Source organism: Lutzomyia longipalpis, chromosome 1 (assembly GCF_024334085.1).
Source record: "Lutzomyia longipalpis isolate SR_M1_2022 chromosome 1, ASM2433408v1".
Lineage (NCBI taxonomy): Eukaryota > Metazoa > Arthropoda > Insecta > Diptera > Psychodidae > Lutzomyia > Lutzomyia longipalpis.
In genome coordinates this window covers 7,408,213-8,554,128 of record NC_074707.1, presented here as the reverse complement: position 1 = coordinate 8,554,128, position 1,145,916 = coordinate 7,408,213, and the positions used below count along the sequence as shown (strand labels likewise).

General features: G+C 37.5%; 81 protein-coding genes and 4 long non-coding RNA genes across 156 annotated transcripts; 47 read left to right on the top strand and 38 right to left on the bottom strand.

Moving 5' to 3' along the window:
• The first annotated feature begins 28,217 nt into the window (after positions 1 to 28,217).
• Positions 28,218 to 94,638, top strand: LOC129787295 (dipeptidase 1). Its single transcript, XM_055822758.1, has 13 exons — positions 28,218 to 29,205; positions 51,936 to 52,000; positions 76,404 to 76,622; positions 79,783 to 79,939; positions 86,396 to 86,528; positions 87,485 to 87,635; positions 87,866 to 87,935; positions 88,031 to 88,057; positions 88,165 to 88,314; positions 88,417 to 88,501; positions 90,591 to 90,666; positions 90,734 to 90,872; positions 94,253 to 94,638. The coding sequence occupies exons 3-13, from the start codon at positions 76,468 to 76,470 to the stop codon at positions 94,358 to 94,360; spliced, it is 1,251 nt and encodes a 416-aa protein (XP_055678733.1). The 5' UTR covers positions 28,218 to 29,205; positions 51,936 to 52,000; positions 76,404 to 76,467; the 3' UTR covers positions 94,361 to 94,638.
• Positions 94,639 to 129,944: 35,306 nt separating this feature from the next.
• On the bottom strand, positions 129,945 to 146,094 carry LOC129787274 (ABC transporter G family member 23). Of its 2 annotated transcripts, XM_055822741.1 has the most exons (6): positions 145,956 to 146,094; positions 142,799 to 143,060; positions 138,128 to 139,449; positions 137,871 to 138,057; positions 137,090 to 137,668; positions 129,945 to 130,076 (listed from the first exon to the last, which is right to left on the bottom strand). In XM_055822741.1, the coding sequence occupies exons 2-5, from the start codon at positions 143,020 to 143,022 to the stop codon at positions 137,101 to 137,103; spliced, it is 2,301 nt and encodes a 766-aa protein (XP_055678716.1). In that variant the 5' UTR covers positions 143,023 to 143,060; positions 145,956 to 146,094; the 3' UTR covers positions 129,945 to 130,076; positions 137,090 to 137,100. The 2 variants fall into 2 exon arrangements, with proteins under 2 accessions (XP_055678716.1, XP_055678708.1); XM_055822733.1 differs by lacking the exon at positions 129,945 to 130,076 and having other exon boundaries at positions 136,641 to 137,668; positions 145,956 to 146,078.
• LOC129787288 (uncharacterized) lies at positions 130,378 to 130,887 on the top strand. Its single transcript, XR_008750215.1, has 3 exons — positions 130,378 to 130,480; positions 130,568 to 130,652; positions 130,725 to 130,887. It is a non-coding gene; the product is annotated as an uncharacterized LOC129787288 (long non-coding RNA).
• On the top strand, positions 132,585 to 136,532 carry LOC129786894 (uncharacterized). Its single transcript, XM_055822147.1, has one exon. The coding sequence runs from the start codon at positions 132,585 to 132,587 to the stop codon at positions 136,530 to 136,532; it is 3,948 nt and encodes a 1,315-aa protein (XP_055678122.1).
• Positions 146,095 to 191,534: 45,440 nt separating the features above from the next.
• Positions 191,535 to 192,611, bottom strand: LOC129787266 (protein TsetseEP-like). The gene is made up of 3 exons (XM_055822721.1): positions 192,511 to 192,611; positions 191,911 to 192,150; positions 191,535 to 191,817 (listed from the first exon to the last, which is right to left on the bottom strand). Exons 1-3 carry the CDS (start codon positions 192,575 to 192,577, stop codon positions 191,738 to 191,740), a joined length of 387 nt encoding a protein of 128 aa, XP_055678696.1. The 5' UTR covers positions 192,578 to 192,611; the 3' UTR covers positions 191,535 to 191,737.
• A 13,479-nt stretch (positions 192,612 to 206,090) lies between these two features.
• LOC129787246 (limbic system-associated membrane protein-like) lies at positions 206,091 to 255,347 on the top strand. 3 transcript variants are annotated; one of them, XM_055822688.1, is made up of 11 exons: positions 206,091 to 206,469; positions 211,531 to 212,048; positions 225,065 to 225,184; positions 238,289 to 238,489; positions 240,469 to 240,609; positions 240,694 to 240,825; positions 247,839 to 247,936; positions 248,039 to 248,401; positions 248,537 to 248,733; positions 251,010 to 251,068; positions 251,916 to 255,347. In XM_055822688.1, exons 2-11 carry the CDS (start codon positions 211,967 to 211,969, stop codon positions 252,044 to 252,046), a joined length of 1,524 nt encoding a protein of 507 aa, XP_055678663.1. In that variant the 5' UTR covers positions 206,091 to 206,469; positions 211,531 to 211,966; the 3' UTR covers positions 252,047 to 255,347. The 3 variants fall into 3 exon arrangements, with proteins under 3 accessions (XP_055678663.1, XP_055678671.1, XP_055678654.1); XM_055822696.1 differs by having other exon boundaries at positions 206,273 to 206,465; XM_055822679.1 differs by lacking the exon at positions 206,091 to 206,469 and having other exon boundaries at positions 209,297 to 212,048.
• Positions 221,437 to 222,242, top strand: LOC129787261 (uncharacterized). The gene is made up of 3 exons (XM_055822710.1): positions 221,437 to 221,530; positions 221,601 to 221,897; positions 221,968 to 222,242. The coding sequence occupies exons 1-3, from the start codon at positions 221,476 to 221,478 to the stop codon at positions 222,117 to 222,119; spliced, it is 504 nt and encodes a 167-aa protein (XP_055678685.1). The 5' UTR covers positions 221,437 to 221,475; the 3' UTR covers positions 222,120 to 222,242.
• Positions 255,348 to 313,497: 58,150 nt separating the features above from the next.
• LOC129787245 (probable ATP-dependent RNA helicase DDX55 homolog) lies at positions 313,498 to 315,660 on the top strand. The gene is made up of 2 exons (XM_055822663.1): positions 313,498 to 313,627; positions 313,792 to 315,660. Exons 1-2 carry the CDS (start codon positions 313,529 to 313,531, stop codon positions 315,478 to 315,480), a joined length of 1,788 nt encoding a protein of 595 aa, XP_055678638.1. The 5' UTR covers positions 313,498 to 313,528; the 3' UTR covers positions 315,481 to 315,660.
• On the bottom strand, positions 315,448 to 322,400 carry LOC129787236 (uncharacterized). Its single transcript, XM_055822649.1, has 8 exons — positions 322,124 to 322,400; positions 321,861 to 322,040; positions 321,601 to 321,796; positions 321,097 to 321,538; positions 320,831 to 321,026; positions 317,097 to 318,161; positions 315,670 to 316,043; positions 315,448 to 315,600 (listed from the first exon to the last, which is right to left on the bottom strand). The coding sequence occupies exons 1-8, from the start codon at positions 322,196 to 322,198 to the stop codon at positions 315,510 to 315,512; spliced, it is 2,619 nt and encodes an 872-aa protein (XP_055678624.1). The 5' UTR covers positions 322,199 to 322,400; the 3' UTR covers positions 315,448 to 315,509.
• Positions 322,401 to 332,567: 10,167 nt separating this feature from the next.
• Positions 332,568 to 335,209, bottom strand: LOC129786893 (dynein regulatory complex protein 11). Its single transcript, XM_055822146.1, has 4 exons — positions 334,444 to 335,209; positions 333,970 to 334,373; positions 332,808 to 333,908; positions 332,568 to 332,736 (listed from the first exon to the last, which is right to left on the bottom strand). Exons 1-4 carry the CDS (start codon positions 335,206 to 335,208, stop codon positions 332,568 to 332,570), a joined length of 2,439 nt encoding a protein of 812 aa, XP_055678121.1. The 5' UTR covers position 335,209.
• Positions 335,210 to 337,986: 2,777 nt separating this feature from the next.
• LOC129787229 (chitin deacetylase 1) lies at positions 337,987 to 343,178 on the top strand. Its single transcript, XM_055822637.1, has 6 exons — positions 337,987 to 338,142; positions 338,255 to 338,503; positions 339,580 to 339,959; positions 340,190 to 340,281; positions 341,190 to 341,712; positions 342,705 to 343,178. The coding sequence occupies exons 1-6, from the start codon at positions 338,046 to 338,048 to the stop codon at positions 342,981 to 342,983; spliced, it is 1,620 nt and encodes a 539-aa protein (XP_055678612.1). The 5' UTR covers positions 337,987 to 338,045; the 3' UTR covers positions 342,984 to 343,178.
• An 11,802-nt stretch (positions 343,179 to 354,980) lies between these two features.
• Positions 354,981 to 356,193, bottom strand: LOC129787220 (S-formylglutathione hydrolase). Its single transcript, XM_055822627.1, has 2 exons — positions 356,005 to 356,193; positions 354,981 to 355,885 (listed from the first exon to the last, which is right to left on the bottom strand). Exon 2 carries the CDS (start codon positions 355,883 to 355,885, stop codon positions 355,034 to 355,036), a length of 852 nt encoding a protein of 283 aa, XP_055678602.1. The 5' UTR covers positions 356,005 to 356,193; the 3' UTR covers positions 354,981 to 355,033.
• A 231-nt stretch (positions 356,194 to 356,424) lies between these two features.
• Positions 356,425 to 357,759, top strand: LOC129787210 (UPF0415 protein C7orf25 homolog). The gene is made up of 2 exons (XM_055822599.1): positions 356,425 to 356,605; positions 356,665 to 357,759. The coding sequence occupies exons 1-2, from the start codon at positions 356,447 to 356,449 to the stop codon at positions 357,640 to 357,642; spliced, it is 1,137 nt and encodes a 378-aa protein (XP_055678574.1). The 5' UTR covers positions 356,425 to 356,446; the 3' UTR covers positions 357,643 to 357,759.
• Positions 357,686 to 359,180, top strand: LOC129787217 (presenilins-associated rhomboid-like protein, mitochondrial). The gene is made up of 4 exons (XM_055822612.1): positions 357,686 to 357,892; positions 357,972 to 358,185; positions 358,242 to 358,376; positions 358,435 to 359,180. The coding sequence occupies exons 1-4, from the start codon at positions 357,852 to 357,854 to the stop codon at positions 359,110 to 359,112; spliced, it is 1,068 nt and encodes a 355-aa protein (XP_055678587.1). The 5' UTR covers positions 357,686 to 357,851; the 3' UTR covers positions 359,113 to 359,180.
• Positions 359,181 to 364,716: 5,536 nt separating this feature from the next.
• LOC129786892 (fatty acyl-CoA reductase wat-like) lies at positions 364,717 to 368,767 on the top strand. The gene is made up of 4 exons (XM_055822145.1): positions 364,717 to 364,920; positions 364,990 to 365,491; positions 365,559 to 365,971; positions 368,750 to 368,767. Exons 1-4 carry the CDS (start codon positions 364,717 to 364,719, stop codon positions 368,765 to 368,767), a joined length of 1,137 nt encoding a protein of 378 aa, XP_055678120.1.
• A 29,518-nt stretch (positions 368,768 to 398,285) lies between these two features.
• On the bottom strand, positions 398,286 to 400,313 carry LOC129787203 (uncharacterized). Its single transcript, XR_008750196.1, has 2 exons — positions 399,216 to 400,313; positions 398,286 to 399,153 (listed from the first exon to the last, which is right to left on the bottom strand). It is a non-coding gene; the product is annotated as an uncharacterized LOC129787203 (long non-coding RNA).
• Positions 400,314 to 407,342: 7,029 nt separating this feature from the next.
• On the top strand, positions 407,343 to 420,060 carry LOC129787179 (sex determination protein fruitless). Of its 5 annotated transcripts, none has more exons than XM_055822552.1 (4): positions 407,343 to 407,573; positions 408,858 to 409,687; positions 413,485 to 414,504; positions 415,342 to 420,060. In XM_055822552.1, exons 3-4 carry the CDS (start codon positions 413,536 to 413,538, stop codon positions 416,362 to 416,364), a joined length of 1,992 nt encoding a protein of 663 aa, XP_055678527.1. In that variant the 5' UTR covers positions 407,343 to 407,573; positions 408,858 to 409,687; positions 413,485 to 413,535; the 3' UTR covers positions 416,365 to 420,060. The 5 variants fall into 5 exon arrangements, with proteins under 5 accessions (XP_055678527.1, XP_055678555.1, XP_055678547.1 ...); XM_055822580.1 differs by having other exon boundaries at positions 408,816 to 409,687; XM_055822572.1 differs by having other exon boundaries at positions 407,343 to 407,596.
• Positions 420,061 to 421,125: 1,065 nt separating this feature from the next.
• On the top strand, positions 421,126 to 432,210 carry LOC129787148 (zinc finger protein 616-like). Its single transcript, XM_055822497.1, has 5 exons — positions 421,126 to 421,414; positions 421,573 to 422,162; positions 423,245 to 423,933; positions 423,996 to 424,161; positions 424,231 to 432,210. The coding sequence occupies exons 1-5, from the start codon at positions 421,277 to 421,279 to the stop codon at positions 425,126 to 425,128; spliced, it is 2,481 nt and encodes an 826-aa protein (XP_055678472.1). The 5' UTR covers positions 421,126 to 421,276; the 3' UTR covers positions 425,129 to 432,210.
• Positions 432,211 to 432,776: 566 nt separating this feature from the next.
• LOC129787153 (7-methylguanosine phosphate-specific 5'-nucleotidase) lies at positions 432,777 to 437,269 on the top strand. 4 transcript variants are annotated; one of them, XM_055822510.1, is made up of 4 exons: positions 432,777 to 433,069; positions 433,335 to 433,704; positions 433,775 to 434,198; positions 437,080 to 437,269. In XM_055822510.1, exons 1-4 carry the CDS (start codon positions 433,012 to 433,014, stop codon positions 437,188 to 437,190), a joined length of 963 nt encoding a protein of 320 aa, XP_055678485.1. In that variant the 5' UTR covers positions 432,777 to 433,011; the 3' UTR covers positions 437,191 to 437,269. The 4 variants fall into 4 exon arrangements, with proteins under 4 accessions (XP_055678485.1, XP_055678508.1, XP_055678500.1 ...); XM_055822533.1 differs by having other exon boundaries at positions 432,791 to 432,922; XM_055822525.1 differs by having other exon boundaries at positions 432,791 to 432,964.
• A 3-nt stretch (positions 437,270 to 437,272) lies between these two features.
• LOC129787134 (uncharacterized) lies at positions 437,273 to 445,915 on the bottom strand. 2 transcript variants are annotated; one of them, XM_055822474.1, is made up of 7 exons: positions 445,791 to 445,915; positions 442,707 to 445,227; positions 442,582 to 442,640; positions 442,374 to 442,513; positions 437,932 to 442,310; positions 437,577 to 437,868; positions 437,273 to 437,509 (listed from the first exon to the last, which is right to left on the bottom strand). In XM_055822474.1, the coding sequence occupies exons 2-7, from the start codon at positions 445,205 to 445,207 to the stop codon at positions 437,369 to 437,371; spliced, it is 7,512 nt and encodes a 2,503-aa protein (XP_055678449.1). In that variant the 5' UTR covers positions 445,208 to 445,227; positions 445,791 to 445,915; the 3' UTR covers positions 437,273 to 437,368. The 2 variants fall into 2 exon arrangements, with proteins under 2 accessions (XP_055678449.1, XP_055678458.1); XM_055822483.1 differs by lacking the exon at positions 445,791 to 445,915 and adding an exon at positions 445,296 to 445,457.
• A 1,583-nt stretch (positions 445,916 to 447,498) lies between these two features.
• On the top strand, positions 447,499 to 456,044 carry LOC129787121 (phospholipase D2). Of its 2 annotated transcripts, none has more exons than XM_055822463.1 (8): positions 447,499 to 447,762; positions 448,081 to 448,479; positions 451,015 to 452,035; positions 452,190 to 452,300; positions 452,387 to 452,580; positions 452,654 to 453,308; positions 454,586 to 455,593; positions 455,657 to 456,044. In XM_055822463.1, the coding sequence occupies exons 2-8, from the start codon at positions 448,082 to 448,084 to the stop codon at positions 455,756 to 455,758; spliced, it is 3,489 nt and encodes a 1,162-aa protein (XP_055678438.1). In that variant the 5' UTR covers positions 447,499 to 447,762; position 448,081; the 3' UTR covers positions 455,759 to 456,044. The 2 variants fall into 2 exon arrangements, with proteins under 2 accessions (XP_055678438.1, XP_055678429.1); XM_055822454.1 differs by having other exon boundaries at positions 448,077 to 448,479.
• A 1,181-nt stretch (positions 456,045 to 457,225) lies between these two features.
• LOC129787075 (zinc finger protein jing homolog) lies at positions 457,226 to 541,704 on the top strand. 2 transcript variants are annotated; one of them, XR_008750188.1, is made up of 6 exons: positions 457,232 to 457,833; positions 533,296 to 535,324; positions 535,395 to 535,542; positions 535,625 to 535,805; positions 535,881 to 536,387; positions 536,499 to 541,704. XR_008750188.1 is itself a non-coding variant. In XM_055822384.1 (5 exons), exons 1-5 carry the CDS (start codon positions 457,454 to 457,456, stop codon positions 536,176 to 536,178), a joined length of 3,036 nt encoding a protein of 1,011 aa, XP_055678359.1. In that variant the 5' UTR covers positions 457,226 to 457,453; the 3' UTR covers positions 536,179 to 541,704. The 2 variants fall into 2 exon arrangements, 1 of the variants encoding a protein (XP_055678359.1); XM_055822384.1 differs by having other exon boundaries at positions 457,226 to 457,833; positions 535,881 to 541,704.
• LOC129787094 (adenylate kinase isoenzyme 5) lies at positions 482,643 to 487,004 on the bottom strand. Of its 3 annotated transcripts, XM_055822428.1 has the most exons (9): positions 486,250 to 487,004; positions 485,535 to 485,702; positions 484,550 to 484,660; positions 484,334 to 484,476; positions 483,972 to 484,263; positions 483,716 to 483,890; positions 483,434 to 483,650; positions 483,206 to 483,370; positions 482,643 to 483,145 (listed from the first exon to the last, which is right to left on the bottom strand). In XM_055822428.1, the coding sequence occupies exons 1-9, from the start codon at positions 486,281 to 486,283 to the stop codon at positions 482,807 to 482,809; spliced, it is 1,644 nt and encodes a 547-aa protein (XP_055678403.1). In that variant the 5' UTR covers positions 486,284 to 487,004; the 3' UTR covers positions 482,643 to 482,806. The 3 variants fall into 3 exon arrangements, with proteins under 3 accessions (XP_055678403.1, XP_055678396.1, XP_055678387.1); XM_055822421.1 differs by having other exon boundaries at positions 483,716 to 484,263; XM_055822412.1 differs by lacking the exon at positions 486,250 to 487,004 and having other exon boundaries at positions 483,716 to 484,263; positions 485,535 to 486,071.
• Positions 536,950 to 542,892, bottom strand: LOC129787110 (uncharacterized). The gene is made up of 2 exons (XM_055822441.1): positions 542,723 to 542,892; positions 536,950 to 542,663 (listed from the first exon to the last, which is right to left on the bottom strand). The coding sequence occupies exons 1-2, from the start codon at positions 542,840 to 542,842 to the stop codon at positions 542,013 to 542,015; spliced, it is 771 nt and encodes a 256-aa protein (XP_055678416.1). The 5' UTR covers positions 542,843 to 542,892; the 3' UTR covers positions 536,950 to 542,012.
• A 61-nt stretch (positions 542,893 to 542,953) lies between these two features.
• LOC129787088 (heat shock protein 75 kDa, mitochondrial) lies at positions 542,954 to 545,291 on the top strand. The gene is made up of 2 exons (XM_055822399.1): positions 542,954 to 543,164; positions 543,230 to 545,291. Exons 1-2 carry the CDS (start codon positions 543,059 to 543,061, stop codon positions 545,206 to 545,208), a joined length of 2,085 nt encoding a protein of 694 aa, XP_055678374.1. The 5' UTR covers positions 542,954 to 543,058; the 3' UTR covers positions 545,209 to 545,291.
• A 1,157-nt stretch (positions 545,292 to 546,448) lies between these two features.
• LOC129787065 (V-type proton ATPase 16 kDa proteolipid subunit c) lies at positions 546,449 to 559,824 on the top strand. The gene is made up of 3 exons (XM_055822372.1): positions 546,449 to 547,238; positions 556,483 to 556,672; positions 556,759 to 559,824. The coding sequence occupies exons 1-3, from the start codon at positions 547,160 to 547,162 to the stop codon at positions 556,961 to 556,963; spliced, it is 474 nt and encodes a 157-aa protein (XP_055678347.1). The 5' UTR covers positions 546,449 to 547,159; the 3' UTR covers positions 556,964 to 559,824.
• A 727-nt stretch (positions 559,825 to 560,551) lies between these two features.
• On the top strand, positions 560,552 to 561,206 carry LOC129787057 (NADH dehydrogenase [ubiquinone] iron-sulfur protein 6, mitochondrial). The gene is made up of 3 exons (XM_055822360.1): positions 560,552 to 560,727; positions 560,808 to 560,984; positions 561,058 to 561,206. Exons 1-3 carry the CDS (start codon positions 560,587 to 560,589, stop codon positions 561,124 to 561,126), a joined length of 387 nt encoding a protein of 128 aa, XP_055678335.1. The 5' UTR covers positions 560,552 to 560,586; the 3' UTR covers positions 561,127 to 561,206.
• Positions 561,207 to 561,267: 61 nt separating this feature from the next.
• Positions 561,268 to 569,118, top strand: LOC129787021 (periodic tryptophan protein 2 homolog). Its single transcript, XM_055822308.1, has 8 exons — positions 561,268 to 561,431; positions 561,509 to 561,621; positions 561,698 to 563,467; positions 563,525 to 563,672; positions 563,763 to 564,159; positions 568,337 to 568,553; positions 568,649 to 568,818; positions 568,971 to 569,118. The coding sequence occupies exons 1-8, from the start codon at positions 561,414 to 561,416 to the stop codon at positions 568,973 to 568,975; spliced, it is 2,838 nt and encodes a 945-aa protein (XP_055678283.1). The 5' UTR covers positions 561,268 to 561,413; the 3' UTR covers positions 568,976 to 569,118.
• A 1,224-nt stretch (positions 569,119 to 570,342) lies between these two features.
• On the bottom strand, positions 570,343 to 586,864 carry LOC129787030 (glycine receptor subunit alpha-2). Of its 2 annotated transcripts, none has more exons than XM_055822329.1 (7): positions 586,827 to 586,864; positions 578,250 to 578,326; positions 575,442 to 575,541; positions 574,823 to 574,977; positions 571,274 to 571,929; positions 571,098 to 571,202; positions 570,343 to 570,898 (listed from the first exon to the last, which is right to left on the bottom strand). In XM_055822329.1, the coding sequence occupies exons 3-7, from the start codon at positions 575,450 to 575,452 to the stop codon at positions 570,677 to 570,679; spliced, it is 1,149 nt and encodes a 382-aa protein (XP_055678304.1). In that variant the 5' UTR covers positions 575,453 to 575,541; positions 578,250 to 578,326; positions 586,827 to 586,864; the 3' UTR covers positions 570,343 to 570,676. The 2 variants fall into 2 exon arrangements, with proteins under 2 accessions (XP_055678304.1, XP_055678295.1); XM_055822320.1 differs by lacking the exon at positions 586,827 to 586,864 and adding an exon at positions 582,981 to 584,148.
• Positions 585,357 to 590,362, top strand: LOC129787042 (elongation of very long chain fatty acids protein 4-like). 2 transcript variants are annotated; one of them, XM_055822348.1, is made up of 6 exons: positions 585,357 to 585,580; positions 588,272 to 588,595; positions 588,723 to 588,885; positions 589,419 to 589,590; positions 589,676 to 589,803; positions 589,877 to 590,362. In XM_055822348.1, exons 2-6 carry the CDS (start codon positions 588,411 to 588,413, stop codon positions 590,099 to 590,101), a joined length of 873 nt encoding a protein of 290 aa, XP_055678323.1. In that variant the 5' UTR covers positions 585,357 to 585,580; positions 588,272 to 588,410; the 3' UTR covers positions 590,102 to 590,362. The 2 variants fall into 2 exon arrangements, with proteins under 2 accessions (XP_055678323.1, XP_055678316.1); XM_055822341.1 differs by lacking the exon at positions 585,357 to 585,580 and having other exon boundaries at positions 587,426 to 588,595.
• Positions 590,363 to 590,916: 554 nt separating this feature from the next.
• Positions 590,917 to 594,224, bottom strand: LOC129787011 (uncharacterized). 2 transcript variants are annotated; one of them, XR_008750184.1, is made up of 2 exons: positions 594,109 to 594,224; positions 590,917 to 591,451 (listed from the first exon to the last, which is right to left on the bottom strand). XR_008750184.1 is itself a non-coding variant. In XM_055822294.1 (2 exons), exons 1-2 carry the CDS (start codon positions 593,845 to 593,847, stop codon positions 591,001 to 591,003), a joined length of 915 nt encoding a protein of 304 aa, XP_055678269.1. In that variant the 5' UTR covers positions 593,848 to 593,932; the 3' UTR covers positions 590,917 to 591,000. The 2 variants fall into 2 exon arrangements, 1 of the variants encoding a protein (XP_055678269.1); XM_055822294.1 differs by lacking the exon at positions 594,109 to 594,224 and adding an exon at positions 593,384 to 593,932.
• A 2,266-nt stretch (positions 594,225 to 596,490) lies between these two features.
• Positions 596,491 to 599,272, top strand: LOC129786970 (tyrosine aminotransferase-like). Its single transcript, XM_055822240.1, has 3 exons — positions 596,491 to 596,908; positions 596,972 to 597,477; positions 598,200 to 599,272. Exons 1-3 carry the CDS (start codon positions 596,758 to 596,760, stop codon positions 598,812 to 598,814), a joined length of 1,272 nt encoding a protein of 423 aa, XP_055678215.1. The 5' UTR covers positions 596,491 to 596,757; the 3' UTR covers positions 598,815 to 599,272.
• An 84-nt stretch (positions 599,273 to 599,356) lies between these two features.
• On the top strand, positions 599,357 to 601,101 carry LOC129786956 (tyrosine aminotransferase-like). Of its 2 annotated transcripts, XM_055822231.1 has the most exons (3): positions 599,357 to 600,267; positions 600,355 to 600,648; positions 600,712 to 601,101. In XM_055822231.1, exons 1-3 carry the CDS (start codon positions 599,569 to 599,571, stop codon positions 601,045 to 601,047), a joined length of 1,329 nt encoding a protein of 442 aa, XP_055678206.1. In that variant the 5' UTR covers positions 599,357 to 599,568; the 3' UTR covers positions 601,048 to 601,101. The 2 variants fall into 2 exon arrangements, with proteins under 2 accessions (XP_055678206.1, XP_055678200.1); XM_055822225.1 differs by having other exon boundaries at positions 599,430 to 600,267; positions 600,355 to 601,101.
• A 171-nt stretch (positions 601,102 to 601,272) lies between these two features.
• On the top strand, positions 601,273 to 605,221 carry LOC129786937 (chromatin-remodeling complex ATPase chain Iswi-like). Its single transcript, XM_055822205.1, has 5 exons — positions 601,273 to 601,431; positions 601,784 to 602,013; positions 602,084 to 604,067; positions 604,130 to 604,256; positions 604,324 to 605,221. The coding sequence occupies exons 1-5, from the start codon at positions 601,381 to 601,383 to the stop codon at positions 604,989 to 604,991; spliced, it is 3,060 nt and encodes a 1,019-aa protein (XP_055678180.1). The 5' UTR covers positions 601,273 to 601,380; the 3' UTR covers positions 604,992 to 605,221.
• Positions 605,149 to 605,766, top strand: LOC129787004 (uncharacterized). The gene is made up of 2 exons (XM_055822282.1): positions 605,149 to 605,457; positions 605,547 to 605,766. The coding sequence occupies exons 1-2, from the start codon at positions 605,149 to 605,151 to the stop codon at positions 605,694 to 605,696; spliced, it is 459 nt and encodes a 152-aa protein (XP_055678257.1). The 3' UTR covers positions 605,697 to 605,766.
• A 229-nt stretch (positions 605,767 to 605,995) lies between these two features.
• Positions 605,996 to 610,010, top strand: LOC129786981 (transcription initiation factor IIA subunit 1). Its single transcript, XM_055822252.1, has 5 exons — positions 605,996 to 606,239; positions 608,579 to 608,794; positions 608,861 to 609,371; positions 609,448 to 609,689; positions 609,884 to 610,010. Exons 1-5 carry the CDS (start codon positions 606,216 to 606,218, stop codon positions 609,989 to 609,991), a joined length of 1,101 nt encoding a protein of 366 aa, XP_055678227.1. The 5' UTR covers positions 605,996 to 606,215; the 3' UTR covers positions 609,992 to 610,010.
• A 278-nt stretch (positions 610,011 to 610,288) lies between these two features.
• On the bottom strand, positions 610,289 to 612,300 carry LOC129786989 (alpha-ketoglutarate-dependent dioxygenase alkB homolog 7, mitochondrial). 2 transcript variants are annotated; one of them, XM_055822265.1, is made up of 5 exons: positions 612,145 to 612,300; positions 611,911 to 612,086; positions 611,693 to 611,860; positions 611,436 to 611,632; positions 610,289 to 611,367 (listed from the first exon to the last, which is right to left on the bottom strand). In XM_055822265.1, the coding sequence occupies exons 1-5, from the start codon at positions 612,224 to 612,226 to the stop codon at positions 611,238 to 611,240; spliced, it is 753 nt and encodes a 250-aa protein (XP_055678240.1). In that variant the 5' UTR covers positions 612,227 to 612,300; the 3' UTR covers positions 610,289 to 611,237. The 2 variants fall into 2 exon arrangements, with proteins under 2 accessions (XP_055678240.1, XP_055678245.1); XM_055822270.1 differs by lacking the exon at positions 612,145 to 612,300 and having other exon boundaries at positions 611,195 to 611,367; positions 611,693 to 611,843; positions 611,911 to 612,025.
• Positions 612,301 to 613,584: 1,284 nt separating this feature from the next.
• Positions 613,585 to 671,222, top strand: LOC129786882 (voltage-dependent T-type calcium channel subunit alpha-1G). 6 transcript variants are annotated; one of them, XM_055822137.1, is made up of 22 exons: positions 613,585 to 613,812; positions 624,296 to 624,786; positions 627,104 to 627,215; positions 630,959 to 631,190; positions 632,414 to 632,585; positions 635,007 to 635,048; positions 642,402 to 642,523; positions 642,734 to 642,888; positions 643,297 to 643,389; positions 643,606 to 643,847; positions 646,941 to 647,412; positions 648,187 to 649,010; positions 649,563 to 649,766; positions 655,123 to 655,288; positions 658,402 to 658,557; positions 659,510 to 660,022; positions 660,844 to 661,769; positions 661,842 to 662,338; positions 662,744 to 662,970; positions 663,221 to 663,413; positions 664,432 to 664,895; positions 666,373 to 671,222. In XM_055822137.1, exons 2-22 carry the CDS (start codon positions 624,614 to 624,616, stop codon positions 667,816 to 667,818), a joined length of 7,431 nt encoding a protein of 2,476 aa, XP_055678112.1. In that variant the 5' UTR covers positions 613,585 to 613,812; positions 624,296 to 624,613; the 3' UTR covers positions 667,819 to 671,222. The 6 variants fall into 6 exon arrangements, with proteins under 6 accessions (XP_055678112.1, XP_055678127.1, XP_055678148.1 ...); XM_055822144.1 differs by having other exon boundaries at positions 613,605 to 613,812; positions 643,606 to 643,832; XM_055822159.1 differs by lacking the exon at positions 655,123 to 655,288 and adding an exon at positions 651,886 to 652,000 and having other exon boundaries at positions 613,605 to 613,812.
• On the bottom strand, positions 663,282 to 676,955 carry LOC129786923 (probable ATP-dependent RNA helicase DHX34). Of its 2 annotated transcripts, XM_055822183.1 has the most exons (5): positions 676,847 to 676,955; positions 674,983 to 675,064; positions 673,249 to 674,901; positions 671,412 to 673,155; positions 663,282 to 663,394 (listed from the first exon to the last, which is right to left on the bottom strand). In XM_055822183.1, exons 2-5 carry the CDS (start codon positions 675,046 to 675,048, stop codon positions 663,387 to 663,389), a joined length of 3,471 nt encoding a protein of 1,156 aa, XP_055678158.1. In that variant the 5' UTR covers positions 675,049 to 675,064; positions 676,847 to 676,955; the 3' UTR covers positions 663,282 to 663,386. The 2 variants fall into 2 exon arrangements, with proteins under 2 accessions (XP_055678158.1, XP_055678167.1); XM_055822192.1 differs by lacking the exon at positions 663,282 to 663,394 and having other exon boundaries at positions 671,322 to 673,155; positions 674,983 to 675,056; positions 676,847 to 676,953.
• On the bottom strand, positions 675,150 to 676,671 carry LOC129786947 (GPI mannosyltransferase 2). Its single transcript, XM_055822216.1, has one exon. The coding sequence runs from the start codon at positions 676,669 to 676,671 to the stop codon at positions 675,211 to 675,213; it is 1,461 nt and encodes a 486-aa protein (XP_055678191.1). The 3' UTR covers positions 675,150 to 675,210.
• Positions 676,956 to 677,188: 233 nt separating the features above from the next.
• Positions 677,189 to 683,724, bottom strand: LOC129786891 (nuclear receptor subfamily 2 group E member 1-like). The gene is made up of 6 exons (XM_055822143.1): positions 683,585 to 683,724; positions 682,891 to 683,006; positions 678,279 to 678,596; positions 677,947 to 678,216; positions 677,765 to 677,884; positions 677,189 to 677,696 (listed from the first exon to the last, which is right to left on the bottom strand). The coding sequence occupies exons 1-6, from the start codon at positions 683,722 to 683,724 to the stop codon at positions 677,473 to 677,475; spliced, it is 1,188 nt and encodes a 395-aa protein (XP_055678118.1). The 3' UTR covers positions 677,189 to 677,472.
• Positions 678,640 to 681,761, top strand: LOC129786872 (protein vreteno). The gene is made up of 5 exons (XM_055822126.1): positions 678,640 to 678,972; positions 679,034 to 679,418; positions 679,475 to 679,653; positions 679,710 to 680,707; positions 680,781 to 681,761. Exons 1-5 carry the CDS (start codon positions 678,740 to 678,742, stop codon positions 680,915 to 680,917), a joined length of 1,932 nt encoding a protein of 643 aa, XP_055678101.1. The 5' UTR covers positions 678,640 to 678,739; the 3' UTR covers positions 680,918 to 681,761.
• Positions 683,725 to 687,135: 3,411 nt separating the features above from the next.
• LOC129786852 (polypeptide N-acetylgalactosaminyltransferase 35A) lies at positions 687,136 to 689,584 on the bottom strand. Its single transcript, XM_055822103.1, has 3 exons — positions 689,038 to 689,584; positions 687,516 to 688,969; positions 687,136 to 687,448 (listed from the first exon to the last, which is right to left on the bottom strand). Exons 1-3 carry the CDS (start codon positions 689,381 to 689,383, stop codon positions 687,293 to 687,295), a joined length of 1,956 nt encoding a protein of 651 aa, XP_055678078.1. The 5' UTR covers positions 689,384 to 689,584; the 3' UTR covers positions 687,136 to 687,292.
• A 29-nt stretch (positions 689,585 to 689,613) lies between these two features.
• LOC129786825 (5'-3' exoribonuclease 1) lies at positions 689,614 to 695,317 on the top strand. 4 transcript variants are annotated; one of them, XM_055822093.1, is made up of 8 exons: positions 689,614 to 689,789; positions 689,852 to 690,973; positions 691,223 to 691,338; positions 691,415 to 692,498; positions 692,564 to 692,732; positions 692,802 to 694,381; positions 694,468 to 695,025; positions 695,098 to 695,317. In XM_055822093.1, the coding sequence occupies exons 1-8, from the start codon at positions 689,715 to 689,717 to the stop codon at positions 695,158 to 695,160; spliced, it is 4,767 nt and encodes a 1,588-aa protein (XP_055678068.1). In that variant the 5' UTR covers positions 689,614 to 689,714; the 3' UTR covers positions 695,161 to 695,317. The 4 variants fall into 4 exon arrangements, with proteins under 4 accessions (XP_055678068.1, XP_055678060.1, XP_055678053.1 ...); XM_055822085.1 differs by having other exon boundaries at positions 694,450 to 695,025; XM_055822078.1 differs by having other exon boundaries at positions 694,468 to 695,317.
• Positions 695,284 to 695,832, bottom strand: LOC129786862 (39S ribosomal protein L34, mitochondrial). Its single transcript, XM_055822114.1, has 2 exons — positions 695,698 to 695,832; positions 695,284 to 695,612 (listed from the first exon to the last, which is right to left on the bottom strand). The coding sequence occupies exons 1-2, from the start codon at positions 695,733 to 695,735 to the stop codon at positions 695,375 to 695,377; spliced, it is 276 nt and encodes a 91-aa protein (XP_055678089.1). The 5' UTR covers positions 695,736 to 695,832; the 3' UTR covers positions 695,284 to 695,374.
• Positions 695,833 to 696,708: 876 nt separating this feature from the next.
• LOC129786818 (integral membrane protein DGCR2/IDD) lies at positions 696,709 to 704,074 on the bottom strand. Its single transcript, XM_055822060.1, has 4 exons — positions 703,265 to 704,074; positions 699,492 to 699,640; positions 699,369 to 699,411; positions 696,709 to 698,782 (listed from the first exon to the last, which is right to left on the bottom strand). The coding sequence occupies exons 1-4, from the start codon at positions 703,317 to 703,319 to the stop codon at positions 698,610 to 698,612; spliced, it is 420 nt and encodes a 139-aa protein (XP_055678035.1). The 5' UTR covers positions 703,320 to 704,074; the 3' UTR covers positions 696,709 to 698,609.
• Positions 704,075 to 708,546: 4,472 nt separating this feature from the next.
• On the top strand, positions 708,547 to 710,539 carry LOC129786803 (katanin p60 ATPase-containing subunit A-like 2). The gene is made up of 3 exons (XM_055822046.1): positions 708,547 to 708,906; positions 708,981 to 709,471; positions 709,627 to 710,539. Exons 1-3 carry the CDS (start codon positions 708,895 to 708,897, stop codon positions 710,489 to 710,491), a joined length of 1,368 nt encoding a protein of 455 aa, XP_055678021.1. The 5' UTR covers positions 708,547 to 708,894; the 3' UTR covers positions 710,492 to 710,539.
• LOC129786809 (survival motor neuron protein) lies at positions 710,471 to 711,437 on the bottom strand. Its single transcript, XM_055822052.1, has 2 exons — positions 711,345 to 711,437; positions 710,471 to 711,281 (listed from the first exon to the last, which is right to left on the bottom strand). Exons 1-2 carry the CDS (start codon positions 711,366 to 711,368, stop codon positions 710,553 to 710,555), a joined length of 753 nt encoding a protein of 250 aa, XP_055678027.1. The 5' UTR covers positions 711,369 to 711,437; the 3' UTR covers positions 710,471 to 710,552.
• A 103-nt stretch (positions 711,438 to 711,540) lies between these two features.
• Positions 711,541 to 718,008, top strand: LOC129786792 (uncharacterized). Its single transcript, XM_055822037.1, has 5 exons — positions 711,541 to 711,823; positions 713,191 to 714,116; positions 714,228 to 715,502; positions 715,572 to 717,382; positions 717,478 to 718,008. Exons 1-5 carry the CDS (start codon positions 711,798 to 711,800, stop codon positions 717,562 to 717,564), a joined length of 4,125 nt encoding a protein of 1,374 aa, XP_055678012.1. The 5' UTR covers positions 711,541 to 711,797; the 3' UTR covers positions 717,565 to 718,008.
• A 99-nt stretch (positions 718,009 to 718,107) lies between these two features.
• On the bottom strand, positions 718,108 to 719,091 carry LOC129786890 (uncharacterized). The gene is made up of 5 exons (XM_055822142.1): positions 718,957 to 719,091; positions 718,518 to 718,849; positions 718,345 to 718,464; positions 718,204 to 718,284; positions 718,108 to 718,126 (listed from the first exon to the last, which is right to left on the bottom strand). Exons 1-5 carry the CDS (start codon positions 719,089 to 719,091, stop codon positions 718,108 to 718,110), a joined length of 687 nt encoding a protein of 228 aa, XP_055678117.1.
• A 482-nt stretch (positions 719,092 to 719,573) lies between these two features.
• LOC129786889 (uncharacterized) lies at positions 719,574 to 720,468 on the bottom strand. The gene is made up of 4 exons (XM_055822141.1): positions 720,349 to 720,468; positions 719,947 to 720,290; positions 719,776 to 719,886; positions 719,574 to 719,715 (listed from the first exon to the last, which is right to left on the bottom strand). Exons 1-4 carry the CDS (start codon positions 720,466 to 720,468, stop codon positions 719,574 to 719,576), a joined length of 717 nt encoding a protein of 238 aa, XP_055678116.1.
• A 2,724-nt stretch (positions 720,469 to 723,192) lies between these two features.
• On the bottom strand, positions 723,193 to 723,892 carry LOC129786888 (uncharacterized). The gene is made up of 3 exons (XM_055822140.1): positions 723,573 to 723,892; positions 723,393 to 723,503; positions 723,193 to 723,334 (listed from the first exon to the last, which is right to left on the bottom strand). The coding sequence occupies exons 1-3, from the start codon at positions 723,890 to 723,892 to the stop codon at positions 723,193 to 723,195; spliced, it is 573 nt and encodes a 190-aa protein (XP_055678115.1).
• A 3,221-nt stretch (positions 723,893 to 727,113) lies between these two features.
• LOC129786887 (uncharacterized) lies at positions 727,114 to 728,049 on the top strand. The gene is made up of 2 exons (XM_055822139.1): positions 727,114 to 727,689; positions 727,755 to 728,049. The coding sequence occupies exons 1-2, from the start codon at positions 727,154 to 727,156 to the stop codon at positions 728,047 to 728,049; spliced, it is 831 nt and encodes a 276-aa protein (XP_055678114.1). The 5' UTR covers positions 727,114 to 727,153.
• Positions 728,050 to 728,546: 497 nt separating this feature from the next.
• On the top strand, positions 728,547 to 732,153 carry LOC129786786 (heat shock protein 60A). The gene is made up of 4 exons (XM_055822025.1): positions 728,547 to 728,710; positions 728,985 to 730,352; positions 730,943 to 731,128; positions 731,204 to 732,153. The coding sequence occupies exons 2-4, from the start codon at positions 728,985 to 728,987 to the stop codon at positions 731,369 to 731,371; spliced, it is 1,722 nt and encodes a 573-aa protein (XP_055678000.1). The 5' UTR covers positions 728,547 to 728,710; the 3' UTR covers positions 731,372 to 732,153.
• Positions 732,154 to 733,459: 1,306 nt separating this feature from the next.
• On the top strand, positions 733,460 to 759,416 carry LOC129786753 (unconventional myosin-IXa-like). Of its 7 annotated transcripts, none has more exons than XM_055821970.1 (18): positions 733,460 to 733,591; positions 735,044 to 735,530; positions 746,282 to 746,392; positions 747,579 to 747,700; positions 747,796 to 748,168; positions 748,762 to 749,049; positions 749,523 to 750,337; positions 750,463 to 750,598; positions 750,682 to 750,947; positions 752,360 to 752,647; positions 753,334 to 753,520; positions 753,610 to 753,693; positions 754,171 to 754,354; positions 754,436 to 754,794; positions 754,967 to 755,472; positions 755,544 to 756,976; positions 757,054 to 757,142; positions 757,215 to 759,416. In XM_055821970.1, exons 2-18 carry the CDS (start codon positions 735,474 to 735,476, stop codon positions 758,712 to 758,714), a joined length of 6,798 nt encoding a protein of 2,265 aa, XP_055677945.1. In that variant the 5' UTR covers positions 733,460 to 733,591; positions 735,044 to 735,473; the 3' UTR covers positions 758,715 to 759,416. The 7 variants fall into 7 exon arrangements, with proteins under 7 accessions (XP_055677945.1, XP_055677970.1, XP_055677962.1 ...); XM_055821995.1 differs by lacking the exon at positions 752,360 to 752,647 and adding an exon at positions 751,329 to 751,376; XM_055821987.1 differs by having other exon boundaries at positions 733,472 to 733,591; positions 752,360 to 752,512.
• A 5,744-nt stretch (positions 759,417 to 765,160) lies between these two features.
• LOC129786748 (catenin alpha) lies at positions 765,161 to 769,747 on the top strand. Its single transcript, XM_055821947.1, has 6 exons — positions 765,161 to 765,527; positions 765,808 to 767,616; positions 767,687 to 767,754; positions 767,829 to 768,251; positions 768,352 to 768,468; positions 768,814 to 769,747. Exons 1-6 carry the CDS (start codon positions 765,383 to 765,385, stop codon positions 768,976 to 768,978), a joined length of 2,727 nt encoding a protein of 908 aa, XP_055677922.1. The 5' UTR covers positions 765,161 to 765,382; the 3' UTR covers positions 768,979 to 769,747.
• Positions 769,748 to 772,727: 2,980 nt separating this feature from the next.
• On the top strand, positions 772,728 to 776,571 carry LOC129786691 (E3 ubiquitin-protein ligase XIAP-like). 3 transcript variants are annotated; one of them, XM_055821871.1, is made up of 3 exons: positions 772,728 to 772,834; positions 773,886 to 774,743; positions 775,841 to 776,571. In XM_055821871.1, the coding sequence occupies exons 2-3, from the start codon at positions 773,968 to 773,970 to the stop codon at positions 776,355 to 776,357; spliced, it is 1,293 nt and encodes a 430-aa protein (XP_055677846.1). In that variant the 5' UTR covers positions 772,728 to 772,834; positions 773,886 to 773,967; the 3' UTR covers positions 776,358 to 776,571. The 3 variants fall into 3 exon arrangements, with proteins under 3 accessions (XP_055677846.1, XP_055677861.1, XP_055677854.1); XM_055821886.1 differs by having other exon boundaries at positions 772,728 to 772,856; XM_055821879.1 differs by lacking the exon at positions 772,728 to 772,834 and having other exon boundaries at positions 773,639 to 774,743.
• Positions 776,461 to 812,898, bottom strand: LOC129786644 (segmentation protein cap'n'collar). Of its 6 annotated transcripts, none has more exons than XM_055821824.1 (13): positions 812,749 to 812,898; positions 809,894 to 810,018; positions 799,447 to 799,599; positions 799,307 to 799,376; positions 789,817 to 789,917; positions 789,471 to 789,746; positions 784,942 to 785,091; positions 784,525 to 784,849; positions 784,332 to 784,349; positions 780,564 to 780,858; positions 779,542 to 780,079; positions 779,161 to 779,463; positions 776,461 to 779,061 (listed from the first exon to the last, which is right to left on the bottom strand). In XM_055821824.1, exons 2-13 carry the CDS (start codon positions 809,981 to 809,983, stop codon positions 778,894 to 778,896), a joined length of 2,487 nt encoding a protein of 828 aa, XP_055677799.1. In that variant the 5' UTR covers positions 809,984 to 810,018; positions 812,749 to 812,898; the 3' UTR covers positions 776,461 to 778,893. The 6 variants fall into 6 exon arrangements, with proteins under 6 accessions (XP_055677799.1, XP_055677790.1, XP_055677765.1 ...); XM_055821815.1 differs by having other exon boundaries at positions 779,161 to 779,472; positions 812,749 to 812,856; XM_055821790.1 differs by lacking the exons at positions 809,894 to 810,018; positions 812,749 to 812,898 and adding an exon at positions 808,043 to 809,582.
• Positions 812,899 to 813,335: 437 nt separating this feature from the next.
• Positions 813,336 to 821,937, bottom strand: LOC129786667 (endoplasmic reticulum aminopeptidase 2). 2 transcript variants are annotated; one of them, XM_055821846.1, is made up of 9 exons: positions 820,959 to 821,937; positions 820,755 to 820,898; positions 820,416 to 820,687; positions 818,257 to 819,094; positions 817,355 to 818,191; positions 816,889 to 817,294; positions 816,554 to 816,826; positions 814,760 to 814,985; positions 813,336 to 814,685 (listed from the first exon to the last, which is right to left on the bottom strand). In XM_055821846.1, exons 1-9 carry the CDS (start codon positions 820,996 to 820,998, stop codon positions 814,536 to 814,538), a joined length of 3,186 nt encoding a protein of 1,061 aa, XP_055677821.1. In that variant the 5' UTR covers positions 820,999 to 821,937; the 3' UTR covers positions 813,336 to 814,535. The 2 variants fall into 2 exon arrangements, with proteins under 2 accessions (XP_055677821.1, XP_055677813.1); XM_055821838.1 differs by having other exon boundaries at positions 820,755 to 821,937.
• LOC129786744 (uncharacterized) lies at positions 814,093 to 816,186 on the top strand. Its single transcript, XR_008750167.1, has 3 exons — positions 814,093 to 814,183; positions 814,461 to 815,590; positions 815,682 to 816,186. It is a non-coding gene; the product is annotated as an uncharacterized LOC129786744 (long non-coding RNA).
• A 614-nt stretch (positions 821,938 to 822,551) lies between the features above and the next one.
• On the bottom strand, positions 822,552 to 823,995 carry LOC129786708 (DNA repair protein Rad60). The gene is made up of 3 exons (XM_055821897.1): positions 823,826 to 823,995; positions 822,960 to 823,767; positions 822,552 to 822,871 (listed from the first exon to the last, which is right to left on the bottom strand). Exons 1-3 carry the CDS (start codon positions 823,890 to 823,892, stop codon positions 822,736 to 822,738), a joined length of 1,011 nt encoding a protein of 336 aa, XP_055677872.1. The 5' UTR covers positions 823,893 to 823,995; the 3' UTR covers positions 822,552 to 822,735.
• Positions 823,996 to 824,224: 229 nt separating this feature from the next.
• On the top strand, positions 824,225 to 830,716 carry LOC129786682 (RAC serine/threonine-protein kinase). The gene is made up of 7 exons (XM_055821858.1): positions 824,225 to 824,561; positions 826,844 to 827,508; positions 827,987 to 828,184; positions 828,255 to 828,406; positions 828,533 to 829,004; positions 829,693 to 829,836; positions 829,911 to 830,716. The coding sequence occupies exons 2-7, from the start codon at positions 827,020 to 827,022 to the stop codon at positions 829,989 to 829,991; spliced, it is 1,536 nt and encodes a 511-aa protein (XP_055677833.1). The 5' UTR covers positions 824,225 to 824,561; positions 826,844 to 827,019; the 3' UTR covers positions 829,992 to 830,716.
• Positions 830,717 to 831,068: 352 nt separating this feature from the next.
• Positions 831,069 to 840,903, bottom strand: LOC129786637 (pyruvate carboxylase, mitochondrial). Its single transcript, XM_055821766.1, has 8 exons — positions 840,512 to 840,903; positions 836,113 to 836,284; positions 835,146 to 836,035; positions 834,455 to 834,989; positions 834,297 to 834,384; positions 833,130 to 833,379; positions 831,549 to 833,062; positions 831,069 to 831,461 (listed from the first exon to the last, which is right to left on the bottom strand). The coding sequence occupies exons 2-8, from the start codon at positions 836,206 to 836,208 to the stop codon at positions 831,289 to 831,291; spliced, it is 3,546 nt and encodes a 1,181-aa protein (XP_055677741.1). The 5' UTR covers positions 836,209 to 836,284; positions 840,512 to 840,903; the 3' UTR covers positions 831,069 to 831,288.
• Positions 840,904 to 841,483: 580 nt separating this feature from the next.
• On the top strand, positions 841,484 to 845,353 carry LOC129786718 (brachyurin-like). Its single transcript, XM_055821908.1, has 4 exons — positions 841,484 to 841,895; positions 841,972 to 842,147; positions 844,670 to 844,824; positions 844,893 to 845,353. The coding sequence occupies exons 1-4, from the start codon at positions 841,851 to 841,853 to the stop codon at positions 845,285 to 845,287; spliced, it is 771 nt and encodes a 256-aa protein (XP_055677883.1). The 5' UTR covers positions 841,484 to 841,850; the 3' UTR covers positions 845,288 to 845,353.
• Positions 845,354 to 845,462: 109 nt separating this feature from the next.
• On the bottom strand, positions 845,463 to 862,455 carry LOC129786727 (protein spitz-like). Of its 2 annotated transcripts, XM_055821928.1 has the most exons (7): positions 862,071 to 862,439; positions 861,551 to 861,716; positions 855,217 to 856,013; positions 851,835 to 851,921; positions 850,987 to 851,158; positions 849,444 to 849,505; positions 845,463 to 849,304 (listed from the first exon to the last, which is right to left on the bottom strand). In XM_055821928.1, exons 3-7 carry the CDS (start codon positions 855,323 to 855,325, stop codon positions 849,033 to 849,035), a joined length of 702 nt encoding a protein of 233 aa, XP_055677903.1. In that variant the 5' UTR covers positions 855,326 to 856,013; positions 861,551 to 861,716; positions 862,071 to 862,439; the 3' UTR covers positions 845,463 to 849,032. The 2 variants fall into 2 exon arrangements, with proteins under 2 accessions (XP_055677903.1, XP_055677895.1); XM_055821920.1 differs by lacking the exon at positions 861,551 to 861,716 and having other exon boundaries at positions 862,071 to 862,455.
• Positions 862,456 to 862,692: 237 nt separating this feature from the next.
• Positions 862,693 to 864,295, bottom strand: LOC129786592 (guanine nucleotide-binding protein subunit beta-5). The gene is made up of 3 exons (XM_055821712.1): positions 864,023 to 864,295; positions 863,190 to 863,857; positions 862,693 to 863,129 (listed from the first exon to the last, which is right to left on the bottom strand). The coding sequence occupies exons 1-3, from the start codon at positions 864,180 to 864,182 to the stop codon at positions 862,854 to 862,856; spliced, it is 1,104 nt and encodes a 367-aa protein (XP_055677687.1). The 5' UTR covers positions 864,183 to 864,295; the 3' UTR covers positions 862,693 to 862,853.
• A 10-nt stretch (positions 864,296 to 864,305) lies between these two features.
• On the top strand, positions 864,306 to 866,281 carry LOC129786573 (phosphatidylinositol N-acetylglucosaminyltransferase subunit A). 2 transcript variants are annotated; one of them, XM_055821682.1, is made up of 6 exons: positions 864,306 to 864,454; positions 864,534 to 864,624; positions 864,688 to 865,171; positions 865,236 to 865,447; positions 865,512 to 865,942; positions 866,008 to 866,281. In XM_055821682.1, exons 1-6 carry the CDS (start codon positions 864,444 to 864,446, stop codon positions 866,174 to 866,176), a joined length of 1,398 nt encoding a protein of 465 aa, XP_055677657.1. In that variant the 5' UTR covers positions 864,306 to 864,443; the 3' UTR covers positions 866,177 to 866,281. The 2 variants fall into 2 exon arrangements, with proteins under 2 accessions (XP_055677657.1, XP_055677665.1); XM_055821690.1 differs by having other exon boundaries at positions 864,322 to 864,454; positions 865,991 to 866,281.
• Positions 866,174 to 882,768, bottom strand: LOC129786492 (uncharacterized). Its single transcript, XM_055821577.1, has 6 exons — positions 882,459 to 882,768; positions 871,977 to 873,708; positions 868,783 to 868,868; positions 867,318 to 867,674; positions 866,510 to 867,252; positions 866,174 to 866,445 (listed from the first exon to the last, which is right to left on the bottom strand). Exons 2-6 carry the CDS (start codon positions 873,099 to 873,101, stop codon positions 866,339 to 866,341), a joined length of 2,418 nt encoding a protein of 805 aa, XP_055677552.1. The 5' UTR covers positions 873,102 to 873,708; positions 882,459 to 882,768; the 3' UTR covers positions 866,174 to 866,338.
• Positions 882,769 to 883,488: 720 nt separating this feature from the next.
• LOC129786502 (histone-lysine N-methyltransferase SETD1B-A) lies at positions 883,489 to 888,735 on the bottom strand. 2 transcript variants are annotated; one of them, XM_055821588.1, is made up of 6 exons: positions 888,703 to 888,735; positions 887,858 to 888,363; positions 886,982 to 887,791; positions 886,427 to 886,908; positions 885,860 to 886,356; positions 883,489 to 885,639 (listed from the first exon to the last, which is right to left on the bottom strand). In XM_055821588.1, the coding sequence occupies exons 1-6, from the start codon at positions 888,711 to 888,713 to the stop codon at positions 885,615 to 885,617; spliced, it is 2,331 nt and encodes a 776-aa protein (XP_055677563.1). In that variant the 5' UTR covers positions 888,714 to 888,735; the 3' UTR covers positions 883,489 to 885,614. The 2 variants fall into 2 exon arrangements, with proteins under 2 accessions (XP_055677563.1, XP_055677572.1); XM_055821597.1 differs by having other exon boundaries at positions 886,982 to 887,788.
• A 3,852-nt stretch (positions 888,736 to 892,587) lies between these two features.
• LOC129786609 (actin-binding Rho-activating protein) lies at positions 892,588 to 896,894 on the top strand. The gene is made up of 4 exons (XM_055821736.1): positions 892,588 to 893,166; positions 895,280 to 895,419; positions 895,977 to 896,136; positions 896,207 to 896,894. The coding sequence occupies exons 1-4, from the start codon at positions 893,122 to 893,124 to the stop codon at positions 896,450 to 896,452; spliced, it is 591 nt and encodes a 196-aa protein (XP_055677711.1). The 5' UTR covers positions 892,588 to 893,121; the 3' UTR covers positions 896,453 to 896,894.
• A 1,583-nt stretch (positions 896,895 to 898,477) lies between these two features.
• On the bottom strand, positions 898,478 to 913,436 carry LOC129786517 (tyrosine-protein phosphatase corkscrew). Of its 2 annotated transcripts, XM_055821608.1 has the most exons (9): positions 913,324 to 913,436; positions 912,876 to 913,063; positions 912,664 to 912,793; positions 901,425 to 902,196; positions 900,381 to 900,851; positions 900,204 to 900,294; positions 899,258 to 899,564; positions 899,121 to 899,185; positions 898,478 to 898,987 (listed from the first exon to the last, which is right to left on the bottom strand). In XM_055821608.1, exons 1-9 carry the CDS (start codon positions 913,335 to 913,337, stop codon positions 898,926 to 898,928), a joined length of 2,100 nt encoding a protein of 699 aa, XP_055677583.1. In that variant the 5' UTR covers positions 913,338 to 913,436; the 3' UTR covers positions 898,478 to 898,925. The 2 variants fall into 2 exon arrangements, with proteins under 2 accessions (XP_055677583.1, XP_055677592.1); XM_055821617.1 differs by lacking the exons at positions 912,664 to 912,793; positions 912,876 to 913,063; positions 913,324 to 913,436 and adding an exon at positions 904,904 to 907,090.
• A 588-nt stretch (positions 913,437 to 914,024) lies between these two features.
• Positions 914,025 to 916,169, bottom strand: LOC129786585 (sialin-like). The gene is made up of 5 exons (XM_055821702.1): positions 916,012 to 916,169; positions 915,263 to 915,942; positions 914,782 to 915,061; positions 914,451 to 914,689; positions 914,025 to 914,381 (listed from the first exon to the last, which is right to left on the bottom strand). Exons 1-5 carry the CDS (start codon positions 916,049 to 916,051, stop codon positions 914,223 to 914,225), a joined length of 1,398 nt encoding a protein of 465 aa, XP_055677677.1. The 5' UTR covers positions 916,052 to 916,169; the 3' UTR covers positions 914,025 to 914,222.
• A 1,923-nt stretch (positions 916,170 to 918,092) lies between these two features.
• LOC129786620 (protein KRTCAP2 homolog) lies at positions 918,093 to 918,816 on the bottom strand. Its single transcript, XM_055821747.1, has 3 exons — positions 918,727 to 918,816; positions 918,380 to 918,665; positions 918,093 to 918,303 (listed from the first exon to the last, which is right to left on the bottom strand). The coding sequence occupies exons 1-3, from the start codon at positions 918,728 to 918,730 to the stop codon at positions 918,189 to 918,191; spliced, it is 405 nt and encodes a 134-aa protein (XP_055677722.1). The 5' UTR covers positions 918,731 to 918,816; the 3' UTR covers positions 918,093 to 918,188.
• Positions 918,817 to 919,713: 897 nt separating this feature from the next.
• Positions 919,714 to 928,916, top strand: LOC129786532 (dihydropyrimidinase). 5 transcript variants are annotated; one of them, XM_055821640.1, is made up of 8 exons: positions 919,714 to 919,777; positions 923,110 to 923,388; positions 925,164 to 925,258; positions 925,324 to 925,936; positions 926,972 to 927,195; positions 927,416 to 927,692; positions 927,763 to 928,198; positions 928,272 to 928,916. In XM_055821640.1, the coding sequence occupies exons 2-8, from the start codon at positions 923,347 to 923,349 to the stop codon at positions 928,346 to 928,348; spliced, it is 1,764 nt and encodes a 587-aa protein (XP_055677615.1). In that variant the 5' UTR covers positions 919,714 to 919,777; positions 923,110 to 923,346; the 3' UTR covers positions 928,349 to 928,916. The 5 variants fall into 5 exon arrangements, with proteins under 5 accessions (XP_055677615.1, XP_055677603.1, XP_055677610.1 ...); XM_055821628.1 differs by lacking the exon at positions 926,972 to 927,195 and adding an exon at positions 926,485 to 926,723; XM_055821635.1 differs by lacking the exon at positions 926,972 to 927,195 and adding an exon at positions 926,485 to 926,723 and having other exon boundaries at positions 919,714 to 919,840.
• Positions 928,917 to 929,025: 109 nt separating this feature from the next.
• On the bottom strand, positions 929,026 to 1,004,865 carry LOC129786446 (trithorax group protein osa). Of its 10 annotated transcripts, none has more exons than XM_055821490.1 (20): positions 1,003,801 to 1,004,865; positions 1,002,396 to 1,003,193; positions 988,089 to 988,397; positions 984,803 to 984,985; positions 983,983 to 984,039; positions 971,785 to 971,829; positions 950,896 to 951,043; positions 942,747 to 943,094; positions 941,957 to 942,667; positions 941,695 to 941,855; positions 941,325 to 941,369; positions 940,552 to 940,749; positions 939,266 to 939,482; positions 938,930 to 939,109; positions 937,571 to 937,693; positions 936,950 to 937,109; positions 936,346 to 936,577; positions 935,448 to 935,529; positions 935,187 to 935,371; positions 929,026 to 935,115 (listed from the first exon to the last, which is right to left on the bottom strand). In XM_055821490.1, exons 2-20 carry the CDS (start codon positions 1,003,170 to 1,003,172, stop codon positions 932,788 to 932,790), a joined length of 6,489 nt encoding a protein of 2,162 aa, XP_055677465.1. In that variant the 5' UTR covers positions 1,003,173 to 1,003,193; positions 1,003,801 to 1,004,865; the 3' UTR covers positions 929,026 to 932,787. The 10 variants fall into 10 exon arrangements, with proteins under 10 accessions (XP_055677465.1, XP_055677472.1, XP_055677481.1 ...); XM_055821497.1 differs by having other exon boundaries at positions 938,930 to 939,103; XM_055821506.1 differs by having other exon boundaries at positions 940,561 to 940,749.
• Positions 968,177 to 969,658, top strand: LOC129786632 (uncharacterized). The gene is made up of 2 exons (XR_008750149.1): positions 968,177 to 969,250; positions 969,311 to 969,658. It is a non-coding gene; the product is annotated as an uncharacterized LOC129786632 (long non-coding RNA).
• On the top strand, positions 975,530 to 980,232 carry LOC129786600 (uncharacterized). Its single transcript, XM_055821724.1, has one exon. The coding sequence runs from the start codon at positions 975,531 to 975,533 to the stop codon at positions 976,377 to 976,379; it is 849 nt and encodes a 282-aa protein (XP_055677699.1). The 5' UTR covers position 975,530; the 3' UTR covers positions 976,380 to 980,232.
• Positions 1,004,866 to 1,005,383: 518 nt separating the features above from the next.
• On the bottom strand, positions 1,005,384 to 1,008,839 carry LOC129786564 (katanin p60 ATPase-containing subunit A-like 1). The gene is made up of 4 exons (XM_055821670.1): positions 1,008,690 to 1,008,839; positions 1,007,919 to 1,008,122; positions 1,007,608 to 1,007,840; positions 1,005,384 to 1,006,795 (listed from the first exon to the last, which is right to left on the bottom strand). Exons 2-4 carry the CDS (start codon positions 1,008,096 to 1,008,098, stop codon positions 1,005,619 to 1,005,621), a joined length of 1,590 nt encoding a protein of 529 aa, XP_055677645.1. The 5' UTR covers positions 1,008,099 to 1,008,122; positions 1,008,690 to 1,008,839; the 3' UTR covers positions 1,005,384 to 1,005,618.
• Positions 1,008,840 to 1,009,167: 328 nt separating this feature from the next.
• LOC129786435 (uncharacterized) lies at positions 1,009,168 to 1,021,902 on the top strand. 2 transcript variants are annotated; one of them, XM_055821478.1, is made up of 7 exons: positions 1,009,168 to 1,009,610; positions 1,015,258 to 1,015,399; positions 1,015,789 to 1,016,541; positions 1,016,995 to 1,018,247; positions 1,018,317 to 1,018,986; positions 1,019,065 to 1,019,240; positions 1,019,317 to 1,021,902. In XM_055821478.1, exons 3-7 carry the CDS (start codon positions 1,015,854 to 1,015,856, stop codon positions 1,019,410 to 1,019,412), a joined length of 2,883 nt encoding a protein of 960 aa, XP_055677453.1. In that variant the 5' UTR covers positions 1,009,168 to 1,009,610; positions 1,015,258 to 1,015,399; positions 1,015,789 to 1,015,853; the 3' UTR covers positions 1,019,413 to 1,021,902. The 2 variants fall into 2 exon arrangements, with proteins under 2 accessions (XP_055677453.1, XP_055677444.1); XM_055821469.1 differs by lacking the exon at positions 1,009,168 to 1,009,610 and adding an exon at positions 1,012,149 to 1,012,459.
• A 1,543-nt stretch (positions 1,021,903 to 1,023,445) lies between these two features.
• On the top strand, positions 1,023,446 to 1,047,589 carry LOC129786886 (uncharacterized). The gene is made up of 10 exons (XM_055822138.1): positions 1,023,446 to 1,023,840; positions 1,024,010 to 1,024,262; positions 1,028,581 to 1,028,668; positions 1,036,939 to 1,037,115; positions 1,040,713 to 1,043,516; positions 1,043,807 to 1,045,078; positions 1,045,249 to 1,045,572; positions 1,045,654 to 1,045,739; positions 1,045,823 to 1,045,962; positions 1,046,033 to 1,047,589. Exons 1-10 carry the CDS (start codon positions 1,023,769 to 1,023,771, stop codon positions 1,046,211 to 1,046,213), a joined length of 5,397 nt encoding a protein of 1,798 aa, XP_055678113.1. The 5' UTR covers positions 1,023,446 to 1,023,768; the 3' UTR covers positions 1,046,214 to 1,047,589.
• LOC129786404 (E3 ubiquitin-protein ligase hyd) lies at positions 1,047,466 to 1,060,699 on the bottom strand. Of its 7 annotated transcripts, none has more exons than XM_055821402.1 (16): positions 1,060,471 to 1,060,699; positions 1,059,954 to 1,060,154; positions 1,059,603 to 1,059,891; positions 1,058,950 to 1,059,158; positions 1,058,241 to 1,058,542; positions 1,057,960 to 1,058,162; positions 1,054,637 to 1,057,894; positions 1,054,393 to 1,054,564; positions 1,054,060 to 1,054,326; positions 1,051,959 to 1,053,931; positions 1,050,546 to 1,051,629; positions 1,049,646 to 1,049,892; positions 1,049,360 to 1,049,566; positions 1,049,109 to 1,049,256; positions 1,048,772 to 1,049,002; positions 1,047,466 to 1,048,680 (listed from the first exon to the last, which is right to left on the bottom strand). In XM_055821402.1, exons 1-16 carry the CDS (start codon positions 1,060,530 to 1,060,532, stop codon positions 1,048,468 to 1,048,470), a joined length of 9,066 nt encoding a protein of 3,021 aa, XP_055677377.1. In that variant the 5' UTR covers positions 1,060,533 to 1,060,699; the 3' UTR covers positions 1,047,466 to 1,048,467. The 7 variants fall into 7 exon arrangements, with proteins under 7 accessions (XP_055677377.1, XP_055677415.1, XP_055677397.1 ...); XM_055821440.1 differs by having other exon boundaries at positions 1,051,959 to 1,053,895; XM_055821422.1 differs by having other exon boundaries at positions 1,057,960 to 1,058,153.
• A 1,366-nt stretch (positions 1,060,700 to 1,062,065) lies between these two features.
• LOC129786378 (protein Mpv17) lies at positions 1,062,066 to 1,064,654 on the top strand. Its single transcript, XM_055821361.1, has 2 exons — positions 1,062,066 to 1,062,548; positions 1,062,988 to 1,064,654. The coding sequence occupies exons 1-2, from the start codon at positions 1,062,294 to 1,062,296 to the stop codon at positions 1,063,351 to 1,063,353; spliced, it is 621 nt and encodes a 206-aa protein (XP_055677336.1). The 5' UTR covers positions 1,062,066 to 1,062,293; the 3' UTR covers positions 1,063,354 to 1,064,654.
• LOC129786388 (uncharacterized) lies at positions 1,063,574 to 1,068,238 on the bottom strand. Of its 3 annotated transcripts, none has more exons than XM_055821389.1 (5): positions 1,068,034 to 1,068,238; positions 1,067,348 to 1,067,655; positions 1,066,993 to 1,067,237; positions 1,065,558 to 1,065,746; positions 1,063,574 to 1,065,496 (listed from the first exon to the last, which is right to left on the bottom strand). In XM_055821389.1, exons 3-5 carry the CDS (start codon positions 1,067,081 to 1,067,083, stop codon positions 1,065,390 to 1,065,392), a joined length of 387 nt encoding a protein of 128 aa, XP_055677364.1. In that variant the 5' UTR covers positions 1,067,084 to 1,067,237; positions 1,067,348 to 1,067,655; positions 1,068,034 to 1,068,238; the 3' UTR covers positions 1,063,574 to 1,065,389. The 3 variants fall into 3 exon arrangements, with proteins under 3 accessions (XP_055677364.1, XP_055677347.1, XP_055677355.1); XM_055821372.1 differs by having other exon boundaries at positions 1,066,993 to 1,067,125; positions 1,068,034 to 1,068,225; XM_055821380.1 differs by having other exon boundaries at positions 1,066,993 to 1,067,120; positions 1,068,034 to 1,068,225.
• A 262-nt stretch (positions 1,068,239 to 1,068,500) lies between these two features.
• LOC129786369 (FHF complex subunit HOOK interacting protein 2A-like) lies at positions 1,068,501 to 1,071,571 on the top strand. Its single transcript, XM_055821350.1, has 3 exons — positions 1,068,501 to 1,068,705; positions 1,068,787 to 1,070,954; positions 1,071,307 to 1,071,571. The coding sequence occupies exons 1-3, from the start codon at positions 1,068,625 to 1,068,627 to the stop codon at positions 1,071,416 to 1,071,418; spliced, it is 2,361 nt and encodes a 786-aa protein (XP_055677325.1). The 5' UTR covers positions 1,068,501 to 1,068,624; the 3' UTR covers positions 1,071,419 to 1,071,571.
• LOC129786358 (uncharacterized) lies at positions 1,071,567 to 1,145,376 on the bottom strand. 3 transcript variants are annotated; one of them, XM_055821318.1, is made up of 10 exons: positions 1,144,885 to 1,145,376; positions 1,141,093 to 1,141,313; positions 1,127,278 to 1,127,520; positions 1,086,837 to 1,086,953; positions 1,086,380 to 1,086,566; positions 1,085,503 to 1,085,754; positions 1,079,392 to 1,079,508; positions 1,079,119 to 1,079,250; positions 1,078,581 to 1,078,840; positions 1,071,567 to 1,078,370 (listed from the first exon to the last, which is right to left on the bottom strand). In XM_055821318.1, the coding sequence occupies exons 3-10, from the start codon at positions 1,127,472 to 1,127,474 to the stop codon at positions 1,075,070 to 1,075,072; spliced, it is 4,563 nt and encodes a 1,520-aa protein (XP_055677293.1). In that variant the 5' UTR covers positions 1,127,475 to 1,127,520; positions 1,141,093 to 1,141,313; positions 1,144,885 to 1,145,376; the 3' UTR covers positions 1,071,567 to 1,075,069. The 3 variants fall into 3 exon arrangements, with proteins under 3 accessions (XP_055677293.1, XP_055677303.1, XP_055677311.1); XM_055821328.1 differs by having other exon boundaries at positions 1,145,207 to 1,145,376; XM_055821336.1 differs by having other exon boundaries at positions 1,145,344 to 1,145,368.
• Between the last annotated feature and the right edge of the window lie 540 nt (positions 1,145,377 to 1,145,916).

Sequence of the window (1,145,916 nt, the reverse complement as noted above, 5' to 3'; positions counted from 1 at the left end):
CATGTTCTCACAGAGATTGCTCTTTCAGTAATATTGCATTTGGGGGGGGGGGTGACAATGGAGTGTTGAACGAAACGAGATGCATTGAGAAAGAAGAATAGCTCTAAAAAAAGAGTTCTTGTTTGCAAGAAACTTGAATATTGTTTTCTATTACATTCTCTAGACATTTTGCATTTATGAGGAACGTGGGACAGCTTTCAAGCACATATTGTTTGATTGAATATAAAAGTCAGGACACCCAATGAATAGATAAATATAGGAAAGACTTTGGTAGAATGGATCAATTTTCTTTTTTTGAATTTTTGCATTGAAGAATTTTGAAAAATTCTAAACTAATCTTTTAACTTTCCTACTCAAAGCTTTTGCCTGGAATAAGAGTAAAATCTTTTAAAAAAATAATTTTCTCAAGAATTCTTTATACAAAGAAAACCTTTTTGTGTCAGGAATGTCATTTAAAAGAAATCCTTTCCCTTAAAATTGAAAATCTCTCCCAAATCACATCCGTTTGATGGCTTTTTGACCCAGTTTGGTTTGCTTTCCAAATGTGCTTTAATATAACAAGCACGCGGCTGCAATTATTTCAATGGCATGTAATGAAAATTCAGCGGGAAACCCGATGAAAATTCTTTGCCAGAAGGCGGGGGGATATGGGGGTGGACCTCTGGGATATAATTTGATTTCTTTGGGGCGAGCGAAGGGGTTGAAAGAGTCACAAACGTGACTCCCAGAGGCGGACGAGCAACACCCCGGTGTTCATCTTGCTTCTCTCCCTACATGAAAGTGTCATTAGCTTTAGTCCAAACTAATCCCACTCGTTGGTGGGGAAATCCATTGAACGGTGTAACCCCGATACGACCCCCATGCCCGAATCCCTCTGGGAAATCACATGCTGTCTCTGCACTCCATCCATTGTGATTTTCACACCACCGCCCAGGGCCACCCACTCCCCGCATACAAGCTTCGGGGGTTTTCTCAGTCGAGTCACGTGGTTTTAAGATTACACGTGATGATTTTCATGGGAGGGAGCTGGTGGGATGGAGAGAAGACAATGTTTTCCATGCTGTGGGACGCGACTTTTCTCATCCCATCGTGGGTGAATGCTGGGAAAATTCTCGCTGGAACCCAATATTGAATTGAACAAAAGACTCCTTCACTTCATCTCTTCGGACTTTGTGGTTCTTCAATTCGATTTGGCAGAGAATCGCCTTTCGTGGGGTGGATGAAATCATCGTCCAGCAAGGAAATTTAAAATTTAATTTGTAATTTAAACTTGAGAGAGAAAGAAAAATCAATTAATTGTCAACAGAATTGGAAAATAATTTACTTTTCTCCTAACTTTTCGTCCACATTTGCATATCCTTTCCTACAAGATTGCTCCACAATGAAACCCTCTTGAAAATTAAATAAAAAAATGAAATGGGAATGCTTTAGGGGAGGATTTTGTTCAAAACTTTCAATCGAAATATCTCCTAATAAACTTACAAATTCCCATTGAAGTTCCTTCGTGAGTATAAGTTGTTGGTGATGGGAGAAAATCTCTTCGTTTCCAGGCAAGTTTGTGGAATTTTTGGTGATCAAATTATGTACAATATGATAAAGTACAAAGCTCCAGGAAAATTATTTCATTTCCCAAGTTTAGAGCTTGTGTGTGTGACAATTAATTTTAGAACTCTTGATAAGCTGAAAATTTGTTTGAAGTTCTTGAAGCGGGAAATTTTGATGAAGTTCTTTTTTATTCCTTCTAATTAAATCATAATTATTTAGAATTAGGTATTCGAATAGTTTTATGTTGTTGGCGACCTATTAAAGATAAATAGTTTTGAAAGGAAATTTATGTGGTTTTATTAAAAATTAATAAAAAATTTTAATATTTAAAGGAAAAGGGTTCATTATTTTTCCATTAAAATTTAATCAAGTGTAAATATTTAAAGGCAATATTTTACTGAATTTTAATAATTACGAAATTTTTGCATTATTGCCTTTTAATTGGTGCAACTCGGGTGCTACAATGAAATTGGCAGTGCATAAATATTTAATAAACAGTCGATATCTAATATTTATTTAAAATATATAAACATAGTACACACAAAATAAATATTATGCTGTAATTTTGTATTGCAAAGTGCGCGGGATATTTGCCAACAAAACCCAAAATTGTGAAAATTTCTCTGCATATTATTGCAAATATAATGATGAATGGCGAGGTTTGGCAAAAAAGGCCAATAAAATAAATTATTAGGTAAATTAATTGGTGTGCATTCTGGGGGGTAGATTATTGTTGTCAAAATGCGGGGAAATTTTGGGTAATAATTGAAAATTACCGATTCACATATTGAAATTTATTTTTATGTGGGGCAAATGAATTGCCAGTAGGGCATTTGCCATGTTACAATAAATCTGTGCGAGTGGGTTTTGCACGATTTGAATGTAAATTTTTATCCATTTTGCAGCATCCACACAAAATATACATATCTACACACACTAAATGGAGAAAAGACCATTTTCCCATTTTCATTCCCATTTTGGCGTTTTTTTTTCGTCCCAACCAACCTTCTCACCCCATTTTCCGTGAATAATTCAAAAGCGGAAAATCATATACATTGCGCGAAGGGTAAAAATGGTTAAACGGAAAATTGTTGTCTAAAGAGCGGAGCTTTTCAAATTGCTCAACATATTATCGTCCATATATGGATATTCATGGAGCTTTTCCTGCAGCTTTTGGGTGCATAGAAAAAGGAGATCCGCTCACGTGCACACAGAGCAGAAAAGGTCGCAGGTGAAAGCTCCTATGCTTTTTTTTTCTCCCGTTAAACCTGAACTCTGTGTGATGGGAGAGATGCATTTTAATGCATTTTTCATGTCGCGACACAAAAAAAAATCTAGGCTCACATTTACATACATGTAATATAGTTTTAATTGATGAAATTTTCATTCTGCAACAGCATCCATGAATAATATAATTTTCAAGCCAGATTTTCCATGAGGAAAACCTCGTTTTGCTATTTGGTTTAGTGGCTGGGAAAATTTAAGGGTTGCACACACAGAATGTAAAATTAAATTTTATTGTCTGTTTTTTTGGTTTTTCTTTTATTTTCTTTTTAATTGTTTTTTTTTATAATATTGAAAATATTTCAGAAGATGAAAGCTTTTGATTTTTGCGATTTTCACCATTATTGAGACAAATTTATAAAGATTGAGCTTTGAAAATCAATAATGGTCTGTTTTAGCTGTGATTCATTCTTCAAAGATTTTTATTTATTATTTCCTGGAAAATCTCCGTAAAACCATCTTGATGTGTAGTGGTACTGTAACGACCCCATGTGGAGGAGCTGTGTGGAGAATTTTCCATCCGCATCCATCCTGAAGTGGTCTCCAGTGTCGCATGGAATTGAGGATTGTTAATTAAAATCATCTCGAGAATGGGGACAACATGGCGCGCACTTTGTGAGAAATTCTGCGGATAAGTCCGATAAGTCAGGATGTGGAGTGTACTCGAAAAGGGTGGGTGGGTGTATATCAGCCATACCATGGGGTGGAGGGTGAAGAGAAAAGGTATATTGTGTTGTGTATCGTCGCACAAATGTTGGCAACAAGCACGATTTGTTCATAAACAGAATTTCGGGAACGTGACAAAAATTCCACTGATACGATTTTCTTAAATTATTGAAACAATACGTCAACCACCCCTCATACCCCCGTACCTTCCCCCCACGCCAATGCGATAACTTTCCCCCAAGGAGTTCCACGCTGTTACCATCTGCGTTACGCATATTTTGCATAAAAATTACACTCAATAATCACGTATTCTTTCGGTTCCTCCACCAAACTTATTACAATTTAATTTCTCCCTCCGGCTTTTGGGACACACACTCCACAGTACAAAGGCAAAGTGGAGCCCCCCGAATACCGGACAGATTGGGGTTTTTGGAAAAGTATTTTATGGTGTTTTGTGTGTGAAAATGCAAATACGGCCCCACGATTCTCCTTTTGCCTCGTTCGAGCTTCGCAATTCTTGGAACGAAATCTCAATTTGGCGCATATTCTTAAGGGTTTCTTTTTTCCACTTCTTCTCCTTTTTGGCATTCCCAGGGTTGGATTTAATATCTTTATTTGTATTTAAATTTGCCACACTCCCTCCTCCTCTGGGAGGCCTTCGTTGGATAAATTCAACTCCTTTTGCCCATTCGTTTTGCGAGCGAGGCTTTCGCGGTAGATGGGGTGGAAATTGCTTCCAAAATCCACCCTCCGCGCCATCGTCGGTGGAATACAGAGGAGATACATATAACGAGGTGCAGGACTGAAAGTTATGGAGATTTTTTGGAGAGGATTTGGCAAAATAGAAAGTTTATTTGCTTATGCAAAAGTTTATGCAAAGTATTCGGGGGAGGAGGTAAAATAAATCCAATTTTTAAGGGTTCTAAATTTCACTTTGAAATCTTTGTTTGAATTCTTTATGTATGTTTTCTTAGAATTTGAGACATGCTTTTACAATATTTTTTTTAATAATTGCTTGTGTTCGTAAAGTAGCTAGATCAATTCAATCTATCTTAAAAATGTTCCAATTTAATAAAGTTTAATTTTTTTAAGAGCAAGTTTCTCATTCAATTTTCTTATTAAATAAAAATTGAGCCATATATAAAGAAAGTGAATTGAAAGGAGCCATTTTGGAAAACTGTTGCATTTTATTGAAACTTAATAAATCAAAAGCAGGTTAGTATGGATTTAACCACAAAAGACGCTGGAGTATATTGATTTCAGCGATTTTGAGAGTAAATCCACTTTCAATGGGATTTGTTATAGCGTCGCTAGTCAAAGTGCTTTTATCAAATGGACCTCGTTCACTTCTTGCGGCGAAATTTCATAGAAATTGATTAAATCCATTCTTATGCTACGTTAAATGTTCCGAATGGGAGGGTGGGAGAGGTGAAATATTAAATTTCAAAGGGAAAAGCCCGAGGAGGGCTATGGGAAAAGTCTGCGTCAGTTTTGCGGTACAATCGGTGAGAAATTCAAACAATTTACATTATGCAAAATATCGGTGTAGTCTTGGGCACCATAAACTCACACGGCACACAAATATTAATCCACCCCACCCGTATATGTTCTCTATACCACCCACTTACTGCGGTGCTCCATTTTTGGGGAGGTATTGGGCTTCTTGGGATGCTCGTACCATCCGACCAAACACTATATACACCTCCGATGTTTGCTTTTTGCCGAGGGTGTGTGCTCTAAGAAGATAGAAACTTGCGTAAACATCGTGTAATCGTACATCCTTGTCCCTTCTGTGAACTGGCGAGTGAAATTGATACGAGCTACACGATGGTTTGCGTGGGGATGGTTTGCACAGCCACTTCTAACACTGAAGATTAACCGTGATTGCCATTTCAATTCTCTGCTGCTGGCGGTGGAAAAAAATCGAGAAATGGCGGGAATTTTGTCTCTATAATTATTTTTCTCGTGACTTTGCGCAAAAGTTGAAAGTTTGTGCTGAAAAACATGATTTTCCATTTGTTGGGAGCTTTCAAATATACGTAACAGTTGGGTTAATTTGAAAGTTTGTGGACTAATAGAATGCTAAAAATAATTTTAATCTCTAGCTTGTTATGAAACTGTTTAAATAGTCAGGCCTTATTTTTGACAATGCTGGAAGAATTATATAAATGTAAGCCTTAAAACTTCTGTTAAAAGAAATAATTTAATTTTGTAATGAGAAACAAATTTTTATTTTAACACTAAAATACAAGAACTTAAGAACTAACCCACAGCACACAATCGAAGTGGATATCTTGTGGAATTTATGCTTGTTAATTCTGCCCCCAAATTTATTGATCCCACAAGCTTCACATGGGAAAGGGAATTTCATTGCTATTTGCGAATCATCCACAGAGCGACGAAAAGAAAATCATTTTCTCCGCATGAGATTTTAAATTAGATGAGAGCCCATTTCCCATGAATTGAGAAAATGTTTTCAAAGCAATATTTTTCTCCTTTTCTCACCCAATAATTCCGTCTATATATACATCCAATTTTGAGATTAGCCCCTCTTTAAGCAGAGTATCGTTTATGGGCGCAATTTTCGAAATCTCTAACTCAATAAATGACGATTTTATTCGATTCTCCGCCCTATGCCGTATTTTCTTCTGTACTTTTCTTGGCAAGAATAAATTACCTTTTTGGAGGGACTTTTGTAATTTATTTCAAGCATCGTCACATTTTTCAATCGATTTATTCGGGTGATAATCATGAGAAATAGATTTTCAATGGTAATGGGACTCCCACAGTGAATTTTTAGGTCACACAGGGGTGTGGGGCAAAGTTTAATCGAAATTATATGCCTGGCAGATTGACTAAGTGATCGAATGATTTTCATCAACAACCCTCCTGTGATTATCTGAATTTCCACAACCCCCAAATTGGGACGGTACGCTTTTAATCTTTTACTCTCCCCAGAGGTGAATGAGAGAGAATGAATACCCAAAAGGAGTTTGTCAAAATTACGAGCTCTTGCATGGAAACATTCCTAATCCGGATATTAAAGCTTCTGCGGTACTTGTGCGAAGAGTGATGCGAATGGTAGTGAGAATTTCAATGCAAGTTTTGCTGGGAAGCAATAAATAGGATTTATCGTCTATGGGAGGATTTTCCATTTGACTTTCCACCAGAGAGATAGGAGAGAAAATCGTCTCTGTGTGGTTTTATTGATGCCTAGAGGCCAACACGTAAGTCTATAAAAAAATCTTAGTTTTCCCGTGACTTCTTTATAGGAAGAACGGGAGGAAGAGAGAGAGAAAGAGTATTTTTGATAACGATATGAAGCTTTCTATCATACACACACCCCTCGCGAAGACTTTGTGCAGTGAAATTGCTCGCAAAAATTGCACAAAGATGTAAAAAGTTTTAGAGGATTTTTATTTGATTTGAATTTATGAGTGTATTTCCGGGGAATAACATTCCCAGCACTTCGTCGAGAATGTCAAGTGAAGTATTCGTTATCATATTTCACTAAGAAAGTGGTTGTCTTTCCTCGAGGAGCCACTCACACCACCCCTTTGGCATACGCCCTGGTCTCTCTGGGTACAGAAGTCACAAAAGGAACACTCGGGCTGTATCTTTCTTCTTCTCCTCATTGTACATTTACTTTACTGCATAGAATTGCATAAATTAAAGTACTTTGGATGTTGTTTCCTTTTGTAGGTAAATATCGTGTAGTGTGGCATAAAACATTTGACATTCATTTTATTTTCCCTTCTCACTCAGATGCTTTCATGAACATTGTAAGTTAATGGTTTTGATCAAAGTTCTACTTTGTCAACAAAAGCTCTCTGAAGTTGGTTTATGTAAAAATCTTTTTTTTACTCCATATTTCTTTACAAATCTTAAAGGAAGAAACATAAGTCAAAAGTTAAGAATATTTTATTCAAAAGGTCAATAAACATTTTTTTCCATTAAATTTGTTTGACCTTTTGGAAGCAAAAAGTTAAACATTTTGTAAGAACAATACTGTCTGCCCTTGAGATTTGAAGTGTCTCTTTTGAGAATAAAAAAAAAACATCCAACACTTTATTTGAAATGTCTCAAGACGTTATATGCAAAATCAAAAGCTCTGTACTTTGAGTTTACTTGACCCTCTTTCACTGGGAAGGGTTACCCCAATTGAACAATAAATCGATATCTGTGCACCCATTAAAGGTAAAGAGGTTGTCTTTAAAAATTCAAGAGCACCCAAAAACCCCGGACGAAACAATTCAAAATCAGCAGAGCTGGACCACATACCGTTTCGGGGTGAAATGGAACGTTTTTGGGGATGCATGAAAGGGAAGAAAAATACATTTAATTGACGTGTGTTTGTGTGGCAAAAAAGACCATTTCCTGATCTTCCTCACACCCCCTCTCCCGCTGTGGGGGAGCACCTTCCGGAAATGTTGATGATGTCGAAACAATAGGTGGAAAAAGAGTGATGTGGATTTAGCTGAATGCGCAAGAAGGCGCCTTAGCGTGTCCCCATATATGGGTTATGCTTTCTGTATTAGCATATTTGGGAGCTTTTCGTGTACACTTGGCTACCTACCTAATATGCTGCGATGAATGGGCTACCAGTGGGGGGCGGGTTTATTTCTTACCCACCAAACAAATATAGAGTCATTCACTGGTTTTGAATAAACGAATTAGGGTTGAATTTTCCATATTATTCAACATAAATGGCCGAAATAGCAATTTGATTTCAGCACAGTCAATATTTATAAACCACACATTTATGTTGGCTTTTAAAGGGGGTGAAGAGAATTTGTTTGTGTGCCGGAGAAAGGGGTGGGAAGTTGTAAGAAAATTCCACACATGATGCCAGGTAATGAATTAATTTCTCTTTATTAATTTACAAACAAGAGAAGGAAAAGAATTTTTATTGATATCAATAAAAACTAAAGGGGATTATTTAATTTTGTTCCACGAAATTGTTAAATTCATTTCAAATTTTCTTTGTGAATTTTCTCTCATATAAAAATACATTTTCTAGAAATTCAACCACCTCATAAAGTTCCTAAATTGCCCCACATTTTCCACAAGAGATTACCATCAATTTGTGCAGTCATCCACCCCTTGTATGAGTGTACAAAAGTTAGCGGCTGCGGGGACCCAATGGACTGCTGTTAAACTTTTCCCCGTGTAACGTCTGTAAATATTTCCCACTTGTGTTGATTTAGTTGAATGGGGAAAATTTTCTTACACCACGCTCTACCACCGCTAATAATTCACAACTTATTAATTTTAATTCCCTCCTCGCGTAACGGATGGAATTCAATTAATAACTTACGCGTGCGAAAGTTTCACCGAGAAAGGAAATTGGTGGGGAAAAATAAATTTTCCACCAAACCCCTTTTCTATGTATGTGGAGTTGGGGATATAGTTTGTATAAAATATGGTTTCTGAAAGATGGATTTGATTGCTCTTCCATTGTTTGGAAGTTTTTAAAAATTCTTGCTGTGTATTCAACTCATTCAACTGGACAAATTGCCCATCGGTTGTTGGACGGAAGGTCAAGAATGTTTCCAAATATTGAAAGCAGAAAGGGGTCGATTGTGTGGCAACATTCAATTATCCTGACATTCACAGTGTTGACTGTTTCATGGTTGAAGAGTAAATGTTGTAAATTATTCCACAGAGAGAGAGAGAGGCCCAGTTTGGGCGCAAAAGCCCTCGAGGAATTTATGCGCCCCCAAAGAGAATTTCTCTAATTGTCTCTGAGAGTCTGTCCACACTCCCCCACGTCCTCCTGATGGCGTAAGAAATGTCGAGGACTCCACCCGAATGTGATTTAATAGGGTGCACGGGGGGTTTATGTACGGAACTATATAGGCATATATTTCTCCAGTGATTTTGTGTTGATTCTCGAAATAATATGCAAATAATCCTCAATTGGGCCCTCGGAATTCTACTCTCGCAGTACCCGGAGATTCCGGGGGAAAAGTCCTCTTGGGAGCATACGGCAGGAAGTTTGTCAATTTTGCCGCACTCCCCTGACCTCCCTTTAGTAATTCAATTTAGTTTATAATTTAGATGAGCTTTTGATTGAAGTCTCAGGCATTCTGGGAATTGTCTGAAGATCAATCCCTCCAACACTTTGCCACTTTGAGGTTCCTTTTGTGGGTAGAAATTTAATCAAACTTAAAGGTGAAAATCACCTCCTTTTGGGGGCTACTTAATTAACCCCTCACTATAAGTGAAATTCCTCAACCCCAAAAGCTTCCTCCTTTTGGTTTGTATAGGAAATCCCAGATATTACTACTGAACCATTTACACACAAAAGCTCATTGGCATAGGGGCTTCATCTCGGTCTTATGCGCCTATTCTCTATCATAGACCTTCGGGGTGAATTGCAGCTCCTCCAATTACTTCATTTTAATCAATTCAATTATAGGTAAGAGCAAAAGCTTCTATGTATTTGAAACAATTTACGATTGAATGTTATACATGCACTGCTTTGGCCGCAAGGAACAAGGTAAGGCCCTTCTTCGCTTTAGCTTGTGATCCCCAAATCCATGATCATTATCTCTTAATGGAATGTTGCCGTGTTATGGCATGTGCCATAGACTGGAAAGTGGAATGTGAGCAATTTCCCTTTGTCTTGGAGTTAATTTGATTTGGAAATGATTAATTCATCCATGCAAATTCCTTACTGAATCTCAACCAAGGAAGTCCTCCCTTGTAAATAGATGGGGGTGTGTAGTTGCATCATCCAGAGGGAGTTGCCTTTCAATTCTCCGAGGAATTCTTTCAACAGCATTTTCCCATCAGGGTGGAATTCTAAAATGTTTACCTCTATAATTGAATTGCATGAATTGCACTTCATTTGGCACCTCCCACACCACAATCCACGTGTAACATTGGATGCAAATATTTACCAGAAAAGGTAAGAGATAGACGAACAAGTTGGGGTTTGCTAATAGAAAGTTTTATTTCACAGGTAAAATGTTCATTACCCAGAATGACCTAGAAGTTAGAGAGAATATTGTACAGAAATTGCTCTTGGGGTTGTGAAAATAAAAGAGGGTGTAAGGAGAAAATAAAGGGGGTGAAATTTAGAAAATTTGATACTGTTGCTCGTTGTAACTAGATGAAAGGAAATAAATTTTTATAAGAATTTTATATAATTTTGTTTAATAAATAGGGGAGACCGGGGCTAATAAAGTCACTTAAGGGTTTGGAAAAAGCTTAAAATATCATATTACCGAGCTAGATAGAACAAAATGATCTGAGAACGAGTTGTAGGGCAGTAAATTTCCAAAAGAAATGAGCTATACATTTCGCTTTATCTGTTTGGGAAATATGATATTTTGAGCTTTTTATAAACCCTTAAGTGACTTTTTTAACCCCGGTCTCCCCTAAACAAAAAAAATATCAGTTAAACTTTAATTTTATTTACGAATCTTTTTTAAGTCAGAAATTAATTGAAATAAAATATTAAATATTAGAATTTATTTTCAATTATTAGAACTTTCATGGAATTAAATTGAAATATTAAAAAAATTATTGGAATTGAGAAAATTCTTTAATATTTTACAAAGAGAATTTTTCCCAGAATTTATTTGTAAATTTTCCCCATAAAACTTTCCCTCTTTCTCTCAATATCTGTGAGTTTTCTCATCTCTCAATTTGTGTTTGCCGCGTAAGTGAATATGATGAAGGTATAGTGAAAGTCTCTGGTGGAGGAAAAAGTGGTGGAAAGCTTCTTGATGGATTGATGTTCCCCTGGATGTTGCTGCTTTTTTTCACACGAAGGCGAAAATTGGGTTTGAAGTGAGTTTGTGTGTAATTTCAATCTTTTAGATTTACTTAATGAATAAATAAAAAATTGATCCTTTGCAGTTTTTCACCCACGACGCGCACCTGCTTTTCCCGCCGTCGATTTGCCAAAGAGCCCATTCCCACCATCACCCGCATGTTGGAAAAGTGTTTCAGTACAGGAAGGGGCAGAATAGAGCGAAAAAAAAACTCCACGGATGTGAATACAAATGATGGCATTTATCACATCTCGGATGGGAAACAATCGCCATCAATAATGTTAATAGACACAGAATGTGGGGGTGGGTGGGGAAATTCCCAGCTCACCCGATGGAATTTGATGGAAAATTGCTTTCAATTTCGGCAAGAGTGTTGGCAAAGGCAGATGAGTGGGAATAATTTGCTACCAAAGTACAAAACACATGTTCATTCTTCGCCCACAATGGTGATCAAAATGAGTTTGGAGTTTAGAGGAGGCACACACTGCACATGTGGGGAGGGTGGGTTTGCATGATGAATTTCCACTCTCTCTCTCTCTCGTTGTACTTTCAGGGTTGGTTGTGGAAACTTTTCACTGTGGAATCTCATTGCCAGCGTACAAAGAGTTCCGTATATGGCAAACGAATTGAGTGTAAGACGAAAGGGGAACGCGTAACATTCACTAAATTCACTCACATTTCATTGCTCAAATGTGGTTGGTTCGCTTCACCATGCCAAAGCGGAAAAGCATCTTGATTGTGCCATGCGAAGCCCTTCATTTATTTTGCTTTTTCACCCACTTCTCGTTCAATTTATGCTCCTTCGCGCGCGAGCTTTCCCCTCTAACTTGCTCCAACAACATTTTCCCTTTATTAACATCACAAGTTCTTCTTTTTGCACGGAGGAATTTTTTTATTGAAATAAATATGGGTTAAACAATGCTTTTAAGCTGGTCATTTACTATTTTATTTGGATCATTGCCAATATACTACAAGGATGTTCCATTTAGAAAAGTTTCTCTGTAATGACAATTGGTCTATTTCCAGGAGCTGTGGTATAGCATTTCTAATACATAAATAAAATTTACATCGATTTAGGGCAAAACTATTTATTGAAATAGAAAATATTTTGAGAATTAAGGCCATTTGAAAATTATTTGTTTACCACTGTTTTGGGGAAATTTAGTATTATCTATAAATTCTCTGTTTAATAAAGACGTTTGAATCGATAGAAAGAATAAATGTTTCTGGGACTTCCGGCTCATTAATCATTTCGACGATTAATTTTCATCGTACCTGCAATAGCATAGTCTTAATTTTCTTTTTTATTTATTTCCAGCATTTCCAGCAATAAAAAATAAAAGAAATTCCGAAAACTATTCAAAAAATTAGACAAAAAACTCCTCTAAAAGTAAAATCAATCGTTTCTAATTTTATGCTCAATGTGGCAGATGATTCTTTTCGAATTGCAGAAAATAGGAAAAAATCCCACATCGCTTAATTTACCACATCAAACATCATTTGAGTGCACACTCCAAATCAGTCTCTATTGACTCTCCTTTGCCTGGATGTATCGTCGTCATGTGAGGAATGTTTTGAGCTGAGTTTATTGGGAGGAAATAGACGAATGCTTTTGTGGATGAAATGATTTATTTGAAGATTCGAAAAATTGAGAAATGTTTGAATTTTCTTTAACCAAAAAGCTCCGCAAAAGCGTCGTCATTTTTCCCGCCGCATCTTTTTTGCCCATTGCATCCTTTCAGCAACCGCAACCACCCACTTGTGCCTTAAGTGCAAAAGGAAGACGTAGCGAAAGGTAAACATATTTGAAATATTATTGAGATTTTGTGAATCTACATTGGTCTGAGAATTTCGTGGTGTTGACTCTATTTCAGGGATTTTCAGGAGAACCCCAAAAGATGGTTTGAGGGAGTTTTGAGTAACTGTGAAGGCACTTTGTGTCATTCATGCCACACAACTACCAGAATTAAATGCATGGAAATGCTGCAGGCTCTGCCCGAAAGAGCTCTTCAACAATGCAGAAATGGATTGAACAGGAGGGTGTGTAGCAAGAAGTTTCAAGTATAGAGATTCCTTTCATGTGAATAGAAAGTTGCCGGTTCATTTAAATGCCACTGGGGGAATCGAAATTTCATCTTTGTTTCCGGGTATCAATTTGGGATTTAAATGAATATATACATATGTAAGCTGCTCTATGGGCTATTGAAGTGAAAAGTACTCTAGAGAGAAAATTCCTTGTGATATGTTGTCACTGCACTAAGCTTCAATATTTTGTCTGTACGAACCCCTAGGCCATTAATAGGGTTGATGTGCCTCACCCCGTCGGGGGAGTACTTAATCTCTCACTCAACTCCTCTGGGTCTTGTCTAGATTCATGTTAATTGATTTCCGTCCGCTCTTATCACTTCACCTTTAGTAAGAAATCATTTGGAGCGTTGGCAACAGATTTCTAACCCACCCACACACACGTTCCACCGCGTGGGTTTGTTTGCTTTTACACACTTGAATGTAGGATGGGTTGTAGCGAATTAATACATATATGCCACTTCGGAGCTTCTACTACATTGCCATGTACTATATGGAGCATGATAGTCATTTTAATCCATTTAAGTTTTGTGGTATATAATTCCATCAAGTTTCAATGAGAAAGTCAGCCATCCTTATGATACACTTATCATTGCCATCATTGTATGGGCATATGTTGAAATGGAAAGCAATATATGTATTTTGGAAATTATTTTGACTCTATATGGAATTTTCGCTTTAGTTTAATACGATTACTTCCCTCGCTTCTTCCATGGTATTCACTACAAAGAGACAGAATTAAACTGTTTACTTTCCATTAGGAGGACTCCATCCAAAATCTTTCTTCCCCGTCAGTAATGCTCCATTTCATTGGCCATCTCAAATCATCCATCTCTCCCCATCTACCAAACCCTCAAACTTCCGGTTCGTTGGCCCATGAATCTCATTCGGTAAATCCCTCCAGGAAGACAGTGGGTGGTGGTGTTGAAGGAAAAACAATTTAAAAGCATTTTTTCTCGCTCAACGGCTCCCACCCCGCAAATGGACCAGCAAAGTCACTCTTCGGCATCATGCTTGATTAATTTTGTGAAATTCCGGAGATTCCCCAACCGCGAATCCTTTAGCATTCTTATCTTTAATTCATAAGCTCCCGGTTGTTTTGCCGATATTTTCAATCATCTCCCGCCTTTCTTATTTATGCTTTCTTGCTCTATGAAAATTTCATTGTTTCTCCTTTTGGGCTCTTGCACAAGAAATCCTACATATTTATCACGCCCCCACATGCAGTGTTATTTTACTTTGCATAATTGCGCCTTCATGTACAACAGAGAATCTCTGAAGGGAGGAATTTTGATTTAAATGGTATTACTACCTGATGCTTTGGTTTGTAATTTTTACATGTATTTAAATGAAAGAATGGTGTGGGATTTGGGTGCTATTGACCTTTGGAAAATTGCAAACTATTAGTTAGTATTTGAACCCTCACTAGCGACATCTGGTATCAATTTCAAATGGCAAGAAATGACATTAAAATTATTCTTTAATTTTTAAGATCAAAATTCACAAAAATGTCTTTTAAATAAAAAAAAATAGTAGTAATTTTAATAAAAAAAATCAGTTATAATTAAAACTGATAGTCGGCAAGAATTTTTTTCAATTCGATGAGTCTAAATTAAATACTTCTCACAAAAGTTGACTAAAGTTCGGAATTTTGCTTGAATATTCTTCATGTAAAGGCAATAAGCGACTCAATATTGGTAGAGAATATAGCTAAACTATAATGCAGGAAGTCATCCTATATACAAGAAACATTGATTGGCAATTGCGGTAATGGATTTCTCTCCTATTAGTCACGTCTCGATGATTTCCTTTGTGTGCGTGATGCTCAAAAGACGGCGACTATCCTTCTTCCCCCAGAACACTCCTCCACCCTCGCGCGCACTTTAAAGCTTTACAAGGAATATAATATAATCTCGCTGTGTTGGGGAAAATTGACATGATAATCCACCCAAGCTCTTACTTTGCTAAAGTGGTGCTTTGAGTGCACTTTGGCTTTCATTTGGAAGTCCTTGCAAATTGTTGATAAGGAAACTACTAATTTCAACGACTCAAAAGTCTCGCTTTTAAGATTTTTCCGCGGCACTTCCACTTCAGTGTTGAGAATAAATTTTCATTAAAAGACAAGATATTAGGGGAGAGGTGACCTCTTTTGGATGTTCTTGATGGTGGGAAGATATTCTCTTCTCACACGTATTATGACAGCATCTTCCCATATATGAGAAGTTTCTCTCTCTCAGGAATAAATTTTCCCCATATGCTCCTCCACACCATTCTCTAAAGACTTCAAAACTTCTGACAATGTTTTAATGAAGAGCTAAAGTGAACTTTGCGATATGCAATGATTTTACGGAAATTAACCTGAATGAGAACATGAAAATGAATAAACTCCTTAATTAAAAACGTTGTAAAAACTAAAAAAATTATTGATTTTCATAAATCTTTGAAGTTTTGACAAAAATTCACAAATTCATTCAAAAATTTTCACACTTGAAAAAAATTATAGAGTTTTTTCCGTGAAAAATGCACAAAGTTCCATGGAAATATTTATTTAGTAGCTCCTGAATTTTCCTCTTTTTTCCCACAGACGCTCACAGACAATTTTAAAACTTTTATCATTCCCACAAATCCCACAAACAGTGATCTTGTTGGTTTCATTTGTCGTTAAATTCAAATTTTATGACAAATTCTACAAATTTTCAACACTTTCCACTGTCCCTCCCCCACACAATTTGTCTGCAGTGAAAATGTTGTAACCTTGAAAAGTCTGACACAGAGGTTAATTAAAATCTCCGAATTTTGAGCAATAAAGCTTGTGGTCGTTTGTAGTTACTGCTTCTCCCGTGAAAAGAACCCCATGCGGGTTTGGGCAATAAAACATCTCACGACACCTTTTCCCCATGAAGTGAGTAAATAAGATTATGCTCCGCAACAGGGGGCGGGGGTGTGTATATGGTGTATTTTTTACGTGCAAAAATGGACTATCCAACTTGCAAATCTAATAAAATTTATTATGCATACTCCTGTTTAACTCGGACAGTGCTTTTTGGGTGGAAAATTTATTGCCCAACAAGTCTTTCAGACACACGAAAGAATGATGAAAAGTATTTTAGCGTCGCACGCAAATAAACAATTTTTTTTCGGGGGTGGCGCAAAGTCAAAGGGCCAAAGGAAGAAATGTGCAAAAAAAGGGAAGAATTAATGCGGAGAAATATATATTCTGTTTTTAATTAGAGGGTCAGCCGCCTTGGGATTTTTTTGTGTGAGTTGTACACAGAGGTGGGAATAATTTGCTATTTGCTAAAGAATTTCTATTGAGCCTCCTTCCCCTTGGTAAAAGCTTCGTTGGAAGGATTGGGGGTCAATGGCATTTTTTTTTCAGGATAATTTCCACAAAGTTATTTTGTGGAGTGATTAAAAAAGCTGAAGAACGATTTTCCAACTCAGAGGGAAATGCATAATTTCCACTGAACCGTATTAAAGCTTGGGTGAGACTCAGGAGAGCAAGTTGAAAGCAAGTTGTAATTTTAAAGCCCCAAAGGTACTCTCTGGGAACTTAATACGCATCCACGCATCCAAGTATAAAATCCAGGAGATGAAAAGCTTCCATCAGAATTATTTTCACCACCTTTTCCTTGTTCTAATTAAAAGACTCTTCTCACATTTCCCGTGTACGCCAGAGGGAGAGGGCGACAAAAAGGGGCCTCCGGGGGTGACACCTCAACTGTTGGGTGTTAATTTTTCATTCAACACCGCGGTGGCAAACCTAAAGGCGCGGAAGGTCTTTGTGATTGTCTTGCTCTGCGCTGGTACTTCCTGCAAAATTGTTTGACTTCTGTGAGGGTTCACATTTTTGTTTGGCTTTCCCCGCTTTCTCATAGCAAAATAATCCTTCAGAACTCATTTACATCGCTGGGGTTTGCTGTATTTTATTTCTGCATCTTCTCGAGAGCTTTGACTCAAAGGGGTGTGGGTGGATATGTATAATGACACGATTGCAATGCTTCTATATTATACTTCAATTTATACTTCCGTCTAACTATTAGGAATCTTTTGAATTAATATTTTTTTAAAAAATGAGTTTTCTGTTTAATTTTTCTTCAAACAATACCTTTTCTCTGCGTTAATAAATTAATTATAATTAATCTATAATGAATTTCGCCACATAATTGAGCTTGTTACTAAATTTATATTTTTAGTTAATTATTCTCTTCATGAGCATTTTATGTTTATAGGTAAATCAGGGGATAAATTGGAAATACTCCAATATAGTTTTATCTATCCCAATTTTCGTGTTAAACAACACCTACTGCAGCACCTGATATTGCGTTAATTGGATACAATTGCAACACCTCTGTATCCAAAATGTATTTATTGGTATAATTTTTATAAAATTAATTTTCAACACAGCACAAACGTTGAAACAATACGCGACTTATGAGGAGCTTTATGGGAAATTTTGGGATTAAATTCCGAATCTGATGATTTATTGTGTATAATTTTAAGTAAATCCTAGCTATTATGCAATGCGATAAGTTTACAAATTAATACACTAGAATACTACAAAGTATATATCCTAAATGAAGAGAAGTGGGGGACTTTCACTGGCAAAGAGAAAGCTTTAAAGCAATGTGAATCATCCAACAGGAAGATGCATTGTGGAGTGATAAAAGTTTCAAAATAATCATTGCATGCGATGATTTAACACGGTACTGTGGGGTGTATATGCGGAGTACAGATGCGAAAGCGATGGGGTGAAGAAAATGTATGTTGTCTCCATGGAATAGGGTGTGCGGAAAATTCATAGTGCCGAAAGCCTAGGGTGGGTGCCCGAAGAGAGGGTGGAAGGCACAAACTAAAACTTTGCACCGAGAAAACTCCATGTCTGGGTGCCCTATATGCGCTGCATAAGTGTGACATATTTCAGGATGATGATGGCAATTCTTCGACGCTAATGCCTCTTGCCTTCCGGGGATGTGAGCCACCCACCCCCTATGCCAGGCAATGGAGAAAGGCAACCACTGAATAAAGTTTTAATTAAAGGAATGGAATATTTTATTTTCGTCCCCATCCACGCTTGAGGACTCCACAGGGGGCCTCCAGCTGAGTGTGTTTGGTTGAAAATTCGGCACGACAGACCCCATGGGCGTTGGAGTGTTCTTGAGCTTTTTTTTCAGTGTGAATTTTGCGGCGAAAATAGCATCCGCTCCACCGTGCAGTTTTCCCGCCGACAAACCGTCTATACTCTCCGGGAGGACACCCTTGGGGCATTTTGCCACCCCATTGAAATAAATTTTCCACTTGTCTGCGCGCTTGCAACTATTGAGGCGACCGAAATTTACAACTCCTCAAACTTCATCAGCTCAAATGCACGAGGAACATGAATACCGCACCTCCCCAGCACTTTTCTCGTGCGGAAAGAAATGCTCCAACAATGAAAGTTTTACTTCCCAACCTCCCACTTTTTTTTCCCCATGAGCAATTTTCCCATCATTTTTTTTTGTTCCTCTTGCACCACTATCAAGCATTTATGAGAAAGCATTCCGCCGAAATGCGACATTCACAGCTCACAAAGTTGCTAGATTTATGATGTAACATATTGAGCATAGGAATGATGTTTTTTAGCACTTAAAAATTTTTCAGAGAAGAACTGAAAGAATAAAAATAGATCTCAATTATTGTTTTAATGTGAAGATATTTGTGGAGCTAATTGGACGAATTTTTTATGAGATTAACCCAGATTTGTCCATTTTAGCATACTAGGAAAATTTTCTTTGTTGACTTTGAGTGCATAAAAAGCTTTTATAAAAATCAAAAGAATTCGATTAAAGGAAGAGCATAAGAACTTCATGATTTTTCTAGATAATTTTAAAATCTGATGAAAATTTCAAAAGTTTCCCCTACACATCCTGGTTAATATTTCCTTAACAAAGTGATGAAAGCTTGTAAAAATAAAACAAGTAGAATATACAGAAAGCTTCTCAATTCTGCTTCACTCCAAGGTTTATTTCCCTCATAAATCTTATATAAAAACATATTTTACAAAGACTAATTGACAAGATATATCAATCATAATCCAGCCAATTTATTGATGCTTGTCCATTAGATTAGTTATTTATTGTCTAATACACATTATCTATTGTCCGAATTTAGACAATTCTAACATGAATGCAATGTTAATACGACTACATGTTGTTTTACGCCAAAATGCCAATTATCTATAGAAGCCACAATTACCATATTTATGTGATATTCCTGTCACTTGTGGAGTATCTGCTGACACAGTGGCGATTAATCACTCCATGATTGGGATTACAGCCAAATAAACAATCGACAGCTGAATCCATCGGAGATGTGGGATTGTTTCCAAAAGATTCCCGCAACATACGACTCCTTTGCAATTCACAAAACATGCTCCAAATACATAATTCATGCAAATACCCCCCCTCTAAATGGAATTCATGGAGTGGATACACAACAATTCGACAGTACGGTCCATTTGGTGGAAATTCAGCCCATAGGAGCATTTTTTGTGTTGGGGAAGGGGGATGCGGGGGTGGAAATTCATGAGTATTTTGGGGGTAGAAATGTGCTAAAATTGATAAATCGTCAGGAGGAAAATAAAATCCTCTAAGGGTGTAATTTTATTTGAAATCATTCTCGGAAATAAACATCATTTCTCACATCGTTTCTCCTCTTGCAAACATAAAATATCACTTCATTCCTCGCCGTTACGAGTCACACAAACCCGCACTCAAGGAGGTTTTGCCATCCAGGAGTGGTGGAGAAATGCGGGAGGACTTGGGTGGGTGCCCTTTTTTAAAGGGAAGTCCTCTGTTGCGACGACCGAAGGATAAATTGAAACAATTTTTGATCATTCAGACGCGCTTCTCATGGGGAATGCCAACCACCTTCACCATCCGCCCCGAAAGAAGAACTGCCAGGGGCGACAGTGACGTAATCCCAATTTCCAGTGAGTGGCAGGACGTGCGGTTGGATGTGAAGGATGCAAGGAGTGGAGTGAAAGTGTCACAGTGGATTTACGTGGGTGGGGGTGGCAGGCGGGAGATGGATGTGACTGCGGAATTGGGGCTAAGGCAGCCCAGGTGTGCACCAACCACTCTCTTTGGGTTAATCGTCCTCCTGGCAGGGATAAAAGGAACCACATTCCCATTTCACAGAGATATAAAATAGAGGAAAAAAAATGTGGAATGCCGCAGGATCTAACCCATGTAATTCACACTCCATGAAATCCATTCTCCATCTCAATCTCCCACACCCACACCTCCCCGTCGTGGCCAATTTCCAAGAGCGCTCACTGAAAACCTCCACGCGATGTTTATTTTAATTTAATTTAATCCATAATTAGTTTATTTAAACCACCTCCTTTCCAGGAACTTCCGGCTAACCGCCCATGGCATGTTTCGAGGTCTGCAAGGAAGTGCATTTGGGCGCTCCCTCGTTTGTAGAAAAATCCATTGTCATTCCTGCAAATTGGATTTTCCATTGAAAGGTCTTCAGCTAAAGGTGCACGTCGTTCGTGCATAATATTCTCTCGGTTTTTGGTGTGTGTATTCATCCAATCTTTACCTTTATTTTTCCAGTGTTATTTTTCTTTAAAATATTATTTTTCAAAAGGAGAGATTAAAGTGAATACAGTCAAAAGCCTTCAAATTAGTTGTTTTTCAGGTTTATTCAACAATTTTCTTGCAAAGTCAAAATATAATTTTCATTTTGTTGGATCTATTTGTCCCCACAAACTTTTCATCTCATGCCTGGCACTGAATCGTTTAGTCAAAATTCCATTGAGATAAACACCCCCATGAGGTTTTCCCCACCCCACCCTGCAAAGTTCTTCAACTTTTGGTGGGTTCCATCCATGAGACGAATAATAAATCCATGATATATTCTATCAATCGTCTGATGGTATTCGAGGGTGTCGGCATTGAGTGATTTTATTGTGTAAGAGAAACATGCTGTCGCCCAAGTTTTCCTCTCGAGGTCTTTGCATGTGCGGGGGTGGGTTTAGTTGTGTGTAGTTATTTTCCACACGAGAAATATCCACTTGACAATCACCCACTTAAAGTTTTCTCCTCCATCGTCCGTCCACAGGCGCCCTCGGGGGCCAAGTCCCAAAATAGACCGCATGTTTATTTGCTACATAAACACCTCCTTCACCAACCCACATCCCACCTCCTCACCCCCCATGCCACAGCACAGCACTTTGGTTGTTCAACAAGCTCCACGAGAACCTGTGAGAAGAGGGTGTGTATCAGTTTGGAAAACTATTTTGTTCCGTTCCTCCCCAACATACACCCTTTTGGGGAAAGCAACTTCTGAAGAGGGTGGCATGGGGGATGGTATTACCTTCCATGCTAAGGGTATTTGCTATAGCCCTATTCTTCTCTGGTATATACAGATTGTCGTCTGTAATTTATACTATTTGCATGGTCACGAGATGGCTATTCAAATACATACGATGGACAAGAAGGACCAAACAAAACCACATCTTCAACCACTTTTATTGCATCTCTAAACTGAATTTCCAATTGACTGAGACAATTTTGGGGGAATTTTGCGGAGTTTTGTTGGCATGAGCTTTTGGGGGCATTTTGAAGTGTTTGTGTCTCCCTCAAACAGCCTTGTGAATCTCCAATTAATAGTTGTTGCGGAGTGGGTGGTTTAACCCCCCCTATCGAGTTAGAGTGTGTGCGGTTCTTGTTTGGAGCCACACAAATGCCAAAAGGAACTAATTGAAATTTGCCTATTCCAATGGTCAGCAATGCCGCCGCCCCCACAACCAAAGTATCCCCGATTGTTGTCACTATGTGTTCCCCCAAAAGCTCGCCATATTTAGCCAATTAATAGTGGATTCAAAACTTGTACGCAACGGGAGTTTGCAATATTTGCATCATTTCCTAACTATAAAGCCCACTCTCCATCACCACCCTCGTACATATTTTCCTCACACGCCCGACAAAATGCACATGGCAGAAAATTTGTAACTCACGCGCTGGGAAATTCGCAACAGAGAGAGTATTCAATGGGGCAACAGGAAAATTAATTGGGAGTCCCCTTTGTGAATTGAGTCCCCGCGACCGTTAACGCCTGACACGGCGTGGTTCCTCATTGATATTCAACCATTTGCATTCATATTTTCAGTTACTTTCCATACATATACATCCCTGACAAAATTACATTTTCCAATTGACACCCACACATACACCACCCACCATTACGATCCGATGACAGCTTGTTTGTCACAATCCATGCTATGCTTTATACTCATACCCCTCTTTATCTTTTAAGGGTGCACCACCCCCTATGTATAGTATGGCCCTTTTGAAACGTGCCTGGGTGGAATTTTGGCAGAATCTCAACGAAAATTCATATTGAATGGCACCCTCTGTCCGAATGAATTTCCCCAATAGTCTAACAACCCACGCGTTAGTATGTCACGGTGGTAGGTCTGAGGGCTTTAGCTCTAAATGCCTCATAGTCGTGGTGCTTGAAAGCCAAAATGCCCTAGAGTAAATTGGGGTGAGCATTGACAAATTTTCGTAAAAAGGCAGCTTATTAGAGGATGATTAGGTGAGGTAATAATATGTCACGTTTACTTCTTTTCACGAATCTTACCTCTCTTGAAAGAAAATTATATATCGAAGCTTTTTCTCTAAAAGCTTTTTATTCATTTTTTTGGCTGAACAATTTTCTCTATGATTTATCTTTAAGCTATATAGCACACACTATAGCATAAATATGCTAAAAATATATAACAATAAATTTCAAATAAATCAACGGCTTACTCCCAAATGGAGATTTTTGCAAAACCAATGCATTTGGACAATAAAATAGCAAAACCATATGTAGTGGGAATGTCTGAACCATAATTTCCACGAAAAGCTTTTAGTTTTTCATTCTTTGCAATCTTTCCTCGTAAATGATGCAAAGTTTGTGTGATAGTCAGTGAATTTATGCTTCCAAGGGAAGGTTATACATACACCCAGGAAGCTCCCTTGCACCTTCAATGAAAAATTCATGTTGATTAAATTTATTTACACCATGAGGTACAAAAAGTAGGAAAGTAGCAGAGAGTGCTCTCTTCTCTATTTTTCCCAGAAGTAGCTTTTCGTGCAATTTGTGCGAATGAGCGAAAGATTCGAAGGAATTGCACGAGAGAATTTCACCCTTTGTATGGAACAAATTCAATTAAATTGAAAAGAGAATGGTACAAAAATGCAATTGGACAGGTTAAATTTACGCCAATTTATAACACAGGGAACGAAACTAAAATTTAATGGCAAAACGCTGGGGATTTAATGCAATTATTTTGTGTTGAAATATTGGCGCGAAAATTGGGTACAAAGGCCAAGTTTGGTAAAGCCAAATTGGATGGGGGTGGATTTTATTGCACACACACATAGCTCGATAGTGTAGAAAATTTCCCTCTGAGTAGACGCACAAATTGGACGAAAATGAGTAATTCTGGGGAAAGAGAGATTGGCTGCGCTCTCACCCCGTGCAGCTCAATTTTCCCGCTGAGGGCACACAGTTTGGTGGAATGAGGAGGTCAAAGTGGCACAAGTAGCAATAAAACGTGATGAAAGAATCAAGAGCTAGATTATTTGCTGGAGAAGCTGGGATTTATATTCGGTGTGCTAAATGTCCAGGCCCGGAATTGCTGTTAAATATCACCCACATCATGTCAATGTGATGTCTCGAGGCTTTTTCTGCTTTACTCTCTCTCCCTCCACTGCTCTCTTTCATCAGACAATCCATCGTAAAAGCTCCCGAGATGCCTGAGCTATAGCACATAAGATCAGGGGGCATGGGGATAGATAAATGTTTTTGTTTGCCTTATCGGATGATGCCACAACAAATCATCTAATCTGTCTCCGATTACAGCACGATGAAATACAAGAAGTTGGCCACAATCGCTTTTTCCGCATGGCGAATACACAATTTGCTGTTGTAGCTCCCCAAACCACATAGCCCCCACACCACCCACTGTTTGCCCGAGCAGCACAAACACCCTCTGACAAAGTGCACCCCATGCTCTCTACTTCATGTGGTGGACTCGAGGAAGCCGCACAACATTCTTAGCATGCTTACAACTCTTCAACACCCGCATCTTCGAGAGCAGCTTCCTTCTGTCGGATAGCATGTCGAATCCATTGAGGAGTCCTGGGGTGGTGGGTGGACGAGATTCCAAAAATGAGGAGATTCCCTAGCCAGATAAATCCAATATCAAATGCATTGGTAAGCTGACACATACTGAAGGTTTTTTTTTTAACCAAGGAATGAAAAATATTATAATAAAGTTTTTAGAAAATTTCTTTGATCAGAAAAATACGAAAAAGAATCACTTAAAAATCGCAAAAATGTGATAAAAATAAGGAAAGATCGATTATGCTTAAAACAATATCGTACACCAAATTTAAGTTCAACCCCAAGACTTTGGAGCCCTTGAGGGGTACACATAAGCTGTGTTCTGCAAAGAAAACACCATAGCTAAATGTATTGGAATTAATTTTCCGGTATACGGGAGGAAGTCATCCCAAACAAATTTCATAGGAAAAGACAATTCTCCCGCCCGTTGGCAAAGTTTCCACACCCCCACACATTGGGAAAACTTTGAATCCAGCAATTTTCCAGCATATGCGTGGCTGCACCAAGTTTATTCAATTTTACTTCCTTTATTATTTTTCAGTCTATATTTTTCTTTTTTCCCCCAGCATCAGGGTATTTGAAAGTGGTTTTGTATTTTAAGTCTTTTTTTTTTGTTATAATGAAGTTGCAAAAGCGAGATAATTGGGTGGAAGCTGCGCGAGGATTAAAAAGCCCAAAAAAAGGAAAGTTTTTAGCACGAAAGATTTCAATTTACGTTCAGGAAATTAAAAAGAGGAACTTAGAGGACTTTAATCTTTTCTCCTTGGAAGTTTTAGGGGATGTTGGATCGTTTTTTGAAAGTTTAAAATATATTTTAAAAGGTCAATTTAATTACAAAAATTAAAAGGAAAAGATTGTTCTATGAAAAATCCTATTCAATGTCCCCATAATTTTCCAAATGATCCTTGTCTTTCTATTGTAGGTATATGCGTTATGTAACTATTTTATTTAACTTGGACCAAAGCCATTGTAACCAATAATAAAAAAAATTATCGCCGATTCTCTTAATTAACTTCGTCAAAAGTTTTAAATGTTCCCAAATGTAGGAAGTAGAAAGAAGAAGTTTCCTTCAGCCAGCATAAGAGGAAAGAATATAGTTCGTGTGGATGACCTCTTATATAAGTTTTCAGAGTTTTCTTGTGATATCCCACTCCCTTGATATTGCATTTAAGTAAATAGAAACTGGGGCACTGCGGAATTTATTTGATTTCTAGGGTGAATAATCGACTTCCATGGAATTTTCCCATTATCCGATTTTGACCGAAATTCCTGGAGAAATGTGAGAAATTCAATTTATGCCCATTGCCTCATCATTTTCATGGGTGTTTTCTTCACAACTTTAGAGAGGGGCCCTCTTTCGTCACCCTCTTAGAGCTTTCATCGTTTGTGGGTTTCCGGGTGGAGGGACAAAATTAACATTTGTGGCTGAAAGATGAATTGTTGTGGCATCGTGGGGCAGTTAATCTTCATAGGGAGCGAGAGAAGCAACGCACAGGAATTGATCTTGGCGATTTTCTTTGATGTTACCGCACAGTCCAATTTTCTCCACCATCTCCATTTAATTTTGGGAAAGCAATTTAATTCAAATTTATTCGTTTAGTGTTGTGCCAGTGGCAATGTTTTGTCGTTGTCTCGCTCTTTTGAATTTCCCACCATCCCGCTTTATGTTTTCCCTACATTTTTGTGATTTTTCGGGCATTTTAGGGGATAAAATTTTTAAGACAAATAAGCACACAGGGTAATTCCTACGATCTGTGAAATGAGATTTCAATTGAATTTTTACCATTTCTTGCTTTTGATATGAAATAATTTTAAAGCTTTGGAGTCTATGTAACAATAAAATTTTTATTTGTACACAAAAAAATATAAATATAATATTACATTCTAAAAAAAAGCTTATTCAAAATGCCGCCAGATATCACATTTCTAATTTAGTTTAATTTTATTAAGCTTGACTTAACTTCTTGTTTGCCTCCTGTGTAGAGCTGGGGCTTGATTCAAAGGAACCCCTCTTCAGCTTCCCACCCACCCACGTCGTCTTTTGGGATAAACACAAACACCTTTCGTGGCGCACAAAAGCCCTCAGATGGGAATGAAGAGAGGAATATAAACTTTATGTGTCAGATTCTATCATCATTCGCATTGTACGTTCATGCGGGGAAACTTTTGAGCCGCCACGGAATAACTCACAAGCGGGGGAGGAAATAGATATGCTCACAGGAATCGAGACTCATACTTGTCTGGGGATGGGAGTCACAATGGAAATTGCTGAAATGGGTGGGAGCCACTTTGTTGCTGTGAACTTCCCTTTTCATTCCATTGCTATACCGCCAAATCCTCAATGGATGAACATATTCATGCCTGAGAGTCATCTACAGACTCCTCCCCACAACCCCCCTTTCCCGCGGGAGTCATTGGGATGAAAAGTGGCTGGAATTGATCCTCCACGGGAAGGCTTGAAGCTATTCAGAAGCCACTGGTCGTTGAAGCTTCCGTCCCTTAATGTGGTTTTATTTGAATTTCTGTATTATTTACTTGAATTTCGGTCTACCACCCTGTTGTGCACTATGTTTACTCAGTTCCGGTGCTAAGTAAATCATATGTAATCTACCCAATCTACCATAGATATTACGTTTAGGGATTTGAATGCATTAAAATTATTTAATAGTTTGCTACTGACTAACACACAATAAATCCATCGCATTATTTACAACGCTTAGAGGGAGGTGTGGGGGGTCAGAAGCTTTTAATCAGAACTCAGATTATTAAAGACTTCGACTAATATTTTCAATAAATATTTCTCATAAGTTCTTTATAAATAATCTGATTTATGAGAGATTTTTTTAGTTGAATATTGGGCCTTATTCAGCGACCAAGAAACCCTTGAAATTCGATTGAAATCTTGAAATTTCAGTACAAAATTCAAAGATTTCAAGGGTTTCTTGGTCGCTGAATTAGGCCCATTATTTAGTAAAATTCGAATTTATAGTTACCTAGGTTACCTATGTCTTGTAATTTGACAAAGTAAATTTTTTAATGGATAATTAAAAAAAAATGAAATTCTAACCAAAATCCCTGCAAATTTTCCAAAGATCTGATAAACTTTTTATTGAAAGCTTTTATATAATTTTTAAAAGCTCGTTTAATTTAAAAAGATTTTAGCTTTGGTAGCAATTTTGATTACGCAATTTTTTTCAAACTCTACTTTAATTTTTTTAAAGAATTTCAAAGCTCTGTTACCTATATATTTTCCCCATTATGCAATAGAAAATAAAAGAAGCAATGTTAGAGGGATAATATCCTATTGGCGCTTTCGTTTAAAATTCAATTCAGCGCTTCAACGTAACCTTGTTGAACACGTGGTGCGGGGGAGATGTTTGGGATTTTCACCCTGAAGGCACTGAGTGAGGGTTGTTTATGAGCACCCAACAGTTGAATGTTTATCAGATGTGCACCGTGTTGTGCAAATTCACGTGAAAAATTGAATATCATGTGAAATGCATGAGGCATTGCTCTCGCATCTCGCACTTTCACGCCACAGTTCTCAACTGGCTGTTCCCAAAAAATCAGGAGTTGTGTTCAGCCGAAGGGGTGGTGGCGCATGCCCTTTTGGGATGCCGACAATTCACCGTGCGTGGTGAATTTCTGACTATATTGAGACGGTTCAATCACTTGTGGCAAACTCAAGGGTAGTTTTCACGACGCTCTTGACCGAGCTGCATGTACGGTGGCTTTTCCTGAGAAAGCGCGCGGCATTTTCATTCATTCGCGAAGTCCCTTCCGCATGTGATTGTCCACATATTAGTTGTACATAGAGGGCGAGAGAGCAATAAATTTGCCAGGGACTTTCGACCTTTCCGTGTGTTCGGCGGTGTAATCGCTTTTAATAGAGGAAATAATTTGGAGGAATTAACGTGACATATGGCATTGTTTTTCGTAAAAGAGGCCGTGAGGTTCGTGGATTGTTAAACCATTCCTGAGAGAGAAAAAAAATAGAGAGCTTTCTCACTTATATAGAAAGCTTAAGGTGCGGTGTGTATATTGAAGTGAATTGATCGGAATTTATGATCGCCTTGTGAGCAATTTTTTACCCAAAAGTGACCACGAGTGGCCGGGGATAGCGGTGTTCCATTTGGTAAATGAAAACATTTCTGAGATTTCGGGTCAGTGACCGTCCCCTTCACGCGTTTCAATTAAAATAATTACACCGGAGGGTACACAACACGCATTCTCTCCCCTAAAATAGACGGTGGAGATTTTTGTGCTTGCAATCTCACCCCCTCATAGTCAAAATTATCATCTAATTTCGTCGCATGATTTTACACAATAATTAGTCGCTCACGAGATACATAATATTTGGAATGAGGGGCTTCTTAACATCCGACAATGCGATGTGAATGGTGAATTAATTAATTTTCTCACAGAGTTGTGTGTTGTTTCAGCGGGGCTGTGTCTCTCATCCTTTGCGGAATTTGTGGTGTAATAATAATATTGTTTTCGTAGCACAATTAACTGAAGAGTTTCACGCCAGAAGGTGTGAGAGATCAGAGCAGTTTCAATATAATATGGATGTGTTACCCCAATGTGATCAGTGTGCGAAGTGCTTGGAATGAGCACCATTTCAGGAGATCTCCCGCAACGTTTTATGGCCTATTCCACGGAGGAGATGTAAAAGGTATTGGCAGTAACCAAGTTACATCACACTCATATATGACAATCAATTGAAAGCGGATAGACTTGAACCCCATAAAATTTACTACATTTACCACCGCACTGTCGTCTTCATGCACTGTACTGTTGGTAAATCCCACCCCTGGCACCAATGCGTTGGCTTTGTCTGATTTTTCCGATTTTTCACTTTTTTCTTAGCTCATAGAACAAGAATCTCAAGTAATTTATCAACTTCAGAAGAGAATATCGTTGTTTTTGATAAAATATGGAATGCATTTTCATTTAAAAGGGATTTACTACCCTGCTGGATTTTTAATGGATGTACAATGACACACAGAGTTCTCGTAAAGAAGAAATTCCCAACATATTTTATTAAATGAATTTCATAAAATTTTTCCATTGTAACACTTTCATGAAAGTATCTATTAAAAATGCATTAAGGAAATGATTTTAAATACTTTTGCTATTTATGTCGCTTTTTTTCTCAATATTTTTTAATTAATAAAAAAAATTGTTGGAAAATTTTTACATAAATTTGTTTCTCATTCCGAGAACTGCCAACAATTTATGCTCCAAAAATATAGCATAAAACGCATAACACAATTCAAATTCAATTCAATTCAATTCAATTGACAATAAATCTACGTATTCTTGCTAAAAAAAAAACACCTATCTAAATTCTAACTAATTTTACAACCACATAAACACATACCAGGCGTCTCCATCTTGATATATGTCACGTTATGTTTATTAAATTAATTACTTCAAGTCAAAAAAAAAATCAAATAAAACAAAAAATTTATAGTTACAAAAAAATCAAAGATTGATGATTAATAAATTACCTTTTGTACATTCTTTTTTCACATTTCCCATGACACTGAAAGATCTTAGGGGAGAGATTTCCCAGTCCTCACCAAACAAACCTCCTACACACAATTCAGGAGAGCATTAGGCCATGAGAGTTATGAACTACCTGGCACCTTCGTATTTCACACGCGCGTGTGAAACATAATATTTTGTGAATGGTTGGCAGTGGGAGGGCTCAGGTGTGATATTTTTGATGTCATTTGCTGTATGTTTCTTGTGCTCTCTTGTTCCCTGATTACCAGAAAAGCTCTCCCCCCCACCCCTCATCCCGCATGATAACATGAGATTTTCCTTTTTCCCCCGGCGATGTTACCGCGTGGAGAAAAGAAAAAAATGGGGAGCAGGAGGAATCCCGTGCGAATGCCACCAAATTTAGTTTGGATATCCTGTAACTCCGTGCTCTATCTCCCCATGAGGCATTTTCCCCATGGGGGGTGAAGGTTCATTGTGCCACAATGGTGGGGGAGGTGTGATGTGGATCACCGACCTGAGAGATATTTTATGGATCTCAGGTTTCCTTCGCAGCCATTTCTGATGAAAAGCTCATGGCGGTGTCGTATTCAGGAAGACACGCATCCACAACATTTGGCATAAAACGCCGTCACCCAAATTGGCGTATTCTCCTGGCTTATCTGCAATTTATGTGATGCGATGTGTCTGATAACGCAGAATTATTTTCCTCAGGACAATTCTGACTCTGCTCTATCGAAGATTATATTTTTATTTTTATGTTTATTGGCACATACACGTTTTAGGTCACCATCTCGCACTGTGTGTGTGTATTTCTTTCCATCCATTCCCTTCCTCGGTATTGTGTGTGTACACAACCCCTTTGCCTTCACTCCATGACTCCTGTGCCACCCCCACCCACAGTGCATGAGTGAGAGAATAGAAGAAATCATGAAGCTCAACATGAGAATGGAGACGAAGAAAAAAAAACGTGGAGGATATGCTTGCGTATACATAAAAGAACAACTGAAGGAAGTTATGGAATCCACTTCGCTATGTACTCCTATGGAGTGCCTTTTGCTCCTCCGCATTACTTATGATGTGCGTGTGTGTGTGAAAATTTTATCTCACCGGATATTTAGATGGTTAGATTCAATCCCCCTTGAGACTCAACTCAAACCACCCTCCTCCACCGACGAGTGAGAGGGGAGGGGAATCTAATGGATATTTATCATTGCAGTACATCCCCAACAAAATCCTCCCGTATGGTAGACATTAATACAATCACATCCCTCTGATCTCAATAATCTTGCAGATTTTATCGCATAAGATGTGAGCATTGAGAAGAATCTTTTCAAGTTATATTCACAGAGGGAAAGTCATTGGATTTTGCACAAAATTCGCTTTAATGGGGAGTTGAGCGAAGACATCAATAAGAGGAGCTTAAAAAAATAGTATTTGTTACACTGACTGTTTTTAGGATTTTATTTATTTTTGTGATGATTGGAAAAGTAGAAAGAAAAGAGTAAAATAAAATTAAAAATTGAACCTTTTTATTCCATTTTTTGGAAAATTTTTCAACGTTTTTATACAAAAGAATTTATATTTATTCCTTAGGGAGCAGATAGTGTGAAATAAAGTTGAAATTTTCCTTAAAAATAATCTGTTGAAAATTATTTTAGCATAAATCTACTAAATCATGAATTCATTCACATGAAGTTGACCTCCTTTTCCATAAAAATGAATAAAAAATTCAAATGAGGTCAAATGGGAAAACCAAAAATGTCAATGGACCAATTTTTTTACGGATATTATCGATTTTCCAGTAGAACACCATGAGGTTCTTCAAATCATATCCACAAAATGTTATTTCTAGTGCCACAATCTCCAGTCAAACTGCTCAGCAGTGGTTGCCTCCTATCGCATGTTAACTTTAAGTATATTTCATGTGTCTGTCAGACACATCCGAGAACATACCCAGATATCTTGGGGGAAGGACGATGCTTGGCAATTCATGACTTCTGGTCAACCCATGAGAATCCTCGCTGTGAGAGCGAGAGATCTTCCCAAGATATGGAGAAAATACCCTCAGATTGTCACAAAGTTGTGTGTGCAACTGTGCATGTCGCCCGGGAAATGGAGCGAGGAGAAAACCGAAGAAGACATGTTCTTGTCTACCACCCACACTCACCCACCTCACCACCCATTCTATCACGATTACCAAACCGGACGTAAAAAATGAAGCATTCGATGGGTGGACAGTCAAATGTGCGGAGAATGCAAGCAAAATGTTCTATCTTTTGCACTTTTCACACCGAACACATTTTCCGATTTCCTTCAGTTCTCTTGGCACTTTATGGTGTCGTCAAGGGACTTTACGAGACGCCCCCTCGGTGGGTGGGTGTACACCCTTCCAATTTGCCACTGAGGGCGCGATCTGCTATGTACATTGTATTGAGATGAAAACCACCCAGAAGCGATAAACAAGTCTCCTCATATGCCATGAAGATTCTATCTTTAATACCATTCTGATTCTCATCCTTCACACTGCTCGTCTTGCAGTTGAAAGTGGGTTGTCACCATGCCCTTAGGAACCACGAAAAAAAAAGAAACCTCCAACACTTCCCCAAAGCCCGGGCAATCCATTAGTATTGGGGGAAGCAAAAAAAAAGTGCCGAAGAAAAATTTATGGGTGCGTAAAGTGCCAACGATTTTCCTCTTCGACTTCCGACGTGGTTGGGGTTTTTTTGTGGAGAAGGGTGTGATGGGTTGTGGGGAAGCTTGAAAATTTGTATGCCAAACATTCGGAAGTCACGGCGGAAAGATCACTCAGTCGCAGCCACAAAAGGCGCGCACACAAGAAGGAATTCATGTCGCATACCCCGCGCAAAGGCATTCGTTTTCTCATCCACCCACTCCACCAGCAGCCGAATTTGTGGGTGGCAGAAGCTCCTCTATCATTTAATTTTGTAAAGCTCAGAAGAAGAGCTTTTGCTATGGCAAATGATTAGCTTGAGATTTTCGTCGTTTTAGCATTCTGTGTGCAAAATCCGTGTTGAATTTCGCGATATTTGTTGGGATTTGCACTTAATTGGGACGACACCCGAGTCCTTTTTGTAAGTTTTCACCGAAAGAGCCGAGAGAGGAGACAGAGAGTCTGCTAGAGACTTCCGCCACCAACTCCCCCATTGTGCTGCTTGAGGACAATGCCGTTGACAAGGGAACAGAGAAATCCAATTATGTTATTTTTGTGCCTCTTCAAAATCCCATAAGACAATTTTCGGGATAATTTTCACTTGAAACCCACCCACCCCCAAACTGCTTGCCGTCGGAGGACTTCTTTTGATGTCAACCAAAGTACATTTAAGTGAATTTTCATTCATCGTGCTACACACACATACGAGAAAACATTTTTCTCTCCAAGAATACCTCCCCAGGGGGTGGGAATCTGAGAACAAGGAATAGCACAAGAGAAAAAAAATTCAATTTCACCAACTCTCTCCATTAAAGTTTCCCTCGTGGTTTATTTTTTCTTCACGCCAAACACGAAGAAATCACACACCATGCAATTTTCAAGTGAAATAGTGTTCCTTTTATTATGTAGTTCTGTTGGTGAACGTTTTTTTTTATGTTGAAACAGCGTGACATATATTTTGGGGAATAAAGAAAATGACAATTTCTGTTTTTTCCTTTCCAACAATTCGGAAAAATGCGTGAAAATTTAATTATTTTCTTGTGGAAAAAAATTATTTTTCTCGCGGGAAAAGTTGCAAAATTTATAGCAGTGTTCATCCGCAGAAAATAAACATTTAAGTTAGAGGTTATTCTTTAAAGAAAAGTTATTTTCCTTTAGGGGTCATCAGTATTCTATCTATATGTACTAAATTGCTATTGCATGACATGAGAAAATACGAAAATTTTAATCCATTTCAAGAATTCCAAGAAAGAAAATGTAGTTAAAATTTAAAATTTACTTATTCCCTTCGCAGGATGTTTATTAATAAAACATCGTTTACATTTACCGTCTTGTTCTACTTGAGAATAAGGAAAATCTTCCGGGAAACTTAATACATTTCCTAAAGAAAGCATCAAGAGAATTTATTATACAAAAACTCTTATAGCCCTGATGAGATTTACATTCATAAGTTAATTAATTTTTTACTTATAAGAATGCAATCCTTTTGATTGAATATGGGATAAACAGAGGACATTTTGTGAAGTAGTTGCATTTTTTTTGTCCCGGAATGTCACGGAACATGTTTCACGAAATCTCACAAATATTCAAATACTTTTAAATTTTTCGTACAGAGCAAACAAAGCTTTCTCATATGTTTTTTCATATAGAGTGCAAGAAAGGGCTGTAAAAAGCTAACGATGGATGAGTTTAGTTATCTCTTTTGATGATCTTGTAATTGAAAGTTGCTCTTTTGAATTCGCGGCAAAGCTCCGAGGAGGTCATTCATGCAGTGTGCGAGCACTTAATCACCTGAAAAGCTCACTTTTTTTACCCAAGTGGTGCGAGCTCTTAATCCTACCCCCTGGCGAATTTAACTTTTACAGTCTTATCGCAAATACGAAAGATTAACACAGCGGAGAGTTTGGTCTATGTGTGTGAAAGTTGTAAATTTGCAATCATCGCATTTTCAAGTTTCATTCTACTGGAAATTGAGTGTAATTATCTCTGAAATCTCCCACAAATTTTTCCAGCCGCGAGAAAAAACCACCAGCAACGGGGAGTTTCCACATCAGGGAATTCATTTAGAGCGAACTTTTAGTTGGTGAGAATGGACTTGAAAAATCAAACACATACTCCCTGCAGCGCTTCCCGTTCTTTCGACATGATCATTAATCCTTTGAGGAGGAAAACAAAATCATGATTTATAGAAGGAAAAGTCTAAGGGGTGGTTCATATTTTAATCTTAAGACCACAAATCGCACTCACTTCCGACACTTTGTGATTTATACAAACCCCCCCAGAATAAGGGGACATGGCGCTTGAGGAGGTAAAATGAGAAAGAAAAAAAAACTGTCGGAGGATGAGCCACGGGAAATTTCTCGGTCAATTTTGCAAGCATTAATTTCTCATTTTCCTCTTCTACCCGCTTCATTTGGACCACTTTGCATATATTTTCTGCTTAATTGCTGAAGGAAGAAAATGCTCCAAAACTATGGATAAGTTCCCCAAAACGGCGAGAATTTCTGGCTTCATCCCATTTTCATAATTTTCCCCATCATGCCGACACATTAAAGTTTTTAATGTGATTACACGACTTTATATCACTCTGGTGAGAGAATTTTGCGCTTCAATCTTCAATGTGCAAATTTTGCATCCGTGGAAAATGAAAAAAATAAATGGGCTAATTGGTGCGGAAGACATGCTATGTTGGTCAACTGGAAGATTTAAATGAAGAAGAAATGCATTATTTTCGCATGCTTCTGTTCTCTAATCGGTAACCTTCTGGGAATAAACTGTCTTCTTTAAATATTTCTCCACTTATTCTTAAAATAATTTAATAAAGAGGATTTATTTAAATTCTCATACCCTTTCAAATGACGCAAAATGTTACGTGACAATGCAAAGAAAGAGTCATCAGAGCTCAATGAGGATTTCTCATGCTATATATTTTCTTCAAAATTGCTTAATATTCATCGCAATGTTTATTTTAACTTTTCCTTGTACTTGCAATCAAGACAATCTCAACGTCTTGCGAGTAATGTTCATAAGGACAGTGATGGGGAACTTTTATCCAACTCATCATTGTACCGTTTAAATTGGCTTATTGCTGGGATTTTAAATCATTACGACAACTTTATGCTGTGCATTGCATCCCAGAGTCGATGCATGTCGCAAATCCGACAAGAAGAATTCACCAGTATTACGAAACATCGCATAGAAGTTACTTATATGGGGGGCATAAAAGGGGATGCTGATGGAATAAATAAAATTGTGGGAATATTTTCACGCGATGGGGATCGTGGGGTGGGTGATCCGACCCACTTTGACGCGCGCAAGAGAGAGGGAGAGGGAGAGAGAGTATGAAAAGATACCACCACAGAGCATATAAAATTGTGAGAAGAATCGTTTATGGTGCTCCCACATGTTTGTGAATGCGAAAGTGAAAATGTTCCGCGAAAGAGCGACCCATCCCCCCATTTCTCCATTGAGTCTTTAAATCCATCCCCTGTCGCAGACCGAATGCGGTGCGTCTTTTCGTATGCAAATGCGCGGGGTGATGGTGTATATAGCACAAAAAAGGGGGAGTGTGGGAATTTATAAAATTCCTTATAAAAGCATTTGATGACTACCGAGCTCAGTGGCAGACAATTCGGTGTTGACATTCGTATAAAAGTTACTTCTCTGGTACGTCCCCTAAACACACTCCATTGTGCTTTATTTCATCCCCGTGGATGTACCGAACTGTGGGGTATGGGGACAAAATGAAATTTGTGACACGCATCCTCTTCATTTTCTCGTTATAAAGTCCGTAAAGATTAAATGTTATACCGCACCACAAGAGAAAACCCCCAACTGAATTTTCAGCTGAATTTTCCTTTCTGGAGCCCGTGTCATTTGGCGTGTGTTTTACGATCATTGTCACCCATTTGAAAGGGACTAAATTAAATATTTCCTTTAGCCCATGAAAAGACCCCAAAAAAACCTCACGAAAAAAAGAATCAGAAGAATCCTGTAACCCTCAAAGAGAAACATATCGTTGTTTCCTTGTTCCGAATTTCAATTTCGAGCCACACCCCTACCGAGAAAAAAAGTCCAGTTTATATAAACAACATAATTTACTGCACAAGAAATTGCTCTGTGGGAATCAACATGCGAAATTATACAAATATAATAAATTATACCGTATTTCGGTTATTTCTTTAATTAAAACAGACACACAATTTATGCTTCTCATTCCTTCGTAAGATTTTCCTTTTTGACCGCTCTTCTTTGGTTTGCTTTTTCATCTCTATAAAGCCACAAACGGGCAGATCTTCTTGGAAATCATTTGAGAAGGAAGCTTTTGGTCTTGAGCCTAAAATGAATTTATTAATAACACTGAATGGCATTTTTTTCTGTATTTTTTTTTTTGTTGAAAGAGAACGGCTAAAGGAACATCTTTGAAGTTTCCTTAAAATTATTATTTTTTAAAGAAAGATTTCAAGGAGAAGAAAGAGGCTGAAAAAAGTTTTTTGACGAAAGATGATCACTTTCCCCACCCACATTTGGCATTTAATATTTTTAAAATATATTTTTTCTTCTTCTAAAAAACTCACATTAAAAACACGAGCCAAAAGAGTTTTAAATACCAACCCCCCAAACCACACAGAATGGCATGAAAATTGAATTCTCGAAACGAAAAAGTTGCATCAATTCTTCCCATTTACTTTTACCCCTTTTTGGCTGGAGCTCTCTTCGATTAACCTGTTGAAAGTCCAAATTGGTCGATGACAAAGTTTAAATGGCTTTGGGGATTGAAGTGGAAAAAAAGGTGTCCAGAGGCTTGGTGTGGAAATGAAGTGCTCTGGCAGAGAAGATGCTTCCGGAATTGCTCTTGAATTGTCAATGATGGCTCATTTTCACCATTCTTTCGTTCAACATTTCAGAAAAATATTATTCTCTACTCACCCGGAAAACTTTTTGCCACCCCCCGCATCCCAGGTTGATTTGAATACGAACTCCCTCTCTGGTCTCTATATACATTCAACACTCTGTCGGCGTATTTTTGCGCGCACACCTCTGGGGCGTATGCCTCTCCTGACAAAAATACGACGGAAAAGTTTCTTTTTCCACATCCTCGCCTTACTGGGTTCATTATTAATGAGCTCACCAGGGGGTGGTCCGGTGTATGCAAGGAGACTGATAAAATACACAATATGTATGAAACTATATTTAAGTATGAATGTGCATATTAATAAAATATCACGCGAGAGGAAATCTTTGGGAAAACTTGCGCAGCAGATTTAGGGCACGTAGGAAAGTTTCTGTATATAACCAGCGAATACCTATGCAGGAGGTAAACCGGAAGAAGAAGTTATGAGTGGAGTTTTTGATGGAGAAAGTACCAAATATTTCATGTTCGAATAGATTTATTGATGAATTCATCTTTTGAGCTTCTTTCAGCAAAAGATTTTTTAATTTTGATTTTATTTTCAGTATATTTTTTGATAAAAGCTCCTCCAAAACTAATATCAAAGCAAAAAAATCCTTCTCAATAAAATCTAATTAGGATTTACCAAACTCATACATCTACAAATCTTTCCAGAGAAAGAAAAAAAATATTTCAATAAGCAATAAGCCCATATTTGAGGATTTTTTTTGCCCAACAGTAAGTAAATTCATAAGAAGTCTTGAGGAACATGAAATTTTTATTCGATTTTTCCAAGGATATTTTTTCCAAATTCTCCATAATATCATAAAATCCCTCACTTATGGCTCCCTGGTAGTCGCATTGAGTTGTGAAGCCACAGGATTACTCGAGGGACATATAAAAGTCTTCGCTTCGTATGGAGAGGAAGCTCAACTTGGAAGTTCTTATATAGCTGTCTAACCGAAAAAAAGCCACCCTTAGTATGGAAAAAGCTCCCGGTAGTTTGGCAAATTAATTTACGAGCAACGGAAACAGGGACGGAAATAGAAAATGCATTTTTAATTCAGCTGCAATTTATGGGGGATGCCAGGAAAAACGCCCCATAAATGGTTCAAGAGGTGTATGTGTGTGTGGGGTAGGATTTTGGGGGCTATGTCGAAGATTGCAAATTAAGATTTGTTGCGGTTAGACCCGGAGTAGTTGTGTGTTGTGGGATAGGTAAATAGAGAATCACGGGTATTGGCCCATGTCCCATATATATACTTTTTTTTCTTACTCCTCCCATGTGCTACCTCATCGCCCCTGAGGGAGTTGTAGGAGTGAATGGTAAATCGATATTCTTGCACAATTTATCCATGGAGGGAGAAGGCAAAACCTAGGGACATTTGCCCTCGAAAGTAATGGGAAAATAGTGAGTGTATCGGTTTCGGGGCTCCTTTTGCGCTTAATACCTCAACGGCACACAACCATTTTCTCCCACAATGGCAGGGGGAAGCTTAAAGCTCACCGCCCTTGCAATCCCGCTGCAAGCTCCCTCTCCACGTTCCCATGGGAAAATTATTCTGTTTACCATTTTATTTCCATTTTTCTCATGGTCCCCACACACATTTCTCTCACCCACCTCGTTACTGTTTTCCCGCACCCTCATCCCCAGCAGAAAGTTCTTGTTTTTTTTCGAAGTCTCCTTCTTTCGCAAACGATACGAGACAAGAAGACAATGCTGGGATCACTTTTGGAACGAGAGGATGGGAATAAAATATTAGTTTAAGCGAATCACAAGAATTTTGCACTCACCGCAGAATTGAGGTCGGTCTGGGTTGTTGTATTTGTAAAAAAAAGTATATATAGCAGACACAAGTCCCAAAAAAGGTTTTTCGTATCATCCCCAATGACAGCAATATCAACACCATTCATAAGAGAAATATTGCTGGGAAAACTATTGGGGAGCAAATGAAGAAAAACAAGAATCCTATAAAAGTTATTACATTTTCAATATGCTTGGCAATCTAGGATAAACACTAGCTACATATAGCTTCTGGAAATTCTTGATTTTCTTTTCTTTAGAATTTTGGGAGACAGGAGTGATTTCTTCAAGTCCCTTCTATGTCAATCGTGTTGATTTTTCTTATTCTGGGATTTTCAGTGAATTTTTCATTTTTTTTTCACAAATAAATTCTCTCTATTTTGGTACAAAATGTTCCATAAAAATATGCTCTATAGATGAGGAAAAGTATGCTCTAAAGAGGAGTAAATACATTGAACAATTCATACTGAAAAACAATCGAATCCCATTTATTAAATAGTTTTATTAAACTAGATTAGATTGGATTGCTATTATATGTATTGTTTCGTTTTGAATTATATTTTTTGTTTTAATATTTTAATCAATTTTGAAGCCAATTTATAAACTAAAACGTTTAAAACGATATATTAGATAAAATAGAAAATTTTCCAATTTATTTTCATGAAATATCAATAATATTTCATACTAATATTTTATGGATAAAAACACCCAAAGCAAATTACGTAAAAGCACAGCGAGCATAGTCAGAAGACATGATAGATAATGATTATATTGCACGGACGAAATATATGATTAAATGCAGTAAAAGAGCATAGGTAGCATGATAAATGTTTACTATCTACTACTCGGTAAGTTCAACTTCTGGCTTTTCCTTTGAAATAACTCATCCGAATACCACGCAAATACCAAACACTGAGGGTAATTTCTACATGAAAATAAATGAATATACATTAATATACGACCCAATATATACATGAATTTATTGTAGTGTTGATGTGAAATGTTAAATGTTGACAAACAAAGCTTATAAATCATGCAATTGAATTTAATAATGCCACATTTCACACCCTACGCCCAGAATGACTAATACAATGGGCATTTGTAATTGAAATTCTATTATTTAAAATATCCAGAATATGTTGTAGGGCCACTCACCGCCCCAATCTACCATCCCCATTTTACCAACCACCCCTAGGGCGTGGAATTTGCAAACAAAAACTTTCCGGGGGGTGATGGTTGGTGAAAAAAAAATAGCCAAGAAGAAATCTTCTGTGAAAATCTCTGTTCTTCGTCCAAGTGCGCTCTTTTAAATGTAAAAGAGAATTTATTTTTATGTCAGAGAGATGCTGCTTTTTGTCCATAATGGAGGGAGGGGGTGGCGCTGAAAAAGCTTTTTGTGTTGTGCAAGAAGTTGAGCTAAAATCCCCACGAGAGAACGAAGCATCTGGCATCATCATTCAGTTGAAATGGCATTGCGCATCCTTTTCGGTCCATTTCCTAATATTGAAATGATACGACCTGGCATAAATAAAAAGCCTTAATAATCCCAACCCATTTTCCCGCCATCACACAATAGCGAAAGAGTGCAGAAAAACAGCAACAAATCGTAAAAAAGAGCGAGACCTCATTTTTTATATATTGCACACCAGGGTAGGAAACAGACATTGCAGGGTGTGCTAAATGACATTACATTTTGTGGTGGACATATTATTTGAAGTGGACATTTGTCTTTTGGTAGACATTGAGAAAATTAATGCTATTAATGCTGAATCTTATGGTTTACAAACTTGACATATTTCAGCCAGAGATTTGGGGTTCTTAAGTAAACTTAGAAAGCCCGAGAAGCTTAAGAATAGCCATAGGAGGGGATGATATTGACAGGAGAGAAGTTACAGAGTGCGCATAGGGCTGAAAATGAAGGCAAATTACGGTAATTAATCGAAAATTTCTTAGAAATAGAGTTATGTACACTTAAACTCTAGCTGTAGGTCTTTGATGTTAAAACCAAAAGATCAAATGATTTTAAATTGCAATAGACACTTCAATTACCTCACCCTGTACACATGAATACCATATGGCATAACTTGTACATCGTACACCACAGCGTTTGTGGCGGAAATCGAGGAGGAACAGCGCAAAGGGATGAGCTTTGTGGAGGTGCTGTGTGAATGGTGGAAGATCAATTTCCTCACCATGGGAATCCCTTCGGTCCAACCCCTTCCCCTACCTACATAAGCTCCACGCTGAAGCTTTGTTTGCTTGAGCTTAAATCCACACCCCCAACCACATGGATCGCCTCTGACATTTCAAAGGTTGAACGTGTGTAGCAATTTGGGATCAACCTCAATGTGTGTGTTAATGCAGGAAGGAAAGAAAAAAGATGCGAAGCGAATGAATTTTATATCAACCACATAAAGCAGCATATACAACTAGGAAGTGGAGCACCCCCGAAGCTGAATCTTCAGGGGGTGAAAAAAAATACGAGTAAACCAGGAGAATCCCACCCGAAAAGATTAATGCACTTGAGATGGGGTGAATGTTAGATTTGCGGATTAGGCGAACACATCACGTTCTCTGCTTCTTTATTATGATTTCATTAAATTTTAATTCATGCACAAATGCGTCTTATTGTGTCCCTTTGCTAAGGCTGAAGCTTCATTTGCAGAAAGCTCCCGTGAAAAAAAAACAGCAGAATGACAACATGCTGTATTTTTTTTTTGAAAACATCTAGCCTTAAATTTAAAACATTTCATAATTAAAAGGGAGTGATAATAATTTAATTAAATACAAACAATGTTAAACAAAAAATGCAAATAAAATAATTTCAGTCAATTACTTTATTAAGTATGGCTCCAAATGTTATATAAAGTTAATTAATTGCAATTTCGGGAGGGTACAGGGGAGGAATTTTTAATTCTCTGAAATGAAATGTAAATAAAAGTTTAATTAGTCAAACTAGCTGTGGTTTATGACAAAAGTACGTTATTATTTTTTTTGTTCATATTTTGTTTTTTTTTGCACTAAATCTCATTTCGTGCTTTCTTTAGAAGGTAATAAATACAGATTTTACAATATTAGTTGATATACAAATAATAGAATTATTCAAAATTTAAATTTTAAGTCTTAATAATTTGAGAATCGAGTAAAAAATTTAAAAAAAATAAGAAGTAGCTCTGCTAACATTCTCACAGCATAAAACGTCTTTTGATGTGAGTTTTAGTGGAAACACCCTATTTTCTTCTTGCACGCCATCCTAATCATGCTTTATTCTTGGCTTTGTTCTAAACATTCTGACTGCACTGACGATACTTCCTCCCGGATGCAAGTAGCAGCTCATGATGACAAATTGAATTCTCACAGGGGAAAGAAGACTCACATATAGATAAGATTTTCAGAGGTGGATGAATTGTGTGTGGGATTTGAGTTGACGCTGAAGGAGGAGCTACACTATGCTGCTTTCCCATGAATTTGCCGCCAGCTGCCAGGGACAAGGGGTGGGCGGTTGCAAGGAAGACTAATGAATGCATCCTACTCCACAGGATGCATACAGGAACATCGATGCCAGGAGCAATTATCCAAAACAGGCGGCAGCATTTCTCCACAGTGTATCTGATCCAAATTGTTCGTGTTAGCATATGAGCCATGTCGGACCGACATTGTTGGTGGTAAGAAGGACATAGTCAGGACATAGTGCAAGGTTGCACTTTTTTCACTCTCAGTTCTTATAAACCCAAGTAAGGATGACGAAGAAAACTTTTGAGAAAGTATGAGAAAAAAAGCAACAAAATAAATCCCATTAAAACTCCTCTATACATATGGGTTGACGTCTGCACAATCCCCAGTACGGAAGATTTAATCAAATTCTTGGCACCCGAAACTTTGGCGAAATGTTTTGGAAATTATTACTTTGGCAAAAGCCATTGCTTGGTGATATACCGCCAATGGTGCATCTTCCATCAAACTTTGTTGCTTCGCGAGCACAGAATGGGGCAATCGATGGGGATTATATCCACTTCATCATTGTAAATCGCGTCTTTGCCACAACATTGGAGAGAGCTTCCGTCTTTGGGTGGGTAAGTTTCCTTGGGAAAATTCTGATGACTTTGCCGTGCCGACGAATCCCTCCGCCATGAAACTTTCTCCCTTATGCCTCGGAGGGGTGAAGTTAAAGTTTATGGGGACATTTTTGTCACGGGGCGACGGAGTAAAGATCGATTTCTCTTTGCGCGAAAGCTATCGATTTTGGGATGGTATGGGGTTGACTACTACCTAAGTATATATACCTTTAAATATGGCCACCAACCTCTTTCCGACAAACTGGTGGAATTAAGCAAATTATCTTGCTTAAGTACTTCAATAACCATAAATTAGTTCAACTTGCCTCCCCCGTCTGGAAGGTTTTTGCAAGGAGCTTTTGTTCAAAAGAAAAACTATCCGGTTATTTGGGATGAAATGTTGGTTAATGTTAAAGGAATTTTTACTTATTTTTGCGCATTAAAACTCAAAAGATTTAATTAATTAAATAAATTGTGTTTTTCTTGTTCTCTTCACATTCATATTAACCCATTGAAATAAATCATTTAAATTAAAAATTAATTTATTCCCACATGCATAATTTTCAATTTTTCATTTTCCCGGAAAAAATTTTTTTCAGTCCATTAAAAATTCAACTTTTTTTTAAAATTTCAGAACAAAATTAAATTTTCTGCATTTCACCCTCAATGTCCCAAAAATAGCACGTATTCCTCGCTTCTTCTGCTCTGGATGGTTACGGTGGCCGATATTAAATGGGCGGTCATTTCTGTTTGTTGGAGCAAAAATCTCATAAGCGCACACAAACCTATCAATTGGGGAATTGTTGTGTAACATGAAATATTTCTGCTCCTAATGATTTCCCCAGGCAGCATTTAATGGACCGTAAAAAAGGAAACTTTTACCCAATCCCGAAGTAGATCCATGTCTGGCCCTATGAGGGGGCTTTTGGTCAATTGATTGACGAAAGAGGGTATCCCCCCACAAGGCGCTGGCGTACTTAATATTATTTATTGTCATTCAAATACCCGGTGAAGCTCCTCAATCTCCGCAGTTTTTTCCCTCATATTTTTCCCCCTGAGAGCATTTTTTTATTGACATTTATGGCCTCTGAAGGGGGAAAAAGAGATTTTTCTGAAAATTAATTCTAATACGTTTTTTTTTGGACTACTGCACGGGAATTTTTGTATGAGATGGAGTTTTTTCCCTATTCTATCACATTGCGATTTTTAATATACCCCATGTGACTGAAAGCTCTCAATATAGCGAAATCTTTTTATGCATTCTTGAGCTTTTGGGTGCGGGAGAGCTTATGTACGCGGATGATTCGCAACTGATAAAATCCATAAATTCGCTTGAGCAAGCAGAAAAAGTGGGGTATGTTGAATGATATCTACTCACATCTCAATATGTTCCTGCGGGTGCTATCCCCCCACATATGCGGCAGTAATATGGGGCGGATGGGGCAATACTATATTGAACATAAATCAACGAATGTTTCCTTTTTATATTTGATATTTGAGGAATTGGAAAAAGGAGCACCGCGTGTTGCGGAGCGTCTCTCTTGTGTGAGATAAATATATATTGATATGCGGGAATGATGATTATTTTTTCCCTCACGGGGGACATAAAGAGACAATAATTTCGCAATATTTATAGTTTCTGCTAGAGCTTTCTTTTATTACTATTTCACTGCTAAATGCGAGAGAGAGGTCATAAGGAATAAATATTTAGAGAGCATTTCATCCACTTGTTTTGATCAATTCATATGGATTTCGTATGTTATGAAATTTATGAAATATTCAGTGCATTTTTGCACAAAGTTTCATATATAATTTATTTGAAGAAATATTTTGAGAAAGGATCCTAAATTTTGAAGAAGTTTATTCATTTCGAGTCTTTCAAAATATCGTTTAAAGTTAAAAAAAAACTTTCTTCTTTGAATTTTTCCTTTGAAAGGATTGTACGATAGGCCAAGATATAAACCGGATATAGAAGATATCTATAATAGAGAATCAAAAACAATAAATGTAAGATAATATTAAGATTTACGATATACCCCGTACAATCAATTTTAGTAACCTAAACGAGGGGTGAAACTGACTGTTGATTCAAAATTGAATATTGCAAAATCGTTAAGGACTTGTCTATTTCAGAGAATTGGTGCTTAAAATAAATATCCATAGAGTGTGTCATAAAAAAATACATTTTTCAATGAGTTATGAACAAGATTATGGAAATAGCCCTGTATAGGAGAGTGAGGGTGAGAGTTAGAGGGATATGGCGACACCTTTTCTATGCCCCAATGCGAAACATTGCCAAAAACGTCGCGAAATGTTACATAAATCCCCCCGAAACACTTTTGGCTCACATTTTATGGGGCGTTGGGGGATTTTGGGGGTGCTATGTGTGAGAGATATTGAGTTGTAGTTGAGTATGAAGGGATTATGTGTAGGTGGTGGATTGGGACATTAAAGGGGTGTGTGTGTGGGTGCCTTTATTGTGGATCGACAATCATTTTCTCCGTGGAAAGTGGGTGGTTGTTCCGAGGAAATAAATCGGTGTGTAGGAATACAAGATTCCTAAAGCGCGGTGTGAGGAATCAATCGAAATTATATGTAAAGTGGATATTTCAATTTATCGCGAAGTGATTTGCAGTGCTCTCATGGGGCTTCCTATGGTGGAGAAATTGATTTCAGAGTGTGACACCCCCATTCTTCAGAGCTATAGGAATTCCCCTGGTGATGTTGATTCCACTGCACACATGGCTTTCAATGGTGTCGCGATACAATAGCATGCAAAATTGCACTGTATGCAATAATGCAGTGTGGTGGTGCCTCCTTTGCCGAAGGATGCACGCCAATTTATCCCGAATGCACAATCAATGTCGGAGGATTGCACTTTCAATTGTATTATGTACACAACACACTGTGAGATTAATGCGAATTATCCTCAGGGGGTGAATTGCAAAATGATGGCTGTCGATACACGGTTCACACCGATATGTATACCTTCCTCTTCAGGAGGGATGAAATATCACCCTAATCCGAAAAAAACTTTTTAAAAAATTAAAGAGAAAAATGACTGAAAAAATATCGATCAAGCTTTGGTAAGGAAATCCTTCCACTATAACAGAGAAATTCACCTCATTGTGAAATTTTATGTCTGGCACTAATTTAAATCTCATCTAAGTTTTGTAGCAATTAAAACTTAACACCAATTTGCATACAATTCATGCTTAAATTCAAATTCAAATTTCCTACATAAAATTTAATTTAATCATTAGCTCATCAGTGAAATGCAGAAACTAAATCAAATTTTACTTAATTCACGAATTAGTTTGCAAGTTATATATGATTATTCAGGTGTATAAGGGAGGAGGGGGGAGGATTTTAATTAATTTAAACTTTAAAGGAGTGTAAGGTTTTTTGAATTTGAAAATTAAACAAATATTTTTGTATTTAATTTTATTACATGCATCTAATTCATAGAGTTGTCAAATTGAAGCATATGCTTTATACCTAACGATGACGAAAATAGATGAAATGTGGGCGTGGCTTCCGTATTACTTATTGGTAAATCTTTTTAGAGTTTTTTTTTCTTATTTCATTATATTATATTTTTCTAATTAAAATAGATTGTTTTATTAAAAAAAAAAGTATTTTTTTAAGTTTCATTTGAATATATGTATATTTTTTATGAATTTTCACGATAATTTTTTTACCCCAGGCCGGGGGCAATTTGGTGCAATTTATCAAAAAGTGTCAAAAAATAGATACAATTATAGAATTGAAAATAAATTAGACAATAAAAACAATAAATTATTTGAATTCCTAATAAATGAATTTAATACAATATTGCCCCATTTTCCCCTAATAAATATGTTTAAAATGTGATAAATAAATTAAACCTGTAGCCGAGTTCACTGATTTTATTTCTATTCGACAATTAGTTTTATCATACCAAAATAAATATTAAACTGCACAATATATTTCTAGTTTGAATTAATTTAATTTTCTTTTGATTCACAAAATTATTTTGCATCATTTATGTAATATGATGGGTTTATTTTCTATCAATTACATTATGCATATGAGAACGGATGAGTTTCCTATTCAAATTCTATCAAAGAGTTCATATATAATAAATAAATTAAATTTGTGATGGCAAAATTGATGCTTTTTGTTCGCTTTTACATTCCATTTTAGCTCAGCGATATTGTGCTAAATTAATATCAACATATACATGGGGAGCATCAGTTACAATGCATAGCGAAGTGAATGGAATTTATCAATACACAATCTGGGGGCGACATAGCCCCATTACTCTACCATTGCGGCTCTTTAATTTTGCGTTGGAGCGCGCGGAGAAATATGTAATAAAGCACTATCGATAAATCGCAATTTATTAATTATATATAAACCAATTATCGTCTATCAAATATGTTTCCCCGGCATTACCACGGCATTTGCCAATGAATCTCCGCATGTAATCGTATTTCGGTCGACTTGTTTATGAATAGCCGGGGATAATGGCGGAAAGAGTGGCGTTCAATAATTTTCCCAGCAAATGGGGCGGGAGGAATTGATACACAACAACAGCAACAAAAAATAAACCTCATATACAGATAGAAGTTATGCGAGATGAGGAGAACTGGAATGTCATAGGCACGATTTTTCACGTTTTCTGTGCCTCCAAGCATGCAAAACCCCATTAAAATATAAATAATGCATTTTATCTATGCTATGGGGGTGAACTTTCACCCTCCCCTCCATTGCCCCTGCAGACCAAAAGTTTATTTTTAAGCATCACCCAACCCACATGAAAAAGTTTCCAAAATGCATAGTTTGTGGGGGTGGAGATTATTAATGAAAAAAATACAGCAAAATTGCAATATTCTTCTGCGTAAATCTGTTTTATTCCACAATCAGCAGACCACAAAACTCGAAAGTAATTCTATATTTTTTTTTACAAATAAATTTACCTGTCAGTTGCGAATTTGGGGGGTTATAATTGAAAATATGGAGCAATCCCCCCAAACCACATTGCTAAATAGCATAATCCCTCAAAATATGGGAAATGATAAATGCGGGAATGTCACCGTGTTTGTATTGAATTTAAAACCTTCAATCGAATTTCCAGCAACACCTCTCCCCTCGTCGCCAAATTGCCACCCCCCAACCTTTCGTGACTCAGTGCCCCAAATTGCTCACCCCACCCGCGCTATCGTGTATATATAGCACAAATGTGCACCAATATCGATTTATCTATTTCAAAAATAAACAGGAAATGTACTGGAGCAGAAGCTAAGGCATTTTTTTCGTGCACAAAACTTCCCCATAAACCGATAGAAAATTGGGAATACTTTTTTTTGTGTCCTCTTTCAGCGAGTTGAACGCCAATCGATCATTTTTGAGAATAATTCTATCGAGGGTAGGGGGTTGTTTGGCCTCATGGCACACCCCCGGTTCTGCCGACAGAATTCTGCACTGAATTTTCGTCATAAACTCACACGGAGAGAGAGAGAGAGAGAGTACGGTTAATGAGAAAAAGATTAATAATGAATTTTGAATGCAATTTTATGGGAAAATGCACGAATTTTCTGAAAAAAATGCAAAAACAAATTCAAAAATTTTGTACAGAATTTTAGCTGAAATTAGAATGGAATTTTAGAATGAATTCGTGAAATGTACTTATACGTTAAATTATTAGTTTAAAATTAATACATAAAAAATGAGTTTTGATGAATTTTTAGAATCAACATTTTATATTATTACATCACTATTGAATATTTATTTTTCTGCAAAGAATATATCTCTTGGAAATTATTCAAATTCTTCTTCTGATTTTTTTCTAAGATTTTTGTGGTTCAAGAAATTCAAATCTTTTTTTTTGTAAGAAAAATTCCATCCCAATAATCCGGCTGCCCTGTATATAGTTAGAAATGTCGCTCAGTCAGAGAATTTCTCACCACCCCTGTATAAAGAAATGTTATAAACCCAGAATGCCTAAAAAGGACCACCCCCGCATCCAAAGGCAGCTTTTCGCGAAAATTGTCGCTGAGAACGAGGCGAATTAAACGAGGAGAAAACTCATTTTATGATCAAAAATAATTTCCATGGAGAAGAAATTTGAGTTAAAATCACATTTTTGGCCTCTTTCTCTTTCGCATAAGGGTGGCATTTGCATTAGGGAGCCCTCTCAGAGCTAAAGTGTGTCGTAAATATAATTTTATACGCGCCGCGGAAGTGGGTTTGGTATGCCATGGCGCGAAAGCCCCTTGAGAGAGCTTTGAACAATGCGACTTGGAGGGTACATTATGGGTTGACATTCATGTTTACCCATCCATTTTGGCGTGGCGTCATGGACTTTGGGAATCACCCCATCTTGTTGTTTGGGGAGGAAAGGGAATGGGAAGAATTTTCCAGGAAAAAGGGGACGCCACGCGGCTTTCTTCGTCCCGAATTCTGTCCCTGGTGGAACATCGTTCTCGCGTTTTTGCTGTAAAAAATCCATTTTCTCACACTTCCAACCCTCCTCCATCGCATTGCCTCGAGGATTTCTCATGGCTTCTGCCTCTGTTGGAGACAGCACTCAATGCATCCACAAAATGCTACCTCACCCCCCATTGGCAAAACACCACAAATTGGAGTTCAATGGGATCATACGTCTCACCCGTGACATTTATACGACCGCAAGTGAAAAGCTTTCGGGTGTCGAAAGCTCATCATGTCGCGCTGAAAGTCAATTGGCAAAATTTCTCATGATGAGTTTTCGCGCGCTCAAATGTAATAAATACGCAAAAAAGGGGAGGCTAGAATGGGGGGGGGATTGCGAGGTCTGGGGGACGGGTGGATGGTGAGGCAGAAATGAGAGCAATTTCCACGCCAAATAATCTCAATATGACATCTTGATTTGCGATTAAGTTTATGAGGGGTCCGAAGCAGAGTTGTCGGAAACAGAAGCCAAAAGTCGGATTGAGTGGAGTGGGAATTCGTTGTTGAATAATTCATTAAATGGCACAGAGAACTTTTTATGTGGTGTGTGTGCAGAGTCGGCAGAGAAACTCCCCAACACTCCTGATGATTATCTTATCAATTTGTCTATTTTATACATCAGCTGCATGACTTTTATGTCTATACCTTCAAGGAAATGCCGGAGGGAAGACTTTCGTAATTATGGGTACAGAGTGGATCATGAGAAAATGGGGGTTTTTCCAGGAGTTACTTTCGCATTATGTTACTCCCTCATTCTCTCTTAGTTATTTGGGGGTCAATATACCAAGTTAATTCGTACATACGGAGGATAAGCTGCATGAAAGTAATTTTGAGACAGAAATCTGGGTCAACTGGGTCAAATGTTTCATTATAAAATGTTTTTATATTATATGGAATTTCATGGTTAATGAAGAGGATTCGTAACATGGGAAGAAGCTGATTTTATTTTTTTGCGATGATTTTTGTAGAATTTAACGATTTAGGTTTGACTTGAAAATATTTAAGAGTGGTTTTCTTATTTTGATAGAAACTGAGATAAAATAAAACTTCAAGCTATCCTGCTATTTATATTTTTTGATACTTTTATTAAGTATTCCGTTTTTTTTTTTATTAATGCTGTTATGGTGCTATGCAGGAAAAGAATGTCAAGAAAAAATGATCATGACATTTTTTCCTGACATTTTTTTTTGTCATTCCCTCTCACTTCCACTAATGTATTTCCCTATCTTTCGTCTTTCTCTGACACATAATCACGACATTTTTTTTTTCATGGCATGCCTTTTTTCTTGTGCACATATTTTTCATGAATTTTCTCAGCATTTGGGGATATTTTCCTCAAAGAAGAGTGGAAAATACTTAGCTAAAGAGTCCACAAAGCCGGGAAAGCAGTGAAAAGTGGAAATTTATGGTCATTTAGCGGTCGAATATGTGAAAATGCGCGAAGTGAAAAATCAAAACATTCTTTCCCTGACCAATTTTTACGAGATATTTTTCTGTATTTTCACGACACAAATCACTTCCTGCAGGTTTTTTGGACCTTCCCACAGGTCATCTGCAACACGGAAGGTCTGTGTGGGGTCAGGGAAATGCTTTCTGAGTGGTGGAATCCCACCTGAACGCGGAAAAAATTGGTCCGGGAATGAATGTTTTGCTGTCGAAACTTCACTGTTTTCACTTATTTGGCCGATAAATACTCACGATTTTCCACTTTTCACACTTTCACAGGCACTAAGAACATTTCCACAAGCCGCTTTTCACTTTTCCCAACATAAAATATCACAATTCACAGAGAAAATTGAAGAAAACTAAGAAACAAGTTCACTTCACAAGAGCTTGAAAAAGAATGTCGTGAACATGCGTCAGGGAAAGACGAAAGATAGGGAAATACATTAGTGGGAGTGAGAGGGAATGACAAAAAAAAATGTCAGGAAAAAATGTCATGATCATTTTTTCTCGACATGAGAAACGTGAATAGACCCATTATTTCTTTTTCTTGCAGACTTTCCTAAAAACTATCAGTGATGGAATATTCAACGGAAAATCATTCAATACTGTGTACTGAAGGTAGATATTTTTTTCATTTTTTTTCTTATCATTTTAAGAATATTTTTTAAAGAAAAATTAATTCTATCTATGCGAGTTATTGAAATTTTTAAATATTTGGAAAGTATAACGAATTTCTTGAACGTAAATTGTTTTCGAATTTTAGTTAAGTATTCTACAAATTTTCACCTCTTAGAAATTGTTTTTCCAAGATTTTTATTAATTCAAAATTTATTCAAATTCTTAATTTTATTCTTAAGTCTTTTATATGCTTTTTCTTGCACCCATAAATATTTCTTAGTCGTGTCCGTATTTTTCAGTACAGTCCTTGTATGTATTTCCTTGTACGAGGTTCTTACACACACACCCTTTCGTGTGCCAAAAAGGGGCTTTTCCTTGTGATTCACGCTCCGGGGAATTCACGGTAATTTGCTCAATGTTTGAAAGGAGCGTCCCGCAAAGTAAATTTGAACAGCTTTAGGATAAAAGAACACCATACAAAATAATTTCCTTCGTGTTCCAGCGTGTTTTCTGAGAAAACATGGACCATCTCTCTTCCAAATTACAATACTTTTTCTTGTCTCTCAAAAAAATTCCCGGAAATTTGATTTGAAGGAAATTCACTTTTTTTTTTAGTGTTGTGGATAATACAAAAATAATTCCCAGCGTAGCCCTTTTTTTGATTTAAGCCACCGACTCATGAATAATTTCTTCGTGTGTGTGCTTTTTTTTCGGTGCGAGAAAATTCTTGAGAATTCCATCCTCGCATTTCTACGGGGTGGTTTGGGAAAATGCCGACACATGGGTGGTGTTCGCACGGTTCGCACCCCCATCAGGCCATGCATAAACTTTTCATGAATTTATATTTCTGCTAGGTCGGTTGACTCTCCTCGACCACGACGTAATGGGCTCATCCCTTCGTCCCAATGGCATCCACCCCCGAGCCATCTCCCCAAAAAGCATCGCCCCTTCCGGCCTCAGTATACACACTCTGGGTATAAAAATCCATTTCATGGATGGTGTGCTCTGCAAAATTGACGAACTGATTGAATTTTTACCCTGTTTGCAAATTCGTATAATTTAATTTATTTTTAAGGGTGGCCCATCACGGGGGATGATGTGCCGTCGTAGGGAATATTTATTATTTGTGCACTTGGCTCCTATTGGGGGCTCCCGAGAGTTCCCACATACATATATAATACTCTTGTACGATGGGGTTGGGGGTGTACTGTACAACACAGTGGTGGAGTACATTCGCATTAGTTAATGAAAATAAAATATTTACATTGCGAGGAAATGGGTTTCTGCGAAAAGCGACAAGAGTTGGAACATGCGAAAAGGCAGACATTGTGCAATAAATTTGTTTAAATTTGCAAAGCCTCGGCATGAATTAAGCGTGCCAAACTACCACGACATGCCTTTGTGGGGAGTTCAACAAATGGGTTAGAAAAGTAGGGCACTCTGCCAATATGGGTTGTCGATGATCCCTCACCTCTCGAAGGGTAGGTGAAGCGTTCGAGGGTGCTACATAGTGGGTAATTTTATTTAGCAATTTACCACGGTGTCGTTTTTAATTGAAAACTTTCTTTTCCCTTTGATTTGGCTTTAGCAAAAAAAATATGGAGGTAAGCTGTATGAGTAATTGTATATAATCGATACTATATGTATAATTGGAAGGTCCATAAATTTCATTATAGGGGAGAAAGAAAGCTCTCTTAAATTCCTCTCTTTATGTACTTTTCTGCCATTTATTCAACTGTTGATGTGAATAATTGAATTAATCTATTGATTTTGCCGTGCAATATCCTGGAATGCTTCAAAGCTTTTCAATCTTCCAAATTGCAAATGGTTTTATCCCCCAAAGCTTCCTTTTCTGCACTTTGTCACTTCCCAACGGGATATTAAAAGCATAAAATCATAAAATCTCCATGGAGTTTATGTGGATGATTTCCCCATCTCTTTATATTCACAGCTCAAAAGCTTTCATCTTGCATAATTCACCGCCCTTCCGACATTCAACTTCCTTCATTTTTAATAGAGTGGAACAATGAAAATAAAGTTCACACAACGGGGCGTGTCGTTTGACGTTTAATACAAATGTCACGTTTAAGTGCTGTCATACCTGCTGACAGGATGTCATTTCCTTAATACAAAAATGGTGGGAACACAACATCTATATATTTTACTTTTTTTCTTTATCTCTTTTACCTGCGTGTGTCAGTCAGGTGCATTTGGGGAAAAATTAACCTTGTCAATTGTTGACAGCGTAAAAGAGACTTTGGGGAATTTTCCTGAAAGACATGCAAAATGGCTTCAATTGACTCCTAAAATGGAACGACTTATTCACAAGAGTCCTAACGCAGAATGCTAGATAGCTTTCTGTCATGTTGTATTTGACATGTCATTGTCTCACCACTACCACCTGCCCCCACGCCTTCATATATAGCCGTTCAACTCAACATTCAACGGAGGGTTGGTTTGATACTAAATCCGTACCGGAAGTGCCGTGCTAAATTTATAACGACACCAATTCCACCCTGTGCACAATCCTCGCCACAAAATGTATGCATCGTTGTGCGGGATAAAATGGGGGAGAATGGGGTAAACCTACATAGTACACCCTCACAACCCCACCCATCCCACTCAACGTAAAACTGTATGAGGACGTAAATTGATGATCGATCGTCAATCATTTCCTTATTACTTCCCTCCGTCACTCAGGAAAATTTCGCATTTACGTATTAGAGGGGTGGTAGTCGGTGAGGGGGTGCCGTGCGATGAGGGTGGAACACATTCACAAATTTACTGAATGTTCCACCTCATTAGGTCTCTTGGTGCACGTAGCTCGCACGGAAGTGAGATGGATATCTCACAGGAAGCTTCCTGGAGCTTTTTGTACGCCCCCACTTTCTATGTCTACCCCAAACCCCCTTCTTTTATCTACATTCATTTTAGGTGCCGAAAGGGAAGAAGAGTGGCTCGGAACAGTCCCAATTATGTCATGAGACATCACGTCAAGCCACCCTTCATATGATAAATTGTCTTGTTTTCCTCACATGGCGCAGTGTTTCGTGGAAATTTTCACTGTCAATATAATATTGTGCCAAATTGTATGGAAATTTGTCACTTGAAGGAGTTATACACCATGCTGCCACCACCACCAAATGTGAATGCAGGAAATTGTGGGTAGAAAAGCCACAATGAGTTAAACGATCTGGCAATGTCAGATATTCTGCAAAATGATTGTCTCCTTTGAAAGCTTTTTGTTTATTATGAAAATTTTTGAGTGAATATTTTAGTATGAAGTTAGACGGAAAGCTTTGCACAAAGGTACATTGTTCTTAAAAAACTTTAAGTCATTTTGGACGCTGTGAATTACACACTAGATGGCTCTACTTCTTTTGGCCCTCTGGTGAGAGATTTTTTAGAGATTTTTTGGAGCTTAAAAATGTATGTATTCCTGAAATAAATTAAATAAAACAGAAAAGTAATGTAAAAATAGATTTTTCGAGCTTTATTACAACAGTTCCATGAAAAAATTAAATTCAATTCTCGTCTTAAAATTCACATATTCTTTATTTCTTTCTATAATTTGTTGTCGTATAAATTAAAATGAAAATATTGTTGAGAATAATCTAAATCCCCTGAAGAAAGAAAAAATGAAATAAAGCAAAGATAAATGCATAATTTATTCTTTCGTTTATCCATTTTAATGGTGCACGAATGAAATATACAACTGTTAATTATTCCTCACAAATTCAGTGGGATAAATCATGCGAATTGCTGCAAATTCCCGCCACAGGGAAGCTCAACGTAATTGTCGAAGAGAGCTTTTAGTGGGAAGGGGGGTGGCATTAGATGGGACACCTGCTTCTTGTGAGAAGCTCCCCTTCTTTTGGGAAACTCAATCTCCCACATTTCTCAGTTCCACTCCACTTATGCGATGTTCCATTCATTATCCTAATGATGTCATCAATATCAATTCACAGGATTCTCATCTCAATCCACCCAAAGAGAGCTAAAGCATCTTTACTCACAGAGAGTGGCTCACAGATTCATCCAATTTTGCTCATAGAATCCCCAACATTTTGGTACAATCGCAATAATTTCGGTAAATACTGTCTAACTTGTGAGAAAGACAGAGAGGAAGTTTCTCACAAAATGTTCCATCCCTGGAATTTACTTACAGTATGCACTGCAGAAGGCGCACGCGGGGGGTGGCTAATAATTAAATTCATTACCCCGTTGAACCCGTGCGTATATAGAACTCACGTCCAATTAGGAGAAACGCGGAATGAGAAATTATCCGTTTAGCAAACACACGGGGAGCTTCCTAAAGATTTATTTACTCCCCCCTTTTTCTCGTACGTGCAATTCGAAGAATGCTATAGCTCGTTAAATTGAAATGATGGCACACAGTTCCCATATTTACTTTCCACCAGCAAAATTCCTCGCTTTTCTCGTCCCAAAAAGGGATCCTCAATGGCATTTTCTTTTTCAAAAACGTGAAAAATTTCCACCCCTAAGGCACTATATGTGTCTTTTTTTGTGCCCCTTAACTAAAAGAAATATTCCGGCACACAAAATTCCAAGACAATCTCTTTAGAATTCCCGTGGAATGTCTCTGCCAACGAGGCCCCCATCTTGCTCCAAAAAAAAATGTAGGACGCGCCGGCTGTGAAATCCTCTGTTGTCGTCGGAGCTGAATTTTGCAAAGCTCTGCCCGAAAAAACTTTTGAACGGGATATCACAGAATGAAATAATATTCTGCAATATAGTGCTACTAGAATATTATTGATTGGACCACATAAATCGCTTGAAGCAGTGTGTTTTCATGACTAATTTCACGATTCTGCCATTCACAAGAACATTACCCACGAATAAACTGTCATGGTGTTCAAAAATAAATGGGTGTTAGATCTGTTTGCTTTCTGTGGTTTTCTTTGTATATGTGGAAAAGCTTGTGCTTAACTGACAGAAGCTTTACAATTTGATCATTTTCACATTTAAATATTTATTTAAGCATAGTTTAGGTATCCAAAGAATTGTTTATTGTGGCTCTGATTCAATTTTTTGGCAGGCAGATTTTTTATTTTTTGGAAACGAAAAAGCCGTTACTGTTATGTTTTTAGGCGACGTTTTGACAAATTCTACACAAACGTGCGTAAATGAAATTATTAATTTTGATCAGTAAATCATAATTTTTTAATGAAATTATTGAAGGTTGAACAAGAATTTAACAAACCCCTCTTTAAAAGCTTGTACCATATTTAATCAATTTGTGGGAGAAGGGGTTATGTGCTCACTATGCAACACATTATGTAGATACATAATTCCCCTCATGCACTTGGTTCACTGACTTTAAATAGAACATACAATGTGCCATAGAGAAGAACATTAATAAAGCATGGCAAGACATTTAAAACCCGATTTAAAACAGCCTACAAAGTAATTAAGGTCTCACAAATGGCTTTAATTGTTGCCTAAATATCCTTTGTCGACATACAGTTTACAATAATGAAGTGACGCTACTTGCGACAAATTGTTTATAAAGTGATAAAGTTGCTAAAGAGGAGTGTTCTTAGTTTGTTTCAAAGTCATAATTTGTGTTGTTATGTATGTAGTATAATGTTATAATCACATTGGTTTCCAATTAAACTACATACATATGTGGGAAATTGAGTTTAAATGAAGGCAATTAAAGCTAACAGTAGACTCTATTAGTTCCCCTCATTGACCTCCCTATGGCCGCAAAAGGTGTATGTTGTGTATATAGTAGGTCAATGGAGGGCGGTGCTTTGGGGTGCGATGGACCTTTGATTTCTGTGTCACATGCAAAGTGGTCGCACGCAAATTGATCCCGCAATTTGCACAGAGTCTGTTCACCTCACTCTCCACTATACCACACAAAATCAATTTCCACCCCCATCTATCCAGTGGGTGGGGGTTTCCTTTATATGGGGGAGCGGGATGCTTCGCGTGAGGAATGAGAAAATCTTGGACAAGCTGATACACGAGCTTAATCCTCGAATAAACAGTCCGTTGTGATTGTTTCATCTTGTCGAGCTTAATTAGCAGCATACCACACACTCGAAAGCTTCCCCAAAGCTCCCATGAGTAGGTATATGTATGTGCTGCACAATATAACCTTGATACTTGCACTTTGACCCAGTGTGATGTACCACCCTCCTCATTGGATTCTCTCTAAGCATAATTTTCTGTTAAATTTAATGACGAACACTCCAGTCTGATGAGGGTGTGTGTGTATGGGAACCTCAAGCTGAACCTTAGGAGGGGTGGCGATGAATTTCGAGGCTGAGTTTGCACAGCAAGGAAGTGTGGTCAGAAATTCAATAAAGAACAATTAAAAAGGAATCCCTTTGGCATGGTAGACGTCTCCCCGCACATACTATATGTTGGATTTGGAAAAGGAAAGCTCTCTGATGAATGTGCTTTGTGTTTGTTCCTCCTGGGGTGATGTTCTTGAGTAAATAGTTCAGGGGGCAAAAACGGCCTGTTGGTGGGGTGAGAGGTCACAATGTCTGGGGGTGGGAAAATGAGTGGAAAAATCACTGAACCTTTTCTTATTCTTCCTCAGCTTCTTCTTGGAAAAATTTCGATGTGGGGGTGTAGAAGGAAGAAGAAAAGCTCACCAGCCGTATTGCTTCGTCCACCCGGCAGGGACTTCCGCTTTGGTGTTGTTTCCGGTTCTATATTGAATTTCTGGCATACCCTCTCCCACTCTCAGACGAAATTCCTCTACTCTCATATTTCCACCACCCAACCGTTACCCCCGTTGTGCAGACTGGGGCTCAGTGTTTGTGGGTTTTTGGGGGATTTCATACTCACAACAGTGGAGCTCTTGTTGTCATTCTCACAGTACAAATTGCGACAATCTGCTGAAGATCGTAAATTTTCCAGATATTCCCACAACAAAAAGATTTTTCATGGGATGAGTAAAACAACCACACCCTCCCGTGTATCAGGAAGGCCTCTCTGGGGGTGACTTGCCCAAAAAGAGGAACTCTTTTTGTTGATTCATGTTTTCCTTTTTTCATGCTTCAGCCGCCCCACCGCCAACACCCTTGCATGGTGCTCGAAGTGACGAAGAAACACTTCAGCACTAAGATCGAGAAAATTTATTTGAGGAAGGAAATGTGCGAGTGAGTGATTGCAATATGATTAGCACCTACTGTAGCTTTTCCGGGTATGGGAAGAAAAGTGAAAAAGAGAAAAGCTTATGTGGAGAAGCTGAGTGAAGAATTTTTCTCACGCAGACAATCCGGGGTGGGAATTTAATAAAAGGGTCAAATTGGAGCTTACACAGAATTTAATTTGCTTGTCAGAAGCAGGAAAATTTAGAAATACCCTCCTTTGATGAAGCACAGGGTTCATCACAAAAAATTCTTCATGTGTTTCAGTAAAAAGGATTGAAAACTGTTTTATTTGTATTATTTTCGTTTAGTCAATAAGTAAGATTTATTTACAAGTTTCATCTGTTTTAAAATAAGATGAAAATAACATACAAGAAGTTCTTTATTTAATTTTCATGAAAGTTTCATTATATTCATCATTTCATTAAATTTCAATAAATTCCCCTGCTTTTGATGCAATTTCAGTGAAAAGCCTTATGAGTGAGAAGCATTATACACTACTTCCTGTTCTCTGGGAATTCCTCTCCTTCCATCGGGACATCCTGTTTATATCATCAATATTCTTCATAATTAATCACAATACTTTGTCCTCTAACTGAATTCCCCATTGAAGCTCCTTCCGTGCATCCTTTTGACAACATTATAGAGCGCATTGGGGCGCCTATTCCCTCGAGAGTGGAGGGGAATAATAAAATTTCTCATGAAGTTCAATAAATTGCATCCAATGTCTGCACAAAAGTTTCATGGGTGGTTGAGGGGTTGGCATTCCATGGGGCACAGAACAAGGGGGTTTTCCGTAATGAAAATTCAATCTGAACGAAACAATCTCGTGCCTTTCTCATTTGCATTGCAACAAGACACGAAATGAAGTAAATTGTGTTATCAGGAAGATCCTTCTGTCTGCCTCATGAATTGCAATCTCGCGCACGATAGACTGTGTGTCCCCACCAATGGAGTCATTTAGGGGATAAAATGGATGAGCAATTTCCTCAGTGAAATGGCCGGCCGTTTATTGAGATTGGTCAAATTTTATGCCAAATTTTATGTCGAATGGCATTCTGTGAAATAAAATTTCCTCGCGGGAATAGGGACAGAAGTATGTGAAAGTGGGGTTCAGTGGCCCCATCTATTTTGCCAGCAAGCAGAGTTTCCCATCTTTTTTCCCCCGTCGAGTGGGAGGAAATGGGGGGGGGGGGTGGCTCCGTGAGAATATGTGATGGCATTTGTGGTACAAACAGTACAAAAATCAACCCCCAACCCCCATAAGCGAATGGAATATCGTGTCAAGTCACGCCATTTCGTATCATTGTGCCGTTGTATACTTTTGGCATTTTCCATCTAACAATATTTTATTCGATTTTCCCTGCCACTAACTAAATAAATTGCCATCATTCCTTATATACTCCCACGCTGATACATTTCCGTCCCACTGTCCTTATTTTTCACCCACAAACTATCCATAGATGGCGCGAGTTGTCAGTTTTAGTCCCCTCTTTAAAATTTCCGGCTTGTAAAATTGATACCCATTTACAAAGAATCTGTTCTTCTTTCCTTAATGCGAGACTAGGAAAAGTAGGAAAATCAGATAGTACAAAAAAAGAATCCAAGAACATCCAACTTTAATACATTTAAATTAAAGTGAAGAAAATATTTAAAACCGTTCAAGAAAAGTATTTATAAGTATTTCAGAACTTTTTCGCAATTTCCTGCACAACTTCTCACACATCAAAAGCGAAACGTTGTGTTAGAATTTACGGAATTTATTTATTTTCAAGAAAAAAGGCTCCATGTATATAGCTCATCTGCGGAAGCTCTCTTTGAGCTTTTCGGGAAAATATTCAGCGTGCTGCCAGATGTTTTTAAGAGGCTTTCTCTTGAGCTCCGAGAGAGCTATAGCAAATGTCCTCAATTTAACCATCGTACCCCCATTGACACCCCCATTGTGTGTGAAGGCTTGCACAGTGCAAGGAGGGGTGTTGCCTCGTAATTCGATTTGTGGATTATAGTGGTGCAAAGTGTCCTTGCCGCTGCTGCCTTTTCTCACATCCCATGGCAACAGTGGACAGTGTCAACATTTTTTTTTACCAATTTCTCTCGAGAGGATTTTGTTGAGAAATCCGAACAATGCAACTTTCAGAGCAATTCCCACCCTCAACCCCTGTCCATACCTCCTGCTGATCCTCAGAACGTCCGACGACAGCGGATGAGTATCCATAAATCAGAGTCTGGAAACGCCATATATAGAAGACGAAATTTAACGATATATGGGTGGGTGGAGGGTGGAAAAAGTACATTGAGAATGTGGAGAATAGAAGTGGATTTGAGAGTTCTATTGAATGACAAGCAAAGCCAGGCCGGAAGTGCAGGAAGAGGGCATTTTTCACACGCTGAAAATTTCATCAAAAGCCCAGACGGATGGCTCAAATGTTCGCACCAAATGCCCCAAGAGAGAGGCAGCTTAAGGGCCAAAAATGGAAATTGTCCAATGGGCAGAAATCACATCTGGTTGTGTTCAAATAAATGGTTACACATACATTATTGGAGGAAGAGCACAAGGGGGCTATGTGCTGAAGAAAAGTGATGGGCATGCAAAAATACTCGAGGATTTGCCGCGCTCTCCATGGCACCGTGTAGGCCAAACTCATCGCTGGGAGCTATAAATTCATGTTTACCACCCCCCGCATCACAGACAAGGAATCACAGTGGGGCTTTTTTATGACGTGATCTGTGGTGAGAATAAACACAAAGAGCCATTCTTTGTGTGCTCGGGATGGAGCAGAAGGGCATATTATGGGGTATGTAGGTCGATGTACTGAACTGAGGAATTTATTACAGTTGAACCCCTACAGAACGAATATTCTGAATGTGATGTAAGTTTTTTAAATAAATTTAGAGGAAAGAATATTTTCTAAAATGATTTTTCTTGTCAGTAATTTCATATTCTTGGAAAAACTACTCAAGAAAGTGAAGTTTTCGCAAATTATAAAATATAAAATCTTGTCTGTTTTCTAGACGTAATGAAAGATACAACTGGACTACACTATATACAAGAAAATAATAACTTTTAGTTATATAACTGAAATTTTATTTTCCCTTTTCACTACATATTTTAATTTCTTTCTCCGCCAGCTCTTCAAAGTCAATCTGTTGGATTTTACAGAGTGACGTTTTAATTTAATTTTCCTGGCACAAAGTAATTGGTTATTGAATAAAAGAAGAAGTGTGGTGTTCGCTTTGGAAGTTCGTCTTTTTTTTTTTTGAAGAACGTCTGTCTCGTCTGTCGACAGAGTGGTGGAAAGTTTTTCATTGTATTTGCTAGGAAAAGTGCACAATTCAATTATATATTGCGCTATATGGAAACTTCTTCTTTCATTCGAGGGAGGGTGTGGAGTTATACCTTTCAGGTGCTATGCTCGACAAAAAGTCATATAGTGGATGATGTGTGGCGAAAGGATTGCCGGTGGGTTTGAAAAGAAAGAGAGGAATTTTCCAACTCTCACGAGGATATCTTTTTGGGTGTGCAAACAAAGCTTATTTCTATACAGCCTCTGTGTCACTATGGTGAAGATTTCAAACATGAAGATGGTTTCCAATTTGTGCCATCTTCGTGCATAATGTACAACATCATCTCTATTCTTCCTGAAGAATTGTGGGAAAACCCCATTTCACCCAAAATAAAACCAACCCTCTCACAATTTTCTCTTTCGTGAATCACACAAAATTTATCACACTGTAGTGGCCAGTTGTAAGGGGGATTGAAGTGTTGCAGACTGGATGATAGCTTCTGGTGTGGTTTTAAGTGAGAACCATGGGATTTTGGGAGGGAAAATTCAAACTGAACCCCGCATATAAAGCTCCTCAGCATCCCAGAGAAAATTACATATACAAGCAATACACCGAAAAAAGGGAAAATCACTTGGCACGAATGGAGGAAGATCTCCGAAAACAGGGTGTTTTATGGCTACCACAGAGACTACGGTATACTGAAAAGACTGCGGGCCAACACCAAAAACTCCATTCTTTCTCACACAGTAGCGCCTTTCACAGCAATAAGGAAGAATTAGCATAAATAATGGTAGAGTTTGTAGAGCGAATAATCTGCAAAATTTTCAGCAAATACAACATACAAGTTGAGCTCTTTTCATTGCGGAGGAAGAAAAACATGGCACATGAATGGGGAATCGTGTTGAAAATTGTGTGCTAAGGAGAATACTTCTTGCACTTTCTCATAATTAATGTGAAACTTTTAATTCAACATCCCTTCTGGATTCACTTTTAACAGCCAAAAACTCACATCAGATTTATGTGTGCCAATGCTGTTGGGAAGTTGTCTCATGGCATCCTCCTTTGCATGGGAATCATCTAACAAAGTTATCTCACTGGGAGTAATTTTCCTTTGTTAAATAATACTAATCTCTCTTTTTGTACCAGAGTGAGAGGGAACACAAAGTATGTACTCCATTTAGAAACTTCTTCGTGGGAGCTTTTTGCCACTTCAGTGAATTAAAGCTCTCAACGAAATGCCTCAATGAAGCTCGCTAAGGGGTTTAGCAGAGGATTTTCCTAGGTTAAGCTTCAAGTGTTCAGAAGTTTTGCAAGCACCTCTTGGAGAATTATTATTTTTTTTTATAAAAGATCTTTTGTAAATGAGTTCGAAAGCTATAAGTAAAAGTTGAATTGAAAATTGAGGGAGGTTAATTTTTTTTCTTCATTTTCTATGTGATTTTTAACTGATTTAATTTATGAAGCCTGTAATAAAGCTTTGAAAAGAAAGCTTTGTTAAATCAAATCATTTTACAACTAATAAACCAGCAAAGCACATATTCTATCTAATTTAACATATACTATACATATTTGGCTTATATTCTACTCCTTAAGTTTTCTTTCAAAGTGATCTCAATCTACAAAAATACTCAACTGGTAAGAAGAGTTCCCTTTTGTACTTCTTCCTCATTAATTACGTATAAATTCGGTCACACAAGAAAAATCCAATCAGGTAAAATAACATTCATCTCATCCCCCGAAATTTGGAACGTTTTGCGGGGGTGCACCGAGTAGTGAAGTAAAATTGGGATTGGACGAAAGTTTAATGAACAAAAACACGAGTCGGAGAACTAAATAAAAATCCCACCCAAAGTCCAATGAGAAAAGTTTAGGGGTGCGAAAATGGAAAGAGAGTATAGAAGGGTGGGATGTAAAAGTGGGAGAGAGAGAATCAAAATGAAAGTTGCTTTTCCATTGTCCATTATCTTGCATGATGGAGAAAAATAATTACCAAAGGTACACACACGAAGCTTGCTGACCGCAAATCAATTTTCATTTCTCTGTGGCGTGGATGAAATTGATGAAATTTCTCGGGTTTCGCGTTCTTTTGGTGTGAAAAGTCCACCCTCTCTCTCGGGCGGTGTGGAAGGGCTTATAGAGAGCTTAAAGCTCCTACCCGCACCATCAGCAAACCTTAATGGAGAGCGTTGTTGATTTCCGCTGAAGGTTTGGGGGCGTTTCCGAGGGCACGAGTTTGCTTCCTTATTCTTCCACGCCAGAAAGTCCTTAGCACCCCCAAAGCCGAGCAATTACTGCAAAAGGGGGTTTGCCTCCAGTGAATTCGTTAGAAGGGGTTTTGAAACTGACAGGTGTTAATTTATAACAACCATTTTCACAAAATTACAATAGTCATCCCCATGCAAATGTATAGACCGCCCCATAATATAGACATAAACACTCACCCCCAACCCACCCCTTTCATGGGGTTTTCACTAAATTTCCCACACAATTCCATTCTCACGAGCACAATAATTTCGATTTACGCGTATATACCTACCCCAAATGACGTTTCGTGGGGAGGATTGTGTGATGCTCGTGATGCTACATATACGCTACAATTGCACCCCCACCCTATCTCTAGGGGGATGAAGCATGTTTCAAAATGAATACGCTAATTAATTCACTGGTTATAGCAACTTTTATCTCCGAATTTGTTCGACACTCATCAGTGCGAATTAACGCAAAAACACCCGCACCTGAAACTGAATTCCCAACCCCAGGACAACGTGAAAGCCCGAGCATCCCCCCACAAATGACGGGGGGGATAATTAATATAAAATTTCCACCACTCTGAATTCCATATTTCAGAAGCAGGAGCTTACCAGGCGATAAACATGGCATGTTGCACGGTTTTGCAAGAGATGCATTTAGGTGATAGGAATCACGAGGGTAGAACACCCAAATCCCCACCACCAATGAGGTGTGGGTGGCTGTTGCAACTCTATGCGAATAGCACGATGCCGTGAGCCTTGAGGGGAAATGCGAATCATTCATAATTTATGCTCATTTCGAGTATGAATTTCCCAACAGTCGTAATATCCCTTAGTTTGTGTTCTGGCGATTCAATCAAAGTTAAGATAGTAATTTTGGATATTTGATGATGGGGATTAACAGTCACTACCCATTCACAGGTCAGTGTGTTAATAAACTCACTAATTAGCTTGCTTTTACGATAGTTCGGGGAATTTGTTGTGGGTGTGATGTAAACATTATGTGAGATAGAGTGAAAATTGGTGAGTTTATAGTTTGATTAAGCTCAATAGATAAAATTTTATGATATTTTCCTCAATATGGTATGAAAATGAATTTATTAAAATTTAAAATAAGCAACAAGATATTTCAGCATGATAGCCAGAGGTGGGCAAAAGCTCTCTCTTCTATGCGGAGAGAATCTATGCTTGTGAATCAATGCAAATTTTAATTATTTGCTGAATTATCTAAATGAAAAGTTTCGTGCAATTATGGGTGAATTTTGGGGCTGTAAAATTTAGATTAAAGATTAAAAATTCTAAATACTATTTTCTTGTTTTATTTTTATTTAGTTCAGGAGATTGATTTTTTTTATTTAGAGGATAAAAAAACCTTTAAAAATGTTTTCAATAAATTTTTATAGAATAGATTAATTTTTTGGCTGCTTTCCCCACAAAAGGATTTAACATAAATCACCGATAACATCAACTACTGAATGTTAAAATCGTGAAAAAAGCCAGTTGAAGTCTGATGAGAAAAAATGGGAACTTACTAGGATTATGCCTTTTGTGGTAGGATTTTTTTTCATATATGATGTATGCTCCTATATATTGAGAATGAATACAAAACTTTCATAAATACCCTCCCTCACCATCCTCCCACACAAAATATGGTTCATTGTTACGGTCGCGGACAGAGGCAAAAATCTTGATGTGTGTGCGGAGAAAAAGAGGGATCCACAGGGACAAAAGGACGAAGGATTAAAAGCACGACAGGCAGGATATGTTTCAGTATTTGAGGAGCTTTTTTGGTCAAATATTTAATCTGGGGCTCGAACAAAAGTCCTATTTGATGAAAATCTTTCCCTCTCTGCCATTTTTCCATCATGGCACATTTTTCCCTATATTAGATCCTTTGCGCGTGTTTGCAGAAATATTAACATACAACGGTACAGTGTTTGTGTTCAATTTTTTTTATTCTTTGTCGTCCATATTCCCACACATTGAGAGGAAAATTTGTAAAAAAAATTCTTGGAATTTTGCTTTATTGAGCATTTTCAAAATGACAAATTACACATAGCTTTTTCGGTCACAGTTTGGGAAATTTTCCAATTTTTCTCCCAACTTTCTGATTCAGCAACTCTGTGTGAGTTTTGCCACAAAGAAATACTGAATTGATGCGTTTTTTGCGGGGCTACCAAGGATCACTCTCAATATATTTTGTGAGTAAAAATAGTAGAAGAAGGGCTTGGGTGGGGGAGGATGAATGAGGGGGTTGAGCGATAAGAAATATGAACATTAAAGCAAATTTCAAATTCAAATTTGATTCGATGGATTTTTTTTGGGGGGATTTTCGCCAAGTCAGGGGAAATCACATTGAGTAATTCGACCCATCAGAGATGTGAAATGGATGGAAATGAGGAGAAATTGGCGAAAATTCCATCGAGGCGGCCTTCTTCTGTTAAATTTGACTTTCTCGCAAATACTTCCAACAACTTGCCCTTATCCAGCAATCAATCTTACTCCAAAAACTTACACATGTTTTCCGGCTTTCAATGGAATTGTTTGAAATTTTCTTCTATATATGTATTCAAATGCAACCTCTTTTCCCTTCAAGGTGGAAGAATTTCCTAAAATTGTTCTATATATGGAGAAGGTTTTCTTTCTCTCTAAAAAAAATCCCTCTGACTCCCTTCGTATACATGTTGATGGTGGGGGTAGGAAAAATGTAAGCGAAGAAAGAGCATAACAATCCAATTTATAAAATGGGTATTTTGTGGAAAAAGGCGTTCGCGCCCCCTGAGAATGGGAAAAGTTTATTAAAACTTTTGATTGTCATTCCTAATGTGGCGAACTCTCACAGCCCCGCACGATGACTCCCAAAAGTACCATTAAGGTCGGAGGAGTTATGAGCATCCCATGCTGGGGCTGCTATTTATGAATTTACCACCATTTTGTCAAACGTTTGACGAAGCAAATTTCACCCCAAGAGTCATTCTCCTGATTAAGAATGAGATATTCCTCCTAAGTCATGTCGATTCTTTAAGAGTCTTCTGCTTGGGGGATGGAAAACATCATCCCTTCCTCTTCTTTGTACGATGGAACATGAGAAAAGTTTCTCTTTTGGTCATTACGCCACTCGTCGACAGATTGGAAACTTGTTCCACTTTTAGGGGGTTACCAAAAAGGACTTACTGAAGGGATGCAGGAAATGCGATAAATTCATCCTCGACTTTCTCTTTCACGATGAAAAAGTTAAATTTCCTAAAGTGTGAGATTTATTGATTTTCCCGATTACTTTTTGAAAGGATTTGTACAATTAGGCAAAGTTATAAGATTTGGTGGACTGTGAAATATCGTTTATGGCTGATTTTCCTTAAGGGATGAAGTGTGGGTAGTCTGAATGGAGCTTAGTTCATTAACCAATTAAAAGACATCTCAGAAGTAATTTTGAGCTTAATAAAAAGTTCAATTAACTTCAAAGATTAAACATTTTGCCCTTGAATGTCGACAAAATAGAGCCCTAAAAATAGGATACCGTCCCGTATGTCTGAGATTTTGTGTAAAAGGTACCTTTTAGTTTGTTTACTTAAATTCCTCTGCACGTTTCCGCTTGATATTAACATCATGTCACGGAGGATTCCGCCACTTTGCAGTCCCATTAGGAATGAAATTCCGAGACCATCCTTTATACCATGGGCATCCGCCCATTTGGGAGCTTTCGCAAACAATGCAATGCGTTCCTTTTGCGGGGTCTCTTCCTTTTTGCCATCCCCCATCCAGTTGTGGTGCGGAGGAAGATAAAAATGGTCGGCGTGACACTGATTTATTTCACGGACGTGACAATCCACTTCTGTTTTGGGGGTTTGCTCTTGGAGCAATGGAATGTCGTCGTGGCTGCCCAATCCGCCGGATGTCTCACAGAGTGGTGACACATTCGCAAACCCCTTAAAAGGAAGATGACGAAAAAAAAAAGGATTTTTCACATAGTGTGGCGAATGAAGCCATACACGGTGGGTGGATGGGGGTGCGAACAATAAGAGAGTGTTGGGAGAAAGTGAAAAGGAAATCGAGAATTGATGTGAATGAATGATAAAATTATTATTGTAATCACATTCCTCCATATTTCACTTTTCCCAAACCAGACTCCATACGATTTGCAAAAAAAGAGAGGCAAAAAAAATCTGCGGGGAATTTATTCGCAGCACGTCCTGCACTTTTCCACCCACACCGCGCCTTATTGCAAATATACCTTACATGTGTGTGTGTGGGAAATTATTTTCGTCGGTCTCGGGAAAAAGAAGTTCATTCCCTTGTAGTACAACATGTGGATTTGTATTTGAAAAGCCCGCCGGAGCTGCACAGGCGCGGATAATTGAATTTAGTCGAATGTTGATTAACGCTGATGGCCACACGGAATGCCGGTGGAGCCCTGGATTTTCCATTTCCGCCTTCCTGCTTTCCCCAGAGCAGCCTTATGGGGGGATTCTGTGCTTTTGCGACTGCAATAAACACAACATGGGGAGCTTTTCTCTTGGAGTTTTGCCTAATGGTGATTATTGCGCTGGGGGTTTTCCACTTCTCTTTCCCTCCATTCCGCATTTTCTCCAAAATAAAATCCCATCATCCCTTAGAGGGCATCCCGCCCTGGTTATTTTGCATGTAAACTGCGGCTCCAGCCCCAAAAAAGGCACACACCCTCCCCAAAAAAAAAGGCCGTGAATCACGCGCGGGGGCGGGAAATTGCTGTTGTTCTAACTTGGACGATTAACCCATGAACTGCGAGGTAAAAGTTATGATGCGGAAGAAGATTATGCTTTCCACAGGGTCTGAGCGATGGCCGAATTTTTCCTCCCCAAACGGGAGGCTGGGGAATTTCTGTAAAACTTTTTAAATCAATGGTGTGGGTAAATTAATAAAGAGCAAACAGGGGATTTTAAAAGCTCACAAAACAAGCGATTTATTGTGAAATATCTATTTAATTCCGGACATGTTCCTTCATTTGTCAAAAAGAAGTGAGAAAAATAACCTAGAAGGTGAGGGGAAAAACATTTTAGAAATCTGTGCCAATGTGTGAGAATCATATTTTGCTAAATAAATCCCATAAAAAAAGTTGAGATTCTCATAAATTTATTTTGAAATTACATAAATCCTGCCTACTTACTTTTTTCATAAATCTTTTTTTTCCTACACGTTATATATTTAAGGAAATTTCCTATAGCCAGGATATCCTTAAATACTTTTTAATCAATTGAAAATTAAAATTTAATTTGAGGAAAATAAAAAAAATCAATTAATTATCAAAATTTCAAATGCTAAACCAGTCCAGAAAATCCCCATGAAAACCTTTGCAAATATTTGGGCATTTTATCCCCATTTTGCAACCCTTAATTTCCCCCCAAAAACTGATCGAATGTAATCCAGCTCGTGGGTAAACCCCGAATGGCATGTGAGGACGGTAAGGACATTGAGGACACTTCGAAGACCACTCTGTTAGTAATCTCCGGATCAGAGATTTGGAACGCGATTTGGGACAAAAAGGGTCGAGAGAAATTGTGCCACGGGGTGCGGGGGTTTATTCTGCCATCTTCTGAATTATATAATCAGATCCTCTTGCCACAACAAATACCAAATATGGCGTAGTACGGAAAAGAAAGAAAAACATACAGGAGAGAATCTATTTGACGCCACGCGTGCTTCAAGGGAGGTGGAAGATAAATAAAGGATACAAAACGAATGATAATGGACTATCAAAGCGAACAAGGAATGGACCGGAATATCAAACTAAACCACTTTCACTCCCTCGAAGGCACACCGACTGAGGGTGAATTTGCATATGAAAGTCTCTTCGTGCCACCCTTTTTCCCTTCACCCACCCACCATCCCCGTGCAAACGACACGGGAAATTTGATGTTACCTGCCTCAGAGTTAACTTTTCGCGCTTCAAACTCCACTAACGTGTCTAGTTTAACTTATGTAGTCATCCCCAGGAAGAGGGTACATCGTGTGATGTGGATGCGTGGAAAAGGGGCACGTAGCGTCACTTGAAAAATTTTATCTCTCCACCGCACACCGGTACACACACCTGAGAGTTTTGGTTACAAAGGTATAGCAGCAGTACCAGCACATCTGATGTGTAAAATAGTTAAAGGGGTAGTTTTCTGGCCCTCAAAAAAAAAAAAAACGAAATGGAGACTCTTTGGATTTTTAAAAAATAATTTATCAAACGTACGACGTTTTTTCTACCTATACTTTCTACATTTTTTTTTCATTTTTTTTTAAAGATTCAATTTTTTACAGGAAATTTAAGAAATTCATTTGACTTCTTAAACTAGAGTAAGGAAGTTACAAAAGACTTTCCCAATTTTTTTTATATTTCCCTCAACAGTTTTCTTAGGAGTTTTTTTCATATCTCTGAAAAAGTAAACCTCTAGCAAATCATCGAATTAAAATTAAGAAAAAAAAATTTGGTACAAAAATTTAATTCTTCTGGGAATTTTGCATAATCCATGAAATAATTCAAATAAACCCAAATTCACATTCGCATAATTTTTTTGACATAATTCCCTTGCCACATATGTACCTCCTGGGACTGAATTTCAATGATAATCTCTACCCCACATGAGGAAGGTGTGTGAGGGGGTGGCCTGAAATAAAAAAAAAAGTTCGTGAAAGAGGGTTGTGAAAGGAAATTGTCAATGAGGTAAATCGATTGAATTTCGAACAGCACGGTGAAAGTTCTTTCAACACCCCCATTGGTTAGGGGTGTTGGGGGTGGTTTGGGGTGCAAAATAAAACTACATACATCGGCAATCAGCCACTGTATTCATACAAGCGTTAACGCCATGAATATAAAATCAAATCGCTCCCTTTGGTTTTTGCCCGCTTTCAGTGTTCCCCATTGCGCGGGGGTGGAATCGCCTGGGGGACACCTGTTCTTTTTTTTTCATGCCCCCAAAGAGTACCGAGAATAATATAGTGCTTTGCCCCTGGCGAGCTTCCAGCATGATGGTGTACAACATGGGAGTGGAAAAAAAAAGAAAAAGCCACCCCCTCAAATGAGGGGATGGTGGCCGCGTACGCGAGCAGCATACAAAATGCTGGTCCGTTGGATGAATTTATCTCGAAACGAGAGTGCTGGAATTGGAAAACAATATTAGGCATAATATCCATTTCCACGGGAAACCACCCCCCACATCAACCACCAGCTTTTTGCGTGGGATTTCTACTCAATTTGCGTTTGCAAGCGGAAAATCAGGTTTCTCAATTAGAGGGTAGGTTTTCCTGTCAGAAAGTATCCCTCTCGATGGTAATATCCTCAATCAAATTCATTTGAAGGGTCAATGGTTTGGGGGTGTGGAGGGTGTGCGGGTTCAAATAATGGCATTGAGATAGAACTTTCCAATTGCTGATGAGAATTTTCCCCCGAATGTTCTGTGTTGTTTTCATCAGATTTGTGGGAATTTTGTATTGAATTTTAACACAAAAATACGCAAAGTTGATTTTTTCTACAAAACAATTTGATTGGTTTTGTTCTAGCTCTCATTTATTCTAAATTTAGAATAAAAAACATATAAAATTGGGATGAAATTAAACTAAGCAAAAATTCAGCATCAGCATTTTCTTCTCAATTAAAAATTTTTCTTCCTCAGACAATTTGTTTTTCCTTCTTCTCTACAATTTATTTCTTTTCTCTACAATTTTAATTTTAATTTAATCCATTTTTATGACCATTTTTTTCTGCATTCGTCCTCATAAATTGAAGAACTGAATTTCAGCAAAAATCAATCACAAATGGCGAGAATCCAAAAAAGGTTGCCAAAAGAAGGAAAAAAAAACTCTCGTCAGAATTTCCCACCCACTGAGGATTTGTTGGGGAGGTTCTGCTGGCAAAGTGACGAGGGATCTGAAAGGTGGTAAAATTTCATACCTGTCCGGGATGGTCATTTTTATGAGTTGGGGACAAGCGAGAAGGACTTGAGCACATTCTGCAGCTAAACAACCCTATACACCCAGTGTATGGGAACATTTTATTGCTGCGGAAACGCTGTAAATTTAACATGAGTGTGCTTCGGGTGTTTGGGAGGTGTTTTTTTTTTGCTGCTGGACCAGGTGCCAAGCAGAAGGGGGTGTGGGCATCCACTGAACCCGTATCCGTAACCCTCAGTAGCGGCACGTACGGGGTACTTGCGAAACAAGTGCTGCGGTGCTTCAATATTGAATTCAGAAGCAGTGTGTGTGTTCCTGCATTCACTCCACCCTCACACCCCGCGCCAGAGAAGGGTCCGATGTGGAATGGGAAAGGCGCCCCATTTATGACTGACACATAAATTGTGCGGGTGCCGGATGAAGTGTTTGTAATTTTCATGTGACACCACTCAGGAGTTATATGATTAAAATTTATAAAATATTAAATGAATTCTGTGGGAGCCCTCACATGGTTGGTGCCTATAAAATATTTTCCAAAACGTATAGGGGTTGCAGGGGGAGGAAGGGCTAAAATAGGGACGCGCTCAGCACATTGTGTGGAGTGAAAGTGGTAGGAAAATTGACATAGTTGGTATTTTGTGAGCACATCAACCATTTTCAAGGGTGGTGCTCTGCTGGCTGGGAAACATGGAAAGGGACATATTTGCCTAAAAAACTCTTGCAATTTATTCACACACATTTTAGCACAACATTGCCGCGCTGTTCTACTTTCAAATGCAAAGAATAAATTTTATTTAATTTAGCATAAACGAAAAAATTTTATCATCCCTTTTTTTTATCTCGATATTATATATTTCTTTAGTAGCAAGACCCATGCTTTTCAGTAAAATGCAAACTTTTCTCTCCAAACAGTGCAACTTTTTTTTGTACCCCTTTCATATTTCTTATCGTATCGCAAAGTGGTTGGAAAAGTTTTCAAAAGTCCTCCTTACGAGTAGGAGAACTAAACCAGCTGCATTACGCAAAGTTTTCTTCCGTTTTTCCAATACTCTCTTTCTCAAAAAGGAAAATCCACTTTCATGTGAACGTAATATAGTATGTCCAAAAAGTCTCTTTCACCCACAACTTTTCAACTCTCACCCAAGAAGGGGCGTGTAATTGTGGAAAATCATTGAACTCAACTTGAGTTTCATTAGTAGTGACTTTTAAATTAATTTAGAACAAAATTTAGTTAAAAGAAGATTTTTTTTTACAAATAATTAGTAAAGTAAGACGACTTTCATTGTAATGTGATGCTGTGAGTTCGAATCCAGCGTTTAATATTTCTTTCATTCATGAACGAGATCAAACTTTTTTCTTTAAGGTAAAATCTATAAAAAGAATTCTATTAAACATTTTCAAAAACTCCACGTAAGAGACTTCAATGAATAATACTCATAGAACAGGTTATATAGCTAATTATTAGCCCCCTATCTTGAATTGTGAAAAGTTACTGTGAGAAAAAAAGTCCCAAAAATATGTACTTTCCACACATCCTCGAAGAAGAGAGTTTCTCTATTAGTTTTCCCAGCCATTCTCCTCGTACATTGAAAAGTAATTGAAATATATTCAATGTGTTTGATTCATCAAGTAGCACAGGTTTCCTTTTTCCCATGGCAAAATTTCTCTTTGGTTGCATTGAAAAGCAATAAATGATGTTTGACTAGTCTTTGGGAAATACGTGGATGGGGTCAAATGTGGCTTGCAGCGACATGAATACACCACATAGAAATCGATAAGCTGTGTTAGAGTTCAATTTCAGCAATTAGTTGGTATACCACAATCGTGGCATACCAAGTATTGTAATCGTCGGAAAAACCGACCACCTCAGATCGGGCTCAAACTTAGTATGAACACGTTTTGGACATCCCACATTACGAAAATGGTGGTGGAAAAAAAATGTTCCGGCCGGCCTGCCGGCCGGCCTCTGGCCCACACTTTGCCTTATAGCTCAAGAACGGTAACAGATAGAGAATTCCGGTTTGAAGTTTTCTATAGAAATGTGGGTGTAAATTTTCATTTTTTCGCATTTTCGAATTCCAAGATGGCCGCCGTCCGCCATTTTGAAATACTGTCAACCACTTCCCTTACAGCTAGAGGTCTGAAATTTTAGTATTTTGTAGAGCTCAGTGAGACGTTTCCAAAAACAATTCGTACTTGATAATCGGTCAAGCCGTTTAGCAAATATGGCGGCCTAAAGCAAAAAGTGTTTTTTCGATATATCTCGAGAACGGCTTGACCGATTTTGACCATCTTGGTATCAAATGAAAGGTATTGAGGAGCCCTACAACTGTTTAGAACATTCCAAGTTTCAAAAACATCCGCAAGAGGCGCTAAAAACAAAAACAAAAATTGCCTAACTTTAAGGGGCTATATCTCCCAACGTCTGTTATCGTTTTCCTTTAAATTTTGATATGTTGTAGCCTGACTCAATATCTTTCATCAGTCCAAAAATGAAGAAATTCTATGTCACCGTTTAGAAGATATAGCCATTTGAAAAATTCTTGAATTTGAAAAGTTCTAAGAGCCATATCTCTTGAACGGCTTGTCCGATTTTGCTCAATTTGGTATCAAATTAAAGGTTTTGCAAAACTCTACAACTTTCTAGAATATCAGAAACCTCTAGAACCATTCCTTTAAGACGAAAAGTGCAAAAAACTGTTTTTGTTGAACAAAAATCCTCCATTTTGTGTTCTGGAGGTGACCTTGAAATGTATCGAAATAAATGTCAGATTATAGCTTATTTCAATACCTTTCCAGAACTAGTCAAGAAATTTCTGTATGTGCAATAGAACTTGAGATATAACCATTTTTGTCTTTCGAATTGATGAATTTCATAAAAAAAATCAACTTTGCCTACTAATACTACTTAAAAATTAAATTACAACGCATAGACTGACCCATCCGCGTTGTGGTATACCAACTCTAATAACTGGACGCGTTATGATTGACTTGTTAGATGCATTGAAAATGTTTTCGAAAGCTTTTTCATATTACCTATTTTCCAGGTATGAAAAGTTTTTTTTTATAAAAAAAATGTTTTTACTGTTGGAAAAAATTGTTGAATTCTCAAGTTTTCGGGTAATGAATGAAAATTAATCTCAAAGAGATTTTTAATGATTTTTTTTGAAACAGCTTTTAATCAAAGAGGCACTCTTTTGTGCTTTTCAGCGACGTTTTAATTTTCTTGTAAAAAAAACTCTTTTTTTATCTCTTATCGTAAGATTTGTCCTGGTATCCCACCGGAAAAAAATCCAAAGTTTTTCCATAATAACCAGCAATGAATGGAAAAAGTCACTCATCTTTTCATAAATATGCCAATCAAACCATTCAGATTTTTTTTGCAAATCTCTGGTGGTTGCAAGAGCACACTTGGAAGCCTATGTAAGCACAAGGCTATATGGGGGAGATGAATGAGCCCATGATTCGTATTTAAGTGGTGCGCTTAGAGCTAAACACACCCCCAACTTTGGAGGAGACATCGGAGTCATTCCTCATTAATCATTTCTAATTGAGTGGTGTGCCATCGCTCAAGAGAAACCTATAGTCCGGTGATTTCCACCCTGAATTCCCACGGGAAGATACCGCAGCAGAAGCAACATAATTTATTACGCCATTGGAGGGTATTCGCATGCTGACCGAGTTGCAGGAAAAGCCGCCCTTTTGGCTTAAGGATTGGGGATCAAGTTGACAATTTAATGGCTTCTTGCGCTCAATGGGGGTGGGGATGTTGTGAGTATGTTTGTGACACGAGCTAAACTTTTTTTTCTCTCTCTATTCTTCTTGCAGGAGCTGCGGGGCTGAGAAGACGCCGCTGCTAGACGGACGGTGGTGAGTACACAAGGCGAGGGCCATGCGTCGCAGGAGGCCCTCGGGTGATTTCCTGCTCTGCGGATTCCTCTCCTGGACAATAATGATGAGTTTCCTTCCGATGTGCTTCTGCCTCAACCTCGAGGAGCGTATGAAGGTGGTGGGCAAAGTGCTGAAGGAAGTGCCTTTAATAGATGGGTAAGTTATCTCCCATTCCTTTGTATCTAATGTATCTCAACTCCGAAAATTTCCCTGTATTAATGGGTGAGTGTATGTCTCTGCAGAGACTCCTTGGACATCCCCCAGAGACTCGGCAAGAGATACTGACTCCTTGTTGGGTGTGAGTTCAGATCACATGCTATATGTAATTCTGTTAATTGTCCAAATCAGCTTAGTCACCAAATCGTCACAAACTATCGGCAAACAGAGAGCCATCCCATTTAGTGTTTCTACACACCCCTACCTCACTTTAGGAGCCTTTCTCCCCTTTCATCCCCCATATTAGGAAGTCACATCCCTCGGAGTCTGTCTTTGAGTGTCGATGGCCATGGGTAAGAGATGGTAGGATGGACTGTGGCACCATTTGGAGTCATCATCATCCATTTCACGGAGGAGCACACATATAAATTCAATGTGCAAACATCGTGTCAAAACAATTCAGCTCACCCCGAAATAATCGCTCTATTGGGCATATCCGTTTCATGTTTGCAATGTCCGATTGTGCCGCACTAACGACGTCTCCCTTCACTTGTAATCTAATAAAAAATTTATATGCACATACAAAGAACAAATTCACCATCTGCGTGATTAGATTGTTAAATAGGGTATTGATTTATCCACCTATTATGTCACATTATTTGAATAATATTAATAAACTAATGGGCTATTGTATAAAATTAATTTCTAACTATTTGTCTTCATTGTTGTTTATGGTTTAAGAGAATAATTGAAATATAACAAATATATGAAATATATTTGCAGTGCACCACAATTTACCTGACTTCATCAGCCAATCAGTGAGGGGCTTTATTGAAACTTCGATTTATCTTATTATTTACTTACGTTTCTACTCTAAACACGATAGAGAATTATTGGATCATCAATTAAACTTTAGTAAACATTTTGATATAATTTTGATTTGCGAATTTGCATATAAACAAATTGCATATAAACAGCCCCCAAGGTCTGCCTGTGATGTTGTTTATAGTGTTTGAATATTTAATATTTAAATTAACAGTTTATAGATAAGGTAAATATAAATTATGAAATACTGTAGAAGAGTTTCACATAACGCAGTCTGGATTCTTACATGGTCTACAATTCCGATCAATTATGCCTATCACACCATTTATTTAAAAAAAAAAAGAAAGAAAAAATCATAATATTGTTACGAAATTGCCGAAATTCCACGCGAAAATCTTTGTTTTTTGCTTCTGTTCAATACTATCGATATTTTTTTAAGGGTGATCTTGTTCTCAACAAATCAACTCAAATATTTTTAAGAGTGTCCTTGGTGCCCTATATAAGCGGCACACGCGAGCGATCCTCACTCATTCAGCGGTGCGCCGCCAACGAGGAAGGACCTCCAAGGACCCACCTCAAGAGCTCTCAACGAGGGACAAAGCAGCTGCGCAGAAAAGCCTCCCCGAAATCGGGTCGAGCAAGAAACTCATCCCCAGCACAACAAAGCCTCCCCAAAATCGGGTCGAGCAAGAAACTCATCCCCAGCACAACAAAGCCTCTTCGAAATCGGGTCGAGCATACAACAGCAAAGTCTCCCCAAAATCGGGTCGAGCAAGAAGCAGAGAACATCGTAGAAATCAACACAGATCATCAAGAGACACCAGCATCGCTAAAGCGCCTTGAGAACATCGTTGGTACACCATCAGGACGAAGCCCGCATCGCTTGAGCTCCCTTCTGGGCATTTTCTACAGATCATCAAGAGACGCCCGCATCACTAGAGCGCCTTGACATCAACATCTGCACACCATCATCACGAAAGCTGCCCCATCGTTTGAGACTCCGGAGAAATTGAGCGCACGTCTGCATTTGAATAGCATTTGAACACGAAGCTTAACTTCCTGTACAACATCTTAAAGCCTGAAATAAATCTGATCATTTGAGTTAAACCGAAGTCTTTTCCTTCCGGCTACCTCACTGAGTCTCATCGTCTCACATTTTCGTCAGGGTGAATCGTACGGCACAAAAACTCCCGCCGTAACAATATTCTTAAAATCACGACATCCATGCTCTTAAAATTGCACAATTTTAATTATTAGAACTTCATTGTCACAAAACCGAGGAATTCAATTTAATTTCAATAAATTAACAATTTCTTGAACATTCAATAGCGTTTGTATGCTGCATTCTTCCCTTTGAGAATAGAGAGTAACTTTTGCCACTTCTCTACCCTCCCCCACATCCACGTCTTAGTCAATCTTCTGCCTCATTTTGCAATATATCACAAAGTGCTTGATGGAGAAGCTAAAACCACGATGTCAACCACCCCTCCCGGCCATCCCTACATCGGCAGCCATAATTAATGATGTATGTGAACCGAGAGGAGCCTTCCCATCAAAAGGGGGCGTAAAGCATCCACGCACATAGTTTAGTATGGCAGTTGGAGCGGGGGTGCTCACTGTAATGTAGACAATCAAGCTTCCAGTCATCGGTATAGTGCTCTGATGTGAGATTAATAAATGAACGCGTGTTTCGCTGAACCTCGTTGACGAAGCCACATGCGTTTATTAATGCAGCACCAGTCATTTATTAACACCAATTTAAAATTAATCCAATCTCCTGTGAACCCCCAAATCCTGCTGGTTTTGATTAGAAAGGAAAGCCCCGGGAATTTGGGGGGGTACGTGTAGTATCAGAAGGGGTGGGAAATGGGCTAAAGCTCTCTCAGAACCTTGTGGGAGTTTTGTGAATTTTCATTGAGAACAACGATGAAGAGTAGAGTCCCCAGTGTGCATCATACATTCGGCACAAATAGCCACTTTATGAAGATTTAGGATATTAATCCAATTGTGGCTTTTGGGGGAAGTTTGTCTCTCTGGATTTTTTATGAGCCACTTGTATTGCTGTCCACATTTGAGCTGCTTCCCCCGCAAAACCATATCGTCCCGAATGGGATGGACCATGCATAGGAAACTTGACATGGAAATTGAATTATACGTTTCTATCCATCCTCCGGCGTCTCCGTATATTTGGTCAATATTTTCATATCCGTGTGAGTGTCCTCTCAAAAGGATTCACTGTACGAGGAAAATTTTGTAGCAGATTCAAAATGAATACAAACTGGATCAATTCCATATTTGGTTTAATTGCAATGTTTGTCAAATCCCTTTTTTGCAGACACAACGACCTGCCCTGGAACATTCGAAAATTCCTCAAAAATCAACTGCGTGAATTCAGATTTGGCGAAGACCTCAGGCAAATTGCACCATGGTCAACGAGTGTCTGGAGTCACACAGATCTCGGGCGTCTTCGGAAAGGAATGGTAGCTGCACAGGTAAGTGTTCAGAGCGACATGAAACATTATTTTGCAACCTGGCAATGAGACATGTTGTAGATCCTGGCAGACGCCCAGGAGCATTCCCACAGGATGAAATAGTGGGAAAAAAACCACACTAAAAGTGATTTGTTGGAAGATTTTTGCAAGAAGAACGAGATATAAATAGTTGTTTGGGAACAAACAAATATAAGCTTGTTTCAGAAGAGACGTGAAGGTTTTTTTTGTCTCTTTTACATTTTAGTGTTAAAGCTTTTTTTTAAAATTTTATTTAAATCTCAAAGAAACGTTGTGGTTTTGCTTTAAAACATATCCTTATTGTTTGTTAAGGAAAGAATTTCTCTCTTTTATGTAGAATTAAATTCCATTCGTAAATTGAAGGATCACAAATAAATTCAATAAATTCCTTTCGTTGTATTGAGATGCGGCCGGAATTGGTACATTCATGAAATTTCTCCGACTAATAGTACCGAAATCAGGAAGTTCAATAAGATTATTGATTCTGTTTGTTGGAATTTATCCAAATACTTGAGCTTTTTCAAAAAGAGATTTATGAAATTCTTAAAATTCTTGCATACAAAGCTTCTTGGCAAAGGAAAGTTTCAGGAAAATTCAATACACAAATTGTCTTGAAATTTGAAAAGATTTTCCAAATTTACTCCATAAGCCTTTCTTTGAGCTGTTCAGGGAAGACTGGAGTATTATTTTTAAGTAGTCAGATTGTCTATAATATTTAGCATCCACTATGGTCCTAGCAGTGTTAGTCAAATTCATCACAATATTTTTCAATTTAGATTTGGAAAAATCAATTTTATATTCTTAGTTTATTGATATCGAAAGCTTCCTGGAAATTTATTCTAAAAAGCTTTTCAAATATTGAATTTTGAAAATTGTAAATTGTTCACCACCTATATTCTAATAAGTATATTATTTTATGAAGGGTAACTGAATTATTTCCACAGAAGTTATTTAAATCATCAATGAACTATAGTTCTATTTTATTCCCCATAAATATTCGATGGATATTGAATTTCTGCATGGAGAATATTTTAGGAATCATTTTAATTTAATATTCCAAATACGTTGCACTGAATTGTGCAGCCATAAAATTTATTTAAGCAATTTGTTCGTATTTCTCATGAATGGCAAAATGTCCCGGGATTGTAATTTAAAATGCATTCCAAGATGATAAGTTTCCATTAAAATCGTAAATTTTCAGTGCTCTTCAGTACTGACAGACAGAGAATAATGATGGCCATTGGGCCAAAACTTAATTTTGCCTCGAACATCCATTCTACATACACATACAGTGTTCTGGTGTGGCGAAAAAGAAAAGTGCCAGCATTCAGAGAATTCAACACTTTTCGAGTGAACATTTTCAATTTTAGCACCATTCAGTGCTTGTATTTGCCTTTCATTCCTCACCATTCTCAACCATGTCGTCATTATTTTCTTATCATTTCAAACCTCCTTTTTGCCCCACATCCCTCCCTTTTCACTCTCAGCGAAGGTTTTTTTTTTCAAGTTTGGCGAAAAGAAAATATCACGAAGGAAGTGCAAAAAATCAAAAGAGCTGCAAACTATTCACTATTTCGTGATACATCCCCTTCACACCTTTGCCCTGTATTTGGCACATCCTTTCAGTGCTGTGTATGCTGTGCCTTCTTAAGATGGTACTCCTGCAGGAAGAAAGCACAACATTTCGAAGGAATCCTCTCGTGTCGTAAGAATATTTGATTTTCAGAATCCGTAAAGCTCCTGAATGGCAAAAGTGTGCAGATGAAGAAATTCATCCTGCCTTTGCATTTCCGCTCTCTCTGCAAGTATTTTCGTATGTAAATTTTTTTTCAAGCAATATTTTCTCACTATCCACCTCACCTTTCCCCCAAGCCCATCCATTTCCTCCCCTTAGGAACTTTTAAACCCCGTCACGGAGTGTCAACACTTCAATCTCAGTCAACCGGAAGTGTTAGAAAACCTCTCGACACCGGAAAAGTACACAAGAAACCCCAACTCCCACACCGTCAGTTTCCCCGAAAAAAGAGCTAAAAACGTAAATTTTTCTCATTTCAACGCCATGTTGAATCAACAAACACCAATCCCTCACTAGGGCTATGGTCATAGAATAGGGCATAGATGGGCTATATAGGGTGCAGATTTTTCAGTGTGGGGTGAAAAAGAGCCACCAGAATATAAAATGGAAAATACAATAAATTAAGAAGAGAAATACGGATGAAGGACCGAGATTTAGCGCGAAAATGCGGCATTTTCTTCCAGACTGACATCGATTTATTCAACGGGAGTCACTGCCACACATATTTCCAGTGAACCGCATAAATATTCAGGAGAAATGGGTGGCAATGTTGACGAAATTAAAGTCATGGCATCAAGTTTGTCTTTCCTGTGTTTGAGGGAAATATCACGCACACATAGAGCTTTCCACGTTGTAAGATAAAAGCTCTGGGCGAAGATATTGACGTTGAATTTAGTTATTTCCGCATTTTAGACAATTTATTTTATATTTGACTTAGCTACAATGAGCTTTAAAGGACTCTAGAATCTTTGATCAATATTTGAACAATTTTGGGTCAAATGTTTATGATGACCTTCTTATCCAATATTTTATGCCTTTCTTCATGAGTTATTATTGTAAAGAGAACAATAATTTCAATTGCTTGGAGTATTTATCTTCAACATCCATTACTCCCAGTATAATGCCCAAGAGCAAGGGAAAAGGAAAAAGGAAAAATGGAGAACGAATAGAAAAATAATACGTATACCAAAAGGTATGAAATGGTGAGAAATAAAGAAAGTTAGAGGGAGCAAATAAACGTCTCGTCTCTGGCAAAAGAGCGCACAATTACGATAAATCAGGAGAAATGCCCATAAAGTAGACGAGGAAGGGGTCTAAAAATATATAACTGAACAATTCCTTGCTTTTCGATCAATTTCTCTCTGTTTTCACGAGCATTCCACTCTCATTCTTGGCGGAAGCACACGCTGAGGAAATACTTTGCTGTCGTACGTTTTTTTTTTATTCGGTGCCAAGCATTGACACAGAAATTCTTCCGCAAAGTTACATTCTTTCGGGCCATTCGGGTGACACAAAATGACAACGAAACACGATATATACACCCCACAATCCTCCAAGGAGTTCCATCCTCCACCACCCCTATAAACTCGGCGTGACTCTTGTAAGATAATCCACATGGTACGGGGAGCTCTTTTAGCTGCACGAAGAAAACCAGCAAAACGAATTCCTCGAGATCTTTTTGTTGTACTCCCGCAAAATCCGTGAAAGGAATTATCAAAATTTTCCACAGGAATTTTTGAGTTATTCCCGCGAGAAGGAGTCTGCCATATAATCGAAATTTTAAACCACAAAAGGATATCCTGAAGCATTTGCAGAAGCTCAATCCCGCGGGAATTCCCACGCTATGTATTTCCCACCCCAACTCCCTGTAATCTTCTATCTTCCTTTTAAATTGAATAATAACACACACATACACTTCAAAATGCTGATGAATTTCAAATGGAATTTCCACCCTACATTTCTCACTTTCTCACACACATAGCGTGAAAATCGGAGCGGTTTTATTTTGCCAATTTATTGGGTTTATTTTACGTATTTTTTTTTCCCACCCACCGATTGTTGAGGCAATTCAAATAAATCTCCCAAAGATGCCCCAAAAACATGTCCGACAATTGGATGCTCAAATTGGCAAATGTGCTGTCGAAATTCGGGTGAAATCCTTATCAGGACATGAGAGAGCCTGCTTTTGCCAGAAGGATGTGTCAGTTGAACTTTATGTCCACTCTTGTGTGAGATAATTTGCATGTCCCTCCCAATCTTTTCTTCAACTCCCTCTGGGGTTTGCAATCTGGCTGTCAATCTTTGGGACCATTTTAGGAGATGATGCTACACGATTGGGCCTTGCGGGAGTGAAAGAGAGTTATGAGGAGCAATTATGTGTAGAGATCTCTGAGAATTGCGGGAATTTTTGCATTGGGAAATCAGGATACTTGAAAAAATTTATATGTTTTGGAAGACTTTTAAAATGTTCCAATTGACACAATAAAATAGATCATCGCATTTTTATCTCAATCACTAGTTAAATGACGTCAATTATGGTAAAATAGGGGTAGTTAATTGTATGTATTAAAAGAAACTCCCTAAAAAAAGATGATAAAAGATGAGATTTTCCGGAAATAAATTTAATTCTATTTAATCAGATAATAAATTTAATTTTAAAGTCTAGAGTAAATTTTTGAAGTGATAAAAGTTAGATGAATAAAATTAAAATGATTCGTAATTAAAGCAATAAACTAAATAAGATTATCTCGTATATTTTCTCAATTAAATAAAGTTTTTTATGGGGAAAATATAGAAATAACTCCATTCAACTTTTAATTATTTCGATATTGATTTCATATTTTATGAGATTGAGAGTTTTAAAATAACGACTAATAAATAATTATAGATAGAGGAATAAATATAAATCAGATGAAAAGCCATTAAAGTGATTTAATTTATCTAAAATTATCTCAATTTTATGATTAATCCACAATTAAATTAAACAGGGATCTAAGAAAAAATAAATAATGGATTATGTTGTTGAAGATAATGAATAAATTAATTAAAATTTTGGTTCTTCAACATAAATTATTCCATTACTTCCCACATCAGTTAATTCTAGAAGAGAAACATGAAAAAAAAGAATAAACCCACGTGGATATTTTGCACAGGAAGTACTCCTCCCGGCTTTTCCCAAAATGTATTTCTCCAAGAAAAACGACTTGGGAGTTGAAAAAGAAAGCTCAATGGAGAGTTTTTTTTTCTCCACGCAAAAGTCTCTCCAGCTTATCATCTTCGAAATATTATATCCGAAAAGAGAGGCCACATAATCCTATTAAGACAATATCCCGTGAGTCGCACCGTGGGGGATCCGCCTGAGATGATGGCCTGAATTTTCTTCTAAATATCTTCCCAGACGTACGTACTCATCTGCATCTCGACAGGGTCGTAACTCCTCCATGACCCCATAAATCGCACTTATCAGCCCACATTTTACCTCTCGCCCGGCGCTTTTCCATTTTTATTGTCGTATAAATCAAATCAAATCATCAAAGTCACAGCCATTGTGAGCATTTTGCGAGCCAAAGTTCCAAACAGATGGTGGGTGGGTTGGCGTGGGTGGGGTATGGGGGGCTGTGTATTGCACACAAAGCACCTCAGCGCCACCCACGGCCATATTGTTTGAAAATAAAGCCAGAGAATTTTCACCTTTCGCGAGTATATTTCAAGTGAGGAAAATGTAAACTTTTATAGCTGGTAGTCATGCCTTGTATTATAAATGTTGCAAAGTCGTATATCATTTTCACGTAAGTGTTTTAACTGCTTTACACTTTCCATTGTGCTTTTGAGCTCCGCAAAACAAAGCGCACCACGCCGTAATCTATCCGGGTTAGTGTCGCTTGGGGTTTTGCAGAAAAGCGCACCACAAACTCCCATACACCCCCAAACATAGAGTTTGAGCACAACGTACCCCTAAGATACATATTTGGGGAGCTTTTCGCCTAGAATGCATGACGTGCCAAAGTTTTGTTCAGCGAAATCCCATTGCACTTCCCCTTGGCACAACATAATCTGCTGTGTGAGAAGAACAAAACCTTTCTAAAAGAAGAGAAATTTTATGCTATTCCTAAAACTCTCTGTCACATTCACACGCACACCGGATCCCACCCTCACCCCCCTATAACCATTGATATTCGGCAAAGTTGTTTTTTTTTTTACGTGAAGGTACCTTCTTCACGCAGATGGAATATGCAAAATGTTTCAACCGAAAAAGCTTTCACCTTGTAAGCCTCGAGTTATTGGAAATGTGCCCCGGTCCATTTAAAAAAAAAAGTTTGCCTCATCTTTTCGCACAGAAGGTTTGGCTTTTTGTGCCTTTGTGCGAAAGAAGATGTAATATTAGCATTTTCATGAAGACGCATAACATTTTCAATGTAAAAAGACGCTTCGAGATAGAATGAGTTGGATTGTTACTCGAATTTCCCAAAAGGTCCGTTTGTAATATTTATTTCTTTGTTCTCCGATTATGTTTCCTAGCTATGTCGATTGTACCTTTAGGGAAATTGAAATTACATATAAATACATACATATTTTGGAAAAGAAGCTTTTATTTATTTTCTTTGCTATGTATATAATTTGAAAAAAAATCTTTGTGAAAGTTTTATGAAAATTAAAGAACTTTTTGAATGTATAAGTTTAAAGAAAGACTCAATCAATTCTGAGAAATGCGGAAAAGATTAAGAAAATTTTGTCAAATATTGAGAAAACTTTTGTTTAACCCGAAAGTTTAAGTCGAAAAATAGGTAGCATTGACGTGGATAATAAATCCATAAAAAAACAACTTTAGATGTTTTTTTATAAAGAAATAATTTTCTTTGCAGTTCTGGTCTGCATATGCTCCCTGTTCGTCGCAACACTTGGACGCAGTTCAATTAGCGCTGGAGCAAATTGACCTAATTCGTCGCCTTGTGAGTCTCTACCCTCAGCACATGTCACTCGTTACGACGGCCAAGGGTAAGTTTACTAAACTTAATTGAATTTCTCATGGCAATTTATTAAGTTCAACAGTGTTTAGGCTGACGTGAAGAGGGGGGCCCAGCGCCTAATTTATTGCAGCTCTTACAATCTGGATTGATTGGGTGAGAGCATCGCAATATCTGGCAGCTTGACAGCTTGCAACTGTTCTCAATTTATTGATGTTATCCCACCTGTTAACCCTTTGATGACAATAAGAAATTCTTTAAGAAGACTATTTTGTATTAAACTTTATTTTATTCAACATTTCATAAAGATCTTTTAAAAATCTTTTAGTCAACATTCTTTAGTACATAAAAATTACAATCTTTCTACTTCTGAATAAGATAGAGCTTTTATAAAAACTTTTTGCATAGGTAATGATAACAATAAGAATGTTTTGTAAAGTTTATAAATACCCCTTTTAAATCGTACAAAATATACAAAGAAACAGAAATGTAATAAATTTTGAGCAAATGAAAAATCGTAAATAAGCGCTCTATGTATTTCCTCAACATATTTTTGCAAAGAGAACATTTTGAAACTATATGAATTTTATAAGTTTTGTACAAAACTTATGCGAAGAAATTCCCTTTTTCCCAACGAGACTTTGCAAACTTTGAGAATTTCTCTCGGTCATCCATGCTAATCCTTCCATTTACATTAACCTTTGAGTCTTGCAAATTCTTTTACGTTTCCAAGTGTGAGTTTCTTTGCAAGGAAAAACTTCTTTCATGCATTCATAATTAGTTCCTCTCGGTGTATGAGGGTGATCGTAGAAAAAAAATAACTTTGGGCGGTAATTAGTCAGAATGTGGGAATGGAGGAGATGATGGGGCTTTAGGTGTGCTCCTGATAAATTCTCCCCATTTTGGGTGCACGTGCAAATGGTTGGGAAATTCACGCAATTTGCCTAAAATCCTTTCCAACATTATACCTATGTCTATCCTCGACAGGTATCGATGAGAGTCATCAGGCTGGCAAATTGGCGAGCTTAATTGGTGTGGAGGGAGGTCACGCAATTGGGACCAGCTTAGGGGTTCTCCGGATGTTCTATCAACTCGGTGCTCGATATCTAACCTTAACGCACACCTGCAATACGCCATGGTGAGTATTTAATGCGGAAAAGGCCGAGGGGGGGGGGGCAATAGATGGTCTAACAATAAAGCTTCTCGTCTTCCTCGTAAAAGTTTACACATAAATTAATTTGTTCGTTAATTGAAATATCTCTGTACTTAAAAAATATTCTTTGGAACCACACTGTATACACACTTGATAGAAAATGGATTCTGTGATGATTTTCTTTTCAAATGGTGAATTTTCTTCTTCCATTGCAGGGCTGATTGCTGCAAAGTAGACGAACCTGGGCGGGTTCCTCACATTGGGGGTCTCTCTCACTTTGGCACGGTAAGTCATAAATCATAATGTGTGTGTATACCCAAACCACCCACAACTGTACGGTCTCAACTTACACAAAAAATCTATTACTGCGTGATTTATAGCTTGTCGTCACAGAAATGAATCGGCTGGTAAGTGGCAGAAATATTATTAATTAATTGAATTTTGTGCTTTCGTATAACATTGTTGAATACTCAATTCCGCCCCCCTTGAAACCCTTTTCTTTACCCCCTTGTAGGGGATGATGGTGGATCTATCTCATGTGTCAGTGCCAACAATGCTGGACGCTTTGGCCACATCGAAGGCTCCCGTGATATTTTCCCATTCGTCAGCACATGCAATTTGCAATAGTTCCAGAAATGTACCAGATCACGTCCTTAAACGAATTGTACGTCAATTTGCGGAGATTTCCAAAAAGTCTCCTTTCTCACATTTATTTTTCATTTAATTATATTTGTATTTTATGTGTGCATTTCCGTTTTGGTTTTAGGCGGTGAATGGGGGACTCGTAATGGTTGCCTTCTACCCCCACTTCGTTAGTTGTGCCGAAAGTGCTACACTGAAGGATGTCGTAGGTGAGTTTCTAAAATTCAATCGTTCTAAATTGATAATTCCTGTACCTGTCTGATGGGACTAAACTTGTGGCTCTGTATGAGCAAATGAACTGAGAAGTTGGGAAGGCATTTGGAGAAATTGCACACGAGGCAAAATGCCTAACCAAGCTATCATGTTGGGGATGAAGTCATGCAGAAGGAGTGAGAGAGGGGACTTGGATTGAAGGGCTAGCACAAACATCCACCCTCTGCCCCTTTATACCCTGTGTATACTTGCTCATCCATTGTGGATGCCATGCCCGTCAGAATCATTCCTCTTCTTTGCGCCCACACGTGGGGAGAAAATTTATCAAAGTAGAGAGGATCTTGAGAGAATATAAAAATACCTGCCTAAATATCTTACGTTCCTTACAATTGAACCCGAGCAGGGTGCTACAGAAATCAATTACAAAGCCTTTTGATGGAAAACTTTAAGGCAAAGTTTTAAAAGCTTCGAATGAAAAGGAAAAATCAATGAATTTTTTTTTGTATCACCAGGCGTCTCCATCTTTTTAATTTTACTGTAGGTACCTTTGAGCTTTTTGGGGGCTTTTTATCTCCAACTTAATAATTTTGGGTACAAATTTATTAAACTCCAATTTTAGAAAATCAGTCTAAAACCGATTCAGTGTCCGAAAGCACCCTGTTTAGTTTCTAATATCCTATTTTCCACAAAGAAATACCCTGTGAAATAACGTGTCGCTCAAGATATTTTCCGCCGCCTGTTGGTAAATATTTTCCATGCTGGGAATTTTGCGAGGAAAAACAAACACTGCAGCAATCACGACACTTTACTTGGGGAGAAGTCAACAATATCCCTGGCTGACATGTGCCCCCTCTTTGTGCTAGTGGTGTGGTTCAACTTGACACCCCTCCCTGGTGCTCAAGAACGGAGACATTTCGACACACACCCAACCCTTGATGGGCTACGGGAGGGTGGCTTTTAAGTGGGCCGGTCCCGAGTGTCGGAGAGAAAATGGATTCACGTGAAAAGGAGGAAGCCGTAGAGGTTTTGCCATTAATCCAAATGAATGCGAGACCATTTAGAATCCGGCATGCCATAGAGTGGAGGTGGGTGGCGATATTCACACAGGCTTTGGGACCACGTGAGTGCCAATGACTCCCATGATAGCTGCTACGGTCACTTGACGGTGACACCGAGATATGTTGTGCGGATGGGGGGTGTTCTTTGGCGCCAAACAGCCAAACCTTTTAAGATAAGGGGTTACATGGGACGTGCTTAATGAACCAGACGTGCATTCCAGAGGTGCTGGCTCATGTGAGATTTTCACCATTTTCTTCACACACGTGCACTCGGTAATAAATTTTACATCATCTCGATTTAGAGCTCATGAGGTTTTCTTTTTGGCAAACCACCCCCCCCCCTTAAATGCTAACTGGCACCCCATTGTGCCAGGAATTTCATATATAGAAATCACTTTCCATCGCCTCTCTTTCTCTTTTTTTTTCTAGATTTAGGCACTTTGCAAGTTTATCTTATTCTATTACATTAGACACACTCGCACATTCCGCGAGGGGTGAAAAGTTTCAAGAATATCCACATGAGGGGCGAAAACTTTTCACTCGAGGGTTGTTGCGCCACAGAGATACTTTGGGGTTGTACTGCTTCATTCACATGAATTCAAGACTTGCGTAGAATAATTGAATAAGTGAATCTCATGCTTGTACGCGTGTTTTATCAATTCACCCCCAATACAAGAGGGAGAAGATTCTTCAAAAATCTCTGCTTCACATTCCTAGAAAATAGGGGGTGAAATTGAGGGGTTACACCACATCAAGTCTCTCAATGCTCTCAAAGTGATTTTAATTGACCACAAAACGACCCCTTAGCACCCCATCTCAATGGCATCATCCACAAGACTGCCGCACCATACGACAGGGTTTCTCCCTGATAATGACTACGATGGATTGCAATTCAGGCAATTCATCCCCCATACCCAGTCTCTGATTAATTTGTCTAACGTCTCGCCACTGCGGCATCTTGTCTGCCCACGTTCTCTGGGGCCTTCAATCAACCCACATCAATTGATTCTGATTGATTTTTCGGCAGCTCACATAAATCACATCCGGGACGTGGCTGGTGTGGACCACGTGGGTATCGGAGCGGGATACGATGGCGTCAATTTGTAAGTTTTCATCTCTACCACACCCCGTTGTAATTACATTTTCAACATCAATGTTTGTGCTTTGCAGAGTACCGAAAGGCTTGGAGGATGTGTCCAAGTATCCGTTTCTCTTTGCCGAACTCATGATATCGGAAAAATGGACTGAGGAGGATATTGGGAAATTAGCAGGAAGGAATCTCATCAGAGTTTTCCGACAGGTTGAACAGGTATGTAGTTTGAATTTATTTTCTTTTACGCATTTAAATTGATGTATTTGTTTAAAACTTTCATCCCAAAGAGACGATAAGTTTGTAATTTTTCTTGTTGAAAATTTGCACTGAAAATTGTTTGTTGTAAATCTTTTGGATAATTGAAACACTACAAAATTGCCCCATGTGACGATTTCTATGTAAATTAGAAAGTTCGATAGAGTCAAAATTGCAATATCCATTACGATTTTCAATATATTTTGCATTTTGTGTGCCCCAGAGCTATCTAATAATAAACTCAATGACAACGTTCGTGACTTAATTACGCAGCTACATTGAGTTATATTGCGTTTGTATCAATATTTTCCTTCCATCCTGTCGTTCATTTCATATAAACACAACTGTGGAGCATTCTTCGATAGCATGGGATGATGTTGGATTACGTCTGCGGTTGCAGCACTGAAATAATATTTGCTTTCCTGATCAATTTAGCAAGAGTACCCCCGGAATAACTATGACTTTGGCATGAGAGGTGGTTGGCCCTTAACTTTAACAATGACAAACGAACCATTTGAGTAAGTTTAACTGATGGCACACCCATTTTCCTCCGGAGTTCGCGGTGTGGTGGAAACTGGAGAAAATTGGCCAAGTATAAGAAAGTTCACGTTGCAATGGTGATGGAGTACCCATCCAGTGTGGTCAGAAGTTTTTCCCTCAAACCCCATTCGGAATGCAGAGGCGGTACCTACTACAGTGCCAAGTCACCGCGCAACATGGTGTTGGTGACACTCATTACGGGAAAAACTTGTAATGAAGCGAGGGGGTGGTAAAGTTCCTCATTGAGTACCTACTTTAATTCCCGTCAAGTGGTTAGTTATGGGGTTGATTCATTAAAATTATTGCCATTATTGCTTCATTTTGAAATGAAAACTTATTCACATAATGAATAATGTTATGAATTTTTACGTTGCACAAAAGCTCATTCAGTAATTCTGTTGATTTTTTTTCTTACTCTCAAAGCTCTCAGAGCTTTTTTTTTGTAAAGAAACTTATCTTGTCTTTCTGCCAAAGTTTGAAGAGTTTTATTTTATTTCTTGCAGAGTTCTTTAACTTTTAAAGTTACGTCTTTTTTATCTTTTTATTGAGAAAATTAGTTTAGAGTTTCTGCGTTATATCTTCTTACTGAAGTCGAATTTATTCTTTGCAAATGAAAATTTTTCCAAAAAGAATGGAGTTTATTCACTTTGGGGTTTATATCACTAAAACAATTGACAGAATTGGCATAAAAAATCTTATAGATCTTCAATTAAAAATCTTTTAATTTAATTAATTTAAAAATTTTATCATGAAGAATACGCAAAATAAGATTTTAAGATTTATGTATTCGTAGGAAAATTTAGAGCCTCTTCCTAAAGCTTTTTCCATAGTCTTTAAACATTTGTTTTATTGCAAAAGTATTCTTAACCGTCTACAAGATATTCTTCATTAGATAATAATCTCCACATGATAGATACCATAAGAGCCACAAAATGAATAAAGTCCTCTTGAAAAAAAAAAGTTGAGTTTTCGATTTGAAAAGAACAAATTGAACTCCAAGAATTTTTCTTTTTGTCCACAATCTCTTCTGTATTCTTCATAATGACAATCTGGGTGCCATTGTGGAGCCGCGTGGTGCAAAAAAGGCGTCATTTTTGGAGCTTTCACAGTTCACATTGAAGTTGCTATGGTGAAAAAGCTTTGGAGAAAAACGAAAAGGATATTTTCCAACTATGCGATAAGGTTTTACTTTTTGGTCCCCTTTTTATTTATTTGAAGGAAAATGTGAAAAGCCATTTTATAGGGGGGAATTGAGAGGAATGTTTTCCAGTTCTACACCACCACCACCCTCTCCCCCCTCCCGGAGACTCTCAATCGAACTATTTATTGGCATCGTGTCACATGATAAAAACAAGCGAGAACAATTTTCCGAGGTAGATGGCTTGTCGTGCCTGTATCTGATGGAGGTTTGTCGCACATGTTTTCACTCCCCTATGCGGTGTAGGTACTTATAGCCCCCAAAGTGTTTGGCCCCAGTCTCATACAGCATCGGGTGCATTGTGTGGCTGTTCACGCGCGCTTCAAGAGGCGGTCAGCTTGGTGGCGGAATCGATTTCCGTCATCTCCACCATCACCCGCAGCCAATGCTTGGCAATCTACTTCCCTTTTTCTAGCACCCACTCATCCCCGTATGGGCCTAACAAAGCCACCCCGACCGCTACAATACCCTGCGGATGATATCGATTGTGAGAGCTCGGTTTTGGGCGTCCGATGGCAAAAGGCTCTCACAATAATGGCAAATGGAGTTTGATTTTTGTGTATACTACTCTCTTTCGGATAATGGTACCCTCGTGGCAACTGTCGCTCATTTGGGCGGCCCATTCCCCAGCTCTACCCCATCAGAGCCACTCATTGGGGGTGCCCCAAGTACATTGGCAAATAGTTTTTTTTTCTGAGTAAAAGCCTCCCCCTCAGCATGATTGATTGCTTTTCAATAAACGATTTCCTTTATTGCATTATATGGCCCGTCGCTATAATGGCAAGCTGTTGCAGGGATATTTATTCAATTTCCACCCACACCCCCCAAACTACCACCCCTGCGTCGCTGATTAATGACTCAACTTACCATCACCACACTTGGTCCATCAGACGCCGATCTCCCGGCATGTTGGACACGACCCCCACCAGAGGGGCATATTATTGCGTGAGAAAGTAATGCAGATGTGGGGAGGAATGGTGCCATTTTTTCGGGCGTCTCATTTAAATGAATTTCACCCACACAATGGAAATGAGATTTTTTCCCATTATCAACATTTTTTAAAAATTCATTTCCCAACTGTGACATTGCACCCTCTATGTGGAACAATGTTTCATCTACGATTGAATTTAACAATGAATTCAAATCAGTTCGCACGTCCAGGTTTTTAAAAGGTTCCGATTGAAAGCAAGATGTTGCAGATACACAAAAAAATCTCTAAATACATTATGAAAATTAATTTTGTAGGTTTTAAACATTTTTTTTTTGAAATTCCACGTTTGAAGCTTTTGAGATCTTAATTAATTTAGTTAATTAATTCGTTAAAGACTTTATGAATATTTAAAAAAAAAGAATATTTTCATAGAAAAAATAATTAGAATATTTTTTCGCGGAAGTTTTTGAATTTATTTTCATAAAATTTTGTCTTCTGTTGTGTTCTGGAATTTTTAATTTATTCCTCCTCTATTTAAAAATAATTTGTGGTGTGTCTGGAACACCTTGTTCTCTTCCAATCCTGCAGCATTATTGTAGCAAACACAATGAACACATTCATTAAAAATGCACAACGTGTGATTCAATTTGCATCCCCTCCCTTTTTTTCCAGGTCAGAGATCAACTGGAGGCACAGGGAATGCCACCGGTGGACCAATCGATTCCACCAGAGGACATCCTGGGGCGCTCCTATTGCCGCTACTCTGGCCCACGGACGTGATGGTAAACAAAACCACCGGCATCTAACAATATCATGACCCACAAAATACCTTTTAAAAGAAAATATGTGATTTTAACTTTATCTACGAGCCCGCGTGCGAAAATCAATATGACTACTGGCAGGTCAAAGGCAACAACAACAAGAATGTTTGGTTTGAAATTTTGTGAGTGTGGCATTGCCAAAAAAAACTATGAGATAGAGTGAGTTGTCCTAGTGAGAGGTATAGCATAAAAAAGCTTCGATACAATCGAGTGAAAATACAAAAATTTGTAACATGACCAATTTGTTGTACATAGCGGGGCGGGAATGGTGCGGGGTGTGCACGCTTGCAAAACAAGGGGGTCAACGGTGGGGTACTGTTGGTGTGCTTCTGGTCAGAAAACCATGGTGGGTGACTTTTTCTGCATTTTATTTATGTAAATTTTAATGGTGATTTATTGCGTGCTTCCCTATTTCGTCCTTTTGCGAGAAGAGAGACTAAAAAAAAGGCTAAAAAGCCTCCTCCCACCACCCAAAAAGGGTTATATAATTCCGTTGCATTTCAGCAAGTTTGGAAAATAAACTTTTTTATGCTTCTATGTGGAAATGTTTTTTGACATGAAAAAAATTTCAAACAATGCGGAAAATGCATTGGAAAATGAAATCAAGCATTTTTCATACAAAAGTCATATTACATTTTATCTTGGATCATTTTTGTAATAAATTTTATCTATTTGGATCATTTGCTCTTGTTTTGGGTTGTTAAATTTTTTTTACATCCTCGGGATAATAATAAGTATCAATTTATTAATTATTTTATATTTTAATGAAGGGCAGCCATCATTATATTGATGCATGATTTAATGATTCAACCAATGAATAATAATTATTATTGTTTGCCAATGTTTTCCATTGTTTTTTCTTTCATGGAAAAAATGTGGAAAAATCTTTTAAAAAATTCTCATTTATTCACTAATAAATTGTAATGAAACTATAGTTGCATAAAAGTATCTTTTGCATTTAATTTTTTACATTATTTTCCATGTTTATTTTTATAGGAATTAAGCTCATCCTTTTCTCCATTTTAATTGTCTTCAAAATTAAAAAAAATATAAAAATAATACAAAATACATAAAATCAACATAAAAAACATTTAACTACAATGACGAGCAATATGCGGAAATCGAAAAGTTATTTTTTCTCTGTGTGTGAACTGTAGAGAAAATGGAACAGCAAAAGCTCCCAAAAAAGCATTGAAGAGAACATTATTCTGCGCAAGCTTTTTAATTTCCGCTGTGAATATTTATTTTTGTGGTTCAAAATGGGAACAGAATCTGATTTTTCTTCGTTGGAAAATGTTGCACAATATATTGAAATGCGATGAAGTGCAGGATAGTAGAAGCTCTATGTAGCAAGTGCTTCTCTTAGGATATTTTTTCACATCTATGCAAAATTTACTTGACTTGCAAAAGCTCTCGATTATTTTTCGGGGACTTGTTCTTTTTTATGGCTTGAATTTTCATCATTTTTTCGTGCACAATTCTGGTAGCAAAACTGAGAACTGCGAATTGTGTGTTGAGATATATTTGCAATGCGGTGATGAGTTTTTGGGGTCCACGTTATATAGCTGGTGGACAGTAGAAAAATCTTCCCGTGAGAGGAATTTTTTTCATGTTTTATGTGCAATTAAATTAGACCGTACAGCGGGGGTGTAGATTGGGGTAGAACAATGTATAAAAATCGTAGGGGGTGGAAATTTTATTCTGAATTGTTACTAGAGAGTATGGAACCGTCAATAAAGTCGAGGATACACTGTAAGAAATAATATTAGAAAAGTTTTGTAAATTGCAATTTAAGAGGATTGTTAAGGGCTAAAGAAATAATCTTCTTCCCTTGGTAGAAGCTAAAGAAGGGATTTTCCTTGAATCCTATTAGTCCTTTCAATGGAATTTAATTTTTCCTAACATAACCCATATTACTCTATAGAACTGCATTGGATATTTATTATCAAATTTTGATCAAACGCTAAATATTTAATAGGATAGAGATTATATTTTTCTGCATCACCACCCTTTCATATGGGGTGAATTGATGCGCTATGGGAACATCGATAGCGCCATGCAGAACAAGCACAAAACTCGTCAAATTAAATTGTGATAGCTATATAGTGAGGAATAGCCCGCATACTCCCACCGCCCCATCCCCCATTGATTGGCATCTGAGGCGAGAAATGAATGCCGGGTCACAATCCCCCGCGGGTGGCACCTCCCCCAATTTTTCATCAAAACTATTTCCCCAATTAATTGAGTGTCGGGCGCCGTATGTTGCAAATGTGTGTGGTGAATATGCCATCAGGTTCCGTTCTTTATTGGCCACACGTGGTTTTTCACATAAATGCTCCACACATTTTTACTTTTTCACCCACCCACACCCATTCCACAATGCTCTATGATCCTCATCCCAAACATCCATCCAATTACGATTTCTCTTTGCAAGTCGCCCCAGCATCGAACATACAAAAACGCATTTTCACGATGGACTCTCTAACTAAATCCACATGCTGCCATTTATTTATTGCACATCCCCTGCGGGCAGAGCATTTTGATTAAGTGATAGGAAATGAATGAAGCTTTTTTATACATTTATTTCGGTACAAAAGTTTGTTTATTTTTTTGTCCTTATCACTGAATATTTTTACATACAAACACCTCATATATGGGATTTGTGTATTTTTGTATTTGCATTTGCTTTGTTAAGTTTTTGTTAAAATTACGAAAATTGCGAGAAATCCGAGAAATTGTATTAAAACTATTAGAAATCCAGAAGTAGTTTTCAATGAAATTTAATTTATTATAATTTTATACAAAATTTCTATGGAGGATAAATATACGAGAAAAAGTTTAAATTTAAATAAAACTTTCAACTCTCTCTGAAATATGAGTTAAAATTTGAAATATCAGAATCATTTCGCGAATTAATATTCAACAAATATTATGTTTTTTTTTGCATGCACAATAGAGGTATTTTTTAGGTGGAAAAGCCAGAGGGCTGCCTTACAAACCCTCTCTGTTATAATTTAAACTCTGAAATTAAAGAAAAAATATTTTTATAGAAATATCATTTTTTAATCCTGAAAGGATTTTTTGTTAATAAAGTTAAGATTTAATTTTTAAAAAAATGCGGAATAAATTAAAAAAATGAGTTATTAAAAAACATTCACGGCACAACAAAATTGTTTAATTTATGTATAAATCATTACTGGATTGAATTATAATTGCATTCCAAAATGTAAATTTTCAATTTAAAAAATATGGTGCTTCAGGAAATTAATTATCACAACGCTGATTTATTGATCCTTTTTAAGCACACAATGTTTAAAAAATTATAGAATTTTCATAATTTTTCATAAAAATGCTTGATACTTAGTTGTTGAAAAAAAAAAGAATCTAACACCTGATGAAACTTTAAAGCATACCGAAAGCTCTGAAAGTTTCATAGTTTCCACAACTTAATAAAATAGCCCTTAAAGTTCATCTCAAATCCATTTAGAATTTTACTGCCACAACTAACAATTGGCAATCAAAGAAAATCACACCAATTGCAGGTTTTTTATTAGAAAAATAACTCAGGAGAAATACGACTGAGCCTGATGGGGGAGTTATATCTTTTTTTTTGAATGCCTTTACGGTTAGGCGACCATGTTTAATATCCCGAAACATGGAGTGGCCATTCAGAAAAATTGGCACAGGGTGTCTCGAAGTGAAAAGCCAGGAAAATTGAGCTGTTGGGCATGACATTCCCGTTGCCCTTCCATCTCTACACAAAGCTTTATTATTCAGGGGGAATGGGGAAAATGAACGAATTTCTGAGGGGGCTGGGAGAAGCAAACGTAGCGTATATTGAGTTGTGAGATGGAAGTGAAATGGTGAGACAGCTCCCAGTTGGAGTTCCTTGGCACAGGGCCAGTTCCTGAGGAAATCTGCAATTGCTTTGGGATTGGGTATACCGTCAATTTTCCACCTCGTCCCATATTTTGTGCAACAGAAAGGAGCGGGTGAGTTGAGCTGAAAAATGGTGAGACGAACCATTGGAGATTTGTTGCATCCGTCTGGCTTATTCTGACCAGAAAATCACCACCAAACTCCCTGTAGAAAATGAAGGATATTTGGAAAGGAATAAATAAACATTAAAACACAGCCAGAGGGCATGTAAATATCACAAACAGAAATAGAGACACCTGTAGATTAAATTTGCAAAAAAAAACATGTTTCGCATGGTAGTATGGCCACACAGTGATGGTCTGGTCATCTATAGATAAGGAATATCAAATTAAATGTGGCACAACATTTTCACAACGCATTTCCGTTGGAAAAGTCCGCTCAACAGGGAGCAGTTGAAAACACCCTCCCGCGCGGAAAACTCCACAAAATATGTAAATATACTTTAGAAAAAAAAATCTATCATCACATAGTGAAAGCAGGAAATAAAAAGAAGTTGAAAAGAAAGAATGAATGATGGTTGTAAATACAAGAAAAAAAGAAACCTTTATACACGTTTTTTTCATGATTAATTATGAATAGAACAAAAAAAAAGAAATGGTGCCATTACGTTGAGTTACACTTTGTTATGTGAAATTGTACATAAAATGATTTCTCACGAGGAGAAGCAGGAAGAGAAGAAGTGAACATGAAATACAGAATTCAATTTACTTCCATTGTCTTTTCCTCCGCAATCTGGTACCCTTCCCCTTTTTCATGCTACCTTTCCCCATCGTTTTATCACACACACACACACCCAGTTCCTTGGGGATGAAAAAGTCATTCCTCAAGCTTGTAAGGAAGAATGGGGTGTTTTGAGACGCGGTGTTGCATCAGCTGCTGCTGAAAAATTGATTGGCGAACGTGACTACGGAGCATCCTCTTGCATTCTCGCCATTTCATAAGCACCCCAAAATTTTATACAGCCAAATATTTTTCACGTTCTTATCCACTTCTTCAGTCAATTCAACCCCCCACATCTTTTGCCCTCAAGCCATTCGGAAGGTGTACTGAGGCGAGATGTTGTTTGTATATTGAGTACGTTATACGTGTGCGCCGGCATAGAGAAAGCGGCGTCAAGTGATATGAGGTGAGTAATTCTTCAGGTATTCTAAATAAAAAGCAAAAAATGAAAAAAATACAGATTTTAATAATTTTTTTAACTTGTGTCAAAGCTTAATTGCAAAACTTTCCATAAAACTTTTGAAAGCTTGAGAATATCAATCCAAAAAGGATAATTTTGAGAACTCATTTCCACTTCTAAATACTCGGAAAAACACCAAAACCCAAAAGCAAAAGACAAACTTTAAACTAATCCTCGAAGAAGATATTGCAGAAGCTTTTTATAGCAATTCTAAGAATTAATTTCAATATGGATGGTATATTTTACACCCAGAGAGTTCAAAGGGTTAGAAAAAATTGAGTGAGAAGTAAAAAAACCAAGGAATTCACAAATAAATCTTTGAAGCCTTAAATAATATATATATATCTCTCTGGATTTTTTTCTTCCAAAGCTTTACAGACATTTTTGTACTAATCGATAGCAATTAGCATTGATTTAGCCTTTTTTGGTTTCGCTGCTAATCACTAATTTGCTCTCAATTGCAGAAATATGAGGGCGATGAACATTAAATTTTTATTTGATATGAAAGCTTTTCGTTGCTTCAATTTTATTTTTCGATTTTCGTTTTTTTTTTCATAAGAGAAGTCAAATTTTAACGATTTAATAAGGTAGTTCGCTTTCCCGGAAATATATTTTTTCTATGAAATTACTTGCATTGATTCCTTTTTTAGGCCATTACCACAATTCTCTTATTTTTAACGGAAGTAAAATATCGCTGGATGGTCGTAAATGCAGCATAATGCCTTCCTTTATTGACTTTCTCAGACATTTATCTAATATTTCAAAAAACTTTCTGCAATTTAGAGCTATATATAAATTAATTCTTTGTAAAGCTCATCGCTCAGCCTTCACATATGGAGTGGCACACACCGCTTCCTGAATAGTTTTGTTAGGAGGGGGAGGTATTTGTGAAAAAGTGCATTCTTTTAGCGGAAGTATTCATGGAAGTTTCTCCCGATCGTACAACTTAATGCGAGTCCATTTTTCCTTTTCTCCCACACTCACGCTTTCTCTCTTCTCCAACCTCCCATCCGCCCTCATATCATTTCGCAAAATTGTCTGAAAACTTCCACTTGAGGGGATGGATGGCAAAAAAAAAAATTGTAAGCAACTTTTACGTCAACTAGGGCAACTTTTTACACACTCCACATTGCCTCGCACGTTGTGATGGGGGATGAGGGAGAAAGAGAGAAAAAAATGCATTAAAAGGACCTTTTCGCTGTAATTGAAGCTTTCTCAGTGGGGACGCCTGGTGGGCGCTTTTTTGTGGTGCGGTCAGAAGGCACAAAAGTGCAGCGCTCGTGACCAACAACCCCACTCTCTCCACCTTTTGACCCCACTACAGGGGCAGTTATTCAAGCCACAAGAAGTTTTGAGTAGGATCACGAAGGGATTTTGGCCATTATTCTTCCCGCAACATTTTTGCCACACTCCACAGAGAACAATATGTATGAGCTTTATCGTAAAATTTATAATTAAGATGGCAACTGGAGGGGTTGACAAGCTGAAAAAATAAATTCTCATATTTTTTACTTTTTTTTTTAATTTTAAAAATCCTTTTTTATTTTATTCCATAGGAAGGAAAATAAAATAGAGAATTTAACATTCATCCTTTTAGGGTTCTTCTGTATACAAAAATATTGTTGTTGAGCTTATTAGAATTATTTATCTTTACTTAATAGCCTCCCTGTGGTGGTGTTCCTGAAAAAAGCAAAATTGTTTTTCTTGCCCGTAATTAATTCTCTTTTATACTTTCTCCGCGCCAAAGAGCCATCATATATAAAGCCATACAAGGGGTGGCATGGACACCGCCCTCGAATATGTCTCTCCCTCAATTCCTCGTCATAATTTTAATCCTTATCACAATTTAAGCATCCCCAGCGGTCCCGAAACTTCCTTTTGCCATTCATTCCGCACCCTTCGCATCCTTCGCGTAATTTATGTGCCCACAAAGTGAAACTTTCGCCCCCATTCCCCGCTTGAGCTTTTGAATGAACACACAGTGTGTGCACTATAAAAATTCCTCACTTTTATACTGTGACAAAGCACTGGTGGCGTAATCTATTTCCTTTGCTGCGGGGGTGTGCTGTGTGAGTCTCTTTAGCTACTCAAAATGTCGCTTAGCGTGGTAATCCTACCAATTAATTTCAATTGTTCTTTCCCCGAATCATCGAGCGTTGTGCGCCTTATCACGCCTGTCCCTCATCATTGTGGGCTTTTCCGGAGCTTTTCCCAAAAGGGAGGAAAAAAAGCTCAACACACCAAATGAGGGGTTTGTGGCAAAACACGTCTGTTTTTATTATTCGAGTGTTTTATTGCGAAATAATTTCATCCATTCTCGGCTTCCTCATGAAGTCTCCATTATCATGGGGTTCCCGCCAGCAACTCCGCAGACTCCCTGCATGGGTAGCTGGGTTGCGACAATGAAGCATCCAAAACGTTTAATCGCCCTCACAGCGAGACATAATGGCGAAATAATTGAAAGCTCCGAGATTTGCGAGGAAACAATTCACTGTGCTTCTCTCACTTGTAAAACTCAGCTTCGCCTTTAGCGGATGTTGCGCAGCCTGGATGAGCCTTCTTCCAACTCCGCAGTAAATTGCATGCTGGTCACGTTTAGTTTCGCTGTTCCTGGAAAACTCCGACCACATGGTATGGCATTTTTCGTATTCTGAGCATCCCGACGGGGCATCACGAGGATGGGGGGGAGGATTCCTCAATGGTAAACAACGGGACGTGGTTGGGCATTCTTCAAGAGGAGCAGACAAAGCTTCTGGGCGACAGTATTTTATCGTAACTTTCGAGACAATCCGGAAGGCTCCCCTCTGGGTAACCAATTTCATGAATAGGATAATCGAATTGATTCCATTTTCGAACACCAAACCCATCACCATCGCACACAATTCGCTTTCTATTCCATTTCCCCATTCACTCTCGAGCAGCAAATTTAAACACAAAAAGGGATAATCATTATGCAAAAATTATGTACATACATGGAAATTACTTGAAAAGTTTTATTGAAACTGTTCGATTTGAAACACTTATGCTTTGCTAAATATTAAATGAAGCTTTTGAAATATATAGGTAAGAGCTTTTTGATTTCTCTCTTGTCAAATTCTTGTCTTGCATGGTTCAAAAAAATTGAATCAAAAAAGAAAAAAATATATTTTTTTCTTTAAAAATCGTCATCTTTGATTTCTTCAGAGCTTTTGGGTATATTAAAATTTGTACTGCTTAGCCTGGCAATGGAGAAATTCAACGCGAAACGAGAACCCATGGTATTATCTCTTTTGTGTGGAAAAACGCAAAAGTGAGTACAGCAAGAGAATTGAGAAATTCACTCGAGACACCATCGAGCGATTTCGATGATCGGGAGTTGGGCGGAATGATGATAAAATTCAAATGGGAACAGTTGGTAAGGCCCTATTGTCGCATCTGTGCTGAAGGGTGGAAGCGCACCCCCTTTTTTGCATGGTGCGGGGTGAGAAAAATGATTTAGCAAATCTTCCACGGGATTCTATGAGCCAGAACACCCAGCTTGTAATCGTTGAGTGTGGCTGGCTTTTTGGGGATGAAATTGATTTTGGTGATGGGGAGTTGCTTTAGAAAAAAAAACTGGAAGGGAAGTCTGTGGCTGGTTGAATTGGGATTTTAGTGGTGTCTTGGCAGAAAAGGGGTTGAGCATTGTTCATCTGTCTTCATTAGCTGTTGGATTTTTATGAGTTATGTCGGTGATTTTTGCTTAAAAAATTTGGCAAATTCTCAAGTTGAAGATGTTCTAAATTCTCTTTTTTTCTTCATCCAAAATTGTTGAAACATTTTTTTTTATCATTCGTACATTTACCACACATTGGCCATTTAGAGCATTTAAACTCTGATCTATTTCACATTTTGACCCAGAAATGCACAAATTTTATCTATTTGCCTCGTTGAGTTGAACTAATTTAACTTTCACAAAATACCCTCCCCTAACTAACTTCATTTACGAGATAGTCGCTTTTCCGAGCTACATACTTTGCACACCATTGAGCATAAAACCGGAAACTTCTCCCACAACTTGTGCCATTGCCCTCTTGACCACAACAGGCCAGCTTTTTTCTCACTTTGTCCTGGTGATGATTAAAATAATCAAGCTTTTGAGCTTTTAAAAGAATTTTTTGAATCATCTAAACTGTCGGTTGCAATATTGGCATCCTCACGGCAAATTAGGAGGAGCTGATGTTTGCGAGAAATTTAGTTTAATTAGAAATTTTGTACTGTGCCAAGAAGCTTATACGTACCTTAATATAATTTGCATTGAGTTCCACAGCATGTGCTGGAGACGTCTGGCAAGGAAATTTTCACTGATGAGTGTTACGAAGTGTCTGCAATTTGCACATTGATAAATATTTACTAAATAAATTACAAGAGCACTGCAAGAGGAAATAAAAGTTTTTGGGGATAGTTTTGAGTCATTAAACTAAATGAAAAGCCCGAGATATTTATTCCTCTATTAAGGAATTTTTTTATGATTTTATTTAATAAAACATTTTTAATTTCTTTCGTTTAGAAAGGCAGCCAGATGCGAATTTTAAGTAATTTAATAGGAACGAGCAAGATGAGTAAGATTTTGAGGATTAAAAATAATATTGAGAAACTCCTAATTCAATTTTTGAAGTCTAAAAAAGATTAAAAATTGTCGTGCTTCTGAAAGTTAAAGTTGAAATATTGTTTGAGCTTCCATAACTGATTACAATATCTACAAAATTTCTGCCGATCCATAAGCTGAGTGAAAAGGGCTAAAACACTCAAAAGACTCAATCACGTAAGATGACGTGCATTGAACTTCTTCAAGTGGCAGCAGAAATGTTTGTTTTTCCTTTGGAAAATTGATGGAAAATCTCCTAACTTCTTCACACAAACACGTCGCTGAAAATAATTTTCCACTACACTTGGTTGGCAAATATTTTTGTATGTCATGAGAAAACTTTGCTGAATTCTGAAAGCTCATGGATTGAAGATTAGCGAGGTTGCAAAAAAATAAAGTAGAGGGATTTATGTATACGTCTTCTGAGCTTTTTTGCAAGGATTTTCTTTGTTAACGACTCTTGTAGCTTTTCGTAACATTTTAATGAATGCGTTGAATGTTGAGTTTTTCCTAAAAGGCCAAAAGCCTTTGAAGTCTTTGCTATTTTGCAACAAGCTAAATTTTCTTTTTAAATCATGGAAATAAGAGTCCTTAAAGTATATTGTCGGGACATAAATTTCCACAAAAAAAAGGTCTCCACAATATCTTATGAAACTTTCCAAGTTCACGACGATATCCTTTAATTTAGAATCACAACCCCACCCTTTCGGTAAGAGATACCCCATGCTGTGGAGAGTAAGAATAATACTAGCACTATACGTCTTGCCGGATGTTCTCACGGACTGATGGCGCAATGAGCTTATCTTTGTTTGGCGATCAAACTAAAATCCCAAAGAAGACAAATTAAAAGCATAAACACTTTGTTCCACGCGGATCTACAAGAAAGTTTTGATTGTTGGCAATGAAAGTATAAATTAAATTTATGGCTCGTGAATTGTGCTATAAAAGAGTTTTCTGTATCCAAGAAAAAAATCATCAACTTTTTATGTATACAAGAAATTATATATAGAAACATGAGAAGTTCATTCATCTTCACAAATTGCAATCAGGACCATGTGTTCGGTTGGAGAATTATTTTATTAAGAAAAAAATAATAATAAACTAGCAGAAACTTCACATTGTGGACATTTGCAAGCTGAATTTCGCAGAATTCTCTGAATGGAAAACTTTTCTCCTTTCTCCACAAAAAAATCACCATCCCACAACCACAGAATATGTCTTGTTATATATAAAATGTATTTTGAAAAAAAAGTCTCACGATAGATGCCATGAGAGAATAAATCACTTTACAAAAGCGACAGCTAACAATTTCCAATTTATGAAAAAAAGTGCCACAGGGTGGGTGAGAGAAAAAATCACGCAAAAATGTTTCAAGTGTACAGCATATTTTTATGTGCATGCCATTTGGGGGTGCACGATGGGTGGGTGTTTGTGATAAATATTCGTTTTTTTTAGAGAATGGATTTTGCGCACATGCAAAATATTTACTTCTAAAAGGGGAGAGAAAATAAAATAAATTACGGAAATTATATGTATTTTTGCAACTGAAAAGAGTGCATACAACAGGAAAATTGATGCTGTGTGCATCCCTTTGGTGGATTGTAGAAGGCAAAATCCCTCAAGCATAAAGTTAAAAGGAATGGGAAATCATCTTCACCACTCATATAAATTCTGACTTGAGGGTAAAATTTTCATAGCTGTTGCATATTTATTTGTATTTAATTTAATACCCAAACACCCTGATAGTGCAATTAAGAATCCCCACTTCCATGCTAAATAATATACTGAACCGCAGCTGCAAAAAGGAATTGCACCCAGAGGGGAGTGAGGTGACAAAAAGACAACTCTATTAATCACTAAATAAGAGCACAATGTTTCAAAATACTTACCATCTCTTCAGGTTTGCCATTGTCTGCACACAGAGCGTCTTTATCTTCCTCACACCATGTTGGATGGTGAGAGTTTGTGATGAAGATGTTTCTCATGCGACGATTAAATGAAATAATTCCTCAACACAATGGAACGGATGCTTCGAGCTTTTTTAAACACTCTGCAAAAATCTTGAATTTTCCTTTAAATTCTGTACGTTAGCATCCCGAAAGCATTGTTCTTTTTTTAATACATAATCTGCAATCATCGAAGAGGAAAACGAAATAAATAATCTGGAAAAATTGTGGCTATTTCCATTCTAAATGTGACGTAACACCCATCCGAAACATTTTCCGCCATGAGGAAATATTTCGGAATAGAGTGGCGAAAGTTAAACTACAAAAACGTGACTCTCTGTAAAATGCAAAATAAAGTGGTTTCAGTGGGCAGCAACCGTGAAAAAAAATTCCCAATTTTTCCATGTAGAAAAGCAACGAGAGAGAGATTTTCCAGCCAATGACTGAGGAGTAATAATGAATTTCAAACACAAAGTTTTGGTGTATTTGCACAAAGGGATAAAATCTCTATGTTAAAATATCGCATAATCGGATTTGTACTATTTTTGCAGGTTCTCTATTTATTTTCCTACCCTTCCCCAACCCACCTACCCAGCCCCTTAGGGTTGCTCTGGGGAGAAAGAAGTTTTTGATGCTCGTACTGCACTTTTGGCATTTTAAATGAAAGTCCAATTTTGTGAGAAATAGGGGAAATAAATTGTTTGCTCCGCTGTAGACGGAATTCTCCCGTGAAAAGGGGGTTTGAATCCTCCGGAGGGAGTTGAGTTATAAATCTCGTATATTATCTATTGCAAACCCTCCAATCTGTGCTGCACATAAAGACTATACATATAGCTCCTTAGCACATGCACATAATCGAGAGTACTCGCAACTCTTGTTAATAATACATCGATTAATTTTCGAGTGATGAACAATGGAAATAATTAATGAGCCCCCCTAAATCGACTTGGGAGCCGGGTTTTCAAGGATCAGCAGAGTATGTTTATTTTGCCAACATACTTTCTTAAGCAGAAGAGAGATATTTTATGTGCGAAAGTGTGCAGTTTTCAGTGCAGAATGGCGCAACTCAAGTGGAAAAATAAACTGAAACGATTATTATAATTTTTAGTTGCACCACCTAGATGATAGTATAGCGGGGAAAAAGTTTAAAAGAGCGCCTAGTTAAGTTTGCATAATGATGCCAACAATTTATGGTTATAATGGTGAAGTTTCCGTTGAAATTGTCTCAAATATTTTGTGGCAATAAATAAGAGCATTTGCTTAAAAAGAAACGATTTATGACCATTTTTGTCGGAATACTTTACTTTTATACAGGGTGGCCAGGAAATTTGAAAATTTTATTTCTTCGTGAAGAAAATTAGCGAAACTTTAAAAAAGTCAATCATAACGCGTCCAGTTATTAGAGTTGGTATACCACAACGCGGATGGGTCAGTCTATGCGTTGTAATTTAATTTGTGAGTAATATTAGTAGGCAAAGTCGATTTTTTGTAAAATTTAGCAATTTGACAGATTAAAATGCTTATATCTTAAGTTCTATTAGACCTACAGAAATTTCTTGACTAGTTCTGGAAAGGTATTGAAATAAGCTATAATCTGACATATATTTTGATACATTTCAAGGTCACCTCCAGAACACAAAATGGCGGATTTATGTTCAACAAAAACAGTTTTTTGCACTTTTCGTCCTGAAAGTATGATTCTAGAGGTTTCTGATGTTCTAGAAAGATGTAGATAATTGCAAAACCTTTAATTTGATACTAAGTTGAGTCAAATCGGACAAGCGGTTCAAGAGATATGGCTCTTAGAACTTTTCAAATTCAAGAATTTTTCAAATGGCTATATCTTCTAAACGGCGACATAGATTTTCTTCATTTTCGGACTGGTGATAGATATTGAGTCAGGCTACAACATATCAAAATTTAAAGGAAATCTATAACAGATGTTCGGAGATATTGCCCCTTAAAGTTAGGCAATTTTTGTTTTTGATTTTAGCGCCTCTTGCGGATGTTTTTGAAACTTGAAATGTTCTAGACAGTTATAGGGCTTCTCAATACCTTTCATTTGATACCAAGATGGTCAAAATCGGTCAAGCCGTTCTCGAGTTATATCGAAAAAACACCTTTTGCTTTAGGCCGCCATATTTGCTAAACCGCTTGACCGATTGTCAAGTATGAATTGTTGATGAAAACGTCTCACTGAGCTATACAACATACTAAAATTTCAGACCTTTAGCTATAAGGGAACTGGTTGATGGTATTTCAAAATGGCGGACGGCGGCCATTTTGAATTTTAAAAATGCGAAAAAATTAAAATTTACACCCACATTTCCATAGAAAACTTCAAACCGGAAGTCTCTATCTATTACCGTTCTCGAGATATAAGGCAAAGTTTAGAGTCCCGGACGGCAGGCCGGCAGGACGGCAGGACGGCAGGACGGCAGGCCGGCCGGATCAAAAATTTTCCACCACCATTTTTGGAATGTGGGTTGTCTGAAACGTGCTCATACCAAGTTTGAGCCCGATCTGAGGTGGTCGGTTTTTCCGACGATTACAATACTTGGTATGCCACGATTGTGGTATACCAACTAATTAAAGATTTCTATAAAAGAATAAACTTTTATGGACAAGTTTTGAGTAAACCACAAAATAAAAAAAAATAATGGAGATTTCGGCTTTACTTTAAAGACTCATCGATTGATTACAATACAGCAACTCTCGCTAGAAATTTTACGAGTTTGTGTGTTCAATAGAAAATAAGGCACCATACTGACTAACTTTTCACCTATAAATTTATAATTTTCACAGAAGCACGCCTTGAGGGTTGAGAGACATGTACGTACAATGTATATAGCAAAGAGAATTATAGCAATCGATTATGGGGTTAGATGGTGCAGTATGGGCATCCCCCGCACCCTCGCATTCTAAGGTGGTTAGAGGGCAAATGTGTGCGACTGAAAGATATGGGTTAGAGAAAGTTTCTCACGGAAAGTTGTTGCGAGTCACTCCCACAATGATTTTTTTCTGCTCCTGCCGTGCCACATCCTAAAATTCACCCCTAAATTAACTATCTTCTCTCACTATAAATTGCGGTGGTAGTTTATTAAGAGTTCATTTGCATATAACATACACACACAGCAAGGTAGTCTCACCCCCTGGAGCATGAGATGTAATTAATTAGAGGTGCACGACGCTTCGAGGGTTCCTGAAGGAGAAGAGCAAGAGCGAGAGAGAGAGGGTGAATTAATTTTGAAGACTCCATGATGTGGGGGGGTATATGGACTCTTGCGGTGTAAATGTTTATGTAATGTGGGTGATAAAGACGTGTGCCATCCATTACGGGGGAAGCCTCACCCGGGGTGGCATTCTGGAAAGTTCACTTGCATCGGTAGCATCATTCAGAAAAGTTGTCACACAAAACCCGCCCCAACGGCATCAGCCCACAGAATATGGCTAAAGGGGTTAAAAACTATTCTTGGGGGGGTGTGGTGAAAAATCTCCCGAGTCAAGTCGCCTCGACTTTTACCCTTAACAGAGATGGTGGTTTGAAGTGGCCGTAGAGTAAGTGAATGACACTTGAAGTTAATCCAACTAATTTCCCAAGAGTTTTCCAAGTACTTTCCCAAAGCAGAAAAGTTCATGCAGTTCGACTTTTGTCGGTTTAAATATGGAAATTCTGTGTTGTCAGGAAGAAATGGTTTTTGAAATTGATTTAGATGCAGGGGGTTGGGATACATATCGGAACTACTCCATGGAAAGCTTTTTCACATCAATTAGGAGTTAAATGATTCAACACTTAATTATATTTCCAGGTGTTATCCCCTTCCCTCCCATGCGGAAAGTTACCCCAAAGATGAATAGTCGTTGAAACTTTGCTTTCCATAACAAATGGGAATTTTGTTGTGATTTCAGGGAGAGTAAGTTGTGGTTGCAGAAAAACATCTCATGGCGGTGGTATAATAATTCTGTGTTTAGTTCCGTATGCTCCTTTAGGGATAGTGTGCAGATTTGAAATCGTTTTTCACTGCAATGTCACAGCTAAAACCCCCTTTTCGGAGTGATGTTGAGGGAAAAACTGCAATATTATTCATTAAATCGTGGAAATGTATTTCTGCAGTCGGATTACGTGCTTTCTCTGCGGAGTTTTAGCTCTCTTTGGGTGGTATGTGTGTTAGTTAAAAACCACTGAGCAAGAAAAGCACTGCAAATTAGATTCAAAAGCTCCATTTTTTTCTGCAACATTTATTGCATTATAAATATTTCAAAATAAGCTCTCGATGTAGGTACCAATTTGAGAAAATTGAAAGTGGAGGAAATTTATATTACATACATATGTATATAGCGAAAAGGAGAAAATTTAAATGGATTCGAGATGAAGGTTAATAAGAAAAGCCGAATAAATTAAATTGCGAAAGAGAATAGGTTTGTCTATACGTCGAATACTTTGGAGATCAACATTTGTTTTTGTCCCATTAAGCTGTTTGCAAGAATTTCATTAGACGCACAACAGGATGAAAATGAAAGACTCCTTCCGCACTTACATAAATATTGAGTCTCACAAGTAAATTCTACGGAAAAACAAACACAATAATGTTCCGACAACAAATCCCTTGTATGTATATCATTTCTACAAATAGTATCAAACTCCGTTGAGCTTTTCAACCTTAAATTCATTTTGCAGTTATCTTATTCTCTCACCTCTGTGTACTTTTCACTCTTCTGTTGATTTTTTACCCCATGACATTATGGCATTATTCATGCAAATAATTTGGTTTTCACTATATATTTGATTTTCATACTGTTCCATTTCAATGAAATTCTTGATAAAATTGCGTGGAAAAATACGTGATGCTTTTTTTTGTTCAATTTTCTTGATACTTATTGAATGAAATTTATTTAAAAAAACAGTTTTCTTTTCTTTTAAAACTTTGAATTTTTTAATCTTTATCGTGAGGAAACTTAAAAAAAAAAGAACTTTAACTTGTCTTGAAAATTTTATGTTAAATTCTTGTGTGAGGAACCACTTTTGTTGATTTTATATATAAGACCAATCTCCGAAGGAAAAACTAAGAAATAATTCTTTCTCAGATCGTGCAAAAATGTTATAAAATTTTTTTCTTTGGAAATTTTCAAAGTTTTCGACTAAAATGTTTTGTTTTTCTCAGCAAAGAACTCGCAATAAAAATAATTTTTCAGCACAGAACTTTATAATTCATTTTATATGACTCATGAATGTTCCACAACAATTCACCTCCAGCAGTTTACAGCAACAGAAACATAATACATTTTATATGATGATATGAAACAGGTATCTTTATAAATCTAAACTACATCTCTCAAGCAATCCTCACCTCGTAGACTCCCCCGTACTTTCTTGGTCTTTTAATGGCTTTTAAGGGGTTATGTGTGGGAGAAGAATTTTAAGTTTAGAGGAGAACAAGGAAGAACTTTCTCGTTGCGTCATCTTTCAGGTAATGTGTGTTTAATCTTCTGGGTGTGGTTACTGCTTCCTTTTTCACCACAAGGGATGACTTTCAAACACCACTGCATTCAGTTTGATACACACAGGGAGGAACCTTTCCCAGGACACCAAATAAATATTAATGTCATCACTGGACATTACGAAAAGTACACCATTTCTCAAAGTTTTCCACCATGGGGGTGTTGCGGGAGTGGGAGGGTGGCAAGGAGACATAGTTGATTCGGTCGGCGAGACGTAATGGGTCATTTTATCGCGAAAAAAGTACACAAGAGGCGCCATTATCGGACATACGAAACTCAATGACTGAGAGATCATTGTGCGGATTTTTATTCCATTTTCATTTTAATGCTCTTCCATTCATGCAGAACAGTCTGCGATAAAATTCTATTGCATTTAAATTTTCTCCCATTTTCCACAAATTCAACATGAGCTTTTATGAGCTTCTGCTGGATGGAAATTGAAGGAAAAAACACCATTAATTTTACACGAATTGTATGTAATTTTAAATTTGAAACAGCAAAGCATTTCGTTTTTAAGTCAATAAAATAGTTGGATTAATAAATAATCTGCTAAATATTAGTTTCCTATATTATATTTTTATTCAACATTCCCTACATTGTGTGTGAGAGAATATTGCAAATGAAAAGCTGGGAAAATTATATTTGTTATACTTCAATCGATTTCCTCTATATGGCAACAAATGAGCTTTGTGGTTCCCTTTAGCACCATAAATCACTCGCATATGCAACATAAATTACAGTAGAAAAAATAAATGCTGCATTAGACATCGACATGGTGTTACTGGGTGGTAGCTTGTTTGGTCTTTCTACAGCTAAACATAGTCATTTGTTGAGTGAGGGTGGTTTTGTTTAGTAAGTGTGGGTGGATGGGGGGCTGCCTATTGCAATTTTAGTGCCTGTGGAGTAATTAAAATTATTTCGAGTGAGCAAAAGTCCGGAAAGTGCGGTGAAAATACAGATCATCAATCCTTTTTGGGCAAATGCACAGTATTTTGTGTCAATCTGTACAAATTATTCACTGCAAACATTCAATGGCATTTGCAATCAATTCTTCGTGCACAATCAATGCTGAATTCACCCTATAAATGACATAAATTAATCCCTATTCGATATTTAACTCTCCCTCCCTCCCCACTTGTGTTCCTCATTTAAACATTAATCGGAACATTTTCAGTTCTCTATAGAATTTACAATCAACCTACGCGGAGACTGCAGTAGCCGCACGCGAGCGTATTTTTTCTCCCAAAATTATCCACATATGATTTTTGTATTTTTTTTTTCTAAAATCACCCCTTGGCGTTCCAATGCACTTTTTCACCATCAACAGCACGAGCTGCAGTCATACATTTTCACTACGAAATTTTCTGTGACGTGTAATATTTGCTTAAAATATGCATCGTGGAGTTGGTGGAAGAAAACAGCAGCACTGGGACCACGAAGAAAAGTCACTCATCTCTTTTGCAATTCCATTTTCCCATTTTCCACCCGCCTCTAACCCACCACCACCGCTCGTTTTTTCGCGTAAAGTTGTGTTAAACTTGCTCCCAGCACTCTAATTCCACTTTATGATTTTTCTTCGTTGGTTTAGCCCCACAGCATAGTGCAGGTATGTGTGTACAGTACATACATAAGTATGTAGGAGAGTTGGTTCCCAGTGGAGATTTGAGGGGAGGACATTCCCTGAAATAGCATTCACTATTTGAGAAAATTATATGCGATGAAATTCCACTAAGATACCGCTCCTAGAAAGGAAGTCGTTAACTTTGAAATGTCAGTCTTCCGTTTTTTAACGATTATCGTCTGCAATATTATGAAAAGTTTTTAATTTATTTTATATTTTCTCCAATATATTTTACTTTATTAGTTTTATAGCTAATAAATTTCTCAATTAAAATTTTAATTTCACATTGAAAATGCCTTCAGAATGACAAATTTTATGCAAATCTGAATAAGGATTTTATTTAAGGGGGGTCTCTTGTCAGAGCTGGTGAAATTAAATATTTTTATTTTTCTTGGGGTTTTTCTTAAACTTGGTTTTTCAATATTGGTTACATTTGAAGCCTAATTATTGAAGAGTAAGAAAATCACTTTCCGCCATCTTAGATGCGACGCCATCTTGAGATTTTCCTCAAAACACAAAGGTAGGTTTTTCTCAGGATCTACTGGATGGATTTTGATGGGGTAAAAAGCAAATGAAAGAGGAAATACCAATGCAGATTTTGATGTAGCGGAATTTTGAATTTCCACTCTGGAGCTGAGAAAAGTGGAAAAATGTGACTTTTTTCTGATATTTTTGACGTTTTTCCACTTTTCTCAGCCCCAGAAAGGAAATTCAAAATTCCGCTACATCAAAATCTGCATTAGTATTTCCTCTTTCATTTGCTTTTTACCCCATCAAAATCCATCCAGTAGATCCTGAGAAAAACCTACCTTTGTGTTTTAGAGCAGTTCTATGGAAAAGTTGGAAAATCACAAGATGGCGTCGCACCTAAGATGGCGAAAAGTGATTTTCTTACACTTCAATAATTACGCTTCAAATGTAACCTACATCGGAAAACCATGTTTAAGAAAAATTACGAAATTTACATCATTAAAAATTATGTAAATACTAACAATTTTCCCAAGAGACCCACCCCCTTAACAAGGATATGACGCACCAGAAAATGAGGCAAGTAACTGATCAGAAAAGTAACTTTGAGTATTCTCGAAGAAATTCAGAATATTTCCAAGAAAACTATCCTCAAAAACTCCCTATTTATTTAAACAATAAACTTCTATAATTCAATTTGGAATTTTCCTGGTTTCTCCATCACTGGATGCGAGAAAGAAAAGAAAATTTTATTGATAAGTTGAAAGCAAGACGAGGAGTATTTTGAAGTTTATTACATTAAGTTATGGATTGATGTGAGGTGCTGATATTACGAACATCTTTGTTCTCCTTATGTATATAGCTAGTTTATTTGAAATTCTCAGTGAGCTTCCTTTGCTGATAATTCATAAGTTTTACCATGTTGAAATAAGTCTCGAGTACACAACTCCACACACCCAGCAATTGCAACAGCAAATCAATAATTTATATTCAGGACTTCGAGACTGTGGGTGGATGTGTGGGGAATGGGATGGGGGTTTCAAAAGCAAATCGAACATGACCACAATTGCAATTATTGGGCGTCATTAATCATGTGAATTCGCACACGAATGGGAGTCATTGGACGCATTGGGGGGGAGTTCTTTGGTGCAATTATTGCTGTGTATGTGAGATCCTAAATCTTACGGTGGAGTGATCCAGGAGGACGGTGTAATGAATCACCAGGTCCTCCACACTGAAAGTCGCTCCTTCCAACTCAGCAAATTTCTCAGTTCAACTCCGTGGAAGCTTTCCATTCATTCTCTCACGTACGGAGGGATGTGTGAGCTGACGAGGCGATTTTTGTGAAATTATTCTTGAGCTTAAATTAAGAATTTTACTTTCAATTATTTAATTATCTTAAGAATGTTTTCATATCAAAATTTCTTAAAATAATCGCATTACAATTATGTGAAGATTTTTAAATAAATGTTTAAGATGGGATTTTGAGTCTTTCCTTACTAAACTTAACGGTCAAGAAAATAGTCACTCATTTTTACTAAATCTTTATAATTTTATTTGTTCAAGAGTTTTAAGAAAACTTTTAATAAGAAAAAATATTCTTCTAACAAAATTTAGCAGCTCTCATCTCTCCTCGTCGTCTTTCGTATTCCCAAACAGACATCTCTTACCATGCCGCTGTTGCTCCTTTTAGCATTCACTCCAGAGGAGTTTCTGGAGGAATCCCAAGTGTGGACGCATCCCACACAGCCTCGGGGTTCCGCCCCAACTCACTGGAAACCCTCCATCATAACTTTTCGGGGTGAACAAACATCGGTAATGTATGAATGTAAGCCGGATGAAGTACTCCGGGCACGTTCCTGGCCCATTGTGCTACGGCGGTGTCTGCTGTGTGAGGAAGACTTTCGTTCGGAGACTCAACCATGTTAACTATTTCGCCCCCACAAACAGCAATATGGCATTTTTGCAGTCACTCTAGGAAATATCTATCTCAAAGCAATGGAACAGCCCTTGTGTGTGGGGGGTTGGGTGAATTTTGCCGCCTCAATTGACACAATGCTATGGCAGAAACACTCGCAAATGCCAAAAAGGGGGGGGGGGGTTTGGGCAGAAAAATTGAACAATGGTCAAGGAAGTAATTTAATAAATTTCTTAGCAAATTGCACTGCTGATTGGAGATGGTCTGATTGCGGAATCTCAAGACAATGGCCAAAGATACAATCGCGCGACGTTGAGCTCAATTTAAGGGAGGCGCCAACAAAAGGGGAATGAAGCTCTCTGTGAGTGCAGAATGGCCAGAAGCTACAAATTCAGCATCTGTGCTTGTTCTTCTTTTCACACACAACAGAAGGAGAAGTGCACACAATTCCCTGACAAAAGAGTATTTCGCCCTAACAAGCCAACACGCCACTCCTGGAGGCATCCCCGCAATCTCCCCTGATAAAATATTAAAGTTAATCCCAACGTGACTCCCTGCGGAGCATCCAGCGCGAGAAAGGGGCATTAATTTTTACATCCTCCCATATCTGTAATACATATTTATGATCCCGCAAGTCATTTCATGGAGTGAAGAGTGCTGTAATTGACGAAAATAATGGCATGTACTGCGCGATGCTCAAGGAGATGATGCTCCTGTTTTATCCCTCATTTTCTGTCTGCCCCCCTTCCCTCGACGAAAAGGGTTCTCCTGCACTGATGGCACCATCTACGACTCAAAGGTCATTCGACCCCTTTATCTCACCCTATTTAATCGTCATCATACTGGCTGAATCGACCTCTGCAATAACCTCGTGGGAACTTTAGACAAAGTATAGGAAACTTTTGCCCCAAGGATTTTATTTAATAGTATCTCTTCTGCATAAAATGATATATTCCTTCAATATATATTTAAATTTTAGAAACGTAACAAATTAGAATAATTAACAATTGCGCCACAAGGAATCCAATTTTATCCAATTTTCAGCAATGAACGCAATTAAGAAGAAAATTGGGGTACTTTGCTGAATTTCAAATAACAAATCTTATCCTTTGTTCTAAAATGTATGTTTTGTATGTTTTAAACGTGAATATATGTACATAAATCAGTGCAGATTCATGAATTCCAAATGGTTTGTTTAGAAAGCAATAAGCAACTAAAGTAGTGCGCTAGAAAGTGCAGACAAACTCTCATGGAAGTAGGAGTAGGTCTAATATAGAGCAAGTAGTGGGTAATAGAGATTTGGAAATTTGCCATTCAATAGATCTGATTTACAACCCCTTCTAATTCCCATAGCATGCCACACATAGACCCCTCTTCTTGATAGTGAGCGTGTTAGTGTACAACTCACAACCGCGGGCAAATGACTCCGAGGCGGCAATCAGAAGTCTCTCACCTCATGCTAATTGTCCCTTATCACGGCATAAACATTTGTTCTCGAAATTATTACTTTTTGATTTGTGCACGGATTTCCATTTCTTCTGTGAGTTTATTTCTTTGGGGATGAACTAACAGTGGGTAGGAGGGGGTTTCCCAGCACCCCTCGAGCAAATTTCCTCAATTTTTTTCTGCTCTCAACCACCCCAAATAAATGGAAAAGACGGAGTGAGACGATTTCCGGGGAACTCTGAGGCGACTTTTGAGCACAAAAGCATTTTTTTGTTGGAAGGAAAAAAAATTATATTTATAGTTTCCGCTCGAATATTTTCCTCAACATTCCCACCCTCCCTTTCATGGGGCTTTTTGTCTTGTGAATTCCAGGCCATTGGCAGACGTGTACACGTGAGAGGAGTAGCGTGCTTCATTGAGGAAGAATTTATATATTTTCCATGCCTATACACGCTTGTTTTCTCATATTCCTACCCGTATTAGAACTTTCAATATGTGCAGGGGGTTTATATCTGGAAGAATATTATGTTAGTGTTGTCATAAATTGGAGAAAAAATTTTTATTTTGAAATTATTTTTCAATTCAATTAATTAACTTAATATGATTGGACGAGGATATATTTAGAAACTTTCTCAATCATCAGTCAGATGGAGGCGCCTGGTGATTAGTTTTTTCAATGCGAAATAAACATTAAATAACAGTGGAGCCGCCTGGTGGTTTAATCCACCACTAATGCAATTAATATCACCAAGAATAATCAACAAAAAATTAATTTCAATGCTTTAAGAACAAAGCAAATTATATTCCGAATAAAAAACACAAATTTTTCCACGAAGTATTTCCTTCCCATTTTCTCTTTTGGAAATCCCCTTCAATGTTTGAAGCGTGGGGGTGCTTATGGTGAATCAGAATTAGAGACAATCACGTTTCGACTCTGGTTTACCCTTTACTACATCGACTACCCTCGACAATGGCAATTCAACGCGGATGTGCTCGGGATGATTTTCTAGATATTTGTGGCTCTGAATGGGGCGGGTTTGAGTGCAAACAATGTCAGTTAGGGTGAGAAAATCAAAATTATACGCTGTAGATATTATTTCCTCTACTTCAAATTCACATCAACTGCACGACTGTGTGCATTAAGATCCTCAAAGCTCAGTGGATGGAGGAACGTGCTGGGGGTTTCAATTGAACACCCCCGGCGTAAATGACTTCTTTCGGGTGTCTTCGAGCGAAATTGCAGTGTTGGATGGAAAATTCCGAATGCACTGCCATTTAATTAAGTCGACAGACTTTCTCACCATATTTCGTTGCGGGTGGTGTGCAACAATCTTCTCCACCATAGCAGATGTGCGCGACTGCGGAAGCTCCGCGGTTGGCAGGAGCTTCCGGAGCTGTCTCGAGACGGAAAGGCAGGAAGTTGGTGGACAATCCTGTGGTCACTGTCGCAGGGAAGGGTCACTCGTGGGTTTGTTAACAACTCCTCGCCCAACAAAATGCACTGCCGCAGATAAAACCGACGGTCGCAACTCATTTCCGTTGCTGGGAACTTGCACTATGGGTGTGCTATGTAATATGATAGGTAATGGTCGCATACTCACGGAATTTGCTACCCTATCGCTTTTTGCTTGCACGGAAATTGCTAAAAGGTGAACATTGATTTTCCAGATTATTTTCCATAAAAGTGCCTACATATTGCAAAAATCTATGTATATTCTTTCTCGTATTCATTCTATCTACAATTTTAATTTGAACAATAGAAAGACAGTTAGAATAGAATAAAAACTTCTGCTAGTTGAGCTTTTAGATTTAGAATTAAAATTTTCCTTTTCGTGTGTCAGATTAAATTCATTCACTTTGGGGAGCTTTTGTATATGTATTTTGTGTATGCAATGTATTCAGTATATGTACAAGACTTGAGTCCAGCATTAGCACTCATTCATGAAAAACTATAAACATTATTCTCTTGAGAAGTTTCTCGAAAAAGTTTCCAGTGTTTAATTTTTTGTCGACTGTTGCTGAAATTTCCGCTTTCACGGATCCTTTAGACGAGTGTCACGGAAAGAGTAGTTCGGCCAAAAAGTGGGTGGTGGTGGATGGTACGTTGAAATTTGATAGAAACTTTCCCCCGAAACGTGGGAGCTTCTTATAAGCAGCAAATATTGCTGGAATAAATAAAGAAAGAGGGGAGAAAGGTTGTGAAAAGTTCACCATATAGAGGAAAACTACTTACCGCCACAACTCGAGAAATGCGATGGGGTGGTTTTTGAGAGTAAATAGGGGGAGTTTTGCCCCGCGAGTTGCTCACGTTGTGGCTTTCCGGTACTGGAGAGGTTGTTTAATTAGATGACTAAATTAACGAACGGAAAGGAGCCAAAAGTGCTGAGACTTTGAAATAAATTCACCGCAAACCGCACGTTTATTTTCTTTCTCTCAATTGCAGACTTTGTACTTCCAACACAAAGCCAATTATTTCCATCTCTAACCACATTAACTCGTGCATCCATTAGCTGAGGATGCAAAGATGAAGACCAAAAACTCACCTCTGAAGTTCCCATGGCATGTAACCAGATATGCTGTCTCAGTAATTCTCTATAAGGAGTTGAATTTGATGCTCTTCGGAATAACAAGGAAATCCCCTGTTCTATTATTCCTTAATTTTACCTTTTAAAATTACATGTTAGATGAAACTAAAATTGGGAAACAAAGAGGAACAATTTGTTCAAATTTTGTGAAGAATTTAGTTTGTCTAGTCTGTGCACGTGTAGACGACAAAATCAAATCTAGAAAGTACATACTTGCGGACAATTGGATTTGCATTAGAAACTTTGGTGATAAATTGAAATTCTTTTTGCAACTTTTAGTACAAAACTCCATTTTACTGCATCACAATTGAATTAGGAGAGTTTAGCAGAAAGAAAAGAAGATCATGTTGATGCGTTGTCTATAGAAAAGAACAAACATCTTCTCAGAGACTGCAACAGATGCAGATTTCCAAAGAGATGAATTGCACACACTGACTGGCAGAGAAATGGGGGAGGCTTTAGGATTTAATGGATTAAATACATTCTGGGTCAGTGGTCACACACTGATGGTCATGAGTGTTCCTATGTATACGAACATGTCTCAATTTCCATTATGTGCAACCATCGGACGTCATCATTGTTGCGATTTTGGGGCATATTGCTGCTGCATAAACAAATGTTGACTGGACATTTAGTCGATTGAATAGCGGAGAGTTGTGTGGGTTGAATTACAATTTCCTCGCATACCAGAGGGTTGAGGAATTGAATTGCTCAAAGGGGGGTGGCGAAGGTATATGGCACCCCTGGTGCTATATTGTAGGAATTTCATTGCTTTCAAGTTTGTCTTACCTTGAATGAGGCCATTGATCCACCGAGCTGTGTGTGTGTGTTTGCTCAGAAGACGTTCATGAAAAGAAAAACCCCTAAAGTACATCATCACAGTTTCTCGGAAAATGAGAGTCAACATGCAGGTCTTTTTGGACGAGAGAAAAGATCCCCCATTTTCTATACTTGCCACAAACACAGCAAGATTGCATTCTTGGTACCTCACCGCACGCCACATCAAAGGCAACATTGGTAAATTTTGGGAGTATAATTCATGCCCATGAGAAGCCCCCTTTTGAAGCTCATATGTGCTCTGGAGAGAGTCTGAGGTGGAAGTTTCATTGAACACATGCTGCATTCTTGCCGTATGTTGTGTTCTTGTGCATACAAAGTTGTCCCGGACACTGAGAACTTTGTTTAGTCATCTTCGGTATTCAATAGCGTCGGCAATTTTGAAGTTTCCCCCAGCCAGACAATGCAACTTCCCCCCCCGAGGTTTTCCCTGAAAGTCCGGCGGGTGGCCAGATGGAATCTAAACACCTGCCACATCTTTCAGTCCTCTCGCAGAGCTCATCTCATAGCCATGCCCTCAAAAGTTCTCATGTCCGAAAGCCACACACACAGCATATTGTTTGGTATGAACGAGGGGGGTTTTTGGCGAAGAGAAACTCTGCAACTTGCAATCCAATGAGCTTTTCAAATGAAAATCTTCCCCCTCCCCCCAGCTTCCACTCATCAACCCTCGCCTTGCCACTCAAAATGTTTGAACAACGATGCTCCATTGAAAGCTATAAAGCTCCGAAGACGCTAGCTAAATTCAAGCACAAAAGGCGCAATGAGTTTTCTTGATGAAATCAGAACTCCCAGGCGGAATTATCCTAAAGAAGAGTGGAATTTCATGATTAAAAATTCTTCGGGAAACAGTGGAGACGGGGGCACACTGCACACGGAGCTTTTTCGCAGAAAGACGAGGGAAGATGAAGCTGGAAGATTAGCAGAAGAAGTGGCAATTTGTAGCTCATTTTCTGTGCAAACACTGCAGATCTTGCAGTATAAGATGTGAATGAATGATAACATGGTGTCTACTTGAGGGGCTAGTGGTCCCCATCCCCGGGGATGGGGTTGAGCAGAGCAACCCAGTAAAAGCTCACTCATTCATTTCCTCGGGAATACTTTGAGGAAATGCACCGGAAGCATTTTCCTTGTGAAGCTCCAACTGGGTGGTACCACGTGGTTTTACACAGCAATTTCTTCTGTACTGTACTCATTGACACTGCCATTAACTTTACAGGGGGAATTTATAGCTATAGCAACATTGTTAAAACCACGGTATGAATTATAGGGGGGAAAATGTGAGAGGTGGCAGCTTGTTTTATTATCAAAGTTGTTGCAAATTGGTGTTTTCTCACAGGAAACTATTTCATGCGGGCAAAGAAAATTTTATTTTATAAATTTTATTAATTTTCTGATAATTTAAAATTAAAATGGGAATAGTTTTTAAGCATCTTGAAAGCTCAAAAGCTCTGAGAAAATATTACATACTCTCAATTTTCTTCAGAGGAACTTTTTTTAGAGATTTCTACAGAAAAATTTCCACAAGAACAAAAAATAAGGACGAATATTTCATACTAATTCACCCACTTTCTAACGACAGCTGCAAGAACTTGGACAACTGATCAATTTTGTATGAGCCATTGGGGCTTAATGATGCCCCAGAATGCCTCAAATTTGCGGAAGGAAATTTGTATTGTGCGGGACAAACGAGAATATTAAGATTTAATTCTCTGTGAGCATGCAGAAGACGACGATAAGTCCTCAAAATAACGCACATGATAAATATTAAAGGTATTCATCATGTCGGTGAAAGGTGCTGTGTTATATAGTATTTTCTCCGAAATAATTTATGGCGATTTCAGAAACAGAATATGGCACAAAGCTGTGTGAGCTCTATTGGATTTATTAATTAATGCAATTACGATGTAATAATTACAGCCAAAGGGGTCTCTTTATTATACACAACAACCCAACTCTGTCAAGGATCACATTGTCGCCTTCTCTCATATAGCTCCCTCTCTCCTTGGCCCAGAAACTATATGAGATCCACTTCCGAGCGCACCTGATTGTGGGGCGTGATTAAAGCACTGACGACTTCATGGCTGATCTGATTAATTGGGGGTGGTAGCTCCCAAAAGGGGGTAGAAGTGAGATGGTACTCTCATAGTAACGTCGAAGCTGTGCGAACAACGAGTCCCCCAACTAATTTACGATTCGCTCACTTGCCGGCGACACACAATGAATTCACCCAGACACTGTATCAATTACTGAATTAATGAGAAAATCTCCATGAAGCTGATGGGGATAGTTTCTTTCCACCCCTTCTCCCCTGTTCTCTCTATTTTTAGGTGGTTGGAAAGCATCAGGGAAACTTTCTTTCCCACCGCAAGCTCCTCACCCTTGAGTCTGGTCTTTAATTAGTGATTTTGAAAGGTAGAGAAGAAGCCAAAATGGGTGGCCAGACAATGGGACGTAATGAAAGAAATTGGTGATGTATTAAGACACTTAAAACTCGCCGCAGACCATTCGTGTTTGAATTGTGTAGTGGAAAATGGAATGATGGTCATGAATCATTGTTTAGTTTTGTGGGAGAGAAAGGCAAGGGGTGGTGGGTGCTCCCAAAGTCTTTTCTCCCAAGCCAATTCTCAACGTTCTCTGGTTCCCAAGCCACCCAGTATGATCTCAATATGCTCTTCTGGATGAATTGGTCCATTATATACATTTGCAGAAGAAGTCTCGTGCTATATATCTCTTACCCACCCCATAAGAAAAGAAACATTTCTCATGAAATTTCTACGGGAAGAAATTCCAATAAGAAGTGATAAATATTCTTTAAGGAATTTTGTAGAAATAAAATTTTGAAGAAGTTGAAAAATAAATAAGATGTTAAGGAATAAAAAAAGAGATTTGTTTTATTGGAATTTTGCCAATTTGGACAAGATTTTATGTAAATCAGTGAATAACTGGGAAAATTAAGAATATTTTTCTTTAGTTTAAAAATTTCTCCTAAATCAAATATTAAGAATTAATGAGGAGTTTTTTTTTGTATTTCAAAATGAAAGCTTTAGCTGACTCGGTTTCATCAATTAGTCGTACAAAACTCTTTCGCAAACTGTCCTAAACAAATTTATCTACCTCACTCAATATCCAGCCCCGCACACATACATTAACTTGTGGATAATTAAGTAGAGTAATTTAGAATGATTTGCTAAGTTCAGCGGTACCCGGCAAGAGAATGTGCGTGCAAATGAGAAAATTAGTATGGTGTGGGGACATTAAATGCATTTCCACCCCCATCCCTCCTTTATTTACAACTCGCGTAGAAATCCTTGTTGTACAACTTTGTATACAAAATGCTTACAGAATTTAATATACCGAAAGGGTCAGAGTACAAACGCAAACGTGAAATTAATTTAAATCATAACCCTCCAGGAGCATGACCTATAAAGAAATAATTGCAAGACATAAAGAAATTCGTGTCTGCCAAGAAAATACTCCGAACATTGTTGCAATTTGACACACACAAAAAACTTTCCCAGAAAATACTGAACTGGTGCTGGAGGGGGAAGAAGGAGAAAAGAAATTTTGCAAGCGTCGCAGGCGTCAGATGCAAAATGCAGAAACTGCGGAGATAAAGCTCCCCCAACACGGTGTGATTAATCCAAAAGTCTAGTCTTAAGTATAATTACAGTCTTCAGTGATGTGGAGTCGTGTTTGCATTCTGAAAAGCTCCCATGTGAGAGGGTGGTTTTGTGAAAAATGAGGAATTTAAATGCGCGAGAAAGGCAGTTCTTATATGCCATGTAATTATAATTCAACCCCGTGCTGTTGTTCCATTTTGCACACTGAACTCTTCATACACAGCCGTTGTTGTGCACAGAGAAGGATTTAGTTGGGGAATTATTTTTTGAAAAAAATAATCCGAGGGTGAAGTGTTTTGCAGGATGCACGGAAAAGGGTTATGAAGGATTATTTTTGCTGAAAAGAAATTGAAGTTGAAAAAGGTCTTCGAGGGGAAACTCTATCGATAAAACTCTCTTGTTTTAAAGATTTTTTTATTTAGGAAAAAATATTTTAAATCCTTCGGAGAAATTCTGAATTTTAAATAATTTTTTTTTAACACAATTTAAATATTAAATATTTGTATTTTTTCTGAATATTCTGAATATTATAGAATTATATTCAATCTTTAGAATATTTTCGTTAAAGCATTTATTGCAATATACTTGCTCCAGTAATCTTCTTATGGGAGTTTAGTTGCAACAGTACCACTGAGAACCACAATAAAGAGAGAAAAATATCATATACAACGACAATAAGCCCTCAATGCTAAACCGGATGGGAATTTCCTGCTAAGACGTACACACTGGTGGGCTTTCACCCTCACAAAGGGTACGCATTGAACCTCAGATGTGAATTCAATAGAGCCGCACCGCGCTGCTGTAGCTAAAGGGTGCTGAAATATAGTTCCGCTTGGAGAGCTTTTGAGCTTTTTCACTCTCAATGGGCGTACAATTCTGCAGACGCAGTAAATCAGTTTAGTGTCTGCAAATGGCACATTTTTCCCGCCACACAAACCCCACGGGTTTTCATGCTCAACACGACAATAATGTGATAATTTGAGCTGTGGTGCTCCTACCCCAGCAAATGAGGATGCATTTCCCTCGACGGTAGCACCATACGCTGCCTGACCAATTAAGACACGCGAATAGTAACGGTACTTTTGCATTATCGCAATTGATCTTAATTTTCACACACACATAACTCTGTCGTGAAAATCCCAAAAAGATTTTCCTGGTGGATGGTGAGGATTTTCCACGGGGATTGCAAACCTACTTTTTGACTTTGTTGGATGTACGTACAAAAGAATGGAAAGAGGAAGTTGAGATGGCATTTTATTCACAGATTTGATGCGGATTTTTCTTTGGATTTTCTGCATCACCTTCCAACAGGAGCCTTAGGGGGTGTGAGAAATGATTTTCCAACATTCTTCGGTACGCAGCATTTACAAGGACTCTGTCATGTTGGAGGGAGAGATAGTTTACAAAGGCAACAGCGTCATGGTGAATGATGAAAGGAATCGTGATGAGATAGCTTTCGTATGTAGGCTTATAGGGGAAAGAATGCGTGGATAGGAGTGTATTCGAGTGAAAAACTAAAAAAACTCTTGAATTAATAGAGATATAAGCATTTATTATGATTGGATACTGGATCGTTATTCAAACTACAATATTTTTTAAATTTAAAATATAAAATATTCAATATTAACCCTTTAACGTCCAACGTGAAACATAAAAACATTGAAACATGCGCTCTTTTTCGCGATTTTTATTCTATGAATTTTTTTTAGAGGACTTTTCTCACTCAGGACGTCTTCTTTGACCCCTTAGGCGTGAATTTGATGCATTTGTAACATGGAAAACAATTACATTCATAAATAATTGAAAAAATAAAATGTTTCACGTTTGGGTCAGCGTATGACCCAAAAAACCTTAAAGGGTTAACCTTCAGGCAAAAATATTCTTCAAATTCTTGTCTTTAATAAAAGTCAAAGGGATATAAATTAATGGATTTTTCTAGTATGAAAAGAAAATCAAAAATGAAATAAAATAACAAAAATTCATCATCATTTTATTTACTATCCCGTCTAGTGAAATCCTGCATCCCTCTTATACTCTCCCAACCCCTGAGAATTTTCCATAGCAGGGCATTGCTCTGTGAAAAGAAGATAGAAAAATCCAGGAAATCGTGTCACGGGGATTGTCATGGGTTAAATTCAGAGCGGAAGGAGATTCTCTACCTTTTTTCCTTTTTTCATTTTTCTCATTTTTCCACACCCTCATTTCCACTCCCATCACCGACTTCCGCCTTGTAAGGAGAATGCAAGAACAAATATTTACATGCACAAAGTACACATTGCACTTTGTTGTACGGCGTTATCGCATCCATGACATCTTCATTGACTTCCCCCAGGGGCTCTGCAGCACGCAACAACACTGAGAAAAGACGTTCCTAAATCACCCGGATATCAATCTTCAGCTAATGGGTAGGTGCAGTGTTGCACTCTAGACTGCTAGTTTGCAGCAATTAGCAATTGCCGCAAGGTGGAGGCACTCTAACTACATCGATATTTCCGCTAGATGGCACAATGTAATTAACTCCATTGAAATAAATCCCTTTTTTATCGCATACTTTTATCAAATTAAAGATATTTATTTTAAAGTATTCAATTTAAAACAAATTTAGAATTTAAGTGGTGTTATTAAAGATAAACAAATAAACATTTAACAAAGTTTAAAATGAAATTCCTAAAAATATTTCATTGCTGTAATTTAATGTGTACAGTAGAGGATGAATTTTCAATTGGTTTTTCTCGTTTTTCTGTCACATTTAATATGTTTTCGATTATATATATTGTGAAAGAGATGACATAATATATTTAATTGGATTGCAGATTTTCCCCAAAAGATAAAAAGCGGATTTATTGATTTTACTGTTCAGCAAAGTGAAAAACATCATTATCAAATTTAATCACGCGGCTCTTTGGATGAGGGAGAAAAATTCAATAATCTCCCCCTTCTACCACAAAAATTGTATCCTACCGTGATTTTTCCATAAAGAGGCAAAAGTAAAAGGGAGCCCCTTAAAAGAGAAAAGAGCCGATTTAAATATGCTATGAAAGTGGAGGAAGGAGAGAGAGAGAGTAAAAGTTCCCGCAGAAGCTTTTACTTTTGGTGCGTGTGGCAGCAAAAGCTTCCAAAATGAGGTTCATTTTCCCCAAAAAGTCGCTCTGCTGCTGAAAGCCACGATCTCCTTTTACCCAAGCCTCCTTCCATTCCCCCATTAAAACTTCCCTTTGTGTATTGGTAAAAGTATACATTTTGCGGGGGTTTGAGGTAGGAATTTTGCCAATACTTTGCCATCGGCGGCTGAATAATTAAAAGGCACGCGCCATGGGGAAAAGCTGCACGACCAGACGACTCCACCACTCATGGAAAATCCTCTAAGCTTTTTGCTTCCCACACCCAAAAAACCTTCGAATCACTTTCATCACGTATCGCGGAAGAAAAGCAATGCCGTCGCCCACGTATTGCAGAATTTTCCACTTCTACCATCCAACACAATAGAGCCGGTTCAACTCTCCAAAATTGTTACATCGTTAAAATTTTATTGCATGGAGGATTTTGGTTTGGGAAATGGCAAAAAGAAGCCGGAAGTGTGGCTCAATATGTGGGGGATAACCGCAGTTGGTTGTATATAAAGTTCCCAGAGAAAGAGATTTTCTCGCGTACTGCTCTAGAAATGAAAAATTTTATTGTGTTCCCTTCACTTTGTTATTTCATTTTTTTCATTGAAAATATATTTTTTAATAAAAAGTTCTTCTAGAAAAAATTAGATAAATATTCCGTCTACAAGAATTAAAAATTGAATACAACTTGTAATGAAAAAAATGTTTAATTATGATTTAATTAACTATAAGCTTTATTATGCAAATATGAGAGAATAAAATTAATTCTCACTTCAATTAGCTCGATAATTATTTTTTCTATAAATTAATTATAGACGAGTATTGATTTTATTTATCTGGGGTATTTATTTTAAACTAACAATTAAAAAGGATTATTTATGAAATCACATGAATGAATTTAATTAATATTAAAATATATTATTGATTTTCTTGTGTCCTTATATTGTAGGTGCATTTTTTTAATATAATTAATTCGGGATTTTTTTTTTATAAAAAAATAAAAATCGAAATATTCGTACATTTATTGGAAAAATACGAATATTTAAAATTAAAGAGGCAAATATTTCCTAGATATTTAGCAACGTTTTGATCAAGATTTTTTTTAAGTTACAATTTCAGGTAAATTTGAAATTACATCGTTAATTTAATGACTTTTACAACATATTCAGTTATAAATAATGCGCCCTATGTGACCTTTTCTCGACCACATGCTGCCCTTTCCATGACATTCTATAGCTGGGTCAGACTTCCTGGCATTTTTTGCCCAAAACATGATGTAATTGGGATAATTAGACGTGCTATGTAAATTAATCCAGAGCATACACGAGCATATGTGTGTCTGTGTGTGTGTAATTAGAGTAATTGGGACTGCGTTGGGGGTTGAGGGGCGAGGAGTGGTCGTGAATACAAAGCAACGCGAAATGGATAAAAAGTTCACGCCAAGTGCACCAAAGCGACCAGCCTGGGGGTGTGGGATTCTGTAAGTGATATTAATTAAGCGGAAAACTTCTCACACCATGAATTTTACATACACCGTGCTCGCGCGAAAGATGCTTTTTTGGATGTTCAACCCCCAAATGGTGTAAGGGGTGGGTATCCACTACCCTTATAGAGAACAACCCCCATATATAGCAACGATGTGCATTTCTCCGGGTGAAGTTTTGCATTTGGAATGCTACTTTTTTGCCTGCTCAACCGCAGTGAATTCAATTATCTGGAACACCTTCGTATATATGCAGAAGTTGGAGTTGATGCTTGTGATTGCCGGTGACTTCGGACACGTGGCCTGGGGTGGAAGGTTTTGTCCCGCATGACTGCACCCCATGCCATCGAGTGGTGTCAACATTCTTCAGTGGGATGGGCACCTCACGGCGGCTTGCGTGCACTCGAAAGCTCACAATTTTTCCCGCGTCAGAGTGTCACACTCCGTATAAATCCTTCACACGTCACGTGAGCTTTCCTCAGAGAGGTTTTTCCGTGTGGGGAAACTTTACATGGAAAACTCATTTGCAAACATTGCACGCGGAGATCTACAACGACAAAAAGGCAGCAAAGCTAACGAGGGGAATCGATTTTGTTTAAGATGAACTTTAGGAGCTTTAACCAGGTGAGTCGTTGCGTGGTCGTTGTAACTTCGAAAACTCAAGCAGCATACATTTTCTTTTAAATAATAAATTGGATTAATTGGATTAAAAGAGCAAATTAATAAATTAAAAACGGAGGCTGAACTTTTGATCTTAAGAAAGTAGCTCTATTTAAAGAAAAATAAATGATATGAAAATTTTCTTGGCTTTATAGAAGCTTTTTAAGAAATGTGAATGAAGGAAAGTTTTGAATTTCATTTAGAAAGTTTTTCTTTTAATTTAATTCATTTCTTTATTTTATCCATTCTATTTGTGCTGCCTGGTAAACGAAGAGTATATACACATAAATAAGAAAGAAAAGGTAAAGACACGTTCTTCATTTCCTTTTGCAAAAGTTTTACTGCGAAAATTATGAGAGTGAGATAGAAGTCTGCAAACTAAAATGCATCCTTAAACACTAATTGAAGAAGTTGCATGACAAATGGTGCAAACATCACCAGTTGAATGTTCCCTCTATCGCCCACGTTCGACCTTTCACCTCTGCCACATAAATTCTCATAGTTCGCACATAAATTAAAGCACAAATTGTCTAAATCCGCTGATGGTGGTACTTTAGCACTCACACACGTAGGTCAAAGTTGAAAACCTCTAGGGGGTGTTATTCTTCATACATAGTGATGAAAATAGAGTTTATGGGAAGTTTATTGTTTGCACTTTCCAAAGAATAGTTCAGAGATGAAATTTTCCGGAAGACATTTTTATTTTTCTTAAAAATTAAGAGAGGGTGCATGTTTGATAAATAGAGGGGTGTACCACCTGTGCGCGACTGTCCAAGGACAATTCCGCACAGTAGCGGAGGAAGGGTACATGACAAACTTTTTATGGGGTAGATGCAATCTAACCTCACACTTGATGACACAACATTTTTGCGGCAACACGCCATTTATAGAACTCGTGAAAATTAATTATCTTTTTATTCAATATTTATTATCAATTAGTTTGTGAAATACTTTAGAAGAGAAAAAGACAGCAGTGAGGAGTGAAGTAAAGACTTTAGTGAAGAAGAAACCCCAGTGTTTTCTTTTATTTTCTGCATTTCATCAACGCGTACGGAGAATCAGCAAGCTTCCGGAAGACGCCCACCCTCATCAGCCCTCAACAGCATCAAACCGGTCAATCTCGCCGGAAGGGCTATAGATTAATCGCTACCCTACTTGCAGGTACGCATTATTGAGGAGCTTGTGGCAAGAAGTGTCCGAGGTATTGCCAATATTACCTATTCTAACCTATCGCTGTATTCTCCAAAGGTACGCTATCCCTGAGGGTCTCGTGGCAGGAGGCATTCTAGGTCGCTATCAAAACCTAACTAATCTTTTGCTGTATTCTCTGAAGGTATGTCACGAACATAAATTTCTGGTCAATCTCGCCGGAAGGGCTATAGATTAATCGCTACCCTACTTGCAGGTACGCATTATTGAGGAGCTTGTGGCAAGAAGTGTCCGAGGTATTGCCAATATTACCTATTCTAACCTATCGCTGTATTCTCCAAAGGTACGCTATCCCTGAGGGTCTCGTGGCAGGAGGCATTCTAGGTCGCTATCAAAACCTAACTAATCTTTTGCTGTATTCTCTGAAGGTATGTCACGAACATAAATTTCTGGTCCTTCGCACGTCAACAAGAATCAGCGCACTCAATTGGGAAGCCACCAGCAGCTTCTATTCTCAAGGGCATCGTGCATTCTATCCTCCACGCCTCCAACGGCTTCAAGAAAATCTGCGCAGGATTGAATCACTTGCTATTCGACCTCGACTGTTGCGAATTGATACACACAATACCTGTCAACTTGGTTCTACCGTCGTCACCCTGACCTGACTTGTAGCAAGATGGCAGAAATCAAACTCAGCGCATTCCGTGTACAGCGAGGTATTCACAAGCGTACTCTCACGAGACTGGAGAAGAAGGTCTCTGAGACTGACACAATCACACATCGTTTAGCAGCCTCCTGGCTCACTGAGATCCAATCAACATTGGATAAATTCATGCCAATTCAGATCGAGATCGAGGTTCTTGCACAACAAGACCCTGATCTATGCAAACTCGAAGAAGATGAGGGCGACGCTTTTCAAGATCGCTGTATGGAACTACGTCTCAAGCTTGAGGACATCCTTGGAGAACACCAACAGAGCTCGAGAAATCACAATGACACTTCCAAGGACAACATGCTCCCGGAAGTACTGCAAAATCAAACCAATCTCCTACAGCATATTGTGAAACTTCAAACAGAAGGCCCATCATCATCATCATCACTCTCAGCTCGCACAAAACTCCCACAGTTGAATCTTCCGACCTTCAACGGTCAATACACAGAATGGATGCGTTTCAGGGACGCATTTCACAGCACCATCCACTCAAATCCTGATCTGAGACCGAATCAAAAGATGCAGTATTTGAAAATGGCGCTCACAGGCAGCGCAGCTGAAGACATCAGCCATGTTCAAATTTCCGACGACAACTATGAGCCCACATGGCAGCGACTCACAAAGCGATACGAAAAGAAAGTGCATCTTATCAACGCCTTCATTGATCAATTCATGGCCCAGTCGAAACAGAAAGTAGACACCGTGGATGATCTCCTACAAGCAAACAGGAAATACCGCCAAATCTTCGACAGCATGAAGGCATTGGGGGATGATTGTCTGAAGCTGGATGTGTGGCTAATCTATCTTATGAAGCAGAACATGTCTGAGAAATTCAGAACAAAATGGGAAGAATCGCGTGACTCGGAGAACATGGCTTCAGTGGATGACTTCTTCGACTTCATGGAAAAGGCTACTGATGTCATGGAGCGAGCTAATCTTGGCCTACAAGATACAACAAAGGCACCTCCCAAAGGTGCACCCAAGCAACCTGAGAAAGCTCCCTCTAAGCCCAGCAAGGGGGGAATTGCTACACATCACACGGAAACTGGAAAATGCCACAAATGTGGTGGAGCTCATCCGCTCTACCAGTGCGAGAGTTTCAAGGCTCTCCCTGTGGAGGAAAGGGGCAGGTTCGTCTCCAAATCTAGCCTCTGTTTCAACTGTATCAGAGGAAATCATCCTTCAAAGAAGTGTACATCACAATCTCGGTGCCGACTCTGCGGAAAGGCACATCACACTCTCCTGCACATTGATGTACAACAGGCTCAGATTCCCAAGCAATTTGTGCCTCCTCAAGGTCAACCACCTGTTGCTCCACAATCACCTACAGTTCCACAACAATTGATGCCTCCACAGGATACTCAAACACCTTCTACAAGCAGCATGGTCACTACACACCATTCTATGGTTCCTAAACGTGCCCTTCTCCCGACAGCCTTGGTTAACATTCTCGATGCTCATGGAAATAACCAGGTGTGTCGTGTTCTCATCGACGGAGGAGGTGAGTGTACCATGATCAGCGAGGATTGTGCGCAACGTCTCTTATTGCCACGATCAAATGCGAAAATTCCTGTGACAGGAGCCGCTGAAGTGACAGTTGGCTACACAAGGGGGCTTGTGCATCTCAGCATGAGTTCTATTCACGATGAAGATAGCAAGTTGCAGGCGGAAGCTTACGTCATGCAGAAGCTTACCGCATTTCTACCATCAGTTCCCATATCTCACATGTCATGGCCTCACATTGATTCTCTAAAGCTGGCTGATCCTGGCTACAAGACACCAGGGAAAATTGATGTGATCTTGGGAGGTGAATATGTGCCTTACATTACCCTTCCACAAATTCTCAAGGGGAACAATGATGAACCGGTGGCCCAGTTGACCATCTTTGGGTGGACAGCAGCTGGGAAAATTCCTTCTGAGGTGCGTGGATTCACATCGATGCACACTCACTGCGACTTGGACGACTCTCTCAAGAAGTTCTGGATGTCTGAAAATGTTCCATCAGACAAAAAGAAATGCTACACCAAGGAAGAACAGTTTTGCGAAGATCACTTTGCAAAAACACATACACGAGATGAATCTGGACGCTATGTGGTCGAACTAGCATTCAAAGAAGATCACGAAGAGTTGGGTGACTCATCAAAGGCAGCACTGGCGCGCCTCCAGACAATGGAGCGACGATTTGCTCGCGATCCTGAATTCAAAGCTGAGTACATAAAGTTCATGGATGAGTACCTGCAGTTGGGGCATATGGAGGAGGTTCCATACGATCAGCTGTACAAACCACACAACAAGAGGTATTTCCTACCACATCAGGCGGTGCTGAGGCCGAGTAGCGAAACAACGAAACTCAGAGTTGTCTTCGATGCCTCAGCTCCCACTCCTCCTAACAACAAATCGCTAAACGACAATCTTGCTGTCGGTCCAGTTCTCCAAGACGACCTATTCACCATTCTTGTGCGACACAGGACTTATGTTATCGCCTTCTGTGCCGATGCGGAGAAAATGTACCGACAGATTGGTGTTGCTATTGAATATCGTGACTACCTATCTCTCTTTTGGCGGCCAGACCCATCCCAAAAGATACGACAATACAGGCTGAAAACTGTGACGTATGGCACGTCCAGTGCACCGTACTTGGCAACCAAGGTACTTCAGCAAATCGCACTCGACTATGCATCTGAGTTTCCGGAAGCAGCAAGGGCCATCCTTAGCTGTTTCTACATGGACGATCTCCTCTGTGGAGCCTCGAACTTGGAAGAGGCAAAGAAGCTCTGTAAGGACATTCAAGAGGTTTTGCAGCGCGCGAAGTTTACATTGAGGAAATGGTGTTCAAACTCCAGTGAACTTCTTGCCGATATACCATCACACTTGCAAGCACTGTCTCCTGAAGAAGTCACAGCACAGTCCAAGACAATTACAGCACTTGGGCTACAATGGGCACCTGGGCCGGATGAGCTCTCGATTCTCACTGAAGCTCTTCCGCAGGTCATCACAAAAAGGGAGTTTTGCGCTGCAGCAGCCAAAATCTTTGATCCACTGGGATTTCTCTCACCTTTCACGGTAAAACTCAAAATGATGTTTCAATCGCTATGGCTCTCTGGAATGGGCTGGGACGATGCCCTGCCTCAAGAACTTGTGGATACATACGAAGACTTCAGGACGCAGTACAGCGCTCTCAAGGAACTCAAAATTAGACGAAACATACCATCAAAGGGCGGAGTCATTGAACTGCACGGTTTTGCGGATGCTTCCGAACGTGCATTTGGCGCCGTAGTCTACGCAAAAGGGGAAGATTCTGAAGGCAATCCTGTGATTGCTATCGTCACCGCCAAGTCACGGGTGGCTCCCGTGAAAATTGTGTCGATTCCACGCTTGGAATTGAATGCCTGTCTGCTACTAGCAACACTCTTGGACAAAGTGAAAGATGCCATTACCAATTTCGAAGTCAAAGTTCATGCATGGTCTGATTCCATGGTCGCTCTTCAATGGATACAAGATTCTCCGAAGAGGTGGACTCCCTACGTGGCAAATCGTGTGAGTATGATCCAGGATTATTTCCCACCAAGCATTTGGCGCCACGTATCCACTTTAGACAATCCCGCGGACTGTGTCTCGCGTGGCTTGTCCCCTACTGAACTGAAGGATCATCATCTCTGGTGGCAAGGCCCTCAGTGGTTGCTAGAGGAGGAATCCAATTGGCCAAAAACTGAAATCAAGAAGTCCACAACAAAGGAAGAGCGAACTTTACCAGTGAAAGTGTTTGTTACTCAGAATCCAACTGGTTTTATTGAGGATCTCATTGACAAGCACTCCAATTTCTTAGACATCGTACGTATTCTCGCATGGGTGAAGAGGTATGTGCATAACCTTCGCCAACGCGCACGAAAGCAGCAAGTACAAACAGGAGAACTTCTCGTGCGTGAACTCAACAGTGCAACGTACACCATTTGTGCTCATATTCAGCAGTATTCTTTCCCAGATGAGTACAAATGTTGCCTCAAATCGAAACCAGTGTCTCTGAAAAGCAAGTTGAAAACGTTCGTGCCATTCTTGGACGAATTTGGCGTCATGAGAACAAAAGGACGTCTCCGCAACGCAGATGTGTCGGATGCAACGCGCCATCCCATCATTCTCCCATCAAATCACAAGTTTGTCAAAGAGCTTGTCACTCACACACACCAAACATATCTCCATGCAGGCCCTACACTCATCATGAGTATTCTATCAGCCACATACAATATCATTGGGGCGCGAAATCTCGTCAGGAAGGTTTATCAGCAGTGTGTGGTGTGTTTCCGGCAGAAACCTCGAATGGAAACTCCTCTCATGGGAGATTTGCCGGCAGTCCGGGTGCAAGAAAACAGGCCATTCTACAATACTGGGTGTGATTTTGCCGGTCCTTTCAACTTCCGCAACACCTATCTCAGGAAATCCGTGATCACAAAAGGCTACATCTGCATTTTCGTGTGTATGGCCACCAAAATGGTTCATCTTGAGGCTGTCACGGATTTGAGTACAGAAAGGTTCATCGCAGCTCTGCGGCGTTTCATGTCCCGTCGGGGAATTTGTGGCACTATCTACTGTGACAATGCCACGAATTTTGTTGGTGCCACTGGAGCTACGCGGGAGGAGAGAATGGAAGGAGTCCGCATTCACAACGGGAAAGTTGTCAAGCTCATGTCCTCTTTGGGGACAGCGTTCCATTACATTCCATCGTATTCTCCAACTTTCGGAGGTCTATGGGAGCGAGGTGTTGGCAGCAGCAAAACTCTCCTCCGCAAAGTCATTGGGGATACAGCTCTCACATATGAAGAATTTTCAACCATTCTCTGCCAGGTGGAGGCATGCCTCAACTCAAGGCCATTGTGTGCCAAATCTTCAGCTCCGGACGACCTGGAGCCACTTACGCCATCGCATTTCGCTGTGGGACATGCTCTGACTCTGCCACCTGGTCCAGAACTGATGGACATGAATCCCAATTTATTGACTCGTTGGAACCTCATCCAGAGATTTCTTCAGCACTTCTGGCATCGATGGCATTCGGAGTACATCACTTCATTGCAGAATCGCCCAAAGTGTTATCGCAACACAAAGAATCTCGAAGTGGGTGATTTGGTTGTACTTCGTGAACCCAACTTGAAGCCTTCTCAATGGAAATTGGGGAGAATCATTTCTACAAAGCCCGACAAGGAGAACGTCGTTCGTGTCGTGGTCATCAAAACTCAGGACAATATTCAGCAGCGTGCCGTCAGTACTCTCGCCAAGCTTCCCGTTCCAATCAAGGATTTTGAGATGAACTCAATGGGGGGAATATGTGCGCGACTGTCCAAGGACAATTCCGCACAGTAGCGGAGGAAGGGTACATGACAAACTTTTTATGGGGTAGATGCAATCTAACCTCACACTTGATGACACAACATTTTTGCGGCAACACGCCATTTATAGAACTCGTGAAAATTAATTATCTTTTTATTCAATATTTATTATCAATTAGTTTGTGAAATACTTTAGAAGAGAAAAAGACAGCAGTGAGGAGTGAAGTAAAGACTTTAGTGAAGAAGAAACCCCAGTGTTTTCTTTTATTTTCTGCATTTCATCAACGCGTACGGAGAATCAGCAAGCTTCCGGAAGACGCCCACCCTCATCAGCCCTCAACAGCATCAAACCGGTCAATCTCGCCGGAAGGGCTATAGATTAATCGCTACCCTACTTGCAGGTACGCATTATTGAGGAGCTTGTGGCAAGAAGTGTCCGAGGTATTGCCAATATTACCTATTCTAACCTATCGCTGTATTCTCCAAAGGTACGCTATCCCTGAGGGTCTCGTGGCAGGAGGCATTCTAGGTCGCTATCAAAACCTAACTAATCTTTTGCTGTATTCTCTGAAGGTATGTCACGAACACCACCATATGGTTCCTCAACCCTTCTTGAACTTCAGCAAGAGAATGCTAAGCGTGAGGAAGATGACGATCCACGCGAGGACGGTGATGAAGCCCAGGGAGACACTGAACATTGACATACTCCAGCCCTTCTGGAGGATCAAGCGTAGTGATTCTGTGGGATTGGTGAGAGGCAGAAGGTAGGCGGCAATCTTCAACCCTGGTGACATTCCTTCAATTGGCCAGATGATACCGCAAAGCATCACAATGGGCAGGAAACTGCCAAGCGCCATGTAAGTGGCTGTGCGTTCAGTGTCACAAGCACATGAGACAACGAACCCAAAGCACATGCCACAGAGTCCCGTGAGGATCGTAAGGATGACCACGAGGACCATTTCACCGTTGATGGTAAGACCGAAGAAGGTGAAAGCGAACAAAAGGACCAGAAGCGTCTGCCCAGCCATTATCATGAATTGCGTTGAGACGTGCGAGAAGAGGATCTCCACACCTGTTATACCACTCACCAGATACCTCTCCAGCATGCCCTCATTGCGCTCAATCAACATAGCACCAGATGTGAGAGCCACGGATAAAAAGAAAATGATTCTGTCGAAAGAGGAAGAGAAAAAAAATATTTTAAAGCTATAAAACGGTTGCTAACATGAAGAGCTTTTGCAATAATGACTCAGAGATTTAAAATGCAAACAAAGAATAAGACATTGTAGCACCTGTCCGCGTATTTACCCAGTGACAAACCCTCTGAGTTTGTTGAAATGTTGATTCTATTGATAAAAATGCCAAGACTTACGTTAAGATGACTCCAGGTGCGGCAAAGTCAGTAAAATCCGGGTTCCTGGGTCCATAGATTGGGTCGTGGAAATTAACCGGAACCAGTCCTAAGCTAGGATTCATGTCACATGATTTCAGGACGTCCTGAATAAAGTCAAAAAATGCATACTGGATATCCCGGTAAATTAGGAATCCAATTTGGTTATCTGTAAAGTAAAATAAATTCAAATTAAGGAGCTGAGAAGATGAGAAGACGAGGAGTTTTTTTTAGCTTACTTGACATGTCCATTGTGACGGACATTGTGGAGAATTCGAGGATGTTGTCTTCAGCATAGCGTCCTTCTTCCATGCGTTGCACGAGGGATTCTGAATAGTTGTGAGGGAAACTGAGAGCACCCCAGGCATTGCCCCGTCGCACCGAATCTTCAGCTTCAAAGTCCGATCCGTAAATCTTGACTCTGTAGTTCCGATCATCGAGATATTTGAGGTAGCGACAGCTGAGGAGGGTATTGTTGCAGCCCATTGTAACTGGGCAATCGGAGGTGTCCATGATTTCGTTATTTGATATGGCAAGCTTGAGGTTCTTGGGATCCTTGCCAATGGCAAAGCAGAAGAGAACAATCTGCAGCAATGGCAAGCCAATGATGAAGGCCATTATACCAACATTGCGCCACATCCACAGGAAATTCTTCCAAATGAGCGTCTTCATGTGATCCATTTTGAAGATTTTGAAATTATCCCAGCACGAATGAGGCTTTACCACCACCTCTGGGATGCGCATATTGATGGGATCTGGCGTCACGACATCCCGTCCACGTGATGACATTGAAATATTGTCTCCAAATTCCCCGGAGATTTCGCATTTATCCTCATCTGAGATGTCTAGAGCGGGATTTGTGATTGACGGCACGGGCACCTGCTGAATAACTTCCTGGGCAATTGACGAACGTCTCCTCTTGCCCATGTTCTGCATTACAGCGAGTTTGAGGAAGACATCCTCGAGAGATTGGCAATTGTACTGAAGCAGAAGATTCTCCGGAGATTCCTCTGCAAGAAGTTTCCCACCACGCATCAACCCAATAAGATGCGCCTGTCGTGTCTCCTCAATGTAATGTGTTGTGATGATCACAGTCTTCTGCCCGGGTCGTGTGATCTCCACCAGATGATCCCAAATATTCTGTCTAACCACCGGATCTACCCCAACTGTAGGCTCATCGAGAATAAGAAGTTCTGGATCATGCAGCAATGTTGCTGCGAGACTTGTACGCCTCTGCTGACCACCGCTGAGATTCTTCACGAAGCTCGAATGGTGTGGCAGCTGGAGAAGCTTAATGAGAAAGTCCATACGCTCATCAATAGCCTTCTCGGTCATCCCGTTGATCATGCCGAAGAACGTGAATGTTTCCCGGAGGGTGAATTCCCCATAGAGAGCCAATTCTTGCGGCATATAAGCCACTCGGGGCCCTGGTACTCCCGAGCCCCGTGATCCCGGATGCCCACCCACCACCCAAAGCTCCCCCGAATTTAGACGTCGTCGCCCAACGATGCACGAGAGCAGCGTCGTCTTCCCACAGCCGGATGCACCCAACAGGCCATAGCTGCAAAAGACATGAAGCAATTTTATTTTTAGGTGCATCTTCCAAGGCGCTCATAGACATATACCTTAGGCTTGGCAATTAAATATGGGAGAATTGTGACAAGGTCCACACAATGGGAAAAGTACGTAATTAGCCATTGCAGCTGAAAACATGAAGACACCAGACAGGTGCCAAAATTATGGGATCAAAATGTTTGGATTTTTTTGTGAATTTTTTATTGAATAAAAATAAAATTTGTCCAAAAAATAATCTTTTTCACCTTTTAAAAAAACTTCTCCTAAAAGTTCAGGCATTAAGAAAAAATTTTTAAGAACGAATATTGAGAATTTTCTGAAATATTTCTCCTGAAGACTGAATGTTTGACAATTTATGCTCTATGTTTCCATAATTTTCACAATGGTTTGTATAGGAATTTTTTATTTAATAAAATTCACATCGAATGCAACCTTGACTGTCATTGTTGGTGCTGCATAAGCATTTTGTAATGGAGCCAGAGGGTTTTAATTACAGATTTTGTGGGTAAACATGGGGAAATTCCAATTTGCATTTCCACTTAGCGCTGCAATGATCTTTGAGAAATGCGTCACCTTTCCCAATCACCCTGCAAAGCATGTGCAATGGTTCTTGTAGGCGTGATGGTAAATTGAATTTTATTTATATGCTTAGTTTAGAATGTTGCGATAGCGTTGGTGACGCAGAAAATTGGTAGAAGCGTAAATGGAATGTCTTGTTTTTTTCAATTAACATCAATTCAAGAGATCCTCAAGCAGTGAGATTCTTAACACTTGGAGGACCCAACATTTGGCACAACGCGGAGGATCAAATTGGTAATAAGTACCAGTTGATAAAATATGCTCAATAATTAATTATTAATCAGTTTATTGAACAAGGATCGAAAGTTTCACTAATTCTTGATCTCCTTCATGCATTTCTGCATCTAATTACTAAACATTTAATTAAGAAAATCGTCACTGAAAAAAAAATTGCGTCGAATCGATGCAAAATTGCCAATTCAAACGACTTTTTTAGCTACAATTTTACATAATTTATTATTGCGCCTAAATCATCACAAACTTTGATTCTTAAAGTAACTTTTTAGTCACTTCCGGCAATAAAATTGGTTCACATTAATGATTTTCACCGAGGAAAAGTGAACAAGAGCATTTCATTTGGGAAATATGGGAAAACATAACCTCAAAACAATGGCAAAAATGTATGAGATTTTGACTGGTAATGATTACCAATTTGATCCTCCGCGTTGGATTCTGACTTTGACCTCAATTATCTTCCAAAGAAAAGACTTTTCTCGAGATTTTCTTTCTGCTATCTTAAAGTAATTGAAATTCCCTACACATAGATGCTAAATTCATGGAGATAGGTTCAATAGATTTTGTTCTGTGACGATTTTAAGGTTCCAATTGGTAGCAATTACCAGTAAAGTCCTCCGAGTGTTAAGCAAGTCATCCAGTGGCGTCAGATTACACGGCAAATAGATTTTTTTGGCCCACCCACGCGATGTCTGGCATATGAAAAACCGGGAAGAATTAATTTAAAATGCACAGGTATGTTACCCAATGCTCTCATGAGCTAGAAAAGTAAGGCACGCACGTCACGTTCGACGGCGGCGGAAAATGAAAGCGTGAAGTGTGATTCAGAAAAACCTTCCCGCTTCGTTGCAGCAACTCCGTCAGTTCCGACTCGGCCCGTACCTTTGGTGCCTCTACATAGCGTCGTGGTCAAAATGGGCAGATTTCTTCATCTGTCCGTCACACAACGTCGGAGTTTAGCTGCGGAAATGCGGGGCATGAGGCAATCCATCTCTCAGTCTTGCTAGAGATGTCTCACCTGGGACAATCTTAACCTTGGATGGGCTTTGTGGACAATGAGGGAAATATACTTTGCAAAATTATGCTTCAACATGAAGAAAAAAAAAAACAACTTATTCGCATTGTTTGAATCGTGTTGAATCAAGGTGGTCAGAGGCTTTGTTTGCACGCGGAGATTCCGAAGAAAGTAAACAACTGTTGCTGTAGCAGCTGAAGATTGTAATCGGCAATGTCAATATGTTCTTTACTCCATGTCTTTGAATTACTCAACTCACTATTAAAAGAAATGGATTTTGCATTGTACCCGCAATTTGATTTGTAGATTAATTGAAAAGTCTTGTGATCCTGGAATAAGGATCAAGTTTGAAATATTTTTCGATTTTATTGGGGATTAAACCTTAAAAAAAATGTTGATATAAGAAAAATCTTTTAATTCGTTTTAATCACTATGGCAACAACCTCGAATTGTTCATAGGAGTTTTTACATTATCAACAAACCATTCATAAGTTTCCTTTACAAAAAACTGCTTAACGATTACAATAAAAACTTTTTTTTTTATTTTTCAATGTGATTTGAGGTTGAAAAATCATTTAATAGAGATCAAAGTCTAATATATCATAAGAAACAATTTATCATCGTTGATTTCTTTATTTTTAGTAAACTTGAAAATTAATTGGAAGTTTTTATATGTACCAAGAAAAGATTTTCTTAGACTGGAACTTCAATTAAATAGGAAATAAAAATTAGACAATGATATTTAGATTAAAAGCTTTTGAAATGCTTAACACATCAAGTTGTTTAATAGCTTGATAAAAAGCACAGCCTGACAACACTAGACTTGATTTTTTTGCTTAAGCACATAATTCTCTGACTATTTATTTAATTGGAGCATGCACATTTCAATGTGAGTTTTTTTTTGCTATTTAGTGTGTCATGCTTTAGTTCTCAAAATAAGGTTGATTCACAGATTCTAAGCAAAAAGAATATGATAATTGTTTTTCATTCATTGAATAAAACATTTTTCTCATTCTAATTTTAGAACAATTCATATGAAAATATTAGAAAATATTCACTTGAAATTTCAATAAACCAGTGTAAACATGGACAATGTATTTCTTGGATAATAATTTAAATGATTAAAAAAAATACATTGAACTTAAAGAAATAGTAGGTAATAGAAATAAAATAAAAATAAATAATTTTGCAAATAGTTTTTCTTTTTCAATGATTTTTATGCGAAAAAACTTAACATTGAAGAAAATTGCCTTTCCTAACACATTTTACTGCCATAAAATTAAAAAAAAAACTCTCTAAACATTTTAAAGATGAAAAGTGAGTCATTAATTGTGCAAATTATTTTATAGATGCATAAAAGCGTTGGATATTTTATTGGCAATATCGAGGATCTTTTAAAGTTCATGTCATTTAACTGAATGTCTTGTGTGGACCTTACGCAGTGGACAATAAATAATTCTTTCTGTATTGAAAATGTATATAAAATAAATAAAATATTATTACTTACATGACTCCCTTGGGTACTGTCATGTTTAGTGAATCAAGTATCACATTTGGATTCTTCTTGGGACCGTAGTTTTTGCACGCCCTGCGCACACAGACGGCCTGGAGGCGTCTCGACGCCACCGTTGACGGTTGTGACATAAATTGCCGCCTCCTGACTGCCCAGTCTTGGTCATCCTGTCTACTTCCTCCCGGTGGGGGAATTCCATCTTCCTCTGCGTCCATCATATTTGCACTGTGCCTCGAGACTTTGGCTCAAGCTCTACCTGCAACATAGGCGGAAATGTAAAATGAAAAAAAGGTTAGTCGCGAAATATTTTTGCAAAACACCCGCGTAACTCATTAGTGTGCGGAATAGAGGGCATGCCGAGGTCGCCAAGGTGGTCGGCATGGGACGCGCCGGCGGGTAATTGGCAAAAACATTAAGGGGAGAAGACACAGTCCAATTAACTCTTTGCCATAATACAAAACAAAATATGCAATCACTCATCAGCTTTAGCCACAAAACATGCAACCCAACTCCAAGCCACAAATGTATAAATTGCTATAATGCATTATTTCCCAGCGCCCCCGCCCCCTAATGATGCGCCTTGGGATGGGAGATAAGGAGAAATTGCAGGTCGCGAAGGGAAAATACAGCAGTGGAAAATTGCACACACAGCGGGATAATTTGGTCATTCCCAAGCGCGATTATCTCGTACAGATTGCGCGCAGTGTTGCATAAATGGCCAATTCAAATCCATTCAATGACACTGCCACACATTAAGTTGCAATTTCTACTACTCTCTCATTTTATTGGCTCAAGATCATATTTTTTTATCTCTAAATATGTGTATTAGATTGTGTATATATAAAGTGTAAAAAAATCCGTCGTATTTTGTGCACCATTTACATATAATTTTCTCGCAACTTTTCACACACTTTTGCCCCGTCCGAATTGGCATTTTGTCCTATTGAACGCTCGCTCGGTGGATTGCACTGGGAAATAGAGTTAGAGCCAAAGCAAATTGCCTCTGCTGATTGCTTTCAATTCACATAAAAAATAATCAAATTTGTTTTATTAAAATTGAAAAAGAGAAGTTGAATTTATAATCAAACAATTTTGAAGAATTTTCTGTAATCAATTCAAATATGGAAAAGAAAATTGAGAAAGGAAAATTGTTTAAAAATGCAATCTCTAATAGGTAGGTATCTACGATCAAGTCATTCGAAAATCCTTAACGTTTTGAACCGTTTTAACCTTTCTTTCAACATGCAATTTTGACGAATTTATTGAAATTTTTTTTTAAATAACTTTCTTAATATAAATTGATGTCATAAAATAACTATAAAGCAATTTGCACCAAAATATCTGTGTATTATGGATTTTTCTTTAAACTTGGACGAAAGATTAAACTGAAGGTCATTACTTATTTAATAAACTTCACGACTTTTTTGAAAAATCAATTGTTTTCCTCGAGCTTCACAAGATTCTATGATTAATACGCAAGAAAATCAAACTTGTGTTATTATATTGAACGTTTCTTAATTTTAATTGCTAATATGAAGAAAACTATATCAACAATAATATTTTCTGCACTCTTTATTGCTTTTTATTCTAATTTAATAAATTTCCGTGTAATGATTCGGATATCTTTATTACGTAGTAGGTATTTATTTCGCTTCTCCAACTCATAGTTTTTATTGGAAAATTAATAAAAGAAGAGGTATATAGGTAATGCATATTGGAAAATCCCATTGATTGCTTTAGTACTCTCCGGCCCCCAAATGCATGTGGGGGCTGAGAAAACTGAGCTGTTTATGAAAGAAACCTCACGGTGATTTACACATTATGAATGGATTGGGTGACCTTCGGCTACTTTACGCTTAATTTCTTCACCGTGGGGACATTCATTTTTGAGGTGAGAAAGTTCACAATGTCAGCTGAAATTGCTTTACACTCTTTGGGTGGTAGTGGGAGGTCCAACACGCTGGTAAGATGTATGTGGAGAGGGGAGAATTTGCGTCTGAGCTGCCCTTCGGATTGACTCATTAAAAATCAACAACTTAAGCAAGTTGTAATTACAGCTACTTGCGGCAGAAATCAAGATTCAAGTTCCTTTGTAAGCATCGCAATCTTCGAGAATTCTCGATGAAGAAGGGGTCCGAGATTGCGGAAAAGCTCTCTCAGAATGGAGCTTTTAGAATACAAATCACACGAAGGAAGGAGTTGGTGGATTTTTTCTCAATGAGTTGGCAAATATCAATACAGTCGTTGTTCAATGGGGTTTTTTTTAATCAATTTATCGAGCTTGTGGTAATAGGAAAAAAAACACCCTTCATCTGTCGCAATTTTTTGAGCTTTGGTTTCTTGCAACTTGATTTTTTTATTCTACCTTCAGCTTACACGTGTTTGCGTTTTTGCTCCACTTGTACTTCTTATTTTTCTCAGATGCTATAAACAAATGTCGGGGATTTATTTTGATAGACTCAGAATATTATTGGGGTGAGCCAGCACAACAAGTTTTTATCCAATTTGTGGATCATTAAATTCAATGGCTGAGGCGCAAAAAGCTCTCTTTGTTTTAAGGAAACTTCTTCAAGAAAAAAATAACACTGAAAAAAACTCTCTGCACGCTACCATCCACGGCGGATAGATGATGTAAGCATTATGAAAAAAAAAATCAACATTCCGCGACTCCAACGACAACGCACAGACGCACCAAATAGCCCACATATGTATGTGTGAGCTTTAAAGTTCAATGACGAGAAAATTACAACATAATATCTTTGGGTATTGTGGAAGAAAGAAAAAAAACAGATTGGAGCCAAAAGAAAGATTGCAGAGTATCTCGAAATCAGCCCAGAGTTATTTTGCAATAGCTAATTTGGTCTCTTTTGTGCGCTAGGCACGCGGGGGGAGAAGTTGTTGAGACTTTTTGGATGAAGAATTGCTCAACGGTTGTGTGGTTTTCCTCACGAAATATTTTCTGTGTGAGCAAAATGTGTGAAGAAGTCTAATTCGAATGTGATTGCTCAGCATATTCTTCGTTTTGAGCAATTTACGACCAAAAATTTATTGTTGTGACTTGGCGAATGTGCCTTCCTCATTCACGCGCTCGAGTATTTTGCGAAAACCACGCGCGGAAGTTTTTCCCATATCGCGCAAAGGGGGCACGTACTTCCTTTAACAGGTGATCCCACCAGCAAGTTTTGCTTTAAAATTGTTTGCACTTCACTCGCAACTTTGCATGAGGGCCTTTATACTTTGCCAACCGAATCCGTTTGCAGCACTTGAGAGACTGACTTGCAAGACTCGCGCACCTCAAGACGGTCGCTGATCGTCATGACCAACACAAATGGAGGTGGTCGTGAGTAAATTGATTTGAAGCAATTTACCGTCTGTTGGGGAAAATAGTGACGCTGCCCCATACAATGTGTCTCAATTTCCAAGAAAAGTCATAAATATAAATTTTCCATTGGAAGCGTTGATGATCAATATGGGGAAAAGTTTGTGATTCAAAGGATTAAGCTTAAACTGTTAGGAAATTTAGTGCGAATGAAAATTTTATTGGATAAAATATTAATTTAATGCAAAAGAAAGTTTATTTTGTATTGAAAATCTGAAAAATATTTTTGAAATTCGATTATTGAACTGGGCGAAGATTATCCAATTCTATATGCATTTAAATAATTAAGAAAAATAATATTTTGAATATAAAAAAAAATGTTTTTTAATTACTTTTAAAACGGAAAATATATTTTGTATTTTATGGAAAAATAATTAAATTATCTTCAGTGAAAAATCATTTTTCTGGGAAGATAAGTAAATGACAGGTATTTTCTTTTTAATAAAAAGATGAGAAAATTAATTTTCTTTTATGAGTTTTAAATTCTAGGAAAAAAAAACATCGTTTATTTTCTTAACTATGTTTTTTTTATTATCATTACAAGAGTAAAAGTTTTCTACTCATTAAAGCTAAATTTTCTTAATAAGTTAACAATTTGATCAATTTTCTAAATTAATTTATATCTAAACATAGGCAAATGCATGATCAATTGAGTGCTTCTCTATTTCAGGCAAAGATCTGTATTTGCATAAGTACGCAAAGTGGTTATGGGCGGTGGGGAAGTGAGAAGAGGAGGAAGCAAGAAATTGTGAAGAAGATTCTCCTACGAAATGGCCCAAGATTAGCGGGAAGAGGTGCGAGAATCGCGAAAGAGTTCACCTCAGGTTGTCCCGAAAGCGTTTGACGAACTTATAAAACCAACACACGCCACCTTCTCCATCACAAGATGTTAGGCTCCACAGGTAAGCGCGGTGAGAGGCAGTAAAGCCAGTTTCTTCAATGAGATTATTCATGTCGAAGATAGTGCCTATATGAGAGTTAATATTTTTCCGAAGCAAGGTCGCGTGACATTTTTTTCTTCTTTTAATTTTTTGGAATTGCTACAAAATAAAAACCACGTGCGGGTACGTTTCCAAAGTTATTGGCTGGGATGAATTTACTGGGCTTTTGCGGGAAAACAAAGAGCAGGAAAACGAAAGACTTAGGCGACGAACCCGTCACCTCTGTAAGACAGCTGAGAGGCCTCTGGGCGGAACTCCATTGTTCTCATGGGGCTATCACGACATTCTCCATTGCATCTGATCATTTGGATCTCATATGAGGTGACGGCCAATGCTCATTGTTGCAAGCGATAGGGATGAGCAATTTCACTGCGGCCCCATCAACCGATAATTTTGCCTCGTAAATCATTAATGGTAATTAAGGCGGACAATTACACTCATCTCCAGTTAATGGCTGTGCAGACCTCAGCACTATATTAATTGGGCAAACCTATTAAACAGACTCAGCTTGTAAATAAATAAATTATTGCATTTAAATAGTAAATGTGCGATGGGAAATACCGCGCAAAAGGACGTTGCGCCGCAAAGCATACACATCATCGCCATTAGCCGCGGAAAATGAATGAATTTAAAATTATATGAAGTACACTCTCAGCGAAAATGTAATATAATTTAATTGTTTTGTGGTATTCAACTGGTGAGCCATCCGTTCAGCAAAAAAAAAAGAGAGTGTGTGTTTAAGAGCATTTGGGACATCATTTTGGGTGAGATTAATTGCTTTGCGGCATAACGTGGAATAATTTAGTGAAATGATTTAATTTCCGTGGGAAATGATTTGAATTCAAACTAAATAATTGGGCTACTGAAAGTGGCAGTAAGTGGATAATTGATTGAGAAATTGCAATAGATCCATTAGGCCGTCCCGTCGATTGTCTTTTATTCCAGAATTCTTTTGCTTCTATAAGAAGCACTTTTTAGCGTGTTAAAATGCAAAACTAGTAACAGTTCCACAGGCACGGCGAATATATTTAACATTCAAGCTGTTGTAGCGTATAATTTTCTCATTGAGAAACATAATTCATTTTCAATACCAAACAGAATATTCTGTAGTATGCAAACTAATGAATAGGTATAATTTATTATTACATATTGTATAATGAATTGTACATAGGTGGCCCAAAAAAGTAACAGTTCATTTGGTTTGTGGGATAGTTTTGGCATTTATTTATTGTTTATTATGTGAAAATGAATTATTCAGTAAATTTTCCAACGTGAATTAAATTATTTTTTATCCATATTTTACTTTTGACGAAAAACTCTGATGAAAAAAATTTTTAATATAATCTGTACCAAATTTTTCGATTTCTTTATTTGAAATTAGACATAAGATTTTCACAATTTTTACCCTCATTATAAAATTCTACTTCAATAATCAACTTGGAGCTTAAAAAGCTTTTTAAATTCAAATTATCTATTTTTGAAAAATTATTCCAATTAATCGCTTTTGCAAAAAAAAATCGTGGCAAATGACAGCTTATTGAATAAAGGATTAATAAACAAGTATTTATTTATATGCAATGCAATAATAAATTACTATTCTCTCAAAATATTTATCAAAACCCCAAATTATAGAGATTGAAAATAAATAACGATGCTTCGGAGTAATGCTTTCATTTCATCACAAAACTTTTCAATTGATTATAAATTGCAATTGAATGCTTATTCGTGGAATATGTGTAACGATTTACAGAATAATTTGATATAAAATTAATTGAAAATTTAGCTATATATGAAAAGCTGTGAAAAGCATTTCAATTGCTTTCCGCAGCTTATGGCTTTCATAGTGTAGTCAGTAGTGTGTGGTTTTACAGAATGGAAAGCTCTTCGGTTTGTACTTTAGTGGAACTTTGGGGCTTTTGATTTTGCGTCGTGTATATAAAATCGATTAATTTGCAGCACATAAAAAGCCTCTCACGCGGGAGTGCACGTAGAGGATTTGCAATTAAAGTCAAATTCACTCTATTGACAATTCCTGGGGGGCATTCCCGGAATTAAATTATCAGCTTTCGGATTAAATAAAGCAATGCGCAACCCAGCAGTAAAAAGCTTAATTTACAAATCACGCATGGCTTTTAATTGCTAACACGCGACCCACTGCGGTCACCGCCCACCTCAAAAGGACGGGTGATGGGGGAGGATTTACTCTGTGCACCCCCGCGAATTGACTCAATGTACAACGCGGTTTATGCGATTTTGCAGTTAATGGGTGACAATGATGGGGAGATTTGACGCTACACATTTTCAAGCGCGTGGCAATTTTAAATCATTCACCCACTTACCCATATAAAATGTTCCCTGTAAAAGCACAAATATTTCCCTAATTTTTCCAACACACAACAACGCATTCAGGGTGGGAGGCTCTCGCCGTAATTACAAGACGCGCGTCAATGTGTGTGTGCGCGCTGAAAAGGCGTGCGAGCAATTTAATAAAGTTCCAACATGAACTTTCAAAAGTACCTACTTCAAAGCTCCGAGAGCTTAAACAAACAGCCGCGCAAACTTTCGCTGCCTCCCGCCCGACGCTCGATATTGATCTATATAACTTTCCCTTCGACAATTTCCATTTGTGAGATGAATTTCCATGGAATTTTCTTACAGAATATAGCACACAACATTGTTAATCAAAGAATTATTTCTGTGAATTGTAATCAAAATATTAATTCGGGACTAAGAGAAATCCAAAAGCCCTCGATTTATCAACTTTTCTTACTACCTACGCTACCTACTAAACTCAAACACTCTCAACATACGTTATGTAGTCTCAAACAAGGAATGTCTCAATTTGCATTATCTTGAATCTAAATTGTACATAATTACAGTGCAATAAATGAGGATAACTAAATCCCTTTTGTTTTTTTTATTCTCAGTGACCACATAGAGCTGGGGAAAAAATTAAATAAAAAACATTGTATTCGAGAATTGCAAAACCCATTCAAAACCCTCTCTCATTCACATATCCTGCATAATTAAAGCCATTATAATTTTTGTACTCAGCACTGGAGCAAAAGAATAAATTGGGAGCTTTTTGTGCGATGCGGCGCAATAAAAAGCTGGTAGAAATTTTTATGTTGGAAAATTGTGTTTGTTGTGAAAACCTCCACTGGGGAGATGTACATATATTTTTTTGCTCTCTGTCCGCCCACCCCGTAATTCCCCAAAGAAAAAACCCCGCTCATGTTTTGACGGAGGATGAATGTAGCCATTTAGAGGAGATGGCAAAAGCAACATACATACATACATAATATAAAGTACAGTCAGGTATTGATTAACGTCGCATGGGATATACTCTTTCCACTCATTATTATTAATGGGTGGAAAGAGTATATCCCATGCGACGTTAACCAATACCTGACTGTATTTGAATTTCCGTGAATCACCAAGAGAGCAATGCAAAGGGCTCAGTGCTAAAGATTTTCCTTTAGAGAGTGCTTTTCAATTTCCTCCCACACTGGGGTGAATATCTCATGGATGACAGAAAGGCAGTTCTGGAATTCACTTCGTCATAATTATGACGAGTTTGCGTGCAAGCATTTTAGCCCCATGTTTTCGCACAACAATACCCTTTCCGCCTGTAATTGCCCACAATTATTCTCTGTCAGGAGGTTGGAAATCTCCCCAACCCCATAAGAAGAGAACCATCGATCCTGCAATCACCCGTGTGGAATAGGGGGGAGGAAGCGTCTTCGGCCAAAGAATGGAAGATGATGAATTAAATTCCACATTGTGACACACTGCTGAGCTTCACCCTTAATCTTCTTCCAAACACTTCACCCTCACAGAGACCTGTCGCCGCCTTGAAAGCTCGCAACTGCCATCATGATGGGCCGTCAAGTGGTTTACAGAATTACGTCGTTGCACAAACATCTCAAGCTTCCAGAATTTCTCCCAAGGGGGAAAATAACTTGCAAGAATACAAAACCCGCAAATGCCCAGGGATTATCGTAATATATTCCTTGGATAGAATATTTTTGAATAAAAAAAATTATGTAAAAATCTCTTTTAAATTCAATAAAATTTATTATAAAAAAAATTCTTAAAGTCATTAAAAATTATATCTATTCTCTATTGCAGTTTCTATTAAATTCTCTTAAAACTTTTCGTCAAAATTTTCACGTAAAACTTAATGAAAATTCTATAAGATAAATTTATGGAGAAACTCACACTTGATAATAGTCTACATAATAAGATTTTCTTTTCTGCATCGTTGCAATTTCCAAAGCCGCTATTTTCTCTTCTTGTGCAATTTAATGAAACCACCACCAAGAAAATTCCTCGAAATAGTGTCACGAACATCCTTTTGCATAAGGATTTCTGTGCAAAGTGAATTTTCATGTTTGGGAAGAATGTGAGACAATCTCATTTCCTGCCATTGAAAAGCTGTTGGCGGAACAATGCGTTATGGAATCCTTTTCCTCCACCGAAAAAGGAATAGGAAAACACTCAAATATACAGCCAAAGTAATGCAAAAGGAAGTACTCGAAACTAAGGAGGGAAACAAAAGCTGCAACGATGAATTACAACGGAAATGCGTGACAAATTACTTCGCTTTTATACTCATTGTAAGCTACTTTATCGCGATTTTTTATGCAATGTTAACCTACTCACAAAGTGATTTATTATGTGTGAAGCAAAGCAATTGTTTTAAAGAATTATTTGATAAAGAATTTGTACTTTTCTTTTGAGGGATTTCATCCACATAGATTAAGAAGAATGTCTTCGCGTTTAAAATAAAATGTTTATGCATTTAATTGGAAGCCCGATGAAAGTTAATCTGTGCCCAAAACTTCTATCTTAAAATGCATAATTCCTCTCTTTTAAAAGCATTGGTATCTTTACCACAATAGTGAACTTCAAACAATAGATATAGTCATAAATTAAGATAAGAAACTTGCACACGATATTCTCTGTGACAGCTAAACCTGCAATCTTGTTGTATTCGCGTGCACAGGAAAGCTCCTTATAATGCAAATTTCCGCCATCTTCCTAATTTTCCGCATCACCCCATTCCGCTTTGAGAGGAATTTCAAGCACAGCTCTCAAATGCAGAAAAGCCGAAGGTTTAGGAAAATAGAAGTGCGGGGGTGTGAAGACTCAAATCTTCCTAGCATGACAACATCCCTGGCACATTGGTTGGATGGGAAGGGGTGCCTTTTAGAGTGATTACATGCCTCACATTTATGCGACCGTGCAAGATTAACGTGGTTTCAGACACGGAATCCCAAATTACATCTGCACACGTGCGTTTTTGCTGCAAAAGCCACCCTTTGTGCTCGCACCAACCCCCTTCCTCCTCCCAAATGGGGATTCCTTTTCGTAAACTGCATAGCCTGGAATTCTTCGTACATTCCCAGGGATGATAACAACACGGGGATTCTCTCACTTATAGCCTCCCGCCCCCGCACATAGGGGGTGAGCTTTCCCTGTTAAAGGGGTTAAATACCCAACCCCTACCGGAAGTTCACTGACGGAGAGGTTGCTCTCTTTAATGGCGAGTACTCCATTATACGGGGGAGGGTGGGTGAGTACAATTAATGTGAAAGTGCAATAAAATTGAAGTAAGACGACATTCTATGGGGGATGTAATGTGACCCACCATGAGGGAGGGAATGTTTCCTGTCGGGGTGAGCTCATTCGGAAGGGGTGCCACGTACGAGATGCAATGTGTTAAGATTGCGCCGCGCGGAGCCAGAATTACAAGTTTGTCGCAAAACTTTCCTCATTATTTCCCTTTTCCCCAGAACGACATTTCACCGTGCGGTCACTGAAACTCCCTCAAATTGCGAGGGTTGAGGAATCACCGAATTATTAAAATTTCCGCGACAGCCTTTTTTGTGTGTAGCTTTTACCACAGAGACATTGCGGTATTTTATATACATTTTGCAGGGTACAATATGCTTGTCAAGCCACAAACAGAGTTCCAAAAGTTGATTAAATTGGACCACCCTCCATCCATTCATTACATCATGATTTTGTATGCAAAAAAAAACTTTTAATTTGCCTACAAGGAGACTCCTTTTCAAAATAACTCCACCATCCCAGCTTTTTTTTTTTAGCTTATTTAGCAACAAAACCACGAGAATTGCTTCTCATTTTGGCAATTCCATTTCCATTTATGCAACATCTTACGAAAAGCTGAGGTTTTATTTGCCCCAAAGACGTTCTTTGGTGACTTTTCCGTTGGAGGATATTTTCATTTAATTACAAGGAAATCATTCCAACTTTCTATTCATTCCAATTTCACATGCTGCCTCTCAAGTCGGTTGGAAAGTTTCACAAACGATCTATTTTACGGTGAATATGAAATAGTTGTGGAAATGTTAAGTTTATCTGCATGTTAACTTTCTATCTTGTTTCTTTATGGGGATGAGTGGATGAGTTAATAAAATTTAGAATATATAGAGATTTGTTTTTATCGTTTTTATCAAGATTGAATTATAAATAATTGTCTCAATAGAATATAAATATTCCGATATTTTCCATAATTCTTGTAAAATTAATTATATCACATTTGTAAAAAAAAATCTATATAGAATATTTTCATTTTCCCAAAAAAATCAAATTCAATTAAATATTTCTCTTGTCAATAAATAACCCTAATACACGGTATATTCTGCAAATATTTGAATTTTATACATTTTTATCCTATTCAACCCCTTTCCCCATACCTCCTCCCATTGGACATATGTAGCCATTCCGGAGAGGGGAAATGCAAATTTCCAATGGATCAAGCAGATAAAGAAATTCAAAATAATCACAGATAATCCCATGGAAAATTCACATGTTTGTGCATATTTTTTTACACATCGTGCATATTCTGAAATTTTATCCCACACTATATAGGGGGTGGGAGGAGGATTAATTGAGTGTTATTTGCATACCGGTAGTCTATATCGCACCTGGTGTAGCGATGGGAAAAAATCCCACATAACAATGCGTTGCATTTTGACATGAGATCAACATTTTGCCCTCATCAATGCCACAACTGTTACAGAATTTGCTATATATAAAGTACTTTTGGGAATTTATCCTGTTTGATAGCTTTAATCGCAGGATATGGACATTTTTTTTATTTATAATAATAATAAACCACCCCCATTTGCCACCCTCCCCCGATTTTCACAGAAAAAAAAGTATGTTAATTATTATTTAAATCCATGAATAAATAATGTGATGAGGCTTGATTTCGCCAGAGAGCGGCGCCTACAAATGAATGCAAACAATTTATTCGTGCTAATTTATTTGGGATTAATCTTTGGGGTTTCACCAAATGAGGCTGAATAATATTCAGAGAACATCGAAAATTGTACAATACCAACCCCTGAATATTTTCGCCTAATGAGATGTTGAAGGGGAGGATTTCTTTTGAATTCCCCATTGGAAAATTTTAAGATCTTTTGCGTGAGGAGGGTTAATTTAGGGGTGGAAGAATGAGTTAATTCATCGTCTGGAAAACCTCAATTACCACTCTTAATAATTGATGCGAATAGTCACGTCTGCATTTACGTTCCACACGTAGAATTGTCTTCTCTAACAGTTGAGGCGGAGAAAACCCATGTCACCCCTCGTACTTTTGGGGGGTTATTGCCGTAAGAATGGTGAACCCTCATTCATCATGAGTATCAATTTCGTATTATGTGACAAGTGATACGCAAATGGAAGCAACAACCCACCACAAGGTGAAATCTCACCCAAAATATTCAAACGTCTCCCCATTTGAGCACCATATCGTCTTCAATGGATGTGAAGCAATCTCTCTAGGCCTAAGGAGGGGGTGGTTGCTTTCTGTGTGTATTCACCACCCTCCCACATTATTCAGGTGTAGTGGAGTGCGGAAAAGGTCCATTGTATTGGAACCACAAATGGTGTGTGCAGGCAATGTATTCACAAAATCTTCTGATAGGTTGCGATATTAATAACTCACCTTCGTCTTGCATTGTTCCCTGCCATAAGATAGCAGTAGATGGCTACATTGTGCAGAAAGCAACATATACAGAGACAGGCTCTTTTCATTATCTACCACCCACCCCCACATCTTCTCAGCAAAACCATGCTTACAGGAGCTTTGGAATGTCCTGGAAGAAAGGAGCATTTAACAAGTACGAAAGGGATTTATCCGGTATATAAATTTCTGCAATAGGCCAAATCTATATTATGGGAGTGAAAGGGGGGTTGTTTTCATGTTCTAATGTGTACAATATTAAATATTCACATACAATACTCTCGATATTTGATGTTATTGTTCTGTTTTCAATGTTACAAAAGGTTATGAAATTTATAATTCATAGAATTTTAGTAAATTGTCTGAAACATTATTCAAAATTTTGCATAAAAGCTGTCAAGGACATTGAGATACGAGATATTTGGGGAAATTAGTTTTTCCAATAGTGCTTTAATATTAATCCTTACATTAGCATTAGATAATTTATGTATCATGCCTATGAAAATTTTCCGCTAGATGTCAATACATAACATCGGCCCCCTAGCGAAAAAAGTAATAAACCTTAAGAGAAACTCCAATTTGGAAAATATATTAGAAAGCAACATTTTACAGCTAATTTTGTAAATTATTTCCGAAACAATAATAATTCTTGATTAATTTTCCAGAACTTAGAAAATTAATCACAAGCTCCTGCATTGGCGCCATCTGTTATTAATAATCCGCCACGTCGGGTAGTTGCAGCAACTATAAATTTTGAATGCTCAACAAAATTTCAATCAACTTTTTCTATTAATCTCGCTTTGTTTTTTTGCAGCCATTGCAGCACTTCCCAATTCTTTAGCTTTAAAATTCAATTTGCTCTACAAACACCCACCACCCACGCGGAAAATCCACGGCGATGATTTTTACTCTCCTGGTGTTTCGTCACCTCCCCCAGCATGTTCTCGCTTGTATTTCAGCGCAGAGTGTGGGGGTGTTAAGAAAAAGAGGGTGAAAGCGCCGAGAGTGAAAATCTGATTATGTAATTAACCTCTTCTTGTTGTAATTCACTTCAAATATGTCCAACATAATTAAGAAGTTTCCACAGGGGGCAGGGGACGTGCGCGCATTTGGTGCTTAATGGGACAAAAGACCCGGGAAAAGTTGGAGGTTATATGAATTTTCTTCTTACCAATGAAAACACTTTTCATTACCCACGCGAGTGCCCTCCTCAAATAACCGTGTGACCCCTTGCAAAGGGTCCTCCAAAATAGGAATTTTACTCAAAGAAAACTACAAAACCATTCTTTGTGAAATATTCCACGCTGAAACTCTTCCTGGGAAACTTTTCGTACATCTTGAGGGCAATTGGGGAAATGAGTTTTGAATTTTCTCATGGAATTTTCCGTATGGGTGTGTGAAGAAAAGTTTTAAAGGTGAAAGAAAAAAAAGAGTTGGAAAAAAATCCACAGATTCTTTTAAATCTTTTCTTTGTATTTAAGTTTCGAGCCGGTGATTGAAAAAATAAAATTGCAATTCAAGAAAAACTAATCAAACATTTCCGAAAGCTTTTGGCAACTTCATCCCCATTTTCACTTCTATGTTTGCTGATTCACTTGAAAATCCCACGCACAGAGACTTAATAACAATCAACGGATGTTTTTCAGCTTCTTTCTGAAAACTTTCTACCATCCACCTGCCTAGACGGCTGATTTGTCTTGTACTTGGTTAAAAGCACCATTCACACCTTTTGTGTATCTCTCTGTGTGAATAAGTCTTGCCAACATTTCTGCTACTGGTGAGGAAGTCTGTGTGTGGGATTAAAGCAAACTCTCACGTAGAATCAGCGAAGCGATGTGAATTGAGTGAAGTTGGATGGTCGTAAAAAGTTCCCGTGTCAAGGATTGTTCATATAAATGGTGTGATTAAAGGATTACATTTGGAGACACTCTGTCGGGCTAAGGGTGTGGGTGGGTCTGTACCAGGGGAAAAAGCTGAAAAAGTTCCACCCACACCCCTTAGCACTTCCGCCTCAGTCGACCTTAATGAAAGCACGAAGAGTGTGAACTCTTGTTCGGGGAGACGCTATTCTACCCCCGTCGAGACGAGATGGGCTATTTCTTGCTCCGCACAGTCCGTGTGCCCTATTAGAAGATAATCACCGAGAGAGCCTCTCTAAAATGTCATGGTTTTTTCCCATCCATCCGACCACCACAGTGCGCTAAGAAGTTTGATTCCCACTGAGCCGGCGTATGGCCCTAACTGAGAGAGTGCCTGAGCATTTTTTAACGACCCTTTCTTGCTGCCCGGAAAAGTGGTTTTCCATCCGATGTTGCGATGGTGGTGGTAGCAGGAAAAAAAACAGCAATTCCGGAGTTGTTTCCATATGAATGCCAAAAGGGGGGAGAGAGAGAGCGAAAATAATATAAAAAGTTAATCCCCATCGTAAAGTAAGATTGATGCCATAAAAGCTGTGAGTTATATTGTATGATTTCTTTTTATTTCAATGTTTTCAGCTTATTTATGATGGTATTCTATTGCATCATAATTTAAATTATATTCTGCATATTAAAGTACTTTCCTGTTCATCAATTCACACACCATTGTTATTTCATTGCCACAATGGGATTTTAATTAATTTGCGATTTTATGCAAAATGATGCTCATCATGAATTTTCAGTCTATATATCGAAGCATTAAATAGAATTAGGAACACTCAATATATAATTCTAATGGTCAAATTTTAACTTATATGATTTACTAATAATTGATTTTGAGCTTAAGGCATCTTGCTTCCTACTAAGAGAATATGTACAGATGTTTATAATATTAATTAATTTAAAAGCTGGTATCATGTAAAGCTCTATTGATTTGCTTAATTAAAATGATTGAACTTTAATTACATACGAGAATATAACCAAAAATAATACCTACATCTCTTCCTCTCAAAGTTTAATATTGATGCTCAAATTTTATTAAATTACAGTAGAGAAAATTCACTGGAAGTTGTCTTGAGAGCTTATGTTACAAATAACAATAGATGGCGCCATGAAAAATCAGAAATCTTTATAATAGAACTGTTTGATGACTTTACATCTCAATTTTTCCAATTCAAAGATAAGAAAATCCTCAAATAATTATTTAATAATTTCCTAATCTTCACAGCGCTTATCAATTCAAAAACAGCGACATCTATTGACAAAATAAATTATGCCGGGAATACTCCAAACCGCAAATCCTCAAAAACACATTTGAACTGAATTAGAATAATTACCTCAAAGCTCTTAAATTAAACGAATTGTCGTGTATATGAATCCCATTAGATTTTATCAATGAGAATCGAGTTGATGCTACTAATTCACATTGCCTTCAATATTGTGTCAGTTAGTTGACCGCAAAAGGACTCCGAGAGAACGAAGGCATTTTGAGTGTGAAAATTACGGTGGAATCAACCCCTCAACATGACTGATTAAGCGGAAATCGCTGACAAATGCAAATAGAGATCTGTGGGGTTGTATCATCATTTGCACACACCCTCCAGAATGTTCATTTAGTGTATGTGTGTGTTCGCCCTACATCCTGGCTGCAGCGCTTCCCGATGGCGCAGTCAATAAACATGGTACTGCATGAAATTTGCAGATGCAATTCATAATCCCAGCCACGTTGCCCATATACACACCCACCCCCTCCGTCTAACCGGGTACACCATGTCGCAGAGTAATTGAAATCCCAAAAGCCCACGATGTAAAAGGGGGGTGGTGCACCTAATTGGCGATATTAATGACGGCACATGAAAGTTAATGGGTCGTTCGTGCATTTTTTTGCGCTCCACTTTAGCGCCCAAAACCAATTTTTGGGGGTTCTTTATTGGGTGATGAAACGACACTTTTTGTGCCCCCTTCGTGGTAATTTGCACGAAACACTGTTAAAATTATCTCTCTCGCAAGAGGCGGGGGGCTTTGAGGGTGTATGGTGTGATTAATCAAGGAACTTCGGGGGTGAAATTAATGTTGCGAGCTTCTTCTTGTTTATTTACCAGTAAATTCACCCATCCGCCAATTCGGTTTGTTTTATAGCCCACCAAAGCTCGTATCCTGTCTATATACAGATGAGAGCATCTTATCTGCAAGTTGGGGGGCATGAAGAGCTCTCTGATGGAGCATCGCGAAGTACAGCATCAAAAACATTGCGGAGTTGTAAGAATTTTCTTTTGAAGCATTTTTGAAGAATTTTCGTGGATGGATTGAAAATGGAATAGAAAAGTTTCTTTTATGCTTGTCTATCAAATTTCACAGCAATTGTTGGTTTACTAATACGTATATGCTGTCTGGGAAAAGTGCCTGAAAAATGTTAACTTTTTCTTTAGTTCTCTTACTGAATAAGTAAAAGAAACTTCTCTTGAAAGATAATTTCTTCTGAATATTTTTGATTAACATCAAGGCAGCACTAGTCAAAAATTTTATTTAATAAAAAATAAAGAATAATGGAGACGCCAAGTACCACCTACCAGGCGGCTCCATCATAACAGGATTTCTTACCACATAGCTTCCATAAATTCCTGATTTTTACATCTCTTTTAAATTCCTGAAAGTTAATCGATAAAATCACAAACAGAAACAACTAATTTTCCACTAATTTAAACAAAATCTGCAAATTTAATCGCATCAGTGAAAGTTTATAATTAAAAAACGACTAATTTTCGCACTATTTCGCACGAATAGGCGCAAAAACGTTCAATTTTGCGTCAAGAGAGATTAAATGTGTTTTATAAATTGCACACAGTGAATGGAATTAAGAGAGTTCATCAGTTTATATTGGCAATTAAAATGAAATTGACGAATTGGTATTTATTTTGGTAATGAAGCGCCCATAAATGAGCTCGTGATTTATCGATGATTCTTTTTTTTTCTGGCATTTGGCAATATTCGAATGTAATGCAGTTTGTTTGTCAGAATTCACTCTAAGGGGTGAGCAATAGGGGGGTGAATTTCAGAAAAGTCTCCGGAAAAGCTTTCTGAAGTCGGCTGACTAGTGGATGTCTTGAATGGTAAAGAGGGAAATTTTTGATGCAGAAAGCTTCTCCCGTGATTCTGCGCAGGATATTTTTCTGGTGCTACGAGGAATCAAGGATAGGTACAGTTATAGGTACAGACGAAAAACAGATTTTCCGTTTCCAAGTTTTGCACAGCAAGGATGGAAACCGAAGGAGAAAAACTCGAATTGGGAACAATTTTTGTGGCGCGCAATTAAATTGAGCTTTGCCCTCAAATACGAGGATGATTTGCAGGAAAAAGCGATGCATCAGTGTCACGATGATGCAGATGAATTTATTGAAAGGGAAAAAAAGCATCAATTGCCAATCGATTTTCGCTCGTGGAGTTTTTGCTAAATCTCCTCTCCCGGCAAATCGAAGAGATTTTGTACAAGTTATTTCACGGCTTGATGACGATCTTCTTCCCCACATGTATAGAGACACTAAGCGACATACAAGTTGTGCTCCGCGAGGCAATCTCATGCACTTCTTGCCTCGGAGAAAATTGAATACTTCTGTGCAAGCCCGAAAATCATCTCGACTTTGCAATTTCACCTTATTTTTGAGATTGTTTGACAAACTCGTGGGTTTTGTGACTCTATTTGCTTCCCACTCAATATATTCTTTTGTACATTTCCTTTTTGATTTCAATTGAAAACTTCCCAATTGATGATGAGAATCTAAAGTGGAATGGATTCACATGATATGATATATTTACTGAAAGGAATATATTGAAATAAAATAATCAAAAAAATATCCTGGGAGGTACATATTTAGCCGAATTTTTTGCAATGCGGTTAGAAGATGCATAAAAAGTATCAATAAAATATATAAATTTAGATTAATAGAAACTAAAAGTTTAAGTACTTTTCTTCTTTCTTCACTTTTTTTAATTGTTCTAGCTTTTCCAGTTCAGATATATTCACTTTTTGTTTTTTTTTTTTTTAATAATTAAATTCCTAATTTACAAACTTTTAATAATTCGTACAATTTATCCTCTGAAAATATTCCATTTATGTCATTTTTTATTATCATCAATTCAATATTAAAATATGTAGATAAGTATCTTAGTTTTCATGCTCCCCCCCCCCATCTTTGTAAAGAGAAAGAGGAAGAGGTAAAGTGAAACCACGGTGAGTGGAAAAGAATTGCAATATATAGGATAAGGAAAACACAAATGTGCACAATATTGCGGTAGATGGGGAAGAAAAGTTTTGCATGCACTAAAGCCAAAAAATCCATTTTCTATTATGTGCATAATACATAAAATTATGTTCCGCATGGTATTTTATTGCAGACTACTCGACGTGCATCACGTAAAGGGTACACTGGAGGGCCAATGTTGTTGTGCATGTGCACATACAATTCAATGAGCACTCGAGTCCCAACAAAAATGAAGAGAAGCTCCCAAAGCTCTTTCTGTTTTAGGGGGGTGGAGAGGGCGAAAACTTCTCCCCGGGGTGTGTCCCTCGCTGGACTTTCATGACGTTTGCAAATTTGCATATGGGGGATGTGTGGGAAAGGAGTAGCAGAGGACAGAATGCCACCTGATCAAATTACGATAATTTTTATCTGCTCCACTGCAAACAATCATTGAGACCATTGTGAAATACAAATCGCGTGTCTGGACCACGAAAGCCTGGCGACAATTGATTGTGGCGCGTCGACAATGGAAAATCAACACAGCGCGCCAAACGTTTTTCACCCGCACACAGGGGTTGCCACCCTTTTGTATGCCATTCAGGGAGGGCCATTGTGGCGCCAAAAGTTCGCGAAAAGCGCGGAAAATGCAGAAATTACAATTCAAATACAATATTTTAGCGTTCATTTTGTACTATTTAAAATTAAATTTAACATTTAACCCAACTGAGATGAATTCTAAAATAATAATTCTTTAGCAATTTGATAAAAAGTGGCTGGAGGAAAATGAAGAAATTCCCTTAAAAACCCCAATAAACAATTTAGATTAAATTTCACATGTGAGAAGCTTCATGCAATTTTCTCTGTTTCAAAAGAATTCTTGAGATTCTTCTCAAATTCCGCATGACATTTCTTCACATTAATCCCTCTTTGTTGAGTTTCACAACCCCTTTTTGAACCACTCTCCTTCGACATTCCTCTCAATGCAATTTCCAACGGCAAAAGATTAACCAAAGGCGGTGTTTGGTATCGAGAGTTTTACTTCTCCTCTGTATGGTTTAGCAGCTCATTTGAGTGGTTTGGAAAGGGTGAAAATCCAACAATTGCAGTGTCGGTTTAATGAAGTTCAGTGTGAATGCTTTTGCGGAAATAAATTCATTTATACCACACCTGTCCTCTTTTACTGCACAACAACACAGAAAATATGTGTGGGGGTTGGATGGGAAGAGAGAGAGAGAGAAAGTTTTGTGTGTTTGGAAATAGTATTTCCGGTTTCCACCATATTATTTGCTGCAATCACTGATGATGGTGTTTGATAATGTTTGATAGGATGATGATGGCAACAAACACTAATGCTAATTAATTAGCTCCCTTGCTTACACACCCGATCAATTTTGATTTAGATCAACATGCAAACCCCATTCCACTCAAATTTACCATTAATAAATGAAATTCGATACTTCTATTACAGCTGCATAGTTTTAAAATACTTCCGAGAATGAACCAGATATTCAGTGATATTTATTAATTAACATAGTTTTTCATTTCATTACTCGTGTTTAGCATATGAGCATTATAATTATGAAATTTTCCCACCAACTTTCTAGTAAACAAGGAGTTAAATTATTTTAATTGAGGATTTTTTGCTCTGAATAATTAACATTTCCACGAAATAATTAAATATTTTTTAGGTCAGGAAAATATATTACAAAAACCCGTATAATGGAGCAGCGTGGAAATTCCTGGTATATCATCAACTTTTGCTTTCAAATCCATATAAATTGATGCAGAGGTGACTACCAGCCTACCAGGCGCCTCCATTGTTGATAAGATTTTTTTCGCAATTTTTGAACCTGATCGTCAATTTCCTACTTTGAAACATAACGAGTATTAAAAAAAAACGTAGATATTCCACAAATATTGCTTTTCGCCTTTATAAAAAACTAGTCAACCCGAGCCCCCAATCACGTGTGAGCAAACTCCATTTTAAGCTATAAAAGGGGGGCGTATATTAGTAGGGGGGATGAATAATACGGTACCCCGAAAAATTCTAAAAATAAAAAAATCCCGTTATCTGACCCTTCAGCAGGTAGAAAATGGGAAAAAATCAATTTTTCTGTGGGGGCGCTATAAAGGGGGGTTGGGGCGGAATCCCATATAGCGCTTGCAACTCGTATTGACCCCCTCTACCCCCATACCAAATTTCATCAAAATCGGCCCAGCCGTTTAGGAGGAGTTCATGTGCCACAAACAAACAAACAAATAAATTTACAAACTTTTCAGCTTTATGTATTAAGAAGATATCAACCAGCTCAAAGAGGTGCATGTACTCCCTGAAAAATCCATCGATTTCACGGTCCTTTTACCGTATCCTTTGAGGATTCATCGCATGAAGGAATCTCGTGCATGGGGAGAAAGTGTGCCTGATTGCCAGGAAAAGGAACCACACACTCCATTCCGAAGGAATCAATGTTCTTTCGGCGTCATGAATGCCGACATCGTCATTTGGACCGGAAAACTCGGCACCTCCGACGCCTCCTCCCGATGTGATTAAGTTCAGGAAGTTAGGAACTTCCGCAATTAATCCAAGTGTTCTCCCGACATTCATGCTCTAGTTGCGCTCTTTGCTCTCCTTTTGCCTTTGCCGTCAACTCCTCTTGTTCATTGATCTCCCACGTGCATTGTCACTGCTAGTGTGCTTGCATTGCAGGGTATGTGTACACGCCCCATTGGGTTCATCACCTCTGCACACACACACATGCAGTTTTTCCGGGAAAACTTTTCAACCCCTTTGGGGTTGTTTCTTTGATCCTAATTGCCCAGCAAGGGAAGAGAATCAATGGGCAAAGTGAATTCTTGAAGAGATGAATGTTTTCCCATCTTTTCAACCCCATGTAGCAGCTTGAATTAATTTATTTCCTTTTCACACTTTTCACTGAAAATTTTACCGAAATATTTCATAAAATAATGTATTATTTTATACAAGAAAACTCGCGTGCTTGTAAGGAAATCTTCACCCCTATTTTCCCTTTTCGCAGAGTTGAGAAAAAAAGTCCCACAGGGGGCACGAAGAATATATCGAACTGATTTGGCAAAATCCTCAAATGTTCTCTTCATATTTTTGTGAAACAATAAAATTCAGTCTTTGATGCAAATTTCAATCGCTTCCGGCAACATCATGAGACTTTCCAAAATCCTCCACATTTCCCCAATCTCAAACGACACACATTCCCCGCCTGTGTGGTTTATCTGGGAAATTTTTGGAAAATCTGCACCCCATTTCCATACAAAGGGCCCCTTAGGGGGTGTGAGAGAAGCGCCCATGGGCGGGATATTGATGGCACGGGGATCCCACCGAACGATGCGGAAATAATGAAGGCAATGCGGAGTCTGACTGTGGATTTTTGGGAGCACCGGTGGGGGTGTCTCATGTGCCGTCGTATATATACCTGACTTTTGGGGTAAACTCCATTATTTTTATGGGCTAAACCCACCCACTAAAGTGATTTCGATTTGAGTGTTTTCCACCGATGCCGTTCATTTTTTTTTGCCTTCCATCCCCACAAACGTTTCTTCCCTTGTTTAGGTGCCGGAGAAAAGCCAGAACAACGAACGCGGCCAATTTCCCATTCAATATCTCTATGTTGTTCACCCTCCACCACACTGGTAGAAGAAGTAACTCACACAGCAGCTGAGATGTGTGCAGAGACAAACCCAAACTGAGAGGGTTTTTTCGAGGCAATTCCCGGCCAAATGTGGAGTATTCTCAATGTGGACTTTGGGGGGAAACCCACTGAAAAAAAAGTGAATGGTCGTTTTTTATATAGTCTCCTTCAACAATGGGAAGAGCATGCAAACTATTGAAAATTGGTGATTGTGGTGCGAATGGTGGCCATTGTGGGGGCCGATAAATAAAACAGTGAATGTCTCCATACGGATGGGAAATGGACGAACGGCCACTTTTAGACAATGTATACGATTCGCCCGAAAATGGCATTCACATCTCCATAATTCCGATATCACGCGCCCTGTAGGGTTTGAGGGTGGTGGCTCAGGGGTGAATTTGAGAGTCTTTTGAACTATTTTCGCCTCATGCCCAAGAATATAAGAGGAATAAATGGGAAAATAGAGAGAATGAAAGAAAATGAAGAGTTTCAGTTTCCATCGCTGAATTGCATTCCAAATCACTGAATCATTCCTAATCTTTCGCTTTTCAGTTTCTCTGTTGAGCAATTTTCCACCGAATGAATAAATATATATGGAAAAGTTGGAGATCTCAGCTAATTTTCCGCCATACACGAAAATTTAACATGCATGATAGGGTATAGATTTAGTGGGAAATAAAATATAAATATATCTAATTGAGTATATATTTTACAAGATTATTTGCGCTGGCTTTTTGGATATAATATGAAAAACTAAAGCCTTTTCCATTGATATTTGAATAAATATTGATTTTTTTTGTTTCGTCTTGTTCTGTAGCTTTTTGGTTGAATGTTAAAAGAAAATAGAGATAGAAAATTATAAAATACTTCTCTACTCCAAAAATACATAGAGCTCATTGAGCTAAATATTTTGCAGTTTATTTTCTTCTTTGCACCCTTCTTGGTGAAAATTTGTGCAAAGCAGCTGAAGAGGATGCTGAAGGGGTTGCTGAAGGGCTTGTGAAAGAGGGTGTCGATACATATTGTGTGTACACACACTTGCAAAAGGGGGTGACAGAAAAGTATGGTACTTCCTCTACTGGAAAATCCCCAAATGGCTCAAAAAAAGAAAGGCAAAAAAAGGGAGAGGAAATGCGGGGGATGGTGAAGAGTACTCCATACTTTGTGAGTATTTCCTTGAATGATTGCAATGCCTGAATTATTGCTCATAGCGCGGTGACAAGTTGCGCCCCCAAAGTACACAATTTATGCATTTCTATGCTTCTTCGGTGGGGAAAAAACGGGCGACTTTTGCCCATTGAGAGTTGCTGGAGCATTTTAATGCCAACACATTCATGGCATCCACTCCTCCTATATGCTTGTTGTGTACTTCATTCCAGCAGGCACCTCGTCATCCTTCCTCGCGGAAAACCTTCAGGAAAAGCCGGGTGTCGTCGCTTTGTATTGCTGCGCATCCTTGCGAGATGTATTTTTGTATGCCATAGCAGTTGAAGGAGAGAAAGGGGATGAGGTTCATTGTTGCATATTCCATCCTGTATATATGGGTGGAATGGGGGGTGTCTGAAAGACATCCTCCTACTCCGGGGTGGCCCACATGAGGATTGAATCAAGTCGAAAACGACAAGATTTTTCCATTTTGTCAGAAAGAACATGAATTCTTCAGCTGCAATTGAACGAGAGTCCTCTTTCTGGTGAACAAATTGATGCTCCAATTTTTATCTTCCCCCCTTCTTCTTCAGCTCGTCCTCGAGAGTGGATATGATACAAATGCATTGGAGAAAAAAGAACACCCCAATAAAAAAAGAAACTTCCTCCAAATGGAAGAAACAACCCCAGTAGAGCTTTCTGCTAGATGTTTTCTTCCGAGAGAAGAGAGAGCTTTCTGGCTGAGCGAGGTTGCACAGTGGTATGGAGGAAATTGGAAAGTAAACGAAAGTGGATGGCAATTTGGAATTCGCATTTAAATTGTAATCACTTGTCTGGGGTATACAAGGGAAAGAATACCACGTCAATGAATAGCCCTTGAAAGCCCGCAACTTCAAGGAACACCAAATGATGTGAATAAAAGTTCTCTCGCGCGCGCACAAAAAAATCTCGAGTAATTTTCAACACCACGCTAATCCTCGGCATTTTACCTGAAGAGACGTGAAAAGCCTCCATCCCTTCCCCACTCTGGTATACACCATGGATGAGGAAAGTATCAATTCATCGATGAAAATCGATTTCCATTCATGGGTGAAAATATATGTGCATAATACATGCTCCCGGAAGCAGGATAAAAAATAAACTTTCATATATTTCGCACATCCTTTCAGCGCCCCATGGCAAATAGCGAGCGGCAGAAGGCACGACGAAGGCTCCCCAAAGAACCACCCACCCTTCCTCCACGAACCCCATCGCACCACATCTACCGCCCCCAAGAGACGAGAAAGTTCCTCAATGTCGGCAAAGATCCTCGCCAATTCCCCGCGAAATATTTTTCTAGCGAAATTGATTTCGCATCTTTGAGGGTGGTTGACTTCTTTGTGGGTGTGAGAAAGTCTTTTTACTCACAAAATACACCCAAAAATGTACTCGGAAAAATCTGGCGATTTATTTTGCAATGATGTGTACAATTTAGGTCAGAGAAAAATATATTTTTTTGGTGGAGCTAGTTTCCTAGAATTATATTTTTGTCCTTTTTTTTAATTCTACAAATTTTCAAGAAGATCTAATTTTTATTTTTATTTCGTTTAACTTTCTTTGCTTTGTGTCTCACCAAATTTAACATTTTTCTTTGGGAAACAAAAGAAAATCACAGATAATTCAATTCATTCCTTATTCAAATCTTGTCATTTTTAACGATTTATTTTTTTTTATTAAAACTTAATATAACTTCTCATAAGAAAATCTGCAACTGTATTATCTCACCACAAACTTTATCTGTAATGATTAATTAGGGAATTTCATTTTTCTTAATAAAAATTGGTTTTCCTAATTACAGCCGCAACAATTTTACTTTTTAATAAAAGGAAAAAATAATAACTCAATCAATTTGACCTCATTTTCCACAACTTTCCGTAACTTTTCATATTTTAATTCATGCAATTCTTGTCTTCTGGGTAACCCCTGGTGAAGCTTTAAAACAAGAAGAAAAACACGCAAATGGGGGAGACCTTCCTAAATAAATTCATGCAGCGCATTCAACAGATGTCCAGCAATTTAGCATTTTACAATTCAGGACAGTAGGGCGGGGTGTGGGTGGACTTTTGCATTCAGGCACGGCCGCACGACCTCAGGGTTTGTGCGCCCCGAGGGACGAGGAATTTTTGTGTCGGGGTAATAAATGGGTCGTCGTGGCAGACGATTTATTCTTTTTCGTTTTGTGAGGTGGAGCTGAACCACCGGAGACTGTGAGCCACACTGACGCAGAACAATGCATTTTCCGCGAAAGTAGTGGGAAACTCTCAAGTAATTTGAGTATTAAATTCCGAATGAGACGGTGCTTCGGTGCGTGGAATTCCACCGTCACCACTCCGTGGGGAAGGTTCCGGGTCATTCATCACAGCTGCGCTGCATAATATTCTTTGACGACTTACGGCTACGGAGCACGTCAGTCTGCATTATCTGCGACACTCCAAAGGTGCACCACCCCGCGGGCATTGACCACATAGAAGGGGGTGTGGTGGGGAAAAGGAGTCGCTGGGGATTCGCAGCCCGCATTAGCAAGCACGTCGTCACACTGCTGAGTGATAGATTGTTATTGAAAAGTGTGGTACTCACACCCTCTTAGTTCATATGGGGGTAGTGCGCACCCAATTTAAACATAGCATGGCAATAATGTGATTTATGGGGGATAAATTGACATTTTGCTCATTGGAATTATCTATAGTATTTTCAACCAAATGGCTTTTCCATCGGAACTCTCTCCACCCTCCCTTTCCCACAAGTCCTTTTTGCATTCCATTCACCAAGTTCGTGTGCGGAAAGTTGCACAATTTCCTCATATAATATTAATATCCGGTTCCCAAGGCGTTTTACAATCGCAAAATTAAAAAAAATCCAATTACCATTGAATTCATCAATATGGAAAAATTTTCTATTATGTACATAATTTCAGTGAGAATTTAGAATAAATTAATTATTTTCAATGAAAATTTAGAAATAAATCTTTTCTATTTTGTTTGAAATTAAATTTAGTACTTTTTTTCTTCTAGTTCAACCCCTTTTTACCAAGCCCTTTACCTACCCAAGTCTTGGTATTTTTGAGCCCCTACCTCACCGCACATAATCTCGCTTTCTCACCGTCTGAATTCTTCTCGTCAGGAACTTCCTTAATATTATTTATTGATCATCAGCGGAACAAGGAAGACAATGAAGAACAATTCCCGGTGAATTCTATGCAAATGGCGTCAACTTGCATGTAATGTAGTGCAAAAGTTTTTCCATTAAGCACTCTCAGTGAACGATTTCATCGCGAAGGTGACGAGATGGGGCCAAAACTTTGTGCCGAAGAGGAAAACTTTTGTGGAAAAAAATGTGTCTCCCGTGTCACTATCGCTGTCCCACGAGTGAGCTTCAATAAATCCCTGAGCTATTCACTCGTGGAAGAAATGGCTGTGAGAAGACATGGTTACAGGGTGGTTTGGTGTGAGGAAATTGGGTGGTTGGGTGGTTGGTTTCACCCACACCCACGACTTTGCCTTTCAAATGCAATATCCGCACGAAGAACTCGGACTCTGCATGTCCTGGAGGCAGGCAAAGAAGATGATTTGTCTGCAAACCATTTGCACAATCTAAAGACTCTATGAGTTAATTTTGCGACCTAAAAGGAACTCTCACAAAAAAATTCTTCAAAATTAACTCCTTTCTGCATTTTAGCCGTGAGGGGATGAAAAGCTTATTTCACAAGTGGTAAACACTTTTCTTTCAAATTTTTTTTTCTCCCCCAAAATGCAATCTATTTTGGTGGAAATGCAAATTCCCATCCATATTTCAAAGCTCCGCACCAGCATTGAATGCAGGTCGGGGAGATTTTGTCATAATTCCAAATTGAAAATTCCACCTCATATTTTTGCAAAAGCCATTCCATAATCGATTTCAATGGAGGTTTGAGCGGGGGGGGCCTGAATAAAAATATTTTTGTATCTCGGGGAAAACAAAAATATTAAAAGGAGAGCAAATAATATTTGTTTCCGCTGAATAATTCATACGCAAAAGGGCGGATATAGTCGCAACTTTCTTGAAAAATTCTTGTAGCGATTCTGTATGGAGTAGAGAAGCATTGATAGCTGTGTAGGAAGACAAGTTAATGGGTTTCTGTTGCACATAAATTGCAAAGACGAACTTTGGCTAGTCTAGTATTTTTTAACGACCCGAAATGTAAAAATGATTTAATTGAATGCTCAAAATTAAAAAAAAAGAAATCTATTTTATTCTCACTAAAATAATAAACAATTTTATGTCTTTGTGTGTCACAAGTCACCGGCCAAGAGAACTCCGTGAGGAAAAGGGTGGTCTGTATCAAGCGTAAAGTACATATAAATTGTCTTATGCTGTGGGTAATCTTTTATGCATAGAGTCCTGAGGAGTTCCAATACATAGCCATCACCCTACTATGAATTTTATGTAGGTATGTATGCTTGTTTTCAGAGTGGCATAACGCAGACCGATTGAAATTTTATTTGAATCGTAAAATCGCCTTCCGCACCAACCAAATGCGCCAACCCACACCCCCCTGTGCCATATCTCAACAAATAAATTTTATCTGTACGCCGCCCCACACACAGATTGCGGCTCCATCGCAGAAAGTAAAATAAAAAGTCTACGCGCGCGGTATTTCCGCAAAAGAGAAAAAGAATCCATTAGAGAGAATTCCCCTAAATTATTTCAAATTGCAATAAACTCTCAGTTGAGATGCGATGAGCTCACAAGGAAGTCGTTCAAGTGTTGATTCAACCACCCCTGAGGGTAGTGATGAAGAAAATCAACAGTGGGGGCGCGTGTACACAATAAAAGTCATAAATATTTTCAATTGGAAATGTGAAATCAGAAATGTGAGCACAAGCCCGAAAATAAACAACCAAATTATTCACCCCATTCGTGAATGGTGATAAATCGCCAATGGCACTTTGCGTAGAGTCCCCAATTTCGAATAAATAATATATATAAAAATCAACCCCTAATCGTTGAAAAGGATGAGGGAGTGAGGAAACAAATTCCAATTTATGCGTTATACTCTCTTTTCTTTAAAATGATGCACATTATGGGAGAAAATCATCCCCGAAAGCCATATATCCTTTAATAATGTCTCAGACAATACACGCTCAAGGCACCCCAATATAGAATCGAACCCCATTTGTAACAATTTTTCTGTTTTTGCCTCAAGGGGAAAAGCCCGCACTGAAAGCTAATAATAATTCGGACATCTTTTGGGGGCATAAATGCATTTTTATGAATAGCAAAAGAACCCTCTTGCTCTCTCAATCTAGGGGGATTTCCCAGGAGTACTCCTCCTACCTATGATAGCTATTCATAGTTTTTTTTTGTTTGAATCCTTTAACCCAGCTGAACAATGGAAAAATGCTAAAAATGGGGGAATATTGGATGTTTCTGTGCTGTGAATATAATAATTTTCAAGGAATATCTAAAAAAAAAATCACGATCATATTTGAATGAAATGATTAGTTTTTTTTTTTTACTTTTTTAATTTAAGTTATTTATTTAATTACCTTAAAATTAGTTGTTTTTAAGATTTTTTTAATTCAATTGCAATTTTCATGGATAAATTTTCTTGTTCCTAAAGATTTTTATGTGAGTTTTCTCAAATATTCTATCTCACGCAGAATTCCATTAACTTGGTAAAGAAAAAAATAACTTCTTGACCACAATGTGCCAGCCGGGTTGTCCTATATTGCAAACGTTGATGGGCTTGTGAAGATCCCTCCATTAGGCATCATCTTGCCAAAAAGGGGGTTATTCGCATCTTTCTTTCCACACTGGAAATGAGGTGAAATGTCCTCAATAGTCTGTGCACGGAATTAGATTGGAAATGACTCAATTTCTTTTAGAGCCGGTCCGATATCGAAAAGAAATGATAATTTACAGCTTCCGCAGGGAACGAAACTCTGAACCTTGGGGCATATACAATTGAATGTATTCACCCACAAGTATTTATGGGACCAACACTGCACCCACACCCCGCATCAAAAGCTGCCTGAAAGGAAGATGAGGCCTATAGTGGGAGTGCGGTTCGCATTGATCATGCGGAATGTTAGTTGGTGTTTTATTACCATAAATATCCAATTGTGTATTATATGGGATCGATCATGTGAACACAGATAAATTGCCGAATTTTTGCATTGAAGATGAAAATTTCACTTTCACCCCTTGGAGGCAGGCACTTCGGGATGTATAAATAAGGGCAATAAATGTCACCCATTAGACAAAATACAAGTTGAGGAAATTCCACCAACTTTCGCCCGACAAACACATAAATCTGATTTTCCTTTCAAAATACATCCTCAAGGGGCTGCTGCTGCTACTATATATGTATATAGCACACATGAGGAGGAGTATGAGTGTCGCGTCCCTTTGATACAAAACACACACCCACACACTGCAGGGGCGGAATAATTTGATGCTACAAAATCAATTGCCTTCGAAGACTTATTGTTGCCAATTGAGCAACACCGCGTCATTCCGGGGCGGTCAAATGTTGCATCAAATTCGCGTATCAAATACACCCTCTCCGGAATGTCTGAAGAGCAACTCAATATATTGATACTGCACACCCATTCAAATTTATCGCCCTACACGGATCACTTTAGGTCCAGTCTCATACATCCCTCAGGGGCATATGTTCGCTGTCCATGCCGATTGGAATTAATAATGGACACTCTATGGTCCCTACAATGAATCACGAAGTCGGCAGTCGAATGGGAACTTCTTTATGCTCTCCATTCACATATCCTCCTGCTCATAGTGTTGGATTACATTGCATACTTCTATCTGTACACTCGGAGAAAAGCAGGGTAGTCTGTGGGTGTTGGTTTAATACTTAGAGGAATGTTTTAGGATAATGCTAGAATTTAAAGTTTTCTTTCAAAGAAAACCTAGATTCTAACGAATTTGAAGAAATGAACAAACTAAAAGAGATTTTGTAATATGATTTTTGTAATTCAGTAAGACGATTTTTTTATGGTTTTATCAGTTTTTATAAAATGAATTTTGGTAATAATCTTTAATGAAAGATTAAAGAATTTTTTTAATTACAGAAATAAATAAAATCAGAATATTTAACCAGTTTTAAGTAAAATCGTATTCAGTTTTCGTTTTCAATATGGATGAAATCACGATTATTATTCCACTTATATAGCATTTAATATGTAGGTTGGCCTGTATGTAGGTATTACATAATTTGATTCTACTTTTTAAGTTGCTGTAAAATATCAATTTTACCTCTTGACCTTTATAATATTTTTAATAAGACAATTAATCTATGAGTAGAAGAATTTTTATTAAGTCATAGAATTTTTTATATGGTCGTTAGAATCATAGAATTTAAATAAGTATTTGTTCATAATAACTAATAAAACAATTAATCATTGAACAGCTTAATTAATAATTCCTTTTAATTCCAAAAAAAAAAGAAAAAATGAAATAATTTCTCTGAGTGCACAATGAGTGTATTTGCGGATATGGATGAATGTTCCCACTTTTGGAATTATGTTCGTCACATTGTCCCTTCCCGTCCGCACATTCGCCCCGTACTTTATCATTTTGTCGTCATTACACACACTCATTTCGGGAGGGTGGATGGGCGATGGGGTGTAGTTGTCTGCACTTTCCCATCTAGAGAGGACCGCATCGTGGGTGTGGGGGATGGTTGGTAGCTACAAATTCCCTAGTTTCTGCCATTAATTAATCCCCATGACAAATGTTTACCATTAAAGTGACATTACTTTTGTATCTTGCGAGGGTATTCAGTGGGATTTATAGCTCTCTGGGTATTGTGTACACATAAAAATGCACTCAATGTCACTCTGCATCAATCCCACTTCTGAAATTGACTCGTGTGCTTCCAATGTGGGTACCCCCTTCGACCCGCGCGACCGCTGAAATACTTCAAAATTGATGCCATCGTGAGATTGCGACGTGCTGTGAATTTTATTGGTGGTGCACATTCAACGACGATGTTCTTGTGCTTTTTCCTTATCAATAAAAATCATCCACAGATGTGCTGTATACCGCTCAACTATGTTTTATACTGTTTTTTGTTGTGTTGCACGATGAGTGCACATAAAACATCAACAAAACTCCTCTCAGTGTGGCAGGATGCAATTTTTCGACACTAATCCCATTTCCGCATTGTATGTTTTTTTTTTACCCGAGATGTGGGAAAATGCGAAAAAGGCGCAAATCACTGGGACATCCCAAACTATGCTAAACCCCCACCCCTCCTGTTCAATATCAGATCCCGTGGGTGCTCCAAATTGGACTCACATTGACAATTGGCACCAATCCTCTGGGATTATCCACAAAAACACATAAAAAGCTCCATGCGATGACTCCCGGGAGCACCACATGGATCTGTCAATAACTCTTCTCGGTGTTCACAGCAAAAATTCTGGAGAAATTAAATATTAAAACCTTTGCCAGCATCCATGGGAGTGCTGAGATTTTATGACCCTGTCACCCGAGATTCTTTGCTGAATATAGCCAAGGTGTAAGATTTTGAGGTAGGGCTTTTCCATATAGTTCTGGGAAATTCGGAGAAAAAAAAATCCTCGATTCCTGGAAATCATGTTCAATCCGCCGTTCACTTCTCAATATATATGAGAAAGTGATATTGACTGCACATAGAGGAGTATTGGGCAATGTGGGAATTAATAAAAAGAATTCAGAAGAATTCTTGAAGTATGTTCTAAAAAAACAATATTTTTTGAATTTTATTCCAGATTATGATTTTCAAGATTTTCTTTTTTTTTTGTTTTCCATCTTTTTTTTTATTATGTTAGATCCTAAAATTAAAAAGCTCCAAAATGAAAGCTCTTTTTTGTAATATGGAGTTTATGGTTATATTTTCATTAGATGTGAATGCTGAAAAACGCTTCAAAAACTTACATGGATTCTTTTGTTCAAAGCTTTCAAAATAAGGGATGGTCACGTTATTTTGGAAACTCTATCGAGCTAAAATACCATTTTGCTGTGTACTCAGTGACGTCACCGTACCACGTGACACATCACTTTGTTCACATTTTTGACAACTAGCGCCACGATTGCTGATACTCGGAATTAAGATTTAACACCGAAAAAAACAGTTTTTCATCGATTTTGTTCGCCCGAGTTTCCAAAAAAACGTGACCATCCCTTATATAACTAATATAAAGACACATCTAATGTGTTTATTTACTTAATGCACAAAAATAAAACATTTTAGGGAGTTTTTGGAAGAGCTTTTCATTTTTTTTTTTTGGGAATTCCTTACAAATTTTGCAGCTAAGACAACACTTCCCCGTCTCCCCTACAACAGACTCACAGGCATTGAGTATCGTGGTGGGGATTTTGTGGCGCCATGAGAGGATGGGAAGTTAGATGAGTGAATATGAAATGAATTCTTTGCCAAGGGTGGAAAATATTCAGCACCAGTGGAATATTTGAAGCGCTTTTCGAAACCAATAAAAGTGCCTAAGTACATTGGCAAATATTTGCACCTCCTCGACTGAATTTAGTCAGAAGATGCCGGGTATGCGCGGAGGATGGTACTTCATTATTTCCTCGTTCGGGATAATAATACTGGCTGTGTCGAGTAGAAAGGAATCCTCACACTTTGCTTGATTTTTTTTTACTTTACTCCGTCTGAGCGCTTCATTTTTTTTCGCCAAACAGAAAAATCCCTTGGCTGTAATATCCACAGACAAAATGTACTCACAGAGGGACTCAATAGCATTGAGCACGTGGCTTAAGTATGGCCTTGTTGTCGATTTTGAATGGGAGGGAAAGTAAATTTTCCGGGCCTCACTCTCACTTTGTTTTTAATTGCTTAGCTGCGTCGAAATTTTGAAGGGTCCTCCGTTGGATGCTTCACTGGTGTATGAGTCAAGTGGAACGATAAATTCCCAATGGAGAAAAGGCGGAAGTATCCATCATTTTTCTTCCCCCATCATGTAAAGGGTGGGTGTGCACATGAAGTAAAATAAATGATGGAAATTCCAACAAGAGAGAGGGGTGTGATGTAAAATGGCTATACAGCCCAAATAATATGATTCCTCTTTGGCAGGAAAATCAACCCCTTTCCGTTAGAATTTACGAAATCCGACGCAATGAGCTTGTTTGAATTATGACACCTGAGCTGAAATGCATTTCCTATATCCGTCAAGATAGGTTAAATCAAAGTGTCGAAGTGATTTCACCTGAAATTGCTTCATGTTTCACTCTGTAGCACCTCTTATTCACACAATAGGGTAGGTGATGGTATCCAATTAGTTGCTGAATGCACGTCTGCAATGGGGGTGGATCGGGGGATGAAAGCGCATGGTAACCGGAGAGTCCTTCATATGACAATCAAATTCCATTTCGCATTGTACACCAGCACCCAACATTGAAGGATTCCCTTTGGAAGGATACAAAGCTCATTAGGGGTGAAACTGGAAGCCACATGAGAAGAGCTTTTCACACTCTTACATCCAATTCTTCTAACAGGTAGATTGCTTTTGACTTTGTACTTTCTCAAGGAGGGTTTCTCTCAAATATTCCCAAGAAAATTCCTTCATAAGTATATAGTTCGTTAAATTCATATCCACTTTCCAGGAAATTTTTCTAAAGCATTTTTTGCTTTCTTATTTGTGGATTTTAGGAAGAAATAATTTCTTAAGAAATCGATTTTTTTGCAGCAGGTTTTTTCACATTATTTTTAATTCAATTTATTAAAAATTAAATAAATAAATTTGCAGTTTTATTTTTCCTGAAAAAAAAATTATATCATATACTCTTGTGCAAGGAAACTAATCCTATATAATATTGAAATTTAATTAAGTTCATCCTAACTTTGTTATCTTTTGAAACTATCTAAAATTTCGGGTCAATACGCTCCCAATCGCCAACTTCTCCACGCATTTTGTGTCTTTTCAGCTTGTACGGGACCCCGTGTAGCCTCAGACCACCACAAAGACGCCTTCCGGACGCTATGGGAGGCACAAACAACCGCCCCCTCATTTGAATATTCTGTGGCTGCCAGCTCTTCTCCTCCAGCTTTTGTCTATCTTCGATTGTCTGCTGGGTTTGCCCCCTGGGGAGGAGGAGGGGGAAGATTTGTGGATATAGGAAATTATCCATAGAAAAGCAAAAGAAAAACTATTTTGCACATTTGAATTTATCGCTTCCTGACTCACCCGGGAGATGCTACCAGAGCGAGAGAAGAAAATCCCCCCAAAAAGAAGCACATTCAGAAGAGATGGCTTCATTGCGGGGGTATTGTTTGATCTCACATTTGAGTGGGGGTATGTCTGAAAGATTTTTTTATCCTTGCTAATGGAGTCACTCGATGGGCCCATCAAATGGGGAACATGGAAGAGAAAAGCACAAATTCATGAATTTATGGAAATGCCGGAGCAGCGACCTTTTCCGGAAGAGCATTTTCGGCGGGAAATTATGGTTGTGAAAATCAAATTGTAAATTGATTTTTTTTTTCAACAAATAAAAGGGAAATTGTCACCATGCAAAGACCTTTTTATTGAAAATTAAATAAATTAATATTTTTTTTGGTAGACAATAGCAATATATTTAATTATTTCCGAAATAAAAGTCATGGATGTGAATTTATATTTTGCATCATATTTCATTTTTTGCGCGTCAGGACAATGGGTAATTAAGGTAAATAAAAAAATAGATATTATGTATATACTACGTGTTAATATACATATTGATAACTTATTGAATGCAATAATCTCGCTATGAATTAAACATATTTAAATAATGCAGAGTCATGGATATTTTGTGAAAAGTTCATTGAAATTTAATCACATGGCAGCAGGACTCAGAAATATGGGCCACATCATGTTTGAGGGACAAATAAAGGGACGATTTGGAAAACAAAAATATATTATGATATGCTAGCATAAAGGAGCATAAAAAAAAAACCAAAAACAATTTCCCTTTTTTTTTGCTAATTTATTTTAATATTTTCTATGTATGCGTTTACATCATTCTACCATTAAGAGCCACAAAATAACTTCTTTGTAAATTCAATATTTTCATGCACACACACGTCTGAAAATTAATGACATTTTATTTATTCGAAATTTCTATAGATTGTTTTTGGTCATTTCTCGTTTGGATGGTGCAACAATGTATTTATTTGACCACCTCTCCGCATTAACGTGCATTTTGTTATTATGAAATGAAAATTCATTTTAAATTGTGTCACTTAAGCTGAATGAAATAAATTTGTTATTACAGCAAAATTAAATCAACTCCTTATTGACATGTTCGTGTAATTTAATTAAAAAAACAATTTTTTGAACTTTTTGCAATTCACCCAGCAAATTGATTTTTCACGCTTTCATGAGCCAAAATGAGAAAAAAGGGTTGGAAAATTAATATTACCACGGCGCGAGAGACGCGTAGAATAATATCAAGTGTTGCAAATAAATACTAAATTAATAACTTCTTGTCCCTTCTTCCTGGAGATGATTAATCATGTTAACTTTCTCCTATCTTTTCTGACACTTTTTCTTCATAATATTTTCTAAAGAAACAATCAAGGAGAACTGGACTCTTCATGAACAAACCTTCAGAATCCTTCCTTACGGTCTTTAAGGAATTAGAAATTCCATTTAAAGCTCCAACTCCTATAGATCGTCGTGCGCTGTATCTGTTGAATATTTATGTAGTTTTTCTTCTTATTGCCAAGTAAGGATAAATAAATGTTTTTAAAGGGTTAAAAATTTATAATTCAAATGTTAAAAACATCTAAAATATTCGATTATGTAATGTTCTATACTGTCGCAATGGTTATATTTTCATCAGTCTCTTTATGACTCAGAAATCATTCAACTCACAAAGGGAGAAAGAACCTCTTAATGAGAATGATGACAAATGGACTTTTCTATCTTAAGATATACTCACCAGACATTCAAGGATTCTTGTGGCGTACATTTTCCATGGATGAGGAATTGAGAAACCATGTTGTATATCGCAAAGGATTTCCTATCATTGTCGCCTTTTATGTGGCATTATATCAATTTACATTGTTAAGCGCGTCTCATTGTATCAGGTCGATGAACGTGAAAGCAATCGCATTGAGCTTTCCAGAGGAAGCTTCTAAATGGAAGCCTGGACAGATTTCTCATGTGGACAAGTTGCCTCAATGATGGTGCTTGCTGAAGAAAGTTTTCTTTTTTTAAAACAAGAGCTAAATGAGACATAAGACAGCTGTAAGTGAGATAAAAGCTCCGTGGCGGTGACTCTGCGTATCTATGCGCTAATCAATTGAATGTGAGATGTAGTTCCATTATTCTTCTCGCCTCTCCTTGACATCCTGACACCATCGTGATTCATTTCGCGATGGAGCATCGTCCTCGGTGCGAGGGTATGTGTTTGCTATGTGGGGAAACAACTTGCACATTAGATAAAGAGCTATGTGAAGAGTTCGACGTGGAGCTTCCGAAGCTTCACATATTGCACTAGAAGCTCTCCCTTGAAAGCTTTTCATACAGAGAGGTGATGACTCTCATAAATAGTGCGCACCTCTTTGTTGTTCACGTTGGGAAGGGGTGAGGTCTGTGGAGGTTGAGCGACGAGATAATAATACAATTAGGTATTTAATTGAATATTTCATGCGGAGAGCCAGCGATATTAAGCCAATTTTCTCCGTAAACATGTATAAACTTCAAATGCGAGAGGAAAACCAAAATTGTGACCGATAATATGTGGGTACCAAGCACCCTGTTCGTGGGAGTCTCCCAGACAAAAGTCACCGATAATGTCATTAAATTTGTAAAGCTAAGCTATTTATAAGTTCAATTTCAGCCAAATTTTCCCCAAACAATGTGAGACACAAAAGACCATCCACACGCGATGTAATTAATGAAATTGATTTTTCTTAAATTTTTCTCAATCGTCTTTTGAGAAATGAAAATGGGATTTTCTTATAAAATTATTTCATTTATTTATTTTATGTTAAAGATGATAAATGGGGTAGTTTAAGAAAATATATATATATATATATATATATATATATATATATATTACTATATAAACTTGAGAAATTAAATTTCAGAAAATAAACTCAATTGCGTCTGGATTATCTTGAGTGTCAAAGCTCCGTTTGAATGATGTGCACAGGAAATGTAGCACAAAACGGGAAATGCACAAAGTTAATAATATCCATTTATGTCTCTAGCTTTTCATCACTGAAAATCTTTCACATACGAATTACTATTTTATTGCGAAAACACCCCCAAAGTTCAGCAATAAGCACTCACCCAAAATGAAATATGAATTGCCAGCTTCCTCCGCATTGGTTTTGAAAGTTCCTCTCAATTCATTCGTATGTAGTATTCCCCGAAACACATGACTCCCCTTTTGGCAGTTGAATCAAACGACTCAGGAATTTATCATTTACATTCCTCGAATTGCAATGAACAAATTTTATTTTAATTGCATTCATTTTTATCACATGGATGTGAGGAGAGGGAACCCTACGCCATGGCAATAATTCCACAAAATCTAGGGGATGTAAAATTGGCAGAAAAACAAAAAAAACTTTCCCCATTTTTTCTGAAACTTTTATACAATACATTCGCATATTTTGTACCAATAACAATAAAAATCATAAAAATTTTAATGATTTTCCCCCAAAAAGTCTCTCAATGTGCGCAATTTTCTTAGGAAGGAAAATAATCAAACCATTTCGGCAAAAACTTTTCGATTTAATATCCTTTTGGACTACTTTAAAAGGAAATTTCATCACATTCACTGGTCTTTGTCGCCCCCTTTGTTGCCAAAATAATGTTTTTCGCTTCATTCTAATCCACCTTGGACACACCATGGCCATGTTTTGCAAATTGAGCACGAGTCCTCGTTAAAAGGATAGCTATAGGGATTTTCCAAACATTCTCTATCCACTCTATATAACATAGCACCTTGTAAACCACGTTTATTTAGAAATCATTAATTGGAGTTTATTTCAAAACTTCTCTATTATGCTCTTTTGTGCTTCAACATGCATAAGTTAATCAATACACACACATATAAGTTTTGATATTGTTGCTGCGCTGTGTGTGTTGAGAGAGCATGCAATGAGTGGGTGAATTTACTTGAATTAGCAGCAAAGTTTCATCAGGTTGAATGAATTGAAGTTAATTTAATACGTACAACAATTGGATGAATTAGCAAGTTCATTGATTCAGCTTCGGGGGCTGAACTTGTTCTCTCTACCCGACGAATGGAGTCCGCTTTGCATATGGTGATGGTTTGTGCTACATTCGCATTGTTTAAGCAACATTCCCGCATGCTGGCCCAAAGCTTATTCGGAGAAGGGGAGGAAATGGTATAAGTAAACTTTTGAGTCGATTCAGATATAAAAGTGAGGGCTGTTTTTCCAGCCGCCTCAAAATGAAAATGGAGAAGAAATAAACTCACCTCCCCCTCGGCAAAAAACACCCAAACCCCGTAACCCAATACAGCCATCCGCGAAGCTTCTTGGCTTGTGTATGGAATTTTTATATTATACACCATTGAGAATTCAACAGACTGATGAATAAAGAGGAGTCTGTGTGAGGAGCTTTTGCGAGGGAAACTTTGGTCTGTGCGGAATGTTCTGTAGAAATGGTATGAGGTGGTTGCTATGTGGGTTTGGACAGGCCTCCCGGGAGCGATGGAGTGTGTATGGATGTTGAGTTTTATTGATATTATTATGATTAAAGTTTTCGCATTGAAATATACAGAGGCGCGCGTTCCCTTTTCACCAAATCCCCACCCACATCCGCACCAATGTTCATACATAGAGAAATCCAACCTATATAGCATTCGGAGACTAGCATCTAATTTCATCCGCAAATACTTTTCCGGTCGCAATGAAACGCCGGACTATTGTATCTCACTTGTATGCAAATTAACTTTCCTCATGGCTTTTTCTTTTACCCAGAATCAGGCTTTTCTTCCATCGTCAAATCCCCACCCCCCTTCTTTGCTATTCTTTTTGGGGTGGTGTGGTGAAGACATGATAGAGAGCTCTATGCGGATGCTGTACGACACAATGTATACACGAGCTACCCCACCTTGGAAGCCATCCAATGCCGCCACCACCACCACCTTCACCTCTACACCACTCTTTTGGCTTTCATGAAGAAATGACAGCAAATCCATGGGGGATGATTTTTCCCACCCACCACCGGCCAGTTCTCGTGTACACGATGGTTGTTGTCGAAAAACGTGAAGATGATGTGTTATCGACATTCACAACTTTTTCTCCTTTTATCACCATTATTCACTCACTCGCTCCTCGAGAATAGCCTGGGAGGCATCAGAGGGTGGTGGGATATGGGGAAAAAAACTAAAAAGCATACTTTCGATTTTTCCGTTTGCTTATTTCTTGATTTTTGCTTCACAGTTTTGCAGCAAACACGTCACTGAAAAGAAAAGTTTGACTATAATCAATTTCGTCATTGAAGGCACTTTTGAACATCAAAGTGTATAAACTAGAAGTAAGAAAACGATGAAGATTTAATTTGTTTGTTTACTTGGTCAAAAAAAACTAACCGAAAAAGTTTATTCTACTCTTCAAAATTAGAATTTTATTCTCAATATTCTTGAATCAAAAGTTCCTCAGCTTCATCATAAAATTTGTTTTTTTTTTTCGAAAGTCTAATTTTTTTAACAGTTATGAAAGCTCGCAAAACTTTATAGTTCTTTGATGAAACTTAGCATTAGAAAATCTGTCTAAATTTTAAAATTCGTTAACGTCAATTGCAAAAAAAACTGCTTTACTATTATTTAAAATTTGTAGGTCATCATATCAAAGGAAAAATACTTGGTGTTGGCCACGAAGTGGAACACCAACTAATAATGTATTTCCTAATCTTTATGATCAAAAGAATATAAACAGATAATTCCGTCGCATCATCCCTTTGTTACCAGGTAAATTATATAAAACAGAACATTATATACCGAAAGTGCATTCTGTAGATCAGAAACTAACCTTTTTTTCGCAAAATAATCTCTTTGAAACTTTGATGGAACTTTGCTGGAATGGAAATTAGGGAATTTTCAATTTTTCCCCACCTCTTCCACAAAACCACTCAAACAATCCCCACCCCCCACCCATGCACTACTACTCACTTTGTCGCTATAAGAACAATACACTACACATGTATGTACATGGAGCAGGGGGAGTTGTACAGAAAAAATCGCAATATTCGCTCTAAGCACTTCGAAGAGAAGCTTTTAAGCTCAAAGGTGAACCTGGGGGTGCTGTGAGAGAAAAACTCTCAATGTATTAAAAAAAAGAGACAGTGTGGGGGTGTTTGCACTAAAACCCTGAGTCTTGAATATTATGAAAATATGTTGATAGCGCATCGCAGTGAATAAATAAAAGCCACTTCAATTTTCTACACTCTGTTGTCATCCCTTGCATTAGAAGTTGAGAAGCTACACGAGAGGAGTTTTCCGGGAATCGCCTGAGGGCACGAGGAAGCAGCAAGGGCGGAGAATTGCACTCAATAATCAGAAAAATGTCATCCAAGCACATGAATCAAAAGTTGTCGGAGTAGTGTACGTTGAAATGGGTGAAACCACATCTAACATAAATGTACATAACGAAAAAGGAATGATCTTGGAAATGATAACTCAGGTAGCATTTGTGCACGAAGAAAGCTTTCAAAAAGCACTAAAAATCAAGCAATTAAAGCAGTTTTTTTTTTCAATTAAATTGTCTATTGCATATTGGAAGAAAAAAACTTAAATATGTGTAATATTTTTTTAAACAATTCTTTAAATTAATTTTCAATTTTTTAATTTAATCTGGGCTTTAATAAAAAAAAATTAAAATTATTCATACAACGGAAGTCCCTGGTAGTCCCTTGATATCACAATGAAGAATAAAATTAAAGATATCAGTGGAGACGCCAGGTAGTTTAGTAATGGAGACGAAAAGTCACATTCTGAGAATAAAGAATCCAGAGTTCTCATAACTTTGTGTGGAATTCTTAAGCTGTTTCTTGGGTATATCATAAGGCACATATTGAAGTAAAAGCGATGCGCCCATTGAGACAGAAGAAAGAGTCTAGAATGTAGAACCTCCGGAGGCTGAAAGGTGGCAGATCATTTCGATGAAGCGAGAAGAAGAATTCTTTGGTGCTGATACCGCTTTCCCTGATCAGCAATGCACTTCATCGCATACCAAATAAGCCTCCAAGAGGGGAGAAAAGCAGCCCCTTCTTTTGCAAAAGCCAAGAAAGCGGGATTTCATCTTATATCTCTCACCCACAGTACCACCCACATCACCCTTCTTATGTGACAGAGAAGTCGCATGAAGCGCGTGGTGGAGGGTGTCAGCAGCACTGCATAATGTGGAAGTGACATGGTGTAAACTGAATATGATTTCCTTTTCATAAAATATGAGCTATTTTCCTGCCATATATGAAATTCATGACTAATTTAAAGTTGCTCCGTATTTCATCCCCCACGACACATACCATATACACTACACCATCACTGTATTTTTGGTGTGGGGTAGTGGGAGCTGAATTGCGAGAGAGAGGAAAAAAAACAGCATTCTCTACATAAAATGAATTAAATATTCCGCACTTTGGTTGGATCATATTTTACATAGCACTGCACGTAGTCTCAACAAAGGCAAGGAAGGGACGATTTTCGCAGCCTCCCCCGCACTTTCTTTGCTGCGATCCACAGAAGGTGCCTCACAATTTACAACCACACTGCTGGGGAGGTCTTCGTAAGCTTGCATCTATGCTTGCTATTTGTGGTTTATCTTGACAGCTATTGTAATTGACTTGAAATGAATAAAATTATATGACTTAGAAATAAATGTTTTGAAGGCGGTCAAAAGACTAAATGAATCATTTAAAATTTTTATTTTATATATCAAATATGTCAAACAAATAATTAGTCTAATTTTATCTTAATAATTTTAAAATTTCCTTTGAATCATATTTGTGGATTTCGATTCATTAAAAATTAAAAGGCGCAGGAAAAGAACAATTTTCTCTTATATAAAAAACTTTCTATGTACTTTCAGTTAAAAAGATAAAGTTAAAAAAAATCAATTAGCTTTACACACAGACCCAATTCATTCACAAGAATCATGTCCACAGCAAAATTCTTCACCTTACGGGCTTATTTTTTTTGCTCTTTCTCCTCTCTTTCCAAAGGGTACACATTTAAAACGATGCACCACCCCTGCCGCCCATTTGGGTGCTGTGAGCTTTTGTGCTGCAGAAAAGCTTCTCACGCCGATGCCTCTAAATTGAGAATGAAACATATCCGCGTGTTGCGCCTCGTTAGCTTGCATTTGCAGATCCATGCAGACGGGCTTGGTTTTGGCTTTCGACCGCACTTTCGACACGGAATTGTGATTTGTGTGCAGTGGGTGGGTGTTATGAGGCACCCACTCCGCGTTTGATGTATTTCATATTTTAGTGCAGCTGGGGGCTCTTTGGAATTTTCAATTTCACCTCTGTGTGTTCTTATATAGCGTACTCGTCATAAAATTCACGCACGAGATAACTACTTATTAATTTTGTATTAATGACACCCACCCCCGTACGTGGGGTATTTTAATTATAATTTTTGAGCAACCCCCGAATGAGAGGAAATATTCTCACGTGGCATTTACGGTAGTATTCTGTGGATGCTGCATGGTGGAAATTTCTATGCTGTGAGGAAGCTTCCGAATAAGCGGGTGGATTTATATCGGAGCCACATCCACAATTTATAGATAAAATACGATATTTTTGCATACCGGTGAATTTACTATTTTATTTCATTGGAATAACACGTGAAAAATCCACAATAAGCACCATGTGTGTGCCAAAAACCGCGTGATGCCATTATGCTCCAAAAAAACAGCTTCAAACAATTAAAAGTTAAACCGCACAGCGATTTGTTGTGAGAAGTGCAGTGAAACTGCTGCTTTGCATAAAATATTTCGGTGCTGTAAAGGTATAAAGATGGAGTATTTTCGGAATGGAATGTTTCATGAAAAGTTACAACAATTTTAATAGTTATTTTCTCAACAGAAGCAATAAAAGTTTCGGCTTAAATTGCACCATAGAGACTACGAGGCGTCTACATGTTGGGGATGCTTTTGTTGCTTTATGGCAAAAGAAATTTCAATTATGAAAGAATGGCGAAACTTCTCACATTGCGCTTGTGATATTTGGATAGAATTGCAAAATTAATTTAACATCCACATTGGGACGCCAAGAAAAGCTCGCAATGGGGACCAATGTGAGCTTTTGCTAATTGTGAAGGGAGGGAAACCTGATGGTTCTTGCGCGACAAAAGTGACGAAATGCTATTGTTCTTACATATCTCACAAGAAGAAGAAGTGGGAATACGGAGTTGTGAAGGGATGCAGCGTTATATTATGTTGTTTCCAGTGTTTGCCTGTAGACGAGTGGCGTCACAAAGCTCCCATCATTGGAGAGTCATCGAGGACAACAAGAGGGTTCTTTTGGGATATAGAACAAGGACTACTAACCATGCTAGCTCCTCCATAGGGCTCACAGGGAGCTTTTTCCTTCAGGATACATTGTACAAAGACTCAAAGGGTCGGATATGACAATTTTATTTACTTTCCGCTCGACATGGCTTGTTGAAATATTTCCCAACTGCCAGGGATTAAAATGATTTGTCAAGAGTTACGGAGCTTATATTGGATTACCATCGATTCAATAATAATATTTTTCATCAATTCAGCTGAATGGTTAGTGCCTGAAAATAGCCCCCGCTCTGGGGCTCGTTTATTTATTTTTCACGATTCACCACCGTTTGGGGAATACCATCGGCAAATAATTAAATTACACCCAAATAACCCCCCACAGAGTTTCAAAAAAATGTTTTTTAGTCCACCCTCGTTTGTAAAATGCATGTGCGAAGGGAAATCATTGGGTGTAATAAATAATACATCATTTGCCACCCTCCGTGACTTCTTTGCCGCTCAATTTGTCGACGAAATCTCACCAATACGGAAATTGGCTGCGATTTTGGGATTTTTTCTTCACACCCTCAGGCACGCACCCCGAGATTTGCCCTTCCATGCTATATATGTATGGGGAAGAACTACTAGGGAAAATTGCGAAGAAAACTTTCGAGGTGGCCGAGAAAGTTCTTGAGAGTTTTTTGTGAAAAATAAAATTAGCAGGAAAGGGAAATGTTGTGCTACAAAAAACATTCTTTTATCTAAATTATTTTGAGCTTTTTAGTAAATTCTTTATTGTCCTTTAACTTCTCGTAAAACCAAAATCTAATGAAAACTAGAAGAATATTTGCCATAAAAGCCACCCCCAGAACATTTCAATCAACCCTGATATTTGATTTAGTGATCCACTCGGAGAGCCATAACTTCTCGTTTCTTCGTCATTTTTGCCTACGTGGCGAGAACTAAATTTGAATTCCGTGTTAGCACGACTGGAGCCCTGCAGCTGCACATAATTCACAATAAACGCACCGTTGGCTAATGAGAATGAACAACTATGCCAAAATTTTAATGAAATGATGAAAATTCAATGAATAGCAGCCCAGTAACTTTGGCACCTAATTAAATTTCAACACACCCACGGGGATGGTAGTGAGCCACCCCCGTCAAATTTTGCGAAAAATCCCACCCATTGCACTTCGCGTCTGCAAGTGTTTTGATTTATTGCTCGAAGGAGAAAATTTGATTTTGTGCTGAGAGATGATTTTCAGCGCATTGCTCAGCAATGAAGGAGTTTTTTTTCATCGTATATCCATGAAGGTTCTATTAGTCATCTTGTACTCTGTGTGGGGAGAAAGCTTTCGAAAGCTCGGCAGCACTTGAGTTGGTGAAGGCATCAAAACAGTCAATTGCAAAGGAGCTTTGGGGGGGGGAGGGGAGTTCAATGTGAGAAATTCGCGATGTTCCGGGAAATTTACAGCAGTTGCGGGGGTGGTTTGGGGTGTTTCGGCGCTATAGGGGTGGTGTAGACATTTCTCTAAAAATTGGCCAAATGGCCACCCTGTGGATTAGTCGTGTAAATCATTACATTGCGTCAAGTGCCTGCGCCCGGTCACTTGGGTGCAATAAAGTGAGCAAAAGCTGTGCAGATGAAAAAGTTCCAAAAGCTTCCCCGTATATGGGGAATGTCTAGTGAGAAAGACAAGTTGATCCTCGGGAGAGTTTTGAGAAAATTTTTCGAGTGTCATCGTGCTTGTGGAGGAAATTGTGGGGCTGCCACATCATCTCCCATTGAGATATGCCCTGGCGGGGATATCACTTGAAGAAGCTTAAAATTTATTATTACGGTTTAAACGCAAAACTTTCCCATTAATCCCCTTTGTCTCCCGTTTGTGTGTGTGTGTGTATCTGTTTGATATTGGATTGAAATGGTATGGGAGATACCTAAAAACCCAAACCCACCTCCTGAACGTATGGATGACAATGACACGGAAGGGACGAAACCCCATTAAAGTGTTCAACGGACAAAGTTAAACAAATTAATTATGAACTTTCTCTTAGCGCGTAATTGATTGCTACAGCGCCGCATTTAATATCATTCCCACTTGAGGGCAATATAAAACACTTCTCATCCTTCAAAACTCAAAGCTATGGGTTTGTCTTTCCCCCCCATTTTCCAGGACACTTTTCTGCTCCCTTGTCAGAATTTCCCTCTGTATCACACACTCTCTACACCCACAGGAAAATTAAGCTTTTTCGGCAACCCTTTGACTGAAAGAAAAACTCAATGAAACTTACAAAGATCATGTCAGTATTTATTTATTTTATCGATTTTATTTCGATGTAATAAAGTTAAGATTGAGATAATTTAACTTTAATTTGATTCTTTGAAAGTAAATCAATTTGTTATTTTTACAAGAAGTTTCGTAAAAGTTCCTGACTGCTTTTGAATTTCATTTCACTCCCTTTAATTATTTTCACATTAATGTTTTAGTGGAAATTTTCATTTATTAAGTTTAAAAGTTCTTTCTTACAAAAAGTCTCGCAAAAGAATTCTCAGAATAGCGAATTTGTTGCCATATTTCACACAATGCTTCTCAGAGCTTTATACATATCCCAATCCAAACTCGACCAAAAGAAAAAATAATAACGCTGAATACATTGCTGTGAATTGTGAGTAAATTCATTATGCCAGGGGAAGCCATTGTCAAAGCTCCTTAAGCATTTATGATATTCTTTCATTCGACATTCGAGACATGTGTACATGTGCCGGCAAAGAGGTTGAGGACTCCATCCATCTCCTTCGTATCGCACGTATATACGATGAGGGCCCCCAGAGGGTGGGGGGGGGGGGGGTGGCACAGTGTATAAACATTCAACAAAAGAATGGCAGTATATTGCCTTCCATTGTACATCTGTACAGCTCTGGCTTCTCTCGCGCGCAATGAATGGAGCCAAGTCAAGACGTGTCCTGGATGGGGTGGCTCTCCTCTCTAGGGGGTTGGGGTGGCGACAAAGTGCTTTTTGCCACAAACACCCTGCCGAGTCTCTGCCCCGAAAATGATTCAGTGTCGCTCAACCCTCGTAAACGACATTGCAGCACAATACCCCATGACGACCTCCCCAAACTTCACCATCATCCCACCCCCAAAACATTCCAACCATTGGCCATTATCATCCACTTTTATGGGAATTATTGGCATACAATTGTATGCATTAATGTGGAAAATGGTGCACATGGTTGTTTCGGTGCACATCACATTGGGGCAGCCAGGCAGTATTTGCTGAATGCACCCAAGCCCCTCCATGTCAAAGGCAACCCCGATGCCCCATCAAATTTCACAGCGATATGGGGGTGATGTTCACAAGCGGGAACAATCGATGGAAACAATCTTTTTCAAATGAAATTTTGCTTGAAATATTTCACAGATTTTAATCTTTTAATTTTTTTTTAAAAAAGAGATGTTTCTATTTAGAAACTTTTTTTGTATTTATAAAAAATTGAAATAATAACTGAAAGCTCAACATTTTCTATTGAAAACATCCTTATTGAAACTTTTCCATTTGAACAAAGTCTCATGGAAAGTTGAACTTTCAAATGGCAGACAAATCAAGGTAAAAGTGCATGGAAATGACCGTAGATTTCACCTTCTAGCGACCACCAGGGTGGAAAGTACGACATGTGAATGGGGGTGAGTTCAATGAAATTGACACTGTTCAACAGTGGATTCAATTGCATCTCTACTCTGCACAAAGCATCGTCGGAGAATTTGCTGGGGGAGTCATCGTGGCACAAATGGCGTTTGTTTGACGGAAGTCACCGACATGGAGTCAATCGGATGGCCATCCCCGGAGCCATTGAGAGCGCAAATATCCACCACCAAGGGGAATCCCATTCACGGAGGCCGATACCCATAAATCGTGACATTTATTTGGTGGACACACAGTGGAGAAATGGAGCGACAATGTTGCAGAAGTGACTCACAAAATGCCATAAAAGGGTCGCTCCAGTACAAAAGGACTCGGCGGGATGTGTTTGCTACACGAATTAAGGGTCTCCTTTATGTTTTCCCTTCTCTCTCTCTCTTTTAGCGATTGTGGTATGGGAAGGACGTCTTGGCTTATTTCACTTTTTTCTTCACCACCCCACACAACTCATTTTATGCTCGCACTAGGATTTATGTTATTATTTAAATGTATACAACTGATGTTTTTTATACCAACATCCCTTTGCTTCTTCATTTTTAAAATTATCTCTCTATTTCTTCTCCTCCCCTTGTATATAGCAGGAAATTCGCCAAAAACGCTCACGAAAAAAAAGCTCGCCAACATCATTTGCCCATAATATTTCGGCTTCATTGCCTTCCCACCCATATAAACCAACGTCCATCCTGACGTGATGACCATTTTTCACATTAAGAGATGAAAAAGTTTTCCCGCGTGCCAATTCACAAAACTTTTCCCGGGGAGTCGTAAAAAATTGTATAAAGTGACTTTTTCAGCTATTTTATTGGGGAAAACACTAAAAATTTACTACCAAATGACTCAGAGGGTGGTGGGATTTTTTCTGAAGAGGGATGGTCTTGAGGATGGTAGGAAAAAACAACTCTGAAAGGCATTCATTGGCCAATTAAAGAAGACGCGATTTTGGATGATTTTTTTACAGTCAACTCTTCAAGAACATCCAAGATTGTTAATATGTGGAAAATGAATTTTCTTGAAGTAATATTTTATCAAAACTTATCAAAAGCGTAGAACTGAAGTCGAATAAAGTAGCAAAGCTCCACATCTTGAGTCACTTGTATGGTTGATGAACCCAGATGAACCTATGATCGATGATTAGACTTTAATGGATATTTGCATATTGATTTTAAATCACCTGAATCATTAAAAAAAACTTTTAAAAAAATGTTGGAAAGTGCCAAATATGAAAATGTAAAGTTTAATAAAAAGCATTTTTGCGTTTTTATTTTTTTATTTCTTCTAAAAGTACTTGTTTTGCAGTATTTATCGTACACAAGCATTCTTTATTTATCATCTTAAGAAAAATTCCACCGAGAAATAATTTAAACAGGTGGCTATATTTTACGTTTATTGATTTACAGCGGTTGTAATTTAAAAAACTTCGTTAGGGTTCAGACCAGGGTGCAGATATAGGCTAAGGCTGAGGCTCAGGCTCAGGTTCTGGTTCAGGTTCAGGTTCAGGTTCAGGTTCAGGTTTAGGTTCAGGCTCAGGTTCTGGTTCAGGTTCAGAATTTGAAGGTTTACATTAATTACATCATTGATTCCACTTTTAGAATTTTTGTATAGGTAAGCGAAGTGCATACTCACTTTTTAATACATCATTTAAAACACTTTGCAATATGTCTCCTGCTAATTCACCCAAACGTTTTCCATATTTATCAATATATATTTCTAAACGATCTCTAATTAAATCTTCTGAAACCGTAATATATTCTATAACATTAAGTTTGGTTAAATTCAAGTTTTGATCAACTGATACGGTAGTTGATTCAAGTGGAGGAGTATGCAACTTTGCAACGCCTTCTAGAAGTTCTCCCAAAATTGAAGCTGAAAAGATGAATATAAAAATTAAATAGTTTATTGAAATTTTAATTAATTAATTTTATTTTATCCTACTGAATGGAAATTGTGAGAAGGCATTTTGCGTCCAAATAAGGTAATTTTGCTAAGCAAATAGGATTTTATTCGACATTAAAAAAAATTAATAAAAGTCGAATACATGGTAAAGAGTTTGATGGAATATAAAGGTGATTCACAACGTCTCACAGAATTTTTCACGTCGTCGTTCCACTAGATTCAATTGTCGTCTCTCTATTTTGCACACTGCTCCGATTTTGATTTTGATTTTGATTCTAAATTTTAATTATCCCACATACATGCTGAGCTATTTTTTTCTTTCCTAGTTACCTTTAGTTTCCTGAATTGCCAGAGATAACATCAAGAACGCCGACAGAGTCACAAAAATTCCACGCATGTTGGATACTTCACTCACAAACTTTTCTGACGAACTGAATGATCTGTCTCAATGTAAAGCATATTATATTCACTTCATCATGCATATCATTAAAATTATCTTATTTTAATTAATGTTTGGACAATTGTTTAAATAAAAAAAAATATGAGAGATAAATATGAAATTGACGTAAGTAAAATATAGAACTGTCTTGATCAAACACTAATCAACTGGAATGACGCATAAAAATACTACATATTTTTTTTACATACTGTAATAGAAGCTTTCCAGGGTCACATATAAAAATTTAAATTTTCAGATTTCTTACAACACAACAATTCTTACAACAATTTTGAACTTTTTTGTCATTAATGAAGATTTAATTTCATTTCTCACCATGCTTTTCATTTCACTGTAGATCTCACCATGAGCAAAAGACGTAGCACAACACAAAACACAAAAAGTGCTACAAAAAACACATCTTGATTAATTAAAGAACTTTTCTTAACTGATTGACCATAATTTTAAGATCATTTATATAGGAAATTATTATCATTGTAAGTTGGTATTTTGAAAAACATTTATCAGCAAAAAACAAGGTTAAGAAAATTTTAAAACTTTTTTCAATATATATTTTTTTTGTATTCCTCTAAATGGTATGTTACATTGTACATAGACAGAAATATTAATACAGATTTTCAATAATATATATGTATATATTTTTATATTTTTCAGTGCAAGCAGAAGCCTTTAGTCCATTTTAAATTATTTGAAGCTATTGTGGTTGAAACACGTCTTCAAGTTTTTCTGTTTGGATTCTGGTTCTGCCTAAGGTTCTGCGTCTAGCTCAAGTTCTGCCTCTGGTTCAGGTTCTGTCTCAGGCTCAGGTTCTGACTCAGGCTCAGGTTCTGGAGGAGGCTCAGGTGTCAGACGTTCAGGTTCAACTTCATGCTTAAAAGCTTCAAAAATTTCAACAAAAAAACATTTTATGTACATATTAATTATGACAAAAATATTTATTTTACTTTTTAACAATTTATATTGAAAAGAATTCGTACACTTACCATGTACTAAAAGGTGACCTAACTTAATTATTGAACCTAGAATATAATATATACCAAATTAGTTTAGCTCAGGGTTTAGCTGTGTTTCTTTCAGGTACAGCTTTTATGTATATAGCAAAATCGAAAGTTATCAACTATCTAGAATATCTTATGCACCAAAAGTGGTCGCAAGGGACACTAAAATAAAAAAAATGTTTTGGTCAGTTTACCATTCCATTGATTCCATTCAATTTTTACTGCTTCAGTCTGGTTCTGGTCCTTATGTAAACTTTCGACAGCTTTCAAAAACTCATTTTCTTCTTCAAATAGATTAAACAACTCTTTAAATCCTGCAACAATATCATCAAATATTACCACTGAAAAAAATAAAGATTCAAATATTTAAATGAAATTTAAATTTATTTAAAATAAACGATAACTTTCTTATATAACTCTTAAAGGATATTATAATTAATATCTATATAATAAAGAAAGGTTTCTCTAAAATATGGTGTCTGTTCAGCTATGCATTTCTACACCGTTGGTCCGATCGCGATGAAATTTGGTACAGAGACTCCTGATACCAGGCGGTTTTTACCAACGAAATTCATTTTTCCCCCAGAGCCCCCCTTCATGTAGCTCCCATATAAAATTCATGCTTTTTTGACTACTTTTTGAATTTGGCGCCATAAATGTTGTGTGAAATTCACTTTTTCCCTTTACAATTTTTTTTGATATTGATAAGTGCATGTTTTATCACAATTTTTTTCTTTCTAAAATTTGAGCGAAGCGCAACAAATCCCCGCGACGTGTATTTTAGTGTATTTTATTACACACTTATTATTTTAGCTCTCGTTACTTATAGATATTACAGTGTCTAGCTGAAATAATGCTCTAAAATTAAAATTTAGGAATAGAAAATGCATTTTTTCATTTTACCCCGTGGTTGGGGCAAAAAGTTTGGAAAATACACTGAAAATACATTTTTCCATTGATATAAAAACAAATCGTGTGAGACAAAGTTGTATCTCGTAAAATTTGAGATTTATTGTAAAACTCAACTATTTTCACGGAATTCAGAAATAATTATCTCTGAAAAATTCACTATTTTTCCCTAGGTTCCCCTACTAATTTTTATTTTTTATTTATAAACATTTGTATGTTACTTGAGCTATGTATTTCCTGAATTGCTGCAGAGAACACGAAGACCGCTAAGATATTCACGAAAACTCCACGCATGCTGAATTCTTCACTCACAAACTTTTCTGGAAAACTGAATGATCTATCTCAATGTAGAGCATATTATATTCACTTCATCACCCACATCATCAAAATTATCTTATATTAATTAATATTTGCACAATTATTTAAATAAAAAAAATATTAGAAAAAATAACATGAAATTGACGTAAGTAAAATGTGGAATTATCTAGATCAAACACTGATCAACAGAATGACGCATTAGAATACAAAAAATGTACATAATAATAGAAGCTTTCCAGGGTAACATATAAAAGTTTGACTTTTCATTTTTCTTACAACACAAACTGCACTACCTCAAATGACTTTGTTGCAGTAGATACTTTAAAAATTTCAGACCATATCACTTTCACTGAAATTTCATTGTTGGAACATCCAATGGTTGGAGGCTTTTGGGGGGTGGGTGCCTCCCAACTCCCTTCCTATAGAGATGAATTTTTTTATGTATCTCTTGTCAAATTGCCCGTATTATGGGGTGATGACGATAGAGATCACAGTCAAAATTTTATGAACGTTCAAATCGTAAAAATGGCTTGGATAATATTCAGCATAATCGCTTCCGGGAAGTATCTCGCATCCATCCGCCAGTTGAGAGAATTCTCCCACCCACTTTTGGGGATTCATGTACGGGGGTTCATGCAAGACGCATTTGAGTTGAAAAATCTGTTGAATAATGAAATTCAAATTGAATGCTAATAGCACACCCCGCACATTCCTCCAAAATCGATCAACGATTTTTTGTTGGTGTAAGGCATGCCTTTTGGATGAGCTGTGTATGCCCAAAAGTCAGCCACACTGGAAAAAATTAAAATCCATGCAACATATTGAAATTATATGTATTCTCGGGGTTATATTGAGAGCTTGGGAAAAGAGTATGTACTCAATACCCCTCGTTGTATTTTATTTACTCGGTGGGATTAGCATTTAAATGAAGTGAAATTTGTTCAAACAGCAAAATATTGCAAAAGTGTGAGGGTGTTTTGTACAAACGACGGGGTGTGTGCTTTCAAAATATCCAAACGCGCGATTTTCCTCTTTTGCAAACGCGCGATTTTCCTCTTTTGCAAACGCGTCTCTTATTTATGCAACTGAAACCGAAACATGAGCTTAATCCACTTCCGAAATAGAATGGCCTTTGGTGCCACCCATGCTCTCGTGCCGAATAATTCAGGGAGAGTGAGCTTTTGGTGTCTCGCCAGGAGGCAGTTGGAGCAATGAATGACGAAGAAAAAAACAATCCCTATAAAAATAGCGAGAAAAATCTCTCACAGAGTGAAGCTTTTGGACTCTGTAGCAAGAAGCTAAGTCCATCCATGAGAGGCTCTTTAGTTTTAGTTGCATATTTAAATGGATTTAATGTTTGCAGTGTCGTCGAAATAAAATGTAAACGACACCAGGATTTAGCCACAAATCCCTCTTTTTTTTACCCTCGTCGTCCAGCTGCATGAGAACTGCAAAAAATGGGGCGAGGAATGTGAAAGAGTTTGTGGGTGGTGGTAGTTAATCGATTACGGGGTATTTTTGCACGTTTGTTTCAATTTAGAGGCAGATAGGTGACAATGCACAACGCCCAAAGCTTCGGTGTTGATTTCCGTGGGATTGTGGATGCGGTGTATACAGCAACAATGGAATCAACATTGAACACCCTCCGTAACATCTACACCAAGGGGGGTTGGTGTGTTTTTGGTTTCATTTTATTTTTGGGGTAGCGCTTCGTAAATACAACGAAGCTTCGTGTTTCACGTAAACAAATAAGTACGGGTGCTTTATGGGGTTTTCCTCAAAAGTCTCCTATTCTCCACAAACGTGTCTCCTTTGTGGGCTTTCGCCCCGCACTGAAAGATCTTTCTTTGAGAGAAAATTCATCCCTTAGCTACCTTTCTTGTACACCGCCGCACACACCCACCCCCAAAATGTTTGCGATTTATTTCGCAACAAAACACCATCCCCCTCAGCACTGCAGCTTCGCCCTACAAATGCGATTCGCTCGTGGATTGTAAATTGAGCTGAGTTCCTGCGCTTGATGGATGGGGCGAGATGATTAATGTGAGCCAACGGCGGAAAGATTTTCCATGTGGCCGATGTCCCGTGTTTATTGATATTCAACATGATGTATTGAGAGGATGATGACCCATGGCTCCACCGACTATTGAACATAATCTAATAAGTTTCCTCTCCCTCTCTCTCTCTCTCTATTCAATGCACAAACCCTCCCCTTCTACTCATTCTAGCAACTATCGATTGTACTCCACATCCGGGGTAATCTCTCTGTGATTGCCTCATTTTATGGTACCCACTGTGCCATTAAGTGACTACGTATGAGAATGTTTTTTCAGCAAGGTTCTCCAGACACACATTTTCTTCTCTTTACCTTTGATTAAGCTCTTAAGGGTACGTTCTCAGAAAATTACAAAGTTTAGAAAAAGTGAAACCGATATGAAAATTAAAAAAAACATTTTTTTATGAGAAAAAATATCCATTAAAGAAATGCTGAATATAATCCACCCCATTGTTTCGTTTATAAGAATGAATGGAGTGCAAGTGTGAATGTGACTGAATGTACTAAATGTTATATGTTATATGTTTTGGATTCGGCAGTCCATATAAGCTGTATAGCTTAAGACTGGGTTATGGGGGGGAAGGTAAGGGGGGTTACAACAAAAAAAAAATAATCCACCCCTAAAACTAGCTCATTTGCCCTCATTTCCAGTTTAAGGATACAAGTAGTGGTGTTGTCTCGAATACCTTGAAAATTTGAGGACTTTTTGAAGGATTCATAAGCGTGGAAAATACACTCAATGGATGGTGGGATGTGGGTTTTAGGGGAGCGAGTGTCATGGTGAAGTGGCAGAAAAAATCAGTGTGGGAATTAGCATAATTCCAAAACGTGACGATTAAGTCAACACGCTATAACAGCTCTCGTAACATAAAATGGAAATGTGGCGGGAGATTTTGCATAAATAAATACATAAATTCACTCAGCACACACCATGATGATCCATTTTAGGGGGGTATGTATGCGGGAGTGGAGCTTCGGCTCGCGAAATCCTCTCAATTGACGTCAATTTTTGGCGTGGAAATGATGGTATACTATCTGTCTCTCTCCCTACTAAAGACTAAACCACAAAGTTACCGCGGAATATTAATACTCACCCACACATAATCCGAATTCATTGCATGTTTTTATTTAATCGATTTCAGTGCGAGAGCTTTATGTATACACACACATATATAAAAGCTACAAAGCTTGTCGATGATGAATGGGAAACAAGACGCAATAAATGCCACTTTTGACAGATTTTCCACAAGCTGCCAGAAAATCTGCTTAATGTTGTTCGCACTCTCACACCCCCTCTGCATGTGCGTTCCCACCCCCATTGGGTGGGTGGCAATCATTTTGAAAAGTGTTGCCGCCGCAACTTGTGATCTCTTGACGCTTCATTCGCATATCGACTCTCTGATGGTGTGGCACTTGCGGGGAGGGTGAGCTCATCACCACCCCTGAGGCTGTGAGAAGAAAGGAAATGCGCGCGGGGAAATTATTCTCATATTTGTTAGATTGATCGTGCTATTCTGTATTCAAGCATATTTTTTCCCCGCCAAAGCACAATTTCAAGTGGATTTCCCGCGCTCAAATCATTCGTCATGCGGCTGATGGGGGATGGGGATACAGGGGGAGCTATCGCTGTTGCTCTTCTCAAACAGACATAAATCTTGGGTACTGGGAAATCTGTCAGTGGTCTGCTATTGATTGAAAGGAGGTGCTTAAACATTAAACAGAGAAATTCTCACACGGAAATTCGGATTAGTCGAGCACTGAGGCGCGTGATCGTTTTCTGCGGAAATGATCCGTAGCGGATTCCCCAATATTTAGGGAATTTTATCCTATATAGCATTTTATTTTTCACGAACAACACGCAAAGAAATTTAAGGAAAACATTTTGAGGAATGAAAAAAATCATTGATTTTTTTTAAATCATCAAATAAAATTCCAACGAAATTTAATTGCAGAAGAATTTCTCTGAGCCACTTGATAAAATTTTTAATGGGCTTTCCGAGAGCTTTTTAAATTAACCAATTCCCCTCGCATATTAAATTACATTGGTGTATTAATGCCATCCTATAACCATATGGGGTGTATTTGATGACTAACGAGAGTAAATTGAAACTTTTCCGCGATTCTTTGATCTTCAATGTTCACCCATCCCATCTGCCGTCTGCACCGTCGCTTTTCCTGGATATTCTCAATCGAAAAAGGTGACTCCAGGGGGTGGCTAGGTGGGTTTCGTTTAATATTTTATCGATGAACGCTCTGGCCAAGTGTTGTGTCGAAGCGATACCGCGTATGGAGGATGAGGCTGGTGAATTATAGGCCATCGCTGTGATTGCAGTAAATTATTTGTACATAGCCAATCTCCCGCCTCGTCGCCAATGAAATCGTTTTACGTGTATTTTTATCCGGACCCTTTTGTGATATCGAACCCAATCATGAATATTTCATGCAACTTCCCACTTTTAATTCCCCATCGCCGAGCTTTCTCTCCCTCTCTCGTACTTTTTTTCCTCCCCTCGGCGCTCACCCTTCGACCTCCAGCATCTATATCTCGGTCCCTGGCATCAATTGGAAAATTTATGTTGATTCATTTCAACGTGCTGTCACCAAACCCTACGCCATCCCCTCCTACCCCACAACGTTATGCTCGTGTGTGGAACGAAAATCCGGCAGGAATTAACTTCACCTCATTGAGCAACTTTTTCCGTATAATCGCCAATAAATGTGTTCGCTAAAATCAACCGAATTAAATCCAATCCATTAAGTTATATCAACGATTGGCGGATTCCCACTCTTGTGTGCAGCACTATACGTTAGCTGCGGGATGGGGTTCTAGCGTAAGGACCCTACCATACGGGGGGAACTCATGAAAATTTTACAACCACGCCAAACTTTCCAGAAACATATACATCGCATTAAACCACCCTCATGTATATGTCTTCAATGGCAAGAGAGAATTGATTTTTATAGAAGAATCCAGCTCTTTATGCTTCGGTATATGGCAGCATATGCTTCATACTGTACGAAAACTACCATAGGTAAGGTGTTGAACGTGAACAATTTAATATAATCATACCTTTACCCATTTTACAGGTCGGTCTTTATGACCTTAAAGCAATGTTCTATGATTTAATTGTGCTAATGTTTGTTTATAATGATGAAAAGGTATAGGTAATTGAAATATGCCTGAAGCATATTTTTTACATTGAAATAAAAAAAGTTCCCTTAAACTTCACATTAAAAATACTTGGTATGCCACGATTGTGGTATACCAACTAATTAACAAATTAAAGGAAAAGGGAATAGTATTTAATTAATAAGTGATGGAGAAGTGAATATTTACACTGAAAAAAAAATGAAATTTTTTGTTAAAAACTTTTCCATTCCACTGTTAATTAAATACACGAATTTGGAAAATAATGTTGGGAAATTTCCTTCCATATACTTTTTAAGTAAAGAAAAATCATCTAATTCGCAAAAATACTTAAAGCATCATCTCATGGAAAATATGAAAATACCAAAGTAAAATGAAAGAAAGAATTTATTAAACTAAAAATTCAATTCTGTAATTAAGCATCGATATATACTGCATACTAGTTAAAGCATCCATATTAAAAACAAAACTTTTTCCTCTTTCATTAAAGAAGTTTTTTAATTAGAATCTTGAACTTTCTATTCATAAACTTTTTGTTATTTACAATTATTTGTTTACAATTATTAAAAATTTACCATCGACAGTCGTAACTGGGTTAAAATTTTTCCGGGGGCTTTCTGCGGCTTGCTGCTGTCATGGGATTTTTTCATAAAATACTATAAGGATTTTTCTCGATTCATTTCTCTCTTGGAAGATAAAGAGAAAAAAATGTCTAAATGAACGCCAGAGTGCCTCAAGGGACGACGCAGCGACAATTTTCCAGCCATTGTTGCAGATTTCTCATTATTTTCTCTTCCTGGATGCATGCCTTCTTCATGATGAGAATTCCTCCTTGCTGGAGCACATGTTCTCCGATTTCCTCAACAACACGAGCACCAAAGGGAATTTCTTTGGAATCCACCAAGGGATGCTGTACGCGAAAATATCTCGTATAGCGCTGTGAAAAAGACTCAAATTTCCGGGAGAAGGAGCCGCGCAGGGAAGTGCCTTGCAGAATGCACTTCATATTGACAAAGAAGGGGAATTTTGTGAGTGTTACCGGAATGATAGAGCGAAAGATGAAAGGAAATGATGGAAAAATAGAATTGGTCTCCGCTAAATCCACACAGAGATGTGCCATGGTGAAAAGGGGTGGGTATGGTATGTGTGTGTGTGCCTTTGAAGCCCTCCCAATTCCTATCCGGAAATCCTTAGAATCCGCTTGGACCCCGCCTCAGTTAAAAGTCAATTCGTATTGCTGTATTTCTCAAAGTCATTAAATTTCAGCTAATTGTTTCCTTTCGGGCACTTGGTGAAGCGAGCAACAATTGTGTGAGCAAGTGGCCAAAAGATAAGGGCAAAATGAAGAAGAATTCTCCTGTCATGGTACAACTGAAACTGTTTATAGACTTTTCCTTTTGTGCTCATCTCATTAACTTATTTCGCTTTTATTTTTCAACTTGTATACAGCAAAACCTTTTGTGAGCATGTTCAAGAGGATAAAATATATAACGAGTGAGAGAATAATGAAAGCGAGCCATTCCATAGTTGCAATGATTCTTATGTTTTACCTTTAAAGCTAAATTTTACCTTCAATGAGCTTTTTATGTGAATTTTATGCCTGTCTTCAACCTATAAAATAGTTCGTAATATCAACAAAAATTCCTAAAGAAATTTTATAAAATCAAGAGCAAAAGTTACAAAAAAATTTAATCTCAAATAATGCTAATATTATTCAATGAAATCAAATAGTTGTGATCCTCTTTATACACTCCCGCAATGTCCTAGAAAATTAAGAGCAACTCAGGCGAAGGGGTAAAGTGAAGTAAAAAAAAGTTAATTAAAGTTCATAAAAGTTGACACACTTTAAATTGCAATTGAACGTTGAACGGAACTTTCAGTGAGCTTTTTTCTTTTAACCCACTCTGACTGGAAACTTGTACGAAAAATGTGTATCAGTAAAGGCATTAGAGTTTAATGATTTCCCGATGAACTTTTTCAAGTGTGTGAAAGGGAGAAAAAGACGTGGTAATTGCAGCACGTGGACATTCTAAAACCCTTCATACCCCTTTCCACGACTTGTGGCAATCTGTGCACTGCAAGTCAATCCCTGCAAATGGGGTCGAGTTGCATCACCACTACCCCTCAACCTGGGCAGCCACCTGTAAGCTCTAACCATTGTTCGTAGCTCCAACTCTACCAATGCGGGGTGCTCCTGGTATTCAGCAGTGGTATTTTGTGTGTGATCTGCCAACCATGAAGACGATTATCAGGTGCAATTTGAGGTGAGGAGTAATTAAGGCAGCCACGTAGCTTCCTGTTTGCAGCTTCCACCGCGAGATCCGCACTCGTGCGCGACTTCTTACACCAGCCCACCACGTGATTGCAGTTCAGAAGTAACTTCCGTATCGTCCGCTGTGAATACCGAACAACCCCCAAAAACACCCCCTAATTTTGTCTGCAGCAAACCTCCCCCACGCAATTCACAGCGTATTTATCACCACAACTTGGTTTATTCAGCACCCTCCAATTTTCTCCGATGTTATTCCACGCTTTCACCTTTCCGCCGTGAATACGTGACGGAGAATTTGCACACGGATTCATGATTATAATCTAAAATAGTGGGTTTCCAGTGCAATTTCTATTACACCAACACCATACCTAGAACCTTTTTGCCAGACAACAAAGACATGCCAAACAAGGGTTTGTTCTCATTAAAATGTAAAAAGAATTATGTCATTCAGCTATAGAGCTTACAAAATTATTTCAAAAGCTTCCACCGCAAATACACAAAGTTCATCGAAAGAAATCTCAAAATCAAGAGAAACTCCCGGGAATGCAACTTGTTTCTGGTCAACCACTGAAAATCCAGGTTTAACAAAAGCTATTCCTTTGTACAAGAGCAACGATAAAGGTGAGATGAATATTCTCAAAGAGCAAAAAGGAGATTCCTGTGCTCCTTTGAAAGTGGAACGTGTGAAGGAATGATAGAGTCCGCAGGAAATACCACGACTGTACGTATTTGATTATTCCTCCACACAATCGCTTTCAACATCCAAGTTGGAGCTCATAAAATGGCTTTTCCATTGGTGCCATTGTCACATTCCCCACATGGAACTTCCTTGTGTGCCAGAAGAATTCTTCTCTTGACGACAGAAACTTAATGTGAACCATGAAAGCTGCGGAGAATACTTCGCAGTTCAGCCACAGAAACCCTAACAATTTATTGATTGCAATTCCATGGGAATTTTCAACCACCCTCGCCTTTTCCCAGGGACCAAACCCCCCTGAAAGATGGAAACGGGCAGCCAAGCATGAGGAATCCCAGAGATTTCTTTCAACTCTTAATCTTTTAAATCTTATTTGCCCAATGCAAATACAAAATGATATATACATATACCCCGGATGAGCAAAAGTGCTGAGACTAAATGGGGGCGGCGAAAAAGCTCCGTGAAAGCTCATTCAATTTAATTGAGAAATAAAATTAAATTTTAATGAATGCTCTCTGAGATTCCCACATAGCATTCTCTCGAGGACTGTGAACTTTTTTTTTGCTTTGTGGCCATGGAGATCCTTTGAACCGCCCGTTTACCAAAGTATTCCATTATTCACCTCATTTCAATATTCCTCCAGCATACAAGGACTGAATGCGCCAGGATTGGTCCCATGGGGTGAAATCTGGGGGTGATGTCTTTTAGAATTATAATTGAGTTTTAATGGCATTGTTTTGTAAAACGTTTTGAACAAAATTAAAAAAAAAGCATTTTTAATTAATAAGTAAAGTTTTTTTTTTAAATTTTTGAACAAATTCTTTAATTTATTTTAGCTCATTTTATTTACTTCTTTTAATTAAGGAATTCATTTTTTATTCACAACAGCAAATATTTTTATCACTTTTATCTAAAACAAATAATATAAATGATCACTATTTTTGCTCCATATGATGTCCCCTTGCTTTAAAACGCAAGGGTTGGCCTGCCAAAGTGCTCCTCTCTCGCTCCTTTCTCTGTGGCGGATGAATAAATGGCGCACTCTTGAATTTTATTGGGAAAACGAGGGAAAGATGTGAGGAAAGGCATGGGATGTTGAGCCCATTATTGCTTTTTCGATGGAAACTGCTCGTCATGCAATAAATACTTCCAAGGTGGAATTTTCTAATTCATTTCTGTCGCGCTGAAATGATGGCATTTCAGTGCCGCATTCCGGGGCTCCGGCTGTTGCTGCTTCAGTGACCAAAGGACCTAGGAGAGGCGCACACACTGCATTTATGCCATACATAGGGGTGCACACAACGTAGAGGTAGAACGAGGAGCGAGGTGGTATTCTAGGGGGTTGCCCCAGCGCGGTGAAATATGTGCTGAACTTTTACGAGCTTTAAGCGTGGACTGATGCAGAGCGCAATGCCCCAACCTGGAGAGTCATAACCACAATCCGCAAGTACAAACGATTCATAAATTTTCAATGGGTGCTCGTTAAAGTGAATTTCATTTCAATTTCTGCCAAAGATCCATTATTTGCCCATTTTTTATTCCTCCTCAACTTTATATCAATTTTTTTTTTTTTTTGGCGCACTTTGGCACTGAAAACTTCTGCAAGCTTTTGATATACACTCAACATGCGTATGATGCGCTTGTAAAATAAAAGAGGAGAGGTAATGTCATTCGTATTGCAATTGCACGTTGATTGTTCCAGAGATTCCACATATTGCTATTATTGCCAAAAGTCCATTGTGCAAACTTTTGCGTACAATCTACAGGGTTTTCTATTGAAAATTTCAATGGATTGGTGGATATTCACATCAGAAGTCATCCAAAACCGACAGTTTTGTCCTGCAAAACAAACAACCAGCAAATTCAGCAATTTATTTTGTTATATTCTCGCTTAATACCAATCCAATATGAAAATCCATTTAATCCAAGCTTTTCTCTCTTCTATTGAAAAGCATGTTATGTACTTTTAAAAATGATTTTTAATTCAAAATACGAAAGCCAATTTGATGGATTTGCAAATGCAAAAAAACGTGGAATTTTCAGAAAATCTGCATGGAAATGAAAGGAGAAAAATATGGAAGAAAAACTATTATATTAAAGCCTTTGTAAAACCATGCTTTTTATACTTGCTTAATTATAAGGGATTTTTTTACATATATGTAGTACAATTAACATACAAATATTAAATTTTAAAGTATTTTATCGTCAGTTTTTATGAATTTAAATATTGTTTTTTTTTTCATGGAGATATTACAGAGATTTGATGCTTTTCTAAGGGTTCCTTTTGTAAAGTATAAATATACATAAATAAAATGAAAAAAAATTTAGGAATGATTGAGAAAAAAAGCTTTAAGAGAGACATAAAAACACATCTTTAAATTATTTTCACGATTACGTTTCAAAAAGAAAATTATCCTTTAACATGTTATATTAGGAATAATAGCAAAAATATGTTTCTCTCTCAACAATTTCGCAATAATTCCTTAATTACTTAAAAAAATTTCCAAGGTAATCAATTATTAAATAAAACTAATTAACTTAATGAACGAAAAATGTGAATAAGTTCAAAAGCTTCCTGAAAAATTCCCATTTCAATCATAAATCCACATAAAAGCGTAAAAGGTTCAATGTCGTTAAATGCACTAATTGACAGATATCTCGTTTCGTGTTCACTAATTAATAAAAAAATCAATTGAAATCACGTGGCGATTTCCAAGAAATATCATCCCGTACATTTCGTATGTGTGGCAAAAGGTTGAGTTGAAAGAGAATGGATGGGTTTGTAACAATTATAGGCCAATTAAGGTGAATATCATAAAAGATGCACAAGAGGCGAATTTTGGGTCATCAAAGTGCAATATTGCCATATGATTGTGACCAACCGGTAAGGGGTTGCAACAGAGACGGGTGACTGGAAGTCGCATGCGCTGTGGTGTGGCATTCCAGGGATACACAAATACACAAAACCACCCCTTAGGGGATGACGAATGTGAATGGGAAGAAGAAAGCGAGGAAAATTGTGTTGAAGCAACGAGTGTTTTTCCCTCAAATCATCAGTTGTCTCGGTGCTTCACGCCAAGTCGGTCGCAAGTTCTCCAAGAAGAACTCTAAACCAACATTAGTCAAACAACAAAGTTGAAGATTTATGTGTCTCACCGTGGCATACTTCTCAAGTTCTTGACTGTATACTAAATTCTTCGGGATTAGTTGGTTCTCTAGCCGCTGTGCTGTGTCTTGTGTTGTGACACAGAAGAGAGAAGATAATTCAAATCAACGTGCAAATAAAGTGAAATTCTTGGACACATCAAAAGGACCCTTCGTGGAAGGAATCATATGATATGAAGTGGATGTAATCAAACACTTTGTGAGATATCTCGGTTCGGTGTCTATAAACACTTCGTTAATATTTATTAAGAGTGCTTAACTGAGAGTTGGTAAAAATCTAATAACTTTATCTCTGAAATGAGACCCCAAAGTCTCACAAAATCTCCCCGAAGTTGCCACCACACCGGAATCAACTGAAAACAATCATATATAGAGAAGCTAGATGAGCTTAAAAGCACCTGGAGTGGCACTCTAAACTAAAAACTTCCATTTAAACTAATAGTTTTTTGAACAAATCTTGCATTTATTGCAGCTTGTTTCTCTTGCTTTAATTGAACTTTTAATTAAATGAGGATATTCTCTGGATTGTACAATGTTCACATTTTTTTGCTCTTGCACATTTAATCCAGCTTTGTTAGAGAAAGTTTAGTTTTCTTTTTTTATCGTGAAGAGAAATTTTTGACTTTTTTTCAGTTTCAATGAAAAGAGTACCTAAAAGTCGTTAAATTTGAGAAGTTTTTTGTTTTTGTTTACTGATTCAAAATGTATATAGCAAAGCTCGAACTAAAGACCATTAAAATTGCCTTAATTTCTTTGGAAAGTCTTTTATGTGATAAACAAAATATTTTGTAAATCTTTGATTTAATTTTTTTTTAATTTTCAAATTTAAAAAAAATTTTAAATTTTATGGAAAATTTTCAAATTTTAACTTTAACATGCTATTTTTATTTAGATGTTAAGAATTCATTTTTAAGTACATAGTCAAACGTTTTGTTTCTTTTAAATAAATTTTATTTAAAAAAATTCTTTAAATAAATATAAGTTTCCGGAAGTTGTTTAAGAATTCTCAAGAAAATTCTCTGTGTTTTTTTACTTGAAATAAAGTTTTAAATTAGATTTTCTTAAGTATTTGCATGTGAAAAGAAGTATCAGCATAATTTATGTCACACTGAACGGAATTGCAAGCATCTGTCACGGTCTCTATATATATTTCCTTCTGGGATTCTCTTAGAATTTATAAAAATTTCTCTTAGAATTTATATTTCCCCTTTTTATTTTCCCAGGAAAATTTGAATTTTCAATATTTTAATAAATTTATCTTGTTCATAGAAATAGGATTCAACCTACATAATATTTTATATTCTTTAATACATTTCTTGTCATTTTATTCTTTCGTAATATTTCCCTTGAATTACACGCTTATTGGATTGGCTGGAAAAAAGAGCGACTAAACCTACTGCAGTGAGCCCAAAAGGGAACTCCTTCAAGTCCAATTATATTTTACTGTGAGGCACAATTCCATATTTGCAAGTGAAGCCTAGCGTTGTGCCGTGAATACCAAAATATGTTCCCCTTTCGTCCTGCATTATTCACGTGCCGTAGGATATTTATAGGGTATTACCTCATGTGATGGGATCCAAGCCCCTTGGGGGCAAACCCCCATGTGAAAGGCACAAAAAAAATCCCAGAGGAGGAAAAGCTCTAAATAAAATTATCAACTTCTCTCACGAAGATTTGTGCAGAATCGGCAGAAATCTGCACGTTACAAATTCATTGAACTGGAAGAAATGACGAAGAGGACCTTATTTTTTTTCCTTTCTCCCTCTTCTTCGTCCTCATCTTCGCATTGTGCCATGCTCAAAGTTTTACTCAAACAAACCAAAAAGAAGCAAAAAAGGAAAAAAAAACGAGAGAAAGCCAAACCCCCATTTGAAGAGAAAATGTGCACACATATTTTATTTTATTGCTGAACTTTTCTTCTAATTCCAACTCGAATCGGGTTGAAAATTGAATAAAGTTGGTTTGAGTGAATCAACTCCGGGAACTCCATCGCAATGACGAAGCAAGCTCACACAAAAAAAGAAAGCTCAAGATATTTTTTTCTCCTTTGATGTTGATTGGAACTTTCGCGTTTGGAGAGAGGCTGCGGGGCGTAGAGCATCCCTTTGCTTTGCGATATTGGGTGGATAAATTTTAAGCCTTTGGGGTGGGTGACGCAAAGTCAAAAAATATATAATATACTCTCTCCCAAATGTCACGTGTCAAGCAGGAGTGGGTGGTGTGTTGAAGAGAATTTTTTGGGGGGAGGCTGTTTGAAAGAGGAAAAAAAGTCAAATAGAGCTTTTCTATGTGATCGAATAACCCAGTTTTTGATTGCTTTTTTGCCCATTTTGCCTATCCCAAGACCTCCTGGCCGTCTCTTGCTGCTTGCTAATAGATAAAATGTACGTTGTCAACAAAATTCAAAGAACTTTTATTTCTCAGAGAAAAAAGTGCAAAACAAGAAAAATTCGTTGTAGTCTTTAAAATTAATTACCCAATTTAAAATTCCTAAAAACATTTAAATCAATTCATTTAGGGCAGTCCGGGGCAGATTCGCTCCTTTAAGTGTTTAACACTAGTAAAAAAAAATATTTCAGTGTGAGAACAAAGTTTTTTCAACAAAATAATACATAATTTATTGCAAAAGCTCTGGCAAATTAATAAACTATGTATAAGTAAATAATAAATAGAGTTTCCGCTATGGAATTATTCGTATTTTTTATGTCATTGAAGATAAAACTGTAATTACTTTAGGTATAACTGAAAAACATATTCAATAGTCAAACTTATTTTAATTATTTTTAATTCCAACCCCAATCACATTTTCGCAATTTGCAGCGAACTTTTTTTTGCAAAATTTTAATATGTGTCAAATTGAAATTAAAATATAATTAAAAACATTAGGTAGTAAAAATAAAAAAAGGTGTTTATTATTTTATAAAAGAATTATAATTAAAAATAATAAAAAAAAATAGTATTAATTGTTGTCGGAAAATTATTATTTTAATTCATTTTGAAAAATAAATTTAATTAATGTTTACGTTGAAATTATAAAAAAAAAACAGTCCTTGATCTACGTTAAGCCTTTGCAAAAAGAAAATTTAAAAAAAAAATGTATTTTAAAAATAGACTCAACGTAAAATATTTCCTAATATTTTATATAGATAGATATAAATTGTAAGTACCTAATATCAGGACTAACTACATAATACACAGCTGTTGATACCTTCTGCTTTTGGATTTATAGAGGTAAATAGCTTTAAGGAGATAAATCTAATTCCGTAAAAAAAAAAGTGAAGAAAAGCTTTTGTGCGTTAAGCTTCTTTTTTAGAACTTTTAATCGCCGTTTTGAATCCTCTAAGCTAGAGAGCCTCGTACATTGTACTCAGCTCTAATCCTACCATGACACCAAAGCGACCTCCTTGGTGACTTTCTAAGCTCTTTCCAATCGCCTAAGGTCCACTTGCCCTTCGCCCCCCGCCCACAACTGAGCTTGATGCCTGAGGGGGTGAGAGAGAGATTTCTTGTCGTGGAATATGCGGTGCGTATGGTGTGGGTTTTACAGTGTCACGCCATTCAGGTCGGGAGAAATATTGTTGGGGATAAACAATATATTGGGTGAGCATGGGGAGGACAATGTCAGTGAATATATATTGATGAATTACATGGAGGTCGCTGCGTTTCATTAATCTTCTCATGTGTAATCCGCTCTAGGCTCAGGCCCAGTGGCGTGAGGGATGCCATGGAGGGTGCGGGAAAAACACTGTCCGGGAGCTTTGGGTGAAAAATCACTTATCATTGCGTTTATCACACAGGATGGTCCACATTGTCTCCAAAGATACTCACAAGACCGGGCAATAGGGGAGATGAAATTCAATAACCTCCAGTGGTTGGATTTTGGTTTGACAGGGGAATTAATTTTTATTTCATGCTACATAGGCTCGAAGCATAAACGTATATGTATACACAGTGAGAGAGGATCCCAAGTGATGGCTCTATTCTTTCGGCAGCTTCTATCGGTATTACGGCTCACCAGAGGAACTCTTATGGGATCCACTGTGGAATTGACAAAATGTCTCCAAAAAAAAAGGATGGGAATATCTCGCTCAAGTCATCCGGGGCAGGGGCAACCTCTTCAATGGGGCGTAATCTTCTTCTAAATCCTTTGGTTGACTGGCCTAGGATGAAATGGGGACACATTCCGCATTCCCATGCTTGGTACACACATACACACACAGACCAAACCCTCTATATTTGCTTTCACATGCGAGGCCCAAATTGTATGTGTCGAGGGACATTTCATCAACTTTCGAGCAATTTTCTCATCCCAAAGGATAGGCCCTACGGGCAGGGGTTACCAGCCACCCTTGTTACTTTTATATCGTAATCGTCTCGTTAACATTTTATCCCCTCAAGCACCCAAACGTCCCCCTCAACATCACGGTCGGTGATGATGATGGATTCCAACATCCGCAATTTTCCCTCCCTCACTGCACATCTTCACTACCTCCAGTCCATCCCCACATAGACATTCAATTTTAGACTCTTGCACGAAGAATCAGCAGTCACCCTCTTTTTTTTCACTCACCCCAACGCACCACCCGGTGGATGCTACTGCCCCATGGGTACACCGTGACAATTGAATTCCGGCGGAATTAATCGCATTGTTGTCACCAACGCCAACCTCTGACCTCACGCCGGCATGTGGGAGCTTCCCGTCCACAAATGGAGCATAATAAAAATCCCGCGCGAAAAAAGGGATGAATGCAATGTATTTTTGCATACAAAAGAGGAAAAGTTTTATTATTTATTCCCCCCGTATTGTTTTGCAATGCTTTTCCCACCCTTTCGCGGTTAGGGGTAACGCAAACCACACCCATGCCACATAAAACCCCCATTCTATCTCAACTCGGGGAATTTCTCACGGATTGTGGAGAAGTTTTTTTTTTATTATTATTTCAACAAAATATATGCATATTTTAGTATTTTATTTTTATATATTTATTGGAATGAAATTTTTTGTGTAAACTTTTGTTTATAATTTCGAATGAAACTTTTACTAAAAGACTCTGGGTATGCGAAAAATAATGGGTATGCTAATATTTTCCTCAGACTTGTACTTTTCTCATTTAACGTTTTGCTTTGCTATTTGGAGCAGGAAAAAATGTTTTTTTTTTATTTATCTCAAAGATAATTGTAATGAAACTTTAAAGATTTTTTTTTATTTTAGCAATAAGTTTAGATAGAATAATACAGTATTAGGAATAAAATAAATAGATAAAAACACTTAAAAGCACAGCATGTAGAATCTCAGGGGTTAATAAACAATTTACAAACTATTTTTGCAGACGTATTTAGAAACGAAGTAAAAATATATAGTTTGCTGAGCGAAAACACCACAAAATTCAATTTAGTCGGAAGAGCACTCACCCCCAACCCCTGAAGCAGAGTGTACTTCCCCAAAATAACCAGCACAGAGTGACAAAAACTAACAAACTCATTATGCAAATCCACGAACAATAACCTCTAAATTTTCAAACAATAACCCTCAAATAGCTACAGTGTAGTGGAGAAGAGTTCATCGATAAACATTTTAACTAAAGAAAAAAATAATATAAAGAGAATAGTTTGTGCATAAAACTTGATATAGAAATTCAATGGTGGTTTCCAACTGAAAAACAATTTAATCAACAAGTTCATTAAGCGGATGGAGTGAAAGTGGAGCAGAGAGTAGAAAGCCCCTCTTTTGGAATCAGGCAGGTCTGTGTGTGACAAACGACAGTCATGGCGAAAAATTGCCACAGCTCCGCGATGATGGTGCACCTGTTGCTTCTCCTGGCGACCACCACTGTCGACTTGTGCCTCGGTAGGTATTGAAGCCCCAATCCCATTCCCTTTGGACACAGAAAAAAATCCCACCCATCTCTATCAATTGATTCTCTGTATTGCGATATAAAAGCCGCGGGGATATCGCCGCAGACAGAGAACACACCCCATGAGCCTTTGGCTTTTCTCTCTATAGAACTACGTGAACCAATAGGGCAGGAAAATTGGGATTCATGTCCTAGAATGAAAATGATTTTGCCGTGAACTTCAAAGGGGCTTTTCATCCCTTTTTGCTCCAAAGGGACGTTGCATTTGGGAGACAATTTGCGAAATGGAGGACTTTCTGCTTGACTGTATTGGCTGTGGTACCCAGCTACATGATAAAACAAGCCATATTATTGATTTTCTACAGGCATATTTGCTCTTTAAGACCTCTCACGATGTATGTAATGGAATCCATCCATTAATGAAACAATGGAAATTATTTTTATAGGGAAGAATGGAGTAAATGTGACCCGAATTGTGCTTGAATTTGTTTTATTTTACCTAAAAAATAATATTAAATTTCATATTAAAAATTTGTAAGAAAGAAGCTTTTTTTTGAGGAAAAATGGGAAAAAATTCCAACTTAAATTGCAATTGGCTAGAGCTTTTCATCCCAATGTGCTTTTGAAAGTATTTTCCGAAAAAAAAAAACATTTTTAAAGTTTTTTACCATGATTCACCCGAAAGTTTTATGTAGACTCGACCTATTTATTTGTACTAATGGTAAAATATAATTAATTACAGCTCATCTTTTGTGAGAAAATCCAACAAATTGCCAAGTTTTGACGTCCAAAATACGAATGAAAGTTGCGAAAATTGTTGAAAAAAAAAAGGAACTTTGGAATGCATTATCTGTTATAATTGTATAACATTTATTCCTTCTATAGGTTTTATATCTAGATACATATTTCTTCCAACGCGGTGAGAGTCCCCCCTTAACTCCCTTTTGCTATGAAATTCCTTCTGCTTTTAAGAACATCGTCGTCTTGTGAATAATTTCCACACCTAAAACCTTAATTACTCCCACGTAGATCTTTTGGAAATAACTAAGGGGAATAATACAAGGTAATATCTTCTTTAAAAGTTGCACACAGTAACACGATTTAATGAGCTTAAAGCGGATTTCCAACAAATTCCTGGAAAACTTTGTCTAGCGCCCTTTCTCCTCATGCTATATTTATTCACATTTAAACACAAGCTATTAATTCAGAAAATTATCTTCTCGATTTGCCGTGCCACTTCATCACTTTTGTACAGATTCCCTTTTTGCAGCATGTGATTGACTTCTTTTATGGAGGGAAGGTTGCTTTTACCCGCCACCCCCTCCCCGAAAATCGTCCTTTGCGCATTTTCCATTGAATTCTCATGAAGAATTATTTTTCATTGAAACGTGTAAATGGCATTTGATTCTGTCAGATGGAGGCGTTGGGAGGCAGTGGGGGGTGGTGAATCATTTTCGAATATTTCCTCCTTGTGGGTGGAAAACTTCCTGCGCGCCAGAAAGTTTTACTCTCACAGGCCCACCCCCCACGTGGGTCGTTGGGTTTTAAAGAAAATTCTAGAGGGGTAATACTGTATTCATCAATTATGGAGACGGCACGAGGAGTTTTGCGGGAGAGTCTCTTCTCCCGGAAATTAGGAGAAGAGCCTCAACTTCTCTGATTTGTTGTTTCCGCAATTCCCGCAGAGTCTTTCTGGGGGCTGGCAGGGAGGGAAGGGTGTGTGTGTGCTGGGTGGGTGGCTCACAAATCACAAGAGAAACAATGAAAAATTCATGAATCGATCTAAAACTGATTGTGGGTTTTCTCTCGCAGACCAGGAGTGATGCTTCCCATTTTCCATGGCGAAATCACGATACATCGCCCTGGATATAGAACGAAAACAACATGAACGGGGGGAGGGATGAGTAGCGTGGAATGGGAGTTCTACGGGGAGATAACTTCTGACCGACTGCCCGTGACAGAAGAGGCATGATTTGTGATAACCCCAATTCCGCAATCTCATTACAAGGCGCCTTTTTCGGTCACTGCTTTCTTTGTCTTATTCGTTTTAAAGCAGCACCCCGGGGTGGGAAGTGTGGGGACGTGGATATAAAGCACACAAAAAAAGAGAAATTGTAAGAGAAAAAGCTTTTAAATCTCGGCATATTGAAACAATACGGAGATGAAATAAATGGGATAGTTAAATCGTGAATATGAGAGCTTTTTTATCAGATTTAACTTCTAAAGGCGTTTAAGAATGTCGCGACCTAATATTCTGGTGCGTAATCTGAATTCTAATAGAGATCCAAATCATTCACTAGAGGGCTTTGTGTAGAAACAGAGACATCTGGAGTTAAAAGAGAATTAGGAAATATTAAGAAAAGCTCAGGATCCATATATAGCTCTATCTCTCTTTTTATACATAACAAGAAATAATATATCATGGAATTAATACTCAAAGTTCTCAATTTCTCCTTGGAAAATCACAAACTCTTCCTAGCAGTGTACCCTCCTTCTCATCGTACCGAGATTGGCAAAATGTTATTACACCCCTTGGTGGTGAAAATGTGAGAATTATAATCAAACTTAGCCAAGTGGAAGATAGCGCGAGGATATCTTCTTTGATGGTCAAAAAGCAATCGAATGTAGACGGAAAAGCTTCAGCAATTGAGCTGGGAAAAAACCACTGAAGAAGCCACCGCACCAAAGCTAAGTGAGCGAAGAAAATGAAAAAGTTTAGCCAAGTGGGAGAGATATCTTGTTGAGAATCAACCCCCAAAAGGAACCCCTTTTGCCCACATCAATGGTAGCGGGGGCTTCTTAATATAAATTTAAAGTGCTTTGGAGTAATTTGAAAAGTTGCTCTCTCCGGCATCTCCAAAACACTTGCAGTGTGCCCGGAGTTTTGTTTTGAATATAAATTTCGTGGGTGTAGATGGGTTTTGTGGGGTAACCTCGAGTTGGGTGAGGGAGTGGATTCCACGATGCTTTTCTTATTCATCGCCATCTTCTTCCATTTAGAATGTTGTTTTGCAACCAATGTTGTCCAATGACAAAACTACAGACTTGTCTGCAATTTATCTGCGTCCTTTCACAAAACCTCCCGAAACTTTTGCACATACACTCACCCTATTCATCGTGTAGATCCTTTAGCTTGTGGAAAGTCCGCACAACGCCGCTGCATCGATGCGGGTTTGCCGATCCCACAGGAGCCACCACCACCACTCCTCATCCCATCGAAACCCCCATTTGTCAGGGACAGAGTTCTCGACTTGGGGCAAATAATGAGAGAAATAGTTAATCAAACTATTTGGTTTGATCTGTTTTTCATTTTAGCACAGCTGCGAGTGTTGGAATAGTTTTAAAATTTCCTCCTCCAATGCAAAAGTTTCCGGCAGAGGAAATTGGGGTTTGAGGTCAATCGTTGAAAACCAAGGGGTTTGCAACTTTGAACATAATGTGGTTTTCTATTCCACATTATTGATAAATCAATTATCGCCACCAAGAATGCTTCTCGATTGAAATTAAATTGTTTCATTCTCTTGAGGATTTTTTTTTCCTTGGCTGCATTTGGGAATTTAGAACATTTAGAAACATTTGACCAATTTTCATAAAAAAAAGAATATTCCAAATGTGTCAAGTAAAAGCGCAAAATGTGGTCAGAATATTATGTAGAAATTCCTATAATCTTTAAAAATTTTTACGATCACCCCTTGAAGCATATGGGGCAATTGTTGAGGGGTTGAAAAAAAAGCTCTCTCCCTCACATACTAAACTTTTTTCCTCGCGGGACTTTTTATCGACGAAAGTTTGCCCGTATTCAGCAATGTTGGTCGCGCACCACCCACTCATAAATTGTGGGAAAAATTTGTGCAGAATTAAAGCTTTTGTGGGAATGCATTTTTTTATTGTCACATACTGGGTGACTCTCAACTATTCTTGTGCGCCGGAGAACGTCTATTTAATAGCCGACAGAGGATTTATGGGCACTCTCAGTGTTCGCCGCTCCCGCACGTCCCGGCGCCAATATAAATGAGGAAGAGCTCTTGTGTTTAAGAAGTGTTGGTCCAATCATTTTTAATAAAACTCCACCACCCCCCTTGGCGATAACTTGGCGCAACTTGAGCGTTTTGAACGATGAACTGAGAAAGTACGTGACGAGACTTTGCTGCTCGACTATTGAATTTTTTTTCTCACTGAATGGATATATGTACCCTCAACTTCTCTTTATTTTCAGTGCCAGAATGGTGCACAAATCGCTCGGAAAGTGGTGATTATCGAATGATTGACGTTCACTCTTCTGCCCGGCCCAGTGTTCGACATATTCTGTATGAGATTTTTGGGGAAGGAATACTCCTCTGTATCCAATGTCTCTGGGATTTTGTAGCAGTCGCAAGAAGTTGGACATGATCCAGCAGATCTCGCAAATTCTCTGCCAGGAAATGCCACATAGTTTCCCTTTCTTGAGTGTTGAAAACTTAACAGTATAATCCATATGGAATAAATGCAGTAGTCCCCTTGCCGTGATCCCAAAATTCACTTGGTCTCTCTCCTCATTGCAAAAGTAGGTGAAAGTTTAATGAAAGTCACCCCAAAATCCGTGGATTGCTCCAAGGAAGCTATACAATAGGGTGGATATTTGTGGGAAGAACTTATCGAGAGAGACAATATTGCCACCAAAAGGGATTTCATACAATCTTGTAGTCTATCGTAACAATTTGCAAGTTGACCTCTGACACGCTATCGATTGGTAAATCTTCCCGCTCGTTGTTGTGACATTGTTTGCAAGAGATGTGCTTGTTTGGCACAATCCATCCAAATATTAGTCAATCACTGACAATTTTCACCAAATGGAATCACGTCTTCGGTAAATTTATTTACCAATACGAAAAGTACAAGTTTCTCACCCCCTAACACCTACAAACACCTCTTTGGTTTACATATAGGTTTGTTTGATTGGCTTTCGGGTGATGTGACTTTGCAATTTGCATTAACTGACTTTGCAAATAATTATTTCTGACACTCGAATCACTCGAAGCATTCTCAGGAGCTTTTCTTTTCATTTTTTTGCGTCAAAAATTTTTAAATATATATTTTTCCATTTTAAATTAAAAGAAACTCACTGAAATTCTACTTCAGATTATGTAGGACTCTTAAAAGCACATCTATCTTTAGTAAAATAAATTATTTTCATGAGCTTTTCATCACTCTTTTGCAAGAAAGAAAATTCTTCAATGAGCTGAGGGATTCTTTCTGCATAGCACCCGAGAGAATCCCTCACGTGGTGATACAGAGAAACTGGTATTTTGGGGTTTAGCAATTGAGGTCATTTACGGCGTCCCAATGACCACGAAACTGCATTCCCGTGCTCCAAAATGTTGCTGAATTCCCAGAAGCTGCACACGGGTAACATAAACTCCCAAAATACGTTGTTCACTCGGCCATTTCGGTCCAGAGCATACCCCGCGGGATTTAAACGGGGGTAATGGGGGATGCATTTGGGGTTAGTATTTATGAAATGCGTCTCCCTGAAAAATGGGTATATAATTAAATTTATGCAAATCATGCATGAACTGCGTCATTTATTCTGCAGATGGGAGCACCACACTGAATACAACTTTGTGCTGAGTCGAGCAATGAATGGCCGGCAATTTAGCTGAAAAAATCCACAATTTAGCTCAAATTGAAACCCATAATACTGCCCAGCTGTTTGTGCAGGGACATGAAGTGGAAAGGACACCTCCAGGGAAAAATACCTCCGCATGAATTGCTTCATTTTAATTAACCCTCAGTGGGTTCTTTTCACTTTTCCACCGAGAATTTCTCATCCCTCCCCGCCATTTGTGCAATTCTCCTGCCCATATGGGTGGCATTTTCTATGCAGTGCACATGGCACCGGGACACAGGGAGTAGGGCTTCAAGCGCAATTACGGTGCAGGTGAGTGACACACCGATGATTGCATTTCTCCCATCTGAGAGTCCCACTGTGGTGCAGCCCCCATGAATCACCTTTAGGTGACATCAACTGCGGGAATTTATATGTATTACGTCTAATTGGTCAATTTAGGAGGTCACGACAATCACGGGAAAACCAGGGGCCACTGCTTGTCCTCCCACGGATTCACGCGACCTCTCCCCCATCCCATTCTCAAAAAGCTCCCAAAACCATCTCTTGGGTTCTGTGTGACAAAGTGCACGATGGGAGGAATTTATTTGCAAACCCCCATCGTGGCTACTATCCTATTTGTAGCACATGCACCGGACTTCTTGGCTCCCCGAGTAGATGAAATAAATCCCATATATCGCTCATCATTCCCACTGGGGGGTGCATCCACAAACCACCCCCTTAAGCATTTATCATCGATTGTGTTGGGAATTTTATTGGTGGAGTGAATTAAATGGATGCGAACGAGAGAAATCGATTTTAAAATGGTTTGTTTTCCAACCTTTCCAACGTTGAAATGTTGCTGAAACCACGTAGCTTCCTTTCATTGTTGCGAGATGAATTTCTCATTGAGATGAAGATCGTGGAAAAATATTAGATAAATGTGAACTGAAATAATTTATTTCAAGTGCTTCGACACTTTGGAAATAAAGCAACTTTTGAGAGGTTTTAGATCAATGATATAGTTCAATTAAAAAGTTTTTTCATTTTAACTATGTTGCCTGCTTAAACTCAAGGGTGCAAAGTATAGGGGATGATAATCTGGTAAATATCGTACATTATTTATAAAGAAATCGGCAAGCATTACTGTATAAAACATAATTGAAAAAAAAAGGTCTCAAATTGGATTATTTTTAAGAAGAGAATTTATTTAGAAAAAAAAACTCTGTCTTGGGTTACGTCAGCAATTAACCCCCATGGGATCCTTATTTGCCAAGGTTTGAATTAAATTCACGCAAATCCACGTGCCGTGAAGTCGAATGATTAGTCAATTTCTTCTCGGATCAAACCCAGAGGGGTTGTCAGCAATAAATCCACGATGTCGTCCCGACGTTTTACCGGCATTCCGGAGGGGGTGGATTTGTGCGGGATATGTATATAAGCGAGCGGGTGTTTAAAGCAGTGTTTGTTCATTAAATTGTACCCCCATTCCGTACGCCATGAAATATAGCTCGGTTGCAGCTGAAGGGCATCCCCAATGGAGCTGCTAAATTGGAATGTGATGGAAGAATATTGAAATTTTATCTCTTCCGCAACTTTCCCGGCATTTTACTTTACCCTCCCCATATCCCAACCAATCCTTCTTTCCTGGATCTATTTCAATCGATTACAATACTTCCTGCTCATTCCCCCACGCAGGAAAAAAAATCAACAACGCTCTTTGTAACAGGAAGAAAAAAATAAGCAGCGTGATGACTTTCGGTGGCCACAGCGAAGCAACTAATCGGAAAAGCTCTGGATGTGTATTCCCGAATTCCGGAAATGCCACTCTCTTGGTGCTTAATCGAGCGATAATTATGGCATTTGGGGTGTAACCTCCACATACGTTAATCTAATTCCCTCCTGCCAGGTGTTTGGGGAGCACAGGTGGAATCGAACGCGCACAAACTTTCATCGTATGTGCTTTTTTATCCCTAGCTCCTGTCTCAAGTAATTAATATCTCTCCATCGCCCCCTTGCGTTGCTCTACCTGGCAAATGAGCACCTCTCTCGAGCGGAAACAACGGAGAAAAAATGCGCCCTTTCTACGAAAATTGAGATAAAATTGCCGTGGTGGCAAAAAAGAGCACACCATATAGGGAGATCTGTTGCAATTGAAATCAAATTTTCAAAACTTTTCCAACTTTTTGTGCTTTCAACACTTTTTTTTGCCCACCCGCATTGAGTATTCTCAAACACACACACCGACTTTCTCTTCCACCAAAAATTTCCTTTCCATGCCCAAATGGTAAATGGCCTATAAATCGCAGAGAAAAGTGGAAAACTGTGAGAAAAGTTGGTGTTCATGTGTTGACTCTCCTCGCACCAAAAAAGGGTGTTCATTGAGGGAATTTAGATGTCTAATTTAAACAGTTCTTAGTAAATATGAGAAGTGTTTTCATTTTCTATGCTTGTTTTGCTTCTAGTTTTTTTTTTTCAAATAATGAAAGCTTTAAAATTAAAGCTATTGATATTGTAGATTTTTTACAAAATCAAAAGAGCTTTTAAAGCTTTTAATTTTATTTAATTGAAAATTAAAGCCAGGAATTGTTTAAACATTGAATAAAACACTTCAGCTTTTAAATCCTAAAGTACTCAGGCAATTTAAATGGGTAATTCAGCTGAAATATTCCAATTTTAATTAATCCTCATATGAAAGAGAATATTAAGCAATAAATTTATGACTAATTTACAAATAATTAGAAAGTTTGCTTAATAATTTCTCAAAAGATCTCACAGAGATTTATTGAATACCTACCAAAACATGGTAGCTATCTCGGTGTGTACTTCCCCAAATTAATCCTACACCAGCCATCTGGACTTCCTCTCATATACGTAATGAAAATGACGTGAGACGAATGCAATATGCATTCGTACAGCATATTCAAAACCCTCTAATAAATTCCCTAATGCATATTGGGGGACTCCGAAGTGTGCGAATTGCAATATTAATTATTATGTGTATACAGACACATTCAATCACAGACAGGTTAGCCAAGAGCTTTAAGGATTAATGACTGCAAAATTGCATGTTCTCTCTTGATTTAAATGCAAAACTATAGTATATTCAGCTGAATATTATGTGTGTACATATCATCGCCAGCACCCCAAACTGCCAGTCTGCAAAATTCAATGAGGCACACACACACACACCATCCACCCCATAATTCGTGCAATTCGTGGCAGCATTTTGCCAGTAATGACGAAGAACGAGTAAATTGATAATCTGCATAATTTCCGCCATTATTGTGCCAGTATTCTCGGCTTATGTGTACTACAAAGTGAGGATGAGCAGCGGGAGGCGTAATGAGTTACTCAATAATCCACCACACCCCCAACGTGAGAAGGCTAATTGAGGGAAAAAATTACAATGGTTCATTAATCAGACTCGGAATAATTTTGCATGATAATTGCGCCACTATGTGCTTGAACTTTCCACACAGTCTGTTTGATTAAAGCTCACGAGAAGTATGAGCTTATTTTTTTTAAAATAATATTCTTGCGAAGTTTTCACAGTGCTACGATAATATTAATTCAATACAATTCAATGTGTACCCTGTGCAAAAATATTATGATTAATGCGTCATTCTAAAATTCGGATCATACACGATCGAGAAAATTCCGCAGATCCATGTAAATTTAAATTATTTTCGCGAAATTTCTATTGGAACAAATGTTTTGCCAAATGAACAAATAACTAATGATGAGACAGCTTCATGATGGGGTGTATAAGAAGTCTCAGCGAATTAGGAGAGATTATCAGTTGATCTGAAAAGTTTGTGAGTGAAACATTCAACATGCGCATTTTTCTGACTCTTTCGGCTGTCTTGCTGTTCACTTCAGCAATTCAGGGTAAGAAAATCTTTAGATATTCCAATGTTTGAGTTTTCTCTTGAAACTTTCTCGTTTACTGCTTTTCCAGCAAAACCATTTTTTGGAGTAATTACTCAAGCTACTGGGAATATTCTTAACACCGCTAGTGAAGCCACAAAAGATGCTGTTAATGCTGCAACAAACGTGGTTACAACCGTCGGTAATACAGCAACAAACGTCGCTACAACTGTCGCTGACACAGCAACAGACACAGCTACAACAGTTGTTAATGAGGGATCTAAAATCGTTGACTCTATAACTAACACACTTAATGATCAATTTGATCAAATCAAAAATGATCTTGAGGCAGTTGTAGATGAAACCAAATCGGAGATGGAGTCTTCATGTAATTGCATTAGCGTTACTTTATCCAATAATTATAAATTTATAGTAATTTTGTAATTTCTTTTAAACAGTTGACGATCTGCTCAAGGAATTGGACGAACTTCTTCAAGCGCTACAGAATCTCGGAAGCTTATTTGATAATCTTGATACTGAAATTCCGGCTGAAACTCCTGCTGATAATTCTCAATCTACAACTACTGGAACTCAGCAAAGTGCTCCATAAACTTGAATTTCTTTATGAATTTCAGTTAAAATTTGCCTTCTGGAAAATTCAATCGTAAATACAAACACACGTGTAATGATGAAAAATAAATAAAAAAAAATACAAATTAAATAAAAGAAAAAAGTTTTATTATTTTGTAGAAGTTTTTGGGGTTCGCGTGTAAAACAGATGTCGTTTTCTTTTAAAATTCATTTGTTTAGACTTCATTGTCTTATAGGTTTATTGGCTTCTTGTCTCATCAAGTTTCTTTTCTTTCACGGATATTTACGTCGCGAATGATGAAACACTTGAAATTTTTTTTTATCGAATTTGAATTTATGCTTAATAATCTCATAAAAAGAGTCAATCCTTAAGAATTATTATTTTATTTTCTTCTTCTTGTCAATCAGACTCTGCACAGTATAAATTCCTTGATATCCTTGATATTGATATATTATTCGGACCATGATTAATTCCTGACACAATACCTTATTTGCAATCAAACCCCATCCGGAAGGGGCGTGCGGGAGCAAAAGATGATTACCATTAATTTATTATACAGAAATACATCTGTTTATCAGTTGGGGCAATTGGCAAGGTTTATATTGTTAATAATTCCCATGAATGGCATTCACGTGCCTCAAGGTGTTGACATGTTTAATAGTCAATGAGAAGGATTGCTCCCCTCCCCATTCATTTGGAAATGTGCCTATATGTATGGAAATAATTGAAAGTAAATCACCTATTAAGTACAATAAACATTAGTGAGTTATTTGTGCCAATTTAAGGAGCAATATAGTGGTCTCAATAGACTCTACATAATTGCGAAGTAGATTAAGTCATTCATAGGTCACTGCCCTACTCCTGTTGCCGTACACAAAGCCACGTACCACCCTTCGGGACTTCCATTACCCCATTGGGAGACGGGATTTTCTACCTCACACAGGCACATTCGCTTAAACCATCCGGATTTTAATAGATTTACAGGAGCGTGCGAAATGTTCAATTTTCCGGCCTCCTTCCGCACGCGAGGAGTCTGCAATGATCAATTGAGGCAATTTTCTCACAGAACCACACACCTTCAGCCCCACCATAGCATTCCTTTTGGCACCTTCCGCCCCGCTCGTTAGGCCCGTACACACAGAAGTCAAGGAATACCATGCGGAGGAGTGAAGATGGTGGTTGTGCCTAACAGGAAAAAAATATCCGTGTTGGAAAATATGCAAATTTAGCAAAAAGGCTGGGAGAAAAACAGCGAAATAAAATTAAGAAATATTGTCTGTGGAGTGTAAAACATTTTCAACACACGATTTTATTTCATAAATTTCCCTCTTTTATAGTGCGCAGTGGATAGGGTAACCCATTCGCAAAAATTGCCAAGGAATGTGTTTGAGAAATGTTTTATGAACTTTAAAGCACGGTAAAGCCATATTTATTCAGGTGTGGTGTACGCTTTCGCTCAATCTAGAAAAGTTAACAAACATTCTTCTTAAGAAAATAGGGAATGATAATTTTATTGATAACAAAATACAAGAATTTTTTAAACCTAATAAAAAATATTTTACGGATTTTGCAGACTTATTTTCCAAATTTCTGGAAATTTTACAATCATTCTGGATTAATTTAACCCTTTAACGTTTTTTGGGTCATACCCTGACCCAAAACGGAAATGATTTTTTAAGGATACTTCTAGTTAATATTTTTGGATGCTTTCTTCGCCAGTATAAAGCTAAAGGATCAACCTTTCAAGACATATTTTTTTGATTCGTCCAATTAATTCCTTTATAGTCGATTTTTTGCATCAAACTTGGGAAAAATTGGCCGATTTTCAGCACTTTGAAAATCGGCATTTTTTCCTATTTTATAGTTTTCCGATAGTCTAAATCGACTTGAATCTTATAAATAGACTAAATAACAAGAAAAAATGCTTTATGGGAACCTTGAAAGTCGAACCAATTTTCCAAAAAGCTTTTCCAAACTTTTTGGGTCAGCATATGACCCAATGGACGGGAAGGGATACAAAACGCGGAATTTTTGACAACTCATTTCCCATACATAAACAGTGCGGTGAAGTGGCTGGATGAGCCACGATTTTCAGTGATTTGAGTGATTTCCTGGCCAGAATCTTTGGCCAGGATGTGTTCTGATGGAGGGATGGGTATCCTCCTTTAGTGTTGTGTTAAGTTTTCTGCAATTTTGTGATAAATAAGTGATAAATTGAACGCAAAACCGTGGCAAGGTACGTGTTTTCAGTGTGGAAAAGCGGCTGGATGAGCCACGAATTTCGGTGATTTGATCGATTTCCTGGCCAAAATCAGTGGCTGGGATGTGTTCTGATGGAGGATTTGGTATTCTCCTTTACTCTTCTGTGAAATTTTATCCAAATATGTGGTAAATAAGTGGTAAATTAACCACAAAATCGGGGCAATGTGTGTGATTAGAGGAACCTTCACCTGGGATGACACTGAAAATCCTGACCAAACTACTTCTGGTCGGTCTGAATCTCATTGTAGTTCATCCCAGGGTGCTTCCGAGGCTTCTTGGGGGTAACATTACCGGCCACGGACACAGAGTGCTTCTTAATTGTGAATATCAAAAATCCGTGTTTTGTATCCCTTGCGGTCCATTGGGTCATATGCTGACCCAAAGCTTTTCCGGAAAATCCGTAAGTTGGAAAATTTTTTTTTCGACTAAAATCTGTATAATTACGCCCAATGAGTTGGAAAACAGCGAAATTTCCAAAATCGGCCCAGCAGTTTAGGCGCGGACCTTAAAGGGTTAAATACTCCAAATCCTGCTAATAATTTTAATTTCAATACAGTTTCCCGCATATAATGATCCAACAGAAATGTACCCATCTATCCGAAATTCCCAAAATCATACCAAATAGAATCCTGAATCCTTTTGAAAACGAATTCGCAAATTTCAATGATTCTAAAATGCCTCTCTCTCCCTTTGTTTTCCAGGTGGAGCAATCAGCCACACGAGTGGAGCCAAGGCAGAGCCCATGTTTATATCACAATCGGCTGCATTTAAATTCGTGGTCGGTGACACCATTTCTCTACCCTGCGAAGTGACGCATCCAGGTGGGTTAATGTTTTTCCACAGGACATCCCATTAAAATCTCATTCAGAATGCGTTGTACAAGTGGATTAGCAAATTATCCCCTAGATTCCTGTGTAGTGAAGCAACAACACAAATCCCCATCACCCTTCGGCACCATCAACCCTTAAACACACACACACTCCAATTGCACCCTCTCTACAGAATTTAATTTTATAATGAAAATTTTCAATTTCTCCAAAGTGTGTGTGGAGTGTGGAAAGAAAAATATTTTTCAATCTGCACCTCATCGTCTTCATCAAGTTGTGTATCAGCCCTTTCTTCCGATGGATATCACACCCTGGGGCTGCTTACGCTTTTTTCTTCTCTCTGACTAAAATAGCGATTTCCGTTGCCGCCGGATATTTTTTCTTTATTGATACGATGATGGTTTCCCGCTTTCGATCATCGACCCTTCCACTCCCCTCATCAAAGAATGAGGCCTTCAACGAGGGATTGGTTTGTCCCGGAGAAGAACAAAAAGAAAATATATCTCCAATCCACTTCAGTATGTATGTACATTTTTCCCTTTTTCCCAGTAGCGTCTTTGGAGATCAGAGCTGGGTGATTTTGTGCGGCGGATATTGGATAATTTTAGAAAATTCTCTCAAGAATTTTCTTTTTTAATAAAAGAAAAGAATTTTAAGAAAATGTTACAACGCAATTAATAAAAAATATTTATTAATTAACTAGATTATTAGGGTAGTACCACATTAGCATGACAATACATTGGAACCTCCAGATGTTCTAAGATTTTTTTGATTGGTTTACAGATAATTTTATTTTCTTAAATTCTTAAAATTTTTTAAACAAAAAAAAAAAAGAAAATACACTCGTGCCTTGGCATAAGATAGTCTAGGATGTACTCTTCACACTCATTATTTTCAATACGCGAGAGTAGTATATCCAAAACTATCTTATGCCAAGGCACGACTGTATGTAAATCTCATAATTTTATTTGATACAAAAATTCTCCGCCCAGAAAAATTTCCCGGCTTTTGTCGCTTCATCTCACATCGAATTTTATATTTACTTTTTTCTGCATCACCAACGGGTGAAAGTCAGAGGAAGAGATACAAAATAATAATATTAAACTATAAAAAAGGGAAAGAACATGCGCCTACATAGCGTCAAGCGAAAAAAAATGAAAGAAGAAAGCATCCACCCCCACAAGAACCGGAAACTGCGCTGAAAGAGTGCACATAAAAAATTAAATGTTTTGATAAAAAATGGTGCAAATAAATTTTATTTTTATTCACTTCCCATCTACAGATACGCACGTATCTGGAAAATAATAAAATTGAATTGAGAGTCTCAAAGTGGCGTCGAATAAAGCAACAACCCCCTCCTACGTGGTGGAAAGGGTGCCTATGGGGGATTATCTCACTTCTGTCACCCACTAATCCGGGTGCCAGAAATTTCCTCTCGAGAGTGTCAAAATTGTTCATATACAGAGAAGCTCCTTGTGCTCCAATTTATCACATTTGCCTGTTTGCGTCCCGATATAATGACACCCCGAAGTGTACATGAGGGGTGGATGGGGGATGATTTTAAATTCTCCACCAGCTCCGCCAGGCACAACATGCAAGTCATGAGGTTCTAAGTGGATTACCCAACTTGCTCCTATGGAAGCTTTTCACTTCACTCAAATTGTCTAATACTTTCACTCTATATGTGTGCACTTTGTGTGGGTGGAGGGGCTCTTTTCTAAACCTACCCCCCACCATCCTCATGCCTAAAAACGCTCCAAGAGCATTCACCACTAAGCCGCAGACAAATCGAGGGTCTGCATTTGACAAAACCATTCCCATTTGTTCGAAACTCACCGGAAAACTTCAAAACTATGTTCTGGAAAAGCCCTTTGAAATCTCGCTGGTTCCACGGAGATTTTCTCAAAAAGGGGGAGTTGTTGCGAAATTAAAAAAAAAGACGCATGGGGTTTTCCTTTAAAAATTTAAATTTCAATAAATTGCAAAAGAACTTTTTATGAACTTTTCCGTTTTTATATGCCAATTTTATGAACTTTTGAAATATTTTCCATCTTCATAGAGAAAATTAAATTTATTTTCAAGAGACTACCGAATTCTACAAATTTAGGAGTGTAGCATGTTGATTTTCTAGTCTTCTCCTTGAGTGTGTCGACAAATCGTATTAACTATTTGACTTGTCTTGAAAATTTCAAAGTATATAAAGCACCTTTCTGCATAATAATTTGGCAGAGAGTTTATCATTTCCCTTCCAAATGAGCTTGAGAATGAGCTTTTAGAGGTTTGCTGGATTGTAGACATTTGCACATCCAGGTGAAAAAGGGTTTAATGATTCGAAATGTATGCATTTCACATGATAAAATCTCCACCAAAGAGCACCCTAACCCACAAAGTAGAGTAAAATTCGCGATTTTCACAGCTACGACAGAGAAAAGTAATTAACTCATCCAATTAAAGTGCAACACTCTACAGGGAGAAAATTCTTGCAAGAGTATGAGACGTGAGCTTTCATCCTCTGTGCGAATCCATCTGTTTAAAATTGCCAGGATTTGCTTTTTTTAGCCGGGTGGTGTGACAAAGTGGAATGGATTTCGTATTTGAGGCGAGTACTTTTCCGGTGGAAGCGAAAGAACGCACACGGAGATTTGTTGCAACGTGACAATTTCAATAATTCACAAATTCAACCCCCTTTTTTTGTACGGGAGGGCGGGGGGGAACACCACAACCGTTGGAAAATCTCTCGTGCGAATAAATTCAAAAACCCCCGGAAGCCCCCAGAGATACGCGGTGGATTCAATTGTATAAGCCACCGACTTGGGGATTTTCATACGCACCGAGGGAAACACCCCAGTTATATTTTCCACCAGTGAAATTCTGATGACTGCGCGCCCCTTCGCATTGGAATGGGGCGACAAGTTGAAATTGTACGGAATGCCCCCCAGTGGATAAGTAGCTAAATTTTTGCGCACCAAATTCATATAAAGCCTCTTGGTGGAATTTTCTCATGCACCCCCATACCCCCTGTGAGTTTTGTGTGTGGGAAAAAATCCCAGAAAGTGGGTGGTGGAAATGAAAGACAAAAATTCTTCCACCTCCAATGGAGGCAGTTATGGTGCCATAGTGAGGCAAGATAGTGCGGAGCCTTGAAAGCAACATACTCCACTCATTCCCTTGAAAGAAAAACAAAAAAAGATGCTCAACAGAGATTCTTTCCCATCATCCACGCCATGTAAATTCCCACTGAATTATCATCATCTCTGACTAATACTTGACATAATGCACAACATCCGAGGAATCTCTCCCAGGAAGCACCATAAAAGTTTCCAAACTTTGTGCGCAAATATGGCTAAAAATGCAAAAAGTTTTAATCAAAATCCCCAAAATATTTTAGATACACACACCCCTGAGAGCCTCCAATGATACAATTTCTCGTCATCGCCCATGACAAACTGTACACAAGGGGGTTCATCGCATCACCCTCCTGAGACCGTCACCATTTAAATCAACCCCCGCATATTGCTCACGAAATTTATTCCACGGCATTGTGTGCAATTTTTTCACGCAAATTGCACACAAATAGCTGAATTATGCTGAAACCCAGATCATTTTTCAGCCATAAGATACATCCATAACAACAAAAAATCCCCTCGAAGGGCTTCAGTCAATCTACGAGGGGTTAGCAAGATAAGACTACGAGGTGTTTGGTATCAACTTTCCACCCCTATTCGGTATTCATTATTTGAGCGATAATTGCCACATGCGAATCAGTTGGCCATATCGGAAGGGAGGATAACCCTCACTTTAATATAACTCAATAATACCCTAAATTCAAATAAATAAATGTCGTTGTAGTTAATGAGAAAAGGATCAAATAAAGCATTTTGACTTTTCTGATTTAAGAAGGATTTTTTGAATTTTATTTATTCTACAAGGAAAATTAGACTTTAGAATTAAATAATTCTTGCTCTATTTATAATTAATTGGCAGACTCTTACATCCAATTTCTAATCCTTTCAGTTGCTCATTACATTTTCCAACCCCCTAAAATTCTCTCTATTTTGGATCTTCGCAGAAATCCTCCCCTTAAAAAAATAATTTATTTAACCCTTTTCTCTGATCCTTTCATTTTTCAAACCACCCAAATGTATCTTTGGCAGTTTATTTATTTTTCCACTAAAGTTTCATTTCCCCAAGAAAATCAACAACCCCCCCCCCCCTCTCACCCAGGCACATTGATTTTGGGCAGCATCCCAAATTTTTCTTTCACCCAAAAAACCAGCCATTTTGCTCTTTCTCTATTTGAAAAAATTAAAATAAATATAAAATGAGCTTGGCAAATAGTCCCAGCAGAGCTTTTTTTGATTTTTTTCTGCGAAAGAAATTTTTGGTACATATTTGGGTGCACAACCCCTTTGGGGGTGAAGAGCAACATACCCATTTTTGGAGCATGTCGTGTGTTATCTCCCCTCTGTCAGCCAGCTGCAGTTGTGCGATAACTTTACTCCTAAAATGATTGATTCACTCAAATGTGAATTATTTTGTTCGCAAGTGATGTTTCTACAGCACATCCGGTTGGCTGTGTTGTTAACCCATTCAGTACCGCTGAGGCATTCTTTTGTCATAACAACGCTTCAAGAAGAGGGTGTGTGTGGAGGAGGAAATGGGTTTTGCCTTGAGAATTCAATTCATTCTGCGTTTACTTCCCGGTATGCCGTTCGAAGTCATTGTCAAGCGGAATTCGTTGACAACATCAATCCAATATATTCGACGATGCAAGCCCAAATAAACTTTCATATACTACATCATGAGAATCCCTTTTCCACACACATTCGTTCGAAATACGCGTTCAAGGCATATAAACTCTCTCTTCCCTACTCAGCGTGTTGGTTTTCCATCGTAAACCACCCACTTTGCCATACCATGACGACAAAATCCGCATAAAATACACGGTGCGTGTATTAGATGCTTTTAAATCTATTATTATCCATTTTTTTATTCCTAGTTTTTTTTAGCATTTTTTTTATTGTATTTTACTGATTTTCTTTTTTTACATTTTAATTTAATTTGACATTATTTTTTTTTTAAATGAAGTTCATGACTTGGTTCAAGATGTTTTTTTCAATTTCTCAATTAAATAAGCATCCCTCGTCATAAATTTATTTTAATATTTTATTCAATAAATTAATTTAAGCAAACTTCTCCAATAATTTTTTTAATAAAAAAAAAAAAACATTTTAAGCACCTGAACTGAGGCATCTTGTACTCTATAACCCATGCATTTCGCTTTTTTGTGCTTTTTACTGGAGAAAAATCCACTTTCCCATTTTATTGAGATTCCACCGACAATGCTCCATTGCAACACACGATGCCACCCTCATCCCCTGAACCGCCCGTTGTCATCCCCGCCGCAGGATCACACAGCATGAGGGGGGCCAACGAGGAACCCGTGCTGACATCCAAGCCACTGGCGACGGAGTAATCTACTCGAAATTGTGTTACACTCGACACGAATCCGTGTAAAGTTGTCGAAAGGGGATTTCAATGGGTCGCCCCCGCATTCGAGATTTCTGCACACATTTCTTGACACAGACACACACAACCACCCAGCCAAGAAGGGCTTCCCCTGGAACACATTAGGATTTGTAAGCATACATTTGAGACTGAAGTGTTGGCTGAGATTCTTGTGGTAAACACTGGAAGGCTATAATGTGCAACAAAACGGCAATGTTCCCCATATACTCGAAGCATTATTCATGCGAACCAAATTGTCCTTCTCACTCGGATGCATTGACTCATAAAACCAAAGGCAAAGATCCTCAAGTGTTGGAATGCTGGGAGAGAATATAATGCCCAACTTCATGTCATTGATTGTGAAGGAAGAGGCAGCTGCTTCTAAATATCTGACGATATGGCCTAAATAAAATGCATGGTGAAAGGGACCTCAATGACTCTCTTGAGAGATTTCCCAGAACGGACACAACAGACAGGATCTCATCACATAATTTATGAAATCATGTTGGTTTTGTATATCTCACCGAAAGCTTATTTCCTTGTTAGAATAGTAAAGTGTTTGGCAAAGCATGAAAATAGCTTTAGGATATTTGGAGCATTCAAGGTGCACATACGTAGAGAAGAAAATAGGTAAGAAAATTCTCAAAAAAAAACTTATTTTATAAGATTTTTAGTAGATATTTAAATGTAAATGATATTGAAATTATTCCTCATTAAAATTCGATGTAATTTCTCGCAAAATGATGCTTTTAATTCACCTGAAACTTTAGTTTCAAATAAGTGTTTTCCAAGTCGATTTGAAGGATTATTTTATGCCTAAAGCTGCAATTTATTACCGTCATATAATTTGAGTGCCGAACTTAAAGTTCACGACACTTTAGAACATATTTAATCCCTAATTCTACTTGTTTAATTGACTATAATCTCTTTGAAGCCTAATTATTCTTTTTAAATTTTAAATAAAACGTAAAATTATGTTTGAGGAATTTTCTCATTGGATTCCTTTCCACATTCCCGCATTCACATGCCAATTAGTCTTAAAACCAAAGAGTAAAAATATTCATCCGTTGCTCGGCATCTTTGCTTGGGAACTAAAATGTTTTTCGTGGAAATGTGTTATGGTGCTATGCAGGAAAAGAATGTCAAGAGAAAATGATCATGACATTTTTTCCTGACATTTTTTTGTCATTCCCTCTCACTCCCACTAATGTATTTCTGTATCTTTCGTCTTTCTCTGACGCATGCTTCCGACATTTTCATCATTCTTTTCTGTGCACTCAACATGTTTTTCATTTCGTATTTTCTCAGTATTTGGGGATATTTTTCCATGAAAAAGTGAAAATGGGCTTTGCTGAAGTGTTCTCAGTGCCAGGAAAGCCGTGAAAAGTGGAAATTTGTGGTCATTTAGCGGCCAAATATGTGAAAATGCGCGAAGTGAAAAATCAAAACATTCTTTCCCTGACCAATTTTTACGGGATATTTTTCTGTATTTTCACGGCACAAATCACTTCCTGCAGGTTTTTTGGACTTTCCCACAGGTCATCTGCAACAAGGAAGGTCTGTGTGGGGGGCAGGAAAATGCTTCCTGGGTGGTGGAATCCCACCTGAACGCGGAAAAAATTGGTCCGGGAGTGAATGTTTTGCTATAGAAACTGCACAGTTTTCACTTATTTGGCCAATAAATACCCCCGATTTTCCACTTTTCACACCTTCACGGGCACTTAGAACACTTCCACAAGTCGCTTTTCACTTTTCCGGAGCTAAAATATCACAATTTACAGAGAAAATTGCAGAGAAAACTAACAAACACGTTGACTTCACAAGAGCTGGAAAAAGAATGACAGATAAAAACATGTTCCTGCGACATTCTTTTTCAAGCTCTTGCGAAGTCAACACGTTTCTTAGTTTTCGTCAATTTTCTGTGTAAATTGTGATATTTTAGCTCGGGAAAAGTGAAAAGCGACTTGTGGAAGTGTTCTAAGTGCCTGTGAAAATGTGAAAAGTGGAAAATCGTATGTATTTATCGGCCAAATAAGTGAAAACTGTGCAGTTTCTACAGCAAAACATTCACTCCCGGACCAGTTTTTCTGTGTTCAGGAGTTTTTTGTACGATCCAGGAAGCAATTCCCTGACCTCAGGCAGACCTTTCCTATGCAGATGACCTGTAGGAAGGTCCATAAAGCCCGCAGGAAGTGATTTGTGTGGTAAAAATCCAGAAAAATATCCCATAAAAATTGGTCAAGGAAAGAATGTTTTGATTTTTACTTCGCACATTTTCACATATTTGGCCCATAAATTACAGTAAATTTCCATTTTTTACTGTTTTCCTGGCACTGTGGACTCTTTAGCTAAGCATTTTCCACTTTTCCTTGAGGAAAATATCCCCAAGTGTTGAGAAAATTCAAGGAAATAAAAACATGTTGTGCGCAAGAGAAAAAGCATGCCATGAAAAAAAAATGTCGTCACCATGCGTGGGAGAAAGACGAAAGATAGGAAAATACATTAGTGGGAGTGAGAGGGAATGAAAAAAAATGTCAGGAAAAAATGTCATGATCATGTTTTCTTGACATTCTTTTCCTGCATAGCACCATTAGGCATGTTGGTAAACTAGCTTTTCACGAGAGGCATTCTACGTAATTATGATGTATTAGTGGAAATCCTGTTATGTGGAGCGATGTTGTACAAGGGTTTTCCGCAATATCTTCACATGAATTCGGCAGGCAGCCTCCGCAAACCACCCACCCCATTGCGCCCGTTGGGGATGAAATTAGAAAGTAGTAAAGTACTCTAAATAATGGAGTTAACCCGAGAGGTGTATGTGTGTAGCACTGAGATACAAACCTCTCCCTTTTGCTATTCACCTTCGCATTAAACCCCTTGTATATGGGGACCCAAACACAACTTTCCTCTCCTTGCCAAGGAATCTCTTGCGAAAATGAGGGTTTTTGTCAAGTTTCTGTGAGATGATGCTAACAAGAGATGGGCCAAAACTTTTCACACATTCATGCACTCGGGAAATCACGGGGATAAAATGTTGTGGGTGGGTGTGGGGGTGAAGCATGGAAGACACACCCAAAGGGTAAAATTTTTCCACAATCTCACGGTAAAAATTTTTAGGGCATAAACATGCAGAGTTGAGAGCAGTGAGGTGGTATGCTCATGATATTGTAATTCACACTCTATATAGCCCCGAACAGCAGCATCTTTAGCACAAAGTTGCTTTCCCCAGCATATTTTCCATATTTTCCCTTTAAATTGAAGATGCTATTTTCTCCGGAAAAATTGAAAGGAAGTTCCTGAAAGGAAAGTCAGCTTTTATCACCGTAAAATAAATTATAATATCCTCTTATGTACCTAATATGTAGGTATGAATATGTTCGTGGAGGTTGCTTATTGTGAAAAATAACGAGGAAAAATAATTAAGAAAAATAAAAGGGAAAAGATTTTGAAAAAAAGTGCAAACTATTGAAAATCACTAGAATCTTTATAGAGTTTAATTATAAATTGTTTTAAAAAGGATTTATTTAATAATAAAAAGCTTTCATTGACTTATTGCAGATTGTGATTTTTTTAATTTCCCTCTAAATGACTCTTAAATATTTTTTGTGTCAATTTGAAGCAAAAATAGCCAAAATGGAACATTAGAATTAGTTCACATTTAATTTTCAATGTATGTTGGCGCATAGATGATTCAAGCATGATGCCAAACTATTACATTTTTCTGTTCACATAAAGTTTTTTGGAAACTCTCTTTCTCTTATTGAGAACATGCGGTGCTTGAGACAAGGAAAAAAAAGAAATTGCCATTTGCAATTGAGTTGGAGATGCACATAAAATTTCTCAAATAATGGGATTCAGTGCAATGGGTTTAAAATTTTAATTCTCCGCCTCGGGGAAAAGTTTAAGAAAATTGTTTATTTCATGGGAATGTGGAGCTTGTGCTGGGCTTTTCTATATACCCGCAGCTGTTACCACCATTTCGCCAAGTTGTCGCCCATTGCACGGCCACTCTGTGGAACTTCCTTCATCTCCGCATTTTCCCCACATACACACACACACAGCTTGAAATGGAGAGGTCCCAGTGAGATGCTTTGCCAGACCGAAAAGCAACTCTTTAATGGACATGCCAGGAAAGTCAGTGAATGCGGGGGTGATGGTGGGATTAGTGCTTCGCATTTTCAATTGAGTCCCTCTTGACTTTTCCGCCTTTTTACGATTCACTTTCCGCTCAAAATGCCAACAATTAGACTCTCTCAACACAGCACACACAGCAATTTAATGGAGTTTCAGCTAATTTGCCAATATTAGACTTTCGACTTTCTACCCCTTAATGATGGGGCAAAGTTTTTCCATGCAAGGCATTTACACTTAAAAACCTCGCTTATGTACACATTTTGCAACACTCGCACGTGGAAACAGTACCGCCTTCTCCTCCCACCCATTGTAGCCCACCTCAACCCATGTACGAGGAAGAAGCTTTGCAAGGGTTTATGTACAAAAAAAAATAAAAGAAAACCCCTAAAAGACCAACAAATGCACATTTGCAGCCAAAACAAAATGGAAAAATGGAGTGAAACACTTAATCAATGCTACTGGAATCTCTTAATTGGCCAACAAACTTTACTTGAGTGTTTTTTAATTAATTAATCTTCGTCTTCACGTGCTGGCTCTCCTTTTCCATCTCTACATTGCACCGAGATTAATTTCCAGGTCATTCGTGAACCCTTGCAAAGGGGTTGAAAAGGAAGAGGAGCTCAGATTGCTGAACTAATGGTCTCAGTTGGTCCACATGTTGTAAAATTTTCATCGTCACTTTAACTGAGGAAGCTCTCTGCAATTTCTCAACAAATTGCTCAAGTTTTTGGAATTTGCTTTTCCACTCAACAAATAAGTAGAATGAGGAGCAATATCTTCCATAAGGGTTATTAACTACATACCCTTGCTTCACATCTTTGATCTACTAAAGATGCTCCTTTTTGAAATATTACTCTACAAATTAATTTCTTCTAGATGTATGTCCCACTTTTCATTAATTTTCAAGTGAAATGCAATGAAATTATTTAAATAATTCAATAATTAAATTTTCCAAGAAAAAAACCATCAATATGAGGAGAAAACAAACAAACAATTTAGTTTGAAAGAACGAATGCATCAGCATTTAAGTTTTTCCCTTTGCAAGAATATGCATAACTTTCATGCTTTCTGAAATATGTGTATCATTGTACATTATTATGTATTTATACGTGTACATGTACAATATGTACATATCTCAAGAAAAGTTATCTATCATACTAATTGTTTCAAAAGCTTCGCAGACAGTTTCGTGAAACTTAATGAAAAACGAAGAAATTTTGAGGCTAAGTTTAAAGTAAACCAGAAAGTTTGAAGAAGTGAAAAATGATTGTGAAGATTGAGACTAACTTTGGGATGCTCTCTATTTATTTTTCGGTCTCTCAAAAATTCTGATTCACCCCCAAAAGTAGAGCTCAAAAATGTGTTCTAAAATTTAAATCCGCGTGGAATGGAATTTCCCTGCAATATATCTCCCTCTGGCATTTTTTCATCTGTGAAGTCTCCCAACATTTCCTGTTTCTCTGATTCAACCGAAAAAGGAAGACGGCGATATTAATATTTATCTCTTTAGCAAAAAAAAAAGTTTCATGTTTAAGGCTTCATCTCGTGGAGAAGTTTATGAATGATTAACTGAACTAAAATTGAATTTTGAAGTCTTTTTCTTTGCCTTCTGTAATTTCTTTAATATTTAGTTTATTTTTTGGTGTATCTCAGTTAATGAATTTTAAATTTAATTTCTAAATTAACTTGTCTGAAAGGCACAGTTCTTTGCTATGATATATTGTGCAAAATTGTAGACTAATAAAAAAGATTTATAAACTAATTTCTCTCCTGAAACTTTAATATTTCATTTTTATTTCTTCTCAATAAAATTGAGCTTTCTCCTGGGCTTTTAAAGATTTTTCTGGCCCTGTGTGAGCCACCGTTCTATCCCAATCTCTTCGTTTTTATACTCTTAAATTAATATTCAATGAAATTTTCAATGTTCAGTTTGAAAGAAAAACATTTCTTGACCTTTCTGTCAGTTAAATTTTGTAATATAATTTATTCTAAACGAGGTAAATTGTCGCTTCGCTCCAATTTTCCTCGCCCCGCTTCGCGGGGGGTTTTGCGCTTCGCGCAAATTTTAGAGAGAAAAAAATTGTGATAATTTATAAGTAGATTGGGGTTACTCATCAACCCCAAAAAAATTGCAAAGAGAAGAAATCATTTTCATACAACATTTCGGGCGCCAAATTCAAAAATTCGCGAAAAATGCATGAGAGTTATATGGGGGCTACCTGAAGGGGGGCTTTGGGGGGAAAATGGATACGGCCACTCGAAAGCGCCTGATATAAGGAGCCTCTGTACCAAATTTCATCACGATCGGTCAAACGGTGTAGATTTGTATAGCTGTACAGACACGAAGATTACCAACAAACAGACCTTTCTTTATTATATAGATAAATTTCTCTGTGCTCATTCCATTTCACAAAATATATTCAGTGGGAAATTCTTCATTTTCTTATTCAATTTTATTCTCATTTTATAATCATGCACTTTATTCCCCCCACCCCCCAGAATCCCCAACGGCCCCGCAACATTTCACTTGCACGTCTGTAAATGTTAAATGAAAAACAGTCACGCTCAGAGGGCAAAAAAGTGTATTGGCTACAGAACTGAAAAAGCTATCAAGACCATAACGTCCTTTCTCACACTTTTTAATGTTACAATGACTCCCCGCATATCCCCTCCAGCTGTCTGCTTTTTTGGCCCACATATATCTCAATTCTTTGAAATATCCAATGAGAAAGTGTCTGGCGAAAATGTGAGAGCTGTGGGTGGGGTAAGACATATGACAATAATGAATTTAATGCAGAAAAATTGTATCTTCCAACCCCCATAAGCTGTCTTCACACGTGTGCAAAATAAATGTTCGACATGCAATAATTCTGTTGGACGATCGATTGCCAGGAGCGAGCGCTATCTCCGGATGAAATATGTTGCGCGATGTCGAAACAAGGTGATTGAAGAATTCTTCTGGGGTCTCTGACATTTATTGCATTCACGCCCATCTAAAGATGGGTGGGTGGTGCACCCCCCAACATGCGCAACTCACATGCGAACGAGTCATGAAGACGACGATGGAGCAATTTGAGATGGAGAAACACGCCAAGAGTTTTCTCAAGTTGAGGAGTACAGGGCGAATGGCCACCCAATGTTGGTGGTGTGGATGGAAGAAAGTCAAAGGAAGGACATTGGGGCAAGTCCTCGATGTACACAGAGCAGGGAACCATTCTGTGGTCTATGAATTACACACAAACCCTGCACTCGGGAATATTCATTAGAGAGCGCCTTTTGTTATCCTCCAACTATCACCACACACTCATTACATTTCTCTCACAGCACATTATCACCCATCCCGCCCCAAAGTGGTTGCCTCTGCTAATCCCGACCATCCAACCCTCACCAACCCCCATCTCCGACACAGTGTCGAGGAGATTTTAACACTTTAATGGCATTTTCCCCATTTTCCAGGCACATACGTTCTTGCGTGGAAGCGCGGCATTGCCATCCTCACGGCGGGCACGGTGAAGGTCACACCGGACCCGAGGGTACGACTCGTGAATGGGTACACGCTGCAGATCAAAGAGGCCGTTCCCCAAGATGCTGGGGATTACATCTGCCAGATTGCGACGCTAGACCCTCGGGAGATAACGCACCATGTTGAGATTCTGAGTAATGTACCATTTTTTTCTCTCTCTAAAAATGTAGCCTTTTACCCTTGTGCACCACGTAAATATACAAGGGGGGTTGCTTTTACATTCTTGCATCAACACATAAATTTTCCCAAAGCTTCCAAAAGGGATTGTCATTGATAAAAAATTGTGTCAAACCCATGGGGAAGCATTATAGAGATAAGAAAAAAAGTAAAAATAGCAATTTTTCTTTCCTTAAAAAAAGCTCTTATGCATAAATTCTGCTGTATAATTTAAGGGGAAATATTCTCACAGTTAGCTCTAAACTTGGCGAGAGTGACAAAATAATTTGAAATGACTAGCCCCTCTGACTTACCCCAGAGAGGTCTCGCTTCTTTACACAAAAACATCCCCCATCAAAGCACTATCGTGAATTATCTCTTCTCGAAAATTTTAATGTTCGTATGAGGATTCCTTTCCAGGCATTAACTTTTGGGTCATGGAGAACATGCGTCAATTACTTCATACCACATATCCCCAACACCATCCCACTTAGCCCATTTGTGACAATCACGAAGCACTATGACGTCTAATTTGGATTGCATGTTCGTCCTGAAGGAAACTTTGCCCTGAAATTATCGCATTTTCGCTCAACAAACAAACACAGTGCGGGGTGACTGCTTGGGAAAAGCTTAAAGCTCAACCCTTGTTGGGTCACACCAGCAGTGCTTTTGAGTCCCTCGGGGGGATTTTCACTAATTAGAGGAATGTGGCGCAGAAAGAGAATTGCATAATCTCGTAGTTTATGTGAATTGAAGCTCATTAACACTCCATTTCGCAAGAGGCACGCGGATGGGCGTCGTCGGCCGGAAGGACGCTGAGTGGGTCGCGCGGAAGTTGCCGCATGATGATTTAAATGCACACACACACACACAGGCCACCCCATGCCTACGGGGGTGGGTGATTAAACGCTGAAGCACTTTATGTGACCCTTATCAGTTTTATTTGTAAGTTGGCGGAGTGTCGCGTCCCCCTTTTTGGAGGGAAAGTTATTATATGGCAGCACAATAAACGCCACCGAGGACAGATCGTTGAACAAGAAATCTACCTTCCGGGATTCTCCTTCCTGGTGCGCTCAAATGTGATAAAAGTTTAATCGTTTTAATCTTGCTTTATGGAGCTCCGCCACTCTTACCGACACCCCGAAGACACACTGTCTCTCTAAAGCATGTCGCCGACTTACTAACATACACACCCGCGCGCAGGCTATTCTTGGTTTGTTCCCCAAGGTGTACGAGAAGTACCCCAGATGAGAGTAGGGGTGGCTTTCTGCCATTCTGGATAAGAAGTATGTACAGCGCTGGGAATGGGGAATGTAAAATGTTGAAATAATTCTTTTAGAGCAAACAAAGAGTGTGGCAACATAGACGCAATTAAATGTATAGGGGTGAGTTTCGAGGGGGTAGTTATTAAACTTGGATAAAGTTATTTATGTAGTTTACTGGCTCTCTCGTGTCAATGCTCTATATTGATGGAAAATGCATTTTCCAATGGCAATTTCTTCGCTTTTCTGTAATCCTCGTGTAACTAACAGAATCCTAATTTTAACAATTAAAAATAAATCATATTAAATTTAATTACAAAACCAAAGTTCAAAAATGGAACATTCAAATAAAGTTTTAATGTAGAAGAGAATAGAAGGGCTAATTTATCCATTTTGGACACGAGCTCAAAGAAAATGGAACATCCCCCGCATTGCTTTCAGAGAATGGTGTCATCTGTGCTGTGAGGGGAAAATTGGTCAATTAAGGAGATAGAGGAGTGAATTTCAATTAAAACACACTCAGAGACAACACATTCAATGATTAATGTAAAGCTCCTGGCATGTACTCACCATCCCCATTCCATTTACGTGGTACACACTCACATTTTGGAGCACACAAAAGTGAATCAATTAGTGAGGTGTGGGTCCATTAATAAAATCTCCCTTCCTCACGGGGTTTTGCTTCTTGTTTCTAGTTCCACCGAAGATCCATCATGTAACATCCGGAGGACATCTGCAGGTGAAGAAGGGTTCTCCAGTGCGCCTTGAGTGTTCCGCCACGGGAAATCCCACCCCAAATATCACGTGGACACGGAAGAACAACGTACTGCCGAATGGTAAGGCCTTTAGAGAACCCCCATAATATCTGGCCAGCAGTGCTCTCACCTCCATAAATTCCATTGCCTTTCTCTCACTTCCAGGCGAGGAAAAATACGTGTCGCCGGCGTACATAATTGAGAACATGGACCGGCACAAAGGCGGCATCTACATCTGCACGGCATCCAATGGTGTTGGGCACTCAGCTTCCAGCCAAATTAATTTGCACGTTCTCTGTGAGTCCTCTTATCACACTTAAAATCTCTCTATATGTGTTTTGTACGTCACCCCCAAAATATCCGCACGAGTTGCACGCAGGAAACGAGAGAGAGAGGAGTGAATGGAAAATTTTATGACACCCCTAATCAATTTCTTGCATGACTTTCGGGCATTTCACTCAGCATATACATACATACTGAATGGGGTTCACAAAGGGATATGCAGATTGCTAAATGGTTGCCTTGTTATCATACACGCACCCTCAACAGCAGCACAAAAACGAGCAAACTTATGGCATAAAAATGTCCTAAAAGATAAAGTTTTAATTACTTTTTTTTAATATGTACGTACATAATTGGAGAACTCACGTAAAAAATGTAAACGAAGGCGTGAGCTAAAGGAACTATTCTCGCCTTATGCTCTCGCACCATAATTCTATTTAATTGCATTCTTACACTTTTATGTGAATTCCCTGAAATCCCTAACGAGGACCCTTAATACATATCCAAGGTTTCCCTTTAGGAAAAAAAAATTAAAGTGCAATGCAATAATGGTTTCATTTTATATGGGAAAACCTTTATTGATTCCCTTTACACATGGAGACGGTCAGCTTTATGCTTAACCATTATAACAACCCACAACAACATTTTTTATGTTTCAATGCCTCTGTCGAATATTTTTATAGCCTCTTGCGGGGATGTTAAGATATAGTACAGGTCGATTGTCTCTGTAAACATTTATAGACTTTTTCGCACCGTTTATAAAAAAAAAGATTTTTTCCTGGAATTTTTTTCAACAATTTGTGTAACTTTTCAATGTATATTCAACCACATTTCCGTAAAGAGAAAAATTTAAAAATATTTTCTTGCTCTTTATTCTAGCAGAATAATCCTCTTTTGAGAAAATTAATTTTCTTTTGAGTAAAATAAATTCCTAGAACTTTAATGACTATCTTTTCAAAGAACTTTTATACTATTTCCATCTGTTTAAAAACTTTTTTTTTTCATTTCTTTTGAGAATGTTTTAAAATGTATCAAAGTTGCAAAAATTTTTCGTTAAAGATGATTGAAAAATGCTCAAAAACTCTTAAAAATTCCGATTCAAATTTAAATTTTAAAATGTCTATTTTAAAATCATAAATAATAAAAGTTATAGAAATACTTTAAAAGTTATTTGCCTAATATTTCAGAAATATTCTCTCATTGGTTTTTTTGTTGTTGAAATTCCTGGAAATTCTCCAATTTTAGAGAAAACTTTCGTAGCTTTTTGTGGGATGTACAAATGAATATAATGTATATACGCAGCCAGATGCTTGTTTTTCAGCATAAATAATGCACTAATAGTCGGAATAGACTTGATGAGGGTGTGACTTAGACATACACAAACTCTATATGTCGTTTGTGGTGTTATGTAGGAGTTGAATATTAAATTATTTAGATGTGATAAAACCTCATCAACCCCTTGGGCACGATGTGCATTTGCTGCACCCCTCCCCATCGCACCCAAGAGAAATATTAATTTGCATATTTTGTCTCTACATTCCTCATGATTCTGATCATTTGCCATCCCCACCCCCTGAATCTCCTGTGTGGGGGGGGGGGCGGTGGTACTCCTTTAGAAGAGATGCGACAGAGAAATCCAACAAAATATCATGTTCTACTCAACTTTTGTGTGTGTACCAGACGAAGAATGCATGAAGAGTACAATCACCATAAATATTGCAACATAGTAGCATAAATGTAAACATAACCAATATCAGTTTGTCGGGCATTGTACATTTGTGGTGAAATGCAATTATTTTCACACTCACACTAATTGCGAAAATTCCATGTTGTTGAATACGTGGGAGTTAAAAGCATGCAGGACTCATCGAAGACATCCAACGTGCTCATGTGGTGATTTATGGTACAATGTCCCTCTTATGTCCTCCAGGGGTAGAGAATAAATTTTAAAGCTTTTAATATCTCCTTGAAAACTTAACTATAATCCTATTGAGAAATCTTACAAAGTTTCTTAAGAAACAATCTTATGAAAGACAAACTTTGATCTGTGCACTAGTATTACGTATGAAATTGATCCACAAAAAGCTTCCTTAAAAGCTCTTTCCAAAAGATGACCTTTAATACTGTAAATCCAATTCAAAACCCCATGATTTTGACCCAAGAAAAACTGATAGGTAGCAATTTAGCGCCAATTTCCTCACGAGAAAAAAAAGAACCTTATTTAATGCCCATTTATTGGGGGTTTTAAACACACACACACTACCCCTACAAATCACCCCCGCAATTGACTAGACGTGAATAACCATGTTTCAGTTTTTTTTTCTTGCCCAAGAAAATACCCCCAAAAGAGAAGCCCATGTGGATGTTTAGAAAATCTCCCCCATCACACAAAGTACCGTCGATAATTTGGAACAAGTGGAAATTATGAGTTCTTTCGGGGAAAGCCTCCGCCCCTTTCTCCGTATATAATATAGAACCCCATTCGAATGCCCATAAGCATTCACCCATTAGACATTTTATACGAGGGCCGTCCGGAAATCATGCCTTTTACTGCTAGACGCGCATTATGCGGAATACCTGAAATTCTCGTCCCTTTTCACGCACTATATAGCCCTTGTGGTCACCGCAGAGCCAAATCGTCGCATTTACTTAATTTACACCCCCACCGGTCACCCTTTTGTTTACCCACCCACCCCCATGGTCGGCCCACAATGCCTACCCATGCACGCTCACCACCGACACGCGATATGCTAACCAGGTGCTGAAAGCCTGCGTGGCTTTTTCTTGATATTCCACAAGGGGTGTTGAAGTCCGTTCGTGCGTGCGCGACGGAAAAAGACCTTTCAGGTGCTCTGGCGAAGGAAATGTGAGACGACGGAGACAGGAAAAGTAATTTACTTTGGTCATTTTCAATTTTCTCTCAATTTATCCATAATTCAATAACCCACCCGTCGCCTCCACTGAATCCTCCTCCGCATCTGATGGGGAGGATCAAACTCTCAATTCGTTGTGTCCCTTTTGAATGTTCCTGACGGAGACGTTAATTTCTTTTGGGGTTTAATACTGCAATCAAAGAGATTATTAATTTCCAAGAGCTCAGTCTGCCTTTTTTTTCTCTTCATCTTTATGGCTCTACTACATGTTGGGGGCATCAAAGGGTTCCGGCCTTGCTGGTGAATGTGACCCCGTCAATTGCTTGGCTTCACCTTTAGAGAGCAATATGCGGAGGAATTCAAAGGGAGAGAGCCCATTTAACGACTAACCTCGACAACAAAACTTTGCGTCCAATGCTTTATGCGTAGATATTTAAGAGGACTTTTAGTAAATTATGGGTACACAATTAATTTTAGATATCCTTTGAGCTAAAATTGAGGAAAAAAAAACAATTCAGAGCTTCAGAAGGATTTATTTTTATTAAACAAATGATGCCGTTCATAAAAATCATCAAAGGAAAAGTTATTATTTTTCATGGAAATTCCTTGATTAAGTTTTTGACCCCTTTTGTTATTAATGGTGACAAATTGTGTTATTCGGAGACCACACGTGTGTTTGAAGAAAATTAAAAGTAATTTCCCCAATAATGTAAATAATGACAAACTCAATTAAATGAGTTTAATAATAATGTTTACTTTGGAAATGAGAAACTTAATTTACACTTAATTTTCAAATATTTGCCCATATTTATTTAAATAAATACATTATTGGATATTGGCAAAGTTATTTAATTGAATGTAAATGAAGAAACTGCCGGATAATAATTAATTTGTTGTCACGCTCCATTAAATCGGTTTCTTAATTACTCCTTTTTACTAAACTTATCATGTATCAATAAAAATATTTTCTCTGAAAATATTATTAGAATTTCACGTTGAAAATTAGTCAGAGATTTAGAAATTTTATGTGAGAGTGAAACAATTTTATTATAGTTTTGTTCCTTACATTTAATATAGATTTTTTTTATAAGTCAAATCAGAAGAACTTAAAGAAGGAAGAAACTTTGTCTAATAATTGTTCCCATATTTCTCTACATTGTCATTAATTCAAATAGTTGTGTGTGAACCATTTATATTTAGCAAACACAGAAGTGCTGGGGCAAACTAAATTGAAGGCAGTTGGTGTGCTGTGTACAGGAAATGGGTCTGTGCGAGGGAGAGGCTTTTAATGTGACCGCCTGACCACCAACTATAGGAGCACAAGTACACACCATTCTCTCTGCTAAAAGCGACTTTCGCACCCCAACAATGTGCCCCAATTTCCATCAACCACCTCCAGCCCAACCCCAAAGCTCCGTTTTAGCATTTGCGGATCCTAGGCTGTTTGAGCTAGCTATTAAGCCGAAGCGAACTCTGTTCCAATGATACACTTAAAAGGACATAATTTTGCTACAATTTATTGCTATACTCGTCAAATATTTGATTATTTCTCGTACACAGGACCCCTCTGTGTGTGCATTTGGATAATGAAAATGGCAAACAAACAACACCCCCGCGTGCACTGCCGCAGCATACGAAAAAGCTCCGGCATATGACATACTTTTTTTTTGGAAGGGCGTATTATGTATGGTACATACACCCACCCCGGCCGGAAGTGGGTGCTCAATGGTGAAAAATTATATTTGACAATTGTTGCAATAAAGTGTGGCAAAAAAGGCACGAGATGTTGTGAATAAATGTGATTTATAGCCAATAAACAATTTTATTGTCATATACGGAGAGTAAATTTCTGCAATTTTACAAAACATAAAACCAATCACTGTAATTCGTGTGCAATATCGTGTTGGTTTGCCTCTGAGCACTTCCAAAATATTGTTTGAAATAATAAAAAAGCATGTAGAGCAAGGGAGAGGCATTTTCAATCACACTGCTTTGTCCTCGTGTGTGCCAAAAAATCCCAAAAGCTTCTCTTATTTATTTAACTGAAACACCCATAAAGTCGATGACTCCGGGGGAGAGTATCTCATTCAGGAAAGAAATTAATTTTCCACATAAAAATATTTTATAGGAAGATTTGTCTTTTGAAAAATTAATTAAAGTTAGCAAAATAAATTACTTTACGGTGGAATTAAAAATTTAGAACTCAAATACGTTACTTTGACAATTTCCAGCGACGTGTTGGATATTTTTTCTTTCAATATTTACATGTTCAAGCCCTACATTGAACAAAATTGAATTTTAGTTCAAACTATTTAAAAAAAAATCAATTTTGCAGCACTCATGATGGATAAACAGAAAATAATTAAATTTAGCAACTTTGTGATACTTTAGTGCTGATTAAGCGATTTTTGTTGTTTTATAGTTTTAAACTCCCAACAGCGCGTGTGTGTGTACAGAGTTCAACAAAATCGGAAATTTAATTAAAATAGCTCCCATCAATTCCCATAAAATGTGTGTCAATCCGTGGCATTAATCTCTTCTGCAGAATCAACGAAATTTAATAACTTCCGAGCTTCATTCTGCTCCCTCCCCAAAAGCGGATATGTGATGGGGTGTGGAATCCCATGGTGGGGGGCGCATTTGTCATATCAGGTTGACCATAAATCAACTTCAACCGTGGTGAATGCTTACACAAGAAACGGAAGGAAACTTTTATCAAGTTGGTGCCTTTGCTTCTTTTTTTCTCCCATCCTGCCATTCGCACCAAATTCCTTCTGCATCCGAGAAGCTCTTCTTCTTCACATGAACCTTTTTTTCCTCCTCAATCCGCATATCTCGGCCGGGAATTCTAGGTCATCTTAGTGGCGGCAGAGAGAAGAGCTTGAAATTGGCGAGAAAAACACACCAATGTTGCCCACAGAGATTTTTATTTGCCACCAAGAATGGTGATGGTGGCCTAATTCGAAAATGGCACCGGCACGCAGAAGAGCTTTTGATGTACACGGTATGGAGGTGCGGGTGGATGGCTCGGAGAGCACTTAAAAAGGCCTTGAGAAGATTTTCACGAGATTGCTTTTTTGGACCGTCGTTTTCTCAAGAAACAATGCGGTTGATGGCCCATTTGCCCGCCAGCAATGAGTCTGTCGCATTTAAAATGTTTTTGAGGAATTGCGAATGAATTCGCTGAGTGCTGACACTTGTAATAATTTTCTTAGGCTGAGATTTAATGTTAGAGCGACGTTTCTTTTACATTTTAAAGAGTTTTGATTGAATTAAAAAACAGAATTGAATTTCTATTTAAGAGAATTATCTTGAAGGTATATTAAAGCTTCGAAAGCTTCCACAGAATGTGAAATAATTTTTAAATAATTCCACAACAGGATTTTTAAAAGTTAAACACTTTAATTTAAAACTTTAAAGGAAAATATATGCAGTAAGGTTTATTTTTAGAAAAAAAAAAGCTTGGAAAATATAAGGCAGAATTTACATGGAATTTACTTTTCTACTTGTTTACTACTGTATGTAAAATGTACATATAATGCTAAATCAAAGAAAATTCCTCCCTTTTTATACATTCCCTCTGACTTGCACTAAACAAATCCACATAGTTAGAATGGGAAATGACTTTCAAACATACATAAGTCCATCCCTGAGCTTTCTATCTAGGTCAGCCTTAAAGCTCTACATATATTTGCAAATCCACACCGCTGCTCTTTAAATTCCATTTTCCGACTGCTTTTGTTTGCTAAATCCCAGGCTCGCCTGGTGAATCACACACACCTCCGTGTGTTCTCATGTGCCCAGCCCACCCTTCTGACAACCATTCCTACCCCCATGGTTGCATGTTGCCACCAACGAACCGATAATGGGTACGTTCCAGCTTGCCCCGTCACACAAATTCCATCTCATTAATTTTCGTTTACCACACAATTTATTCTCACACGTGAATATGTGTGCGAATGTGCCTCGAATGTGCATGAAATTCTTATTAATACTATAATATAATATTTTAATGAATCACGCGGAGGGTGTGGGTGGTTTTGATGTCTTAATTGCCTTGTTATTGCTGGTTGATGGGAGGCGGAGGGTTGGCTTATGTGTGTGTGTGGCGAGAGGGTGCAAATATAATTGGCACTGAGTTATTTGAATTGCTAGATCCACCTGAGATATCCGTGGAGCGGCAGGTCGTGTTCTCGGGCGAGGGTCAGGAGGCAGCACTCGTGTGTATTGTTCACGGTGAAGCCCAACCGGAGGTAATTATAGACGGGACCCCGTTTTTTTTTATTTGCCGTGTGGGTCCGCCATATCAATCACAATTCCCAACTTAACTGAGAATTCTCTTCCTTCGGCGGTAGGTTATGTGGTTTAAGGACACAATGCAAATCGACCAAACAGACCGAATGATTACGGAAGCACGAGGGGCTAGACATACGCTAATCATACGAAAGGTGCACGCCATGGACTTTGGGAACTTTTCCTGTGTCGCAGACAATCAACTTGGGAAGAGTCGCAAAACGGTCACCCTCACGGGGAGGCCCAATGTTGCCACATTTAGATCGGCACCAAATAGCCAGTGGCGTGATAAGTACAATATCTCATGGACTGTGGATTCTTTCACACCCATTGAAGAGTACAAGCTCTACTATAGGCCGATCTTCTCGACTCAGGAGCAGAGTCATCAAGTCTATGCCCCTAAGCCCCGGACTCCATTCATTGCGGTAAATTTTTTTCTTGAGAATATATAATTTATTTAAGACTCTTTTAAATTAATAAATTCCAAGTATAGAAGGAAAAAATCTTTATGAGTTTAAAGATGGTTAAATTGAAAATTTGCTGACATTAATACATTGTAGGACCAAGCCCCTAGTCCGGCGTACGACACATTCAACTACCACGCTGGGTATGGGAATGCCATCCATTGGGGTAAAAATGAATGGCGGGACATTGTTCTACCCGCCATCCCGCTATCACAGCACTACACTCAAGGAATGAGCTACGTGATAAGAAACCTTGATCCGGATCAACAGTACGAAGCCAAAGTGCAATCAAGGTACGTCGCGAACTTTACCACACCCTGACCCAGCAGTTTACTTCATCCCTTGGCAAACATAACTCCTCTTTTTTCTCCACCACCCTCCTCTTCCACCCAATGCACAAACGCCACACATTTCATCCCTCTTCCCCAGTAGAGGTCATGGGGATGAGGGAAGCACAGCAAATGATAACGAAGGGAATTGAAAGTGAACTTGGGAGTGGTGTATATATGGTGGTGTGTAATTTGAGTACATAGTTTTTAATTTCAAGAGCCGCAAAGTCTCCGAACCTGGGCTTAGTAGGAGTAGATGAGCAAAAAAAGCAGCACAAGCAGTGAGAGAAAAAAATCAGAGGGACAAACAATCCCATATATTAGACTTTCTCTCCAAAGTAAATGGTTTGCTCTTAATATTTACACAAGCTTCTCGTCCTCATACTATAAAATGAACCAACATGCACTTCCCCATCGGAACACGGTGGCACGATGTGTTGATATCAACGAGGGAAGAGTACTGCGCTGGGATATTTTTAATGAAAAATTAATTTAAAATTTATTTTTTGCAGATTTATTGAATTATTTAATTAGTTTGTGTATACATATAATAGACTTTGCTAATTAAATTTTAAACATTTTTCCTCTTTTAATTCTCAAAGTTTTTAATATTACAACTAAATTTTTAGTTTTATGCTTCGAATTAGAACTGTATATCAAGTTTTTGGCATATTAATTAAAATTTTGATCTATTTGAGGGAAAAGAAAATTAGAATGTATTGAAAATTTTAATAGATTATTTATGTGCCACCGACAGGTGAAGTGTTTAGCTATAAATTAGTTACCTTTTTAATTATTTTATTGAATAAAATTGACGTGCACAATGTGGATAAATTAACCAATCTAATAGATTTAAATTAAATTCTATATTCAATTTAAGGGGGGTCTCTTTTGAGAGCTGATGAAATTAAATATTTTTATTTTTCTTGGAGTTTTTCTTAAATTTGGTTTTCTGGTGTTGGTCACATTTAAAGACTTATTATTGAGGAGTAAGAAAATCACTTTCCGCCATCTTAGGTGCGACGCCATCTTGAGATTTTCCTCAAAACACAAAGGTAGGTTTTTCTCAGGATCTACTGGATGGATTTTGATGGGGTAAAAAGCAAATGAAAGAGGAAATACCAATGCAGATTTTGATGTAGCGGAATTTTGAATTTCCGTTCTGGGGCTGAGAAAAGTGAAAAAACGTCAAAAACATCTGAAAAAAGTCACATTTTTCCACTTTTCTCAGCCCCAGAAAGGAAATTCAAAATTCCGCTACATCAAAATCTGCATTGATATTTTCTCTTTCATTTGCTTTTTACCCCATCAAAATCCATCCAGTAGATCCTGAGAAAAACCTACCTTTGTGTTTTAGGGCAGTTCTGTGGAAAATCCGGAAAATCACAAGATGGCGTCGCACCTAAGATGGCGAAAACTGATTTTCTTACACTTCAATAATTAGGCTACAAATGTAACCAACATCGGAAAACCATGTTTAACAAAAAACCCCAAAAAATGAAAACATTAAAAATGTGTAAATTCTAACAGATTTCCCAAGAGACCCCCCTTAAATTAAATAAATTTCAAAATTCTGTCTATTTTAACGAACATTTTAAATTCTTCAGAAAGCTCTGAAAATTAGAGAAATTTCTTCGCTTGTCAAACAGAAAATTCGAGAAAATATATGACAAAATTTTGGATTCTATTCACACAAAATTGAATTAAAAAAAAAGTTTCTGCTGTAGAAAAGAAAAATCTACCACAAAAATAATCGGTGCAGGATTCTCACAAACTCAGTATGTAGTTAGATACCCAAATAGTGTTTACCGCACTAAATTTCTATATATCTCCACCCCACAAGTGCTGTATATTCGCCACACCCCATCCTGTGAGAAATGTTCCTCTCTGGACTTAGTTGTTTAAAAACAAATACGATGGAATTTTTAGCACCTCGTGAGGCGAGCCATGTTCTCAAGAGGCACCAATCGTGCGCTAGAATCTACGATTCCCGGGGAATCCTCTTGGGTGGTGGGTACGAGGGTCCAGAGGTATGAGTGTATATAGAACACTTGCCTGGATATCGCCTCGAAAGTGCATATAATTTATTATTCTCTCCCACTATCCGTACCAAAGCAACATCACCCACCACAGATGTTTTGTGGTTTTCCCCAAGCCCCATGGGCGATCCAACATACCGGAAGAAACTACAACAAAAAAAAATGAGAAAACCTCCTAAAATATCTTGTTGCTCGTTGCAGAAATCGCTTTGGCTGGAGTGATTTCACCGAGAGATTCCTCTTCACCACCTCCAATACAGGTAAGCATAAAAATTAAATTTTACATCCCACCACCAAGTGGAAAAAATGCACCATCTTACGGGTTTATCTTTATGCTGATACACCGCCATTAAGGTGGTGAGGAAGAAGAAAAAGAAAAAAAATGTAGGAAAAGAGAGTCAGAGATGAAATAGAGCGCAGGTTGTTGGATTTTCCATCAGCCACTTTTTACTTCACCTCGCTCCATTATGTTTGAGATTCCTCCGGAAAATTTGATTCATTTTTTAGTAGAGTTGAAAAATTTATGATTTTATTTTTCAGAGCATTCGAATTTCAATGTTGATTAAATTACTAAAATTCTGTAATTGAAATATTTATTTATCTGCTTAAAAAGGTTAGTTATGGAACAAGATTTTTAGCAAGGAATACTTTTTAAAAATAAATTTAGGTTTATGATTAAATTAGGAAAATTGCAACATTCCCCTCTCCCAGAAAAAAAGTTATGTATTTCTTGTTTCCTGAACTTTTTCTATTTTCGTCAATCTTTCTATTTTGTCTTAAAAAGCTCAGCCATAAAGTTCTCATTAAGCACTTATCAACAACACGATCCACGAGAAAAAATTCCCTTTTGAATATTTATCGCAATCTATGGCCTTTTCAACTCTCCATTCCGTGTCATATTCATTGAGTTAACAAGGGCTCTGTGCGGGTATAAGTATGTGAATTTGTGCCTCCCACATGGATGGCGCATTTACGTGGGCTGGGACGGAGAGTGGATTGAGATATTCAGGAAAATTACTGTGACAACCCTTGGGGTTATTTTCTGCGTGCTTTTTATTAACCAATTTAATTTATATTGTTGTCACTCCCCGCAATTTCGCATTTCAGACACCGAAATGAGGGACATGAGCGTCACCCACTACAGCAGCCCCACGTCCGGAACGGGAAGTTTCTTCCGGTGGCGCCTGGGCGACGCCCTCATCATCCTCACCTTTGGGCTCTTTTCGTGGTCGTTTTAGGCCCCCATTTCCCACCCCCATTTTTCTACATCACAGCGAGGGTGAAAAAAAAATTGAGAGAGACACAACAAAAAACTGTATGGTGCGGATTCATAAAAAAAGAGAAAAAAATATGTGTGAGTGTAAAGTGTGGCTCATTTTGAAAAGTGGATATGAGTTTTCTCCTTTTTTTGTGCAAGAATGAAAAGTTTCAGTTGAATTGAAAAATTTTCTCATTAACGCAAAGAGTAGTTAAAGAAAATTGAACTCTGTCATTCACTTTAGGTAGTTGTATAATGAATAATATTGGCACAATGAGGCCATGGAGGGTAATTAATAGTGTGCATATAAATGAGAAATATTGAGGCGAAACAATGGACTGATGGGGTCTAGCAACGCCAGCACAGAGACGTCGCACTGATTACATTTCTGAAAAACTTTTATGATAAACGGTCTGAAGATGCTTCATTAGCAAAGTGAAGAGCAAACCCCGTCAAGATTGAGAAACAATGCTGCGGAGGAGGAAGTTTGGGTTCGCATCGTGTTTTTCATTATCATGCTGCTAAAGTGTGGAATTTTTCTGCGGAAAGCTCAAGAAGAAAAAAAACTTCGTTTAATGAAAATTGAGTGTGGCATCTCTATGAAAAAAAATTCAATATCAGAGACAATGCAGCGTGTTATTGAGTAAGTTTGCCGTGAAAAGCGCAATGAACGGGAAGTAAAATGTTAATTTACGCGTTAAAAATGAAGTCAAGAGACAAATTCATTTGAGAGTTTCATGAAAGACAGGTAAAAGTTCAATTATGAGCTTTAAGTTGTCTAACTGTCTATTAAAAAAAAAAGTGTACACAGAACAGTTAAACGTTGGAGAATTTCCACCGAAGAATTTATGGAAAATCATATGAAATATCTGTGGATTAAAAACACATTTATATTGCTGAGCAAAATCAGAAGTGAAAATGATTTTCATTGAAGGTTTTTAGAAAAAATAATTAAATTTTACATGGAAAAATCATGTGGAAATTTTTCAAAGTTATCCTTTGGCAAGTTTCCAAGTTTTAATATTTTCTAGACACTTAAATCCAATTATTTTCTAGCTTCTGAGAATTTTTTTTAATAAATTAGGGTTTTCCTTGCAGCACAATTTTCATGGGATGAAAAATGAAATGTGAAATTTGAGATGAAAGCTCGCACAAGCAGCATTGATCAATGAATCCGGAAAACAATGGATTAATCAAAAAGTTTTTATGAGTGTGAGTGTTTTAAATGAAATAAAAAAATAGATAGAGAGAGAGTGCAAAAAGCTCCGTGTGATGAGACAAATTTAGATGTTAAGGAGATAATCTTTAGAAGTTGTAAGGAATTCATAATGCATTTCGCAACAAAAATTGGTGATTCATCCTTCATAAATTTATTACGAAAAAGCATAAATATTTCAGTTCACATGCATTCCCCCTTATGTGGTGAGGAAAAACCACCCCATCACCATGAGCTGGACGCGCGAGAGTTTCTCGAATACAGAGAAATTATCGCATAAATTTTCCCACGACAAAAGGATTTCTCGGGCGAAACTTTTTGGGGGCACGGGGTGTGGGTGGATGCCAAAGTTTTCCCTCCCATGTGGAAAAGCAAGTATCATCATCTTCATCTTCATCATTGTGTCGTGACACACAGAATTGACGTCGCTTTCAGTTACCGCACACACTCAGCTCATCCAAGAAAACCCATCGAGAACCCAACACAATGCTCATTACGTAATATTATGTATAAGAATTAAAATTATATACACAACTCACTGCGAATACGAATGGGAATGAGGGCGATACCGAAGACGGAGCCGTGTGCTATGAGTCGGTGGGAGGAAGATGAGAGCTCGTCTTCACCACTCACGCGGCTGCTGAAGGAGATTTTATAAGCACGGGTAGAGGGATTTGAGGTATGCGGTGTACACCTGCAAAAGGAGCTTTTACACAAAGTTTCAAAGCACACGAAGAAAATGTCGAAGGAAGTTTATTATCAGAAACATTGTCAATTAATTTAATAAATACCTTTATATTAGTTTACAGCCCCTTTTGAAGTCCTCAATCGCTAAATCTAACATGATTATAAGGAAATTATTAGAAACAAATAATTCCTCATGGATAAATTTAATGCGCCACATTTCTTTCATTTTTATTAAAAAAAAAAATTAAAATATAATACAAAGAATAATACAAGCGGTGTACACTGAAATTCCACGAGTGCCCTTCCCCTTGACTTGTGTTTAAGGCTGGTGCGGCGTTGAAAAGAAGCGAGAGAATTAATTTTCGCAGTTTTCATCTGCATTCACATAAAATCAATTTAAATTACTCGTTACAAGGAGAAAGACTCAGAATTAATGTGTATATAGAGCGAAGTACAGCGGCGATATTTTGTATGGTTTGCTAAAAGAAAATATCACTGTGCCAGGGCTTTATTGTTTTCCATTTTGTGAGAGTCCCTCTGGGAAGGAAAGGTATTTATATACTTATATGTGTGTGTGGGTGTATATTGTAGCGATAATAGGAAATTTACAGCCGAGCAGCTACTCCCGAAAACTTAAACAATAGCAGATGAAGAGCTCCTTCGCCCATTTCTCATGGGCGAAAGCTGATGCTGCAGAGTTGAAAACGGAAGTTTTCCCGAAGCATCCCCCCAACCCATCCTGGAAGGGAAATTTTTGAGTACTCCAGATAGGAATTTATTTGCCCATAATGTATTTTATTAGTTTTCCACTCTGCAATCTGTCTTATCTACCCTTCAGCTTTTCAACCCTTCCCACCTCTCACCCCTTTCTGTAAGAAAATTATTGCATTCCAATATTATATATACTTTGCATTTTGTACGAGAATAAAGAAGAAAATCGTGAACATCAGCATTAAACTATCGCGAACAGAGAAGGGAATATTGCAAAAGAAAAAAAAAATTAAAATAAATTCATAATAGCATAAAGTCACAAAAGAAAAGTAAAAGAGGGTAAAAAAAATTATATTGCGAGATTCTGTGTAAATAGTATATAGTAATAAATTAATTATAAACAAGCCTTAGTTTGGTAAGAGAATTGCATTAAATTAAAGAGAAAAAAAAGAAAGAGAAGAAGAAAAAAATGAAAATGAAGAAAAAACTCTCATTTCCATGTTAAATGTAAATGTTTCTAAAATAGTCAAATACAATGGAGATTAATTCATATGATTATATTTTATAAATGTATAAAAAGGTAATATATTTATTAGATTATAAACTAACATGAACCATGTTTTTAAATGCTAATAAACGTCACGCAAAACTCGATCAGAATCATGAGCTTTTGAGTTTTCCTTTTGCATCCTCTACTGCAGCACATTCTACCTACCTACGTTTTTTAGTCCATGTGGCGATTAATTACACGTTAATGAAGGAATTTATTCAACGTGAAATATGAATAGGAGAGCTGCTATGAAAGGTAAGGTAAAAACAATTGATTTATGTTTGTGCGGAGCTTAAAATGGAATGAAATTCTTCTCATGCAATTAAATGCTTCTTTGGTAATTAAATTATTCTAAAAGAGCATTTAAATCTTTTTTTCTTTCAGTGTTATTTTTTAAGAACTTGCACTAGTTTTTTTTTTAACAAAGAAATGTTTCTTCATTTGCTACCATTTCCACTAGTTTTCCACCTTCTGAAGATAAAAAAAAATCCACCTCAAGATCTTTTCCATGTACAACAGCAAAGAGAGGTGAGAATATTCGAGATTTTAAAGACTCCCTGTATAAATTATTAATGTGAACATAAATGCGATGCTATTAAGAACACACGAGGGTGCTGGAGACAGAGATAAAGGTGCAAATCCACAAATCGCACTTCTACACGACTTACCCTCCCATAGCTCTATAAGGGCGGACCAGCTCGTGTCTTCATTACTCACATGGCGACGGCAATGGGTTGATTTTTCACGTCATCTCTCACCTGCCAAGCTCATGATATTCAATTTGAGCTTCTCCGCTGAGCAAATCACGTCAATTTTCTACTCAATTTTTTCCTCGACATTCCCACAAATGTAAGCTGTCTGCGGCGGGATTCGTGGATGTGTCACTCCTCCGGTGTAGCTGTGCATGGCTGGTTGGCAACCCACAAGAGTACCTCCACAAGCTCATGGCGTCTGTTTGTTGTTTCCCATAATTATGATTGATTGTCACAATGCGGTTTGGAAGCTGCCTCTGAATATGAGCGCGTCGGTGGAGGGATGTGTGCGATTGTAGATAGTGAATTGGATGGATGGATGGGATTAACTGATGACTGAATGAGCGAATGAATTTCCTTATTCATTACCTTAATGACAAGTTTGAGCAATTTCTCAAAATCACTCAACTCTTACTCACATTTCCATTGTTGATGGCTTTTTCACAACGTGCTTTGTGTGCTGGAAAGCACGCACATCTCTTTTGCTGTTAATAAATTACAAAATGTGTCAGAAAAAAATATATTTCTTATTAAAAATAAATCATTTTCTTTGCCATATTAATTTTAAGGGAAGAAAAAACAGGAAATTGTTTATTTACTTGTTTAATAGTTTTCTGTTTAACTTTATAAAGGACTCTTTTCTTAATAAGATTTTAAAAAGTTAATTATTTTTCATTACTTTTAACATGATTTACTTCCTGAGGAAATAAATTTTTGATTTCTCCATTAAAAAAAATGAATAAAATAATTACCTTCATTAATGAGAAAAGAAAAGTTTCTCTTTGCTTTCATTTGAAAACAAAACGAAATTAATTAATTTACTACCAACCAATTGTAATTTACAATACAAAAAATTCAACAGGTAAGAGCTTTTAATATCCTTGGAAATGGTTGGAATTTCCTTTCTGCCTTCCATCATTAAGATTCAATCGCAAGAATTCAATTGAAGTCAATTCATTAAATAATAGTTCAAATGGAATTCCTCTCCGGAAATGAGGAATTATTCGCTAAAACTCACCAATCCTGCCATTAATGTAAAACTCTTCCTCATTTTCTTCATTAATTTTTTTTTCCTCATTTTCATTTCTACGCCACAAAACGCTTTTATCCGGAGGAAGATGAATTAAGAAAAATAAATGGAATGAGTCTGGGAGGCCTCTCCTCTTGAAGGGGTACAAAGGAAGGAATTTTCATTGAGAAAGAAATGAATTAATAGGGAAGTAAAATGCAAATTACCATTATTGCATTTCTCTTCGCCGAGATGAAAATTAAAAGTGACTTTGGGAAAAATTGAATATTATTACCGCCAAATGGGGGATGTGGGGGGGGTGCTTTGGGTGGCTGATGAGGAAATTACTCGTATAGAAAGCTCGTTGAATGCACCACGTGATGAATTTTATGCCAAGAAAGTCCCTAATTTGATTAAAATTCAATTAATGTTCGGGGAAGTTTCATTTTCGGTGAGAAAATTTCCTATTAAAACAATAATGATTACAAGGAAAAGGGGTGCACGCGGGGGTGTTTACGCGGAGGCGATGCCGAAAAATAGGGTTGCAGATGGGGTTGGATTTTAATCACAGTACGGAAAAGGTGTGTGTGTGTGTGCTGCGAAGGATCCTTAGCGCGCAACATTTTGCCTGCATTTGAGAATAAAACGTCGTTTGAGAGAATATAATTAAATTCGTAATTAAAATTGCACCAACCCCACCGCCCTTTTTTGACTTGGAAGGTGCAATGCACTTGGCAGTTTGTCGGTGGTACACTACACCAACCCCCCGTGGAGTTTGCATGGGGAAAGGGGTATGAAAGGCTACCCTCGTGCCATATCTTGCATGAATCGCACATTCGGGTGAGGTGTGCGCTATACCCTTGCCGACCCCCGTTTGGGGGTGAGTGTGTCACAAAGTAGGTTGGCAGAGGAATATGGAGAGAGTGGCGAGCAAAAAGTGTGTGCAATGGATAAAAAAGCAATTACATCGCAATGCTCAGCAGCTCTGTGTGGCTTCCTGTCCGCCCCACGTTTGGTCCCAAAGACCGGGTGGACACATGCTCGATGGGAACACCACCCTCATACCCCCGTGAGGGCTGTCAAAGACCCCCGAGGGATGTCGTGCCGTCGCTAATTCACCGTCGTTAGGGAAAATTAATATTTTTTCACCCCGCACTCAGCGCCATGTTCCGATTACGTGATACGACAAAGTAAACGATTGGGGCATTGTTGGGGCAAACCCACCCTCCCCATCATGACTCACAGTCACTAATTTCCATCCCCTTGGGGTGGAATGAAAGAGTGTCAAGTGACCGCAGACAAGCTTGTGGGGCTTGCGGTACTACTAATCCAGGCACAAAGGGGGGTGCACATTGTTAGTATTTGATTAAAAATCCGTGACTTGTGCTCAACCGCTGCTGGTAATTGCGTGTGGACAAGTTGATTAGAAGTTGGGAAGCTCACAAAGTTCCTTCCCATCAACTACACTGTGCCCTTTTTCCCATTGCACGACACAGAGGGTGAATGACTAAATGGTGACTAAGGAAAAATTAAAGAAACTTCTCACAGTTGTGTGAGAAAAAGAGATTTTTCTTTTGTAGTTTTCCCTGGATTTTCTATATAAGAATAGAAATGTGAATTACTTACTTTTTTGATTAATCTTTAAAGAAAACCTCGTTGAAATGAAACTATGAAATAATTTAAACGTGAAAAAGATTTGTTGTTCCCTTAATTTATTAAACAATCCTTATTGCAATTACAGCAGAGAAAGGTAAATAAGATGTTATGTTCACGCAGGCAGCCAATAGGCACACAGAGAAGACAAAACATGTTAATAATTATGTCTTCCTTGATAATCCTATAACCTGATGACACAATTTACCTTTATAGCGTGTTACGGAGCACTTTAAAACAAAGAAAAGAGCTAACACAGGCAGGTGCTTGCGACATGAATAGCAACAAAATTCACGCATAATCCAGTGGAAAATGATAAATATGTACAATATTTCATATTAATTTATAATTAGCAACTTTGTCTATTTATAAACACCACTGTGATAACAAATGAATGATTGCACCCCTTCGCTGTATATACTATCGAGTGAATGTGCAATTTATCATTTTGCAAGTGATTCTATCTCTCATGCCGAATATTTCTGTGGCTTATGCTGGAACAGCATGAAATACAATTCACACGTCGAATTGATGTGGTTGATTCGTGCATAGGCAATGAGCAAATGTACGTGAACGCACATTCATGTATGTACATAATTCTCTTTCTTCTTTTTGGTGCCTTTGCTTTGGCAAGAAGAGGGTGAAAATGCGAGGAGTATTCGTACGCATATTGTTATCAATCAATCAATTGGCATCACGCACCGCGACGTGGTTAGCATACCTCTATACATAACATGGATGGAAGGCTGTGTTTCTGTCAAGGACTGTTCTGGGTGTGATAGTGCAAAGACTTACACAACTATTGTATCTGAAAAGCTCTCTTGTTAAAGCTTCAGGACTTTTTTTTATTTAAATATAGTGCCAAGGATTGCAAAACGTCCTTTTTCATAAACTTTATTAATAAAGCTTTCTTTCAAATAATTTTATTACAAAGAACTCCAATATTGGACTGATAAATCATTAAATTTTCATTGAATTTTTTGCATTCAAAGGGAGATTTTTTTAATGAAAATTTGATACAAAAAAAAAGAAAAGAAAAAGCTATTTTTACACATGATTTGTAAGTAGGTATAACTCAATAGTTTACATTAAAACTAAAACTGCGTTGAAAGGCAAATCAATAAAAATCTTCACGCTTTTCACTTTCCTTTTGAGGAAGCGTCAATAAATTTTCTTTCCCCTCTTCCATTCCAAATATTCTCCACAATAAGAGTACATCACTTTGTGAATTTCAACGGCGCGCGAAGGGTTCTTTTTTGGGTGAATTTTTGCGCTGATTCATGCTGAAGTGAGACACGGTGGATGAGAGAATAATGAATGGGACGGGCTGGTGAATATGCGTTTTGCATGGGAACCCCCAAAGTGTTTTCTGTAGAAGGGTATTTGCGCCGCCCTTCCGTGGGAATTCCACCTGGTGAGTGATGGCAGAGCCCAGGAGAAAAGAACTTCAGCTCATTGCGATGTATTTAAAGGTAACACCGCATAAAAATCTCACCTTTCTTAGCCCATGGTTGGCATATATGTTGGGGGAGAGCGGCTTTTGGGGTGAATGTTTGCGTATGTGGGTGTCACCATAAATAATGCTAGGGCTGTGTGTATTACTTCCACCATCTCCACAGATGATGTTTCTCTGTGTGCCGGCATCAAATGTAATTCAGATGCTGCACAGACGGGCACCCCTAATGGCGAGGGTAACGAGTTTAGACGGATCGGAGTCATGTAAGTCCCAAGCAAGCAAGTCTTGGCATGATCCTTATAGAATTACACTACATCATACACCATGTTGTGTGTGGGAGATTTGCTGTGTGCGCCCCAAATGCTCGGGACACTGGAAAATTTCTGCATAGGAAGATTTATCTGTGTATGAAGGAATATTTCTGGACAAGAGAGCGTCACTTATGCGGAAAACTTTGGATGGTAAAAGACAATTTTCTCTATGGCATGCACATTTATATTTATTGGCATGGCGATACTGGAGCACCAGATGCGAGTATTTCCCATTGTTGTATGCTACTACATGATGGGAAATGAGCAATTTCTCCACATGAGCTGCTTCTGCCCACGCCATCATCCCCCCACCCCGTATCGTCGTATTTTCCAGCCTCAACACTATGAGAGAATGCGCTTCACTCAACTTAATTCCATCAAGATCAACTCTGAGATTCTCTTGCATGTAAAAGCAATTAGATTTTCTCCTGTCCATCCCATGTTCTCCAACGCATATAAATCTATTGCAGGAATTCCCTCTTATGTGCTCTACTGTCTCTTGGTCCCCTAGAAATGCAGAAGCTGCTCTTTTTTTCCCCTAGACTATTTCCCCGATTCAAATGGTTGGTACCATGCAGAAGAAAATGACAATTTATGGCAGCACCTCAATTTGTTTGCATATCGAGTAGAAATCGGCATCGTCATCCATAAAATACTCACCCGCCATGCAGTGAATTTCGCTGGATGCTCCCCCTCTCTCTCTCTCACACTGTTTTTCATTCTGAGAGAGAGAAAAAGAGGAAATGGATGGGAAATTGGGTTTCAGACCACTTGCAGCGGATATATTTATTATTATTACCATTTTTATTATTTCGCCCCCCTTCATGAGAGTGGAGGACTCCCTCGTCGATACCCTCCCCAATAAACCATGTGCATCGTACATTTCAGCACATTCGCATATCTCGTCCCATATTGAATTTGTAGCCTCACGAAAAATTATTATTATGTTTGGATGCTCTTTGTGCACGAAGCGTCCACCACTTTTACCCCATTTCACACATCTTGGGTGATTTTTCATACAAGAGGGTGCACTTCAAGATGAAAACTTACTTTTTGGAAAATATTTTTATTTATTACACGCCTGTAAATTGATATATTTCCACAGAGAAGAATGTATGTATCATGGGGTAGAAAAGAAATTGTAAAATTGGGACACATGTTTCAATAAAATGTCGTAAATTCTTTTAAAGAATATTTTCCTTGTTTTTCCTTTTATTCTAAACGAAATAAAACAATTCAATTGGAAATTATTTCTAAAAATTGTTTTTAAATAAAATATTTCATCTAAAAACTTCCCTCATAAAATACCAACAAAAAAAAACTCTAAAATATTTGGAGGAAGCTCTCTGAATTTTTGTGGTATCCACTTTGGTGGCAATTAGTCGAAACTTATTAATTCGCAGTGCTGCTCAAATATTTACTGTCTCCTTGTCCCCGGTATGAGTTATTACTGTGAATTTATCTTCTGCATACGGGGAGTATTTCTTTCTGTCAATCTACCCCAGCGTCCGACTATAGGTATATTTGCCCACTGAGGGTGGGTGTTTAGTTAAATATTCCATTAGTAGATTGTTGGATTTGCCAAAGAGACCGCGAACGCATGCCACGTGGATTCTATATGTATATGAATATGGCGGTTGTTTGTCCGGGAAAACAAATCCATTTCACTTTTGGACGCGTGCTCTGGATGCTTTTCCGCTTCACGAGGATGCCGTATATATGCGAAAACTCATCCGTATGTTTGCTGAGTGTCTATTTGCAGTAAAAGCACCCGGATATGTCTGCAGGTGCAAAAGGGATAATATAGGGAATGGTCTGCCGTCGTCCGTCTGACGCCTTATCAACAAGATGTGCGTTGTGGATATCGCCAATTTAAAAATTTAAGAGTGAAATAAAGTAAAATGGGGAAGTTTTAAAATTAGGATATTTTACCGAGAAATTCTAAGAAATTTCTGTGAAAATTCTTTTTTTAGGCATTATTTTCAATGTTTTTTAATTGCAGGACTATCATGTTACTTATCTTATTTTCTTCATTTTCTAATTTATTCTCGTAATATGAGTTCTAAATTTATTCTTTTTAGATAGGTAGGTAGTAGGTCCTTATTTTCAGAAGCTTTTTCGTTTTTAGAAGTCAGAATAAGACACAAAGTAAAATAAAAAGCTTCGAATTTTATTTATGTCCAAAGTTTTATTCTAAAATAAATATCATATATAGAAGCTTTCAAAGCTCTTTCAACCCTTTGTCAGCTTTTAGTTTGAAACTATTGAAACTACAATTTTTATTATATACATTTATTTTTTAAAACATTTCCTTTGAAGCAAAGTACGAAATTGACAAACTCTCACTGGGAAAATAAAATGAAAAATAAAGAGGCGACTATAAAACTTTCAACAACCTATAGATTTTCATTTAAAGCTCCCTGAGTTTTCCTTTTTGCGGAAAGACCCACCTCGTTGGATGCTCTGGAGGACCCAAATTCAATATCCAGGGACAAAGAGTTTTGTTTGTATTTTAATTATCCTGCATGGGAGAAAATTTCCTAATTTGTTCCTCCACTCGGTAAACAGAAAAGTTGAATTTATGCGGGAAATTTTCACGCCTTTACTCTTTCTGGCCGAAAAAGCACTCTTCCCCAAACCCTCATTGAAATTCCCCCCACCCAAAACAACCCCGTGTGGGTGGAAAACTGTCACAGTGATGGCACGATTGGGGCAAAAGTTGCGTACGAGAGTATTAAAATGTAATAAAATCCTTTCACTGCATGCTCCGTGCTTAATTAATCAGAAAATTTAATTTTATTGATTTTTATTTTTTTTTGTGCACAAAGCCCTCAACGTCAATTTACTGTCGCAATGTGAGAAATATTTCACATATAAACCTTGCATGTTAATGCACAAAAAATGAAATTTTTGTAATAAATTTTTGGATTTAATGAACCAATAAAATAAAATAGTTTAATTTAATTCTGGCGTGTATATATTTCCATGAAAAAATCTGCTTTTTTCCTCTGACACAGTTTTCACAGCTTTTTTACCCTTACAGCTGCCTCTAAATCAGCTCCAGGGTTGAATGAGGGGTTAAAACAGGGCTGTAAATAAGGTAAATTAAAGGGGTTGAATTGGAGCTTTTGGACATTTTCATTGAAATTGAGGCTTTTCGAAGGAAAAGAAAATGAGAAAAACTTTTACTTTGTAAAGTTGTATTTAAAAAACTTATCTTGAATAAGCTTTCAAATTGATTTCTATGTTCGTCTCTGGTATAGAACCTTGGAGAGCAAAAATTAAACTGACTGTATATTCATTTAATGCTAATGGTAAATGTTTTCGCAGCATACACACACCAATTTGTTGCGATTGCAGAGGTTGAGCTCTTTTGTACACAATTTGTAAATCAGTGAATAATATATTTTAGTGAATGAATAAATTGAAATGGCAATATATCTCTTTACTTTGTATGTCTCTGCACTCTGGAGAATACTCTCATTTTAATATTAATTTTATATCTGTGACTTTTAGTTACTTTATTCATGAATAAATTCTCTATTAGCTTAATAAATCTCTTTCTATTTATTCAAGTGACTTCACGACTATCAAAGGCTTATAACAATACCATAAAGATTGGGTTACAAATTATGAAAAAACATCTCTTGAAATCTAAAAAAAAAATCATTTGCAAAGAAAATTCGAATAAAAACGTTTTAAAATATCAAAAGATGATGTTTGAATAAATTTTGTCATTTTTCATCCAAAAAAATCTCATAATATCCCTCTCCAACGTCATCCACATCATTGCCAACCACTGCACTCTGTTAATACCATCTGGTCTATGAAATTTTGCACAAATATTCATTCAAAAAGTCCATGACGAAATAGAGTGAGTCTATTTGGGTCATGTTCAAAGTGAAAAGCTCTGTGAAAGAGCTTTTTGCGATTTTCACCTAATTTAAAAAATGTAGTTTCTCTCGTGATTTTGTGGGGCAAAATGTTTTCGCGTTTTTTTTTCAGCATACCGCCACCCTCTTCATCTATACAAACACACATTGATAAATGGTGGTGAATTTTTTGCCGCCCACACTTTATGTCGCTTTATAAAAGGATTAATGAGGCAATATTTCGTTATAAATTTAAGGCGGATTTTGTAACATTTTTCATATTTTTAGTTTATAGACTTTCATCCAGCTTTTCCCAACAATTTTTACCGCCTCTCTCCCCCCTAGCATATGGGATGGCTGTGTGAGCTTTTTCCATGTCCACCAACTGCACCACTCTGCTGTCCGGGGTGGAAAAAGGCATCCACATGACTTTAAATGGGATGTTTTCAGCCAGAGTATTCCGCTTTTTCAAAAATAGAACACACACCCAGAGAGGATGTTCCGGGTGGGCGAAAAGCGAGGAAGTGAATTGAAAAGTAGAAAAGCCCGAAAATTTGAGTATTTGTCCTTTTCACAACTTTCAACCACCTACTTGTGCCATGTCTGTGATGAATTATGTTGTCAAACACAATAATGTGGTTGTCAGCATAAATCGGAGCACAAATAGACTCAATATCGCATTCAAGTGTGATTCCCGTCGACAGCAAGGACCCCCCCGCATGCAGCTCAAAAATGCACAATACCACCCTGTTGTGTGTTCAAAAGAGTGGAAATTGTATGGTGCAAATCTCTACATAAAATAGAGTATTTTTTTAGTGTTTTTAATAACTTAACAACTTTATGGTTTCACAAATGAAAGCAGAAAAAATTGGCACCATAGTGAAGCTTTTTACTATGATGAGCAAAAAAAAATTTTTTTTTAACAAATCAAAGCTCTTCATGTGAGAGTACTCAAAAAGGAGCAATTTTAATTCAATTTTGCTCTATTTAATCAAATGGATAAATGAAAAAAAAAGATAAAGGAAGCTTTTACTATTTAATTTTAGATAAAATAGATAATTTTATATAGGGACGAAAATAGCAAACCTATATTGAAAAATATATATTTTATATATATAACTCAATATAAAATTTTTAATTTAACTACCATCAAGTGGAAAAATCCACTTTTATGGTGCTATGCAGGAAAAGAATGTCAAGAAAAAATGATCATGACATTTTTCCTGACCTGTTTTTGTCATTCCATCTCACTTCCACTAATGTATTTTTCTATCTTTCGTCTTTCTCTCACGCATGTTTCCGACATTTTCATCATTCTTTTCTGTGCACTCAACATGTTTTTCATTTCGTATTATTTTCTCAGAGTTTGGGGATATTTTTCCATGAAAAAGTGAAAATGGGCTTTCCTGAAGTGTTCTCAGTGCCAGGAAAGCCGTGAAAAGTGGAAATTTATGGTCATTTAGCGGCCAAATATGTGAAAATGCGCGAAGTGAAAAATCAAAACATTCTTTCCCTGACCAATTTTTACGGGATATTTTTCTGAATTTTCACGACACAAATCATTTCCTGCAGGTTTTTTGGACTTTCCCACAGGTCATCTGCAACAAGGAAGGTCTGTGTGGGGGGCAGGAAAATGCTTCCTGGGTGGTGGAATCCCACCTGAACACGGAAAAACTGGTCCGGGAGTGAATGTTTTGCTGTCGAACTTCACTGTTTTCACTTATTTGGCCGATAAATACCCACGATTTTCCACTTTTCACACTTTCACAGGCACTAAGAACACTTCCACAAGCCGCTTTTCACTTTTCCCGAGATATAATATCACAATTCACAGAGAAAATTGATGAAAAATAAGAAACGTGTTGACTACGCAAGAGCTTGAAAAAGAATGTCGCAGGAACATGTTTTTTTCTGTCATTCTTTTTCCAGCTCTTGTGAAGTCAACGTATTTGTTAGTTTTCTGCAATTTTCTCTGTAAATTGTGATATTTTAGCTTGGGAAAAGTGAAAAGCGGCTTGTGGAAGTGTTCTTAGTGCCTGTGAAAGTGTGAAAAGTGGAAAATCGGGGGTATTTATTGGCCAAATAAGTGAAAACTGTGCAGTTTCTATAGCAAAACATTCACTCCCGGACCAATTTTTTCCGCGTTCAGGTGGGATTCCACCACCCAGGAAGAATTTTCCTGCCCCCCACACAGACCTTCCGTGTTGCAGATGACCTGTGGGAAAGTCCAAAAAACCTGCAGGAAGTGATTTGTGTCGTGAAAATTCAGAAAAATATCCCGTAAAAATTGGTCAGGGAAAGAATGTTTTGATTTTTCACTTCGCGCATTTTCACATATTTGGCCGCTAAATGACCATAAATTTCCACTTTTCACGGCTTTCCTGGCACTGAGAACACTTCAGCAAAGCCCATTTTCACTTTTTCATGGAAAAATATCCCCAAATACTGAGAAAATAATACGAAATGAAAAACATGTTGAGTGCACAGAAAAGAATGATGAAAATGTCGGAAGCATGCGTCAGAGAAAGACGAAAGATACAGAAATACATTAGTGGGAGTGAGAGGGAATGACAAAAAAATGTCAGGAAAAAATGTCATGATCATTTTCTCTTGACATTCTTTTCCTGCATAGCACCATTATGCATTTTTTATAGATAAGCGAAAAAAACACAAATCAATAAAAAAAAGAATTATTAACATTTTTTTTTAAAAATTCATCATAAAAATTAGGATTTTTTTTCAATCTACTAAATATTAAAAATTCCAATAACATTTTCATTCTACTTTATATTAAATTTCTTTCTCATAAAAATATATAATAAAATTCTATATAATAAATTCTAAAAAGTAAATATTTTTAATATTTACGGAGAAAAAACTAACGTGAAAAAATCATATAGTAGAAAGGAAACTTTGAAGTCTAATGAGAAGAGGATTTATCGTGATTCTCCTATTTTTCCAAGCACTATAGTTTATTAATGGGAATGCTCGGCCATGCACTTGTGACTATTTTGTCTGTGACAGTGATACTCTGTGTGCTTGCTTATTTGACATGAAGTTGGGTGATGGTAGCCGTAGCGTATTCAACACCCTCCCTTTCAACGCCTCTATATACGTACATAGGGTAGGAAGCTCCCAAGCTCTGATGGAGTAAATATCGAGCGGCAGAGTAGAGGGAAACCGAAAAGGCCGCAATGTGCTTATCGCATATGCATGTGGATTCAGTCTCCGGGTCTCTGTGGCTGCCGCATGAGAGGAGTTGGGGGTGCGTGCGATTTGTGTGAATTTCAATTCGGTGATGGTCTGGGGGTGCGGCTTGTCACAGGCGGCATGGAGAACGCATGCCAGGGCATTTCGACAGGAAGAAAAGTGGAGAGTGAATTCAATTTGCAAGACACTTTATGGCTCTAAGCTGTCCCCCATTCCGCCATCTACTCCACCCCCGCTACACCCCAGGGCCCCCTCCACCTTAAAAAGCCATGTCGCACATTCTCCGCAGCTGCCTCCGGTTGTGCCTGCGGATGGCTTTTTTTTCTTCGTTTCTCTCTATGCTTGTGGGTGGATTCAATATTCAGGACACATTTTTAATAAAACATAACACAAAGAGAAGCTCCTCGCACTGAATACCTCCGATAATGAGAGAATTCATTCGGGACAAATCCAAAAACTGCACAGCACAAAATATCCCCAAAATTGTCCTCTTCAGTATTCTACATTTTATCCCCCAATCACCCCAAAAATTTGAAATAAAGATCAAAGAGAATTTTTATGTTCTATTTTCCTATTAAATTAAATGAAATCACTTTTTTCGGTTCAGTTAATTTTTCTGTGGTTGAATGACAAAATTCAATGTGATAAATGATTTGTTCTATTTTTATCTAAAAAAAAGTCTTTCATGCTTTGTACATGACATGCAGCTATATACCTATCTATTTAATTAAATTTTAGTTTCATTTGAAATTTGTTTTTCTATTTACTATTCCTGAAATCCTTAAAAATTGAATCTTTTCATCAAGAGATCAATGAAAATCTTCTTTCATCTCCCATGTTTCGCTTTGATCCTGCGGAGAGATGATGTTAAAGTTCATAACAATGCATTTAATGTTAGACTATTTTACTAGACAAATTCTTCGCGTAACATACTCCAAAGTATTTCTCCGGTGACTTTGGGCAATTTAACTTCTTCAAAAAGATGAAGATTCCCCTAAGTTTTGTACCTAACTAAATGACATGAATCTCTCAACTATGGAGAAGTTTGCTGCTTATAATAACGATGGCTTCGAGGCCATTTGGTTTGTTGAAAGCTCCAACGATATATACGATAAAGTTCATGCTTTTCATTAATATGATGAAGCTCCACTTATACCAGAACCATTATTTACCTTCTCGTGTAAATCGGATGAAAATCTTATTGGATTTAATAGTTCAAACAAAGCTTACAAATTTATTGCTGGAAAAGCTTCCAGAGTATCGAAATTCGGTGAATGATTCAACATTTCCTTCCTGCAAACTCTTCATCATCGAAAAAAAAATAGATACAAATATAGACAAAACGGTGAGCTTTTTAGAAAATGCAAAATATGCAAGAGTTTGTATTTTTAAACAAGAAAAAAAGGGTAAAACAAACATTTTGCAAAATGATGCTTTCGTTGTGCAATGTATGAACTTTTTAATCATTTGTAATTTTAATAACGCACAACTTTCCATTCGCCTGGGTGCCTGTTGAGCACTCGAGACGAGTGGCTGAGAGGCAAAAGGACTTCATACCCAATTTTGAGCACCGACTCCTTGGCAGAACAAACTTTTCTGCACTTCAGCACATAAACATATTTGCTGCGGAGGAGCTCTTGTGCAGCACCACCCACCATTATGGCATACAGCACAATAATAGTAACTACTTGCTGTAGAGTTGGAACAATTCCTGGAGACTTTTTTCCCAACCCTTATTTCCCCTCTAAAGCCATTCCTGGTACCTTAGCGCCAGTCCCCTTTTGCAACTTCTCCTGTGCCGCATTGTGTGGCTCAAAGTGAGCGCAACGGAGATCCTTCAGTTAGAAGCCCACACGAAATGGGTGTTTTTGCACTGACCCCCCAACGGTGGAAGTTTCTGGAGGAGGGTGGGTGGTTGTGGGATCAGGCATTGCAGAGAAACATGGAAAACTTGGTCGGTAGTGGTTGAAATTGCAGAATAATGACCGCGATTTGCTCCTCGGGGGTGAACTACTAATTTCCGCACAATACACAAAAGATTTCCCTCTGCTACAGCAACAATTTCCCCATATTTCTTGCTCCCAAATGCCTTACATGTGGTGAGAAGCAAGAATTCCCGCGCGCATCCTACTTTGCCAAACGCTTAGCCCAAAGGGAGGGAATATGGATCTACGTGGTGGAAGCATCGAGAGGAATCTCTCTCCGCGGAAAACTTTGGAAATTCCTGACTGTTTGATGCGAAAACTATCCACGCGGGGATCCCGGCATATTGGCGTTAGTTGTATACCACAGAATGAAGCTTGCTGATAGGGTTGTAGAAGCCTTGTTCGTGGAAGTGTGACCCATCCATAATTAAACTCCAAAGCACCCTCATCGCTGAAATTCTGGCATTAATGTCGATCTCACACCCCCCACGATGAAATTCATTATAATATGGATAGGGGTGGTACAGTGGCAAAGGGACGTGCGGTATCTCCTGACGCAGAATAGAAAATGATACTGAATTAATTAATCAATATAACGCACAGCCACTAATGAGCACAAACCGCCGTATATCCGCCTCGTGTCACATTCCATTTGCATCCCACGCTCACCTGGTAAAGACCCCACACCCCCACATTTAGGGAGAAGTGAAAAGGGGAGTTTCACATTAAGTTTGATTTAATGAAAATCGCGCGGAATTTCATTCAGACCACCCCTAAATTAGCTCATGTGGTTTTAAGTTTAGACCTAATGCGAGTTGCCACCACAAATAGTTTCATCCCCATACTTTTATTTTCCACAACTAAAATACATTTTATCACATCAGCTGTAGTAGGATTTATTTTAGGTGCAGAGATAAATTTTTGGTCACCTGCATGTTAATCTATGTACATATGTTTCAAGTATTGGCTATCAATAACAAATTGACAGAAACACAATTTTTTTTTAAAGGAATGAAGATAAATCAAAATTATGCGGACAATAAATTCTATCCATAGCTTTGCTAAACATTAATTAAACCGATAAAGTTATAAATTTTAATACAGAGAAAATAAACCTCAAATTAAATTCAAAAATTGGTTAAAAATTCCCAATCAATTCCTTCAATAAGCTACAGGTGCTATCCAAATTGACTTCTCAAGTTAAACTCCATATTGTACGACCCTTGAAACATTTTCCAATCCCATTCTCATCCCCCACATTAAACACATAACTACATAATACACTCCCGCATTATTTTTCCTCAAGCACAAAAGCTATTAAAAGAAGAATTTATATTCGTTTGTGATTTCCAATGAGATTTTAGCGGACGCTTTCTTCTTTTGTCCAGAGCTCATAGATAATTTGTTCTTATTGTTTCTCCACATTCCCCCGAGAGCCCTCGGAAGCCCCATGGATCATGGCACAGAGAAAGAGCGTGATACGGAGAATAATGGCATGAAAAGTGGCGAGCTTTCCCTCTGCAATCATTTTCAAATGGAATTCTCATTATTTGCCGTCTGATGGCCATTCACCCGACGCTCTTCCAACCCCCTCCGCATACAGACCAAGTCGAGGATTCAGCCCCATACTCACCAGAGAGAGAGAATCCACTTTTGTATTGGTTGAAGAGTTCATAAAACATTTCAAAGGCGTCGTCATTTGCAAGACAAGCTCTGACAGGCCTTTAGCGTTTATTTGTCTCGCAAGTTGAGACGCGGCCTCCCCAACATTGGCACCCCTCGCTCATATGCTTAGTAAAGAGCCCGCCACCCTCACTGGCGAGGGAGCAACAATATACAGAATGGCGACAAATGTATAAGCAATAAAATGGGTGAAAAACACGAGCCGGGAGTAATTAAAAGTCAACAAGAAAGTTTAACTCCACAATTGCTTTATTACCTTCTGGGAGAAACCCTCCTTCGTTTGGCATTAAAAAGTCTCCCCTTGCACGGAATCGCCCTCAAAAGACAGTCCCCACGCAGACAGAGACTTCTTTTAGCAATGTGAATGATGATTTCCATTGAAACGGCAAATGGATTGAGGATGAGTGGGTAGAAAGTAATGGAAAAGTCAATCATAACGCGTCCAGTTATAAGAGTTGGTATACCACAACGCGGATGGGTCAGTCTATGCGTTGTAATTTAATTTGTGAGTACTATTAGAGTAGGCAAAGTCAATTTTTTTGTAAAATTTAGCAATTTGACACATTAAAATGCTTATATCTTAAGTTCTATTAGACCTACAGAAATTTCTTGACTAGTTCTGGAAAGGTATTGAAATAAGCTATAATCTGACATATATTTCGAAACATTTCAAGGTCACCTCCAGAACACAAAATGGCGGATTTTTGTTCAACAAAAACAGTTTTTTGCACTTTTCGTCCTGAAGGAATGGTCCTAGAGGTTTCTGATGTTCTAGAAAGTTGTAGAGTTTTACAAAACCTTTAATTTGATACCAAGTTGAGCAAAATCGGACAATCCGTTCAAGAGATATGGCTCTTAGAACTTTTCAAATTTAAGAATTTTTCAAATGGCTATATCTTCTAAACGGCGACATAGATTTTCTTCATTTTTGGACTGATGAAAGATATTAAGTCAGGCTACAACATATCAAAATTTAAAAGATTTGCCTAATGGGGATTCGGAGATATTGCCCCTTAAAGTTAGGCAATTTTTGTTTTTGTTTTTAGCGCCTCTTGCGGATGTTTTAGAAACTTGAAATGTTATAAACAGTTGTAGGGCTTCTCAATACCTTTCATTTGATACTAAGATGGTCAAAATCGGTCAAGCCGTTCTCGAGATATATCGAAAAAACACTTTTTGCTTTAGGCCGCCATATTTGCTAAACCGCTTGACCGATTTTGAAGTATGAATTGTTGATGAAAACGTCTCACTGAGCTCTACAACATAATAAAATTTCAGACCTCTAGCTATAAGGGAACTGGTTGATGGTGTTTCAAAATGGCGGACGGCGGCCATCTTGGATTTCGAAAATGCGAAAAAATGAAATTTTACACCCACATTTCTATAGAAAACTTCAAACCGGAAGTCTCTATCTGTTACCGTTCTCAAGCTATAAGGCAAAGTTTAGAGTCCCGGACGGCAGGCCGGACGGCAGGCCGGCAGGCCGGCCGGATCAAAAATTTTCCACCACCATTTTCGTAATGTGGGATGTCTAAAACGTGCTCATACCAAGTTTGAGCCCGATCTGAGGTGGTCGGTTTTTCCGACGATTACAATACTTGGTATGCCACGATTGTGGTATACCAACTAATAGGTCGTGAATAAGTGAGCGAAAACACCAAAACGAAGACGAAAAGGAAACCTATCGCTGAATCCTTTGGTATTTCCTGAGGGATGAAAAAAGTAACGAATTTATTGTGTTAGACGATGATGCAAGAATGGAGAATTTATATAAATAAACATGTAGGTAATTTTATTTTTGGGAAATCTTCAAGAAAACTCAAATAAAAGACTCGGGGAAAAATCAAAAAAGACTATGAAAAAAAAATTAATGAAATTCAGGTCTTGAAAATCTTCGAACATAAATCTTTAAGGATTTTTTGAACAAAAATTTTTATTGAAATTTGGAGAAATGAAAAAGCTCTAATTAATCTAATCTGAACTACCAGTCTGTAGAAAACTGTAATTCATCATCTTTCAGTGAGATTTTGTAATGCTCTATGGCCTTTAGATTCGACTAACATAGTGGCTTCTGCTTTATTAAATCATTTTCAATAATTCAATAGCTTTTGTGCGGTATATCTTTTGCAGCTTCTTTGCTTATGTAGAGTATAAAGTTCTTTGGCAAATTCAACTTGCATTTGCCATTTGATTCTGACCTCTCTGTGTGTCTCTGAAACTTGATCCCTTGTGTCCTCTTCTGAGCTTCACACAATATTCCCCATCTCATGGGGATACCACGTTAATGGACATGAGGTATGATATGACGTTACAAGGGGTTCTACATAAGCTGTGAAGGATATAAATTTGCCCTAATTGGGATAATGGAACCGCACACCCCCGAAAGATCCTTTGACTTGCTCCACAGTCGAGCACCCCATTGGTTTCGCACCCATACCCATAGTCTGTAATTGAATTTGAAAATAAATGCAAAATTTGTCAAAATAGAGTTGCAACTTCTGGGCTCCATTGAGTTTGTGACTAATTTAGTCGCCTCGTGTTTATTAATTTTCTGCAGTACAAAATAAATTCTCATGAATGGAATTATTATTGTGAGTTTCTCACTTAAATTAATTAATTTCCCAGAGTACACAAGCAGTGCTGGTGTACGCAGAATTTATTATAATTCACTCTTCTCTAATACGCAAATAATGAGATGTATGTGTATAAACTTTGTTGTATTTTGCCACAGAGAGACGGGAGCGGGGAATTTAAATTTAATTGGATTTGCACAATCTATAATTTGCAAATTTAATTCGATTCATATGCTTTTAATTAAACTGAAATTAAAGCCGTATACCCCGTTTGAGTTTCGAGTTGTGTGCTCAAAGGAACTCTTCCGGAGCTTTCTCTCATCCTCTTTCCTTTTTCGCAACTTACATTCATATTTTAGCGCCTGAATCATAGCGCTATGGCTTTCGCATTCAAAGCTTTCTTCACAGAGCTTTTCCAGTAGTTTCTTCTTCCTTTAATTTAAAATTCTTTTTTTTTATTTCAATTGAAAACATTTCTCAGGTGAATTAAATAGAGTGATGAAATCCCAAAAAAAGATTGGCTGGTTTTCTAGAATTGAGGCACAGAATCCCACGCCTCTTTTGCATGCAATTCCAATCCACTGCACGAACATTGCACGTCTCTTTTACGAACAAAGCCACTGAATTCAGAGAGTTTAGCGGTCGATATGTGTGAGTGAAATGGACCAATTTGATTTCCTTGGGATTTTGGTTCAAAAACTTCTCTTATGGTAAAAAAAAAAAACATTTTCTGCTTTTTCCATGCATTCAGTATATGTAGGGCTTTTATCGGAACGCCATTGCGCTATTTGGACTGCTACACAAAAGCCCCTATTTACAAGTTTCAATTTTCGGAAGAATAAAAAAAAATCCTTCCTCAAACACTTGTGGCACCCACGAATCGCACCAACGCGCAAAAATATTCAAATCCTTTCGCACACTGCTGCACTGAATGGTGACACACATTTTGGCTTCATTCTCACGGGATTATTTTCCAAAAATGGGGGAAAACTACAAGGATTTACTCGGAAAATACACAGCAAATACCCAGGGAGGTACCTATTTTATGTAGTTGCACAAATACTCTCCTAAATCCAATTAAGTTGAGGACTCATCCATGAAGTGTCCAGTGAACAATAATGGAAAATAAATTCACTTAACTTCTACGAGAGAAATATTAAAAATAAAATTAAAGGATAATGCTCATAGAGAGATAATCCTGTATTGTCAAATCCATGTTCAATATTAGAAATATTGCAAATTAGGGAAAGATGGTCTGATATGGGAAAATTTTTAGTATGAGACATTTTCCTTGGTTTCATTTTTTTTTTAAATTATTGGCCTAATTTAAGATATAATTTTCGAACAATTCAACAAAGCAAAAAAAGCAAAGAAAAATTAAACAAAAAGTATCCCATATTAGATAAACTGACTCTATATGTGAGTTTTTTCCTTTGCCTGTAGTTCTCGATTTATTTACTGCAAAGTTTGCACTTCCTCAATGACCACCCCCTTTCTTTAGAACCAAAAACCCCCTTCTGTTACGAATAAAAAAAAACTCTAGACTCAATAAATTCTTCGCGCCACACATTGGTGTGCTATTTGAAGAAGGACGATGAGAAAAGGAAAAAAAAATGCGAGAGCGAACCGGAAAAAACATTGTTTGATTTATAAATTCAGCTGTTCTCGAGGGTGTCGGATGCGGTAATGTTTTCTCTAAAAAAAAAAAAGATAATTTTTCGCAGTACTTTGGGAGCCATTTGGGGCCTACCAACCCATTATCCGCACGTTTTAGCGGCACTGGGGGTGTGTATGTTGTAACAAGGGGCAACTTGGCACGCGCCTAAACTGAGATTGAGGGGTTGCACACAGCACATAGAGTGAAGGTGGCAAAAACATCGAATAAATTTCCATGCTGACAATTCCACGGCAGGGGGTTTATGGCACAATGATGATGTATAAATCGGTAGAGAGAATCATCCACATAATGCGTTACACATCGCGCCATTTTCGTGGCGACAGACGGCGGATTAGCGGATGGGTGTTGGCATCCCCCGCAGAGGGCGAGAAACTATATTACTTGCATAATTTGTTTGTCACACAACCCTTCCCACGCACCCGAGGTTCGCAATAATAACTACCCAGGGTAATGTGGTCTCCGTAGGAATTCTAGAATCCATTATAATTCCCGGTACGGCAGCAGGGATGGGGGTGGGATAGTAACAGCCCTTTGCTGCAGGCTCATGGGTGGGATGGCAGAAATGATGGATGGTGGTGTTTTGTCTGCTGAACGGCGGAATATGGAAGTCTTTTATCGGTTGCGACACGAGCATGATACGTAATATGGCAATTTCTGTCTGCGGCTGTTTGTGGTTGCATAAAAAAGCCAGAAATGGAGGCGAAATCAACTTGCTGAATGCTCGATATTGAACCTCCCTTCGGTGAGTTATTGGGCTTTTTGTAAGTTTATGAGGGTGATTTGTCAGCCTAGCTGACTATTAAACCAATACATATCGTTATATTGCAATTTATGTTGCCGTAATTAATTTTTTGTCAAGCTTTATGACATGTCATGTGGTAGTCCAAGCTATTAAATTTTTCATTTAGTAATTTGTACCTTTTTATGGAATTGTTGCAACTATTAAAGAAGGGCTAAAAGTAGCTTTTAGAACTACTTTTAGCCCTTCATCAGGCATTAAAGATTTTTTTTATTAAAAAAATTATTTTAATTGTTTTTAAATTTCAGATCATAAAATCATGAATTCAGAGGCTTTAATATTCCATGACTGTTTAGTAATTTTAGAAATAAATATTTAAATATATTTAAAGAATAAATCACAAAAACTAATAGTCCCACAAAGCTGAACATCAACTAGGGGAAGAAAGACGAGCTCGAATGACGAAGAATGAGTATAAGAAGTTCACCCACGAATCTCCGTCGATTTTCTCCTGCAGATTTTTTGTGCGCCCCAGAGGCATCTCACAACCACCCTCTTCGGGCGGAGTACATTGCTCCGGGTGGCCAAGAAGAGGATGACAGTAAAATGGATCACCCTTTGACGATGGGACTCGTGTTGTTTGTTAAACCAAAATGATGATGATTCCACATTAGGCAACCCCAAATGTTAGCCCTGTGAACACATCCGAATCACTGTATCCTTGCTCACGCATTATCCACCACCCCCATATGCGAGTGTGCACAAAAAAAAATCCCAACCGATAAATGGGGCTTTTAGTGACATGGATTTTTTGCCACTCGAGCCTCTTTCCGGGGATATGACTTAATTTTGGGATCACACTTTGCGATGCGTATGTATCTCTGCGTGCCAAATCATCCCCTCTATCGGTGATTTTCAATAGAAATGTTAATTCATCGCACCCCACGCTCCCCCTCAATGAATTCCCACCGTGCCTGTGAAAGCGAAGACTGTGCGAATGTACAGCGCGAAAATGGGCGCGATATCAGAAAACGATTAAGAAAACCCAATAAAAATCCCACCCTCGGGGAAATTGCAATTACAGGAGCAGACGATAATATTAGGGGATGGGTGGTTGTGTTTTTTTTAGCACCTCACCAGGTGAGGGATGAAATGATGCCACAGGGGGTGGATGATTCGAGAAACATAAAGTACAGCACTGCAAGTCAATTCTTGTTACTCTTCTCCCAGCAATAGAAGCTCTTAATCTCATTGTGGAAACATGGCATTATTGTGAAAATATATATAAAAGCACAACTATATAACATGGTTGTGCAAAATGAATTAAAATGTGTACAAATTATTAGACAGAAACTGTACAAAGTTTAATTATTACTGATCACAACATATTCTCAAATTTTATGTAAACTATTATGTCTAAAGGAAAGTTCTAATAAAAAAGTAGGTATGTACGGTACCTACTATGTATGTACATAAAACTACACAGAATGTGGCAAAAAGACAAAGCAAAGTGAAATGTGATTTGTCATTTTAGACTTTAACGATAAAATGGTGGAAGGAAAAAGGACGAGAGAGCAAGAAATGTGGGAGCAGTGACCCCCTTTGTAATGCTCCATGGGGCTATCAGCTGTATATATTTCTTTCATTCGTGGGAACCTTTCCAAAAAGCTGGACCCTCATCGTGCGATGGAAATGAAATTCTTCTCCCCACATCACCCACCCGTGGGGTGCCCCGCAGCACGGGAGGCGTGTGTCTGAAAAATGACTGAGGAATATAATGAGCCGGGAAATGAAGGCAAATTGCAATTAGTACAACTGCAGGAGAATGAATCTTATTATATGGTAAACGGTTCTGTTTAAGGCGTGCAATTCATTGCATGCCATTCAAGCGAACGGCTGCGGGTCGGAAGTTGAGGGAAAATCCACCACCGAAACCGGGAATATGGTAATTGAATTGGAAGATTAGTTTTTGCATCTCGTATTGGTAACTGGATGCCTGCACACCGATTTTTCCTGCTGGAGAACTTTTTTCTCTGTGTGAGGAGATCTGCAGGAGTCACAGGAAGTCACCATGGTTCGGGACTTGTGAACATTTTTTGTGCGGGGGTGGAAGGGTAATTATATCAGAAGTGGAATGAAAAATGTGGCGATGAAGCACACGCTCAGTTTGTGTGAGACTCTCAAATAATGTTGAAGCACGCAATCATATATAACTCTCTTTTTTCGACTTTTCTATTCCCAATACAGATTTGTATATGAAATGCTTTTTTCCCCAAGGGGAATATATCTGGCTGGAAATTTCCGGAAAAATCTAACTTTTAAAGAAAATTTTAAAAACTTTTTATAAAAGTTTAAGATTGATTTAATTTTTTTTTTTAATTTTTTATAGCACGTCAAAATATCACATTTCTATTAAGAAAATGTATTTTTTTAAATCCCATAAAATATTTCTAATATATTTACTTTTTTAGTTAAAAAATATGTTGGATTTTCTGTAATGGATTTATGTATATCAGAACAAAACTTTTTTCTCAAAAGAAAATATAAATTCTTGGAAAAGAGGTTCCATCATTTTCTCTACAATTTATTACCTTTCCAATTATGTCCTGAGAATCTCAAAGCGAATAAATTCCTTTTCACTTTGCATAGAATTTAAAAATCATCACTGAATTCTGGAAAATTCAATTTTCCTTCAACTATACCATTTTCTTTAGAAATTTTCTGCTCTCAAATTAAACATCGATGCACCTCTCGGAGTGAATGGAGGGGCTTCAGGTGTGAACATGGGAATGATGATGTCTCCTCGATCGATGTACAAATTGGACTCTTTGCCGTGCTCGAACATCCCTCTCAAGCATTCACATAGCAATACGAGCATTGTGTGAGCCACCGATATTTCTGAGTTATTGACTTGTTGAGAGTGTTCTTTTGTGGAGTATTCCCGCAGCGAGTGCTCGGAATCACGAACCCCACCCCCTCACCCGGGCAACCCTGAATTCCAGTGGATGGGATGAGCAACAGCATGTGAGAAACGAATGCGCTGCCATTCGACAAGAGGGACTCATTGACAGTATTTCTGCATTATTGAATCACAGTCACTGCCAATTTGGGGTCATTTCGCGTGGCACCATCAATGTCTCGTTCGGGAAATGGGATGTGAAGTACGGGGCGGAGGTGGCTTCTCACAGTTTTTCCTTTCACACAGCTCACCCTTCGCGCTACACGCTATATATACACGAAGAACACGGAGAATTGTCAAAATCTCCGACAAATAAACCCTCCAAAATAAACCCCTTAAGACGGCGACACTCAAATGGGACGTAATTGATGGTAAATTGCTACACGCAGTAGGGGTGGGAGCTTGCAATCAAATGCTCCCCATAATTGAGCAGTAGCATCCCTCCCCCTATATATTTCGGCTGCTGTGAGGCATTCCCAAAGATGAGTGACGCTCCCTCTGATTAATAGAAAAGGCCCAATAATTGATTTATAAGTCAACAAGAGAAAATGCTGAATCTTTCATGAGAAGCCCCTCAATGGACTCCCCTCCAGGCAGAGCACCCTCCACACATTTATTATTTCCGCTTTTGATGGATGTCCCAGGCGGAGATTTTATCCTCCCCCTGTTTGCCGTACAACAAAACCCCCCTCAAACAGACGCAAAAGTCCCGAGGAGAGAAAAAAAAGCCTCATGAATAAGGAAAATTGTAATCGTGGCGCCACAAACTGAGGTGATGTTTTCACAAAAAACCACCCCAACTACCACTGGAAAAAAATGGCTAAATATGAAGCTCCCTCTGATGCACTTCACACCACAAATCTACCCTTACACCGTTTACAGTAAACCCATGGGGTAGAAATAAATTTTACAACTTACAGAGAAAAATACTTTAATCTCCCTCCATGAACAGATTTGATATTTTGGCAGTATGTTGGGTTTGCTCCTTTACTTAATATTCTTGAATATTTTCCTCAGCAACACCCTCACACATGTTTTAAATATTATGTCGCACATTCTATGTAGAAAACATCCCTTTATCACCCACACCATTGATACTGTTTCCAAATCGACGTCCTATCGACGTTTCTGTATGAATGCCATATCAAATTCCACCATAAGGATGGAAAAATTTCTGAAATTTCCTGCCAAAATAGCAGAGAATTTTCAAAACAGAAGAAATTTTGGAAGAAAAAAATCATTATTAATTTCTGAATGAATAAGCTCAGAAATTACCATCAGGCGCCTCCATCTCTCAATTTATTGATGAATTCTAATTAAAATTAAAGCCTAAACTATAACTTCCTGCCTTCACTGTTGACTCTATCCGATATTTACCATAAGAGTAAACAATCTGATAGATCTAGAGGAAGTTTTGGGGAATTTTGCGTAAGTTTCAAATATGCCGGAAGCGTAAGGTGTTGAGGGGAAGTGAAACGAAGATGATACTCGCACAAGTGTGACTGATATCGATACGAAGACGACACTTTGGCACGGGGGAAGAATTGTACCATGGAATCCTCATGGATGAGAGGGATGCTCCACCATCCCCCGCAGGCACTCGATTTTCACACACAATATTCGCATCCCTCCACACTGCTGAAAAGGAGCTCCTTCTGCCATTGTCACCGCGTGTGTTCGGGAAAGCATGTTCCGGGCGATGTGACGTGTGCTCCTCGCATTCAAATTGTCCTCTTTTTTTTCGGGCAGGAGGGAGAGTGGGGAACCATCTGGCTGGCGTTCTCCCCATCGACCATGTGGACGCCTGAAGGACGAAGAGCTCTCCATCGATAATGACGACATTGACAGCAGTCTGCGAAAATCGTTTTTCACACATCCACCCCTCAGTTTCCACCCCCTCCCCACCCTAAAAGTGCGTCCATGTGCAAAAGCTCCGCACATGTGGGACCGAACACGACACCATCCATAAACTTTTCGCACCATGGCGTGTGAGAAAATTTATTTGAGACTTTTGAGTGAGAGCGCTTTTCTTGTCGGTCCCACCCCTCCCGGTGACGCATCCCCGCGCACAGAAAGCTCTCCCTTTGCAGACAGCACGACACTGTATTTCCCAATTTGATTTATTGCGCCTTTTCAAACACAATAAGCATTAGCTTTTTTGCCGCTACCACTGCTCTCCTCTCGTACACGGAGCCTGTCTCTGCCGCTGAAATGTGTCACATTAAATGTGCGGATGTGCACGAGAAACTTGCTGGCTAATGCTGCTACTAAAAAAAATACCATCCCACCACTGATCTTCCCTTAAGACAGAGCCCAAATTTTTACTAAATATTTCTTAGCAAAGTGGAGGTGTCAAAGGTCAGGGCTCTCCTATTTTTGCTATATTTATTTCCAATTTAACATCACCAATAAAATTGAAATTCTAGATTTCAAACGTTACGACATAGAAGGTGCGTGGCGTGGGAAAAAATTCCAAAGTGTGAGAAATCACATTGAAAATGGTGTAGCAGGAGAGATTTTCAATTGGGGAAGAATTAATGTACATAGCTAAAAGTTTGAGTTCATATTTTCCAAAATAAAACACGGAAGAGGAAATAAAATATCCAATGAAGTGGCTCCCCAACATTACGGAATGTTGGACTCTTCGCAATTGCGCTTCCCACACAAATACATAAATAGTCTCAAGATCCAATTTAAGATAATTAAACGCATTTTCTACAATTCCTGTTGATTTTTCTTCCAGCGCGGAAGTACCCAAACCCTCGTATACCCGGTGGGGGGATGTGGGGGTGCGAAGATTAATGGAATGAGATAGAAAATGCGAGGGAACGGTCATATTTCCGAGGATGGTTCGGATGAGGGAAGCAGAAGTTTCCGATTCTTTCGCTCAATACTCAATTATTTCAACTCGTACACACGACGATTAGTGCTTGGCACAACTACGATCCCTTTGCTTGCCACACTCAAGTATTATAGCCTCCTGATTCCTGGGAAGTATCTTCAAGAGAGTCCTGCGCTGGATGACTTTCAGGAGGGATTGAAAGCAATGTATTATAGCATAAAAAAAATTTTTTTTTGGATAAATAATTTTTAGAATTAAAAAATATATATATCACGAACTCTTTAATTTCTGTAAATTAAAAAATCTATTACTTAAATAAAGTTTTTATTAATTTTTATTTTTATTGTTTTTTTTTCCTATTACTTCACTTTAAATTAAGCATAATTTTTTATAAATAAATATTAGAATTTTTATATAATATACTAGTCAACCCGAGCCCCCAATCACGTGTGAGCAAACTCCATTTTAAGCTATAAAAGGGGGGCGTATATTAGTAGGGGGGATGAATAATACGGTACCCCGAAAAATTCTAAAAATAAAAAAATCCCGTTATCTGACCCTTCAGCAGGTAGAAAGTGGGAAAAATTAGTTTTTCTGTGGGGGCGCTACAAAGGGGGGTTGGGGCGGAATCCCATATATCGCTTGCAACTCGTATTGACCCCCTCTACCCCCATACCAAATTTCATCAAGATCGGCCCAGCCGTTTCGGAGGAGTTCATGTGCCACAGACAAACAAACTTTTCAGCTTTATATATTAGCATACACGATTTTTCTTCTGTATAGTAAAGCCCCCCAATTTTAGCAGCACAACCCTCTAATCTTTGAAGCAAGTGAGTATGGGGTCCACATTATAAAATCACACTCATTCTCAGTGACGACGAGAGCGTACAATTTAATCGCTGTTAGTTTATTCCCAAAGAGCGCTATTCCGGAGCTTTAATGGGTTTTTCTTTGTACCAAGTGCTACAATATATGCGATTATTTATGTAGTAACAACAACTATGCGGGTAAATGGGTACTCTTGTATGCGAAGCGTTCTCTGCTGCCACCCCTCACACCACGTATATAAATTCTTGCGAGAAAAGGGCCTCCTATCCGGAGGGGGTGAAGAAAAGCATGCGGGGCTTAGTGTTTGGATGGAGAATTTTCATTGACTTAGCGACTGATGGGGGCATCACCTCCACCCCGTAGTGGGTGGTGGAATAATTGATTGGGAATTTAGATGGGGCTTGGAGAACGAAGAAAAAAAAAGAAGAAGAGGAAACCCCGGAAGGAAAGAAAGCGAGGGACACGATTGTGGGGAAATTAAATTGTTTGTGAGACTTTGGTGGGGCCAAAAAGAAAATTTTCGGTTTGGTGAAAAGCGAAAAATTTATTGAATTGAAATTCACATTGTTGGGACCAATGGAGGGCGTTAATTATCAAGCAGTGAGTGGTGTAATTCTATCGGATATAATTAATAATTTACACCCAGCGGGTGGTGCGAGAAAGAGAGAGAGAGAGAGAGCTTTCAATGGCATAGGCTCTCAACTCCAGAATTATATCAATTTTGATGGTTTTCGATGAGCAAATTACACTGTAATTAAGTTAATTTGTGGACGTTGAGCATTTTTTGCACCCCCTCGAGTGTGCCCATTCTTTCACCCTCGCATACAAATTTTGTGATTCTGTAGCGGATTTTTACCCCCACAAATTTCCCCCGAAAAGTCTGTATTTTGTCATTAATGGAATTGTGCAAGCTTTCTCTGCTCTAAAGGGAGTTTGTCAAAATAACGCTTCGGTGGGTTTTAATTTCTTTCACTCGCGAAGACGCTTTATGGTAACTTCTACCCTGAACCATAATTCAACATTGTATATATAGTGGGAGTCTGAGAAAAAGTACTGGATCATTTGAAATGATTACTGTGAAAGACATTTGTTACTTTTTCGTTGAAAATTCTTATATTTTGGAAGGTTATGTCTTAATAATTTTAAACCTTTCGAACCATGTGAAAATTATTCACTGATCTCTATTAAGATTTATTCTGAACGATTTCTTTATATTTCCTTTTTGAAAAAAAAAAACAATATTGAAAAAAAAATACCAAACTTCGACAAACATTTCACAAAATACTTTTATATGAAATTCCATGAAACCTTAACTATGGATAAAATGTCTTCTACTAAATATCCAAGAGGACAAAGGTCTGAGCTTTATCAACGTAGCAAGTCTGAGTTTGTTAAAAATCAACATGAGCTTTTTTTTAGAAGAGGAAAGGGCAATGTTGTGCTACACCGAAACGAGGCCAAAAAGAAAATTTCAGCTACCAATGAGTTGCCTCTGAGGTAGAATGTTATATATGAGGCAATTTAACTTTATTTTGCCTCCCTTTTGACCTGCTTCCGGCAATGTAGAAAAATACACACACACAGACCAATTGTGCGACAAAGTTCCACTAATTAGTGCGGAGACAAAAGTTAATTTTGCTCATCCGAATCTTATATCCTTCATATATTACTATGAACGATGGGAGATGTCTGGGAAATTTCTTACAACACATCCTAATTCTCCTTACTCTACTACCCACCCTCATCCCCTTTTTGTACTCTCCGAGGGTTGGTGTGTGTGTGCGTGGGATGGAGGGATGGTGAAAACGGAAGAAACACGCAGGAAATCTCCAGGAGGGACGACATTTTGCGGAATTGTGGAGAAATCCATGCGGATGGGGGAATTTTTTGTTCTTTCTCCCTACCCTAGAAGACCTGTGAGTGCCATGGCGGCATAATTGGGGAGGCCCTCCTTGGCATATTGGACAGGGAATTAGGAAATTGTTTCATCCGGTTCAGCATTGCTCGCTTTTCCCTCTAAACATTCTCTCCTTTATCCTCTTCTCGTCACCCAAACCCAACTTCGCACCCCACCCCCACCGAAAACGCTCAACTGAGTGAGTCCTATTCGTCCCACGGAATCTTCCGGTAATTTGCGACGACGTTATCTTTCGTTATCCACCCTTAAGAGCCCCGTGACCGCATTTCATCCCTCCCCCACACCACCCTAAGCGCGACTTGTGGGCATATTTGTTGCAATTAAGATGGTAATTGTTTAAAGAATATTATGTGTTAATTGCTGCTCCTTGCTTTTTGCGACAACAAATTTCCCACGTAAAACTACTCTTGTGCGTGGGTGAGGGGGCCCACGATGGGAGCTTTTCCGTGCATAATGACTTTGCTATGGTGTGCTCTGTGTGAAATTCTGCACGAAGCGTTGACAAAGCATTTATACTTTTCGCGCCTAAACGAGGCCTGGCACAGGCAATAATTACAACGATGGGTTTATTTCTGTTTAGGCAGGCATTAATGACATAATCCCCACACCTTCCCAACAACCTCCCTCACAGACATCTACTTTGTCTTGAAGATGCTGTTCTTTCGAGCGATAAATAACACAACATTATAAATATAGGACATTATCTATTTTAGTCAGCATCCTACATAGCGTTTGCTTGGAAACATGAAGCTATAAAGGAAGAGGATTCTTTTGGAAATTTTTGATATATAAAATGGAAACTCTGTTGAAATGCGGAAAAAAAACTGATGATTGTTATCTGAATATTGATTATTATTGTATAATTGTTTTATTTATTTTTCTTTGGGAATTAAAATATTTCGAATCATTTTTTTATGGATATGAAATTTTCCATTAAATTCAAGGGAAAAACATTTATAAAGCTGGCTGTTTTTTCAGAGATTTTCTATTTAATCCTTGATTCTTTCCTAGAACAGACAAATTCTTTTACTGCTTCAATAAAATTGAAGAAATATCCTTCCTTATGCGTAGAGAAAAAAAGATTATTCAGTTCTAAGAAAAGATCATTTAAAGGAAAATATCTTAAAGCCCACAGTGAGCTTTCTATATATATAAAATGTTGAAGAAGTGTCGTGGAAAAACCTTAGATAAACGGTATAAGATTTTTTTCTGATTAAATCAATTAATTTTTTTATCCCTGACTAGATAGTTCTAATTCAATCAGAGATACAAAGTATAATTTTAAATATACAATGACATTTGGTATAAAAAAAAACTTCTCAAAGGCTTTTTAGGTTTTCCCAAAATTGCACTTAACTTGAAAACTTTTCCGCCACAATGTAAATTTTGCGAAAAACCGATAAAAGTAAGATTTGTAGAATGTAAACAGATAGAATTTTTCAAAAGACAAACACCAGCACCGCGCAGCCGTTAGCCACAAGCTATAGAAGAGCTCCCAATGTAATATTTATCATCAAATATTGGCATGAATTTTCACGCCAATGCCATTACGTGATTGTGTGGCATTATCAAATTTAATTACATTGTTTCGTGCAGCGGATATTAAAAACTTTACTCATCAACTCCTACAAAATTTTCTCGCGCCTTGTCATTATCCATTGAGCTCTCTTATTCTTTTCCGCTTTTGCCCCCTAAAATTTTTTCCCCGGATGATGGCGAAAATTGCGGTGCTCGAAGGAAAAATTCATCTCGGTGTATCAAAAAGTTTTCACATCGTCAAACTTTTTAGGCTTTTCCCGCAATGGGCGCCCCTTTGAATATTAATGAGGGTCCGTGCGTGAGATTTGTCATTGGGATTTTTCTCTACGTCAATTTCTGGGCGCATTTTCATTTAAATGACCCCCATGCCATGTCACGTTTCCACCGGGGGATCATGGTTGCTGTTTCAATTATTTATCCCCCAATTTACTTTGATAGTTTTTGACTTTCTCGCCTCTGGAAATGCAATTTCCCGCCCCTTCAATGCGACCAAACTCTTACCGAGAGATTTTCGTTCTTTTTTTTTCAAAGTTAAACCATCAACGGATCACTGTGAAATTGATCAATCTCATGGTGTGTGTGTGTGTCCCTCAATGGGGGTTGGGGAGGGTTGCCAAAATGGGGGAAAGGAAAGTTGAGAAGGAAATTCTGGTAAAATCCAACAAGACTCATAGCCCCCAGAGGGACACGAGAAACATATTGGATGGCTGTGTAGTTTTAATCCAATGAAGATTTCGTCTTTTCTCTTTCATTTTTCAACGCTCTTCCGTGGGAAAAACACCCCCCCCCCCCCAACGAAGATAGTGTGGATTCAAATGGAGCGGAAATGGAAAATTACACTCTGTAGCACCAGAAGCTCATCGCCCGTACATGGGAGAAGGAATTAAAGAGCTTAAAGCTCCAAAAGGGAATGCCTTTGCTGTACTCTGAAGAGCGATTCGCACCCAACAAGTGTAACGTAATATGTTGTTAGTTTGTTAAAGGCGTACGGGCGGGGGTAGGGATGGAGGTGGAGGAAATAGCTTTAATCTCCCCAAAATCGAAATTGTAAATAATCTCTTCACATGAATACTGCACAGAGGGTGTTAATTAAATTCAATTTATACGTATGCATAATTACATGCACCCAATAGTCTGATGGAATCCCATTGTAGCAATTGTTATTGGATATAATGAAGTTACATAAATGCGCGTATACTAATACAGCCCAAATATTTAGAGGAAGATTTTCAGTATTATAATTTTGTATCTAATTACCGCGTAATTTGCATTGGGATGATTAAAATATCAAACTGTCAACAAATCGGCGGGAGAGACGAATTATGGAAAATCCCTCAATTCTCATACTCAATGATCTATTTAAATTAACTTTCCTAGTATATGTATGTATGTAATTTTAAACATAATTTGATCTCTAATTTGATGTTGTCACACGGATGGAATTACAAAGCTCAATAAGTGAGATAAATAGTAATTTATGATGGAAAGGAGGAAAATACAAACAAAATTTCAAAGGATTCAGTTTCAAATTCTTTTGATTCAAAATTTTTGGATATTTCTCTCGGATTCAATTAAAATTTTAAAAATGCATCAGAAACTTTACCACTTATAAAATCACTCACACATCAAAGACAACAGCCCAAGAATAATTTACCCTACCTACCTAACTTCATTTCATCCCTTAACCAACGAGTAACAATCGCATGAAGTAGGTATAACATGTCACTGGTTTTTGAATTAATGAAAAGTTCTCAGAGCTTGAAACTTGTCTCCCTCTGTTGTGCCGAATATTGTTTAGAGTTACACTACAATAGTTTTACAGGGGGTGGGTGGTACAGTTTGTTTGGGGGTGGATGGGTGAAAGGTAAATTTATGATAATTAAGTGTATCCGTGGAAAATTGAGGTCTATGTGCTACTCCATATATACAACATGCCTTTGTATGAGCGCACCAAACTCACGTGGGGGCTTGTTTGAAGCACGGCAGTTGTTCGTGTGTTGTCGACATCTGAAGGAAAATCCTGTGGGTGCGTCCGCACTGCGATTCGTCTGTTTTTGAGGAACCCATTTGAGAGGAGGAGGTGGTTGGTTTGGGGATAAGCAATTAACATGAACAGAAGCTCTGTCACACATTGTCTCTCTCATTCCCCATCCTATGCAAGGATGGGGGTCTTCATCTGGCCCCAATTTGGGGTGGAAATTGAAGAAAAGGCGAGATAAACTGCTGCTGCTGTGTACACACTGTTCACACCAATAGTGTGGAGCTTTCAGTTGGGAAGCACCCAGAGAGAGTCCTTCATTAGCATTTGATTGGATTCCTTACCCTTCGGAATATGGCAACGCCATCCAGAGAGGAGGTTTTGGCAAGCAAACATGTTCCACCGATAAACATTCGAGTAAATGATTCAAACTGTATAAATTCCGTGTCCATTTGTTTTGTGTTTTGTTATTAAATTTCCCCAACGGATCCCGCATCTTCATCTTCTTCGGCACATTTACCCCAAATCCCTCCCTCACTTTCGTGCCGCCATCATCCCATGGCCCTATCTCCCTGAACCATCTTCAAACCTTCACGCTCTTCTAGAAAATCTCATTTGTATTTAACATCACCCATCCCCCCCCCCTCTTCGTTTTCTCCTTAGAGAACACGGTTGGCTTCACCTCCACCATACAACCACCCTCGCATCCACAAATCCACCCCCGGTGCCATTAGCATGCACTACGAAATGAACGTCAGAGGAGAATGTCGAAAACGGGGCAAATTGGTAAAAGAAGGGAAGGAGAGAAAAAAGACAAACATGAGATACCAGGGAACGATTTTTGCAAAACACCACGAGGTAAATGAATTAAATTCTAAATCAATAAAGTGGAGTAAATTTTAAACTCGGATAATTCTATTTGTGGAGTAAACAAACTTCTTACACGTCTCCACCATCCCATTATCCCTCCCATAAACATCTAAGGCTGTTTTAAAACTCATTTAATCATACGCCAAAGGGCTAATTTAATTCCTGCAAAAGAAACTCTTTCACATCTAAACATGGATATTTTAATACCGTGAAGTATTGCATTTAAAAAAAAACGGATTTTTCCTGTTTTCTCAGAAATTACATAAGTACAAAGCTCTCTGACAATCCTATTTGGATTAATTTCCCATTGATGGATGGCATAGGGTAAAAAGGGACAGAGAAGGAAGTTTGAATGAGAAAAAGAGCCACACTGCAGAAAAACTTCCAAAATGGACAGACGGGTAATTTAATTGGGAAATGGCTCTCGTCAGGGAAAGAAGAGAAAAAAACTGGGTCGTATTAACATTTTCCCTCTCAACATAACACGTTTCACGTGCCACGAACAACACAAATCACGTATTAACGCCGGGGAAGAGTAAAAGACCATCGAATGGTGATGGCCTCACGCATCCTAAGCAACGGGGATGCGAAAGATAGGGCTTTTGCACTCCATTGATCGATGGAATTGAGTGCTTGTACATACCGCCGCACCCATCGTATATACCACCAAGCTCATCTCGTGAACCCCATTCTGTGGCGTCCTCAAGTACTGCCGAAGTATTTGACCTGTCCGCTGGGAAAACAAAACTGGGTTGCTTCCCACACATATACCAACCCTTGAGAACCATCAACAGCTAACACACTCTGTCCTCGATACTTCCATCGAGCTTTGCTTTTTCTAGCTTGTTTTCCCCCACATAGGGACGTTTGATAAGATAAAGCTAATTTTGGAAAAGTTCACAGAACTTCCCTTCCCAAATATGTAATTTTTCATGACCTAAAATAAACATAAATTTTCATATTGATTCAGAGGATTCACAGAAGGTTTAAAATGATTAACTAAAAGTAAAACAAATTGCATTCTTTTTGGCGCAATTTGATAGCAAAAGATGGTCTAATCTTGTATTATTTTCTTCCCAATTTGAGGACTCAATGAAAAGCTCATGCAGAAGATTGTTTTTTCGGGTTTCTCCCCATCTGGATCCCGAGAAAAAGTGCTCAAATGCGGGAAGTAAGGACTATGTAGGTTTTTTCATCATCCCCTTAGTGCTGGAGTTATCCTTTCGTCAGGAAAACAGGAAGCTTCCGCGTCAAGTTCAATATGTTTGGGATTAATCCAGGGCGGATTGTCCTGGATTTCCATCCCTGTCGATACATACACAGTGTGCGGGGGAGGGTGAAAAAAAAGCCACAAGAGGCGCCCAAGGAAAATATGTTTGAGAGCTTTTTGTCTTCATCCCGTGTATGTGGGTCGTTTGAGTCCCACACCCCCCGTTACACAGCGAGGGGTTGGCGATAAAAGCACAAAAGTGTAATAAAATGTAGAGCGTATATCATGCCTTTTACCCTGCGGCTGCCAAGGAGATCTATTTGCCCCAAGTTGGAGAGAGCACCAAATCATAAATGTTAGGCGAGCTTTTTTTCGTGACTCGTAGTGCGTGTCATACGATGGGATCGTGTATGGGGGCCCTCGAGCGCCCCCGCCACGCATCTCCCGGAAGATAAATTTGAATTAAGACGGAAAGGCAAGGATAGAGTGCGGTGATGTGGAAAAGTTAATTCAAAACTGAGAATATTTCATGTGTTGTGTGTTCATCTTTTTCATCTTCTTCCTTATATTTTTTTTTGCTTTTGCTAGCTTCTGGCTCTTGGAGATTTTTATATTAAGCTCCTCGTCCCCATCTACCCCATCATATCTCCACTTCAGGACGTGGAGCCTCCTTTTGGGGTCCCCAGTGAGCTTCCTATCTCTGTCAGGAAACTCACAGTGTATCGTGATGCTGCCACACAAACTGAATGGGGTTGAGTGTTCTCTCGGGGAGTCGGCCCATCCGGATGGGAAGTTCAATAAGCGCTCCCTGTCAGAAAAGTGAAGTTCACGCGCGCTGATAACAAATGACCATGATTTATAACAAAGGATTGTGTACGAAAGCAGACTGCTGAGGATGTGTTTCAAGTATGGGAGTGGATTTTCATCTTTCCATTCTTCTAGCCCCAGTTTCCTCATCATCCCCTTCTCTCTTTTCACTCCATACACAATTGCCAAAGGAAGGATAAAATTAAAAGTATACATATAACCCCTCCTCAAGCTCACAGAGTGTAAGACCATGGTATGGAGGATTAGGAATTCAGCACCGAGGGAAATCCATGCTAACAATGAGCCGTCGATACTTGATGAAAAGGACGAGACACAATGCAGATTTATCCGATGAATACAATCAATTTCCATCAAAACCCCCACACCATTCTTCTTCCTTTCTCTCCAGGACTTGCACGCGTATGCAAATATACCTCCTGCGGGTTCTCCGTGCAAGCTATCGTACAGCTTTGTTTGCACGATCTATGACTCCTTTTTTTTTGCGCTTCTCGCCAACACGAACCCATCATCATTAGCCACCTCCCCATTTCCGATCTCCCCCAAAACTCACCCCCCAGGACACGTCATGTTTGGTTCCACACAACACATTTCCACACTCACATCAACTGTTGGCTTATCTTCCTGGGAAATCCCTTTCACCCAATTTTCCTGCAAATCCATTTGCCGCATTCACAGGAGCAGCCTGGTGCCAAAAGTATATCCTGCCGCGTTGATTTTGCTACACCAATTTCTTGCTTTCTTCCTCTATTTACAGAGTTGATCTGCTTTCGTGCATTTAGAACTTATTATAATAAATCTGACAAAATTTGAATTTTATTAAAGCCTGAGTCAAATGAATTTTTTCATTAAAAATTCTTTATTATTGCTTGCACAAATTTTCCTTTCAAGAGAAAGGTAGGTATACGAAAGCTAAACAACGTAATTATATACAAGAAAAAGCACGTGCCTCACGACAATACGTTTTTCTCCCTCAAATCCTTTTCTCTACAGAGCTTAACATTTTATCTCTTATCTAGCCATATGGCAACTCTCCCCTAACTCTGTATTCGTGTCAATGAGCCTACACATAGTCCTATGGGAGGGTGGTGTGTTGTGGGCTGGAAAGAGATGAAGAATGGCGTGCGTGATAGTGCGCGAGGGAAAGGCACCGAGGTATATATAGCAAAGGCCTTGTGTGTGTATATTAAACAAGATAAATGAAAATCGTGAAAAGAAAATGCAATGATGTAATAAAAGAAAACACAGGAATACAATTTTGAGTCGACGGCGTCTCGGCGTACGTCTGAAGGGGGTTAAATGGTGGTGTCGTGTTAATGGTGCCGTCAAATGGTGCTTCTTTTAATATTCACGTGCCGAAATGAAAATTAATATACGCAATATTCCTCCATTCGCACTGCAATAACATCCACGCATGGCGGAGCAATGTCGCGTCGTTACATTGCCATGGGAAAAGCCTGTTGAAGGCATATAAACACCCATTTTCTCAGGATTATTGCACACGAGACTCTATTATTGACGAGGATATACGTGTTTCACAATTGTTTTGGCAAACAGCAGTACGACGGTAGATTCAGCTTTTCATAATGCCGAAGGTGCTTTTGTGAATTTGATTTTGAACGCATGATTAAAATTTCATTAAGATGAAAAGTGACAAGTTAAGTTTAGCATCAAACTTACAATGTGTGTTTGTGAGTGCAGCATTGTGGCGTTGCATTGAGAAGGGAAAAGAAACCACCCTCTTACTCAACCCCATATTCCACGAAGATGCTTTCTAGAAAATTGAGGTCTCCCTATTTTCTTAAGGTGGAAGCTTGGTGGTATGGGGGCATGTGATAAAATATTCCGCAACTCTTTGCACACCTCCTCACACTGGAGTGTTAGGCACTAAAAATTCCGCATGCACACATAGTCGAGGGAAATGGCAACCCCCAGCCAGGGCTAATGGACTATGGGGCGGCCTTTGTTTGGTAAAGTTTACGAAAGGAGCACCGAGGCGCATTATTGGAGTGCACTCATAAATCCCAACAATGAGTAATCTATCTTTTTTAATGTGCCTCATTAAAATTGAAGAAGTTTTTCCTCTTCGCCAGGACTCTCTGTTGTTTATCCTTTTCGCGAAGGATGTCCACAGGGAGGGAGGAGAAGGGATGACTTACGGCACACTGGCACAAGACGAAGAGACCCCGATAAACAAAGCAGCGAGCAAAAAGTCTTGCGTGTCTCGAGCAATTTCTTCTGTGGCCAATTACTGTTTGAATTTCCCCAAGATCATCCTTCTTGCCAACTCCCCTTCATCACCACCCTTCGCATACACTTGACACCGCATCTTCACTCTCTATGAGAGACGTTTGCTTCCTTCTTATGCCTCTGTGCAATTTCTATTTACAGAAATCATTTGGTGAGCCCACTTCTTCTTCAGCTACATCATTTGTAGGGCTTTAGTAATTGTCTGCGAAGTAGAGTGAGTTCTTGATGAAGACACAGCGGTGTGGGTTACATCGCTACTTACATAGGAGGGAAAGTTACTTCAATCATTCTCTGTAAGTTATTTCTGTAGGAAAGTTTTTAAGCGTAGAAAAGATTGAATTTTCTTCATATTTCATTTAAAATTTTACATTATCAGCATCCTATAAAAGAATTAATAAAAAAAATCAATTATTCAGTCTATTCTACAAATAGAATAAAGTTAAATTTAGACCATCCGATCTTTTTATATCACAAGACAGTTCATCAGAATATTTTAAATATGTAATGCATTTTTTGACGCTGATCAATTGAGAAAATAATTCTGCGTAACTCCCACACAAGATTTATTCAATTCACCCTTCCATTCATCAATATTCGTTTTAAGAATTTTCGTATCAATTAAAATAAAAACACCCAAACTCTTGAATGCTTCGATGGAATGATTCAAAGTACCTTTAAAGAGGCTCATCATTAATAATTCACCACGTACTTAACCCTCTCGTCCGCCTTGGAGGTGCTGCTGTAAGTTCCTGAAGCACTTCCCCAATCTCCATGGAACCCCACAAAGCCCACTTTCGTGAAAATATATACTCTCAAGCAGGATGCTCGTCGTGAGATTGTGGCTGTGGAAAAGCATTGATAGGAGAGCATTGGTGCTGTGAGTTTTTGGCTTGAAAACATCCGTTTTTGGCTGAAAATCACTTTACTTGAAAACGTCTTCTCCTTAACAAATGCTCCCTGGGCAGGAGATGTTTCCTCTTCCATGGTAAATGCCTTATGTTTCTATTTCGGTGCGCTCATCATCCACCCCCATCCTCATCTCCGAATGAACCCCTTTCATTACACAATTGCACACATTTTCATTGTTTAGTCCTCACAAGAATGCGGTACAAGGAAGATTGGTAGAAAAAGAGAGGAAATTACTCCACAATGGAAGGCGATAAGATCCCTATTTGATGCTGGAGAAAATCCACCCTCACTGCAGCTTCCTCTCTGGGATACTTTGAGGAAAAATGCTCCAAATAAGTAAACACATATAGAAACTTTTATAAAAGCACCTTTTCCTCTATGTTACAAAAGAACACGAGCGAGAAATAAAAGGCAAACAAATTGATGCGAGCAATTTCATCTGTAACTCAAAAGACGAATGAATAAAGTTCACACGCAAGCTCCTGAAGGAAGAAAGAAAGCCAAGAAAAGCGCCATACTGTTTGTGGAAATTTAGTCCTTTATTGAGGAATATTGTGGTTACTTTAGGGAACAGTTAGTTGGTATACCACAATCGTGGCATACCAAGTATTGTAATCGTCGGAAAAACCGACCATCTCAGATCGGGCTCAAACTTGGTATGAGCACGTTTTAGACATCCCACATTACGAAAATGGTGGTGGAAAATTTTTGATCCGGCCGGCCTGCCGGCCGGTCGCCCAAACTTTGCCTTATATCTCGAGAACGGCAAGAGATAGAGACTTCTGGTTTGAAGTTTTCTATAGAAATGTGGGTGTAAAATTTCATTTTTTCACATTTTCAAAATCCAAGATGGCCGCCGTCCGCCATTTTGAACTACTGTCAACCATTTCCCTTATAGCTAGAGGTCTGAAATTTTAGTATGTTGTAGAGCTCAGTGAAATGTTTTCATCAATAATTCATACTTGACAATCGGTCAAGCGGTTTAGCAAATATGGCGGCCTAAAGCAAAAAGTGTTTTTTCGATATATCTCGAGAACGGCTTGACCGATTTTGACCATCTTGGTATCAAATGAAAGGTATTGCGAAGCCCTACAACTGTCTAGAACATTTCAAGTTTCAAAAACATCCGCAAGAGGCGCTAAAAACAAAAACAAAAATTGCCTAACTTTAAGGGGCAATATCTCCGAACATCTGTTATAGATTTCCTTTAAATTTTGATATGTTGTAGCCTGACTCAATATCTTTCACCAGTCCGAAAATGAAGAAAATCTATGTCGCCGTTTAGAAGATATAACCATTTGAAAATTTCTTGAATTTGAAAAGTTCTAAGAGCCATATCTCTTGAACGGCTTATCCGATATTGCTCAATTTGGTATCTAATTAAAGGTTTTGCAAAACTCTATAACTTTCCGGAACATCAGAAACCTCTAGAACCATTCCTTGAGGACAAAAAGTGCAAAAAACTGTTTTGGTAGAACAAAAATCCGCCATTTTGTGTTCTGGAGGTGACCTTGAAATGTATCGAAATATACATCAGATTATAGCTTATTTCAATACCTTTCCAGAACTAGTCAAGAAATTTCTGTAGGTCTAATAGAACTTAAGATATAAGAATTTTAATTTGTCAAATTACGAAATTTTACAAAAAATCGACTTTGCCTCTACTCACAAATTAAATTGCAACGCATAGACTGACCCATCCGCGTTGTGGTATACCAACTCTAATAACTGGACGCGTTATGATTGACTTTCTTTTTTAATGAAAGATGAATGCTTCCGTTTATGATGATTTTAGTTACTTACTGCTGTGATTTTTGTGCTTCAAAGAAAAATTTTTCTATAGTTTATTCTATTCTAGAAGACACCGAAAGCTTTTAAGAAATAAAATTAATTTTTCATTTGAGGCCTCTCAAGTAAACAATAATTATAAGATAAATATGACACTCAAACATAAATTATTGAATTAACAAACTTTCCCAGCCATAGTGTACCCAATATCAGTGATACCCTAAACAGAATTTTCTCTCTTTTTAGGGACTTAACAAAATTTAAATTAATTTTAAACTTCAAACTGGAAATAAAATTATAGAGATAGCGCCTTTGCAATCAAGAACAAAATGTGCAAATTCCTCAACTTCATTAAACGACTCATGTGCAAAAAAACATCGCTTCTGTGGCAAGACAAGCAAAACTTTCTGTATGGGAAAGAGAGAACTTCAAATTAGAAATAAAACGCTGAAATAAAATTAAACACACACTGGGTACATACTCAAGAAAAGTCTGCATCTGGGAAAGCGCGTACAGTGGCAAAAGTTCCCATCGTTAGTATCCCATTTTGGGTGATTTTGCAGCACATGTTTGTTTGAGAGAGTGGAAAAAAAAGAAGAACTCCCGAAAAACAGGCAGAGAAATTCACCCTTCAGTGCACAAAATCAATGCTCGCGCGAAAGCTCATTTCATCCTACTCTGCTCGCGTGAGCTTTTTCCTCGGTGTGCGTGGAAAATGTGAAAACGTGATAATTGCCCCAAAAGTCGTGCCGGAAAAATATGGAAAAGCGCGCGGGAGAAAATAAGAATGAGCAAAAAAAGAGAAACTGGGAATTTTGCTTCCCCAAAATTCCCAGGAATTGGAGTTGGGCTGGCAGGGTGGAAAATTTTTAAGTCCATGGTATAAAGAAATTATGCAAATTCTTTCAATGTGACCGCGAGGGTTTTCCGCCGTATTTTTTTTTCTTCGCCTTTTTGGGGCTCCTTTTGCCTCTCCATACATAATTCCCGCTTCAATGGGGACGTTCCTTTGAGGGAAGCAAGAAAAAAGACGGAAAAGAAACATTTCTTGAGGAATTCCTTTTTTTTGCGTGAGGTATAAATAACCGTACACAAAGGGAGATGACGGACTTAATTTCTTCTACGAAATGGCTTTAATTGCAGTATAAAAGCCATTGAAGACACACTGCGTGCCAGCTTTTTTGGTTGAATGATACAAATAAATAAGTCGAATGTGTTAAAAGGAACAAAAAGGACTCACTCAGGATGAAACATCTTTACTGCCTAGGCATTCACACAGTTGGTGGATGGTGATTATGGGCGGTATCACATTGTGCTTAAATAGATACTGGAGATAAAAAAAATATATATATATGTATATTTCTGCTGAGAAATCCCTACGAAGGATAAAGCTTTTAAACATAAAAGCTCTTGCATTAATTATGATTTGATATTTCTGGAAATAATTTAAACAAGAAAAAATCCATTATTTCCTATCATGAATTCATTTGCTTATGAGTTTTTTTTCTCCTTCTGTGTTACTTTTAATTTGTTTAAGTAATTAATTGAAAGAAAAAAAATCTAAAAATTAATCAGATTAATTTATAAATGAATAATTTTCCGGACCAAAGTGTATCCATTGAATAGACGTCAAAATAGGAACATTTACATCAAACATTTTGAATCAATACTGCCCACAAATATTGAGAGGAATTTATGCTATGGTTCAGTGAATCCACATATTTGATTCATAAACGCTCCGTAAAATTGAAACTCACGCTTCAGTACCAAAGAACATTTTATTCTTATACGAAAATTCCTCTGGGAGCTTTTTTTTCTTTTTTTTTCTTTTTAGTGAATTCTAAAATTTCTGCAACTTGTAACTATTTGTTTTCCCTCTAAAGTACACATGCTATATTTAGCTGATACAATCGTGTCTTTTCATATTTTATCCTTTATTAAATATATATGTAAATAAAAAATATTTTGGCGCTACGTCCCATATAGGAACAGGGCCGGCCACCCTATATGATGTTGTTCTCCTTGCGGAGAAGTAGTGGGCGGCCTTGCTAGATACTACCACGTGTGGGCCATTTTACGGATAGGAGTGTATCAATCTCCTGATCCAACCGATCAACGTGATCTAATTGCACGTTGGCGGATGGGGCGCGTTGCCGGGTTCTGTATTCGAACCGGCGACCTTTGGATGCGCACTCAAGCGCTCTATCCACTGCACCCCAGGCCCACATCCTTTATTAAACCCACAGACAATTTTTAGATACTTTTAGACTCGCTTTTAGATATTCAATGAATAGCTTTGGAATTCATGAATTTTTGCCAAAAATTTAACGAGTCTTGAAGCTTTTGATTTGCTTTTTGACTTTGTTTCAATCTGACATCATTTTGTAAAGAATTAACCCGTAGAATTTCTCAAAATATAAACCTAAAATCAATCAGACAAATATGTCTTCATTCACTTTTTACTTCAGGAATACATCAAAGCACAAAAGCTCCAGCTACCTTGAGTGCCACACTTTTTTTTTTCATAAAAAGCTTTGTCAACCTCAAACGCAAATGAAGCAATGCTACTAAAACAACACTGGAGGCGAGCAAAACTTCTTGTGTGTCTTCGCGAGTGTAGTTGGTTGTAAGAAAATTATTTTGCCTCGAGATGCGGCATCATGAATACTGCATAAGTTATTATTGCTGTGGGCCCTAAAGCGGAGCACTGAAGCAAGTAGAGTGCGCTCTGGTGGCCCCTATTCATCCATTCCAGGGCATATAATGCTTGATGAACAAATTCGATTAAAAGTTTAATTTAACAAGACGGTCGCTCCTTTTAGTCTTTTAGCCGCTGCTGCATGCATGACGTACGATCCTGGGCGTATGGCGACGAATATGTGAGGTCACACAACAATAGAGGGTACGTCTCCCCGGAGGGGGTTACAATGTGGGGTTGCATGGGTGATGGTTGGTCGATATATGGGCGGTGTGGGGATGGTAAAAACAACAGAAAAGAGCATCTTGAGGAGCTCATTCTTCATTTTACTGTGTGGCTACATCACTTGCAACCTTGTTTGGGGATGGAAGCATAAAACCTGAGAGCTGTCGGTGGGCGGCATATACGGGAGAATGGGGCTGGGGAGGTTGCGCGCAGAGACATCAAGGATGATATACTGAGAAACTTTTGTGACTGTTGATGACATTGTTTGCAGAGAGAGAGAAAGATGTACTTAAAGATTGGAGCTCGGGTGGATGGAGAAGAGATTTTTAATGCAAAACTACCCCATATAAGAGCTAATTATTTTTTGGGGTGGATGAGATGCTATAAGGATTTATGTTTTGGCGGGATGGGGGCCACCTCCGCACATCTTTGTCGAAATGATGGGAGAAATTTTGGTGCCAAAGAGAGTCAGCACTGTGAAGGTCTCTGTAAAGAAAAGTTAAGCAATTAATTATGGTCGCCCCGGAAAGGGGTGGACGGCGGAAAAGAAGCAAACTAATCCTTTTTCTTTGCTCCACTTTTCTTATATTCATTGGCACACAGACGCGACGGAGGGTGGAAAAAACAAGCGGGACAGGCCATAAATAGTTTATACGACCGTTTGATTATTGCCATCCCTTAGAAAGTCTGTCAATCTCGGTAATTGAACCACATAAACCTGCAACCCACCCTTGCTGCGTGGGGTAGGCGAATGATGGACCGTTTGAGGTTGTCGCCCGGGGATTCTTCCGCCGTTTGATTGATTGCCGGTCCTTTAGGAGATTTTTAGAGACTTCCACTTTATAGGCTAACCCCTGTGCGTGTGGGAAGTAAGTTTGGGTGGGAGTATTGGGCGCCACTTTAAGACGCAAAAGCTACCTTAAGGGTGTTGTATGAAAAATTAAGGATCTACCACCGATTGAGGGGAGATTAACAGAAAACGCAAGGAGAGAGAGAGACACCGGAGGAGAACCTGTTGATTGTTTGCTCGAAGGGGTTATTGTTTGTCGGTTCTATTAAGGGTTTTCCACAACTTTATTGCCCCGACACTACCCCAAACCCACCCACTTACCAGTCTTGATAAAAATCATCCACCCTTGAGTGGATGAAACGATATGATATTGCGAGCAGAGTTGAACAAACTTTTCACCCAATCTTATGGGATATTTCACTTTTTTTTTCTTCCTTCTCTCTGCCGTAGCAACAGCAGCTTCTTTTTTTTTGAGAAAATATCCAACCCGGCTCTGCCCCTTCCGCACTTTTCTCTATAAATTCCCCATTCTACTTTTTTGCACCCCCAACTGTGGGCAATCATTGCTCTGAGGAGAACAATAAAAGTTCCACCCAGTTATCGTTTGGAAGATAAAAAGACACTCCGTGATTGCACAACACAATTACATCCAATAACTTTTGGATATTGCCACAAAATATAGAAAGAATGGAAATATCCTCAAGCTCTCTTTGTGTGCCATTCATGCACTCTCGGAGACTTTTCTCCAAACATTTATTGGGAAGAAAAAGAATATCCTGGAAAATGAAGATTTTTTTCAATAGCTGAAATATCAACAGAGTGGAAGATATTAAAAGAAAATTCTTTATAAGGGAGATTGGGGTAGAATTGGTCCCGTAAGGATTTTAGGAATACTTGGAAAAATTATTAATCATTGAGGTAAATTAAATTAAATTATTCGAATAACATGTAAATTTTTTAAAATAGTTTTGGCAGTTGAATTGAAAACTTAGCTATTTTCGAAAGAGCTCTTCTGAACAAAGTTATTCACCAAAAATCCCATATCTCTTATCACGATAGGAAGATTACGACTTAAAGAGGGTAAGTTTCCAAAATGATTTTCAAAATTAATACAAACTCCTTAGCTTCAGTAGCATTACGGCGTATATAATACCTCCTCTTTTATGCCAGATTTTCTTCAAATTTTCATAATATAAGTAATTACTTTTCCGTCCAACCCCTAAACTATCTAGCTTATAAAATATTCAAACAAAGCTCTTTTGATTTTTCTGAGGTATACTCACCCTTTTCCGCATTAATTTTAAATTATTTTTCCGTGGAAATGTTTTGGAATTTTTCTCAACCACCCTCATCTCCTTGTCAATCAATATAATCCTTTGTATATTATTCCACATAGGTTTGAATTTTTCCCATGAAATTCACAAACAAAAAAAATCTATTTGCTGAAGTAAACAAGCAATCCCACTGAATTTTTTTCTACCATCCACCTGGGCTTTAAAAATTCAGGGGTAGAAATTATTATTGCTTTTCTGGAGAGAAGGCTCAAAAAAACTGAGCAGCACCCCCTCCTGAAAACGTGCAACAAAGGACGCGAATTTCATGAGTCACTGTCGGGGGCTATACTACCCCTAAAGTGATGTGAAAGGCAAAAAAAAAGAACCAATCTACCAGACAAGTTTTGCAACAACCTTCATTTGAGTTAATCAAATCTTAATGTACAACATCTATCCAATGTTTCCTCAGAGCACTTGGGAGGGAGGGATGAGAATTTCTTTCAGGGGTCTACGTAAATTGTGTATATATACCACCCCATAGACACAATGGGGGCGAACTAGAATCCAATTTTAGAGGAAAATACTAGCAGAGAATGGAGCTGAATACTTTGCTAGAAAACAACAATTTTTGGTGGTTCTCTGTTTGGGAGTTTGTTTGGGGAGGTTTCGTAGGAGAGGTTTGCGAGGGGAGAGCTGCTAGTGGAATAATGTAGCTTTCTCCGTACCGCAAAACGGCCCACGGGGCGCCCGGAGCATATAAAATTTTTGGTGTAGCTTATTTTTTTTCTTGGACGAAGGGCGGGAATAAACGATGAAATATGCCGTCCTCGTGGCCCCCACAGAAATGAGCTGCGTAATCAGACAGCAGATGTCTCCGCATGTAATCGGATTTCACTAATTTATGTAATATTTTTTTTCCACCGTGGGTGTCGCCTTATAGCTATTTTTCCGCCATCCCCCCTACGCAGAAATATTTCCCAGTCCTCGCTAAAATATTTCCTTCCTTTTTCTTCTTTTCTTCCCTTTGTAACGACCTAGCCTGTGTGGAACAACAGGTGTATACAGGTGGACATATTCCCACAGAAGATCGGAAATTTGGCGGGCGGTAGGAAGATATGTTTATAAAAGCATCATTATTGATAATGCTACCGAAAACATCAGACAAGAGCACATAAACATTGATTTAAATGCTCATGATGTACTCAAGAAGATATTTTGGGGCTCCATCTTTTCTTTTTTCTTCTTCTCCCCCCCCACCCTCAACCCCGCATCTCTTCACGTGAAAAGTCCCCGGCCAAAAGATAATGGAGAATTCCACGAAATTGCTGCACGAACATCAAGCTCATGTGAGCACTCTCTCCTATCTCAAGAGCACTCGAGACGTGTATATGGGGAGTGGTTTGGGTGCATGGTGAACGAATCAACCTGAGAGGCAATCAATAAAGTGAAGACAGTGACCTGTTCTTGGGGGTAATTCAAGAGTGGAATCACTGAAAAATGTCTCGAAAGACGAAGAGAAATTAATTGGTTTAGATTTAGAGGCAAATAAATCAGCTTGTGGAATTTTCAACTGGAAGATAGGGAGATGTTGTGCAAGATTTTAAATCGATTTCAAGCAAGAAATATTGTTTTTGAGAATCAATTAAATCTTTTTCCATTATTTAATCTTAAACTCTTGCGGAAATGAGTGAAGTATTCTTTGGAATTTTTTTTAGAAAATTCTTGAGGATCCAATTTTTAATAACTGAAAGCTTAAAGCTTCTGAAAATTAAATTTGTGAAAATTTAGATTTATCATTTACAGGAAGCCAAAAAAAAATAGAAATTCATCTTTTCAGACCTTCTTGACCTTTAAAGACCCAAAAATGTAAATTTCTGCAATTATTTTAAACTCTAAGAAAGCAACTAAAATAATCCTTGAGGTATCATCCCCCGAGGCTTGAAGTTTCAATATCCTTATACTCTAAAATTCTCCGCGTCTTGCATAAGTTTCCTGTCGACACTTCTGGGTGATGCCGTCGCATTAAACCAAACATTATTTCCTGCATTTATTGCCACTTCCCTCGCTTAATGTTTACTGCATGTGCTGACGGTGGCGCAAGCAGCCCGTAAATATTTCTCTATTTCCGGTGTGACGTTCAATACTCCATTGCATCCTCCTCCGTCTCACTCCACCCCATATAAAGCTCGACCCACACCGAAATGGTTTATTTACACATTAAATATTTTTCCACAAAATAATATTAGAGATCCATGGCTGTGAGAGAGAAAGTTCGGTATGTCTTTCAGTAGTTGGGGGGATAGCAGCCAATCCCAGGCGAAGGGTCTGCACATTGCTGTGTCTTCATTGTTCGTCAGCTGCCTTCAGGGGGTTGGGGTAACTATTAGGGACCGAGTTTATTTTTCTCTGGGTCTCCCCATGACTGCTCGGTGGGGAAGTGACGGAGGAAAAATCAAGAAACAATCAAGAGAGGCAACCCATGGGGGGTAGTAGCGCTGTGGTGGATGGGGAAAATGGCCGAGATGTGTCGAAGAAACTTTTCCGCCAATTCACTAAAGTGTCCGACAGAATTGAGCAGCAGCAGAGTTGTTCTGAGGCTGCCCGAGGACCAAATCACACTCCTCAGAAGCACTTTATCTCATGGGGACATGTAAAGAAAGAAAAAAAACAAGACCAAACTGACCCATTCTCTGGGTGTGAGTTGGGGTTGATTGTATGTGGATTAACCCCGGAGAGCCCTTTTACCATCAACTCTCTGACAAGAAAAGGAGAATCAAAGTGAAAAATTCACCATCTTAATATTTCACGATGATCGCAGGGATCACCCGGGAAAGCTCTTGGATGAAATGACACATAAATTCTCTTGATGCTTCACTGTTAATTGCTCCTTAACTATTCGGATGAAGGGCTTAAGCTGCAGCATTTAACTCTGCAGAGAAATAATTCAAATGTTGCTTTTACATTCAAAAGGAAATTCTCTCCCACATGCCGACACCATATGGTTGCACACGACATGATTTCTCGTCAATGTCATGGAATTTATGGGAATAGTGAGAATACAAGGATTCCTTGAGAGTACCTCATGTGGAAAGAAATCACTTCCAGACTTCTTGAAATGCCACAATTAGGATGCTAAAGAACTCATGAAAAGAAAATCTTTTGCAAGAAAAACTTGAGAAAAAGTTTGCGGAAAAAAGATTTTCAGACAGAGAGAGTATTTTAAATCATATTTCCACACGCAATTAAATTTAATATCTCCTTTCAAACCATATTACACAATAATTCAAATTATAATTCAACACCTCTCAACTGCAACATCCAATGTAACAAAGTTCCCTTCTTCACTGCCGCCTGTTTCCACAGAGGAAGACGATGCCTGGTTGCGGAAAGACGAGAAGACTTCCTTATAAATACAAAGTTGTGTCTATCTTTGGGGTGCGCTGAAAGTTCTTTTCACGGTGAATTTATGTAAAAGCGATGGAATAAAAGTTTCACGATTCTCAAAAGATCCACTTTCAGGTCGAGAGGTTTTCCGCATGTAACTCCCCGCAAATTAGGAAATGTTTCCAACCTTCCACTCCGTGCAACTTTACATGCCCGCTCTCGCGTCAACTTTAGCACCTCACCCACCGTGTCGAAGATCTCCCCCACGTGCTGGTCTTTTTTTTTCTAGTGCTTCTTTTCCCAGGGAACTCCATGCGGAGTTCACAATGCAAGCCCATTTTTCATATCAAAGTCGTGAATTTGCACGTTCTGCATTCTAAATGAGGTTGCCACAACTCCCCCCGTACTACTTGCCTGCCATGCCTGTGGTGTATGATCCCCCCATGTGGGATATGGAGGGTGCTTTTCATCTCACCCACTTTGCATCCCAGCACGCCGCATAGATAGTTTCCATCTCTGGTTAACCACCATATAATATAAATAGAAAAGGAAGAAGAAAGTCGCGATGGTTGGTGGATTTTTAAAACTTTACGAGAACTTGAAAAATAAATTGAGAGCACCAAAGTATGACTTTGAGATTGAAATTGAATTCGACATTGGGTAGATTTTCATCACTAATGTTCCATTTCAGTTATTGGACAAAGAGTAGATTGAAAAATGAATTGAAGATTGAGTTTTTTAAGTACGAGTATCTAAAAGTTGACTATTTGACCTATATTATCCTATTATTTTAAGCATTTGCAAAAGTTTTCCTATTAAGGGGGGTCTCTTGGGAAAATTGTTAGAATTTACACATATTTAATGTTGCAATTTTTGGGTTTTTTTCTTAAACCGGGTTTTCCGATGTTGGTTACATTTGTAGCCTAATTATTGAAGTGTAAGAAAATCACTTTTCGCCATCTTAAGTGCGACGCCATCTTGTGATTTTCCGACTTTTCCGCAGAACTGCCCTAAAACACAAAGGTAGGTTTTTCTCAGGATCTGCTGGATGGATTTTGATGGGGTCAAAAGCAAATGAAAGAGGAAATACCAATGCAGATTTTGATGTACCAGAATTTTGAATTTCCACTCTGGGGCTGAGAAAAGTGCAAAAATGTCAAAAACTTGTGAACAGAAGTCACATTTTTCCACTTTTCTCAGCCCCAGAGTGGAAATTCAAAATTCTGGTACATCAAAATTTGCACTGGTATTTCCTCTTTCATTTGCTTTTGACCCCATCAAAATCCATCCAGTAGATCCTGAGAAAAACCTACCTTTGTGTTTCGAGGAAAATCTCAAGATGGCGTCGCATCTAAGATGCCGGAAAGTGATTTTCTTACGCTTTAATGATAAGTCTTTAAATGTCACCAACACTTGAAAACCGAGTTTAAGAAAAACCCCCAGAAAAATTAAAATATTTAATTTCACCAGCTCTCAAAAGAGACCCCCCTTAACAACTAAAATTCGTTTTAAACATTATAATATTTTAAGCATTTTGCTTAAAGAAATCCTCGTTTCTGTCGTTAGAATTTTATCGTTAGAAATAAACCGAGAAATCTATCAAACTTTTGCCCCTTTGGCCACTATAAAAGTTTTTTTTTTTTTTACTTATCTAGTTCATCGTTAAAGATTTTCCATCATTGAATTTATTTTCATATTGCCCTCATAGAAAGCAACTCCTAAAACAAATGTTTAAAATACTTGGTTAATGAGTTACATTTTTTGTAGTCAAATTAATCTTTAAAATTTTAATCACACCAAACAGAAATTTCTTTATGTGCCAAATACAAAAGATTTTATGAAAGAATTTCCCATAGCAAAAATGCACAAATAAAATTTTACTGCAATTTTTTGCCTTCATTCTGTACTAAATTTTTCCCCAGATAAATGCCCCCTGCTGACGCGTCTTGTGTTCCTTCACACAGAAAATAAAAAAAAAGCGGGACGTGTTTAATGAACCAAATAACATTTTGACTTCTCAAATGCTTCTCACTTTTAATTGTTCTTCATTCTTTGCCACTTGAAAAGCAAATTCCAACAAAAAGCTCATACCCAAAAGCTCTCCCCAAAAAGTTAGCTTTGTCTCGTCTTTCTCGGGAATGGTATCAATGTCATGCGAGGGGGAGATGGAGCGTACAAAAAGCACATTATATAGCGCTATGAATCTCTGACACGGAGATACCCGGAACAGGGATTTTTGGAAATTTACCACCTTTTCTCCGCCTCCCCCCGGCCAAAAGTTCCTCAGTGTGCATAGCTGTGATAATACAAATGTGGTTGCCCTGCTGAATCCATGGCTCAGCCCTTGTGAGATATGCGGCGAAAACATCAAAAGATTTAAATTAATTCCACCATGTACTTCCGGCTCTTGTCTCCCAACCACTTCCATCCATCTTCGCACATCCCGCCGCGTCTTAACTACCTGCGAAGGATGCCGCCTGGGTGCTCTATATAAGGAATCGCTTTACACAGCACTCAGTTCGGATGATGAAGTTTCATTCCACTTCACTTGCTTTTCGGGCCAATCGTCTGCTCAACTCGAAATCCAAAAGGGGCGACAAACTACCCCTTACTCGGGGGATTGCTATTATTCAATTAAATTTCAGCAGCACACTCTGTGTGGATTTACTAGACTGAGCAACAATTTAAGCGTGATCTTAAAGAAGATTCTTTAAAAATAAAATATTAATTCAGTTTGCAGCACAAAAGAAACATTTTAAATAAATTTATTTGTTAATAATTTTTAGAAAGAAAAATAACTAAAAATTCTGAACAGAAGCTTTTAAATAAAAAAAAAACTCAAGCAAAAATTTTCCGGAAATGAAAATAGAACAATGTGCTGTGCATATTCCTTGGAAAGTCATACGGAAAGACATGGAGTAAAACCCCCAAAGAGTTGGGGTAATCAAGCTTTTCGCATTAAACATTGAGCATGTGGCGAAATGGTCTCGCGACAGAGCGCTTTTCTCTCGGCAAACCTACTTTCTTGTGCAATGCACCCCATACTCTCAATGGCTTTTCACGAGAACGTGTGGATATGCGGTTCCTGGCACAATATTAAAGGGTTTCCATGACTTCTGTATACAAGCATCCACCCCCCAGCGGCATCCCAAAACAGCCCGAGAACTTATTTATGCACTCCCTCACTTGCATTATGGAGTATTGAATTAAGTGCACCACATTCTCATTACGTGGCTTCTGTTTGGATAGTGTTTCATTTTCAGCCGAAAATGCAACCCAAATTCTCTTGAGCAGGCACCACTAAGTAGCAACCACATAGCCCTACACCAAGAAGGAGAACGGCCCCGGGAGTTGATGATTAACCAGAAATGTGTATATGCATCTCGAGATGATCTTGGCTCTTGAATGGTGTTTCCCAACTTGGAGTTTACCAAAACTTGGAGTCTTCCCACCATGGAAGATAGCATGCTATCGTATACTATAACCCATTTAATATAACTTTTCTTTTCTTCTATATTTTAACTTTCCAAGCTGGTGTGCAAAGATTAAATTTAAAAGCTTTTTAACAAGATGTAATTAGATTTACTAAAAGTTAAAATTCAAAATGATATAGGACTTATATCCTGCGTGAATTTAGGCAAATGATGCATGCAGGACTCATGAAGAATGTTTATCAGGATTTAAGCAGGATTCTAGAAAACTTTATGCAGAATTTATGAACGTTGCAGGTTTCATGAAGATTTTGCGCAGAATTCCAGAAAGCTTCGTAGTTCCTGCAAGAAGGATTAGTGAAAAAAATAAGTCGAGAATCCATAATGTTATGCATTCCCGACTTTGGCTTATTTCTTCGTTACAGCTTCTCCTTTTTTTATCAAAACTCTTTAAAAATTTCATTTAAAATGAAAGTTATCAAACGTTTGAATTGCAATTTATTAATCACAAAAAAAAATTCAAGAATCTGGCAAAATATTGACAACAATTAAGCAAAATTTTACAAAATACTTTTTTTTTAATTCTTACAATATTTTCCCTTTTGCAAACTTTTTCGAATTGATTTTTAAATCAATGTACATGAATTGTAGACATATTCTTTTAATTTTATTGGGGAAATGGTTGTACTGGCAACTAGGCCACAGAGTCCTGCAGAAAAGTTAAACAAAACTGAGATTTTCTCTTTGTTCCATAACATTACAATGTAGAAATCAATTTGGAAGCTTTAAACCTTCTGCCAAATGCAATAATCTCAAACATTTTGTGCCAAATTGATAATTCAAAATGTAAAAGAAACGTTGTGTGCACCAAAATGAACTGTCTCTCCGCAAGGGGGGTGCGGGTTTCTTAATATAGTTTGGAAGTCATAGCGACAACCTAAGTATTCTGCAGCATAATATTTATCGGAGTATATTGTGGTTGTTGGTAGTGCCTTTGTCCAAAATTACCCCAACAAGTAATTGCTTGGAGCCACGAGCAGAAAGAGGGGTGGTTTTCGTGGTGATGGGTATGCTGCTGCAAACAGAGGGTGGTTGTGTGTCACCAAGCTGCCCTCGTTTTGGGGCTGTAATAGAATTTTAATTGATTAGTCTGCTGTTAATTGAACTGATGATTAGTTTGGGCCGACATGAGATTATTAATTTAAATAAATGGAGCACGATGGGTCGGCATCAGCACGATGGGGCATTGGGTGTGGGTGAGCGAAACCAATTAAGTCCGTGCTGTACGATGTGTTTGCCACATGACACCCTCTCCCTCTCTCACGCCGGAGTTTTACCTTTAGGATGAAAGCAAGCACCTCCTCAAGTCCAACCCCCACACCCCCATCCTAACTCCTGGCTTTTCCCTATAACTTGGAATGATCTGGCATGGGGAAATTGCTGTATAAATTGAAAGGAAGTTTTCCGGGTGAGATTGGAAATGAGACAACTTGTACACAAGAGTCTGTTTGCGAGACTTTCCAAATGGTGTGCTGGTGGTGGGCGGGGGGGGGGAGGGGGAGCGTATGATAATGCGCCATGGGAAGTATACCGGTGGAAAATCACTTGACTATTGTTTGTCGCCATAGAAAGCTTGAATGGTAGATAAAATGTAGTTTAACCGAACGACAGTGGAACATTTCATTAAACATTTCCAATTTGCATGAGAAAGACAATCAGTTGAGGTGTGTGTGCCACCTCTCTCGGTAGACAACACCAGCTGCTGCTATACGCGGCCCTCCCTGCCCGTGTGCTCAGCTCATACTCTCACCCACCCACCCCCGCAAATCATCCCACCCACAGTATCTTTGTTCCGCGAAAGCTCAACAAGATTTGGGTGTTTATTGTGCATGAGAAGTTTCTCTTATGGGCGTGGATGATTATCAGCAGTCTGACGATGTCTTCGACACCATTAAAAGCGCCTGATGGGAAATTTGTTAGGCGCCAAGTGTTTATGCTGATTCCATTTCTGACTCCCCGGAAAAAGACACTCTCTGCCAGAGAGAGAGAAAGCTTTACGAGGGGTTGAATTTTTCTGCGGATGTTGTGATTCACATAATATTGGGGTGGTTTGGGTAAAAAAATACAACATTCTCTCTCATCTGTGCACGCTGCTGCGGGTGGATGAAAGTAGAACAATCCTTGATTTTTCTCTGTGTGAGAAAAGTTTGACCGATATTTTTCTCCCAACGACGACGAATTTCACCCAACTAAAATTGTGGCGATTGTGTTGCGATTTTTCTTCATTTTCCGCAACTTTGTCTCTTAATTCTTTAGCCATTTTACGGAGTACACAGAAACAAATTTCCAAGTGGAAGTTTCTAAAAGAGAAAAATGTCACAAACTCCTCCAAGTACTTCCGTTTATTTACCATTTACGTGATTTCTTTTTTTTTAATAAAATAGGGATCTGAATAAAAGTTTAGAATGAATCTCAATAGTTTTGAAGAAGAATGAAAGAGGAGATTTTCAAGAAAATCTTATTTTATAGTTTTATTGTTTTTCTTTCAAATTTAATATTATTTTTCTTAAAAAGAAATTATTTCATAAACCATCTTGAAAGAAAAACTATAGCAGAAAATTTGTTATACAGGAAATTAAAGAATTAATTACCTAATCTATATAATAAAGAAAGGTCTCTCTAAAATTTCGTTCCTGTTCATCTATGCATTTCTACACCGTTGGTCCGATCGTGATGAAATTTGGTACAGAGACTACTGATACCAGGCGGTTTTCACCAACGACATTCATTTTCCCCCCAGAGCCCCCCTTCATATAGCCCCCATATAAAAATCACGCTTTTTTGGCTACTTTTTGAATTTTGCGCCAAAAAAGTTGTGTGAAATTCACTTTTTCCCTTTGCAATATCTGTTGGAAGTTTTTGTGTGGCCCATCTATATAATAAAGAAAAGTCTCTCTAAAATTTCGTTCCTGTTCATTTATGCATTTCTACACCGTTGGTCCGATCGTGATGAAATTTGGTACAGAGACTACTGATACCATGCGGTTTTTACCAACGAATACATTTTCTATTGGACTTTTTTCATCTCAATTATTTTCTCTATATAAAATTTGCGCGAAGCGCAACAAATCCCCGCGAAGCGGGGCGAGGTAAATTGGAGCGAAGCGACAATTTACCTCGTTTTACATTTAAAAAGAAGAAAATTACATTATCAAAGGCTAACCCCTCAAAACTTTCTAATTCCCTCTTGAAATGGAGGCGCCTGGTGATTTTTTTTTCACTCACTCCGAAAAGCTCACAACGGTTCATAAAAATGATGGAATTTTCTTATAAATATAATTTTTCACTCTCATGCCAAATTCACGGAAAGGTCTCTTGTTGGAAAATGCCTTGTTCATGAAAATTAAAATTTATCCTCTTCTTGGAGCACATCGAGAGCTTTAGGGGGAGGAAATTACATCAAACACCATCGAAATTCGCATCTATCTACATAAATATATTAGGTTGCTGGGGGAGTGTGGGGAGGGGTGCGGGGTGTGCAGCATTATAATGGAAAATATTTGAACAAAGCACATTTTGATGGATGAAAGTGAATCCCTCGGGGGGCTCAGAGCGGGCACACGGGGGTGGATGGTGGAAACTCTTTAAATACCGCATTATTATCTGGCGAAGAGGAGAAAGTTGCCAGCATAATGGGGTGGCACAGAAGACGCAGAAAGTCGACAATATTTTTTTTCTTGCCAAAGCTTCCACCGTCTCACCCCCTTCAACCCCCTCGTACGGCATAATCGCTTTTTTCGTCGTCACACGAGACAGAGCACATCCTTATGGTGCTGGTGAATGAAAAAAAAGAGAGATTTTGATTCAATACACCATGTTGCCCTTCCGGGGGAGTATTTTCCGGGTTTTTCCCTCTCCGAGCCAAGGCACACAGATTTTAGGCAATCTTCAGCAATTAACCCCTCGATAGATTCTGCATGAATAAAAAAAAATATTCGCACATTCAATACACGAATCTGTGTGAGAGGAAAATTTGTGTGAGAGTTTAGGGAAAATATTGCTCACGGATTTAGCCATTCAATGGGAATTTAAAATGAAATTGCGGATCAAATTTCGCTGCAAATTCCATTTTTTTCTATTGAGAGAATTTTCACAGTAAAATTGACGAAAAATGTCACGATTTTTGATGTGCACAAAATTCCACAACGTTTCGCGTTTTAATATTTCACCACATATTTCGAAGCTTTCATTTGAAGCATTTGGATGATTTTTTTATTTAATATTTTGTACGGTGATTTAGAATTTTTTTAGTGATCTAATCCCATTATTTAAAGAGAAATTGGCTTTATTTGAGAATTTTTAATAGGATTCAGAATGTTTTTGCTTTGATTAAGGATTTATGGTTTGCCTGGAATGTATGGAATAGTTGTGAAATGAGGAGTTTTATTAAGGGATTAAAATTTAATTTTCTTTTATTGTGCTTTCCAATTTTTGCATAATAATTTTTTTAATTAATTTAGTTAATGAACCTAATAAATTTTGTAGATTATTGATTTTGTATTTAATATTAAAAATATTAATAAAACTTTAGCTTAAATTGCTGCTTTTCCTTTTACTTGGGTAAGCAGGAATTTTCTTCTGACGAACACCGGAAGCATTGAAAAACAAAAATGAAAAAAAGTATTTAAATATTAATTAATTTTTAGATTTTTTACAATTTATTTCACCACTAAAAACAAATTTTTTAACAAAAATATTTTCTTTTTTAAACAAAATGACAAGATAGCTCATTTCAATGATTTCAATGATTTAGTTTTAACTAAAAAAAAATTATTAGGGGAGACCGGGGCTAATAAAGTCACTTAAGGGTTTGGAAAAAGCCAAAAATATCATATTTCCTAGCTAGATAGAACAAAATGATCTGAGAAAGAGTTATAGAGTAGTAAATTTCCTATAGAAATGAGCTATAGGGGTAACTGGGGCAAAATGTTATATCGCAAGGTTCGGAAAATGGACTGAAAATGTATTTTCCCATTGAGATAAAAAGAAATCGTGTGAGACAAAGTTGTAGCCTAGAAAATTTCCTATAAGACAGTCGTCATTATAAAATTAAAATATTTTCTCAGTAGGGGAGACCGGGGTTAAAAAAGTCACTTAAGGGTTTAGAAAAAGCTCAAAATATCATATTTCCCAAACAGATAAAGCGAAATATATAGCTCAATTCTTTAGGAAATTTACTGCCCTACAACTGTTTCTCAGATCATTTTGTTCTATCTAGCTAGGAAATATGATATTTTAAGCTTTTTCCAAACCCTTAAGTGACTTTATTAGCCCCGCTCTCCCCTACATACCAAGGAAAATATACTTCTCAATTAAAATTAACAAATTGCCCCATGTTCCCCTACATTACGCTTTATCTATTTGGGACATATGATATTTTGAGCTTTTTCTAAACCCTTAAGTGACTTTTTTAACCCCGGTCTCCCCTATATATTTTTTCTTTGATATTATACCTCCCACCACCCACATTACTCCCCCTCCCCCTCACAAAAATAAAAAATAAAACCTTTTCACCCAAATTCTAACGGAAAAATTTCAATTTCACTTACTGTCAGTTGAAAGTTCGAATTTCGCGCATGTGCCTACTACGTTGCCTACATTTGGCGCAATTGCACACGTTGTGTCAGTGGTGTCAGTCGCCAAAAGTAAACAAAACATTATGGCCAAAACAAAGTGGACGGAATTGGAAAAACCTCTCTGCAATGCAATATTGGAGACAATAAAAAGCATGGAGTTTGAGAAAATGACTCCTGTACAGGTAAGTTATAAAATTAGATGGTTGTCAGTATTTTTCTGGAAGGATTTTCCTCTCATTTCAATGCAAAAGAATTTTTGAGGTTATGTTCTGTGGGAACGTTGCCTCCGGAAAGTTTTTTAATTCATTTTATCTCAAGTTTAAATGCCTCCTAATATTCTTTCTAGGCAGCAACAATTCCACTCTTGATGTCCTACAAGGATGTGGCTGTTGAAGCTGTCACGGGATCCGGGAAAACATTAGCTTTCTTGGTGCCCCTCCTGGAGATCCTCCTACGTCGTCAGAGCACATCTCAGTGGGAAAAGAAGGAAATTGGGGCGATTGTTGTGTCTCCCACACGTGAGCTCGCCACTCAGACATCTCAGGTACTGAAATTATTTCTCAATCATCCGGAACTTTCGCACTTTAGCCAGAAACTCCTCGTTGGGGGATGTAGTGTTGAGGAGGATATGCATTATTTGAAGAATAGTCCTGCCCATGTTGTTATCTGTACTCCAGGACGTCTGGAGGATTTACTCGAACGGAAGGGTGGGCTAAATTTGGCAGCTCGTGTTAAGAGTTTGGAGATTTTGGTGCTGGATGAGGCAGATCGTCTGCTTGATTTGGGTTTTATGGCCACGATTAATACCATCCTCAGCTACTTACCACGTCAGCGCCGTACAGGGCTTTTTTCTGCCACTCAAACCAAGGAAGTGACTAATCTAATGAGGGCAGGTTTGAGGAATCCTGTGGTAGTTAGTGTCAAGGAGAAAGCTTCAATTAATACGCCCGTCCTTTTGCAAAATTATTACGTTAGTGTTGAGCCTGAGGACAAACTTCGCTATCTCGTGGCATTTATCCGACAGAAAAAGATCCAAAAGTCCATGCTTTTCCTCCCTACGTGTGCATGTGTTGAGTACTGGTCTCAGGTACTTCCTGCCCTGCTCAAGAATACAAATATCCTTGCCCTTCATGGAAAAATGCAGAAACAAAGGGGAAAAATCCACGAGAGCTTCCGGGAAGCCAAAAAAGCCATCTTGCTGTGCACAGATGTCTTGGCAAGGGGTGTAGATATTCCAGAAGTAGATTGGGTGCTTCAGTGGGATCCTCCGGCGAATCCTGCTGCATTTGTTCATCGTGTGGGACGAACAGCACGTCAGGGAAATGCCGGAAATTCCCTCATACTGCTCCTCCCTGCTGAATTTGCCTATATTGACTTCCTCAAGCGGAATCAGAAGGTTACCCTGAAGCCACTCACAATCACCCCCACAACTGACCTCCCCAGCATCAACAAAATCCTCCATGGCCTGCAAATGCGCGATAGAGCCCTCTTTGACACAGCAAATCGAGCTTTTGTCTCCCACATTCGTGCCTACAGTAAGCACGAATGCAGTCTCATCCTTCGCCTTGAAGATCTCCCCCTGGGACGCATGGCAACGGGCTATGGCCTGCTAAAACTCCCCAAAATGCCCGAGATTAAAGACACCCACACGGAAGAATTCTCCGGACCAGAAGGAGAAATTGATTTTATGGGAATTGCTTACAAAAATCCCCAAAAGGAATCCACGAGGCAGGAAAAGCTCTCCCTCTACGCGGAATCCGGCGTATGGCCAGGGAAGAAGGTCAAGAGGAAAAAGCAAACGGAATCGTGGGAATTGTCAAAGCAGAAGAAACTCGAGAGGAAGGAAAAGAGAAAGCAGCGAAAGCTAAAAATGCAAAAGAAGAATGCCGATGGTGAGAAGAAAAAGAAGAGAAAGAGAATCTCTGATGAAGATCTAGCAGAGCTAGCAAGCGATATTGCTCTCCTGAAACGCATCAAGAAGAAAAAGATAACAGAAGAGGAATTTGAGGAAGAAATTGGTTTTAATTCTGACTAAATCTCTCCTCTTAATACAAAAATGAAAAATTACGAAAGTGATTTAACAAATGCCTTCACCGACTCCTTCTCAACACTATTCAAGTACTCCACCTTGAAGAATTCCTTCTGAGCATTGATTCTGTAATAAAAATCAAATTTTTATCAATAAAAGAAAATTCAAAAAACATAAAAAAAGAAACTCTCGCACATATCCTTCTTCTGGTCCGCATTGCAGTGCTTTAGGAGATCCTTTGTGTAGCGCAAGACACCAAGGCGCGTTTTAGCAGCCTCCTCCGTTGACTGTTGACTCCCTTCACCCTCTTCGTACTTTTTCTTTATAAAATTCCCCACATTTTCAATGTAGTGCAGAACAATTCGGTGCCGATAATCATTCCTCATGGCCTCATCAGGTTCCATGGAGACAATCACCCGGTCCACCTCTTGGAAGAACAAACGAATTGACTTTTCATCCGTGTAGAAGGTGAAGCAGTGGCAAACGGAACCCAAGATTTTGATGAGATTATCCTTATTCTTGGCCAATAAAACCAAAAAATCATGAACGGCGTCTTGGTAGAAGTAAGACTGCAAAAAAGATTAAGGAAGTTTCAAATAAATATTTAAAAAAAAGGAAGTTATTCACTTTGGTGTTCTCGGTGTTATTTTTTTTTTAATTTAGACGTTATTAAATGAAATCTAAAGCAATTAAAAAATACTAAAGCTTTAACTAGGTCTGCTAAGAAAACTTAGAAAAAAACACAAACATCAGAGAAAAAAATTTAACGTTAAAACAAACGTTTGAACTTTGATTATAAATAGGATAAGAAAAAATGTTTTACACTGGATAAAAAAACGTCAAACTAGAAAAAAATTGTAAAAGTTCAAACAAACAACGAACTTTACAACAAACGTCAAACATTAGAAAATTAACGTCAATGTGTTAAAAGTATACGTCAAACGATAAAATAAACGTCAAAGGTTTAAAAAGACATGTCAAACATCAAGATATGCTAAACGTTATGAGCAGGAACTTCAAAATAAACATTAAAAACTTCTGAATAAAGGATGATGTGATCGACGGTAAATAATTGTTTTTAAGAAAATAAGAAGACGGATTTTCGGTCTTATTTTAGGTTAATTATTTTTTATTTTACTGCCGACGTTTCGGACTGTATGGGTCTTCTGAATAAACTTCAAACGTTAGAAAATAAACGTCAACCTAATAAAAACAAATAATAATTGTTAAAATCAGAATATTGGGCCTTATTCAGCGACCAAAAAAACTTTTAAAATTTTGGTTTGTACTGAAATTTCAAGATATCAAGCGAATTTCAAGGGTTTCTTGGTCGCTAAATAATGCCCATTAAATGGTAGAATTACAAATAAAAGCTACTAATTTAAATTCAAACGCATCCTCTAAATAAAAATTTAATAAAAAGTCTAGAATACATTTCTAACTTGCTTCATATTGCAAAATTAGTTTTCTTTCGTCGGTTTTAGTTTCTTTTATTTCTTAAATTTTTTTATTCAAATTTCTTTAAATTCTATGAGATAAAATTAAAAGATTCTCATGTTCTGAAGAAAATAAAAATTCTGAATGAAAAAAACTTCAAATAAAAATAAGAGAAAAGCACTTACCTTAACCAGATGGAAGATGTACTTGCTGATAGAGCTGTGAACGGGAAGATTTGGTGATTGAACGATATCAATGGTGTTGTACACGCAATTCATGATTGTTCGACAAATCTCAATGCTCTTGTCATTCTCCTCATCATCGTATTTCGGGAGGGACGAGAAGATTGCCTGCTGAATGAATTTGTAGAATGTTACTTGCATTTCACCCCACATTGTATTCATTTCGCGGACTTTGTGCTTCACAAAGTGTGCCAAGATCAGCGAGAAGGCCTGTAGTATCTTCAAATTGAAAATCTGATCATCACGAAAGTCAAACGTCATGAAGGGAAGGATATGAAAATCAATGAGTTCCTTCGCTACTTTCTTCAGCTCGGCACGATCAGCCCCCGGCTGCCCCCAATTTGTACAGAGAAGATCAGCATGAATGAGAATAATGTGATGAATGATCCGATTGTTGTGTGAGTCAACCTCATCAATTATACTCTTTGTAATACGAAGGAGATCCGTTCGTTTCTTCTGGGGCAGAACTTCATTTGTATTGTGAACGTAGACAGCTGAACTTAGATGCTCCAAGACGCTTTCATCGCGTCTCTCAATGAATCTCCCGGCCCACTCCTTCATCACGGACTTTATCTTCTCCGTTGCGAAGGAATTAATCTCCGCGAGCTGATACAGCAGCATGTTCATCATGTAGAGTGTCGGGATGTCTGTTGTATTCTTCATTTTATCCAATGTAAACTCCACCATTTGCCTCATTGACACATCATGCTGGTGAGTCAGGTACTTCTTCAGATTCATATGGAAGAGCATATCAATGACAGTTACGTGCATTTCGTGCACATCCTCGCATGCAGCTGCAAAATAGCGGAATTTCTGGAGAATTTCATTTATAAGGTTTCGCCTGATTTCCTCCGAAACGTCCGGCTCCATTATTTTCTTCACGAGGAAAAAGAAGATTTTGTACGCAATGGGATTCTTTGTGGCGCAAACTTGATTGACAAAGTCATCAAAGGGCGGAAGGTTCCTCCAAAGGAGATTAATAATCACCGGGACATTCTGCAGTGAGTCCTAGAAAAAAAAATTAAAGATGAGGGATAGATTCTGATATAAATCTTTTCTTTTGTTTTCTTACAATTCGTCAATTATAATATTTTCGGTATTCTGGAAAAAATCTTTTAAAATTTTGACATTTTATTTCTATCTTTAATCTAATATTTTTAAAAGAAAATTTTCTTTTACAGTCCTCTTCAGAGATATTTCTGTCTATTTTCCTAAATAATAAATTCTTTGTTTTTCTTTTCTAAAATTACAATAGAACGATTTAAATACATATATAAAAGTAAAGTAAAAAATATATAAATATAAATATATATATATATAACATATAAAAATGCAAAGATAAAAATTAAATATAGCATGGATGGAACAGTATAAAGCGAAAGAACGGTAAGTAAAACTTACGGGCTGTGATTCTTTCTTTGTCAGTGAAATGTGAAATTGACTGAAAATTGAGGATGGGCAAATTTTGTGGATGGCTTTCTCGCGCACCGAATCACAGCCAACGCGAAGAAATTATGTGAAAAGCCTTAATCGTGAGCGTTGGCTGTGATTCGGTACGCGAGAAAGCCTTCCACAAAATTTGCCCATCCTCAATTTTCAGTCAATTTCACATTTCACTGACAAAGAAAGAATCACAGCCCGTAAGTTTTACTTACCGTTCTTTCGCTTTATACTGTTCCATCCATGCTATATTTAATTTTTATCTTTGCATTTTTATATGTTATATATATATATATTTATATTTATATATTTTTTACTTTACTTTTATATATGTATATATAAAACGCCCCGCTTCGCGGGGCGTTGGTCTTATACAACTCAAGATATGACATGTTAACTTTAAAACACGATATCTCCGGAACGGCTACATAGATTTCCTTCATTTTTGGCATGATGAAAGATATTATAGCCAACTATAACATATCAAAATTTGAAGCAATTCTATAAAGCGGTGCTCGAGATATTCATCGAAAACTCATCGAAAATTTTGTTTTCGATTTTAGCGCCACTTGCGGTCATTTTTTGAACTTGCAATGTTCCGAGCAGTTGTAGGGCTCATTAATATCTTTCATTTGAGCCCGAGTTGATCAAAATCGGTCAAGCCGTTCTCGAGTTATGGCCGATTTTCGATGAAAAATTGTGGCGGCCATATTGGCTAAACGGCTTGGCCGATTATCAAGAATGAGGTATCGTTGGAAAGGTCTTGATGGCCCCTATAACATATCAAAATTTCAGATCTCTAGCTATTATAGGACCTGAGATATAGCGAAAACAAAATTTGAGGGTTATTCAAAATGGCGGACGGAGGGGTGGGGGGTGGATTTGACTTCATAATCGGATGTCTTCTACCCGATATATGAACTTTGCCGTTGACCGCAAGTCTCTATCTATTACCGTTCTCTTGTAATTTAGCAAAAGGTTCCGGACGGACGGCCGGCCGGACGGAAAAAATTTTGGCGCATACGTTTTTTGGAATGTGGGGACCCTAATTCGTGCTCATCCCAAGTTTGAGCCCGATCTGACGACTTTGCATTTTTGAGTGTACACAGAAGCTGTGCTTCTTTGAAGAAAGAATCACAGCTAAAAAAAAACATCAATTGTCAAAATCTTACAACTTTTAAATTGTTAGAAAAAAAAGAAAAGATTTTTGCCAGAATCTACCCCGAATTAATGAGAAAAATAGTTCAATTAATCTATCACTCTGTTCAAATAATTTTGCATCGAAGCTCCAGACCTTGTGCAAACGTTCTAGCCAATGAAAATACTTTACCCGAATCAATTAGCCAATCAGAGCTCTTCTTTATTACATATTCTTCTTCTTATTCATTTATATTTCTTTTTTAAATCATATGATTCAAATGCAAAATTTTAATAAAAAAAATTAAATGGAAAAATTATTTTCTCCCGATAAGCGTCAGAAATGAGGTAAATTCTGCCAAAAATCTTTTCTTTTTCTAACTTCAAACATTTAAAAGTTTGTTGTAAGATTTTGACAGATAGAGATTTTAACCCTCTGTATACTGTGACCAAAACACGCGCATTACTAATGGAGTAGGTGACCGACCCCATAGAATTTTTCGCAAAAAAAACCAATTTTAGCCAATTTTTTTGCCAATTTTAGAACACAAAAATAAATTTTAGATGAATTTTTTGATGATTTTGCAATGATTTTTTGAGGTTAGAATCGTTTAGAAAGAGACAAAGAGTGACAAAGCGAAGAGGAAAAGGAATAAATTTGTCCGTTACACCAATTTTTGAATTCCCTCTTCTTACATTTTTCTTAATAACTTTTTTTCTGGTGGTCGCATTGACCTCAAATTTTGACACAATCTTCTCAGATAACCAAGGAACTAATTTACAGAAGCTTGGTTCTATACCTTTAAGAACTAAGGCGCAATTAATTGAAATATAGCTCTGGGGTCGGTCACCTAACGCTCATAGTATACGGAGGGTTAAATCGTTCTGTGGTCGTTTTATAAAAGAAAAACAACGAATTAATTGTTTCGGAAACCCGTTTAAAAAAATAAAATGTCAAAATCTTATAAGATTTTTTCCAGAATACCAAAAATTTTATAACTGACTGGTTATAAGGAAATAAAAGAAAAGATTTGTATCAGAAACTACCAATTAAATGCAAAAACTTATAAGGAAAAAGACAAGAAAATATGAAAACTTACCGGATATTTCTCGCACTGAATCATGAGAGCCTTAAGCATTGTTTGTTTCCCAGCATCAACCATTGTATTGGGATTGGTGTAGGTGTTCATAAAAAACCTCTTCGCACATTCGCGCATGTTGTTGTTGGTTGATGTCATCTTCCGGTAGACCATTTGATTTTGATTCGGCAGGAGAAAAGCAACTTTTCCCATCAATCTGAAAGAGAAATTTAAAGGTCAAAAACCTGCCAAAAAATTCTTTTATTAAAAATAAAGTTTCACTGCACCTTTGACATGAAAGGAGAACCTTAATTGCGGCAACTTGAACCGAAACATTATCAACGGACATTAGTTTTATCAGTGTGTCCGTGTAGTTTGCGAGGAATTCCACGAGGCACATCTTTACCGTGTCGCCGGTATTCTTTAGGATGTAATCGAAGAGAGTGAGAGCTTCTTTGGCACATTTGTGCTTCACAAGAACAATGGACATCAGCTGCTCCAGGATACTCCTGTCCATAATGTAGATTTCCGGCGAGGAACGAACCAGAGCACTGAGGTATGTGGAAAAGTGATCGAGGCACGAACGAGAGAGTGCAAGGCTCACGTAGGTATTCTTTAGGAAATGTTCAATCATTTCCAAGAACTCATCATCCCTGCTAGAGGCTGAAGTTTGGGCTTTTCTCTTCATCTCAACACGCAATATTTCCAAATCATGCGCAAACTTCAAGGCTGTAAAAAACAATTTTTCTTTAGGCTCAAAAAAACGAGCTTTAAAAGGCAACAGAGCTTACAGAAATAGGCGCCAATGGAGATTGTGTACTCTGTGGGGAATTGTGTAAAGGTGGCCAAGCTAACCGTTAGTAAATCCATTATTTTAACATCTCTCAGAATGGGATTGTTGGATGAACAAAACTCTTGGAGGAATTCATTGAGATGATCCAGCGTCGTAGGATCATTGAAAATGTACTTATCCTCATCGTAGTTTTCCTGCAAATAACACCACAATCCCTTGAAAAACAAATCCAGAAGAAATCTAATGAGGAAAACCTACAATTGAGATGAGAATTTCCTTGACAAAATCCAACAAAAGCCCCTTCTGTATGGCATTAGCCACCCTTCCCAAATTGATTTCACAGCAAGTTCCCAGAGACTTCAGGAAGAGCTCCAGGAAATTCCCAATGATGCTGGTATCATCTCTCTTGTATGCCTCAATTAGACTCTTCACGAGAACCTGGAAATTAATTAATTTGAGAATTTATGGCATTTTCAGCTTTTTTTTTTTCTCGTGAACAGTTAGATTCTTCTTCCCCATACACTGTGGGCAATATCTCCGCTCTTTAGGGCCTTGTGCAAATCTACAGTAGTTCTGGACTCTAAGGACTTCCTCATTTTTATTAAACAGGAACATAAAACACAGGATTTTTAAACAATTTCTCAACTTTTAGGACACTTTTGGTAAAATTTTTACAGAAAAACGTGCCAAACTCGAAAAAAACTGATCACAAAAAACAGCGATCGCGCTGAAAGCAATACGAAGAATAAGAAGAATTTTCGGCTGATCTTCGTGAGATCAGCGGGCAGTCTGGCCCAAAAAATAAAATTTGAACTTTAACGACCTCTTTGTTTTTCCAAAAAATGCGGTTTCCTTGTTTTTCCGCCAATTTTTTGACGTAAAACGCATTTTTGGAGCTCCTGGAGCACTTCTGGGGGCTCCAGAGCCCCCGGGGGCCTCTCTGTGCGGAATTTGGGGTCCGCGGAAATTTTGACGGTCGCGTTACAAATTTGAAAATTTTGACGGTTGGGAATTGGATTTTCAGGAACTTTTGGAGTCTTTGATGCCAATCGACGCTGCGTCAATTCCTGGTCACAAAAACGCACTTTCGCTGGGAAATCCGGCGGAAAACGCGAGAAAACTGCGAAAAACTGAATGTGTGAGGAAGACGGACAGTGGTGAAATGCATCCATCTCATTTTCATTTCAACAAAATGTACCAAAAAAGGCGCCAAGTTCAAAAAGTAGTCAAAAAGCATGAAAATTATATGGGGGCGCTACGATGGGAGGCTCTGAGGGGAAAATGAATGCCGTTTGTAAAAACCGCCTGGTATCAGTAGCCTCTTTTCCAAATTTCATCGCGATCGGACCAACAGTGTAGAAATGCATAACTGGATAGGAACGAAATAAAAAAAAAAGGAAGTCTCATGAATTTTATTATTTTCTCATATCCATTTGTCTAAAAGTTATGAATTCACTTAACCGACACTAATTTGTCGTGTCAGCTAAAAGAATAGAGAAGTTTTTGGGAAGAGCTATGTGGGGCGGGAAGCTCACAGCGCGCGCGAGCTTTGTATATAGCGAAAAATGCATAAAGCTCCACTATATACATTACACATAGTAATGTGAGATGGCTGGGAAGATTTAAGGAATATTAATAATGCCAAAGAGATAAGAGCGCGCAATGCACAAAGCTTGGAAGGAGGAAAGTTTTCTTGGAATCTCACAGAAAAGGGAGAAGAATGATTTTGAGTGAGCTGCGGGGGATTTAATTTAATGGATTTTTGTGTATTACATTCTCTTCGCATCAGAATGACTGCAATTCCTCTTGAGAGCGAGGGATCCATCTATGGGTCACGCCAAGGGGTTATGTTTTCAATTTTATTCTCTGGGGCGTATACCCGGGACGTGTCTTGATACTTTCCACCCCCGCACACATCCCACACATTCAGGCCCTTTTTCAGTCCCCAATGGCACACATTGGATATAAGAAACTTTCAAACATTCATTGCACTCTCTCTTCAACCATCCACCTCCTCCACAAAAGCCACTATGGGTGCTCGTCCGCTCCACATACAATGTGTGGCTTTGTCCATGGCCAGGATACTTCTCCTCATATTAAAGCTGTTGCGTTCTCTCCCCTTTCTTTCAACGGATTTACCCTCACCCCCTTCTGTGCTATGTACAATGTAATGTATATAAACTTCAAGCTCCCACCGGAGATGGTAAATATTTGGGCATTCCAGGCAGATGATGATGATGTGTGTCGGATGGTCTGCGGAGAGTCATAAAAAGCTCAAGTTCGGACTCACAAAGCAACCCCCCGTGCGATGGAGCTAATAAATTTCGGATTATGCAAAATCCATTAATAACCCCGGCGAATGTATAATACGTGTGAAGGTTTAGCCGTATTAAAATTCGAGAAACAGACCCCGAGGGGTGGAATTCTTCCCTTGGATCATTTCTACCTCTCAAAAGGTAGAAAAAGAGAGTGGGGGTGGAATTCTTAGTCCTATGTGCTCGGAATTGCTATGAATCACCCCACCAAGACCAAGTTAAATTGAACTTAAATATTTGTTTCTTAAGATCCCTTTCCCATACAATACAGCATGCCAGGATATTGCTGTCGAATGGCTTTTGAGGCTTTCACCATCAGGGGAGAGTAAGAAGTTCTAGGGTGGTGTACCTCAGGCTTCTATGTAGTCCTTTTAGTTTTCCTTCCCTAATAAGTACTGAAAGAAATAAGAAAATTCTTTGGCGCTAACTCATTTGGTTTTATTTAAAGTTTTCACTGTGATTTTATCTGGAAAAGCTGGAAAAGATTTACATAAAAACGTAAAGAATGACGTCTCTATAGTATTTTTTGACTCCTTCGATGCATTAATCACTGAAATACCTTATCAGAGCTAACAAAAAAAACAGAAAGTAATATTAATATTGAATTAGGGATTTTAAAAAAATAACTACTGTGACGTCATTACTTACATTTTTGAGGAAATCTATCTTGATTTTTCCAACTAATCCCAGTTGCAAAAATGGGAAGTCACTGATGGTTTATTATTCTTTATTGATTCTCTACTAAATCAATCGAATCCTGATCATTCCTTTGAATAAGTTTTTTTTGCACATAAGAGCGGGTTAACTCCTTTTTCCTTTTATATTTTTCAAAAATTTTCAAATGAGCTTTCAAATGATATTTGCAAAGATAAAATTTGTAAAAGTTTATGAGCTTTTACCACCCCTAAAATAATATTCAATAAATATTTAATAAACAATGCAATAAAACACTTTATCCTTTAAATCTCTTTAATAATAAATATTAATAATTAACTTTTTAATAGTCCATAATGCTCATGTACAAGCTCCGTAGAATTTAATTAACCTTGCAAAATTATTTAGTAGTAAATATATAAGTTAGTAAATATATAAGTTAGGCGTTTGCCTGATGGATTTGTATCCAAATTTATGTTTAAATTATGTACATTTATAATGTTGATTTATCCCGATAGTGAGCCAAAAGGGGTGAAAACCGTAAAGCAGCTCCCCTTAGGCGTTGATGAAAGTTATAGGGGGTGGAGTAAGGGTGCGGGTTGCGCTTTAATGTCGGCGTATATATGGCGGTGTATGAAAAGTTATTAAGAATTGTTTGCAGAATGAAATGCCAATGAATGCAGGGATGAAAGTTAAAATCCCGCACACGGAGGATTAAACCTTCGCTTGGGGATGACGAGGGTGGTGGAGCATATAGAAAACTGACCTGCATATTGTGGAATGAATGCTATGGGAAATTTCCCAGCCACTTCCACTCCCTCTGGTGCGATGATACACCGTGAAGTATGAGGGTGGAGGAGATCCACGGAAGACCAAAGATGTGTAATGATGCTTTATTGTTCAGTGGGGATGGACTTTTTGCAGACTCTTTTACGGAGGTGGGAGTGCAATTAAAAAAAAGAGAATGCAGAAAACTATGCAAGCAATAGAGGAGAAGCGATATAAATTATTGAGTTAGGTGCGGAGTTTGAATTCGAGGCTGGGTAAATGATGAAAAGTACTTGGGTACGCTGAGGGAGGAGGGCGGGAATAGCCAAAACTCCCGCACTTGAGCATATGCAAACTTGTGGCAAGTGGAGTCTTTTTGGCTGACTTTGAGTGCAGCTCCCACAGAGAACGAACGAAATTATGTGGAATCTGATTATGCTGAAAAATGCTGAAAGCTCTGCAAATATAATATTCAGCACAAAATTCTCTTTTTCTTGTATTTATGAGAAATGCCCGGGAAATTTCACTGAATTCTCCCCCTCTGTGTATGTGGCTTATTTCATAATATAAACATTTCATCTTTTTTTTTTCATCCATCCCCCAAATCCGTGCGAAGTTTTCAACGTAAATCACAAAATATTTTGCGCACAATTTTGATGCACATTTCACCAAGTTTGAGCAGACATTTATCTGATATGTGTGAGAGATTTCCATGCGGAAAAGCTAAAGAAATTCCATTTTGCTGGTGAAATTGACAAGGATGGGAGGGTGCGGATGAATTTTCTGTCTCAAAGTGTGCCACCACCTGCACCACATACTCACCTGGATGTGTGGGTGGGATGAGTAACCGAATTCCACTTTCTGATTATCTAAATTGTCCCATATGATTTCGAGAATCTCTGCCAATTCTGCAGAAAATCGAGGAAATCACAAGAGAAAGAGAGAGAGGGAGATCTCAGGGGGGTGGGTTTTGTGAATGATAAAAAAGCACACAGTGAGCTTTCGTATATATATTGGAAGATGCCATCCCCCCAAAGGGGCACTCAAAAGTCGATTAGTAAAATACAATACGATAAATTTCCTTTTCTTACGGCCAAGAATATTCGATTTTCTCTTTCGACTGCAATTGCGACTCAATGAGAATTTTGTCATTCCCCTCTCTGTGTGACCTTTTTCAGGGACAGATTTAGGGGTTGAAAAACTTTCACCCACCTCCCCGGCATCAGTTCTCTCACACAGGTAATGTGGACCAATCGATTTTTGCAAGCGATAGCACACAGAGCTCCAAAAGAATTTTCCAGCCAAGTGAAGTGGGGCGGAATTTTAAAAGGTTGAAATGTTTGAAAGGCAATTTTCTCATTTTCCACTCCAGACATAAGACTCCGTTCTTCTGGTGTGATGCTCCAAAGAATGAAAGAATGAGACAAAAGTAATCAGTGAGTGGTGGAGCTTTATTTTGCTAATGAAATGGTTGGCTGGGAATTAAAGATAAAACTTGGTATATTTATTTACTTTTTTTTCTCCAAGAGGTGGTGATGAAAAAAGGTAAATTGTTGCAAAGGATTGGGAAAAATCAAGGGGAAACCCTGCAAAAGCTCCGAAAGCTTTAGAATGTCCGAAAGAGAACAAATTTTCTTTAATTTCTCAAGAATAAAATCTTTAATGAAATTGATTTTTAATTAATCTTCCTGCAAAATATAATGTTTGAATAGGCTTAAATATTTCTTCAATTTACCTTCTTTTTTTTGAACAATCAAACATAGAATTGTCCTCTTCTTCTTAAAAAAAAAAGAATCCTGTTGCATTTTATAGAATTTCCCATCGCATTGCCTTTATTGACTCTTCTCCTTTTACTTCGTGTCGTACAACAATTCGTCGATGATGTGAAAAATGGACCTGTCGTGGAATCAATTTGTAGAGCTTTCTGTACTCGATAGTTTACATTTGATTTGCAGACAATTCCCCAAAGGCACATGAAAGTCGATTAGCAGGATGTTGACAAACATCCTTTCTTCCCTCTTTTTCCGGGATTTCCTTCGGGGCTGTTTTCTCATTTGGTCTTCCCCATTGTGCTTCCTCTCTGCTGACAAATTGACGATGCAAACTGCACACAAAATCACAAAAAAAAAGTTCAATTTCTCCTCGGTCAGGAAGTGTCCGTGCCTTAGTGCCCCGCGGCACGGATAGAGAAAAGAAAGGAAAGGATTTTTTTCATGAATTTTTTATTCCAATTTTTCTAACGATTTTATTTTGCTGTGAAAGAGAAAATTCATTGTTGGGGGGAACTTTTTTTTTGAATTTACCAACAGACAAAAATTTCCACGTGAGCGGGAATTGGAGAGTGTGAGAAGCACTCTCGTGATTAAATGCTGGTCCTTCGTGCCTGAAATTGTTGTTCGCCCTTCAGGATGAAGAGCATGTGTCCTCTTGACCCCACACTTGACACGCACTCTGACTTTCCCGGGTGGTGGAAACTATTGTGCCCCTTCACGGGGGGTGCGGGGTGCAAAAAAAATGGCAACGCATAAGGAAGTCTCTTTTTGGGTGGAAAATTCATACACTTGGCTCTCTCTCCACTGTGGATGATGTACGCAGAGTGCTCAAGACACTGTGGCATTTATTTTTCACCTTTTGAACACAATTCCCGCACACTGATCTCCACCGGAAGTGGTATAGCTACCTGTATTTGAAGGATTAAGACAATTTTTATTTTTCAATGTTCTAACGTTTTTTTATGAATTTTTTAAAAATTCTTTTGTTTATACTGATTTCTAAGGGATGAAAAATTTTCAAGAGCACCTTCCTCCTTGTAGTTGTTGGGATGAGTTTCCTTGGAGTTTCCTGACGGGATATTTGCCAGGAGAAATATTGTTTTCGACGTAGTTTTGTCCACTAAACTCCCATATAGGAAACTTTTCTCACACAGCATCCAACAAGTCCAAATTGGCCGCAGATGGAACACCCAGAGTCCCATAGAGAGTTGACTTTATCCGTGTTGTTCGCTCCCATCGCATATTTTTTTTCTCTCACAGCCATGAGTCCATATCACTGTGCCAGGCACCATATTTACTTTTTAAAAGCATATCTTAATATTCAAAAAGCGTAAAATTGCTCTTTGATATTCTCGCACTGTCTACAAGCGAATTATGTGCTTCCATCCCCCCCAACACACACACCCGAATAACGTGAGAGCTTGTGCTATATATCGTCACGAATGGCAGGGGGAGGCGTCAGCTTTTTAGAGAGACACGTCTAAAGTCCTAAGTAAGTTGAAAAGATGAAAAAAAGAGAATCCCCTCACCATGTCGAAAGCTTTGCATTTTGCATGAGCAAAGATGCGTGCCTATATTTGATTTATTTTTTGGTTTGATTAAATAAAACACATCGTATATGGATTTCAGTGTAGAGCTTGTATCCTTTGAGGGTTGCGTATTGTTCTTTTTTCCTCCCTTGCATTTTCAACGGGGAAAAAATATTAATTTGCCAGAGGGGATACCCCACTCACTCCCACCAAAAACTTGTTTGAGTGCAAAAGAATGTCTGAAACTGACCTTATCCAACTTCTGAAGCTTTTTCCGTAACATAAATTAAGATTTCTCTCTGTATTTGCGGGGGTGGGGGCTTTTTGTTAAAAGTAAAAAAAAACTCCCTATGAAAGATGAACAAAAAAGGAGAATACAGCCTTAGACAGGCCACACAGATCTTCTATTCCCGCTGACATCCTTTGCCGCAGCATTTCGCAGTGATGACTTTCACTTTTCCCTCCACCACCCACGCGCGCGTTCCTCCAGGACTCATCTTTGAAAGATATCCCCGCACGTTTTGCTACACAGTGAGGAGGCGATTCCGCCCCTTCAGCGTTTATTTTCACGTTACTTTTAATGTCCTTCTCGACAAGTATAAAAATTTTTATGACTTTTGTTTTGTGGCATTCGCAGAAATTCCATCTCTTGCGCGAGATTCTTTTTTATATACCATCTCCCCGCAAAACATTATTACGCCATTCACTGTGCTCGTTATACCCGCAGCATAGATAAATCAGAAGGGTGGGGTGACTGTTAAAAATTAGGCAAATACGTGGAAAATGTATGTATGGGAGAGTTGCCAGAAAAAAAGCACCAGCCTGAGCTCGCCGTCAGCGGGTTAATCAATCAAGGTAGCACCCCGAGGAGGGTTTTCATGGCCTGTCACTCCCTCAAAAGTGCAAAAAATCTCACAAAAATATTTCCTGGCAAAAGAGAAAAATTAAACACAAGCTGACAATGGCAATTTTTTTTTTTGAAAAAAAAAAATAAAAACTTCTCCCTTGATGTCTTTGAGGCCTCAGGGTGAGCTTCGTGCCCTTATTTATTTCTCACAAATAGCATGTTTTTTGTTGATTGTGTACTTTTTTTTCTAAATAAAAAAGTCTTTGCAAAATTGTGAAAATACGTTAACCCAAAGAACCCAAAAGTGTAAGAAATTGGAACATTTTTTTTAAAGAGTTTACTCGTTTTTGCTTTTAAAAAGCTCGTATGAAGACAAATCATTTTTTCAGCAAATGAAAAGTCTCCGGTGATTTTACATTCTTCTAAGCTTCCCTAAAAAATTATGAATGCAAGTTTCTATAATATAGAAACGGATAAACTCCTTTTTATGTTTCATTCCGGTAAGACAATAATAAAATGCACCGACACCAGGCGCCTCCATCTCAATTTGTAAAAGCTCTATGATCAAGTGGAGACGCCAGGTATTAAACAATCTGCAGAAAATAAAATCATAATTTTCATCCAACTTTGTCCACATATTTAAACCGTCAATGTTTATTAGCAAACTCCTCTTAATCACATTAGTTTATGCAAAGAAAGACTACACGGAGTACACACTACACATAAACTCCTGTTCGTTGTGTCTGCGGATATGTTGAAGTTAGTGAAGTTTTGGAGTGTTTGTTGTGGCATTCAAGGGGTGGGAGGGTGAGGGAATGGGGCGCTAAAGAGGTAGAACGGCGCGCGGGGGGCAAAACAGGGCAATTGAGTTAGAGCTGGGGCGTAAGTTTTGAGCCACCCCGAGTGTATGCGCCAGCGTGGTTGAAACTTAATTAGTTTTAGGTCGCCGCCGTCGCAATAATTGTGTGAAATGAAATTAAATTAAATTATATGTTGGTGAATTTAAATAAAATAACTATGGGGAGACCGCAGAGTGAATTTCCTCCAACTTCCCTGACCACGGACGAAGCCGGGGGATGGTTGTAAATGGGAAGCAGCGCTTCAGCTACCCCCACACACGCTTCGCTATATATAGCACTCCGTGTGCAGCCGTGTGTGGTTCTGGCCGTAAATTTCACAAGTGCCAAGCTATTAGTTTGAATTATGAATTAGGACACGACGGGGGTGGAGAGATGGCTCACCCTGAGAATATGTTCGTGGCTTTAGATAATTCACCAACTTCATCTCTCTCTCAAGCAAAACCCACACACACACATAGCAAACCCCTTGGTTTTCCTTTTGGATAAGAAAAGAACGATTTCAATTTCCCCCCACATATATTATAGTTTCTTATGTTCCACAACTCCCAACTTGAGTATTCATCCCTGTCGCTGGCAAAGCCAACCTCATACCCATCTTGTACGGGAAGGGGGGGGGGATGGTCTTGCTCCCCAGGAGAAGAAGGGTTGTCGTATGGTGGGTTACCACGATGTGGGGGTGGTGGAAAGAAACGAAGCGACAGCATATCCCCGTGATTCTAATCAATTGACAGACACTCACAGCATGAAACGAGGAAACCGCAGCATTGTAGACTTATCAAAACCCCCCACCCACTCAGCAGCCAGCAGCCCCTACAACACTAACTCTGCATTCGACCCCGGAGTAGTAAATAATTAAAGTTTTGGAATCACACATAAACTTCTATCGTCTCTCGGCCGTCGCCACGAGAGACAACAATAGACAAGTGGGTACCCTCATCAGCAACCACCCCTCTGCTCTCTCTCCGGAATATCTTTATTAGTTTTCCAATGGAGTTGTGTGAAAATTCCACCAGCAACCACACAGCCCCGGAGGAGGATGGAAAGCGCACACAACTATCCTGACAAATCACCCCCATTTCAGAAACATATTTCCCTCTAATATTGCGATTACCCCCCCCCCCCCCCCAAAACACATCGTTCAATGGGTTATAAATTGAGATTATTGCTTCGCTGATGAAGCGAGGCTTCCCCATGATAGGGGTTGAATATTTCGAGAATGGGTTCTCTATTGCTTTGGTATTGCTTCATCCAATATAGGAAACACTTTATATCCGCTCTATGCTGCTAATTTTCCTGCAATTTCCCAATAAGAGACATGTTCTAATACCATTAGTCTAAAAGCTTAAAACGTTTAGAATGATTTGTGAATTTTATTTTATTTCCTTAAAGCTCTGTGGACACATATGGATTAAATTAAGTTTCAAAAGCTTCCAAAGTTGTCTTATTAAGCTTATTGGGTGGAAAAAATAATTTTTAATAGATTAGTTGAGATATATTTATTTTATACGCAAACCTGTTAAAAATTCACAAAAATATTATTGAAAATAAGAGAAAATCTCTGTCTTTGCATTTTCCGCATAATACTCGTTAACTTTATCCTGTTTTAGTTGGGTTATAGTATTTAGCAAACGACCATAGAACATGTATTTAGCATAAAATGCAGTCCTGATGGTATTGCATGCGAATCACATGAACATTCTCTCAATCATGCAGATGATTTGAGGTCTAAACTATCACTTAAATGCTCCCTGCAGAAGCTCCTGCATGAATGTTTCAGAAAGTTTCCGCAATTTCCTGGGAAAGCACTTAAAACTTACTCACAGCATGACACCCATACCTTACCCCCCATCAAGTGTCTCAAGGAGCCACATACTGGGGATGTCAATTGGAACTCAATGAAAGCGCTTCCATCACTGAAAATCGATCACATGGTGAATTAATTAATAAACACCCCAACCATCCCCCGCATAAGCACTTGTGTGTTCAAAGTTGTTTTCTCTTTGGGTGATGTGGGTGGTGGAGCTTCTTGTGAGAGAGAGAATATTACATACACACACCAAATTTCATCAGGAAGCATCGTTCGCGTAAGGTGTTGACTGAATTTATCGGATGTAAATTATAAAGAGAATAAGAGATAATAAAGTAAAACAGTATGCGCCAAAAATAATCCTTCACGCAGTGTGGATAGAAGTCAAACAGAAGATGGCAAAACATCTCATCCTACTTTTTCTTCTTAGCACCCTTCTTGGCTTTATCGCTCGCATTTTCCTTCTCAATCCGCGCCTCCATTTCCAGCTCCAGCACTCTCTGCCTGCGACGCCCTAGGGGTGTTTTACCCCACCACGTCAGGAAGGCTTCTTCTTCTTCGCGATAAACCGGATCCTTTGTGCTGTGCAGAAGCAGGAAATTCTTTAGTCAACAATGTGCACACAAACTCGAGATTTCCCGGTACACTCTTACCTCAAGGAATTTATCAGTTCAACATGTGTTAGAGGCTGCAGCCGAAGTTGCAACATCCGTTTGCACGTAATCACTTCCTTTAAGCATTTAACAACAGATCCAATGGTGTAACCATCGGAAATCTTTGCCATAGCGCCTGAATCGAAAGTTGGTTGAACTCCACTATACTGACTAAGGAGAGTTTTCCATGCGTACGAAAGAGTTCCATAATCAGGGCGTGGTATGTAGATAAAGCGGTTGTAGGCCTGCTGTAGGAGCTTCTGATCTGCCTCCCAAGGAGCACAAGAAGTCCCAATAAAGATAACTCGATCTTCCGGTCCGATATTCTTCACCAACTTTGGTAGATCTTTTTTCAACCGTTTCGGATCGGTGCGATCAGTTTTGGGGATTTTCTTCATGAAAGGCTTTTCAGCATCACCCATGTAAATCACTGATGGCTGTAGCAGGCGTGAAACTTTTGACACCAAGTGCATAAGCATAATTAGGCCAGACTTTCCAGGATACTTCCCAACAATATTTGCTGGAGTTAAATCGAAAAGAGTTCCTCCAACTTCAGTGCAGATTGCATTGACGAGGGTATGCTTCCCGGAGCCTTTTGATCCAGTTAGCAGGATTGATCTGATACAGGGAGCAAAATTCCTCACCATTTCCGAACCCAGGGGCAGGATGCAGAGTTCAGTGATCACCTGACGAATATCACCAGGAGTTGGATTAACTCCTGATCTCTCAACGTACGAACGATCACCTAAATAACTCTTGAGCGGTGTCTCAGGATACTTCTTTATTATCCCATTTATGAAGAGCTCTTCGAACAGGGACTCTGTTGTTCGATCAGGCGTCAAGTCTTTCTCCTTCTTCTTCTTTCCCTTCTTTCCACTACGTCGAGCTTTTTTGTTGCTCTTCTTTACTTTCTTACCCTTCTGTGCACGATCCCTGTCCAAAGCTGCCTGTAGGAGTTCTAACTCTTGACGCATCATGTCATCTACAACCTTCCGTAGTTCTTCCTCGACTTCTGCGTACTTTTCATTGAAGATCATATCCTCGTAGTGACTTTGCTTGGCATTCATGGTTTCATCCTTATCTCTCCATGTTTCATTAAACCTGTAAGCAGATTCAAGTCAAACTTGTCAGAGATTCCAATTTCCACTCTGACTTTACTTACTCTTCAATCCCAGTTTTGAGTTCAGGCAGAAAAGATGACTGAGAAGCTTTGTAGCCATTCTCAAAGGTATCCTCAACGTTGATATCACCAGATTTAATGGCGCTTTTGGATTTTTCTTTTGCCTTTTTGGATTCTTTCGATGATGGTGCTGAAGACCTACTCATTTCACTCTCAGTACCCTGACGACTTAGTAAATGACGAGATCCTCCGTGTTCTTCGGAAGGGAAATCAGGAAGCTTTCCTGTGCGTCCTTTGTACTCTTTAAACCAGTTTCTAATCTCATCTGCAATATCCTCAGAAATTACAGATCCTTGCTTCGTGTTGATCTCCTCTTTGGTGTCCTGCAGTGCTTTCTGGAATTCCTCCTGATATTTTGCTTGAATACTATAGCGTAGCTGAGTGAGCTACAATTAGAGATTAAAATCAATCAAAATTGTGATCAGTACTTATGAAGAAGAACTCAAGTTCTCTTACACTCTCACTCTTCTCCAGATTTTCCGATCTTGTGGATGTTAGAGGTGGAATCATGCCAATTAGCACCATCTCCTCAACTTTCCTCCTCCTTGTCTTCTTCCGCGTTGCAAAACCACGCCAAACCTTCTGGATCTTCATAGCAGCAATTAATCCAGAATCAGCTTTATCCTTTCCACTTTCTGGCTTTCCTTTCTCTTTCAGAAGTCGAATCTCCTTCATGAACTGCGCTCGAAGTCTGCCTTGACGTGCACGTTCGTGCATCTGAATTACACGAATAGCCTCCAGTTCGGTCATCTTCTCCTCCTCAATTTGTTCATCGAGAAAACCCATTTTCTTCAGAATCTCATCCATGGTCTCCCTCCTGGCTGCCAATTCCTTCTCACGCTCTCGTCTGAAGTATCTTGGCACTTTGATCTCAATATCCAACGGTGTCAGGCCCAATCTCTCGATGACTTCGTCATTGTAGCTGAATTCCATGATGTCGATGTTAACGAGATCACCTTTGAGCTCTACAACACGACCCAGGCATGAATCCAGGATCTTCCTCACTAGCAATCGCTTCTGTGGCTGCACCATCTGATCGTAGATCTCCTCCAATTTATTGGCAATGCAAATGTACTTCACGTAGAGCTCAAAGATTGCCGTCTGTGCAGCTGGCTTCTCGAATTGCGGTTCAAGTGCTTGATTCTCAAAATCCTGCACAGCAACACTTTCAAGCTGCCTCTGGGTATCATGCCAGAGCTTGTTGTACGTGTAATTGGACATCTTATGGGCGCACTCCCGCACTTTCTCATTCAAACTGGATTGAAATGGATCTTGTATATATGGCCAATTAAATCGATGCCGCACCAAACAATTGGCCCATTGTTTGCTCGCCATGGAAACTCTCCCGGGCACGCGGCGGATGCCTCAATGGGCCATTGATTGGCAAACTAAGCACACTCCTCAATGGATTGCCGACAGAGTCCAATAGACTGGAGTATTTCACGTCTTACACACACTTGAACTCGCCTCCGGGGCTTGCAGGTTTTCATTGAGTCGTGACGCAGAGAAATTTTCTCACATATAATGTTTCCCTTCCGAAAATTACCTTCAATGATTTTTCCGACTTTAAGAATTTTCTTGGAGATTTTTTTTGCGATTCTTTTAAAAATATTTTCTACTTTACTGCTGTTAGACGTTTAAAGAAAATCTAATTTTTTCTTATTAAGAATTTACATTTTCTATTTACATAAATTAGTTAAGAACGACTTTAGAGGAAGAAAAAAATATAAAAAACCATTTAAATTGCATTAGTTTGAGTCTTTAAGAGTGAAATGATCTTTCAGCGTTTTATTAAATTTTTGATCCCGTACAAACAAGCTTAAATTCAAATACAGTCGTGATCGTGCAGTAGGACCGTCGTCAAAAAAAGTTCTCCGCGGTAAAACGGCTGCAGAATGAGGAATTTCGCCTTCGCAGTGGGACAATTAGTACTATTGGAAAGGTAAGATACCAATTGTCCTACTACGAAGGCAAAATTCCTCATTTTGAAGCCGTTTTACCGCGGAGAAGTTTTTTTGACGACGGTCCTACTGCACGATCACGACTGTAATTCACAATTTCAATTTACATTACCTGAAGAATACACTAATTAAACTCAAAACGTTATGAAAAAAAAATAGATAAAAAATAAAAATGAACAGATAATTCAGATATATTGACCACATACATTAGCATACCTAATCTAAAGTTCTTTCCTATATATACAAGTTATTCTAAAATTTAAAAAATAGTTTCTTTACTCTAAAATTACAGAACGACACATTATGACGAAGAAATTACTACTCATCGCAATAATTATTACCATTAGTTTGGTAAATTTTGGAGAATGCCGTCCAAGTAGAAAAGAACGAAGCATTTCTGAATATCTTGAAATAGATTTAGGTAAGTAAGTTAATCATTTAACTAATCCGCAGTGTAATTAAACTTTAATTTGTCTTTAACTGATTCCTTTTAGTGGGATGGGCAAAGAACTATGTTAAAACCATGTTGAAAAACTATGTTCTTAGCTTAATTGCTGAAACTATGGGAGGTTCTTTTAAATCATCTCAGCCTCCTGGACCTACTGAAAAAAACTACTAAAGCTTAACGGGTCAATCAATTGATTAAACAATAATGAATTGTGCTGACGAATTGATTACCTAATAAATATTGAAATAATATTTAAAAAATAAAATGATCTAAATTCAAGAAAAAATCTCCAGTTCTAACACCCAAAAATTGCATAAAACAAGCCATGAATTGTGCTAGAAAATGCAGAGAGAGAGTTAAAAGGATCGTTAAAACAAACAGCTGTAAAATATAAGTACATAGAATAAATGTAACAAGTACACATCCCTTTATATACTCTCACAGAAGTTCAATTAAAGAGTTAAAAAGGGTTGTGCGACCATTAGGGCTGGACGTTTTAGTTTTTATTGCACCGAAAGTGCCGGAGATTTTATGACAAAAAAAAACGAAAAGCTATTAAAGTCATTATATGAAAATTTTGCTTTCTAAAATAAAGTTATTAAGTTAATAACCAGAAATTGATGCATTTAAACAAGTTTATTTTATGCTTTTTATGTTTAAAGGGCTAAAACAAACTCACCTAACACGCTATTAAATTCACTTTCAGATACTTGTTCTTGGAGTTAGATTTTTATAATTTTTGTTTATAAGATAGAGATTGTTAAAAGGGGCTTGTAAGTGGTGAAAAATTGTACCTAAATATTCAAAATATTCCTCAAACATATTATTATGAATTAAAATAATTTATTTTACTGATGACGCATGATCTGAACCAGGCGTCTCCACTGTAAACTATTAACCCTGATATAGATATACAGTTAATCCGGATCTTCATCTTGAACTTAAAATTAATTTATGAATCAATAAAAAGCAAATAAAACTTTCAGAATATTTTTTTTTTATTTAGTGCCCTAATTCCGCAATTTCTCTAATGGAAATCTAAAATAAAATCTTTTAGAAAATTCTGGAAATATTAAAATCCATTCATTAGTCTCCCCCCACAAAGCAGCATCATTTCCTAACCAGTCTCTGGTTCAATGGGTTCAATCACTTATGTTAGGAAATAAAATACGCAGATTTCTCAGCTTCCATCGTATGCTCATCAACTTCTTTTTTCAGCAACAACTCCTGTTATTCTGGAACTCTTAATGTTTTATGCTACTATTGTCTTCTCACGTAAATAAGATCCGAACAATTACAAAAAAATATATCAACTGATCTTACTGACCCAATGCCAAATTCCTCCTTCACGCATGTAAGAAAGAGGAAAAAAAAACGCTGAAATGCGATTGATTGAAACAAAGAAAGTTGAACTTTCTTTGCGATTAGAGTCAATGGCGTAGGGAAGCTTCCATCACCCAGCGAAACTTTCTTAGCCATACGATCGTGTCTTGCAAGACACGCAAGATGCGACCCGATGGCCAGGCGGCAAAAAAAATGCGCTGGTCTCAATCGCAACGACTTGTGGTGAAGAGATTGGCGCTTCAGTTGGATTCGCGACGTTGCGGAGGCAAGTCAGCTCACAAACATCGCGGGCGGAAAGCGCCAAAATGCGACGCATGAAAGTGAGTAAAAGTGATCAGGTGAGTCGTGGTGCTAAATATTCAGTGACAGTGCTCCTGCTACTCAGTGCCGTTGTAGAAAATGGTAATGTGCGTTAGCGCAATGTTGGTGGTGGGCGCGCGCGCTCATCGAACTTTCTGGCCCAGAATTGAGATCAATGTCGCGAGCTCTCTCTCTAACTCTGCTCAAATTCCAGTTTCATGCAGCAGAAATCTCACGCGACGCAGCATTAAGAATGTCGTTGCATGCCTCGAGGATGGGCGCTTCTACCGCAATCCCGATCGTGCTGTGCACAAGATGTGGTCCAATGCGGAGTGCTCCAAGTACTTCCTGTGCCTCGAGGGGGAGGTGTTTGAGTTCAAATGCTCCGTTGGGCTCCTCTTTGACGTCACACGGCAGATTTGCGACTTCAAGAGCAATGTCGATAATTGTGATATAACCGCCGGTCAGTATTATGACTCTGGCGCGAGTTTATTGCTCCCGCCTCGCCATTGACTTTCATTTCGCCTAATACCCATTCCAGCGACTATTCCGCCTCGACGGGTCGCTCAATCACACACAAAAAAAATTTCACACTTTGTCTTTCACCTCACGAATTTCTCCCAAAGGGGCTTGCCACTCCACAACACAACATCGCGCGGATTTTTTTTTAAATAAAACTAATTTAAATAATTCCAAACAACAGAAAAAACTTATGCTAATTTTACTTTTAGCTCTGTGTAGCTTTTAAATGATATTTTTTTTTTTTAAGTTTTGAAGCTTTTTTTTTTTAAGAAAATTATTTAGTAACTTTCTTCCCAGGGATGAAAAATAATAACAATTTTATGCTAAAATTTCGTTGAATTTTTTATTGAATTTCTTAAGCATAAAAAATATTTTATTGAGCCTAAAAGTTCCTTTTCCTTTGGATTTAATAGTCTTTCAAATTCTTGTTCTATTAATTTTCCGAAAGTTTGACAAAATTCTTAAACTGAACAGCTTCTGTGTGTACCAAATAAATCACTTAATACAGTTACATCCTCTACTGCATTAATTGCTTTAGTAAGTTAAGTTATTTAAGAGCCATATAATATTTTATTTAATTCCACTACTATTTCGCAAAACATTTACTTTAGTGAACGAATCGAGTTTTATGATTCTTTTTATGGCTCTATGAAAAGATTTATGGATTTCTCTAGTTTCTAGAAATTATTGCAAGTCGCGTTGGACTTTTAACATTTACAACGGACTAAATTAAACCTAGTTTTACTCTGGAGTATTATTAAGTGTTAACACATTCAAGTCAGCAAGACGTACGTATTTTTTACGCGATAATGTAAAAAAAATATCTCGTAACGTCTTTTTAGAATCAAAATTAAAAAATCTAAAAAAGTCTTTTAAAAGTCTAATTTTTAAAGCTTTATTAATAAAAAGAAATATTGAATGATAAAATTAGTTTATTTATGAAAAATTTTAATATTTTTTAATACAACATAATTAATTACTAGAAGAATTAATTTTATTTATCCTCTCATAACACAGAACCTCTAGTACCAAAGCCCCTTCTGGCCGATGCAAATTGCACGGATTGGAATCACCTAGGTTGTGGAGATGGAACCTGCCTACCAAATGAGTACTTCTGCGACGGGAGCGTCGACTGCCCTGATGGATCAGATGAGGGTTGGTGCGATGTCACTCATGACCCAAATGCCGCATCCACGTGCAATCAAGCCACCTGCATCCTCCCCGAGTGCTTCTGCTCCAAGGACGGCACAATCATCCCTGGGCGTTTGGATATCAATCAAGTTCCCCAAATGATCCTCCTCACATTCGACGATGCCATTAATTTTGAAAATTGGGACCTCTACACGAAGAAGCTCTTCACGGCGGATCGCAAGAATCCCAATGGATGCCCGATAAAGGTGAAATCTCTGGGTGATGGTGTGCAAAAAAAAAAGCCAATCGATGTGACTTCTCTGACGCACAGAAATTGCGACAAGAGTGAAATTTCGAAATGTCGCGTAAAGCATTTTCCCATAGCCTAGAGCGCACATACGAGATGGCTTTTTTTTTTGTGCGCACCTGGCGCAGGTTTTTTGTGATTCTCATAACTCTCTTCCCCTCCTCTTCTTCCTCCTAACACGCACCACAGACGACTTTTTACATCTCCCATCAATACACAAACTACCAACAAGTGCAGAAAATGTGGAATGACGGACATGAGATTGCAGTGCACTCGATAACGTGAGTAAATTTATTGAACCTCCTCTTATGAGCATTCACACCCCACCATATACACAGCCTCATTTGGAATTCCATTCCTTCCGATTTCACGCTCAGCTGGTCACGCAAATGAGTAAAAGACAACTCACCCACTCTCTCTATATATAGCTCTCGCATGGAGAAGATCCTTCGCGGGGGGATGCGATGATTGAGTGCGAGGTTGGACCAAAAATAGGTCTCCCGAAAAACCCATTTCATTCGGGAAAAGCGCAGCACTCACTTAAGATGTGTTTCCCTCCCCCATCCTCCCCAAAAAAATCCCTAATCTGAGTTGAGAAAATTCATTGAAAAAGAAAAAATTCAAATATCAAGAATATTTCTTTAAAGAAGGAAGAAAATCGGAAAAAAACATTTTTTTATTGTCATCTTCAAGAACAAAAAATTCCCTAAAACTCATTCAAAGACAAACTTTTCTTCTTTAAAAACCCAAAAAGGAGATTCTTCTATAAAATACTCAACTCTACCGCCGAAGGACTCAAAGACGTGGTGTCGCGAAGGCAAAGAAAGTGATGCCTGTAAATTAATCTCTCAAAATTGTAAAATATAGCACGAATAACTTAATTAGCGAACGTAATTACTCACTCTGCGTAGCATGTTAATGGCTGAGCGAATGACCATAAAAGCGATCTGCTGCAGCCGTAAAATGTATTTCAATTTTGCCCAATTTTTCTCTCGACAACCGCAATTTTGTGGCATTTTATTGGGCTATTCCTCAATTTGGCCCCCGAAGAGCCAGAGGATGCCGGGCGGGATAAATTGTTAATGGGGTGGTATTTTCATCTGGCAAAGTACTTTTCAGCGCGCTCCCAACGAACGCACAGAGAATAATGAGGCTTTTCTTCTTTGTCTCTCCCATTTTCGCTCAACAGACATCGTGGGCCTGAGGAGTGGTGGTCCCGGAATGCCACCATTGAGGATTGGTTCGATGAGATGGTGGGTCAAGCGAATATTATCAACAAATTCGCAAATGTCCGCATGGAGGAGATTCGGGGTATTCGTGTACCCTTCCTGCGGGTGGGGTGGAATCGGCAGTTCCTCATGATGAAGGAATTTGGGTTTCAGTATGACTCATCAATGGTGGCACCCTTCTCAAATCCACCCCTCTGGCCGTACACGCTGGACCACAAGATGCCCCACGCGTGCATGGGAATCAATCAGAATTGCCCATCGAGGAGCTATCCGGGCATCTGGGAGGTGGTTATGAATCAGCTCGAGGCGGGAGAGTACACGTGCGGCATGGTGGACACGTGCCCGCCAAATATGAATGGCGAGGAGATGTACAAGATGTTCACGCACAACTTTAAGAGGCACTATCTCACCAATAGGGCCCCACTGGGGCTCTTCTTCCACACCACGTGGTTCCACAATGCCGAATACATGGAAGCTTTTACGGTGAGTTTTTTTTTTCAAAATAAATATTTAGATATTTAAAAATATTTTAATATGTAATAGGAAAATGTGAAAAATATTCATCCAAAAACCACAAACACTGATACAATTTGCAGAACATTCAAAATATTCATAATATACATATTAATGAATAGATAACGCGAATTCCATGAATATTTGTTGCATAAATTGAAAATTTTCCTCTACAATTCAAAATTAAATTTTCTCTTTTAGCTTGTCAATAATTTCATAAAACAATCATTTTTCAAACTAATCAACTATTTATACAACTAGTCGTTAATTTAAAGATAAAGAATATAGAAAATAATATGCAATGAATTTATATGTTTTGAATAAATTTTCTGCATTTTGATAAAATTCTGTCGTTCAACAAAAAAATGATAATATACACTATCGTTGAACCTCCTCCGCCCCCAAATTATCACTTTATTTATTTAATTTCAATTCATGATGCACAATAAAATATTAGTCCATTATTAATGCGACTGCACTCTCAAATAAATTCCATTTAATTACTATGTATATAATTTTGCAATAATTTAAGCACATTTTTTTGTTGTTTCATTTATAATAATTCGGCTGAAGTGATTAAAATATTAAATAATGTTCTCATATTTATTTGGCACGTGAATTATTGGTTGCATAATTCCTTCTACTGGCTTTTCGGGTGCTTTTTTTTAGGAATTTATTTCATGCAATTATCAGCGCAAATATATTCTATATCAAACAAAATAATTATTAATTAAATGCATTTTGGAGTGACCTCGCCCCCGCGTAGTATTGCGGTATCACAAAAAAAAAATATCCCATAAAAGCTGTTCTGCAATTTCAATTAAATTCAATATGTATAAAATTTTTAAAAAAAAAATATAGAGAAGCTCCGCTTTCAGGGAGAAAATTGAAATTTTCAATTTGCAATAAAAAAAAATTGAAATTTGATTATTTTTTTCCAATCTTTCTACTGCCCCCGGAAGAACTTCCTGGATGACATGCGAAAAATGCCGGATGTATTCTTCGTTACGACGCATCAGGCTATTGAGTGGATTCGCCATCCAACCCCCCTTGGGCAGATTAATCAATTTGAACCGTGGGGTTGCAAAGAACGCCAATTGCAACCGCATGAGATTGCGTGCAACCTACCAAACGTCTGTAAGCTCCACAGTCGCGTCCTGCAGCAGGATCGCTACCTCTACACGTGCAACGAATGCCCGGCACAGTATCCGTGGCTTCGGAATGAATTTGGATTGGATTGAAAGAACAACCCCTTCCGCCTGCCCCCCTAAACCCACGGGGACTGCGCTCATTTTCCCACTGAACGCTCTGCTGGAGTCGCAAAATGTTATTTATGCTGCATATTATTATATCCACTCCCTGTGCAAGGGAGACACTTTCAGTATTTAAGAATAAAATGGAACAAAGAATGAGTTTGTTGTTGAAAATTACACAAACTGGAGGTATTTATCTGGGTTGGAATTTATGTCTGTTAGATTCCAATATTTCTTTCAAAGGTCATTTTACTGTTTTTTCACACCTTTTTTTGCCTTATTATCAATAATTGTGCAATATTGGGTTTTATCAATGTGATAAAATCCAATATTGCTCAGTTATTGATCATAAGGCAGCGAGGACGGTTGAACAATTTTGTGCAAAAGCGAAAAAAAAACCACATTTAAAAGAAATGGAAGCCCGCGTTGCAATAATGAATGAGCAGACGGAATTGGAGCAGTGCTGCGGGGTTTTCATGAGGAGGAAGAAAGCCTATATGGAGCCTTGGTGGAACGTCTGGAGACGTCTATGCGGACATATGTCTGGACACCTCACTCAAAGGTAATAACAAATATTTTATAATAAAAATTTATTTTTGTGTTTGTAATTTATTTTAATTTTAATATTTCAGTGAAAGAGAAGATGCGACAGGAGCACCAACGCAAGTTGGTGTGGCTCCGGGACCTAACCCGAGAGCTCCGAGAGCCCGAGAGCCACACGAGGCCCAGCCCTGATCCGGGAGCCCCACGAGGCTCCCAGTTGAATATTTTTAAATTTATATTTCCCACCCCCGCCTCTTGAAAGAAAAATGAAATAAAAAAAAATTGAATTTTCCCCCCTCCCAACACCACAAAAAATTAAAAAAAATATATATTAATGTTTTTTTTCTTTTTTCTTCTCTTTTTTTTCTTTTTTCTTCTCTTTTTTGTAAAACTAGTCAACCCCAGCCCCCCATCTAGTAAGAGCAAATTCCATGAAAAGTTTGTTTGTGGCACATGAACTCCTCCTAAGGGGATCAATACGAGTTGCAAGCGCTACAGTCAGGTATTGGTTAACGTCGCATGGGATATACTCTTTCTACCCATTAATAATAATGAGTGGAAAGAGTACATATATCCCATGCGACGTTAATCAATACCTGACTGTATATGAGATTCCATCCCCTCCCCCTTTTCCAGCGACCCCACTGAAAAATCGATGTATTTTAAATATTCTTTATTTTCTAAAGGAGTTTATTCTGACGGGCAATATTGTAAATTCTAAAACATTCAAAAAAAATTCAAGAGAATTTTTCATTTTTTTCTGGATTAAGTAACAAAAACTCGGAAATATTGGCCCAAAAATGCATTAACCACGCCCCCACTACATGAAGCATATGCTTTAAAGCTCTTAACCATTATAAAAAAATTAAATTCAAAACTATAAAAAAAAATCTCCTCCCTTTCTTGCCAGATAACAACCCATTTTGGTTTAAGAATACGCGGAGTTCCTTCACCTCATAAAGCACAGAAGATTTCTTTTCTCATTTCCCGCCACACACATAAAACTTTAATATTCCGGAAACAAGTTGTATTCAAAAGACACCCAAACTGTGCACAGAAGCTTCATGTCCGTGGGCAGAATGGAGCACACCATCCCCTTTTTTTATGCCACGCGCATTTTCCACCACTGTGTGGAAAATCGCGCCTGATTGTTTAAAGCGAAAAAAAACGTGAGAAGAAGCAGCCTCAAGAAAAGCGACACCAAATTGGCGATGAGAATTTTCAAAATTCAACCCCTCCTGCTTCATTTAGTAGGAAATTAATGACAACACACAATTTTCCTACGAAATTAATTAACCCCCATTTAACCACTCTGGGGTGACCTCAATTTGTTTTTGCTCCCATCCCCCTCATACAAAAAATGTGCCTCCAAAGTTCACACGGAAGGGCAGCAAAGGCGACAAAGTTTGAATGAAAAATATCAAGGGAGTTTTCTTCTGTTTTAAGAAATTTTTCTGCACCCTTCATATTTCACGGTGAAGGTAAAGAAATTCATTATTTTGTAATTTTTATGGTGATAAAAGTGGAAAAAATAAAAAGTATAAATATTTTTTAAACGTTCAAATATTTTAAGGATCTTCTATTAAATATTTTGAGGATCTTTTAGCTGTGATTCTTTCGAAGAAAAGAATAGCACAGCTTCTGTGTACCACCTAAAATGCAATGTGGTCCGATCGGGCTCAAACTTGGTATGAGCACGAATTAGGGTCCCCACATTCCAAAAAACGTATGCTCCAAAAAAATGTTCCGGCCGTCCGTCCGTCCGTCCGTCCGGCCGGCCGGCCGTCCGTCCGGCCGTGGTATAAAGCTTAATTGCAAGAGAACGGTAATAGATAGAGACTTGCGGTAAACGGCAAAGTTTAAATATCGACCGGAAGACATCCGATTATGAGGTCAAATCCACCCCCCCACCCCTCCGTCCGCCATTTTGAATAACCTCAAAATTTTGTTTTCGCTATATCTCAGCCGCTATTATAGCTAGAGGGCTGAAATTTTGATATGTTGTAGGGGCCATCAGGACCTTTCTAACGATACCTCATTTTCGAAAATCGGTCAAGCGGTTTAGCCTATATGGCTGTCACAAATTTTCATCGAAAATCGGCCATAACTCGAGAACGGCTTGACCGATTTTGATCAACTCAAGCTCAAATGAAAGCTCTCAGCAAGCCCTACAACTTTTTAGAACATCCAAAGTTTCAAAAGTGACCGCTAGAGGGCCAAAAATCAAAAACAAAATTTTCGATTAGTTTTCGATGAATATCTCGAAAACTGTACGATAGATTTGGATGAAATTTCAATATGTTATAGTTGACTATATTATCTAGCTCCATGCCAAAAATGAAGAAAATCTATGTCGCCGTTCTCGAGATATAGCCTTCCAAAGTTGGCATGTCATATCTCGGGTTCTACAAGTCCGATCTTGATCAACTCAAGCGCAAATGAAAGGTTTCGTGAAGCCCTACAAATATCTAGAACATTGCAATTTTGAGAAATGACCGAAAGAGGCGCTAAAGTCAATATTTTGCATATCCAAAATTTTTAAGTCTAAATATCTCAAAAACTGTACTATGCATTTCGTTAAAATTTCAGTATGTTATAGCTGAGGTCAATACCTTTCCAACAACAGGTTATTTAAGAAAATCTATGGAGCCGTTCAGGAGATATAATGGTTTTAATTTTTTATTTAATTAATACGCAAATTCTTAGGCGCCCCGCTTCGCAGGGCGCCTTATATATAAAGTATATGAATATAAATGCAGAGTAAAATATAACGGTAATATATAAATATATATAATTGCATGTTTAATTAGTACGCTAACTATTTGGCGCCCCGCGAAGCGGGGCGCCTTATATATAAGGTATATAAATATAAATGTAAATGCAAAGTAAAAATATAACGGTAAAATATAAATATATATAGCTACATGGTACAGATTAAGGAGAAAAGGGAATGTACATGGTAAGTTTCACTTACGGGCTGTGATTCTTCCTTCAGAGGCCAAGTTAAATATATGTAAATGCAAAGTCTAATAGATGCTACAGAGTATGGGTTAATCAGAAAAGGGAATGTACTGGTAAGTTTCACTTACGGGCTGTGATTCTTCCTTCAGAGGTCAGTCTAAGTGTGATATTTGATATAAGTTTGGTGGTGCAAACTCTGGGGAAGGATGACTCGCGCCACGAATCACAGCCAATGCGCGAGTTAGCCTTCCCCCAGAGTTTGCACCACCAAACTTATATCAAATATCACACTTAGACTGACCTCTGAAGGAAGAATCACAGCCCGTAAGTGAAACTTACCAGTACATTCCCTTTTCTGATTAACCCATACTCTGTAGCATCTATTAGACTTTGCATTTACATATATTTAACTTGGCCTCTGAAGGAAGAATCACAGCCCGTAAGTGAAACTTACCAGTACATTCCCTTTTCTGATTAACCCATACTCTGTAGCATCTATTAGACTTTGCATTTACATATATTTAACTTGGCCTCTGAAGGAAGAATCACAGCCCGTAAGTGAAACTTACCATGTACATTCCCTTTTCTCCTTAATCTGTACCATGTAGCTATATATATTTATATTTTACCGTTATATTTTTACTTTGCATTTACATTTATATTTTTTTTTAACATTATCTTAGAACTTTAGTAAAATATAAAATGCACTTTTTAATGCTCTAATTGTCCCCAAGGATGTTTTATAGCCATTTATTACAATACCTAATAGGAAAGTAATGTCTGCAGTAAAATGAATAGTCTCCTTTCTCTTTTCCATATAAGTGAGACATAAAATAAATTATATTTGATTTAATCTTTGAGAATACGAAAATTTTAATTAAACATTTACGACAGAAGATTAATTTTTGAGACATTAATTTGCAACATAAAAAGAATTCTTTAAAGAATCTTTTATCCTTAAAATTTTAAAGCTCTCTCAATTAAATTTCTTCTGACTTTTGAATAATGTGTTGAGAGTATCACAAAGCACTCGATTTGCTAATTAATTCATCACAGAAAGGTGATCCTTCCTGGGCCTGGAGCACCTCCTTGATGGTTTGTGTGTGTGTGCGGTATAAAGTGGTCCCTTTAGAATTTTCTCTCCCTTCTCCCGCCCCACACTCACAGCCCCCCTTTCCCCATGAGCACACCACTTAACTGCCCCATAAAATGGTCGTTTTATCTGCACCTCCACAGAGATTTTCTTCACAGTAGAGCTCCAGCAAATCAATGGGGAGACACACGTTTTGCTACTCCGACTAATGGGGGGGCCACACAGCAAAAATAATTGCGCCACTTTGCCACAAAACTCAAGAGAGAGTCGAAATAATAATTTAATTGCAACTACAACCCCAGAGGAGGCCACGGGGGAGCACCACAAATTCCACCACTCCGCATCCTAATCCGACATCCACGGGGAGTGCGAAAGATGACAAAACTTTTATGATTATCCCTGCCACGCGGTGAGACGCGCGAGGTTTGTACATGAGGATGATCCACATAGCCGCCCACAGTGGGTGGGCGCCAACCAACCCTCGGATGTCCTTGTGCAAAGTGCAAAAATGATGAGGAATGTCTCTCAAAACATCATCTTCCCAGAGGACGTGTGTCCATCAATGTTTCTCCCCACACTTGTGATGGCCCTCAGGCGTGCAAAATTCACTTCCTTTCCCAAACTTCGACAGTCCCGCCCACAGAAACCGGGTGGTCATCCACCTCAACCTCCACCCGCACCCCTTAAAAATGAAGGAAACTTCTTGTATGTCTGTGTGGCTTGTTTGTATGAATCTCCTCGGACGAACTGCACTCCATTGCCCTCCCAACATGAGTGTGTGAAGAGCCAGGAACCTATTAAATGGACGTGCCAGGAACGATTCCTTTCACCCCCCCCCCCCCTAGCCGACCCCTTGCAGAAGCCCCCTAGGGGTAGAAAAATGATGGAGAGTGCTCGTGATTTGCCATAAAGTTGCAAGCTAGACATGGCTCAAAAAGCTTGCATTCCATGGCTATGCCTCGAGAGTTGGAGATTCCGTTGAGAGATGTGTGTATAAGCAAATATTTTGATAAGCACCATGTTTGAAAGATTAAAGGCTACGGCCACTGTGAGTGCGGAGAGAGCTCTAACGAACGAGCGAACGTGCAGAGAGTGCCATCACCAAAAAAGCATTTAATAAATGTTGTGAAATTGCAAAATGAGCTCTTTTCGAATCCTTTTTGAGTTTCTATGTGAGCTACATTATGCTTTTGATCTATCTGGCAAATTATACTTTTGTAGATTTTTTTAATTGATTAGTTTTAATTAATTAGAGAAGAAATTCTTCTGGGTGAGATTTAAGCAAGTTGCATGGCTAGAGTTTTTATCTGATGAATTAATTTTCAAATAATCCGAATATTTGCAATTAATTTTGAATTTATTTAGATAAACCTTCACTTCTTTTAAATTTTAATTTATTGGAAATAAAATTCTATTTCCACAGTGAAAGATGAAAATTTTCTGTGATTTTTCTCAATGTTACAGCGTCTTGAAGAATTCATATTAAAAATTTCTTTAATTAGAAGCATTTAATTAGATTAAAGACTTAATTGTTCATATCGTCCTTTGCTAACAAGAGATTTTTTCTGTTTATTGACTTCTTAGATGTAATTCTTTACATTGTTTTCTCTCAATTTAAAATTCTTCTTTATTCTGTCACAAACAAGGGGTGTTTATCTGGCGAATAATTCGATATTTATGGCGAATCTTGGCGACTCTTAGCGAATCATACGAATCTTTGGCGAATTAATTTATACACCCTATAATATAGTAAGTTCCCACAAAGTAAGACGAAGTATATGATTAAAAAGTAAAAAAGTAACAAACCTTATATAGGTTCCCACAAAGTGTTGTGAAGACGAAGTATATGATTAAAATTTTAAAAAAGTATCAAGCCTTATATAGGTTCTTACAAAGTGTTGTGAAGACGAAGTATATAATTAAAATGTAAAAAAGTATCAAGCCTTATATAGGTTCCCACAAAGTGTTGTGAAGACGAAGTATATGATTAAAATTTAAAAAAGTATCAAGCCTTATATAGGTTCTTACAAAGTGTTGTGAAGACGAAGTATATAATTAAAATGTAAAAAAGTATCAAGCCTTATATAAGTTCCCACAAAGTGTTGTGAAGACGAAGTATATGATTAAAATGTAAAAAAGTCAGAAACCTTATATAGGTTCTTACAAAGTGTTGTGAAGATGAAGTATATGATTAAAATGTAAAAAAGTATTAAGCCTTATATAGGTTCCCACAAAGTGTTCGAAGTATATGATTAAAATGTAAAAGTCACAAACCTTATATAGGTTCTTACAAAGTGTTGTGAAGACGAAGTATATTAAAATGTAAAAAAGTATTAAGCTTTATATAGGTTCCCACAAAGTGTTGTGAAGACGAAGTATATGATTAAAATGTAAAAAAGTCACAAACCTTATATAGGCCAAGAAAATTAACATGTTTTCTAACCTCAACCTCAAAATAATTAAAATGACACGTGTAGTCTCAATTTTTTCAGGAAAGCCCCAAAAGGAATTGATGGCGGAATGTATGAAGGATGATCCTCTATCGCAGAACAATTTTAACCCATTCCATCTTGTAGAGGATCAAAAAACATTGAAGAATCGCGAGAGAAACTCCCCAAAATCCACTGGGATCACATCGAAAAGTGCAAATAAAAATTGCCAAAAAATTCAAATATTGCGACGCCATTTGACGTTTTTTTCCCTATAAAAAATGTTTGAAAACTTTTTTGTAGACTTGTCGCTCATTTTCCGTGGAGTTTTTTTCTAGTCAAAATAAATGTTTATTATTTCGTTTCTGGAGTGATTTCTACATCTGAATCTGTGAAATCTTCTGCTCCTTGGAAGTCTGTGCATCTAATGATACTCTCAAAGCACTGAGAAAACAAATTCATTGGGAGTTTATTGCTGTGAATAATTTCATGAGACTTCCGGATGTCTTTCTTGACATTGCAACCTCCTCGAGAGCGGATGCAACAAGGAGGGGGCATAGAATTTCTGTTCACTGCCCATTGATTCAATTTCAACGTGCCGGAGCAAATGTTTCGCTTCTGGAAGCCCCAATATCTCCAGCAAAACCTCATGGGTATTCTGCAGAAAAGATCTCTGAGAGGCAAAATGAAAGTTGAGAATCACTTTTGTCAGCTCCAGGAAGTCATTGCTCTTGGGAAAGATGAATGGGAAGACGGTGATGAAGATTTTGTGGACTTGCTCAGTGTTCCAATCTCAGAAGGAGACTTTCAGGAGCAATGTCAGAAATGTCTTCCGTGCTGGTCATGATTTGCTTGATGACTCCGTCGAATGTTTCCGGATACTGACTACTAAACTGATTTCTACATCTGCTGAATCAGGTATATTGCGCTGGATGGGATTCAACTCGGTAAGATTTGCTTAAATTCTCACTGCCAAAGAGGCCCAAAAAAATTAAAAAGATTTGTTTTGATTTGCAAGGGGCTGGTTCTATCAACCTCCCTCAGCTTCATTTCGCAGTGGATCACTTGATTCAGATGCAGAAATCACTCCAGAAACGAAATAATAAACATTTATTTTAACTAGAAAAAAACTCCACGGAAAATGAGCGACAAGTCTACAAAAAAGTTTTCAAACATTTTTTATAGTGATAAAAACGTCAAATGGCGTCGCAATATTTGATTTTTTTTGCAATTTTTATTTGCACTTTTCGATGTGATCCCAGTGGATTTTGGGGAGTTTCTCTCGCGATTCTTCAATGTTTTTTGATCCTCTACAAGATGGAATGGGTTAAAATTGTTCTGCGATAGAGGATCATCCTTCATACATTCCGCCATCAATTCCTTTGATTCTGATTGATTTCCCGTTGAAATTGGGGTCATACAGGTTGAGGAAAATGAGCACTTTCCCCGCTTCATCTTCGCCACAATTTTCCAAGAATTTGAATAAAATTGTACTCGTGGCGCCACGAGTGGCCACAAAAATAATTTCAAGTTCACAAAATTTATGTTTTCTGTGACTTTTTTTCAAAGAATTTATGCTGTTGTCTTATGTTTTTAGTGCATTTTATGCTTTTATATTAAAGAAATGTGTGTAATAAGTGCATATAAATGACACAAAGGGCAGTGCGATGTGAAAAAAGTGCATTTTTTGTGGTCCAAAAAGGTGAAAAACATCACTTTTTCCAGGTGATTTTTCCACATGAAAAACACCTCAAAATGCAATGCGACTACCTCACAACGAGTCTAGAACGCATGCAAAATGTGGGGAAATCATATTTGGTCAGGGAAAACCCCCTAATTTTCCGGAACAGAGCTCCAAAGTTTTCCCGCGAAATCATTGACAACATTGTCAACCCTTTGTTTACATTTTTTATGTGAGGTGATTGTATTTTTTTGGGGCGTTTTCCCAAAAAATGAGATGTTTTCCAGGCTTAAATTGATTTTCCTTACATTCTAAATGCATTATAGACTTTCTGTGAAGGGTTTCATAGCATTTTAAATACAAATAAATTGGAAAATTCACGCGATATGATGTGTCCACTACGACTCTATGCAATTTGGTGGGAAAACTTTGGAGCTCTGTTCCGGAAAATTAGGGGGTTTTCCCTGACCAAATATGATTTCCCCACATTTTGCATGTGTTCTAGACTCGTTGTGAGGTAGTCGCATTGCATTTTGAGGTGTTTTTCATGTGGAAAAATCACCTGGAAAAAGTGATGTTTTTCACCTTTTTGGACCACAAAAAATGCACTTTTTTCACATCGCAATGCCCTTTGTGTCATTTATATGCACTTATTACACACATTTCTTTAATATAAAAGCATAAAATGCACTAAAAACATAAGACAACAGCATAAATTCTTTGAAAAAAAGTCACAGAAAACATAAATTTTGTGAACTTGAAATTATTTTTGTGGCCACTCGTGGCGCCACAAGTACAATTTTATTCAAATTCTTGGAAAATTGTGGCGAAAATGAAGCGGGGAAAGTGCTCATTTTCCTCAACCTGTATGACCCCAATTTCAACAGGAAATTGATCAGGATCAAATTCTGAGCCGATCCTGAAAAAATTGGATCTACATATATCCTAGTTTAATTATTTCGAGGTGAAAAACCAGATCTGCTGTACTAATATAGGTTCTTACAAAGTGTTGTGAAGATGAAGTATATGATTAAAATGTAAAAAAGTCACAAACCTTATATAGGTTCTTACAAAGTGTTGTGAAGATGAAGTATATGATTAAAATGTAAAAAAGTCACAAACCTTATATAGGTTCCCACAAAGTGTTGTGAAGATGAAGTATATGATTAAAATTTAAAAAAGTATCAAGCCTTATATAGGTTCTTACAAAGTGTTGTGAAGATGAAGTGTATAATTAAATTGTAAAAAAGTATCAAGCCTTATATAGGTTCCCACAAAGTGTTGTGAAGATGAAGTGTATAATTAAATTGTAAAAAAGTATCAAGCCTTATATAGGTTCCCACAAAGTGTTGTGAAGATGAAGTGTATAATTAAATTGTAAAAAAGTATCAAGCCTTATATAGGTTCCCACAAAGTGTTGTGAAGATGAAGTATATGATTAAAATGTAAAAAAGTCACAAACCTTATATAGGTTCCCACAAAGTGTTGTGAAGACGAAGTATATGATTAAAATGTAAAAAAGTCACAAACCTTATATAGGTTCCCACAAAGTGTTGTGAAGATGAAGTATATGATTAAAATGTAAAAAAGTCACAAACCTTATATAGGTTCCCACAAAGTGTTGTGAAGATGAAGTATATGATTACAATGTAAAAAAGTAACAAACATTTTTAGTAACCTTATAACCTTATTGGTGTGGTGTTTGTTTTAACTTACTACAACACCAAGGTAGGTACCCTCATAGCGAATATTCCGAATATTGGTGAATAAACCGAATCTTTGGTGAATAATCCGAAGATCCGAAGATTTTCATTCAGATAAACACCCCTGGGTCACAAATATTTCAATATGTGGGATAAATTATTTAACCTTTTTAAGAATTTAATTTTTAATTTAAAAATGGTTTTAGAATGTTTTTACTGTACGTTTCAACTAAATAGTAGATGAAAAAGCGGAAATAACCGAAATAACAATTCGCCAATACGACCGACTACCCCATACTTTTCTGTACAGCCCTTTAAAAAATCTACTTCTTTCTGAATTAAATATAAACTTTTGGTGCTATAAATTAAGTGTTATTTTGGCCACTGATATTCGAATTTGGATGCCCGAAGAATTTGGATGTCCTTGATATATGATTTAAACTAATAAATTATGCTCCAGCGTAATAAAACATAAACAATGAAGATAATATTGTAGCATTTTCAAGTAAATAAATTGCTTTTAATGTCAAAAAATTGTTTTTTCTTCTAAAGCTCAATTTATTATAATAATTTTTTATAGAGCTCGAGGAAAGTGTCTAAAAGAATCAATTTCCATTGAATTTCTGATAAATCATACATTGCGCATACACGGAGAAAAATAACTACTAATACTAGCTGGAAACTCTTGCTATGCCAACAGTTTGGCGTCAGAATTGTTACATTGTTGGCAGAGCTGAAGTTTGCTTCTAACTCAACTACAAACTGGCTATGTCGCCAATGAGTCAGAAGGAAATGGCGTATATGCACACACATTTTGTCTCATTCGTTTTGATTTTTGTATGCCATAATTGGAGAAAAAGAGACATCTATATCTTTAAAATTATATATCTCGTCTTTTCACAAGTCGGCAAAGCCGTCGACTGAAGTAGCATGTTACGCATCTGCACAACATTTATAAAGCAAATACGAGACAAGGTTGCGCAGTCGACGAAAAGCCACAGTGACAAATGTGTGAGAAGAGCAGAAAATCTCATTTGATTCTACAGGAATTTCTAGTTGGCACAGCTGGAGTCTCCGGCTAGTGCAAATGGACAGTGGCGGGTACAATAACATTATAACTTGCTATTGTAACAAGTACTGAATTTTTGCGCCGCCTCAACTTTTTTCTTTCCGTGTAACAACCTTTTCATACAAAAAATTGAAGAAAATTCCTTTGAGGTATCATGAAAATCTCATTTTGAAGCAGAAGGAATAATATTTTGCTGGGAAAGGGTTTTTTGTGAAGTTGTAGAGAATGTCCCCCAAAAAAGTATATCAGGCAATCAAACTCACCATTTCTCTGTGGTCCCACGGGATACCCTCCGGAGGAAACAACTCAATCATCTCGGAGACCCTTTTTGCGCCAATCTCCATCAGCTATGTGCATTTTTCGTGCTGTCGCCGGCAATGCCCGTCCATTAATCACGCTGACATGAGCAATCTGTTGCCCAGCAGCAAAACTTCCGTCCCCACGGGGCCTTCGAGTGCGCCTCTCCATGGCTGATTCCCCAAGGGAGCTCTGCCTCAGACACAGACTCTTATTGCTCAGACACTTTTTATTATTTACAAAAAAAAACTGCAATTGAAGTTTACTGGAGGCGCTCTGCATGGTAGCGAAGGTGCTCCTCGATGAAGGTAGCGATGTAGAAGTAGCTGTGGTCGTAGCCATCGCGCATCCTGAGTATGAAAGGGAAGTTTGCAGCACGGCAGGCTTCAGCCAAATTATTGGGCAGCAATTGATTCTCCTTCAGAAATTGATCGGCATCTCCCTGATCGAGGAAAACCTCCAACGGAGGTCCATTGTAGGTCTTAACGAGTTCTGTTGCATCCCAGTTCTTCCACTCCTCACGATTCTCTCCGAAATATCCGGAAAATGCTTTAACGCCCCATGGGCAGTTGATGGGGTTCGAAATGGCAGCAAAGGTTGAAACGCTCCGGAAAAGTCCTGGATTTTTCAGGGAACAAACAAGAGCTCCATGGCCACCCATTGAATGCCCAAAAATTCCCTTTTTCTCTGAATTCACAGGGAAATTAGCTTCTACAAGATCAAGCAACTCCTTGGTGACGTAGCTAAACATCCTGTAGTGCTTCTTCCACGGCTCCTGCGTAGCATCGACGTAGAATCCCGCTCCTGATCCAAAATCCCAAGAATCATCCTCTCCGGGAATGTTCACATTCCTTGGTGATGTATCGGGGCACACTATGATTAGCCCAAGTTCAGCAGCATACTTCTGCCCACCAGCTTTCTGGACAAAATTCGCCTCCGTGCACGTCAGTCCGGAGAGCCAGAACAGAACCGGAAGTTTTCCACCCTCTGACGCCTGCGGAGGGAGGAAAACAGAGAACTTCATCTCACATCCCAATTCCTTGGATTCATGGGAGTACACTCGCTGATCTCCACCGAAGATGCGATTGGAGGACACCAATTTCAGGGCAGTCATCTGAAAAATATAAAAGGGTCAGAGGTCAAGGCCAGAGTGCCGAAAGAAACGTATTTTCACTGACAATTCATATTAAATTATTTAAAATTGATTTGAATCTGATTCTTGGGATACTTTACCTTAATTTCCTTTTTGTTTTAAATGCAATAAGAGAGAAAAATCAGGGAAAATAAGGAAAATCTTGTGAATAAAAAAATATCTACTTCTTCTTCTTCTTTTTATGTTTTGCAGGGCCGGACGTCATTTCGACAGTTTCGACATCCACACGGCCCTTCAGCTTAACTTTCTTATAAATTTTTAGACAAAGAACACATTTTTCGGGCTCCCAAAGTAGCTGAGGCTGCTCTGGGGGTCCTCAGGTTGCCCCTGTCAAAATATGGGGGCTCAATTCGCAGTATTTTTTGCAGAATTTGCACGACTTATTTGGCGCGAATTTTTTAAACCTCTACGACACACTCTTGGAACCTTTCCACTGGAAGTTACTGGAATTCAATGAAAACAAAAGCAACATAACCTCAAATAATCTCAAATTTACCAAAAAGTTGAGAAAACTGTGAGAAAATGGACCAGGAAAAATCACCAGAGGAACTGAAGCAGCTCGTAGAGGAAAAAGTGACTCTGGGGGAGTCACTGATTGAGAAACTATCAACTCTGAAGCATGTCAATGGCGCAGCTCGGCTGGAGAAGAAAATAAATCAGGAGATGAACTTCCTCACAACAGTAAGAACACAAAGGACCCCCAAATTCTTGTTAAAAACCCCCATTTATTTGTCTTTCAGAACCTGAGAAACTCCACAATAATTGAGAATCACATCCTGTGTTCCAATCTTGTTCATTTTGAGGTTGTTGTGGGAGTTTTGACCACATGCAGAGCACCGAAGCACATTGATTGCTCCCTCCAGTCCGAAAGCAGAAGAACTCCTCTCCGGGTGGACATTGTATGTGACGATGGGGCGTCTTGGGTTAAAATAATTGCCAGGAAGAGCAAATCCATCAAAGCAGCTGTCTCAGGAGACACTAAATACGGCTCCAAGAATATTCTGGATCATGCAGATGAATTTATCGAAGTTGCTTCGCAGAATCCCATCAATTTCCGCACTCCAAAAATTTACTTCGTCTCCCTGAATCCTCTAGATGAGAATTTAGTCTCACAACTTGAGCAAAAGGGGATCACTGTGAAGATTTTCACTCCAGGAATGGAATTATCAACAGAATCAGCAGAGAACAATCTTCACAAAGTCCTCAATCTGGATATTACGACTCTCCTGGCGTATGTTAGTTCCCTGACAAATGGAAGCTGTGATTGGGAATATGAGGAACCAATCCTCACAGAGCAAGCCCGTTCTGAACAACGCTGCCCCCTGAAAGCCACTCTCGATGGGATTTTTGCTGGAAAACGTCTGATTTGCTGCAAGACTGCTGAAAAATCTTTTCTGGACATTGTCTCCCTGCTAGGTGGGCCAGAAGAGAAATATCGCACTGAAGAGCTCATGAGGAGAATTGAAATACTCCCAGATGTAACAGAAATCCCAGAAATTCTGAGAAATGTGAAGATTAGAGGGAAAATCAAACAAAGAAGTTTCCAAATCTTTGCATTTGGGATTTTTCACGCAGCTCTCACTGTTACATCCAATGAAGGATTCATCCGGGCTGTAAAGACTCAGGAGGGCATTGACGTGCCAGTATTTGTCCACGAAGCTCGTGCCCTGACGGAAATGAAGGAGAAAACAGCCAAAAAAGTTGAGAGATTTTCATAATTTTCTGGAGATATTCAAATTTTGGAGGGAAGGTGATTGGAAGTCACTGGAAAGACTGGAAAAAGTTCCAGCGATTTCCCGTAAATAAAAGAAATAAAAAGTGATTTTTTTTGGAAATTCTGTAGTTTTTTTGCAATAATTCTTGTTAATTAGAGTTTTATATGTTAGTATGTTTAGCATATAGGTGGAATATTTATTAATTTACTAAAATGTTCCTCCGGAACTTCTCAAATGCCTCAAAATTATTAAGGTAGTGTGGAAACATAACCTCAAACATTGCACAACATTTACAATTCTTACAAAATATTTTCATTTTGGGGGATTTTCAGGCAGAATCCTACGCAGCAGACACTATTCCACAGATCAAGTCCCTCCCGGATAAACTTGGTGTGTAGGCAGTTTAAGAATGAAAGCAGAAATGGTTCGCAGGGTATCCGGACGACACAGCAATCACTGGCTCCGACGCCTTTTGAGAAGTTTGCTGCGGAGGGAGGACACATGAACCCCACTCGGCTGTGGAAGCCTCTTGTCTTTACCCTGGCGGTAATTTATAGCCTTTTCCTGAACAGAGTTCTTTGAGAATCTGTGGGTTTTTTCAGGTATCAACAGGAAGCTTTGTTTCTGTGACCATATGGGAGTACGAGAGAGTCCGGGCGAAGATTCTCCGAACTGTGAAGGGATCCTCAACAGCTAGCTGGTTTAAGAGTAAAATTAATGGAACACAGAAAAAAGCGGTAAGTGGGAACTTCTGCAAAAGCCTGGTCAAATCTATTTGAATCTTGTCCTCTGTAGAATGATTGGAGAAACGAAGTTCAGTCGTGGTGGCGCACCCTCCCCGAGGGCGATCGTATTTTCATCCCTCTCTGTGCAATTAATGTCCTTGTGTTTGCCCTGTGGCGCATTCCCACCCTCCAGCCCACAATGGTGAAGTATTTCTGCTCCAATCCCGCCGCTAGGGCAATCTGCTGGCCAATGTTCCTCTCCACCTTTAGCCATTACTCCCTGTTCCACATCTTCGCCAATATGTACGTTCTGCGATCCTTTGCAAATCCCGCGGTGCACGCTCTGGGCCGGGAGCAATTCCTGGGACTCTACTTGAGTGCTGGTGTGATGTCCTCCCTGGCCAGCTACATTTACAAGATAGGCACAAAGCAGGCAGGGCTCTCTCTGGGCGCTTCTGGAGCCATCATGGCAATCCTGGCGTATGTGTGCACGCAGTATCCGGACACACAGCTCAGCATCATCTTCCTGCCCATGTTCACCTTTTCTGCAGGAACAGCCATCAAGTGCATTATGGGTGTTGATCTCATGGGGCTCGTGATGGGCTGGAAAATCTTTGACCATGCCGCTCATCTCGGTGGGGCGCTCTTTGGGCTATTTTGGTTTTACTACGGAAGTGTTTATCTCTGGCCCAAGAGGGAAGTCATCCTGCGAGAGTACCACAAAATCCGGGAGCAGAAGAGCAAATAGGATCATTTATTACAATTCCTTGTTTGGATAGACTTCAAAGAATGGTTCAATAAATTATTTTTGAATGAGCATTTTTGATTTTTATTATTATTTTTTTAAGAAGCGTCCTTTCAATTCAAGATGGCGACTGTTTTCTTAAGAATTTTGTGCTAGTTAAAAAATTTTGGGTTGTCCAATATTAATTTTCAGATAAAATACTCACTTTTTGTTTTCCGGGTGTTGCCGGGGGCGCTCCAGGGGCTCTCTCAGGGAGCTTCTGTAAACAAAATTTGAACCAAATTCGTAATTTTTTTCGGTTGAACTGATTTTTATAACATTTTCAAATCTTAGCGAAAAATAAGGGTTAACAAAAAACCCTCCAACAGTTTGCACTACAAACAAAACCTCTCAAATCCATTTTAATTTGAATCCTCAACGGAAAACAGCGAACACAAAGGAGAGGAGAAAAGCGAGAAAAGGCAGCATAAAAGTTAAAATGATAACTTTCATTGGATGAGACTGGGTTTTAGCTCAATTATCTTCATTTATAACACGACCTATCGTAATATGAAGTCAATTAAATTAATCGAGGCTCTGCTCTCTCTCTTTTGCTTTATTCACCAAACAATAAATAAACCCGCATAATGCACTAACTTCGTCACTTAAAGCCACCGCGCGACTTTTTTTGTCATCATCGCTACTTTTTTTTCGCTTCAGGAGGGAGAGAGATTCTCAAGAAGATAAAAAAACCAAGAATAGTCAACCAGCAATTTTCCCTGCAGTTTTCATGTTTTTTTTCTGTGGGAAATGCGGGAGGTACAATAGGTTGGGTTTTTTGCACGCTAAAACCACCCTCGGGAAGTTCGTGGGAAGGGGCGCTGCTGTGAAACTGGTGCGGATCGTCTTCCTGCGGGCTTTCTAATAGCCCTTGGAATTTCTCATTATTTGTATTTGCCTCATCAATCCCCTGGATGGCAAATGAGGAAGTCAAATCAATTCCTCGCAGATCTTTCGGGTGAATTTATTAATCAGCCAACCAATTGATTCCCCATAGGGGTGCATTGTGGACAAATTATATTTTGCCCTATTAGTGGGAATAAATTGACGATCAAATAACATCCAGGACATGAGGACTCTGTGTGTGAGACAATTTCTCAATTTAGCACATAAAATCAATTCCGAAGCTTTTCTTGCGATAGAAATTGCAAAAATCACCCACAAATTGGCTTTCTTTTCAACTTTGATCGACTATCGAGGACTCGTTTGAATTTTTCATGAGGAAAATTGCTTTAGAGCACCCAAGTGAAAGACTTTGCAAGGAAAATCACTTCCTTGAAGGAGGTTCGTGCAAAAAAATTACCCGCGAGCATTAATAAATAAATTCACAAGACGCAAAATGGGGGTAAAAAAAACTTGAGTTGCATTTGATATTGACAGACATTCTTGGAAAAGTTCTTTTGCATTTTTTAGGGGATTGCAGGAGCGTTCTTAGAAGCCTTAGAGGTTACAATGTAAAGTCTTCTGGCTAGAGGATTGAATAAAATTACTTTAAAAGAGATTTTTTAAGCTGTTTTTGCTTCTTTTACATCCAAAGAATTTTCTTTTAAGGATTGAAAAAAAAAAATGTTTTTTCTCTCTGGTACGATTGTCTTCTTCTGTGATTTGTCCCTAAATTCTTGAGAAGGAAGACAAAAATCCCAGAAATTAAATTGAAACAAGAACTACGAAAATCTAAAGAAAATTTTATAATTCAATTTTCCTCCCCACAAAAAATGAGCAAAATTGAACGAGTTCCTAAAACTCTCAAAAATGGGTCTTTAATATATCGCATTATTCAGCCTGAAAATTGAATCTTCATGCAATTTTAACCGACTTGCTAAGCAATTGCGAGTAAGAAATTGCCCAAATTCCCCAGCAATGAGTGGCAAAATGGGAAATTCACGTGCAAAATCTCCGCTCAAAAGTCAGGATATTCCCATTTTTATTATTCCTTCGCACGAAAGGCCCAGGAGGAATTTTCTCGTGCAATTTCCTCCCTTTGCTTGGGAGCTCCTGCTGTGTGTCGCTATTTTAGTGCAATTTGTTTGCCCCTTGGTGGTTTGGAATTCCCAGTGTGGCAAATTGACATAGAGAAATTCGCGTGCAAAACCAACTGACCGCGGGACTATCATTTGGTCATGGCAGGGGGAGTTTCTCTTGGTGGCAATTTATTCCGATTGTTGTGGCATTTTTCCATCCACCTGACCAATTTCCACGCGAGCCATCGAGTCGCCAATTTTAATAGCAATCCATCAAGCCAACCCCCTCACCACCAGCTCTAACGGGGGTTGAGGCACCCCCATGGGCTATCAAAGGGGAGGATGGGGTGTACTCATGGTGCGCAATTCCATTTGGAGCGCGCGTGGCGCAAAATTGGCAAGCATGGCAGCTTCGTGTGCAATTACACTGATGAAAAAAAAGGACGAGAAAAAAGAATCTGGAGTATAACGTGAATTATTAATCGCCAAAGCGCCACTCTGGGGGCAATCAATTTAGAAAGCTCATCATTTAATTGACCGGAAGGACGTACAATATATGGGAAAAGGGGCTTTTCCAACGTGAAGGGCGAAGGACAGTAAAATGCAGAAAAATTCCACATTAATTTATGGTGTCCCACTATCGGATAGAATCGCAAACCACCATCTGATGCCTAATGACACATTTCCTCTAGCTGATGGAATGAGGAAATTCCACCCCTTTTGTGCACCCTCCGTTGTGGTATGTGCGGAGTTTTTATTCAGCACAATGTATTTTACAATTATTTCCTGAGAAAAAAAAATTACGATAAAAAGTTGAGTTGATTTTGAAGAATTTTCTAGATTAAAGATAAAATTTTAGAGTTTTGGGAGTCTGGAAAATTTTCTTCTCTAACAAGCCTTTCATTCGAATTAGCGGCTTTTGACAAATTGCGCAAATAAATTGATATTTCCTCATGGAAGTTTTACGTGTTTTTTCTTTAAGATTTGACAGTCCTCTTTGTTTCTAACGTTTGACATTTCTTTGATTGGCATTCTTCTTTTTAACGTTTGAAATTTATTTTTTCGTAGACTTAAGCCTGCAAAATTTTTGACGCCCAAAGAAACGTTTGAACTAATTGATTATTATCTAACTTAACAACGAATTTCTCCCAAAAACTTTTTCTTTGAAATTTTCGCCATCTCTGACTTTTAAATTGTCTTGAAAGATTAATTTCCCGTGAATTAAAAAAAAATAAAAGAAAACAATCTATGTGCAGAAGCACTTACATTGAGACCTCTTTATCTCTCATCTGGAATCATTGCAACTCTACTAAATAGAATAATTGAAAAATATTCAAGAACTTTTTTACCCCTTTATAGTATACATAATTTTAATACATACATTGCAAAAGATATGGCATAATTTTCCTTTGTTTGGTGGCTTCCCGTGACTTCGTGGGAGGCCGTGAGAAATCTCAAAGGGTGCAACAGGTGCCTTCAGCGGACCCTTCACCAGGATCGATCGCTCCCACACAAATTGTGGGTCTGTTTACAGCAAAAATCCTTCGCGAGGTCGATTCCTATGCAATTTATTGCACGAAAGGCACCTAATTGCAAATAGATGGGGAAGTCCAAAGTGGGTGGAAAATCGATTGATTCGAGGAAATTTTTTAATGTGCATTGCGGTTTTTTTCCTTTGAGGAAAATCCTCTTATTGCACAGAGAAAATTATTTTTAGAATTGTTTTTTTTTTTGTTGAATTTTTATCAATTATAATATTCTTGCTGTGTATGCAATTCTCGAGCTATAAAAGATCAGCGTCCCCATGTGAGTCACTTGAGGGCAATTTGTGGTTGAAAGTGCGGGCTTGCATACGCCATTGTCAATTGAATGGAAAATATTCGGGTGAATGGACTTGACTCACTTCCCCACAAAAGTCTGCATTTGAGCAGATGAATTGAATTTTTACGATCACACTCTAGAGATAATTTTATTATTTCATGCAATGCACTTTGTCAGCCAAATTCATTGGGTGATAACTTGTGTGTGAGAGAGAGGGGCGTGTGCTATATAGATGATTTTCCAATAAAATGATCACAATCTTGATTAGAATTTCCTTGAATCTTTTCCTTGTCGATTAAATTGATTTCTTCGAGGAAAAATCTACATTTTGTGATGCAATTTTCCGGGAAATTAAGCCGTGAACCTGTACCATCCTCACCCATTTAATTACACCACCAAGAAAATCCCAGAAAATCATTGAAACAAAGGGCAGGATTGTTCCAAGAATAAACACCTCACGCCATGAAGATTCATTCCACCCAAAAAAAAAATTGTGCTTCACACAATCCATGACTCCTCACTGTGGCTTCGCCCCAAGAGCTGGAGGAGCGATAATTTCATAATATTTACTCTCGGCCCGGGAATTTATTGCACTTCAGTGTACATGCGGAGGGGGTTTTTCATGGGGCGTCTTTTTGGGTGCATCCACAGGAACAAAATTGCCTCGAGGTCAGTGTCCTTGTGCGAGTCAACATGCATTTTGAGCCCCCCAAGCTTAATACATACACTAAAACTCACGCATTTAGCCAAAGCGAGCATTATGGGAGTCTCGGTTCCCCCCTCTGTCCGCCCCAGAGGCAAAGTCCTCCATAAAGTATGAGCGCAAACATTTCATGTGTGGTGGCGAGATAAAAAGAAACTCTCTGGGGCTTTATTTGTTTTAGCGCGCGCGAGTCAATGGCATCGGCGGCTGCATGTGCACAACGTGGCCCCCTATCGCGGTGGGGCACGAAGAGGGGCGCGCTTATCGCTGCAGCCGCGGAATCGGCGGGATTATTGGTGGAAAATTCGACGAAATTGTGTTTGTTCAATCGCACAGACGCACCACAGAAGTACATTTTGGGGGATTCAGAGAAAGTCACACCCACTCACATTTTTTTTCAGTCGCGCTGCCAAAAAGTCATTACTTGAAAAAATATATGGACATGTCTTGTTAAAAAATGTACAGCTAATTAGGCAATGGATGCTCACGACAAATTCTCCAAACATTGCATATTCAATTACAGAGTTCAACATTTTGTTGCTGCGTTAGCTCAATGCTTGTCTTGAGATCCTATGGGTAAAGATGGAGGCGCCTGGTAGTTGACACATATTATGCTAGTATGAACTTGAATCTGATTAAGGTGTGAGATTGTCCTAAATATAGCCAGGTAGTCTAAAAACTAAAACTAATACTAAAATCTCAAGTGGAAGCGCCTGGTTGTCAGAATTAGAAAGCTGAATTTAGGTTCGGCGTTTAAATGACTTCTTATGCAGAATAAATTAAAAACTTACCACCATAAGAAAATTTTCTTCGTCTATCAGGAAATAATTTATTTTTAGCCTGCAATTAGTTTGCTTTTTTTTCTAATAAAATGGCTTTAGTTTTTTTGCGTTTGAGGACTAAAGTTCTTTAGAAGCAGACAAATTAGTTTAATGTCATAATTTAATTGGCAAAACCTATTTGGAGAGAAACTATAAATTGTCCTTTAACCACAGATCTTAGTTCAGTAGTGAGACAGATCTCTATAAGTTCGTATAAATTGTTACTTTTAGTGGTTTTAACTGAGCAAAAAGTGAAATAATTATGGAATCATCTCAAGTGCCAACGATTCCTGAATTTTTTCGTGATCGTGAAATTTTCATTACTGGAGGCACAGGATTCTTGGGTAAAGCGATTATTGAGAAGATCCTCTACTCCTGTCCTGACGTCCATAGGATCTATCTACTAATACGGTGCAAGAAAGGCGTTGAAATCCACGATCGTATGAAGAAATTCAAAGACGATCAGGTAATGAAGCAAAAAAAAAAACAAAGGAAGAAAGTTCTTAAGGACATTTACCTGTTTTCCCCAAAATAGATCTTCAATCGTATCAAGGAGAAAGATGAGAAGCTCCTAGATAAATTGCTTCCAGTTGCGGGGGATCTAATTAGCCTGCGATTAGGATTGAGTGATGAAGATCTTAAGAAGATGGAGAATGTCTCTGTTATACTAAACAGTGCAGCAACTGTACGATTCGATGAGACTCTTCATGATGCGATCTTAACGAACACGCGTAGTGCCCGAGAGCTCGTACTCATTGCAGAGAAGCTAAAAAATCTCAAAATTCTAGTTCACATTTCTACAACATTCTGCAATCCTACGTATAAAGTGATCGAGGAAGAAGTTTATCCTCCATTGGCTGATTGGCGTCAAGCCATTAAACTAGCTGAGAATCTTGATGAAGACACACTGGACACATTCTCGGAAAAATACATGAACTTCCAACCAAACACCTACACCTTTACAAAGGGTCTAACAGAGCAAATCATGAAAGAATATTCAGAGAAGCTGCCTATCATCATCTTTCGTCCATCAATGAGTAAAAAAAATAATTATTTGCAAATATTGAAAATTAGGTAATTAAAGAAGCTTTCTGGGGATTTCAGTTTCTCCTTCAGTCAAGGAACCTTATCCTGGTTGGGTGGATAACTTCAATGGCCTCGCAGGAATAATTGCTATTGGATCTTCCGGTCTTGGTAGAGTTTTCTACAATAACTTGAAGATAAATGCCAACTGCCAACCACTTGATGTGTGCGTTCGATCACTTCTTGTAGCCACCTGGAAACATAGCCTAGCCCTCAACACTAATCTAACCACCTACAATTGTGCTTGCAACAAGGAGAAGTGTCTCAGTACTAGTTCCATCTTCAATGAATTCTACGGTATGGTATCAAAAATTCCCGTCGATGAGATGATATGGTACCCCACTGCCACAATCACTCCATACTACATCTTGTACAAAATCCTCTTTTTCTTCTTCCAAATAATCCCTGGAATCTTCTTCGATATGATCTTCAGAGTAATGAAGAAGAAACCCATTGCTCTGAAGATTTTGCGGAAATTTTATTTTGCTTCTGTCTCTCTGTCGTACTTTATGTTCAGAGAATGGGATTTTCTTAATAAGAATTTAATCAATCTTATGAATGATGTTAAGCCCGAAGATAAGGAAGCATTCGCATTTGATTTATACGATAAAATTGATGAAAAAGAGTATGCGTACATTGCAGGCATGGGTGGAAGGAGATACCTCCTGAAGCAAAAAGATGAAAATCTGCCACGAGCTAAAAGGAATTATAAGATTTTCTGGTTCCTGGATCGTGCTTTTAAAGCAATCCTTGGGTTTATGGTTTTATGGTTTCTTCTAGTACGCTATGATCTGTTTAATTTGTGGTCTGAACGTTTAATTATGAAGTAGGAAAGCCTTCTCAAAGATTTCTTATATCTGATTTATTATATTTTTTTTCATTGGGTCCGTCTTTAAGTGTAAGAAAATTAAACGAAAGCTCAAGATGGAGCCGCCTGGTAACAACCTGGCGCCTCCATCGCTCTTCTATATACTATTGTATTTTTCAACAATAAATTTTATTGAAGGAAAAACGAATGAAATGAACTTTTATCTTCCCAAATTTACTAATCATATTTTCTTTCAAACTCACCTAATATTTTAAGCCAAAAAAAAATTTATTGCATGTCCAACATTTCACAACACCACCACCAAAAACAACATTTCAAAAAGTTATTATGTTTGTTTTTCATCTCCAATGCTGTATGTTTTGCAAATTTTTGGTTGCAAAGATTAAAAAAAAAGTTCTTTCATTTAAATATTATATACCAAGCCCTTTTGGTGCCTGCGGGGGCACCTAATTGTGCTTGTTGTTGTCCAAGAAAAAAAGCGACTGCAGGTGAAAATTGGCTCGAGGTCGAGGAGAGGGGAATTGCGTAAAAGCCATTCACGGAACTCGCCATTCGATTGCTGAATTTTTTTGTTGATGGTAAATAAAATAAAATTGAGAATCGGTGGCGGAATGTGATTTTCCAATCGACACCTTTCGAAGCCCGCGGGCCCTTCGACCGGTCGCCAAAAATTTATGGCTGCCACCGCGAAAAACATGGGCGCGATTCTCAAATGCGCACATTAATTCGGGGCTCCGCGTGCAAAGTTCATTAATCTTCCGCCGTATTGAGAAGTTAATTTCGACTGGCGATAAATTTGCCCTGCAGGGCTCCGTGGTGGAGACACCGTATATTGTAGCGAGGAGGGGCTGCTAATTGGTAAATTATGCTGTGCTGCGAAAGTAAGAAAAGAGGGAGCATATCTTGAAAAGAAGTACACACTGTTGCGCCACTTGATCGACTTTTTAATCCGCCATGCCATGATATTCCATCAGCTTTGCGCATTGAACAAATATCGTTATCGCCCTTCGCTGCATGTTTGTGGCTCCTGCGGGGCGACGGGAGGTGTGTGGGGTCCCAGAGTCCGCCAAATAGCAGCTCAATTCTGCGGATATTGAACTCTCTCCGCATACAAAACTCTCACAAACTCCCTCCCGTCCACTTTGACACCGAAAGTTAGATTAGCTGCAGTGCGTTCTTTTTCGGGGGCCCCAAAATTAATTGGTGCAGAGACCAAAGGGCACACACTGGCAGGATTGATTGCTTATTCTTTCGGGTATGGGGGACGTTTTTTTTTTTTGTCGAGATAATCCATTTCCGGACCTCTTGCTTTTCACTGCAGAAAGAAATCTCTCTTAAAGCAGAAATTTATGACTCTCTGATTAGGATTTTCTTCCCAAAGTGCAGTTGAAAATGTTTTCAATTGATAACATGCAAATTGAAAATAAAATGGCGGCTTGGCGTCCTTTGAAAGCCGTTACAATTTGAATTAGTAGCGGAAATTAACGATGAGAAATGAAGAAAATTCAATTAATTTGCAATAAATCATCGAAAATTCTTATGAGGATGATGAATTTGGTGGAAAAAAATAGCAGGAAATTGCCAATCAGCTGAAATGTGGGCCGATGATTCCGCATCGTGGCAATTTTTGGATGCATTTGCCATGAGAGGCGGGAGCTGCTGAAAAACGGTGGGGAAAATAGGCAGAAAGTAAATGAAGAATTTAGCGGCTCTGGAAGTGAATTTGTGCGTGGTCTCAATTTGAAGTTGAGCACACACGAAAACACGCCACATGGCGAAGTATTTCACATAAATTTGCTGAACGGCGGTCCCCCCTCTACATATACATTTTCGGCTGCGTGGAAAATTTTGCGGCTTTTCTGGGATTTCCACAGCGCCCCCTCTGCGTACCGTAGATAAGGCTGCGAAACACGCGTCTCGCGATAGCGAAGTGCACGACGGTGTGTGCCTTATTACAATTTTTGTGCGTATATTCGGGCACGGAGCCCATGCGGTGTCAATGGCCTCCCAGAATTTCCACAAGAGAGACCCACTCACTCCCCAGCACATTGGCTGCCACTGCGAGCCGTAGCGAGAGGAATGTGTGGGCTGCACCGGAGAAAAAACGGCGAGCAAATAGAAAAATTAATGCTATTTCTTTACAGGCACTCTCCGCAAGGCATGTCCCAGAGAGGTCGTCGCCACGTGCAATAAATATGCACACATCGCGCATTCTCAAGTGGGTCGCACGTGTACGCAAGAAAAAGGGCGCTATACAAGAGATGCTGATGTGGCACCGAGAGAATGGCCACAGGAGCCTCCCAGGGCCAGCCGCAAATATTTGCGAGCATTTCCCAATAGCACTTCTGTTTTTGAATTCTCTTTTTTTCTCTCTGAAATATAGTTTTGGGGCCCCAAGTAGAGAGGGGTATGCATTGAGGAAGTTTTTGTACGTTTGATTTGTTAAAGAAATGAAAGGATTTTAATTCAAACTTTCTCATGGAAGGATTTTTGTTTAATGAGCTTTATCACAAAATTATGTTCATTTAGTTTAAAAAACTAAAACTATTTTTTGTTTTTTCAGCAGACAGACGAAATCTTTAATGAAAATTTCTTCTGCTTTCTAGACAAGTTTTACAATTTTACAAATCTTCATAAAATCTAATAAACTACAAAAACTACAAAGCTTCATTTTCAAAAGCTACAAAATTTCTCAATGAATATCCCGTTTATGTGCTCAGTGAGAGAGCAACCTCCTGTACGTATATTTAGCGTATATTGTTGTATATACAAAATTGTGGCTCAAGATGCGGAATGAGTGGCCCATTTTGAGTGTCCACATGAGCAATTTAGCGATTGTGGAGCCATTTGGCGCACATTTCGGGTGTTTTGCAACACCACACGAGAAGGCGCTCCAGAAAATGGGTTAGATTAATTTCATATTTTAACCACATTCGCCTCGTCCGCTGATTTCTCTGCACAAAACAAGCAAAATGGCCAAATTGATGGATGCGGACGCGAAAGCTCAAGAGAGAAAGACGTTACGCAATGTGCGTCTATTGACTCCATCAATTCTCGGTCGTGCTAAACATTCGTGGGGCAAATATGGGACAAATTTGCTATTGCTAATTGCAACCAGAGTATTACCACACCCACACATTAATTTTTGAAAGACTTTCATGTTTGAAATTAATTTTCTGAAAATTTTACTGAAATTTAGAGAAAAGTTTTGTTGGGGAAAATATTGTTGAGTGAGTTCCAAAACCCTTTTTATACACTTTTCTGCTGTGCTGTGTTTTATTTATGCAATAGCTCAACAACATATAAACACAGACGTCTGAAAAGTCATCTTGAACTAACATTAATCCAACAACCCCACTATGGATTATTTTTACAAGTAGGTACTTAAATATTACAAACTCGAAAATTTTCCTGACGTTGTAAAGCATTAAAAATGCAAAGCTCCCATGCAAATTGCTTTGGAATATTAGCGAATAATGTCTTCCGAGAATTTCCTGGAATGCTTGTTACAAGGTCTAATTGGACCTTTCATCAATATATTACCCACCACCCCCCGCCCATGTGTACGACGCCCCCGCCAGAAGAATTAAGTGAATTAGTTGAGGGAATTAAAGTGAATTGGAAATTAGGTACTAATTAATTGCCTGTAATCAACTATGATTGCAGTCCCTTCCAATTTGAATAATGAGCCCCCAAAAGCTTTAGCAACTCCCTGCTTCGTCCCAAATTCTCATGGCAGCAAAAATACCGCGCGCACGCATTTCTGATACTCTCTGATAAGACTTTCATTTCGAAATCAATGGGCGCATTTCATTCACCTCTATTTCGTCTTTCTATATATGAAAAATAACTTATACATGACTTTTGGCTGCCTTTCTCAGCATCTCTTTGCGGGTGCCCTTCTCTCCTGAAATCTTTTCCGCTAAATTGACCACAACAATGTCACTTTATTTGCGTTTTATGCGACATTTTTATTTGCCTCCAAAGAGCTGAATTCAGAACGAAACACACTGTAAGTGTGTGCGATAAAATAATAAACTGCAAAGCTCACGTAAGCAACATGTTGTATTTAGGACACACCAACTTTATGCTCATTGCTATTATTTTTATGTTGAAGCTCATAGAAAATTTTATTTGCGAATGAAACAAAGTTTCACGAAGAAGTTTGAAGAAATTGTGAAAATTTCAAGATAAGTTTAAGATTATTTTGCAGAATTAATTACAGAAATAATAATTTTAAATTAAACTTTTACTTTTCATCAAATAAATTTATCAACAAAAAATTAAATACATTCGCTCGCGTATATTGTCAAACCCCCTTGAACTGTGAGTGTTGATTTGTGGAAAAAAAAGTTCTCGGATTAACTATGTGAGTGCACAAAAAAACCCACCGATAAAAAGCCCCCAAAGTATGTCATTGCAATTTCAGTCTAAGCGATTAAATTTTTTTTTCTGTTAACACCAAGCTTTTCCAAAAGAGCTTTTCCTACAGACAAAAAAATTACATTTTGGGAAAGTAAAATGTGAAAATCGTGAAAGGCAATGAATCGATAGCTTATAAAATAATCATAAGCCATCCCATTTTATTCCACGCACAAAAAGACATCGAGGACATGCGGACGAAATGCCCTCCTTCACTCTTTTTTTTTGGCCACACAAAATAAGGTAAAATTGTCCCTCAACCCCTTAGTAAAAAGGCCCGGGTAAAGCACCCCGTGTGGGCGAATGACCACCCGCGCTAAACCCCATAATTCCAATCAATTCCTCGTACCCCGCGTACCGCAAGTCGCGATAATGGGACGCGAACAATAGAAGCGGCCAAAAAAAGTTCCCTCTCCGCGTGGATGATGAAAAATTCTACGCAATTATCATGAATATTGAATGAATTGGCAAGGAGAAAGTAAGCCAGTGGGCCTTGGGTGGACTGGACACTCTCTGACCAAAGGCAGGAGGGGGTGGAGAGGGTGGACAGGGAAAAAAAACGCTGACCAGAGGCGCACCGAAGAGAAAATCCACCTGACCATCTAATTCATTATGGAAAACCCATACGCATGTTGGATGTGAAAAAATAGGAGAATTTTTTTCTATTGTTGTTCCAAATATTTTCACTACATTCGGCCTCATAAATGGATCAGTGTTTCAATTTTTTTTTACAACCCAATCTCGCAGGAGGTAGTTTGAAGGTAGAGTTTTCAATTAAATGAGTAGAACGTAATGAAAAGATAAAAGATGATTTTATAAATTGGGAGCTATATATTGAATTAGGAAGAGAGTAATTGTACAAACAAAGTAAAGGATTAATGTTAAAATTTGAAAATTCAGTAAATTCAATGCTACAAACGTTTTTGAGCAAATATTGACAAATAATTGTTTTTATGGTAAACTCAGATAAAAACATAAAAGAAAACGTGTAGGGGAGACCGGGGTTAAAAAAGTCACTTAAGGGTTTAGAAAAAGCTCAATATATCATATTATCCAAACAGATAAAGTGAAATGCATACACAGAAAATAAAAGTTCGTAGCATTGTTCGTCAAATTTCGTAAAAGGTTCGTAACTCCAATGCTTTTATATGGGAAAATTCACCTCCAGGTTCGTAAAATGGGGTCTCACTCCCAGGGAGGTTAACCCCATTATACGAACCTGGAGGTGAATTTTCCCATGTAAAAGCATTGGAGTTACGAACCTTTCACGAAATTTGACGAACAATGCTACGAACTTTTATTTTCTGTGTAGCTCAATTCTTTAGGAAATTTACTGCCGTACAACTCTTTCTCAGATCATTTTGTTCTATCTAGCTAGGAAATATGATATTTTAGGCTTTTTCCAAACCCTTGCCCTTAAGTGACTTTATTAGCCCCGCCCTCCCCTAAGCAGTAAAGACACTTATGCAGAAAAAATTTATCTCTGTTTTCACTTTAGAATTTCAGCAAATAAAAACTTAAAGGACTTTTTATACCACAATTCAAGACAATAAAACTTATTCAAAAACAACCTCATGCAAGAAAAAATTAATAAAAATTAAGCTTACAGCAGAAGCATAAAGCTTTCGTTGGAGCTTTCGCGGAAGAGGATGAGTAGCGTGGATTCAAGCATAGAATAGGGGGTGGTTGGTGGTTGCGTTTCGGCCTTTTCAAAACACCCTCACCCACCCCTTCGAATCGGGTGGGAAAGCACAAATTTTTTTTGTACCCCAAAGTGGACGACTGATACGAAGTTTCGTCCAATTTAGCAGATGTCTGATGGACATGGGGCGTTCTCCTGGCCACCCACTGACGCCGAAAACAGAACCTCCGCATGATTTTCTATTCTGCGGTGAAGAAAAGTGAAAGTAGGTGGCTTCTAAGACATTAATAATTCAGGACAAAATTCTTCAATTACAAGCCTTGGCGTTGTCCCCAAAAGTTTCCCCCCCCCCCCCTCAGAGCGATACTTTTCATTATTTATTTCCCAATATGAGGGAGTTTTTCGGCAACTCAACTCCCTCTCTGTGAGCCATCATTGTCACCTACACTCTCTTGAAATTTACGACGCAATAAAAAACTGCATTTCAACCCTTCCTCGGCTGCCTTTTTTGGTGTGACGCTCAACCGCCATTTTTGTGCGTGTGTAAACATTCTTCGGATGAGATCTCGTTTTTCTTCTTATTCTCGCGAGATCATCAGGAAAAAAAAGCCACGGAGATGACGACTGCTAGAGAGGACCTGGAAAGAAAAGAGTAGAAATGCATATTTTTAAATCCACCACATAGAGAAATTTCTGTTTTTTCTCATAATGTCTAAATATTTAAACATACGCTTCTGCTTCATCATTGCTTTTCTGCGCGCTCTCTTCCTGGATCACAAAGCGCGTTCAATCGTGCGCGATTTAGAATTTGTTGCATGCAGTAGAGACATTTTGGGTGTATATGGCTGTGAATGGTAATGAATGAATTGAACAGCCCGAACAACCGAACCTTTCCCTTTTCTTCGCCTACGCGTCTTGAAGAAATTGATCGCCTCCTCCCGCGCACAATTGGCTCGAATCTCACTCATATCTCTTTCTTTTTGAATTAAACAAAACTCCTCATTTCCCCAGAGCTAAACTCTCACTCTGGCAAGGAAAGCAAAGGGAATTAAATGAACATCCCGTGCATCAATGCCACCAGAGATGCATTTTTCTTTCGCTTATGGGAGATGTGGGAGTGGGACAGGGATAGGGAATAGTTATGGAAAGTGCGTAGTTCATTAACCTTCCCCCGTATTTTGGGTTGCACAGCACATCCAAAAAAGAGATCGCTCTCTCGAGTAGCATTTGGCGGTAAAATGTGGCTCAAAATGAGGGAGACACGAATGTGAAGAGACTCTGGCCTGTCTTAACTCAAAATCCCATTCCTAGGTTCTTTCCCAGTCACACAAAATCCGAGAGAATGCATTTTTCAATCAATGCACGGCGCACGGTTGATCGAAATGAAGGACCGGATGGGAAATTCTCAAAATCAAAGGAAAATTTCTATAAATTTTCGTAGAAGTTAAGTTATTTGGTTAATCTAGAGCTTAGAACCCAAGGGGTGTTTATCTGAATGAAAATCTTCGGATCTTCGGATTATTCGCCAAAGATTCGGATGATTCGCGAAAGATTCGGATTATTCGCCAAGATTCGGATTATTCGCCAAGATTCGCCTGATTCGCTAAGATTCGGTAGATTCGCCTATATTTTTGGTGCACAAAATAACACTTTTTAAGCAAAAAAACTATAGCTTTTAAGTATTTCGCGTATTATAGACGTACCTAAAGTATCTAAACGTGTTTGTTTGAATTTTTTGAACTTGATTTAAAGTTAAGAACAACTTTTTTTTAGTAAAAGGGTCTCAAATCGTCGGAAAATTCGATTTTCTAACTTTGGGGCCAAACTGTACTTAAAAACACTCGAGATATAGCCTTCATTCAGAACTTTTAGAATACTCACAAGAATTTTTTAAAAGGCGAAATCTTCTAAACGGTGACATAGATTTTTTTCATTTTTTGCATGGTAAAAGATATTGAGTCAGGCTACATTATATCAAAATTTAAAAGATTTGCCTAATGGGGATTCGGGGATATTGCCCCTTAATGTAAGGCAATTTTTGTTTTTGTTTTTAACGCCTCTTGCGGCCGTTTTTGGAACTTTAAATGTTCTAGACAGTTGTAAGGCTTCTTGAAACCTTTCATTTGAGCTTGAGTTGGTAAAAATCGGTTAAGCCGTTTTCGAGTTATATCGAAAAAACACTTTTTGCTTTGGGCCGCCATATTTGCTAAACGGCTTGACCGATTGTCAAGTGTAAATTATCGATGAAAACGTCTTACTGAGCTCTACAACATACTATAATTTCAGACCTCTAGCAATAAGGGAAGTGGTTAACGGTATTTCAAAATGGTGGACGGCGGCCATCTTGGATATTGAAAATGCGAAAAAATGAAATTTTACACCCACATTTCCATAGAAAAGTTCAAACCCGAAGTCTCTATCTTTTACCATTCTCGAGCTATAAAGCAAAGTTTAAACCATCACCATCGGTACGCCGGGTGGAACAAAAATGTCATTCCAACTTTTTCGTAATGTGGAGTGACTAAAACACATAAAACACCTAAAACATAACTTATATGAAGTTTGAACGCGGTCTGAGGTAGTCAGTTATTCCGACATTAACTAATTATGAAGAATGTTAATCAAAATTAGCAAATATTTGTAAATATTTTCCAATATTCGCCAATATTTGTAAAGATTCGGATTATTCGCCATGATTCGGATGATTCGCTAAGATTCGTCAAGATTCGCGAAGATTCGCCTAAAATATCCAAAGATTCGCCAGATAAACACCCCTTGTTAGAACCCCTAGAACTGTTAAAATTTCAAAATTCTGGCTGATTTTCTTAATTTCTTTTACAGAAATTAAGAATAAGTAGAGGAGGGCATTCATTTTTATTCGAACTTGAATTTTAATTTTTTACATGGAAAATTTGCCAAAAATTTGAACAGTGCCTTTAGAATCTAGAATAACGCATTGACTGAACTTCTACACGAAAAAGAATTAAAAATTTAAAACTAAAATTAAATAGACAGTTATGAAAAACTTTATAAACATCACGTTATATATTCCAGTGATTATCCTTTAAACAAAGGGAGTTCTCAGAATATATCACCGTACCTGTTGACGTAGCAAAATTCCCTTTACCATCCCTTTAGCTCCCATATAAAATATTCCAGAAGTAATTTAGCACACACAAGAGCGTCACACTGCCCACTATAGCACAACTCCATATTGCGGAAATGTGAACGGGGGGGTATCGTGCAGGGCAATTGAGTCGCAATATCGCACCAAAATTCGCATTAAAACAATTATGGGTTAATTCGCGGGAATTATTACTTTATTGCTGTGATCTTGGGCAATTTTGTGCTTCGCAAGTGTGGTGCAATTTTGCACGAAGTAGGGGTACGTGTGCAATATTCATTGGCAATTGCATGCCCCCTCGTAGGGCGATATATATTTTATGCATGGAACCGTGAATAGAGGGGGTGTGTGTGCAAAAGTTGTGCCAGGAAATTTCCCAGGAAATGCAATTAATTCCCCGCAAGTTACGTGACGATGGAGTGCATGAATATGCAATGTGAGGACATCTATTCTGCATTCTCGAAAACCACCATTTTCACACTGTTTACGGGCAATTTTCCCAGAGGCGCCAGTCTGTGGATGATTTTGTGCATCGGAGTCCATTAAACACAGGGCAGAGTATACTCCTTTTTCCTGCTGCCATCACGTTCTTCACTATGAATTAATTTGCAATGAATGAGAATGGCAAATAGGGTGTTGCGATGGTCAAGGGGTTCTTTGAATTCAAAGTCCCCTATATACCAATTTTGCATTCATGAGTTAACTTTCAAAGCGATTTTGTTGCCTTTTCTATCAACTTTAGCAATTTTATCAAATTAAAATTTTATTGCCTTCAAAATCTATGGAAAATATTATAAATAAATGAAGGAAGATAAAAGAGTTCAGTTGAATATTCATATAGATATATTATCATTTCATCTACCAGACAAATCAATTTTCTTTAAGAACATTTTTAATCTTGAAAATAAATTTATTAAAAACATTGTGAAAGCAGTGTATTTTCTCAGTTTTTCTTAGCAGCAATTTAATATCATAAATATTTCTTAACTTATAGATGAACCGTAAGAAAACTTCAAAGTTTTTTTTTAAATTCTAACTCAAGCTTGTTTTCTGAAGAAAAAATTAAATAAATAAAAGAAATCATTCAGAAAATAACAAAATTCTCTAAAAATTTTTACACAGACATTACATTGGGGAAACTCTGTAGTTTCATCCAAAGTAATTTACCCCTTGTTGGAGCAAATTTCTCTTTTATACTTTGACTTTTTATGTTTATTTTTTGTAGTCTGGGCGGTGAACAAAAAAAAAACATTTTGGGAGAGAAGGGGGCGTGCAAGCTGGGTTTATTGACAAAAACAAGCCAGGACACTGACTCACCCTTGGTGGACTTTCCGAGGGGTTTTCCACACCACCCCTACACAGGGGGTTGGCACTGCCCGCGCAAATGCTTATGGCGAAACGCGAAAGGTTGCGAGCGCGCCAAAATGACAAACTAGCACGCAATATTTCGGGCAGTTAAGCAGGGTAAAAAATGTCCACCCTCACCCATTATTGCAAGATATAGTAATGAAAGGTGCTCGCGGGCTACAGCTAAAAAACACACACAATAGGGGGATGAAGTACTTCATGAAATTCACTATTCGGGGGTAGTTTTTGTGCTGTCTTGTGAGTTTTTTATTGGCAGAGAGAAAAAAAACTCCAAGCGAATTTCCCTCAAGGGCCATAAAATTCACCTCCATGTCCGACCCGCAGTTTTTTTTTCTCCGGGGTAAAAAAAATATTTATAGGGGTGTTTGGCGCGCTTTTTTGGCTGATCCAACACAATACCACACACACAAATTACGTCCGAGGGATCCGGGGTGCTATCTTGGCGATCCTATCTGCCATAGCGAGGGCCCACGAATCTCACGAAAAGTTGCAGGGAAACATCAAATTTATTCCCTCGCAACTCAGGGTCTCATCGGGGGATGTTTCCGTGCAGTCTCTTGTTATTTATTTCGCCACATTTCAAGCTAAAGGGGATGATTAAAATTGTGGCAACATATGCTATATGCATGCTTTGTGTGGTGGCCCTCGAAACGTCAATAGATCACACGATGCTTTTATGGATTTTTAACAACTCAAAAAAACGCCAATTAATTGATGAGAGTATTTTTGTGAGATTAAGCAAACATGGGGTGAGAAACTGCTCTGTTTTAGTACTTTTCTTTGTTTAATAACATTGTTTTGTATTATTTTTAATTTTTAAAGACTTGTAGTAAAAGTCAGGAAGATGGAGGCGCCTGGTCAGAACCACATTTGATGTATTTTACAATTAAATTCGAATTTTTCATGAAAATTTGAGTATGTTGTGGGCAAATAAAGAGCCCTCAACCAAAAATGATTTTAAGCTGTGATTTTTCTCTCAAAATGCACCATTTCTGACCAAGAAAAAGTGTGTGGGCAGAAATCTGTGTGAGATGGGGCCCTTTTTCTGATTTCTTTTCATCGCCAATCAAAAACATCCTCTTGTGTGGCTGCCACGGTTGATTGAAGAACAAGAAGTCGGTTGTGGCGGTTCGCCATCCACAATGTCTTCCTTGTTCTCTTAGCGTGCCTCTTTTTTTTCTTGTGTGACACCAACCAAACTAACAAAAAAAACGGAAAGAATTTTTGGGCAACATCTCCGCCGTGCAGCATAATCCCACCGAGTCAGTCGCTTAACCCGTTGCCCTTGAACTTCACGAACCCTCTTTGCCACTTCCTTCTCATCGCCCCGATACCCGAAATGCACTCAAGTCAAATGCCGATAAAATGTGAATTCCAAATTTGTCTTTGATAAAAAAAAGATCTTCAGTGTTGTGATGATGGTATCGTTGAAAATTGATGATGCAAGGCAATTTATTGGAATAAATGAATAATTCTGTGATTGTATGGCATTGCTAAACACATTTTGGTCTGCGAAAGGTTTGTCCCTGGATGGCCTCTCGCTGCCAAAGCAAATTGCAAGCTTTTGTATTGAAAAACCTTAGGTGGGGAAAAGCTTAAATGGCATGGAAGCTCAATGAATTTAATATTAGTTTTAAGTTATGATTTATACTTCCCAATAAGAATTGCATTGCTGCGAAGTTTCTTTAGAGATATAGCATAAAGTAAGGCAGTTACATTAAAAAGCTTTCAAAACCTAAAGCTAAAGCTTTCAAATATACATTTTTTTTAATTTAAAGGAAAAAAAGCTTCAAAAAGCAAACTTCAATCTCAATTCAAAATTTCCATATTTCAAACATTTTCCACGTGAAATGCGTTTGTAAATGGAAATTCCAAATACTATTTCGCAAGATTATCGTGGACTTATCTCAATGACAAATAAATATTCGCGTTGACACGAAAAAAATTGCGCGATTGAAAGCTCTTCACAGTGTGTTGTTGGTTTGAAAAATATTCATTATACTTCATCAACCTTCACCCACTTTGCCACTCTTTTTTTTTTTCAAAAAATACACGCGAAAAAATTCATTTCAGCGCTCTCCACACTGCTGGTTAATTTTTCATCAATTTTTTTACGCTTCTTTCCCCGCCACATGGTGAAGGGCTTCGCGGGGCTAGAAGGGTGCTCTTCACATTAAAAAAATCCATTTGAGTTGAGTTTGTTGGGTAAAAAAAGGGATAGGCCGCGAGCTGCGCGCTTCGCTCTTTTTCGGGATGGCGATGCAGTGTGTTAAATGCAGTTCCAAGGCCAAAATGGAGACGGGCCAACGCCCTTAGGGAGCCTCTTGGTGTGTACAGAAAAATTTTTCTACACACAAAATTCAACACAGGCCGCTCAAGTGTACGAATGCCCCGGAAAAAAAACTTATTCGCCTCACCACGAATATTTTTTCGTTTCTGTGTTTAACATTAGCGCGTCTCTTCTTTTCTCTCCTCCTTCGTCGTCTCTTGGCGTGGATTCTGGCATTCACGAAGATATCACGTTGAGCAGATTGAGGTCCCACAGGAGGAAGGGAAGCCCATATTTCTTCCCAGACATTCCCATATCTACGCATTTGCATGCAGCATACTGCCTCACCCTCGATTGGAAACAAATGTTCAACTTTTGCTGCTTTTCTGCAACTTCCTCCCCATCCAGGCTTCCTCTGAAGTCACACTGAGGGAAGGTTCTGCATAAATGACTCCCTGTTTGCCTTATTTTCCTCCAAAAATAATGTCTTTTGAGAAGTAATTGAAAGACACGACAATTACTCCGCATTGTGACTCACCTGTTCCACACAACAAGATTGTGTCGACCAAGTAACCAAGATCAGAAGAGCTGGAAACATCATCGTCCAATTATTCCAAGACGATGATGTATGTTAATCCGATCTCTCGATCTCTTTCTCCTCCTCTTACATTTTGGCTCTTCCGCGCGGTGTCTTCCACAGGGCATTATTTATAAACACTTCTTGGATTGGGATAGGTCGCTTAATTGTTCAGTCAGTGTGCCGCACTAAATTGCGCTTCCTCTCCCATTGACAAGACATCTAACTCACGCATAGCCCACCGTCGTGATGGGCATCATTTTCATACAAATCACCCATCCATCTGAACCCCAACAGGCTACACACAAGATGTAATTGCCAAAGATGAATCCCCATCATGGCGGCCCAGAAAAAGGACGCGCGGAGTTTTCTTTGTGCCCACATTGCGGGGATTCAGTATGGCCATCAAAATGCAATGTCCACGAATACAGATTGAGCCCTTTTGTCTCCCTTTATCCCTTCCTTCGCGGCACACAAATTCGTGCGAGATGGAGGAACAAAAAAAATAATGGGACATTCTTTCAAATTCCCGACATGGAATAGCGGTGGGGGATTTATATGATTTTGATTGAAAATTTCATGAAAATTTAAGGGAACTTTTGAAGATTTCCAAGCAATATTTCATTATTCAAGAAAAGGAAAAGATGTTTAGTAAAATGTGATTGAAAATTGTTTTTCTTTTATTTTTTTGAAAGGTTTGGAAAGCTTGTTTATAGGTTCTTGAATAATTAATTTCAAAAACTGAAATTTTTATTAATAAATTGATTGATTTTAATAACTTTATTCTATAAAAAAATCTTTTTTATGACTAACAATGTTTTAAATACATTTTAGTTTTTTTTTTAATTGAAAGAAATCTTTATGCATCACAATTGAACTTTTCAAGAGCTTTCAGAACTTTCTACATCTTCATTAGACCCTTAAATTCTTAAATTATATTTTTTTAAACAATTAAAAACAAAATACATTTTTTAACTAAATCCTTCTTTAAATAAATTATCCAAAAAAATAATTTTTATCCCTTCTGCATCAATTTAGTCTTCCCAATTTTTCAGAAACTTTACCTTCTACACTTTTCTCTGGCTTTTCTCAACCAAATTCCTCACCTACAAAACCCCTCGGGCCTCACGTCCCGCCACACGCACACGAAAAGTGCATTCGAAAGGAGAGGAGGCATCAAGAGTCAGACAAAAGGGACACACATGGGTAAAAAAAAAGTGAGACTCTTGTATCGGAACAGGTACGCCATGGCAGGTATTTTCGTTGCATTCTGAAGACGCGATGTGGATTTTTTTGTTTGGTCCAAGCTACACAAAAAGGTCCACCAGACGACTATAAAATTTATTCGCTAAGGGTAGAATTTCCAGTTTTTTTGCCTTCCATCTCAGGCCGAAAGGTACAACGAGGTTTAGGGCAAGGCGCGGGAGAGGCCCTTTTTGTAGGAATGTTTCTAATCGTATCAAGAGTGGCTCAGACAAAAATGTCTTCTCTAATGGATTTCTATAGCTTATGCATTGCTTTTTTCCCCTGAGGTTCTCTGTGGTGAAATATGAGCGATATGCTAATTTATTGTGATCAAAAGTATCCCTTTGGGATTTTGAATTTATTCACCAGACAGCCCTTAAATGAAAACGTAGAAGGAATCATTTACAATCTAATATTTAGTTAGAGCTGAAAATTTTGACTTTCTGACTCTATTTTTGGAACATTTTGAATTGTCTTCTTGACTCCACCTGGACCCTCACCCCCTGAAATTACATAATCTCACAAGGGTGAGATACTTCGCCAATCGCAGCTGAGTATCCGCCATCCAATCACCCCTCATGCAATTCCACGAAGCATCTGCGCATTTCGGCAGAGAAGCGCAATTGTTGCTCAATGTTACTTCTTCACACTGCACACACATGACTAGGCCCTCTCTAGACGCACGACCCCTCGGGCGAAATTTATTGACTGAAGAAAGGGAGGGATTTTTTTGTACCTTTAGCAATCATCGAGACTCTCTCAACTGACGTGCCTCCTTATAAATTGGATATCTTCTTGAATTGGTTATCACTTTCGAAATTTTGTGCTTTTTTTCTGAGTGCTCTGGGTTTGCCTTCTTAAATTTCTACCTACACAAAAGGGGTGGACTAGTAACAAAATTCTGTGTTTTTGTATTTATTTTAAATAAGGTAATTGATCTAATAATTGAAAATTTGAAGAATAATTAGAAAACATTCAAAGAAAAGAGGCCTTTCCGCTATTTTTTACGAGTTGGTAGCCAACACTAAGTCAGCGGTAGCCGCAAAAGGTGGAAAAATATGTTAAAATATTTTCTAAGCATAATATTAATTTAAAAAGAAACATTCAAAATTTTATTTTAATTACTTTAATAATTTCCTATCTTATTAAATAATTCGCGTTCCCTCAAAAACATAACTTACCATCCCCTGACTATTTTAGTAAAGTCAGAAATTCCAAATTTGCTCGTCCATCAGCCCAACGGCAAATACTCGCTCTTGTGGAATGAAATTATAGGCAAATATCGGATTTGTAGGGGCAGCAGGACAAAAAAATTCCCAGACAAAATCTCCCAGGGATTCTCACAGGCAACACACAACAGTGGAATTGTGTGTCTAAATAGAGTCTCCTGTCTGGCACAGGTGCAAACACACACCTCATTGCATCCCTCGAATCGCTCTGGATTTACCATCCTTCATCTTATATACCTGCAGCCAAAAGAAATTGATATATTTATGTTTTTAGTATTTTTTCTCATTCCTAAGACGCTTTTTTTTCAATCCTCCACCATTGACACATTCTGCTTCACATATCCTTGTGGTCCTTTTTTCTCTCTCAACCCAGATTGCGACTGTGCCTGGTGTAGTAATAGGAAAATGCGATCCCATGTGGATTTTTGAACCAAGACAGAGCTTCTTCGTCGCACCTTTTTTTCCCGGTGACTTTCTAATGCTATTAATCATGAGAATGTTTCGCAATTAATCCCCCCGGTGAGGGTGAGAATTAAAGAAAAAAAATCCCAATGCATCCAGTCTGCAGCAGTCTATGTTTTCCCAAGGGGATAGGCTTATAGGGAGCCCACTGGCTGGGAACACACCTATAACAAAAGGGCCTCGATAATTTGCGCAACAGTTGCACGTGAGGTGGAAGAAGAAAAGAAGCAAAAGAAATAACTTTAATCGGTGCTAAAAGCCAAAAATCGCATTTTGGACCAGTTTGTATACCTCTCTCGAGACCTTCTTTGTCCACCTTTTTCACCATCATCTTAATCTTCATAGTACCGTTAGGCCAAGAAATGTGCAGCAAAAAGAAGCAAAGAACTGGAAATATTTGTGCAATGTCTTGGCATTTATCTGATACTTTGCATCGTTAGTAGATTTTTTTTTCATGCCTCTCCGGCAGCCATTTCCTCTGGGTGAAAAGGTGTGGGCCCCCTTGAAAAAAAAGAAAAGATTCATTAAATAACTGCCTGGAGATGCAGTTTTTTTGTACCCATCAGGAAAGTTTGGAACTGTGTGTTCCCCAAAGACCAATTGAGAAGAATAAATCATTCGCGAAGAAAATTTTTTTACTGTGTGTGTGCCACCATTGGCATTCACCTGCCTTTAGATTGGCACGAATAATTTTATGCAGAAGGCAATTAAAGAGATTTTGAAAGTCACCATTTTTAGTGGAAAGATACGAATTGTACTCAAATTAGAGGTTTTAATGAGGAGCCATGTTCAGATTTAAATGCAAAAAAAAGCTTTTTATATAAAGCTTCTTTGAAACTATTCACTTGCGTTTGACGCTTGGTCTTTCATCTTAATCTTAGTTTAATTATTTAATATTAAAAATCAAATTTTCAACTTACTCAAAACTGTCATTTCACCCCCAGAGAAGAAAACATCCCTTTTCTTTGAATTCACATCACATTAATTAATAATCGACTTTTTCGATGGAATTCTAATTACTTTCCAACTTCTCGAAGAATTTCTCAAAAGAAATTCGTGTGCAATGGCAAAAGAAAGAGACGTCAAAATTTATTGATTGTGGCACGACAAAGGTTGAGGGGGTGGCGGGCAGTTTGTGTGTGTGGTAAGAAATGATTAATTTGCTGTTCAACCCCCAAGCGTGGCTTATTTTGCACGTAATCGCGTTGTTCACTCATTTGGCAATTTCTCGACACCACCCCTTCGTGGACATTTTTGCCCAGCAGCACCCCCCAAAGGTTAGTTGTATTAGAAGAAAACGGGCGCGCCACCCCTTTCGCGGGTCAAACGGCACGCAATCGCGAGCAAAAAACGCGACAGCAATGAACTTTTGGGGTGGAAAGTTCAACATTCATTCATTGCTGGTGTAACGAAAAGTGACACGGATTCCACGTGGAGGGTCCGCCACGGGGTCAAACTCGGTATAAAAACCACCCCTAAATAGGGGTGAGTTTAAATGAAAAGTGAAGATTACAGTGCGGGGGGTGGTGGTGAAAATTTTATGCAAAAAGATATAAAATGTAGCAAATGTGAAAGAAATCGACTTTTGGCGACGTTGGTGAGCAAAAGAAAGTAGCTTTTCTTTTAGGGTGGGCGAAATGGGAGACTTTTGCACGCGAATTTCTCATTAACACGGAGGGTTTGGGGAAGGCGTCTCATGTCACCTTAAAAACTCCCCGACAAAAGGGTGAGAAAAAAATTCTGGCAGAGCAATTGACGAGCTAATAGCACATTGCACCCCCCTTTTGCACCGCAATTCCATTTCTATTTGTAGAAGATAATTTGCATCTGAAAGGCAAAAGAAGGTTAAGAAAAAAATTTATTAGGTTTAGCCGCGGGCTCGTCATTAGTTTCAATTAATAAATTCATAAAGTCCTTAAGGGGATGTTTTTTATTTGTAAGAAAATTCTGAATCCTCCAAAGGAAAAGAAAATTATTAAAAAATTAAAAAAAAGTGAGAAGATTAAATTGAATAAAATAATTCATTTGAATTGACGTCCGTTGCAATGCTATAATTGCTTCTTATAAAATTTCTTTCCCACCTAAAAAAAACATTAAAAAATGTCAATTAATAAAAATTTCTCGCCAACATTTGGGATAAAATTCACGAACAAAAAAAACTCCATTTGAGATCCATTTGGTGGATAAAAGTTGCAGCTCATGGAAAGACTTGAAAAAATTTACTTTATTAGGAGATCAGACGAGAAAGAATCATCATAATAAAACAACTGCAACCTGGAGGGCATCAAAAGAGAATTCGAGACCTTCATCTCACCATGTTCTCAATTTTTTTTTATTCATCATCCATTCTTCCTCACAAATGTCTCTGCGTCGGCCCACGTAAGGGTTAACAAATTATGAGGTTGGACCTACGATGAAGAACATGCGGTGGAAGGAGAATGTTGCAGGGAAAAAAATCCCACAGCAGCGAGATTTTTTTGTGGGGGAATAATGGAATTGATTATTGAGTCGGATGCATCAGTTGTCTGAAATTTTCCAGCTAGAGGAGCCCTCCGTGAGTCAATGAGAAAGAGTCAAATGGTATCAAATTTTGAGGATTTTTTCTCATTATCTTACATTGGCTTAGGTTGTTAGGGGCGTGTAGAAAATTATAAAAACATTAAGAAATCATTAAAATGGATTTAAAGAGTTCTGCTAAAATCAATCAGGGGGTGGTTGTGCTGAATTTTCCTCCCAGGTGAATTTCTGATTATTTTTTTTAGATTAATTTAATGTAATAAAAAAAAATAAAGAATTCAAAAATCAATCCAAAAGAAATCTAAACATTTCGTTGAAAAGCAAAATGGCGACGAAAGGACGCTAAAAGAAACTCCACCTTGTCCCATAATTTCCGTACCAATCCATAGAGAAATTTTTATTTATTGTGCAATTCAAAATGAAAAGAATCATACAAATTCCATAATTTCATACCTGATATTTATAAATAAAAGTATCTTCCCTCCTTCTCCCGCATATTCTCCCTATCTTCTCTGACCAAAGCTTTTCACCTCATTCCTCCTGCACACCCGACTTCCATTGTTGTGATAAATGGTAAAATTTATTGGGCAGATGGTTTAATCCGCGACGATACAAGAATACCTTATTGACCCATCCTCCACCTCCGCGTTCGCTCCTTCCATTCACTCGCATAAAATATTCCCTGAAGATCGAAGAGTTGAAGAAAAAATCTCCTCCCTGTGGGAACGTCGTGACAATCCTCGCGATAGGAATTCCATGTAAAACCGCATCCATCCGAGTGAAGTAAAAATCCTTATTCGAATTATGCCGAATTTCATGCTCAGGTTGATAGGCAAACAAATGCCTTCCATCATGATTAACTCCCCCGCATTTGGGATCCGCGATGCGCAATAACGCGATCTGCTATACCAAGAAAATCCTTTTTCATCCATCTCGCTGATCCCACAGGGATGTTCCCACGGAAGGTGGCTGATGGGATAAATTGCGACGAATTGATTCCTTCTAAGAGATTGTGCGTTTGAAAGAATAAGAAAACGTTTCTCAACCCTTTGAGGTGCAGCGACATAAAAAAAATACCTTCCCAAGGGTAGGGGAGGAAAGAAGGTGAATTTTAGAGAAGTTTTTCATGGGAAAAGAGAACGATTGCAACGATGACAGACACCTGCGCGAATTCAATCAACCCCCGACATCTACCCTTAGCTCGCAAGATCCTACCTGGGCTTGCAGCATATATATAGCATGAGATACAGAGTTGATTGCTTTTTTATTAGGATTAGATTGCACAGCGGCATTAAAAATTCGATTTTATTAAATAACAAAATTACAAAAATTTATCAAAATCAAGACCAAATAAATTATTTTGAAAGACTTTTATGAAATCTTCTAATAAATTCTCCGATAAACTTTTTTTTATCTACATTCAATTCAATAAATAGTTCAATTTCAACTCTATCACCCAATTGACTGCAATGAAGAGGAAAACACGCAGCAAATTTTGAGGGTGAATTGTGAACAATGTGCTTGGTCAGGAGAGCTCAAAATATGCACCAACCGCTTTTTAGCGATTTTGTGCACCACCCAAATTTGCCTTTTTTCCCATATATGCGATTCCCCTCGAATAGCCACCACTAAAACTTTTAAAAAATATATATAAAATCAGGCAGATGGTCTGCGGGTTTCACCTTTCGACGTTTCTATGCGGAATATTCTGAGTGAAATTCTCCCATTTCGCTTTATGTAGTTTTTTTTTCAAGCTGGTTGTTTTTTTAGTGCTCAAACGAGTGGGCAAAATTCGAGGGGAATGCTGAATACAATGACCACACCATGCCACGTAAGCAATTTCTTTTTAGCAATTAAGAGGCGGCACTGTGGTAATAAATTCCCGCGCGCGAGAGCTTCACCTGCTCATGCAATGCGGCTTAAATGAATTTGCAACGATTTTGTCTCAATCTGATAGAGGAGATAAGATGTGGGAGTTGAATTTTAATTTAGCAAATAACACTTTCACCATAAATTTCACACATCTCCACCACCTGAGAGATGATTTATTGGGACATGAGAGACAAATTGTATAGGGAAATAGAGTCTCACACACAGCATTTTGGCTGTGTGTGACGAATTTTGACTCAAAAACATGAAAAATGCTTTTATCTAATGTTTGTTCCAAAAATACACGTACGCCATCGTATCTATTTTGCCCGTTTTGCCGTTGCATATGCAAGCACAGTCTGTTTAAAAAGATGGTTACGATCTTTTGGATACATTTTGATTAAAAGGGGTTTATGCACAAACCTATGGCAAAGATCTTTAAAATGAGAACTCTTATATGTAGTTTAACAAAGAAAGATCCTTTAAAAATTCAAATTATTTCCTCTGTTTTACTGGAAAATGCTAAAAGAAAAAAATATATTTTCGGACAAATATAAAATTTCTATGTTTCTTTTAAATAATAAAAAGATTATAGAGATAGATCACTGTATCTCTTGCATATAATAAACTATATTCATTCATTTTCATGTTTTATTTAGCAACGTTTAGAATTGAGAAGAAATATCAAATTTATTTGTAAATATCTAACGTTTGCCGTTTTTGTTCAAATATTTATAACATTTGATGTTTCTATTCAAAATTTTAAACATTTCTTTCTAACGTTTGACATTTATTTTTTAACGATTGACGTTTCCTCTACCGTTTGAAGTTTATTCTAAGGTTTTACATCTGTTTTCTTAACTTTAAAATTGTCTTTTTAACATTTGACTTTTCTTTTATAGTTTTTAGGATTCTTTTTATTGACGTTTGACGTTATCTTAGCTGTGATTCTTCAAATTTTCTAACGTATAAGAAATCTCTTCTAACAATGAATACTTTCTTTATATCGTTTGACCTTTTATTTAAAACTTTTTACTGCAATTTTCTTTAATTAATATTTCATTTGATATTTGACATTACTTGAAATTTGACATTTCTTTTCTTTTAAATTCAACGGTTTGTCTACATAATTGTAAAAAAAAAAAATAAAGAAGGCGTTTTATTGCATTTCTTATCATTTCACACATACGACACCCAAATTCTTTTCACTCACAGCTAGTGCAAAATACTTTTGGGGTATTTTCTTGTGTCTTCACCCACATATGCCCTCCCACTCTGACACAATACCAAATTGCGAGTGATGGAGTGAGTGGGCACGAGGCCCGCGTGTAGTTTGTGTGCTCCGGAACCGCGATAAACTTTGAATGCAAGCGTCCGATAACACGATATGGGTTCGCTTTTCGTACTAATGGCACAAAAGAATGATTTTTTTTCGTCTACGTGATTGTGTGTCTGCTAAATGGGGCGAATGAGAGAGTGAGTGCGCAATAAAAAATAGCCATTTCATGTTTATTAACGTTTTGAGTTGAAAAATTTTTGCTGGTGGGCTTGAAACTTGAGAAGAGATTGGATATGAGATTTTTTTTCGCCTTTTGGGAGAAGTGTCTGGAATATTTTTTTTTAGGAACAAATTGATGCATAGATCAGACATAATCTCGACACATGTCAATTTTTTTCTTAATACTGCTGCAATGCCTCTTGAGCCCTGTTGAAGAAAAGCTGAAGAAAAAAAGAGTTTTTAAATGAAAAATCAAAATTCTCCTATTTAAAAAAATTTATTATTTGATGAAAAATGTGCAAGAAATCGCGTCCAAGGTCCGCGGTTCATTCACTTTTTCGATGGGACCATGGTAAATGGCCAAAAATCACCTTGATGGTGTCGTTTGGGTTAGAGCGCAAAAAAGTTGAGAAATTTTTGGCTATGAAAAATCTCGGAACCGTCTGACGTGGTAATTGTGCAAATTTGGGTCAATATCATGTGAATTGACTATCGCACGCCATTTTTCTCGCGGTGCTTGTATACAGATTAAATTACCAACCGCGAAGCAGCTAAAAAAGGGCACTGGCCAAAAATTTTTTCTTCTTTTTACCACCTCTTTTGGGCTACGTGGCCCTCGACTGGGCAAAATCCGCGCCATTTTTTGCCCATTTTCCAAGCGAAAACATTGACTCCAACTCGCGCGAGTTTCACTTTGCCTTCTCTCTCTCTGTGCGAGCCAAACACACAAAATTTTATTTACTAATTCGCGCATAAATTGAAGGGGCTAACCTTTAACGATAGCCCATGCGACATGGCAGAAGAGAGACGAGAAATTCGTTGTGCAATGTGTGTCATTTTTCTTCAACATGTTTATTTAGCGCATTCAGCATTTTGCCTTCCCATCGTGCGTTGCCATCACATCTCCAGTCAAGATATCTTTTGGTTTTGGGCTCTCTTCTCTTCATTTTATCGTCTTTTTTAGCCCTCCACATCGGCACGTTGAGACTGTTGGAGGCCAAATTTTTGCGTTAACGCATCACAAACAGTCTGTCTTGGAAGTTGGAAGGACAGAAAAGACGATTTTCTTAACGTTTTATTCACTTTTATTGTAGGGAAGTTTAAAATACAAAGATATTATGCGCAATTTACGCAGGATTCTCTAAAAAATTAAGATATCACCCCTTTATTAAGGATTAAAGAAAAGCATAATCATTTTTTTCTTGGGGAATGCAAAAAAAAGGTTTTCTTAAAGAAATTTTGAACCTTTGAATAATTTTTCATTTATTAATTGATTTTTTTCAATAAAAGTTTTAGTTTTTTCATCATTTTCAAGAATTTTTCTCTGATATTTAATTATTTCATTAAACATTTTAAAAACTTAACAAGTTTTTGCTTCATTCATTGTGCATAACATCCTTTTTCTAATTTCTGAATGAAATGAAACTTTAACTAAAGTTTGTATCTTTTATGTTCTTAACGTTTAATTAAAACAGCATGAAATTCATTAAAATTTTCCTTTTGGGTCACAGTTCTTCCTACAATGTAATCAGTTTCTTTACACATAAATTAAAGACCCCAAAAAATTATTTAAATAATTTTGGCCTAAAAGTCTTTGCTAAACTGAAACTTCTTTTATTTCTCAAACTCAAACGCTTCTAACGGATTTCAGCAAGGAATTGGAGGGTTGCTGATTGGGTAATACATGAGAAGGGCTCCTTTTGGTCCTTTTGTGATTGCCAACCAATCAATTGCAGCCAATATAGTCCTCATGAAATTACCCAACAGATGCTTCCAATTCCGGTCAAAGTCACACAAAAAAGCGATTGAGAAATTTCTTTACCTCAAAATCTCACAACACTTCTCACAAAATCTTACCGTGGAAGGTGCTTGAGAAGATGTGTGTTATGTACATAAACAAAATTAAATGGCAAGAAAACTAATTTGCATTCGACAGAGTTGAAAATTGAGTGCATTTAACACGGCGGAAAGGGCTCGCAAATAAATTAAATTAATTTGAAGATCGTCCCTTTCACAATTTGTGGAATTCCTCATGAATTATTCAGCGATTTAAGGTTATTTGCATTTTTGCGAGGAAGTTCCATACGTCTGGGAATTTTTTCTTGTAGTAGGTAGTTTTTTTTTTTTAAGTTAAGCTGATGGCCTCTCGAGAATTAGGGCATTTATGTTTCTTTTTTTTACTACTTTGCATAACACTGTCCCCTTGCGTCTGCAAAAGTTGTCTTCTACATAGACTTTGGACCAATTTGCCGAAGAAACTTGATTTACGAGGATGCCTCACCTGGAATTTCCCATCGCCCTCCGGCATTGGTATATATGCAAATTGCTGCCATGCAAATCTCCTGCACAATGGTATCAATTTATTATTAAGGAAGGGTTTTTATGGGCAATCGTCTCCTTGAGAAATTTCTCAGATTTTTCAAGCTCATTTGCATGCCTTTTGCATTACGAAAAGGGGCACCCTTTCAGCATTTAAATGACTCTCCTGGACGGGAAGGATTCCATCCGGAAAGTCATGCAGACAAGATATTTTCCCACCAATCTCAACGACATGTGTTCATCGATCGTTTTTTTTTTCCTTTCTCTCCAGAGAGGGTCTCTCGGTCACAGCTTCCAGGACTATTTGTGCATACAGGAAAGATCATTCAATCAGGGATCAATTTTTAGCTGAATTGTTTGTGGATTTTTCACATGAATTTGCATATGAAGCGATGTGAACGAAAATATGGAAATTTTATGTGAATTTGAAAATATTGATGCATCCCTCTCTTGAGCATAAAATACAGGGTGGGATGAAGTATGTCTTTTAATGTTTTGATTTTCAATATTAATTTTCTTTTGCCGAAAATAAAATGATAAAATTACCTTTTAATTAATACAAAGAATTATTCTGAAAATATTAAAAATAATTTTAAAAAATGAGAAGAAAAACATTTTTTATCTTTTAGTCTTTTTATTTAGTTTTCCATCGATGTTTTGATTCTAGTAGAAGTTTCTTCAAGACGGATTTTCTAACAATTTATTGACCTGATGAAGATCAAAATCGTCTCGAAACATCAACGGAAAACCAAATTGAAAAAAATAAAAAGAAAAAGGATCGATTTACTTAATTTTCGTTCTCTGACAAACACCCTGTACTTCTACTCTCCTTTCCCTGAGAGTTCAGCTAGAGGATTCCTCATTCGATGCCTGTTTGGTAAGCAAATCGAATTGATATTCAATATTTCCCTCAAACATTCGAAAGTGTGTGACTTTCAGATGAAGGACGAAGAACCAAAAGCAAAAAAGAAACGAAACCTATATGGGAAGCCTGTCGAAATGGCAGAGAATGAGGCGAAACATTGGAAATAATAGAAGGACATCCGCCCTGTAAATATTATGAGCAAATACGGGTGAGTGCACCCCCTCAAAAGAACCACCCGCTGGTACCATTTTACCATGGTAAAGAAAAAAATTTATTAGCCTACCTCTATGTGCCTGGCGAAAGAGTCCTCCGGTGAATGACAAGGAGTCACCTAATTTGTGACTTTTTGGCACCTCACCTCAAAGAGAGTCCTAATACACAATCAGCAGGTAAGGAGATCAGTCAATCACCGACATTGCAAATCGCACGTAAATACGCATGTTTCAGGGATACTGTGCACAAAAGGCCGCCTAAGGGGCTTTACACAGAGTTAGTGTGTAGCTATGTCACAAAAGGCGCTCCAATGGCTTTTGTGGCAGAGACAGACACATCGGATGAACAGTGTTGACCACAACAATGAACAATGATTTTAGTGCTTAATATATTTTTATTGTCGCCACTTTTGTCGTTCGCATTGTCGCTCGACAAAACTTCATCTCGGCCGTGCAAGACAAATGGCACAGCTACGAAACATTAAGCACATTGTTGAATTTCTTTTCGCCACTCTCGGTCATTGCATTCAATTGGACTTCTTGCTAATTGGCAATGTGACCCGGCTTCTTTCACCGCATTCGCAATACCCCGCATACAGTACCATCGAGTAGAATTGAACCACAGAGTGGGCCTTTAAACAGATTTTAATAAGAAAATTGATCTAAATCGAAAATTCTGTTTCTTATTTTATTATCATTTATTATTAAATCAATTTAAATAAATCGGGAAATTTAATACTGACTCCTCTGTAAGACAGACCTTTCCAATTTTCACCCAGAGAGCCCTCTTTAACTACTACTCTATTGAAAAATCACAAAATTAATTTTGAATTAGTTTTATAGCTTTTTAATTAGAATATTTTATGAAATCAGTATATGAAGATCGAGAAAGTTAATACTGACTCATCTGTAAAATAGACCCTTCTAATTTGCACCCCGAGAGCCCTCTTTAACTATTTTTTCTATTGAAAAACCACAAAATAATCTCTATATTGCCCAAATCTTGACCAATTGGCAGTAATATTTTTATTTCTAATTATATTTTGGCACATTTCTCAATACGTAAAATAAAATTGCGTGGGTGGTGCAACATTTATGACCCCAACTGTATTTCCCTGTTATTGTTTTCAGTGAGTGCTTTTAATTAATTTTCACGGTGGAATGGGTGGGTGAAAAAAAGCGATGTGAGTGAAAGAAATGATAGAAATTCACGCGATTTTATTTGTGATTTAATGGTGTTTTTGCAAACCTCCCGCGTGGAATTTCTTGCGCCAAAAATAACACCACAATTTCACTTTTTTCACGCAGTGGCCCCGCTTATGTTGCGAATGTTGGGCTGATGAAGAAATTGTGACCCAGATTTTGCGTATTTTTTCCACTATAGTTTACACAAAAATAATCTCACTGTGAGCATCTTCATTACCTGTTGATTGATAAAATGAGCGCATATGCTAATTTTCCCACACTCTCGAAATACCCTCACATCCTTCCCACACATATGGCATCCTTAACCCTTTCCCGCGGGTCATTCGATCTTCGAAGGGATGCAGTGGGAGATGCGTGGTTGCTGAAAAAAATCCCTCAATTTCCTGATGAAGTGAGCAATGTGGCTGTAGCAGGCTGAAGAGTGTGTATTGCGTGAATATCCCTTCGGCGGATGGCGAAGCCGAAAAAAAGGACCAGACAGTGCGGAGGACGGGTAGAAAAAAAGGAACCCCCATGCCTAAAAGTGAAAGGGTTGTTTGTCTCTCTGGGACGCTTGATGGATGTTGTCTGGATGGGCTGTTTTTTTTTGCTGGCATCCTCTTCATTTTTTTAACAACAAATGGAAGTCACAGACAATCCCATAACTAATCTGCAGGTGAAATCCATGGTCAATCATTTGTAAAGGTTTTTTTTTGGATGGTGAGGTAAGATGCGGGGAAAAACACGCCATACACTGTAATTTAATTTGGCAGATGCTTTTCGTACGCATCCCATACGCATCGTTTCTAGTTCTTCCTGATATATGGTCAGCCTCTGTATTAGAAAGGGTTGGGGTTCCATTGCCAACCATATGATTATTGTGCAGCTTTTCTTTGGTTTTTGATGAATTTATTCTTTTTTTATAAAAACCTCTTAAGTGAGTTATAAATCTTTAAAGAATTAATTTTGAATTAAAGCCTAAAGATGATTTTTTTCTTTTGATATTTTTTAAATAATTTCTTCCACCCCTATTCCTAAAAAGAATAAAATTATGTTTTAATTTATTTTATTTTCTCAAAATTACAAGAATTCTTACAAATTCTTCAAACCTCTTGAGCACTGCTAAATAAAAAATCCACCAAGCCCCAAATTAAAGGGAAAGGGAGGTACGTTGAAGACAAACTAAATTTCTTAAGGCAAGCATCAATTTGAGGCATTTGTGTGTGATAAAATTAATTGAAATAAATTCCATCCAATAAATTCGGCGGCAATGGTGGTGGAGAGAGATGCGAAAGTGTGGTGGTGAAGAAAAAAATATCGTGCGTGCATTTCAACCACTTTGGCTTATTCTCTCTGCGGCTCTGTGCAAGAGAACGCGAAGAGACTCTGGTTGCGCCTTTTCTTATGACTTTGAAATGACCGTGAATTTCTCGGGGGTAACGACCCGATTATACTTCGTATGGCTGAGGCTTCTTTTTGGGTAAAGAGAAACGAGAGGATTTAATTTACAACTTTGCCCACACACTCACACACCCATTGCAATATCGTCTCACCATTTTTGGGTGCCTAGCATAGCATAGAAAAATATGCTAAGAGTTCTGTTGGGTGGCACAAAAGCCCCCGAAGTGAAGGAGATGTGAAAGAGGAGAGCTATAGAGGAGAGAGGAAAAAAAAGAGTGCGCGAGAATGGGAGAATGAAGAAAAAAATTAACATGAACCAAAGAGATTCCTCTTGAATGCGCGTCTTCGCCATCATTTTCAACCCATCCGAGAATTGCTTCTCACACCACCGAATGCGCATTATTTATTTTCCAGACTGCACACAACAGGCTTCAATAAAATGAATTCGTCGTTCCTCCCCCTCTGCGTCCATCCACTTCTTCGCCACCATTTCCCTTTAGAGGGCCTCCTGGAGCACACAGCCACGAGAATGGAATCCAAGAGATTGGCCGCGATGCAAAAGATCGCCTTCGGCACCGCCATGTTCTTGCTGATGCAGCACCAACTAACCCTTCGTGCGCCATGAAGGATTGAAACTCAATCTATTTGGAAAATCAAGAGCGAGTTAATTGGACCTCCAAAAAAATGAGATTTTGCTGCATCTCGTAGCTACAGATGGAGCCCCAGAAGAAAGGAGAGGAAAAAAACCAACTTCACACAGGCAAGACGTTGGGAGTTAAGGTAGGTTAATAATTGATTCTCCCGAGCTCGACGGTGCAAAAGTAAAATTACTTCCATTTTGTATAATAATAAATCATTAAATAACACATTTCCTCCGCATTGAATGGCCGTGTGATTGAGGCATTGGGGAAGTGTCTGGAGACGGTCTACAGATCCATAAAAGGTACCATTCTTCCACCTCACTGCCATTCAATTTCTACTGTGTCACTCTTTCCGCGCCAGTTGCATGCGAAGAACTTGGGTGCGCAAGTGCTCATCGCTGATTTCCCCTCACTTTTTCGTCTTACAAACTCGCGCAGGAAATTAAAAAAAAAAAGATCAAATATATTTCGTGGCACTTGAGAAAGTTTTTCATGCCATTTCCTTTAATTTTTGTAATACATTAGGACAAAAAATGTAAAATTTATTTATAAATCTGTTTTTAGAAAATGTTTTATTAAGTCATTATGTTGTTGTATCTATTTGTTGAAGAGAAGACTAATTGATTAAGTTATTTATCGTATGAATGTTTTAGAAACTTTAATTAATTTCTTTGTTGATGAAATACGATATAACATAGAAAGGAGTTTATTCATTTTACAGCTCTATACTTTAACTTAACACATCAGAAAAAAAATCTTGAAGATTTTTTATTCAGAAGTCCAAAATCATTCAAATTATCAAAAAAAAATCCTCTTAAAAATAAAATGGATTTCAAGATCTTGAAAAATCGATTTTTCTCAGCTTTTCTGTGCTATGATCTAATAATCTAGGAGCATAGCTAGAAATCTATACAAATAGATGTTTTTAGATCTTGACTGAAAGAACGATTTGACAATTCCTTACAATAGTTTGACGTTTCTGTTCTAAAAATTGACAATTCTTTTTTAAAACGTTTAAGAATTTCTTTTCTTATTCTCAAATTTTTAATGTAGTTTTTAGAATGAAAATAATTTGTTTGACCTCTAAAGAAAAGCTCGAGATCCCTGTCACTGTGACGAGAACTTAAAATGAATAAACTCCTTTTAATATTTAATCTCACTTTGGTACGAAAACATAACATTCTGGAGCAAAAAAGTAGTTTTTACTGCATAGAAAATTTTTATTTACTGATCAAATTTATTTTTACTGTTTATCAAAGAATTTAATATCTCTGAATTATCGGAAAGGAATAAATTAAATAAAATTAATCTAACTCTGACTCTGTACATAAAATGCCTCCACAACACATAGAAAGTTCTAACACTATAAATCTAAACCTTCAAGCTCTTGAGTAAAATTTACAAAAAAGCAAAAATGATTGACTCAATAAAAAAATTTATATTCTTCAATTTAATTCTGTTGTGCGAGCATATTTCCCCGAAAAAGCACTCTTCTTCTGAATGAGTGGGCATACATACATACATAATATGAGAAGGGGTTTTGCTGCGTGGATGCAGATAGAGAGAAACTCGAGAATTTATTGATGCAGGCTTCCAAAGCCACACACGTTCATCAAAATGGAGCCTCAAGATGGGACATGGAGTGGTCAGACCCGAAAAAAAGCCTCCAAATGAAAGCAAAACAAACACACCGCACGTCTTTCTTCCAACACTTGAATATTCGTGGCGATGCAAAAATTCAATTGTTGGGCATCGTGAATGACACACAGACGTGGAAAATTGTTCTGTATTCTGAAGAAAAACTCTGGGTTTCATTTTTTTTTCTGTATACATAAATATATGCTACGCACATATTTGGGGGGACGGGGTTTTGGGAGAAGTCATCGCGAGGAGAATGGCGTTGAATTTAGAGTTGCGGGTTGTGTTTCACTTTGTAAACTCTTCCCGAACACGCACAAAAAGCCGCATGGGATGGCGAACAGGAAGTCAATTGTTTTCATTAACGCACTCGGCAGTGCATGCACTTCGCCACACCAAACCGTGCGAGCTCCCAAAGAGAAGCCATGGAAGGAAAAAAGGGTGAGGAGTGCGAGAGGTTTCTTTTTTTTGAAATTGAAGAACAAGAAGAAGTTGGAAAAAAACGTGATTCTCCCTTCTCAGCCATTTTCCACCGTATATACAAAAATTCGTGCCAGTTGCTCTTGCGATGCGGCGAAGATGCGCTCAGAAGCGTCTGCCGGATGATTGAAAAAACAAACAAATCCGCGGCGTCAGCGAGAGAGAGCGAGATGTGCCTTTTTGAACGGAAGACCGGTCGCGGCCCACAAAAAGCCATTCTCGCGCGCCCACCCTCCAAAAATCTCTGTTGTGTGCACAATTTTTAATGAATTCAACTCAATTCACAAGTTTTCTTTTACGATGCTTTAATAGCTGAGAAAATGAACCACTCGTCTGGAGAATTTTTATTTCCACTCACAAAACCCTCGTGACCACCATTCTTGTCTCACTGAGCACAGACGAAAAGGGCCTGCGTTGAGAGTCCCAAATATTTTATTTTTCACATATAATGTGGAGGAAACATGCGAATCACGCCGCCAACATTTTTTACTTCTCCCTTTCATGGGGAATATTTCAATGAAGTCGCCGAAGGGACAAACTGCCCATAAATAATCGCCATAAAAGATATGGAAGATTTCTTCTTATTTTTTTTTAACAGAAATGGTCGTTTTTTAGAGCAGAATCTGTTGCCGAAATTGGCAGTTTAAAAGAATATTTAAGGGCAAATAACTTTTGAATTATTCTGCGCTCTAAGGATTGAATTGTAAGAGGGACAGACCCTAAATTTTTGTTGGAAATAAATAATAATAATAATTATGAAACTTTTAAGATTAGAGATTTGTCCATAAAGTAAATTTTCTGAATAAAGGGCCTTATTCAGCGACCAAAAAACCATTAAAATTCGCTTGAAATCTTGAAATTTCAGTACAAAATTCCAAGATTTCAAGGGTTTCTTGGTCGCTGAATCAGGCCCAAAATTGCAATAAAAAAGACAACAAAAACTGAAAGAAAATCTATGCAAAAACGACTTTATTTAAACCAATTTACAGCCCCTAAAATCACTCTCTTCGCTGTAAACTTTTAAGTCCTCCGCGAAGATGGTGAGAAAGGGAATAAAATGCATCAATTAGTGAATGTTTGTAGCACAAAAAGGGCCAAAAGTTTTGTGTGTTGCAAAGATCGTCTTGGCAAGATATCATTTTCACTTGCCCTTTCCATCCCTTATTTGTCCTTTGGCAAACAAGAACGCTACGAACGTCCCACATTTATATTTCTTTGCCCTTCTTCTCCTCAAGATAAATGGTATGGGTTTTTCAATCGCAAAAGAAATCACATTTTATACCGTTTTTTTTCTTGCCCTTTTCTTAAAGTTTTATAAGAAAATTGACCATCCATCTTCGAGGGGTCAGCACAAAAAAATCGCTTAAGAAAACATCGAACACTTTCGTATATTTTTTTTTGTATTTTTTAGATTAAAAAATAGAGAATCTCTCGTGAATCTGAGAGTCAATCAAATGGGGGATGGGTCGGTTGTGCAACATTTAGGTGAAGGTAAAAAAAAAAGTAAAGAAAGACCCTGAGAGGAAGAAATATGAAAATGCGATCTTCACCGCCCCGGATCGCTAAATAAACTTCTCCCAAAGGAGACTTGTGAATTGTAGCCATGTGGAGAGGGATGCCTTTTCTTGTGGCAAAACTTGCATTTATCATGATGTCCGTTTGGGACATAATTCAGAAGACGGTGCACATTCGTGGCAATGGGAAGTCAGGTATAAAAATTCAGGGTCTGTATATAAAAAACGCGCGCAGTGCAAATCTCCCGTCGAAATCAAAAATTCCAGCACAAAATCAACCTCTGATCCTTTGTATTTTTCTCTGGGATCCCTGGGAAAAATAATGGAGAATATAAGATTTTTTTTCAACCACTTCTCAACTTTGATAGCGACCTCTCTCCATTGTCCATTTGCAGACAAAATAGCGCTCTGGCAAAGGAAGGTGTGCGCGATGAATCGAAAATGTTGTTCGCAATGATCCGATCTTGGTGGCATTAAATCACAATCGCAGGCAATTTTTTACACCCGCACCCACGGGGACAAAAGGTACCGTCCTCCGTGTATAAGACGATTGGGCGGTGGGAATATTTTTATAGGGGCCAATTTCTCTTCCTTTTCGCATTTCTGACTTCTTTTCTTGTTGACACTAAAGGTGAGAAAGTCACACATTTTTTTTTCTCTAAAAAAAACAGAAACACGCGTGGGAGAGTTTGGGGTCCTTTTGATTCATACATAGCGTAATTTTTGATTCTTGGTTCCTGAATGTTGATATTGAAAAATTATATTGTGCTGCTTGGGTAACATTAAGGATTTTTTGCAAAATACTCCTTTTCTTAATTTTTTTCAACTTTTCAACAAATATTCTTATTAGTTAGACAATTCTAGGATTTTTTCTTAAAGAAAAAGTCATGTAAACTGTAAAAGTTTTCTCAAAAGAAGTCGTTTTATGCATAGAGTCCTTAATCTTACCCAACTAGCACAATCACTCATTTTTTCTTTTTTTAAAAAATCTCCTTTTTTCTCAATAAATAAGAATTTCAACGGTTAAAAAACTCCCTAAACATGATAAACAAACACCCCTAATATGAAACCAAGAATCAATATCGTGCAGAGCAGATGAAGCCAACTGCAGCAAATGCACTCGAAAAAGGATCTATTTTTGGGTTATCATTATAGTGGAGTCAACTAATCTGGTGAACTTCTCCATGCCTGCACTTGAATCTTGCGTCTGGTTATGGTAAATCGCGGTTATTAATAGCACTGGTACATCCAAACAGAGATCACTGTAAATCCAATCAAAATCCATGTTGGAAGTGATTTGCATCACATTTATTTGGCTGCCCGTTGACCGTCTCCGGGAGATTGTGGGATGTGGACTTAGCGCGCAATTTGCAATGTAACAAATTTGTTATTCACACCAAGAGATGCAAATAAGATGGAGGAAGTAGGAGCAAATATTTGACCATGACTGGTCACCGTGGGATCCGCGAATCGAATGAGAAGACTTTATATTTTGGACGGTCTCTGTGGGATCAGTGCGAGAGTCGCGAAATGGTGGTGGTGAGGTGAAATAGCGCCATATCGCGAATTCTCTCTCACCAAGCTTGCCAATTCTTTCTCGCGGATCGGTTGCCCACTGCTTGGCGCAAGAATTTGCAAATTTTTGCGAATTTTCCCCAAGAAATGCGTCATTTTTCCCCGGTTTCGGGATGAAGGATCAATGGGAGGGGTTGAAATGATGATTGGTGGTGCTCAATTCACCCTTTTGCGCAGAAACTACTGGCAAAATTACCACGTTGTCATGGGAGTTAACCCTTCACAACAGAAAAGTTTCTTCCTTTGTACCACCAAGAGGGACTGGGACGAACAGAGTTTCGCTAAAAAAGTGCGTATTTAATCCCATCCCCACCCCTCATCTCTTTTTCGCACACTCTTTACGCAATACACACTCGCGAATTTAACCCAAGAGCGAGATAGCTTCACTGTACAGACCCAGGAAGCAGCAGGCACGCAGGCATTGTGCGAGGGGGATGACCACTGGAGACTGGGGTAGGTCATGGCCCCAAGCTCCTGCCCCAGAAAGAGATAACTCCTTGAAAAATTGCGCAGGTCGTGGTTAGTTAGGCTGTCTCACCCGGCAAAATGTCGCGAAAAAACAGATTGTCTCTGTATTTGTCGATCAGCTCACGCACTCGCGAATTCCGCGCGGTGCTATCGCGGAACTTTTGCAAATGTGCGTAATGCGAATCTGACTGGCGCTCCGGGGTACGCGTGTGTGCGTAATTTATAGTTTGGAAATTGCCAAGTGGTCGCACACAGTGCCAATCGCACGCACATTACGCAATGTCTTGCTATTTGGGTGATGGTCAAGGTTACGCGATTTTGCACGCGTATATTCTCGGATTCTATATATTTCTCTCCTTAATTTTCGCGCACAAACAACGCTGTGGTGCTTTTTTTTCTTCATCATCAAAGCCAACAATTCGCCATCTTCCACGCACATACAGACGCACCTTCCAACGATCATTGTGGCAAATTATTTCATTTTTCTGCTGAATTTCGCACGACCAAGTGGGCAAAAAAAACAGGCACCACTGAGGCGTTCTCAGTGAGCTCACCGCAGAATTTTTCATGACCACACCAAGATAATTCCGGCTCTCACGGTTTGTCTACTTTTTTTTTTGAGCACGTGTTGAAAAAAACTCAAAAGAAAACCACATTTTCCTTTTGAAAAATTATTTAATTTCATTATTTTCCTCAATTTTGCATGGGAAGCTACTTATGGCGCAAAGAATGTGCAAATGGCGTCAGAAGACGCAAACCAAATCGAACTTGATGACCTTGCTGAGGCATTGCTGAAAGTCCCAAAATGCCCACGCCTGAGGGCTAAATGCAAGAAAACACCGCAAGACGCGAAAATAATGTACGTATGACGTCTAGTTTTGAAGTACATAGGCCCTGAGGCTATTTTTTCGAAGACCACTCACTGTGGGGTGTGAAAAATCCGCATTGTGACTTTTGGCGAGGAAAACCAGAAATTTATCAGAAAGGTAAAAACCACTTGAAGATGCAAAACCCATATGAAACGACTATCGCGCAAAGTCGCTACAAATTATCACTCTTGGCTATATTTTTTTGTATTTTGTAAAACTCCAATAGAGTTGTTTAAGAAGTTCTCAACGTTTTCTTTCTTTAAGAAAAAAAATAATTGTAAATTCTTTAAAATGTTTTATTTAACAAATTCGTTAAAAAATCAAGTTAAATAATTTCCTGGATGCATTCATGTGAAAAGAACGGAAAAGAACATTCATATTGACTCTTCTTCGTTCTTCAGTTAAGACCACCGAGATGGTATCAGGTGACAACAAGTCAAATGAGACGTCTCGCGACCTCACAGAAGTTCTTTTCTTTTCGAAATTCAATCCTTTACCTCCACCTGAAAGAAAAACCAACCCCATTTATTGAACTACGCAAGAAAGAAGCAACTTTCGGGTACTTTTACTTTCACATGAAGCCAACCTTGTGCCCTCTCCAACAAAGTGTTGGTGCTAAGTCCATCCAAATGGTTGGGAAAATGTGCAAACAGACCAAAAGTGACAGAGAAATGGCCGATAATTTATGGAAAGTCCAATCAAGTTGAGTACACAGGGCATTCAATCATCCCACCCACTAGAACGTCACGAATTTGCCTCAATAAAATAATCATGAGGCACAAACAATGGCAAAAAAGCACACAAGAATCAATTCTAATTACTATCACTCAAACACAGACCTGCGATTGGGGTAAAAGTGGGGAGAGCCTCTTGTCCATTTAATCAAATCATTTGGGGGTGGTGCGGGTGGGTTAAAATGCCATCCTATGGTGCGCCCTTTGCCCAAATTTATCCAAAAAAAGAAAACTTCTCAGAAGGACACTGATAGGTCAACTCAATTGACCTCACAGAAATTTCAATGAATTGGTGGGAGAAATGTTTCAGTTCGAAAGAGCTCTGCTTGATAAAATTGTTTTTTTTTTTAATTTATGATTTTCTTTGAAAAACTTTTTTTTCGTGTTCAATTTTGGATTAGGAATTTTGCAAATTAATTTTAATTTCGCTTCAGTGGAAAAATCAATATTTAGATAATTAAAAATCAAAGGAGTTTATTCATTTTAAAAGCTGTTTTGATATCATTGTTGAAGATACAACACAGTCACGAAAAATTTCATTAGGGATCGCAAACTTCAGGAAGATGTAATAAAAAGTATATTAACCACGCCCATATTTTATGTACATATATTCTTATAAGTAGTTCTTTTTAGAAAGAAGCATATGCTCAAACGCTTCAGAATAATTTAGGTAGCTTATGTACGCTTCTTAGCAAACCTCTCTATTTTTCCAACTGATTTCTCTAAAAAAAAACATTTAATTTAATCTAAATAATATTTTGTAAACATTTTTCATCTCATCCCCGAATAAGGCATGAAAGCAACAAAATGAATAAACACCTTTTCAAGCTTATAAAAAGCACACGATTTACAATTAATTTGCATTTGATTTTCATAGATGTTGGTGAATATTTGACGAACTTTATTCATAAAGCTCTCTGCGTGTTAACACCCCTTGGAATGGATTTGGCATGAAATTGAGCAAATTCTAAAAGCCAAACCACGAAAGCCAGCCACCCCCTTTCTCAACCCCAAGAATGGCACCACCTCCTGGGGGAAATATGAAAGAATTCAAAGGTATTTCGTGCGAATTTTCCAACAGTGTGTCGTAAATCATATTCAGGTGGGCGTGCGATAATTTATTCTCCCCTTCTTGAATCTGCACAAATTTGCCACAAACATGGTTGAGGAGATTGAGGGTGGTGGAATCACGCGAAAACCACTGATTATTTTTCTTTTTCTACGGAGGCCCTTCAATATGCGTTCATTTTATAAAAATACATTTTTTTGGGGCTATATAAGTCACTCTCCGCAGAGTAATTCATTGCTTTCTCCACATTGTCCTCGCACTTTGCCCACCCCCACTCCACGCAATTTCGTGGTATGAGGGGTATGGGTGGACATGACCAAATGGGGGAGGATGAGGCGATAGGGAATATACATTGCGGGGTTGTTTGGCATTTGGAGGCCGACCAATTTTCTCGCGCGCGTATTTTGTGCGGGGGTTCTGATTAATTTTTCATGTGCCATCAATTACATATTCCCGAAATTGCTCTACTCCGCATTGTCCGGCATTACAATATTTTCGTGCGATGCCCACACCACCATCACCCCCTTTAGGAAATTGTGTGTCCATCGAAGAGGTAAAAAAAAATAACCACCCCTTATCTATTCACGAACTGAAGCTCCACAAGCGCCGAAAATTTCTTCAATCATCACGCAATATCAGAATTTGGAAGTGGTTCACCCATTATGTCCATCGCACACACACGATTTGAATTTAATATTCGACATTCCCTCCATTTTCACCCCTTTGCATTCATCGGGGGGATGGGGGCATCACGTGTGCAGAGTATATCGTGATTGTGTGCACCAATTTTCGGGGCTATCCTGGGGGAAGAGGAGTGAGCCCCGTGGACTGTGTGTGGTATTATCAGTATAATGGTCACGCTCCCCAAACTTCTGCCAATCGACCTTTTTCACCGCTCAAGATCGCAGTGGTTGATTTTTGCCAAAAACGGAAGTGATTCTTACCCACAGAATGTTTCTTCCTTCTCCAAGGGCTCACGCAAAAAAAGCCACACAAATAACTTGCCAAGATAAGGAAGTTTTTTCTGTGTCCATCAGCTATAATTTCTGGGGTTTTGCAAAGTGAGGGAATTTTTCTGCCTGCGGTGGACACCTAATTCTCACCGCCCATGTGGGGCACAAATGAAATTTCATCAAATGATTGTGAAATATTCATGCGAATGGGGGAGGTTTAGTCTTTCCAGCACCCCCACACACATGTCACCCCCCAATTCAATTGGGCCACCATTCTGTCATACATTATTCGTGAATTCCACCATAAGTAACAATCTCACGCATTTTGACCAATTTCGCCCATCAATGTCTTTTTTTTACGAGGTGGGGGAGAGATATATTGGGAAAATTTCCAAGGAAAAACACCCCCTGCGCATATGTAGGCCGGAAAGCCAAAAAAGTGGGATGGGCGTTGATTTTCTGTAAAAGCAAATGACTTTGGTGGAAGTTTTCTTTTTCAAATAAAAAATAAGGACAGAAGTATATTATATTTTGTATGAAATTAACTACCATCAAATGGGGTAAATTTGGGTCATTTTACATTTTCTTTAACGCTGAAGAAAAAAAAAGAAATTTGTATAAATGAATCTTTATCAAAGATTGAAAAGAAAATTCATTAAAAAAAATTAAAAGAAAGACCCCTATTCACCCCAATAATGATCTTTTGCAAGAACTTAACGTTCTTTTAGGGATTGAAAGATACATACCTTTTTGAATAAAACACAAAAAGCACAAACTCTCACCTGAATGAAATTTTATCAGCGATAAGAACGGAAATGTGACTCACTGATGCACATGGAGAGTGGAAAAAATTCCAGAAAATCTAAAAATAGCGAAAAAATTGTGTTTATGTGGCGTACTGAAGTACAATTACAAGGTTGCCAGTTTGAAGTGAACGGACAGGTTAATCCTTTTGTTATTTTAATTAAAAAATAAATTACAAAAATAATACTTTTTAAAAGTTTATCTTTTAAAGAATTTACCAAAGATTTTTTCTTCCAAGAGTTTCAAAAGAATATGATGCAAAAGAAGCATTGGGGGAGACAACATTGCTCACAATCAGCAAAATGAGCAAAATGTTAAATTTTGATAAGGAAACTCTGTGCGTAGCTGGAGTGGAAAATGCGACCATGCAAGTGAAATGCGTTGCGCGTGGCCGAAAATATTCATTTCGCCAGATAACGCACAAAATTCGTGCAAGAGCACAAAATTAATGACATGGCCGGTCACTGCACTTTAGTGTAAACATTTTTTCGATAAAAATAGTTCTTCTTCCGAGAGTCATGATGCGCGGGGAATTTGCCAAAGAAGAAGAGCTCGAAAGGTCTTCGCAGGAAGTCGATGATGCAATAAAAAGAATAATATTCCGCCCAAAACATATTGCGAAGGAAGGTATAATTTCTGCAGAAGCATGAAAACCCCTTTTGGTGATGCGGCAAACATGGCAAAAATCTCTGAACCCTTTTTCCCGTTGCGCAAAAAGACACCCTCACTCTCCTGTCCCCTGCGTGCATCCCTCAAATTACGGTGCCCTTTTGTTACTGAATGGCAAAAAAAAGAAGAAAAAATCCTCATTGGGCTGCCCCTACCTGCATGCCTTGAGACGTTTTGTTAGCACAAAAGCGGGAAGTTTTCTTTTGTGCAGCAACATGCATAAAATTTGCAACGAGTCCCTCTTCTTTCCTTTTTTACAACCACGATTATTGCTGTGACGATGAGGGTGCCGTTTTTGTGGCATACAATGGGGGCGGAGGTAGGAGGGTATTTTATTGTTTAATTGTGCAAAAAAAATGTGCCAAAGGATTGCGCAAAAGGGTTCATTTCACCCTCTCGCATTTTCAAGAAAGTCCCTTTGTCACCCTTCGGGGCATGAATTGCCAACGAAGGAATTTCTCATGTGCTGCAATTTGACAAGGGAAGGACTTTCTAAATGCATTTTCAGAGAAATGATAAAATTTTGCAGTTTATGTGAGTTTTTTTTTTTCAAACATTTCGCATGAAATAATTTTAACCGGAGGAAATGAAAGAGTTAAAATTTTTCTGCAGAAACGAATAGTGGATATTTTTGACCTTTGTAAGAAGGTTGGCGAATGTCCTTTGAACCTTTGAATTTAAGAGAGAAAATGTCTTTTCTTTAACTCTTTTAAACAATTTTCTTCAAGAACTTAAAGAAACAATACATAAATAAATAAATAAAGTTCAGAAGCAAATCTGCTCTTTAATAAAATTACTCCTCTCTACACTATTATAGAAATGTCGAGAAATTAATTTATCATCTAACTGATGAAGAGGCTTCGTAGTTACCAGGCGCCTCCATCTTTAATATGCAATTAGAAATTTTCTCAAAATATAAAAATAGAGAAGAGATTTTTCCACCGTTTTGCTTTCAAGGTTGATAACGAATGCTAAGTCTGCAATGGCCGCACAAAAGAAAATTGAATTTAAATAATAAAAAAAATTCACCTGCTTTTTGAAAATTTTCTTCTGCGATCTTCAACCCGTTGGGCATCGCACGTAATTTTCCCCTCATTACCAACCCCTGACGCGTGGTGGCTATCCTACCCCTTTCATAATCCATCTAGCTGCATATGTATGTGTAGGGTGGAAAATCGCCACGAGAGCGCCAATTGCAATTTATCGCGTGTGTGAAAGAGATGAGCGATTTGTTGGGGAAAAATCCTTGCGGCTTTTCCCCCAAACGCGAGGGAATTACAACTTCTTTTTTTTGTCTAGTTGGTAAAAAGCACGCCACAAGTCTCAATTGGCATTAGTTGACCACAGTGTGCCCGCGAGACATTTTCTCTGTGTGGCGGCTCTTGAGGAAAAATAGAGAGGCAAAGAAAAACCCCATCATATTTCGAGATTATTTTGTGAGGTTTTTCTGCGAGGGAGATAAAAAGTCGAGACGGAGTTGTGGAAAAAAGACGACGAAGAAGAAGAATAAAAAAAAACACGCGACGAAAGATCGGGAGACGAAAATCGCCGCCCAGTTCGGGTTTCGTTCAACAATATCATCACAAAAAGTGCGTGCATTGCGTATAGGGAGGTGGGGCGCGGGGAAGGAGTGACTTTTTGGTGGTATAGAATGAAAATTTTTCATATTAGTACAAAATCCAATTTGACGAATTTCGGTGTGATGTTTTGCCATGGTTCCAGCCATCCCGAGAGAATTTTATATATATTTACTGTGTGGTGTGGTGGAGATAGATTTTGAGGAGAATTTTTTGGGTGACTCTCCGGGAACATATGTGTGTGTTATATTAAATTTCTTTTTCGGGTTCATTCTTCAAGGGGGGTTTTGCGCTCCCTCCATCTACCCATCATATGCATCTATCTGTCCCTCTTCACGCAATTCTTTTTCTCCTAAGCGCTATCACACGCACACGCACGCACCGCAAAATCGGTCTCTCTGCCATTCCACTGCGTTCACACACCTCACGCACTTCTCCCTTCGCACGTTTGATGCGATCTTCCATTGCACCTTCGTACGACCGCCGCATGGGGCGCGAGTGAGATGGTGCGACTACGCGACAGTGGTACGCATAGGCGAAAAAAAGGCATACGCGGTGCGTGTGTGCGTGGTGTGTTGGGTTTTTATTTTGGGTGTTGAGTCTCCGTAGCTAGTGTAGATTTGTGCGTTGCCCAAAAATTTCATGATATTCCTCCGCACCAGTGGAGAAGCTCGGAGTTTGCCACTTGAGCCCTAGCTCAGTCTCATATGGCATTTTGCTGAGTACGGTCCAGAATTTTTGTACCCGGTGTGCCCACGTGTGCAATGTTCTCATATATTACCCAACTTGCACCCTTAATATGGATAATCTCAGTGTAAGCAGTTGCCGTGCTATGTGGCCCCATCAGTGATCGGAGTCTTGCCCTCCCGGACACCAAACCGTTCCCGCTGAAGAATTTTCATTACAAACACACTCTTCGGCTGTTTTTTTTTTCTTTTTTTTCGTGGTGCTTCTTTTTGGGGGGAATTTGCGAATCGTTTCCTGCTTCGGCAATTTCGCTCTCGCAAACATATATACGCATTTAATATATATATAGTAGGCTCCTCTACGCACTTCTTTGGATCCCCCATCACAGAGTACATAATTCTCTGTATTGGAATCGAATTGGAAAATAAAGCACCGAGTTGGCAAAATTTTTAATTTTTTTGAAAATAAAAAAAAAATTCAACCACCCAAAAGGCGCCTTTTCGAATTTTCCTCAATCGAGAAAAAAAAGAACTTTTGAAGAAAAAATTAACCATTCAAAAAAATAAGTGTGTGAGACGTGACAATGTGTTTGTGTTTCTCTTTGACCAGAACGACAAACCGACTAGCCAGTAGAAATGAATTAATAATTCACAAACAGACATAGAGAGAAGTTTGAAAAAAAAAATTCGGCAAAGTGAAGAAATTGCGCAAAAAAAACGTTTCAAATAAATCACAAAAGTGCCTAAACTCAGAACAAACTAAAAAGAAATCTAACATTAAAAAAGAAACTTTGGCAAAACAATGTGAAGACGCCAAAAAGTGATATGATTAAGGCAAAAATTAAAGACTAATGCGGACAAACCAAGTGCATAGAAAAATTTAGAAAACAAAATTTGAGGAAAAAAAATAAAAATCGAGAAAAAAATCAGCCAAATTGGCGAAAATTAATTTAAAAGTGAACTAACAAACAATCCAAGCCCCACACAGCTAAAAAAAAACAACCTGAGAATTCAATTTTTGGACATTTTTGGTTATATTTTTTGGTTGACTTTTTTAGACTCTCCTTTGCACAAATTTTTCGGCCTCAGCTGTGTGTGTGGTTACCTATTCAAAATTTTTTTCGTTTAAAATCCAAAATTTTTCCTACTCTACAAAAATCAAAATTCAAAATTTTTCCCACTTCGTCCTCTATAAAAAAAATCCTCTATCCCCAAAAAAACACTAACAACGCAAAATTGTGACAAAAATTAAGCTCAATTAAAAATTTTAATAAAAACGTGAAATTCTTTTAAAAATCGTGATTTTGTGAAAATTTTCAAGAAGAAAATCTTGAAAAGAAAAATTCAACTCTTGTTGGAAAATCTGGATGAGAAAAGGACGAATTTGCATCTGCGTCGTCTTTTTGCATCATCTTCGGAGCACCAATTAACTTTGGAAATGTAAGTGGGGTACCTACCTTTGCTTTTTATTAACATATGCCTTTTAAGCACAAGGAGGGTGGATTTTAAACTCAAAATATATAATATTCATTTTGCTCTCAATTTCTTCTCAATTCTCCCCCAATTCTTCGCATAAAAACGATCCCTTGAACTTGTAAAGGAGTTTTTGCATTGCAACAAATAATAATAAGTTTATTTTCGGCTACACACAATTCTCGAGTCAATCACCCTCGAGGAGGAGTTTAAAATGCCATTTGAGAGCCCTCCCTTTCTCAAAAGGAAGAAAACCGAAAAAAAGATCCCTCCGCAGCACTGCAAGGGCGTAAGTGAAGAAAATACAAATGAAGAGGGATTTCTCAAGCAAAAGTGATAGTCTTTTCTCCGCCGTACGAGGTCTTTGCACCCCCATATATTAGTTGAAAATGAATCGACAGGAAGTTTGTTCTTTTTAGCCGCGTTCCCCCTTTTCTGCATTTTCAACAAAACCCAACAATGCACCGCTGAAAATGAGAAGAGAAATATTGACTGAAAAAAAGCGAGAATGTTTGTGGAAATAATCAAAAACGTGGCAAATATTCATCGAAGCGTGTAGCAAAAATTATAGATTGTTGTTTTTTTTTGGGAGTATAAGGGGCGCGTACTATGGTGGTCATATGGGATTCCCACGCACTGTTTTTCTCAGTGTGCAGAAAAAAAGGACACAAACTGAGGGAAATTAGCAGAAGTGGTGGCTTTTTAATTGCCACCACCACAACCACCCCTTTAGAATTTCACGTGCGAGTGAAGAGTTAATTTTGCAGAAATCCTCAATGGCTCACAATGGGGCGCGAAAAATAAGCGAGAAGTCTTTTAAAATTAATGGAAGTACAGTGATGGTCGCGAATATGAAAGCATTGCAATAATTTGGATTAGGAAAAGAATGATTATACATGAAAATATTAATCTGTGAGCTGTTTATTTACTGTAATATTTATTTATTAAGTTTATATTAAAAAAAAAAGAGCCAAACTTTAATCAAATTGAAGAAAATTATCAATTTTATGCATTAAATGGGATAAAACCGATTAATTTTCGATAATATCTTTTAAACCCAGATATGTCTAGCAGTTTTTGCGAAGTCTTTAAACTTATAAGTTTAAAATTGTCTACAAAAATTAATTCTTGATCAATATTTTTAAAATTTTGCCCAATAATCTGTAAAACTCTTTTTTTAATCGAATCTTTTTAATATTTGCGAAAAAAATCTTTTTATGCACTTTAAGTCAACAAATAATATTTCCGAGTGTGCTAAATGTCGTCAAAGGGGTAAAAATGAGTTATTGAAATAGTTTTTTAAACAAATATTATTTAAATTTAAAGAATTTTTGACTGTTTTTCTTGTGACCACACTCTAAAATTTAATTAAATTAAACTACATTGCTATTTCCATGTCCACCACTGTATTTCAACAAATTGTCGAATTATTATTACGCCATTTGCATGGAATATCGTGAGAATTGCATTAACAAAACTTTTCATGCGATGATCCCTTTTTCTCAGCCCATGAACGACAAATATTCTAAAAGTCTGTGTACAAAAATGCAGAGCAAATTTTATTTTTAGAGACCAACAGAGGGGCTTTTCCCAACCAATCCGCTCGTGTTTTGGTCCCCTTGGTGAATTTTTCACTAAAAGATGTGGATTTTCTGTGAAAAACCCCCGGCAAATTCGAGACCCTCCGTGGCATCACTTCTCAAATTCTCACAGCCATTTTATAACTTTTTTTTTCGTCCTTTTCCATGCTACAATTTTTGCTAAAATTTGATGCCTTTTTGCCCATTTGAGAAATGATCCCACATGTGGTTCCTTTTTTTTCCTTCTAAAAGAAGGATAAAAAAAAGGACATGGAGCAAAAAAAAGGCACAAGCGAGTCCTTTCAAGCGGAAGGATGGTTTTGCATTTGCATATGGCATTGATGTGCATTTTTTGCTTCCATCCCTCCTGCATGATTTTTGACAAAATGCAAATATACATTATCCCTTTCACTTTTCCTTTGCACGGATGGTGGGAAAACAAGCCGCCTAAAGGGACAACCTTTTGCGCTTCCTGGTTCCCACATTAATATCCATCTCACTAAAGGGTCCTCGATAAATTTGCATCAAACATCTATTTTGCATATCAATCGGGGTCCGGGAATGCAAATTCATTGTCATTGTGGATCATAGGAAAGGATTCTCCGCAGGATGAGTGCAATCCTGCGTATGGGAAAGTTGTGACCTCTGCTTGGTAATTTGCATTAATTTTTGCAACATCACATTGAGAATTGTGCGTACAATGGGACCCATGTTGCCCGTGTTTTATGCTCGTTTCATGCTCGTTTTATGCTCGCTTCGTGCACACATTCATCACTTTTGATGGGCTCCTCTCAATGAAGTAAAGGTCATGGTCTTGAATGAAATCTCTAGGGGCTTCTTTGTATGTTCTTCATTTAACTCTTTTGTACCTTAAATAAAATTCAATTTATTTTCCTAAATCCAGTTCAATTGAAAAAAAAAATCTTTTTGCGATTTAGCAATTTATGCTGTGAAGAACCCTTCATCGATTCATATGCAAAAACATATGCAAAAACATATGCAATTTTATGCTTTCAAAGTAAATAGCATAATTAAGTAGATAATTTTTGTTTGATAGTTGCAGTAACTTCAATAAAATATAGATAAACTTTGTGGAATTAAAAATAAACTGAATCAAGGAATTCTAGGAAAATATTAAAATGTTTTCAGGGTTTCAGGCTCTTTTTATAGGAGAGAGGGTATCAAGATTGTACAAATAGCCAGTAAAAAAAATAAGAAAAACGATTATTATTATTTTAGAAAAAATAAAAAAAAAATTAATTTTTTATAGAAAAATTGTCATATTAAAAAAATCTTTAGTCACAAATTTTACCACAATTATGTATTTTTCTTTGGACATTAATAAGTGAAATTTAATCTAATCTAATCTAGAAAATATTCTTAATTCTCTATTAGTACAAAAGAAAATTAAAATGTTTCATTAATTAATTTATTTCATTGGTAATTGATGAATTCAGCCTATTTCCTTAATAACTTTTACTTTTTACACCACCTTACACCCCCCCCAATCAATACATTCTGATAAAAATTATAATAGTCAAATAAATTTCTTATACTTCTCATAAAAATAAATTTTAGAGCATTTTAGAATTTATAATTCTTCTAATCTATCCACAATTAAAAGTAAACCACCTGTAGATAATTAAATAAAATTTCTCTCTACCTTTGGAGGTCAATATCGTGTGAAAATTTAAGGAAATGGCATACAATAAAATCGTTGACGTAATTGTTCTACGGATTACAATTAAATTCAATGACATTCCTAGAATACAGATTGAGATAAAAATATAAAGGCGTAATCATTTAATCGTTTTCGTCACTACTTTTATGAACAACTTAATTCACATAAATTAATTTAAATAAAAAGGTGCGATACAACTTAGCACCTGTTGTATGGCGCACATTCGCAAAATTTAACTTAATGGTAATCTGTGTTTTTTGCAATGGATTCCGATTTAAAATCTTCAGTAAAACTTTATTTTTATCGTCTGCGTACGCTCTTCTTATGGTCTTAAACATTTCGCCAGCTAAAAAATTAAGATGATGGCGTAAAAAGATTAACGTAAGCTTTTCGTACATGCCCCCTTCATTGGGTTTGGAGGCAACAAAAAAATTAGCAATAAAGCCAACATTAAATGCTAAATTAAATTCTGAAATTCCATTCGTTCTGGACCTACTTTTCAGTTGCCTTTGAGGAAGCCCAACGTGAAGGTGGAAAATTGTTAAAAAGCAAAGATGGGTAGCAGCGAGGGACAGACGTACTGCCTACGATGGAACAACCACAAGTCCAATCTCGTGGAGATTTTGGATGTGCTGGTGAAGATGGAGAACTACGTGGATTGCACACTCTATGTGGATGGGAATGTTCAGTTTAAGGCACACAGGGTGGTGCTGGCCGCCAATTCGCCCTACTTCCAGGCAATCCTGCAAGCAGTGCCCAATGATCACTGCAGCATCCTGTGCCCGGGAGTTAGTTCAGTGGAGATGCGGACTCTCCTTGAGTACATGTACTCTGGTGAAGTGAATGTGGCTCAATCGGAGATTCCGCGAATTATGAAAATTGCCGAGCAGCTGGAGATTAAGGGACTCTTCGACATGGCGGACATGAAGTACAAGATGGAGAAGTTTAAATTCGAAGAGCCTCAACAGTTTTTTGGGACCTTCCATCAGAGCAAACGCCCCACATCGGCGGATCCGTACACAGGCTCATCCGGTGGCAATGGGGGCCCAAGTAGCTCCAAGGCGAATCACCTGCAATTCCCACACCACCAATCATCACCAGTGATCTCAACATCCACCAATGTTTCATCAGCACAGAGCAGCAGCTCATCACCGCCCTACAACTACAAATCCCCCTACACGAGCCTCTACCCCCGAAGCCCTGGCCCATCCACAGGACCTGATCGTGGGCCACAGTGGCCACCACTCAGTGCCTCCCTACCTACGCAACATCTCCAAACAGCCGCAGCAGCCATGCTAAGTTCAGTTTATGAATCCGGATCAGATATGAACCCACTGAAGCGCAAGAAGATCTCCTCCATATCCAGCATGCTCATGTCCAGAGACACCCCCATCCTACGGAATGTTCTAGCACAACCCAATGCAGCCGACTCTTCGCAACCCATGCCACTTGTCTGCCAGCCCGGTGACCCAAGTGATCGTCAGTCCACGCAGTCCAACGGCAGTACTGACTACTCCTCCAAGGTGAGTTCACAAAAAAGAATAAAAAGATAAATTCGCAGCACATCTGTGCAAAAATATAAATGAGAATGTTTTCGAGACTCATTTCCTGCTGCTTCCTCTTGCTTTTTTCTTTCCCGAGCGGGGAGGGAGATCGATGCGAAATTCGCGAGAATTTGCGAACTTTATTCCAATAAGTTTATTGCTTCGTTTTTTTACAGAACTTTACAGCATCTCATGAATTAAATTTTTATTTTATTACATCGAAGGGGAATTATTTATTTTAATTTTCTTTGTACATATTTCTGCAAAAAAAAAACACTGTGCAACAATTTTTCGGTTGATTAAAATTTGAAATTAATTTTTTTGTCTATTTTTTTTCTTTTAATTTTAAGATTTTTTTTATTCTAAATATTTAAATCAACGCTGATATTAAATTTTACTTTAAAGAGATGAATAATAACAAAAAAAGAAACGTAAGATGAATAAATAATCTGCAATAAAAAATTAATTAAAAAAATAACACGAACTAATAATAATTTTCTAATACTAAAAGTCCTTTTTAAAAAAAAAGTGAAATCACATTATTGCATTCTCAATGCAAAAAAACTTCATTATTTCTACATTTCCAAGCTATTAAAAATAGTTTTTAATAGATTATAAAAGATTTATAAATAAAATACATTTTTTGCTGCCCAGTTTAAAATTTTCACATCAATTAATTAATGAAAATGCGAAATTTGGTTTTTGTCTCGTTTTTTTTATTTAATACTTCGTTTAATTTAAAAGAAAAAACTTATTATAATAATTTAAAATCTCGATCTTAATGATTAATTAATCCATTAAATTTTAATTTCGCAGAATGTTAAAAATGAGGAACCCCACTCGCCGTTTACGGATAAATCCTTCGAAGACGACACCATGGAATCGCCACAGAACTTTTCTGGTGACTCCCGGATTGCGCCGTATGTGCCACAGCAGCAGAAGCCCGAATGGAAGCGCTACAAACAGTACACACGGAATGACATCCTCTCGGCCATTGATTGTGTCCGCAATGGGATGAGCGCACTGCAGGCTTCGCGGAAGTTTGGGGTGCCATCGCGAACGCTGTACGACAAAGTGAAGAAGTTGGGAATCACCACGGGCCGCCCAATGAATAGGACGATGAAGAGAAGCCCCAGCAATGGAAGTAGCCCAGCTGCCTTCCCTTATGGGATCAGTGGCACCACAACTCCGTACTCCCATCACTCTGGTGGTGGGCAGGATGGAGTTTCGTTGGCACATCAAGGTCTCGGCGATGATAGGGATCGCGATCAGGCGCACCATCTCCCACCGACGATTCCCCATCCAGCTGCTGCTCTCCTGGATGCCACCTTCCTGCAGCAGGCTCTCGAAGCTCGTGGGGGTGATATAGCAGGACGTGAAGCGCTCCATGCGATGGCTTTTGCAGCAGCAGCTCATGCTGCCGTCAATGGGATCTCTACCAGCCCTGGAACACATGGTACAGCCCGTTCTCCCAGTCCCAGTCACTTCATAAAGTACATGCGACGCTCGAGGACACCACCAGATAACGACAGGGATAATCACCATGGTCCAGAGGAGGACTATCGTGCTGAAGATTTGTCCATGGTGAAGAAGGAGATGATTTCACCATCGGGAGCATCAACACCCATCCCACCAGGACCTTCGCATCACTCTCCGATGTCTCGTGATGCCTCCCCAGCGCCACATCCTTCACCCCCGCACTCCCCACCAGGACCACCGGCACCCAGCCAGGGGGTCATTGTGCCACCACTCACAAAGGTCTCCCCATCGCTCAAAGACCCCTTCCTGGAGGAACGCCAACGAGAGGCATCCCCCATGAATGATGATCCCCACGACTAGGCAGCGCTTCTCCGGCAATACGAGATCTTCAGGATGGCTCTGGGAATTGCTCTCGACACGAGGTTTGGAAGCATGCTCAATCTTTTGAATTTCCCGCCACACAAAGTTGAAATGAAAGAGAAATGAGAGAAAGTTCTGAGATTCATAAGGAAAAGCTCAAAGTCTTAATTTCTCAAGGAGCTTCCTCGTGATCATCGTCTATTGCCGCATGCTCAAAGCATAGTTGTGGATTAAGTGAAACTGAGTTGCTCAAAGTTGCTCAATCATTTTCGAACCCATGTACAAGAATTATTTTAAAAAAATGCTTCAAATCCGACTGATGAATTTGTGCAATAACAACAAACAAAAATGAAAAAAACTTTTGCCCATTTAAAAAAAAACGAAAACTCCTCAAAGGCTCAAAAGAAATGTGAAAAAAAAACTTGAAAAAAATTGGAAAAACGAAAAATTGATAAGCAAAAAAAATGAGCAAGCAAACCGCACGTACTTTTATATTAAAAATATTTTTTTTTCTATTTTATTTTAATGTAAATAATTTATGGCTATTTTTTCAAAAACAAAAAAATTCTTCTTTCCTTTAGCAAAAAAAATCCTCGGCCTTTTTTTCCTAATAACTATCCTTCCTTATCCCTTGTTCTCTTAATTCATAGTGATTTTTTCTTTATAATGCCTTTCGCAAGAAAAGAATATTAATGTTGTGCATCGTTTAGTGAGTAAAAAAAAAGTAATTTTAATTAAAAATTGACTGTAGATCGTAAAAAAAGAAATGTCGCATGTTCGACACTCTGTGTAAATTTTAAATCAAATCTGTCCTACCACCGAGTGCCTATTTAGAAGAAAATATAGTTAAAAGATGATTCTTTAGACAAGAGAGAGACACTATATTGAATGTTTTTCAACATTTTATGATTTTTTTTTACAATAAAAAAAAAACTATCGCATAGTTAATCACCGCCATTTAAGTAATTTCTCTAGCACTAAGTCGTTTCTTTTTAATGAAAAAAAATGTAGAAAAAACACAATCATAACAATTAAGACAATTGAACGTATTAGGGTTAATTCGTTAAAGATGGAAGAAGGCAAAACAAATAGCAACAATGAGGATTGTTTAGCTGGTTTTTATGAGCAGTTTTTAAATTAAAAATTGACAAAATTTTATTTTAATTTTTTTTATATTGTTCTATTTGTGTTGAGGGCTGAGGAAGATTATAAACATCTCCGAAACGTCGCTTCATTTTTTAATAGAGAAATTTTTTTAAAAAACCAACGTTTTTTTCAACTACATTTTCTATTTGTTTTAAAATTAATAGACAGGTTCCAAATTTTAATTTCAAGAATCTAAAAATTTACAAAATACAATAAAAAACAAGAAAGGTTTGAAATATTTTAGGTATTTTCGAAATATATTGAGAATCCAAAAAAATAAATTAAGAAATTATTTTTAAATCATTTTTCTTTAATTGTAAAACATTAAAAAGAAAACATAATAAATCAGCAAAAGCAATCCTCAACTGAATTTTCAAATAAATCATCACCAACGACAAGAGTTGCAGAAGAACAAGGAAAAAGCATTAAAAAAAATAAAGAAAAATTCTATTATTGATATTTGAATTAAAATAAATATATATTTTTAACGAATGTGTAACTAATAAAAGAAGAAAATAAAAAAAAAACCAACAAAAGACTGATTGATGGTATAAAAGTTATAATTTGTGGAAGAAGATTTAGTGGAGGAAAATGTGTACTGTAGCCATTCTTAAATGTATTTAAAGTGAAGATTAGTTGGTTAAATCCTCAATTATTATGCAATGCTGAGGAGGAAGTAATGATGAACTATTTTTAATGAAAAGAAAAATAGATGAGAAAGAAGTAATTTAATGATGAAAATCTAGATGAGACTGATTGATTGAATTTCTGTAGTTCACAATTTGACATATCTGCACAATATTTTGCAAATTTCTTGAGTATAAATTAAATAAAATATTAAATGTTCATCAACCACGTGAGTGTAAAAGTTCTTTTTGGGGATGCAAAAAAATGTTTAGGAAAGTTTGGAGCGGTTTTATGCTCGAGAGAAAACGAGTTTTCTTCTTATTTTTCCTTTATTTATTTAAAAACTTTTTGCAATAAAGTTTCTAAATAAAAATTCCGAAATTATAGAGTTAGCTCATGCTGGAGGAAATGTAATATCTTTATTAAATTTCTAGAAAAGAATATTTTGCAAAAAATTAATTTACTATAAATGGAAATAAATTGAAAATAAATTATTAAAAAAAAGCTGGGGCGATGCAATATTCTGCTATTGCTCCTCAAAAGTTTCATGAAAAAAATAGAAGAAGAAAAATTTAGAGAAGAGGGGACATATTGAAGAAATTAGCTTTAATAAAGGGTTAGGTTTAGAAGTGATTTGGCATGGAAAGAAAATATTCTTGGCAAAAAAATAAATAAATAAAAAATATAATAAAATTAGGATTCATTGATATAGTTTTTTCGGTTCTTAGAAGATAATTTTTTGGCATTTATCACATTATGTAAAATTAATAAATTTTCATTAAAACAATCTCAGAAAAATAATCAGCAAAAGAAAAACAAGAATTAGTAAGAAGATAAACAGAAATCTTGTGCAAAACTTTTTTTTCTTTATTAAAAACAACGCAGAGCATACAGAAAATAGAGGAAAAACATTTTTTTAATTTCCTGTGATCTTTTTAATAGACTGATAAATAATAAATAAAAAATAGAGAAACCTAAATAAACTTATAGTTGTATAGATTTTTTTTAAACTAAACTGAAATATTATTAATTTGTTAATTTGTTTTTCTCTCCCGTTAGACTGATTTTGTGTTTTGTAATTTTTTCGGGGTAAGTTTTCTTTTTTTTTCTTTTAAAAAGAATGCAGAGAAAATTCATTTTATTTCCCTCTGCAATACTCACTGATTTTTCACGAGAAAGCAGCCAAGAAAAAAAGCATCACACGCATCTTGAATTTTTGGACAAGATTTTGTAAATAAAAAAAGGAACTTTTTAAGGATTTTATGCAAAAAAAAATCCTCTTGAGAAAAAAATAAATGTTTTATTTGTGTAAGTTTTCTCTTCGAGTTTTATTAAAGAAATAAAAAAATTGAGAAAGACGTAAGTAAGGAAAAAAAGATGAGAAAATGTTGAAAATTTTTAGATAAAAAAGACTGCATTTGAAATATTTCTCAAAAGTGGCTTTGAAGAGATCATTCTTGAATGTTTGCAAAAATATTATTAATAAAATTTAAAAGATTAAAGAGAGTGAAAACTTTTTATCAAACAATTCCACCCAGTTTTGTGCCTTCTTTTGCCATAAAAAAATGAGCGTGTTTTTGAGACGTCTTTTCAGGAAGAGATGAAATCACACACCCCCATTCCAAAAAAAAATGTATTTCGAATAGACGTGACAAGGGCCACCCACACAAGAGCGCCCCACAAACTGCAAGCAAAAAAAATTAAGATTTTATCACACAAAAAAATGTATTTTCAGAGAAAGAAAAATTAATAAAGATAAAAGAATGAAATCATTGAAGATTTATGAGCAAAAATATGAATTAAAATGAATGTTTCGTTGTTTGCAATATGTATACATTCTTTTTCGGATGACGATATAAATGTAATATTAGATTAACTTTTACTATACGTATGGAACTATTGTAGAAAAGTATGAAATATAGATATTTACAAATTACATTATATTTTTCTATTTTTAGCGTCCTTTGAAAAAAATTTTCCCCGGAATTTGCCTATCCTCAATTTTTGCCTCAAGCGATGTTTTTGTAAGTTTCTCCGCTACTCAGAAAGAAGAAATTTTATTTTCATAATTTAATTTTTATTTATGTCGATTTTTCTTTTATCACAAATTAAACTTGAAAGCTCAAAAAGTACATAGCAAAGCAAAAAAGCTTATTTTTTTCGAGACAAATTGGAATTTACAACTTATAAGACAAAAATTCCCATTTTCAGCTTGGAAAAGTGCCGGAAATGCTAGGAAAGTTAAAAATTTATACGAAACTTGATAAATTAACATCAAAATCATTATAAAAAACATTAAAAAGCATTAAAGTCATAAAAATAATACAAAAATCTCTATAATAAAGAAAGGTCTCTGTATAATTTCGTTCCTGTACAGCTATGCATTTCTACACCGTTGCGTTGGTCCGATCGCGATGAAATTTGGTACAGAGACTCCTGATACCAGGCGGTTTTCACCAACGACATTCATTTTCCCCCCAGAGTCCCCCTTCGTAGCGCCCCAAAAAATTTTCACGCATTTTGTGACCACTTTTTGAATTTGGCGCCCTTTTGGGTACATTTGTTGAAGAGAAAATGAGATGGATGCATTTCCTGCTATCCGTCTCCCTCACTTTTTCAGTTTTTCGCAATTTTATCGCGTTTTCCACCGAGTTTTCACGGAAAATTGTGTTTTTTGTGACCAGGAAGCGACGCCGCGTCGATTGGTATCGCTGGTTTGAAAAGTTCGCGAAAATCCATTTCCGGGAAAAAAAAGTGCGTGTAAAATCCCCAACCGTCAAAATTTCCGCGGGCTCCAAATTCTGCACGGAGGAGCTCCCCGAGGCTCCCGGAGCACCCGTAAGTGCCCCAGGAGCCCAAAAAATGCGTTTTATACCCACAAATTTGGGAAAAAACACGGAAATCACGAATTTTGTCGAAATGCAAAAAAAAAAGTTCGTTTAGTTCAAATTTTAGCCATCGTGAAGAATACTGCGCCAAGCAGCCGCCGTTTTTCTTGCGGTTCGCAGCACAAAAAGAAATTTGACAATTCCAAGAAATTTTTCGCGAGGAGAAAATGTGAAAAATCGCGTTTTTTACCCAGAGAAAAGCGCTGGAAAGTTGTAAAATATTCGGGGGCAAATGGTGTGCGGACGGAAAGATGACACCGGAAGTTCGTATGCATCCCTTGGATGAGATCTGTTTGATGTGCTGCAAGCTGATTGATGGTCCCGGATCGACACCAATCTTTGAGTCTCCGGATTTAATCAACTTGTTCACGGGAGTCATTGGAATCCAGGTGAGTGGGTACATCCCCCCACTTCCGGCCCCATTTAGCGGGAAGTTGTATTTGGGCGCGGTGGCGTTGTGTGCGTGTGTGGGGTGGGTGAAAGTTGCGGCTTGTGCGACCCACTGACATGCTTTGTGTCCCATTTCCGGCATTTCCGTGGGGCGCAGCTGAAAAGGGAAGAATACCTTCCGGAGAACATCTGTCTCACGTGCTCCTTCACTCTGTATCGCATGCTGGAGATCCAGAGGATGACCAAGAGGAATATCATGCACCACAAAATGAACCATCAGTACCGGAATGTCGGGGAGAAGTCTAAGCTCCTCCTCGGTGCCACCACATTCACTCCTGAACCAACGGCCATCCGGAATTCCAATCCAAATGGTCTCATTATATCCGAGGTACGAGGGCACGTGCAAGTGGCTGATGATCACTTCCTGTACTCCTCGTACGAGGAGGATTTCACTCCGGATGGCTACTTGGGGGTTAGAAGCCCAAAGAGAGACCCAGCAGCGAGTCCGTCGTCCAACAACAGCCGCAATTCAACGCGTCTTCTGCGCCCCATTTACATGCAGGTGGAGAATGTGCGTGACACCGAATCCGATGGGGCCATCTACGGCAATACGACCTCCTTCCAGTGTGATATGTGCTCCAAAATCTTCGCCAGGAGGAATCATATGACGCGCCACATGAATAGCCATCGTGCACGCAGCCGGGCAGGATCCCGAGCTTCAGAGGAGCGCAAGAAACGCGTCTACAGGTGAGTCTCCTTGTCAATTTTCTCTGTTAAATTCTTTGGGTTAAATTCTATTTAGTTTTGAGTTGAAATCGTGAAGGAATCTTTCCCTGAAAAAGATATTTTTTTTGAGAAGTAACAATGATGGTCATGAAAATTCAGAAATTTCTTAAAAGTGATTTATGTTAGGAAGATTTAGGGATTTTCTGCCAACTTTTTGGTTTCTAATGAATTTTTATTTGCCAGTAAATTATGTTCAAACAGTATCTATTTTTTTAATCAAAAAGAAATGAAATTTGAGGAAAATTTAAACAAACATTTCCTTATATTTTCTACAAAAAATTATTTTTTTGCTTTAAAAATTGACTCAGAAATAGCTCGAAAAAACTTCTTAAAAATTTTCCTTCTCAAAACTCGTTCAAGCAGCCTTAAAAATTCCATTCTTTCAGATATTTGTTTCTATTATTTCTTACCCTTACTGTAACCTTCCCCATCCATGCCAGACGAAGTCTATTTTTCGGGAGAAGCCGAAGAAGCCCAAATTTTCTCTCCAAACTCTCGAAACTTCTTTCATTCCTTCTTCGTTCGATCGCGTCGGTTAGTCAGTTGTGTGTGAGTCGTTGAGCTGGTAGGAAGCAAAATCTCGGCCTCCCAAAGTGAAGAAAAAATAATTTTTGATTATTTCATTATTGTGCATTGAAAATGTCTACTAAAATAAAATTAATTTTCAAATCAAGATTAAAAATGTTAAATAAAGTGAAAAAGAAGCCAAAATCAAGCCCAAAAATGCTCAAACTCCAGCTTAGTGAGGTAAAAAAAAATTGCTTGCTATTCAATAAACGCGTTCCTTCATTCCATTTTGCTTCTCATGAGTTTCTTAACTGAATTTCTTGGGGACAAATATTTTCTCCCTCAGCAAAAATGAATGAATGTTTATTTAAAATACTCCAATCTCTTATAAACTTGCTGATTAAACAAACTTTGTCACATGAATACCTTCTGGCTCATTTTTACTACCCTCACTGTATAAAAAAAAGCCTCTTAAAGAAAGTCTCTCATTTCCTTTGAAATTCATGTCCCTTTTCTCTTTGAATATGCAAAAACAGATGCAAAATCTGCCTGGAAGAATTCTCGGAAAGAAGGATGGCCATCAAGCACAAAATGTCGCACCAAAAGTCCCTTTCCTGCCCCTCGTGCTCACGCGTCTTTCATCTCAGACGCGAACTCGATTGGCACGAAGCCGAATGCGTTGGGCGCGTCAATGCTGGGGCGACAAATCGTGGAAGACGCTCGAGGCGTCTTCGTCCGGATCGCAGTGTGGATGAGGATTTTGACGAAGTGAGTCGGGATTCCCTGAGATTACTCACAAAGACCCCCACGCTGAGTGAGAGACTCCAGAGTGTGCAAAAGTGGTGCAATAGCTCCACACCAGCAGATGCATCAAATGCAGATTTTGATGGGAATTCCCATCATGAGGATGATGACGCTCGATCAACAATTTCGCGATTTACGTCGGTATCGCAGAAAACCGCCCTGACGTGCATTTCATCCCGGAGCGGCTGGTCCGCTTCCAATATCTCCATCCGGACGGATTACAGCTACAAATCCGCTAAGACAGTGAGGACGCTCAAGGAGGAGCGGGATTACCTGCAATCATGTAGGGTAACCCGCTCTATTGCGAGCCGGATGAAAAAAATTGACCTCGAGATTAAAATTCGGGAACTTCCACATCGAAGTTATGGCCCATCGAGATCTGCGGCAACATCCCGGAGACATTTTGATATCACACGGAGATGTAAAGTCTAACAAAACTTTAAAAAAATAGAACTTTTGGTAATTTTTTGATGTTTTTTGCAGGTAAACCAGCACGAAAAAATCGCAGAATGACCCTTCCGGATGCTTTTATCTGTGACTGTGGCTTCTCATCGAAGAATCTCAAGGATTTCATGGAGCACGAGGTGAATGTCCACAAGAAACTTCCACTCTTCACATGTCGTGAATGCAATGAGAGATTCACGCAAAGGTGAGTTATTCTGACTAAATAAATTTTAGATTAATTTCAAATTTTAATTGAAAAATTGCTTAATTTTAGGCGCTTCCTGGAGAAGCATCAGGAGAGTCACAATAAAACGTATACGTGCGTGTGGTGCTTTGCAAAATTTCTCAATGAATCCGATCTGAAGACTCACCTGGAATTGCATGCATTGAGCTCAACGCCGTGTGGCTTCTGTGAGGCGGCATTTGTGAGTCAGCACGAGCTGCGGGAGCATCTGGAGGATATGCATGCAGCAGAGAATGAGAGAATGCCCCAAAAGTCGAAAATTCTAATAAGGATAGGGGAGAAGAGGCGTCATGAGGTGCAGCAGGAGAAGAGCTACAGATCGCGGGATTTACCGCAAAAAGCTCAACCGGAGGATCATCGAAAGCGTGCCAGGACGTATACGCGGTATCGAGCAATTCGTCTTGGTACGGTGGGGCGTGAAAAGAGCTCCGAGGAGGAAGGTGGATCATCTCAGGTGGAGAATGGTGTTTCAGAGGCAACACGTGAGCACATTTTGCTACCCGTTGCAATGGATTTTTGTCGCTACAGCACTCCATCGCCACAGATTAGTGACACGCACGAACGTTTGTGCGCAAAGGCAACGTCAACACCACCACCAAGTCTCGAAGAACTCGGTGTGTTCGACACAAACTTCCCACTGACAAATGGAATCACCTCTGATCATGCAGGCTCTCCGGAGAAGAGTCCGTATCGCCTGGAGGAAGATGAGGAGGATCATTCACCCATTGCTAGTCCCACAGGACGACGGAAACGTTCCAAATCACGCATTACACTGAGTCAGCGTGTTACGCGGCAGACTGTGGCACAACCTCTGCCACACACCATCGGTCTGGACAATGTTCTACCGCCATACGAGTCTTGGCCTCTCGATGGAACAGCCATTGCAGTGAAGCCCGGTGTCCTACCGCAGCCGTGTCGGATGACTTAGAATTTAGCAGGAATGTACCATGTAAGTCAATTTCTCGCAATCATAACATAAAACCCAATGCTTTCATTCCTGACTCACAGAATTTGTAGGTCAGGTAGTTGTACATTTTATTTAGTTTTATTGCAAAAGAAAGGGTTTATCCCAAAAGGGTCTTAAAGGGTTATTAATGTGAAGTTTCCAGGAAAAAAATATTTATCTGGAGGGTTAAACAGAACATTTTTAAAGCCATTTAATCAAGGGGTGTTTATCTGGACGAAATTATTCGGATCCTTGGAAATATTCGAGTTATTCGTTAATATTCGGATAATTTGCCAAGGAAATCAAAATATTGATTTTTAGCCTCTAAAGGGCTCAGATTGAGAAGTAGAGGCTTAAAAAAAACTTATTTCAAACCTTATAAGTACTAAATTCAAACCAAATACATAGTAATTTCACCCCTAACCATGCTAAATTCAAACCTAAAAGAGATTAAATTGAAGCATAAAAATATTTTTTTTAGTCCTAATAAGACAGATTGAGGAACAAAAGCTTAGAAAATATTTAGTTCAGGCCTAGAAAAAAACAAAAAGTAGTAAATTCAACCCAAAAATTGCTTAATTCATGCTGTTTTGGGGGTGGCGTTGGCTTCCCCCAAAGCTAATTAATAATTGGGAGAAGGCCGGTAAAGCACAACGTAATGTATGCTTCACTCCAGGCTCCTCTCCGAGCAACTACTTTAGAAGCCCAGTAATTTGAATTGAGCAGCTTGGCGGCAAGATTGGGCGGCTGCTCCTTGTGTTTAGATAGTTGGGTGTCGCTATTTTTAGCAACGTTGTAGCCACCTTAGCTAAGAGCTAGTAGCCAAAAGAGTGTTGAGGAGCTGTGCAAGAAGTATAGCACCGCAAAGTTCAAGACGGGGTATGGTAAGTTTGCCTTTAATTGGAGCGACCTTCGTCTTGCTATTGATTAACGTGATTGTAACATTATCTCCATTGATAACTTTCAAGTAAACGCATGCAGCGTAAGCCTTCTCTGAAGCGTCTGAAAAGCCATGGATCTCTACAAGTGAATGTGGGGAGTATCCAGTCCACCTCGGGATTGTTAGCTTTTCGATGTGTTTGATGTCTTCCCTGAACTTTCTCCATTCAAGTAGGACAGTATCTGATGGTGATTGATCTCTTCTTATCATAAGTTTTTTGGGCTTGGCCAAAGATATCCTCCTTAATGTAAAAGTTCTCCGAACTCCCAGTTTGTAAAATTTATGCATGATTATCAAGGAATAATTGCCATTGATCTTCTAATTGATTAAGCTTTTCGTCATAATATGATATCCCTTTTTGGAGTCGCCTGCCGGAGCCTTCCTTCTGGAAGTTCTCCCCTAGCTTTGTAATTGATTTAACAAGGTTAATCTGCTCTTTTATAATGGCCGTTACGTCCATCTTGTTTTATTGATTTTAATAATCTTTTTAATTGAACGCGAATACCTGCTCTATGTTTGCGTGGTCACTACTTGGGAATTAACACCTGTTCAGATTTATCCTGGGAAAAGTCACTTGGGGACCTTATAGTGCTTGGGCAGCTTTCCTTGGGATTTAGCCTGGTCTTGAGCAGAATCTTTCTGGGAAGATTTTACTTGGGACCAATAGACTTTTCTCTTGGGAGAACTACTTGGAAAATATTTATTTCCTGGGAAGTTCACTTGGGAGCTAAGTCTTTTTCTTCCTAAGACTCTTTTCTGGTGTTGGGAAGTGGCTTAGAGACTTATTCAAAACTACTTACTGTTGCGCAAGCTGGAGAACAAGTGATTTTATTTGCCTTAAGAGTTCCCTTTTATACAATTTCTTAGCCTAGGAAATGCACTTTGCATTTGGTGGGGACATAATGCAAGATCATCATTTTAGCTTAAACTATGGGGCAATCCTTCCGTGGGGAAGAGAGAAGGAATTTGTCGCGTCAAATAGAGTCAAGTGTATATAAAAAATTGCTGATCCCAGAGAAAAATCCTAGGCGAGAATGCAAGGGAGATTGCAAGGGAATTTTATGTAAGAGCGATCTTTATGTGCGCGAGGGATTATATGCGAGAGTGGTGTTTTTATGTACCTACGAGATACAATGTGCGCGGGAGTTTAAGAATGGTGTTTTTGCGCGGGAAAAAAATAGGTCAATGATGATTTTGCATGAATGCTTAAAACTAACAGAGCCAGGATGGTCCCTGCCACCATAACATAATTGGGAGGGGTATAAAGCCCTTGAAGCAAGATCTGCGGGGTTTTGTGTGGTTTCCACATAAGACCAAAGTTTTATATCCGTCAGTCGATGTATTTTCTCGACCCTGTTTGCTACGTAGGTTTCCCATGTTGTTGGGTCTTTGGCGATCCATGCCAGCGCGATTTTAGAATCTAGCCAGGCGAATTTCTCTATGTTAGTGATTTTTAAAGCTCTGGTTGTTGCTTGCAGAAGCTCTGCTTGTAAAACCGCTCCACATAGCTCTAGTCTTGGTAGAGTTATTGTCTTTTTCAGAGGAACTACACGAGTTTTGGAGGCAATCAGCGTGATGATTGTTTCTCCGTTTTGTTCTACTCTTGTATACACTGCAGCTCCAAAGCCTCTTTCGGATGCGTCTGCGAACCCGTGAAGCTGAATCTTCGCGCCTGGTTCGCATCCGATGTGCCGCTTGATTCTGATATGCGACGCGACCCTGCAGTCGGGTTGTCTGCAAGGAACTGCTGTAGGGTGGGTGTGACTGGTCTCCCGTTAGGGTGGAACTCTTGAGAGCCTGAAGGAGATGATGGCTGTTGAGCCTCGGTAGTGTGTACTTCTGATTGAGACCTACCTTCGTTAGGTAAAAATCCTTTGAAAGTAATTTGTCAAAAAACGTTAAAGTCTTTAACGTGAAAAATTTTGACCTACAACTTACTAGTGAAGAAAGATCCTTCACAGTATAGTTGTGTTCGGTCTGCTTTCCAAGCGTGCTCTGTTAGAGCCTTGGTAGCATCTTTTGTCTATCAGTATCAAGATGTCAAAGTTGACATTTCTAGTATGATTTCCTCTTCCATGTTTTGGAAGATTCCTCTGGTTTCTCTAGAGTTTTCTTGAGTAGCGTTTAGAGGAGTATTTTTTTTACTTAAAAATATATAAGCTAAGCCCCTATTAGCTGTGGACTGTATGTTACTATTTATTCTTAATTTCTTTTTATAATAATAATAAGTCGATCAAAGCACAGCTCACCTAACTTCCGTACTGTGTACACTTGTGTAATAAAAAACTTTTCATTTGAAGCGATATCACCTTTTTTCTGTTGTATATCATTTGTATATCAGCGCTCCCGGGAGTTTGGGTCCTGTGTGAAGTAAAGTATTCAAAGAGATTTGAATACTTTACAGATGCGTACAGATTTTGGTTGTTATGTTTATAGCTCGGTTATATGCCTCATCCATCCGTTGTGGGACAGCAAGCACGAAATATTGATCATTTGGATCCAATTCATCTTTCAGTATTTCATGAGCAGTTGTAAATGAATTGTATACTTCATTTATGGTCTCTAGTTTTTCGTCATAGTAATCTCGACCTTTTTCGCGTCTTCGTGCGGCGCCGAGTTTGCTGAAGTTATCGTGAGTTTTTACTATGCGATCTAACAGCTCTGCCTGTTGTTTAACTAGATTCACATATTTCTCCGGTGCTGGCGGATTATCTGTACCACCTGTTACCATTAGTAGTGGATGAAATTATTGAATTTTGTCAAGGTCCAATTGTACTGATTTTAACTCATCACGCATCTTCTTGTATTTTGCCTATCGATTAGATGTACTTTTCTTATTGTTTTTCTTTGTTGGTTTAGCTGGCGTAGGTTTAACAGCTTGTGAAGATAGCTCGTTGTTTCCCTCTTTATTCACCAAATCTATTATTTATATTTATATTTTATTTTGCCTCACCTGGGCTCAAAACATTAGGAAGCGGGTTCCATGGATTGAAATTCCCGTTCCTTTCATTTGCGGCAATAGTTTGTTCAACTAGCCGTCTCGAAACGTATGGTGACAGATAACACTCATACGCGTTGTGCGTATCCTCATCGCACACGCCAAAGGTGCCCGACGGAACATCATCATCGGCACTGCGCTGCGGTGTTCCGCCAGCGGGTAGGTTAAAATTGATGGTCTTACCATTTGCCATCGTAGTCCTGGTTATCGCGGACAGATAGTCGACTACTGGAGTGGGGATCGTCTTGTTTGCGACATCGAGAAACTCGAAGGGCCGCTCGTCGCTCCGGAATCTGCCATCCGCATTTTGATTCATAACGCGCTCTATGACTACGCCATTAAGTAGTTCCACGCAGTAATGTTGGAAGGCACAATATGGTAGTGACCTTCTGATGCGGACATCGATGTCCGTCATCGTATCGTAGTAGGTTCCTTAAGCTCGGTATGGAACACATTCAAACACATTTCCTTATATAAGGAAGATTTTGCGTTGCGAATATGCGAGTTGGATTCGTGTATATTTATCTGGTTTTGAAGGAGGGAAAAAATTTCCATAACGCGACTGTAAAAACTCTCAATCGTATTTGTTTAACGAAGTGCGTGAAGATCTTTAATCAGGGAGGTCTCATTGCGCTTGTCACTGTAGTGACTGATCAAATTTTTTTTTTTTATAGAATCCCATTTGAGGGTTAGCTTCGTCTACAATTTTGTTTCGGATAGCTCTTAGCCACAGCCGGTATAACAATTGTTTGTTTACATTATCGGGTGATGTGGTCCCTGTTTCCTTAAGCCCTATGTTGATAGGGCTGTTATTATAAATCAAGATAAAAAACCCCATTAGCTGTGGACTGTATATTAAAGTCGTTCTGATGCCGATTTAAAGGTTATCTAAATAGATAGAGTTCGTACGTCTTTAAACTGAAGGCTAAAGAAAGGTTACACCATTAGCTGTGGACTGTAAGTTAATCGTTTAGTCGCCGCCGGTGATAGAAAAGTTATCTTCGGCGAACTCCTATTTCAGTATTAGGTAAAAATCCTTTGAAAGTAATTTGTCAAAAAACGTTAAAGTCTTTAACGTGAAAAATTTTGACCAAAACTTACTAGTGAAGGAAGATCCTTTACTGTATAGTTGTGTTCGGTCTGCTTTCCAAGCGTGCTCTCTTAGAGCCTTGGTAGCATCTTTTGTCTATCAGTATCAAGATGTCAAAGTTGACATTTCTAGTATGATTTCCTCTTCCATGTTTTGGAAGATTCCTCTGGCTTCTCTTGAGTTTTCTTGAGTAGCCGTTTAGAGGGGTATTTTTTTTTACTTAAAAATATATAAGCTAAGCCCCTATTAGCTGTGGACTGTATGTTATTAACTTGTCTTATTTTAAGACACTATTGTATATCATTTGGGGAAAATTCTTTTAAATGTTTCTCTCCTGTTCCTGATGTCTCACAAAGACTAAAAGTTATCATAATGAATTAAGACAATGCAATATCCTTCGCTGATTTTAGTCCTTCCATTCGTCCTTACGCTGAATATATCACCAATTTACTCGCTTTCATTTTAATAAAGATACGGCTTCTTCTACAAAAATGTTCTGCTTAACTCCTAAGATAAACTGAAAATAAAAACACGAATTTGCATTAAGAAAAAGAATTTATGTTTTTTTTATTTATTTTATTGTATTAAAGAAATGTTGTTTAAACAAATATTATCATGAATAGTGCATTTCTCTGGAATTAAAGCTCAAGAATGAGGTTTTTCTGTGAAATTATTAAGAGCAATAATCTTGATGTTTTAAATCTTAAAAAAAAACAAATTCTTAAGATATAAAATGAATTAACTTCTCCTTTTCTCAATGTGAAAAAAATTAAAAGAAAATTATCTCTTTTTAGAGAATTCTAGTCACGAAAATGAATCTTATTTTGTATACTCTGTTAGTTGAAGTTTTTAATAAAAATGAAAAGAAATCCTTTGCGAAGAAATTGTTTTGCATTGATGAATAAAAATTAAATAAAATGAACTGATTTTTGGGGCCACCGCCAATTACGAAAAGCTAACATAGAAAAAAAAATTATAAAATACAGAAATCTGCCAAAAATGCAACATTGAACACAAAAAGAAAAACAAATTATTTAAGATTTAGAATGAATTTAAGGGTAGGTATAGTACATAGATTTTCCTGCCAATCATCGCAATTTCTGAGGACATTCTCAAGAGCTCCCAAAAAAACCAAAATAGATAAAACTGTAATTTACGTAAAATTAAAATTAGGCAATAACAGAGTATGCAATCTCCCTAAAAGGAATCATGAAAAAATGTACATATAGTTTTAAGAATTCAAACTAACAATGATTGAGGATTTAGAAGAAAAAACAATTGATTAGGTCTTATCGATTTTGTGCCTTTTTGTCCCTACCCTCCCGCCCATTTTGTAGAGACTACATTCAATCTCATCTTGCACCGAAACCACACTGTAAATGAAATGTAAATGAATAAGAAGAAGAATTAATATTTCAAAGAAAATGTTTCTGATTGGCTAATGAATTCGGTCAAAGCGTTTTCATTGGCTAACGTTCGCTTACGGGGTGGTGTCTCGGTGCAAGGTTAATTTAAATTAAGTATAGTGGGAAAGATAATCGTCCTCCATTGAAAAAAAAAAGAAATTGGCAATTTGGTTCCCCACCTTAGTCGCCTCAAAATCGCTATTTGTTAGTTAAATGAAAAAAAGAAAATTAAAGCTTTATCGGACCTTTTCTTTCCTCCTGTGATGACTTTTCTGCGTATTAGTTTGTAAGGAAGTAAAAGAAAAGAATAAAAAATGCAATTAAATGAACAATTGGAAAAAAATGCTAACTTTGTAAATTAGAATGTTTTAAGAAGAAGGAAAAACGTACAATTTGAGAACCTCTCACATTTTTTAGTCAATTTGCCAATCCTTTTCGTAATAATTGTCCTTTTTTTGTTCTAATCCTGTGTTTAGTCACTCAGAAATAAAATAGAGAAATTATAAAATGTATAAAGAGAAACAGTAAGAAATGTATTTAAAAAAAATAATTTAAGCTTAAGATACTCCAATAAAATAAAAATTGTATTTTTGTGTAATAAAATAAGTTTGAAAAATATTCTCAAGAACATTATGTGTTTTAATAAATCCTAGAATTAGGATTTTTTACAGCTCAAATGGAAAATTTCGTCATAAGGGTGAGTAGAAAAAAAATAAAAATTGTAGTCAAATGAATAAACGAATAAAAGAAATCAATGTAATTGTTATTTATTTTAAAATCAAAATCTTGGATTTATTTTAATACATTTGTTTTCTTATTTATTTCTTACTAAATCAATAATAAAGAAGCTGATTCATTTTTCTTGGATCATTGTGCTAATAAAGAAAATCACAACAGAAACATACAACAACCGCCATCTTGGGATAGAAAGGACGCTACAATAATAAAAGGTACTACAACAGGTACTTTTTGATTTATTTTATTATAAACCTTATAAACAATATCAAATCATACATTAACATGATTTTTATATGAAAAAAGGAAAAAGATTCATTATTTGTTTGAATTATTCGCATTTCTTTGCAAAATATTTCCAATATGGCGGATTAAGCGTCTTTTCAGTTAATCAAAAATTCAAATTTTATTGCAACAAACTGCCTTGTACATGTGGCACCACCACCACAATGCTATATTATAGCACAGTGTTACCCGACGTGGCAGTGTTTACATTTTTTTCCGTGCTGCAGAAGTTGTTGGTGGCTCGGAGGGGCCCTGATAAGACAAAAAGAAGAAGTCTCTGCGTGAATTTCTTCGGTGGAATGATCATCTTCTAGACCACAGAGTGTGATGAGCTTTCTCAGATGCTTAACAGCTGCTACGTAGAGTAGAAGACAGAGAGGAGTTCTTTGGCTGCGTGATTGTCGTTCGTGAATGATGCGGTTGGCCCTGCTGCCGATGATTTTCGCACGAAAATTACGCAATGCTCAATGTTACTACATTTTCTCAAGACTTTTTTCTGTGCCCTCCTTCTCTCTCACTCTCATTCTAATTCTCGCTCTTAATCAATCTGTCACTAGGCGGAACGTTTAGCGTGCGTCTTTTAATCGCAGTGACAAGCGCTTTGCTTTTTTGCATATACCTATCTAGTTCACATTTATTGCTAAATAAAAAACGCTGTTCCTCATTTCCGGGTAGCTAATTTTGCGGAAAAGTTGAGTTAGGCTGTTTTAACGGGGACCTCTTTCCTTGTTTAGCTTGCACGATGGGAACACGAGAAATCCGCGTGGAGGATATTGATGTCCTCTGCAGCGATAGTTGCAAGATTAAGGATCCAGCACGTGTTGAAAGGATGCTGAAGGAACTAGTTGCCGGTGGGACGCAACGCCTACAGGTGGTCACGGACTTTGATCACACCATCACGAAACAGAAGCTGGAAAATGGGCAGAAGGTTCTCACGAGTTTTGGGATCTTCGACGAGTGCAAATCTCTTCCGCAGAATTTCCGGAAGGAGAGCCGTGGGCTGTATGAGAAGTATCGGCCCATTGAGGTGGATCCCACTGTGCCGATGCCGGAGAAAATTCAGGCTATGATTGAGTGGTGGCGCCTCTCCAATGAGCTCCTAAAGTAAAGGATTCAAATGATTTGAAAGGAACTGAAAATCCTTTAATTTGATTTAATTAATTTTCTCCTACAGAGGCTTCAAGTTTGAGGCGCGAGAGATTGACGATGTAGCTGTACGCTTCAAGGATGCCCTGAGGGATGGCACGCAGGATCTCTTTAGTGAACTAAATCGCCTCCAAGTTCCCGTCTTGGTGTTCTCAGCAGGTCTCGGGGATTCAGTTGTAGCAATCCTCCGGCACGCCAGTGTGCTCCTGCCCAATGTGAAGGTTGTCTCGAATTTTCTGCAGTACCAGGATGGCATTCTGAATGGGTTTCAGGAGAAATTCATTCATGCCTTCAATAAGAATGAGACAGCACTCGAAGGGACGGAATACTACGACTTGGTTCATTCACGCGATCACGTTATTCTCATGGGAGACTCCCTCGGTGATGCAGGCATGGCCGATGGGATCCCTAAATCATCGCATGTCCTCAAAATTGGCTTCCTCTTTGATCATGTGAGTTGATTTATTTTTTATTATTTTCTTTTGAGTTTGGAAGCATTCAATGCGGCTGTTGCTGTCTTAGCGCAGAGATTGTTATTTCTGGGACAAAAAAGGGAAGAGTTTCTTTGTTTTAAGTTTTAATTGATTAGTTGGGGATCTCTTTTTTTGAGCAGAAATCTATTTTTTGGTCAGGAGAATTAATCTCAATCATGATTTAACCCTTTAAGGTTCGTGATCAATGTAGCGAGTTGATTAAACTAACAATAATTTTTATGAGTCTCTTTGAGCTCAAATGAAACATTTTTAACAAAAAAATCCTAACTCAAAAATGTTCAGTTTTCGTCCTTCCTGACCCTGTGAGTCCTGTGAGACCCTGTGAGTCCCTTTAGTGGTCATAAAAAAAAACATTTTCTATGCGTGATGATAAAATTTCTATCCGTGAGAGTAATTTTCTATCCGTGATAATGAATTTCTATTCGTGAGAATCATTTTCTATCCGTGAGAATCAATTCCTATCCGTGATGATAATTTTCTATCCGTGAGAAAAGTTTTCTATCCGTGAGGATAATTTTCTATCCGTGATGATAATTTTCTATCCGTGAGAAAAGTTTTCTATCCGTTATGATAATTTTCTATCCGTGATGATAATTTTCTATCCGTGAGAGTAATTTTCTATCCGTGATAATGAATTTCTATTCGTGAGAAAAATTTTCTATGCGTGAGGATAATTTTCTATCCGTGATGATAAAATTTCTATCCGTGAGAAAAGTTTTCTATCCGTTATGATAATTTTCTATCCGTGATGATAATTTTCTATCCGTGATAATGAATTTCTATTCGTGAGAAAAATTTTCTATCCGTGAGAATCAATTCCTATCCGTGATGATAATTTTCTATCCGTGAGAAAAGTTTTCTATCCGTGAGGATAATTTTCTATCCGTGATGATAATTTTCTATCCGTGAGAAAAGTTTTCTATCCGTGATGATAATTTTCTATCCGTGAGAATCAATTTCTATCCGTGATGATAATTTTCTATCCGTGAGAAAAGTTTTCTATCCGTGAGAAAAGTTTTCTATCCGTGAGAAAAGTTTTCTATCCGTGAGGATAATTTTCTATCCATGATGATAATTTTCTATCCGTGAGAAAAGTTTTCTATCCGTGATGATAATTTTCTATCCGTGAGAAAAGTTTTCTATCCGTGAGGATAATTTTCTATCCGTGAGAAAAATTTTTTATCCGTAAGGATAATTTCCTATCCGTGAGAATCAATTTCTATCCGTGATGATAATTTTCTATCCGTGAAAATCAATTCCTATCCGTGATGATAATTTTCTATCCGTGAAAATCAATTCCTATCCGTGATGATAATTTTCTATCCGTGAGAAAAGTTTTCTACCCGTGAGGATAATTTTCTATCCGTGAGAGTAATTTTCTATCCGTGAGGATATCCGTGATGATAAAATTTCTATCCGTGAGAGTAATTTTCTATCCGTGATAATGAACTTCTATTCGTGAGAATCATTTTCTATCCGTGAGAATCAATTCCTATCCGTGATGATAATTTTCTATCCGTGATGATAATTTTCTATCCGTGAGAAAAGTTTTCTATCCGTGAGGATAATTTTCTATCCGTGATGATAAAATTTCTATCCGTGAGGATAATTTTCTATCCGTGATGATAATTTTCTATCCGTGAGAAAAGTTTTCTATCCGTGAGGATAATTTTCTATCCGTGATGATAATTTTCTATCCGTGAGAAAAGTTTTCTATCCGTGATGATAATTTTCTATCCGTGAGAAAAGTTTTCTATCCGTGATGATAATTTTCTATCCGTGAGAAAAGTTTTCTACCCGTGAGGATAATTTTCTATCCGTGAGAGTAATTTTCTATCCGTGATGATAAAATTTCTATCCGTGAGAGTAATTTTCTATCCGTGATAATGAACTTCTATTCGTGAGAATCATTTTCTATCCGTGAGAATCAATTCCTATCCGTGATGATAATTTTCTATCCGTGATGATAATTTTCTATCCGTGAGAAAAGTTTTCTATCCGTGAGGATAATTTTCTATCCGTGATGATAAAATTTCTATCCGTGAGAGTAATTTTCTATCCGTGATAATGAATTTCTATTCGTGAGAAAAATTTTCTATGCGTGAGGATAATTTTCTATCCGTGATAATGAATTTCTATTCGTGAGAAAAATTTTCTATCCATGAGAATCAATTCCTATCCGTGAGGATAATTTTCTATCCGTGATGATAATTTTCTATCCGTGAGAAAAGTTTTCTATCCGTGAGGATAATTTTCTATCCGTGATGATAATTTTCTATCCGTGAGAATCAATTCCTATCCGTGAGAAAAATTTTCTATCCGTAAGAAAAGTTTTCTATCCGTGAGGATAATTTTCTTCAATATTGATCATGAATTGATCAACTGTTCATCAAATATTGTTCATTAATCTGACAGACAATAATTGCTCAACTATACGGACCTTAAATTGATTCAATATTGAGCTAAATTTTTAATCAATTATTAACAAACAATATTTGTTTTCTGGGAGAGGGTAAATTATGAACAATTGATTTTGAACAATAATAAAAAAAACGAAATGTTTGGAAGCTTCTACGTCTAATTTACGTTGAAATCTGGACAAAAACAATATCCTAACAATTTTCTGATTTAGGAATTTCCTATCTTTCATCCTATTCCTTCACATTTATCATCTTTAATCATTTACTATTTAATTAACCCCTAAAAACGATCCAATTCACGCCAAATGACGATATTCTTCTCCTGATCAATTAAAATATTATCCTGACTGAAAAAATAATTTTCTGATCAACAATTTTTCCCCTAATTAATTTTTCTTTTGAATTAAAATCTCTTTCAGGTGGAACAGAGCCTTCCCAAATACATGGACACATTCGATATTGTCCTAATTGATGATCAAACGATGCGAGTACCGCAGAAGATTCTCTCTCTCATCACACAGACGCTGTGAAATTTTGTCCACCTTTGTACAGATACCTCAAAAAAAAATAATAAACGGATAATTTATTAAAACGCAGCAAAAAAAAAAACAATTTTTTTTAATTTTTTAAGGATTTATTGCGCCATTTTTATCCAATTAATAAACATTCAGTATTTACTGTTAAACACAACCATTTTGGTAGAGAAATTTATTTGACTGTCGGTAGCTTGCAGGTTTCAGTGAGTATCTTTAGATGTTGTTTTAGCTCCCGTTGCTTATCTTGTAGCTTCTGTATTGTTTTAGTTTGCTCAACGTATGTATCCTTGAGTCCTTCTATGACTTTTAGGGCCTACAAATGAGAGAATATTCTTTGATTTTTGATGCTTCAATTGAGTGAGAATGAGGGAAAATCTTACCTTTTCCACAACTTCGATGCCTTTTGTGGGCTTGAGTTCACCCACACTGACGTAGACGAGATGCATGAGGAGGAGACGCGTGTAGACAGATGGGCAGTCGATTAGTTCACGCTGTACTGGGAATTCCATGTCCATAACACCATTGGGTGTTAAGATAAGACGCTCCTTGTTCGTTGAAGCTTGAAGAGTGAATTTCTCCCCTGGTGGCTGCTTCTGTGGATCACCCTCCACAAATTCCCACCTCACACTCAAATCTTCCGGAAGGTACATCATCACGCAGTATTTCATATATCTACAGAAGGAGTTAAAAGTGTTTTAGAGACTAAAAGGATTTGAAGGATCTCACAGAACTCACCGATCCATGTAGCGATCAATACAATTGCATCCAACCTTGAAAGGATGCTTCCTTGTGGGCAGTTCCATCAAATAGTTCGACTTATCCACCATTCTAGCTGGAATGTATCCCAATTGTGGGATACTCGACACAATCCATCCACTTGCAATTTTCTCCTTCATCGCTTCTGCCTTCCTCTGTTGCTCCACTTCTTCATCATCGGATAAATCAATTATATCCCCATCACTTGGGCTACTCATTCGTCCACCAGGACTCTCAGTAGGCAATCCCGTTTGGCTGCAAACCTCCTCACATTTCTCTACACTTTGCACCTTCGGCACGGATGTGGAGGAAGTCGGTGATGAAACTACCATGAGTGGAGGCATTTTTCCCGGAACTTTGTAAATTGGTTGAATACTCGAAACAGGCAGGACGAACTTCATGGCCTTCCCATCGGGTGTTGTCCTTGTAATTGTGATTGTTTTGGATGAATCAAGAAGCGTGGATGGAACACCCGGAACTTTTACAGCCACCGATGATGGCACAACAATGGGACTCGTTGATGAAGTAGGAAGACTCTCTTTGGCTGCTGTGATGGTACTTGTGGGAATTTGAAGGGATGGAACTGTTGTCTTTGGCAAATTCACCAAAGTTGCCGTACTTGTCGTACTACTTGATGGAATATTAACCTTCACCTTCAACATTTGACTCCCAAGCCCATTGCAAATGACCTTTGGGATGGTTTTTACTGTTGATGATGCCGTACTTGGTGAGGTTTTGACAACAGCTAGAGTAGATGTAGCAGGAAGTGGGACTTTATGCAGCATTGTCTGTCCAATTTGAATGCAATTGTTCGTGTTGTACGGCAGAAGGCTATTCAAGTTCAACGGAACAGACGACGAAGCAGATCCTTCTCCTTCAGCAGGTTTGAATTTCTTTGTTGGAATTGCAAGAGGTGGTGGAGAAGATCTCTTCAGTCCTGCGTTAGAAGACGAACTTCCCTCCTTCGGTGGCATCTGACGTATAATCACCTTCTTTCCTGCACTTGTATACGCCACCTTAACATTTCCCTTCGGCTGCTGCACATCCGGTTTCCCCACAGGAATACCAACAATTTGCGGACTTGGCATATCATGTAGGGATGAAACGGAAATAATTGATGAAGGTGGTTTGATAGATTTAACAATTTTAATCTTCCTTGGAATCTCCGTTGCTCCTCTTTCCTCCTTTTCCTCTTCATTTTCATTCGAAATGACGTAGTAGGAGTCAGAAGCTTCCTTAGGAGACCTCAAACTGTCCTTTCCACCATGATGAGGAGACGTATTCCAATTTCCATGTTTTATATATTTTCTTCGGTAATTATAACTTTTACCATAAACAGCAAGTTCCTTCCCAGTCTCCTTGTCCTCTAAATACTGCGCAAATTGCTCTTCAAACGGAGTTAGTTTCTTATTCTTCTCTGTTCCATCTTCTGTCAAATTTTCAAGTGCTTCCAAACTATCATCATTGGATTCAACTATCTTATTCGAAGCATCCCTGTTGGTTCGCAGTAAAGACTGCTGTAGCTTACTGCTAACCTGCTCATCTTTCGTCTGTTGTTTATCATCGCCTAAACTCACAACTTTGGAGATAACAGGAAATCCAGATGATGATGACGATGCTTCAGCTTCATCAACAGACGTTATCGTCAGAGCAGGAAGGTTATTTGACGGAACCGCCCATTCCGGAGCATCTTCGTCTTCATCCATTGGGATAACCGTTAAGTCCTTTAGGTTAGCAAGTGGTGTATCGGAGATGTCTGAATTCATTGATGCGCGCTTCAGACGTTTCTTCGATGGTGCCAAATCCTCGTCAGATACTGCAGGAGATGAACGAGCCGTTAGCACGTGATCAGGAACAACACGTATTTTAGCAGCGTCTGATGATTTCCTTTCTCCTTCATTCCTTGATATTTTCTTTGGTTTCACCGTTGGGAGTTTCAATCCATCCGGCAGAATAGAATTGACAGCCTCTTCAGCTTCATGCGCTTCCTCAGCAGCTTTAATCTCCTTTGGATCTGCTTCAACTACAACACAATCATCGTCATCATCCAACTTCTGGGATTTTCTCGGCGACGAAGCATCCTGCAGATTACAATCAAGTTGCATTGTATTTGATTCCACAACAGAGTTTGGCTGTGAAACCGTTCGAGGTTTGAGTTGAATCCAACAACCCATTGTTGATGATGTTCGTTTGATGTTGTTTGTCTTCTCGTAGGTTTCTCGCAACAGGATAGATCCATCCATACGCTGGTAGAGTATTATGTCGCACTCCTCATTCAATCCATATGGCCCAATAAAAATTCTATCCGATGCATGTGGTGTAACATAGACGCTGGGATTTAAGGAAATACTATTGTTGCTCTTCACCTGAACCGTTCGTCCATTCTTCTCAGCAATTGCAATTGCATACCGTATACGATCGTACGACAGCAGTTGTCCCCACTTTGGATGCGAAATGTCCGAGAAGTCATTCGTAATCACGAGCATGAACCAACGTTGACCAGGCTGACTTGGAAGTGGAAATTTAAGGAGTTTAGCATTTTGAATTTGCTCCGATGACATTATTTGCACATTAGACGTTGGAACTTTTGTCACCTTCGCAAGGAGAATGTCGTACAGCTTGGAAATCTTACTTGCCACCTGTGGATGAGTTTCTTTGGACACAGATAAGTACTTTGTGGCGGAATTTTGTACTTTGGACGTTTTATTCAGGAAGCCAATAACTTGCCAGTAGTCCTTGTGCCCAAAGAGCAGAGCTGCGTACTTGTCAATGTTCTTCAGGTCATACGATTGAGCCAACATCCGACTAAACTCACTACTTGGATTCCGCATTTTACGAACTTCGAAAATCTCAATATAACCCGGTGGAACTTCGGGCACTTTATTGGATCTGGTTATTAGGAGATGAAGTTTCTCTGTGTAGTGCACTTCCCACATGTGGAGAGTGTAGCTTCTATAGCCCTGTAGCAGATTAATCCATTTGATTGTCGTTATTTTATTAATTTGTGGCGCATCAAGCATGAGCTTCTCTTCATTCTTCGCAATCGTCGTCATCATCTTCGACACCATCATGTTTAGTTTGTTAAGAAGAGTCATTTGTACATCTGTCTGAGAATGTTCCTGACTCCCTGATGTCTCATCAAAGGAATCCCTTCTAACTTCCTTTTGCGTATTCAACGATGTAACCGAGGATATAACCGGAACAACGGGATCTGTTGCACTATTACTACTCTGATCATTGACAGATGATGCATCAAGAGAAGGAATTGCATTGGAATATTCAGCATCCCCTGAATTGGATTCAACAAATTTCCCAGATCCTTGTGATTGACGTTTACCAGAGTAGTCCTTCCTGTTGTTAATAACTGTACTCCTAAGGGTATCGGTGTGGGTCATTGCTGCAGGAACAAGTTTACTCCCTGCGTCCCTCTGAATCTCCTTCCTTGACTTGGAAACGGATTCTGTGTAGCGTCTCTTTAAAAGGCTCAAAATTAGCGGTGTTCTCTCCATGGCATAGATGAACTTCCTCACTCTGTGCGCATTCTGCTTATTTAGAATAACCTGCGTGGACTTATTGAACGGAACACATCTGGAGACGGATCCTCTGAAGATATGCGCTGTTGGTTCACCCCGCTTATACGTCCTTATTCGCGCTTTTTGAATATTCTGCAGATAATCCGCAATTATGGCATCATCATTGTCCATTTCGGCAGCAGCAGGACTCATAAACTGTGAGATCTGACTCGTAGTTAGCACAGATGACTGCTGAGATTCATTATCTTCCGAAACAATGAGTGAAACATCTCGCATTGGATCAGAATCAAAGCTATTTTTACTCGATTTCTTCGAGAGTTTTCTGTACTCTGATGGTTTTGCTACAAGCTCCTCTGATAGGGCAATATGCTTCCCATCAACTTGTGTTAACAAGAAAGGTTTCCCCGAAACTGCATCACCTTTGCAGAAGCATCTGTAGAGTTCGTGAATCATACACCATGGTTCCATATTTTGTACAATATGCGTTATAGGCCTGAGAACTACGCTAACATGACGCATCTTCTCAATTTCCGGATCAACTTGACGTCGTCCACGTTTCCCCTTAACACTGGGAAATCTTACCGTAGCATCTACTGTTTTACCCTTTAGTAGTTCCTCTTCAGCCACTTCTGTTCGCACATAGTCTCCAAACTTCCTTGGAACTGTTCGACTACGTTTGCTCTTCTCCTCGGAACTGTTGCTCAGCAGGAAGGTGTTGTTGTTGGTCAAGACAACTGTTGAACTGAAGTCCTTCTCAGCACGGGCTAGTCGGGAAATTGCCTTATCACGTATCCTAAATACCTCCTTGCTGAACGGATTGATTTCCTTCAAAGAAAACAAAATTTATTAAACTTTTCTTTCCTGATCTTCCTTTTGCTTCTAACTTACCTCCTTGCTGACATTCAATCCTTTTCCGCAGACACATTCAAACATACAACGGGGATCTTCACAGTGACTTGTGGGGCATGCAAGGGTTGCAATACTGTCACAAATACATCCCTTTTTGCAGTGCTCCTGATTGCATTCCTCTGTAATAAAGGAAAATTCAAATTATAGCTTCAGACAGATTAATAAATTTGCATCAGGCTCTACTTACTTTGCCTCGGGATGTTCTCAGTGTTGATGATTGTCGCATTAAGACGTTTCAGTTCAGCTCTATAATAAACAAAATAAAAATAAATACAAAACTCTTCGTTTTAAATAAAGAAAAATAAAACTTACAGCAATGCTGATGAACGTGGCTTCTTGTAAGCAGGTGCTTCCTGATCCTTTGGCGCTTCTAGGAATCTCTTTTGTGAATCCTGCTTCGCATAATCCAAATCTGGATCACATTTTGAGAAATCATCCTCGGCCATTCCAATTGCCACACTATTCACCATGTCTTCGAGGATATCGGCACACTCATGAAGTACAGGATCATCCGGAAGATCTTCCCGGAATTTCAGAGGTTGTGAATCATCAAAAACTTCCGTTGTCCTTGAACGCCGTATGGCACTTGTATAGTCCCGACTGACGAGAATCTTCTTGCGATTATTCTCATAGGGAATCTCAAATTCAATGGGTTCCTCAAGTTCTGGCACATCCTTGAGAGCAGCTAAAGCAAATTCAATCCACTGCTCTGTTAATTCCTCATACGGACACATTTCACTGAGATACCGTTTAACTTTCAGTGGGAACGGCTGATTAATCTTTGGCCATAATTGTAGGAGAACTTGGGGTAGCTCATACGTATCCAATGGAGCGAGATTTTCATTCTTTTCCGCATTTTTGGGCTTTGTACAAAGTGGTCCAGGTGGGATTTTCCGGACTTGAATTAAATTCCACTTTTTCTTAACAGGAGACGACGTTTGTTGCACTTCGAGATCAACAATTGGTTTAACATCCTCCTTCTCTTGTTCCTGCACCGGTTCCTTTTCACGGAGATTGTTGAATTTTATACTGCGAGGAAATCCGGTAATTTTGCAACACCACAGCTTTGGTCTGGGCGTATACATCCTCCCTGGTAGGGCATGATCCAATCTCCTTACGTGCTTCTTTACATAATTCCCCACACAGCCAAAGAGCTTAATCTCGCGCCCCTCGAATGTGATGTAGCGGTAGATGTAGTGATTCTCACGCGTATTGAGCCACGTTGCTGTCTTCCACACATTCCTCCGCATTGGAACGGGCTGTCGCATAATCCGCTGCGCCTGGTCGAAGAGTTTATCATCCAGGGGTGCTTTAAGGCGCTTCTTCAGCAGCTGATAGACACTATTCTCCTGATCCATCACCTGATACCCAATGGGCTTTATTCGCAGCATTTGCTTCTTCTCCGCCAATGTCCTGGACTTCATGTCCAACGGCAGGTCCGGGCATTCAAGTTTTGGCGGCAGGGAATGCCGATTTATCTTCTCCTCATCATTATATCGCCTGTAGAAAGACTTCTCATCCCTATCAATGGCAACAGGGCCCAATCTTTCGAGTAGACTATCGTACTTTTGGCTCACAAAAGCCGAATAGGAGCCCGCTTGGCGTACATGGGGTGTCCGGAGGAGTCCTGGAGTTTGTAGGTCATTCTCATTGAAGCCATAGAACTCTGTGCTGGACGATGTATCCTCATCTTTCACGGCAACATCATCGAGACTCGATGCCACTGCATTGACACGCTTAAATGTTTGTTCCAACTCCTGGTAGCAATCCTCAAAGGATTTTTCAGTCCTTGCCTGTGTTCCAGCACCTCCTTCCACTCCCAATTTATTAGCCAGAGAATCGAGGAAGGTTTTATCAGTTGAATGATTCAGAGAATGGGAATCATCAGCCTCGGAGAGAGTATCAAGGGAATAGAGAGCATTGTAGATGCCTTCCTTGACATCTTCCCCAGTTTCGGGTTTTAGGCTTGAGAAAATTTGTCGAGCACGCTCCAGCTCCTCATTTGTGGGCTTTATATCGTCAAGGGCTTCAGTGTGGGATTCATTCCCTATCGGTGGGTTTTCTTCAAAGCTGTCAAAGCGTGCAACAGCTGAAGACACACTTACTATTTGAGGCAGAGAAATCTCCAGGTTTTTCTTATCATCTTCAGGGAAATCTTCCTCAATCGGTTGAGGATCTTCTTCAATCGGTTGGGGATCTTCTGCAGTTGGTTGAGGATCCTCCGGAAGCGGCTGAGAAACCTCCATCACAGTAAATTTAGAACTTTCCAGGATTTCATCAGAATCCTTTTCACAATGAGACAACTGCTCAACTTCCGGCATATCCTCATCATCCGATGCAAGATCAATCACAGGATAGTCATTAATGAGTTGAACCTCATCTGAACTATCTTCCGCCGCTACATCCACAGTTTTTTCCTTTGTGGCATCTTTGGGCACTTCTTTGGACTCCTTGGAGATCCCGCGTTTCCTGTTCCTTCGTGCCTCCCTCCGTCGAGCTGCCTTTTCCTTTTTCTTCATGAGATATTCACCAATTTGCACTTTAACTCCATTAAATTTATGCCACAGCACTGTTGCCCAGTTAAAATGTCGATGAATATCACGATCCTTCTGCCGGAACTTTCTGTGTGGTGGCACCTTAATGACCACGCGGGATCCCATAAAGAAGCTTCGCGACTGTAGAACAAAGTTCTTCCATCGTTTCTGTCGCTTCAACACATCTCGCTCACATCTGAGCATAAACAACTTCAGGGGAATTCCATGACGCTTACAGAGGACAATGCACATCCTCTCCATTAGCTTCCGGAACACCATCTTGGCGAATAAATCTTAAACTGAAAAGAGAAAGAAAAAGTATTAATTTCCCAGAAAAATACTAAAATCACCGTTTTTTGCAATCTACCGATTTTTATTTAAAACATTTTCACTCAAAAACAACTTCAAATTAAATAAAATGTGCTCAAAATGTTAATTTTTCACAGAAAAAATCCACCCGTCGGAGAATTTTTTTCTAACACGAGAAAAAATGGGCAAAAATCAAGTCTTCCCCACGCTTCGTTACACTGTTTTTGGCATTGCGTCGCCACCTTTCGCTCCTTTCCGTGTGTCAAAGCAATTGCGCGTCTCAACAACAACAACAATACGCCCTTGATCCACAATCAAACACCGAATCTCACATTAATTCAAAACCCTTAACTTAACTCTTTTTGCGTCCTTCCAAGTCTCAATTGAGAGTCTTTTTGCAACGCACAATAAAAATCAAGATGGCTCCCAGAAGGTCGATCGACAAAATGGCGTACGCGACGGTACAACAATCTTCACCACTTTGACGCACTTTTTACCCCCCTTAACACCCCTTAAATCCCCAAACTAACGAACAATTTGATTCTTTACTCACCAAAAAGGATAAAAGTGTAACTTTTGCACTTCAAACGTATCCTTAAAACCTCAAAAAATCAACGTGAAAAACTTTTTCAAAGCATAAAGAAACTCCTTGCGCCATTTGCAAATTTTATGGTAACCCGCAAAATATCTCATTGCATCGTGACACATTCCCATCGGGCAACACTTTGTTATGGATTTTTATGGCAAAAAGGAAGGAGGTTAGTGTACAAAAACATGAAGCTGAAAGAAAATTTTTACTACAAATTAATCCTCAAAAAGCATCTTCAAGGTTCCTAAAGAATAGAAAGATTGAAAATTAAGGAAAATAATGGATGAAAATGGAAAAATCACACCCCATCACATAATTTGAATTCAAAAAAACAATCCCAACGATCACGTGGTGGCGTGGAGTTGTTTTTTTGTGAATTTCCTTTGGAAATTCCATTCCAATGGAAAATATTGATTGATGTGAGGGAAAGCACGAAAAATTACCTTAAATAAAAGAATTGTAGAGAATTAAAACATAAATTTTGTAAATATTTCGCAATTTGGAGCTATAACTTTCTATAAAAGTTTAGTGTTAGAACATGCTATAAAATTAAGGCATTACCGAAGCGTAAAGTAGAAAAAATTAAGCTTTATAAGTGCGGAAAAAATTATATTTCTTTCAAGAGAAAACGATTCATAAACAGCCTAAAAGCATGAAAAACGCAATTTACGTTGAAAAATTTGGCAGAAAATGAGGGAAAATCTGCAAAAAACTATAAATGCAAACGAGATAGCAATATTGCACGTGCGAGTGAGAGAATTGGGAGGTGAGATGGCATCTGAAAATATTCTTTGTCTCACTCCTTAACGAGAATTTTAAAATCTTTTTCCATAAAATGAAGATTTGAAATAACGAAAAAACGGAAAAACGGCAAACTTCAAATTATTCCACCAGATTACGCTCAAAGCTTAGTTTTGTGCAGAAAAATTATAAATCAATAGTTTTTCAAGAAAAAACTATTTTTTGGGCTTCAAAAGCTTCTTGGGGTGTTCCGGGGGCCGTCAGAAAGCTTCTGTGAAAGAAATTGGACACAAAATTTTCAGAATTTTTTGCGGATTTTGCACAATTCATTTTTGGCGCGAATTTTGATACATTTGAATCGCAAAAAATCCACCGTGCGAGTAAGACAGTAATAGTGTACGTGCGAGTGAGATCATCGAGCTGAGATGGCACGTTAAAATATTCCTTTATCTCTGTTCCTCATCAACCAACAAGACAGACAGCGCTCATAACTTGGAGCGGAGATTTTTGAAACTTTTTTAAACTCTGGCTGGGAAAAAAATTCTCAGCAGCGCGGAATTTTCATTGAAAAACACTTGAGAAAAGCCCCCAGAGGAGTGCTCCATCGATGAAAAAGCCCGTGACAGTCGCACCCATTTCGGTATTTGTGAAGGAACGCGCTGCTATTGCGGATTTCGTGTTGCTTTTGCTTGTTTTGCAATCCACAACAACAATAAAATGTGCCTTCACTTCCGCCAACAACTTTTGCTTTGACGATCGCGTCAATCCGCCAGTTCCGTTGATGCCCACGGAGATTTATGGGCTTTAACTCTGTCAGCAGCAGCGATAGCAGGAGCGGGAGTGTGTGTGCTGTTATCAACGACCACGTAGAAGCGCCAAAAACACTCCCAACCAGGTGAGCTTGTAGGTTCTCTTGGGATCAATTTAGTTGCTGTGAGCCCTCCACCCTGGCAAGGTATTCCGCATTGCAAGGTTTTCCGCGCTTTTCCGCTCTCTCAAAGTGCCTTTTCCCCTGTACATATATTTGGTGTGCGCTTGAGGGGCTTTCCCGTGCATTGGGAGATGACGTGTTGCCTACGACGCACCTGTTGAGCATTGCTGAATAACTCAAGGAGTGCCCAAAAGTTGGTTGCTATGAGTTTCCGGACGGCAAGACCACTCCATCGGAGTATTTCGCAACTCCTGGCCAGCACTGGTACGTTCCGTGTGGCCCACAACATCCATGTTGCGTCTGTTTTGTCGTGTGTTCCCTCCCTCCATCAGGAGCTCTTTTTAGCTCTTCTCAAGTTGTCCTTTGTGTCCACAAAGGATATTTGGTGGCTACACCGTGTGTGTGTGTGCTATCAGTGAAAAGAGAGCGCGGTTATCACTCCAGGGCCAGCTGATAACCAGATTGTCAGGGTGCGATAGTGCGCGCACTGAAATAATTGCCACCAATTGACGGATCTATGTGAATTCCCACTCTTCCGTGAAATACATTCCTCATCTCCTCTGCTGTCTCTGTTGCAGATAGCATGAGCCTCGAGAGGGGCACATCGAATCCCGCCGTCGACGATGAGGCCAGCAATGTGACAGTCGCTTCCACGGCCAGCAAACGCGACGGTGGATCATCCTCCCTGGCGGACTGGAGTTGTGTCAACAACGACACTCTCTCTCCGGATTCCGAGTACGACGAAGGGCTTGGCTTTCCGGACTCCGTCACGGCGATCTCAATGATGGACGGTCCAGTACTTGTGACGTGCGAGAAGGATGACGAAATACCCCAGAGTGAGATTCCTTTTGCAAAAGTGTACAAAGAGCCGCTTGGCTTTAAATCCAGCGACAGGCAGGTCTTCATTCCCGGCGTTGAGATTCAAGTTAGCATCGTGGACAATGAGAGGAGCAGCACAACGCATCTCCTCAATCCCAATCTGTAAGTAAAGTACTCTTTTCTTCTCTTTGATGAAAAATCTCCGTAAAATAGCAGAGATTTCCCTGGAAAATGCTCTGAAGTTAACCAGAAATCTTCAATATCTGGTAAAGACAATCTCCCATTCACCTTTTTTTGTCTAGTTGTGCTCGTGATTTTTGAAAAGGAAAAAAAAAGAGTTGTTAATGAATCATTGATAGGTATCTGCAAACTCACGTTATCGCAATAAATATTAAACATTTTGATAAGAATTGGATTAAATATTCTTCGGTCAATGTGGTCAAATGTTTTGAAAGACATTTTTCTGTAGATAAATATTTTGCAAGCGCAGAAAAATTCAAAATAAGATTAAAGACCGTTTTGAAACGTTCGAAACAAGAAGATAAATTAGATAAATAAAAGGAAATTAAAGATAAATTAGAGAGCAATTTAGAAGAAGCTTCATATTGTACAAAAAATGAATGATTTGCTAGTTTTTTGTGAATTGTAAAAATAAACTTAAAAGACTTTGACCTTTTTGACTTCTCTCTTCCGTTCTTCTTTTAACGTTTTGAAGATCTTAATCTTACGTATATGAGACATATGAAAATACTTTTTTTCTTAAAATCAACTAAAATAAATAATTCATTTTTTAGCAGATAAAAAAAAACAAGAAAATGAACTAGAGGATTGAATAAAAAAAACAATTAAATAACTGGGGTCAATTCTGTTAAAAATCTTTTCTTTTCTTGTCTTAAAATTCGTCAGATATGAAATTGTTAATATTCTGTGAAAAATCTTTAAGATTTTGAAGGTTTCTTATTTGCAATTTAGTTTTTTTTAAGGAAAATAACTTTTTCAAAGCTCTTTGAAGATCTTTCTAACTGTATTTTTTTTTCTTTGAAACGTCAATATAATGATTTTTTAAACAATTAATTTAAAACATCAACTATACTGTCAAAATCTTACAATAACTGTTAAGTTGTAAGAAAAGTAAAGATTTTCGGCCGAATCGAACCCAATATCAGTCTCTAACAAAAAGATTTCTAAGCATTTAAAGAAGTTCAAAAGCTTAGAATTACATCAAAAAATGAGCTAAACGATTTAAAAACTGATCTGGTACCCAAAATAGAACATTTTTAATAAATCAGATCGTCGCTGAAATACAAAATAAAGCAACATTTTTATTCTTTCTCATGGAGAATATCTCTCGATTTATATCTGAAATAGGTTTAAAAATTAATTTATTCACGTGAAAAATATAAAAACTAATTTGAAGTGAGTGAAGCGAATATTATTTTCATAATTCGACGCACTAAATTATATGGCAGCGATAACACGTTCTTTACCTTTATTTGCTTATCAACTAACAAAGACGATTGAAACTATATACCTACCTAATGATAGAATATGAGAAGAAAGTTTTCAATAAAACATTTATTATAAGGCTCTTACAACGAAGAAGATTTTCATTTAAAAGAATTAATACAGCCTACAGACTCTTCTTAAAAATGTATGTCTCTTCGTCTTTAATTTCCTAAAAGATTGGGCCTTATTCAGCGACCAAGAAATCCTTGAAATCTTTGAATTTTGTACTGAAATATTATGATTTCAATCGAACTTCAAAGGTTTCTTGATCGCTAAATAAGACCCATTGTTTGAAATTTTTATTTTTCAAATGCTTTTCAAGAAGAACGATCATATAGCATAGAAACAAACAAAATTTAGGATAATTGATTAAAAATACCTTAAACTTTGGGGTAGATTCTGATTAAAATCTTTTCTTTTCTAGCAACTTAAAAGTTTATCAAAAGAATTTGACAGAAAAAGTTTATAAATCGTTCTGTTGTCATTCTATAAAAAAAACGAGGAATTAGTTGCTCGAGAAAACGGTCAGAAAGAACCTTAAAGAGCCCTGAAAAAGTAATTTCACTTTCAAAAACCCGTTTAAAGAAAGAAATAAAATGTCAAAATCCTTTAAAATTTTTCCCATAATATCAAAACTTTTATAACTGACAAATTATAAGGAAAGAAAAGAAAAGTTTATTAATCAACATTCCTTTTAAAGTCTGATGAAGGTGAAATTCGTCTCCGAAAAGTCATAAAATATTATAAACATAGGAAAAGTATATACAAATGTTGAAACATTTAGTAAATTTTCCGATGAAAATAGAACAGAAAAAGCAGAACAAGAAGAGCGAGGAAAATTAAATTAAACTTTTCCTGTCCCTCTCCCTGTGTCCATCACTTTGAACATTTAATTACAATCTTTGCTCTCATTTTGCCACACACATTTTTTCAAGATCAAGAAAACTGGGAGAGTTGATAGAGATTGAAAAAAAAATAAAATAATTACAGAGACCTCCAGTTCTAATTACTTCTTTTCGCGCATTCTTACAAGCATAAAAATAAATTCATATAAAGTTGTTTAATTGATCTTGAAAAATGTATTTGCAATGTGAAACGTACAGAGCCAGAGCTAATTTATGGAAATTCTTCTCGCGCGATGATGTCATCGAGTTTACAGAAAAGTTCTTTTTTCGCTTTTTTTTTATGAAGATACACCATCGAGCTGACTCATGGTCCATTTGTGTGGCGCATAAAGAAGCGCTACAAGCACTTTTATGCTCTTCACCAACAGCTGCGCGTCTTCCGGACTTCACTGAATTTTCCCTTCCCATCGCGCACGCACAAAGAACGCAGGGCGAGCTTTAGGAATAACTATACGAGCCCTGAGAAGGCAAAAGAGGGCAAAGCGGGGAAGAAGAAGCGTCGTGGGGCACTGCCGCGATTCCCCAATAAGCCGGATTCATTGGTACCGGTGGAGGGGCTGCCGGCGAGGATAAAGCAGCTGGAGGAGTACCTGTACAATCTCGTCAGTATCAATTTGTACCGCAATCACCATGAGACGATCAATTTTCTCGAAGTCTCCGAGCAGTCGTTTATTGCGGCGCTCGGGGATAAAGGCAAGGAGGGCCCCATTCTTAAGAGAACGGGCTCAACGCGCCCCGGGCAGTCAGGATGTAATTTCTGTGGCTGCTTCGCTGGGGCCTGCTGCATCCGCTGCAGTCACTTCTGTTCGGATATTTTGTGCAGAAAATGGCGTGATCGGTGGTTCTTCGTGAAGGAGTCCTATTTTGGCTACATGCGCCCCAAAGATGGAGCCATACGGTGCATTATTCTATTCGATCAGGGCTTCGAAGTGGCTTCCGGAATCATTGGCACGGGCATGCGAACGGGCTTGCAGATTGTCACTTACAGCAGGTACTTTGTGGTGAAGACGTGGACACGGAGGAAGGCAAAAGAGTGGATGAGTTACCTGAAGATGGTGGCTAATAGCCTGGCCAGGGATTTTACGCAACCAAATCCGCATCATTCATTCGTTCCTGTGAGGAATTCCTGCATGGCTGGATGGTTTGTGGATGGAGCTGGGTACATGAGTGCCGTTGCGGATGCCCTTGAGGGAGCCACAGAAGAGATCTACATTGCAGATTGGTGGCTAAGTCCTGAGATCTACATGAAACGTCCTGCAATTGATGGGGACTACTGGCGTCTGGATCAGATCTTGAAGAGAAAAGCTGTAAGAAGCTTCTTTAATTTTTTATTCTAAACAATTTCTAACACTTTTATCTACCTTTTGCACGCTGATCAAGAATTGTTTGTCTTGTACGTAAAAAGATTTTTTTAAGAGGGATTTTTGATGATATTTAGAGGAGTTTTCATGGAAATTTCAGGATCAAGGCATTCGAGTCTTTATCCTCCTTTACAAAGAGGTGGAGATGGCTCTTGGGATCAATAGCTACTACAGCAAGCAAAGATTGGCTTCAAGCCATCACAATATCAAGGTAAGGTTGAGAGAATTCCCGGAGAAACATCCTGGAGTAACTTCCGGAAAGAATTTTTCACAAAATAAATGAAAATCTCAATTCAGGTGCTCCGGCATCCAGATCACGCACGTGTGGGCGTCTTCCTGTGGGCGCATCATGAGAAGATTGTCGTTGTGGACCAAACTTATGCCTTTGTGGGTGGAATTGATCTCTGCTACGGTCGCTGGGATGACTACAGGCATCGTCTGACGGATTTGGGTAGTATAGCCACCGCCAGTGCAGCTGGAAGTACAAACAAGTAAGTTTCTCTCGCCCAAAGAGACAGAGCAAGAAGAAATGAATTAAAAAACAACTTTTGGGATGATTTTTAGTGATCCTCTGAGTGGATTTGTGCCAAGTAGAAGTGCCTCAGTGCCAGTAATGGATGTGAGTCATGCAGAGAAGCCTCCGAAGCTGCCAGTTTTGCAGCCAGGTGATAAACTCCTAATGCCCGGCACTACGTCTGACGATGAGATGTGCATGGAGAATATGAAGCAGAATACCCCGGAGATGGAGCGAAGGAATATGCTGGGAAAATTGCGGGAGAATGTGCGGACAAAGGGGAAGGATATTATGCAGAGATTGACATCAATGGATCCCGATGCAAATAGGAGTTTGCCCCAATCACCAACGGATCGCAATAAGAAGTACAATCTCACCAAGAATAGTATGTTCTTCAATGAGGATGAGATTGCGGATGGGAAGAAGGGCGATAGTATCTGTGCCCTGCCGCCGCAGAATGAAATTCTCACCACGCTCGATGGACAGGCCAAGTATTGGATGGGGAAGGACTACACGAATTTCATTGCGAAAGATTTTGCCAATCTCGATGCACCGTATGTGGATATGATTGATCGTGGGGTGACACCACGAATGCCCTGGCATGATATTGGAGCTGTTGTAACGGGAGCAGCTGCCAGGGATGTAAGCAGACACTTTATCCAACGCTGGAATGCCGTGAAGCTCGAAAAGGCGCGAGATAATCAGGTAAGTTTAATTTCTGGGAAAGAATTCTTGTGGTTTTTCAACATATTCTTAGGGATACCCTCTTGGATACAGTGGCGTAGCCAGGGGGAGTTTAAGGGGTGAAAACTCCGTCCTTGAACCAAATTAACTTGAGAACAGATTGACCAAAAAATTCAAGTTTGCAAAATATCTCATCAAGGCTACTTAACATCATCATCTTTACCCAAAAAAAACCGAATTAGACATCTGTGGGTTGATGCTTTTTGGACAAAACCAATGTCATGCATTAAAACTTTGGTCATGCATAAAAAAATTCAGGTCATACATCTAAAACTAAATGTCATGCATCAAAAAAAATATGTCATGCATAAAAAACTTAGGTCATGCATTTAAAAAAAAGGTGTCATACATAAAAAAAAAATTAGGTCATGCATGTAAAAAATGTCATACATAAAAAAAACTTGGGTCATGCATCTAAAATTAAATGCCATGAATAAAAAAAAACTTAGGTCATGCATCTGAAACTAAATTTCATGCATAAAAAAACTTAGGTCATGCTACTAAAAAAAATGTCATGCATAAAAAAACTTAGGTCATGCATCTAAAACTAAATTTCATGCATAAAAAAACTCAGGTCATGCATAAAAACTTAGGTCATGCATGTAAAAAAATGTCATGCATAAAAAAACTTAGATCAAGCATAAAAAACTCAGTTCATGCATAACAAAATTAAGTCATGCATTTAAAAAAAAATGTCATACATAAAAAAACTACGGTCATGCATCTAAAATTAAATGTCATGAATAAAAAAAAACTTAGGTCATGCATCTAAAACAAAATTTCATGCATAAAAAACTTAGGTCAAGCATAAAATTTTCAATCCCAAACATAACTTTAAAATAACTCCCCTCAATATTTCGTCCTGGCTACCTCCCTGTGTGGATAAGTTATTTGGCCGATATAGAAACAATCGAATACCCGAAAAAGATCATCAGTCATGATTGCCATTGAAAAAATTTCCGCTTTTGCGTAATTTCCTATTTATAGATGTTGAATTAGAGCTTCATTCGGGTCTATCTTAATTCAATTAGCAGCCCTCCAGAAGCGCCTGTCTGGCATCTTTTCTTTCTGCAGCTTCTCACGCACAAAAGATCTCAAATTCTCTAACTTATTCATGTAACTAAACAACGGCTTTATGGTCTCTGTAAGGCCACAGTGGGTGGGCTTATCAGTAGATTGTTGTTGTTGTTGTAGCAATTGCGGATGATTTATAATTCTCCACGTGCTTCATTTTGCAGGCATACCCGTACCTGATACCAAAAACCTACAGAGATATCCGCGTGAATGAGTCATTTCTCAGCGTGGGGCTGCAGAGTGTGTCGTGCCAGGTGCTGCGGAGTGTCTCCAGCTGGAGTTGTGGCTTCATTGAGTCTGATGTCGATGAGCAGAGCATTCACGATGCCTACATTGGAACGATCACACGTGCTGAGCACTATGTGTACATTGAGAATCAATTTTTCATCACGCTCGATCAGGGGAATCCCATGGTTCGCAATCAGATTGGTGAGAGTCTCTACAAGCGCATCCTTCGTGCTCATCGGGAACGCAGCGTGTTCCGGGTGATTGTTGTGATGCCACTGCTGCCGGGATTTGAAGGGGATGTGGGTGGTACGACGGGGAATGCCCTGAGGGCGATTACGCATTGGAATTATGAATCAATTTCACGCGGGAAGAGTTCAATTTTGCAGCGTCTCAAGGCAGCAGGCGTAGAGGATCCAAGTCAGTACATTTCCTTCCACAGCCTCCGGACGCATTCATTGCTAAATTGTCAGCCCGTTACGGAGCTCATTTACGTGCATTCGAAGCTCCTCATTGCGGACGACAAGGTGGTCATCTGTGGATCAGCCAATATCAATGATCGCTCAATGATCGGCACACGAGATTCGGAGATCGCTGTCATTCTCACCGATGAGGTCTTCCAGGAGGGACGAATGAATGGGAATCGCGTCAAGGTGGGCGTGTTTGCGAGTGGGCTGAGGAAATTCCTCTTCCGCGAGCATTTGGGACTCATTGATCCCGATCCCGATCGTATTCCCATCGATGTGACGGATCCAACAATTGATTCCTTCTTCTGCGGTCAATGGCAGAGAACGTCGCACAGGAATACCAAAATCTTTGATGAAGTCTTCCGGTGCATCCCCACAGATGCAGTTACAACAATTTCCGGGCTCAAGAAGTACGTGGAGGAGCCATCACTGGCGAAACTTGATCCAGGAGCGGCCCTCAAAGAGCTTCTGCGGGTTCAGGTTTGTTTCAAATCTGCAGAAATCTTTAAGAATTTTTATTAAAAGTTTAATTTTATTTTAAAGGGCTATTTGGTTGATCTACCGCTCAAATTCCTCGAAGATGAAGTCCTAACGCCGCCCACAGTGAGCAAGGAAGGACTCATCCCAACATCCGTCTGGACATAAAACCTGCCAAGGGCGTTCTTCGCGCTGCAAACGATTGAGATTCATTTTTTTTTTACCTGCTAATAATTTTTGCATAAAATGCGAGTTATTTATTTATAAGGTCATGACGCGATTGCCTTAAATGCAAAAAGAGTTAACAAAGAGTATTTAAATAAAATAACCAGAGAGAGAGGCCTTTAAAATGGAAATCAAAAGTATTCAGAAACACACGCAATTTTCCGATGCCAAAATGCAATTTTTATACAGAAATGACACTTTTTTGTCCAATAAAGTCGCAAAAATTTAATTTTCTGAATGTTTTTATTGATTCAGTTCTCGAAAAACATCCCAAAATATCCCCTGAAAAGTAATATATAAAATGGAAATGTTTTTTGTGTAAATAAAATGTATTTTTAGGTAAAGAAAATGCTTTTTTGAGGAGTTTTTATTTAAAATTGATTTGAATAATTCAAATACGCGCTCTACGACAAATATTCCATTCAATGAAACTCAAACATGTTTCATCAGATGAAACATTAGGGGAGACCGGGGTTAAAAAAGTCACTTACGGGTTTAGAAAAAGCTCAAAATATCATATTTCCCAAACAGATAAAGCGAAATGTATAGCTCATTTCTTTAGGAAATTTACCGCCCTACAACTCTTTCTCAGATCATTTTGTTCTATCTAGCTAGGAAATATGATATTTTTAACTTTTTCCAAACCCTTAAGTGACTTTATTAGCCCCGGTCTCCCCTAACCTTTCGCATATTTTTGGGTTACACGCTGATCCAAACGTGAAACATTTTATATTTTCAATTATTTATGAATCAATGGTTTTTTCAGTGAAGAAAAGCATCAAATTCCACGCAAAAGAGGCCATAGAAGACGTTCTGACTGAGAAAAATCATCTGAGAGCATTCATAGAATAAATATCGTAATAAAAGAGCGCATGTTTTTATGTTTCACGTTGGTCGCGAAAGGGTTAAGCAAACAAAAGAAATGTTTCAACGCCGCTACTTTTTGCATTATTTGTTCTATATTTTTCCCGCGCAGGAAAGTTTTTCGCGCTTTTTCACTGCAAAGTTTGATGGAGTTTTCAGCCGGCGGCAATTCGGGATAACCACGGCTCCTTTGCTTAAATCGTATATTTTTCGACTCTTCGACTTCACGAAGTGGTTCATTCGGGAGTCGTGCGCTGCTGATGATAAAAAAAAACACTTCGGCCAAGAAAATTGGCGGAAAATGAAAGAAATAACAAAAACCTAGTTGTTAGAACGAGACAGACAATAGAGGTGTGAATGAAACAAATCCAGTAGTTCAGGGATTGTGAACCTTTGAGGTGAACGTTGCATCATTCGTCAAAGCTTTCGGCTGTATTCGGCAGAATGTTTTCGATGGTACTTCGACGACATGGACAGCATGATATTGATTTGTTGATGCGAGAGCGAGAAGGAATGAACACAACGTGCAAGAAGAGTGAAGTTGTACCGCCATTCAACGAGCTGCCGCCGTCGCGAGCGCATCGCGCGTTGCGTTTCCGTTGTGTGTATCATTTTTAAATTAATTTTTCTACTGTGTAACCAATCATTTTGTGAGCGATTGTGTGTCGTTTTTGCATCTGTGAACGCTGCCCAAGACACCATTGGACCAAAGCGTGTGCCGTGGGGCCCCACATTCTGCCGCAGTGTGCACCTTTTCCGGATTATGTGGACAAAATGGCAGACAGTGTTGTGTGTTTAGACGATGATGGTAGGGCGTCCAAATCTGAGACTTGTGCATTGAGTGCTACGGAGCGCAGCAGCGCGAATAGCGTTAGAATTTGTGGTGGAAGTGATTTGGGGGCAATGCAGCGCGATGTACTGAAACCCCCGCAACCCCCATTGACTGCCCTAAAGCCTCCACCCCCGAGGCTCCTTGCTCCCCCAGCTGTGCCCGGAAGTGCCAGTGGGATTGTGAGGAAAAACCTCGGGGGTCCGTCCACTTCAACGGCGGGTGCACTGCTGCCACCCAGTGATCCTGGAGCTGATCCCGAAAGTGAGGAATGCCGTAAGAAACGATGCGCCGATCGATATGATTCCTCAGAATCATCAGACAGGTATGTCAACAACCAAATTCTTTAACTACATCTCTAAGAAAAAAAAAAGAGTCGCAAAATTCCCCGGACTGTGTTAGCAGAAAATTTTTGGTAAGTTTCGAACATCTAAGAAAGATCTGTGGAGGTGAAGTTTGTGCAAAGCTTCGAAAAAGCATCCTCTTAGTGTGTAAGAAACTGGTGCCATTGTCTCTTCTTGGGCTCTCACTCTCGTGTATACCTGGATGGAGAAGAAGACTCTCAAAAAGAGTAACGAGGATGGAGCCTCAAACAATGCACAACTTCTTCGATGTGTGTTGGATCATCCTCTTTTACTCTTCATCCACCTCAAATTGCCCGAATTCGATGCAGCAGCAGCCCGAATTCGTGGTACGAAAGCCGATGAGGGATGGATCCGCAGCGCAAGAGGAGAAAAAAAAAGGTGTATTCACCATTTTCTCCTTTGATCTCCTCATTCGTTCGGCAGACGGGGCAATTTGGTGGCAGGGTCTCCGTCGTGGCTGTGTGCGTAGATGAGACTTGCCCATTTTTGTGCCATTAATTTGATAAGATATACGAGACTGTGGTGGCAACAAAGGGGGGCCCCCGGGGCGACATTTATCGATGCGGACAGAGGGCTCCAAAATGGGGCGTTTTTTCCTGTGTCCCAGAACAGTCCCTCTGCGATCAGGACAGCTCATGTATTCGGATTCCCCGGGAGAGTGTGAGAGAGGAGGAAAGCATAAAACCAGACAAACCAGCTTGAAATTATTCCTAGGAAATATGCTCGAGCTCCGTGCATCTCACTCTCACCTTCAGCTACCAATGGGAGCACCCATCCTGCTCGCAAGCAAATGTTCAAAAAGCCACATATAGTGTCTGAGATGATGGGCATTGTCATAAAGAAATCGTCGACCTTCCGAGCCCCGGGTTCTCACCCAAAAGAATTTTCAGAGAAATTCTTCTTCTATGCAAATTCATGAGAGGCACCTATATCGCCCAGTTATCTGTCCCCTACAATAACCCCGGGAACGATGTTAAACCTTGACGCTGTTCCCAGAAAAATGAGGGCCATATGAAAGATATAGAAATTTCTCCATGTTATGAAAAACTTTCCTTCAAAGTTAATTGCTGCAAGAAGGTCAAGTGATTTTGGAACAGGCCACTATGGACATGCTGAAATGAGTCAAAGAAGAATTCTTCAGAGAATCATAAAAGGAAATGCAGCAGAAAAAAAAAGATTCGAAATAATTGTTAAGCTTAATAAGAAGTTGACGATAATGAGTATGAGATTAGACTAGACTTGATTGAAAGATAAGATTAATTACGTTGAAGTTATTTTAGTGTGTAGGCTAGTCTTTATACGTTTTGTTATTAAACGTCATAATTTAATACTTGGTATTAGTTAGTAACTGATTGTATCACAAAACCAAGTTTTACGTGAATCTGCACCGAAAAAAAAATTGCTAGAGGTTTAGAGAATCGTTGTTTACTGGGGCTCGTCGCTAAAGTAGTAGACTTGATTCCCCAATATAGAGACACATGAGCCACTAAATCCGATTGTCACAATGTCATAATTCGGGTTTTTCTGTCATTTTGCTTATTCTTTGTTATGTTTAGGTTATAAACAATAAACTTTCTTGCGATTATTGCACTTTTTAGTCAAATACGAGTGGTTAAATCAGTTTATTTGCTAATTCATTGCTATCAAACAACCACAGATTTAGTGACTTTGTGTACCCATTCTAGAGACACACAGTCCACTGGGGCTACTCTCTGAGTGAGAGTAAAAATTTCTCTAATTCTGGTGATTTTTTCTTTCGGTGTGTAATCAATTTCCATGCAAAATCTGTATAATTTCTTTAATTATAACCTGGATAGTAAGTCCTAGCAGTTTAATTTTAATTATATATTGTCAAAGATCTATAAATTATATTCTAAGTTTTTTAAGAAGCAGCCTTTTCTCCACAGATCTAAGTTCGAGACCTCTAAACCCTAAACCTTTAAAGGAATAATCAAGAAATTTATGAGAAATTTCTTATTAAATTGTTTTTATATATGTTAAAAATCCACCCCCTTCTTCAGTAGCTAGAAAAAACAAATGAGTAGGCAGTTTATTTGGATTTTTTCTGAATGAATTGCCAAGATTTAGTAAACATGACTCAAGATATTGAATTTTTCATTCAATTTCTCCATTAATCGGCATCTGGTTTTTCTCAAAAAACTGTGAGTAAGTTTAGCTTTGTAAAGCTTTTTTTTGGTAGCATGCACATAATGTGACTTCGTCATATGATATATTCGATTACTTATCAGCAAATTATATTTGAGTTTATGGTGCCCTTTTTTCCGATACAGTCTTCCCAGGAAAAAAAAGTGGCGTACACTACAATCTTCCGTCTGGTATCGTTTCGTAAGCTTTTTTTTTTGCCCGAGTTTTAGTGATAAAGGCGGGAGAAGGAGTATCGGGAATTTTATCGTACACTTGACAAGTTTATGGGCAAAATGGGGGCTGTCGATGGGAATTAAATTTGATGTGCGTATGGGAAATAATTGTGCGTTGAGTAATTGGGTATATTAGTTATGAGGAAAAGGGTGTGTGTTGGGAAGTTTGAAATTGGGGCCACTTAGAGGTCACCATGGGATCGTCTTCTAATCTAAAAGGAGAATCATCATTTGTACCGATAAGACGACTAAAATTAATGTTGAACCATACATAGACTTTATCCGCAAATAGAGGCAGAATGTCTTCCTTCTGGTTTCTAATTCATTTTTTTTTTGACATTGCCTCTTTTGACACATGTTCCTTTTTGACATGCGTGCGACAAGGACAGCTGTCACTTTGACAAGAGGTATTTTTTTGTAGAAAAAATGCGTGCATGTGCAAGAGAGGTGAAGATGCATTTTGGGATGAGCAAAGAGATGCGAGAGAAGCGAAGAGGAGAGAGAATATTGTGTTTACAGTAAATAGGCGGAAAAAAGAAGAATATATAAGATGGAAAAATAAATGGAGAGTGTTTGTATTATATTTCTTCGTTACATAAATATATATGCTGAATTATGTACATGCTGTATGTAGCTGAGGGAGAGATATATTTGTGTACATTTAAGGCAGACAATACAAATATGCGCAAAGGGGTTTTTCATGTTTGAGGATTTGAGTACACAGAAAAAGGGGCTAAAGGTGTGCCTGAGAGTGAAATATTGGGCTTTTTTTTGCTCCAAAAAAATCAGAGGGTGGATGGGAGCGAGAAAAAAACCACCATGGTGGAACCAATTTTCAGTTGCTGGGTAGATTGATACGGTATCCCATTTATTGTATTGACAATCCCCTCGTGGTTTATTTATTCTTTCCGAGCGGCATGTTGGATCGCGCACGCGGGATGCGACGATTGACAATTGCCATCTCCCTCTGGTGTTGATCTTTGGTACGTCAGGAGATAGTCACAACGACTAGTTAGAGGTTTCTTTTCTTTTTTATCGGGATCTTTGTCCATTCTATTTACTCTTGGACCTTTCCGCATGAATGCAAAAGGGGCAATCGATTGGTAATCTAATATCGTCAACTAAGCATTCCTGAGTCTGGATTTAATCTCCAAATTGTCTAATCAATCATCGCTTTAGGATCGAATGAGATTTATACTAAACATGTTTAGAATATCAATTTGAAATTTAGATAACGTTGACATTTATCAATATCTGTCAAAGTTACGTCATTTCCAAATGTCAAATAAACTAGCAACGCTTTGATTTTTTTTTAAAGAAAAGTTTCAATATCTACGTCAATTAGAAGAAGATTATATAAAGACTTCCTACTTTTTCTACAATAACAAACTAAATGACAATCAAAACTTTTTTAACATAAATTTTATCACATCGTGAAGAGTTGAAAATTCTAAAAGAAAGAAAAATCTTAAAACAATTTTTAGAAGAACGCTAGCATCGTTAAAAAAAAAAGAAAAACCTTTGAATATCTGGGCAGTGAATCTCTGGAACAGGATGTGACTCCATCGGTGGAATTTGTGGACGTGGAGTGTGCACGGAATGGGGCATAATACAACATAAAAGCACACAGAAGAGAGCCTCAAAATGATGATGGAGCTTTTTAGTGGGTCTTTTTTTCGGGTTTCATTAGGTGGAGCACCCGAGTGCACGGGGATGTGTGTGTGCTGCGGATCCGGAGTGTGAGTCTTTTTTCTGGGTGCATTGCACTCAACACCACCAACCGAGGCAAAACACGATGTTTCGACCGCATTCACAGCCCACCATCTCACTCTCATTGGGCCGGGGAATTGGGTGAGAGTGAAGGAGACACCCGGCTCGTCATTCAATTCAAATTGGTGGGCAACCCCTCGGCACCGCGGGGCCCCACCGTTCGGTGTATTTAACTCTCCATGGGCCCCCACTTGCAAGAGGAGTACGCGCGAGCGAGAGGAGCGCCTCGGGAGCTGCGTGTGTGGAAATGAGTGGGAACGAGGTGCAGTCTCCTAATTCTTCCATTCTCACATGATTCTCCTTTTGGTGGGTTCTCTCTTCTTCTTTTTTATTTCTTTCTTTCTCTCCTCCTGCGCCTCTTCAGCATATACATACATACATACTACAGCATAACAACATACCTCGGAACTGGGAACCAACTTGAAATTTATACCACGAGTGCTGCTTGAGCAAGAAGATGAAGAAGCTGGGAGCTAGAGTTTTTTTTTTATTCCTCCTCTCGAGATGCCGTCTCTCCTGGAGACTCTTAAGCTTTGTTGGAGATTTAAAAGGTCTCTGTGCAGAGATTTAGGGGTGAGATTATGATTTTTTTCCTGCACCCAGGAGGACACATTCTTCCAAATTATATATCGTGTGTGTGTTGGCAAAGGGAGAAAGAAGCAACCCCACCAACTTAATGGCAAATCTGGGAAAGCAATTTCGCTATAAAGGAAAAAAAAAGAAGTTTCTCATTGGGGCAAAAACATACCGAGTTAAATCTCACTGTTCAATCGCTGCATGTCACCATTTATCACTTTTTACTTCACACGTCTGTGTTTTGTGTAAAAAATGAATGATAGAGTTCATGATGTCTTGTGTTAACAGCAAAAAACTCAAAATACATTGAAATTAAATTGATGGTGTAAAGCATGAAGTTATTTGGTGAGTACCCGCTGTTAAACAGATTTGTTTTTCATATCTTAAAGAGAAAATATGAATTTAGACGAGATTTGTATTTAGAAAAAATGTTGCTTTGAAATAAAAGCATTTAAAACACAAATTATTAAAATTTTAGACGAAATGTACATTTTAGACGACAGCTGTCAAAATTATTCTTTGTTTAGACAAGCTCGTTGAAATGTAGATTAATGTTTTATTCTTTTAATGATTATTTGAAGATTACAAATAATTGTTACAAAAAGATTTTTTACGTCTAAATGAACTTTAGACAAGAAATGTCACATTTTGAATTCTTTAGAAGTAAATTAGAAAAAAAAAATTAATAACACCATTAAACTATTTTAATCTTAAAGCGAAAACTCCTCATTTGAGATTAACAAGAAATTTATAAACGGGACTATATAATAGCAGTTAGTAAAAAATTTAAAAACGTCTAATAAAACGTCGTATGAAACACGTACATTGTACAGTCGTGATCGTGCAGTAGGACCGTCGTCAAAAAAACTTCTCCGCGGTAAAACGGCTTCAAAATGAGGAATTTTGCCTTCGTAGTAGGACAATTGGTATCCTACCTTTCCAATAGTACTAATTGTCCCACTGCGAAGGCGAAATTCCTCATTCTGCAGCCGTTTTACCGCGGAGAACTTTTTTTGACGACGGTCCTACTGCACGATCACGACTGTACAAGTAGACAAGTTCGTTTTAAACACATTAAATTGTTAAATAAAACGAACGTAGTAGATAATTTTCCTCACTTCCCATCAAGTTAACTTTCAACCCTCTCTCTGTAACCTTTTCCCCAGCCTTATGTGTGTTGTACAATGTTGGAAAATTTATATAGATGTGAGAAGAGGATTATTTACAATTCATCCTCGATGGTGAACATTGTGAATTTCCACAGTGTAATGTGCCACAAAATATTAATTAGCAAGTTCTTCCCTCCATTGCAATAAATTCATATAAATTTATTGCAACTCTTCGCATGGAGTGATCTTGCAATTAGACACATAAATTGGACTTGGGATCTTGCACTAAGCCTACCACTTCTTTCGCGTATTCATTGCGGGTTTCTTCACATTGAACATTATATAGGAAAGAAGAAATGCATTTTCCTCCCCCAAAAATAATTCTCAAAACACCATTATTGATGTTGCCATTGCAATCATCCCCTCTGTATGAGCAATAGTTTGTCACATTTTATATTACTATACACTCCGATTCCCACACACTGACTGGAAATTCGGAGCCCCTTGGCCAGAAACTGGCGGCGATTGACGCAGCAGGATACAAAAATAATTTCTGTGAGTCCTTTGTGTGCGTATTTCGGGGTAAAACACACCACAGAGGGTTGCCGGGATCCTCTCTCTTTACCAACTCTATAGTCAGCCCATCCATTGAGAGGAAAAACCATCGAATCCTAAGCCTGATGATACGTCACTTTCACTCTTGGCCGAATAATGGGAAAATTTTTATCAGGACCTGTGTATTATATTGAGTTTTTTGGGGGATGAAAGAAGTTTCATCGCGAGGGAATCTTTTAGGAATTATATTTTTTGTTTAAGCTTTGGAGGATTTCTTTTTTAGAAATTATATTTCTCCAGAGACTAATTTGAGAATCTGTGGGGCTAATTGGAAGGATCTTTGTTCTTAAACAACACTAAAATAAGTTAAATACTTTCAGTAGAAACAATAAAAAGAATAATTTTGTAATTTATTAATTTTATTAGTTAAGTAATTGGATTTCTTTTCTAGCTAAAAAAGCGAGTTCTAAAAAATCAGTTTAACGGGTCTCTGAAGTTTCGATTTAATTCATTGCCTTCATCAGAACCCATTCATAATCAATCACAAGAAATCTGTCTAAAAAAGTTAAATCAATATTAATCAAATTTTCAATAAAAGCATAAAAAAGGACATTCATTCATTTCATTCGCACTCTTTACAAAAAAATATTTCTCTCTTCCTTCCATGTTAGCTTCTAAATTAGGGAACGAATAGCAAACTTTTCATAAGGGGGATGAAAACGTGTGTGTGAGCGTGAGGGATTTTTTTTTAGTAAGTATATCTCAAAAACTGCAACTGGTTTCGAATTGATTCCCATTCACGCCAGGAGATTTCACACGTCCCAGAACAAGACGGGATCCTCCTAGCATTTCCTCTGAGGGGTCTGGTTGGGAACAATCGTCATCAATTATGGTACCAACAGTCAGGCTGAGAGAATCCTCGCTGTGTGGCACCACCTTAGCAAACTTAGTCGTTCTCAAGTGCACAACTAACGAAAAAAGAAAACCAAAAAGAAGAATGAAAAAAGTTTGGCGGGAATGAAATGTGTGAGAAGTTTTCTCGATGAGATTGGATTTCATCGAGTTGATAGCCCTTTGATGACTCTTAGTTTGCGTTCATATGGTTGTTCTCTTGTACCCTCCATCAAGAAGAGTATCCAATCCAATGGAGAAACTGTTACTTCACCTTCACCTTGCGCGCACTAAATGAAATTACATCAATTTCCTGATTGTTTTATGCTTCTCTGTTACACGGTGAACCACCTCATATACATATATGTATATACGTCTTCCCTTGACATTATACCTTTTACTCTACCCACTAAGGCGCCATTGAGTGCACAACACCGGTCGTGAAATATTATTTTTGGGGCCACACCGTGACCAAGATTGTACCTCATAACCTTGCACTTCGCACAATCTCACCATGGGTATTGTGCAATACTGCTACATATATTTCGAGCACCTCCGAGTGCGGGGCAAGCACTCTCTTGCCAAAAAACGCCATTGCATAATTGAATTTCGGACAAAACTCGCGCGCGCCTTTTGCTCTCACCGCCAAAAATGCGTGTCGTTGATTCGCTTTTTTTTCGCGCGCTCAACAATGAAAGTGAAAAAGGTCATCGTCACTGTGCCAATTTTTTCGCCTATAATTTCCCCATTCGTCAAAATTAACACACGTTTTGTTGCTCTGTCTTGCATTCCACATTGTTTCCTTCATGTACGCACTATGTATGTCGCGTTTCACAGTCACGGTCACAGAAATTTCGATAAATTCACATTCGTTTTTTTTTGGAAGCTCCAAACTGCGTGAATGTGTTTGTGGGTAATTTTTCACAGTGAATGGAATTTCTTTTTCTATTTCCTATGCTTCATTCTAATGTTAATTATTCTTCTCGCGCTATGTACTCGTTGCGCACGCTGAAGCATCTCTTTTGGTGGAGCAATATTGCTTTTCATTGATTTTTGGATTTAAATTCTTCATAATTTTATTTTATTCGAAATACTTCTTTTCCTAATTTTAGGAGCTTCTTCCTAAATTAATTCCCTCAATTTATTAGATGAAAATAAGGTAGCAAAAAGAATGGCATTGAAATGGATTTTCACCGCAATTTTCTTCCTATTGTAGAACAGAAAATTTGTCCTATTGTGACCTTTTTTTTATCCTTCTTAAAAGGTTTTGCAATTTTTCACAGCACTGCTCCCCCATTGCCCCCGGAGGACCTTAAGTGTTTTCAGTCCATTACTTAGCCATACCTCACCCCCCACAATCTGTTGGTAAATGCAAGAAAATTTTCCCGGGAAATTTATGCGCAAGAGGGAATTTTTGGGGATGCGAAGAGGGCGTTTTTTCGCGACTTTCTTTTATCTTTCCACACAGAAGCTTTCGCGGAGGGAATAAAATTCCCAGGGAAATGGAATTAAGTGGACCACCTCTGTTGAATGCGTAAATAGGAGGATGCCGAGAGAGAGAGTTTTGGGAATGAAAGAAAAATTGCGTTTAGGAAAAATTTTTGGGAGGATGAAAAAAAAGTCGATATGGTGGAGCTCACCGGAGATGATTGCCTTTGGGCATTTTTTGGGACTAATAATCCCTCTCTCACTCTATTTTGATGGTTGCCAAGATTAAATATTTGTTCATGGCGGTCTTCGACATGGCTTCCCTCATCCCAATTGTCGGCTGGAGGTTCCCTGCTGCTCTTTCGGGGCACATTGTTGTTGCTTTCTCTTATGGATGTTGTGGAAGATGCTGTGATTACAGCACAAGGAGATAAACAAACTACGATAAAATGAGTAACAAAAGTGCGTTTTAGGAGACATGCGGGGGAGGAGGGCACATTGAATTGATGCGCCATGGAGGCGAAGAAGGACGGGGGTGCAGAAGAAGCTTTAGAGTTTTGAAGGTGTTCCAGAGCAATCCACTTCAATTTCATGGGGCACTGGCTGCGATGAGATGGTGCGAGGCAACGAAGAATGATCTCATGGAATTATCCTCAGATGTTCTCGGCACTCCATCTTCTTGACTCACTCTTCCTCCTCCCCACAACACCATCCGGCACTGTCTCGCCTCAACATCGTCGTTTTTTGCCCCCACATCGACTTCTTTATCCGCTGGTGATTCTTTGGATGCAACTCTTGTGTGAAGGCACGAAGGTGTAACGGGACTCTCCTATTCTTATTCTTACATTTTCCAAATGCAATCCACACTTGTGACCATCTCCACACAGAGATTCCACCCAAGCTCCCCCTGTTCTCGTCTCTGCTCCTCGCGCGCCCCCTTAAGAGAGGCCAACTCTTCATACCAACAAAAGTCTGCAAAGTGCAATCACGCTTGACCCCGCATTCCCTCTTGAACCTCATACCCCCCGATATGGTTGCGTATGTACACGGTGACGAAAAGCATAGTGGAGAAAAAGTTGCTGAAGCTGAAGAATTTCTCGTTGGTAGACATGGGAGAAAGAGAGGTTTATTTGAAATGGAATTCACTTTATATCCAAATTTGAATTTTTTTGCCTCTTCTTCCATCGCCACGGGATTTTCCATTGAAAGTTAAATTTAAGGGGTGAAATAATTATCCTTTTCTTCGACGTTGGATTCCACAAAATGGAGCTCCCTGTAATGTAAAGAAAAAAATCCTCCCTCCAGAAGAAAAATGATCCTCCCCTCACGGAATGGGGCGAGGAAGAAAACGATAAGAGCCTTCGCTGTACATGATTTTTCTCCATGACTTTTCCTTGCTTCCCGTCAAGTTTTCCTTTGTCTGGGACATGTAGATTGCTGGGGATTGAATATATCAGCTTTAAAGGGATTTTTTGGGGAGGCAAAAATCATTAGACTATGCCGGAATGCCCTTCCGAACTCTCGTAGTTTTTGAAAATTATCTCAACCTAAAAGATATTTGTATGAAAACTTCTCTATGTTGAATTTCCAGCTCTTTTTCACCTTTCACGTTAATTGGAATCAAATTACAAGAATGTTTATAGCATTATTGTAAATTACAGTATTCCATATCCACAACACTTTCACTAGAATTCCGCTGATAGGATGTTTTCTGGCGGAGGAGGGTTGATAAATCAACACAAAGTCTTTGATTTGATTAAAACAACCAATCGCTTTAACCTGTATATGGGGGTGAAAATGTTTCGGGGATTTTTTTTGCACTTGCCACGGACAGCGGAAAAATAAATAAAGTTGGTCAATTTATCACCAGTAATCCCATTGAAATGCCTCGTGATTTCCGCAGCACCAGACGCATCCCTTTTGCTATTCAGAAACTAACATACCATCCCCCAAAAAAAATCCCCAGGCGCATTTTTCACTCCAAAAACTCACGTATTTTTTGTGACTTCCTCAGGGAGTTTTTTTTTTTTTCATTTGTATGAGGAGGAGCATCTCCCCGGTGCAGCTTATAAATTCTTTCCGGTTCAAGTGCACAAATATAGCCACAGAGGAATGGTGGATTTGTGATTAATGATTCATCAAATAGCTCCGTGTTGTTTTAGAGATTACCATCCAGTGTGTGGAGATTTTTTTTAAAGCATACAACCTCATACCAAAGAATTCGTCTTTAGTGCTCATCATTTCTGCCAGAGTTCACCTATATGGTTCGATCATCCCTTCCTGGGAAGGTATCCAAGCACTTTTTGAAGGGTATCCGAGAATTAAAAGCAACTCATCCGCGCAATAAATCATTCAACCGTTTTCTGTTGGTGGTTCCACAGTTCGTCTTTTTTTTCCACCATCAAACTCCTCTTTTCTCCATCATTGTCGGGGAATTCTGCCGATGTGCTGTGAGGGTGATTTTTTGACGATAGCCCAAGTCCTTCCGTCAGGTCACGAAAGACACGGCGCCTGAAGAAGGGGGCGCACTCGAAATGCGTTCACATTGATTTCCTGAAATTGATTGTATTGTGTGTGTATTGGGGCCTATCCGCCCTCTTTCAATTCACTGAAGAGGGAACTTTTTTTTACCACCGGGACTTGCATGGAGAAAATGATTGCGTATATTCGCTTCATTGCTTCATTCCTCGCATTTAGAAGCCCCCAAATTGAGCACACATGAAAGAGAGAAAAAAAAAACGAGACATGCCACAAAATTGTCCAGCATTACTTTTTCAGGGGATGCTATGGTGGTAGAAAAAAAGCGCCCACGGGGAATGGAATTATGTAGATGTTGTGAGAGAGCGAGAAAAAAGCCCTCAGACTGGCCGGAGGACAATGACCACAAGACAAGAGATGAATCTACAAACGGATTTTTCAAGTAAATAAATCCCTGACGCGTGAATTAAGTTCAAACGTGAGCTTAACACAATTAACACCCCAGCTTTGTTTCTTCGTACTACTGTCTGGGCCCTTTTTGTACAAATCTCCGCACGTTTGGAGAATTTGAATTTCATTGCTTTTATGGATGAAAGAATATTTTACTATAGTTACAATTTAATTTAATTGCAAGAAATAGTTGTTTGCTTGTTATGTGTCTGATATTTTAGTAGTTTTTCCCCCAATTGACCAATCAAGACTATCTCAGTCATCTCAGTACTGTCAGGATCAATCAGGATGATTTTTTGGCAATCTCTCTATGACTTCTTACAACATAAATTGTGTATTCTTTGTTAGTTAGCTAGAGTCCTAAAGTAGTAGAATGTTGCATTTATTGTTGATTTCCTGATTATTCGTTTTTTTTTACCAACTTCCTCCTTAGCTTTGTGATCCACTCTGTTCCTTTAGGCTTTCCACCTCCTCCTCTATGTCTCCTTAGCTATCTCCAAGGATGAAAAGCAACACGAAACCCCATACAATGAGATATAGTAGAGGCAACAAAGAGAAATTGATTAGAAGGATATTGCGAATTTGATGAGAGAGGGTGATTCCTGCAAGCTATTTTGTCATCACGAACTGGGAGGTCCTTTTTTTATCCCTAAATAGTGTGTGCCCATAGGGGTTCACACATGCAAGGGGATGGTTTTCGTTTGGTAGGTATAGAAGAAAAAAGCCGGCTAGAATAATGTCTAATTTCCGCTCAGCATTTCCGAATATACTTCTTTGCTATGCTATGGTGGTGTATATAAAAGAAAATCCACATTAGTGTTGCGCAGCATTATGGGGCCCCAAAGAAGCCGGTTTGGTTTGTGAGTTGAATTGAAAACGACATGCCAGAGGAGTTCACAACAAAACTTGTGCAATTAAAGCCTCAATGAGTGGCGGTTGTACTGCAAAATGGGAGAGTGCAGTGAAATATGTAATCGTAAATGATGTCTTTTTTACATGTTCGCAACACTCATGACAAATACACCGTGCTTTTGATGGAAGAAGAGGAAACTTCTTTGTCGTACCTATCTTCCTCGTGCGTGTGGTCACTGACTTCTGCATCATACCAAGACGTGCCAGCAGCACGCGAGTTTTTTCTTTAACTTTAAGTTTTAACTGTTCTTTTAATTAGTTGGGAATAGATGGGAAATGCAATTTTAGAAAAAAAAAAGTATTTATTAAAGAATAAAAATCTTATTTGATTATATTTGGAAAATTTTGCTAAGTTATTCATGAAAAATATGAGAACATCTTAAATATTGACTACAATTTGCTAATTTTTTTTCAATAAACCTTCAGACTCATATCTTTTCCTGACAGCAACTGCCAATGAGTCTATAAGAGTTAACACCGGAACAAACAAACAAACATAATACCTGTCTATGCGTGTAGAGGGTATCACTGATGCGGTGGTGCGGGTTCCTCTTGATGGGTTCGTCTTGCTCCCTAAACCGCACATACGAATGGGGCAATTTGCATAATATTAGCAAAAATCCCACAATTGGTCGACGGTGACGGGTAGAAGGTGAAAAAGGATGGATCTTTCTTCTTCTGTGTGTGCTAATAATTGGAAATCGATACTTGTGGCAATATTTTACAGCACATTCACACAAATGATGGCCATTTCGGCCGAAAGGAGCAACAGCTCCATAATTTTCATCTTTCTTTTATTTCACCTTCTCGCGCAACCTCTTTTGCGAAAATTACAAACTGCCGATAAATTGTACAATGAAAAAAGAAAAAAAAAACATCAGAGAAGTTGCAAGAAAGGTGGGTAGAAAGGAAAAAAAGCCTCTTCTTCCTCTCTTCGTCACACATTTCTTATTTTGTGTAGCTTTTGCCGTTGGAGGTTTCGCATAAAATCTTTGAAATAATAGTTTTCTTTCTCAGGGTGGTGATTGAAACGCATTTGATTTTCTATGCATGATTTTAATTTTATAGTTTTGCAGCAAAATATTGGAAAATCTTTGCGAAGAATTATTGGATCTTTTGCTGCTTCTTTTGATTAGTTAAAATTAATTATTGGTGAGTTTTCTTAATTTTTTAGAAGTAATTTCAAAGATTGAAAATGCCAAAATGAAGATTTCAAAATGTCAAGAACTGACTTAATTAGTGTCCTCTTTCTTGGAAGAATAACTTTAAAAAAAGAAGGAAAATTATAGGATTATATGTGGGAAAAAATAGGTTAATTACTGGATTTTTCTTACAACAAAATCACATTTTCGCACTAAAAACGTGGCAATAAATATGCCGTTGTGATTGCACTAGCACCATTTCCACTAAAATGTTATTCAACTCCCGGGTATGAGGGAGAACAAAGAAAAACGGACAATTTTCATAGTGGCCGCTAACATGCTTTTTCTTATCTATCGTCAATATGTGGCACATTACAATTTTAGAGTTTCTTTTTATTATTCTCCTCCCAAGAACATACAGCATGGAAATGTCGCAGAGGTGATAAGACAAACTCTATATTTTCCTTTCAATCATGCATGAATTTTCTCAACAATATACTATCTTTTTTTTTCCTCTCTCAACATCAATTAAAACACAGCTTATCTCATACAGGGAAGCAAAAATTACGAGATATTTTGGGTGGGAATTTATTCCAGTGAAAAGGTCAATGACAACTTTTATCACCCCCCTAAATTGTTTTTAACACACACACTGATAAGATAAATTCTAATCACCTCTTGAGTATCACGAGTAAAGTCAAAGATCTCTGCAACAGGTGGAAAGAAAGGTATTTTTGGGAGTTTTTCCTCGAAATTTTCAAGATTACAAACACGTTTTTGGTTTTGAAGAATATATTTTCGTGTTTAATTGTCTTTTGCAGAGAAAATATGTGAAAATGTCAGGAAGAAGGAAATGTGCTGAATTTTTATATTCTCTAAATATTTGATTTAGTTTTTGGACCCTCCTTTCCACTTGTGTGCCCCTTAAAACTTTCAGTTTGATGCCACTTCACCATTCAATGACCGATATCGATCTCTCCGTTATGCTCTTCTGGCGCTTTTTCGTATATTTGGGTGACAAATACCCTCACTCACACCCTTGTTTGGAAAATGGAAAGCATATTTCGAAGCTCAAGCAAATAGGCTAAATTGTGAAATTGGGAGTTACCACACGGATTTCGTATCCTCTTCACGTCCTCCTCAATCGTTGTATTTTATCATATTTGACCCAACAAATCCAAACATTACAATGCTCATAGGGGGAAAAACTTTAGTCGCCGTCGCCCCCACCTTCTTTTTGTAAAAAAAGAAAATAAACAATCATTGAGAGATTTCCCGGATACATTTGTATGTACGCGATGATTGTAAACACATTTCACATTGAGAAAAAAGGTTTTTCCCGAATCATTGTAAATTTATACATGCTCCACACACTACACAAAATCGGGAATCTTCCCCAGACAAAATTTTCCTTCTGGAGCATATTTGAGACATATAGAGCGTTTTCCTTAACATTTTTCCTCTGAATCGTAAAAAATTAATGGAAGATACACATTTTTCCGCCACATTTCTCTCTTTCCACCCAGTGCAATCGAATCGAATGTACATAACCGATTCCTCAATCAATTTTTCAAAAGACCAAAAACAATGCCTGAGTGTCTGCTTCAAATTCAATTTGCTGCTTTTTTTCATGTCTGTCTGATTTGTTATTTCTCTCTCTCACTCTCAATCACAGAGAGGAGTTTTCAAGGAAAAAAGATTTTCCACATGGCAAAAATCATGTGGCTGGTGCTTACCTCAAGCTTTTGATTTTTTGAAGACTTTTGTTGAGGGGGAAAAGGAATCTTCAATTCTGTATCATTAATGTATGTTGTAGGAGTAGAGCAAAATAGTGCACGATGCATTTTGTAAAAGTTGAAGAATTCATTGTTTTCTTACCCAATTTCAGCATGTTGTAAACACAATATGCCTTTTTAGTGTAAATAATTTACAATTCTCGTAAATACATCCAGACATGGTGCTATTTTTAGTGATGGCTCAAAAAACCAGATCTTAGAAAATATATTGTGAATAGTTTAAGCATAAAAAAACATAAAAAATACAAAAAAAACAACACAAAACCCAGAAACTACGAAAGTACCTTGGACGCGAGAGAAGTCGAGAGAATTCATAAATAATAATTAGAAACTTTGAGGCATAGATTGGAATGGGATTGTTGGAAAAATAAATTTAAATACGATGCCTACCGTCATGCTAAGAGTCACAGAGACCCATAGAGAACCGCACCGAACATATGAGTGATGAATATATTTGCATAATAGAGCATTGATGCAGTTTTCTTCCTTTTTAAAATGAAAACACGTCATATATAAAGGTTTAATATTAGATACAGCGGGGATTACAATTTATTCATATTTCTCAAATTAAAAGGTTGTTGGTATTTAAATGGACACCTTATTGCACTTTAATGACAATTTCCACGTATAAAAAAGACAATTTATTGCCTTGTTCAATTAAAAATGATTGCGTTTTCATAATAATCTTATGGAGGTTTCTAAAGAAAGGAAATTTTATTGTTGTTGAAATCAGATTATATAGATTACACGATGGAGGCGACTGGTAGTTTATTTAATTTCTCTAATTTTTCTTCTAAACAAGCTAAAGGTTTGCAATGGAGAACGTCTGGTATTTCTTCATAAACTCATTTACTTTTATTTTAAATTAAAATAGCAAAAAATTTTCAATAAAAATCCGTAGCCCAAAAATTAAAATTCACAAAATTCCTCAATTTCAGAAATAAAAAAAATTCCCAAACCCCTTCAATGCGTGAATGCATAATTTTCCCACAAATGGGGGGATGAGGGGTTGATATGGTTATGCAGATTGTGTGTTGGGAAAATATTATTGTGCATTTTATTGAATAAATCGCGGTCCAGTGTTTTAAACTTGTGGGTGAATTGTATGTCTCGGGGCGTTGAATTACACACAAAAGCATACCCTTTGACCCATACTGGACTGTAATGGGGGTGAATTTGTAATTCCCGCGACGAATATGTTAAATGTTTGGGGCAAATTTCCTCATCGTCTGGTTTGAAAACGCGCACAAACCCATTGATGATGCATGAATGGCTGAGTGAATCTCAATTGATCTCATTTGGTCGTAAATTCGCGTACAATGTTTACTCACAAATTCACCCAGCAAACACACACGTCAATTTCCGGATGATGCACGCAAAATTGGCGGAAGGTGCGTGTGTGCCGCCAAGAGGGAAAGGTGTGACTTTTTTTTTCGTTAGTGTATGTTCCCCAAAAATTTAGGCGAGAGCGCAAACAAAAGGACGGGGGATTGTCTGGGAGACGCGAAAAAGTGGGTCAGTTACCTCGCGATGACACGTGTGATACGAACTTTCCTAAATTTCCCATGTACATAACGTTTCATGTATCCTACATAACTGTTTATCCTATTTAGTTTTTATTCCGTTGTTCTTCTTTATTAGTTTGCTTGTAACGTTTTTATTTGAAATTATGTAAGAAGTTTGATTTAAATAAATTACATTTATTATTGACAACTGTCAGAAAAGTAACGTAACACGCTTGTCAATACGATTTGTATTAATTTCCCCAGATATCAAAACTATTAAAAGATAGTTATTAAGTAATAATAAAGGAATGAAATTGACAGAACAGTTTGACAATAAATCAAAATTTGACATTGACAGTAAAATTTGCCAACTGTCAGATACACTTGTCACTTTAATACTTGTCTATGAATTATTATTACTTTGAATAGTTTGTTATTTCTGCATTCCAGGCACTGCAAATTGCTCTCAATCGACATGCAAATAATTTCAATGACGTACGCATCGTTTGTCAAAGCTGGAGATTTAAATTTGTTTATTTTCTAAACGAATTTAAATATATAACTAATTTGACAGTTGAAACTAACGCGACGCAACTCATGTCAACGCATTGAAATTTTATTCTTTTCTTTAAAATTCCTGGCGTTCCTAACAAATTGTACATGTAAATGGAAATTCAATCTGAAAATTGAGTGCTTTTGGGAATTTGCATTCCACTTGACGACAATCACAATCCCCTTCTATATATACCAATAATTCTATCGGATTTGTCGCATCAAAAGCAAATTTTCCACTTGCTTTCGATGCAAGATATAAAAAAAGTTGAAATTGAAGCAATTCAATTTTATATATCGCACAATTGTGAAGCAATCTGATATGTTGGCTCTCCATGCTGTGGAGGGCTCTTGTGCCAGCATGTCACGAAGTGGACAACATACACACACACATATTTTCTCGAGAGACGGGAAAATTAAATTTCGATTAAACTCACTTGAGGAGAAGAGCGATCTGAGATTTTATTGTGCAACTGCCATTGACTTTTGGTTGCAAAATGCGGGGGTGGACTTGCAACAAAAATTCCCATGAACTTTTTTTTGTCCCCCCTGAAAACTCCAAATGATTTTTTTTGAGTGTTTGCATGAGAAATTATCGCTGATGCCCAAATGGCATTTGTACGGGAAACAGTGAAGAGTATTGTTCCCGTAGCAAGTGTGGGGTATGGTGAATTCTTGGGCAGAGCTTGCCTGGGGATTTTCTATCCTTAGGCACAGTTCCACTTGGGAATTAACACCTATTCGGATTAATCTTGGGGAAAGTCACTTGGGGACCTAGTCCTTGGGCAGCTTTCCTTGGGATTTATCCAGGTCTTGGGCAGAACCTTACTGGGAAGATTCCGCTTGGGACCTTTAGACCTTTACTCTTGGGCAAACTTCCACGAGAATTACTTCCTGGGATGTTCACTTGGGAGCTAAAGGCTAACTCTAGACCGGCCCATGGGGCCAGTCTAGAGGATTATTAGAGACGAGGTACACGGTTGGAGTGCTGTCCTAATAATGATTTTATTTGCATAAAGTTACTCTATTTATACACAAATTTTTACATGGGATTTATACAAAGTAGTGGTGGGGAGAATTGCTTATGGACAATTCTGATGTGACGCGAAGGGAATTGAGAATGCATATCTTGCAGAATGTCGAGATTTGCTTATGATGCATTTTGCCCTATCGTGGGAAGTTGGTGGGTTTTTATGTCGCGATATAAATATTTCGCGGGAGAAATATTTGGCGGGAAAATATTTAGCGGGAAGCTAATTGGCGGGAAAGTTAATGGGAACTTTAGTGGATTATTCTTGAACTTCTTTGTTCTAATACAATTTGGGGGGTGTCGCGGGGGACGAATAAACAAATCAATATTTTTCTGAAATAAAATTAAAAAATGGTAAAAAGGGAAAATAAACTATCTCATGTTTCCTAAACATACTCGTATCTCAGGAAAAGAATGAGTCATGGGACTCTTGGGACTTAGAAAATATTGACTTAAAAATAGTACAATGAAATATTTTAATGTTCACTGCTGCTGAAGTTTGGAGATCGGTTGCCCTGTTGATAAGGAGTTGCGTTGGGAAGTGCGGTGATGTGCTCTGTTGAGAAGTTCTGCTGAGAAGCTCTGCTGTTGAGAAGCTCTGCTGCTGAGAAGATCTGTTGTTGAGATGTTTTTGATGGTGTTATGACGGTGATCTCTTTTTGGGATGTTGGATGAAGTCATCTTGGTTTTGGATGGATCAGGCTGACGAGCTTGGAGTCAGTGATCGGGATAGTGTGAAGTTTGCAACTTCGAATTGCTTCTAGGCACGTTAAAGATGTATTTGCATATGACATCTATGTAGATTTGATATCCATCTTTAAGTTTTGCTTTAGCCATTTTCAATTGCTCCTCTGGTTTGAGCAGATTGACGTGTTTAAACTCTTGTGATTTAAGTCAATGGCTGAGCCTTGAACAGGATGTCAAGGTAATCAATTGTCTGAAGAGTTGTAAGTTCCGCAGACCATGTGAAGGGGTTTTTGAGACAAGTGCGTCTGCTTCTTAGAATGGATGTATAGATTGTATGGTGGTTTAGTGCCGTAGAGCTCATAGGGGAATGAATTGATAATTGTGAGCTCATTATAAAGATGCTCCTCTGCTTTCTTTAGAAAAGCGGTTGGGAATGTTATGACCACTGTGCGTCTTGAACAGGGTGTCAAGGTATCCAATTGTCTGAAGAGTTGTAAGTTCTGCAGACCTTGTGAGTAATGATGAGACGTAATTGTCTGCTCTTGTAAAATGTGGTACTTTTGATATCCATACGGAAACAAATTGATTACTAAAGAATTGCTTATTCTTTAGAAACATGCTCCTCTGATCTATTTAGAGAGCGCGGGGAAAGTTACTATGACCGCTGTGCTTTGGGTCAGAGGCTGTGCCTTGTACGGGATGTTAAGGCGTCCATTCGTCTGAAGAGTTGTAAATTCTGCAGACCTAATGTGTGGTGTTTGAAATGTAGTTGCTTGCTCTTCTCATGTTGGAAGTGTAAAAATGTAGAGTCCATAGAATTCATATAGGAATGAATTATTTTCTAAAGAGTTGTAAGGTATTTAGCAAGTTATGTAGAGGTGTAACATAGAGAGCTGTTATTTTATGGAGTACTAATACTGTAACCTTGCAGTCCTTCTGTCTCGCAAAAGAAACAGAATTATTCAATGTGCGTACAAAGTATTTCATTTGTTGTGTAAAGATGATTTAGAAATATTTAAGAGACTCTCTGCAATCCTTGCAGTCTTCCTGTCTCCGAAAGAAGATGCTTTTACTGTATAAGCGTACAAAATTATTTCATTTTGTTGTTGTTAAATGACAGTCTGGTTGCTGTAGCTTTTTTTTTTTTGAGTGGCCTCGGAATTAGCCGTTTTTTCTTCATACATGGAAGTAGATGATGAGCTGATGTCACCCATCTGGAGCGAGCCATCTATTGGAGATGCTCATTGAAGGTGGCGATCCTATTGATGTCACCTTGCTAATGTAGGTAGATGATGTACTGATGCCATCCATCTGGAGTTTAGATTTTGAACTGGTGTCATAAATCTAGAGCGAGCCATCTATTGGAGATGCTCAATGAAGGTGGGAATCCTGTTGATGTCACCTTGCTAATTGGGTAGATGATGAACTGGTGTCATCCATCTGGAGTTTAGATTTTGAACTGGTGTCACAAATCTAGAGCGAGCCATCTATTGGAGATGCTCAATGAAGGTGGGAATCCTGTTGATGTCACCTTGCTAATTGGGTAGATGATGAACTGGTGTCACTCATCTGGAGCGAGCCATCTATTGGAGATGCTCATTGAAGGTGACGATCCTGTTGATGTCACCTTGCTAATTTGGGTGAGCCGTCTATTGGAGATGCTCTTTGAAGGTGGCAATTCTGGTGTTGTCACCTTGCTAAATGTGAGTAGACGATGAACTGATGTCATCCATCTGGGGCGAGCCATCTATTGGAGATGCTCAATGAAGGTGGGAGTCCTGTTGATCTCACCTTGCTAATTGGCTACGGATTGAGCCTTCATTAGATGATGAACTGGTTTCACTCATCTGGAGCGAGCCATCTATTGCAGATGCTCATTGAAGGTGGCGATCCTGTTGATGTCACCTTGCTAATTGTGGATAGATGATGAACTGATGTCATTCATCTGGAGCGAGCCATCTATTGGAGATGCTCAATGAAGGTGGGAGTCCTGTTGATCTCACCTTGCTAATTGGCTACGGATTGAGCCTTCATTAGATGATGAACTGGTTTCACTCATCTGGAGCGAGCCATCTATTGCAGATGCTCATTGAAGGTGGCGATCCTGTTGATGTCACCTTGCTAATTGTGGATAGATGATGAACTGATGTCATTCATCTGGAGCGAGCCATCTATTGGAGATGCTCATTTTTGTTTTCGTTGGTTTTGATGAAATGTAGAAGACGAAACTGATGTCGTCTAGGAAAAGAGAGCCATCTGGGTGATGCTCCAATTAATGTAACGGACTGTATGAAAGTAGATTGCGAAACTGATGTCGCCTAGGAATAGAGAGCCATCTGGGTGATGCTCCAATTAATTTAGCGGACTGTATGTAGATAGATGACGAAACTGGTGTCGTCCAATGAGGTGAGAGCCATCTGGATGATGCTCCAAATATTGTAGCGGACTGTATGTAGTTAGATGACGAGACTAATGTCGTCTAGGAAGTGAGAGCCATCTGGATGATGCTCCGAATAATTTGTAGTAGATTTCTCTTGATAGCATATGTGCGTCCGTGGTTGCCTTTTTAACCTCCTCATGGCGAAGCCATCCTGGGCCTCGCACAAGTTTAATGAGATTATTTTCTTCATGGCGAAGCCATCCTCGACTCCGCCAGATAATGGCCACTTGCATGAGGTGCAGTGGGGTTTGCTTCTCCGGTGGTGCTCCGTGGTGTCCGGATAACACTTTGTAGGCAGCTGCATTTCTGTGGTGGCAGCTCTTGGTCGATTCTCCCTTTTGGAGATAATTAGTGTTGGAATCTTCTCTTCCTTTAGGTCCAGGAATAGTTCGATGAGAAGCTCTGTAGTTGGAGAAGCTCTGGTGATTGATTTTTAGGAAGCGGAAAATGTTTTTGGTCTTCTTCTCCGCAGATGATCTTATATGAATGCTACCTGATTGATTGATATGGGTGCTTCAGGAGCCATTCTGTTTCTTTTCTTGTCCTCTTTGAGAGGGGTGCTGGTTGTGATCTCTTCCCATTTGAAAGGTGGGAGGATCGAAGGACCAATTGTACGGGAAACAGTGAAGAGTATTGTTCCCGTAGCAAGTGTGGGGTATGGTGAATTCTTGGGCAGAGCTTGCCTGGGGATTTTCTATCCTTAGGCACAGTTCCACTTGGGAATTAACACCTATTCGGATTAATCTTGGGGAAAGTCACTTGGGGACCTAGTCCTTGGGCAGCTTTCCTTGGGATTTATCCAGGTCTTGGGCAGAACCTTACTGGGAAGATTCCGCTTGGGACCTTTAGACCTTTACTCTTGGGCAAACTTCCACGAGAATTACTTCCTGGGATGTTCACTTGGGAGCTAAAGGCTAACTCTAGACCGGCCCATGGGGCCAGTCTAGAGGATTATTAGAGACGAGGTACACGGTTGGAGTGCTGTCCTAATAATGATTTTATTTGCATAAAGTTACTCTATTTATACACAAATTTTTACATGGGATTTATACAAAGTAGTGGTGGGGAGAATTGCTTATGGACAATTCTGATGTGACGCGAAGGGAATTGAGAATGCATATCTTGCAGAATGTCGAGATTTGCTTATGATGCATTTTGCCCTATCGTGGGAAGTTGGTGGGTTTTTATGTCGCGATATAAATATTTCGCGGGAGAAATATTTGGCGGGAAAATATTTAGCGGGAAGCTAATTGGCGGGAAAGTTAATGGGAACTTTAGTGGATTATTCTTGAACTTCTTTGTTCTAATACAATTTGGGGGGTGTCGCGGGGGACGAATAAACAAATCAATATTTTTCTGAAATAAAATTAAAAAATGGTAAAAAGGGAAAATAAACTATCTCATGTTTCCTAAACAGCATTCAAACATCAAACGATGCTTCCTGACACATTGGATCAAATAAATCAACAACAAGGTTGACATGGAATTGCCAGAGAGCTCCATTTACCTGAATGTTTGATCAGCAATTTTATTTTCCATTCAATTCTCTTACCCGACGACCAATTTAATTTTACATATTGAGGTTTCGGTGAATCAGCCAGAGCTTTAACCGTCCTTTCTGCCAACTTCTTTGTGTCTACAATATTTAATTTAAAATAAAATGTTGTCTCAAACCGTCATTGTGTTAATTTGCGTGATAATTTGGGAGAAATTAGACATTTTCTTGGGGATTTTTCCCAAATTGCATTACATAAAAAATAAATAAATAAACCGTGCGACAAATTTTCCGCATTAAAGAAAAAATCATGAATATTGAAGAATATTTCTTAATCTACATAAATGGTGTGAATATTTATGAATATTTTAAGATAAGCTCTCAGAGTGACGAAGCCATCATATTTTTCCTTCTTCACATATAAAACCCATATTTTCCGTGGGAAATGCAGATATTGACAGAGAAACTTCCATTTATGCATTAATTTACATGTTGTTGAATAAATTTTAGAGTCAAGTTTTTTTTTCTTTCTTCCCTGACTTATAATACGATAATGAGAGACGGCCGGTGCAGTTTATCTATGAAACAAAAAAAGAAAAAAACAACGAATAGTGCAAACATTTACCCGAAAAACTATAAAGAAGTTTTATGCCGCGAAGAAAAGCTGCGCAAGGTTTGAATATAGAGAGAGAGGGAAAAAAGGCCAGGTGCAGAAAGTATTGATATTGAATATTCAGCATTTCTTAGAGTACCAGAAACTTTCTTATATGGGTTTGTCAAAGAAATTCTCCAGTGAGGGGAAAGATGCCGAATAAAGTTTATGCGCATTTCTACATAAAAAAATTATCTTCTTAAAATTTTCCTCACGTTTGATAATTTTACGAATGGATGTTATCGCGTTTCTCACAAATTCACGCACATTTTAAAAAAGAATTTTCTACGGTGAACGCCAAGGTAAAATGAATGGGGAGGAGGTGAACAAAAAAAAAAAACATCAAAGGCATTTTGCAATCAACTGCAGCAGCCGCACTTGTGTACAAAAAGTGCATAAAGAGTCCTAAATAGTCTCCGACGGTGGTGATTATGAAATCAACCAACGAGCAAATTGCAACTTCTTGGAGTCATGCAATTGTGCAATTCACTTCTTTCGGTTGTATGCTGCCAGCACCAAATGCACCCAAGTGCATGTCTTGGAGCCTGGGAAGTTGCAACGGGGCAGCACAGGGGGGTAACCCACTTGAATTTGATTCTCTCTCTTTCTCTAATATTCCCCCACAGTTAGTGTCCATTCTCTTGGCGCTTTGTGCAATATTTTCGCCATATACCATGGCTAAGAAACTCATTGACACGATTTTAGTGGCTCCACGATGGATTTGTGCAAATTTTCAAGTCACACAAGCTTTGATTGATCGTCGCCAGGGGCACTACAAGCATTTATTATGGGAAAACACATTAAAATTGTAAATATAAATCATTTGAAAATGTAAAGGTTTGTTGAAATCAATTAAAATTCTAACTGTTACGAAAAATTATGGTTTGAATTCGAAGCTTTCAACAAAAAAAAACAGCGCCATCTATTACATAATTTTTATTCTCTCTACTGCCATAGAATATAATAACCGTTGATGTTTACAAACAGAAATTAAGAAGAATATTAAATTAAAGCCATTGATAACAGGGGGTGTGTAGTACAGTCTCTGGGTGTGCCTATCCTATTTTTCTTGATTAGTATACAAATTCTAAATGTGTGAATCTAGGGGATAATCATTTGCATCACGTAGCATGGCCCTCAAGTTTGGCTTCTCATTCGGAATGTGCCCATTGAGTGGTCTATTGCGCTGATCATCCATTTGGCCACTAATTGTGGGAACAACACCAGGTGCTGTGTTGAAATCATCCATTGGGGGGTGATTTTGGATTTGATTCCGCTGACTTACACCATACAACTGCCCCACGGTCGTCGTTGTGCCAGCAACATATTTCTCCTGTCGTGTCTTCTCCTCAATTGTTTGTATTAGCTGCCGAACAATTCGTTCGAATTCACGTGCAACAGATGGACTGTCTGTGTCTCCATCAATCTAATTAATTTTACGAAAAATTTTAGAAAAAAAGTCAAAGAATTTTCAATTTCAACTTACAATGGTCAGACGACCTGTGGTATCAATTTGTTTGAGCATTGGCAGTGTCTTTTCACGGAATAGCTCCAAACGACGACGAAATGAGCTAACAGTATCATCAAGACGTCCCCGTCCTAGCTGCAGTTTTGAGCAGTCTAGAAGAATGATCTGGGGATTCTGTTTGAACTGTAATTTAAATTAAATATTTGAAACATATTCTGCATTGCTATCTACCAGTAGATCCATTACTTTTTCCTCAAAACTGCTAAGCTGCTCAAGATCTCTCGGGTATCCATCTACAAGAATACCCTTTTTGTCCCTCAACTTGACAAAGTTATCTTGAAGGAGACGCTCAATTATGGTATTGGATACCAATTCACCACCTGCTATTGCTTCCTTCACAGTAAAAGCTTCAGTATTAGGCTTTGCCTCTGACTCAGCTACTGACCGAAAAAGGCGTCCAATACTGCCAAAAGATGGCGCATATTTTGGGTTATATTTCAAATTACAGGGAAAAGGAAGCATCCTCACCTGATGTGACCCCATCCTGGATTAATTCCTATCGCCTTAACACATAGGGATGCTTTATTGCTTCCTGGTCCACCAATAATAAATATAACTGGCGGTATGATGTCCAGTCGCTGTGTACGTTCTGTCAGAGCCTCCTGGTGGGGTTTGTCGTCACGTTCGTAAGTCGCGTTGTCCACTGTAACGACCTTACTGTGACCAGGGGCTGTTTCTACGCTAACTATACTGCCGGGAATTTCATTGGAGCCACGCCCCATACCTGCAATCCCATTGAGAAGGGCCTCCTGATTCTCCTGCGCCCCGAGAATTTCCAACACAGCCTCACGAAAATCTTTGTAAACCTCAGTTGGAGATCTCTCACCATTGACTGCCAACAAGAGATCACTCTGATCAAAGTAATCAGCCACAGGCATGACATTCTTGAAGAAATTCTCCAACTCCATCTTTGCCAGCGACAGTACCACATGTCCCAGCTTTGCTCCATAGTCTATTTGCTTTTGCAACACAGCCTGACGCCATGATATGAGAACGACGCCATTTACCACCTGAATCTGAGATTGAATCTATCATGCATTAAAGAATAAACTTCTCAAAGGGATCCTTCATAGTTTCCATACTAACCTTTTCTGAATACTCAACAACATCCCTCATTGAGCGCGGGAAACCTGACACGAGGTAGGCTTTTGCAGCGGGGGCCATCTTCATTTCTAACATTAGAACTTCTGTCACTGTTTTCGATGAGAGTTGCGAGAAATCCTGCATATCTGCACGGAATATCAATTAAATTTTGTTGGAAACAAAGCGTCGCACATAAAAACAATATGGCTAGTTGTTTACCATTTCCAATTGCGTATTGCTGCAGCAGGTCCATCATGTTTATGTGAACCACACCACGTTTCTCTTGCATTAGCGTGTCACAGTGGGTTACTTTGCCACTACCTGGACCACCTGTGGAGGAAAATATTTTTTAAATGAAAATTCGATTTTTTTTCTTGGAGAATGTTGCGCCATCTATCATGTAAGACAGATAATTTGGTAGTGTTGTATTCTATTTCTTCCATAAGCAATGATTGTCTTTAATGAACTTCTGCTCAAACTTCTTTTGAAGGAATAAAAATAATCTCAAACTTCTTTTCCCACAACAGCACAAAACAGTGGACAAAAAAGACAAGAAGGGGATCCTTTTAGTAATTTATTAATGGCTATCGATTGTCCATTTTTATGGGGATATATTTTTTTGAGTTTAATACTACTTGTAGGATACACCTCATACTAAAATATTGGTCAAGTTCGTTTTACTATGCACTTAATAAATACAAAATGGAAAAGCGTAATGTAATATTGGGTCGTAAAGCGACTTTAATGATAACTTATGGTTTTGAAAGAAAGACAAACATTGTCTACTGCACGGTATGCTTCCTCTTATAATTAATTCATACCAAGATGACAAAGTCTGTTTTTAGTTTCTTCTATAAGGATGGGGGGGCAGGCACCTTTAAATAAGTCCAAGGTTTTCTCAGTGCTTTTGATTCATATTATAAATCTTTTATTGAAGCCATTTGAAAAGTTTATCCCGTTACTTGGAGTAAAATGGCGTCTTTGCAAAGATGCGTCGGTATGAAGTTAACTGCAATTTCGTTAACTTTGAATGGCTTTAATAATTGCGGAAATTTCCATTACCATTTGAATTTACCATAATGTGTGAGAATTGAAACATGAAGTAACATTTCCCGATTAATTTATGATAAGAAAATTAACAAACACGTGCTGCCACACGCACAGTGCCTGGAAAATTTTATCTGTTGAAAAAAAATCTTCTCACCTAATACAAATATAACTGGCACTTTTGGAGGATCGAATTTGACTTTTCCTGCATTTTGCATTGGAAAATTTCCACTTAGCGGTGTATGGAGCATCGTTGATCGTCTTCGACCTCCGCCCTTCCAGTCTGCACCCACATCTTCGGCATCCTGAGCGGCGGAATTTGCTTCTGTGTGTAGTAGTACAAAACAAAAGGTGGAGATGGGGAGCATATATTAATTTTTATTTCCACCAAAAATTGATTTGTCATTCCGTGAAAAACCCCCAAAAAATGTTTTCATGTTGGAGCGGTGAAAAAAAAGTAAAAGAAAAATAAAGCCATACACACTTTATCGATTTCAGCTTTTTTGTTATTTCATTTTCAATGACAACGTAGTTCAACTCTCCCATGGTAATTGTTTCATTATTGATATTTTTTTCTTGTGTACTGCACTCCAATTGATTGCCCATCAATTTCTCCAACGAAAGACTTCTCGGCCTAGAACTGCGAGGGAATTTTATGTGGAAAAGTGAATTTGAAGCAAAAAGAAAATCTTTGCTGAACTTTCTCAAAATGGACGTCTGGAGCGTCTTTTGCGCCAAAAACTATGCAATATGCTGATTTCTCATACAAATTTTCATCTTTTTGAAAGTATTCATTATTGCGAAAAAAGGATATTTTTTTAAAACAAAAAAAATCTCTGCACAATGTGATGCAATAGATGAGTCAGTCATACCTGTATCCAAGCAAATGCCCATTATCCATTTCATATGTTATATTATAGGGGTAACTAGAGTTAATCCTTCTTCAAAAAAATATCCTCTTCTTGCATAACACAAAATAACCGTCAAATTCCGCAGAATTTTGCCATCGATAGCCACTGTTGTGAGTTTAGTGCACTTGTGGGATCACAAATTTTTTTTCACAATTTTCCAAGAATTTCCCAACTTTTATAGGTGAATTTTCCACGAAAGCGGCACAAATAAGAGGAGCTGTTATACGATTGAAAACTGATTCCTCACTGTCAATGTCGAAGAAAATGTCCAGCTTTTGACCACGAATGGCTTTTGCATTTTTAATGACCACAATTGCTATTGGTCTGAAGCATGATTGTGATAGTCAATTGTCCTTCCTATGTATGTATATATACATAAGTGGATCGGTGGATGTGAGGAGAAATGGGATACGGTATGTATGGCGGCATAAAAGCCCTGCGCATGTTTTCCCATTAACCTGGTTGAACCAATGTTAAAGATTTACACGGAGGGCATTAGGTATTTAATGGGTATTTATGTTGGTACAACTTTTTAAATTATTCCCCATTTAGTGGGGATTGTTTGTGGGTAATAAATTGCTAAATTGTGACCAAAATAGTAGCAAAATGTTTAATTTTTCACGTGGAAATATCAAATTTCTAATTAAATCCTGCAAAAAAGTGTCGCCATTTTGTTTTTTTCTCGATGAATTCTAGTGGCGTTCTATTTGTATGTGATTCGTATGTGGTGTGGTAGTGATGAGCCATAGGCCAGCCGGGAATGCCACACCACTCGGTGCGTTCTCAGCGGTTTTCCCATCCATTTAATATGATATTTAAGTGAAGATTTTTTTTTCTTACAAATGTGTGACCTAGAGTAAGTTTGATGTGGACACAAGTTAGAGGTTTGTCTCCCAAGAACTTTATTATTCAATAATTCCGTCAATTATCCATGATGTCTTTACTTTAACGATATCATCAGCTATCAACACATAACATACTAATAAATGATCACCACGAAGAAAGTTGTCGGGCATAGTTAAGAAATTTTTAATAATTCACACCGCGCGTCCTCGAATGGTCTTGACATCGCCCAGCATGTCCCCCCAATTCTATTATGCATTTTTTAAATATTTCACCATAGCCCATTACTTAGTCATTCCCTAATTGATGGTCACACAGCCACTTGTCGCGGTATTACACAGAAAATTTCCCCCTATGTGCTGTGAGGGACCTCAAGAAATTATTGAAGCAGATCTTGAGAATATAAGAAGTGGGTGAGCATTTCTATTTACCTGGCAATTATCTCAAGTGACACTACACTCCTTCTTACTCTCTGAAGTCTCTACTAAAGATATCTCTCGGACACGGCGGGGGCGCCTCTTGAAGCATTGCCGCGATTGATTTTTTTCCTTGCATTCCTCACGGTAATTAAAATAAGATTAAAAAGTAAAGTAAATGAGTGCGATAAGTGCTCTAAGAAAGGCGTCATAGCATTCTGAAGTATTTTTCCAACAGATGGCGCTTGTTGGAGAACAAACAAAGCCAAATTAAAAACGGGTGGGCTTCCATGTTGTCTCTGATGCAATGGGAAAAAGTTTTCATGTTTACAGACCCATATCGCGGGAGATTATCTTATAAAGAATGTCGATGACTAATGGTGCTATGCAGGAATCTCATGTCAAGTAAAAATGATCATGACATTTTTTCCTGACATTTTTTTGTCATTCCATCTCACTCCCACTAATGTATTTCTGTATCTTTCGTCTTTCTCTCACGCATGTTTCCGGCATCTTTTATTTTTCATGGCATACTTTTTTTTCTTGCGCACATGTTTTTATTTCCTTGAATTTTCTCAACATTTGGGGATATTTTCCTCAAAGAAAAGTGGAAAATGCTTAGCTAAAGAGTCCACAGTGCCAGGAAAACCGTGAAAAATCGAAATTTACGGTCATTTATGGGACAAATATGTGAAAATGTACGAAGTAAAAATCAAAATATTCTTTCCCTGACCAATTTTTACGGGGTTCTTTTTCGGATTTTCACCACATAAATCACTTCCTGCAGGTTTTTTGGACCTTCCTAAAGGTCATCTGCATACGTAAAGTCTGCCTGAGGTCAGGGAATTGCTTCCTGGATCGTACAAAAAACTCCTGAACACAGAAAAACTGGTCCGGGAGTGAATGTTTTGCTGTAGAAACTGCACAGTTTTCACTTATTTGGCCGATAAATACCTACGATTTTCCACTTTTCACATTTTCACAGGCACTTAGAACACTTCCACAAGTCGCTTTTCACTTTTTCCGAGCTAAAATATCACAATTTATAGAGAAAATTGACAAAAACTAAGAAACGTGTTGACTTCGCAAGAGCTTGAAAAAGAATGTCGCAGGAAGATGTTTTTTTCTGACATTCTTTTTCCAGCTCTTGTGAAGTCAACGTGTTTGTTAGTATTCTCTGCAATTTTCTCTGTAAATTGTGATATTTTAGCTCAGGAAAAGTGAAAAGCGACTTGTGGAAGTGATCTAAGTGCCCGTGAAGGTGTGAAAAGTGGAAAATCGGGGATATTTATTGGCCAAATAAGTGAAAACTGTGCAGTTTCTACAGCAAAACATTCACTCCCGGACCAATTTTTTCCGCGTTCAGGTGGGATTCCACCACTCAGGAAGCATTTTCCTGCCCCCCACACAGACCTTTCTTGTTGCAGATGACCTGTGGGAAAGTCCAAAAAGCCCGCAGGAAGTGATTTGTGTCGTGAAAATACAGAAAAATATCTCGTAAAAATTGGTCAGGGAAAGAATGTTTTGATTTTTCACTTCGCGAATTTTCACATATTTGGCCGCTAAATCACCATAAATTTCCACTTTTCACGGCTTTTCTGGCACTGAGAACACTTCAGCAAAGCCCATTTTCACTTTTTCATGGAAAAATATCCCCAAATACTGAGAAAATAATACGAAATGAAAAACATGTTGAGTGCACAGAAAAGAATGATGAAAATGTCGGAAGCATGCGTCAGAGAAAGACGAAAGATACAGAAATACATTAGTGGGAGTGAGAGGGAATGACAAAATGTCAGGAAAAAATGTCATGATCATTTTCTCTTGACATGAGATTCCTGCATAGCACCATAACTAATGGCCATTGCAATCTGTCGAAATAATCGCAGAATTTCATGACAAAAGGTTTCGTGCAGTTGACCTCAAATTTCCATACACAAACACACGTGCAATAGTGGCGTCCCCCTTTTCGACCACACCGCCCTCTCCCTCAGGTGGCGTTTTTTTCGCCATTTGAAAAAGTTGCATATTGTGCAGAATTTTACTTTCAATTGTGACCTTCGTGCACATTTATGAATCGAGATTGCGGCCGATCTTTGACATTTGAATGCAGCATTTTCAATGACGCAACATTACAGTGCGCGTTACCTACTTAAATGGGTTTCCGGTATTGTTTTCCATTGCCTTTGTGCATCGCGGTGTATCATGTGGAGTTTTCTTCCCGCGCTTTTGCACATTTTCATGGGAAAAATGAGCGAGAGCGAGAGATAGTAAAACGTTGATTGCACTTACGATTGTTAATTAAATAACAAAAGTACTTTCAATGGATTGCAATGTTATTAAATGCATTAAAATGGCTTATATATTTGCAATTGTTTTTGCTTCTGTGGGAACTTTCACTGCTTCTGGAAGTCTTTCGGGTTTGGGATGGAACATTTTGTTGACAATTTTCATGGACAAAACCGTTTGATGCCGCCAGCAACAAGTTTCAAATTGGGATGTATAGTATTGCTGTGTGTGACCCCATTTGACCCTCCATTTGCGATCATGTAATTGCATTTACCCAATTCACGAACTCTCTCACCACCATATTGGAACATATTGCGGGGATATCGATATCGCGTATATAGCTCTCTCATGGTTTTGCCAGGATTGCCTCAAAATAGATTTTGCACAGCAATTTAACTCTTGCAATTTATGCACCACAAAAGCAGCAAAATTCCACCATTTCCCCATATGTTCTGGTACACTTACATTAAAAATCCTTCACCACAATTTTTCGAACGTGTACTTGTGGCCAAGTGACTAAATGTGGGTCTGCAGAAGTTCCCCTCTAAAGAGAAAAAAATTCACGCAACTTTTCATTGAAGATACACTCAAGAAAGATATTAAAAAAAAAGTTAAGGACCGCCTTATGGTGGCGATTTCATTTCGTTGTTAATCATTTTAATAACAACTAATAACAATGCAAAGTACTGTATTAAAAGTATACGTACAATGAGGAACCCGCATCACGCTACGCCATTTAATACTCGGGGGCACTTTTTTCGTTCCTCCATTCACAAGAAACTTGGTCTGTGTGTTTTTCATTAAAAAGAAAACATTTTTTTCATCACATCCTGAAGATTGTGATTCAGAAAGCTTTTTTTTGGGGTTTTATCTACTTACCTATTTAGCAGGGAAGTGTGGTCGTAAAGTGCAATATGTTAATGTACTTAAATTTATCTTGAGATTTACCAAAAGATGGCGTTTAAAACTAATTTTATTCATAACATTTTATCTTTATTATTATTTACAAAATTTACTTTCTGCTCATAGATTTTCCTAATTTCTTTTAACAAGAAATCTTAAATGGAACATTCTTTGTACAAAACTTTAATAAAAAATTACTCAACAGATGGCGCGGTAAATTCAGTGCAATAACTCCCATGGAATACTATTAAAGCACCAAATTAACATAAAAGAAAACACAACCAATAAAAAGCATATAAAATACCATTGAGATCCCTGCTAAGAATCGCTTTACTTAGCACATTCTTCTTATGAGAAAAGTTTTCATTGGAAAACGAAATTATTGGATTTTATGCCGGGGCAATTTTCTCCCGAAAAAGGGAACCGAAAGAAAACATAGAAGGGAGCCCCTTGTTTGATTTTTATTGCATTTGCAAGGAGATTCTCCTTTAAAGGAAGTGAAATATTGCCTTAACCCCCGTGACAAAGTGGGAAAAATTACCTACTATGCCATCATCCTAATGGGGGGTTGTTTCAAAAATTTAGAACGCACTTCCAATTGAGAGTCAATAAATCTCCCCCCTAAGAACGTGCTCTGTGGCTTCGTCGCACGAATATTAATTTCATGAACGATTAAAAAGGAAATATAATAGCATTTTCTTGATAATAAATACGACGGATTACAGTGAATTTGGGTTGTTTAGCGCCCCACAAGAGCTCTCATCTACCACCCCCCAGTATTCGGGTCCACAAACCAATCCCCAGAGGGCAGAAATCTGCAAGAGGAATTTCCCGTCGACACAATTATGTGCAATTCAATTTCATTATTCTATCATAATCATTTTCCACGGGTGTGGGAGATGAGAAATTTGTGCAATATTTAATAAGAGCAAATACCTGAAATTCCCGCGCGGCACAGTCCACCCCAAAAAGCGAATTTGGGGTGGGAAATTGTGAGAAAAGCTGGCAAGCTGATGGAATTGGCATCACGAAAATACGCTGCGCATCTCCCAAAAGAGACAAACTAACATTTTCCCATTTAGACTCCCCAAAATATTAAGCTAGAGTTGGTTTTTATGTAGATAAACGATGATGGCTAAATCATCCCCTAAATCTCTGAATAGTAGAATTTTTGAAGGTCCCAGCCATTACATTCCTTGAAAAAAATATTTATTTCAATTTATAATAATTTAACAAAAATATGACTGAAAAAAGGAGTTTATTCAAATTTCAACTAAAAAGCAATATTTCCTCACAACTCTGCTCTTATGCTTCTCTTTCTCCCCAATTTGTGAGGGGTTCTCGAATGAAATGGGATTTGGGGCGAAGTGGAATATCTTCGGGTTGCCTTCGGGGTGTGCTGACGGGCAAATTTTCCGGTGGGAGAGACACGCGATAAGCCTAGCATGGAACGTGTAATTCAATTGAAAACTCATTTCGCGTCCATCGAGTCAGTCACCCCTTATTTTGTTGAAGAACTGCAAAAAAAAAGAAGAAGCTTTCAGTGGCGAATTTTCCGCAGTATGCATACAAAATTGTCGCGTACAAGTGGGTTCTTCTTACCCAAAGGAAGGAGGTACTTGAATGGCAAATGAATGAATGACCTTTCTATACTTGGGGGGTTGTTTCGCAGCATCGACACCCTCCAACACTGATACATGTAATTTCATATTTACACTCCAATTACTTTGTGGCTTTTGTGATAAGTTCTCGCCTCGGTGTCGTCTCGAATGTTGGGTGAAGAAAATGCGTCTGTGGTCCCTCCTTACCCCCACAACGTAGTGCAAGATAAATTGCGTCTGAGTATCTTACGAAGTGAAACTTCTTTCACCCCTTTTTGGGTTTTCAAACATACAGCGAGGGTGACACTCTGCCGTTTTGGCGACAATCAGCGCTAGTGCTCAATTTAGGGTGAAATATTTAATTGTGAATTATTTTGTTGCATAATTGGATGGGAAATATGCGCCACTTATATGTAAATGAGCTAGATCATGTATGATGGGAAAAAAGTTAGTCGTTTTTGACGTTTTACTGACAGATAAATTTAACGTTTGAAAGGAAAAGACAAACCATTTGTCAGGAGTATGTCATAATTTGGGAAACATCTCTATATAGTCGAGGTAAATCCCCTTCCTAGAATTGTTTTTTTTTATTACAAAATGACCTCGCTTCTCAGTTTTAGGGTGAAAATGTGACACTTGTTTTGACGCATGATTTGGTCAGAGAGTGACACCAACTGCCCTTTGGCTATGTCATTTTTTGGTTTCGTCTTAAAGGTGAGCATACCATTTTGTAACGAACCTACATGTACCTACTACAGCAGTAAGAACTTAAAGCGAAGCGAGATGGCAAAATTGTACGTTCAGCATCGTGTGAGAGAGGAAAAATGAGGCCGAGGGGGTTGAAAATGGTTTGGGGAGAAATGTGAAGAAGCCCTTGGATGAGGAACAATAGAAACAATATATGACACAATAATGATGATGATGGTGGGTAGAGGAGGCAAAAAACTGACGAAGGAGAGACGGAACAATGATGAAACAGATGGAATCATGTCTCACTTCACATCTTCTCCATCGACTTTGGTGTGTGGTGGGATTTTAAACATCCATCCATCTCCTCCGTGTTTTCTCGTCTCCTGCACGCCACATCATTTATCTCCTTTCCACCATGCCCTTTCGCCTGCACGCCATCCCTGTCGCACCCTCCCGCCGACCGAAGGACTTCGTGCGGCAATAAAAGATTCGGGAGTACATAAGAGTGCGGTAAATATTGAACGAGAATGAGAGAGGCATTTTACATTATGTATCCGCATTTACTCTGCACACACTTTAGCATTTTGAACCCTCTCTCTTTTTGTGGCAGTAGCTCTCTTTCCCACTTGACAGCTGTGCAATGACAGCAAGAAAGAGATGCCAATAGGGGACACCCCTCATTCCACCCTATTCTCAGGAACTTACTCTAAATCCCATCATATATAGCGCATGAGAGGAAATTTGTCGACAGAGCAGAGAGGGCTAGGATTGGAAAATGTTGGAAAAGTATATGAAATTTCATATAAACAGGTCGATATTATTTTTATATAACCTTCTCTATCTGACACTTTTATTCAACTGTCATTGGCTTGCACTGTCAAGCTTTTGAGCTCACTCTATATAATACAAAATGTTCACAAATTATGATATAAAACAAATCTTCTTGCAATTTAATCCATATAATACTCATTTTCACATTCTCATTTATGAATAATTGCGCGTAAACGACGACAGATGACATAATCTCTGATACATCTGTCAGGAGGATATGTCAAAAATGTCAATGAAACTTCAATTTTGAAATAAAACGTTCATTTTGAAGTTAAGTGAAACTTTTCGTGGGTAGAATGAAATTTTCAAGTAAATTCCTTATTCATACATATATGTACATAGGTATACAAGGGTTCGTCCAATATTCAGAAGTGGGATGTGGGTGCCCTCGGGGTGAATGTGTGTGTGTGTATAAAATGGTGGGAGAATGAAGTATATTCAGTCGCTATATAAAATACTGTGTTCGTTTTTCATATGCTTCACGTTGTATTTATATCCATAAATGAGATAAACATGGAATGTGTACGAGTCTTCCGCTGTTTGAAGTCATCCCGTGAGTGTGGTTTGTCACCAAAGTCGTCGTCTTGGTTTTTTTACTTCTATCTCAGCTGTGAGGGGTGATGTCTGATTGAAAATAAAGTCGATTCCGGTGTCATTTCAATTAGATGGCGACACAGAGTCAATTTTTGATCTGGGATTCAGTTAACGATATGGGAAAGTTGGGTAAGATCTAAGATATCCCTTGTGAGTTTTCTTTTCATCATACCCTGTAGGAGACGATATTAAAGTTCCTTCTATTAATAGACGACATGATGGGAAATTGTTGGGGATGAAAAGAATGGGAAAATCAATGAATTTTGCCATATTTGACGCAGTTAGCACATCGTGTTTCCTCACTGTCCCCGTTATCCTGGCACCAAACTCGAACCCTCCATCCGCGCATTTCAGATTGGGATAAAATTTTCCCATTCATCCCCCTCTTGTATGCATCTTGATTCACCCTAATTGAACTTGACGACTTTTCAATGCGTTTTCCATGGTAAGAATTCTTTTCATCGTGCGTAGAGGGTTGAATGGTCGGCAGAACTGGGTGAGAATACTGCACGGGAAATGTATACCTACTGTTGTTCTGTCTCATATTTCTGTGACCCTTTTCAGCGGAAACAGTGTCACAGTGGAGAGGTTTAATAGCATAAAAGTTTGAATTTAACATTTAGGTTTAGTTTAGGCCGTTTATCCAAATTCATCGAGGTTTACTAGAAAATCTTGATTATTTTGGTAAAAAGAAACTTTATGCAAATTTTAATTAAAATTTACGAAGAAATTAGCATTTTTTAAACGATCTCGCACATGGCAGGTAGTATTCTATCTCACCCTTTTAGCATAAATCTGTGAACTTAACTACGAAATTTCAAAGTACAACAAATTATTAAATTGAATGTGTTTTAGATTTTGTTGAATTGAATATTCAACTGAAAATGCAAAATGGGGTTGTAAAGCGTGGCAATGAACATTCTCTTGTAATTTTAATTTAGCAACAAGGATTGAGGAACACCCCAGAGCAGGTTTAAAAGGGTTTAATTCGGCGTTATGTGTATTTGTGTACCACCCTGCTGTGTTTTCCATCAACTTGCCGAGAGACGATCTCTTTGAAATTCTAATTTCTGACATTCAACCTCCTTCAAAACGAAAGGCTTTTGTAGTTCTCCTATACATTATATCTGTTGTCTCTGCCAGAGGAAGTTATGCGGTGAAGCTCCTAATGATGTTTCTCTACTGAATGTTTGCAATAAACACACATGTTGTATAGTATATAAGTTATTAATTGTTCTTCACTTTTGCCTCTTTAATTTATATACATATGTAATGTAATCTTCTGATCCGTACGGAAAATAAACTTCTTTCAAAACTCCAAACAATTTTAATTCCCCATTCTTATTCAAATAATTTAATTTATAGCCGTCAAAAGTTTGTTTTGTTATTAATTTAAGTCTTTTCTCTATCTTTTCAGGTGAGTTTTTGGACTACATTCCTTTTTTTTCTCGCTCTCTCCTTGTTATTCAAACTCCCGCGCGTACACATCCTTGAGTGGGTACAAAGTGATGAAAGAAAAGTTTTCAAGATTCTTCTTCGTATGAAAATAATGTAAGTACTTTGTTTCACAGTGTTCTTGACTATTTTACAATCTCATGCAAATTGTGGAGGAGAGAGAATTTATATGTAGTGAGGGTAGAGACATGAAGATACCCAAGAGTCGAAAGGACTCTTCACGGGCTTTTGTGTTAATTTTGCAGAAGGTCTAACATTCATGAGATTTTCACATTTACATAAGATAATTCTATGAATTTTTTTCTCATCCTTGCTTTGTGTTGTATCTCCTTCAAGTTGGGGCATTCGGTTGGGGGGTTCTTGAAAGATTTTAGGGTTATTGAATTTCTAGGCAGTCTGTGCGCCATATTTGAAAAATTTGCATGGAAGTTTATTTTGAGAAACAATTTAGGGAAATGAGGGGAATATTGAAATATTTAACATAGTTTTAGAATTTGACGCATAGTTTGTTGACAGATATTGTTAATTTGACAGCTCTCAATTTCACTAATTGTCAAATATTTGAAATAACTATATAACAACTAACGAACAATAGAAAAACGTCTTTAAAACTCGAAATATTTACAAGGCAGGAATAATAATTTCATGAGCTCTCTAAGGATGAATTCCTGAGAGGATATGTCGTATACCGAAATAAAAGAATTCCAAGGAGGGGCCAAAATCCAATTCCTTTCCATGAGAATTTATGTCTTCCTCCATGGTGTGAGACAAATAGAATTTCGGTTATCACGTGGATGTGGAAGTTGCTGTTGATATTAATCTGTGTGTACGTTTAACACACACCAAATGTATCGCTGAATCTCTATATGGCAAATAGTTGGGGAGTTTCCCAACACTCTGGCTGGATTGGATATGATCCACAAGCTGGGTGGATTTTCGATACACACATAGAGTGGGTATTTAGTAAATAAAATGCTGCATACACCCTCTGGCATGAGCCCAGGGGTATCACACAGAGTGGCTAAAAAGTTCTCGCAAGGGTGTAACACAGAACAATATGCAGAGATTTGCTTCGGGACAAAATGGTGGAGGTTGAGGTGAAGTGAACATAATCGTACGTGGAGGACCATTCTTGGCTTTCGTAAAAGTTCAATTCAACTCCTCGTCGACACTTGAGTAGGGGAGGGCGGGGCTAATAAAGTCACATAAGGGTTTGGAAAAAGCTTAAAATATCATATTTCCTAGCTAGATAGAACAAAATGATCTGAGAAAGAGTTGTAGGGCAGTAAATTTCCTAAAGAAATGAGCTATACATTTCGCTTTATCTATTTGGGAAATATAATATTTTGAGCTTTTTCTAAACCCTTAAGTGACTTTTTTAACCCCGCTCTCCCCTAACTATAGAAACCCTCTACTATAATAAAGATTCGATAAGATAATCTCTTTTATGATTTGCCTGTACCATGGGACCATTTTTTTTTCTCGATGGCAAGTCCGTACATGGAGGGATGGAAACCACGGAGAAGACCTAGAGGGATGTTGGAGGGAATGAAATGAAAACAAAATTAGGCACAAACGCAAATGTGCCAATAATAACATGATGAAGGAGTGCATGAAAGGCCCTCTGCTACCCTTTTATATGGGGTGAAAATAAAACAAATGTTGAGTTGGAAAGAGACCTAGATCAGGGACTCATGATAAATTATTTTTTAACCAAATTTTAACTTTCTAGACTATTTGCTTTAGGGGTTGTTCTAGAAAAACTACATATAAAAATTAAAATTCAAAATTTTCATTAAATTGAACTTTAGTAAAATTAAAATTGAATCTAAAAAATTCAGCAAAATCCTTTTGCAACTCTACTTGAGTTTAAAAGTGAAGCACTTCCTGAATTTCATGTTGTTTGTATTTTTAATTTTCTCTCTCTCGCCACTATTTATTTTGTATTTTAATTTAAATCATCCACACACAACACACTCCATCGTATAATGATTTCAATCATTAAAAAACATCCATTCTGGGTGAATTGAGCGAATGTCAAATTGAGATTAAGTGGAAATGTTCACTCTCTTCTCTACCCGAGATGTGAGGGGTTTTGTGTGTTATTTATTATTCAAAACATACCAGTCATGGGGGATGGTTGGAAAAAAAATCGCCTCAAAATTCAAGGGATGATGAAAAAAGATGTATGCTGGCCCTTATATTTTTTCAACGCCGTATAGTCTGGCGCTCTCTGTATTTTTAATGTGAAATTACGTTGATTAGGAGACTCCCGCTGAGACCCGACGAATCGACCAAACTTGTGTTGTGTATATATGGCTCCATTTGCATGAGACAGACGAAAATGGGGTTGAGAAGAGAGGAAGTTCACCCTGTGGGAGCATGTCACCACCCCATCTACCGTAGCGTCGGAGGTGGAGAAGACAGTAGAAATGTCCTCACACTTGACGCTGGAAGCGTCCCATTGAAATGTCACTTCGTTAGAGCACCACGAAGTTGGCCTTTGTTGCGTGTTCATGAAAGGTCGCGCCGCATTTTTTTTTTATTTCACTTCCCTCCCTGTCAATTTCTCAATTTATGGCAAAAGAACTCTCCAAACATTCCTCAGCTTTTTGATGAGATTTCCCCCCATATTTTTTCAGAGCGAAAAATGCCCCCCAGAAAAGACAAAGCGGCAGACATTTTCAATCACTTCGATATATAAAATTGGATATAGAGATATATGGAGGTAGAAGAACTTCAAACATCGCTTCAAATGGAATTGATTTAAATCCTTTTTGATGTGAGATATTCAAAAATGGTGTAAAGATGGGGAAATGTCTAAAAGCTATTTTAGAAAGCATGCAGCCCACACTGTCTAAACAGGGTGGTGGTGGGAGCCAAAAGGAAAATGGAGTGGAGAAAATAAATTTTACAATGCTAAATTTGTGACATTTCCCATTTTTCTCGCCCTGCACAACTGAAAATTCATTTCACTGAAAGGGAAGAAGACCACTCGAGGGGGAAGTTTTCGCTTGAAATTCTTTTTTCGTGGATTCAGAGTGCTAGGGGAAACCGGAAAAGCTCCTTGTGTCGTCATATGCGTGATCCGGCTGCAGGAGACGCACGTGAATTTTTCAAAGCCTCCCCGTGGACGAGAATCCAATAAGGAGGGTGTGAAAGCTTTTCCGGATGGAGTTGAATTATATATGTGAGTATGGGGGAGGAAAAAAGCGAAATTCTTTTGATTCCTTCTCTCAGCAACTTTTGCAATTTTCCACACCCGAAAAAATATCTTCTTGTACGGTAAAATGCGTCTGGGTTGACAGACACTACTTTTCCTTATTCGTCTTTGGGTGTGAAACTCACCCCCGCGGCATCATAGATCCATGTCTGAACATTTTCCGGGGGAGAAAATTTGTAGGCGCGAGAATTTCGGGGGTGTCACGTCGATGAGGTACATGAAGAGTGGTGGGAAGATTGGAGAGCTTTCCAAAGTTTTGTGAAAGAACCGCACAAGACGTCGATACCGTAATTGACTACACATAGTCATAGAAATATGTTCAAGATTGGGTTTAGTTTTGGAGTCAAATTTAATAGATAGAGATGCATATCTAATGAATTTTTGAGTCTTTAAAAATTAGAGAAATTATTAAATAGTTTGCATTAAGTATTGCAAAATGGCTTCGACAAAAACATCCCTAATTAGAATTGATTTCCTCGCATATAATCTCCCAAGTGGACATTGATAAATTAAAATGGCACAACATCAATTTCCTGCTTTAATATTAATATCATTTTAAACCCATTAAATAACGAATTTTAATGCTTTCGAATGGAGCCGACGAGCTATAATTTTGGGTGCGGGTGGATGTGGAAAATGGGGGAAAATGTTTGGGAAAGCCAGTGTTTACTTCGGCTGCAGAGGGTTTGGGGTCGGTGTACACATACAGAATAGGCAATGAGAGGGAGAGTGAATACGATGGGGATCATGAGGGAGGTCTCCAAGTTTTTGGTCGATACCAGACTTGTGAAGCTTTCTCCCAAAAACTCCACACTCTCTCTGAATGGTGAGACTTTTGGGAGTGCCGAAATGACTTTAGTGTGCGTTTTGAGAGTTATGAGGGTGTTTTGTGTGCATTTGTGATATTTTTTCGTACCACAAAAAAGCCCTTTAAGATTCTTATGGGTAATTGGATAGGTTTATATGTATAGTGGAGAATCTTTTGCGATTTTTTCCATGGATAATAGTGCGGAACGGTGCGGAAGTGTCAGTGATTTTTCCATATTTCTTCCTTTTTGAAATTCCTACATGAATTATGAGACCAATTGTGCAGAGTGTGCAATAAATATGACCAGCTCCATTAAAATAAATCACCCTTACTTTTCTCCATCTCACAAGTACTCACACCCCCCATCCCTTCCGCATTTACGAGGGGTGGCCAGAGAGACGATGGAATTCACTTAATGGGTCTTTTGCAAGACGATGGTTAAAGGGATGAAATTCGTCCAGAGAGATATTCAGCATTTCTTACTAGCCAGCCCTCCCCCATCATCCCTGACATGCAAGAAAATTCCTCGAGTTTGTAGGCGAAAAGCACGCAAAATTATGATTCTATGGTGTCTCCTTAAAATTCCATCCAAAGGGTCGCCCACTTTCCTGAATTCACCACTTCTTTCCCTTCCAACCTTAAAATCATCTTCAGTACGCTCAATGTCACTCCCGATTCGCATACAATTAATTATGAATCTCAATCTGATGAATAATTAATGCCAGTCTTCATTATAGGAGCTTCAAATGTGAATACTTAATCGGGTTTGTAAAGGTTCTCAATGATTTTTTTACACCTTCCATTTTCTTTCACCTCTTCAACGACACTTGAGGTGCATCTTCAACATTTTTTCATTGAGGTACGCGTAGAGCTTTAAAAGTCTCCTCACAATTTGAGAATACTTTTTAGGAGTAGAGTGATTGATGGATTGTCTGGTGGGAAGAAATGTGAGAATATTGACGATGGACTGTGACTTCTTTTCAGGGAGGATTTTAAAGTAAAGATAGTGTGGGAAATTGATTCCCAAGACCTGGTCATTTTTAATCCCATGAGATGAGGGCTACAGCACTTACCTAAATTAGAAAAATATTAGTGAATGTTTGTTTGCAGACTGATGGAATCGAATACTTTAGAGTAGAGGAACTTTAAGAATTTATTTTGAAGAATTTTGCAGGGAGAATTGAAGGGTGTTGCATTACCTGGCGCCTCCATCTTGCTCAATAAGATTTATGTTAATTACTCACTCAAAATTCGTTCAAAACTTATTCATTAAAAATAAAATAAAACTTAAAGAATGAAAAACAAACATTAAAGTTGCATTGATTAACAAACCTTTTGAATAAATGACTGGGAAGTGACATTGGTTTGAACTTAATTCTTGGCAATTCAATCGGATTAGTGACAAAATAAACCAGGTTAAATTGAAAACAAATCAATTCCCCTCAATATTGGGCATTGTGCACGAATGTATATTGTTACAATTTCCAGTAGAAAGGGATTTTCTACGTGAATAATCCTTTTTCTTGCTGCCCCACGTCAAAATTCCCAAAATTATTCCCCCTTTTCTAAAATCAATTTTCGACAATGCTGAAAAATGATTTGGAATGCAATATTCCTGGTGCTCGCTGTACTCTATGTGAATTCAACAATATGGACAAAATTAATAATGCAATCAAATGGGGTTCTCTCACATTCCCCGTATATGGTGCACCATGGAGTAAAATTGCCAATTATCTCTTCTGTGCAGATTATACACCACAAATAAATACAAATATACCTCGGGAGTCTGCTGGTGTGTCGAAGGGGGAATGGTTGATGAGTGGGCGCCACTCTATTGATGTACGACGCGTTACCTCTGACGGAATTGCATTTTGGATTTAGGCACAACACCGTGAGTCACCCACAAAATGGGTTGATGAAAGTGGGTGGGTGGACGTGCGGGGGGTGATTTCTCATCTGGCCACTCCCGCCATGGGATTCAACAATGCGAATTGAGCTGCCCTCCCCTCCCCCTATCACAAATTGCTCCATGAGTGTGAATTTTCACTCGCGATTTTTCACACAGTGCACTGAAAAATTGCCCAAATAGGGAACTGCAATGTCCGTCTGCACACGTCGCTCTCATTTTTTTTCGAATGAACTGAAAGGTGTGTTATGTGGAGAGGCTTTTTTGTGGGCCCTGTGGGAGATTCCAGAGTGAAGCTCGTGTTGATGAACAATTCATGCATTTTCTACAATTGCCTGCCAATTGGGGTGGACCGGGGGTGTGTTAGATGAGTGCTGTTGGGGGTTGATATTTAGGGGTTACTTGTGGCTATAAAGTGCAAAGGGGGGTTTTCGCAGTGCGGCGGCAATATCTGAGGATTTATAGGGTAACCATTGCCAAAATACTCCATTTAGGAGGTAAATAATTTGATAGAAATCTCATTGTGAAACCCACATCTGACACCATTTGTCATAAAATCAATAATATTTACCAATTTCATCGCATTGCTAATTCCCAGGTTGTAGATGTGCCTGCAAAAATTAGTTAGTCTCTCGATTTAGTCGTCTAGCCAGCTAAATTTTTTTATCATACAAAATTTATAGAGAGGTGAATGCTCAAATGAAGGATCCCAATACAACTGTATGGGACTTGCAATAAAAATTACCACGTCTAGCCATTTAGTGCAGATTTATCTCTTCTCTGTCCCCACAATTCATTTTGCACTACAGATAGATTTTTCACTGCGATTTTTATTTCAATTGACGTGCACAATTTTTTGTAGCCCTCGTCGTTACTTTTTTTCTGTACACACGTTGTAATTTAAAAAGGATGGGAAATGGGAAAAGTGGGAAAATGTGGTCGAAAGCTTTTCAGAGGTTTCTGTGGGCAGACACCCGCATCTGTAGGTAATTAAAGTTATAAGGAGAACGGTGCGGAAAGCTCTTGAGAGATATTTGTTTTCATTTTCCATCCGAAGATGTTGGGTGGAAAATGAGGGGATTAGTGTTGGAAAATCGTGGTGAAAGACTTGAGTACTCAAACTTGTGTATATAGCTTACCACCTGCTTATTATCAACGGGATGTGGCGCACGCGCGAAATTGTTTCATAATTTCACTGTTTATACCATCGACCATTCGCGCGTATAAATTATGTGGTTGTCTGTATTTTTGTACATAAGTGAGAGATTAAAATAATAAAAATTGCCTTTAGTACAAATATCGCGGGTATTTGTCGTGTGAAGGGAACGCGCAAAGAGAGGCTAATCATTCCTCAAGATAAATGTTTCGGTGATGTTTTTAATTAATTTTCATTAATTTTTTAAAAATATTTTTTAAACGTTTCCTTTTCAAATTCAATTAGTTAATTAGAGCAGTGGTTAAAGTGATCGATTCTTAAAGCTTCCTTACTAGGTTCAAGTCCAATGTTGGCAGATATTTTTTCCATGCAATTTATATGTAAAATACATTCGTATTACAAAAAATCATAAAATTACAATTCTAAAGTATAAAAACAAACATTCATTAAAAAATCTTCCAATTATGAGCAAAAATTGGCAGAAATTCTTCTCAAAATGGAATTTATGGCATGTTCATGAAATTCAGACACCTTTTCACGAAGGAGAAGAATATGAAAGAGACGACAGAGGAGATTTAACATGAAGGGAGAAATTTTTCAATTATTGCACCGGAGAATAAATAGGTGAATTTTATATAAAAGAGACGAAGCAAGGGAGAAAAAAAGGAGGCTTGAAAACCTTGGAAAACAGCTGTCCCATTGCAGCTTCGACATGTGCATCCACAACTTCTTGCTCATACGAGAATGGAGGTTTTTTTGGAAATATACGTGTCTCTCAGATATTTTTGGATAGTTATGTGTAGTTTTGAAAATTTTTGAAGCCATCTGAATTGTACTTTTTTTTTTTTAATAATGTGAATGAAAGGAAAGTGAATCGGTGGAGGTATTTTTTCGTCGTCTTCTTTGCCTTTAGTTTGGGTTATTTTTATGAGGATTGTGGGTAATTTTAGGCTCTATTAGAGAATAAAGAAAAACGAGAGGTCAAAAGGAACTTCTTCTTAGAGTCCTACTGATTATAAATTTGACTTCACGGGGAAGTTTGATTAAAGAGTTACAATTTTTCAAACTATATATTCATTTTAGACATATTAAAAAAGGAAAATGAAGACGCAAGAGAGGCCAAGGAATGAATTAACGACAATATAAAATACAATTGCAGTCAGAATTTCAATTTCAATTCCTCTCTTATGCCTTGGGGGCAATAAAAGAAGACCATGTCAAATGAAAAATCCATAAAAATACATTTCTCCGGCTCTTCACCCCGTTCGCCTTCCTGTACGCCCGCTTTTTTATTTCATTTCTCATTGGGCCGTAAGCAAATGTGTATGCACTTAAGAAATGCATACTTCCTGTCTGCATTTTGCACACGGGGAATGGAGCAAAAAAAAAACGCATTAGCACATCATAAAAGTGATTATTGCCACTGTAATTAGTGCTTTTGAGGTATATTATGAGAGTATTCCGTTCAGGGTGTTGCTGACACTTTTCTTGGCAGCTTTAGTAACGAAGGGAGTAAAATATTTTATTCGTGGATTTTTTTTTAGCATTGTGTATTGATTTATAGTAAGATAGTTTAATTAGTTTATTTTATTGCCACGCATACTCTTGTGGCGTTGCTGCTTAAATGTTAAATCTTAATAAAACGAGATTCCTCCTCGGAGTAAGAAGTTTTGATCGTCTAAAACAGTCGTTAGTTTGGTAGGCAAAACATTGAAAACATTAATTTTTCTTTGAAAATTTATTACATTTTCATTTCTTTGAAAAACTTGGCAATATTTTTATTGTTCTAAGCTCAAAAAAACTTGCACAGCTCTTACAGGTTCTTTTTAATGCTTTTGTGCTTCTTCTATCGTGCCTTTTGAGAAGGTGCCCTCGTCTGGTGAAGCTCGACTGTGCAAAAAAAAATCCCCATAATTCTTATAATTTTTTTCCAACTCAACTCAATATGTGCCCGGAAGGCTCAATTTTGCTATAGTAGTTTAATGATAGAGTGCTCCAGATTGATGCACCAACTGAAGAACACGCGTTTCGGTTCTCCTGCCACGATCCAAAATGATCATTTTGAGGGATTCTCAATGTCAGATGGGAGTCGCGGCATTTAATTTCTTCTCTCTGCTGCTTCGAGCATCTCAGAAGTTTCTTTTGGCAAGAGAAAAAAAGAGTAAGAAAACTAACCAAGGCGAAGAGAATCGCGTGATTTGGATGTGGAACCCATTATGGAGAATAAGAAAAAATTGTGTGTAAAAAAAATATGGACAAAAGAGCACGGTGCAGTGACACTGCAGTAATCCAAACTTACAGACCGCAACTAATTCTCATATAAGATTTTCACAGTGCTGTATTTCCCCACGGCATAACCGAAGTTTATTGGCCCGCCAATTTATTTTTGTAACATTTGGAGTTTGTTTTGTAAATAAAACACTCGACACTCGGGTAAAATATTATATAGCCTCTGCCTGGAAGTTTGGAGTTGTTCGCACGTGAGGCGACCGTCTGAAATTCATTTTCAAAACTATTTCCATTTTTTCCCCAACTTTTCCACGACATACGATATAAATCTCGAATTTGTATCACTTTCATTAACCATTTTCAAGTCTGGCACATACTTAATTACTGTGAGAGTCAAGAAGTTAAAATTGGAGCTGTATGGATTAAATGACGAGGGGGTCAAAAGTTACTTTATGTATATGTACTTGGAATAAGAAAGACGATGAGAAGCTTCAGCTGTTGGGTTTTTTTTATTCCTTCATTCCTATTGCCCTTTTGTGTTTGATTCCTCGTGTGACTAACGTGGATTGTCATTTGAGACAAAAAGACACACTTTATCGTCTTAATGGGGTGTTTCGACAGAACAATGTAAAAACCCTTTCGATGGAATTCTGTCTGCAAATGGCTTCTGTGTCTTTTTCACCCAAGAAATGGAAGGATTCTCGGCATTTTTAAACTATTTTTGAGACTTTTATGTAATCTCATATTTTATTTTGTAAATCAACCTTGAGATGCTGCAATAGATCATTTGTCTTCATACCCTTTGATCTATAGAAATTCTTTTCCTTTACCTTAAAGATTAGATTCCAAACCACACTGCCATCTATACTTTAAACTTTGAATTAATAGAATTTTCATTGCAACATTTGGTGGCAGCTGTGGGATTTTTGGGGGTATTTTAATCGATTTTCAAACACATTTTGTTGTCATAACGCCTCCCTTACAGAAAAAAAACACTGAAACACCCATCAATTGGTGGATTTTTGGTTGATATATGCATCGATAGCAGCATAAATGCACCCCGCTGTTGGTTTCATTTTTGGGGAATGGAAAATTGCTGCGGATGTGGGTGGGAAAATAACCACAAATCGCTCTTCATCGTTCGCATGCCAGACAATGCAATATTCAAGTGGGTGTAATATGCAGAAATACTCTCTCAATGTAATTCATATTTTACCTTCTCCCCAATCGATCAACCCTCGAGTACGTCCCTGATGTCTATAAAAAAAAGTTTCATATACGGGTATATATTAATTTATCCAACACGCATAATATCGATGAGCAGTTCATTTTTAATTAATTCTGACGCAATTATCGATTAAAAATTGATACAAATTCACCCCTTTTCAGGTGATCAAATGCATTCTTTTTGCAAGAACAATGTGAAAAAAAAAGTTGAATGGGGGGAATTCACCCAGAAGGCTTATTTTCGAACCCCAATTGAGTGAAGAATTTAATTGCGAGTGCACTAAATGTAAAGTAGCCGGTAATTGTGGTCACTTTTTACACACCAACTGCCATCAATACACCATCAATTGAACTTGCTGGTTTTGCCTGGGTTGATGAATTTTGTATCTCATTCAAAAATCAACGAAGGGGAGCGTTTTTATATACGAGCGAACCACTGAAATAATTATAAAGTGCTGGCTGTGGAATTAGTCGTAAACACTTTTTTAAATTTGTATTTGAGCGTAATACAAGAAAATTATCTTTCTTATTTACAAACAAACCGCTATCATTTTGAGAGCCATCTCTATGGAACAAATACTACGCTAAGGAATATTAGTTTACTATTAACATACAACGACAATGATATTCGCAAATGCTTGAGAAATATCCAGGAAGTTTCTCGGGAAATTAACGAGACCGCAATCATATCAATCGAAATGACCAAAGCACGAGATTAAGTAATTCCCACCAAGAGAGTTTCACGATTTCATGCACTTCACGACACATTTCTCGCGTATTCTTCTTTCGTTTTAGAAATGGCTTTATATGCAGCTGAAGAATCCCCCTCGCGATAAAGGTATTATGAATTTATTAACATCACAAGGGGCGCTTTTTTTGCCTGCTTGAGTGCTCAAATGCGCGAAAAATAAGGTCGCAAGTGGATCTTGTGACTTCTCTTTCAACTTGTCGCATCTCTTGGGCGACATTCGCGAAGGGGACAACAAAGAAATGTTGTTTGCAAAAGATAGAGTGTAGCATAACTGTTAGTGATGGGTGAAGCGTACACAGGTTGTTCTAAACCTTGTTTTATGATTTGTGCTCAGCATAGAAAATTATATTTCCAACAGAGAAAGACTTTTATTTGTAACCTTTGGGGATTTAATAATGAAATTTTGATCTTGAGGAAAATTTTAAACTAATAAGGAGAAAACTTTTTTTTTACATTTAATAACAATGCTACTGGTCAATGTAATTTTCAAGAAAAGTTTTTAAAGCTGTTTCTTCGTGAAAGTTTCCCAAAGAAAACTTGCAATTTCTTCCTGGGAATTTCTCCTTTATGAGAAACTTTTCTCGAAAGTGTTAAGTAAGAGCCACTACAGCAAATCCCTCTTCAATCTCTGCCAAACTTTCTCATGAAGATTTATTGATTCTCCTCCAGCACATGCTGGAAATTCCTTCTAATCAGTTGTTGCCCTGGAGGGGGATGAAGAAAATTGATTATTTAATTAAAATTCTAAATCTCCGGGCAACCTCTTTTCGTTTGGATGCAATGAAAAATCGTTCGATGCTTCTTTTTTTTGGGGAAAACTTTAATAAATCGCATGGTATATAGCAATGCAGAGTTCATTGCTAACGATACAGAGCTAATATTGAAATGTCGGCAATTTACGAGTGTTTTTATTATATGTATAAGGATAGCAAGAGGGGTGAATGGAAATTCGGACGAGCTATACAATTTCATGCAAGGATCGTAAAAGGATGAGGGAGTCGTATGGATTTTTCTGTGTCGCCGTGAAAGCGTAAAAATTTAAGCCATTTGGGGCTGTATGTATTAATAAAAAAGCATAAATGTTCGGTGAAATTGGAAAGGATGTGGCTGCAGGATCTGCTGCAGAATCTCTCGTGAGGGGGTGGATATTCACAAAAATCAACCCAATCGCTTGATAGAGAAATTGCTCTGCTCAATGTTACTAATTATCCCCTTTTTTCTCGCGTGAATGGCATTTTATCCTATTAGGGTGACCACAGAGGGTTGAAAACACCGTACTAGGTGCGCTTTCTCTTGCGGGGGAGTATTAAAAAAATCTCCGCTTGTTCATCTCTCCGGTGTATTTTAGCCATTTACAGATAAATTTTTACTTTAGTACATTCCAAGTATATTGACCAATCCGTGCGTTCTTTTTTTTCACCCCAATACGCTTTTTTGTTCACCCCAATACACCCCTGGGTAATTGTGTAAGTGGCGAAGGCATTTATGCAGAAGGGATTCCCTTTTCCATGGCACCACCGCACTATACCCTTCACGCTACCCCCGACCCTGTATTTCGTTATACATGAATGAGCATCCCCGTCATTTATTAATGTTTATACGCCACGTCCGAGAACAAGTTGAAACAATAATTTTTCCCTGTCAGGACCCATAAGGAGCTCCCCATAAGGTACCACACCAACACCACCATCCTTCCTCATTGGACAATTAAAAGCATTTCAATTTAATTGTTTACGAGTTAATTAAGGAGAGAGTTTGGAAAATTGACTTGTTGCACATGCTGACAAGTTCAGAAATAGTCTTGCCTGTTTTTCAATTTCTTTTTTTCTTCTTTTTTTTCTCCCCACCCGAGGGCCCCCTTGAGAGCCCCATTCTAAAAGATTATTCCATAGAAGGAACACCATGTTTATTTTTCTTCATTCCCCAATGCAAACAGGAAGAATATTGTGTTTGTGAACTTCTTTTTTTCATGAAAGACGTGAAAAAAAGTGTTCAGAAATAGGAAAAAGTTACTTGAGAGGATGAGGGAAAAGAGAATTTTAAGTAAATACCCATTCTTTTTATTGCATCATCTTTTTTGGGTTACATCTCACTGAGATTTGTCGGAAGGGCGAATTGTTTTGTGGAGTTTCCGGTGAGTGATATTTCTCTTTTTCCTGGGTTCATGCCAGCATTTAATATTACCAAAAAGCACTTTCAGATGTTTGGCCAAAGAAAATTATTACTCTATTTGTTTCTTGGAAGAAAAATATTAGGACAATCTGAAATATTTAGCCTAGATTTTTTAAAATTGGATGAAAGGAAAATTGAGGAGAATAATGTTATGGCTTCGTTTTAATTAAATTTGAATTGACTAAAAGAAAATAAAAATAAGAAAATTATTGCTCTTAGTTCTTTCAAAATCAGTCGATTTAAGCAAAAATAGTTAGATGTAATTTTCCCAGTTAGAATATCAATTAGAAGTTTTATTGTAAAAAGATAAAAGAACATTAAATTAATGTCTACAAAGACATATCATAAGCTACATAAGCTTTCAACAACCTCCAACCGTTCCTCATTGTCTGGAGCGCGATGCAATAAACATATTTTTTGTAGCAGAAAAATTCGTGCTAAAGAGACACGAAAATAATTGGACAACATTTAAAATGTTAATCATAGAAGTGTTCTAAAGTAAGAAAAGAAAAAGATTAAAGAAAAGAAAAAAAGAGGGACCACCTTGTGAGCAATTCCACGTACAAATGAAGCACGAGAGATGACAGTGAGTGAGAAAAAGTGTGTGCTGAAGTGATTACAAGTTGTTTTGTAAATGTCCGCGTATTACTCTTGCTTTTGCCACTCTTGGTTCTCTTGGTCTTCGTCACCTCAATTCGGCCGTCGTAATTCAATTGTCAGGAATAAAGATGTGGCGGAGTGACAAAAAAGGGGGATGCTGAAGAAGTTCGCGAACCGCTATAGCATTTCTGACGTGCTTCCATTGCAAAAATGCCACACCGCGCATTGCAAAACCGCGAAATTGGCGGCGAAAGGGGCGTCCCGTGAAGACTGGTGTGCTGGCGAGAGGGCTCTCCTCGCGGAACCTGCTCTCCCGATGGACTGATGGTTCATCCGTCGCGTTTGAACCAAATAAGACGATGAAGAAATGGAAGATGACTCGGTGTGCCGCTCTGCCACTTGTGGCTGCTGGTCATTCACAAAAAAGGCCAATAATAATGTGGATACACGAGATAAAAGTCGAAAAACTCGTTTCTCCTCATTCTTTGGATTTCTTATTTTGTTTGCCCTCGAATATTTATTTCATTTGGAGAGAGAGATTGTTGCGTGTCTGGAGCTCTGCATTTCGCGCATCTTCCTCTATATATGGGAGGCTGCAAACAATATATAAACCAAAAAAAGGAATCTCATCCCCTGCGGGAAGAGATTTGTCCTCAATTCCACAAGGGACCGTAGTTCATCCCTCTCTCTTTAGATTACATACATACATAATTTTTTCTATATCCTCAGTACACCCTCTCCCTACGGCCAGTGACTTCTATACATATTCGTAAAGTGTATGTGCCTCGGCGGGAAATCACTGGAACCGAATTGCTGACAAAATACTCAGCAGAGCGTCAAACAGGGACGGGGGGAGACCTAAAGGGAGTGTAAATGTGCCTCATAGTATAGAATTAATATCAAGACTCGAATGATGAACAGACCAAGTTCTTCATATGAGAACAGAACTTTTGTGACACGTGCACCAATATTGTGAATCATTGACGCAGAAGAGGTTGCCAGGAAGACGAATATCGCACTTATACGTTCCCTCTTAAGACAATGTCTCTGATTTACTGAAGCAAAATATTTCACTCTTTTTTACAAAACTTATTCCTCAGCAGCAATAACTATAACTATGGAAACGTTTTAGTTTAACAACTCGTTTAATTGGGATCTATTAAAGCAGTTACAAACAGTTTAATCATTTAAATTTTTAAATATTTGCAGCACCTGATGAAGGTGTGCAAAAAGTCGAAGGAACTTTCTTAAAGAAACTTTAAGTTAAAATCGAACAGCCATAATTTATTTTTTATGAAGAAGAGCTCAAAATCTCACATTAGCCCTGTTAATTTTTATGCTTAACTATATCGTACTCTGTCCCACTCGTATTACTCTGACTTTTGCGTCAACGTGCGATAAAGTTCAAATATTTGCAAATAAATTTACCTTTTTTTACCTACAAATATTTCTCCATCATTTTTTTATTCTCGTAACATTCTTTGTAATCTCAAATACGCACAGCATGTTTGTCAGACGGTTTTGTTGACGCTTTTAGTTGGAAATACATGTACACCTCACTTACCCAAAATGTGAAAGAAAGATTAATAACATACGGCATGGAAGTAATGGAAGCTCTCGCCGGAAGCAACATTACCTTTTTCCCTCGAAAAATCTCACTTTTTTTGCGCTTTCTTCCTTATGGAATCATCAAAATATGCAATTATGATGGTGTATTCATCATCATTGGGAGATGATGGAGTGCGAGAAAAAAATCCCTTCATCCACATGCATCGCATTAATCAATGATATTATTCTGCGAATGCCATATGCGTGTAATCCGGGCGAGGGTCCTCCTCTTCGGCCCTGGGAGACACACGAGCCATGCAGATGAAAGGCATTGTACGGGGTAGAGGCCTGAAATTGGGGTTGAAACTACCACAATCGAGCAACAAAAGCTATATGCATGATGTTCACCCCATCCGATGCACCACACTGCGTTCGAGGAATTTTTAAGGGGACAAAAAAAGAAAGGGTAGACAAGGGCAAGCAAAACTTTGCCTTTCGACCATTTAGGGATTTATTTTTTAATCTTGAAGGACAACACGATGGGATAATAATGTGGATGGTCTTCTTTAAAATAAAAAGAGAGAGATTTTTGATCAAAATATCGCATCCTTTGAATTAATTTGCATATTAGAAGAGCTTTGGAAGAGTTTTGTTGAAAAAGTTCCTTTGCAAATTTTGCGGAGAGCCCTGTGATATTTAAATGCCCGTATGGTGTGTGGATGGAAGGTATTCTTGGTGAGGTGTGTGCTGAAGAAACTCGTTTGAGCATGCGAGATTTATGAAATTTCTTTATTCTTCTCTTACATCTCGCACACATTTATTGAGAATTCCATCGGTGGTCTCAGGTTCAATAAACGGATTCTTTTGTTGTGCAACTCCAACAATCACCTCATTGATCCGCGACATCCTTTTTCACACCGACTCCCGGAAAGAGGCGCAATATGGGCGAGTCCCAGGAAGACTGTACGGCGCGCGTACGTGATGGGGGTTTCACAATGCATTTTAATATGCCCGACGATGAGGAGTTGAAAAATGAATAATGGGAAGCTCTGAGGATGACGACAGAGCCGCCAAGAATACTCTCCAATTTGTCCCCATGGAATGTGCCTTTTGTCGCACTTCCGCGGTCATGTTAATCATCACTCAAGTTTTCCACAAAAAAGCCGGCCAGATAGGCGCGCGGAGGCTCTTCCCGCGAGAGATCACAACGAGATGAGCGAGAAAAAAAAACAAGTACTGGCCCCACGGTGCAATGCACAGTTGATGAAAAGTGCGTGTCTGGGGCCCCTAAGACATGGGTCTTCGTGTATGATGTAAAGTGTTTGTTCACATAATGTTGGAGTACACCAAAGGGAATATCGTTGTGGCCAATTAAGTCTTATTTTATACTTCCGGTGGGCGTGAGCTGCCGATTAGTGTGCACTACTGTACGGGTGCCCACCAAAAGGGGTCCCACTCTCAAGTCTCCTCTCCTCATATATGGGAAGATGTGCTGGACAGCTGGAGAGTGAGGAAATCTCAGTTTGCAAAGATTTTGCATGTTATACCACAGAGAATTCCTTTCACTCAGCATGAGTGGTCATGAAAAAAAAAGTCTTCACGAGAAGTGTGAGAAAAATGGCATGGAGGTGTGAGATATCCACACAGAGATGCAATTCCCCACATCTTCTGAAATTGATACTCAACCTCTTTCCTTACAAATCTCTCAATTCGGTGGGAATTGATGAGTCTGTCCACATTGCTGGAAAACCCAGCAAAGCCAACACAGCTCGAACAACCATTGTTCATTGAGATATCAGAGAATCTGGACAGTTTTTTTTTACACCACTCTGTGTAGCAAGTTGTCCGGAAAATTGTGATTTAGTGTGAAAGAAGTCAAAAATCTCTCATCCCAAGAGCATTCTAAAAGTCCTGTGTGCATCCCCTCGAAAAATTCTCCTCAAGGGAAACTCTCTCTCTCTGCATTTCCACCCAGGATTATCTCTTCATGGCGCTGCATTAAGAATTAAAGGCTAAAACTGAGGGAAGAAGAGATATAGCCAAGTCGCTCCCCATTATCATCATCATTATTTTCAGTGAAGAATGTCGGAGACGGGTGGATGGGATCCAACATCTCAAATTACCCATTGAGCATTAATTAGATTTAGGCGGCTATTCATGGCGTCACTTTCGATTGAGACGAACATTCTCCTCCTCGTGGGTTATTTTCCAATTTTTTGGGTAATTTTGTAGCATCGAAAGAAAATCACGAGGCTTGAATTTCCAACAGCAGTGTGGGGAGGGGCGCATGAGGTGCGAACCAGACAAAAATAACTTTGTCTCTGGAGATTAAATTCGCAAGTCACAAGTCCCTAATTAACATCTTTTTAATATTTCTTTTTTTTGCTATACCTTTAGGTACAGTGTGGCACATTCCTAATGCAAAATTTGAAATTTATTTCTGGTTTATTGAGCTGAGCATACAGAAAATTAGGAAATTGGTAAAATCTGAACAGCAAAGAAGAAAATTAGATTTTTTTTCTATGTTAGTCGTTAAAATCATCTAATCTTCAAATTATTCTCTTCTATTCCACGTGTTTTGCTGTACAAATGTATCGCACTGTAAGGTGTTAATTTGCTCCATGAATCCTCGCCATGAAAAATCGAGCAAAACCAACAGACGAAGAATAAACTCTCGGAGTGGTAGAAAAAGTCTTTCATTACACATTTTGACCGGCATTTCCTGTGATTTATTTCAGTGGCTCTCTTTAGCCACTTTAGAATTACACAGACATTGCCTGAGAGCCATTAAATGGTTCTTTGGCTGGTGGATTTTATTGCTATGTTATTTTATTAAAAAAGAAATCTTGGAGGGTTTCCCGGTTGTTGGCAATAATTTGAGCATAATAGTTAGTTTTAATTTGGATGGTGCTAAAAATTCCATGTCTGTCGCATTTTATCGCAACTTTGTTCTATATCGACGCAGAGAGACGATGTGAATGTCGCGAGAATTAAATAATTAATTTTTAACTCTCTCACACAGTGTGAAGGGGACTTTTCCGGGGAGGGCAAGCAAATATACAAACTGCGGAAATTTCAAAGGGCTCGTGTGTGTTTACATCGTGGCATTTACAAATTAAAATTGAATTAATAATTTTCATCAACACTGTAACGTGTGGAATGCTTTTCTCACTTTCCTCCGCACACACACCGGAAAATGTGTGTGAGTGCGGTTTTTCCTTTTTGCCAAAAAGGACAAATCGATGCTGGGGGTATAAGAATAAATTAGCATTTAGCCCTTTCGCGGTGTAGCTCCTTCCGGGGTAGTATACTCCCGGTGTGGTAGTATGTCTGCCCACAGTTGGCCCTAAATTAATACAATTTACAATTACACCCCTCACAGGCCAATTACAGCACCCATTGTTGTGAGAAAACAACTTTCACTAATTGTATGTTCTAATGTTTATTTTCAGGTAAGTCCCGAGCGAAAGTTCATCGTTTTGGGGAGTACTTCTTGGGGGCAATCAAAGCAAAGAAGTTTCCACGAGAATACTTCACGGGACATTTAACTTGGCAAGAGTGGCAAGTAATATATATGGCAGAGTTTTGTTAAATGTAATAGCTATAGAAAGAAATTCAACGGAGGAAATTATTTAAATTTTATTTATATATTTTTTTAATTTTGACATTTAATTATCTCTAATGTCAAACTACGTGTTCTGTCGCAATAAGTAATGTCAAAATTATTCAAAAGAAAACCGTTATAGATTTTTTTTTTGAAAACTCACGGGGGATTGAAAAGTGTTGAAAAAAAAACATGCGTGCAAAATGCAAAAGAATTCTGGACAACGGGACTCGTGCCCTTTCCGGAAATGCTCATCTTCATGCATTTATGTTGTTTTATGCATTTCCATGGGAATGGAAGAGATATGCTAGAAAATGAGCGTGAGTGGTGTGTATAATAATATTTTGAAATCCTCACAACCAAGTGAGGCCATTCTCCTCGGCCAACAAGAAATAATGAATAGGTCGCTGGATTTTCTTGCAATTTGCTTCAAAGGAAGAGAGGTCTCGTAGAGAGGAGATGTTGATGCGGAGACAGGTGCGGTTCGTTGAGCTCACCTTCTCTGGTGGTGGGCTCCCCTCGTACACCTCATGCCCAACCAGCTGGTGATGAGTGGTCTTGCGTATAGTGTTGTTGTGTATAGATAAAAAAAAAGTCTCTCCAATGTGCAATGGAAACTACACAGGCACTCAATTTTAATTTTATTTATCTCACACACACCTTCCATGACAAGGGGAAACACTCTGTTGAGACAAAGTGAAAAACACGTTCTTGTCTTTTTACCATCGCAAGCCCGTCAAAATTCTCTTGCATGTGTCTTCGTTCTATCCATTGCTGGGGAGAAAACATCTGACACACGGGCATTGGCTTTTTGAGACAATTTACTGACAATGCGCCCCATTTTATGGCTCATCGACGGGTTTTGTCTTCAGTACGTGGTGATATTTTAATTTGATCCGCAGCATTTCACGGGGATGGTTTCATTTTCTTGCTCGTGTCATCGGAAAATTATTATACTGTACTGTGAGAAAAAATTGCGGTGAAGTTGGTAAATGTTTAATAGTAAATTGAGATATGTATGTACATTCCGATTAAATATGTAACTATATAATCCATTTGAATTGATACGTTCTTTCAATATCAAAAAGTTTCGAGTTTATTCAAATAAAAATTCTAAATAGCTCTAAAGGGATTAAATTTAATATTTAAAGCTTTCTAACGTTTAATAATTAACGTACTAAGCTAACTTTACTTTTTTGAATTTCTAACGATTGACATTGATTTTCAATCAATTTCTTTTAATTCTTCAAGAATTTCTTTCAATATTTTTAATAAAATTCCTTTTCTACAAATTTTTACCAACTTTACCACACAAAGAGGTTTATTTCTCAAATAAACACTTGTCTGGGAATGCGTGGAAACATGAAAAAGGTGGAATAAGATAGAGCAAGAGAAGAGACAAACTGACAATAATCCAACAATAATATGTACAATTTGCAATTTGATTCCCTGCCCTCGTGTGCACATCGCGATGTGAATTAAATGCAGTCATGTGCAGAGTGCATAAATATGTTGCGGGGGACCTGCTATGAAGTTCATAATGCAGTCACATTTTAGCTTGACTTTGTTGCCTGTGTCGCGGCTTTGTGAGTGGAATTGCGGTGGGTCGTCGCAAAAAGGGGTGAAAAAGGTGCTCCGTTATTGCAAAGGAAAGTGAGGTGCATCAATAAAATATGGTAATATGCGTGTCTGATGCCAATCAATATAATATATCCCAACAACTGCGTACCCCATATCGACGGGAAAACACCACGCTGAAGAATTCATGCGTTTTCGTGTGGATCAAATTGGAGAAACGAAAATGGTAATTTAATCAATATTGGATGAATTTCTTCTTTTGTTCCCTATTGACTGGCCTTGCCTTCCATATAGTAGTGTTAAGTCGCATGATATGGAGAAAAACACCTTGAAGGTGTTGCTTGTCTTTTCTTCTCCTCTCTTTCTGTCTATTTTTCAAGACTTAATTCTATATGCCACACTTTACGTCAATTATTTTGTCCTAAATCAAATTTTCTTTCCCGAGATTTACGTGAAAAACAATTGATTTTCCCTTTTTTGGGTGAGGGGGGAAATTTTCATAAATTTCATTAAATTCGAGTGGGGGAGATGTTGTGCAGAAAAGTCTGGGTAATAAAGTGCGTGAAAAAGTCCCATCGACAGTACCTATACATTGCAAACAAATTTGCCCAATTATTCACACCTGTAATGAAGTGTTTGACTCTCTCCTCGCTTTGTTGTTTTTTTATACCTCCTCCATTTCGCAATAATTGGGGCAGTAAAATCCGGAAATGAATGGGAGTTTGTGTCGCCCCCTCATGCACACATGTATGCAATATTTGTTGTATATTTTTGAATGGAGTTTCATATATACTTACATACAATATGTTCGTACATATATTGCCACACTTGTACTATATATTCTGAGAACACCTGCACGCTTATCGGGCTAACCTTATCGCTATATGAGGGTTCAGATCCGTTCTCATGTGGACTTCCTTGTGCATTTTCCTGCTTCATAAACCTAAAAGCAAAAAGTAGAGCATTTATCAGGGAAAAAGCTAACTTCCATGTGAATATTAACACTCACTTTTTAGATGGGGGGAAAATTATTGCGGAAAGGTTATTTGAGCGCGTATACATTCTCTTGAATTCCCCTAAAGGAAGAAATTGTGTCATTCACCCACAATCCATCTCACCGGGAACACGGAAAGACTTTAATGGGATTCCTGGGTTTATTGGAGGGTGAAAATCTTAATGATAAGAGAACTTCAATAAATTCCATTCTGAGGAATGCCATTGTTTATTGGAAAATCTTTTGGAGGGTGAGAAGAAAGGCGGATTGGTTTAATGATAAAGGGGGGCAACATGTGCTTGTCTTAGAAACCTTTTCTCACACTCGTTTTTAACAAAACGTTTTAATTGAACTGTCTCAGAATCATCAGAAAAAAAATCTATTAAATTAATAGAAAAGAATTCTCTATTTTACTTCTTATTCTGAAAAGAAAAAGAATAAATTCCACAAATTTCCCAAAAAATAATGACAAAGATCTTTGAAAATAATAAACATCTTTTAGGAGCTTGTTTTCTAAACATTCTTCAAGCAATTTCTTCACAGGCAATTTAAGTCTTATCGCTCTTCTGCTCTGTGTGTAGAATTTGCAAATTCTCAATCCGCATTCATGCATTGTAAAATCCAAGGCAAAATCGCACCCCATTAGTTATGTGTGTGTGTGGGGAAGAGTCTTTCTCCTCAAGTAAAATGCAAATGCGAAAAGTTCCAATTTTATTAACTGGAAACATTCACTCAATCATCAATTTACTCTTGCGCTCAATTGACAACCCTTCTAATGCGAAATTTACAATTTTTGGCACACACTCAAGAGTCCTCTCGATTTGCCCTCTTGAACATCCCCCTTATCGTTCTTCCTGTGTGCGTTAGAGATATGTAGTAGATGAATATTCCGTTTTGCAAACTTTCCGTGCATCCTGTATATAGTTTGGATATGGAATGATGGGACAAGAGAATCGGACACGCACCCCTGTGTGAGGAGTATTGTATAAGCCAAAAGGGATGAGAGTCTGTGTGATGGGTGATTTGCATAAGAGGAGATAAATTTGAAAATCACCCTTTCTGGGCATTGCTTTTTCCCAATCTGGCTGCATTTATCCATGGGGTTGTGGTGCATTTGCCCCACGCACACACTCACCCCAATATGGCAAAACCAATAAAACGTGTTCAAAGTAATCAGATAAGGGTGGAAAAGGTTCGCACAAGGGGTGGAAATCATGTTTTCTCGCATTTCACCATGGGTGGGTAAACCTCTCTCTATGGGTGTATGCGTGCCAATAGCGTGTGAGGGGGATCAGGAAAATAATGAGGATTCGTCCGAGGGATATACATATATTTTTCATTGTCCTGCAAAAGCGTCGTCACAACACTTCGCAACAACCACCCCTCTCGCACAAGCACACGGAGCCCCTTGCGACGCTCTTGTCAGCAGAATTTGTTGGTCAATGACATGGCACAAATCATCTGGTTGTATCGTTTTACTTCTTCCAAGACGCACAGACGGATGAGGATGGGCCCCATTATATAAATCGAACCACAATTGAATGAGTTGTGTTTGTTTGGCGCGTCTGAGAGTTTCCCCGCAATTTCCGGCAATGGCCGCACGAACTACATTTTCTCGCTGGCGTTAGCAAGTTCATAAATCACAAAAGTGACTGAGCTCTTCTGCAAAACTACCCTATATACTAAATTATTTTTCAAACCTTTCTGGGTAATTTCTTTCGCGGTATACTCGCTTAAAATATCTTCCCGCAGGTACTTAAATCAGTAATTTAATTATGAGATTATTGAGTGATTAGCTTAAGAGGGAGTTAAAATTGGAGTGTCTTTATCAAATTGAATTTAATTCCATTAACGCTTGTAAAATATTCTCACAACTCCTTATCTACTACAGCCATTTTTGATTAAGAAATTGTTTAATCGCCATATATTTTTTTCTTTTTAGATTTAAATTAATTTTTCAACTCCTTGGTCATATTTTAATTTTTTTTATCATTATAGAAGACAAAATTACTAAATGTCATAGATAATAGTTCTGTCAATTCCATGTTTTAATGGAAATTGAACCTTATCAACTTTTTGCAGCACTAGGCCATCACATAGGTTTTTTTTATGACAGAAAATATGACAGTTTCCCAATTAAATGTCAAAAAATTGACAGCACTGATTTTTTTAAAAGTTGACAGTTATTTAACGTCCACATTATGTGCTTGTGGACATAGACGAAATGCTTTCACTCACAGCAAAATCGATGAAAGAAATTTCTATGAATAAATTTAGATGGAAGAATGGAAATAAATTCTCATTTCATGTTGGCTCCATGCGTCGAGCTGGAGGCACAAAAACACTCTCAATACCAAATACACGAAGCACAGGGAAGATTGGGAAGAAACGAAATCTCCCAGGGAGACGAAATCATTGCCAGGGGGTAGACTCAGGAAGACCAATGGGGCAACCGATAGAGTGAGCTATGCCAGAATTTGTCTTCTGCCTCATTAGTTTATTGCCCCTCGGTGGGATCAGTGCGTAATCCGTGCCTAATTGCGAAAACAGGGAATTGGGATTACGGAAACCCCGTGGCATGTGTGATAGGGTTTAGATTCGCGGATGATTCCATCCAAGCCACCTCGTGACAAAGCACTCTGGTGAGTCACTTCCAATCTATTCTCGTGTGGTGTGTGTGTCAATCTCCCGTGATGCTCTTGAGACGTACCATCCTATTCCTTCTCATTCTCCTTGCGTGAGAGTATTCTGTATGCAAATAAGTCAATCTCTGTGTCTCCATGGATCCTTCTTCCCCACCGTTTGTCAGCGGGAGGACATACATATACACAACATACACGTATTGATTGGGGCCACACTGTGGGTAACCTCTCTAATTCAATACGCTGGGGCACCTCATGCCGCCATGTGGATTTTGGGTACGCATGCAACCCTCCAAAAAAGCGGAATCTCATGAATAATTCTCTAAGAGTATTTCGCCCAAAAATTCGCTTTTCATTTTAATATGAGATAAATTCTCTTCGGCAACTTTGCCCATTACTCCATTCCACACAGGATTGACTTTTCTTCTTCCATTTGTCCCCAGGAGATTTTGTTGAAGTCTAGCAAGTCTAATGCATTGCATATACTTCGAGGCAAAAGTTCCTCGATGTAATTTCGAGAAAGTTTGTGAATTTGATTTTTGCACACACCCAACAAAAGTTGGGTTTTATTTCGGATTTGCATTTTAAAGTGAAAAAAAGTGTTAAGTCTCCTATCATATTACACAAAATCTTGTCTCTCATGCTCTTCTGGCTTCTTGCTTTACAACATTTGAATTTGTGATCTTATAAAACGATTTATAAATTTGAATTTCAAATTGTCTGTTTCTCAAAATTTGAATGAATCAAGCTGTCAATAAATGTTCTATCAAAAATAGTTATGTCAAATGAAGTTCTGTCAAATTTTTTAATGTCAAATTAAAAAATTCTTCTAACGTTAATCATTTAACTTTTTCAATTTAAACTTTAAGATTTTCTAACAAGTCCAGAAAGTTGGTGGTCTCTCTATAGTTGACAACAAGTTCAAGAGAGAGAAATCACAATGTTAAAGAAGACAAATAGGAGAGAGAAAGAAGATGGAACGTCAAAATATGCCAGTTTATTTTGACACCACCACATATTATACAATATTATATTCCACCAAGTGCTTGCGAATTTCCAAGAATAGTACTCCAAGCATGCTTCCCGGGAGCTACATGGGTGCTATTTAGTGAGAAAAGACTTCATCATTGAGTCGCTGAATGACGTGTGGGGGAGATTGAGTGGAGGCGACGTCACACATTATTACGTGACATAGATGTCACGCGTCGTTTGGCGCGCTCCTATATGGATATTCAATTGAATATATGAGAAAATAACGTAATACATGCGTATGATGGCGAGAGTGAATTGATATTGTGAATTTAAGGAGTGTGTTGTAGAAAAAAAAAGCAGAGCAGTAAAAGTTCACCTCCCCCACTTTCAGCGATGCGTTGACATCAATATTTGGTGAGACAAGGACGGAGACAGGGTGCAAAATTCCATGGAGAAATCCTATTAGTACAAAAATACGCACAATGCGAGAGTAGAGAATGAAATGGGGCGATTCTACATTTCATCCCTGTCTCACAACAGTCATCCCAGAGGAGTTTCTTCCTACTCCCTCTCTCTGTTTCACTCATACAATAATGTAGGCTAAAATTAAATGCTTTATATATGCATGAAGTGTCTGCTCGTTGAATAGGAGTGAGACAGAGAAGGAGATACATACATAAAAGCAAAGGGGATACCGATGTTATATATGGTGTGTCTCCCATTTACCACATACTATGTGCTATGTGGAGTCATGTGTACAATAAAAAGTTCATTAAACTCCCATTCGTCGATGTGAGAGGTGAAGAAGCTCGCCTGTTTCGTGGGTTTGTCTTCTTCTTCTTTCACGCCAACTCACGAGACCCACTGCATCCGTGAGATGGTTAATTTCATGTCTAGTAGGTACTTGTCAAAATTAAATGTACTGTCAAATAACTACTGTCAATGCCACTGAAAGATATAACTGCCAAAAGGACCTACCGAAATGCTTCACACCAAATAGAAATACAAATAAAAATGAAAAAAAAACTGCTGGGAAAATTGATTTAATGATTTGAAATATGATAACAAACTGTCAGAGCTTGTACTGCTTTTTTTTCATCCTCTTATCTCACCACCACCATTTGTCCTTCCGCATAGTGCAAATTTTGCATACCATCTGCAGTCAATTTGGACAGTACTCGGGAGTGCATGAAAATTGAAAAAAATCAAACCTATTCCACCGTGAAATGTCAATGATGAATCTGATACATCAGTTGCAGAACACACAATTGCAAATACAAATAAAAAAACAGAAATCCCATTGCGGAGACTAAAAAGGCATGGAGAATGGGGAAAAAGTCGCGAATTTACGTCGCGTCTGTGTGTCGCGCGCATGTGGTTTTTTCGCCATCATTCACTGTGCAAATTGTTGTTTTCAAATGAAACGAAATTCCTATATAGCCACGACCTACACCAACAATTCTGACTGGCCAAACTCGCCTTTTATAATTTCGATGACTTTCAGAATGTGCTTATTTTAAATAAATTTACCAACACACACTCGTGCACCACCAAAATCGCAAAGCGATGTGGCTTCTTCTGTATAAAATTAAAAGAGCGATGAATAAAAAAATAAGAGAAGAAAAGTCTCGACTCAGCACTGGAAGATTGCGATCTCTCCAAACAATGCTAACCATTGTGTGGTAAAGAATGAGGATTAAAGCACTGAAAAGCTCTCTATTGCTTCTCACGTTTGTAGCTTCCTAATTAATCTTTCGTGGTAAAAGAAAAAGTTTTACTTGAAAAAAAAATCAAGGAAAAGGAGATGAAAGATGCTGCTGTGGAGGTTTTTTGTTTAAACATGTTCGATGACAGGACTGATTAGGACAGTGGATGAGATTTGACAGGTGAAAATATCAGGTGAAAAATTAAAATATGATTTTGCATTACAAAGGTCTTTCTAATTCTTTGATGAATTACGATTTATTAGAATCTTGAATGATACTGTAAATTTTTGAATGAATGACAGATACAAGAGACGGAACCTTTTAATGTCCTTGTTTAGATTTTCAACACTTGCACTATATTTTATTACATCTTGTCTTGGCGCAAATGCAATGCTTTAATTTTCCCGCCATGCATTTCTAAAATTCAAAGACTTCTCAACTTTCTTCCTTTTCATCTTCCTTATCTAATGACAATCATTCTGCTTTTGATGAATGGTGCCACAATATTCTTATGAGACACTCCACCTTGGGGGGATTTGCAACTTTGTGTGAGAAAGATGCACGCAGAGATTTGAAATAGATTTAAATTTAGATTTAAATCTCCCCTGTGTGAATGCAACGGAAGCCCAATGCGCATGCATGGAGCGCTTAATTCGCGCGCAAAACAGGTGCATTTAGCATTTTGAGATTTAAATCTTCACGGACCATGGAAGTGGGAGATGAAAGGCATCTACGGGAATGTTTCCTTCATGTGTATTAAATACCTCGAATTGCTCCCATGCGGAAGGTATTTGATTAGAATCTCCGTCGTGTTTTTGCGTGGGGACTTGTTGAGTGAATCCTTGAGACGTTTTTTTCTTTCGTCTTTGTCCACCAAAGAAATAGGGGGTGTTTGCTTCAGGAGTTGTTGCGTGTAAATAATTGCTATAGAAGGTGTTTGAAGGTAATAGAAAGAAGTAACAAAGCGCAATTAACGTAGATTTTGGGATTCTAAAATGTTGTAAAATATTCCAAAAACTCACTCAAGCTTACAAAGTCATGAATAGTTCTTCTTGTCTTGTTGTACGTAGGCGTCACTGCTCTGACCATCCCTTTCGCGGGTGCGGCAGCATAAAATACAAAATTATGCTCTATACGATTCCCCAATGGCACGTGCTCGCCGTGTTGCCGTTAACGTCCTCAAGAGTACTCAAAAAAAAGCCAGAAATATCCTGCACTTTGACACTACATTGTTATGTTAGACGCGTTCCCAAAAAAGAAAAAAAAAGACTTAAAGACAGGGTCGATGGAAGAATAAAAAGAATGATGACAACACAGCACTTCCGGCGTGCAATCTCAGCACAATTTGCCATTTTTGCTGGGAGAAAATATACAATAAAGTGCACTCATGTGGAGAATTTCCACTTTTCGTGGGCGCCATGTGGAGTCGCGCCAAAAACTCCCCAAAATGTACATTTTAATTAAAGAATAGAACATCCACCCCCGCATTTTTCGTGGTATGTCTTCGTGCAAACAACACATTTGTGCAAATTTTACCTTGGAACGTTTTCCTCCATCTAATTCGTTTTTCACGGCGAATGCAAATTTCTCCGAGTTGCATCGTAAATTATTCCTAATTTGTTTCACTTTTGTGCTGCTGAGCGATTTTACTTTTTTCTTATTTTGTCTTCTCGTTGTTTTTGTGTAGGAATTCAAAATAACCAAGATTATACAGATGGGTGCAATAAAAGAAATGAATAAGAATACGTAATTTGTGTTTATTTCATGCATTTATTGCTTCTTCTATATAAATTCCCCAATTGGACTTTTTATGCTTAAACTTTTTTGTTTATCTGTATAGTAAAAAAAAAATTAATGGATTTCGTACAAATTGCTGACTTCTCCAGCAACTCTTTTGGAAAAGTTTTGTAGACAATATAGATAGTAAAGTTTTACAGATTTAAGAGTTGAGAGTTAATAAATTCCCTCTTTATAGGATGCACGAAGTTATTTGATTTCTTGAAGCTTTTGAGTCTTGAATGCTGAAAAAGTGTTAAAAATTTAAACATAGATACACTTGTTAGATTGTTAGGTTAATCTGTCTTATATAGATTTAGAAATTTTGTGATAATAATGTCGTGGAGGCGCCAAGTACCACCAGGCGTCTCCATTGTAATTTATTGATAATTTCTATTAAATGTAGTCAAAGTGGAGGCGCCGGGTAAAATATAACCAAATTGTATATTTAATCTAATAAATCTAATGTAGTTCCTACAAAAAAAACAACTTATTTATGTAAAAAGAAGACAAAAAGACCTTAATTTGTCTTTGAAAATTGCACCATCACAAGTCTTTTTAACATGTCTTTGAAATAAAGAACAACTAACACGGGGCAAGACCCAGCAAAACAGAGAAGTGGAGCTGAAAATAAATAATAATAAAAAGGCAAGAACGGGAGGTTGTTTGTTTAAAATGTAGAGAACGATGCCTATAAAATAGAGTGCTAGTTCGACGACCTTCATTCTCTTTATTGCATTATTTTGCATCGCTTGCGAAAATGGCGACTTTTGTCACTGCTGAATGTAATAAAAATTACTCTTTGTGCTACCACACCGAACCGAGGGGGTTCGCGTGCGGGGGCTCCCAAAGAGTGTCGAGGGGGGGGACTACTCTTCAGAGATGGATGCACTTGACGAGGAAGAAACTTCTTATTCTGCTCCATGGCGTCTCCCCATTCATGATCGCGCGCTCACCTCACATGTGAGCTGGAGCCCCAGCTATCGTGCAGAGTCATCAATTCTCTTGGCGATTATGATTATCGGATGGGTTCTCCTCACGGGATGTGTTCAAATGCATACATAGAGAGCAAAAAAAAGGAAGTTCTGGAGAGACTCCTGCTGTCACTTCCATCATCGCGCAATTGAAGAAGAGGTGCAACGAAAAAAAACAGAGAATTTCAACTTTTCTGCAATCACGAAGTGCTTGGTGGATGGTAACAAATTTATGCACCTCGCATGCATTTCATTCAGCAGCACATCCATTCAGCTACCACCCCTCATGTTTTTCACCATAATGCCCCATTATTTACGATAGATTCCTCCGGTTCTTTTTTTTTATTTAATGTGAATGGCACAATCTTATGCTGCTATCTCAATTAATTCCCTCTCTGTCTTTCGGTGCTCATTTGACTGTGCGGAGGTTTTTCATGAATACTAATCGCGGTGGTGTTAACATGAAACACTGTCGACACTCTTAGCCTGGATTTTCCTGCAATTCATGGGAAAATGGTGTGTAGCGTACAATTTTTCTCTCTCTATTACGTTCTTTTTTCTCTCTATTTTTGGCATTTTTCTCTGGGAATTTCTTTTAAAGAATTTTCTATTTTATCTGTGGGGAATTTTCGAAATCCTAAACTAAATTTTTTCTCTTAGCAAAAAACACCTGAATAACGTTAAATTGTTACGGAGGTTACGGATCTCGTGGATAAACAAAAAAAAACGTGTCACAAAAGACTCATCGGACTCATCCAACTTCTTGAGAATTACGGCATCTCATTAAAAGAATTTCCGTGAATATATTAATCATGCCGGATATTAAATTACATTTAATTGTAGGTAAATTCACTATATATGCTAAACTTGTAGCAATTCGAGCAAATAACTCCCCGCTCGAGAAAATTTCCGTGAATTCCAACAATATTTCCCAACTGCATCGCACCATGGCTTTTTTTGGGGGGCCTCATCACGCGAATGTTTGGCGCAAATAATATATAGCAAAATATATGTAGGTATGTAGTATTTTAGGAGTATGGGCCCCAACATTGTATGCAATATATCATAATTATTCTTCCTGTGCTCGAGGAGTTTCTCATATTGGTAATTTTCGCACAAGCTTCAGCTATTCCAGGAATGTCGGGGTTTTTGGGAATGACGGTGCGAATGTGCTCAAAATCCGGCCTTAAATAAAAAAGCGCTCTTGCGAGGTTTTTTTTCGGGTTGTACACAATGAAGACACTCTCTGGAATTTATTCCCCATTTAAGAGACTTTGAGGTCAATCGTGGACCATATTCTGACCACGAGAAAAGTAAAGAGTAACAAAAAAAATAAATAAAACGAACCATGACCACAAAATGAACACGATGTAGCGATGGAGGTGAGATGGCTGTTTGAGTGAAGAAGAAGAAGTGTCTTCCAGGAATTTCATTTGCCGCATCTGACGAAGTTGAGGCACGAACAGATGAAAAGTGATTCACGCCGAAATTAAACAGGAAAATGGATAATTTCCTCACGGAGCGCATCATTAAAGTGAGAAAATTAAAAATCAAGAGTTGGTAATCTTAATGGCAACCAAGTCAATTTTCATCCTCATCCGCCTCTCTGGCGGGTGCTTTTTTGCTGCCTTCCACGACACTCCTGTGGTCGCCCAATTTGAATCTTCCAATGCCACAAAATAGAATTATACAGCAAATCAGAAGCCAAATGGGCAGAAATGGAGTTTTGTGGGGGGTAATTACGCATCCCATGAGCGATCAATTGGGGAGATTTGCTCTTTGCTTGCACAAGTGAAATGGACGAGCGGCGGGCGGGCATAAAGTGATGTCTGGAATTCGGGAAATGAAAATTGAAATTCAATCTCACCAAAATATTATTTATCACGCCAAAATGGTTAAAATGCCGTAAATGGGAAAATGTAATGCTACTATATGTGCTAAACACATTGAGATTGGTGATGTACCGTGATGATTTGAGTGATGATATGCAGACAGCCCTCTCCCTTCAAATGCATACATCACTAATTTATTGTTGTTGAATGCATTCTGCACGATATAATGCAACCACAGAGCCAATGTCAATGCAAACATCAATTTGCACGTGAAATACCCGCAACTCTCACACGTGCAGAACTCTCGTTGTTCGCGATAAAAAGTCAACTTTTTAAATGAATTGAACAATGAATTTGTATAATGATTAATTTATAAGTTGACGGAATTGTTTGCTGAAGCTCATCTGCATACACCAGGCAGGCTGCACGCTCACAGGGCGCTTCGTGGAAACTGCAAATAATATATTTTACAATGAGGTGGAAAAACAAAGGTTTGTTATACTTTATTAATTCGTTAGGGTGGTTTGATACCTTTATGTTTGAAATAGAGTAAACAGAAAATTTGTTAAAATTATTTTGTGCAATTTAAAAGGCTCGCAGTATCATTAAATAGGTAGTTATCTCAATCTGATTTATCCAAATCTAATTTTTAGAAAATCATTCAAATTTTCGAAAGAAAAACTTTATTTCCTTGAAAAATATAAAGAGACGATTAAAAAGAAATCTCAATATGCTTTCATTTTCCTTAAATTCTCAACAAAACCATTGTTAGGCCTCTGCATATGCTTTCACACTCATGGGAAAATCGACATTGGACATGTGCCACAAAATGTGTGTATATTTTCAATTGCATCGCCAATTTCCAATGTGGAATGCACTTTAAATTCTGGGAATGGAGCACACACGCTTTTGTACGGTCTGACGTATTGATTTATTTGTGCTTGAACAGTGTGGCTGAACGGGAAAGTTGGACGTCGCCCACGCGGGAGTGCATCAGGAAGTGCACAAAGGGGAAGTGCATTTGAGTGTTTTGTATGTAAGAAATTCACTCTCATGACGACTTTCCTGTGTGTGTGCGAGTCCATTTTCCCTTGGGTGGCGGGGGTGTCAATTTTGTGGATAGTCCCTGGCATGTTTTATTGAAGGACTGATATATTCCTCTTAGTTGTTTACTTTGGTATCATCCCTCGGGATTCTTTCGACGGGTGTAGATTGAGATGTGAGGGAGAGGCAATTAATATCGATGGGAAGTTTGAGAGTATATGTGCGAAGGGGGATAAATGTTGTATCCTCGTGACCACAAGAAGAAGGGTTGATTTATCAGTTAGGTAGGTACCTAAGAGAAAGGAACACACAGGAAGTCCGAGGCTATGAAAGTGGCACTCCATTTCACACACAGCATTTCACGTTGACGGTGGGACGAAGGTCAATTTTGTGGTGGGAAATGAGAAGGAGGAAATATATATATCGAGCTTTCGGGGGGATTGTAAGCATTAAAAAGGCGTGGGGGTTAGTGTGCGAAGAGAGGGTTGGAAATGATAAAATACGGTGGCAGTATTAATAAATACGAGACTGGTGGTGTGTATAGAGTAAATAGAGGAGGAGCATGATGTATTGGCACTCCATAGAGTTCAGCACCAGACAAGCCACTCTTGCATGATATGAATGAATAAATGATATTTATGAGCGTAATCGAACAAGGAAACAGTTTTACACGCGGATTTACGACGATGATGCTCTCGGTGCCTGCAACGATAGAGCCCGCGCTAAATTGCACTCGCATAGTTGGGTGAGATTAATGGAAACGTGTTGGGAATCAATAATAAAAATATTTTTATATTCCTTGTCACTGCACGTCTGGCTAAACACACACACCCCATCCCCATACCCCAACTATCTACGCACAACAGCCAGAAAGTTTGTGAATTTCCTTCCTGATGCGCGCGGAAATTTTGCAAAGAGGCAAAGAGGCGACTGAGTGGCTCCAAATTAGGCACTTGGCCCCTTTGACTTGGATGTGCTTGAACTTCAAAAGAATCCTCTCGGGGGGTTTTTTGAAATCATTCTTCGTTGAGGGAAACTTGTCTTGTTTGCCTCAATTACCGTCCATTTATTGGGAAATTGAATTAAAGACTAAATGCCGCGCTTCTTCCGCGGGAGCCCCTAAAGCAATTATGGTTTATCGTTGAGTTCTCCAAAAGAAGCGCTAGAACTTTATTGGAATTTAATTTTCATTTCACTTAAAAATAGAAGAAAAAAAAGCAACTGGCGGTTCTTGGGAAATTCGTGAAAAGAATATCTTATAAGAGATCTTTAAGAGAAATTTCGTCTTGGTGATAGATTCATTAAAGTAAGGATTCGCAGAAGAAAATCAATTTATTGAAAGAATATAATTGAATATTACTTGAAGCTCTAGCTGAATCGAACATTTTCTTTAATATTTATTGGAGGGTAAAGAAGATTTTTACAGAGAATTAAAAATGAAGTATTTAAGAGTAAAATACTTTATAAAATTTTGAAAACGTTCTCTTAACAAAATTTCCCAAAAATTTATTACTTTCATTGATATTTTCTTTAAATTCTTTTCAAATTTTTAATTATTTCCCAAGCAATTTTCTATTTCATTAAATATTCATTTGTTTTATGAGTTAAAATTGTGCTTTCGCACCACACTATATTTGCTTAAATCTCCTAAATCTTACCAACCACGAAAAAAAATTCAGTTAAATTCTACAAGCTCCCCCCTAAAGCCCTTTCCACAGGATATTGAAAGCTCTTTGCTTACACAATTCCATCTCTTATGCTGAAAGCCTCACCTTTTGAGAGAACCTCCCTCATCAAGTAGTGCTAACATCCAAATTCTAATTTAGAATTCTCAAGTGACACACACACTCCTTCCTTCTAAGTTGTAATATTCATGAGGTGATTCCCATCGCAATGGGAAGCTGAACCTCCCAGCCACCACCCCTGCCCTTCAAAGAATCCTCGTCTCTGAAGTTATTCACCCCTTTCTGAGGTATTCGAGCGACGAAAGTTTATTCTGCGTGTGTGTGCTCATAAAAGCCCAGAAGAGCTCCCGGTGTTGGGGCAAATGGAACAACTTCTTGTGTATCTAATTATCTAAATGGTGTCCCGATCGGCGAGATTCACCGCCAGACACATTCAATTTGATTAGCTGCGAAGACACGCGGTATGCTTTAGTAAATACTTGAGAAGTTTTGATACATTCCCTACCATAGAAAAGGGAGGGGGTGGAGTGAGATTAAATGTTTTTCCATGAATATGGCATCCCAAAAGAAAAACATCGTGTTTTCGGGGGTGGGGCTGGACAAGATATTCTCTTTAATTCTCATCCCACAAAATGACGCTCCAGTGGACTAGAATGCTTTGTTGGGTAATTCCTTAAATGATATAGAAATCCCTCGTCTTCGAGAAAATCAGACAGACTTCAATAGACAAGAATTTTCACCGAATTTTCGCTCATGTGGAAGGAAAATTGAAAGGCACGTGAAGTTTTTCCATCGCCTGTGTTACCATGACGAGAGGAAGTCAACAATCGGCCTGAACTATCGCTTAAAGATCCATAAAGTCTTTCTTTTCGGTCATTTCCTCTTCATCTTCAGATTGAACCTTTTTTTCTTTTCTTTAACGCCAGAAAATCTTTCCTTTATTATGTATGTAGTTATACTTTATATATGTGAAAAATTCTCTTCGTTGCTCCACTTTAATCCCTCCTCTATCACCAAGAGTGCAAGCTTTTCAATTTCTGCTGTTGAGATTTCGTGCCGACAAAGCGGCTTTGGATGTATGATTCTTCTTCACCATCAACCCCGGTGTGGAGGCAATAGAATGAGCCAAAAGTGGAAGATGCAGAACATTCTTGTTGGAGTAGTGTGTTGTGAGATCAAGGGGGAGATTGTGAAGTCAGATGGTGTACGTACAGTGAAGGTGGAGTTTATTAGTTTGAAACTCTTTCGATATTCATCAATAAGAGGGGGAATACTTTACGAACTTTAGTGAGATTGGAGCACATCTGGGGTTAAATGAATCATTGATTTTTATTAAATTCTTAACAAGTTAATACTTAGAAAAACTTAACAGAAATGAATGTTTCTTTTACATACTACCTATATTTTGTGTTACAGAAGCTTTTGGAAGCTTTTATCAGCCCCAAAATTCAGATTTTTAAAAGCTAAAAACTCGGGGCAAAATAAATCAATGCATTTTTCACAAGAATTGAAAGAATAATCTAAAGAAAAGAAATTAATTTGGCGGTGTACAACACTGAGGTACATTTTGCAATACCTTGCAGCTCTTGCACGGATTCATCTGATCGTGAATCTGTTGGTTGTGCCGCTGTGATGGTATGGGATGTAGTGTTCTCTCACAGAATTACAGAATCTCCGTCTGGCTGTGTTTCAGCAGACATCGGTCATTGGACGGGAATCCAAGGTCACAATTTACCTGTGCCGTTGAGCTTTCTTCACTTCTCTCTCTCGCTCTCTCTTGCCCCACAATCTCCATCACATGGTCAGGGAGCTAGAAAGGATTTACCCAAAATTCTATGGTTTCCCAAAAGAGACGAGTTTAGGGGAATATAAGTCCAATAGGCGAGACAGTTTTGGGGTGTTTCCGGGAATCTCTTGGGATCACATGTTGGGGGTATTGCTGCTTCCCTCATTGAGTGCAGAAGCAAAAGTGCTGATGGAAGGAAAAAAATAAAGAAGAGTATATAAGGAATCTCTTGTGGTGTGTATTTATGCTGGATTAGCGCATGACGGTACTGCGCAGTTGGGATGACTGATGTTGTGCACAGACTGGATGCGCCAGACTCCGTTCCAGCTCCTCTCGCGCTTCCTCTCGCGCTGGTCCACTCTTGCTTTCCTCTGTACGGGCATTGACCAGACCGCAAATTGGATGCATCTTTTTGTTTTGCTGGCTAGTCGTGCTGTTCTCCTGGCCACTGTATTGTTATAAAAGATAGCCGGAAAGGTGTTGGAAAAGTTACACGGGCACACTCTTTGTCCGCGGATACATCTCACCTGCGACAAATCAATTAGAATGCAAATTTACGGGCGCCGGGAGATGGGGGTGGCATCTCCTTGGGCGCAGTGCATAAAATTGTGGGTGCATTTGCAAAATTGTGCGTGAGATGTTAAAGGTGTTTTATTTGAGAGGTGGCACCTGTAAGAATTTCCATCAAAAGTCTACAACCTTAGATGCAGTTTTAGTTCATCTACTTTGAAAGAATGGTTGGTGTTATAACAGAAAACATCAACAATGAAAGTGAGCTCATTTGGTCATCCTCGAGATCTTTCATGGCTTATAAAATTGCGGCCTTATTCTCAAATTCAGGGTGATTGCAAAATTATAAATCACGCACTTTTGATGTTTGCTGTTGTAAATAAAAGAAAGTAAAATGTTTGTGGAATATTGTGTTGTGTGGATTCCGGATCATCTCTGCATGTATTTCCTGGAATATTCCGGTCCGAATCTTTTAATTATGTCATTTAATCATTTCAGATTTTGTTTTAAAAAAAAACTCTGCCATTTTATTGAAACAAGCAAAGCCACTACTAAGACTGCGGTGGCCGTAAGAAGCTTAACAAGGCTCAAAATCATTCATAAAATTCTTGAAAAATGTTTAATCATTTTCCTAATATTCAATTTAATTTATTTCCTTCCAGTGGTGTGGCTGCCCTGAGTTGCACAGACTCCAGCACAACATCAAGTGATACGTCCGATCCGGGATCGCCGTACAGTTCAGCCTCCCTGGAGGAGCTTCATAGCGCCACAATGGCACCAAGGCAGGGGCAATCCACACCATCGACGACGTCACAGATTACCCCACATCAGTGGCCATGGAGTAGTTCTCTACCATCACCCATTACTCCCGCCAGCGCATCCAGCACATCAAGCAACAACAACAACAGCACGACAAGCAACAACAACCTCAAGCGAACGGACGGGGTGATAAAGATGCTGGACACGCCAAAGAGGATACGTCTGGCGGAGAAGAAGACCTCAACGCCGAATGCGAAGCTGGTCGAAGAGGTAACGCCGCCACAGACAAAGATCACGGGGTACTTCAAGACGCAAATGAAGCCCGTGGTGACGACAAAGAAGGATCTCACGAACCTCGTTATACGATCTCGGGAATTCCCCAAGGCCAAAGTGGAGACACGGAGTCAGGAGGCGCGGAAGAAGAGCGAGAGGAAGACGAAGCAGGTGCCAGCAGGAGGTGTTGCGGGGCCCAAGAAGGTGGCAATTTTCAATAAATTGCCAGTAACACCGCCTAAGCGTCCCGTGACCATTGCTCCAAGGGTGCCGACTGAGAAGAAACCCATAGAGCAGCTGAATCATCAACCAACTGTTGTCCTGACGGCCATCAGGCTTCCTCCTGGTGCCACACACACAACATCATCTCTAGCACAATCGACACCCTCCACAGCGGGTCAAATTCACGCGGAGGCTGTGCTGTCGCCATCAAAGGCAGCACAGAAGGTGAATCCCGTGTTTCAGGTGCCCGTGGTGTCGAACTTCGTGCAAATACCAAATATCCTGACCAAAGGCACCACGACGAATCTCCTGATGAATGGTGGGCACCTGGCACGAATCAATGGCACCCACCCGGGGCAGTACTTCCTTAATGGGGCGACTGTTCTCAAGCTGGCCACCAGCAATACCGGCACACTGACATCCATTGATGAGAGCGGGAAGTCAACACTCGTGCCACTCACAAAGACACCCTCATCGGCAGCACAGTTCCCCGCCAACGGATTTGCATCGCCAGTCTTCATGACAACACCACAGGGGATCCTCCTGAATGCCACACTGCCAACGGTGATATCATCGCAATACTCCAACCTCAACCAGATACAGACCACTGCCACAAATCTTCTGCCCAGCTTCAGTACACTCCTGCAGCAGACGCAGCATCACCAGAGTCAGGCGTCATGCTACCAATACAACCAGGCACCACCCGTTGTGCCAAACATTCCAGCTTCTGGCTTCCCAGCCAGTTTCCCAAGCTCCAAGATGCCCCAGGCAGCAACAGTTACCGCCGCGCCCACGATCACGGAGGCACCACCCAAAATGTCTCCGGTTACGGTCAATGTGGACGCCACGACGCCCGTTGTTCCGCATGTGGATGCCACAACAACAACAGCTGATCTTCGTTCACCAACACTGCCAACACAGACCCCCGAGAGACCAGCCGTACTGCCATCCCCCATCTCCTTGGTGCTGGAGAATATTCAAAAGAAAACTTTCCCCGATCTCGATGATGAGGAGCCGAAACCCATTGCGAAGCCACCACTCAAATCCCCGCGCATCGACACTGATCTCCTTTCGGCGAATCTACCTGAGTGTGCCAAGAGTCCGATTCTGTCGCAACCGAAGACCATTCGTTTCCCACCGCAAAATGGGGAGCTTCTGCCCAAGGGTGCACGGAAGTCCGACGGGAGGATTGTGGGGGTTTGCTACTGGGACCAATGTACAGCGCGATTTGATTCAAGCTCGAAATTGCTGGACCATCTGCAGACGCAGCACGTGACACCGCAAACGGTGCCCTTCTCATGCCTCTGGGCAGGATGTAAAGTCCACTCGAGGCAATCGTGCTCGAGACGGTGGCTTGAGGGGCATGTGCTCTCCCACGGTGGCCCCAAGCCATTTAAATGCATCTTCGATGGATGTGGACAGAGATTTGGCTCGAGAGTGAGTGGATGTACTTCGTGGCAAGTGAGATGTATGATATTTATGTGAAATTATTCTTTATTCTTATCAGGTTGCCCTGGAGAAGCACGTAAATAGCCATCTCAACACCACGGAGAATCACAACCATTCTGCCAACAAGAGATCCTCAGATGTGCCCGTGCCGAAGCTTATCCGGAGGAATGGCAAGAAGCTACGGTATCGACGACAACCATGGTCTGGTGAGTAAAAGTTTTATTTTTTTCAAAATGAATTCAGAGCAATGGACAGGCAGAAAAATAACCAAATATTCCTCTTAATTAGCCCGGATGTTTGATTTCTTCGATTCGGGCATCATGGAGGGTCTCCAGCATCGTTTGAAGATCTCCAGCTCCTACACTAGTGGCCCCGATGGTTCAGTGATGTTCACCGGACGAAGGATGGGGCGACGTGTATCTCCAAGCGGTATTACGGAGATCTACGTCACCTGGACGCCATGCAACATGTAAGTTCTTTCAACATTCCCTTAAAAATCTTGACAAATTTCTAATGGAAAAATCTTTTTTGTAACAATTCGCAGAATCTCTGACGAGTGGATCCAGGAACCGAAGGATACCATCTCGCCAATCACCAAGACTGTGGCGATTGAATCGCTGGCCATCAGTGAGCGAATCGCACTCCAGGCGCACCTGCGATCGCTGTACAGGCGCGACCGGAAGTCCCTGTTTGATAGCAGCTCGGCGCCAAAGTTCAAAGTACTGAAGACCGTCGTTACGGCCACCGGGAGTCCCGTAGCCATTCTCAATGACTTCTCCGTGTGCCCGCGGCAGAGTCGGAAGCACCATCGGAAGCCGCCGAAGAAGGTGCGACCATCGTGACCAACCATGGGAGCACCTCGCCTAGATTTAAGTTCAATCGTTCGTTTGCTCGTGCAAAAGTCGCTAAAGGACAAACCAACAAGTGTGAGTGAATGCAATTGAGACCACGCCAGCACACGGACTCTCCCACGCTGCCCAGGATCTACGGAGCTGACCTGAGAAGGGGGTTCAACGGGTCAATTTACACAGCGAAAAGAAAGAGAAGCCAAGTAAGTGTCGAAGGGGAAAATTGCCTACATATTTTTTCCTTCAGTTCCATAATACTTCACATTGAAATAAATGAAAAATCCTTTATTTCCAACGTTTTTTTTATTTTGAAGGTAGTTTAGGACCTCTTTTGTAAAGAAAGAAAAATTTCCACGAATGAAAGGGGAAATTTAGTTTAGATCAAAATGTAGTTAATTTTACAAAAAGTTTTTTTTTAATCCTCTTAAAAGGATTTATATAAATTGCTAATCGTAAGGGCCTTTCATTTATTAACTTTGTGCGATATAAATTTTTAAAAAGAACGGAGACTTTTGAATTCCACCAAAATGTGCGAAAATTAAAAATTAATTTGGGAGGGAAATAGGCCGGTTGTCTATTCCTATAGAAGAAACATAACCGGAATAGATTATGATTTTCTTTTCCTAGTTTTGAACAATTTGTTTTGAAGTTTTGAACTATTCTAATTTTTTTTTTATTTATTAATATTCTGTGATCAATGAAAAAGCAGTTTGATCAGTAAAATAGCGTTTGTCTGATTAATTTTCTGAATTTTTTTAAATCATAAAAATCATAATTCTAACTAAAAAAAATACATAGACTTCCGGCCTATTTTGTAGATCTTATTCTTTAAAAGAAAATTAAATTATATTTAAAATAAAAAAAAATTGATAGAAATTTTTCAAATTATTAAAGAAAATTCTAAAGTCGAAAGCATTAAATTAGGTTTTTATTTCTAGTTTTTTTTTGCGAAAAGTGATATTTTATGTACACCGTATTTCAGCGATGATCTCAATTTTTAAATTAATTTTTATAACGAAGAAAAAAAAACAAATTAAGATTTCGAAGTTCATTGTCATTAATTTTCAGGCATTACAAAAAATGTGGGAGTAGATTGAAAAAAAAACTGCGAAAAAATTCAATTTGTATAGAAAAAAAAGAGAAAAGTAAAAATAATATAATATTTAGCACACATAAACACGATAGTACAGAAGTTTAATTGTAAGATCAAGCGATTTATATGCGTCTCGAGTTTTGTAAAGAAAAACAAAATGGGAAGACTTTTCAGCTGAACAATATAGGAAGGAAAATAATTGAAAAAAATAGACCAAAATGCAAAAAAAAAATATTTTGATAGAAAAAAATGACAAAACAGTAAAAGAAGCTCTCAAAATTTATATTTTTCGACAAAACAAACCATTAGGAGATGAGAAACTTACTAAAAGCAAAATCACAAAGTTTTTTAAAGTTAGGGTCGCGTTTCATTGTAAAATTGAAAGAAAAAAAACATTACCAATATTTAAAAAAAAAAAAGAAGAGAGGAAAAAACTAAAAGATAAATCGCAAAATTTAGTGGAAATCCGTAAATGATAGAAGTTTAATGGAAGTACATTAACTAAAAATTTAAGGCTAATTATTGTAAAAATGCATTCAACATTTTTTCTATTATAAATTTTCAATGTGCTTCACACACTTCTATCGGTAGCTGACCTTTAAAAAAAAGAGAAAAAAACCTAAAACCGTAAACTTAAAACTTTCCCGGAAATGCCTCCATTTTGATGTGTAATGTTGTAAATAATATAAAATCTATATTAAACTAAAAAAAAAGAAAGAAGGAATTCCACATGAAACAAAAATTAACATTAAGAAAAGAATTTTTGTAATAGGATCCTCCCACCCTCATCAAATCCATCGTAAATCGTAAAAGAAAAAATTAAGGAAGAGATAAAATAACGCAGAATTTAGTAACTCCTTTCGGAACCACAAAGTGACTAATTGGCTAAGAAAATTAAATGTAAAGGAAAAAATAATTTATCAAAGTGCGAGAACTGAAAGCGAAAACATTAATTATACTTTTTAAATTTTAAGAAAACACTAAACGATTTATATTTAATGATGAAAAACGAAAAGGAATAATTGATAAAATAAAAAAAATGTCACTGCCAACATAATGACTGATTCCATGAGAGAAAAGAGGAACAAACCTTCGGACAAATTTAGTAAGCGTCTTGTAAGTAAAATATAAGAGTTATTAAAAGAGGAAGAACCTTAAAATAAGAACGTTACATTTAGGCAAAAAAAAACGCGAGGATAAAAAAATACGATTTTTTAGGAAAAAAAAGAAAACATTTCGCAAAATCAAATGAGGATATTCAAAATTTTTTAATACGCCACTGCCTACAGAGAATCAAGACACTCATTAACAAAAAAAATGCTTTACAGCAGTAATTTGTCACGGCAATAATTTTTATTATTTCATAAAGAAAAATATTTAACTTAATTGCAAAAAAAAAATGTCAAAAACGCGCAAGAGCTTTTGGATTTGCTCGTTTCCAAACTCACAAAGGGGTTTAAATTATGGGGGTGAAAATTTATTTAGATAAACAGTCAAATGGGACATTTGAGAAGTTTTCAAAATGGCGGAACTTTGCTTTAGGAAAACTTTGTAGTCAAAATTTTTATTTTTAGCCACATCAGGAACTGGACTTTGATGTAAAGAAGATGATTTGAGTATTTTGATCAGGAAGGAATCATAACATCTTGAATATTTTTTGATATTTCGTGTTTCTTTGTATCCTTCATCAGGTATTTGGAATACGAAGCAAAATTATCTTTTCCTACAGCTCCTGATGAAGGACTATAAATAACTGAAAAGTCAGTCAGTCCCATCAGTACATAGTCCGGCTTTGCGGGAATACTCCCTTCTCATCAAAATATATTAAATTCATCGAATTCTAAACAAAAAATCAAAGCCAGAAATTTAGAGAAAATACCGAAGAAATTTTAGTTATTTTTTCCACTAAACTGCCATTTTTGGAATTATTTCGACTGATTAATTTTTTAAAGTAGATTTATTATTTTTTCATGATTAAACTTCAACAGGAAGAAGAATTAGTTTATGATGAAGGAGAAATAAAAAAATTTAATCGGTCAAAGTGAGAGGATTTAAAAAAAAAAAGGAAAATGCATTTAAGGAAGGAATTTAAGAAAAGAAAATTGAAAGGAACAAATTAATAAAAGGAATCCATGAAAGGTTTCGAATGAACTCACGAGGAAGCTGAAGGTGTAGAATTATGGGAATTATTTAGGATGAAAAGAAGAAGAAAAAAAATACATACCTAGTATTGTTGTAATCGTTGTACGAAAGAAATGAAGGATTAAAGGCGCAAAAGGTGAAAGAGATTGCGTGGTTTAATGCGGTACGTGTGGACGAATTGTTCTCTCTCTCTGGGAGGTTTAAAAGCACTTTAAATGGTCGATATTTAGTGAACTTTTTATTGTCTCTTTGGTGACTTTTGAAGTTTTTTCTTAAACTTATTAAAAATTTAAAATGTGAACAAGTAAGGAGGAAGAAATGAACGTTAGAATCTTTAAGGAAAGTAATATGTTTCGGTAAAAAAGAATTGAAATGAATTGGAGCGATAAAAAAATGAATTTTAAAAAAGGAAAATTATATATTAATCGATGGAAATGTTCTGAGAGAAAGATGAAAGTTGGAGAGAGATTCTTAAAAGAACGAGAAAAAAAAGATGTAAGAATTGTGTTTAGTCAAATTGCTATAAATTGTAATTTTTTTGTGTAACTGGAATGGTAAGAACGGAATATGAAACCAACACCCTCACTAATGATGGTTTTTAGTGAGTTAAAAAAAGAAAGAAAATAATTTAATTTCTGCCAAAACTACAAAAAAAAAACAACTTTCCCCCTTTAAATTGTTTGTGACTTAATGAACAATTTATCCCTCTTTTTCTGTAAATAGTTAAATGGTTTTAAAACTCAATTAAATAAAAGAAAATATATTACTTTAATAAAAAAATGAAAAAAAAATATAAATGGAGCGTGACGTGATGGATACCGAAGAGAAAATTATTAAAAAGTAAGAAAAGAAAAAGTTAGAATCAGAGCAAAGTTTCAATACCAAAACCTCTTTGTAAATTTTTTGTTTTTAATTTAATTTTTTTTTGCCTCAGTGTCATTCATAGAATTTTCTTTTCCGCAACCTCCTTTTTAGAGAAAATGAAAGAAAAAGGATCAATAGAAAAAACTATATATGAAATTTTAGAGAGTGGAAATTAAATGTGAACGAGCGTGAGAATGAAGTGTGAGAAAAAGTAAAAGTAAATAGAATTAAAGAAAAGTGAAATAATCAATTTTATGGGAAATTAGATAAATGCTAATTTTAAATAAAGAAAAAGGATAAAAAAAAACTGAAAACAATTTAGTAAAAAGAACATCATTTTGCAATATTAAATCGCTGTATTGATCTCCGAAGATAGAAATTAATTAATCAGAGAAATCTTGAAGATAAAATATATTTTGAATGAAGAATTTGGCTATTTTTCCGTAAAAAATATTAGGGAACAGATGGCGCTGTAAAATAAGGTATATTTTCCAAAGATTTCGACTCTTTTATGAAATAAAATTCAAATAATTTTACCAATTTTCCCCAGAAGAACGTAAAAATGTAAATTTTATCACATTAAAAACATATTTTATCTACAAAATTCACAGCTACCTCTCTTGATAAAAAAATCCAAATTCTTCAGCGACATCTCTTGATTTTATCTTCAGGATTTTTTTGGTTGATAAAAAGAAATGCGAGCGAGAAAATACAGAACAAAATGTAAATTATGTTTATTGTATCAATATATTATTATTTTCTTCTTTATTATAAATTATTTTGAAAATATTTTAAAAATGAATTTATTTCTTCTGGAAAAAAGATAAAATAAAAAAAAATGACTGAATATTTTGTAAAAACTAAAATAAAATAAGAAATTGGAGAACGTTGATCAAAAGAACAAAAAAAAATAGCGCCAGAGTTTAGGAATGAAGAAAATTGCAGAAAAAAAAAATGAGAAAATTGAGAAGGAATCAGAGCTAAAATCTACCTCATTGTGTAAAGGAAAATTTTGCAAAAAAAACCTCCCCTAAAAGAAACGAAAATAAAATGCATGAACAAGTTGAAGGAAAAAAATAATAAATATAAAATTTAGTTCTATTTCCACCGACTTTTTTTTTATTAATTTACATTTTTATAATTAAGTGATTAATTTTAATGATTTGTGTATGATTTTTTTTTAAATATAAATATAGGAATTTCGTGAGGAATTTTTTGAAATTATTTTTTTCTGTATAGAGAAATCGTATTAATAGGAAGTAAATAGCATGGCGAAAAATAGTAATTCTTATACAATATTAAAAGAATTTTTTATTACGTAATGTATAATTAAAGAAAAATGATGAAATGCTTAGATATCAATCCTCAATCCTGTATCATTCATATAATTATGAAATAAATGACAAAAAGACAAAGTGAAAGAGCTTTTTTTTTTTTAATTTTTCAATTTACTTTTATTTGTCTTCAAATCCTTGTAGGAAAATTTCTCTGGGCTTATAAATTCAGACTAAAATTGCTTTATTACGGAGAAAAAAGAAAGAGAGAATTTTCAATCTTTCTGTATTTGACCTAATTAGCCCCGGTATTCCCTAATCTTTGATATTTTGAATCTCTTTTTTTTAACTATTTTGTTTGGCCTCCTGAGAAATATTTTTTTTAATTATAGGTACTAATAAATAGGAATTAAATAATATTTGAAGGAAAGGAATAAAAGGAATAAAAGGAATAATTAGCCCCCGTTATTTCGGGAAATCTTGTTCACACCAGCGGTCGCACTCCTGATATTATCAACCATCCTTCGAACAACTTGCTCACTGTCAGCATCACCTCTTAATCTTGGTCTCTTTGGCATTGGCGCTGCTGAAGTGTTCCTGAGAGTTGGAGTTTGTGTGCGAAATTCCGCTGATGAGTCCTTTGGGGAAGACGTGGAAGGCAAAGGCATTTGCGTTGCTTCTGGTCGGGAATTATCCGAAATGTGTGAAATTGCTGATGTTGGTGTTGTCGGATTGCTTGAACTCGATGAGGCTGATGAAGGTGGAATTGGTGAAGTCCTTGGACTGGGATTTGGTTGCGTGGTACTTTGTGATGGAAAAAGCTGCCCTTGGGAATGGTCAGATACATTTCCCGGAGAAGATGATTGACGACCTGATACACTGATTGCAGGTGGGTCATTCAGAATGTCTGCCAGAGTTCTGTTGCTGGATGTACTGGAGTCGTTCTTCTCTTTTTCCGGAGGTTTCTCAGTTCGTTTCTGAAGCTTCATTACTGCCGGTGTCGCCTTGTTTACTATGCGATCGAGGCTGTCATCCAGAGCACGATTTTCCTTCTCACGATGCCTCTTCTGAGCCACGGTGTAGCACGCAAAACACACAGATCCCCCCTAATTAGGAAGAAAAGTTCATTAAATTTTGCAAATTGAAAAATAACAACAAAACTAACCTTATATTCATCAAAATTGTTGAACAATACTGTTCGAAGCTTGGAATTCGGATTCTTCATCACTCGATCAGTTCCATTACAAATGGAGCAAGAAATGGGTGCACTTGTGCTTTGCGACATAATGCTTTTTCATGAATTTTTCTCTATTTCCCAAAAGTTTTCCAAATGCCGCCAACAGAATCGCTTTGTAATTCGTCTCTTATGTGTGCCACTATCTCATTTGCGAGGAGATTTCGAATCGTTATCTTATGACATTTGCAAATTCAAGCGACGAAAAAGTATTCCGGAAAACACTCCGGTTTTCTTCTTAAATATTTTCTTATTAAATCTGTGAAAATGTCTTCTTTGCGACTTGTACTCGCTTCCAGAGTGGCCAGACAAATCTTCTCCACATCTAGGATCCACAGCAGATCTTCGAAATTCCTCCAATTCAGCCGAAGCAGTAAATTCAGTGATTTGAGGTTATGTAATGTTGTTTTGCTCACATTTTCTGGAATATTTTTGCAGGATATCCCATCGGGACGCGCTGTATGAGTACAGCAAGTGCCGAGGAGAATTACCATTCAATAATCAAGGATAGCGAAAAAGCAACTGGGAATGTCAATAAGCATGAATTTCAAGCTGAAACACGCATGCTGCTGGACATTGTAGCGAGATCACTGTATTCCGAAAAGGAAGTCTTCCTGCGTGAGTTGATTTCCAATGCCAGCGATGCCCTGGAGAAGTTTAGGTACACCATACACACAGCTGGAGATCGGGAAAAGGATTATGTGGAATCGGATAGAGCGCTAGAGATTCACATTGGCACGGATAAGCAAGCGAGAACGTTGACGATTCAGGATACGGGAATTGGAATGACGCAGGAAGAGCTAATCTCCAATCTGGGAACAATTGCGCGATCTGGATCAAAGAGATTCCTTGAGGAGATCAAACAGAAGGGACAGAATGCGGAGAATTCATCAAACATCATCGGGCAGTTCGGTGTGGGCTTTTATTCTGCCTTCATGGTAGCCGATCGTGTGGAGGTCTTTACACGTTCATCCCTTGCAAACTCAGTTGGACTTTGCTGGACTTCAGATGGTTCGGGTTCCTTTGATATTCAGGAAGCTGAGGGTGTGGCCGTGGGAACAAAGATTGTACTTCACCTTAAGCCAGACAGTCGTGAATATTCCGATGAAGATCGCATCCGGGAGGTGATTAAGAAGTACAGCAACTTTGTGGGCAGTTCAATTTTCCTGAATGGCCGCAAGGCAAACAATATTGAGCCAGTGTGGCTTCTGGACCCGAAAGACGTGAAGCGGGAGCAGCACAATGACTTCTATCGTTTTGTAGGAAACACTTTCGACACTCCACGATTCATCCTGCACTACAAGACAGACGTGCCATTGAGCATCCGGGCACTTTTGTACTTCCCCGAAGGCAAACCCGGGCTATTTGATCTCTCCCGCGATGGAGACATCGGTGTGGCGCTGTACACACGGAAGATTCTCATTCAATCCAAAACGGATAATCTCCTACCGAAGTGGCTGCGTTTTGTGAAGGGTGTTGTGGATTCGGAAGACATCCCGCTCAATCTGAGTCGAGAATTGCTTCAAAATAGCGCTCTTATTCGCAAACTTCGCAATGTCCTGACCAACAGGGTGCTGAGATTCCTGCAGGAGCGAGCACAGAAGGAACCAGAGGAATTTGCAAAGTTCTACCAGGATTACGGGTTATTCCTCAAGGAGGGCATTGTGACGAGTGAAGAGCACAAGGATAAGGAAGAAATTGCTCGGCTACTTCGTTTTGATTCGTCAAAATGCACGGAAAAGGATCAGAAAATCTCCCTGCCTGAGTATGTGTCCCGAAAAGGGGAGCAGCAACGAGATATCTATTATTTGGCAGCTCCAAATCGCACCCTTGCTGAATCCTCACCCTACTACGAGGGTCTCAAGAAGCGTCAGGTGGAGGTACTCTTCTGCTATGAACCCTACGATGAGCTGGTCCTGATGCAGTTGGGTATGTTTATGGGATGCAATGTGGTGTCTGTGGAGAAGGAGATGCGTCTTGACAAAGCAGCCACGGAGCCAACAGACCTTGGTGAGGGGAGTTTGCTACGAACGCAGGTGGATGAGCTAATCTCGTGGATTCGGGAGAAGTTGGCCGGTAAGGTGGCCAATGTGAAGATCACCACACGCCTCGATGCCCATCCGTGTGTTGTCACAGTGGAGGAAATGGCAGCTGCACGACACTTTATCCGCACACAGAGTCACCAACTCAGTGAGGAGAATCGTTTTGCCCTCCTGCAGCCACAGCTGGAGATCAATCCACGACACGACATCATCAAGAAGCTCCACAAACTCCGAGAATCCAATCCGGATTTGGCGCAACTTCTCATTGAGCAGCTCTTTGCCAATGCCATGGTCGGTGCGGGACTTTCAGAGGATCCACGGCTGCTTCTTGTGAAGATGAATGACCTTCTAGCCAAGGCGCTGGAGAAACATTGAGGAAACAGCTTATAGGGCCTTTTAGCTTCAAAGGTAGGACATGCATTTCCATTTGTGAAATATATTTTTTTGTTAGTGAAAAAGGTCTTTTTTTTTAATCTTCAGTCTCTGAGATTGAAGATCTCTTATTGTAAGAATAGGCCTTACATTGGATTTTAAGGGGGCAATCAGCTAAACAAAGAATTACACGAATGATAAGAAGTTTTTAGAATATCTTTAAAAGTTTTGAGGCAAAAAATCAAGAATGAAAGAAGAAGTTTCCCAAGAAAATTTCTTTTTCTTGACGAATATTCAGAAAATTAATTTATTATCAATTTATTCCATATTTTTTGCTTAAATCTTTAATTCTTTCAAGCAAAATTCAAAAAATATTCTTCCAATTTTTCAGCAGAAAAAAGTAATTTTTTCGCCAATTGTTGTCCCCTTTTGGTGGAATTCCACCCGCATTCGTGCTTTCGCTGGCCATGTGTGTATTACGCAACGCCGCTGCTAATCATGTGGGGATCATCACTATCTCTCCAGTCAGCCTGATTCCCCGAGCTCCCAGGTGAAATCTTGCATCTCCACCAACTCGCACAGCGATAAGATGTGAAAATCATTCTATACAGAATTTAATTGCAGCCTCCCCCTCTACAACCGACTATCATCTGCCTCTTTGGAGAAACTTGTATATTTTTTTTTTGGAGAAGATTTACTCAAGAAATTATGATAGTATAGTTCCCATTGGCGCGCTCATGTTTGTATTTCAAGGTAACCAGAACATGCCTCCACTTTTACGTAATATCTGCTCCAAACTTGTGACGATGTGATTGCGAGTCTTCAATTTTTCAATTGATTTTCGGCTGCTAAATTAATTTGCACGGGAAATTTTTAGTCATCAAATTAGCAAAATCATTCAAATTTTAGGATATTTTCAGCATGCGCGTTGCCAACCACCCTATCAATTTTCATTAATACTTTATTTTGTTGCTATTTTAGAAACAATTTCCCCTGTAATGGATTTTCTATTTAAAATTTTCATCCCATTTTTCCAGAATTCTTTTTTTATCGCGTTATCACGAGATTCGTTTCTTTTCCAATTAGCACCCCAAAATTTGAAAAAAAAGATGTGAAATTGAAGGGTTTCAATCTGTTATACAAATCAGGAGCTTATCATTATAACACCGTGAAAATGCTTTGAAAATAATTCAAAGAAAAGAAAATTTTCCCCAGACGGGTAAATAAATTAAAGAAATGATTTTTAATGCAAAGTAAGGTGGTGAAAATAATTTTTTCAATGATTTTGTTGATTTTGGATTGCGAAAAATTCGCGTAGTTCTTCGCGAAAGTTGACGTCGTGTTCATTCGGGATTTTTCGACGATTGCGCTGGAGACGTCGGATTTCAGCCAATCAGAAGTGGTGCTGCGTGGTCATGTGACGAAGACCCGTACAGAGTGGTATTCAGAGTGGTCTTGTGATTTTCGTGTCCTCGAAGGTTTTCTTAAATTTTTCCTCAAGAATTCTTAGAAATTATTGTATTTTTGAAAATTTTTAGCAAGAAAGAAGAGTAAAAAAAATATTTCAGGGAAAATTTCAGAGGAAATAGGAAGATTTAGGTGTATTGGGGAAAAGTAGTGGGGAGAAGATCAACCAAAGTGCAACCCTGTCTTTTCTGTCATATGACTTCGTAAAATTCTCTGCACAGTCAGACATCTTTCTTTCTTCTACGGGAGCGAGCAATTTCGGTGGTGTAGGCCATATTTGACAGTGGAATATCAATTTAGTTTAGTGAAGTGAGTGTGTGAAGCGAGTTCGGTTCGCCAAGATCCACCTTGAGAAGAGCAACTCATCAGCCTCTCCTGACCAAGAAGACCTGTAAATACTCTCTGCGCCCGGACACACCGCGCTTTTGTAATTTAATCGGAGCTTTTTGAGCAAAGAAAAGAAGAAAACCCACATAAAACACATAAAATGGCGTTGCCAGAGGAATCACCCGTCTATGGACCATTTTTCGGAGTTATGGGAGCTGCTGCTGCCATCATCTTCAGCGGTAAGAAAACGCCCCATAGTGCCTTAACGTGTGAATGTGTGTGCGTGTCCATGGTTTTTTTCTATCCCTCCGTCTGGGGAATTTATCATGTCCATGCTGTGGGAGCCCCGTCACGCGGGGGCACATCAAGATGGGTTTGCTTGCATGAGAAAAAAAGTGGAGCTCTCTCATCGTGACGGCTATCGATTTTGTGGGCCAAGGACTGGCCTCTCAATGGTGAGATGGAGAGTAAAACTCTCACCGGAGAGAGGAGTCTCTGTGGGAGAGACAGCCACACTAAGCAGTTGAATGCACTTTTTTTATCTCTCCGGATACACTCTCTTCGTCCCTTTTGAGGGATTTCCTGTGGAATCCCCTCACTTGATTCCTCCATGGAAAAAGTGAGACACAAGTGGAGAGAGATAATGAGAGAGAGAGAGTGCACGACGGAGAGAGTTAAAGGGGCGATCTTCCCCCATTTTGGGGCCCCGTTGCGAGAGTAAAATGCATGCGTGTGAGAGAAATTCCGTGGAAGTTGGAGCTCGTGCTCTTCCCACCTTTGCCAATTGCTCATCAATCCATCCCTCTTGCACTCACACAATCAGCCCATGGTGAGTGAGTCACGGGACTGAAATTTTTCCATGGCCGGCGCCCCCTTTTTGCCAATTCCAGCCGTTGTCTCGTCTCCAACACATTCCACATCCCCCTTAAAACTATTGTCCAGGAACTATGTGAAAGTTCCCTGTGCGATATCCTCAGGATTCCCACGAATCTTCCATATGCAACGAAGGCAGGGAAAAGTGAAAATTTCTGCCACAAAGATAGGAAGAAAATATGTCACATGCCTCTCTTCATTTTGAGATAATCTTCTTGAGATATGGAATTTTTTCTTAATCAAGCACTCACACATCCATTATCTTCAAGGTGTCTACCTGTGAGAGCACACTTGCCCTCGATGATTCCCCCAGCTAGAAGTGAAAAAATCCTCCTCACCAGGCAGGGCTGAAACTTTGATGATTCCACAGGGAATGACCACACAAAGCATTCCCGATGAAAAAAAAGGGAATAAATGGCAGCAAAAGTGTGAGAATCAGCCCAGGAAGAGGCTGTCAGGTGACACAGTCATGCACACGGTCTCAATCCCAGAGATTGGGCTGTTCGATAGTGTGTGGAGTGCGAATCATGTGACTCCAGGAAAATGTCGTGAGGCAGCACTTAAGATGATACTGCTGGGCCTCCATAACATCCGCGAATTCATGTGATTTTTCTTTCCTATTCTCACTTCCTTCTCACGCGGATTTTTCTTATGCTGATTTTATCAGTAAAATTCCTTTATTTTATTATTTTTTAATTCTTTTAATTTCATTGTTATTTCTATAGGGTGTTTTCCATGTTTTCATTGAAAGCACATGAGGATTAGACTTCTGGGATGCTTTCTGAACATTCGAAGCTTTTCAGGGATGTGTAGGATGTTTAGATCTTTAGAGAAATTAATGTTTTATTATTTTTGGCTGTTTTTCTACCCTCTCTAATCGTTTTATCAGCCATTTAATTCTTTTTTCTTGTTTATTTTAAAAGTTATCATTACGTAAGAATATCTACTTATTCAGCAATGGCATACGTGCTGTAGTATTAAGAGTTTAAAGCGATGATTAAAAAGACATTAAAGAAGGAAATCAAGTAGAAGGCAGCTTCTAAAGACAGAATTACCGCTTCTAAGCTTTTGTAAGCTTTAACTTAGATCCTTTAGTTCAAACTACTCAAAGAATATAATTCCTGTAAATTCTTACGTGGCTTTTTCTTTTTGGATTGAAAATCAGGCCAAAGATTATTTTAAAAATATTAGAACATAATATTTTAATTGCCTTTTAATTGCTCAAAAAATTGAAGAAGAATTATTTTTAAAAAATCGTTTATTTATTTATTTTTCATTACAAAAGAGTATTTATTGAACACTTCATATGCGTCATGTGATAAAAGATAACGTCAATGTGTCTCTCCTGTCTGATTAATATCCTAACTTTTCTGTCTTTTAACCTGACGGCAATTAAGCTTAATATTTCATCTATTAACTGCATGTAGTCTAATTAAAGTTTATCGTAGTTAATTTAGACTTTTTCACCTGAAAAGCTTAATATGTTTTTGTTTTTATTAATTTGTAATGCAAAAAGGAGAATTAAAAGTAATTCATTTTAATGAAAATTTGAGCTTGAAATTGAATAAACAATTTTAAGATAGATTTACTAAATGTCTTAACAAGACTAAAGCTCTGCTGAGCTCTTTAAACTTTCAGTTCTTTCCAACTTCATTCAATATTTTTTTTAAGTTTTATCTAAAATCGCATGACAAAGATTTCTAAAATTAATTGATTCGTATTGCAAAAAGTCTCCTATTCAAAGTTTCTAATAAATTAAACACAAAACTTTTTGGTCAAATTAAATTAAATGATTTTTGTGCAAACAACAGCCTTGAATAATAATATAAAGTTCGAGTTTAAATAAAAAGCGTTTTTGCTGCAAAAAAAAACTCATGATAATTGCAAAATGCTTGACATTCCTTGCAAAATGTTCTTTTCCGCAAAAATTCTCTCGCAGTGTGTAACGGCCTAGAAAAGCACGTGGTTTTGGGGTGTTATCACAGATGAGATGAGAAAATTTCCACTCATGTCTTGTGACCCAAAGACATGGCTCATCGTCCTCTTTTAGCGGGCCTTTTGATATTAGTTTTCAAACTCTCTCTCTCTCTCTAATCTCAAAGTTCACGAAGCCTTTGGAACATTCAAAATTGATTGATAATTCATTTCGTAAAAGAGATAATTTTTTCACAAATATCAAAATGAAAACTAATTGTTCCATTCAGTTGAACCATTTGAATAAATGTTTCTGATAGAGACAGAATTGTTACACAATAGAAGAATTGAAGAAGAAGAGGTGTTTTTTCATTGATTAGACAACACAGTTTTTTTTTTAATCGAAGCTTTAACATAACAATACATGCAAAAAAATAAAAGAGAAGTGAGAAAAAAAATCGTCGGGACTTTGGCAATTATAATTTCCCGACACTATTCATGGAAAAAATGTTGTAAAAATTACTTCAAAATGGCTTTATTTTTCTTTATCATTTTTTTTCTTTTCAAATATATAATACTCCCACACACAATTTTAGAAGCTCACCTGGCGGTCTCCCTGTACTTTGGGTTGTGTATGTGTGACGAAGGGGGCGGACTGATAGCAGTACCAGGGCAAATATAATTGGTGAGATGTGTGGGGGTACAAGTTGAAAAAAAAAGATGTTATAAAACACATTGATCACGTGGTATCACTTGATTTTTGATGTCAGGTGACGTTTTAACCGTTTTAAATGGGAATTTGTATGGAGAATTAATCCGCACACATACACCCAACATGCTCACCTGAAGGCTATAAGCCGCAGGTAGGGTGGTGGGGAGACCTATATCATATGAGGGAAAAACTAGGCAGAGAGGGAGATGGATGGTGTGTAAAAAAAATGATATCTAGCGTAATTACACAATTCACAGTGAAAAAAAAAGTACTTGCGCTGAGTTTTACGAGAAGAATTTTCCCTCTTTTTATCTAAATGACATCAAATATTGTCTCAAGTTGAGTACAATGTGTTAATCAGACAGAGTCTCTAAAAAGTGCTCTCGAGAGATGGAAAAGGATGCAGAAGAAAAAAAATGAATAAGAGCACCCAGGTGGAGAGAGAGAAAGAATGAGCGCGAGATGCGATTAATAAGCATTAAATCACGGACAGATATTGCATAAAAAAAAATAATTTTCATGCTAAAATAGCGCACCGAGAGAGAGAGAGAAAAGAGCACAGAAAATTAGCAGAGTGAGATGGGAGGTTTTTGAATGGCCCTCAAATGGCCATTTTTCCACTCTCGATACGTGCATGGAGAAGGCAATTAATTTGTAGTAGTGTAGTAATAATAAATAAATAATAAATAATAAAAAAGCGAAAAGCAAAATTTGCATGCAATTTCTGATAGCCTCTCGCAAAGGCAACAATGCTCAATGAGACCGTAGTTTTCATTGACAAATCTGTTAGAGTTCTCCTGTATCGTATTAATTCTCAGTTGGACGAAAAGTGATTTCACATTGACTTTGAGAGAGCATTAATAATTGGAATATCCAATAGTGATTGGAGGATGGAAAAATTTCGGCAAAATGACGACAAACACACAAAATGGCCAACTGGCGCTTCCGTGATCAATCATTACACACAGAAAACGTCTCTGATCACATTGATGGGAGAGCGTGAGAGATCAGTGCAGTTTTAAGTGTAGGTAACGATGAATTTGTATGCAAGCAAATTGATTGATTAATGCCAAAGTCGAGAGATATTTTGTGCCGAGCATAGTGCGAGAGAAAATTGGAATGCGTTGAAAAGAGCAACGAGTTGGGGGAAAAGGACAACTTGTTGCTCGATGAAAAATTTTTATTTTATGCTACAATATATTGCTTAACGCCAATAGCTGACATTGTGGCAGGTGGAATGATTTAAAATGAACAATTTAATGGGTTTTTTTGCTAGTTTAACACTCGGAGGACTTTACTGGTAATTGGTACCAATTGAAACCTTAATATTGTCACAGAATAAAATCTATTGGACTTATCTCGATGAATTTAGCATCTATGTGTAGGGAATTTTAATTACTTTAAGATAGCAGAAAGAAAATCTCGAGAAAAGTCTTTTCTTTGGAAGATAATTGAGGTCAAAGTCAGAATCCAACGCGGAGGATCAAATTGGTAATAAGTACCAGTCAAAATCCCATACATTTTTGCCGTGGTTTTGAGGTTATGTTTCCCCATATTTCCCAAATAAAGTACTCTTGTTCACTTTTCCTCGGTAAAAATCATTAATGTGGACTAATTTTATTGCCGGAAGTGATTAAAAAGTTACTTAAAGAATCAAAGTTTGTGATTATTCAGGCGCAATAATAAATTATGTAAAATTGTAGCTAAAAAAGTCGTTTTAATTGGCAATTTTGCATCGATTCTACGTAATTTTTTTTCAGTGACGATTTTCTAAATTAAATATTTAGTAATTCGGTGTAGGAATGCTTGAAGGAGATTGAGAATTAGTGAAACTTTCGATCCTTGTTCATTAAACTGATTAATAATTAATTATTGAGCATATTTTATCAGCTGGTACTTATTACCAATTTGATCCTCCGCGTTGTGCCAAATGTTGGGTCCTCCAAGTGTTAAAGATGAGCTTAAATTGAAAGAAAAATGGTTTTACCACCAGAGGGCTACATTGTTGTGGTGCCATCTGGTGTTAAAATTCAGTCAATTCGTTTGTTAAGACTTCTAACCAATCTGAAAGCACTATTCTCTATGCATAAAACAATAAAGCCCAGAGTTTGTAAGAAAATAATAAAACTTCTCACAGTACTTGAGACTTTCTCCTTCGTTTTGGGTTAAAATTTCACGCGGTAAGCAGTGTGATAAAAAACGCTGTCTTATCAATTTTTGTTGATTCTAAATCGAGTCTTTTTTTAATACTTTTTTTTTCTATGTGGTGCTGAATGTCACGCTCTGATTACAAACGATTTGTTCCCTTTCGCTACCACATAATTTTTATCGCTGTACACTGATTTAATTTTGAACATTTTTTCTACATTGAGGGAAGGGGTTTAAATGGAGTAAGAGAGAGAGTCCCAAATCCACGGGAAAGAAGATTAAAGAGTTTTGTAATTTTGATAAGAAAAGGTTTGACTTCAATATCTGAATTTTTAGAGGTAGAACTTGATTTAAAAAAAAGGAAGAGATTCTACAATATTTTATCGCAAAAAATATTTTATGAGACACTTCAAATTATTCGATTTATGGTAAATTGATGAGCCGACTTTTGAATTGTGGGGGGACACCAAATTAAAAAGATGTGAGCGCGTGAGGTGACCTCGTGACCTGTGTATTTTATCTTCTTACTCTTCCTCTCAGCAATATAAGAAAATATTAATTTCACTGCGGAGAGATACAAATTTATTTGTTGTGATTTGAATTATGATGATGGGAATTGAATGACTCTGATTCACAACTTCTAAATCAAATAATTAATTTTGCCTAAACGTTCTTGTTAAGTTCCATCTACCGCCCCACACATTGTAGCAGTTTTCAAGAGAATTTGTTGAACTTTAAATGCATTTTTTAAAGTTAATTTTTTACTTTTTTTTAGTAGTTCTTTAAGTGGTATTAGAGTGACACGGTTTTGAAGGACTTTCAGTGCTGATAAATGTTTTTTTTATTAAGTAACAATGAGCGTTTATTTTTAGGAGATTAAGCTTAGCTCTAAGCCCCCTGAGAAGGCTGATAAAAAAACCTAACATGTGATTAAGGAAAATATTTGGAACTTGGACTTTTAGAAAATTTTTTCTTTTAATTAGAAAAGTGTTCTTACAAAATGTTAAAATTTGATTTTTGTTACAAAGAAAACTTTCTATCATTATGATTCAATTTCAGAAGAATAAAATGTAGAGAATCATGAAAATAATGACATCATAAATGATATTAACTTTATCGTTATTTTTTACGAGAAAACAAGAATGATAGTGCGGTTGTGTGTAATTCCCCACTTGAAAGTCTGAGGACATTGAGAAAAGTTCCCCATTGAAAGTGTCCCATATGGCAAAATATTTTATTAGTATTCCATATGAGTATCTTTTGTGGTTCTCCTCTCTATTTTAGCAAAAATTCGATAAAATTCTCTCTTTTTACTCCCATTGAAACAAAACGGAATCGTATTCAGAGCGCGCGCGAGAAAATAGGGACTTTTGTATAAAATTTCCTTTTGACTTTTGCAAAGTAGATTTTTCTTTTTTGAAGGTGGAGGGTGTAATAAGAATTTCTCTGTGATTTCTGCGCGTCTTTTGCGCATCTCTCGGGTTGGCAATTGCGAAAATAGCACACAAGTCGCGAGAGAGGGAGAGAAAGAGAACATTTTTTGCAAGCAGGTAGAGAATGTTCAGTAGAATAGAAAAATAGAAGAAATAGCATTATTGTAGGTGGATGTGAAAAAATGTGTGTCATAGATAAATCTTTTATTTATACACAAAAAAGGGTAGAAATAAAGCATGAATGAATATGTAATACCAATGTAAAAGAGGAAAGGAAAAGTATATAAGGGATGGATTAATCGATTGATGAGTTGCCTCTCAATTTGGGTTGCTCTTTTGCTCCCTCTCTGACATTTGGTGGCAGCGGTGGGATATGGGGTGGGTGTTAAGTACGGTAGGCAATGTTGGGTGGTGTGTGTCCATGTTGATTGAGAGACAGAGCATAGATAAATTGTTTACAGAAGTAGCAGAAAGTCGTGAAACTTACCTCACATGGTTCTCATAAAGTCTGTGCAATCTGTACGTGTGTACATAACTTCCTACTACATCTCCCTGCGCCCCTACCACCCACCTGCTCAATGGCTGTTTTTCTATTTTTATTTGAAGGAAATCTATTGTGGGATCAAAAGAGAGTGAGAATGGGAGGCATTCATGAGAAATTCAAAATGATCCTCCTCACGTTTCTCAATTTAATTTTTTTTGTACTTAAACATTTTAAATTGATAATATTCTCTCTGATTCAATCACTCTCATTTAAAAATCTACTCCTGTTGCGTACTCTCTTCACTCTCAATTTACTCTCCTCAAGATGGTTTGTTGTAGTCACAAGAAAAGAAGAAGGAGAAGTTTCTACTATGAGGAGGACGGAAGAAGGAGGAGGGTGAATTTATCAATAATATTGTGTGTGCAACAAAAGCACAGAATCAAAATTGAAGAAAGACGACAGAGAGAGAGAAAAAAAACACGATGAAGGTTCACTGATTAGATTTGCTTGTTGTTTGACGAATTTGTCTACTGCGTCCCCCCGCCTCTCTTGCCGTCATGTCGCACAAAGTTTTTCCTCACAATATTATGAACTGCGTGTGTCTGTGGGGGAAATTTACAATTGAGATAGTCGTCAGTTGACTAATTGGCATGAGTATTGGGTACTTGAGTGACAAAAATAAAAATTATAGCACTTTCAATCTCTCGATGAGTGATTGTTGGGCTCCAATAAAATTCTCACAGGTTGGTACTTCCACACATACAAAAAAAAACCTCTTTTGATTAGATGTTTAATCTCATTTAATCGAGGAAAATTGTCCCATCTGTGCAATTTTCAAATAGACTTTTTAGAGAGACACACAAATTGTGCGGAGAGGAATTTCCAATCAGTGAAAAACCAACATCAATCTTCCTCTTTAATTTCCTCTCAAGAGCAACGCAATCAATCCCACATTTTCACTTTGATTTTGTATAGAGAGAGAGCACAAGAAATATGGCAAATCAATGGGGATTTTCCATGTTCATTGTCACTTTTCGCAACTTGCAGTTAATAAATTCTCCACGTGGCGTGATTTTGTTGTAGTATTTTCCTTAGCTATTATACGAAATGACAAAAATATACCAAGAAAGAAAGTCTGTGAGATTTTACAATGTTCTATGGGTTCTTTTTTTTATGAAGCTGAGATGTCTCTGGTTATAAACATAAAACCATATTTTAATTAACTCTTTTTTTTACGATTGTTGTGAACCTCAAAAGTGAATTATAGAGAAATAAATTGTCTGAAATTGTGTGGAATTGGCAGAAAGGAAAAAAAAATGCTGTGAATGAAATTTATCGTAAAAATGCATTATCTGCAAATTAGAAGAAGTTAAAAAGTATGTTAAGGGAAAAAAAGTAAAATTCTCTCATTGGCAGTTTGTAAAATATCTCAAGGATGTTAATGAGTCATTTAAAAAATGGATGATTTTGGAAAGAATTTACCAAAATAGTCAAATACTTTTATAAAGCAGATTAGTGTTTTGTTTACACATAAAACTGTTTTTAATGTTAGAAATTCTAGTTAAAAATTATTTGAAAAAATCCAATGAATCATTAACTTTCGGCTAAAGTTTTATCATTAATTTGAAATCAAAAATTCAATAGAAGTTAAAAATTGCTTCTTTTTCACTCAAGAAATTGACTAATTTTCTTTCGAATTTTATTTTCGTACAAAAAATAAACAGAAAATCAGAAAAAAAGATTTATTTTGTCATTAGAACCCACTTCAATCAGTTCTCAAGTCGAAGAGTTTACCGATTAACCCACCAGGTTCCTTGTATGAATGAATGTGAGACTAATAAATATTTTTAAAAACTTCAAAATTAAAAGAATAACAATTTTCTAATGAATTTTGTTTATTTTTCTTTGTAAATTAATAGCGCTGGGAGCTGCTTATGGAACAGCAAAGTCAGGAACAGGTATTGCCGCCATGTCGGTGATGCGACCAGAGTTGATCATGAAATCCATCATTCCCGTTGTCATGGCTGGTATTATTGCCATCTACGGTCTGGTCGTGGCTGTACTTATCGCTGGTGCCCTGGAAGAACCAAGCAAATACAGTCTGTATAAGTAAGTTTTCCAACCATATTCCTTCAAAAACTTTTTTTTTGTTTTGAGAAAATTGCTAAAGAAATGATTCTTTGAAAAAATTACAGAGGCTTCATCCATCTGGGTGCTGGTTTGGCTGTGGGCTTCTCCGGTTTGGCGGCCGGGTTTGCGATCGGTATCGTTGGTGATGCCGGTGTACGTGGTACTGCCCAGCAACCTCGTCTCTTCGTCGGTATGATCCTCATCCTCATTTTCGCTGAAGTCTTGGGTCTCTACGGTCTCATTGTGGCCATCTACCTTTACACAAAGTAAACGCGACCAACCCCCCCTCAAACAAACACAGCAGTACCATCTACACATCCCCCCCCAAAACAAGAAATCCCCTTCCCCAGAGGAAATTTATACTTTTCACAAGGAAATCAACAACAAAATGAGGAGGAGAAAAACCAAGTAAAGATGAGCAAAAAAAAATAGTAAAACAAACACACAAAATATAATTAAAAACAACAACAACCAAAATGAAAGAGAATGAAAATTTAGTGAAAAAACATCCATTTTTTTCGTGTTAATTTTTAATGATCATCTCCATCGGCAGGATTATTTGTAGAAGTTAAAGAAAAAAAAAGAAAGTAAGAAAGAAAATTATACGCCCACGTTTTAACAATAGAAAAATACGATGATGTGAGTTAATTATAATTTAAGTTATATGTTTAAACAAGAGAAAAAAAATAGAACAATTTTCTTTCCTCTGTCGCGCATCCCGGATGTTCCGTATCTCCTTGTGTGTGTAAAAAAAAAAGAATTAAGTGAAAGTGGATGAATGGATGTCACCTCTTCGGTGTTCGAGGAGGCTAAAAAGTACGTCCAAACACTGAGAGATAAAATATATTACTTTGTAAATTTAATTCTTTTCCTGTTCTGTATTTTTTTTGAGTCGCGCATTTTTTTTTTTTGGTAGAGATCCCGTGGATTTTTTATCGTGTTAACCTGGTCATTATATTTTTTTTGTCATGTAAGGACATTTTTTTTTGTTTTCGCAATGTGGAGGGGGAGATTTCGGGGGTGTGGACGTTTTTTTTCTGGCAAGAAAGAAAGAAAATGAATCATCCCCAAAATCTCAGAATTACGTGTCTTTGGGGTTTCTTGGCTCGGAAATCCGGCGCGGGGTGTTTCCCTGCGCCCTTCTCGTGCCTCACATACAGGAGCCAATCGATGTGTCATGATGCTGGATGCGGAGATTGTCTTCTGGAACGAGATGGGCATGGCATCCATGTGCCGGATCTTCGAGGGATGCGCTCAAGAATCTCCTGCAAGACACAAGTAGATGGCGCAAAAGAAGTGAGAGAGATGAGGGATTTTCATTTATATGGGAAATCCCCGCAACATCCAGTGGAAACGTAAAAATAAAATAGGATCAAATCGTCGCTGGAAAATTCTCTTTCCTTCGGAAAATATTATTAAAAAAAACAATTGTGGTGCAATGTTTCTTGAAAACCGATTTATCCATCAGGTCGCTATCCCCCGCGTATTCTAGGCTAGTTTGCTTTTTGACAGCACCTCCATTTGACACTTGTTGCGAACGAAATGTCAATTTTTTGACAGAAGTGTCAACACTTGTGTCAAATTCAGTGTGTTATGTTAAATTCACAAAACTTAGATTCTAATGAGGATAGCCTACACCCTCCCTCCCGCCAAAACCCCGCCCCCCATTTTTAGCCGCTAAGTTCGTTTCCCGAAATAAAATTTAAAAAAACATCCGGAAGAAAATCCTTTTTCCGGACTTAACTGCACAACTTCTAGACAAGAAAATTATGTTTAAAAAAAAGTCTTTTTTGAATTTATGTGAAAAGCTCCAAAAAATTGCTGTTTTGATGAGATAAAGTTTTAAAAAAAAGCTGAGAATTAGGAAGTGAATAAATTGAATTTGTTAATTTTCATAAATATTTCGTTTTCTTTGATTATGAAGATGAAAAAAAAAACTATATAGTTATTAAATAAAATATTTTTAGGTAATAAGGATACGAAATAACTTAATTCAAAATGTATATGTACAGTTTTTAGTGAATATGATGATGAAAAAAAAAACATTAGTGGAGAATATTGAAATTTTCAGATTAAGACACCATTTTTTTCTTTTTTTTGCAATTCATTTCGTCACTTTTGGATTTTTTTCCTTTCAAAATCTCTGCCTTTTTTCCTGTAGATTTTTCCCTATTGTTTTTGGAAATTTTCTCTTCTATTTGAATACTTTTTTGATAGATTTGTTCTTTTTCTTATAAATTTTCTTTAGTTACTTTTTCTCATTTTTCTTCTCAAAAAAAAAAAAAGAAAATAATAAAACACAAAAACGAGTGAATTGAAAGAGAATTTAAAGGACAGAGGATGAAAACATCGTGAATGGTGTAAATAAAATATCAAATTGTGTACCGAAAAAGTAATTAAGAGATCAAGAAAAAAATCATACAAAAATGACGTTATATCATTATTAGCTTTCTGTGTATAAAAAAAATGAAAAAATATGTATTTTAAAATGACTATAAAAAAAAACACAAAATAATTATCCGGATTCATCACACAAAACTTATTGAGAAAAAAAAGAACATGTCGCGCTCGATCCGTGAAAGTTTAAAGAATAAAAAATAAATAAAAGATCCCTCAATTGTAAAAAAAAAATGAACATTTAAAAAACATCGATCGAGTTGTGATTATTTTTCATTTTGAAGAGAATTTTTCTTTTATTTTTGCAAAGAAAAAAAAAAACAATTTAAAAGGAGGGAAAATGAGTGAAGGAAAAAAAGGGAAGTAGAGAGCATTATAAATAGAATGAAAAAAAAACAGAAGTAGATGAGATAAAAAACTATTAAATACATTTAAATAAAAAAAATAATATACAAAAAGAATAAAAATTGATTACATTTATCGTATATGAAGAAAAAAATCATTTATTAAAAAAATGAGACAAAGATCGTCAGGGGTCGAAGAATATCACTGAAAAAAAAAAGAATAAATTTGTACATTCCAACAACTTATTTATCTGTTTAATCCATAGGCAGCAAACAACAGAAAAAACTTATTTAAATGAAAAGAAAAAAATCATCAAGTATATTTAAAAAAAATGAGAAAAATTCAGTGTTCAAGTTTAATTAAACAATAAAATGATTTCAAATAAAAAAGGGATTTTTTATTGACCCATCTGTTTGTTTTTTACATCATTAAATTTTTTTATAATTGTTTTGCTTCTTTTTAAAAATTAAAAATTAAATTGTTCCGCTATGCATTTCTACAGCGTTGGTCAGATTGCGATGAAATTTGGTACAGGGGCTCTTTATATCAGGCGCTTTGAAACGGCTATATTCATTTCACCCCCAGAGCTCTCCTTCATAGCGCCCCCATATAAAATTAATGTTTTTTTGCCTATTTTTTGAATTTGGCGCCCTTTTTGGTCATTTTGTTGAAGAGAAAATGAGACGGAAGCATTTTACCGCTATCCGTCTCCCTCACACATTCAGTTTTTCGCAATTTTCCCGCGTTTTCCGCCGAATTTTCCGGGAAAATTGTGTTTTTTGTGACCAGGAAGCGACGCCGCGTCGATTGGCATCGCTGGTTTGAAAAGTTCGCGAAAATGCATTTCCGGGAAAAAAAAGTGCGTGTAAAATCCCCAACCGTCAAAAATTTCAAATCTTTAAACCCAACCGTCAAATTTCCGCGGTCCCTAAATTCTGCACAGAGAGGCTCCCTGGGGCCTCTGGAGCATCCATCAGTGCCCCAGGAGCCCCGAAAACGTGTTTTATCAGAAAAAATCAGCGAAAAAACAAGGAAATTGCATTTTTTGTGGATAAATAAAAAAAAGTTCGTTTAAGTTCAAATTTTTTGAAGTTTCCGTCAAAGGCTAATTTATGCGACGAAGAATCTGTCAAGTTTTTCTTATCCGGAAAATGTTTTCTTGTAGAAAAGTGCTTGGAAATCTGGGAAAACTCCCCCGGATCTCAGTGCGAGCTGCTTCGGGGCAGACCACAGGAAGTCCCTATCTCGCTCCAGAGCATGAAAATGTGAAAAAGCAAACACATACGGGGCAGGTGAGGGTTTTTCACGAATCTACGTTGCTTCCTGACCTTGTTACGCAAACGATTTTCCCATTTTCCTCCCATATTTTCAGGTGTTTCCCGACGGTGACTACAGAAATGTGCGATTTGAGAATGCCACGAGATATGTGAATCAGAATTTTGCGATAAAATTAATTGATGAAGTGCCACCAAAGGAATGTACCGAGAGGGTTGTCTTCTGCGACGGTGGTGGTGGACCACTGGGTCATCCTAAGGTCTACATCAATCTGGTAAGAGGGATGAGCACTCTCCATGCCAAGACAAAGTAAATCTAATAAGTCTAATAAGGAATTATTCTTTCAGGACAAACCAGGAGCTCATGCTTGTGGCTATTGTGGATTGCGCTTTGTGAAGAAGGATCATCATCACTAATTAGCACATCCAGCAAATCTCTAGTTTTCTCTGTAAAAAGAAATTGAAATGTGGAAAAAAATGTAAGAAAATTGAGAAAATCTTTTTTGTTTTTAATTTGCTCGACAACTAGCGCCCTCTGCCATGAAAGTTTGTCAAAACTCCCACGTGCGTTTTGTTGTTGTTTTGATTTCGCGTGCAGCAAAATAAAATTTTCTCGCTGTTTTCCGGGATTTTCTTTATTAAAAATGCTAGGATTTTAACAAAACTTTTAAAAATAGTGCAGTGAAAAATAATTAGTAGAAATCATGAAGTTTGCTTACAAGGTAAAGGATTGTTTAGGAGAAATCCTCAAAAGTTCTGCAACATAACCTCAATTTGGGATTTATTTTTCTCTCTCCAGTTTCAAAATCTTCTGGGCACCGTCTATCGGAAGGGGAATCTGCAGTTCACCCCTGATGGGAATTCCGTTATAAGTCCTGTTGGCAACAGGATAACCATCTATGATCTCAAGAAGTAAGATTACTCTGTTTCCCTGACTTTCCTGGATTGCTTCCAAAAGCTTATTCATTTGTTTCTTTTATTTTTACAGCAACAAAGTCAAATCTTTGACTTTGGAGAGTAGATTCAATTACACAGCCCTCGATATGTCACCAAATGGAGCCCTTCTGCTGGCTATTAATGAAATTGGGGAGGCACAGATGATCAGCACTGTGTCCTTTACAGTTGTCTGCACGCACAAATTCACAAGCCGCGTCTCTTGTGTGAAGTTTAGCCCCGATGGGCGATATTTTGTTGTCTGTGACAACAATACGGTATTTATCTTCAAGACTCCCGGACAGTTGACTGGAGAATATGGCTCATTTGCCCTGAAGATGCTCTTCAGGGGAGCCCACGACGATGTCATCTCTGCTGATTGGTCAACTGATTCTCGTGTTGTAGTTGTGGGTTCCAGAGATAACTGCACACGTGTCTATGGCATTGATAGATTTAAGCACTTCCGGACAACTGTGCTCGGGGGGCACACCGATGCAATTGTGGGATGTTTCTTTGAAGAAAATGCCATGCACGTGAATTCCATTTGCCGCAATGGGCAGCTTTGTATTTGGGAAGCAAATCTTGAGCTAAAAGATCTCATTCCCATGGATAAAGTGCCGGAGGAGCCAACAGAGAAACGTCAGCGTGCTGAGGAAGATGATGAGTTTGCAGAGGAGAAAGATTATGAGCGCGAGAAGGAAGTAAATGTAGAGGAAAGTCTTGGTGATGCTGTAGAAGAGGATGATGAGCGTGATAAGCTGGGAAAGGTGATTCCCAAAGATGTAAAGGAAGAAGAGAAGAAGTTGCGGTATAAGAGGATTCTGAGATTCTTCCTGGCCGATGAGGCACGCAAGGAGAATCCCCAAGCCTTCCTCACAGCTTCAGCGTATCACAAAAAAACACGAATTCTCGTATCGGCATTCTCAACGGGTGCTTTCTACTTGCATGAGCTGCCGGAAGTGAATCTCATTCACTCCCTGAGTATTTCGGATTATCAAATTGACACAGCGACGTTCAATGGGACTGGAGATTGGATTGCATTGGGTGTAGCGGGTGTTGGACAACTCCTCGTGTGGGAGTGGCAGAGTGAGAACTACGTGATGAAGCAACAGGGTCATTCCAGTGACATGAGCTGCCTTGCTTACTCGCCAGATGGGCAATTTATAGCCACAGGTGGGGAAGATGGGAAAGTGAAGATATGGAATCTCCACACGGGCTTCTGTTTTGTCACATTCAGCGATCACGCGGGCCCTGTAACAGCCGTGGAGTTCAGTAGGAATCGAAAATTTCTCATTAGTGCTTCCCTGGATGGCACTGTGCGTGCCTTTGATATGCTTCGACAGCGGAATTTCCGCACCTTCACTACGCCACAGCCAACGCAGTTCTCCAGTGTAGCACTGGATTGCTCAGGAGAGCTCATAGCGGCTGGGAGTCAGGATGTCTTTGAGATCTACGTGTGGTCTGTGAAGTTGGGTAAACTCCTGGAGGTTCTAAGTGGCCACGAAGCTCCCGTTGTGGCGTTGGCTTTCTCCCCAATTCCCACGTCATCAACCCTCGTCTCGGGCTCGTGGGATAAGACACTGAAAGTCTGGAATTGCCTCGAAACATCCGCTGATCATGAATCGATCGATCTCATGTCTGACGCTGTTGCCGTGGCTTTCCATCCTGCTGGGGAGGAAGTTGCCGTTGCCACTATCAATGGCAACATCTCTGTCTTTCATGCCAAATCCGCTCAGCAGGTTGCCCTCATTGAGGGGCGCAGTGATCTCGGAAGTGGGGTCAGTGAAGTTGATGTTGTGACGGCAAAGAAAAATCTTCAGGGAAAGTAAGTTATTTATTTTTTTTTAATGGAATTTTGGAAGCTAAAATGCTGATTCTGTAGATGCTTCACGACCATCTCCTATTCTGCCGATGGAGACTGCATCCTGGCGGCGGGAAAGTCCAAGAATATCTGTATCTACCACGTGAAGGAAGATATGCTGCTGCGGAAGTTTGAAATGACACAAAATCAGAGCCTGGATGGACTCAGCGTAATTAGAATTTTATTTTATTCTTTAGTTTTTAGGGAAATTTTCAATCTAGCTAGCCTTCAATTCTTACCTCAAATTCTCAATTTCCAGGATTTCCTGAATCGCCGGCAATTGTCAGAGTTTGGGAATTTAGCTCTTGTGGAGCAACGTGAACCTCTAGAAGGGGGGAATGTCACAATTCGCTTACCTGGCGTACAGACGGGGGATATGGCCACGAGGAATTTTAAGCCTGAATTCCGAGTGACGTGCGTTCGCTTTTCCCCTACGGGACTAACGTGGGCAGCTGCGTGCACAGAAGGGCTCATGGTGTACTCCCTGGACAAGGGGCTTGTCTTCGATCCGTACCATCTGTCGCAAGAAGTTACGCCACGTGCTGCACGAGATCTCATGGGGAAGCAGGAATTCTCATCTGCTCTCATCATGGCACTCAAGCTAAATGAGACGGCGCTTATTCATCAAGTTATTGAGTCTGTACCCCTTAGAGACGGTGAGTTCTTTTCATTTTTATTTTCCGCGGAAATTTTTAAGGGGTGAGGAAGAAAAAAACTGACCATACACACAGGAAATCATGCTGAACTGTCATTTCCGCGACACTTTTCCTCCTCCAACGGCTCTTTTTTTTTCTTTAGATAAATTACCCCGCATGACCCCTATTACATTTTCCGTGCTTCTTGCTACTAATTTTCACCCCATGGGTGCGCGCTTTTGGCGTGAGAAACCTTTCACCGTGTTCACATGGGGGCCACACAACCATTCCGTCACATTGAAAGATCCGTTTTGCATTTTCACATGCCCATCCCCGTGTCGCCGAAAAAGATTGCTTAGGGGGGTGGGGGGGTGAGGGGTTAAGAAAAAAAGCACACCCGGTGCTGAAAATGCCGCGGAAGTGCACTCGCCGTGGCTTGTGGCCTCGATTGTGGGGGCGGCGGAAGGAAATTCAAGGTGAAAACCACCCCAAGGCCAAACAAATTTCGATTGCAGTGCTTTCAAGTTCTGGGACATGCTGCCTCTCTTGTCTTCCGCGACATGGGGGCGGGGGTGAGTTTTATTTCATTCCTTTCGGACATAAAAAAAGTAAGAAAATAGAAAAATCCGCATGATCGATGCCACACCACTTCGGCGGCAGCCCCTTTCTCAGCAATGCACAAAGAAGAGTTTGATAAATGATTTTGTGGGAGTGCAAAGCTTGACCTCACATGTCTCCTCAAATATTATTTTGAATTGTTTCTTTTCAATGAATATTTGACTTTTTAAATTTCTTTCTTCCCCTTCGCGAAAGAGCTTTGAAGGCTTTCAGCAAAAGGAGTTTTATGAAAATTTTATTTCTCATGTTTCAAAATGGAATGTCTCTGACTTAGAAAATCCTTACATTAGTTTGATTTGTAGCTCCTTAGAAATTTTATTTGAATTTTTAAACAAATTGTCTTGAATCTAAAAATGTATAAACTAAAGAAAAAAAATTAAAAGACTTCCCAAAAGCTCCTTAAGCTAGAACTGAAAGCCTTTCAAAACGTGAAAGTAGTTGCTTTCCTGACGACAATTTCAAACAGTTTCAAATTAATTTTAAGGCTTTTCATGGAATGAATCCAAATGAAAAGTTTCTCAATCGATGGAGAATAAATTCTACCGTCTTGTGATACCTTTAGTTTTGCAACTGAATAAATATTTCATATGGATTCGTTTCTTTTGAACTTTAAGCTTCATTGATTTTCATGAAAATCAACTCCATATATTATTGGGAGGCATTTGAAAACTTTGAAAAGGACTTAAGGGGGGTCTCTTTTGAGAGCTGGTGAAATTAAATATTTTAATTTTTCTTGGGGTTTTTCTTAAACTTGGTTTTCAAGTGTTGGTGACATTAAAGACTTATCATTAAATAGTAAGAAAATCACTTTCCGCCATCTTAGATGCGACGCCATCTTGAGATTTTCCTCAAAACACAAAGGTAGGTTTTTCTCAGGATCTACTGGATGGATTTAAGTAGATGAGGTAAAAAGCAAATGAAAGAGGAAATACCAATGCAGATTTTGATGTACAGTGGGACCCCAGTACAACGACCGCTTGGTTATACTACTCTCGCGCATTGAAAATAATGAGTGAGAAGAGTACATCCGAGTGGTCGTTGTACTGGGGTCCGTCCCACTGTACCAGAATTTTGAATTTCCACTCTGGGGCTGAGAAAAGTGGAAAAATGTGACTTTTTTCAGAAATTTTTGACGTTTTTTCACTTTTCTCAGCCCCAGAACGGAAATTCAAAATTCCGCTACATCAAAATCTGCATTGGTATTTCCTCTTTCATTTGCTTTTTACCCCATCAAAATCCATCCAGTAGATCCTGAGAAAAACCTACCTTTGTGTTTTAGGGCAGTTCTGCGGAAAAGTCGGAAAACTACAAGATGGCGTCGCACCTAAAATGGCGAAAAGTGATTTTCTTACACTTCAATAACTAGGCTACAAATGTAACCATAATCGGATATCCAAGTTTAAGAAAAACCCCAAGAAAATGACAACATTAAAAATGTGTAAATTCTAACAGATTTCCCAAGAGACCCCCCTTAAGGTGAATAATTGAATTTATTTTCACCTAAAGCTGCAGATTTAAATAATCCAAATTAATCTTAATTTTCCTTTGAATTGTTTCTGAAGAATCAGCTTTGAAGGAAAGTATACATCAAATCCGGATGCAATTTTTATGCAATCAGTGTTTGACTTTAAAAAAAGAGATTTTTAATTTATGTTAGAGACATATTTGCGCAATGTAACAATCAGAATAAATCCCTTTACTTTCATTTTCATTAAATTTTTCTCAACAAACTTTCAGCTTCTCTATCACTTTAGTAAAAGAGAATTCTCTGTCATTTCTCAAAAAAAATATATATATATGGCAATAAAAAATCTTTTTTCTCCTAAATAAAATAAGAATATTTAATGAAAATATCTTGTTCAGAATTAAATTGCCAACTGACCAAAATATTTTCACATTTTCCCCATTAATTCTGCTTTAATATTCATCTCTTCAAGAAATGAGAAGTCAAATTGGTAATTTTACAAATTCTCATGTACTTAAATCCAAAAATATATAATTTCAAAAAGCTCTCGAAATGGCTCTTAGTTTAGTATAGGTGAGCGGAAGAAATAAAAAAAAGAAAAAAAGTGAATTTTTCTTACGGAGCTCGTGGGTGCTGGTGAGAAATGAATGCAATATCCGTTAAATAAGGGTGGTATACACAAGTGAAACGAAAGGGCGAGTGCAATTAAATAAGAATTTTATTGAAAGCGCGCGCGAGAAACAATTAAAAGAGAAAAATATCCTTCCACACTTTTTTTTCTTCTTGCAATTTGATGGGGTTTTTCAGCATAAAAATAGAGATTTTATTTCGTTTTTCTATGCTATAATTTTTATTATTTCACAACCGCATGCATTTTGTTTTCTATTTCAATAACATTTTGCATTTTGGTGATGAATAAAAATGGATATTTATAAAAATTCTTTCCCACACCCACACATGCTATTGATTTGTCACGAATGGAGCATTGAAATCGTCATCACCTTCTCTCTGTCTGACTTGAGTTCAAAAGGGGTTTCCTTTTGAGGAATATTCCTTCCTATTTTTGCATTCATGAGATTCAGGGAGAAAAAAATGGTTAAATGTCCGTGTGGGCTTTCCTTTTTGCATTCCAACGGGAAATGGGGAAAGAGTTGGTTTGCAAAGAAGAAGAAGGAGGGACTGTAGGAATGACCCGGAAAAGCGGGAAGTCGTGTTGGGGAGGAAGAGAACAAATCATGGCATTGGGGGGTGGCAGGAGGAGAGAAGGAACGGAAACACGGGCACTGCAATGATTGCATGCTTGGCCATGATACGATCGAACTCCAAGTGTGTTATTTTTCCGTTCGCTAATGCTACAAACAGCCGCAAAAGAGGAATTTTAGTTCGCCTAAACAGAGTTGGATAGTTAATGAGGGATTCATGATAGATTGGGATGGTAAGATCCTTCTTCATTTGAAGGAGTTTATCCGCTTTCTATAGGGAAAGTCTCTGATTGGAGAAAATAATTGGAATAAACGTCCCATTTTCCGCTAAGATCAATTCAGAAAATTCGGCAAAAGTTTACCCAAAAATGCAAGCAATGACATCATTTTATGCTAATGCTTCATTGATCGTTTTAGACAATTTTTAAAATCTTTTTAACTATTTCTTACTATTTTTCGATTCTCTGTAAGGCTACATCTATCCCGATTTTTGCTTGAATACGCAGTTTTCCCATACAGAACTGTATAAACTTCTTGAAATAAATAAAAAAAATTCATCATTTAATCCCCAATCTCGCATCTATTAACTTTAATAACTTTTCCCACTCGAACTCCTCTCTCTGCGGGATTCGACGTACACACAATAATTTGAAAGAGAAGTAAATTAATTCCACGGGGACTCTTTAGCATTTCCCTTCCTCCCCATTTCACTATTATTATGTATCTCTCTGCCCAGCCTACATTTGTGATTTCTATGCTGTGCGCAAAATGTGCGTCATTCCATACGTTTTAAAGGGTCTTGTGAAAAAGTAACTTCCTGACCGGGAGCGCGACATTCCCCGTGGCAAAGGCTTTTGCGTATATGTACAAATCAAATGGCGTGATGGAATTTTTGCGCATTTTTCTTTTGCAGTGAAACTCATCGTACGGAGCCTCCCGGAGGAGTTTGGGGCGCGTCTTGGGGAGATTGTGGCTCAGCTGCTTATGGGCACGCCGCATGTCCAGTTCTATCTGCAGTGGGCCTGTGAGGTGATTACGTGGTTTGGCCCAAAGGAGACCGTCCTGCCGCATCATACCCTTCTCGCGTTACACCAGAGCCTTTCACGGAAATACGAGACACTGTCGAAAGTGTGAGTTGTGCGAGATTAAATTGGCGTGTCTCCGATTGCAGCGCACATCCCCATTTTCATCTCTTTTCCTCATTTAATTTTTACTTCCATTCCAGATGTGACTTTAACCGATACACCATGCGGGTGCTCAAATCCGTGGCCAATGTGCGAGCTGCTCAGGAGGAAGTTCCTGATGCTGAGGATGCTGAAATGCAACTCATTTCTGTGGACAATGAGCAAGAAATGGCAGGGAGTGATCATGAGAGTAGCAGTGAAGGAGATGAAGGTAAAAAAAACCTTCTTCTGAAACATTTTCTTCTCAATTTATTTCTTCAATCCTGCTTGGAATTTTTCTTACACAAGATTTCACTTTTTTTTTTCATTTTTGAGCTATTTACACATTTTTCATTTTTACCTTTAAAATTATTTTTGTTTTAGAATGATTTCGAGGAGAAAGAAAAACCAGAAAGGTGTTGTGCGCTACACACCATTGAAGGCGTGCAGCAATTCGCAGGATTTGAAAGTACGTACAGCAAAAAAAATGTTATTAGATAATTCTTTTAAAATATAGATTTTCTGCTGATTATTTTTTTCATTCTGAAAATATATTTTTTCTTGTAATTATTTCGAAAATATCTTTATATACTTTTCTTCACGGTCAACAATCTCACAGGCTGTTTGTGTAGGCGACAAAAAATAGTTGATTTTATTATCACAAAGTTATAAGGTAATATTTAGTTTTTTTTTGTTAAGTTTTATATGGGATTAGATCTACCATAATGCAGCATTTTTCATGTTAAACCTTCTCAACACGCCCTCGCACAGTTTTTTGTGCTGGTAATTGTGGCTCTATTCTTGAAGGATTTTGGAAACAAGAGCAATGATGGTTCGTTTATTAAAAAAAAATAGATTTTTCTTTATTTTAAAAATAATTAAAACTTTTGAATTTTTCTTTCAATTCTTAATTCTCTCGTTGGTATTTTTGTGCATTTCAAAGCGTCAAAAGTTCTTCCTTTTTTAATCCATTAAACTGTAAGTTCTGGCAGAGAGACAAAATATCTCTCCAGAGCTCTTTCACCTCCCACAAAACGCTCAAAACCATTTATTAATTTAAACCAAATTAAAGAGTCAAATGAATTAATTAAATTTAAAAGCTCCCAAGAATAGAGTCCACAATAAATTGTTTCTTAATCCATAATTTGCGGGATATTTATTAGAGATGGTTCTGTAACAAACAATATGTTGTCCGCGTGGGTGGAATGTCTGTGATTTAAGGGCGGTCTCGAATGTCCCGCCGAACACGCGCTTTGGGGCTCAAAAATGTGTTTTGTGTGTGTTGTGTGCAAAAATGTTTTAATAGCCTAGCTAAATACGGAGCTCATCCGCAATCCTAACTAATCATTTATTATCATAAGCACCATATTTTATCTTCTCTTATCAAATTAATAATTATTGGGTATTGTATGTTCATTACACCAAAATGATTTTCACTTCCTTCGCGCGCTTGAAATTTGAGTGCGAAAAATGAGAGTTTTTGGTTTGATTTTTTTTCCTTCCTTCCTTGGGATGCTCGCTCTGGAAGTTCTCTTCATTTCCCTCAATTGATTCTTTATTCTGTTCCATCAATCCCTGATTTTTTTCTTTTGCGTGAGTTCTCTTATGTTTGTGTCATTTAGTGCTATTTCTTTAAATTTAATTTTTTTATTATAAATTCTGAAGGCAATCTCGTTGTTTATTTACTTATATTTTTGTTACTTTGTCCGCGCTAAACTTGAAAAATATGAAGATTTTCGCGATTAAAGCAATTTCATTTTCTTTTTTTGATTTCGTTATAATGTAATTTTTCTCTTCCCAAAATTGGGGGAAAATAGTTTGTTGAAGTTTGTAAAAGTTTGTAATGAAACATTTTGAATTTTATTTTCAAAGCACTTTAAGAGCTTTATATTTAATTATTATTTTTCGCTGAACAAATGTTTACAAACTTCCACAAATTATTTTTACTTTTGTTGGGAAAAAATGTTTTTTGGAGAGAAAGTGGATAAGGGTGCAGCGTCACAGGCTTTTAGAGAGAGAGATAGAGGATTTTGGGTTGTTTTTATCACAAAGAAATTAATGCCTAAATATTTTGTAATGCTTACTAGAGTCTAGGATGATTTCAAGAGGAGTATCGGCCAGTAGAGGATGACGAAGACCAAGAAGAGGGCCGGAAAGACAATACGGGACATTTTATCGATTTCGCGCCACATAATTTTCTCAACGCCCGTGTCTGTGTCCGTCCAGGCCACGGACAAGAGGCTCTGGCGCCGCGTAGGCTTCGGTGGGCCTCCATTGCCTTGGAGGGATGTTTGCTGCACGAGAATCCCACCCTGAAAATTTTAGTGTTTTTTTTTTCGGCGCTTCCGAGAAGGTTTGATGGGGCAGAAGGGAAGAGGAGGGGTGGGGAGGGTGTGTGATCTTGAACTCGCCGTGCAATGAAACCTCCGAGTTGGTCAATAATTCCACTTCGAGGTCGTTGCGAGAAGTTCAAAATCAACCATAACGGAAAAAAATGAATCTTTCACTCACCTGTCCCGGCGTCGTTGCCGTTGGCGTGGCTTTCCGGGATCTCACCTGACCAGCCTCCCAATTGGCCACTGTCTGGCATTGACCCTTTTCCATTGCACTGATGCGCTGGGGATTGTGGCAAAATAATTAAATTAATAAAAAGAACAAATTAAAGGCTTTGTAAGGAATTTTCTCACCATGGGAATCACTTTAGGCATCCGATTGGCTTGATATTGGTACTGTACGTCCAGCACTTTGACCACCACAAATTCCCCAAGTGCCGAGAAGACGAACATCATGCATCCCGCCATCCACAGATCTAGCGCTTTGATGTACGCCACAGGCGGAATATCAGCCCGTAGGCCCGTGAACATCGTCACGAGGGTCAGCATGCAAGTCACGAGGAGTGTCACACGACCCGGGATGGCGTCCAAGCCGAGCCAGAAGCTGAACCACGAGAGCATCACAACGAGGGATGACGGAGCAAATGTCTGGATGAGATGATGACCAATTTGGCGCTCAAAGCGAAAGTAAACTGTGAGGCGGGAGAAGTTTCCCACCTTCTCAGGCATGTACCCATCGCTCTCCTCCAGCTCCAATGGCTGCCCCAGATTGTACTGCAGCAACTTCAATTCGGGATTTAACGTAACACCAGGGTCGGACCATTTGAGGCGAACCTTTTGGTTGCTGTAGGAGAAGCTCTCGATGTAGATGGGGCAAATCTGTATGTCCATGGGGTACAGTTGAAATTCCATCTGGCAGGCAATAATGGCGTGCATCCGGGCCGCGTACCGTACCGTCTTATTCCGGTACAGCGTCACCGAAGAGAATTTGTGCGTGAGCGTTGCAATTTCTTCGCGAGATAGAAGAAATTACATAAAAGTAAATCAATAAAGGGCTTTGGGGGAGGTTTTTCGCGGGAAGCGCATCGTGACCTTGACCACGGGGGTGCCTCGGGTATGGAGGGTAGATGTCTGATTAGCCAAAATGGGGGTGCTTTTGCCTTGTTAGTTTCTATCGATTCGCTCCTCAATCTACCATTGAAAGTGCATCAATCAAGAACGGCTTTTTTGTGAGGATTCTCAATGAAATGTGAAGCACAAGAAATCCCTCAATTATTATGCTTTCGATTCTTCCCTCATTGCATTGATTCCTTCTAATCTTTTTACAACAACAACAATAATTTGGTTCATCAATCTCTGCAAGCGGGACATGAGTTAAGGAAATAATCTAATAGTGAGCTCAAACAATACTCTTGAGATTTTTTAGCTGTGTTTCTTTCAGACACAGCTTTTGTGTACCGAGCAAAATCGAAAGTCGTCAGATCGGGCTCAAACTTGGGATGAGCACGAATTAGGGTCCCCACATTCCAAAAAACGTATGCGCCAAAAAATTTTTTCCGGCCGGCCGGCCGGCCGGCCGGCCGTCCGTCCGTCCGTCCGTCCGTCCGGAACCTTTTGCTAAATTACGAGAGAACGGTAATAGATAGAGACTTGCGGTAAACGGCAAAGTTTAAAAGTCGACTGGAAGACGTAAGATTATGACGTCAAATTTTACCCCCCACCCCTCCGTCCGCCATTTTGAATAACCTCAAAATTTTGTTTTCGCTATATCTCAGCCCCTATTATAGCTAGAAGGCTGAAATTTTGGTATGTTGTAGGGGCCATCAAGAGCTTTCCAACGATACCTCATTTTCGAAAATCGGTCAAGCCGTTTAGTCAATATGGCCGCCACAATTTTTCATCGAAAATCGACCATAACTCGAAAACGGCTTGACCGATTTTGATCAACCCGGGCTCAAATGAAAGCTTTCAACAAACCCTACAACTCTCTAGAACATACGAAGTTTCAAAAGTGACCGCTAGGGGGCCAAAAATGAAAAACAAAATTTTCGATGAGTTTTCGATGAATATCTCGAAAACGCCATTATCGATTTGCTTCATTTTTTGATATGTTATAGCTGACCATATTATCTAGCTCCATGCCAAAAATGAAGAAAATCTATGTCTCCGTTCTCGAGATATAGCCTTCCAAAGTTGGCATGTCATATCTCGGGTTCTACAAGTCCGTTTTTGATCAACTCAAGCGCAAATGAAAGGTTTCGTGAAACCCTACAAATGTCTAGAACATTGCAACTTCGAGAACTGACCGCGGGAGGCGCTAAAGTCAAAATCAAAATTTTCGAAAATTTCGAACTCGAATATTTCGAAAATGCCATTATCGATTTACTTCATATTTTAATATGTTATAGTTGAGGTTAAGACCTTTCCAACGATAGCTCAAACTCGAAAATCTATGGAGCCGTTCCCGAGATATGGCGTTTTAAAGATTACTTGGGGGATGACTTTTCAACTTTTCTCGACTTTGCGCGTATTTAAATTAATTTACGCTCTAGTTTGCTCTCACAAAATTGGTACACTGAAAGAAACACAGCTCTCGTAAGCTTGGTCAGCTTACCAGTACATTTTTAAAGAGTATTCCTGTACATTTTTCTCAAATTTTCAGTGATGGTGGTGAGCATGAAAAATTCTTTTAGCCAGGATCTTTGTCATTTTATCAACTTATCCAGTAAGAAAATGACAAAGAAATTGACTAAAAGTTAGCAACTAGCAAACTAATATCTATTTATTTTAATTGTGTGAGAATTCATTCCTTTTAATATTAAAAATCGAACGAGTTGTTTCACTTTGCAGGACTTTTCACTTACGACATAATTTGTTGGAATTGATCAACGATTCAAAAACGCAAGCTAGGAAAGGAACAGCAATGAAGTATATTTACAAACTTCCCTCTGATTCTATTTTGAAATTGATTTTATTTGCTTAGTTTCTTTTATTTCTATTTATTGTAGATTTATCAAAATCGGATGAAATGGTTTTGAAAAATTAGTTATTATGCAAAATACGTGCATAAAGATGCTGCGACATGAAATTTATCAAAATCGGATTAAGGTTTAGACGTGGCTAGGCGTTCTACTTACGATAGTTTGTGCAAAGTGATTGAATTTCTACACAAAAGAAAAGTAACACTTAACGTAAATCAATTGTCCGATTTTGATAACTTAACCGAAATGTATAAAACTAAATTACAACAAAATATTTTAATTCTTTTTGTTTAACGTCTTTTGATACATTTTATATGAGGAATACAATCAATACAGTTTTTAAGATTAAGAAAATCTAATTTTATATCGATTTTTTACTCAATCCGATTTGAATAAATTCTACAAATAGCTAGAAAATAAGCAGCTAGATTTATTATTCCACCAAACACATCAGTTCTAAATTACACTGAAAGAATGTAGAATTTCTACGACAGAGGAATTAAAAACAGCTAAAAAAAATGAAGCTCATTTGCTTCTACTGCTTTTATAAACCGTAAAATGGGGTGATAGGTCAGTATTAAACATTAAATATTTAAACAAGGGCAAGTAATATTTGAATTTATTTTACAAAGCTTTTAATGAACTCCTATTCACCCCATTTGATAGTATTTTGCTGAATCAGCGCACTGCAGAAAAGACAGCATTATACTTTTTTCTTTCAGCGTAGATTAAAAAAAAAGAAAGCATATTAGCCAATATTGATGTGATTCAATCAATGATTTAACTAACAACGAAGTAACTTGACCTGCTAATTGCCTTATAAAATATTCCATTAACTTTGTGGGGATGATTTGGCAAAAGTGGGGGTTTTCTTTTGAATTTCTAAAAGGCATTCGACAAGACTTAAAGGTTTCGTCCTCACCTGCGACTTTGGAATTGAGAAAATAGGGATCTGGTTGCCAGAGATTGTCGAAGAACTCAGGCGGGAGGGTCACGTAGTCGTCGCCCTCCTCGAAGATGTCATCGTGAAGTTTGAGGCGCGACTCCAGCCACTTCTGGTGCACAAACATATCCACCCTGTATGTGCACGAGGAGGTGAAAAGAGAGAAAGAGAGAGAGAGAGAGAGAGAGAAAATTGGCCAGGATCAGTTGTTGGCTGCAATCAATCACAGCTCGATTGGCCGCCAGACGGCCATCGATTGTGCAATGGTTGAATAATTAATTTGCTTAAACATTGAAACTGCGAGACGCCTCAATCAATACGCGCGCCTCGGGCTCTGTCAAGGAGATATACCCTTGTTTTACAATCTAAAATTGGATGTGGGGGTGGTGGGTTCAACGCATTAAAAATTCACCATCGCGCGAGTATTGTAATTGCCCGGCAATTTTCTCAGCAGACCTTACCATTTCCCTTCTAAAAATCTTCCGTGCGCACACACAGTTTCGTGGGAAATCCTTGAATGTCCATTTGGTGCTTTTATTTTTTAAATTTTAAATTTTTCATGGAAAAGAATTTCCTCTTTTTTTGGGGAGGAACTCACCGAAAATCCATGTCCTCCACATTGATGGAGTTGATGTCAACGACAAAGATGCTAAATTCAACAACGACTGGAGTATTTTTTCGTGACGGTGGACGGACTTCTGCAAGGAACAAATTGAAATTCATGAGGAATTAGAGGTCGTCCTTAAACGTAGAATAAAATTATCCTTGTGAATGGAGGATTTTATTTTCTATATTTGTTTGCCCAAGAGAAGGTTTTACTACAAAATTATTGCTTAAAAAATTCCATGTCATTTGTCTTTGCCACTTTTACTATGTAATTTTGCTTCTTCAGCCTATTCTTGAAGACACCTTGCATAGAATTTTATTACAAGGACTTTCCTTGCAAAAGAATTCTCAGGAATATCAAGAAAGTTAAAATTTCTGACTTATAGGTGACAAAAATTGTGAGATTTATTTAATCTCGATTATGTTAATCAAGAATAAATATTGTTTAAAATAATCCTGCTTAATTCCATGGAAAGTACATTGTTACGAAATTCTTCACTCCAAAGTGACAAATTCACAGAATAGAATTATGACTATACTTACAAGAGTCATAAAGTAGGAAATGTGATTAAATTTCTGTGCATTAGCTATAAAAGTAGCAGAAATGGGTACATTCTTGGAGTTTTTATTCTACAAAGTTAACTCATAAATGATTTTTAGTTAATTTTGAAGTTATTATAATTGCTATTTCAAATTCAAAAAATCAGATAAATTGCATAGAGAACAAACTAAAGGAGTTCCAAACATTAAAATTTATCCAATAAAATTAAACCAATAAAATAGGAAACTTTATCTGTCATTATGTCTCAAATTTCCTCTAGCTTGCAAGTCAGAGCTGCCCATATAGAGGGGGGTGGGATCGCCTCATGCTCCACGTAAGATATAAAGAGCAACACTTTTCCTCTTTGATTAAGAAATTCCGAGTTGACGAGGCGAAAAAAGCGACATAAAACTGAAAATCAATAGAGTTGATGGCGAGGAAGAGTCGCGAGAGCACCCCGCGTGTGACCAACTCCGGGTGAATTGGCCACCCACATGCTCAATTGAGTCGAGCCACGCGACAGTGACCTTCATAGTGCCAAAAAATTCAAGTTCGCGATGTTAATTTCCGGAAGGCGTCTTATGCAGCAAATTGTGAGGGGCAAAGTGGGGCAGAGGCGCGCGCGAAATGGTTGGGAAAGGCGTGAGTGTCGCCACGAGATAAAATTTGCTAGCAAAAGCTACAAACTATATAACATACACCACACATTTGGCCGGATATTTCGTGCCGAAATCACTTTATGCCCGCCAATTTGCCTTTTCTTGGCGCCAATTGAGCCTACCCCGCTCAATTTATCTCACATGCGAGATAAGAAGATTCCAACTGAGCAGAGAAGAATTTTTTTGAAGCATATCCCTCACGCCTAATTGGCCCTCAATGTCATTTTTTTCTCGCCAATTGATATGTGTGTGGAAAATTTCCAAAAAAAGAGGAAAAGGAAGAAGATGACTCAGTCTTCATGAATTTGCAATTTCTCTCGTTGTGGTGGATTTGCAAATATTTGCAAAAGGAAATCCTCATCGAGAAGTTCCTTCTTCGCGAAGAAATGAACATGGAGAGTTTAGAAAAGAAACATGCAATTTTTAAGGAGTTTTGTATTTTCAAGTGGTAATGAATTATTTAGAGACGCTCCCCAACTTTTCACTTCCAAAGTGCTTTTAATTATGAGTTTGTTTTCTGCATTTCTCCATGGCATTTAAAGTTTATTCCATACAAAACTTTTAAGAACTCATGAAAGTTTATTTTAGTCACACGAACATTTTGATACAAATCCTCGATGTTTAGAAATTATTTTTTTAGCTTTTTAATTTACAAAAAATATATTCATTGTGATTTCTTTCCAATGAGATATTGGGGTAGTTTTTGAACATTTCACTGAATTTTAAAATTATTTGTTTTACATAAATCATGACATGAGACAATTAAAATAAAATAAAATAAATTTTCATCAAATACGCATTTTAACAATATATTTCAAATCGATCGTTAAGGTGAATGCAGAACTTTCGAGGAATCCGCAAAGGAGCCACCCCTTTTCGTGTGTGCCACCCTCCCAAGGATTGAGTCACCTCCGCGTAATGTTTACCCAAACTTTATTGGAAATGGTTCCCAAATTGCGGCCAAATCGCCAGCAATTGAAACTAATTCACCTGGAATGTATGGAGCTCTGTGTAAGAACACAGCAGTACCAGAATTAGGGTGGGCACCCCCGCGAGGCCATCAACCTCTTATGTTGCTCTAATCAGGACGGGCGGTAGGGTGCTAAATGCGGCGTTCTCTATGTGAAATTGACACAATTTGATGGACAAAGAAGGGGGCCCAAGGAAAGGGGTAAGGGAATTGTACGAGAGGTGTGTGTGTATACGTAAAGGGGGTAAATTCTGTGTTTTGCGCTAAACGGACACGCTATACAGTAAATTGTAAATTCGTTTGCTATTTTGAGCGCCAAACGCCGGGGTAGTATTGTGTGCCGCATATAAACGCCGAGGAATGCACACACCGTGCCACTGGGGTGGTGAGAGGATGGGGGAGGGGGTGGGTGAGAAAATGGGAATATTTTATAACCCAATTATTTAATTGGCGATTTATGCAATGGTCTATGAACTCCTCGACTAATCCCGCCACAGGCTACCAGCGTATAGGGTGCCATCGTGCTGCTTTTATGTGTACCTCGCTACACAATATTTTCTCTTTGGCAAACAAACATCGAGAACAACATTATGTCAAGAAGAGTGAGGGGGTGGAAAATTACCTTCTTACCTTTCACATAGTTTTCCGGCAGCAGAAATCTCGGTCGGATTGTTATATTCTTCTTGGCGACCACATCGTTCCAGAGGCTGAAAAATGCATTAAATGAAGAAAAAAGCCCCATGAGTTATATGGTTGGCAATTCACAGCGTCGTTACAATCAAAATCATTCAATTTTTAATGAGTTTATTTCTGTACCGGACAATAAAGTTCTTTTTTATGTGGCGTGCTACAAGAGAACTTTCACCATTCAACCATTCTTTTATTTTATTGCAGGGAAATTTTCCCTCTGGGAGTCCGTCGACGCCTCGACAGCTTCGAAAGTTCATTTTTTAGATTTTATTTTACGGTGTAGTTTTTCGATTTTTTTTTAATTTATAGTTTTTTTTTTTTGAAGTTTCGATTATTAATACTAGCTTCATCAGGAGGTTGTATGATACAAATGTTTATTAAACTAAAAATTGTTTAAGAATTAAAGAATTTAGGGAAGGCAAATGGGTCAGGAATGGCTGACAGTTAAAATTCACATTTAACTTATATTTCTTTATCAGCTTTATTTCATCACAACTGCCTTTTACTTTTGAAATATATTTCTTGTGAACTTCGAAATGCTCTCCACATGTACTGAGGATTCTCCTTAACTACAAAGAAGACGGCAGTCAAGTGGAAAATGAAGCCCTTTTTCCTATCAATTGGAGATGGAATTTTCACAATAACTGTTATTATGCCGAGACTTGTGGCATGGACGATGACCAATGCATTCTATGGGGTTATTGGATGGAGCATTGAATGGACCATTGGATAACAAAACAGTCGTAATCAAAACTCACGAGTATAAGAGGAGGGTTGTGGACTGAGAAATGACTCATTCTGATTTTTTTTATTATATTGCCTTTAATCGGTTGAAAACGGATTAATAAATTCAAAGAGTGTGAGGAGATTTCCTTCTCTAGATATTAAAAAAAAAAACGTTTTTCCAACAGTTTCAAAATTAACTTATAATGCGAGAGATCTTCTTGAAAGTTCTTACACTGATAAATTATAATGAAAGAAAACTTTAATAAGGTTGCTCTGACATTTCGATTCGCAACAGGTCTTCATCAGAACTCAATGGTTTAAGCAAAAATACTGCTTCAACGCAATGCCATTTCGTTCTCGTCAACTCTAATATGAAAACGGACGAATGATATTGGCGGAAATGGAGCTTCCCTTTTTTTATTATTATCATCTGAAATGAATGACGCTGTATGCCATAAATTAGCTTCCACTCTGTCATCTCACCAATCAAATTCCTCTTTTTCGCATTTCTCACACAGCTCTCATGGTATGTGGGGGAGAAGTACAAAAAAAAACAGCAAAATGACATACAAATCATAAACCAACAACCCCTATTGCGCCCCCATTTGTCGCGCGAAGATTCTGCATTTTTGCAACCGAGAAAGCATGCCAAAAAGTAAACATGGGGCTCTACAGAAAAAAGAGGTGAAATATAAATTTGTGTGTAAATGCCGTGGTCATGAGAAAGACAGATAAATTGGTTGTGTGGTGGAAAATTGGACTTTAATTGGAAAAAAATGCAAATGAGATATAATACTAGTAAAAGTTCAAATTGCCTTTCGTGACAACCCTCGGGGCGAGGAGGTTTTCCCGCCAAAAATGACGTCCTCCCACCCCACCCTGGACTTTATAGGTATACGGCGTATTCTGTTGGACTTTCAAGACGCTTTTGGGGAGTGTTGGAAGAATTGAGGAGGAAAATATAAATAATTATTCGCAATCACGTGAATTTAGAAAATATATTTTAATTTTAGCACCATTCTAGCTGAGAGCGAAACTATTTTTAGAAGTGCTACTTATGCTCACAGGCCACCAAAAGGGGAGAAGGTACAATATGGAAAGAAGGTCGGGGTGGGTAAGGCAAAGCTCGTGCCATCGCATATGTGCCGTGTCAGGAGGAATTTTATTGCAAAAAAGGGTTGGTCTTTTGCCCAGGCATTATTTCATTGCTGTGCGATTGTGTCCAATTTACCATCAAATTCCTCGTCTTCTAGTCAATTTTATTGTTTGTAGTTGTTTGATTAACAGAAAAGGATTTCCAAAATTTATTTATGCATTTGACGTTCAACAATGCAGCTATCAAAATTTTGATGAGAATTTTATAAATCGTGCTGAGCAATGGGTGCTTTTACATTCGTATTACCCGTCAAAAACTCTTTAAATTTTTGGTGAATGAATGATATATATTTGGGAATGCTAATGCAGAAAATTTCAAATAAATTCAGCTCATCAATCACAAAGTTTAATAAACTTGAATTATAAGAGCAATAACGTTATATTAAATTTACTAAAAGAACAATATTTTGCTGAATTCGTTACAATAGCCGTGTCCTTTGAAAAGATCTCGCACCTCAAGAAATGTGAATTTCAACTGATAAAACCGCAAGACCGCAAGAAACCAAACTTTTAACCTCCGATGAACTTTTCCACAAAATTTTCACCTCAAACGGCATATATGGAAGGAAATGAGTGTGGAAAAACGCAAAGGTTTCCCACAACTATTTTTTTTGCCTCATTTCACTTCCTTTCTTCCACTGAAAATGGATATATGTAATGCCGGGAAAAAAGCTCCTCTCATTGCATGCATGAATTTGATTAATATTTACCCACCCCCTCTGTGGTAAATCCCATTGGTATATAGTATGTGGTAATTGTGCGCAAAAAATGGAATAAATTGTAAAATTTTTCCATCGATATACCGCCTTTTCCACCATTAACTGACCCCCCAACTATAGGGGATGTTTTTCGTGATTTTTCCTACATGAGTAAGTTCGTGCGAAGGAAGGGAAAAACAATGAATCGAAAATATATATGTACAATCTATCCACTTATCAGATGCAAAGTCAATGCTGCAATTTGCCATGACATTGAATTTACAATTTGTGTGGCTATTCGTGGGTGTGGGTGGAGCGAAGAGTTATTGAGTCGTGAAAGAGGATTCTTCGGCAATTACACGGCACCACAAATCACCTGGCTCCCATCTTCAGAATCAGATAAAGAGGCGGGAAAGCCGTAAATAAGTAGAGCCATAGCGGCCTCTTTCCACCACCCACCCACACACATTACCACCCCTTATATGCACCCATGCATAATTGAATTTCCAAACCAATATTGTGTGTAAAATAATTATTTTCCCCAATGCCCGCAAATCGACATTTCATCGCGGTATTTTTTTTTTTGCGGGTGATCACATCAAAAAAGTGCGTAAAGTGGTTGGTGGATTAATGCAAAATTTTATACAATGCGGGGGAGTTAATTAAAAAATGTATAAAATGTAGCATTTTGCGTGATTTATTGCAATAAATTTCGCTGCAAATGCTTTGGTTAGATGACGAAAAAAAAACAGCACAAATTTGACCTTAAATAATGATTGATGATGTGGGGGAATTGCAATTTTTTCTCGTTGGGAAGTTCATTGCAAAGTTTCGCCAAAGGGTGGTAGGTTGGAGAAAAAAAAATCAAAAGTTTTTCCGCTTGAGAAAAATAAGAAGAAAATCTTTCAACGGTTGGATAAATGCAAAACGACGTTAAAATTCACAAATAAAACTTTCTTGATCCTTTTAAACTTTAATTCTATTTTTGTTTGCAAAGGACTTGCAGGAAGTGAAGGACTAAACGTAAGAGCATATTTTTGTGCAATTAGTAATTCACAAAATGCATTATAAATTTGTCAATTTAGCACTGAAAATTGTTTTTCTCACAGAGATAAATGGAGGCGCCGGGTGACTTTTAGAGAGAAAGAGACTTTGCCACAAAAACAGTGTGTGCAAATTCAATTCCCACGTGCTATACACCCTCCACTCTCACCACTTTCCCATATCACAAAGAGCTTTCGAGGGAAACTTGGCAAATGTACGTAGGTATGCATAAATACATTCATTTAAATTTATGTTTAATTATCCAAAGAGATCCATGGTGTGGGGGACACGAAAAAAGGCAGGTATAAAGGGAAAGTATATGTGTTATGCACAGAATTTATGAAAGGGGTGGGCACAATCAATAGTTCCATCAGCAAAATTGTTCATCGATCTTCCAACGGCAAGAGGGTGTGTGATTAAATTAAAATTTTGATTTGGGAGCAAAACCTCAAACTTCGTAGCCAGCCAAAAAACAATCCACCGTGTGTTTGTGGTGAGTATAAAACCATTATCATGCAAATGAGCTCCTGCGAGGCGCCGATTTTCACGTCTTCCCACGCACCAGGAGAACCCTACAAGATTGAGATTTGCGCTGAATGATTAAAAGGCGGCTGTCTTAATTAAGAAATGAATTAGGAATAATAGCTTGGATTCTGTAGAAAAAATCATCTCTTTCTTTTATCTATTTTATTGTCATTTAGTTTTGTCTGACGAGCAATTAGATACTTCGATTAATTAAAATCAGAATATAGAGATTTAAATTTAGACTTATCCACCAACTTAATTTGAGTAAGAAAAATCTTCATTAAATTGAGAAAAGATTCAGAAATATTTTAAATCAATCAGAACGTCGCTGGAAGTGAAAGCATACTCTTCAGCCCCTAAAAATCCCCCAGCGCAAATCACAACCTTGAGGTGGATGTTACATGGGGGTGTGATAGGTTTCTTTGTACCCTTTTTGGTACCTAATATATTTCATCACGAAGAAGGGTTGTTTGGTTAATTTTTAATTTTTAAGGGAGGTTGAAATATGATTTAGGAAACTGACCAAATGAAAATCATGGCGATTTCCACAAAACGTCGACCCAGGGCAGCGGGCATTATTGATGCTCTGCGGTGTGGGAAGAGAGTGGTGTGCTGGTCATCGTCAGTCGGCCGGCAGGGGGATGCATGCAAATATCAGAGCAATTGGATCGATTCACAGTCACATGGAATGCACAGCGCGCGCAAAGAAGCCCCTTTCTCACACTTTTATACGACTTTCTCTCCCTCACAAAACCCTCTTCACACACAAACCATTCCACCCTTTTTTCCGAGGAGGTGATGGGGTGGTTGTGTTCTCACGAGAAATTACTGCCCAAAGAAATATGAATTTTCACAGAGATGACCATCACTCCTTGTTGCAGCCCGAGTTCTTCTACGTAGCAATGCTTGTAGGAAGTTAATATATTGCGAAATCCTATATTGTATATTTTGTAGTTTCACTTGGAAAATTTCTCCATGTATCGCATTAATGTGACGTTAAATTATTTGGAAAAGTTATGGCACTCCAGTGACACAAACACGCAATTAACACACACATTTAATATACACGGAGAATAATTAGAGATTGGCTTCTGGTGAACTGGCTGACATGTCCAGCTAATTCTTTTTTTTTTTGTACAAACTACACCCCTATTTTATGCAAAGTTGGGGTCATTCCTTTTTAGTGCCACCACACTGCAAATCCATATGCTCATAGTGCACTCATTTCCACTTTTCCGCACTGATTGGCCTTCTTTCCCGCTGGCACAGGGGCACTTCTTCGCGGGAAGAATTCTCCGCGATCGATTTTGAACACAACACTGAAATTCCCCAATAATTTCCTCTCACTGTGATGTCACTTGTTCAGTAATCCAGTAAAGCAAATATCCTGGTTAATCCAGAATATCTCGGAAAAATCAGAAAGGAATTTTATATCCAAATGCACTGCACTCCACAGAGAGAATTATGTACAAAAAGAACTTTAAATTGTGAAGAAATCAACAAATTGCGGGAGTTGGGAGAGTTCCACAGATATTTTTTGGGAAGAAAAAGGAAGGAAAGGGAAAAATCAAAAAGGAAGATTTAAATAAATTAAAAAATCACAAAGGAATGGAGGAGGGTATTTCAGTCTCTCCTATCTCTCTGCCACAAACAGTGCCACTCTTGTGGGTTGCTGGTGTCGCGAATCGCGGTCAACGGCAAACTAAAAGGAAAATGTATCGCGAAAAGTGGGAAAACCGCCGTTCACTTGCAGGCGTCACAGCCACTGCAAAGCTCCAAATGCCGCCACTCTCTTGCTCTCTCTCTCAGGGTGATTGCATTTTTCCACGATCACTCTCCCACCCACACACAAGCGGGATTTTCCGCCCCTTCTTTGAACTTCACATTTCCTCAGGATATTATGCTAAACATGCGATTCCCCAATTAAATGGCAAATTTTATTAGTCACTTCCCCAAATTATTCCACGGTGTGTGACTAAATTGCCTTTAAAGTGGTAAAGTTAATTTCTGCGCTATATTTTTGGAAGTTTGATGATTTTTTGGCGCGAAAAATACGCTCTGTGGAAGGTATTTAACCAAGACACACTACGCCGTGCACAAGAAGTTCATGAAACTCTCCAAACATTTCATATGAGTGGGATTTCTACAAAAGTATAAAAGGTTTTTTGTTCTTTTCAATAAAATTTTTTACCAAAAAAATATAAAAGAAGAATTTCTTAATCTTCTTAAAAATCAAGATATTAAGAACAAATTATCCTAACTCAAAGAAAATTCGTTTCTTTTTAAAGATATTTTTTTAGAAGCAAAAAACTTTTATTTAATTACCTATTACACGGTCCATAGGATTAAAAAATGCATTTCTTTTTTCTGTAAGACAACATGTCAACAATTAAATAAAAAGGACATAAATGGAACCGGACTACAAGATTGTCAATAAAAAGAATAAAATTTAATTCATAGAATTGCAAAAAAAAGAGAACATTATAAAAGACTTCTCAAACACTAAATCTCCTTCATTAGATAAGTTACTGCATAACGCTAAATGGAGATAATACCTATAGAATCGTAAAAGAAAGTTAAAATAAGTGAGTTTGGTGAGATTTAATTTTTTTTAAATGAATTTTCAAATGTTTCCTTGAAACTGTGGGAAAATCTGTGGAAATTATGGAGAGTTTCCTGTAGTGTGGATTTCTTGTGCATTAGTTAGATTTATTTTGGAAGAAAAATGAGGAAAAGCGACAGCGATGTCCAGACGGTATAAGAGTGAATGAAAACGAAATTTGATGACGTAGTGAACGGACATGCGCAGCCTGTATTGATCACATGGCCAGGACGAGACGGGCTACGCTCCCCTGAGTTGAGTCCTTTCAGTTTCACCGCCCGACGTGCCCAAGCAATTTCTCTTTGCGAACACACCTCGCGGAAGTGAAGTTTTTTTTTTCTATCTCCATTCTGTGCAAAAAGGAAGTCCTTGGATATCTTCTCTTTGGCTTGGTGCAAATATAGCAAAAGGCAGAAGACGAAAATTAAGAAAGGCTGATGGAAAATCCTTTGGATGTGGTGTGATTGAGAGTGAAAGCGCCACTTTTGCCCGGAAAGAAAAGCTTTGCAGAGGTCGCGGAGGTTGTGAACTGTGTGAGAGTGAATGGGAGAGAGGATTGGGGTGCTGGAGCACTTTTTCCGTCTGGCAATGTCTGGAAAAGTGAAAACTCTCGCACGCCCTTGCCGAATATAAAACGGATGCATTTTTTCAGGGCGGAAATCCCTATAAATCATTTTATATTTTTCCTGGTTTCCTTTTCTTCCTTTTTCACCGAGTATAGGTGTGGGCGTATAGTGGGGGCGCACACAGCGACATAATTTGCTCTGTAACTTCCCATTAGCCGGCATTATCACAATACTTATTTATAGATGCTACGCTTATTTATTGATCAATTTTATTGTCCTCCTTTTGAAGTTATAAGTTCGAGACACACAGGCTCCAGAGAAAATGAAAATAAATTTATTTTTCTCGTGTAAATTACTCACAAGGATTTAACAAGTGGAATTAAGTAAAGTGCGAAACTCTAAAAACGCTCACCATTATTTTTAATTTTTTTATCTTTAGTAAAGTACAGCATAATGTGGTAAAGATGTTAAAAGAAATTTTAATTTTTAAAATTGAAAAATATATCAAAAGATCAATAATATCTCCCATCACCTGAACTTCCTCAATCTGTAAGCAATCGTTCTTATACTAATATTTGCACTTCCCAAAAAAGCCAGACAAAAAAAATGAAGAAAAACCAAAAGAATTTCAAGCATGACAGAGTGAAACTGCTTGTGTTTAACTTTCCTCTCATTGTACAAGCAAATATGCAATTAATTGTCTCTTTGCAAGATTCTTTTCTCTGACGAGACTTTGCGTCTTGAATGTTTCATTTTGGTTGATTTATCTCGACTTTTATATTATTACCTTCGTATAAGTCATGGTCTTGTATGTAAACACATCATAGCTTCCCTTTTCACTTTACCAATTTCACGGAAGAAAATGAAAATGCAGGAATGGCGATCATTTGCGGATGTGCCGCAGTGATGATTTGCCAAATGCAAGAGAAATTAAGTCTCTATATAGAAGCACCACCAACTTCATTTACTTTTGGTCATTAAATCAATGGGAAAAGTCTAGCGCTTTTATGACCATTCAGATTGTTTGCAATTGCAGTGCAAAATGATCAATTAATTGTGGTCTTTTTTTGCCACAAAGCCGCGTTCGCGCCTTTCTGCAGTAATCGCATTGACCTTCTAGTCAGTAATTAAACAAAGAGATGAATGAATATGTCAATTTAGAGGGTGAAAGGTGCTGAGAGATATAAAATCTTCACCTTACCTTCAGGTCACTACCAAATGTTCCGCTTTTCGCTCCTGCAAAAGAACAATATAAAATATCCCATTAGATTAGGAAAGTGAAATCAGCGAGTTGTTTGAAATTAGGAAAATTCCTCGAGGAAGGAAATGATTGGTGTGCACACCTCATTTCCCATGCAATCACCCACATTTGTTTAAAATTCTCAAAAATGCGCAAAAAGAATTATTTCCACCAGACTCTTTGTCTCTTTGACACATTTCTCTTACAAAGTTCTTCGGAGAGAATGATCATTAGGCACATAATGTAACGTGGGTGGGCTAAATGAGGCGCTAAATGTAAGTTTAGGTGCTTTGAATTAAGATGTAACGAGGTGGTCTATTATAAATATATTTTCGTGTGATTTAAACTTGATGCAAAATTTAATAGATGGAAAAAGTAAAATAAGGTGTTTTAGTTATTTTTTTTAGAAAAGAGAGAGCAAACACAACGATCTATTTGGATAACGAAATTGATACAATTCTATCTTTCTAAATGCCCCCACGTTCTGTGTCTACACAAGCCCACTACTACAACAAATATTACCCAATATTACTGTCATTTAATCAATTTAAAATTAATTTCACGTTACGTAGCAACTTATAATTAATTAAATGTAATTAAAATTATTTATGTTTATAATAAAACTTCGAAGGCATAAAATAATATGCCACACCCTGTTCTTGGGGAAATTTTAGTGAGAAAATGAGGGTGATGGGAAAAAGTGAAATCATAAAGACATCTCTCTCATGCTTCACAATGAAATTTGGGCTGATCTTGCGAACTGGTTCCCTGCAATTTATTTATATTTGCCCATCGATGGGCCATACGCCTTTTTTTCTCGTTTGATTTCACCTCATTCGCGCGAATTTCAACCACAATTTACTGCATTGCTGGCATCGTACGGATGTTGTTGAGATGAAGATGCAGGCGATGCTCAAAGGCTGCAATTTTCGGCATTAATCACGTTGATCTTGATCGCCCCACGGTGTGGCACACTGACTGAGTGGAGGGAGCTGCAAGTTCAGCACTTTCCCCTTGCCATTGACAAACAACAACGGCTAATTTGTGTTTTTTTTTTGGTAGCAAAATATCTTGCGAGGTATTACGGTGGGGAATCCACAAGAAATCCATGTACTGCGATCTTAGCATAGCCATGCCTTCCTCATTACCTCACTTGCGCCCAAGCATTGCAGTCTGGCGGTCTTTCGCTCTTTTCCCGCGTATTTTGTTTAGTCCATTAACGTTTTTTTTTTAACTTCAATTGTATGTTGTGAAGAAGGCAAAAAACAACATAACTTGGTGATTACTGCACTTTTTGCTGTGTGCGATCTTCTCCTTCTCACTTTGCACTTTTGCTTGAGAATTTGTGCCACTTGGACAGGGTCACGGATTTTTTATAAAAAAAAATTCTCTGTTAAACACATCAGAAGGTGTGCATGAGAAGGACGTGAAGACAATAAACTGAGAAGAAGCTCCATTCTGTGTTCAGCTGTAGATCCAACGGATACGGGATCTTTGGTATTATATAGTGAAAGTGCTTCATTGGTGTGCGATTAAAGGGACACAATGGCAATGCTTATTAATCAAACTCAGACGTTGGTTAGTGATATTTACGATTACTACCTCTGGACACTTACGCTGTCCGACATCAGGACCAAAGGATGGCTCCTGGTGGACTCTCCACTTCCAACACTTGTCTACACACTCATGTACTTGCTGATTGTTTGGGCTGGCCCCAGATTGATGAAGAAGTGAGTTTTTCTTCATTAAAAACCACAGAAAAAAATATTTTTTAAAGAATTTCAGTTAAAACTCAAAAATTAAAAAAAAAATCTAATTTTTTGTTTGCAAACTTATCGTTTCATTTGCACCGCAAAGTCGATCACCGTACAAACTAACAGGCCTCATGGTACCCTACAACTTAGCCATGGCCTTCCTCAATGGTTACATCTGTGTCCAACTCTTCACAGCCGCAACACGACTCAAGTATAGCTACGTCTGCCAACCTTGTCGAGCGAATCAGAATCCTGACGAAATCCAGGTAAGTTTTAAAGATCTTTTTCAACGTTTTCATATAGTTTCTGAACATATATCCGGGTTAATATAAATTCAAAATTCTTGCTGATTTAAAAAGTAAGAAGCAGCGGAGGTAATTGTTGGCAAATGATCTATGTTTACTTTCTTTGTTATCATCATTTTAATTTATAAGACAAATATGTTTTTTTTTTGCTGACTTTTATGACCTTTACTTGCGGTTCCTTCTTTTATTTTTTCTTTCACTGAATGCCGTTTCTTGGCACGCAAAATTACATAATTTAGCCATGACTTTGTAATAAACACTCGTTTATTTAACGAATTATACTAAAACTATACTTTTTTTTTTAAGATGAATTAATTATTGAAACGTGCTAAAACTTAGAAACCATTTAAAATTTTATATCTAGAAGATTAATCAATTTAATAGATAAGATCCCAAAACTCTTAAGTGAACATCTCAAGTTCGATCCAGACCTTGAATCATTTTTTTTCCTATTAAGACTTTTCAAGACAATTAATGTTTTGACTTTTCTTCAGATCGCCAAAGCCGTATGGTGGTACTACTTTTCGAAACTTTTGGAATTCTGTGACACTTTCTTCTTCATCTTGCGCAAGAAGAACAACCAGCTGACTTTTCTGCACGTCTACCACCATAGTACGATGTTCACCCTCTGGTGGATTGGAGTCAAGTGGGTGCCAAGTGGCTCTAGTGAGTAACTAACTCAGTCAGACCCCCCTGGGAATTTCCATTCAATTTCCAATGCGCCTTATCTAATGCACACACACTCCCACAGCCTTTCTTCCGGCGATGGTTAACTCCTTCATACATGTACTCATGTATTCGTACTACGGGCTATCTGCCATGGGACCGGCGGTGACCAAATATCTGTGGTGGAAGAAATATCTCACGATCTTGCAATTGGTGAGTGTTTTCTGCTTTTTTTAGCTTATTGGCTCACTGATTGCATCTCTTTTATCGCTCCCATGTACACCAGATTCAATTCACCACGGCTCTCGTGATGGGGATCAATGGAATCAGAACAGGATGTGACTTCCCCCTTTGGATGCACTACGCCCTCGTGATCTACATGACGTCCTTCATTATTCTCTTTGGGAACTTCTACATCAAGGCATACGTTGCGGAGGTCAAGAGACGAACTCCCAAGCGAGAAATTAACGGAAATGCCCTCAGCAATGGATACCACGCCAAAATTCACTAAGCAATCACCGAAGAAATCCGAATTACTCTTAAATTCTGGGAACATTTACAAACCAACCATTAATATCTATACTATACTCCCCTTACCCTCGCCCCATTTTTTCTGCAGCATTTTTCCCCCCAAGACGACCCTCCTTCCATACATGTAATGTATGTATATGACTCTAGGAGACCTACACGATACCTCCTGGAGGGGTTTCAATATGGCATAGCTTCTAAGGATGATAAATCTAGGAATAAATTGATACCAATTGCAACAAAATACTTTATAATTTCTTTTCTTTTTTTTCCTTTGGGAAAAACCTCGTGACTTGTTGCGCAAAAAAACATCTCCCACCAAAACAACATCGAATATCAATTTAATTTGTCTCGCACCGCAATTCGTTGTAAGCGGGCAGGTATGGTGGCGTCATGCCGTTTTGGTGGCACTTTGAAAAGTAACTGCCATCCAATCTGCGATACTTTTCCTTTGGATCCGCCACCGATGAAGAGGAAACTATCGGTTTTGGTGGAAAAAGAAGAAAGGAGAAAAACATTCCATTATTCCGCTCCGTATCATGTTTAAGTACTTTTATCACAAACGATCGTTGCTTGCCAAAAAATTTATTTTTGAATTAATTTACGACGATATTTGCCCTGTCAAATACTATTTTTTATTCTGCAGCAAGTAGAAAGTATCACGTTTTTTTTTTAAGGTAGATTTTTAATTTTCTCTACGGTTTTGCTTTACTGCTTTTGATGAAAATCTTGAAGAGAAAATAGTAAAGAAGCTTTTATTGACTTGTCGTGTCTGTGATGCCGATCAATCACCAAAAGAGACCGAAGCCCTCGGTGGTTCTTTATTTATACCCAACTAACGGGAGATTACATCACATTTTCCTCCCCCTATGTATTCTAAATTTACATCTTATAATTTAACCTTTTTTTTGATAACAAACGACGGCTCCGCCTTGGAGTTTCTTCACTTTTCATCGGTGGCTTTGGTGGCGCCTTCGGGGTTGGCATGGGGGACTCCGGAGGACTCAGATACTCCTCTGAATCGCTGCTGTCTTGGTCACTGCTGTCCTCCAGCTCTATGAAGCTACTCTGCCGCGGTTTTATCTGGTCTCTATGGACCTTAATGCGAGCGTTCCCGATTTGTATGATGTACACCACCCTTGACTGCTTCTCTAGCACTTTTCCGGGAATCCAATCGTGGTTGAAGAAATAATATATTTTCTCCCCCGGCTTCAAGTCATCTTTTCTCAATTTCGCGCATGCCGTCGTTATGGTAAGAGAAGTCCGTGGTACATAGCTTAACATTGTCGTCATCGGAGATTGGTTTGTGACCGTCGAAGGGGTATGATTATATCTGTAAAGAAAGTGACACAATCTTACCTCCGCACTTAATTTTTTCAACAAATTATCCTTCATGAATTTCTTCAAGCTTGCTTTCGCGGTCTGTACCGCTCTTTCGCCTAGCCCATTTGAAGGAGGATGATACGGAGGAGTCGTGACATGCTCTACATCGTTATTTTTAAGAAAATCTTTGAAAGTATTTGAAGTAAACGGTGGACCGTTATCACTAACCAACTTTATCGGTAACCCAAAGATCGCGAAGAGCTTACGCAACACCAATGTCGTGGCACCCGCATTCGTAGTTGACATTAAATGAACATCCAAAAACTTTGAGAAATCATCAACTATCAACAAATAAGATTTACCCTCAAAATGAAAAAAATCAATATGAATTCTTTTCCATGGAGCCAACGTTGGCGTCCAGGGCGTCAATCTTAGATTTCGCGGTTTTGGTGCCCCCTCTTGACAAGCAACACATTCCTTGATCATCTTCTCAATCTCCCCATTGATCCCCGGCCACCAGCATATTCCTCTCGCCAAGGATTTTGCCCTTACAATACCCTCATGCCCCGCATGAAAAAGTTTCAAAAATCTTCCCTGTAATACTTTCGGAATTACCACCCTGTCCCCCCGATATAAGATTGCATTCTCAATTCTTAGGTGTGGTTTCATTGCATGAAATGGTTTGATTGCCTCTTTATCACTGTTTGCATTGATTCTAAAACCATTTTTTACCCATTCCATAACCTTTTGCAATACTTCATCTTTTTTGGTCTCCGTGCGAACCTCCTCCTCGTGTACCGGCAAATCTCCCTTTACGTCTAGAAATTTAATTGTTAACTCCGCGATCCCTGTTTTTCCCGGACCGGGAAATCGTGAAAGAAAATCAGCATTTGAGTTATGTTCCCCCTTTCTATACACAATCTTTAAATCATACATACTCAATTGTATTGCCCATCTCGCGATTCTTGCACAAGCTATCGCATTGTTATTCTTCTTATTCTCCCCGAAAAGTTCTTTGAGACTCGAATGATCCGTAAACACCGTCACCTTTTGTCCGTAAATATATTTGTGAAATCGCTTTACCGCGAATACAAGCGCTAAGGCTTCTCGTTCCACATTGGAATACCTTTGCTCGGCCTCCGAGAGGGTGCTAGACACAAATAAAATTGGTCTTTCCAGTCCGTCAATGACGTGCGACAGCACCGCCCCCACCCCTTTTCCACTAGCATCCACGCTAATCACAAGGGGCAAGCCACTCTGATAGTGTGTGAGAATACTATCTGCGGACAACCATGATTTACTACGATTGAAAATCTTTTGGTGTTCACGGGTCCATTCATAAGGTACGTCTTTCTTTAACAACTCATACAAAGAAGAAAGTTTCGGCGAAAGATTTTGCAAGAATCGCCCATAATAATTAAGCAACCCCAAATAAGCCTTTAATTCTTTTACATTTGTAGGCACCGCAGCTGATTTTATAGCTTCTAATTTATCCAACATTGGTTTAACTCCCTCTTTTGTTAACACATGACCCAAATACTGAATTTCTTTCTTAAAAAAAATACATTTCTTAAAGTTCACCTTTACATTAAACTTTCTTAATCTTTCAAAAACCAATATTAACGTATTTTTACATTCTCTTCGCGTGCTTCCCCCTATCAAGATGTCATCAATGTAACACATGACGCGAGGAATATCAACCAAAATTCTCTCCATTGTCGCTTGAAATATTGCTGGACTGGAATTCAGTCCAAACACCAATCGCGTGTACTGAAAAAGTCCCTTATGCGTATTGATTGTCAATAATTCTCGCGAATTTTCGTCCACATTTAATTGTTGGTAAGCTCCCGCTAAATCTAACGCACAAAAATATTCACACCCCGCCAAAGGTTGAAAACATTCGTCTATTCGCGGTAATGGATAATGCGCTAATTCCACGTACCGATTAATTGTCGACTTGGCGTCCATGCACATGCGTATCGTTCCATCTTTTTTACGCACAACCACTATGGGTGATGCCCAACGCGACGAACTCACAGGAATTAAAAACCCTTTCTCTACCTGTCTGTCTAATTCTTTCTCCACTTCTCCACGAATTCCAAAAGGCACTGTGTATGCCTTGTGAAAAACTGGTCTTGCATCGGGTTTCAGCACAATACTAGCGGAGAATTTTTTTATCGGTGATGTGTCTTGCACATCAAATACATCCCCATATTTCTCTATTAAACTCTTATCACTCCCCAATGTGACCTCCGTTTTTACACACATTTGGTTCATCGCCGTGTTCCCCTTTTCCGCCCCAAACAGTGATCTCCACCGCGGAAACAATACTGAAATCCAGTTTCTCCCGCATAGAGGCAAAAAAGATTTACCTGAATTCACGACAACCAAATCGAGTTTTCCCATCTCTTTCCATTCCCCTTCATTTTTTATTGAAACTGGCACAGTAATTTTCCCCAAAATCTCTACTGATTCTCCCGTAACTACACGCAAATTCATTTCACAATTCTTTAGTGGAAATTCACGAAGATAATCACGATATTGCTTTACGTGTATCACCGACACACAAGCTCCCGAATCAACCTCCATTCTCAGTGTACATTTACCAATGCCCACTTTAATAATTACTGGGTCTTCTCTTTCAGGGCTATGGGGTACCATACTCACGGTTTCACCATCTCTTACGCTCTCGCAATCACTTTCGCGTTCTACCACCTCCTCCTCAACTCCGTTGACTTCATTGTCCTTCTCCGATGCGAAAGATGATTTTTTTAGCACCGCCAATTTCATAGTGTGTAGACGATAACTCATGCGATCATCCTCATCATCATTCGAGCTGATATCACTCTCTGTATCCACCACTGCATTCAACTGCTTCTTCCGCTGTTTGCCTTTGTCCCTCTCATCAGTACGATTGAACTTCTGGTTGAAGCTCTTTTTTCTCTCTGGGCAATTTACTGCGATGTGGTCTGTCCACTTTCCGCATCGGAAGCATCTGATGGGTGATCCGCTCCTCTTTTGTCTGTTGTTCTCTCGCTTATCGCTTCTGCTACCACTGTGACTTCTCTTGGCGCCAATTTTTGAGCCATGCATTTTTCCCACCTGTCTGGGGTTCATCATCTTGATGTTCTCTTCAGCTAACTCCATAGAAAGAGCGATGTTGAGAGTTTCGTCCAGCGGTTTTGCTTCATCCAATAATCTCTGCCGAATTCTTGTCGACCTCACTCCACAGATAATCCGGTCACGCAGTGCCTCCTTCTTGTACTCCTGGAAGTTGCATTTTCGTGCCAGGGTTTGTATTTCAGAGACGAACTCACTGATGGATTCCTCTTCGTGTTGGCGCCTCTCGAAAAATTTGAATCTTTCTGCAACCACATTATTTTTCGGGGCGAGTTTCGTCTTCAGGATATCTGTGCACTCCTTATAGGTCTTACTTTCAATTGCGTCTGGATGCACAGCACCCAACAATTTTTTAACGCAATATTCCCCTGCCAACGTGATGAGGGCGGATACCTTTTCCTCATCCGTGGTGACTTTGTTTAACTTGAAATAATGTTCCATTCTCTTCAAGTATATCTCAAAATCTCCTTCTTCGCCTGGTACGAAGGCTTCAATTGTGCCCACCCATCCAGAACGTCCGGAAGCCGTAGCACTCGCTGCACTAACCGCCATAACTCACACGCGCACTAATTTTTCTTTTTTTTTTTTCCTCGTTGCCACAATGTCGTGTCTGTGATGCCGATCAATCACCAAAAGAGACCGAAGCCCTCGGTGGTTCTTTATTTATACCCAACTAACGGGAGATTACATCACATGACTGAGCTTTTTAATGAAACACTTTCTTAGAGCAATTTTTAAAGTTTTAGAGATATAATTAAAGTAACTTTAAAATGTTTTAAATAGATTCGCATAAATATTGCGAAAATAAAAAAAATATAGTATAATTTTTACAGCACCTAATGAAGATTAAAAGATAGTCGAAAGCTTCGAAGATTTAATACGCATATTATGGCTCCTCTAAAATTCAATTAAATATCAAGTTTGTAAAACTTAAGGGATTTATTGCATCTCATTAAAATTTCTAAGTTTTCTTTTTCTTAATTTTGGCCACAGATTCGTAAGACTAAAAATTCTGAATTCGGGACTGTTTAAGAACGTTTATTTCAAATTTTTCTGCGGAAGTGACCCATCAGCGATAATTGTAAAATCAAAGCTAAAAGACGATAACTTGTCGGTGATATTAGTAAGTATTTATGAACTGTGAGTAATATACCCGGCTTCGTCATTTAAGGGTTCCCCATTAAGTTTCTCAATTAAGGAGGTTCTGTTGTAATTTGTAAAAGGAACTTTTTAATTTAAATGTTTGTTTCTTAGAAAACTAAGCTAAAAAAAAAGCTAAACTTAAATCATGGCAAGAAGATTTAACTTTATACCTGGTAATTAAAACAAAGAGTGTTTTTTTTAACATTTACGACTTTGTAAAACCTTTTTATTTCCACTTAATTTTTTTTTCATTTGTATCTCACAGACTTGAGATTTAAGTTAAATAAAGCTTAAACTTCATTTATTCTAGCTAAGCTAAATATTGAGTTTTTTGTTGTAGTTTTAAGCTCAGGGATTACATAAATATTCAATCAATATATTGTAGGTCTTCTTTTATTTTATTTTATCTAATCAGTTAAAGGTTTGGCTTAGGAATTAATTCTTGAGAGTTAAGCAAAATACATTATCATTTATTTTATTCATTTTGCCATTACGTCTATTGCAGTCTTCACAGATCTTTTTAGGAATAAAACGGCAGAATATTTCTTCATCTAACTCCAAGCCATTTTTTTTCGTGATTATTTTATCTAAATTTTAATATTTTAAAAATCCTTAAAAGAGCTTTTTAAACAATTTCTAGGTCAGATTGCAGAAACTTGACCTAGAATTGGTGGGAAGTGCAATACCGAGGAAGTGAGTGAGCGCAAAAAGAAAATGAGTAAACCACCTCTATTGCCTATCCATCGGAATTGATATGTACTGTTGGTGTTTTTTTGTCCATCAGAAGTCGTCACACAATTGAACTTGATGTAATTGTATCAAATCTACATGTTCCACGCTCATATCATTTTTTTGACGAGTGATAATCTTTAATTGGTCCTCCCTCTTTGACTGTATTGTACGTGACTGAGAATGTTTTCTTCTATTCATGGGGGACCTCTATAAAAGGGGGCTCGACCGCAAGAAGTATCGTCAGTCATTGAGAAGTGCCTTGCAAGGAGGTTGATTTTTGGGAGAGCCTTTTTATTTTTTCGGTTTGATTAATAAAAAAAAATGTCTGGAGTTGAGAGGAAGCCTGTGAGGACACACTGGGGTATTTGTCCTACAAAATTCGCCATGAAGACGTGCAATCCTTTGAGGACAATCACGGAAGCTATGAACATTGTGCCAAATCCCAAGAAGAAGCTTATCCCACTGTCGATCGGTAAGTTCAGGAAATTCTAAAAATCCTAATATGGGATCTTTCTAAAATTAAGTTATTCTATAGGTGATCCTACAGTGTTTGGGAATCTCCAGGCATGCCCGGAAATTCAGGACGCCATCACAGAGGCAGCTGCTTCAGGTATTCACAATGGGTACAAACCCACATTGGGATGGAATGAAGCACGTGAGGCTGTTGCAAAATACTCATCTCATCAGGGCGACGTTAAACCCGAAGATGTGATCCTCTGCAATGGATGTTCAAGTGCAGTCGACATGATCATCAGTGTTCTCGTACATCCTGGCCAGAATATCCTCTGTGCTCGTCCAGGTTACTCCATCTACGGCACTATTTCGGCGGGCTTTGACATTGAACTCCGCCACTACAATCTTCTGGCCGATAGGAATTGGGAGATTGATCTGGAGCACCTGGAGTCGTTGATTGATGAGAAAACTGCCGCTCTTGTTATCACAAACCCCAGCAATCCCTGTGGCAGTGTCTTCAGCCGCAGTCACATCGAGAAGATCATCGAAATTGCTGAGAGGCACTTTCTGCCCATCATAGCCGATGAGGTGAGTCAATTTATCGCCCCCGTGCCATCTTATCAGAAGGTGGAAACAACACCAGACGATTGGAATTTCTCCAAAGTGACGATAGGGGCCCCCCAATATTGCGATAAAAATCACTTTTTATTGCACTATCAAGTGGGGGGCTTTTCTCTTTTATTTTTAGCGACCGATAAAATCCATTAAGAATTCGATTAATGGTTGTTTTTGGGATTTTTCAAGTTCACTGGACTTTTTCTTTGTGAATTTTCTTAATCAGCTTTGTTTTTTTCTCAATTTTACTTAATTTTATTTTGGGAAGCTCCTTAATAAGATCCGCCATCTTGGAATTAAGGACGCTGATGTTTATTTAGTTATATTGAAGGCTCCTAATAGGAAGTTTTAATTGGAAAATTAAAATTTGTTTAATCACATGAAAATTCCTTTTAATATAAAAAATCCACCTGTTCCACTATCTTATTTACAACTTGAGTTTTTATTGTGGGTATTTTTTTTAATCATAAAATAAATCTTTATGAGCCATTTAATTGTAGGTATATACTATTTGTACTTTAACTGCTCTTACGCTAAATAGACAAAAATTTAATCACATGAATGGGATGTTATCCAAAGTACCCCCTCTCGTGTAAAGTGTTTGCTATCGCATTAATATTATTAAGATAATGTAATTAGGAAATAGTTCAGGTGGAAAGCTAACCATATCTATTTTACCCATTATTTCGATTTAGATCTATGAGAATATCGTGTTCCCAGGCGTGGAATACACATCCGTGGCTTCGCTGTCTAAAAATGTGCCAATCCTGTCATGCGGTGGCTTATCGAAGCGCTTCCTTGTTCCTGGATGGCGATTGGGATGGATCATTGTGCACGATCGTCAGGGACAATTGAGCGAAATTCGCAAAGGACTCACAAATTTAACTGGGCGACTCTTGGGATGCAATTCACTCGTTCAAGCAGCTCTCCCAGCTATCCTTAATCATACACCACAGTCCTTTTATGATAATCTCAACAGGAGCCTGCAGAAAACTGCTTACACTGCATACGAGCTTCTTCGTGAGATTCGTGGATTGAATCCAGTAATGCCACAGGGATCAATGTACATGATGGTTGGCATTGAAATGGAGCTCTTTCCCTCCTTTGACACAGAAATGGATTTTGTACGTGCCCTCGTGGAAGAGCAGAGTGTCTTCTGTCTGCCGGGGGAGTGCTTCAAGTTCCCCAACTACATGAGAATCGTCATCACTGTGCCGGTGGATATTATGCGCGAGGCATGTCTCAGGATTCGTGAATTTTGCAATAATCACAGTCGCATGGATAAGAGGATCATCTCCAATGGGATCTGAATAGCATCCTTTTTTTGTATTTTAGGAAGCAGAATGTCAAGAAGATTTGATGATCGTGATCATTAACTTAAAATGGATTTTTCGAAGATCCTGTGATGATGATCAATATTCTCCCAAGCACAAACTAATTGATCTGATTTCCATCTGAAAATCTTTTTTGCGATCTGGACAAAGAGACTGCATTCCTTCTTAACCAAATGCTTGGCATATTGAGATCATTCATCAATGAAAAATCCTCTAAAAGATCAATCATTGAAATGATCACGTGCGACCTTTCAGCTAAAAATCTTTTTGACATTCTGCTTCAATTCTTTCTCCTTTTTTAGATTATCTGATTTTTCTTTCTAATATAGGTACGATTGTTTTTTAATTACCCCCCCCAAACGCACTGATATGAACCTGCTTTGTATTGTAATCTGTAGAGAATAAAACTGAATAAATACTGGCTAGCTAAAATATATGGGTGTGTGTTGACGAGTTGGCGAAAAAAGTGAATTATGAGATATCAGGAAGATCACCTTGTTGAAATTTTCTGATAAGACATGGCTCTCTGACGAGGTACTTTCGCGCATGAGCTTTCCTATAAATAGAGCTGGGTCCCTTAGAAGACCAGTTCATTGAAGAAATAATTGCAGAGTAAATCAATAAGGTGTTCAAAATTTCTAATTAAGGTGTAGGCAGCTCATAGATCCTCAGGTGCTACGTGAAAATTAGTTAAAACACTCTTGTAAAAAAATCAAGTGGACGTGATATAATGTCTGTGAGTGCTCAGAATGGTACAAAAGTCGATAATGAGGCAAATGGCGTGCACGGGAAGAAGCGTCGTGAGTGGCGTGTTGAGGTGTCTCGGCGTGCACGACAGACGTACAACCCTCTGAGGACCATCATTGAATTCATGGATATCAAGCCAAATCCAAAAAAATCTCTCATTCCTCTCTCAATTGGTGACCCCACGGTTTTTGGGAATCTCAAAGCATGTCCAGAGATTCAGAATGCCGTCATTCAAGCTGCTTCGGATCACAGCAATAATGGCTATAGTCAGCTCATAGGTTCCAAGGCAGCTAGAGAAGCTATTGCCAATCATATGAATCGTGCTCAGCACTCAATCACTCCAGATGATGTCTACATCGTGAATGGATGCTCAGGAGCTGTGGAGATGTCTATTGTGGCTCTAGCAAATCCTGGACAGAATATTCTCTGCCCTCGACCAGGGTACTCCATCTTCCAGACTGTTACGCAGGCTCTGGATATTGAGATGCGACAGTATAATTTGCTTCCAGATCAAAAGTGGGAGGCTGATCTCAAGCAAATGGAGAGTCTCATTGATGAGAATACTGTGGCAATTGTCGTGATCAATCCGAGCAATCCCTGTGGCTCTGTATTCAGTCGCAGTCACCTTGAGGATGTCATAGCCTTGGCGGAAAAATATTTCTTGCCCATCATTGCAGATGAGGTAAAGTGTTGCGTAATGAACATGATTTTACAAGCTTGAAGGATCATAAAATTCCACTATAATTTATTTTTTGCTTTTCTCATACAGATTTACGAACATATCGTTTTCCCGGGAAAGAAATTTTATTCTCTTGCACCACTGTCTAAGAATGTACCAGTACTGCAATGTGGAGGAGTATCGAAGCGCTACCTGGCTCCAGGATGGCGCCTGGGATGGATTGTTATAAATGATCGAGGAGGTGTTCTAAAGGATGTTAAAGATGGACTGGCAAAACTCAGTGGAGTTCCCCTGTGTGCCAATACAGTCATCCAAGGAGCCCTACCTGCAATCCTCAAGAACACCCCACAATCCTTCTATGACGAAGTCAATGGAAAACTTCACGTAAATATTCCCAAAAAAAAACTAAGAAAACCCGAAACTAATAAAAAAAAATTCTTTTTCCAGAGAACTGCAACAGTGGCATTTGAGATGCTCTCAGAGATTGAAGGCATGAAGCCCGTGATGCCAGAAGGGGCAATGTACATGATGGTGGGTATCGATCTGACCCTTTTCCCGGAATTCAAGGACGGATTGGCATTTATCAAGGCCCTAGTTGAGGAGGAAAGTGTCTTTGGCTTACCTGGCGAGTGCTTCTGCTACCCCAACTACATACGGATTGTCATCACAATTCCAGAAGAGAAGATGCGTGAAGCTTGCGAAAGGATTGGAGTTTTTTGTGCAAATCACCGTTCAAACACCGCCGTAGACCACGCAGATTCTGATGATCCGCCGTGCAAATAGCAGTGACACTATCAAGGTTGATTAAAGTCAATAAAAGAGAACAATAAAACACGATTAATTGCTTTTAGTCTGATAAATTCGCGATAAGGGCGATAAGGTTTGATAAGAATTTTTTAGGGATACGTTATTTTTTCAACGAACTCTTTTCCATCAAATAACCTCACATTCTTCCCGCGTTTTTTTCGTGTACCTTCGGTTTGCGTGAAGTTTGATGCATACTGTATTGCTTTTGAAGCAAACTTCAGTCTAACATTTGCGGCTCTCGCGTTTTTGCTGAATTTCCAAGTTTTAGCGAATTTCCCGGATAAATAGTGCGATAAATAGCGTGAAAAGATGAGCAAGGAGGAGGAAACAATGGATACTGGAGAAACCAATGAAAATTCGGTGAGTAATTCCGTGGAAAAGCTCAAAACTCGCTTGCATTTCCATGCGTCTGTCGTCTGGGCTATTTTTTGTTTATTGCACAAAATTTTCAACGAATTTCCAAAGCAAACTGCATTGCAAATTGACAAGTTTGTTTAGCTGGCTGATTTAGCCGGAAATGCGGGGAATCCTGCCAGGAAATGCGAAGGAGAAGCGAGAAATTTCTCCTCCATGGTGAAATTCATGGCGTCGGGTCTTTGTCTTATTTTTTTGCTCGAAATTTTCTTCGCGAATTTCGTGGGATTTTTTTTTCTTTTATGGAAGGTTATTTTGGTACTTTTTGTAAATATTTGGCATTTTTGGGCTCTTCCAGAATGGCTCCACGTCCGATACGACATCCTCAAAGGGGAAGGAGACGGATTTTGATTGTAAAATTGAAACAGACAGGAGTAAGAGGTTTGAGTATCTCCTGAAGCAGACGGAGATCTTTACTCACTTTATGACCAATACGGGGCCCAAGAGTAGCCCTCTGAAGATTAAAGCTGGCCGTCCGAAGAAGCCAAAGGAGGCTAAAGCTGAGCAACCACCAGTCGATGTGTCAGAGTGAGTAAAAAAAAAAGAAAGAAATGGAAGAGAAAGCCAGAAATATTGCATAAAAAATATTTTTTTACAGTCATCGACACCGGAAAACAGAACAGGAGGAAGATGAGGAACTCCTGGCTGAGGAAACAAAGACCCCGGAAATCTTCCGTTTTGAATCTTCGCCACATTACATCAAACACGGCGAGATGCGTGATTACCAAGTCCGTGGGCTGAATTGGATGATCTCGCTATACGAGAATGGAATTAATGGGATTCTAGCTGATGAAATGGGTCTAGGAAAGACACTGCAGACCATCTCCCTGCTGGGCTACCTCAAGCACTTCCGCAACAATCCCGGACCGCACATTGTAATCGTGCCCAAGTCAACATTGCAGAATTGGATGAATGAATTCAATCAGTGGTGCCCCTCACTGCGAGCTGTCTGCCTCATTGGAGATCAAGACACCCGGAACACCTTTATCCGGGAGGTTCTCATGCCCGGCGAGTGGGATGTGTGCGTAACATCGTACGAGATGTGTATTCGTGAGAAGAGCGTCTTCAAGAAGTTCAACTGGCGCTACATGGTCATTGATGAGGCTCACCGAATTAAGAATGAAAAATCCAAACTCAGCGAAATCCTCAGAGAATTCAAGACGGCCAATCGTCTCCTACTCACAGGAACACCGTTGCAGAACAATCTCCACGAATTGTGGTCTCTGCTGAACTTCCTCTTACCGGATGTCTTCAACAGTGCTGATGATTTTGATTCGTGGTTCAATACCAATCAATGCTTGGGTGATGATTCCCTCGTGAGTCGCCTACATGCCGTCCTCAAGCCCTTCCTGCTGCGTCGTCTCAAGTCTGACGTGGAGAAGAGGCTGAAGCCCAAGAAGGAGCTAAAGATCTTTGTCGGGTTGTCCAAGATGCAGCGCGAATGGTACACGAAGGTCCTCATGAAGGATATTGACATTGTCAATGGAGCTGGGAAGATTGAGAAGATGCGCCTGCAGAATATTCTCATGCAACTCCGGAAGTGCACAAATCACCCATATCTCTTCGATGGAGCAGAACCAGGACCACCGTACACTACGGATGAGCATTTGGTGAACAATTGCGGCAAACTCACCATTATGGATAAGCTTCTGCCACGTCTGCAAGAGCAGGGGTCGCGTGTATTGATTTTCAGCCAAATGACCCGTATGCTGGACATCCTGGAGGATTACTGCCTCTGGAGGGGCTACCAATACTGTCGCCTGGATGGGCAGACACCCCATGAGGATCGAAATAGGCAGATTCAGGAGTACAATGCGAAGAACAGCAGCAAATTCATCTTCATGCTGTCCACACGTGCTGGTGGTTTGGGAATTAATCTCGCCACAGCGGACGTGGTCATCATCTATGACTCTGACTGGAACCCACAGATGGATCTTCAAGCTATGGATCGTGCCCATCGAATTGGGCAGAAGAAGCAGGTGCGTGTCTTCCGTTTTATCACGGAGAACACCGTCGAGGAGAAAATTGTTGAGCGAGCTGAGGTTAAGCTTCGTCTGGATAAGCTTGTGATCCAGCAGGGACGCCTCGTGGACAATAAATCAAGCCAATTGAACAAGGATGAAATGCTAAATATGATTCGCTTCGGAGCAAACCACGTCTTTGCGTCTAAAGATTCCGAAATCACAGATGAGGACATTGATACGATTCTGGAACGTGGAGAGGCCAAAACGAATGAGCAGAAGGAGAAGCTGGAGCAGTTGGGTGAGAGTTCTCTCCGGAACTTCACCATGGACACAGGGACAGAGAGTTCGGTGTACCAATTTGAGGGAGAGGATTATCGTGAGAAGCAGAAGGCAATGACAATGGGCAATTGGATTGAGCCCCCAAAACGAGAGCGTAAAGCAAATTATGCTGTCGATGCGTACTTCCGTGAGGCGCTCAGAGTGTCTGAACCCAAAGCCCCTAAAGCTCCACGTCCACCCAAACAGCCAATCGTGCAGGACTTTCAATTCTTCCCTCCGAGACTCTTTGAGATCCTTGATCAGGAGATTTATTACTTCCGGAAGACACTCAACTACAAGGTTTGTAATTCTCCTTAATTTTAAGCTGAATGATGAGATTGAAATGATTGATTTTCTTTCAGGTTCCGAAGAATCAAGAATTAGGTCCGGATGCTGCAAAAGTTCAGCGTGAGGAGCAAAGGAAAATTGACGATGCAGAACCCCTGACTGAGGAGGAAGTGGTTGAGAAAGAATCTCTCCTGACTCAAGGTAATTTCCCACACAAAGAAGATTTTTCTTATGGTTTCTTGAATCTCTAAAACTTTCTTTTTTTAAGGTTTTACAAACTGGACAAAGCGGGATTTTAATCAATTCATCAAGGCAAATGAAAAGTATGGACGTGATGATATTGACAACATTGCCAAGGATGTAGAGGGAAAGACTCCCGAGGAGGTGGTGGAGTACAGCACAGTCTTCTGGGAGCGCTGCCATGAGTTGCAGGACATTGAGCGCATCATGGCGCAAATTGAACGTGGCGAAGCGAAAATCCAACGTCGGGCATCAATTAAGAAGGCTCTCGATGGGAAAATGTCTCGCTACAGGGCACCCTTCCATCAGCTCCGGATTTCCTACGGGAACAACAAGGGGAAGAACTACACAGAGGAGGAAGATCGCTTCCTTGTGTGCATGTTGCACAAGCTTGGATTTGACAAGGAGAACGTCTATGAGGAGCTTCGCTTTGCAGTTCGTTCAGCTCCACAATTTCGTTTTGATTGGTTCCTGAAATCTCGTACAGCATCCGAGCTTCAGAGACGCTGCAATACCCTCATTACGCTGATTGAGCGCGAGAATCAAGAGCTGGAGGAGAAGGAACGACTGGAGAAGAAGAAAAAGTCCAACAAGGGTGGAAATTCATCTCAATCGAGCTCAGGTCAGCAAAAATCAGGGCAGAAACGCAAATCGGACGTTGCTGGAAATGATCGCGGGAAGAAGAAGAGGCGATAAGCATCCCGGAGACATTTTTGAAGGCTTATTTATCAGCGGCATTGTCACTCAACACATTCAAACTTAGGCATTATAAGATAAAGTATTATTTGTAATTCAAATTGGTAGAGAATTGTGCGTGTACTGGACACACAGAATCCAGCTTCCTGGAGCTGGGATGTCCGGTAGTTTTTGTGTAGTAGCGTTTGAAATAAAGTTTCGATGTACCGTCAGAGGGCTAAGCAACATAACCTCAAAGTTTTTTTCTTGTACTGAAAGATTCTGTTTTGATTTTGGATTATTTTTTGGTGAAAAAATGCGTCTCTCCTTGGTGTGCCTCTTCAAGAGGACCGTCAATGGGCACATCTTCAGGGGAAAGGATCGCCTGGTGAAAAGAGTGTCAAAACGAGCGATGGAGAGGCTGAGAGTAGAGTATGATCTCATGGAGCAGAATATGCTGTACCTTCGACATCCTTATCTGACGATTGTGAGTTTCTTTGCTTGAATCTGTTGATTGTTTTCTTTAGCCAGTAAAGTACTGACTAACTTGTCTTTGGTAATTTTTTCTATTTTCAGGAAGAATCAGCTGGACATACGAAGGAACTGGGAAAGAATGAAGCAAAGATGTCAAAGTGGCAGGATTACGCGTTGGAGTTGAAGAGGAAGCCACACATTACGATTGAGGAGCGATTAAAATGTCTAAAGATCAAGGATGCGTGGGATTGAAGGATTTATGATTAAATATAATTGCCTCTTATCCCTGTAATATAGGAAATGCAAGATTTGTAGGAAAATCCCAATAGTATTTTAATTATGAATACAAAAATTGATGAGGAGATTCATAAGTAAGATTTTGGGAAGCCCAGGAAGACTAAAAAACCTGGAGGAGCATTCTTGAAAAGATTTCCGGATCCCGGGTCCGGCAATTCCATCGATTTTTCGATGAAAAACAAATGATTCATTCGTCGAGCGCCTTCGTCACCCTTCGTGTGCAAATCAATGAGCATATTTGCCAAATGTGTGGCATTTGCAGAATCGGCGCAGTGAGGAGACGCATTACCTCTCAGAAAGTATAAATTTCAGTGAGACGGGAAAAAGTTGGCTTGCATTTAGTGTGAGCCCGCAGATTCTCCTTCGTCATTTTGCTATGTGCAGTGAGGTTGGTGTGATCGGGAGAGCAACCACATCCGATTAGCAAGGAAATCCTGCTGAAGGGAAGAAGAGAATCCTCCGGGGGGCAGCAAAATGGCACTCAGCCTTACGACTGTGGTGAGTTGAGGGGGGCCTGACGCAAAAATAATTACAATTCATGGCGAGACAGCGAAAATGGGGGCGCAGCGCTATGAAGATGGCTGCGGGAAAAATTGGGGCACCAACCGGGTGTGAATGCATCCAGCTGTGTGTGTTGTAAAAATTGGCGCATCACGGAACCGCTCCCGTGGGCGTCCCCAAAAGGGGGGCATGAGGAGGGCAAGGAGGAAAAAAAACGCCACTCAATCGCGTAATTTCGCAATAACCTTGAAGCTCACGTACATTTATTTTTCTCTACCTGCAAAAGCCCTCGACTTGGAGAAAATTCAGCACACTGTCGCAGTAATATTTGCACAAAATGCATTCTCACCGTGTGTGCCAGCACCTTCCGGCTGTGCCACATCAAGGCCTCCGCCCCATCTGGGTCAAGAGCATTCAATCGCAAAAGCGATGATGAATAGTCCCAAAATGTTGAATTTTTCTTGCCTCCGGAAGTTTCTTCTGGAGCCCTCAGAAGTGTGTTTGACCTCTCCTTTTCTGGTCAACAGCTGGTGGGGGGGGGGGGGGTGAGAAGAAAATCCACGAGTATGTGGTGCTGAAAACTCCCAACAGCTTTCACCGCAAGAGCGATTTTGATAACGCTCCGCAAGCCTAGAAAATGTTTTTTTTTTTGAGTGAAAAACCACGGCAAGGGGGCAAATAGGTTCCAATTTGCAATGCATCTGAAATTTTTTTTTATTAAATAATTCTTGGAAAGCGAATTCTTTGTCATTTTCCTAAAATTTGTCCTCCCTGCTCTCAAAAAAAAAATAAATAAATAAAAAAGAAAATTAAGAAGTTAAAACATTTAAAGACCCCCGATGAAGCCTCCTAATTAGCCAAATACCAGAGAAAATAATCTTAAAATTCCACTTTCTTGATTTTATTTTTATCTACGCGGAAGTATTTTTATTTTTCAAAAATATATTTATTAATTAAGATAATAATAACAAGAAAGTTAAACACTGCAGTGCTTAATAAAATTCCCCTCTTGATTTGTTTGTTTATCATTTTGTTAATGCATTTAATTTGTTCTTTCTGCTCTCCCAGAGAGTTTATTTCCAACGCTAAAAGCTTTTCAGCAGCTTTTGTAGATTTTTTGTTTGTTGCTTTATCCAAAAGCTCTGAGAAACCCCTTTGGGGGGATTCAAGCAAGGCTCAATTTACCTTATTCGGGGTCAGTGTACGAGAGAAGGTACAAGATGAGGATTTTCCCCCACATTTGTGCGATTAAAGATTAATGGGGAGTTTCTGGGACGATGTCACCCCTCTGGCACTTTTCCTCGCGCACGGGAGCTCCCGTTTAGTGTGTGGTGTAGCTGTGAGTCAAATGGGGACTTTCTCACAGCAATTATCGCGTGGAGACGTGCGTTAGTCATCGAATCGGTGGCGATAGATCCTCTCCACCACACCACTCTTCCTCACTCATAGCTGGATGGTCTATTGCTTGTACATTTTGATTGTTTATTATTGGAAGAGTTTGTGCAGCACATGGAGAGCTCACTGTGGGAGTGAGATTTCTTCACATTTTCAACACCTTATCAGCTCTAAACCACCCAATGTAAATTTCATATCACTGCAAAATGCAATTTTTCTCTCCCATTGTGTTCATTTTTTTTTAAATTAACGTTGTTTGGGTTTAAATTCTTTGTTTGCTCCCAAAGCAGGGCATTAAATCGCAATTTTTTATTTATCTAGGAAGTTTTTCTTATATGCCAAAGCGCCAGGGCAATCTCCCAAGCATTCCAGAAATATAATAAACGCAAAGAAAAGTTGATAAAGAATTCTCTTTGCTACTTTTTTTTTTCATATTGATTTTGTCCTACAGGGAAATTTTCGCCATGACAAAAAAGTCGCAGATTGAGAGGAATTCTATGAATAAGCTGGAAGACTATTTAATTTGCTAATCTCTTACGTAATTTTTTGCGCGAAAAGAGGGAAATACATTGATTAGAGATTCTAAAACTCAAAAAGAGTTTACAATTGTTTGAAAATTAACCCAAAGAAATTTCTCTCGTCACGCAAAAAAATAAAACTTTGGCGAAAAGCGAGGAAAATGTGAGACGAAAGTTTCTGATTGAAAGAAAAAACCTTCCATGCCAATTGTTTCTGCAAAATGCAATTAAGTGTTTTTAATCGTTCAATGTATGTCACTTATTTTATTGGCTGGCTACCCGTGGCTGTGGGAAGGCTAAATTGTGGCCGAAGAGAATTAAATAGTTGGGCTCGGGAGCACAAGATTCGATTTCTTTTTGGGAGGAATTTATCTGGGAGAATTTTTGAGACAAATTGAAAGGTTTGTTTTCCATTTCTTTCAGCTCAAACTGTACAACACAGTAATTGATGATGTCATCAGTGGCGTAAGGGATGCCTTCCTAGATGAGGGAGTTGATGAACAGGTACTGCAGGAGCTGAAGCAAATTTGGACAAATAAACTCCTTGCAAGCCGGGCGGTTGAAGTTGTGCCGGACAATCCAGATCCACAGCCACCACCTAATGTGGCCAGTGGTGTGAAATCAGGATCAAATTCAAAGGTTAGAGAATCCCATGTCTTTTAGGCGAAAGAAATTTGATTCTAAAGAGTTTTTTTTTTCGTGTAGTCAAATCACAAGAATCCACAATCAAATGGAACAAAATCCAAGGCATCGAGACCATCACAGCAACAACAGCAGCAGCAGCAGCAGCAACAACAACAGCAACTCGTGCAGGTGAAGGAGGAGAATGGCAGTCCACCGGCATCAACGACCCTTGCGGGGCAGTCGTTTACAAGCCAAAATGGTAGCAGTACAGCTGCCCAAAAGGCCCCAATAGCGGCCACAACGACAGCCGCAACAACATCACAGCCACAGCAAACATCGACATCCGTTGTGGCGGGATTGGATCCCAATAAACTGATTCCGGTGCAGATTACGCTGCCGGCTCAGGCGGGAGTACCCAATTCAGAGCCACGTGTCCTCACCATTCACATGCCGGCATCAGCACTGCAGGAAAATCAGCTGCATCAGATGCTAAATGGGCCCATTATATCGTCCATCATGAGCCTACCACCGCAAATTGCGTCGTCAGTATTGCAGCAGCATGTCAATTCCACGCTTCAAAATCAAACAATGGGTAAGTGGAGGATCCCTATTTCTCATCACAGAAAGAAAGAATGGATTTATAAAGGTTTTTCTTATTTACTTTGCAGGCTCAATATCAATACAGAAACAACTGGATGGAGCAGCAGATACATCAGATGAGGATGGGAGTGACGTGAGCGATGACGACAACATGGATGGCGATGATGACGATCCGGATAATGATCCAGACGATGCCGATGGCGATGGGGGCCCAGAAGAGGAGCCGCTTAACAGTGAAGACGACGTAACGGACGAGGATGCGGCGGATCTCTTCGACACAGACAACGTCGTCGTGTGCCAGTATGATAAGGTAAGACATGAACGGGAAGTGCGATAAGGGAACACCTGCTCTAACAAGGGGCGAAAAAAATGCCGAATAATTGAAATTCCCTTTCGAATTCTCAGTAAAATTTAATTATGATTTAATAGGGGGAATTTTTCAATGAAAATTTCGCTTTTTTTCATTTTGAAATGATGAAGTAAAATTAAAATTTCTGATTTCAGATCACAAGATCACGGAACAAATGGAAGTTCTATCTCAAGGATGGTATTATGAATATCGGTGGGAAGGACTATGTTTTCCAAAAGTCCAACGGAGATGCAGAGTGGTAAGCTAAAAAAAAAATAAAAATTGAGAAGAACGGAGAGGCTTCAATTGAGATGCAGCCCATGTGCAAGATGTAAAATATTTTGATTCTTGCAGAATTTTCATGCAAATTTTCTTGCTCATCTTTATTTTTATCCTTTCACTGATTTTTTTATTGCCCTATTAGAATTTTTCTCTTTTTGTTAATGAGTTCACTACAAAGTCCTCTTTTGCCTCATAGAATTCAAAGAATGAGCAAGATTTTCTTAACTCTTTTTTCTTTAAAGAAATGTGAATATTTTTTTTCTCATTAAGTTTCCGTGTTTTGTTTGTAGTTTTTTTTTTAAATAAGCAGCAGAAGAGAGTTTTCTATGAAACACAGATTAGAATTTAATTAAAAAAAAATGAACTAGCTATTCATTTTTTAGAGGAATTTCAGTGAGAAATATAGTTTGATTAAAATAATAACATAATAATAGCAAATCACTGAGAGAGGTGAGAAGAAAACAAACAATCAATAAATTAACATAACAAAGGGATAAATCAACAAAAAAAAAAGAATTTGTTAAAAGAAATATAACAATAAAAGTGCGATTAAAGGTTAAAGAACGCGCGTAAAATTTTTCTTTTAGACTTTCAGCTCCCCAGAGAAAAAATTCTTTGTAAAAAAAAATCTTTACGAACTTGGAATGTTTGTGTTATTGTGCTATTAAGAAGTTGTTTTAATAAGAAATTACTTTGTGTAAAAAAAATTTAATGGATTTATCATTGGCGTTTAGATGCAAAGGATGTGCGAAAAACTTAAAAATATTATATAATAAATTAAATTCTCTACTAAAGCTCATCCTTGGCTGACGCAAAGAAAATCCTCCCCACAGAAAACTTCTCAAATTTAGTGTCTAATAAATTAGTTATTTATGAGGTGATTAAAGTATAAATATAGATAAAAGAGAATCAGAGGAGGAACAATGATTAACCAGATGGATTGCGATAAAAGACGTGCAGCTCACACACCTTTTTTGTCTCTAAAAAGAAACCGCAACAATCGAAATGATGTGAAATAGAAACCAATATAAAAAAAAATATAGAGTCTAAAACACTTTTTGTAAAGAGAAATAATAATAATTAAAATTGTAGAAATATTTTACCATGAAATATATGCTGCGATACAGGAAAAAAGTCTTTTTCTTATCAACAAAATGAGTCGGATCATTAAAAAAACAAAAAAATAATCTTAAAGAATTTTTTATTAAAACATTCTTCATTGATGATCTACGTAAAATCTTTTGGTTTATTTCTGCAGACAATTGAAATCCTCCTTGTCTTTTTCACAGGATTCCCACCGAAGGAAGACTCATTGTTGCCAAGAATTTCATGGGTGAAATTATATCTCGCGGTGTCCCTGAAAATTCAATCAAAATTCTCAAAACTCTTTTGGAAAAATTGTGATAAGAGATAACAGACTAATACCTCATGATGTAGAGAGACCTTGCAGGGAGGAGGATATTGACAAAGTACCCAGGATCCGTGGGATTTTCATCATTCTTATCGGGTTGCTTCCGGTAGTCACTTTCAGGACTCTGTTGGTATTTTTTCTCATCAATCCTCACGAGTTTCATCACACTGTCCGACAGCAAACTCACTCCAGCAATGGTTGAGCCACAATACTAAAGGTAAAGCAAGTTTTAATTTCTTATTTTTTAAGCTCCTTTAAGTGAGTTTCCTACCCTGACACTGTCGACATGTGGCTTAATGACTCCCTCCTCAGCAAGATCCAGAATATGGACATGGGGCAGAGTTTCCCCTTTGAAGGCTAAATTCCTAATTCTATTGATGGTTTCCTTATTATCTGGGTACCAGTGCTGCCTCTCAGTCTCCCTGAAACCATGAATAGCCTGGAAAATTAATTTACTTTGCAGCTTCCGCAGAAAAGGATCCCACTTACATCATCCCAATGATCAAATTCATAGCGCATTCTCTTGAGGTAAGGTTCAATTTCTTCAAGGATTTTTGATACTTCTGCCTCCGAGATGAAATCCGGAATCACAGTCATGTCTTTCATGAAATCCCTGAGATCCTTTTCTGGCCATTCCCGGTGGAATTCCAGAAATGAGGATGAGCCTTTAAAAGTGAATGAGATGAAAATTAATTGCTCAATTTAATGTCTTTAGAAACTTACTAGAAGCATTTCTTCTGGTTAATTTGATACTCAGATGAGGGAATAATCTTTTAATTGAGGAAATTTGTCGCAACAAAACCATTTTCACTCAATTTTCCGGTTTTTTCACAAATTATTTTTCCTATTTTTATCAGTTTCCTTCTTCTTCTTCTTATTGTTTTCATTCAGAAAAATTGTCTACTTTCAGGGGTAAAAAAAGAGCGAAATTCAAAAACTCGTCTAAAATATCTCTTAAATTAAAATAAGTTTAGCCGCAAGAACGAGAGGGCATGAGAAAAATATCTTCGTCTCGCTTTGGCATTTTGTGTAGGTGAGTGACGTCATCGTTTCAACCAACCAAACAGCGCCATATAACGGCTGGTACAAAAAATAAGATTTGAACTTTAACGAACTTTTTTTTTTCCTTTTCCAAAATGCGAATTTTCTTGTTTTTCCGCCAATTTTTTGGCGTAAAACGCATTTTTTGGGCTCCTGGGGCACTTACGGGTGCTTCGGGACCCTCGGGGAGCTCCTCTGTGCGGAATTTGGGGCCCGCGCAAATTTTGACGGTTGGGTTTAAAAATTTGAAATTTTTGACGGTTGGGGATTTTACACGCACTTTTTTTCCCGGAAATGGATTTTCGTGACTTTTGGAATTTTTGATGCCAAAAATTCAAAAGTGTTTTCCTGGTCACAAAAAACACAATTTCCCTGGAAAATTCGACGGAAAACGCGAGAAAATTGCGAAAAACTGAATGTGTGAGGGAGACGGATAGTGGTGAAATGCATCCATCTCATTTTCTCTTCAACAAAATGTACCAAAAAAGGCGCCAAGTTCAAAAAGTAGTCAAAAAAGCATGAAAAATATATGGGGGAGCTAAGAAGGGGGGCTCTGGGGGGAAATGAATATCGTTGGTGAAAACCGCCTGGTATCAGCACTCTCTGTACCTTTCATCGCGATCGGACCAACGGTGTAGAAATGCATAGCTACGAAATCCTTTCTTTATTAATTTAAATTGTAAAATTATTATAAACTTATTAATTTATTCAAGATTAACTTTAATTTAACATCCTCTTTACTTTGAAAAGACCCCTAAAATGAGGAATAAATTAATGCAAAATTATCTGCCAAAAAATTAAAATCATAAATTGAAGAATTAATTTAAAAAAAATCTTATCGCTAAAAATCCCAACCCTGTGCAGAAACAGAAATATTGCTTTTCAACCCACTCCACGCATCTTGTTGGAAAACGTGGCTTTTCCAACACGATGTGCTTTCCTCCCCCGCCCCCCCCCACCCGCCGGAGAGAATGAGAGAAATGTGCATTTTGGAAAATCATCTGTTGCTCTCGGAGCACGATGGGTGCGTGGAAAATTGCGAAGAGAGCGCCTGCGTGAGTAATCCTACTCGCCGGAGAGAGGATTTGGAGCCCAGTTGAGAGCTTTTCCCAATTTTCCAACAGTCTCCGCAGTAAGTTCATCACGAGTAGTTGGTGTTTTTCGTTCGTGCGTGGGGTGAAAAGAAAAAAAAAAGAGAAGTTGCCTAATTTTTCCTTCCCTGAGTTTTTCTCCGTGTGGTGTTCAATATTGAATTTCCCAATAATCAAAAAGAAGAAAGTTTGCGTGTTTAGTATTTAGGCAGGAAGTTAATGATGTGGAAAATGCAAAGCAAATGAAGGTGCACTTCCGGTAAAAAGAAATCTTCTGGATTCCACCAGGAGCGAGCGCTTAGAAATGTGGAGAAGCTTTTCCACCCCGCACAGACCCTTTTTTCCTCTCCGTATGAGTGTGTGTGTTTGAAAGTCCATTTTTCTTTTCCTCCCCGAAAAAGCTGTGCGGGACGAAAGCTGCTCTCACAGGGAAAATTTTCTCAAGTGTCTGTGTGCTGATGAGATGGGCAAAAGATGGAAAATTCGTGAAAGAAAAACGTCGTCACTGCAAATGAGGAGGGTATGTGGGTGAAGAAAGACGAGGGGGGGGGGTGGTTTGGTAGGAGGAGGTAGTGGAAAAAGAAAAGGCATCGTAGGACTATTGACCGAAAAGTGGTCCCATTTTTCTCTCTCATGGAAAAGCGTCGGGGCTGTGTGAAAATTCCAACGCCCCTCGTCCATTATTAATTGTGGAAGCCTTGATGGTGCTTTTCAGCTGCAAATTGCTCAACTACAATTCTCCCAGAATCAGAGGGGGTGAGGGTGATATTTGGCGCCCCCATGGCGCGGGGGTGGAGTGATGTGAAAAATCACAATCATACCTCTTCAAAATGAGGAAAATCTCACGCGTGAATTTTCATCCCAATTGTATGGGGATTGCGTTGCGTATAGCAAAAATGCCTTTTCGCATCTCCGCGCTACATCGCCGCAAAACGAAAATAGATTTTTCGGTAAACTTGTCGGGGAATTTTCACTTTGTTTATATTAATAATCGATAAATAAAAATATATTGGCGCGCTCTGTGTCTGTTGCAAGCGAGCGCCACGAGAAAATTATGAGGAAATCCAACAAAAGTACTTTCCGTTTAAAGTTTTCTCAAAACGAAAGAATAATGATGTTCAAGAGACCTTCTGGTTGTTGTGCACACAGGCACAAAAAAGCTCCAGCAGCGGAAAAGGAAAGATCCGAAAGCTCATTCTTCTTTCCTCTTTTTTTGTTGTTACTCAAAAAGAAAAAGCTTTAAGTGATTTAGGGGTTTTGTGATAAAGCGATAATGATGTTTCCGAATCTTCAATATCACATTTTGTGGGAAGATTTGTTTTTAAAGAAGAATTTCCACGAAGTTAAGAAAAAATTCTACGGAAATGTTATAAAAGAAAGGAGCCCATGCGCTTGATATGGGCGAAGTACCTAATTGAAGGAAACGCAGAAAACAATTTTAACCCACCCAGTCTTGTAGGGAATCAAAAAAGGATAAAGAATCGCCAAAAATATTCACCATTTTCCACTGGGGTCACAACGAAAACGGGCTGTGATTCTTTCTTTGTCAGTGAAATGTGAAGATGGCTGAAAATTGGGGATGGGCAAATTTTGAGGAAGGCTTTCTCGCGCACCGAATCACAGCCAACGCGCAGATATTTTGTGAAATGCCTTAATCGTGGGCGTTAGCTGTGATTCGGTACGCGAGAAAGCCTTCCTCAAAATTTGCCCATCCCCAATTTTCAGCCATCTTCACATTTCACTGACAAAGAAAGAATCACAGCCCGTAAGTTTTACTTACCGTTCTTTCGCTTTATACTGTTCCATCCATGCTATATTTAATTTTTATCTTTGCAGTTTATATATATTTATCTTTGCATTTTTATATGTATATATAATGTATATATCTATACATTTATATATATATTTCACTTTACTTTTATATGTGTATATATAAAACGCCCCGCTTCGCGGGGCGTTAGTCATGCAACTCAAGATATGACATGTTAACTTTAAAACGCGATATCTCCGGAACGGCTACATAGATTTTCTTCATTTTTGGCATGGTGGTAGATATTATAGCCAACTATAACATATCAAAATATGAAGCAATTCTATAAAGCGGTGCTCGAGATATTCATCGAAAACTCATCGAAAATTTTGTTTTCGATTTTAGCGCCACTTGCGGTCATTTTTTGAACTTGCAATGTTCCGAGCAGTTGTAGGGCTCATTAATATCTTTCATTTGACCCCGGGTTGATCAAAATCGGTCAAGCCGTTCTCAAGTTATGGTCGATTTTCGATTAAAAATTGTGGCGGCCATATTGGCTAAACGGCTTGGCCGATTTTCAAAAATGAGGTATCGTTGGAAAGGTCTTGATGGCCCCTACAACATATAAAAATTTCAGATTTTTAGCTATTACAGGGGCTGAGATATAGGCAAAACAAAATTTTGAGGTTATTCAAAATGGCGGACGGAGGGGTGGGGGGTCGGATCTGACGTCATAATCGGATGTCTTCCACCCGATATATGAACTTTGCCGTTGACCGCAAGTCTCTATCTATTACCGTTCTCTTGTAATTTAGCAAAAGGTTCCGGCCGGCCGGACGGACGGCCGGACGGACGGCCGGCCGGACCAATTTTTGGCGCATACGTTTTTTGGAATGTGGGGACCCTAATTCGTGCTCATCCCAAGTTTGAGCCCGATCTGACGACTTTGCATTTTGGAGTGTACACAGAAGCTGTGCTTCTTTGAAGAAAGAATCACAGCTAAAAGGCATAAAGTTTTGTAAAAATTCAAAAAAAAATTGACCGCCATTCGCCATTTTGTCTCTTTCAATGCATCAAGCAGATGTTTCAATGCTTCGTCATGAGCTTGTCGATGGGAGTTTGACATTTCATTCATTTTTTTTTGAGAGAAAATAAAAAAAAATGCGTATTTTTTAGTTTAATTATCGTGGTAAATGTGTTTTACGTGTTGTTCAAGAGTGATTTTTATATCTGAATACCTGGGATGAATTTCCGCACAACTTGTGACCGTCTCAGCGAGCACATCTCTCGTTACAAAGCAAAGCAATCCAAAAACATTGGTCGTGGATCGTCTTGAAGATGGCTTTTTCACGAATTTAGAGATCCTCTGCGCTGGAATCCTTTGCGTTTCACACCACCATGACGGACAAGACGATGGATTGCTTGGTTTTGTGATTCCCTAGATGTTGTCATGCAAAACCTTACGATGTTTATTGGCACCACCTTTCCCAAGACCTTTTCCACGACCAATGATGTGCTCGCTGAGACGGTCACAAACTGTGCGGGAATTCATCCTTCAGGTATTCAAATATAAAAATCACTCTTGAACAACACGTAAAACACATTTACCACGATAATTAAACAAAAAAATACGCATTTTTTTTTATTTTCTCCCAAAAAAATGAAATGTCAAACTCCCATCGACAAGCTCATATTGACGAAGCATTGAAACATATGCTTCATGCATTGAAATGAACAAAATGGCGAATGGCGGTCAATTTTTTTGAATTTTCACAAAACTTTATTGCCTTTTTTCGTTGTGACCCCAGTGGAAAATGGTGATATTTTTGGCGATTCTTTATCCTTTTTTGATTCCCTACAAGACTGGGTGGGTTAAAATTGTTTTCTGCGTTTCCATCAATTAGGTACTTCGCCCATATCAAGCGCATGGGCTCCTTTCCTTCAAAATTAATTCATTTCTGGTTGTAAGTTACTTGAAATTGTTGATAAATTTGTATTCACTAAATTCCCTTAATTCTCTAAAGAAAACTTACTCCTCTATTAAAAAAAAACTAAAAAAAAAATAATGCAAAAAGCATAAAATAAAGAATTCTCACCTACATATAAGATTTTTCAAGTAAAGAAGCAATAAAATAATGCCAAGAGCTATATATCGTTAAGCTTTGAAAGAAAAAGTTAAAGCCATTAAAAGAGAGTGCTCAAGGCTCATGGACTTTGTTTCCGAGTTCTTATTAATCAAAATTCCTCAAGTTGTTATGCTCATTGGATTATCCATTAAAATAAGTTTGCAATAAGATACGAATGAGAAACTCAAAAGAGGTTCATTTATGTCTTATTTTCTTTACATCTTCTAACATTCAACAAACTCAAACTACCTACATTTAATTGTAACTGGGAAAAAGTTAAACTTCTCAAAGGAATTTTCATTTACTTTTATTTTCTTAATTTACACCACAAACTAACTCTTTGTAAGATTCCTCCTTGAACTTTGAAAGAAAACATTAAATTTAAAGCTCTGTAACGTACAAAGTTAATTGAAATTTCATTAATGAGGAAAAAAATTTAATTTTATGCTCACGTATTAATTGACTTTTTTATCTTTTCAATTAAATTTATAAAAAGTTTATGTAAAATGCGGAAAATTGGTTTTCAATTTCACTCACTTAATTTCAACTAAATCAACCGCATAAATCGAAATGCTTCTGAAAGAAATTTTAATAAAATTACTTTTTATTGAAATTGAAGTTTTTTTTATTTAAAATAATTAAATTGTTTTAATGCATTTGTGATTAAATTGACAATGAAAACCATCAGCATAATTATTCAAAAGCTCCGTCGTACTTTTATCATTCCCACAATCATCCACCTATATATTTTATATACACCTATAGGGAGATATAGGGAGATTTTGGTATGAAAAATTAGTCAGAATTCTTCATTTTTCCTTCTTTTGCTTTTCTTTCTCCTAAACCTTTTGAATTCTTGATGAAAACTGCAAAATTCTTTCGAGGCATTAAATTTTCCCGTGAAAATGCTGAAAGAGCTCCCAATTTTTTTTGCTCCTGCAATGAATTTTCCATCCGCTATAGATATAAATTATTCTAGGATCTATAAGGAACGCGCCTTGTAATTGGATGAGTTTTAAAGGATTTTCGTTCACAAAAGCAGTTTAACGGGACGTGTGTCTGTGAGAGAGAGAGAAGGAAAATTGAAAATACTCGAAATAAATGGAGTTTTCCACTCAAGCTTTAAATTGAAAATGAAATGTAATTGAACAGGAGAAAGAATGGCCACAAGTTTGTAAGTAAAAGTATATAAGAAGCATAGGAGAGGGAAAAGCTGTTTTGGTGGGGAAGTTCTTGATAAATTTCATTCATTACCCACGATGGAGAGTCTTTTACTTCTCGGTGACTGATTATGGTTTTCCTCCCACTTTTATTTCATCGCATAGAATTTTTCTCAACTTTTTCCCACTCAGAGGTAGATAAGAACAAGAAGAATAAAAAAAAGCGCTCAATTGTTTTCCCTAAAGTGAAATTCCCAGACAAGTTGGACTAATGGAAATTTCTCCTTCAAGCTTCGTTTTTTTATTCTCCTTGGTTGGTACAAAATTCTCTGCAATGTGGAAGATTTTTTCTTATTTTAACTAGTACCACTAAACTTGTATGGCGAAGTAATTTAATTAGGAAGTTGCCAAAGTTTTCTTTTAATTCACCCCATGAGTCGTTCATTCGACACCGGCTAATTTTATCAATCTTGCAAGCAATTTTAAAGTGTTTACAAAATTGAATTTAATGGCAAACACTCTTCTTCTACGCTTCATGTGGAAATTATTTTCTTTCTGCTAAAATGTGTGTGGAAATCCGCGCAAAAAAATGGGCATTCATGAAATGACTTTTTAGAGAGAGTGAATCATGGTGTATTTTTTGTGCACAAAGCACAAATGAATTCACTGGAACAATTTTCTAGTTAAATTTCCTTGAATTCGTTTGAAATTCTCGCTAATTATTCATTTTCATCACTCAGTTTTCATAGATGGAGGCAGAAATTAAATTTTAGGAAAATCTTTCTGAATTCAATGAAAAGTAATGAATAATGTAACAATTAGGCACAAAAATGTAAGAGGACGTTTAATAAAAGATAGACATAGGCGTATAGATTAAATTTTTTTTAATAGAATCCACCCCCTCAAATTTTTGTCAACATTTTGCGCAATTTATTTAATTTCACGCGTAACATTTTACCTGTTAAAATGAAGCACAAAAAACCCTCTGGTCGTATGAAAAAGGTACCTAACGCAAATAGACAAAATAAATTTAGAGAGAAAAGAGTGGAGAAATTGGGTGGATGTAAATTCTTCTGTGCACTTTTAGTCAACACCACAATTTTCATACATTTGTTGTTTTTTGTTCCTTCGTCGGACAATGTTTTTTGGGGTGGTGGGTAAAATTCCGGACCAAACATTTTCTCCCCGGTCATGGGGGCAAAACAGAAATTTACGACATTAGATAAAATTTTCGCACATACAAAAAGGAATAGACAAAAGGCAAGCAAAATATGTTCCAATTTAATCTAAACAGGAAAGTAAAACGCTTGAGATCTATTTGGGGGGTACATGAAACCACCGCATTCAGCTATTTGCAGGGGATGGGGGATGAAATGCTGGAATTTCTCTTGTTGCGCATGAAAATTGAGATTTTTATCTTGATTTCTTTATTGGGTCACGATTCGTCTTAATTTGTTTTATTTATTCTTTATCAATGAATTAATGGGAAAGAAGTTGAGCAGGAAGAAAAAATGTGTGTATGTCGTGCCGATTAGGGGAAAGTTTTATGATTCGCTAATTCCTAACATTTCTTTCACAAAAGGAAACTAAATTAGAGGGTCAACATTCTTTCTTTTTGCTTATTTGTTTTTTCTTCTATTATGGGTATTTTTAGGGTTTTGTTAGATTTAAAAAAAAAACAGCTCATGTTTATAAATTCATCACTTTATTCTTTTGGTAAAAAAAAATTACATAGCAAATCTAGCATAAAATAATTCTTTGAAAGCCGATAAATAGAACAGAAGCTTTTTCCGGTGCGCCTTTCAATTTGTAAAACTGTGTGGCGCTTAATTCCTTCCCACATAGCGAAAGTTCGTTATATGTGGGAGTAGGAGAGCTTTTGGGTTAAGTAGAGGATTATATATGCGGGGGATGAAAGGGTCGCGTAGAGCGAATGAAAAGAAAATGGGGGTACAATGGGGCTACATGGAGTGACAAAATGAGTGGAAAAATGTGTGTTCCCCCCAAAAAAAGGGAAATGGGGGTGCACATAGAGGGGTACAGAGGAATAAAAAAATTCAATAGGCTGGGGAAAAGTCGTTCGGACTCAATTGTGGCATTACACGTGAAAATTCCTCCCGATGGAATTCCCGGTTTGCCCTTGAAGATAAATTACATTGATCCATGGGGTCGGAAGATTACACTCCGCCGTCTCGTGTAATCCAACGAAGCATATTTTATGCAAAATGTTTGTATACCCACCCATCCACTCGGTGTGTTAGGACGGTGTTTGCCCGGATAGCGATGGACTATGGGATGAGGATGGGGTGGTGGTGGTGGGTGGGGGTGGACAAGATGGATGTTGAGCATGTAAACAAGATTGATTTTGAGTATTATTCGGATGCTTTTGTATATTATACACAGGCAAAATGTGAATGGCATCAGAGTGGGGAATGGGTGCGTGTGAGCCTCAATGACCGATGATACTTTAAAATCGTTAAGTAGTCCAACATTTATTTCGAAATACGAAATGTTCAAGTATTCACGAACAAGCGAAAATCTGGTAGAGACATAAATTTCAAGTTCCATTTCGTATTGTACATTAAAATGTAAAATGTGGCGTGCGAATTGTTGGAATGTGGCGATATTTCGTTCGGTCAATTGAGTCTATCGACCGAATGGTCATTGTGATCTGTGGGTGTTTTCCTCATCATTTTGGCCCCATCCTTTTGGCACTTTTTGATGGCCCCATTTCACAGGCACTACATACATCATATATACACATTCTTGCATACATTTATGCTTCATCCATGGCCCCATATACCTCATCCCATGTTCGAGCCAGCTGAGAGCTACAGTCACTCATTTCTCTGCGGGAACTCTCTGTGCATTTTGCTCCACTTCCACACTCAGCCTGGGTGATCATTCCCAATTCAACTCTATATTCAAATAAATTTACTCGCAATTAGTAAAATATATACGTAATACATACCTCAATATATATGTTTTTCATGTGAACTCGCAATGGAATTCAATCTATTATTATATTTCTTCCTCTGTGAACTATATACTCTCAGTCAGAGCAGAACAAAATGAAAACCCAACTTAACTTCATATGTAATGTGCTTTATATATAGCAATGCGGGAAAGTCGGGGCGATATTGTCACGGGATAACTTTATGATTGATATTCTCTTGGTACATTTTCCATTAACCCACATACTAAATGCCATTGTCTTGGATAACCAAATGTTTGTTCTGGAATAAATCTCAATGACTTACACAAATCTACTCTTTAAGTGAATTTTGGAAATTGTTTAATTGCATATGGAAATTCTTGGAAGTAGTTTTATTAAATGTTAGTTTAAGCTTAGATATTCCCTATCAATTAATATCCTTTATCATAAGCACTAAGCGAGCTCTATGGATGTATTTGAATTTCAATAAATTCCAGCGAGAATTCTCATTAACTTAATTAGGACACATTAATCATTTTAAGTGAAATAATATAACGATGCTTAAGAATATTGCTAAAATTCTTTTCTTCCCTTAAAATTCTCTCTTAAATAACTTTCTAAATTGTGGCAGAATCGCCATATGCAAATGATTGATTTATTTAAAAGTCATACCATTAATTGAATGGAATTGAATGCATGAAACTTCCCAAATTCCATTCTAAAAGAATGCGTAGAGAGATGAATGAACAGAGCAAATAAAGTTATTCCAAATTGGGGTTAACACTCTGTTAGCGTATGTGGTAGAAATTCTAAAATTTTATTACCACGTTTCGCCTCTTCTATTCCTTTCTCCACTCTTCTCTCGTTTTTTTTTTCTTTCCAACTTTTCAGTGGTTTTTTGCTATTCTGTTGCCTTTTTTACACCATAAAAATACATGTGTATGATTTTAGAATTCAATGTTAGATTTCTCTTTGAATAAAGCTTAAAAGTTTGCCATGGCATGGAGTATGAAGACTTTCACTTGTGTATTCTCTTTTGTCTCTCTCTATATGTAAATATCCTTTGAGAAAATAAACGCACGGCTATTATTTGAAAATGACAAATTCGTGACTGGGATGTGGAAAATCTTCGGGGATTGGACGGGGAAAATTTTGCATATCGTGTGGCATTAGCTTCGCTCTGTAATTCATAAAAGCAGCCCATTTTAATAAAAAATGAATCCACGTAGCTAAAATTTCCACCAAAATGGAGATGAGTGCATTAAATAATAAGAGATACTCAATTAGTCTTGGATTAACTATTCGCCATTATATTGCGAAAATCTTCTTCGCATAGCCCGTTTTCTCTCTTCGTCTCACACACTGAACCTCCTTTTTCTCTGCTAATATTGTAGTATAAGTTAAAGGTGCTTCACACCGTTCAAGGTGCTTCCATACTCTCTCTGTGACTTCCTCATTTTCTCTACACGACGCTCTAATACACGGCATACCTACACCTCCTTCAGTACAGAATGTTCACACATTTTATCGATTTCCACGAGAGAAAAACGTATGTTCCTCATGACGCGCTATAGAGAAAATCCCAACGTATATAATACACAAAATTTGTGTTTATTCTTGGGGTGGTGTTATGAATGAAAATACCTCATGACTAAATAACGAGAAAAAAATAATCTTTTGGCACTGAAGGTAAAGCGGTTTCGTAATCAATACGCATGTGACAGAAGGAAATGTTGCCGAAATTTAATGGATTATGTGGTGCTTTTTCTGGGGAAAGAAAGAACGAAGAGGGTGGGAAATAAATTCAAACAATTCACGGTGATTTCTCATAAGATATATTGTGTGCAATTTGTGGCCTACGCCATGTATTGATTTTGAATAATGTAATGTAATAAAACTTTACAAAAAACGCAAAACGCTCTGAAATAAAGCTTTCGCATAAGTGATTTGTGACAAATGCTGTAGGGTTGAAGAATATATCTCAGCATGACAGAATTTATGTAAAAGTGAAAGACTAATCCTTCATATTTAGGATTTTCTTCACACAGGATTATTGGTAATTTCTTAAGATTCATTTTTGTCTTGATTTAATTCAATAAATCTGCACAGAAATAATTTCTACAGGCACTATGAAGGTACAATATAACATCCGAAATTAAATGAAAAATCCACAATTACCTAAAATTTGGAATAGAAAGCATTTTCCTTCATCATAAATTACGATGACGAACATTTTGCCATTAGGGAAATTGAAGCATTTAGTTCATTTCGTAACATAAGACAAGAAGACTTTTCTCATTCATCTGGAAATAAAATGCTAAAAATGCACCGTCAGAGAAAAAAAATTCGAGAGATTTGCAATTTTCCATGCAGAAGGAAAAGATAAGTTAGGCAAAAGTGGATTGGGTGAATGAAGGAAAATATGTATATGTTGAGGAGGAAATGGAATTGTAGGAATTGTATGGTGGTTTCTATTTCAATGGGATTTCAACCTGATTTCTTGTGATTCTTGAGTGGAAGTTTTCCTCATGAATAAATAATCCGCCGGTGTGTTTGCTCAAAAAAAAAAAAAAAAAAACTAAAAATATGAATCAGATTCGAACATCAGACAGTTTTGCCTTTGACCTCATTCTGGGAAGCAGAAGAAAATCTCGCGCACAGACAAGCCCCAGCAGCACACAACAATGGGAGAATTTTCCGTGCAATTGTGGCAAAAGTTACTTCTGCTACAATTCCCCCTCAACATGTGTGTTTTGGGAAAATTTCTGCAGGCAGACGAAAATAGGTGGAACGACGCTGTGGAAAAGGGAAAGCCAATTTGGTGTTGGGCACATAAAAGTGTGGAGGCAGAAAGGAGGAGAGAGCGTGAGAGAGTGCGTGTGGAGGTGGAAACGCTCACACTCTCCATCTGTTGGGGCTCCAAAAGCTAATCATCTTGTGGGTGTTTTGCTAATTAAAAAGTAATATTCTAATTATGACGATGGGAATCACTCCCAGGAGTGAAAAGTGCGGTGTGAGTGCAAAAGACGCTGCAGAAGTGTACAATAAATAGTGCATTGGAAGGTAGAAAAAGCGGCGGAACATCAACCATGTCCTCCCATTCCTCGTGCACCGGGAGCACCTGCAGCGATGGTGAAACATGCACATCGTCATCATCCGGAGAGCCCAATTTGCCATATCCAGGATTTCCGGAGATATCACTCAAATATCTCACTCAGGATACAAAACCGAGGAATTGGTGCTTGCAACTCATCACCAATCCATATCCTTTTCAAAATGCCAATCATTTTATTATTATTTTTTTTTATCAGAGCGTGAGCTTTTTCCCCCCATATACAACCCTCATTCATCTCCAATTTCTGCAAATATGTTGATTTCCATTTTATAGAGTAGTGGGGGGAGGGAAAAGCACAAAAAAGAGAGAATTTTCACAATTTTGAATTGCTGCTCTCTGCAAAAATATTTGCATTTCAATGAATCGGATATTTTAACCATGCGAAGTATGTATGCGATATGTATGCATGAATGCCTTATTCTCTGTCCGCCCCATCAGCAGCAATATGATGTGGGTTATCCCACAAATGCTATGTACTTTTATGTAGTAAAATATATCACAACGGCAGTTTATCGCGAAGGGAGCAAATTTTGCAATCCATTGAGATCGTGTCACACAAACACAAATGACTGCGGTTTGCGCGAGATATTTGCAATACCTTTATGTCCAATTTATTATGAACTAATTTAGCCAATTCAATACAGGGTGGTGCCGTTCAGATGTTGCTTAAATTATTCACATTGCAGCATTTTTTTTTCACTTTCAATAAAACTAAAATATTTTATTCTTTATGAAAGAAATGTACAAAATCTACGTAAAATAAATTATTAATTTTAAAACTTAAACACCATCTGAACCTACTCACCCTGTTAAAATTGGGGCTCATGGAAGTTTACCTACAAATTTTCCAATATCCGCTCATTTATTCCCAATGTAAACTCTTTTTTGCGCACATCGCAAATATTTTTCTTCCACCGGCAATTAGCAAAAAAAAGACCATTTAATTTGTTTTTTCCGAATAATTTGCTTTTTGATTAATTTGGGAAAAAATAACATCAAAGAAAATCTTTTTCATTAACGCATAAATAGAACTTTCTCATCATCGGGAAAAGCTTACCTTTTTTCCCTTTAAATTTTACAATCAGTCTTCCTAACTTTGATTTGGGAAAATCGTAAATTTTCTCACAGGAGAAAAGGCAAAAGTTCCACACAAACGTTTCAATTTGCCAGCAAGATTTCATTCTCAAGAGTGAAACTTTTAATGTGATCCACAATTTTAGGGAGCTTTTTCTTCACATATAAATAAGTTGGTTGCCTTTGGGGTGCCAAATGTTGGGGGAGGACGGGAGAAGCTATGTAGTACGGACCTCTCAACAACAGAAACCAATGAACATTAAATGGTGGAGGGGGGTGGGTGGAGTAAAAGTTGATACATCAAATAAGAAAATATACTTCTGGTACTGGAAGTTTCCCTTCAGCATGATATACTGTCATATATCTCAATTATCGCAAATCTATAGGAAATTAATGGGCGAACGCACCCTTGATCCCCCGAGGGTCATTTTGGGGAGAGAGAGATTTTGTCTTCTTAGCGGTAAGAATTATGGGAGTTGAAATATTAGGGGTCAGGGTGGTGGTGCCTACTTGAAAATTCCATCCCTCACGGTCAAGCGGAAAGGGGATGAAAATTTGCGAAGGAAGAAGAACTTTAAAATAAAACTTTTTCTCGCACCGCTGATGCGGGATTTGTGATAAAACTTACTACAACAACACAAAATTGCTGTACAGAATTTTCCGCCTACAAGAAAATCGGCTTAGATGATGGGATTTAGACGGTGGTGGTGGGGCGGTGGTTTCACCCATGACTTATCTTCCACTGTTTGTTAGGAATTAAGTGGAGAATTATTTTCTTTCCCATGTCGGTTCAAAATCTCCACCAGCAGCATCCACCACACGTCTTGTTGTTGAGGAAGTTGTTAAAAGACAAATTAAGATCTCAATGGAAGTAATTTAAATAAATGAGTAGCGCATACATAAAATATTCAGTGTTGTGTGCTAAATTCAATTTTTAACGTCATAAAGCGCAAAAGTTTTTTATGTGTGTGTGTGGGAGGTTTTACGGGAAATTATGAGAAGCTGCTCACATATACAAGAGTTATAAGGTGGCTTTTTAAGTCTTAAAGATTTTCATTTTTCTTATTTAATTAATTTTATTTTAATTTGTGTGTGCAAATCATGAGTTAGTCTTAATTTAACCTTTGTAGTGGGGACTACAAGAGATTCAAAAGATCCTCACAGAATACACAATTTCTGGTAGAAGAAGTTCTATGGCCTAAGAATTCTTCCTAAAACTTCCTGAGCAACCATACCTTACTTTCCATATGGGATTTTCTGGGAAAATGAAGAATACAGTGGATGGGAAAATTTTGTTAAAACATGTCACGAAAATTAATTTTCCTCACATCAATTGCCTCTGTGCTCTTGGTGTCTCCATAATGGCACTTTAATTTTCTTCCATCAACACGTGGTTCGAGCGGATCTCAATACTGGTAATCCTCCTCAACTGCATCACCTTGGGAATGTACCAGCCCTGTGTTGACGATGAATGTGTTACAAATCGCTGTAAGATTCTTCAGGTGAGTCTTTTTTTATTTTTATTTAATATATGTAAGCTCAGGTGCAATCGCGGAAACACCCACCTACCATAAAGATTGGTGGAGAGATGTTTCGTCTTATCTTGAAATGTGCGAGGAACTCATGTATAATTCAGGACAACGAAGTTCTTAAAAAATGCAAAGAGGGGCACTGGAAAAAAAGAGTATGAGCGAGAAAACATGAAGCACTTGAATCAACTGGTGAGAAGAACCCTCGCGTTCTTTTTTTTCCACCCCCAAACCACCATAGAGAGGCTCTTATTTGAGCACTCTCGCCGCTCTCCTTGTGTATACTCCATATATGTACGTATACCGTATGACCTCCCACTAATGAACCCATTGAACTCTCCCCAGTATATCCACACACACACACATGTGTCGCAATACAATATGATGACTTAACCACCCCACCCCCATGCACTGTCTATATTGCCGCCCTTTGCCCACCCCAATGGATTTTCGATAACCCAGTGTGGAAGAGCATGGAAAGGACGAAAATGCCATAAAGTTGCATAACGATGTTTTGTGGTTGGTAAAAAAAAAGCCGGAAGCAAGGATGTGCGAGAAATGGAAAGTGAGCGCGGCATCAAGACCCAATCCTTTTGCCAAACTATGTGCTACACTGTTGTGTATGCTACATCATACAACTTTTTACCATGTATTGCCATTGTTGCGAAAAGTCGTTTGGAGTGGCTCAGTGCCTGTCACGAGCAAATAGCACACTCTATGCGCGCCTCACACCCCTCCGAAACTCATCTCTCTTCAACACAACTCCTCGTATGGGGTTTTCAACCCCTAATGGATTTTTTCCCTTGAAAAGCTCCCGGAGCTTTGGAACTAAAGCTGAATTTGCTCTTCTTCAATGGAATACTATATAGCAATTGTGGTTTGCTTTATTGCAAAGCTTTAACCTAGGTGCTTAGTCTGAGATTATAGGTTGAGTAATAGAATAGGTATATATTTGAGATTACAAATTGAAAAATTAGAATGTTCTAATAAAAATTTGAGCCTTTACTTTTCTGATAGTTAAGGTAAAAAAAATTGAAAAATGTAATGAATTGCCTTCTTTCTCAAAGAATTTTACAAAGTCTAATACATCTACAAGAAGGAATGCTTTCGTAATATTAATCAGAAAGATTAAAAGCTCTCAAAGAGAAAGTTTTAATAGCCTATATATAATCACAGTGTCAATGTATGCCAATCACGTCGAAACTTCAGTGACCCCGAAGCTTCTCCCAATTTCCTAGCACGGAACTTCCTGCCTGCCATAGAGTCCCAAAGTTCTCAAGTTTAACCTTATTAGAGTTTAATCAAATCTATATTATATATAGACTAGGGATATCCCATCTCACACTAGGTATCTAATTAAGTTGCTATCATTTTCACACATGCCACCTCAGGGTGATTCCCAATATATATCAAATCAATATAAATTCAATCAATCTCCATATTTAGTTCATAATAAAATTTTCATATTGCATGCCTTTTCTATGCGTGCAGGAATTGAATATTATGTTGGTATAACATTAAATATGCAATTGAGCTTTTATGCTCGAAAGAAAAAACGAAGGACCGATAAAAGAGATAAACAATAAAAATCCTAAAGTTCATGGGTTATTTTCCAAACCATTTTCTCTGGATTTCATTTGGAAGCTGTGCCCATATATCGTATTGGAAGTCGATTGAATTGGTTTGTAAAAGAAAAGGAGTTTATTCAGGCCAGTATGAAAGATGATCCTCTATCGCAGAACAATTTTAACCCATTCCATCTTGTAGAGGATCAAAAAACATTGAAGAATCGCGAGAGAAACTCCCCAAAATCCACTGGGATCACATCGAAAAGTGCAAATAAAAATTGCCAAAAAATTCAAATATTGCGACGCCATTTGACATTTTTCTCCCTATAAAAAATGTTTGAAAACTTTTTTGTAGACTTGTCGCTCATTTTCCGTGGAGTTTTTTTCTAGTCAAAATAAATGTTTATTATTTCGTTTCTGGAGTGATTTCTACATCTGAATCTGTGAAATCTGTGCATCTAATGATACTCTCAAAGCACTGAGAAAACAAACTCTTTGGGAGTTTATTGCTGTGAATACTTTCATGAGACCTCCGGATGTCTTTCTTGACATTGTAGCCTCCTCGAAAGCGGATGCAACAAGGAGGAGGGCATAGAATCTCTCTTCACTGACCATTGATTCAATTTCAATGCGTCGGAGCAAATCTTTCGCTTCCGGAAGTCCCAATTTCTCCAGTAAAACCTCATGGGCATTCTGCAGAAAAGAACTCTGAGAGGCAAAATGAGAGTTGAGAATCACTTTTGTCAGCTCCAGTAAGTCATTGCTCTTAGGGAAGATGTATGGAAAGACGGTGATGAAGATTTTGTGGACTTGCTCAGTGTTCCAATCCGTCCAATCCGCGGAAGGAGACTTTCAGGAGGAATCCCAGAATAGCTTTGAGGGCAGTTAGTTCTGCGACTCTCAGAAATGTCTTCCGTGCTGGTCATGATTTGCTTGATGACTCCGTCGAATGTTTCCGGATACTGACTACTATATTGATTTCTACATCTGAATCAGGTATATTGCGCTGGATGAGATTCAACTCGGTCAGATTTGCTAAAATTCTCACTGCCCAAGAGGCTCAAGAAATGTAAAAAGATTTGTTTTGATTTACAAGGGGCTGGTTCTGTCAACCTCCCTCAGCTTCATTTCGCAGTGGATCACTTGATTCGATGTAGAAATCACTCCAGAAACGAAATAATAAACATTTATTTTGACTAGAAAAAAACTCTACAGAAAATGAGCGACAAGTCTACAGAAAACTTTTGAAACATTTTTTATAGGGAAAAAAACGTCGAATGGCGTCGCAATATTTGAATTTTTTGGCAATTTTTATTTGCACTTTTCGATGTGATCCCAGTGGATTTTGGGGAGTTTCTTTCGCGATTCTTCAATGTTTTTTGATCCTCTACAAGATGGAATGGGTTAAAATTGTTCTGCGATAGAGGATCATCTTTCATACTGGCCTGAATAAACTCCTTTCATGTTTTTTCTCTTTTCCGCATTTTAATATTATGCAAATTTTTACTAGCTCTTAGACATTTATACCATGCTGTTATAAAAGATTTCCTGTTAGCCAGTCTCTCTCTCTATGCCAATAAAGTCAAAATTTCTTCCTCTACATAAAATATTCTGCCATACAATGTGGATTTTGCATATATTTTTACATAAAATTCTACCATGAAAATACGTAACATAAGAGATGTTGGGAAATAGAATCTGGCAATTTAGAGGAGGAGTTTATTAAAGCGATATCAAGATGAGGCTAGAATATATTGCACATTGTAAAATAAGGGAGAGAAATATAAGTAAATAAATCTTAAGGGTAACACCATTTAAAGCTCATTTAGTAAACTGACTGAGGGTGTGTTTAAATTTTGTACAAACTGTGCAAAATCTGTTGTTTTCAAACGGCTTCAATGAGGTGTTTTTATGTCCTTTTTTCTGTTTCAAAGGATCTCTTAACTATCAAACTCTTACCAAATTTCCATAAAGCTTGATTGAAGAAAAGAAAAATGCTTTTTCAGCTTGACGACACCATATTCTCTCATCATTAAAAACGCGATGTTAAATGGAAATGAAAAAAAAAAGAATTTTATTCCATGCAATTGAGACAAAAAGTGATTGAAATCTGTCACAAAGTTACAATTCGCTTCTCATTATTTCCAGATATTCGATGACATAATCTTCGTGTTCTTTGGCATGGAAATGACCATCAAAATGGTAGCAATGGGGGTGTATGGGAAGAATACCTACCTGGCGGATTCGTGGAATCGTCTGGACTTCTTCATTGTTCTGGCGGGGGCCATTGAGTACTGCTTGCACGTGGAGAATCTCAATTTGACTGCAATACGAACGATACGAGTACTCAGGCCATTGAGAGCAATCAACAGAATACCGAGTAAGTATATATGCCTCGTGCACTTTTAATGCTAAATCCCCGTGCAATTTTGGAAAATTGTCCTTCATCGCCTCCGTAATGCAAGCACATAGTTTGAAGCTAAATAGCGGGGGCGTCCTGGGATAATTGAAAAGGGAAATTGGGAGATAAATTGAAAAAGGCAAAATTGGATACGACGACGATGTCCTTCAAATTGAAATGAGTTTTGCAAATTACTTGGCGTACAAAATGCAAAAGTTTGCAATTTGGCGCAAAAGTGTCGCGCGTCCTCTCAATTTCCCCCATACTCCATCTCTTTTAAGTCCCTCAATTGCACATTTTCTCTCCCCGGTAGCAAACATTTTAATTGACACGATTCCTCGCCCATTTCATTATGCCACCCGCCCCCTCAATTACTTTCCCAACGTGGCGCTTGGATGGGGTACAGGGAAAAGGAAAAATTGTGTAGATTTTCACAAATGACGTGCTTCTCAGCAGTGATGCGCTTCCTTAATTGTATTTATTTCTGATTTGAAAATATTTTCCTGGGATGTATTGTTCATCATTTGAATTGCAAATACAACAAGACAGGTTCAGCTCCCAAAATTCTGTGATGAAAAGGAAAAGTTTTGAACGGTAACATATGAGGCTGCAATATGATTTTATTATTTTCATCCGCTACATCGTACGAACTAAAAAGAGTTAAAATTATGTGTTTATGCTAATAAAACTTTTTGAATTGAGATATTTTTGTTTAATTGAATAATCATATTTTTGCTTTAAATTCAGAGTGATTTTTTTTTGAAAGCTTTCATTCAAAAAGAATTCTTTTGTTTGTTTCTAATGATCTCTATTACAATTAATACTTACCCACATAAAAAAGCTCTCTCTAATAGTTTATTTTGCATCATGAAAATTGTATTAAACCGGCCAAGTAATAGAAATCAACAGTGCTATTAGTGCCAAAGGGTTAGAAGGAATGGAAGAGAAAGCAACTTAAGCATAACCATTACCCTTTTTGGGGACTGCCTCACCTTTCTCCGAGTAGATATTTGTATTACGTGGTTCTAAGGTAATACCTGTACCTATATACCATAAGAAAATTTGTGAAGGCCACACACAATTTTGAGGTCAGGCAGTATTTGGGCGAGGGATTTAATTAACATCTTTCTCCCCATTTTCGCAACAATTCGCGCAGAAACCCACATCTACCTGTAACTGCTTTTATATTGTCCCTTTTGTAGGCATGAGGATTTTAGTTATGCTGCTGCTCGACACTCTACCAATGCTTGGCAACGTCCTACTGCTGTGTTTTTTTGTATTCTTCATTTTCGGCATTGTGGGCGTTCAGCTTTGGGAGGGAATCTTGCGGCAGCGTTGCGTCCTCCAGCTCCCGAACAATGTTATACCACCAGAGTAAGTACCCCCAAAAGCATATAACCACATTTTTGCCACTAAATCCCATTTACTAATTTATAATTCTTTCACAAATGAAAGAAATAAAAAAAAAAGAGAAAGACTTTGAAATTGTGAATCTCCTTTTATCTTCATTCTCTATTTCCAATTTTTGTGTTTTCTTTTTAATGTGATAAAAAATCCTCCTTTTTTGGGCCTTTCCCGCCTAATTATACAAAACAGAGGGTGGAATTTTCGGTTTTCCTTTTTGTAATCAATTTGAAAATCATTAATGCGGCAGCTTCGCGTGTAAAAGAGAAAAAAAAGTATTTTAAAACAACTAAAAAAAAATGTGTGTGTGGGAAACAATTTGTGTGGTTCGGATTACGAATGTCAATGGAAAATTTATGAGGAATTAATGGAAAAAGGAGTAAAGGGGCGATGGGGGGTATGTTGGGGTGGTTGTTGAAAATTCAATGGGTGTACAATTAATATTTATTTTAGCGTTAAATTCATTGTGATGCAGATGGTGGGGTGATTACCTCGTGAGGGATTAATGCTTGTGGGTTTAGTGTGGAGAGACAGCAGCAGCAATAAAATGTAATTGATATTAATTCAAAATTTCAAAGTTTGTGGAGTGAAAATGTCCCCTAGAAGCTATCAAATAAATTGCACTGCTGCCCAATATATTTTTTTAATACTACACAAAGGGAAAACATGAGCGCAATAATAATTCAAAAAAAAAGTTCAAATACAAAAAAAGTAATAAATTGGAAAATGATTTTAACGTTTATACAGATAATGTGTGTACTGAATATGTACTAATATAATGAAAAAAAAATGTAGATGTATATTTTTTTTATTCACTTCTCTGCTGAATTTCTTTTTTTTTTACACCCAACAAATATTTTATTATTTGTTTATTTTTATAGTTCGATAAAAGAGAATATTTTATATTTGGTTAAGTGCAAATGCTTGTAAAGTTTTTTGAGAGTTTCCATTTTATATGACATTTTTTTAGCACGACTTTTTTTCAATGTAAATTTGTCATACATTTTGGATATTTTTTATACCTACATACATATATAAATATCTTTATATACATAAATATTTAATGTATATTTTGCGATTTAAATTAAATTAAAAAAATCAATATGAGATCCAAACACCACAATTACCCACAAAAACATTATATTCAACGCTCATATTTTATGTTAGGAAAATAGATTGATACCAATATGTTCACCCTCACGTCTAATTATATTATTTTCACAACACCACCCAAGCTCCATTTACAACTCATATGTCGTCATATGTAAAATACGTACAAGATATAGCAGAATAACTGTCTCAACTGAAGGGAATTTTTGACAATGATTTTTTCGATTCTGAAACAGTAGAAATATGTATGTCTAAAAGTTTTAAATTAAGGGATGATTTAATAAATCTTTAAAACTTTACAGAAAGATATTGCCAAAATAATTTGTAAATTCATAATTACAACAAAAATTCCTTTTGTATTGCTGAATAATTCATTTTATCATTATAAATTTTAGTTCAAATAGTTAGACAGTTATTCTGAATGTTTCTGTACAGTCAGTTCTGGTGATTCAATAACACATTTACCGGAATATTGAGGTACATATTAAATTTAGATTATGTATAATACATTTTAGTAGAATATGAAAATGTTACCACAGTCAAAATTTTCACAACTATAGAAAGTTTAACGAGGTTTGTAGGTCTATAACAATTTCCTAAACTTGTTGTTAAACAATTTAATAGTTATGTAGATAGATTTAATTTTCAAGTAGTTTCACTTTATTCATTTTCCCTTTTCCGCATTATAAATACCTATACATATAACATAAATTTAATACCTCTACCCTCCCACATATAATAATAATTGCGAGAGATTGCAAAAACCTTTTGATGTTGGAAAATCATGTCTGAAAGTTCCGCAAATAGAGATAAATTTACAGAAAAAAATTAACATTCTCCAGAAAATACATCATAAAATTTATTCTTAGCTTTTTTTGCAATAAAAGAACAAGAAAATGAACGGAAAGTAGATCAAGATGAAGAAACAAACACACATAATGATGGTAATAAAATTTTGTAGGTAGTATTCATCTGTGATTATAACATCCTGATGTAGATGAGATTGAGATGTTTTTTTAATAGAGAGAGATTTATTCGAATAGGATAAACTTCTTGCAGACACTTTTGGGTTTATTAATTGCCTTTTTGTTTTGTTTCCCCTGTTTCCAATATTATACATTTTATTCTCTGTAAAAAATACTCTTTTATGAATTGTTTTGGTTGAAAAATTATTAATTGTATTTAGTTTTGTTGTATTTTTCCAAATCTCACATGAACAAAAAATACCTTTTTATTTTTCTTAATATAATTTCAAACATAAAATTCGGGTTTTAATTGCAGGGAGCTACCAGAGGGGTACAGAGCTCGAGTGCGCGTTAATTCGTAAGAAAGATTCATTTCAAAAAGACGACCTTTTCATTTTTATCCAAGTGACAGAGAATCTTGAGAACGATAGAAAAAATCTTTGGAAAGTTGTACAGTCTTTTTGTTATTTTTATACTATAACTTACATATTTTTTCATTTTTTTTATTCTCTGTAAACTAAAAAAAAAGAACTGAAAATTCTTTGTCAAGATAGAGCGTAATATACATTTTCATTTTATCTTTTTATTTAAAAAAAAAACATTATCGAAAAACGACTCACACATGACCACAACAAGATAACAAGATAAATAAAAATAAAATATACAGCAAAGACAAAACAAAGCTTAATGAAAATGAGGTCATATGTAAAGTTTTTCGTTTTTTCTTTGCACTTTTCTCGATGTTTTTTTTTTAGTATTATTCTGTGTAGCAAGAAAATTTATAATTTTTTTCTCTCTACATTTTGCTATGTGATGTGTAACAGCAAAATGCACCATCACAGAAAGTTGATTACGATGGACAGTATACGCAAAAACACCCTCGCCTTTGAAGTTCTTTTCTATGAGAAAAAAAAAATCACAAAGGGATTATTTATGCAACGCCATAGTGGTGGAGAAGCAATTAAAAATCATCCCCTTGAAGAAGGGATAAATTTAGATCAATTTACAATTTTTTTTTAACATTATATCCCCTATATCCCATTTACATATAAAGGATAATAAAAAAAAGAAAAGCTTTTTAACTATTTTCCTTTTTGTGTACCAATAAATTAAGATGGGGACGCCTGGTACTAGACTTTTCCGGACTTCTTATATGTAATTCAGGCAAAAAGATTTGTCGTTTTTTACTTAAAATTCAAAGAGAAAAAATACATACATCTTTGGTCAGTTAAACAACCCTTTTGTGTACTTTAATAAGATTTATGTATTTATTTAAATATATATTCTTTTCTGGCATAAGAGAGAATTATCCTTTCCATCCTTTTCGTATACATGACTTGATGCGACCTTGATTCTTTGCCAAAAGATTTTTCTAGTTATGGTTATTCAACTCTTACATAGTGGAACGAGAGAATGGCATAAGGCATGAAATATGGTTGGGAGATTAAAATATTCTCCCATTGTCTTCGCAATATTAATTAATGATTGTGCGTGATGGTAAGAAAAGTCTCTTGGAATTCCGAGGGTTGCAAGGAAAAAGGAATCGTGCGAATCTCTCGAGAGCACAAACCCTTATGGTCTGAAGTACCTTCTAAGAGGGGTGCTCTATGGTAAAGAGGGTGGGAGTAGTCTATACATCAGTGAGTGAAAGACTCACAAATCAGGAAAGACACAAAAGTCCCGAGATTACGTGCGAGATGTTTGTGTTTTTGTGTATACTGATGCTACTATATGGGTATTGTTGGATGCGAAAGAGCACATCGTTATTAGTTTTATAGTATTACGTTATACTATTCCACACGAAAATTTTACTAAATGTTTGCGCTATCAGTCGATTAATTTCACATTTTGCCTCCTTTTAATTTCCTTCTGCCACATGCGAGTTCTGTGTCCATTTGCTGCTGGCTGAAACGAACGGATATTGTACAGACCACACGAATTATGGTTTTCTCAAAATTTTCGTCTTTTTAGCTACTGCATAAAGCGATGTATAAAGAGAGGAGAGAATAACTTGTTGTATACTAGAGAGACAGTTGATATGCGGCCTGGAATGCGTGTTAGCTCTTCTTTTAGAGAAGAAAAGCATGTTTATTTTTCTTGTAGTTGATCGAACATGAGGAAAAACTTTATTGGATACGATAAAAAAAATTCTTATTTTATTTCATGTGGGTATTTCTGAAAGTTTTTTTTTTTTTGATAAAATCATAATTATTGAAAAGATAATGCGAAAACGAAAAAAATATCATTAAAATTCACGTAAAAATTAAATATTTTATCATTAAATTGAGTTTGTAATTTACGACAAAGTGCCAAAGTTGAATTTTAATTAATTTTTTCAAAGGCCATGAACATTAGGGCACGTAATGTTTCCAAATAATGATTCAAAAAAGGTCAAAAATGGCACTTAAAAACAAACTCATTCACATAAAATTTATTGCTTCGCTCGCGCATCTAATTCCCCGAAAAACTTTCGGTTCAACCTACCCCTTCAATATGTATATATTTTTGATATACTTTCACGGTCTCTTCGCGCTCTCGAAGCGAGGAATATTTATTTTTGGGGGGCTTTTGTCAGAGGAATTGAGAAAATTCTTTACGAAACAGCATTTTTCGAAGCATGTTCTACGACACAGCTCTTCATCCTTTTTTTCCCTTTGGCTTTATATACATTTGAAAAGCAAAATTTTCGAGGACAGAAATTTTTATATTTGAAGGGAACATTTGGTTGGAATGTCTTTCCTCTCCAAACTTTTTGGTCCTTTCCGCTTCTTTGTCATTTATACGTATTGTTACGACGGGGTCCATTCCTGCACCCCCGTCGTGGGATAGCCCTGGAGTTCGTGTAGCCGACAGACTCGTGGAAGATTGAAGAAGTCACTCTCTTTGCTAAAATCTAATTTTATTTCGACTATTCTACAGTAGTAATACTTAATGTTTCTCTTCGGGGGTAATTTTCTGCTGTTTCTTTCTCTCTAAGGTCGGAGATGAATTCATCTGGGCATTGATGTATTTCTGCTGTTGTCGTAATCACAATCCCTTTCATCTCAGGATTCTCATCTCGATTGTTCTGCGCAGTGAAGATTAGTGATTCGAGCGGCTGTGGGGGCTCCTCTGGAGGGTTTCTCTAGCTCCGCACTTGTGAACCCCTGGCACTTTTATGCCCTTGGGCTCCTTCTCTCTATGAGTCCTTTTGTTTTCACCCTTATGTTTTTGCGTTTCCGCACTATAAGTTCTTTTTCACTTTATGCCCTTAGGCTTTTCACTTGTGAGTCTCTGGCACTTTAACGTTCTGGGACTTCTTCCCGCTATGAGTCCTTATGTTCTTGCGTTTTCGCACTATAAGTTCTTTTTCACTTTATGCCCTTAGGCTTTTCACTTGTGATCGAGGTGCTCCTGGAGAAACTCTTGGGGGTTGCTCTTCGATCTTGCTCTGCTGAACAGAGAGTTCTACTTCAATGCGGAGCTCATCCGCTCGTGGCAATCCGCCACGCTCTGTCCTCCTCGACTGCTCCTTCCCAACTGTCGATCTTCCACTTCTTCTGCTGCTCTTGATGCTTTTTCTCTGCCAAATGTTGCACACGTGTGAGCGGCTGGAGTTCTTCCTCAAAGGGGTGTTTTTCTTACGCCGCCTTGGGTTTATTAAGGGTAAGCTCGTTGCGCATTCCTCCCTAATGGATCTTCTTTGCGCTTCCCCTGTTTACCCAGGTGGTGTTATTGCGCATTCCTCCCCAAAGTGGTAATTTCGAGAGCGTTTATGGCGCCTTTTCCGCCCTTCGGTAATGGATGCCACTTTGGTTGGCGCGGCCCTGAGAGATTTTTCCCACAGCTGTGGAACATTTGGCAGAATGCTCTATTCAGCAGTCTCTTCATTTTGGGGGGGGGGGGGCATTTTTAAATGCCACCGTAACATTCCCCCCCGCTTAAGCGTGATCGTCCCGATCATGCAACTTGTATGTCGTCTGGAGGCCTTCCTCCCAGGGGTTCATGGCGTTCTTTGGGAGTCCTACGGGGTCGTGCTTTTTGAATGATTTCCAATTGGAATGTTCCCGTATCCTTGTAGGGTGCCTGTGCATAAGGAAGTCTTCGCGTCAGACTTTTGACTGCCTCCTTTTCCCTGCGGTCGGAGATTAGCGATTTCTGCTTCAATCTTCTTTCGTGGTCTTCGTTATGGTGTGGTAGTTGTTGCTCTGGCTGAGCTTCCTCAAATAGAACCTCCAGATTCAAATCATCTGGAAGGGTGTCCTTCCAGTTGACAGATACTTGTCTGGAAAGCTGATCCTTAGCGCGAATTGATTCACTTCGGATTCGGGATCCCTCCATGATGTACTCAGATGGTGCAGCATCGAAACACATCTGCGCGTGGGCGGCATGTGGGGTTGAAGGTCTTAAATCCTTCTCCTCAAATTGTTCACTTGGGACTTCTTCGTCCGAGAATTGGTCATCTGAGAATTGGTCATCCGAGAATTGGTCATCCGAGAATTGGTCATCGGAGAAGGGGTCGTCCGGGAGTGGGTTGTCCAAGAATTGGTCGTCCTGGAATGCGTCCTCCGGGAATAAATTGTCTGGAAAATGGTTTTGCTTCCTCAGGGGTGATCTTCTATAATTCGTCCTTCGCCCATTCCATCTTCTTGCGGGTGGTGAGATTGGGTGTTGTTCTTGTTGATTTTCACGTCGTTTTCTCCAATTAGAATCAAATCGGGGAGGATTTCTCTGATTTGGTGAACAATGTTGATCTTCGTTCCTCCAATTGGGACGTGGGAATCTCGGTGATTCCTCGCATTTCCTTGGTGAAGCCATATAGGTGTCCGATGGTCTTGATGATCTTGTAGCTCGTAGACTTGCCTCAAATTCCATGGCGATGGCGAGAGCTGAGTTAAGTGAATCTGGTCGATTCATTCTTACCCAATACTGAATTTCATGATCCATGATCCCATCTAAGAACTGCTGCATGGCGATTCTGTCCTGGGCGCTGAGTGGGCATTCAGGAAATGCACTTTTCACAAGCTTCTTCAAAGCGGTTGCAAATCCTGAAAGTTCTTCCTGAGTTTTCTGCTTCCTCATCCTGAATTCGACATGGCTCACATCACGTAGATGTTCCTTTCCAAATCGCAAGTTGAGCGCTCTCGTTAGATGAGTCCAATTCATTTGCTTTTCGGCTGGTAAAGTTGCCATCAAAGATAATGCTTCTCCTCGCAATGATGCTGCCAACATAATTCCTTTTTGATCGATATCCCAGCACATGGCTGACGCTACTACATTAAAGTGTAAAATGTAGTCTTCTACGCATTGGCTTCCATCGAAACGTTCGACTTTAAGTATAGGAGAATTATTCTCCTGTATTCTCACGGGATTCATTGTGGGTGTCATTTGTGGGTTTCCTCTTCGTGTCCAGGAAGTTTCTGGTAGCATGGTGTTGACCTGGATGCTGTCTCTGGCGGTATCGTGGTATATCGGAAATCCTGTTGGATTTGAAACGTTCCACAAATGAGTGTTCTTTGCTCCCCTTGATGTCATCGAGAGTCCATTAATTTCTTCGCAAACATTTCCTTTCACTGGATGTGTGGGTTGCGAAGCTGAGATTTCTGAATGTGCTTTCTGTAGCAAATATTCAACTTGTAGTGCGTTTTCACTACTGGTTGCCTCAATTTTTCTGCATTTCTCTTGAACACTGACACTGCATTCATCAATTTTCTTGCATAAAGCATTTTTTAATCCTTCAATCAATTGAGTCACGTCTATAGGTGACTCCATCTTTGGGCTTTCTTTAATCCCACCGCTGTCACCAATTGTTACGACGGGGTCCATTCCTGCACCCCCGTCGTGGGATAGCCCTGGAGTTCGTGTAGCCGACAGACTCGTGGAAGATTGAAGAAGTCACTCTCTTTGCTAAAATCTAATTTTATTTCGACTATTCTACAGTAGTAATACTTAATGTTTCTCTTCGGGGATAATTTTCTGCTGTTTCTTTCTCTCTAAGGTCGGAGATGAATTCATCTGGGCATTGATGTATTTCTGCTGTTGTCGTAATCACAATCCCTTTCATCTCAGGATTCTCATCTCGATTGTTCTGCGCAGTGAAGATTAGTGATTCGAGCGGCTGTGAGGGGCTCCTCTGGAGGGTTTCTCTAGCTCCGCACTTGTGAACCCCTGGCACTTTTATGCCCTTGGGCTCCTTCTCTCTATGAGTCCTTTTGTTTTCACCCTTATGTTTTTGCGTTTCCGCACTATAAGTTCTTTTTCACTTTATGCCCTTAGGCTTTTCACTTGTGAGTCTCTGGCACTTTAACGTTCTGGGACTTCTTCCCGCTATGAGTCCTTATGTTCTTGCGTTTTCGCACTATAAGTTCTTTTTCACTTTATGCCCTTAGGCTTTTCACTTGTGATCGAGGTGCTCCTGGAGAAACTCTTGGGGGTTGCTCTTCGATCTTGCTCTGCTGAACAGAGAGTTCTACTTCAATGCGGAGCTCATCCGCTCGTGGCAATCCGCCACGCTCTGTCCTCCTCGACTGCTCCTTCCCAACTGTCGATCTTCCACTTCTTCTGCTGCTCTTGATGCTTTTTCTCTGCCAAATGTTGCACACGTGTGAGCGGCTGGAGTTCTTCCTCAAAGGGGTGTTTTTCTTACGCCGCCTTGGGTTTATTAAGGGTAAGCTCGTTGCGCATTCCTCCCTAATGGATCTTCTTTGCGCTTCCCCTGTTTACCCAGGTGGTGTTATTGCGCATTCCTCCCCAAAGTGGTAATTTCGAGAGCGTTTATGGCGCCTTTTCCGCCCTTCGGTAATGGATGCCACTTTGGTTGGCGCGGCCCTGAGAGATTTTTCCCACAGCTGTGGAACATTTGGCAGAATGCTCTATTCAGCAGTCTCTTCATTTTGGGGGGGGGGGGGGGGCATTTTTAAATGCCACCGTAACAGTATTTTGCTATATAATACCACCAATTGATATTATCCCAAATATGTATATATTTTGCAGATTTTGCATAAAGTTTCTTTCCGCACCCCAATCATTTTTTTTGTATTTCACATAATGTCTTCCACCCTTAATCTTTTCACTTGTGCTTGGAAGTTTTTTTTCAAAATTATTTTGTTGCGCCATGTATTTTTCAACTCTTCACATATAACATCCACTTCACTATATATACAATCAATTTTAATTCTTTTGATTGATATTTTATGTTGATAAACCGACATATTGTTATTTTTTGTGATTTTCTCTTTTGGGATCTCTTCATTTTCAATTTATTTTTATACCTACCATCTTCTGCTCTTCTAAAATTCTACAATCTGTGAAAAGGAGAAAAGCGTATCTTGAGAATGTGAACACATTATCCATATAAAATAAATCCCTGTGCGTGAACGTTCCCCGTTTCATGAATAAATTGCGATATATGGTGTAAATATATATCTATGTAATATTTGCTAAATGTGTGTATAGCATAATGTAATAATCTCTATGGATATATTCGTATATATTATGTAGATTGACTATCTTAAAGGAACAGATAAAATGTAATTGATGCGGTATTCTAATCTTATGTGTGTTTTGAGAATTTTTTAATTTGATATTGCAACCTAAAAGTGGCAATTGATTTTAATTTATAATTTTTAATTTTAAGTTTAATTTTTTTAATGTATTTTTTTTTGTTAAAGCCTCTTTGAGATAATTTTTTTGAGAATATTTCTATTAATGTTTTATATATAAATTTTTGCAGTGTATCATTCTACTATGAATTTTCAAAGGAGCAAGATTACATTTGTTCGAAGCCAGACGATTCCGGAATGCACCTATGTAACAGTCTTCCCGCATATCGAGTTGGACCCCTCATATGCAATGGTAAGTTTTTTTTGTTCATTTTCAAAGAAGAATTCAATTCATGAATTTATTTTTTGCAATTCAAGATAGGAAAGATTTGGAATTAAAATTTCATTCAATTTTGTACCTTTCGTAGTGAATACCGCGGAAGTTTTTCCTATTTTCCTCCAAAATTTCCACATCACCGGATATTCGTATTTTCAATATTTTTTATTCTTGTTTTCTTTTCAGCTTCAGCAGTTCCATTTTCCCGCAATTACCCAACAAATACATCATGTGTCAATTGGAATCAGTATTATACAAATTGTAGCCAGTTGGGCGGAAATCCCTTTCAGGGCACCATATCCTTTGATAATATTGGATTAGCTTGGGTTGCAATTTTCCTGGTCAGTACACTGCCTCAAACTTTCTCGTTTTCTACCCCCACTGTATATATAGATTTGGCAAAAGGGGCGAGTAATTCTTGGGGTTAACAGTTCAAGCAAACTCAATGATGGGGCGAATGATTTGGGCGAGAGAGACCCTTCCGTTTCCACGCATATCAGTGAATTCCAATGGAAATTTGTGGAATTTTATTGGTGTTCTTGCCCCCGTTTGAATGGTAAAGGCGTGATGTAAAGAAAAAAAATTGACCATTCTCACCCCTGAATTACTTACCCCTCGACACAATATCAATTTTTGCTTTATCCAAAAGCTGTTCTCACAGCCGAAATCCAAAATATATATTTTATTGCTGTCTCACACACTTTTTCCCTCATTTTTTTCTTCGTCCTTTCTCTGTGCCCTAACCGTAGGTAATATCGTTGGAAGGATGGACGGATATAATGTATTACGTGCAGGATGCTCACAGTTTCTGGGATTGGATTTACTTTGTGCTACTCATTGTGGTGAGTAAATATTATGTGGCGGTCTATTTGTGTGGGAGATATATGGGAATGTGAATAGCAAACATTTTCCTCATTAATTAACCTAAAAGCCTCCATAATTCTATGAATATTCATCTCAATATAACTTTTTTTCTCCACACGTATACTTTGCAAATTACTAAAGAATTATCTTTTACGTTTCTTTTGCCACTCTCGGCGTCATACAAAACAAAATAGATTGGGTCATTTTTTATGATCAATCTGTGTCTCGTCGTAATCGCAACGCAATTCTCAGAGACAAAAAAGCGCGAAATGGAGAGAATGCGTCAAGAACGTGCGAGATTTACATCAACATCAACACTCGCTTCCAGTACAAATAATTCCGAACCAACCACATGCTATGCCGAAATTGTCAAGTACATCGCACATCTGTGGAGACGCTTCAAAAGGAGACTTATTAAGAAGTTACGATTGTATAAGTATGGACCCCCTTTTGAATTATTTTTTATTTAGCCACATCAAAATTAAACTCACTCTATACTCACTTTCTTATACTACTCCATCATTACTCTCCCTCCCTCTTGTCTGTGTCTAACTCTCACAGCGAGAGACTAAAGCACGGTCACTATATATATATCACGCATATTATGTATACGTAACAAAACTCATCCCCAAGGTCCACAAAGAAATTGGACACTTTTATGTTTTAGAAGACTAATTTTTCTCCCTTCCCCCACGAGTGTATTATAAGTATATATTTTATCTTTAATGTGTGAAGCTATTGTGTGCTTGAAAGCTCTGATATTGTATGGAAACTTTGTATATATGTGCAAATATGTTACCTTTCCTTTTGGCAGGAAAGAAGAGATTCCAAAAGCACCTCATTATGCTCTTTGGAGGAAGAAGAAGTCCCTTTAATAGATTTCGTGGTATAGTGTGAGAAAACTTTCCCATTTAAATGCTCCTTCACCACGTGTCGCTCTTTCGAATTCTCAATGCATTTATTGAGAGCTATTGAGAAAAGTTTTCACCAACTTTTCCTTCGCCACATAGTTTTGTCATTTAAGTACACCGGATGGTACGTTGCAGTTGGTGTGTAAAGAAAAGAGACATGCCAAGTTGAGCTTTGGGGAACTTTTTAATTTCTACAAGTTTCTCGGAAGAAGCATTTTTTATTGGTTTGTTTTTGCGGCACGTAAAGGTTGCAGTCAGGGACTTTTTAATCCTGAAAAGGATTCTTTAATGATATCTTAAGGTCAGCTTTACATTACCTGTTTTTTTGCTTTCTGTATCAATTGGAAATGAAAGGGTGCTACAACATTATATCGAGAAGACATTTTATGATTTGAATGAATATCATTTTACACATTTTTTCCTCAAAAAAATGTACCCTCAATTCTTGGTCGTAGATGGTAATTTAAAACAAATTATATTCATACCGAAAAAATCGAAAGAAAACTTCAAAAGTCATTTCACTTCAATTACACCTCCCTGTGCTACTTTTCTCAGTCATTTTCACGAATTTTCTCTTATCTCTTCTTTTCTGTTTGTAAATTACAAATTGGAAAATGCGTATATTTTTATGCTTCTAAATGTGTGTCTGGAAAAAGAATTTTTATCTTCTTTTCAATGTATATTTGAAATCAATGTGAAAATTACAGTGCATCAATTATTTCAACGAACAGTCTAAACAAAAAAGAAAGAAAAAGCTCAACTTCTATTTGTAGAATCGATTTGCATACAACATGTTTTAGTTCTTTTTTTGCTTTTTATTCAATAAATCATTCTTGATCTCAAATTACATTCAGGGAGGAAATAATAAATATTTCTCGTGGAGAAGTGGTTTTCCCATAAATGCCAAAATGCCCTCCGAGAAAGGATTGGCAAAAAAATAAGAAAAATGTTCGTGTATATTAATTTTCAGATAACTAACCGGGGCAAGTCCATAAATCATCTCTGTATTTTTCCAACCATAGCCAAATAACTAAAAGACTGCGCGCGAACTTTTATGAAATTGCATTTGAAAGTTTTTTCACTCTGTGGGGAATTTTCTTACTGTACATGCTTTTCCATTTTCTCCATTCATGAATTTTTTAACTCTTTCTGCTCAATAATTTTGACACCTGTTGATTTTTTTTCCGGGGATAAGACCCAATTGGAAATCTGATTCATTCATATTGCAAAATACAGAAACCATTGAGCATTCAAAATCCTTTCGAATTTCATGAATATTTGGAGAATCGATTGTCAGTCGCGCAGCTGGGGTGCAAATGAATTGTTTATCACAACTGCACGGAAATTGGTCTCCTGCAGTAAGGAGCTTATCATAATTACATGGGACAAAATTCACAGTTCTATACGTTTTATAGAGATTCAATTAAGGTGATTTATTTTGAGTAAAAATAATCTATTTTACACGAAACGACGGATATCTTTATTTAATTTTTCTCTACAAAATCTGCTTGTTTATTTGAAAGATTATTAACAATTAATATTATTTTATTGAAGAACTAATTAATTAAAAGGATCACCGCAATGAATTTAGAGCTTTTAGAAAGCTTTCTCTCAATACAAGTTAAAAATAACAGCAGTGGAGGCGCCGGGTTTGTTCATTCGTCTATTTCTTCAAAATCAATAAAAAGTAAAATATTGAGGCGCCAGGTAGTCAATTTGTAGTACAGAAATTTATGCAAAAAAAAGATACAAAGAAAGTCAGTTACTTCAATGAAGGCGCAAGGTTATATACTTTTGTATAATTTTAATTATATTTTTATGACATTTTAATTGAAACATAAAACGAATCCAAAAACCCTCCATTCCTACGCAAATTATATATCATTTTCATTGCTATTCCGGAGAATGGAGGCGCAAGGATATATAATTGCACTTTCCCGGAAATTTAAATTCACTTCAGACAGAGCTTAACACTCATGATATACAATAGTATGTCCTACATAACATAGAGGTACATTTATTTGCGTCTGCTGGAAAGGAAACAAATTTAGTCGAGGTGTAGAGATAAAATCAATAGATTGCATCTGCTGGCCATGAAGTATAATCTTGACTTGATTTTATAGTCTGTTTAAATTAACTATGCACCACAATTGCATCTAAATTATCTTCTATTTTCCATAATTTTGAATATCTTGACACGAAGTTCCATTAACTGTTTCGATTCGAAATGTTTGAAACTAATTCTGGGAGCTTTCCTTGAGGGTGGGAGATAAGAAAGTTCAAATTTAGTGCATTAGTTAATTACGACAGAGTATACGTACATAAATGAATTATTTTATGTGCGATCTCTCGTATATTAAATAAAATGGTGTTAGTACTTGACAAATTGCGCATAATGCCATTTGACGCTTTCATGGGCAATTTGTTGATGTATTAATAGGAGGGGTGGGCAAGGCAGTTTGGCTCTCTGGGGCGTTCCTGTGGGGTTGGCCGGAGCAATAAACGCGTGATGGATTGATTCGTAGTTGAAGCACTGTAATCTTTGTGTGGAGTGGATGGTTTGCGGTTGATTTTTGGGGAAGTTAAATGAAATCAATTTTCCATGTTGTGTGGGGTAGGTACGCGAAGAAGCAACGCCGGGAGGGATTGCTTCCTGCGCCGGATATCCTCACACTATCACCCAGTAAGATTAAAGCGCACCACCCAAAGTGCCATAAATACGGAATGGAGAAAGCTACAAATATCAAAGATCAGCAGCAACTGATAACCGTGATGGTGCCACTGAATTCAACAACCACACCGAATAATTCAACGGTGGTGGCAACAACGGTCGGTGGTGGGCTGAATGGGGGTGGAAATGGTGCCATCAATGGCATTGAGTCATCCATGGTGAATTCAGCATTGAGCCAAAATGTTCCCAATGACGGTCAAGTGTCGTCGCCTGATAACTCGGAATTATCATTGGATCACTCGAGGAGCAATTCTGTGAGGCGGAAAAACATCAACAACAACAACGGTGGTCGTGAGGAGCAGAAGCAGAAGACGCTACTACTTAAAATTCCAAGCATGACGGAGTCTGAGCAATTATTGGTAAGTCCAAGTTGTGGATTCTTATTTCAGCTCAATTAATCACGCAGCACTTTACCAACAAAAGTCTTCCATTTCTCCCCCTGAAAGGCACATTCAGTGGAGCTTTTTTGATTCTTTTCTGAGGGAGGGGAAAAGGAAATTGATTTAATTGTTCAATGCGTGGGAGTCCAATGTTCGTCTAATTGATTTTTTGTGTGTATATTTTTAAATCCTCCCACTACACGCTCCCGCACTTATCATACTTTGGAAAGCATTTGCAAGTGAAAATAAATCGAATGTTATTTTTTTTATTTTATTGTGGTTCTCTGCAGAGAAATTGCGATTGAAAATCAACAAAAATTTTATTAGAGTTTTTTTCCTAAAACTCTTTATTGCTTATTTTGGATTTACGACTAGAGAAAAATCTACAAAATAAATGCTTTAACAATACAATTAGTATTGTTTGTGTGGCTTAGAAAAGGTCATTTATACAAAAAAATATTTTTTGTATAAAGTTAAAGTTTAGAATTTAAAAAAAAAGGTAAATTTAATGATTTGTTATTGTCACGGAATTTATATTTGAATGGAAAATTGGGTGAAGTTTTTCTGATAAGAAGAAAAAACTTGATATTTTTCCATCACTGGAGAATCTCAAAGAATCGCTCTATCGAAGTGCTGAAAGAAAATATTTTCAAATTGAATTACATTTCATCGCATCTGAATCTCTCCCCCAAAGTTCTAGTCTGAAAAAAAAACTCTTCATTTTTTTTGCTTTATACATATATATTTTCACAGAGTGAAAGATCAAATTCGGGCTTTCTCAGTCCCCCAATTTCCACGAGGCGTCGCTCATCTGTGATGTTCAACGAATATGTAATACTGCACACACCCCCAACGGTCCCTGATGCGAATGTGGAGAAAAATGTGAGCGAGAAGATGACACAGGCGGGTGATGGGAGTATTTGGCAAGTGAATTTGCAAAATACCATCGGTAGTCACTCGCTGCAGACCGCCCTTGTGGATTGCTCAGACCTGAGTCTCAATGAAGCGATGACGTGTCAGGAATTGCTGGCATTCTCTGTGGCATTCTCAGCCGCCTTACCAACTGGTCATGGTACCCTTGAATCATTCTACACATCCCTCGCACGGAGTGAACCACGTACAGCCACCCCCGTAGCTGCCAATGATGCTGTTCCCCATCAAAATTCCACAGCACCCACCCAGGAGGACTTCTCGTGTTGCTACGAACACTACCAGAATGCCCTCCTTGAGGCGGAGAGTCAGCGGATAAAGCAAAAATCGCGCTTCACCCTCACCATTGTGACCATTTACAAAGTCGTGAGCAAAGTGTTTGGGTTCATTCAGAAGTACGTGAAGAGATTTGTGGAGCATAAGTATTTTCAGCAAGGCATCCTCCTGGCTATACTCATAAATACTCTCTCAATGGGTATTGAATACCACAATCAACCGTCTGAGCTCACAACCATCGTTGAGACGAGCAATATTGTTTTTTCTGCAATTTTTGCCCTTGAAATGCTACTGAAAATTATTGCCGAAGGACCTTTTCGCTACATTTCCAATGGTTTCAATGTTTTCGACGGCGTGATTGTTGTTCTCAGGTACGTGTTGTTTCCTGTAGTTCGTTTTTTTTCTCTCTCTTCCTAATCCATTTTTCCCCATTTTCACATCATTGACGCTCAAAGGATGTTTTACACACCGTGAGCTCGTTTGATAAAATCAATGGCACATGGGGAATGAGAGGAGGCAGCTCTCAGTTGTTGAATTACATACATTAGTCTGTTATGTGATATACATAGCAAAAGGGAGAAATATTCTCTGTGGTTAGTGTACGGCTCAGAACTTTTTTACTAGGCTGCTATACCTGCTATATAATTTTATAATGACTGAAATTCGAAATTCAGACAAAGAATATCTATTACCTATATATTTTTCTTTGTTTTAAACTCAAATTTTGGGACTATATGTACGTACTATGTACATAATATGTACATCGCATTAAGCGAATTATCCCCCCTTGTACAATTCACATGTATATTGTGCTCTTGCAATCTCATGTGATACCATAATACCCCATGTGTCTATATGTGTTACTAATTAATTCTTCGTGTTCTCAATTAATACCTGTTAATACATTTCCCCCCTGTATACAGTGTTGTGGAGCTTTGCCAACAATTTCTGGGCGAAAGAGAAGGAAATTCCGGGCTTAGTGTTCTCAGGACATTTCGATTGCTCCGCATACTGAAGCTTGTACGTTTCATGCCAAATTTGCGACGACAACTTCTTGTGATGCTACGAACAATGGACAATGTTGCCATCTTCTTTTCCCTCCTCATTCTATTTATTTTTATCTTCAGGTGAGTAATAAAAATGAAACATAATGTTTTCTCCTTAATTATCATGAAAATTTAAATTTTTTTCATTGATTTGAAAAAGTCTTTATTCAGGAAATTAAAATTTATTTCTTTTACATTTCTCCCTGATTTTCAAAAAAAAAATCCGAGTGGAATAAATTTTGAACAAATTGAAAGAAATCGCGACGATGAATTTGCCAAAAAAAAGATACGGTATTTAATTGGTTATTAATGAGGGAGGCGTTTAAATGAAGAATTATTAAAAAATATTTAATTTCTTTTTAATTTATTTTGTCAAAAAAACAAACCTCTTTAGAAATGATCATTAAGAACTTGTCTTTTTATTTCCATTTTTCTCTGTCTTTTACAACCCTAAGTTTATTCCCTCAAATGCTTGGTAATAGAAAAATCATCATACTCTCTATTAGAGATAATAAAATGCAGTATAAAGTACTTTTCTTTCCTCCCAATTGGTTTCCCCGTTTTACTTCCCTCAACTCTATCTCTCTTCTAGACTTTTGGCTCTAACACGGTTTTTGCCTTTCATCCCCCAAACCATGTAGAATATTCACTGAGAAAGAAAATAGAGATGTGTGTCCTTCCTTCCTTCTTATATCTCACTTTTTTTACTTTTATTTTTTTTTTCAATATAAAGTTGCTCTGTAGTGTAAAAGCAATCATCACTTTTTTTTTTAACAAGAAAAACCATAATGTTGTGGTAGAGAAAAGAAACTCACAAGAGTGAAAAGCGAGTGACAATGTCAGCTCTAATTGAAAAATTATTCCGGTAAAATGTAGAAATGTTTTTTTTTTGTATTGAAGAATTTTTCTTAAAGTCTGACATTGACTTTTTGCTATATATTCTTTATGTATATTTACATCATTCGCATATCTACTCCCAACCATGCTAAATATCCCTTTTTTAAACAACTCAATTAAAAATGAAAATTAAAGTGATTTAATTTTTTTAATGTATAATTAAAAATATAATTTTTCTGTGGTTTTTATGCCAATATTAAATCCCTATGGGGGTAATTAAAATGCTCGAATAATAAAAACATTGCAACTAAATTAAAATGTATCAATTAAAATGATTTTTCTCCCCAATTTTTAAAGCTACAAAGTTTTATGTCTTTTTTTATGTAAATTTCTTTCCCCAAAAAAAATCCAAAAAATTACACTGGTTGATAAGAAAATAGATCCATCAGCTTCTTTAAAAAAATTTATTCTCTCTTTATCTCTAAAAACTATGTTTGGATAAAAATAAATCGAGTCTTTAAAGTAAAAGGTTAAACAGATTTAACATTGCGGATCTATTTTCTTGCCTAATCAGTGTACGTATTTTAATTCTCGAGTTCTTTTTATACTCTCTCAGTGTGTGTTTCTTTGCGTAGTTTAGTATTTCTCTATTATATAGAGCTTAGTTGGACAGTGAGGAATTATATAAGAATCAGAATCCTCTCGGAATTAGAAGCCATTTCCGCTAAAACTTGAGATTCTTTCATCATTTCGTTTACGTATATAAATATTTGATGAATGAAGCAGGAAATTAAGTTTTGCCTGTTGGATTGATTGGCAATAAATCAATATACAACATTGAATTGCGTAATGCCCCGGGAATGGCTTCTAAGTCAGAAAGCTCATTGAAAGGTAAATTTTCTCTCAGAGTTATACATATACATAACATTATACCTACCTACCTAAGTATATATTATTTGGCAATCTCATCATGTCCATTCCCCTAAATTCAATTATATTGTATAACTCCTTCTACCCCTTTTAGAAATTCTTCTTGTAGTCAACAGGAATTTCAATGTGTCTCTCTCCCCATTTCATCACCTCATTCTATCTCTCTTATTTCATCATCACACGACTATATAAATTTTAGAAAAAAACATGACTTTTCCTTCTTGTAGTGTGATAAAAACTTCCATGCAGAATAACTTTATTTTAAATTTTAACTTTACATAAAAATAAAATATTAAAAGAAAATTGTAAAATAAGTTTGCTAAATCGTGTTTGATAAATCAAAGAGAAGATCTTTTTCCTTTTTTATCTTTTTTTTTTTGTTACAAAAAAATCATCATTTTATGTTATTATATATTTAAATTTACAAATATAGTATCCTCGGTATGAACCTTTTTGGATGCAAGTTCTGCGAGAATATTGATGGCGAGAGGCAATGCGATCGAAAAAACTTTGACAGCTTATTATGGGCTCTCGTTACAGTTTTTCAGGTAGTTTATATAATTCCAGATTTATCTGTTTTTTTTTTTTGAAATATGACATCCCCCATATTTGTAATCGTACATAAATTTAATGGGTTTCGTTAATTCTATGATGGAATTTTCTTAGATGCTAATATGCAAATATGAAGCCACATTGACAGCTGTCAATGTCAGTTTTTGACAGATAATTATTCTGTCAAACTGCCTTTAAAAATTGATAGTTAACATAAAACAATTAGATTAATCTTATAGGTTTTTTAATAGAAATTCTTATATAAATAAATCATTTGTAAAATCAATAAGAATCCAAAACTGACATTGATAGCTATCATTAAAATGTCAAAAACTTAAGCCAAAATTAATTTTTCAAAGAATCTCCTTTGAAAGTTTCATCATGGGCAAAAGAAATAATTATCCTTAAAAGCAAATTATCTATCTGTATATTTTCCCTTTTAACTATGTCTATGATAATTGACTGTTATGCAAGTTTCAATGTCTTTTACGCTAAATATATATATTTTTCCTTTTTAATATATTAATTTTTAAACATTTGAGCCCCTTCCTTGAATTTTTTGGTTGTTCTTTTTTTTCCAGTGTAACGAAATATTTCTAATTTATATATGAAACCCTTTCCTAAAGCAAGTGCCTATATTGTCCCCATAATTTATTTTTAGTAATAAGATATAAGCAGCTACTATGCAATAACTTCCTCTATCTCTCTATTTTTGAGATGACCTTGCGTTATGATGATTGAATTGAATTTTCAATAAAATAAAAGCGTTTATGCTGAAGAGCAAATTAATCAAAAAGAAATCGCTATGGTTCGAAAAATTATAGGAACGAAAGAAAGCTTATATATTTTTCCTGTTGAAATTAAAAGAAATTTTCAGTGAATTTGTTTGCTAGTTTTCATGAAAGTTTCAAAGATTTTTCTTTTTTTTCTTTTGAAATTAAGAGTTCTCGTAATCACCTGATTTTTTTTTTACAATTCACATCTGCATCGTGCTTTCCCTTTAAAAAGAATTAAACAAAAGAAATTATTTAATCAAAACTTCTAACTAGAATACACACACTGTCCTGTCTTATTGGAATGAAACTTTTAATATGAGAATTTTATATTTAATATTGTTCCACTTTAACTATTATTATATATCTTTAAAGAGCACAAAACTAACCAAATAACTCAATCAAATCATTCCTCAATATTAAATTTATTCACTGTTCTTTATATAAAGTCCTTAAACACTTAAGAATCAAAATTCTTTCGCTTTTTTCCCACCTTTGCATGAGGAGACAAAAAAAATTCAAATTGTGAGTTTTGTGAGGAAGTTTTTATGGAGCAACAGATTTGCGTGCAAAACGGTCATAAATTATTAATGATTATAAGCAAAAATGATAATAAAGCAAGAAAAGCCGTGAGAAAACTTAATGATTTAGTCCAACAAATCGGCTTAATGTTGTTCTTTTCTAAATTCTTGACTCCTCATGCGAAAAGAGAGTGAAAAAAGCGATTAAGAATGGGAAGAAAGGTAGGTGTCAACATTTCCGTAATTATTATGCATTTTCCTTTTAACGCAACACATATTATACATATAATTGTACATAAGTAATACAGAGCCTTGTAATTATTGTTAACACTTTCGCCTTCTTTTAACATCTAACATTGAAGTTAAATTAAAAATCAATCAAATATCCTCGAAATTTTGAGGAGAAATCAATAAAATGAGCATGCAATGTGTTCTAAAAGTTCTAAATTTAATAATACTACAATTTAGCATTTCACCACCAATGTAAATATACTTAACTATCACTAAAACACTAACTATTAACACTTTGTGTATATTTTCACGACATTTTCTTCCTCATTATTATATTATTTCTTATTTTATCTTTCATTTTTCTCTCTTTTATTTCCCTTATCTTTTTCAACAAAAACCCTTCTTATAATCCATTTTTTACAGTTTATTTGAAATTATTTATATTTTGTTTTTATTTTAATTATAAATATGTACAAAGATGTAAAAAAGAAGACTAAAAAGAAATATTTACTTCAAAATGAAATAACACACCAAAAAAGACCTTCCAATTAATACACCAATTAAAAACTCTCTCTTGAAGAAGAATATTTTTCCAAAATATCGATGGCATTTTATTTTAAACAATCCATATATAAACAAGATTATGTTTTATTTCTTTAGTGTCTTTATAGCTTGGATCAAATATAATCACAGAGACAGTGATTTATTTAATTTACATTCAAAAATTATTTCTTTCCTTATATTTTTGGCTTCCAATATGTGATTATATACAAAGAAAATGGTTTTAGAGGAAAATGAATGAGACATTTTTATTTTCTCTAGAATTACACCGTACATTTACATGACAAAAATAATCAATATCGTGATGAATTGATAAAAACCATTATTATTCCATGTTCCTTTTTGTTATTCCTTTTTTACGCCATAGAAAATTATTCGTTTGAATTTCTTGTATTTCTAGGAAGAGAAAACCTTTGAATGATTCATTAAAACGTTTCGAGAAATTGTCTTAAATTGGCCTTTTAATCTCTTAGTTATTACACGTCTCATTTGGAGAATTTTTTATGACTTTTTGATTGAAAATATTTTTTGTACCTTTGAAGAATATTGTTATGTAAATGAAAGAATGAAAAATATTTGAATTAGTCAGCTCTAAAAATTTATTTTGATAAGAAAATGTAGTAGGAGTACAAGAAATTTTTATTTTATTTATGAAATTTTACCAAAAAACACACAAAAAATAAAAGTTTCAAAAGAAATGGAACTAATTTATTTCTTTTTTTTAATTTTACGTAAAAAAAATCCTCAAGATTAGAATTTAAAAAAAAAATCGTAGAGCAAAGATAAAATTCTTCCTTAAATTCTTTAGTATAAAAAAAATACTTACATAACGAAGAGATTACATGCAAAATAAAATTATCTCTTCGTAAATTATATATATTTCCTTTTCCACTACATAATTTTGGAACATATTTAAATATATATTATATAAATTATCCTATATATATATTATATATAATTAATTTACAAATTATGCATAAGAAAAGAGAGAAAGAGCTGAAAACCAACCAAAAACTAATATTGTTGTTGTAGCATACTTGGTATGTACTTATTTGGGGGTAAGTTTTGTAAATTTATGGACGGTACTGGGCAAGAAAGGGAATGCACTTGTCCGGAGATTGTAAGCAAGCATCCGCTCTGTGAATGTGATCGCAAGCACTTTAACAACATACTGTGGGCGACTGTAACAGTTTTCCAAGTAAGCCAAACCACCTTCATATTTTATATACCTACATAAATAATGTATACCTACTTATATACATATATTGGTTTATTATAATATGATTTATTGTGTTGAATATTGCAGAGTGTGTTGAATAACATTAATATTCGTAATACATACATATTTTAAGGATATTATATATACACAAAATTCCACAAAACTAAACCACATACGAAAGCTCAAACTTATCTTGACCACTAAAGCACATTCCCCCGTAATGTGGTGACAAAAACTAAATATTGATTTACTGTACATTTACCACCTCATTCCATCAATTTATAATTTTGAAAATGGAATGAGATCTTCGGAAGATGAAGAGAGATTTGTCGAATTGTTGTTGTTAAGGAATGTGCTTTTTGCTGTACAATAGAGTGAGCTTTTCAAGACAACACAATTCACATTTTCTATGTAGCTTTATTTGTTTGGGGCTTCCCAATATAAATGGAGAAAGAAAAGACGTGACAAAATGAAACAAGTGGATTAAGGGAAAGAGTAATATGTGTACAATTTATATTTTTCACCACTTTGTACAAAACTAGTAAAAAAAAAAATACACAAAAATATCACACGAACTGACACAAACATTAAAATATAAGACAGATGGATAGATAAAAAAAGCTCTTATTGTTTCAAATACATTCTATATGTATACGATTATACATAACACAGAGAAACTATTATAAAATATGAATTGAGACAAAGATTCATCTCGCAAAAATGAACCACGAGCATGCAAAAAGTCTTACAGAACTAAGGCAAGTGGGCGATATACAATTTTGCTGCGTGTTTCTGTTTGTTAGAATAGAATTCTTTTTTTTATTACGGGTTCCATCAATTCAGATGATTTCCCCGAGAATAGAATTCTGATCACAGATTTTATTTCTGAATTCATGTTTTTTCCTTTTATTTAATTTTGCTAATTTTCCTAGAAAATGATTTAATTTTTCTTTATGCAAATTAATTGATTTTCTAAAGAGAAGCCTTTTCGGTCTTCAAATATTTGTTCTTCATCAGCTTGTAAAAAGAAAATCAATTTAAAGTAATTAAAGAAATTAGAAGGATCTTAATAAAATTAAAAATTTTAAAATCAAAGCAGAGTTTGTTGTATATCGTCCAACTGCCTTGGATCAATTCGCAAAGTGATAAAAACACAACATAAACAAGAGCGACGAAAAAAGCGAGACTTTTATAAGAACCCTTTTACATATTTTTTGTTACATAAAGCAAAGCGAATGAAAGTACTTTTTTTAGTGATAAGTGCCTGGTAGAATTTCTCTCAGCAAGAATACTTTGTAGTTTGTGCTATCGAAAGAGATTACCTTAAACTTTCATGCATCCATAGTGCCAGGGAATGTATAGGAAACTTTTTTTTGATATTGAAACTTCTCTTTTTAGCTGCATCTTCGCCTGAGAAGTTTGAATGTAAAAAAAAATAAATTTAGATATTTTGATATGAGCGATTCATTCTTTTCGTGCATCCACGTCTAAAAGCACTTTTTCATAAAAATAAAAAAAAAATATGCACATAAAACGTTCAGTGACCTATTCTTTTGAATTTTTTGAAAATATATTGGAAAAAAATTAATTCAATTGCTCTTTGTGAAAAGTGTGAGAGAAGTTGGTGCCGGAAAGAAGAAAGTTTTTGAACATGAAAAATGCATCGTGATGATTTGAAGAGGAAGCAAAAAAAAGCCATTTATGGAAGGAATTTTACGAGACATAGCGCATGTCATTGCTTGGCGATATTTCACTATAAAAATAAATAAAGTTTGTCATTCCATAGTTAGTGAAGCATAAAATAAAAATGCAATGAGATTTTCTTTATGCAGAAACTTGAAATTCATTTTTATTTCTTTATCTTTATCCATTATTTTATTACAATAATTATCATAACTTCCTTCCGTGGGTGCATTTTGTAATCCTCGCAGATTAAAAGAGATGAGAGGATTTAGTTAATAGTATCGCAGGTGTTAATATAAAAGCACATTTCGCAGGTTATATTGAAATATTAAAACACCATAATTTTGCAACTCCACGTGATGTTTTATAGTTTAAGATAAAAGCTTTTTGAAAAGAAAAAAGCAGCTAAAAGTAATTTTTTTTTCAAATAAAATTGAGCGCAAGGTCTTCTACTTTAGAGCTATAATACAGTAGAAAATTTAATACAAAACTAAATCTGTTTCATTCATATCATGGGATGGATATAAATTTAAAAAAAATGAAAAATATATTTTTTAAAATTATTTGTTGTCTATAAATAAATCTGTAAAGCTCCTTAAATGATTTTTAAAAGAAACCATCCATGAAAATGAATGAAAAGAGCTTCCCTAATATATTTTATTCTATTGGTAGATAGATGAATCTCTATCTTTAATTTTCCTTCAACAATATAATATTAGTTTCCTTAATATAAATTAACGACGAAGCAAGAGAAAATACATAAAATATTAGATAAGAGCCTAAGAATAAAAGTCTTAAAATTTTATTAACATTTTTGTGTATTTTTGCAGACATGACGCTAACATAAAAAATGCAAATCGTCAAATCAGTAATTTTTTTTTAGAAAAAAAAACCTTTTTTATCTATAAATTCTCTTCTCAATGGAATAAGAATTTTTTGTGTCTTGCTTTCAATCTTTATTCTGATAATTAATTATTTATCTTAAATATTTTTCTCATAATAATTCAAACTTTAAATGATATATGTGTCTCAATAGAGGACTGCCCATTTAACAAACTTTATACTATTTTTGCAAACAAGAAATTATGCTAATTCTCTCTGTAACGATGTCAATTATTACCTACTAAATGTTTATTAATATTCTCTTGTGTAATTTTCGTGTTTAATCTTTTTTGCGTGATACGGAAAGAAAGAAAATCTAATGTTTGTGTCAATAGAAAAAAAAAAGATTTATATTTTTAGGAAGGTAAAAAAAAAGAAAGATGGAAAGAGCAGAAAGAGCATGCTAACCGGTGTTTTTAGCACTTAGGGGTTGTGTCTTAGTTTCTAATATTAGTTTTGATGAGAAAAACAAAACAACTTGTTGTCTGGCTAATATTTTGATTATTTCCAACCCATCAAATATTCAGATATTGACACAAGAGGACTGGAATGTGGTTCTCTTTAACGGCATGGAAAAGACAAGCCACTGGGCAGCGCTATATTTCGTGGCCCTAATGACCTTTGGCAACTACGTCCTTTTCAATCTACTTGTTGCTATCCTCGTGGAAGGATTCAGTTCAGAGGTAAGAGAGGATAATTACGATGTTATTGGTCATTTTCTCATTCACACCATTCACAGCGAAAACTTAATGGATTTTTAAGTGAAATTGAAAATTTTATGCACTGATACCTTATTTCAACAGTTTAACTTCAATATGTTTTACTTTGGGCTCTTTTGGGTGACTTGCAAGGCAGCAATAATTTTTATGATGATGTACAATCATTGGAAGTTAATTTTATATATTTTTTCTTTAAGTTTTCTGTAACTTCAAGAGGTGAAATAGAAAATTTCTAACAAATTTTATACTACAAAATTCACCAAAATAATACTCTTCAATGTTGTACATCATTGCAGTAAAATCTTCTCCCCCAACGTTAGCCCCATTGTCCTTAATCCCAAGAAACTTTCGCAGAATTCTAATTTATTGAAAATTAAATGGTCTCTATAATCATTGATTTGGGGTATTTCCACTTGTTGATCTAGAGAAATTGTAATGCTAATGAGAAACCAGGAAGAGGGTGCGAGATATTTTCAATTTTTCCTCTGCATCAGATTAATGAAATTTTCTCTTTGTGAAAAGTGTGTCGATATATCAATTTCATTTACATAACTCATATCAAGAATTTCATTTGGTATATAATAAAGAAGAAAATCTGGCGTGTCTCTGCTATTTCCTACGAAAGAGACAATTCAATTATTACAAAGTGCCCCAAAATACTTCCCATAATCTCCTTTACCTTCTTTTCCACTTCTTCCCCCCGTATACTTGCGCCAAATCAACTCAATAAGCTGTCGAAAATGAAATCCTCCTGGGCTTCTTTCCTGCTGCGTGTTGTTCCCTTTTCACCGAATACGAAGAATGATTTGAGGGGTGGTGGATGATATGGGAAATACGCGTACAGGAGGGATGTTGCCGCGAAAAATCCAATTAAGTGAAATTGAATATAATATCCCTGTCTTGTTTTTCCCCATAGCGCAATGAACGTCGCGAACGGGAACAGCGTGAGCTCGTGAAGAAATTGCGCGAAGAGAATCTGTCTGAGAATATTAATGACATCTACGATGATATTCGGAGTTTCTCAGAGTCAACAACAACAAGCGACAGCTACCAGGAGATGAAGAATAAATGGCACAGTGCGGAGGAGTTGCGGAAAAATCGTGATGGGGTGCCGGAGCCAAAATGCAACATCCAAAAACAAAAGCTGTTGCAGCCCAAAATTGACTATTCAAGTGATTCTCTGGCCAAAGGACCCATGGGGCCGGGGAGGCAATTTGAACGGGATGCCGTCAGCAATTCCTCATTCCGTGTGAAACCCAACAAGAGTCACTGTGAAGTGCTGAAGCTCGATTGTATTAAATTGAGTGAGCCACCAACCATCACAACGACCGCAGCCACTCCGCAGGATTCACCAAATACCACAACGGAGACGGGTAGTAGCTACAAGCCGTGGGATGATCCCAATTTTGATTGTGCAGACAAACAGTCGGTGAGTGTGGATTTTCCTTCTTTTATTTTTTTTTTAATTTTTCTTTTGAGTAAAAATAAAAGAAAAAAATGCTGAATAATGTCGATGGCATTTCCATTCAATTATGCTAATGTTGACCGACAAAAATTCATCCAAATCATCTCACAAATCTCTCTGGAGTCTGAGAATTTATTGCACCAGCTAAACTATTTGAAGATCCTAATTTGGCTCCTGTATGGATGAATTGAATTTGGATTTTTCTTTTGCCTTAAAAATCAATCGTGCAAACTTTTTGCATTTCTTGCGAATTTTTCTCATCACTGGAGCAGTTCCAATTTATTTTGTTAATTTGAAACTTTCATTTGAAAATTTGGCTCTTTCAAAGATTTTCTTTTTAAGCATCCTATTGATATTTCTCTCTTAATCTTTAATTAAAACATTTTCAATTTATAAAATTTATTTGTTTAATAGAAAAACTTTAGTATTTTCTCAATTGCAATTGAATTTTATTTCTATATAGTAATGATAATAATAAGAATCCTTTCTCATCATTTTCAATACTATTTTATCAACAACTTCTTCTCTCTGAGAAAGTTGTGAAAGTTTTATTGCAACTTATTTGAAAAGTTTATTTAAAATTAGTTGAACAAATTGAAATTATGCTTCAATGAATTGTGAATTTGGGTATATATTAGTGCAACAGGAAAGTTGTTGCATTAAGCAATTGGGATTTTATCGAGAGCAGAGAGAGAGAGAGAGGAGCTTTATCGAGCACCCGTATAATGTGGTGAAAAGTTCCTCTTTTCAGGAATGACTAAATGCCTTTTGCTATTGACACACAGAGTCAGCAGAGTATTCCGTCGCTGTTGCAGCCACCATCCCTCCTGGGATCTCTCAAGCTGCTGGATGAGAAAGTTTGCCCCGAGCACGCGGGATCTTCTTCCATTTCGCAAACGGACCTAAAGTCAAAGATCCCAAAGGGGTTAAATTGCGAGAGCACATCAGATATATCCCAATCACAGGCGGATGAGGTGAAGTCAAGTGGTGCGGAGGCACAGCAGGAGGGTGGTGGTGGTACAACATTCCAACGTGGATCGAGCTTTAAGAGATTCAACAGGAGCAGCTCGAAGCGGAAGAAGACAAAGACACGGAGTGAGAGTGAATCGGGGGATGTGGTGCTAAATAATGGGCATCAATTGGCAGCCTCGAGTGCCACATTGGCCACAAAGCAGAACAATGTGGCCGCACAGATGCGCCGGTCGCATCCGGGCCTCCAGGCTGCCCATAGGATACAGAATGACACAAAGGACACATCGGGTTCCAACAATCGCCTCAGCCCGCAGAATAGCATACGCCGCCCCTCAGTCTCATCCCTCAGACGTGCCTCGTGTATCTACAACAATGCCCATCTCTATCACAATGTCGGTCGCAGAGCGTCCAGCATTAAGAACTACCCGAGCCCCAATAATCGCCGTCGTATGTCTTCCATTGAGCACGCCTATGAGAAAGTGTCCAACATCAATATTTACAATTTTGAGAATCAACAGAGGCTCGATGATCCACGTACATCAAAGATTAATCTCGAAATCCTCCAGAAATCCATCTCAAACATTCACATTCCCGCCAATCAGGAGAGTCTCTCTGGTCAGCAGATTGTCCATGAGGAGCACAGGCCTAGGCTGAAGCGCATCATTGAGCATTTTAGCTCACGGAACTTTACCGAGGAGAGAGATGATTTTTCCCTGTATATTTTCCCACCGGAAAACAAGTTAGTATCCCATTGGTAGCACAACATTCAGCCAGGTTAATGACTTTTTTTTTACCCTTCATCTCTTGGCAGATTTCGTATCATTTGCTCGTGGTTTGTAAACCAAAAATGGTTCGATAATGTAATTCTGCTCTTCATTGCCCTAAATTGCATCACCCTGGCCATGGAGCGCCCCAATATTCCGCCCACAAGTACCGAAAGGATCTTCCTGGCCACAGCAAATTACATCTTTACAGTTGTCTTCACCACGGAGATGTTCATAAAAGTTGTGGCAGCAGGAATGTTCTACGGGCATGATGCCTACTTCACATCCGGATGGAACATCATGGATGGCTCATTGGTCATCATCTCCATCGTTGATCTCCTCATGTCTCTTGTGAGTGAATCCAGTCCGAGAATTTTTGGGATTCTCCGGGTATTTCGTCTTTTACGCTCTCTGCGTCCACTGCGGGTGATTAATCGTGCACCTGGACTAAAGTTGGTTGTTCAAACACTCCTCTCATCGCTACGCCCCATCGGGAATATTCTCCTTATTTGTGTTACATTCTTCGTGATCTTTGGAATTCTGGGTAAGTTTCCAATTAATTTTTTTTTCAAGTTAAACTAACTTGAGAAGCATTACCGAAGATTAGATGAAAATATGATGTTTTACCGAAACATTAAAGAGATCAATCTGTGTCTAAACTTCCACCAATTAACTCCTTTAATTAACATTTTAATTATTGGGAGTGAAATTTACCTAAAAGTCTTCCTTCGGCAATTTATAATTCCAATAAATTAACAAACCAATTTTCCTGAAAATAATTACCAGCAATTTGAGAGATAAATTTGTGCGATACAATGGGGGGTGAATTTTGCTCCTTAAATTGATTGAATATTCAGCCCAATTAGTGCGGGGGTGCTTCTCAATTGCACTTCAAAATCAAATGGGGTGTGTAAATTGTGTGTGTGTCTGTCTATTCTATCTCACGCAGGAGTCCAATTGTTCAAGGGGACCTTCTACTATTGCGAAGGGGAGCACATAAAAGGTGTCAAGAACAAGACGGATTGTCTGTCGAATCCCAATAACGTGTGGATCAACAGGAAGTACAATTTTGATGATTTGGGCAAGGCACTGATGTCACTATTTGTCTTATCCTCACGAGATGGATGGGTCAACATCATGTACACTGGACTGGATGCTGTGGGAGTCGATCAGCAGGTTTTCCATCTCTAATGATGATTAATTGACTCATCCCTTAACAAATAATTCCCGCATTTTCACACTCATTTTGAGATTTTCACTTAACAAATTTTCCACCATGTCTCACTCATAGAATTTTTTTCAAGTATTTATATCAACATTTTTCTTCAGCTGGCAAAAAAGGGGGGTGGGTGGGATGTATACAGAAAAAAAAAGAATTTTTTCTTGTTCATCTCCACTCATCCCTATCATACCGTCTTCATTGCAGCCCATTGTGAATTACAATGAATGGCGCCTCCTCTACTTTATCGCCTTTATCCTTCTCGTGGGATTCTTCGTGCTCAACATGTTCGTGGGCGTCGTGGTGGAGAACTTCCATCGATGCCGTGAGGAGCAGGAGAAGGAGGAGAAGCTGCGAAGGGCGGCAAAGCGTGTCAAACAACTGGAGAAGAGTCGCAAAAGTGAGTTATTGTTCATCATCGAGTATCATCCTCAAATCACACTCCCACATTCATCCTCCTCTCTAAATCCGCCCACCCACCGCCTGTCTATACCTCCGGTCTTTTCCTAAAACACATCTCCCATCTTTTGAGACAAAGTTTATTATTTTGGGTCGAGGGGGGCGGAGGTGACGACGAAAAGAATGTTGGCAGAAGTTTTACTTTTAGACTGCCCAATGAGGGAGAAAATAATGGGGAAACGACCCCTTCAAGTTAAACTTTTTCTTCCATTCTACAAGATGTGAATTAATTTAGAAAATTAACAAGTAGGACAATATTTACATGCTCCATTTTTTTCTTCTCAAATATTTTTCTTTTTTTCTCTCTGGTTTTAAAAATAAACTCCATTCGAAAAGGAATTGGTAAATTAGGTATTTTTTTACTCCCTAACTTTTTCTCACAAAATATTATTCTTCATTTTTTTTTTTGAATAATTCTATTTTTTTAATTTACAAATCTCTATTTTCTACACATAAAAGTATATATACACCTGGTTATGTATAAAAGAATGTAGATAATACTACATAGGCGGGCACATAAATTATATATTATTCTTAAAGCTTCTCACGTTCAAATTACAGAGAAAATAGGTGAGAAAATTGTTAATGAAACATGCAAAGGTTAAATTAATTTTTAAGTTTTACCACAAACCCCACAAACTAAGGAAAAAATGCAAAATGCTTCCTTTATTAATCAAGGCACAAAGGAGTACAACAAAACTCTTCACGCAAAACACTTTAATTAATAAAATATTTTGCTTCGACACTGAGGTCTAAAGTAGGGAAAAATGGGGCTATTTTGAAGTTAAAATTTTTAATCAATCTTTAAATTGTAAAGACAAACTCTCTAGACTTTTGGAATTGATTGAAATAGCCCCATTTACCCCTTAAAAATAAATATTTCTTGCATGTGAAAGTTTTCTCAATTCAAATGGGTAATTTGCGTTTTTTTGGCGCCTGTTTTTTTTTTAATATGAAAGGAATGAGCATTCCACCGTACTACACCAACTACTCCCCATTGCGACTCTTCGTCCACAGCGTCGTGACATCCAAGTACTTTGATCTGGCAATTGCGGCCGTGATTGGATTGAATGTTGTTACGATGGCAATGGAGTACTACAAGATGCCAATGGCCCTTGAGTATGCACTCAAGATTTTCAATTACTTCTTCACCGCTGTCTTCATCTTGGAGGCCATCATGAAACTTGTGGCTCTGGGGATAAGGATATATCTCAAAGACAAGTGGAATCAACTTGATGTAGCCATTGTTATACTCTCCATTGTGGGAATTGTTCTTGAGGAGCTTGAAACGAATATTATTCCCATTAATCCAACAATTATTCGTGTTATGCGGGTGCTGCGGATAGCCAGAGTACTAAAATTGCTCAAGATGGCCAAGGGGATACGAGCACTATTGGACACGGTGATGCAAGCACTGCCACAGGTAAAAGCAATAAATTTTCTAAATTGCAAACTGAAAATGATATTCGGGGGTGGAAATTGAGATGCATTTGAGGCATTTAAAATTAGTTGGTGTTCCACTTCGTGGCCAACACCAAGTATTGTAATCGTCGCAAAAACTGACCACCTCAGATCGTGCTCAAACTTGGTATGAGCACGTTTTAGACATCCCACATTACGAATTTGGTGGTGGAAAATTTTTGTTCCGGCCGGCCTGCCGGCCTGCCGTCCTGCCGTCCTGCCGGCCGGTGCGATATATTTTGCTTTATAACTCAAGAACGGTAGGAGATATAGACTTCGGGTTTGAAGTTTTCTATAGAAATGTGGGTGTAAAATTTCATTTTTTCGCATTTTAAAAATCCAAGATGGCCGCCGTCCGCCATTTTGAAATACCGTCAACCACTTCCCTTATAGCTGGAGGTCTGAAATTTTAGTATGTTATAGAGCTCAGTGAGACGTTTTCATCGATAATTCATACTTGAAAATCGGTCAAGCGGTTTAGCAAATATGGCGGCCTAAAGCAAAAAGTGTTTTTTCAATATAACTTGAGAACGGCTTGACCGATTTTGACCAACTTAGGTTCAAATGAAAGGTTTCAAAAAGCCCTACAACTGTTTAGAACATTCTAAGTTCCAAAAACATCCGCAAGAGGCGCTAAAATCAAAAACAAAAATTGCCTAACTTTAAGGGGCAATATCTCCGAATCCCCATTAGGCAAATCTTTTAAATTTTGATATGTTGTAGCCTGACTCAATATCTTTCACCAGTCCGAAAATGAAGAAAATCTATGTCGCTGTTTAGAAGATATGGCCATTTGAAAAATTCTTGAATTTGAAAAGTTCTAAGAGCCATATCTCTTGAACGGCTTGTCCGATTTTGCTCAATTTGGTATCAAATTAAAGGTTTTGCGATTCTCTACAACGTTCTAGAACATCAGGAACCTCTAGAACCATTTCTTTAGGACAAAAAATCCGAAAAACTTTTTTTGTGAAACTAAAATCCGCCATTTTGTATTCTGGGGGTGACCTTGAAAATAATTGAGATATTTATCAAATTATAGCTTATTTCAATGCCTTTCCATAACTAGTCAAGAAATTTCTGTAGGTCTTATAGAACCAGAGATATAACCATTTATATCCATTAAATTGCCTAATTTTACAAAAAAAATTAAATTTGTCTACTAATTCTGCTCACAAATAGTATTACAACGCATAAACAAACTACTACACGTTGTGGGACACCAACTCTTATAACTGGACGCGTTATGATTGACTTTCATTTGCATACTATACTTCATACATTTGGCATCCCACAGCTGCCACCAATTGTACAAATGTTCAATTGTGTGAAATTTTCTGCTGAAGAAGCTGATAAAAATCTCAATCATCCACCCCCTATAAAATCACATAAAAATGTAATTGATTTTTCACCCGAATTTTTTTTCTTGTGGTGCTCAACAGGTCGGCAATTTGGGCCTCCTTTTCTTTCTTTTGTTCTTCATATTTGCCGCTCTGGGAGTTGAGCTCTTCGGACGCCTGGAATGTTCAGACGATATTCCATGCCAGGGTCTGGGGGAGCATGCTCACTTCGCCAACTTCGGAATGGCGTTCCTTACGCTCTTCCGAGTGGCAACTGGCGATAACTGGAACGGCATAATGAAAGACACCCTGCGTGATGACTGTGACGATGCGGCAGATTGTGTGCGGAACTGCTGTGTCAGCACGGTTATCGCGCCCATCTTTTTCGTTATCTTTGTTTTAATGGCCCAATTTGTGCTGGTCAACGTGGTTGTGGCCGTCCTCATGAAGCACCTCGAGGAGAGTCACAAAATGATGGAGGATGAGATTGAGATTGACAATCAGCTGGAGCGTGAGTTTGAGAAGAGTCAAAAGGACAAGGAGGATCAGGAGCTCTGTATGCAGTTGGAATCCGAAACGAATTCCCTGCAGAAGCGTCCATTAGCCAAGGTGTCCTCCTTGCCGTCGAATTTCACCTACAGTACACCTGTCTTTGAGCGTCGCTACTCTACGCAGCGTCGGCAAACAATTCAATACTTCCAGCAATCGCTGGGAATGTCCCCGGATATCCGGAACTACAATACAGCGGTGTTCAGTAAAAAAGGACGACGCTCCACGGATGAGGGCGATGGGAAGGTCAATATAAATGGCTTTGAATTTGCTGATCAGCAATTTTCACGTGGAAAGTACCACAAGAGAAAATCCTGGAAGCCACGGCTGTCGCAGGATCGCTCATTTGACGAGGAGCCAGCCGATGAGATGAGAACTGCCGAAACACACTCAACTCACGACGTACCGTCGCTACAGCGACAGGAGGAGGCACCAGCTCAACGATCTGCCTCCACGAGAACCCTGACAAAGAGTCACACCGTCGACAGGGAGCCAGAACTGATTCTCCTGCCGGAGAACATTAGAATGACGCATGGGATTGCGTTGGGGGATGAGAAAAAGCTGTCCGATGTACGAAAATCCAATCCCTTCCTCTCCACGCGATCCTTCTCCACTGACACGGGAAAATCCTACCTAAGTGTGCCAAAACTCCAGCCACGGAGTCGCTCAGGGAGCACGAAGCAGCTCTTCAAGCAGGTTGCCGTGGAGGAGGATCACGATGTCGATGAGAGTACCCTCCTACTGCCAACTATTGGTACCCTCAGTGAGGACACAGCGAAGGTGGTTAGTGAGAAGGAGGGCACGGATCTCGGTGAGGAGGATAAAATTCAGGAAGATGAAACAGATCCACCCGCTGAGCCGGCCAAAAAGTCCGACTCAACGGAAATCCTCAGGATCATCTCTGAGCGACGTCGGATGGAGAGGAAGGATACGGATGATAGTTCGGGCTACAATGAGCTCCTCATTGCAAAGTCCCCAGAGTCATCGACGGACATCTAGGGAGTAAGCAGCAACTGCATGAGCCAAAATACATTTTAATGGAGATTATTTATCAATAGGTGGATGTAAGGAAATTGTGTAAAATTTTAGTTTTTCACACGAAAAGGGTTGATGGAAAAGTTCTGGGAACTTTTTTCTTTAACTTTTCATTTAAATCTTTTCTTTTTTGAGCATTCTACGGCAAGATTATTTGTTTACAAAATGTATATTCTTTTGTAATTTAATTCCATCCTTTATTCTTTTAAATATTTTTAAATTGATTAATGACGATTTTTTTTCGACTTAAAACTTAATAATGCCTTATTAAAGTCCCAAAGAACTGCCCATCAACCCCTAAAACGTTGACTCTCTTTCTCTCTCTATTGTAGGCCGTTTCTTTCCTTTTTTTCTACTCTACACATTATGTACCGAAAGAGAGAAATTTGCGAGAAAGGAGTTCAATGGTAAAGGTTTCTCTAAAAGCGAAAGAAAATTTTAAAAAAATGGGGATGTAAATTATTTTAAAAAAAAAGAAAAACAAACGAGGGATACAAGAACGAAGAAAAAATCTACTCTAGTGCTATTTAATAAAATTTGCCTTTCCTCTACTTTAGATTTTTACACAATTGAATTGAACAAGTTTTAATGTTAAGGAGGATATTAGAAAGTATATTATATAAAATATAATAATAAATAAAATAGGGAAGAATTAATAAGAGGTCTCTCTACGTAAAAAAAAACACAAAAGAATATACCTTAATAGTGACAAAGGTAGAAGATTCTATTTAGAGAAAACAAAAATATATATCTATGTTTCCAGTAGGCAAAAAAAGGAGAAAAGAAGAACAAAAGAACTTTTATAGGAGGATTAGATACAAATGGAAATGGTTGCTGGTAAATGGACAAAAAAATTATTTAGTGGTTTAGAGTTGAACTATAAAAAATCCTTTTGGGAATACAAAGTCTGTCAATTAATTCTTAAACAGGAAGAACGTGTAGATCAAACAGGATGTGTGAGACGAAGAAGAAGAATAAAAATCTTGACCAAATTTGAAAATTCTCAGAGGTTGAGGAATCATCCTCTCCCTCCTCCTCCTGAGGAAACGACAATTAATAGCAATAACACAATAATTAGAAGAAGAAAAAAAGACAACAATGAGGAATATTTGTTTGTTCACACACACACACTACAAAATGTGGAGCTCTATGAAAAAGGGATCATCCAAAAGTCGCCAAAATAAAATCAAATCAGCAAGAAATTAAACGCGGATATGACGTCATAAAGATATTATTAAATGAAAAAAAGTATATAATATATAATCAGGGATTTATGGAATTTTAAATGAAGATAAAAATCTTGGTTTTTGAAACTCCTTCACACAGCACACGAACTTTTTTGCTCACAAAAAAATCTCCAACACACGTGGAAAGGCGAAAAATTCCAATAAAATTCTTCTAAAACAAAAACCTTTTCATGAATGTAGAATTATTTTCTACAAAAATTTAATACTGAAGAAACAGTATTAAAAAAAAACGAAAAAAAACCTTTGGGAATATTCTCTCTCTAACTCTGTAGTTTTGATGAGGTAAAAAAAAAATTAGGGTTGTAAAATGTTTAAAAAAAAAAGAGAGGAAAAATCAGAAAGATTTAGTAACAATTATATTATTGAAATGACAATCTTGTAGACGCCTTTTAGAGACTCTTGAAGACAAATATTTAGTAAAAAAAAAATGGAATGGAAAGCAACAAAAAAAATGAGATGAAAAGAAATAGCGAATCAGTGTTAGATTTACAAATAAATTCTAGGACTCGATGTTATTCTTTTCAATCAATGCGAATGATGTTTTTTTCTTCAAAGGGGCGTTTAATTGTGGAATATTCATTATTTATTTAATGTTTTTATAATCAAAGTTTAAAGTTAAAGTTTGAAGATGATCGAAAAATGTTTTCTTTATTTTCTCAATTTAATCACATTACGACATCTCGTGAGCAATGACTTCCTTCATCAAGCATAAAATTTAATAGAAATTGCCCATTTAAACGGCCCTTTAAATATGTTTTCTCTAACTAAATTGAGGAAGATAGAATTTTTCGAAAGAAAATTGCAAAATTAAAAATTAGAAAAGAAAAACAATAATTAATTAAAAAACACAGTGTCCAAGAGAAAGACAGGCTATCATTAATACTTCTATACTCATGTCTAAAGGAAAAACTTCCACATTTCCATTCTTCAACCCCCATCTTTGACTATAAGCGCCGAAAGGGAGATGATGATGGAAAGGATTAAAAAAAAATAGAGAATTTACTATTAATAGAAGTTCTTGTGAATAAACAACAAATATATATGGAGTTTTTTGCATATATACCTATTAAAGAACAAAAAAAGTAAAATACTGATGAGGAAAATTGTAAAAGAAATGTCTAAAAACACAAAGAAATGAACTTTCTAAAATCTATTGTTAAATTTTTCAAATTCATCTGTGATATTATGACACAATTTAAGTTTTGACTATTTTCTCATTTTTTTTTCTCTCTATATTCTATACTGTAGTGTGTTCTTTATTCTTCATCTATTGTATCTATTACAACATAAAATTCGCTATGTATAAAATTCAATTCATGAGGAATCTTGGGAATCTTTCTGTCGACCAAAAAGGATTCACACCACACTGTTGTACATAGTTAAAAGAAAGAAAAATTAATAGAAATTATTAAGAGCAAAATTTTTCTTATATACACTGAAACACACCCCCACACACATTCACCCTCCACCCCCTCCAGAAAAGAAGAAATAAAATATTCAAAAAAAATTACAGAACAAATTCCATCTAACTTCTCAATACCGTCCGATTTTCCTTTTAATTTGCAAACACCCACACAGAAAAAAATTCCATTATTTTCTACACTAAATTCTCTCTTAAAAATACTTTCTTGGGTAAAGGAAAATGCAATTCTTTCCGTTAAAAAAAAACCTTTTTGTAACAAATCAATATAATCGACCTAATTAATGAAAAAGTTAAAAAGTAATTTGTAAAAAAAAAAAAGAAAGAAATTAATTAATTGTAAAAAAAAGCTGTAGCTTTGTGCAGTTATATTTCTCAAGTTAATTTCCCAAATCAAAAAAAAAAGATATGAAGTGGAAAATATATATTATAAATTTTAGTTTAGATAGAATAAATTGAAAACAATATTCTCAATTAAAAGATTTAGTGCTACAAAATGACAAAAAGAGTTATTAAAAAAAATGGAGAAAAGAGAAATTTAAAAAAAAATGTAGCAAAGAATAGGAAAAATTGTTGTTAACTTGGCGCTTCGTTATTTTTTCACTGTGCCTTTTCTATTCTGTATCATGTAATAAAAGTGAGAGATTCAAGAAAAATAATAATATAATGTAATTAAATTCTATTAAAGAGAAATTGAAGTATTTACGCTTTTTTTTTTCTTTTGGAATTTATTAGGGAAAAAATTGAGTTTAATTCCTCTTTGTCCACATAAAATCAAGGGAAGAAATTCATACAAAATCTTTGTTTATTAATTTTTAAAATCATTTTAATTAATTTTCAATTGTTGTTTGACTCTTCGCGTCAAGATTTTTTTTTTGTATTTTACTTACCTTTCTCGCCTTTCACATCCATTTGGCATTTCCGGCGATGCCTTAGAATCTCAATGGCCGCTGAGAAAACTTCCTTGCACTTCTCGCACTCATAATTCTTCGATCCTGAGGCTTTTGGCGAAGAAATTTCTTCCTGTTTTGCTTTTTCAGCTGGCTCAATTTTTATATTACAAATTGATTGATGCTGCAGCTTTTCCAGGGCAGTTGCATCCAATTTCAGGGAACATCTTGAGCATTCCCATTCATTTCTCAAATCAACGAGATTCCAGCTCCAATTTGTCTCCTCAACACTACCGTAAATTATGTTATCAGTCACGTGAATCCCACCCCTTTCACCAGGAACTTCAGGTGGAGTCTCTGAAAAGGGATTTGGATTGAGTTTTGGTGGTTCCTCTTCTGCAGTGCGTCCTTTGAAGAGTCCCTTGAGATCTCCCACAAGAAGCCTCCGGATGGTGTAGTAAACATTGGAATTCATAAATAATGTCAAATCATCCCAAAGTTCTCTCTCAAGACGCTCATATTCATCCCCGGCGGACTTTTTGGGCTCATCAACACTCTCAGTGAGAACTTTTAGCTTCTCCTCCAGTAGTTTATTCCACAATTTCCGTAGTTTCGATGCACGATAGAGGAGAATGAGTCCTGATTCAGGAACAGGAAAGTCCAAGCATAGCCAGGAATCACAAATAATTCTGGAGCACGTGAGATTAGTATCGATTGCATGAGCAAAGAGAAGAAGTGTCTGAGCAGCTGGCATCCGGAGGGTATTCATTAGGTAGGGTTTTGTAGTCTCCAGAAGACTGAGGTAGCACAGCAGCTGATGCCTGGAGCTGATAATTAGTTTGGATTTGTACTCCCCAATCCCCTCAACACGATCGCTATCATTTAACTGCAGAACGTCGGGATTATTGGCAAAGTACCCCATAGGATGAAGGGATGTGAAGGGTTTGGCATTTGTGTGATAGAACTGCTGACTTGGTGACTTGCAGTAATTGAATTCATCCGCAATGGCCACCTGGGGGTACAATCCACTGACCAGGATCAGCTTTAGCGTCATCATATCGCGATAGCTGCAAGCTGAGGCACTCGAGAGAAGATTTTGCATCTTATGTCGATCATTGCTCAGCCTAAACTCCACATCCCGAATATCCACATTCCCATCTGCCTGATCATCTTCCCCATCAACCTGCCAGGAGTCACTCTTGAGGAGTTTTCGCTTCTTTGGTGTTTCCATTCGATGTTCCCTCCGAAGATGCCGCAATTGCTTCAGTTCTCCATGCCGAATCGTCTTCTCGGCGCTTGTCATCTTTCTACCCTCCACAGCATCCAGTAAACCACAATCAGTGAGTAAATCTTGAAACTGACTCCTCAGCTTTGTTATCTCGTAGAATCTCTGCTCCTCCAGGCCACGCCGTCGGCACCATTTTCTCGTATTCTCCACCTCGTAGCCATCCCTCCGTCCACCAGCTTGCTTCAGCTCCAACCATGCCCGGAAAGCGTTGAGGAGTGTTATGGGATCCCCATGGTCTGATTCCAGCTCTTTGCGTGCTGTTTCGCACTCATGATCACGATAGGCACGATTTGTGAAGGGAGACTGAACACTCAAAGCAGCAGCCATTGTGAGGACAGGCTGTAGTTGCTGAAAAACACTTCCCATCAGCAGCATCTTTCCGATTGATACGTCAACAGGGAGTTTTGCTAGAGCCATTCCGAGGCTTGTTAGGCACTCATTTGATGTCAATGCGTCCTGGAAAGGAAAGATCATTAAAGATTTTCTTTAAAAGGTCCTCAAAGATTTTTTAAAATTGTTTTAAAGAGTTTAGAATATTTTGTCACTCACATGTTGTTTGAGAGAAAGAATAGCGCTCTCAATTCTCTCCATCGGTGGAGCTTCCACGAAAGGAAACAACCTCGCATTGGGTAGCCCCATTGAGATCATTTGCAACAAAAGTCTCTCAAGCGGAACACGATGGATTTCAGCGACAGAATAAGCTTCCAATTCCATAAATTGCTTCTCTGAGTAGAGACGGTAACAAATTCCGGGTCCTGTTCGTCCAGCACGTCCCTTTCTTTGATCCCCGGAAGCTTTTGAGATCCAAAATTCCTTGAGACGTTGCATTTTGCATGCAGCATCGTAGCTCATCTCCTTCATTTTCCCCGAATCAATAACAAAGCGAATCCCATCGATTGTGACGGAAGTTTCAGCAATATTGGTGGACACAATGCACTTCCGGATACCATCTGGTGCATAGGCAAACACCTTGTCTTGATCCTCAATTGAGAGGCTACTATGGAGAGGAAGAATTATCCAATTGGGATTTTTTTCTGCGTACTCCTTTGCTGCATCCACAATTGTTGTAATCTCATTGATACCACTCATAAAGATGAGAACATCCCCACGCTCTGTGGGTGGATACTTCTGATCAATCATCTGAAGGATCTGAATGTATGGTTCAGGGCTCAATTTCTCACTTCTACCACCTTTGCTGGGTCCTGCATAGTCTTGCATTTGTGGCATGTAGTGTAGCTTAATGGGATAGACCCTTCCTGGAACTTCAATGACCTTCGCCTCTTCAGCTGCAAAGTAATCACTGAAGAGTTGGATGTTTATTGTAGCTGACATGAGGATTAACTTAATTTCCGGGCGCACTTGTAGAAGGCATTTGGTCACACCGAGAAGGAAGTCTCCATGGAGATTTCTCTCGTGAATCTCATCGAGTACAATCACCTCATATTGGGATAAAGTGGCTTCATTGGCCAGTTGTCGCAGAAGAAGTCCCTCTGTGATGAAACAAATGCTCGTAGACTGCCCTTTGCTGCGCTCAAATCTTATCTGATATCCCACTTCCAATCCATACTCGCACAGCATCTCATGCGAGACTCGCTTGCTGAGTGAAATACAAGCAATCCTCCTTGGTTGCGTACAGGCAATCCCCCGGAAGCCACTCTCATGCAAATACTGCGGAATTTGCGTGGATTTCCCACATCCTGTATCCCCAGCTATGATCACCACCTGATTCTCCTTCACAGCCTGTATTATTTCATTCTTATACTTTGCCACCGGGAGATTTGCTTGACTCTTCCGGAGCTTCTTGAGCTTTGTGAATTTTTCCTTCTGCTTAAAGTCCAAATAGTGCAGGACAATTTGGAGGAATTGCTTGAGTCTCTTTGTTGTAATCTCTCTCGAAGCGTAAGTGGAGAGTCTTCCTTGAAGCTCTGAGAACTTTACTGTAATTTCCAAAGTGCTGAAGAACATCTTATTGTACTCCCTGTGGGAACGCTGAGGTACTTCCGTTGGTTCCGGAAGGATGCATTGTCCACTTTTCTTCAGGAGACTCTCATAGCGTGACATAAAGAGCCAGAAGTCGCTGACATTCTCGACTATTTGATCACTATTCGAGAAACCCACGAGGACTCTCGTAAGCTCTGCTTTGTGGTCCAGGAAGGAGAAATTAATTAAATTCGTATCCTCATTCCTTCTCCGTGAAGACACCTGTTGAGATTTTTTTTTGATAATGACAAGAATATTAAATAAATATCATCCGAGCAAAGCTTCCGGAATTCCTTATCTTACCTTTGAACTCCGGGCTTCATCATCACTGCTATCACTGTGATGTCTTTTGGATGACTTCCTGCTCATTTCTTACTATTTTACTCTGAAAATTATAATTAAAGCAGGAATATTGATCCTCAGCTTATGAATTACGGAAGAAATAATAAAAATTGAGAAAATAAAAGAAGTTTTGCTGGAGCAAAGGAAATTTTTATTTGAAAAAATTCGCTTTTATTACAAAGAGAAGCTTCAAGTCCACGGCAGGAAGTTGCTGAAGAGTACAGTGCCCAAGAGGAAGTAGAGGATGAACCATAGGGTGAGAACACGTCCACTACGATTGGATTCCTCAGCCCAGCAGTACTCCAGGAAGACGGTGTCAATGATATCTGTCTCCTCATCGATGCTATAAAGCTTCCTCGTACTTTTCCCTTCTACTTTCTTCTGGGAAACTTCACGCGGAGTCGTTGTTTGTGGGTAGCGAAAAGTTTCAGCTACTGTCCAATACAGCAGAGGACTCGATGAGGCCAGCATCCTTGTGGTTACTTGGACATGAATGAAGAGGATGCAGAAGAGCGTGAGGGCCGTGGCGTGAATTACAAAGACAAACGCTTCCGTATCCACACGACGCATTGTCCGGAAAAGTGAGTCAGGAACGAAGATTCCAAGACGGAGAGAATAGCTTCGATTGCAGCGGTAGTAGTGGATGAATTTGCTGAAGATAACAATGACAATGGGCGTGGCCAGGAGGAAGTTAGGCAGCTGCTTAAATTCATAATATTGCAGAAAGCCCACGTCCCAGTAATGGCTCTGGACATATCTGTACGCCATGGGGATCTTCTGCCCACACCATGGCGATGTGGTGTCAGTCTTATTGCCAGCAAGAATGAGGTTCATCTCATGCGCATACGTGATAATGTGCTGGGGGAATTTGATACTCAGCTGATGGCAGAACAGGTAGAAATGATAGGCCTGCAGGAGCCCAAAGTGGAACACAACAAAGAAGGATATCACAGCCGATTTGAGCACAACACCCAGGAAGGTCTTCACCGACAACTCCCGGATAATCTTTCGCAGAGCAAAATAGAAGAGGAAGCCAATGTTGAGTAGCCCATTGGAGCGACAGAGGATACTGAGGCTAAGCGGGAAGGTGATTGATACCGAAATATCCTGGACACATTGTCGCATGAAGGTGAATGTGAGCCAGGCAAAGAGGCTTTCAGAATAGCATGCAGAGAAGAAAATTGAAGAGGGATTGATGCAGAATAAGACAGCGACAATTTTTGCCTGGCTACGGCGCCCCAGTACCCGGACGCTAAGCTCGTAAAGGTTCTGGGTGGCTTTTGTGAAGAAAAATACATTCAGGAACACTCCCACAAGGAGCAGCACACTCCTCAGGGAGAGAAATGGCAGAACGTACTGCAAAAATTGCCCCAGAGTGCGAACGCACAGCGGGAAGAGGGGAAAGAATGCCAGAGTATTCTCATAGGTGTACCCATACTCGGCAATGTGAAGGAAATACTGACCATCCCACCGTCGGAAGCCACCCAGAAGCCCCTCCACGAGCCAATCTAGCCGTCGTGGCTTCCCCACAGCCACTGGGGAGAGGAAGACACCGGCATCGTGATCCGGAAGAAGGTGATTTGCAAGGAACTGAATGAAGATGACTAGAATACGGCTGCCAATGGCTAACTGTTGGATCGATACTTTCATTATTCTATAGGAGCTTCTAATGCTACAGGACCTACGGCAGAGGAGCGCAAACCCTACAAAAGACACCAAATGCACCACATGTACAATATCACGAATATTCCCCAATGGGGCGGCTTTTTACACACATCCGGAAACATTTTGTCTCACGAATGTGAGGTTAGAATGCAAATCTTACCTTTTATCAGGCGTTTTCAAGCATAATCTGATAAACTCCCAGGATAATCTCAATCTTTGGTGCTTCCTGAACAAACTTAATTCATTGTCCTTAATTTTTAAAGTGAATTTCACAGATTTTAGATCTTTTTCCTTTTGGAACGAGACAATATTTTTGTTTCTTCTGTTTACATTCACGATTTTCTTTGAAGGGGAAAAATTCGAATTATTTTTGTAACGGACGCGATAAGATTTAGAAAAGAGCTTTTCCAGGAAAAATATTTCCAAACTATTTTTCTCGATCCTCAGTGCTTCCGGTTGGGATTTACTAACTAAAAAGGAGAAAGAACATTTAATTTCCTTAATTTTCTCAAGAAGTTTATTAAAATGAATAAAATAATCATGTTTTTGAACACCCGTGATCATTGCTCTGGTTTTTTTGGGTAAGATCCTTTTCTTCAGCTCTGAACAGATACTAGGAATAATAGATAAATGATATCTAGCTTCACGAATAAAAAGAATACAAAATAATAATAATTATTTCAGTACCTATCGATTTTTTCTTTAATTTCTCCATAAAATTCAGAGAAAAATTCTTGTCTTACAAGTTAGTTAATCGCTACAGCTACAACACAAAATAGCAGGAATTTAAGTTCTCATGAGATCCTCAAGAATTCTCTCGACAGCAACTTCGCCAATTGTTCGCTTGAAAAACGTCTGCTGAATCATTGTGGGATCAGCAGCGAGCTTCACGGCAGGAAGAAGAAGCAGTAAATGTCCCAAACGAATTCCTCCACATTTCTCGTACAATAGCTGAATGGTCTGGTCTAGGAGGGACGCTACTTGATGATTAGCCAGCAGACCGATACTTTCTATTCAAAACAATTAAGAACAAATTAAAAAAAAAAAGATTTCTCCTAAATCCTAGCATTTAACGTACCTGGCTTAAAGATGATCAAAGCCTTGAGACAGGCAGCTTCTGTATAGTCTATCCGGGAAAGGGAGAACTGATTGATTGCTCTCTGGAATCTGGATGCATCTTCTGCCTTTTCGAAAACGTCTAAAAAGAGAACACAAAATAAATTCTTTATCCCCTTTAATAATATTTTTTCATTATCTTACTCAAATCAGCAGAGAATCCCCATTGAGCTGCTGTGAGGACAAATAAATCAGCCCAAGAATCTTGGAGGAGAATTGTTTGATCTCGTGATGGAAGCTGAGCGAAGGATGGCACATTTTTAGCCCACTTGACGGCGAGGAAGAGAAGTTTGGCTGCAAACTCAAAGACAGCCTCCTTCTGCTGGGGATGCCTGGATACAAGAGAGATGGCTGACTCCTCAGAACTGCTCACTTCATCCTCCTTAGCTGAGCCGGGGAAGAGATTTCTCGCATCTACACAAAGACAATTTATTGAATTTTTTTGATTTCTTTCTTTTCCATCTCTGGTACAATACCTTTTGGATTGTCCGCTCCTGGAGTCTCCAATGTGTTCCCAAAGATATTCTCAGAGAGAAGATACACCCTATTGAAGCGGGAACCATTGTGAAGTTGATGCACAGACTCCAGGAAGGGTGAGGTAGGTGGGAAGTACCTCGGGGTGTCCATTGTGGAGAAATTGCTAAAATTTACGCTGGGCAAATGCAGAGGGAATGGCATCAGAAGATGTCCAGATTGTGTACGCCTCTGAGGATACATATCAAAAGGCGAGGGTGTATGGAGAGGAAGATTTGGAGCTCCTGAACAGGATCTCGGAGCTCGCTCATGTTGAACGGCTGAAATTCAAATTTTTCTATCATTTTTTGTGCGCGAAGAAACATAGAAAATAACCTCAAAAAATAGTCGCGTTGTTTTTATTTTTCTCTGCCGGCTTTCTTCATGTTTTGGGTGAAATAACTTGGAAATTGTCCTCAAGGAAATGGTTCTGAGTATTTCACCGGGTACTTCAGCAATGGAGACACAACCGCCCACAAAATTTGTACCAGTAAATGAGGAAACAGACGAGGAAGAGTGCAAAATTCACATAAGCAACATTCCTCATAAGCTCCGGGGGCAGGGATTGAAGAATTTATTCTTGAAATTCGGGAATGTTGTCCGGATTTATCATCCTTCCGGCAGTAGGTGGGCTTTTGTGACGTACAGCAACAAAGCGTAAGTTTTCTTTGTGTAAAATTACAATGTTCCGGAAGATTTAATTGCGGATTGTTTTCAGGGAATGCGAGATTGCTATTATGAGGATTCAGGATGTTCTTGGCATGAAGGCGGATTTTGCGATAAAGAAGGAGAAACGTGAGGTAGAGGATATGTTGGATCAGTACCCTATTTTACCTATTCCGGATCCAAAACCAACTCCAGAGGAAGAAGCTGCCATGAAGACCACTCCCTTTCATTTACCTACATTTGAGTACAAGTTCCCACCATTATTGGTGACGGAGGAAGATTATAAGAATCCCAAAATGATGAGCTTTGATCCAAAGAGGGAATACCTCATTTCTCATGATATGTTTTGGGCATTGAAGCTACGGAAGGAGTTTGAGAAGAAGGAGAAACCCAAAAAATCAAACGAGAGCATTGCTGATGATGCTGGAGGGGAAGAGGTGAGATTCTCTGTTCTACAAACAATTTTAAGACTAAAATAATATTTTTTGAAAAGATCTCTCAGCAGGAAATCTTTTCGCTCAACTCTCCGGAAACAGTGACTGTTCCTGACATTGTCTGTGTGTGCTGCCAAAACAGGAGATCTTTTTACGAGTGCCCAAGATGCAAAACACCATTCTGCTCAACAAAATGCAGTAATCTCTACAGGAAGAATCATCTGAGATACTGTGGAAAGTAAGTTTGGGAGAACTTCTTTAAATTCTTCTATTAATAAGATTTCTTCCTCACAGGGTAGTGCCAGAGGAACCCATTGAGAATCCTAAAATGCCACAACCACGCGTAGAATTTCCAAAGAGCAAATCTCAAGTCTCTGTTATATCCATTTACAATCCCCGAGAGATTTTTGTGCGCTCTCTTGCCTCAGATGCAAATTTCGGGTATTTGCAGACACTGAATAAGGTTCATGGGCACGCAGTTGGTGCAAAGTACCTGACAGAGTCACCTCAACCCAACTCGATGGTTCTAGCGAAGCGAAAGAAATTCTTCACACGAGCATTTGTAGTCTCCACCGAAGAAGATCACGCCACGGTGATTCTGTTTGATTTTGGATCCATTCAGAAAGTCCCGTGGAGAGAATTAAAGGAAACTTGCGAAGAATTGACCTCCCTGCCACGCTATGTCTTCAAATGCCACTTAAAAGACGTTAAAGCTGTTGAATATAATGCCAAAATACGGGAATACATCCAAACGTACGATGAGATGAAGATAATCTACGATTCATTTGACCAGGAAGAAATTCCAGAAATTACATTGAAAAGCCACAATGGAGAATTAACGGAAAATGAGGAAATTAAAAAAATGCTGCAGCGCTTCCTCAAGAAAGTCACAATTGAAACGCCTTCCCTTGCATATGTGCCTGAAACCCCAACCTGGCCAACAAAGGATGTTGAAATAATTATCCTGGAAAATTCTACTCTCAACAGGGGCTACATCTCCTGTGCCATCTACACGCAGTACATTGAGTTCCTGCATCAGTGGGAAGTTATGCAACTTCAATGCGACAATCTCGGCGACATTTACGTCCCATTGCGCGATACAATGTCCCTCGTGCGGCTTGAGGAGGATGGAAAGTGGCATCGAGCCATGTGCAATGAAGCCAATCACTACAAAATCCTCAATATTATGCTGGTCGACAGTGGCCAAATGGGGAATGTCAGCACGAGCAATTCCCGGAAGCTTCCGGGAGATTTTGATTTTCCATCTCCGCTGAAAATTTGTAAGATTAAAGGTAAGAATGCTTCTAATTTGCTACTTAGAATATTAACAAAAAATCGTAAAAACAACATTTCATTTCGCTTCAGGACTTCCGGATAAATTGGATGAGGATCGTGTGGAAGAATTGAAGAAACTCCTTCCGCAAAATAGGCGGCTAATTGCCAAGGAATTGGTAGAGGATGAAGAAAACATTCTTCTGACTCTAGAGGAAGTTTCTTCTTAGCTCTTTGGCGACAATAGGATCGTAAAGTATAGCCCTTTGCATTATTATTTACAGGAATATTTCTCAATAGTGCTTGAACATATTTTAAGAGAAGCAACAGGACTTCTTCAAGGACTCACAGGATCAGTAAGGATGAAAAACTAAAAACAAATGTTGCGATATTTCGCTGAAAATTTCTTATTTGAGCTCAAGTTAACCCTTTCATAAAATATTAGGTGTATTTATATGAATGTATCAATCTCCTAATTCAACCAGTCAATGTGATTTAATTGCACGTTGGTGAAATAAGGCCAGCTTGCAGAATTCTGTATTCGAACCGACGACTTTTTGGATGTGAACTTGAAGGCTATATCAATTACAGAATGTTTTTGTAGGAGGATGCGAGTTTAAAAGAAACGAATCTTTTCCCAAAGCTTTCGGCGTTTCACCACGCCTTCCTCAGTGGTAAGATTGCCAATTATTTGAACCCTTGTCAACAATCTCTTTTGCTTCTCTTGGCATTTTACATCGGCAGGGAATTTTCACTAGATTTTTCTCAATTTTTCCTTTCTTTTTTTTCTTCTCTGTGGAGCGAACGCACAGTAACCAATAAAAGGTTCCGCAAAGAATTTATTAATTAAATCTATCAATTACAACTCTGACCCTTAATGGTGTATGTACCTACATAAAATAAGATTATAAAAAGATCTTTTTTCGTGTAAAAATCATGAAAGGATTAACATTTTTTTGGAAACGTGTATTTTTTAAATTTTGTATTGTCTGAAATGAATTATGTATATTTGATGGATTTATTTTCAATTGTTCTATCAATTTTAATTAAAGAAATAAACATTTTTCCTAATAACCTTTCCTTTACCTCCTAATTTTTTTATATAATAAAGGACGTTCTTTTTGGTTCTCTCTGTGTTCTAAAAATAGAATTTTTGCATTATAAAATCTTTCACAGAGACAAACAACGCAAAAAGTCATTTGGAGCATTTGTCTTGAGGTGAGTTGCCCTCTCTTGGGGGACTTTAAAAAAATTGTCGTGTTTTTTTTTTGCATAAGAGGGTGACTTTTTTATCCCTCACTAAATCAATATGTTTGAGTAAAAGGGAATTTTTCACTGGTAATGGTCTTCCGATGGATATATCATTGGATAGTTATTTATTATGCAATGTGAACCGTCACCTGTTAGCTTTACTATAATTTGTGACTCGTGTGCCGTATTAGCGCGACCCAAAGGGCCACAGAACACCCTCTCACCCTCAATAAAATTTCAACCCTCTTCTTTTTCGTATTTTGGCCACAACGAGATTGATTCGGTGGTCACGGTGGATTTTTTTTTAAATCTACCACGAAGGCATAAGAAAATGCAAAGAAATCGTTCTGGGAGACGAACCCCTTTTTTAGGGGATGATGAAGATGGTAAAGTAAAATCTGATGATGATTGAGGATTTAAGGAGAAATGCCTGCAGAGGACAGGAGATGGATGAAAATTGAGATATAAAAGTACAAAATGTGGCAATTTGTGGCCACTTCCACCCTCTCTTCGTTGCCACTTCATCGGAGAGGGATGATTGAGGGTTTGCGGGGGTGTGTGATAATGTCAATAGAGAGATAGAGGAGGAATGAAGATCATATTTGGAGTTTAATTGCGTGAAAATGACAACTGTGTAAATATTGGGTGATGATTCGTTGTAATCAATTAGTTTTGAGACCACACTTCGTACTCATCACCCACCATGTTGAGCATTTTTCCACAAACACCCTCTCTTGAGAATTCTTCTGTTCAAATAAATGGCATCCCATCCCTTACTCTGCTCTTGAATCTCTTCCTGCTCTTTTTCACACACATCACTTTTTTCGCCTCTTCTTCTCAATGTCCTCAGCAGATTTTGCTTTTCTTGGCTTCCAGAAAAAGCAAAGAAAGAATTTTCTTCGCGAGCTGACAAAGATAAAAATTTATAAGAAAAAAATCATGGAAAACTCACCCTCTCGTCGCATATTGGCCTGAAGACACTTTGAGAAGCGACATGCTTGACACTGATTCCTCCTAGAAACATCCACAATGCATCTGCCACCCTCCTTGCAGACGTACTCCAAGTTCCTTTTTTTTTCAGGAGAGGAGGTGGAAGTACAAGAGAGAGGTTACACATCAAAAACTTTTCTTCTCCATTTACAAATTGTCGCCATGAGAAAATGTGCAGAAGCTACAGGGTGTTAAACACACCAATAATAAGATAAGAAAGAGTGGAGAGTTCTAGGAAAAGGGCTTTATGCAAATTACAGCTTTGAGAAGAGTCATTGAAGATTGATATATTTTTTTTTCTAATCAAAGACAAAATCTTCTGTGGGTATTAAACTTCTTTTTACTGATCTTTAAAAGAATAAAAATAAGAAATATTTAAAATCTTCCATAATTTCATAGATTCTTTTCATATATTGTGCATAATGTCCTTTATGAATAGTCTGAATTGTTGAAAATAATTTTAATTTGATTATTGGGTAAAAAGAAACCGATATTTCGCACGTTTTTAATCATCCCATTTTATTTCTTTTTTACAAAAATTAATAAACATTTTCACTAATAATTCATAAAAAAAATTATATGAAGGCGAGAAAAATTAATTTTCATTTTTTCCTCGTTTTCTCTAATTAACAATTGCTTTAAAAATATTTTAATACCTTCTTATGCTCCTTTTGAAGAATCCTCGACATCCGTCGCATGATGGCACCCCATAATGTTTCCCAGAAGCACGATCACCACAAACTTTGCAAAGAACTGTAACTCCATTCCCACTTCCGGTCAGCTTAAAGTCCGTCATTTGATGCGGAAAAATCTCTAAAAGTGTAGCAAGAAAAAGAATACAATTTGTTAGTTCAACCAGCATTTTCACCCTTAATATGGAATTTCTTTCTATCTCTTGACGATTAAACTCCTACGCCCACCTTTGCGTGAGAAATCACGACAATACCCACAATTGCAAAGCATATGGTCAGGAAGAGAAAATATTCCTGCGACAGACATTTCTCTCAATATAATAATTGTTATGAGGGTGGAAAGGGGAAATGTTGATTTAATCATCCCCTAATTATTGTTTCACTTGTGACGTGTGCCCCTGTTTAAATCATTTGCCATTTGAGCACCCCTCTCCTTGTTTTGGGGGTTTAGGGAAATTGAAGGCAATGATGTGCAATTAGAAGGGGGTTTAAAAACAACAGACACAACCCCTTGCGCAACAAATAAACCCTCAATGCCCTCGAGGGTTGATTGACTTTCCACACCGCAATTGCCACCCCCACACTGCTGTGTTTCCGGATTGCCGCGAAAAGGGGCACAAAGGGGTCAAATCAAGTATGGTATAATACTATTTATTGCACACACGGGGGTGACTTTTACTGCTGCAGTTTCACCTGTAAGTGGATGTTGAGGGTAAAAATAAAATTATAGGTAGACTGAGTGAGGTGAGGGGTTGAAATAAGTAATAGAGAAAAACCTCATAAAATATTGAGGGGCATGGCGCGCTTTTTTCCCTCCATCAATGAGGGTTCGATCTCGTTTTTTTTTTCTCTATTGTAGGCTCAACAACAATGAACTGATAATTTTTTTATGCTCCTGTATACAACCAAAGTATTTTGATGCAGATGATAATTTTTTTATATTAATAAAATTTCATCACTCACGATGACGATGCGTGATTTTTGGTAGAAAGAAAAAAATTAGCGAGATATTCAGTGTTCAATGAAATTTGCATAAACTCCTAGAAAGTTAGGCAAATAAAATGCTTTATGTTCAAAATTTCATAAATAATATTTTTTGTCTTTTTAGAAAATTCTGCAGAAGAAAGAAGGTAAAAATTTCATTATATTTACCATGCGCGCAGGAAAAAGGATTCATTTTAAATTCCTCGTAATTGTAACTCCGTGTTGTGGAGGAAAGAATTAAAAATAGAAAGATCCGTGTCTCGTACATTATATCCAGTCGTGGATCTTGTAAATTATTAACATTTTAATCGGATAATTACTTCAGTTTAAACAATTACAAAAGGGTATGTTAGTGTTTTCAATGTAATAGCTTCACTCTTTCTTTCTTATTTTCCAACTAAAAGGTCACAAAGACCTCAATTTTAATTGAAAAATTACATATAATTTTCAATAAAATCAATGGGGATAAATTCCCATTTTTGTAGGACATTTTCTACTCAATTAATTAAATTGATTTGATTTATATGCTTTTTTACAAGATTTATTTGGATTTTTTAGAATAAAATTTATTAATTTTAAATCCCTTCTTTGAGGAACTAAACGAAGAATTAAATTTAATAAATATTTAGTTATTAATGCGTTTAGTTTTCACTCAATATATTTGATTTGAATCTCGTTCAATTCTGCACAATATTTTTTCGAAGAACTTTTCTTAGCTGGAAGAACATATAGCCGCTACAAAATATTTCTTTTTTAATTAGCAAAAATTCTTTTTTTTTTTTGTAACCCCCCTTACCTTCCCCCCCCCCCCTAACCCAGTCTTAAGCTATACAGCTTATATGGACTGCCGAATCCAAAACATATAACATATAACTTTTAGTACATTCAGTCACATTCACACTTGCACTCCATTCATTCTTATAAACGAAACAATTTTACTCAGTGGATCAATTTAAAAATTCTTTTATTTAAAAAAAAAAACGAAATCTATAGAACAGTCGAAGAAATCTTAATAAGCAAATAAATATTTTAATTTTAAAAAATTTTATTTCAAAGAATGAAAAAAAGATTTATTGTCATCAATTTTTCGCGGTTAATTTTTTTATTTTCAAAAAATGAGCTTTAGAAAATAAAATATTAAATTTTTTTTACAACTTATTCCCATAAGGATATAATAAAAAAAACTAATTTAGTAGCACTATAAAACACAATTTTTATCAATATTTTACTTAAAACTTCCTAAATTGAGCTATTAGGACTCACCTGAAGACGCAACAGGACTTAAAAACTTATGATATATTCACGAAAATAACCAGCAATCCACTCCAGTATTATTTATAAACTTTTCACTGATTTTTTTTCGAAAAAAGAAAATTCCACAAGTCACAAACTTTTCCAATAAATGGGATGAACTTTTTGATTAAAAAGGTATAAAATATGAATTAAAAAATTCTTGGTGTTGATTATCGCGTTAACTTCCTGCGAAGGATTTTTTTTTAATAGAAAAATGTATTTAATAAACTTCCTGGATTGGAAAACTTTTCGAGACAATAATGGGTTTAGTCGCGAAGGTGGAAAATGTGAATAAGTGGCCAGAAAACGCGGATATGGAGACGTTCACGATGGACAGTTTGATTGGATGGAGGATTTATGTGGGGTATAATGATAAATGCAGGAGAGTCGCGACTTCTTGAACAATCCGGTGGCGAGTAATTGAAAGTTTGATGAAAAATTGACATCCTCGGAGCCGTGTGTTGCCCTCTGATCCATGTCGTGGCAAGAAGTCGCTGTGGGAGTGGCCTCAGGTTGACTTTTTCACCCTATGACACCGCGGCGCCGGTCCTTTTGCCCCGAGACCATCGTCTACGCCCCGCCCCCTACACACTCTAAGCTCCCTTCCGGGTTGCGTCCTGCGTCGCGGATTGGAGCAACCAGCTCAGAATGGTCTTTTCTTCTTCTTCAACTCACTCCCTCGCATAAGCTATACTGGACATGGTCGATCCTTTCGCTGGTCCGACTTAATCCCAATTAGAGGTTCTTTTCCAGGAAATATTTTTTTTTTATTTCTACTCTACCACCCGTGTGTGCGTGAGAAAATCCACCAGGAAGTTTGTGTGGCATTTCGAGGAAGCTCTTGAGAGTGGGTTTCGCATCTCTATGGGCAGGGGTGAACGATTGAAATCCATTAGATTGCATTGTTGAAAGTATTTTCGTGTATTTGTGCGCTCTTGAGATATATAGGCGGAAAAATCAACACGCATTTTCCCCCCGAATGTTGTGAGTTTTCCCTCTCTTACAGTTGTTCTTCTCCAAACGGAAGCGACGGTGGAAGAATTTAGTTTATGGTTTGTTAAATGATTGACTAAAAGACTAATGATTGATTTTTTTTATTAAAATTATTTTAAGAAAAATTGAAAATTTAAAAGGCAAAAAATAGTTTTTTTTTTAAATTTTATCTTGAGTAGGAAATTCTTAAAAATTAAATTTAAGTTAAATTCCTTTAATTAGCTGCTGGTCGTTAATTAAAATCATTTTTTTAGCAAAACTGAAACATTTTATTTCAGACTTAAAAAATTCACATTGAAAAATTTTATTCGAAACAAATACTTACTGTGGAATGCCTTAAAAAAAAAACATTTAAATGGACTCAATGGAACCTCTTGAATCTCCTTCAGCAATTCCTCCCATTTATTGTGCTTCCAGCGGGGACACAATTAAATCCCATGCATTGAGATTCGTTTCATCACTTGTGGAGCAAATGGACATTGTTATTGGAGCTCCCTTCCTTGCAGTCTTTGCACTCAAGCACAACCCAGCGGCAAGATTGTAGATTGGAGTTGATTTCTGCATGCAAAGTCAAAAGAATTTCAATAAAATTAAAATTCTTAAATGGATAAAATGACAAACTCACCGTTCTTTTGTGCTTCCACTCCTGATCACCTCCCATTTCGTGGCATTTATTGAGTACGGGCGTCGTGGCAAATTGCCCGGAAACACTCGTGGATGCCTCGAGACAGAGCAATTGTCCCAGGATGAGTTCATTCCTGTCCGTTTCGTACCACACCTGCGTCTGCATGCGCAGACATGGCATGAGCTGTAGTGTACTACCCCTCTTCCAGAACCCCTTTACCTTCTCGCCGGTATTTGTGACACAAAGTGTGGAGTTTGTGAGACGAATTGTATAGCTTGACACATAATTTCGCCGTCGGGAGTGCCATGGTTCAAAATTTGGCAATGCCAATGGCTTTCCTTGGCCTTTCTTGCGAATTTCTCCGGGAATTTCAATTTCTGGATAGATATTTTCGAGATACCACCGGAAGGAGCGACACTGGAGACGCTCCCGAAGTGCCTGGCGTTCACTCACATCCCCGTAGTCAACTTTACGCGCTGTTGGTTGCTGCTCAAGGAAGAATTTGGCATAATCATCCATCCACACTGTGGCCAAACGCAGGGAATTGCGAACCATCGTATCAGCACCTTCGGGAGATCCATAGGGACGACGTTTGCGGAAGACGTGCCCTACACGAGAGCATGGAATGAGTTGAATTGCACCGCCACACTGCCAAATCCTGAAGGAAATCTCCAAATTTTCCCCACCCCAAATATCCATGCCCATGTCGTATTCTCCCATATCCCGGAAATACTTCCTGTCCACCGCAAAGAGCCCGCCTGCCATTGTGGGTGAGTCAAATGGCCCGAGAAAGTCTGTTTCTGTCTTCAATGTACCCTCCGGGAGGTTGTCCCACTTAAAGTGGAGTCCCCAATTGAAGCCACCGCGTACAAGGGGGCTGCTTGAGTAGTTAAATGTGTCCGAATTGATGATGTCAATCACTGGCATGGCCAGAACTGATGAGTTAGCTTTTATCACAGTCAAAAGTGGCTCAGCCCATTCTCTATTCACCTCAATGTGACTATCCAGGAAGATGAGAACATCCCCTGTAGCATGACGTGATCCAATAACCCTGGATCGTATTAACCCTTCCCTCTGTTGTCCATTTCTCAGCATCTTCACCTTTCCATCTCCATCAATTTTCCGCAGCTCCTCGTCCAAATCTTTCAGATCCCCTCCATCGCTATTATCATCCACAAGAATTATTTCCTTCAGGAGTTTCTTCGGTGTTCTCAACAAAACACTGTTTACAGACCTCAGGAGCGTCATCAGGTGCTCATTGTAGAAGCACATAATGATGGAGATTGTTGGCAAATCTTCTGGATAAACTTGCTTTGGGCAGAGTTTGTATCTTGTATCGGGAATGTCTCGACTAACGCCCAAACTATTGCTGACCAGCACGTTGAAGGCGTGCCTCCGATAGCCTTCGTCTCGCAGAAATTGATCCCTTGAGTTCCGCACCATACCAAATTCATCTAGAAACCCCCCAAGAGATATGACAATTATCATCTGAAATTCCTTAAATAATTCTTTATCATCTCACCTTTGACTTCTGGAACAATGGGACGCATTTCTTCGATTAATTTTCTGCTAATTTTGCGGAATTTCTTCTCCTTCTTGTACTGCTGCAATTTCTGAGCGAATATATCGTAATCCTTGTCCTGGACCTTCCCTGCAAAGGGTCCACTCTTCTTTAGATTCACATCCAATGCATTGAGATTCGTTCTGGGCTCTTTTAGCTTATCACCCACAGGACTTCCAGTGGTGGATAAGGCGGTGTCTGTGTTCTGTGTTAATTTCCAGTAGAGATAGAGACTGATTGTCCAGGTGAGGGAAGCAACAGTGATGCCAAAGAGGAAAGATTTCTTTGTTGACATTTTTTCCTTCATCTGGGGTGGGTGTATTTGCCTGAGAGGAGCTTTTCTATAAATTTCCCGTTCAGGTTTTAAGGAAGCACGCGTATTTTTTAACAGGAATGATGCACAACATTCTGATGGGGGAAAAAGAAACTTCTTCAAGATGATTTTCAACTATTTTCACTGAATTTTCCGTGCGAACAAAATTCCTTTGCGATGTTTTTTTAGTTTTTGCAAAGTGAGGTTATGTGAATAAATAGTTATAAAATCGTCCGCAAGAGGCGCAACGGGTAAATGTTGAAAGTGGCGAGAGCCAAGAAAAGTTCTATTGTGCGAGCATTTTATAAAAAGTGATTTTACCACAATGGGGGTACCCAAATTCTTTCGCTACATCAGCGAACGATATCCAGGGATTAATGAACTGGTCCGGGAGAATGAGGTGAGTGCTCCATTGTCTGGTGTTTTCCGCGGAAATTCCCCAAAAGTCTTGGCGTTTTGCAGATTCCGGAGTTTGATAATCTCTATTTGGACATGAACGGGATCATCCACACGTGTTCCCATCCAGACGACTCCAATGTGCACTACCGCATATCGGAGGAGCAGATTTTTAAGTCAATCTTCCACTACTTGGACGTCCTTTTTCGCATCATCAAGCCGCAGAAGTTGATGTTCATGGCAGTGGATGGAGTCGCCCCCAGGGCTAAGATGAACCAGCAGCGGGGACGGCGATTCCGTACGGCCAAGGAGACAGAGCGTCTCGAGGCACAGGCACGGGCAAAGGGTGAAAAATTGCCAGACGAACCAAAGTTTGACAGCAATTGCATAACTCCGGGAACCCCCTTTATGGCGCGTCTGCAAAAGGCGCTAAAGTTCTTCGTGAAGCAGCGTATCAGCCAAAATGATGCATGGAAGAATTGCCGTGTGATCCTCAGTGGGCACGAAACCCCCGGTGAGGGTGAACATAAGATTATGGAGTACATCCGGTACTTAAAGTCCAAGCCAGACTGGGATCCCAATACACGACACTGCCTCTACGGTTTAGATGCAGATCTCATCATGCTCGGTCTGTGCACGCACGAGCAACACTTCAGTCTACTCCGAGAGGAGGTTAAGTTTGGGAAGCACGCCAAACATGCAGCATCCGTGGACCACACGAGATTCTACCTTCTACATTTGGGATTGCTTCGGGAGTACATTGAGATGGAATTTGAATGCCTCAAGGAGACCCTGCCGTTCGCTTTTGATATCGAAAGCATCGTGGACGATTGGGTCTTCATGGGCTTCCTCGTGGGCAATGATTTCATTCCTAATTTGCCGAATTTGCACATCAACAAAAATGCACTGCCAGAAATTTATGCTGCCTACAAGAGCGTCCTGCCCACCCTCGATGGCTATCTCAATGACAGTGGGCAGCTGAAACTTGAGCGCCTGGAGCTCTTCCTCAAGAAGCTAGGACAGAAGGATAGGGAATTCTTTGAGGAGCATTACGATGATTTGAAATACTTGGAAACTAAGAGGGGGCTCAATGGACTGGAGGAATCTGACACAGACACTTCGGATATGATTGGATTAGAAGGTGGATGCTTGGAGCTGGAGGAATTGGCCAGGAGAACTCAAGAAATGGTGAGTTTCCATTTAAATTTCACAACATCCCGTAAACAGTGAGCGTCACATTTTATTACTCACGAATCACGATGAGATATTTTTATCTAATTGTACTTGTGACGTATCAAAAGCGATTCTTTTGTACATATTAAAATTAGGTACTTGTCTCGTATTCAAAAACTGCAAGATAAAGTTAATATGTTTACCTTTTTTTTTAAGCTTATCTTATAGCGTAATTTAATTTAATTTTCTTCTTTATCATTTCAGTGTTGTGGTTCGAGTGATTCCGATGAAGACAACGAGGAGGCGATATTTGAGAAGAGCTTCACCCTCTACAAGAGGAATTACTACATAACCAAGCTCAAATATCCAGATGTGACTGAGTAAGGAATTTTTCATGCAGCCTCAGCAAAAATCTGAGATAAGGCACAAAATTAAATTTTATTAATGTTTTTGCAGAGACGTCCTGCGAGAGCAGACAAAGTGCTACATTGAAGCACTCCAATGGACTCTTTTTTACTACTATCGTGGCATTATTTCCTGGGGATGGTACTATCCTCACCACTATGCTCCTTTTGTGAGTGATTTGCAGAATTTCCGCGAATTGACATTTAACTTTGAGATGGGTCGCCCCTTTTTGCCATTTGAGCAATTGCTTGCGGTTCTTCCGGCAGCAAGCAAAGCCCATCTTCCGGAGGCATATCAGGGACTCATGACAGACCCAAAGAGTCACATTATTGATTACTACCCAACGGAATTTGAGACGGATTTGAATGGGAAGCGTCAAGAGTGGGAGGCTGTTGTTCTCATTCCCTTTATCAATGAGGAGCGCCTTCTGCAGGCCATGGCGCCGTGCCATAAGAATCTCACAGATGAGGAAGTTGAACGAAATGCCCACGGGCCAATGTTGCAGTACGATCACGTGCTGGAGAATCAGGGAGTCTGTCAGGGTCCTGGTGAAGAGATGATCCATTCGGTGTTTGCAAAGGAGACTCCCGTTGATAGAATTGAGATCTACGTACCACACGACAGGATGGTGCTGAAAATGTCCGAAAAGACTCTCAAAGGAGTTCACTTCCCGGGCTTTCCCACCACAAAGCATCTCCAGTATACGTCGCGGCTGGAGACAGCCAGGGTGAAGGTATTCGAGCAACCGAGTTTGAATCCCAGCATGATTATTCACCTAGATCCTCAATCCAATGATCTGGATGGGGATATTCGTACAGTGGCACGGAATCTCGTTGGCAAGGAAGTCTTCATAGGATGGCCCCACTTGGTTGAGGCCAGAGTAACGGCAATCTCCAATGAAATGTCCCGCTATGGACCCAATGGTATGGTGGAGGAACAGAATTCAAAGGTATTCAACCTCGCTGTGTCTGGACTTCGTGAGCACAATAAAACGAGGCTGGGAATTAATATTGGGGAGACTACAAAGCTTGTTCACGTGCAGACGATTGAGTCACGTGAATACATTTTCGGTAATAAAGGCGTGATGACGCTCAGTAAAAATTGGACGAAGATTGAGCAGGCCTATCCCCTTCAGGTACGTGGAAGTTGTTTCTCATGAGATAGTTTCAGGGAAACTTATTCTTTCTTTTGCAATTCCAGACAATTGTTAAGGACTTGACGGTGCATAATCCGGATTTTATGCAGTTCAAGACGGTGGAGGAAGTCTTCCCCATTGGATCCACTATCTTCCTGCTCAGTACTCCGCAGTACGGATGCCGTGGGGAGGTTATTGATACATCAACAGTGGCAAGAAATGAAAGAATTAGAGGTAGATATTCTCTTCAAAACTTTTTATTAAAAATCTATGTAAAAAACAATTTTCTGACCATATTTACAGTTTCCTTGAATGTCTATCCGGAACCTGAATTCCCGGAATTAATTGAGAAGCACAGGAGATCATCCGAAAAGTATCTCTCATGCCTGAAGGCAGCTACGGAGATTGGAATAACGCCATCGGCTCTTGGGTCAATTTCTGGCTCTGTGATCATCATTGGCGGACAGCGGAGACCCATTCACAATGATGATAATGTCAAGAAAACCAACGTGGGGCTCCTGATGCAATCCCGCAAAGCAAATACCGAGATTCCAGGATATACAAAGAAAATCCAGGGGTACTGGTACTATAGTCCGGGTGTCGTGAAGATTGTCTCGGATTATCTAAACAAATTCCCACGCTTGTTCAGTTTGCTGGCTGATAGGCGTCAGGGGGAGATTTTTGAGGAGGATTTGCAGCCAACAGAGCTAAATGGGAGTCTATTGCAGGAGATGGTGGCTTTTGTCAAGGAGCAGCCACATTATAACATGGAAAGACAACAGATTGGATCGCAATTCATTGAAAAGGATATCCTGGAGGAGATTATTGATGTGGTGCAAGAGACAAAGAATAATCGTGTGTACAAGCAGTTGAAGCTGCAAATTAAGCCACGTCTTGTGTACAGACCAGGTCTAGTTAAGAGCACCAAAGGCCCAGATCCGGATGTAAAGTTTAGGGTCTTTGATCGAGTAATTATGGCCAGCACAGCGTACCCTGTGCCAATGGGCCTAAAAGGAACTGTTGTGTCAATTATTCCATCAGTTGATCCCAATCCCATTCGCTACGTGACTTCCAAAGTTGATGCAGCAAAGCTCATTGATGTACTGTTTGATGAAGAATTCGAAGCCGGGCAGTCGCTGTATGGATTAGCTGAGAAACGTGTAATGCGACTTCCTGACTATGTGCTCATTAATATCACATACGGACGCATGAGGTACACCCAGAAGGAGCAAAAGCCCGCGAAGGAACCTCAACAATCTCGAGAATTCTACCCGAGAAATCCGCTAAAGTCCCAAACAGTCCATTCAGAAGCAGCTCCAGCTGCAAGAAAAAGCAAACTTCCGGAAAATCAATCTCCAAATCCCATTCCTGTGGCAAGTAAGGTCAGGAATGATGCAAAAATGCCAGAGAAACCAAAAGTTGAGGCAAAAACTTACAATGATATTTGGGCACAGCTGAAAGAGCAGAAGTATCCACTTCCTCCGGTTCACATGGTCCCCATTGAACCACGACCAAAAATTCAGGTCGCTGTGGATGGGTCTGATCTTCTACGGAAACTACTTAAGTTAGACCCTAATCCGGCTGATGAAACTACCGCACCCAAGGGGATTCCTGATCAGCCAACAGCTCCGGCTAAACTTCCACCACCACCACCATCTTGGCGGGAAGAAGCAGCTGCCAAAAATTCAGGGAAAACTCAGACATTCCCCAAATGGATTCCTCCGCCGGAAGTTAAGAAATCCTCAGAAGGAAAGAAGTCGTCAGAAGTGAAGAAATCTTCAGAACTGAAGAAGCAAGCTGATGCTAAGAAGTTATCGGAAGTACAGAGGCAAATGGAAGTGAATAAACCAAAAGTAGAAAAGATAGGAGTTCCGAATATGGAGGTAAGTTTTGCAAAGTTCCTTCCTGTAACGTGGGTTCTTTATTGAAGTTCTAATTAATTAAATTTCAGGATTTAATTAAATTTCAGGCCTGGCGACATCAGCAAACACCTCCAAGGCCAACAATTATTCATCCATCACCCAAAGGGAGCTTCCAACCAACTCTGTCGGCTTTTGCAATGCACCAGAAGAAGCCACCGCTCATCTATCCACCACCACCGTTCCCCGGGATGTTTCCAGCATGGCAAATGAGACCCAATTTCCCACAGCAGCCACTCAATTTCTGGCCACACGCTCGTCCTCAGGGCTTTCCGATGATGCCCAATCAGCTGCAGAATCAGTTGCAATCAATGATTATACCGCCAAATATGAATCCCACAACAACAACCACAGGGGGCACACACAATGGTTTCATTCCCCTCCAGGCGGCTAGGAAGATTGTCAAGCAGAAGAATTCGCAGCAACCGGCAAAGGAGACACCCTTTGAGCAGCGGAATACGCAACAGAGGCAACGTGTGCAGCAAAATCAACAGGAGAATCGGCAAAAGTTCACAGCTTTTGTGGCTAAAATTGCCAATGAAAGTGGGGAAACAGCAAAGGAGGAATCTCCCGCCACTCCTGCAAAAGTACAAGTGCTACCAACTAAGGTAAATCCACACCAGAAGCATCCCATGAGCCAAGATCTTAAAAAATCTTCTTCTTCTTCTTTTCATGTGCAGAAGTCCCAACCACCGACACCCCGGCAAGCACGTATTGCTGCAAAATTCGACGTCAGTTCATAAAGGAACAAACTCATTAATTTTCTTTTTTTGGTAACGGAATTACACATCTTTTCCCGGAAGACTTTCCTGCTTGTGGAATATTTTTCACCAGTCAAGCATTGTGAGTTAAAAAAAATCATGTGATATATTGATATTGAAATATATTTTACATGTGGGATTTATTGCTTATACTATATTCTAATGGGGGGATCCTAGAGCCTCTTGAACGGGGTTCCTAGTGGGACAGAACATGCCTCCCTTTGAGGATTCTCCTCATGATGACACGTCTCCCACCGGCTGTTGCCAATCTTGCTTCCAATCCAAGTTTTTTCACTCGTTTAACCTCACTGGGACGTGGGAAGTTGTTCCGGATGTTGGTTCGGGAGAAAACAAGGCTCCAAAGGCCGCCAGGTTTGGGGGCCACGAGGCTATTTTGGGTCACACTGTGGAATCCCCTTTGCAGGAATTGATTTCTGTTCATTTAAAAGCAAAATTCAGGATTAATTTAAAGCAAATTTGAGAAAATTAAATGGCTGAATTGTTCTGGAATGTCCTCACCTCACGGAAGTGGTCAGAATTTGCAGGAAATTGAGCATTTTTGGGGATTTTTTTTTAAAGAAAAATCAAAACAGATTAAAAAATTCTACAGTGCAGATCAACAACACATGTCACAATAATGGGATGTACTATTCTCGCGCATTAAAACTAATGCGTTAGAGTAGTACATCCCATTATTCTTCTATGTGGACCTGCACTGTACTTCAGTTTAACAATTTGACAAAAGGGGCGCTGGTGGCGATAAAAATGCAATTTTTTTGGCCAAAAAAATAAAATTTGAACCTTAACGAACTTTTTCTTTTATTTTTCCAAAAATGCGATTTTTTCTTGTTTTTCCGCCAATTTTTTCCAACGAAATACATTTTTGAGGCTCCTGGGGCACTTGCAGTTGTTCTGCAGCCCCAAGGGAGCTCTTCTGTGCGCAATTTGGAGCCCGCGGAAATTTTGACGGTTGGGGATTTTACACGACTCTCATTTCCTGGAAATGGATTTTCGCGTAGTTTTAGAATTTTTGATGCCAATCGACGCGGCGTCGCTTCCTGGTTACAAAAAACACAATTTCCCTGGAAAATTCGTCGGAAAACGCGAGAAAATTGCGAAAAACTAAAAATGTGAGGGAGACGGATAGCGGTGAAATGCCTCCATCTCATTTTCACATGAGCATACAGTGCCCAAAATAGCCAGTGGCGGCTTTCGGAACTACAATTTGGGCGCCAAATTCAAAAAAGGATTTTTTGCGCAAAAATATTTTTTTTATTATAAAAAAAATAATTATTTTTCCAATAAAAATCAGCGTATAGAACTTTTCTTTTTAATATAATTTCTCTATTCCCTAGAATTCCTAGAATTTCATAAAAAAATTAAAAACTATTTTATTCAAGAAAAATCTTTCTTTTTTTCACTTTTCCTTGGTTTGGAATTTCCGCGTGCCATTGCAACCACGAAGAAAAATGCACGCGAAGGCCTTTTCCCAAGTTTAAATACCATTGACAGAGAGAAAAAAAATCAATATTTTTTCTTTCTATTGTAGTAATTTTTATTTAATTAAAATCTCAAACTACAAATAGTCCATTAGTAAGGTATAATATAAGTCATCAATGTTAGTTTAATATATATGATGTGTTATTATAACTTCTTTATTGAATGTTGATCTTATTTTTCTGGTTTATTTCTTTAAAGCATTAAAGGCGAATCTTTCATTTTGTTTAGCAATGTTTGAAAAATTCTTTGGTTTCTCTTTATTTTTTATTTTTTCATTTTATGTATGTACATCAAAAGAAGCATTTTTTTCTTCATCAAAAGAAAATTCTCACTGAAAAAAAATGATTAATCCTTTTTTATTGCATTCGCATCATGTTAATTTTTTTATTCTCGCTTGATGTGAAGATTACCACCTATTACCACAAATATTTTGAGATCACAGCCACCAAAAAGGTGAAGAAGAGAGCAAAATTATATTGACAAAATAGGATTTATTTTGTGAACAACAATTTGCATCCAACTAACCGTGTAATGGTTATTTAATTAAATAAATAGAACGTCGTATGGCCTATATAATAAAGACTGATTCACTCTATAAGACGGCAAAAGACACAATTGAATTGTTAACTTAAATTATATTGACGCAATTGTTGCAAATTGTGCTTCTTGGTACTCAAAATTAAATAGAATTGTGCCTCTTTCTATTTTACACTATATAAAATCGCATACAGAACGTCATCATCTTTTTGTCCTTTCTACGTCTAAAACTTTTTTTTTAATGATTCAAGATTTCTTTTTTTTTAATCCTTTTTTAAGGGAAAGAAGTCAACAATTTCGTTTATTTTTTAATGAGATTTTTATAGAGAAATTTATCGCATTTAGAGTCCTTTAGAGTGGAGAACAATCATTTTCTTTTAATTTTTGGTCCAAAAATATTATTGAGAGCATACACTGGGTAAAAATGAAATCAATATTTTTTGGTGATTTCTTATCTTTTTCAGAGTCCAGAAAATATTAGGAACGTTAGAAATTAAATCCTTTTTTCGGACAAAATCTAATCTAGGAAAAAGAATTAGTAGGAAATTTTCTTTAATTGGTTTTATGCGATTGGATTCGTTGTGATCAATTTCATTTTTCCCAGTGAAGTTTTTTTTGTCTTTGGAAATATTTTATCATCACACCCTCACATTTTCATCCTTATTATCGTTTTTTTTTAAATTTATTCTAATAACTAAGATGACTTAAGGAGTATACAATTTTTCAGTATTCGTACTACGAAATACTCATGTTTTCTTCATTTTTTTTTAGCAATAGTTTGTGTGTTTTGATCGTATTTTCATTTAATTGATGCCCTCTGAAAACCATATCTTGTCAATCATTTATCGCATGCAACTTTAACGTGCTCGAACAATTTAATAATACTTTTTTTCCTATTGATTTCATTCAGTTCGGGTGTGTATCTGATTAGATAAAGCGTAAACTCGGTATTAAATATTTATTTTTATATCTTCTCAAGATCTGCACGTTCTTCGCTCCCGTATTCCAATGTTTTTTTTTGTGTCCTTTAAAAGATGAGAAGTACAATATAGCTTGAGTCTGTGGAGGGAACCACATTTTGCTAAATCTACAATGATTTTTTGTTCTCACGTACGTATTCGTCAGAGTTTATAGTAAATACTTTTTGTTTTGTTGAAAACCTGTGAGCATCTTCTGGCACGCAAAATTGCCAAAGTTAGCAGTTACGCAAATACAATTTGGTTTTATTTTATTTTATTATTTTTTTTTCTGAAAAATCACTCGCATTTCTATGCTTTTTTCCTCATAATCTTCGGTAAAAAGTTATTTTATAATAATATTGTTAATGTGATGAATCCTGAAAGGTTTTTTTTTAACACACGCACAACGTCTTAAGGGGTCCGCTGCTTTCCCAGCTATGAAATATGCATTTGCCGAAGGAGCCACAGCACTAAAGGACTCCAAATGGCAATTAGAGGGAGGCTTGTGGCGAGTGCTGTGGGATTTGCACGACCACCTGCCAGGATTTCCGCACGCTTCCGTAGTCGTGCTTGGTACATTTCATCCTCGCCCGGAGGATCAAGACACTCTGAAAAAAATTTGAAAAGTCGCAAATAGATTTCATTGGAAGTTTATTTTTAATTTTAAATGAATATTGGATGGACGAAAAAATTGATTTTCAATTTTCTTTTTACCAGGAATAATTTTGAAGCTAATAATAAAATCTAATAATTGATATAGCTAATATATTCTCAGTGGCTTTGTACTTTATTAATAAACTGACAAAGAAAACTTCATACGAGTGATTTTCATTGCTAAATCACTCTTAAAACAATATATGTGTGCATATTAAGTGCTTTGATAATTTCAAGTAGCTCTATTGAGTGTTTGCTCACGTTCTCAAGTGATGGAGGATTTAATTGATTTTCCCCCTCAAAGGAATAATATGAAAGCTTAAAGGAACTTGCCAATTTTTCTCTCTTAAATACTCCTCTTTTTTTGCAAATCAGGAAGGAGGAAGCATTTAATTCCGCACCAAGTCATTTAAAAAGTTATTCAAGTATTAAACCCACCCGCTGAATTATGCGATATGTCGATAATTCTCAAGAAAAAAAAATACTTTGCATGATTTCTGGTTGATTTTAAGCGTGTTACGGAAGAAAGCGCCAACTCACCAAATTCGCAGCATCTCTCGCCGACGCGGAAGTTTTTGCAGAACTGCAGAAAAAAGGGCAAAAAAAGGATTAGGAAAATAGCTTCAGGGATGTGGAATTAATTAAATGTGCGAGGGAACTCACATAGGGGGGATCACAGTAAATAGCTTTGCACCAAAGCGGTTCGGAGTGGTAGCAGACGCACAGACTGCAGACTCCTGGTCCGGGAACGTACAGCAATCCGTGTGCCACGGAATTTCCCTGAAAGTCTATGCAGTCCTCCTCAAGGCTGGCTGTTGAGAAAAAGAACAAACACTTTTTTTGGCTGTTGTTGTAGAAAGTTTATTTGCAAACTTTGTGTTGCAGTACTTTTAGGGTGTGTGGTTTGGGATGTAAATTCTGTCGGTACTCAAAAGCACACGGAAATTAAACTACATAATCACGTAGAGTTACTACCGAAACAATTATGTTTGCCTTTGGTAAGAGTCAATTTTTTTGTAGTTTAAACTGTTTTAATTTTTGAAACGTTTTTTTTTTAATTTCAAGAAAAAACGATAAAATAGAAAAATCAGTTAAATAGTTATTAGCTAAATTGAAATTCCAATTTACTAATTCTGGCATATATCCAACTATGTATTGGAAGAAAGATTTGCACTATAAAGATAAAAGATTCCCATCATTTTCATTACCCATTTTGACCATTCATTAAATGCTGCGCCGACTAAAGATTTTTTGTGAACGAAAAAATAAAACTTTTACTCTCTCCCCCTGACAAGAAAGCTCATCTCAATTTAACTTCTCCAAATAATTGAGGAGTTTTATTTGAAAAATAAAACCAATAAAAAATAACCCAGTTTTAAAGAGAGAAAAAACTTATTTAAGTTTATGACACATTGTAAATTTAATTTTTTTTTCAAAACAACCCTCCCTCCCCCTTATTTCAGAGAAATTGGGGCTCAGTTCTGCACATCACTACCGCAATTTCAACTTTTTATTGACTCTTCCCGAGGGGATATGCATGTATATAACTATTTTTTTATATTCAAAGCTTTTAAAAAGATAAAAATTTGAATTTTACTACTCATGAAATTCACTGAAAGGTTTAGAACTTTAGAACCATTTTTTATGGAATGGAATCTAATTTTAACCAAATTAACTGGAAACAATATGAAAATGGTAGTCAATAAAACATTGATTTTATCACAATCAGTTAAAAAGTCGGCTCCTAAACGTATATTAAGTGAATTCTTGCAAAAACGAAGCTTTTTCACAAAAGAAAAACTTTTGCTCAAAATTAAATAAATTAATTTTTTTTCCGAGTTTAGGTAAGGAGTGTTATTTTTTAAACACGTAGAAAATTTTCATGAAGTTTTATACCAAACTTTTCATAAACACGTGTATATAAAATTTATTTCTCGAATCAATACAAGAAGATGCAGATGAATTTAAACTTGAGAGAAAGTCCATAAAGTCTCATGCTCTTTTTTTAAGAAATAAAAAAAGCTGCAAGAAACTTCCACACAAGCAAACTTTAAATGAAATTTATGTATTCATTTCCTCTTTTTCATGACCCTTTCAAATCATAAAAGAAGGAATTTGTTGCACAAATTGTCCCCCAAGCTCCAATAAATATAAGTACGTACCATATAGGAGAGGATGGGGTAAAATGGTTTAAAAGATAAGCGGAAGGATGGGAGATAATTTTAAAAACAATTCACAAAGGGGATTGAGGGTGGCGGTAGGTCAATCGGTTAACGCTCCGATTTGATCATACCCAATATCGCTACGAAGCGGGTTCGATTCCCTGCTGGGTAGATTTTCTACCTTTCCTTGGCCAAGCGTTTCCTAATACCGGTTTCCTTCCCATTCCTCTCTTTCGCACAAAATAATGTGTGCACAGAGAAGTGCACACACAAAAAAAAAAAAAATAAAATCGCACAAAAAACAGTCACACAAAATCAAAGTGAGTTCAATAGAACTTCACTCCACACAAAAACTGCGGGCGATATTGAATAAAAAGCCCCATAAAATCCTAACCCTTTTACAAAGGGGATTTAAAATGATTCTCATAAATATTTCTAATGTTTTTTATCAAGAATTTTAGATGGGAAAAATTCTTTAATTTTCTTAAAAGAAACTCAAAGAAATAAAGCTCAAATTGGACAGGAAAAAAACGGCAATAAAAACGAATTTATCAGCCCTTTGGCAGTGTAGAGGTTTTCACAAAAAATTGGCGCAATTTTCCCGCCATTGAAAAGATCAATTTAATGGGAATTAAGAGTACAACATCGTAAAGAGTTTTTGGGACCTAAACTTGGCACGTTTTCCGCGACGTGAGAGCTCTTCAATGAATGCTCACTCGGTGAATGTGCAAAAATGTATCTCAAGTGCATTAACATGCAATTTATAGCGCATCAGAAAAAAAAACAGACAAAAAAATATTCAAATCCATTTATATCGACGAGAAGAGATCACGTAAACAGAATAATTTACATCAATCGAGAGTCCGGAAGTTTTTGGCAAAAGTTAAATGGAAATACTTAAATATTACCACCCACACTAACTACCGCAACTGGCAGATAAATTATAGCAAGTGCGATTAACACGTTTTCATTCTATTATTAATTTCTAAATCACTAGGAAAATTAATTACATTTATTTCGACCCACTTTCAGGGGCTCACTTCTCTGCGTGAGGAAACTTCTTCTTCGTCTCCACTCTCTGGTGCAAAATGCACGTATTTCGTGTCTTCTAGAATTCTGTTCAATTTTCTTGTCATTTTTTTTTCGTAAATCGGAAAACCACACTCCCACCTTCTACATATCAATATTTCACCCCACTTTATTTGAGTGTCGTAAAAAAAATTTTATCGCTTGACTGCCACGAGGGAAGTCCTCGCGGATAGGGACAACATCACATCCTGTCTACGAGACGAGCTTATTGTGGCTTTTGAGTGGGGGTGGTAATGTAAAGTTCTCACATGTAATCGAATTCCATGCAAGAAAAAACGTGTAGCAAAAAAAAACTATCAGGAAGCCATCAGTTCTCGCGCTTTTCTCGCTGCATCCTTGAGATGCTTTCCTTCTCAAATTTCCGTTCCATTTGGTTGGGGTTATTGGGAGAAAATGCAATTTATAGCATACGATGGTTCACTGAAGACTTTGTATGAGTGAAAATTTTCGTGAAAAGTAGAAGTTTGTTTTAAGGAAATTTATGTATAGGGGAGAATGGGATAAAATGCTAAAAATTTCTTATAAGAAAAATGTTTATCTTCTCTTTTACATTACTGATTCTTGTTGCAATTCTTTTATTTAACTTTCTCTAGACTTTTATCAATGAAAGCCTAAAATTATCTGATTATTTTTTTTTATTCTAAAAAAATTGCCGAGCAGATTTTTTTTTTAAAGAAACTTCATTAAAAATAGAAGAATAAGACATTTAAATTGATCGTGAAAATGGGGAAACTGTTAGAAATATTTCCGCTCTTTTCACTGAAATATTACCCTCATCCTCGCATGGCATTGTGTGTGGGAGGAAGTTGTGTGATGGGAAAATTTGCAAGGGTGCACGGAGTGTGAGAAAATTAAGTTAACCGTCTGCAGGATGGGTGAAAAAGTGAGTTGACTGTGGGGAGAAATTGAATTGCATTTGGTGCAATGCGCCTCTCTCGCTAATATGGGGTGTATCTCTTTATTTTTTCCCCTTTTCCACCCTGTCTAGCTTTTCGTCACACATTCTCACAGTGCAAATAGGATAAATATGAAAATAAAAAATTCAAGCGACAATTTCGTGGTGCGTGACTTCCGACTTGTAGGTGGGTGAGGGGGCAATGTCAAGAGCAAGGGGTGGGTGGTGAATGTTGTGAGATGAATTATGCAATAGACACGGTGTGTGAGATTTTTGGTGGTTGTATTTACCTGCAAATCCCATAAGGACACTCAAAACTGGAATTACATAATTGATTTGAGCCATTCCACCGCCTTCACCACCCCACGGGGTCTCTGCCTTGGTGGGTGGGTGGCGAAAAGAAAAGGTTTTTGTTGTGAAATTATTCACAGCACCCCCAGAGCTATGCTGCAGGGAGTCCTCCTTTCGAAAGGTCTCTTCGCCTTTTCCTTCCCACTCAAAAAATATAAGAAAATCCTTTTTATTCCGTAAGGACGTGGAATTCCCTCACAAACACATATCACCGAAAATCTATCACAATTTTTCTTTCAACATAAATTCTGAACAGTCGCACCACGAATGCACATTAATGCATTTCTCTACCCTATGGCACACCAACAACGTATTTTTTTTTTAATAATATACAACCACCCTTTTTTGATTCAATCAATAATAATATTATAAAGCAAAAAGCACACCCTCGATCATTTTCACATTTCGCAACGGAATAAAAATGAAAATATTTCTCTCTGTGTTTCAACTTTTGACCTCCCTACAGAGGAAGAAAAAAAATCCTGCAGGACACTTTTAAAATGTTTTTTTTGGGGAGATTTACAATTGCTTCTAATATTCACATAATTTTTTATTCGTTGGAAAATCTTCGCGAAAAAAAATTGAAAAATTCCCCAAATGTATCCTTTTTCGTGAACAATGCACTTTTCCCCGGGGGTGGGGTGGGTGAATATGAAATGCACTTCACTCCTGCCCAAGCCGAAAAATGGCACAGGCCAAATCCACAACTTCGCAAACGGTCCGTTGGCTCCAAAGGGAAATCTGCAACTAAAGCACACCGCGACGATTTTCTCCTTGCTGCATCGTGAGATCGCATATAGAGGGGGAAAATTCGCGTGTTGACGCTCTCACAGAGAGCGAGCATTGAAGGAAAATACTTTCCCCACATAGCAAGGAGAGGGAGTAGGTCTGCCAAAAAGTTAAAACCGGCACACAAAGTTTCCGTTTAGTATCCCCACCATTCTCACTCTCAAATTGCTCAAGAAAATATTACCATTAAGCTGAGGATGACGCAGAAATTTATATCCCAGGTATTGAATTCGTGTTAAAATTAAACTTTCTTTTCCTAAATTAAAGCATTAAGCTTTTAAAATAAAGCAGAGCATCGCTGGACACCACAAGAGACATGCTTTAACGAGAAAGCTCTGCTAAAAACTTTCATTATTATGTATTTTGGAGCTTTTCAAATAGTGTTGTTAAAGGGAAAATTAAAATAGAAGAATACCTATGAAATACAGCAGTATTGTAAGAGAAAAGACTTTTCCAAGAGTTTTCACTTAAAAATCTTCTTTTGGCGCATTTCAAAAAATGTAATCAACACCATCCCAACTTCAACAGAGTATCTGGCATTCTCTTGCCTTACTTTCCCATTCACACAGCAGTGTGGTGGTTGGGTGAGCATTAAGAATTCATCTCTTTCTTCTTTCTTTCCAACCACGCTCCACTTTTTTCCTCGTCACATACCCAGCATCCCCTGGAACAAAAAGATTTATGTCGCAGAAACTACGACGACGGTGGACTCGAGAATTGGCAATTTTTCCAAGTCAACTGGCTCCGTTGAATGCAAAAGTGCGCCAATATTGACGCTGTTAAATGACCAAGAAAGCCCACACCGCATATACACAAAAAATCGATTGATTGGCAATTCAACACACACCATGGTTGATAAGGAAATCAATAAATAGCTCAACCCCAAGCGAAAGTCACCCCGCGCGCCAAAAGTTCAAGGTTCAAGATAGACAACAAAAGATACGGCGAAGGATTTTGTGTAAATAATTAAATTGATGGGAATTTTGTGAAAAGGGGCTCTGTCGACAAACAACTTGCTCAGTCATTTTGTAAACCCAAACAGAAGCCTTTTGCGTTGGGGATGGTAGATTTTGTATGATATGAGGAGGGGATGGGGTGTTTGGGATTCCACCCTCTGTGCATAGTTTTCGCATTTGAAAGGCGAATGAAAAAGGGGGTGGTTTGCGTGTAATGTAAATGATATTCTCCCAGGGGGCCTTTAACATTCCTGATTTAATGGATTCCTTTTTAGATTAATTAATGGGAGCAATAAAGACGAGCTTCAGGGGGTAACAAGGACCTCTCAATTACTTTTAAATAAAAATCTTTTTTTTTAATTCAGGTATCAGAGCTTTTCAAGCTGAATAAAATATCGAAAGCTCTGATTGGAATTAAACTATTTTTACAACCTAAATTAAAATTTACGCTACAAGATGTGACACAACTACCGAAAAACTTTCATTCTATTTTATTTAGAATTTTTTTTAAAAACTTTTTTCTTCATATTCTTATTAGAAAGCTTAAAAAATGTTTAAAAACTTACCCATTTTGCTGAGCTTAATATTTTTAGCACAACACCCATTGAAAAAAACATATAAAAGTGTCCTCTATCTTATCCTTTATTAATAATTCAGGGGGCATTCGGCAAACCCCTCGACAATCCTCCTTCTCCCCTTTACAGAAGATACCCCCTTGTGCGCTTTGTATATATAGTGAATTCACAGCACGGCTTGCATATGTGCCAGTAGCAGGAGAGATGAGATGGAAATGCAGCACGGCGCAAGCGTACTGCCCTGCTGACCCCCTCCGGAAGTGGGGAGTACTGTCGTCACAACATCTCCCTTTCCTTCCCCGAAGAGGCCGTGGGAAATTGGGTGGTGATGTGACAAAGGCATTTTCGATGAGACACGGAAATATACGGAGTTGCAGATCAAACCTAATTGCTCGTTGGTCAAATGATCATTTATTAATCTCAAATTGACCACCCGGCTCCATTGCTCCATGTCACGACTTTTCACCCCGAAAATTCTCCGTGGATAGGTGTTGGCGGAGAAATGTCTATACGGGTATTAAAGTTTTAGGCATCCCCGCATAAATGCTTTTGGCACACAAACAGCTAGGTTTTACCTTTAAAGCTCGCTCTGAGTTTCAAGGATATTTTCAACGGCTATTTTTGGAAAACTTTTACATACAAATTTTCTTCACACCTTCACCTAAAAGTCAAAGGGAATTTGTTGTTGATGCTTCATCGTGCCCACTTGGTAGCCCAATACATTCTGCTTTTGATAAGTCAGATTATACAAGACATATTGCTGGAAAATTTTTTCAGAAGCATTTTTGGGAAAGTTGAGAAAATATATCTCCTCTCAATTTGCATAATTTAAATTTAAACCATATTCTTGCATTTTTATCCTCTCTTGCAATCTTCAGCATAAATATACTACATATACTACTACCAGCAAACTTTTGTGCCTTCCTTGAAGTTGATTTTCTCGAATTTCTTCTTCTTGCAAATTAGTGTTGAAATTTTCTACGAAGAGGACGATGAGTATAATGATATTGCATAAGCTCGAAGGCAGGAAGAAATTCTTGTATTAAAAATATCTCACACCAAGCACTTGAATTTAATCCTTTTGACTTTCTCTTCTGCATCCACAGAGAGAATTTAATTTTTTTTAATTACCAAGAGATTATTTCAAAGAGGAACGAGACGTCGTGAAAGTAAAAATTAAAATGCGACGATGTCTTCACGTTCAGGAATTTTCATTTTAATCTCCAGCTCTTATGGGAAAATTTTTCTTTTTTCTGCAATTTCTCAATTGTCTTTTTAACTGGACGTGGGTGGTTGCAGTGTCCCTTTATTTGGGGGGGGGATACCGCGATAACACCGATAAAAGCTGTGTGTGAGTGTAGAAAATTCTTCACAGTACAAAGTGAATTGTGTAAAGCAGCCATGCCAGGAGAATCCTCGAGGGAATTCCTGTATGTAGCAGTATTGAATGTTGTGTGAAGTTTTTGGTGCACAGACGGGGTTTATGGGTCAGAGGTTAAATTCGATTTTCCTACTTTTCCCATCTCGATGTTCGTATGTACAATCAGTGGGTTGGGAACTATATAGAATGATGAATTCATTCAACTTTCAATTGATGAGAATGGATGAATTCATATAAATTGAAATATTGTCAATATTATTCACTTTTATTCAAGGATAATTTAGGTAATTAATTACATACTGCGACATTCACTACAAGGACAATACATAAATTTGCTTTTATAATTAATTGGGAGCTTTTTGGAATTATAAATAATAAAAAATTAATTGAAGGAAGAAGAGAATAAATTTAAAAAAAAATTAATTTAGTTTTTATAGTCATTTGATGCAAATATATATTTTCGTACATATTTTATTTTTATCTTATCATTGCAATAAAAGCGATTTTCCTGGAAATTAATTTCAATCATTAAGGTAGATTTTTTCCATCAACCCTACACTCATTCACCCTTCAAGACAGATTTATTTCTTACTCTTCTCAATGTCTTTCACCAACAAAAAGCAACGTGTCAGCAATTAAATTGGACAGGTGTGGAAATCGTGGAGAATTTATTTCGATTTCGACTCCTTTTTATTGACTCACATTCCTGGTGGAGGAAGATTAACTTCAACGCCAAATGCAGGTGAATTGGATTTAATTAAACTTCCACTTCTCTCACAAAAATTTATCGCTTCATTCCCTAACTGAATGTTGGAAAATTTCTGTGTGGAAGACTTTCTCATATATGTATGTAGTCAGTATATGGGGAGACACTATGTTCCTTTTATTTATTAACTTTGCGAGAGATTAAATCTGCCTGGTAAATTGCTGAGTTTTCCTGTTTGTGAAACTTTTCATGAACTTGTATAGCAAAAGGCGTCAGAGCGAAAAGTTTTCTCATGCATTTTTTACCCATCAGGACAAGAGAAAACAACCATCCCCCAGGCTCCATTGGGCAATGCAAATTTTAAGGACCAAGCTCTAGGAAGGGGGATTATTGAGAAAGGTCTGCCTGAAAATACATAATTGGAGTACTCAATTTTCCCTAAACTTATGGTATTTCCTGTTTTGTGCATTTTGGGAGTTTTTTGAAAAGCATTTCTCTCCCACAGCATGATGTTTCCTTTTTGTTCGTTCTGTGAATGTGTCCTGTGCACGTGCTGCAACTGCACTAAATTGGACGAGAGTGCATTTAATGCATTTCCTGAGTGAATTAAAATTGCCAGGAGAAATGGTAGAAATTGTGGTTCACATGGGACCTTCTGGGTCACCTTTTCTATTTATAAAATTATGGATTTATTGTCAAATATTTTTATTTTTCGAATAGACAGGGAAATTTTATTAACGTTTATTGGTGCTAATAATTTGATTTTTGAGGTATTTTCGATTTTTATCGTTTATAATTAGGCCCCCAATAAAGGGATAAAAGTAAAATTAAAGTCTTAAAAATTTATTTAAAAAAGCCCTAAAAATCCTTATTATTCAAAAATTTTTAATGGAAGAAATTTTTTGATCCTAAAAAATTGTAAAATAAAATAAAGAATGATTTTTCAATAATATTTTATGCAACATACTCCAGGCAGATAGGAGCAGGAGTGCCTTTCTGTATCCGTGGAAATCCCTGTGCGGGAATTGAAGGACGGGTAAGTTAGTCGATATTTGTGGGAAATTTCCTCATCAGCTTAGCAACGGTTGCTAAAATAACTCGTATCTACCCATATTTTCTCCCATTCAGCAGTGGTTCTGTGGCTCCTCCGAGGACATAAGAAATGTCCCTTGAGGTGAGTTTTCCGCACATTTTCCTTCACACATCCAATGTCGTAAATTCCATTTAATTTTATCACTCCCCAATCAGGAGGAGAGACGTGCCTCTGGCGAACGACGACGCAATCTTCTGCACCTTATTGCTCAATTTCTGGACGATATGGGGCTCAGTGGGACGCGCGACAGCCTCGTGGCAGAAGCAAAAATCTCCGGGGAACTGCAGGTGTGCGATAATGTGGATCTGGAGACGATGTACCTGGAGTTTGTCAGTTACTATCATGTAAAATTTGGACGTGCCCCAAAAATTGTGAAACGAGTCACGCGACAGGAGGCTCGAAAGTCCGCCACGCGTACCACCACCAGCAGACCACCCAATTCAGCACCAAAGAGTCCGGGGAAGCGCGCAGCAGGGTATCAGGGGGCAACGAATGGCACGTGGAACAGCTTGTCTGTCGTGCAAATCTGCTCAAACACCCCCAACGACACTGGGGATGGTGAAAGCACCCACTTTGGACGCCCACTGCTCTCAAACTTTGAACACTCATCACCGGAGTGGCGTGAAATGGCACAACTTGTGTGCAGGTAGCACTGATGAGGATTTTTTTTTATTAATTTTTTTGTTAGTTTTTCTTGTCAGCCTCATTTGGCTGAAAAACGCTCGAGAATTCAAAGAACTCTTGTGCATGGATATTTTTGGAGAGCTATGAATTAAAATTTAATTTTAACTTTTTGCACAGAGATCTCATCTCTAATGGAGGGAAAATCTCCTGGAAGGATGTTATTGGCGCCAAGAATGCAAAGGAAATTCTCAGGGAGAGTGTTCTCTTACCCATAGAATACCCAAATCTCTTCCACGAGGGCACCATTGAGCCGTGGAAGTGTGTCCTTCTCCATGGACCACCAGGAACGGGGAAGACTCTCCTAGCTCGTGCACTCTGTGCTGAAACTCACGGTAAGGTGGCCTTCTTCAACATCACCACCAGCACAATTGTGTCCAAGTGGAGAGGAGATTCAGAAAAATACCTTCGTGTGCTGTTTGACGTAGCCAAGCTATACTCCCCGTCGGTGATTTTCTTCGATGAGATTGAGGGACTAACTTCACGCAGAGATTGCCCAACGGAACATGAAGCTTCCCGCAGGTTGAAGAGCGAATTCCTTTCCCTGCTTGATGGTTTTACTCCTTCAAATGGAATTTTTGTTCTGTGCAACACAAACCTCCCGTGGGAGATTGATCCAGCCTTTTTGCGTCGCTTTGAGCAGAAAATTCTCATAGATCTACCCACGGCAGAAGATCGTGTAGAGATTGTTAAAACTTTCCTACCGGGAAGCACCAAATGGCCCAGTGGAGCCTACGAGAGGATAAAGAGCCTAACTGAAGGCTTCACAGGAGATGACTTGAGGATTGCATGCAAGGATGCGCAAATGGGGCAAGTTAGGAAATTCATTGGAATGCAGAAGGATGCCAGGAAAGGATCCAATCAACCCGCCAGTGTCTCATTGGGGGATTTTGAAGCTTCCCTGAGCAAAATTACTCCAACAGCAGATACCGTAGTGGTGAGACATCGGAAATGGCATGAGAAGTTCTCAAATCCAATCGGATAGTGTGCAGATTTATTTTTTTAATAGAAAATATAGACAAATTCACTGGAATTCAGGCGATTTTTTAAGATTTCGTATTCCTGGCATCTGATTTTTGCTTCTGGGCCATCCTGTGGGCATCGTAGAGTCCCGTGTAGTAGCCACTGGTGTACCATGCCATAAGCATAGCAGCCAGATGTTTTCCTTCCTCAGTGGAGTCATTTGCAAAGGGTGGCAGGGGTGGTGGATGAAGCGACATGGGCGGAACAAAGGATCCAGCATTGAGAAGTGAGTGGAGTGGTTCGGAGGCATCTTCTGAGGGTTTCGTTGATGTGGAAGAGTGGGCTACTGGTTCCTCAGAGGCAACAGATTGAGCCTCTTCCTCTTCAGCAGTTCCCGAAGAGCCAAGTGATGCCTCAATCTGTTCCATTCGTGCTTCACCTCCTAGAGAATCCTTCAGCTCTGCCACCGGGACGTACTGCTCATTTTCATACCCAATAAATTTGATTAGGCATTTCCCTGTACCACCACTTGTGGACACAACTACAGCTTCATACTCCATCCCATCCTCCCGGTAGATTGCTCGAACAAAGTCACCAACTTTGTATTTTACCGGATGCCATGCAAGGGAACGCCTACCAGCTGATTCATCAACACTCGGAGGATTATCAGGCTGCGTATTGGTGGCTGAAGCAACTTTCTTAGCCACATCTTCCTTGGCCAGACGGATACTCTCGTCGTAAGCTTTGATCAACAATTCATCGTCCCACGGATCGGAATCATCTGAATCCTCCCCACTGGCACCATGGAGACTCTGCAAATTTCAACTGAATTAGCATCTAGGAAGTCCCCATGAGCTGCCCAGGGCAGTACTTACCCCATTTCTCAAGTTTTTCGGCATTTTCCAGCACACAAACTTTCCCACCAAATTGCAAAACAACTTTTTCCAGTCAAAACGTCAGAAAGTGTCGTTACGTTAATTTAAACCTGGAAATACCGTTTCATTCAAAAGGGGTGGTAAACGGCAAAGCGGGGAAAAGCTTTCTTCGTTCGATCTAGTCGGCCATGCCATTCTCAAGGAAGCCTTCGAAGAGTTTGGATGTAAAAAAAATTAAGTGCGGAAGACTTTTTTTCCCCAAAAATTATTGTTCTGTGTATAATTAATTAATCGTGTAATAAGGAAAGTCGTAATAAATAAAACATTGTTAATCGTGTAAAAATGTCTATAGACGAAAAATTGTGACGAATTTTATTTTTCGGACAGTGATAAAAAAAACTTTACAAACTTGCTGTGAATTTGTGCTTTATTTAGCAAATAATTGTGTGAAAAATGAATTTCATCAAGAAGTTAGCAAAGTAAGTAATCAAATTTATTATAAATCAAATGAAAATGCTTTTTAATTAAAGGAATATTTGTAAGAAAACGCAAAGGAAAATTTCCTAAGAATTCAGCCATATTTCTTTGCATTAAGATTTTCTGTCGAATCAATTTTAGTTAAAATTTTGCAGAAATAGCAAGAGAAAACTGGAACTTTCCAGAGTAGAATAATTATCCTGGTTTTCCAGGTAATTTTAGTCCCCAAAAGTAAGAAATTCAGGTAGTTTTTGACCCATTTGCAAGGCTTTGTAGTCCACAGGATCTCGTCGCAAGAAATAATTAAGATTTCTTCAATTTTTCTCATTAATTTCTTGTTTTCTTCAACAATTTTGCCCTAATAAATCAGGATTAGTTTCTCAAAAGAGTGTTGAATTTTTGCATAAAACACGTAAAAGAATCCGTTTAGTGGCCAAAAGCGGGACTTTCCAAATTTATGTAAGGCAAAATCACTTGTTTGAGGTGTGATTCTCATGTTTACCACACTGAATATATTCCACTAATCCAGTTCTCTACCAAAAGATGCAAAATTTCAACAATAATTTTATAATTTGTTTAATTTTGAATTCAAGTTAAAAAAAAATCTTCATGTTCTTTGTGTTTTTTTTCGCTATTTTTAATAATTCAAAATAATTAACATCAATTGCAATATCTGTGACTTATATGACCAAGAGAAAATTTCTACAATTTTTTTCACCTCAGATCTCAGAAGCTTTAGAATTTTTCTTCAATTTTTAGTATGAATTTGTTTTAAAATCAGTGTCTCAAGGGCTGTAAAAGAATTAGAAAAATTGCTGGTAAAATGTTTTCAAGGGAAATAATTAAAAGGTAATATAATTGCATGATTTATATGACTTTTCACGATTGAGTATTGCACGCGTTTTTTGCATATTTGGTGAGCCACAACATCCAGCACAAATGATGCGTGCTTCCGGATGCATTGTGGCCAGATAAATTCTTGTGGCAGAGTCGCGCCAAATGGACGCACCTGAAAGAGAAAATGCGACGCCCCTTCTGCACAAATTCACTGATTTTTGGGGATTTTCCCAAAAAAGGTGAGGTCTTTATCTCCTCATAATCCCCTTGGCCTGATTCTTGGAGGGACTGTCTGGGTGTGCAATAAGGGCCATGTGGCAGGTAGAAAGTGAAAGAGGTCATAAATGTTGTGACTCTCCGTGGGTTTTTGACCTTTTCTTTAGACTGTAAGGAGGGTTATAGATAGAGACAGAAAGAAAATATTTTTTTTGCTGAGGACAATACAAAGAGCCTTGAGGGTGTCTTTTTGACCTGAAAAATTAGCAAAAAGATGAAGAAGAAAGGACTATAGGGATGTTTCTGTCTCTTCCAGGGATCTGCAAATCTCAAAACGACGACACAGTGCTCCGGTTCTTGTAGACGAACCTCACAAATACAAGGAGGAGCAATATAAGCAGGCTCTTCAAGCATTTACAGGCTGGAGAGCGGAGAACGTCGGTGGAAGTTCTCAGAGTCAAATGGAGAAGATTAATGAAGAGGAAGGACATGAATTGCTCAAAGGATCATCATCGAGTGGGGAAAAATCTTCACCAACCTATGCGGACATTGAGGAGAATGATGGGGAGGATCACAGTCCTCCAGAGGGATTCTTCCGTACGAATTCTATCCCTGATCTTGCTAAATCCCCACAGAAGAGCACCGCAATTGGTCAGAGGAAGACATCAAAGCGTTCGCACAATAAGGGCCCAGCTCCGGCACCGCCAATATTTGCATTCAATAGAAATGCCCAACTGACGAGAAATAAGAAAACCTCCAATATTACCAAGAGTTGCTTCCAGCCAATGAGTAGCGAAATGGAGGGAGAAGATACTGATCGGAGTGGATGCTACAAGAGATATCATCTTGACTCCTTGACAGGGGATGAGGGTATTCATAATGAAGGAATGATTATGTCACAAAAGAATTATCCTCCGCCTCATCTTGTTGATCTTCCGGACGAGGAGGAAGAAGCACCAGTCTTTAGTCCACGAAATGATGTCAAGAAACCACCCCGAAAGGCCCAAAGGGCTGATAAGATCATCAAGAAATCCCCGAAAATTTCATCAGTGAAATCACCAAGATCTGCAGAATTCAATGAAGTCATCGACGAGGGATTCCAGTTCCTCCAGGACAACTATGGGAATCTCATTGATACCACCGTTGAGGGAAGTCAAGCTGGTGTCAGGTCAAATGTTCCCGTGACTGATCTAGATAAATCCGATCCTCCTAGCTTGAATGAGGAAGATGATATCCGCAGAGGTAAGTAAAATTTATCATTTTTTTAAATTTTTTTTACAAACTTTTCCTTAAAAAAAACAAAGAATTTTTACAAATTTTCTTTTTATGCTAAAGAATTCTTTTCTTGCCCAGCTTTATCGCTATTCCTCGTGGATGCCATCGATGCGTATGACGAAAGAGCCAACAAGGAGAAGATTTGGGGGCAACAAACGATGGATGCATCAGTTTTCGATCCCTTTTACACGCGCTTCCAGGATTTCTATCGCACGCAGAATGTGATTGTGTGCTGGCCAAATGAGGTGACGTACCAGAAGGGTTCTCCCAGGAGCACAATGATCACCCCATTGGACTTTGGAAGGGGGTCTTTCCGCAATACGCGAGTTGCAGTGCGAAAGTACACGATTGGGGAACATCAGGAGTTTGAATATGCCGAAATGGCGTCACGAAGGGACTTTGAGATTCTCAACTATTTACGCCACCCAGATGTGGCTGTTTTAATGGCAGTTAAACTCGATCGTCAGCTCAATCAGATAAGCCTCATTATGGAGTCATTTGATTTCACATTGAATTACTACCTGTACAAGTACAATCGCGACTTTCCCGTGGCCGAAACAATCTTAATTGTGCAGCAATTGGCCTCAGCTGTGGAATATTTGCACGAAAGTGGTTACATCCATTCAAATATCTCAAGTCATGCCGTTATGATGCGCCTTCATCCGGTCTCTGTGAAGCTATCTTGCTTTGAATTGACAACGAGCGCAAACTACGAGATAAAGAAGCAAATGGACAATCGCTATGGCTGCAGGATGTTTGGAAAGGCCCCAAAGAGAGTACCAAAGACTGAGCCCCCAGTTGAGAGGGAGAAATATATCAAATTGTCACGACAAATTCTCAGTCCCAAAGTCACACCAAAGGTGTTGAATCCGAAAATTGATAATGTTAGTCTCAAATTTCAACCGTACTTTCTGCACTTCAGGCAGACATTTTCCCTCCACTACTACCAAGCACCTGAACTCGTAAAGACAAATACCCTGTACGTTGTACCACGCAAAGAGAGTGACGTTTACTCCCTCACCGTCCTCCTGTGGGAGATGCTGAACAAATGCGTGCCATACGTATCGTATGCGTATGAAGAATTGGAAGCTATTCACACCTCTAGAATGAGGGCATCTGCCAAGGAGGCAAGGAAGAAGTCTTTCATTGGCCTGGGGACAACTATTGATGAGGAGAGATGCAAATTCTTCGATGAAATCTTCCCGCTTGGCCTTATGCCACGACCAGAAGATCGCCAGCAGTTCCACTTGGCCCATTTCATCTCTCTCCTCGAGGAACTTCAGCAACTTGTGGAGGAACAGAAAGCACGCAACGAATCTCGCAATGAAACACCAGCGAAAACTCCCCAAATACGTAAGTTATTATTTGATTCATTTTGGATTAATGAAAAACATTCTAAATTGATAATTTCCCCTCTTACAGCTCCAGAAGAAAATCCAAATCTTACTACTCAGCAGGAAGTTAAAGAGAAGGTGATTACAAAGACGCCGTTAAAGGCGACTGTTCGTGACATCTTCGACGAAGTTTCTCTGGAAAGCTTTGAACAGAGTGAAATTGGGGATGAAAATAAGGGTGCATCCCCCGAGGTGGAGAGAGCAGAAAGTTGTGTTGATGAACTTCTGCATGGGGACTTTAATGAGAAGGTTCAGAGGAAGAATAGTCAGAGGACTAATGGAGAATTGAGCGATGCCCTATCATTTGTATCTCTGGGTAAAGTGAAAGGAGGAAGCTTGAAGGATGGGAGTGAGAGGAAGAAACGTTCATCAATTATTTCCCAGCTGTATGAGGAGAAGCCCAATGATCCGTTCTTCAATCTTTCCCAATCAACAATTTTTGCCAGTAATGGGGATTTCCACAACAAACTCCTCGAGACTGCCAAGACGGGTGATCGTTTAGAGAGGACAAGCACGACGAAGAAGAAGAAATCACGCGTAATTGAGAGAGCAATTAATATTTTCGGTGGTAATGGGGAGCCCATCAAGTCCCGAAGGAATTTGAATGCAAAACTCAATGACACGGGAGATTCTGGGAAAGTAGATGATTTGCCAAAAATGGAGCAATCTCATAAAATGGAAGATTCCACGAAAGATGAAAGTGCCCAAAAGAGCATGGAACTGCAAAAGAATACGTCCATGTCATTTGTGGAGAGAGCTAAAGCAAGGCTGGAGAAATGCTTCCTCAATGGGAGTAAGAATTGTTCCTCCGAAGAAGATCTCCTTGCTGCAACGGAGAGATGTGATAAGCCACAAGAGAGGAAAACTTCAACGATCTCCTTGAAATTGGATAATTATTCGGAGAATGGACAAAAAATTGAATCATCAACCCCGGAAGCTGAAAAATCCAATGATAACAGCCAGAAGGAGGATTCCGGAAGGCTCTTCTCACCCAGCAAGTATTCCTTCAGCGTGGGACAGTGTGGGCTACCAAATGGCCCAATTGCGAGAAAGAATAAACTACGACGCTACGCTTGGTTGTCGGAGAAGAAGCCAGCTTTATCTCCAAATGGCAGCTCATTCAACTTCCTATCCGATGATTCTGGGGCAAAGGATGCAATTGCTCTTCCGCAAACATTTAAATTCTCATCCAAATCCGATGAGGAAGGTGAGAATGCATTCAAGGCTGAACTTGTGGAGGAAGAGAATGAAAGACGTGGCAGTACGTGCAATATTTCACTGAACAACTCCTTCCGGGAGGGGAAGATGAACATAAATCTCAAAGTGAAGCACAACAATCAGGAGATCTTTAGCAATTCCTTCACGAGTGAAGATGACGTCGATGCGGATATAAGTCAAAAGATAAGCCAAATTAAATTGGATATGATGAAGGATCCAAAAATGCGTGGGCAAAATGGATTGAAGCCCAAGATTGAGATAAAAATGATTGGACATCGTGGTGGGGAATCGTGTGAGATTCAACGGGAAATTCTTGATTTATCGGCCCAAATTGTTGATCATTTTGACAATCAGCATCTCGATGAGACACAGGAGAAAAGTTCGTTCGAGCGAGACTCCCGTCGGATGATGATTGTACGTCCGGAGGAACTCCATTCGGCACTTTGTAAGCAACGGGAGGCAGCACGTGAGGAGTCGCTGACACGCTTTGAGAATTCCTTGTGGCGCCGTGAGAAGTCTCTGTGCGAGAAGACATCGTACAATGGGAGCCTGCCGTCCGATGTGGAGGATCAGGAGAATTGTTCTGGGATTGCGAATAGCCCACGGCTGTCTAGTGGTGAGGTGAGTGGTCAGTAAGGGAGAGATCACGTCGACCCCGCACACACCCTCCCGCCAACGCTCTGGGAATTTCCCTCAAATTATCTTCATATTTCCAGGGGTCGACTGACACTGAAGACATTTACATTGATGATGACCAATTGTGGCCAACTGTTAGTGTCAACATTAACCTTGATCTTATTTAATGAAATCACCCACCCCCATCTCTATACGTTGAGGGGCTCCTCTCTCTTGCTCATCATCCTGTACCCTTTTACATACTTTTCTGTGCTAATAAGTTTACTGAACTTAAAATTTTTCTTTTTTTTTTCATCTAACATTGAGGTCTTTTTTTCTCATTCTCTCATTATTGTGTGCCTTTTTGTGTAGTAAATAGATGCAATAATAAAAAAAAAACGAAGTACAAGAATAGATATTAGATCTCTGTAAAACGTTATAAACGTCGCTCTTACGTCCTTGTTTTAGTTTTAAGAGAAATTTGATATGAAATTAACAATGTTCTTTAATTGTCGAAATCCCTTGCACAAGAAGATAAATTCAAGGGGCAATTAACTAGCTGAAGAATATGTAGATTTTAATAATATGGACTGTTTGGCGAAAATAAAACTGATTCTATTCGAAAAAATAAATTGTTCTAATTATTGGTTAAATATTTGAAATAAAAAAAATTTTTGCATTAATTTATAGTTATTTGCCCTCTGAACTTGACCCCACACCTGAACCCGCCTTTACATGCAAAACAGCTTTCTTGCAAAAAGATAATTGTATTTTAAAAAATCTTACTAATATAATCTAAAATGCACTGCGGACAGTATTTTTTATACCTCGAACAATCCCCTTTGTGCCCGAATTCCTCAGCTCTGTAGTATTCCGGATGAATATCTTCCCGGACAGATGTTGAGGGTCTGAAAGGCAAATTATTTGTTAATTTGGGACCAAATGTAATTCGCTTAAAAAATCCTTACGTGAGGATAATGTGAATAATGTCCCCAATAAGTCCATTGTGATCATTAATTGGTTCCTGGGCTTCTTCGCAGATTGCCCTAAGAAGACAAGCTCTTCCTCTATGCCCATGACTGTTGGAGAATTTATTTTTAAATTAGATTTCAATTCTTGATTAAATTTAGTAGCAGCTCACCTTCGTAATTTACTCTCAAGCATTATATAAATCTTTTTTCTGCTGAATAGGCCATCACTGGAGGATCTTTTGCTCCTTTTCTTCTCTGTAGATTCAATTTTTGTCTTTTCCGTTGTTGGTGGAACTTCCTTAGCATCCTGATTACTTTGAGAATCTGCACTGTCACCATTTGTTTTTTCACCAAAACTTCGATCAATGATCTCTAAGCGATCAAGAGGTCCAGGGATAAGATCAGACGCCATAGTTGGCATGTTGTAGTTCGCTTCAAAGTTGTATGATACAAAAACATTCCTGTGTGGGATGATTAGGGGAATAGCGAGTGCTACGAGGACCTATAGGGAAGAGGTGGATATCACAAGATCACTAATGCGATTACTGAAGATCACATTGCAAGCAATTTAAGCGATCACTCTTTTTATTTTAATTCAATTTTACTCACTCCAGTGGCACTGTTGATGGGAAATGCGAGGAATCGCTTTTCCCTTTCGTGCTTTTCACCATCACTTTTATTCCCATTGACCCGAAGATCGAGTAGAGAAATGAGGATCGTGAGGAATAGTGGGATGTTCTTCATGCTTCCTACTGCGAGATGAAGAGTGAACTGAGAGATGGGAAATCCCAAAGCAAAATTGCAAAAGACTGAAGGAGATGGGTCAGATGATCATTGTGGGTGGAAGAGATCGAAACAATTTATTATTTGATTTACGGTACAACCAATTAGATGGGAGAACAAACCCGAGGGAGCTTCCAAGACTTTGTCTTGAGGGGAATGCTCCATTTTTCCCCCATTTAATGCGATCTTCTGTGGCTGGCAATTGCTTTACCAAGAGCTGATGATCTGTTGATCACTTTGTAAATAGATGTGATGCTTATTGTGCTAACGGTAGCATAGAGGAGGTGCTAATAAATTACACAAAAAGAAGCAATAAAAGATCGCGGGTGATCATTCACTTTCACTGACTTTTATGTTCATTTTTTCACCAGGAATGAATTAAAATCCTTTTGAAAATAATTAAAATTTTATTTTAAACAAAGAAAAATATTTTATTAAACACTTTAAAAATTTTCAATTTGACTAATGTAATCCAGAATGCACTCTGGGCAATATTTTCGGTATTTTGAACAATCCCCTGATCGTCCCAATTCCTCAGCTTTATAGTATTCAGGATGAAGATCCTCCTTAATAGATGTTGAAGGTCTGTAATTAAATTTAAAATCAATTTATGATCATTTAGAGATAAATCAAAAATTTCTTTACGTGAGAATAATGTGCAAAATATCTCCAATAACTCCATTGTGGGCATGAAAAGGATCTTCAGCTGTTTCGCATATCGCTCTCAAGAGGCACACTCTTCCTTTATGGCCATGACTGAAAGGAAATTGCAAAATACTTAAAACAAGAATGGGGGAAATGTGAAAATATGAAAACCATTTGAGATAACTTTCTATGGTCCTGTAGATCTTCTTTCTGCTAAATAGTCCATCAGTTGCTGATCTTTTCGTAACATTCTTGGTACTCTCTGTAGTTTGTGCGATCTCTTCTTCAGTGATCGTTTCGGGATTTGCTTCGAGTTTGCGATCACTTTCCTCGATCGTCTCATTTCCTCCGGCGATCTCTCTTCCAAGTCCCCTATCGATAATTTCCAATCGTTCTAATGGACCGGGAATAAGGTCTGACGGAACTAAGGGCATCCCGTAGTTGGCTTCAAAGTTGTACGATAGAAAGACATTCCTATAGCGAAGATCAATGGGGACTGCGATAGCACAAAGGATCTATAATTTTTTTTATTAATCTCCTGATTCTTAAAAAAAAAAGTCTAAAGAAACTCACTCCAGTTGCACTACCATCGGGAAATGTGAGGAATCTCTTTTCCCTTCGATTTACTTCCTGTGCGCTAACACGCGTGATTGTTGATGCGAAAAGGATCGCGAGGAATTCAATAAATGCCATGCTTCTTGCTTTGTGGCGGGAAAAGAACTGATCGATGATTGCCAAAAGAAGATCTCAAAAAAACCAAAATTGAGGGGGAAGAAATATATTTATGGTCTATAATCAGCATGATTTGTAGGCTTAGAAATGTGAGGGGGGATTGCACCAACACTATTTGATCTACGGTATTATCCATTAGATCAAGGTGTTCTCATATCTACTCTGTTTACTCAACATGCCGCAAAGAATTTTTCAGACCAAAAGTCTAATTGTTTTTGGGCATAAAGTACATTTGGTTGCTCGAACAGATCGTAAAGCGAGGGTGTTTTACTTTAAGAAATTTTGTGAGAATATTAAATTTTTAATCTCACTTTTCTTTCATTTATAAGCAGCGTGATTAATTAATTATTAATAGCTGCGGAAAATAGAGTATTGAAAATTTAATTTTAAACGGACAAATAACGAAAGCAACATTATGAGAATTTTTTTTATTTCACAATGAGTAGTTTTTTCTCTATTTCTTTCTTTTCTCCTTGAATTTGTAACATCCATCACAATTACGCAATCTCAAGACAATTTGCAGAATTTTGTATTATTTGTGTTTTATTAATCATTTTTATTCGTTTTGTTTATTTTATTTTCAAAATTCTTTTACACAAAGATCTTCTCTTGTCATGGCCGACAATACAATTTTCTGTTATTTTATTTTCACAGTTGAATGAGCAAGTTACCTAATTTTTTTTGAAACATTTTTGCATAAAATGTCTCTGCACCGAAATTCCAAACACTTTCATCACAATTTTTTCATTGAATTTTGCACATTTTTTTCTCACGGTATGTATTTGAATCTGTAGCAATATAGGGATCCTCAGAGCTGGAAGGATGCTGAAGTTTTCTTAGTAGTCTTCATCCTGTTGGAATTCTGGCTGATGGTACGTTACGTACCCATATTGACTCCCCTTGTTGCTGAAAGTTAGCTGACTCGTGGCGGAGCGACGTCTGTGTACAGGGCGTACAGGGGGGTCCCGGACATTAATGTAGATTGAATTGGGATAAGCTACGGACACAGGGTCGAGCTTTGCAGGTGCACCACCAACACTTCGAGTCGTTGGTGCTGGATTGAATTTCAATTCACTCGATTCTTCGGCAAGATTGAATTCATCTGGCATTGGTGGTCGCCATCCGTTGAAAGCAAGATTTGTGTCAAATTCATCATCATTTGCATCCCGGGGGTTGAAGACGAAGTTATTGTCATCGAAGAAACGTGTTGGACCGTCCAGTGAGGGATCTCCTGCTTCGGCTGATGGTGCTTCAGCTGATGGTCCTGATGGTCCCGATGGAGCTTCGGGTGCTGCAACAGAACCTGATGCACTGGGAGCAGGAGATGTGGGATTTTGTGGAACTCTGGTGAAGATGTAGTTTAAGCTGAAGTTTGTGTGCTGCAATCCAACTTCTGGTGGTGGTTGTTCAAGACGATTTGCCCCTCCTACAGCCATTGGGATTGATTGGGGTGGTACAGGGGGATTAACAATTGGCACTGTGGGTTCGAGTCTATTGAGGATGTTTAGCGGCAAGGGGAGCCTCAAGGGACCTCCGGGGTTGGGTGGAGCTTGACCAGGAGTTGCGGGACTATTTGGTGGTGGCTGGGCTGGTGTGCTACTACCTCCAGCACGAGTTGTGCTCGTACCCATTGTTGATGTCCTTGGTGGAGCCTGTGTTTGAGGTGGCTGCCCCTGAGGCATCTGTCCCTGCGGTTGGGCTAACGACGGCAGTGGTGGCAGCCCAAGACGTGTTCTAATGTCCGCCACAACAGCCACTTTGGGGATTATGTCATACCCGAGAATATCAGCAAATTGATGGAGGAGAAAATGCGCCGTTCGCTTAGAACGTTTCGTGGAAAATTCATCCAGGGCCACGGAGCAGCCCAGGCAGACAAGAAGTAACACCAGAGAAATCTTCATGTTCAAGAATGTACCTACTATATAAAATCAACGAGTCTGCACACTCAGACCGCTCGATTGCACGCCAAAAGCTCAACTGACTGCCGAATCTAAAAGTCTTGATCAATGGTCAATGGCCCACGAAGGTGCAGAGCTAAAATTTGGAGGCAAAAATCAATTTTCTTTTCCTTTCTTTTTCTCTTTTATTGTCTCATTCATCCACTTTTTCGATGCGGGGAGATATTGTTTGATGGTGTGCCAAATTTTTTTTTGTTCGCCCCTCGCGGAGTTTTTGAAATTAAGTAACCGTCGCTAATTAATTAAACTTCTTGTACGCTATGAGCCATATAACGTGCGCCCGGGCGATTTCAATCAGCTTCAGCTGAATGGGCACGTGCGGCTGTGAAGGGCATCATACTCTCTTATGGATTTATCAGTTGAGAATTGTAACACTTTCTGCTCTAATATTTTATTTTTTATCTATTGCAAAAAATGTGAAACTGAAGGTTTCCGAAGAAACGAACTTTCAGAACAACCTTCCTTTAGCTTTTACTGCGCCTACCCATGGCCCCTATGGCCTTTCTAACAAGATCATGCATTCGTGATCATTCTTTGGGATTTTTCCACTTTTAACTCACACATTTTGTTACACTTATTCTATTTTTTTTTTAGAATTCTTTCCTTGTTGTTTCAACGCCTCCAAAAGAATCACGTTCAATCAAAAATATGGAGCACATAGAAGGGGTGATAATTGATCTTTTAACCAACTGCCTCAATTTCTTGTTCTTCAAAGAAAATCTCCATTTCAACTCTCAATTATTTTACTTATATAGTCTATAATGGATTTAGAACAATATTTGCTGTATTTTGAGCAATTACCAGAATGTCCCAATTCTTCGGCTCTGTAGTATTCCTCCTGGAGGTCTTCTCGCTCTGAACTTGAAGGTCTGTGCAAGGAAATTTTTTTTTATAAATGGAAAATTTTAATCAAGAAAATATTCTTACGTTAAGACGATGTGAATGACGTCACCAAGAACACCGTTATGAGCATTAATTGGCTCATGAGCCTCCTCACAGATAGCCCTAAGGAGGCAGGGCTTTCCAGGATGACCATGACTATGTTGAATTCAAGAACAAAAAAATATTAATTAATTGAATTTTCATAAAATTATTAGGAGATTTTACCTTTGGAATTTATTCTCCAATATTTTGTAGACTTTCTTTCTCGTCAAAAATGCATCATTTGCTGTTCTTCTGTGAGGACTCTTCGTGGTACCTCTTGGATAGCCCGTAGTCCTTGTTGTCGCCTCAGTTGTACTTGTCAGCTCGTTCTTCACAGTGCTGCCTTCTACTTCACTTAATCTCAAAAGGGTCTTATTGTAGGGTTCAGTCGCTGAATACATATCATCATCGTCATTTTTCCTTCCTAAGGCACGATCAATTGGAGTTACGAGATCCAATCGATTGAGCGGTCCAGGAACGATATCCGTTACATTAGTTGGCATGTTGTAGTTTCCCTCAAAATTGTAGGACACAAAAACATTTCTATGTGGAAGAATTAATGGATATGCCACTGCTATGACAATCCCAATTGCACTATTTGTGGGAAAAACAAGCGTACGTTTTTGCCTCTTAGGAGTATTTTTGGCAAAAATTATCCCTAAATCTATTGCAATTAGAAAGAAGATCGCGAACAAATTGTTAATCTTCATGTTTCTGCGGTTGGGGATGAACTGATTGGAGATTTCATCTGGAAGAACTTGCAAAGAACAAGGAAGAATGACGAGAAAGAGATGTTCAATCATCCGAATGATTTTTACGGTAACACTAATTAGACAAAATTCGGGAGGCAGTTAGATAAAATTGTGGCCTCATCGAAGAATTTTTAATTCTCAGAATTTTTTCTCACACACTTGCTCAAAAATGGAGCAGCATTCATAAGTATAAGAAGAACGTAGTAGTAATAATGATCTATACCTACCACGTAGCTGCTAATTAGAAGGTGTAAGAATTTTACCGGGACGTTTTGCTTGAGAACTAACTCGCTGCGGTTTCTTAGAATGTAATGCCCAAATGAAATTTATCCATTTGAGTTAACTATTTAGCAAAAAATAACTAATAAAAAGAAATAAATAATATTTCAAAGCAATTTTTAGGCAGTATTTCCTTGCGTCCAGCGCAGTTAACCTTGCTAATTAATTTTTATAACAAAACGAAGGAAAATGTTCTTCTATGCATTTGTTAAAAACTCCCAATATATTGGCTAAAAAATTATAAAAGTATTGCCTTTTCACTCACTTGCTTTTACATACTTATCCTCTTTCTCGTTTCGATTCAGAAAAAGATCCAATTATTAAAATTTTAATCTTATATAGCTCCATAATCTGATCTTACGTGGTTCCGCTTTAGTTAGTCATTTCTTTATTTTTTTATTAAATATCGTGCAAAGATCAGTGCAAATTTGTTGGTATTAAATATCTTGATATTTTATACTGAATGGAATAGCACTAATTTCCAAAAATTCCCTCTATACTCTTACAAATAAAAAAGCATTTCTCTTTAATTCTTCCATCTCAAAATTATCATAATTAAAAAACCAATTAGAAGAATTTAGCAGAAAGAAGAATCTTCTAGCTGTTGAGAGTTGAAAAGAAATCAAGCGGACTCTGTGGGCAAATCTCCGTGTAGTGTCCACAGTTATTCAGTTTTCCTCGCTCTTCAGCCTCGTAGAAAGGTGCTGGGAGATTTTCATCTTCCGATGATGATGGTGTGAGAATAATCTGTAGAATTTCCCCATGAAGACCATTCCTTACATCTAGAGGATCCTCTGAAGCTTCACAAATTGCCCGTAGAAGACACGAAGTTCCATTGAAGCCGAAATTTCGCAAATAATTTGATGCCATTCGGTACATCCACTTTCGATTAACTATATTACTTCCAGATCTTGCCAGGTAGTCTGGGAATCTCCCGGGAATTCTCGTGTAGTGCGTTGAGTTGGTGGGTACGCCATAATTGGCAGCAAAGTTGAATGAATTGAAGACGTGGCGATTGATCAAGTCCACAGGAATGGCAATGGCGATGATGAACTGATGAAAAGGGATTGTTTGAGCGATTGAATAAAAAAAAAGCAGAACTCCAACCATTTAAAAAACTCACAGTAATTACACTTCCAGGAGGAAAAACCAATGTCCGCTTTTCCCTTTTAAGCTCAAGAGGCTTCACAAAACCACCGAAAAGAATCAAAGAGATTACAAGAAAAAATTTTAGAGAACTCATGGTGAGACAAAACCATGACAAGAGGCATCTGAATGCAAATGTTGCAGAATTTCTGCACAAATCTGCATGATCTATGCAGAACGTGGTGCATCAATTATAAACTACATTGAGGCCAGAAATATTATTTACTTTCACATTATATGCATAAGATCACTTATGTAGTCCAGAATACATTGTGGGCAGTATTTTTTGTACTTTGAGCATTCCCCTTTGCGTCCCAATTCCTCAGCTCTGTAGTATTCCTCGTGAATATCTTCCCGAACTGATGATGATGGGCTATAAAAATTAATAAATTCATTAATTTAGGATCAAACAAAATTCGCTTAAAAAATTCTTTACGTGAGAATTATGTGGAAGACATCCCCAATAACACCATTGAGTTCATGAATAGGACCTTCTGCTGATTCACAAATAGACCTCAGGAGGCAAGCTCGTCCTCTGTAGCCGTGACTGGAAGGAAATGAACCCATGTAAGTCCTCAGAATATTTACAAGGAAGAGAAAATTTCCTTACTTTTGTAATTTACTCTCGAGGATCTTGTAGATTTTCTTTCTGGTCAGCAGAGATTCACTTACATCGCGTTTGTTAGGATTTTTTGTAGATTTCTCGGTTGATTCGGTTGTTCCTTCTGTACTACTCTCATCTTCATCCACATTATCCTTCATTTGACGATCACTCCCAGATTCTTCTGTGATTGTTTTATTTCCAATTTCTTGGGATTCAGCATCCGATGCATCATTATTGCGTCCAATTCCTCGATAATCGGGAATTTCAAAGTATTTCAGCGGTCCAGGAATGATATCCGAAGCCAAGGTGGGAGGTGGGTAGTTTGCTTCAAAGTTGTAGGAGACAAAAACCGATCGATGAGGTAGATCAAGAGGCACAGCAATGGCCACGAGGACACCAACATCTGCACCAACAGGATAAATGAGTCGCTTTTCTCTCGATAGCACTTCCGTATTACCCACGATTGCCCTGAGATTGGCCAGAGTGACAAAGATTGCGAGAAATTCGGTGGCTTTCATCTTTCCTGGTATTTGATAAACTACTGCCGTAAAATCTCTTCAGCTGTACAATCCCAAAAAGGCCAAATGAGAGTGAAAAAAGTGACAATGCCCATTGTCCAGGAGTGGGAATTTGGAAGTAGAGAAATCTTTAACATTAGATCAGAGATGGGGAACATTTTATGCTGCCGAATAGTATTCAAAAGAAAATGATTTGAAGATCATTTAGCCCGCAAAGTTGAGGTTTCTCTCTAGAATTTAATGATCACTACGGTACCATCAATTAGGACTTATTTCGTGATCTCTTTTGGGACCAGAATCCCCCAAAAAATTCTTCTTTCCAGCCGAGAAAAAAAGAGAAGTTTCGGAAAAACAGAGCAGAACAGTACTAACGGTCAACCAGGTGCTAATTGATCTCAATAGGAGTCTGAGAGATAACCCATTGCTTGTGAGTTCTCGGCAGTTGTATTCTTGTGATCTCGAGCAATGGCTCATCTTCTTGGCGTGATTGTACTAGTGGGTCTCTTGAGTGCAGTGGGAGCGAAGCCCGCTACTTCTCTCCACAGGGATCGGCGATTCCTCATTGTTCCCCCAACAGCTCCCACACGGCATCAATTTATTGCTGGCATTGGTATTCCCGTGGATCTCCAGAGTGTTGCCATAACGTCGGGATATGTGTTCAAGGCGCAGTACTTTCTGCCCACACAGGGCTCTGATTGGCGTCCCAGTGAAGACACATGGCAGCACGATTGGAGGCGAAAGAGGGATCTTACGGAGGCTACAGCTGCAAAAGTGGAGAACTACACAGCTAATGAGATCCTAATTGAAGAGTCCACAGATCCTCCAGGTGAGGACATCGAGGATCTCTCGTTCCTCGATGATGATTACCCGTATGATGAGGAGAAAGCCACCAAAGAAGCAACAGAAGCTTTCTGGGGAAAACCACCCGAAGAAGAAGATGAAAATTATGGAGAGAAATCCCGTTGGAATACCTACAAAGGACTCGAAGCTATTGTCGCAAAGTGAGAAAAATCCTAATATTAATTTTAAGTGAAAAATTGAGTTAAAAAGATTTTTTTCTGTGCAGAAGTGGCTTCGATGGACGATCCTGTATCCTGAGATCGATCTGTGAGGCTGCCCTGAGACCTTTCAGTGGTAAAAGTGGTATCCTGGCTGAATTGCTCAACATTGTTCTCTCTCCATCAACAACCAACGACAAGATCTCCGAGCATTCAGACAATGAGTACTTCCACGCGGAAAAGCAGGGAAAATTGGGTGCTCCCTGTGGGGAAATCTTCAAAAATTGTCCCGTATCTATCCTGGATATTTTCACAGCTGTCCCAGAAGCTCTAAATGAAGTTGTGAAGAAGAAATTGGAATAAATCTTTGCCATATCGGATCATTTTCTTTTTTTTCCTCTTCCCAAGAAAATTGCAGACTTGTACGAAATTTAAAAGTGGCTGTTTTAATTTTTCATTCAAAGACGTACTTTTCCAGTTTTTCCTGCCATCGAAGGGGCTCTTGGGGGGGCAGGAAGCACCCATCCCGGAAGTTTTGGAGTTTTCCCGCGTAAAATAGTCGTTGGTTTTTTAACGGAAATTTTAAACTCAAATGTAGTTGATTTGGTTTTTCAATTTTCCGCCAAAAAACAGTACAATTTTTCTCTTTGGAACTCGGTTTTCCGACATTAATTGATCTAGCGCGGCTCCCTAGTCCCAAAAAATCTCATTTTTATCTGGAAAAACCAGAAAAATTGAAGAAAATTGCATAAAAACGGATAGTGGGAGCGAAAAGGATGGCAAATGAAAACCATAATCATCTCGCTCGTTACACAAAACTTACGCGACTTACGCAACAATGAGCTAGCGCCTCCTAACGGCACGTGTGGGAGGGAGAAAACGCACATTTTCTAGAAATTTCAGAGGCACGAAATTTCATCAGACCTCCTGAAAATTGCATTTAGTGCTGATTTACCGCAAAGTTTTGTGTTGTAGCCACACCAAATCTCTTCTTTGATCACCAAGCACCCAGTAAAAGATAAAGGTAAGTGGCAATTCTTATTGGAAATTGCGGGAAATTGTGTTGAAAGTCTTGTGGGATGGAAGATGGGATGCGGAGAGATTTGCTTGAAAAAAGGGTCCATGAGGGAATGTGGTTGTTACGTAACGGGGCAAAAGTTGCCGGGGCTGCGGCAATCCTCATCCACAGCTGCCCCAGTGGAGCCTTCAGGGTTGTTTTTGGGGGACTCTACTGATTTGCCGGGATTGATAGTGATTTGAGGTTATCTCAATGAGGGCACTGTTTTCTTTCCGGGCAGATGTATCGCCTTCCCAATGTTGTCAGAATGGCTGCAGCTCGCCAGCTGTACGTCCGGAACTACGCCAAGGATGTGCGTTTTGGGGCTGATGTCCGGGCAACTATGCTGAAGGGCGTGGACATCCTCGCTGATGCTGTGGCCGTGACGATGGGCCCCAAGGGGCGCAATGTCATCCTGGAGCAGAGCTATGGGTCACCAAAGATCACCAAGGACGGTGTCACAGTGGCCAAGGGGATTGAATTGAAGGATAAATTCCAGAATATTGGCGCTAAGCTCGTTCAGGATGTGGCCAACAATACGAATGAGGAAGCTGGAGATGGCACAACCACAGCCACAGTCCTGGCACGTGCAATCGCCAAGGAAGGCTTTGAAAAGTGCTCAAAGGGCGCCAATCCCGTTGAGATTCGTCGTGGTGTGATGCTGGCTGTGGATTCCGTCAAGAGCAGCCTCAAGGCAATGTCCCGGAATGTCACAACACCCGAAGAGATCGCCCAGGTGGCCACAATCTCCGCCAATGGGGACAAAGCCGTGGGTAATCTCATCAGCGAGGCAATGAAGAAAGTCGGTCGGGATGGTGTGATTACCGTGAAGGATGGCAAAACCCTCCATGATGAGCTGGAAGTGATTGAAGGTATGAAATTCGATCGTGGCTACATCTCCCCCTACTTCATCAACAGCGGCAAGGGGGCCAAAGTGGAATTCCAGGATGCTCTCGTGCTTCTGTCTGAGAAAAAAATCTCCTCCATTCAATCCATCATTCCTGCCCTGGAATTGACCAATTCTCAGCGTAAACCCCTCGTGATTATCGCTGAGGATGTCGACGGAGAAGCTCTGAGCACTCTTGTGGTTAATCGCTTGAAGATTGGTCTGCAAGTAGCTGCCGTGAAGGCTCCTGGTTTCGGGGATAATCGCAAATCCACCCTCCAGGACATGGCCATTGCCACCGGAGGTATTGTTTTTGGGGACGATGCGAATCTCGTGAAGATTGAGGATGTTCAGGTGTCTGATTTTGGGCAAGTGGGTGAAATTGTCATCACAAAAGATGACACACTCGTCCTCAAGGGTAAGGGGAAGAAGGATGACGTCGACAGGCGCTCTGAACAGATTCGCGATCAAATTGAGGAAACTTCCTCGGAGTATGAGAAGGAGAAGCTCCAGGAGCGACTGGCTCGCCTGGCTTCCGGAGTGGCGGTGCTCAAAGTTGGTGGCTCCAGCGAAGTGGAGGTTAATGAGAAGAAGGATCGCGTGAATGATGCCCTCAATGCTACAAGAGCTGCCGTTGAGGAGGGAATTGTTCCCGGAGGTGGTACTGCCCTACTTCGATGCATCCCTGCCCTGAAAGACCTCAAAGGAGCCAATTCTGACCAGGTTAGTGAACTTTCATCTCTTATAATTCTATCAGTTTTCACTCGAGATGACCTTTGACGGGCTACAGAGTGGATAATTTCAGATGTCTCAATAACATTTTTTGCACAAATTGGTGAAGACAATTAAATTTCTCACTTTGACCGTTTTTTGTTCATTAAAAGTTTCTCTAAAAGTGCCGATAAAAACGAGAGATAAAGCGAAAAAGTTCAAATGACTTTATGGGCTGTCTTGAGCTGAATAATATCTCTCTGAATACGGCTTTGGGAATTTAGATAAGTCGCTATGAGAATTTTTATTTATTTCACGCAGAAATACTTCAATTTTTATCAAATATTTTTTATAAAATATTTTGAGTTCTAAATTAATTCAATTCTTATTCTAATTAGAAAAAAAAATCTTTTTTAGAGTTTATTTTAGCTTAAAAGATATTGCTCATTAGCTGTCTCTTAAAGCTTAATTATTTGTTTTACGAATTAAATAAAACAGTAAACTATTTAAAAACTTTTTCATACAGCCTTGTCTTTTATCACAAAAGTTTTCCTTGATTTTTTTTTTAATTAAAATTCTCAACATTTTTTTTTTTGCGATAGAACACTGGAATTGAGATCGTGAAGGGTGCCCTGAGGATGCCGGCAATCACGATTGCAAAGAACGCTGGCGTCGACGGTGCTATGGTCGTGGCAAAGGTTGAAGAGCAAACCGGAGACTTTGGCTACGATGCAATGAACAACGAATACGTGAATATGATTGAGAAGGGAATCATTGATCCCACAAAGGTGAGAAATTTTTGATTTTCTTGAGAATTTCTTTGGATTTTCTTGAACTTTTTTTTTTTTTGCTTTTTTTTAAAGGTTGTCCGGACGGCACTTACGGATGCCGCTGGTGTTGCTTCCCTGCTCACGACAGCTGAAGCTGTGGTGACGGAAATCCCGAAGGAAGAACCCCCAATGGGCGGTATGGGTGGTATGGGTGGTATGGGAGGAATGGGTGGAATGGGCGGTATGGGGGGAATGATGTAAAAAAAAATAAAAACCCAAGGAAACTTCCTCACGCGAAGACTAAAATTCCACACACAACTGAGATCACGAGACGGGGAGCTCCAAAGCGCCCCAGTGTTCATCAACATACATAAAAATAATTAATCTTAAGAAGCATTTTTTTCTATCTAAAGCGCTAAAAGAAAATAATATTAATTTCAAACCCAAAGTGTAAAAAAAAGAAATTAATCCAAAAATTTATCACTTTTTTGGAAAAATCTTCTCAGTGGGGGAGAATTTTGAATTTTCTTTTTTTCTTTTGTATTTCGCATTAAGTTTTCTTTCGTAGAAAAAAAAAGTATCTCAGAGAAAAAATGAGCCACGAACTGATTTAATTGTTTCTTTGTCATTTTCAATTAATTAATTCACATTTCTCCGGGACAGTTGCCATTTTTTCGTCTCGTTCTGAATTAATTAAATGAGAATTAGATTTTTTTGGCGGCCTTTTCCACGGAATTTTCCGCAATTTTCTCACAATAATCGAGAGACAAAATATTGTGAATAAAAAAGCACGACTGGATGTGAAAAATGATCAAAGAAAAAACTTTGCAATGCATTTATTTTTATAAGCTGTTGAAGGATTTTTTATGTTGTTTCGGGGAAATTGCGGAGAAAAGCGTTGGAAAAGTGCGGGTGGAATCATTTTTTTTATAATAAAAAATAAATCCATTAAAAGGTACGGCTAGAGGACAAAAATATAGGTAGAATATTGTGAATTTAGGTGTTACATGGTAGTAAATACATTCGAAACAATTTTTAGAAAACTTGTCTTTTTTTTTTAATTGTTAAAAAGTAATAATCTATATACATAATAATTAAAGGATTTCTACACCGTTGGTCCGATCGCGATGAAATTTGGTACAGAGACTACTGGCACCAGGCGGTTTTCACTAACGACATTCATTTTCCCCCCAGAGCCCCCCTTCGTAGCGCCCCCATATAAAATTAATGTTTTTTTTTATTTCTTTTTTGAATTTGGCGCCCTTAATGTAGTTCCAAAACCAGTCACTGCCATTTTTTGGCACTGCTTGCTCAAGAGAAAATGAGATGGATGCATTTCACCGCTATCCGTCTCCCTCACACATTCAGTTTTTCGCAATTTTCTCGCGTTTTCCGCCGAATTTTCCGGGGAAATTGTGTTTTTTTTGATCAGCAAAACACTCTTGAATTTTTGGCATCAAAATTTCCAAAAGTCACGAAAATCCATTTCCGGGAAAAAAAGTGCGTCTAAAATCCCCAACAGTCAAAAATTTCAAATTTTTAAACCCAACCGTCAAAATTTGCGCGGGCCCCAAATTCCGCACAGAGAGGCTCCCCAAAGGTTCTGGAGCCCCTAGAAGTACTCCAAGAGCCCAAAAAATGCGTTTTACGCCAAAAAATTGGCGGAAAAACAATAAAATCGCGAATTTTGTCGAAAGGTAAAAAAAAATCCGTTAAAGTTCAAATTTTATTATTTGGACACACGTTATATGGCGCTGTTTAGTTTGTATAAGAGAAAATGAGATAGATGCATTTCATCACTATCCGTCTCCCTCTGAAAACCCAATTATCAATGCACGCCATCTCGTGGGGAAAAGCTTAGATTTTAACGATATTTTTAAATTCAAATTCATTTATTGACCGTTTATACCTTTAGTTTTTCTCAATATTCTCGCGTTTTTCCGCGGATTTTCCGGGGAAATGATGTTTTCCGGCTTCTTTGTGTGTTTGCGGAGTTTTTCTTGTTGTTTTTTCCCGGCGGAAAATGCAATTTTTCCCGTTTTTACGTTTTTTTGGTGTACTGCGCCAAACAAATGGCAGCTGTGGGAAGATCAAATTTTCTCCGCTCCTACGCAATTTCCCGGCTTTTCCTGTCGCAGGGGGGTTCGCGGGGTGGGGGACGTGTGTTCCGGGGGGTTTCAGGGTTTTTGAGGTTTTTTTTGGGAGTTTGTCACTTGAATCGTCCCGCATTGTTACAGTACACTCGTTGAGACATAAAAGAAAACAAGCATGAAACACATGTTTCACCCCTGAAAACCTACATGAAACACTTGCTGTGCGTGAAAATGTTTCTCTTGTGATGTTTCCCACAGTGCCTCTCATTCTCGCACACACAAACGTGCATCTTGCATTCCATTGACTGATTTTTTTTTGTAAATTGCATTGGTTAAAATAAATTTTCCGCAGAAAAATCAGAAAAATAAACACTCTAGGCGTGAAAAGGTAGTGAAAAGTTTGTCTTGAATCCCGTGCGGTGTGTTTGCGGGTGTTTTCCACGGTGGAGGGCCCCCACAGCAAGTGACCCCAATAATGACGTTTTCGTTTTGCTCTGAAAGTTTTTCCCAACAAATCTGACATTTTTGTTGTGCCTCGAACAAGTCACAAAACCCCCCTAAAATCCCCGTTTAGCCCCCAAATTGTGTCACGCACGAGGGTACAGTGGCACGGGGCACACTTTTGCAGGGAGAAAAGTGCGTAAAAGTGAGTTTTTAGTGGAGTTTACGTCGTGCCATTGCACGTAGTTTGTTCTGAAAGTTTCAAGAAAATCGCCGCCGTGGAAGTCTCGAAGTTGCCGATTCCACACCCGGAGCCCGCTTCTGTGTACCGGAATGGCCTCTCCAGGCGGGGCTCGTACGGAAATGAGCCATTTTGCTGGGAAATATTCCCTGGAGCACCCCAAAAAGGGATAAAAAAGGAATTTTCATTCATTTCTTGCCCACAAGCTGCTTTTGGGCATTGCCTGCTAGACGGGGGCTCCACAGTTTTGTGCCTCTTTAGTGCAAAAAAAAACTCTTGTATAAAATAATTCAGTTTATTGCACTTGTGATTCACACTGGAGGAGTTTTCTGGGAATTTGAGAATACCCCGACGAGATTCAAAGCAGATTTTCTTTACACTGTCGCCATTTGGCGCAGGCGAAGCACGGGGTTTTCTTGGCAAATTTTCCGTTTTTCCTCAATCAGTTCATCTCTACGCGATCCACTGGGCAGATTTATCTTCTCCGCCACACACTGAGGCTCGGAATAGACGAATTTTCTCAGCAGTTGGATGGTAGTGTTCAGGAGTTCAGTGTTCCTCCCTTTCTGTGGTTAGACATTCAAGGTTTTTCTTAGTGAGGACTTCCTCTCTGCTTCCGGACTGTACAAAGTGATCCTTCAGAACAATTGAGATCCTTCAAAGATTCTTCTTAGACTTTTAAGTGATTTTTTCTCAATTTAAAGAACATTTTCGTTTGTTCAGAGTCATTCCGGGAATCAAAAGTCCTTTCCGGGAATAAACAAAAAATCCTTTAAGATCAGCTGTTTGAATTTCTGAATCTCCACTTTTCCTTGATTTTTAGGACTAAAAAAAGTTCTTAATTTTATTCCAACTAAAAACTTATTTTCCCTTAGCGCTTGGTTGGAAGCTTTAGCATAAAAACTGGACAAGGTCACAAGGATAAGAACCCACAATTAGCTCTTCCTCTTCCTCAATTCTACCTCGTTATTTCGCATTTTAAAGACAGGAACCCCACGCAATCACACCGCAAATAATTCATAAATTCTCTTTATTTTAAATTCTTCCAAATATATTTTTTGGGACTTCCTTGTCTCGTTAATCAAAATATTTTGTAGTCTCATGTTGTATTTTGACTAATATCAACTCTTCTTTTTTTTTCTTTCTCACTTTCAACAGACTCTGTAAAGGAAACACGACAAATCGAGCAAGTGAGGGACATAGTGTTCACGAAGGAGAAGCATTGAAAAAAAAAAGAAAAATTCTGGCGGGTCTGCGTGAGTTTTGTTGATAGTGATTGAGTGAGTGTGTGTGTGGGCACAAGACGGAGGCAAAGTGAGCAATATTAGGAGGAAAAAAAGAATCCATGAAGTGATGTGAGAGAAGTCATAAATGAGTAATACAGCACCATAAGTTTTCATCAAAGAGAGAAAGAAGTGCGCGAATAGAGGAGGGAAAAAAAGAAGGGCAATTAAATGTTGGACAAGCAATGTAGATTAGAGCAGAGTGGATGAAAAGAGAGGAAAAATTCAATGGAAAACAAGTGTTGATGGTGCAGAAACAGAATGGTCGGTGTGTTTGACGACAATTTGAGTGTCGAAGTGAAAAAATGCAGTCAACAGACTCATCACCATCGTCAGGAGATTGCTCCCGCTATATTTTGCAGGTAAGAAAAGTCAAGATATTTATATTCCTATTATTATAAACTAAAAATAAAAAAATAAAAAGAAAAACTTCCTTTCGCATAGTGCACCTTGCCCCATAGACGTGCATTCTCTACCACTACTGGCGCTCTCTCACTCTCTCCCCAGATTGCAATTTTTGCTTTACACAGAGAAAAAAAAGAGAGTGCATTTTGCACACGGAGGCACTGCGTTTGCTCATATTCTTTTGCTTTCTCCATGCCAACAGAGTGTCTCCTTATTTATCATGTTTATTGCCAACGTCCAACTCTTTTGCACACCATCTGTATTTCTCACTCATATGAGGGCTCCAACACTGTGGAGCTCATTAACCCATTTATGCAAGAAGTTTTATGATGCTTAAATCACGATTGAAGGATCTTATTTAGTTGATAGGCAAATCTCCACGTTGCCATTCAACATTAAACACACGTAAACTCTTTTTACCAATTAATAAGATTTTATAGTGGAGATTTGCGCTACTTCAGGTACTTTTGTGCAGTAATTGCAGGGAATTTTATTTTATAAAAACACTTTGATTTGTCTTAAAGAAAAATGTTTAATTTTTCAATTTTTTGCTTTTTGAATTTACAAAGAAAATTTAAAAATAAATTAGACAGAAAAAAATTCTTTTTTTTTCCTTCTAAAACTGGTTGCTTCAATTCGTCATTCTTCAACTCGTTTGCTAATTGGAATAGGAAGAAATACATTCAATGAAAAAGGCAAGCATTGTGAATGCAAATGGGTTAACAAACTGTGAGTCAACGGTAGTGATAATACTACAATTCACTCGTGGCTGCTTCTCTTGTATAAGAAAGACAGTGAATGATTATTTCCCTCCACCACACTGCCTGCGCATTCATGGACCTCTCTCCCGTGTCCAGCAGAAGCTCTTTTCTTCATCCTTTTGGGAGTTAAGTAGATTTCCGAATAAATTGATTGTGGGTGGAATGTGGTGAGAGCAAATGGACCTTGATTGCACTTCAGAAGAATTTGAGAGAGAGAAAAAAAACCCTCCACACTTCTCGGCTTTCCACAGCCTTTGATGATTGAGATAAATAAAATAGACAGAGGAGAGCTATTTAAATAAATTTAACAAAATCATTTAATCTCCTCCCACCCCCTCTGTGTCACATCTCGTGGCAATTTTCCGCGCAAAACTCGTCCGCCATCGAGCTATCTCTGACTCGTGGTCAATTCCTTGTGCAATCTTGACCGTCAAGCACATCCCACCGCGTCTATTTTGGTCAATTTTCGATCATCGCATGGGGAAAAGGAGAGTATATATGCGAGACTTGTGGAGTGTCTCCATATCGGCTCTCGCCATCTCGCCAATATTATATAGCAGATAATCGACGACAGATATTGATACGCAGGCTTGTCACTTTGATGGAGATGCGAGCGAGACAAGATAAACATACATACATACACATAGCACGTGAGTGACTTTCACGGTGGAAGAGCCTTCATCAGCTACTTGTGGTCATTTTAAAATAGATTTCAGATAGATATGGAGAATTTTAATATTTCATACGATACAAAAAAGAAGGGTCTTTTTCTGGCCAACAATCTCTTTGGATGATTTTCCCCTCTAACATCATAGTGCGGAGGTGAATCAAATTAATGAATCAATTTTGATGAATCAACCCCAATGGGCATGACAAGGAATAAATTACTTCACACTCCATTGATATCATTCGTATATAATAGTATGAAGAGAGAGATATTTTATATAATAAGAGACAGAGAGAATAAAAAAAAAGATACTAAAACAGATTTTTATCACACTTATAGAGTGCTTTATTAGTAATTCAATGAGAGTTTTAAAATTCTTTGGCTTTTCCAAGAAGAATTTCAAATTTGCATTTCAATTTTCTTAGCTCCATAATTTGAATGAGAGGTATCAGAATGAGATAAAAAGATTTAGAAAAAATTGTTAGTTTATAACCACTAAATTCCAATTGAATGAATAGCTTATATGTTTGTTTCTTGGAAATTTTCTCTACAACAAATTCCTAATTATCGTTGTTGGTTTCACTTTTTCCTTATCAAATTGATATGGAATAAACGGAACCTTAAAGCAGCTTTTTTTTTGGCAGAAATAACAAAGAATATTGAATAAGAAAATATACATGGAATAGATATTAAATTTACTAAAAGCAAATTATTGTAGTTTTATTTCCATCAACACTCAATTTCTTTTTCAATTCCAATCAATTCTTTTTTTTTTCAATTATTTTTATGGTGCTAATTAGATCGATTTCTATATGTACACCTTCCCGTCGTGTATATAGATTAATTTCCAACCAGCAAGTTAATTCAAGGACATGGCGAAATCTTTATTATATGCGCTAAATTGCGAAGCACTATACTACCCATTTTGTGTAGTAGAGTGGGTGCCTTTTGCGAAAAGGTGAAACTTGAAAGGAAAAATTTCCAAGAGTGGCTGTTTTTTGTTGTTGTTGTAAATTAGAGAAAAATAAAATCTCTAATAATGAAAAGTTGAATAGAAAGATAATATTTGTCGCTTCTTTGCGGATGCGGAGAATGATAAGAATTTGCAAAGTAAATACCGAATGGGCAATTATTGAATTACACACTATAATTTTTACTATATATAGTTAGTTGTAGTAACTATATATATATTAGATAATTCTCACTTTATTATATACCTACCTGCGTGGCGTGTATCTATGTATGTATATATGGGGAGATTCTCTATTGGAAACCGTTAATGGAAAGTAAGAAGAAGACGCAGAAGTGGAAGAAGCAGCATGAGAAGACTTTTGATTATATTTTTCAGATTTTGTCTCACTCTCACCCATTCGGCCAATTATCTGCCATGGATGACGCTGATGATGATAGCAAAATGTTTTGTAACATAGAGTAAAGGTATAAGAAAAATAAATAATTATATAGGAGGGACAGTTCGCATAAAAACTACACTAGAGTGCCCATAGTACAACTTTGATTCTTGGCTGATTCTAGATGATTCGCAATGTGGAGCATAGATGCTTTTTTTAAAGGATTTTAATTGGATTCTTTTTTGTTTAATTTTTTAGCATTAATTCTTTAGGTGTAAAAGCACTAAAAGTCTTAAGATCAAAAAAGCAAAAGAAGGCAACCATATTTTAGTAAGCTAAACTGTGATTAAAGCTATTCTGCAACACCCCACTGTATACAAATGCAGTGGAGTATGAAGAAAAATTGTTTCTTTTAAATTTAAATTTAAGCAGTTTGCAGGAAACTATATACAATATACACATATAGGGGGGAGAATGAGAGACCTAAGGCAAGTTAGCTCCACACATGTGACACTGTTCTCAAGGTTTTGGAATTAGTATACCTAGTGCGAAATGTATATAGGTACAAAGAAAAAAGAAATCTTTTTATAGAAATCCAACGGCACTCAATGAAATTAATAATGTTCTGGGTTTTATGGCAAAAGTGGTGGAATTTTATATGGTGTGCAAGATTGTATTTCTTGCATAGCGCCACTCTCTGAGGTATTCGCACGAGATGTCTCGAGAGGATGTTTTTTTGCCACATCTTCCCTCGATCGCGCCATGCCAAAGCAATGGAGAGAGGTGTACAAGAAGAAAAGTGTTTTGATTGGAAATTAATGCAAGCGACTAATTATCCTCGCATTGGTTATTTGTACCCACAGCCACATATGTGGGAAGAAATTATGATTTGGATTGGAAATTGCACACAAAAAGGCAATTTGGGTTTTCGTGTGCGATTGAATTGACACAACAGGAGGAGATACATAGAGCGAGAGAGAAAATTACGCATAGTGGTGGCGATTGGAGTATAAAGTGCAGGCGGAAAATATATATTTGTTATTGAAAGTCAATAGCATCAGGTTAATTTTGCTACATGATGAGGGAGAGACAGAGAGAGACCACGGAGTTTCAGCGCAACTTTTAAAATTATAGTAATGAGACGATTTCATTTCCTTCAAGTTCAAGTTTATACAAGCAAAGAGGGTGTTTTTTTCTTCTTGCTTCGCGTCTTCTCTAAAAATATACACGTTGAATATTTCTTTCCTTATATGAGAGACCAAATGGGAGAATACGATGTGTGTGAGTCAGTTGTGTGGAGGAAATTGAGTAGTCGCACTTCCCATTCTCCAGTACATCAAGTCACGAAAACCCATGGCTCTATCGTGGTTATGGGATTTCCATTCCATATAAATAAACTAGCTGCTATGATAACCCTCAATGGGATAAAAGAATAATTTTTGTCGACACTTCTCTTTGGTAAAAGGTGATGAATGACATTGATTTGTGATTTATTGGTGGAAGAAATGCCGCTGACTTGGAAGTTTTTGGGAAATCTTTTGAATGAGTATAGTTCGTTAAGCAGTTTGCAAGTTTTCTTTCATAAGATAGGATTTAAAATTAAATCAATATTATTTAAAGAATTCGTTCAATATATAAGTTTACCAAATCGTCTTGCCAAATGTATGAGGAAATTAAAAAAAAATAGTAGTGCAATGAATGAGTGGAAGAGTCTTGAATGGATGGTGCAAGAGCTGCGTGTATTTTTTCCGTCTATTATTACACGAAAAAAAATCATTTCAAAAGGTAGCATTTTTTTCTCTTCTTCTCTATATGTTGAAGATAACACCGAAGAAATAGAAGAAGACACGACAGTGTTCTTTGGGAGTATTTTTTTTTATTTAACAATCTGAATAGAATTTTTACTTCAGGGTGTTTTCCAAATGAAACCAAATCCTACAAGATCGTATGTAGGGGGAAATGGGGCAAAATGTTAGAAAATCAAGACCACACATCTCCAATATCTCAGTAAATATTATTTCGTAATTGTTCTAATTTAGTCAAAAGGTACCTTTTATAACTCTAACTAAGCCTATAAAGTTTTATAATAATTGATCTAATATTTTGGGATTTATTTAAAAAACAAATTTTTCGAATTTCAAAGTTACTTTGACCTTTCATTTCAATATCGTATTTTGGCGTATTTTTGTGTAATTTTTTTGATCCAAATGCATTTTGAGACAGAGTAACTATTGCTAAACACGAATCTAATCTGAATTTTCCGAAAAAATTTTCCGGGTTTTCCCGTATAACACTGACACTAAAAAGTACCACTTGGGGCAAAATGTTAGAAACAGTTTTTAAGGCTGTTAACTTTTTTTTTGTTTATTTATTTTATTTTTTTCCAGTCGGCACACTTACTACTTATAATTTAGCATGTTATATTACTCTCTATTACTAATATAAAATTATTTAAAAAATAAAAAGTGCAATTTCATAAATTTTTCATTTTTTTTATTTTTTGTATTTTTTTTATTATAAAAAATTTCTAATTGTTACACAAATACCTTATTATCAATTGCTTTTATAGTGTCTAGATGAAATAAATTCATAAAATTGAAATTTAAGGCCAAAAAACGCAAACTAACATTTTGCCCCATGATTTTTGAAACAGGCAAATGTGCAAGGGTTTGGAAAATGGCCTGAAAATGCATTTTCCCGTTGAGATAGAGGAAAATCGTCTGAGACAAAATTGTAGCCCGGAAAATTTCCTATAAGATAGTCGTCATGAGAAAACTCAAATATTTTCAGGAAAATCAGGAAAATGTTTCTCCCAAAAAACTAACAAATTGCCCCATGTCCCCCTATTTAAAGAAGGGTACCTACATAACATAATGTTCCCTATTTTAATGATCTATATAAGAAATATCCAAAGCAAGATCAGTAGAGTGAAGAGAAATGGTGGCAAATGAGGAAAAATCGTAAATTAACGTGCAGAGATGATGGTGATTGAATCATATAAAGTTAGCTGTTGATTTTATTTGGATACCGAAACATTATCGTGCATCCATTCATGATCGCGCGTCTTCTGTATGTGCGGTTGCTCGACAGGCGGAAAAGGGAACCAATGGTGTGTGAAGTGAGAGAAATTCTTTCACTCAAATGCAAAATTGCAGCTTTTACTGTCTGTCTAGGAGAATTTATCTATTTTCCGCTGAATTTTGTGGATAGCTCCCTATGTTGATGATGAGATATTTATGGAGAGAATCTACAATTTCCTGGAATAGTTAAAAATAGAGAGATGAGAAATCTTCTCCAATATAAGACAGTTTGACAAAACCTAATTTTGACATAACTAGAATGACAGCCCTTGTCATGTTTAAAAAGAACTTCGTGCATGATCATTGCATAATCGTGGACTATCGTAGGTCATCGATGAACATCGTTCTCCGCCCACGCTCAAAGTAAACACCGAAAACCAGATCATACTTATAGCCGGCATAATCTTCTGCAATATGGGATTTTCAATAGGCATTCATGGAGCTTTTATGAGAATGTAAATTGTTGTTTTAAGTGAAAAGTGTTTGAGGCAAAATCTTCAAGGCAAAAAAAGAAAGAAAGAAGAGAATTCCTCTACGTGTTCGTTTTTCCACAAAAATCTTCGCGCGATGCTGTTTGTTTTCAAACATTTTCAGTGGCATGTTTTAGTTGTCTGACAAATTTTATGACTGTTTTTTCTTCACCAAACACTCCACCACCATTTGCTTTACGCGATATAGAGCGAGCAGAAAATTCATAAATTTAAAAATAATAAATATTGGTTCAAAAATAGAGGAGGGTGTGAGCAGAAGGGGGACTGGCGCAGATATTTGAAATCACTGAAGCGAATGATCCTCGCACGTCACTTTGTCTCTTTCACACCCCGTCTGGATTCCGATGGGCTCCTCTACTATGTGTGGCCTTCCTTGTGGAGAGAATAATATAATATAGAGAAGAAGAAGTATCATGCATATACAACAAACCAACAGCATTACACATTTTTGTGAAGGAAGAATGCTCGATGGCGGCGCGAAAGAGATGTGAGACACATGGAGCAACCCTGATGTGTGTTTGGTAGCGTGGAGGAAAAATGTGTGTCCGCATGACGTAAGCTTTATACCCAAAGAGGTTTGGAAGAAGCATTGCGAGCGCTCGAGAGCAGCAGTAGAGAAGAAAAGGAATGAATTTATATGATCTTCCACACACGTCCCTTCCCGCGATGTACCCGCGTTCAAATTTCAATCACTAGCGCGCGCTATTCTAGCAAACAGCAACACTGACTATTATGGCAAAAGTGATGGGCACGCGAGGGTGAGGAGGAAGCTTACAATGTGTGATCCAAACAATATTTGTACTTCACGCATCTCTCCTCAATTGCATTGGCACTACATAAATGTACATATATCCATATACATTACCCACCATCTCTTATTATTTCATCCACATATAAAAGTCGATTTGTGTGTGAATGAGATGGTGATGGAATGTTGCAATTGCAATTTCAAACAATTTTGTTATTGTCTCCAACTGTGTGGCATCTTTTGTGTTGTAAATGATATTTACAAAAAAATGCAAATTTTCTGTCTTGATGGGCCAAGGAAAAATTTGACAAAGTTTATGATAATGCAAAGAAATATTAAAATATTTAACCCCTTCATCAGGTACCTAATTCTGAGGAAAGTAAAAGAAAGAAGATTTAATCAGGCTAATTTGTCAGAAGTTGAAACTATTTTCCATTAAAAATTTATATTCTAATGAATTTCGTCAGTATAGAAAAATTTCTTCCATTCTCATACACATATTAATGATTATGCAAACTTTCTGCTGTGAATTCCTATGATAATAACTAAAAAAGCCTTCCTGTGTAGAAAGAAATTTAAACGTTATAGACTTTATCAAAATCATGAATTTTAATTTTTATTTAATCCAACATTAAATGCCTGATTTTGAAGAAAAGGTTTCTTTAATATTGTGCTTCTCTATCGCATTTATTTACTTAATTGGCAATGTCAAAGTTGCACAAAAGATCCTCATTAATTTTCCTTGTAAACTATAAAGAGAGAGATATAAGGCTTTAATTTGTAAAATAAGCGAGACATGTGGAAGGTTCAATTTGGGATTAAGAGATGGAAGAAATTGAGGAAAGGCAATTGAGTTGCATTATTGCTCGAAGGTGATTAATCAGGTTAAATACTCTGTCCCACTTTAGCGTCAACAATAAAGTTGGTACACTATAAAATAGTTGAAGCTGTGTGAGATTGGTGCTCCTGAATGAAGTTTGAAATATTAGGTATACCTACAGTGTCTTTTATATAATACAAAATATCAAATAATAATGTACCTACTTGAGAGTAAAAAGAAGAAGAAAAAAAAAGAAGTATAAATTGGTCAATTTAAGTTGCAATATGTACATTGTTTATTGTGAAAAGAATGAGTGAGAGACTTTTTGTGATTCCTTCCTATCAATTTTTTGTGTGTGTGATAAATTGATGAGAAGAAAAATGAAGTAATTCGAGGGTACAAAATTTTTTAATTGGATATGTCGACACATTATTACAAAAGAAACGTCTTTTGGGGGAGGAAAAGAAGTCAACAAAATAAAGAATAAAAATTTAATTTATCTTCTCACACTAAATGATACAAATATAATACTCTTTTTGCCAATGATATGGCTCTTTTGTATGTTGATTGGTGTAGTTGATATGGGGGTGGTGAAAAAAAAAGAGAGCTACAAATGTTACCAATGCACTGATAAGAGCATAAAATTCTGTGTCCTACCAATGTATTGCATGTCAAATATTATTGTGTATATGGTGTTGTTTGATTTGTTGCGAGTGGTGTGACACAGTATTTGTGTGTCTGATATCATTTATTATTTCCTCTTGTGAATCAAATCGAATTTTGCTGTATAAAATTGCCGGCACTATAAACATTTTTGCTATAGAGAGGACCAAATGGTTTTGTCTTTCACCACCCAAATGCGAACCACTTGAGCATGTTTTTTTGGGTTGTTTGTTGATTTTCACCACCAAACATCCAAACAGTTATAATTTTCCAAACCCAAGAGATGATGATGTGATAATTGCTTGAATTTATATATTTTCCACTCACTTCACCCTCTTGAGTTGGCCTTTTAATCAATCAAAATCGTTAAAATTTCCTCTTCTCTATAAATATATATTCTCTTTTTCCACCCAAGTACAAAATATGTTTAACATGAGATTTCTTTGAGAATTCCACACGATGAAAGGAGAAGGAAAATATAATCTCAAAATGTGGTTTCCTTCTCAGATTATTAATTCATGATACGACACATTTGGTAGAGTTGAATAAGACAAGAGAAATGTAGATTAAAGAATTGAAAATTGTTGATTTCTTTTTAAATGGTTTTCAGGAGTTTTTTCTTTATCTGATCGTTGATAAGAAATTATTTTCTAAAAATAGAATTCCTTTCTAGACTTTCTCAAAATTGTTATTTTGTTAAACACATTTTATTGATCTAGATTAGAGGTACAACAACTCTGTCAATATATCAGCGAGTTTGTAAATACATATATCAACAGTTAGTGACAAAATTTTTGAGCCTTTTATGCACTTCCGGCACATTTTTGACCCTGTTAGTGTTCTATATTTACATGACTTGTGTGTTTAAGCACTATGTTGCTTCGCCATGGAGAATATTATGATAAGGAAAAAAAATCTACTCGCCATGTCTGCTCTATTGAAATTATATTCTAAATGAAGCAAAAAAAAGCTACAACTACAAAAAAAACTCATTGTGGTTTTTAGTGAGACAGAATCACGAAGATTAAATTCAAATTATTCATGACTAATTTTCAACAAACTGGAGGATGTACAGCGAGGATCGGGCGGGAGTCTCTGTCTCTCTAGGAAATTCTATGTGACAATGTAATTTTTTTTTAACTCTAACTTCTATATTACAAAACTTCCAAGAACATCCTATTTAAGGTGGTTCTTATGTTCTAGAGTGTGTGATGGTGATTTGATTTTATGGCAACTAAAAAAAAAGAGTTTCTTTGCAAAGGGAAAAAAATATCTCAATTCGTCATCGAAATCTTAATCTTTAATGCTTTTTGCTTTTCTCTATCCCCGTAGACTTTTTTGCAGTCTTGCTGAATGCTATGAGTGTGTGTGTTCTTTATATCTCAAAAGTAAAATAGATCTTTTAATTATTATTTTTATGGTTCTATTTACAAATGTTAACCCATACAATTCATCTTTTTTATTCTTTTAATTTCTTATAGAGAGAAAGAAACATTTTAAACACATAAAATTTACCACAATTTTCCATCTGCTGCCTTTTATTGCTATATTTGTGTGAATTTTCATAATGTCTTTGTGGCGATTTTCTGGACAGGAAGTGTTGTAATATCTACGTATCTATATAATATGAAAAGTAGTGGCTAACCTGCGGGAGGTGCAATTAGGAATTTTAATGAGTTTCTAAGAGTTGTTTTGCTCTATTTTTATTTAAATCTATTAATAATTTTACCATATGATGGGTTTATATTTATAAATAAAGTTTCGTTTTTTTCTGTCTGTGACTTATCTCTTGACGGAAAATTCTCTTTCATTTGGCAAAAACAAATCATGTGAGGAGAAATTATATTATTGAGGAGATAGAGTGACATGTTAATTTTTATGCTGTCTGGCATAGAGAGTCAGAAGTGGAGATGAGCAAAATAAGAAGAGAAAAAAACGAGGGATCTTCTCTCTTTTCCATTGGCATTTTCCTCCTCAATGGGATATGTGATGGAAAGGAATTTTAATGAATTTTCTCTTGTGTAATATTTTTGCACATCGTCTTTCTTTTCACTTTACACCAAAGAAGTGTCTTAATAAATTTTTCTCTCATTTTTTTTTTCATCTTCTTCTCCACCATCTACTTTCAGGTGTACGTGGGAGCTCTTTCCCTGCACTATGAGGCGCTGAGTGTGGAAGCATCTAAACAAACAACCGCCGAAGAAATCGTTTCATGTATTGTTGAACGCTTAGGGCTACCGGTAAGGTTTTTCATGATCTAACTCATATGTATACCTCGTAGAATATATTTATGTAAACCAAATATAATATGAGGTGTCAAGAAAAAGAGAGACACTTTTGTGAAAAATGCACAATACAGAAGGTTTTTTCTTACCTTGACATGGTTTTTTTTTGTCTTTTTTTTCTTCTTGTATACAACCATTCATCTGTCTATTTATTTAATATTAATATGCCTTATCAATGAATCAAGTGGTAATGCTCTTGATGTGAAAAAGTGGCTTATCGAAATATTACAAGTACTCAACAGAGTTTTTTTTTCCTTCTTTGCACCCCCCACAAATGTTCAACACTCACATGTGGGGTATATTCGTGTTTCTCTTGAGTAAATACAATAAAAATCATATATAAATATATTTACATTGAAGAGAATTATTGACAAATATTTGATCTAATATGTATTGTATATATTTTTCACTTCGACATATTTGGTGACAAGCAAAAAAAAGCCGATAGGTGTGAAATGGAAGGTGAAAAGAGGAAATATTACTTACTTGCCTGGGTACACAAGAAATTCTTTTCCTCTTTGGAGGCTTTTTTTTTCGGACTAATTTGTAAGACATTAAAATGCAACACAATGGTTAAAATATGTTACACGATGGAGAGAAAAACGATGGAAATATTGAGTAACAATGTAGGGAAAATAAGGTCTAATGCTACAAAATGTGTTTAGTGGAACTACAGTAGAGCCTCGCATTGTACATTGAAGTGATTTTTGCAGTGATTCATTTAAAGACTCATTTAAAGTTCTCAAATCGATTTTAATCCTTTAAAATGTTCTATGTATTAGGGTACACGATTTCTTAGCTTTCTAGCGACGATTTACTTAGCACTTTATTTTAATCAGAATGTGAAAAATTCCCGTAAATTGAGGAGTTGCTGTATGTGGGATGTGAATATATGTGTAGCTGCATCAGCCACTTTACTCTTCAATAGCACTCTCTTGAAAATAAATAATTGAGGCAATTACATGATTCATTTTACATTTTATTTAGACAAAATATATAAAACAGTAATATGGAAGAAATAATTTTATGGGTTTGCATTAATGCACTTTTAACGTGATTCTTATTTTTTCCATCAACTCACAACTCCTGTACGGTTCAACTGTTTTTGGATGTAAAAAAAAAATAAATACAAAACAAACAGGGAAGCAATTATGAACTCGCCGAAGTGGCTGATGAGAGCAAAGAGCGACGATTGTCGCCAGAAGAAAAGCCCGTGTCAGTTATGCTCCTGTGGCCAATGCATTCAGAAAGAGATTTTCATAGGTGAGAGAAACATTTTAAAAGAAATCTGTAAAGGAATAAATTGAAAGAATATTCTAAATTATTTTCTTTTAAAAATTTATTTTAAACAACAAAAGGTTTTATCTACGCGAATCCCAAAATGATGTTCCCTGGCTAGAGAATTATGGTTTAGATCCGCAAATTTTGCGTGATTTTATACCATTTTTGCTGCAGCCAGAGAATCGGGAATATCCAGACTTGTGCCAATTGCCAGACTTGAATGAGTCAACATTGTTGGAGAATTTAAGACAACGCTTCGATGCTGGTCATATTTATACTTACGTAGGGAGTATTTTAATAGCTGTGAACCCATTCAAATTTCATCCAATCTACAATCCCAAGTATGTAAGGCTGTATCAAAATCAAAAAGTCGGACCCATTCTCCCGCCACACATCTTTGCAATTGCCGACAATGCATATTATTGTATGCTTAAGGAGAAAAGAAATCAGGTGAGTGCGTGATGTTGTACTGCAATGTTTTTCTTTTATTGAGAAGATTTTTTTGTGTGTTCATAAAATAATAATGTAAACAAATATTTCGTGGTCAGCAGAGATGGATAAGGAGGATGTCTTTAGTTGCAATTTCTTGAAAATATTATTTTGATGGAGGTAATGAGGCTTAATAACCACTCCCAGAAACCTTTTCTCATGTTCTTTATAATAATAAAAATTTATAATCACTTAGATCATTAATTAGAACCAGTTCTTATTAAGATTTCTTATCGTTCTTTTGAATTAAATATTGAACAATTTAAAAGCAAATTATGAATTAAAAAAAAACCTGATTCCAACTCTGACCACTAAAGATTTTTCTTTCATCATAATTCTCACACTTTACCGGTGAGGTATGATTTTTTTTTGCAATCCATTCGAATTGCAAGAAGATGATGAACCAAAAAAAAAAGAGCTACAATAAAAGTAAACAGCGTTTAAATTAAATTGCAATAATTGGAATTTGTATGTTCCATTTTAAAATAAAATTTCTGTGTTTAATATATTTTTGGAATGAAATTTCCTCACTTGAGTAATTTCCGTTTTTGCAGTGTGTCGTGATAAGTGGTGAGAGTGGTTCGGGGAAGACGGAAAGCACAAATTTTCTCCTGCACCACCTCACGGCACTATCACAAAAGGGATCCCATGGGTCTGGTGTTGAGCAGACAATTCTCAGTGCTGGTCCCGTTCTTGAGGCATTTGGCAATGCCAAGACGGCGCATAACAACAATTCCAGTCGCTTTGGGAAGTTTATTCAAGTGAATTATCGTGAAAATGGATTGGTTCAGGGTGCCGTGGTGCAGAAGTATCTGCTGGAGAAGAGTCGAATTGTCTCGCAGGTGAGTGTGCATAACTTTGCTAATTTAATTGCATCTCATTAGTGTATGTATGAGTGTGTATATGAGAGATAAATGTGGGGGGGTTAGAGAGGAAGAATAGGAGGTTGATTGACATGTGGGTGGGATACAAAAGGTGGGAATGAGCATTCATGGGTGTTGGGGTGGAAAATATCTTTCGGAAAAGTCAATTAGTGTAGCAATGTTGAATGTCGTGTTGGGGAAGTGTTGGAAAAAGCATTCAAAAAGAAAATTAACATGGTACACTTGACGGAAAACACAAAATGCTGATGTTAAGAATAAATTAGGGCAATGGGTAAGACGTGTAGTTCTATTGTTGTATTGCATCTGTTCGAATCTAATAATATGGGATGATTGATCTTTTTTTTTTGCAAAGAATCGATTTGATATTTTATCAAAAAAAAAAGGAAAAGTTCTTACAGTATAAAAACAAAGATTATTCGCAATTTTCACAGGGCCCCTATGAGAGAAACTATCATGTCTTTTATTACCTGCTTTCGGGAGCTACTGAACAAGAGCGTGAGGCTCTTCATTTGCTCCCGGCTGACAAGTACAATTACTTGAATGCAAAGAATCTAATCCTGGAGAATTGCGATGAGAAATATGAATTCTCGCGACTGAAGCAGAGCATGGAGATGGTTGGTTTCTCAGCGGAGAAGCAAAGACGGCTATTTAATGTGCTCTCAGCAGTTCTTCTCCTTGGGAATGTTGAATTCTTCCCGAAGAAGTCCACCTACCACCATGACGAAAGTGTTCAAGTGCGCAATTCTGATGTTGTGTCGATCATCTCGGAATTGCTGAAAGTGAAGCACGACACACTGTTGGCAGCATTGACATCGAAGCGTGTTAAGGCGAGCGGTGAAACACTCATTATGCAATACAAACTACCTGAAGCAATTGCAGCACGAGATGCACTGGCAAAGTGTCTCTATGGGGCGCTATTTGATTGGATTGTGCTGCAGGTGAATCATGCATTGCTGAATAAGGACCCCACGGGTCCACCACACACGGGGCATTCAATTGGTGTATTGGATATCTTTGGATTTGAGGACTTTGGGGCGCAAAACTCATTTGAGCAGCTATGCATTAATTATGCCAATGAACATCTCCAGTATTATTTTAATCTACATGTGTTCAAGTATGAGCAAAATGAGTACAAGCGGGAGGGCATAAAATGGCGTGATATTGAGTTTATGGACAATTCCGGATGCTTACAGCTCTTTGAGTCTAAACCCACGGGATTGCTGTGCATTCTCGATGATCTCTGCAAGTGAGTTTTCTTTGTATTTATTTTATATCTTTATATTTAAGTTAGATGGGTGCTACTGCTTGCACTTTCCAGCGACGTTATAGTTTTTTTTTTAACTTTTAATTTTTTTTTAAAATAAATTTCAGCTTCCCTGGAGCAACAAATGAGGCTCTCTTGCAGAAATACAACACAGTCCATCGTGACAATCCATTCTATGAGAAGCCACAGAAGAAGGAAAATGCATTTATTATTAAACACTACGCGGGAAAAGTCAAGTATCAGGTGAGAAATAAATCCTTTTTTTTTACTTTATTTTGTTTAGGCCTCTAGCATTGCATAATGCGAATAATCTTTTGCACATCCAGGTCGCTGAAATGCGTGAGAAGAATTTAGATTTAATGCGACAAGACATTGTGAGTGTCCTGAAGAATTCAAGTATGGCTTTCGTGCGAGAACTGGTGGGAGCAGATCCGGTTGCCGTTTTCCGTTGGGCAATCCTGAGGGCCTTCTTCCGGGGGTACTTTGCTTTCCGGACGGCTGGCATCAAGCATCGACAAGAGAGAGCTGATCAGGCATTTAACAAAGTGACGGTGAAAACGCGATTTAGACCACACAACGATTTGCTAATCAGGTGTGTGTTGATTTATCTCTATTTTCACTTTTAAAATGCCCAGTGCGCCCGAGTTGACAGAAAATGCCTCGTAGTTGTGTGTTGGTTTGCTCTCTATTATGAAGTTAGTAAACATACTACATATGAATAAACTCATTGGGTTCACGTGCGAAGATGGGATATGTGATGGTGTGTTGGGGAATATTGTAAAAGAAGAAGTATAAAAAAAAGTTAATTAGATTGGAAAAAAGTAGCGCATATTTTTCCAATATTATGTATACCTGCTCGTTTACATTTGATTGATAAATAGCCGTTAACATGCCCCACCACACACACAAGACTTACCTACAACAAAAAAGATGAATTTAATATTTTTCATTTCTCTATTAATGCCGCTAACAGTCATCTTGTCACCGTATCCGCTGTGAATTTAACAATTAACAGAATTGCGTAAGTGAAGTCGATGTGAATGTCTCTACCCTACATAAGACGACACTGCCGTGCAAAAATGTACATACATTGTGGGTTGGGTGGTTGAAAAAAAAATTGATGATTGATAGGATTAGTAATTATTATTGGATTGTAGGGAGGAAATTTTTGAGAAAGAATCCTATTTTTCATTTCAAGATAAAGCACAACAAAAGAATCGTAAAAAAATCATGTTATCAGTATCGCTTTATTTGATAGCGAATCACACCCTCAATAAATCCAATAAATGATTAATTTTGTCGTGTTGTAAAATTTATTGGACTGTTCTTGTGTACAGGAGAATGAAATATTGATGAGCTAAACCTTTTTTTTAATGAAAATTTATTTAAGAGAATAATTTTTAAAATTCCTAAAAAAAATAAGAAACTTTTCTCCTCAAATGTCATCAAAATAAAACGTTGTGGACAATTTTGCACGGCACTGTCCCCGCACGATGTTGGGGTGAAGGGTGAGAGGTGTGAACAAGAGTGTCAATGAATGTCTTTTTCTACACAGCACTATAGTGTGTATGATGTGGAAGAATTATTAATTCCAATTGCACGATACTTTTCTCTTATATATAGTACTACCGCGTATTATGATACACCATCGTTTTTTTTTGCACTGTTTGGCCATGATTTTTTTCCTCTTTATCGGTTTTATTCATTATTTCTGCACATTTATAATTTTATATGTTGTTTTTTTTTCTTCTTCTCCTCTCCTGAACTTCTCCTCTCTAAATATGTTTTCCCGCGCCATGAAATCACGTTGGATGCATACAAATGTGCTTTGAAAAATATACAATTTGCAACAAACACATCAACAACAAAAATCTCAATGAATATTGAAATGATGATGATGAAAAAAACGACACACATAAACGTGCTCTCTATTAATAAATGGGGGGCCTCTGATGATTGCGGAAATAAATGGATGAATGCAACGAAATTAAAAAAAAACATCAGCAAAAGAGTGAATAATACGGCGAGTGACTTGACATCGATGCATCATCACCAACAATCACCAATTCAGCAATTTAATTACATGAGCAAGAGCCCGCGTCGATCGTGGTCCAGCATTGCGTTCAACAATAAGAATTTTCCAGATGGGAAGCTGGGGTATGAAAATAGTCAAAACAGCAATAACAACAATAACTCTGATAGCGGTGGAAATAACAAACTATTTGCTAAAGGATTTTCAAAGTTTGAACGTTCCAGCCAAGATGTAATGGCACGTGCTTCCCAAATTGTTCAGTAAGGCTTTATTTTTTTTTTGTTTTTATTTCTCACCTATTTTTTATTAATTTATTTTTATTTTTTCAATGGATTATTGAGTCTTTTTTTGTTGCTCTTTTATTTTGTCTCCTTGTTAATTTTGAAATTGATTACAGTATTATACAAGATTGCTTTGCTCTACTCAGTGTTGCTGATTTATTTATTTATTTTTTATTTACCTCATTTACCTTTTGATGTTTTAACAAAAGATCTCTTCTTTGTTCTCCTCTGTTACCCCTTCCTTGTCTTGTTTTATTTTGTTAAAATGATATTAAAGACATTTTCTGCCCGTGAATATCATGCATTAAGTGTAGCATTGTAAAATTTCCATCTTGAATGTTGCGTGAATTTGATTATATTATTGTGAATTAATGAGAGAAGAAACAAATATGCTGTACAACAGAAAATGAATAAAAAAATATATATGCCTTTTCCTCATATAAATCACAATGTGAAATTATATGGTATAGAGAAGAAAAACTCTTCTATACTACAAAAGGCTCATCCATAATTGAAATTAACATGAAAAATGTTGCCTCTCTTTTTTTATTATTATTATTATTTTACTAAATATCACTCAAATCATGTAAAATAAAAAAAAGAATAATGATGCGTGGAAAAAGTTTTGTTAAAAGAGATAATTTTTGCATGAATATTTTGTATAGGAAAAATAAATCATTCCGCCCTCGAGAGCGTCCAAAGAAGGGTCTCAAAAATCTCCAAACAGTTAAAACACTCACAGCAGGGCAGAATTTGTCCAATCAAACGTCCATTAAGACGAGAAAGCAGCCACTAACGGTTTCAGCACAATTCCAAAATTCCCTAACAGCCCTGATGGATACCTTGAATCAGGTGAGAAGAGATTCATCCAAAAGTTATTTGTATTGGTATAAAAAAAATGTTCTCTTCCGCTAAAGCTCTTTTTCATTTTTTTTTCACAGGCAAATCCCTTTTTTATCCGATGCATCAAGTCAAACCCATCAAAAATACCCAACAAATTTGATGATAACACTGTGACGAGACAGGTACGTTGAAATTGTAATTTTTCACAAAATGATTTTTCATGTTTCACTTCCGCAGAGTTGAAATGTGTACAGATTTATGATGATTAGAAATTACAGATCAAATAAATATGTAATTTTATTACCCTCAATGAGCCTTCACTCTCAGCTCCCACTTCTATGCTAATTAGAAGATTATTACAGAGATTTTCTTCAACTTTAATTCGTTGCCTATAAATTAGTCAGGATAGACAGTAATTTTTACATAAATAGACCTTGAAACCGAACTGAAGGACCTAAAATTTCTGATTTTTCTTTCAGTCAAATTTTTCATACAAAAATGATTTTTTGACTTTGCAATTTTATCTACGAAAATGATGTAAAGACAATTTTATCTCAACTCTGTTTTGTTAAATTTCGCCATCCAATTTCAATGGTAATGAAAAACTTCCTCAATTTTTTTCTGATCCACTCTTTCTGTCCATTTCCTCGCACGTACAGCTGCGATACACGGGAATGCTGGAAACGGTGCGAATCCGCCGAGCGGGCTACAATGTACGGCTGACCTATGAAGAGTTCATTCAGCTGTACCGAATCCTCCTGCCAAAGGGTCTCGTGAGTTCGCAGAAGGATGTGCGGGATTTCATGAATACCATGGACCTCAATAAGCAACACTACCAACTTGGTGAGTTTAAAGAAAAAACGATCTTTTACGCCTTTGGGCGAGACTTTGGATTTACGCTGAAATCTTCCTCTGTCTGTGCAGGTGTTACAAAGATCTACATGCGTGAATCTCAGAAGATGCGACTGGATATAAAGTTGCATACAAAGATACTCGGGAGTATTGTGAAGATCCAACGATGGTTCCGTAGCATCCTGCAGCGACGGAAGTTTGTTATACTCCGTTCGGCTGTTGTGACAATTCAGAGCTTCTGGAGGATGTGTATGGCACAGAAGCAGCTGCTTGGCTTACGGCAGGAACGTGCTGCGGCCGTGATACAGGCCACGTGGCGAATGTATGTGACACGGAAATGGTTTACAAAGCTGAAGAATGGCACAATCCTCCTGCAATCGCACATCCGAGGGAAATTGGCGAGAGCTAAATTCAAGATAATGTTCAAACAGGTAGGTGTTTTCAATATTATTTTATTTTACTTCTTTTGCCCTCTTTTCTTCACTCTTCCTCCTCTAAATGACCCCCGCGGGTGCATCTCCAACATACATTTCTCTCCTCACCCATTACTTTTTCTTCACCCCACAATCGTGTGTACACTACACACACTGTTTGTGCCCACAGAAGTTGCTGAAAGAGAGATCGAAGTTGCGACCAACACAGAGTTTGCCAGCCAATGAGAGGTCGATCGATGCATTGCCGGACGTTGACACGTACACCGGGCAGAGAGTGACACTGACAAAGCCGCACAGCAGTCTAGACACGGAGCTGGAGCACGCAGCAAAGGCAACACGCAACGCACACTCCCAGTACTACCAACATGGAAATCGCAGTGAGGAGAATCTCCTCGACTATTCCCTGCTGACGGCGTCGATGGAGCAACGTGATGTACTCAATAAGGCGGAAAATCAATTTAGGAGCCTCATGATATCGTCCGGGAACAATAATAAAGCATTCGGGAATAGCAATAGTGATGAATATCGCCATCCGGATTATCAGAATGTTAAATACTCACAGCATGATAAGCAGCAGCATTTTCAGCGGCAATCGCATCAAGAGGAGTCATCCAGTCTTGTCACAATGAATGATATCCGGAAAGCTTATATGACGTACATCGAATCTCCCAAGAGGTGAGTTTAAACTAATTTTTCATTAAATATATTCTTTTTTTAATAATTTTTTTTTTGTGTTTTTTTATCAGCTATGATCCTCTGAAGGCTCCCGTGCGTCGTGTGGATTCAGGACCGACGCCAGTACGACGCAGTGTGGTGCGCTACGATGAGAATCCAAATAGAATAATGGGCCTCACGCGCAATGTGGGCAATTTGGGCAATAGTAATGTGGAAATTGTCTATGTGGACACGAATATTGATCCCTCAGCTGCATCCTCAGTGGAGAGCACGAGTACACCAACCTTGAGGAATCCACCGGGTGTGAATAATCAACAGCAGCAGCAGCAGCAATATCTTTCGCAGGCATACAAACCATCTCGACGAGAGATAATCTGTCGAAGTGCTGGAGATGAGATAAATTCAAATTATCAAGCAGCACAGGGAAAGGCACAGGGATACCCCACAAGTCCAGCCCATCAGCAGAGTGCCTCAAGTCAGAATGTCTACGTGCAGCAAGAGCATCCGCAGGAATTCCTCCAGAAGGCCTTCTATTCAGCACCAAAAGGTAAAGCAGCTGCTCTTCTGGGTACAATAACCGAGGACAAGGTACGAGCGGCAAAGGAGCAAGGAGACTTTACGTATCACAGCAAGACTGGGCGACGCGTGAAGACGAATCTGAGTGATGATGTGAGTGATCTCCATGGGCACATTGTTCATCCGCGACGTGTTGCTCTGAGTTCGGAGAGTCTCCGACGCAGGAATTCAGATCCCAGTACGAATAAAGTGCCCCTACTTGAGGTGAATCGTGGCAATGACATGTACCAATCCAGCACGCACATTAACATTGCTGGTCACCGTTTCCGGAAGGCGGCACGCATTGGGAAGGCGGAAAAGTGTGCGAGTTGCGAGAAGAGTGATGCATTCGTGAATGAGGGACATCGCTGTCTCGACTGCAAGGTGCTCGTTCACACAAAATGCATCCAAAATGGTGGTGTGAAGACACTCCAATGCGAGGCGAAGCGCTCAAAGCGCCGAAAGATGCCGGAGAAGGGCAATGAGAAGCCCATGACGCCCAATTCAAAATACTCAGGAACGCGCGAGTACACAGACTCGACGGATAAGATCATCAGTGATGCCAAAGAGTTGCAATTAATGCAGGATTTCATCACGCAGAAGATTTGCAAGATGGAAAGTGAGACCTCGGGGAAGCCCTCGGAGGTGGATCGTGTATTCAAGCAGGCACTGCGGGAGTTCAAGGATAACCTCGTGGCGCACTATAGTGTGGCCCATAAGCAAAATTCCGATGCACTCAATATTAAATATCGCGACTTAATTGCCAACTTTGAGCAAGTTATGGAGACATGCTGTGGTGGGCGGAAGGATGACTTTCCCCTCACGATGGGTGTTAATGCCTTCCGGGGATTTATGAATGAATTTATGAATTCACGTGAGACGGAAAAGCCCAAAACGAAGCGAAAGAAGGATAAAAAGCGCAAAATTGAAGAGCATACAAGCTTCAATGGTGAGTTTTTTCTTTCTTTCTTTCTCGTTTCGTGGAAAGATTTTCTTAACTTTTGTCACCCTTTGTTTGCTTTCTAGGTCATACCTTCCAATTGACGATTATCAACATTCCAACAGCATGCGAAATTTGTCAACTTTTCCTTCTGTGGCCCATTGAACGGGGATTGGTGAGTATAGAATGTTTTTTTTTAAGTAAATATTTACAAGATTGAGTTAATTTTTAAATCTTTCTCACGAAGGTGTGCCAAAATTGCCGGCTGACGTGCCACAAGAAGTGCTACCAGAAAACAGTGCCGTGTAATAAAATCTCCGGCTCATCGGGTAATATTTCATCTTCACAGTCTGCCCTTGTTGGTTCCAAACTCTTTGGGTGTAGTCTAACGAGTCTCTGTGCTGCTGAGGGTGGAGTTAAGATTCCCGTGCAAATTGAACAGTTAATCACGAAGATTGAGATGCACGGATTGTACGCTGAGGGAATTTACCGGAAGAGTGGGGTAAATTCGAAAATTAAAGAGCTTAAAATGCGAATGTCCGACAGTGTGATGTCCAATGAGGTGAACTACGAGAGCTACAATGTTCACGTGCTGACGAATGTTCTCAAATCATTCCTACGGGAAATGCCCGAACCATTGTTGTCGTTTGATCGCTACGATGACTTCCTGCGAGCGGCTGAGCTGTCGGAGACAAATGATCGTGTTCAGACGATGTTGTCACTGATTAAGAAGCTCCCGCCGTGTCATCATGCCCTTCTTGAGCGTCTAATCTTCCATTTGGCACTCGTGGCGCAGAGGGAGCAATACAATAGGATGTCTGCCAGTTCATTGGCCATTGTCTTTGCTCCGTGTGTCCTAAGGACAAATCGCATTGTCCCGGCGCAGGATAGTTTAAATGACATCGGCAGGCAGACAAAGTGCATTGAGACACTCATTACGCAGAAGATGCACAATGTTAAGAGCACCCTGGCGGACATTGATACACTCGATACAGCAGCACATACAGCCACAACGCGTCTCAGTACTCTACGTAGCTCTAAAGTGTTCACACCGGAAGAACTCGCCCCGCGACAGGGTAATTTGGAGTCAGAAGCTGAAGAAATTCTCCTTGAGGGGCATATTCAGGAGATTAAGAAGGAGAAGGCTCTCCTGACGTCGACACTGCCAAGTTTGGCACGTGCTAGCTCTGATGATGATCTCCTGTCGACGGATCTCGATGGCGAGGGGGGAAGTCTCGATGATTTAATTCTCCTCGGTGGGGAGTGTAGAGATCCAAATAAGGATAGTGTGGACTCAGCTCTGTGCAGCCTCGGGGAATCATCCCGGAATACCTTCAATAGTGACGTTGAGATGATGGAGTACACTGCACGTGAGCAGGGTAGTGAGTACTTGCACAGCCCGCGGAGTCAGCAGATCTCAATGGAACGTGAGGCCTTCCTGCGGGGCGCAGTGGCATACAATCCAAAAGTTGCCTCCACGTCGAAATGGTCCAGCAGTCAGCAGAATCTCAGCCAAGGCCCCGTGAAGCAGTCCCCGTGTGAGTTGCAGCGTCAAAAGCCAATTGTGATGCGAAGTATCTCCACGGGGTATGACACCCCATCCACGGTGACGATACAGCATCATCAGCAGCCACCTGGAGGCAGTGGAGCAGGTGAGTCAAGTGGGGTGGCGAAGGAGCCCAAAACGAAGGGTGGTCGGAAGTCAAAGCGACAGAATAGTCTCGATGATGAACCCATAATGGTGTGAAGCATTTCTTGTGATTGATATAATGGAAGGACAAGCAGGGTGATTTGTTCAGTGAGTGTGCGTGCGTGCGTGTAATGAGAGCCCATGGAGGTTGTCCATGGCACAAGATATATAGATGTAATATTTTTCTAGGTATATGTAATGAGAAATATATATAAAATTCATAAAAACAAGAAGAAGACATTCTCAAGATGAAAAACAGGAAATAAAACACTGGGAAAAATTAAATTGATTAACTCTGCGAATTACAAAGCAATGGGAAATGTGACAGCTCCGGGTAGAAGTTGAGAGAATTTTAACTTTCAGCTAGAACGAGAATTTAACTAATTTTTCTTTTTGTTTAGTCTGGTTATAGAAGTTTTTTTTTTTTTTTTTGAATAATCCAAAATACAAAATATTTAAAAACTTTGACATTTAATATTTGACATTTTAAAATTTTGACATTAGGGAGAATTTAACGTCAAATCTCCGTGACAGTTACATTTTTTTTAAATGATTTTCTGTCATAAAATTGCAAAAAATCCTTTTATTTTGTCAATTCGCAGAGTTAAAAAATAATAAAATATAAATTTTTCTGAGTGCCGAAGCATCCACGACGTGATGAGAGTCAAAAGTGTTCGCTCAGTTTTCAAGCGATTCAACCACCAAATTTTTTGATTGAGAACCGTAGTAAAGAAGATGAAGAGATAAAGAATAAAAAAATGAGATATAAAAGAAAATTATTTTTTGAGGAAATTCCACTTACTATACATATTTAATATTAAGCAAAAGAAAAAATAAACTTACATAGAAAATATTTTTGTGTGGGAACTGGGGAGTAATTAAAAAAAGAAAATTCCGACGATGCATCTAAGAGATTAAAAATCATAAAATTAGAATACAGAAAAAAGAAGATAATTGATGAGGGAAATGTACTGAGAAAACATCAACTAATGGATTGGAGAATGTGTTTTAGAAAAAGAGAAGAAGAAAGAAAATCTTTGAGAAAAAAATGCCTTCATTTAGTGTAAGTCGTGCAGAAAAAAAATGCAAAGATAAATATTAAATAAAAATATAGCATGGATGGAACAGTATAAAGCGAAAGAACGGTAAGTAAAACTTACGGGCTGTGATTCTTTCTTTGTTAGTGAAATGTGAAATTAACTGAAAATTGAGGATAGGCAAATTTTGAGGAAGGCTTTCTCGCGCACCGAATCACAGCCAACGCGAAGAAATTTTGTGAAAAGCCTTTTTCGTGGGCGTTGGCTGTGATTCGGTACGCGAGAAAGCCTTCCTCAAAATTTGCCTATCCTCAATTTTCAGTTAATTTCACATTTCACTAACAAAGAAAGAATCACAGCCCGTAAGTTTTACTTACCGTTCTTTCGCTTTATACTGTTCCATCCATGCTATATTTTTATTTAATATTTATCTTTGCATTTTTATATGTATATATAATGTGTATATCTATGCATTTATATATATTTTACTTTACTTTTATATATGTATATATAAAACGCCCCGCTTCGCGGGGCATTGGTCTTATGCAACTCAAGATATAACATGTTAACTTTAAAACGCAATATCTCCGGAACGGTTACATAGATTTTCTTCATTTTTGGCATGATGATAGATATTATAGCCAACTATAACATATCAAAATTTGAAGCAATTCTATAAAGCGGTGCTCGAGATATTCATCGAAAACTCATCGAAAATTTTGTTTTCGATTTTAGCGCCACTTGCGGTAATTTTTTTAACTTGCGATGTTCCGAGCAGTTGTAGGGCTCGTTAATATCTTTCATTTGAGCCCGAGTTGATCAAAATCGGCCAAGACGTTCTCGAGTTATGGTCGATTTTCGATGAAAAATTGTGACGGCCATATTGGCTAAACGGCTTGGCCGATTTTCGAAAATGAGGTATCGTTTGAAAGGTCTTGATGGCCCCTACAACATATCAAAATTTCAGATTTTTAGCTATAATAGCGGCTGAGATATACCGAAAACAAAATTTTGAGGTTATTCAAAATGGCGGACGGGGGGGTGGGGGGTTGGATTTGACCTCATAATCGGATTTCTTCCACCCGATATATGAACTTTGCCGTTGACCGCAAGTCTCTATCTATCACCGTTCTCTTGTAATTTAGCGAAAGGTTCCGGACGGACGGCCGGACGGACCAATTTTTGGCGCCACAATTTTTTGGAATGTAGGGACTCTAATTCGTGCTCATCCCAAGTTTGAGCCCGATCTGACGACTTTGCATTTTTGAGTGTACACAGAAGCTGTGCTTCTTTGAAGAAAGAATCACAGCTAAAAGATGAAGAAAAAAAACTAAATAAAAGATTCACTTTGAAGCAGGAAAAAAACGAAGAGAGAGGACATGGAGGAAATTCAGGTGAGTGTGCAAAAAAAAAACAAGTATTAGATGGACTTTTTATGGTGTTATTCACATTTTAACAATTAAAAATAAATACTAAAAATAAATAAATTTAAAAGTGTAACCGCTGTAAAGTGTGTGTCAACGTTTAACAAAAAAACAACCCTATATTTAAAAAGAAAATTAATTCCTACAAGAAAAAAAAGAAACTTTTTAAAACTCAAATGGAGATATTTCATAAAAAAAAGATTGTTATTTTGAAGAAAAAAAAATGAAAGAAAATGTAAAATAAAAATAAAAGTATTTGTTCTTAATAATCTACAAGGATATATACATTGAAAACGATTGTATATTATTATTATTATATATATTCTCCTTATTGAATTTCTATCTCTATTACATAATGAGATGAGATAATTAAGGAAAAAAAAACAATATAAATGTCTCTTTCTGTTTAACTGAAGAAAAACAACCCACACACTCTATATTTAGATAAATATTAAAAAAAATAATGAAAAGAAATATTGTGAATAAATTAATAAAAAAAAAACTTATCCGTGAACAATGAGAAATGAAAGAGGTAATTGCAAGAGAAGGAGATAAAAATCACATATTTTATTACTGTGTATTCTATACATTAAATTAAATGAAAAAAAAAATGAAGAAAAAACAGCAACAATAAATAACCTGAGAATGTTCTTGTTATATAGATGAGACTCTAAATGGATTTAAAAAAAAAACTTCTTTTCTAAATGTGTATTTCTGAAAAGTGAATGAATTTAAAAATAACAACAAAACCATAAACATATTTGTATGATGTAAACACAAAAAACATAAAAATATTAACAAGAAAAAAATGAGAAAGTATTCGGAGGATATTCTCTTCAAGAAAGCAATCAAAACCTTCAACAAAAACTTTGATAAAGGAGAGTTTTTATTTAATTAAGGAAAATTATGGCGAAATTGTTTTCTTTTTATTAAAAATATTTTAATTTGTTTTTCAAAGAAATAATCTATTTTGCTGTAATAAATTGAAAGGAAAAAAAATATGATTTGTAAGTCAAAAATGTTTATTATTTATTAGTTTTTTAGCTGTGTTTCTTTCAGACACAGCTTTTGTGTACCGAGCAAAATCGAAAGTCGTCAGATCGGGCTCAAACTTGGGATGAGCACGAATTAGGGTCCCCACATTCCAAAAAACGTATGCGCCAAAAAAATTTTTTTCCGGCCGGCCGTCCGTCCGGCCGTCCGTCCGTCCGGCCGTCCGGCCGGATCATAAACTTAAATTGCAAGAGAACGGTGATAGATAGAGACTTGCGGTAAACGGCAAAGTTTAAATATCGACCTGAAGAAATCCGATTATGAGGTCAAATCCACCCCCCCACCCCTCCGTCCGCCATTTTGAATAACCTCAAAATTTTGTTTTCACTATATCTCAGCCGCTATTATAGCTAGAGGGCTGAAATTTTGATATGTTGTAGGGGCCATCAAGACCTTTCCAACGATACCTCATTTTCGAAAATCGGTCAAGCCGTTTAGTCAATATGGCCGCCACAATTTTTCATCGAAAATCGACCATAACTCGAAAACGGCTTGACCGATTTTGATCAACCCGGGGTCAAATGAAAGATCTCAACAAACCCTACAACTCTCTAGAACATCAGAAGTTTCAAAAGTGACCGCTAGGGGGCCAAAAATCGAAAACAAAATTTTCGATTAGTTTTCGATGAATATCTCGAAAACGGCGACATAAATTTTTTTCATTTTTTGATATGTTGTAGCTGACCATATTATCTAGCTTCATGCCGAAAATGAAGAAAATCTATGGATCCGTTCTCGAGATATAGCCTTCCAAAGTTGGCATGTCATATCTCGGGTTCTACAAGTCCGATCTTGATCAACTCAAGCGCAAATGAAAGGTTTCGTGAAACCCTACAAATGTCTAGAACATTGCAACTTCGAGAAATGACCGCAAGAGGCGCTAAAATCGAAAACAAAGTTTTCGAAAATTTCGAACTCGAATTTTTCGAAAATGGCGACATAAATTTTTTTCATTTTTCGATATGTTATAGCTGACTTCAAGACCTTTCAAACAAAAAAAAATTTATGAAAATCTATGGATCCGTTCTCGAGATATGGCTTTCCAAACATTTCTTAGGGTATGACTTTTCAACTTTTCCCGACTTTGCGCGTATTTAAATTAATTCGCGTTTAGGTTTGCTCTCACAAAATTGGTACACTGAAAGAAACACAGCTCCCGTAAGCTTGGTCAGCTTACCAGTACATTTTAAAATTAATTTATTAACAATTAAAATGAAAAACAATTTCGCAGTAGATTTTCTTAAGAAAAACCTCAAAATATTTTTTTGGAAGGCTCTAAAAGATCAAAACTGAAAACGAACTTTTTTTGAGAGAACAAAAAAATCAATACAAGTGCAATAAGAGATTAACTAAAAAAAGAGAATAACCAATCAAAGTTTTATTTTTTGCTTCTCCCGCATTGTCAAAAAAAAAGAAATTGTGAAAGGATGTGAAACAAAATAATTTTATTGAACATTTCTCTGCATTTACTATTTTAGAACGATTTTTTTTGTATAAATGATATATTTCTTTTCTACTCGATTTTTCCTCTTTGGGGAAGAGGGAATTTATTTTTGGTATTAAAAAAACAAATAAAAAAAAAGAAAAACAGGATAGGAATTTTATTAGGTGGGATGGGAAATGCCGTAATAAGAGAAAGAAGCCAAATCTTGAAGACTTTTTCACAAAACACACACACGCTTCATTGTTCGTCTCGATGGGAAAAAAAACTAAATATTTTTCGAATTAATATTTTAAAAGGAAAAACTTTATTTTTTTCTTTGTAAATAGAAGAGAAAGGAAGTTCAATTCAAGGACTTTCTTTTCCTTATTGGCGATTACGTAAGAAAAAAAAGAAGAAAAAAAGATTCTAATATGCATTGAGGGCGGGGAAATTGAAAAAAAAAAGAATTGTTGTAGTTTTATTGTTAAGTTATTCTTTATTATGTATTGATTATTAATGAAAAAAGAAAGAAAAAATTAAGAAATCAATCTCTGAAACATTTTGTGTGGTATAGAATGTTCTAATTGTAATTCTTGAGCAATGATAAATAATTTTATTCACATTTTACTCTTCCATCTCGTGACGATTGTGTCCTTTTCTCCATACATACATAATTCTGATCACTTTATTATAAATATTTACATTTTTTTTAAATAATCTATTCATTTTTTTAAATGACACATTTTATATATTATTTTAAATAAATAGAAGAAGAACAAAAAACATCCCATATAAAATCATGCATTAAAATAAAAGAAAAATAAAAACTGAGAATAGACACAAGAAAAAAAATTATTTAATTTAGAAAGAATGAAAAATCAAAAACTGACGAAATATTCACTATATTCTAGGAAAATTCTATTATAATTTTTATTATTGAAGATTTATAAAATCAAAAAAATGAGGATTATGAAAATTTGTTTGCGTGAAGAAAAAAAAGTGAAAATATAATTGTTTAATTCTTTATAATCTATTTTTATACATTAGTAGTCTCTTTTTCTAATTTTTTTTAATTAATTAATTGATGATGATGAAAAAAAAATAAAAGAAATGTGAACAAAAGAATATTTTTTGATGAAACAATGAGAAAAAAAGGAAAGAACATAAAATATACTCTTCCATTTTCTATCGCTATTGTTAATTTTTATTAATTATAGAAAATGTATAAAACGTTAAATATATTAAATATAATAAATTTACTATTATATTCCTTTAAAATCAAATGTGTTTTTCTTTAATTTCTGAATTATTCAATTTGAATCCGTTTTCATTTTATTTTATCAAAATTAGTTCAGTTGAAGCCAAGAAAACTCAACTTTTATGTTGAAATTAAAAATTCAAGATGGCGCAAAATAAAAAAATTAAGGAATGCAATTTTGTAAGCTTTAATTTTTTCTTAAATTTTCCAATTGGAAAATTGTGGAAATTCCCACAGAAAGAAGCACTTTGTGGGACACCCTAATGCTATAGAAGAAATTGTACAGTGACGATCAATGTGGGAGCGTGCCTTCTGTGTCATTGTAATTTTTTTCGCGAAAGAAAGACGCCCCTCTCCGATGTTTTTGCAATTTTCATAGGAAAATTCCCGCATCTGCTTGAGTTTTTCCTGTGAAAAGACACCCACAGCAATTTCCAGTAAGTGCTTTCAGTGGAATTTGGTGAAGTTTTGCGTGGGAAACCAGTGAAAAGTGCAGTGCGAAGAAATCCTCCCAGCGAGACAAAACAAAAATGTCAGACTTTGGCACAATTGCAATGAAATGGGATCCAAAGAACCTGGAGATCCGGACGATGTCTGTGGAGAAGACGCTGGAGCCGCTAGTGCTGCAGGTGACCACCCTCGTGAGCACCAAGGGGCCCAGCAAGAAGAAGAAAGGTGAGGCAAGCTAATTGGAATTTTTTTCCTTTCAAAAAGCTTACAAGAGGCAGAAGACTTTGGCAGGTAGACACGGTGACTCATTCCGGGTGTTCTGAGAAAATGAGGAATGTTTTCTTATTCGGAATCACCCTGAGCTGTTGTTTTGCCTACATGTCTGGCCTTCTTGGAATTTTAAGAAGTATGTTTCGGGTCAGGAAGGAATTTCCTGGGATATCCTGATTTTATTTCTTGCAATTTTAACACAGAGATTAATTTTTGATTAAAATTTCCTATTTAGGCAAATCAAAGCGTGCTAGCGCTCTTGTAGCCGCTGTGGAGAAGGCCACGGAGAACTTTGTGGAACGTGGCGAGCAGATTGCTTATGAGAATCCTGATATTACGCACGAGATGCTGGCTGCCGTGGAGGAAGTTCGCAAAACAGGCTCCTCAATGAGTATTGCCGCCAGGGAATTCTCCGAGGATCCCTGCAGCAGCCTCAAGCGTGGAAATATGATTCGTGCAGCGAGAAATCTCCTTTCCGCCGTGACACATCTCCTTGTCCTGGCTGACATGGTGGATGTGTACTGCTTGCTGAAGAGCCTTCGCGTGGTCGAAGGGGATCTCGATAAGCTTCAGACGGCCAGCAGTCAGGATGAATTGCTCAACAATATGCGTCAATTTGGCAATCATGCCAATGAACTGATTAAGAAGGCAGCTAAGCGTCAGCAAGAACTGAAGGATCCACAGCTGCGTGATGATTTGGCAGCTGCACGTGCTGTCCTGAAGAAGCACTCAACGATGCTCCTCACGGCCTCAAAGGTCTACGTACGTCATCCGGAGCTGGATTTGGCCAAGGTGAATCGCGATGAAGTCTTCAAGCAGGTCTGCAAAGCCGTTGAAACCATCAGCAATGTGGCTGAAGGGAAGACAACCGATGGGTCGGATATGTTCTCCGGAGGTGGTGAACTTGCAGCTGCTCTCGATGACTTTGACGATGGCATCATTATCGATCCACTGGCCTACAATGAGATGCGTTCCCGGCCATTCCTTGAGAAGCGTCTCGAGGAGATTATCAGTGCTGCTGCCCTGATGGCCGATGCTGACTGTACACGTGATGAACGACGTGAACGCATTGTGGCTGAATGCAATGCCGTACGTCAAGCACTGCAGGATCTACTCTCGGAATACATGTCCAATGTGGGGAAGAAGGAACAAACTCCAGCTCTTGAACGCGCTATTGGACAGATGTGCCGCAAGACACGCGATTTACGTCGTCAATTGCGCAAAGCGGTGGTTGATCATGTCTCTGACAGCTTCCTGGAGACAAATATGCCTCTCTTGGATCTCATTGAGGCAGCCAAGGCGGCAAATGAGAAGCGTGTGCGCGAGAAGGCAGAAGTGTTTAAGAAGCACGCTGAAAAGCTCGTTGAAGTTGCCAATCTTGTATGCAGCATGTCTAACAATGAGGATGGCGTGAAGATGGTACGCTATGCTGCTGTGCAGATTGACAAACTCTGCCCACAGGTCATCAATGCAGCTCTCATCCTCACGGCACGTCCCAGCAGCAAGGTTGCTCAGGAGAACATGGAAGCCTATCGTATGGCTTGGGAGAATCAAGTTCGCATCCTCACGGAAGCTGTGGATGACATCACCACAATTGATGACTTCCTGGCTGTCTCTGAGAATCACATCCTCGAAGATGTCAATAAGTGCGTTCTGGCACTGCAGGAGGGCTATGCTAAAGACCTCCGGATTACAGCTGGAGCCATTCAGGGACGTTCTGTGCGTGTTTGCAATGTTGTTGAAGCTGAAATGGATAACTACGAACCATGCGTGTACACCAAACGTGTCCTGGAAGCCGTTAAAGTTCTCCGGGAGCAGGTGATGTCGAAATTTGCTCAACGCGTCAACGTTGCATGCGATGCATTGGAATCCAATTCGCAAAAGGATGTGGATGAGAATGATTTCATTGATGCATCTCGTCTTGTCTACGACGGGGTCCGTGAGATTCGTCGTGCTGTACTGATGAATAGAAGCTCAGAGGATTTGGACACAGACACGGAGTTTGAACCCGTTGAGGATATGACACTTGAGACGCGCAGTCGATGTGAGTTAAATGGCAAAAAATGATTTTTTGTGCAGGAAATTCATTGTTGCTTGTTTTTTTCTCCTTCCAGCAAGCGCCCATACTGGCGAAGGAACTGTTGATGAGTATCCGGACATTAGTGGAATCACCACAGCTAGGGTAAGTTGAGGAAACTTTGAACCAAGCAAAAAGTGAGCCAAAAAACTAAAGAAGAATTTGTTGGAACATTTTAGGAAGCAATGAGGAAGATGAATGAGGAGGATAAGCAAAAGATTGCTCAGCAAGTGGAGCTCTTCCGTCGTGAGAAGTTGACATTTGATTCAGAAGTGGCCAAATGGGATGACACTGGGAATGACATTATCTTCCTGGCTAAGCATATGTGCATGATTATGATGGAAATGACGGACTTTACACGTGGTCGTGGTCCGTTAAAGACCACAATGGATGTCATTAATGCAGCCAAGAAGATCAGTGAAGCAGGAACAAAGCTCGATAAGTTAACACGGGAGATTGCAGAGCAATGCCCAGAGAGCTCCACGAAGAAAGATCTTTTGGCTTATCTACAGAGAATTTCACTGTACTGCCATCAGATTCAGATTACATCCAAAGTGAAGGCGGATGTGCAGAATATCAGTGGAGAATTGATTGTTTCCGGAGTGAGTAGAGTTTGGGGATTGAATTTAAAGTTTTTCCGCTTTTTCCGGGTCTGCAATTTAAATTTTATAACGAAATAAAACTTTTTATTTGTTTTAACAGCTTGACAGTGCAACATCCCTGATCCAGGCAGCAAAGAATCTCATGAATGCCGTCGTCCTCACCGTTAAGTACTCCTACGTGGCATCTACAAAGTACACACGTCAGGGAACAGTTGCGGTGAGTATTGGGATAAAAATCTCATTTTCCTTTTATTTTGCATCTCTTTTGATTGCCAAACACGCGCATGACGATGGGGAGGAAAGAAATAATATTCTTTTGATCACTTCCTGAATGCTTTCGCTTTGTGAATAAAAACAAAATACTCCGGAATGTGTGTGTCGGAATAATGATTGTGTGGATATTTATTTTTGCAAAATAGAATGCCGTAAGTAATTGAAATTAAAAAAAAAAAAAAGAAGTGAATGTTTAGTCCAAAAAAAAAAAAAGATTTTGAAGTATTTTCTTAAAAAGAAATTTTTTCATAAAAAGAAGAGTTTCTAAAAGAAAAATCTTTTCCTGCAGTCTCCGATTGTGGTGTGGAAGATGAAGGCGCCCGAGAAGAAGCCCCTTGTGCGCCCAGAGAAGCCCGAGGAGGTGCGCGCAAAAGTCCGGAAGGGATCACAGAAGAAGGTTCAGAATCCAATTCATGCCCTCTCTGAATTCCAGAGCCCCGCCGATGCTCTTTAAACGCCCCCTTCCAAGCATTTTTTTGCATTTCGTTTCTCTATTTTTTTTACACAAAAAAAACTTTTTATTTTTTATTATTTTCGTGTACTGAAAGTTTACACAGAAAGATATTTTTTAATTATTTTTTTTCACTATTTATAAGAAAGTTATTTAAGAAAACAGTATTAGAGGCAATTTATATTTCTATTCCCATATTATTTCAAGGCACAATCGAATATATTTTCTTTTTTTTCTATTTAAAAAAAAAAAGAAAAACCTTTTCAAAACGCACGAAAAATCGGTGAATAAATTTTAAATTTAGGTAAATTGTAGTTTATAAATCAAGAAAAAACTATCGATTAGAATATTCGGAAAAGAGAGAGAAAAAAAATTAAGCTTAAAATGCAACTTTAACCACCATTTTTTCCCAATAAATAAAATAAAAGAAAATATCTCCTAAAATAAATAGAAAAAAATCTATCGACATAAAAATAAAGAATAAAATAGAAAAGATATTGAAGCATAGAAATGACATGGAAGATGGATCATTATTATTATACAATAAAATATATTTTAGACTTTAGAAGGTGAATAAATAAAATTAAAAATAAATAAATAAAAGTTCTACACATGAAAAAAGTAATTTTTAATGGAAGGATTAAGGAAGAAAAAACGATGAATGTAATATGAGAAAAGTTGACGAATTTGTGAAGCTTTTCTCTGTCTGTGTTTCAAAGTATTGAAGATTTTTTTTTCAATAAATATATAGTGGGAAAACTCTCAAGTAAAACGTTTTTTATCTACTTTCTACATTGCTCAATTCGGTACCTTTTCCAAGAAATGACGGTGACGTCACAATTGATAAATTGACATTTCGTTTTTTTCATCATCTTGATAAGGGAAATCGTCTATAAATTAGCTTTTATCGGACAAAGACTCGAAAACATTAGATTTTGCGGTAAATGCAAATCAAATGATGTTATTGTATTCTTTTCAGCGACAATAGGGCGGGGTTTTTCATCTTTCTGATTTTAAAATTTCATCTCTATAAAAATTTTTTTTTCTCAAATAAAAATGAATCTATCAGAAACTTATTAAATTTTATTTATTAAACATTAATTCTATTAAAAGGGTATGAAAAAAAAAACAATTCTTCTGATTTGTTGATCTTTTTTGTACCACAGGGATGTCCAAAAAGAACGTCCAGTAGCCGGAAAAATTAATAAGAAGTGTTGGAAAAAATTAATTTTAAGGTTTAGTAAAAACTGTTCTGCACAGGTAAGTCTCTAAAATTTTAAGTTTAAATAAAAATTTTTAAAAATATTTTTAAAAAATCGTGAATTGGCGTGAGTTATAAGAATTTTTATAAAGAATTTTAATTTTTTTTTTCAGAAACGTGTATGATTTATAAGTTTAAGAGTCAGAAGTTAGAGTTAGAATTAACAACCTTTTTCAGACAAAATTTTTGTCTGTTTTATTTAAAAGTTTTCAGAAGGTTACAGAAACCAATTTTGGTATAGACGTATTCCATTTCCGTTTAATGTCTTACCTTGCGCCCTAATATAAACTTTTTTCAATTATTTTCTTGGTAGAGTCTCAATTGAAGAGACAAAATTAAAAACTTTTAATTTTCGTTCGGGTCACAGTGACGAGACTAGGCTTTAGTCTGAGATAGGCATAATATTATTTTGACCCTACTCTAAGTTTGCATCACATAAAGAGCCGGATCATTCATACCCACATTACTTTCTTCGTCTATCAAAATATAAATTAAGGTTTTAATGGTTAAGCCCCATCATTAACCTTTTCTTGGGTAAAAGTCCAGCACAGATTGCAGTTAATTTTCAATCTGTTTCATATTATTTTTAATTTTCTCATAAACTAACTAATGAAATCGAAAGATTTTTTTTATAAATTTAAACTAGCGATATATTTTTATAGGTCGTAAATGGGTTAAAAAAAAAAAATAGGGCATCAACTCAGATTGTTGGTAAATTTTACTTTTTTGTCGAATAGATAAATTGATTGAATTTATGTAGTTTTGAGAACAGTTTCAGAGCTTCTTACACCGGATTCTAAAGAATTTGATCAAAAATTGATTTTTCGTAGTCAAGCATTATGAATGCATTCGGGTTAATAAATTCTTTCAAATCTGTTAATAATCCTCGTCAATATTAAAAAAATTTTTTTTTGATCATAAAATGTTTTAATTTCAATATTTAATTTAAATTTTGAGTTATAATTTAAAGAACCAAAAATAATTCAATTCATTCAATCAGATTTGATTGTAAAAAAAAAAATTATCAGCATTGAGCATGATTCCCATTGATTATCTTCTGAATGTGGTTCACTTACGTTCACTACGTTCACTTAATCAAGATCAAGAGTTATTTTCAGGAGGTAGTTTTTAAGTATTTTGGTTGATAAAATACAAGTTTTTTTTATTGCAATCAATTTTTTAATCTCAAGAAGCTTTATGTAGATAACTTACCTTTCTGTGTTGATATAATAAAAAGTTCCGTGTTCTTTCATTTAGATTTTTTTCTAAATAAAATCCCTCCCATACTTGCAATGAAAATGAAAGATTGCAGAACATTTCAGGGGAGCTACCCCAAGCTTCTCATTTCTTCGCAATTCTTTTTTGTTAATTTTTGGCGTTTCAGACTGCGCAATAAATTTTATTTTATATGTATCACTCGACCAATTGGATATGTTTGCATTGTGGGCATGGTAGCTTATCATTGGTGTTGGAGTGACCTTGTTAAATGATTTTATATCGCTTCTGTTTACTTTATTTTATTTAAATATGATGACGCGATATCGAGCGGGAGGCAAAGTATATCGTTTATGTAAAATTTATTGTAGTGTATTGCCCATGATTGATGTTATGCCATGTGAATGATGTCTCAACAGTGTCTGATCCGTCTGATCACTTCGTCTGCCCTGAGAACCTGAGACGTCTTTTTTTTTCTTTTACCTAAACTTTGCTTTTGCTAACATGCAAAATTCCCACCAATTGACTTCTTCCGAGACGAGGCGCCTTTTCGGAGAAAGAGTGTTGGTAAAAGAAGAAAAGGAGATTCTTCTGAGATTTCTTTTATGCATTTTGGGAGTGAGATAGATTAAATCAGCCGTAGCAACAACGAGAGGTATGAGCTTAATGAATTTATATATTTGGGGTCAAACAAACAAAACAAATTAAGTTTTTATAGTAAAAGAGAGATTAAAATCGGTTAATTTACCACAAAATCTGCCGCAGTCGAGTTACCCTGGGAGCTTTGTCACCCTCCTATAATTTACTTGGCCTCAAACTCACATGACCAGGTAAGTGCGGACAATGTAGATGAGGGCACCAAGGAGGGTGCCGAGACGTATTTGACCTGAGTACTTTTGGGTGCCTTTCCTTGATATAAGCAAAAATCCCGGTATTCCCATCAATTTATTGTGGCTCCGTCATCTGTTGCTACGTCTCTCCGGTCTCCTCGTCACACTTCTTTACCTACAAAAAAAAATCAAATAATTCACTTTTTGCACCACCTAGTCAGGTGACTTAAATGCTCTACGCAGCATTTTAATACGCGATTTCTGCGAGCGAGAAGAATGCCCGAAAACCCTTATCAAGTTCTTTTTAAGTGCTTTACACCACGCAGAATGGCGAGACTCTCTCCACCAGTCGCGTCTCCAAAAGGTGATTCAGGTGGTGAGAGAAAGAGTGCAAGATATATTGATGATGATGCCTATTTTAACTGGAGAGCTTCCTAGTTCAGTTGCAGTGTGTCCACCAACGGTAGAAGACCTCCCAAAAAAATCAACTCAAGTGCAGATCAATTAATCTTGTAAACTTTTCCAAAAGGAAGCTTAGCTTTTAGTCTTAATCGTAAGTTTGTGATTTATTTTAGGTGTGTAATACGGTATTTGGTGTAAAAATTCTCTTTGATGGGAATAAATTATTATTTGTAAAATTTACTCCTTTAAAAAATCAGTGATTAAAGTGTTTGTTTAATAGGTTTAATAGCATTCATTAAAAATTCGCGACTTTTAATTTTTTTAAATAAATAATTGCTCGCTATTGATTGAGAAGAAGGGAAAGATGGCCTTAAATTGAAAATTTTGGAAATTGAAAATTTTTTCGTTTGGAAACGAAATAAACTTATTATTATTATTATTATTATTATTATTATTATTATTATAGATTTATCTTGCACTCCTTTGAATATAATAATTCAATACATATAGAATTTTAGCTAATTCCTAATGTTCTTTTCAATCAATTCTGGGAGCTTTAATGAATTAATTCAGAGAGATATAATTATGAAAAGTTATAAAGTTTTTCTTAGCTCTTAAAATTAAATCTTAATCTAAACTGTCTTATCTTGCAGATTAACTTAAAAGCTTTAAAAATTCCTTGCAGAAAGTTCAAAAAAAGACAAATAAATTTTATTCTAAGAGGTGAATTTTTCAAGAGCAACTCAAGCAAAAAAAATGAATCGTTCTGGAATTTTATATATAAGCCAATAATTTAGTTCCAAATGATTAATTTGAGAGGCAATAAACAAATAAATCTATTCAATGAAAAGAAAATCAAATCATAATTCTAAAAACTCCACAAAGATTATACTCCCAGCCCACTTTACCCCTATTGTAAAAATTGCATTAATCGCATAACAATTGATGACTCAATAAATCCTACGATTCTAATCTTTCCAATCTTTCACATGAAGTAAATAATTTTATTTCCAACTCCTCGTCACTCTTGTGGGAGCGATAGCAAAAAAAAAACGAGCTTGAGGGCCCCGCAAGATTAGGCACACACAGCTTGTGGTGTGAGAAAAAAATGAGAAGTGTGATGAGTGTGATAGAGAGAAATTTGGCGCGCGCGAGAGAGAGTAGAATTTTCTGTTTGATAAAGGTGTCTCTTCTTTTCGCAGAGCTCTCCTGCGCTTCCGGAGGGGTGATCGTGTGCTCGCTGCTTGCAGTCCAGTAGCCAGTTGGGGAGTGTATCGATGAGACATGGCCATGTGCTTGAGTTGCATTTGTGGCCACGCGAGTGACGACGACGGTGATGAGGGTGATATGCGGCAGGAGAGTCAACGACTGGCCACGATGGAGCCGTGTACAAATCTCACACAATTTGCAGCAGCACTGGCACTACAGGGATTCTTCCTTGTGGCCCTGGCATCTCCGGATGAGGTGCAGTGCTACTTCTGTGGTGTTCGGCTGTCCTCGTGGGAGGATGATGATGTTCCCCTGCGTGAGCATTTGCGGCATTCCAACAATTGCCCCCTTTTGCGTGGCGAGAAGACGGACAATGTCCCCATAAATGCACGTGTGATGGTTAAATTCCTCCGTGATGTGTACAAGAAGTACCTGAGTGTTCCCACGAGTCCCTACTGCCGGGAAGATCGACGTTTGGAGAGCTTCGATGAGTGGCCTGGGGGTGATGCTCGAGAATTGGCGCGCTTTGGGTTCTACTACGTGGGTACAGGATGGGATGTTGAATGTATCTTCTGCTACATGCGCCTGGACATGACACCACCAGTTGTGGGCGACATTGTGGCGCGACACCTCGAGGCGCCCGACTGCCCGCTCTTCCGGGGCCGAGCAAGTACGAATGTGCCGCTTGAACCCGAACAAACCAACCGGCTAATCTATGAGCTGGCTGGACAGAGACCTGCCAGTGATTGTTTGGTGCTCCCAGCTGAAAGACACGAAGCTCAGGAGAAAGCCAGGAAAATGCCACGAGATCCAAGGAGGGTCAGCATCATCACAAATCCCCTCAATGAGAGGTGAGTGGCTTTCTCTTCTCCCACAAATTTTATTCTTTTTCCCCCCATTTGTGAAGAAATTGCGAAGAATTGTGTTAGAATTGCCTCAAAATCCACGAAAAATGTCTCAAAAAATTATTTGTTGAGATAATAGTTTTGCAAGAGTTGTAAAAAAATTATCTTTGATTTATAGAGAGAGAGAGAGTGATAAATTTACAAAAAATAGATACGCGGTGTGATTAAACAGTGGAACCTCTCTTGGGGGAAAAGTAATAAAAATTTATCGCACTAATAATTAATTTCTTTTGTAGTAAAAATTTTAAGAAGTTTTAATTTTCTTGGGTGAAAAAGGAAGAACAGTTAATAGAAAATAATTAATTTAATAAATCCTTGACCTAATTTCAAAGGGGAATTTGCAAAAAATCATTGCAGATATGTCTTAAAAATTCACGCATCAATGCCCCACGATTAGTCAGAGGGAATTTTTACACTACAAGCAAATTCTTATCTAATCTTCTGCCTTATCCGCGATATTCTTTCCCTCTAATCTCTCTTAATTTTTTTTATATAAGTAGCACAGTGGCTCTAAATATAGTTTATGATTTTATTTTATTTGTCAAAAAAAATTATATAAATGAGAAATTTATCAGTAGAAGAACGAAATTCGTTTGGCCATTTAACCCTCATGAAATACCTTTAAATTACATAAATTCCGCTCCTTCCTAATTATGTAGACACACAACATTGTTGGGATTTATGAAATTAATAGGGTCTATGTTTAGCAAAGGTAAGAATGGCAGGTATAAATTTTTGCAATAATTGAAAAAGACGGTAAATTTTCTTATTAGATTCAAATAAGGATAGAGAGACAAGATGAGAATATTTAAGGCGGCTGAAACTAAATTTTACAAAACAATAAATAAAAACGAAATTAATTAAATTATAAAAGACTTGCAATTGCTGATTTAAATGAACTAGAACATTTAACAAATATTTTGCTAAAAATTCTTTCTTAGAACTTTATCAAAAGACACCTAAAAAATCATCCTTGGCAATTTTCTTAATTTTAATTTACATACAAAACTTTTTTTTAATTAATCAAATCTCTATTTTTCCAGGTACGTTCACACACCGATGCTTCGGGATTTGCACATTGAGAGGAATCGCCTGAAATCCTTCCACAGTTGGCGAGGGATGGCCGACAAGCACGAATTGGCGCGTCAAGGATTCTACTTCACGGGCATCGATGACGTCGTTCAGTGCATCTTCTGTCGTACCCAGTTCTCAAATTGGCAGCCCGAAAGTGATATTCTCGAGGCACACGCAACGCCCGGTCGGTGTCCCTTTTTGCGTGGCTTCGAGACAGCAAATGTGCCCCTTGCGGCCATCATGGAGGATGACTCGCCGAGGAACAGCCCGCTGCGTAGGATGATGGAGTGTGATGAAAGATGCCGCGAGATCTGCGATGAGACTGTTGAAGATGATAAAATGTGCAAGATTTGCTATGAAAATCCCTACGAGACGGTCTGCCTGCCCTGTGGACACGTTGCCATGTGTACACAATGCGCTTCTGCCGTTGATCGGTGTCCCTTCTGCCAGCAGAGATGTAGCATGGCCAGACTCTATTTTATGTGATTGATTCCATCAAGAGAATCCCTTCCGTCTTAAGAGAAAAAAACTCCAAATCAAAGAAATCAAGCCAAAGGCAGCAGAAGTAGGAGAAGAAAAATACGCAGAGTCTGAATGTTTTACATTAATTTAATTTAAATGTTTTTTTGCATCTTAAAATCTCAACACAGTTATTTATAGAATATTTTGGTTTTTAATTAAATTTTTTCATAATCTTTCATCCCGTTTTTTTTTACTTTCTTTTTACATTTCCCCCTTTTTATGGTTTATTACTTTTCTTCTACATCCGCATCCAACCTTCTAAATACATTCATTCATCAGCAAACACAATTCTACGGCGCTGTGGGACTTTCGGGAAAATAGAAGGACACACAGCACGTGGCCCTTCGAAGAGAATAATTCATTTTTTGTTGTTTCTCCTAGTCAGGAAAATTGTTTTAATCAGGACGATTTTCAAAGTAAAATTAGTATAAAATGACGTTTTTTTACTGATCCTTTCACTGATATTTTGAATTTATTCTAGATAACTTTGACAAAAGCTAAACTCCGATAAGAAGTTTTTAATGACTACCAAAAAAGAACTTTTTTTTGTTTCAAAGATTCATTAAATTGTAAATTTATTAATTAAATAATAAAATTCAATGAATTTTCATGAGAAGAATTTAAAAATTGGAGAATTATTAAAGAAAAAAAAGTTTTTCTCTGATTAAAACATTTCTAATGCCACCCGTAGAATCTTCACAAACATGCACACAAAATTCACCCACAAAGGATTTAATCGCCCAATTTTAGTCACACCTAAAAAGGAAGAATGCTTAATATTTACAGAGTGGGTTAGGAGATGCACAAAACTCACTAAATCGTTGCTTTTCTCTTTCTTTTTTTTGTTGTAATTTCTGTTATTTATTTTGAATATAAAATTGAAAAAACATGGTGCGACAAACTCTAATTGAGGTTTTAGAAAAAAGAAACTTTTCGAAAAATTACGCTGAAAAGTTTCAATTTCAGACCCTGAAAATTTTCTTTGAGCTCCTAAATTCCAAAAATTGAGACAGAATTCTTTTCAAGTTCATAAATCTTTAGAGTCCAAAAATTTTAAATTTCTTAAATTTTTCTTCAGGCTCCTAAACACTCCTTTGAACACTAAAATTGAAAATTTAGTGACTTTTAAATTTTTTTAGGGCATTCATTGCTTTGATCAGTATAATCTTACATTTAAATACTCTTTATTTACTCGAAAAAAAAATCTTTTTTTATGAAAAATTTGTCGCACTGTTTTGGGCAAGAAAAATCCTCATTACTGATCTATTTTTGTTGAATAAAAAAATTTAATACAAAAGAGAAAAATTGGTCAACAGTAAATTGCATTTAACACTTGATTAGAGTGATTAAAACCTTTCTTTAACGCATACTAAAAAAAAAAGCCACAATGCCGCACCTTATATAAAAAAATTAAAATATAGAAAATTCTCTAATCACCATTTTCTCAGTTTTTTTTCCTTTTGTTTCTTTTTAAATAATAATAATAAAGATTTGTATATTATAATAATTAATAAAAGTAATTAATAGCTTACGAGGTTAAAGAACAAAAAATATTCTTTATATCCCAAAATCACCATTTTGCAGATAGAATTTGTTTAGTTGCTTAGTTTTTTCTTTTCTTTTGCCTTTCTCACTTGACTTTGTCCATCTGTCGTAGTTATTGTGTGTTTGTGTTTAAGGTAAAGGGTTTTTTTTTTCCTTTTACAATCCCTTAAATCTAAAACGATCTTACATTGTAATGCTATATATAACCTGCCTAGCAATTCTACATTTATGTATATATATCAAATTCTTTTGACCTCCAGGCTTGATATATAGCTTATAAATTAATGAAATATATGATTTTTGTTTAGAGCTCTAAGCACTAAATTTACGTCCTCATCCACTTTTTTTGTTTTTTTTTATTTCTTTTTTTTTTAATCACTACAGTATATATAGAATTATTGTAGCTAAAATATTACAATGTTCTCTATATAATTAGAAAGTCACAAGTACAGTTTTTTTTTCTTTTAATTATATCCACCTAAATTCCTTCGTTTTTTTTAATCTTTTCTTTTTGTTTCTTTAAAAATTATTAATCTTTATTCACATTTTATTCTCGCCAGAAGCAAATCGTGTCTTTTTGTTGTAATTTAGTCAAAATCCCACACCCTTTTCCCTCAAAGAAAGAAAATTCTTTATTTTTTTGATAAAAAAAAATGATTTTTTAAGCGTTTGTCACTTAATATCCCGGCTGTGCTTATTTAATTTTTTTCTTCGTGGACACGAAAAACCATCCGTTGATTGCGTTTTGTGTTTTTTTTTTAGTTTGTTTCCTGTAGCGCCATCCCAGAGAAGATTTACTCTTCACCGTGAGATCATTTTTTTGTTTTGTGATAAGAAGGTGTCAATATCCTTATTTTCAGTCCTGAATTCCCTTCTTCACGTCGCTGGCGTTCTCCCCCTGCACAGTGCCCCAAGCAAAGCACGGAAGCCGCACACACTGGCGAATTTTCTTTTTTTATTCCTTCTGCTGATGCGAATGATGGCTATTCGATGGTCCACTGCCGGATCCGGAACCTCCTTCGGTCTTTGGCTCACGCGGTAAGAGGTACACAGATCCATCGGCTGACAATTGCAAGCTATACTGCGACGATGAGTATGGATTCCCGTCCTGATCTCTCATATACTGCAAAGATGAAGTAAGAAAAGTATTTAACAATTAGTATTGATAAACCCCTTAAATCTTCTTTTTTGAGAGAAAATAAATTCCAATTAAATAACTCACTTGAAAGACATGCCGATAGAGTGCCGTAAACTTATCCATAACCCTCTTCTGCTCCATCAGAGCACTATCCCGATCATGTATGAGGCGACTCTTGTGATTCCGCACTTCCTTCACTTCGTCCGCCAGCGAGAGAATTTGGTCCAACTTGCGTTTCCGGCAATTCTGTGCGGCCACCTTATTCTTCCCACGACGCCGTATGTCACGTATGAGTGAGAGTTGCGTCTCGCTGAGTTCGTGCTTCGACAGGCGCTCATTGAACTCATCCATTGGGAGGTTAATGATGTCACACACAGGCATGGGAATCTGTTGGATCTTCTCAGTTATGAATTTCTATTCTCTTACCCAAAAATAACATTTCATTTGTAAATCAAAAAAACTTACTCCAAGTGCCTTTGCGCGTTTCTCATCGCGCGTCAGATGCTCCTCTTCGCTCTTCTTGTGCGCCTTCTTATCTCGCGTCTGTGGCTTTGGGATTACCCCACTACTCTGCGGTAGGGTGTACGTGTGATTGTGACTCACAATATCGTGTACACCACCCCTACCATGGCGAGCGGCAAAATCATGCGAGCACGAGTACTTGATCTCCAGCGGGGGAGCCAAATGGTGACTCTTGGAATTCATCAGGGGTGCTGCAGCAGTGCCCATGGCGCCTGCTTCAATCCCATGGGGTCCACTTGCCCCACCTGAAGCCCCCTGTGGGCCCATACTGTACTGATCGTACTCATACTTAATCCCCGTCGTTGGGGGCATCGTGTCCGTCGTCTGGGGTCCCAGGGATGGGGGTACAGCGCTCGTATTTTGCTCCTGAAAATAGCGCTTGGCGAACATGTGATGCTTCTTCTGCGCCACCGGTGGCGCTCTTCCTCCGGACTCACCCAAACGACCACTGTAGCTATAGTCATACGGACCACCGTATTTGCTGAAATCAGAAAAAGCAGCAAAAACATTATGATTTAATCTTCCTCAGCGCATAACTCATGTTCTTGATGATTCAACTACATAGCGCGCTCACAATACTTTGTTTTAAATATTGGAGCAGCGAAAAATATCATTAAATATCATTTCATTAAGACTTTACTAATTTCTTGGAGTTTAGTGGTGCTTAGTTCATTAATTAATCAATTAAATTTCCGTTTAAGTTATTTGTTGAATTTTCTATAAACCACAAGAAGAATAAACATTCTTCTCTGAAAGGCAAATTAACTTGAACAGAGCACTGTTTAGATTCTTCTTCTTTTCCAGCTCAAGCTTGGGTGCACGATTTTTAATGATTTTTAAGAACAAAAAATTTCTTTTCCAAGTTTTTCCCTTCTAATGTTAATGTTCAACTTCAAAATGGCTAAGGCCACAGGATATAAGAAATTAAATAAAATAAAAAAGTATTACATTTAATGATCCTTTACCTTTGATACTCTTGTGCTGAATCACTTCCTGCATCACCCCATTCCCCGTCCGAGAGCGATGGTACCCGCTCTGAGCCCATGGAGCTCACTGCACTGTCACTTGATGTATCTAGGCGATCTCCGTGGGCACCCGCGAGACCTCCGATCCCATTGAGATTTGTTTGCATCCCAAGTAATCCACCGCTGTTGCCGAGACCCCCAGAAGCACCACTAATGCTACTCCCGAGTCCTCCATTTGTAGCCGTTGAGTTGTTAGATGTTGAATTGTGGTCCAGCATTCGCATTGTGTACATACCTGAAAGAATCCAACGGTTAGGGATTCTCATCCTATACAAACTCATTCAATTTATTTATTTTTAATTTCAATCCTTTGTGATTAAAGAAATAAAGTTCCTCTTCTGTTAAGTTTGAAGGCACAATTAATGAATTTCAATGCAATTTTTGCGTAAAATGCGTGAATATTTTTAAAATAAATAAAAAACTGGATTAAAAGCAATTTTTTATGCTACCAGAAGCATTTTCTACTTCCGCTTGAGGATTAATTATTTCACTTTAAACGGATGATTGGAAATCAAATTTCTTTTATTGCCAAATACACAAAAAATTAGCGATAAAATTTCTTACACTAAGAAATGCTTCTGTTGCAAAAATCCATAATATTTGTGTGGAAGAATGATAAGAATGTTTCTGGCTATCAGATTAGCATCAGTGCTTGTTGTCTGTCTTCCTAACCTAAAGGCATGCAGATTTCTTCTTGATTGCGAATTTTTCTTTATTTTTTTCCCTTTGATTTTGAAACAATTTTTCTCATGCGTCACACCTTCAACAGTTATCTTATCGCACACGTATTTATCCCAACAATTTTCCACTCACACATTCAAACACTTTTTCCACCTTTTACATGCGCAACAGTTTGATAAGATTTTTTTCTCTCAAAGAAGAAAAGTTCTTTTGCAAATATTTTTTTCTCTTTTTGTGGTATTTCTTAAAAATCCACGCGGTGTTGGAGATCTCGTGATAAAATTTTCCTCACACTAACTCATATAAATCTCATATATTGTGCTTGAGATTGTTGAGAGTTGGATGAGTAAAGAGCTGATCAACACCCATTTATTTACCATTTGCTCAATTTCGCCACTTTTTCGCATGATTCATTGCATTTTGCTTTACATTGTTGCTCCCTCACAATATATTCGTGTCACGGCTCTTTATCACTACAAACTTGTCCTGATAACGTTTTTTTTTATCGTCTTTTATTCCTTTCTCAGTGACCACACACTGAAATCACATCAATTTTAATCTTCTCTTAAACCCCAAAAAATCCTCACTTTTCAGCACATTGATCAGCCACACCATACAATGTCTGTGAAGCTCTCTAATTTAGTACAAATAGTTTCTGTGAGGAAAAGATAAATTTTCCTCTATACGTGACTTCTTTCACAAATTCCCCAAATGTGCTTAAACATCACCGTGATAACGTGTAAAGGTGAGAAGGGAGAAACAAAAGGAAAACTTGTAGCAAACTTTTAGTGAGAGAAAAAACTTAAAACAACTCAAAGAATTTTGTGTCTTCTTTTTCACATTTTATATTTTCCCCCCGAAAAAATTCGCGTATTCAGTCCACTCAATGTAAATATCGCGACATGACTAAGCATTTAAAAATAGTAAACACCAAACGATAATGCAAAGAGGCCCCAACTCTTTCCAATTCTCTCTCATACATTTGCACACGCGGTGCTCAACTTCGAAATTCACGTACTTCCATCGATCATCATCATCATCGACGTTGCCATTCGCGCGCCATACAAATGTAAAAGACCTCACTCTCATGACTACGAGTGTCAGTAAAATAAAGTTTAGTTACTAATATAAAACCCAAACACTTAAACCACCCGGCGCAATCGGCACACACAACACTTTTATCCAACATCGCACGACTCTCAATATTGTTGCCATATAATACAATACACCACCAAACGCGGATCCTCTTCGCTTTTATATATACATACATTTATATTAATAATAATGTCTGCGAATGCCAATGATGAGTGAGATGGGGGAAATGATTGGATACCACATAGCACTGTGTGCGAAAAAGACGGGCAATCTTTTTGATAAGAAATTTCCAAGGAAATTAGTATCACGGTTAAAGCCACGACTGTATTGTGGGGCTTTTGGTACGGAAAATCCAACACATCGCGTATCAAATGATGAAGAAAAATATTACACCTATAGTCAGCAGAAAAAAAAATGTTTTCCATGAACTGTTGATGAGAAAGTGGTGGCAAAATATTATCGCGAGCATGGAGAACAAAGAACAATTCAATGTGAAAAGAAAGAAATGAAAGCGAAGCAGATTTTGCGAGATACTCCCTTTGCGATATAGCTCATTTTTTGACTGATAAGAAATAGTTCAGGTGAAGCATATAGAATGGAAGTTTAAATATGTGGATTAATGTACAAATTTTTAATGCTTAATTTGGTATTTTTTGTTATCTGTGGAATGAAGAATGGATTGAGCTATCGGAGATATAGAATTTAATATTGCGTACAGTCCGTATTCACAGTAAAGTATTCAATTGATTTATCGACGGTCACGCACTCTTAAAATTGGGTATTTGATTTTACGAACTAAAGGATGGAGGTCTGAAAGAGGATAATGAAGTCAGAGAGGTCTGATAAAATAGGCATTTCTTATAGGCTTAAGGCCTTACACTTAAGTTAATTAATTCCCACATCTTTAAAGGGTGTAATTGGTTTAATTTGAAAAGAATATCTTCTAATCTTTTTCAATATTGTTCACATACTTAGCATCAAGACACAATTTAAAATAACAATAAACTCAAAAGGATAATAAGAATGAAATTTATTGTGAAGGAGTAATTTTGTTGAATTTTTATTCTCAAATTAAACGAATTTTAGGCTAAATTTTAGAATGAAATAAGAATTAAAAGAAATCAAGAAAAAAGAGAAAACAATAAGAAAAAAATATGTAGAACCATATATAAAATTATTTAGACTGGAATAGAACTTTAAGAATGAAAAATTAAGGAAATCATAGAAAACTAACTCTTTTCGATCCTTGTAAAATTTTAATTTTAATTTCTTTTCAAGAGTTCTATCATTGCAAATCTTTCTAACTATTTAATATTTCTTTTCCTTCATTGCACGTAAAGCAACAGCAGAATGCAAAAATTACCGCGCAAATTCTTTTATGCAACTGCAGTTTTTATTTGCGAAATAATAATGATCTGTGAACTGAAGAAATCACCAAAGCCAGGTGAAGTCGCCTGAATATACAATTTCTGTGTCGTGTGTGATTGGGTGAGCTTTTAGTTACCTACCACTCAAATACTCTCCACACGGGCACAGAATGTCAATGAAAGTCATTAATTATAAAGTCCCTTCTTATTTTTTTTGTCACAGCCACACCGACACCAAATCAACGTTGTTACAGAAAATGCATTTATCGCCATCGTCCAATCATAACTCAACAATTTCCATTAGGCAGAGAGTTTGAGAATTCTATTGTGGAAAATTTATGATCTTTTTTTGCTCTCTATCCCCTATGCAACATATTGTAGGTATATAATTAAAATTATATTGTCAGATGGTATTTTGCAATTAATATTGCTTTATTAACTTGTGTGGATTTTTCTTTTAAATTCTCTTTTTAAGAGGATCTTCAGAAGGAATCTTTTTTGAAATAAGGAACATTGTGCACAAAGGAAGTGTTAAATGTAATGGCGCATATAATTTTCAACTCACCTTGATAGTATTGGCGTCCTAATTGGGAGAAATTCAATTGAAAGCGAAAATTAATGATGTGAGGCAAAAAGGTAGGCATGTGACGCCCGAAGGAAAAGTCTCTACGTGTGGTTGTAAGTGGCCAATGAAAAGCCCAAATGAAGGAGGATGCAAGATAGGATGGAGAAATAGTGAAAAAGCTTCCAAAACTCACCTTCATTGATTCCAATGTCCATCAACTGCAAATCCTCATCGTTGAGAATGGAATTGAGGAAACCATCCGTTGTGGAATTGATTTCAGACGATGTATTGGAATAGTAGAGGATATCGGGGTCCATTTTGTAGCCCGATGCACCACCATCGGTCTCTGAGCTGGAATTTGTGAGGTGCATACTTGATGCCACGGCAGAGCCCAAGTTGGGCCCATAGTGGGGCTGACCGGCGGCTCCCAAGTCCGACAGTGATGCATTGTGCAAAACAGCCGGATGGGAGTGTGGATGGGTAAATTGACTATGCTGCGGAATTGACGGAGCAGATGGCTGCAGAGACAAAGACAACACATTTTTGTAAAGTTTGTAATGAAAATTCACAGAGAAAGAAAGAAAATGATTTAAAAAAAAAAACCTCCCACCTGATAGGGGTAGTGGGATGAATAGTGTGGGTGCGATGGAATATCTCCAACACCCATTCCGACTCCCATTCCAGGTGACAAGCTTAACAAATTGGCCAAATCCTGCCAGCGTTGCTCCATCGACACGGCTCGGCTCAGCGGAACACGGGGCTGAAAAAGAGAAGAAGAAAAATTCCTCATTATTCATGCGCCACCCACCCCGTCACACACGCCGTCCTTTCGCGTCTCTACCGCGACATTCTTCCAGTAACGCCCACCCACTTCTCCATGGGATCCCTTTAATAAATGGTCACGCAAGTGGATTTCACGTCACATCACCATTTATTATTTACAGTATGCTCACACAGCTTATGAGCCCACCACACACCATATACCTACACACCTCCGCCCGCACAAGCGGGAACACTCTCGCACGGGTCAGTGGAGGGTGAAAATGGGGTGGGATTCGTGGAATAGAAAAAAAACCGCATGAAATAAAGAAGAAAGCTCATTTGTCGCCTCAATGAGCGTGTGAGAAGAGCTCTATATGGCGAAGGAACTTTTCCTGTTTGATAAGAAAAGTTTTGCGTGATGGAAAAATCGGGCTTATTTGCAAATTTTATGCTCTACATAAAAATATGGAAAATTTTATTCTTGTTGTATGCATAATGAATTGAGTGGAGCTTTTAACAAGTTACTATTTGGAAAGCTCTTAAAAAGTTTTATTATTAGGTTTTGATATGAATATATGGGTTGGGCATTAAGATAGGGTGAGTTAAACAGAAGATTTTGAAGAAACTAAAGAATTGCTCAAATATTAATAATAAATATAAAATTGTATAAAAATTTACACGCAAAGGTGGATGAATAAAGAGTAAATTACATACAATCTTATTTAATAAAAATCTCTCAAGTGCCAAGGGATTTGGAGAATGAGAAGAAGAAAAAAAGGCATAATATTCAATAAATTGCTACTTGTGTCAATTTTGGCGAACTTCCATTGCCGTGTCACACACAATTGACAATCAAACCAGCAAACATTAATAAGTGACTAAAATTAATGTGTACGGACTAACAAAAGAAGTAACATCAAATGCAACACACACAGTACCGAGAGGGATCCGCCTTTTGCACGCAATGCTGCTCTGGTCGGACAGAAGAAAAATAAGAGCGCAAAAATGTTGTAAAGAGACTCCATAGAAAATTATACGCTTTAAGCTCAATCCGAGGGGACTTTGGAAGCTCAGATTTATGATTTTTTATTCGTTTTTTAATACAGAAGTATTTTTTACTCACAATCTAGGGTTTTTAACGTTACAATTTAGTTTTCAATTTTATTTGTAATGGTTTATCTAACTCAGATAGCCTAACGTAATTCGGTTTCAAAAACTGAATTTTAATAAATAAATTTCTAACGTTTGATAGTTTTACCAATTTTTCTAACGTTTAACTTTTAAAACTCTAATCCTTCTTATTTGAATATTTCAATTTCTTGAATTTACTGGAAAGCTTAGCCTTATAAAATATGAAATATTTCATTATAAATTTCGTTACCTACTTTTAACCCCTTAGGACTATGACGTCTAACAGAAAATCTTTAAAAATTTACTACGTGTAAAAAATAAGCATTTTGTGTAAAAAGGCGGGAAGCTTTGAGAGTTCCATGTGCAATTGCGTGGGACAAACGCGATGGATTCTCGAGACTCTATACTTTCAGCACGCAGGAAGTTATCTCACACACCGCGCAAAACGTTCAAATCACGATAGATTGACCTTGAAATACATATCAATTAGGTATTGAAAACAAAAAAAAAAAGCAACAACAAAAGAAGTCCCGCGCAATAAGTTTTCTTTCACTGACCACTGAAGCTTTTGACGAAGCCATATGTGTATTCTTCCCACACATATCAAAAAGCTCTCAAAAGTATCATGATCATGCGTTGATTTTTTAAGCCACCCAAAATCTATGAAAGAAATAATGCTTATTCACCTTCAAGTGTGGCAAGTGTGAGATCCTTAACGTTGGTAATTTTCAAGTTCAACAATCTTTTCGTACACTTCACGTGCACTGAGCTCCCCTTAACCGAAGAGGCACAAAAATGAAGAATTCTTTAAACACATTTTAAGCAAAATATTTTAGAATTAGAACTGAAATGAAGTATTTATCAAGTAATTGCCATTTTACACGCTAAATTACTTGATAAAATTCACAGCACCGTAAAAAGACGCACACATAGGACCAAAAATTCAGCTAAAGCAGATTTCTTGAAAACAATGAAGGTAAGACACCAGCAATGTTTACCGGCATTCAGTTGATACTAAACTAAATGCCAGAACTCAACATCATTTTCATTCAAGCATCAACACTAATCCCAACATTTTCTCCCTCTCGCTCGCCATTTTGCCGTTTTCATGTTTTTTTTCTGTTCAAGACCAAAAGTCGGAGCACGAAATTAATAAATAATGTAATTGATAGTGGTGACTAAATTGTATATTAGTCGTTCTCTGCAATTGTCAACTTGGATGCTGTGTAATTAAGTTAGCTTCCATTAAATCTATGTATAATAATACCAGTAAAAATTTATGTTTAACCTAAACAAGTTTTTCTTTCATTTAAGATTTTTGAATTTAGAACATAAGTTTTCATTAAAAAAAAAAGGCTAAAGTTATTTTGAAAGAGTTATTAATTATAATTTCCTTGCTTCTCTCCAAACTGTTTAATAAAAGGGAATTAATTAGAGAATCGCTGATTCAACAAGAAGCTTTTGCAGTGAGAAACTTTCGACTGAAATTTTTACTAGTAAACTTTCAGATACTCTGTATGTTAAGAAGCTTTGCAAAAGAAGAAAAAGGTACATATTTATTTAGCAAAACCGGATAAAAAGAACCAAAGATCTAATTTTTTAAATAGCAATATTTTTACAACTTGTCGTTCTTTCTTGTTTTTTTTTCTCACAATTAACGCTAGAACTGAAAGAATCTATTTTTAATTACACATTATTCCAATTGTGAAGGTATTGGCAATTATTTGAGAGAAGAAGGAAAAAATAATGCAAATAAGTGACAATTAGCACGAGAAACTTTATTAATTGATGCAAATTATTTAAAATACAATCTACGTTATTTCTTTTCCTTTCATCATTTATTATAAAATGTAACATATACGGTACATATTTTCTAACTATCTATTCCAACTAATCTTAGCAAAGTCATCGAGTTTTACATTTTCTCCAAATTCATTGCTGCTGCGGCAATTAACTCAAAATATATCACTTATACAAGCCAAATTTATAGGACTTTGCACTGTGTGCCGGATAAAAGATTTAATTGTTCGGTAAAAGCGCTATCGATCGACGAATACCAAAAAAAAAGTTGGATCTTAATTGGATTTTACATTGAAATTTTATGTTTGGCAAAATGCACGAACAAAAAAACCACCTCAAAGAGATTACATCGCTATTTATTGAGAATTATTAGAAATGGTCTTTCTCTAACCTCTTATATGTGGTGAAGCCGTGAAAGATTAGCTGAAAAGGAGTCAAAGGCAAGACGAAGAACAAAAAAAAATGCAAAGATAAAGAAAGTTCCTCAGAAGCAAGTCAAAGAAAGTCAAACTTGTCACCATAGAAGGGTTGAAATTAAGCAAAAAATAAAGAGTCCTGTCGGTAATCCTGTTGAGAAAATTTACAGGCTAAGGACAAATTTGTGGCGTGTTAAAGGTCTCATTACAATGTCTCAATTTGTGCTACCTGACGCCCCTCTTCATACAGATGAAATTCTTCATATGTCCGAACGTCTCCCACAAGAGGAAGTCAAATAGAATTTGGTGCCTGACCTCAAGGAGGAAACTCAACGTATTTTGTGTATTGTGTATAAATCAGCTTATAGGATCCACTCTTTAGCATAACATAAAACTCCCAAGATTCCTGTCACTCACTTGTACCACTTTTTCTCTACCCTCCCTAGTCAGGTGATTCCTTTTAACTAAACACTCAAGATTTTGGGTGTCTCAATTGAATATAGCCGAACTTTTGAAAAATTGAGATATCTCTGTTGTTGCATGAATATTTTCCATAAGATATTAAAAAATTAATAGAAATTATCACAAAAATTGTCTGAGTCTTAATAATATGAATCAGTTTCTTTAATTTTTTGGGATTTCCTGGAAGAATTGATTTTACTTTTCTTGAACAGAGAAGCAAAAGGAATTTAAAAAAAGACGGACTTTCACACAAATTAACGCTATATGTGCCCATAGCATCGACGTTCGGGAGAAGCAAGCAACTCCACAACTGACCCAAACTGTCTTGTCAATTGATTTCATCGCCAACGCTTCAGCACTTTGAGTGTTTTTCCTTTTAAAAACTCGAGTGTTTTTACAAGAAAATATTTCATCAGGTAAATTCTGAAATTCCATCAAATTTGTCTCACAGCCAACATCGCAAACATTACAATGTTTCGTCTGCGAGAAAGTATGTCGTACCACTATGTTTGAGATCCCATGGAGAACTCACAAAAAAAAAACAAGAAAGTTAAAATTAAGGACTTACCTGATGATGGTAGCTGGATTGGCGGAATGAGTTGACACCATGTCCGTAGCCCTGTACGGACCGTGGATGCTGGAAGGGTGCACTAGAACTTTGAATCATCATATCGCAAAGAAGTTCTTCTAATTCATTCGTATCGTCACTCTTAACGTCCGATAAATCAAACGTTTCCTCCCTATCTAGTGGGGATTTTACTTCCTCACCACCATCGGAGGCAATACTAGCCGACGAAATGGAATCCAATGGTTCGCGCTTAGGTTCAAAATCAAAAGAATCATCCTAGGAAAAAAAACCCAGAGTCACGGTGAAAATCTGCAAGTACATACCACCACGCAATTCTTGGACCTACCTTAAGGGCATCTTGTTCCGCAGAGAGGTCTTCTAGTTGATGAAGGGCCTCCTGAAGAAGCGAATCATCCAACTGAAGAGGTAACTTCTGGATGTATTCACCTGTAGAAAGGAAAATTTATGCGATCATCAGTCTTGGAGTTCCTCTATATAGTAGTCAAAGTATCCAAAATACTACAATTTTTTTTTATCTGTCACCCAGTAGTGAAGCTCTTTCAATTTAGAGCATAATCATCAAAATCAAACACATTTTTGCCTTTTAAGCATGACTCATGATGACTAATTACAATTCTCCCTCTAGAAAGGTTAAAGCCCAACCAAGAGTCTCTCTAATATATTAAATCTACACCGTAATGTTGCAATTTCTCTTTCGAGGTATACAAAAAAGAAAAAAAAAGTGTAACACATATTTTTGGTCATCATCTTCTTTAGGCCATCAAATGACCTCCACTTTTCACCAACAAATCAATTTATCGTGGTTCGGACCACACACTCCCAATTTAAGCCATGTCATCTCATAGAATAGTAACACTTGTCATCATAATATTCAAAATACAATACCCTAATTACACGTAGTAAATCTTTTGTTAGTCTCATTTATTTTTTAAAATTTTATTTGGGTGAAAAGTATGTAAATTTTGAAAGAAACTAAACCAAAGATAATATATCCTTAAGATCATGACTTAATCCTAATAATTCTAAGAAAACATTTCCTCAAATATTAGCTCTAACTAAAACCTATCCCCATAATAAATACTTTAACAAAAAAACTCATCGTTCAATATTAACAACCATTTGTCCATTGGGCAACTTTCACTGTCCGATGGGGATTCTTTCCCAGCGGTGGTGGTAAAAAATAAATTCCTCTGTAAATATTTCCTGTGTGTGCTCAGTGTGTGTCTAATATTAATCAAATATTTGAATAAGATGTGGTACTACCACGAAAAATTTGGGGTCAAGCGTTGCAGGTCGAGAAAGTTCAAAAGTGTCAGTCACTTTGGGCTCTCCCACAATTTCCCACCCAAACTGTTTCCAATCGAATAAAATAGAAGGGAAAAGCAATCAATGCGATTGTTTAAGTAAATTACTTCTTCTTCCCTCAATATCCCATTAAATATTCATTGTGCACGAAATTCAATTTTCTCATTTAAATGAAAAAGGATACAAAGTAATGGCACATTGTTTTCCAAGAAATTCCTATTGGATTTTCTCAAGTTTAATCATTCACTTGCAGTAAATCACGACAAGTTCGTCTCAACCTTGATCACACATTTTGCCTCTTTTTTTCTTGTCCATCAAATTAGACAAAATAGCGCGATGAAGTGGCAAAAAACGTTTGAAGTGAAAAAGGTATAAAATTGATGGATAAAATCTCTTCAAATTTCCGCCGAAATCAATTTGTGACGATTGATTAAATGACTAACTAAATCAATTTGGAAGTGAACAAATTATATTATAAACAAAGAAAATTAAATAATGTCACAGACTTGTATAAAAGAATTTAATTTTTCCAAAAAAGGATTTACAAATCCCGTCGGATGAGTGAAAAATTTTTTTTTCAGTAGATTTCTTCCTCAAAAAGTAAAAGATCACAGAGATAGTGTCCGCTGGATCCTCTGTAAAGGCATTTCTCTTTGAAAATCCATCAGAAATTTCATAAATCATAATTTTGGGGTAGTTTTCATGCACGAATGGGAATTGCAATAGGCAAAAAGCGCAAAAGGTGTACAAGAATCATTTTTCATAATTTTTTGACATTATACAACCAGGACTTCAATGGAATTGGAATCCTTTTGGATTATGTACAAGAAGTCCTATTTCTATTTAATAAATCTCCGCAAATATTAATCATTTTTCTTTTTTGGCAAAATTCTCAAAAAGAAACTCACTCAATTCTTTTAGTTTCCACTATTGAAATCCTTTTGGTGAAATTTTGAGAGCTTTGTTCCTTTCGGGATTTTTTTTACTTCTTTTAAATCCAATAAATACCAAGAAGTAATTTTATCCTTAACTCACAAAACCACACAGAGTTTGTAAGAGCTTTCTTAAGTTTATTTTTTATTCACTTTTTGTCCAACTTCTTTTACACTTTAATCAGAAATGAAAAACATCCACTTTATGATTTTCTAAATTCAATTATCTTTGAAAAAATCATGGCTTTTTCATACACTTTTTGTTCTTTTTTTTTCAAAGATTTTTCACACAAAGGGATTTTCCAGACACACATACGGATACTCCACAGAAAAGTCCTATGAAAACCAATACAACATATTTCACAATGAGTCCTTTTTTGAGTTAGAGTCTTTATTTTAAGGATTACACAGAACACCTAATTTTCAAGGGAAGTGGAAATTCTTGGGCAGAAAATCTCTTCTAGAACTCTTCACACTTGAGGTTGATTCTTTTATGGCGGCACTGAGTTGTTGTGTGCGCGTTCCCAGTGCCATGGACTCGAAGAAGCGAAATGGTGAACCAATAAAACAAGATGAAACGATCCGGTGAGGCTTGAATTGAAGAGGCGTGGCCTCGGAAAGTTTCTCCGCATGCTATATACCATAATCTCCAAAGCAAATGGAAAAGAGAGAAGAACATTTGCGTCTTTTATTATGTACCATACATAGCGCGCAAAAGCACTACAAGAAGAATATTTTCTGTAAGTTGGAACGAGATACATAGTTAAGATTCTCTTTGCCATTATATACTACGGTGAAGAATGGAGATTCTTTATGGCTGCGCAAAGAGTCCGTGGGTTCGGGGAAAAAAGCCAACGCGTGAATATTTCAACTCGCCCATCTTGTCTTGATTGTTGGAAATCATTAAGAAGTTATGCTGGGATTCTTCATTTTCTTAATACAATTTTTTTTTCAGCACACAACAACCACTTCTTGCTTCCACAGTGAGATATTCTGGTTTCCTATTCGACTCTAAGAAGAAGTTATAAATATTAAAATCATAGATGGAAGAGTGAAGGAGGAAAAAATCTTCACCTTCCGAGCATATCAATTGAAAACAATTTCAACACTTTGCATTCATTTTAAATTTCTTATTTCCATCTCTTCATCTTCGCATCTTATTTCTTCTTTCTTTCTTTTTTTGCCACCTTCTCTAGCACAGCATGGATCAAAAGAGAGATGGCATGGAGAGCGTTAATGTAAAAAAAAACAAAGTACCAAGATAGCAATTTGGTAATTAAAGTGGAATTTAAACAATAAATCCAATAAATAATACACTGCGAGCCGCGAGAAATCCAATTTGAAGATGAAGAACTTTTTTCTCGGTAAAAAAAGAGAATCTCCCATTCTCGAAAATCCAATCAAATTTGTCGTCTTCTCCCCACACCTTGTTGGGCCTACCTTCACAGTGAGTAACCTACACGAAGTTTTATGATCAAATTGGATTTGATATGTAATCAATAAAGATTTTTGATGTGAAGCATCTCCCAAGAACAAGATTTTATCAGTTTTTTAGGTGAACCCTTGAAGATCCCTTCCTTGGAGACCGCATCCACGTGCAAAGAACGCAAAAATGTGGTGTGAGGGAGAAGAGATTCCGATGACTTGTTCAAATTAATAACGACAGGTAGAGAGGATTTAGATGAGACACGTAACAAGATGACAAAATACCGATTATCCTTCCGGCGGGACATTTAAAAGGAATCAAATTTAAATTAATAAAAGAAAATCCCAACAAGATCATCATCCTAGAATATATTCAATGAAGCAATGGAAGCAATGTTGAAAAGGTAAATAAACGCGGAATTTGATCATGCTCTTCATCAAAGTCTCACTCTTTCTCTTTGTCGGTATACAATGTACTAAACTACCACCCAATTTTGCTTTTTGGGAAGTCACTCACCGGCCAATTTTGAGTCATTCACACAAAAATCTCTCTACTCATTGCACACACACACCTCGCACGTTCGCACCTGAAAACATTCCATACAACAAAGCCCTCATCGCACTCCTTCTTTGCCATTAAACCTCATTTGGGTATGTTGAAAAATTTTTTGGTTATTTGATATTTTCGGTAGCCTAGACAGACTCTAGACATCAATTGATGAAAAGTCATGCATCATGATTTAGCTTTATGACGTCAAGATGATGATATTGCATTATAATACGTACACTGACCACATTTTCTGGTGTTGTGCCGAAAATCTCTCTCGTAATGGTGACATAGTAAATTTTATGGCATGTTTGAGAGCAAAACCCCCGAAAAACCACACATTACATTCCCAAAACCAAGACAAACAGTCCAACTTTACTTTTGAAAAGGAGAGAGGAGCATTGCGGTGTCACACTCCTTGCAGTGAAGATTCTTTTTGAGATTTTAAATAGACATGAAATATTCTCTCCGGTATATTGCCAAAATGTCCTTTTGCAAAATGCATTTCGAGTTCTTTTTTAGTTGATTTTATGTGAAAAGTGTGGTTGAAGTCTGTGAAGTGAATAAGGATGAATTTTATATGCAAGAACTTCTTCTATATGCAAGTATGTATATATTTCTTCCTATTTATTCATGATCTTTGGTTGATCCTTCATTTGCTTCTTTATCCTTTCCTATTCCTTTAAATGAAAAATTTTGAATTTTGAAATTATTATTAAGACATTAAAAATATATTTTTAATTTACAATATTTTATATGGAATTTTGAGATAAAATATCGATTAAAAAGTTCTCTATTCAAAATTTTTTAATTAATCCTCATGTTTTATCCATTAATTTTTCAATTATCCCCACCATTATTCCAGACAAATCCGGAAAGAATTTCAATCAATTGAAAGAGACAGCTTTCTGAGTCCTCCAACTGGAGAGTTGGGTGGTGGAAATAATTGACGCAAGAATGTATTCGTCTCAATTGAAATTCAAAAGACACATAAAATAAATAAACATGATTTATGTCCCGAAGAATCTCATTGGAATATTCAGAAAATTTTTCGACATCTTTTCTCTCCTCCTGCAGAGCACCGAAATATCCATTGAATTGACTTGTTAACGAAAATTCTTCTCTTCTTTTGAGTTATAAGTTGTCAATTCAACAATGATGCATTGTTAAGCATAATATTTTTCACAACGAATCAAATTCCACATAAAATAACATTTTCATCCCAATATCCCTTCATGCGCGCGCCATCGTGAAACTATTAATTTTCCTCCACCCATTGGAGAGGAAAAAAAAAGGGACGCGTATCCCGGATAAATTTTTATACAATGCGGGTCACTGAAAGTGCGTGTCGTCGATCGAAATTTCAAGGGAAATTGTACATTGGAAATTTTCTCTCAATTTCATGATAAATTATTGGGAGGAAATTAAAAAAAATAGATATGTCTATATATTGAACTTGAGAGAGAGAACGAGCATACAAGACATGCCTCTATTTACTGGCTCTTGTGTATTTTATTATATATACGTACATATTTATCAATTCCCATGGTAATATTTTACCCTCTCTGACAATTTGATAAATGATGATCCAGTAATTCTCTATGGTATGGAAAAAATAATAATAGAATGGATGAAAAAAAGGAGAACCGAACCCACTGAGAGGTGGAGTATAAAAGTTGAAATTCGATTAATAAAGCTCTCCCTCCCGACGTCGTTGCTCCTCATCATCCCATTGGCCATTTCACAAGGAAAAATTTCTCAAGCAATCTCAGAGAGACTTTCTTGCATTTTCTTTCTCCATAAATGTATACGCCAAGTTGGAATATAATATCGATTAACAGCAAATTAGAAACGCATTTGCCGTGAATTGATTGGAGTATTTGCAATTAATTGCATTTTGAAGGCAGCTACTATGTTGTTGGAAATTACAGAACATTATTGCAGTTTAACATTTTGTTTAACTAAAAAAAAATCTTAAACTTTTAAGAAACTTTTCAAGTAAATCGAAACTTTGGATAATAAAAAAAATTTAGAAATTTTCCAAATTTTTGAAATTTTTCCCACAACAGCTGCTTTTTCTTGAGAGTTCTTACACCAATAGCCTTCAATATAATCATATGGCAGGTTTGGCAGATACTTTGAAGGAACTACGCGGTAAGAAGGATATTTCATTGTGTATTCAATTTTGACCTTTCCACCCCTCAATTTCGATCAAAAAGGTGCTTCAGGTTGTAACTCTACGAATCTCATAATATTGAACAAAAGGCCAACATCGACAAAAGCAATATATTGGAGGCAGTTGCTATATATTCTCAGTTTTACTTCGCCATACTTATTTTATTCCAACAACAGCAACAACATATCGTGGGGTTGAAAAGAAGAAGGCACTAAAAAAGGTATGAGGAGTCACCTACTGTGAATTCGTTATAGGACTCTCCGGAGGTGTTTCCTCGCGCTCTTTTCCTCGCTCCATACCCCCCGAAAAGCGCAATTCGAATAAAATTACACCATGCAACATACACAAAGGGCAAAAAAAAATGAACGAAACATATCGAAATCCGCCAAGTCATCCAAAACCTCCTTCTTCTTCGCGTCTTCCATCAATTTCAAAAGAGCCCACATACAAGACTTCCCAGAGCCATGGTCTCAGTGTAAAATAATAAATATCCTATCGAGCAAACTCGTGTAGAATGTTTGGAAAAAATCATCTCTCGCGGGTTTTACAATGCAGGACAAAATAAACTAGCACTTTCGTATGTTCGCTAAATATTTTGCAGCATCAAACTGCCCCGCATGTCTGCTCTGCCTGCAACACCCATTTGGCGATTTTTTTTGTGGCTCCTCCGCACATAAGAAATTCACCGGGAGAGAAGTACCTTCATCAACTTGCCCGTCTTCAGAAAAGACACTTGTGTGTTGCACATCTTCAGCCATCTTGATCATCCCAAACCTCGCATAAGCTCTTTACCATGCACATATGTGTGTGAAAGAATCCCTCAGCGAGCGGCATTTTATTAAAAAGCAAGCATACATATATTTTTCCCATATGTTGCCCACCACCGATTGGGAGATGAAGTCGGAATGGTTCTTTGGTCAATTTTGATTCTCAACACGAAATAATCTTCCAGCTTCTCTACGTCTCCGCACCTCCCCATCCAAGAGAGCAAAAAAAGGAAGGCAAAGCACCTCAATGTATTCTCTCTTCTCTCAAGAAATTTATGTATATATACGTTTGTATATAATTTTATTCACGATGGCAACCCAAAAGGCATGGGAAGAAGGGAAATGATCAAAAAGATGTACCCAATATATGAACTTTTTTTTTTTATCTCTTCCTCTACTTCTCATCAAGTAAACTTCTCTTTGCCTTCGCATCTTATGCGGCGTGGTGAGAAAGTGTCTATCATACAGAAAAATTTCTTATTGTAGATTTATACATGTACATACCATACGTATAATGTTCCCTCATTAGTGGCCCATAATACGCAGGAATTTTTGGCCAATAATAATCTCCCCGCACACAGCCCATATGGGAAGTGTACAATGAAATAAATTAATTAGAAAATTCTTCCACTCCTGACATTCATACGGCTAGTGTCCATCTTGAAGGGGGCCATACCATCACTACAAAAACCCCCCTTTAGCCCATATAGGACGCCAAACAAAACGCTATATCAATTTCTCACCAGTCAAACACTCTGGGGGGCTCCAACTCTCTACATGTGGACTCCCCGCCAATCCCGCGCGCAACTTCATGCTGGAGTCATTAATTAGAGACAAGTCATGTGTTGCCCAGTATACAAAGATATATTAATGCTCTGGAAGCACACACAAAATGGAATTCGTTTTGGAGCCAATTCCAAAAAAAAAAATGGACGCATGAACCTCCTACACATGAAATCCATAGGGAATTGAGCCCCCCCCCCCAATGGCCGCATGTTTTATGCATAATGAATAATTCTTTAACGAGAAAATAATACCACAAAAGTCGCATGAAATATAATTAATCTTCCACGTGTCCACATATAGACTTGCTATTCAGAACACCTACAAAAAGTTTCTGAAACATAATAAGGAATAGAAAAAAGTATATTTCATAAGCATAATACTCGGCATGGAATCCAACAAATTGTAATTAAAAATTAAACATTTGATAAGAAAATGCTACGCTTGGCTAAAAATAAAAATGTGAATACTTTATACTCATTAAAAGCATTCTCAGAAAGTGTTAAGATGCATTTCTAAATGCCTATACTGGAAAGAAAATTAGAGATGTTTAGAAATAATTCTAATAATTTTAAAGTACTTAAACCCAAGACTTAATGATTAAAATTGTTTAACTAAACAATTTTATTAATTCTTAAAATGGTTTATGATTGTTCTCTTTTTCAAATTAAATTAATAAAATTAGATTTGCAGAAAATACAAGTTCCCTTTGTCTTACAAATACCTTCTTTTGCATGTTCTCCTAAATTTCAGACAATTTTAAGGCTTTAAGTTTAAAAATGCCTTTATATCAACAAGCATTTCATAGCATTTTTATGCTAAACATTTTCGAATTTTCTCTAAAAGAAAAATTGATTTCTCTTCACATTGAAGGACATCAAATTCAGAAGACTCCTAGGCAATAGTAAGCTACATTATATTCCTTATAAAGAGACTCAAACTAACGGCTCAATTTCCTAAAGCGTATACACAACCCCCATGCCTTCAACACCGCGCACCCCTCTGTGCGAGCTTTTACCCTCCTCGACTTCTCAGTCTCTTTTTCTCGCACAAGGGAACCACGTATTGTTGTCGGAGCAGGGAAGAGTGTTGGGTATGGTGGAATATAATTCTTGAAAAATAGAAATAGGCCCTATTCATTTCCCAACAAACAGCGCTGAAGGAGCCGAGAAGAGAGAGCGTTAGTATAAAAGTTGGCTGTATATGCGCATGATTTTGGAAATGCAAGTAATGTTTCGTTCATTTTTCATTCTCTCTCTCTGGTGGATGGCGGCGTTATTTCGGAATAATCTAAGCGCACGATATATCCCGCATTCAGCCATCTCTTCCAATATATAATAAAATCCACACTGTGTACAAGGAGAAAATTCCACGCGGAGTGATGCGGTGTCGACGGGGGGAGGGCTTACATAGAGAAATTTCCAGCTATTGTGGAATTGAAATGAAACACGAATGCGGGGGGAGAGGACGCATGGGTGGTATGGCACACATCTCTCACCCCGCCATGTAAGCACTTTGGGAAATGGAAAAACTCCTCGTGTGGCTTTTGTTGGGAATTCTCTTACATCACACACCATGTATGCTATAAGGAAGTTCCTCCTTCTTTTCCCATTCTATTTTGGAGGAAGAAGCTCTCTTCTCTACGAAAAATCAATACGTGCGCCATCCTATTTTTCTTCATCTCATCACAACAGAGACACACACACATGATATTGCTAAGTAAGGGACTTTTTGAGCTCACGATTAGGAGATTATTTTTGCCATGGTCGAGAAGAAAAGACTATTTTCTTCCACCCACGCACGTCCGATTGCGGATTTTATATAAAAATCCCATCTAACTGAGTTTGAAAAGAATGAATTTCCCATGATATAAAACTTACCTGTTTCAGCATCAATTGGTAAATTGGGCCAATCATGATCGAATCCCTCATCCTTTTCCGCACTGTCGTTCTGGGGAAGAAAAGCAATTTAGAATGCCTGATGGAGCTTAACTTTTGGGGGGGTTTTGAATTAATGTTACTTTCTCATTTTTCAACTCAAGCAATGCGTTGAGTTTTTCAGCATCATCCTCTGCACTGTGGCTCTCTTCCTTCTTCAAGGAGGTTGAAGGTGGCGCCAATGAGAATCCCAAGTCGACATCTTGCTTCCAGAGAACTTCAATCAATTCACTCTCCTACAAAAGAAAAAGATGTGGAAAAGGAAATTAATTAAAGTGACTTCAATTCAAAGGATAATTAATAAATTGTTTTTTAGAAATAAAAGTTGGATAAATAAAACTCATTTTTAACTCTTTTGATTAAGCTTTTTATTAAATTATATCTGAAAGAAAAATAAAAACAGGTGGAAAAGTATATAAATTTACATTCAAATAATGAATTTTTCACGACTAGTTCAATCTCAATAGATCCCATTTAAAGTTTTTCAGTATTTTGTAACCAAAGTGAACGTCTCAGTTAATTAATCTGCAATCATCGTGAGAACTAAACACGTCTCTTTTCTCTCTCAATCTAAACCTACCATCTCGGATGAACCTTTCGCTATTTTGCCCAAATCTTCCGTAAACCCATCAATTAGTGATTGTAATCCAATGTTTTGTGAGCATTAGAGTTTGTACAGTAAAAAAGCATTGTTCGACATTTCAGCAATCTCTTTTCAAATCCATTCTTCGCCAAGCTACCTCGTTGTCCAAACATTGTCCATTTTCACTGACTCCATACACGCAGCATTGAGAGAAAAAAGCCACCTAATCAATGGCACAATTCTCACTGCAAACACCATCATCGTGTTTCTTTGCGGCTAAAAGTGTTGACCTTCGCAAGAGACCAAAAAGCAGATTACCATTTGGAAATCTTCCTCATCGATCGGTGCCTCTTTTTCGGGCCTCTTCTGCACGCAGAAAAAAATGAAAAGAAACAACACAGCCCAACTAACTTTGGAACCAAAGAGAGGAACTCTATTAGAGATGATGTGTGATTGAGAGAAGTTGATAGATCGGCAGTTTTTGTGTGATTATCAAAATTTGTCAGGTGAAAAAAAAAACATCACAGGAGAGTGACTCAAGTGCGCAAGAGGTACAGTCTGTTGCTGAAAAATAAATCTCATCCTGCTTCAAAATTGCAAAATAAATAATCTAAAATGCTCAATTCGTTAGTTTTAAATTTAAATTAACAGAAGTTTATGTCAAAATTTGACAGTAAAATCATTCTGTCAACTAAATGACAGAACATCTCTATTTTAAAATTGAAGGATTAGTTTTTTATGAATAAAATGCTGAAATTAAATTATTACTCCGCATCCAACCTCTATTCTCAGACAGACTGTTCAAAAGAAAATAAGAAAAAAAATCAGAAAAGAAGATAGAGTTAAAGATGAAAAAGCCACACCGCCAGACGTATAATCTTTCAGTATCGTCTCAATTTTGTAATGTAATCTTATTAATCTTATTGCATTGTTATATCTCTAAAAATTCATCTATTATTCTAACGATAAATTTCCCATCGCAATCTCGCACCAAATTGAAGACTATACAACAAAAAAATCTTCTGTGGTTCTTCCAATAAATTAAAAATTCATGCAATTTTCTTATTTCTTGTGTTCTCCGTATAAAGAAGGACAATCAAATCATATTTCGGGTGAATAAGAAGCGTGAGAACATTGGGGAGGAGAATTTGACGTATCAAATTTAATTATGTGATTTTCCACGAATTTATCCAACACTTTTATCCATCCTATTGTGATTTCTTTTCACATGAAAAACATATAAGATTTTCTTTTATTCATCCACAATTTCCTCTATACTTTGTCTTCTTTTTCTTTTTATACTCCCAATCATTTTTGATGAAAAACTCCGCCTTTTTGGGGCAAAAACACACATACAACAAAAGGAAAAATTGTATGGAAACTTTCTTTCATTTGTCCGGGCTTTTCATGTGAAAATGCGCAGAAGCTTGCAGAAAATTCAATTTATTACAGAAAAATTTTCCATCAAAGCAGGATTTTCTTTTTTTGCAGAAAAAAATCTTAACCTGTTAATTTTTGAATATAATTAGTGACATTTGGTAATGTCAAATTTGGCAAGTATTGTCAAAAAGCTTCTGTCAATGAAATTCTAACGCAAGAATTTTAATCTCAAACTAAAAATCATTTTTAGCAGTGTACTCAATGGTGTCCAAAGCCATCGATCATCGAAGCTCCGCCTTCCAGACCGTCTCTGTCTCGCTCTAAAGTCTGCTGCTTATGTAAAACCCGGCATTTTTGTTTACAGCCAAGCAAAAGCGAGATGAAATGAATTTTTCATCCCATTCTTGTTCATTTGAAAAGACGATAAATTGAGTGGGTTTCATAAGAGAAAGAGATGAAAATATATTTTCAAGTGGGGATGATTTTTTATTTATGGTGTGGAATTTGTACATAAAAGATTCTTCTGAAGGTATATAAAATGCAAGACAGAGAGAGAAAAAGTCAGAGACTATTTTATAGCACACGAGTGAATTTGTGGAGATTAAATAATTGGATTGATAGGGTATAATTTTTCTATATAGCCAATTTTCCACTGATTGGAAAATTCTCAAATGACTTTCTAATAATTATTTTATTGAAAAATTCATTAATTTGCTGCATTTTTAGTCCTGAATTAAAATTTCCACTAGTGGGCGAATCCTTTTCGATGAGACATCTAGTGTAAAATTTAAATTGAAATAAATGGCACAATTTCTCAAATTTACGCGAATTCCAACACATTTTCTTCTTTTATTATTTTGTAATCAATATAGTGAATAAAGCAAAAAAGAAAGAGAACAAGTTAGATAAAAATCACCACAGACGGGGAATAATTAATAAATTACAAACGATCCATATGATATTTAAAACGTTTTTATGGATAATCTCTTGATTGATCAGCAGTCATCTCTCACAAACTGTTGTTGGTGTTCAAGAATATCAAATTCAGACAAGAGAGACAAGAATCAATCGAAGGAATTATTAATAGTTTTTCCACATTTGAATCACCTCAATTTTTGCCGCACGCCTCAAAGGTTGAACACCATAGAGAAGATTAATTGTGAAGAAAGACTTTCTTTTATCCTCAAAATCAATTGGGGGTCCATTATTTTGTGGTTAAACACCTCTTCTGAAAATGAGACGCCGACAATTGATTTCGTCTCGTCTCTCCCACACCCTTTTCTTTCTTTCTCTCTATACATTTTTTTTTTCAAATGGAAATTTTTGTGAGGAAATTCCATCAATTACGTGAATACATTTCATCGAGACACTCGACTAGAGAGACAGAAAGAGCGGTACAAAACAGGTAAATCGTTGTCATTTAATAGACCACCAGAGGATCATTAAAAGATGTTCCTCTTTCACGTGTTTTGACATGTGATGCAAAACCGACATGAAATTCATTTGTCACCTTGTCAAATCAATCAAAATCTTGGGCCACAGAATTTTTATTAATGATTTGGGTTGGTCGCCTTTCCTTTACAAAATGCAATGGGAATCAAAATGTAATTTTAGATAGAAAATATTTCGAAATGTTTTTATGTGTAATCAAGATTATGCCGCGTCCTTTCACGAAAAAAAAAAATTAATTCTTGACATTCCATAGCACCATCTGCCAATATTCCTTAATTTTTTTATGAGAACTTTAGAGTTTTTCCTTAAATTTATTTTTTTAACAAAAATTTCATTTGAAATGTGCGCCAAAATACTTTTAGAAGTTAAGCCAACTAGCGCGTGTCTTTGCTAAACAACACTTTCCTCTTGAACCAGATGGCGCGAGTTGTTCGAATTTGAACTTTAAACGGTCATCAAAAACTTTCCGACTAAAAATAGCATCATAAAGTCAATGAATTTCCCAAGAAATATTAACTAGAAAGATGTTTACAAAAATACCAATGAGTCGAATAGTTCGGTGGTTTAGGTGGTGCTTTGTTGACAAACACCATTCACGAATATTTTTTGCGTTATCTTGTATTTTTCTCACCCACCGAGAGACAAAGTGCCTTCACCTTAACCGCCCGCCAAAACGTACTTTCGTCGCACTTTTAATAAATATACTTCGCAAAAAAACCAGAGCAATTATAAAACACACGGCGTCTAGCAGATCTTTTTTTTTACATTCAACATCCCACATTCTCAAGAAAACATTTTCTCCTGCTTTTCGCTGCAGAGAGGAGAAAAGAAAATAAAAAAGATGTTGAAATGAGTGCAAACAGACGCAGTCAGAAAGTTCTTTATCCTCAATTTCGCCAATTCTTTGTGACCAATATAGAATTATATATTCTCAAACTTTGTTCTACCTACACATCCAGTTCAAGGCAATCGCATGTGTCTCACCGCAATATTCTCCTCCACCATTGCCCGGTCATTTTCACTTTGTACCATCCCCGATCTCGTCGCAACATCCTTCCACACCTTACCCATAATTGCAACGCGCAATTAATCCGTGAGCCGCCGCACGCGTGGACATAAAAAGGCAAAGAGTTCAATCTAGGTCAAGTTGAAAACGTGCACCGGGCACCCCACCAACCAGTGCCAGTCGCACTATAAATATTGTAGAATTTATTAAATATTTGAGATCTCTCTCTGCCATGTAAGACTCCATATCAAATGCACACGGTGTTGGCCACCGTTTGTGCTTACTATAAATGGTTTGGTCACCAAAATGGGATTGGAGAAGGTGAAATAAAATGCACAGAGTCGAGCTTTTTTTGTGCAGATGCCTCAATCAGCAATAAAAGTAAGAATATACTTTGTGAAAGAACAATGAACAAAGAGAGAATTCTTGGAAATTAAAAGAAATATATTTAATTTTAAGCACTTTCGGGGAAAGTGATAATGTCGCAAAAATGTCTTACATATACACTGATAAAATCAAACGGCGATTAATCCAATTTATTTTGTCAAGCACTGAAAATGTGTAATTATTTTCTTGTAATGTGTAATACTCATTTCGAAGGCTTAAAGACTTTTTTTTTTTGAGAACTACAAGTAAGAACATTTGTTATTCTGTGTAAAAAATAAAAATTCTTTAAAAAATAAACATAAAACAAGCTAAGAATATCTCTTATAGATTCATTATTACAACCAATGTGTTTTAATCAGAATAGATATTTTTCTAATTTAAATATCAATATCATCACAATAAAATATATCTTGCAAAACAACCCATATATTTTATTAATTTATTCCAATAAAATACCTATAAAAAAAATCTGCAAAATGCTTCTTTTATTCGAAACAGATGTTGATGTAAGTTTAAAAATAAATTTAAAAAAAAAACTCCAACTAAATTGCTGGTGTGGGGTGATTATTCCAAAACAAGACATTGAAATTCTTTATGCGATAATGAAAGCAATCGACGCGAACTAATTATCATCTCACGAAGATTTGTGGCATTTCTTTTCATTGCCACCAAGTCTAGTGTGATCCAGTTTCAATGAACTTGTGGTGAGACTTTTGAACGCCTTTTTTTTGTTCTTACTTTATTTGTGCTGCATCTTTCAATTAAATTTAATCAACACGTCGTCTAATTTACTCTCCCCTTCCATGACCACTAAAGACAAAAAAAACTATTAATTCAACCGAAAAAAAATTGTTATGAGAGGACAGGAACATGTTTAGAGTACCTATGTGCATCATAAAATTTCACATTTGTATATAATATAATAATTATGGATTTATCGCTTTCGTCACTTGTTGTCGTAATCGACGACTCCCCTATCATCACAGAGAAAACGTGCACTGATTATCAACCAACTTATGCGGTCATACACTGATAGTTTGTTGGTTTTAAGGGCAAAAGCGACAAAAAGTGAATTAACCCTTTAACGTCCAACGTGAAACATAAAAACATTGAAACATGCGCTCTTTTATCGCGATTTTTATTCTATGAATTTTTTTAGAGGACTTTTCTCACTCAGAACGTCTTCTTTGACCCCTTATGCGTGAATTTGATGCATTTGTAACATGGAAAAACAATTACATTCATAAATAATTGAAAAAAAATAGAATGTTTCACGTTTGGGTCAGCGTATGACCCAAAAAACCTTAAAGGGTTAATGTGAGAATAAAGTGGAAGAGATAAGGAATAAATGAGAAAATTGCATTTTCCATCAACAATGTTATTGCAAATTACTTCAAATTATCTTCTCATATATACAACATGTAAGTAGTAATACTGAAAATTTCTTTCAATCTTTCCATACATTTTCAATTAAGAGTAGAAAATAACCCAGTAAAAAATTAAAGCACATGTACTTGAACTCATAGTTTTCCGTTATTCAACTAGTGTGCTTACCAATTGACCCAAGATGACCGTATATCTGATAATTTGTATATAAAAATCTGAAGAGATTCAAAGAGAATACTAAAAAAAATCCGCGCATTGTCACAGAACACGGAAGAAGATTTAGCAGAGAAAATTTAGGCAATAAATAATCAATTTCTCTTGCGAAAGTCACAAACAAAAAGGTTGGCTTAAAAGAAAAAAGACGAAAAAAAAGTAACGCTACACGATTCTCCCCAAAACTCACTGGTTTGCTCATAAATTCTCAATATGGCTAAAGAGTTCATCATACTTGTGCGAGCCAATTTAGTGGTATATACTTTGTGCCCATACAAGTCGCGATTGTCTGAATAGATTATGGCCGCGGTGTGCAAAGGAGAGAAACGTGCAAAAGGTACGCAAACATGCGAAGAAAGGAGATATAAAATCACAGCCGAAAGCACCGTGAAAAAAAAAGTTCTCTCTAAACTGAATATTTGTGTTTAAAAATTATCACATTTAACGCATTATTTTAGGCTGAGAGCATTTTTGCTCCCCATTTATTCAGCCGAAAAAGAATATTTCATTTTTTTATTAAATGCATTAATGCCTAAAAGGTCAAAAAATAAAATATGATTGCGCGGCATTTTATTAACTCTCTCCCTCCCTAATTGACTCATATAATTGTGAGTCGCAAATGAAAAGCAGGGAAAAAGACATTTCTTGTGAAAAATAAATAAGAAATAAACATCGCACACAAATAAATTTCTTTTTCACTATTTCGCAATTTAGTTCCTCGAAAAAACGACGACGTGTTTATGTTTTTGCATTTTGCTTTTATTTTTTCCTTCGCTGTTAATTGGACAGATCGCACATACGCCATAATTATGCGTCGAGCTATGTGAAGGCGAAGGAATTTGTGAAATTTTTGAGGAAAAACTATTCCAAACACTCCGACACAGGGCCTCAAAGTGGCACGGAAGTCGGGGAGTTGGGTAAGAAATCGAAAGTTGCGATAAGCTTACAGAAAACACTTAAAATTTTGCACTAAATTTAAAGATTTGATTATAGGGAACATGGGGCAATGTGGATTAGTTTGCTTCATAATATTTTACCTTTAAACCTTAAGATTGTCACAGACTCCATTATTTTATAATATTTTAATTAAATTGCCTTAATTTTTTTTAAATCTTTATAAGCCAATTTTCCTGAAGTCTGCTTACTAAAAAAAATTTAAAGCAATTAAAGATTTTCTTTTAAAGTTATAGCGTTCAATTAAAATTTTAATGATGGCATTACAAAAGCAACTTAATCTTATCTAATAAAATAAAGCAATAATAAAGACACGTTGATACATATAATCAAGAGAATGTAAACACTTTTAATTTTTTATGTAAAGCCACAAAGACTAGGTAAAAGGAACACGATAAAATCATTGAGATAAAAAATTTATAGGATTAAAAAAATGTATATTTAATACTTCAAAAACGGTTTGAGATTGCAATATAATATTTTTGATAGATCTTGCTTATTTAATTTAAATTTTCTTAATCTCCATTAGATCCATAATCTTATCTTTCATTCAACTATTAGAAATTATTTCTTCTTTGCCTTTATAATTTGTATAAAGCACATGTCTTTAAATAATTAAGATAAGATGAAATAAATAAATTAAAGCCCAATCCCAGACTTTGTTCGCAGTGTTTGAAAATAAATTCTTACTCACACAAAAAATTACTCAATTGATGTAATTTTTTCCCGAATGCTCAATGATGAAATTATGTCTTATCCATCATCTTAAAAATAACCTTTCATAGAGACATCCAAGGCAGTTGCTTTTGTTGCGAAAAATATCTTCAAAGAAGAGTATTTTGGGTTGAACTTGGAAAAGATTTGCAAGGACCTTCCCAAAAAATGTTCAATTTGCTTTCTCCTCCACACAGTGACCAGTTATAAAAATAAATTCCCCCGAAAAAACAAAGAGTTTTCTAACAAACATCCCGCGCAATGCTGCAACAATGGATCTTTGTGAAATATCTACAAAATTAGCGCGCCAATCTTATCTCGTCACACCACCACCCACTGCGGGCTCTTGACCCATTGACAAAGATGTGCGCGTAAACAAGTTGTTAGGTGAGAGCCATAGGGATTTGCCTCAACCAGAGGCGCAAAATATTATTTGCGAAATATTACAGAAAAATATATTATTTTGATGATTTCTGTAATAACTTAAAATTGGGGACACGGGGAAAAAAGACTTGTTGATTAATTTAACGAGAGACAGGGAGAGGGTGAGAGAGTGAGAGAAGAGGAAAAACAAATTGTGAGGCTTTCGAGAAGGTTCTCTTACCTCAGGCGTGAGCACAACAGACGACGATGACTCACACTCGTCGCTATCAGTTTTGACGGTTGCATCAGCGCTTTCAGCTGGAGGAGGCGTAGCTGGAGATTCAGGCACCTCCTGGGGTTCAGTCTTGACCGTGACACGACTACTGCTGTCGCCATAAAAGTCCTCCCATTCGACAAAATCCTCAGCTGCCGGGGAATCCGGCATCCCGTAGTTTGAGGCACCACTGAGTGCGAAATCATCAATTGATGGTGGCTCAGGGGGGATTAGGGAATCGAGGAGAAGTTCATCCTTGGTGGGGAGTCCCAGGTAGGGGTAGACAGATGCAATGGTCTCCCCAAATTCCGTGAGATTGGCAAGATTCTCATCGTAGATTGTGGCCGAATCGGCAAATGGGGTGAGGAAGAGCTCATCCAATTCGACACTGGCTGCTGTCGCCGGCGGATTCTCCTCACCTGATGGAGTTCTTTGACCCACGGTGGCGTTGGCGGCCGCCGCGGCAGGAGTGTCTGACGCACTCGCTGACGCGGATCCCGTGAAATTTTGGCCACTGCCTGAGGTGTGATTGGTATGGTGGACGGAATTGAGCAGATAGGCAGTCACGTCGTTTGAATTGTGATTGAAGCGAACAAGATCCTCAATTAGGGGTATCACAGCCTTCCGATTCGAGTAGTGGTGGATGTCGGTGAATGGGGTGGCTGCTCGTAGCTCCAGCTGCCACCCATCGCCATCCTGGAGTGCCAGCTGGGATTCCCAGCCGTACCCCAAATAGTTTGATGGATCAACTCGCAGCAAGGACAGCACCAGGGCCACCTGCAGCAGCCGATCCGCCTGAATCTTCTTCAGTGAGATCATTTCTCACTAATCACTAATTTCTTATAAAAAATAATATATTTATAAATCACTCTTGTCTAGCACACTGTCCACTAAATGCAAATGTGTGCACTCGTCGTACAGAGAGCCCCCACTTTGTCGCAGAAGCTCACCTTAGATGTTAGTTGTGTATAAAAAAACCGTATCAAAAAATCACAAAGCAGCGCTAATGAGTCTCGTTGCTAATTAAATGCTCTCTCTCTCACACAAAGTTGTCCTCCGAAGCACGCACAGCTTTGGGCCACGCAATTCATGAGCGCGCCCCAAAATCTCATCACCGGAACAGTCCTCCCATTCTCCACAAAAGTTTCTCGTCGTAAAATACACCACTGGAGTATCCCTTGTTTTGCCTTGACACTCCTCAACTTCTCAGCCACATTACACTTGCTTCCCGGATAGTGATTAGGTGCTGCTGGAACTCTTTTTCCGTACTCCCGGAATTCTTACTGGAACATGACTGTCAATAAATCCTAACCTCTTATACACTGCAAGTTTATTTTCACTTGGAGTTTTCACTGATTTTTCACAATTTCCCGTATGTCTCTGGGTTGTTGCTGCACGCACGCAGAACGCTCAACTGAGAGATAATCACTTGGAGAAGATTAAAAAAAGACTGCGTGATTTTTTCTTTCTTTTTTATTTTGTGCTGTTACATTGTCCCAACTAGACATCAACACACGATTGTAGTATTAGTATTTCCCACATTGTACCCCACTTTATCATCGCGGGAAATCGTATTTTTCTCGCCACATCATACCGAGTCGGAAAGGGCGGGAGTTTTGAAAATTGGGCAGTTTGTAAAATCATGGGATTTTCCTCAATTTTCATTTATAAAATACAATTTTCTTTGTGCAATGTTTTTTGTGGAAGGATGTGAGCTTTTTGGACATGAGGATTGCATATAGGGAACTTTTATATATTATAAGAACTAACTTTTCTTCAGGAAAATTCACGGGAAAATATGTAATAAAAAAAACTCACCTGTGAGATGCGTCGACATTCCCTAAAAGTAGTGCTGCTGGTGGCGGGATTTGGGGAAAGGGGCTCCAAACGAGGTAAATCTTCCATCATTTTCGTGTTGGCTTGTCTAAAGAAATCTTCTTTTCCTGCAAAGAAACGCATTTTCACATCAATTTTCACTATCTCCTCCCTATTTACTCAGAGCTTTGTCAAACAACAAAAGCGTGTTCATTTAATCGCACTCTCCTGATAAAGATTTTTTTCCATCGTCTCCAGCCGCCTCCACAGAGTGCAAAATGTTTTGAGATAAAAAAAGCCCACCTATCTCGCGCAGAGAAAATTGATAAGTTCGCAAAAGAAAATCCTCTTGGAATTGCTAATTGATCAAGCTTGAGCAGCATGACGGTGTAGTGGTGGGAGGTACGCAGAAAAAAGCCCGCTTAAAGAGGCGCAGAAAAATCTTCTTGAGCATCTCAAGAGAGTTAGAGACAATTTGCTGGACAACAGCGGATTTTTTGTGAGAGTCATAAAACATACAATTCCCAGCTTCATTATCAAGGTCGTATGACGTGATGGGCAATTTTTTCATAAAAACACGTGTAAAAGACCACGACAAAAAGTCTCTAGCGTGCTTTCAGCATCCACAACGGATAGGCAAGAAGGCTGTGTTTGTTGCAGAGAAATAGCAAATGTTACCGAAAAGTTCTAAACTTTTCTTTCTTTGGCTAAGAAGAAAACTTTTTTTTTAATTTTCTTTAATTTTTCTCTTATTACTCTTGTATGCGTAAAATGTTAGTCAGCTCAAAAGTGATCTTCTTAATTGACCCAGCATTTTATTTATTAGACCAGCATTTTTTGATTTTAATGTTTATGCGCAAATGCTTTAAAAACATTTTAAGAAAAATTATAAAGCGAAATTTTTGAATATTATTACAAGAATTTTAAAAGAAGTCAAAAAACCAATTTTATTATTTTAAATAGAGAAGAAAGAAATTTCATAAAATTCAACAACCTACATAATGAGCTCTCAATTCACAAAAACATTTGTGAATCACCTTTATTTATTAACAAAAAAATCATAAATAAAATAAAAAGTTTCGGATGCAAAATTAATTTTGATTTCATGTAAAGTTTAGGAGAAAAAAATAACAAGTCAAAAGAACGCTGAAAAGTTCGCAAAAAAACGAAAAATGTTGGTTTTATATTCTCAAAATATAATAATCATATAATTGAAAACTTAATGCTGAAAAACAGCGAAAAGTCTCACAATCAACGAGCGTGTGCTTATTTTTGACGGAAATTCTTTGCTTGTACTTTTTGTTCGCAACGTAAACTTGAATACTGGTTAAGCTAGTAATTAGCTGTGAGAAGGTTTATTCAAAGATTTTTTATGCCTTTTATTGCACACTTAATCCAACTAATAAATTTATTAAATTTTAATAAAATGATCTTCCCAATAAGGAAAAATGGAAATATTTAAAATCAATGCAAATTGGATATAAAAGGAAATCATTAATACAAATGACCCGGATATACCTGATAAAGGCAATAAAAGGAATTTCTTTTTTTCAATTCATTCAATTTTATGATTAATCTTTTAACTTACTTTGACGGACTCAAGTGTTATGAATCTGATTACTATGCTGTAACATAGCATCAGTTAGGTTCATAAAACTAGTGCCTGTTGGTTTAATGTTCTAAATCTTGATAAAGAATACAAGGTCAGCTCATTTCATATCAATTTTGCAATATTAAATCGTTTCATTAATAATAACTAAATAAATGTCAAATGATTTATAAATAAACTTTAAGATTTATTATCAGATCTTAATTGAAACGCCTCCAGAATGAGAATATGGGCATTTTTATGACTTTTTTCTTTTCAAAAATATTTTTTAAGGGAATTTCATTAATCATAAAAGAGGCAGTGTTTTACCATCGATTATCTTCTTATTGTGTTCGTATTTAATTTAATGAATAAATGTGATTCTTGTTAGATTTAATTAGTTATTTAGGCAAAATGTAAAAGGGCAAAGTTTGGTATTTAACGGGGAACAGGGTGCTTTAAATTAATATTCAATGACAAAAAATTTTAATGAATTTGACTTTTTGTATTAAATTAAAATATAAACAAATCTATTACTAAATTTAAAAATAAAAAAATACGTGCTTTCGCCACAGAACTGTTACATTTTTTTAAGAAAATTATTCAAAAAAAAATTCCACTTGTTTAAGCCAATATTCTCCTCATTGCGATGGTATGTTCTTACTTAAATACACCCACTATCCAGTCACTAAATTATTCCCTCTTTCTGTACGTATTGACTTTAGAAACATTATTTTCTATTGATTTTTTTTTGGGTGAAGAATTTGTAAATTTGCTAAATAAACTCTCTCGCGAGGACAATCTCTCTCTGCGAAAAGTGCTGACCTTGACTGGTGGATCACTTGTTTATCAGGAGGGGGCACATGCGAGTTCAAGTTGCCGTGTGCTACGCAGGGTGAGCTGCGCCAGGATTTCCGCAGCCCAGAATAGGGATCATCCATAATTTTTTGGCGGGAAATTTCATGCAGCCAGGAACGGCGCAAATTGTGAAATTCTTATGGCACGAAAGAAAAAAATTGGCTGCGCCTGGAGTGTTTCGGAGAGAATAAGTATTGTGTCGGTCGCGCACAAACAGAAACACTCACAGTCAAATAAATTTATAATGAATGATAATTAATGAGACGGACATATTGAATGACTTCACAATTCCCTGTGCCATCCCTCTGTGTTTGCTGTCCAGAGGTGGTGTGTGGCAGGGAGATGTGTGGTGGAAGCACTCTGGGAGGTGGCTGTGGGTACACTTACAGGGGGTGGTGGTCACACTACGTACCAATAAATCACTTTGGTTGCACGGAAATATCAACGGGGAAAAAGCACTTCACAAGAAAATCAACTCACTGGCAGCACGGTGTCACAACAAGTATACCAAGACTTTACTGCTGCGGAGCACCGCCAGTTTAGCTTTTGGGTGTCGCGTCTATGTGTGAGCGCCTATCGGGTCGTTATTACGAAATTGATATGAAAATGATAACAAACTACCCGCCACACAGGCAAATGGGGCCCTCATTGCTATTTCAATTCCGTCATTGTGTGGAGCTTTGGTGGGGAGCTTTTGGGAGTGTGGTCGTGGTGCTCCACTCAAGAATCTGACGTAATTCCGCGTGTTTGAACGCACACACCGCTTCTCGTGTATTCTTCACACAGCTCTACAAGGCATTCATCTGGGCACAATTAGGTGCCCATACCTAGGTGTAGGGACCTAGGACTCCTGAATGTTTTTTTTTTAACTATAAAAGTCAAGAAAAATCTGAAAGTAGAAAAAAAATCTCAACAGTATCATCTTCAAATCACGAGATAGTTAGCAGTTAGTTGTAAGAAAGTTAATAAAATCTAATTTTTGATTTAAAAAAAAAAAGATTTATTTTCTTACAGGATGTGGCAAAAGAGAATGAAATAATTTATTAATAAAATTTCTCATGGACATACAAGTTAATAATAAAACGAATAAATATTCTATTACAATGTTCTGTATAGGAAAATATATTTAGGAATCATGTGGAGATTTTTATACCAATCTATGTTTGTTTTTTTTTTTTGGCCTTTTTTGTTATATGTGTTGAAGATTCATGCCAGATAGATGCCCCCCACAATATCTCGCAAGTAGGTACAAAATTTCTCAGCAAAAAAGCATTATTTTCTTATTCTTTGGTTGTGATAGATTGTGAGACTAATAAAGCAATAAATTCACAGCTCTTCTCTAGTTGTTCGCTTTAGCCTTTTGGGGGGAGAGATCTTTTTGAATACAATATTATTTTTTATCAAAGACGATACGCGTGCTTGCGATTGTTGGGGCGCACACGGAAAATTATTAAGGAAAAAATATACAAGGATATTACATCGCGCGTACAGAGTCCAAAAAAAGCTAATCCTTTTTTTTTCTTTTAAGGATCTTTCTTTTCACATTATACAGAGATTTTTTTTTCATTCGTGGAAATTTCTTAGAAGCTACATTATGAGTCCCCATTACAAGATTCCACTACATTTATCTGGATTTTCTTTTTTTTTTGTCTAATTTGTGTTTGGAAAAAATAAAATATTCTCTCTTTTTTTCGCTAAATATTTTTCAATTAGAGTTAAAATATCCTTTCTCTAGATTCATTTTTTTTACACATATTTCACACAAAAGTCCTCATCAAAAATGTTTTTTTTTATTATGTTTTTCTTAAGATTTTTTTTTCTAATATTTCCCCTTCTGTTCAAAATAGGTATGTATATATAGAAAATGTTAATTGTGCATTAGTTCTTTCGCTCTAAAATTTACTCTGCATTTCTCCCGTGGAAAAAATCCTTCTCAACTCATTCTATCTATACACACACACACTCACCCCCTATCTAGCTACATTAGGACAGAAATGATTTTTTTTGGTAAAATTACGTTAAAGTTGCTCCACGCAAGGACTAGGCTTGTTCGCTTTGGACATTTTTTCCCGAAGCTGATACATCTGCCACTGTACTCCGTGTTTTGTTTGTTTTTTTCCTCAGAAAAGGAAAATGAGAATGTGGCAGAGAAATGTACGCCGAAAGGCAAGTTCAGAGCGATTACCTCTGCGTATGATATTATTGCATGTGCTCGAAATTGCCGAGCCATGAGGACAGTTCACGCTGCGATCGACTCACCCACTCCACATTAGTTGCCACACTTCGTAGAGTCATGTTGAGAACCCGCATCCCAGGACCATAGCCGAATCTCTCAACGAGAGATTTTAACTGTGTGCAGAAGAAAAGAATTTTCATTGTAGTAAAAGGAAAAATTTCTTTGAGAGAAATTTCCAGTGACTCACCTCTTCATAGTCGAATTTTGTGGCACCAAATTGTGTGATTGCGGTGATAACCTGGGCAAATTGTTCACTGCCGGCACCCAGTTTTGCCTGCAAATCATTCCACTTGGCCTGCAAGAAACGACACGCCATGGCGCCTCCAGTTGGAGTACCGGCGATTGCTTCGAGGACCTGAATCAATTCGGGAGCTGGAAGAGTGATCACCTGAGACAGAAGACGATTCTGGAGCCTAAAATTTAATTAAAAAAGAAAACAAAAGGAAATATTATAATTAAAGATTTAATCAATTGAGACAATGATTGAAAATTAAACAGACTGTGGTAATTGAACTGAGAAAATCCGCAATATCGTTTGGTTAAAAAATAATTTATCTGGAAAAGTTTTTGATTTTCCATCTCAGTTGCAATAAAGTTTAATTTTCAAAATAATTTTTAGGATTAATATCGATTTTTATATTTATTTTTGAATATCTGTAATACTAACGGGTCATGAAAAATCCCTCAAATTATAATTACTCTTCTGGTCAAAAACTATCTTTTAATGACTTCCTTTGCAAATTACTTTTTTTTTGCGACCCCATCAGCCCGTTACCTGAAATAAACCTGGCGGGACCTTGCTTTTATAAAGAAGCAGAGTCACCAAAATCAGTAGTATTGCAACAGTCTCAAAGCAAAGACGTCCGATATTATCCGTCAAATACTCTTGCAAACATTTTTTATTAGTCAAATAAAATTTAAGCTGAAATCACTGCAATGGATCTAACCAAAAAACTTTGTATAATAATAAAGATCATAGCTAAATATCCCAGAGGAATATGCTATGAGGACATCGCAGGTGAGTTTAATCTACATTTTTTTCATCTATTTAATTGAATTTTAATTTAGCATTTTTCTGTATTTTGTTCATATTTCTTTTCTTTTTACAGAAATCTACCAAACGACTGTAAATGAGCCAATGAACATTTCATACGATGATTTCTATACTCAAATGTGGAAGGACGACCGTGTTTCTTGGAAACCTGGGTGTCACTGCGGCCGATTCTTATATATGATCGACACTGAAGACATAGAAGACGTAATGGAATATCAATTGATGCGGTTAAATTTAAAATAGATTTTTATAGAAAGTATTAATTGTTAAAAAAAAATAATAAAATTTGTATATTTTAATGGATAAAGGGTGAATCTTTGGCATCAATTTCCAAGAAGACAATGAAATTTTGAGTAAAGAAGTCATAAAAATTTCTTCTCGTGAACGCTATTAAAACAGTGAGATGACATCACCAATAGATCTCACACATTTAGTTAATAAATTCAAATGACTTGCATAAAATATTCTCATATGTAGATGTGATGAGAACTTTTAACATGAAGAATTTGTAAAATATTCTGATGTATTGTATTCTCATAATATATTGTGCTGCTAATAAATTCCCATTGGTTTATTATAATTTTGCATTTTAATTGCTACACCCTGTAAAACACCTGCTCTAAAAAAATCAATCACAAAGTGACTCATAAATTGGATTTAAAATTCTTCATGTAACAGCGACATGGAAATCATTTCATTTGTAAAAAAATAATTAAAAAATATTATTTATGGAAATGAAAAGCTTTTCAATTGTCCACAACTACGCTTCCCCACTCCGGAGTATGTTGGAAGAAGCTTTCAAATAAAACCACAAAAGGAAATTCTTCTGATATCTCTCTCGATTGAGACAAAAATAGCGACTTAACTTATCTGCCATGGGCCTTATCGCGCACCACAGCTTGTGATTCACAAGTGGGAAAAACTCACCAGGCATCTTTGGTCTCTCCGAGAGCCCTCAGAAGTTCCATCCTCTCGTCGTATCCTTCATTCTGACTCAGGAGGATGTTGAAGCGATCCCAGCAGTACTGCCAATAGGTGAATTCCCCGGACAGAACGGCTCCAGTGTAGATGACTTCACGGAAATTCGTGGGAATCTCTGTTCCATTGTTCAGATACAAGTGCAGCACATTCTTTGCTTCCTTAATGGCATCTGGATCTTCCCACAATACTGATGCAAGAAGAACCTCTGGTCGGAGGAGTCTAAAGAGCAAAAAAATGTTTTAATAATTCAACTCTGAAGAAAATTTTTGATTGTGGCTTACTTTGCTGAATCCGTTCCGGTGTTTTTCCATCCCAATCCGGCGATAGATCGCATAAGGATTTCTCGTACAAATTCCGCCAGCATAAGGAAGCATTCAGAGTACTTTAGAATCTTTCGCCACTGCTCTAGATGCCTCAGGCCCGTCGTAAGAGGTCCCCAATTTGTCTCATTGGGCAGATAAGTGATGAGATTCATGGTGATGGGGCATGGCATGAGGCTTGCATGGCATAGAGTGAATACATCAGAGATCAAACCAATCCTATCCTTTGCCGTGAATGCTCTATGATTCTTCTTCAGCTCATCAATGAGATTGTTCCAATTGCTGTCCGTATAGAGCACTCTGTAATAGCCGTTTTGCCCCGAATTCAGCTTTATCCATTTTACATCCGGATCTAGGTGGATTTCAGCTGTAAATGAAAATAAAATCTCAGTTTCTAAAATCTCAAAAGATAAAAAGAACATCTTACTTTGGTTTGAATGCAGCCACACCGTTTGAGAAAATGATTTATTGAGATTGGTCACAAAGCTAATGGGGAAGATCCACTGTGGGATGATTTTCTTGGCACTCACGGGAGCCGGTGTTGTGGTCGTTGTTGTTGTACTTGTGAGATTATGCGGCAGGAGGTAGTCATCTGTGATTGCATGGAATTCAGCTGGAGCGAAAGGCATCTGCCAGACTGTAAAATTCCCACCATCACCCCCTTCCAGCCTCACAAGTGGGAAGCCCGAGTGTGACGTCCAGAGATTCATCATTTCCTTGATATTCTTCGTATCATTCATTTGCTTCCCACACACCGTCCACAGATCTAGTGGTTCAGCTGTCTGGAATCTGTGTGCACGAAGAAATCCCCCCAAACATTGCCGGAAGTTATCTTCTTCGAGGGCAGAGTGCAAAAGTGCCAGAATAGCTGCTGATTTGTCCACGTAGAAATCCTCGTTATTCCCATCATCGCGACTTCCTTCCACCAAACTCGCCCATCCTTCGATTGCATCCACATCCAGTGCCCTCATCGTTGTCTCCATCAGATGTAGCTCATCCATTGGCCAATTTGGTTGCAATTGCAACAGAACTGTCCTTCCGAGGTACTTGATTAAGCCCTGCCACAGCCAATTGTGTTTCCACGATTGTGGTGATGTTATACCCCCGAAGAATTGTTTTATAATTGCTTCGGTGATCTTCAGTGCTGAGAGATGGTACTCCTTAGTCTGCAGGGATACAAAACTACGCAAAAAGGATGATTTGATGGAGATTAATCCCAAGCTGCTTGTGATGTCTTCCTCCAGAGATGGCAAAGCTACAAAATCTGCAGGAAAAAAATAATAAAAATAATTTTTTTTGGAAGTTTTAGAGTTTATGGGGAAAACTCACCTAATTTGGTCAATGGATATGGGCTACCGAGCCACGTCTGCAAATACTCAAGAACATCTCTTGATGTGTGTAGGAGAAAGTCACTGAGCTGCAGCAAATCCTTGGAAGCATAGAATGTGTATGTGGGTGCCGTGATGATCTCCCCCGTGTCGCTGATTGTCCCATTCTCCGTGGAATTGCGATGCTCCACTTCAGGCTGCGGCGTACGCGTCCTGTTGAGTGGTGTGAGAATTTGGAGGGACTTTGTGATGAGGATGGATTTACTCTTGATAGGCCTCTTGTCAGTCCGTAGCGCCAAATCCGCCGGCCGGCTCGTGGTGACCACGGCGGCTGGTGTTGTGCGCACTGTTTGATATGTTGACGATGGTTCCAACGTATTCCGATGGAAATCACTCACCACCCACGCCACTGCATCCGGAGGCAGGGGTGGTGTCTCAAAGAAATCATCCCTCAGCAATCCTGTACCCATGTAGAAGCCCACATCGTCCGTTGCATGAACAATGGAATTCGATAGGCCAATGTGGAATCGATCACGAAATACGGATATGCGGAAGGGGGCACGCAGATGGGCCTCATCGAAGCATGGAAATGCTTTTCGGGCACCACCTGGACGAAAAACCGTGGCAGCAAGGATTCTCCTTGCACCCGTCTCATCGTCAAATGCATCCACGTAGAATCCTTCGGGATCTGGGACGAGTTTTGAGTACCACCGCAGATTGAGGGTATAGTTCACCTTCTTCCGCAACTTATCCTTCACCTCAAGGTACAGTTGCTGACGCGGTGGGTACTCCAACAACCGATTTATCTTGAGTGCAAATCCCTTTGGTCCGATAATGGCCTGGAAAAGAAAAAGTCAGCTGATGCATATCCCACATTATAGGAGAACCAGATTACGTGCATTGTCTTCAAAAGCATGCCACCTCCCCCAATTTCCGTGCTACCGGTGCTAGCAGCATATTTTCCCTCAATTAATTCACATGCGAGGGCACTCTCGATTATAAATGCGTCAATTGGCCAAAGTTCACAGCATTTGCATACCTCTATACTTTTGCCATGGAATAGCATAAATTAAAATTCCAACTTTAGAGAGAAGCCCAAACGAAGGTGCAAACCAACAGAGAAAAATTAAATAAATATGCAAACAAGCTTCACATACTTTCTTACCCCAAGAGGAAAGAAAAGAATTTAGCAACAAGATAAATGATCAAAATGCCGTAAGAATTCTTTGCACACACACATTTTCTTCAAAAATAGCAACAAAAAATCAATAAAGGGCTGTAAAGATGAAGAATTATGATGTGTTTTATTCGTGAAAATTATTCCTTCGGCAGAAAAATGTGTGTGCTATATAGAAATCAATAGTTTTCGTATAACTCTCAATCTGAAAAATAAATTGACAAACTTTTTCCTTTTCCCTCATGGGCACGCAATATTTTATTTTATAAATAAATCCATGAAAACGCATTGACAAAATAAACTTTCATTTTATTGAAAGAGAATTTATTTCAAACTACTTTGCAGCATGCAATAAAAGCATTTGAAATTAAAATGTTTAATTCTCTTCCACATGCTCAATTTTATTTGCGTCGAATAAAAAAAAGTGACGATTAAATGGAAAATATATACTCTCTGTGGATTAAGATACGCGTTTTAATTGCACAATTATGTCCAGGAAAATAGCTACAGGTACCTACATTCTTTATGCATAATGACTTCTGATAATTGTAATATTTAGTGCAATGCTTTTAGCATATTTGCATAAAAATTCAATTCAAATACTAAATGAGGAAATGTATAAAGAATAGAAATCATAAAATGGAATTCTAGATAATTTAAATTACTAATCATTTAAAAATTAATCGAATGAAAAAATGAAATGAAAGAAAAATCCTTTTGCTATTTTTTCTCACATCACTGTAGGATTTCCATAATCCATACATTTCAAACATAATATTACGTTTCTCATTTAGCTGAGGACTTTTTTTTTAAGAATGAACTTTATTAAATTTTAAATTGTATAAAAATAAAATTTGTGTTCTACAAAATATTTTTATTTTGTTTCTTTTATGCTTCTCTTTAATAGTTCTGTTAGATTTTTTTAATAGTTTAATTTGGAATAAATTAAGGGCATGAAATAAAAAGAAAGGAATTAAGCTCACCCTCTCTGTGATGTTTAAATCCTGTGAATGAAGCACTAAAAAGCTCGTTTCCTTTTCCACGTGAAATTCCACCGTGACCTGCCCCTTTACGTCGAGATTCGTGAGATTTGGATGGATGGTGAGGACGTAGCGGATTGGCCGAACGGACGTCGGGAGCTCAAGTGAGAGCCACGGGAAGGGTTGTCCGTTGGTTGCGATGGGATTAAAGGGTTCGGAATCGTTGAACCTGTTCAAGTAGTAGCCCGGAGGCATTTTTCCAGCACACGCACAATCTACAAAAAAAATTAATAAGATTAAAAAATAATGGAGAACATTTCCCAGAAGATGGGAAATCCTCACCATTCTGCGGTCCAGCATAGGCAATGATGAGTGCAGTTGTAACAAGGGCTCCCATAACGATGGCCGTGACACAGATGGCCTTCTTCTGCGAGCACATTGCGACGCCATCGCGATTTTTCCGCACTGTCGGCGCCTCTCCGGTGCCTGAAAAGATGCTCCTGGCGTGAGGATGCCTCCGTGTGGGTGTTCCGGGCTTCTTCTCACCTGTGAGGAAGGCGATGTCATCGAGTTCCGGCTCAGTCATTTCAATTCGCTCCCTGCGCCAAACTTTGGAGTTCCCAGCCTGATTTCCGCCACTACTCCCCACAACGGACACCTTCACAGGACCACTCGCCTTCTTCTGATCGGCCAACGCTGCTACCTTGCTTTCTGCACACTTCAATTAACCGAGACCACCCACAATATTCGCCCCCTATTCTCATCACCACCACCCCCCTTTTCCGGCACACACAGAGCGTCCTTCCTCTCCACTTTTTCTTTCCCACCTCACACACCGCACATCCAGGATTTTATGCTGTTACGCCACCTAAAGAACCTTTTAGTACATCCAACAATATTTTTCCTCCTAATAATTCTCTGCACACACACAAAAATGCTTCCCAAGAAGAGCACCTCAGAAAATTCCCTCTACACAGCGGTTTTTCTTTTTTTCCTCTAGGCAGGTCGAAAAATCTTTTGCACCTTTCTCTTGATATAGCTTGCGTGTGCCAAAGAGAGCCTATTGCGCGCCTACGTTACAAAAAAAGCTACCACACTAGCGAAATTCTACGGTGTCGGTGGCAGAAAGGAAATGGAATTTTCAACAGAGAGAGAGTTTACAAATCCTTCTACGGAGGATGAAAATCCTGTCATGTTGACGGTTCTATTACGCAGGCGCCTCCCTCAGCAATCGATTAGGGGTTGATTTTACCTACATTCACACCATCCACCCCCACCCACAACTTCCTCACGCACATCCCAACAACCCCGGAGAGTACGCAAAAAATACCACCGGGAAGGCCGCTGCCGCACACAAAACAGGACCTCATCGTTCTCTTCCTCCCTCTTTTCCGATTAATACAATTATTGCTGTCACACACACTCCCTCACTCTGTGAGTATCCTCTTCTCATGGCTGTCCTCTCGGTCCATCCCCTCTTATGATTTTGCTCTAGCTATATAGAAGGATTTTTCTCCGCGCGATGCCATATCGAATTTCTCATTGCTGTTGGTACACCATTCATGTTTATCGTTCCGGCTGAAATAAGGGGATCCTTATCATTATTCTCTCTTTAGCAACTCCTTTTTCCATCGATTTGGGTCATTTATGGCCCATAGAAGAAATTGAGTCTCTCTCTCTCTATTTTCTTGCATTTTTCTTCTTTGAAAATATTTTACGTACATGCCTACATTTATTATACCCTGCCGGCTATTCGTGAGCACGTTTTATTGATCCTTGATTTTTATGATTTTTATAAAATACAACCTCTATGGAAAATTTTTGTGGGCAATGAAAATGCGATTTCCTCGTTTTCTCAGTAGTTGTTAACTATTTGCATTAACCTTTTTACACGAAAGAAATAATGTAATAAAAGACGAGAAGAAGGCTAATTAAAATGTTTAGTAGGTACCTACTTATAAATTATAAAATTCGTTTTTCAAGTTGTTGCTCTTTTGATTTTTATCGACGATTTGATTTTTTTATTATTATTTAGAAAAAAGCCATGAAAAGAAAATAATTTTGTTTTATGTTGAAGGATTAAATAATTTTATTTTTGAAAGAAAAAAAATTAAAGGATAAATAATATTAAAGAATTAATTAAGTTTAATAAAGATATTTTTTAATAGTCAATAATATTTTTATAATAATGTACAAAAGTTTTCAATATTAAAATATTCGTGAGTTGTACACCCCTCGGTATTTTGCCTCAAAATTTGCCGGTGAATTCCATGCATTTCTGAGGCAAAATTGAATTAGGGGCGGATGTTCGACAAACGAAATTTTAATAATCTAATGAAGAGCAGAGGGTGGTTTTTCGCTTTTGCCTCCTCGTGTTGAATACACAGTCGATCAGTTCACCCCCTTCCAACTCCAAATCCTGCAGAGTCATCGCACTATTGAGAATCTCCCCGTCAAATCTGTCCGGAAGTCATTGAGTGCAGGAAATGGGATTTGGAGGCGTTAACAGGGGCATTGAGAATTGAAAAAAAAAATTCTCGTACTTACCTCAAGTTTATCTCATCTGTGGCGCATTTCAGTTCCAGAGCACATCTTTTCAATAAATCTTCAATTTTGTCGGTTTTCTCTGTCGTCACTGCAAGAGGTTTCCTCCACTGATCAGATTGGATTTTAAGGTGAAGCTTCTTTGGGGATACAACAGTGAGCATGTTGGGCTGAACAACACGACCACTTATAAAATCAATGCTCGTGTAGCCAATAGAGCTAGGAGTATCTGTGGGAGCTACAATTCGATCTTCCATCAGCAGGAGAATCATATTAGGAGCTACCCCTTCTTTTTTGCTGAGATTCTCAAAGAGAACTCGGAATGACTGAAGGTATCGGAAGGGAATTCTTTCAATTTGTTCCTTCCACTTGAGCTTGATTGTAATCTCATAATCAATATCGTTATTGGATGATGACTGTCCACTACTTTCAGACGTCCTTGGGCAATCTTTGTAGTCTTCGTCCATATCCTGTGCCCCAATTGTGATATAATCGACTATCTGGGGGCTTCCAGGATTTCTTCTTGTTCTCCTCCTGCTAATTTTTTCACCTGGAATTACTCTTCTTTTCCTGATTTTTCCCTGAGGTTGATTTTTAGTTTCTTTCAACTGTTTCTTCTGGATTTGCTTCTGTACCGTTTCCAGCTTCTTCTTGTAGCGCTTCATCAGCTGCTGCTCCTTCTTGCTCATCTCCTTTTCATTGGTATTTGAGAGATTTTTTGTCTGAGGCCCTGGTGAATCAGGAAAATCATCAATGTCATCCTGGTCGGAAGGATTTTCGGGATCATTTGAGAATTTCATTGGAACTGGATCTAGATAAAATGATCTCCTTGATTAATTACACCAATTTAATGAATTTTTATTACTTACCATTGTTGAGATTGTTTAAATTAGATAGAATATCAAAGTCCTCATAATCGTCCTGTTCGTCCTGCATTATTCTTCGTGGTTTTTAGAAGTTATTTTCTATTTATTTTGCTTTTCTCAAACCGCTCAAACCCAAACAAAAGTAAAATGTCAATATCTCCTGGCTACTGCGCCTAAAACAAACGGCAGCTAAATTATATTTTCCTTCTTTCCCCATTTACTGGTTCATCCAGCATCATTTTCTATTCTTCCTGATTATAAGAAACATCCTATTCCGTGGAAATCCTGGGCAGAGTTCAAAGATCGTGAAAATTCCTGATGAATTTTTAAACCCATAACGGAAAATGTAATTCACATTGGGCTGCCCATGATTTACCTGCATTTTAACCTCGAAAAAAATCCAGGAAAAGCCAGTCTGTGAGTGTTATTATTGGACACCCGTATATTTTGCTTGAAGTGCATTTTTTCTCTCCACCAAATAAAATCTTCCCAAAAATCCCCCAAAAAGTGGCATTAAAGTGCTCCCGTGTTGTTGCTGCGTGAAGAAGGATAGACCATTGAGACGCCTGGAATGCGGACGTGATTGCGGGCGGAGACGGCGAGTGAAAGTTGTGGTGGCATTTTCCAAAAAGAAAAAAAGCATCGCGCAGTTTGGGATAAATTTTGTGTCGCAGTGCCCCAATTCTCAGCATCTCCCACCCCACAAACGGAGAACAAGCTGCTGCCTGATCTGGAGGAGGTAAGTGTGTGCCCCCGTGTTGTGAGTGAACACCACCAAGTGAGGGGAGATGGTTCCTATTTTATGAATGAACGTCCCCGCGTCGCGCTTCATCCGCCATCGCGGTGTTGTTGTGTCTGGCTCTCGGGCGAAAATGGGGCCACGGAGTGTGAAAAATAGCTACGCGATCGCGAGAGCTTCCGCCCACGGCGCACCTCGTACAACATCCGGGGGACGGTGTGGCCCCCGTGCCCCCTGCTAGCGGGGTCAGGACTCTGTCGCGCCTCTATCAATCACGTGGCTCGTGCATGGCGCGAGAGTGGCAAAATAACATGGCACGACTTTCCCATCGATTTGCCTCTCTTGGGGTTGTTTTGGCCGCACAAACAGCACACAGTCCCCCCAAATGAGAAGAGAGAGACTGCGTTGTGACCCCAATTGCCCACTGGAAAGTCACAGCTATTGCCATTCATCTGGAACTGTGTTGTCATTAATATTTTTTTAATAAGACTTTTTTAATTAATTTTCTGATCTCATCCTGCTTAACTTTGGGTAATTCCGGACATATATATTTCACTAAAGTCAAGAGCAATTAGAGAAAGATGCAAGAGATTCACATTTTCTGCTGGACAGAAAAAAAAATCAAATCTCTATTAAAATTATGGCCAATCTGAAAATCTCATTACTGCATACGTCGTCTGGGTCTATGGGTAATAATCTATAATGTATTGAGATGAAAACATGGCCCGGAAGTGACGCATTGGAGGAATTGAAAGCCTCTCGGGGGCATCAGTGCTCCATAACGGATGTCACTGACTGTAGGATTAATGCCAGTTAGAATGACATGGAAGAGGATCCACGGAAGGAAAAAAAACATAAACAGAGTCCCGCTCAGTAAAGTTCTAGTGGCACTCACAACAGACCTTTTCTGCGCTCTCTCGCGCCCCCAGAGATGAGTAATGGGCCTCAATTCAATATTTACACAACAAATCCATTCATTTTCCGTGAGTATTTTCGACGAGTACTTTAGCTGTTTTGCTGGCGCTCTTCTCGTGGCTAGAAGTGACTTCATACATAGTTTTTATTGGTGACACATACTGCAGAGGAGCTAAAATCAGACGCAAGTTTAGGATTAACTTGTGGAGTATTGAGGATTAGAAATCAACGCTTAATCTCCGTATGTAAGCTCTCTGGGTTTTCTATAACAAGTTTTTCCAAGAGATTTGTGTTGAGTGGAAGAGATAGTACAACTTATGTGCGTAGTTTCTAATGCTTATTTTTTCTTCTCTCGCTTATTAGAGGGTCGTTTGAGGAAGTCCTTGTTTGCTGTACTTTTATTAATTTTAGCTGTGATTCCTTCTTTGTTTTTCTTATGAAAAATTCCAGACTCTTCGTGGGTCTCTTTAGAAATTAGATAAAATGAGACATACTGTCAAATGGGGTGAATTTGACTCAATAATCTATCGAGTTCTGTGATTAATTTATCATTTTATGAAAGATTTTTTAAGGATCCCTAAAATAAAATTTTAAAAAAATGAAGAAATTGGAAGATTTATTGAAGTATTCCTTCTAAGATTTTTATGTTTTAAATATGAACTCCAAAATCATTAAGATATTTCCCACTTCTCCCAAAGACATTAAGGCCTAATTCGTCTCTAAATCTTGTCTAGCTTTTAACTATTATTCTGTCTTTTATTTGTCTAGAAAGCCTAAAATCCTAGAAGGTTTAAGACTGTAATGTTCGTCTGGCTATTTGTTCCGTTTCTTAAAAATCGTACTTCTTCTCAGAATCATTCAATATCTAATCTAGGGTATCAGTCTTGTAACCTAAATTGTCCTAGGGGGAAAATTTAAATTCCTCTGCCTGGCCGGCAACTCCATAGTCATCGTCTAATCCCCATTATCAAGAAGTTTCCCCTGAAGAAAATACTTAAGATACAATTTCCTAAATTTTGGGAAAAGCTTTCAGTGCGAACTACCCACAGACTGTACAGTTCAGCTAAAAGAGAGAAAGACAAGCAATTAGGAGTTCACGTTGTTTGGAATGTTTACCGTGTGTGCCACTGTTGCACCACGACAGCCGGCGGTGTGAGGAGTGAAGAAGAAAAAAACTAGGCCATGAGCTATTTCTGTGTCAAAATTCTCCGCAATGGTTACAAAATTAATGCTCACACTCTCATGGTGTGTTTAATTTTTGCCAAACCGACTTTTCCGTTTGCCCGCAATTTTGCGATGCCCACATACAAAAAGAAAAAAAATGGTGCATTGACTCACACGCACATTTCATTCTCTTCAATCTGCAGGACAAAAACGGCGCGACACGTTGAACCCTGCGTGGGACGTAGAAGGATGCACAGCACATTGACGGCGTGTGAGGTGCAATAAGCGCTCGGATCCTCTGACAAGGAAACTTGCTAAGAGAAGCTGCTTCTGCTGCAAGTGTGTTAAATTTAAATAAATAAGAAAAAGAAGCGACGCAATGTCTGCGGCCACATTTAGTGGCTCCCCGGAGGCGGCTGTGGTGAAAGAAGGCTGGCTGTTTAAGCGCGGTGAGCACATAAAAAATTGGCGATCGCGGTACTTTGTGCTGCGTAACGATGGCACCCTGATGGGCTACAAAACGCGCCCCGACACTTCGGCACCCGCGGAGCGTCTCAATAATTTCACAGTGAAAGATTGCCAAATAATGTCGATGGATCGACCAAAGCCCTTCACATTCATCATACGCGGCCTCCAGCTCACAACCGTAATTGAGCGAATGTTCCACGTTGAGACGGATCGAGAGCGGCAGGAGTGGGTGGATGCTATACGCTATGTGGCCACAAGGCTACGCGAAATTGGTGACACCTCCTGCACAACCACGGATATGATTGACGTGGATATGGCATCGATTGCTGAAGATGAGTTCTCGGAGAAGTTCTCCGTGCAGGGAACGACGTCCGTAAAGGCGAGCGGAAAGAAGAAAGTCGTAAGTACCTCTCATTTATTTATTTATTTTTCTTGCCGGGAATCCTTTTTGGGCATTTTTTCTGTGTTTACATTGCATTCCAAAACGCGACGAAAGAAATTTATGAAGGAATGAAATGAGAGGGGTCGTAAAAACAGATGCAAATCTGTTGGTAGTTTTATTTTTGAGTGTAGAGAAAATGCTTTAATTGGCGTTTTATATTTTGACTTTATTGCTTCATTAAATTAATGAGAATTTGAATACTTTGCTGGTATTGCTGGAAAAGATATTTTACCACCAAGAAATCATCGCGGTGGGGCGAATTTGCATAGGGTTTGATGGGTTTTCAGTTTCTGGGATTCATTGGCGGGGTTATGCATTATTTTTTTTTTGTTTGGATTAATAAAAAAAAAATAATTAAATAGAAAATAGAATTTTTCGAGATTTAAACAGCCTCACTGGGCTAAAAAAACTGATCAATTCGCTTTTAATTTTTCAGACACTGGAAAACTTTGAGTTCCTTAAGGTGTTGGGTAAGGGAACGTTTGGAAAGGTGATTTTGTGTCGTGAGAAAGCAACAGCAAAGCTGTATGCAATAAAGATACTGAAGAAAGAGGTCATCATACAGAAGGACGAAGTGGCGCACACATTGACAGAAAATAGAGTTCTCAGGACGACAAATCATCCCTTTTTAATTGTAAGAAGAAAAAAGTTCTTGTTTCACTTCCCGGATGTTTATTTACAATGAAATTATCCTTTCTTTGCAGTCCCTCAAATATTCATTTCAAACTGCCGACAGACTCTGCTTCGTGATGCAGTACGTCAATGGTGGGGAATTGTTCTTCCACCTTAGCAGGGATCGTGTCTTCTCCGAGGATAGGACACGATTTTATGGTGCTGAAATCATTTCAGCTCTCGGGTGAGCTTAAGTAGATTTGAGAGTTTTTGATTTTTTTTTTATTTCTGATTGGATAGAAAAATTTTCCAATTGAAGGAAGATAAATGAAATGAAGGGAAAAATAATATTTTGATTTTTTTTGCACAGGTACTTGCATTCTCAGGGTATCATCTATCGGGACTTAAAGTTGGAGAATTTACTCCTGGACAAGGATGGGCACATCAAAATTGCGGACTTTGGCCTCTGCAAGGAGGACATCACGTATGGGAGGACAACAAAGACTTTCTGCGGTACCCCGGAGTACCTAGCGCCGGAGGTGCTCGAGGACAATGACTACGGACGTGCGGTGGATTGGTGGGGAACGGGTGTTGTAATGTATGAGATGATCATCGGTCGGCTACCCTTCTACAATCGCGATCACGATGTCCTATTTGCCCTCATTCTCATGGAGGAGGTGCGATTCCCGCGGAGTATATCGCAAGAAGCTCGGAGTCTCCTAACGGGCTTCCTTGCCAAAATCCCATCGCAGAGATTAGGTGGTGGCCCGGAAGATGTTAAAGAAATCCAGGCACATCCCTTCTTTGCCAGCATCAATTGGACTGATTTAGAACAGAAAAAGGTGAGTCTTTTTTTCCGTTCTTTCCTTTAGCATTTCAGTCTCCAGCACAGCTCCGCAATAGAATCCACACAATTTAACTTTTCACCCGGAATATGCGGCAAAAGTTTAGCTTCAGCAGCAGCACACAGACCCCATAATCTAATCAGTCGATTCTCACGACGTATTGTTTATGCTTATTTTCTAAAATGTTTTTCATGCTCCAACAGTTGATATTTTATCAATTTTTTCCCCCTGCGTTGCCGATTTCATATTGGCGCCTTCAATCGAATCAACATTAAATTCCGTACATAATATATAGCGATTGAATTTATATATTTGCCAATATCTGAGTGAATTGTGTGATCTTTCAAGGGCAAATTCATTCATAGAATCGCATATCAAAATGAAAAAAAAAAAACGAAGGAATCTCAATGAAAATTTTGCGAAATTTCATTGACGTATAAACTTTACTTATACTTTTATTTTAAAATCTTTTTAAAACTAGCTTCAAGATTTAAAATAGTTTTTTAGTTTAAAGTTTTGCAAAGAAAAAAGTTCTCGTCTTCTGTACTCGAATCGATGACATCTAAGATGCGAGATAGGTGCCCTTTCGATTGTACCATTGATTAAACTTTTTAGTTTTATTTATGATTAAAAATTATGCAAAATTTCGGCAATTTTTAACCATTTTCTTATCTTTTCTTTGCAGATTCCTCCACCATTTAAACCTCAAGTGACAAATGACACAGATACACGCTACTTTGACTCGGAATTCACGGGTGAGAGTGTGGAGCTGACACCACCTGATGGCGCAGCACCTCTTGGCTCTATTCCGGAGGAACCCTTTCCGCAGGTGATTTTTGATTTTTCCCCCCATTGTGCGGATTCGGAATAAATAAAGAAAAATCCAATCTCTCGCACATTTAGTTCACGTATCAAGATATGGCCTCAACATTGGGCACATCCTCCCACATTAGCAGCTCGGCCAGCCTAACGTCGATGCAGTGAACACATTAAACTTCCCCAGAAAACGCTTTTTTTTGGGATGTCCTTTCTCTCATACGTTACAGCAGAGGGAGGCCTCGACATGTTTTGCGGTGTAAGGAGTTACCCGCGGAAATGCAACTGAGAGAGAGAGAGAGCCGGACTGGAGGCAAAAGGTAAAAAACAATTTATTTTTGCGCGTGAGGGTTTTTTTTTGGTTTTTGCACATTTTGGGGCCCAGGGAGGAAGACAAATCATTGATTGGGGTGGGAAATAGACGAGGGGCTGTGCAAATTCATCTGATGATACCAACAGAAAGTACTGCATGTGATCCATTGGGGCGATTTTGAAGCCACCAAATAAAATAAAAGAAAAAAAAACGTTAGATATTCTTGCATCTGAAATGATGTGAGGAGTCAGCCATTGAATTGTATAGAAATATTTTCATTTTCAATTCTGTTTTGAGTTGAGATTTTTTTTTTGCATAAATTGACTATCATTGTATGGGAGGGGGTGTCATGATGGTGGATTTGCAACTCTCTGGGCCGCACATAGAGCAACAAAGGGAGGAAGAACTTTTGGGTGGAAAAGGAGAAAAAAATATTTAAAAAGAAAAGATAAATAAAATAAAGAGTGCGAGAATGTGAGAAGAGTTTAAAAACGCGGGGTGAAGAAAAAACCCCATTTTAGGCATTAAAAATTGGCATTAAAAACGTATATATATTAAAATTTAAGATGAGATAAAATGCGTAACTTTTAAGGATTCCCCATCAAAATTAATGCAAGGAATTTAGCTTGTTTTCCTCAAAAAAAAAAAAAAAGATGAAAATCTATATTGATAAAAATAATGAAAAAAAAACACTTTTTGCACTCTCCGTGTCGTGTGTTGGGAAGTTAAAAGGAGAAAAAAAAACACAGAGAAAGTGAAAAGAGGAAAATGCTGAAGAAGGCACACAGAGAAGGGACGGAAAAAAGTGAAAGAGAAAAAAAGAAACCCCAAAAAAAATTTAACGAAATATATTTTCTTTGTATTGAGAAAAATTTGTGCGTGTTTTTCATTTCTGTGAGTGCGTCAGAGTGAATGAAAAAAAACGACAAAGGTCCATTGATTTTTTTTTATTCAACAGTTTGATATACAATTTTATTGGTTTGATAGCAAAAAACAAAAAAAAATGCGCGCGGACAAACAAAACAATTGTATAATTTTGGATTCATCAACAAGTATAAAAATATCATCACCTAAAAACCTAAACAAGTCTCTCTGGAAGATGCCGATTTGTAAGAAAGAGTCTTTCCATGTTTTTTTCTTTTCCCTTTACGTTCAATCGAGTACGAGGATTAGATCTTCACCCTCGAGTTTCATGCCATTGCTGATCTCAAGCTTCTGCACTGTGCCTGCCTTTGGTGATTGTACCACCATCTCCATCTTCATGGCTGAAAGTACTACAAGTGGTTGACCCTTCTCAACGTGATCACCCTCCTTCACTCGAATATCTGTTGGGATTTAATTTAAAAAAAAAAAAAAAAAGTGATTAAGATTCATTAAAGTTCTTTGCGAGAAAGGGAAATGCTGAGACTCACCAATAACAGTTCCCGGCATTGGAGCCCCAACTTCACTCTTATTCCCCTTGTTGGCCTTGGGGTGGATGTGAAGCTCCTTAACTGCTTCCTTATCGCGAATAAGCACCGATCGCAGCTGCCCATTGAGCTCAAAAAAGACCTCCCGTTCACCATTTGGCGTAAGATCTTCTGCCATGGCCAGTGTCTTGATGTGCACCATTTTACCCTTCTGCAGCGCCACCTCAAACTCCTCCCCAACCTTGGGGCCCGTGAGGAAGATGCGTGTATCGAGCTTATCAACCGGCCCGTAGGTGTCACGGAATGTGAGGAAGTCATTCGTGACTTGTGGATAGAGGGCAGCTGACATAACATCGCGATCCGTCACCTGAGCATGAGATTCCTTCAATTCCTTCTTAAGAGTGCCAAAATCAAAGTCCCCAAGCGCTGCTCCGGGACGCCCCTCGACACGTGGCATATCCTTAAGGACACGCGATCTCAGTGGTTCCGGGAAGCCCCCATGAGGCGTTCCTATGGCACCCTGAAGGAATTCCACCACAGATTTGGGGAAAGAGAGCTCCTCCGCCTTGTCAATAATCTGTTGTGCCGTAAGTTTATTCTGCACCATAAATTGAGCCAAATCTCCAACAACTTTGGACGACGGGGTGACCTTAATGATGTCTCCAAGGAGGAGATTTGCCTCCCGGTAGGCCTTCTTGACATCCTCAAAGAAGTCCCCAAGCCCAAGAGAGTACGCTTGGAATTGGAGATTTGTGTACTGCCCACCTGGAATCTCATTCATGTAAACATCCGCATTCCCGGACTTCATGGTGGTTGTGCACTCAAATGGTGCATACAGCGTACGTGTTTGTTCCCAATAGGCTGAATATTCCGAAATATCGGGCAAATTGAAGCGTGTATCAGCAGTAGTGCCCTGCAGGGATGCCACAACAGCTCCCATGCTCGGTTGCGACGTCATCCCCGACATGGAATCCACGGCAACGTCCACAACATCCGCTCCAGCTTCAGCACATGCCAGCATGGCAGCAACACCCGCACCCGAGGTATCGTGCGTGTGAATGTGGATGGGAATGTCGGGATGTTTATCGCGTATGGCACAAATGAGAAGACGTGCAGCATTGGGCTTCAGCAGACCCGCCATGTCCTTAATGGCTAACACATGGGTACCCGCCTTGACGAGTTCATCGGCCAAATTGACGTAGTATTTGAGGTCGTATTTTTTCTTTGTGGGATCACTCACGTCTCCAGTGTAGGAAATGGCTGCCTCCACGACACCACCAGCTTTCCCGGCAGCTTCCATGCCCAGAATAAGATTTGGCAAATAGTTGAGGGAGTCAAAGACACGGAAAATATCCATTCCAGTCTGTACGGCGAGTTCACAGAATTTGTACACAACATTGTCCGGGTAGTTGGTGTAGCCGACTGCATTTGCACCACGAAGGAGCATCTGGAAGGGAATATTGGGGATTTGCTTACGCATCTCCTCAAGTCGCTCCCAAGGGCACTCATGGAGGAATCTGGAAGGAAGAAATTAAAATTATTTAACGTTAAAGATCCTAAATTAAGGCCTCTGGAGATGTTTACCTGAGGGCAACGTCGAATGTGGCTCCACCCCAGTTCTCCAAGGAATAGAGATTGTTGAATCTGTGGGCGACAAATGGTGAGATCTTCAGAAGATCGTGTGTCCTCACTCGCGTGGCCAGAAGTGACTGATGTGCATCACGGAACGTTGTGTCCATCAGCAGGAGCTCCTTCCGGGCACGTACTTCCTTTGCAAAACCCTCTGGGCCCTGAGTCTTTAGTATATCCCGTAGCCCAGGTGGTGGTGGAACAGCTACATGCCCAAACAATGAAAATAGAAAAGTTTCAATTTCTTCATCATCTCAGCGCAAAATTTGACAAAAAGCTACACCAAGAAAATAAATTAATGAAGAAGCATTAAAATTATAATGAAAAAATGAAGATTTTTACGTGGTTTATAGAGATCAAAAGGAGCGGAATTTTCTTGTTCGCCTAGAAAAAGGAAGCAGAAGTTAGGACAAAAAACAGAAAAAAAGACAAGAAAAAGACAGAAAACAGGCAAAGAATAATTAAAAGAGAGAACAATAATAGATTTTCAATCACATTACAAATTTTTACCTTTTCCTGCAACAAAAATGTATCCATCACCACCACAAAAAATATTTGCGTGTAATTTTTTGTGAGAAAAGAATTATATTCGTTCTTTGTTGATTGTTAAATTATTATTTTGCTAAAAGCACGTTACTTGCACGAGAGAATCTCGTGTTGTAGAAAAAAAAGAGTTAAATTTAAAATGCGCAAAAGTCTTTTGAGAAAATATAATGATCTCATTTTCATTGACACACATTCACAATCAACTTTTGCGGAGAATTACTTTTTACGACCTGACGTCGTCATTTAGTGATATGAATTAGAATTTTTCTTTGCTTGCCTATCTCTCAACATTACAAAATAAATTTAATATAGACAAAGGTCATTTAGTATGAAATATAAAAAATAAATAAAAATAATTGTTTTTGTATTTTAAAGCTGATTATAATGAATATTTAATGCTTAAGAATATTTTTAAGAATTTTTCATACTGAAGAACCTTTATCTTAATCAATAGAAAGATCTTACAGAGAATATTGACAGAGGAAAACACGAGCTTTTAGAAGTGATTGAATTAATTAAAAACGCGGGAAAGTTAGGGGAAGAAATTAAAAGCAATCAGGAACAGAAGCAACTTACCTAAATCAACATCTGGAACATGAGGATGGACACCATCAGCGGGTTTTAGTTTTGTAGCAAGAGGTGTTTGTGGTCCATTCACCAAGACCTAAAAGAATAAAAAAGAAAATTTTAATTAATCATTCAAAAAGCAATAAGATTCTTTAGGGAAATCCCACCGTTCCGAGGTAGTTGAGAAGTTTCTGAGCACGATTCTGTGATGGTTGGAACTTAAAGAGTTGTGGATGTTCATCAATAAAGTACGTATCCAGGACACCATTGAGGAATTTTTGATTCTCCAGCACATTAAGTAGGAAGGGGATGTTTGTCTTAACACCACGGATACGGAATTCTCGCAATGCACGATTCATCTTTGCAGCTGATGATTGCAAATCCGATGCGTGGGAGATTACTTTGACAAGTAGGGAGTCGTAGTAGGGTGAAATAATTCCACCGGCATACGCTGAGGCACTATCCAGACGAATTCCCATTCCCTCACCCGAACGGAAGACCTCCAAACGTCCTGTACTGGGTTGGAAATCATTTGCTGGATCTTCAGTCGTCACACGGCACTGTATGGCATATCCTTGGGGTTTAATATTATCCTGCGTGTAGCCCAGTTCCGGTAGGGTCATACCCTCTGCCACACGGATCTGTGACTGCACCAAGTCGATTCCTGTAATTTCCTCAGTCACAGTGTGCTCAACTTGGAGTCTACATGAAATAAAATGAAAGAAAAATATGTCCTTTAGAATTAATTAAGAATCCTTCCATCGATTGTGGATATTTTTAGAAGTGGATGAGAAAATTGCATGCAGAGAGTTAATGGAATTTAATTAATCCCCTACGCGTGGCTAAAGATAAACTCACCGAGCATTGACTTCGATAAAGTAGAAATTGCCCGTTTCATCAGCTAGATACTCAACAGTTCCAGCATTTTCGTACCCAACATGCTTAGCCAGACGAACAGCATGCTCTGTCATACGGTCCCTGACTTCTATGGGCAATCTCGGAGCTGGAGCAATTTCCACAACCTTCTGATGCCTCCTCTGGACGGAGCAGTCTCGTTCGTACAGGTGCACAACATTGCCTGCCTTGTCACCCAGAAGTTGTACCTCAATATGCCGGGGGCGCTCAATGAACTTCTCAATGAACATTGCTCCATTGCCAAAGGCAGCTTTCGCCTCGGAGCTAGCACGCATAAACATCTCCTCAACTTCATCCATTTGCTTCACAACTCTCATCCCTCGACCACCACCACCGTAGGCTGCTTTGAAGATCACCGGCAATCCGTAGCGCTTGCAGAAATCCAAGGCTTCCTCTTTTGTCGTCACAGGGCCATCTGTTCCCGGCACAATTGGCACCCCAGCTTCAATAGCTGCTTTCCTGGCAGCCACTTTATCTCCCATCTGCTGCACAACCTTCGGCGAGGGCCCAATAAAGCGCAACCCAGCATCAATCACAGCCTGGGCAAAGTCACTGCGCTCCGAGAGGAAACCATAGCCCGGATGAACGGCATCCACATCATTCTCCTTGCAAACGCGTATTATTTCCGGAATGTTGAGGTATGCCTCCACTGGTGGTAGATTCTTTCCCACCAAATAGGATTCATCTGCCTTCTGCCTGTGCATGTGCATTTTATCTTGTTCCGAGTAGATGGCAACACTCTTAATGCCCAATTCTGTGCATGCTCTGAACACTCTGATGGCAATCTCACCGCGATTTGCCACCAAAACCGATCGAATTGGTTTGTACTCCACCTGTGAGGTAGAAATTAACTCATTAGCGTCTCTTATGTGCATCTAACAAACATGCCGATGTGAGGGCATTGACTCACCTTCGTTGAATATCCATTCCTGGCAATTGACCAGATCTTTACTTTCGACACACGCTGCATCCGTTCGAGAGCACGCTGAACACCGCACATAGACATCTTGTAAAGGCTGCGTGGATTTTTTCTTACCAAATTCTCTAATTAATTAATTCTCCGTAAGAAGTTTTCTTGCCTCCTAAAATAAGAAAAAGAAAACTTTGAATAAGATTTTCTGTGCATAAATCTTCTGCTAAATCATTTGGCAAAAGTTTTACTCCTCGAATGTGCAATTCAATGAACTTGCGGACTCTTCTTCTGCTTCCACATTTAATTTACTTTTATTTAAGATGCCTTAAAAAGATATAAATTTGAAACAATTTATCCTTTTTGGCTATATTTTCACTTGAAAACTTATTTATAAACGTCTTGTTGCTTTGATTTTTACAACTCAACGGACGTTAATAAAATTAAGAAGTTTTTTCATAATAAAAAGACTTAAAAAATATTTTTTTAGAGAGAAAGAAAAGAGAATTTAATCAAAAATTCTTTTCAAATTAAACTTTATTGCAAAGTATAATTAAAGAAAAATAAAATTCCATAAATCCGACTCTCAAAAGTCGCTGAACGATATGTTAAAACGAGGTAAATTGTCGCTTCGCTCCAATTTTCCTCGCCCCGCTTCGCGGGGGGTTTTGCGCTTCGCGCAAATTTTGGAGAGAAAAAGATTGTGATGATTTATAAGCAGATTGGGGCCACTCATACAATCCAGAAGAAAAATTTGCAAAGAGAAGAAATCATTTTCATACAACATTTCGGGCGCGAAATTCGAAAATTCGCAAAAACTGCATGAGAGTTATATGGGGGCTACCTGAAGGGGGGCTTCGGGGGGAAAATGGATACGGCCACTCGAAACCGCCTGATATAAGGAGCCTCTGTGCCAAATTTCATCACGATCGGTCAAACGGTGTAGATTTGTATAGCCGAACACGACGGAAGATTACCAACAAACAGACCTTTCTTTATTATATAGATGGAGAGTTTTCATCAATTCCAAAAGAAAAAAAAATCGCAAAGAGAAGAAATCATTTTCATACAACAGTTCCGGCGCCAAATTCAAAAATTCGCAAAAACTGCATGAGAGTTATATGGGGACTACCTGAAGGGGGGCTTCGGGGGGAAAATGGATACGGCCACTCGAAACCGCCTGATATAAGGAGCCTCTGTGCCAAATTTCATCACGATCGGTCAAACGGTGTAGATTTGTATAGCCGAACACGACGGAAGATTACCAACAAACAGACCTTTCTTTATTATATAGATAAACATCCAGCGAGACGAAAATCCTTCACAATTTCTTTTCTACAATCTCCATTTCCAAATTAGCAGTAAAAATTAAGAAAAGCATGATAAGAGAATGCGCCAATGGTGTGAGCAACAGCGGGCTTTGCCTCCCCTAATTAAATATTTAAATATAAATCAGTCAAATCAGCTGGATTTTTTTTCTATATGCGAATAACATGCCCAGAGTTTATCTTCTATGACTTGTTTACTCCTCATCCAAATTAGGGGCTAAATTCCTCATCAAATTGCTTTTATGAATTATCACGTGTTTTTTTAGCATTGCGAAAAAGCTAATACAAAAAAAAACGTGGTCAAAAGTCGAAATGAGTTTTTGTGAATTTTTCTAACAAATAAACCGAAGAAGAATGACTCAAAAAAGCTAAAAAGTTGCACGATTATTATTCTTTGAAAAAATCACCTTTTATTGGCCACAAGACTGGCACACGAATTTAATTTTTTTTGGGAATCTTGAAAGCAAGAACACCGGAAAAGCGCAATGGAGCAGACCTTGCATGGAGCACTTGAGGTCGGGATGTGCGAAGCATAGCTCAAATCATTGCATAACAAGCACTCACACATAATAATCATAAAGAATAATTTTATAATGTGTGACGAGGGAAAATAACTGGCCAAGTCATTTTTGACTCTCTTCCAATTTAGAGGAGGCCATAAATTGGGCCACAATACGGAGAGGAGCGTTCGAAGTGAGCATAGAGAGAGCTCTATAAGCATACGTGAGGTCCCCAGAGGTCAAACTGATAATCATTACGCAACGACCTTCTATAAGTGCGTGTTTTGGAGAAAGAAGAATTCATAAATCGCTTTTGGACACTTCATCCGGAGGAGGTGATTGCTCCAGAAGCTCCACGCATCTTATCATCTTTTGCCGCTTTATCGCATGCCTGGTCAAAGAAGCTTTGAGTCGCAAAAAAGCCCCACACATCCACTAATATTGCTGCTGGGTGCGCGGACTTTGGAGAGGCCCACCTCCAATAAAAACGAGTCTTTAGCCTTGAAAAATGCCGGCATATCTCGTGAATGATCCACATGTCGCGAGGAAAGATTATATTTTGACTACGACGCTCTTTTATTTCCTTTCACCGGAGCATTTAGAGTTTTTTCTTCTTCTTCAAAAGCTAAAAATAGACCAAAAAAAATTCTCCAGAAGACATTTTTTTTCTTTGCACCTCTCAACGAGTTTTTCCAGTTGCACCGCAAAGATTCCACACAATGTCGAGGAACCCACAAATCAATCGTTTTACCTTACGGAGTAATAATAAATTGATTTGTAAAGCCCTCAAAGTCGCGCTTCGCAATAAATGTAATGTTTATCAGTTTGGTGGCTAAATAGCTCCCCTGATAGCAAAATATTAATCTGGGAGGGAAAAGAAATTAATATTTTGTAGCTCATATATTGCAGAGATAGTGATCTATAAATATTTTGTAGACAAGCACTCTTCGTATAGTACATGGGCACGTGTTACGAGGCAATTAAATGTACATACCCTTCACAAATAAGAAGATATTTTAATTGCAAATAAAAGCAAAATTTATAATCTATTTAGGTATTATGTGATGTGGGCCAGTATAATTTTAGTCGAAAAATAGCAATATATTTGCATTAAATTATAATATTTAATTTCAATCATTTATAGTAATAATAATTTTTGCTGCTATTCTGTCTGTTAGACTATGGTGGACGCAAATATAGAATTCTGAAATTAAAATTGAAAAGAAATGATATAAAATCAATTTCATAAACTAAAGGAGTTTATCCATTTTTATACGAATAATTTCTAATCCGAGAAATCGATCTGAATATTCTTTATTATGAAGAGAATTGAAAAAGAAATAAAAGTCGTCAGATTTTCCATTTTCCACTGAGACTAGTTGGAAAAAGATAGCAAATATTTGCTTAAAAATGCAAACAATCATGTCTTGTGGAAAATGAGAAAGCTCTCACTATTTCTCATTCTTTTTAGTTGTGATTCTTTTTTTTAATTCTCTGTAAGAATACACACAAAAAAAAAACGAGTTAACTCCTTTTCAATGAAAATCGATGATATCCATTCAAAGATGTGATGAAGATAAATCAAACACTCAAAAAGAAATTCTGATTAGTACATTTTTAGCTGTGATTTTTTTTTATTGCAAAATAATCTATTTCAAGATTTAATAACTGGAAAATCTAATCAGGCTTTTCATAAATTTTCTTTTAGTGTCTGATCATAACTGTTAAGACTGGCAAAGAATGTACAGATGAAATTTTTCTTAGGATTCAAATAATTTTAATTTCTCTTCTTTTTCTACAATGTTTAAAGTAAGCATTGTAAACAGTAAAAGTAGTAAAGGGCCCCTCCTAAAAAAATGCTCCAATGATTCGGGGTCAATGTCATCAAGAGGGGGAATTTACCATTTAAAATCATAAAATTCCAAAAACATTTTTACTCAATCTGTGACCGTCGCAGTAATTCCTCCTTTCGCAACGGTGTGCATTTTCTAACATTTTTTTTTTAAATACATAACTTAAGCTCCTATTCTCCCTCTCTGCCAGGTAAACAAAAAAAAGAGTTGCAAAACGCGTGGCAAGCGCGAGGTCAGACGGTCGTGCGTTGTGGACGTTGTGAGGCGCTTTGCAGTTTTGCGTGAGTGAAGGAGCTTCTCCACAGAAAAGTCAATGAATAGTGGGGAAATGAGGAGAGAAATGTTGGGATCTCACTCACTCCCATATTGTTCTGTGGATTAAAATGATGATGCAAGATGAGCTGTACTGCTCTCACTCTCAAATCTAAAGCTTCTCTTGGGGCTGTCTCACGAATGAGTTTTGGCGCCCAACAGCCCTTCCTCAAGCTTTCGCCACTTCTCCCGGTTATTGTGGAGAGAGCTTCCCTTGTGCTGCTGCCCTTGCACAACACACACACATCCACACCACCCGGCTGACTGAATGCAAATTCGCCGTGAGATTTTCCAATAACCTCCCAATGATCCCAATAAATTACGTAACGGCGTGCGAGTTCATTCAATGACATCCAATGAACCCTATCACCAGGCAACAATGCATCACACCGGCTGAGAAACTTACCAGGACACAACCGTTTGTGTTCCAGTAATTATTCCCAACGAGCTTTTTTTTCTTCTTTTCAGGGAGCTTTTGCCAAAGTCCAGACACTTGAGCGGTTTCTCTTGTCTGCTGAACTTTTGTCTGCACTTTGGAGTCTCTCTTTCCCCGCAAGCACGCCCCAAATCGTCCGGCAACGGCTTATCGCACAAAGCTCATGTGGGATCACGAGAGGAATCTCACAAAGTTTTCAAATGTTCTTGACACACAAAACTTCCACTCCTTTAGCTGCCCAGTTCCACTTGATACGCAATTTCTCTACCGGAATAACTTCCACTTCTCGCCGGAGACCGTTCGATACTGACTGCCACCACCAACTCGTCTCCGATGTTGCTCCAATGTGCTCCACCACATATAAAGCTCCGTGAATGATTATTTAGGTGGGAAAATGAGGAGAAGTTAATTTTATTTCTCTCGCTCTCTTTCGAAATTCTCTCGCTACTTCTCTGTTTTGGAGGCAGCCAAATCATAGCTAGAATACCTAAAATTCAGTAAAATTAGATTAATGTGTTTTATCAATTTTTCCCAGTCGTATTTAGCTAAGTTTCTGATGTAGTGACTTTGAGAAATTTTCACAAATTGTACGTAAAAAAAGCTTGAATGAAAATCAATTAAAGGTATTTAATTCGACGCTATGTTCAAAATGCATTTGTAAGCTTTTAAAAGCTCTGTTTTTTATTTATTTATTTTATTACAAAGGATTTTTAAAGACTTTATTTCATTCCTTCAAACTTTATTTGCAAGCTATGAGCTTTCGCTGGGCTTTCATGAATAAAGGAAAGTTTTGAGGAACTCTCATTTTTTTCATTACAATTAAGACTTCAACAATAACAATTATAATAAACTTTAGCTCTTTTTAATTAATTTTTAAGTTAATTGAATTCTTTATTTAAATTCCACGAAATCTGCTTAACTTTATGTTACTACGAGAACTTTCAAAAGCTCTCCTGCCTTATTGAATAATTTTTTAACGCAAGTTTAAGAAGAATTATGCTAATGCCCCAGACCTTCTTTTAAGAGACAATTACTCTCCAGAGAAAGCTGCAAAATGCAAATTCGGGGAATGACAGGAAACCTTCTTTGGCGCCAATGGAGTATTCACAACGAATCACAGCCATGTCAAGAAATCTCTGACGATAGGCCGCGATAAGGAATTTATTAGTCACTGAGAGTTGAAATCCTGTGATTTTCAGCTACCTCATTTCGAAATTCTGCTTATCTCTTTTTGAGATATCCACCTATCTATAAAATCCACCCACCTATCACTGATTTGGTTTATTTTTTGGTGAATTTTCGTGGAAAAATGAAGTTCCTCGTGATCTTGGCTCTAGCAGTGGCTCTCACAGAGGTAGCATTGAGCATCTCTAATGCAACTAAGGTGTTTCTTAGGTTTAGTGATTTGACTTTTATTTGGTGCATTGCAGGGTCTAGTGACGTCTGATGTTGCTCCTGAGGGCTTTGTCATCAATGGAGCCAATGGTACCCACACCCCTCACCACGTGCTTGTGGAATTTTTCAATGCCCAACAATTGGGATTCTTTGGTGGAGGTTCCATCATCACGAGCACTCATATCCTGACATCAGCTCAATGTGTTCATGGGTGAGTTGGTAGAAGGATAAGAAGGTGCTTTAAGAAAAAATTCTTGCGCGACAATTTCAAGTGAATTTTAAGCCCTTTTTAAAGGTTTCGCAAACTTGGGATTTAAGTGATAACTGATTAGTATAGTCAGGATGATAATTAACTTTACTTTTAGCCTTTTTTTTTCTAAGAGTTTGAAGATCTTTTCTTCTTAACAATTAAATAGTGATTAAGTAATCATTAGTATGACGCCTTGTCCGCCATTTTCGAAACCTCATTAAAATTTGAATTTTTCAAGACTTTTCAACAGATAAGAGCCAAAAACCTTTGCGATATTTGCTAAGAGAATTAATAAAAGACGATTAGTTTAAAATTTATAGGTACGTTTATTTTAGTACAGAAGCATTGCATTTAGTTCTTTAGAAACTTTAGTGGTCAGCTTGATGTTCTTGAGGGAAACCTCATCTAATCCAAAGAGATGTTTCTCAGCCCTTGTGCAGTTTATCACGATCTCCAATGTTGTGGATTTTTCTTTTTGAATTTCCACAATTTCTTTGATTAGGGACTTACTTATTTGTCTACACTTATACAAGTTCATGTAGCGGAGGGCGGGGCATCTGTTGAAGAGACGCATTAAGCTTCCCGTTGTTACGTCTCGGCAGCTGGGAATGATGAGCTCTTGAAGAGTTTCGCTACTATCGAAAATGGCGTCCAGAACAGAATCACGGCAATTTGTGACGCCGATCATCTGCAGCACATTCAGATTTGAGAGTCTTCTCATTGAATCTAGAATACTTTCTTTTATCATAACATATGTTAATTCCAAGCGCTTTAGGCGGTTTTTGGCACAAATCTGTCTGAAAAACGCATCCATTATGTCGATATGCTTATTTAAGTAGCTTCCCGAAATTTGGAGTTTCGTAATTTTGGGCAGTTCTGCCAAGCATAAGTAATCGTCTGCTGTAGCCATTGTATATTCATTTGAAATTGCTAACTCCTCCAAATTCAGGAAATTCTGAGCCATCATCCTCAGGTTGTATCCTTTAATTTCACAGCAGTACACAATATTCAGACTGCGCAGATTTTTTGGATTTAAATCGCAAAAAATCTTGAAATTTCCAGAAGTCACGTTTATGCAGCTAAATAAGTTGAGCTCTTGGATTTCTCGAAGATTTCCAAGGAAACTTCCTCTGATATTGGGATTTTTTGAGACATTGAGTACCTCCAGTTGCTCATGCCTGAACATAATGTGTATGTCTCTATCTTTAGTCCAGCATTTGGATATTACTGCCTTTTTAGCAGATTCAAACACTATAGGATGCTTGCGTACATCGCGCATATCAAAGCCATACAGGTAGATACTTTGGACGTTTCTGCATCCTTGAATGTATTTGGTTTGCAAATATGGTGTTTCTTTAGGCCGATATCCTATAAATGATGCTTTCGATGCTTTGAAAGTGTGAATGTACTCTCCAACGCGCGATAAAAGCTTCGATATATCCATAAAGTATGTTCGATGCGTAAGAGCCATTTTATCGAAATCCAAAACTTTGTAGCGTCTGATGACCATCTTTGATATAATTTTGAAGCGTGGGCATATTTTTCCAACCGCGATGATATCTCTGATATCCAGATAAGAAAAAATGTTAAATAAGCAGTCATCGTTAAGAAGATAGATAGTTAGATCCATGGTTTCGGTGAAAAATTGCGTGAAGTAACAATTCTAAAATTAAAAAAGGAAAAAAAAGTCATTAAAGTCTTGTTAAATGCTTCATAATGGACGCACTTAAGTGACGCTATTCAAATTTTTCACGAGCACAATTTTTTTAAGTTTTATGGAAAATTTTCTTTTAAAAATATAAGATACTCACATTTTAGTTGCAAATCCACACAATTCAGGAATAAAACTTTTTCTAAGATGCCCAAAATATAGAACGATGCGAATGCTACGAACTCCAGCACTAAACTAAACTCAACTAGCTCAAGCAAACGATGCCAAGCCAACGGATTTCCTTGTAACCGAGTGACGTTACAGAAAGAAGACAATTTTCTAAATTATGTATTTAAAACCTTGTTTAAGACGATCTCAGCGCCAAAGTGTCGACTTTCAAATGAAATTTCCCTCTTTGAGGACCCTTAAGGCGTTAACTTAAGGTTTAGGTTCTTATGCATAGAAATATTATTTAATCATGCAGAAATATGAATCCTTTATGGAAATTATGAGAAAAATTATATTATAGAAAGAGATGAAATAAATACATTTTTAGAATAGATTTTATGATTTTTAATGTTGTATTTTAATACATAGCAGAGATAGCAGATTACAAACATTTTTCATAGATAATATTATCATATTATAGTTTTTCTTAAGATCACAATAATAAGACAGTGTGCTAAATTTTTGAAATCCTGAAGTCCCGAAAACTTTCTATTAAAATTCTGTAAATTATTCAAAAGGAAACTTTAAAACTTTTGAAGAATTAAAAATCCACCATATTGGAAATGAAAGTTAAATTTTTTTAATTTCTTTTCCTTGCCTACAGCTTTGTCCGTTGGCGTGTTGGCTATGGGAGTTTCCTCCGAGATCAATTAACTTGGATTGAGTCCACCAATGCTGTTCCAAATCCTCAGTACGTTCCAACGACGAGGAACAACGACATTGCCATTATCACTCTTCCCACGCCACTCGTCTTCACAGGCAAGTTACTAACCAATTCTAAATTTTCTCCTCCACCTCTAAAATCCGTATTTGTGATTTCCTTGCAGCTCGTGTGCATCCAATTGCTCTTCCGCCAACAAATATTGTTATGCCCTATCAGAATGAACAGGGCACCATCTTGGGCTTTGGCTTCACCAGTGGTGCAGTTAATCTACCTTCGGACAATCTTCGCTATGGCTACGTTCGCGTACAGCCAGATGCCTTCTGCCTCAGCATCTTCCAAATTGTATCTCCCAATCACTTCTGCGCCAGTGATAATCGTGTTCCAGTGAACATCTGCAACGGAGACATTGGTGGTGGATTTACCGTGTACTATCGTGGTGAACCAGTGCTCGTGGGCATCAATTCCATTCTCATTGAGAACTGCCACATCCAGTGGCCATCTGCATACACCCGTGTCTCTCACTACCTCCCATGGATTCATCAAACTATTGCGCTTTAGGAAGATGATCTATTAATGTTGATCAATGATGAATTCATTGCAATAAAGCAGAATTTTATGAGCCAATGTGTTTCTTCTTGTCTTACCTGTGTTGCCAGGAAACTTCTCTCTGGAGCAAAATCAAGACAATTACTGAAAATAAAACCCAAATTCATCCCCAATAAAACACGTTAAGTTCTTATTAAATGTTTCTTATTTCTCAATTGTGCAGTTGCCTCGATATAAAAGATTATATTATTTTTAGAGAACTGAATGTACAAAATACTTATGCAATATAACTGGATTTTCCTTTTTTTCAAAAATATTTTATATAAAAAATCGCTACAATTAAGAAAAAAAAAAGATAAGAGTAGCAACTGGGGCAGAGAAGGCAAAAAAAAGTAAAGATGCATCTTGCAAAAATAACAGCAGAATGAATTTAAAACTAGTAAGAATAATTAAACAGGAAGTTAACACACAAATTAAGGATAAAAAATTACTGTATGGTCATTCTGTTAACCCTTTCAAGCTCGACTTCATGCCTTTTTTCTTTTAAATAAAATTTTTGCACATCAGAAATTTTAATTCAAAAGAAGGGCTTTACAATATCCTCATAGAGACATTCTAGTTGAATAATTTTTTTGAGCCTCTGAGAATTTATTTAAAAGACAAATAACACTGTCAGGTTTGAAAGGATTTTAATTCTGCTGTTTTTTTTTCTTCTAACATTCATCAAATTCAATTATGCGGAATGAACACTTGGAAACTGTTTTTTTTGCTCTTCCCTTCCAGCAGCACCCTCATCTCTCCCACCATTCAACATTCTTTGCATTTTTTGTATAATTAAGCTGCGCTTTTCCGTGGCGGAGTCACGTTTTGAACCAATTCAATGATTTTCTTCTCTTATCCTTTTGCAACTTTGCGTGCTTTGTAAAATTACTTTGTTTTAATGTCCTGAAAGCTTTGTTTTTGCCAACTCCATTAGTTGGGATTTATAAAAAAAAATTATCGTTTTTTTTTCTTTTAATTGATGGTATAAAATGATTTAAAAATATTTTAAAAATCTTTAAGTCTTTTAAATTTAAAAGTTATTGTAATTAAAACTAAAAAAAAAACTTTCAAACTTTCAGCGTTATCTCGAAATTCTTAGAACTTTCAGTACACCTCCTTAGTTGAGTGGAAAATTTCCTTCAATTAATTAAGACATTTCTCTTTGTAGAGAACATTTGTATTCCACGTGGAGCGTGGAATATTTTTTGTAGTATTGGCCCAAAACGTTCTCCTCCTGCTGCCAAATTTTTTTGTCACATTAAATTAACATTAACAAAAATGCGAACACATTTTCTTCTCTCTCACCGTCTCATAAACCATTTTCTTCCATTTTTTAACTTTTTCCTTTAATTTTTCTCTTTAACTCATAATGTGTTTTAGTTGTGATTTTTTCTGTGGTGTGTGTTAAGTTAAATTTTTTTTCTATTTTATTGGAAAATTTTCTTATCGTGTGTGAATTGCTTGCTTTTTTTTTTTGGTACGGCACTATATTTTCTCTCTATCTTCCTTTGCAATTTAATTTTATTTTTAGCTTTGAATTACAGTAAAATTATGTTTTGTTTTCCTTTAAGCAATAGATGCATGTCTTATTTGAATGTGGTCACCACGATAAGCACTTAAATTCTATATAGCATTCTTCGTGTGTATATAGGAGTTTTAATATAAATAACAAATAAAGAGGGTGTTTTATATTAGATCGCGGTTAATTTGTCATTTCAGTTAATTTGACTTTTTAATATTTTTTTCCCTTCCTTCACTATTAATGTTAAAGCTTGTGGTGTTTGATTAAAATTTCCATTTCAATTCACCTTTCCATTTTCCTTTTCTTTTCTTTCGTTTGAGTAGTGTGTGTACATTATTTACAAATAATTAATTACTGGAACTGGGTGGAACAATTGATGTGCTTTTGAGAGTCTTATTGAAAAGATTTATATACCTTTCTTCACACCTGCAAAGTCTTTAATTATTATTTATTTCTTTTTCTGGGGGAAAAGTATATTTATTGGAAAATCAATTAATTAAATTTTTAACAGTCATTCGATTCAATTGGAACATGTCCGATAAAAGTAAAAGATACGAATCGAATTTTCGAATATATCTCAGCCTTTTTCTTTAAAAAATTATATTCTAAAAAAATGATAATAAAATATTCATTGTAAGTAAGGCACATTGGAGTTTTTATCCAATTCTTAAATGCTCTGATTGTGAGAGAAAACAAAAACTTCTCTCTCTCTCTCTTAGTAAATTGACTTTTTCAATTTTAATTAAATTTTTAAGAATACCTAATTTAACACATCAATTGCCCCTCCCGGTGACTGTTTCTCTAAAGATTTTTGCTGCGTGTGAACCTTTGAGTCTGTATATGAAAAAAAATGTGATTAGAACGTTACCCTTTGCTCTGTTTGTAAAGAAAAACCCCATCCCAATACTTCCTTCCCCATCAATTTCCTTCTCATTAAAAGGATTTTCTTCCTTTTCCAGCTGTGACGGAAATTTAGAGAAATATCTCTATTTCTTTGTATATTATTTTTAAAAAAATGTTTTAAAAAAGAAGTCTCGAGATCTGAAAACATACTTTTTTTCTCTGTACTTACAATGTGATTTTATATTTTTATGTAATAATATAATTTTTATTGTAAATTTTTTTCTTTAGAATATCTTTTTTTTTTCTAAAATGTTTTTTTTTCTTGGACAAAATATCCCTCTAGAAAAGGTTTTTTTTAATGCACTTTTTGGAGTCTAAAGTTTTCCTTTTTTTATGTTGTAATTTCTTTTTACCTTTAATTTTATATACATTGTATAAAAAATGCCATTCAACTTTTGTGTTTGCGTTTTCTCACTCCTTTCCCTAGCGATTAACACTTAATTTAGCAAAGAGAATGATTTTTATCTCTTAATAATAAATTTTCTTTAAATGATTTTATAAGCAAATAAATTAATTGTGAATGAATCTGTGTTTTTTATAATCTTGTTTTATATGTAAATATTTACATAAAATGCTTACAGTATAATGCTTCTTTTTGTCTGCAAGACCGTCATCTTGCGTGTTTTTTCATTTAAAACCGTCTTGTAGTAAGAAGTGTTTGAGTGTTGTATATTTCTCATTAATCTTAATAATTGTTTTTTTAGGTTATAATAAATAGAATATTATAATAATTAAAATTTATTATTAGAGAGTGTTAGGGGTGTGTTTGTGTGGGAACTTTGTGGACGTTTTTTTTTTAATCTTTCCTTCTCATGTCACTAAGATGGATTTTTCTTAAACATCTTTTGTTGAGAAGAATTTCCAGCTTCTTGTCCTTTATTTTTTCCATCATTTATCATCTACACAGAAATTGCCTTATTTATCAAAGGGGAAATAAAAAAAGAGAACTACATTATTATTGTTAATGAAAACAATCAACTAAAAATAATAATACTACGACCTAAAATACAGAACATCGTTGACTTTTTTTCTCTTATTCTTTTATGTGTTTTAATGCTTTAAAAAAATAGTTATAGAGAAATGGAGGAGAATTCTCCGATGCTCCCCCTTTCGATTCTTTTTTTTTGTTTAATTTCTCCCCTAAATAGGATGCTTTTTCATTCCATTTTTTCTTCCTTTCTGCTTCCACCGTCGCTGAATGTTTTCATTCACATTTCTCTTTATGATTTTTCTGACCAATATTTTTAGGGCATATTATAATTTTTATGTTTGTTTTTTAAATTCGCTAGTCTATCTCTTGAGGGCTTCACTGAGTGACACTTTGTGGTAGTGATGCGGCCCAAATGGCCTCCTCTCCGGTACCGCACTCCCGGCTTCAGCCATGCGATTCCGGGCATCGACAACATCGCACCCATTTCCATTTTCCTCGGCACCCATGCGCTCCTTTTGCCGACGATTCCATCGCATATAGAAGACAATGCAGAGGATAACAACGAGCAGGAAGGCTACCGCCACACCGCTCGCTATACTTGCTGTTTCCAGCATTACTCTGGGTCGTGAAGCTACAATGGAAATTATGTTTATTCTCAATTTTACTTTCTAGAGACCATTTTGTGTCAACAGATTGACAAGGATTGAAACAAATTCTCCGAAACATAAATTTTAAACAAATGTAAGAATATTTAAAATAAAAATACTTACGCAGGTAGGATCCATCCAAGTCCTTGTACTCACACCTGGGACCCATGTAGCCGTCGGCACACCTTCAATGACAAAATTCCATTTTAATCACTATCTCCCGTCTTATCTTCTATACACGCGCTCTATTTGTACACTCTTCACACACAACTTAGTATTTGAGATAGCAAGGTGGAAAAGTGACGATAACTTTTGTATGTTGCTCTCCTCTTATCTCTCCCCGCATAAAGACAAAAATACATTCGGCAAAAAAATCCCTCTCACGGCAGCACCCAACCCTCTGATAGTAATGAAGAAATTTATATACCTGTGTCTCTACGTAGAGTAATTTTTTTTTACTCTCAAACCCATAAAAAAGAACTATGAGAAAAAAAACGGAATTATCAGTCTGGAATTTTAATTGAGCTTCCTTTCGTGGAATTACTCCAAGTCAAGGTATCATCGTACGTCGTGTATTGAGTGGGTGATAAATTTGTAGAATTTATTATTTATTAGATGGAAAAGTCTCAAAAATAATCCTATATGTGTGATTGCATAATCAACGTGTATTTCCCTAATCTTTATGGACATTTTCTTGTCAATAGAATACAAGAGACAAAGTTCTTTATTCGAGTGATTGGGGAACCACCGCATAATGCCAGATTGTATGGAAAGGTCGCGGTTATTATTGGCTAATTTTCTTCATTTACATCACAATTGGAGATGAAAAGGATATGGAATTATTTTTAATTCTCATCAGTTTTAATGGAGAAGTTAATCGAATAAGATAAGAATAAACGTTAATTAGATTGTTAAATGTAAATTTTAGTTAACATCTTCGGGTAATTAGTTTTTTCTTCTCTCATTCTTATCTAGATCGGCCAAGGTTCTAAAAAGTTTATGAACTGATGTATGTAGATTGAAAAAAAAACAGACCATGTTTGACATATTTATTTACATTATGCAATGACTAGTAGGAAATTAAATTTTAAACTCCCTGAGAACGAGGACTTACAATTACTCAGATTTTAAAACAAAAGGTTTTTGAGACAGAAAAACTGATTTTTCAGGCCTAGAAGAGAATATTAGGATTCCTTATGTTTATTTTTCCTTCTAATTAACCGAAAGGAATTTAAGAAAAAGCTACAAAGATCTTATCGATTGTTCAAGTTGCTCACAATATTAATGCAAAAATTCTCAATAAAATTTTTAATACCACAGTAAAATGAGAAATCATAATTCTTCGCAACTCAATGTATTTCCTACGAGTTTGCAGAAATATTATTTTTTATTTAAATAAATACAAGCATAATGCCATAGAACTCCTACTATTATTTTTCATTTCATTCCACAATGCAACTCAAGATGATAGAGGAACACACACAGAGAAATAATTTTGTCACAGTGTTGAAGAAGTAGTAAAGAAAAAAAAATTCCAAGAGTCGAAGAAAAAGCATCTTCCCACAATAAATCAGCAGGAGAGGAAGATGTTAAAGAGAGGAAGGAAAAGAATGAGGCATAGTATGAATGGATGGGGGTAACATACAAGAGAGGTGTGAATACTTACTCGCAATTATATAGTAAAGAATCTCCTATTTTTACAGTAAAGCACGTAGCTTCATTAAGACAATACCAAGCTGCATAGGCCGGTGGACATTTATACGTATGGAATGTAATATTTGGTCTAGATGTTGGGGTTGGAGGTCTCGGTTTCGGTGTCGTTCGACTCGAGCAGGCATCTGTACATGTAAAAGAAAAAATATATAAGAATGAATAAGAATATGTGAATGCCCGTGAGAGAACGATTAGTAATGCACCTTTTTTACGCATGCAGTACACACAAGATTATCCAATGAGTCTTTTTTTCGCGGAAATACCCGGATTTTTCGCAATAATTCCATTTACAAATAAAACAAGAAATTGTTGACTTCTCCGTGTGCGCATTTTCAACACTATTTGCCTATTGATAGTGTTATAGCTCTTTGACTCCATATCAATACCCCTCTCGTCATCCCCAAAGTATATAATTTTTTTCCTTTTTCATTTGCGTTCAAATACCTCTTGGTGTGCGTCACACAATGAGAAAATTGCCTTTCACAGCCCAATTTCCTGTACCTCTCACGACTTTTCCCACAATTTTCACAAAACGATACGAGTCACACGGTGATTTATTGGCGATGAACCCATCAATTTTTTTTCGGGATTTTTTTTCCATGATCGGTTTTCCCACAAAAGTGCAAAAGAGAATACGAAAGTGAGGTGATCCACCCTTTGCTTTTGGAATGTGACGCCCAAAGCCTTGAATTTTGCCTTCGGTTTTTTTTCCTCCACCCAGAAATTTACCCAAAAATTACTCAATATAATTTGCCGATATGTGTGTGCACTCGCAGCGATATATATATCATTATTACTCACCTGAGCCACTGAAGAATGTTGAGAAACACAAGAGAAGGATTGGTACAATTGAATATTTCCACTGTTTTAGGCAGTTTCGTCTGCGACCTGAAAAATACAAACAGAAAAACAAATTGTAAAATTAATTCTTGCAAAGAAAAACCAACCAGAAAATAAGAAATCATAAATTCAAAACCTCTTTGTTCCCTCATTTTTATGCAGAAAAATCTCTCACAAAAAATACTCAAGCAGAGAGAGAAAATTGATTATTTGCGTGTTTGGAGACAAGAACTTCTTCACAGAAAGAATAAGAAGAATAAAATATGAAAATCTGCCCTCCTCACTGCGGATACAATTGATGCGATACGAGGAATGGGAATGGGCCTTCAGTGAGACACCCAAACAAGCAATCGTTTACATAGAAAATTATCGCGATATTGGATTATGTACACGTAATTAGGATGTTATTTATTATCGTGACAAAATAAAAAGAGACGCAAAGACAGATTATGAAGAGAACCAATTTTGTGCCTCTAAAATGTGTCATGTGGAAATGGTTCATTTCCGCCATTGGAGCTCGCGCATTTTCTTCGCAATAAGACACACATAAAGCTTGGACAGTTGAGACATTTTGCTAGTAGAACCTTACTTAAATATGGGGAGTAAATTGTGTGTTGCCCCCACGGAACAAACACAATTATCATCTCATATAACATCATCATCAATTTCGCTTTACAAAATGCCACACAGAAGAAGGTGATACGTAATCGCTAAAACAAATCTCATATCAGAGCGAACATTGTAGAATAGAGTGAGGAAAGAGCTGCGAGATTGGAAAGGAAGACAGGAAGTACTCCAGAGCGACATTTTAGTGATTGATACTAAAGATTGTTGGATCAATTTCTGTCCTTTTTTCGCTTCTTTTGCTTATATGAAAAGGATATTGTAAGAGATAATAACATATCTTTTTCAGTAACTTGAAGAACAATTTTTGTTTCGAAATTAGGCTCTTTAGCATTTTTAAATAGGCGTTTTCTACGCTAAGAAAAATCCCCTAACAATAACCTCGCATTGCTCCTTCTTCTATTTCTTCTATTGATTTAACTTTTAAAATTGGAAAGTTTTCTGTCAAAGAGAAAAATTGTTATTAAGCTCAATAAAAGACGGCATAAAATAATATTTTATTCCAAAAAAATATTCATTCAACACGACGAAGAAAAATTTGTAGCGTAATAAATAAATTTCAACAATAACAACAAATTGAAGAATTTAAAATATTTTTCGTGACTTTCTATAGCTGAAAAAAGGTCATTTCTTGCCGTCAAAATACTTCGTTGGAATTTTTTTTTCTAATATGTAAATATATGTGGTTGATTTTCTCAACCAAACAACCTCATAAAAAAACGTCCAAGAATGCTAGGAAGGTGAAAAAAAAATCGAAGGAATTGCATGTTCCAATAGGCAAAAGCAGTGCCATTTAATGGTTTAATGCAAAATTTATCTGAATTCTTGGGAAGTTGGTGAGGAAAATCTGTTTTTCTTTTAACCCTGGCACATTGTAATTAATAAGAAAAATGTGTGCGGACCTTCTGGTGCTACTCTTATATGTGTGGGAAGACGTCTTTTTCCCCATAAAGTTTTATGTTTATTTTTTTGTCGTATGTAGTGAAAAAAAATCTACTCTGTGGTTTTACTAGAATAATCTGTGAAAAATCTCCACATGAACAATCCACAGAGATTTTCTTGCACTCTGCTGAGTGATTAATTTCACTTGTCTGTCTCGAAGGTGTTAATTAATGTATATATTGTGCAGAGATTTTATCGGATTATCATTTAGCACAGTTCTCACGGACCTTCAATGCCTCTCAATGAATCCACCTCCTGTGCGAGAGGAAAGTTGCAATTAAAGCATCAATTTGTACGCAATATCCGCAAAACTGTTGGTCTTTTTTTCATGTTCTTCCCAAATCCTCGGATTTTTTGCCCCATCATTGTGTCTCCCAAAGGTACAACTATTATGTACATATGTATGTATGTAAGAAGACAACCGACCACACCGGGCAAAGACAAAAAGAAGATGCGAGACAAACATGGGAAACATAAGGAAGACCATCAACCTCACATGTCTTCTCCTCTCTGTGGGATTCATCACACAGGTAAAAGTGAATGAATTATATAATTTTTCTCTCACTCTACCTTGCGCACGTCTGCTTTGCAGAGCTCCTCCGTGGATTAAACATCATCGAGAGAGGTTCATTCGTACAATATATGGACGGTTTATAATATCGAGTGCACCAGCAGGTGCCTCCATTGAAGCGTCAACAAAATATCAATTTTGTGTTAAATGTCCGCGCGCAACAAAAGTTATTTTTTTCTTCTTACAACTACGTACCATATATATCTGTAGCGTCTCATGAAAATTATCATGTTGAAATTGAAAAACAAAACACCCAACATGAACTCCCCAACAAAAGAAATTCAACATGTGAACAACACTTAAGAAAATTAAACAAGATGGTTCAGAGAGAAAGAGAAAAACACAAATATTCGTGTTGGGGGGAAAAGAGAAAAAGCAACAGCTTGTTTTTGGCGAGACGATAGGTAAAAAAAAAGAAATTTTTAATATAAATTTTGAGGGAGATACAGTGAGGTATCGCAGTACCGCTGCAACCTGTACAGCAGTCTTGAAAAGAGGTATATGAAGGAATTTATCAAATATTTTAAAGAATAATTTTAGTTTAAAAAATATGATAACTAAATCAATTTTGATTAAATCAGAACTCTTTATTTCAACAATTTCAACATATTTGGAAATTATGTAAAACATTCCTCGATTTTGAACATTCTTTTCAACAAAAGAAGGGATTTTATTTACAATAAAAAACTGCAATGACCATGAACATAGAAACAGGTAGAATTTTAATTTAGTATTTTACAACTTCTTTTTTTTTAAAGGACTATTCTTTGTGTAATGAAATTCCACTATTTTATTTATCCTATAGGTTCCTTTTGTGTCCTATTTTATTTTCCTACGATGGCAATTCATACAAAAAAAGCCGGCCTTCTTTTGCCAAAATATTTCAGTGAGACACGAAGAGAACCACCAGGGAGACAAAATAGCTCTTGTGTGGTTTTTTTCATAGGTAGGTATACATTTGTAGGTGCTTTACAGAACAAGGTACATTGTAGAGAAGGTGTATGAGGTGGAAAAGGCATCTCTTGTATGCTAAATTCCACCGCATTGTCTGTAATTTATGAATGAACGTGCTCAGTGGTCATTTGTACGGCAGAATGCATTCTTGTCTCTCTCTTTTCCACACATATAACATCACAAGGAGCCAAGAGGAAATTTATATTTTGGCAGTAGGTATTATGGAACTTTTGCGAATGATAAAATACATACCGGAGAATCGGGCCAGGAATTTATAAAAGTCCGACGTGATGAATGATGAAGAGGCTGATGTGATTGGTGATGAGTGTTGGGTCAATCGTTCAGTCGATTGGACTTCCATCGTTGTCTCGCTGATGCTCACACGTGGGAGTGATAGTGATGAAAAGTTCCCAGGAATTCCCTTTTTTCCTAATTCACTCTCACTCCAACAGAAAAAAAATTACAAGCAAATTGTGGAGTTATCCCTCCACTTATCGGTCTCGTCCCTTTGATCCACAACACCACACACTTCTTAGTAATTTTCGTTTCTTTTTTTTTATTTTAATTCTCTCTATAAACCACCGGTGGATGACTTTTCTCTCCACCGCCTTTTCAACTTCCTCGATTTATTGATTCGCCCTCGAGAGACAGGCAAAAAGTTAATCTCTTCTTCAGTCCCGTCCAAGAGAGAACACAACACAAACACTTAAATTTATAATGTTTGGATTTTTTCCTTCGTTGATTTTTGAGTTGGATGTTTCTTTCTTTCTTTTTTTTTTTGGTTTTACGTTACACTCGCCTGATGTTCAATTGACTTCATTATTTAGTTGAAGAAGAGTTTAAAAGAAAAAAAATTACATGCAACATCGACACTTTATTGATTTCCACAGAGGCAATTTCACAGACATTGTCCTCACTCATAAGCAGATCGCACTAATCTCTCTTCTCTAATTCCACACACAATGTTGATTCCATGTGATTGTTGTTCAATTAAAAAAAACTCATGTACACCCTTCGTGTGTTGTTGCTGCTGCTGGTTCGATGCGGTGCTGCAAAAGGCGAAAAAAAATGTTACATTAAATGAGAAATTGGCCAAATTAAAAAATTGCATTAATTTTAATTATATTCAATCCATACACACACGTCAATTTGCATTTTAAACTCTCTTTGTATCTGAGGTTTTGCCTCCTTCTCATCTCTCTTCTTCTTTTTTTTGCTACATGCTTGAGGGAGTTTTGAGTTAAGGGCTTATCATTTTCTCAGAAATCGCACAGTTATATACCTCTCAGATTTAATATTGGTTGCTTTGGGAAACAGTACAGTCAAGCTCCTTGAAGATCTTGATTATTCTTTATGGAATCTATCACTAGAAACTAAATTGATTATTTTTATTGATTAAACTTAACAAATTAATTTTAAAAAAATCCTTGGAAATCAAACAAATATCTTTCTGAAATACAGTCAGGTATTGGTTAACGTCGCCTGGGATATACTCTTTCCACTCATTATTATTAATGGGTAAGAAGAGTATATCCCATGCGACGTTAACCAATACCTGACTGTAATCAAAAAGACATAATAAGAACTTCTTGCCAATTTGCATTAAGCAAAAAAGAATGACGATGCTACCAAGAAAAAAAATTCTACCTGTGAATCGACAGTAATCAACAACGGACTTTGGCCAGTCTGTGTTCTCTTGCAGAATTTGCACCGTCTAGACTAATTGAATTGGGTGGAGAAATTCATCAAAAAGAAAATGCGAAATCTTGCAAGTTTCAGTGAATTTTTATCACAAAAATTAAGAATTCTCTTCGCCATGATTTTTTTCTCAACTGTTGCATGAAGTTAATTAAAGCATTGAGATAATTTCTGCGTGAAAATGCATGGGGAATAAACTTTAATATACGAAAAAAAAATACTTTTTTTTCTTTGGTTTCACGAATTTCGTGTGTCACACAGTTGTCTTTTTTTCGTGGATGTCTCTCATCGTTATCATTCACAACATTTCTTCTTCATTTTGTGCCCCAATAAAACCACAGTTAAGCGAGGAAGAATCCCAAGATGAAAAGCAAATAGCTTCGTGTATAAAAAATAAAAAATAAAATGTTAACAATTCATTGTTAATCCCATTTCCGCGTGGCAATTTGCACAAAAAATATATATACAGTGTGACAAGATGGAAATTTGTGGAAAAGAGGCGGTAACGACGAAGAAGACGTGCCAAGTGTGCAGAGAGGGAAGGTAGCATTTGTAGCTAAACTAAAAAAAAATCGTGGTATTATTTAACTTTTGTATACTATCAGCCGTGTGAGCCCCCGAGAGGCACAGACACACACACTTTTTGAGAAGGCATGAGCCGGTGTTCCGAAGACGTGGAGGCAAAAAAGAAGCCAGCCGAGACATATGGTGCATATGGCATCATTGTTAAAAATGAGATGCACTCGAGATCTTCTTAAATTTCGCCCCTCGAATTTTTTTTCAACACCCTCGTGCCCGCTAAACACGCTCAATTGCATTCAAACCACTTTCCATCCTCTCCTGCCCTTTTGGGATCTTTTCCACACACACACAGCACCGAGAATGGCTCTCTAAGTGGCTCATTTTGTCCATTTGAGCCGAATTTGAACGCGTGCAAGAATAACAATAAAAACAGAGGCCAAGAAATGCAAATTGCACTCTAAACTTCTTTGAATTCTTCTGCATTTTTCACCCAACCACCATTCGCCCGCCTCTGGGCAAACCTTTCGCGTACTTTTTTTCAACCATATTCTCCAAATGCAATAAATCCATCGCACCCTCTGCTTAAGACTGCTGCATTTGTCTGTAATCCCCCTTTAAGAATTATTTTAGGGAATTCTCTCTCTTCATTTGCAGGTTGTTTGGGGAATTATCAACTAATTACATTATTGGATTCTAATTGGATAAGCTATACAAAAAAATGATAGTCCCATCAAAGATTCATGATCAAATGAGATTCGAATTGGTGACTTTAAGGTTGTGCCACTGTGCTATGGTAAAACAATGTGTTATAGAGCTCCAAATAAAATAAAAAATTTTATTAGCAAACTATTGCAAAATGTACTTTCAAAAAGGTTTGTAAAAATTTTATTTCTTGAGGAAATTTCTTTCTCAGCAATATTTTGTGGAATTTTTAGTGATAATTATAACAAAATCATTTCTAAATGAATTAAATGATCCAAGACAACATTAAATCTGTCAATAAATCATTCGCAAACTCAAAGATAAAATATCTTGTAATAAAACATTTTGTAATAAAATAACGTGAATTTTCACAAAATTCAAGAACATTTTTTAGATTCTCAGAAATAGTTATTTAGAAATACTAAATATTAACTATTTCATCACGCTACAACAAATTCAAAAAAAAGTTATTTAGTATAGATCTGAAAGAGCCACACCGACCAATTTTTGCATCGGTGACAATTTGGCGCCTGCGGTGATCATCATCCCCTGTAATTTGAGATAAGCAACACTACAGCATGGGACGTGCGCGTTGTCGAATTAGATGAGAGAACTTTGATGAGGCAAAAAGCGGCTCCTGGAGGAGGGATAAAAAATCCGCGTGTTCCTTTCCACATACACACAGAAAGAGAGACCGAATTCATTGAAGCTGCCAAAGAGAATCTTGCTTGACAGGAGTTCCAAACCAGCCTGGCATTAGTGAGTGCGAGAGAGTTGGAATGCTGGCTGGGCCCACTTATGTTGTGCCGGCTCTTTGCTCCTCAAACGCACACACAGTTCCATCAAATTGGACTCAATGGATGCAATTGAGGAGGAGGCCAGAAAAAACGAGAGACACACAACTTCCACTCTTGCTAATGGTTGTGCCAGAGAGGTTGTTTAGGAGGTATGCAGAGGGATTTATCTGAAGATTTTTCAAGGCAGTTTCTTATAAGAGAATTCTTTGATATTCACAGTGAATTCAACGATATGAAATCTTGTAAAAATAATTTGTTATCGATATTTTAGTCAATTATTAATAAAACTTCTAGATAAATTCTAATTAGGAAGAAACTATGTAATTATTAAAGACTTGTTTATTTAGTAATTTCAGAAATATTAATATAAAAGTAATTTAGAAAAAAAAATACAATTTCAACTGAAAATTAATTTCCAAATTTTGCAATGCTTCAGGCAAACTTCCCAATAAGAAAGACCATTAGTTTGCGATCAGATAAAATCCCCCTACAGTGGCACTCGCTGCATGTTCCAGGCTCGTCGATGATGGTGGAAGTGCGGGAGTAGGACGGAGGAAGAATGGTGGCGTGGCCCAAGAAGACATCTGTTCCATCTTCTGCACAACACTCATACACACACACAGTCATTCCACTCGCCCATTGAGCAGTCCCCAGAGGAAGACGACGCCGAAGAAGCAGAGAAGAGAGTCAGTCAGTCAGGCACACACCAAAAACACCACACACCGGGATCACAAAACTCTGTGATCCGTGATCATGCATAAGACGAATATTTACACACATTTTGTACACAAAACATCTGACAGAGCGGGATGCACCGACTGCCCAGCTGCAATGCGGGAGCAAGACCAAGAGATTTCGGATATATTTTTCCTCGGGCGTGCATTGTAATCTCACCATCTCCCGCACACACCTCCCTGCAACGCCCCGGAATGCACCCCCCGGGAAAGTAGCGGCAAGAAAGGGGCCCCGGAGAGTACAAAAAAAGCGGCGCAAAAGAGGGTCAAAAGGAGGAAGTGGCAGGAGAGTGTGTGGAAAGGAAGAAAAAATGTGTGTGGTGGGTCCTTTTTTCACATCTCTATAGCTGCTGCTGCTGCTGGATCAACACATTCACACCGGAAAATCCAAATCCACGCGCGTTCCTCCAAAAAGCAAAGAATTCTCTATCTATGGGTTTTTGCTTCTGCCTAAAGGACTCGTGCTTTCCATCCCTCACATTTTTTGATGCTCAAACACACATCAGAGAGAAATTAGGCGGGTTTCAGCGTCAATCAGAGCAGATGACGAGGTACTTATCGCATTAAAGGCAATTCAGCTATTCACAGTTGAAAAAAAAAAAGTTGAATATTTCTTGGAATGAGAATCTTTTGGAAGAGCTCAATTTGCTCCTTCGACTCATTTAGATTTAAAGAATAATTGAGTATCTTATTGAAGACTAAAAAACATTTCTTTGCTGAATTAAGGCCACAAATAGATTAACAAAAATTGTCTTGAATTTTCCATTTTTTAAAAATAATTCATTGAAATTCCTGAAATTTTTAATCTTCAGCTGTTCTTGATGCATCAAGAAGAGTATAGCATCTTATTGATTTACTCAAGTGCATGAAGAACAATTTCTTTTAAAAATAATACCACGAAATCTTTTGCACTTTTCCCAAACCCAGAAATAGACTCATGCCACAAAATAAAATGTCTGGCAATTTTTGGGAATCCCTCAATGGGAATTTCCTAATTAGATTTTTCTTGTTGGCTTCACTCGAGGTAGAGGAATTCACTTCATCGTCGTTTGTGCCTCTTTAAACAAATTTGGTGAAGTGGTCATAAAATAAAAATGTAGTTCAAAGGGATTAAAACTTTCAAAATATATTGTCACCTCAAAGGGGCGTAAAACCGACCTATAAAAAGTCAATTTTAGGACCTAAAATTCACAGGAGCGTACAAATGGTTTTGATTTAAGAAAATTGAGAAATACAACTTTGTAAAAATGAAGAAGAAAAAGTTAAACATTGGCTCGGAAATTGCATCTTCAGTCGAATACCTCCGAAAAGTATGTCTGCACCATACACGAGATTGGCGAGTTGCAATGTGATAATTAAAAGCGCTCTTTTTTAGCCAAACAGTCTCTCTTTCTCTATTAGTTATGCATCCTCAGGTGCAAATTAAATTAATTAACAGGAAATGAAAGAGTCAGTGGCACAATTTTCATTGCTGGCAATCAAATGGGGATCAATGGATCAACTCTTCTTCACTCCTCTTACATGACTTTCTATTATGAAAGGTTGTGCAATATTTGGCAAGGAATTGCAATAAATCCTTCAAAATGAAGAATGAATGCTCAAAATAAATTTCTTCTGCATAATAAAGTTTGTTGGAGAAATGGACAAAAAGAACTTCTTTTTTCTGCTTAATAAATTTTTGCTGTGTGTTGTGAGTGAAGAAAGTTCAGCCATGAAGAGGGTGAGCCGGTGGATGGAATTTATTTATTTCCTCCTCCCCCCGCCCGTTAACCACTCTGCCAATTCCGAGCACATTCCTCCCTGGTGCGGCTGCCAATTTAGGGTGCTCACAGGGAGCTCCTCGAATACTTAAATAAATCACCCAATGAATATTTTAATCATTAAATTTGTGGCTGCCTAAAGCGCGTGCCGGAGATTTCTTTGGCATCGCAGCCCCCTCTTTGCCAGGGGTGAAAATTCAGCAGTTCAATAAAATGCCGTGTTGTAAATAAATAAAAATGAAAGAGCAGGAGAGGCAGAAGGCACATGCGGTGGGCCCTTTGGAATGGGATGATGGCAAAAGTTGTGTGTGCCATTCCGGAATTTTTCTTCAGCATTTGCCGTTTTTTCACTCTTTCTCTCTCTCTCTTCTACCTTTGCTGTGTATATTATATTTGCTTTGCCCACGTCGTCCTCACCACCTGGGCTCCCTTTTCCATTTGCCTATACCCATCGTCTTTTGGTAAATGCTGCCCCTCAATGAACCTCCCCCTTGTGCTACTGACATCCGGCTAGCATGGGAAAGAGCGTCTGGATGGGGCTGTTGGGAAATGCGATGGAATTGTATCGTGAAAATGTCAATAAGTGCGTGCCGTGGAGGCGAAAGAAGCATTTAAATAATTCCAATGAGAGAGTCTCACTGTGGTGACTTGGCGGAGTGGGTGGGCGACCGAATTCAAAGAAAATTAACACGAAAAATTGGTCTTTTGGTCAGTGGCGAGATGTGACTCAGCTGGAGCCACGCTGCGGGCAAAAGGGGGCTTATGTGTGTGGGCATGGCATCAAGAAAGGTGGTCCGGGAGAGACAAAAACTCCTCTTTTCATCCATTTGCACCATGATCCACACCAAATGCCATTTCTCGTTCTCACTTTTTCTTTTACAGGAAACACCAACCTGGGAAATTATTTTCCTTGGAAATCACCGTTTCGGACTCCTGGGGTAGCTTATGTGGCCGCAACTGATGGATAAATTCCTCACGATGACCAAACAATGAGTGTTGTTGGAAAAAAGAAGTTCCTCCATCGAGACATTTTCTTTTTCACTTCTTTTCTTGCACTGTATCCACTTTTCCCGTTTTCCCCCAAAACTAAGAGTGCCTTCGTCACTGCCCTAATATTAAGAATCTGTTCCCGCAGATAACACGACACTAACGAAAACACCACACAACTTCTTTTCAGCAGCAATTTCATAAAAATGAATAAATTTTCTGTTGTTGAGAAGACTTACTTCCACACATTCTTCTTCTTCTTTTTTCCTACACTTTCCACATGAATGGAACAACATGTGTTTCATGCTCAAGTGATACATGTTGCATGATTCTTTCCTGTTGCATATACAAAAACTTATGTTTCACGGTCAGTTTTTCTCAATTTTTTCGCCAAATTCATTACACATTTTTTTTTTGAATTCAAATTCGTTAAATTTTTTCCCTAAAAAATATTTTTTTTTCAATTTAACAAAAAAAATGTTACGAATGTGGGAAAAGCGGAAAGTTCTGAGAAATTAAAACAATAAATAATATTATATATATTTTTAATAATCTAACAAAAATTCTTTGGTTTTTTGAGATTTTTCTAAAATAATTTAAACATTAAATTAATTTTTTTTAGCCACAATTCTTGGGCAGATCTAGAGAACACACATTTTCTAATACACATTAAAATCTCCGGGATTTACTTATGCCCACACTCTGAGGGTGAAATCCCAACTTCCTGTTGCCAGAGCCGTTCCATCAGGTGATACCTGGAGACAGGACACCTTGTTCTCATGCCCATAGAGCAAGCAAACTCGTTGGGCTTTTAGCGTGTCCCAAACATTCACGGTATAATCATTGTAGCCGGCAAATAGAAGGCGCCCACTGACGGAAAAGTCCACCGAATTCACGCCAAAGATGATGCTCTCCTTGGAGTAGACGGCAACCTCTTTATCTGCTCTCATGTCGAACAGGCGGCACTTTAGGAAATAAAAGAATTTTATAAAAATTCTTGAGGGAAGATTGAAAAGGCAACTTACAGTGCTATCGTCAGATCCAGTGGAGATGGCATCCCCACTTGGGTGGAATTTGACGCTGTTCACATCAGATTGATGCCCCTCGAAGGACTGCACCACATTTCCAGATCTCATGTCCCAGATGAAAGCCATCTTATCGCAGCTGCCCGACACAAATGTATTCCCAGTTTCATTGGGTGCCAAATCAATTGACATCACATCTCCTGTATGTCCATGGAAGCTCTGCAGCAGCTGCCCTGATTCCACATCCCACAGGGCGCACGTGGAGTCCCCACTGCCAGTGAGGATCTGTTGATCTGAATTGGGAAAGATGCAGCAAGACATGTAGCTCGTGTGCGTCCCGACGGTCTTCTTGCGCCCCGAAATATCCTCCTCAAGCGTTATCGGGTACACTGTGACCTTGTTGTCGAGTCCACCGCAAGCCACGAGATTCCCGGACGGGGCATAGGCGCAGGCCATAACCCATGTTGTTGGCATTGTTACAGCATGTTCCTTGTTGGTGGTAAATGCATCCCAAACAATTAATTTCCCATCCTGGGATGACGATACGATCTTCCTTTTATCCGGTGACCAATCCAAGCAGAGCACCTTCGCCTGATGCCCCTTCAGCACCCTCCTGGGCTTAATGTTCAGATACGTGATCATTTCCAGCCTGTCTGCGACCGTTGAAACTGGAAGGGAATTCAAATTATCTTCGGATCTCGTTCGGTTTTCTTATTCGCGCGCCCTTCGTTAAATAAATATTGATTTTTCATTTTGCCAAATTTTCTTCATTTTTTCACAAATTTCTACGTAATTCACAATAATTCTGAGAGAAAATGACCAAAGATACTTACGAGATAAATCATTTAGCTTCTGCCTCTCTTCCTCGAGCTTCTGTTTAAGGAATTCTGCTTCCTTCGTGAGCGAGACAATTTTCTCACTATTATTGGGCTGGGTTGTCTGTTCCACCACAATCTTTGCCGTCTTCTGTTCCTTTTGTTCCTTCTGCTCCATCTTGCAGCACAAACTCCCTTTAATTCACCTCAAAAATGCAGAAAAATGCACAAATCTCAGATTTTTCACGGAGCGCAAATAAACTTTTCACTGAACGAACTTTTACTGATTTTTTAACGAATCGTTAAGTTGACAGCTGTTTGCAAAAAACATAAACACTGAAGAAAAAATTCCTTTCTTCGTGAAATTCGCACTTTCCTGGCCAGGAATGGCATGTTGTGTGTCTTTTTGTGTTGTGGATGATGCCCATGGGTGTTCAGCATGAGGATTTGGTGAGTAAGATTTGCAAAAAGTGCTTGAAAATGGTCTAAATGGGAGGTTAATCATTTCCTTGATGATTCTGCATTTCAGCATGGCCTCGGATTTCTTCTTCCCTTCCTTTGGAGGAGTAGAGGAGCACATTTACAATCTTTCCCAGTGTCTCATTACCAAAGGTCACAAAGTATGAAAACTGCCGTGTGTTGGAATTTACAGAAATCTCATGTTCTCTCATTGCTTATTGTAGGTTATCGTTGTTACTCATTCTTACGGAGGGAGGAAGGGTATCCGGTATATGACAAATGGGCTCAAAGTATACTACTTGCCAATAAAAACCTTCTACAATCAATGCATCCTTCCAACTATGATATGCAACATCCCTCTGTATCGAGATATTTTTGTGCGGGAGAGAATTGACATTGTCCACGGGCATTCTGCATTCTCAGCACTGGCTCATGAGATGATGCTGGTTGCTTCCCTTCTTAATCTCAGGGTTATCTTCACAGATCACAGTTTATTCGGATTTGCCGACCTATCCGCCGTGGTGACCAACAAATTCCTCCAAATCTCTCTGTGCACGTGCAATCACTGCATTTGCGTCTCCCACATTGGCAAGGAGAATACCGTCCTCAGGGCTTCTGTTCCTGCACACAAAGTATCCGTAATTCCAAATGCCGTAGACACTGCCCTCTTCACTCCGAATCCCATCAAAAGGCCCCAGGATGGATCAAGTAAGAAAATTCTTTGTCATTTTGTAAATCTGTTTGATCTAATTTTTTTTTGCTCTTCTGTCAGTTACCGTGGTGGTTGTATCCCGGCTGGTTTACCGGAAAGGTATTGATCTACTTGTTGGAATCATCTCAAAGATTAGCCAAATGCCCCAATTGCGTCATGTAAACTTCCTCATTGGCGGAGATGGACCAAAGAGGGGTCTTCTTGAGGAGATTCGCGAGAAGAACAACATGCAAGATCGCGTGACGTTGCTAGGTGCCTTAGAACATTCCAAAGTAAGAAGAAATTTTATCATCTTTGAGTAAAATTGAGAATATTAAAGGTTATTTTCGTTTTTAGGTTCGTGATGTCCTGACAAGGGGCCATATATTCCTTAACACATCCCTCACAGAGGCCTATTGTATGGCCATTGTGGAGGCTGCTGCTACGGGATTACAGGTTGTATCGACAAAAGTCGGTGGAATCCCTGAAGTACTGCCAGATAAGTTAATTATAATGACAGATCCAACGGTGGAGGGGCTCCTGAGGGGGCTGGTGTTAGCCATTAATAAGCATAGGGAGCGACAAAAATTACAACATATTTCCTGCAACGGTGTTCACCGAAATGATGCCAAAAATTATGATGCCAAGAACGACGTTCTCTGTCCATTTTCTTGCAATTCCCTCGTAGCGGAGCTCTACAATTGGGAGAATGTGGCCATGAGAACAGAGAAAGTCTACCAGAAAGTTCTCAGGGAACCCAATCAACCACTAGGCAATAAGCTGGCCAGGTAAGTCCTTATTTATTTATTTTTTCTTCCCTACGCCTCCAGCAAAAGTTGCTTGTGTGTTGTAGCTACCTCATCACTGGTGTATGGCCCTACCTTCTCGTGGTGTCCCTGTGCTATTTAATCTTGAGACTGTGCGAGTGGTTCACACCAAAATCCCATATTGATATTGCCAGAGACTTCCCATCTTGTCAGCGTCCGCCGCAGCGGATTAAATCAAAGAAAAGACGAAGATAGTGTCCGTAGAATTTGTATTTAGAATTGTAAATATAAATAACATCTTTTTCTTTCTTGTTAAATCTGTCTCAGAACAAAATAAAAAAGACATTTTTTAAATAAAAATATTTCTTTCGCGGGAAGAGGAATTCTTCACGTTGAGGTGCCAAAGTGGAGGGAATTTCAAGGAATTTCTTCCACGTACGTGGCCGGGAAGATTCCAACGCGATCTCGTAGTGCTCCAAGCCACCATCCATCCTCCTGTTTTACGTGTATTTCAATAATATCACCTGAAATTTTTATAAAAGATATTTAAATATTTTAGAAGCTAAATTTAATAAAAACTTCACCCACCTGGATTCAGTTCTAGCTCATCGTAGAGCTTCGGCGTGTAGTTGTAAATCGCCTTGCACCGTCCGATGGCTTTGCTCTCTGTGACCTGAGGTGTTGGCGGGCATTTATCGCTCTTCCTGGTGCAGTCCTCCTCCTCGTCGTGCGATGAGAACTCATCGAAATCCGAATCATGCTGATTTGAGCCACCATCTGCAATTCCTCGATCCCAGATTGGACTCTCCCTGCCACCAATAGACCCATTCGCCTGACCATTGATTGAAATTCCCGAACTTGGGAGTGTCTCTGAGCGACTTCCGTACTCCACGACACTCTTGCTACGTCCCAAACTGGGCCGGATGAAATGCTTAATGAGTGCATCATTCTTGATATCCATCACAACGGGCGTCTCATCTGAGCCCCCGAGATCGGATTCCAAGCTGAATTCCGCAGCGTAGGGGATGAGTTTTAGGAAGTTCTCGATGTAGGTGCGCATGTGGATTTGTCGCTGATTATCTAGTGTCTGAAGAACCGTTGAACCCCTTCCTATGGCTTTCTCATACTCCACACGAGCTCGTTCAGCCCTTACGCAGGATGTGTAGTACTCCACGTCGGCCCTTTTCACTGCTTCCTCAGCCTTTCGGCGTTTTGTCTCCAATTTGGCTTTCTCCTTCTCTGTGAGACGCTCCTCTTTTTCAGGATTGCGCGTTGGCAGTGGAAGACCATTCCCATGGTGCAAGATCCCCAGTGAGGGACTTCGCTGTATTCTGAAAAAGGACATTGAGAAATTAGTTTTTGATTTTCTGTCAGGGAATCCTCATGATTGCCTTACCTAACATCTAGACCTGTGTCCTGGAGTTTCTCATTCTTCTTGGCCGCACTGGCACACTTGGACTTTGCTTTGGCCTCACTTGACCGCCAATCCGAGAGGATCCTCGCAGATTTGTCCACTGTACCCTCAACGGCTTTTCGTGCCTTGTACTGATTCTCCATGATCACCTTGAGTGGCTTTACGATCTCTTCGGCCATGGAGCTGGAAAACTGCCTGTGAATCTCTCCACGGGCCTCCATTTCAGCTGCCACGTTCCGCCAGGAATTTGCCGTATTTGCTGGAACTTCACGACACGCCTTGTTCAGCTTGATGGCCATCTTCGACAGAGATTTTGCATACGTGAGTTCCGCCTCGGCCCTGCAAAAGACAAGAAAAATTCCCTAAACTCGTTTTCTCTCCAAAATTTCCCAATCAACCGACCAAATGGCTAATTTTCTGGGCGGCATCCACGTTCCCCTTCGCGTGCTGCAGAAATCTTATTTTATTTTATTTTTTATGAAATAATCTTTTTAGAGACTCCTCATTCTCACTTTCAGGCAATTTCTCTTTCACTTTTAGTGCGAATTAGTATTTTACACACTCGCACCATATATGAGAAAAAAGTGATAAAATTATCCAATTGTTGAGTCTTCAAATGGTGGGCATTTGTAAAAAAAAAAGAGCCACGACGATTAAATTGAGATTAAAGTGGATTCATAAGTAATGTGAAGTTTTTTCCATAATTATGCGCAAAGAAAGTGATTTTCCGCGCAACTTTTCATGCTCAAGAAGCACCGTGAATTTGCAATTCATATAGTTCTGTAATACCACATATAATTCCTCCCAGTTTAATTGACTTATCAATCATAATTCTTTTGCACATAAATTGATGGGCGAAGATGATTTATTGTGGCTTCAGAGAGATCTTGCATAAAAAAAAAACACCGAAATTCCATTAAATCGATTATATTATGGCTCTAATGACTAAATATCTGTAAAAAGTTAGCAAGAGCCGTTCTTGGGTGGAAAATCGGTAAGAGTTAAAAGAATAAAATAGGGAAGAGAGTTCTATTAATGAGAAAAATAATTTAAAAGTCCATTTAAAAAAAAAGTAATAAAATTTAATTTCACCCGATTTTATTGAATTCCGCCAAAAGTGCATTGGCTTGGCCCAGTTTTATTACTTCTATATCGTTCTAATTCTCGTGGGCGTGGTATGAGTTGCTTCTACTATTTGAACAGAGAATTCCCAACATCCAGAAATGATTAACTACACATAAAAACCCCATGATACCTTGGAGAAGGTATTTTTTTTTAATTTTAATTTTCTGGTTTTTCAAAGCTAACGCAAACAATTTTCTCGACGATGTCTTTCCTCGGTCTCTCTACTAAATAAACTTGTACTCCCCGTATGTTTAATATTTCATGCACATACTTGCGGTTTAAAAACAAGAAAATATGGTGTATATAGCAAAAAGTAGTTTACCTTTCCTGGAGAATGGCCAGCATTTCCTTGCTAAAATCATCGCCTTGCTTCACGTAACGTCGAAGTTCTTCAAATCCACTTTGACCCTGTCGAGAGAGATTGTGAAGAAAAAAATTGTGCATTAGCCACTTGCAAACTTTTCTCCTATCCATTACATTTCACATTAATTAATTAAATTTTTAGAAGAGAAAGATGTTTTTATTGAAACACGTTCTTGAGAAATCTTAATCACTCGCGGATCAACTACCTCAAAATGGTATTGATAGAGAGTACTGAAGATCCACATTTGAAGATGATTCGGAGTATTTATTTATTTATTTTTTTGCTTCTTTCACTCAATAATCCGTCTCTGGGGTTTCACTGACGGATACTGACTGTGGCTCCGGAGTTTCCCTCTTCGTGGCCAACTCTGGAGTGGCCCAATGTGGGGAGACTCCGAGTCAGCCAGGCGCAGAGAACGGTGTGTATACGTATAGATGTGTGGGATTGCATAGGGGGGCATCATGTGGAAAAAATTAATGACTTTACAATTTTAAAGAGTCTTAATGCGTATTGGAAACTCATTTTCTGACAATTTTTTATTAAAGAAAATGTTTTCAGTAAATTAAAGAAAATTTGTTGAATCAATAAAATAATCTCAATATATTTCTTCTGCAAATCTCTCCCCAGATAAATGCCCCTTTTGCAATAGAAGTTGTGGAGTGGAAGAAGAGTTTCCGGATGGTTTGATACCCACCGTGGGCTAGCATGTTCTCCTGAACAACAGACATACACCACAATACAGTCAACAAGTAATCATGCAATTGTGGCGCTCATTTTTTTTCATAAAACTCACACACACCTCACATACATATTTCTTTCAAACAATGTTATTTATATACATAATTTTCTTTATATTTAATTGTTGCATTCCGCTGTATACTTGTCGCGCTGCGTTCCCATATTTCATTTAAAAAAAAATAGCCCCCATTAGAAAGTGACGACAGGCCACGGTGCGGAAGGAATATTAAAAATAAAAAAGAAGCCTCCCAACACGGTCAGATTGCCGCACGGAGGTGCCATCCGTTTGCGGGGCATTAAAATTGAGTTCTTGGAGCAGTTAGAAAAGAGGCAAAGCAAGTGCTAAATAGCGGAAGACATGGCGCGAATGATAAAGAGCCCAAGTAAGAATTAACTGTTAGTGCGACGCTGAAGACAAATTAACACAGTTTCTTATATCATTTTATATATCATCCAATGGATCGTCACGAGCAGCTTCATTTGCCATCTCTCTAAGACATCCTCCATGAGATAATAATTTTCTTGTACTGAATTCTGAGTTGAAAAATGTTGTAGATTGGGGATTAAAGATAAGATTAAATTAAAACTAAAATTAATATTCATAAAAAAAGAAAAACTACAACGCATAGACTTTTAAAAGAGCTTGTAAAGCACAATTTTTTCAATCAATTTTATTTATTTTATTCAACCAACATTTCAAGAACAAAATAATCATAAGAATTTATATAAATATTCTTCTTAAAAAATCTCATCTACAAAAATTCTCAACTCTGTTCAACTTTTGCACTAAAACTTGATGTCTCACAAGAAGTTTGCAATTTTCTTGGGAAATGCCCTCTATTCTAGTTCTCAGTGTGTATACCGAGAACAATATTCCTCACTTTGTGCAATTAATTCTCGGGGATTTAATTAGAAAATTCTTGCGAAGAAGTTTCAAGATCAACGGGTCAAGGTTGCGTATGTGACTCTCTCGCAATTCCTGGTTATTTCCGCAATCAATCACACTCAAAGAGATTTATTGAAAGCCCCTTTTTTTGGGCAATTCAATTTTGTAATCACCTGAACTTTCGATTCTTTTTCTTACATAGAATTCACATTGAATGGTCGAAAGAAATTTTTTAATGGTGTTGGAGGTCAATTTGCTTGTTTTATTTTGATTGTTTTCCCCCCAAAGACATAGTAAAAAAAGTGAATTTTGTGGAACTTGGACACGATTCACTGAGCTAATGGATATGAAAAAAAAAGAACTTCAACTAGTCAATTAAATAATTGGAATTTAATTAAATTAACTTGCAGTCTGTTTCCTATATTTCGCTTTCATGGCGCAATTTGTGCTTACCTTATTGAAATATTTTCATTTAATTATACCTGCCTAATAAATTATTCCCCCACATTTAAAACAGGTGATGTTTATAATTTTTTTATTTTAAATTTTCTAAAATGCTTCTTTTGTATGTAAAAGATTTTACGGATGATATGAGAAAAATATTCCACGTGCGTGTAGGCCCGGCAATTAATTGGGAATGAAATGTGACTTTCTCCCATATATGGGCGAAGGGAATTCTCAAGATTTCTTCAGCAGTGTCGTCTCAATGGGAGTGGATCTTCGGGAGTTTTAGCTTTGCTTTTAAAACTTTCGTTCAATGACTTTCTCCATCTCCAATTTAAATCACCTCAAGAGGGTGCTAATCATGGCATTTTCGCACATTTGCCTCACTTGAAGACTTTTCACTTTTCAACAAGAGCTTTTCAATACTGTTATGTAAAAGTCTATTAATGCAAAAAGCATTAACTCAATGATTAATAAGACTAGAGATCTTAAGATAATGGAGGATAACTAAAGCCTTTATGTTATTTAATATTCAAAATAATCTTATCAAAATCAGATAAGAAAACCGTCAAGAAGAAATCGAAAAAAGGTCAAAAATTCAAATATATAACAACCAAAAATCTAACTGGAAAATGGCCCTAAGCACTAGTTTGCAAAGGGCAAAATAAAATTTTATTCTATTCTATTCTAACTGGAATTTTACTACTAAAATTATATAGATCAACCATCAATAAACCGGCTTTATACTACACCTCAGAACTGTATTGAGCTTGTTATTTAAGCCACAAAAAATGAGATCTCTAAAATTTAAAAATTTTCAGAGCAACCGAATTGAGATTTTGAAAGAAAATTGTGAACTCTTCGTTTTGAGATGACCTCAAAATAAACAGACCTCTAAAAGAGAGGTGGATATTTTTTCTCTAATGATTTTTGCGTGAGGGGACTGATGCAAGAAAGCATTTTAAGGGGGCAACGAAAAATCTAAATGAGCCTCCGGTGCGTCAGCTTTTTCATGATTTTCTTTTGCACAACTCACGATAACATCACAGACACAGAATATGGGTGGACAGCACACGAATGTTACCTCATGACTGCTGTCTGGGCCAGTTGATGGGTTCTCCATCACAATCTCCTCCCCATGATTCCCCATGGCACCCTCATCGTCTTTTGTTGGGATGTTTTCCTCCCCATGGGGACGTACCCTGGCTACTTCCTCTCCCAGCCAATGCCGGAAGCCACTCCAGGCATTTTTGGCTTTTGTCCGATTGAACTGGGGCATCTTGAGATTCTTCCCCCGCAGAAGATTCACACGACTATCAGAGAAAATGTGTGTGAGACTCTTGCCAGGATGTAGATCTGTTTCCTTCTTCATACTCTCCATCATCTCTTGGATTTCATCTGCAGGTTCTTGAGGGTTGGTACTTGAGGTCTCCTCTCCACTTTCCGTATCTTTCACTGCTTTCGAGTAGCTCGCCCTACGACGAAGACTTCCAGCAGTCTCGTAAGTATTTTCTGGGATTTCCTTTTGTTGCTTCTCAGTAGCAGAGAAAATTGGCGGTGGTGGTGGTGGTGGAAATTCCGGTGGTAGTGATTTCCTTCCAAAAACGTGATTCTTTTTATTCTCCAGGGGGATATCAATTGTAGCCACTTGATGCTTAATGAGGCGAACTGAAGAGCACCTCCGGAGGTAGACAGTGAGTTCGGATTTGTGGAGATTTGCTGAAGATTTTGATTTGGTTTTTGTATTCGCATTGAGTGTCGTCTCAATGGGAGAGACCCTCTTTGGATTTGGGGGAATTTCGTAGTCAGTTGACTGCTCAATAAATCCCTCATGCTGTGGCAAGAATGAGAACGTAATGTCCTGGAGATGAGGTACGTGCGATACTTCAGAATCCGAAGATTCTGTCTCAGTTTCGTGAATCACAGAATCCACTTCGGTGGTTGTTGCTGTGCGCAAATCAATGCTGTCCACATCGATGGCAGTCTTGTTGATCAGAATGGGATGCCCAATCTCTAAGCGAGGCTCTACACCGGGCCCCGTGAGATCATAACTCCCAGATGATATGGCACGTTGATGATTCCCAGCACGACGGCCGGGACTGCGCCTCAGGAATTTGTGACTAACATTGGAGCAACTTCGTGAGATGGTGTTGAGAAAATTCCCGCCCAATTGAGGCGATTTGGCGCGAAAATCTCGCAATTTATTCATTCTTCGTGCGATCTTGTGGAATCTCGCACCGCAATCTTCCGGTCAGTCGCTTCTTTTTCTAAAACTTAACGGATTCGCACAACTTCTGGCCAGAGCCCCAATCACTTCACATGTCGTCGTCGTGGGAAGAGCACACACATACAATTCTTCCCAATGCGACGTTTTTTTTTATTTCGAAGTGAATTATAATTATAGAATTTTCTTTTTGGCACTTTTCATGGCACACAGCACATTATTAATTTATTATGTAGATTTTTTTGGGGGCAGCAAAAAATGCTGTATTAGGAGCAAATTGACCTCTTGTGGAGAGAACAAGTGAATCGCAATTTGCTCTCAATCTGTATGTGGTATTAAAATTTAATCCATATGCGGAGATGGCGATTAAGCGAGGCAAAACACGAGCGCACGAGATCACAGTGAGGGCCTCCAACTAAGTAAGAGATATTACAGCCACTTTTTTGTCCATTTACACAAAATCGCTCATTTTATTTTAGCTCAATTAGCCTTTAATTTTCTTCCCATTGAGTTGAGATTATTTTTTTATGTACTTTCTTCCACAAGCGTGGTGGATGCCGGCCACCTAAACGGGCTTGAGTTCAGCACACGACTGAACGTCCCGTTCGAAATACCAATTTCCAATTTTAAAACATCACAACACTATGGGGATCTATTAATAAATATATGTGTTATTCCTTTTGCACACAAACTAAATCACTTTTCAGTGAGAAAGCCAACCAATGCGACTGTTCTATGTGAAAATGAGTTGAGTGAATGATTTTGAGAAAGGCCTCTCTCACTGCGCTCTTGCAACCCAATCCCCCTTATCGTCCATTACACTTAATATTCACTTTTCTCATCCACTTGTACACAAAAAAAATTTCCCGCACTATGTGGTTGCTTTCTGGCCACGGCAAAGGCCTTATTTTTTTTCCCTCCGACACGTCTTTCTTTTTCATGGAGTCAGCATTGGGTGGAGTATATGTGTGTTTTTTCTTTTAAGGAAAATACACACATTCTGTGCACTGCAAGTGGTGCAATGTGCCAATTTGTGGGGGATTTCAAGGGGATATTCATTGCAATGTTCTATGGGCAATGTGCCAGAGGAAATGTGTTTTGGTTTCCCGCCAAAAAATGATTTTGACCACAGATGGCACCACACAGTTTCTATCAAAAAATGCATTAATTTATTAATCTGTGATTTTTAATCTGTGATTTTTTTATGTGGAGCAATTTTAAGCCTTTAACTGTCCTAGAATCCTTAGCAACCTAGCTTATGAGAATTATTTAGAATTACCTATTTTAGCATTTAGTATTTTTCATTAGGATTTGCAATTTTTACGAACATGCCTGTAATATCAAGCACTAATGCGTGGGATGTGATTATGAAATAATTTCAATGACCTTTTTTTTGTAGACAAAATAGTAATTAAAAATATTTTGCAAAATGCACAATAAAATGAATTTTTCTTCACGCCTATTTGGAGATTTTTTTTTCAATTCAAACAGCAAACAAAAAGTTTTAGAATCTCCGGAAATTCTCAGCACATTTTTCACAAAAAAATCAACTATTTTTATTGAACACGCAAATAGACCAATAAATCCATCCCAAGTTTACATAAGAAATCCACACCAGTTTGTTTCACTTTCAATCACACAGTCACGTTAAATATTTAATTAAAAAATTTTATATATTGAAAGTTAAACTCGATTTTGGGGTCACAAGAGACTTTATTTATGTATTAAATACTAATAAAAAAGTCTGCAAAAAGGAGCATTTCGTAAAATAATTATTACCAATAGCCCGGGGAAATCAATTTCATCAATTGACCAGCGTTTGAGTAACAATTAATCGCATAATTGACTAACTAGTTGAATTAGCATGTTGGCGAAATTAGCATTCTTGAACGTGGTCGGGAGAAAAGAGCCCCGGAGAGTCATTAAATCAATTAATCACGGGAGTTTTGTGCGCAAGAAAGTAATTATGAACTAAGGGGTGAGAAACTGCATGTAAATTGCTTCTTTGAGAGAGAGAGAATAGAAAACGCATAAATTAACACTACATACTACCGCAGTGGTAAAGAATTTATTGCCACTCTTGCATAAATTATGTGCAGAAATTTATCTTCTATTGTAATTAGCTTAAAGAGCATATAATTAATTTTCTTTATTCGTAAAAAAAATTTAAATTAATCGCTAATTAAATGGAGAAGTTCCAAAAATTAAAAAAATATTTTTGTCTTAACATTATGTAATTTTTTGTATTTTTAATTCTCCACTAGATGTCTCTGTAATAAAATTTGGCCCTCTATTGAGAATATTTTTATTAGTTTTGCTATTAGGCTCCCGGAAATACGCTTTTAGCTGTGATTTATCACGCTCATCAAACTTCTTCATTTTTACACAATAATACAAATTTCTTGGGCATCTAATTCCACACGGAGGAATTTATGAGTTTATATGCTTCAATAAACGTATAATCTACCAGAAAATTCAGCATGAAAAGAGATATATTGTTGGATATTGAAGGTGAGAATTTATTACCAAACTCTTGTGACTTACTTTTTGACTGTGACTTACTTCTGACTCCATAAATGTCTCATCATTTTCAATATGATTGACCCCTTCTGTGCTCTGAATTCTTTTGCAAAAAACTACTCCAACAAGAGGATTTACAATCTGCATTCCCTTACTATGTATACTATAGAGCCCTTTGGCACTCTCCCAGAGCGACTTAGCCAAATGGGATTATCAATAAATTCTCCTCAAGCGTGTATTTATGCTACTCCCTTCTTTTTGTGCTATCCGAGAGATTTTCCACGAGATCCGGGAAATCCAATTAGTCTGGGTTAGCGGAAGTTCACTGGGTTAACACTACTGCCATGTAGAAATGAATGTTAGATGATCGCTAAAAGAGCTAATTAGGTAACTTTTTTTTGCAGATTTTTTTGATGGAACGCGAAAGAGCTGGCGTATCGAATTGTTCGATTTGAAAGAAAATTGTGAATTTTATACAAACATGCTCTTATTCTTTGGCAAATACCATGTTCTTCTGTTCAAACAACACGATATGAGGCTCATTGTTGGGGCTCTTATGCAAACAATTAGCGAATCGTGTGTAACACACTTTTCTTGAAAAAAAAAAAGCAATACTTCCATTCTCCTTGAAGAGGGCTTCTCTCTTTCTTTATCTTCTAACACGCTGCTGTTGATGGAAATTACTGGTTAGATTATTTTATTGCTCAATTGAGTCCAATGTTTGGGTTGTTTAGTAAAATATTTTAAAGAGACGATTGTTTGTGATTTTTTTTACGAATAAAAATTAGGAAAACCTATCGTTTCATTTCCTCTTCAAACGAAATCATTCCCTTTTAATTTTCCCCATTAGAGGGCCTATACTTCCTTGCAGTGACACCTGTTGGTCATTTTTTTTTCATTGCACAACGAAAAGCATTTCAACCATTAACCCAAATTTTTTTTTGAGTGTCAACAAAATTTTAATTATTTTTGGAACAACCATGTCCCCTTTTTCCCGATGCTTCCAAATTGAATGAAAGAAAGAAAAATATGTGGGGCAATTTGGAAAATGAAAAGTTTGCCTGATAATGTCGGAACTTTTGGTGTCGCACTATCATAAAGTTGTTAGAGAGCATAAATGTGTTTTATTGGAAGAGGAAATAAAAATGAGTTGATGAAGAAAAAAAAAACTTTCTCTCCATGGATGATGAGCGATGAAGGAAAAAAGTGCATGAAAGGGAGAAAAATGTTGGGAAAAATTGTGTCACTATCACTCGCATATTTTTATTTTTCCATCCACGATATAATTTTGCAACTGAAGCGCGAATCTGAACTTACGCAGAATAACTCGCGCAAATTTTTGCAAGATCAGAAGCGACAAATAAAGCATGAAGAGTTATTGTGCAAAAAATAGCCACAATTCCACCAAGAGGGATTTTCTTGCCATTTCTTTTTTTTTTACCACGAGGAGGTAATATGGTTTTTGTGGTCCCAACGATTATTTCAAAATACTCACAGACAGTAAATTTATTATGCAAGAACCGATACACCGTGTACTTAATTCGTGTAATGAACAGTTTTGTATACTATTTGGTGTCCAATTGACTCCAATCTCCATTTGGCCGCGCATTCAGAAAAGACGGGTCATTAAACTTTCTCGCTCTTTCACATCATGCTATTAGAACTCTTGCATAGAGACGCTTCTCCAATATATAGAGCCATATGGTGGATGATCTAATCACTTCTCCATGGCTTTCCCGCCTCTTTCACCCAACCACACAGGCCCCCAGGGAAAGCCGGCGTGAAAAGTCTTCACACATAGCGGATTGCACAAAAGATGGAACATTTGGTTCCAATCAGGGGGTCAATAGCACGATCTCTCACTCATTGCTACATATGTGGTTGCCTGAAGACGATCCGGAACTTTCCTCATTTTGTCTCCATTGATAAGCAAAATTAATTTGTCATCGGGCACATGAGATAATTTATGGGTATTTAAATACAAAAAGACGACAGACGAGACGATAAATTTAGCATCACAAAAATACCTGAAATATTTCAAAAATGCAAATTTCTTACGTTGTAAAATAAATATTTCTTTATGCAAATGAATCATCATTTTAAATTTTTCATCAAAAGAGAACTTTTGTGAAAGAAGATGCGAATAAGAATAAAAGATTCTTTTAGGAAATTGATTTTAATTAAGTGTGAGAAGAAGATGAAAAGTTGGAATACAGTGGAGTCTCATAGAACATCTTGAATAGATTTTTTCTATTAAGCAAATTTAGTTTTTAACCCCTTGGCTATTTTTGCGTGGTTAGCACGTGATCCATGAAGAAATCTCTATAAATGCTCCTTAATCGCTATGCAGGTGAATTAGTAACCCCTTTGACACCTTTCTCAATCTTTTAGCACCATTTAGTCATCGTACTTGCTTTCCCCACCTTCCTCGCTAATTTATCTACCACGTTCTTATCAGAAAAAGAAAAAAAATGTGTGTGTGAGCAGCAATTTTTTTTTACCTGTTGTGCATTCTTATCGGACGACCTGCGGAGTTTTATGAGGAAGGAGCCCGTTCTGGAGGCCTATTTTTGCGTTGAGGAAGAATTTTTGTTATTGTTAAATACCGTGTATTGTTAAAACAATTTTAGCTTCTGGCGCACATTCTTTCCATTCTTCCCAACAACCCACAATTACGCGACACAACGTTTTTTTTTAAACTTATTATTGGATGGTGTTCTTGAAGCCCTATTCTCTTGACGTTGCATTGAATAGTTCCATATAGAAAACCTCCTTTACAATTATTTCTCTTTTTTTAACATAACAAAACACTATACTTTGAACTTGTACAACGCATTAAAATGTGTTTTGTGAATAAATACAAAATAAAACTCGTCGCTGTGGCGGGAAGAATGGAGGTGTGGGTGGAGAGCACAAAAACTCTTTGCTTCCAACCAACTGAACACATATAGACACTATTAGGTGGGTGTGACGAAAGTTTTGTGAATCCAACATGATTTTGGAGGTTTTTTTAGGATAAAATTGTGAAAAGAATTCTTGTCATTCTTATAAGTAAAATGAAAAAATCTCAGAAAGAAGGATTGAGTTTTTTTAGAATTGTAATGAGAAACTTTTTAAAACGATAAAATTCACTAATCAACAAGAAACAAGAATTTCTCAAACTCAAGGAGAATAAAGTTTTAAATTTCTTTAAATTAAGAAAGACTTCCGTTGTAGTTTAAATTCTTCAAATTCGTATTTAATTCTGAGATGAATGCTTCAATTGAAAGCTTTCTACTAAGTTATTCCCTTTATTTGGTTTTCACAAAACTTTCAAGCCAACCTCACCTCACGTACCATATTCCTACAACACCCGACCCTTATCTTTCTGTCCCAAACGAGTCAATTGAAAAATCACTGAGGCACATCAATTTGCAATTTAATGCGAATTCTTCATGGACAAATCCGGGGATTTTATCGCTCAAATTTCCATTAAATTTTTCCAGCAAAAAAAACACCTCACGCGTATCTTTGTGAAAATCTCGCGGAAAATCTGCGTCCAACACGGTAGAGTTTGTCGGGAGAACTAAAAGAATGGAGCTGTGTGTCTCTTATAGCTGGAACAAGATGTCTTTGAAGGCTGTGTAGGTGGCAAAATTGACGATGAGATAAATTTCTTCCATAGGCCCACACATCACTGCCCTCCCCTCTTTCTTTTTTTTTAGAAATTCTTTTCATTCTGATATATTGGTGAAGAATCTTAATCTGAGAGGGATTTTCTGATAAAACTGCGAGATAAAGTAGCGCGCGAATCTCTCGGAGTTTTATGGTGCAACACGATAAGGTGCTTTGGTTTCTGCGCTATAAAAACAGCTCTGCTGGATAATTAAGTAATTTTCTCACATTTATTATTGTGCAGAGGAATTACAAGATAATGTAAAAAGATTTTACAAAGCGTGCAAATTGAACGATTCATTTTTTTTTCGTAGTTGTTGCTTTGAGAAAGAATTTCCATGAAAAAGTACAATGATTTTCTTTCAGAAAACCCACTTAATTTTCATTCGAAGGTCTCGTGCTCACAGAAGCTTCGTTGTTTTCATTCATTTTTTTAATAAAGAAAAATAATAATATATCGATTCATCTTTAAATAGTAATCTTCAAAGTTATTATGAGCTTTTGAAAACACTAGTAAAAATTTATGGATGAATTCAAAACATTTTTTGGGATGTTTCTTTCAGAAGAAATTTAATAATCTTTGTTTCAACTTTTCTTCTAGCAGAATTGTTGAATTTTTTTTTAATCTTTTTAATTAAAAAAAATGTTGCACAGTGTTTTCCCATCCGCTGGTCATGTAGACACGCTCTGACGACGGCGATGGTAAAAATCACTCTAAAAATGAATTTTCCACGGACGCTCTTTTTCTCCATAATATACAATCAGATTCTCCCGGCTTTTATGCCATCTCTCTTTGCGGTTCAGTTGCTACCTATACAGAATTTAGTGCTTGATGGCATTTGAAAAAGAAATAGACGAGCATCCCGTTAGTCCGCGTACTTTTTTGCTGCACTTTCAGCGGACGCAATTTCTTCATTTTATTTTTTCGTCCCAATTTTGTTAGAATTTTGCGAAATTTAATTCCGGTATTTATTGCATAAAAATTGGGTCGTTTCTTGCCACATTTTTCTTTGAAATTAAAAATCTGATAAAAAATGATTCACTCGGCAACAATTTGATCGGAAATGGGTTGGAAGAGAGATAAAGAATTGAAAATAAATGGTTAAGGTGTATGTTAGAAGTAATGAGCAGAGAGGAAGTATTTTATGGATATTTTTTAGCAATAAAATTAATGGGCCAAGATAATTTTTCTAATTTTCCCCAAAAAAAAGGCCAAATTGCACAAAATTTGAGTCTTTAAATTCTCATTAAAAGAAAATCCAAATCAAATTGTTGGATTTGAAAGGAATAAAGATATGAGAAAAGAAGGGAATACTTTTGGCATATTTGGGGCAATCTGTGAGGGGAAGGGAAATGTTGGGCCACCTCTGTGATTGAGACAACACCGCTAAAAGGAAAGGAGATTCTTAACAGAGGGGAGCCCCTCGCTAAGGTCATACAAAAGTGAAAGATAAATTGATGGCATATAGCCGTTGGTGCAATTAACAATGCCACAGCCATTACATTATACAGACTCTGGCTGGACAGCCTGGTCAAGTGTTGTCTTATTTTATCCCATCAACAACACACAGCTGAGCGTGTGGCGCGAAACTGGCCACAGAACGCCAACGGCGGCCCACAAGAAGAAAAAAAACATGCAAGAAAACTCCCTCAATGGTTAATCGATCCGCTGGTTTGTATTTAGCATAATTCGATGGGAAATCGGGGACAAGACACAATATAATTCTAAACTGGTTCTCCATCGCGGGCGAGTGTGGAGTTAATTTCAATAAAATCCACTTTTTCTGATTTCTTTTTTCTTTATACATTTTTTTTCCACCTCGATTGAGTGGTCAAGAGGCATTTCGAAAGACAAGGAAGCTGTAACGACTTTTTTTCACCGACGCCGCGCAATTCTTTTGCGGTCTTTTTTCTTTTCCTCCTACTGGCTGCTGCAAAACTAAAATTACCCCGTTTGATAAGAAGATTGCATTATAAAGTCTAGATAAGGCAACAATAAAGAAGGAATTTTCATAATAAAATCATCTAAAGAATTTTTCCTTCCATAGACGCACGTACATAGACAATGTTTGCTGTGAGATTTCTTCTGCAAACAAAACTTGAAGAGCAAAAGAAGGATTGTCTAATTGGACATGGGACTTTTTTTGCGCATAAAGAGCACAATAGTCTTGAGATATTTTTATTGTAAATTAAATTGTCTCGAGAGATCTTTTATGATCCCATCTCCGCATATCAACTTTCGTACATTTTATATGGAAGTACAAATAAGCCGCGAGTCTCACGTCTTTTGTGGTTGCAATTTCTTAAAAGTTTTTGAACTAAAAATGTGTGGCAAAAACACTTGAGGGCTTTCCCACAACAATCATCTTAAAAGTCTCTCAAAAGGGTTTTCTTTCTACACGCAAAGCTCTATGGGATTTATTTAAATACTTTAATTATGTCGTGAAAAAAACATTTAGTAATTAGCTAAAAATGATCGTTAGATTAAAATTTCTTAAATCAAAAGAAAAGGCGATCGTGGTGTCCTTTCAAGAGATCATAATGTGAAAAAAAAACTAAATCTGGAAGCTTTTGAGTGTGATGTAAAAATTATAATATAATGCTGTATGTTGCAATAATTGCGTGCGTGCAGATGATCAATAATTATGGATCCCTAGAGTGGGGAAGATGTGCAGAAAAGCCAGAGATTTGCGTTTTGATTTAACGAATAACAAAAAAAGACCTACCGATGGATTCAATTGAGCCATGTTTAGCGCTGCTTCAAATGCTTTTTTTTCGCACCAACTCTCCACACCAAGCGTTAAGCACACAACAACGATGAAAAAAGATGAAAAATGATGGGAAAGATGAAAACTGAGGCTTCTCTGGGTTTGCTGGATGGGCAGATGATTAGCATTTGACACACATTTTCAATGCGAAACATTCACAAACTTCTTTTTATTCCCTGCACTCGATCACAAAATTGATGATGATTTTATCTGCAAGTCCAGTGATCTCTATATTGCAAGGACGTAATGTGCGATGGACACAGTGAGGGTCGTACAAATGTAGTGCAATGCACTAGGGAAAAGCGATCGTGATGGGAAATGATCTCTGATATTTCAAGTGCACGGGAAAAATTAATCGTTTTCCTTCTCCCTTTTCTACACACACGCGTATTTTACGAACTCTGCGTATTTATTCACTTTCGCGCGCACAAAACTGCGACACACGAGCACTGTGAGAGTAGTAATTAACAAATAAAGTGCCAGAGAATTTTCCAAACTATGGGGATCACTTGATCTCCTGACACTGGACTAATGGATCTCAATGAGGCGTACTGCGCCATGAGATGGGGAATATTTGGCGCTGAATCACCTCGAGATGTCTTCCCGGAAAAGCTATCGCAACACCTGCACTGCACAATTGATTGGCAGAATGGTGGGAAAATCACGCGCGCACACGATCGGGAGGACTTTACGGGCGAATGGTGTGATCTCGACTGTGCGGCCCAATGTGAATTTTTTTTATTCCACCTGGAGCTTCTCCGGCGGCCAACGAATGAGACGGCTGACGATCTCTCTCACTTTGACGCGGCGTACGCAACAGGTGTTTGCAAAGGGGCGTCGCAATCCGGGAAAGGTGGTCTCATTTTTCCACACTAATTAATTTGATTTAATTTTTAATTTTACTATCTAGTTTTAAATAAATTTCAACTAGTTTTTTATTTGAAATTCTCAATATAAAATGCTAAAAGAAATTAACAAAATTTAAAATAAAAATGCCTTACCTGAAATCTCTTGAACTTTCTTGAGATCGATCATTCCTGATCATAGTCAGCGTCCTGGACCTCTAAAATTAGCATTGAATTTAATTTGTACAAACTGATTAGCCCCTTTGGCAGCCAACATTTCTCTCTCTCTCTCTCTCTTCGCTGTGTGTAGACCACCAAATCTCCCGCACTCCATTCGATCGTGAAGTGTGTGGTGATCGTTTACGATTATAAAAGTCAAATTACACTTCTTAGTAGCACATCAACAGTTAATCAATCAACACGGAGAAAACTCCACACTCAAATAAAAGACGCACTTTTGCATTATTTAAGAAGTTTTTTTTTCTTCCTTCTCTCCATTCTTTATTTTTCCACTCTGTGATGACTGTCTTTGCTGAGTTTGTTGGCATTTTTGCTTCTTCTCATATTTTCTTCATTCATTTCACCTTTTTGCTGTATTTAATTCCTATTTTTGCCATTTATTATCTCTTCTATATAGTGTTTGTTTTAATTTATTATGTATTACTTGTTTTTTTTTTGTTCTCTTCTTGTTATTTCTCTTTCTGACCTAGAAAACACGAGGAAAGAAATAAAAAAGGCTCTCTTTTTGGTTGAATGAATATAAATTAATAAGAATAATAAAAAAGTTTCTTTTTCTAAACTTCTTCATTATAGAGAATATTAAACAATCTTCATTACCAAATATGTGGTTGGAAAGACGTGCTTTTGACGAATTATTTTATTTTTACAAATCAAAAATATATTTATATATTATTAACTCGCACAATTTTGCAAAAATGCTGTGCTAGAATAATCTAATTCATTGATTTTTTGTGCCACACTCTTCATTCAATTTATTCTCGATTAAAATACTTCCACCACTCACAGTTTCTTTTCGTATATCAATGATTGTATATTTATTTTGTAAAAAACGAAGGAATTTAATCAGTACATACACGAAGAGGGATTGATAAGTTTTTATTTATTGGTGAATGGCATTTGATTCTTGGTTTATGATTCAATTTACTAAAATAAAATCTTCATGTTCTGTCTGTTTAAAAATTATTGATAAAATATAGAACTTTTGACTGAAACTTTTTTATGAAACGTTTAATTAATTTTTAAGATTAATTTAAAGTTTTTTTTTTTTTTGAGGATAATACTTTAATATTAAAATCTAAGTGAATGAGAAAAAATCAAATAATTGTTAGTTTAGTTAAATAAAATCAATTTCCTAATCTTCTCAAATTTTAGAGAATAATTAAATTTTATAAAGTCATTTGCAGTTCTCAGACTTAAACCTCAAATAAATTTATGGCTTAAAATGCATTAGTAAGTTAATAATAAGTAATAAATATCATTTTTTGTCATCAAACAAAAATTTACAATTCTATTTTTCCCAAAAAAGGAGAAAGATCAAAGATTTCTCTTAAAAAAAAATTCAAGGAAAATGATCTACATTTTCTCAGAAAATCTGTGTTAAAATGTGTTAAAAATGATCAAAAACTTTTGTTTTCTGTACAATTTTAGAATTTGTAGTTAAGAAGTCTCACTAAAATGCATAAATCAGTTCAATTGTATCATTATGCCATCAGTTAATTTTTTTTAAATTAATTTAAAAATGTTTAAAATATCTTATCAATCCACTCCTCGCTACAAAATATACAAAATTTTCTTTCTACATGCACTAAATAATTATTTTTTTTACAAGAAATAAAATGGGGTAAAGTCAAATAATAAAATTTTTGTATAAAAAGAATAAAATCGTGTCATCATATTCTATCTAAATCTTTCTCGCAATTTTCCCAATATTTTTTCTTTCATTTCTCTTTATCTTCTTAACAATATTACAACCTTAAAATCTAAAGAATTTTTTTTTCATTTAATATTATTCACTATAAGTCATTAATCATCTAAAAAAAAAAACGCATACGAAATTGAAAGAAAAAAAAAGAAAACTGTTTACAAATATATAGTTAATGAGAGTTATTACATTATTTTTTCTTCATTTTAAATTACTTTTTTATAAAGATAATATTTTTATTACTGAAATCATTCTCTTTGACATTGAATATTTTTTCTTTCAAATCTAAATTAATATTTATGGAGGTTTTTTTTATTGTAAATGTGCCCTTAATTCGGGTTTTATTTTCTTTTTCTAATGCAATTTTTTAAACATTTTGTTTATTCTATCGGTTAAATTAACTTGCAAAATAGGGGAAGTATAGCAAATAATGTTTTTGTTTCTTCTATTAAGAAAATCAATATTTCTTTTCTTGTGTTAAGAAAATTAAAAAAAAAGTGTAAAAGATTTTTTTTTTACAAACTATCCCTAACATTTAGAACTTTTCTTCTCTTGCATGAGGAATCTTTCACGAGGATTCTTATTCAGTCAATTAGTCAAAAAATATAAATTGCGATCCATTTTTTTTATAACAAACTTATGTTTTTCTTAAATACTAAAGAAAATTGTAATAATAAACATTTATAGGAAAAATAAAGAAAGATATTTTCCTCGAAAAATTTTCCCATTCAATTTGATTCTCCTTTTGCGTTCTCACTTTGTCCAAAAATTAAAACTTTTTTCCTCTTTTCACGCTAAAATGAAGGAAAGGTTGGAGAAAAGAAAAACTATTTACAATTCATGCCAAAATTGTGGTTGTTTGTGTTGAACTTAATTAAATAAAATTGTGGGAAATGCAGACAAAAAAAAACATCACAAATTTAGGGGGGAAGAGGAAAATTACATCCAAATTAAAATTGTACAGTGTCCTACCTCCGCCTTGTGGCTTGCAAAAAAGAAGCGCCCCATACTTACTCCACATTGTTAATCACAATTCTTTGAATTTTCCTCTTGGCCGCCTCATTGACGCCTATTTTCTTCTCTAATCTGTCAAAAATCCCTTTTGGCTTGGCGCTCGTTGCCTCCGTGGAGTCCGCTGCGAAGGCAAAGCCCCCCTTTGGGGCCTCTACAGCTGGTTTTAGCACCAACCGCCGCTGAACTGGGGCCACTGAGCTCGATGTTGGTGGCTGCGGAGGTGTGTGGGTACGCGGCGGTGGGGGCGACGGTGTACCCACATCATCATCCACATAGTCCGGAAGTGGTTCCGGTGCCCCTTTTGAGGCATTATTGAGCACAGCCGGCTGTTTTGCAGGAGCAGCATTCGTCTGTGATTGCTCGGGTTTTCGCTTTAGGGAAATTATTTTACTCTCCGTCACGACTAGAGGGGTTAATTTAGGTGGCGGAGCACCTTCTTCCTTTTTCTTCTCAACCACCTGCTGCTGCTGCTGCTGTTGTTGCTGTTGCTGCTTTTCCTGCAGAAAGAGAAAATCCATTTGAACATCGATAAAGAAAAAAAAAAACTAACAAAAAGCAGCTTTTTACCTCTCCTTTAGCCTTTTCTTCAGCTGCTTTTCTTCGCCGTGCCTCCTTGTCTCGCAAGATCTTCTCTCGCATTGCCTTTTGCTTCTCAATCTCTATTCTATACGCTCGGGTTTCCTCATCCTCATCCTCATGCGGCTTTTCGTTCTTCTTTTCATCACCCTTACTCCTCTCGGGGCTCATACTTCGTCTCCTTCTGCGCCAATCCCGCCCACCGTCAGGGGAATCTCCACGACGACTCCTCCATCCACTACGGACACGTTCCCTGCTCGATGCTCGACGCCTTGGGGGTGAGTAGTCACGATCGCGTTCTCTCTCACGTTCTGGCGTCCTCTCAAGCCGGCGCTTTTCGATGTGCATTTGATTCTTAATTATAAACTCCTCCTGCTGCCGCAATAATTCTTCATCACTATGCAGATGCGATACATGGCTACTGATTGAGTTTATAAACTGCGGATGCTGCATCGTGTCCATCATTAATTGTGCTAAAGAAATAAAATATTGATTAGCAACTTTCTAAATCTCTTTAGTTAAATAATCACTAATTTATCAACTTACTTGTCGCCGCCTCGACGCCTCCCTTAAAGTTTGGATTTATAAGAACTTTCCGGGGCATCTTCGAGGCTGACTGCTGTGGCTGCCCCCCTGGACCCATCGGCATGGGATTCTGGGGGCCAGGATACGCCTGTGGAGGCCTTGGTGGGCCGGGAAATGTCGATGAGGCTTGATTGCCGGCAAATTGTGGCCGCATTCCCTCCATGCGGGGTGGCATACGCGGCATATTTGGCCTAAAAGACGGCCTCACGCCATTAGGGTTGAATGGTCTGAACTGATGACGACTGCCGCGAGGGCCAAAGTCCATTCCTCGTGGTCCTTGACCCCTGAATTGGCTTTCCATGCCAAACATCTGTGGCCCACCGGGTTTATGTTCAAATGGGCTCATAATGCCAAAAGATTGTGGCCCTCGGAAGTCATGCGATGACGTTCCGGGTCGGTAAGCGGACGAAATGACGGGCTGGCGAAATTCCGGAGACATTTCGTCGTACCTCTGGACGCCAGCACTGCTGGATGTGGGATGATCGGGAGCAACACCGCGAAATTGAAAGTCCGGAAGCATTTGCGGTGTTTGAGGGTTGAAATTCTCATTTGGCAGTGACTGACGATACTGGGGAAACCCTCCGGGACCACGAGGAAAGCGCATTGACATTCCACGTCCACCTGGAGAGCCCCTGAGGCGTCGTGGAAAGCCCCTCATGTGCCTATCGTGCCTATAATGCTGCTCATCCCCTTCGGGTAATAAACTTTCCCTTTCAGCCGCTGTTTTTGGGTTCCTCCTCTCGCCTGGATCGTCAGAATCATCCACATCTGCTGAAAGGAATACTCATTGAAGCTTTCCGGAAGCAATTTTATTGATTTTTCAAAAAATCAACTTACCTCCATCGGTGTAGGAATAATCTAATTCAACGGCATCATCTGTTCCTGTTGCCGTTCCTGCTTCTGACGATGGATACTCACTGGGAGCATCTGCTGTCTCCTGCGACTGTACTAATTCACCCTCCTCCTGTGAAATAACTTCAGAACTTCCGGCCGGCACGCCTTCAATTGTGTCCTTAATCGTGGATGACACTTCCCCATTTTTTTGTGATTGGCACTCCCCCGACAGAGCATCGAACTGATCATCAGTTGTAGTGACTTCTGTTTCAGGCTCCGTGGTGGTGTGTGTGCTACTATCAACCTGCTCCCTCCACTCTAACTGCTGATTCTGGGGCTGCGAACTCGCTGTAGACGATGGGGGACTTTTAGCTTCATACGTTGTGCTCGATTTTGTGGGGGTTGTCTCCTCATCGGACAGCAGCAATTCATCCTCATTGGCGTCCAAATCTTCAACATCATCGCCCAATCCTCCCAATTCATTTTCGTCGTAGTTCAGTAGGTCATCACTGAAAACACCACAAAAACCCAATTAATCTCACAATTTGCTCACCCTTTACCTCACAAAAGCTTTCCACGAGATAATTCAAAGATAAAATGAAAGAAAAACAATATTTTCCGCTTTTCCAGGGGATTTTTACGCATTTTTCATAGACACAACATAACCTCAATTTAAACCTTATCAAAATAAACTTTTTTTTCTTAATTTAAACAAATATTGGCAGAAAAACTTTAACTGATTTTCACGCACTAATAACTAAACTTTGGATTAAACACAAAAAATTGGTGGAAAAAGCGGATTTTTAGGGTATAAATGGAATTTTCCAAGAACAAAATACAACACTTACATGTCAGACATTTTTTTTACTATAAAAAACAAACACGAAGCTTACCGAAAAAGAATTGAATGAACCGAACGAATTTGGAAGAAAACCATAAAACGAAGTGTTTGAATGTTTCCTAATTTAACGGTCACTTTTTTAGTTCAATAAAAAAATATAAGGACGCGTATCTTTTTTTTTATTTTCCTGCTTCACTTTGTTATTTATTCATTCAAAATAAAGAAATATTGAAAAAGGATCAAAAGCACAATAAATATTAAGAAAATAATGATTTTATAATTTTCTACATCGAATATTCTCAACTTGAAAACATAATCAAATATTTAATTCATAAAATAAGCAAATTGAGTAGAAATCATTTTAATAAATTTAATCTGAATTTACACAATTTTGTAACATTCGTTCAGCAAACAGGTGCGATTTCTTAATCTCAAGCATTTCCTCTCCTGTCACATGGTGTTTTGCCCTTTTCTCCCAACAAATTAATGAGATTTATGCTACACGTGCTGGGGGGAGGGGGAAAGAAAATTCGCGACATCACAACGACGACGTAAGGAAAAGTGGTCGTTGGCGCCAAATTCAAGGCGATTAAAGAATTTGTCGCAATTCACCGTCTATCCGCAATTCTCAAGCACTTGTTGGCTCATCTCCAATTTGATTTCTTCCTTCCACACCCAAAATAAATCACATTGAGTCGAGATTTTTAATGGAATCGCGAGACACGCTCATCCTCCCTCCCTCTCCCAATGAACATTTAATTCTTCCCTTCGCAGCAGCACAAAAACCCAAATTTTTGTGCACTAGAAAAGCGCATCCTATTTATGGAAATTCCTCGCATTTATGTTGATTCACAAAAATTCCAATTCGATTTGTTTTTTTGCCCTCTCTGCCGTGGAGGATAAATAAATATTTTGATGGTATGCGTGGAGAATTCTTTCTGGGCTGAAGGAGGAGAATCGCTGCCCGCCAATAAACACATCCGGAATCATTTGCAACACTAACAACTGGTGTGTTTACAGTGAAATCCTTGGTATGTGCGAGATGAGCAATTAATTTCATGATGGCTTGACCTACACAAATATTTTCATTCCTCGCACGCGGAAAAAAATGTGACGCTTCCATTGAGATTTCCTCCCGCATTGGATCTGTGCAGAGAGATCAAAACAAACAGAAATTTTCCATCGCGTGCGTCCCATTTTGATGATTGAAATAAAATCGCAAGAAAAGTCGAGGAGAGAATTCTTTTTCTTTGGCATGAGAAAATTAAAATATTCTCTCGAGGAATGTTTCATTCATTTTTAACTAAAGTCATTAAATTTAAACAAGCATAGCCAGCAGAGATTTTTCGTGAAAATGTTAGAAATCCAAAGGAAAAGTTTACTGCGTTTTCTGTTAATCCACCATTTTGGATTGTAGTTAGGCGTCGTTTTGCTGAGCCTTTGCTTCGTGTCAGCCATTAATCGCAGTCAAATTAAGCCAGTTCATTAGCTTCCATTTTCAATTAATCATCAGAAGGCAAGAAAATTAATAAATTCTGCGGAATTGAGAAAGGAACAAAATAGCAAACATTCCCATAATTTTGTCAGTTCATAAATTTTCACATTAAATCTTCGTGGAGCCAAATATTTAAGAAAAACTTGAGAAAAATGCGTGTGTCAATGTCAAGTGAAGAAAAGAATTCTCTTCTGTGGGAATTTTTGTATTTTCATGATGGATTTCCACAGAACTGAGAGTTATTTGTGATCTCAACAAAGCCTATTAATAAATTTTGATGAGCAATCCGGCAAACATTTCGTGGGTGGAAGAAAAACAAGCCCAGGACGGATGACAAGGGATGACGATCAGAACAAGAATACAAGAGGAAAAAAAATACAAACAAGAAATTTGGTATAAATCCCAAAATATTTAGCCGCAGATTCTTATTTATTTGGGTCATTGAGTATTTGAAATCCACTCATAATTTTGTGGGGCTAAAATTGTGTTGAGGAAATAAATTTTATTGCTAAATTCTTGACGATCATCTCTGGCGCTTTAGTGATCGTTTATGCAACATTTTAATCTTCTATACATATGCGAATTTATTGAGAAGAATTATGGGAAGTTCTGTTTTAGAGAATGCTTGAGCTTTGGTACTGTAAAGCAATTGGGAGACCCTCAAGATTGTCTTGATTGCGATTTTTATGATCATCGTGATCATCATATTCTAAGTAATAAATTTCTTCAAAATGCAGATCCTTCAAGTGAAGGCAAAAAGGAACAAGCAATCTGCATGCAAGGCCCGATCTCTGCAATCTTCTCCTTTTATGGGATCGCATGAAGATCACTCCGGCTGGCGTCATGGGGCTAATTGACTGCGAAGAGGAAAAGCGTACAATGATCGTCACACAATGACTTCATTAAGAGAGAATTTTCACCTCTGCTGGTAAACTCTTAATGATCAAGAACAACGAGATCCTCACTCCCGTGCCCGCATTGAGGATCATTCATCTTTCGGCTGAGAGCATGGAGTGAAGGCGCAGGAAATCCAATGAATGAACCCACGCTCTGATGGTGAATTCCAAGTTGCGGAATCACAAATGTTTATACGTTACGCCAAAGTCCATTTTCCGGCGATTTTGAGAGTTGTGTGTGTGTGTGGAAAATACGGCGAGAGTTCCGTGATCAATCCTTACACCCCACAATATATGAGTTGGTGTGGCTAATTTTGGCAACAAAATAAATTTTAAATGTTTATAAAATATTGTATTTTGCTCTTTTCCCGCCATATACAATGTCTTAAGTAGATTCTCATTTGCTTTCCTCCTCTACACGGCTCCTAAACACATCGCAATTAGCGTACAAAAAGCTCGATAAGGGAAAATGTGAATGGACTGATCGTATCGTGCTCACTGCCAAACTTTCCTTGGCGTGGCCACACTGTGATCACGTAGAAAGCATACGGTGAGAATGAATTGGAGGAAAATTTCTTGATGCTCGTGTGCCATTATTATAGGTGATTTGGTTGAGAATGCGAATGATTCCCCCTCACAGCCAAAACGCTTTTAATTCTTTTCCTCTCTTCTTCTGGCTTAGATAATGAAAATTCGCTATTTTCACTTTATGGTTTTTTTTTAGAAAAATCCTTACCGTGCTTTCCATATTTTCTTCGGAGTCACCAAGTCTTTTGATCTTATTCCTCATTTTTATTGCAAAGAGATTGTACTTGGCACAAAATTCCTGTTTAAAGCTTTTAAGTTTGCTTTTAATCTCAGAATTTTTCCGATCATTTTATAAAATAAAACCGACAAAAAATAATAAAATTCATAGACTACAAAATTAATTAAAATTGAATTGAGATTTTTTTTCTGAATGAAAATATAATTAATTAAACAAATCAGTGTGTTGTGTAGCCAATCTAAATTATAGAAATTATAATTCATGCAATTTTCCACCATATTCGTCACCGTGAAAATATTTATCTTTTGGACGTTACTAAGAAGACATTTTACTTTATTAAAATTCCTTCCCGATGCAATTAAAATGAATTAAAGGCACAAATATTTAGTAGATGTATTGAAAAACTTACGTAAATGATCACCCATAGCACAGAGAGGAAGTTGAGACAGCTAGAGAGACGAGAAGAAAGGAGTTTGATCACTCAAGAGATCGCGACATTTTCATCACGACGATCAGCTCACATAAGAAAATCTTTTTCTTGAGTGGCGCGGACCGTTTGGGCGAAGAGTGCGGTGTGTGGTGGTCTAAAATTAAAATCAGCTGCATGAAGACACAAAAAGCGTCTTCCACCACCACCTCCGTGGCAAAGATTCGCACAATTGCGAGCATTTTCCCCCCAAACCACACCGCCCGCCGCCCCCCGACTGTTTGCTCTAAATAAAAACCTTTGCACACCGTCTGGCCTCTAGTCATTTGGCTTGAGGCAATCATCGAGCAAAGATCGCCACACTTCCCGCGCAAATTAATCGATCGCGAGATCGCATTTGAATCGAGAAGTTTTCTTGTTTGTGCACAAAATTCCGCCTTTTTATAAATTTTCTACGTTTATTTCTCAAAAGCAAATTCCTGTGCGTTTGTGATTTCTTTTCTGTTTGTTCTGTTGCCTTGGCGAACCATTAAGATCGATTTTAAAGGGATTAAAAGAAAATTGTGTTCCTGCTTGTGTTGGCATTTTCTTGATCACATTTTATCGTAAAAAAAGACTTTTAAAGAAAAGTGAAAAATTGAAACAAAAAAAAAAGAATAAACCGGACTTAACGGCTCTGTGAGCATAATTTTTGCTGCCGAGATCATCGAAGCTTGGATCGCAGGTGGGAGGCAATCAGTAGAGGTTGCTTGAAGACAGAAAAAAGTGGAAGGAAGTGAGAAATTCCTCAGCGGCATCGCGGGAATTTTTTTTTGACACAGACCGTGTGAATTTTCCCGGAAATGACGGACGTTGATCATGAATTGGGATCTATTCGGCATCTCGTGGTGAGTGCAAACATACATATATGATCTGATGATGCACCTAGCTCACATAATGATGATGACCAGGTGATCACGTTAGGTACAAATTGTCCCCTTGATCTTGAGCCTGATCGTTGAAAAAGAAAAGAAGGAAAAGTATCTGTGCCAGAAATACCCGTAATGTCTGGCGCAGATGCAGTTTAAATGAAAAAAAATCCCATTGAGACTTTCTTTTGTTGCGCGGGTGAGGTATGCTAACAAGATTCCTAGCGAGGGTGGACACGGGGTTGTCCCTGACAGTGTGCCAAGAAGCGATCTCAATTATCAAATTGCAAGATCACCACGGAAGCGCGTGCCATCGTCCCAACTATTGCTTCATCGCTGTGATCTTCACAGAGATCATTGATCACCACAAAATGATCTTCATCTTCAGACTTTCTTCGAGACATGTATTTCAGGACAAAAAAATATTAAACATTTTGAGATTCCCCTTGAAATTCCAACGCTCCCCATAAATTCCCGATAAAATAAGATCTTTCTGATGGGAATTTCTGCGTGTAAAGTTCTACGACAGCATGGCCCTCAAGAGGAGCAAAATCAACAAAAAGTTGTTCCGAATGTTTTAGAAATTTTATTTTTACTAGAAATTGATTAAATATTGCGCTAGAAAATACTTGGAAAAGAAGAATAGTTTCTAATTCATTTTTAAACTTGATATTCATTTAAAATATTTTTACCAAAACTTATATTCTATCATAGTTGTTAATTTCTTCCCTCGTTCTTTATAAATTCATTTCTAAACAAAAATCACTAAAAAGAGATATTCTTTTAATTAAATCGTTAAGTTTTGATTCAAAAAAAAGTTCGTTAATCCACCATATTTATTTTTCCAAACGCATCGCAAATCTTTTTACAAAAATTAATATTCTTTAAATTATCGAAACTTTTAGTAAAACCATGATGAGTGGATGAGGACGATGACACGTTTCTTCACTCATCATCAGATGCGTCTTCAATATTTACACATTAATGCGGATCTTGGGGCGTCTAGCCAGATCAGCTCAAGATCGCGATCTTTTGTGATAATTTCGGACTAATTGCTTTTGAATCAAAACAAAAAAAAGTCGTTGCACTTCAAAAGGCATGTGGGGGAGGTTATTAAGTTTGTAAGTTTTGCGGAAAATCAATAAAATCGTTTGGGCGTCCTTTTATGGTCACGCGAGGATGCTTTTTAAGCTCCTCTATGATGGTTGTTTTGAAAAATAACAAAGCAATTAATACCGGGAGGGGGTTTGTCAAACGTGCGAAATGTTTCCCTAAGCACTTAAAATAAATTTTCCTATTATTTGTGTGCCAACATTTTTCCGGATGACGTCAAGAAAATGTTTGAAAATGCCTCACCAACGAACAAACATCACGGTGTCTGATGAGGGATGGCAGGAAGACAAAAGGAATTTTCAGCAGCACGTCCCCATAATTGGTTGCTAAAACGCAAAATGTGTGTGATTTTTTTCTTGTTGATGGTTTTTCAACTTGAAATGTGTTGATTTATGCAGTCAAAACTTTTTTTTTCTTGAATGAAGACCTTCTCCTTTAAAAACTTTTCCTCTCGGATTCACCGAAAAAGAATAAATAATAAAAAAAGAAACATGCATCACGAATGGGTATAACTTTCAATTGTACGTGCGTCTCTTTAATTATGTTTTATTCATCATATAAGTTGGAAGAAATATTACATTTTCTTATTATTGTTGATGCTCATTTGCTGAGAGCTCAATCTTCAGCAATGGCCATGTGTGGGAGAAATTATGATATTTCTTTGTATTTTTTTTTCGGGGTCTCTTTGCACATTTTATTGCTTCTTTAGTGATCAACCTACCGGAGGTGTTTTAATTGCAATCATACAGAGGAGACAAAAATTGCACGTGGAAAAGACAAACAACGTAGAAAGTCTCGCGATTAGTTTTTTTTGTCGCACGTGGGAAAAACAGCGAGATTTTCCCAAACACTCTCTTTCCTCATATAATTATATTTCGCACCCATTTTCACTTCTCATGGAATTTTTTTTCCTCCTCAGCTCATGATTAATTTTCTTTTGCTAATTTTTCTTTCTTTTTTATTGCTTTTCTTTCTGCAGGAGTCGCCGTTATCCTCAAAGGTGGCAATGTTCAATAATGTTGCAAACAAACACAAAGAAGCTCAACTCTTGAATCCCTTCTCAGATGTTGATGGCAGAAGATCACCAAGGCCACAGTTTAGCAAAGATGAATACGGAAAGTAAGTTGAGATCACACAATCCTCAGTAGTATTATCAATTGAGCGTAAAGTTTGTAAATTCATGGGGTTTTGTGCTTCATATCTCATGCCTCATTTACATTTTGAAAGTCTTTTTTTTTCCTTTGATGACCTCGCCAAGAGCATTCTGGATGCGCGGCTCTTTTTTCTTTACAAATTGAATGAAAGAATTCGCATCAGTTGAGAGTTTGAGATGATTCATGTGGTCAAGTTCAGGAAAAAAATATATAGCACAGATAAAAGTCAATAATTTGGATGGATGCCAATGAGCTTTTCAATTTTCTTAATGAGCATTCTTCTGGCAAAGTCCATCTGTGTATGCGGTGGAGAGCACACGGCAAAATCTAACTATGCTATTTGTGTTAAATCACACAAAAATAATGAAAGTTTATGAATAATAAAGCATGAGAGGTAGCATTGGGGGAAATGCGCTTTCTTACCTTGACTGGGAGGGAATTCGCGCGCAATTTATCCTCAATCACGCGAAGACTTCTCATGAATCTCTCTTGTTTTTCTTTCCCTCCTTCTCCTCTCTATAGACCCGTGGCGGGAAGCTTAACTGAATTCCGGGGACAGAAGGCCAATCTTCACGTGTACAGAGAGATGATGGAGCTCTGTGAAGTAATCTACAACAGTGGTGCCCCCATATCGCCGGAAGATGATAAACTTCGGTATATCTTCTTTGGGGAACTCTTCAATGTAAGTTGCTTCTTTTGAGATTAAATTCAGAACTTATTCCAAATTGTTTAACAACTTCCCTCTTTTGCAGATTTACGTACACATTTCGGACAAAGTGGTGGGACTCCTTCTGCGGGCCCGAAAGCACAAATTAATCGACTTCGAGGGTGAAGTTCTCTTCCAGCGCCGCGACGACGATGTTCCCATTTTTATGCTGCAGACAATGGCTCAAATCCGCGAATACGTACGCGCCAAGGAAGACGAAGTACGGCGGAGTATCAGCCCCAATCCGCAGGCTATGATCCATGGACCAATGCCGGAAGTGTCCATGAACTAGACTATAACCGCTTCCCCGGAAAATTTAAGATAAAAATGACCACGCATGAAGCATTTCTTCCGTTACAATCGCAAAGAAATCGCTCGATTCCCAAAATTTACAGCACAACACAACCAAGTTGCACATGACGACCAAATTATGTAATTTAACGTACTATTAGCAAATTAGATTTTATGGAGTCATTAATTTAAAAAAAAAAGGAGGAGAAAACAAATCGAACGTCTTCAATTTTTTTTTTCTTTTTTATAGATCCGTTTAAGTAGGAAATTTTTATGTTTCTCGTTTTGTTTGTTTTTTGTCTCTAAAGAAGATGAAAAAAGAAGCAGCATAGCGTTTAAGAATGAGGGAAATTAATAGTTTTTTGCAGTATTAAAGTTTAATAATGAGAAATAGATGTTTTTTTTTCTTTTCTATGTAAAATAAAATCGTATAATGAACTCAATGATTCCATGTGTGGGCTTTTTTCTTCATTGTTCTTCTTTGACACCATATATTAGGAGATTCTGTGCCGAAAGAGAGCTTCAGGAGGACAGAAGGGGCAAAACAATTCAGCTGAGAGGGATAAAGTAAAACTTTTCATGATTTTTTTTCTTTCTTTCAGTGAGTTTTCTTAATTTTTTCTCGTTCTATATTTCTTTTCTGTGATTATATCAGTTTCTTTTGGAAGTTCTCAATACACGGATTAAATCTGGTTCTATGGCTAGAACATTTTTTTAATATAGGTTCAAAAATTTCCTTGCAATCTTTTCCTCAATTTCTTTCTCTTTGTTTCTTCTTTTTTTGTAACACAGAAAGCAAGAAAACTATTGAATTTGCATTAATAGTTTATAACTTTTGATTTCATCCTAACTAACACACAGTAACTATTTTTCATTGCATTATGTTTCCTTTTTTTTCTCTGTGTCTGTTCAACAATTAAAGCCTACATCAAAATCGTACATTTTGTTTGGTTTATCTTCCTACAACAACAATTCTGTTTTATTTTCATTTCTTTTTATTTGTATAATATTTTCCAATAACTTGTTGTTTATTTTTTTCATCTTGTAAGATTAATTAGGTAGGTTTTGTTTTGTAAATCATTTTGTTATATTAACTTTTCTTTCTGTCTCAGTTATTCCTGTTGCAAATTGATTCTATTTTATTATATTTAATATTAATATCTCTATAGTTTGTTTTAGACACTAAAAATAAAAACATGGTTTACTCTTTATCTTAAATTTTAATGTTTATATAGCAAAAAGTGCGATAAAACCATTAAAAACATGATTTCCTTTCATTTATACCTGTTAGAGTTTACACAAAGACATTTATTTTTTCATCTTGAAAATCTCTTTTATGATTTAAATGTACTTTTTTTCAGAGAAAATTATCCGGGTATTACGAAATAATAAAAATATTAAAAATTTATTTCTTAATTTTTTCTTTAATATTAAAACATTATACAATAAAATATATAACAACATTTTCCCCCTTATTACAAATTAATACTCAAAAATATAATATTCCTAAAAAAATAATTAAATTGCAACTCAAAATGAGGTTTAGTAATTAAGAAAGAAATTGAAAGAGTTAGGTATTTAATCTTCACGGTTAATAAATTTAATTTAAAAAAAAATCTCATTTATATTTCGAAAAAAAAAACATGAGAGAAGGTTTAAAGATATTTTACAAATTGAAGGCAAAAAATTAAATCTTTTGGAATTCTAGGATATTTCTTAGAATTTATAAAACCTTATTCAAATCGATAAATATGCTTCATGTCCTTAGTTCTTTAGAAATTTATTAGGCCATAGTTTTAGGCTTTGAAAGTCTTTTTAGAAGAAAATATAAAAGAAGTTTTCCACAAAGTCTTAGCTCTAATTCTTTCAATTTCCCACAATTACTTAGCCTCATTTTGAATTTGTCAAATTAAAATAAAAATCTTTTACTGTCCTTTGAAAAAAAATTTCCGAAACTTTTCATCCACATTCATGCTTAATTTTTTTTTCTTTTTTTTTTCACATAAATTAAAAATCATTTTAAAAATGCTTATCTCCAATATTTGTTTTCATATTTTTCTCATTATACAAAATAAAAATCATTGCTCCATCCGCGCAATGTTACAATGTTAATCACAATTTTTGTCAAAAAAAAAGCCACCACTCGGGGTTTAACTATTTTTCCATTGAAGATTCCTTAAATTTAGTTATCCTACACTCAAATATTTTTTTTCTCACATAAATCATCCTATAAGAAGAGTTAAAATTGTCAGTGTTTTGAAAATGTGATTATCGAGGGTTTTTCTTTTTTCTTTCTTTCTTTCACTATCTCTTCTCTCTGTTAGCTACACGATATAGAATTTATTTCTAATCCAGCATTTATAATTATAAACACACAATGAGAAGAAATCACTGGCTTGTTTTTTTCCTTTCTTTATATAAATCTACCTCTCACCACATCATGATGCTTATTATGTTTAGACATCTCGCGCTAGTCATGACTTTCTCGGAGGTGTTGGAGGTGGCGGTCGTATGTCTTTGGGAATGTTTTCATATACTTTGATTTGTGAGGAAGAGGAAGAGAAAAATAATAATATAAAACAAGTCAATTGCAAGTTTTTTTTCTTTTCAAATATAATCTTCATTGCATTTAAGAAGATAAAAAATAGAAAGAAAAAAAGATCTCTCACCTGTTTGTGTTGTAAAATCAACAATAGACCTTGGCGGGGTTGGAATTTGTGTGTCTGATATTGACCTGCATGAGAAATTGTGGCATAAATTCTCTTTCAATTCATCAATAAGTGCAAGCAGACAAAAAGAATCTCACCTGGTTTTATTGTGCGTCTTTGAATTGAGAGTATCTTGCTTGGCATTGCTCAAATTAAGCGTAGACATTGATGGCGGTAGTGGTGATCGCTGAAGATCACAAATATCGCCGGCATATTTAATATTGGTGTACTCATGCCCCGCCTGGACGCTCACCTCCTGTGCCTTGCGCATGTGAAACAACGTCTGGATGTAGTGCTGTACGGCGTAGTAGACAAACTTGTACTGGGCCTCCGTTTGCACCATTCCCGATCGCTGTGATCGCACCATTTGGATTGTTCGCTGAATATCAATCTCAGTTTCAACACCTACAACAATTAGAGAACAAAAATATTCGCCATAAGATTAAATTAATCGCTTTAAAATGCAGAAATTGAGCCTTTTTGATTAACTCAATTCCAAATAAAATTATTTTATTTATCTACAAAGGTAGTAATGCGGAAATTCTACGTAAATAAACATGAAAATTTTCCAGGAAGAATTATTTAATAGATATTAAACAAAACTTACAACAATTGTTCAAAGATTTCTCAAAAAACTTTTCAAAAAAAAAAACTTGTGCCATTGTTCATCTTGACTTCCACGAAGTTCTAAAGCGATAATTTCGCAATAGGAAGAAAACTCATATCAATAGAATATTTGCACAAATGTCTTGGGGGTATTTAAAAGTAAATTTTGATTGTTATATTTACCCCCAGAAGCCATTGTTAATAAATTTCCTAAGACTTCTCATTGTTAACTTTATTAATAGAAACTTATTATTTTATTAGTATTGTATCACATGGTAAGGAGATATAAAACGCGTGCTAAAGTCAAGTGATGATAACATTTTTCAAGGAAATATATCTATTTTTGGATGAACAATATTTTCTTTTAAAACATAAGATAAATATTTGAGATCTTTCATTGATAAAGAAAAAAATTCATTAAAGAAAAATATAACAAACCTTCTCGGATGATTTGATCAAGAATCATGTCTATCACGATAAACGTTCCCGTTCGTCCAATTCCTGCTGAGCAGTGGACACAAATGGGGCCCTAAAAAAGGAGAAATTAACCATTAAAACATCACTTAAAGAAAAATTTCAAAATAATCTTAAACAGAAAAGTAGTGAAATATTTACCGGATTTGCCCCTTCAATCATGATTTGCTCTTGGCGCGCATTGACATCCTGCAGGAAATTGAGGACACACCCAGGATCAGATGGCACCCCATGATCGGGCCATACTTGGAAGTGATACTGAAATATACGTCTCTCCTCCTTGCCACGCCACGAAAAGAGAAATTCCCGCAATGTGTAGTCATTTGTTGAACTCTCCGTGACACACGTGACCTTTGCATGTCCCCATTCCTGTGTCTGACCCTGATCCGGCCAGTACTTGGCGCACTTATTCTTACGCCGCTCGTATTCTTTGGTAGTCATCACAATTACACGAGTATTCTCTTGCCAGATCATATTCCAGAAATCAATTATCGTGTTCGGCATGCATCCCTGTGTCGCAATGTACGTCTTGAACGTATCCTTCTCATCGCGCTTCATTGCAAATCCACGTGACGTTATTGATTCGCTTCGTTTGTGCCTTGAGTTGATAATCTGCAAATTATGTATACACGAAAACAGTTGAAAGTATGAGAGAGAGAGAGAGAGTTTAGTTTATAAAACGAAAAGACGATCTGAAGGATAAACACACTCTAAATATTTATTCATTACTCATTTCAATTATCTCGCAACATTTTCTCATATCTTGTGACATGATCATTCTTCTCTCTTCTCTAACAAACGTTTCTCTTGAGGAGAGCGTTTTGTTTAAATGAGTAAACAAATGGTTTATATATTCTTTTTTTCTCTAAATGCAAAACACCCATTAGGGGGGATACTTGAGCACACTTCATCCATGTACTTTGGGCAACGTGATCTACTAACATAAGAATGGAAACGTGATATAGCTCATTTACTTTGAATTCATAGCGAGAAAAATAAGATTTATTTTCTTTAGACGGCAAAAATGCCTTAAAATGCTCACAAAGTTTGCAATTTTCATCCTAATCTGACTGAGATTTATTGTATTTGACGAAATTTGAATTCCTAATGACTTTTTGAGGATTTCTTTTACTTTCATCAGATCTTTTAAATTTTCCACCAAATTAATAAAATATTCGTACTCACCTCATTTTTCTTACTGCAATTTGTACAGTTGGTTGATGGGGCGGGAAGGATTGCATTCTTCATGGCACACTGCACACACGTCTTGTTGAGTGCCTGACAATTGGGGCAGTTCTTCTGCTGACACGATGCACACATAGCCTGCCCCCCATTCAGATTCTCCGACGACGCATTGATATCGCCCTGTTCACTCTCCGTAGGCTGTCTAATGTAGTTGGCATTGATGTATTCAGCCCCCGGAACTCCAGACTCCACATCTTTGAGCTTCACGCGCGTATGATCGAATGGGAGGATGTTCTTGTAGCGATTTTTTCCTCGATTCTCCAACTTTTGCCCTTCTTTGCGCGAGAAGGAGTGCCGAAACTCCTGCTGCTGCAGAGATTCAAATTCCTCCCAAAAGCCCCCCTTCCCATAGCAATGACCCCCATTCTCCTTCTGCAGCTGCTCCACGCGTGCATTTATCCCTGCAGCTGTGATACGCGTGGCATTGAAGGGCTGCCTCAGGTGTACAACTGTACCACATGTCTCCACCATGGGATTCCTCTTGTAGTGCTCAATGAGTTCACATAGGGTGGAGAATTGTTCACCACCACCTACATCGTACTTCTTATCTTGCCACCGGATCATCACGTGGGTCACCTTGTCGTCCGTCCGGACGGAGAGGACAAAGTCACCGGGTTTGCTTTGAGATTCACGGACTAGAAATGATCCATTTTTGCCACGCTCCAAAATCAACTTCTCCGCCTCTTTCCCCGATAAATTGCCGTGAAACCACCTGGAAAGACAATGAACAAGACAAAAAATAAAACATTAGAGATGTAATTGTTCTCTCTGAAAGTCAAAACAGTCGTTAAATTTTTTTCTTCAACGTTGAAAAAAAATGGATTTAATTGTTGAGACTTTTGGGCAATTTTTTTTCACTTGAACACGTGAAGATATTTTTGTGGTTTATGTTATTTATTTTGAGGATTAATTTCCTCCATTTACTGAGCAAGAAATTCAAGATTTTTACAACTTAAATGAAGGTTTTACTTAAAATACTTTACTGCGCAATATTTATTACAAAATATTCAACTAAAATCCAAATAAATCATCTTGTTTCCTTCCCAAAATCAAACGATCATTAAATCTCTTCTCACCTTCCGAAGGTGGATCAATAGAGAATTTTTTTATAAGCAAAATTATGGTGTTTTACGCGTCTCTTTCTTATCCCTCCCTTCCCCGATTGAGCCTCTACCTAAATAAGAAAAAAACTCAAGAGCATTTCTCTCACACAGAACGTCTTTTATTGTAATTTCATCTTAAATGGAAACTAGTTCGACTTGATGGTCCGAGAGCGCGGGAAGGCGCAACCGAGAGAGAGAGAAAAAATTCGCCTCAGATGGAAGACGCAGAAAACTACGCAATACTTGTCTAATTATTCTTATTTTTGCATTGTGTGATCTCGAGAAAATATATATGTTCACAACACACCGTACACATAACATCTCAATGAGACACTTTGTCATTTTCTACGCAACGCACAGTGATGGGATCTCCTCAATTCTCTACACAACTGACTCTCGGAGCAATTTTCGCGCCAACTTTCTGATGGAGTTTATTAAAAGGATACACTGAAGTCTCGCAGTACAGCCTAATTTTACGCTATGAAAGAGATTTTTGTACAAAATAAAAATGAAATGAACAATATCTTTTACACGCAATGCTTTAGAGTCAGATCTTTTTTTTTAACTACAGAGCTTTAGGCTGCACTGCGTGACCCCATGTGTACAGAAGGTATCACGATTAAGACGCACAGTGTTCGTATGTATGTGTGATAAATATATGCTGGAAAATTGATTGCTAAATGAAATTTATGAGCACGATAATCGATGGGTTTTCTATTCAAATATACCCTGCCTTTTGGTTCACTGATTTTGTGGCTTCTCTTAAAACGTGCCTCTATGTTTTTTTCGCCATCTCCTTTTTTTCAATTCAAGATAGTCGCGTACATTTCGTTCACTATCCCCCCCCCACCTCTAACGAAGTATTAAATAAATTCAGTAGCTTTGAAAAGAAAAAAACAACAACAAAACCATTAGCATAAAGTGAAAGAAAAAATATTTAAAAGTTAACAACAAAAAATGCAGAAAAAAATCACTTTTGCAATTAACTTGCATTTAAAGAATGATTCACAAATCAGAAAGTTGAAGGATTTTTTCCACTCTCTGTCATCGTAAAATTTACTCCATAAATTGCGTAAATAGTTAGAATACAGCTAGAGAGAGGGAGAGATAGGCAAATATTAAAGCAAGTGTATAGACAAGAAAATGACATTCATAATATAAATCAAATTGAAATGCAATTAATGAGGATTTATTGGTAGATTTGCGCGAGAGACGAAGAATGTGATGGAAGTTTTGAGATTTTAATTGCAAAATTGAATAGAAATTACTTCTCATCGTCACACAAACATTTTAATCTCTAACACAAAAGCAAAGTCCCAAGTAGCAATGAAAATTGTTTTAATTTAATGGAGTTAATTGTAAGAATTAAAAATAAACCTTGCTTTCGGATTATTTTAATATCTTTATACTTAACGTCTTTTTTATGAATTGAAACGAAAAAAAGTGAGAAATGAACGTGAAAAACGATCACAAATTTCTTTAACAGTCTTACCTCCCTTTCGTCCACTATTGTTTCATCAAAAGAAGTGAATAAAATCACCTTTCTTTTGTTCTAATCAGCGCAAATGCTTTTCCAACAATTCAAAAGCTAAACTTTTCATTTATTAAGGTATTTTGGCGTAAAATGTTTTGTGGGGATTTTCCGGTCATTTTCCGGTTAGTACCAACGATTAATAATCAATTTGAAGAAAAAAAAAGTAACCACCAGTTAATTAATTTTTTTTTCTCCTCACTATTTTTCACTGTTGTGTGGTAATAACTAGAAAAATCCCACAAATTTTCCATTTGACGCTTCTTACCCTCTAAAATCTCACATTAAACTTCTTTTCCAAAATAAATTTTTTACCATAAATAACCAACATAAACCAGACAACAAAACACAAACCAACAAAACAGTAGGTATTAAAACCAATTTCTTTCAATCCAACAATATTTCTTTGTATATTTTTTTTTGATAAAAATTTTTAATTCTCTGCTAATCTTATAAAACCCTCATCCTTAAAATTACGCAATACAAATTCCAATCACTCTGTGATGATTTAAAAAAAAATATTGAGCTGTATATAACATCTTTTCTTTACAATATTTCTCACAAATTTCTCATTTTTCAACCAAACTTTTGCTACTTGGGTCATAGAGATTTGCTTCTTCGTGTATTCCAACTATTTTAGTTATTCAATTTCGCAATCACAGCTTGATCAACTATTTTTTTTTGTATCCACACAATTATCATTTTTATTTAATTTTCGCACGATTTTTCAACTTGTTTTTGCACTTTTTCAGGTAATGGAGCTGATGAGAAAGAGAAATACTAACGGATAGAAGAAGAGTGTGTTGCGGAGTTCAGCAATTGCCGTGGAGATGATAATTTGGGCAGCTGGTAGGGGTAGGATGGATGTTGAGGAGATATCCAAAATTTCGTGTTCGCCGTCGTGAGTGGGCTTCTTCTTGTCCGACAGATAGTGAACTGCTCCGAGGGCAGTGGACAACTTCGATACATACTTCTTGAACATATTTTTCTTTCTTCCTTCACCTGTTGTCACCTCCACACTCATCCAAAATTTTATTAGACCTCACTCTATTGGTACTTCTCACTCCCGCATCCACCTCGAGAAAACACCCACGATGGTCGCGAGAGCACACGAAAATTAAATTGTATTGAAATTTTATATTATACTGATTCACTTTAGTGTTGGAATTTCTTTGCGCGAAAAATTGTTGATCATCACAGCGCTAGACGTCCGATCTTCTTGAGAAATCTCTTCAATTTGCTCTGCCGCGCTGTTTTGTCCTTCGCTTCGGAATTCTTACTCTCGTTTGCAATGAGATGAGGAATGATGTTCTCATAGAAAAATCCCCCAGACATGATAGATATTGGAATTCCTTATCTCTCCACACACCACAGCTTAGCTACTTTTTTCTCCTCCTTCCTCGTGTAATTCGCGGTCGTTGGATTTTTTATTTCACACACAAGACGACAAAAATTCCTTGAGACTTCCTCTCTTGTAACACAGCTTCAATTCCCACAATCACGTGTGGATGAAAATTGCGTGAGATCTTCCTTCACTTCAAGTTTGTTTGATTTTTCTTCTTCCACAAACACCTTTTCCTCTATGAATTCCTCCAGGATAAACTAGAATCGCTCGTACTGCACACTTTCTTATTTTTTCTGCAACTTCCTTTTCCCCGGTAAATCTCTTATGAGATCCTCTTTCGACTGATCAACTACGGGTAAGAGATCTTCGAGCGTGAGAGAAGAGAAAAAATGTGCACCTACTCCGGCGATCTCTTGATCACTGAAAAACTTCTGTCCGGCAACTGATTCAATTCATTAGGTGATCTTGTCATTTTACCATCACATAATATACACTCGATCGTCTCTCCTTCTCCCTCCATCTACTCACTCTCTCCCTCACACACTTCTGTAAACGCGCTTTTTTTTGCTTCTTTCCCGCAAAACACACCCATACGGCGACAACATCGTAGATAAGTAATCTAACTATAGGTTGTTGTGGCTGAAATGGCTCATTTCCTTCCAATCATTTTACGTTTTCAATTTCTGATATTTTAGATCTAGAAATTCCAAGTTTGTGCTAAAATACGATCAGATTGCCTCTTCTTCTTCCAAGTCTAAATATCTAAATATCTAAATATTAACTAATTCTAGCTCTATAAAATAATTAAAAAAAAAAATATTCTTTAGCTCTGAAATCGGTCATTTCACAGTTAATGGCTGAGAGAACAAATGGAAATTTGTTCTTCATTTGTGTGTTTCGTAAATTTATTTTAATAACTCTGTCACCAACACACAGGTGACAGAAGAGTAACTTCAAGATAATACAGAGAAGATGCGAGGAAGGAGATCTATACGTGAAAATTGCCGTATGATGGCACGTTAGTTTGTTACTATAATTAGCAAAAATTCAACTCAGGTGCTAAGTGGGAGGATTTTTGTCCATAAATAATGTCTGTTGTTGTTCCCCCTCTCACACAGCAGAACACTTGGTAGCAGCGCATGGCAGGAAAAAAACCAATCCCAAAATATAAATTATATTTGAGAGGAGCAAAATTCCCTTTTTTTGCTCTTATACAAATTAATACCAGCGATCACATGAAATTTACGCCTGATCCTCTCATGTGATCACGCGCAATGCGTCACATGTGCTTGGATATTTACTAAAAATAATAAAGCCCATGTGTGGTAAATAGTTGGATGAGTAAGAGACAAAACACAAATTACTGAGAAAATCGAAATAGGTAGAGGTGGTAATACATAAATAAAAATTAAAATTAAAATGACTCTGTTTAGTAATCACTTCACGAGCTCAACCTTGTCACATCGTTGGATTCATGTGCCACGCTTAAATTGCCCATCCGTTGAGGGGAATGCGTTTAAAATAGAAACAAAGCCATCATTATCCTCCCTCTTCTCATGGTAGATCATTGCAGTCGCTAATCTGAATTTAATTTTAGGCATTTAAAAAAAATATAGGTACTGATGCTCAAGGGATGGAAAAATGTTTTAAAAATGAAATGCAAAGAAGCTTTTTTGAGCAGAAAGAATTTAAGAATGGAATAAAGAATTAAGAAGTTTAATACTCTCAAACTCGTACTAATTTTTAGCAAGATGAGAAATATTGTAAGTAATCATGCAATATTGAAATCAATCGATTATAACGACAAAATTCTAATCATTAATAAGTTACTTTATAGTTTTTGTAGGTTTTTTCAATCTTTTTAATAAAAAAAAAACATTAATGCATTTTTTCCCAAGCATACATTCCATAATATTGCTTCCTATCCACCATGCAGGACAGTAGGATCTAAGAAGTTTACCCATCCTACTGTGCCAGGTGGCAAAAAGCAACCAGATACAAATAAATGAGCGACAATCAGAGAGTTGGATAATAAATAAGAGATTTCTCGCACGAGAATAACAATAAAAAAGGGGATGGCTTGTCGTTGAGATGAGTGCGGTGGCATGGGTACCCACAAGCAAAAATCCCTGAACTTGAAGCCAATACACAAAATTAGCATACAAGCGCAACATTCATAAATTAAATATTGATTGTTTGCAGAAAATTTGTGAGTGAGAAGAGATTTTTTCGCTTGGGAGGAGAAAAAAAATTAATTACGTTTCTTCATAAAAACCTGTTGGCGCGTTCTTTCATCATCATCACAGTATTGGATTCACTTTGCACAGATACACCTGAGCGTGGAAACCACACAAAACACACCTTACTTTGGGTATATTAACTTTTAAAACTTGCACAGATTTAGCAAGTTGGATACAAATGAAGATGATGTATAAAAAAAGGCAGACATACCAAATGGTTTATCGATTGCAAAGAGTACAGAATTGTTGAATACAAAAAATTCCAAATATTCTGCAAATACGACAACGCGTGGTGTATTTGTGGACACAACTTTGCGGATACACCTTTCTGCCGTGAGAGAGAAACACGGAGGGAAACAGAGAAGAATTAAATGAAATTCAACTCAGAGTCTCAATGGAAGATCACGCAGACTCTGTTGTATTGGCTATGGCAGCCCATTTAGTATGAGATGGATAAAAGCTCAAGGTGGAATTGGTTTGTATTAGAAGCAATTTGCATTTAGATTATTATATTTCACTGTCAATCGCTCGCCAAAGAGGCGCACACACAAAATGTTCTCAAAGTGGTGGAAACTTTACAAGACAACCGGAGTGAGAAAACAACATTTTAAGAAATCGTGAGACAATCTCCCAATCTCATTGGGTCAGTCACAGGCGCGCGAGACGTACAAGGTGGCTTTAAGGAGAGAAAAAGAAAAAAATATGGACTTAAATGGCAACAAGAAATATTTAGCAAGATTTTATGCAAAAATCATCTCACTTCAAAATCCAAGAAAATCACGTGAATCACACGTCTCTCTCACACATCTCCCAACAATTTTAAATCTCATTACATCAACCGCATCAACCTGACATCCTATCTATTTTTGCCATCAACATCCACAAATTCTTCCATCCTTATACCTCGCTTGAGTGAGATCTTTCAATTCATCTCCCTAACAATTTATTATACCACAAACTAATGTGAATTTTTGCTAATTAATCACTTGTGTGTATTTTTTCTTCTTTACAATATTTGCCATAATCATTCCTTCTGTCTCGCGCACCCACACTGTTTATTTTTTTTCTCTGCATCAACCACACAAATCCAGTTTGAATCTGCCGCATTTTTGAAGTTACAAACCAATGGGATTGGTTTTTTTTTTTAAATTTCGGAGAAGGTTTTTTTGTATCTTCAAGAGGTAAACAAATCGCTTAAGATGTTTCCTAATATTTGTCTATGAATTAATTAATAAAATATTAACCATGTTACCAAAAAATATTGTCACTCTGTGGTGCAGATGGCTAAAGCTCAACGACTTTACCTTGAAATTGTGGGTTCAAATCCCACGGATGATATCTACTTTTTTTGTAATTCTTCTCAAAAAAATCAATTGTTTGCCCCTTTTAGTTTATCTTTTGAGGAACAATCAAATTTAATTCAGGCGTCAAATAAAATAATTAATTGCGACAAGTTTTCTTATTCCATTATGACAAATTCTTGTTAGAATATAAATTCAATTTAGGCATAGAAAGCTAGTTTGTATGGCACTTAAAAAAAAGCTCGAAGAACTTTATTGCCAAGTAGTGCTAACAAGCCGCAATTATTTTTAACATTGGATCTATAAATGGTTTAGGGCGTTTCTTGCTTTGCAATTGACATTTAAAAAAGCAAAGTTAATATCAAGTTTTACTAAAGATCTATGAACTTTTGCTTATTGAGAACAAATTAAGACCGTGTATGGTAGTTTATATAATTCCTTTTTCTCAGAAATAAGAAGACTTTGAGAGATGATTGGATGCTTGGTGAGACCATGAAATATTTTTTTATGTCTTGCATTTCATTCAATATTAACCTGAATTGAGGACATTATGCATATAGAAATCTTATGATAGGAAGGTAAGAAAATTCTGTAAAGGTAATTTCAAGTTGCATTTCAGAATTTTCAATTAAATTTGTGGAGATCCAGCTTTTTGTGGATTTAAAGACTACATCATCAACTTCCTTTTTTTTTCTCAATTCCTCATACGTTTTGTTTACATGAAAACTCCACTTTAAACGGAAAAGGCGCAAAATCAACGAGGATTTATGTGGATAATTCTCTCGTATTATTCTGAATCATTTTCTTGTGAAATTGTTTTTCAACGTGATTTAAATAGTGAGAATATGCCAATAAAATATAGAATAATTTGCATTTAGTGCTTCTGTTGGGTCGCATCGAAGGAAAAACATCCATATAAAATACCAAAGAGACGTGACTTGAAAAGAGATTTTTCTCATACACAGAGAGATGGAGCAGCAACAACAAAAAACATCACTAAATATCAATATTTTGTGCTAAAAGAGGGAACTTCTTTTATGTGCTAATTTATATGATTTTTCTCACTTTATTTTATACCTCAAAAATTTTCCTGTATTGTCTGGATAAATTCAATCAGCACACCCTTCACAGAGAGTTCAATGAGGAAATTATCACCTGATGAATTTAAATTTCAGTTCATCACGCAAATAAATGTGCGGGGGAGTAATAAAAAGCAAATCTGATTCACAAAATTCCTTCTTGCTTTTGTCCTTCAAAGCATAACACCACAAACGTGTCCACCGTGTCCACCGAATATTAAATTCAACAAGAGCTTTAACACCATGTCAGGCACACACAAAAGTACTGTGAGAGCACCATGTAAAATCCCTGGCGCACGCACTCGATGGAAGTACAGATTAGAGTAGCGAAATGTTGTTTTTTTTTCACTTTAACGTGAGTTTAGTTTACGCAAATTACAGACTCTCCGCTGTGCTCATCTTCACTCCACCTCAACATAATGATTAATAAACGAGAGAGCATAATATTTTCTATTGGTAGGTACCTTCAATTGAGACTTCACACACAATGCAATAAGCTGCCATGCCTCATCAATTTTTCCCCCATCCCACAGCGCTTCTGACTTTATTCATTTGGAAAAATCATCATTATTGCACTAGTGGCCCTTAAAATAGAGCCATTAAATTGGCAACAATAAATGTGTTTTTATAATTGCTCTTCAATTAAATTAATTAAGAGAATAAACAAAAAAAAACAACATTTAACGAAAATTGCTTAATTTATGCTTTCTCTAGCCTTTCTACCAAAATGTTTTGGGAAATGAAAGATTCAAGGATTTTTATCACAAACTCTTTAACCTTTTATGAATGTATTTTTTCAAACAATTTTCTTTCAAAAAAATGAGAAAGAGATTAGAAAATCATCCAGAAATTAAGCTCACTTTTTACGACTCCCACTGCAAAGAGGGTGTGTTAAGAATTGTGTGAACAAGATGTTTTTTTTTTTACTCTCTCGTGTGCTCTTCCAACACAAATCTGCGATGTTTAAGCTATTGATTTTATTTACGAGTCGCTGTTGCAAATTTTCCACATCATGAAAATACCATGAAAATTTTTCCAATGCATTCATCCGGAAAGCAAGAAAAAAGAGCCAATGGAATATAAAACTCCACGCGTTTCCTCAAAGAGACATTTTCCGATCTTTCTCACAGAGCATGAATCAGAGAGAAAATTAAATGTTTTTATCTTCAACACGTGAAATATGATTCTAAATGGAAAAGTTTTTTTTCCCATTAACATAGTGTGTAGTAGGAAAATCATTTTAGCGCATAAGAGATCATAAAAGAATACTTTTCTTTGAATAGCCCATTATCGTTTTTTTCCATCTGCACATCTGCTTCAGAAGAACCCTCAAATTGTTTTGATTTTTTGAATAATAAAATTTTAATTATAGAAATGACATTTTTGCAAAAATGAGAGATTTTTTTTGGAACTATGCATTTTTTTATCTGATTTTAATCGAGATATTAAAGCAAAATTATGGAGTAGTAGAGGTTGAATGAAATATGCTCATAAAAAATGATAAAAATAGAATAAGAATATTGAGGACTTTTATGAAAATTTTGAAGTGAAAAAAAATCGCTGAAAGTAGCAAATTTTATCTCTCAATCATCACACAGATTCATTTATGAGCAAACTAATGAAAATAGTTAATTTTCTATGATAAATATGCAACATTGAAAAACGTGTGAAGGTCTCTCGTCTAACTATTGTATTGTTTATGACAACAGTTAGATTTTAGTAATACAACAAGGAAAAGTGATTAAGGAATGAATCACCTGAAGAAACTCAACGGGTTATTATATAGATATTGAGATCATCTTTTGATAATACTTTGAATTGACAAAATCATTCAATGTTTAATTTATTTAAAAAATAATCTCAAGCTGATTCATCAATTGGCATCATGGCCAATAGTTCAGAGGGTGTGGCGGCAAAGACGAAAAAATTAATAAATAAAAAATCTTCCGAGGCTAAAATAGAAAATTGAATATCAAAGCTCAGTGAATCTTGTCCTCTGATGAAGACTCGTATAGACAGATAATAGCTAAAGAATGTATTAATTAATATTAAAATAAAACTAAAAAATAATAAGTTTACAATTTAAAAATTTCTCCTAAAATTTATTGAAAAATATTCTAAATTTGCCCTTAATTTCAACGACTTGTACTGTATACATATATCATAAAATAAATTGAATAAAAAGTGAAAAGCTCATCGATTGTGTTGCAATTTCTCGGCTTTTGCATTAAATAACAGTTATTTTTAATGTGCATAATTTTGGATTTTCACCCATAAATCAACAAGACAGCCTCAAGAAAAGAAGCCCTTCCTCTTCGGGAGAAAGAGCTGCTACAAAATAAAAACTCCTGCTTTTGAGATTTTTGTTCTCGTGCACGCGCGCTTTGAGGAAGCTAGCAGAAAAAAATCAGCGAGGCGCTGTGGACACACGGAAAGCGCGTTGCGATGATCTCAAGAGCAGTGTTGTTGGAGAGACGACGATCGTGGCTGAATTTGCATGAACTGTGTGTGCTTCGAATACGGCCATGGAATTAAAATACAAAGTCGCGCGCGACAAATGGCAAGAAAATGTTGGCTTACCTTTCGGTCGTGGGTTCAGCACAAATTAGTGGCTGCTTCAGTTCAATCACTTGCCCATTTTTCTCCTTGAGCTGATCCGCATTCTCCATGTAGTACTGCACCAACTCCGAGAGAGTAGCGAACTTTTCACCTGCAAGAGTTTGGAGTTTTTTTTTATATATTCATGACACACTGTTGAGCGGAAAGAAGGGAGAGGTGGAGAGACTCTTTACCTCCATATAAATCAAAGAAGTCCCCGTGATTCTGGATTTTGATGTGGGTCACCTCCTGACCACGGCGAATGGAGAGTGTGAAGGCGCCAGGGCTGGAGGAAGAGAGTCGCGCCAGGAAGGATCCGTCGAATCCGTGCTCTAGCAGCAGTTTCTCAGCCTCGACACCAGAGATTGATGGATGGAACCACCTACACAGAAAAATCCCTCTTATGTAGTTTCTTTCACCATAAAAATTTACACCCCAACGGAGATTGCAAATTAAATAATTAAATTGGGAGAAAAAAAAAAGAAAATCCCAATTTTCCCAATTTGAGAAGAAAGACAAAAACTTCCTCCAACACACTACACCTCCATGGGCGGGTTTGACCCATTTTGCAATCCTCCACGCACCGCTCCCACAGGAGCACCCGCAAATGGACAAAAGGGGCTCCTGGGAACTTTTTCTCACCTTCTGGATGTCATTTTTATCACAAAATTGCGGATTTTTAGCAAAAAATCACTCACAAAAATTTGGCTGCTTTACCAAACATTGACATTTCATTGACATTGACAATTCGCGTTTTAGTGAAACATTTTCCGCCAAAAATGTTTCAATGTTTCCCGCGAGTTTTTAGCAATTTACCATTCTTGGAAAAATTCAAAACAAAATTTTCGTTAGAAAATAAAAAAAAAAATAGCGACGGCTTTTGGAACTAAATTTATGGCGCCAAATTCAAATGTATACAATTGGGGAAATAAATCAACGAACAACATAAATTTTTATTTATCTTTTTCACCCACACCTTGCACCCATAAGGTAGGTAGAAATGAGAGGAGCATTCTCGGCATTTTTGCATCTTATAAATCACGTCCCGCATGAGGAAAATTCAGCAGGACTTTTTTTGGATGCAAAGTTCAAAATTGCCCCATTAATTCACTCTCTGCGACTTTTTAAATCGCTCTGCTTTAAATCCAAATCACATACTGACCCAATTTTAAAATATCTCTCCTATAATGAAGAAATTCTCCTTCAAGAAATCCCCCAAAAGTAAAAAGAAAAAGATTTTTTATTCATAAAAAATATTGTCACTTTATATTCAATTTCTTTAAATTAAAAAAAAATATCTTAAGGGGATGGAATGCAGTTGGTGGGTAAATAAAACTCATGTGTTGATCCCAACCAGTGGGATGCTTCTATCTTTACACTTTTTATTTCCATTAGGAAACTTTTTGATAAAATAAAAGAAATATTTTTTTTTACAAAACATTTCACGTGAGAAAATTAAATAGTTTTGAAGAGATTTTGAATCCTTCGAGCTGCGATAATTGCCAATTTTGCACTGGACAGATAAATAATACACACTGCCTCTACGTATTCCTTTCAATCTCTCCATTCCCATGTTCTTCTGGCTCAATGGTATTCCAAGGCTGAATTTCTCCACTCCCCAGGATGGCAAAGACGATGGCAGATCCAATGTAAATGCTCGATGCAATGAGAAAGACGTAAATCCAATTCTCAAAAGTATTCTGCATTGTTGAATAAATTGAATGAATTTTGAGAACATTTGCGTGCGATTAATTATTGGATTAGCTTACTTCATCCTGGGTGAAATAGGAGAGAATGAGTGGGCTAACAATGCCCGATGTTGTGCTGATTGAATTGAGAATCCCATAGATACTGGCGGCAAAATTTGGTGCTAAATCCTGGCAATTCTGCATATTGGTCAGGACAGATGCTCCACTAAAGGCCATTGCAAGTGTCAGCAATGTGATGCACGTGTAGGGTTCTCGGACAAAGCACAACCCCACAAAACACAATCCCGGAAGAATATGAGCTTCAAATGAATAGGGAACACGATTCATTAGATTCCTCCCTTGGGATTTAAATTTCAATACATAATATGCAAACAACAACGGTTCAACTCACAGAAGATGCAGAAGAACTTCCTCATTTGGGTGGTAGTAAGGAGCTTATGTTTTCCCACAGCATCCCCAATGGTGCCAAAGACAAAGCTGGAAATTAGACGAGCAGCATGGGGTAGGGACGAATAGAAGCCTGTCATGCCAATTTGGAAGTTGAGAATTTCACTGAGAAATTTAGGTGTGGCAGCCAGGAGGAAGAAGAGTCCCCACAGGCTACCATAATGTAGCACCAGGAGTGCCCAGAAAGGAGTCGATTTTATCACTTGCAGATATGGTGGTACTTTCTGTAAAATAAGTTTGGCAATGTGCCCACTTTTTAATACATAATAATCCCAATGTCCTGATAGAAAATTCATACGAAGTATTAAAATTGCAAAATGAATTCATTAAAAGTTTCCTTAACTCTTGGAATTTGAGCTTAAAAGTTAAACCAAATCTAATGATTAATGCTTTAAAAAAATTGAAAAAAATTAATAAGAACTCACCCTCTTTTTGGATAAAGCATCCCCAAGAGATGATTCAATAAATGTTTTTTCCTCTGGCATAATTCGTGGATGCTTATCGGGAGAATCATAGACCAACATGATCCAGAAGCCAATGCCAATTAGAGCAATAATTGCTGGAATGTAGAATCCACCCCATGGCCATCCAATTGCCTCTACGAGGAATCCAATCATTTGCCACGTAAATATTGTTCCCAATGTACCTCCCTGTAGGCACGCCATGTACTTTCCCTTCTCATTTGGTGGTATCCAACGCGAGATGAGGTTGTGAAAGCAGGGAAAGAGAGGGCCAGCTAGGAAACTCATTACAATCCTCGCAGCATAAATACTCCTGAAGCCATGATGTGCAGCCAGAGGGCACAGAATTGTGATCAGTGCATTGATCACAAAGGCAAACTCAATGACAACCTTGGCGCCAATGCGCTCAGCCAGATAGGCACCAGGAATGGCGGATATCATGTAGCCCCAGAAGTCAGCACCAAGAAGGAGACCTTGCTGTGCTGCATCCCAATGAAATCTCTCACCATAGCTGGGCAGTTTTTCACCATTTTGTGGCTCAACCATCGCAAGGATGCTGATTGACATGTTCACACGAAGGAGGTACACGAGGAAGCATCCCATAAAAATCATAATCCCAATATTAAGCCTCGCTGGAACCCTCCCTAAATAGCAAGAGATGTTATAGTCAGGCGGAGAAAAAAATCACAAAATTGATCACAAAAATTTCTTACAGAACACCTTGGCCAGATAGTCATTCACTTTCCATACCATTTTTTTCACAAAATTAATCCTTCTTTCGTGTAAGTTGCAAATGCACAGAAATGGAAAACTTCAACCTACTTCTCAGATGGTCTACCTCAGATGGTCCCCAAAAATTAACTGATGTGAGTGCCTTTGGCCTCAAAAAAATGCTAATCGACCTTACATTAATCACCGGAAAATCTCGACAAGCTACTAGAGTTACAAGTGATGGGTCTTCCAAGATAAGATAAGATAGAAGCATTGTACGGAGACTCAATTTATTGCTCTTTTTTATTTTTTTTGGTCGCATCTTCATTTTATTTATATCACTTCTTTCGCGCAAAGAAAATATTAGTTCTTACACCGTGTGGATTTTTCTTTCAAGATTCTAGAAAAAGTCTTCATGATATGGAAAAAAATAAAAAAGAATTTTATTAAAGAAAACTAATGTAAGGCAATCATTTGTAAAGTTAATCAAAACATGATTATTTTTGCTTATTTTTTTCACGTAAGTACTTTTCCATTAAAATCTATTGTAACATTGTAGGTACATATTTTATTTTATTCATTAATTTCATTCAAAGAAAGTTTATTACAAATATATTACAAAGGATTTAAAAAATAAAGAATATGTTTTACACATTTGATTTGTTGCACTTTGCCAATGAATTGAAAGCTTTATTTTCAGAATAAATTATTGAATTTCTTTAAAGCTCTCAAGGTGTTTGAGACACGCTAAATTATGTATCAATATTAACTTACATTTTTTCGTTTCAGCCATATCAGTTTCACCCTCAGCATCAAAATTAAATACATCAGAATTGTCGTCACTACTATTGCTATTAATTTCACTGGAACTTTTAGTTATGGTATGTTTTTTCACAGGAGTTAGCAAAAGAGAACTTGCTGTTAAAGTTATTGAATTATGATCAATGTTATTTGATTCATCCAAAGAACATCTTTTTGAATTTTTATTGAAAACATTCATGATTTATTTAATAAATAATGCTCTGGTGCTATATATTTTAGGCCTTCTTCACCGTACACTAGGTAATTGAAAAATAAACCATCGCTAGTGAATTTTATGTCTTTTTTATAAAGTGTGTAATTGGGCCCATTGAGTGTAAAGCCCCTCCACAACCTTCAAATTTAGTTGTTATAAACTAAAAGAAAATTAAAAACAAATAAATTTTGCAAATGGATTTTCAATATATCGTAATTTTTTGCGTGTGAAGTAATTATTTTGTTGTTAGTTTTTCAATGTGAGAAAAAAATATGTTTTGACAGAGCTTTAATTACCTGTACTTTAAACGATTTAAACTGATGTTTCCTGTGAGATTATTTAAGTTAATTACGTAGAATCAACCTCTTGCCTTTGACTTTGAATTATATTAAGTATGTTAGTAATTGGATGGTATTTCACAATTAGTTTTGGCCCAATTTTATGTCCCTGAATCATGAGATTTTTAATCGAAAAGTAAATGATATTCGTATTAAGAAAATTATTATTAAATTGAACGGAAACTATTGGAAACTTTGCTGGAGAAATGTAGGAGAAATTGGGAAAGTGAAAAGGGATTTTCTTCCAGATACTTGTTGAATGTTTTCCATGTTTTCCTTTCCTTCCTTAATCCAGGGGAATTTTCCAATAGAGTGGAATCTTTCTCTTATCATGTCCTTTCTCCAATTGGAATTTCCTCGCTTTCGCCTACATAAATTGCGTAATTTAATTCAATTTCCTTTTTATTTATTATTTCTTATTACTTTTTTTACTTCTTTCATGACCAAAAGGGTTTACCAGTATCGAATTTATAAAAATTATTTTTTATTCAACTCTAAAACTTTGAAAAAAAAAATTGAGAATTTGTACTTTCTTTTTTTATCCTGATCCCTTTTAATCCTTGAAAAAGTGGGAAAATAATCTCTTCTCCATTTAATTAAAATAAAAATAAGAACATTTTTTGCATCAATTATTTAAAAAAAATCCTTGATTAAGAAGACTTGAGAAAGAATTTTAACAGCAGCTTTTTTTTACATAAGTTCTTTCCCACCCCCACCAAATAAAACAAGATTTATTAAATGCTCACACATCCTATGCTTTTATTTTTGTGCCAGGCACGTAATTTATTTGCCAGCATTAATTAATGTGAAAAATTTATGAATTATTTTACTTTTTCTTCTTCTTGGAATGAACTGCTTCCGCTGTATTCGTCATGGTGGAATTGTGCACTTTCTGTGAAATTCTATTGATGTAGTAAAGTGCCACAAGTGAAAAGATTATGCTGCAATACATATTTTTAAAGCATAAATTTTAGTATAAATCATACATTCTTTTTTAAAGATTTATAAACAACTCACCATGTTGTAGCACACACCCTGTGAACCATTCCGGATGCAATCAGGGCACTTGCCAGGCAGAATGCTACTTCGGGGAAGAGTTTTGCTTGGAATCCACGACCCATGAGAAGAGCTTCTAGGTTTGATATGGCTGTGAGGGAGAGAATGAAGAGCCAGGATCCAACGAATCCACCCAGGAGGGTCGTGGCTTTCGTGGAAGCCAGGAAGGGTTTATAGATTTGCATTCCAGAAAATATCAAGACACACGCCACAGAGGACAGCATCAATGACACAACAGTGGGAACCGCTAAAAGAGAAAAAAAATATGAAAAACTCCTCAAATTAATTGAAAATCTCTGAAAACATACCCATTTTCCTGAGAATGTTTTTCACTTTTTGCCACACTACAAGTAATGTCAAGAAGCCGGTAGTCGAGACTCAAGAGAGCCATCTCAGTCAGAGCATATTTAATTCCCATGTCTGCATTACCTTCACGAGTTTGGGATATTTCCCCTTCAGCATGTTCGAAAGCGCTTCAAATCATATAAAATGAACGTTAGCAAAAAGAGGGGAAAAGCAGCACTGAATAATTTTTTTTTTAAAATTATGTTTTATAAAATTCTTTAGAAAATGGTCAAAGATTTTTAACAATAAATTTTGTTCTTGAAAATATTTTTTTAAACATAAAATTGAGTTTTCTCTCCTACTTGAGATTGAATCGTGATTTAGATACTATTTAAAAAAAGTAAAGGAATATTTTTTTTACCATCTCAAAAATTAAAAAATAAAAAAAAGAAATCAAAGAAAATGTGTTACACCCCCTACAAATTCATCAGTGAATAAGAATATGTTAAATCTCACAAAAGAAAGAATAATAGCTAAAATGATTATCTGAAAACTTTAGAATTAAATTGCCAAAACTTTTCTTTAAATACTTGGATATTCTATATAAGTAATACTAAAATTTTTTATCATTAAACGTTAATGCAAATTTTTAAATTCTTTTTTTAGTTGAAATTTAATCAGAAACCGTTAAGAGACTTCCTTGTCTTTAGGCAATCCTTTAATAAACTTACCTTAATTTATTATCCAAATTGTGATTAAAACATTTTATTTGCTAATGTGAGGGTGGTAAAATGGAAATAATGAGGATGAGGATCAAATAATAAAACTTTTAGGACTTATAGTAGAGCTTTTTTGGCTCTACTAAACAATTTTTTGATAATTCACCAAATTAAAAAAAATTCTTTTACAAAAAAAAATTTTTATGCGCATGCCTTTATGATCGCCCTGTGTCTCTCACTCTCTTGCAAACATTTTCACATCGCAATTGTTGGATCTCTGAAGCGCCAAATAGTTCAGTTGGTTCCCTTCTCTGCCTTCGTGTGGAAGTGTGTGAAAAACTCGGGCGGCGCAATTGTGAGATTCAGTGTGACTTTGGAAAATTGTTGCTTTTCTCAATCGCATTCACAAGAGCGCAAAGTAATATATTCTCTGCGCGAAAAAAACATAAAAGAGCCAATATGTTGCTTTTAACCTTTTGAGTGGTGGATCAGTTGAGCCATTAATGTGACCAATTTGGATGTATTAAATACCTCTACGCATTTTCCCAAATTTGGATGGGCCAGAAGCTGGAAAACACGCCTAGTTTTCAATTTCTCGCACGCACACGGGCACAGAGAAAAATCCATATCGAACCCCGAGAGGGGAAGTTGAATGGCATACTCGCAGTTGAAACTTAAATATTGATTTTCTTCTCCTCTCCTTTCTGTGAGAAAAAGGACTCTTTATGGATTTTTCTCTTCCGGCATTGTCCATTGGCTTCCTCGTCCTTTTTCTCCAAAAAATCCACTCTTGTTTTGACTCATAAACTCTCTCTTCCATTTTGCCGAATATATCGTGACAAAGTGTATTAGACTATGTGAGAGGGGTTTTATTTAAAATTTTACCGCAGTCCTCTCGCAGTGTCTATTTTTATGTTAAATATATGGGGTCCCCCCTGAACCCCCCAAGTAGCTGGCAGCATGAGTGAAAAAAAATAGCCGGGAAACACTGGGAGCAACGGCAAAGGGGAATACTTATTCATCATTTTCTGAGTGAACAATTTAGCATACATATATCCAATTGCTTTGGGTTCATTTTTCAACGAGGGATAAAAACAACAATTCTTAAATTCACGACTTGTTCCGGTGTGCATTAACGGTGTACTTTGCACAGTTGAATAATAATAGCAAAACACTCCACTAGACAGAATAATTCAAAGTTTGTGGAGATAAATACCTATATAATTCATACATATAGCTACAAAGGGTTGTGAGTTTGCAGAATGCTCGAAATTGTTCTAAAGAAAAAGAATTTTAGAATGCTTGAAAAACGAAGCATTTTCAGCTTTTTATGCAACTTAAATGAAGTACGTTTTTTGCAAACTTTGTAACAAATTCCTAGGTACTGAACTACATTCCATTTTATTCTTTTTTCATTCAAAATATAATTCCATATGACGAGATTTTCCTATTTTTTATTATTATTTTATTTAATGCAATTTATAATAGGAGAAATCGAAATGAATTAATTTGAAAGTTAATATAAACCAGACCTTAATTAACATAGTTTCTTATTAGTGAATAATGTGAATGATTTATTCAATATTTTCATTTTTTTAAAGGTTGAAAAATTCTGTACAGAATACCAGATATTCAATAAAACTTCTTCATTCTTAAAAAAAAATAAACAGTTGGAGCCGCTATTGAAAATATATAGTTTGAGCTGACTCGTTATTCTTCAACTTCTCTTTGACTGCAAGATGAGAGCATTAAAAAAAAGAATCATCACTATAACAGAATATTTTCAGACAATTTTCTTCAACCTATTCGTGTGTTCTCCTATTCTTCAATTTAACACACGAATTTTTCACTTTACAATGTTCCGCTCAGACTAGCGGCGAGATGCTTTACTCACTCAGCCTGTACGCTGTAATTAGATAAAATTGCTGGAATTAATTGTATTAAATATGAAACTGACCTAAATATGTTTGCATAGTGCAGTGGACTTTAGGAATAGTTTGCAAAAAAATCATGAACTATTTTTAGCAAAATGCCATGCACATTTTGGCCCAATTTCCACCGTCAATTGCTGCGGAAGAACATAATAATAATCCGGTTTATCGATTTAATAGTTTTCTTTCCGCACATTCCACCTCCTTCCCTCCCAACCCCGGCTATGGGTCACGACGGCGAAAAGTGCCCCCAAAATGGCTCAACTTGAGCACTACTGCAGAGGAAAAGTACATATATCCGAAGACCTGTTGTCCATTTTGCCACGTATATATGGTTTCAATTTAATACTCGAGTGGTTTTGCAATTTCTTCGCATGACCCAGAAGAATAGTTCTTTTCTTTTTGCTCATATAGCATCTACTAAACGTATCTACCACACGCACACAAATATTTACCCCCATTTATTTTCAATTCCATAATGCAGAATATTCACGCCAAGGGATCTCTCCTCTCCCTCCCTCCCGCGCGATATCAAAATTTATTTGTTGTTAGAAATAAAATTGAATATATGGCACAGGGGTGAATAAATTATAGGCAAAGAGTGTGCTCATAATGTGAAGAATTTCATTCATAAACACGAAAATTATTTAACAAGTATACCCACTGCGAATGCATGGAAAGTGAGAGTTTTCAGAGAGAAAACTATATTAATAATGACGATCGGGGGTCACTATGGGCGCTGAGTCACGCCTCCGGGCTTTGTTTTGGAGTCTTTGCTCGGAAGAAATCTCTCTGGAGGGGAATAAATTCAATTATTAAATAATCCCACTAAAACTTCGCTATCTGATCAGCTTAATGCAATCAGAGTTGAAAGAAAACATAGATTTATGTTGTAATAAAAAATATTTTTTATGGTGTAATTAATTTTATTATGCAATTTAATTAGAATAATATATTAAAATTTTTATAAATTCAGAGCAGATATTATACATTGTAAAGGTTCATAAAACATTGAAGAAAGGCGTAATATATATTCCTCATTTTTCTTTAATATTTGCATGGAAGTCTGTAATTTTTATAAGAAATAATAAATAAATAAACCATGCCCCCATATTATCTTTATGTTCATAAAGCATATGCTTCATAGCTTAATGACTGCTCTAGAATATTTATTAGCATAAAAAGAAAATAATGATTGGCGTTCACTTTTTAATTTTGTAATAATGTCAATAATGTACAGAAAACGCGAAAATGAATAAACTCATTTTGAAAATCTTTACTATTCAACTCTGATTGAAACGTAACGTGGAGACTGTGAAAAAAAATTCATATTTCTAGTCAAGATTAAATTCCCCAGACGGCTGAAGAAAAAGAAATTATTCAAATTAAGGGAAAAAGAGAAGAAGGTGTTAAGAGAAATGAAAAGAAAAAAACTTGCTAATCGTTATGTGAAACACCTGTTCATACCTATTGTGTCTCCATGTCTGCGAAAAGAGATCTTCTTTTACCCATTTTTTTTTACAAAAAAATATATCCAATTGAAAAATAATACCATCCAATTGCACTTCAATACAACACCACACCACATTTATAAGTACAAAGTATGTGGGGAATTTAAACAGCTTTTTTATATAATTGAATATTTATGGATTGAAGCAACATTCTCCATTTTCACATGGAGTTTCAGTCATTGAACTTGAACTCCCTATAAAGTAGCCGTTTATTTCTTACATTTCATTTTTGTATGTAATTCTAGGTGAGGTGTGCATGAAAGAAATCGTGCGAAGAAACTGTTTCGAGTGTTTTTATTTCGATTACATGCCACAATAGTGCAGCAGTGCAACTGATTGGTGTGATTGCAAAAGAGACTAAACTTTAAAAAAAAATTCAAAGTGTGTACCTTTAAAAGTTTTTTTTTCCTTCATACTATTGCTCAATTTTGTGTCACGTTGATCTAACATTGGAATACACATATATAGTTGAAGGATTTTAAATGGCTGCCGCACCTGTGAAGAAAGTTCCAATTCACCTTCAGGTAAATATTTGAATATCTTCATGTAGCTCTGTTAAGAGATATGCTGTGTGACCTACAATTTTTTTTTGTAGCACTAATATTTAAGTTTTCACAAACTCCCCCGCGCCCTTTAAGCTCAAGAGCTCAAGAGAAGTTTCATGAAGATCTCAAAGCCATACACTGCAGTGTTAATTGAAGACAATTTCAATGACAAATATGATTTCGTGCTATCTCTGTAACTCACTTTCATGACCGACTGATAACACAGACGGAGTGAAACTCATTTTATGGTTTATGCTCCACGTTTTTTTTTTTCATTATATCATTCTCAAAATCCACCATAAGTCTCATTCATCACAAACCATACCTCGCAGTATTTGTATTTAGAAGACATATACACATGAGAATAAGGCTAATTGGACAGAGAGAATCGCACTGCGTGGGTGAAAAAAAAGTTATGTTAAGGTCTACAAATTTTACACCTGGCTGGTGGTAGAGGAGAGATAATAAAAAGTCAGCAAGACTTTCAATTAAATCACATATTCATTATGTGGCAATTAAGAGAAAGACTTGTGCGAGAGTGTGCCTCCTCAAAATTTTTTTCCACCCAATATTTCCGGTTAATGGGTTGAGCTTCCAAGAGATCATTGACCGAATTTCCTCCAGCAGTGAAAAGAAAAAAAAAAACATTTCATAATAACATTTCAGAGAGAAAAATTTTAAATAAACCTACCTAATATTTTCATAGGTAATATGCACAGACGTTGTGTAACAGCTTCACTCACTTCGTGCTCTCGCTCATGAAAGATTTGTTTTAACTGATATGTGTATGGAAGACGTGGCCAAAAAAGAGTCACAAAAGCTAAAGCGGTGTAAATGGGAAAATCGAATCTTATCGCAGAGAAACACGCAATGGGTCAATCAATAAATTTTTGTCCACTACATAAAGAATTACTAATCAAGATTTTGGCCGATTAGCCGGTGGTTGGCCGGGCTTAAAACTCATAAGAGTCTTTTTTTTATAAAAAGGGTTTAATAGTAGAGGAAAATGGCCTTAATCTAAATTTATGTACCTTTGTTTTTTTAGAAGCAAAATTAATTATTTACTATCAAGGAAAAAAGTTGTTTTTCTTCACTTTTTCTTAGAGATTCTTTAACCCTGTAATATTTAATAACATGTAGGGAAAAAATTCAATAAAAAAGACGAAAAAGACGATTCATTCCCATAACTTTTACGTAATATAACAACACAATAAAAAGAAAAAAAAACCTAAAAGTTAGGTCATCTTTATGGGTACTTATGATTGTCAGAAATCTGAAAAATTAAAATAAAAAAATAGTAATAATTGGAAAATATTATTTGTTTATAATTCTTACTTCTTACTAATCGTATATTTAAAAAATATTCTACAATATTTTCCATTCATTTGTACGTCTTTTGTGTATGACATCATGAGAGCCTCAAAATGAATAAACTCCTTCATGCTGTAAATTAAAAATTAGGAATTACATACGTATTGCTTAATAATACCTAATCAAGAATGATGAACATTTCAAATATTCCCCTTCGTCAAGATCTTATCAATATATTTTTTATTCATTGACATTATTAACTAGAACTACTATCACAATTTTTCATAAAAATAATCTTGATTAGACCCTTGAACCAATTTCTCTTACTTAAAAATAAATTTTCCTAATTTAACATTACAAGATAATAAGATCTTTAAGACTCTTGAAAAGAAAAACTCCAAAATTTCTCTGCATTGTTAAGTAATTTAATTTGTGCCTTTCAGAGCTCTCAGAACCGCTTGTACATCAAACGAGGGCAAGTTGTGAATCATGACCAAATCTTTTCGGCGGATGTGTACGTGGAGGATGGGGTGATAAAGTGAGTGCAACATTTGATCCCATTTTGCCGACAATCAATAATGCCTGTATGCCTTTTGTGCGCAGATACGTGGGACCAAGCGGAGATTTCGTCGTGCCAGGAGGATGCCGTGTTATTGATGCAGCGGGTCGGCTCGTGATACCCGGTGGCATTGATCCACACACGCATCTTCAGGCACCTTTTGGTGGTACTGTGGCTGTGGATGATTTCTATCAGGGCACAAAGGCAGCCGTGGCTGGTGGGACAACCACCATAATTGACTTTGTGCTACCCAACAAGGGGGAATCTCTGCTTGAGGCATACGATCGCTGGCGCTCCTGGGCCGATCCCAAAGTCTGCTGCGACTATGGGCTTCACGTGGCTGTCACATGGTGGGCACCCTCCGTTGCGGAGGAAATGCGAATCCTCTGCGAGGAACGTGGTGTGAATTCCTTCAAGGTGTTCATGGCCTACAAGGGGCTCTATCAGCTCTCAGATCCAGAACTCTATGAGGTCTTTGAGGTTTGTCGCGAACTGGGTGCTGTTGCGCAGGTTCACGCCGAGAATGGGGACATTATTGCCAAGAATGTGGAGAAATTGCTGGGGTCCGGTGTCACGGGGCCCGAGGGTCATGAATTATCGCGTCAAGAGGAGGTTGAAGCTGAGGCCACGTACAGAGCTTGCGTCATTGCCCATCAGGTAAATCCCTATGCCATATAGTTTATACCCTTAAAAATTTCAAGGGAAAATTAATGGAAAATCAATGGGCAATCAGTGTCTTCAACATTGAAGCAATTTATTGATGGGATTTCTAATTTTGGTCACTCAAGTGATTCCAGCAAATTCAATATTACTTTCTTATCATTATGTACAAATACGTGATATCGCGCGGTTATTGTGAATGTTTTTCACACAGAAATATTACTCTGATATGTTTCTTTACCTACACCAGTCAATACCAAGTATTTATAGCTGCCCAATGATAAGAAATCAATGAATTTATGCGTGTGTCCGTAAGGTCATGTAAAAGAAATTCATTAGAAATTTTATTTCATTCTTTTGTGACTTTAAGGATTTTTTAAGTCGATTTTTCGTAGATATTTTGTTGATGATTCCCTCAGCATCCTTTAAAGGATTAGCTTATCAAGATAATATTTTTCCCAATGCTTCCATTCAGGGTATAATTTAGGATAAAAATTCCTTAATCCTGTTGAATTCTCCATCTATGTTATCCTTTAAAAACCCAGACCAAGTGTCCCCTTTATGTGGTACACGTGATGAGTAAATCAGCGGGCATTGAGGTAGCTCGTGCTCGAGCTCGGTACAACAATGTGGGCATTTTTGGGGAGACCCTGGCCGCTACTTTGGGCTCAGATGGACGCAACTACTACCACCAGTGCTTCAATCATGCCGCTGGACATGTGTTGAGTCCACCTTTGCGTCCTGACCCCACCACTCCGGAGTTCATGATGAAACTCCTAGCTCAGTAAGTTGTCCCTACAACTACATGCAAATTTACAAAAAAGGGGGCAAGGATCTGGGCAATTAACATCCTCACATAATGTTGCCATTAATCCCACATTAACAACCACTCATCAACCATCGCGTTTGTGCTTCTGTGTATTTGAGGGTTCAGGATGTCTTTTTTTTAAGCTTTTAAATGTTCATCCAAACTACTAATTCACTCACCACAATGCATCCTCCTGTTTTTGCTGAATAATTCCACAAATTTAGGCCAAGAGTGCGGTGTACGTAACGCGAGTCTCCAGCAAATTGGCAGCTGAATCCATATGTAGAGCTCGCCATCAGGGCGTCACGGTCTTTGCGGAGACTCTGGCCCGATCTGTGGGTGTGTCCCTCCATGGAATGAAGACAGCATCACTCCTCTACTACGCCACAAGTCCCCCAATTCGTCAAGATCCGGAAACACCGCGACAGCTCATGCGGCACCTGGCATCGTAAGTCTACACAGCATAAACGTGACCTCTCTCTCTTCTACCCCATTCTTGCATTTCCCATTCACATTGGCTTCCCATGCATGCTGGTTTGTTGTCAAAGAATACAAAAAAAAATCACTAACTTCCTCTAACACCTTCCCACCACGTAGATAGAAAAATAAATTAATTTCTTCTCTGTACAAATAATTGAGAATTCAATAGAATATTTCAATCCATATAGGGATGATCTTCAGACGACCGGAAGTGACAATTGCACCTTTAACAAGGAGCAGAAGGAAGTGGGTAAGGGAGACTTCTCCAAAATTCCCAATGGAGTTAATGGTGTTGAGGACCGGATGTCTGTTGTGTGGGAGAAGGGCGTTAATATGGGATTAATTGATCCGAAACGATTTGTTGCCGTCACAAGCACCAATGCGGCGAAAATCTTCAATTTGTACCCCAGAAAGGGTCGCATTGAAGTGGGATCGGATGCAGATATTGTCATTTGGAATCCACAGGTACATAAATCATAACTCTTTTGTTTTTCCAAAAGAAAGGAAGGGTGATTAAATTAATTTATTCTTTTAGGCTACACGAACAATTTCAGCCAAGACTCACTACCAGGCGGTTGACTTTAACATTTTCGAGGGAATGACCTGTCATGGGGTGGCAGAGGTGGTCATTGTGCGTGGGAAAGTATGCGTAGATGAGGGCAATGTACGTGTTGCCGAGGGTCAGGGTAGCTTCTTGGAGACTCCCGTGAATCCCCCGTATGTGTATGATGCTCTTGCTGGACGAAAGTTGGAGGATGCATGTAATGGCGTGAAGAAGTTGGACATTACGCAGAATCTGGAAATTGAAATTCCAGATCACAGTCACGATACGCCACTGATGTCAAGGGATGCATTCATGTTATCTGGTGCTCCTGCACTGCCTGGCGATTCGATGCCCTGCACTCCGTCCGGACGAGCCCCACGACAGGAGGGGCAGAGAAATCTTCAGGACACAACGTTCTCAATAAGCGGTAAAGTTTTAAATTCTTTCCCTGATTTATCCTCAATCTTTATCATAAATTGTATTTTCTTTCTTCCAAACAGAGGACCTCGATACTGAACATCGTACATGCATCCGAGTAAGAAATCCACCAGGTGGTAAATCCTCGGGCTTCTGGTAATCCATTGATGTGCAATAAAAAGACAAAGATTCACTCCCATCGTGCAGAAAAAATCAGGCTGAATATCTTCTTCAGCCACTCAGAAATAACATTTTAGTAAAAAAGAAAAAGTTCTTAGAGCATTAGAATGATAAAAAAATGATTGTACTTCATCGCAAAATAAGTACTATTTAGTGTTATACTTCTGTTTTTACCAAAAAAAGTAATTTAAAAATTATTAAGTACCAAAAGATTACAATCTACCAACAACTAATTGATAGAATAATTATTATATTGATCAGAGAGTAGGAGGAAGTTTTTACTGAAATAATTATTAATTAAAAAAAAAGAAAAAAGAATCATTGCTACTGTGTATTTGTAAGGACGCTTTAAAAAAATTGATATAATATCCAAAATTAAGACAATTTTTAGCATTTATCGCATAAAATTTGCAAAAGAAAACAATTCAGTCTGGACGCACACATAAAAGTAAAAAAAATGTGTATCTAATGTATTTTTTAGTTATTCAAAATATGTCTTTAATTTTTTTGTCAGCAATAATATAAAATGGAAAGTTTTTATGTACAAATTGTGTTTTATTTGGTTGTCTCTGTTCAACTTGATCTTGCACAAAAACGATGCGAAAAGCTTAAAAGCTCAAAGCGGACTCTTCGAAAGGTAAATAAAAAGTATTTAAATTAATTTTTCTCACTTTTATTTTTTGAGTACTTCTTATGTACACTAAAATTTACTTGTTTTTCTTTTTCAGTATTCAGACATTAATAAGCATTTGCACAATTATAATACCAAACATGAAAATGTCCTTTTGAATTTCATTTTTTTTTTATTATTTCTATGATTTCACTTTTTTTCTCATTTATCATATCAAATTGTTTAATTCTTTTACATAAGTCAGTATGTACTTTTTTTCTTTCTTCAAAATTTACTCTTTCTCCTCATTCTCAGTAAGTGTGCTCTCTAGCTTGGTAAACTTTTGTTGATTTTTTTATCCTTATACCATGAATTTTTAATTTATTTATTTTAAAAAAAATTACTCAAAAATGGAAAGAAATTTTAAGGAAAAAAACTGAGGAAGAAAATTTTTAAAGACATTTTCGGCATTTTTTCAATAAACTTTTTTTCATTGAATGGAACACGTTTTTTATCGTCGTCTTCGAAAATACGTGAAAAAGAAATTTTTTAATGATTTTATTTTGAAAATTTTTCTTAAGACAAAGAAATCCTATACGCATACAGTACAAAAGAAAAATAATCATCTCTCTCGCTCACTCACATTGTTCAAATTCACTTTTGTTGTGTTTGCATTTTCTTTTTTAATTAAATTAGTAACTACATAATTATTTTTTTAATATTAAAATCAATAATAGTAAAAAAAACAATAAAATTATCAATAAGAGCATATTTATCATCCCGTTTTATCCTCATTTTCTCTCGCATTTAGCACTAGAACCTATCATTTTTTTTCTTCTTTTCATGAAACTTTTATTAAACTAAATTGATTACTTTAAATAATCGTTGATTTTTTTTATACATAGAGGTCTTCACTGCTCGTCGTTCTCATCTGCATTTTGATATAATCAATTTTTTGAGATGGATTTTTTTTCTACTTTCCTACACGCCATTTCTCTCTCGTTTGCGCTTCTTTTTTTCCCAACGCGAGAAAGTGATTAAAATTTCAATACTCATTCATTCGGTTTTATCTCTTTTTTTTTCACTAATTTTGAAACTCATTTTCGTTTCTATTTTTTTTCCTTTCTTCAATAGAGTTAATAATTTTTTTTATACAGCTTTTTGTGACACATTTTATTGGCTTTTTTTGCGCTACCATCTCATCCATTGAAAGTGTCTCGCACTCTTCTAATTTCCTTTTCTTTATTCTCATCTTTTTTCTTCTTCTTTCTCAATAATTTAATAAGTGATATTTAAATACATATTTTTTCATCATTTTTTTCATGTTTCTTTAAATTGATTATACAATAATAATTACTTATTCACCACTGAATCTTATTCTTCACAATATTTCTTTTTTTCTTTTTTTTTTCAATGTGTTGGCGCTATATTTTTTTTCGTAGTCATTTCAATTAAGTAATTTTTTTGTCACACCACAATATTCCTATGCATTTAATTACTGTTTTACTTAATTTATATAAATTGGTATATAATGAAGTTTTTTTCTTTTTTTTTTCATCTAACGCTTCCTTATGGAGTTCGTGTCTAGCTATTAAATTTATTGGAGATACCCCGCCACCAAATAGAGCATCCCCAATATCTTCACAGCTCTAGCTAAGAATACCACTTTTTTTCTCTAAATTAGTTCACTTTTCACTATTTTTTTTCATCTTAATTTCATCGATTTTAAGTTGGGAATTTCCTTTTGCGTGAGAGAAGAAAATCCGCCACGTTTTTTCACCTTCGCGCAAAGAGAAAATCACCCCCCAAAAATAAAATCCTTCATTCTCCACCCCAGTTCAAAGTTCGTGCCTAAACAATCAGTTCCTAGTACAGAGTCTCAAGTTATTTTATATGCAAACTATTTAAATTGTATATGTCAATTAAGTTATATACATTTCTTAATATCACTTTTCTTTCATTTATGCAAAAAAAAAATTAAAATATAAAAAAGAGAGAAATGAACTATTCACTGAATTTGTTTTCTTTTTTCTTCATTATTTATTATTTTATTACATTTATCTATATACGCTTGTAAAAACGAATAAAATATTTTTTTTAAATCACATACAACCGGAATATAATTGAGATTTGTATATTACTCTGCTTTTGGCATCCCTCCGAAAAAGTAAAAAAAAAATTGTTTGGAGTTTAATGATTAGCCCTCCCACACAATTCCTACAGGGTGTCCCACAAAAAAGGAACGAAATTTCAATTGGATTTATTTTTTCTTTAATATTTTGGAATTTATTTTAGTCGATTTTTGCTATGTCAAGTCCCTCTATTTTTTGTAATTCGATAAATTAAGTTGGAAAATTATTCAAAATTAAAGCAAATAAAATTAAAAAAAAAAATGATTTTTTACATATTTCCTGGCAATATATTGAAGATTTTCATTGAGAAAACAAAACAAATAAAACCAAATTCATTCAATTTTCTTCATGAAAAGATTAATATAAATCCAGGAAAGGTGATAACTCTACCTGTTCCTTAACATTGAAGCGGATAAAATCATTTTAGGAATTGTGAAACTTTCTTTTGAATTCTGCCATAATTAGTTTTTAAAAATAACTGTAAAACCTTTAAAATGATCAAAAAGATTTAACTAATCAAAATGAATAAATTAATAAGAATTATTTCAAAATTTCTTTAACAAATCGTTCAGTCTTTAATATTTTTCAATAAAAATCTTGATATTTCAACAAAAAAAAAAGTCATCAAATTAAAATTCCGCATTGATTCCGGGACGCCCTGTTATATGAATTATATTTCCTCTTTGCAATTTTAAGTTGAATTTAAAAAAATCTCTTTCCTTCCTTCCTTGCAACAAACTCTCCCACCTTCCATTTTTGCCATTTTCTAAGTTTAAAAAAAAATACGAATCATCGACTTCCGACACGTTTAAAAAAAAATAAAATTTGTTCATCATAAACCTACTCGTATGTTTTCTTTAAAACTTTCATTTTTTTTAGTTTATATCCAAATCAATCCCCTGTAGTTCAAGTCAGCGCATTTTGTTCACTAATTTTTCTTCTTTTTTTTTTCCTCTTCTACTATTAATACAATATCTTTCATTAATACACAATTGGAAATTAAATATTTTTTTTCTCATTTTTCTGTTTTTTTTCTCGTTCTATATATAATAGTATACAAACTATACAATTTTTTTTTTATTTATGTGTCCTACTTAAATGTAAACTATTTTCTATTAAGATTCGATTTATTTCTGTTTATTTTTTTGTTTTTAAACACAATTCTGCTTTTTTTTCTCCTTTTTTTCTGTTGAAGCTATTTTGTGATCGATTCCTTTAAAAGTTTCTGTGTCTGCTTCATTTTTTTTACAATTGAAAGTCTCCTTGAATATCCTATTTATATATGTTTTTTTTTTCTTTAAATATATCCCACATTCTAAAATTACTATTCATTTGTTTTAGAGTGGTAATATAGGTAGTTATATACTAAATGTATATAATTAAAAGGTATACACAGTCAATTCTAGTTTATAGCAGTAGTAGTTTTCCTCATTTTGTTTCATTTTTTCTTCTTCTTTTTGTAAATTATAAATTAGAAATGATTTTTTTTTCTACTTATTGAGTCAGATCTTTAGCCGATGGGAATCGACTTTCAGTGTGTTCATGTCTTTTCGAAGGAAAAAAAAACTACTCATCCTATTTCCTAAGCGCGCGCTCAGCTAAACCACAAAATTGTCGTCTCTTCGTGCTTTGAAGATTAATAAATTTCAGTCACCTTGTTTCTTTTTTTTATAGTTACTACGACGAGGAAGCAGCCACGGGTTGCGGAGGATTGGCCACAAGCATCCCCGACGGGGAGGTTTTCAGTTCGGCCGTCGTGATGGGACCCTGCCCGCGTGACACTTGAAAGAGCACCCTTGAGATTATGAGTGCCACCTGCTGGTCCAGGATGTGACTCATCACGAGCCCCAGAAGTCGCTGTTCCTGCTGCATAAACAGTGGCCTATTGTCGGGATGTCGTGCCAAATGCAGGAGGGTCCCAGCAGCACGACGCAGCATATCGAGACTCGTTCCCATTGAATCGGGATTCTCACGCAGGAAGCTGATGCCATGCTGATTGGCCACACCGAGGGCAGTTTGTTCAGCTTGCTCAATAAATGCCACCAGGTACGAAATGCACGGACTCTGCATGGCCACCGTGCGTGCCATTGAGCTATCCGCCGCCGCTAGGTAGTGGAGTAAATTCACTGAGAATTCCCTCAGCACCTGATCCTCATTGCGACACAAATGACGCGTCAGCACGGCACAAAGCTTCTCGAGACGCGAGAATGGCGGTGTGGCAATCACGAGGTCCACATTGGCGTCCGTCACGCAGAGTTTGCACAGCGCCTCAAGAGCCAATCGCTGTGGCGAGAGCGATGAATGACTACCACACGTGGGGAAGGGATCCTGGCCATGGGCTGAAGGGCAAATAGCCCAATGGAGGAGCCCATCGAGTACTGGTCGTGTTATCATCTCATCGTACCGCGACAATTCCATATGACCCGAAATATTGGCAGCTGCCACGAGCATATTTTCGCGAATTTGCACCAAATAGTCCCACCACCATTCCGTCTCACCCGCTAAACTACTGCACGAATCCGCAAAGTCTGCATCCTCCTCGCGATCGTAGTTGCGTGTCTTTTGCGTCCGAATTGGGTGATCATGATTCAGCAGCAGAAGCTTCCCGAGGATTGCCAAGAAGGTGGATGATTTGGCAAATTCCACCTCATTCCCGGGCACAAAGGTGAGATTCCGCAGAATATTCGATATACCCACACATCGTCGTGCCATGGAATCCTGACTCTCAGCCACGAGGTACAGACTCGCCTCATCTCGCGTATAGCACTCATCTTCGTAGTCACTCATCCGGCGTCGTTTTAATGTTGACGCCGGATCTCGTACGTGTTGCTTGAGATCAAACACCTGAGCACCACCATCCTCCTTCTTCACCTCAACCTTCTTCTCACCCTCATCCACCTTCGCCTCTTCCGCATTCACAGATTCCGGTCCATTTGGTATCCTCGTGGGTTCCAATTCCATATCCACCGGTCTACAATCACTATCCATTGGCTCCTTCTTCACAGCTGCCTCATCTACTTCCTCCTTAAACCTTTTCGTTCGACTAGGTCCACTATTTCGTTTACACACACCACCCCCGCCATTCCTATTATTCGTTCCTATCAATGAAGAATTGTGGTGCTTCCTGTGCTGCTTATCCACCGACTCTTTCCCCTTCAAGTACCGCGCAAATGGAATGTTGACTATTTCAGCCCGGAAGCAGTCCATAATGTACCCATGGGGATGTGGTTCACTCTGCCCAAAGCTCCACGGATCACCTCCAACTGTGGAATAGAGTTGACCCTTCTTATCCGTATCCACATCCCATGATCTCTTCACATCCAACACAAATATATCGTCCTCTGCTTGATTTATCTTCACTGGAATCCCCTTTCGTGAGTTCAGCGTGTAGTTTGTCGTGGAAGAAAGGACAAGGACACGATCCTCGGGATTTGGTACATCGGCAACACCACCCAGATCAATTGACACTGCCTTCTCTTTGCTCTCTTCCTCGCATTCACCATTCATTTTGGCATGTGATCCTGCTACCCATTCGTACCCATCTCGTTCCGCCATCACGTCCGGATCGAAGATATCCGCTAAGCTCTTCTGGAAGTGATCCAGGAGGAGATTGAGCAAGCCCGGAAGGTGCGCAAGACCAAAGTACTGCACGGAAGAATCATCAAATAGCAGAATATTGATCACATCGAGCGCCCACGTTGTTTCACCCAGCAATCCCGAACGCAGTGACATGAATATCCGCCATGGATCAATGGGTGCCACATCTTGCTTGCAAATCCTCTTGCGCCGATAGAGAATTGGCGTTGTGGCCTCCACACTGTCCAGTGGGAAAACAATGTCACGTTTTGGCGGGGCACCCGTTTGGGGAAATTGTCCCGGAACTGGTTTGGCACCCTGAGGCGGTGGCATACTGATGGCCTTCCCACGCTGCTGTGGAGGTCGCAGCTGGGCATTGGGACCTACATTTGGTTGCCCTGGGCCCATTCCACCCCAATGTGGTTGACCCTGTGAAAAATACAATGAGTTTTGTGAATTAATTTGCAAACTTGACCGTTTTTTTTATCAAATATTCTTACCTGTTGACTTCCTGGATAAGGTGACTGTTGACTCTGTGGTGGGTATCGATCCCACGCTTGCCCCGGTGGTCCTTGACCAGGCCCAGCAGGCGGACCTGGTGGCCTTTGACCACTACTCCACTGCTGCGGAGTGGGCTGGGGTGGATATTGTCCTCGATACTGTCCGGTACTATTTTGCCATCCACCTAAAAAGTTTTCAATTTTTTTATTTAAAAAAAAATCTTTCCTTTAAATTATTTTCATTAAAAAACAATTCCTTACCATACATCGGCGGCCTCTGTGGATAGGGAGAATAAGGCTGTGGTTGCTTTTCAAAATCAGGATGCCTCCGGGGTTGCGGAGCCTGTGGAAATGCAATTTAAATTGCCAAATTAAGCACAAGAAGCACGTTTTCTTTAATGCTGTATAATTTATTGTTATATACATTTTAAACACCATACCACCTCTTTGGAACCACCACTTTCACACCCATGCAATTAAAAGCATTCCAATTTATGTTAAAAGCTCATTAACGGCGTCTTTTTCCATTTAAAAGTATTTTTATTCTATATAATTTTAAAAGGTTTTTGTATAATAAAATGAATAATTAACTGAAAGTCAAAATAAATCCCGCCCAAAAAAAATGTTAAGGACAGAGAGGAAAGAGAGAAAGTAAAATATATAGAAGAGATAGGATATTGATAAATCATTTATAGAGACTACATATTTACACATACGTTCTGATGATAGAGGGACGATTTAGCGGGAGACATTGGGGCTACAAGCTGTCGCGCTAGTTGGGAACTCATATTAATGGAGTTGTTGGGATTTTGTGACATCTACATTAAATAACAATAAAAATTGTCAATTTTCTCTTTGGAAACTCTTAAAAAATTACCTACTAAAGGCAAAAATTTTGAGATATGCTGCCAATGAACATTATTACATACCTACTCTCATTATTAATGCTTTTATACGAATAAATTATCAATAACACGCCTTATACGTAATAACGAACATTGGGCTTTACTAAAATTACTTCATTCATTGATTCCTCAATTTCTCTGTCAACTGCGATTGAAGTTTTATAAAAATTTGCAGAGAATTTGAGGAATTGCATACTCTCTCATTCATCCACTTACAGGCGCATCCAAAAGTAGAAAATGAATTTCTGTCATACCTGATCCGGTTGCCGGTAGTAATCCTGCTGTGGCGGTGGCGGATAAGGACCCGGAGCTCCGGGTGTACCAGGTTGCGGTGGTCCACCAGTAGGTGCTGGTGTCTGGGAAGCACTCACTGGCGGCTGCTGCACATAGGGACGTGGTGGTGGTGGATACGGTGATGGAGCACCACCGTAACCTCGGTACGGATCCGCCGTAGTTGGAGGAGCATTTGATGTGGGCGGAGCACTCCTGGAAAATAAAAAGAAAAATAAATTTTAAATAAACATCTTAAAGATTAACTAAACACTTTAACCCAAAAGATTAATTTATATTTTAAATAAAAATTTTAAATGATATACATTAAAAAGTTTAACAAAAAAATAGAAAATTAAAAAAATTTACAAACAATTAAAATAAATTAAATATTGAGCTATTTCATAAAATTTATCATTAAAATGCACTGCATTCAATTAAAGTGTTGTAATTATTAAAATAATAATTAATGCACCTCATTTAATTTATTAATTGATGAAATAAATTTATTTTTTAATGATTAATCTCATTGTTTTCAGAATTTCATAATGTTTTTCAAACAAAACAAAAAAAATGCTTTAAACTTACGTTTCGCCTTCTGGACCATACGGTGGACCATACATTGTCCTATTGGGTGGTGGAAATTGTCCTTGTGCTGGGGGAGGATACTGTCCTGGCGGTCCTGGTGGTCCATACTGCTCTGGTCCACCATATTGTGTGTAAGCAGGTTGTCCCTGATACTGAGCACCTGGAGAAATTCAGAAAAGTCCATTTTTGCATTCATTTTGTTCGTAAATTTTCACCAAATTTTACTCTCCATTTTTTATTCTTATCAAACACTCTGCATTCTTAACTATATATAGATTGGTGGAGTTTTTTTTCTGTGATTAACAACATTGATATTTTCATGCAATTTATTTATCCCTTAATCCGTTATAAGATTAAAAATTTTTACAAACGAGAGTTTAGAAACTTTTCCGATGACATTCCGTTAGTTTTATGCCCAAATTAAAGAAAAACTAGCAAATAAAATGTACAATTTTCGGAAGAGAGGAAAATTCATTGGGAAAAGGCAATTTTTTGGGGAAGGAGAGCACACACAGACACACACGAAAACAAAAAAAAAAGATATTGTAAAATGAGAAGAAAAAATAATGAAGTGATGTAATAGCACAATGTTAGTGTGAATTATTTTTTAATTTGTTGTACCTTGAGGCCGCGAAACCGGGGGATATGGAGCACCCTGTTGATAGGGGGCACGCGAGGGCCCCACTGGATCGTCGAAAGGGTTGCTCACACTTATATTATCACCGCTAGCCGGAGGTGCATTACCTATTAATTGATCAACACATGTCACACAAGCAATTTATTAGTACACATTTTGTTAATTAATGGTGAAAGACCCAACTAATTATTATTTTACACAATTACTGTGTTCTCTGAGAGTATTTTTTTTGGTGGTATAATTCTCGTGTATTTTTTAATCTAATATTGCTCTCTATACGCACAGCATAATTTACAAAATTTACATATATTTCAGATCGTGCATGTGATTCATTTATTTATATACAATCAACGTTTTTTTTAATTGATACTTATTTTATTTTCATAATAATTCGCATGAGATTCTAAGCCGAATTCGAAGATTTATATTACCTGACTAAATTTCTTATAAAACTTTGTGGAGATTCTTCTAAAATAAACCTTGTGATCACAGAATTATCAAACAAATACACAAAGAAAAAGAATTTTTTTGATTTTCTAATTGAACGACTAATAATATGCTAAACGTTCTGGATTCTAATTTCTAACTTCTCGAGAATAAGATCAAAAATTGATAAAGCAAAGATTTTTTATTAATAAAGAAAACATTTTATTCTTTTCTACTCGCACAGAAATATTCTTCTACCAATGGCGCCTTCAAGATTTAATTATAATCCGAATTTGCAATAAAGTAAAATCGATTGCAGAAAGTTCTATTTGGGCCATTCTCCACTATGTATATACAAATAATTTATACCGCAAATAATTTGCAATAAACTCTCCCATGCAAAATGTAGATTTATATTATTTCCATAAAACTTTGTGAAGCGATATTTAATATTATATTTTCAATGGTCACTCAAATGGTGAATGATTGAACTGAAAATCAAAAAATAATAAATATAACATGAAAAGAGTCGAAAACGAAGCAAAGGGGGTCATTTTGTAAAAGAAGCCACAATTGAAAAATGAAGAACAAAACCAAAAGTGGCTCAATTGTTCTCAACATTCATTTCTTTCCCACATTCATTGCTGTTTTGTTATTTATTGTGATTCATCTGAATACGAATTTACATTGTGATTATTATTTTTTTTATACCCATTTAGTGTATATATTTTTGCAAAAAAAAATGTTTGTTAATAAAATGATTTTTTTTCTTAGAAAATGTATTTACAAAAGGACTTTTCTGTATTGTTATTCATTTTTTTTTAAATATATTTTTTAGAGGATTTTGTATTAAACACATATTTGGTTAATTACATGTAAGGGGAAGAAGTGGAAAAAAAATGTTGATAAAAAATTACCTGGATGAGGTGATTGTGCATTTGTTTGCGACGGTGGCCTCTGCATTGGAGGAGAGTTATAGTCAGGTGTAGATCCCTGAGGATAAGCACTAGGATATCCACTGTAGCCATCCATTGATGCTCCACTTGATCCAGGAGGTGGAAATGAATCTTGAGAATTTGACGATCCAGCCACTGAAACTAAAATTAAATTATTGAAACACAAACAAATTTAATTTTTGTATTTTGAAAATGAAATAAATTCAGAAGGAAAAGTTTATAAAAACTTTTCAACGTATCCTATTTGAAATCCTACTCTAATAATCAAAGTTAGTTTTAAAGAGAATTTCAACTCACCTGGTGAAGGAACTGATGTATTTTTTGCATTCTTTTTCTTAGATCCCGCCTCCACTTGCTGAATAATTGGCAATGGATCAATTCCTCCTCGATCAAAGTGGCACTCGAATGTCAGGAGATTTTTCGTGTAGTGCTTCCTCAGAGTATACGCTGCACTACTGCTCGCACCAATACCCAACATTCCGGCAATGTCCTTCCACGTTTTACTCTTGGTAACCTGGACCGCCCATTAAAATCATCAATGTGGTTGGCAATTGATGGAGGAAATGAGAGAAAAACCAATTAAAATGTGCTGTTTGATAGCACACATACACACACATTTATGTTTTCAATATTGAAAATTTTAATTTATAGCACGTTTAATAATTTAGTTTTTGAAATCAAAAGCCCTCCCTTTGGCAATTTTTTTTCTCTGCTCTCTTTTATTTTAATTATAACACAATATTAAGTGATTGACCGCGAATTAAACATAAATTATTTTCCAATGAAAAAAGGTACACATTAATATCAAAAAAGAGGATAAATATATAAATCGGTGAAAAACAACCCCCCTCCCCAATAAATACATGTTAGTGCAATGAATGTACATAGTTTCTTTTTTGCAAAAAAACATATCTACCATAATACATAATGCAATTTTCGATTAAAATCAATTTTCAAACAGATTACCACGGCTGAGTTGCCCGTTTAGTGGTGTTAGGGTATGTGTGTGTTAATATTTTGTATAAAATAATTGGAATCGACATCAACCAATCCCGGAGCTTTTATGTTTTTTTTTTTATTTTAACTTTATGTATGTATACCATCTCTCCCGCACAGAACAACATATACCTACATATAATTTTTCAATCATAAACTACTTTTCTGTGACAACGATTTAACTATGAAAAATGTTACATGATAGAGAGATTTTCGTGATAATGGGAGGATATTAGTGAAATTTATGGAAAATATTAGTGTAGCGCAGGAAAAAAAAAGAGGCAATTTTTTTTGAATAGCAAATGCACTAAATCACAAATTGGTAGATAATTTGTGTCAATTAATTTGTTATTGTGGTGTTATCGCGTTGGTTATAAATCTCTTCTCACATTGTGAGAAGACTACCTAACTAATGGCCAAAATACATTAAATTATTCTTCAACAAGATTTTTTTTTTGTTAGTGAGAGAAGCAACTAAATAATTTTCTTTTATTGAGAGTACGTGACTAAAAGTGCAACCACCTAGAAGCATATAGAGAAATGAGTTGAGTTTGATTTAGTAATTACTAATGGAACTACTACGGCACCTTGCATACCTCGACGAATCCGCCCCGTTCCTTAACCAACATATATAACCTATACAGATCCAGAGGCTGCTTCGAGATTGTTGGACAGGCTGTTATTGGTGATCGACGATCTTCCATGAAGCCCAGGAGTTTATCCAGCCACACTCGACGATCTGGATTATCATCCATATCGTAGAGTTTACATAAACTGTCCGATTTCTTCAAGAGATCGAGTAGAGAAAGAAAAAAATAAATTTTAATTGAAAAGCACTTAAAACTGTAAAATATTTATTATTCTTTTAATTTAATAAATATAATGTTAATTTGCAATAAGGCGACATGCATAAATTTTAATTTATTAGCCAATTTCTTTGAAAAAAAAAAAAATGTTAAAAATAAAACAAATAAATCCTTATTATGGAAATTTTCGCCAACATATTTTTGCCAATTGTGTGTTAATGAATTTTGTAATATTTCACCAAATGTGCATTGCCGAATTATTTTGAAAGTCCCAAAAATTATTTTTTCTTTTTTGTTGTTGTTAGAGTGAGAAGCCACGAACCAAAAACAAGATTAATTTTCTCACGTGAAAGTTCAAATAAAAAGCTTTTCACGCATTTCACTTCTTTCACGGTGAGAAAATTTATTTTTATAATTATTATTTAGCAAAAGATGAGTGTTAGATTTTTTTTTAATTATTAAAATTTAAATGTGAAGAAACCATAATAATAAATGAGGGGTTAATTATGTTAAAATGTGTGAAATATGTTGACAAAATTCAATAAAATAACAACCTTTGTTGATCGGTAGGTTTCCTGTGGAACGTGGCTGTTAAAAACCTGCAATTTATTTTATAATACATGTTCATAAAATAATGTAATACAATGTATTTTTTTTAATTGAAAATATGAAGAGTGAAGATATATTTTTTTTACTTAGCACTGCACTGTATTCTTTATTGGATTTAAAAATAAAAGAAAATAAAAACACAAGACATGTATGTCAAAATGTTTATGTATCTCTTGTGGAGCATCAGTGCTTTTATAATGAAAAAAAGAAAGAAAGAAAAAAAACTGAAGATTGAGAAATGATGAGAGAGAAATACTAGAGAATTGTTTGAGTGAAAATAATTGTAAGGTGTGTAGAGTATAAAAGTACACTAACCGGACTTGCTGGTGTTCTTGACCACGTTGGAGATCCCATCTCGAAGTCTTCATGTTGCTGATGAGCACCAGGAGATGCACTCGGTGGCGCCAAATGGCTCTGATTGTATTGATCACTTTTACGAGATTTCGGTGTGGAACATTGAGGATCTTCAGCTGATGCTGAAAGTTGCAAAAAAAACAAAGATTTTTTTGTTGGTTAACAAAGTTTCTTGAAAATATAATTTTATAAGAAAGAATCTTTGGAAGATGAAATAAAATACCTGCTGAAGCATTGGAAAGCGTACTTTGTTGACTGGCCTCATCGAGGGGCGCCCCATCGGGACCAGTAGTCACGAGTGACGTGACTGGATGTGATCCAGTCGGCCCAGATGAACTAATACCATTGTCCTGAGGTCCCTCAGGCGTTACACTGCCATCGGGATGACTATTGGGACCACCGGGTGTACCGGCTGACGGTGTTGGTGTTCCACCGACTGATGGGGGATTTTGCGGTGCTGACGATGGCGGTCCCATGCTTCCTGTCGGCCCCATTGGTGGGCCCATGTGATGTGGCGGCCCCATGGGTGGATGCATACCCGGACCATTCCCATAGCCCTGTGGCGGTGTTGGACTCTGGGCACCCACATAGCCACCCTTGTGCTGCAGATGCTGCTTCAAGTAGTTCAGTGGTCGGGGTGAACCTCCAGTTGGTGGACCAGGAGGCGGTGGCGGTACATTCTTTCCACCTGGTTGCTGTTGCTGCTGCTGCTGCTGTTGCACATGATTACCCATCATCCCACCCCCAGGCTGTGGAGCTGGTGGCCCCCAGTTTTGCTGATAAGGCGGGAATTGTGAGTGTGGCCCAACATGATTGGGTATTGGCCTGCCTGGGTATTGTCCTGGACCCGGTGGCATACTATTTGATGGTGGCGGTTGTCCTCCTGGACCTGGCCCATAACTCCCCGGATACTGAGGACGTGGCGTATAGTTTCCTGATTATTTGGAAGAAAAACAAAATCCATTAAATACAAATATTCATCGACAAAAGCCTTCCGGTTGTATGAAACAAACCTAGAGAATACTGCTGAGATTGTGGCGGATACGGAGACATATTTTGCGGTCCAGGACCTGGTACAGGACCAGGGCTGGGTCCCATTTTATAGCCACCATGCATATGTGGTGGTGGCGGTGGCGGTGTTTGGTAGCTGCCCTGAGTGGCTGCCATTGCTGGCGATTGCTGCTGCGGATTTGATCCAGGTGCCGTTGGTGGACGTGCTGGTGATGTAGCTGGATCCAACTGTGGTGGCTGCGTTTGCTGCTGATGCTGTGAATTACTATTCTGCGTACTCTGAGGTGCTTGATTTGGAACCTGAGAATGACTACTTGAGGGCCTTGGTGGCATCTGAACGTTTTGCTGACCTACAGAAGTCAAGAAAAAAACAAGATTTTTTAGGAAATTTGATCACATCTCAACATCCTAAATATCTTTATTTATTTTTTTCATTTTCCTCCAGAGATTTATGAATCATTAAGTGGGCATTAAATTACCATTTTTTTTCATCTTCACCATGCAAAAGAGAGCCTATTTGTTTGGAATTTATATGGGGCAAATTAAATGACAACCATTTGGAAAAAGGGAGGAAGGAATTTTGAGAGTGAGATGTAAAATGTGCAATTTTCGTGGCGCACGCGTTTCATTACCATCATTGCCAGACGAACGACCTCATTTTTAATTAAATGCCATATTATTATTGACGAAGAATACTTCTACTTCACTCACTTGCCGACAATAATTTGATACACGTGCTTTCGTTTTAAGCACTTTTATTGCCACACCAGTGTTTTGAAACTCATACACACACGAAAAATATAATCTATGAGATATTGCTGCATATAAAATATGAGGTTGATGATCTATACCACAACTTTTGAGCTCCCGCATTTTTTTTGTATTCGATTGCGCAAAACAATCACGAAGTTTTTGGTAAATAAGTTGTAGAAAAAAAAATTTGCAAGAAACTTATCATCTTTTCTCTTTTCCTTTTTACCATTCATTTCTTTATGCTGACCACACTACAAAGCATCTTTGATTTTTTCTACCTATTCAATGGCTCAATTAGTGTACGTACAAAACGTTTTTATACAAAACTTAACTTGATAACAATTAATTACGTAATTGTAAAGATTTCTTTCTGAATCATCTTACGCAGAAAAGTGTTTATTGAGATAAAAGAAAAAATATTTTCGCTTCACCGTGAGGCAAATAAACATTCATCGTATTGCTTTCAAAATAAAATGTGAATTTTATAACTAAAAAAACCTTCAATAGAATATTCTAAAAGGGGATTTACTAGTCGCTGACCAAAGGAGAAACCTTTTGCATAGCGATATGTATTTGTATGTACAAAAGAAAATGTCACTTTTGTATAACATAAAAAGCAAAATAGAAGAGAATCAATACCAGTTGCAATTCAACCATACATACCATTCCTTCTTGTACAATCTTATGTACATTTTACTGAATCAATTTACTGTTGCGACGATTATAATGTGTGGTATATTGTGAAAAAGCTATAAATAAAGTCGTGTTACATGTATATATTATATTATACATCGCTATCGTATAGATATGTATACCATTAATGTAGATGACGTGGTCGTGATGTACATTTAAACACAATATATACTTTATATCCACTTTTGCCTCAACTTCATTGATAATTATGATAATGGGAATCATGAATGAAATTCTTCAGCGAAATTCCATGCATATTTAACTGTTCGACTTCACGTAATTTGTTCTCATTTAATTTTAATTCCTTTTTTTTCGCGCCTTTTCCCATTTGTCACACATTTTGTTCTTCGACTCACCGCATATATCTCTCTTTTCTGTTTATAAACTGCATTGCATTTAGTATATTTATATATCAAAATGTTATTTATAGATTTCAATGGTAAAATTTATTTCTGTACAACACTATGCAAAACAAATAAATAATTTAATCACATATGTGTACAAAGATTGTCTTTGAAAAGTAGTGTAAGTTTGATTGACTTTTATTTAGAGAAAATTTCTGCGTTCATCACTTCCTATGAGTTTGTTTGCATTAAATATTTTTAGATCCACATTGAATTCATAACAATGATAAATTAATAAACACCTAAGAGATTATAGAAAAGTCCAGATAAAAAAGTCGGTAGCAGAGCTTAAAATCCACGTGATACATTACCTCATGGAGGAGGTAGCATTAATTGGCTGTGAAATTTTGTGACTTGAGTCTTTCTTATTTTTACGCTCTTCTATGCAATGACATTGTGAGAAATGACGTCAGTATGATTTTGTGACTTCACATTGTAAGAAGTATAAATAAATGGGTTAAATTAATGAAGGTCAGTGTCTGGAATATTGCTGTGAGAGAGATCAATTCTTGCATCAATTGTTACTATACATTCACATTCACCATGTATTAAAAGGCAACTGACAAAATACTCTCACTTTCTCACTCTTAGCCTTATCTAAATATTTTGTCATACATTGCATGCCAAAGTCATTTACTTTGTACATACAAATATCTGGTATTTCACGGTAGATCTCTCATATTTTACAATGAAGATTTTTTTTATTTCTCAAATAATAAGCTACGGAGGTATATCTTAAAAGCTATTTTACATTTTTTAAACATACAAAACACTTACATCTGAATGTTTGTCTAAATCTGAACAATAATATTGTAAATTTATTAAGTAATGATGTGGGTGAACTTTGGGCGAAAGCTCCGTTTATTCTTTAAACTAAAACTCCTCAACAAGGATGTAAATTGAAACTCACACCAAACCCAGACCACAGAGAGAACAAAATCCTATTTGGGTCATCTTTAATGCTATATAGCATACTGTATGTTGGTATCAGATAAATCCCTCGAGTGTACCATCCACCCACCACTGTGATTTCCTCTGAATTGGCTTTCCATGCTTACAGAACGGAGAATGGAGGAAGGAGAAATAATATAGAAATCAACATGACGGCCCCAAAATTACATCAAAATCCCATAAAATTCATTCACTCTGAATTTTGGTGAAGAAGAAAGCAGTGAAAGTGAAATTGATTCCTCCATCGCTGTTGATGCACTGATTTTTTTTTTCACATGTTGTGCATTTCGAACACTTTCGGATTTTTTTTGTTGATGTTGTGTAGCATCATTCACACATATATTTTTTTTTCACCAGGGCATCACCCAATTTCACACGAGTACGACGGTGGAATGGGATTTACGAGTTCTCTGTCTTTTTTCTCGCCAAACCCTCATCCCCTTACATCCTTTTTTTTCGTGAAACTGCGAGTTCACGGTGAAAAGGGCACACATTCACAATGCATGAATGAATGAGGATATAATGAATGAATGAGGCAAGAGGAAGTGTAACGGAGATTCTATATATGTGGAGATTATTTTGTAAAAGTTTACAAATAAAAAAAAAATGAGCTTAGAAGGAGAATAGATAGACGGGGAAAAATGCCCCCGAAAGAGTTGCAAGGTTAAAAGAATTCAAAGGAATGCATAGAAAAGCGGACATAAGATTGTGTGTAGAAGAAGTATTCCCATAGAGTTGCCGAGACTTGAGGGTATAAGAGATATCAGCGGCATGTATAGAATACTTGAAATTCCACACAGGAAGGCGGAGATAAAAAAAAAGCGCGACGGAATGGATAGGAATTCATCCGTTGGATTGTTTTCATTGTGATGGTAATTTACGAGACTGCTTTTTGTTTTGGTGTACCCTACTCTAGATAAATTATGTATTATTGTACCATTTCTATTGAATGTTTCAAGTTCAGCATCGCAATGTTTGTATATATAATACATTTCCCACTTACTATGTACCTACACTAAAATACGTAGAGTATGTTTAACCTTTGCTATCTATGACATAGTATTACAAAGAAGGGCGAAAGTGCCCAAATCGTTTCGGCCCTTCCTCATTTGAGGGGAAGGTAGATGGCGCATGAGGTCCTTTTAATGAAATTTGGGGGTAAGCGAAATACAAGGAGGACCTTCCTCCCATTCACAAGATCATTTGCTTTCGAGCGCTCATGGTGATCACTTAAAGGGTCGCATGAGCTGAGCGTTTTTTCTATATGGACTTTTTTCTATATGGACTTTTTTCTGTATGAACTTTTTTTGTACCTACGATGAGTGGGTTGCAGAAGAGGTGCACAAAAAAGGGCTGAAGGAAGAAGAAATGTACACGGAGTTGAGTTCAGATCTTGCAACATTTTTGGTTGTATATGAGTGGGAATGAACAGAAATACATTTTTTTTCTCTTTTGCACAATGAGATCTTCCAAAGTCTTGAAGAACACAAATTTTGTCTTTTCGAGCAAAATTCTGCCTCAAACACGCTGGTTCACTCAACACGAGCTGATATTGTTACTAATGAATTCAAAATTTGCAATAGAAAATTTTTATTTACATTTTCTTTTAATTTTTTAGAAGTTTTTCTATCACTTTTTGAGTCAACGTTTAATCAAAAATTTACTTTTAAAGGTTAGTAAAATAATAATTTTGAAAATAAAAGAAAAAAAAAGTTGATAAAAAAAAACTCAATCAATATTTGGCTATATCAGGATAATATAAATTCTATTTGTTGGTTTAACGAACAAAATAAGCACAACTTTTATTTTTTTCAGCGATGTTTCGGGATATTTTTTGTCGCATCTTTAGGATTTATAAGTGTGAAATCGTATGGATCATGGGACAGAAAACTTTATATAATAAATAATTAGAAAAAATTGGGCTCACGATCTGACGTCTGGGGCTGGGGCAAATTAAGTCAATTTGCATATACATATATGTTTCACTGCAGGATTACCGAAAGGCAAGATATTTTCCTCGATAGGTCAATCTTATACGATATTTTCTGTCCTATAATTTTTTAGGCCATTTGAGGGAATATGAGTTTTTGAGCTTTTCCTATCTTTCCACTTTTGCTTTTAGTGAAAGTCGACGGATAAATATAGTCACCGGTGGGGTAAATTAAGTTGATGATATTTTCCGGCTTTGGAAATGATTTTTCACCTAAGATATTAATTGCAGTCTCTAATCTAACCTCTCATATGTTAATCCGTGGTGTTCTAACCACTAAAACAGAGAATTATACAAATTTATTAACCATGACATTTTTCGAATGGAAGGCTAGAAAATACCTACATATCTATATAATAAAGAAAGGTCTGTTTGTTGGTAATCTTCGTGTCTGTACAGCTATACAAATCTACACCGTTTGACCGATCGCGATGAAATTTGGCACAGAGGCTCCCTATATCAGGCGGTTTCGAGTGGCCGTATTCATTTCCCTCCAAACTCCCTTCAAGTAGCCCAATTAGTTGGTATACCACAATCGTGGCATACCAAGTATTGTAATCATCGGAAAAACCGACCACCTCAGATCGGGCTCAAACTTGGTATGAGCACGTTTTAGACATCCCACATTACGAAAATGGTGGTGGAAAATTTTTGATCCGGCCGGCCTGCCGGCCTGGACTCCACATTTCGCCTTATAGCTCGAAAACGGTAACAGATAGAGACTTCCGGTTTGAAGTTTTCTATAGAAATGTGGGTGTAAAATTTCATTTTTTCGCATTTTCAAAATCCAAGATGGCCGCCGTCCGCCATTTTGAAATACCGTCAACCACTTCCCTTACAGCTAAAGATCTGAAATTTTAGTATGTTGTAGAGCTCAGTGAGATGTTTTCATAAACAAATCATACTTGAAAATCGGTCAAGCGGTTTAGCAAATATGGCGGCCTAAAGCAAAAAGTGTTTTTTCGATATAACTCGAGAACGGCTTGACCGATTTTGATCATCTTGGTATCAAATGAAAGGTTTCAAGAAGCCCTACAACTGTTTAGAACATTTCAAGTTTTAAAAACATCCGCAAGAGGCGCTAAAATCAAAAACAAAAATTGCCTAACTTTAAGGGGCAATATCTCTGAATCCCCATTAGGCAAATCTTTTAAATTTTGATATGTTGTAGCAGGACTAATAATCTTGCACCAGTCCGAAAATGAAGAAAATCTATGTCGCCGTTTAGAAGATATGGCCATTTGAAAAATTCTTAAATTTGAAAAGTTCTAAGAGCCATATGTCTTGAACCGCTTGTCCGATTTTGCTCAATTTGGTATCAAATTAAAGGTTTTGCAAAACTCTACAACTTTCTGGAACATCAAAAACCTCTAGGACCATTCCTTCAGAACGAAAAGTGCAAAAAACTGTTTTTGTTGAACAAAAATCCGCCATTTTGTATTCTGGAGGTGACCTTGAAAATTATTGAAATATATGACAGATTATAGCTTATTTCAATACCTTTCCAGAACTAGTCTCGAAATTTTTGTAGGTCTTGTGGAACTTGAGATACAACCATTTTTGTCTTTCGAATTGATGAATTTCATAAAAAAATCAACTTTGCCTACTAATCCTACTTACAAATTAAATTACAACGCATAGAATGACCCATCCGCGTTGTGGTATACCAACTCTAATAACTGGACGCGTTATGATTGACTTTTTAGCTAATTTTTACCAATATTTTAAGAATTCTTTTGTAGGAAGATAATCCTACAGGGGCTAGTAACTTTACTTAATTAGAGCTAAGCGGGTCCCGAACTGAATCGGACGAGCGACAAAGGGCTACTGGTTACCTATGAGTGCCTGATGAGCGGCATAGAGCTAACGACTCATCTCACTCTTTCACCCAGAGCAGTCCAACCCTAGACACACATAGTGCCATAGCTCAACATATAATACGGTAGAAGGGTTTCTCTACCGGGGCACATAGCATTGTTCTACACTTTTGAATCTCTATTCATTAATATGTTCCGCCACAATTAATTTTTATCAAAAACTTGCGCGAAGTGAGGCGAGGTAATTTGGAACAAAGCGACTCCATACTTATTTACATTACTGACTGAATTCGCAACAAGTGACATGTCCAGGTTAAAATAATTATACAAAGAAATCCCTTTAAGTTAGTTAAAAACACTCATGCGTTTCGTATTCTTTTTTTTTTTGGGTTGTTTTTCGGGGGAGCAGTCAATAAAAAGATCGATGTTTAGTATTCTGCACTAACCAGCTAGTGAAGAAATATTGAAAAGGCGTTAAAATAAAAATATTTAAGAATACCTAATTCTTTCTTAACACTCTAAAAGAACTTTTTGAGGCCTCAAAAATTTCTTTTTATTCTTAAAAATGATCTGACAATCTTTTCAACATAATTATGCAGTCGATGTTCTACTTCAAATATCTCAATTATGAATCCTAAATTCCGAGCAACAAAAAATCACAGCTAATATGCCGAAACATCGCTGAAAATTATAAAAAGTTTTGTTCATAGAATAGAAAATAAAATTTCTTTTATTCTATAATTTTTTAATAGAAAAAATTTGTGTTATTCTGGTGTAGCCAAATATTGATTATTATCTTATTTTAATCAATTCAATTTCTTTGAATAATTATTAAAAATTTTTTTTTCAAAACTTACATATATTTCCACAGAGTTTTCAAAATTATTATTTTACTAACCTTTAAAAGTAAATTTTTGATTAAACGTTGACTCAAAAAGTGATAGAAAAACTTCTAAAAAATTAAAAGAAAATGTAAATAAAAATTTTCTATTGCAAATTTTGAATTCATTAGTAACAATATCAGCTCGTGTTGAGTGAACCAGCGTGTTTGAGGCAGAATTTTGCTCGAAAAGACAAAATTTGTGTTCTTCAAGACTTTGGAAGATCTCATTGTGCAAAAGAGAAAAAAAATGTATTTCTGTTCATTCCCACTCATATACAACCAAAAATGTTGCAAGATCTGAACTCAACTCCGTGTACATTTCTTCTTCCTTCAGCCCTTTTTTGTGCACCTCTTCTGCAACCCACTCATCGTAGGTACAAAAAAAGTTCATACAGAAAAAAGTCCATATAGAAAAAAGTCCATATAGAAAAAACGCTCAGCTCATGCGACCCTTTAAGTGATCACCATGAGCGCTCGAAAGCAAATGATCTTGTGAATGGGAGGAAGGTCCTCCTTGCATTTCGCTTACCCCCGAATTTGCACCAGTCCGCGCGCCATCTACGTTCCCCTCAAAAGAGGAAGGTACGGAACTCTTGGATTTTTTCATCCCTTCAGAGATTGTATTACTATATAAAATTATTATACAATGGTTTAACTTACCAACAGCTGGCGACATAGATCGCGATCCTGATGATCCAGTTGGGGATGGTGTAGGTCTCATCGCTTGAGAATTAGGCGTTCCAGGAGGGGCACCGACAGCCGCACCAATACCGCTCGAACTATCATTGCTATTTTGGCCCGTTGAATCCTGAAATGAAGGAAAGAATTTTATTAGATATCAAATGTCTCAGATTTCTTTAAAAAAAATATTTGTTGTAATTTCTTTTAAACTAAAATTAAAATACATATTCCAAAATTCCTCTAGAACCCCTCGTCGGTAAATTGTTACCCAAGACAAAGACGATGTTTGCGTAGCAGGTGCGTAAAAATACTACAGGTAGTAGGTACCTATATATAGTCAAATGTAATTCAGAGATCGATAACCTTTTCCTTGTCATCAATATATAGAGACCAAAATAAAAGTTTAATAACGGAAAGCAAAGAAGAGTGATGAAAAGGCGAAGATAAGATAATGAATGATTTTTTGCCTTCGCCATCGTCATCAAATGGCCCCACAGAGTCTGTCTCTCAATTCATGAACTGGCCTCACTTAATGATGACGTGATGATGGGTATGGGAATATATCTTTTTCCTCTTGTTTATACATATTTTACACAACTTCATTATACTTATGTTATATATATTATATTTGGATCTTACTACGGATGCCACATGGTTTTTTGGGCACTCAATTAAAAGACCACCACCGCTCTTTTTTTTTAAAATATACTTCCTACTCTTCGTCGCCATTGTCGAGAGTGAGAAAATTATTTCAGGCAGGTCAGTACCTCATTCTTCCCTCTCTCCATTCTTCTTTCACCGCATATAAAATAATAACGATTTGAATGCCGATATCATGAATTAACTCGCAATACTAACACACATTCATCACACTATAAGCGAAATATCAACACAAACTCCTTTTATCAATTACCGTGTTATTATGCTGCTATTATTTAACTACTAGAGATAGACACGAAACGACCTTGAGGGTCGTTTTCTCCACGCGTTTTTTTTTCCTCTCCATGTCTATGGCCCTGTCCTATCGTAAAGTGAAACTACAAGTGAATACAGCAAAACATAAATAAATGAAGTTCATGCCATAAAACCCTTCCCCTATTCAAAGATTTCAAGTGAAAAGAAAACGATGTAATGGGCATCGTAGTTACGCGATGTCTCCTTTTCTGGGTCTAAAGCAGGATGAGTTGATGATTTATACAAATTTTATTTAAATTGATTAGAAGACAAACTAGAGCATAAAGAAATTTGTATTTAGTAACCCAGATAATGACGTCTATGCCAGAGAATATTCTATGTTATGTCTATAGGTATCGTAAACTTGACTGATATTGGAAGTACTGCTTAAATTTTCGTCTAGTGGTGTTTGACCTTTATTGCTCCACTTGTGATAAATTTTCCCTGTTGCGTCATTCAGCGACACAAAACGCACCCAAAATGCTCTGAGAATTCATTGTACCATAAAATGTACACACATTTGTGTTTCGTTCGTTTCAGCAAGGAAAGCGAAATCTCCTTTCACCCAATTTTCTGCCGACATCATCCTACATGCCACCCACTTACAGAGTTCTCTCTCTCTCTCCAATCCCTCACCCCCCCAAACATCCCTCATACCCACCCCCGGGTACAGTTCAGCGTCAACATAGCCTTTTGAACATAGTACGACCCACCCTCCTCGCATAAAAAGCCTTCTTCTCTCCAACATCCCCGCAGCATCTCTCATTCTCTCGTCACTCATCTGTGCACGTGGCGAGGGTGTGTGTGCACAAATCGCGTTTTGGATTTCAACAAAACTTTCACTATCATCCTATGCTTCAGGGTGGCGGCTGCGAGGATTTTCAGGAACACTGAAGTATACCACCACACCATATACACATTTTCCTCCACTTCCACACTACATATCCCCTACGCTTCCGACATTTTGCGGCGGTGCTCTTCCAATTTATAGCACACACCCACAGTCATCCATCTCATCACCACCCCCCAGCTATATATGCTATGCATATTCTACATATTGGATTTTCGGGCTCCAAAGAGACCCCACAGAGTTTGGTTTGGGATGGCACATATATAGATTTGTTATGGTAGGAAGGTTGAGGGTGTAGTGCCTACATGCATGCACTTGTATATCGATAGTGGAATGTGAATAGTGCACTTTATAAGCTCCATTCAGCATGTCTCAAACACTCTGTCACATGTTTTAGCATTCATCGGCTTCATTTCTCCTGATTTTCCAGTTGACAGCAACAAAACGCTGGGTATCAGCGTATACCAGATGTTTCCACATTTATCCGCTCGCAGAACATCACTCCCCAACCAATGCCACCCCCTGAAGTTGATAGTTGGAAACAGTTTAGCCGGTTATGAATATGAAAACTTGCTGCTGTGTCATCCCGCAGACAGGCCGACAGACTATCCCAAAATACTTCAATGCCTTCATCATACACACCTCGGGGAATGAGTTGGTTTTATTACTTGAAGCTTGATAAAGTACCCTCACACCTTCCAACAAAGCCGCTTCTCTGATTTTGCCGTCGGTGTCCATGTGACTGCATCAACTTTTCTCCACAAACCCTTCCTTCTCGGAAGGTACAGCCTCAAGGGAAGACTTTTGCGTATACATCATTCCTCACACTATTCATTCATCTTACAAAGTGTCGACACGTGCAATGTATACCCCGGCCTATGTAGCCTATCCAAATTTTCTGTTCTCCAAAACCACCTTCTCGACATTTTCGTTCACCCCATATTCGTGTGGCTAACCCCATGTTCTCCAGGCATTGGCATTTATCTATATATGTATGTATATTTTATGTAATTAAGCCGAAATATATAGAAATCTCTGAGAGACACTTCTATCATTAGATACAAGATTGTCGCTTCGTTGGAAAGTTGTGTTTCGCTCTGGCGATTTCAATCATCATTTCCTGTCAAGCAACACGTCATGTCAGTTACTTTCAGCTTTACTTCTTTCTATTCTTTGCACTTTTTTTCAAACCCAAACCACTCTTCTCTTCTTCAGCAGTCATCGTTCTTTTTCTCCTCTTCCTTTCCCTGCTGCTATATTCAACGCCATTGTATATTTGCAGATATATACAACACACTTTAAGAATCTGATGACCCTTACCAAATTCAGTACTCCAAAAAAACACGAGAGGAAATAATTAATTAAAAAAATACAATAATTTATGGAATAACAGGCGAAAAAATCCCTGAAAATGGGATCGTGATAACTTGAGGCAAATCAAAGGTATGTTACGTATTATCAAATTTCATAATAATGCTTCGTCATGTAGTAAACCTTATGGATTTCAAGTGTGGAAAAATTAAATGGATTAAAAGCAAATTCAAATACTAAGTTCCCTTTTAAAATGGACCTCATGTGTCTGGATGAGTACCACCATAATGTTGGATAATGTACGACATGTACATGTGTACGGAATAATTTGAACAAATACATTTTCCTCCATAAATTTGTGGTGCATCAATTAAAATTTTAATTTACTGCATCAACCGCCCAACACCCATTTGGCAAAATTTAAATCATAACATTTTCCAAATATGCATGAGTGCATCCAGCAGGCAGCAGCATATAAAATTCCCATACCTTTTGCAAAAGTTCCCATATATAACACAGCTGCAAATTCATCTCATTTTGTTCACATTTTAAAGTATGACCCGTCAAATCCGATGAATTTCCTCCCTTTTTCTCTTCAACTGCAGCATAATGCATATTAGGTACATCTCGACAGTGAAAATAGGTAGGAAGGTGGTATCTATAGTTTATCACATTTTCGTAAAATAGTGCACATAATGTACACATGTAACATATATGTACATAGTCAAAATAACCACATCCAACCGTTATCATTCCAGAATTGGACACAAACCAACCCCTAAAGCACTAAAATTTCACATCAACTATCCACCCCCTGGACTAGTGAATTGATATACGAACAAAATACAAATTTACCGGTTGATTGGTGCCTTATTGTTTGAATTAATTAATTTCCACTGAGTGACGTCACAAAGCAAATCCCATGTTCAATGAAAACATGCAATCAAACAGCAATTTACATCGTCGTCTACCAATGGGGAGTACACGTTGCATTCCACCAAAATGTAGCATCCCACAGAATTGAATGTTATTGAAGTTGACTCACGCAGTTTTCATTCCTTGCAATTTTCACTTCTATATATCGTGCCGAAATGGTAAATATTGTGAGACTCCAATACCAGCTGACCTTCACAATTTATCCACATTACAAATTCACATTATTTCCAAACAAAACTAAAATTCCTCATGGTGGCAATATACAAGTGCGGTACCCAGTGTCAAAAGTGCGATGACCCTATTTTTATACTTATAACCAGGCACCCATGTCTATTATTATTGCCTGTCTATTGCATGTGCACAAGCCACAATAAGTCGGGTACATAATGAGAAATTTTGAGGAGTGGTCTTCGACCTGTGTTTTGTTATCTGTGTCTGCATAAAAAAATGGAGACATTCATAGAGATGCTTTTGCCAATATGTACTTATTGTGCGGAATAGTGAATGTTATCCCGCTGAGTGGTGGAAAAGAAGGGCGTCCAAAATGAAATTCTATATCCTAAAATGTAAACATCTTATCTAATGTGCCTATCGTTTGTTCATCTTTTCTTTTGTACATAAAATCATAACTTGTACATATTTTTATGTACATATGTTTGCAGAATCACGTGGCTACAGCTTCATGAAGGTAATTTATGATTTTTTTTTATTATTACCTTCTTCACCGTAAGAAACTTTAGTATAGAGGGAAATCCTCTTTTGTAATACAATTTAACATTCTCATTATATACTTTAGTAATTATATTTAAGCAAAAAAAAAGAGCAGAGTTCACTGATGAATTTGTTTAAGGTAGCAGCAAACAAGTAAAAAAAAAACACTAATAGGTGCATATCATTTACATTAATTACTCTATGCTATGGGAAATCACATAAAAAATAGTTAAACCAATTTTATGAATGAAATATTTGTATTGAAGCAAAATTATGTACAATCCCAAACAGAATCTTTGGCATTTTTTTTTGCATAAGTAAACTGATAGAAATATTACATTAAAATTATACAATTAATTTATTCAAATGATTACAGTAATACGATAGCTTTGAAGTTGAGAGTTGTAAATAAATGACGTTAGAAGTTTATAGTAATTTAAAAACTTAATTACCTTACATAAAAGAGTAATAAAATACTGCTATTATTATAAAGGTAAAGAAGAAAGAAACACATAATATACTTCTTTTTTTACATAAATAACTAAAACACCTTATATTATTTTTCAAAATATATAACTTACAAACTAAATTGCAAGTATATAATAATTTGGATATAAATTAAAATTTTTACTATTTACAGACTTAGGCTACTAAAAAAAGTGTCTCTATAAATTCTTAAATTGGAGTTAGGTTGCTACATAGTTTCGATGAGAAATGCTTGCGGATTAAGATACCCATTTATATTTTATAATGTCTCTTAGCTAAAACTTGGGTCTTTTGCTTCAAGCCCATTTTCCATCCATGCTGATTCAATGTACTGCTGATGCTTTTGGTGTTTCGTATACCTCGTTGCTATATTCCTTGCTTCAAAGTTCGCTACTGTAGGCCACACCATTGAGCTTGTGCTCACTGCTGGTTATATCGAATTGAACGTGATGTATTGAGGCAGATAGGAACGTTCTCTCTAGTGATATGCTCGCCCGTCTTCTCTTCTTCTCCCATATAAATACGTATAATGGGTGGTGTAGAGCCGAGGAGAGACTGACTGTAGCATTCGGTATATGTATGACACAGCAACGAAGCGAACAAACGACAATCGAACGGGCGAAGAGCGCAGCGCAGGCAGCGGCGGCTGTGGCGACCCCCTTTTGCAATGCGGTAAATGGACTCTCCCATCAGCTCTCGTATTCTCGACTCGCCTAACCTCGCATCCAATGGTGCTCGGGAGTATACCGTTAGTGCTTCAAGTCAGAAAATACATAGCATTTTGCCTCTTATGCTTTCACATCCCAACCAACCCAACCAGCATATTACTCACTATACACATTCTCTACATTATACAGCACACTTAGTACTTTTGCTATGTTGCTTTGCTACGCTCGATTCTCGTTTCCCGTGTGTGTCATACACAATTTGTGTTGGCTGGCTGGCTTTGGCTCCAACACATAACATCTCACCATCTCACTTCTACCCATTGCCATCCATTCGGTGTGGCGGAATAATATTTTACAGAGAGCATACTAAAAGCAACAACAATTCCATCGTAGTCAGCCCCAAAGATATTTTATACACCCAGAAGAAACTACGTAAACTCTGGGTTTTCCGATGAAGCAAATGTCTTACGTATATAGGAGAATCTTGCTGCCAAGCATCTTGTAATCGTTCCTCCTTTATTCAATTTCTTATAATTTCCTCTCGTTGTTTTTTCTTCATCGACTGTACACCATCTCCCTCGATTTTGTCTCAAGCCTTTGTCATTTTTGCCATCAAAACGAATACCAATTTGTCTTATAGACATTTCTATTGCAATTGATTACCTTCCTTCTTTCATCTTCTGCTTTTTTTTTCTTTATAGATTTTTTTTTTGTTTCTTCCGCTGTGGCTAAATATCATTAGTATAAGTTGCAGGTAAGACACATTTGAATTTAAATCTTGTTCATATGTCATTTGCATTGAATTTATTACGAGTATCCTTAATTGCATTGAATCTTTCAGTGTTATGCAAATGCTACACATTATATCAATATCCTGCCCATTTGCACTTGCCCTTAACCACAGCATGTCGATGGATTCCAACTTTCTTGCTATTTCAATGAGTATATAAATGTAAGTTTTCACCACGTTGTTCCAGATGTTTAAATTATGTACAACCAGGCACGTGACTTCTAAAAACAGGTCTTTCTCTCCTCGTCTTTCTACTAAATATTTATGAGCACAGTAATGACATAATTAATACATTACATTTTTGATACTCTCCTTTGACAAACTGTGACGATTCTGTTGGAAATACAATGACCTATTGTTGAAGAATGAATGAGTATGGAAAAAAGGCCAACTATGTAATATATAAGAACATTTGGATCTGTTTACATCTTATCACTATGAATATTATTATTATTATTATTATTTCTTTACCAATTGTTAAAATATGTAGTATATTTTTTAGTTTCTTACAATTTTTTGTATTGATCTGAATGATCTGAATTTGTTCTTTAAAAATTTATTTCCACTTCACCACATTATTACGTCCACATACCAGAATGTATATACAAAATGATGTAGTAATAAATAATAAAATATTTGCGGAAGGTCATGGATCTTGATCTGTTAATAAAATTGTGGTTAATGGCATAATGTGGCTTTTCCCAACTCGGCTCCACACTTATTTGGAAACACCAAACCCATCTCGCGTAAGTCTTACACATTTACCCCAAAATGTTCAATCTCTATGCAAATTATATACAATATACAACTTTCCCTGCTAATTCATCCTTCATTCAATAACTCCGTACACACCTCCTTTATGCTAAAATAATGTGGAAAGTCTAGGACTTTCGCATCGTATTTTCATTACACGGGAATTTTTATTTTTGTTCTTTATCAACTTCTTGAGGTATACTTTTTATACATCTCTGTAGATCTTTTCAAGGTGTCAAGGTCGCATTATACTCTCAATTTTCTGTTTATACATTTTATTATGTATACTGCATCCCCATCTAACTCCTCTCAAAAGAATTTATATCACCCAGAGAAGACCGTGTATAGTTACATTTATACGTCACCATGTAATGTGAAAGACTTTCTGGGCTGACTGGCGGGGAGGTGGGCTGCTCTGAATGTTTTGACGGCATTTGTATGAGATGATGGCAATGGGAAAAGAGGTATCAAAACCCATTGTAGTACATACTTCGATAACATTCCCTATATACATATTTTCTCGTCTATATGATACAATAGAAGAGAGAGCGAGAACAGCAAAAAAAGCGATTATACAATACCCCATCGTGTCTTTTTAAGAGTTTATTATTAGGACGTACTATTCTAAAAATACATACATCTGTAAACATTACAAAGTGAGTAAGTTTTCATATCGTTTTAGCGACCTGTGTGCTTTGAGTAAATCACAATAAATATCACCGTGTACAAATGTCTTAATCAGCAATGGTACACATTTCTATAATCTTTAGGTTTCAGGCTTTTGAATGGGGATTAAATGCAATCTATGTGTGATTTTGTCTCTATATCTATACAAGAAGTATTACTTGCGATTCTCTTCTAATAACCAATACATAAACGAGATAAGTATCAAGAGTAAACTATTGGAAATTCAGAACGCAAATTACAGATTCACCATTCACAAGATTGACAAATTAATCAATCAAGTAAATGATCTTTGTATGAAAAACACGACCTTTCCCTCAATTTCTTCGTCTCCATTCATTATCTTGTATTCCTTCACTTCTCTTGCTTTTCTTACTTTTCCGCATTTATCCCGCCAATTATTCTAATTGCATGCACACTTTAACAAGTCATCTGCTTGCGAGCTAATTCACAAATAATATACATACTACTCTTATTGTTCAACATAAATAAAACACGCGACTTTGGAATTCAATCAACACATAGAAAATGATTGAGACACATTTTCGTGAAGAATAGGAGAGGATGATAATGGGATTCCAAAAACCTATTAAAATCACATTTTGTTCCATTTGCCTTATCGTCAGTTTCATCATTTCTATTTTATTCATTCGCATTCTCCTACTATGCCATATTACACCAACAGTGACGACATTACCATGGACAGAGAGGTACCCATTGCTGTTATTTTCATATATTACACCAAAGTCTGCCTGCCATCCTTTATATAAATACACGATATATATACACAATATATAGGTATAGAAATAAAACTTATAGGATGGATCGAAAATCAGCTGTTTTTTTCCCAGCATCCGTAGCAACCAAGAGTTTTAAATGAATGCCGGAAAGTATCTTCACCACCATTTACCTCATTGGTTTGTTTCTCATTCTTTTCTTTTGATTTTTTTTATATACAGTGTGCTATAGATATATATCACACATATTTTCAATGAGTCACAACATAATAAGATCCTGACGTCACGTATAGACTCGGGGTAAATGGGTCTTCGACAATTCTTACAAGAGATTCCCCGAATATATGACAAACAAAAAAAAAGAGCCAGAAGGAGCTCGGAGGGAATCCCATTAGAGTATTGACCTTTAAATGTTGTATACAAAACGTGATCAATACATAAACTACCCATAGTTTTTATCTCTTTTTCGTACACATAACGAAAGTTATAACCTTGTCACTTGACTTAGCAAATTGACAAGACAGTGAAAACATTGTAAAGAATTTATAAATGTTTGTCCTTTTTTTATCTAAAGAAATATGTAGTAAAATTTCAAAGAAAAATCCAGGTGAAATCCATATATAGCTAGGCCCATGAGCAACTTGCCAGGGCGTGTAGCATAGCACCGTTAATACCACAATGGTGAAAAAAATCAAATGAAGAAGAAGCTTTCTGTATTCTGTATTCCCCAAGTCCTCGGGCGAATTGAGTAAATTTTGTGTTGGAAAACGGAAGAGATACAAGTGCACAGAGAGTACCAAAGTATGGTGTTTTCTTTGTAGTAAAAACACGTGACTCAAACACATTGCATACTCTCATTCTTCTCGTTTTGTGAAACACAATCACAGTGGCGCCTCATGTCTCTCTCACCATCTCACTTACAACCCCTTTCCACTTCACTCACTTTTACCCCCGAAAACTCGTGGTAGTTTGTAGCTGCACTGCCAACATATAGAATACTACAATTTTGATACACATGCAATACGAGGCAAAACCCCCCCTATATTCTGTTTTGAATGAAATTGAAAGCTGTACTCTCTACCCTACCACCCACCTACCATAAAACCCAACTCTTTTACCCACCCATCGCACGCCTCACTTTCTCCTACAGCCCCTCAATAACCATCCCCTATGCCGGTCTACATTTTCAGCCATCTCTCATACACGCACCGGTTACACATTCCCACCAAAGCTCCATTGCTTTCGTTCTTCTCTGCATCCTCCGCCATACAAGATAAATTTCAGTGTTTACACCTATCCAAATCCCACGTGCTATTCACACCAACATACACCCCCAAGTCAAAGCACCTAAATTCTACATTGTATCCTAATCTCAATTTAAATCTATGAACCAGTATCACATAGATACTACAAAATAATCACAAATAGCACTACACCTTATTTATGTCTTTTAAAAACAATTTTAAGACCATCAATCTTCACATGCAGACTAACTTGAGCATCCAATTGAATATTTATTAGGCATGCAAGAATCATATGTTTGGTGACGTTCAGCATACAATTTGTAGTTTTCATAATATTATGTAAAACCTCGGGAAGGAAAAAAAAATAATAATTCCACCAAGTATGTACTATACGTATCGTACATACCTGCTTCACTAAAGAAGTACTTTCGATTTTTCTTTTGGAATTATTCAACTGAGGGTAGAATAGACACAAAGCTATCTACATAACCAACTATATATATACCATAAAGACTTTAAGGGTTTTTTTTCCTACCCTATCTCACAGTTCAACCCCGTACCATCGAAAATGACACAATGTAAGTGAAAAATAGGAAGAAACTTTTGAGTTACAGAAGAGTGAAAGTTTTTTTTTCTTTATGCGACAAAACATTGAATTTACTTTTTTATATACTTAGGTACTAAAAGTAATGATACTTCCACGTGTTGACAATTGAAATACAATTAATATTCATAGATGTAGTAAGAAGAGTTAGAAGTTCTTTCAGAAACGTAGAACTTGCAATTCCTTACGAGAAAGAGTACTTCTCTATTGTCATGTCACAATCTGAACAGTATCATCCATATTATTCTCAATTCCATTGTACCTGTGACCATATGGCAAGCAAAAAGTAAACAGAATAAATGAATGTGGGACAACGGCGTCAATGCTAAAGGAACGTGTGCGATGGTGATGGCGATACCGGCATTCATCAACCACTAATACCACTGAATCCATATGAGATACCGCTCATCTTTTACCATATTTGCACTTCTAATTCGCGGATCCAAAGTGTATATACACATTTGAATACGATCTATCCAACGACATCCAGTAACAACGCATGAAACCGTTGAAAATCTTATTTCAATTTTATCTATTTTCAAAACTTTACATAAAAATGTATGTAACAATGATAAGAAAATAAACTTTCTTTTTTTTATCAAAGTATCAAAACTAGTTTAAATGAAAAAGTTCATGTAATGATGTCTTAGACGATTCTGAGATTATGTATTACTTTATTTTAAGGTTTAAGACAACAAAAATGGTAGAACGTCTTATTTCTTATTCTTTACTTTTGGAAATCCTTTTTAAATATTTTGGGGATTTAAAAAAAAATGTCTTAAACTAAATATCAGACGAATAAAATTCATATATAATTTTGTAGTATTGCTCATAAAATCGAATGAATTCCTAAGAAAGTGCAGAGAAGTACGAGACATTTTATATAAGGGGTTATCTCTCACCAATCAACATCGCAACCCCAGTCCAGACACTCTTCTATTTATTGACACATTTCACCAAAAAGAAACTCCCATTTCTGCGGATCTCCCTGGAGGGACGAGACATCCCCATCCCCACGTATATCCTGAACCTACATTTAGGAAACCATAAAGTCTGTCTGACACATATCCAATGAACAATAAAAGTGAATAGAATATAAAAGAGATATATTGTTTCTAATAAAAATCAATCATTTACCAATATTGCTTTCTTTCATACTCTTTGCGATTTAGCTCAATGCACACTTCTCTGGTAAGACGCACACATCTAATGCGCATCACACACACCACCCCATAATCTCTTGACACCAAATGCGAATAAGAAACCTCACATGCCAAACATTTTTCTTTTTTTTTGTAGTAATAACACATTTTCATTTGCAAGTCGCCTCTCGTCAGACTCCCTAATGTAAACCCGACTAATTCCTTCAAGTCAAGTGTCATAGCCTTTTTTCCACTCAAAAAGATATTATGGAAAATTTCCCTATACCATTTTTCCACACTATGTACAAAAAGTAGTTATCTAACAAAATTTTCACTTACTTTCCACAATACCAGTATTTCTTTGTGTTGTACAGCCACGATGGATGATTCGGTTCCCAACGGGAATTTTTATTAATAAAAATATTTTCTCCCCACTTAATTCACTTATGGTGGCAAAAGGAAAAACTAATATTATATATAATAGTTAAATGTCTTCTGAGAATTCTTTCTAATGTCACTTTTTGCAATTCAAACAGTTTTTGAGAGAAAATTCAATAGTATATTGCATTAAAATCCGTCCACGCATTCAGTGCTGCAGATGGAAAAGTTTTGCGTTTAAAACGCTCGTGAATTGTGTCACTTCACATAGGTTCACTTTGGTTAGCATATTCTTCACTGTATCACAAGAAAATACCCTTATTTTTAGAGGTTTTCTTCACTTTTTTATTAATTTAAATACACAATATAAAATTTTTCCACTGAAAACCTACAGTGTGTATTCCACTGCGAACGAATATAAATTTTGAGTTGGAAAGAATCGTTCGTTGTTTCGAGGCCTGTGTGCTTCGAAAGCCAGGCCAGTGTTCATACCCGTCATATAGAGGACTTGGTGAGAGCACCACATAGCCCGGCACTACATACACTCTCTCATTTATTTATACACGTGTGCACCAACACAACTTCATACCATCCACTCCTCTTCAATGTACATTCTCACATTTTATATATAATACCTACCACCAGCAGCAGAAAGCTCGCTTAGTGTGCTATGTATGTTCGTTCGTTCAGAGCAGCAAAGCTGGCAAGCAGCAAAACATCCATATCACAAACCCAGAGCGCTAATGCAGAGGCGTCGCACTTCGCTCAAAACAAATTTTCAATCCATTTCCTTTTCAAATACGAGTCCTTCAGCAGGAAAACATACATAAATACATAAACCATGCTATTTTCCCAAGAGGATGTAAATCGGAATTTCTCAAAATATCAAATCACTAAAAGTGCCTTCTCCTTTCTCTGTGTGATGTATATAAATTTTACATACATACCTACTATAAAGAAAAGAGTGTGTTATTGCAATTTTTGATTTTTGACCTCTAACACTTATCCATCTTGCCATATTTGGTATGATTTATTAATGAATGTAATTTGAACATTATTGCTACAACTTTTATACTATTTCTTCATAGTTATCATAATTTTTAATTGAATGAGCAATTTAAGGACTAACTATACTCGAAAAAGGAAATATCATAGCTCTACAACAGGATTTGGGTATGATATCTCATACCTTGTTTAGACTCTTTTCCACGAATACAACCAATGATTCCAGGTATAATAAGCCTAACTATTAACCAAATAAGGTTTTTTATACTTAGAATGAATACAAAGAAATTATGGCTTATTGATATAAGGTTAAGTATAAGCGTTAAACGTTAATCGATATCTCTCACATGAGTAATTGAAGTAGCTCACATTTGCCCGGGGGCTTGTTTGCAAGTATGTATGTAACAAATAAAATCATTATCAAATCCTCTTTTCCTTCCATCTTCCACCGCAAAAGCTCTAATCTGTCGAATCTCCCTTTCATTTGTTCAATGCTGCGCGATTCATAAATTACACAATTAAATTGAGGTTATGCCGCTTTTAGAGATGTGACATTTTTGGTTATTGCAATTTTCCCGCTTATTCGTTTTATCGTGATCTCTTGAATTTTTTTCTTTCATTCCATTTTTCGCCAATTCTATTTTTTTCCTCTTCGATGACTAACAATGTGTGCACATGTGTATACGTATACATATATGCGGCATTCAATCAATGGCGGTAAAATATGCAGAATTTGTTTTGACAGTTTTCAAAGTCACTGTAATTTTGTGGAGGCGGTCCAGTATTATGTGTGCTATGCATCTGCACTTTTCATGATTATATATATTGAAAGAAATTAAATATTTACTTTCAACGCATACAAATGATTAGTTATCTACTATAGATTTTATAGTAATTATAATTATTACAATATTTATTAATAATCAAAATTGGTCAAAAGAGCAATTATGCAAAGTTACTGTTTATATGTATAACGAGGATGGCCTACACGTGGAAATTTTGAAAATTCTAACTCGAGAATATATAAATTCTATAAAATAAAATCAAATATTATCAAACTATTCATAATTAGAGACTGACCTAATATAACTAATTTATATTATTTTTAATCAATAAAAACGAACAACTAAAATAGTTTTAATGAAGAAATTTAATTTGCTAAAGTTATAAATTAAGATATAAAATTTTTATATTTTTGTAATCAATATGAAATGCATGATATTTGATTATATCCTTCAGCATAATTTTTTTACGCTACCTATGTCAAATAAAACAACAAAATTCAACGATCCATCCAACTGACATTGGAATAAAGTGGAGGTAAAAAAAGGAATAGAAAACAACAACAACTATGTATGAAAAGAAAATTAACAACTACAGCGTTGCATGATTATATTTGAGCGGTATAAAAGTTGATTGCTCAACACATATACCATGAAACACAATCTCTCTTCATTCCATTCTATATAAACCACTCTAGTCAGCAGCGGCAATCAGCCAACGTCATGTGGCAGTTCAGCAGAAGTCTGAAAAACGACGAACCAGAGTTTTATTATTACACACAGCAGAACCAACTTTCTGTTTCCCAGCGAATAGCTCCGACACTCGGCGTAGTTACAATTAGTCTTATTCACTTTGAGTTTAATCAGTTTTAGCAAAAAGTATTGAATTTTCTTATACACGATTAGACTTTTTAGTACTTGACATTAAAAACAGAAATTAAAATTATCATTAGTCATGACGAGTAGAAAATATAGACCAAAAACGAAAACTTTTAAAAGATGAGTAAATGAAACGTAATATGGATTTATTGAGAAACATTGCGTCTAGAACTTTATTGATCTTTAAAATTTTTTTTCGATAAATGCTATTGAAATATCAACATAAATGAATAACAGAGAGATGGAGTATGACAGAGGAAGGAAGTCATTCAATAGAAATTCTTGTCAATAAAGTTATGGTAGAAGGGTTGTAGATTCATAATAAAAGTATCAGATCCCATCAAATAAAAATATATAAAAAAAAAAGAAATCATAGACTTCATTCATATAAAATTCAAATGATGAAAATACAAATGAAACGTTTATGAAATCACATCCTTAACTATCAAGTATCTAAATTATTTTAGTAACAAAGTAATATTTGTATGATAATATTGTAAGGAAATATATACGACCATTCTACCAATTTGAGAATTTCTTTCCTACTTATATCTGTCATCAATGGAGGTACATGGGTCAAGAAGTGTCAGCATAGAGATCCTCAGTGCAATCCCACTTCATATCCTATTTTAACATCTATTGCACGCCTCTGTAGTTCTTCCTGCTAAAGTCTCAACTCTATCTACCACATTTTGTACATATAGTCTTTTCTCATTCATCCAAGTACTTCTTCTATACTTGCATACAGTTGATAGCAACGATAGCTTCGCCGTAGGTATACGGTACGATATAGAATAATTCTATATACTCTACTTATCCGACCATGCAAGCTCCTTCTAGCATTTCCTTCACGTTTATATTGTATAGGAACGAGCGACGTTCGTTCATTTAGTTTACAGCTTTCTGTTTTAACCCACCACCAATTTCCTCTCTTTCACTTCATCCACCCATATATACCCAGTCTACCACCCATTCTCCCCTCAAAGTATTCTCATTTCTCTTCCTAAGTTCCTACCCTGAAAGCTGATGGTTTCTGGTTAAAAATGTTCCCTCCACCCCAGCTCTTTACTCCTGCTACAATCTCTCTTGGCGCTTGTGAGAACTGCTCCTCTAGCAGATTCTCCGATTCCACACTGCTGAATTTTCCACCAATATTCCCGACGACGACGTCGTCTCTCTGGCATCTAGTGCAAAAACCCTCTACATCCCATCGTATCTTCGCACTCCTCCATACCCTTCTTCACCACTTTTCTTTCACACCCATGCTCGTAGACTACCCCATGTACCATATAATAATACATTGTACCTTTAGATATATCCAAAGATTCAACTTGACGATTCTCGTGTATTATGGAAGAGTGAGAATGGAATCAAGCAGCAGCAGAAATGGTAGACGAGAACACCCTTAATTTTGAGTCCCATTTCCACCCACACACATCCACATTTCACCATATATACATTTATAGTAGATATTCACATATTCTGTTCGTATCTACCGTATGTGTCCATTGAAAATGGAACAAATAAAATTTAAAAAAAAATTGAACTAAAAATAAATCAAAATTTTCTTATAATTAGGAAATTTCTCATATTGCATTATGTTTGAGCTAAATTTTGATATATTTATTGATATCCGAATTTAAATATTCAGAGTGAATTAAATTTGATGATTAATCTACTTAATTTGATAAAATTAAACTTTTATTATAAAAAAAAATTAAACAGTGTTTTTTAGAATCAAACGATTTATTTTTAATGATCATATTATGTACATTTTACTTATATTTAGTAAAACGACAGAATCAGAACTATATTCACCCCATATTATATATACAGAATATATGTACTGAGAATCGGAGGGTATGATGATTCTAACTCTGCTCTTGTGACTCGTCGCCTCACAATTCGACTCTTGCACAGCTCAGCAGAATCCAGAGAGAAGGAGCACCATCAGTGAGATGAAAAACACTCACATATTCCACATAGGTAGAATCCCAAAAGAGGGAAAGACAGAGAGATCCTAAAAAATTACCCATCATCCTGGTTCTACCCACGAGTAGAGATGTTCAAGTTGGGAGAAAGAAACACCACTGGCCCAGAGCTTCATCACCTTCTGAATACCCTTCCTCTAAGCATGTCGGTTTGTATTGTATTCACAGAACTCGCCTCTTGAGTTTGGCTCAACTTTGTTGGTGGTAAAATGTCTCGAGATGGAGAATAACGATAGAGGCAGAAGTCGGAGCGACAGAGCTCCTTCTACTCCAGAACACTCAATTGATAGTGAAGAGAGTGAGAATAATACCCTTTTGCAAAGAATTTTCCAACGAAGTCAACATCCAGTGGGAAGAATCTAAATTGCAGAATCGGATGAAAGGAAAACCTTCCCCCATTCCACATAACATACATTTATATACTTTTTCTTGCAAGTAGAACATGGTGTAGGATTGTCTAAAATTTATATTTTATGATCCACCCCTCTTTTAGCATCTTAGCAATCAAGTACGGAATCGTCAAGGGGCAATTTATGTTTGTCCAAATTCCCATTTCTTTATATATGTATCTCAGGGGTCAGATCTATGAATGATACACTTTGAAATGCTACCTCTCTCTCTGTGATGACATTTCCTGACGTCATTGGCATTCTTGTGTGGTGTTTTCATAATTTGTCCAACACTATCGAAGCACGCGGTCATACATCACCACCATGTGACAAGAGTTCTTATACCATATAGATAGGCCTATAGATACGATGATTGGCGTGCATATAAAAAGCGGCACTATTCAAAAAAGGTCTCAATTCAATATTAGCGCTTCTGGGACTCCAAGTGACACAACCACTTGCTGATTTTTTTGGCTTTTTTTTTCTATATGTATATCTATCCATTCAGCGCCTGATTACTCAGACCTAATCAATTTCTGCGGTTTGAAGTGTTTCGTGGGGCACATTCTTTTTTTTCCTCTCCTCTTCTTTCTCTTCAATACAAAATTCATCATTATTATTTTTCTCTCCTTCTTCCATCACGAAACACTGGTGCCCCATGAAGGCAATAGTCCGTGCATAGGAATTAGATGGAGTTTTTACAATGAGCACCAGCAGCGTAGCTGAGATTTGTGTTGTATGTCGTTTTGGTGATGGAAAATCGTGTGGTGAAATAATTGTGGTAATGGTCTTTTTGACGTAAATACTCTGGGTATACGGCGCATTAGAATCCCGCCACCACTGCTTCAACATTTTCGAATTGGAAACGTCGACCCAACATTGTGTGTTATATGGTGTGTGTATAGAAGAGTACCAAGTATTTTGTATAGGCAAGCAAGCACTCAGGCACAGTCAGCTAGCAGAGGCAGAGCGGCAGCATAGTAGAGCTCTCTAGAGCAGTCAGAGCGCACAAGGGAACGGCGTAAATAGCTGGTATTCGGGTAGTAGCATTTCAAAACCAAGTCTGAGCACCATGGTTGTACTTTCCCATTGCTTCACAGCACCACCATACCATCCATCCATTTGCACAGAGTTGAACTCCCAAACACTTCACATTTATACCCATGAGCAGCGCCAGCAAAACACGCTATATAGCTTTGCCACATTTCAACTTCAGGCCAACAACATATACACCCCAGTCACAAATTTCAAAAACACGTCTCCACACCATCTATTCACAGAGCGCTGCCATAGAGAGATACAGTACGCAGACACAGTCAACTGAATCGAATAAGAACATTGGACATCAGAGTTGCAAAAACAGAGATTGTACAACAAAAGATAATGTACATACAATTTTGTAAAGAAAAAAAACTATCATACATAGAATAAATTATTTTAATTTAAAACTACCTCTTATTTTTGTCGATTATATCTACTCCGTAGATAGAGAAATACTTATCGAACGTTTTTCCCATAGACTTGGAGGATAACATCATCAGAGCATCCTCTTGCAGAGTACATACATTTTTACTATGCAATGTGATATGCATAAAGGAATAAGTATTCATATTTTTTGTTGTTGTTCAAATGAATGAGACGATCTTGAAAAGTTTGCACATCTCACTTCTGAATTCAACATACCCAATCGGGGTATGAGAATCTCTGATGATGGGGCATTAGCTGCATTGCCTGTCTGAGCGTAATACATACTTATGTATATATAGCTAGCTATCTATTGAGCGTATGACACTCATAAAAACATGTCTAATTACTTTTAATTGACACTTTTATCGCACTCTTTCTATTCTCACATTCCATCTTTTACTCCAATATATAGATACATATATAGATTTCACATATATAATGGATGTCACATCGAGATTACCACGTGAAATTCTTATTGCATCAATGCAAGTGTGCAAGAATCACTAAATATGTACCTATATAGATATTTTTTGTTATTGTTATGTTTACCATTGTTGAAAAGGAAGCAAACTTCTCTTTTCATTATGGGGCGCCTTCCAAACCACTGTCAGTCCATTTAAATTCAATCATGTGCCTCACATTCCCATCCTCCTCTTCCGATGCTCTTGAAAATGCATTTTTGATGCCGCCACCTCGACTAGAGGTACACAACATAGGCGATTGTATACGTTATATATCTATATATATTTTAAATCCCATCCAATGTTTGTTTCTTCTCACATAAATCACACATAACTGCTGCCAACAATTAATGGAGGGATTCCCTAGCAATTTCACAGCTGAACAACTTTATTTCGTATGTGTGCCACTAAACCGCATCGTTCAATGGAATTCAGATGACGTCAACTGTTCTATTTTGTCTCTTTTTTCACTCTTCTTTATACCTACTCCTTCCCTTTTGCCAGCTCCTCTTCCGCAATCGCTATTGATCTCACGGATTTTCCATAGTATTTTGTGACTTATGCCACCTTTGTATATGAATACAACAAAAGAGAGCGGTAGGTGTACATAGTTTTTGAATAACTACCTCAGATAGGTAAGTATATAAATACTTACTAATTAAACTACGTATGAATGAATTATAGGACAAAAAAAAAACTACAACAAAACGCAAAGAGCACGACTTTCATTCATTGATAAATTATATGGTCATCCCACCGAATACCAGAGGGCAACTTATAGCTTGAACATCAGAAGTTCTCTTCATATTCATCATGGTAAGGGCATTTTTATTCTTTTTTTGCTTCAGTGTTTACCTATCACAGTAAACACTACAAGTCTTTATTTTCTATGTACAATTTTCAGTCTATATAAGCCTGCTAAGCTAGTAATTAGCAATTATTCTCAGCTGTTCAACTTCCCTCACAATGGTTTCCCCGGCGAATGTGAGGAAACATGTTCTTGACTGTGTCACATTTATAATGCCAACCAGAGTTGAGCATCAACACAAACCGAAAGCAAGTGAACGTGTCGTCATGATACGAATAATTAATTACCTAAACGTCAAATTTACGTTTAGCTATAAACTTTCCATATCAACCAGTCAGCCTGTGCTGTATATAGCTCAATCGAGTCCATCAAAATAATTCTCATGATATACTACTATACGAGTGATAGCGAAGGTAATCATGATAATGTGATGCGAAAAGTTTGGTGCATCAATTGGATTTAATTTGAATTGCTTATGATAAATCCTTTAAATTTTCCAGCTCTTATCAGAGTTTCTAATAATCATTTCCACGGCTTCTAGATCATTGAATTTACCTTAAGGCGCCAGAGAAATGCAGGTTTATTGATTAAATGACTATGTGTGGTAAAAATGCCTATTGGAGTTCAAGATTTAAGTAAATCCATTTGCCTACTACCAATCTTTCTTAATAAGTTAGTACATATACAAGATTTTTTTTTGTAACGATTAAAAAGTAACGAGTAAGAACTCCTATAAATTCAAGAAACATCTCCTAAATATAATATACAGATAGGTATCTAGTGAAATGAATTGGAATATTTAGTAAAGTATGTAATGTAATGAGAAGATAAAACTCACCGGATTGTGTGGTGACATAAAGTGAATATTGTGATTGATACTCACCTGAAATGGAATTAGAGAAAAAAAAAGAAATAGAGATAAGTAAGGTGAATTGAAAAGAAATGGAATGCAAAACAAATTATATACAATGGTGGCAGTGAAATAGCAATGTATATACAAGTTGGTAAACAAATGAAAAGCATTATGTAATAGGTTAGGTCAGTGACTCAAAATGATGACCTTGGCTTTCATACCACCCGCCACCCTCTCTTCGGGTCGTCGCGCATTTCTCCCTGAAACGACCGAAAACCCTGAAAGAGCCGCACCCCATACCATCATACCACCCATCAAATCCACCCCTATTCCCATCCTCCCTCTTTGCACCAACTCCCGTCTGTGCCTCTCTCTTTCTCACCCACACTCCCTACTATCCACAACAAGCATTGAAAGCTCATCCCTTTCCATTACCTACACTTTTCCCGCATGTTTTTCTTCTATACGCTTCTCCCCGTCGCTCTTGTCGTCACATTCAGTCACACACAATTTCCTCCTTTTTTCCACACAAAACAATTTTCACGTATATGTAAAACATGTGAGTCGCAGTCAATCCACGTGTCTCCTGCATTATTTTCATACTCCTTCTTTCCCATAAACTCCCTCGTTTTGGCGTCAACAAAACATACATCCAAGTGCCTTCCTTCTCTGACACCGCGCGTATGCGCCAGCATTAAGTTTTCTCGTGAAAACACAAATCTCTAATACTTGCTATCTTGGCCACAGTTCAACTATTCCAATGGTAAAAAGCATACATTACTTTTCATGCTAAATATATACCAAATACCATTGTCCTCAATTTTATTTAAAACCACGTTTAATTATTAGGTATGTGTATTGTATACCTTATTGATTTTCTTTTCAATGGTAGTGGAATCCCTACAAGAAAACATATTTAATTCTCTTCAAAGGCTAATACTTCGATTCCAGTTAAACCTTTGAGCCGAAGGTGAAGTAAACCTCGAGATAGAACAATACAATTTCAAGTCTAAAAGTTTATTTTCTTTGCAAGCTTTTACTCTTCTATCTATGCTAGATATTTTAATTGGAAAAAATATCTTAAAACTACAAATTATCAAAATTTCGGTAGCTCTTGCATGTGATTCTTTCAGCTAAATCCTTCAGTTTTGGGAGTTAATAATAAAACATGATGGCCAATGTTGTTGTTGTTAAAAAAAAAGTATTGTGTCCTTTTTCGTGTCAATCACTGACTCATATTTTTAATTAAATTCTCAACGCAACTCTCATAAAATTGCTCAACAAAAGCCTATAACACCAACACCCACCGCATCGCATTTTCCCCTATTTATCGCACAATTTTCCCATATAGACTACCAGTGGGAAATCGATGTGAGAAAGAGTAGGTATGGTAAAGTCTCAGGATGGAGGATGGTGGAATTCAATTAAATTTGCTCATAAAAACAGTTAATTGTATTTCTTTTTCTCGTCACATTTTCAACGTAACATCCGCAGCAAACTTCCTTTCTCGTTCATACAAAAGGAAGTTTATTGGTTTTACGTTGCTAGTTAATGAATAGAATTTATTGCTCTAGTTCAAGTAGATCAATTTCTGATATGTTTTTTTTTATGAACGTTTAACTAATAGTTAAATATTTAAATAATCCTTTTATTTTTTTTGATAGTTTATTTATATGTTGGGGAAGACTAAGAAAAACGGTTTTGGCTTGAGATATTGATTTGACAATAAGTCATGTGAAATTGATTTATTGCTAAAAGCTCCAAGAAGATATTGCCTTTTTTACCCCCTCAAGTCGCAGAATCAAGAGAATTCACCTTCAATGAAAGAATAGAGAGAGCAGCACGTCGCCGACACAAGAGCAAAACGTAAAAACCATTGAGAATTCACCATAGATCAACAATGAAATAAATTTTATTGTTGATTCAATCTGAAAATCACATTGAGGAATTCGATTAAATCCATGAGTCATTGAACTTGCGCGAGCTATTATTTCCCATTGTGTTTGTTTTTATGTATTTTTTCGGCCTCCCCTATGTACAACGAATTCTGTTTATCTTTAAACATCTTTATCGCTCATCTCTCCAAGTAAGTTTAATGTGGAGTGAATATTATGTAATAGTAAGTATATTAATGGCCATAAACACGATCTCACTTCTTCAATGTACTTCACTTTTAGCCTTTTAGCCAACCAACTTATGTGATTGTTGGGAAAAAATAAATAAATCAAAATTAAAAAGCGAAAACTACGCTATGTGTATACATAAGTATATAATATCTATATAGAAAGTCTAACTTATTGCATATTTTCACCTAGCTTTTTATTCCATGCCATAACTTCCCGCCTAAATTACTTGTATGTGTGTACACAGTAGGGGTAACTGGGGCAAAATGTTATATCGCAAGGTTCGGAAAATGGACTGAAAATGCATTTTCCCATTGAGATAGAAAGAAATCGTGTGAGACAAAGTTGTAGCCCGGAAAATTTCCTATAAGACAGTCGTCATTATAAAATTAAAATATTTTCTCAGTACATACCAAGGAAAATATACTTCTCAATTAAAATTAACAAATTGCCCCATGTTCCCCTATTGTTTTTAATAGTGTAGGGTTAAAGTTTGTACCCGCCAAAGGCATAACCCCATATTGCCGGCAACCCCCTCTTTCGGAGACAGAACACACTAACGTGGGTCTCCTTCCCAGGGCGAGTCTCTCTAGTGGTGGAATTACTATGTGGGCTGCTAAGTGATTAGGGCAATTCTGTGTGGGTCGTGGAACGGGACAGTCGCGTTGTCTAGGAATAGCTCGTCAGCCTTGGGGCGTAATCCCCACTAGATAAACGTGTGAACCTTTTCACCGCCCAAATATTCCCTTCTGAGAATAATTCCCTTACATTCTCAGAAGTGGGATTTCCCACAAAGAAATGCCCACAAAGTGAAAAAAGTGCGAGAGTGTCAAAAAAATGCACGTGTCCCGGATGTGTAAGTGTGTGCGTGAGTGACGCCGAAAGGATTAGAGCTGAACCGGTAGCAGCTGGGGGGACACCAGGATTCCTAAAAGACGCCGAGGGCATCACAGAAAATGCAATAGAGAAGTACCACAAAATTGGTGAGAAAGTTCCATTTTTTCAAAAGAAAATCTCAGGAGACAAAGGAAGCGTCAGTGTTTTATGTGAGTGACGCCCTGAGAAAAAATTGGCAAAATTGTGATCATAATTGTAAGTTTAGTAACATGGGCCCATGGTTAGGTAAATTGTCAATCACGGACATATCGTATTAATAGGATTACCGAAAATTTAGTTAAGGAAAATAATAAATTGATAATTCCAGGAAATAATGAATTTATAATTCCAGGAAAATAATGAATTGATAATTCCAGGAAAAGATTTAACTTAACGAAAGAAAATTTGAATTTGAAAAATAAAACGAACTGGAAAGATTCTAAACTGGAAGAATTCCAGATTCCAGAATCTTATCCTGCGCGTCACCTTTGTTGCGCGTCACCTTTGTTGTGCGTCAGTCTAAGGAAAGTTTTGAGACGTGCGCGTCGTTCTTTGCTAGGTGTGAAAGAAAGTACTTGTGAAAAAAAAAAAGTGACGCATCTTTGTGAAGAGGGTAAGAATTTACAGGAGAAACTGTGTAAATAAATTTAAAAAAAAGTGACCACCAATGTGAAAAAAAAAATCAGAAGAAGAATTAACCATAAAATCGCGCGAACATTTTCCTTTTGTAGAATGCCAAGCAACAGAGGGAGAAGGAGTGGACTGGTGCGAAACGCGATGCACCAAGATGACTCCCTTAGGGAAGAAAGGAATGACCACATTCCCAGGGTAGGACCCAGCGAAATTTTCGCGATACTCTCTAGATTTGACCCTGACGATACAAGATGCATCACTTCAGACCTCTGGATTGAGGAAGTGGAGACGGCAAGGGAGATATACACTTGGAGCGACAGAGCCACCATTTTATATGCATCCATGCGGCTCTGTGGCACGGCCAAAACGTGGTACCACGCCGCCAAGTCCCGCCTCACAACGTGGGAGATTTTTTCACGGGAATTAAGAACTAATTTCCCGTCACGTGTGGACATCCCGAAAGTCCACGAGCAACTGACGAAGAGGAAAAAGTCTCCAAAGGAAACTATCGTGGCTTATTACCACGATATGGTGGCATTGGGGGCGAAGATTAAGCTGGATGATGTCTCGATGCGACAATATATTATTGCTGGAATTCCGTTGGCAAGTCGTCGCACAGCTTTAAGAAACCGGCAATACAACTCACTTCCGGAACTCCTGGTGGCACTCCAGGATACGGAAGGTGAAGATGATGAGGAAACTACAAAACACCAAAGATTCTCACGCAATCATTTTCGCTCAAGGAGACGTGAGCCATACTCTCAGGACAATCACAGAACTGCCAGGGAAGGAAGCAGTAGAGATCACACAAAGGAGAAGACAAATGATTCGACATCGGAAAATCTGCAACGAAAATCCACGGACAGGAAGGAGCGTGTATGCTACAGGTGCCGTGAACATGGCCATCTCATCGCCAATTGCCCAAAAAACATCCGGATTTTCGGGTAAGGGTGGCCGAAGAGAGCGCCGCCCTACCGAATAAACAAAGCTTCTTCAAAAGTGTGTGAGAGGGAAACCATTATGAAATAAATAAATCTAATAGTAATAATAATAATAATAATAAAAAATAATAACTTCACTGTGATGTGTCAAAAAAAAAAAAAAAAAAAAAAAAAAAGTTTGGTTTAGGTAGAATTCTTTTACAATCTGATGGAAAACGTGGCATGAACTCCGTCGCATATTGCTGTCGCAGCACTACAGCACTCGAGCAGATATATCACAGCTGCGAGTGGGAGACTCTTGTTGTTAAGGATAGTCTCATCCGTTTCCAATCACAGATTACTTGGCATCTTGTGCCAAGGGTTACCGTTGGTGGCTCAGCATGGGAGTTTGATTTCACAATGGAACATCGCAAGGAATCAAAGATGAAACACGTGGATTGTCTTAGTCGAGTGGCACCAGCAAAAGAAGTACGGATTGATCAAGAAGTAATGCAACTGAACATTGAAGAAGATTGGGTAACTGTGCTTCAACTCAAAGACTCAGGGATTTCGCGAATTAGACAAATTCTTGAAGGTGAACTCTGTGAAAGCGAGAGCGAGTGATAGCAGGAGAGTAGGACGAAACGACACTTGGCCGAGAGAAGTGATAGAAGCCGGAGGTGTATAAAGTCAGAATGAATTATTATAAATAAGATAGAAGTCAATAAATGTATGTAGTACTTTTAATTACCACTAGGAAGGAAAAGACGAGAGGGTCAATAAAAGGTATCAAATGGTGAACGGCAGAGTTTACGTTCATACTGCTAATGGCCTTCGCTTTGTGGTACCGAAGCATTGAGATTCCATGTGTTACTGAGTGGACACTATGGAATTGGACATCCTGGGCCAAAGAGAACTCTGGAATATTTGCAACGTGAGTATTGGTTTCCCGGCATACGACAAACTGTGGAGAAATTTGTCAGTTTCTGTGTGCCATGCGCGGTCAATAAACAGGGAAAGATGAGAAGCGTTATCATCTTTTGTTCTAAAGAAAACTCCGATTCCTTTCCATACAGTACACATTGACTTTTGTGGACCTTTTCCCAAAACAAATGGCAAGAAAGAGTATGTATTTGCTGTGATCGATGCATTCACGCGGTATGTAATTTTCACAGCAGTATCAGGACCCTCAACAAAAATCGCCACAAGGATCCTCAATGAAATTGCTTAACATTTTGGCACTCCCTATGTGCTAGTGTGCAACAACGGTACAGCATTTACATCAAAATACTTTCAGAAATATTGCACAGAAATGGATATCAAACACGCATTAGTTTCCGTTGCCACACCAAGAGCAAATGAAGTAGTAGAGAAAATCTTTAGAAGCGTTAAAGATGCATTGAAAACACTCTCAGACGACCCAGAAGGACCCGATTGGGACAAAAGAAGTTGTCCAAAATTCAAAGGATGTTGAACACCACGATCAACAGAAGCTCAGGTGAAAGTCCTCAACAACTACTTCTTGGATATTCCCCACGAAATCCGCTAAGTGATCAGCTTTTCAATGCGTTGATTATCGACCTTGAGGATGCGGCAACGAGGCAAAAGAAGCGAGACAAAGCAGTACAGAGAATGAATGAAGATCAGGAGAGACAAGCAATGATACACAAGAATGGACATATCACTCCTGTTTCATACGAGGAAGATGACCTTGTATTCATACGATATACCACCCCCGCAATTGGAAGCTCGAGGAAAATGCTTCCCAGGTTTTGCGGATTATACATCATCAGTAAAGTCTTGGAATCTGACAGATATGTTGTTACGGATACCCCAGTGACCCAAATTACCCAGAAACTTTTCAGTGAAGTTTATCAAGCTGAGTGCTTAAAGAAATGGGTCACCGAAGGAGATCTTCAGAGACTAAATAGCTTGGTTGGGATTGAAGATGTAACTATGTGAATTTGAATTGTCAAGTTCTTGATCTATGTGACGAAGGATTAATTCAATACTAATTGGCATAAGAAAAGACAAACGGTAAGACTTAAACTTAACAGGAAATATGTACATATCTTTCATTACTTTTAGGATCACTCTAAGTATACTCGGTGGCTCAGTGACTAGGTGGCCAGGCCTGGACAACAAGAACCAATAGCGCTTATCGAATCGGACAAATAGCGATAGCCAATATGGATTAAAATACAAAGCCAAACATTGGATTAAAACTAGGTGAACTTAGTGGATTGGGCCCAATACAACTCGAATTACTGGACTATAAGGACCACACTTAGGATTCAAACTGGTCAATGGATTTTCAAGTAGCTAAGTTGATACTACTTGACACTATGATTATTGGACACTCATGGACCATATCTAGGACCTAACCGACCAATGGATTGTTAAGTGGCTGAGTTGATACCGCTTAACACTATGTGGATGAATCATCTCGTTTTACGATAACGTGAGATTCATTAATTCTCGAGATTCTTAAACCGAGCTATGTCTTGTCACTGAGTAGGATTAGAAACGCACAATCTTAAAGGCCTTTTGATGTAAATTTGCTTTAATTACCCTCTTCTCAAAATTTCTTTTGCATCAATGAGGACATTGATATTATCAGGATGGCCGAATGTAGGGTTAAAGTTTGTACCCGCCAAAGGCATAACCCCATATTGCCGGCAACCCCCTCTTTCGGAGACAGAACACACTAACGTGGGTCTCCTTCCCAGGGCGAGTCTCTCTAGTGGTGGAATTACTATGTGGGCTGCTAAGTGATTAGGGCAATTCTGTGTGGGTCGTGGAACGGGACAGTCGCGTTGTCTAGGAATAGCTCGTCAGCCTTGGGGCGTAATCCCCACTAGATAAACGTGTGAACCTTTTCACCGCCCAAATATTCCCTTCTGAGAATAATTCCCTTACAATAGGCTCTTTTGAAATCCTAATCGCCCACTTGTAAGAATATGTAGCTTAAGACTAACTAACTTTAAATTAAACTATACCTAACTTGGTTTACTGAAAGCTCAATATCAGAAGCTAAGCGTGTCTTAACTGATCCTGATTTAAATGATGTACTTTCAGATTCATAAACCTTCAGACTCCAGCATGATTCAACTATCACATAGTGTATGTTGGTTATATATTTTGTCGTCGGCATTGGTTGTTTACAAACACGTCCCACCTGATAGTTATTTCATCCCGGAGAGAACGTAGTATAATGGAAGCAGCCTATAGCATAGGTCAATTGAGTGATGCTGCTTCTGCTTTTGCCTTTCTCAATATATAAACATCATAGCCATATGCTATAGACATAAATTGCGTGTACGTGTATCTGTTAAATTTGTACAGAAAATGACCTTGGCAGTGACCCATTGGATGTGAGTGCCTCTTTGTTTCACCCAATTTCCTCCACATTCAAACAACACACAGAGAGTCTCCTTGGACACCCACAAATCATCTCGCTTCCATGCTAAATAGCTGAATTTATATGAGAACCAAAACTCTTACGTGCACTTTACAGGCAGCAATATTGCTCTCTCTGTACCGCAGCAAAGATATGTGAAGCATACAGCAGTGCAAATTATTGATTTGCATTCAATAGAGACCGAAAGGTAATGGACCTCAAAATGCATAAGGTAGGTAGGGGAGAAGAGAGAGGCCTGTGTGTGCACAAGCCACCCAATTGAGAACAACAAATGGATGAATGGTGAAGTATGATGCGGGAGGATGCAGAGGAGACGTGCGGTATTTGTGGCATGTTGGAGTGAAAATGAAGGTGATGCCGTTCCTGTTTTATTCAACAAACTCACATGGAAGAGAGATACCTTAAATCAGGTATGAAATTGCCATTTGTGTATTAAATACCCATGTGGAATCGATGAATGAGCCAAAGCAATCGTATACACCCAATTCAGACAGAATGACGATGAAGGAGGAGGGAAAGACAATTATCGTGTGTTGTGTATATATGTACGCATCAGCTGTTTCAATTTTTATCACAGAACCAGGGAGAGAAAGAGAGGAATTTTGTTGTTTGAAGGTCGCCTGAAAATTGTGTGTGTAAAGTTTGTGTGCGCCTTTTTTTCCCACACTCAGAGTGCCTCCAACCGCACTCCTCAAACTCCCCATTCGGTATCCCACCTAACTTCACCACCTCCACCCCACCCCTTCGCGCCATTCTCGCATCCAACTCTCAATCCCAAAACCATTCAAGCTTTGACTGTGCCACCAGTGAAATTTAGTTCAAGTTCAAAGAATTATACCACACGGATGTAAATAAAAACATATATAATACACATTTTATAGAGACAGAGAAAAGAGAGTGCAAGAGGAAAATAAATTTATGTATGGTTACAAATATAATGTACATATGGGTAAAAAGAGAGAAAATACACACATCGCTGAATCTATAAATAGAATATGAAATTTTTCGTCAGACTGTTTACATATTTTATATTGATAGAGATAGTAAAATGTTGGAAGTTTGTTATATCATCCATTTCTTCTCATTCACAGTCACTCCATTGGAATTTCTTTGTAAAATTTTATCCAACATTCCTCACATGCCATCCTTTAAAAATTTCCTTATCCACCCCCCATTCGGACACAAATTAAATGGGGTAAGGGGGGCTGCTGTTGGTTGAATAAATCGTCTATATAGTCAGAATTGTGTTGGCGAGAAAGTTAACAAGATTTCCAGAGAAATTGAGATCGAATTTCCATGAACTTTGTAACATTCTCTGAACAATTTAATGAACTTCCGCCGAGAAATGCTTCATTGATGAAAACAGTTGTTATTGGAAACTCAATATATTGGAAGATTTTATGTGAAGCACACAGCATAGGGAACATCCTTGTGGATTTCACAGAAATTCGTCATGGAAACCTTATCATAAAGGGTAAATTCTATTCACGTTTAGAATAGCAGGGTTACCCTGTATTTTACACTATACCTATGTAATTTTGTAAACCAAGGATATGTAATAAACTACATAGCAAGAGACTGAAGATTAAAATGATTTTCTATGACTTCTGCTTTGTATTTTCTAAACTGAATTCTCAACTCAGAATTTAACATCATCTCTACTGAATGCTTAGTATGCAAACTATTTTGAACTTTTTTTTTTCAACTTGAAACCAAAAGGAAAAGCTTAACATGCCCAAAATAGATGGTTGATTCACATCAATTCCAATGTAAAACATCTTTGATGTTATATTGTAAAAGGAAATTTCCAAAAGAAAAACGTCTTGTTTCATTTATAAGACGGGAAACACTCGTGTTAGCTAAATAAGTAGATATCTCGTGTGTGTGTGATGTTTTCAGCTTCTTGATTTAGCTGATCTCGCGGAAGGCAACGGTATGTACAACTTGTACACGTGGAAAGACATACGAAAAAAAAAGAATTGTGCACATGGAGAGTAAACGAATAGATTAATGGGAAAACGCGGTGAGTGGAGAGAATGTGAATGAAATCGAAATTGCATGTCTATGACCAACTACTATATGTGACGACATAGTCGTCCAACTTTGCTGCTTCCTCTCTTTCACTGATCCTTCGTCATTCATTCTTGCCAGTTATTCAAACTTCATTATGTGCCAACTAATTTAAGCTATATACACATACCCACTCTAAGTGATTTATCAAGAAGCGGAAACGTTGAACAGGCACTTCACCTTACGGGTTTCTTATATGAAAAACTCAGATGATCGTGATCGTATAATCATCTGATCTGAAAAGTCGTTATACATAAGAAGAAGAAAATCTTGGACTATTATGTATCATTTTTTTCCTTCTACAAAAATCTAAACCAAAACGACCAAAACTCTCCCTAATATTGAATCCTCACTTGTGTTTAGTAAACAATTTGCCGCTGTGTTTAAATTGGGTAAAGTTCAATGCTGGTTAGGTACCTGAAAGTGAACTGTTCAAAGCAGGTGAATGAACTTTGTCTGAGACACCACAACACTTGGGGGCATTGTGATAAATAGTATGGGAATGTGGTCATAGGATTTGCAGTAGAAAAAAAAACGATACCATCAGCTGACTGCTACCATAAAAAAATGTCACTCTCCTTTTGACACCATTTTCCAACTTGAAGCACATCCGCGCACATCAAATACCTTCCTCTATTCTCCGCATCATATGGCGGGTGGTAGATTGAGTGAAACAATTTTACCATCGCATTTCTCTCACTTCCATGAGACCCAAAACATCCCCCAACCCTCAATCACGTGGCATCGCAAAATTCACCCACAAGAGCACAGCTGCCGCATCAAACGGGACGCATTCCTAACTTTATTTCCTCGTTTTCTGCTCTGTATACACAATTTCCTCCTCTTCTCACACCCCCATACCCAAATTCAATGCAAAATATACACACATTTTCTCTCTCTCCCTCATCCGCCTTTCTTGTACATCAAATTGTATACGTCATGTAGTTATACAGGTTTTTATTATGTAAAGTTGCCTGTACCTGTTGATTGTATGCTAGACACCCCCCATCGACCTCAAACCACTATTTTATTGTTCTTTCCCACCACCATTCCTTTTAACGACACCTACACCCCTCATCATCCCCCCGACACATCATCCACCCTATTGAACCTCGAAGCATAAACCGCTCTCATTTTATCACCTCTAAAAGCACCCTTTCTCTATAACACTCTATGATGAAAGTTTATTCCTTGCAGTTGCAAGCTCTAGGCAAGTACCTAGAACTTTCAGTTTTGCAACAGAGCTTCTATTATATATGTGAGATTTGAAATAAGTATAATGCTGGATTTAAAACAATTCAAAACTATCAATTTTATTTATGAATCAAGGATTAAACCAACAATATCAAGTAGAAAGTCCTTCAAGGTTCACGATAGGTCTAAACCTAGAATAACCTAGAACTCTATCTTGAAGTTTCTTATTTTTATAGTTAAGTAATTAATTAAAAAGGAAATCTATTTTAATGGTTTTCGTATTTGACTTTCAATGACTTCTCCTTAATTGTATTTATGCAAGAAAAAATCAATTACCATAGCTATTTTAAAAAAATATATGAAATCTAATATTTCATTAATTCTTTCAAGAATCCTTTCATTTTCAATACCCAACTATTTAATATTCTTCAAATAAAATTCCATTCAATTTTCCTTGAAAAATGCATTGTGCCTTTTTCATTAGATATCTACATTGTAGAGGCACTTCTGCCACATACATATATGGTGCTACATAACACACCCATTTACGCGCATACAAGTTCTCTGAACTCACTGAAAGTGTTGGCAAGTTCCACAGAAAGACTGTACAATGTGATTAAGGGAATGTAATTGCCTCTTTCGTCCCCTTCATTATAATCAGCTGATTTTCCCTGTTTGTTTACCATTCAAGTTAATTTTCCCCACATCACATTCCTTGCTATGAGCACATTCCCATATAATCAGCAATTTACCCCCTCTTTCTCTTTGTGCAGAAAGCCGTAATACCCATATAATCGAACAAATCGCTTTTTCATTCGTCACACCACATTGTATATTTTTTTTCTCGGGGGATGACGTCAGGGGGTTACGTCACGGATATCATGTGGGTAAAAAAGCACCCTTTTGAAGAAAGTTATTTTTGTATAAAATGCCATATATAACTCACCCCAGTATCACCATCATTTGCATTTGGTGTTGAGGCTTGACTTGGTCGATTTGGATACTGAAATGAAAATAAAAGAAATAAATACAAAATAAATATTAAAATAAATAGGTACCTACTAATTTAAACTGATTAGCATTTTAGTACAAAAATATTAAACAATGAAAGGTGTTTTGCTATATAAATTAAATGATTTTCAACCCCAAATATTTTTGCAGACACCAAAATTCAGTTGTATTATATTTATACGACAAAATTGCTATCAAAATGTATAAAAATTATTGGAATTTTGACAATTTGGATTGTAATTTCCATTCCACCACTTCACATTATAAAATACAATGCGGTTTTAATTCAAAATGTGTGTGCAGTAGAATGCACAAAACAGCATCTATTTCCCTGGAATTAATTCATGTCCACGATAAACCGACACTAAATTCGTTTTTGTATTTCACATAATACCATGTGTGACATCACCGCACCAACTTTTAGTTCGCTTTTTCACTAAATACACACCCCTATATAGGTATAGGTATGTGTAGTATAAAATTTAACACAAAAATCCATTTAAACAGAATATTTGAAAGTTTTATAAATTTTTCAAAATGTATTAAATTTAGGCATATCTAGTCAATTTCATTAATTTAAATTACTACCTTTAATTGATTTAAATTAAATATGGAAATAATTAAGAAGGCCGATTTCTGTTTTTGCTTCAAATAATCTTTAAATTTGTAAAATTGAATTTGCTATGAATATTTAAAAAAAAGTCTTCTCTTGTGTTTAAAGAAAAAAGTCAAAGGACTTTCAAAGGATAAATTACCTGATGTGGTGATTGCGCCGGCTGTGGTGGCTGTGGGGACGGACTTGGGGCATGACCAGGACTTTGTGGTGGATGCAATTGCTGCGGTGAAGGTGGTGGATGAGGATGCCCACTTGTAGGACCAGGACTCGCAGCTGGAGATGGTCCTCCTGGACCTGGCCATGCTCGCGTAGGTTCAGGATACTTAATAGAAAAATGTTACATGTTAAAAATTCATTCATATATGCCGCGAGAAAGCTACTCAATTGTTTGCTACTTTTCATTGCGCTTAAAGGGTTTTGTCGCAACTCCATTTGATAAAGCATTTAAATTGGTGATAAGTCATATGCGAGACAAGTGCCTATATTTTCATGGCGGGAAACCATAAAATATTGTATATGGTGGCGCACGTAAAGAAAGTCTCAAGTACATGGACAATAAAATTCTGTATTTTATTGGTACAAATAAAAATCAGTTAGTGACATTTACTACTCTCAGTGTATTGTACTTTCATGTTGAAATTTGCTACAATTTCAGTATATAAAACACCTGATTTAGTAGGTAGGTAGGTATACTATACACAATTTTTTTCATGTGTATTTGTTTCTTCTCCACCACTTCTCTTCATCATATTTTTGCCTATTGAGCACACGGAATTTTGAGTGGGTTTCCCCCAGCTCCATGTAGTATTTTGTGTGGCGCACAAGATAGAAGAGAGATGGGACAAACGAAAACATTTGAAGCATAAAGACTTTTCCATTCGACAGCATGTAGAAGAATTTATAGGCTTTCGTGTAGAAGGACGTCAGTTGAATAAATAATTCCGAGACAAGTAGAGAAGAAACCCCCTTCATTGAATGAAATTGTTGTCGCTATTTGCTTGACATATACTTACATAAAAAACATATATAGCTCAGGACATAGCCAACATTGTATTACGCATCGCACATCGATATATACACACCATGAGGAAAAACCAAAGATCTCCCCCCAACCCAAAAAAAAAGGATGATAAAGGAGAGGGACTTGAATAAATACCAAAATATCTAACAAGTGTACAAAATTGCCATACAGCAATATTCTATGTACTCAAACGAATAAATAAATGGGGTGAGAAGTGGGAAAAAGAGACAGAGCAAAAAGAAATTTAAAGGGCATGTCAAAAAGGGAACTAAACAAGTGTGAGATGTATATACTTGAGTGGAATTGAAAGCGAAACTGTTTAGTGAGATAAGCAGAAGAAGCATCAACCTCTGGTGGAGTACATATCTTCCAAAACAAACATGATTGTACCATCTTCTTTCTTCCTTGCTATATACGTGCAGTAATGCCAGTAAAATGGGAGGGAGAGCAGTTGAGAAAAACTTTTGTCGCCCTTCACCGAGCACCAACCACCCATCCACCCACAATCCACAACAACTCGTGGTACACGACCTCACAGTCTTGTGAAAAAAATATAATGGTATAAATCTAGGTTGTGATATCTTTATTCCAGCAAAATCGCCACTAAATGGAGTTAAAGGGGTAAATTTTTGCTTTTGTCGCAGAAAACGGCAAGAGATCTCTCTTTATCAAACTCCTTTACTGTTCTCATATCCATCCATATATTCAGAAATAAGTACATAGCAAGGTCGCATATAAGATATCTCCACGCACGGATATAGATCCCCGCCATTCATCGAATCACATCCCATCCCTTTTCTATATCAACTTAACATCATCACAACGAGTAACCGTTCCCCACCCTCCATCCACCACCCTTGGAAAGTTCACCCAATGAATGGGACACAGACAAGAGGACAGAATTTTATGATATCAACTTTCTTTTGTCACTTTCATCCGAAGCATGGTTCAACATTCACTCTACAAAAGAGGTATACTCCCTTGTTCTTCGCATGAACGAGATCATCCACCCTTTTATTCCTTGCGGTGTAACCAAATGGTGAAAAAAAAGTCAAAGTCAAAATGTTATTTCTGCTATGCTGAACATCCTATTCACATCCTTCCTCTATTTGGTGCATTTGAAAGCAAAAGCACTCACCCAACAAGAGCTAAATGCAAGTAAAAAGCTTTTGAGGACTCGAAATGCAAAGTAAATAAGTTACAGGAGTCACTATGCTGGTAATACAACAATTTTTAACAAGCAGAATTATATAAACCAACCGCCAATGGGAACAAATGTCTCTCATGAGTGCTTTGAGATTTTTTTTTAATTGCTCTTGTCCTGAATATTTTTCGTTTAACAAAATGCTTAAAATATTTACATTAAAATAATGATCAGATATTTAACTCTTTTTATTTATTTATTTTTTTTGAAATAAGTTAAATACATCCTGTGTGTGCGATTACGCTTTAGCGTAGGTACGTATATCTTTTAAAGGGAGCATCATGAAAGGAGAAGTTGAAGGGGGTAGTTGTAGTTCTTTTGACCGACTTTTCAAGGAGGTTGGTTGACGCAAAACTTTCACTCAACTTCCTTCCCTTCACCACACACAAAACACGCTTTTATACACTCTAATACTTCTCGTTTTGCCATCGCATTGACGGTATGTATAGCATCATGGCCCACCCTTCGTCCCATCCTCCCATTCCCGGCCCACGCTCCATCTCAACCCCAGGCACAACGTACCCTCCTTTTGATATAGCCAACTTTATATGTACAATAAAATCTACCATATAACATTCAAGCGAATCAGCTGGGAATCTCAATAAACGATTCACTTGTTTACAACCATCCTCATCTCATACAAACCCCCTCTCCCATCTTTTCATTGTTTCGTTTTCGCGACTGGCACCACACCGTTTTATATTTATTGCATAAGAATGCAAAAATACTAAACTTTCGGTATAAGAAAATTATTATTCTAAAAATACATAAAGGGGTTTGCTATTGCAAAATGTGCATGTTACCATTTTTTCTAAACATAATTTATAGCTGCATTGCAGAACTTTCTTGTTTCCTTTAAAGAGTTTTTCACTGGAGTAAAGTATTAGATTATTCTAAGAAAAGAAAAAAAAATCTGTGGGTTATTTATCTGCTTTCATTTCATGAATGAACCTCATCCTGACCAAAAATATCAAATCTCACAAAATGATTTGCTTTATTATTGTCACGCATTCCACCCTCTGTGAGAGGTGGACTCCAACAAATATAAATCATTCATTGATGACAGAATATATGTGGGAGCAATTGCAAATGAAGATGTTAGGCACCTTGAGGCATTCGCAAAAGCTACCCCCAATCTGTGCAAGTGCGTCACCAACGATTATTAATCTCATATAGCAACAAAATTCAAATTGTGTTTACCTGATGCGGTGGCGGATACGGTGATCGATGATTACCGGGTGGTGTGGGGTATCGTTGTGGATATGGAGAATACTGTGGACCACCACCCGCGGAACCAGAAGTGACACCCCCACTCCCACCACCCGTACTACCAACAACCCCAGGACCAGGTGGCGGTGGCTGGGGCTGTGGCGGACCCTGCGGCGGCGGTTGCTGCTGCTGGGATTGCTGCTGTGGCGCCTGTTGCTGAGGCGGTGGCGGAGGAGGTGGATAAGGACCAGGACTTTGTCCCGGTGGTGGATATGGTGATTGTCCCCGTGATGTATTTGTCTGAAAAACAAGATATTTTTACGTGTCATTGGCCGGGAAAATAGCAATTGTGATGCATTGAGTAAAAGGGGTTCGTCATATTTAATACTTTCATACCTTTCATACCACATTCATACTTTACTCTTAACTTTTATTCTCTTAAATTTATTTATATTGAAATATACAGCATAATTGTTCTATTTAAATAATTAATTTGTCTTAAACAAGGTGTTCATTTTTTTATCTCTTTTTATTTTCAAAAAAATCATTTTCAATCTTACAAAAGAGTAGTTTGCAGTAGTTTCATGAAATTTCATGACTATAGTACAATCTACTTCGTACTTTTCACAGATTTCTTTGCAGAAAAAAAAATAGAATGAATTTGTACATTGTCTGTATTCTTAATTTTCTTGTTCTCCTGATAAACTGAATTTCCACTCATTTTTTTTGCCTTCCAACTATTAAAAACACCCTCACTTATGCTAGTCATTCTCCTTCTCATTCTACTTCACAAAACGGATAGAACATCGTCGACATAGAATACATATAGGGGAGAGACAGTCGAAAGCTCCATTTCCCATTCCACTTTTCCTCATTTTGTGTACATCCCCAAAGTCACCCACCCCTGAATTGTACATATATACCCACGTTTCTCATTTCGATCGATGAAAACACACAGCATTTTCGTTTATATATAATACATACATATGTAGGTACTTTTTCCCATTTACAGTATCCACACATACATTCACGGCACAAGGGAGAAAAATTCACCCCGATGGCGCATTTTCTCTTCGTTCGGTCGACCATAAAAATGATTTTCCACATTCGCATTTCACTCCAGAGCTGTGCCCCCTGTGCTGCGGGGGGTGTGCTTTTTCGCCGTAAACGTCAAATTTTCCGCAAATCGTGTGCGCTAGTGTGCGAGCAAACCCATGGGAAGATGAATGACGAGGAATATGGGGTGGTGATTTAATTATACACACACATCAGACACTCTTCCAACTTCTATACCCTCTCTCTACACATAATGTACAAATTTTCTCTCTTATGTACATACAGAGCAGAACGAATTCTGAATTTTCTTCCTCTGCACCACCCTCTTATCACGTACCGGATTTTGCCCGCTTTTTCCTCTCACTCATTGCTTTTTTGCGATGAGTACCCCCCTGCTGTCGTCTTTTCCAATCCTCTCGTTCCACCAGTAATTACGTTCTTTCTCTATCCCACACTCCACATTTCCAATTTTCATCAACCCCTCAATATTTCCACCCTCTTCTTCCACCTACGCTATATAGGCGGACCACGTGAAAATTGTCTGTCAAGGAAAAACCCAGAGCGACAACTTCCAAAATACCAAAGAGTGTCATTTTCCCCCTTCGACCCCATCCCCCACAATTTTCTCGTAGATGGTACATATTAGCAAAAAGTATGCCTCCTACATATTCATTATATATACATACATATTATGTATATGATGTGTGGAATATGTTAAATGTCAAAGACTGATACCGTTAGTTTTTAATTGAGTTTTTCCCTAGGGATGAAAATTAAAACTCCCTCCCAGGAAAAGTCTGACATGGCCTGAGAAGGGGATCAAGTAAAAATTGATCTACATCATCCCAACCCTCCAATTCCGCAACCCTCTCTGTGCTGTGGGCAAAAAAAAACTCTCTTCGTCTTCTCTACCCGGTTTTTCATTAATGTATGGGAGTAAAATTCTCTGCTGGGTGCTATTTCCAAAGGAGTCTAACCCTCTTTGGCGTCCCTCGAATTATATATGGCTCAATGTGCTCTGCACGAGTTTTCTCTCGTACTTCCACCGCCTCCCCCTCTCGCCCTGCCGACACCCGGCATTCCCGCCGCACTCCTATCTCATTGCCCAACATGGAGAGTCAACGATATTATAAATGTAGGGGGATTGTGGGGGATTGAAGCGCCACCACGTCGACAGTGTCGACATTGTGCGCTATCTCTCTACAACCCCCCTTCGTTTTCCACCCTTCCACCCTCCTGCCGTACCGCACACACATACCACCACCACCAGGGTCGTCGGGTGTTCAAATTGGAATATGGAGTTTCGTGAGTTAACATGGCTGACTAAACCCCCATGCACGAAGGGAAACCGACTCCAGCTCCGCCTGTCGGCCACCACTCCAATTCACATTGCATACCAACCAATGGTAGAAAATTTTCCACCGGCAATAGGCGGAGCCATGCCCCATTTCACCCCCTCTGCTACCCCCCACCAGCTGCCCCTTTCCCCTTTGGCACTTGGAAACATCTCACCCTCTGCCCCCCCACAACCACCCCATGTATTGCTACCCCCTAGACACCATGGCACATCGGAAAATCTCCCCCGACAGACGACGAGGGAGAAAATACACCATATATATTCGAGCACAAAAAGCTCCTACCATCTCACCTCCGCACATCGCACAAACTTCGCCCTGATATACCCCATCGTGCTGTTTCCCTTGCGCAACAACCCTCAATGCATTGAGTGTGAGTGAGACAAAAGTTCCGCAGGGATAAAGTTGGTAGAATGAGTGTCCCCCTGGTTAGAATTTAATTCTTCGCGATTGTGTGAAATTCGCTCGTTGCTGATGTTCTCTCTGCTATTCCGGACAAGAACGTCGTTTTCTTCGTCTTCTGTCCGGGGGGGATTTTCACATTTTGTGAGCACAACGGAGTGTGGTAGAGGAAAGAGAGATGCCTGGAAAAACCGTGCACCATGGAAAACAGAGTGCTATATGAAGGAGAATGGGAGATTTTCAAGAGAAATATAAATGGGGGGTGGAAAGAGGGAGTTTTTCCTCTCTCTCCGAATGTACCCGGTGTTTTATTAATATTTGTCTGACATATCCATGAGAAAAACGTGAGGGGTAGAAAATTCGTTGTGAAAGAGAAAGAAAAATCCTCTATTCAGCTCATTTTCCTTCTGCATGACCGAGTACACTCATAGAAAATTCGTCGCTCTTATGCCAAAAACCTTTCCGGGTTTTTTCTTCTTTTTTTTTTCAACAAATCCATCCCTCGTGTACCACACACATTCTGTCCGTTCTCTGCTCTCTGCGATGTCTGACACACACACACGTGCACATTAATATCCACCACCCACACTTCTCCTATAAATTAATGGCAGTCTATTTGATCAAGTAGTGTGATTGCTGCAGGGCTTGGAGGGAATTAATAAAAAAGCGAGGGTGATTTTCGTGTTATTTTGCTCCAAATTCACTTCATTTTCGAATCAATTAAAATCCATGATTAAATTTTCATTTTTGTTAGAACGAACATCAACCCACAAATCTATTTTAAAATGGAAATTCAATAGTTTCTCCATTATTTCAATTGGACTACAACACTACGGAAGCATTTGGTGCCCCAAAATGACAATCTACTGCTTTTATGAAAATTAAATTGAAACGATGCACTCGCGCATATAGTGCAAACACGAGTAAGTCTCTCCTCCAAATTTGCTCATCCTCAATTTTCAGCCATCTTCACATTTCACTGACAAAGAAAGAATCACAGCCCGTAAGTTTTACTTACCGTTCTTTCGCTTTATACTGTTCCATCCATGCTATATTTAATTTTTATATTTGCAGTTTATATATATTTATCTTTGCATTTTTATATGTTATATATAATGTATATATCTATGCATTTATATATATTTTACTTTACTTTTATATATGTATATATAAAACGCCCCGCTTAGCGGGGCGTTGGTCTTATGCAACTCAAGATATGACATGTTAACTTTAAAACGCGATATCTCCGGAACGGCTACATAGATTTTCTTCATTTTTGGCATGGAGCTAGATAATATAGTCAGCTATAACATATCAAAATTTGAAGCAATTCTATAAAGCGGTGCTCGAGATATTCATCGAAAACTCATCGAAAATTTTGTTTTCGATTTTAGCGCCATTTGCGGTCATTTTTTGAACTTGCAATGTTCCGAGCAGTTATAGGGCTCATTAATATCTTTCATTTGAGCCCGAGTTGATCAAAATCGGTCAAGCCGTTCTCGAGTTATGGCCGATTTTCGATGAAAAATTGTGGCGGCCATATTGGCTAAACGGCTTGACCGATTTTCGAAAATGAGGTATCGTTGGAAAGGTATTGATGGCCCCTACAACATATCAAAAGTTCAGATCTCTAGCTATAATAGGGGCTGAGATATAGCGAAAACAAAATTTTGGGGTTATTCAAAATGGCGGACGGAGGGGTGGGGGGTCGGATCTGACTTCATAATCGGATGTCTTCCACCCGATATATGAACTTTGCCGTTGACCGCAAGTCTCTATCTATTACCGTTCTCTTGTAATTTAGCGAAAGGTTCCGGACGGCCGGACGGACGGACGGAAAGATTTTTGGCGCCACCATTTTTTGGAATGTAGGGACCCTAATTCGTGCTCCCCCCGAGTTTGAGCCCGATCTGACGACTTTGCATTTTTGAGTGTACACAGAAGCTGTGCTTCTTTGAAGAAAGAATCACAGCTAAAATGCCAATATATAACGAATGGGTAGTAGATTCTTGTTTTTTTTCTCTATCACCTAAATCCAATTGAAATAAAATATTTGAATTGTTTAAAAAAAATCGTGAAAAATGTAAAATAATTGTCGCTCTATTGCGATTTTTATTTGTTGTTTTTTTAATGCATTGCTATAGTTCTTTTGAACCTATTAAAAAATTTTAAAAAATCATTTCTAAATAATTTACTTAATAAAAAAAATCTGGGCAAAATTTAAATTTGTTTCTTTTATTTTTAATCTATTTTCAATTTTAAGATACAAAAAAAAGTTTTGCATGTTAAATCTAATTTTGTTAGTTTTTATTGAAAATTTTTGTTTTATTTTTAGAGTATGTATGTCGTTCAAAAAATACATAACACTGATAGATGTATTATAGAAAAAAATGAGAAAAATATGTTATGCAAAATAAATAAAATATTTACACGTAAAATTCCACCCAATTCAGTTGAAAAATAAAAATGAAATCATCAATGTACGATTTTAATGAGTCTTTATGTAAATAGAAACGATTCAATTGTGAGACTATATAGTACCAATATTTAAAAAAATGTCTGCGTGAATTGATAAAATTGAGAAGCAAACACGCGACAATTTTTTTTATTTGCTATCTCGGTGCTTTTTTGTGTGTGATTTCAACGTCATCGTATTCAAAAAAAAAAGTGTTTGGATAACGTAAAAAAAGAACATTGTACAATATTTTATGGAATTAGCGAAACGAATAGAAAACTTTCATTGTGAATGAGCAAAAAAGTGAATTGCGAAGTGACGTCACCGAAAAAAATAAAAGCTCACAAACGGCCTAATGATTTTAACCTTCAGTCAGTTCATTGTTTTTTTTTCTATTCTCCTTTTATATTTTCACATTTTTTTTCTATACCAACATGTTATATGTATAGTATGTAGGTATATATAAAGTGAACGACATTCAATTGAGGAAATATAATACGCTACATTTTGCTAGTTTATTATTTAACATACAACACAGAGGAGTTGAGTCTCTCTAATATGGTTCACTGTCAAGGTTTGCAGGTGTTTGCTCTTCTCCTTCCCACCATCACTCACTTTTCCACGAGTGCCACGAGTGTTATTATGTACATTTTACAGTTTTATGTTTACTTAATCAGTCGCTGAAGAATCATGACAAAAGGTGTGTACACACACCAGTCGCAGTAAATATAGTCAGCATTTTTGCACTTTTCCTCCCTACTGCTTATACAGCATGAGCATAAATCATAAATATATAGTTGTGAGATCTACTTCGCATAATTGCACTACATCACGAATATGGTGACATTGTTCATCCAATCCATCTTTCCGTGCTCACAGCACTTTGTATCGACCATTAAATTATATTGGCCTCCCCTAGAAAAGTGTTGCAAATCACCTCTATAATGAATTCAATCAATATTTTTAAGTGCACATTCATTTTAACATCATTCTCTTCTTGTTTTTTACCCCTCCATTCACCCTTTTTAACACATGAGCATTTCCAAGAAAAGTGCTACAAATTTTCACGTCGACCCCACCTCCATTTGGAAAGTTTTACATGTCTACCCCATCGTCTATGCACAATTCCATGGAGTATTTTTTTTCTTCATTCAAGCTCTCTACTCTACGTCTCTCACTCAAGTATAGGAGAAAGGTAAACATGGTATTTATTGTGAAAATGGGAACAAAGTATTTCCCCAGTGTTACCCTTTTTGCAACATCAACCACCCCCCACCCAAACCTGCAGCACTTGAAAAAGGTTGAGGTGGGTGATAGAAAAATATGCACATAATTTACTATGCTGGAATCACTCGCACACTCCATCCGCTCCATATTCTCCATAGCACACACAGGTCCCACCTCCCCCTTCGTTCCAATCCTCAAATGCTAAATTGGTGAATGTAAGAAATTTTGTTTTTCCTTCGCCCCAATCCCTCCAACATTGGCTCTCAAATCACTCACTCAGTCTTACTCCTTCTGTGTGGCGCTATCTTTCTCTTACTTCAGCTCAAAGAGCAAATAAGGACTACTTCTATATTTCGTTGACTCTAAAGAGTACTAAGCAAACTCCATTAGATGGTTCTTCATTTCTATTCTCAAAGTTAAGAATGAAAAAGTTTAATTACGGTGTTACTTACTAGCTTCAAAAGCTCGAAACTTTCTAACCACCCCATTTTTCCCAATTTTCTATCAAAATTTCCCAAAATATTTTTAGAGGCAGACCCATTTTTAAAATTTTCTTAAAAATTAAATCCAATTTACAAAAGGTTTTTTTTTTTAATTTTAATTCTAAACAACAAAATTACTACGTAAATGTGCTATATCTTGGAGTCATCGATAGAGAGCAAAAGCTCCCTTTGATTCTTCATTCTCCACACCACCCTCATCGATCGTGTGTAATGTTCCATTAAATGGAAGAAGCGTGGCACAAGAGCGCAGAGAAATGGAAGTTAAATCCAACTACAGTGGGTGTAAGCTCACAGTAAATAAAATTCTAAAAGGTGGAGAGTCAATAAATGGAAAATAATTTTAAAACTTTTTCCTATTCCAACAAGGATTTTTCTGACAGTTTCGATATTTCACGATTTTGTTTTAGAGGGGGGGGGTGGTACAAGGCAAAAATTATTTCAATTGTCTGCATTGGTTCACCTTATAACCTTTTATACAGGTGCATATACATAACTACACACAATATTGAATGCTCTTCCACTTTACTGGATTTATGACAGAATGAAGGCATTTTTGAGTCGTGAGTTTTGGAAAAACTTTTTCAATTGGAAATATTTGAATTGAATCATTGGGTATTGTTGTTAGTATTTATTGAAGCAATGTACATTGATTGACATAAAGTTTTTTATCAAATAGTTAATTAATAAGATGTTCTTACCAATGCTAGCTGTTATATTTGTTTTTAGGTAGTTTTTCAGGATAAAAATAAATTACATATTGTCTTAATAAAGAAAGTTCTTTTCTCTTGATGATATATTTGATAACATAAAGGTGATGAATCATAATAATTTTAAATTGATTTCATTAATGAGGGGTAGTTGCAAAGAATTCACATATTATCATGATAAGCCTTGCAACGATACTAATTCTACAACTCTTCCCCCATTTACCTGAAGAACTGAACGTGTGGAAATGAGGAAGATAGAAGCTTTATATAACATTTACGGTGTTGTACATAAAATACATTAAATCTAAAAATATATAAAATTAAAATTTTACAAAGTATTGTAACAGACATCTCGGTGTTTTTTTGCTATAAAAAGCCCGAAGAAGCTTCACAGTAGCATAAAGGAGAAGCAAAAAAAAAGAAACATTTTATGGTTTATTTACTTCAACGTAGATTATTCTACAATTTTCTTATACACCAATCTAATGCATTCTTCTTTTATGCAAATAAACACATTGAGCACATTGTTGGTGGAGACAGGGACGTGGTTGTTGGGTGTATTATGTATATGCATATGTACCTACGTACAGTGTATTATGTATATAAATTTGAACGATAGAGTTAGGTGGGATTTGCAAGTAGTTTGAACATCAGCCAGTGAAATGCAATGAAGATTGCACAATCTGCATACAAATGCAAAAAAAACCGGGGGGTTGGTGTTTAGTTGAGAATGGAATTGGGGGTGGTGGAAAAAAATACAGTTTGACAGAAGAATTGAGATACAATGTGAAACAATAAAATATACGAATGCGTTTTTAGGGGATTGTTTAAACTTATTTCTTTGCGGTTGTGTTGCGTCATGTGAATCAAGACAAACCCCCAAAGAGGGTAGGTATGTACAGTACATAAATGTATGCTATATAGAGACATTTTAGCATTATTTGTATAATATAGTTAGAAATTTATATGCGTATATCTTGAAGATACGCATATGTAATGCTTAAATTTGTACATATACATTTTATGTGGTACATAGGGTGGTGTGTGCTTTGGATGGCAGGAGAAATGGTTGGGGGTGGGAACTTGGGAGGGAAGATATAAAGTAGCAACGGTATATAGATATATCCATACGGGTCATGGATGTACCTGACCTACTCAATGTGTGGTTGTGTCGAAAGAGATTTAAGGATTGATGTTATACACACTCTTTTTTTTGTGCCTCAACTCACCACCTTCCCCATCTACCCTTAGCTAAAAGGGGTTTTTGGGTGGGGTTCAGGCGGTAACGTGTATGGGCACGGTTTTGGGAATAGGGGGTGGAAATGGTGTGAGAATTGTGGGCAAAATACTGTCTCTCTCTCACTCTTTCTGGAGGTGATGCGGGGGGCAAACAAGGGATAAAAGTACTTTTATATGCCATGTCATACCCATTCATATAATGTTGAATATGTTTGGTAGTAAATGATGTGTGTACAAATGTGAAGTGTATTGAAGTCAGCGTGCCCCCCTTTTTTGTCGTCATTCTCTCTCTTGTCTAATAAAATGATTCTCACATCATCCACTTCATTGATATGACGAAATTGGTGAAAAGCCAAAAGAGATTGCGAGAAACAGTAGCAGGCAAATATGTAGGAAGAATATCAACAACAACAAAAAAGAGGAGAATTGTGTGAATGATGACAATAAATGGGGGAGAATACAATTCGCGATTTATTTTTATTACTGTCTCTCTGGTTTGCTTGCACAAAAAAAAATGTTGTTTGCATAGGCTGATGGTAAAAAGAGTATTACTCTTGTCTGACTTTTTGAATTAACTGTCACACATGTTTCTGAAAAAAAAAAAAAGTTCTATACTCATACAACTTGACGCTATGTAGGTGGGTAGTACAAGGAGGGTGCGAAAAACATCAACATAAATTACTTAGAATGACCTATAATTTGATGGATGAATATTTATGAGAGTTGATTTATATTGAAAGGAGAATCCTGCAAAAAATTCACAAACACCTGTCAATCTTTCGTTTCCACCAAAAAAAATTCTTTCAGAAGATATATGTAAAAATAGCCATTCATGTCGTATATTTTTGATACATAAAACTGACTTATTTTTAAAACTTTATATAAAAAGAATTCCAATACATTATAATATATACTCTGTATTCACTTTATTCTATTTTATCCCCCCTTTATGTAATAATAAATTTCTCGTGGATTTTTATGTTAAAGCTGGAATTTTGTCGGTAAGCTCTCGAATCTTTTTTTTTTTTTTTGGGTTGACACCAATAATTTACGAATTGCAGATGAAAATTTTGCATATACAGCAAAATGATGTATTATAGTGTCCTTTAAAACTTATACAGCACCGAGAGAGAGGATTTAACTATATAAATAGAGAAAATCAATTGCACTACTGTGTACTACATGAAAATAACTACATGCACACAATATATTACATACACTGTGTATGCTGTATTATATAATGTACAAAACCATCCCCCCGGTGGAAAACAATTCAAATCCCCATGCCATATCATTTATTGCCACATAATGCTTGTGCTACCTCCAATTTCTACCACCACCACCCACGGTATTTTGCCCCAAAGCATCCACCCTAATTAGCCCATTTAAAGCCAGACAATGTGCATAGCAATGTTTGACCATTATGTTTGAGTACAAACACTTACATCTACATACATTCAGTTGTTGAATCCCACCCCCACATCTCATTCACATAATTTCCTTCTCATCTCACCCCCTTTGTACGCATATCTCTGTATACATATACAATTTATACCTACATTTAGTATGCAACCATTCTATGTACAATGGATTTTACTATATAAAAGCGCAATTGGGATCAAGGGGGTGAGACTATGGGGACTAAAATGTTAAATTGGCAAGGCTGAATTGTATACTGTGTGGTATAACATGATTCTACGGTACATACATACATATATATGGTGTGGTGAGTGGTACAAGTGTAAGATTATGCACAAATGATGGGATGGGGATTGGAATTCATCTCTGTGCTCTACATCCAAAGCATATAACATGCATAATTGCTATGTATACCAAGTGCACCCTTCCCTCCCCCCGCCTATGACCCTCTTCTATTCCAAATTGATCATCTCCCACCAAGAAATGCGATAGAATGCAGATTTATCTTATTGTACATTTATGTATAAGACAGCATAACAAGGGGTCACTACACCATGTATGTATGTAGTCATAAACAAATGCCCGGGTATTGAGGGTTGGTGAACAGACACAAAAGAGCAGGATTGAAAGAAAAAAATCCCGAGAATATATATTTTGCAACTTACACTAATAAATTAGGCGCAGGTAAAGAAGGAAAGGACGCAGAGAGCAGGAAAAACAGGATATAGAAAGTTAAGATGGTAAAGTGAAGAAAGCCCATATAATATGTACAATACACGTGGAAAACAAATTGAGTTTAACAACACAGCAAATGATTTAAAAGGCATTTGGCATTCACTGACCTACTCAACAATTCACAGGATCCACTGGAGGATTTTATAGTATTGAGAGCATTAACTCCTCCTATATCTATTGAGATATAGCTGTGGTATATATATGTGGGGAGGGAACATAAAACCCCAGGAGGGTTGATAAAACCACCCTCTGGGGAATCTCCTTCGACATCAACATAATATGCAAATACATTCCCATACACAAACACATTTGCTTTATTGATTGACTTTAGCCAAGAACAAATCACACAGTATCCACTACCACCCACTATCTCCTTAAACCCCTCCCCCCTTTCCATTGCTACTCAAACAAATCCTTCTTCGGACACCGTATCGCCCCATTTCAAGAAAGTGCACATGATATGCACAAAACCACCTCATTACAGCAACAAATTTATATCTAACTACACACTACAAATTGTATATAGAGATGCTCGGATACAGTGACTCCATGTTGGTAGTCAAACATTTCCACCTACCCCCCTCAAACCCCTGCACAACATTTCCCTTTCCTCACACCCGCAAAATTCTCACTAAACCTCAAAACTCGTGCAATGTATGAAATTTTCCAGATTGATAACATTGATTCCATTCCTCGTTTGCAGCCTAAATTAAGTCTATACGGCCTGGGTGTAAGTGGAACGTGATTTTAGCGCCAAAAACCAATCTCACGAAATCATTTCACAAAATACACGCACAGTCACGATAAAAAAATATTGTCCACATGATGGAGGGTGATTAAAAAAAATCCACGGATTATTTTTTTTATTGTGTCAGGCCATTATATTTTGTTGTAGGCCCTTGAGAAGAATCTATTAAAAATGCAAGGAAAATAAAATACAAGATGTCTTTTTTTTCAATTTTATTTGTTGTGTTTCGGGAATTTATGTCTCCTTCTTCAGGTACAAATATTTATTCATATCACAGAAATTCGTTCTCTATTCTAAATATGCTTCATGTTTTAAAAAGAAATATTCCTTTCAATTTTATTTAAAAATTTTAGCAAAGTTTAACATTTTTAAATAAAAAAAAACTTGTTACAAATAATATAAGAAAAAGAAATTTTTTTCATAAAATCAACTCTGTTTTCAACGGTGCTTGTTCATCAGCCTGTGTCTGTGTTTTCAGTGTGTACAGCTTACGTGAAGTGTCCTTAATATCGATCCAAGAATCTTCTGACGTAGATGCTAAAACGCATTCTGGCACTTCTTTATCAGGCTCAATTTGACCGTCTTTTACACTTCCACTGCACTCTTGCACTTTTTGTGTGATTTCACTAAAAGAAAAAGAAATGAAAAGTATGTTTTTCACATAAATAAAAAAACTTGAGAATTTTCTAAAAAGAACATGAACACTTTTTTATGATTTCTTTTAACCCTATTCGTAGGAGAATTAAATTTTTTATCAGACTTTCTTAATTTTATGAATTTCATTCACAAAATACTGTGAACAATTCATTCATCAGAATTTTGCAAAAAATATAGACTAAATCACGCATATCAAATGGGATATTGGGGTAGGAGGATAAAAGACAAGCTATCTCTCTATAAATTCCCAGTAAAATGAAACAAAACGATGACACCACGGTGAGAGTATAACCGTGGATAGCCTTTAAGTGCAATGAACCGAACTGACAACATCACGTTTTATTTACAATTTTTATCGAAAACGAATCAATATTTTGTACTTAACTATACGTACACGAAACCCCCTCGGTATACATCCATATATTTACACATAAAGAAAATACATACATATATAGCACGACTGACGTCTGACAGATGATGATAAATAATACACTCCTTATTGTTATAAGAGACTTTCAATTCACAATACCATGTTCAGCCTTTTAATTCTCTTTTTTTTTTCTTCTTCTTCTCATCCCTTTTCAATCACTTTAAAGAAATAAAATTCTATATATCGAAGGTAGGTAGGTACCTATCACAAACAAATGGCCAGTTATAGTGAAGGAAGAAGGTGGTGAGGAAAAAAAAACAATTTAAAGAAATCTTTTCTATCTTTTGCATTATCTCTTACAAAATCCATAAATGGTGCCATTTCACCTTCTTTGCCCATCATTCTCATCCTCATGTACATATATGCATGATGATGTTGTGTGATTCACAGAAATTTATATGGAAATGAACGCCGTATACGCATATAAACAAAAAAAAGAAGTTAAAGAGAGAGGGAGAGCAGAAAAAAAATCACACGTGTATTTTTTCAATATGAACACACAAAAAGCGCGGGAACAGCTGGCAATCTAATCTAAATTGCCCACTTTTTTCTGCACACACAAAAAAGAGTCCCTCTTTCACTCATCATTTCCACCAAACACGCACGAAATTCTCAGTGAAAATGCATCAGTAAAATCACAACTTTCCACTCAGTCCACTCTTTCGTAGCAGAGATCTTTTTTCTCATTTAAAAAAAACTTTTTTTTTTTAGTATTAGAGGTCAATTGGGAAAACCGTATTAAAATGTTCAATAGAAGATAGAGAAAACAATAGAATTTGTTGTATTTCTCACCCTTATTTGTTATAAAAATAAAAAGGAAATTCAAGAGCATTAAGTTCAGAATTAAACCATACTCCCCTAATGTATAATGTTGATGTTTTATTATTATTTTTTAAAATGCCAACACAACACAATTGAAGGTAACCTTTTGCGTGGTGCGAAACCCCCGCATTCCCCCCCCCCACATCCTCATCTTGTCGTCATCCCCCCAAAAATGGGAGATGGAGAGAAATTTTGGAAAGTTATTCACCCTTCGTGGAATACATTGGGCGGAAGAAAGAAAATGGAGATGGGGTAAGGCGGATGAGTGGGGGGTGGGGAGTTAAGGGAGAATCTCAGATGTGAGAAAACACGGGCAAAATTGGAAAGAGGACGCTGAGACAGGCAAAACGATAATTATTTCTCTCAACAGCACTTTGGCATGACGTTAATAGTTTCCTGACCTCTCACAATTTCTCGATGGTCTCTCTCCTCACCCACTTCCCATACCACGCATCCCACACATACTATATGTACTTATTATGCTTATATGTATAACAATTTACTCTATTTAGCTAAAATTGGGGTAATTGTGATAAGACTTACCGGTGGCGGCGGCCTGTAGGGTTGCCCTGGGCCACCCATTTGGGGACTATAGGGCCGTGGCGGTGGTGCCCATCCTTGTGCCTGATGGGGTCCATAAGGCGACTGTGGCGGCGGCGGTGGCGGATGCTGCTGCGGCGGTTGTTGGTGATCATAGCTATTTGGATAGCCGCCACGATGCTGTGCAGGCGGATGCGACTGCAGCAGACTATTCAGCGTTGGCGTAGGGCCCTGAGGTGGCTGTCCAGGTACCACTTGGGCACCCGGTGGATTCCCCGGTCCCCCCGGAGATGGCATATACCGCTGCGGTGGCCGACTTGGCGGTATCATTGTGGGTTTGCCACCGCTCACAACCCGATAGTGGCTATAGGGATCGTTTTGCGGAATGACATTTGGGTCATGGTAACGCTGCTGATACTGTGCCGGATGTCCGGGGTACAGCCCGGTTGGCCCATCATCCTTCCCACCGCCACTCATCATTCCATCTGGCGGTGGGGGTGGTGGCCCACCAGGTGGAGGTGCCGAACCGGGTGGCATCCCATGTCCACCAGGCGGTTCACTGTATGGATGATGGTGGGGTGGCATTGCCGAAGGATCCATTGGTGGCCCGTTTCCCGGCGGTGATTTAACCTTTTGCTGCTGTTGCTGCTGCTGGCTTTGCTGCTGTGGATCACTCATGCCGCCCGGTGGACGATGAGGTTGCTGAAGATGATGATGCTGCTGCTGTTGGTGGTGATGCTGCTGTGTCTGCTGCTGTGGCGGTCCACCATTTCCGGCCATTTTCGCTGTCTCGCTGCCATTCTGCAACATTTCACTTTTCTTTTAATACAACCCCCATTCATTTGCACTTTAGCCCCTCACATTGAAAGATTTAACTCTTAAATACTCGTTAATTCTTTTAATGAGGCCCTTTTTAAAATTTTATTTATGGGTGTGTATGAACTACATAAGAAACTACCGAATACTTCTAATTTAGTTCTAATAGGGATTTCACGATCAATTCAAATGAGCGCTGTTTGTTTCTTCTTTCTTTCTGAAAATTCTGTTCCGACGGAAATTAAAATCTCGAAATTACTTTTAGGCAAAACTTTTTCGCAAAAAAAAATCAATATGATAAGGAAATCATCCCCAAAGCGACAAATTTCTTTTCATCTCACGGGGATTTCTATTTTATAAATAAAAAAAATCTTCAATGGTCATTTTCTCACAGTCTCTCTCTTCACTGCTGAAGAGAGGCGAAAGAAAGACTTGACAAAGAAAAGGCGAACGGAAATAGAGATTTCTTGTTTTTCTCAAACACTCGCGACTTGAGAAAACACAGCGCTCAGGTGAAATGATCACATCAGAGACTTTTAAGAGGAGGTACATAATATAAAAATGAATAAGAGAGAAGAAGAGATTTTTGTACCAAGAGAACAGGAAATAGGAATCGTCTCGGAAGATTGTTTTCTCAATTTTCTTGTCTTTTTTCTTTTCCTAATTTTTCACAATTTTACTTTTTGGGTTTTTCTTTTTTTTTTTTTAAAAAAAAACTTCACAATTTGGCGAGCACTCTGCGAACACTTCAACGCGCGCGTACACTTTGGAGCACCTTTTACCCGGGCTCGCGAGAATTCTTCAGCACTGTGTGTTTGTGGCGAGTTGTCCGGATCCGCAAGTTTTATCCTCCGCGTCTCCTCTTCCTCCCGTTTTCGTGGTGATGGTGTGTGGTTGGGAAGAACGGAGAAGAAGAAGCAAACGAAAAAGCACACGGAATAATGACTATTTTGTTGATGATCGACGTCGTTCGCGTCGTGGAAAAAGTGGCAAAATGCCGGCTGGTTGTGTGTATTTGGGATTCGTTCGGCTGCCCTCCCTGTGTGTTGGTGGCGAAGATTTGCGCGCTGAACAAAAAAGTTCTCAAAAGTCCATCATCATCCGTAAGAAACCAACACCCAGCGTCCCCACATACACTTTTGCCGTCCGGGTGTGCGCCCCAAATATTCTCGTAGGGGGTATGGGGGAGAGTTCACAAAATGCAAAGGGGGCGCAGCAGCCACACACAAGAAATCTTCTCCGGTACGACGAACAAAGGAGACACAAAATTTCTCCGTCTACCCACTCTTTGAGGGGGCTCTTTTGCCCAAAATCCACTCGCACCCTTGTTGTTTTTTCACAGAGAAGCACCCACGGTGGGATTTTCTCCCGTTTTTGCACCCAACATCGTCTCCCGGACGAAATAACCGAACCTTCACCAAATGGCGCGTCGGACGCCCATTTTTTGCGACTTTTCACACCCTTCTGCACGTTTGGCGGCCCGGAAAACACCACCAGTCGATCACACGCGGCGCCCACTTACTTTTCCACACTATTCGCATTAATTAAAACACGGGAAAATGTCCTTTTTTGCAGATCCGCGGTGAGTGACGCCGAAAAATTCTCTCTACTTTAGAAAAAAGCCCACAATTGTTTCTTCACTGCTTCATGTTTCCTTCTATGTGAAATATGTTTCAACTCGAGGAGAAATATGTTTCAACATCGATTGAAATATGTTTCAAGCATGAGTGGGATATGTCTATCTCACTCGCATTGTTGGTTTTTCTCAATTTTCTCGCGTTTTTTGGAGTTTTTCTCGGTGTGATGAAATTTTCCAATAAGAGGAATGGTTGCTGTGTTGATCGATACCAAAATTGGGGGGAATTCGCAATAATTTATTTCTTAAAAAAATACTGGCGCAAAAAGTTCAAAAAGAGGTCGAAAAAATCTATGGGCCGAATTCGGCCTTTTTTCACAAAAACTCGCATTTTTCCTCCGGGAAATCCTCGGAAAGGTATCGAAGGAGCCGGAAAATCCAAGAATTTATGAAAAAATTAGATTTTCCATGGAAAATTGGCCACTAGTTGACTTCATCAGCAAATATTGCATCTGTATTATAAGCAAATACGCAAACTGCTGAATAAAACGATGAACCCAAAATAATATTCAAAATTAATTTGAAAAAAAAGTATAAAATTAATTAGGAATTTTAATTATTTTTATTAAATTCAGTATCATTAATTTAAGTACATCTTAAAAAATCACAAGTTGGAGTTTTTGTGCCCAACTGTGGAAGAAGAATGGCCTTTTTTCGATATTTTTTTTGTTGCTGCAGCAATTAAAATTCGATTGCACGGAAAAACTGTGTTAAATCCGGGGGGGTTAAGGGGTCATTTTGCGGGGTTGTGTGGGTGCATTGCTATAGGGTGCATCAGGAAGAGCCAAATTCCCTCATCCATTGTTCATACTTCTCCAAATCATGCTTAGAAACACTCTTGTTGCACTTGCTGATGGCTTCGATGAAGTCCTTGGTGGACACGGGCAGATCCACCTCCTCCTTCGCCAGCAATTTTATCTGTTCCGGCTTAAGGCCGGCAATCTTCCGTCGCATCGACATCATGCTGGCATCCCTGCATACATTCGTGATATCTGCACCCGAATATCCCTGCAATTTCCGAGCGATGCTCTTGAGATCCACAGATGGGTCCAGTTGCACTTCGCGCAAATTTATCTTGAGCAATGCCTCTCGACCATCGTCATTGGGCAGTGGAATATAGATACGTTTCTCGAGGCGTCGCCTGAGAGCTTCGTCAATGTCCCAGGGGAAGTTTGTTGCAGCCAACACCATGACAACCTTTGTGGCTTCATCGCTACTAATGCCGTCCATTTGCACGAGTAATTCAGACTTCACACGACGCGAGGCCTCGTGCTCGGATTCAGATCCCCTGCGTGAGCACAGGGAGTCAATTTCATCAATGAAAATTGTGCTTGGTGCATAGAAGCGTGCCATCTCGAAGAGAAGACGTACGAGCTTCTCTGATTCTCCGCGATATTTGGATGTGAGCGTCGATGAGGAGACATTAAAGAAGGTCGTACCACATTCAGTGGCCACAGCTTTGGCCAGCATGGTTTTTCCCGTCCCTGGAGGACCCACCATGAGGACACCCTTCCACGGTCGTCGAATCCCCTTAAAGTAATCCGGCATCCACATTGGCAGTACAACGGCCTCCTCGAGGAGTCTCTTTGCCTCCACGAGATCTGCAATGTCATCCCATCGAATGTTGGGATTCTTCTGTAAAATATCCCTTTCAAGCATATCTACGAGATCTCCATCAGCATGACTTGCTGGTTCAAATTTACGTTCTTCCTCTGGCGGCTCCTCCTCCTTCACTTCCTCATCGGGACTCTTATCCTGCTGCTGCTGCTTGTCATTTCCCGGGGCTGCTCGACGACTCTCCCTCACCGGTACTTTCCCATTGACACCCTTTGCCCCACTGGTTGTTGCTCCTTTGCCATCCTTCTTTGCAGTCGTACTGGGTCTGGACATTGTCTTCCGCGGTGGTTCCGGCTTTCGTCCCTTTTGCTGCTGTCGTGCTGGACCACCGGATCTACATTGTAGTGAATGAAAGAAAAAATGAAGAAGAAAACATAATAAATGGTTAGTTGATTAGACAAACACCAAACCAATACCAAAGCAGCAAAAATGTTTGATTTAGCAGCCACTTCAAGGTTGACTGAGCCTCTCTCTCTCTCCGTGTGATCGTGTAGATTGCACTCACATCTCATTAGAATATTAACATGGAAGAGGGAGGGAGAAATAGAGAGTCGAGGCGGAAATATCTTCGTGTTTGCTTCTTCAAAAACTCCCGAAATAGGTAAATAAAACGTTCAATAAATTTATCAAGCCCAACAGATTGAGGAGACTCTTCAATTTTTGACCCCATGACCATCAAATTCAGAGCACCAGCGCGGTCATGGTGGAATGAACTTGACTCCCAAAGTCAATTCACATCAATGAAGAAGACAAAGTATAAAGAAAGGCAGATAAATTTAAATTTAAAATGAATAAATTTTATGATTAGAAGGTAAAAGAAAAAATTTATGCAAAGCACTTTCATGTTGAATAAATTTTTTTTCTTATAAAAAAAAACTTTCTTCCATTACATTTTGGGTGCAAAACTGCAGAGACTTTTGCGTGTGTGGCTTGTTAGGTTCCAAAAGGGTGCTGCTTGTTTTTAGAAGCTGAGACAAGATTTCTTTTTTTTCTTTTTACTTAATACAACGCCTCTTCGTATGCTTTGTATTACATAATTTGCGGGCAAAAATACAAAGAAGCACCGGAGCGAGGCATTAATATTATCATCATCCAGCCGCGCTCTAAAGAGAGACATTTGCACAGATGTTTGTTTTAATATATTACCTCGAATCTTGGGGCGTGGGCGGTGGCCAAACGTCCGGATCACGGTGAGATGGTGGCATCCAAACGTCCGGATCGGGACGAAACCACGCAGCTGGATCTCTTGTAGGCACTTCCGTTGTAGGCACACGAAGTTTCGTTTTTAGTGTTGCACTTTGCATATCAATGCTGATCTCTGTCAATGTCCTCTGAATGGACTTGACCTCACTGTACTCCTTGGACAGTTGCTGCTGAATCTGTTAATGAGAAGACACATGGAAGGGGGGCATGTGAGACACAATAAGACAAAGGAAATGCGCTTTAAGACAACTCACCAAGGTCCACTTTCCCCTGCGTACGGGATCACTGATCCCAAGTACTAGTTGCTGTACCATCTGAAGGACACCTTCGTAGTAAATTCCGGCAGAGTCATAGTTCCCAATCAGTGCCATTTCACGGGCAAGTTTCGCGTTTTCGCTGATCTCAGATGCTGAAGCTGCTGCCATCACGGTCATTCCTATGCCGGGAGAGCCGCAGATCTGTGAAGAAAAAACGATCGGAAGACAATCTTAATGGGGGCCGCACTGAGATTATTTTTTGTCGCGGTTCGCGCCCCCCTCGCATTAGACGCCCACTCAAAAATTCCACCTCCCACCGGCTGTATGAACGCAAATGAGTAAGGCAGCACAACCGTAACTTCTCTCCTTTCCCATGCAATTTGCCAGACACATTTTCGGGCAATAGAAATACGGGGACCCCATGCAAAAGAAGCCATTCCGCGGAAGAGGTAGTGGAGTGGAAAATCGAGTCGCACCGGATGGAAAATAAGTACTTTCCGTGTGCATGCAGCATTTTTCCATAAATCGCGGGCGGGTCGTGCGACCCTGAAGGTGCAAAATATCACCAAGAAAAAGACCTCGTTGCGGTGTGAGAAATAAAATTCGACATTGAAAATTAATTCCCATTTTTGGACAAGCACTCCCGGATTCGCGGAGCCATCATTCTGTTTTCCACACTTTTGGCAATTTCCCCCACACCTGGGCACTTTGCGACAAATTCCCCAGATGCTGGGGATAGTCGGGAAGAGTTTTTTGCAATTTACGTACCAGTTGCCGAATTACTTTCAACAGAAAATGCGATTTATTTTTTTTCACATGCACGACAATCTTTTGTACGGTGGTGTCATTTTGACAGCCAGACACTCTGCGACTACGGCTACACTGTAAAAAACATGAATCACCAGTAATCGACTTGGAATCACTGAATCACTGAAGATTTCTTGGAAAAGTTAACGAAAAACAATTTTTTTTTCTTCTAAAAAAAAAGATGAAATGATTAAAAAATGAAAATATTTTAATTTCCAATAGGAATGTCATGAGAATCAGAAAAAATTTAATAACCGTTAAGAAATTTTTATAAAAATCTTAGAAACCTGACTCCTCCTTTTCTTCAAAGAACGTCTTATAATTCCAATAAGGAACGACAATTTAAAATGCGTTTCATATGATTTATTAGTGCAATGTGCAATATTAGTTATTCTGCCCTAGAATCTCAAAGTTTCATTACCCCTTGAATGTGCAACCCATTCAATTGCAGCGAAAAATTTTTATCAGTGCACAATCTGACAGCTTGAGAATTGAGCGAGCAGCAGAAAAAAAGTTCATCAATTTATTTCTCTTGTTCGTTGTTCATTTTTGTGTGTTGGAAAAGGTGGCAAAAGTACCGCAAAAATCACACGAATCCCACATTGAATCTTCACATTAGCAGCACACACACACGGTCTTTACGTGAATTTACCTTGCGAGTACTTTTCGTGGAATATAATTTTTGTTCACTCCAATTCGTGCTCTCCCACAAAACACAAAGAAAAGAAGAAGTTCGCCTTTGAACAATAGTGCATTAAAAAACGAAAGAAAAGTCCGAGCCACTCATCAAATTGGGAGTGAAAACTTAATTGCTTTCCTCGATATCTTTCACGAGAGCTGTACAATGACTGCCGCAGTTTTTTAGCATCTAGAAAAGTTCTGGTAAGTCCCCTCAGCACCCCTATTGATTTTCCCAAATCGCGTGCCACCCCACTCGCAAATCCTCATGGCCGTGAAAATTGCTTTCCCCTGTCTCGTTTTGGGCTCTCCTCGGCTGGAGAGGAGGCTCCTGTGAATGTACTTTTGCTAGGGATTACCCTGATATGTAAGGGATTTCCAACACGTCCAGGATTAATGGATAAATCCTGCACATTGCGTTGGCGCACAAAAAGTCCTCTTTGGAGGTGACCAAATTTTCCACACAACGTTATTTTTTCTCTACAAAATTCAGCAGAGCACCACCTCGAAAAAGGATGACATACACAACAGTCTAGAGATTGATTGAGAGTCCACTCACCTCTGCCGAAAAAATGGGAAGGAGAGAACCCTCCGAGAATTGAGTGGTCTGATGATAGCTTATTTTCCACAAAGACACAGCAGACACTATAACTCTGGCGCCACACAATTGGTTCCCCCGTCTGATCTTGTAATTTTGCGAAGCAGTCAGAGCCCACACTGAGGAAAAGAAAGAAAAAAAAGTATTGCAAAACATCGTGCAGAGGAAGGAGAGACAGAGAAATGTGAGAAAGAGCGTGGAAAAGAATGGTGAGGAAGTGGCGCCACGGAGACTACCAAGAATATATTATTCTCTCTATTGTGCCTGCCTCGCGATAGTTTCAGTTAGTTTTCTCACATTTGCATCTGCCTGCCCCATTAGTGTTGAGAGGCAAATTTCCCATCGTGCTGGCCCCAGCAGAGATTCCCATCTGATGCTGGCTGAATACAATGAAGGAACCAAAATGGGGCAAATTGGGGATGCAAGATAATTTGGGAAGTTGGTATGGGATGAGAGAGGGTACATACAAGTTGTGGAAAGTATCGATTTCTTCGTCACAGGCATACGTTATATACGGTGGGAGAGTGTATGACAAATGCCAGGGATACGGTCAAGGTTCTATCCAATTGGCCATGTGCCAAAATCCACCCACCCAGAAAATTCATTTAGGAAACCCCCCGCGTGTGAAGACTTTTATCCTCGCGCGATCCTTCCCGCACTATCACCTCAATATGCTCTCTCTACACCAGAAGCAGAAGAAACTTTTAACGCTGTGGTTTCCTCGGTGTGGCAACAGCTGATCGACTTCAGCAGCCACAAAACTGTGTGGGAAATGAAGGTGATGGAGTAGGTGGTGGTTGTCTCTCCAATCAATCCTCAAAGGCAAAATATTTCCCAATTTGATTCTCATAGAAACATACACATAAGAAATATATATTTTTTCTTATCTTTTACGACTTCCCACACACACACGTTTACCTCGAAGGAGATAAGTTTAATTTAGGAACAAAGAAGTTCTTTGACTGATAAGACTGTGTAGATTTTATTTAGATGATAAATCATGAAGAATTTGAAGAATTAATGCAAAATTTAGCACATTATTTAGATAAAAATTCTCACAGGTTGAAGATTATTTTGATTGTTCTTAGAATTAAACATAAGAATATATTTTATTCTTAAGGGTATACGAAAAAAAAATACACGTAGGTATGTTTAATAAACACGTGCACTAATTGAAACATAGCTATTAACATCTGTTTTTTTTATTATTTACTTCGAGTTTAATGACTTTTTTCTTATAAGAATACAGTATGGTTTTCCATGAAAGGAAGCTTTTTTGTAGCATTAAAATCTTCTTATTTGATTATTTAAGTGTTGAACCCTTTCAAAATCGTTGGATCAACTCTTATGCCGACTTTTCTGTCACTAAAGGGTTACATTTTCCTATATCAATTACGTTTCGAGAAATTCTGTTGTCTTCATCAGGCTGTAGAAAAATTGAATTAAGAATATTTAACCCTTTGTTTTAATAAATAATCTCACTGAAAGCCTGGATAAAATAAAAATTGTTAAAAACACTAAATTCTGTTCTTTATTTTTTGAATCAATATTTCTTCACTGCCTGACTAACATTCTTCTTTGTTTCTTCTATCTCACAGAAAAAATATAACACAAAGTCAATGAAATTTATTATTTAAATGCGGGATGTGTACAGAGAATATGTATGGAATGTGTCAGGCATGATTGAAAATAGTTAAAAATGATGTATGTTTGAATGATAGGGAAAGCTCTACGGTTGCTGATGATGCCATTCATGCGCACTGTTCAAGTTGACATCGAAGCTGTTTCATTACGCAACTCAAACACTTGAAGATGATCGCGCGTTGTGAATTAAATGGTCAACAAGTGACCTTCGTTATCTGTCCCACTCGACCACATTGTAGGAAATTATTTTTTTTACAGCTTCTAGTACTTAAAGGAGAGACAGACAAAAAAAAGTACATGAATCTGTGGAGGAATTTTCGAAATTCTCATAGGAAGATAATGTTTTTCTACAACTTCCTCTGGGTGTATCAATTCTCGCGTGCAAAAATTTCTTTATCAGTCGTTTGCTGATAAAAATTTGTAAATAACCAACACTGCCAGAGGGTATGTGGTGTTCTCCCAAAGGCTCTCTCTCGCTCTCTGTTGTCTCTGTGTGTTTTGTGCTGACACAACGATGAGGGATTCGGACGCGAGATTCAAATTTAATGTGATCGATGATCAGTCAGTGATCGAGAGTGTCGGCTGGTGGTTGGTTTCGTCCACAACCACTTTTTGATAAGACTGTCTCCGCTTCTTTTTGGAGTGTTTTGAGTGTTGCTGCGTGAGATTTATTTAGGGAACTATTAGGAAGTGAAACAAAAACACTTAAATATATTCCATTTAATTGATTTAATTAGTGATATTACTCTTTAGTGCAGAGAGAAGGATAAAAGTGCAAAATGCAGAAAACTTCCAATCAGTTATGTTGCAGGTGATACAAATGAAACAGCAGATTAAACGACAAACAATAATAAGAAAAGAATCACTTGGTTGTACTTTGTAATGTGTTCATTTTCCTCTGTTGCAATTGATTGAATGCAATATGGTTGCACGGCTGAATCCAAATGATAAAAAATGCTTCGATTTTGTTTCTTCTTTGTCTGGCTGCAAAATGTTAATGGTATAACAATTAAATGTAATGTGACGCAGAGTCATTTAACGAGGAAGATTTGTATGCAAACACGCCAATGTGTGGGTTGCTCTGAATTATTTTTAGAGTGACTTTGGCTTTTTTTTCTCCCTCTTCACTAATGTTTGGGAGATTTTATTATTTTTGAGGAGTCACAATTCACATAAAATTCAAAATATTTTGTATTTCTGTTTGTTTGTTTTTTTTTTCTCTTCAACTCACCTCTATAGGAGGAGGATAAAAGACTTTTGTAGTTTTCTTTTTGGAAAATTAAAATGCCAAAAGACGTTTAAACATGCAGTCAAGGTTTCACATATTCGTGCAATTTTATATTTAAAAGTTTCTTCCAAATGGGGAAAATGTGATTGTCTTGAGCTTTCCGGGCTTTAGACAAAAATGAAATCATTCAAGGCATAATTTACAAAATAAAGCCATATCCATATGATAAAATTCTCTTTTGGATTAACTTCCAAAAAGGAAACCAGGAGGTGTGAGTTTTGGTTGAAAATGGGAAATTTCCTTGAGAGGTTTTGTGTGTGTAGTTTTATCAGCAAACGATGATGGTTTGAAAATTGTATATTATGTGTACATACATATATTCCAAATTTAGCTTCTCGCTTGACACACAAAAGCACTAAAGCTCGCATGATGCTCACCCCTCCTTGTCAACATGCCGGGAGATAAGATGGGATGGGAATTCAATGATGTGGAATAATAAATAACAGAAAAAAAGAGAGCACCAGCCTCTGTAAATTTTATAAAAGTTCATATTATGTGAAAAAATCGTGTAATCCCCACGAGAATGATGAACTTTTCACATTTCTATTGCTCTCATTCTCTTCCTCTATTTTTTTTTGTTTTAAACTTCTTTTTGCCTCTGAGAGTGATAAAATTTTTTAGTGTTGATTCTATTCTGTTTCCAGCTCCACAATTGAGGGAAAAAATAGAGACATTTTTTTCGTTTTCACTCTCCTCAACTAAACAATCAATTGAGGGGATCTAAAAGTGCAAAGTTGGGGAAAATATTTCATATATGGGTTATGATCTCAATAAAATGAAGGACACACAGATTTATGTTTAATATAATGCAGCAGAGCGGCTTAAATAAAACTATATAGAAAACTGATTCAATCATATTTCAATTCCGGTAGGAAATATTCCTAAATTGAAGACACAACTTTGATGGAATAAAATAAATTGATAACCTTAAGAACTCATTGATAAGGTGATGACGAGATTGATTCACGTTGTAATGTGCTTCATGGTGTGATAAAGAGCGCAAATGGATTTATTAGAAATGGGGTCATATGTCAAACGTATAATAAATTCTATAGAAATGATTAAGAAGAATGATTTTTTTAGATAAATCCTTCACATAATTTGCCTTTAATTGAAAAGAATTTATCCGGTGATGCTTTAATTAAAATTCAAATAAAAGAAATATGGAACCTTTATCTAATTCTCCAGGAAGTTTAAAAAATAACCAAGCAATCAGACAAAGATAGATTTGTATCTTTTAAATGAAATATCAAAGCACAAAATGAATGGAATTTATCGAATAGAAATTCCCAATACAGAATCTTAAGAATAAACATCCGATTGAGATATTTGTCTTATTATGATACTTCAATAGTTCCTCAATAAATATACAAAACAATATTAATAAATAGGGGAAATCATCTAAACGGATGGAACCCGTAAGAAAATAAATAAAAATAATATTAATAAATAAACGAATTTAGAAGGGATAAGGTTAAACATAAACAGCTAAGAGAGAAAGGAATTGATGCCAAAAAGAATTTATCATTTTGTGAGTTGTGAAATAACTTTGGCAAATCTGTGAATGTGCGCCCAAGAGGTGCAAACATTTTGCTACTTTTTTTATGTGAATGACTGTACCGTCCCGCGTCGTAGATACACACACAGAAGTACTTCAATATGAGGTGAAAAAAATGTTATCATGACTCCCAGAGGTGCTTTTGAAAATAAATAAAAAAAAATTGTGCAAATAAATTAATTTTATGTCATGTGAAAAAGTAAATCCTTTGCACTGTCGCGAAATGAGAACAAAATGCTCTATGGACATGTCGAGTGGATTTTATAATTGCATTTGTGGAAAAATAAAAAGACTGATGGGTAATTTTGCAATTTGCTCTACAACGGCTGGGGGTTAATTGAAAAAGTCATTGGATTATAAAGAGAAGAAAAATAAAACATATAATTCAACCATTAATAATGCGATAAATTTCAAATTGTGAATATAACGGGCAAAAATTCAATTAATAAGTTTTCTTTGCGAGTGTGTCTTATCAATTGTATGCGGGATTAAAGATCCGCGCATGTGAAGCGTTGCAAATAAAGGGGGCCCCAAAGAAATATAAATCTCATTGTGTTTTCCGACTCTTTTGTTGACCAATTAGTATATTAGTGCGCCGTGGAGGAAATTCTACTCTTTACTTTATTACTTTTGTACATTCAATAAATGATTCACTTTTTGTCTCTTTTATGATTTCCAACTTAATAATAAATTTGATGAAATTCATGTTTATCTCGTGATGACGTATTATGATGCATTCTTTTGTGTTCCTTTTCAATTGTAGTTAACGTGTAAAGTGTTTGGGATTTTTGGTGCCGTACCGCATGGCAGCCCTCCTAGTATCACGTGCTTCTAAACCTGGTGATCGGATTTCACCAATTCTCCGTCTACCTGTGAGGAGAAAACCGAAAGATTCAAGTTCAAAGGTAAAGTTCATTTTATATTGCAAAATAAAATTGTTTTTCTTTTTTATTTGTTATGTAGAAAGTAAAAGCTTTACATTTTGGAGTTAATAAACTCAAAAAGAAATTACTTAATTCATTTTTTCGTGCGTTTTCTAAAAATGAAAACACATTTTGAAGACATTTTAAAGAAATTTAATACAATGGTAATTGTATTCTATAGTCATATCTAATATTTAAGTAAATAAAATATAGATTATATAAAATATATTGCAATAAAATAAAACAATGAATTATTTATTATTGAATAAACATCAAATAAAAATAAAAGAAATACATTATTCTCTAAATGGAAAATTTGTGATTAGAGGAAAATAGTTAATCTTTTGATTTATTTTTTTTTCTTCTCAAAGGTTTTCCGCATGCTCGCCCCACATTTAGATCCATTTAGGCGTCAATTTCGCCGTGATTTAACGGAATGGATGTCAATAGACCACATCAAGACAATAGCAGCAATCAATCAGTTAGTTACTCTACTAATCCTGGTGTTAGCAAATCAAACGGCAGCGGAAAATACGTGCAGCGAACGCCTTTCAGCCAAAGTGGGAGGAATGGTCTCGGTTCGCCGGGAAGTGGAAAAGTCCAAAGTGGTGGAGATGAGCAGCAGTATAGGGGAAATGGTGGAGCAGAAGGTGGTACCCTTGCAACAGGAGGCGGTGAAAATGTAAGGAAATTGGCGTCAAGCAATAGTGTGGGAAGTGGTGCCATTGATGATCCAGAAACTAGAGATCCTCTCTCAAGTGAGGAGAGTGAAATTGCAACGGGGATCAGTGAATGTGGTACAGTGCGCTTAGATGATGGTGTGAGTGTTTTCAGTGATGGTAATTGCCATGGGAGCAAGAGTGATGGAAGTCAGGAGACAACCATTGATGTTAGTGATGAGAAATGTGAAGAAATTAAGCCATTACTCATTTTTGAGCATCACACCGAGAAGTATCCGCGAAAGCCGCCCAAGAGTATTGTTAAATCACCGTCAACACAGAGTTTCAAAGCAGAGTCATTCTACAAAAAGTATCACGATAAGCCACGATTGAGTTTACAATGTGGAGCCGGGGATCCGGAACGTCCTGTTTTACATGTTCAATTTTTGCAGGAGAAGGGCAAAGGTGAGTAAGAATATTTTTTTAATATTAAATGTGAAATTATTTCGACGCTCCCGAAGATTATGAACCATACTTCTGTGTTAAAAGATAGGAATATGGTTCATAATCTTCGGGCATGTCGATTTATAAAACATTTAGAACGTTCCAAAAATATTTTCTTTGTCGAGCTTTATTAATTTATTTAAAAAGTTTCAATTTTTCTTCCTGCTAAAACGTATTTTATGGGTCATAAAGTTTGTTTTTAAATAGTTTTTCCTCGAGATAATCAAGTTCCGGAAGAATATTCATAAATTAAGGTGATACAGAATAAAAAAATTCGTGAATTTTCCATCAAATAAAAGCTGATGGGGATCAAATTGAAAAATTACTCACATTCAAAGCCCATTCAGCACAGAGAATAGGGAGGAAATTGCAGTGAAAATGTACATAAAAAAAATACATACATACTATTCCTAGGAGAATCAAATGCAAAGGATGCACCTCAGGGTGGTGCGGAGGAGAGAAAGGGTGCCTGCAGCAGTCCCGTTGGGAGTATAACATCACGTACATCGGGTTCGAGTAGTAGCAGTTCATCGGATGAGGAGAACAGCTCACTGGGTCACTATGCCGAAGCGAGAGCACCCGATGGTGGATGGGGGTGGGTGGTTGTTGCAGCGGCATTCATGGTGAATCTCATTGCCGATGGTATCACCTTCAGTTTTGGCGTTATTTTTGTGGAATTCCTAAATTATTTTCGCGAAGGAAAGGCCAAAACGGCATGGATTGGATCTCTTTTCATGGCAATGCCCCTCCTATCGGGACCAATTGCCTCCTTTCTCACCGATCGCTATGGATGCCGGTGTGTCACTGTAGTCGGCTCTATCCTTGCCGCCACGGGATTTATGATATCGGCATTTTCCACCTCAATGGAGATGCTTTTTTTTACATTTGGAATCCTGGCTGGCTTCGGATTGAGTTTGTGCTACGTGGCCGCGGTGGTCATAGTTGCATACTACTTCGACAAAAGGAGATCCTTTGCCACGGGACTATCGGTGTGTGGCAGCGGAATTGGGACATTCATCTTCGCACCACTCACGCAGGTCCTCCTGGAGGAGTATGGATGGCGAGGAACGACCCTTATTCTCGCTGGTGTATTCCTCAATATGACTGTTTGTGGGATGTTGATGCGAGATCTCGAGTGGACGACCCACCGTGCGAAGAAATCACGTGAAAAGGAGAAACTTCGCAAGAGCAAGATGGGCATATCGGCGGATTCCATGAGCAATAGTACCAATACGGGTGGAACTGCGAGTAATCATCAGCATGGATCGGGATCGGGAAATCATGATGCTGACGATGAGTTTTGCAATGACCACTTGAGGGCTGATGCAAAGAGTTTTGAAGCTGATGATTGCCGACAATTTAGTTCTCTCATTGCACTGCCGACCTTTGTGAGGACAGGCGAAAAGGTACCGCCGGAGGTGTTGGAGCTCCTATCGACACACAAAAATGCCCTACTGTTGCACAACTATCAGGGGATGGTGCATTCGCGGAGTTTCAGTGAAGCTCTCTCGACTGCAATGTCCCCCGAAGGAGCGCTCAGTCCGTCGAATCTCGATCGTAGCCCCAACACAACCATACCACGGGGACAATCGCGTAAACACCGTCTGCAGGGCAATGAGCAAGAACTATTGGCCATCCTCAAGAGAGACAATCACCAAAATCGCGATGTAAGTTCACTTTAGATCCCAGCAGAAATTTAAGTCTTTTGTTTAATTTTTGGTGTTGAATTTTTGCAGAAACCAACAATGGCATATTTTAAGGATCTCCGTATGCACAGGCACTCACTCACCTACCGTGGGGCCATGCTCAATATAAATAGGTATCGCCTGAGGGCCTCCTCATGCCCGGACATCTATAGAAATTCAATGACGACAATCGCAAAGGAGAAGACACAGTGGTACCATGGGATAAGTGAATTTAAGAATCTTTTTGTGGACATCCTGGATTTTTCCCACTTTACTGATATACGATTCTTACTGTTTGCCATATCAAATTTTCTACTGTACACATGGTACGATGTACCGTATGTGTATCTGGCAGACAATGCCATTGGGATTGGATTCTCGGAGACGGATGCATCTGTGCTGATATCAATCATTGGCATTGTCAACATGTTTGGGGAGATATGCCTCGGCTGGATTGGGGATAGAAAGTGGGTGAATCCAACGTTGGTCTATGCACTCTGTATGGCACTCTGTGGGGCTGTTGTTGGACTTGTGCCACTTCTCCAAAGCTATCAGGCACTTTCGGCCATTTCTGGGGCCTTTGGACTCTTTATAGCGGCTAATTATTCACTTACCAGTATTATTCTGGTCGAATTGATCACCTTGGAGAGATTTACGAATGCTTATGGACTGTTGCTGCTGGTGCAAGGGATTGCTAATCTCGTTGGTCCACCCCTTGCAGGTTTGTGTGTGCCAGAAAAAAAAATAACCTTTAACACGATTTTGCATTAAAATTTCTTTTTGGATTTATCTCCTTTAGGGTGGATCTTTGATTTGACTGGAACATACAAGTGGTCTTTCTACTTTGCTGGATTCTTCATAGCAGTCTCTGGTGGGATGCTCGTGATCCTTCCGGCATTGGGAAAGTACCGACGATACAGGGCTCTGAAGAGACAAAATTCGGAAAGTAAGAATGAAGCACCATCCAATTCAACGGTGAGTTCCAAAAGAATTTTTCCTTTTGTTATTTTTCTTTTTAATTTATATATTTTTCTTTCAAATAATTCATCAGGATTGTCCTTCGGATAAATCGAATGGAACAACTATTCTAAGTGACTGTTTTCGTAAAGACTTGGGCAAAGGTAATGGGCAAATAAATCACGTTTAGGTTAGATTTTTTGTGGGATACACACACCATCGCGTAGTGGGAGAGAAAAAAGTTGTTATTACCAATTTAAAATTTAAAAAAAAATTGAAATGCGTACAAAATTGCGCAAATATGAGGAATATTAGTAGTATGTACCATACTGAATACACAGAATCTTTCTTACATAGTTTAAAAACAAACAAAGAGTGAAAAACAACATGAAATTCCCTTTTTAAAAGATTTCTCCCTCTTGGAGAGAATCGAAAACCAATTGATTTATTGAATTAAAAAAAAAAAACACCTCCAATCAATTTTAATATCCACTCTAATGCGTTTCGAGTGAATAATAAATATATATACTTGAAGATTTCTTGTTGAAAAAAATTTCGAAGACGAACATTATAAATTCTTCCAAATGCTAAATAAAAAAAAACAAATTGAGACATTTACAATTTTGCAAAGAAAAAGAAGCGAAAATTGCGTGCTACGTGCACATGGCAGATTAATGTAGATTAATTAGAAACAAAATTACAAAATCGTTCGAATTATTCTAATATGATCTACTATATACAACAACATAGTAAAGTACTTCAAGAAATATAACCGCAGTTGTAAAGAAACAAAATGTACCCACGTTAGATATCCCAATCATTTTCTTTTCGTTTTCATTACCTAAATTAATTTTCTTCTATAAATGTGAGAAGTAATTTTGTAATTTATGAGCTGTGATCACCATATAGAGGAAAGGGAGACAAGCAAAGTATAAGAGAGAGTGACGAAAATGATGATTAAAAGTGATTTCGTGGCGAAAAATGTATGATTTTTTATCTGCTAAAAAGTGAAGTCAGTGAGAAAAACTTTCAATTGGATAAAGATGGGGGAAAAAAGTGAAAATATTTTTATAGAATGAAAAAAAAATTCAAAAGAATACAATTTGAAAACAAATTTCTAAGAAAAAGCATAACTGCAAACTATATAGTAATGTAATTTCTAAATATTTGACCTGGAAGAATTGGGTAGAATATTTAGTTTGAAAATTGCAAGACTTAAAAAAAAAGTTATTAATTTTTTTAGTAGATATTGATATTGTATAAAAAAAATCTTTATTGAATTTTCAAAGGAATTTGAGAAAAAAATTTAGAACTTTGCATAAAACCTTCATGTAATTAGAGGTATTAGAGAATCGATTATGTACTGCTCTCAGTTTTTACTTCAAAAAATCTTTTAATAAAAATTAAGCTAATGCTAAAGAAATAAAATATTTTTGCTAAATAATCTTTTCCAAAAGTAAAGAAAGTTCTATTCTAACTAATTCTTCCAGCTCATAAATAGCACAATTTCTTGCAATAATTATATCGGTGAGCATAAAAAAGAGGAGATTTTACATTTAAAAATATATACGTATTTATAAAAAAAAAAAAGTAAACGACATGATATTTGGGTGTGTCTTGAAGATGAAATAAAATGCGTGGAAATGGATGTGAATTTTTGCATAAGATTTAAGTGAAAAAAATATGAAATTAAAAGTGAAATGATTAAAATCGAGAAGAAGTCTGACACAAATGAAAAAAATCAAGATATTGCCGAAGTTAATTTTTGTGCTAAATTAGACGTTACAAAATATAGATTTTAGATAGAAGCGTGAAAGATTTTCTTTTTTATTATTTTAAAATAAAACTATTCTTTCTCCTCAAATGGCGATCCTTTTCGTTGTTGTAAAAGTAAAAAAAAAAGATCCCGAGTGATTGTATTTGAAGATTTATTATAACTACCTACATGATTATATACAATTATTCTGGAAGGAAGTTACGTATAATAGACTCCATGGCATTAACGGATGACAATTAAAATCGTTCATTGGAAGACTTTTAGTGTGGATTTGCCATGATCGGGATCCGCTACGAATGCGGTTCAGAGTTGATTTTAATTGCTCTTCATATGTCCGTTGATGCCATACCACCAATGTTATATAGAAGCATAATATTATGGTCAAAAGAAAAATCGAAAAAAAAAATAATTTTCTGAATATTTTATATAAAAATATATTTGGTGTTATTTGAGGATTTTTAAAGTATAAAATATAATCGCAAAATGATGGATATCTAAAGGACAGTGGAAGCGGTATCGTGTATGCAGTGCGTTTGATAAGATGAGTATTTTCTTTCCAATGATGTAGTTTAAAAATGAAGAAAAAGAGAGAGAAGAAAATGAGAAATATATATATTTTTTCTCTACTTTATTTATCCTTTTGATGAAGTACTTGATGATGCAAAAAAAATTCTACAAATTCATAGTTTATAGATTTAAAAAAAATGACTTTAATGAAAAACTGATATAAAGCATAATATTAAAAATAAAAATTTCTAGCTATCCCTTACACTTTGAGATAGAAAGGAATGGTGGGCAGTGCACCATGTATGATTGAGAAGTATCTCTCACATGAAATTAATACTGTTTAAGTAGCGAAATCTCTGATTAATAAACCAGAAATGAAAAATATAAAATATTCAATGAGAATGTTTTTTCCTGTGTTGTCTTCCCTGTTTTTATTTTGCGCGCCGAAGTGTATTTTCATCGGAAAAATGGGTCAAAAGCCAAAGGAGGAGTTTTGTGTATTGGCAACTAAAACATTGTATTTAGTTGAATTGAGGGGGGTGGAATTCTTTGTGAGGTATAGAAAATAAGAGGGGTTTACGGTTGTACTTGACAGGGAAACCTTGTACAATACGACTATTGTATGTTGGATAAATCCACATGCAAAATGCCACAGGTATTGTAAATGAGAAATCAAAGATTTGTCAATAGAAATCGGTTTTATTATTCCTTTAATTTAATTTTAAATATTTTGTAAAAGTATTATTTTTTTGTAAATTCTATAAAATTAAGGGCCTGATGATGAAGCAGATCTTTGACATCGAAACGCCACAAAACGTCAAGTCAAACTATTTTCTTTAAACATTTTTTTATTAGGGGAACGTGGCCTAATTCGGACCTTTTCATGCCTTTTTCAATCTGCTATTACTTAAAACTAATAAAACTTTTAATATAAGAAGAAATTAATTGAGTGAGAATATTGCTTTTTATTTTATATCATTTTTTCTCATTCTGCGTGAACCTTTGGAGGTCTGAATTGGGCCACGTTCCCCTAATTCTAAATTCTTAATTTCAAAAAATAACGATAAATTAATTCTCTAAGGAAAACAATTATATTGCAAACATAAGAATCCTTCCTTCCATGACTATGATGTGCTTCCTAAATGTCTGTAGCGTCGCCGTGCGTCCGTCGCGTAGGAAATTTAAATCAACAAGACAGTGTGGGGGAGAAAAGCCGCGAAATTCTCTCATATTTCAGTCACAAACGAGTCACTCCGCAAGAAAGTGGATACGAAAATCCGTTCTTGGTGCTCATTGAAGCTAAATGGGGGGCTGCTGCCTTTTGCATTTGACTGAGAGAATGCCTCATTGGTGCTATGAGTGCAGCCTTGTCCAGTGAATATGTAAATTTTTAGTGATCTCTTTGGGGGATATATGAACGTGTTGTACACATAGTACAATATATAGTTAAAATATTCTTGTGATGTGGTTTGCGTGCTACAAATGCCAATGAGATTGCTTGTAATCTGGAAAATTTAAATTTAGCCCATATAATGAAAAGACGATGCGGAGACGAATGTATATGATGGGTTTGTCCCCTTTGCATGGGAGAGTGTGTTAAAAGTGCTTCCAGTTTTATTTAAAAATAGTCCCTTTGGGTGCCTTTTCTTTGAATTTATATTAAGAATGTGTCTCTGAGTGTGGTTTCGTCTCGACGTCAATATAGAGTGTGGAAAATCTTCTTCTTGGGGAGATTTATAGAGAAAAATTCGGGAAAATTTGTGTTGTTTTGTATAATTTATTGGAGGTGCATTGAATGCGCTAGAGTGATTATTTTGTGCGATATAGAGAGGGTGAAGAGGTATTTGTTGGGAATTGATTTAACAAGGAAAAATGTGAAATCAATAATTCACAATTCCATAACTTTGCGCGGGTGAGCATTCTCCTATTTGAATTGCTACTCCCCTGCTATCCTCATTTTTTTCGTGAACTCACAAATTACTAGAACAACTCCGCGTTCGTGTGAACTTTCTGGTGCATATTTGAAGGTTGCACCGCATGTTCTCGCCACCCCCTCAATAATTGATACTTGGGTGTGCGACTTCCCAGTTATTGGATTAAATGTGAGAGTAGCTATAACGAAAAAAAAAATGATGGATTTACTGAAAAAAAAGGTGGTGAAAGTGGATTTTCCGATCAGTATGTGGTCAACGGTGCTTGTGTCTGTTTCACAGTGAAACCACCCCGGGAAGAACTTTATGTATATTCCCCCGTGTGAAAAGTATGAAAATGGAAAGTGAAGGAAGGAGCTCAACAGCCAGTACCGTCAGTGGAGTCTATCAGAATATCTTAAAGGTACAATACAATCGGGATGCATTGAACCATTAGCATTGCGTAGTGAGGCAGAAAATTAATTCAGTCATCAATCATCATACATAATAATGCTCAAATATCAAATTCTTCACGGGAATTTAATAATGTGTGTCTGCGAATTCCATTTCATTCACCCCTTTTTTTCTCATAGAGTCCCGCACCCATTTGCATGTTCTACTTCTCTCATCCATTTGGGATAATATCTCCAGTCGGTGCGACAAGTGGAAAATCATCAACAACCCCCAAAGGGTGTGAATTAGTTAACGGACGAAAGAAGAAGGGTGCACGAAAGTTCGGCGAAGGTGATCAAGTGCGAAAAACACCCCTCATTCCATGGCCACGAGATACCTGGCGCCGTGAAATTTCCCTTCCGCCACTCATTCAGCTCATAGCACGACGAAATGGTGAGTTTTCCTTCTCTCTCATTCAGATTTTATTGGTTTTTGCAATAACTTACATTCTACATGCAAGAGATTTTATGCTAAAACTTTGGGCTCTTATGAAGAAAAATTATTCAAAAAATCATTTTTGCCATTTTACATTAAAATCTAATTATTCTTCCACCTTTTTTGGCCACTTTATAGCATTACAAAAAATCCACCTACCCCTACTGATACACCTGCAATACCTTCTGTGTGAAATTATTTACATTTAATGCGTGTTCGTGACTCTAATCGATTTACTATGAAACGAACATGTAGTATCGTAATAAATATTGAAGCTCACAGTGTATTATATGCCCAAGCTTCCCCCCAAAAACATCTTATCAGAACTTTCACGCTCGCACCGGGGATAAGTTTGGGAATTGAGAGTTTCTCGATTATTTTATGGGGCTTCTTTATGAACGGAAGCAATTTATTTTACCTTATGCATCAATCTCCCGGCATTTTACATTGAGTTTCATGATAGAGTAAAACGATTTGGGGGGATGTTTTCGACACGGATTGATATTAATCACTTTCCCATATATATACTAACAACTGATGAAGTGTATTTTGACTATCAAGGGGGTGGTGATTGGGGTTGATTTTGTAATTCACGTCTTCCCCAAATCATCACTTTATGTTTTTTATATAGGTTGAAGGGAGATAGCAAAAAAATCAGGAAAATATGTTTTGCCTTTTTTTATGAGCATAAAATGTTTTTCACATAAGAAAGCTTCCTGTTTGTAATTGCTTGTTAATAAAGGGGACTTTTTCCCAGGTTCTTCATAAATCATGATGGAAAAAGACATTAATATGCGAAGATAGAAAAAATCTAATTAAATGAAGATTTTTCTCTTCTAAAGTTTCTCTTCTAAATTAAAAGAAACTTTTCTTCTAAAAATTAAGTTTATTCATTAAATTCTTATGAGAGTATCTTTTGTGGATGTTGCTTCTTCTGATGATATTTTTTTTCATGGAACTTTTATATCTTTTTCAAATTATTCCACTCACATAAGAAGCTTTTTCACTACCCTTTTACTAAATCTAATTATCTCAAAATCAAGACCTAATGTCTTTAAGCTATTTCATTCTAAGATTTGTCTGATAGAACAGACATTAAAAAAAATTGAATCTTGATCCTCATTCAATTTAATTGTAGATTAATAAAGCAAAAACGGTTACAAAAAAAGGAATCGAAGAATATTTTCAAACACACCCACGCTGATTTTGCATAAAATTTCACGAAACATGAAATATCGAATTCGAAGTCCCGCCAAAATTTGAATACATGAAAATCAACTGAAATACTTTTCCGTTTCACAAAATTTCCATTTTCTCTCTTCCTCGGCAGATTTTGTTGTAAAAGAAGCTAAAGCTCTTCATTTCGGAGCTTTAAAATTCTTGCAAATTAAAATTAATTGATATTTCAAAGAAATTAAATTTTATTTCAACTAAAAAAATGCAAAAAAAAAGTCATAAAACTGAATACTTGTGCATGTTGTGGAATACCACCTCACAGCACGGAAAACGTCTGCGCGTTATCACTTGGCTCTCGTATTCGAAGCTCCCGCCTAAAAGTCGAGTGAATCACACGTGGGTTGAATGCCGTTCATGGTTTTCCGGCTTCCCTTTGGTTGCCGGAGTATCAGTTTGTTTAAATTCGTCGCGTAGATACGTTGACTTGGTCATCGATTTCTTTTGCCGGCAACTCAATTGACTATCGTGTCGTGTTAAAAATAAATACGTGCACCCAAATAGAGTTGTTGTTTGGCAGGTGTAGTTGCGATAAAAAGTGCCGATGGATTATGAAGGAATGCTGTCTGTTGTTTGTGCTGCTGCATCATTTATGAAGGACCTTTAAAAAGTCTCCCTTCTTGAGCTTCTTTTGCCAAAGAGGCCTGTGTGGGGGTGGAAAATCCATCATTTTCGCGGAAAATTCCCAATGTGGGGGTGGAAAAAAGATATCCGTGGGTGAAATTCAATTCACCACATACAGGTATATACCTTTGATGAGAAAATTCAGTGCGAGAGACATTCGCAAAGTGCACACACGGAAAAGTCGTTTGAGGTGAGTTTAGAGAGACTATATCAAGTGGTTGGTTCTGTGGTTTTTCCTTTGGAAGGGTGTTTTCTGTTAAAAGTTAAAAAGGGATAAAATATATCGCCTTTTGCGGTGAATTAATTCCCACGTTGTTCTTCAACAAAGCAGGAGAATCCACAAATTGTGATTTTCTGCTGCAGAAGAACTTCATCAAGTACGCGAGGGTATGATACACACATAGTTGTAACATTTTAATCTAGAATTTATGCATGCTCATGGTATTTTTCAACCCTTCTCAAAACTCTCTTCTTATTAGTTGACACGCGTTATTATCTTGCGTGTGGGTGTAATTAAAATGAGAAGGTGAAATAAAAAAAATTTTCACGTGAACTTTCAAAATAATTTTTCGACGCTGGAGACAAAAATGTTTGGTATTTTATGGCGATAGCGTATAAGACGACAATAAATTAGGTGAGAGTGTCAGTGTATTTCAGCAAAAGAAGCAAATATTTACACGCGTGGAACATCAGCCCATACCACATACTCTTTGTCACACAATTAATTTACTTCTGGGGATATAGAAAAGTTATTATCTCCGGAACTCATCGTCTCCCCTCAAAATCCCTCAAAATGCACTTTTAATTGTTATCACGATTTACGTGTCGCACCACAGTGAAGGGCATACACAAAGTAATCTTCAGACTTTGGCATATTGTGAAGTTACTTAAAATTTAAGATTTCATGATAGACAGACTGAAAAATAAAGAAATTTGGTTAAGGACAGCCTATAACTACGTTCTTATTAACTGGTAATGTACTTAAGCTCGTGCTAATCCACGTTCGTCTTCAGTGACAAACTAAATCTCTTTGTAGATTTCGAGTTTAAACTAGTTTTTAGTTTAATTTTAAAGCCAAACCAAATATGATCATACAATAAAATTATCACGTATGCAAAGTATTAAAGTTATTTGAAAAGTTCGTGGTCCTCAAATTTAGCTAATAAAGACTTTATGAGGTAGATTTTTTAAATAGTTAAATAATTATTTATTAAAATATTTTTTAATGATTTAAAAATTCAGAATAAAATCATTAAAATTAAGCTTGAAAGAAAGGTCTAGTTTGGGTCATCGCCTCCTAGATAGTCTAGACACTTTAAAAAAGATTAAAATGTAATCGAAAAGTTATCTTAAAAATGAGTATTAGAAAGAGCTTTGAAAGCTCACACTTGGCTGTTGAAATTTTAATAATTTCAAGGAAAAACTAAGTCCTACTTTAAATCATTTCTAAATTCAAAGAAGATTCAAAATCTATTCAAGTGTGTAATTATTTTTTTAATTCTAATAAAACGGCAGAAAATCCACCTATTGAACTTTGATTTCTAAGGTTTAATTTGGCCATGACAATAATGTAAGACAATTTTTCTTTCTTCATTAAAGCTCTCGAGCTTTTTAAAAATAATGAAAAAACTCTTATTTTTTGTCACTGTTGTCAGGCAATTAATAACGGAACAAAGAACTAAAAAAATATGAAAGACGACTTTATTTACGTCTTCTCCTCAACTATAATTCATAGTAGATTGAACTCATGTTTGTGCATAAAATTTTCCACTGCAATTCACCAGAAAGATCCCACGTAGTTTACCTTATCTCAATTGCCTCTATTGTGTGATAAGATTAAAGAAACCACTCATAATCGCTATTTGCATATAAAATACATATATAGATTCAGTAGCATGATAAAAGGGCGCAATAGATATTCGATGAGGGAGATAATATATGACTCAAACTCACCTAATTGCCCTGGATGGGCTCTCCTCAACGAGAGTTGTTGTTGTGTTGGAAACTTTAGAAATTTTCTGAGCTAAATATGATGGATTGCTGTCGGCTGGTTTTCCCATCGTAAATGATGACAGATTTTTTTTTGCAAAAAGAAAATTAAAGCCTGCAAAAATAAACTCCCGACGGATTTTTCTCTCGTCAATTGAATAATGTTCAATTTTTTTGTCAAGCTGTTGAAGATAAATTCTCTACAGCATTATCCTGAAACGACATGAGGATCACACCAAGGATTGGCGAAAAAATGTAGAAATTACCATAATTACGAAAAAACACACAATTGACCATTTGCCAAAAAAATAAAAGTCCTGTGTGGGAAAGAAGAGCCCAAATGGTCGAATGTTATAACATTGTGTTAGGATAGGAAAATGGTGACACTCTGACTTCGTGAAAAATTCATTGAGATGATTTTCATTTGCAGGTCGGAAAGTGCCGGATATTGAGGGGGTTTTGAGTACAATCAGACGCGCCTGGAACACACCGAGTGAAGGACGTGGATCGATTTGTAGGTGAGTGTGGATTCATTCTAATAAAGGAGTTTTTTTTTTATTATATTGGAATCCCTGTGCCGAAGCAACATTTACCACACACCTTAATGGTTTTCTGATTGAAAATCCATGTTCCTTTATGGAAATTGGCATTGCTAAAATTTTAAGGATACATGACAAGCAATCTTACATTTTATTTATCAAAAGAGATATGTGGAGAATTATTTCTTTTAACGAGTTTATTTTATGCAAATGCCTTTAACAATGTCAATTGATTGGAATTTTTCACACCTTGTCTAACTTGGGAGAAAAAAATTATTTTTGACCTTTTAGTTTGAACTAGTTTCACTTTATGCTATTTGTCGTCAAATTGTGCTAAGAGATTTTCAAGTATACCTACTATTTACCAGTGCGGTCTCTTTTGGGCTTTTGCGCTTGATTTCCACCCTCGTTTTCTCGCAAAATCATCACACGAGAGGGGGGTGGGGAGTTTGAGTGGGAGAAAAGTCAATTCACCCACTCAGAGTGGGTGCGAAATATTCAATTCACTTGATGGATTCATCATATTGCCGTTTGATGAAATAAAATTGATTCCGCCCTTGATTCAGGATGCCACAAAATTATCATTTTATCATCCAATTACTTTCATTGACACGGAATTGAAATTTTAAAGCTTCATTCCATCGTGGCATCTGTTGAGTTGGTACTTTTTTGAGTGAAGAAATTCAATAGTGGGTGCAATAAATAGATTTATCTTTCCGTTTGCATTTGATTTGAGGCCATTCTCACTGCACCATGTGAGCATTATACATAATGCAAGTGCTGTGAAATGAATAAATGAAAATTTCCTTGAATACATTAAGTCTGTTTTAAGAACTTATTTCGTTCTACGTCTGTTTTCGATTTATACTGAAAAGTAAATTTATTGCAAATGTTCATAAGAGAAGTGTTAGTTCATTTATGAATATTTTTTTGGTTTTTCTTTTGGAAATTGGGAATGTGATTTATGTAAATATTTTAATTTAATTCTCATTATTTTTAAATTAAAAAAGGCAAACTTTCTTTAAATTAAAGCTTAAAAAAGGATGTAATTCTGTGATTTTTTTTCAAGAACAGGTAACCCTTTTAATGTCAAAAGCTCAAGTTTAAACATGTATATAGTCGGTACAACTTTATGAGCTAAATAATAAAGTTCAGTAGTATTTAATAGAGAAAAGCATAAAAAAGGCATAAAAGGCGTAGAATTGCGATAATTTTCAAGCAAAATGACTCAAGAAAAGATTAGAAATCTGTAACAATTTCAGGTAGTTGAACTTCATTGCCATAATATATTACTTTAAACCTTTAACTTGTGCACGATGATTTTGCAAGAGCTATTTATGGAAAATATCTTTCTCTGCCTGAAAGAAAAAGAATATCTCTCTCGACAGCAAATCTTCATAATAAATATGTTCAGTACCAACGTATCTGTCTCTCAGGTGTGGAGATTAAGAGTAAATTCTTAATATAAAGGAAGCAAATAATAAAGGTTGTGAGTTGCTCTAAAATGGTATACGTGTGATTTTTTGTACCTCACATGAGAGTGCTTAAAGGTAAATATTTGTCTTTAGATTTATTCAATAAATATCTCACGTGACTTTTTTCTTGCTGAGACTTCCTTGCCAATTGAGCGCGTGGGAGGTGAGGGAGAGGCGCCATTAAGGAATTAACGGAAGAAAAGACACCTTTTGTGCGCTATATGTGTGTCCTTCGACTCTTTATTTTTCCGTCTCAATCGTCTCAATGTTGGTGAGCGTGTCCTTGTCAATTTAGGCGCACGAGAGGAGATATATAGCATTTATGCGAGGATGAGCCGAAAAAGCGTGCACACGAATGTGAGAAATTCGATGATCCCGAGGGAATATCTCAAGTCAGGTGGAAATAAATCGTCAAGATTGATAAGACCCATCACCGGATTCGCCAATTTACGTCTGTTACGTACCAAATTTTCACTTAAATTTCATCTCAGAAGGGAGCAAAAAAAAGAAAGACTAAAACACATTGTGACGGAAGGTTAAGGAGGAAGTTTTTTTTTCCTATACCTACCTGTGTTTATTTCACTCAGGAAAATTGCAAGCGTGAGGCTTTCATAAACAAAATTCTTTGAGGTGACATCATGAATATTTTCCAGAAATGTCACCCTTCATTGACTTCATTTAGCATCACCCAAAAATAGCCTGAGTGCAAATTTAGAGCAAAATATTTGCAAAAGAATAATTAAATGTGAAGCTGATATATAATATTGCCATGAGAGGCCATGTATCTCGTTATGCACATAGTACTTCCACCAAATCTGTCGCTGTTGGAAAAACAATATGAAAATATCAAACAAAGATTAAATCTGTCTCCATGTTGCTGCTTTAACACTGAATATTCAAGCGTCTCTATTGGTCATAATATTGATTTAATGTTGTTGAGTTTTTTTGGTATAGTAGTTGCTAGTAAGATCGATCGATAGAACTATTTTCAAACTAATTCTTTAATATTATGTATGGGAAAAATGGAGAAAAGTTCGGAAATTAAAAGAAATTAATAAAAATAGATTAACAGTGGAAACTTTCGAGATCAGGAAAATTGTTGTGTTCAAAATATACTCACAAAAGCTTAATTAATATTTGCTAATTTGGGAAGTTTTACGTTTCAATGACGGCACATTTTTTTCGCTTGCAATTAGTCCATTCTTAATTATAAAAACAATTTAATGAATTTTTGTTTTTTCCGATGAATTGTGAGATTTTTTCATACGCTAAAAATTCACGGATTTTAAAGAAAAATTGTAAAAATTTATAATGTAGTTTAAAGGTTCTTATTCTAAATTCTTTATATTAAAAACTACAACGTTCTGTAGCTAATATTGTTCATCAATATTTAATCGTTAAAATCTTGAGAAAAAACCAAAATCTTGTTGGTTCTAGTTTTTTAGAATGAATTTATGAATCAAGCAAAGCTTTCACGCCATACAATTAACATTAAATACTATACCTATTCTTATTTAAATATTCACACCTTTACTAGGTACTACTTAATTACAAAAAAAAACAACTTCCTGGTAGTTAAATCTCCAAAAAAAAAAAATATTCTCTCAGTGAAGAGCATCAAGTGTATAGAATTTGTCCCATCTATTGACCTGCCGTGCATTCTGTTTGAGCACGAGAATGGAAAATATTGATTGTTTCTATTTCGTCCTCGCCGATGGATCATGTGCTCGATAATTTGCACAATTTACAAGAAAATCTCTTTGGATATAGGGTAGGGAGGGGGAGATGTGTTCAGCCGGTGTGTGATTGTCCAAGTAGAGGATGAACATGTTAATTGGCGCTTGAGTGGAGTTAACATGGTGATTATATGGTCGCTAATCGCTCTCTTTCGACGTCATTGCTCTGTGTAAATTGTCTTCGAGTGGATTTTCATTAGTGAATCTCCATAGCACACACAGTACCTCCACATCTGCTGACATCTCAGACTTACGTTAGTTGCCGTGAAGAATTCACAGTGAGAACACCACGCTTATCTGTACACAAAATTTAATAAAAGAAAAAAGTAAATGCGCTGTTTGTTTCGCGAAATTTAGCACAAGCCGCGAAGGAAGAAAAGAATTTGGAACTTTGTATGTAGAAAGCTAATACAGCAATCCCGTTCAATTGACGCAATTTGGCTGTATATTGTATTAAATCTTCCGCGATTGGTGTATATATTAGGGCTCCGAAAAATCGAACTTTTCGATGCTTCGAAGTGTTGAGAAAAAATCGAAGCACTGCAAAAGAACTGCTTCGTTTTTAAAATGCTTCGATTATTCGAATAATCGAATAAGCTTCGAAGCTTCGAGTAATTTTTAGATATTCGAAGCTTCGAAGCTTTTTGAAATATTCGAAGCTTCGAAGCATTTTAGGTATTCGAAGCGGATGGACGACTCGTTTTAAAAATGCACAATTGAGCTGTGCTTTTTTTGTGAATTTGCGTAGCTTGAAGAACTTTTCTTATAAAATTATCCTCAAGCGCGAAGCGCCTTTAATAAAAAACTAATGTCCTTAAGAAATTATTTTATTTTTAAAAATCTTTTTTTTTAAGGTGTCTTCAAGCGCGAAGCGCCTTTAATAAACAACTAATGTCCTTAAGAAATTATTTTATTTTTAAAAATCTTTTTTTTTAAGGTGTCTTCAAGCGCGAAGCGCCTTTAATAAAAAACTAATGTCCTTAAGAAATTATGTTATTTTTAAAAACCTTTTTTTTTAAAGGTGTCTTCAAGCGCGAAGCGCCTTTAATAAAAAACTAATGTCCTTAAGAAATTATTTTATTTTTAAAAATCTTTTTTTAAGGTGTCTTCAAGCGCGAAGCGCCTTTAATAAAAAACTAATGTCCTTAAGAAATTATTTTATTTTTAAAAATCTTTTTTTTAAGGTGTCTTCAAGCGCGAAGCGTCTTTAATAAAAAACAATGTCCTTAAGAAATTATTTTATTTTTAAAAATCTTTTTTTAAGGTGTCTTCAAGCGCGAAGCGCCTTTAATAAACAACTAATGTCCTTAAGAAATTATGTTATTTTTAAAAACCTTTTTTTTTAAAGGTGTCTTCAAGCGCGAAGCGCCTTTAATAAAAAACTAATGTCCTTAAGAAATTATTTTATTTTTAAAAACCTTTTTTTTTAAAGGTGTCTTCAAGCGCGAAGCGCCTTTAATAAAAAACTAATGTCCTTAAGAAATTATTTTATTTTTAAAAATCTTTTTTTTTTAAGGTGTCTTCAAGCGCGAAGCGCCTTTAATAAAAAACTAATGTCCTTAAGAAATTATGTTATTTTTAAAAACCTTTTTTTTTAAAGGTGTCTTCAAGCGCGAAGCGCCTTTAATAAAAAACTAATGTCCTTAAGAAATTATGTTATTTTTAAAAACCTTTTTTTTTAAAGGTGTCTTCAAGCGCGAAGCGCCTTTAATAAAAAACTAATGTCCTTAAGAAATTATTTTATTTTTAAAAATCTTTTTTTTTTTTAAGGTGTCTTCAAGCGCGAAGCGCCTTTAATAAAAAGTAATTTTCTTTTTGAAAAAAAAAGGAGTGACTGAATATGATTTCAAAGATTTTTTAATTACCAATGTTTTTTTTTTCGGAAAAAAATTTTTTTAAACGAAGTTTCATGTTTGACTTTCGAGCGCGCCATTTTGAATTTTTTAAGGGTCACAGGGAAAAATTCATTTTATATTTCTCAGGTACCTCCTACAGAAAACCGAATTTTCAGTCAAATAAAAAAATCATTGCGAGAGACAAAACATTTTTTTAAATAGCGAATGCACGTTTTTCCAGCAGAATCGGCCCAGTCGTTTTGTAGAAGTTTATTTGCTACAGACAGACATTCTTTTAGAGATTAAATTTAGCCTATGTCTACCATTAAATAGGATATAACGGGTTTTACAACAATGACCGTTAGAAGTCATTATGCTACCCTCATTATTAACTCAATTCAGGTAGATATGCTCCCATATTATACCTTCAAGTGCAATTTGCTCACACGTGATTGGGGGCTTATCTAGTACTTTACAAAACGAAATGAACACGAATAATTTCGAACAAAACATTGTTTTTTTTTGCAATGCACAATTGAAAGTAATCTTAAAGCTGAAAAGTTTGTTTGTGGCACTTGAACCTGATAGGCCGATCTTTATTTTCCTCCAAAATTTGCGCGAAGCACAATAAAGCCCCATGTTACTACATATGCATATAAAAAACTAGTCAACTCAAGCCCCCAATCAGATTTTAATCAGATTAAAAAAATTTTTTTTAAGGACATCAGTTTTTTATTAAAGGCGCTTCGCGCTTGAAGACACCTTAAAAAAAAAGATTTTTAAAAATAAAATAATTTCTTAAGGACATTAGTTGTTTATTAAAGGCGCTTCGCGCTTGAAGACACCTTAAAAAAAGATTTTTAAAAATAAAATAATTTCTTAAGGACATTAGTTTTTTATTAAAGGCGCTTCGCGCTTGAAGACACCCAAAAAAAAGGTTAAAAAAATTTTTTTAAGGACATTAGTTTTTATTAAAGGCGCTTCGCGCTTGAAGACACCATTAAAAAAAATATTTAAAAATAAAATAATTTCTTAAGGACATTAGTTTTTTATTAAAGGCGCTTCGCGCTTGAAGACACCTTAAAAAAAGATTTTTAAAAATAAAATAATTTCTTAAGGACATTGTTTTTTATTAAAGACGCTTCGCGCTTGAGGATAATTTTATAAGAAAAGTTCTTCAAGCTACACAAATTCACAAAAAAAGCACAGCTCAATTGTGCATTTTTAAAACGGGTCGTCCATCCGCTTCGAATACCTAAAATGCTTCGAAGCTTCGAATATTTCAAAAAGCTTCGAAGCTTCGAATATCTAAAAATTACTCGAAGCTTCGAAGCTTATTCGATTATTCGAATAATCGAAGCATTTTAAAAACGAAGCAGTTCTTTTGCAGTGCTTCGAATACGCTTCGATGCTTCGAATCACCGAAGCTTCGATGTTCAGATCGAAAGTCCGAGCCCTAGTATATATGTCTACGAATTTGTTCAAAGTCAGGCAGTCGCTATTGGGGACACAATGAAAAAAATTCAACTACCTTTATTCACCCAAATGAGCATCTCATGTTCACTTTTTTGGAATAATAACAGAACGAGCAAACATCTCACTGAATATTTCTACGAAAATGTAAGTTTCTTTCCTCACATATTTTACCGAGAATTTTAGCACATTTTCCCCGAAAATTTTTCCACACAGCAGACTTTTAGCTTCGAGACTTTATTTGTTGGCCACTTGGAAAATTTTCCACATTCCCCCACAAATAGCAAGATTTTATTATGCGCACAAAATGTGATATCCAAATTAAACACATCTTTTACCGCTCTCAACATAAAAAAAAACTAATATTTATTCCTGGTTCATTCTTCACTGTCCAAACATAAACGGAAATGCAAAGAAAATACTCACCGAGATATTGCATGTTTCCAGCAATTATTCTACACAGAGTGGAAAAACTACATACTTTCACTCCCCGCAATTTTCCCATCCTTTTTGTACATATGGATGAGAACGAAAAGTTTTTTGGGATTTGACTTTTCCACTTTCCCGGTAAGTTTGTATTTTCTAAATCGTTAAAGATAGTTCGTACTATAAATTGCATGATTTTTGTATGTAGAAAGGAAGCAAGTTTAGTGAAAAATTAAACAGAAAATAATTAAAGAAAACTTAAGGATTTTCTTTTTTTTTTCAGTGTGATTAAATAAAAATTTAAATATAAATAAAAATTATTTTTGAGAGATTTTTGCTCCTATCCGGGGCGTCAAAGTGTGTGTGTTGATTCAAGGAATACCTTCTTTCATTTTCTTTGATTAACATTTTCACCTTGACACCCCCGGAGGAATCTAAAAGCTCCTTAAAAAGCTCTTTAATATCTCCGATAATACTTTTTATTTAATCGCGTAGGATCATATTCTTCCTTCCTACAATAAATTGAAAACAAAACTAAACTTAAAATTAAATTAAAAATAATAAATTCCACTCTTCATATCCACAGAAAAAAAAGTATTTTGGAATCCTTTAAAATCCTTTTAACTCCAAATTTGGGAATAATTCAATCAACACGGATGATGATTCAAATATTGCCGCCACCCATTAAGCACTCAAGTTTAAATTTTCATTCTCGCATTTGCATGTTAATATTTATTTTAAAGCGGAAACCAACACACTCTGTGAATGCCTGAAATTGAACTTGGTTGAGATCTGTTTAATATCAATTTAGGATTTATAATGTTACTCCGCAATCTGTGTTTGCCGCATCGTGTGGGGAATTTAAGTGGTTTGAACTGTTAGAGCACACCAGTTTTGATTTACCACCAACATTCCATTCAGTTGCTGATGGCACTCCATATTTTGTATAACCCAGCAACAACAACGACCATTTAGGAGCTTTTACAGACAGAGCTTTTAGGATAATTTTCATATATAGGCAAAGTTTTGGTTTGAGCTGAATTATATTCTGTCGAATTACCCGGGTCAGTTTTTGCAGCCGGTGAGTGGAAAATTTCATTTAACATGGCAAAATCAATGGTCCCACCCACACAAAAGTACCCCCATCGCCAGCCCCAACTGAAGCCCACGGATTTTTTTGTTGCTTAATAGCAAGGAGAGGGTTAATGAAAATTTTAATTGCCAATATGAGATGTTTTTTCAGTGGAGGAAAATTAAATTTTCACCAGCCTCAATATAATATTTTTTCTCATTTTCCTTTGCAGTGGATTTCGTGACGAAACATCATCAGCATCCGATTGGGACTTGGGTACTGTATCGAGTGATTTTCCGTGTTGTCAGCACCGGAACCGGACCATGGGTTCGGGTACTTTTGCAGTCACCACAAATGGGGGTGGATTGCTCAGACGACGATATTCCGTTCCCGAGATTATCATGAGAAAGTGAGTATATTTGCAGAAAGTGGAGATTTTTAGGGGTGGCAAGAGGGGGGTGTGGGGGTGGTCTTTGGCCAAGGGCACACCAAATACGTGTGAATCAATAGCCGATGGATTTTCCCGGATGATTGGAAAATCCAATCATGTTGATTTCGCCATCACAAGTGCTTATACACCTTCGTCTATTTACCCATGTGTGCCGCTTTTTGGATTTGACCACACAAAATGTTTGGCAGTATGGAATATTTTCTTTCATATTCCGGGGGGAAGTGGGGGGGGCGGTGGATCACAACTATGAGGGGGCAGCATGGTTTTGTACCTTTTCATATAACATCAAATCGATATGGTGCCCTCCTATACCACACAAAGGAGCAAAGAACTCTAAAGTCACTCACCCTATATATTCTCACCACCAACAACACCCCCGGGGGTGTCATGTTATTTGCGTACGTTAACCATGCGTACGTTACCTTTTTCGAGTGCATTGCGTACGTAATTTAAAAACAATTAAAGACCAATAAAAAAGGTCACTACCTGCGCCAACAGGTCAACTTACAAACAAAATGAAACATACCATTTTCAGCAACATCAGCTCAGTTCTTGCTCTTTTCTTATACTCAACGACCCAAGCAACACGGGTTTTCACGATTAGTCAAAACTATTTTTCCAATATTTTAATTATTATTGCTATTATTGTATTCTTGTTCAAAATTGAATCATATAAGTAGTCGTCAACAATTTCTCTACGATTTTTCAATAAAATAATGCAAAAAATTTAAATACTTGGTACTTTTTAAGCAAAGTAGTCGTAGTGTTGTCGTAGTTCTGACAACATTTTGTAATGAGAATACGTAAAGTTGTGGGTAGTCGTGAACATAAAATTCAATTTTTGCTTCATCTTTTAATATAAATCACATTTTGAAATGATTTCATCGTTGTAATTTACTTATAAACAATTCATGGATACATTTTAGTGCAAAATGTTAAAATGTTATCACAATGTTATCACAATAAAACGCAGTTAAAAAGAAACATGCGAATGTCCACCAAAATGAAATCTTAAAGAAGTCATAATGCGTTGAATAAAATATTGAATAATTCCGTGATTATTATTTGATTAGAGAAACTATTTACATAATAATTTTATTTACTGCATTTATCCTTGGAATATACAATTTTGGTTTTACTTCTTCAATAAAAAAAACTGAAAATAAAAAAAAATATTTATTTGTAACCGACTCATTTCTACGACAACCAAAAATAAGTCTTTAAGAAGTCGCAACGGACGCAACATTTACTGCAGTGTACCAACTACGGAACAATTACTACCTGACTTAATTGTTTTTTAATTACGTACGCAAATGTACACAAAATGAACCACGTACGCATGGTTTACGTACGGAATTATAACGTAACCCCCCCGGGCTTTATATAGCGTCTTTTCCGGTGTAGCACACTCACTCGACATACCAACACACAAAAATGACCATTTGCCTTCTCTCCCTTTTGAGCGCCGCGTATTCAAATTCAATTCCGCCACTTTGCGCCCCTCTTTTGACCCCTTTCATCCACTACTACACCACCCTTTCACCCTATTCACCTAAGCACTTGGACACAGTTTCTGTGATTAACCTTCGTGAATATTATTGCAAATCCAAAAAACTTTTTGAGAAAAAAGCTCCACAGGGTGGAAATTTATTGATCATGGTGTACTTTTCATATTAATTTGTAATTAGAATCTTATTATTTTGATGTCTTAAATGTTCTTAAAAATGGGTTCAAAAATTAAGGATATTCCAAAAAAAATGATCTTGACAAAAGCAAAATTAAATAAAATGAGACTAAAAATTAAATTTTCATTCTTTCTGGCTTTTTTTTCGAAGTTACCATAAACATAAAAATATTTCTAAGCATAACTGTTATCGAAAAAATTCCATAGACTGAGCATTAGAAGTGAGTCATTTTGGAATTTAGTAATTTGGCATTAGAAACGATGAGTCACTGCCGTTGCTAATGAAAAGCTCAAACTTACATAGTTTTATACTCATTTAGTGGACAGATACAATTTAATGATTTTATGTCAACGAAAATAAGACATAAAAACGCATATTGAATAATTTATTGAAGATTCATAAAATAATTTTAGGCCTAAATTCAAGGTTACGTTATAATTCCGTACGTAAATCATGCGTACGTGGTTCATTTTGTGTACATTTGCGTACGTAATTAAAAAACAATTAAGTCAGGTAGTAATTCTTCCGTAGTTGGTACACTGCAGTAAATGTTGCGTCCGTTGCGACTTCTTAAAGACTTATTTTTGGTTGTCGTAGAAATGAGTCGGTTACAAATAAATATTTTTTTTATTTTCAGTTATTTTTTATTAAAGAAGAAAATTCAAAATTGTTTATTCCAATGATAAATGTAGTAAATAAAATTATTATGTAGAATTAGTTTTTCTAATCGAATAATAACCGCGGATATATTCAATATTTTATTCAACGCATTATGACTTCTTTAAGATTTCATTTTGGTGGTCATTCGCATGTTTCTCTTTAATTGCGTTTTATTGTGATGTTAATTAACATTTTGCACTAAAATGTATCAAGGAATTGTTTATAAGTAAGTTACAACGATGAAATCATTACAAAATGTCTTTTATATTAAAAGATGAAGCAAAAATTGAATTTTATGTTCACGACTATCCACAACTTTACGTATCCTTATTACAAAATGTTGTCAGAACTACGACAACACTACGACTTCTTTTCTTAAAAAGTACCAAGTATTTAAATTTTTTGCATTATTTTATTGAAAAATCGTAGAGAAATTGTTGACGACTACTTATATGATTCAATTTTGAACAAGAATACAATAATAGCAATAATAATTAAAATATTGGAAAAATAGTTTTGACTAGTCGTGAAAACCCGTGTTGCTTGGGTCGTTGAGTATAAGAAAAGAGTAAGAACTGAGCTGATGTTGCTGAAAATGGTATGTTTCATTTTGTTTGTAAGTTGACCTGTTGGCGCAGGTAGTGACCTTTTTTATTAGTCTTTAATTGTTTTTAAATTACGTACGCAATGCACTCGAAAAAGGTAACGTACGCATGGTTAACGTACGCAAATAACATGACACCAAATTCAATACCGTCACAAGGGGGTGAAAATGGACAATTTTCAGAGCTTTTTAGAGCTTTCTAGTTCTTATTGTTCTCTTACTCTACTCCACTTTTCTATTTTAATTTTAAAATCAATTGCAAGGGGAATCATCAGGGATGATGGCATCCTCTTTATAAAATAAATAAAAATAAAATCAATTGCAATTCTATCTATTTCATTCATATAAAATTGCTGATATAAAAAATTGAACTTGCAGCATTTTATAAATATTTGGTGATTGATCAAACTTTTCTCTTTGCAAAACATGACCATAAAAAAATTTAAAGGTCCTTGTCCTTGCAATATTTTTTCCATCTATATTTATTCTAAAAAAATATTTTAATTTTCACGAAAAAAAATTTTGCGTACATTCCGAGCTAAATCATCGTACCTTGTATATTAATGCGAACCTCTTCTCCTTTCATGTTGGGCCACCCTCAATCAGGCATTCACTATCGCAGCAGCAATCTCTCGAGGCGAAAGAGGAGCCAATTGTGGCGTCAACGGCCCCAACGCCACGCCATTCGCCCTTGATGCGGTCCCCAGCCGAAATGGGCCCGGGTCGTCGTGGGGGTGGTTCCGATTCGAATTTGTCGCGTGCCACCATCCCCGTGAGCAGCGACATGAGAAAGTCCACCCTCCTTCGGCGATTTTGGGGTCGAGACACCCGACGCGGGGTACTTACGGACTCTCGTTCGGGCAGTTGGTCACCGCCGCCGAGACGGTCACACCGACGGCTACACTTTGACGTACATCAGTGTGTTGAGTGCCAGAAGCTGAACGGGACGCAAAGCGGAAGTAGCAGCAGCAGCAGTCAGAGTAGTGTTTTCCTAGCGAGTGGTCGTACCCCATCACTTGCCTCCCCGAAGAGACTGAAACTCATGGCAAGTCCAGCCACGGATTCGCGAATGGAAAGTGAAATTGCGGAAACAAGTAGTCCAATGGCACGGGATTCACCCACAACGACGGCGGTGTCTTCATCGAGTCCACCCGCGGGGAAGAATGTGAAAATCTACATGACTTCCCTGGAGACACCCACATCGCAGGAGAACAATAACCCCTCTGAGGAGTCCCTGCGGATTGAGATTGAAACAACGACACTCACCTCGAGTACGGGGGATGAGAATATGAATGGTGCCCCCACCACGACGACGGTGACACGCACCGAAAGGGTCAACAGACACCAATCCGACGAGGAGATGGATCGATATATTTCCAAGTTGCTGATTGACAGTCTCAATAATGTGATTGAGACGTCGAATGCAAATGAATTAATCAGAACTGAGGATACTAATGGGAATGAAGCTGCAACCCCAAGGGAATCTACTGCTGATGAGAATCTCAACACTGTGGAAGATGGTGAGGTGGTATACAGTGCAATCTCCACTGCGGACATTTCGGATCCTGCTCTTGATGTGTCCGACACAAGGACATCGAGTACAACTCCTCCACCTGCTCATGCTGATGTAGCTCCGTCTCAGGTGCAGGAATCAAAGGAAATTCCCATCTACTTTCCACGTTATTCAGCCGAAAGTAAGGGAGATCTCTCGAGCTACACATCAGTATGCTCAGAGCCTGAAGTTCAGGAAATGGCAGCTGTTGGCACAGGGAGTTCCTATCCCGATGTTGAAGTCAATGGAGAACCTGTTCTTGTGCCCCGACTTTCAGCTTTTCCACGCACGGAATCTATGGAAGTTCAACCATCATCAGCTTCTGCATGTGAAGATGCTGAGAATGGGGATGCGCTGCCCGATGATGAGGACAGTGTAAGCTTGGTTGATAGTCTCGATGATCCTGAATCCCCAGATCATAAATATCGCTCAACTGAATCTCTCAGAGCACCCACATCGGCTGATACTGACGGGAAATCTCCACATTTTCGAGAGAAGGGTGAAGCATTCTTTGTGCCCATGTCTGAGAATCAAATTCCCGTGGATGAGAACATTGTTGTTGCTGATACAATGCCTGAGAAATTACGCGATAAGCTTGTGCGACGTCAGAAGCGGCGAGATATGAAAAAGGAGCTGGAACTACGACGACGGCAGAAGATGCAAAAGTACATTGATCAGAAGCTCGAAGAACGTCTGGAGGAGCTTCAAGCAAATGCAGATCGCAATTCAAGAGCAATTATTGCCAAAAAAGATATCCCTGTTCCGGCAGCTTCAGGCAATGGTAAAGGGTCTAAGAAGAGTGTTCTGAGAACAGAGATTGGCATGCTGGAATCCTATACGATAGACTCAAGGGGGAATATGCAATTCAATCCGCCGCCAAAGGAGACTAAAGAAACCACCACAAAGGCACCTAAAGCACCAAAGAGAACAAACATTACGCGGAAGTTTACAAAAGCCAAATCTGAGGAACATCCGGTGCCTGAGAAAAAAGTCCCTATGAAGAAATCTGCCTCAGATACACTACCGAGGCGCAGTAAGGGTGTGCGAAAGGATGTGCAGCACATGACACTCTATCAGACGGCAGATTTGACTCCAGACATTGAGGGAGGTCCACGGAGGATGTATCAGAAAACGGAGATTCAGGATGGTGAGAAGAGAATTGAAATTCTCGAAATTGTAGAGTGTTTGGATAGTTCTCCGGAAACATCGCCGGGAATGCGGAATCCCCTGACGTATAGGATTAGTGGGAAGTCTGTTAGACGATCCCGAATCCCGGTGCCCATTTATAAATCAGCACGGAAGTCTCCACTCAGTGAAACTTCCTCTCCACGAGCTGTAGCTAATACGAAAGTGGATAAATTGATAGCCGATCTCCTGATTGAGGCTCTCAACAATCCCGTAGATTTGGGGATTGAGTTTGTGGCATCGCCAAAAATTGAGAAGGCAGTCAATGGGAAGCGGAATGGGGTGAAGAAGAGATCAGCAAATAGTGGAATAAAGTACCATCAGGTTTTCGATGTTATCCCCGAAGAGAGGAGCAGCTTTTCCTTTGATTCATCCAATGAGGAGTCCGGGACTCACAAAACTCGCGTAGATAGTGGACATGGACCCTCCACGAGGACTACCACAAAGGAGACCATGCAGAGTAGTGGGATTATCACCAAAGCTCCATCTGTGGAGGATAATTCGAAGAATAATTCAGAGAAAAGCTCCCCGGGAGAGAAGGTCGTCGTTGAGGCAAAGAGGGAGAGTGAGAAAAGTCAGACTAATCGTGGCAGAGCAGCTCTGGAGAGTGACACGTGGTTGGGATTCTTCAAACCACACGAGGAGTCCTCGGCTGAAGGTATGCTCGTAGTGCAATGAGAGGAAACATCCGGTTTTGCTTCAATTTCATTTCTCACCGCAATTTTTTTTGTTCTTGGAATGATTTTTAATTAATTTTCACATTTAAATAAAAGTTTTGTGCACAAATTTTGTTTTTATTTCTCGTGAGGATTTTTTTGTCTCGTAAATCTTGAGATTCAGGGAAGTTCTTTAGAGTTTTGTTGGGATTTGAGGGATTTCCAGGATATTTTTTTTTTCTTTCTTTCATAAATCATTTTGAATTTCATTGAAAAGAAAAAATGACAAGAATTGAATTTCTTGCAGAAGAATCATCTCGCACTCATCATCATTTCTGTCCACATCATCCATGTCATCATCACTTCATGCTGACACCATCATCAGATACCCTAACTACCGTTTCATCCTTCATGCACAATCCCTCTGTTTCCCTTTCCACTGTGGATTTCTACTCACCGGACACGTCGAGTTGCACAAACACCCACCTCCCACTCGATCCCACAGCCCCTGACGCCGGCACTTTTGGCACGAGCAGCTCTGGCTCCGAAAATATCCTCACGGTGATCGAGAAGGTGGATTCCGGCACAAGTTCCATGCCTCAGCCTCATGATTCCATTTCAGATCACCGAGAAAAAGTTCCCACAGAGGTAGCAACGAAAACACCCCGTGAGGCACCACAAATCCAGGAAGCGCCAGCAGCTACGGAAGTAATTGACTCCAACTCCTTTGTGATCATCCCCACGGTTGAGCTTCCGCCTGTGGAGGTGGCAAAGGAGCCCCCGGAGCCCGAAACAGCCCGCTCGACGCAACCATCTGTGCGGACGAGGGATGTGTGCAAGGATTGCTGCTTCTGCAATCCGGATTTACACAAGAAAACCTCACCCGAGGACACCAGTCGATCCTGCCACTTTTGCGACAAGAAGAGACGTGTTAGCGCCAAGAAGGCAGACGAGGAGCCCCAGAGTGGCTATGAGACAGCCAAAAGTCACCACTACTATGAGATCCTGTCAAAATCTGATCATCAGCACACGCAAACAAAGTCCAAAGATCCCGAGACAATCAGTACAAGGTGCGTGAAGACAAATGAGAGGATACAGAGATTCGTTCCATCCCCAGAGGACTCCAAAAAGGGCAAAATTAATCGTCCCCGAGATATTCCTGAACCCATTGCCCGTGGATCAGCTGTACATCGTGTCATTCACGACGAAGTGGATCCACCACGGAAGGCCCAAAGTCAGAAGAAACCACCAGCAGATGAGAAGAGGCAGAAAATTAAATTTCCCAGCCCCTATAGGATTCTCTCATCACCACAGAGCTACGATGATGGTGGTTCCTCGGGGTCTGAGGATATAGACTTCAGTCCACCAGCTCCGCGAATGAATCCCCCAATGAGATCACGATGGGCCAATTCAAGTCGTTTCGCCAGCCACCGAAAGGCACCAAATAGTCGCTCAAATGCAAAATCTTCCTTCGCCTCGGCAACGAGTACGACGGCTACACCGGGAACGAATACAGGTAATTTCTTCACACCTCGGAAGGGACTTCGTGTGGGTTGGCATCCACCCTGGGGACTGCTGTAGAGATACATATTTTTTGCATTTTGCTCAGCATCTCCCGCGTGCTTTCTTAGAGATTTTTTCTTTTCCTTTTTTTAAACAAACAAATAAAAATCAGACGAAGTTTTTCTCTTTGGAAGTTCTTTTTTTGGTCATTTGCGTGTCTTTTTCCCTCGCTCCTCATACGATGAGGGGGTGAGATGATGAGAAAAAAAAGTCACAAATCCACGCTCTTTACCACACATATAGGTTGGTCAGTTACTGTGGCGGGGAACTATCATCCCCAATTGGCGCCGGATGTTGAAATGCGCCTCAGCTTCCCGAAGAGTCAAACAGAGGCCATCCTCCCACAGGCACCGCCGTCCACGGCAACGACAAGCAGAGATTTCTACGAGATGACACCCCCACCACCGGGGGCTACTGATACGAGGGCACACCGACCAGCACTACCCCCAACTGGTGCTCACACCCTCAATCCCAAGAGAACCCTCACAAAAGTCACCCCAGCTCCATCAGGTACCACACAAAAAAGCATCCCACGATTTTTTTTCTCAAAGAACCAACATAAAAAATTTGAATATCTCGTGATATCCGCAGCTAATGGGAGGAATTATCGCTTTCCGGAAGTGAGTACAGCCACAAGTCAGGCGGTGTCGCGGCAAACAGCCAAAAAAGCAATTAAGGTAGCCGAGGTATTCGCCCCAATATTTATTCACTGGCACACTGACCCTATTTCTCTTCAACCCCCTTTCTCCCCCAAAAACAGCGTGTGGAATGCAGCGTTGCCGTCACTTCCGCCACCCGAACAATCTCCAAATTCAGCCGACAGCGCGCCATGTCCTTCCAATCCCTCCACCCAGCCATTGAGGACTCCTACAGAAATCGCAGTCGCGACGGATCAATTGGGTGAGTGTGTCAAAAGGCAAAAGAATAAAAGACGAAATAATCACTCAATCCCCTTCTCATGATGCAATAGAAATCTCTCCAGTCGCCGAATGTCTCTCGATGGAAGCCAATCAGATGATGTTGCCAGCCTCAGCATCATGGGAAATGCCATTGCACCAGAAACAAAACCTCGTGTACCAACAATGAGTGAGAAAGACCTAACAAGGAGGCATAGTTCCTGCTTCACGAGGAATAGATCCTATCTCACGTAGATTTTATAAACTTCCCATTTTTCTTCAAAATGCAGTTTTAGAATTTTTTAGGGAATTGTAATGTAACAGAGAAGGAAGAAATGATAATTTAGTACCAAAAATATCGATTAGTTTGTACCTAATATACGTTGATTGAATATTAATTAGATGAATTGAGGAGGGAGGGATGATTAATTAAATTTGATTGAAAGGATTAAAATTAAATATTAATTATGGCTCCCGTGGGTTTATTTTTGTAGTTTCCGTCCTGCCTATCCATCAAGGTCTGCCGCCTTTTTATTCATAATTCAATTAATTTTATTGTTGAAAATACAATTAAGCTTCCACAAAAGCACGGCGCGAATTAATTTTTTTTAATTGCTTTTTTTTGCCTACGTTAAGACAGTCATAGATTAGAGGTTTAAATCTAAAACCAGTGAAGAAAATCAAAGCTTCTTTGTCTAAAATCGCTGCTTTTGACAGAATTAATAGAGCTAAAATAATCAAAAAAAAATCAAAACCTTAAAACTTACCCAAAAAATTTATGATTTTGATGAGATTTAATCAGAAAATTAAGAAGAGCTCGAAAAATCAAACTTCCAATGAAGTTGGAGTAAAATTGGAGTAAGAACAGTCTCCCTGTTACTGAGTAATAAAAGAATTCTCCAGAATGCTAATAAATTAAATTACAGCCCTTACAAAAAGCCTAAAAAAAGATAAATTGGCACAATTCTGCAATGAAAGCTTTATCAAGCTCATCATTGTTGTTTGCATATTCCATTGAATTGCCCCTTCCTCGTGCCATCTTTCCAATTAGGCTGAATATTGTTTTGACCCTGTGGGACAGAAACTACAATAAAAATCCCGCAGAAGGGAGAACTTCCTGCTTGTTTGATGCTCCATATTTCGGAGTTGTTGTCACTGCGCGAAAGGATGGGGAAATGTGTTTTTAGGGAATGTGTGTGAGCATCGCGTGCTTCAAGCCATTCTTCGACATGTGAAAGTGTCGCACATTTGAAATTTCATTCAGTGACCGAATTCCGCATTTCCCTTCCCCCCCAACACAAAAGTCTGATATCAAAGCAACCCCCAATATAAACCATTTTACCCTTCCGGTCGTATAAAGGGGAAAAGAAAGGGGTGAACCCATTTGTAATTACATATTTCTCAAAATGAAGAAAGTTCATTAGAATTTTGAGTGTAGGACTAAATTATACCAAGAAAAATAAAATAAAAGGATTTTTGGTAGAATAAAATAAATGAAAAAAAATGGTTTTGTTGCCAACTATTATATTCTCTCCATATCAGAATAATTGAGATAATAATTAATTAATCCATTACGGCAAATCTTATGCGTGAATAATATTTTACTTAACTTAAGAATGATATATCGTCAGCAAGATTATTTTTTTTCTTTTAATAATATTTTCTGTTTCTTCTCAAATTAAATTTCTTGTATGTAGTTCCTGTGATATTTCTCTATTTATATGTATTACTTAATAATTTCACTTGACTCTGTTGATTTTGTCATTAACTATGATTTTTTTACATCTTTATTATGTAAACTATTTCCTCGTTATGTTGCAAAAAACTTTTCTAAATTTTCATTGAGCCACATATTAATTTTATTTTATTGTAATTGAATTGGGAAAATTTTGGAGGAAAAAATCTTTTTTATTATGAAACTTTTGAAATTATTTTTTGGAATAAATGTTTTAAATTGAGAACGAAGGAATTTCGAAGGAAATCAAAAATTAAATTCATTCATTTGTTGCATTTGTGAATGCATTCTAGCTCCTTTGGAAGGAGTTTAGTTTCTCTAATATAATATTTATGTAGCGAATCACAGCAAAAAGAAAATACAAAAATTTATTATTTAAAAATAAAGAAGAAAAGTTAATAAACTTGAAAGAAAAAAGCAAAAAAAAAAAAGATTAAACAGAAGATTTCTTTTTTTTTATAATAAAAGGAAATTATGTGGCATTTTTTATGCATTTGTTGCTCATTTATAGCTATACTCATAACAATAAAAAAAGAGAACTTGTCGTATTCCTTTTTCACATACAAATAATATCCTAGTAAATTAAATAAATAGAAAAATATGATTATTATTTTCTATTATGTTTTTTTTTGAATAATATAAATTTAATCAACGACATCTTTTTATTTGTTTTTGAGAATTTTTTGCAGCCAATTCGTGGAGTCAATCAAGTGAAAAATTGCAAAATTCTTCTTGTTTTTATGCACTCACAATTTATCCTCTCGTTGAAGCTGCCTAGACAAATCCAAAATTCTTCGTTTTAATTGCCAAAAGGAGCTTGTGCCGAAGGATAGCCTTGCTGGAGTAGAGTGGGATGTAGAGGCGTGAGATGCATGTGTTTGCCGTTGGGAGATGTGTGTCATCAGCTGGACGAATGTTAACTGATGGCATTGGTTGGAAACCCTCCTCGGATGCGGGTAGAGCTGGTGATCCAGTCCAGAAGTACACCTGAAGCAAAATAAAAAATAAATTTTGAATGAATTTTTGTTCAAATAAAACTCTAAAGCTTCTAAAGCAATTGATTAGCTTTTAAACTCACCAAATCCTGCTTCTCAAGAGGACTCATCTTCTCCACAATACTCCACAGCCATCGTTTGAATTTAAGCAATTTGTCACTATTCTCATTTGATTCATCATTAAAATTCGTGTAGGAAATGAGTGTGCCCACATGAATGTCCCCAACACCATTGAGAAGTAAACGCAAATCTTCAGCTGTTAGACGATCAAATGCATATTCCGGCAGAACATCGTAAACACCGTGTCGCATTGCCTAAATACATACAAAAAGAAATTAAAATAGAGCAAAAATAAACTTAAAGAAAAAGAAATTTCACAAAAAGACAATAAATTCTAAAAAAGGGGTTAACGACACTTACATCGAGAGCCTTCTCTTGTGCTTTCAACATACGGAACTCGGCATATTTTCGGACGTAGTCGTATACATTTGTTTCATTCACCTGCAAATCCCGTCCACCAGGCACCAACTCAACCGAGCCACCTCCTTCCTCGGGACAAAGGTCAATGCTGTGGAAGTAGAAGAAGGAGGACAACAAAAAATCAAGTCAAAAACCTCACAAATCATCATCAAAATCACCCCCAATTTCATAAAAATAACTAAAATACTCACACAAAGTTCAATTCCAAACTATTTAGTATTGATACCCCATTCTTCGATTGAGAATCCTTAATGAGATGTCGAAGGGATTCATAAATGACCGGATCAAAGAATGCAAGATCGTGGAATCTTATCGGTCTACCCAGGATATATTTGAGCACATGACGCTGCAGAAACATCGGACAGAGTTCATTTTGCAACAAACACAGTCCAATAAGTCTAAAAATTCAATTTTTAAAGTTTAAAATCTCCTCAAAACTGAATATGATTTAATTAAAATGTTAAGACTCTTCCTCACCGTCCAATGTTCCTAAATGCATTTATCCTTTCATATGTGGCACATCCTTGGCGTGGTGTGTAGAAGCCACGTTTTCCGGGTGAGTAGAAAAGCGGTGCCGAGTCATCAAGTTGGCATTCTTCCAGCACAACAATGGGATTCATTTTCTTTGACGGTGAAAAATTACCCCCAGAAGTCTGACCACTACCCCCACCACTTGCTGAGGATTCACCCAAATTAGCGCTGCTTGATGATCCACCGCCGGTTTCTGTCGAATTTTTTATTTGTTTATTATTAATAATTTTTCACATTTTATCGATTTCTTTTACAGAGAAAGAGCAATATAAATTCAAGGAAATAGAGCATACATAAATTATGCATTAATCTGTAAAAATTAGGTTTTTTTTCTATTCAAGATTTTGATTAAATTCTTAAAAGACAAAGTTGGATTTCAGAAATTAATGAGGTAGATTCTAATTTAAATCTTTTCTTTTCTTCTCTTACAATTCATCAGTTATAAGATTTTTGGTATTCTGGGAAAAATCTTTATAAGATTTTGACATTTTATTTCTTTCTTTTGTCGTGTTTTTGAAGGAAAATTACTTTCCATGACTCTTTAAAGATCTTCCTGGCTTTATTCTGAAACAACAAATTTTTTAATTTTTTTTCTTTATGTAGAACAACAATAGAACGATTTCAAAACATCAATTGGATAAATTGTCAAAATCTTGCAATACCCTTTCAATTTTTTAGAAAAGAAAAGATTTTTATCAGAATCGACCCCTTAATTAATTAATTTATTTATTAAATTAATTTTAATCTTCTTTCGCAATTCCCGGAGATTTTTTCTGTAACCTCAAACCATTTTTCTTTAATTCTAACCAAAACGAAAGGAAAGAAATTGTAAAAAAGAACACTAACCTGGCTCAAGACGCTGCCTGTAGATGATTACATCCATTGCCTCATTGGCCTTCTGCCGTAGCGTCTCCTCCGATGACACGAGCATGAGTAGCTGAGTTGGTGGCAATTCGAGGAGCATCCCTGTGATTTTGGCCGCATGATTGGGATGAAGGGCATACACGCGTGGGTAGAGCCGCTCTCCCATTTGAACGGTAATATCTGTGGCAGTGGACCCACTGGAACCCGAACCACCTGCTGCATTACCCCCAGAGGAGCCACCAGCTGATGACGATCCCGCACCTCCAATTGCCGAAAGCGGTGTATACGGGCGCGCATCGTAGTTCAGCGTCTTCCGCGTCTCACGCCCAGGGCGCCAGAGGGACTTATTGGAGAAGACACGCCGTGCCGCAGTTGCTTGGGAAGCTGCCGAAGTTGGAACTGCATCTCGTGCAGAAGATCCTGTGACACCACGATGTCTCAACATCGAACCAAATGGCACAGTATACTTACTTGGACCGACTTGTGCAGCCTCCAAATTCGGGAGTTTCTCATTTGCAAGTATCGCTTCGGCGAGTGATGTGTAGAAGCTACGTGCCACGCCAGAACCCTCACCCGGTTCATTGTTGAACGTCACCTTGACACGATTGAAGATGAGCGGTGGATGTGAACGTCTTGTTTGATTGCCAAACTGCGTGTTGAGCTCTTTGAATGTCTGGATGAGGAGACTTGCCCTATTTCGTTCCATCTTCGGCAAAATCAAATCCTTCTGTTGGCTATTCCGTAATTTCTCCATGGTTCGCCTGAAGCGTGCCTCCTTCACGGGAAACCCACCAAGTTCGCACACAATACTCCCCGGCTCTAGTCCAACGTCCTCCATGAAGACACGACTAAAGAGATCAAGTGACAATCTCCAGCGTCCCAGGAGGAGATCCGATGTTATTGGTTGACTTGCAACACTTGAGCGGAAGTAGAGACCCCTCGGTGGGAGTTCGTGGTGCATTTGTGGCTGAACTGAGGGGGTTGTCTCCACAGTGACATGAGCTGAAATTTCCTGAGTCTCCATTGGATCTGGTTGCTGGAGAACTTCATTTGAATTCGAGCATGCCTGTCCGGGAGGAGGAAATTCGTCAAAAAACTATTCTTCTGTTCTCTTAAAATTTGGCTAAAGACTATTAAAAATCTAAATCTTCTGCTTAAGAACTCTTTTTGAATTAAATCTTCAAACTAACTAACAAGTAACAAAAAGCTTTTGTTCACTCCGTATCTGTTCCCGAATTATTGGTTTAACCCATTCGAGCTCATTAGAAAGTGTTTCTTTACTCTAGGGTTGAACGTGAGAGTCAGTCTAGTTGATAAATAAGTCATTCTGACTCCGTATCTACAGCCCACACAACTTATCAACAAAAAATATAAAGAAAAAATGAATCAACTCACCGATGATCCAGCACGAACAATGACACTCTTCGATGGGGAGCCACATGAGCTCGTTCCAGCTCCACTTCCCGATGCTCCTGCCCCTGAGGAAGTGCCTTGAATGTCAAAAACGGAGAATGACGTGGGCAGCAGGGTGATAGGAACTTCAGAGACACATTCAGCTAAATTTGTTTTCTTATTCTTCGCCAAAACACTCGCAGTCACGGACTCAATGGCAGCTGCTACTTTGCGCGGTGTGACAATAATTTGCGGACGAATTGACGATGAAGCCGATGAGGATGATTGATCCTGGGATTCTTCCGGCATCTTCTGCACAGTGCCCGATTCGGAATCTGAATCACTCACAACATCATTATCCGTATCAACGTCCATCTTTGCAATGCTCTCCTTGGAGCATGATAAGTCTTGTGGTTCCTCATCAGTCTGCTGCTTCACTTCCTCCGTGGCAAAGTGATCGTAGTACTTTCGCTTCTTCAGATGCACGTAAACATTGCTTGGGAATTCCGCAGGTGCTTCCGGCACCTGTGACGTCGTCTCCTTCGATGGACCCGCAATTGGTACGATACTCGCATTCTCACTCACATCGCTGTCCATTTTTTCCGCATCACCAGATTTGGACAATTCCTGCTGACTCATTGATTCTTCGGCAATAATTTCATCCGACGGAATAATGTCTGAGATCAATTCCACATAGCCCGGAGACGCGGGACTTGTGCTGATGCCCACAGATGAGAGTCCCAGCCGTGTTGGTGGTACTTCGAGGGGTGAATTAACACCCGGCTGCTCATTGGCCACTGTAGGAACTGTAATTTGATGCTTGGGCATTGAGAACATATCCTCGCGTCTTGCATTGGGCTGTAGGAGTTGTGGCTGATCTGCCAGCGGAAGAGCTTCAGCCATTGGGGTGTTAAATGGATCCGGAGCCGGGCAACCAAGACAGAGTGTTGAATCGGAGCGCTGGAAGAAGCCATGACGACGCCCAAGTGATGGTGCGAGATCATCATCAACTGAATCCGTTTCCACACCAAGTGACGACGACAACTCATCTTCTGTCTCCTCATTGTCATTCTCATCTTGATCATTCCACCCACCACTATCATTCCTCTCCAAATCATGCTCCGTGGCTGAACGCATGTAGAAGATAATGGCATCGAGGACATAGGCTATATGGCGTAGGGCTGTTATATCCAACACAGGCAGGGAATCCCGATGCTCAGAGCTATGTGCCCGCATAAGGGACAAGCAATAGGTGAGGAATTCCCTGCGAGATGGTTGAGAATCATTCCCAAGTCCACTAACACCCATCGAACTGCTCCCACTGCTACTCGTTGTGGGATGATGGGGTGGATGTAGGGGATGCAGCGGATGCGAGGGATCAGCTGAATTTGTCAATGATGCCCCAAACTTCAATTGTGCCTCCGTGGCATCCATTACGGTGAGTATCCAATCCCACGTGGACTTGAGTCGTGTCTCAATGTACTTTTGCAACTTCATCGTGTCTTGATACGTGAAATTCAACACTTGCTGCATTGGTGGTGTTTGCTGAATGCAATCCGGTGGGGTATTTAGTAGTTCTGAAATTTGCCGGACAACACTTCCAAATGCTCGTGCCAAGCAACTGGCTGTTGTCCCACCCGGATGCGGATCTTGCGTTGCACTCGCTGCTGTGGATCTCCTCAGAGCTGTTGGATCAATAAAGACAAGATTGGATCCACCAGCTGCCAATCGTACGCCCGAGGAACGATTTGAATCTCGATTCCTTATTGCCCATTGCATACTCTGTGGCGCAAGATTATTCCTCTGATTCCCCGATGATGTTGTTCGACGTTCCAGCTGCTCTTCGCCCAATGTGTACGTAAAGTCCTCCTGAGAGTGTTCATCTGTCTCTCCATCCTCAGAGCCATCGTCATCTGGTTGACTCGATTCCCCAGAATCATCTGGATCGTCATGAATGATGATGCGTGAAAAGAAACCTTAAAATTGTAGAAAACTTCAGGATCTCTAAGCACAAAAATCCGCTCATTTCTAGCTAATCTTATTTGTTAAAAAAGTTCTTTTACCAAAGAAATAAATCTATAAAAAAAATCAATTTCTTCTTCACCTGTATCGGATCCAGCTGTGGCTCCCGTCTGGACACTCCTTTGAGCATCTTGAGTACTCTGGTTATCATCTGAATCACTCTCCGTCTCTGCTTCGGCAAAATTAAATTCATTGTCACTCTCACCCTCCTGAACAGCCTCTTCATTCCTCACAAGAGCATCTTGTGCCTCTTCTTCCATATTTGCATTATTCGGACGAACATTGGAACGACTATCGCGCTCCATTACTTCATCCTGCTCCGAAATCTCTCCATCATCCTGCCCAATGGCTGAAAAATTAAGGAAAATTTAAAATTTTCTCTTCAAAAATAATCTTTTTTGCTTTGTTTTCTCACCATCTCCGTCATTTTGATCATCAATATCCCTCAAACGGACATTAATGCGAGACATGTAGCCCGGTTGTTGTTCACTGTCAATCCGCGAAACAGCTGTTGATGCTGACATTGCACTGCTGTGTCGTGCAGTTGGTGGTGCAAGTGGTTCCACCGAAAACACATCGTCAGAACTCTGTAAAAAAAAAACAGAATTTTCATTAAAAAAAATCAAACAAAAAACATTTCAAAGCCTCCAAAGACTCACATCTGTACTGCTGGGCGACAATGTGAAAGGAGCTGTGGGGCGAACAACCCCTGATCTAACAGGTGCAATTAGGGCATCCGCAGTCTCGCACAATTCCTCAATGGAAATCTTAATCAGCGACTGGAAAACCCTGCGGCACGTCATTATATTGCGATTCTGTGATTGCGGTATCTTCTGCTTATCCGACACCGGTACACGTTCAATGCTAAAGATGACAAACACCCTCACAACGGACCGAATGAAGCGTCTGGCAACCTTTTGGGCATCCTCAACGCGCCCCGGGATGCGATCATTCTGCAATTCACGCACAAGTGTCATCAGCAGCGTATCTAATGGCTCGTGATTGCAGCAAACAAAGAGACTGTGCGTGAATTTATCCAGAAGATTCGTCCCACTCTGTGACTGAAGATAGAGCGATTGATTTTCCGGTTCATCGTAGATTGTCTGCCCGACTGAACGTGATGAAGCAGCTGGTGCCGTGGAATTTGGGTTAGTTTCCTGCTTTTGCTCCACCCCCGTCATAATCATCGCTCGGACAGCAGCCCAATCCATCAGAAGGCGATCCACGGCTTTCTTTGCAAATCTCGGTGGCTCCAAATTGTGTTCCGGCATATCCGTATCAACATCCATTGATGGGGTTTTGCGTGAATTACTCGATGCTGGATTACGGACACGTGAACTCGAACGATACTGACTCTGTTCAGCCAATTGACGTCCAACAGTCTGAATGAGGAAGAGCAGGATTGATTCCCCGCGTGAATTGAAACGTGTCACAAGATCCGTATCTGTGGCCAACTTGCAAAGAAGCTCAAAGCGCTTTGTCTGATTCCCTGCAATTAGTGCTTTGCATTTACACTTCTCCCAGCAGTCGCAGTAAGCAGTCGGGGAGGTACGTTTGAGCTTACAATCGTGCCCTTTGTGGCAGACTTTGGCGCATTCAGTGCAACAACAGAGAGACCCAACGAGTCCACATGTGCGACACTCAAAGATATCCTGATTGATATGATCAGCTCCTGTCCATGTGAATGAGCACGTATCGTTGCAGCAAAGCACGTACAGAGGAGATTGATCGGGATTTGAGCCCGATGGGAAGATCATTGAATCCCTCAGCGTTGCATCACCATTGGATAGTTGCATAATCATGTCAAAAAGAATCTTCCCCGCTTGGTAGGCTCGTGTGGAGACAGCCAGCATAAATGGTGTCTGTCCCTGAGCATCTTTTCCACTGAGTAGGTGTTTCAGATGTGGCTGTAGGGCTGGACTTGAGCACATTAATGCCAATGAGGGGATTGCATTTTCACGCCTTTCACTTGCATCTGAAATATACGTGGCTCCCTTGGATTGATTGGACGTGGCATTCAATCCCGAGAGGCTATCCTCATCCCCGGAATTCGGATCATACTCCGGTGGCCAGAAGGTGACAGGCATAAAATTGCTATCCTCACTGCCAGCTTGCAATCCGCTATTGTTTGTCGATGTATCCATATCACGATGCGTTGTACGGCGCATTATGTCACGCAGCCCAACAGAACGGCAGCCGGCAAAGGAATTCGAAATGATATTGATGCATTCCAGCCCTGAGCCACTGGCTGAAATGTCCTGATCATTGTCCTTATTGGATGACGGAGAGCACATGCTGACGCAAGCATGAATGATATTCCTATTACCGTCGCATCGCTCTGCGAGAATATTGCTCACCTGAGCCTTCAATTCGCCATTCTCCAGCTGCGTGAGTATCGACTTGACCCCCTTGAAGTCGCACCTGAGAATTCGTGGCATAAGAATCTGCCTATCTGGTACCATCACAATCACCGCAACTTGAGATTTCATATTCACCCCAACCGATGGGAGGGTGAGCGATGACGCCGTGACGCATTTTATTGGCGGAAAGTCCAACCACTGTGGATCCCGTATGGCATCCATGCAGTCCTTCGCCAGGGGATAGATTGTGCTGTTGCCATCGCGTAGCAACAAGACACTCTCCGAACACTCAGAGGCGCACGTCAAGGAGACATTACGCGGTGAAATACCAAGGAAGGAATTAATGTCACTCGGAAAGACACTATCCTGCTCCTGTCGTCCTGTATTGAGATTAAATAGGGAATAATGTAGCTTTGTGCCTGTCTTCATGATGGCATGTATTCCCTTTGAATCCACAGCCAGGGTAAGGAGTTGCGAGCCATTGCCCTGCTGCTGGGTGGACAAAACAATTCTTCGGGGAATTTTCTGGAAGCAATCGGGTCCCCTTGATGTGTTAGTTGACTTCATCACCTGCAAATCCTCCTTCTTCATTAGCCGACAATTTGTCCAGACATCTCCTTCCTCCTTGGACTCTGTGCTATTGCTACTTGGCAACTCAATGGCCGCATATGCTCCATCAATTTTCACAACACGGCCCACGGGAACGGTCTTTACGTCCTCAACAAAGACCACATCACGCAGTGTCCACAATTCCTCATCCTTCTTGTTGTCCGTATCCTCCTTCGGTGCCATACGCTTCTGCCTCTTGTGCGACGTTACGCTTCCTGTATCACTGCACGTACTCGATGCCGGAGACGGTGGTGGTGGCATATCCATACGATCGGCAGTCTCCTTCGGATTATTTCCCGATTTAGACGATGAATTGCTGCTGGAGCTCTGTGCCTGATTCACACCACTTCCACTCGACTTGGGTAAATCCTTCAACTCATTCGACGTGAGAATTCCCGTTGCATTCCCCGAATTGGTCGGCTGCTGGGGTACAGCGACCAATTTAAAACGGCACGTATCGGCGAATTCCCACGCAGCATTGAGCAGTTGCCCCACTTTTGGCACTCCATTGGAAATGGTGAATCCAATGGCTCCCGGCATGTACATTGGGGAGTTCTTCATGCAAACCTGCGCCCCCACAGTTACCTCTGGCATATTTGAGCTATTCCGCACGGGTTTCTTTGTCTTTGCCTTGTATTTATCCCACAATCTCTTGCGCTGCCCATAGGGTAGGACACCCCACCAGAAGAGATTCCCAGTGTCCGTTCGTGCCACTGTGTACAGCGTGCACGTGTGCAGGGAGACAATTTTATCCATTGCTAATTCAGGGAGAGCAACAGGCCCATGCTCTAGCTTACTCCCAGCATGTCCTAGCAATTCATCCATCCACGTTGCTACGCGATTACTCTCTGTCCCGATTGTGCAGCGAATTGACGTGGCAGAGATGTGGATGACTTTCTCAAAGATCAAATTGAGACTCAATGTCTTGGGATGATGGATATTTGGATTCTAAAAAATAATCCAAAAATATTAAGTTGAATGATCCCTTAATTAAAAAAAAAATTGAGACTCACCTCTAAATTCCTGTAGGGATCCTGATCTCCCCATCTCCACTGATGAAGCTCCCCCTTGGCCGTCACCCCAATAAATTCCGAATGAAGACAGGAAATCTGTGTGAATCGGGGAGCTGTATCCTTCTCCGGCCATGCTTCCAATTCATCTGAAATCCAAAGCGGCAATCCCGAGGCGACTTCCTTCTTCTTTGTTTCTGCAATATCTCAATTAAATGTAATAAATTGTGAGTAAAAATCACTAAAAGAAGCAAAGGATGAAAGATTAGAACAATCCAACTAACCAGCTTCCTTATCCCAGGCTGACTCTTCGCGTGCCGTATGGAACCACCGTCTTGGACCAAAGTAGTGCCGATCGCGCCAGCGACTGAATGAATCACGATCAGCTGACGCAACACCACTACTTGATCCCCCAGTGCCCGATGTTCCAGCAGCACCCGTGCCAGAGCCACTGCCGCCCCCGCCGCCGGCACTGCTGCTCGCCCCGCCGGCTGCACTGCCCGACCGAGAGCTACCACCACCCTCGGCATTGGGGCCGCTGCTGCTGCTCTGATTCCTCTCGTTGCGAACACGACTGTATAACAAGCTTGTTTCAGAAAGTGAAACAATATAAATATCTTTAGGTTAGTTTGTGATGCAAGCAAAATGAGGGATCTCCAGGTGGGACTACCGTCCGCCACCCACGAGAGGATTCCTTGGATGGGACATTAGAAACCAAAAGAAAGAAAAAAAACAAGAAAACGAAAACAAAAAAAAAGAAGAGAACAGGAGAGAAAATAACGAGGCAGAAACAGTTGGGATTTTGATAGTGTGTTAGGACAGGACATTGTGAAATGAAATCAAAAAATAAATAAAAAATATACAAAAAACAATAAAAAATAAATGAAATGCTGCGTGAAAATTTGCCAAAAACAAAAAATGTCTATGCATCGGTATTTTCGTGATTTGACGCAACAGCTCTCTTCAAAACGCCACGAGCCTCGGATAACTCACTTGCGTATACTCGAATAACCGAAGATTTCTTCAGAAAACGACGCATCCGCATCGATGATTATGCTGCTGTCCGTGTGAAATCCATTATCGAGGAGGGATATCAAATCCTCAGGGACATAGTTCTCACCACCTTCCTCCGTATCTTCACCCTCCTCATCGTCACGCGATAGTAAATTATTTACAGCAAGATTCACATCCAAATTCGTACGCTAAAAAGAATTGAAAAAAAAACGATAGAAATGTAACTAAATCTTTTTTTTCTGGCCAATATTCAATGAAATCCTTTGAATTCTTTACATGTTCCTCTTCTTATATAACAAGGGGTTAGTTTTGAATAAATCAAAGAACTTCCAGTGAGAATAGAACCCTTTTTGTGTTGTTTTGTCATGCAAATAATGATGAAAGCAGCGTGACAAAACGATATATTTTCTCGCAAATAATCCGCGAATATATTTTTTAAAGCGAGTCAGCATTTTATATAAAAAAGTGCAATTTGTCGCAATTGTGCAATTCCACGTTCATATAGAAAAAAAAATCTTCAATGAAATTGATTGCATACAACAGTTGCTGACTCAAATATCTGTGTAAATGTCACGAGGATGCTAATAAAACCTCAGAGAAGTGAATGAATGAATTTTTGAGAAGATAGAAACCTGCAATTCCCGGATGATGACGTTGCGACTCTTTCCCTGTAACACCATTTGTGCCTGAGAGATGAGTTCCTCGGGTACAAAGGTCGGTGGTACGGTGACCATTGAGCGCCCGGATGATCCACCGCCGATGATGACACCGGTGCTGCGGGAGCCGCTGCCACCCCTGACGGATGCGGTACGCATGATGCGTGCCCGTGATCGGGCCAACTGCCTCGATGTCCCGGGTGAACTCTTGGAGCCGCTCGATGAGTTGTTGGTGATGCCGCTACTGCCACCATTGCTTAAAAATCAAAAGTAGAAGTTTCCATGAGCAACGCACGACAACCGGATGCCATCGGTTTAACTAATTACTTCTTTGTCGGTTCCTGCTTGCTCAAGTCCAAGCGTTCGGGTATGACGGAAAATGCCACCCGGAAGGCCCTCCCATCCTCAAGGAGCAAACCCAGATGCGACGGTCCAATTACAACCTGCTTCACGGGAACTTTGAGGGATGCAAGGGCAGCCGGAGTTGGGGATCCGTATTTATTGATTTTGTCTGCCACCTCACGAATTCTGCAATAAAGGTGAATAAAAAAACAACTCATGCAAAGACAAAAATTTGACCACGTTTTGCAATAGAAAACCCCGGAGGGAATCCACCCCACATGGGGCACTCCCAAACATGGGGGTCATCATGGTATTGTGTGTGGAAAAAAGCCACGTTGTGTGGGGCAAACGTTTGGCATTTTGGGGTGGAAAAAAGGCCGAAAAGGGGCCAAATTGCGGATTTCTTTGTAGTACACCCAAATGGCTGCACCTAATCGCCATTATATCATTTGGGTGTCTCGCCCAGAGGCGTATATGGGTGCAAATGGAATATTTCCCATACCTATCATTGAGCTGATCTTCCGTGCCTGGCAAAGGATGGACCACAAAATGCAACGAAGACATCTCTGTGGCTTCTCGAAATATCACTAAATCAATTGGCAAGTCCTTCTGCACAAATTTCACGCACTTTCAGCACTCCACATCACTGAAAATGAGCACAATTCATGAGAAAATTTGCGCTTGCACGACGACGACTATATATCGAAATGTGTGTAATGGCGTCGAGTCAAATTCATAGTAAAGGCAGTACATGGAAAACTATTTACTGTCACAATATGGTAGGGTTATGATATTTACCACCTTTACCACCATTTAACCAATTCTTATTACCTCAACACGAAATTAGGTTTAGTCAACTTATTTTCTTTTAAACTTTATAACAACCGAAACTTCTGCCTACGTTGATTATAAAATTGCGAAATAATGCTAAAAGCTACCAAAAAAATTACTTGAAGAAATTACCGAAATTACTAGGAATTCCAAGAATTTCATTTGAACCCAAAAGATTTTTTCATGAACCGCCTGCACTAAATTATAGTTACAACTTGCCAAAATCACAGATGTAGCAAAAAAATGTCGCAGTGTGCTATAAAAACAAAATAACCGATTTTATTTTGGGAAAATATTATTATTTTTTCCCAGTTTATTTTTCGTGAAAAATTCCAGTGTCACGTGTAAACGAGTTTTCTCTGTGATTCCCACAATTTTCCTTTATTTAATTCCAATAAGCTTTGTGCTGGGAAAAATTGTAAAACCACTTTTAGATAATATTTTGTAAACAGTGCTCAAAAGAGATGTCGCGAATTACAAAAATTTTTGGTTTTTTATCAAAATCGACAATTTTACTTCAAAAAAAGAAAATCAACGTTAGACACATTTCCACGGGATATAAGAAAGCCATCACACGTTATCCTCTCCTTATGGAATCCATACAAACGGGCATCCTGATGGCTGCTGGGGATTTAATAGCTCAGTTAGTTGTGGAGAAAACAAAGAATGTGGACTATGTGAGGACTGCACAATTTTCTGCTATTGGATTTTTCATGGCTGTAAGTTCCTAAGTTTGTTAATTATTTAATCCCTTAAGCTTCTATGTTCATCCACTATGCTGAAGATCTTAAAAATAATTTTCTTTCACCCTATAGGGACCAGGCTTAAGATTTTGGTATGGAATCCTGGACAAACACATTCAAGGAAGGAATGTTAAAATTAAAACACTGAAGAAAGTAGCTCTGGATCAAATTTTCTTCGCTCCATTCTTCATATTTTCTTTTTATGTGGTCCTTGGCGTGATGAAAGGTCAAACATTGTCTGAAATTGAGGATACAATCCGGTCAGATTACGTGGATGTCATCAAGACGAATTACTGCGTTTGGCCATGGGTGCAATTGGCTAATTTCTCCATAGTCCCCCTCAGCTATCAAGTGTTAGTTGTACAATTTGTTGACATCTTCTGGAATACCTACCTCTCCTGGAAAACAAATAAACCACGCGAGAATGACCCCACATCGCCCACGTGAATAAAATTAATTAAAAATCTCAACGAATAACTTTCAAATTTATAATTCAAGTGGAAACATCTGATAATGTCAGATGGACGTCAATCCGCTGCAGAAGTGCTAAAACAAAAAAAAACCTTTATTTAGAAAAATATCATTATCTTTTTCCACTGTTGATTTTTCGCGAAAATTTCCAGTGTCACGGGTACACGACTCTTCTCTGTGATTCCCACGGTGCTCCTTTGTTTTATTCCAATAGTACTAGTGCTGGGAGAAACTGCAAAAACACTCCTAGATAATATTTTGTAAACCGTGCTCAGAAAACATGTCGCTAATTGCAAGAATTTCTCGTTTTGTACCAAAGTCGACAATTTTCCTTCAAGCAGGGAAGAATAACGTTAGACAGATTTCCACGGGATACAGAAAAGCCCTCACACGTTACCCACTACTTATGCAATCCCTCCAAACGGGCATCCTGATGGCTTCCGGGGATGTAATAGCGCAAGTAGTTGTGGAGAAAACAGACAATTACAATTATTTGAGGACTGCACAGTTTTCAGCTATTGGACTTTTTATGGCTGTAAGTACCTTATTTAGTTAGTTCTCTTAGCCCTTTAAGATTCTGTGTTCTTCCATGAGGCAGCCTGAATTGCCTAAGAAAGTCTGGGAAAATATGTGATTGAATTTAGAATATTTACAAAGAATCATCACAATTTTTTCATTAATCCTTTAATTTTATTTATAAAAAATCAGAATCTCTTCTAAAAGTTCAATAAATTTTGGAAAATCGACCTATAAGATGTTGAAGTTCAAAGGGGCTAAAAGTCAAATTGAATCAGATAATTTTATTCTATTCTAAAACACTTCCTATCAATGAATAGGAAAATTCTTATCGCTCCCAATAAATGGAAGAAAAAATCAATAAATAGTCTCAATAATCTCATGATCGAAAGCCACCAATCAAAATAATTTCTTTTAATACCTTTAGAATAGCTGAAAAAATTTTTTTTTGCCTTCAGGGACCAGGCTTGAGATTTTGGTATGGAATCCTGGACAAACACATTCACGGAAGGAATGTAAAGATTAAAACGTTGAAGAAGGTAGCTCTGGATCAGCTTATCTTCGCCCCAACCTTCATGCTTGCCTTTCTTGGGGTTCTTGGCGTGATGAAGGGTCAAGCGTTGCCTGAAATTGAGGATAAAATCCGGGCAGATTATGTGGATATCCTCAAGACAAACTACTGCATTTGGCCGTGGGTGCAGTTAGCTAACTTCTCAATTATCCCTCTCAACTATCAAGTGTTAGTTGTACAATTTGTTGCTATCTTCTGGAACACCTACCTCTCGTGGAAAACAAATAAATCACGCGAGAATGTACCCACGTGAATAAAAAGCATTTTTTTTTAAATATAGTTCTACAATCAAGAAATGATTTCTCTTTTTAATCAATTGACAGAGGTACACAATGATTTTTCTTTGATTACGAATTTTTCATTTTTTTTAAATTTTTTTCCCGAAATACAATAAATGTGCAACAGACATTTTTTTTTCTTTGAAAGAATTTATAATTTTAATTCTTCAGAGTTAAAAAAAGATGAAGAAAAAACAAAGATTGAGTTATTTATTAATTATAGTATTACTTGTGATGTGTGTGTAAGGAATAATATTTATGCACAATAATTACACAATTAGATCAGAATTTCTATCATGTTCCTAATTTTCACTTTTTTTTATATCGTTTACGTAATGCAAATTGTTGCCAATCATTGTATTCTTTTGTCGCAATGAACACCCTTCGCATCATTGTGCGAATTACAAATTTTGGTATATTTATTTCTTTTTAGCATCTTACGTGATAATTAAAATAATTTTTCTCTTTTTGGTTTCTTTTTTTTTTCACTCATCATTTCTCAAATATTTTTTTCCTCACTGTGTAAAAAAACTACCTAAAATATATTATGTTATGTAGATTTTTTTCCTCTATTTTCTTATTGTCCTATAAATCTATTGACGAAATAAAAGAAGCTGAAAAATAAATAATGGAATATATAATTTTCTTTTCTTTATTTAGACTATTATGAAAATGAAACGGTGGTAATAATGATTTCTCTCTCTCTCTGCTAAACTACTTTTTGAGTTTTTCTTTTAATCCTTCATTTGTTTACTAAATTTAATGATAAATTCTACATTTTTTTTAGCTATACAAGTTGAATGAACAAAGTTTTAATTTGAGGAACTAATTATACAACTTCTATGTTAATCGACTTTTAAAAATTTATGCTCGAGAAAGATTTAGCAACTACTAAATGCAAAGAATTCTCTTCTCTTCTTTAAAATTCTAATGAGCCCTGTTAATTTCTAATATAGTTTTTTTTTCTTTTCAAAAGAGTATGCAATTTATCTTCGTTTTACTTTTTGCAAAGTAGTAATAGTTAAAAAAAAAAATAATAAAATCGTCAAAGAAGTTTTTCAAATCTTTGTATTTCTTACGTGTCCCAAGAATTATTCACAATTTGAAAATTAAATTAGAAAGTGAAAAAAAATTTTAAAAATTTATTTAAATAAATTCTTGTTCCTCAAGCTTTTTTGCTTGTGAGATTAAAAGAAAAATTACCAAATTTATGAAAAATTGTGAATTATCTTTGGGGCATCCTTATGTCGTTTTTAGTTTAGGACCCTGTATATTACTACTACTACTAATATGGAGGGGTTTGGAGGCGCTCAACAACTTGGGCTATATGCGTACCCTGTATATTAAAAATACAAATATTTTGTTATTGTTATTTTCTCTAGAAAATAGCTGATAGTTTAAATAGTTTTTATATAATATGTCTTCCTATTACAAACTATTAGTGGCAAGGTTGCATTCTCATCTGCGACAGTACATTAGATAACATTTGGTCTCAAAAATCTCAAAGATGACATAACTTTAATATTGATATAGTCTCACACAGTTAATATATATTTATCTCATCTTTTCTTTTTTTTACTTTCCTTTTGTATTCACAAAACAATGAAAATATACAAAAATCACACAACATTTTCTCGAATCACAAAAGTTCGATTCACCAAACAAATCATCATTGATCTTAACATTCTTGCTCCACCAAAAAACAAATCTTTTGCCCACATTTTAGTTTTTCCTTTTTTTTAATTAAATGTGGACCCAATAATTTGTGGAAAATTGAACTTTAAGGTTGGCCATTTTGTGTCGATGAATCTCTGCTTGGTTTTGCATTTATTTTTTGTATCATTTGTATTTTCTATCAAATATATTTTCAAAATGCAGAGATTCGTGAGCTTTCTTTTTTTTTGTTTTCGTTTCCTTATCATCATTTTAATTGTTTTCTTCAAGTCCCAAAAAATACCATCATGCGCTAAAATTTACCTTGATTCTTAATGCAGAAGTTATCCATGCTAGTTTAGGTCTTTTCTGTAGTTGATGGGGTTGTATTACTACTAGTCGTTACTGTATTAGCAGCCTGTGTTGAATTGACTCCACTGGGTCCAGCCTCAGACGATGAATTGTCTGTAAAAATTTAGATTTCTTTTAAATTGTTTTTATGTCAAAAATTTAAAGAAAAAATTACCTGAAGTTGAGAGTGCATTTAGACGATCTGGTAGATCAGCAGTACTCGTCCTGCAGTGATCACTGAGAATGTCCGGAAGGGCATTTCTTCTGCCCACCCTGCCAGAATTATAGAATTCCGAATTCTCATCTACCGCACCGGCAGCTGCACCTTCTTCCTTTTGTGTTTCCATTTTCAGCAGACTCAGCACTAAATTCAACCCAATAAAATTTTGTTTATATTTCAAACATGTTATGTATATTTGAACCCAACCCAAGAATTTGATAAAATAGCTGACTGAGAGAGAGAGGATAAGCAAAGGGATGAGTTAAACAAAAAAAATGTACAATAAAAAAGCAAACACTTTAATACACGTGAAAGGAATTATTGACAAAATAATAATAAATTATATTGCTAGGAACTTTACAAATTCAATCAAATACTTCGTGCAAGAGAATGGTGTAAAGATATTACAGAGAATTAAGTTAAATAAAATAGCAATTCACGCTTTAGGGGCGACACACGCTTTCACCTCAAAAGCAGGAGAGAATTTTTCTCTTCACTTTTAATCCCTGCTTGTCGAAGCTTCCGCAGAACTAAAAGCTTTCACTCCACACACTCCCTTATACACAGCCTCTGTCACATTTACATTGTTATAGAAGGGATTTAATGTAGCAACAAGAGGCATGTTGGGAGCAAAAATCTATAATATGGTGAGATGCGGGATGTTGGACGTTAGAGAGCAAACATTGCATATGTAGGTATGTATGTAAATATCAATTCTACATAATTTCTACACATGTAGTATTTTTTTTGATATCGCTCTTTAGATTATCCTTTAATTTATTACCTTAGAATGTACATATTAAGGTGCTTTAGTAGTGTACTAAACATCAATATTTAACATTTTAGTATATCGAAGTTTTCGTTATTCTAACAATTTAATTGTCTTTTTTGTGAAGTTCTTTTAGTTAATATAAACAGGAAGTGATACACGAATAAGAATAAAACTCTTACATTGGCCTTGGATTGCTTTTTAAACATCAGGTGTTAACCCATTAAGGCTAAAAAGGTATTTTAGTATTGTTTTTTTTAGTAAAAAATTAGAAAACTCGAAAGGGAAAAATAATATTGTGGGAAGTGTAAGATATTTTGAACATTCCTCTGTGGCAAGTACACACACACAGCTCATACACAAGTACTTCCCAAGGGTGACCAACACTTGCTATTAAAACACATGGAGGACGTCAATATGGGGATGTTTTGAGAAGTAGGAAGAGAGAAAAATATTGATCAAAGTGATTTTTAGTTTCAATCATTAGTTGCATTGCAATCGCATTTTGCGCTCATTTATTATTTTCACGTTATTATTGTTTTATTTTTTTCATCTTGAAAGGGGACAAGGGGGTCAAAATGGGGGGAAAATAAAATGAAAATGTTCCATAACAAAATATACCTTTCAGCCTATTTAATTTTCTTGACAGGATTCTCCTTGCAATTCTCCCTGTTCTCTTGTGTGCCGTTGCCTTCATCATTGTCGTTGGCATCTCTCTTTCCGTTCTACTTGCGTTCTATCACTGTGCACTTTTCTTTCAAACAAAAGAGCATAGAGTAGAAGAATAGAGGAGAAGAAAAATATAAAATTGTGCAAATGATGTGAAATTGTGTGCTACATGCTGAAATACTCGAAATAATAATGTCCTAATGTTGTTTTTATGGAGATAAAGGAAAAAAAAACGAAGCTGTTTGAGAGTGGATAAGAGAAGTGAAGAAGGACGATGGGTAACTTTTCACTCCCATTCCCTACATACCATCTGACTTGGTTCACTTGCAGACACTTGACTTGCTCTTCTCCACCCCTCCAGACAGTTGACAAAAATATAAATTCTCGATGATGTGTAAATTTCTTCTGTACACAGAATGGGAATTATGTAGATAGCGAGGAGACTTTGTTTCTCTCCACTTGCGAATTTTCCCACAGCAATACCCTCTGCAGAAATTTGGCGTCTCTTGTGAGATCACTTACGCCAGTGTCTCGTGCCTCCGGATCACTTGGCTATCTTTACACTCTGTGTGTGCGATTGCCGGTAATTGACGTCATTGTGTTGTCGTATAGATTCTGAAAGAAAGACAGCACGGAGAAACGGATAAGCACATCATTTGCAATTTTATAGACGACTCATAAAAATGATTGAAGAAAATGATTTTTGCGTGGTGCAAGTTATGAGTGGGTGGCAATGTCCCTGAATTTCACTCCACTCTCTATCAAATCGCCAATGGATTTCCTAATTTTCCCTTTTAAAGCACCACACACTGCTGCTGCACAAATTCTCCACATGACCCTGGGGGGTGGTAGGTGGCCAGGAGGGCAATGTGATATAACACTTACGAGGTGAATAAATAATAAATATTGGGAGTCTCTTCCTGAACCTGCGCTTGTTTACAAAATTCCACACATAAAAGGAATACAGAGACAAAAGGATAAGTTTTTTCTCACCCAAAAAACGCAGTTTATCCCGCGCGTTTGCTGAAATCTTCTGCACCACTCCCTTCTGTGGGAGTTAATTATTAATTCGAGACCACGAAATAGCTGGATTCAACTCCTATTGATTGGTTAAAATTGATTTTTTATTATTCCATCACACCACACGAAAATTCACAACAAGAGAATACAATCGTCCATTTATGCTGCATGCATCATGGCACATGCGACGTGCATCATAAGCTTCTCATACGGTTGAGCCGAGTTAAAAGGATTTGTGATTCTTTTTCTTACATCGCTCCTAAAAATTAATTAAACTTAACTTTATAGAAATCCTTTAATTAACTTTAAAAATATTCTACAATAGTGATAAATCAATAATTCATGAATTTTTCTTATTTATTTTTTATTTAAATCTCGTGGATCTCTATGCGCACTTTGTGCAAGATTATTTCATTTCTTTGGTCAATTGCAATAGCTGTGATTTGTAGGCGAGAATTAACAAACGAAAATAGAGGATTTGTGGAAAAGGTGGAAAATCAAAGAAAAATTCTGTGAAAATTTTTCAAATATGTCCCTGTAGACGCGTGCAGTGTGAAGTGCTGTATGTTCAGTTGCGGAAGACTCAAAGTGCTGGATAAGATGTTTGGGAGACTTTCAGATGCCCTCCAGAGTGCTGCGGATGTGGTAAAGAATTAATTTTAGAGCAACAAAAACATCGTGAGAATTTATGGTTTGTTGATATAAGACCTTGGATTTATTTTCCAGTTGGCACCACCACCGACTCCACAACAAGATTTTGAGTATCACTGGCGGATAGTGAGGAATTTCTATGCAGATGATAGGGACCTACCCAGGGTACACATTACCAATACAAATGTCCCTGTTCACCTGGAAGAAATGCTTCAGATCCTTGTGAAGGAGCAGTCTCCAGATGCAGAGAAAGACGTCCAGAAGTCTCGAGAGTGTCTTGAGTACATGCTGGAGACAAACCCACTGGATTTTCTTGCAGAACGTGCAATTTTGGATGCCCCTCCGGGAATTAGAGTTCACATTCTGTCATGGATTCGACGATTCCTCTCGTGTCTCGATGATCCACCCATAAATCACAGCAGTGTCTTTCTTCCACTGCAGAAACTCCTGACACTGTGCAATGGAAATGGGTCACCGTATGAGAAGGAAGAGATTCTCCTTCTGAGCACCGTGGCTGCCCTAGTCCGGAAGAATCCGTCTTATGTTAATTTATTCCTGCCATCGCATCAGCATTTAGTTCCGCTTACATCAACCCTCAGGGGGATGTCCCCAACAAAGACACCAGTTAGGAATCCTCTGTTTGATTGCTCAAAGGAATCAAAGAGGATTTCCCTTGTGCCAGAAGAACCCACAGTGTCCACCACGAGTGATAACACACCAAATGGTCAGCCAGAACAGGCAGACCAGCCAGATCCAGAAGTCTGTGATAGTAATTCGAGTCATCGCGATAGTGTGTCAAGTTCCAAAGCACCCCCCTTCACCTGTGATTGTGACGATAAAGAGGATCGTTTCACACTCTTGGAAACCATAATGCTGTACCTAGACAGTCCGGATCATACAATTGTAGTACGTGCCGGTGAGGCAGCCCTCATTCTGACTTCCCTCCCTTCAATTGATCTCTCCTGTTGCGCCATGAAGGGTAGCCTCGATGACTTTGGAACGTACCTTATGGAAAAAGTGTGGTATCTCTGCCAGAGAATTCCTGAGGATATGAATCCTGAAGATATTGAGGATGCCAATGTCTCTTGGGGGCTCAATCCACGTGATTCAGACGCCCCGGAATTCATAGGACGCCCCCAGCTGGTGGAATTTCTCGCATGGCTCGACTATGCTGATTGCGTATCGAAAGAATGTGAAAATCTTCATCCCCATTTGGGTGATAAATTCCGCAATTTGGTACTGGAGTATTACATTGAACCATCGCTTCTGGATGCAAATGCACCCTTTATGCTTCTCCTAATGGCCAAAATTGTGCGTCAAATTCACTCACCGGCATTTTTAAATGAAATCGCCACGTGGCTCGTGGCTGAAGAGAATATCTCTGATATTGTCGGGGGAGACTGCCTCCTGACCATTCTCATTGATAATTGCCAGTACAACACTCACCTTGTTTTCCACACACTCCTCTTTGTCGAATCCCTACTTGATAATCCCAATGAGAGAATTCTCCATGCGATGCTCTTTTGCTACCTAAATCGTCGGGGATATTGCGATCCAACGACTCAGACGACCCAGACGTGGTCAGATGAGGAGGATGAGCGTCAAAAGAGACGCGGAAGTGCCACAATTGCCATCAAATCGCGTACACTGGCACCCAGTAATATTATGAAGATCATCAATTGTTTCCTTCTCTTGCTACCGCGACAAATGGTCAATGAGGGTGTTGGCACGTGCTATGAGGAATACATGAAGGATGCCAATCAGCACTACAAGACTTGGATAAAAAAGACAGAAAACTTCAATTGGCCCATTGAGGCAATCTTTCCGGACAAGGAGGATGCAACACCCGAATGCATCTCACCCATTTCGGGAGCTGTTGTACCCTCACGTGGACCAAAGAGGGAATCCCAGTGCAATGACAGTGGTATTTCCGAGGAGAATTTCTACGAAGGACCTCTCCTGAAGCTCCTCTTCAGGCACATTCGTTGCATGCCAACACAACCGTATGAATTCAACCTTGGAATTATTGCTGTAATGTCGAAACTTGCTCTCCTTCCACATCCCTATCTTCATGAAATTCTCCTAAATCCGGAAATTTCTGTGGCACCTGGAGCATCAACACTTTGGTCGGTGCTACAAGATGTAGCCAGGCAGCTACTCCTTGAAATTCCACGCATTGAGGGCTTTCAGGAGAAAATAGCTCAAACAGAGGAGAGACTTCTAACTAATCCACCACTAATTAGGTGAGAAATATTCTCTTTATTTTTCTTTGCTAAATATTAAACTTTTTTCAATTTAAAAAAAATGATTGAAAAAAAAACATTTTCTTTTACAAAACTCCAATAAAATTTACTTTAGAGTTGTAGTGAATTTAATCAACTTAAAAAGGAATTTAATTAGTTCTCCCTTTTACTTCCTTGTGAAGTCTCTCTGAAGACTATACTGAGAATTAAATAAATTAATACAGAATGCATTTTATTGATTTCTCGGGCAAAAAGTCCATAAATTGAATTGCAAAGATTTATGGGGATTTCATTGCATTTAATCCTTGAAACAATTTGCCCTATATATTGAATGCTTTTTGTATTATTCCAGTGAACCTTCCGATAGGAATGAAATGCTTTTCGAAGCCATTGTCGTCCTGAAGGAGTTCTGCAAGGAATTAGCTGCAATCGCCTTTGTAAAGTACAATAGATCAACTGAATAATGTTTACTTCATTGCACGTGTGACGTGCTAAAAGATAATATTATTTGTATCATTCATACTTTTGAGAAATACATCAATTTCATTCGTTTATAAGGAGAGGGCGGGGCACTTTAAGATGTACGTATTGTAGGTAAATAAAAGATTTATGTTTAATTTCCTCTTTGTTAACTAGTTTTATTAGTTTTTACTCAATTTCGACAATTTTTTTTTCCTTTATAATCTAACGTGTATTATATACCTTCTTTTTCTTTTTAAATTGTTTATGCTGTGAGAACTGTATAATGTGTAACAGTGTTTAATTTAAAATTCAATTTATCATCAATTAGTAGGTATAATTATATAGATAAAATTGCAATCAAGTATGTACAACATTTTTTTTTTCTTAAATATTTCTTTCCTAAACAAAATGTGAGAAAAAATTCAAAAATAAAATTAGTAAGAATTAAAACAAACCAAGACATGGGTGAGTGAAACACTCATCCTCGCAGGATAGTTTATATGATATTATATCTATATACAAAAATGTAATAGTCCTACTAAAAGGTAAAAAAGCAACATTATTTATAGAGATTCTTCATAAACAATGAATATATAAATGTAGATTTTTGGTTTCATGTTTTTGTATAATATTTTGTCCACTGGTGTATGGCAATTATGGTTGGTAAATAAAATATTATATATAGCACAAATTCAATTTGCTACATGTGGTAATTTATCAAATTAATTTACAAATATAGGCTTATGGAATGAAAAATTAACTGAATGCTGTTTCCTCCTTTATTCTGCACAATTGTGTAGAATTCATTGCAATTTAGTCACTCTCTTTAATATAGAAGCTATTTCATTATGCAATATGTATGTATGTATAATAGTATAATTCCATACCATATTATATAGAAATATTGGTTTTGTAAATATTCAATATTCATCAAATTGCATTTTAGACAAATGGCTATTTGTATTATAAAGATTTTTTAAAAATGTAATTTTAGTTCCTATATTTTCATTCTTTTTGCAATAAATTTGCATTATTTTTCCATGTAAAATAATATGTTTCAAATTCCATCATTTCTTTTTTTTATTTGGGACAATTTCACATTTTCTCTCCGGTGACTAGTAAGAACTCTTTCGCTAAAAACAAATTAATCAGTTATTAAAATATAACTTTTCTACAAACTATTATATCTCTTTTCTTATAACAAAAATTAATTATATTATTGTATTGGTCAATTATTTTTGCATAACCTAAAGCTTTTAACTATATGTGTATGTATGTAGGTTTAATTATTAAGGTAATCTATTTAAAAAGAACTTTGGAATAAATTTATGAGGCTATTAGTGCAACTTTAAGCATAATGTAGTCCCTATAAAGTTTTAAAAATAAAACATAAATATTCAATTTTTCTAATTATTCCACAAAAAATTTTTTTATTAGTCCTTTAAATTTTTTTGAACTCAACTTTTTGAAAAAACATTTTTTGATCTTTGCTGAGAGTCTTAGTAGAATCTTCTTCAATGGACTACAATAAGCTTAAATATTTTCGCCAACTTTCTCGCAAATTTTTCATCTTACATTTTATTAATATTTTTTTTCACATAATCATTAAACAAAAAAAAAAATGTAAAATGTTTAACAATTTCTGTATAACTTTTTATGCAAAAGTGTTTATGTAAATTTTATGATATAACAAGAAAGCATCCTTAAAAGTATGTTGGTTTTAAAATGATATGAATTTTCATCAGGATTTAAAATTATTATCTCTTTTGCATTTACATAATTTGCATAAAATAATCAGTATGTATACTGAATTTTATGTTTAGGTATGTATGAGTCCTGGGTTTAATTTTATGTTAGCCTTTTTGCCGGTATTTTTTTTTGGTTTTTTTTGCGACGGTATGTGGAATGGCACCAAATTATACGTAAATAGAGTGAAGAAGAAAGAAAAACAAGAAAATTACACGGTGATGGAATTTCTTTGATATATTGAAGTGGATATAACATGCAACATTCATTTTATTGATAAATTGCACACTTATTATTTTTTCTTCTATTTATTTTCTATATTTTCCAAAAAAAAAGAAATGTTCTGCTTAATTTGCCCTATTGATTAATTTGAGTCCCATGCTTTTGAGTTTGATATTCCATGTGGGATAAATTCTTTTCTATACACACACTAAACATTCTCCACTCTGAAAGGGGGGTGGGTTTGTTCTTCTTTTTTCTTAAATATTTCTGTAATTGCATTGTGATCATTTGGGGAATTGTTCCGTGAAATATTTTGTAAAAGAATTCACTGCTCTTCGTAAAGGGGAGAAAGTCTTTTAAGGGTAAAGATATGGTTCATATCGTGGGGACGTTTATTATGGGGATGGAGGAACATCAAAAGAATTTTTGGGTGGTTGTTTTATGTTTCTTCTTCTTCTTTTTTCACCTCGTCCCAACAATTTGTATTATGGCAATGACATGGGATGGTTTTAAACATAAATACGATATAATTGAGATGATAAAATCACGAATTTTATTTTTATTCACACATAGACATGCAATATAATAATTGCCTATGGAAATTCATGAAGTAGCAAAAATGTCCTTTTAGTGAGAATTAGTTGTTTTTATCGGGAATTTATTTGAGGTAGTATTTTATACTATTTAAGAGAAAGTTTTATTGGGATGAAATTTGGCACAACTTAATACTTGATTCATTCTAAAACCAGAATTAACAAAATAGTTTATTTAATGGGAGCTTCAGTTAAAAAAAACCAGTTGTATTTAAAAAATGCCAATGAAATTATTTTAAATTTTAAATCATTTAATTAACCCCTCATCCCCAACATATTCCCAACATCACACAGTATTGTAATTAAAAATCAATAACTTTTCAAAAATCATTTGATACTGCTGCAGATAATTGCTTTACATGGGCTATGAAACTAATTTGAGCTAATTGCGCAATTTTGTAATTTTAATCATATCAAATTCGGGAACCAATCAATGATCTAATTAATGTTTCGACCATAAGGGCGGAGATTATATCGATTGGGGACCAATTGAAAAGAACTCACAACTTCCACGTAAAGATTATTATTTTATCCCAAAAACATGTAAAGCATTAAACGCAACTAAGAGGATGATAAAGAGCAAAAAACATGAACATATTTCCGTGAATTTTTACTCATAATGTAATTGTTCGTTGCAAAATTTCCACCCACATGCAGCCACGTAATTCAACATTTTTTTGCAATTTTAAACTGAATTAAAATTTAGTCATGTGCAGGTAGTTAATATTCTCTCAAAAGGGACATTTTTGCATTTACCTATTGTACATAATTCTAGTGTCCTTCTTTTTTCAACATGACCACGAAGTCTATATAATAAATACTTGGTGTTGGCCACGAAGTGGAACACCAACTGATTTTGATTGAGAAATTTTCACAAGATTATAAAATTTTACTGAGAGAGTGAAGCAGTTCTTCGACATTTTTTTTTCTAAAATTTACTACTATTACAAAATAATGCACCATTATGAAAGTTTTCGAATTATTTTTTTTTACAGAACATTCACACGAGAATTTATTTTATTCTTTACATACCTTTAGAGGAATTTTTTTCAGCTCTTATAAATGGATACGCATTTAAAATATTCGCGTGCTTTATGGAGAGAAGACGCGAAGACTTCGAAGGAGAGTGGCCAGCATATTGGCTAAGCATTCAGCTTGGAGGGCAAGCTGGCCAGCACCGAGGACGCCAATTTTGACTCCAGCCAATTCTCGGAAACTCGACGCTACGTCGTGGACTTTGAGGACAATGTTGCGCGTCTGCAGCGGTGAAGATGTATGGCGCGTCATATCTTGAGCCAGCTCTGTAATCCTCCGGAGAGCTGTGAGGCAGGATGTAAGATGCTCAGGCAGACATGCGAGAGATGGGTCACTCAGAGCAACAACAAGGAGCTTTGAGGCTGTGACAAGAGCTAGAGTTTGATCAGTCAACTCATCTCGAGCTGCCTGAAATTTTTCCTCATCAATAGAAATGCCTCCACCAGCAGCTTGTGCGGCTGAACACATGGCGGCAATTTGGTCCAATTTCACCAGAAGTCCCGCCATGGCGACATCCGTTTTCGCCAGTAGAGTTTCAGGACTCATCACATGGCCATTTTTGGAGCTCAACTGAGGCGAACTAGCTGGCGAGGAGTTACTGGAAAGGGAGATATTAACATTTCTGCGCGACATTAGGGGTGAACAGAGGAGTGAGAGTTGCGGCCGGGAATCTTTGGGAGGATTCTGCAAACACACTGGTGGGCAGTCGCTGTTGGAACGATTATGGCCATTGGTGAACCCTCGGGCTGAAGAAGTTGGCGATGAGTCTGTACTGCTGCTTGTATTGAATGCCCTATCAATATCCTTGTAGGTATTGGGATGCCGATGAAAATGGGGGGAGCTAATCCCTGCCACACGAACAGGAGAACTCTTCTCACTCCCACAGGGTGTATTGCTATTCTTCAGAATGGGCAAAGGACTCCGGATGTTGCTGGGTTTCAATGGCACCGGAGGCAGAGGTGGTTTTTTTGGAGGGAGTGTCATCAGTGGTGGTGGATTATCCTCGAAGCGTGGCGGGAGATTTGGTGGATCCATGTCGTAGTAGCTGTTTGTGGATGATGAACTGCTGACGCCATTGAGCTTTGGCGATTGCGGAATATTCCTTGGGGGTGAATTGAGTTTGAGCTGTAGCTCAGCACTTTTGGGCGGACGTTCGGGAATTGCAAAAGACGTGGTGTGAGGACACATTCTGGGTGGGGGTGTCAAAGTTTTGGATTCTTTGTCGCTATTCTCTTCAGATATTTTCAATGGTTCCTCCTTCTTTGATTTAGTACAGCAAGAAAAAGGTCCTTTTCGATCCACAGTTGAATACTCAATCACATGATTGTGTTGTTGCTGCTCTTGATTTCCTGGCTTTGATAGTTTCTCGTAAGCACTTGTGTTGCTGTAAAGATTCTCCGTGGGAAAACTCCTGGGCATTGTTGACGGAATGTTTCCATTGCATTTAGGTGCTGAGCCATTCTCTTTGACTCCATTACTTGGCACAGGTGGTTCAGTCTCTTTTATCCTCCCATCTGTGGTGTCCTCATCACCCAATCCCGGTGGTGGGGGGATGATGAAGGAGAGTATCTCTTCCGGAGTCAATTCCTTAGCTGGGGTAATCTTCTGCGTGGGTGGTGCAATAATTACTTGTGCGAGAAACTTCTCTAGTTCATCTTCTTCCTTTGCAGGGCTCTTTGGTGGGCACTTGGCAGTGTCCCCAAAGCCCATGGGTGCTGCATCAATTACCGTCAATGCGTCCAATTCATCGGGTGTCTGCGGAGGGGGTATGGCTGTTAAATCTATCAAATCGGGATCAGTCTCAATGAGTGTATCATCACAGAGTTCGAAACCATAGAGTTCGGATAGTTTCTTTGCCGCTAAATCTGTATCAGTGCCACTTACGTCACTATTGCTTGCCTCCCTCAATTGTCGGAGGTACTCCTTGAGGTTGGTATCCTTATTGTCACCCCCTAGCACGGAACTATCGGGACTGTGGAGGCCAAAACTTGTTCTTATTGTCTTCGTATTGCTGGACTTGCCGAATTGGGGATTTTGTTGTCTATGAATTGGGGAACTATTTGGGGAGTACAGGGACTCCGAGTCACTTTCGCTCTGCGAACAGTCCGTCCCTAGGGCTTGAAGATCACTCAATAGCTGACTAAGTCCTTGCATTCGGCGCTGTACTTTTGGGGTACCTTGCTGTGTTTTGCCATTCATCTCGGAAAATGGTGAACCACATATGGAGTTCAAGTCATTCGTGATTCCCGTGAGATCTTGGCTAATACATTCAGCAAGTAGAATTAGAGAATCACTGTGTTTTAGTGGAGCCGGAGCTGTATCTTCATTCGACGATAACTTACTGCTGTTCATGCTATCGCAATCACTGTCAAGATCGACACTAGTCTGTCGCCATGGAAGCCTGAGGCTGGCGTTGGATTCCTGATCATTGAGCATTTCACCTTGTTCACTGAGGTAGCGTTCGGATGTTTCAACCATTTTTTGCATTTCTGCAACTCTCCTCATGACTTCCTCATTGCGAGCCTCAACTAACCCATGATACCCATTGGTTTTGCCCGTATCTTCAAGGATCTCCATCGCCATGACGCTGTGTAGATCAAATCCAAATTCATCCTCACCAATTTGTGGGGTTTTGTGATTGTTATTCGACAGGGTGCTATTCATGTTGCGATCGCAATTGCTCGGATGCTCACCCACCTTCAAGGCAGCGCTAATGATCTTTGTGGAATGATAGGGTGGTGGCATAGAAAAGGCCATGCTGTACGTTCTACCAGGTGATGTGGGAAGGTAGCTCCAATATGCTGGTACAACCGAATGCTGGGACAGATAGGGTGGAGCAATGTCCTCAATAACAATTTCTCGCTCCATCTCCAAATTGAGTTCTTTTCCAGCAGCTAGACGGTAGTACCCAGCGAGAACAAGGGCAAATTCTATAGCATCCCGATCTTCCATGAGGAACGTAACAAGACGATCGGGTTCCATGAAAACAACCACAGAGTATGAGATGTCATCTTCTCTGCTTACAATCACCCTTATTAGCTCTTCGAGATTGCAAATGGGCTGTGGCACGGAATTCCTTACGCCGGCAATTTGGCTAAGACCAAACCGTGGACTGACTAGAAGAACACGCTCAACACCATCACGTTGATTTGTGCTGAAGCATTTTGCCCCATAGCTGGGCAGGCCGGATATAATGTCGAGATAGTGAAGCTTTGCCTGGAGCTGCGTTAGCATCTTCGACGAACCCGTCATTTGGGTATTGAGCTTGAGGAAGTGACTTATGAGCCGTCGAAGTTCTTTCCTCTTCATACCCTCAATGAGCGATGTAGGCACAAAACGTTCCAGTCCAAATTCTCGTCTGTAACAAAGAATTCATGCAAAAGAATTAAAATCTTATTTTATTTCAACAGATAATTTTATTTTTATATTAAAAAAATTGAATTAGTTTTGAAAAAAAAATTAATTGTTGACAAGCGCATAATAATGAAAGATTATAAAGAGGGTGGTTATAGTGGGAATTGTGGGTGCTACTATGAGGGTTTAATGGTTGGCATATACTCATACTCACTCTACGGTTTTAACAGTCAATTTCGCTGGTGAGATATTATTGGCTAGGGCGTGTTGGTGCATATGGAGTGCCGCTAACCGTAGTGCCACATCCGGTTGAAGTTCTGGAGCAAATCGCTCCTGTGTCACATCATTGCAGCACTGCATGAAGAGGTAATCAAGTGAGTTGAGGTCCCTCTGTGCCAATGCTGCAGCTGACACCGGAACAAAAGTTACCCGGAAGAGGCATCGAAGTTTGTGTGCACCAGGACGCGCAGCAATCTTTAAAGGAAAATCAGGGGAAAATCAGTGTGAAAGAGATGTGGGAAAAATTAGTTAAAATCTCATTGAGGTATGTGGTTGTGTATGGGATGGTTCACACAATATCGTTAAAATTCCCCAAGGGTAGTTTACTTAACAAATCCATCCAACCCCTTTATGTATGTAGAGAGAGTAATTTAATCTTAACCCATCAAGAGAATATTGAACGTAATCAGATCTCATGATTATTTTAATAGCCGTGGAAAATGGGCCAATTTGTGCACTAAAGGAACACTTACCCGAACAAGGGTCTCCTGCGGATCCAGCAATGTCAATTTGTTCCTCTTCAAACTCTTAACATGCTCCAGCACCAAACTGAAATGTTCACCGGAACTCAAGCACAATTTGTCCCTCAGCGATGTAACGACGTCCTATTTGACAACGAGACCACATGGTATCCACATAACATTAATTAATTACATCAACATCCAATAATATATTCGGTCAACATATTTTCCCGAAAAAGGGATTACGGTCATATTTCTTGGTGGGAATATTTAAGCACATTTTACCTGAACTGTGGTCGTTGCGTCATATTTGAATGATTTCGTCTGACCATTCTCCAGGAAAACCTTCAGCACGTTAGCCATTGGAGGGACACAGAGATCGCCAAGTGAAAATGCTGATGGCTATTTCAAATGAGAAATTAAAACATATAAATGCTACGTGGCCTGGGATCCAGTGCGTGCGATAAAATACGAAGCAGCCAATAAATGTTATGAGTATAATAATAAAAAAACCGCCATACAACACAATTTTGGTCCATCATCAGCAAATTGCGACAACTCCCCGAGAGTAATACCAAATTGAGAGATTCTTGCGAAAGCTATACGACCAATTGATGTTAAGTTTATATCGCTAATATCATTTCAATTCATCATTTTCATGGGCTATCGCAATCCCCATCCATATGGCCGCGCAGGTTGAAACACCAACCCTCTTATGTTAAAGATATCCTCACTAATTCATGCTATCGTGGAAGGTAGATTACATATTTTTTGTGTACTAATATTCCAATAAATCGCGAGATTTCATGTACAAAAAAAGCACGTGAGGGTGGGTTTTGACAGTGAGGCTTAGGAAATGTTAAGCTGAGTTGGTGGGGATTATGTAACATTACCCCAGATAAAGATTCTGATAAAATCCCCCTGAAGTACATGTGATGCGGATGTAAGAAAAGCGCTACTCTCTGTCAGTGAGGATATCATGATACCCTTCAAATTTCCCCGTCTTTTTTTCATCTTAAGAATATGTTGAGGAAATATAAAATTTTAGAGGGTTTCCTCTGCGATGAAATATAGTGCCTTTGGATTATTCTATATAAAATTATTATAGTTCGTATATTTAGTAAATTGTAATGGAATGCCTGTGTGAGATCATGTATCTTGTGATACTGATATGAGATTAAATATATTATGGTGTTATAGGTAGCTATTTGAATTGTATGCTATCAGGATACTGTATTTACCCAGAAACGTGTAATGAACTTAATAGGAGGAGCTTCAAGAGAGAAATCTTAGATAATGCATAGTTGCGTTAAATTTATGTTTTGACATATGTTGTATAGAAGATCATATTGCTGAAATTCCATTTAATGCGGATAGGTTTGGGGTTGTTTAGTCAATTTCACAAATTGACTTGATTTACTTCATTTCACTTCAGAATCCACTATGTTGGCAAATATTTTAATCGAAAACTACGAGCTTTGTTGTCTCGCAGTCAGAACTTTGTGATTCAATTGTAAGTAATTCTATTTATGCGGTCTTTCTCTCCTCCTGACCTTACATAACAAATGAAACCTTTCTATTTGAATGTTGACAAAGCTCCTAAAAATATATTTTTAGTCTTCCAAGAGCATAAAGATGGAGCAATTTGGATGAGATGTACTCAAAACGTGCAGAAAATGACTCTCCACGAGCCATGAACTTGAGTACGTTTTGCCATTGATGTTGGCGTAATGGTATTAATTTTACGGTTTGATGGAATTTATACACGTTTTGAGTGTAAGTGTATTATAGTGCCAACAGAAGGACAGGACACGTCCTTATCGCATTATCCAAAAGGAAAAAAAAGAAACGAAGAAAAGTAGCGGAGTAAGGAAGATGGTGATGATGTTCTTGGAAGGAGTTATACGGTGGAAGATACAACAATCATCCATGCTGGAAAATTCCTCGAAAGTGGTTGTCCTTCTCTCTGGTTCATTCACCACCCACATACAACATACTATAAAAGTATTGTGGGTACTGGTGAGACACTAAAAAGCACTGCGAATACCCATATCCCGGTTTGTTGTCCTGAATTTCCAATGATATGCTATGCGGAAAACCACCCTTTGTTGCCGCACTACTTCATCCATGAACATGAAGAGCCGATAAAACAATGATAAATGACCATTTCCGAGAGAGGATCTATAATTTTTCTCCCCCACCCATCGCTTTTTTTCTCACCCTTCTATACCCTTCATCCAACTTTGACGACGAATATCAATCATTATACTTTAATCATCAGCATTGGTGGGTGTGTAAAGAAAAAAAAATATAAAATTAAATTCCACACTAAATTTACTCCTTGTTCCGCAGTATCTGCGTAATGAGATTGTTAGGGGAATGTTGCATATAAATGTGATGCTAATTAATGAGACTTTTGTTGAAACTTTCTGTTCGCAGGGTTCGCAGGCTCAGGATGAACGTATACAGAAGAAGAAAGCTGGCAAAGTGGAGAAATTCTGGGAAACAATGAAGTTGTTGTATGAACTTTCTCGCGGTGAGAGTGTGGGACGGGAAATGTGGTGGGGGGGAGAGGGTGGTGTGGGTGGAATGAGTAAATGGTCCAAACCCTCATTTACACAAAAAACATCCCGCTATTTTTCACCTGGGTGTCTTATAGTGCAAAAAGACTTCCTTTTTTGCATTTTTATTCACAAAACATCCGATGTTGTTCTTCTTAATCTTCCCCACTTTTCCACTTTGCTCCATCAAAAGACTGTATCAACATTTTTATGTTCTCGCAGCAAATGCGCTATTGGGAGTGGGTTCTGGAGGGAATTCAATTTATTACCCAGGTACGACTGAATCAATTATCGCACAGTGCTGGCACAATTCCACACCGCCTTTCCCCATTCATTCACCTTTTATGCATTACAGTATACGCCTTTTCAGCCACAGACGTGCTACTTGTCGGGTAGGTGAGAAAAAAATCAACTAAGATGTAGTTTCATTAATGACAATTTCAGGTAGCATCGCGGTGTGAATATCAGTGATAAATCATTACGATTCACCACTTTTGTGGGCTCTAATGTGCACTTTATTGCCTTTATAACCACTTCCCATTGACTTCATTTTTTTTGCACAAACAACACCCTCGCTATGTCTCGAGGGAGTGATTCTGGAGAATCTTACCCCCATTGCAATGGAAAAAAATCCATATACTTTCCACCCACAACGTCCCTTGATGACAACCTCAATGAACACAAATAATATACTCCAATATTTTTTTCTTCCCACCTCCCATGGGGGCCATGGAGATACTTTTACTTGTGGTGACCCTCTGAAAAAAGCAACTGATATTGAAAATGAGTTGAAACCATCCTTTGTGAGCTTTATATTTTTGTACCTTATAATGTATTTTTTTTGTAAAAAATAAGTTTTTTTAAATTCAACTGTAAGGTAAATCAAAGTTCTAAAGGCCCTAAAAAAACGAAAAGTATCTGCATAAGTGTTAGTCTGAAATATAATACTTAATCGCTTTATTCAGACTTGTGGTTTGTTTAAAACTTCGCCTCAAATCCAGCAATAGGATTATTTGGGAAATTTATTGGTAAACAACTTTGAAATCAATAACAATTTGATAAGCTTAGGCTTACCTGAATAAATTTCTTTTCCATTTTTCACCCAGTTTTACCTGTTTCTGACTAAACATTCTATGTTTCCATAAATCTAGCTCTTATTTCAAATTATTCTTCAATTTGTGAATTTATTGTTGTAATTTTTCTCATTCACTTTGAATAGGCTTCAATACGTGCTCCCACGGAAACCTCGTGCCCCAATATTACTCGCTTCTTTTGCTCGTTTTTTTTAATAGCTCCAATATTGAATTCTTATATAATTCTCTCCACAATATGCCTATCAATTATTACTCTCAATAAAAATCAATAATAAAATTTTATGGTTTCCGTTACTGCAATCTTTGCCACCTTTACATTTTTTCCCCTTGTTATCAGCAACGTACTCCCCCCGTAAGAAGAATGGGGGAAAATTTAATTAACAATGTGGTCACAGGAGATAGAATTGGGGTGGATATTGAATTTAGGGATTTTTCTTTGGATTTTTTTCACTCTTCAATACCAGCAAAGTGGAAGACCAAAAAAGGTATTTCCTTCTTTATGGGGTTGTGGAATCAATTTGAAACTCCTCCTCGAATCCCACCGTCTCCGGGGAATCACATAATCCTTAAACAATCATCGCACAATTCTTTTCAACATAAGTCCACAGAGTATCTCTTCCGTCTGCCATATGCGATTAATTTCAGGGGAGACAATTGTTTACCATGATGTCGACTCATAGATGAATATATATTCAACGAGCCCCCTATATCCCAGTGGAAAGGATCTTCCTTTATACGCTGTGAGAAGCACTTTTCACACAAAATTGCTATGTAGTTGCTGGATGTGTTGTATAGGTATGTATAGATGGCACAAGGAAACTTGAGGATTTCCCAGAGAGACAATAGCTTACCACTATTCCATTTTCCACTTGCTGCGGAGGTAGCTTTACAATCTCCTTCACGTATCCATCTCTATGTATTTTACGACACTTTGTTGAGGTTTCTGTGCATCTAAATCAAAAGGGACACTTGGAGTTACTTTAAGTCCCGTCTAATTGTATGAAATTCTCCCTTCAACTTGTACAAAATTTGCCCAATGTATTTTATTCAGAATTAGGGAGTATATACATATATAGTGGGTCTGTTACGTCTCCACCCACTCTATTATACATTATTCCCTTTAGAGAGATATCCAAAAAGTGACTAATCCCGTGTTGGCGAGATGAATAAGTATATCCAGTGAAATGGGGATGCCCTATGATAAATATCCTTTTGATAGCTAAAGCACTGAATGGGGCTATAGAAATCATTGTTTTCTCGTGTGGACTGTGTGCAACGCATTTGGTACACAACAGATGGGTACGAAAGGGTAAATTGACAGAAATGTTAGTTTTAGGTATTTTAGTATCCCGCTGCTATAGTTTAATCCCATGGCCACCCGCGGAGTGAAGCTCTCGATAGAGATAATATGTATTTTTGGCATGTGGGGATTCCCACAGCTAAACTCGAATTTAGTCTATTTATTTTATATTATTCTAGGGGTAGTATATTGCTGTTTGTGTGAAAATGACGAACATTTAAAGCCTAAAAGTTTAAGGGGGGTCTCTTTTGAGAGCTGGTGAAATTAAATATTTTAATTTTTCTTGGGGTTTTTCTTAAACACAGTTTTCAAGTGTTGGTGACATTTAAAGACTTATCATTAAAGAGTAAGAAAATCACTTTCCGCCATCTTAGATGCGACGCCATCTTGAGATTTTCCTCAAAACACAAAGGTAGATTTTTCTCAGGATCTACTGGATGGATTTTGATGGGGTAAAAAGCAAATGAAAGAGGAAATACCAATGCAGATTTTGATGTACCAGAATTTTGAATTTCTACTCTGGAGCTGAGGAAAGTGGAAAAATGTGACTTTTTTCAGATATTTTTGACGTTTTTCCACTTTTCTCAGCCCCAGAATGGAAATTCAAAATTCTGGTATATCAAAATCTGCACGGGTATGTCCTCTTTCATTTGCTTTTTACCCCATCAAAATCCATCCAGTAGATCCTGAGAAAAACCTACCTTTGTGTTTTAGGGCAGTTCTGCGGAAAAGCCGGAAAACTACAAGATGGCGTCGCACCTAAAATGGCGAAAAGAGATTTTCTTACACTTCAATAACTAGGCTACAAATGTAACCATAATCGGATATCCAAGTTTAAGAAAAACCCCAAGAAAATGACAACATTAAAAATGTGTAAATTCTAACAGATTTCCCAAGAGACCCCCCTTAAGGTAAATCTCACCCAGTTGAAAAATGTTATAAAGCTTGTGCGAAATATAAATTATTTTCGATAGTATCCAATTTTGAAATAAAATTTCACCCATATCGCCGTTTTTCGCAGAATTTAGTTAAAAAAAAAGTACGGGAAGGAATAACTGATGCTTTTAAGCAAATTAAAAATCAACTCAATTCAAAAAAATATAGTGGATGCTACTCCATATATACTAATGTAGTAGGTATCCTTTTATCTTTTAATTGGAATTCCATAGGGCAATAAATATTATTCGGAAAATTAGATTTTCTCATTCATCTGCATTTTTCAGAATTTATATGTATGTTTGGAAAGCTCAAATAGTGAGCTTTTTTTTACAATAGTTAGCTTGAATTTGCTGATAGGGACCAAGAACTCATGTGGGGTGTATGGTTGCGAAGAACGTTTATGTAAATCAATATCGCATTTTCAGGATTAAATGTAGGTATGTGGCGAATGGCAAAAAAAGGAGCTTAAAAGTGGAGTGCATAAAAAAATGTCACCACAAACCGGAAATAGTGGTGCTCCATTTACACAGACGCTCTCTGCAAAACGAACACGGCTGGGACGTGTTCGCAATTTGGCTTTTTTCCCAGCAGACAGCAGGGTGGATTTTCTCCCTGTGGCTCCATTCACGGGTGGCTGAGTCACCAGAAGCGTCACTTGACTCTCGCATGATCTCACCAGCTGAATAACACGGTCCCGTGGTGCATCTTTCACATCCTCACCATTCACGGCGAGTATCTGGTCACCAGGCTCCAGCTGCAACGATTTAATGAATTTACAATTAGTTACTATTGTTTATTAAAGTGGAGGATAACGCTAGAGTGCTCGCGCAGCACTACAAATAGCAGGGAAGCTCTGCTGCCTTTATCTCCCAAGTGGAAATTATAGTGAAATTTTAGTGCAGAATTTTCCTCATCATTCTTTTATGCTTCAGCCCACTCTGTCTGTATCCCACGCGGAATTTCTTTCGAAATACAAAATGCATTTTATCTATATACCTGTTCTAGCATAGAAAAGTTTCTTAATTGGATTGTCTTAAAATAGTAAAGGGGCATCTTTTTTTATTTGTTAAATCTGTGTGAAGGATTAATCACGATTAACAAATAAAAGGATAATTAAAATAAATCCTCTGAGGAAGAACTACATGACTACCTATTTTTCGCGTTTCACGACTATATTTTCTAACTAAAAGAAGTATTTCTTTTATTACAATTAAAGTTTAAAATAAAGTGTAAAATAGTTCTGGAGAATCATGAAGCAAAATTTAATAGGCTAATCTAACTAAAACCCCAATTTAGTATGCTCATACATTGATTTCACATGAAAGCATATAGTCATGCATGGGTATACTTGTTGATTGAAAATCCTCTGGGATAATTACCTTATTTACACTAGGACCTCCTTCTGTGACGAACCTCACAATGACTGGCTTTTCGCTCCCTGCCACAAAGCCAAATCCCATCGTAGGACTTCGCTGGAGGATAACAAGGCGGGGTTCAGGGGGTGGTGGCGGCTCATCGCATCGATAGTAATCCGGTGCTTCGTATGTGGTTGTCTTATTGCAGTGACTATGAGCATGAGGGAAAGCGGAAAATCTATTATTATATAGCAAATATAGGCAAGGATAATATATATATAGGAAGAATAGATATCTGAGCAATTGGCATATAAAATACTCGTAACAGATTTAGTATTATGGGGGATGCTTATAATTGAAATAATGGCATTCAGACTATGCCACAAAGTGTGGTCATTAATTATGAAAAGCATTCGACAGGGATTTGGTAACTAATTTAACAAAATACACACACTCATTAGGCTACTCCTAATTCACTCACTTGATATAGTATGGTCGTCCCTTCTCATCAAGCGCCTTTTCCCAGCCATAGGGCAATTCCTCTTCACCACCCCAACTCTCAGCTGGCGGCAGCCACCCGGCAGTTCGTGTTATGTGACTGTAAATAATACAAAAGTGTTGCGATTAATTATTGACTCTGAGAGCTCATTTCATCGTCAAAATTTCGCAATGGCAATTAACTCATTTGCCTTTTAAATTAATTGGTCGTATCATTTAATGGTTGCTGCGAAAATTGTATGTAATTTTATTTTCAAGGTTTCTTCATGTAAACTTTTAGTCAACTTAAAAGCCTTTCAGGGTTTGTTTAGAAAAATGAAAAAAAATAAATGAAAATTTTCATATATAGAAAACTCTTTTAGTAAAGATATATAACATGGGGTAATAAATCAAAGGAAATATTCCTTTATATATGATTTAAAATAAAATGCATCTATCCAAAGGGGCACATAAAATTACGAAACATCGTAAGAAGATGTCTTTGAATAAATAATATAATATGCTCAAAGGTATTTCTATTGGAAGCATAGCATAAATGTTTCATCAAAGCGCAATAAAGGGAAAAATGTGATATTATTTCTATGCATAAGTGATGTGTAAATAGACAAAAGGATATATATAAAACATAAGAATATTTAAGGAGCTATATGTAAGAGTTTATGGAAAAATATTTTGCATTTTCTCATACACCATTAAAATCAAAATATAGCATATTAAAGGAATAAAATTAAAATATTCAACACAAGTCCATAAATTCTGATAAAATACATTAAAATATCGTCCATGAGTGTTGAAGAAGGGACTTCTTTTTTTTTCAAATTTAGGTCGCTTTCAAAATGTAATCCAGGAAATTATGGCAAATGAAATAATACAATGTTGGAAGAGCTGTGAAAAATTGTGGGGTATATAAAACAGATTGAAATATGTATTACTTTAGAGAAAAGAGACTGAGTTTTGAAGTACAAAAAGGGAATTCACACTTTTGGTTAATTAAACCAAGTGAAAAGGAGGAAAGTGAAGTATAAAGAGAAATTATGAGGAAGGAATCCCGGAGTACTTTGCTCTGGTGGAAGGCGACAAAGAAAACATTTTGTTCCGCGCCTTTTGATAATAGCATTTCCATGTGAGGGGGAGGTTTTGGGTTTGTGAGCTTTTCCCGCATCTGTACAAAGAATGGGTCTGGTGATATCTCCACAAAACACACACACAGAGGCGAATCAATACACAAAAGAAGATGAGGAGTCTTCGAGTGTATACAGCAAATCTCCTTTTGCGAAATTAATTTCAATGCATTCATTTTAATCCATTTATCGCGAAGTTGAAGAGCTTCGCTATGGAATATTTCAGCCGTAGACACTCGAAAAAAAATGTACAAAACTCTCGGGGAATTTGAATAAATGGCTCCTAACAGAATCATATAATTTTTTTACGTTCCCTAATTTTCCCTCACAGAAGAATTCTCTATGAGGGTTGGTGAGGTGTGAATTGGTAAATTGAGTTGTGTCGTGAGTAAATTTTCACGTTGAGATGTTTTCACTAAGATTTTCATGAGTATTCCAATTTGTGTGAAGGTGAGAAAAAATTGCTTGATGGAAAATTGGAAACATGCAAAATTCCCTCACAAATGCCTCAAAGGAAAAACTTCTTCAGGGTTTTCCTTTACATCGTATATGTGTGCTTGTTTAGTTCATGGCGGGACCCACTCACGTCGACTTAATCCGGATTGCTTTTGACATAAACACATAAGGAAAAATGGTTTTTCATCAATTTTCAAGTGAAAATACCCAAAAAGCTCACCCTTCGCAAATACATTTTCCTCTCTTTGTATCCTATCAACATGTTGATGCTAAAATCTTTCCTTTCAAAACTTACATGCAGTGGAATGTGTTTGAGTAAATGATAAGATTCACTTGTAGAATGTCGACCGAATGATTTCTCTCTACATTCTCCCCTTCCAATCGTTTCAACCCCATCTCTTGTATCCCATCATCAATTTTCCTCAGTTTTTCCACATTCTAACAGCAGTGCCTAAGTATATTGGAAAAATAACGAAATTGGGATTCTCTCTCTAGATGTTTTCTCTCAAATACCAAGTTGATTCGATGTTACAAAAACTAATGACTATTTGTATATTTTTTCCTTCATCCAACTCCACAAATAAGTAGGTACTGTTGGAGGTTGTTTTCATACCAAATTGATCCTAACGATGGAACTTTCATCATTCAATTAAGTGTGAGCTATGACATGTGCAGTGGAGAGACAAATCGAATCAATAGAATGAAAACACTTTTCCAGCTTTCAACCTGAAAATGCATCATATTTTCCCGTGTCATGACACTAACAAGATGAAAAAAAAACATTCACACCTGAAGAGCACATTTTATCCAATTTATACCGAAACGACACGACAGTTCCTTCAGCATTTTGGAAATCTCCATTCTTCTCAGTATTTCCTCTTCAACATTTTTCCCTCTCGTCTTTCTATATTATGGTAAAAAAAATAGCTCAAGGTGGTTAGAAGAGAAGAAAGACCAATGTGAAAATAAATGCGCCAAAAAGTAGCATAGGAGAAAAGCTCAGAAATGTCACAATGGTAGGGAAAAATGTCATCATGTGATATGTTTATACAAGGACTAAAGGGAAGATATATAGAAGAAAAAGGGAAAAGTAATTTTATTTATTTATTATCACAGGGCGGCAGTACCATGGTAGAGAAGGGAAAATGTCAGCAGAGACAAAATTTATGTATTCACATAATAATTATTTCAATTATCGTTCCCCCCTATGAATATTTTGAACAATTTCCTAATATTAATTTTAATTAAATATGCAACATTCTTCATGAATATACCACCCCCACATGAAAGTTATATTAGATATATGTATGTACTTCAGAGTTGGTATTATATTGAAGACTTAATTCCAAATAAAATTGGAAATAAATCATTTTGACAGAATTTTGGAAGGGTGTCATATATCTAAAAACCTAAGAATTAAAAATAAATTGACGTATGTATTTGAAAAAGGTATAATATATTGAATCGAAATAAATTGAATTGAGAAAATCACAACACTTTTTTTTCCATAAAATATGGAGGTTTTTTCTTAAATTCCCCAATGAATTATTGAAGAACAAGTTCTCTTCTTATAGGATTACACGTTCAAAGAACGTTATGCACGAGGCATAGGATAAGTCCCCCGCATGTAACCAAAATTGGGTTTTAAATTATTGTAGGGGATCCTTAAAGATTCAAAATAAGCGTAGTCATTTCCCGGAAAAGCGCTGGGAAATCTACGAATTTTCCGGTTTTTGGTGTAACCTATATTGATTTATTTCTCAATTTCTATCAATTGTAGAATATTGCGATTGGTGTCAAATGAAAGCTATATCAATGCTTAATATTATATATTAAAACCATTTTCCAAAATGCACTAGAAGGTGAAAATTCGGAAAGATTTTCCGAACACGCATTTTTCTTTCGCCTCCCATTTCCACAATATTGCATGGGACCACCTGGAACATCCCTCATTTTGTAGCTTTTTTAATCCCCTTTCATTTGGTATAGCACTTGCTGGGGAAATCTGCTGGGAAAACTGTTTTTTTTTTTTTTAGTGATTCAATGTTGGAAAAACTCACTATTCGAAGGCTGCAATGTTATACCGGAGCTCACACCGACTTAGCCGATTTAACAATGCAATACAATGTTATACAATGTTATGACATTGTATAACATTGCAGCCCTCGAATAGTGAGTTTTTCCAACATTGAAAATCACTAAAAAAAAAAAAACAGTTTTCCCAGCAGCTTAGCTTAGCTTTGAAAGCTTCAAGAGGAATCGTGTTGTCTCTTTCTAACTAATGCAATATTGATGAGATGGCAATACGAGGGCTGCATTGTTAAATCGGCTAAGTCGGTGTGAGCTCCGGTATAACATTGCAGCCTTCGAATAGTGAGTTTTTCCAACATTGAAAATCACTAAAAAAAAAAAACAGTTTTCCCAGCAGATTTCCCCAGCAAGTGCTATACCAAATGAAAGGGGATTAAAAATGCTACAAAATAAGAGATATTCCAGGTGGTCCCATGCAATATTGTGGAAATGGGAGGCGAAAGAAAAATGCGTGTTCGGAAAATCTTTCCGAATTTTCACCTTCTTGTGCATTTTGGAAAATGGTTTTAATATATAATATTAAGCATTGATATAGCTTTCATTTGACACCAATCGCAATATTCTACAATTGATAGAAATTGAGAAATAAATCAATATAGGTTACACCAAAAACCGGAAAATTCGTAGATTTCCCAGCGCTTTTCCGGGAAATGACTACGCTTATTTTGAATCTTTAAGGATCCCCTACAATAATTTAAAACCCAATTTTGGTTACATGCGGGGGACTTATCCTATGCCTCGTGCATAACGTTCTTTGCCAAACTATATAGACGATGATTTACTACTTTGATACATTACATATACAGTCAGGTATTGGTTAACGTCGCCTGGGATATACTCTTTCCACTCATTATTATTAATGGGTAAGAAGAGTATATCCCATGCGACGTTAACCAATACCTGACTGTATACGTTATATAGAATCGTAATTTGTTGTGTAAACTAAATAAAGGGTGATTGCGATTTGAGATTCTTCCGGGCTTTCATCATATACATGTTAGTATGTCCAAAAGGATGGCAAAATACCAACAAGAATTGCCATTATACATCAAAATGATGGTGTAGTACGGTATGTAGTGTTGTTGCGATATGACTGGCAATAGCGCTAAACAGTTTATTGCATTGAGAGTCTCATTTATTCCCCACCATTCGTACACAGCACATGGTTGCGGAGACTTGATTTGAGGGGTAGATGTGAAATTTACAGGGATGATAATTACCTGAATATTTTAATGTTATGTGCTTTTTGTTGCTTTCACCACGTCACCGTGTATACGAAAGGAGCTTCCTGACACGCTCCATGATGGATTAATAGGCCGACAAGGTGTTGCTGGGCATTTATCTTCATATCTTTCTTTCTCACGTGTTAACACAATTGTACTGAAATTTCGAATATACAACATATTGCGAAATATATGCCACTCAAACGCCCCATTATTTGACTCACGGCTCATAATTAATTTTCTACATAGCAAAATAAACACATCGCTCTCCTTGGCTCCACTGCAAAAGTTCCAATTGTGGCTGTGTAAATATTTCCCAGAGATTTTCCATGTGAATGTTTACTCTGGAAAATTCTCAATCTTTGGTCTTCAATTTCCTGTCTGCTAACTTGTGTGAGTAAGATAAAAAATTTTTGCAAGGATAAAAACTTTCTCTAGCACATCTCTAGCAAATTGCAATAATTTGATAATCTCCGAATGGAATCGTAAGTGGTTTAAAAAAAAACAAGGAAAGTTGAAAAGATTTTCTTTCCTTGCACTTTTCGCATACAGAGAAAAGTTAAGTAAAAAAAATCATTGTTATTTATTAGATTCTCATAATTAAAACATTTCCAATAGAAAGAATCCTTATATGTGCATAGAGTTCCTTTATTTCTCAATGGAATACCGCAAAAGCTTGCATTTTTCTCGAATCCCTTTAGGGTGAGAATGCAATATATTTGTCTCAAAGTATACTCGACAAAGTTAGATGTATTGTTGATATAGCGATAAGTTTTCTCTTGTCGATATTTCGAAAAGCTCTCTTTTTCACATCCTACCCGCTTTCCGGATAGCAAGAGTACTCGGTGCACCCTCAAAAGAATTCCCATCCATTGCTGCGGAGTACACGAGAATTGCATTCACTGCAAAATGCATATAGCATGTATCGTTTGCCTTTAGGTGATGATGTATACACATTTTATATCACCACCGATGGATTTTTTTTAATACTTTTTCTCAATATGACAATGTTTTTTCTTCTCTTTATGGGGATGTAACAGAAAGAGCGATTTTTTTCCTTGCGAGCTTTGCTACTCTTCGTTCGCTCAATTTTCTCTCATAGCTCCCAACCATCTCAATTTTCTTCCACCTGAGTGTACCACATAAAATATCAGAACAATGTTATTTTCAGGCATTTGCCTTTCATAACTTCTCCATGGATAAATTTTATATATTAGGGGGCTTTTAGAGGTAAGAAAAAAATGCCTAAAAAGGATTTAATAAGATTATAGAGTCTCCTTTTTACCCTCATTTCAACTCAACTCCCCCACCTTAATCTTCATGTTCACAGAGAATACAACATCTCTGTGTAAAGGGAAAATTTATTCAAGATCCAGTTGGTAACCCTTAATTTGTGAAAAGTGGTGGATGAGAATATACATGAAAGCACCTCTCTGACAAACTTGGTGATCCTATGGTGTCTGCCGTTTCGCGCCACAGACACGACTACATAAAAAAGATTAACTTTTTTGGAGTTCTTTTTTAGTGAAATTTCGCGCAAAGTGAATTTAAATCCTAAACACCACTTTAAATTACACAGAACTTTTCGCGATGTGCTTCTGCACTGCAGATCTTTGAAATGAAAAGTAACATGCAAAAACTGACGTAGCTCTTCACTTTTTTCTTAATAGTAATTTGGATAATAGTATAAATCGGTATCCATTTGCATGCTAAATTCAATTTAAAGTAAACGGGTTTTATAAAAAATTAAAAAATGATTCGTTCTGCCTCGAAATCATTGTTTTCGAAAAACTTCAATGAGTTCAATTTGGGGAATATTTTCCTATATAACCCTGTTTTTTCTTGGAAGCTCATAGAGAGTAAAGTACTTTAGTTTTGTGCAATACGAAGATAACAAAACATAAAGCTTTAATGGAAATTTGTACAAAAGAATAAATTGGTAGGAAAATTTTTTTTTGCTAAAGAAGGTGCAAAGAACGCGATGTAATTTTCGTGAATATGTCTGTATGAACTTTTCAACGGGTGTGGAAAGACACACCGACCCCCTGTAGAGGGTATGAATTACACATCAACACGAATGTAACTGAAAAATTTTACGGAGAAAAAGTTCTAAAGCTTTGCAGAATGCTTGAATACGTTATTTGACATATGTATATATAAATACAATGAATTTTTTTTAATCGAAAAATTTTTGTTTGTTAATAAATTGTTTTTTTTTTTATAAATTTTTTGGTGATTCAGAAAAATACTAAAAGAAGTTATGGAATCGTTTGATATATTTGTGGATTCAAATTAACGAAATATTTTAATTAATTTGAAATGGTGTAAAAAGAAAAAAATATACAGATTACTTTACAGCTCCACAAAAGAAGATGAAGAAGCGAGATTGTGAGGAAAAAGGGAAAATATTATGAAGCTTTCCCTATCCAGAAACATGATATTATTTTAATTTAATGAAAGACATTTGCATCGATGTTAGCGCGAGTTGTCTACCGCGAAATACACCTCTTGCTGTCTGTCTCTTTTTTGAAGGCAAATAAGAGGAATTTAATTTGACTAATGACTTTTTCCTAGCTGTGAAAATAGCAACTTAATGCCATATTCGGAATCATTATGCAACATTGTAGAAAATTGTTTTGTGAATAAAAGCAGCTCTCCCTTAGGCTGAAAATATCTCCCATGTAAATATACAGAGTGTGTCGGAAGGGAGCTTTTGAGCTTGCGATGAGAGGTTTTATGTTGTGATGACGCTGAATGGTAAATTGGGTCATCAACGTTCATAAAAGATATGCTCTCTCAATATTTCATGCATCCACCGCTGAATATTCACCACTTATCGATAGTGCTAAAGTATATCTGTATATGTAAATTTTAGAAGTTGTAGGAGTTGATTTATAGTTCATCCTTCTTACCCCTATTGAGGGTCTTATGTAAGTGATATGCTTAAAGCTGCATTAACAGCCACCTTCTGACATAGGAAACTTTCATGATATACCGGAAAATTTTGACATTCTCTATATGTATGGAACATGCCCCCAAAGAATATTTCTCAGCATAATGTTACTCTAAAATAAATATTTAGTTGCAAACAGGGAACAACAATGAAAGTACAACAAAGTATCTCTAATAGAATCACTATACAGAGGATAAAATGGAGCTTTCCTGAAAGGGGATGATCAAACTTGTGCATCCTTATAAGGCATACATTTTAAAGTTAAAAGCAAAATTATATAACCTTTTAAATTAAAAAAAAAAATGTTTTAAAGCAGAATCATAATCAGGAAGTCAGATGGAAAATTGAAAAGATTTAGAACAGTGTGATTTAACCTGAGGTTAACCATCTTTCACAAACTTTCAAAGCGTTGACAAAAGTAAGAAGGAGAGTTGTTTTCTTGAGACCATAAAGATCAATCGCATACTCCAAAAGATTTTCTGACTTTTGGAAAGTGGTGGTGTACTCCGTAAACATTTTCACTAAATCGATGCCAATGTGACTACCGTGCGGTATACACAGTGTGGCTTATCGTTTTGAATAAATGGTTGAGAGTGTTTTGCAAAATGTATGAGCCCCAATGGTGTATGCGGAATTTTAAATTCAACTACCCAACACCCACAGTATAGGTAGGTACCCATAATATCTCAAATCATCAGATTACTTGCTAAAGCGCACACCTTTTGTATATTCTGACACTCAACACACTTAGAAATTACATTACCTTATTAAAATTGTATATATTAGGAAAGGGATGAAAAACTTTCGAGACTTCTCACACAAAACACCCCCAAAATCCCCGGGGTGTACGTGCGGAGCTATAGTGAGATTTTTTTTCCCATAGCACAGCGAGATTCCCGGATAAGAGGGAAATGAGGAAAAATGTGTAATCCAATTAAAATGTGATGGAAATTGTATCCCTTTTCACCATGCTTACCATCCACAAATTGTCTTAATTTAGTGTGATGGAGGAAGCTCTCGGAAATAGACAAATTTCATCTTATACCAACAAAAATTTACTGTGCGCCTTTCGGAGCGATGCATTGCGAAAAATCAAAGAAATTTCCCACAGAGAGCTTTTGTAGTACAAAGAAATGAGTAGGTAGCTGAAGTAGGGGGAAGTGTGTTTTGGGGGTTTGGAGTGTGAAGCATAATCCTTCTTCATGGGCAAATCATGAAACAGCACCTGCTCCGTCTGTACTTTTCCTCATTTCTTTAATAAACCCCTCTCAGCACAGCTCCAACTCAATTTAACTCCCAGACACAACCTCTTCACATTCTTCGGCGCCGGCAAATACCACCCTTCGGAGTCTCCTAGTAAATTCTGTGGGAAATTGTATTACTCCACATATGTTTATGTGTCAGGTCCGGGTTCTGCGGGGTAACCGCAAATGGGAAAACAAAACTGGGAGCTTTATATACAATATGTACGAACATATACCAGAGTGGAAACATCTTTTCCTACTTTCCTTATTACGTCGAGGATACAAAGTGTATCCACACTCCCCCACCTCCTATACACAACACGTTTGTTTCCTGACCAAGGAATACAACCACGGGAGAGGAAAATTTTCTAAAATTGACGGCTCTGGTGTATTTGTGCAGCAAAGTGGGTGAGAATTGCTGAGAAGGAGATAAAACAGGAGCAACAGGAAGAAAGCTCATTCCAGCGGAGGAAGCTACCATGGCAGGAAATGTACGTACAGCATCGAAATCCGACTTCTACAAAAGTTCTTATTCAACCGAAGGAAAAAGTAAGGAGATTTCCCGAGTGGCGTAGATGAGAAAATATGACTAGGGATTAGCACTAGAAAAATTTGTATAAAAGTTGAGATTTAAAAATAAATTCACTGAAAATCTGGCGTTTCTATTTTCTAGGAAAACAACATAAAATAAATTTAATATTCTCATCCATCTTTTAGTTATACGTGTTTCTGAAATAGTCAAATTTTCCAAGTTTCCAATTTTCATCATTTCAATTTTGATGCAATATAAACTAAATGGAAGTTTGCAAAAACGAATCAAAGCAGTTGAATGTTCAACAATTCACCAAATGTGTTTCCTATTTTCCCCAAGAAATCAAATAGGTAATGTGTGAGAAAAGTTGTGCACATATAGAAACCAAATTCGCAAAACAAGAATGCTATATGCTGAAACGAGATCTTCCAGAAAAGCATTTCAGGAATGTTCACCATCTAATATGACAAATATCTCAAAGTGTACACAATTAGGAAGTTTCTCGAGTTTGTGGTCAAAAGTTGACGAGGAAATTTCAACACGATAAGTTCAATTTTCCATATCAGTGCACACGTTCTTGGGAAAAGGTGTGCGCTTTCCAGCTAAAGCTCACAGAAAGCTCATTCGCTCAATATTTGCAAGAAAATCTGTGCATGACACGCTACCTAATCGATAATTGCATATATGATTTTTCCATGTGATTTTTTTCCGCACGAAAGAAAATTCAATTTCATCGGATACATTATTCTGTCGAATGGAGTTCCACTAACTTACTTTCGGGGTATGGAAGTGTATTAAACATCGCCTGTCACGGATGGGAAAAGGGCAGACGAAGACGATACTGCGGGAAGGAAAAAAAAAATATACCGCAAGGAACACTTGACAAGGGGAGTCTCAAGAAATCCCCATGAAAATCAACTTTGTGTCAATAAAAATCTACTCAGATTTTATTTACCCAATTTTGTGTGTTGTTGAAAAATTTTCTTCAAAAAGTTGCGAAGGAGGGCAGGTGAGGTGATGCTCTGGCGAAAGCTTTCCCCAGCAACATATAAAATAAGGTAGATGATTCCCATCGTCCATCTGTTCCATAACTTTAGAATGCTTACCACGATTGAATTGGCAACATTAATTTGTTCTTGGGGGGACTTTGGAGGATTTGTTTTGTCGCAATTTAATTTTCTGAAAATCCATGTCAGAGCAGAGAGCCAATTTACATTTGGTAGGTATATAGGTAGGTAAAATATTGTTGGGATGTTATAGGTAACCAGAGAATTGGACGGAGTTTTTTTTTCCTTTTAATAAACTTATTTTTTGCCCTACAACTTTCTCTCGAGAGCTTTTCCGAAGTCCTTACTTGGCTTATAACCTACTTCTTCACCCCACTCTTCCTTATTATAACGAATATTCAGCAGAATCGTATAAAAAGTGTAAAAGGAGAACGTAACATGAACTTTTGAAATGTAACATTTTTTTTTCTTCTGTAATCAAATTTATTTTTCATCTGATGGATAGATCGCACCAGTGGACATGGGCATTGTGGGAAATTCGACATGGCGAATTAACATGCGAAATTATTATTGAGTGAAATTAATTGGAATATCAATGTTCGCTGCTCAAAGTGAATTATTGCGTGATCGTTGCTGTGGTGAAATTATATTATGTGTCATTTAAAGTTTAAAATTAGTCTAAATGGTCCCGACAACAAAAAAAAAATGCGGAAAATCCGTCATGGGATTTTGATTTGAATTCAATTGTACCCGGGAACGCTTTCACGCTATTTCTCACACCCCCATATGCTATCCGATGAGTTTTTGCATTAAGCTGGGAAAAAAATTTATGGAAATAAAATGTACATATTGACTTTATCCATATTTATACGCATGCATCAAAGTGCTTCGGTTGGGTTTAAGCAAAAATTCCCATGAACATGAGAGAAGGGAGTGGGGTATAGCCACCCTCACAAAACCATCGTACAGGAAATAAATTTTCGTAACAATGGGCAACAATTCTGTTTTCCACATTCAGCTGATGAGCCACCACATTTGTGCTCTCGCGTTTGGTGTATCCTTTTTTTTTGGAACACTGCCCATCACCGTGGGGAACCTCAGCTTCCATACAGCGATGCAAAAAATACTAAATGCTAGATCAGGTATTTTGTATTTACAGTGGATGGTGTTTGTGTTCAAAATTTGCATATTTATAGTATCAATTTTATCGCATTTTGAATACAAAATCTTTCTTGCTCTAGCTCTCCTCTCAACTGCTGCACCTCGTACCATTAACATCTGGGGTTGGAAATTGGAAATCAATTTTTTATCCAGCACTGGGTTACGGCTTTGGTTTAAAGAGGAATATTTTTTTTTCAAACATGGAAATCTCGTGGTTGAATATGTATGAAGGGATAAAAGGTATTGGCTATATTCCTTCATGGAGATCCTTGAACTTTTATATACCTACCATGGGAGGTCATTGATGATATCACAGGGTTGAGGTTAATAAGAGTTCAAAACTCAAAGGCAATTTTGATGTAACTTTCAGAAGAATATTTCTCTATCGATTATTTTGATTTTAAAACACTTAGATTAATTTAAATTGGGTATTAAGTGTAATGTTGAGTTGAATGATTAGACTGCAAATGAAAGATGAATTCGATAACTCAACTGAATAAGGTTGATTCTCAGGACAATTCCTGTGCTTCATAAACGGTGCATAATATAAATCGAGATCCTCACATGTACTCCCTCATATTTCCTCATTGTCTGTCAACAGTGGTCAGGAAAATCCTCCAACGCATTCACTGAGCCCGCTTACTCAGCATTTGTCGCGACCACTTTCATATGATCCACTCTGTCTACAATAATGGTGGAGATTGTGGAGATGGCTATCAAGAGAACCCCATTGAAATACTGTAATAGGGTAAAATGGTTGAAATGGGGATATGGTGGATATTGCGTGTATACACGAGAAAGGTGTAGGTAGAGAGACTGTTGCTGGTAATAAAATCTATCTCGCAATTTTCAACTATATATGGGGGTTACTTCGGCTAATGAGGATTCACACAGTTGCAAAACACGATGACAACAATTGTTCTAATTCCCGCATTTCTCCTGCCTTTTCCCACCTTGATCCTTTCCCCGTCGTCACTCTTGCCTGTGAGGTGACAGCCACCATCCACCACCCTCTAATACCACCCGAGCTCCTCGTGTTTGGCATTAACTTGTGAGACCGAGTTGTTTAAGCTTTCGTGAAGGGATGGTACGCGGGGGTTGGGTGACAAAAAGAGTTGGAGATTGTGAGATGAGAGAGCACATAGCATGTTACGAGGGATTCAGTTGAAGAGTTGCCAAGTGTCAAAGGGGGCTTAGTAGAACGAAAAACACATTAACTAGCGTCCTGGGGTTGTGAGGACATACCGAAAAAGGGGTTGACTGGCTTGAAGAGATATATGGTGAAATGCCAATACATGTGGATTGAGAGATGTTGCTAAGCAAAACACACACAAAACGCTGTAATTGCCAAAATTGAAATTACTCCATGGGAGCGTGTAAAAGCGACCCAGGGGGTTGTTTATGGGGTTTTTGAGGTTCGCACGTTTGACGTGGGGCTTGCCAGATTAATGAACGACAATTAATTATATTGTATACACACAAAAGTTGTATATTACAATTATGGTTAATAATTGCGTTAGATTTTCAACAAAACTTTTCAATTTAAACATAACTAAAAAGGGATAGTTGTATAGTTACTAAATGTAAAAGATGGTTGAGCTTTCTGAACTAATAAAAGCTTTTCATTCATCCGGGAGGTTTAATTTGCTAAATTTTTATTCAATTATTAAAGTGAAATTTTACACAAGTGATCCACTAATGAGTAGAAAATGATTGTTTTCACATTAAGTTCAAGAAGTGTTCAAATCAAGTTCTCAATTAAATCACTCCTCTCAGAAAAGTATTCAAACTTTATTTAAGTACATGAAAATGTTAGGAATTAATTACAAATATTTACTACATGACGAATGAATTAAGTACCTACATATTAAATTCTGTACGTAGGTAAGATAAATTTCAATCTTCCCGAGATCAATTAAAGTTTTAGGTTTACTGCAAGTGTGCAAATGTCGATTGACTCTATTTAATCAGCTTACGAACATGAGAATAACGTAGTATATAACAATTAAAGTTTTCTATTTGTTCTATTCTCTCCATCTAACCGTAATAACCTATCTCACTTAATCCTGTACAGTACCTATATATCTTTATACGATACAATTGAGAACTATATATGTGTGGGATATGTTGTACACTCTTGTGAATTTCAACTGCTAAATTGCTCTTTCCCACTCACTACCCAGGTAGGGTAGATCCCGAGGATTTATATATCCAATGGACTACACTTGAAGTAAGTTGTTTGAAACCCCATTATAGTTTTGATTGTGGCAGCTTTCCCTGCAGACAAAATAACAAAATGCCCAAAATTTCTTGCCACTGACATCCAATAGCTCACATATGAGGCGTAATAATTTGGAAAAGGGGGCTCGTTTCATTGTGAGCACGAAATTGTCAACTTCTCTCTTTCGTGTAATTCGTGGTCAGTTATTTCAATGGGAAGTGGCACTAACAACTAACTTACGTTATATAAATATAAACTAACATGAAATGATTTCACTGCCAAACGGAAGATCATAAATTACTGAAATGCACAGCAACTATAAACTGTCACGTACATTACAAATGCCATTTGTCATGTATTCGACCCACAAAACGCAATCCATATATGGAAGCTGTTGGTACTCCCGTTTTATAATGTGATATATGTATGTATATAGTATACATAATGTGGGCTAAATTTATTTTCTTCATGATGAATAATAAAAGTTTTCTAAACATATGGAGCTTATACATTTACATATTCTTTTAAAGATATAGAAAGAGGGAGTGAAAAAATTCAGAGAAAAATCGTGAGCTCTAAAATTGAAATGCAAAGTGGAGGCGCCTGGTAATCAAATTATTTCTATGCTATATCCGTTTTATAATGGCTGTATGTATTGCAAATCATGTTATGATTTATTGATTCTGATCAAGCAAAGAACTTTTTTTTGTTAAATAATTTGGATCTCTCTTAATTTTGCGCAATTTTTCATCGAAAATAGTTCTTGTTAATGAAAAATTTTATTACCATTAAAACGCAATATAAAATTGATTTAAAAAGAGAACAAAATGCCATTTTATATTCCACATTGTATCAATTTTATTCCCTCAAAGCTTCGCTTATTCAACTTTGTTTCAGCATCCAAATGCGATATGCCCAAAACATAAAAAAAACACCCATTGGAATCATTATTTGCTACATATGTGCTTCTTTTTGTCGGAGACTATGAAAATTAATGACAGTAGCATGATTTGTAATGTGATATCCTACATTTTCTCCACCCTTAGTTGTGCTTTTGAGAAGGAACTCAATCGTGTACATATATGCTCTTAAAGTTGACAAATAAATATGGAAAAAATATGTTGTCTCTTTAAAATGACAAATGCGTGAGAGACTATAAATTTTCCGTGAGGAATATATCGCTGAAGAAGTATTCAGCACATATTGAGGAATAAATTTGGTGTCAATGCATAAATCCTACATAAAGTCAGGAGCAAGCATTTAAAATTCATCAGTCGTAACAATAAAATTTTCCACCCCACAGGATGCAAAGGAGCTTTTTTTTCCTATTGCCTCATGTGAAAGGAATACTCACACCAATTTTAAAAAATCCACCTCTCGTCTGGAATCTTCTTTTTTTTATTATTCATACACACATATTGTGGCGGTGAAGTCATGTGTGGTTTCACTTCCTTCTAGAATTACGAATTACAACCCCCGAGCCTCTACCCTCCGCAGATATTACTGGTGTTGGCGTGTGAGAATTTTTTGCATCAACGTGCAAGAAATAGAAACATAAACTTAGATTTATGTCCAAAAAGCTCCAGAAGTTGTGGGAGCTTTTTCCCCTTTTTTTTGCATACAATATGTCGACAAATCGAAATTTTTCGGAGAAGATGTAAAGAAAATTGGAAATCTGAAAGTGTTTTTTGGGGGTGAAGAAAATGAAATGGATTGAAGGGAAAAGACCCAATAGGATAGAAATCAATTGCCGATGATTTTTGGCATACATCCAAGGTTCTTTTGTGAAAAGTAAAACTCAACAGCACGTCCTTTTGAAACTTAAACCAGGATGAAGATTTTTGCCATGGTTCATTGACATGATATATCTCTTTAAGAAATTTAATGCTTGAAGGAGGAAAATATAAAGTTTTCTTGCAGTTATTTAGTTTAATTGTAAAAGAAATAATTTGTTAATGTAATTTTAGTAAAGTTGAAATTTTGAACTTTATAAAAATAAATTATTTCAAGATTAAGAAGAAGAGCAACAATTCTCTTGAAATTGCGGAAGTTGGAAAGACAAATATGTACAGCAAAAGAAAAGTAAAGGTCAGAACGTAACAGTTGTCATTTCAGCAGTCCTTGTACAAAATTCCCATGTTTAGGCAGACAGGAGTCATCCCTTCGCCTATATATGACTATGAATACAGATTGCTGAAATCGTCTCCAAATGGAAATTATGATCATTACATGTGTGTGCTACGCTTCCTCTGTGGTTCAGTCGGCTCCTCGGCACTTGCGGAAAACGCACTTGCGGACTTGGCTGATTTGACGACACTTGCGGACAGAGAAGGCTACCTGGGTACGAAAGGGATTTACCCTAGACATATGCGGACTTCGGAGGGTAGGTAGAATTTTGAGCATCGACAAATTTGCCACTTGCGAACAGTATGCGGCCAGCAAAAGGGGCCTTCTGTATGTGTGTGATCCGAAGGCGCAGTGTGGGTTGTGAAAACTTTAAAAATTAGCTAATCGTTCATTAATTCAAAATTCTTCAAAACGATTTTTCTTTTACGATTTTTAGCTCTCCATGCCCCTGCCCCAAGGGGTGTTTATCTGAATGAAAATCTTCGGATTATTCGCTAAAAATTCGGATGATTCGCCAAGATTCAGATTATTCGCCTAGATTCGATTGATTCGCCAATATTCGGTTTATTTGTTAAGATTCGTCTATATTTTTGATGCACAAATATTACTTTTTAGGCAATAAACTATAGCTTTTAAACATTTCGCGTATTATAGACATACCTAAATATATCTGTTTGAAGTTTTTAAACTTGGTTTCAAATTTAGAACGATTTTTTAAAAATAAGGGAGGCTCAAATCGTCGTAAAATTCGATTCCCTAAGTTCGGGTTCAAATTGTGCTTAATAGCACATTTTATAAGTCACATATTTGCGTTGTAACGATGTCCTCTTTATCCAGCTCTTTTCGGCCAGCTTGTTATATACACTTACCTGCCGGTGTGCTTTTTTTGTAAGGGCGCCAGATCTCCGAGGAGATCGCACACCGGGGGTTTTTGAGAGGAAAAGATCGCACAATTTGGGGAGGTTTTTTAATAAAAAGAAAAATTTACTTAAACCTCACTTTAATTAATAAAAAGGAAAAATTATAAATTTGGATGTTAAAGAAATTTACTTTACACTGTTTTATTTATTTAAAAAGGAAAATGATTTTATATAAATTTAATTTAAAGAAATTGACTCTACTTTAATTTTACACTTCAATTATTGGGCAAAAAGATTTTAATTAAACGCGGAGATGTTGAGATGATGATGTTGCAGCTAGGAGAGCTGAATCCCAGAAGAACGATGATTACTCACACAAGAACTGGCGATAGCCTTAAAATCCCCACCACCGATCTTTCGATCTCTCTGCATTTGCCCTGAGAGGATTTTGGATATTTTACTACCGCCTAAATTTATACACCAGCCTAGCGCATGTACATGAAGATATGAATGTAACAGCGTAGTAGAACTGTTTTTTTGGCATGTAGGCTGTCCAGCTTTTTGTTCTTATAACTATTAGTTTTCAACCAACTATTGAGTTTTCAACCAACTATTGAGTTTTATAACTATTGAGTTTTGTAACTATTGAGTTTTTCAACTATTGAGTTTTATAACTATTGAGTTTTTCAACTATTGAGTTTTTATAACTATGGAGTTTTCAACCAACTATTGAGTTTTTTAAGTATTGAGTTTTTTAACTATTGAGTTTTTTAACTGTTGAGTTTTGTAACTATGGAGTTTTGTAACTATTGAGTTTTCAACCAACTATTGAGTTTTTCAACTATTAAGTTTTCAACCAACTATTGAGTTTTTCAACTATGGAGTTTTTCAACTATTGAGTTTTTTATAACAATGGAGTTTTGTAACTATTGAGTTTTCAACCAACTATTGAGTTTTTTTTAACTATTGAGTTTTTATAACAATGGAGTTTTGTAACTATTGAGTTTTTTTAACTATTGAGTTTTTCAACTATTGAGTTTTTTTAACTATTGAGTTTTTCAACTATGGAGTTTTGTAACTATTGAGTTTTTCAACTATTGAGTTTTCAACCAACTATTGAGTTTTTTTAACTATTGAGTTTTATAACTATGGAGTTTTGTAACTATGGAGTTTTGTAACTATGGAGTTTTGTAACTATGGAGTTTTCGGCCAACTATTGAGTTTTATAATTATTGAGTTTTCAACCAACTATTGAGTTTTTTAACTATTGAGTTTTTATAACTATTGAGTTTTTTAACTATTGAGTTTTTTAACTAACAGTTATAAGAACAAAAAGCTGGACGGCCTACAGGCCAGAAAAGCAGTTCTACTACGCAAATATGTGACTTATAAAATGTGCTATTAAGCACAATTTGAACCCGAACTTAGGGAATCGAATTTTACGACGATTTGAGACTCCCTTATTTTTAAAAAATCGTTCTAAATTTGAAACCAAGTTTAAAAACTTCAAACAAATATATTTAGGTACGTCTATAATACGCGAAATGTTTAAAAGCTATAGTTTTTTGCCTAAAAAGTAATATTTGTGCATCAAAAATATAGACGAATCTTAACAAATAAACCGAATATTGGCGAATCAATCGAATCTAGGCGAATAATCTGAATCTTGGCGAATCATCCGAATTTTTAGCGAATAATCCGAAGATTTTCATTCAGATAAACACCCCTTGGGGCAGGGGCATGGAGAGCTAAAAATCGTAAAAGAAAAATCGTTTTGAAGAATTTTGAATTAATGAACGATTAGCTAATTTTTAAAGTTTTCACAACCCACACTGCGCCTTCGGATCACACACATACAGAAGGCCCCTTTTGCTGGCCGCATACTGTTCGCAAGTGGCAAATTTGTCGATGCTCAAAATTCTACCTACCCTCCGAAGTCCGCATATGTCTAGGGTAAATCCCTTTCGTACCCAGGTAGCCTTCTCTGTCCGCAAGTGTCGTCAAATCAGCCAAGTCCGCAAGTGCGTTTTCCGCAAGTGCCGAGGCACCGTTCAGTCCGCCAGAATGATTTCCTCCCGACATTTTCACATAGCTCTGCGTGTTATGTGTAACAATCAGACGAACACATGGTTCATTTCTGGGGGTCTACGGGCGCGGGGTATATATTATAAATTGGAAACGTGATTTATGGCTATGAATTGAATACTATCAAGGACGGGGTCGTCGTAAATTTTGTATGGTTCCACTGGTGGGTGGTGAATTTCGCACAATCAACTCAAAGTTCACAGTTTTGGATGAAAACCACTTTGGTCAAATTAATACACTCCAACTATGAGTGAAATATCGCCTTTCAACTCTTCATTTACCAAACAAATGTACCACTTTTCGTCGAGCCAATCAATTCCTCTTTACTTTTAGCTATATATAGTTAAATTTATGTTTTGCCATTATCACTGGAAGTTTCATCCTTTTTGCCACTTGATGGAAGTGTGTGTGTGTGTGAACTTTTTTTCTCACGCTACAACTTTCTCCCACATTGGATAGATGCGTTATTGAGGAGGACTTTTATTCTCTATAAATAGTATACTCTTCCGTCAGTTTATGTACTTTCCACCATCAAGTATTTTAGCCAGAAAAGAAACTCAATTTAGTCATACAATTGCTCTTAGTAATAGTCGATCTATACGGTGGCGGTCTCGAAGTCACACGCTATTCAATTTCCGACAGAAATCAATTGATTCCCGATTTCTGTGACGTGTTCCACACCAGAAATTCACACACAGAACCAACCCCCCAATTTGGGGCTAGTAATTGCCTGTTGACCCATCGCACATTCATGCTCGAGAGTCAAACATTCAACGCCCCACTTTATATCCGACACCACACTCTCTATATCTAATTACGCGATTTAACCACGTCGCCAACACAATCGCAAAGTTAATTAACATTTGTGCATTCACCATTGACAATTTTCTGCATTGGGAAATTGTATTTTGCATTTACGAGGACTAAAAAATAATTGTTCCATACATATATCTATTTTTGCAAAATCGTTTTGACAATTTTACCTTTTAATTACATGGAACTTTTAGATTAGGCCAAAAGGTGACCTTTTATATTACTTTTGTTCTTCAAAGGACAACATTTGAGCTAGTTTTTCCGTAGTCATAAATTCTCAAAGAAAATGATGGTGATTGTATGGTTAAGGTAAACCCATGGTTACGTTAAACACGAAGAAAATTTAATATTTACACATATCTTTCAGCATCATCTTCTCTTTAGCAGGAAGATTTCCACTGGTGGGCCAAAAATGGAGGAAGAGAGCAAATTTACGCTCTCTAACGAGAAGTCGATTTATTTGTATATGTAATATAATTCTCATGGAATATATACAAATAATTAGGCTATGTGAAGAAGAAGATGATGTCATTAGGTTGAAATTTGGTCTATGGGAAGGAAGAATTCTTCATCGTAATTCACGCCTCTCCCCATTGCGCTCATCCTCCTTGCCCAATCCAACATATCTTCACGCTGAGTTAGACTGATACTGACAGAATATTAGCTGTCGACAACTTTAGTCCTGCATAGAAATTACGATGGGCTTCCTTCACAAGGAAATTTAGTGTACGAAGCCTCTTAAGGTGGATATAGGATGAAAAACTCTGTTTAATTTGGGGTTATTGTTGTATATATAGGGGAAAGTTTGAACGTATATGAGTTAATTACACTCCGGAAAATTTAGTTAATTGACAAGTTTGTTAACAATACAGAAACCCAGAATCGTGAGAAAGAAAGTAATATGTACACAAGATATTCTAGTCAGTTATGTGAGCTTTTCTATTTTGTGCAGCTTGTGTTAATTGCTGGAGCTTTTAAAGCTTTATGGTGTGAAAATGCAGGATTCTTTGTAAGAATGGTAAGAATTAAAATAGAATTCTTAAATTCTAAATGAGGAAAAATTATACGCATCTTTTTTCGTCAATATAAATAGAGCATCGTCTAGAATATCTTGAGAATGTAGATAGTATGAGGATCACAGAGTCAAACAACAAACACACGTACATTATTGGCTAATCAATTAGCAACGTTAATGGGGGATATTTGTGAGAGAAAGGGTGAAGTTCTATGCTTGAGCTGGCATTCATCTTCCCATTAAGTCTCTGCACAATTCCATGTCAGGCTAGCGTAAGCATTAATTTATCCATGTTAGCAGGAAATCATGAAGCAAAATTTTCATGGCTATATTATACATCCTTATACCGAGGACAACCTGTGAACAAAGTGAGTTTCGCAACTCCTGCGGCGTAATACCATGGAGGTACGAATTTTTCATATTCAACACATGAATTCAATTTCATATTCACTTTTCCCATTCACATGGAAAATCCCGGTGATGTATTGAGGTATATGTACATTGCCCGGGAATGAAAGAAAGTCTTGGATTAATTCGTCCCCTTACATTCTATTTTCATCGAAAGAATATCTCTTTGAAAATCTTCCCTTGGTGTCTCCTGACAGATAATCCGTTTTCCATCGTATTTTCGATATCAGATTGGGATTTTTTTTCACATACAATTCAATATTCAATACTCTACTACTACTTTAGTTCCCTTGAGAGAAGCTACAATTGTGTACGAATGTATTGATTCTGTAAGATGGCCACGGAGACATGTTAAAGAGACTTTAAATTCCTCATGTTAGAATTAAATTATTGTATGAAATTACTTTTATTTTAGGATTTAGGTGTTAAAGAGTACATTGACTTTGGTAAACATGTCTGTGAACCTCCTACATTCAATACTCTTAAGATGAGCATTAAATTCATCTCTCTTACACTCCATTGACATTTCATTATAATCCTACAGAATTCAATTCACATACTTTGCTTGATACTTTACTCGCTTTATTAAATTGTAAAAAAAATCATAAATTGACTAAAATGATTTATTCTTAAACATAAAATATGTAATTCTCATGGTTTTTGACTTCATACATGTATAGTATATAGTACATAATATATATCTATATCATAATATATGCACATAAATATAATTTAAATATCCAACTGCCAGAAGATGATCCAAATAGTTTCAATTTACATAACATTATCATGCTAAGGTAAGAGTAGACTCACCAAGGGTTTGGAACAAATGCCTTTAATTGCTGTACCTTTTAAGTGTTGATATACAATTTCAGTGTGATATCAAGGTAAAAGAGGATATAACTAAATTTAATAGACCACACTAAACGCTCATACCTTAATTGGGCAGAATCCGCAAATTACATTCTGCATCCCTATCACCATTCCATACCATATAACCGCATACTGCAGGGTAACATTAACAATTCAACAATTGATTGTCCAGAGAGTGACACATTTTTAGGGGTGACAGGTGCAAACACAGATACGCGCAAAGGATTAGACTATGAAATGTTTCTGGCCTCTCTAATCTCTGAGATCCTTTCCTGATTTTTTTTTCTGGGAGGAATATCCCACACCTACCTTTTACCCTCACAGCAGACATACCTGCCTGGGTTGACAGTCACATAAGATTTCCCTCTGGGTTATTAATGTGTGTCTCTTCAGTGACTGAAAGCCATGTATCTGAAGCACGATGCGGGTGGAAGAACGATGAAGATAGGGTGGAAAATCACCTTGCTACATAAATCAGCCCATGAGGATTCGGATAAAAAAATGTTCTTATGCTCTCCCAACCAAAATACACCACATTTGATGAAGTCTCGTTATATGGCCCTTCTTATAAATAGCAATTCATTTATATGATCTCTGCCACACTTTTGCCATGCACGCCCCCGCCCTTATTCATCCATCTGACACTTGGATGTTTGTTCTACAGAGACCTATGGGGCATATCTCACATATAAGGTTCCACGGAGTATTATTCTTTTCACATGCCATCTCTCGGTTGCCCACGGATGTCCCATCAACTAAATGAGTCTCTGTGAGTGTTGGATGGGGGGGGGAGTACTAGCTTTAGGGGGTTGACAAGAAAACACTCGGGAGCAGACCACCCCTTGGGCTTAATAACTCGATAATAATTAAAATTAATGTCCCTAATCGCAATTCTTTTGCCATAGTAATTACCTAATTTCTCCCACGAGCGATGGCCAATGGAAAAACTCCCTCAAAAACAGACATTAATCACACGATTTTCCACTTGTTATCTAGAGGAACGGGACATTTTCCAGCACTCATACCGCATGGAAGGAGCTTTTAGTGCCATTTCTGTTCTTGGATGCTATATACCTACTGAAATTGTTATAAAGTTTTTGGCAAAATGAAAGGTTTCAGTAATTCAATTTTGGCAACAACATAGCACAATACATTTCATGGCTGTGAGGCTATTTATAACGCAAGTTAAAGGGGTTTGTTTGTTCCACCCTCTTGGAGGAATACGTCGTCTAACATGTCTTAAGGAAAAATGCTACTTAGTATACATATCGTGATTTCCTTCCACTTGTAAGTATGCTTTTTTCGTCACCAATATAAAGTGACTCCTTGTTTGATAATCGCATGCCATTTTTCATGGATAAACAGCATTTTATATAGCTGACAGTTTTATGGAAGCTCTGTGGATTCTTATGTCGCACGGAATGGCACATGAACTGATATAAACCTCCAATATTATATCAATACTATGGCACACAGTATTTATGAAGAAAATGTCAATTCCATTCCAATATGTGGCACAGCGAGAAGCTATTTTGACCGCGAAAATTTCCACGCGAGCAATATAATATTTCTTCTTTTCATATCATTTTCAACATGTTGATATTAACTACATTACATCCCCACTTGTGCCTTGTTTCTCTCAAATGACCCACTTTCATGCAATTTACTAATCAAAGTGGAAGTAATTGCCAGCGCATAGCAAACATTTAACAAAATAAATAAAAATAAGGATGAGACACTAAGCCTTGATGATGTTGTTGGCTTTTGTTATTGAGATGAAGGAGATAGTTTTAATTTATTAAAAAGTTTCTTCTCAACTGAGAGAATATTGTCATCTCTGTTCCGTTTTTTTTTCTACAAGACTTTCCTATAGAGAACTTGTCGGAATCAGACAATATTGCTTTGGGGTAAAATTACGATAGTTGAGAAAAGTGAAAATCACTAAAAAGCATATCCTTCGATACATAATTTTAATTGAATCTTCTGAGACATTTTGTCAACTTGTTATTCCTGAATTTGAGCATAAATATCTATCAAGAATAAAGTTTACATTTTAGGAAAATAATTTACATAAAATCTAATATTTCGGTTTGTCTGTTAGTGACTGCCACTTGTAATATAATGTCGTATTTTCATGTAGGTATATTTATGAAAGTTCAACAGCTTGTCATACACATTATCCTAAAACTTTTCATTTCATCATAATCTTAAGGAGAAATGTGGGATTTTGGATATTCTCAATGGGGAGCTGTCCGTTGTATTCCAAAGGAAAGATTATACACAAAGATATAATCTTGCTGAGTGGCCACAATGGTTCAAGAAATTAAATTAAATTTCTATTGAATACATCAACACAATAGCATATAATTGAAACTAATTGGGAGGAAGATAACTTGAGATTGAAAAAGAAGACATAATATAGTACCTCTGTGAATGAAACCTTAATATTTATTGCCATCGTTTGTGGCATTCCAATTGAGTCTACGAGTAATTTCCACTCACCGCATGCATAATCGAGTCTTATCTGAAATTAATGGGACATAAAGTTGATTTCAGGTTCAAGTTTGATTTAACTATTATTTATGGAGGGGCAAATATGGGTCTCATAGGTGAATCTGTGCGACTAGTGAAGTGAAAAGTTTAGAAGATATCACATGGCGTGTGAGTGAAAGCCAACTTCACTACAGGGCCTCCCAGAGGATAAAAATCAATTTGAGAAGAGTGCTGCTTCGAATATTTTATAACATAACCACATACATAATAGCTCCTTGGACTACCCTACATAATATATGGATGACTTTAATATTGAAAATTGCACAAAACTCCAATGATTTAACTAGCACAAGTACAGAAAAGTATACTGAAAAGTTGCCTTCGGGACAAGATAAGAAGTCCCGAAGAATGAAGTATTTTCTGTTTAATGAGACATTCTCCTACAAATAAATTAGTAAGTTTTGAAGAAAGTTTTTCATCGTAACCATGCGTATTCCGTGAAAGTTTGCCATGCCTTTCCCCATGAAATTTCCAACTAATCCACTTTTATTCCTAGTCACGAAAATGTACCAAGTACGGGAGGATTGGGAGAAAATTTTCATAATTTCCCCTTAACCATGGATAGTAGAGCTCACTCAGTAAATACATTTTATGGGATGAAGTGCAAAAGAAAAAAAAATTCCAAGATTGGAAAATAGTTTCCCCAACGAGAGAAAAATAGAGAAAAAAAGTGAGGCAACGAAGGATGAAAATTCTCAAATAGTTCATTTTCAATTTGTTTCCTATTTCTTTTTACACCCTCTTGTAACATAAATTTTCCTCGAAACTTTCCATATTTCAAATTTTCTCACAACAGATAAACAAATGCAATATTATGGGCTTGTATACGTATACATATATAGGTATTAAAATTACCCGCAATGTTTTTCTTCCCATTGTTCTTTGGCAACTGAAAACCGATATACCCTCACTAGGGGTATCGTCGGGGTTGGAAGGCCTCTCATTTATAATTAAAAACGGCAGCCTCATTTCATTTTCACCCAAAAAAGTAGAAAGAACTTTTAAGTGGGCGAAAATTGGAAACGAATGATTCGAAAGCATCCTCCATGGCAGTGGTGAAGTGGGGTTGAAAATTTTTGGAATGAACTTGAGAATTGTTAAGAGGACTCTTGGCTCATTATTGATATAATTTATTTTGGCACAAATCTCCAAATTATCTCTATTATTCTGCAAATTTATTAGATTTACACCACACTGAGAGACACAAGATTCATTTTCACTCCCATTTCCCTATCTGCTTCTGGGAAAAGTGATTAAAGTATATAAGTTATATAGAAATTCTCTCTTGACATTTTCATCCCGACTTTTGTAGAATTGGGGGAAACTTTTTAAGTACCTCCTCTAAAGGGTATATGTATGTATGTAGAAGAAAAACATTATACATTAAAAACTTATTATTTTAAAGAGAATTTTCTTTAAAGTAAATTATATCAGGTCCACGTGCAGAAGAATAACACTAGTATAGTGGAAGCGAAAGTTCTCAGAAATGCTTCTGTTAAATATATAAAGCGGTCTTTCCAAAAATAGGAACTTATATATCCAAATAATATTCCAAGTCATGACCATCACTTCCATAGAAGTATGTATTATCCTTAGGTATATAAACGAATTATGTCAAATCCATTCGTACACACTTTGACCTACACTTTTGCCATCTGCAAAGAGAGCGAAAGAGCTTTTTCAGCTGAAGAGGAAATTTTTTCTACTAAATCCCAAAATGTACAAAAGGTAAAGGCTGTACTGTGATTTAATTCAATTTTCGTGTGAAAACTCGGCACTTAGTTAGCTCATGTATTAAATCACATGAAGTGAACGTTGGTGAGAGCGGCTTGGGATAAATTCCTCCGCGCCAAACTATTCTATACTGCATCCGAAAGGTCAAGGGTTATTGAGAAGCACGTGAACAAAGTATCGTATGACTTGTGGGTGTATCTGTGTGTTTTCATGCAGAGAATCCTCTCCAGTGGAAATCTATGAACATTTGGGTTGGAAAATTCGTGAAATATAGTTAATGGTGTGGAGGCATTTTGGAGTAATATATTTTGGAAATTCAGCCTGGTGTATTGTATACCATTGATTTCTGGACAATAAAATCGTTTATCATGTCCTTCGGTGGGCCTGGTGAAATTCCTCTTTGAATAAAATACCCTTGCTGAATTTTCCATTAAGTTTGTCGTCGGGAAAAATTGTTTACATCGCTTGGGGATTGCAAATAAATTGTCACCATTTCTCAAACTCACACCCACTCTTTTTCTCTCTTGTCTTTCATCACACAGCCAAAAAGGATTCAATACAGTACAACGACGGAGACTACAGGAGAAGGGGTGCGTGAGTGTGAGCATGCACATAAAGAATTGTAAAACATTTTAAGTTTACGGCCATTCTCACACCCCCAATGACCTACAATTTGGCATCAGCCTGCGACTTTCTTGTAATTTGTATTTGATTTTATCGCATCATGGATCGGATCGTCTTTCTCCATACTTTTGCCAGACCCTTTTACAGAAATATAAGGAGAATGAAACTATAAAAAATTTCAATCCCATTCTTCAGAAACAACTCAATAAGAGACGGATACATCTATCCAATGTTTGAACTATAAGAAGAAGAAAAAATGCAAGACTCACTCAATTTCAACGAACAACAAAAAAAGTGCGCAATAAAAAAGGAAAATCACTTCAAAGCGCTGACTTAATTGAGAGTTATCGCAATCAGGAAGTGTGTAGAATTTTCCTGCTCAATTAACCCCTCTGACAGAGGAAACACACAATAAACACAAAATTGCCACATGCCAGAGATGGGAGAAGGGGAGGTGGGTGGGTAAAATGAGAAGTGTGACATGTTTATAAACTCGCAAAAGTCACAACTATACCAAACTTCAAAATAAATCCTAACTCATATTGCTATATAGAGTTTCAAAAGCTTTTAACACATATACATGCATATGAGACACTTTCATTTGAGGTTAAAAGATTAAATTGGAAAATTCAACACAAAGATCCACGTGTTGACTTTAAAAAGCCAAAGAACTCTTTTACTACATAGAGTGGCTAAAACTCTGTGCAAATTAACTCAAATACACTTTCAATCAGCAGCGTTCCAATGGGAATCTCATACTGGAAAAGACAAAAATGTCTCACCCAAATGGGGTGGAATAGCGAAAAAGAAGAAACCACTTACGATACAACATTTTAATTAAAATTCTAGCACTTGCATTCTCAACATGTGCAATTTGTATATTATCCACAAGCTTTCACCATCACCATGGATACCACAGGGTGTTTGGGGAAAAAATTCCACTGTGGTAGGCTATCAGAAAAACCCCAGAATGTTGAAAAACTATATCTACACTTTAAATTGTAATTTTGGTTCATGCGGATTTTTTTTTAAGAAATACATAACGTAAAATGCAAATCGTAAAAAAAATGAGAAATAATAAAACAGATTTTCGATCATCCAATTCACTTCATTTTGTAACTTATTATATTCTTTATTTTAATTTACCTTAACCATACCTATCCTCAGTAGTAGTTCGGTATATGTAATACTCTATTATTCACAAAATTTTGCATGTTCAATAAACTTAATAGTCCCCTTTTGAAATTTTACGGCAAATTGAATGTTTAATCTTTAGACCTTTTAATTAAATATTAGATTATGTAGTACCTTATACGTATGATAAAGCTTACGAATCCCAGAAGCAAGTACTCTGAACAGGTAGATGCTTTGTATATAATTTTAAATTGTTTTGAAGTATTAATTTAAAATTAATGGTCGTCTTCACCTTGGTACCTTTATACCAATTAAGAGCAACTTAAATACGTATACCTACTAGAAAAGGACAATTCTTTGTACCAAAAGGATTTTAAAGTATAATGAAGGAATCGTTTATTTTCCGAGTCTATACATACATACATATGTACATTTTAACTTTGATTAAGTGGTACTTCTTTCAGGATGACATCCTTTTGTAAACATACAAAAGTTCTCATTCTGTACATTTTATGCAAAAAAATGTATTTTTATCTGTTTTTTTTCCTCGTGTCTCTTCAAGCACAATGAAGCATGAAAAAAAAGTTTGCAAGATTGTCGTGTGTTTTCTGCAAAAGTCGCTTCTGGTTTTAAATCAAAAGTACCTACTTAAACAATCTCATGACCGTTTTGCTACAAAATTCGGAATGATGTATAGATAGCAGAAGAAAACAAAAATGTTTTGTAAAACAGTCGCGAAAATGAAGCTTTACACAAATATTGTGAAAACTGAAGCATTTTTAAAATTTATTGCACTTGATTATTTTTTTTAACGTTCAATTAGAAAAAAACATATTTTTTGTAACATACTCATATTATTTTCCTTAATTAAATCATTAATTTTAACTTCCATGAAAGATAAAATTATACAAAAAAATTAAAATTTTAATTAATATTTAGTAAGAAAGAAAGTCCAGTCAGGTACGATATTCAAGAATAAAACATGCCATATATTTCCTTCATACCCTAGAGACGAAATGTTGAGATAAAAGACTAAAAATTCAAGAACTTCTTCTACCCTGAAAGAGCATATTCTGCATGATAAAGCGAATCCCCTCAATTAACTCAAGTGGTCTTGCCGGTGTAAATTTAAACACCTTTTCGTGAGATGAGTCTTCAACCCTCTGTGGAATTTCTTGTCAAGTTTGTGTGTCTCCAGTGTGATAAACATATTACACTATAGTGAGAGAGCACACGCAAAAGGATGTGTGCTTAAGTGAATGTTTGAAGAGATAAATAAGTTTATTGAGATCCACAAGTATTTACTGTGGGGGAATTTTGGAGAATATTCTTCGAGAAATTCACAATTCATGGAAAATGAACCGCAAAATTTAGAATCATTCGTGTGGAAATCTTTCACCCTCACACGACATTTCCTCCCCCAAAAAAACACGCCAATACGGACCAACTCGGAAGTTATATGGGGACAACAAAAAAAGCTTATGACTGCCCGGGGGTTTGTTCTTAACTTTAGGGGGGGTTGTTTAGTGTGCCATTGTTGTGGATTTAATTGAAGGGATACATCAGGAAACAATCGCACACGAAGGACAGATACTTCATTGGGTGGAAAATGAGACATTTCCGACTCTGGGATGTGACACAATTTGCTATATCGATTGCAATCATTTCCTCTCATCCGCTTTTTTCCTTCTCCATTTACTCTTTTAACTTGTTATGGCTTAGTATCGTGACGCAGTAAGAACTGTGAATATCCTCTCAGGTCAATCTCAAGTGTGTTATTGTGGGCAAAGTTTAAGAACTTTACAGCTCTGTAACCGTTTACTCTAAATACCATCAAGTATTTAATTGAAATTAGTTTGTCAATTAATTGAGAAAATGACTTTCAATTAAAAATGTTTAATTTTCACATCATAAATGCAATTCAATCATTAATTGATTTTTGATGTTATAAGAAAAATTATTTTTTGTTTTTCTTTTAACAAGAAAATTCTCATTAAAAAAATCAAAAATAATAATTTAAACGTTTAGTAAACACTAATTTTAATTCACAATTTATGAATCTAGTAAAAATTTTAGTGAAAATTGAATACGAAAAGGGATTGTAAATCCTTCTGTTTTTTTGAAGAATATATCCTTGTTGGGATAAAAAAAACTCACAAATCTACAAGTCACTCTGATAACATATTGCATGAGTAATGTGACCATTTTTATCTCTTTCCCTTTACCATTCTTCCTTCCTACATTATTCATTCTCATTTCATCATTTGTACACTCTTGGGGAACATTAAGCATAATAAACATAATTTTCTCCGTGAGAAAGGATAAAGAAGCTCCCAGTCTCACTAAAGAAAAATAAAATCTTGAGAAAAATGCAATTTCTTCAGTACAATAATGATTTCTGAATAATTTATATTGCAGCTCCTCACGTAGCATTGTCTTTGACGCATCGAAAACACTCTCTTGTGTATGACGATAATCTTGCTGCAGACAATGCAAGAGAAGAAAATTTCATTGAATATTGATTGAAATAGTTTTCCCAATTTCTCGTATATGCAATTTTCCCAAAGTGAGTGACTTTTGCCACACTGACTTGAAGTCAAACATCACCTAATTATTTATCATTTGTAGGATCGAATCGATATTATTGAGTGTGGAAACCAAAAATAGAAAGAGAATAGCTCTGTGAATGCGGTATTGATTTTCCACAGACACCCTCTAATGATTTCCACGAGTAAATGGCGTAAGTACTATTCTGCAAATTATGGGAACATATTTTGAATTGACTCGTATTCCTCATTTACCATGCGAAAGGAAATTGTTTGACTTACTAAATTGTATAATACATAATATAGGTCATCTTCATTTAGGTCAAGAGCACTCATATAATGGTTGTGGTCCCGCAATTTCTCCCATACACGTACTGACAATTTTCTGAGAGCTTAATTAATGTAATGCAGAATTAACTCAAAGCTTGAGACAAATTTGTTATTAATTTTTTCTGAAGGATCTTTCAGTGAAGAATGAGCAACAAACTGTTCCATTTCAATATGCGAGAGAGGGTTTTAAGTTGGTTGCCTCACCCCAATGATCTCAATGGCAGTATAAGTCGATGTGTAGATTGCAGGAGAAAGTCTCACGATAAACATATTTTAATCACAAGAGAACTTTTCGTCTGAATAGGGTTGGGGTATTAAAATAAAATGAAATTCATTACTTCCCTTCGCAGTGGGGATTTAGACAGTATATACCATACACACACAATATTGGCGCTCCATCAGCTCCATCCTCAATTCCACCCGTCACAATTATCGAAAGGGGTCTTCCCCACATTTCAAGAAGGCCGCATGAGACTGATGGAAGTGGTGAATTCGCGAATTGGGAATACTTTCGCAATGTCGGAAATTCCATAGTATCAACTTGATCTCATTGCTCTGTCGCTGTTATTGTTATACATACCTACATATATACCTACATAGTATGTCTCCCCTTTTGTGAGGCAATTTTCATTCTGACAATTTGTAAAACACACTGTCTCTCTTGCGAACCTTGCGAAGGACAAATAAATTTTCTCATGGGTTTGTTGGTGTGGCTGCAAACGGGCAGGCGGGTGAGATTTTATGTTGCTGTCAAGGTATTACTATTTATTAAAATGCCCTCAACCATTTACTTGGTGAGCAACGCCCACACCGAGCTTTGACAACTCGAACCACGACAAAGCTCCTTGTGTAATTAAGCTCCAAACGTACCTGCTGGAATTTCTCGCTGTTTCACACTCAAGATCGTGGCTTTTGCTCCATAGTTTAATATCACTTTGGGAATTTCAATTCCTTCCATCCCACACCCTTAAATATTTCCCTTTCACAAACAGTACACTGCAAGCCTTTGATTTTTTTGTGTGCTTTTCAATGAATACCACACTCAAATACTCCTCTCTGCATTTTCCACCATTTTCCAAAGTAGGAAGATTAACGTTATGCAAATTTTGCTTATCTTTGGGTGAAGTAAAATGAATAAAAGAGCAAAAGTGTGAATGTGGACATAGTGAGCAAACTGAGAGATTTACCCAAAAGACACACCGTGCTTGACCATGATGACGATTTTACACACCCAGTATTTTGACTTCAGTTTTCGGTATGACAATTCATCTTTTTGTAATTGACCTATTAGCAAATACATTAAATTTAAAACTAACATTTAGTTAAAATTTTCATAAGCTTTCATTTTTTAATGGAAAAGAAGAAGATAAAGATTATATTAATGCAAATAGAATCGCAATTATGTTTCTTCGTCTTTATTTTCTCTTGTCTTTCATTCAATAAAATAATCATATTTTTCTGAAATGCGAATATAGTGGCAAAAAGCTCTAACTGCGGCTTCCCTTAGAATGTCACAGAGAGTCACGGACTGTCCAAGTGGACAAACTATGATAAATCACGTTTCCCTGGCATATATACGATGCATACATAGAGTGGAAAGCACAGTGATGGCGGGCAGTATATATAAGTCCAAGGAAATCACTCAATATTTGTCAGACTCTTCAAGTAGTGGGTTAAGGAGACGGCAACAGAAAAATTGGATAATCCACGTGATACTATAATGTACATTAGAGATGAGCATATGCTGAAAAATTATCTACTTTTCACACTCATTCGCCAACAACTCCACCTGGGAGATCATCAATAATTATTTAATTTGCGCAGCGATAAATTTCACAGTTGCTGAAGAAATATTGTCTCCTGACGTCATTCTATTTGTCAAGCTCAAAAGCAGCACTCACAACTTGTTTTGTCCACATAGTCATCTTCCCTGGACAGGTGTGTGAGTGAAGGAAATGTGTGTTTGCCTCCACTTTGCCACATCCCAACACAGAGTCGTTTCCATGTTACTAAATCTAGACAATTTCCATCAACCACGATGATGCTTTGGCATCAAAAAGCTCCGGCTATTGGGACTTGAAGTACCACCCTGGGTGGATTCCACTCCTGTGTACACCTTGTTTCCACTCTGCTATCATGTAATCGATGTAATCTGCAGTTATTTTTAGAGAGGAGATTCATAAAACGCAAAATGACGTAATTTCGATGACAAACTTGTGACTCCATGGAAAAAAAAATATTAATAAGTTGCTAAAGTTTATAAATAGATCAAGGGGGTGCTTTTCCATCTTCTCGTAGCTTCTTCTATATGTTCTCCCTTTTTTTTTGCTACTTTCTTCCCATTTCAAAATTTTCTTGTTTTTCTCCACACATAATTGCGTTTTTCTCACATCATCCACACAAAAAAAAAATTGTAAAGGAAGGAGAAATTTTTTCCGCCGTATTTCTTCGTTTCCGCTTTGGGTGGAAAAATCTCTGCTTGGGTGAAAATTTTCCACTCCCACATGGGGTGGCGGTTATCGATTGCGATTGGGGTAGAGTGTAGAGAAGACTTAACTTTGTATTGGGTATAAACAAAAAATTCTATAGACTCATTTGAGTGCCTCATTCTACGCTTATTTATAACACAAAAAAAACCAGAAGATTTATTTGACACGATGCTAAGAATATGGCGTGATGTAAACCAATTCGCTTATCGCAGCTACGATTCTTTGAAAGTCTATGCTTTATCATAAATTCATACAACATAATAGACTTTAAAATAATATGTAAGTATACCTATATAAAACTTCCTCTTGCGTCTGTCGCAAGCTTCATTATCGACCTCCTGGAGAAAATGACAGAAAGCCCAATTCTCTGGTCGTAAATTAGATGATTTATGTGTTGTAAAGTAGGTACTACAAAAATATATATTTTACACATAATACATGGATAAAAAATATCTTCCAAAGGTAAATTGAACTTTTTTGACGATGTCTTTATGTATTTTTTCTCAGAATATCCAACAGGATAATAGGAGTATTTCCTTTTCTTTCAACATCCATAGCAGAAGCAATGGTTAAGAATGAGGGGAGAAGAATGAAAAAGCACACAAGAGGGAAAATGATTTTGTATACATATAAGGAAAAAAAATAATGAAATAGAAAATTGAAATGGGGTTTGTAACCAATTTTCCCTGAATACGACACAGTTGAAATCAAGAGGGAAAACCGAAACAAGGGAACACTTTCCGGTAGTCGAGTTGTGTGCCATGGTGTTCTCCGGGGGAGGTAATGGAGTATCTGGGAAGGATTTTCTGCAAGCACCAATTGCCTGGGGGTACAGGAACGGAAAGAAAATCAAAGAAATCGATGTTCTCTTAATGACAATACTTCACCCCTCAAGACATTGTCTTCACTACCGCGACATTGAACCATTTCTGTTATCGGGCTTTCATCTCCCTCATCTGAACACATTTCACCTCACCCCCGTATTACCGATTGCAGCCACATGAGCATCGCCCCTCTCCTTGTCTGTGCTATTTAAAGTTTCTCACCGTCATGTCTCGGCGTGTGTACATGTGCGTGAATCGAACAAAATGCCACTTTTCAACGGCAATTTCACTCCTCCCCCATCCATATCTCCGTATACTCAGAACCACCACCAAATTCGACGGGGTCGGAAAGTTGCGCAATTTCATTTTGCAAGAATACGATGGGATGAAAAAACAATTCAAATCCACACAGAGCGGTTTTGAACGTATGTATATTGCTTGAGTGCCAAGCGGCAGATAAAGCTCATCGCTATAATCCAATATCGTACATTCCTGCTCCTATTATTTGGTATTTTGCACTGTTGCTCTCGTCCCATAGAATTTCCATCAATCCACATGTGATTTTCTTCACTGAATTAAATCCTGAGGGGTGGTGGATGTGTGAGTCCTTTCACCGTAGTGCGAGATTATTCAACAATTATGTGTACTGAGCAATCAATTGCGTTGAGCACAAATACGCGGTATTATTGGAAAATTTTGCATTATTTATCAAACAACTCCCATTGAAAGAGCTTTCATGGTTCTGCCGCACTGAAAATGCGGTCACGATCGCTACACCAAAATCAAGCAATGAATTCACACGATGAAATTTCAATGGCTACCTTTAAATAAGTGAACATTAGAATATTCATGAGCATGAAGGGATGAAATTCAATGGGTACGGGAGCAAGACTTTAAGACTCACAAGAAAATGTCAGAAAATTGAGTGTGAATAATTTATTAATGAGTCTGTTGATTTTTGTGAAGGCTCATGAAATTTCTTTAAAGAACATGAACTTTGAAGCTTAATAAAGTATACTTGTGTTCTTGTTGATTAATTAATAAGTAATTCCTACATAAAAAGGATTTTTATTGTGAACAGAAAAAGTTAAAAGAAACGCTTTAGAATTAAAGTTCTGTCGATACACTATAAAATTTATATAGAAAACTGAGCTTTATAGTAGAGGTACATACATATGTACATATATAGCATGTAATGTTCCTGAGTTAAGTTTATGACTAAATCTGTCTGACCATTGCGAATTAATCACACGAATTTACGTGATTCAAGGCAATATAAATTATTCCCACACGTGAAAGTCAAACTTCTTCTGCTGTGCGATTCCATTAAGGGGTCATTTAACCTTATGGATTTCCACCCCTTAGATATACTAACATAAGTAAAGTGGCCAATTTAGTGCACTCCTCTTCCTGCGCCTTTTTTCTTGCAAAATGCTTTAGCTTCTGATTCTGTCAATTTAGATGAATTTAAATATGAAAAGAGCCACAATCCCGACCGCTATTAAAATAATCCATGGCTGTGAATAATTTGAGGGTGAAATTTCACTCCCTTAAGCATAAAATTTAAATTTCAATACCTGTCGAACCGCTATTTTCTGCTGATTTTGTTCTCTTCCACCAACTTATGATTGATGGCCTTCATTAAAATTTTTCTCATATTCCCTCCCCAATCCTATGAAATACGTGGTGGATACAATAAAATCATTTTCATCCCCCCATCCCTATTTGATCCACTTTGCATAGTGTTTACTAATGAGAATGTATTTTGTACATATATGTATATGAAAATTGTGTGTTGTGCACTGATTTGGGAAATCGCACCACAAAAGCGTTTTTCCATGCTCCAACAACGAATACCTGTCATCGCACGAGAACTATAGGAATGTGAATTAATATTAATTAGATGGTATTCCACACATGTGGTTATATATCAGACATTTTCAGGCTTTTCATTACTTTTCTCTTTCAATCTTTTGAGTTATTATTGTTTTGATTTTTTTCAGGTCAACACTCTGGAAGATTTTAATTTATTTCTAAATAAAACACAATTTTCATTCGTATAATATAGCATAACGTTTCCTGAACTAACAAATTAAATCACAACGTACAATTCTGAGCTATTGTACAGAATACCAATTGTTGATCACGTATAGCGAAGTTTATCATTAACTTCCATTCTCATATTGCTCAAAATAGCTAGTGTATAGTAGCCCTTAGGGGACGATTTTTTTTTCGTCACCCAGAGTTTTTCCAACATTTCCGCCACAGCAAATGGATGCAGTGAGGGAAATTAATTTTTTGCGTGCCAACTACAAATTTATTTGACCGCAAAACCCACATCTGACATTTTAATTTGCCACCGAGAATTTTTCTCACAGCCCCATTGGAGCACTTATTGCACGATATTCCTCTGATTTTATATACCTACTCACTCTACTTTCCCAACCCCACAGACATACAAAATTTTCTCCCCAGTGGACATTAAAATCCCGCACAGTGCGAAGAGGTTTGTTATTTAATTTCCTCTCTGGGGAAAACCAGAAGAGTGGGGTGGTTTTTGTCAAATTTGTTTCCCCGGAAGAACATGGTTGGATTTTCGTGAACACATCCCATGGTGATTTCACAAATTTTCAATTTTCTTGGGCGGAAAAGTCACCAGTGAAAATTGACAGCAATAGGGGAGAGCGATAATTTACCTCCAACATTGCACATATTCAACAAGAGTTGGGGACTGTGCTTTAATTGAAATTCCACGCCCTTCTCATATATACACGATCGCCTTTCCTATGTGCGGCACATCTTTTGTCGAGTTGAAGGGAATTCTTACCTTAATCTCTATAGATAAAGTTTATTTTATTCTTATAAAATATATTTTAATTTTTTTTAATCTAAATTTTGGAAATTTTGCATGGGAAATTGATTTAACTTTCTGAGTAACTTCTCTGAGAAAGAAGTAATTAGAGAATATACTTAATATTGTACTTAAACTATGGCTATTTCAAATCTGTATTCCAATAAAATATACATATGTAATGATAGGAATTTGGTAGTGCAGGGATTGATTTTATAAATTAGAGTACGAAGGGAGGAAATTAATGGAAATTTCAGCCAGAGGTTTTACATTCATATCCTTCCAAATGAATTAATTGCTACCCTATTGGTGTTAATTCAATTACATTGAACATTTCGATGATCAAAGATTCGCAAATCATTTATTATTAGTGCAATATAGCTCCCCCTTTAACCCTCTTCAGATGAGAGAATTTGCAATTTTAACTTTTGACAGTGATACTATACCTATTTTATTGAATGGCTCACGATGTGATAAGTCTTATTAAATCAGTAATAATTAGAGCACGTGAGACCTAAAGTGATGGGGGGTACGTGGATGTCTCCGCGCTGAAATAGAATCGTGAATGAGCGAATGGAATTCCGTGAATGAAATTAAATCGAAATTCATAATTGGATTTAATTAGAGAACTTTCTTCGGTGTCGACGTCAATAAATCGCTATAAATGACATCAGCAGATAAATCCCCCACATCCAAAAGGAAAAGAGATAGGTGTGTAAAGTTTTGTGCAAAGGGGGATTGGAAAACATCAATGAATCCTTCGGAGATTTTCACATACGACGTTTCTCATTTAGAGGTGTTTCGGAGATTTTCACGTTAAAATTTCCCCCCTAACATGGCAATTGCAGAAACTTAATTCCAAAATGTGCTGGAATGGAAAATTAATAGGTTTGCAGTGGAAAACTGTGACTTTGTGACCAGAACGAATGACCCAACTTCTAATCTACCTTTATATAGTACCTAAGTCCATTTTGGTATTCACTGTGCCTGGGAGAAGGTCACCTCCTTCGTCATAAATTCCAACCCAACGATATATCATTTGTTTGTTCTTTTCAAGATAGGTAGCGTACAAAAGGAAAAGTGTTTGAGCCCTTTTCTTCCCATCGCATCTTGTCACTAACGAGAGCAATAAAATAAATTTTCACCATGAATTCCACACTCTATTTCATACACTCATAAAAAATAATAAAAAACCTGACAAGAATTTTTTCACGGGAACAGTTACAATTTCAAAATTTATGTTTTGTCCTTATATACCTACCTACATACATATATTTGTAATAAGTGTGGGACAATTGGAAGTACAACCGAGCACATACTCTCCACTTCATTGGAATCGCAGGTTCCATAACTTTTACTACTTGTTCACCAATTTACAGCACTTTCTTGGGTCTTTTCTACTGTATCATTGTGTACAAAGTTGCCTCATATTTCGCACATAAAAGCAATCTTCACTCACAAATTTAAGCGTCTCGTACAAGAGACAGTCTCACAAGTTCATTGCTCCATCACAACATTACACTCATCATCATCACTACGATGGGAGTTCTCCTTTACCTCTTATATAACTTCATTTAGATATTGGCTCTATAAGAAACAAATGCCAAGACTATGAGGACATAAAAAAGACGATAGTCCGTGGGCAGACAATGTGAAAATAATAGCACGAACACTGTGTGACTTTTTTTCCTCTTGGGTAAATTGAGACAAGAAATATCCACAGGGCATCAGAATATATTTTCTACGGATGTGTAGGAAAATAATAAAGAAAAGTCCCTTGAGATAAATATAGGTGCGCGAGAGGAGAAAAAAAAGGAGAACTTTTCTTCACACACTTTTCTCATCACAAAAGTTTTCCCATCTGAATCCCTCGTCACACTCGCATGCAAAGTATATGGGTACGCCCATGAACATCAATTGAGGCACCAATAAACATAATAGTAGCAATTTGGTGCGAAGTGATTTAATTTAATTAAAACAAATAGCAATTAGTGTTGAAAATTTTACAGGAAATTTTGGAGAGAAATTACTCTACTCTACAGATACCATTATCACCTTGTACTATACACGATAATACAACATCATTGGATGTGATGTTGGTGTGAATATACATATCTTTAAGTATGTAATACAATACAGGGAGCATTAAAATAAATGATAAACTTTATTACATTTTGAGTTCTTAATGAGGTGTCTTTTGATAATAATATTTTTGTTTTATGAATATTATTACGAAACAACTAACTGAGAGATTAATTTTTTATGGCCCCATGGACCTTTAAAAATGTTCTAAAATTTTCACAAATTTACCTTTGTTGTGAATTGTGTATTGTAAAAAATTTAATTAATTAATTAGTTTTCCCAAAATGCATTTTTCCATTATTACCTTTTCCGCGAATTCTGAATGTAACAATTTGATGGCACAGAAAATGTGCAACAACGCATTAGTATACAGCATACAAATAAAAATTGCACAACAAAGGGAGAAAGAGATGTAATTCAATGTCATGTCCCTATAGTGAGTTTCCTCATTTATTCAATTGAAATTAATTCAAATTGTTATATCAATTTGATGCATTCTACAATGCCAGTGATTTCTTTCCAATATTGCTGGAGTGAACTCTTGCATGTTGCATTTCATTTAAACTGACACTATAGCTGAAAATTTGCTGGTGTGTTAAAATTGCGGGACAATTGGCAATGCATTTTGTAAATCTTCCGCAATGTAATATATACATGAATGATTTGCACTATGACGCTTCAAATGTATGTAAATAGCAAAAATTGTACTGATTTTCAATAGAAATTTATAACATGAAAATTTTATTCACGTGAATGCACAAAGTCAACGACAAATTTGAAATTCATTGAGATGGAAAAGCGAGAAATGAAATTCAATTTGACTGGTTGATATGAAAGCTAAAAAGAAGTACATAGTGAATGATAGAGTCATGATATTGACTGCTGATTTCTCTCAAAGAAAAGTAAATTTAATAAATATTTTATCTCTAGGGAATAAGATATTTTTCCTTTAGATGTTTTCACATTGAAATGTTATATTCTGGAGTGTTTAACATTTCAGAATTTTCTCTAAATGTCAGAAACAATTTTCGCAGCAAGTAATTAAAAAAAAATAGAAGAGTACTCACTTGCAGTAGTAAAGTCGTCCATCTTTGGCCAGATGCACCGTCCATCCTTCGCCAAGGTTGTCCTGAATATTGTCCAACTGCTTGGACACTTCGAGAGATTGATGTGGGACCGGAAGAGCTGCTGCTTGCGCCTTTTCCGACGACGTTCCATTTCTTTGCTGCTCTACACCACCGAATTGTCCGGACTGCAAGAGCATTTTCTTCCGTGTGATGTCTCTCCTCAATTAACCACTCTTGCGACGCCTGCAAAGAAAATGCACAAAAAAGGAGGTTGAGAAGGAAAATTTCCATTATTATGCAGATAGTAGAGTCCTTTGGTATTGCGACACTGACTAGACTACACATTATATAGCTTGTAATATTGTACAATGCTGTACTTCAGTATAAAACGCGCTTTTCATTTTTCCCTTGTACCATTTTATAACTTCCTCTCAGCATTTCTCCTATCCTGGCTATCTCTATGTATGCCTCACAAACAATCGCACACCTCCCACATTTTTTTCCCACTACAACTATCCATCCCCTTTACTCGATCCCCCATTCCTCCCTTTTCAACCCCTATTGTTGTCAGCATTAAAGGAAAATCATCAAATATTTGCATTTTATCTTGGCTTCATTCATACATAAATGTTCCTCGTTGGCATTGTTATGGAGGAGATAATGATAGTGGAGCAACTCTCGAGTATGGCAATGCTAGAGGGTGTGGGTGAGATGATCTGAGATTAATTTAGCATGCGGCGAAAAAGTCCACCCACCCAGGAAGAAAGGTCAAATAGGATGGGGATGGTGGAATTATGAAATAGACCATGATGATGACAAGGTCGATCGAGTGCATATGTATACATACATTTATGAAATATGCTGCTCGACTTATTTCGATAAGGTTTGTGTGTGTATGTGTAATACCGTGTCATTTGAAATCCTCAACATGCAATTACTTTTCCTGTCAAAATCACAGATTTTCAATCAACTTCCCATAAACCGGAAATTAGTTGTGTAATCTCTTGGTAGATTGAGGCTGAAACCACGACGTGAGAGAGTTTAAAATATGTTCACCACTTTACATACATATGTATGTCTACATCATCTATATGCATAATAATATGTATACATCTATAAATATACAATTTATTGAATTAAAGCTTTCGCTACTTTCATTGTGGTGCGTACGATATAGGCGGGGAGATCTTGCGTTATCTCCGGAGAAAATCATAAATTTTGCATGTATATAAATAAAGACATCAGTACATAATGTTTATTTCACATTATTTGATCCATTCGAATCGCACACTGTGTAATCTATGCGAAGACAAAAAAAGTTCCATGAGAAATAAGCATCTCCACGTTAATGGGCTCTAAAAATGTCAAAGCATTTCACATTTTTTTCCCATTCAAAAAAAACCATCCCTCTCCTCCCCCTTTTGTCTCGTCCATACCCAAAAGTCAACTATATAGCACAAGTGCGCAAGAAAATTATACCATCTCGAGCCCCCGGCTCACCCCACAATGCCAGAACCTAAATGGGCTTTAATTTAATTTATGCGGAAGCTAATAATATTTTATAAGATTTGGTTGCGTGAATTTCTATGACGATGTCTCATCAGTGACTCCAAAAATAAATCTACTTCATCTTCATTGAATATTTTATGAAATAAAACCATCACCAAGGGGAACTTTTTATACCGCGCATATCATATTTACCACAAACTCACACTGAACCCCAAACTAAATCCCAACACTAATGTAGGCAAATGGAAAGCATATGCGAAAATCTAGTTCAAAAATAGCACATTTTAATTAATTGCATGTCACCATTTTTACTCATCAGCTTCTCATCTCCGAGAATATAGAATGATGAAAAGGGTTTAAGTTTCACAAAAGATTTACAAAAAAAAAAACTCCCGACATTTTCTTCATGATTTGTTCAATGAGAATTTTAATAAAAGTACGATATTTCTTTCGCGGAAATTGAAATTGGAGAGACTTTTCACAACCTTGACATATTCTGCAAGGAATTTTATCTTGCGATGCTCAACCTTGTTTAAAGTTATTTATATGAAAAAGATATAGAAGAGAATGGAAATTCCATGTGGCATTCACCACAGCATGTATTGGTCACATAGCAAGATAATTTTTGCATATTGAAACTATTCGTGAAAATTAATTTAACAGCTCTAATTTTAAATAAATATAAAAGCAAACACATTCAAAAAAGAATATGCAATAAGTTTGTGAGTTTGGTACTTTTGGAAGTAGAGCTTTATCGACTCCTGCTGATTAAAAAAAAACTTTTGTGCACTTTATTGCAAACTTTTGCAATAAATAAAGTCTTTATTATTCATTCATTTTCATTTTCATTTCATTTTATTCATTTCAAATATTTTTACATTATTTGAAAGATACACAGCTAATAGCTCCAAGGCTGTTTTAGCTGGTTGTAGAGTTACAATTACAGAGATAGTAGGTACAAATCTTTTTTCATTGATCCAATTAATCGAGAGTGGTGTCCGCGTCGTCACCACGCTCAGCTTTTGTCCACGTAATGGTACAAGTGGAGGGCCCCAAGATTGACCGCTTCAGAAGATCCAGTGCACACATTGATGGAGTATACCGGGCGTGAAGAGGCAGCTCCATACTCTCGCCATTGTAGGTCCCGCTCTTTTCTGAGGACAGAGATGATCCACTGTGTTGGCTCATCAGAAGAGTTGCATTCCATTTTTTGGGGAGGCCAGAGAGAAACGCATGCAGTTTCCAAATTTGCGTCAAGCTATTTTTGTGGGAAGGAAGAAAGCAGTGAATAGAAGGATAGAGGGTTAGAAAGGAAGCGCAGGCCAAGATGATCAAATCAATTGACCAAGACGGGAATCGAACCCGCCACCTCGACGTTGGTGTTGTGCAGCTGGTGCGCTAACCATTGCACTATCGAGGCACTATTGACCAAGACGGGAATCGAACCCGCCACCTCGACGTTGGTGTTGATTGTCTACTCTCATTAGATTGAAATTGAAGAGGAATTTTTTTTTTTATTTTTTTTTTTAGGATTTAGGACTTACAAGAAAGTGAAATCACGCATATAAATACTGCATTTAAAATACGTCTATTAAGTTAGCAATAACACCAAGTCTCTAAATGAGCTCTTCATTAGCACTAGATTTCTCCGAGTGTATAAATCTTGGAAATAATGGAAAATTTATGTAAAATTGTAGAGTAATTTTGAAACAAGGCATTTCCTTGATCTGTGAATTTTACGATTTCAACAAAAAATGCCATTCAAAAAGCTCCAGAAGACGATCAGATGTCTGCATTCTCCTTCATAGACACACTTTGAGCTATATACTGATTTTTTTACTATCACTTTTATGTCTCAATTTGGGATAAAACACACTTTTGGAATTACAAGTACCCGCCACTAAATTTCAATGTTAATTGTTCTTTAAAATGCCGCTTTTATTGACTTTGTTTACATGCTGCTGCACAAACTGGTGGAGCCTCTCCTTACTTCTGTGGCCCTCCACTTTTGTATATTTACGATGGCGCATTATGTGATCCATCAAAAATCTGAAGGGAAAATTGGGTCTTTGGTCGAAGGTTGAGAAACCATTTCTCCATAGAAACCTCATCAAATGACTATATATTCGAATCATATTATACATCATATAATATTTTTAGAGCTTTCCGGAAAAAACAAGAAGGTCAGATGTTGCAAAATTTAGAAGCAATGCTATTGAAATACACGAATAAAAATTTGTAAGTTTTTTCAAGCATAAACCGACAATGTAATAAAATAAGTTAATTTTCCTCTTTGAGTTCAACACACTTCAGTTTTGATATTTGAATAATTACGATAAAATTTAACGTCTTTTATATTAAGTAGGTATTTTTTTGTATTAAATTTAATTCTGTACTTTTTTTTTAAAATTATATCCACTTAAAAAGGAACTGCTTTATGCTACAACAGCCAGACATTCCACAAGCAGAAATTTAAAACCTTCAAGAATTTCTTTTCACAATCAGAAATATTTTAACGTAAAAAAATTGTCACCTAGAGTTTAGCTAAATTTAAATACACGCAAAGTTAATGTGAAAATGTAGGTATTTTGTAGGAGAAACACATGTTGATACAGCTTCAATTAACACAAATCACAACGACTAAAGTATACACGTATATATTTGTGGATTTTCTTCCCTCGTGAGACATTCCAGAGGCAGTAAAAGCACTAAATTTAGACTTTACACCTGTGACATTTATTCTCGTGTCATTTGAGCAGCACATATTGGTGAAAGGCATGAGTGAAGAGGCATATCCTTTTTTCCACTCTTTGGGGATTTCATTCGCCCAACATTGGGTATGAGGGAATGTAATTTGAATAGAGCATGAGCAAACAAAATATACTTGTCATGCTCCCTTGTAATCTTGACGATTTTCTACAACTAAACAGTATTGTATACAAATGCTACATCCTCCCCACATATATACATACATCTCTCATCCATATGAAATATCTCCGCTTTTGGCATCTTTCTGTCGGCAGATCCACCCGCCTTTGGCACAATTGTGTCTGGGACGGATGGGAGGTACAAGAGGCGAGGAAACTCCGCGCACTTTTAGTGAGTGAATAATATTAAGCAGAAGCGCACGAGTTTGTCTTGTACAAAAGTGTCGGGATACTCTTGTATATAGAGGTTTCTCCGCATGTAAAAAGGATCGACACACCGGAAACAGAAATAAAACACGGAGCAAAAACACGATACCAGTAAATAAATATCTGTCGCCCCCATCCCTTAACCATTCACACTGCTGTGTATTATATACTCTCAACGAAGGGTCGAGGGTAAAACCAAAGAGACACACCGTCGAAGGTGGAATGTGGAACCGTTGACGGTCGTCTAGGATGTATTTCATTTAAAATTGTAATACAATATATCACACCGATGGAACAAGGGGATGGGGGGTTGGGGTCATGTGCGTCGGGGTTCAAGAGTGAAACCCAATAATTTATTTTGCATTTTCCTAGACAATTCCGTGAACGGGACTCACAATGAGAAAATTCCAGAAAAAGGAAAATTTATATCTTTTTATCATCTTTAGCTAACTAAGGTAATACGAATTATAAAATGATAATTTTTTTTTGCAGAGAAAATGGTGAATGAAAAATCTATTATTCTATTATAGAAAGTCCTATACATTAGAGGATTTTTTTAACTTCAATTAAAACGCGTCAACCATTAGCCATTCAGTAATACACAATTAAACATTAAAAAAAATCCCCCTTTCATCTAAACAAAAATCCCCAAAAGGATGAAATGAATTTGCGACAAGTATTTGGTGGAATATTTTTCACATACAGGCATTTTTCTCTATCGATGCTAATGTAGGTATGTACACAGACTGGAAATGTCGCTTCCGGAAATTTGCATATATGGGAGAATTTACCTGGCAAAGAATTATAAATTATCTCGTATCTATGGATACTGAAATACCGCTGCTAAACAAACTTTTGCCCTCGTCTTCTCTTTCCCCCAAATCCCATGGCACCTGTCGCAATAAACTCGAAATATTTTTCTTCTCCTCAGCCTCTTTTGCACCACGATAGCCACTATATATAGCAACATTGTGCTATGTGTGTATAACCAACGTGACGGCCGAAAAGTGAAAGTATCCCGAAAAAGGTTAAGCGAAAATGTAAATAAAAAGATGTGGAGCAACATACAGAGACAAAATGTTGCTCAGTATGGGAAATTGTGCAGAATATATTCTTTCTTATGCAATTTTCACACAGAGACGCACATTTTCAGACTTTTCAGACCAACAACTTGCCATATTTCCCATGCATCCAACGTTCTCTCCACTTGCAATATTGCGGTGTATGACTTTTTTTCATAATTCAGTGAAAAAGGGAATTGTACGTACATATTGACAAAGACAAATTCCCATATATGTAATTTTCTCCGTATGCAGCACACGATGAAGAATAATATATAGAAAGAGTGGTGCGCACGAGACAAACAGTGCATTCGTGGTATTTTAAATAGCACCATTTGGCGCCACTAATTTATTCAGCAAATACCACGAAAGAGTCTCCCAATCGATTAATCCCCCCCATGAGGTCATGCGAGGTCAAATAATACTTTATTATGACTTTATTTATAATTTCTACATACATATATAGCATGTTAAACCGTGTGCGTTTTGTCGATTTTTTTTCACTCCGCAAATTCCGCGCGCTTTTCGTCCCCCGCGTACACACATAAAGGTCACAATCGTTCTGTATAAATGTGGTTCAAGAGGAGTCCCATCCTCCAAATATAAACAAAATCGTGCAAAAAACGTGATACTGCGTGCCATTTTCTTATCATTTGGTTCCCACTTGTGTGGCGTCTCTTGCTTGAGACGTAGTGGATAGAGGAATGAAAAAAAAGAATTCTCTAAATAAACTCACCACTGGGTTTAATTATGTTTTAATTTATACTCCAGTCCTAACCTTCATATAACTTTTTCTGCTACTTTCCCAAGTCTCTTGACTCTCTCATACACTTGAAATTATTACAGATTACAGTTGCATGAAAGAAATTTTGACGCTTTATGAAATAATTATTTAGTTATGACTAATGTGTAGTTATTTTCTGAATTTTGGACAATCAGATAAAATTCTAAAACATAGAGTTTAAAGGGAAATTTTCCTTATCGAAGAAAAATAAATATCCTAATGTCGTATATTTTTTGTATTAAATTGATCTCTGGAAAATTATTTTCTTGACTTAACTGTATTGTGGCAACTTTGGGTGAACACTCATGTTGTATGTGTGTTACATAAACTCGAAATTGATTGAGACTAATCACAATTAAATTAAAATGATACCCTCCTATTGAGAGGCTCTTTTTATCCTCTGTCCAATTTCCCTAGTGACGAAAATAATAGCACAAAGTATAATTTTAGATGCATGGAGGAAGATGCTCTGAGTTGATTCAATTAATTTCTAATTTGCCTTACATATTTCTCTGAAATCTCGTCTTTCTGCCCTATTTTCTTGCATAGAAACCATTACATTTGTCAGAACATGCGTTCTCAAAATCACTCAAGAAAGTTAATGTGCCTTTGTGGGGAAAATAGGTGGGACACATCTTGTGGTATAAAGGAAAAGAAAAGAAAAACTTCAGATGGAGCAACGTGAGATACTTTCAGAATAGTTCTTGGCACGTGATTCAATGAAGAGTTTTCACTAAAAGACTCACAGGTCCCTTTACTTTCGTCTCGGAAAACGTCTTTTTTTTTGGCTTTCTTTCTTGTCGCACTACAGACGAGAAGAAGTTTGTGTAGGAAAGAATAAAAAAAAAGATAAATTGGGAGGGATAATAAATTTATATACAGTGATACTCACACAAGAAGCAACAGATTTTTTTGGAGATGCTCTTCTTGCGAGTATCGTGCATAATAAAGTGGAGAAGAGTAATAAATTCCTAAAATAAACCGCGACGCAATTTATAAATAAAACTAATACAGCATTCCCTTTCTTCATCAACGGAATAGTTTGATGGGAGAAGATGGAGCCACAAATGGAGAAGAACTGCGTGGTTGAGAAGCATTTTAGTGTGTTGTATACAATTTGTATTTATGATCATTTGCTTATTGCCCCAACACACAGGCAAACTTAATTTTTATTAATGAAAATTACAGACTCAACAGACATTTCATTGATCAATTTTTGCCAGTTTTGCGCTTGTTGCAGAAAAACACGACGCACCATCAGCAACAGGAAGTATTTCGCAATATGTTCACCCACACTCTAAGCTATAGCTCCCACAAAATAGCATCTATGGATCCAGCACGTATGAAGCTACTCAAATTTAGACTCCGCGTCTGTCATCACTTTGTGTGGTGGTTTAGCAGTCTCTTTTTTTTAAGCCGCAGTGTTTTTCAATGAAAATGATTCTTTTCACAGTGTCGTCTCATTCGTCACAAAACTTTTTTTTTGGATTATTTGTCCAAAAACAAGAGAACATTAATTTTTTTGAGGAAGAAGATAAAATTTAAATTAGTCACCTAAAATTAATCTACAACAAAAAATTCAAATTTCTTAAGATCTTTTGCTGTTAGTAGAAGTTATATATAACTGACGCTTTTCTTTTGCAATATCTTATGCAAAGAAACGAAGAAAATGAGCTATTTTGCCTATAAGAAACCAGTTGGTATTTGCGTAGTGTGTTAACAGAAGAAACAATAATAAAATCTTTGTATTAACGAAAATCAATTTCAAATTGTTTTGCACACCTATAAATAAAGATATTTTGTATACACATTCATTATATTTTTTTGTTTATGACGAGAAAATCTCGGATATTTACTTCACTATGCTTTTATTTTATTACCACAGAACTTTCGCTCAAGGTGAGGTTCAGCAAGTTGTTTTCCGAGTAGATTACTCATCGTTGTACATTTTTATACATCCTCTTTAAGAAATTTATGATTTTTGGGATTCAAGCTGATAAAAAAAATCCTCAATTAAGCAGTAAATTAAGTAGAACCCCCATGAATTTAGAAATGAAATCCTATATAAGATAACTTCTTATCATAAAACAAATTTATTTTGCGCTTCCAATTGCGCTACAAATAATACCATCCCATCTGCCGTGACAAATTGCTGCTTATCTTGAGCTCTTAGAGGCATGATGTGCGCGAGTAGAAGACGGAGATTCATGAACCACAATGTTGTCAATCACACGGGCACATGTGTAAATAATGTATAACATTATGATAGATGTGATTGATTAGTGGTCAGAAAAGATTCCTTCCTACCAATCCACAAGTGTCTCATTTCGCGCCTCGAAGCTACAGAGATGCTTCCGGATGTACACACACACACCGTCTAAATGGGATCATCTGGCGTAATCAAATGCGATGAGTCTTGTGACAGTTGCAAATGAGGCCAAAACGTTACCAACTAATACTTGCATTCTCTAATTGTTAACATTAAATTCTAATTAGGCGTGCCATCTTCAATTGTGATGGCCATTTAAAACGCCACCACCAAGTATGATTAATTGAGTATTGTAGCAAAAGTCACACAATGAATGCATTCAAGATTTTATCTTTCCATTGATATATGTATGTGTAGCATAAGAGATTCATTTTACCTCTCGTACTTTGGGGTTAGATTTTTTATCAAAACTAATTTTGCTTGTAATTTTTTAAAATTAAACATTTAAAAGATTTATTACGATTTTATGAATTTTCAATCTCTGCTCGTACGTTCAAGTTGAGATTCTCAACAGTCTCAAGAATTAAATGGTAAAAATTCTTTAATGAAATTCTAACACATCATCTGTTACCTGTCCTATAAGCTGGAGTTAGGAGAAAGACAATCCCATTAGCAATGTCCGAATCAGAGATGTAGAAATTAATTATTTCAATTTAAATAACAATGTGTTGCAGTGTCTATCTTCATTTAGCATGATAATGTGCAAAGTTGCAGAAACGTAATAGCATCACAGTCGTGCTGACATTCATATTATCAAGCACATCATTCATGGAAAATTTATGGCAATTTAAAATTCCAGCATTTTTTAGTGGCATTCACAGACACAATTCTTTTTTTCCCCAATTGGCAAATTTGATTTTTCTATTTTTTCCTCTCTTCCGTGGCTGATTTTTTTACTTGTAGTATCGCGTATGCCCACAAAACGGAAAGGAAGACGCGCGAAGAAGTTCAAAGTACTCGGAAATGCGGGATTATGAAACTTGACAACCCATAAGTTTGTTTTCTTTTTTTTTCATTTTACATTTTCTCCGCGACATTTTTTGTTGTTGTATGTGTACACTAGTTAAATGAAATTTTATGTAGTACCCATATAGTTCCCCTATTGCAGCATATTATTTTTCCCTATAAACATTACTTGGGGCTACGTCCAATATGTATGTATATAGCACAAATGGTATTCCTGGAATGGTTTGGTCTCCACCCATTTAATTCCTTTACAAGGAGACATTCCAACAAATTATGCATGTGAAGCTGCATGAACAAACTAAGGAAAGTTTCCGGTGCTATGATGCAAATTTTATACTTTAGACATTTTGATGAAGTGACAGAGATTTTATACCATTCATCTTTTTCCTGTCTCCCCTCCAGCTTCCTAAAAGCTAGCGAAATTTCAATTTTATTTTCCACTCTAAAACTCAATTGAGTTCTACATCAAAACTTTTGTAAGTTTCTCCCCATGTAAGAGTTCTTTCCAACATATATGTATGTAATGTAAATGTACATTCATATACATATAACTATGTCATATGAAGTCATTGTCATTGCTTTTGTATCGTTGAGATACCGTTGGGCGATAGCATAAGAAATACCGGGAAAAATTCTTTTATTCACACAGTCAAGTAACATAAAACATTATGAGTTGTTTTTGGACACTGCTGTGGAATTAAGGTGCGAGATTTTGCAGATTGCCAACATTCCTATACATAACACGTATGATATATACAAATTAATTTGCAGATTATATACTTATAGTGGTGCTGCATACATTTCTGTCATATCTTAAGTGATTCTTGAGAATTATTAAGAGTTTCTGTTCAAAAGATTAAAATAATTTATAAAAAAAAATAAGTTAACAATTAAAATGAACATATGAAAGTAGGCAGAAGTAGGTGTCAGATATTACAATCTCTCGATAACTGAGTTACTTCTTATTTAAAAAAAATCTGGTAAAGAAATCTTTATTTTTCTCTCTTTATTACCTTGCGCTTCTTTTTAGGAATCAAGAATTTGGGTGCGTCCAACAATGGATCACAATATAGCTCCTCATGCTTTGCATTGGTGCGAGTTGGAAGTATAAAATGTTATTTGTTGTAAAACAAAATTCAGAGACATGAAGAATTTTTCAATTTCCGTGAATTTCGTGCCAAAGTCAAGTCTTCACTCATCCTCGGAAGTGGGAATACCTTTGTGTTAGATAGGGCAGACGAAGAAGTACAAAAAAAAGAACCAGAAGAAGTTCACTTATGAAGACATTTTCAGGTGAGTGAGTTATTCAGTGGTGCTAAGAGAGACAATATTGAAAGAATATGTTCTGTGCGTGATGCATATGCAAATGAGACTAATTTGTATGCCACTCATATGTGCAGAGAAAATCTCTTTTGGTGCGCTATGGAATTCCTTCCAATGTTTCTCCTTCATTACACCGTATATTTCTCTCTATCATACCTGTCTCCCTGTACCTCAATTCACTCTTTTATGTACACACCACCTAGAATCACATAGTCAGCCACATACACAATTGTTCCCCTTCAAGCGATTTTTGTCTTATAAAACGCACCTCAATTCCCCATCATTGTACGTCCCTCGCGATCTCTTCGCTGTGTCGACAAACGAACCGTATGGATTATGGATTACTCGGAGGAGTTTTGTAAGAGAAAGAGCAAAAAAAAATTGGGTGTGTAGGTGGGTGGAAGAAAGAATGTGCCACGTATAGATTTAAAATAAACCGCACACAGTAAATAAAATAAAAAGAAGAGTGAGTTGGAAAGAAAGAAATGGGATATTTATGAACTTTTTTGCCCTTCTCATATCTCTTCGTCAAAGATATAGAAAATCTAATAGACAAATTCACCTTCTTCACACAATTTTTCCAATCTACACTTCTCTTTTCACCTTCCCATCCCGCTCATTCCATCCATATTTTTGCCGGAAACATCCTTTTGCCCATCTTATGTGCAATTGCGGCTACGTAGGAGGTGAAAACTTTGCTAAAGTTTTTTCGATGGTCTCACTATACATATGTTAGGTATTATGGGCATACACACTAGTTTGTGTTGGTGAATTTAAATTGAACGATTCCATCGACCAACAAGTGAGAGAGATCCATTGAAAATTTCGACAAGCTTTTCACATCATCCCAGAATAAGATATTTCTGGATATTCGGAAAATGGATATGGTTGGGCAAAGGGGAGCAAAATAGCGGCACCGATCGAAAAAAAAAGCCACATAAAGTGCTGAATGTTGGATATAGAGAGGAAGATCCCCGGGAATTCCAATGGTGATGACACTCCACTCGTCTGCTCCTCATACACTACCCCGCCCCCCTATCTCGTACAGCGGTTTAATGTGACAATTTACACACAAGAGAGAATGGGAGTGGAACCCATGGGTTAAAAAGCGAGGGAATGGCTATACTTTGAAGCAAATTCCACACCATGTGGAAGGAAACCCACTCAATGGGGCACTCTCAGGGATGTACTTCACCGGCAGCATCTTGAAAAAAAAACTTCCTTTTTTCCATGGTTCCAGGCACGATGAAGGGAAAAAAGAAGGTTTTTCACCCTACTGTAAACCTTTGCATTCAATCACGTTTTAATCTCCTGTTGATGGTCATGTAAATTACATTTTCATCAAAATGATGCTCATCGCGCGTCTCTATTCTATCCCAGCAGGGTTGCACAATTATACCCTAATGGTGTACATTACACCACTTTTTGCAAGTTGGAAATTTTCACAAAAAGAAAAGCGATTCATTATGAACCACTATTCTGTGAATTTAACTAGCTTTTCTTTAAATAATAAAAATGTTTTTTTTTCGCAGTATCTTAAGATCTCTCTAATAACCATGAAGCATGTCTCTGTACAGGAAATTACTACAATGTTTAAAAGCATGATGACGTTATTTTCCATTTATGAGATATAGGATGATGAGTGTAGGCACTAAAGAATGCATTTAATTTAATTTAAATACAGCTAGTGTAAAAAAATAAACAACAACACCCAACATTAATTACTTACATGATGTAATGCAAATAATTTTAGCATAACATTTGAATTTAGAAAGAATTGACTAATGTAAAAATTTTAATTTAACAAAATTGATTCATTTTATTTTTCATGTTTCATTTCATAATATAGCTGGTGGATTACTTTTAGAATTTATATAGCCATTTTGGATTAATTCAGAATAATCCAGAATATAACGAAAAAAATCCAAATAAATAATCCCTTTTCATAAAATACAATCAATGCCAATATTAAGCACATAATGTAAGTTTAAACATGTTTTAATGAAATTGAAAAGCAATGATGTGGCTTTTTCAAAATATCCTTTCCATATCTACAACACATATCAAATATCGTGATTGTTTGTCGAATTATGTATCAATTGTATTTGCGCGCTATACGTTCAATTGTCACGTCTCTTCAGAAGTATGGCACTTCTGTGGCTTCCATTCAACAATAAAATTTCGTGCATAATTCGTTATGATTAATATAGTAATAATACAACAGCAATGAATTCGACCATGACGACTGAATGAAGAATATTATGTACGTATATATACTTTTACAAGTAATTCTCCATTTAATTTTTCATTATATTTATTTCCAAACTATATATGTACATAAAATAGGATATACTTTGTGCATTGAACGTTCAATTGTATGAGTTAATACTTTGAATAAATGATAGGGAATTCATTGAGCGAAAAAAAGATCACAAAAATCACACGGCCGCGTGAATAGAATATGAAATGAGGCATAAATTGGAAAAAGCCCCAAATAAAACAATTTATTGTTTTATATAGCGTTTTCTTGTGACAAGTCATTCAAGTGCAAAAGACTTCATTTACTCCCAACCACCAGTGAAACAATTATAGAGATACGAAATAATTTTATGGCAATTCCAAATAGCCAATTAATCGCACAATTTCCTCCACAAATTCCTCCGCATTGCTTTTCACACGACAAAGTGAGAGTTTGAAGACCCCATCGACAATGAATGTGAGTGAAGAGTTTATCAGCAACTTCAATGAATATTACTTTTATAGACTTACCTAATAAGATGACATCCTGTCGGCATATTTGGTGGCAAATCCATAAGTTGCAACTTCCATTTTCGACTTTCTGAACAACTTTCAAGTAAAACCTTTTGCTTTGTTGGTCGTTTGCTCACTTGTATATAAATGCTTCGGCGGTGTAAGAGATATTTGTCCGGATATTTTGTCCTCTCACTCACACACCGGCTTTTACTCACTTTAGTTAAAACAAACTTCCACTATGATGATCATGGCGTAGAAAATGAAAAAGAGATATTTTAGTTGAAAACTTTTTAATACACAATATAAAATTTAAATTGATTTTTCATATGAGATAATATGCTAATATAATTAAAAATGAATATTTCATAGATTTTAGATCTAACTTTTTACTTTTAATTTAACTATTTGCAGCCCCAGGTTATTTGAGAAAACTTTTTATTTAAATTTTTTTTAAAGAAATTTCTTTAAAATTTATATTAAGGTTCTTCAAAAACACAAACTGTCTCAATGAGAGAAAATACAATTTCTTCTCAATATTGCTATGCCAGTGGAAAATGCAAAATTAGAAAATCTTTTTATCTGGAAAAATGCCATGGAAGGCATGGATGTGATTTTACTTGAAAGCATGTGACTTTCAGGAGAGCGCGGTTGTGAGAAAAAAATCACCAATAGTATCCAATTTTAGTCAAACTGGTTCAAATGATCTCTCCTGCACCCAACAACCTGCCATATGTTGTTGAAAAAGAATTAATTGGAATTTAAGTTGTGGCAATCTCAATTTACAGCAAACTTTGCCCCGCAGTTGGCACCTTTGAAGCGTGGAATTTTTGCAGAAAATTGTATTGGTGTGTGGGTGCGAGTCATATAGTAAATGGATGAAAGACATGAAGTGAGATGGTTTGAAAAACACCCGCGTGAAAACAATCTGCAGGCACCAAACTGATATATTACTCCCGGATGGTTCGTTTTCCATCAATTTCACTTCCCCCATGGCACTTAACGGTGCTTTAATTGCAAATGGGTACAGCATTTTAGCAAAAAATATCAATTTTTCCCATCCTTGTCCCCCCATATGGTATCATTCTCCGCCAAATTGGACATCTTTTCGCGATTACGGGCACATGAGATCATTTTTCACGCGCCAATGGATACATGATTGTCTCAATTGAACAGAGAAATTTGTACGAGTATTAGAACCCATGATTGAGCTGTGTGTCTCACCTCTGTGAGGTAGAAAACACGCCATTTCTTGGTGATCAGTGTTGCCGCCGAGAACTTCGACGCCATCCAGCCTATGAGACCCCGAATATGGAATTTATGCGCGCGCCACTTAATTACCCATAAGATTGCGCAAAAATTCGCGCTGAGAGCAAGTGATATTTGTGCAAATTGAGATGAGGGGATGGAATGCGTGTTACCAAGAAGTTTGCTAAATATCGTAATCGTTGTAAATAAATTAATTAGTAATGTTTATGTATTTTACATTCACGGTCAAAGTCCTTATCTGATGTTGCTGGATGGGTTCATTGAGTAAAGGCAAACCACAGCTATTGATGATTTAAAAAAAATATATTCGATTTAATTTGCTGAAAATTGTTAAATAAAAAATATGTAACTGACATAAACAGAGAAATTTTCTATTTGCTTTTAAGGAATTTCTTTTCTATTCAGAATTTTTGCTTTTGCATAGGAATTAAATTTATTTTACGAAATCTTTATGTGAGAAAAATTATTTAATTTTCTATAGATTAATAAAAACCTTTCTTATCCTTTAGAAAAATCTACAAATAAATGATATAAAATATACTGAGAGGGTGGCAGTGTATTGGTTAATTCATTGATCCCATTTGCTACAACTTGCGAACATTTATTATAGTTTTTCCATCTCTTCATGTTTCGTTTGCAGTACATACAGTGTTTATGTAGCACAAAGTGTTTTGTACAAGAGCAATTTTCAATGGTTCATTAAGAACAAGTTTTCTTTCCAAAAATAGGAAATTAATTTAACCATACACTGCTGCATGTACTTTTTAAAATAATTATGAGAGATTCTTTTTGAGTTCAATGAGAGTAAAAATCTTTTCCTATACATGATGTGCAACAGAAAGAAAGTCAATCATAACGCGTCCAGTTATTAAAGTTGGTATACCACAACGCGGATGGGTCAGTCTATGCGTTGTAATTTAATTTGTGAGCAGAATCAGTAGGCAAAGTTGATTTTTTTTATGAAATTCATCAATATGAAAGATAAAAATGCTCATATCTGAAGTTCTATAAGACCTACAGAAATTTCTTGACTAGTTATGGAAAGATATTGAAATAAGCTATAATCTGATATATATTTCGATACATTTCAAGGTCACCTCCAGAACACAAAATGGCAGATTTTTGTTCTACCAAAACAGTTTTTTGCACTTTTTGTCCTGAAGGAATGGTTCTAGAGGTTTCTGATGTTCTAGAAAGTTGTAGAGTTTTGCAAAACCTTTTATTTGATACCAAGTTGAGCCAAATCGGACAAGCCGTTCAAGAGATATGGCTCTTAGAACTTTTCAAATTCAAGAATTTTTCAAATGGCTATATCTTCTAAACGGCGACATAGATTTTCTTCATTTTCGGGCTGGTGAAAGATATTAAGTCAGGCTACAACATATCAAAAATTCAAGGAAATCTAAGATGGGGATTCGGAGATATAGCCCCTTAAAGTTAGGCAATTTTTGTTTTTGATTTTAGCGCCTCTTGCGGCCATTTTTGGAACTTGGAATGTTTTAGACAGTTGTAGGGCTTCTCAATACCTTTCATTTGATACCAAGATGGTCAAAATCGGTCAAGCCGTTCACGAGTTATATCGAAAAAACACTTTTTGCTTTAGGCGGCCATATTTGCTAAACGGCTTGACCGATTTTCAAGTATGAATTATCGATGAAAACGTCCCACTGAGCCCTACAACATACTAAAATTTCAGATCTCTAGCTATAAGGGAAGTGGTAAACGGTAGTTCAAAATGGCGGACGGCGGCCATCTTGGATTTTGAAAATGCGAAAAAATGAAAATTTACACCCACATTTCTATAGAAAACTTCAAACCGGAAGTCTCTATCTGTTACTGTTCTCAAGTTATAAGGTAAAGTTTGGCGCAGAGGCCGGCCGGCCGGCCGGCAGGCCGGCCGGCCGGATCAAAATTTTTCCACCACCACTTTCGTAATGTGGGATGTCTAAAACGTGCTCATACCAAGTTTGAGCCCGATCTGAGATGGTCGGTTTTTCCGACGATTACAATACTTGGTATGCCACGATTGTGGTATACCAACTAATAAAGAGAAGTACTTTGGAGTGCAACTGATTTCTTCAGTGAGTTTTGCAAGCAAGAGTTTATTGTTTTTTTTTCGCCACTCTTGATTTTTATTTTGTTGTGGGAATAAAAGTGAATTTGTCCGTACAATATGTGTGAAATATTGCGTTCTCAGGAATTGAGAAACATCCCAAAAAGTAAATTGTTAACTTCCATTTTCACATAGAGGTGAAGTACCCATGTGAAATGGTACAAATTTTAATTATTTCGTCTGGGGCTGCGTCACTATTTATGAAACACTCATAATGTATTCCATCAATTATTGTTATTTGTATTTGCTGGCGGACACACCATCGCGATATTTCGAGAATTTCCATAATATTGAATTTGTATCATGAAATGGGGTGGGGTACAAGAGAGAGATATAGAGAGGAAAAAGACAAACAGAAATTCAAAATCACGAAAATATGTAAATAGACACCATTCGAATATGATGGAATTAATATAGGTATGGTATACCTTGGATTTATTTAAAATTTTCTATCGAGCTCAAAATATTGTTTTTCAGCGATAATCCCAACTAATGCTCACAAACAAATCACTTTGGGATATTTGTTATAACATCCACAAACTATCATGCAAAATCCCTCGCAATTATAGCACTGAATTCCAACTTTTTTTTCCATGCACACATACACCAATTAATATAATTTTACATTGCACACGAAAGTATACATATCGCGGGTATTTTCGAGGAAATTCCCACAAAACACTTTAGAAAGACGGTGAACTCCTTTCTCTTGGTCACCGTTTTTCCTCTTCCGTTTATTTCACTGATTACCAAATAGCACGAAACAATTTTGTGAGCTTTCCTCTGAATCCTGGAGCTTTTTCTCCCTTCGTCAGACTGATATACTTATAAATTTTTGGGCAGGAAAATAACAATTCCGCAACCACGCGAGCTTCACGTCTACATACCGCCAAGTTCTCTGATAAACTGAAGAAGAAACGGTGAATGGAGTATTTGTGTGGCTAAAACAGCTTTATGGTGGAGCGAAAAAGAGCGATACAGCAAGAAAACTCTCTCTGGCACGACATGGCTGGAATGGACTGGAAAGACACTATATATTATTATATACAAAATGTCTATATATAATCTGAATGAGCTGGAAGGAGAGAAGCCCGGCTTACAATCATGGAAAGACCACGATGAAGAGAGAGATGAACGGAGATGATGGCAAACTGTTGCAGAGACACCGGGAGAGAGAAAATGTCTTGGGTAAACCAAAGCCTATTGCTGTAGTTGGTATCCCTAATTTTGAAGGATTTGCGATGTAAGTACTTTTTCTTTAGAGTTAAAAAGTAAAGTAATAAATTTTCTTTTAAAATATCTGATTTATGAAATTTATATGATTGAAGATCTAATTTCTTAAATAAATGAAATGGATCATAATTAAGTATAATATTCAATGAATTTTCATTAAAAAGAATATCTGTGAAAAGTTGTAAAAGCTCTCAATTTCTTTTCAAGGATCTCTTTAAAATATTCAC

Excerpts from the sequence above, each read along its gene's own strand:
- LOC129786803 (XM_055822046.1), top strand. Across the intron at positions 709,472-709,626 it reads ATGGCACAACTTGTGTGCAG|AGATCTCATCTCTAATGGAG; the intron begins GTAGCACTGATG and ends CTTTTTGCACAG.
- LOC129786517 (XM_055821608.1), bottom strand. Across the intron at positions 912,794-912,875 it reads CTTCTTTGATTTATATGGAG|GTGAAAAGTTCGCTACTCTC; the intron begins GTAAAGAGTCTC and ends AAACTCTTGCAG. Across the intron at positions 900,295-900,380 it reads TGATTGAAGGGGCAAATCCG|GGCCCCATTTGTGTCCACTG; the intron begins GTAAATATTTCA and ends CTCCTTTTTTAG.
- LOC129787274 (XM_055822741.1), bottom strand. The coding sequence starts at position 143,022 with ATGATGGACGCAGAGGAAGATGGAATTCCCCCACCGGGAGGAAGTAGA. Across the intron at positions 139,450-142,798 it reads ACAGTACCCAAGGGAGTCAT|CTATGGCCTGTTGGGTGCAT; the intron begins GTAAGTAATAAT and ends TGTCTTTTGCAG. Across the intron at positions 138,058-138,127 it reads CGTCACAATGGACATGTCAA|ATAACCAAATTGGATTCCTA; the intron begins GTAAGCTAAAAA and ends TTTACTTTACAG.
- LOC129786862 (XM_055822114.1), bottom strand. The coding sequence starts at position 695,735 with ATGCTCAATTTCCTGCAAATTCTGACCACTTCCGTGAG. Across the intron at positions 695,613-695,697 it reads ATTCTGACCACTTCCGTGAG|AAATCAATTCCTGCAAAGGG; the intron begins GTGAGGACATTC and ends TTAAATGAACAG.
- LOC129787057 (XM_055822360.1), top strand. The coding sequence starts at position 560,587 with ATGTTTTCTTGTAGAAAAGTGCTTGGAAATCTGGGAAAACTCCCCCGG. Across the intron at positions 560,728-560,807 it reads AGCAAACACATACGGGGCAG|GTGTTTCCCGACGGTGACTA; the intron begins GTGAGGGTTTTT and ends CCATATTTTCAG. Across the intron at positions 560,985-561,057 it reads CTAAGGTCTACATCAATCTG|GACAAACCAGGAGCTCATGC; the intron begins GTAAGAGGGATG and ends TTATTCTTTCAG.
- LOC129787088 (XM_055822399.1), top strand. The coding sequence starts at position 543,059 with ATGTCTTCTTTGCGACTTGTACTCGCTTCCAGAGTGGCCAGACAAATC. Across the intron at positions 543,165-543,229 it reads CCTCCAATTCAGCCGAAGCA|GATATCCCATCGGGACGCGC; the intron begins GTAAATTCAGTG and ends ATATTTTTGCAG.
- LOC129786691 (XM_055821871.1), top strand. The coding sequence starts at position 773,968 with ATGGCCATGTGCTTGAGTTGCATTTGTGGCCACGCGAGTGACGACGAC. Across the intron at positions 774,744-775,840 it reads ACAAATCCCCTCAATGAGAG|GTACGTTCACACACCGATGC; the intron begins GTGAGTGGCTTT and ends CTATTTTTCCAG.
- LOC129786369 (XM_055821350.1), top strand. The coding sequence starts at position 1,068,625 with ATGTTCAGTTGCGGAAGACTCAAAGTGCTGGATAAGATGTTTGGGAGA. Across the intron at positions 1,068,706-1,068,786 it reads TCCAGAGTGCTGCGGATGTG|TTGGCACCACCACCGACTCC; the intron begins GTAAAGAATTAA and ends TTTATTTTCCAG. Across the intron at positions 1,070,955-1,071,306 it reads ACTAATCCACCACTAATTAG|TGAACCTTCCGATAGGAATG; the intron begins GTGAGAAATATT and ends GTATTATTCCAG.
- LOC129786753 (XM_055821970.1), top strand. The coding sequence starts at position 735,474 with ATGCAGTCAACAGACTCATCACCATCGTCAGGAGATTGCTCCCGCTAT. Across the intron at positions 754,355-754,435 it reads TAAGCAACACTACCAACTTG|GTGTTACAAAGATCTACATG; the intron begins GTGAGTTTAAAG and ends CTGTCTGTGCAG. Across the intron at positions 756,977-757,053 it reads AGAGCATACAAGCTTCAATG|GTCATACCTTCCAATTGACG; the intron begins GTGAGTTTTTTC and ends TTTGCTTTCTAG.
- LOC129786923 (XM_055822183.1), bottom strand. The coding sequence starts at position 675,048 with ATGAGCAGGAAGTCATCCAAAAGACATCACAGTGATAGCAGTGATGAT. Across the intron at positions 674,902-674,982 it reads ATGAAGCCCGGAGTTCAAAG|GTGTCTTCACGGAGAAGGAA; the intron begins GTAAGATAAGGA and ends AAATCTCAACAG. Across the intron at positions 673,156-673,248 it reads TTCTTTCTCTCAAACAACAT|GACGCATTGACATCAAATGA; the intron begins GTGAGTGACAAA and ends TTTCCTTTCCAG.
- LOC129787261 (XM_055822710.1), top strand. The coding sequence starts at position 221,476 with ATGCGCATTTTTCTGACTCTTTCGGCTGTCTTGCTGTTCACTTCAGCA. Across the intron at positions 221,531-221,600 it reads GTTCACTTCAGCAATTCAGG|CAAAACCATTTTTTGGAGTA; the intron begins GTAAGAAAATCT and ends CTGCTTTTCCAG. Across the intron at positions 221,898-221,967 it reads ATCGGAGATGGAGTCTTCAT|TTGACGATCTGCTCAAGGAA; the intron begins GTAATTGCATTA and ends TCTTTTAAACAG.
- LOC129787153 (XM_055822510.1), top strand. The coding sequence starts at position 433,012 with ATGATGCGGTTGGCCCTGCTGCCGATGATTTTCGCACGAAAATTACGC. Across the intron at positions 433,070-433,334 it reads AAAATTACGCAATGCTCAAT|CTTGCACGATGGGAACACGA; the intron begins GTTACTACATTT and ends TTCCTTGTTTAG. Across the intron at positions 434,199-437,079 it reads TTGGCTTCCTCTTTGATCAT|GTGGAACAGAGCCTTCCCAA; the intron begins GTGAGTTGATTT and ends AATCTCTTTCAG.
- LOC129786872 (XM_055822126.1), top strand. The coding sequence starts at position 678,740 with ATGGTTCTGAGTATTTCACCGGGTACTTCAGCAATGGAGACACAACCG. Across the intron at positions 678,973-679,033 it reads GTGACGTACAGCAACAAAGC|GGAATGCGAGATTGCTATTA; the intron begins GTAAGTTTTCTT and ends GATTGTTTTCAG. Across the intron at positions 680,708-680,780 it reads GAAAATTTGTAAGATTAAAG|GACTTCCGGATAAATTGGAT; the intron begins GTAAGAATGCTT and ends ATTTCGCTTCAG.
- LOC129787220 (XM_055822627.1), bottom strand. The coding sequence starts at position 355,885 with ATGACTGCCCTGAAATTGGTGTCCTCCAATCGCATCTTCGGTGGAGAT.
- LOC129786573 (XM_055821682.1), top strand. Across the intron at positions 864,625-864,687 it reads TCATTACCAAAGGTCACAAA|GTTATCGTTGTTACTCATTC; the intron begins GTATGAAAACTG and ends TGCTTATTGTAG. Across the intron at positions 865,943-866,007 it reads CTAGGCAATAAGCTGGCCAG|CTACCTCATCACTGGTGTAT; the intron begins GTAAGTCCTTAT and ends TGTGTGTTGTAG.
- LOC129786889 (XM_055822141.1), bottom strand. The coding sequence starts at position 720,468 with ATGGCATTTATTGAATTCCTCGCGATCCTTTTCGCATCAACAATCACG. Across the intron at positions 719,887-719,946 it reads ATAGAAAGTTATCTCAAATG|TCATGGCCATAAAGGAAGAG; the intron begins GTTTTCATATTT and ends ATTTCCTTTCAG. Across the intron at positions 719,716-719,775 it reads ATTTTGCACATTATTCTCAC|ACCTTCAACATCTATTAAGG; the intron begins GTAAAGAAATTT and ends ATTTAATTACAG.
- LOC129786894 (XM_055822147.1), top strand. The coding sequence starts at position 132,585 with ATGGTTCCTAAACGTGCCCTTCTCCCGACAGCCTTGGTTAACATTCTC.
- LOC129786891 (XM_055822143.1), bottom strand. The coding sequence starts at position 683,724 with ATGACGGACTTTAAGCTGACCGGAAGTGGGAATGGAGTTACAGTTCTT. Across the intron at positions 678,597-682,890 it reads GGCCAATATGCGACGAGAGG|CCGTTCAACATGAGCGAGCT; the intron begins GTGAGTTTTCCA and ends TTTGAATTTCAG. Across the intron at positions 678,217-678,278 it reads AGGAGCGGACAATCCAAAAG|ATGCGAGAAATCTCTTCCCC; the intron begins GTATTGTACCAG and ends GTCTTTGTGTAG.
- LOC129787042 (XM_055822348.1), top strand. The coding sequence starts at position 588,411 with ATGGCAATGCTTATTAATCAAACTCAGACGTTGGTTAGTGATATTTAC. Across the intron at positions 589,591-589,675 it reads GTGGGTGCCAAGTGGCTCTA|CCTTTCTTCCGGCGATGGTT; the intron begins GTGAGTAACTAA and ends ACACTCCCACAG. Across the intron at positions 589,804-589,876 it reads ATCTCACGATCTTGCAATTG|ATTCAATTCACCACGGCTCT; the intron begins GTGAGTGTTTTC and ends CATGTACACCAG.
- LOC129786981 (XM_055822252.1), top strand. The coding sequence starts at position 606,216 with ATGGCACTCAGCCTTACGACTGTG. Across the intron at positions 608,795-608,860 it reads AATCAGGATCAAATTCAAAG|TCAAATCACAAGAATCCACA; the intron begins GTTAGAGAATCC and ends TTTTTCGTGTAG. Across the intron at positions 609,690-609,883 it reads TCGTGTGCCAGTATGATAAG|ATCACAAGATCACGGAACAA; the intron begins GTAAGACATGAA and ends TTCTGATTTCAG.
- LOC129787179 (XM_055822552.1), top strand. The coding sequence starts at position 413,536 with ATGGGTAGCAGCGAGGGACAGACGTACTGCCTACGATGGAACAACCAC. Across the intron at positions 414,505-415,341 it reads GTACTGACTACTCCTCCAAG|AATGTTAAAAATGAGGAACC; the intron begins GTGAGTTCACAA and ends TTAATTTCGCAG.
- LOC129787121 (XM_055822454.1), top strand. The coding sequence starts at position 447,702 with ATGAGTTTCCGGACGGCAAGACCACTCCATCGGAGTATTTCGCAACTC. Across the intron at positions 448,480-451,014 it reads CATCTCCTCAATCCCAATCT|ATACACCATCGAGCTGACTC; the intron begins GTAAGTAAAGTA and ends TTTTTTATGAAG. Across the intron at positions 452,581-452,653 it reads GCAGCTGGAAGTACAAACAA|TGATCCTCTGAGTGGATTTG; the intron begins GTAAGTTTCTCT and ends GATGATTTTTAG.
- LOC129786585 (XM_055821702.1), bottom strand. The coding sequence starts at position 916,051 with ATGGTATGGAAAGTGAATGACTATCTGGCCAAGGTGTTCT. Across the intron at positions 914,690-914,781 it reads GAAGTTCTTCTGCATCTTCT|CTCATATTCTTCCGGGATTG; the intron begins GTGAGTTGAACC and ends ATTCATTTGAAG. Across the intron at positions 914,382-914,450 it reads CCTATTTCACCCAGGATGAA|AATACTTTTGAGAATTGGAT; the intron begins GTAAGCTAATCC and ends TCAACAATGCAG.
- LOC129786882 (XM_055822137.1), top strand. The coding sequence starts at position 624,614 with ATGTCCTCCCATTCCTCGTGCACCGGGAGCACCTGCAGCGATGGTGAA. Across the intron at positions 632,586-635,006 it reads AACAATGTTATACCACCAGA|GGAGCTACCAGAGGGGTACA; the intron begins GTAAGTACCCCC and ends TTTTAATTGCAG. Across the intron at positions 642,524-642,733 it reads TGGACCCCTCATATGCAATG|CTTCAGCAGTTCCATTTTCC; the intron begins GTAAGTTTTTTT and ends TTTTCTTTTCAG.
- LOC129786892 (XM_055822145.1), top strand. The coding sequence starts at position 364,717 with ATGGAATCATCTCAAGTGCCAACGATTCCTGAATTTTTTCGTGATCGT. Across the intron at positions 364,921-364,989 it reads AGAAATTCAAAGACGATCAG|ATCTTCAATCGTATCAAGGA; the intron begins GTAATGAAGCAA and ends TCCCCAAAATAG. Across the intron at positions 365,492-365,558 it reads CATCTTTCGTCCATCAATGA|TTTCTCCTTCAGTCAAGGAA; the intron begins GTAAAAAAAATA and ends TGGGGATTTCAG.
- LOC129786970 (XM_055822240.1), top strand. The coding sequence starts at position 596,758 with ATGTCTGGAGTTGAGAGGAAGCCTGTGAGGACACACTGGGGTATTTGT. Across the intron at positions 596,909-596,971 it reads GCTTATCCCACTGTCGATCG|GTGATCCTACAGTGTTTGGG; the intron begins GTAAGTTCAGGA and ends GTTATTCTATAG. Across the intron at positions 597,478-598,199 it reads TGCCCATCATAGCCGATGAG|ATCTATGAGAATATCGTGTT; the intron begins GTGAGTCAATTT and ends ATTTCGATTTAG.
- LOC129786644 (XM_055821780.1), bottom strand. The coding sequence starts at position 808,894 with ATGATCTCACTGAAGAAGATTCAGGCGGATCGGCTGCTGCAGGTGGCC. Across the intron at positions 789,918-799,306 it reads ACCAATTGATGCTGAAACAG|GTGAATACATCCAGAAGTTA; the intron begins GTAAGTTTTATA and ends TCCTTTCTACAG. Across the intron at positions 780,080-780,563 it reads TCAGCACAAGAGTATCAAAG|CAAATACGGTGGTCCGTATG; the intron begins GTAAAGGATCAT and ends TTCTGATTTCAG.
- LOC129786532 (XM_055821628.1), top strand. The coding sequence starts at position 923,347 with ATGGCTGCCGCACCTGTGAAGAAAGTTCCAATTCACCTTCAG. Across the intron at positions 925,937-926,484 it reads CTTGCGTCATTGCCCATCAG|ACCAAGTGTCCCCTTTATGT; the intron begins GTAAATCCCTAT and ends TTAAAAACCCAG. Across the intron at positions 927,693-927,762 it reads TTGTCATTTGGAATCCACAG|GCTACACGAACAATTTCAGC; the intron begins GTACATAAATCA and ends TTATTCTTTTAG.
- LOC129787110 (XM_055822441.1), bottom strand. The coding sequence starts at position 542,842 with ATGTCGCAAAGCACAAGTGCACCCATTTCTTGCTCCATTTGTAATGGA. Across the intron at positions 542,664-542,722 it reads ACAATTTTGATGAATATAAG|GGGGGATCTGTGTGTTTTGC; the intron begins GTTAGTTTTGTT and ends CTTCCTAATTAG.
- LOC129786609 (XM_055821736.1), top strand. The coding sequence starts at position 893,122 with ATGACGGACGTTGATCATGAATTGGGATCTATTCGGCATCTCGTG. Across the intron at positions 893,167-895,279 it reads GATCTATTCGGCATCTCGTG|GAGTCGCCGTTATCCTCAAA; the intron begins GTGAGTGCAAAC and ends TTCTTTCTGCAG. Across the intron at positions 895,420-895,976 it reads AGCAAAGATGAATACGGAAA|ACCCGTGGCGGGAAGCTTAA; the intron begins GTAAGTTGAGAT and ends TCCTCTCTATAG.
- LOC129787210 (XM_055822599.1), top strand. The coding sequence starts at position 356,447 with ATGGACCAGGAAAAATCACCAGAGGAACTGAAGCAGCTCGTAGAGGAA. Across the intron at positions 356,606-356,664 it reads AGATGAACTTCCTCACAACA|AACCTGAGAAACTCCACAAT; the intron begins GTAAGAACACAA and ends TTTGTCTTTCAG.
- LOC129786947 (XM_055822216.1), bottom strand. The coding sequence starts at position 676,671 with ATGAAAGTATCGATCCAACAGTTAGCCATTGGCAGCCGTATTCTAGTC.
- LOC129786667 (XM_055821838.1), bottom strand. The coding sequence starts at position 820,998 with ATGACTGAGCCGGAACTCGATGACATCGCCTTCCTCACAGGTGAGAAG. Across the intron at positions 819,095-820,415 it reads ATTTAAACATCACAGAGAGG|GCCATTATCGGACCAAAGGG; the intron begins GTGAGCTTAATT and ends TTTCTTTTCCAG. Across the intron at positions 816,827-816,888 it reads ACCGGAACGGATTCAGCAAA|ACTCCTCCGACCAGAGGTTC; the intron begins GTAAGCCACAAT and ends TTTGCTCTTTAG.
- LOC129786786 (XM_055822025.1), top strand. The coding sequence starts at position 728,985 with ATGTATCGCCTTCCCAATGTTGTCAGAATGGCTGCAGCTCGCCAGCTG. Across the intron at positions 730,353-730,942 it reads AAGGAGCCAATTCTGACCAG|AACACTGGAATTGAGATCGT; the intron begins GTTAGTGAACTT and ends TTTTTGCGATAG. Across the intron at positions 731,129-731,203 it reads GAATCATTGATCCCACAAAG|GTTGTCCGGACGGCACTTAC; the intron begins GTGAGAAATTTT and ends TTTTTTTTAAAG.
- LOC129787246 (XM_055822688.1), top strand. The coding sequence starts at position 211,967 with ATGGCGAAAAATTGCCACAGCTCCGCGATGATGGTGCACCTGTTGCTT. Across the intron at positions 240,610-240,693 it reads GAACAACGTACTGCCGAATG|GCGAGGAAAAATACGTGTCG; the intron begins GTAAGGCCTTTA and ends TCTCACTTCCAG. Across the intron at positions 247,937-248,038 it reads ACGGTGAAGCCCAACCGGAG|GTTATGTGGTTTAAGGACAC; the intron begins GTAATTATAGAC and ends CTTCGGCGGTAG.
- LOC129786888 (XM_055822140.1), bottom strand. The coding sequence starts at position 723,892 with ATGCCAACTAATGTAACGGATATCGTTCCTGGACCGCTCAATCGATTG. Across the intron at positions 723,504-723,572 it reads TTGGAGAATAAATTCCAAAG|TCATGGTCATCCTGGAAAGC; the intron begins GTAAAATCTCCT and ends AATTCAACATAG. Across the intron at positions 723,335-723,392 it reads GTCATTCACATCGTCTTAAC|ACCTTCAAGTTCAGAGCGAG; the intron begins GTAAGAATATTT and ends TTCCTTGCACAG.
- LOC129786718 (XM_055821908.1), top strand. The coding sequence starts at position 841,851 with ATGAAGTTCCTCGTGATCTTGGCTCTAGCAGTGGCTCTCACAGAG. Across the intron at positions 841,896-841,971 it reads TAGCAGTGGCTCTCACAGAG|GGTCTAGTGACGTCTGATGT; the intron begins GTAGCATTGAGC and ends GGTGCATTGCAG. Across the intron at positions 844,825-844,892 it reads CACGCCACTCGTCTTCACAG|CTCGTGTGCATCCAATTGCT; the intron begins GCAAGTTACTAA and ends ATTTCCTTGCAG.
- LOC129786388 (XM_055821389.1), bottom strand. The coding sequence starts at position 1,067,083 with ATGCCAACGACAATGATGAAGGCAACGGCACACAAGAGAACAGGGAGA. Across the intron at positions 1,065,747-1,066,992 it reads AAAATTAAATAGGCTGAAAG|TGCTGAGTCTGCTGAAAATG; the intron begins GTATATTTTGTT and ends GGTTGAATTTAG. Across the intron at positions 1,065,497-1,065,557 it reads AAATGCACTCTCAACTTCAG|ACAATTCATCGTCTGAGGCT; the intron begins GTAATTTTTTCT and ends AAATTTTTACAG.
- LOC129786404 (XM_055821402.1), bottom strand. The coding sequence starts at position 1,060,532 with ATGTCTTCGTTGCATTTTGTGGTCCATCCTTTGCCAGGCACGGAAGAT. Across the intron at positions 1,057,895-1,057,959 it reads ATCCCTACAGGAATTTAGAG|AATCCAAATATCCATCATCC; the intron begins GTGAGTCTCAAT and ends ATTATTTTTTAG. Across the intron at positions 1,049,893-1,050,545 it reads CAGGCAGCGTCTTGAGCCAG|AAACCGGCGGTGGATCATCA; the intron begins GTTAGTGTTCTT and ends AAAATTCGACAG.
- LOC129786378 (XM_055821361.1), top strand. The coding sequence starts at position 1,062,294 with ATGTCGCTAATTGCAAGAATTTCTCGTTTTGTACCAAAGTCGACAATT. Across the intron at positions 1,062,549-1,062,987 it reads CTATTGGACTTTTTATGGCT|GGACCAGGCTTGAGATTTTG; the intron begins GTAAGTACCTTA and ends TTTTGCCTTCAG.
- LOC129787004 (XM_055822282.1), top strand. The coding sequence starts at position 605,149 with ATGTCCGGTAGTTTTTGTGTAGTAGCGTTTGAAATAAAGTTTCGATGT. Across the intron at positions 605,458-605,546 it reads GACATCCTTATCTGACGATT|GAAGAATCAGCTGGACATAC; the intron begins GTGAGTTTCTTT and ends TTCTATTTTCAG.
- LOC129786358 (XM_055821318.1), bottom strand. The coding sequence starts at position 1,127,474 with ATGCTCTTGCAGTCCGGACAATTCGGTGGTGTAGAGCAGCAAAGAAAT. Across the intron at positions 1,079,509-1,085,502 it reads ATGGAGCACCACTATTTCCG|CCATCAGCATTTTCACTTGG; the intron begins GTTTGTGGTGAC and ends CATTTGAAATAG. Across the intron at positions 1,078,841-1,079,118 it reads CGCAGGAGACCCTTGTTCGG|ATTGCTGCGCGTCCTGGTGC; the intron begins GTAAGTGTTCCT and ends TTTCCTTTAAAG.
- LOC129787148 (XM_055822497.1), top strand. The coding sequence starts at position 421,277 with ATGACACCGGAAGTTCGTATGCATCCCTTGGATGAGATCTGTTTGATG. Across the intron at positions 422,163-423,244 it reads CGCAAGAAACGCGTCTACAG|ATGCAAAATCTGCCTGGAAG; the intron begins GTGAGTCTCCTT and ends ATGCAAAAACAG. Across the intron at positions 423,934-423,995 it reads TTTTGATATCACACGGAGAT|GTAAACCAGCACGAAAAAAT; the intron begins GTAAAGTCTAAC and ends TGTTTTTTGCAG.
- LOC129787065 (XM_055822372.1), top strand. The coding sequence starts at position 547,160 with ATGGCGTTGCCAGAGGAATCACCCGTCTATGGACCATTTTTCGGAGTT. Across the intron at positions 547,239-556,482 it reads TGCTGCCATCATCTTCAGCG|CGCTGGGAGCTGCTTATGGA; the intron begins GTAAGAAAACGC and ends GTAAATTAATAG. Across the intron at positions 556,673-556,758 it reads AGCAAATACAGTCTGTATAA|AGGCTTCATCCATCTGGGTG; the intron begins GTAAGTTTTCCA and ends AAAAAATTACAG.
- LOC129787030 (XM_055822320.1), bottom strand. The coding sequence starts at position 583,033 with ATGCCCGCTGCCCTGGGTCGACGTTTTGTGGAAATCGCCATGATTTTC. Across the intron at positions 574,978-575,441 it reads GTGGAGGACATGGATTTTCG|GGTGGATATGTTTGTGCACC; the intron begins GTGAGTTCCTCC and ends GTGCACATACAG. Across the intron at positions 571,203-571,273 it reads TGCCTAAAGTGATTCCCATG|CGCATCAGTGCAATGGAAAA; the intron begins GTGAGAAAATTC and ends CACAATCCCCAG.
- LOC129787011 (XM_055822294.1), bottom strand. The coding sequence starts at position 593,847 with ATGGGAAAACTCGATTTGGTTGTCGTGAATTCAGGTAAATCTTTTTTG. Across the intron at positions 591,452-593,383 it reads GCCAAGTCGACAATTAATCG|ATATAATCATACCCCTTCGA; the intron begins GTACGTGGAATT and ends CTTTCTTTACAG.
- LOC129786852 (XM_055822103.1), bottom strand. The coding sequence starts at position 689,383 with ATGAAGGAAAAAATGTCAACAAAGAAATCTTTCCTCTTTGGCATCACT. Across the intron at positions 688,970-689,037 it reads CATTGTTCCAGAAGTCAAAG|ATGAATTTGGTATGGTGCGG; the intron begins GTGAGATGATAA and ends GGGGGTTTCTAG. Across the intron at positions 687,449-687,515 it reads AGTGGAAGCACAAAAGAACG|AAATCAACTCCAATCTACAA; the intron begins GTGAGTTTGTCA and ends CTTTGCATGCAG.
- LOC129787075 (XM_055822384.1), top strand. The coding sequence starts at position 457,454 with ATGGCAGACAGTGTTGTGTGTTTAGACGATGATGGTAGGGCGTCCAAA. Across the intron at positions 457,834-533,295 it reads TCCTCAGAATCATCAGACAG|TGGTGTGGCTGCCCTGAGTT; the intron begins GTATGTCAACAA and ends ATTTCCTTCCAG. Across the intron at positions 535,325-535,394 it reads GACAGAGATTTGGCTCGAGA|GTTGCCCTGGAGAAGCACGT; the intron begins GTGAGTGGATGT and ends TATTCTTATCAG.
- LOC129787217 (XM_055822612.1), top strand. The coding sequence starts at position 357,852 with ATGTTCCTCCGGAACTTCTCAAATGCCTCAAAATTATTAAG. Across the intron at positions 357,893-357,971 it reads AATGCCTCAAAATTATTAAG|GCAGAATCCTACGCAGCAGA; the intron begins GTAGTGTGGAAA and ends GGGGATTTTCAG. Across the intron at positions 358,186-358,241 it reads CTCTTGTCTTTACCCTGGCG|GTATCAACAGGAAGCTTTGT; the intron begins GTAATTTATAGC and ends GGGTTTTTTCAG.
- LOC129786956 (XM_055822225.1), top strand. The coding sequence starts at position 599,569 with ATGTCTGTGAGTGCTCAGAATGGTACAAAAGTCGATAATGAGGCAAAT. Across the intron at positions 600,268-600,354 it reads TGCCCATCATTGCAGATGAG|ATTTACGAACATATCGTTTT; the intron begins GTAAAGTGTTGC and ends TTTCTCATACAG.
- LOC129787236 (XM_055822649.1), bottom strand. The coding sequence starts at position 322,198 with ATGAGGAAGTCCTTAGAGTCCAGAACTACTGTAGATTTGCACAAGGCC. Across the intron at positions 316,044-317,096 it reads ACATCTTCCATCTGGTTAAG|TCTTACTTCTACCAAGACGC; the intron begins GTAAGTGCTTTT and ends TCTTTTTTGCAG. Across the intron at positions 315,601-315,669 it reads GCGGACCAGAAGAAGGATAT|AATCAATGCTCAGAAGGAAT; the intron begins GTGCGAGAGTTT and ends TTTTTATTACAG.
- LOC129787021 (XM_055822308.1), top strand. Across the intron at positions 561,622-561,697 it reads ACCATCTATGATCTCAAGAA|CAACAAAGTCAAATCTTTGA; the intron begins GTAAGATTACTC and ends TTATTTTTACAG. Across the intron at positions 563,673-563,762 it reads AGAGCCTGGATGGACTCAGC|GATTTCCTGAATCGCCGGCA; the intron begins GTAATTAGAATT and ends CTCAATTTCCAG.
- LOC129786682 (XM_055821858.1), top strand. The coding sequence starts at position 827,020 with ATGTCTGCGGCCACATTTAGTGGCTCCCCGGAGGCGGCTGTGGTGAAA. Across the intron at positions 828,407-828,532 it reads GAAATCATTTCAGCTCTCGG|GTACTTGCATTCTCAGGGTA; the intron begins GTGAGCTTAAGT and ends TTTTTTGCACAG. Across the intron at positions 829,005-829,692 it reads CTGATTTAGAACAGAAAAAG|ATTCCTCCACCATTTAAACC; the intron begins GTGAGTCTTTTT and ends TTTTCTTTGCAG.
- LOC129786886 (XM_055822138.1), top strand. The coding sequence starts at position 1,023,769 with ATGAAAATGGAAAGTGAAGGAAGGAGCTCAACAGCCAGTACCGTCAGT. Across the intron at positions 1,043,517-1,043,806 it reads TGAAGGTATGCTCGTAGTGC|AAGAATCATCTCGCACTCAT; the intron begins AATGAGAGGAAA and ends AATTTCTTGCAG. Across the intron at positions 1,045,963-1,046,032 it reads AGTCGCGACGGATCAATTGG|AAATCTCTCCAGTCGCCGAA; the intron begins GTGAGTGTGTCA and ends ATGATGCAATAG.
- LOC129787134 (XM_055822474.1), bottom strand. The coding sequence starts at position 445,207 with ATGGTGTTCCGGAAGCTAATGGAGAGGATGTGCATTGTCCTCTGTAAG. Across the intron at positions 442,641-442,706 it reads CCACGTTCATCAGCATTGCT|AGCTGAACTGAAACGTCTTA; the intron begins GTAAGTTTTATT and ends TGTTTATTATAG. Across the intron at positions 437,510-437,576 it reads GCATCGAAGTTGTGGAAAAG|GCCCTAAAAGTCATAGAAGG; the intron begins GTAAGATTTTCC and ends TCTCATTTGTAG.
- LOC129787295 (XM_055822758.1), top strand. The coding sequence starts at position 76,468 with ATGCGTCGCAGGAGGCCCTCGGGTGATTTCCTGCTCTGCGGATTCCTC. Across the intron at positions 88,058-88,164 it reads TCACAGAAATGAATCGGCTG|GGGATGATGGTGGATCTATC; the intron begins GTAAGTGGCAGA and ends ACCCCCTTGTAG. Across the intron at positions 90,667-90,733 it reads GGATACGATGGCGTCAATTT|AGTACCGAAAGGCTTGGAGG; the intron begins GTAAGTTTTCAT and ends TGTGCTTTGCAG.
- LOC129786792 (XM_055822037.1), top strand. The coding sequence starts at position 711,798 with ATGAATTTCATCAAGAAGTTAGCAAA. Across the intron at positions 711,824-713,190 it reads TTCATCAAGAAGTTAGCAAA|GGATCTGCAAATCTCAAAAC; the intron begins GTAAGTAATCAA and ends TGTCTCTTCCAG. Across the intron at positions 714,117-714,227 it reads GGAAGATGATATCCGCAGAG|CTTTATCGCTATTCCTCGTG; the intron begins GTAAGTAAAATT and ends TTTCTTGCCCAG.
- LOC129786727 (XM_055821920.1), bottom strand. The coding sequence starts at position 855,325 with ATGGAAGTCCAATCGACTGAACGATTGACCCAACACTCATCACCAATC. Across the intron at positions 851,159-851,834 it reads AACATTCTTCAGTGGCTCAG|ATGCCTGCTCGAGTCGAACG; the intron begins GTGAGTAATAAT and ends TTACATGTACAG. Across the intron at positions 849,506-850,986 it reads TCTTTACTATATAATTGCGA|GTGTGCCGACGGCTACATGG; the intron begins GTAAGTATTCAC and ends TTGTCATTGAAG.
- LOC129787266 (XM_055822721.1), bottom strand. The coding sequence starts at position 192,577 with ATGCGTGGAATTTTTGTGACTCTGTCGGCGTTCTTGATGTTATCTCTG. Across the intron at positions 192,151-192,510 it reads GGCAATTCAGGAAACTAAAG|CTTCAATTTTGGGAGAACTT; the intron begins GTAACTAGGAAA and ends TCATCTTTTCAG. Across the intron at positions 191,818-191,910 it reads TTTAAATGATGTATTAAAAA|AACCTGAGCCTGAACCTAAA; the intron begins GTGAGTATGCAC and ends AACCTGAACCAG.
- LOC129786809 (XM_055822052.1), bottom strand. The coding sequence starts at position 711,368 with ATGCCGAAAAACTTGAGAAATGGG. Across the intron at positions 711,282-711,344 it reads CGAAAAACTTGAGAAATGGG|AGTCTCCATGGTGCCAGTGG; the intron begins GTAAGTACTGCC and ends TGAAATTTGCAG.
- LOC129786600 (XM_055821724.1), top strand. The coding sequence starts at position 975,531 with ATGCCAAGCAACAGAGGGAGAAGGAGTGGACTGGTGCGAAACGCGATG.
- LOC129786937 (XM_055822205.1), top strand. The coding sequence starts at position 601,381 with ATGAGCAAGGAGGAGGAAACAATGGATACTGGAGAAACCAATGAAAAT. Across the intron at positions 604,068-604,129 it reads GGAAGACACTCAACTACAAG|GTTCCGAAGAATCAAGAATT; the intron begins GTTTGTAATTCT and ends ATTTTCTTTCAG. Across the intron at positions 604,257-604,323 it reads AGAATCTCTCCTGACTCAAG|GTTTTACAAACTGGACAAAG; the intron begins GTAATTTCCCAC and ends TCTTTTTTTAAG.
- LOC129787245 (XM_055822663.1), top strand. The coding sequence starts at position 313,529 with ATGGCCAAAACAAAGTGGACGGAATTGGAAAAACCTCTCTGCAATGCA. Across the intron at positions 313,628-313,791 it reads AGAAAATGACTCCTGTACAG|GCAGCAACAATTCCACTCTT; the intron begins GTAAGTTATAAA and ends TATTCTTTCTAG.
- LOC129786435 (XM_055821478.1), top strand. The coding sequence starts at position 1,015,854 with ATGGATGTCAATAGACCACATCAAGACAATAGCAGCAATCAATCAGTT. Across the intron at positions 1,018,248-1,018,316 it reads ACAATCACCAAAATCGCGAT|AAACCAACAATGGCATATTT; the intron begins GTAAGTTCACTT and ends GAATTTTTGCAG. Across the intron at positions 1,018,987-1,019,064 it reads CGTTGGTCCACCCCTTGCAG|GGTGGATCTTTGATTTGACT; the intron begins GTTTGTGTGTGC and ends TATCTCCTTTAG.
- LOC129787229 (XM_055822637.1), top strand. The coding sequence starts at position 338,046 with ATGCGACGCATGAAAGTGAGTAAAAGTGATCAGGTGAGTCGTGGTGCT. Across the intron at positions 338,504-339,579 it reads TAATTGTGATATAACCGCCG|AACCTCTAGTACCAAAGCCC; the intron begins GTCAGTATTATG and ends CTCATAACACAG. Across the intron at positions 341,713-342,704 it reads AATACATGGAAGCTTTTACG|AACTTCCTGGATGACATGCG; the intron begins GTGAGTTTTTTT and ends TGCCCCCGGAAG.
- LOC129786637 (XM_055821766.1), bottom strand. The coding sequence starts at position 836,208 with ATGTCTATGTGCGGTGTTCAGCGTGCTCTCGAACGGATGCAGCGTGTG. Across the intron at positions 833,380-834,296 it reads TGTTCCAGATGTTGATTTAG|CTGTTCCACCACCACCTGGG; the intron begins GTAAGTTGCTTC and ends TTGGGCATGTAG. Across the intron at positions 831,462-831,548 it reads AATGCCGGGAACTGTTATTG|ATATTCGAGTGAAGGAGGGT; the intron begins GTGAGTCTCAGC and ends AAATCCCAACAG.
- LOC129786748 (XM_055821947.1), top strand. The coding sequence starts at position 765,383 with ATGTCAGACTTTGGCACAATTGCAATGAAATGGGATCCAAAGAACCTG. Across the intron at positions 765,528-765,807 it reads GCCCAGCAAGAAGAAGAAAG|GCAAATCAAAGCGTGCTAGC; the intron begins GTGAGGCAAGCT and ends TTTCCTATTTAG. Across the intron at positions 767,755-767,828 it reads GTGGAATCACCACAGCTAGG|GAAGCAATGAGGAAGATGAA; the intron begins GTAAGTTGAGGA and ends GGAACATTTTAG.
- LOC129786887 (XM_055822139.1), top strand. The coding sequence starts at position 727,154 with ATGGCTCATCTTCTTGGCGTGATTGTACTAGTGGGTCTCTTGAGTGCA. Across the intron at positions 727,690-727,754 it reads CTCGAAGCTATTGTCGCAAA|AAGTGGCTTCGATGGACGAT; the intron begins GTGAGAAAAATC and ends TTTTCTGTGCAG.
- LOC129786818 (XM_055822060.1), bottom strand. The coding sequence starts at position 703,319 with ATGGCTCAAATCAATTATGTAATTCCAGTTTTGAGTGTCCTTATGGGA. Across the intron at positions 699,641-703,264 it reads TGTCCTTATGGGATTTGCAG|CCAGCCTTGAGGAGGACTGC; the intron begins GTAAATACAACC and ends TTTTCTCAACAG. Across the intron at positions 699,412-699,491 it reads TTTACTGTGATCCCCCCTAT|TTCTGCAAAAACTTCCGCGT; the intron begins GTGAGTTCCCTC and ends TTTTTTCTGCAG.
- LOC129786890 (XM_055822142.1), bottom strand. The coding sequence starts at position 719,091 with ATGAAGAACATCCCACTATTCCTCACGATCCTCATTTCTCTACTCGAT. Across the intron at positions 718,850-718,956 it reads CCATCAACAGTGCCACTGGA|GTCCTCGTAGCACTCGCTAT; the intron begins GTGAGTAAAATT and ends TCTTCCCTATAG. Across the intron at positions 718,465-718,517 it reads CTTGAGAGTAAATTACGAAG|CTCCAACAGTCATGGGCATA; the intron begins GTGAGCTGCTAC and ends TAAAAATAAATT.
- LOC129786708 (XM_055821897.1), bottom strand. The coding sequence starts at position 823,892 with ATGCAGGACGAACAGGACGATTATGAGGACTTTGATATTCTATCTAAT. Across the intron at positions 823,768-823,825 it reads TTTAAACAATCTCAACAATG|ATCCAGTTCCAATGAAATTC; the intron begins GTAAGTAATAAA and ends CATTTTATCTAG. Across the intron at positions 822,872-822,959 it reads ACAGATGAGATAAACTTGAG|ATTTGACGGGGAGATTCTCA; the intron begins GTAAGTACGAGA and ends ACTTCCGGACAG.
- LOC129786492 (XM_055821577.1), bottom strand. The coding sequence starts at position 873,101 with ATGAATAAATTGCGAGATTTTCGCGCCAAATCGCCTCAATTGGGCGGG. Across the intron at positions 868,869-871,976 it reads GCCCAGACAGCAGTCATGAG|GGTCAAAGTGGATTTGAAGA; the intron begins GTAACATTCGTG and ends CTCTCTCGACAG. Across the intron at positions 867,253-867,317 it reads GACACAGGTCTAGATGTTAG|AATACAGCGAAGTCCCTCAC; the intron begins GTAAGGCAATCA and ends GTCCTTTTTCAG.
- LOC129786502 (XM_055821588.1), bottom strand. Across the intron at positions 886,909-886,981 it reads AGGCGTCGAGGCGGCGACAA|CACAATTAATGATGGACACG; the intron begins GTAAGTTGATAA and ends TTATTTCTTTAG. Across the intron at positions 886,357-886,426 it reads AAGAAAAGGCTAAAGGAGAG|GAAAAGCAGCAACAGCAACA; the intron begins GTAAAAAGCTGC and ends CTCTTTCTGCAG.
- LOC129786825 (XM_055822070.1), top strand. The coding sequence starts at position 689,715 with ATGGGGGTACCCAAATTCTTTCGCTACATCAGCGAACGATATCCAGGG. Across the intron at positions 690,974-691,222 it reads CCAGGAGAACTCAAGAAATG|TGTTGTGGTTCGAGTGATTC; the intron begins GTGAGTTTCCAT and ends TTATCATTTCAG. Across the intron at positions 692,499-692,563 it reads AGCAGGCCTATCCCCTTCAG|ACAATTGTTAAGGACTTGAC; the intron begins GTACGTGGAAGT and ends TTGCAATTCCAG.
- LOC129786592 (XM_055821712.1), bottom strand. The coding sequence starts at position 864,182 with ATGGAGCAGAAGGAACAAAAGGAACAGAAGACGGCAAAGATTGTGGTG. Across the intron at positions 863,858-864,022 it reads GAAGCTAAATGATTTATCTC|TTTCAACGGTCGCAGACAGG; the intron begins GTAAGTATCTTT and ends ATTCCCTTCCAG. Across the intron at positions 863,130-863,189 it reads CTGGATCTGACGATAGCACT|TGCCGCCTGTTCGACATGAG; the intron begins GTAAGTTGCCTT and ends TATTTCCTAAAG.
- LOC129786620 (XM_055821747.1), bottom strand. Across the intron at positions 918,304-918,379 it reads AGGGTGTGTGCTACAACATG|CATAATCTTTTCACTTGTGG; the intron begins GTGAGTTGTTTA and ends TATGTATTGCAG.
- LOC129786564 (XM_055821670.1), bottom strand. The coding sequence starts at position 1,008,098 with ATGACCGTGATGGCAGCAGCTTCAGCATCTGAGATCAGCGAAAACGCG. Across the intron at positions 1,007,841-1,007,918 it reads GCAGGGGAAAGTGGACCTTG|ATTCAGCAGCAACTGTCCAA; the intron begins GTGAGTTGTCTT and ends TCTCATTAACAG. Across the intron at positions 1,006,796-1,007,607 it reads CCCACGCCCCAAGATTCGAG|ATCCGGTGGTCCAGCACGAC; the intron begins GTAATATATTAA and ends ACTACAATGTAG.
- LOC129786446 (XM_055821490.1), bottom strand. The coding sequence starts at position 1,003,172 with ATGGCCGGAAATGGTGGACCGCCACAGCAGCAGACACAGCAGCATCAC. Across the intron at positions 941,856-941,956 it reads GCTTTCCAATGCTTCAGCAG|CATCAGCTGAAGATCCTCAA; the intron begins GTATTTTATTTC and ends TGCAACTTTCAG. Across the intron at positions 935,116-935,186 it reads CTTATCCAGGAAGTCAACAG|GGTCAACCACATTGGGGTGG; the intron begins GTAAGAATATTT and ends TATTTTTCACAG.
- LOC129786893 (XM_055822146.1), bottom strand. The coding sequence starts at position 335,208 with ATGTCCAATTACACGTACAACAAGCTCTGGCATGATACCCAGAGGCAG. Across the intron at positions 333,909-333,969 it reads CTCAAAACTGGGATTGAAGA|GTTTAATGAAACATGGAGAG; the intron begins GTAAGTAAAGTC and ends ATCTGCTTACAG. Across the intron at positions 332,737-332,807 it reads GAACTGATAAATTCCTTGAG|CACAAAGGATCCGGTTTATC; the intron begins GTAAGAGTGTAC and ends GCTTCTGCACAG.
- LOC129786989 (XM_055822265.1), bottom strand. The coding sequence starts at position 612,226 with ATGGTTTTGTTGCGACAAATTTCCTCAATTAAAAGATTATTCCCTCAT. Across the intron at positions 611,633-611,692 it reads CACATGTCGACAGTGTCAGG|TATTGTGGCTCAACCATTGC; the intron begins GTAGGAAACTCA and ends CTTTACCTTTAG. Across the intron at positions 611,368-611,435 it reads AGGTCTCTCTACATCATGAG|GGACACCGCGAGATATAATT; the intron begins GTATTAGTCTGT and ends TTGAATTTTCAG.
- LOC129787094 (XM_055822412.1), bottom strand. The coding sequence starts at position 485,745 with ATGCTCCCCATCTCCACCTTTTGTTTTGTACTACTACACACAGAAGCA. Across the intron at positions 484,477-484,549 it reads GCAATACGCAATTGGAAATG|ATATGCAGGATTTCTCGCAA; the intron begins GTAAACAACTAG and ends TATTCCGTGCAG. Across the intron at positions 483,371-483,433 it reads TTAGCAGTTTTGAGGAAAAA|TTCAAACAGAATCCCCAGAT; the intron begins GTAATGGATCTA and ends TTTAAATTACAG.